This window comes from Delphinapterus leucas, chromosome 8, assembly GCF_059928025.1.
Source record: "Delphinapterus leucas isolate spDelLeu-1000000601 "Yukka" chromosome 8, BTC_Dleu_Yukka2, whole genome shotgun sequence".
Lineage (NCBI taxonomy): Eukaryota > Metazoa > Chordata > Mammalia > Artiodactyla > Monodontidae > Delphinapterus > Delphinapterus leucas.
In genome coordinates, this window is record NC_143136.1 from 4,549,041 (window position 1) to 5,702,473 (window position 1,153,433).

At 47.3% G+C, this 1,153,433-nt stretch overlaps 4 protein-coding genes, 1 non-coding gene and 2 pseudogenes across 17 annotated transcripts; 5 read left to right on the forward strand and 2 right to left on the reverse strand.

Annotated features, from left to right (window-relative positions):
• Positions 1–518: 518 nt before the first annotated feature.
• DRC11 (dynein regulatory complex subunit 11) lies at positions 519–169,921 on the forward strand. The gene is made up of 19 exons (XM_022568051.3): positions 519–831; positions 9,855–10,179; positions 13,803–13,922; positions 17,725–17,916; positions 20,351–20,422; positions 39,136–39,341; positions 64,636–64,720; positions 73,153–73,275; positions 85,142–85,217; positions 92,259–92,365; positions 92,523–92,624; positions 113,448–113,500; positions 116,930–117,012; positions 124,667–124,774; positions 128,629–128,828; positions 142,502–142,588; positions 152,828–153,005; positions 160,579–160,817; positions 168,501–169,921. Exons 1-19 carry the CDS (start codon positions 821–823, stop codon positions 168,627–168,629), a joined length of 2,496 nt encoding a protein of 831 aa, XP_022423759.1. The 5' UTR covers positions 519–820; the 3' UTR covers positions 168,630–169,921.
• Positions 169,922–205,657: 35,736 nt separating this feature from the next.
• ASB18 (ankyrin repeat and SOCS box containing 18) lies at positions 205,658–268,503 on the forward strand. 2 transcript variants are annotated; one of them, XM_022568048.2, is made up of 6 exons: positions 205,658–205,862; positions 227,920–228,042; positions 231,729–231,996; positions 251,652–252,156; positions 267,445–267,558; positions 268,315–268,503. In XM_022568048.2, exons 1-6 carry the CDS (start codon positions 205,658–205,660, stop codon positions 268,498–268,500), a joined length of 1,401 nt encoding a protein of 466 aa, XP_022423756.1. In that variant the 3' UTR covers positions 268,501–268,503. The 2 variants fall into 2 exon arrangements, with proteins under 2 accessions (XP_022423756.1, XP_089772301.1); XM_089916175.1 differs by lacking the exon at positions 227,920–228,042.
• Positions 268,504–286,209: 17,706 nt separating this feature from the next.
• GBX2 (gastrulation brain homeobox 2) lies at positions 286,210–287,985 on the forward strand. Its single transcript, XM_022568050.2, has 3 exons — positions 286,210–286,746; positions 287,037–287,068; positions 287,784–287,985. Exons 1-3 carry the CDS (start codon positions 286,219–286,221, stop codon positions 287,890–287,892), a joined length of 669 nt encoding a protein of 222 aa, XP_022423758.1. The 5' UTR covers positions 286,210–286,218; the 3' UTR covers positions 287,893–287,985.
• Positions 287,986–324,273: 36,288 nt separating this feature from the next.
• Positions 324,274–880,861, reverse strand: AGAP1 (ArfGAP with GTPase domain, ankyrin repeat and PH domain 1). Of its 12 annotated transcripts, none has more exons than XM_089916180.1 (19): positions 880,619–880,861; positions 694,671–694,729; positions 688,110–688,197; positions 665,400–665,485; positions 660,883–661,024; positions 655,696–655,830; positions 613,373–613,500; positions 611,355–611,510; positions 603,824–603,916; positions 526,631–526,735; positions 503,429–503,597; positions 482,220–482,378; positions 448,199–448,360; positions 409,619–409,693; positions 395,040–395,194; positions 392,026–392,116; positions 388,154–388,376; positions 327,820–328,075; positions 324,274–325,342 (listed from the first exon to the last, which is right to left on the reverse strand). In XM_089916180.1, the coding sequence occupies exons 1-19, from the start codon at positions 880,779–880,781 to the stop codon at positions 325,139–325,141; spliced, it is 2,649 nt and encodes an 882-aa protein (XP_089772306.1). In that variant the 5' UTR covers positions 880,782–880,861; the 3' UTR covers positions 324,274–325,138. The 12 variants fall into 12 exon arrangements, 11 of the variants coding, with proteins under 11 accessions (XP_089772306.1, XP_022423745.1, XP_089772308.1 ...); XM_022568037.3 differs by lacking the exon at positions 880,619–880,861 and adding an exon at positions 727,162–728,240; XM_089916182.1 differs by lacking the exon at positions 409,619–409,693 and having other exon boundaries at positions 880,619–880,858.
• LOC111171964 (large ribosomal subunit protein eL21 pseudogene) lies at positions 734,960–736,408 on the forward strand (annotated as a pseudogene).
• Positions 777,473–784,616, forward strand: LOC149748495 (uncharacterized; annotated as a pseudogene).
• Positions 880,862–1,012,490: 131,629 nt separating the features above from the next.
• Positions 1,012,491–1,012,562, reverse strand: TRNAA-GGC (transfer RNA alanine (anticodon GGC)). Its single transcript has one exon. It is a non-coding gene; the product is annotated as a tRNA-Ala (tRNA).
• Between the last annotated feature and the right edge of the window lie 140,871 nt (positions 1,012,563–1,153,433).

Genomic DNA, 1,153,433 nt, shown 5'->3' on the forward strand with positions numbered 1-1,153,433 from the left:
GTGACTTGCTAATAACTAACATCCACACGGCATCTTGCATTCACAACGCACTGTCGCCGTATTTCATTTTCATTTAGCCTCAGAAGGGCAGCATCTGCATCTGCCCTGCACCCCCAGAACCTACGTCTGCGCTAGCCCAGAGTAGATACCCAGTAAGGTTTCAAAGGAACGAATGACTGTTACCCCACTTTACAGACGGGAAGACTGGGGCTACCATCATTAAGGACCTCGCCCAAGGCTACATATCTGAAGGTGGACGAAAATGGGCAAACGGGAAAGCGGAACAACGGCGTGGAGGACAACGAGCGGGTGGACAGGACCCGGGGCCAATCCCGCGGAACGCTGGGCGGGTCCTCCGGGAGGCGGGTACTACGCGTGGTTCCTGCGAGGATTGCCGGCCTTCGGCATTCGGCGCGGTTGCCAGGGAAACAGCAGGAGGCGGCGCAGGCGCCTAGCGCGAAGGGGGGCGGGAGCGCGCCGGCGGAGCGGACCCGCGCTGCTCAGGCGTAGCGTCCGTAGCTAGGTTCCGCCTCGCGCCTTCTCACTGCCGGGCCACAGTAAGGTTCCGGAGCCTGGGGGTCTAGACGAGAAGGCTCGAATCCCCCACTCGGCGGCTGCTCTCATCCCTGCCTATCGCCTTTCCCTTCCCATCGCCTTTCACTTCCCGAAGTGAAAAGATATCCCCAACCCCAGTCCCTCCCTCCAGAAGGAACTTACCCCAACGCCCTCTGGCTGTGTCCCGACCCCTGCAGCCAGCCGCCCTTCAGAGGACAACAGAAGAGCTTCCCAGCGGGCGAGGGAAAGAGGGAAAGTAGCCAGCATGTCGAACGCGTAAGTGATGGGCCGCCTGGCCATAGCCATGGGGTGGGCTTCTCCAGACAAAAAGATAGCCTGCTGTGCTTCTTTTCCGTTTCTTTCCTCCCCCACCTCTTCTTTTTGCAGTTTTAGCAAGTAAAGATACACCTCAGCAGAGAGCATCAGCTTCTGTGGACAGGGAATGCCATACACTTAGACCTGCCAACTCCCCTTGTGCTATCCCTGCCCCACATAGAGATGAGCTCCTCCAGGCCCAATGCTTATGCCCGCTAAGCCCTTGTGGATGTATTTTTGAGGAAGCAGTGTCTATGTTCAGTTCATTGCCAGCTTTTTTGTTAATCTAACCCAGTAACATACAGTGCTTTGTGAAAACACCCAGGTCCCGATATTTAAGAAAGATCTTGAGGAAGCTTTATTGTACCATGTTGCTTTTCACTAAGAAATGCCAGTCAGGTGGCAGTGGCACCAAGGAGTATTCACCCAGCACTGTGCCGTTTACACAGCACCAGCCCAGCAGTTATTTCATAATGGTCATCTCAAACATCTATTATAGTGCTGACTCTGCAGGCACAGTTCTGAGTGCTTGAATGTAATAACTCATGACTCCCCTGTAATGTAAGAGTCGTTAATGTTATTTCCGTTTTACAGATGAGGACTTAGGCACAAAGAAGCTAAGTAGTTCATACACAGCAAGGACATGGTGTCAACCAGGCACTGCAGCTCCAACCTGCATTCCAGCTCTCAGTAACCCTGTTTTCCAGGCCAGGAAGTAAGAGCAGCGAGGCTAAGGGCTTGCCAGGCTTTGCGGGTGGGGGAGATCAGGAGTTCAGTTCTGGACGTGTTGAGTTTGAAGTGCCTGTTGGACATCAAGTGGATACAAGTAGACAGTTGACTTGAATTCAGATGAGAGGGCTGTGTATGAAATATAAATTCGACAGCTGTTGGCATAGATGGTCTTTACGAGACATGGGATGAGTGTAGACAGAAGAGAGAACAGGTCCAAGGACTAAGACTTGGTCATCCAATGGCAAGAGATGGAGGAGGAGAGACCAGCAAAGGAACCAAAGGAGTGATCATTGAGAAGGAAACAAGATTGTGGTGCCTTGGAAGCCAGGAGAAAAAGTAGAGTTTCTTGGAGGAGGGAGTAACAGACTCTGTCAAATGCTGCAAGACAAGCCAGACGAGAGCTGAGAATTGACCATGGATTTAGCAGTGTGGAGTCCAGCGGTGACCTTCACCTTCAGGGGGTGATGGAGTGGAAAGGTGGACTAGAATGAATGTAGGAGAGAGGAAGAGGAGAGAAATCATAGGCAGCACAGCACTGGCTTTTTAAAGGCATTTCGCTGTAGCTGGTGGCAAGGGAAATGGGGTCCAGAGAAAGAATTTTTTAAGATAGGAGACAATAGCCTATTTGTTTGCTGAAGGGAATGGCCAGTATAAAGGAAGCGGGATGACATGGGAGGAGGAAGGAGAAGTGGGGTGACATCCTTGCTAGTGGGGGCACGGGCCCCAGCAGACACAGAGAGGAGCTCAGGTGGTTTATGGCGGGAAGATGAGGCAGGGTAGAGGCTGTTTGATAAAGATGCTGTTCGGTGGGTAGATGTCCTGGTGGGGCCTGGAAAGATGATGTAGATGGTAGATGGTGGTGATGCTGAGGGGCCGAGGGTGATACCCTCTGATGAAATGAGGTTGCAAACCAGGGAGTGTGGGGGGTGGGAGGGAGAATGGTCTGGAGGTGGGCTTAGGAGCCAGGATCTGGCCCCACTCCGTGCTATGGTCCGAGGGCTCTGGGACGGAGGGACGGCTGCAGGAGAGGCTGTGTTCTGAGGGGAGAGCCAGGCCTCCCTTAGAGCAAGAATGCCAAGGAATATTCCAGAAACAGTACAAACACCTAGATAGTATTGGAAGAATTTGAAGGTTTATCATATATAAAATAACTTGAGAATTCCCATTTTGCAAGATTTTGTATCGAAGTACATGTTTATGTCTGAATATTTAAGTCTTTTTTTCCCCCTCCGCCCACCTATGCATCAACCCTCCATCCCCCAGTTATAGGAAAACTGCCAAGCTGTAGAAATAACAATCTGGTCTTTTTCAACTGTCATATTCAGTCTTCTGCGCCCACAGTCCTTCTCACTTCAATATCTGTAACATTTCTAGGTCATGTGCTGAAGTCTGAAACCAATCACGTACTTTAAAAAAATTCTAAGTGGTCTCATGGATAAAATACTACCTTCTCTTTACAAGGCACATTTAAAATTTCAAGAACACTTTAACGTCTGTTATCCCATTCATCAGTAATCCTGTGGGGTGTCCAGGGTAGGTGTCATTATCCAGGTTTGTCACTTGAGGAAGTGAAGGTACAAGGTTAAGTGACCCTCCTGAGACCGACTACCTCAAGAGACGGGCTCTGATTTTAAGCTTGGAGCACTTACAGCTTTACAAACCACCTTGCCATACCGCAGAGAAATAAAAACATAGGTCCACACAAAAACGTGTATTGGAATGCTCATAGCAGCATCATTTACAAGAGCCCAAAGGCAGAAACACCCCATGTGTCCATTTACTGATGAGCAGATAAACAAAATGTGGTATATACATGCAATGGAACATTATTAGGCAATAAAAAGAAATGAGGTAGTGATACACACCACAACACAGTGGGCTTTGGAAAAGTTATACTGAGTGAAAGGATCCAGTCACAAAGGGCCACCTGTTATATGATTCCACTTATGTGAAATGTCCAGAATAGGCAAATAAATAGAGACAAATTAGATGAGTGGGTTGCCAGGGGCCGGGAGGAAGGCGGATAAGGTAAAATAGGGAGTGACTGCTAGCGGGTGTAGGGTTTCTCTTTAGAGTGATGAAAATGTACTGAAATCAGAGAAAGGTGAAGGTTGCGCAACTCTGTGAATATGCTAAAAAAAAACAAACCCACTGAACTGTGCACTGTAAGAGGGTGAGTTTATGGTACGTGAGTTACATCTCCATAACGGTCCTATTAAAACATCATCTTGCCACATTCCGTGTCTCAGATCATCTTCGTGGGCGCTGGCTCAGCAGAAGGATGCTGAGACCTTGGCTTTGAGGCAGGGTGGGGCTCAGGCTGGACTGAGGCTTCGAGAGACGACGTGGAGGCCGCACTGGCTGGGGGTCCAGGGAGCGATAGGGTTGTAACCAGTAGACACACGTGGAGGGGCAGCAAGGCAGCGGGGAAACTGGAAAGCTGAAGCCAGTCTCCAGGGGAGAGGGTAGCAAATGCAGGGTTGCATGCTCACACAGCTACTTAATATCTCCCCATCAACCAACAACCTTGCCTGGTCTGTCCAACAAGGGTCCCCTGAAAGACAGCAGGGGAGGAAGAAAGAGGCTGCAGCCCAAATGTCAGGACTTGGAAGGATCAAGCCCCCAGGATGGTCTTTGGCCAAAGGTTCCAGTTAGGAGTCAGCTCTGCCCTGGCTCTGGAGGGATTCCTGCCTCTTTGACCCTGGGTAGAAGCCCGGGAGTGCACTGCACTAGGGCAACAAGGCTTCCCCAGGCTGGATCTGCCCCAAAGCAAAGTATTAAATTCCAGGTGTGTCCCATCCATTAATTTGGCTTTTGTTGCCCCTGGTGGAAGCCTCCTTTACCCAAGATCCCTTGCTAATGATTGGTGTGGGTCTTTATGGGATTCAAGTCACCCCCCTGCACCCTATGGAAGCAGCCTCCATGGGTGGCGTAACACACCTGAATGCTTGCTGGTGCGTTAAATGCTTTGAAGTCTGATAAATACCCTTTATCTTTTATTATCAACTCCACCCCTACATACAGAAATTATGACTAGATTTATTTCCAGAGTCTCCTGGATATTATTACCAAATTCTTGGTCATATTAAATCTGCCTGTCAGTCTCAAGAATCTGCTTTCTTTCTATCTGGTCTCTCCATGCAGGAACAGAGACCGCCTTCTGCCTGTTCCAGTCCTCTGCAGCTAGCATTCCAGAATTTTCTTCAGCTACGTCTTGTGTGGCTCTAGCCATATGTATTCTTGAATGTTTAATGTTCTTGATCAGCACTGCGAATGGGGTTTTGTTTTTCGTATTTTTTCTCTGCATTTAGTTTTTGGGGCTTTTATCTATGTCTTGCAACTCTGCTGTATTAATTGACTTCTTACTGATTTCCTTGGATTTTGCAGTGGTGTCATTTACAAGCAGTTTTTTGAAATCTTTTGTATCGATCCCTTTTCCATCTGTTTCATCCTTTTTGTACTTGTATTTTTTAGCTTTCTGGTGTTTCTCTACTGAAAATACTTATGGTCTCTGGTTTTCAGCATTTTGAAGAGATCGTCATCATCAACGTCTTTGGGGTGTGTGGACAGTATTCTTAATCAGGCACATGCCATAAATTAAATTTATTGAGCATCTTCTTGGCATCTGTGAAAATAATCCACAGTTTTTACTGTCCTGTGCGGTATTTCGTCCAGCTTTCCTGACTCTTGTGAATTTCCCAGGTGACCCCTCCTTGGTCAGAGGGAACAAATGCTTTTGATCTGGCGCTGTGTTTTGTTTGCTGAGTGGAATTTCAGATCCGAGTTCCAAACAAAATTAGCCTGTAATTTTCTTCTGTAACGTCGTCCTGCCACGTCTAGGCCCTGAGCCCTATTTATTCTACAAAACGAGTGGATTTCCTGTTTTATGGGAACATGTGTCGAGCCTGGTGGCACGTGGGGCCTGCGTCACCTGTCAGGTCAGTGAACGCCTTGGGTCCCTGGCCCCCTCTCAGATGCTGGAAGTCTGGGCTTTGGTAAACTAAGAATCTCCTCAGCTTCTTTGTACCCATTTATCATGCAACGAGTGAGAGGTCCTGGGCTAAGTAGAATTCTAACTTTTTTTTTTTTTTTTTGCCGTACGCGGGCCTCTCACTGCTGTGGCTTCTCCCGTTGCGGAGCACAGGCTCCGGACGCGCAGGCTCAGCGGCCATGGCTCACAGGCCCAGCCGCTCCGCGGCATGTGGGATCCTCCCGGACCGGGGCACGAACCCGCGTCCCCTGCATCGGCAGGCGGACTCAACCACTGCGCCACCAGGGAAGCCCTGGAATTCTAACTTTTGGTAGTGACTTTTCTCTGTTATAATGAAGTTGTCTATCAGAGTGCTCTTTCACTAGCAGTATTTTTTAAATATTGCCAAGTTTGGAGAATCTGGTACTTGAACCGAGGGATGGAGTGCCAGGGGCAATATTTAGTATCCAGCCTCAGTGGGGTGCTGGGAGGGAGGAAGAGTTTCGTTTTTAGCTATAAATCTTGGTTTCCTTGTGGTGTCCAGCGCTCCTCTGCCCCGGGATTTGTCCTGACAAACTGGAGGCAATAAAGGTTCAGAGCCTGTACTCTGGAGCCTGGCTGCAAATCCTGTGTTCAAATCACACAACTTCGGGCAGTAACTTCTCTGTGCCTTGGTTTCCTCATCAGTAAACTGGAGTAATAATAATACCCACCTCATAGGGTTTTGAGAATCACATGAGTTAATATATGTAAAGTACTTAGAACAGTGACTGATATGATGTAAATGTGAGCTATTACCCGTCATCATCACCAGAACCCTAAAGACTTTTCACATCAAGAGAAGCTTTTCACTTTTGGCCAGGAAGATAAAAATCTTCCATCTCTGCTCTAAGCACATAAAAATGATAGAAACAGCAGAAATTAATACAACGTTGTATATCAACTATACTTGAATAAAATAATTTGTTTAAAGCATACAAGTTAGTGTAGAAACAGTAACAGATTTAAGTTCCTTTCTTGTTTTATGAGCACTAACATGTCAGTAGGTTTAGAAATTAAACAAAAGTCCAGCAAACTGAGGTTTTGTTAATACTGTGATTTCCATATTTATCTTTCTCTAAAATTAAGGATGTTGCTTTGTTCTTAAATTATTCCAAGTACTCAGAATTAACAAAGGAAATGTTTCTTTTGAATTTAAGGGGATTTATTTAGAGAGCAGAGGTAGCTCAGTAGAGTCTAGCACAAAAAGTGAAGTGACAACACAGTACTTAATTTTGAAAAATGTTCAGAGTATAGCTAAGTGGCTTTCCATATTTAAATAACGTAGTGTATGACATCTACTTTGTAAATGTTAATTATTTTTAATTTGGAATTTTGATCAATAAAACAAAAATCAAATTATAAAAAAAGAAAAATATTTTTAAGGATTTTCATTTTTTATCTAAAACTTTTATTTTTAATATTTTTATTTATAATTTATATCTATAATATACTAATATTAGTATATTAGTTTATATATTTTTTATTTTATATATATTTTATATATTTATATATATTAGTATATATTTAATAGTATAATATTAAATTATAAAACAAAACTAAAATATTTAAAATTGAAAATAAAAAACTTGTTTTTTTTTTAATCCAAGTTGAAAATCTCTGCACCAGGAGCAGAGTGGAAACCCAGGGCAGTGAGCAGGCCAAACCAGGAGGCCTAGTCGGTTCTGGCACAGGGGTGGGCAGTGCACTCTGGGATTTCAGCTCCTGAAAGGCCTGGGATCAGACCCTCCAGGAGGACTGGAGCTGGACTCCCATGGAATCCAGGGCAGGACCGCCCTTCCCAGCTGGGTCAGAGGCAGAGGGAAGGGCCACAGCCCATTCTGGGTCGTAGTGGGAAACCAGCTTTTCAGCCAGAAGGCAAGCTGTGGAACACATAAACTCAGAATACATAAAGAAGCCCCACAGTTTAGCAGAAAAACAATCCCACATAAAAACAGGTAAAACAAATGGATGAACAACTTAAGGAAGAGAAATTGCAGATGACCAGTAGCACGTGGAAAGATACTGTCTTGGTAACACCCGGGAAAGTGGACACAGAGTCTTATTTCTTACTTGTCATCGTGGCACACATTCTGGCTGTGTGTCTCAGGGCGGTGGCAGGGGCTCTTTTATTTTGGGGAGAGGTGGAGGTGGCAGTGTGGTTTGAATCGTGGTTTCGGCTCAGAATCGTGTAGACCCGGGTTCAGATGCTGACCCCGCCTCTGAGGGCCATCACCTCCCTCCCACTCCAGTGGAGCGGTGGGAGGCTTCCCCAGGGATGCTTCGAGGATGACACGCAGCATGGAACATGGCAGGTGGTCAGTTTCAGCGCAAGATGTTCACACCTTACCCGTGGGAAAGTGGGGAGCATGCTTGAGGAAGGTGGGGAGCATGCTTGAGGAAGGTGGGGAGCATGCTTGAGGAAAGTGGGGAGCATGCTTGAGGAAGGCGGGGAGCATGCTTGAGGAAGGTGGGGAGCATGCTTGAGGAAAGTGGGGAGCATGCTTGAGGAAGGTGGGGAGCATGCTTGAGGAAGGGCAGATAGTAGAGCAGAGGGCCAGAGGGAGTGCCTGGGAATGACCTCGGGAAGGAGATGAGGGATCCCCAGTGAAACAAGGTGGATTGACCAGCATATTTGTCTCCAAATGGCCTCCGAAATGGCAGTAAGGGATTTAAAAGGCTGTAAACACACGAGGGCCAAGAGAACATTTGAGCATTTGACAAGAGACATCAGGAAAATGTAAGAGGAGGGAAAGCAGACTTGGATGAGAGGGGAGAGGTGGGGTAGAGAGCGTGGCCTGCAGGCCAGCAGAACCCTGGGAAGGTCTTTCAGAGGTGGGGGGCACTGGTTGGAGATCAGCAGAGAGCAGGTGCTAAGCTGCTCCCATCCTGGTGGAAGAGGCCGGTGCAGCAGCCTGGAGCCAGGATGCAGGACACAGGTGGGCGTGGGAACGGGAGGCCGGGCTGACAGCAGGAAGGCAGTGAGAGCCCGCAGCCCCCTGGACCCGCTTGCTTCTCAGGCTGGAGGTTGGAGCCGCCCTCGCCAGTGCATCCTGGGAAGACCCTACAGACAGAGACAGGCATTAGCGGGTTTCGCCCTCAACCCAGGGAGATGGCCAGGATCCTACCCACCCCATCACCCCCCGTTAAGCCCGCTGGTTAAGAAGCCCCTTCCCAGACACAATGAACTTCCGGTTAGCTTTTCAGAACTGGGTCTTGGATATAAAATAGGAGCCAAAAATCAGCCAAATTTTGAAAGGAAATAAAAGTCTCTGCCATGAGTGTTTTGGTCAGAGTCCCAGCAGGAAAAAGAGGGCATACTCAGCAGGGTGGCTAATAAAGGGACCGGTGACAAAGCTGTGAGCTGAATCTCGGGAAACCAACAAGGGATGGGGTGGTGTCCTGGGGGTGGCAGGGCTGTCACCACCCTAAGGCTTTGCTAGAAGGAGGATCGTTTGTTGACTCACTGGGGGGCCGCAAGAGAGGATACATCCCCATCTCACTCTCCCACTCCCCGGGCTCCCGGCTGCACCCTCCACTGAACGGCTCAAACAAGAGCGGGGAGCCGGCCTCCCCAGCCACAGTCTGCACCTTACTTCCTACAGTCAGTGTTATGGTTCCGAGGTTCGTGGGTGTTGCTTAGAGCTGTAAGTCGTTCGTTTCTCACTGCTGTGTGTTAGTCTGTTGGTGACTATACTACAATTTATTTATCCATTCTCTTATTGATGGACATTTGGGATATCTCCAGGTCTTTGCTTTCATCAAGAAATGCTACTGTGATCATTCTTAATGCAGATTTACAAGAGTCTCTCCAGGGTATAATTGTTCATTCGTAGTTATGCCCATGTTCAACTTTACAAGGTATTTTCCAAAGTATTTGTTCCAATTCGTACTCCACCAGCTATGTATATGGACAGACCAGGTAACTATTCTGGTTATCAACTTCCTCCTCTTTTAAATGGGTATGATAATGCTGGCTTTACCGGTATAGTGAGGAATCACTTTATATCATTTAGGCAAAAGGCTTTTTAAACTATTTATTTGATGATAATAGCCGTGGTCATATCCAAAAATCACATGCATAACAGAACAGGACATAAGTGGTCTAAAGAGCCTTGCAGCTATGCACAGTGTTCTTAGCTCACGTTTACGGTGTGTTACATTTTGTTATACCAGATGCCCAATATGTATGCCTTGCAAAGTAATTCTTTCTTCTTGTATTGTTGACCCTGTCGTCCCTCAGAATGTATAATAAGATGTGGCATCAGACCCAAGAAGCCCTCAGTTCTTTGCTTGATAAAGAATCTGAGAAGATGATGGACCCACAAAGGAATCACGTTTTCATCTTCCAGATGTTAGCCACCTTCTACATAAAATATGTGCAGATCTTTAGAAACCTGGAGAACGTCTATGACCAGATGGTCCATCCACAGAAACGCATACTGATCCGAAAAATCCTGGACGGGGTGATGGGTCGCATCCTGGAGCTGAAGAATGAGATGGTTGAATTGGAATTAACCGAGTTTCATTACTTTGATGATATCTTACAGGATCTAAAGTTGGTTCCTGTAAGTACTCAGGGTTTTTTTCATATTGGTTTCTTCTTCTTATAAATAAGATACATAGGCCTGTAACCAATACTCTGCAGACTTTCTAGTTGCATTTATTAGTTGCATGTTGTATTGAAAGTCAGTGAAACTATACTGCCGTGGACAAGGATTGGGTTTGCCCAGTTTTTGGCGCAGACAGATCTTTGCACGGTCCTGGGGTCTGCTGGACACCACTGTTGTGGGCTTACCTGTCACCATGGTGTCTGCCCAGGTAGGTTGGAATGGAGTAGGACGAGCCTTTCCCAAACATCCTCCCAATTTCCAATAGCCATGCCCCTACTTCTGTTTCCAAAGGAAATCTCTCTCTGGCCTTTGCTTCCCGTCATCTTCTCGATGAGCAGCCCGTTGGTTGCTGGTTCCAAATTCCCAGGAGGATGCATCTCCTCCTTTGCTTTGGGTCAATGGTGACTCAGGAGATGTATGGCAATGGGCCTTTGAGCCTCTGACACCAAAGAAGGGCTCCCTCCCCTTCTCTCTGATGCCCTGAGCGCTCCCTGCCGGCACCTGTAACCACAGTGCCTACCTGTGAGCATTCTGTCCTGCAGCTGCCCTTACGACCACTGCCTGAGGCCCGGGATCTCTTCTGGCTGGGTCTCTAGGGGCTGGTGAACACCCCGTTTCAGTGTGAGGAGTCGTATGAAGTTCAGTCTTCATTTTGAAAAGATCGTTTCCCTAAAATAAAATTAGGAAGAGAAAGCGTTTAGTTTTCTACACGGGGTTTAATATTTCTTCCTTTTGAAAATATTCAGGCTTCTGTAAAAGGATGTCCCTCTCTGGGATAAACTTTCCTAGCGTTATTACTGCATTGAATCAGAATGGACTAAAGAGAATACCAGGAATGAGTGAAGATGTTGAAGATCGTCTCAAAATGTTCGTGTTTCTTGCATTCATGTATAAGAGCATGGGTTAAAGCACTAGATTTTTTAGATCAGGAGTACTTTACCCACCCCCAGTGTGAAAATATCAAGAACAACTCAGGACAAACATGATATAAATAGTCATTAAGTCATAATAATAAATTTAATTAATGAGGTAATATTCAATTTATTAATTTAATTCCAAGAATATTAAGTAATACTCCTAAATTTAAGGAATAAGCAGTTTATGAAATTTAAATGGTGGGCTCCTTCGGTTTTTTCCCTGCTTTTCATCCTGCCTCAGCACCTCTGCACTGGCTGGTTCATCTTCTTGAAGGCCATGACCATTGAGAAGGATGATGACTGAGTGACATCATCCAGGCAGCCTTCCTGATAGGAGACGATGAACTACGTGTTCTGCCAGCCCTGGAGGGTGTTGATGGAGCTGTACAATGACACTGAGCTCCAGGTGGTTAGGGGGTGCATCACGCAGCCTCAGCACAGGCTCCAGGAACAGTGCCCTTGCCAGGGAGACACACGTGGACCAGCCTCTGGGGATACCTGTGTGGACCAGTTCTGCATTTCAGGGTGAAAGCTTGACCAACCAGCATCCTCTGTGGCTGGGCCTGTGTGGCTATCACCCACAGCTCCTCTGTGTTTTGTTGGGCCAGCACACAGATATTCATGCAACATGACCACCCCTGACCATAGCTTATTGGCTCAGGGATGGAGACCTTGGTGGCTGCACCAGCCGGTCCTTCCTTGAGAGATTCTGAAACTGGGACAGAGAGAGACTACTTTCTGTCTCCAGTTCTGAACTGTAGTCTCCCAAACTTGTAAGTAGTTGGAGCCTTTGTTCACCAGATGCTCCAAAGAAAGAAGCTTCAGAGAGAAAGAGCGAGAGAATAGAGAGAGAGGAGAACAAAGCAGGATCCAAGAGGAGTAGAAGGAAATGGCAAGTTCCTGAAGGCATCGTCTCCCCTGGACACATCCCTGATGCTGACAGACACCCAGCTTTGTTCCTGCCCTTGTTCCAAGAGGCCCCAAATCCTTCCATCAATGTCCCCTTTGGCTAAACTAGCCAGAAGACTGTTTCTTTAGGTCCCCATAACATAGAGAAACACGTAGAGAAGAGAGAGATTCTCTGTTCCAACAAATTTACTTTGATTCCACCCCGTGGAGAATGGAAACCCCAAGGCATCTGTGACGGGCATAAAATATATCACGGATGGGGGCTTCCCTGGTGACGCAGTGGTTGGGAGTCCGCCTGCCGATGCAGGGAATGCGGGTTCGTGCCCCGGTCCGGGAAGATCCCACATGCCGCGGAGCGGCTGGGCCCGTGAGCCATGGCCGCTGAACCTGCACGTCCGGAGCCTGTGCTCCGCAACGGGAGAGGCCACAACAGTGAGAGGCCCGCGTACCGCAAAAAAAAAATATGTGTGTATATATATATATATATATATATATATCTCACAGATGGGATGCAGCAGCAAGCCTGAAGCAAGGGATACCTACATTCCCCTCTCTTGCATTCTCAAGTGCTCTGTTTCCTCACCTTCAGAATCCTAACTGTAACTTTATTGGTCCCACATGGACCAGACAGAGCCACGTCAGTAAAGTTTCGTCTTAAAATTTAGAAAAGCATGACGCTTGAACATGCTTATTAGTAAACAGAAATCACAACGTTAGATTAACGTGTCATCATTCTCCACCGACAGTCCACACTCACCCACTGGACCCTAGAAGCTCAGTCTTAGCTCACCCCAAACACTCCGTTAGCCTAAGGAAGTTTTGGTTTTCAAAAAGTGCTGCCTCTTCCTGGAAGTCCTGGGTGCGCTATTCCACCAAGTCCTAAAGAGACAGTCCTGTATGCTAAAGTGCTTTTCCAAGGGAAGGCCTATTCAGAATTCTCTGGATTGGGGAGATGTGGGGAGTCACACCAGAATGGGAAAAGGCAGAGCTGATCCCAAGGACCAGAACTTAGCTTCCCCCCAGTCAACTGGTCTACCAGAAGGCAGCCATGAGTGTTTTCATAGAGTATCTAGGACAGTGTTTCTAGATACTAGGGCCAAAGGCCCACCCATATTCTTGAATAACACTTCTACAGTCTTGATTATTGACCTTGGAATGGTAAACATTCATTTGACCTCCACTAATTTGAAATATCTGTACACAAATGAACAGAAGTTTATATTAGTGCATAAAAACAAGTTTCCTAATAAAGCAAATTAATTTTGTAAATGATTTTTCTAACGGGGTAATTTAGGTCAAAATAAAACCAAATTATTTTTTTTAATTGTGACTGTTCACGTACACATGGTCAATGGTGCTAATGATAAATTATTAGGTTTAATTCAAAGATCTCTATAGCTCAATTCTATGCTATCCTAATTTGCATTATTATTTTAGGTAAGCTCAGATAATATTATATTTCTTTAAAGAAAACTTGTTAAGCTGTCATTGGTTAATTGAGGCCTAATCGACACGAATTACTGGAATTTTACAGTAATGATCAAAATGGGCTGTGGTTACACTTTCTCCTTTTGACTTCATTTATGTCTCCTTAGCGGGAAGGAACTGTCTTCACACCACTGGCTTCATCACCTCTTAAGTGAGGATGGGAAGTAAAGCGAGTCTCTGATGCCCTTGTCCTAACTGTATATTTTAAATGGATTTGAGTCCTGGAATCGTGATCAAAATGCTCTTCTGCTTTCTCTTCTCTAGCAACAGTTAGATATCCCCATACCGAAGTATTTTCTGAAGGAGAGGTTGGAAGTAATAAAAGGAAGAGAGAAAATCCTTGCTCAACTATTAGCCGACAGTGGATTAGGCATAACTGAAAAGGTTTGTATATCATTTTAACAAACATTATTCCATAATGTGTAAAACCTCCTTTTCTGCTGTTCCTAATTGTGCGAGAAACAAGAAGACCGTTTTCAATGCGAGGAACGTGGCACCCTTTCTCCCGTGTTATTCAGTCACTAAGAAGTTGCATAACCTTTGGGTGTGTTTTTGACCAGTCATAACCATTCTTTTTTAAGATCAAAACATAGTACTTCGTTGGTTAAATCAGCATCTCTAAGACTGAGTAGATTATTGACTCGGTTTACTGGTTCATCTCAAAGTCACCCAGCCTACAGTCAGAAGGAGAATGTCGTTCATATAAAATAATTAAGTGCTGAGATAGCTAGGAGCTAAAAAATTATGACACTCTGAAAATGCCGATTGACTTCTTGTAACTTCAAGCTGAGTGGCACTTAGATCACCTCGAATGGACTGTCTCTGGGGAAAGCGGGGGAAACCCTTAGAGACTCCCCTGGAAAGTCAAGGGCAGAACCCAGTGGGTGCTCTGGCCCCATTCCTCCTGTATCCCCAGTACGTGCGCGGCTGCACCCTTCCCGGTTTCCGCAGCTGTCTTCGCTCTGACCCTCACTGCCTTCTCGTGGATTCTGTGGTCATCTCCGTTCAGCCTTCTGGTGGGCAGCCCTTTCCACAGGGCACTGCCAGCTCAACTTGATCAACCCCTCACTGCCGGCAAAACAGTGCCTCCCGCCTCTGGCTGGTCTTCATGGCCCAAGCATTAAGGCGGCAGGTGAGCATCCACAAAGGGACAGTTCAGAGTGACAGGGGCACTGTTAGTAGCTATGCTGAGACTGCGTGCAGCCTGGGCGCACAGGGCAAACCGACACCTGTGGTCTTGGGGCAGGTAGGCCCCGTGGGGTACTGCCAGCTTGGGCCATGGTGTGAAGGAAGATTCCAGGTGCACCCAGGATGGCAGGGGGGAGGGAGAAGCGTGTGCCCTGTCTGCCTGCCGAGGGACACACGTGAAGTGCATGCACCGGATCAGCACACACACCACGCCCCGAGCTGTCTGTCCTTTTGCACAGGCAGCGTCTCGCTGCAGCGAGGGTTTGGTCTCCTCGCTGTATCCCTGTCAATGTGATGCTAATTCTGCAGAGCCCAAGGTGGCACAACATCCCTGGAGAAACCTTTCTTGACCACCTCACTCACGACCGCCCCTCCTTCCTGTGCCCCTTCTCCAAACGACCGGCCCCCCTTCTACATTCTACGTTCCTTGAAGTGGATTCCTGGGAATCTGGCCTGGGGGTTGTCCAGCCGTTCCTTCACCACAGGCTCCCGGGTCTGTGCCGTCTGTCACCGCATCATCACCAGAACGGAGCCCTCCCTCCCCAGGAATCCACCCCAAAGAGGCCCTGGCCCAAAGCGTTGACAAGCAGTGCAGAATCCGCGGAAGATCTTCTAGGGAAGACAGAGAAGGGAGGTTACACAGCACACGCTGCAGTCAAACCCAAAGATGTCCTCTCTGCCGTTTCTCCTCCCCACTGTCCCTCTCGGTTTGTGCGGGGTCAGCAGCAGGAAGGTTTCTCTCCTCCCTCACTCCGCATCCAGCCCTGGTGGCTCCTTTCTCCTTGTTAGGTCGAGCCGTTCATCTCTGCTCCAGGCCCTGTTTCAGGGGTGCCTAATGCCCCGCAGAACACGGGGCTTCTGAGCAACACCCAGGCATCTGTGTGACTTCCCATGCCCTTCAGTGTCTCGCTGAATCCCCGCTCTCACCTTAAACTGCTTACTTCTTGCAGGTATATGCAATGTATATACCCCAAGAAGAATTTTGGTAAGGGAAAATTACTGCCCACTGCTATAGTGGTCATGCAGAATATTTCACTGATGTTCAAAAAATCCTTGTCGGACTGAGTAGATGACACAAAATCCCTCACTAGTATCCCGTAAAAGCTGAAATTATTTTTAGAATGGCAGTATGGAACCTAAAGGAAATAGACAATAATAACTAATGTTTGCCGGGCGCCTGCTCTGGGCTTGAGGGTTTTTACATACGTCAGCTGCTTTAATGGCAACATAATATTCATTTTACCCTCACGTGCAAAACGCATTATCGAAAAGGAGTGCTCACTGCAAATTCGAAGCAGCGAGATCCCTCTGAAAACCAAACCCTGAGCAATTGTTGTGTGAAAGAGCTTCCTCCCTAGGTGTCCCCATGCTGGGGGCAGTGGGTGCTTTCGTGGAAAGAGCATGGCCGTCTAGGTTCCAGTGGGCCCCACCCCTGACTAACCGTGGGAACTTGCATAAATTATTTTACTGTTTCCACCCTTGGTCTTCTTAAGTGGTCACGGTAATACCTGTCTTGGCATTTGCTCTGTGAACTGGATGAGAACGCATGTGAAAAGCATCTGGCATCTGTAGGTCCTCAGTAAATGTCCCGTTTCTCCCCTACTTGCCCCTTTCTCTGCACCGCCCCCTGTTGCACAGAGAAATGACCGTCCCGGGAAACTTTGGTCCAGGGGATGAATTGGAGCACCTCTACCTGGTCCCACAGTGTCTTGCCCTGGACCCTGATGGGGGGGCCATTGCTGTCCTCTGAGGCCTGGAAAAACACTCAGCCCACGATTGAGTGTTTTTCGAATTCGAAAGGCCTCTCCCTTCTGCCTCTATCCACGCAGGAGGCTTGGGTGAAGCCAGGCCAGGTCCACAGCTGATCCCTCCTTCCAGGAACAACGCCTGAGCTCATGCAGGACCCAGGACGCCCCCAGCAGCCTTGCTCTTGTCCCTCTCCTCAGAAGACAGCACCGCGCCTCGCCGGACCTTGCCTAAACATACCCCACTTGAGATCTCCAAAAACAATATCCTATTGCATGAGCCTGATTTTCTCAGTCTTGATAGTAACTATCACGTTCAGATGGTTTAAAGTGCAAGTGTGCAGGTACTGGCACACATTTCCCATATAAAGGTTTTTTTATTAATTAATTCTTATTGGAGTATAGTTGCTTTACAATGTTGTGTTAGCCTCTACTGTACAGCAAAGTGAATCAGCCATGCAGGTACATCTATCCCCTCCCTTTTGGACTTCCCTCCCGTTTAGGTCACCACAGTGCGTTAAGTAGAGTTCCCTGTGCTATACAGTATGTTCTCATTAGTTATCTATTTTATGTATAGTATCAATAGTGTATATATGTCAACCCCAATTTCCCAATTCCTCCCACCCCACCTTTTCCCCCTTGGTATCCATACATTTGTTCTGTGTCTGTGTCTCTATTTCTGCTCTGCCAGTTTGTTCATCTATACCATTTTTCTAGATTCCACATATATGTGTTAATATATGATAAAGTTAAATAAATACCCCTAAAGTGATTCTAATATTAGTCATATTCACTAGATCATCCTGTAATTGATATTAAAGTCAGCATTTGACTTCATCTATATTTCACATTTCAAATTCTCATAGTAGATATGTTTTGAATTTGTACATTTCTACTATTAAGTTAATGAACAGTGACAGCAATTTCAAGTTTATTTCAATCCATTTTATTGGCATCCCTCGTATAATTTGCTACCAACCTAAAACCTTGTGGAGCTAATTAGTATTTTGTTCAAAACGGTAGAGGAGAGCTTAAGGGTCCTTAAGTATGGGCCCATGGCGTGAATGAGGCATAGTATCAAAATATATGTATTCACGGGAAAAAACGATTCATATCGAATGGCTGTCATACTCTCTATCAGCAGTTTGGAAACTCTCAGCAGGGTGGTGTTAGAAGTTAGCATGTGATGTTTCTGGAATCAGCTGACGTCATGAACATGTTTAAACATTGATTTATCTTAAATGTTTTTGCAGAAATACCCTGTAAAGCCTATCCCCCTAGAAGAGGCTGTTAAACTAATCCAGGTCGCCGAGAGGGCACGGCAAGGGCGCCTAAGAGCCATGTTCATGAAGCAAATCTATCTTCAAGAATACAGAGCAAAGCAAGCCAGGTTACTGGGCGAGAGAGTAGCAGACGTGGGGACTGCTGCACTGTGTATCCAGAAGGTGTGAATGGGGCGCTTTTGGACTTGGGGGCAAGGTGTCTTGACACAGCTGTAGATGCAGACCAGGGACGGGGGTGAGCTCTGAAACTCAAAATTCCCACATCCTACCTTTAGTAGGACTGGCCTAAATTCCAGAAGGACTGATCATCTTACCCTGGGGAAACTGTTAAGCAAGCTTCGTTATATTTTTTTTAATTTTGTTATAAATAGGTGTGAAACGCAGGCCTTTTACTGAAATATTTTTAAAGATCACCGATAACTGTTGGAAAGAATGTTGCTATATAAGTCCTTACTGAATTTTTTAAAATACATTTACACGCAGATGTGGTAATTATAGAAGGGGAGCGGGTTAACACCTGGGAGCTTGCAGAAGCGTGTGCCGTTTGCAGAAGCTCCAGTGACCACCACTAATAACCAGAACACAGATGGTCCTTTCAGAAGGGGCCCTTGAAGTTTCCTTCCCTTTGTCAGATGACCACCCTCGAGTTATACCCCATCTTTTTTCAAATTGTGACTGAGGTTGCTCATGGGGAAATGCAGAAGATGGCAACGTGACACAAGTTAGAATTAGGCTGGGGAGAAAGTAAGTACAAGGACATAAAACAGAGCCAGAAGATCAGGAATCTTGTCCCTAATTGTGTTTGAATGGGAGTGGTGGGGATGCTGGGGAGAGACAGATAGACTATTTTCTTTCAAGATTCTGTGGGGATATAAGGTTTTTTAATATTTATTTTATTGAAGTGTAGTTGATTTACAATGTTGTGTTAATTTCTGCTGTACAGCAAAGTGATTCAGTTATACATATATATATTCTTTTTCATATTCTTTTCCATTATGGCTTATCTCAGGATATTGCATATAGTTTCCTGTGTTCTACAGTAGGACCTTGCTGTTTATCCATTCTATACATAATAGTTTGCGTCTGCTCATCCCCAAACCATCCCCACCCCGACCCCAAGCCTTGGCAACCAGAAGTCTGTTCTCTATGGGATATAAAGTTTTAAATGAGCATCTGAGTCCGAAGCTTGAGTTGTACAGTTCTTGGGTGTTACTGTGTTATATGCCTCCATGTTACAGTGGAAATTTTTCTGTTTAAACTCTGAAGTGCCACCCTTAGATTTAGCCCCTCACTTCTGCAATCTAGAAGTTTCTCTTGAAGAAATACAGGTAGAGGAACCTCACTAACAAAAGCTATAGGCTATTTGCTCCCCAGCTTTACTGAGGTATATTTGACATGTAACGTTGTGTAACTTTAAGAGTAGGACATCGTGATTTGATATATGTGTGTATTTCAAAATGATTGCTACAGTAAGGTTACTTAACACATCCATCACCTCACATAATTGCCATTGTCTCTTGTAGTGAGAGCATTTGAGGGCAACTCTCTTAGCAATTTGCAAGTATAAAATACAGTATTGTTAACTATAGTCACCATGCTGTACGTTATACCCCCAGAATTTATTCATTTTATAACTGGACGTTTGTGTCCTTTGACCACCTTCACCCATTTCCCTCATCCACCCAGCCCCTGGCAGCCACCGAAGCTACTCTCTATTTCTATACATTTGGTATGTTTAGATTCCATATGTTAGTGAAGCATAAAGTATTTGTCTTTCTCTCTGTGACTTATTCCTTTTGCCCACAAAATGCATACACATTGTCGCAAATGGCAGGATTTCCTTCTTTTTGTAGCTGAATAATACTTCACTGTATGTGTGCATCACATTTTCTTGATACATTCATCCATCAACAGACACTTAGGTTGTTTCCATATCTTGGCTATTGTGAATAATACTGCAGTGAACATGAGGGTACATGTATCTTTTCAAATTAGTGTTTTCCTTTTCTTCAGATAAACACCCAGGAGTGGAATTTATGGATCATATGGTAGTTCTATTTTTAATTTTTTGAGGAACCTGCATACTGTTTTCCATAGTGGATGCACCCAGTTACATTCCCACCAACAGTACGGGAAGGTTCCCTTTTTTCTCCACGTCCTCGCTGACACTTGTTATCTCTTGTCTTTTTGATAACAGCCATCCTAACAGGTGTGAGGCTGTTGCTGGGTCAGCAGTGGACCCTCCAGTTGCTCCCAGGGACAAGGGTGGGTCCTGTCTTGTCCCTGGGTGGATAGAACTGCCTCTAGTACCCCTTGTTCAATAGGGAGGCCCTGGATAATGGTCCTCATCAGGGTCCACCATTGGGTCCTGGGAGAGTAGACAATGGTATAGGCCACTTCTGTGTTTCATACTTTCTTTAAAAATTTTGCTTGTGATCACAAAAGAAAAAACACTCCATCAACACACACAGGTGCACGACCTTGACCGTATAATCATTACATCATTTGGGATGTGCAGGTTACATGGGAGAAACAGTATGACCATGTTTTCTTTATTTTTTATGTATTAAACAAGTAACCATTTATTTATTTTTAGCTTTGGCGAGGTTTCCATCAGCGCACGAGAACTGAAAGAGAGAGAGAAGAGGAGATGATATTCCTGGGTATGGTAAGTTTTCTTATAGACAAATAAGCATCTGGTTTTCTTAAAGACAGTAGAATCTGTAAGACTTGTGTCTTCCTTAGAGAGTTTTTGAGAGAAGAAAGGAAAGCAAAATACATGACCGGTGACTTAAGAGAATGGAATCGCCTGTATTATCTAGAAGCCTGCCCCAGGTGATCCAGAGACAGCAGGGTCTTGTCTGTTTACACATCTGCTGGAATACACGGGCTGCTCCAAAGGTGGGACAAGCTGTGAGCTGCCCACCGATATCAGCCGTGCCCTACACTTTGTTAATATATGTTAGTATTCGTGGTCCTGAGAACGGGTTTGCCCTGATACAGCCGCCTTCTTTTGGGTGATCTCCATGGTGATTACTGAATCAGAGTTGAAAGGGTATATTACTTAGCTACGGCCACAAACTTAGCAGCTGCAACAACACACGTCTGTTACCTCGGTTTCTGTGGGTCAGGAGTCTGGGCTTGACTGAGTCTTCTGCCCAGAGGCTCACAGGCTGCAGTCAAGGTGTTGGCTGAGGATGGGGTCTCATCCTGAGGCTCAGCTGGGGAAGGATCTGCTTCCACGGTTGTGTGGTTGTGGGCTGGATTCAGTTCCTGATGGGCTGCCAGACTGAACGCCTCCGTTTTTTTGCCAGTTGTTAGCTGGAGGTAGCCCCCAGCCCCTTGCCAAGTGGGCTTTCCATGAGGCAACTTGCTTCATCAGAGCTGGGGGGCGGGGAGCTGCTTACAATCCTACACAAATGATATGCATCACCCTTGTCCTATTCTGATGGTTATCAGCAAGTCATAGGGTCCACCCCGTGTTTTTTAAGACAAAAGTGATGAAAGTTATAGAGCAATACCCTGAATGTGGGACCAAATGCTATTTTTTCTATTTACAGTAATATCACTGATAAGATCTTCTAATTTACTTTAAATCCTAAGACCTCAGAAAAGAAAATTTAAATAGTCACGTTTTTGGTTGATCCCAGAACTCACTCTTTGCTCTTGCATCACTTTTTTTTTTTTTTTTTTTGTGGTATGTGGGCCTCTCACTGCTGTGGCCTCTCCCGTTGTGGAGCACAGGCTCCAGACGCGCAGGCTCAGCAGCCATGGCTCACGGGCCCAGCCGCTCCGCGGCATGTGGGATCTTCCCGGACCAGGGCACGAACCCGCATCCCCTGCATCGGCAGGCAGACTCTCAACCACTGTGCCACCAGGGAAGCCCTCTTGCATCACTTTTATAATGGCCTGTTCTAAGCGAACAAGCTTATAATGGCCTGTTCTAAGCCTCCTCTGGCTCCGCATCCTGACTGCTCCACGTGCACTTCAGCCTCTGTGCTTCACCTCTGTTGTCAGCACAGAATGGAAAACAAGAATTATTTTGTTTGAGGAAGGGATTCACCTCCGTGGTGCAGACACCTGGAAGAGCATCTTTCCCTGGTGAAGGGGCGTACGCTCACTGCACCTCTGTGCGGAACCTCAATTGTGACGTCCAGGCTTTATTATCTTAAAAAACATGGTGACTCATATCAGAGTGGCATATATGATTCAAGAAATACCCTGATTTCACCACCTGCATTCTTGATTTATTTTTGATCTTTGAGTTTCAAAAATAAGTCAACATTAATTTTTGGAATTGAAAACCCCTAGGATCCCAGCCCACCTTTTATTTCTTGGTTGTTGAGGTGCCATGAGAATCAAATGGGTGAGTCCCTGTCAGTTTTTAAGGATCTTTATGATTTCAGAACTGTGCTGGGTGCAATATTATTCAGCCATAAAAAGAGGGAAATCTTGACACATGCTACAGCATGGATGAACTTTGAGGACATTATGCTAAGTGAGACAAGCCAGTCACAAGAAGACACATGCTGTATGATTCCATCTTTATGAGGCATCTAAAGTTGTCAAACTCATAGAGACAGGAAGTAGGAGGTTGCCAGGAGCTCAGGGAGGGGCAATGAAGAGTAGTTCAATGGGTATAAAGTTTCAGTTTGAAAAAAAAAAAGTTCTCCAGATCTGTTGTACGACAATGTGAATATACTCAACACTACTGAATGGTATACTTACAAATGGCTAAGATGATAAATTTTATGTTATGTGGTTTTCACCACAATTTAAAAATTGTGTTTAGTTCACTGAACATGGAAATGTATATTGAGATGGTTCTATAGGAATCATCACTATTCACTAATGGCCAAAACATACAAGTTAAAAATTAAATGAGATACTGTATTTCATTCAATCTAAGATGTTGTTCATTATAAGATACATCATGATTGAAAATGAAAGAAAATGTTTGAGCAAATAAACCAAAACATATCCCTGATCATAATATACAGCCATCCCTGTATATTTAACATTTCAGGTATGTTAAACCATGAAAAATATGTATGTTAGAACTGATGATAGAAGGCAATTTGTATCTGTCTTATTGGGGGGAAAAAGTTTTTTCAAGTTATATTGGAAAAATCAATATCGTTAAAATAACCACACTACCCAAGGCAATCTATAGATTCAGTGCAATCCCTATCAAATTACCAATGGCATTTTTCACAGAACTAGAACAAGAATTTTTTGAATTTATATGGAAACACAAAAGACCTCAAAGAGCCAAAGCAATCTTGAGAAAGAAAAACAGAGCTGGAGGAATCAGACACCCTGACTTCAGACTATACTACAAAGCTACAGTAATCAAAACAATATGGTCCTCACACAAAAACAGACACATAGATCAATGGAACAGTATAGAAAGCCAAGAAATAAACCCATGCACCTTGGTTCAATTAATCTATGACAAAGGAGGCAAGAATATACAATGGAGAAAAGACAGTCTCTTCAATAAGTGGTGCTGGGAAAACTGGACAGCTACATGAAAAAGCATGAAATTAGAACACTCCCTAACACCATACACAAACATAAACTCAAAATGGATTAAAGACCTAAATGTAAGATCAAGTTATAATTATTGACAGGAGTGTGATGAGATGCTTATTCTCATACACGGTGAGTTAAATTGATTCAGCTTTTCTGAAAGAGGCAACACAATCATTAAAATATATCCTTCCACCTGAGTTCTAGTTCTAGCTTAAGGAAATCATCAGAAATAAATGCTTATGTGCATAGACATTTCCTACAGTGTTGTTTTAAATAATGAAAAATTGGAAATACACAATCCTAGTGTTCTAGAGTAGGGATGGCGTTAAATGATTTATGGTGGACCTACCTTAAAGTAGTGATAGACCACCATTAAAAAAATATGTTTATAACTCATTTTTGATGTGAAAATGCTCAGAGTGAAAATACAGGATTTGGAATTGTACATATAATAGGATTTCAACTAAATAGATACACACATACATGCACATACAAAGGAAAGAAAGTTTATATCATGTTCCTTTTTTCATGTCAGAACTTTGGAAGTTTTTTGTTTTAATTGTATTTTCCAAAATGTTTAAATTTTACTGCATTAACTGGAAAAAAAAAGGCACACATTTAAAAATAAAAGCAAACAGCCATAGAATATTATCAATTTTTTCTATTCAGATCTCCAAATTGTTTGGTGTATGTACATAGGTAGACAGTTTATGATACAAAATTGTTTCTCTGTTCTACCCGTTAGAGACACAGAAATATGAGATGTAATGATAAAAACAATGGTTATCTCCAATTTTCTACTCTAAAAATTAAACTTGCGGTCAGAAGATTCAATCTAAGATAATCTAAGTTTAACATGAAACTTTATGTAAGCAGCAGTTTGACTCAACCACTTCCATTTAATTTAATTCAGCCGACATTTACTGAATATGGTGCGTAACAGGCCAGAAACTTAGGGAATGGCCAAATGCTATTTTTTTAACCTAAAGTTTTAATGGCTTACATTGATACCACATAAAGATAGAGTAACATGTTTTTTACTGTAATTTGTATATGCTCAACTCAAATAAAGGAAGTCTGTTTTAATTTTTCAGCAGTACAGAGTTTGGATAGTAAAGAGGACAGCTTGTCTGTTTTGTATTAAATGTGACTTTCTCCAGTTTGCTTTTTTCCAAGCATGTCTTCTCTTGGTATTACATGTTCTATGAAATTTTACACCATTGAGAAATATATGCATTCAGTTTTTAAAAGAATGGTATCTTCTGTTTGCTGGCTGATAACCATAAAAATCCATTACCCCAAATCCTGGGAATGTTTTCAATTAAATACATTTTCCACTATATCACTAATTAAGATAGTGTCTACTCATTTTAAAGTTTCATTTTTCCATAATTTTACTTTGTTACATCATATCAGTGTATAAACCACTGACTTCTCTGATCAAAACAGTATTTGTATCTTTGTGGGAAGCTTGGCCTGTTTCCAGGGGTGAGTATTTAGTAACTGAAATGAGAATTAGAGCAAACGACATAATTATGTCCTCAGTTCCTGACTAAATGTTGCCTTTACCATTGTCATATAAATTATTTTTTGATATTGCCATTTTAAATATTTATATTCTAAAATATACAAAGGAAAATACATAGCACTCTAAAAATTCATGTGCAGTTATTTTAATTGGCAGAGCCAATGGAGTGGATGAAGGAGGACACTTAATGAATGTAATACATTTCATTCTGTGGGTCCCTTTGAAATAATGTGTCCTACAGCCACGACCATGGTGTATTTTATGTTACCCTGAAGCTATCAATGTTTACATTATAATAAAGAACACTAGGGGACACTTATTAAACACGAAGAACTGTCACTTTGAAATGCATCAGCTAAATCCTCAAAACACCATAACACCCTGCTCACTTTCAAATTCTAACATGAAACAGGCTACATTATTGATTATTTTTCGGTCAATAAATTAGACTCATTTCTTATTAACAAATAACCCCAGGTAGGAGCTTGGGCACCCAATGAATGCTCCCGAAAGGCAGCTCTCTCCTGAGGCTCCCCTTGGTCCGGGGCCCTCAGGGGCTTCTCTTTGGGAACTGCTGTCAAAGCCAAAATGAGCGAAGAATCAAAATGAAACCGTCTTTATGATCACACTTTGATTTCAGCCCCAAACCATGGCGTCCGGCTTGGTCCTGTGCATTATTCATTATATTTGACACCAAATGACCTTTGGTTGTTTATAGAAATAAATGTATTAAAAAACAGATTTGCCATGATTTATGGGGTTTTGTTTTGCTTTGCTTTGGTTTTATTTTACTTTTTAAATACAAAAAAAAGCTGTTTCCCTAAGTGTCTGGGGACGGCAGCATCTTAGAAATGAGTGCGCGTCTCCCCTTGGCCTTTGAAGGGTTGGCCTGCCAGGTGGATGGAGAGGCAGGTGTCTGGGGCGGCCCCTCTACCACGTGGGTCGGGGGGGGACACTTTGAGCCACTCACTCCCCCTCCCCCTGAGCCTCAGTTTCTCCTTCTGTAAGAGCAGGATAGTGCCGCCTACTTCACAGTGCTGTCAGAAGGGCTTCCAGACCCGGCCTAGAGCTTAGACGGGTTGCCTTCAAGGAATGGTGTCTGATTGTTCACCGTCTTGGAAAATTACATTACGTTATCCCGATAACTGAATGATTTTGTACAAAGGAAAACTATCACGATACATCACAACCTTTCTATGTAACAAAACAAAATATTTCAAAATAAGTTGTTGCCTAACACATGCGTGCCACTGATTTCAAAATATAAACTAACTTGGCCCTTGTTACTTGCTGCTCGTGTTACCGACCAGGATTCTTAGCCTCCTTAATCAATAGAAATTGATAAGAGGCCCAAAGAAATTCAGGCTAGGCGTTATTGGGGCCCCTGCTGCAGCTGGAGGGGGCAAACACAAGTAGCGGTGCCCTTGCTCACTCCCTGAGTGCAGGCGAGCTGGTTCCTTGTAGGAGGTAAGGGTAGGGGTGTGTCCAGGGGTTGGACTGGAGGTCTAGCTTAGGTGTTCTGCCCACCCCTCTGGTGGTAGTGTGCTGGGGGCATGCACAGTACCCTGCTTTTGCTCGCGACACCCTGCTTTTGCTCCCGGCTCCTCAGAAGTGGCAGTTGGGTTTTTGGTCTTTATGTATCTGGTTGTTCATGATTTGCCCCAACTGTGCATGCACGCAGTTATTTTTAGTCCCTTATAGTCCCTTTCTTTGCTTTTTGTTGCTGGAGGAGACGTTTGTCCAGGTGCAAGCAATGCAGCAAAGGGTCCCAGGTCCCAGCCTGTCTCACTTAGATTTATGAACCTGAAATTAGTCTATTAAAAGTACAATCTGGAAAAGCAGTGCCATTGGAACAGCCCAGCAGGGTCCGAGCCTTACCCAGCTGCAGAGGGAGAATTCGGAGATCCCTAGGGCAGCGGGTACTGTCCACCACGTACACTGTGTGTGTTGCACCAGGAAAATGTTTGCAAACCAGGAAAAGCAGTGATCCTGATACAGGCATGCATGAAAGGCTCTTAGGTTGAGCAAGGGAATCAGAGCCCGAGGAGGACACCCTGAATAATTTCTGTGATTCAAAAGTCCACCTCAAGATGCTTTGGGAAAAAAAGAAAACTCACCATTTTCTTTTCTGTTAAATGAGATCTTACAGTCTAGCTAACTGGGAACCTTTAGTTTGATTGTAAGCATTTTTTATTGAAGTATAATTGTCATGCAGGATCATATTAGTTTCAGGTATATATCATAGTGATATGACGTTTATGTACATTTTGAAATGGTCACCCCACAAAGTTATTACAATATTATTGACTACATCCCCTAAGCTGTGCGTTTCACTCCTGTGACTTATTTATTTTATAACTGGAAGTGTGTTTCTCTTAATCCCTTTCACCTACTTCTCCTGGCATCCACCCCCCCTCCCCCGCCCAGTCCCCCTCTCCCCTCTGGCAACCACTTTGTTCTCTGTAACAATGAGTCTGTTTCGGTTTTGGTTTGATGTCCATGTGTATTGATTTTTAGATTCCACATATAAGTGAAATCATACGGTATTTGTGTTTCTCTGTCTGACTTATTTCACTTAGCATAACACCCTCCAGGCCCATCCATGTTGCCACAAATGGCAAGATTTCATTCTTTTTTATGGCTGAATAATATTCCAGTGTGTGTGTGTGTGTGTGTGTGTGTGTGTGTGTGTGTGTGTGGTGTATTATATATATATTCATTTATTCATCTTCTTTATTCATTCATCTATGGATGGACACTTAGGTTGCTTCCATATGTCAGCTATCATAAATAATGCTTCAGTGAACATGTATCTTTTCAAGTGAGTGTTTTTGTTTTTTCCAGATAAATACCCAGAAGTGGGATTGCTGGATTGTATGGTAGTTCTATTTTTAATTTTTTGAGGAATCTACACACTGTTTTCCATAGTGGCTGTACCAGTTTACATTCCAGCAGTGTAAAAGTGTTCCCTTTTCTCCATATCCTCACCAACACTTGTTATTTTTTTTTTTTTTGGCTTTTTGATAATCGCCAGTCTGACAGGTGTGAGGTGGTGTCTCATTGTGGTTTTGATTTTCATTTCCCTGACGATTAGTGATGTTGAGCATCTTTTCATGTGTCTCTGTTGGCCGTCTGTATGTCTTCTTTGGAAAAAGGCCTGTTTATGTCATCTGCTCATTTTTTAATTGGGCTGTTTGTTTTTTGACATTAAATTGTGTAAGTTCTTTATATATTTTGAATATTAACCCTTTATCAGATACATAAGTTGCAAGTATTTTCTCCCATTCAGTAGGTGGCCTTTTAGTTCTGTTGATAGTTTCCTTTGCTGTGCAAAAGCATGTAGTCCCATTTGTTTATTTTTGCTTTTGTTGCCCTTGCCTGCAGAGAGAAGTCCAAAATAATATTCAGATTGATGTCAAAGAGGTTACTGCCTTATGTTTTCTTCTAGGAGTTTTATGGTTTCAGGCCTTACATTAAAGTCTTTAATACATTTTTAATTTATTCTTTTTTTTAACTATTTTTTTTTTAATTTTTTTATCTTTTTGGCTGTGTTGGTTCTTCGTTGCTATGCACAGGCTGTCTCTAGTTGCGGCAAGTGGGGGCTGCTCTTCATTGCAGTGCGTGGGCTTCTCACTGCGGTGGCTTCTCTTGTTGTGGAGCACGGGCTCTAGGTGTGCCCGCTTCAGTAATTGTGGCACACAGGTTTAGTTGCTCTGTGGCATGTGGGATCTTCCTGGACCAGGGATCGAACCCATGTCCCCTGCATTAGCAGGCAGATTCTTAACCACTGCACCACCAGGGAAGTCCCTAATTTATTCTTGTATATGGTGTGAGATAGGGGTCCAGTTTCACTTTTTTGCATGTAGCTGTCCAGTTTTCCCACCACCATTTGTTGAAGAGACTGTCTTTTCTCCATTGTATGTTTGTGCCTCCTTTGTCATGGATTAACTGACCATGTGTACATGGGTTTATTTCTGGGAAGTATTTATTGTTATTCTTATTCTGCTTTATTCTTGCTCTGGGTCCCCAGGTCATCAGAAACTCAATGAGCAAAACAATTCTCTTCCTTTAGTCACCTGATCCCAGGATTCTTTTATCCCTACTCTAGGGCAGGACATTTGCCCTTATTTATCTCAGATTAGGGCCCATTACAAAGTCCTTTACCGCAGCATAGTAGAATGGTTAAGGCCAGGAACTCTGGAGCCAGCCTGCCTGGGTTCAGATTCTGGTTCCACCATTTACTTGCAGGGTGAACTGGGGTGGTGTCTTGGCTTCCTGGTGCCTCGATTTCCACATATGCAAAATGGAGATAGTGCTAGCACCCAGGCAAAGATGTGTGTTAAGTATTAAAGAAATTGGTATCTGTAAAGCATTTAAAATAGTGTCTGACACACTGCACCCTGTGAGCACTAGGTAAGTGTTCACTGTTATTTTTTGAAATGGCTTATAATCGTGGGTTTAAATGCTCACGTCACTCATGATTTTAAAATGCTTATTAAATTGTCATTTTAAATCTATTTAAGTTGGCCAAGATCAAAATGGTTAAGGTCACAATGTTGGCAAGGTGTGGCAAGAAAGGCTCTGTCATACACTGTTGGGGGGAAGAGTAAAGCAATCCTGCAACCTCTTTGCAAGGCAGCTCAGCAATGTCCATTAAAATTACAAATGTATATTTTTGAAAAGAATGATCTATAGTACCCATAAAAAACCATTTTCAGACAAACTATTTTAAGCCAGAAGAAAACTATCAGTGAAAAGATACAAGAAGGCATACAGGGTAAGAGCAGAGATTCTGGAGGTACATGCTTCGGGTCAAAGCCCCAGTCTACCACTTCCTGGCTGTGTGACCCTGGACAAGTTCTTTGACCTCTCTGTGCCTCAGTTTCTGCATATATAAAATGAAGATAGTAATGGTACTCATACATAAGGCTACTTATTATGAGGAATAAATTAGTTAATATTTGTAAACCAGTTAAAATAGTGTCTCGCAAACTTTAAGTGCCATGGAAGTGTTTATTTTAAAACATTTTTAAAGAATGTAGGACACAAAAGTAGCAAATTTAGCTCCCACCGCTAATCAATTACAGGCTCAACTATACAGTTCTATTCCAGCTCTTAATTAAGCAAATCTTAAAACTACTACAAGTTTCCAGAAAGTAGATTTAATGGGCTAGAAATTGCTCTGTTTTTAATTGTTTTGCACCCACTTGAAGTTGTGGCATCCTAAAATAAAGATTTACCGTAACTGTAGTATGAGCAGAGGGCAAAAGAAAACCATCAGCGGGCTTCCCTGGTGGTGCAGTGGTTAAGAATCCTCCTGCCAATGCAGGGGACGTGGGTTTGATCCCTGGTCCGGGAAGATCCCACATGCCATGGGGCAACTAAGCCCGTGCACCACAACTACTGAGCCTGCACTCTAGAGCCGACGAGCCACAACTACTGAGCCCACATGCTGCAACTACTGAAGCCCACGGGCCTAGAGCCTACGCTCCACAACAAGAGAAGACACCGCAATGAGAAGCCCGTGCACCGCAACGAAGAATAGCCCCCGCTCGCCGCAACTAGAAGAAGCCCGCCTGCAGCAATGAAGACCCAACACAGCCAAAAATTAAATGAATAAATAAATAAATTTTTAAAAATTAAAAAAAAAAAAGAAAACCATCGGCCCTGACTCTCCCCACAACTTTTTTTCACTTCTTGCTGGGTTCTTCTTTCTGAGTAGATGTGTTTATATAAACACAGATATACAAGTATAGATATATTACTGTGAAATGAAATGGTGAAACAAAAGAGCTTATTTTTATAAACTAGGGAACGTCCACGCACACGCACATGCACACGCATGCACACGATCTTAAAATGGACCAACCGAAGAGCAGTTTACTCCACAGCATGAGGCATTCCACGTGTAAAATTAGCGCAGGAAGCGCACGGCACGAGCCCATGGGCTGATGGGGCGGCTCTGAGTGCTCCCTAATGATGACCAACCGGGGGCTGCATGGAGCTGATTAATCTCTGCACTGACCACGGCGGTCATTTGTTGGAATAGACCCTCTCCCTTCCCCTCACTGCTCCATCCTCGCCTTAAGTGACTACAATACCCCTAAGACCATGAGCTCCTCCAGGAAGTTGCCAGCATTAAATCACTTATTTGCAAGGGGATTTGTGACTGATAAATTGAACAGATTGTCATTTGGACAAATGTCCATTTTATCTTACTAATTTGACCAAGGATTTTTAAAGGCAAAGTCCATCAAACATTAGATAAGCATTTTAAGTTAATGGACCATAGAGTCCTATTTCTCCACAAACCCAGGAGTCATCATCTTATGTCCTATTTTTACAGCAACATCAATTATTAATATGTATATTTTTGCTGACAGAGGACCTTGCTATAAACTTAGGTTTCGTTAACCAGTTCTGGGTCATTAACTGTGGAAAGCTTGTAAATATAATGGTTTATTCACATGGGAAGCCTTCATTAAGATGCATTATTCTACAGCTGATGTATTTCCGTATATAGTATATTATTGTGTTCTCTATTTCCCTTTAATATTCGTAATTTATTTTTCAATGAGTTGCTGTCTATGTGGTGAGTTAACAAATTTGAATGCCGTATGAACAAAGTTGCTAAACAGGAAAAAGATGTTGTAGCCCAAAGGAAAAGCTACTCATTAACATAAGAATCTAAATATATTATAACCTTTAAATTCAAAAGCAACTAGCGAAAGAAGCTACAAATGACCCCAAATGTATTTTTGTCAGAGAAAGTCTATCTCAAGCAACACGCATGAATACACACATATTAACAGCCCAGCGTGGTGTAATAGGAGAAACACAGACCCGGAGGAATCCAGAAACCTTATTGCCAGCTTCTTCATTCACATAGGATGGCTTGGGAGAGTCATTAAGTGATGGACCTCAGTCCCCATCTGTTCAATGGGATAATCAGGTCCTTACTTCTGTCTCAAAAGATGGATGTAACATCAGTAAAGAAATGTAGAGAAGGAAGGTGTGGGACAGAGTGCCATGCCAATTACAAAAAATCTGATGAGCGCTGGGAGACTTCTGTTTCACTCGTAGACCATGGACGTGTTATGAAGTTGGCTAAACACTTTGGGTAGAGCTTTGCCAGGACACCAGTCAGAGTTGCCTACTCATTAATTCACTTTTAGGGATTCAAAGGGGAAAAGGCCCAGCTAAAATATAGTTTGTATGTGTGAATCTATGAAAAAAATATGCTATGATTTACCATAAGAACAAAGTAGTGGGGGGATTTCATATGATTCACTGATAAAAAATCATAATATTAAAGCAAGACTTCAAGACAATTTTACACGTTCATCAGAGACAAAGAAATTTGGGTCATTTGTAGCAGAGATGCATTTGAACATCTTCACGAAAACAATGGACTTCAGGGTAGTCATTGGAGAGATCAGATAAAAATCTCTGTGTTAGTTATAAACTTCTATTTCATAACACTAGGAATGTAAGACATTTCCTGAAAAATATGAGAATTGGATACTTCTTTAAATGATTAAATAAAGGGATTTCTTATCTCTTTATTTTGACACAAAGTAGATAATATAAAGTCATGGCTTTGAGCACTTACATCTTGAGTCAATTTAGATCACTGGCTTTTAACATTGTTCTTTAAAATGATTCTGTAATTCTCATTCTAGGTCCACTTTCAAAGTCATTTTAGGGGTTTTTCCCTATCAAGAGTTGTACATTCTCACGTTCTCATTATACTAAACTTAGACAGTTTGCTTAGTTTGTTACACATTCTAATACATATTTTTATCAAGTATTATATGTGTGATTTTCTTTTCATTTTTTTTCCCCTGGCTTTATGTCATTAAGTGGATGCTGTATTCTGACAGCATCTCAATTGTGGATTCAAGTAGAGAAGTCACAAACCAAAACAATGGTCACATTCCCACCAACAGTGCAAGAGGGTTCCCTTTTCTCCACACCCTCTCCAGCATTTGTTGTTTGTAGATTTCCGATGATGCCCATTCTAACAGGTGTGAGGTGATACCTCATTGTAGTTTTGATTTGCATTTCTCTAATAATCAGTGATGTTGAGCAGCTTTTCATGTGCTTCTTGGCCATCTGTATGTCTTCTTTGGAGAAAAGTCTATTTAGGTCTTCTACCCCTTTTTTGATTGGGTGGGTTGTTTGTTTTTTTAATATTCAGCTGCATGAGCTGTTTATATATTTTGGAGATTAATCCTTTGTCCATTGATTCGTTAGCAAATATTTTCTCCCATTCTGAGGGTTGTCTTTTTGTCTTGTTTATAGTTTCCTTTGCTGTGCAAAAGCTTTTAAGTTTCATTAGGTCCCATTTGTATATTTTTGTTTTTATTTCCATTACTTTAGGAGGTGGGTCAAAAAAGATCTTGCTGTGAATCATGTCAAAGATTGTTCTTCCTATGTTTTCCTCTAAGAGTTTTATAGTGTCTCGTCTTACATTTAGGTCTTTAATCCATTTTGAGTTTATTTTTGTGTATGGTGTTAGGGAGTGCTCTAATTTCATTCTTTGACATGCAGCTGTCCAATTTTCCCAGCACCACTTGTTGAAGAGACTGTGTTTTCTCCATTGTATATTCTTGCCTCCTTTGTCATAGATTAGTTGACCATAGGTCATAAATCAAGCCTTAGGAAATTGAAATTGTATCTAGCATCTTTTCCAACACAACGCTATGAGATTAGAAATAAATTACAGGGGAAAAAATGTAAAAAACACAAACACATGGAGACTAAACAATACATTACTAAATAACCAAGAGATCACTGAAGAAATCAAAGAGGAAATCAAAAATACCTAGAGACAAATGACAACAAAAACACAACAATACAAAACCTATGGGATGCAGCAAAAGCAGTTCTAAGAGGGAAGTTTATAGCAATACAATCCTACTTCAAGAAACAAGAAAAATCTCAAATAAACAATCTAACCTTACACCTAAAGGAACTAGAGAAAGAAGAACAAACAAAACCCAAAGTTAGTAGAAGAAAAGAAATCATAAAGATCAGAGCAGAAATAAACAGAAACAAAGAAAACAATAGCAAAGATCAATAAAAGCTGGTTCTTTGAGAAGATAAACAAAATTGATAAACCATTAGCCAGACTCATCAAGAAAAAAAGGGAGAAGACTCAAAAATCAGTAGAATTAGAAATGAAAAAGGAGAAGTAACAACTGACACTGCAGAAATACAAAGGCTCATGAGAGATTACTACAAGCAACTATGTGCCAATAAAATGGACAACCTGGAAGAAATGGACAAATTCTTAGAAAAGCATAACCTTCTGAGACTGAACTAGGAAGCAATAGAAAATATAAACAGACCAATCACAAGCACTGAAATTGAGACTGATTAAAAATCTTCCAGCAAACAAAAGTCCAGGACCAGATCGCTTCACAGGTGAATTCTATCAAACATTTAGAGAAGAGCTAACACCCATCCTTCTCAAACTCTTCCAAAAAATTGCAGAGGGAGGAACAGTGCCAAACTCATTCTACAAGGCCACCATCACCCTGATACCAAAACCAGACAAAGATACTACAAAAAAAGAAAATTACAGACCAATATCACTGATGAACATAGATGCAAAAATCCTCAACAAAATACTAGCAAACAGAGTCCAGCAACACATTAAAAACATCATACACCATGATCAAGTGGGATTTATCCCAGGGATGCAAGGATTCTTCAATATATGCAAATCAATCAATGTGATACACCATATTAACAAACTGAAGAATAAAAACCATATGATCATCTCAACAGATACAGAAAAAGCTTTTGACAAAATTCAACACCCATTTATGATAAAAACTCTCCAGAACGTGGGCATAGAGGGAACCTACGTCAACATAATAAAGGCCATATATGACAAACCCCCAGCAAACATCATTCTCAATGGTGAAAAACTGAAAGCATTTCCTCTAAGGTCAGGAACAAGACAAGGATGTCCACTCTCACCACTATTATTTAACATAGTTTTGGAAGTCCTAGCCATGGCAATCAGAGAAGACGAAGAAATAAAAGGAATACTTGGAAAAGAAGAAGTAAAACTGTCACTGTTTGCAGATGACATGATACTATACATAGATAATCCTAAAGATGCCACCAGAAAACTACTAGAGCTAATCAATGAATTTGTTAAAAGTTGCAGGATACAAAATTAATGCACAGAAATCTCTTGCATTCCTATACACTAACAACGAAAGATCAGAAAGAGAAATTAAGGAAACAGTCCCTCTTCTTTTTCTTTATCATCATCATTTTAGGCTTTGCAGGCCACATGGTCCCTGTCCCAACTATTCAGTGTGGCCGTTGTAGTGTGTAAGCCACCATAGACAGCATGTAAATGAATGGGCATGGCTGCATTCCAATAAAACTTTACTTACGAAAATAAGCAGTGGGCCAGGTTTGACTCGTGTGCTATAGGTTACCAAACCTTTTTCTAGAGCAGTTAGTTTTTCCTCAAACCTGGATATTATCAGAATCACTTGAAGACTTTCCTAAACTACTAGTTTCTTGCTTCTTCCTCACCCCCAGGATGGAACTGGGAATCCATATTTTTTTTACTGCTTTTCAGAATTTTGAGGAAAAACGTGAACTTGGAAAAAAAAACTCACTGGTATATTTGAAGATGTGTTGCATCTAAAATAATTTCCCTGAACAAAGTGACTACTAAAAACAAGAAAGGAGCAAATATAAAATAAGAAGGAATTTCAGGAAGATAAGAGCATGCTCAAAAAAGCAAAACAATAATAACCCCTCTAAAATTCTAAATAGATCCAAATAATAAATGGACATAACTGAAAGCCAAATTAATTGTGAAAGGTAACGATAGAGAAATCTTCTGTAACATAGTGCGAGCAAGTAAAGGAGAGATGGAAAATACAAGAGAAAAGGTCAGATCAGTCTGGTGCTCTGCCATTTATGTAATATTTGTTGCAGGGAGAAAAATGGAGAAAAAGAAATAATAGAAGGAAAATTTACAGAGGAGAAGACATAATTCTTTATACTGAAAGGACCCACTAAATGGAGAATATGATGAATGAAGAAATGCTCACACCTAGATTCATTTTGATAAACTTTGAAAAGACGAAGTGTAAAGCATCATAAGAGCAGAATAGCTTTACCTACAAAGGAACAATCATCAAATTTCCAACAAGCTGGTCGCTGGCAGCTCTGCCCATTAGAAGAAGTATCCTCCAGGGTAGCTACTAAGCTGCCATTCAAGTGGGAAGGGCCAAGTGAGGACATGTTAGAAATGCAAGTACTTAGAATATTTATGGCTGACCATATCCGGTCTGAAAGTTACACTCAAGGACATGCTTCACAACCTAAATGTCCATCGACAGATGAATGGTTAAAGAAGATGTGCCACATATATACAATGGAATATTACTCAGCCAGAAAAAGGAACGAAACTGTGTCATTTGCAGAGATGTGGATGGACCTAGAAACTGTCCTACAGATTGAAGTAAGTCAGAAAGAGAAAAAACAAGTACCATATGCGAACGCATATATATGGAATCTAAAAGAAACGTACTGAAGAACCTAGTGGCAGGGCAGGAATAAAGATGCAGATGTAGAGAACGGACCTGAGGACATGGGGCGGGGGAAGGGAAAGCTGGGATGAAGTGAGAGAGTAGCATAGACATATATACACTACCAAACGTAAGGTAGATAGCTAGTGGGAAGCAGCCGCATAGCACAGGGAGATCAGCTCGGTGCTTTGTGACCACCTAGAGGGGTGGGATAGGGAGGGTGGGAGGGAGGGAGACGCAAGAGGGAAGAGATATGGGAACATATGTATATGTATAACTGATTCACTTTGTTATAAAGCAGAAACTAACACACCATTGTAAAGCAATTATACTCCAATAAAGATGTAAAAAAAGAAAAAAAAAGAACAGTGAGACCAATAGCTCCCTCCCTCTGCTTGGCTCTAGCAGCCACACTTACACCTCTTCAGGAGCAGATGGGAGGATCTCTGTCTGCAGAAACCAGCTCAAAAGAAAGAAATTTGGGTACTGATACTCAGATACCTCCAATAAAGCAGCTCTGACCTCACCAGTCAGCAACTCCCCTACACAGGTTCCAAACAGCTCTGGGAGCCTCCCTCCTAAATAAGCGTGAACCACAAAGGGTCACCAGTCACTTAGGAAAGACAGAGACCCAACAGAAAAGAAATTGGAGGGAAAAAAAGAGCTGTAAAATAAAACATAAAAAACAAAATTCTAAAAGTAATAACCTTATGGAAATAAAATAGGATTATCGAATCCAGAAATTAGAACAAAATTCCCCAAAACAGGAGAATCAAAGAACAGTTGAAGTGCTGCTGAAGAGTTCAAATATAATAATAGAAACTTCAAAAAATAAAGTTGAAAGAAAAAATTAAGAAAATCTCCTAGAAAATAGCAAAATGACAAAGAGATGGATGAGGGATACGTGTAAAGAAAATTGCAGGAGTTCTGAGAAGAAAAGAACTAAGAAAACAGAGGAAGGTAATTGTAAAGGAACAGTAACCAAAAAAATCCTTGTAACAAAAGGATATGGATTTTCAGATTTAAAATGGTCCCTGGCTTTAGTTAGGTTGTATCCATACCTTGGCTATTGTGAATAATGCTGCAGTGAACAGGGGGGTGCAGATATCTTTTTAAGATCTTGATTTCATTTCCTTTGGATATATACCCAGAAGTGGGATTGCTGGATCATACGGTAGTTCTATTTTTAATTTTTTGAGGAGCCTCCATGGTGTTTTCTATAGTGCCTGCACCAGTTTACATTCCCACCGACAGTGTACAAGGGTTTCGATTTCTCCACATCCATGCCCAACACTTGTCATCTTTTCTCTACTTGATACTAGCCATCCTTTGCTGAATCAGACTATAGTTTTTGGATTCTGGAAGAGTATTTCCTCAGTTTTGTGTGCTATTCACAGTGTAGGTGACACAGACACGACACACTTTTATGTTTATCTGCATTATTATTTTCTCTACCACTTTATTAAGTCTATACAATCAAATCACAATAGTAAATCAAGCCCTCATTTGTAGCATTTGCTAATTTCGACGGTGTAAGTATTCCTATAGCCAACTGCAAGCTGCTAACCTGAATGAACACAGGAAGGTACGCACAGAAGTGACAGCATTATTACAGTATTTTCACCTTAGAGATACAACAGACATAATGACATCAAGAGCATAGATGACAATAAAATCCAGTAAAAATAATTATGAAGCAGTGAGTTTTTGGTATCAGTAACTTGCGTTGTTAACATAATTTAATCCTAAATTTATATAATTTAGCATTTTAAAATAACTGTGCCTAACAGCAAGCTTGCAAAATTTCTGAAAATCTGTCAACTGGATCTCATGAGTCGTTACAGGCTGGCTCCAGCACACCACTGAATTTGTCCTTAATTTGCTAACTTACCTGGGCTGAATCTCTGAACTCCTTAGAGCTCAGGATCTTTAGCTCATACCTATGATTCCCATGTGTGTTCTTCTTCTCCAAGTCCCTTTTAGTTCTTTCCATCCAAACCCACAAGGTAGCACTTTTACAGATCATTTGACATCGTTCCCTACTGTGACGGACATTACTCTTATCCCGCCAACCTCATTTCTTGAGCGGTTCTAAAGAACAGGAATTATGTCTCAAAGTGACTTTGTATTTTCGGTGACCACAACCCTCCACATGTTGCTGGACCAGTGCTGAGCATTTGGTGGGCGTTCTACAGCTAGACGTTGTTGCCTTTCTGATCAGCAGATGTGGAGAGAGAACATTCTGACAATAAGATGTAATAGCGTGAATGTCTGGAGTCAGCTGAGAATTTCCTGCTCTGGAGGGTCTTTAACAATACAGGGGATGTTTTCAGAGTTGGTTTTGGTGTCATTTTTCTTGAAATCAGAACACCCAAACTCTTTTCATCAATTCTTGCTTCATTTACTTTCTAATGCTATGTTCTTTCCTCTCCCACTAACCAAGAAGATTTGGAAAACTTTACCTTCTGTAACTTGAATGATTTTTTTGAATGATTTACCGAATAAGCATTTTTGAAACTAATTACCAGTTTCTGGGAAATAGTACAGAGTGATCCCATACTTCCTCCCCATGGTTGTGAATTACTCCTTCAAGCCCTCCTGCAAGATCTGATTCTGTTGTTCTGTCTGTATTTCTTAATGGGTCTTTGGTAGAACACCATTGAAGATATGACATATTTCATTATTGTCTAAAATTTTTCACCGCTCTGTAACCTTTATGATCTCAAACCTTTTGGCTTATATTTTCAGAACCCGCCTCCTTTGTTTAATGAAGTCAGTGCTGCATTAATCCAGGCTGACAGGGTGACCCACCTGCGGGATGAGGTGCAGGTAAAGCATGAGGAGGAATACAGAGATGCCTTGGTTACAATCAAGGATGACTTGAAACTAATAGAAGGTCCCAACATCAAGGAGAACCTCCAAGATGAGATCCGGCGTTGGTTCATCGAATGCAGGTGAGTGTAGGACATCTATCCTGACAGTCTCTTCTGTGGTGGTTGATATTCTTGTATGTTTTTAAGCACAGAAACATGTTGAGATAGATTCATGTGGTTTTCTGGCTTCATTTTAGAAAAGTAGAATGTGAAGGCTAAGAATTTAGGAACTAATTCTTTTTTTTAATGAAATTGCTTTTGTTCCTGTTTTTAAATACAGTCTGTATAATACCTCTCTAGCCACATGAAATTGAACATCATGGGTGGATGACACAGCCCCAAGATGGTAAGCTTTCACGGGCCAGGTCTGTCTGAAATCCGAGGGGTCCGGCCACAAGCAATTCACGCTGCCCTTCCTCCTGGGATGTGACCCGAACTGTATGAGGCTCCGCGGCCTCAGTCACGCTCCTTCCCTGTCACAGTCCCTTGGAGCAGCTGCTGACTCTGGGACCTGATGCCTGGTCCCCAGGCCTCGCATGAGATGACGGGAAGGCAGCAGTTCTGGGGACAAGGCCTTGTGTATATTAAGACCTTCTTGTATTAAGGGCCTGCCTATATTAAGGGTCTTCTTTGATGCTCTTAAGTGAAATGTTAAGCAATTTAAAACTTGTTTTCAAAAGGTGGTTTTTGTTTACAAAAGATGTGCTCCTTTATTAGAGAAGTACAGTAGCACAAACACTTAAAGAACACAGTACAAGTTTCCACACAGCAGAACAAACGCTTTGTAGGCAACCCAGTTGGAGCAGCTTTAAAATCTATTTCAAGGGCTTCCCTGGTGGCGCAGTGGTTGAGAGTCCGCCTGCCGATGCAGGGGACACGGGTTCGTGCCCCGGTCCGGGAAGATCCCACATGCCGCAGAGTGGCTGGGCCCGTGAGCCATGGCCGCTGAGCCTGCGCGTCCGGAGCCTGTGCTCCGCAAAGGGAGAGGCCGCAGCAGTGAGAGGCCCGCGTACCGCAAAAAAAAATCTATTTCAAGAGGGGAAGGAAAGAGAGCAAATTGTGTGATCAGTCCCAGGGCCATGGAAGCAGACTCGCCACCTGTTTTCTTTGGTGGGTATTGTGCTGTACCACATTAGGTTCAGAGACACTCAGATTCCAACTTTGATGAGCTCCTCAGGACCAGGGAATTTAACTTGTTGGCAATAGAAAACCAAACTCCTTCTCAAAACATTACATTAAAAGATGTTTATGTCTGTGGTAGGCAGCCTCCCACATGGCCTCTGCCGACCCCACCTCTTCCTCTGGTAATGTCCTCCCTTTGAGTGTGATGTAGACCTAGAACTTCACTTCTAAAGAAAAATATATGGGGAACTTCCCTGGTGGACCCGTGGTTAAGACTCTGCGCTTCCACTGCAGGAGGCACAGGTTCAGTCCCTGGTCGGGGAACTAAGATCCCACGTGCTACGCAGTGCAACCAAAAAAAAAAGAATATGGCAGGGGACTTCCCTGGTAGTCCAGTGGTAAAGAATCCACCTTACAATGCAGGGGACGCGAGTTCGATCCCTGGGCAGGGAACTAAGATGCCACATGCCGTGGGGCAACTAAGCACGCATGCCACAACTAATGAGCTCACGTGCCTCAACTACAGAGCCCACGCGCCCTGGAGCCCTCGCGCCACAACTAGAGAAGAGAAAACCCGCACACCACAACTAGAGAGAAGCCCAAGCACTGCAATGAAAGATCCCTTGTGCTTCAATGAATATCTTGCATGCCACAACTAAGACCCGACAGAGCAAAAAATAAATAAAATAAATAAATAAATAATAAAAATAAATAAATCTTAAGAAAACAAATATGGCAAAAGCGGTGGGGTGGCACTGCCATCTTGCTTGCCTCTCGCCCCCCTCACTTGCTTTCACCCCTGGCTCTGAGAGGGGTCAGCTGCTGCCCAGCAGAGGGGCCCCGTGGAAGGAATGGAGGGAGGTTTCTGGTGACAGCCAGCAAGCAACTTGGGCCTCCTTCCAGCCTGAGAAGAGCTGAATCTTGTCCACAGCCGCATGCGTGAACTGGAAGGGCATTCTCCCCAAGGCAAGCCTTCAGATGAGGCTGCGGCCCCAGCCAACACTGTTTGCAGCCTCGTGGGAGACCCTGAGGCAGAGATACTCACGTGAGCCACATCTAGTTCCCTATCCACAGAAACAGTGACACAATAAACATGTGTTGTTTCGGTCACTAAGTGTTGGGGTGACTTAGCATGCAGCAACAGATGTCTAACGTACATCAGTTATTTTACAATAATTCAGAAAAACTTGAACAATCACAGGCTTCTCTTGTGTTAATTCTGTATGGGATTCGAACATGCTGTCTCCTCAATGATACTTAAATTTTATAACAAAGTTTCTTCAGGAATGTTTGATATAACAGTTACATGCTTTTGATTGGGGAGTTCTGTCCTTTATTATATAAATAGGGCTTTTAAATAGTTATGGTTTTTTAAAATTCAAAATTGATTAATTTTGTGAGCTTTTCTCTTTATATCGTATTTATCAGGGATATTTTATTGCCAAACGGGATATTTTAAATGAAAGGAATATTTTAAAATGAGGAATTTGACACTGTATTAATTCTATACTGATAACTGATAATAATAAAGAGATAGAGTAAAGATGCTAATAGGGAGGGAGATATTTATATATGCATATATCCCCTCTTCACTTTATCAGCTTCCTCCTTACTTTTTTTTTTTTTTTTTTTTTTTTGCGGTACGCGGACCTCTCACTGTTGTAGCCTCCCCCATTGCGGAGCACAGGCTCTGGACGCGCAGGCTCAGCGGCCATGGCTCACGGGCCCAGCCGCTCCATGGCATGTGGGATCTTCCCCAACTGGGACACGAACCCACATCCCCTGCATCGGCAGGCGGACTCTCAACCACTGTGCCACCAGGGAAGCCCCCTCCTTACTTTTAATTCTGGTGATGGCTTCATGGAGACATAAGATATACATATACGTGTGTGTGTGTGTGTATGTATGTGTATATATATATACAGGCAGATAGATATCTCAAACTTATAAATTGTACACTTGAATATGAACAGTTTATTATATATTACACATCCATAAAGCTGTTAGAAATAGATCAAAGATATATCAGCAAAGATGTTAGTGTTTGAGTTTTTTAAAATAGCATGTTTTTTTGTTATTCAAACACCAAAACCCAGTATTCCAATCGCTAGCCTTGTTCTCAGACTACCCCGCTACCCCCCTGCCAAACTCCCACTCACAGTATAAGAAAAACTTAATCGGTAACAATTATAGGTAACAATCTCTTCTGGCTTAAATAGCCTCTTTAAGGTTGACTGTCTATTTTGAGTAAATTTGCAGGCACTTCAGATGCCTCCCTATCATGAATGTCCCTGTTTTTCTTCCCTTTGTGGCATCTGACTGCAAAGGGAAGTTACCAACCTTCACAGCATCGGCTGGGGGCCAGCAGAGTGAACAGCATCTGGGCTCGGGCTCTGTCAGCGCCCTGGCTGGTTTCCGCAGGCGGGTGGTGTAGCCATCTGGTCCACGAGGCGAGACCAGTCCACCTGGTCTTTGGGGACCTCCTCCTGTGGCCTGTGGTTTCTGCCACGTGCCCTCACTCACTGGGCAGCTGCAATTCAGGCCTCTCACTTCCTGAACAGTCCTCATCCCGCTGGATGCTGGTTCCTTCACGACCCACACTCCCCAGGAGCGTACAGGGTGCCCTTCTCAGGCCTTGGGGGACGGGTGGGATCTCTCAGACCTTCCACCAGCAGGTCCCCTCCTCCTGGCTCCGTTCAACCCCATCACATGCTGCACACCCAGGAAGACAAGCACTGCCCAGATGGTCCCTGATGCTCTTCAGCCACTCCACAGACTCTGCTGGGATCTCAGCACTCATCCCCTCCTTGGCTGAGACCCCTGGAGGATGGGGCCCAAGACGCAGATGGTATCCCCACTTGTCCACCTTCTCCTCCCTTCCCCTACCACTCTGCCTCACCAACTTCTTGTTCAAATCCATCCTCTGTATGAAACCCTCCCTGAGTGCTTCCCTGCAGTTCCTCTCTATCTCCTCCTTGAGCTCTGCCCACATCTTCCCCTTCCCCCTCCAGGCGATCTGCATAATCACAGAAACTGGAGCCTTGCTTCCTGAGAACTAGCTGTGCAGCCTTGGGCAAGTCGCTTAACCTCTCTGTGCTGTCAGTCTCCTCATCTGTGATACGAGAACAAGACTCAAACCTATTTTGTGGGGCTGTTAAGATATGGGAGACTTCGACCCCAGTGTGCAGACCATTATTATTCCTACCGTATTGTACACATCTGCTCATTCATATGCCCCTGCCCCAGATAAATGGCAAGCCCTGTGAGGACAGTGCCTGGTGCTAAGGACAGAGTGGTGGAGACAGTCCCCGTCCAAGCAGCGGGTAGTGCAAGCCAGCAGTATTGCCCTTTTCCTTTCTTATCTAATTACATAATTGTGCCTGGAGGAAATATACTCAGGATGATTTTGTGCAATCATGGAACTTGAAGTAGAAAGGCATTGTTTCAAAAGAACTGTCTTCTGATTATATCACCTTGGTTTATAATTGAAACCTTCATTTTCATAGTTAATGAAGATGATATGCCCTGTGTTCATGAACTTTCCTTATCAGAAACTTTCCTCCCTTTTCTCAGGACATCAGAGAACAGATGCCCACAACCATATTTTCTACAAATGAAATAATTCTTTACTTTTAGATAGACTTTTATAATCCAATTTATTGTTAGGTGATATAACCAAGTTGAAAGCACTATGTACAATTATAACTCCAAATAAGCTAAAATATAGAAAATATATGTATACACACATATACATATGTACAAAGATATATTCACACATGCATTTAATTTATTAAATATATGTTTGCATATGGATAGAAAATTTCTGGAAGGATACACTAGAAACTTTGTTAGCATGGCCACCTCTGGGGACAAGAGTAGTGACGTTACTTTTATCTCATATTCTCCTGTACGCTTAGAAGTCTTCCTTTCAATAAATATTATTTTTATAATGAAAAAGCCTAGTTAAAAATATATTAGAAGAAAAAGAAAGGCAAGAAGTTAACTTGTGATAATCCAAAGTAAACATTTGAAATGTTAAAACACCCTAATTTTTAAAAAAGTATATTGATGCAATACCTGCAGAACACTCCTGGAAATCCTTTTGATGAAAGAATAGGGCGCCTTGAGGCTGGCAGTAACTGTGAGTTGCTCCCCCGTCTGAGGTGCTGGGAGGGTCATGGGAGACTCCTGATGGCCTCCTGGGAGCAGCCCCTCCCATTGGCTCTGGGCTTTCTTTGAAGACCCAGCCCTCCCGGCCAGTCCCCTTAAGGACATTCCATCCTGCTGTTACTGACCTGACAGTTTGGAGGCTGAGTTAGAGCAGCTCCCATGGGTTTGCTGTGTGTAATTCACAGAGACGTAAAGATCCCTCCTTTTGAAGTAATGTAAGGTCGAGGGTGGATTTATTTTCATAATTGGATTACATTTATCTGATTGACTTTGATAAAATCCCTTTCCTTGCTTTTTTAAATCAAAGACAAATAAAAAGCAAATATTGTCTTTTGAAACATGAAACGTGATCAGTCTTCAGGATAAATTCCAACAGGACATACAGTGACAACTAAAAAATGACTAGAAGTTACAAATATAAACTCCCACAATTTTGAATACTAATTCTTAGCTGATTTAATCAATACTTGTAGTTGCCAAAAGTTGCCCAGTATTTTATCAAATGCTAGGATTTGTGGTTCAAGTTGATTTTTAAATTATTTTAAAGGAAGTCTTTTTTTTCCAGTGTTAAAACTAATACATGCTCATTGTAGAAAATTTACAAGACAGTTTAAAAAAGAAAATTTAAATTGTCTATAATTTTAGTAGACAGAGATAGCTACTATAAAAATTTTTGGTAAATTGCTTTCCAGTATTTTTCTCTCATGTATATATTTTAACTACAGTTTTATGAATCCTTTTACTAATTTTTAAAAATTTAACACTGGGTTTCCCTATGTCCTTAAAATATTTTGCAAAAAGATGTCTTTCATGATTGCTTAACGTTCTGTTGGATGGATGGACTGGCTAATGAATCAATGATTATCTTTTTAATATTTTGTCAAATTGATAAGAGAACAGTGCTGTCCCTTAATTTGCATTTATTTTATTATTTGGAGGGGTTGAAAAATCTTTTGGACTTTTTGTCAATAGCATTTCTTCTGTGAACTGCCCTGTCATTTATATGCTTCCCTTTGTGATGTCTTTTTTCTTAAGTGACCTCTAAAATGTAGTATATATATATAAAGTAGTTTAACTCTTGCATTAATTTGCGATTACTGCTGTAATGCATAACCACAAACTTGGTGGCTTAAACCAATAGAATTTTATTTTCTTCCAGTTCTGGAAGTCAGGAGTCTGAAATCACGGACTCAGCAGGACTGTGCTCCCTCTGAAAGCTCTAGAGGAGAGTCGGTTCCTCACATCTTCCGCTTCTGGAGGCTGCCGACACTCCTTGGCTCGTGGCTGCATCACTCCCATCTCTGCTTCGTGGTCACTTGCCTCCTTCTCTTCTGTGTGTCTAATCTCTCTCTGTTCTTCTCTTATAAGACACTTTGGATTTCATTTAGGGCCCACCAGGATAATCTTATCCCAAGAATCCTAATCACATCTCAAATATAGATATCTTTGTTCTTAAAATAACATTCAGAGACTCCAGGAGTTAGGACCCAGTATCTTTGGTGGCTGTTATTCAGCCTACCACAGTCCTCAGCAACCCCATGAGATAAGTACTCTTCTTTCTTTCATTCGCTGGCAGCATTCCTAATGAAGGACAAAATGAGAAGCTCGTAGTCCTCTCGGTCAGCACTGTCCAATAGGACTTTCTGCAGTGGTGGAATTGGTCTGATGTGTACTGTCCACTCCAGTAGCCACCAGCCACATACAGCTATTGAGCACTTGAAAGACGGTAGGGTGACAGAGGAGCTGAATTTTTAATTTAATTTAATTTTAATTCATTCAAATTTAAGCTTAGACAACCATGTGTCATTAGGGGCTACCATATTGGATGGCACAGCCGTGGGGATACTTGTTTCCAGAAAATCTCTTGCTATCATTAGTATTTCTTTTGGCTTGGGACCTGTCATAAACCGTCATCTAAGTGTTACGATCCACGGATGAGCTTCATTTTAAAGTATCATAAAGTAGCCTCATCCAACCCCTTAGGGTGATAAAGGAGAACCTTGAAGTCCGTGGGACTGTGGGTTCTTGTCCGTGAAGATGCAACAGCCTCTTCCCGCATTTCCCTCATGAGCATCAGAGGCACCTGAGTAGCTGTCAGCTCTGAAAACCGGGCCAAATCGAGGCCTTTGTCTCTTTGCAATTGGTCCTGTGTGGACCACTTCTCCCCACCTGCATTTTTTAACTGAGTTTGTTGAAAGTATGCCCGGCATCCAGCTCACCTTCAATCTAGAGAGAAATAAGACCCTCAAATGGGGTGACAGCCCTAGGATTGGCCCTGTGGCAGTTCTCCTGGGGTTTTAGCAGGTTCCTTTTAATCTTGAGGAATCTGGAAGTGGTAGTAAATTACATAGCCTTATTCCATTTTTTAAGCCAACACACAGTCAGTCAGAGGTGATGGCTAAGAGGAAGGGCTCTGGGGGCTTTGGGATGCTGTTGGTCCTCAGCAGGGTGAGCCTGACTGCGAAATAAAATGCCTTTTAATCTTATGATGTGATGGCATCTATCATGCTCTCTATAATAAACAAATACAAATCACACACACACACACAGGAGGAGTGGTCTGAGAGCCAGGCTGCCTGGGTTCAAGTCCCGGCTCTAGCACTTACAGACTATGTGTCCTTGAACCAGTTGCTTAACCTCTCTGTGCCTCCATTTCCTCAACTTAAAATGAGGATATTAACAGTATCGACCTCATGGATAGGATAACAGAGAATAATACATATAAAGCCCTTAGAGCAATGTGTGCCATATGATACAGCCTCAATAATTATTTTAAACATACAGGAAGGCCGTTACATTCTCAGACACACAGTTTGCAGTTTGGAAGAGTTGCCATTGCCATAGTGCCCTGCGTTTTCACTCCTGGATCTGGAGCCTTTATATTCGCCGCCGTAAAAGCATCTATTCAAGTGCTGCATCCTGATCTGCAGGAGAGACCGGCCGGGGGGTGGGGGTGGGGGAGGGGGAGGGAGGGCTGCCAGGGCTGGGGGAGGGGGAGGGGGAGGGGGAGGGAGGGCTGCCAGGGCCGGGGGTGGGGATAAAGCTGAGGGCTAATAACAGGGTAGGCAGACAAAAATTAGGGTGGAATGTGCTCTCAGTCCCCAGGGCGGGGGAGCCAGGACGTGACATGTCTACAGATCACCAACAGACGTACATCCTTCCTGGAAGAGGCCTTGGAATGCTTTGTTAATTTTTTTGATTAAAAAAATGAAGATATAATTTAAATGTAAAGCTCACCCTTATTGTACAGTTGTGCTGGTTAAGCTTTGTCGTTGTAAGGTATGTGGACCTGGAGAGACCTGCAGATTTGTCTCTCGCCCGCACAGTTTATGCCAGTTTAGGGCTCCAGGAGTTTACACTGGAGGGGGCTCAAGAATTATCTGCAAGTGGAGAGAATGGTGCACTCACAACCCAGGAGAGCTCCCAGACACGTGCAGAAATTTGCTGAGGATGGGAATGTGTTTGGAGCGAGGCGGAACGACAGAGTTTCCTATCAGCCTGGAAGAGTGTATGTCTCTTTTGGAAAAGACTTTCGGACCTCTCGCATCCAGCCTCAAATGCTGTCCCCCTGCCAGGACCTCCCGGGCCTGCACCAGCTTCCATCACTGTTCACTCCTTCTGAACTTGCCTACCTGTCTACTGCTCCTCCAAGAGGGACCTCACCAGGTGCTTCCCATGGATGCTCTTCTGGGATCCCGAGGCTTAGAAAGGCTGAGTGCCTTACTCGGGGTTCATGGCTCATGAGAGGCCATTCATACTCCAGTCTCTTGATTCCAAAAGCCATGATGCTCCCACAACGGCAAATGTGTCTCCTTGTTCTGAGCATTCCAGCAACAGAAGGCTTGTCCTGTGTGTCTTGGGTTCCGTGGTCATTTCATAGGAAAAGATGGCAGTTGCCCAAGGCCGAGTTGCTCACTAGGTACCACCTGGAAACCAAGAGCTTTCCTTGTTCCTGACTCCTTCTCTGTCCCTGCTTCCAAGCCTCTTCCCGCAGGGTGAGGTGATGGTCTGTGTAAGTAAGAGGGAGAAAGACAGAGGAATCATGGGATTTGAGAAAACTGGCTGACTCCAATTATTTTACAGGTGACAAAAGGGACTCAGAGGGGTCAGGTAACTTGGCTAAAAACTTGGGTTGCTACGGCAGAACTAAAACCAGGGTGAGCAGAGCAATGAAGCCTGATCATTGTGTAAAACGAGATGGGTTCTCAGGGAAAGGTTCGGAATTGTTCCGAGGACTCTTAAGGACATCAGAAAGAAACCACTAGAATGTTCACGATAGGTATCTTCCCGGGACTGGGACCACAGCTCTGTTTGTTCTTTTCCTTCATATTCCAAATTTTCTACATTGAGCATGAGTTACTTTCAGAAAGAAAAAAGAAATTTCAGGAGGACAGTGGGAAAGGGATGGCCAGAAGAAGTGATTAGGGGTCGTCATTTTGAATTCCTTGCGTAATGATATTTTCAGTGAATTCTCAAAAGCAGCTGTGGTCTGTGGAGGAGATGTGAACACATGTGGATTACCCCTGTGAGAAGGTGAATAGCTTTTTTTCTCTCTGCCATTCGCTTTGGTGGAAAATATATTAGGTTGAATGGAGGACATAAGAAGAGGTGGGTGAGAAATCAAGGTTATTCACAGAGGCCTTGGAGACAGGTGCACACCTGCGTGAAATCACGTATTTTGCTGTCAGTCGTCACAGGAAATCGGACTAAGAGCACCCAGCAGCTACAGGCTCTCTGGGCTTATCCAGGCACCAAGTCATGACGAAAAACAGGCCCTGAGGCTCTTTTGCAAATGCAGTGGCCAGACTCTCTCTCTGTGGTCCATGGTCATATCCCTGGCTCCCAAGGTCCCCCCACCCCCACTGAGCCTCTGTCTTTCCCTCTAGATTGCAAGCCTTTGGGGGGACAGGGCAGCAATGTCTTCTTTGGTTTTCTTCAAACCCAGCAGAGTGCCTGAGGTTCAGCAGATGTAATGCGTGTGCTGAGCTGAGCTGCGGTCACGGGCAGAGAAGAGCTGAAGGTCCAGCGAGATACTGTAATTAACGTTGGGCCAGATTGCAGTGCCTCTCACGCCGGTGCATGCTTCAAAAGCAGCTGGACAGCCCGTCAAAACGGGTTTTGCCCCCCACCCCCGAAGTTCTGATTCAGTAGGCCTTGGGTGGGAACTAAGAGTCTGCATTTCTCTTTCTGTATCATTACTTCCCATTCTTTTTTGTTTGTTTGTTTGCGGTACGCGGGCCTCTCACTGCTGTGGCCTCTCCTGTTGTGGAGCACAGGCTCCGGACGCACAGCCTCAGCGGCCGTGGCTCACAGGCCCAGCAGCTCCGCGGCATGTAGAATCTTCCCGGACTGGGGCACGAACCCGTGTCCCCTGCATCAGCAGGTGGACTCTCAACCACTGCGCCACCAGGGAAGCCCACTTCCCATTCTTTTACTGATTTATTACTGTGCGTGTGATAAGAACACTTAAGATCTAGCAAACGTTTAAGTGTGCAGTGCAGTATTGTTAACTATAGGCTCTATGCTATACAGTAGATCTCTAGAACCTACCCATCTGGTATAACAGAAAGGTTGCACCATTTGACTAATACCTTCCTGGTTCCCCCTCCCCCCAGCCCCTGGCAACCACTGTTCTACTCTCTGCTTCTCTGAATTGGACTATTTTAGATTCCTCATATAAGCGACGTCATGTAGTATCTGTCCTTCTGTGTGTGACTCACTTCACTTAGCACAGTGTCCTTAAGATTCATCCATGTTGTCACCTATGGCAGGATCTCCTTTTTTTTTATGGCTGGATAATACTCCATCGCACGTATGTACCACATTTTCCTTATCCATATACGTGTCGACGGACTTTTGGGTTGTCTCCATATCTTGGCTCTCGTGAATAACGCTGCAGTGAACAAGGATGTGTGTAAAGAGAAAAACGTTTCCTCCTGTGTGTGTCCCCTTTACTCACCCACTACATCCACGCTGTCTTCTGACACCACGTGGGGTGTCCACACATCAAGCAACTCTCTGCAACACCAGCTGGATGTCCTACAATTCAATGGAGCTCTGACACTCCCTGGAGAGCGCCTCAGACCCCCCAAGTTAAGGGCTCAGTCCCACAAAACTGCTTCCCCCAACATCAGATGTCAGTGTCAAATCCCAGGTTGTCACCTGTGCTGCTGACCAATCGGCTACAAATCGGGGTTCCCACGACTCCCCGCTTGGGTTCCATAATTTGCTAAAATAGCTTATAGAACTCAGGGAAACACTTATTTACATTTACTTATTGATTATGAAGGGAAATGGTAAAGGATACAGATGGATATCCAGATAGAAGAGATGCACAGGGCAAGGTGTTGCGGCGAGGGGCACGGAGCTCCCACGCTCCAGGCACCACCCTCCCAGCTCCGCCACGTGTTCACCCACCCAGAAGGTCTCTGAACCCCATATACTTCGGGAAGTTTTATGGAGGCTTCATCACGTAGGCGTGATCGATCATAAACTCAATTTTCATTCCTCCACCCTTCCTGGACAGTAGAGGGTGGGGCTAAATGTCTCAGCTTCTAATCGTGGCTTGTCCCCGCCCCAGGAGCCCACCCAGCATCTCCTCATTAGAACAGAACGCTCTCCTGTCACGGGAATTCCAAGGGATTTAGGAGCTCTGTGCCAGCAGCCGGAGGCAGAGACCAATCGATGCCTCTTCTGTTGTTTCGCAGTGGACGTGTGACTCTTTGAGATCCCAATTTCATTTCCTTTGGGTATATACCCAGAAGTGGGATTGCTGGATCACATGGTAACTCTATTTTTAATTTTTTAAGGAACCTCTCATACTGTCTTCCATAATGACTGAACCAATTTACATTCTCACCAACAGTGTTCAAGGGTTCCCTTTTCTCCACATTCTCCTCAACGCTTACCTTTCCTCTTCTGATAACAGCCATCCTCACAGATGTGAGGTGACATTTCATTGTTATTTAAATGTGCATTTCCCTGATGATTAGTGATGTTGAGCACCTTTTCATGTACCTGTTGGCCATTTGTATGTCTTCTTTGAGAAATATTTATTCACTTCCTTTGCCCATTTTTAAGCCAGGTTATTTGGGGGTCTTCTGCTATCGAGTTGTAGGAGATCTTTATATATTTTGGATATTAGTCGCTTATCACATGTATGCTTTGTGAATCCTTTCTCCCATTCTGTAGGCTGCCTTTTCATTTTGTTGATGGTTTCCTTTGCTGCACACAAGTTTTTAGTTTGCTGTGCTTCCACCTGTCTATTTTTGCCTTGGTTACCTGTGTTTTTGGTGTCGAATTTCTAACACGCTCCTGGGAGATGCTAAGAGTCCTGGTCCTGGGATTATACTTTGAGTAGGCTTGGGGTAGAGGCACTGCCACCCTCTGTGCACCTTCCAGGGAGGTGGGAAAGTGTAGGAAATCGCCTTAAGGAGTGTCAGAAAACCACTGAAAAAATTAAAACCAGTATTATCCCGGGACTGTGAAAGCCCCCAAATCTACTGACTCTCTGCTAAAGTCACTGGAAGCCGCCTCCGTCATAGGTACTTAATACATTGCAAGGCAGGACAAACTGTTCTTTGGATATGGAGCCTTTGGGTTTGTTTCAGCAGGCTCTTAATTTTTGTGTCGTATGGTGGCATATGTCAATACACGTGTTGCTTCAGACAGAAATTATCATGCCTTTATGTTTCATAAATAGGTGATTGTCACTCGATAGAACTAAGGTCAGAGGATCTTCAGAATTAACCTTTATACTCTAAAGCTTCTCTTTTCTGTAATTCACTGTGTTGCTGTTTATGAAAGATTAATTTTGAAAGTAACGCATAGGAAATGAGTTTAAAAGGTAAACATCTGTAAAGTTTCGTTTCCTAAACTTTCTGGACTCTTGAGCTAGGAAAGGCAGTGACTCACTCCTTTAAATGAGGAAAAGTCTATGGATGAACGATGTCTGGGCTTTAGAACTATAGGTGCATGAACAGAAATGGACGGCCATCTATTTAAATGGAAAATTCTCTCCATTCCTTCCTAAAGTGATTTGTTCTTGCTTGGGTATGAATTTGTCTATACAGATAAATATTTCAGACAAAAGGTGAAAATAAAGCATATGTAACATTTTCTCAACAAAAGAGTAACCAAAGTCTAAATAATCAATGACGTCATCTGTAGTATATTGTTCCTTTAATAAAATAAAGTGAGCGCAGGGCAGGGAGTTTCCGGTAGGATTCAAGCATGAGCAACGATAATACTTTGGAATCAAGAAGGAAGCTTCCGGGCTTCCCTGGTGGCGCAGTGGTTGAGAGTCCGCCTGCCGATGCAGGGGACGCGTGTCCCGGTCCGGGAAGATCCCACATGCCGCGGAGCGGCTGGGCCCGTGAGCCATGGCCGCTGAGCCTGCGCGTCCAGAGCCTGTGCTCCGCAACGGGAGAGGCCACAGCAGTGAGAGGCCCGCGTAGCAAGAAGAAAAAAAAAAAAAAAAAAAAAGGAAGCTTCTTTCTGGAGTAGTAACTGCTAATCCTAGCCCACTAATAAGTAGAACCATCAATGAATAAATCAGACTTTGTAATGTGCCACTGAGAAATCGCCTTGCTTTGCACACGACTTTTTCCACCTCTGCTTCGAGAGATGGCAAACCCCTCAGTTTCCCAACGAGGGCCATGGTAATTAAGTCCATGTGTAGCCAATTGCCTTTATTGAGTGTAAGTGAATTTATAGGCAGCAAGTGACACTTTGGGAGGCTTCTGTGCGGTGGCGCAAGCTGCTTTCTTTAGAACGCAGGAGAAGTTTATGAGCCTGCTGACATTAAGGGAGGTAGCTGGATGACTTGGGGGGGACCAGCCGGAAACCCCTCCATCCGTATATTTTTCATACTTGGTGAAACACAGATAAATCTCTACCCTGGGCATCTGAAACGGTGGGACCGTTGAAGCTCAGTGTCAGAGCTCAGGGGAAAAATGTATCATTTTAGTAGTTCTGCTTTCTAAATCACTGCAGACTCTAGAGCTGGTCCTTTTCACGTCTGTGAAAGAATTTTTGACAATATGCATAAATTTTTAATCAGCTCTAACTTTACCAGACGTTCTGTGCCTCACGTTTGCTAACTGAAACATGGGAGGCATGGGTGTTTTTCTCTTCAGGCTCCCTTAAATAAAAGAATATAAAGGCAGGTAGGTCTGTTGAAGGGGATTTTTATAAGAAAGTAACATTACTCATTGAATATCTGTAAGAAATTAACATTGCCCTTCCCCCATTAACATTGTCACATATGAATTATAGCTTCTAGAGCTGAAAGGAACTTTAGAAATTGTCTGATAGACACACATTACTTACTTTTTAATAACGAATGAATAAACCTTGTTCAACAGCATCATTTGGCGGAGAGGGAAACCTACCAGCCTCCCACAGTGATGGAGCGATTTGCTCAAATCACACCTCTGATTAGTGGGAGCAGCCCGCTTTATTTTTATTTTTTTATTTTTTTGATGTGGACCATTTTTAAAGTCTTTATTGAATTTGTTACAGTATTGCTTCTGTTTCATGTTTTTCGGGTTTTTTGTGTGTTTTTTTTCTTGGCCGCGAGGCATGTGGGATTCTAGCTCCCGACCAGGGACCAAAGCCACACCCCCTGCATTGGAAGGCAAAGACTTAACCACTGGACCACCAGGGAAGTTCCTACAGCTTTATTATTGGAACCTAAAGCACCCGTGCGCCTTCCTTGGCCGTCAGGGCAGCTCTGCCTGTGTAAAGTGCCCGGCAGGGGAGCGGAGCTTGCGGGTTCTCGACTTGCTCCAAGCTTGGTTCTGCTGGGGCAGCCGGTGAAACTTGCTAAGCTTCAGTTCTCTCATCTGAAAAATGTTGATGGCAAAAACAGCACCCACCTTACAGGGCTGCTGGGAGGATTAAAGGAGACCATGATACCAAGTTCTGCACACATAGTGCTTAAAAAGGAATATGTTACCATGGAAGATTCTTTGCGAATCATTTCAGTGCGGTCACTAGATCAGGTTATCCAGAAATAACATTGCTTTTTTGTTTGTTTGTTTGTTTTTTGCGGTATGCGGGCCTCTCACTGTTGTGGCCTCTCCCGTTGCGGAGCACAGGCTCCGGACGCGGAGGCTCAGTGGCCATGGCTCACGGGCCCAGCCGCTCCGCGGCACGTGGGATCTTCCCGGACCGGGGCACGAACCCGTGTCCCCTGCATTGGCAGGCGGACCCTCAACCACTGCGCCGCCAGGGAAGCCCTACTGCATTTTAAATAAAGATACAGGGTCATCTCCTTTAAGCCATTCAGTTTATAGGAGAGGACCAGCGGCCAATGTAGAGCGGAATCTGCCCAGTGGGGTCCTAGGACCTCGGCCTTTCCAGCTGGACAGGACACTTGACCTGAAGGAGCCACTGCCGCTCGTGAAATCATCAGCTTTGCCCAACAAATCCCCTGTCTTGAGGCTGATTTTGGTCACGTGATATAAATGACAGTCCAGTAATCTGAAAAGAGGGGAGAAAAATCCTCGGACACAAAATATACCCAAATGCGTGGCTGGTCCCTTCTCTTAACAGCCAGAGGGCCAGGGCCTAGACCTTCCTTCCTCTGTTCCCTGTCCCTCCCGGTGTCCATGGTAACCTCATCCAGGCTCACAGTGTTCCACTCCATCCCTGTCTGGTTGACTCCCAAATGCGAGTCCCCAGCCCGGAGCGCTCACTCTCCTAAACTCCAGACGTGCGGATCCCACTGCCTACTCAGTATCCCCACAGAGATGCACTTGGCGGGAGCGGCATCTCAGGCTCCACACATCCAGAAGTGCACTGGCCTCTTATCCTCCCAAAGCTTCCGCACACAGCCTCCCACCCCAGCAGATGTGAACCCACCCGTCCAGTCTCTTACCGTCACCCCGACTCTTCATCTTCTCTCAGCCCAGCCTGCAGTCGGCCAGAAAATCCCATTGGCTCTACCTTCCAGATATGCCCCAGGCCCACCGACCTCTCAGGCCTCTGACTTCACCACCACCTGGGGTCTGAGCTGCATCAGCCCCAGCCTGATGAACCCACCTCCGCGCAACCACCCGGGCTCCCCGAAATCTGTTTTCAGGATGAGGACAGTGTATTCACCACCTATTGCTGCGTACGTAACAGTTATCACTCAGACCTGCAAACTTAGTGACTTAAGAACCACACCCACTGCAGCTCCCACGGTCTCTGTGGGTCAGGAGTCTGGGCTTAGCTGCATCCTCTGCTCAGGGTCTCACAAGGCTGTGGTCAAGGTCTCACCTGTTTCCATGCTCTCCTGGCTGTGGGCCTCGGTTCTTTGCTGTTGGCTGGAGGCCGCCCCTGGCTCCTTGCCAGGTGGGCCTCTCACCATGGCAGCTTGCTTCACCGAAGCCAGCAAGAGAGAGAGTCTGGGAGAGAGGTGGGAATTACAGCCGTGGAGAACCATCGGGGAAGTGATATCCTGTCCTCATGCTTCCTGTGTTCTGCTGGCTACAAGCCAGTCCTGGGTCCCAGCCCCACTCAAAAGGAAGGAGAGACACAAAGGTGTGGACACCAAGACACAGAGAACTCAGGGGCTGCCTCAGAGTCTGTGGACACAGAGAGGAAGAATCATCCTTCAAAAACCTAAGGCAGGTCTTGACCCTGCCTTAAAAAGTGGCTCCCTTTCCTCTCCAGAAAGGCAAGTTCGGGCTTGGTGTCCCGCGGCCACTGACAATCCTGGCTTTTCTTGGGGCAGCCCAGGGGCACCTCCTTCTTGGAGGATCGCCGTGACCAGGCCCCAGGAGCCTTCTCCACAGGGATTCTAGTACCTGGGAGATATGCTTCCACAGTTTCTGCTCCCAAAACTGTCCCCAGTGCATGTTTTGTTGTTTCCTCTGATGAAATCTGGGAGAAGGGAAATTAGAGGCTTCCAGTTATGTTACTGAATCCTCATTCTGCACGATAGAAAATTATGTGTCATGATTATTTTTCTTGATTCATTTCCAACTTGTTTGTGTTTTGATTTTTCTGACTCACTTGTTTTTCAGATAGGACTTCTAGGTTTCCAAGTCATTCAAAGTTAGACACACGTGTTTATTCCTAGGAATAAAAATGGTTCAGTGGTAGGAGAATGCAATACTACGTGCCTCAGGAAAAACAATATTATCATTCCAGGTCATGCAAAACAATTATTTGATGAAATGGAACGCCCACTTCTTATTGTAAAAATTTAAAAACAAAGACAAGGGTTAATTCTTAGCACAATAAAATGTAAACTGAATAAAACAAGGATTTTTTTAATCTTCTGTTTACTGCTTTTTCCCTGTGCCCAGTCCGGTGTCTGGCACATAGTTCAAAATGAGTGAATGAATGAATGAAACATCAAGTATTCTTTAAAACAAAAGAGAGCTATACACTTAATGAGGAAACACTATAGGTCGTCCCCCAAAAGGAAAGGAAACTATCGATGACTTTGTCCCCTAATAATTAGTGCCATAATATAAATTATTATCAATATAATGACATCAAGAGGAAACAATATTTTTTTAAATGTAGCAAAATGTATTTTTTAAAAATCAACCACAGACTAAGTATGAAAGAGAAGTATACGAAAGTTTAAGCAGTATAAATGTTAAAAGGAAGAAATTTTAAGACTTGAATAAGTGGTGAGACGTGCCATGTTTCTGGTTAAACAGAAAGATGACATGATTGCTCTGGGTAATTTATAGAGAGAACACAATTTCAATTAAAGTCCCAACAGGATTATTTATTGAACTTGAAAACGTAATTATTAAAGTCATTAGGATTAAAATAAGAAAATAAGAACCATAAGGAAGAACAGATGACACTTTATTTTCAAGAATATTATAAAGAAAAATAAGGTATTGATATAAATGCATTACACTAATATAAAAGCACAAGCATAACTCAGTGAAAGAAAGTAGAGAGCCCAGGAACTGACAAACATAAATGGAAACAAATAGCATATGATCAATTGAGTTTAAAAAGTAATAAGAATGGAAAAAATATACTTGCAATAACTAGATTGCCTTAATTGCTAAAGCCAACAAGCAGTCGAAAGCTGAATGGAGAACCTAACTTCCCTAGAGAAAGGTCACAATCTTCTAACTATGGAAACAAAAATGTTTTCCGCTGGCTGTAAAAATTACAAGGTCTTTATAATAATCAAACCCTAAAGTAAGACAAAAAAGGGAGTCAAACAACAATAAAATTTATTTTTTATTGTACATTATTTTACTTACCACTTTATTTAATTACAAACATGATTTCTATTTGTCATAGCAAGGAAAGCAATACTGAAATATGTACAGAAAAAAATGAATGGTCTCCTCCCTCCAGGCCACATCTCTGAGCTAATCCAGGTGTACAATGTACGCGTTCCTCCCGCACCTGCAAACATAAACACAGGCACACAAGGCTCTCCTGTCCCCTTTTCTTTTGATAACCCAGGTCGCTCCCCAGCCCAGTCTTTCCCCTTAATATTCTATCTTTAACATCCCCTCTGTCCACATAGAGCAGACTAGTCTTTATGAGAATTGAATTTATTCATCCACCTAAGTATTTATTAAGTGCTGGTGGTGAAAAGGTAAAGAGAAACAGGTGAAGTCTAGTCCTGATGCTGGATTCCACAGTGGGGCTTTACCATAATTACATAAGCATTCCCCATTGGGTGATTATTTGCAGTTTCTTATTACAGTTTTTATTTTTTACAGCTTTTGCTAGTACAAATTGTGCATCACAACATATCTCTGCTTTTACTTCAGTAAGGATTCCCAATAGTGGAATTGTTGGATTAAAAGTTGTGTACCTGTGAAAGGTGTATAACACAAACTTGATAGCTAAAGAATTAAGGAATCTATTGTCTAAGGGTTTATGCAAAGCCAGTAAGTGACTGTGATTAGTAGAGACATCCTGGGCTTCTTTTTTTTTTTTTTTTTTTTTTTGCAGTACGCGGGCCTCTCACTGTTGCGGCCTCTCCTGTTGCGGAGCACAGGCTCCGGACGCGCAGGCTCAGCGGCCATGGCTCACGGGCCCAGCCGCTCCGCGGCACGTGGGATCTTCCCAGACCGGGGCCTGAACTCGTGTCCCCTGCATCGGCAGGCGGACTCTCAACCACTGCGCCACCGGGGAAGCCCCATCGTGGGCTTCTAGGCAGAATCCCAAGGTTAGAATTGAGGCACTTCTGTAAGGAACTGTTTGCCTTTGGAAAAGTCACTTAAACTCTCGGATTTTCCAACTTCCTCCTTTGCAAAATGGACAAAAGTGCTTATCTCACAGAATTTCTGTAAGGATGAAATGAGAAACAATTTGTAAAAGGCGTGTGTGAAAATGCTTTGTAAACCTGCATGCAACAAACACACAGTCAATGATCATTTCTGCTAAATAAGTGGGTCCAAGAGGTAAGGAGACAGTTACACAAATGCACATGCACATAGCAGGTAGCAAAGTGCCAACATCAGTAGCAGCTAAAGAAATGCGAATTCAAATTGGGCTTCCATTTTATACCCAAAACCCATAAAGGCATCAGAGGAAGAGGAAAGCCAATGCGTTGGTGTGATAGGTGAAGCAGACTGCAGGGGGCACTCAGAACTGTCTGGTGGGTTTGTGTTTGAATTCTGTTCTTTCCAGGAAGCGACCAGGGCTTTTCTCTGTGTACTTCCATCATGGGCACCCCCTCCCCACCCCCGGCCCCAGAATAATTGGCTGGGACAGGGGGTTGTAGTTATACCGAATTTTAATTCTTCCCATTTAAAAATAATGAGCCATCAGCATCCTGCCCAGAGCATCCTGACTTTCAAGAACAGGTTGCTGCTGTTAGGAGATGCCTGTGAGGTGTGAACTAAGGTCACCTGAATTGATGTGAGTTTTGAGGCTTGGACGGGCCAGGCTGGCACCTCGGTGTCTGAGTGCTCTGCCGCAGAGCCCAGGCGCCTGCCTCCAGACCGTGAAGCCATTTCTCAGGCACAAAAAGGAAATGGCAACAGCATTGCCTGAGTCACGCAGATGCCGGACAAACGCTACTTGTACAAGATAAAATGTGGGCTACTTCCCACCTCCCTGTGTGAGATTAGGGAGGGGGCAGATCTGTTTGCCCCTGGCCTCAGTCAGAGTGGAGACAGGCTTCCTCAGTGCCTCAGGCAGGAGTTCTTCACTTAGGCTACAAGATGTGCAGGACCCATATCATATCTGCAGGGCCAAAGACAGATTGAAAGCCCAGTCATGGACCAAGGGTTTGGCTGGAGGTTTGGACCAAGGGTTTGGATGGGGGTTTGGGGAGGAAATTAGGTGGGAACAGTTTGGGATCAGACGATGGGATGGCTGGGGATTCAGTCATTGCTTTACACATGTGAACCCTGCCTAGAAGCTCCTTTAGTGGAGAGATGGTACAGGTCCCACTTAAGAGCCGTGGACTTGGAGGCCGTTATCCTAGATAACTTTGATCATAACATGTGGATGGGATGCTTGCTGAGTCAGTAACTAAGATTGGTATCAAGAGAAGAAGCTGGAAGAAATGTCAGATTACTAGAGCTTTCCAGCCCTGGAGCAACTGCCCTGTACCATCACGTAGCGGGCTAACTCTCTGGTGGGGAGGGGGGCTTGGTGGCTTCTCAGCTTCTTTCCTTTGTAAGTTTCCAGGGGAGGTCCAAATTTAGTGGTAGGGAGGTGTCACTCGTTTTTGAAAGATATTTAACAATCTCTAGTTTGTTGATAAATCTAAAGTTTGATAAATAATATATTTCATATTCAGCATTCCTATTCAAATTTTCCTAAATACTTTTTATTTTACTTTATTTTATTTTATTTTGTTTTTTAACTGACAAAGCAAAAGACTTTAACGGGAAGGGGTGCCCGGGTGGAGAGCAGCAGGGTAAGGGAACCCGGGAGAACTGCTCTTCCTAAATACTTTTCAGGGAATGGATTTAAGGAATACCTGGAAGTTTATCTTTTGGAAATTATACTTAATACTAATTAAATATTGTTCCAAAAAGTTGAATTCTTGCTTTTAGAAAAAAATGTAATCCCCATGAGACGTGCCAGCACATGCTTGGTGGTGACTAAATGGTGACTAGGAGTGCAGAAATATCTGGTAAATCCTGTCTTGTCAAGTTCCAGATCCCTTTCTCAAACTTTGTGTTCTTGGGTAGTTTTTCACCTTTCTCGTTTCTCCTGTTCTGTAGATGTGGGTGAAACGTATATAGTTCAGGTGATTTTTCATGCAGCCATGTGATGAGATCCATTTTCTGCATCACTTGGTCCACCCGATGGTTTGGTTGCCCATTTGAAGAACCTGCTTTGGCCTTGCCTATTGCAGCAATTTGAGGGCAAATGGAAATTAGTTGGTGGCGCGCGGGGGGGAGGGAGTGGCACGGGGGGGAGGATACTAGCACACGCCTGCACGTTAACTTTGAAAATCAGCCAGACGATGAAAGTTCAAAGGTAATCAAATGTCTGTGGAGTTAAGATCCAAGCTATAATTGAGGGAAAGCTGTGAGTTAAATAATCACCACGTACCACGTCAGGATCTTTTTACCATGTAATGATTTTGCAGAGGATTTTGTGTTAACATTTCCTTTAAGTAGAAAAGAAATCCCGCATCTATGAAAGTACTTTCCAAACTACAGAGAGAAACTGGGGTAATCATCCAGAAACAACTTAACATCCCCTCTCTTCTCCATCCCAAACGCACATCCCTCAGCAAGACCTTTGGTTGTGAGATAAGAGGGAACCTATTTTATTTGGTCAAACATGTACTTTATGCAAGGTAGTCAGGGAAGGCCTCTGTGATATGATGACATTTGAGCAAAACCTTAAAGCGAGTGGGTGTGTGTGTTTTCTCTCTGAACGTGAACATCTCTCTGAGCAGGGAGCATCGGGGTGGATGGAGAGCAACTGGAATGATGAGACGGTGGGGGAAGGCAGGAAGGCAGCAGGGCAGTACCAGGGAAGCCGCAGTAAGTGCAGGAACCGGGTCAATCACCATCCAAACCAGGAGACTTGTAAGAATGAAAGGGGGTGCTGTTGTTAATTACACATAACTGGGCCTGTCCCCAGGAAAGCGGGCCATAGGTTAACCTAATTATGTGGGTGGTGGTTTCATTTGGAGGGAGAGTTTCGGCAGACTTGGAGCAGAGAAACGGCACGACGTGACTTATGTTTTAAAAGCATTTGTTTTGAGTCCTCAAAAACACTCAAGCTTTACAATGAAACAATAACAATTTACAATGGAATTGCTTGTGAAGTTGGTTGTCAAAGAAATAAGGCGGGTGGGTGTGAAGAAGGGAAAGTGCTCTAACTTTTAATTCAGTTGTATTCCTGGTTTTTATCCAAGATCGTGTAGGCTGAATGATGCACACATAAGACAGAACTCGGTCAGGCAAGTTAACAAGGTTTGAGATATGAGTCTCATAGACAAGCAGGACCTGGGGCCAAATCTATGCATCAGCCCCGTGGTTGTGGAGCGTAAGCTGCATGAGGACGAGGTCTGACATCTTTTAACCTTCAGATCACTGTCTTCCATTGCAACATCCAGAATCTAGTTGGTACTAAATAGATGTTTGTTGATTGACTATGTGCATGAATGGATGGATGCCTAGAAGGATGGATGGATGGATGGATATATGGATGGATGAGTGCACGAAGCCACTCAAGTAGCTGCAGTCATGGTAGCTCCATTGACAGAGTGGCACACATAGTGTGTGACCACCCGACTTCCCCGCTGCTGGTGCATATGTCCATAGAACCGCCCCCCAACCCCAGGCAGTGCACGTGTTCAGTTCCTTTCAAAGCAATACTGAGGAGCTGAGTCACGTGCCTGCTGAATGAACCCGTAGGAGAGTTTCAAGAGACCTGAGAGATTTTTGTCCAGACAGTGATGTAACTGTCCTAAGATGTCTGAGAAGCAGTCTGTGAAAGGGATGGGGCCAACGCCCTGCGGTGGGGACGGTTAGGGAGGTGCTGGCTGCCGACCTCTACCCAAGGCAGTGGCCCCAATTCAGACCCAATTCAGACTCATTGCAGTTTTCACTGTCATGCACCTGCCTTTTTAAAAAGTTCCTTTAACAATATCCTTGAGGACACCGTAAACAATAATTTTAAGACTCAACCCTTAAGTACATAGCTTTTCAAAATTGTACGTGAGGAACCTGGAGGTGAGGTGGCTTCCTTCTGCTGCACCCCAAAGTATGAGGGCCGCTCAGGATGGGCCCCTTCCATCTGTCCAGCTTCAGACTGAACCAGACACTTTTTCTGGAACGTCATTTTTCAGACTCAGGTTTGGGGCAACATTTTCTCAAAAATGAACCAAGTGAGCCTGAAGGAAAACAACTGAGGGCATTTGTTGCTAATAATAAAATTCAAGCTTTCTAGCGAGAATTACAATTTTGGAAATCTTGTAGTCACCTCTGTGAGTCTGAGAGCTTCTCGTTACTTAGCTTTGGGGTATGAGATTGGTGGCGTTATTAATGAATGTGATTTTTGGTATGGTGAAATGTGTAAGCATTGGGAAGATCCACATAAGTTAATGAATCATTAGTTTTGAAATGACCAATATGTTACAAAATCATGTTACAAAGTCATTTTGGAGTGAAAGACCTATTCAATGCAGAGGCACATGGGTTTTGATGTGACACAGGGAAGGGAAAGTTCTTGATATGATTTCAGATTCCACATCACCACCAGCCTTTCGGAAGCTACCACTTGTCGAGTTGTGGTGTAGAATCAAAGCAGAATATTCACAGCTATCTAAAAGGCTATTAAAACTGTCCTCTCGGGCTTCCCTGGTGGCGCAGTGGTTGAAAGTCTGCCTGCCGATGCAGGGGACGCGGGTTCGTGCCCCGGTCCGGGAAGATCCCACGTGCCGCGGAGCGGCTGGGCCCGTGAGCCATGGCCACTGAGCCTGCACGTCTGGAGCCTGTGCTCCGCAACGGGAGAGGCCACAACAGTGAGAGGCCCGCGTACCGCAAAAAAAAAAACAACTCTCCTCTCTTTTCCAATTACACAGCCGTGTGAGGCCAGATTTTCTTTCTATACTTCAACCAAAACAACATATTGTAACAGATTGAATACAGAAGCAGTTATAAGCATCCTGCTAGCTTCCATTGAGCCAGAACAGTAACGCTGTTCTCACTAATTTTTTTTGTTCTGGGAAATACATTCTTCATTAAAAATTTTATTTATGTGAACACATAACGGGCTTATTATTGTTATTTTTTAATGAAAATGCATATCTTAGAAATGTGTCAGGTTTAATGTTTAATACAGTAAGTATCAATAGCTAGAACTCACATAAACAAAAGCTTTTGGGGATCATCAAAAATTATCAAGGGTGTCAAGAGCAACTAAGGCCAGAAGTTTGAGAACCGCTGTTACAGAGTCATCTGGAGCATGGGCATCTCCTCTAACCCTCAGATTCTGTTCTTCTGTGGATTAATGGAACTAACTTGGTCGTTTTTCCTTTCTATATGTGGAATAGATATAACACTCGTATCCAAGTCAGTTTCTCTTGGAAAAATTAACTTCATTTCCCTTCTGAAATCCCTCAACATTAAATTTCAAAGTCTGCATTTTAAAACATAGAAACTATATGGTTACAGAAAAAATATCACTATTTGGAACTCTTAACATACGGGGCCTTAGACTCGCTAAAATCTAAAGCATGCATGCGTATTTCATGCACTAGTCCTAAATCTGTAATTCGAACAATGCCATGCTTCTGTTTTATGTCAAAATCCTGTGTTTATCCTAAATTTCAAACAGGAAGAAATAGTTTGTGCTTCTGTCTTTTCATTTTTAACACAAGCACAGAGTATCTCAGTAATTAAAAAGAGAAAAAAAAAAGGCAGAAAATTACAATCTGCTTCAAAGAGAGGTGTGTCTGTCTCACAGTCACAACTGCCTTGAGGAAGGAAACCTGTTCCTGAATGTCACCAGGTCCTTCTGCTTCTTAGAGACCGGATGTCTGGCCAGCAACTGGCAGGGAGCCCCTCCCCTAATAACTATCACTCATTTCAGTGAACCTGACCAGAGCCAGCTAGTGGGGAATGCAGCAGAGAGGGCTGTGCCCATGGATGTTCATTCTGCCTTTTTTCCTCCTCAGGAACTTAACGGGCACATTTCCCGACTACCCTAAAGAAGAAGAAGGAGGTTCAGCTATTATTTTTTCCAACAAGACACGACAACAGGTACAAGTATGCGTGAGAAATAAAATGTAAATATATCATAATCGCATTTCTTTAAACTTTAGAGATAATGACTTTTGCAGTGTTATTAGGTCTTGGTTATTTCCCTACAGATGTTTACCCGGAAGTACTTTGGTTGTTTATCACCTAAGGTGCTTACAAAATTTTTTAGATGAATCCATGCTTTCTCCTGTCTTTGAAAGTGATGTGACAACACAGGAGTCTCATCTTCTTAGTCAGTGATGAGCAGCTCGATTCCAGGAACCCTTTATGTTCTGGTCCCTGCCTGCCTCCCAGTATCATTTCCTGTCCCCGTCACCCCATCTTCACACCATCAACTCCAGCGGTCCACTTGCCCGTCCTCCTCGCCGCTCACGCCCCTTTAGAGCCTTCGTGCATCTCATGCTCTCCCCTCACTCCAGGATGCCTTCTGCCCTTCCTCCTCTGCTTAGCTCCTGCTTGCCTGTCAAGACTCAGCTCTTTGCCATATTAATGCTCTTCAAGAGAAACACCCTTGGACCATCTCTGTAGATGCTCTAGTGGCATTTGATGGTTGACACCCAAAGCTGCTTTTAGAAATGCCTTAATAAACCAGAAATAGGAACACTCTTCTTAACCTCAGAGTATTTATCATAGAAACCAAGAGAAGATTTGCATTACTCAACAGTGAAACGTTTAGAAGCATGACCATTAAAAGTGAAACTCAAGAAAAGAATAATTGCTATCAGCACTATTAGTTAATACTCTCTGGAAGTTCTAACAAATGCAATAACATAAGAAAAAGAAAAGAAGTTACAGATATTTAAAAAGTGGCGATTTTATTATTGTTTTCAGATTATGTGATGATATTCCTAGAAAACACAAACTTATCAAAAAATTATATTGACATATTATGCAGAGTTGTACAGAATTATACAGACAAAATTCACTGACGAAAATGAAAGAAGACATGAATAAATAGACTGATGGTTTGTTTCTCTGGATAGAAGGATTCAATAAAATACACGTTATCTTTCCATTGTTTATGCAGCTAGTGCAGTTCCAATAAAATCAAAACAATTTTTTATTGACAAAATTATTCTCAAGTTTATAGAGAAGAATGAATGCATGACAATAACCAAAAAGTTTATGAAAAAGAACTGTAATCAAGGGAACTTGCCCTACTTGGTATAAATCAAATTATGAAATTAAAATCATATGATAAAATGGAGAAAATATTAGCAACGTAGCTGACGTTAGGTATCTTTCATATGTAGAGTTCTTAGTAATAAGAAAAATCTGAACACCTCGGTAGAAAAGGCAAAAAATATTAAAGTAATTAAAAAAATTTTTAACTCACTAGGAAAGAAATTTAAATATAATATTACGGTATCTCTTTTCACCTATAGGATTGCTAAAACTTTTAACTTGTGATAATAATTGGAGTTGGTGAGCGTGTGGAAAAAAGTCACTCTCGCACATTGTGGCTGGATACATAAATTAGCATGACATTTTTTGAGGGCCATGGGCCAAGTAAATATCAAAATGCTTACTGTGTATACCCTTTAACCCATAAATGCCCTTCAAGGAATTTATACTAAGGAAAAAATAGAAACAAGTTGCCACAGATGGGCAACAACAAACTTTTTCTATTAGCAGCAAAATAGTAAATATTTGTGGAACATGCAGTCTCTGCTGCAGCTACTCAACTCTGCTATTATAACATGAAAGCAGAGCCAATATGTAAATGAATGGGCGTGGCTGTGTTCCAATAAAGCTTTATTTACAAACATGGGCAGCAGGCCAGATTTGGCCCATGTGATGTGGTTTGCTGATGCTTGCCATAGGTGACTGAAACAGCTGTTCTTGTCTGCACTGTTCACAACATTGACAGAGAAGAAACAGGCTGATGTTTGTTACTAGGGCCTTAGTTAAGTAACGTGAAACACTAACTAAGCAGCAGTAAAAACCATGCTGTAGATGAGGTTTTTGTCAGCACGACTGACGCCACAGCCAGCATCCCTGGCTTCCTCTGCTTCCCCGCCTGAGCCCTCAGGATCAAGGGGAAGAGCTCTTCTCCCAACTCCCTGTCAAAAGCCAACATCAGCTCCCAAAGCCTTCTCTCCACCCTCCTGTCCTTCTCCCCTGAACTGTGTGACCACTTAATAACCACCCTCTTGTTGGCAGTTCGAGCCCTCCCTTGAGTGACTGTCATTTTGATGTGATGTTATTTCACTTTTTTACATGTTTAGGTCTTGTCCCTCCAGCTAAATCATCCGGCACGAGTTGTGTCTTGAAAGCCCATGACAAGCAGCCAGACATGTTTCATGTTAGTTTTTAAAGGTAACAATTATAGGATTAAGAATGTTGGTGGAATGTCTAAATTGTCCATCAGAAACTCTCAGAAGTAGAGTTAATGTCCAGTCAAACTAAAAGCAAAAGAAAACAGAAGACGTCTGGTTAATACGTACACTAAAATCAAACAAAGGGAGCCGCAAAGCAGCATGACTTTAAAAGGCAGATGACTGAAGAGTCAGGACAGCATTGTGGTGAAGAATCCGAGTTCCACTAGGTCTGCAGCCTTAGGCAAGCGACTTCCCCGCTGCGTCTCAGTTTTCTTGTCTGCGGATGGAGATGCTAAAAACACCTGCCTCCCCGGGCCGATGCAATAATTAGATGAGATGATACATGTAAGGTACTCAGAACAGAGCTTGGCACCCTGAAATCATTCAGAAAGTCTTAGCAATTGTTACTAATGGAGGAGAGGGAGCAGGAGGGAGAGGAAGAAAGGAAGAGGAGAAGGTGGGAGGGGAGGGGAAGAGGCAGAAGAGATAGACCAAACATAATCACTATAACATACACGTAAACAGTCAAATTTATATTTGTAAAAACGAAACGGTGCAAATACTTTTTCTGAAGTGAGCATAATCACATTGATGCCAAGCCCCCCAAAAGATGGAATCCAAGTAGAACCCCAGGTCAGTCTTCCTTATGAGCATAAATGCAAAAATTCAAAGTGAAGTATTAGCGAAACACTACAATCAAGTGGTGTTTATTCCCAAACGGAAGCACTGTTGTGTTTTGGATGTTCTGTGAATACATTGCATCATATAAAGAGATCCAAAAGGGAAAACCATAAGCTCATCACTGTGGATGCTGAAAGGGCATTTTACAAATTCAACTCCCTTTCTTGATATTAAAAAATAAAGCAAAAAATGGAATATATGGATACTTCTTCAACATGACAAAATATTTCTTAGTTCAAAAGTTAATATCATGCTTAATGAAATTCACAAGAAACATTTCCACTGGTGTCATGAAAATACAAGGATGGCCATTATCACCATTGACCCACAGGATCTATTGAACACTATTACACAAGAGGAAGAATGTAGAGATAGAGAATTGGAATGGAAGAGGGGAAATGGTCACTTTTTGCAGATATGTTCTGTACTTAGAAAAGCAAAAAGAATAAACTGAAAAACGCCTTAAACAATATGAGAAGTAAGACGGGGAGTTACAAAATTAATATGCAGAAAGAGAAAGCTTTTCGACGTTCAAACAGCAGCTACATGGAAAATATATTAAAAGAGTCCATTTAGGGCTTCCCTGGTGGCGCAGTGGTTGAGAGTCCGCCTGCCGATGCAGGGGACGCGGGTTCGTGCCCTGGTCCGGGAAGATCCCACATGCCGCGGCGCGGCTGGGCCCGTGAGCCATGGCCGCTGAGCCTGTGCTCTGCAACGGGAGAGGCCACAACAGTGAGAGGCCCGCGTACCGCAAAAAAAAAAAAAAAAAGAAAAAAAAAGAGTCCATTTACAATGGCAGCAATGACACGAAGATAAAGTATCCAGGAATAAATTTGATAATAAATGTGTGTTCTATGGGAAGAAAAGCTTAAAACATTCTGAAGAATGAAAATGAGCAGATGGAAAAGCACATTGTGTTCTTAGGTAGGAATACTCAATGTTATAAATAGTTCCACACTCCCAAACGTCATCTATACAGGTAGTGCGAGCCAAATAAAAACACCAATAGCATTTTGTTGGAGTGGGGAGTCAGGGCATGCGGAGGGTGACTAATTTGATTCTAAACTTTAGGTAGAAAGTAAATAACCAGGAATAACTAGTAAAATTCTGAGAATGAAGGGTAATGAGGAGGAACCAGCCCTGCCAGGTATTAAAACATGTTTTAAAGAGCCCATTGATACAGGCACATGACTAAATGAAAAAGAAAATCAAGAAATATATCCAAATACACATGGAAATTTAGTGTATAATAAAGAAGCATCTCATCTTTCTTGCAGAAGGAAAAGAAAAAAGACCATTTAATGAATGATATTATAGTAACCAGGTTGTCAACTGGAAAAGAAGAAAATTAATCTCTATCTCTTGATACTTTAGCCCAGAATGATTCCAAATGGATCAAAGATTTAAATGTCAAACAAAACAAAAACACAAAAGAACCAGAAGCAGCCAACAAAGAAATATGTCATAACCTCAGAGTGGGAAAGACCTTTTTACCTCTGTCGCACAACCCAGGAGACATAGAAGAAAAAAACCATAAATTAAACTACATTAAAAAAAATTTTTAACCTGCATGGCAAAACCGACCCCAAGTAAAGTCAAATGACAGATGACACACTGCAAGAATTATTTGTAATGAGTATCACAGATAAGAGATCAGTTTTCTAATATATAAAGAGCTCCTGCAGCTCTATAAGAAAAAACTCAATAACCCAATATTTTTAAAGCCAAAGGATATGAACAGTTCTCAGAAATGAAAATCTAAATGGATTTGAAACATAATAAAAGATGTTCAACATATGAAAAGACAATCAACTTCACACGTATAAGAGAAATGCAAATTAAAGCTACACTGACAGACAAAATTGATAGATTAAACCTCATCAAAATTTAAAACTTTGGGGCTTCAAAAGATGCCGTTAAGAAAATGCAAATACAAGAACAGACTGGAAGAAGATATTTGAAAACTTATACTTGATAAAGGATTTGTATCCAGAATGTACAAAGAACTCTTACATTTCAATAATAAGGCAAACAATCCAATCAAAAAATGAGCAAAAGACTCGAATAGACAATTCACAAATGAATATATATGAATAGCTAATAGGCACATGGAAGGATGCTCAACACCGTTAGTCATTAGGAAGATGAAAATTAAAACTATAATAAGGTACCATTTCACAACCACTAGGATGGCTGTAATTAAAAAAAAAAAAAAAGACAATAACAAATGTTGAGGATGTAGAGAAGAGGCAATCCCCCTACGTGGCTGGTGGGGATGTAAAGTGGTGCAGCCACTTTGGAAAACCAGTTTGTCAGTTTTTTAAAAGTTAAATACAAATTTACCAAATGACTCAGCACTTCCACTCTTAGGACTTTATCCAAGAGAAATGAAAACATATGTCCATGCAAAAAAAAAAAAAATTGTATGTGAATATTTATAGGAGCATTACTCATAATAGCCAAAATTTTGAAACAACCTAAATATCCATCTGTTGGTGAATGGGTGTGGTGGAATGTGGTATGTGCATGCAATGGAATATTATTCAGCCATGAAAAAGGAACAAACGATTTATACATGCTGTAACTTGGGGGAACCTCAAAAGCATGATGCACAGTGAAAGAAGCCAGACATGAGAGACCGCAGAGTATACAATTCTGTTTATGTGAAATGTCCAAAAAGAGTAAATCTATGGAAGCAGAAAGTTGATTAGAGCCTGGGGAGAAGGGCAGGAGAGGGAAGACAGATTCACAATTAATGGACATGAGGGGATCTTATTAGTACTGGGGTGATGGGAATGTGCTACAGATGACTTATGGTGATGGTTGCACAACTTGATAAATTTACTAAATAATGATTGAATGGTACACGTGAAATGGGTAAATGTAGAAAATGTAAAATATGCTTCAATAAAGTTATACATATATCTTCAAAAAGAAAAAGAAAACAGGTAGCAGGCCAGATATGACCTTTAGTTCCTTAGTTTACCAAAAAACGTGATGGCTGACTTAATAGGCACTAAAGTGCACCTCTAATTTTAGGAGGTTTTGCTATAGTTGAAGAGCACGAGCAAAATAAATTCCATATTGACACCTAAAAAAAAAAAACCCCAAAACAAATACAACAACATGCCATTTTTCACCCGTTCAACTGGCAAACATAAGCGCCATGTCGGTGAGCATGTGGGGAAATGCGTAGTTGCCGGCATCGCTGGCAGAAGTGTAAATCAGCAGAACCCGGTGGAGGCCGTTTGATGGTCTTATACCTGTATGTGCACGTGATCCAGCATTTCTCCCCTTGGGAATTATCCTGCACGTATGCTCGCACACTTGCAAAATGACATTTGCATGCGTTGATTCATGGCAGCTTTGTGGGTAATAGCAAAAGATTGGAAATAACCTTAATTTCCATTGGTAGGAGAATGGTCAAATAAGTTACGAATGGGGAGTAAACATTTCACTACATGCTCTTTCGTAACTTCTGAAGTGTGGATGGTGTAAATGTTTTATCTATTCAAAATAGTAAATAAACTGGGTAAAGATCTAGAGGGAACAAACAATGCTATTGATGCAATCGATACACTGAATTTTATGCTTCACAAATAAGGATTTTATCCTCTTTTCAGATGCATATATATATATATATATATATATATATATATATATTCAAGTTTCTGAACGTTTCCAAACTTCCGAGAACCAAAACATGTCGATTTTCCGTAAGTGCACCAGAGCATAAAAGTCCTGGTAGCCACAGTTTGGTTCTATGAGTGGAGGTGAGCCTGATCCCCAAGGAAAACATTGTTATTCTGATAACAAGGGACTTTTAATCCTATCTAAAGACACCCTTTTTATTACCAAATAATGTGCACAACATATACATCACCTCAACTCCCCCTCGCTGAGCGCGCCCCGCCCCTGCAAAATCTTCATTAGAGCCTAGGGGATGGGTGAGCCTCAGGATGGTGTGGAGTTAGACACATGACTATAGGTTTTATTTTTTTAAGTCCAGATGGTGCCTGAATAGTCTGCTTTGTTCATGATAAAGCTGTTTTGAACATTTTTAAAGGTATGAAGTAAGCTCCTAAAAACAACATAGCTATAAATTCAAAAATACAATACTAGAAAATAAACTTCAGCATTTTAGTAAATCACAGTGAGGCATAATCAAAGCAGGCTTGATCCCAGGAGGATGGTTTACTACAACACACTAGGGGTGAAATGATATTAGCCCTATTTTTTAAGTGCATACCTTGCTCTCCAGAAGTAACCACTGGACTGAATTTGGTGTTTATCATTCCCTTACATTTCTTACACTTTGACTATGTGTGTATGTATCCTGAAACCGTAACCGTCAAGTATCATTTTTTTGTTTCACTAGATGCATTTCACAATGAAGGATAAATTTAGAGATATCGTTCAGCATCTTGCCTCTTTACTTTCTACATTATGCAGGTCATCCTGGTTAGCACCTGTTTGAATCCCGGCTCAAGCCACCTACTAGCTGTGTGTGTTGACCGTGTGACTGAACGCTCTGTGCCCCATTTCCCTCATCGATAAAACAGGTCGCTAACAGCTTCCACCCGTGGGCTGTGCTCGGCAGTAACTGAGCTCGTCTTTGTGACGCTCTTAGAGCCATGCCTGGCGATCATTAGTGCCATGGATGGAAGTGTTGACTTCATTCTAAAGCTGAGGAAACTGAGGCTCAGAGAGGTTATCCTGCTTGTCTCAGTCACATGACCAGTGATGAGCAGAGCCCGAGGGTCAAACAGGTTATGTGTCCCATCACGGTCACCATCCTACCTCCCAGAATTCACAGTGGGAGAGAGCTCAGTAAATACCTGCTGTATTGAATGGAATTATATAGCTTTTTACAGACTTCCACTAATTCTCCGGTGATGCTAATCCTATGTGAACCATATATTTTTTAACCAATATTTTAAATTTTAGGAGAACAAATGGATTTTCGTAGGAAATACAAATTAAATCACAGGTGAAAGATGCCAACTCTGAGGAGAGATGCATGATCATATATGGAGTCCAAGCAGGAGTTCTTGGCTGGGATTTGGGGAAGAGGTGTGCGTGGGCCTGGTGCTTGGGTTGCGGCTGAGATGCTGACGGAGCCGAGACCTTTCCTGGTGTTCGTGGAACCCCTGGGAGCCAGAGCAGCTCTGAACCCACAGGGAATTGGTTCAGAAATGTCCACCCTCTCTATATATCTGCCCTCCAAGATCCCACTGCTGCCTCCACTGATGAATCCAACCAAAGGCAGATGGCAGGAGGGAGACCAATGCTGCTAGGAGGGCTGGGTCTGTGGGCCCAGAGCAGGGCAGAGGAGGGACACTGCACAAATACTTCCTTCCAGACGGGAAAAAGAGTCCTCATCTCGATCCAACTCTATGAAAAAGCCACGATGATTTTGTTTTTTACCAGGTTATCGAGGATATTATTGCAAGCCAAGAAGAGGAGGAAAAAAACAAAAAGAAGAAAGAGGAAGAGAAACCCAAAAAAGGCAAAAAAGGAAAGGAAAAGAAAGAAACAAAGGAAAAAAATAAGGTAAGGTATTTGGAATTTGAGAAATTGGGGATTTTTTTGCTTTTTTGCTTTAAATCCGTGGAATAATCTCAAATTTGTTGAGACTATAGTCACTCGTTTCCTTGGGAACCATGCTATCTACCAGCTGTTTTCCTTTTTTTTCTTTTTTTTTTTATGAAAGCTGACACTTTTATTTTCTTATTTGTTATTTATTTTATACATATTCGTGTATATATGTCAATCCCAGTCTCCCAATTCATCCCACCACCACCGCCCCGCCACTTTCCACCCTTGGTGTCCGTACGTTTGTCCTCTGCATCTGTGTCTCTGTTTCGGCCCTGCAAACCAGTTCATCTGTACCGTTTTTCTAGATTCCACATTTGTGCGTTAATATACGATACTTGTTTTTCTCTTTCTGACTTACTTCACTCTGTATGACAACCTCTGGGTCCATCCACGTCTCTACAAATGACCCAGTTTTGTTCCTTTTTATAACTGAGTAATATTCCATTGTATATATGTACCACATCTTCAGTTTTTGCTTTTCATGTTGGTCAACAGTTGCCATCTTTTCTATGACTCATAAATACCTATTAGGATAAGGAGTGGTTTCAACAACTCAGATACTTTACATTATTCACAAATGTGATAGCTTTGAACTTTCATTCTTCAAGATAAATGATTCCACTCATCTTTTCTCAAGGGTAGAGATAAGGAACAGTTCTTGGCAAACTAAGTGACCACTACAAAGTCAAAATAATTGTGTCTGCTTTCACCAAAGTGTGTTCATTTCAATTTATCACTTCACGTCGACATCTTGGACCTGTTTTAACGGGACTTGTTTCTTACTACCCAAAGGAAAGCAGAGTTCAGAGTCACTGCGGGCCGGGCATGCCCTGTGCAATGGGGTTGCTGGGTGGTGGGCGGGCAGGGGGGTGCTGCTGTCCTGGATGCGATCGGAGGGGTTTTCACCCTCAAACATGTGGAGAGACCACTGCCAGGGTGGTGGTTCTCTCTCTGCATAAACTCCTTCTTTGGGAAATGGAATTCAGTCTGAAAGCTAACGTCATCTGAAAACGTGAATATGTTCACTGTAGCGGCTGGCCCAGACAGATACTGCTTCACAGCTGACCAAAACCCTGATCTGAATCGGAGTGGATCCCGAAAGGTTGTGTCCCTCTGTGACTGTCCAGAAGCAGAGGCCCAGCTCTAGCTCGGGTAGCCGTGGCCATGACCCTCATGTTCTGAGGATGCCCACTGACGCGCAGACTCACAAATTTCTCTGTGGGAGAAGCAACTCACTGGGGTCTGGTAGATACATCTGGGACTTTTGGTGCATCACAGTGAGAGAGAAATTGGACGGGCTATGTAGTCAAGGAGTGATTGGACCAAGGAGGCAGAAGTTGTGAGCAAGGGAGAGGGGGTGATGGTGAATATAAAATGTCAATACCCAAAGTCCACGAAAATGCAAGTGATAAAAGCCAACCTCTTGTTTAAAATCCTTTGGCTTGATTGAGGCCGACACTGCAGGCGAGGGTCCCTTTCCAGTGGTCACACCTGCAAGGTGATATGCGGAAATCAAGCACCTGCCCCTGCTGTCCTGCCCTCTCTAACTGTGTTCCATTGTTTTGCTGTGCAGACAAAAGAAGAGAGACCCCTCCCCACTCATTTTGAGAACAGCCCACTCCACTGTAGTGGATGCTGAATGAATGGGGCCCCTCTGATGCCCCCTTCAGGGCCAAGGGGCTCAATCCCCAGCTACCCAGGATGCGGTGCTGACCCCTCACACTTAGTCCCTCCCCAGGAACTGTTCAGGGTCTAGGGGGGTGCTTCAAGTGAAGTGAGCCGCCGCCACAGGGCACGGGCCTTCAAGGACAGTCACATTAGGGACTTCTCTGGCGGTCCAGTGGTTAAGAGTCTGCGCTTCTACTGCAGGGGGCACGGGTTCAACCCCTGGTTGGGGAACTGAGATCCCGCAGGCCTGCACGGTGCAGCCAAAAATAAATGAATAAATAAATAAATAAATAAAATGAAATGAAATGAAATGAAATGAAGAAATAGCATCATCTTGGGAAAAAAAAAAAAAAGATAGTCACGTCAGTGTACAAAGACCCAGCCCCGCACCTCCCAGGACAACTCTGAAGTGTTCTCCTAGCTCCTGGGCTCCCTGTGGGGTCAGCTACCACTCTCTTGCAATCGCATCCCAGTTCAGCTCCCCTTCTACTCAGTTCAGCTACCCCTCTGTCCAGCTCAGCTCCCCTTCTACCCAGTTCAGCTCCCCCTCTGCCCAATTCAGCTCCCCCTCTACCCAGTTCAGCTCCCCCTCTACCCAGTTTAGCTCCCCGTCTGTCCAGTTCAGCTCCCCCTCTACCCAGTTCAGCTCCCCCTCTGTCCAGCTCAGCTCCCCTTCTACCCAATTCATCTCCCCCTCTACCCAGTTCAGCGCCCCCTCTGTCCAGTGCCACTTCTCTCCCTCCCTCCCTTACAGGTGATATTCCCAACAAACCACCTGCACGTTCTCCGTCTCAGTGTTTCCAGGGAACCCCACCCAAGGGACCAGCTATTTGCTCTGTCTCATGGACTTACAAAGCTTTCAACCTTGTTACCTTTGTGATATTTTAAAAAGGGTCTATTTTCCCTTTATGGAGATGAGTTGAAATATTCAGATGTTTTTATATGAGGTCTTTCCCAAGTTTTCTGACTATATATATGGGGCTGGCAAGTGAGAGATGACCAAGTGTTATAAAAATACTCACAGAATAACCATACAGCTCTGCTCTTGTGGTTAGGGGTTAGGGTTAGGGGCGAGTCAGTATCTGCAAGTTAAACAAAACTCGTTTCCTCTGTTTCCTGCCTTACCCTCTAACCAGGATGAATAATAGACGTCTTTTTCTACAGGTCAAAATACTAATTTCAACACAAGGATTTGAATAGCTGGTCTCAGGAATGCTTCCTGATTCTTTAGGAATGGTTTTAGAATAAGACTTTAAAAGTCAGTGGAAAAGGTAATCTGATCTATAAGAAACATACCAACATCATTTAACTGTATCAAGCTTTCGTAGAGATTAACATTTCACATTTTAATAATCGCATTGTCGCTGTGTAGACCTGTACTTTTCATATAAATTCATTTGTAAGTAATTCTGAAGGGTTTTCCCCATCATTTGCAACTACTTCATAAATGCTGATGTCCTCAAACTTTGCTTTTTTGTCCAAAGCCATTCAGCATTAAGTGACTAGTTAATAGCTAGTTAGTAAAACCTATCACTTAGTAAAACCTATCACTCAACAGAGACCAGACTGTGTAGCAGATACTTTCAGATTTTTATGGAACAAGCTTCACTAACAGTGAATTTTAATGTGCAAGTGTCAAACTCACTCATGCATATTTAGAGGAAGAGATGCTTAGAATAAAATTGAAATTCTTCCAGTTGTCCCTTTTCTTAGGCACTGCTTCAAAATTATCTTGCCAGGTGGAGGAGGGTTTTAAAAATTAACTGTATCAAGTGAGCTGTCTTTTGGGTTTGGGTTTTTTTTTTTTTCTGGAACAAATTAGAATTTTACAGGTGCAGGCAGAACAGTAGGGCAATAGGTGGTCTATGGGTTCCCTGGAAACACTGAGATGGAGAACATGCAGGTGGTTTTTTGGGAACATCACCTGCAAGGGAGGGAGGGAGAGAAGTAGCACTGGACAGAGGGGGGGGAGCTGAACTGGGTAGAGGGGGAGCTGAACTGGGTAGAGGGGGGAGCTGAACTGGGTAGAGGGGGGAGCTGAACTGGGTAGAGGGGGAGCTGAACTGGGATGCATTTGCAAAGGAGCATAAATATCCAGGGAGTAGCTGTTGGGAGGGGCCTGGAGGGTGAGTGGATCGTAAGGCTGGGCGGGGGCAGTATTCCAGGCAATCTCCAAGCCACAGAACCAGAGGACAACTTCAGAGCATGGATGACAGGAGGCCAGGATAGCTATGCAGTGTGTGGAACCCGGAAAGGCTGCAGCAGGCAATGAGTGATCCCTTGGGGGGCCTGGCAGAGACTTCTGCAGAGAGAAGATGGACAAAGAGAAGACCCGGTGAAAAGGCTGAAAAGACAAGCTAGACTAGGAGAAAGTATTTTCAAATTATATATCTGACAAATAATTTGTATCTAGAATATATAAAGAATTCTCAAAATTCAACAGTAAGGAAAAAAAATGTCTTTCTTTGAAATCTTTTGTTTTAAATCCATCTCTAAAAGTATTGAGGATTGCAGATAAGGAGATCCCCTTAAACGAGGGCTTTGATAGAGGAGATGCTGGTGGCAGAAGGACATTTTCTGCAGACCAATAGCGATCTCTGCAATTATGCTTTCAATACCAACATAATTTTATTTGCCTCACTCTGGACCTCATGTTGGCTTTAGAAACAAAAATACAGAAAAAGAGCACTCTGTAATCCATCCCTACGATTCTTTTCTCTTTCTTGTTTTTCAATGTTCCGTATGTTCAACCATTTGGAGCTACTTTCAGTGGTTTTGTCCTGCCCAGACACATGCTCACGCAAATACTCAGGAGTCTTCTGTAAGTTTCCTCCAGCCATAAAATGACCTGACGTGGTGCTCACTTCTTCTGGAAAGATCCTTGGACCTTTCCATATGCAGCACGATTAGCTTGAAAAGCTATTGTTTGTCTGCAGTGCCCCCCAGCCGCTCTGTCCACAGTGCCCCTTGGCCCAACGAGGTGCTCCACATTGAACCGTGGAGCCAACCACGTTCTTATATAATTTTAGAGTATTTCAAACCAAATTTTGCACTACTTCACACAGATGGAAAAGTGAGTGTCATGGGTTTCCAGAGGCTGCTATCAGGAACAAGGATTTCATTATGGAAATATACATACCGAGCATCTTCTGTGTCCACTGAAGTGCAGTAAGAGAGGGGATATAAGGAAGTGAGAGGCTTCTGGGCTGTAGAGGCAGGGGCTCTTAACCCAGGGAACACGGACCCTATGGATACACACCCTGAAATTGTACGGAATTATGCGAGATGCATTCTCCTGGGAAGAAGATGTATGGGTTTTCTTTGTGTTTTCAAAGGATTCTTCCCTCTACAAAGCTCAAAAACCACTGCATATGGAAAGGGCATATTGGGTTGTTTAAGGGAAGGGCCAAGAGAAGCACTGCAGACTCAGAAGAGAGTGAGGCTCTATAACCATTGGAAAAGGTGGAGGCTTCCCGGAGCGGGTGGCATCTCAGGAGAGCTACAGGAGTGTACGCACATTCTCGTCATCTCAGGGGAACAAAATGTCCTGGCCGCTGCCCCGCCTCCTGTCCTGCACGTGCAATCTCTTCTTCCCACAGCAGCCAGAGTGCCCGGACTCCAGTGTAACTCTGATCAGCACTGCTAACAAGGCTTGAAACTCAGGAGCTGTGCAGTATTTATTTCTGAAGGAATGAGGAAGTACTCATGAGGACCCTAGGGTGGAAGTGGTAGATGGAAAAACATGGAAAAGATGCAGGAGATATGGCAAAGGATAACCAGCCTGGTGGACTGGGTGTTTGAGGTGGAGACGGAGACCAGGAGTTGAGGTGGCTTCCAAGCGTCTTGAGCAGCAGGAACTGGCTTCAGAACCTTGATGGTGGGACATCCAGGTAGATGTCCAACAATCAGCTGGAGGTTCAGCATGAACTCAGGTGGGGTCAAGACATGGTGTAGTTGCAGGAGTTGCCCCTGTGCAGGAAACCCTAGTGAAGGCGGGAGGATGGGTGGGTTTTAGGAAAATCAGTGTGGGTATATGTTGGAGGATCTGGATTACATCCATCTATGAGGGCAGGGGGAAGAGGTGAAACCAACCAGGGAGATGGAAACAGCCTGGCGCAGGGAGAAATTCAGCACAATGATTCTCCTATTTAATTTTCCACCTGGGTGAATTTCTAGAAGGAGGAAAGGAACATTTCCCTTCTGTTCCCCTCAGTCCATTCACCATGAGAAGTGAAAACTAAGAATACGGTGGAGGCAGAGTCAGGAGACTCTTTAAAGAGAAGGGACCACTGGTGTCAAATGCCGCAGAAAAGTCAAGGAGGAAGCTTGAGAAAGAAAGTGTGGTGACGAGCACATCACTGGGACTATTTCAGGAGAGTGGAGCAAGGGCGGCAGGTGACAGGCAGGCAGGGGACTCTGGCTGAGACATGTGGGCAGCTGGTGGGCACACCTCCTTCAAGAAGTTGCAAAATGATGACTTTAGTTGAGAGAGGACTTTAGGATGGGGAAGAACTGTAAATGTGCCGGGACCAAGGGAAAAGTGCCCCTGGCCTGGGAGAGCTTAAAATTATCAGGAGGTGATGCCGAATAGAGTAAGACAAGGTTTCTGTGCAGCAAAAAGCAGTCGAGGAGAAGCCGGGAGAAACACAGGCATTTGAAGAAGTGAGAAGAGTGTGGAGAAGGGGAGCCCATTGTATTCAAATGGCCTCTGTCTTCTCAGTATAACAGGAAGCAAGTTTGAAACTGGTGTGACACTGCTCAGCTAAGAAGGACACAGCGAGGTACATGCAAAGACAACAGGCAGGTGGAGAACCCACTTACACGGGGACCGTCTCGGGCTTCAGTTGCTACAGCTGTCCCACCGCACCAGCTGGGTGTAGCCTGGACCAGAACCAGACTGATTCAGGTGGACTGTGTTCTCTGGACCCTGATTTCCTAAACTATGACTTTCTGGAAAGGCCATAGAGATTTCCTTCCAGGAGAAGTAAGCGCTGAAGACGGGAGGATCCCGGGATTCCTTTGCTGGCCTGGCCCTACCCTGCCAAGGCTCATCTCATTAGCATATCAAGCATTATATAACGTCACTCAAGCAGTACGTGTTCAACGGAGAGGGGAAAAGAATCACTGATTAGCAGAAAGAGAAAAATAAATAGAAGTTGCCCTTGCACCCATGACCCAAAGTTAATGGTCATTAACATGTTGGTGTATATACCCTTCCAGAAATTTCTTTATGCATATATATATATATATATATATATATAGTTTCTTAAGATACATTATTTCCAGTAACTGTTAATTCTCACATCCTGTGGAGATGTGAAGTCAAGATACAGGTAAGGATTCTAAGCAGGAGCATGTCAGTTAAGCTACGAGAAGGCTGAGTGTTAGCTTGAGCTAAGTCTTCTTAAAGGGCAAGGAGGTCAGCCAGGTGGACAGAGGTAAGAGTGGCTCCCCCAGCAAAGGCGGCCTGTGAGGCCTGCAGAGGTGGGCGCGGAGCCTGGGTGGTGGTGCGTGGGCTGGGGAAGGAGACAAGCTGGCGGTCTGGATGGCCTGAGGGAGAAAGTAGTATATTCCACAGTAATAGCCAGGAAGCTCCTTCTGACAAGAATTAAACCTAGATATCCACAGAGAAAATTGGGACAGATGTATTGAGGACATTGCTATACATTTCTAGACTTCAAATTGTAGGTTTTGTCGGGTCTGCCGCACGTCTTTCATGTGCGAAGGGCCAAAAAGGTTGAGTAACTGATTCTCTAGTCTCAATGGAATGTGAGAGCAGAAAAGGCAAATGACATTCTAAATGCACGCTTGAAAACAGTTATGAGATGATGAAGTATTTTTACAAGTCAAATTTCATGAGATATCACATTATTTTCATACATGTTTATTTTTAAAGGCAGTTTTTAATGATGATAGCTTCTGGGCTGATTTTTTCACTTCTGGATCTAAAAGCGGATTATAATTTCACTCTCAGCTCCGTGGGAAGTAATCAGCCTCTTCCCAGTCACAGCAGCCTCACTCCTACCCCAGGACAGAGACCCTAAGGGAACCATCAGATAATCTGAAAGCCACAAGTGATCGGTTGGACATTTGGACTTGTATGTTAATAGGTATATGCTGAAACACATACCCCCATTTAAAAAACGGAACAAGGGGCTTCCCTGGTGGCGCAGTGGTTGACAGTCCGCCTGCCGATGCACGGGACACGGGTTCGTGTCCCGGTCCGGGAAGATCCCACATGCCGCGGAGCGGCTGGGCCCGTGAGCCATGGCCGCTGAGCCTGCGCGTCCGGAGCCTGTGCTCCGCAACAGGAGAGGCCACAGCAGTGAGAGGCCCGCGTACCGCAAAAAAAAAACGGAACAGGGACTTTCCAGTGGTTAAGTCTCAGCGCTTCCACTGCAGGGAGCACGGTTCGAGCCCTGGTCGGGGAACTAAGATCCCGCATGCCGCATGGTGTGGCCAAAGAAATTAAAAAAAAAAAAGACCGGAACAGTCGTGACCCTACTTGAATTTTGACACTTACCCACTAATGTGAAGTGCTGACCGTCCCTCCACCCACAGACCACCTCAGATGCACACGTTGGCTAATAGAAAATTTCAAGAGGGCTTCTGTTCATCTGAGTCCCTCTTTAAGCCAGGCTAGAAATCATCCTAACGGTTAACATTTGGGGAGGGGCGTGGCCAGGCACACTGTTTACCTCTGTCTGCTCTCCTAACTTCACCAAGACAAATACCTAGGATACGATATTTGACAATGAAAAATCTTTTGGAATCCTCTGCATTTTTCTCTGTATCGCTATCTCATTGGTGATGATTAAGGAAAAAAATTGTGTTGTATAAGGACCCATGTCACACAATAGATGGTAACTTACTAAAAATTGTCAGTTTCCGTGATATTTACAACATTTCTGAACGAATGCAAAGGCTGGACATGTCTAAGACGCTGTCTCTTATTGGGACTCACTGGGCCTACTGGGTGGCAACACCAGCGCACTCAGGTCAGCAGACAGTGAGATGGAGCCAGGGCGCGTGGAGGGCTCAGGACCTGGCCGGCGTGGGCTGGAGCCAGGAGTCGCAGGACCCAGGTCCACTGGGACCAGCTCCTCTGTCCACCCCCTTCTCTGAAGAAGGCCGTATGGTGGCTGGGACCACCTGCAGGCAGAGTCCCCTGCCTGCCTGTCATCTGTGTGCCCCCGCCAGTGCAGAGGGAGCCAATGCGGCTGCCCAGTCCAGCTCCTCGGGGTCAGGCTGCTCCAGGAGAGGCGCGTCTCTCTGGTTAGAACACTCTCCAGCCACTCGGCTGAGCTGGGAGTTGTGCCCGAGAAGCTTCCATCAGAAAGGGATGTTGTTCAAGGCAGGCACCATTGACAGGTGCAACTGTACTTGTATGACCCCTTCACGGTGAAAGATTCAGAAAAAAAAAGTGACTTTGGAGTTGAGAGGGTAAAACCTCCTCATGGAATTTCTCTCTCCCAATAATTGTCAAAATGAGAAAGATATTAAGTGTTTAAAACAGCAACCAAAGGAAAGGATATGTCCAATGAACTATTGACCAAAGGAAGAAGTATCTCTGAAAAGGAAAGCAGACGTGTTCCATCGTGCTTTCTCTCTGGTTAAAAGGTGTCTCCTGTGACGGCCAGTTATGTCATTACCACGTGGAAAGTCGTGGGAACCGCTAACGTCCACTGCCATTCTGTGCAATCAGGATCAGATGTTTCCAAAACTGGTCTTAACAGTGTTTTACTCCCCTTGAGAACTTGATATTTATTCTAGAAATAAAGCTGTACAAATAGACCTATAAATCTTATTTTTACTTACATGCGTTAAACGCCTAGAGAACAGGCCTGATGCTGGTTCCATATGGGGTACAAAACGTCAGCAAGACGGAATCCTCCTCCATGGGGGCCCACAGCCCAAGAGAGCAGCTAAGACAGGAACACAAACAGCCCATAATATGCACAGAGAAACAGGCGCCAGGAAGGATGAGCAGATCCTGCTGAGCAAGGGGAGAGTCTTTTTGACCTGGGACAATCCAGGACAGCTTCACAGAGGAGGGGATATTTGCCTCAGACCTAAGAAGAATTTTCCACAGAAGAAGATGGGACAATGAATTCTGGTCAGAGATAGGTGGGCACCCTGACCCCCTCCGGCCTGTGCCCGTGCTCCAGCCAGAGTCATGACCCGACAGGCAGATCCATTCATGCCAGGCTCCTGCGGGGACCCCCAGGTGGCTGCCCTGCTCTCAGACCAAGTTCACACTCTCTGAGGAACACGGCTCATGGGCCTTCCAAAGCCCGTCCCCTCTCTGTGTCTCTGTCTCTGTGTCTCTGTCTGTCTGCTGGCCCTGTTCCGTACGCCCCTGCCCTACTAACTTCCAGTTACCAAAGGCAACGCGGCCTTCCAGCTCAGACTCACACGGACTGGTCCCTCTGCTGAAAGCGCTTCCATGATGCTCCCCTTGCTTTCCCTCCCCCCGCCACACCTCTACCCATGAAGGCGCACACTCACCACCTGTAGGGGCTCCCAGAGGCCAAATACAGGACGATCTGAGCATCTAAAACCAAAAGAGAAACAGCACATCCGTCAGCAGCGCACTGACTAAAAATTACAAAAGATCCGTGAATGCCTGGTGATACCCAGGCAGGGAGAGAGATGAGGAATATCTCTGAGAGTATTCATTAGCTGTTTTAGATGCCCCTTTCTGTCCACGAATCATCTGTTTCACCCAAGGACATGGCTTTTTCCAGCACTGGTCTTCTCCTTGCTTCTCGGGCTGATTCTTCCCGAATGCCTGGGTGTCCCGGGCTGTGTGAGTGAGTGGGGCTCCTTCCCCCGTGAGCTTTGATTTCCTGTGGGTCCTGGAAGGTGGGTCAGTTGCGCCACAGGCGTGGAGCCCCCAGGAGTTCTGGGTCCAGGTTCTCCCCCCGCTTCTGCAAGGCAGGTGGCCTCGCGAGGAGGCTGTGTTAGCCCCTGCGTGTTCCGTGAGCTGTGGTTCAAGCAGGTCCCCCGTGTCACCCCACCCCCGCAGAAGGCAGAGTCCTCCCGCCACCCTGACCTCCTCCTGGGAGCTCCCATCGCTCTCGTGAGCTCGTTTCACGTGTCTTCCCGACTGCCACGTGGAGTAGGGGAGGAGAGGTAGGCGGAGATCCGGTACACGGGCGCTGCCGAACCACGGCCCATGGCGCGTGGGGTCCCAGAAACAAGGGCATGTCCTGTGCCCAGAGTCACCAGAGATGCTCACCGTCTTATTGCCGCTCCTCCTTCAAGCTGTACAGAGAGCACTTTGATTGCTTTGGGAAACTGCCCATAGACATGGTGTAGACCAGCATCCTTCCTTTTGCCCTTTGTGGGGTGACAATAAGCAGGATTTTGGTCATCGGGCACCAGACTCTTAATACAGTACAAACATCATTGCCCAGAAACGTCAGATGGGGCTTTGCGAGGTATGGCTCTTCATGACGCGGAACAGCCCTGGTGGTGTAGGGCGGCTTCTGCTGGGGGTCGGGGCAGACCCTCCAGCTGCAGTGGCCGGTGTCCCTGCGGCTCCGATCTGGCTGCACAGGGGCAGCCGGGACCAAGGGTGGCGTGGCCGGGCTCTCTCTGCAGTGGGGGCCCAGGGAAGGGAGGCTGGCAGGACCTCCAGCTCAGGCTGGGGCTCAGGACTGGCTTCCTGGCCCAGGGAGGGGACAGGCAAGCCACGAAAGGAGCAGCCCGGGTGCTCCTGCAAACCACCACCTGACAAGTGGCGGAGCGGAACACAGACGGAGAGCAGCAGCAAACCTGGGTCACGGGAACATGGCGAAGGAGGTGGCAGGACGTGGGTGGGCATCAGCTTTCAGAGCAAGGAAGGAGCAGAGCATCAGAGGACAGGACCAAACTCGGGGTGGGGTACCCCAGGGAGCCTGAAGGTAGAGCCAGGTCTCCAGACCATCCCCGCCCTGGTCGGTGGACACAGCACCCCCTGCTCAGACTGGTCAGCAGAGAAACTGCCCAGGTGGGCAGACGAGGGGCTGGACCTTCACCGCACAAACCAGAAAAGAGTCTACGTGCTTTTCTGTAGCCACGGCAACCACGATGTACATGCCTCTTACTGTCTGATCGCGACAGGTAAACTCTGCCTGTAGTTAACAAGTGTATTATCCCGCTTTCACAGGACGAAGGTGAGGGCTGGCAGATGCCACCGAGTGTTTTCCTTCATACGACGCGAGAAGGAAACAACGCATACAAAGGTCAGTTGAGCAGAATAGGTGTGCTTCTGTCCACCCAGTGCGGCCTCAGCCTCTGTTGGGCAGAATTTGGTGCCCAATCACGAGAGGCTGCAAACATGCAATTCACAGCCAAGACCTTCTGTCCGTCTCTCTTTTAGAATTCCTTTGGGTGGCTTCAAGGCATATAACTGGTAAAAGAGGAAGATGAGAACATAATCTAAACCCCTGTTCTGTTTTAAACCCTTGAGACTCCAGCTGAACATTCTCTTGCTAGGAATGAAAGGGAAGAAGGATTTTCCCTGGATTGTTTAGATTAAGAAAATCAATGCCGTATGTACAGTAAAATGTTTTAATCCTATTAGACTAAGACTCGTGCCTGAACACTGACACCTAAATCTTTTCTCCCATGTTCAGCATACTTAGCAGAGTATAATCTGGCTCATTCGGCGAGTGTATGAATTGGTCTTTGAGATACTCTCATTATACTTTCCTGGAACGGTTACCCAAATCCTGTGGTTCCACTCCACCCTCACAACAAATCCCAACACAGAATGACCTGCCAAGGTGACCCTGGCCATCAGTGTTATTTGGAAATTCCTGAAAAATGCAATAAGGGCGTGAAGTAGAATATTTCCAAACTCCAGTCACATGCATGCCTCCTTCCTAATTCTGGTCTTAGGTGGACAGCACCGCTACTGTTATTGACTTAATATCTATTTTTAATCGATGCACGGTTTTTATCCCAATTAATTGAGCCTCATCCTCAGCAACTATATCAAAAGTCGTTGCAGGTTTGATATGCCGGTTCTATAAAATAAGAATGTCTGTGGACTTCCCCCCAGCAATCCAGTGGTTAAGACTCCACACTTCCACTGCAAGGGGAGCGGGTTCACTCCCTGGCCAGGGAACTAACATCCCGCATGCCGTGCAGTGTGGCAAAAAAAAAAAAAAAAAAAAAAAAGAATGTCCGTGTACCTCCTGAAATTCTTTCACTTACCACTAGTGGCAAGGGTCCCACTCTACCTGAGATGCTGAACGAAGGCAGAAGTACAGGGGTAGGATGACCCCAGCAGGATTTAGCGACTGCTTTAACTGGGGAGGAAGGAGGTCAAAGGGTAAATTAACACTGATTAGGTGCCCGAGACGCAGAAGGCTTTGTGTTTTCGTTCCTATCTTACTTACCTTTAGAACAACCAGGAGCGGGTAGACATCACTTACCCACCATCAGCAGTTCCGATCTTCTGTCAGGTCTACTGATAGAAGACCTGCCATCATTCACATTTGAGAACATCAACTCTTTTTCTTTTCCACTATGGTTTATTACAGGATATGGAATATAGTTCCCTGTGCTATATACAGTAGGACCTTATTGTGTATCCATTCTATATAGTTTGCACCTGCTGACCCCAAACTCCCACTCCGACCCTCCCCCATCCCCGCCACCCCCTTGGCAGCCACAAGTCTGTTCTCTATGTCTCTGAGTCTGTTTCCCTTTCGAAGATTAGTTCATTTGTGTCATATTTTAGATTCCACACGTAAGTGATATCATATGGTATTTGTCTTTCTCTTTCTGACTTACTTCACTCAGTATGATAATCTCTGGGTCCATCCAGGTAGCTGCAAATGGCGTCGCTGCATTCTTTTTATGGCTGAGTAGTATTCCATTGTATATAGGCACCACATCTTCTTTATCCGTTGCTCTGTCGATGGATATTTAATTTGCTTCCATGTCTCGGCTGTTGTAAATAGTGCTGCAATGAACACTGGGGTGCAGGTATCTTTTCAAATTACAGTTTTGTCCAGATATATGCCCAGGAGTGGGATTGCAGGATCATATGGCAACTCTGTTTTTAGTTTTGAGGAACCTCCATGCTGTGCTCCATAGTGGCTGCACCAACTTACATTCCCACCAAGATAATACCAACTCTTTAACAAACAATGGTGCCAAGCAATCACTATCAAAGCATCCATTCACTTACATATTCACTCAACAAACATCGATTGACTCCAGTGTGCAGGTGCAATGCTAGCCTGGAGCTACAAAGCTGGCACATGCCGTCAGCAGGCTCACAGCACACCAGGTGCGGTGGCGGTAGATGGGTGGGGACAGTGGCACAAGTTGGATGGCTTGTTAGGCTGGCCTCAGCTGCCTCCGAGGGACCCAGCTAGGAATCGCAGTGAGTCACAGGCCTGGCTGTGGTGCCCCCGGAACTCAGGGCTGGGTCCCAGACAATAGCTGCCGTTTGTGAAGACACCACTTCCCATGACGCATGTATTGGTCTGTACACGCTGGCTTTTGTTTCCTATTCTGCATATCTGTCACCAACCTTCGAGATAATTTTCCAGGCCTTCGAACGCGTTAGGTAATTGACCAGCTACTCTTCTTCTGAACACCTCCCTTCTGGAGCCCTGCCAGCTGTCCTCCTTGGGGCTTCCTTTGCCTTCTCTGACTGTCACCCCTTCATTTTCCTGTTACTCCCTCATTTTGGTGGAGCCTGTCCTACTGGGTGTCCTGAGAGGGGCTGCCGGTGGGGAGTCTTAGGTGCCAGGTACCTCTCAATGCACTCGCACTCGGGATTTGGAAGGCCTGGCTCCCTTGGCCTCTGATGTAACTGCATATGGAGAAAGAAAGAAAAGTGGGGAAGAGCAAAATTCTCACCTACCTTAACAAGGAGTCAGGAGCCCGTGTCTAAAATTGATGCATCAAGAAGCAGCAGTATATGCGTATTATCTAGACATTGGGAGAGAAACAGACAAACAACCAAAAGAGCCCCCGTGAAGCTAGATCACTTCACGCCCCCGTCCCCTGGCCCCCCCCCACCTCAGGGCTGTCGTGCTTTCTGTTCCCCTTGCCTGGAATGCTTTTCCCTTCAGGCCTTCTCCCGCCTCACCTGTGCCCGCCCCTGACCCCACTTTACTCACCTCCCTCTGACTTCCGTGTGTGTGTTTGCTGTCTCCCCGCAGGGGGTGGGAGGGGGGCGCCAGGTCCATGAGGGAAGGGCATGAATTTCATAATTTACAAATAGATCAGATTTATGAATAAATCTGAATCTAGTCAATGCATTTTTGAATGAATGAATGTGGGAATAAATGCCACTGGACAGTGTAACTGGAAGGCAGAGTTTTTTTATTATAATCTTTTCAATACTCTGACTTTAAAATAAGGTGCATGCATTATTTTGATAAAAACAGTAATTAATTTGGGGGACATCTAATGTTCCCATGGGAAGCCTGCAGACCCACCCAGCAAAGCTCTTGAAACGACCCACACCTGGCGTGTAATATCTGTTTCCATCAAGACTAAGAAAACACAAGCCACTGGGGAGCAGGAAACATGAAGCGTGATTTTCCTAGTTGGCTGTTGGGGCATTTGATGAGCTATATGTAAGGTCTTCGGTAACTTACAGAAATTAAACGTTTTCACCTGAGAATTCTTTTCATAAAAATCAAAGGTTTTCCTTCTCAGACGAAACATTAGCATTTTAATCACTGAGATTAAGCGCCCTCCTCGGTCACCCCTCATCGTGCAAAAGCTGCCGCAGCTCCCACTTTCCCAGTTCTGGGATAAAAGCTCATTCTCTGCTGTAGGAAAGAGCGGGCCGTTGTTTTCCTTTGAGAGCCATGAACAGCTTCCTGCATTTAGAAATGTCCATGAAATTCTTGAAGGGATTGAGAAGGGCCCTGTGCAAAAGTGTCATGAGAAAAACAAAGTCGCAGTGGAAAACTAGGTCCATTTACATGAACTAGAGGTGAAACCGGGAAAGGCTGCTACGAACTGCTTTATCTGTAAAATATAGTTACAGCTCCAGAAATGGGAATGTCACTGCTTTTACATAAATAATCACATCTTGCTTTCCTTTCTGTTGAATATTCTGTGTTCCTTTCATTTTGAAACGCATTGCTTCCCAGTCTTAGTAAATCTATCCCGTGAAAAAGCAGTGTAGCTTCCTTTAAATAACAAAGCAGTTTTGCTCTAAAAGATCTTAATGAAACAGGTGGGTTTTGCTGTGGGAGGAGATTTAGTCATCATACAAGGGGGAAATCTGCTAGGAAAGAGTTGTTATTAGTGAATAGCATGTTTTAACACAGTTATAGTATTTTCAAGGGGGAGAGCTTACAATTTGAAACCCATAAAAAAGAAGCATTATGTTATTCCTGCATTTCAAAGTTTTCCACAGTCTAAGCTTATGTAAATTTCAGAAAACATACAGAGAAAGGGCGGTTGCCTTCAAGCCCATGAGCCAGCCCCGCCTTTGTGTACTCACACCTTCCAAGCTCACTGCAAAATCCCCCTTCTGTGGGGGGAGGGCGGACAGGCACTCAGGCCAGAGCAGAAACTGAGGTCACCCTCAGACAGGCATACAGGAGGCACACCCCCAAACCTCTCCTGCCGTATCATCCCGTCCCATCGTCTGAGCCCTAGCGGCTGGGCCACCTCTCACGTGGCCACCCTGCTTGGGAAGGACATGTGGGTGAATCAATTCTATGAAAATTTTACCCCCCTGTGATGTGTTTCTTGTCGATTTCTTATAAATCCACACTAGCCACCCTAGAAAAACGTTTGGGTACTTCCATCATCCTCATTTTCAAAACTCTGCCCCTGAAACTTTGCATCACCCGTCGGTTTCTCCTTGCTGTCTTCCTGGCACAGACTGTGACCAGACAAGGACTGGCCCCGTCCAGGCCGCACTGCCCTTGGTTGGCTGGTGGGAGGCCGGTGAGCCTAAGAGCCCTCACCGGGCCTGAAATCCAGACAGGCCGACCCCTCTGCCCAGCTAACTGTCCAGGAAGTGAGCCAGACCTGACCTGTGTGTGGCCATCACCTTGTGATGCCCCCTCTCGCTTCCAGAGATCTCCATGCCAGCCTCTGGGAGCAGCGTCAGGGTCTCCAGCCTGTGGCTTGTGGAGCCGACCCACACTTTGGGAAAACTGGAGCTGCACAGCCGCATCCCGTCTTGCTTCCCTTGCATCCTGTGTGGTCCTGACTCGGAGGCCGCTAAGAGGACACGCCCAGTGGTCCTCCGCCTCCTCACTTCCACCTGCCCTCTGGGCACAAGTGTTTTTAGAGTAGCCGCTGTCCTGCCTGGTTCCTCGCTCCTCGAGAGGTGGAGACTGTTGACAAGGAAAGGGAAGACTGTAAGACCAGCAGCTGGAAAGCGGTAGCATGGGGGACCCACCTGCCGGGGCTGCCGCCTGGCTGGAGCCCTCCAGGCGATGCCCTTGCCCAGTCGCCCGTTCTTGTGCATCTGCATCTCGTCGCCCTTTTGCTCCATCTCCCCAGGATCTGCAGCCATTCCTGGCTCACACCACGTGCCGTCCCTTCTCCTTTCCTTTCTCGCAGCTTCTGCTCATCCCCGGCCTCCATGATTTACGTGGAGATTCCACCCTCCTCTCTCATCTGTTTGCCCACTTGACTCTCCGAGAATCTTCTCTGCTGTCCACCTTCACAGTTGACACCTCCTGCTCTGTGCGCCCAGATGTATGTTTCTGCCTGTGACCGTGACTGTCCTCTATGGCTTGTCCTCTAATGCCACCCTTCTTGATGAGCTGTGTCGGGGGACACAGTCCTGACTAGTCTCAGGATCCCGTGCGGTGCTCGTAGGAGAAGCTGTGCTTGAGAAACTTCCATCCCATCGTTCACCGCCTGCCATCCAGGCCCTGCACGACCCCCTTTCTTCCCAAGCCATAGCCATTGTCAGACAGAGGTGGGGAAACCCCTGCCTGGGGCCCCGTGGCCCTCGGTTGCCTTCCCGAGTTGCACGGCATCCGTGCTCCAGGGACGCGCTCCCGGCAAAGTGGCCCAGCGGAGTGGTGGTTGCAAGTTTGGTTCCAGAAATTTTCCATCACATTCTGAACACAAATTCAGGGAAGAGATCTCATTTCCCAAACTGGCAAGTCTTTTTCCCCTGGGAGATCCCCCGGATCCCGCAGCCAGGATCCAGTGATCTTGCACCTCTGTGCAATTTGGAATTCCCCTTCTGAGAAAACAGGTTTATTTCCATTTATTCCAGTGATACAAAATTACCCTTATTTCCTCTAGGGTCACATTTCTCTAACCATCCTCCTAACTGCCAGGCAAAAGGGAAATGTAAAATGTGTATGATTTCAAAAACATCCAAAAAGTGATACAAAAATAGAGCCGTTGAATTAGGGGCGAGTAGTGGGTACTTGTGTATTCAGTGTTGGCTTTTACTAGGAGCCACGGTAAATTACTGGTGAGTTGAACTAGCAACAAAATCTCTCCTATTTTAGCACATCATTTGAAGAATAAAAATAATGTAAAACATATTACAGAAACAGTCACCTATAACTGTATAATCCCACAATTAACATATTATTTTTTACATGTTTTTAATCGTATGGAAGAATACTGTTTGTTTCATACTTTTTTATTGGATCTTTACACATTAGCAGTTTCCTTCTTTATTTTTTAGATATTATACAGGCACAATCCTTCTGTTTGGGAAGTGGAGAAGGATGTAGAGCAGAAAACTGAGTTTGTGTTATATATCACAAAACTGCATTCCTTAGTGTCAACCACAAAGGAATGGGCACTTGCCATCTACCTCTACAAGGATTAAATCATGAGACACTGTGGCTGCTGACTTCCAACACCCCCTGAAAGGAGTTCAAGGTGGAGAGCATACATGAGGCCCTCTGTGCTCTGGGAAAAACTGGCAGAGCAGGTCTTCAGAATAGTTAGATATTTTCAGGAGAAGATTTTATGAGCCCAATTCTTGTATCTCCTCCTATCTAGAAAAGCACTAAAATCCTTCATGGTGACGACTGCTCCTCGAGACTAGCAGGAACCTTCTGCAAAAAAATATGCTCGATTGCATGTACTCCCCCTTCACCAAAATCACATATATGCTAACCTTCCCCCCTGCCTCTTTAGAGCAGTTTCTCAGAGCTCTCTGAGACGCTGTCTCCCGGGCTATAATCCTCATTTTGCCCGAAATAAAACTTGACCCACAACTCTCATGTTGTACATTTTTTGAGTCGACATTAGTCTTCACGCTGAAAAAATCTCATTTTCTTTTTCTTTATCCTTCTGGAGTGCAGACCTGTGGAAGAATAAAGATGAATCGTGGAATGTCCCCCAGGGCTATGATCCCGAACTGATCAAAGAGGACAAACGGAAAGAATTGGAGTCGGAGATCAGGCTGCAGGTAAGACTGCTTTTATGCTGTAGTCCCAGCAAGTCATTCGCTGCAGTGCTTTGTTACAATTTCCTGTTAATAACCTACTCAGAATTTAAGCTATTTTTAACTTCACAAAGAAAACACAAGTCATGCGAAGTCACCTAAACCTTTTGTATTCACCTAGGTTGACGAGCTGATGAGACAGGAACTAAAAAACTTAAAACTAGCTGTGAACAGAGAGAGGGAATTATCGGGCAAAACAGGAAGGAAGAAAGGAAGTAAAGAGGTGAGTGGTCCTTATGCACGGGAAGCAGAGGGCAGATCCCAACCATGACCAGGAGCCCGGCCCCCGCGGGCGGTGGCCCATCCATGCGTGCTGCCTGCGGACCCCGGCTGTCCCAGGCTGATTCTCCGGGAAACGTGCCTACCTTTGGTGAATTTACGTCGGTCCACCAGGTAGCCCTCAGGGCTGTGGGCTCATAAATGAGATAAATCCAACAGTCTGGGAGTAACTTCCCCAGTCCCCCATCACTGCAGATCCGTGGTACCCAGTCCCCACAAGTGGGAGGAGACCTATCGGAGGAGCTGGGGCATGTGTCTCAAAGGCCCACCCGTCTCTCCCTGTAGAAGATCTGTAGGGGAAGCCAGTGGCAATGAGCAGGTTCTTTGTGAGTCGGGGAATCCGATGAATTGAATTTTCAGTTGCCACCCATCCGTCTCATAGTGGTTTAGAGTAGCCAGTTGGATTCCAGTATTCCATGTTCACATATTAGGGTCCTGAGAGATAAGAGAAAATATACATATTGGTGTCTGCCCCTGCTTGTTGGCAGGGAGCTCCTGGAACCCTTGTAAATTCCTAAGTGACTGAGTAATATTCCATTGTATATATGTGCCACATCTTCTTTATCCATTCATCCGATGATGGGCACTTAGGTTGTTTCCATCTCCGGGCTATTGGAAATAGAGCTGCAGTGAACATTTTGGTACATGACTCTTTTTGAATTATGGTTTTCTCAGGGTATATGCCCAGTAGTGGGATTGCTGGGTCATACGGTAGTTCTGTTTGTAGTTTTTTAAGGAACCTCCATACTGTTCTCCATAGTGGCTGAACCAATTCACATTCCCACCAGCAGTGCAAAAGTGTTCCCTTTTCTCCACACCCTCTCCAGCATTTATTGTTTCTAGTTTTGATGATGGCCATTCTGACCGGTGTGAGATGATATCTCATTGTAGTTTTGATTTGCATTTCTCTAATGATCAGTGATGTTGAGCATTCTTTCATGTGTTTGTTGGCATCTGTATATCTTCTTTGGAGAAATGTCTCTTTAGGTCTTCTGCCCATATTTGCATTGGGTTGTTTGTGTTTTTGTTATTGAGCTGCATGAGCTGCTTGTAAATTTTGGAGATTAATCCTTTGTCAGTTGCTTCATTTGCAAATACTTTCTCCCATTCTGAGGGTTGTCTTTTGGTCTTGTTTATGGTTTCCTTTGCTGTGCAAAAGCTTTGAAGTTTCATTAGGTCCCATTTGTTTATTTTTGTTTTTCTTTCCATTTCTCTAGGAGGTGGGTCAAAAAGGATCTTGCTGTGATTTATGTCATAGAGTGTTCTGCCTATATTTTCCTCTAAGAGTTTGCTAGTTTCTGGCCTTACATTTAGGTCTTTAATCCATTTTGAGCTTATTTTTGTGTATGGTGTCAGGGAGTGATCTAATCTCATACTTTTACATGTACCTGTCCAGTTTTCCCAGCACCACTTATTGAAGAGGCTGTCCTTTCTCCACTGTACATTCCTGCCTCCTTTATCAAAGATAAGGTGACCATATGTGCGTGGGTTTATCTCTGGGCTTTCTATCCTGTTCCATTGATCTATCTTTCTGTTTTTGTGCTATTTGTAATGAGGTGGATAGACCTAGAGTCTGTCATACAGTGAAGTAAGTCAGAAAGAGAAAGACAAATACCGTATGCTAACACATATATATGGAATTTAAGGGGAAAAAAATGTCATGAAGAACCTAGGGGTAAGACAGGAATAAAGACACACACCTTCTAGAGAATGGACTTGAGGATATGGGGAGGGGGAAGGGTAAGCTGTGACAAAGCGAGAGAGAGGCATGGCCATATATACACTACCAAACGTAAGGTAGATAGCTAGTGGGAAGCAGCCGCATAGCACAGGGAGATCAGCTAGGTGGTTTGTGACCACCTGGAGGGGTGGGATAGGGAGGGTGGGAGGGAGGGAGACACAGAGGGAAGAGATATGGGAACATATTTATATGTATAACTGATTCACTTTGTTATAAAGCAGAAACTAACACACCATTGTAAAGCAATTATACTCCAAAAAAAAAAAAAAAATTCCTAAGTGATAAGCACACTGGAAGCGTCTTTTGTTACAAAGAGGCAATGCTGGGTGGGTTCCTAGATGGTTCCCAGGTGGGGGCTGGTTACAGGGAAGACCAAGCCATGATTAGAAGCCTGGAATTCTCAGCTCCACCCACCCCCATTCTCTAGAGAGGGGACAGGAGATGGAAATGGAGTTAATAATTGATCAAGCCCCCATGAGGAAGCTTCCGTGAAACCCCAATAATAATGGGATTTGGAGAGTTTCCAGGTGGGTTAACACATCCACATCCTGGGAGGGTAACACACCCCAATGTCACAGGGGCAGGAGCTCCTGCACTCAGGACCCTCCCAGACCTTGCCGTACATACCTCTTCATCTGGCTGTTCTTCTGTATCCTGTATCATATCCTTTAATGAACTGGTGAATGGAAGTAAGTGTTTCCCTGAGTTCTGTGAGCCACTCTCACAAATTAATCATACCTGAGGAGGGGTTTATAGCCGGTTGGTCAGAAACATAGGTGACAACCTGGACTTGGCAATTGGCATCTGAATTGGGCTGGGGAGCAGTTTGGTGGGACATCACCCTTAACCTGTGGGATCCGACTCTATCTCCAGGTAGACAGTGTCAGAATTGAGTTAGATTGCAGGACCCCCCAGCTGGTGTTGCAGAAAACTGCTTGGCGGGGGAGAACCCCGCACATCTGGCATCAGAAGTGTTGTGAACATGGTCCACTTTGATCCAGAGCCAGCCCTACCTCTGGGGCCAGGATACTCCAGGCAGAGGAGCTGGCAGGATTGTGGGCAGCCTTTGCCCTTTGAAGGCTTTCTCAGGTTTCCATGGTCCATCAACTCTTCCTGGGACTCACACACTCCCTCAGAGTTTACCACACTCCCAGCTACATTAGTGACTAGTTTCGCCAGCCCAGGGGCTGTATGGTGTCTTTACAGTGGCTCTCTCCTAATGCTTTTTGTGTTGACTTTACAGTTTACAGTTTAACTCTGACTCTGAATGTCCTTCATGGGCCTCTACTGAGGCTCCATCTCTGTAGCCCACTGAGGGCTCTCTATAGGCTATTCCCTCATCAATAGGAAATAAATATGCCACCCATTGACCCTATTAATGAATTTCACGTTTTCAGAAAGTGATACTTTCATGACTGAACATGGAAATCAAGCCAAACAAAACAGAAAATGAAGCCAGGAGGTGACTGTACTCCTCCAGCTGAGAATAGGCTTCCTCCTCTTACCCAGCACCTGATCATCAGTCTGGCCCAAGGGCACCCTCTCACTCCTCGCAGCCTGGTGTCTGCCCTCACCATGTCCTAACTCATGACATGTCACAGGGTGAGAAATTGCTATGAATTTCTCTCTTGGAATTAAACTGGTTGAACACACAATAGATGCACTCAGGGTACCCCAATAGATTGATGGTAATTGTGTAACTGTAGAGTTTTCAGTTCTCAAAATTCCAATCCAAATGACCTTGGGAGACATAATTATGATTTAATTTCGTAAGCTGAAACTTAATTAGCTATACTAAATCCCCTCCTTAAGAAGACCATTAGCAGAAGGGGAATGGGCAACCTTGAACATAGAAAAGGAGAAAGAGGACTCAGAGGGATAGAATTTGACACTATTATTTCAGCATTATCCAGAAACAGTGACTTGATCAGAGATTATACAGCAGCCTGAGTGCTCCTTTCGAAATACAAATATGACCTTAGTGCTCCATGCTGAAACCCTTCAATGACACCCCGGTTCCCCCAAGGATAAAGATGACAGGCTTACAAGGCCATGACCAACCTTGCCAGTGTCCTCTTCTTCAGGCTCATCACCCACCTCTCCTCCCTGGCTGCACTCCAGCACGCTGATCTTCCTCGTTGTGCCTCAAACACCCTGTGCTCCCTCCCACCACAGGGCCTTTGCACATGCTGTTCCCTCTCAAGAACTGTCTTTACCCCCACACCCTCAGTCCCGAGTGTAGTTAACCCCTACTCATCCTTGGGGTCTCAGTCTAAGCCCTTCTTCCTCAGGAAAGCCTTTTGGGCCCTCCAAAGTAAGTCTGGTTGCTACACATACACTTGACGCTGAGTACCATGTCTTCCTGGTGCTTTATCACAGTTTTAATGTTACATTTACTGGTGAGATCATTTTGTTTGTTTCTGCCTTCCCAGATCTACTACTGAAGGGCCATGAGTCCAGCGACTATGTGACTGTCTTTTCTGCTCACCTTTGTAACCTTTTCTGGCACATAGCAAGTCCTCAGCACATAATATTGAATGAATTAATTAATCAAATCTAGATCCTAGGCAGATTGACCGCTATAGGCTAAATAAGTGCCTCAAGATGTCACAGTATGCCATAGGTAGCAATTCAGAGCATCCAGCCACCTCCTTTGCTTATTTCATACTCAACAAGCAACCTTCTGATGAGTTATTATAGTTTCATGTTCATTTTCTTACAAGAAGGAAGGTTACAGAGTCTGTTTCCCTTGGCAATTATATTTCACATTATAATTTAATCTACTTACATTGCAGTCTGTTCCACCTTCTCTTGTGACTTAGAGATCCAAAATCAGATCTTGGGGGACATATCATCTTTACTGATCGTTTCATTTAATATTATTTATTGGGCACTGTATGCCAGGTACAGTTCAAGGCATTTGAGGTACAGAAGATAACAAGACAGACAAAGAGTCTGTACTTTCAAAAACAAGTTTGCAGATATGCAGGACTGTGAATCAACCCTGGATTTGCTGTCACCCCCATTATGACATCACTGAGTGAGGTCCTGACTCTCAGAGGCCATCTCTCTCTCTCGAGCTCCTCTCTTGTTCTAATCACAAAAACTTTAAGGACATAGGAGTTCCTGAAGTGGCCATGAAGCTCCTTGAGGATAAGATTCTTGACTGGCTCTATTTTTTGCATTCCTGAGTGCTAGCATATATAAATGAAAAAAAATGCCATATTTAAATAGAAATTTAGAATCTACATTTAAAAGAAACAAATAAACATTCTACAGTTGAAAAATATGGTATCCAAAAATAAGAAGTCTTCTAACTGGTTTAACAACAGCATAGACATTGCAAAAGGCAGGTTGACGTCAAAAACAAGTCAATAAGAAATCCAAACTGAAGTACAGAAAAAAAAATACTATAAAAAACAGAACAGAGAAGAAGAGAGATTTGAGACATGGTCAAAAGTTGTAACATATGTGTAATTAGAATTTGCCCCAAAAGAGGAGAATGGAACAGAAGAAATACATGAAAAAGTAATGTTTGTGAATTTTCCAAATCAGATGAAATACACACAGCCACAAATTCAAGAACCTTACTGAGGTCCAAGAAGGATGATTACAAAGAAAACCACATCTAGACACATCACAGTCAAAATACTGAAAGTCAAAGATAAAAGGCAAACTCTTACTAGATTTTTTTAAAAGGCACATTTCCTTCAGGATAACAAAAAATAAGAAAGACTACTAAATCTCTCAACAGAAACCATGGAAGCCAGAAGGAAATGTGAATAGCATCTGGAAAGAAATAACTGCCAACCTAGAATTCTATACCCAGTGAAAATATCCTTCAAAAATGAAAATAAAATAGAGACAAACAAAATCTGATCTGACTTAGCAGCAGCAGACCCATAATATGAAAATACTAAAAGGATATTCTTCAGGCTGAAGGAAAAGAATCCCAGATGAGAGAACAAAAGTGTAAGAAGGAATAATCAGCCCTTCAAAATGTAAAATTTGGGCAAGTATAAAAAGCTAACTCTTCTTAAAATATCCTGGTTTTTAAAGCAAGAATAAGGGTCTGTACCATACATACAAAGAAAATATATAATAGCAGCAACAGAAAAGTTGAGTAGGAGTAAACAGACTTGTGAGATTGCTGCATTGTTCAGGGAGCCAAAAAGAGCTAATTTAAGGTAAATTGTAATAAATTAATGATGTATTTTATAATTTTTTAAATCATACTAAAATGTATAGCAAAAAAGTAATAGTGAAGATAAGCAGAAAATTTTAAATAATTAATCAAAAAGAATACAGGAAAGGAAAAATAGGAATAAAAAGAAAAGAAAATAAATAATAAAAAGAAAGCAAATATGAATTTGATAGAATTAAATTCAATTAATTTAATCCATAATTACCTAAAATGTAAGTGGACTAAATGTTCTGTTTTAAAAGACAATGATTGCCAGACTGGAAAAAAACTCAACTATATGCTACTTATAAGAAACACACTTTAAACATAACAAATAGATATGTTGAAAATAAACTATAAACTATAGATGGTAAACTATAAACCATCAAAGTACTAGCCAAAAGATAGCTAGTGTAACTCAGTATCAGACAAAACAGGCTTTAGTTAATAACCACCCTGCACCATCCAAACACCACAGAAAAAATGTGGCCCCACTCCAGTGCACACCAGCAAAGGCTCCATGGGGAGCCTAGACTTCTTCCCTCATGAAGACATAGGAAACAACCCAACACCTTCACTGGAGTGGTGTCAGAGAAGATCAAATAAGGAACAAAGACTTTCATTCCTGCCCATTGGTTGTGAAGCCTTCCCATCCACTATGTCAGTGGAGACTACATGGGGAATCTATCTGGACTCCACCCCCAACCAGTGATAACAAGGCACCCCTCCCTCCCTGCTGGGATGGATCAGAGGCGACCTAGTGGAGAGTCAAGACTTCACCAGTTCCCGGTGGTAACAAGGACACCTTCACCTCAGTGTGAGTGGAGACCACATGGAGAGCCAGAACTCCCACCCCCACCCAGAAATATAAGGAGCCCCTCCCACAATAGATTGGGTAACCTAGACTTCTACCTTCCTGGCAGTAACAGCACAACACACACACACACACACACACACTATTCCCCTGCCAGAGCAGTGTCAGAGTTAAAACAAGAGATTTAAATTAAGTTCAGAGTCTCATAACATAATACAAAAATGTTTAGGTTTTATTGAAAGTCACTCATCATAGAAGAACCTGGAAGATCTCAGACTGAAGGAAAACAGACAACAGATGCCAAGTCTGAAGTGTCAGAGATGTTAGAATTACCTGACAAACATGTTAAGGCAGCCATGATTAAAATGCTTCAATGAGTAATTATAAAGCTGCTAGATACAAATGAAAAAAAAAAAACAGAAAGCCTCAGCAAAAAAGTAGAAGATATAAAGGAGAACCAAATGGAAATTTTAGAGCTTAAAAGTACAGTATGCAAAATGCTGGATGAGCTCAGCAGCAGAATAGAGGAGACAGAGGAAAGAATCAGTGAATTGGAAGATAGAACAATAGAAATTACCCAATCTGAACAACAGAGAAAATCAATTGGAAAAAAAAAAAAAGCTAAACAGAGAATTAGGAACTATGGGACTATTAAAAAAAATCATATATTCATGCCATCAGAATCTCAGAAGGAGAAGAGAAAGAAGATGAGGCTGAAAAAGCACTTCAAGAAAGAATGGTTGAAATCTTCCCAAATTTGACAGGAGATATAAACCTGCAGACTCAAGAAGCTAAATGAATACCCAACAGGGTAAATCCAAAGACATATGATCTGAGACACATCATAACTAAGCTTCTAACTACAGAAGACAAAGAAAAAATCTGGAAAGCAGCCAGAGAAAAAAATGGCCCTTTACCTATAGGAGAAAAACACCTTAAATGACTGTGGGTTGCACACCAGAAACTGAGACAGAAAGAAAGGGCACAATACTTTTTCAAGTGCTGAAATAAAATAACTGCCAACCAGAATCTATACCCAGGAAAAATATTCTTCAACTGTGAAAAAGAAATCAAGATATTTTCAGATGAAGGAGAACTAAGAGAATTTCTCACCAGCAGATTCACCTTGAGAGAATGTCTAAAGGAACTTCTTTAAATGGAAAGAAAATGGATCAAAAAAAAAAACCTGGAGCATCAGAAAGGAAGAAATAACTTGGTAACCAAAAATATAGGTAATCTGGGTATCAATGAAATCACAAAACACTCCATGTCATGGACCTCCTAGGTACTTCAGAAATACTAGAGGTGGCAGGTGCTCAGTGATATAACCAAGGATCGTCTACCTCGGGAGTCTCAAACTCAAATGCCTTCAGTGTCAGTCAAGTTCCATAAATGAGAGAAGCAGGCATAGGACTGTGATGAACTAAACAGCACACGTGACTCAGCTCTGGCCAGTGATTGCCAGGCGGGAAGGCATACCCTGTCCTGCCAGATCTTCCAACTTTTCAAGAAAAGCCAGAAATCCTAACACAACATTGGAAGTCAACTATACTCCAATAAAAATTTACATATATATATATATATATATGCAAATAGGCTTTTCTTCCCTTTCTAAATTATGTTATTTGATTGAAGCAAAAATTATGACATTTGTTTGACTTGGTTCTCAGTGATGCGGAGGAAATTTTTTTTTTTTTTGCGGTACGCAGGCCTCTCACTGTTGTGGCCTCTCCTGTTGCGGAGCACAGGCTCTAGACGCGCAGGTTCAGCGGCCATGGCTCACGGGCCCAGCCGCTCCGCGGCATGTGGGATCTTCCCGGACCAGGACACGAACCTGCGTCCCCTGCATCGGCAGGCGTACTCTCAACCACCGCGCCACCAGGGAAGCCCGCGGAGGAAATTTTTAAGACAATATTACAAATGACAGGGGATGGGTAAAGGCATGTAAAGGGAATTAATATTTTTCTACTTCACTCAAAATGTGACATGAGTAGACTCTGATTCACTATGCATATATAATATAATACCCAGAGCAACCACTAGAAAAGTACACAAAGAGATACACTCAAAGAACAGTATCAAATGAAATTCTAAAAATGGTCAAGTCACCTACAGGATGACAGGAAAAAGCAAATAAAGAAATTAAAAATATAACCAAAAAAATGGTAGACAAGTCCTAATATATCAATAATTACATTAAATGTAAATAGTCTAAACACATCAATTAAAAGACAGAGAGTACCAAAGTAGATTTTAAAACATGACCCAACTATATGCTGTCTGCAGGAACCTCATTTGATATATAATGATGTAAGCAGGTTGTAAGTAAAAGGATGGAAAGAATATATCATGCAAACAATCAAAAGAAAGCAGGAATGGCTATTCTAGTATCACATAAAGTAGATTTCAGAGCCAAGAAAATTATCAAAGTCAGGGAAGAACTTACATATGATAAAAGAGCCAATCCATCAAAGACATATTAATCCTAAATGTGCATACACCAAACAACAGAACTATAAAATATAGGAAGCAAAACCCAACAGAACTGAAAGGAAAAACAGACAAATCCACATTCATTCTCAAGAACTGATAGAACACTAGACAGAAAATCATCAGCAAGGATACTGAAGAACTCAACACCATCTACAAACAGAGTCTAATGGAAATTTATAGAACACTCCACCCAACAAACAGAATACATATTCTTTGCAATGCCCACAGAATGCATTCCAAGACGGACCTTATCTTGTGCCGTTAAACAAATCTTGACATATTGAAAAGAAATGAAATCACAGAGAGTGCATTCCCCTACCACAATGGAATCAAACTAGAAATCAATAACAGAAAAATAATAAGAAAATCTCTAAACACACGGAAACTAAACAGCACACTTCTAATTCATAGGACAAAAAAGAAACAAGAGAACTCAAAACATATAATGAAAATACAAGATATCAAAAATATCTGGGACAGGGCTTCCCTAGTGGCGCAGTGGTTGAGAGCCCGCCTGCCGATGCAGGGGACACGGGTTCGTGCCCCGGTCCGGGAAGATCCCACATGCCATGGAGTGGCTGGGCCTGTGAGCCATGGCCGCTGAGCCTGCACGTCCGGGAGAGGCCACAGCAGTGAGATGCCCACGTACCACAAAAAAAAAAAATCTGGGACACAAATAAAGTAGTCCTGAGAGGGAAATTTATAGCACTAAACACATACACTAGAAAAAGAGGAAAAAGTTCAAATCCATCATCTAAGCTCCCACCTTCAGAACTTCAGAACCTAGAAAAAGAAGAGCAAAAGAAAAAAAAACCCACAAAGTGAGAAGAAAAAGATAAGAGCAGAAATCAGTGAAATTGAAAACAGAAAAACAATACGGAAGTCAATGAAACAGAGCTGCCTCTTTGAAAATTATCAACAAAATTGACAAACCTCTAGTAAGACTGACAAAGGAAAAAAGAAGTCACATATTACCAACATTAGGAATGAAACAAGAGGTATCACTACTGACTGCAGATATCAAAAGAATAATAAAGGGATACTATAAACAACTACACACAAAATTTGACAACTTACACGAAATGAACACACTATTCCTAAAAATACAAACTACTACAACTCATTTAATATGAAATAGATAAATTGACTAGCCCTACATCTATTAAGGAAGTTAAATTGTAATTAAAACAATTCCCCAGGTAGAATCTCCAGGACCAGATGGTTTCACTGGAGAATTCTACCAAATATTCACAGGTAAATTAACACCAATTCTACACAGTCATTTCCAGAATAGAAGAAACACTTCCCAACCCATTTTATAACAAGCTTTTCACCCTTAAGTGAAAACCAGACAAAAGCAGTACAAAAAAAAAAAAGGAAAAATATAGGCCAATATCCCTCATGAATATAGACACAAAAATTCTTAAAATATTTTCAAATAGAATGCAAAAATAAAGAGAATTATAAACCATGACCAAGTGGGGTTTATTCCAGGAATGCAAGCCTAGTTCAATATTTGAAAATCAACAATGGAATCAACTATGTTAACAGACGAAAGGAGAAAAAAAATCACATGATCATATCAATTGATGCAGAAAAAGTATTTGACGACGCTCACCCGTGATAAATCTCTCAGAAAAATTAGAGAACTTCCATGATTTGATAAAGAGAATCTACAAAAACACCTACAGCTGACCCTCTACTTAACAGTGAAAGACTAAATGCTTTTCTCCTAAGACTGGGAATAAGGCGAGTGTGTCCACTAACTGCACTTTTATTGAACATAGTGCTAGACGTTCTAGCCAGTGCGGTAGGACAAGCAAAGGAAATTAAAAAAATAAGCAGTCCCTATTTGCAGATGACATGATTGTCTATTTAGAAAATCTCAAGGAATCTACAAAGAAACTCCTAGAAATAAAAAAGTGCATTCAGCAAGGTTGTAGGGTACAAGGGGAACATATAAAAATCAGCCATATTTCTGTTTACTAGCAATGAACAGATGGGCACCAAGATTAAAAATAATATCTCTTAAAATCACTCAAAAATGAAATACTTAGGTGTAAAGCTAACAAAATGTGTGTAGGACTTGTATGCTAAAACTACACCATGCTGATGAAAGAAATCAAAGAAGATCTAAATAGATAAACATACTATGCACATGGATTGGAAAACAAAATGTAAAGATGTCAATTCTTTCCACATCAATATACAAGATTCATCCAGTTTTTATCAAAATCCCAGAAAGAGGGCTTCCCTGGTGCCGCAGTGGCTGAGAGTCCACCTGCCGATGCAGGGGGCACGGGTTCGTGCCTCAGTCTGGGAAGATCCCACATGCCGTGGAGCAGCTGGGCCTGTGAGCCATGGCCGCTGAGCCTGCGCGTCCAGAGCCTGTGCTCCGCAACGGGAGAGGCCACAACAGCGAGAGGCCCGCGTACCGCAAAAAAAAAAAAAAAAAATCCCAGAAAGATAGTTTATAAACATAGACAAGATTATCCTAAAATTTATATGGAAAGACAATGAATCTAAAATTGCTAAAACGATTTTTTAAAAGAGGAATAAAGTAAAAAGAATCCATCTACCTAACTTCAAGGTTTATTATACAGCTACAGTAATCAAGACTGTTTGCTATTGGTAGAGGGTTAAACTGAAGATCAATGAAACAAAACAGACAACTGAGACATAGGCTCACACAAATAGGCCTGACTGATTTTTGATGAAGATGCAAATGCCGTTCAAGGGAGGAAGGATAACCTTTTCAATAAATGGTGCTGGAGCAACTGGATATCTACAGACCAAAAAAAAAAAAAAAAAAATGAACCTTGAGCTAAGTCTCACATATTGTACAAAGAATAACTCAAAACAGATCATGGACTTAGATGTAAAATGTAAAGCTGTAAGTTTTAGAAAAAAAATATAGGAGAAAATCTTTGGGATGTAAGGCTAGCAAAGAGTTCTTAAAATTAACACTGCAAGCTCAAATCCATTAGAGGAATATTTGAACTTCATCAGAATTAAAACTGTTTGCTCAGTGAAAGACCCTGTTAAGTGGGTGAAAAGACAAGCTACAGACTGGGACAAAACATTTGTAAAGCACATATCTGACGACGAGCTAGTATGTAGAACATACAAGGAACTCTCAAAACTCAACAGTTAGAAAACAAAACAATCCGATTATAAAATGGACAAGAGACATGGAGACATTTCACCCAAGTGGATGTACAGAGGGAAAAAGAGCACAGAAAAGGTGTCCAACATTGTTAGCCATTAGAGAAATGCAAATTAAAACCACAGAGAAATCACTTCATACCTATGAGGATGGCTAAAATAAAAACAATGGCAACACCAATTGCCTAAGATAACAGGGGACAAACTAGATCACTTCTACGTGATTGGTAGGAGTGTAAAATGGTATGACCACTCTGCACAAAATTTGGCATTTCTTAAAAAAACATACAACTACCATAGAACCCAGCAATTGCATTCATGAGCATTTATCCCAGAGAAATGAAAACTTACACACACACACACACACACACACAAACACACAGACATTTGTTGCACCTTAATCAACTCATGATAGCCCAAAACTAGAAAAAGCAATAAAAAAAAAAAAAACAAACTATTCATGCATACAATGACCTGGACAAATTTCTTGAGAATTATGATGAATAAAAAGCAAGAAAGTAACATACTCTATGATTCTGCTGATAGAACATTCCTGAAAGGACAAAACTGTAGAAACAGAACAGATTAGAGGTTTCTAATAAAGCTGGATTGGCTGTGGGAGGGAAGCAAGGGTTACTCTGAAAGAGCAACTGGAAGGACCCTTGGGGTGATTGAAACATCCTGGATCTCAACTGTATCAGTATCAAGTCAAGATCATGGCTGTGACCTTGTGAGAAAGTTCTGCCAGATGTTACCCTTAGGAGAAACCCACTAAAGGTTACATCTCTCCATAGCAATTCTTACAGCTGAATGTGAATCCACCATTATCTCAAAATAAGAACTTTAAATTTTAAAATACTGAAAAACATGAAGTATAGCTACATGCAACCACATATGTGAATCTTGGAATTGTAATACTGATTGGAGGAAGCCAGACCTAAAAGAGTTTATGGGGTGCGGAGTCAAGATGGTGGACTAGGAGGACACGGAATTCACATCTCCTCACAACTAGCACCTACCAGGCACTGGTGGGGGACCACGGACACCTAAGGGGACGGGAGGTTGTTTTTTTCCTCTTTTCGATTGGAGTTCTGTTTAACCTTGTTGATTCTTTGTTGTTGATTCTTTTATATTTTTATTTTTCTAACAAATCTTTTGTTTTTCTAATTTTGTTTCATTCTTTATACTTTGTTATTGTTCTCTCCTTTTGGCTTGTTTCCCACCCACCCTTTTTTTTTTTTTTCCTTTTTTCTGTTGTGGTTTTATTTTATCTTGTTGCAGTTGTTTCAACTGTAGTTTTATTTTTCCTAATATATTTATTATTTTTCTAATTTCATTTTGTTTTTTATTCTTTGATATTGTACTGCTCCTTTTTTTCTTTTCTTTCTTCCTTCCTTTTTTTTTTTTTTTTTTTTAAACCATGCCACAAAGTTTGCGGGCTCAAGGTCGGGCTCGAGCTCCTGTGATGGGAGCTCCAAGTCCAAATAGCTGGATTAAAAGATAACTTCAGACCTCACAGTGAGGCCTCCCGGAGGTCCTCATCTCAGCAGCAAGACCCAGCTCTATCCAACTGCCTGCAAACGCCAGAAATGGACGTCTCGAGCCAAACAACCAGTAAGGAATGCAGCCCCACCCATCAAAAAAAATGAACCAACAAAAAAATATGTTACAGACTAAGGAGCAAGGTAAAAACCTACAAGATGAAATAAATGAAGACGAAATAGGCAACCTGCCTGAAAAAGAATTCAGAGTAATGATAGTAAAGATGATCCAAAATATCGGAAACAGAATTGAGAAAATACAAGAAACATGCAACAAGGATCTAGAAGAACTAAAGAGAAAACAAACAGTGATGAACAATATAATTACTGAAATTAAAAATACTCTAGGGGCTTCCTGGTGGCACAGTGGTTGAGAATTTGCCTGCTAATGCAGGGGACATGGGTTTGAGCCTTGGTCTGGGAGGATCCCACATGCCACGGAGCAACTAGGCCTGTGAGCCACAGCTACTGAGCCTGCGCGTCTGGAGCCTGTGCTCTGCAACAAGAGAGGCCGCAATAGTGAGAGGCCCGCGCACCACGATGAAGAGTGGCCCCCACTTGCCACAACTACAGAAAGCCCTCGCACAGAAACGAAGACCCAACACAGCCCAAAATATATAAATAAATAAATAAATTTTAAAATAAATAAATAAATACTCCTCTTTTAAAAATAAAAATACTCTAGAAGGAATCAATAATAGAATAACTGAGGAAGAAGAACGGATAAGTGAGCTGGAAGACAAAATGGTGGAAATAACTGCCAGGGTGCAGAATAAAGAAAAAACAATGAAAGTAATTGAGGACAGTCTCAGAGACCTCTGGGACAACATTAAATGCACCAACATTCGAAATATAGGGGTCCCAGAAGAAGAAGAGAAAAAGAAAGGGTCTGAGAAAATATTTGAAGAGACAATAGTCAAAAACTTCCCTAACCTGGGAAAAGAAATAGTCAATCAAGTCCAGGAAGCACAGAGAGTACCATACAGGATAAACCCAAAGAGAAACATGCCGGGACACATATTAATCAAACTATCAAAAATTAAATACAAAGAAAAAATATTAAAAGAGGCAAGGGAAAAGCAACAAATAATATATAAGGGAATCCCCATAAGGTTAACAGCTGATCTTTCAGCAGAAACTGCAAGCCAGAAGGGACTGGCAGGACATATTTAAAGTGATGAAAGGGAAAAACCTGCAACCAAGATTTCTCTATCCAGCAAGGATCTCATTCAGATTTGATGGAGAAATTAAAAGCTTTACAGAAAAGCAAAAGTTAAGAGAATTCAGCACCACCAAACCAGGTCTACAACAAATGCTAAAGGAACTTCTCTAGGTAGGAAACACAAGAGAAGGGAAAGACCTACAATAACAAACCCAAAACAATTAAGAAAATGGTAATAGGAACATACATATTGATAATTACCTTAAATGTAAATGGATTAAAAGCTCCAACCAAAAGACATGACTGGCTGAATGGATACAAAAACAAGACCTGTACATATGCTGTCTACAAGAGACCCACTTCAGACCTAGGGACACATACAGATTGAAAGTGAGGGGATGGAAAAAGATATTCCATGCAAATGGAAATCAAAAGAAAGCTGGAGTAGCAATTCTCACATCAGACAAAATAGACTTTAAAGACTATTGCAAGAGACAAAGAAGGACACTACATGATGATCAAGGGATCAATCCAAGAAGAAGATATAACAATTGTAAGTACTTATGCATCCAACATAGGACCACCTCAATACATAAGGCAAATGCTAATAGCCATAAAAGGGGATATTGACAGTAACACAATAATAGTAGGGGATTTTAACACCCCACTTTCACCAATGTACAGATAACCCAAAATGAAAATAAATGAGGAAACACAAGCTTTAAATGACACATTAAACAAGAAGGACTTAATTGATATTTATAGGACAGTCCATCCAAAAACAACAGAATACACTTTCTTCTCAAATGCTCACAGAACATTCTCCAGGAAAGACCATAGCTTGGGTCACAAATCAAGCCTTGGTAAATTTAAGAAAATTGAAAGGGTATCAAGTATCTTTTCCAATCACAACGCTATGAAACTAGATATTAATTACAGGAAAAAAACTGTAAAAAATACAAACACATGGAGGCTAAACAATACACTGCTTAATAACCAAGAGATCACTGAAGAAATCAAAGAGGAAATCAAAAAATACCTAGAAACAAATGACAATGAAAACACTACGATCCAAAACCTATGGGATGCAGCAAAAGCAGTTCTAAGAGGGAAGTTTATAGCAATACCATCCTACCTGAAGAAACAAGGAACATCTCAAATAAACAACCTAACCTTACACCTAAAGCAATTAGAGAAAGAAGAACTAAAAAAAAACCCAAGTGGGCAGAAGGAAAGAGTTCATAAAGATCAGATCAGAAATAAATGAAAAAGAAATGAAGGAAATAATAGCAAAGATCAATAAAACCAAAAGCTGGTTCTTTGAGAAGATAAACAAAATTGATAAAACTTTAGCCAGGCTCATCAAGAAAAAAAAGGAGAAGACTCAAATCAATAGAATTAGAAATGAAAAAGGAGAAGTAACAACTGACACTTCAGAGATACAAAGGATCATGAGAGGTTATTACAAGCAACTATATGCCAATAAAATGGACACCATGGAAGAAATGGACAAATTCTTAGAAAAACACAACTTCTGAGACTGAACCAGGAAGAAATAGAAAATATAAACAGACCAATCACAAGCACTGAAATTGAAAGTGTGATTAAAAATCTTCCAACAAACAAAAGTCCAGGACCAGATGGATTCACAGGCAAATTCTACCCAACATTTAGAGAAGAGCTAACACCTATCCTTCTCAAACTCTTTCAAAATATAGCAGAGGGAGGAACACTTCCAAAATCATTCTACGAGGCCACCATCACCCTGATACCAAAACCAGAAAAAGATGTCACAAAGAAAGAAAACTACAGGCCAATATGTCTGATGCAAAAACATAGATGCAAAAATCCTCAACAGGATATTAACAAACAGAATCCAACAACACATTAAAAGGATCATACACCGTGATCCAGTGGGGTTTATCCCAGAAATGCAAGGATTCTTCAATACAGTCAAATCAATCAATGTGATACACCATATTAACAAATTGAAGGATAAAAACCGTATGATCATCTCAATAGACGCACAAAAAGCTTTTGACAAAATTCAACACCCATTTATAATAAAAACTCTCCAGAAAGTAGGCATAGAGGGACCCTACCTCAACATAATAAAGTCCATATATGACAAACCCATAGCCAACATCATTCTCAGTGGTGAAAAACTGAAACCATTTCCTCTGAGATCAAGAACAAGACATGGTTGCCCACTCTCACCACTGTTATTAAAAATAGTTTTGGAAGTCCTAGCCATTGCAATCAGAGAAGAAAAAGAAATAAAAGGAATCCAAATTGGAAAAGAAGTAAAACTGTCACTGTTTGCAGATGACATGATACTATACATAGAGAATTCTAAAGATGCTACCAGAAAACTACTAGATCTAATCAATAAATTTGGTAGAGTAGCAGGATACAAAATTAATGCACAGAAATCTCTTGCATTCCTATACACTAATGACAAAAAATCTGAAAGAGAAATTAAGGAAACACTCCCATTTACCATTGCAACAAAAAGAATAAAATACCCAGGAATAAACCTACCTAAGGAGACAAAAGACCTGTATGCAGAAAACTATAAGACACTGATGAAAGAACTTAAAGTTGATACAAACAGATGGAGAGATATACCATATTCTTGGATTGGAAGAATCAACATTATGAAAATGACTATACTACCCAAAGGAATCTACAGATTCAATGCAATCCCTATCAAAATACCAGTGGCATTTTTCCATTGGTATGAACCAAAAATTTCACAATTTGTATAGAGACACAAAAGACCCCGAATAGCCAAAGCCATCTTGAGAAAGAAAAATGAAAGAATCAGGCTCCCTGACTTCAGACTATACTACAAAGCTACAGTAATCAAGACAGTATTGTACTGGCACAAAAACAGAAATATAGATCAATGGAACAGGATAGAAAGCCCAGAGATAAACCCACACACATATGGTCACCTTATCTTTGATAATGGAGGCAAGAGTTTACAATGGAGAAAACACAGCCTCTTCAGTAACTGGTGCTGGACGGTGCTTTGTGACCACCTAGAGGGGTGGGATAGGGAGGTGGGAGGGAGGGAGACACAGGAGGGAAGAGATATGGTGATATATGTATACGTATGGATGATACACTTTGTTATAAAGCAGAAACTAACACACCATTGAAAAGCAGTTATATTCCAATAAAGATGTTAAAAAATAATAATAAGTGGTGCTGGGAAAACTGGACAGTTACATGTAAAAGAATGAAATTAGAACACTTCCTAACACCATACACAAAAATAAACTCAAAATGGATTAAAGACCTAAATGTAAGGCCAGACACTGTAAAACTCTTAGAGGAAAACATAGAACACTCTATGACATAAATCACAGCAAGATCCTTTTTGACCCACCTCCTAGAGAAATGGAAATAAAAACAAAAATAAACAAATGGGACCTATGAATCAACTAACAAAGGATTAATCTCCAAAATATACAAGCAGCTCATGCAGCTCAATATCAAAAAAACAAGCAACCCAATCCAAAAATGGGCAGAAGACCTAAAGAGACATTTCTCCAAAGAAGATGTATAGATTGCCAACAAACACGTGAAAGGATGCTCAACATCACTAATCATTAGAGAAATGTAAATCAAAAGTACAATGAGGTAGCACCTCACACTGGTCAGAATGGCCATCATCAAAAAGTCTACAAACAATAAATGCTGGAGAGGGTGTGGAGAAAAGGGAACCCTCTTGCACTGTTGGTGGGAATGTAAATTGATGCAGCCACTATGGAGAACAGTATGGAGGTTCCTTAAAAAACTAAAAATAAGTGGAAAAAAAAACACCTAAAAATAGAACTACCATATGACCCACCAATCCCGCTACTGGGCATATACCTTGAGAAAACCATAATTCAAAAGGAGTCATGTACCACAATGTTCACTGCAGCTCTGTTTACAAGAGCCAGGACATGGAAGCAACCTAAGTGTCCATCGACAGATGAATGGGTAAAGAAGACGTGGCACATATATACAATGGAATATTACTCAGCCATAAAAAGAAATGAAGTTGAGTAATTTGTAGTGAGGTGGATGGACCTAGAGTCTGTCATACAGAGTGAAGTAAGTCAGAAAAACAAATACTGTATGCTAACATATATGGAATCTAAAAAAAAAAAAATGTTCTGATGAACCTAGGGGCAGGACAGGAATAAAGGCACAGATGCAGAGAATGGACTTGAGGACATGGGGAGCAGGAAGGGTGAGCTGGGACGAAGTGAGAGAGTGGCATGGACATATGTACACTACCAAATGTAAAATAGATAGCTAGTGGGAAGCAGCTGCATAGCACAGGGAGATCAGCTCGGTGCTTTGCAACCACCTAGAGGGGTGGGATAAGGAGGGTGGGAGGGAGATGCAAGAAGGAGGGGATATGGGGATATACATATGCATATAGCTGATTCACTTTGTTATACAGCAGAAACTAACACAACACTGTAAAACAATTATATTCAAATAAAGATGTTAAATTAAAAGAAAAGAGTTTATATTGTAAGATTCCATGTTCAAGAACAGGCAATGCGAATCCCCAGAGAAGTCAGAGTGGTGGTTACCTACAGACCGGAAAGCAGTGTGAGAGAGAATTCAGGAATGGTGAAAATATGTTCTGTATTTTCAGCTGGGTGGTAGTTATATGATTATATGTAAAAATTAAATGTAAAGTGTTAATCAACCTGATGTGGGTATACTTTATGTACATTATGCTGCAATAAAAACAATAAATGAAAGCATGAATGAAATGATAGGGAGCAAGAGTCACCTGAGAAGGCCTGGGATAGAAGATGAGACAACAAAGGAAGATAGGGGGCCAGACTGTGGAATTTTAACTTTATCCTGTGGGCAGTGGGGAGGTACTGGTGGATATTTTACTTATTTATTTATTTATTTATTTATTTATTTATTTATTTATTTATTTATTGCGGTACGCGGGCCTCTCACTGCTGTGGCCTCTCCCATTGCAGAGCACAGGCTCCAGACGCGCAGGCGCAGCGCCCATGGCTCACGGGCCCAGCTGCTCCGCAGCATGTGGGATCTTCCCGGACTGGGGCACGAACCCGTGTACCCTGCATCAGCAGGCGGACTCTCAACCACTGTGCCACCAGGGAAGCCCACTGGTGGATATTTTAGGCAGAACAGTGCAGCAATAAGCACTGCTTTAACGGACCACGTTCTGAGCACTGCCCTCCAGCTGGCACAAGGATCTGAGTGCAAAGCCTTTGGGAACCAAAGTTGGATGGTTGCCTCACTCTTTGGGCTCCAGGTTCGGGTCCTGATGCTAACAGAGAGGTGATCAGATACCAAAGAAAAGCACAGCTTGATTGCCTGTGCACTCGGCACTCTCATCCTTTGTAGCAAGCGTGCCAGGGCCCAGAAGAAGAACCAGAATGCTCAGGGCCTGTTGGGACTCAGTCCATGCAGGTTTCCGGGTGGCCACCTCACCTGCCAGTCCCTATGTTCATGAAGTAAGTGTTGCAGCTCCATGTACCGTGATTGACTTCCCACCTCCCATTCCCCTACGCCACCACCCAAAATCAGCTTCCTTAGCTAATTTCTAGAGCTCATTTTTCTTGTTTACACAAAGCTTGTTTTTACTAAATGGGGTTTTTTTTCCATTTTCTTCCAGAAAGACAAAAAACGGAAAGTGGGGAAGAAGGATAAAGACCCAACAGCTGACAGGTGAGGGGTGCACACGGGTGGGGGGCACCGCAGAAAAGAGCATAGGACATGGCCTGAGTCCTCGGCCTGGTCTGGGAAAGGCAACCCCCCCCCCCCACTGCTCTGTACACCACACCCCTTCATCCTGGAAGAGTATGGTGGGGGAAAGCAAGGAGACCTCTCTGCAGTCCTGCACGCAGGCCAGCATCCTCGACTGGGGAGATGCAGTGGAGAGGCGGGGCCTGGGAGGCAGACTCAGGCCCCATCTCTTCTAAGGCCGTGTGACTTTTTTTAAGTTTTAAAATTCATGGGGTTCTCAAGAAAGTTTTTTGAGAAAATAGCATCCTGCTACAGCTTTTGAGGGAACACTGAGACTGCAGTCCTTGAGGGCAGAGACCGTTCATATTACATGCCCGCCCCTGGGCCCGGCCCGCTGAGGCCCTTCATAAGTGCTCCTTGAAGGAAAGGGTGAGGATTTGTCTCATTGTGAAAGGGTACTTCCATTTCCTTAAGCCTCATTGGCTGAACTTTGATATTAACGAATAATTATAAATGCTCATTTTTAAGCTGAAATGGCCTTCAGTGCTTTAATATTGGAAATAAATAGGGCCTAGGTTTTCAAACATTTTCAAGGAATTTAATTTAAATCCCTAGGAAATGAACGTCAGAAATCATTTTGAACGTATACCTTTTTTCCCATGGGTTTGTTAATGGGTAACAGGTGTTGCTCCCTGTTTGGGGTGTTCCCTTGTTCACCTTTGGGTGCGCTGATAACAGTCCCAAACTCTGCTTGAAAGGAGACCCACGAGAGAGGAAGCCAGCTTGGAACCATCCACAGGAGAAGTGGGGACCGGAGCACCCCAGAGCTGGTGCACACACCCAGGGCCCTGGCAGGCAGCCTCTGGAGAGACACCCAGCCTTGGTGTGGGCTTTGGCTCTGAGGAGAAAAGGCTCCCACGGGATATTGCTAGAGGGAGGAGCTGCAGGCTTCCTCACAAAAGTTCAAGTTCAAGAGCTTTGGCTGACCGCTGCCTGGTCAGCATTCTGAGGCTCAGGCGCCCAGTTCCTGGGAAGGAGCCCATCTACCGATGCACCAACACTGACGCCTCCTCGGGGGGATGTTGTAGTCCCTTCCCTGGAGGAAGGTCCAGCCCCTGCCTACCCGCAGGGCCACTGCTGTCTTTCAGTGACTTTCACATGCCACGTTTCTCCTTTGTCCTTACCTCAGTCTTTCAGGAGGAGAAGATGCTGCTAAGTGTCTTATTGAGTGACCACCCAGAGCTAAACCCAAATCTGCCACGATGAGCTGACCACTAAGTAAAAGTTATCTATTCACGTTCTCTGCACTTAGAGAGTCGCTTAACTGAATACAATTCTGCTTTAACAACCCAGAGCACACACGTGGCTCATGGACCGTGTCTGTTAGCCCGTGAATGTGTTCTTTGCATAGGTTTCTTTACAGTCGAACTATTATAAATGAGCTACAGCAGTTCTCTAGTGAAATGAAGAAAGACCAGTAGTATTTTATTCACTTTTACACCCCAAAGTACAGAAATACCTGATCATCCTATTCCTGGAAGACTTTTCATTTTAATTTTAAAGACTCTGTGTTATTCATTAAGTGGGATTCAGTAAATGGGCTAGTTCTCTGCCAAGACACTGTGAGACAACTTACGTTTCTCTCATCCAGTTAGTATGAACCTTAAATCAGTATTTTTGTCATAGTTTATAAGGTGGTTTTATTTTATTTTTTTATTTTTTTATTTTTTTTCCCGTCACAAAACTACTCAACAGTGTGTTGACAGTCAAGGTATTCAAGCAGCATTTTATGCTCCCTGCCACTCACAGGGATTGTTATTGTTGAGTATTGTAATGGCCTCCTGAAAAATCAATTTAAAGAGATTTATCACTCTTAGCTCCCTCATCCCTTCCTGGTCACTGTACATGGCCGTGCTCAGAAAGGGACCATCTCTTCTCAGCCACCTCCTGGTTAAGGACTAGGATGATCTATTATTAGTTTACAACTTGGGATTCCTCCCTGACCATTCCTGGGCATGATGCTTTTCTGTTCACTCAAGGCAGCCCCAGGCTGGTAGGTTGGCTGCCCAGACAAAAGGGGGCCTAGGGCTTTCAAACTGGCTCAGCCATAAAAGGTAGCCATATAAGGTAGTTTTCGAGTTGAAATTTTTTATTCTGTCGCAAGAGTTTATTTCACTGGAAAGATCCAAATATAGATTTGTGTTCCCGGAGTCTTAAGATATTTGGTTTGGATTATTTTAGAGAATCTTATACAATTTTATGTTAATATTTTACCCATATGTTTATGTTAAACGAATATTCAAGTCAAAACACTGCAGTTGATACTGCCTTGGCATAGGTCAGATACTGTCATCCCAAATTCCATTACAATTAAAACTTTCTTAATTCTCAGCTGAGGGCACACTATTTTAAATATATTTGATAGAATAAAATTTCAGTCAACCAAAGACTGGAGTCATTGAATTAACATCTATCCCGATGGTATTTGGCTTGAGTCTCACTGATGTTCTTGAGCCTCTTTTAATCACACTAACTTGGATCATTGAACAATCAAAGAACAGTTTAAAAATAGTTATATTTACAATTCTTCAGTCTAAAGAAAGACTGGGGTTGAACCAAAGCATCAGGCCCCTAAAAATGAAAAGGGAAAAGACAAAACATCTCGAAGGACTCTGCTGCACCGTATTTGAGCATGATCTATCTGAATTCCAGCAAGCCAAGCCCCAGTTAATTTCATTGGGAGTTTCATTCATTAAGTGGGATACTATCTCCATTTCTTTTCCTCAAGTAGTATAAATTACCACTATGCTGGCTACATACCCAAGGCCCCCTTAGAGAAGAGGTTTTGTCATCTGTAAACACTATGGAAGAGTATAACATCCTCCTAAAAAATTATAATATTTTGTCTTTCATATTAAAATGATTTCCATTATAAGCCTTTGTTTTTTATAGATATTTCTTTTAAACTATTATGCTATGGAGTTAAAAGGAAATGTCAATTTCGTGAAGAATTGATGATTTACTACAGCTTGCAGACGCTAACTGAATATATAATTATGGCCCTGTTACGTTACTATTATTGTGTAATTTCTAATTCATATTTGTGCCATCATGAAGGCTGATGAAAGGGCAGACTGCAGGAGTCATAGCTGGTCTCAGATGCCCAAAGATAATTCTTATTAATGGGAAACATCAGGTATACCCATGGACGAGTGCAAGTATTGTTTGTTTTTAAAAAGCCTAATTTATCCCCAAATTGTAGCAATGCTTCAAAAATCAATTTATTTGCATACGTACAAATGTACTTTGAATGAGATCTGGTTAAAGTTCTCTTGAGTATGTGATGATTAACATCAGTACTGCTGATTTGATGTGTTTGCTCACAGAATAGATGGTCTGCTTTATCCCCAGGACCATCGAATCTCTGTATAAGGAACTAGTGGAAGAAGGCTTACTGATCCAGGCTCTGAAAGTCAACCTCTCTGATTACATTGGTAAAGTACACAAAGAATAATGCATGTATGTGTCACAGATGCATGTCACCCCTTGGGTTCTGAGGACCCAACAGCCGGAAGTACGTTTCATCTGTGCTTTTGTCCAACCTAAAATCTGGCCCTTAGTGGCTTGCAGTAAATGTTTGTTGGATTGAATTGATTTGAGTTCATTCTGTGCTGGGATCTAATGGGTCCAGCTCTCTCCCCTAATGTGGTAGAAGCAGGTTTCCAAACCTACTAGCAAGGCTCCTGGAGGCATTCTTTGTGGCTTAAGCTGAATTGAGGAAATGAAGAATTGTTCATGCTCTCTGGTTATCAAAGTGCCCTAGGGGGCAGCCCCTGGTACTTCCAACACAGAGTCCTCACAGGAGAAATTCCTTCCAGAATTCCATCTAGGGGCCACCACAGGAGTAGCTGGGAGGAAAAAGAGGGGACATTTGCTATCACCGTCTTCAGCTAATGTTTTTCTCTTAATTTTTGAAAAATACCATGAGGATCTGAAAACATATTTAAAGCTTAAAATTCGTCATACTCCTGCCACCCTAATGCAGATATCATTTTCACTTTCATACATCTACAATCAACTGAGGACATTTCGCCTACATAACCACGAAAAGATAATCACACTCAGAAAATTTAACATTAATGTTGTACTGTTACCACTAGGTAATATCTAGTTAATAATCAATTTTCCCGATAGTCCTAATAAATAATGTCCTTTGTAACTGTTTGTCTTTCTCAATCCCAAGTGCAGTCAGGGATCATGGATGTGACGGATCTCCGTCGTCCCCTTTCATTCCTTTAATCAGCACCAATTTACAGGCTTTTCCAGTCCTTCACAGCATTGACATTTTTAAAAAGTCTGAGCTGTTTTACAGACTCTCCTTCAGCTGAATTGGTTTGATGGTTTCCTCCTGACTTGATTCATGTTAAACATTTTTTACAGGGAAACTACAGGTAATACTGTGTCTGATTCTCAGTCTTTCACATTGAGGGCACAAAAATGACGCTTTGTCCCATCACTGGTGATGTTGGGTTTAATCACTGGTGAAGGTGCTGTTCCACAGATTTCTCCATTGTAAAGCTCCATTTTCCACTTTGTAATCAATGAATAATCTGTGGGGGATAGTTTGAGGCTCTGGAGATTCTGTTCCCAGCCATCTTAAAGGTTTAGGCATCCGCCGTGATGACTTCTGCCTGCATCAATGTTTGCTGTGGTGGTTGTAAAGTGGGAATATTCTATTTCTGCCTCCTCTTCTAGCAGGTACCATTCTTCTGGAGAGATTTCCCTCCCACCCTCCTTTTAAAATTGTTTTGGTATTAGAGTAGACAGATGGATTCTCTCTTTCTAAAACTGTATTACAACCCATTTCCGAGTTATTCGTTCCAGTGTTTACACTGCCCCAGTTTTGGCCTCTGCAGGAGCACAAAGACTGACATTTCCCTTGGATCAAAAAAGTGATCACTTTAATCCCTTTGAAATAAAGCCACATTTCCTTCTCAGGGGCTTGGAGGAGCCTTCATATTTCCTAATGGTGTAAGATTTTACCAGAATATGTACTGGAATATCTGTTGGGTTTCTATTTATTTTATGGGTTTCTTATTCAAGTACTGCAGGGTTTTCTCCTGGATTGCCTTGATTATGTTCTGTTAATTCTGTTCCTATGAAAAAATAACACTTTTAGCAGAACCCTACCTCTTTACTTACGACTGGGATCTCTAAGTGCTCTCTCTCTCCTTGTCTGGTTTCTTTCTTCGTATCATGTCTTTTTTGCTTATCACCGAATTCCTAGTTTTTAGTACAGTGCCTAACACATGGTAGTCTCAGAGAATTAATGGACATATTTCTCATCTTCTTACTAATTTCTTATCCATCTTGGACTTCCTCACTGATCTCTTTGTCAGTTTCCAGGCAGCATCTTGAAGATGCTTAAGGTCAAAGCAAATGAAATCAACCTCTTAAGAGTGACCTCAAATGTAAATGACCCAGTCTAGCAAAATCAGTCAAATTGCCGCAAGGATTGGCTCCCTTTGGTCTTTTCCACGTTTGTCTTCTTTTTCCCGGTTAAGAGCCTTAGCTTGAAAAGATGGCAGTGGATCTTCCCAGATCCCCACATAAAAATAGACAAAGCAACTAGATGGCAAAAGCAAAAGCCTGTGGACAACATTAACACAAAAACGAAATAACCAAGTTTCCCCTCCAAGCCCAAAGTGCAAGCCACTGGGGCCAAAAAACAAAAGAACCCCAAAATAGCCAGCAAGCACTCACTGGAAAGCACAGCAGACCAGGGTAGTAACTGCAGCTGGAATTGGGAGGGGTTTGCCCACTTCAACAGCAGATGCGTGAAAATGGATAGAATCAGAAAGTATGAACGGGCGAGAACAGTCCAACCTCTGGACGCTCTTGAAATTGACCCTTCCAAGACATGGCCTTATACTGAGAAGAAACTCTTGGGAGTAGAATCACAATCGAATAGGAACAACAGAGATGAGGGAGAGAAAAGGTCCAGAATAAATTGGGGGAGGGGAACAGAACAAGGACATCTCAAAAAGCAAGCCACCATACTAATAACATACATGAAAACAACAGAAGAGGGGACTCTATGAAATTTAAAAAGCTACCCTGACCCAAACTATCTTCTAAACATTTAGGACTATTAACTCATATGAATTTAAGCAATGGAAAATTTCAAGGTCAAAGCCCATGCCAGATGTCTATTAAAAAAGAAAGAATAAGGAGCAAAGTGTCATCACAAAAAGACGTGCCCACAAAGCAGACATAACTGGAATGTCCTCTTTCAAACCAAGCTAATATACATTAAGAAAATTATAGAAGATATGTAAGAATACATAAAATGGAATTAGAAAAGTGCAGAAATGAGTTACACAAAATTCCAGGAATATTTTGGGTTTTTATTTTGTTCTTTTTGGGTTTTGTTTTGTTTTTTTTCTTTTCTGTGGTACGCGGGCCTCTCACTGTTGTGGCCTCTCCCGTTGCGGAGCACAGGCTCCGGACGCGCAGGCTCAGCGGCCATGGCTCACGGGCCCAGCCGCTCCACGACATGTGGGATCTTCCCGGACCGGGGCATGAACCTGTGTCCCCTGCATCGGCAGGCGGACTGTCAACCACTGCGCCACCAGGGAAGCCCCAAGAATATTTTAAATAAAGGAGAAAAATCGTTCTAGGACAAAACTAAATTACAGTGAATACAAGAATGAATAAAGTCCACAAACCATGCTTTAAGAGAAATGAAATGTGAAAGACAGAAATTTTTTTAAAATAAAACTAGAAATGAAGAACAAGATTAAAAGGTTTCCAAAGAAAGTAACAAGTACTAAAGATAGGCAAAGAAAATTCACATAGGCAGGCAAACATAATACACATCTCTGAAGAAGAAAACCAAAGCCAAGGAACAGAACAAATTCTAAGAATTTTTATTCATGAAAAATTTCCTAAAACAGAAATGCAAACCACATAATGAATGATCACACTTTGTATATGAGAATATCAACTCCAATTGGCCAACACCAAGATGTATTCTAATAAAAGTACCAGAGCTTAAAGTAAAGGGGAAAAAGAAACCTTGGGGCATTACCCCTTCTCCTTTTCCAGCCGGCCCAGAGCTGGACAAGCAGGGCAGGGTGGGTGTTGGCTAAGCCTCAGCAGCTCCCCATGCAGGCAGGGACGTAGCACAGACCCTCAGACTCAGAACGTGGCCGCATGGTTTGGACATTCCCCACAGCCCAGGAACCCTGTATTCGCAGCAGTGCCGGGACACGAGTTGTTTGGGGGGCTTCCACTCTTTTCTAAACACCACTCAAATCCAAATACGCAATAGAATCACAGCAGTTAGGGCTGAAAGAGACTTGGAAGGCAGGAAACTCAAGTGCGTAATGTCTGGTTCCCCCAGGGCCCAGCTCCCAACCCCCCCACCCCCAGTTCCTTGCTCTGTCCCTGCGCACCTGCCCAGCTCTGAGCGCTGACCCTGTGCCCAGGAACGAGCTCCCGCCACAAGCTTGGGTATGCAAGAAATAGCACATTTCCTTATTCTTTAAATCACCATAACTTAGCATCACGAGGGCTAAACTGCCAAGGTTATTCAAATTCGATCCTTCTTACAAGCCTCCACCCCTGCCCCCAGGTACCATCAAGGTCCCTGATTCCCAAATGGTGCCTGGATGCTGGGGAGAGATTCCGGGCACTGGCGTCCTCCAAGACCCCCTGGTGCCTGCAGGGGCCACTCATGCCTGCCTGGGGCCCTCTCTCAGTGAGGGACTCTCTCCCCTGCTCCCTCGTCCTCCGTGCCACTAGGACACAGGGCTGATGCCCACTGACCAGAGACCCACTGACCAGCTGTCCCGCCCAGGCTGGGAATGTCTTCTCCCTCCTGCTTCTGAAGCTCGCACCCTCTGGGTTGCCGGTCCCTTCTGTAATCTTTCTGTGCCTCAGTTTCCACAATTATGAGGATGATAACAGCAACCGCCTCACTAAATTGCTGTGACGGTTTAATGAGTGCGGAAATGGAACACTTGAGGGCGCGCTGGCACAGAGCTAGCTGGCTGCCTCCCTGTGTCGCCGCGGTGGTGATCTCACCTATCTTCCGCGGGCTCAGGGTTTGCCAAGAGGGCTTGTGACTTCCTGGTGCCTCCGTGCCCCTCCCTCCCTGTGCACGTCGCAGAAGCACGAGGCACCTGGGTCAGCCACTGCTCGAGGGGAAAATGCAGAGGGAACAAACACAGCCAATACCCCCATAAATTACCTGGCTCTGCCTGTGGTTCTGGAGCTGCTGCGTTCGGTGGGAACATTGACACCCAGGCCAGGGCTGGTGTTTCTTGCTTTCTCCTTGGCATCCAGGGCCTGTCCTAAGAACAAGAAGATTCAAAGGGTTCCTTAAAATCCCAGCTTACAAGACTTGACTTAGACATTACATGTGGAAAACACCTGAAGCTTCGGAATACCTGGGCCCCGGGGTGCATAACCTTGGCAGAGCTGTTGCAACAAAAGGTTAACCTGAGAAGTCTCTCTGTCGACCTCATTCTGGAAGCTGGTAGCCTGCATCCAACGTAAATTTTTATTGTATAAACAATGCAGGAATCTGGATCGTGACCACGTAGCGTGTGTCACCGTGCTCGTCATCATCAGAAGAGGCTCTGTGCAGCCCTGGCAGTGCCCGGGGCAGAGCTGGCGTGTCCTGGTGCAGGTGGGAAGCCCCAAGTCCCACGAGGATTGTCTGCTGACTTGAGGCCTCCTGTGTTCTCTCGCTCCTTTTCTTCGAGTAACTTTTTTAAGAGGCTATTATTTTTTATCAATTGTCTGTTCTTTATTCTCTTTTCAATGCTCTGTGGGATAGAATGGAAACGTTAGAAGCTGATTTCACCTTGCTTTCTCAAATATTTTTTATTTCTCCTTATTTTTTAAGTGTGCTCATATGTTCCTATTCTCTACAATTAGTTCCTCCTTCTGTGTTCATTTGCTAGGACTGCTCTAACAAGTCCCACAGTAAGGCAGCTTAAACAGCAGAAAATTACTCTCTCCCAGTTCTGGAGGCCGGAAGTCCAACACCACGGTGTCAGCAGTGTTGGTTGGTTCCTCCTGGAGGCTCTGAGAAGGAATCTGTTGGCTGTAGCCTAAGAGCCCCTTCAAGCCCCCACCTCTGTCCTGCTCCATGGACTTGTCAGTCCTCCCCTGCCAGGATGCTGAGCTGCCCTGGGGCTCACATGGCCTAAACTGACCTCATCCCTCGTCTTGTCCCCTGGTGGTTTGCTGGCGGTCGTTGTCGATCCTTGGCTTCTGCTGTATCACCCCATCTCTGCCTTCAGACCTGACGTGACCTCCTCCCTGTGTGTGTGTCTGTGTCCGAACTGCCCCTTTTTATAAAGGACACCAGTGATATCGGATTAGGACCCACCCTAATAACCTCAGCTTCATTAACTACATCTGCAGTGATCCTATTTCCAAATAAGGTCACATTCTGAGATACTGGAGGTTAGGTTTTGACATACGGATTTTTAAGGGGACACAATCCTACCCATAGCACAGTCCTGTTTCTTTTCCCGCTGTTGTCCTAGGTTTCCTTGCCCTTTTTCATGCTTTCTATCTCTAACACCTCTTCATCTGTTTCCTTCTTCCCTCGCTCGTGGAAGACCTGGTGTCTGTGCAGGGAACCCTGAAGTCTCTAAATTCTGAATGAGTCCGTGGGAGGGGCTTATGGCTTCCGTGCTGGGCAATAGCAAAACGTAGTAACACACTTTCAGAATGAGTCTCCTCACTTGGCAAAGGGTCGTTCCTTCTATCAGAACCAACAGCCAACAGTTCAACTTCCTTTGTCTAAGTAGGGTCTAGAAAATATGGCGCATCTGGGTATTAACTTGGATTTACTTAAGCAGGAAAATGGGGTCACTTTTATGCCCCCCCCAATGTCATGTTTACAGCAATAAGTGCTGGATTTAACGGTGGCTGCAGGATCCCTTCCTGCTCTAGTGAAGGCGAAATGAACCGCTCTTCTATTTATTACCTGCTCATTAAAAAGCGTGCAGATCGAAAGCCATAATAGATGCTTTCATTATCACTCATTTCCCTCACCAAGACCATTGCCCTTGCCAAGGACTTTTTTTCATGCGGAGGCTTTGGAAGGCTGTGGCCCACAACAAAACAGCAATCATTATCTGGATTTTAACTCTCATTTTCTTAGCATTTGAAAATGCTTTAAAGCCCTTGATATTTTCAGGATTTCGTAGGCGCCTACATGTATTTCTTCAGTGTTTTCATACACGCATAAAGGCATTTGTTGTACATATATAACATTGAAAGCTCTGCAAGATCCATACATGTTATGAAAAGAAAAAGTCAGGAAAAAACAACATCAAGAGATTGTGATTCGTTTATCGAATATTTTTCCTTCAGATTCAGGTACAAATCAAGAGAGAATCATATGAGCATGTAAAAGTCCATCCTCATGACAAGTGAAGGCAGCAAAACTAATTTTCGTGGTGACCTTATCTAAATTAGTTAGAAAATAACACTTCAGATTTATGACTAGTTACAATGAAGCTCTTTAATGCCTTCTAATTAAACCTGTAAAGATTTATTTCGATATTATTCCTTTGGTAATCCTTTAAAAACGATAAAAATGTTAATGAATATTAACCCTCAAATGGAGATGTTTCTATTTACCCTAAATTAAGACTCAGATCCTACCTTTCAAATGATTGCATTTCAGGATCACATTTACACGGCTTCAATACAAATTTCACATCCATCTTAAGTAAGTTATTTTTAAAGTTTGTGCAAACGTTAGACATAATCTCTTGGAATAGAAATTAAACCAAACATACTTTGTACGTTCTTCATTTTAGAACTTTGCTCTTCACATATTCAACATTCAGAGGTTATTTTTTAAAATACTGGGAGGTTAGTATCATACTCGACATAATTCTCAGTTATTGTAGCGAGTATAGAAATGTTCTTGTGGCTGGACAGTTTTTCTTCAAGCCTTTATCTGAGAAGTTCTTTATAATGACTCTCCATAATATGATTATATTTGCTCAGAAATGTTAAACTTGTATCCTGTGTTAATTCTGCAAGTGTCCAAATTATGCAACTCAGAGTAGCGTGGTTTCCCATTCATTTGTCCTCTATTTTTTTTCTCCCCAGGTGACTACAGCTACCTGGGGAGTACTCTTCGCCAGATGTCCGTAGAACCCATGCCTTCCCTCCTGGATGTCCGACAGCTCATCACCCTGTACGGGATCCTGCCGCTAGGTAAGAACTCCACTTGCCCTGTTGTGCCTTTGCTAGAAGCAGGCGTGTCTGCTCGCGTGTTCCAGGTCGTCATCAGTGTGCATTGCAGCTTACCTCTTCTACTGAGAATTGTGAGTGAGGGTCGTTCTGCTGGGCTAGAGCATCCTGGAGCACAGAAAGGTACCGCCCAGGAAGCATATCTGTAGCACCTTTGAATGTCTGGTTAGCATTCTGAAGGTCCTGGAAGCTGTCATCTGGAGAGATGATAACCGAGGCAAGCACCTGCGATTCAAAGTGACCAAATTAGACAAAGGCTGAGGTTAGGCTTACCTGTTACACACAGGCTCTGTCACTGGATCCTTAACAGAGCCGGCCCTTCGGGAGTCAGTGAAAGTGTATTTCTTGGATCTAAAGAATCAAGGCTCTGCCAATTTCCACGGAGATTCAATCATGGTTGTTCAGACAGACGGACCAGAGTCTGCAGAAAAGTCGGGGCTCTCCGTAACAGATACCCACTCCTCTCGTTCACTTTTATTTATGCTTTCATGACTGCGTCACCTGGGGCAGGGGCAGGAACTCCAGCCAGGCCGTGCTCTGATGACCATTCTGAACTAGAAGTCGCATTTTGTTTGTTTAATTTGCTTTAAAGTAAGATGGGAATCGTTTGGACACTTCTCACCTTATTCCACTTTGACTTAAAGAAGAACTTAAACCTATTGGCAAGAAATAGTTCATTCTGCTTTCAACTTCATGTCAGAAGCAGTCAGTAGAATAGGGGTCAACATAAATAAAATACATATATACACAAATATATAATACTTGGGGATCAACATAATTTGGAGTCAACAAAATCAATATACAATATTTAATGGGGTCCGTGTAGATAAAATAAACAAATGAGCCCTCAAACCTCATTGCAGAGTGATGGAAGGCAGTAGAGCCAAGGACATCAAGGGGTGTCAAGATTTTAAGGGAACTCCTGCCAAGTGAGCGCGTGGTGTGTTTGCATCCTCCACTGGCAGATACAAGGCGATGGGTGTTGTCTCCAAGCTGACCTGAGGGTTCTGGAAGAAGCGTGCCTGGGAGGCATCCCACCCGGACCCTCCTTTTGTCAATGAGAAACCTGAAGTCTCCCTGGTGGCTGACCCGCGCCCCCAGGCCCCAGAGTCAGCGGGGCGTTTGTTCTCGTGACGGGTTCATGAGTTTGCACCATACAAACAAGTCAGAGAAGTTCGCTCACACGGCAGCCTGCCAGGGCTTCGTCTAAATTTCATATGTCTAAACTAGTATCCAGGCACAAAAGGGAATGCGTCTGTTGGTCTGATTATTCAGGTCACCCCTGCCAGGACTAGGCAAGGCGGCCACTTGGAAGAGGGCACTGAGGACACACCGCAAGGCCACTTCCCACCCTGCCAGGCGACAAAGCTCGCACCGGCCCCCAGGGTTCCAGGAGCCTCGGCCAGGGCTCCCAGGACGAGCTGTGAACTTTCAAAGCCGCAAGGGCAGTAAGGGAATGCCCAGGAAGCATCTGGTCAGCATTCACCCGTTCACTGCCCCCCGCCCCGGAATGTCACTGTCCCTGCAGCGTGGAGGGAGAGAGGGAAGCGAGGGGGGAGAGCGCTCACGGAGCAGAAGCTGCGTTTTATGTGCGGTTTCATTTCCCAGCGGAGGGGGACGTTGAACAGCTCTCACAGATGAGTAAACCTTTCCAAGATGTTGAAGAACTTTCTCCAAGTCCGAGGTTGGAAGGGGCAGAGCTGGGCTTAGGACACGGAACACTGGCTTCCTCGTGACTCTTTAATCCTCCGAAAGTTGAAAAGGGTGAACGTACAAAAGCCTGGAAATTTCCTCTGTCTCTTAGCAATTCTAGGCAATTTGTACAACTGCCCTTGAAAGGCGAGATGAGCAGCTAGAGCCATGGACGCCGTGGCAGGTCTGTCCCCAGCAACTCCCCGGCCCCTCCCTGCCCTGCCGTCTGATGAGCTGTCCAGAGGCCAGCGAGGCGCCGGTGCAGAAGCCTTTCTGGACCTCCCTCTCCACCTCTGCACGGCGCTGGTGACCACCCGCTTCCTTCTGGAAAGTCACATCCCTGGGGTAGATGACGTGTCCAGGTCTCCCCCGCCTGTGCCCCTCCCCCAGCGCTGTCCTCCCCTCCCTCCACCCCTTCCGGAACTCTCCTGGCCCCCTGGCTTCGGCCACCACTCTAACCCCCATCATCTTCCAGGGACCCCGACAGCTGGCACCACTCTCCACCCCACCCCCTTGCTGACCCCAGCTACCTCGCCAACCAGAATCGTCCGCCCCCCAGGACCTGCCTGACCTTCCGCTGCAGGCTGTGGTCACTGCGCCCCCTACTTGCATCCTTCTCAGACGCCCCCTTCCACCCTGCCCACTCTTCACCGGCCAGCCCAGACGCAGCCCCTCTCTCTGAAGTCCGGCCTGACTCACCCCCATGCACCCACGTCATCCCCCAAATGGGAAGTCCTTTCTTCCCTGAATCTCTGTCTCCCTCACGGATCTTAGCACGGATCTTTTCCTCCCCTTCTAGTTACTTCTCAAGTTTAGCTACCCCCGGCCATGAACTCTTTACAGCAAATCCTGGCTCTTCCGCATGAGCGGCCCCCAGCCGAGGCCACAGACTGAGCCCTCAGTTATCCAGGTGTTGAGCGGGAGACGGGAAGAATGGCATCTCTCTGCTGCCGTGGAAAATGAGGTCTGCTTCACCATAGCACATTGCCGTTTCCCACGCTAACCACAATGGAAGCGTGCCCGTTTAGCTTCATTTTAAAGAGAACTTGCTCCAAACTGCTTTCCAAGTTTTTGCAGAGTGTAGTAGGTGACTATAAAAATTTGTTTCTAATGATGAGATAAATTCCCTACGTCTTGTCAACCACACAAGAAAAATGAAAGCACAATAATAATTAGAATGTTGGTATGTTTACAGCTGATCCAGAAGAGCCCAGCGGCTGACCAAAAGCAAACCAGTGTGACAGCCGACGTTCCAGTCACAGCCTTCTACGGGATTTCATTCTGTTCACTCTCTAATTACTTAGCGCCGACATCTGCTCTGCTCGTGTTCAGGATGGTGGAAGAAATCAAGCCCGAGTTCCAATCTGGGCTCGAAGGAGGGCAGGGACCTCTGAGTGACCTAATAATTCACGTCCTTTATTATCAAGGGTCAGGTTGACTCTGCCCCTACCGACAGCCTAGAAACCAGGACAGACGAAACCAACAGGGACCTACTGCATAGCACAGGGAACTCTGCTCAATATTCTATAATAACGCATACGAGAAAAGAACTTGGAAAAGAATAGGTACTTGTATATGTGTAACTGAATCACTCTGTTGTATACCTGAAACCAACACAACATGGTTAATCAACTATACTCCAACATAAAATAAAAATGTTTTTTAAAAAGCCAGGCTACTGCTGCCTGGATCTTGTTTTTTCCCCCTTTTCCCCTGCATCTTCCTGTCCATCGCACATTCGTCTTCCTGAGCCTTCAAAGGCTGTAGTGCTGCTGAAAAGCAGAGAAACCCCCAGCCCCTTCCCCCCAAATGCCAGAGGTTAGCTACTTCAGGAATGTTCTCTAAAATTATGAGTGTGGGGGGAATGCTGGGGTGAGGGGTGAGAGAGAAGCAGTGTACTGAACACCCAAGGAGACCTGACAGCTCCACCTTGACATACAAATCAAAGGTGTCACGGAGCTGGCTGAGACAGGAGGCGTGCCCCTGGTGAGAAATGCCTTCCACGCATCCATCACTGTTGCCGAGACTGGTGTCACGCCATGGAGTCATGGCCTTGAGGAGTCCCCGTCTAAGAACCACTTATTTTCTTGGCGGGATCTTAGAGCCTCTGCCTCTGCATTTTTTAGGTTCTGAAGCAGTGCATGAGAAAGCTCCTTTGGTGAAATCCCTGCTCTTGGCTGGCCCATCTGGGGTGGGGAAGAAGTTGCTGGTCCATGCCATCTGTACCGAAACGGGAGCCAACCTCTTCGACTTGTCCGCAGCCAACATTGCCGGCAAATACCCGGGCAAAAGTGGCCTCCAGATGATGCTGCATATGGCCCTCAAGGTATTTATCACATTTCTTGACCTCCAGTTCTCCTCCTTCTTTCAAACTGCATTTTCAAATGCTGCCATTAATTTCCTTAAGCCAACTAGCACAGACCCTCACAGATCATTTCCTTAGGCAGACATGCACATCCCTCTTAAACTTCCCCATTGCGTCCTCCTGTAAATTACTTTATTATTGCATCTGGCTGAGCGTCCAACAACCAGACACATCTCCTTTCTTTGCGTAAACGCCCTCCTGTGCCATTCAGATCAGCCTCCTTCTGCCACAGGAATCCTTCCTGCAGTGCTCACAGGTCTCGTTAAAAATCAAATCCTTTTTCAGCCCACCTCCCTCCAATAATGGCATCAGATATTTGCATTTGGGGGTATTTTTTCCTCACGTGGCATAAACTGAGGTCAGCTTCTCACACAGGAAATAAAGGAGGAACCCACAGGAAGCTAAGCTGACCGCAGTAGTGTAGATATTCAGTTACATCCCAGTGCCAGAGGATGCCATGTCCTCGAAGGTGCATACACAACCCAGCACTGTGATCTTAGATAAGCTCTTCACCTCCCTGGGTCTCTGTTTTATCGTCACTGAAATGAAGGAGTCAAACCAAATGATACTGTCAGCCCTAGAAGCAATGATTCTCTGATATGGTTTAGATATGGATGATGATGGTGATGGACGATAGATAACAGATAGATGGATGGATGGATGGATGGATGGATGATAGATGACAGATAGATGGATGGATGGATGATAGATGGATGATAGATAACAGATAGATGGATGGATGGATAGAGACACAATATACATATGTACACTTGAGGATTACCAAGTTTTAGAGCATTCTGATACTCAATATTTATATTTGATATTAAAACTTCACAGGATTTCATTTTCATTTGTTTGAGTCCCTCAAGGTTGTCCTTAGGCTGTTCAGTTCATTTTCAGTTGCTAGCACGTCCGATAAGCCAGCTTTTACTATACCAAAATGTACACAGAGCAAGGACTGTCCGGTACTTGGGGCTAGATGTTAGCTCTGCATCTGCTTTCAGGGGAGATGGTTACACACGAGCAGCCGCTCATAGAAATGGTTCCTTTTCCATCTCCTCCTAACAGCCCCACGGAGGAAGTGATGGCAGCAGGGTTTCCTCTCCCAGCCACATGGACCCCACGCTGCGCAAGTTAGGACATCCCCCCCTACTTTCGTCCCTTGCTTGTCCTGAAGGAATCCATGGAGAGAGAAGTTTGGGGAGCTGGGAGGCGAGAAGGGGAAGAGGGTGGGGAATAAAGAGCGAGCATTAAGCTATTTAATAGAGCGCCTCATACACGCTAAATGCTCCATGTCTTGTGTCATTGGATTTTACCTTCACAGCGGCCCAGTGAAGAGTTCATTCTCATCCCCATTTTACAGATAAAGAAACTGGGGCTCTGAGAGGTTAAGTAACTTGCCCAAGGCCACCGAGATCAAGTGGCCGAGCAGGGTTCAAACCTAGACCCTTCTCTTCCTGACCCTCCTGCACTATTTTTATTAAGATAAAATTTATATACAGTGACATGCACAGATCTGAAATACGCATATTAAGTGTGAGCTTTGAAGAAATGGATACAAATGTGTCACCACCATTTTCATGTGCTTTTTGGTCCTTGTATAACTTCTTTTTTGAAATGTCTGTTCAAGTCATTTGCCTACTTTTCACTGGACTGCTGGTCTTGAGATTTGGAAGAGTTCTTTATATATTCTGGACCCAAGTTCTTTGTGGGACACACATATTGCAAATGTTTCCTCTCATTCGCTGACTTGCTTTTTTGTTTTCTAATTTTGTTGTTGTTTACTTGTCCTATCAATTACTGAGAGGGGGTATTAAAACCTCCAACTATGATTGTGGAATTCTTTATTTCTCCTTTTAGTTCTGTTGGGTTTTGCCTCACATATGCTGAAGCTCTGGTATGCATGAGATGTATCCACACTTAGGATGTTATGTCTTCCTGATGGGTTATTTTATCATTATGAAATGTCCCTTTTTGTCTCTAATAATACTCCTTATCCTGAAGTCTACCCAGTCTGATATTAATGGTGCCACACCAGCTTTCTTTATACTCTTTTATTTTCAATGTCTTTAGAGTTAAAATGCCTTTTTGTGGATAGCACATACTTGAGTCTTGCTTTCTTATCCAATCTGACAATATCTACCATTGAATTGGAGCGTTTGCTCCCTTTACAATTATTCACATGGTTGAGTTAGGTCTCCCGTTTTGCTGTGTGTTCTCCATTTGTCCCATTTCTTTTTTATTCTTCTGTTTCTCCTTCTTTGGGGTAAACTCAGTACTTTTTATTATTTTATTTGAATTCCTCAATTGTCTTTTTAGCAATGACTCTTATTTTTCAGTGACTGCTCTACAAATTACAATAGTCTTTTTTTTTTTTTTTTTTGTAGTACGCGGGCCTCTCACTGCTGTGGCCTCTTCCGTTGCGGAGCACAGGCTCCCAGACGCGCAGGCTCAACGGCCATGGCTCACGGGCCCAGCCGCTCCGCGGCATGTGGGATCTTCCCGGACCGGGGCACGAACCCGTATCCCCTGCATCGGCAGGCAGACTCTCAACCACTGCACCACCAGTGAAGCCCCAATAGTCATTTTTAACGTAACACAGCATTAATATTGTACTATTTTCCTTAAAATGTGAGAATCTTACAATACAATCCATTTATTATCCCTTGTCCTTTATGATTTTATCATACATTTTACATCTAGAAATGTTGTCAACAATACAATAGAGTGTTTTTTTTTGCATTGTATAGTCATTTGTCTTTTAAAGAAATTCAGCAGAAAAATTTATTTTATACTTACCCACACATTTACCATTTTCAGTGCTTTTCATTCCTTTCTGCCTATCCAGGTTTCCATTTGGTGTCATTTCCCTTTCAGCTGCAGGACTTCTTTCACATTTCTTTTAGTGCAGGTCTGCTGGCAACACATTTTCTCAGCTTTCATTTTATTTTTAAATGTTTTTACATTGCCTCCATTCTTGAAGGATATTTTTGATGGATATAGAATTCTGGGTTGACACATTTTTCTTTCAGCACTTTAAAAATGTTATTACATCGTCTCTGTAACTCCATTATTTCTGATGAAAAGTTGTCAAAAATTCCAATTATTGATCTCTTGTGTGTAATGTGTCAGTATTCTCTGAATGGTTATAAGATTTTATCTTTGTTTTCACTCATTTGGCTATAATGTGTCTAGATATTTTTGTTTGTTCTTTGTACTTTAACTACTTGTGGCTCACTGTGCACACTGAAACTGTAAATATATGTTTTAAGCCAAATTTGGGAAATTTGAGCCATTATTTCCTCAAATATTTTTTCTGCCCCACTTTCTCTCCTCTCCTTCTGAGATATATATATATATAGATAGATAGATAGATATATAGATATATAGACATTTGACTGCTTCATATTGTTCCACAAGTCACTGAGGTTCTGTCTCTCTAGTTTCCACATCGGATAATTTCTATTAATCTACATTCAAGTTTACCTACCCTTTCTTCTACTATCTCCAGTCTGCTATTAAACCTATCTTGTGGATTATTTTTTTGTGTTTCTGATATTTTGCTTTTCGGTTCTAGGATTTAAATTTGCTTGTTCTTATAGGTCTCTATTTCTCTGTTGTAATTCTCCATCTGTTCATTCAATGTAGCTATCTTTTCTTTTAAGTCCTTGAACTCAGTAGTTGCCTTATAGTCTTTATCTGCTAATTTCAATACTGTGTCATCTTGCGGTTTGTTCCTATTTGTTTTTTCTTGACTATGTGTCACATGTTTCTATTTCTTCATATGATTGATAATTTTTTATTGTACATTAGACATTGTGGATGATACATTGCTGACTCTGAAGCATGCTAGGCTTGGTTCTATCAGGCAGTTAAGTTGCTGGCTGATCAGCTTGAACTTGCAGAGGTTTTGTTTTCTATTTTGTTAGTGTGGGTGTATTTTGAGTTCGCCCTTAGTCCTGGAACCTTGTCTTTACTTTGAGGTCTAAAAGGACAGCTTGACGTGTTTACCAAGCTCTTTTAACTTGGCAGAAGCTAAGGTATGTGCTCAATTATTTTAGTTTTCCAGCTGTTGCTTTCCACTGAGCTTGTTGGAATCTTCCCCCATGCATGCACACTTGCAGGGTTACCCAAGAATTTGAAGATGAGCTGGAATTTGAAGCCCAGCAACCTGACTTGTGGCCTCTGTGTACTTAACCACCAAGCTCAAAGCACTAAGTTCTTCAGAGGTAAAGTAAGAGAAACCCATCCTCTTGCCCAAAAGAACACCTAAATGCACTCATTCTAAATGCTGAATTTTGTTGACATTGTCAGGTAACCAACAGAAGCACATGAGTATAAAAATATTGGCATTTCGTGAGCATCTATATATCACAGACCTTACACTTCTCTCTGTTTTAACTCATTCACTCCTCACAACAACCTTATGAGGTGGGCAATATTGTTATTCCCATTTTACTGATAAGAAAACTGAGGTGCAGAGCATTTACGTGATTTTCCTGGGTTGCAATGCCGTGATGTGAGCCTGGTCGGTCTAGATGCAGAGGCTCCAGGTCTAACAGCTGCACTATTCAGCCTCTGAATTAAGCTGCTCTTCTCCAGCCACCAAATGGCTCAATTGCTCAGACTCCAGGACAGAGCCAAGGCCATGATCACGATGTTCTCACTCTGAAGAAATTATTTGCTCCTGCCACTGAGAGGTTTGTCCTGATACCAGACGAGCTATCTTTGTATTAATTAGAATCACTGCAGACCGACATTATGTGGACCACAAAATGCTGGATGTCAGATTATCAAAATGTGGAACAGTACATGCATCCACCTAGGCCACTCCACGTCGGAGGGCCTGACACACACCTCATTAAGCTTCACCTTTACTGTGTATATAGCTGATTAATGAAAGACCAAGAGGTCTCTGGAGTGAAAGTCATTCAATTAAAGATCACGTACAGTGAGCCTCTGTGTCCTGGCAGGACTGACGGAGCAGCTATCTGCATTGCAAAGAGGTATTTGCCTTTAATTAACCAAAGGAAAGAGGGATTTTATGGCTGTGCTGGTGAATCAGTGGCAGGAAGCTCCAGCGCGGTCCTGTTACGTGGGCCGGGGCCGCAGCAGCTTGAAGGCAGCAAAATATGGATCTGAGGCGTTTGCTGGAGAAGGTGAAATAACAGAAGGGCCCGATTACTCATCACGTCTTCTTATAAAGAATTCCTCTGACTGAATTAATCTCGGCAGAGCAAAGAATGCAACGCTTAGGAAGCATCATAATTTCGCTCCTGGCTGGAGGCGTCTGCTTCGCCCACAACACCCTGTGCACGTGAAAACACGCTGGCGAAACGAGTTTCTGATCTGTTTCCCAAGCACAAGTTCAAATCTGTTTTGTTCTCATTATTTTGGGAGGGTTCCTTTACTTTACACACGATAACTCTAGTGCATTCCTTTAAGAAATGCCTTTACCGTACCAGTTAACAAATGTTATTTAAAATTCTCTCTTCCAGTAAAGCTATATGTGGAAAGGAATATACATCTATTTAGCTAGGAAATATTAGAAATACATCTAACAATTAAGAGACACGGGATAAATGATTAATATTTAATAGGTGTTTTACAGACTAAAGAAGTTATCAAGGCAGGGTGCCAGCCTCCTCAGGTGTCTGTGATGGTCAAGCAGGGGATGGAGAAGCAGGGAAGACTCGTTGTCTGGCCAGAAGTTTTATACACACTTTCCCTTTTAACTGCCCCAATCCCTGATAGGCAGGAATTCATGTCTCCATTTTACAGACCAGAAAACTGAGGCTCGGGGTGCTTAATTCAACCAAAAATACAAGAGAACTAAAGGGATGGCATCTGGATTTAAGCCTAGATCTGACTCCAAAGCCATCACCTGGCCCCCAGCCGGCCTCTGAGAGAGTGAAGGCTGTGTCGTGCCCGGCCCTGTGAAAGCTGTGCCCTCGTGGTGGCCCGAGCACAAGGCCATTCCTGGGCCAGAGTGTCAGCTTACCCTTTTCAGCGTGAGACATTTCAGCGTGAGAAGGTGAAGAAACTGGAGGCTGTAGCGTCCCGTTGGCAGCTCCCGCGGCACCCCACGCCCTCCTGATTTCCCCCTTCCCTGACCCTCCAGACGGCCCATGAGCAGGCGGAGGGGAGGCCAGCAGCACCGGAGAGCAGGACAGAGCAGAGCATCCTGATCCTGAGCTCTGGGTCCTGGGGGGACGGTCCCTCCCCCCCTGGGGTCCTGGCTTCCTCCCTTTCCTCCTTTGTCAGAGGTCTGGCCACCGAGGGCTGGACTCAGAGGGAGACCTAAGAGAGCAGGGCTAACGAGGCCGCCCAGCCGGTGTCTGGGCCACGTGGCCCGTAGTGGCCTGCGAATCCGGACAAAAGGGAGCTGAGATGCTGCTCGTGCCTCAGCACCACCCGCCAGGGCTCCGTGCTGGGCTCACAGCCAACGGCCTGTGGCAGCTGGCCAAGGGATTTTGCCCAGATGTGCTGGTGTAAACAGCTGGCCCAGGAATCAGCAGATGGGGAGCCCAGCCAATTACATCTCTGTAGCTCGTGGAGACTTATACTCCTGGTTAATAACCCAGACAAAGACATCGTGGCTATTCGTGGATGATCTTTAAAAAGAAACACACAGATGTACAATAAATGTAATAAATATGTTAGTCACCCTTTTCAAGGTGAAATTCAGTAAGGGTAAAGCAAAGACCTACACCTGGCCCCCCAAAACAGAGCTGCTCAAATGATAGAGGGGGTAAGAGAGGAGGGGGAGAGGAGAGGGAAACAGAGAAACAGAATTTAGCCACTTTCGTGCAGCATCAGGTGTGGCAATACAAGAACTGGGGGCTGCTGCCCATGAGCCCTCAGTGGGCTGCTATCAGAAAGTTGGGTCCCCTCCCGCTGGGTCGTGTAGACAGTTTCAGGTTGAAGAAGGGAACGCACGTAGGCAGCAAAACCTTTTTTGTTACTACAGACTTTCCATTTTACAGCGGTTTTAGGTTCACAGCAAAACTGAGCCGCAGTCAGAGCATCCACACGTCCCCACAGAGGATGGGCGGCTGGGTTGGGGGGAAGGGCGGGTCCCAACCCCGGATGATCCGGGCGCCATCTGCAGTGAGGTGTGTGGAAACGCGCTGTGGGCTGTAAGGCACGTAAGCGTGGCTGCATCTGCTCTTGTTCTGTGGTGGGTAATGGGAACGGGGTCAATGTCACAGGCATTAAAGAATTTTTAACCAGCTTGGAAACGCTTAGAGCGGGGAGTGCCCTAAATGTGGCTAAAAGGTGCATGGGGAAGGTGAGCATGGCCTTGCACCCAGGCGTTAACCCCTGTGCTTCCCAAAGTTGGCACAGAGTCAGGGCGGGTGGGCGTGAATCCATTAGTTCTAATGGATTAGCTGGGAGTCGGCTGGGAAGAGGGGGTCCCAGGGGAAAGTCTGGGTGATCTGTAAGCCTGACACCTGTCACCATCCAGGCACCATCCCCTCGAATTCCACCTGATAATCAGCAATGGTATCAGTGGCTTCCTGGCACCAGCGCTGACCTGGTTCCCCCATGTCACCTGTCCCAGTCCATCAGCTGTGCCTCCCTCCTGGTCCTCTCCTCTGCCTCAGTTTACCTTCCTTTCTATACAGGGTCATCCCAGCCGGGCTCCTGACTCTTTAATCCACCTCCGCTCTTCCTGTGATTGTCATTCGCGGTTTATCCCAGCTCACACCCAGCAAGGACTTGAAGTAACTCCTACAATCACATAAAAGATAATGCAAGGAAATAGAAAGTTTGAAAATATCATTTGTAAATAATGGAAATAGAGAACAAAATGTCTTCACATATTAAACAGAAACAGAATCCGAGTGACTATAGTTCAGAAAGCTAAGCGCCCCCCCCCCCCGCAATAACCTCCCCCGAGCTCCTTCCCAGCATGACAGCACCTCGCTGACGGCTGCCTGACTGCCCAGCAGCTCCCATTCAGACACAGGAGGCCACACACTCTGCAGGCCGGGACCATGTTTCCCAGACATCCCTGCCTGTCACCACAGATGCTCAGCAAAATCTGTGTGGGTTGGATGGATGGAAGGGCGGACGAACGGATGGATGGTCCTTTTCAGTTTGGTAAACTAAGACACAACCACTGAAAAACGGAGCTGGGTTTTCCTGGGGTTCTCTATGGCAAACAAAATAGGGTCCTTTCAGAAAGAACTCCTAAAGCTTCCAAGGGTCATTTGGGCAGATCTAATTAGTAATTCGAGCGTGCCAAACACAAACTGGTTTTCATTGTTGAGCCATTATATCCCAACCAAGAGAATCTAATTCCGATGGCGGATGCTTGACAGCATTTCTTTGGAGAACACAAAAGATCAAATCCATAAAACTCACATGGATGGAGAAGTAACTGTTTGCTAGACCTTCCCAGAACTTGAAAAAGCACGTTTTGGTTGAAACGCATCTTTATTCTGGAATTGATATTCAATAGGACTGCAGAGCCCTCTACTGGCGGCTGAAACAAACTATCCCCTGTAACTTCTGGAAAGTTCCATTACGAATTAATTACATTTAATTGCCCATGACCTCAAACTATCTGTGGGTAATTTAAATAAAGCCTTTTCGTTGCTAAGTGAAAATTAAAATAGCAAAGGCTACCATTTCTCATTAACAAATTGGCAAAGAGTTTTTTACGGTTAATACTTGTTGAGAAGAGAGTAGAAAAACAGATCCACTTATTTGTGGCTGGAGCAGTGTGAACAGAGGGCCTCCGGGAGGGCAGGCGGACCACACGGGTGAGGACGTGAAGAGCTGGCAGGCCCTCCGACCGACTAGCTTCATGGACCCAAAAGCGCCTGTCTGAGCGCTGTTTGCTTTAGCAAGAAGGCGGAAAGTCATCCAAATGTTGAAAAAACAGGGGTTAGATCGATAAATGATGAGACCCCTTGCTAAAATGATGTTGGAGAAATAAATTTTGTATGAAGTGAACAAGACTGTAAAGCAGTGTGTGAAGAACAGCCTCGTGCTTGCAAGTTTAGATACTGAGAAAGGTCTGTAGAGACAGGAGAGGTCTGATGAGCTGTCCTCGATGGAGGGGGCAGAGGGTGTTTATGCCTGTCTGAATATGTATTCCGAAATTTTTACTAACCAGCGCTGCTTGTGCATGACAGTAAGAAAGGGCTGAATTTCCGGGGCATGTGTTTTCAAAGCTCAGCCTTGCCTGCCTGATGCCTCCGTGGATGCGCCTTGACTCTCCAGCACCTGCCTGGCCCACAGGCATCCTTCCCCTCCCCGTGGCTGTGAAGCAGGGAAGGCGTCTCCCCTGCAGGTCACCCTCTCCCGCCTTACCTCCCTACCCAATGCCATCTCTAAACTCTGCCAATGTCTCCTGTCTCTGTCCCATGCACTCCTCCGCTCCCTGTCACCTGGCTTCTGTCCCCTCCACACCCTGCCAAGGCCACCAGTGACCTCCTGGTTGCCAGACCCTTGGGCCAGCACTGGCTGCCGTCGCCCACCCCTCACTGCCCTCCACCGTCCCTGGGCTGCAGGACGGCTCCCTCTTCTGGGCCCCTTTGTTCTCTCTGGGGCTTCTCTTCCTTCTCTCCTCCATCAACGTCTTCACCCTTGGTCCCCGCTTCGCAGCCCTGGTCTGGCTTCCTCCCCTCTCCCCCTTTCCTTGGGAATCCCCTCCATCCATTCCCATGGCTCTGCTGCCATCTTCAGAGCCCTTTCCAGCCCCCCACCTCCCTCCTGCCCCCCAGACCCATCAGTCCTCCCGCCTGGATGTCCAGCTGCCCTCGGGCTCCCCTGGCCAAACCTGACCTCATCCGTTCATCCCTCATCTAGTCCCCTGTTTGGATTCCTGGGCCATCGTCCTCCTATTCTCCAGGCCTCGCAGCGTTGGAGACCCCCTACTTCCTCATCCCTCCCCCAACCATCACCAGGTCTGGCGGATCCTAAATGCCCCTCCTGTCCGTTTCCTGCCCTCCCCGCCACTCCTCTGCTCCAGGTCTCACCTCCTCTTCCTCCAACAGCCTCCGAACCCTCTCCCTGCCTCCAGCCTCACCTCTCACCATGCCATCTGCACACACACACCCATCTCTTTCCCAGTCTCCGGGGAACAGTCATGCTTCACACCCCACCAGGGGGATTTTTCTCTAACACAACCAGCATCAAAGGTCACGATTCAAGACCCTTACAGATCTCCACAGCTTCCAGGGTAGAAGCAAACTCTGTAGCACGGCCAAGGCCTTTGTGACACCTTCCAGAATGACCCCGAGCAGCCCCATTCGGGCACACCTAGCCCTGCACCTGGGCTCCTGTCCTGAGCATGGCAGATGCATCCCCTTCTCCAGGCTCTGGGACCTTCTGGAAACCATTGGAAGGTCTGTCTCCTTTAACCCTCGTCTGCAGTCTCCATTTCTACTTACCCTCCTCATCTACTTCTCCCTCTTTCTGTCATCGGTGGTCCTTGCTGACAGCCCATTTTCCTTGTGCCCCCCTCCCAGCTACACATCTGCCCTCCCCTTCTGTCGGTGGGGACTCCTTGAAGTCAGGGACCCCAGCACCTACCCCAGTGCCCGGCACATCAAAGCCCCTCTATCAATGTTGTGAATGAAAAATGAGAGAATGGCTTTCATTCTACACGCTGGACCCAAAATAATAAAACCAGACTTTCTTCCGCCTGACAGCCTTTCAACTATTTGAAATCAGCTCACTTGCCCCCTTGAGTCTTCTTTTCCCCAAGGAAAAGAGCCTCGGCTCCTTCCATTCTTCCTGGTGGGAGAGGTGTTCGGCCTGGGAGGCCCAGCTTTCTGTACCCCTCTTCTCTGCCCAGAACTGACCGAGGTCACCAGAGGTCCCCTGACCAGGCACGCCACCGAGGAAGGTCAGGGAAATAGAGATTCATGCTCTGGAGGACAAGACAGTGATGGTCTTAGAGCCCTTCTTCCTGTTAGAGGGAAAGGTGATAGAGGAGGACACGGGCCAAGGGTAAGGAGATGCTTTGGAATAGGCATCTTCTCTCCATGGCAACGTGGGAGCCTGCTGCCTGGATGATAGTGCTGGCCTGGGGGTGTCGGGCCGACCCAGGGCTTACTCTGGGCTCCACGTTTCTCTGTGCCGGGGGAGGAGGGGATTTTACTGACTTCTTTCTCTGCCTCCGCACCTTATGTGTAAAGGGGAGTTGGGTGGGGCGCGCTTGCCTCCGCATGGGGTACATGGAAAGGGAGTAGCAGTGCTGTCCTAGATCTCAAGGCAATTTGCAAATGACCATTCTTTGTATTGTTAACATCAAAGAACTCGCTTGGGAAATGTTTTCTGCTCATTTGATAATGACTGAGCCCTTCCAAACCATGTGGCCACCCAGGCCCTCTGCACAGCCCTGAGAACCCCAGAGCAGGTGACCCTCCGAGGAGGGAATTCCTTCACAGGTGCATGTTAGAAACACAGGAAGTGCGGAATTCCCCCACCGCTCAGAGAGAGCGCTCAAGTTCAGGGAGCAATCCATAGCGTTCCCATTCAATGGAATGGTGCGGCCAGGTTTCAAGAACAACTTTAAATAAGGTGCGAGAAGTAAGACTGCTGCTTTCAAAGTTATCCCAAACTAATAAGATGCCTGTGTTTCAAGTCCATCTATGTAGCTTGCCTTGTTAAAAGCGGAAAGAGAAAAGGAATGCTGGAATACTTGGTACTCACATCTGCAATTTCCATTAAGAACAGCTGGATCTAGAGAAAAGAGGCACACAGATAAGAGCCATGGAAGATCCGGTGTTTGCCAGGTGGACACAGGAGAGGCCGGTCTGCTGCCTCGGTGAGCGCACGAGTTAGCCTGAGACAGGAGACAGCTGTGTATGAGAAAACTGTGTTTCCATTGGTTTCCGTTCTAAAGCTAGGATTTTCAAGAGGGATTGAAAAGAATAAGATTTTTGCCTTTGTTAATTATAACGTATCTTTGTTCAGAGAAGCTGAAAACCTTTTATGTAAAGTATCTCATTTTCTTATTTTCTTTGGGGGCTGGAAGTAGGGAAGCTTTTGACTTAAACCCTAAAATAGCTTTTAGTGGTACAAGGGTTCCTTGGAGCCTGCCCCTCTGACACTTGAGTGGGCCCCTCTGACTGCAGTGGGCAAGACAGCTGGAAAGAAGTTGGGGGTTAAAGTCAGGAGCTGAGAGAATGGATGCACTGACGTGGTTGAAAGAGATTAGGAGGGGGGGATGGATAGACTTGAGGATGGTTAGACGTGGGAGGTGGGGCAAGGGAGGATGCTCAAGCATCTGGCTGGAGGAAGTGAGAGGACCCGAGGACGTGGCCATGCCCCCAGCACAGACCCGGCAGCCATCCATCAGCCTGGCCTCGCAGCCTGCTTCTGCCACCTTCTAGCTGTGTGACCTTGGGCAGGTCACGTAGTGTCTTTGAGCCTCGGTTTCTCCATCTGTAAACAGGGATGATAATAATGCTACCTGCTACATAAGGGCTGTAGTGAGCTCAAATGAGTTATCACAGGTGACATCCTCCGAGCAGAGGAAGTGTTGGTCTGTGCTGGCCCTCATCTTGCGTGTGATGCCCTGTACGATGCGTGTGGCCCGGGCCTGTCTCACTCACTATTTTCATTGCTCCACGCCAAGCTGCCTCGGGTACTGGGATTGAAACTTGTAATTCTGAATTCTTAAACTCTGTGGCTCAGGGCCTAAAGAATAACGCTGACCAAAGGGTGGTTGTCTGGTACCGTTTCCTCTCTGAACGTCCTGGCAACCCGGCGTGTGTGGGACTGGAATACGGCCAGCCCGGGGGTCGGACTGGCACGGGGAGCAAGCTGCATCCACTTTTGTCTTTGAACGTGCATAATCTGCTTCCCTTGGTACGTAGTGCTGGCGGAAACAGACTCAGCCAGTGTTCCATCATTTATTAAATGTCTGCCTTGGTTTAGGAATCATATCTGCTGCCTTAATGATGTTTAAAGAAATGTAAAAATAGGAGTACGTAACACTGTATTCGCTGTGGCTGGAGACCACTTTTATCTGTCACCATTTTGCACAAAGCACAAATTGTTGCAAAAATACCCGAACTCTGCTCTCATGGGGGCGCTTTGAAGAGATTGTTAGGTGTGTGGCAATTATTCATGGGCCCACGGTAAGTCCCAGCGCTGTCACGAAGCCCCGCTCGCCCTGGAGGGGCTCAGAGCCACCTTCCAGACGAAACCACGGCCGCAAAGGCGCAGCCACACGGAGACGAACAAATGGCATCACGGGGGCCCTGGTGCTAAAACAGCTTTTCTCGAAATGAGCAAACTTGAATCAACCTGGGAGCGGGGCGTAGGCTGTAATTAAAAGTCCTGGCCCAATTCCCTTCGTTTGCAGCAGAAAACTATTGGTTTATTTCAAGCCAAACTGAGTCGAAGCTCGGGGTCCAGGAGCAGAACGCACAGATACCCAGCGCATCCGGACCACAGGTGGGAGAGGGCCAGGCAGCGCCCCCATCCCGCGGTGAAGGAGGCTACAGGCCGTATGCGCAGTGCAGCCCCGCGAGCCCCGCCCCCCACGCCCCCCACGCCAGCCGTCCCCGAGCCAACACAGCGGGCCGCCGAGTCCTGCTGTTGCCGGGGGTCAAGTGTGCACCCCAGAGGGAAATGCATTTACAACCCACCGTTTCTCCTTGCAGGTGGCCCGCCAGCTCCAGCCCTCTGTGGTGTGGATTGGAGACACCGAGAAAACCTTCTACAAAAAAGTCCCCAACGCCGAAAGGAAGGTGAGGGCTTCTCATTTCTTAATGTGGCCCTTTCCCTCCTCCACAGGGGCCCCGTACCAGGGACTACCTCGTTTTTTCAAGACGGTCTTGCTTTTTCAAGGGAGGAAGGAAACGGAGGGGCAGCCGTCTCTCTGCCCTAAGCACTTGACTGCATTTGAAAGGATCCAGTGTCTGATTTTACGAGGCATAATTTAGAAGAAATGAAAGAAAGTATGGAAAAGGGGGGAGGGGAGCGTTAAACCCAAACCTACCGATTCAGGGGTAAGAAACAATTGAGAGAACTGTAGTCAGTTACAGCAAATGGCACACATAGGAGTTATTATTAGGATTTCCTATTGTTCATTATAATAAATAGCAAAAGGCCTGCAATTTATGAACAAAGACCGTCCATAGAACTGCCAAGCGCCCCACACTGGGTGTCCCCGGGGAGTCTTCTGTCAATTGCTTGCTTCCTCCTTTTCTCTCCTTTCAATGGCTCCCCTCCCCCGCACTTCCCCCGGCGAATCACCAGCAAATTTCCCACAAGTTAAAAAAAATTTGCAGATACACGTGATTGTTATTCCACATCAATTTGCACCAAAGCAAATAGTGGTTAACTGTGAATTTCTGATTAAATTCATGAGGATTTTAATCACTTTTGCTCCTTATGTATTATACATCATTTTTAGCAGGTAGAGATGATTTGGATAAAGAATGAAAGCTGAATCTTTTCTTCCCCAAATGAGCCTTGATTGCCCTGTCATTTTAGAAACTCTTAAGAGGACTCATTTATTATTTAATCTGGGAATCTGGTAGGTAGCTCCCTCTGCTGGCGAAGTTGCTACGTTAAAAAAAAGTCCACATACAGTAAAGCAACTATACTCCAATGAAAATTAATTTTAAAAAAATAACAAAATAGGGCTTCCCTGGTGGTGCAGTGGTTGAGAGTCCGCCTACCGATGCAGGGGACACGGGTTCGTGCCCAGGTCCGGGAAGATCCCATGTGCCGCGGAGCGGCTGGGCCTGTGAGCCATGGCCTCTGGGCCTGCGTGTCTGGAGCCTGTGCTCCGCAACGGGAGAGGCCACAACAGTGAGAGGCCCGCGTACCACACAAAAAAATAACAAATAACAAAATAAAATAAATCCTTTAAAAGGCCACATACATGGGAACTTGAAGGCAGCAGTAACTACGGTAAATCTAAAGAGAGATGCAAGGCAGCGTTTAATCCAGGTGTCACACACTTCACGTCACCAGAAGCTTTGTCTCATGAATGGGCGAGGGCTCTCGCACTGGACATCAGCCTGGAGAATGAGAATTCAGGAGACGTATGTTCCCGGCCCGCTTTGCCCTTCACCTTAGTTGGCTGTGTGTCCCTGAGCAAGTAATTTAACCTCTCTGAGCTTCCAGTTCCTTAAGTATCTAATTAAAGGGCTCCAGAGAGAATAGCCTCTGAGTTCGTGCAGCCCCTCTCGAATTCTCTCCCATGACCCCCTCGAGCTGTCGGTTTGTCGCCAGCAATTACATCTGCTCGTCTGTACCCCTCAGTGGGTCGAGAGTAAGAGGGATGGACACACCCATTTGAGAGAGCCAGAGGGGCCCTGGGGGAAGGGCTGGCGGGCTCTGAGGGAGCGTCAGGCAGGAAGCGAGGTGTGAGTTCAGTAGATGCCCCCCCAAGGGGAGTCACTGTGAAAGAGCAGGGAGCCGGTAAAGGAGAGTCTCCAGAACCCTCCCCTGAATAGGCCCTTCCTTGCTGATCCCGAGGCGTTCTCGCCAGCACAATCTCTGATTCCCACAGATATGGTCACCGACTAGTCTTACTCCTGCAGAAAATGAAGGCCTTTGGTGGCACAGTCTTTGTTGTGGACAAATCGGACATTTATTCTGTCCACCTCTGCATTAGAAGAGTCTGTCGTCCGTCCGGGGAATTAACTGCACGGAGGACTGAATCACAACCTGGGAAAACCCCAGGATGCCTGATGAATACAAGCAGAAGGGTCCCTGGGTCCCCAAATGTCCAGAGGCCGGCTGGGGGCCTGAGCCAGCCCAGGCACAGACAGAGCTGCAAGGGGCATGCCCACCCCTGCAGCAGTGCAGCGGCCCCAGCTCCAGTGCCCAGGCCAGGGGAAAGCACGGTGGGCAGAGAACCACTGCCTGTGTATCCTTCAGCTCGACGTCCTGGGCCTGCCCCTCGGAGAGCAGGGCTGCAGGGTTCCTGCTGCCTTCCTGCCTCTGGGGCCAGTGCTGGGCCAGCTCTCCTCTCCTTCCCACCCCACCTCCAGCTTCTGACTCCTGTCCTTACCCAAGTCCCTCAGCCTCCAGGGCCTAGGGCAGTCATGAGCACTGGACGTCCATGCTCTGGAGGTGATGACCAAATTCCAAGGGCAGCAGCTGCATCTGCCAACGAGAGGCACCAGGAGGTAGCACGACCGGCTCCGCATTGCATCACCTGGCCATCCAGGAACCCGGCGTCCTTACTACCACCCAGCCCAGCCTCCGTCCCAAAGGCTCCCCCGATCCCCAAGGTGCTGAAACCTAGAGAAGAATGTCCACCTGCAGAGAAACCACCACCTACAGCCACAACACAGAGCACTCCCAGCGTCCGCCCAGGGCATTGGAGGGATTCCAGGAACGCTCTTCGAAAAAAACTCTCACCCACAATGACTAGCTCCACCCTCGAGGCCTCCACCTCTGGGCTCAGGCCCTTCAGGAGGTACAGTGTGGAGGCTCATGCAGTCATAAGGAGGGAGGCAACGGAGAAGGCCAGGTGGCAGCGATGGCTCCTGGGTGCAGAGCCGGGCACAGGGACCCCTAGGGCTGCTGCGACAGGCAGAGGACGCCCATGGGCACAACGCATAGGTCAGGAAGCTCCTAGCGCCCTGGGAGGGAGGCTGCCTTCTCCTGTTTTGCAGAAGAGGACAAAGGCCCGAGAGGGCGCACAGCTGGTCAAGTGCAGAGCTCAGACTCTGAGGCAGGACCCCTCTCCCTGCTTGGATGCAACTCCAGTGTCAGCACCGGCTTCCCGTCTGACCCTCCTTGCTTCTACTACACCTGCGTCCTCCCTCTTCCCCTCTTCAACCCCCAGGCTACTTTAAACCACATCCTGAAGACTGCCCGTGGGGCCCTCAGGTCTTAGAGGCAAATGTGTCAGGCTCCAGAGTCCCCTGGACCCTGACCACCCCTGCCCCCAACGTTGTCCGCAACACCCAGCCCCCAGGGACCTGGCAGATGCCTGGACAGCGCCCTCTCCCTCCCCTCCCAGGAGGAGGGCCCTCCTTTCCACCATCTGAGGCTGGAGCCTCGGTCAGCTGTTGGTGTTTGAGGCGAATGCAGTAAGGAATGAGGCAAGACGGGCTGCTAATGCATTTTCTGCTCCGTTACCCTCATGACTCCATCTAGCAGGAGCCCTACCCACGTGACAGTAGGGCCTCCACGAGGGAAGCGCTGGCTGGGTTGGAGCTGGCTGCTGCCGTGGTTTAGTGGAGCTGGCCGCAGAAAAGCGAATGGAAACCGCTTCATGGGTGTTAGACACTAATTTGAAGTCGCCCACAGTAATAAGGTGGTGTGCGGCTGGCAGGCCCAGCGGTAGGGGCGGCTGAGAAGGTTGCCAGGTGATGGTGAGGATGTTGGCTGACATGATGGATGAGCACGCCAGTCTCATGCATAATGGACGCGGCTCTGAACCGGAACAGGGGTGGCCCAAGTGCAGAAGAGTGTTGGCTGAATGTACTCACCTTTCATTTCCATCCCCTCCTAATGGGACTCGCCATCAGTGAAGATATCACTCTGGACGCGGCCCAGGATCAACATTTGTTATCCAAACAGGCTAATTAAGTTCAGTCATCCCTGCCATTGTCAGGAGACACAGACAGCAATATCATCTCCTGCCTCACAACAGGCAGGGCTGCACCACTGTCACCATGGCAACCAGGCTGCTGGGGATGGGCTCAGACCTTGCAAGCATGTGTCTGCCCCCACAGAGTAGTAGTCTCCAGTCTCACCAGGTTAACTGTGTGAGGTAGGGGTCAGTCCTTCTTCCACCGGTCTTTGGGCAGCTCCATGTGCACCCCACACACGCCCCAGTCGCCCCTACCACCTTGCATTATTCTCCATCAAGCTTCTTAAAAGACTATTCTCACCATCCCCACTCACTCTTCAACCCTCCACTGTCCACTCGATGCTCTGCAGCTCCATGGAAACTGCTCTCACAAATTTCTTTGAAATCCATTTCGCCAGTGGGCCCCAGCTTGTAAAACTCTGTCCTTCCTTAGCCCCCATAGCCTTCTCCTCACACCCTGCCAACACTTTCTTCTGTGTCTCCTCCATGCACTTCCACCCACCCCTTAAATACACTGGTGCTCACTGAGATTCCATCTCAGGCCCGCAGACCTTTTTGCTCTCCTCGCCCTCCTTGGGCACCAGCTTAACAAATCACCCCGAAGCCAACGAGTGCCCCCACTCCATCCCCAGCCTGCAGCTCACCCCTGAGGCTCGGGTGCAGTCACCCGGCATCACCCAGAATCACCCATGGGATACCTCCCCCACAGTGCTGCCGACTCAGGCAGGGCCTGTCCAAACTCCTCCTCCATCACCACCTACCACATGACCCTGCCCCTCCTCCTGCCTTTTCAAAGGGTTACGTTTTTAGTATAACAACTTTTCTTAAGCGAGCTTTGGATCCACCCTGGTAAAATGAATTCTGAATATCTCCAAACTCTCCAAGCCTTGTCTAAATGCAGTGGATTTTTTCCTGGCACAGGTGTAGATATTCCTATAAGGACTATTCTTCCAGAATCTCAGCAGAGGTCTTTCCTCAGTGGCATGAGGCCCAGGAGGCAGCTCCTCAGAGATGAGCAATTGACACCTTATCATCCAGTGCAGTGGAAACGGGGGGAGATTTTTACACCGTCATTTTCAGCCCCGTTGGCAATATTGCTAGTTTCCTTCAAATCATAAAGCCCCAGTTTTTCTGACTCTCCCCTTCAGAAACCTTTCTCTTCAATAGAGCAGACCTAGCATTGATTTCCTACCAGCACTTACATTTCAAGCACCTGTCAGACAGACACATTATGCCCTATACTCCTCATGGCATCCCTCAGGTTAGGACCTATGATTATCCCCATTTCTCAGATGCAGGGACTAAGGCTCAGAGAAGTTGAGTAACCTGCCCAAGGTCACACATCTGTTAAGAGCAGAACCAAGACTGAGATCAGATCTGTCTGACCCAAAGCCTGTGCACGGAACCATTTGCTACGTCATCTGCCTGTTATTGTGGAGTTTGTTCCTTGAGCTTTTCATTTTTGCACAGAGCCTGACCCCTGAGGGAAGTTCAGTAGCAAAGTCAAGCCCCACCAGACATGCCTCGCTATCCTAGGCCGCCCAGAGGCATGGGTCTGAGCAAAGGCAGGTTTCTGCAAAGACCTGGGGTAGGGGTTGGGGAGCTGCCCCTTCGAGAGCAGGTTTCCATCCTCATGCCCATTTCTGGGATTTCAGGGAGTCTCATTCTGGGTCATCCCTCTCCTGTGCTTTGCCCTCTTTTAAGCTCCTCTGTTGTCCCCAACCCCCATTCATGCTTCCTGGGTGGAGTCCTGCAGGGCCATTGTTCCCTCCTGATGGAGCCAGGCAGCCTCTGGACTTCTGTGAGGGCAGAAGGAAGGGATCGGAAGCTGCCTGGTGATCTGGCTTCAGGCCCAGCCTGTGAGATTTATTTTGCTGTAAAAACCCATCTCTTTCTCTGCTGTGAGTTACATTATAAAACGTGCCTTTAAACTGAATCCAACAACACAGAAGAAGGATTATACACCATGACCAAGTGGGATTTATCCCAGGCTTAACATCCAAAAATCAATTAACGTAATATACTATATCATTAAAAATAAAGGACAGAAACCACACCATCCTCTCAACAGATGCAGAAAAAGCAGTTGACAAAATACAACACCCCTTCATGATTAAAAAAATAGAAAGAAAAGGAAACTTCCTCAGTAATGGTAAAAGACTGGATGTTTTCCCCTTAAGAGCACCTCTTCTATCCAACATTATATTGGAGGTTCTCACCAGGGCAATCAGGGAAGAAAATTAAGTAAGGCATCCATATTGAAAAGGAAGAAATAAAACTATATTTGCAGATGACATGATCTTGTATACAGAAAATCCTAAGGAATTCACTAAAGCAGTATTAGAACTAATAAACTAGTTCAGCAAGGTTGCAGGATAGGATACAAGATCAATATACAAAAAGCAACATTTCTATACACTGGCAATGAAAAGATTAGAATTAAGAAAACAATTCCAATTATAATAACATCCAAAAAATCGGAATAAACTTAACAAAAGAAGTGCAAGACTTCTACTCTGAAGACTACAAAAACATTGTTGAAAGAAGTTAATGAAGACCTCGATAAATAGAAAGATACATCATATTCATGGATTGAAAAACTTATTGTTAAGATGGCAAGAATCCCCAAATTGATCTACAGATTCGACACAATCCCCATCAAAATTCCAACGACCTTAGTTGCAGAAATTGACAAGCTGATCCTAAAATCCATATAGAAATTCAAAGGACCCAGAATAGCCAAAACAATCTTGAAAAAGAACGGAGTTGGAGAACTCACACTTCCCAGTTTCAAAACTTACCGTAAAGCTGCAGCAATCAGGACAGTGTGGTACTGGCCTAAGGAGAGACATATGGGCCAATGGAATAGAACTGGTCCAGAAATAAACCCTCACGTTTACAAAAAATATTGACTTTTTTGACAGAAGTGCCAAGACAATTCAATGGAGAAAGAATAGCCTTTTCAACACATGCTTCTAGAACAATTGGATTGCCACATGCAAAAGAATGAAGTTGGACCCCTACCTCACACAGTTAACCAACAATGCACCACAGACCTAAAAGCAAGAGCTAAAACTATAAAACCCTTAGAAGAAAATAGAGACATAACTCTCTGTGACCTTGGATTAAGCAATGGTGTCTTGGCTACAATACCAGGAGCACAAGCAACAGAAGAAGACTTAAACTGAACTCATCAAAACTGAAAACTTTTTGCTGTAAAAGACATCAACAAGAAAGTGAAAAGACAACTCAGAATGGGAGAAAATATTTGCAAGTCATTAATCTGACAAGGGACCTGTATCTAGAAAATATAAATGACTCTTACAACTCAATATTAAAAAGACAAGTAACCTTGGGCTTCCCTGGTGGCGCAGTGGTTGAGAGTCCACCTGCCGATGCAGGGGACACGAGTTCGCGCCCCGGTCCGGGAAGATCCCACATGCCGCGGAGCAGCTGGGCCTGTGAGCCATGGCCGCTGAGCCTGTGCGTCCGGAGCCTGTGCTCCGCAACGGGAGAGGCCACAACGGTGAGAGGCCCGCATACCGCGGAAAAAAAAAAAAAGACAAGTAACCCATGGGCGAAGGATCTGAATACACATCTTTCCAAAGAAGGTATACATATGGCCATTAAGCACGTGAAAAGATGCTAACATCTTTAGCCTCCGGGGAAGTAAAAGTCAAAACCACAATCCGATACCACTTCACACCCTCCAGGTTGGCTAAATAAAAGGAAAAAATAAGAAAAACAGTTACAATTGTTGGTAAGAGTCCAGAGAAACTTAAATCTGCTCTCTGCTAGGATTGTAAAACGGTGCAGACCCTTTAGAAAACAGTCTGGCATTTCTGTAAAAGGTTAAACAGAGAGTAACCATAAGACCTAGCAATTCAACTCCTCTGTACATACCCAAGAGATACGAAAACATTAGTCCATACAAATCTCATACACAAATGTTCATAGCAGCGTTATTCACAACAGCCAAAAAGCGTAAGAAAAACAAATGTCCATCAGCTGGTGAGTAGATAAGGAAAATGCGGCATAACCGCGCAGTGGGTACCGTTCAGCAATTAAAATGAAGTCCTAAAACACGCCACAACATGGGTGAATCTCAAAAATGTTACCCTAAATGAAAGAAGCCACACACACACATACAGACACATATGGAATGATTCTATTTATGAAATATCCATAATAGACAAATCTGTAGAGACAGAAAGTAGATTAGTGATTGCCTAGGATTGCAGAAGGAGGTTGGGGAAAATGGGCAGTGACTGCTAATGGGTGGGGTCTTTGGGGGGCAACGAACATGAAAACGTTCTAAAGTTAATTGTGGTGATGGTTGCACGACTCTGTGAATATACTACGAAACACTGAATCATACATTTTATTTTTTTAATATTTTAATTTTATTGGTGGATCATACGTTTTAAATAGGTGAATTATATGGTATGTGAATTACATCTCAATAAAGTTGATCTATACCATAATAATGATATAAACATAATAATAGATAACATAATATAACAATAATAGATATTTGAAGTCTCCTTTGCAGCCCTCAATCGCTATAGGCCCCTAAACAGGAAGGGAATTGGGGGTGGGGCAAGCAAGGCCCCCCGCACATCCCCTCTGAAAGTCAGTGTCCCCAGAACAGGGGCAGGAGCAAGGTTGTGGAGTCACTAACTCCGTGCTGGCAGCTGGGGACCGGCTCATGAACTCTGGGTCTCGGATGTCCCTTGGTCTCCTTGTGCCTCAGGCCAGCATCTCTGGAGTGAGGGTGAGAACGAGTCCCTCTCCTGGGGTGGCTGCGAGGATAAGGTGAGAAGGTTCATGTCAGGCACCGAGCAAGACCCCTGGAGCACAGGAAGCATGCAGTCGATGCTACCAGTACCATGGAAGCAGCCTGGGCGTAAGAAGTAATGAGCGAGGCTGACGGGCCGGGAAGTAACAAGCTGCGCTGTCCTGGAAGGTCAAGGCAAGCCCCCAACCTCTTGCCTCATTGGAGCCAAAAGTTTCTGCAACTTCCCACTGGGCTTACCTCCGAACGGCCCCTCGGCCTGGCGTCTCGCTCTTTTCTCATCCAGTATTTTCCCTGCACCCCGTCAATCCAGACATGGAACTGGGCCTTTCTGTTGATCAAACAAAAGGAAGGAGGAAGGGGCACAACACTGGGCCCCCTGCATGACCACAGCCCCTTCCCTCCCCCTTCCCTCCCCGGCATCACCCACCCAGCTCACACCCGCCCTGCGGACCACACTCCTAACACCACCCTCCCTCCCTCTGCCCAGCAGGCTGCCGTTCCAGGTCTGACTCCCAATTCCACGGGGCAGCCAAAGGGCCTCCCAGGGAACAGATTCCCCAGCACACGAGTGCCCTTGTCCCAAAGGCCCTGCAGCCGTGCACAGCTCTGTCACCCCCGTGCCTCCAGTTTCCTGCCATTCGCGTTTATTCTCAAGCGTGGAATTTATCCCATGCCCACTCCCTTCCCTAGATGTTACCAGCCCCTTCCTGCAGGCAGACGTGCGGGGCTGTCTTCCGGCCAGGTGTGCAGGACACACAGGGCCAAGCAACAGGCGACCTCATCTCTATAGAGTAGCTCACATGTGCTGGGGCGGTTCCAGGAAAGCCCCAGGATAGGTGGGATCTTTAACTCTCTGGCTCAATTGCCCCTGAGCCAAATGGGAGCAAAAAAGGCCCAGATTGTTCTTGGGTGTCTATGTGGAGGCCCCCCCATCACCCCTAGACGCTTCCTCTTCTCTTGCTGCACTAGTTGTGGTTGATTTAAAGCCCATGCGTTGCCATGACAACGTGGCCAAATCTGACATGCTCCCCCACCCCACCCAGAGGCCAGAAGTTATCCTCCCTCAGGTACCTCAAGTCTTACTCCTGTCCCTCATTAGTGCTGAGATTATACTGAAATAATACAGGTTCAAACTACACCCAAACTGCTTCAGAGAGAAGTTTCACACTCTTATGTAACCAGCTGTTTTCAGATCTGAGATCCAAGACCTTGGTCCTCGTAGTCACAGCCGTCAGCAAAGGAAATCTCGAGTTCACCTTCAAAACAGCTCAGAGGAACACACTGGAAACCAATTCTCAATCCCAGCCAGTTTCCTTCCGCTTGGAAATCCGCCCTGTTTCCCATTCTTAGGGTTAAGATGCTAGTACGTTCGGTCAGGTGCTTCCTTCCTTCCCCCTTTCCAAATCTGAACACCAGATTTAAGGAAAGGAAGTGTCAGCAATTCAGACCATGCAAACCAGGAACCACGTCCCGAGACCCGACCCAGAACAAACTCTAAGAAAGTGTGTTTGGGCATCACTTTTTAACCAATGAATGCCACAGTGCATCCAAGGCTATATTTTCTTTTGTTCTTAATTCTTTTTTTCTATGTGTGGGCTTATTTTTTCCCCTCTCTCTTCCTCCCAGATGGAACCTAAGCGCCTGAAAAAACAGCTTCCCAAAATCCTGAAGCTCCTGAAACCAGATGACAGGATTCTGATTGTGGGGACAACACAGCGACCTTTTGATGCTGAACTTCAACCTCTTTGCAAAGTTTATCAAAAAATTATTTTGGTTCCCAGACCAGACTATGCTTCCAGATATGGCAAGTACCCCTCACCCCTTCCAGTATGCAGTAACCGAAGCTGGGCCGTCCGGTGTGGGCTTGCATGCATGTGGGCTTGAGCCAGGAGGGTGGCCTTCGTCACCCAGTGACCATCAGAAGGTGATGTAAGTCCCAGTGCCCCAGGACGTCAGCGAACTCCAAGCCATAAACATAAACACCAGGTCCCAAGAGCAACAGATCTCTGTTCTGTTGTTAACGTAATTCTTTTTACCCAAGACAAAAGGAAACAGGACAGGGATTATTATTTTGAGCCCTGAAGGAGACAAAAGCCCCTGTGGGTGAGAATTTTCCTTTTGACAGGTAGATTAGGGTCACTCAGCTTGTCCCCGTGGTGGTGATGTCTTTCCCGTGCAAAAGCATTTCTTTTCACCTGGTCGATTTTTTTTTTCCAGACTCAAAATACCAGTCCAAGAGAATGTTGATTTACTTAAACACTAAATAAAACAAGAGCTTACTTTTTTTCCATTTTTTCCCTTGGATAGACAGATTCAAAATCACTTCTTTTGAAACCTATTTTTAAATGGGAGCAATACAAAAAAGTGACCCTGGGAGGCAGTGCAGTGAAATTGGGAAGAGCCGTGGCACGTGGGTTCTGACAAGCCCTGGTTCTGATCCTGGCTGTCCCGCCGAATAGCTGATGACCTTGAGAAGTAGGCTGACATTCTGAGCCTCCCTTTTCTCAGCTCTAAAGTAGGAGAACTGTTCAGTTCCCAGGGCTGTGGTGACCCTTATATGAGATGGCTAGAATGCCCAGCACCATCTCAGCTCCCGGAGAGCACAGGTGGAGGGCGAGAAGGCGGTGATGGGGGGCATGGAGGAGAAATATTTAAATGGCAGGTCAATAAATGGCCCAGGGAGCCGGCAGTGGTGCCGGCGGTGGTTTCCGTTATCGATTGCTGTGTGACAGACCTCCCCAGTGGCTTGAAACCACAAAGTACGCCTCTCACGATTCTGAAGGGCCACTGGGCTCAGTGGGGGAGTTCTCCCCAAGGTGTTTCATGATGGCGCAGTAAATGGCGGCTGGGACTCCAGTCATCTGAAGACTGGACAGGGCTGGACATCCAAGACCATTCCCTCCATGACTGTGCTGTTGCTGGCTGTCAGCTGGGAGCTCGTCTGGGGCTGGTGATCAGACCTCCTCTACCCGGCCCCTCCCCATGGCCTTCCACGGCGCGGCAGCTAGGTCCCCAGGGGGAACGTCCTAAGGGCAAACGTTTCAAGAGGTTCAGGCAGAAGCTGGAAGGATCCTTATGTCCCAGCTGCAGAAGTCACACAGAGTCACTTACACCACATTCTACTGGTCAAGAGAAAGTCACAGGCCAGCCCAAGTTCAAGGACAGTGGACTTCACAGCATTGAATACCAGAGGTGCGACTCACTGAGGGGTCGTCCCGGCCACCCATGGCAGTGGTGGTGGTGGTGGATTTGGTTCAGAGATGATGATGGTGCTGTTGGAAATGGCGGTGATGGTGACCACAGCCTGGTGGTGATGGAGATGATGGTGGTCGTGACCGCAGCCTGGGGGTGATGGAGATGATGGTGGTCGTGACCGCAGCCTAGGGGTGATGGAGATGATGGTGGTCATGACCGCAGCCTGGGGGTGATGGAGATGATGGTGGTCGTGACCGCAGCCTGGGGGTGATGGAGATGATGGTGGTCGTGACCGCAGCCTGGGGGTGATGGAGATGATGGTGGTCGTGACCGCAGCCTGGGGGTGATGGAGATGATGGTGGTCGTGACCGCAGCCTGGGGGTGATGGAGATGATGGTGGTCGTGACCGCAGCCTGGGGGTGATGGAGATGATGGTGGTCGTGACCGCAGCCTGGGGGTGATGGAGATGATGGTGGTCGTGACCGCAGCCTGGTGGTGATGGAGATGCTGGTGGTCATGGTGGCGGTCATGGTAGAGGAGATGGCAGTAGCGATGACATGGTAGCCATGGTGCATTGCTGATAATAATAAAAACTATTAGGTCAGACTTGGTTTCTATTCATCCTTCATTAGTCACAATAGCACCACCAAAACAGAGAGGATATATGTCCTTTCTGGTTGATCTTAAGTTCCTGGTCAGTGTGATTTGCTAGAAGAACAACCCTTTACTCCCCATACATTATAAACTCTTAGCTTATTAGCCACTCCATTTGCAATATGCATTCGTTTCTGTCTTGATAAAGTGTGATCGTAATCACAATGTTATATGCAAAGCACAGGAAGACTTTGGGCGCAGTTATTTCTCCACCCATCTAGGGACTTCTCCATCTTCTGGGGCCTGCAAGCCCTCCACTGGATCCTTTGCAACCAGCCAGCATCAAAGGAAAAGAAAGAAAGATAGTATAAATGATCTCTCAGTAGATTTAGGGACCAGACTGAGGAGGGGCCAACAGTTCTTCTAGCCACATTGGCCAGAATGACTCACGAGGCCCCACCGAGGTTCAAGGGGGCAGGAGTGTGTAGTTTAGCCAAGGAAGGAGTCGACACAGAGATGGGTGAGCACCAGCGTTCTCTGCCCACTACAGAGGATTCCACGCTCCTGGCTTCATCAGAGCTTTCCCACTCCCGTGCCCCTTGGTTAGATTCTCTGTGTCTCTCTGACTCTCTCTCTCTCTCTCTGTATTGTATATATATTTTAAGCTATCTTAATGGAATAAGGTAGAGTATTATTAATTTTCAGGGCCTAGAACATTATTCTTGACTTTGAACAGTTTCGATTGTCTGACAAAACCATAGGCCCTTTCGAAATGAAGCTATTGATGTATAACAAGGACAGGTGTGTTCTTTTGATAAAGTGCCAGGCCTCTCTAGGGACTCAGATCACAAGACAGATTCCAACTTGAATCCCCTCACGGCAGCATCGTGGGAGAGGAAGGAGGAAGCATCCCTTCACCGGTGGGTGGATGATAAACCTGCAGCAGTGATCATCTTGGGCCCAGGGCTCTGTCCACTCAACCACATGTGTCTCACGTATTTCTTTCTCGGTGGGTGATTTGTTCAGGCTCCCATTCTCGCCAACATCATAAATGCTGCCCAGCGTTTCCTCCAGTGACCTTGAAGTTACCATAGCCACAGTGGCTGGGACATCTATCTTAAAGAAAGACTATTCCTGTCTTTGCAATGATCAAAAACGGTCTCTTGGGCTTCCCTGGTGGCGCAGTGGTTGAGAGTCCGCCTGCCGATGCAGGGGACACGGGTTCGTGCCCCGGTCCGGGAGGATCCCTCATGCCGCGGAGTGGCTGGGCCCGTGAGCCATGGCCGCTGAGCCTGCGCGTCCGGAGCCTGTGCTCCGCAACGGGAGAGGCCACAACAGTGAGAGGCCCGCGTACCACACAAAAGAAAAAAAGGTCTCTTGCATCCTGTAAAGCCTGGGCTGCAGATCCATAACTTGGGCCCTTGCTTGTCCACCTGTCTGCTGGCAGCCGAGGGCCAAAGGTGCATGGAACACTCTCGATCCAACTTCTCAGATTCTCCAGGCGGTGCGGGGGAGTGACAGGGCTGAGAAGAGAAGGGTAGATCAGCCAGAGGAAACACGGTCCTTAAGGTTTACCAAATATAATTCAATAGCTACCTCCTTTCCCCAAATCAAGCGGTTTCCTTCAAAATGTCTCTGCAAAGAAAATCCACCCCCAGGTTGATTAATGCCATGTCTAGTCCCCAGAAATCCCTTTGGGCTTCCTTCTCTCCACGTTCCTCATGCCTCCTCCTGTCTCTCTTCCCCGGGGTCTGCTCCACTAATAACCCGATTCATCACAGGCCCCCCACCTTAGACCCTGTGTCTGCTCGGAGGGGTCCAGCCCATGTCTGTCTTTTTTTTTTTTTTTAACATCTTTATTGGGGTATAACTGCTTTACAATGCTGTGTTAGTTTCTGCTTTATAACAAAGTGAATCAGCTATACATATACATACATTCCCATATCTCCTCCCTGTTGCGTCTCCCACCCTCCCACCCTCCCTATCCCACCCCTCTAGGTGGACACAAAGCACCGAGCTGATCCCCCTGTGCTATGCGGCTGCTTTCCACTAGCTATCTATTTTACATTTGGTAGTGTATTTATGTCCATGCCACTCTCTCACTTTGCCCCAGCTTACCCTTCCCCCTCCCTGTGTCCTCAAGTCCATCCTCTATGTCTGCATCTTTATTCCTGTCCAGCCCCTAGGTTCATTAGAACCTTTTTTTTTTAGATTCCGTATATATGTGTTAGCACACGGTATTTGTCTTTCTCTTTCTGACTTACTTCACTCTGTGTGACAGACTCTAGGTCCATCCACCTCACTACAAATAACTCAATTTCGTTTCTTTTTCTGGAATCCTAGACTGCGGAGGCCAGAAGCTCATCCCGATCACATTATTCACCCTCTTGTGCTTTTGCGAAATCCCAAATAAAAATGAATTTTAAGAGACTGTGTCATCTCAAGCACTAGCCAGGATAGAATCAATTGGGAATGCCAAAAGCAGAGAAGGGGCCCCGAAGACCAGATTCCTTTCAGCCTAAAGAAGGGGAAGGGGATGGAGATTAGTCTGAAGAACTGAAGAGTCCTCTACATCCGAGAAAGGAAGGTAAAACACGGCAGCAGGTCCAGAGAGCCCCTCAGCTGCCTTGAACCGTTTTGTAGCCCTGGCCTCAGATCCTCACGGCCACGCCCGTTGCCAGTCCCCAAGCCTGTTGTGCTTTTGTGCCCACCACCACCCCCTCCCCCGCTGGACCAAAGGCTTGGCAGCCTGCTCGTGGCTCCAGTACAGGCTGTGGGGCTCCCACTGCAATGAGCCACCAGGCTAGAGCTCCCTCCACGCCTGAATCCCCTCTTTGCCCCAGAGCAGCTACTTAAGGGCCAAGAACCCATGATCCGGTGGCTTTGTACAAGCAGTAGAAGCTGTTCTTTTAAAGGCTAGTAAGTCTAGTTCATCGAACATGAGAAGGAAGTCAAGCCTGATTCTCTCTCCCCTTCTCTGGATCTGGAGATGGCTGGGGGCAAGTGGGCAAGTCCCACCGCAGCTGTGACTGCACCACCACTGAAAAATGATGAGCTAAAAAATAAATAAATAAATAAATAAAAATACAAAATGATGAGCTTGGGGAAGTCATCAATGTTTTAGGTATTTTGACGAAGCTTGACCAAGACTTTACACGAATATCATACATGTTCATTGTCAATAGGGTGTTTACATGTCCACACTAGACCAGAGTAATTGTCATTTTTTGCATCACTATTTTTTTATTGGAGTATTGTTGATCTACAATATCGTGTTAGTTTCAGGTATACAGCACAGTGATTCAGTTGTACGTATATATGTATATTCTTTTCCAGATTCTTTTCCCTTATATGTTTTTACAAAATACTGAGTAGAGGTCCCTGTGCTATACAGTAAGTCCTTGTTGGTTATCTGCTTTATATATAGTAGTGTGTATCTGTTAATCCCGACATCTGCATCACTATTACTGAATCTTTACTTGCAGGGATTTTTGTGTTAAAATACAGGGAGGCTGTGACTTTCATAGCTTAACAGGGAGGCACGGGAGAGCTGATCTTTGTCGCTGGGAAGCCCTTGGCCCTCACTGTTTGTCCCCTCCACGCTGCAGGTAGGAATTTCACCCACGGGTGCCCAAGTCTGAAGCTGCTCTGGGTTCCCAGCCTGGGGTATCTACCAGGTCCTCAGGTTTAGGGGTTCTCACCAGTGACTGTCCCATAAAACGTGTTCCCTTCTCAGTACCCAGAGTCACCACTCAGACCTGTTTGCACGGCTTCTAGATGTTATGAATGAGGACAGGAGACAGATGAGATCCCAAGGGATGGTGTCATCTGGTTGTTGTTGTTGCTGTGTGTTTTTACCACGGGCTGTGTCTCCTGATGTCTAACTCTACAGCAGTTGTATTTAGATAAGGGTAATCCTCCCCTGTTCCAATCTGTCTTTTACACAGATGTGCTTAGAAATACTCTGTAGTTTATTTGGTGTTAGCTTTTATAATTGATGTTTTACTGAGCAATAGGAAACTTTGGTACAAAGTGGAATGACTTGATAGTAATAAAATTACAGAAATAACAGTAATAAAGCTACAGAAGAGAAAGTGTCCACCATATGCCAGAACAGTTTCTTCCAAGTGATTTGTACACATTCTTGTCCTTATTTCTCATAGCAGCTTGAGAAGTAAATCTTTTTCTACTCCCACTTTTACCTTAGATGGGTTCAGGTTCAAATAAACCCACCAAGGAAGTAGCAGTGTAGACGCAGGAGGAAGATGTTGCTTTAGGCAAATTTGGGGGCCCCCGTGGCCCTTGCTGATCTCACTGCAGCTTTCATCCCTTGATGGCTAACCTTCCACCGTTGGAAGACACCACAGGCCCCATGATAACATGCACCCCTTCCCAGCGACTCAGCTCACCTTGGGGCCGAGGATCCCCCGCCAAGGAGGACAGTGGAGGCATATTTTTGGAATAACTCGTGGCCCCAAAAGCCAGACTCTGATGTGGGTCCCAGTTACGTTCCAAGTCATTCTGTCCCTTGACAGTCATTGGATCTTTTCATCTCATCAGGTATTTTTGGATCAATGTAGTTGGATGCTGCAGTCACGTCACACACCTGACAGTGCTCAGATCATGCAGTAATCTTCAGTTGTTTAAACGCTGTTTCAAATATTCCTCAAAGAAGGTCAAAATGCTCTAGAGACATCTGGCCAAATCTTCTCAGTACCGCGGGTGGTTCTGATACGGAAGGCCTTACCCTGTCTGCATCCTTCCTCACCGTCTGGATGGATAGAACTAAACACACCACAGCAAGTCTCATTTATTTCCCTGGAGCCTCTCTTGACAGAATAGACATAGTTCTCAAAGTGTAATCTCGTCTCAAATGTTGTATGGGAGACCATCCTATCTCTAAGGTTAAGTAAACATCAGGGATAATTTCATAATTCATCTTCACAGCATCCCTGTGCTCTAAGTGAAATCTTCCGGTCACCCCAGGTCCCACTGACCCACACAGCAACAGGACTCCCACCTGGTAGATCTGTTAATCTGTGCTGTTTTTCCATTGTTGGGGGCAGAGAATAAAGGGTCCAGTTGCTCTAATAGGACGTGTGGGACAGTGTCTTACACCCAACGGGAACCGAGCCCTGCCATGGCTGATAGAAATTGGACTCTGCGTTCCAATTCCACACATAAAAATCATGTAAGAAATGAACTTTATAGCTCAAACAAGTCCGACTCCTACTTAGCCAAATGCCATAGACACCCACGTAAATTTCCAATGTTGAAAGATTTTGAACATCTTTGAAGGTACCACCCTAAAACTATACTGACCCTAGTTTAATTTTTCCTTGTCCATTCAAGGGGCTCGTAGTCTGCAGACCTCAGGGCCATCCACGTGCATCCCTTATGGTTGAAAATCCCTCGGGGCAGAGCATTTGGTCAGGTGGCTTCCTGCTCATTTGAATTACAAATTGGAGCAGACCTCCTGTGCTCTCCTTTCTCGGTGAGCCACAGCTTTGTCCTGGCAACTGGGTCAATGCTGCTTTCTCTGTGGTGACTCCTGTTCTCTGTCTTTTCCATCACTTTGGATACAACAGTTTTGTGGAAAGAAATCATTCAGCGCCACGGCGGAGTCATCACCGGTGCCCTGAGCGTCAGTTGCTTGGCAAAGATCACCGACGGCTTCACCCAGGGCCACATCGTCCAAGTGGTGAAGGAGGTGCTCACGGAGCGCAGAATCCAGCAGCAATCTCACAAGCCGCTCACCGCCCTCGAGTTCATCGCGTCTCTCACCAGCATGAGTCCCGTCTACCAAGAGGAAGAAGAGAGCTTTAAGGTAAACGCAACGCCTACCTGGCCAGGTCCTAGCAGCAAACACTTGTCACGTCACCTCCTCCCTCCAGTCCCCTGGGTTTCATGCATTTGGACTCTACCATACCCAGTAAAATTTAGAAACCCGAAATCTGGGGGCCACAGTATTTTTCTGGCCTTAGCAGTAAAGCACGTCTTCCAAATTTTAGGAAAATTGTGATCCATGACCTTATAAATGAACAGCCAAATTGCAGAGCTGAGTAGCAGCTTCAAAACCATTGGATTTGCACACACACACACACAGACCTCTCTTGGTTCTCACTGGTTTTTACTTCATAATTCACATAATGGAACAAGTTTTGCATGGAAAAAAACAGTCCCTAAACAGTGTACTTCCAGCCAACGCTTCTTTTGCTCCATATTTGCCCTGGTACATGTCATCTTCCAGTACACTTGCGATAGGAAATCACAAGAAAATTCGCCAACATTTAGTTTTCTTTTTTTTTTTTTTTTGCGGTACACGGACCTCTCACTGCTGTGGCCTCTCCCGTTGCAGAGCACAGGCTCCAGATGCGCAGGCTCAGCGGCCATGGCTCACGGGCCCAGCCGCTCCACGGCATGTGGGATCCTCCCAGACTGGGGCACGAATCCACGTCCCCTGCATCGGCAGGTGGACTCCCAACCACTGCGCCACCAGGGAAGCCCTAGTTTTTGTATTTTTGAACACACTCTGATATGTTCACGGAACTTTTTAGATCTGGAGGAAGCTTTGAGAATTAACTCTTCATATCCCTCGATATGGGAGGAAAAGAACTAGCCAAGAGTGATGTGCCTGTTCCGGGTACAATGAGTTTTAGAGCCTTCGTCCCCAAGGCCCAGGCCAGCAGGCAACCCCTCCAAATCCTTTGAATAAAAATGAGTACAGTTGTGTTCTCTTTCTGAACCTGAAGGTAGTTTTCTTGGCCAACTGGGAAAAAAAAGGAGGAGAACTGTATCCATGCAATTATATCCACCACCCACCGTCTTAGCCATGCAGTCACCAGAAAGAGAATTGGAATTCCCGTTCAAGCCTCTGGTCTCTGAAAGCCTGCTTGGGGTTAGGAAAATTCCCTCCACGACGTGTCACTTTTCCACCAACTCTAGAAACTCTTTCCCCTCTGCTTTGCTGCTGATGCTTCAATGAAAGTTGAAAATAGTCTCAATACTGATCCCCAAAATAACGATCTGCACAAGGGTTGCACAAGTAGTTGATCTTGATCTTGATCTGCACAAGTAGTTTAATTAGGTCCCATTTGTTTATTTTTGTTTTTATTTCTCTAGGAGGTGGGTCAGAAAGGATCTTGCTGTGATTTATGTCATAGAGTGTTCTGCCACTGTTTTCCTCTAAGGGTTTTATAGTGTCTGGCCTTACATTTAGGTTTTTCATCCACTTTGAGTTTATTTTTGTGTATGGTGTTAGGGAGTGTTCTAATTTCATTCTTTTACATGTAGCTGTTTTTCCCAGAACCATTTATTGAAGGGGTGTCTTTTCTCTATTGTATATTCTTGCCTCTTGCCTCCTTTATCAAAAATAAGGTGACCATACGTGCATGGGTTTATCTCTGGGCTTTCTATCCTGTTCCAGTGATCTATATTTCTGTTTTTGTGCCAGTACCATACTATCTTGATTACTGTAGCTTTGTAGTATAGTCTGAAGTCAGGGAGCCTGATTCCTCCAGCTCCGTTTTTCTTTCTCAAGATTGCTTTGGCTATTCGGGGTCTTTTGTGTTTCCATACAAATTGTGAAATTTTTTGTTCTAGTTCTGTGAAAACTGCCATTGGTATTTTGATAGGGATTGCACTGAATCTGTAGATTGCTTTGGGTAGTATAGTCATTTTCACAATGTTGATTCTTCCAATCCAAGAACATGTTATATCTCTCCATGTGTTTGTATCAGCTTTAATTTCTTTCATCGTGTCTTATAGTTTTCTGCATACAGGTCTTTTGTCTCCTTAGATTTATTTATTCTAGGGAGATTTATTCCTAGGTATTTTATTCTTTATCTTGCAGTGGTAAATGGGAGTGTTTCCTTAATTCCTCTTTCAGATTTTTCATCATTAGTGTATAGGAATGCCAGAGATTTCTGTGCATTAATTTTATATCCTGCTACTCTAACAAATTCATTGATTAGCTCTAGTAGTTTTCTGGTAGCATCTTTAGGATTCTCTATGTATAGTATCATGTCATCTGCAAACAGTGACAGCTTTACTTCTTCTTTTCTGATTTGGATTCCTTTTATTTATTTTTCTTCTCTGATTGCTGTGGCTAAAAACTTCCAAAACTATGTTGAATAAGAGTGGTGAGAGTGGACAACCTTGTCTTGTTCCTGATCTTCGAGGAAATGCTTTCAATTTTTCACCATTGAGAACGATGTTGGCTGTGGGTTTGTCATATATGGCCTTTATTATGTTGAGGTAAGTTCCCTCTATGCCTACTTTCTGGAGGGTTTTTATTATAAATGGGTGTTGAATTTTGTCAAAAGCTTTTTCTGCATCTATTGAGATGATCATATGGTTTTTCTCCTTCAGTCTCTTAATATGGTTTATCACATTGATTGATTTGCATATATTGAAGAATCCTTGCATTTCTGGGATAAACCCCACTTGATCATGGTGTGTGATCCTTTTAATGTGCTGTTGGATTCTGTTTGCTAGTATTTTGTTGAGGATTTTTGCATCTATGTTCATCAGTGTTATTGGCCTGTAGTTTTCTTTCTTTGTGACATCTTTGTCTGGTTTTGGTGTCAGGGAGATGGTGGCCTCATAGAATGAGTTTGGGAGTGTTCCTCCCCCTGCTATATTTTGGAAGAGTTTGAGAAGGATAGGTGTTAGCTCTTCTCTAAGTGTTTGATAGAATTCGCCTGTGAAGCCATCTGGTCCTGGGCTTTTGTTTGTTGGAAGATTTTTAATCACAGTCTCAATTTCAGTGCTTGTGATTGGTCTGTTTATATTTTTTATTTCTTTCTGGTTCAGTCTTGGAAGGTTGTGATTTTCTAAGAATTTGTCCATTTCTTCCAGGTTGTCCATTTTATTGTCATATAGTTGCTTGCAGTAATCTCTCATGATCCTTTGTATTTCTGCAGTGTCAGCTGTTGCTTCTTCTTTTTCATTTCTAATTCTACTAATTTGATTCTTCTCCCTTTTTTTCTTGATGAGTCTGGCTAATGGTTTATCAATTTTGTTTATCTTCTCAAAGAACCAGCTTTTAGTTTTATTGATCTTTGCTATCGTTTCCTTCATTTCTTTTTCATTTATTTCTGATCTGATCTTTATGATTTCTTTCCTTCTGCTAACTGTGTGAATCTTTTGTTCTTCTTTCTCTAATTACTTTAGGGGTAAGGTTCGGATGTTTATTTGAGATGTTTTCTGTTTCTTGAGGTAGGATTGTATTGCTATAAACTTCCCTCTTAGAACTGCTTTTGCTGCATCCCATAGGTTTTGGGTCGTCGTGTTTTCATTGTCATTTGTTTCTAGGTATTTTTTGATTTCCTCTTTGATTTCTTCAGTGATCTCTTGCTTAGTTAGTAGTGTATTGTTTAGCCTCCATGTGTTTGTATTTTTTACAGATTTTTTTCCTGTAATTGATGTCTAGCCTCATAGCATTGTGGTCGGAAAAGATATTTGATACGATTTCAATTTTCTTAAGTTTACCAAGGCTTGATTTGTGACCCAAGGTATGATCTGTCCTGGAGAATGTTCCATGAGCACTTGAGAAGAAACTGTATCCTGTTGTTTTTGGATGGAATGTCCTATAAATATCAATTAAGTCCATCTTGTTTAATGTATCATTTAAAGCTTGTGTTTCCTTATTTATTTTCATTTTGGATGATCTTTCGATTGGTCAAAGTGGGGTGTTAAAGGCCCCTACTATGATTGTGTTACTGTTGATTTCTTCTTTTATGTCCCCTTTTATAAAAAGAGAAATAACTGTCTACCTAAAATTTGTATCCAGCTAAATTAACATCCAAGAGATTGGAAAAAATAAAGATACTTTAAGACACACAAAGATTGAGATAGTGTCCTACTCACTTAGCATTTGCCTTATGTATTGAGGTGCTCCTATGTTGGGTGCATAAATATTTACAATTGTTATATCTTCTTCTTGATAGATCCCTTGATCATTATGTAGTGTCCTTCTTTGTCTCTTGTAATAGTCTTTATTTGAAAGTCTATTTTGTCTGATATGAGAATTGTCACTCCAGCTTTCTTTTGATTTCCATTTACATGGAATATCATTTTCCATCCCCTCCCTTTCAGTCTGTATGTGTCCCTAGGTCTGAAGTGGGTCTCTTGTTGACAGCATATGTATGGGTCTTGTTTTTGTTTACATTCAGCCAGTCTATGTCTTTTGGTTGGAGCATTTAATCCATTTACATTTAAGGTAGTTATCAATATGTATATTCCTATTACCATTTTCTTAATTGTTTTGGGTTTGTTATTGTAGGTCTTCTTCTCTTGTGTTTCCTGCCAAGAGAAGTTCCTTTAGCATTTGTTGTACAGCTGAATTTGGTGGTGCTGAATTCTCTTAGCTTTTGCTTGTCTGTAAAGGTTTTAATTTCTGCCTCAAATCTGAATGAGATCCTTGCTGGGTAGAGTAATCTTGGTTGTAGGATTTTCCCCTTCATCACTTTAAATATGTCCTGCCACTCCCTTCTGGCTTGCAGAGTTTCTGCTGACCCCACATCCATTTCTGCTTCCTGTCATATCTCCAGGACTTGGCACAGCGCCTGGTCCCACCTAGATGTTCAGTTAACTTGTTTAGCGGCAAATGGATTGAGCAGATGGATAGAAGGAATGAAACTGTCACTCTGCCGAGTAATGTGATTCCATGGCTGTAGTTGCTGGTAATCAGGTCTATCATTTTCACCCTGAGAAATTTCACCCAGCTGCGCTTCTGACAACATGTCAGACTAGGGTCTTGCAGATTCTCCAAACACATGTACCTGCACAATGGACATGATGGAGAAGATATTGAATGATAATGATGTAATAGTTTTAATAGTGTTAGCTAATACTTGACTACTTATGTGCCAGGCACCCTATTAACTCAGTTAGACCACACCATTTACCCTATTTTGCAGATGGGGTGAGTGAGTTATAATGAGGTGTAGTAGGCAGAATATTGGCTCCCCAAAGAGGTCTACATCTGGGTCCCTGGAACCTGGGCCTATGTTAGGTTACATGGCAAAGGGGAATTAGGCTTTCAGATGGAATAAGTTTGCTAATCAGCTGACCTTAAGACAGATTACCCTGAATTATCCTTATGTGTCCAGTGTAATCATAAAAGTTAGAAGAGGGCACAAGAAGAGAAACCAGAGAAATGGCAGTGTGAGGAATCATTGAGACTCCAGGTAGCACAACACTGCTAGCTCAAAGCTAGAGATGGGGCCACAAGCCAGGATAGCCGGTGGCCTCTGGAAACTACAAAAGACAAGGGACAGATTCTCCCCTGGAACTCCAGAAAGGAACACAGCCTGCAGACACCTTGATTTTAGCCCCATAAGACCCATTTTGGACTTCTGATCTACAGAACTATAAGATAATAAGTGTTTTTTAAAGCCATGTGGTAATTTGCTGCAGCAGCCAAAACAAAACAAACAAACAAACAAAAACCACAAGAGGCAAAATGACTTGTTCCAGGTCACACAGCTTAAAAGGAGTAGAGCTAAAATTCAAATCTCACTCCAAAGCCAATTTTATTGACCATATTCCATACTGTGCCTCAGTAAATTAGGAGTCTGTCACCTTAAGTACTTGGCCACCTCACCTTACGTTGAAAGGCGAGTCAATGCTCAAAGAAGAATGAGAAAATCCCCAAGTGCCAGAAACAAAGATAAATCTCAAACACAGGGACAAACAGATGCCTGGCATGTAGCAGAGAGAGAAATAAATGATAGAAAACAAAGATTAGGTGAAGCAGATAAAATGACAAATCTGCTACTTCTGTTACTGGATCTTTGATATCCCAATATCACCAAGGAGCATTAGCTTCTATACACCCTATAAGTCCTGGTTCTGGATGTGGGTTTAGAGAACCACGTGGAAGCAAGTGCAGTACTGCTAGGGAGGTAGGTATCATGAGAGAGAGAGAGAGAGGCCAAAACAAATCTGAAAATCAAAATTCCAAAACATTTTAGGAAATCTAGTGTTACATACAATCTTCAAACAAAAATGATTAAAAGACAATAATTTAAACAAAAACATTTAGATTAATATGATTAAGATGTTCAAGAAAATAAATGAAGGCATAACTTCCATTAGAGATACACACAAAGTTTTGAAACAAAGACAGGCAGAAATGGAATAAAAACATAATTATGAAAAAATCACAAAAAGAAAGCTTTGAAATGAAAAATAAGGTAACTAACATAAAAAGCCAAAAAATAAAAGAGGTGTGAACTCTTTTCACAACTTTTTCACAGCTCCCCCCAGAAGGCAACATAGAAAAATAAAAACATAAAACCTATAAACTGCAAGTAAGAACCTTTGAAGACACTGACACCCAACTAATAGCAGTTCTAGAAGAAGAGAAGAAATGTCAGAGCAACAATTATTTGAAGAAATACTTGCTGAGAATTTTCCTTAATTAAAGACGTGACTTCTTAGGTTAAAAACAAACTCCACATGACCAGCAGAACACATGAAACAAATCTACATCTACATGCATTATTGTGAACCTAAGAACAAGGCAACAAGCCAGTCTTAAGACACCAGATTACCTGCAAAGAAGCAATTAGGAGATCAGACATCTCCTTGGCAAAAATAGACACCAGAAGAAAGTGAGAGTATATCTGCAAAGTGCTGAGGAAAAATAACTGTCTACCTAAAATTTGTATCCAGCTAAACTAACATCCAAGAGATCGGAAAAAATAAAGATACTTTAAGACACACAAAGACTGAGATAGTGTCCAACTCACACACTTCAGACAGCAGTTTGGAAATATCAAATAAAATTGAAGATGCTTATGACCTACAACCAGGAATTCTATTTCTGTGTATATGCCCCAGGGAAGTTTTCTCATTTGTGTATAAGGAGATATAAAAGTTGTGAATTTCAACACGGTTCATAATAACAAAATATTGGAAATGACCTATATGTCCGTTAATGGGAGAATTGATAAGTAAGTTGTAGCATAGTCATTTAATGAAATAATATAACCACAGAGCTTGTAAACCGAAGTGTTTCTCAGATTTCAAATAAATGTGAAAGTTGAGAAAAATGTCATCACAGGGCCAGCTGCAATCATTAAGTGCTTTGGGGTATTTTGGCTCCAGTATTTCTGCCATGTTTTTAACAGTATCCCTCAGTCCAGCTGCTGGTGGCCTTGTCTGAACCATAGGGAGCCATTCACATTACCAAGAAAACCCACACCTTCGGGATAGAGCAAGCTTCCCAGGAAGTCAGGTGACTTAGTTGGGAAGGGTCATTGGTTAGATCTGGCCAGTGATCCTCCTTAACTGTTAACTCCTTGAGATAGAAGTTTCAAATTGTATAGAAATACAGGTTGGTAAACCCACGTAGAAAGAATTTGTATTGAACACACATTAAATGCCCAACATTTAATGGCTGCTTGCCCCTTTCCGTTCAGTGAGCTTTTCTTTATTTTTAAGGGCATACTAGTGAATTCACATCATTTTGATATTTTCCTGAACGTCTGTTCGATTTCAGGACTGGTACGCCAAGACCCCTATGGGTAAAAAGCGAGCCTTGGCATTAACAGGAGATAACAAAGAAAACGAAAAGGACAAAGGAAAAGAGAAGGAGAAGAAAGGGATAAAGGAGAAAAAGAAAAAGTAATGCCTCTCTGAGGAGCCAGGGATGGAGGTGGGCCCGACTCTCCAGGGAGGAGATTGACCATTGCCTGTGTGAAGACCCACACTGATGCCCTACGTCCACCAGCCCTGCCCTCGCTCAGTTAGATCTTTGTAGGCTGACCACCAAGTTAGTTTTGCATAAAAAATATTTCTAGACCTTGTAATTATTTCTTAATCTATATAAAATTTGTATATAAGCAAAACTCACTCTTCACACACTCCACAATCTATCCCAGTTGGACACTTCATCTCATCGGTACTAGTTGCTAAATTTAAATTTTGATACTTAAAAAATACCCTAATCTGACAACTAGTAAATTCAGTCAGTCATCGGTGCTACTAGCTTTTTATTAATAATCTTGCACATATTTTAATAAATTAATTCTTTGCTCTATTCATGTATTCTATATAATGGAATAAAAACTTTTTCTTGGACTGACTCAGTAATTTGGTTGCTGGAGCTAAAAAAGATCTTTTAAATTAACGCTTTCAATCTTCTGACTTTGAAGATGAGGAAACTAAGGCCCAGGGCCACACAGCTAATATTGGGAACATTGGAGCTATGTCATTGCCTCTTAGTTCCTGGGTTCCTGCTCGTGGGAAACACTGGAGCAGCGGCGGGCCACTGGCTAGATGAAAACTACGACCCCAAATGGGGTAAAAGTAGGAGAAGAGAAACTCTAAATAAAGAAGTAAGAAATTCTAAGAAAGAAAAAGATTAAAGAATAGAAAGGTGAGGGTCAAAAGATAAATTTCAATTTTGTAAGAATCTGAAAGGTTACTTGGTGGCATATTGTAAGTAACCCGCTTCTAAATTGTGGTGAGAGCACAATCAAAGGAAGGAGACAAATTGAGGTGCGATAAATTTACTGGAATTTAATTCAAATTAACTACTGCACAGTTTTTGGTTACACCACAGAAAGTTCTACAATCTCCTACTCCGTAGACCAAGCTAGATCTCCAGGCTTTCCTGGGATTTTCAGCGGGTTAGATCTTTAATGCCCAAAACTACCAGTGGTTCCCAGCTGTCTTCTGGCCACCAGCACATACCTCTCAGCCTGTGTCTGTACAGGACATAAACACAAATTAGGACAGAAAGAGACAGCCCCAGGCTCCCGTGCTCTGCATGTGCTCTGTACAAACTGGAAGACCATCCCTCAGAGTCTGTCCTCTTGAACAAACTCCACCTTCCCGGTGCCCCGCGGCAGATTTGCCTTCTCATACCAAAGGAACCCCAATTTCTGCAGACGGTCTGCCTGCCCTCCCCTTACCCACCCCAGACTGTGCCTGGCCAAGGCTCAAAGTGGCCTGAGAGGTGGGCGGAGTCCACATCCTAAGCTCAGAGGGCTGAAATGTCCGTCTCCCCAGGGTGGCCCACGGAGACCCTTTCTTTCACATGTCATGGGAGCAGACTCTTGGTTTTGACCCAAGATGAGAGCTCCAAGGCTCTAGGGTTTGGTGTTCATTGCAAAATAATAGGATCTGGATTGTAAAGCAATGAAAATCATGATTGTAAAGGAATAAGCGCTATGAAAATGTTAATGGTGGACAACACCTTTTAACTTGGTCTGACTGTGATAAACAAGCACACTTTTCAGAACTCATACAAACCTGTGTAGGTAAAGCTTACTAAACAATTACTAGTTAATTTATAGAAAATGAAACAGACCCAAAAACATAGAAAACAAACTTATGGTTACCAAAGGGGGAGGTGGGAGGATGTTAGGAGTCTGGGATTAACAGATACACACTACTGTATCTGTAGCACAGGGAACTAACTATTCAAAATCTTGTAATAACCCATAATGGAAAAGAATATGAAAAAGAATATATATATATATATAATCTCTGAATCACTTCACTGTTCACCTGAAACTAACACAACATTGTAAATCAAGTATACTTCAATAGAAAATAAAAAAATTTAAATGGCCACATGTGGCTAGAGTGCCTAGCATATTGAACAGTGCAGCTTTGGAGTAATTTTGAGTCTTAAAAATTGGTAAAGATCATCTAAATATCGTCCCTATGGGCTCACTCTCTCATGGCACATTCACACTGAGACGTGATCTCCACTGGCCCCTCTGTCTTCTCCCAAACTGTGACTCCCTGCCCTTTCCAGTGCTAGGTTTTCACTCTGTTCCACGTGGCTTCCATCAGCCAGCCCCACCTGGTTACCAAGAACCACTATGTCCTCCCACCCCAGCCGGCTTTGCGCAGCTCACAGGTGCCCTCAACTCTGTACAGAGTGGACCCCCTTGTAGGTCACTGCAAACTGCACAAGAGCCTGACAAGCTATAGCCCAGCACTTGACGGTATTTGTACCATGGCGTCCTGCTCTGTGTGTGTGCCAGAGGATGGGTAGATTCCTGCACGTATACTCACAAAAATATATTTCACTTTTGTTATACAAGTGGTTACATAGCATATATATTGTTCCACCCCCTTGCTCTTTTCACTTAATAATATACCTTGGGTATTGTTTCATATCAGCACACACAGATTGGCCTCATTTTACATTAGCTATGTAATACCCACCTGGTGGATATAGCATAATTCATCTGACCAGTCCACTCTTGGTCAGACATTTAGATCATGTCCACCCTTTGCTATTACATCAGTGCTACAATGAATACCTTTATACATTCTTCTGTGTGGACATGTACAGGAGAAAGATCTGTAGGATAAATCCCTAAAAAAGAAGTTATGGCAACGGAATGCTATGCAGTCATTAAAAAGGATGAAATAATGCCATTTACAGCCACATGGATTATTAACTACAGATTATCATACTAAGTGAAGTAAGTCAGAAAGACAAATATCACATGTTATCACTTACATGTGGAATCAAAAATATGACACAAATGAACTTATCTATGAAACAGAAACAGACTCACAGACATGGAGAACAGACTTGTGGTTGCCAAGGGGGAGTGGGGGAGAGGGATGGGGTGGGAGGCTAGGGTCAGCAGATGCAAACTATTATATATAGGATGGATAGACAACAAGGTCCTACTGTATAGCACAGGGAACCATACTCAATATGCTGTGATAAATCACTTTGCTGTATAGCAAAAATTAACACAACATTGTAAATCAACTATACTTCAATAAAAACAGAAGAAGTTATTGGGTCAGATTGGCCACGCACTTTTTTTTTTTAGTTTTTTTAAGATTTTAATCCTGTTGGGACAAGTCCCTTTATTTATTTTTTTAATATTTATTTATTTATTTATTTGGTTGTGCTGGGTCTTAGTTGTGGCAGCCGGGCTCCTTAGTTGCTGCTCATGGGCTCCTGAGTTGTGGCATGTGAACTCTTAGTTGCGGCATGTATGTGTGATCTAGTTCCCTGACCAGGGATGGAACCTAAGCCCCCTGCATTGGGAGCACGGAGTCTTATCCACTGCACCACCAGGGAAGTCCCTAGCTGTGCATTTTTAATTTGGGTCACTCTGGCCAGGATACCAGGTGCTCACCCACCCATCCTGCAGGAGGATGCTCATGACGTCATCATCCACTGGGCAGCTCATCAGACAACGAGCCTGTCAGCAATCCATGTTTAAAATCCAAGGTCCCCCTGGGAAAGCGATGCAGCCATGTGCTACAACTCCCATTCCTATCTGACGCAGAGACAGGAGACATGCAGCCCTGATGGGACGAAAGCAAATAAGAGAGTGTGTGGGGTGGAAGGGCAGAGGGACTGGGGGAAAGAAAGGGAAACAGACCCTTCCTGGGAGTTCTGCTGGGGCCTGAGCTGTTCCAGGGTCATTATGTGACAATTAGCTCCTCTGGTGTGTTCTGAAATGAAGGGGACAGTAATTAATGTCATTAACCCTCATTAAGGGAGCATCTATGGAATGCAATCTGATTAAAGTGGAATTAAAACTCTCGGTGGCTCTGCCCTCTGCCTGCCCTGAGGAACCAGCAGGTTCCGGGTCCAGAACAACTGCAGGCTAACACGGCATTCCTTCGAAGATGTTCTTGAGACCATCCGGGCTTAAACAAACACCTCCATCCAGAACTAGCAAGTTTAAGACCCCTAACGCTGAGGAAGCTACTTTTTTTTTTTTTTTTTGCAGTACGTGAGCCTCTCACTGTTGTGGCCTCTCCCGTTGCGGAGCACAGGCTCCGGACGCGCAGGCTCAGCGGCCATGGCTCACGGGCCCAGCCGCTCCGCGGCATGTGGGATCTTCCCGGACCGGGGCCCGAACCCGCATCCCCTGCATCGGCAGGCGGACTCTCAACCACTGCGCCACCAGGAAAGCCCTGAGGAAGCTACTTTTGAGGCTCTTCCTAACCCTCCATCCATGTGTGGTATGAAGACAGTCATGGTGGTCGGTGACACAGGGCTGTTTCAAAGAGCGACACTATTTTCAGCCACTAAAGACATTGTGGGACCCAAACAACTGAGAGAAATGGCTTCTGATGTCCTCTCAGGTCTGAAGAGTTTAATTTAAGAGAGGCATGGATGATGCTAACGAAAGCAGAGGAACCACGAAAGACCAGTGGGCTTGAAACCAAGCTGGCAGCTATCTCAACAGTGAGGTTCGGAAAATCAAAGGGAGCTTGACCCAAACTATGTGTCTCCAAGCACCTGTGATCCCCACCATTAGAATCACTCATTCGCCAATGCATGGTCCCCTTAACCATCCCGGGTCACTAGAAGTCACAGTTACAGCATCGCAGTGGTGTGGGGTTCACTCTCCAGGTCTTTTATTAAGCGCCTTCTACGTGCCAGACACCGAGATGCCCAGGGGAGCTGCTTTGCAGTCTAGTGGGGGAAGGGACATCAATGAAATGGTTGTGCAATGAATGTGTGTGTCCAGATCTGCACAAGGGGTGTAAGTACTGGGCACCTGACCTTGTCTAAGGGATCCGGCTTACGGCCGTCTGGCCTCATCCCTGCAGGAACGTTTTCCGGATGGAGAATCTGAGACTCCATGAGTACCTGGCAGGTCTGATTCCTTTTCTCTTCAAAACGGCCACACTTAGTGCCCATATAACTACCTAAGACGGTGTATTTCGGGCCCCCAGCACGTGGGATGTACTCAGTACGGGTTCATTGCCTCATACACATTCTGCAGTGCACTTTTCATATGGGGCTTTGGGAGGCAAACAGGAGCCCAGGAGTCGGCCTCCAGGAGTTTTGGCCTCTGCCCCCTGCTCCCCTACCCCACGCACTGGACTGTAGTGGGATGACTCTCTCTTCACCCCAGTTCACCCAGTTCCTCCACGTGGCAGACAGACACAGTACCTCGCTCTTCCGTTTGGCCTAGGGATTAAGCATCTTAGCAATTTGGTCTCTGCAGTCAATTCTAGTGGTTTAGAGCAAAGGCCTTGCCTGGCCCAAGCCCAGGCTCCACAGCTCTCACCCTTCCTGACCCTGCATCCTCCACTTTCTCACCAGGCAGGCAGTTGGGCTCCACCCTGCGGGGCTGCTGGGAATAGCGACCCCAGCTATGACCCGTGCGCCCAGCACAGCGGCCGGCACCAAGTGAGGTCTCTGTGAGCACCGCTTGCAGTTCCATGACCACAGAGCTTGCACTACAGGGGAGATGACAACACAGTGCTGCGATGAAGGTGGGGTGGGGGAGGGGAGGGGGGACACTCCTGCATCCCCAGGGCCAGGGTGCACGGCCCTCTGAGAAGCCAGGAGGCTCTCTGCCGGGTCCCCCCTCACCCTCCATCCCCAACCGTTTCACTTGACTCTGTTTCCCTTGTTGAGGGCCAGTTTGGGGGTCTGGTAGACCTCCGTCACCCCTCTGGGATACCCATGCTCCCTCTCTAGAGCCCTTGGGTGGCCTCACTCCGACCCATCCTCAGGCCTCTCCCCGCCTGTCTGGAGGGAGGTCAGCCAGTGTCTAGGAGGAGGGCCATGGCTTCTTGAAAAGCACCATAGGCTGAGCTGGGCTGGTCCAAATACACAAATGAGCTGGGTGACCTCGGGCCAGCCCAGCCACACATACACACACACACAACACATATTCACACTGCACGCAGAAACACACATGCCCCACAAACACACATGCCCACACACATGAACACACCAACAGACATATAAACACACAGGTACACGCATATATAAACAACCCACACTTATAAACACATACACACATGCATGTGTTCACATGCATACACACATGCTATACACATGCACACGGTCACGTGCATACACACATGTACACACATGCACGTGTTCACATGCATACATGCACATGCACACGTGCTATGCACACACACGTTCACATGCATACACACATGCTATACACACACCCCGCACATGCACACGTTTACATGCACACACACACGTGCAGACGTGCTATACACACACATGCACATGTTCGCATGCATACACGCATGTACACACATGCTATACACATGCACACAGTCACGTGCGTGCACACATGTACACACATGCACGTGTTCACATGCATACATGCACATACACACGTGCTATGCACACGCACACGTTCACGTGCATACACACATGCTATACACACACCCCACACATGCACACGTTTACATGCATACACACACATACAGACGTGCTATACACACACATACGCATGTACACATGCTATACACACTACACATGCACACGTTCACATGCATATACACGTGCTATGCACACGTTCACGTGCGTACACGCATGTACACACGTACTATACACACATGCACACGTTCATATGCATACACACATGTACACACGTGCTATATGCACATCCCCCTCCCGCAGCCCCCATTTCCTCAGCAGGGCTGATGGCAGATGCCTGTGACCCTTGCATCCCTGAGCCTCAGGCCTCCCCCCAGGGGAGGAGTGGGCACTGGGGGGCAGCAAACTGGGGAGATGTCCCCACAGGTGCTACTGGGCTCGGAGCTGTGTATTTACTGTCTACACTGAGCGAGTGTTTCATGAAAACATCCGCTTCCTGCTCCTCGAGGGAGGGAGTCGCGGAGACCCCAGCTGCGGCAGGAAAGGCTAACGTGGACACCCACGGCTCCCGGCTGCACGTGGAGCAGGTAGGGCAGGAGGGCGGCCCAGGAGAGGCTGCAAGTGCATCCACGGCAAACCGAAAGCAGACTTCCTGCTCCCCAGGTGGGGTCAGAGAGGTCAGCAGTCTTCCCAGCGTCACAAAGCGCTGCTCGCCGACACCACCAGACCACACACTCAACTCGGAGGAGGGAAGCTGAACGCAGGGTGATGTGGGGCCCATCCTGGGGGCCCCCAGGGAGCCATGTTTGTTTCCTCGTCTATAAAAGACCTGGGGTGAACCCCATAAGGATCCTTCTAGCTCTGAGTTCCTATTGCCCGTAGGACAGAAGCATTCCAGAGATGAGGGATCTGTAAGCTTAATCCACGACAGTCATCAGGGTCATTTGTGATAAGAGGACCGTGACCAGGTTCACCCCGCCTCCTAAACAACTGGGATCCAGACACATTCTTGAGAAAGCACCCCAAATATCACAGGGCAGAGTCCTCTACGTGCAGCTGAATGTTCAACACCACACAGCAAATGGAGCAAAGCGCCGAGGATTTTATCCCGAGAGAAGCAGCCCCCGTGCTGATGGGCAGTAAACAGCTAGAGGTCGGAGCCGGCGTGCTCTCGCTCCACACGTGATTCTCCGAGCATCCTGGCTTATTTTATGTCCCAGAGCTACAGCTTTAGGGCTGGGGCCCTATCTGGTCAGAGGTGGTCCTCATCTTGGAGAGCAGGGGCAAATTTCACCTTTGACCGTTGGCGTCTGACGACGTCTTACTCAGGCTGCATCAGCACCGCTCAGGTGGCCCCGTGGGGAGATCGGCTGCTTCTGCATCCTCCAGGCACCAGCCGAGCATCTTGCTGGCCCCGCTTCGGGGTCAACTCCATCTCCAACAGTAGTGCCCACCCTGCCCCTCTGTCCTCCTGTCTTGTTTCATGTTGTATTGACCACGCTTTATTTACCACCACCCGACATGGTGGACATCCGTCTGTTTTCCATCCTCCCCCAAGCTGCACTAGAACATACAATCCACCAGAGGAGCAAAGTGAGAGGCTGGATGAACCCAGGGAGAAGTCCTCCCTCACCTTCAAGTGGACTCCGAACGGCCGAGAAGCTTCTATTGTGCGAAGCCCCTGAGAGCTTATCGGGGTGGAGGAGAGCAGAGAGGACCAGTGGAAAGGTTTTAGGGGCCAGGCCTGCAACAGTATACACATCAGGTCTATCTCCTTGGTCACTATGCAGTCACACGGCCACGCTCGAGAGCAGGAGAGGGGGAGAAATATAGGAAAGCTGTATGCCCAGCCTCTACCACAAATGGAAACATGAAAAATTACCTCCAATTTTTAAATTGTGGACTCAAGTGTATGAATTCAAGAACGTTTGCTACTTCCAAGCAAAAACACTAAAGATAAATGAGTATTCCCTTCTGGACAATCCCATTAATACCTGCTCTCTGACTACCTGAAATTTCATTTAGAGAGTCGTTCTTTTGAAAGAAAACTTTCCAATAGTCTTTTATCAAAATGCGAGTATCCATAAGAGGGATGCGCATGTGTGTTTTTATTGAGTTATGACGCAAGTAGGACAAAGGCACAGTCCAGGATATGAAGGGGAGGTGTTGTCAACCCCTTAGCAGCCCACTTGCATAGATGTACGTTGACAGATGAATGGATAAAGATGTGGTATTATATACAATGGAATATTACTCAGTTATAAAAGGAAGGAAATAGGGCTCCCCTGGTGGCGCAGTGGTTAAGAATCCGCCTGCCAATGCAGGAGACACGAGTTCAAGCCCTGGTCCAGGAAGATCCCACGTGCCGCGGAGCAACTAAGCCCATGCCCCACAACTACTGAGCCTGTGCCCTAGAGCCTTCAAGCCACAGCTACTGAAGCCCGCGTACCTAGAGCCCGTGCTCTGCAACAACAGAAGCCACTGCAATGAGAAGCCCGTGCACAGCAACGAAGACCCAACGCAGCCATAAATAAATAAATAAATTTTTTAAAAAAAAGAAGGAAATGATGCCATTTGCAGCAACATGGATGGACCTAGAGATTGTCATACTAAGTGAAGTAAGCCAGACAGAGAAAGACAAATACCATATGATACCGCTTACATGTGAAATCTTAAAAAAAAAAAAAAAGATGAACTTCTTTACAAAACAGAAAGAGACTCAGACATAGAAAACAAACTTATGGTCACCAAAGGGGAAAGGGGTGGAGAGGGATAAATTAGGAGTTTGGGATTAACAGATACACACTACTGTATATAAAATAGATAGACAACAAGGACCTGCTGTAGAGCACAGGGAACTCTACTCGATATTTTGTAATAACCTATGAGGGAAAAGAATCTGAAAAAGAATAGATACAAAAATAACTGAATTATATATATATGTATATAAATAACTGAACCACTGTGCTGTCCACCTGAAACTAACATGACACTGCAGATCAGCTACGCTTCAATAAAAAATAAATCGACAAATATTTTAAACAAAGAAGGCCACTTGCAGCGCTTCTGCACTGGGTGTGGTGCACACGGGCCACTTCCAATGCCATCCACCCAGTGAGATGTGGTGCCTTCCCCACCAGCCAGGCTCCCATGTTTATGGGGCTCAGCAGTGGGGACGTCTCATTGGGTGGTACCCTAGCGGGGCTGGGCCTGAACAGAAGCTGATGCCACCCAGAAACCTCAGTCTCCCCGTGGCACACGCGGGGCTGCCATGCTCGGAGCCCAGACTTACACCCAGTCCTGGGGGCTCCCACAGCTCACTGAACACAGCACGTCACCCCCCGTGACCATCGTGCTTGACTCAAACAGCCGGAGCAGGGATGACATCCTCTCTCCTGAAAGATCATTTTACTCCAAGTGGAAACATTGATTCTGCCTCAGCAACTTTCCCAATTTGCGAGAATTCTACAACTGACAGATGAGCTGATGGGGAACGTTACCTTTATATAAAACAGTGAGCCACAGACTTCAAAGCGTTCTCCAAGGTAAATTTAATTACATCCTCCCCAACAAGACATCCAAAATACCCTCGCTTAGCTTTTGTGCGTGTACTTATACCAAGCACAATGCCCACGTCCTGTGACATTAGTATTTCTCTTAACATCATTGAAAATAGGAGTCCTTTGGAACTGGTTGGAGCAAATTATAATGCCCCTAGCCAGGGCCTTTTGTTACACAGCTCTTCAAAGGGGGTGCCTGCCTGGCCCTCTGAAAGCTGTCGGACCACTGGAGTTCATTTGAGAACCCTCTACCCCAAGTTGGTCTTGCAAATTATTTCTGCCCTATGCAGAGAGTCTTTTTACTTTCCTCATGGCATCAAGTGACTTTGGATCTTGCATAATACGTACTCACACATACACAAGGAAGGGATTATTGTGTTGCCAGGATTAAATAGTGCTTATGATAATGAGCTGGTAAGATCTGGAGAGACAGAGGTTTTGTGTTCGTCCCTGGAGCACGGTGGTGCTGTGCCCAGTGAGGGAAGAGCTGCAGGGCTGTCTAGGCTCAGTCTGCACCTACAGACTGGCCTGCGCCGTCCTTCAAATGCTCCAGATCTGGATTGGGGCTACATTTGACCTTGGTGAAACCCATTCCTGCCTTCTCTCCTGGTCCTGGGAAGGGGAAGAGTGATAGGTCAGCTAACACTAAGATGACAACCTGACCACACCAGATTCTACTGCTGCTTCCTGAGCTTGGTTTCCAAGGCTGGGCACCAAGGGGCTCTCCAGCCCAGATCCTCGGTTCTGTGAGGAAGGTGAACCCAGCCTCTCTCCCACCAATATGGAATCAAACTGGGACAGTCACCCACGCGTGGATGGCAGCAGGGAACTCACTGCCCCTGCAGAGACTGGCATCGCTCCTCCAGTGGCCAAGGACATCCAATGCGCTCTGTGCAAAGCCAGCACAGACTAGCCAGTCACTTGACTCAAGGCCTTTGTCCTTGACGAGAATGGAAACTTCTCCTGCTCCTCAAGGAGCACGTTGAGAGTTTGATGAAGAGCTGGACCCGTCAGGCACTTGCCCAGGGTTCCAGTTGAAAGGGACACCAGAACAACCCTGGGACCACAGTGCCCTCAAGTGGAGATTCGCAAGCACCACTCTTGGTCAGTTCCAGGTAGGGAGTGTGCTCTGTGACATCCAGGACACATCGGGAATCTTATTCTAAATGTAAAGATGGCGATAAGTCATTTTATGAATAAGTATCTTTGTTTACTAATAGAATATAAGCTATTCTACCATCTCCGGTAAGTAAATGTACAAATATTTAAAGAATGCCCATTTTTTGTCTGCTTGGGGGGTCTCCACACCTCTGCTTGTCCCTGACATCTCATCCATTCTGCATATGCTCACAGGAAATGTCCATCACAGGGTTGTCCCTTCCTTGGGATGACAGAACATTTGGGGGATGGACAAGTACATGTCGAAAAGGGAGGAAAGAGTGACCATGAGTGAAAAGAGACACTTAGTGAAACGGCAATTCCTTTAGTCCCATTTTGTACAAGGCACAGGCATCTATCAACCTCGTGATGAAGGTGGTTCTCAAGTGTGAGCTGACTGAGCACTGCATGGACTTGGACTCGAGGTGGAGCCTGGGGGGAACTTAGAGCACAGAGTTGCTGTGGCCTCAGCTGACTGTGCCTGGTCCTGTGGTCCCAGCCAAGCCCTGTCCTGTCTGATAGGAAACAGTACAAGTAAGATTCTGGAGTCCTCCTTGTGTGTTTCACCTGGTCATCAGTCACTAACTTCTTCTATTGGATCATTATCACTGGCCAGGGTCTGGCGGGGAAGACCATGACTTTGCCTTAAAAGATGGATCCTGAAGGGCTTCCCTGGTGGTGCAGTAGTTGAGAGTCCGCCTGCCGATGCAGGGGACACGGGTTCGTGTCCCGCTCCGGGAAGATCCCACATGCCGCGGAGCAGCTGGGCCTGTGAGCCATGGCCGCTGAGCCTGCGCGTCCAGAGCCTGTGCTCCGCAACGGGAGAGGCCACAACAGTGAGAGGCCCGCGTACCGCAAAAAAAAAAGATGGATCCTGAAGACTGCTGCCGGCCGTCCACCCTGCAGCTGAATACCATATTCTTTATCTCAGCAGCATTAGCGTCAGCTGACCACAGCTGACCATCTGGGCCATAACAGTCAGGCCACAACAAATGTCATCTCGCACAGAGCTTTGCTCAGTGCCTCACCTACTTCTGCTTGATAGATTCTCAAAAGTGGCCCAGCTGGGTCAAAGTTTCATCTACACAAAAAGCAGAAAGTAGAGGGGAGTGAAAATCATAGACTACAGGGCCGCGGCCTCCTGCCAGCCCTCCAGGGGTGAGGCCCCAGCCTGGGTCATGGACGCCCCCAGCAGAGGATGCCTGTCAACCATTGCTGTCATCATAGAAACCGGCCAAAGGCAGATGTGAGTAAGGTCGGCAGAGCCAGCCCTCAATGGACGCATTCCCTCAATCATTCGCATCTGTAGATGCCTTCCGAGGGGCCCCAGCGCTGCCACGCTTCCACCCTCTCTGGGGTCACTTGCCAACGGGAAAGCAGGCGGGCCGTGACACCTGTGCTGCCGTGTGTTGAAAAGATCCAGCGCCTCCTGCCACACCAGACACAAAGGGAAAGAGAAAGGGGCAAGGAAGCCACTGTCAGGAAAGGGTCGAAATAAACTCCAAATACCTTGAGAGCAGAGCAGGAAAAGTGCCTCAGTCAGATTGCCATTTCTGCACTCACTGGTGGATAGACATCTCTGGAAAGCGGCTCCCTAGAAGATTGCTGCCGGGAGCTGGGCGTGTGTGCACACCTTAACCCTGATGCTACGTGGGATTTCTGGCAAGCATCTGAATTTGCATCAAAATGAGGCAAGGGGTGGGGGGAGGGGGAAATGGGGAGCTGCTAATCAATGGATGTAAATTTCAGTGAAGCAACATGGATAAGCTCTAGAGATGTGGTGCACAGCACTGTAACTATAGTCAACAAGGCTATATTGTGTGCTTTAAAAAGGTAGATCTCATGTTCAGTGTTCTTTCAAAAATGAAACAAATTGTTTTCAAAAATGAAGTGACGGGGAGAGGAGCTTCAGACTACGAGGGATAGAAAGTCACCGTCTTGACACTGCACTTAAAAATATGCTCTAAGGGCTTCCCTGGTGGCGCAGTGGTTGAGAGTCCGCCTGCCGATGCAGGGGACGCGGGTTCAGGCCCCGGTCTGGGAAGATCCCACATGCCGCGGAGCGGCTGGGCCCGTGAGCCATGGCTGCTGAGCCTGCGCGTCCGGAGCCTGTGCTCCACAATGGGAGAGGCCACAGCAGTGAGAGGCCCGCGTGCCGCAAAAAAATATATATATATATATGCTCTAAAAGAGCATTTTAGCAAGAGTCCCTCAAAAAGAAATGGAGCGTGCTGTACAGGGCAGCTGGCTCAAGGGTCAGAGACCTGCGTTAACCAGCCTCTACCTGTGCCCCCTCCTACCTCCTGGGAGGTGCTTTACCCTCCTACGTGCTCTTATGACTGGTGACCTCAGGATGCAGAGGAGATGCTTGAGACAGGTGCTCTATAGGGGCTATGCCCACACTGGACACGGAAGAAACAAATCTTTAGCACAGAGAATCCAGAAATGGATGAATCCATCTAAATGTCTCCCCTAGAGTCCAAACACACTAAGGGACGATCCTGCTTCAAGTGGGCAGCATGCACAAGGTGGGGAGAGGACAAGACCCACATTTGAGGACAAACATCTCTGATGGTCAAGTGCAGACTCCACTGCAAGCTCACTCCCCCATCCCCCTTAAAGATGCCCCCACTTTGTCACAGGGGTATGACTTGTAATGGTGGAGAAAATGGGGTGCAGGATGGGAGGGGTTATGCAGTGAGGAAGGGGACGTAACTTGTCTTCACTTCTCTGATAATTTACACACAGAGTAATAGTGGTGAATTAAAGCTGCAAGAAGTGTGATATTAACCAGACAGGCTTAATAGTCAAATGGAATTGGACGAAATGCAAAAGAGTGGAAAACTTGGCATCTGCTCTTTCTTCTTTCCTTATCAGAATTGTGGATTCGACAAGCCGTGCCCAAAGCTACATAAATCTGTGTTTGCCCGTTATTTTCTTTTTGCCTTGGCCAATTACATTAGAATACGACTACAAACCACCATCGCTGCCATACCCAGATGCACATACAGACACACACACACACACACACACACACATCTCAGCTGACGTATATAATTGGGAAATGTTAAATCCTAATGACTTCCATTGACGGTGGAGGGAAGAGCTAAGGTCCTTTGAACAGAATGCATTTTTCAAAGCCTTCCTCCCTGTTGCCTTGGTGAATCCCAGTGGAATGGAGATTGTCTTGGTGATAAGAGGAAGCCAAACCAGGAGAATGGAGGAGATGGTATATTGGGGCCAATAAAACCTCCTTGAAAGTTGGTTTCTTGGAGACAAGTTGGGGACACCACGGTGTCCCGCTGGTATTATTAGGTCAATAAACTCTCCTAAGTTTCTATGAGCCAAATGGCCTCTCTCCCTGCACATTACCCCCTAGCCCAGGCCCCGACTTCCGTGAAGGGGAGGGATGCTGCTGTCACGTGGCCACCTCTAGGATGCCTTAGGGCATCTGCAGGTCAATAAAATGTCCTCAGACCCTGCCCGCCAGACCCCATCTGTGCCTGAGTCCCTGGGATTTTAGTGAGAATACAGCTTGTAAGATGGGGAGAAGGTCCACTGTACAAAACAGCTGCCTATTAACTAAGAAGACCACCGGGGGATGAAGGGAAGAAGGAGGGAGCAATGGTGGGTCATCAAGTTGGCCTGAAAGGAAAAAGCATGAAAGATCCAGATTGATCTCAAAGAACCTGCCTGGGTACCAGGCAGGCTCCTGGCAGAATCTCAGTGCAGGTGCTGTCTGTGGATTGTCACCAGCAGCTCAGGGTTCCTGCAGTGGCTGCACTGTTGCATCCCTGGGCAGCCCCTCTTCATGTTGGATGTGCATTTGAATCTCCCAAGGAGCTTGTTAACATGCAGGTTCCTTACCCGTGGGTCAGGATTGGGGTCCAAGATGCTGCATTTCTGACAAGCTCTCAGATGATACTGATGCAGCTGGCGCCTGAAAACGTCATTAGGAATAGAGCATCTTGGGCTCCACCGCAGACCTAGGGAATCAGATTCTGCAGTTTATCACATCCCAGGTGATTCAAATGTACATAACTTTTCAGCAGTTTTCTTCTAGACACTACTTACACGCTGGAAATCAGGAAGAAGGCAAGTCAGAGGAAATTGTGCCTGAGCACCCATGTTTGGTACACTTGAGCCAACCAAGGGACCGTATGGAGCCATCACCTTTGAGTTTCCGCCGTCAGGGAGCAAATCCATCACACCTGCAGATGCCACCAGACTGAACATGGCAGACAAGGATGGGCAGTTCATTAGGCAGAACTCATGTTGTATACTTTGTCCCAGGGGCCCCTAAATGTCATCCATTCACGTGGCCGTTTGGCCATTTGTGTCATGGCAATAATGCCCACAATTTTCTCTGATTTTCCAAAGGTAAGAAACCAATGGTTTTTGTGAAAATGTAGATGTACCAAAACATGTTAACACAAAGTTCCAGGAATTAGTCCTTACGGGTCAAAGTCATGTGTGCTTATGTGAAAATTCAATGAAGTCACTGAAACACAAGTGGAAAATACTTTGGGAGCCTTTGATTTTAGGCCTGGCAGGAAGCAAAGCATTGTTTGCATAAAGGAATAGACATAGAAAAGTATTTCAAGAGTCTTCCCACTGATAGAAAAACCCTAAGTATTATCAGCAAAAGGAACTTCCTTAAATTAGTAAGAAATGAAAGTCAATCTATGCTTTATCCAAAGAAACAAAAAAAAGAAAAAAAAGTGAGAATAAAGAACACAGAACAGGGAAGAAGACCCCGGTACAAGCTCAGTTTTGTCACCAATGGGTGTGTACACACCTTTAGCAAAACTCAATCTGCCCAAACCTCAGTTTCTTTGCCCCTAAAACTGGTCACCTGACGAGTTCACAGCTCATTCTGAGGTCTTAAGAATCAAAATTTTCAGAAGTTATGACTTTACATTTTGCTGCTTTTTCTGTGGCTTTCAAAGTAGACATACCAATGCATTTAAACTATCTTTTTAAAAATAAGGAACTGAAAAGATAACCCACAGAATGTAAGGAAATATTTGTATTGGGGTTTTTTCAGTTGGGGTTTATTATCCAAAAAAGCTGCTATGAATATTTTTTGTACAGGTTTTTGTGTGAACACAAGTTTTCATTTCTCTGGAATAAATTCCCAGGAGTGAAATTTCTGGGTCTATGAAGATCACGTGTTTGGCTTTCTAAGAAATGGTCAGGCTGCTCTCCGGAGTGGCAGTACCACGTTACATTCTCAGCAGCGACGGATGAGGGATCCAGTTTCTCCGCATCCTGGTCAGCATTTGGTGTTGTCACTATTTTTTATTTTAGCCATTCTGATAGGTGTGCAGGGACATCTGACTGTCATTCTTTGTTAAACTTGCATTTCCCTGATGGCTACTCACGCCGAGCATTTTTTGTGTGTGCTTATTCGCCCTCTGGATCTCCTCTTCGGTGAAATATCTCTTCATGTCTTTTGCCCACTTTCCCTCCTTTTAACTAAATTTGATTAACTAAAAAACTAATCTTCCCCGGTCCGGGAAGATCCCACATGCCGTGCAGCGGCTGGGCCCGTGAGCCATGGCCGCTGAGCCTGAGCGTCCGGAGCCTGTGCTCCGCAACGGGAGAGGCCACAACAGTGAGAGGCCCGCATACCACAAAAAAACACAAAAAAAACAAAAAAAAAAAACCTCAGTGCTGCTTTTAGAGGAATAGGAAGCATGCATCCCTGACCAAAAACAGTGGGGGGATGTGCATCCTCAAACATTCACGGGAAGACCGGCAGAAACAGCCATGAAAATCAGCTGAATTTATTAAACAGTCATTGTCGGGAAGAGCATTCAAACACAGACGCCAAAGCCCCACTAGTTTCTGCCAGATCTCAGAAGGCTCCAGAAGAATATTTCTGTACAATGCGCTTCAACAAGTTAATGTCTGTTCTTATTTGAAGGGGGGTGGCGTTTTCATACTTGAGCTAATGGGTCTTAGAGGATCCATTAGGATTCAGACCACTGGGTGGTCTGAATCAATACCCAGCGCTGACTGTAATACATGGAGCTGTAAGAGGCGCATTAAGATTCTATTTTGGTGGAAAATGGACATTAGGGAGCCCCTGGCTTCCAATATTGCAGACCACAATCATTTCTTCTCTGCTCTGTGTTGCAGCATTCTGGAAGATACCTGGGCATTCCAGAAAGTAAATAGATCAGAGTTGCTTTTGTTTGAGAGAAATCCCAGGGCTGGGAACAGGAACTCCTGCAGCCCCTCTGAGCAGGGGTAGGGGGTCCACAGTGAAAGCAAGGCACAGGGCGGCCTCATTGCATGGGCACCCGTATTCACAGCAGCATTATTCACAGTAGCCACAGAGATGGAAGCAACCCAAGTGCCCACTGATGGATGAAGGGATAAACAAAATGTGGTCTATATATACAGGGGAACTCAGTTTTTAAAAGGAAGGGAATTCTGACACAGGCTACAACATGCATGAACCTTGAAGACATTAAGCTAAATGAAACAAGCAAGTCACCAAAGGACAAATTGCGTATGATCCCACTTCTATGAGGTCCCTAGAGGAGTCAAAGTCATAGAGGCAGCAAGTGTAAAGGTGGTTGCCAAGGGCTGGGGGAAGGAGAATGGGAAGCTGGTGTTTAATGGGGACAGAGTTTCAGTTTTGGAAGATGAAAAACGTTCTGGAGAGGATGGTGGTGATGATTGACCAAATGATGTGTATGTACTTGAAGCCACTGAACTACACACTTAGAAATGGTTAAAAGGGCAAATTTCATGTTATGTATATTTTCCCACACTTTTTTAAAAAAGGAAAAGAAACGATGGGTTCTTTACTTTCAGACACACTTTGATCTCACCTTCCCAGTGACTATCCAGGTCTGTTCAGAAGCAGCCTTGTTTTGATTCCCCAAACCTCCAGGAAAGAACAAAGTGGAACAACCCGGCAACTGGTTCTCATCACCTTAGGAGGCAAAGGCTGTTCTCCTATTAGCCAGCAGCTGAGTCCAGCTTGATTAGCTCCACTGGCAACACTCCTGTCCCCTTCGGAACAGCAGGAAAAACCGGCTTTGGAGCAGAAATTTAATGAAAATTCAGGTCTTGTTCGCAGAGGAGAGATTTGCTGGTTTTTTCTTATCTTCACCATACTCGGTGGACTCTGCCTTGGGGGATTCTAAGCATTAACTTTGTTCAGATATCAGAGTCTTCCGAGCTAGAATGGACCCTAAAGATGGTTTACTCCAAGCCCAAATGGAGAAGGAGACCCCACATGACAACAGGAAGGGACAGACCCAGGCCACTGCCCTCTGTCCTCCATCCAGCTTTGGACATTTTGTGCTTCGTTTATCACACCGTCTAGACCCCCGGCGAGGTCGTTATTACGATCAAAGAGCCCTGGGAGAAAAATGCCTGACTTCTTACCTGTGTCAGGCACGTGAGCTGTCAGCAAATAGATCCACCGTCCTCTGCAGGGAAGAGGGAGAAAGTCCTGACCTCACAAAGGTCACGCCCACAGTCACGGGGTCCTGATACTGTACACTCGGTGCCACGTTGATGCCTCACTGAACGACGTTCAGATAATCAAAATAGGAACATTGACTGCGCCCCTGCCTCGGGGCCACACCGTTCATATATCAATGCACAAGAAAGTGCTGTGTCCCTCCCATCTTGCGGATGAGACAACTGAGGCTCAGAAAAATCAATTCACCCACAAGGCACGTGGCTGGAAGATGCTGACCCAGACCAGCTCCAAAGACTGAGATGGCAAGGGGTGTTGCCCAGCCTCAAGGTGACTGAATGTAAATCCCAGGTCCCCGTGGTCCCAGCTCTCGCTGCTATAGCCCTGGTCCTCCTTCACAAGTGGACGTACAGCATCCTGAGGGCTGTGCCCTGTCATCATCATGAAGGTCACTCCTACCAGGGGTTATAGCTATAGTTCTGAGCCGGGGTGTGAGTGGACCAGACGGCGGGTTAGCAGGACGGGCATCTGGCCGCTGCTGCTCCCTGCTGGAGGGCCTGGGCTCAGCAGCCATTTGCTGGGGGGCCCACCCTGGACAGAAATCCCCTGTGGGCAGTGCTGTGAGTGGCCATTGCTGGGAGGTCACCTCTCCCACTCCTCTCCCCGCCACTGGCCCTCCTCCCGGGGGGAGTGGATGGAGGAACTGTGAGTGGATTTCTCAGCATCCCTAAAACAGCTTCACCAGGGTGGTCTGTGCTGGTCCGGGAGCCCTGGACATGAGCCTCTCCTCCAGCCAGGGGAGGATTTCCAACTATACCTCGAGTGGGGAGGGGCCGAGGTCGTTCAAAAACAGAGCCAAGGGCTTACCTGGTGGCGCAGTGGTTGAGAGTCCGCCTGCCGATGCAGGGGACACGGATTCGTGCCCCGGTCCGGGAAGATCGCACGTGCCGCGGAGCGGCTGGGCCCGTGAGCCATGGCCGCTGAGCCTGCGCGTCTGGAGCCTGTGCTCCGCAACGGGAGAGGCCACAGCAGTGAGGGGCCCGCGTACCACAAAAAAAAAAAAAATTCTAGATTTGGAACTAGTTGTGTAGTTGTCTTGTCAACCATCGTATAAAGCCTAGAGAGGAGGAATTATGTGGTTTTTCTGTCTCGACTCTCCAACGTCTTACAGTGTCAGGGAACAGAGAAGGCGTTGAGCGCAGACTTGTTAAATGTGATGACTCTCTATTTCATCCTGACCTCCACATATGGGGGGGTCCCAAACTCAGCGGTGACAGACTCCCACTCAAGGAGGGTTACCCTGGCCTGGGTCCCTGCCACTCCAGGCCATCTGGCAAGGTACCAGAAGAGTGAGCCCTCTCCTCTTCCCAGGCACGCGTTCCTCCCCCGCAGTGATAGTGTCATCTGGCTGCTAGGAGAGGTGATGGGATGACCTGTGCACGATGGATTAGCCCCATGGCCCATCGGTCTGAGGGAACATGACACCTCTGCAGAACCACACCTTCTCAAACACCCAGGCTGCTCTTACATGTCTGCTTGAAAACAGCATCCCCTCCTTTCTGTGTTCCTTCTTTTGATTCCTCCCAGCTTTCCCCTGGGGACAGTGTGAACCACCCACAGAGGTTCAGTGGTGGGGCTCATTTCCCTGCCCAGCTGGATGTGGACGTCCACCTCCTTGAGTGTCCTAGATGACCTTGGGTGGTGCCTGGAAATTCTTCTTGGTGACGCTGGACTTCTCATTTACACTATACATGGAGACCAGTGAACCCTTCCAGACTCTACTCCAGCTGGACCCTGCAGGCTAAAGACCTGGGGAGGGCTGAGGGAGCCAGGCTAAGAACCAAGAACACAGTCCACATCCAGGAACGGCAAGCTCCCAGAGAAGGCAGAGAGATAAGATACGTGGGGAACGGCTGCAAGCCCTCGGAACCGTTGAGTAGAAACTACAGATAATTCTGATTGTTGACTTGTGGTTACTTCCCCTCCTCCCTCCTCCCCTCTCACCACCAACGGAGAGGGAGCTTCAAGCCAGAATACATTTGAATGGCAAAATAATTTATGCTTAATTAGGGTGCTGGATTTAAAATTAGAAGTTTCGATGCAGAATCACATGGATTGTTTAATCGCATTGGTTTGCCACTCATTAGCCACTCTTCTTAGATGTCTGTGACCCTGGAGCCTTCTCCCTATTCCTAGGCACCCCCTCTCTTCTCTATAAACTATGGCAAATTAATCTTCCTAAAATGCCATCCTGGTCATTTCATAAGCTGCCTCCAAAAAACTCGAAGAGTTGGGCATCAATGGCGTTTAAGACCTTGCATGCTGACCATGTCCCCTTCCCACGGCATCACTTCCACCCCTGCTGGCCGGGTCTACACAGCTGGTGGTCCCTCCATATCCCTTTGCTCACTTTCTTCTCTACATCTGGGAGGGAATCTTTTTACCTAGCAAAATTCTGCCCATTCCTTAAGACTCAATTCAAAAACCACCTGCCCATGAATTCTCTGGTGACTGCAACAAGAAGTCTTCTCCCTAGCACCACCGCTGATGCCCAAGCTGATCAAGTTCCTTATTATATCTTCTTATCCAGTTGGTCCTGGAACCAGACACCTTGTTCTACAAGCCTTTGTAGCCTACAATAGAGGCTCACTAAGACGATTCTTTTGGATTAAGGGTAAATGAAAGACAGGCCCTGTTTCTCCTTAGCCCTTTGTGATAGCTCAGAGAACAGTAAGACGTGCGATATGCTCAAAGCACGAAGCTTCCCTACTGCAGACGCCACTAGAATTCACAGGCTCTCGATGCCATACACAGATTTTCGATTTGCTCTGTGTCAGCTCCCTCGCCCACCAGCCACACCAGATATTTCTAGTTTTCACTGCTGTGTTCAAGCTCTTTACCCCAATCATCTCTCCCACCCCTCAGCAAATGACTTTGACCCTCATTTCAAAGAAAAGACACCATTAGCTCTCCTCCCTTCCTCTTCTGGTCCCTGGAGACAACCTTACCTCTGTCTTTGGGGCATCTGTGCCTTTCTGCTTCCCTCCAGCATCAGGTGTGCTCCTGCTTCCGCTAGAGGCCAGGGCCCCCAACTCAACCTGGTGACAGCCCGTGTGCTCCAGCATTTATTCCACTTCCTGCAGTACTTACAATAGTTCTGTCTCTATAAGCTTTATACCTCGTAGAATACAAACATGTTCAAACCTCTGCCACCTCACACAATTACAGGCCTATCACTGGAATGGTTAATTTTATGTGTCAGTTTGACTGGGCCACAGAGTGTTCAGGTATCTGGTTAAAGGTTATGTGTAGGTGTGTCTGTGAGGGTGATTCCAGATAAGACTGGCATTTGAATTGGAAGACTGAGTAAAGCCAACGCCCTCCCAATGTGGGTGGGGCTCATCCAATCCGTTGAGGACGCAAATAGAACAAGAAGGCAGAGGGAGGGACAATTTGTTCTCTCTGCCTGTCTGGGCTGGGACATTGGTCTTTTCCTTCCCTTGGACTAGAACTTATATCACTGGTTCTCCCGGTTCTTGGGCCTTTGGACTCAGGCTGGAGCTACCCCACTGGCTTGCCTGGGTCCGCAGCTTACAGAGATGATGGGACTTCTCAGCCTCCATAATCATGCAAGCCGAGTCCTTATAATAAATCTAGAGAGCGAGAAAAATGATTCAAGTACGTCATGGCACTGGCCAGGGCGGCCTCAAGCTTCCTTCTCACAACATAGATGGTTTTTCCTGTGGGTCTTTACCATTTGGAGTCCAGAGCCCAGAGGCCTTTTCCCTTTAACAGGAGACCCCTGTAAGCATTTTGCCTAATTGACTTTGTCTCGGATATATTGGTTCATTTAGTCATTTTATAACTGAGTCTTGCTGACCTGAAAACCATTCTCTCCTTTTTTACATTTTTATGGAAACTATATCTATTATGTGTTTTCTTATAAAAGATGTAGATGCTCATTATAGAAAAAATATAATGTAGGTAAGTGAACAGAGTAAAATAAAATACATCCTTCAAATCTTTAAATAAATAAATACAGGGTTGGTTTTTTGTTTATTTTGTTGTTGTTGTTGTTGTTTACAAATATTGGATCACAACATACATTCAGCTTTGAAACCAGATTTTCACTTACAATAAGCTGTAAACAAATTTCCATACCATTAAATATTCTATCGTCACAGATTTCCATGGCTCTGTAGAATTCCATTGAATCAATGTACCATAATTTATTCAGCCAATTCCCTGTTAATTGGATATTTGGGGTTTTTGCCAACTTGCAGCGGTTCATCAAGTAGTCCCTAAAGAAAAACCCCACCACAGAAATGGTTTGCAATCCTCCAAATGATAGTTTTTCAGCTTCAACAATTTTTAGATCCAGCATCCACTGAGAACTAGTTCTGACCTTCTCCTCTGCTCCATGGGTCTGCTATTCCCTACACCCGTACCACACCACTAATCATTGTTGCTTTCTACCTTCTAGGGAAATTCCATCTTTTACACATTCCTCAAAGTTTTCTAAACTATTCTCATATATGTATTCTTTATTTTTTTAGGGGGGCGGGTACTCTCTCAGCATACTTACAAAAGTATCATTTTATTGCAGAAAACTGAGAAAATACAGATTTTTAAAAATACTCGTTTAGAGATAACCACTGTTAACGTTTGGAATCCGTCCTTCCAATCTTTCTCCAAGCTTAATTTCATATATGCTTTACCAAAAATAAAATCATGCCATAGCATGCTGCCCTCTGGTAATTGTATATCTGCCAGAAATGTATGTAAATACCCCTTTCCCTAAAGTCACCTCAGCACACAAGCATGCACATTTTTAAAGATTTGTCAATTTAACATCTGGTTTTAATTTGCATTTCTCTGAATACTAGTGAAGTTTAACATCACTTTAAGAGATTTATTGGCATTTTTATTCTTTTTTGTGAGATGGCTATGAATGTCCTTGGCCCCTGTTGCCATTGGAGACTTGGAGTTGTGCTTATTGAACAGTAGGAAGCCCTTTACATGTGAAGGCTCAATCCTCTGAAAGATTTCTCACAAGTGCTCTTACCATTTGTTTTTAGGGCTTTTTTATATTTAGAAGTTTCAAATTGCTTATTTGAGCAAATCTAGATTCTAGAGTCTGTCTTTGTTTTAATATTTAGGGAGCTCTTCTTCAGCCCAAGATATAAAAACATGTATCTATATTCTTCTTTAGTGGTGATATGATTTTATTTTCAGTATTTTATTTTTTTAATCCTCTGGGTCTTCTTTTGGTGCATAATACGACAGATTTCACTTTTTATTTTTTCAGCTACTACCCCAACTCCATTTATTGAAAATCCTTCCCCTCCTGGTGAATTAAATGCCAATATTTCATAATCTAAACCTATTTATTGTTTCTGTTTCCAAGCTTCCTACTGTCTTCCATTGATCTTCCATGGAAGCTTTTGCTGCTAACGCACCTGGAAGAATTATTGGTGCTCTACCCTGTATTTTGCTATCTGGTGAGGCAGATTTTCTCTCAACGTTCTTCTTTTATTGAATTTCCTGAACATTGATGTGAATTTATTTTTCCAGGATTCTCTCCTCTACACCTTGCCCAATTTTCTAACTCTGCTGGTGTATAGAAAAGCCATTAATTTTTTTTATTTGGGGAGGGACATAGGCTAGCTTACTGAACATTTTTATAAGTTCTAATATTTTTTCAGTTGATTCACTTGGATTTTCCAAATAACTGTGTCATCTGCAGATAATGGTTGCTCATTTTGATGTTTTTTAATATTTGTTGTTCTTATTTCTTTCCCTGACTTATCACACACTGACGAACTTCTTGAAGGGTGTAGAACATTGTTAGAGCTCACCTTGGCCTCATGCTTCCATACACCAAAACTTGTACTTGTGTGATGCTTCTGGCCTCCTTCTGATCTCATACCTTTCACTCTGGGAGTACTTTATTGGTATCTCTGGGAGAAAGAATTTGCTTGCATGACTTAGCCACTTCTAGATTCATCTGGGATCTGTGTATCTGAGGAGAGGGTACTCTGGGTCTCTCTGCTTCTTGGGAAGTGTCAGTCCTTGTTGGGTGTGGGTGGGGAAAGGAGGGTCAGAGCTGCCAGGGACTGTGTACATTGCCTAATTCAGGCATTCCTAGCAAGCTCCTCTGGCTTCAGATCTAAAGCCACCTACTTCAGTTGGCTTTATCAGTAGTGAAGCTGACACTTTGAGCCCCATCTGTCTGATGCCTCCTCCCAGTTGATTCCAAACTGATACATGGAAGACATAATAATACAGGGTTGGCTTGCCTGTTTTGTTCTTATCAAAATAATCTCTGTTTCAGCATTAAATATGAGGTTGGTTGTTAATTTTAGAAAGATAATCTATCATGTAACAAAGTATTTTTTGATCTAGTTTACTAGAAGTTTTGATACACAATATGTTAGATGTTATAAAATATTATTTTAGTATCAGTTGAGATGATCATATTGTTTTCTCCTTTGACATATTATGAGATAAAATATATTAGTAGATTTTTTTTAAAAAACTAAAAATATTTGGCAATCCTACAACAAACTCTACTTGGTCATATGTATTATTCTTTTAACACATTGCTGGATTTGATTTGTTGATGTTTTACATAGAATTTTTGCAATTATATTTGTAATTGATATTGATCTAGCTTTGTTTATTATTGCTATGATTGCTATTATGTTTGTTATGTTTTACTTTGGCTTTTTGTGAATATTTCTTTGACTTTTTTTTTTTACTTTTGTCGACAAAATTGATGTACTGTGGTTTTCTACTCCTTCCTTATTTCGTTTTTGTTTCTTTTTATTTTCCTGAAAAATCACCCATCCCATTAAGACTTTCAGACAAATTAAAACATATTTTCTTAAAGATTTAAAGTACTATTCCTTATCTAGTTATAGCCTCTTTTCCCTTAAGGTTATGTATTTGTGCCTATTCTCTTGGCTTTTAACTGATCTTTTTTTTCTTTAATTTTTTAAATTAATTTATTTTTGTCTGCTTTGGATCTTCGTTGCTGCTCGCAGGCTTTCTCTAGTTGCGGCAAGCGGGGGCCACTCTTTGTTGCGGTGCGTGGGCTTCTCACTGCAGTGGCTTCTCTTGTTGTGGAGCACAGGCTGTAGGCACACCGGCTTCAGTAGTTGTGGCGCGTGGGCTCTAGAGCGCAGGCTCAGTAGTTGTGGTTCCTGGGCTTAGTTGCTCCACGGCATGTGGGATCTTCCTGGACCAGGGCTCGAACCCATGTCTCCTGCATTGGCAGGTGGATTCTTAACTACTGTGCCACCAGCGAAGGCCGGCTTTTTACTGATCTTGCTAGAAATTTTTTCATGTCTTTTTTCAAAATAATGTTGAATTTTTAAATCATCTTAACTATTTTTTTAAATTATTCATTTCATTATTTTCTAAATGTATTGTTTCTACCTTCTTGCTTTCTTGGTTTTAGTTTTATATTACTTTCTCTGTGCTGAGATGAATGTTTAATTCCTTTATCTTCCTTCTTTCTTGTTTCATAACAGAAGCATTGAAGGCTATGAATTTTCTTCTGAGGGTAACATTGGCCACCTCCCATAAAATTTGTTATGCAGTGCCCTCACTGTAATTCATCTGAAACAATTTCTTATCACTGACTTGATTTCTCCTATAACCTATGAGTTGTTCATAAAAAGTACTTTTGTTTGTTTTTAATATCCAAGTGGTTTGATGATTTTTTGCCTATCGAAGGCTATTGCTACATTTTCATTTTATTCACTTGCAGTCAGAGAACATAAATACAATTCATTGGAAATTTATTAATATTTTCTGTACGGCCTAGGATATGAACACATGTCCATGCAACACAGACATTTGAAAAGACTGTGTGTTTTTGATTTACATGCTACAAAGTGCAATATGTATCTGCTACATCTATGTATTTATCCTATAATAGTGGGCGGCATATCTACCCTGCCCAAGACACTGGGCAATTTCCCACTGATTTCTGTCCAGCTGTATCTTGGTCCATAAGTGTTTCTCTTCACACCATTACCCACCTGCAAGTCTCTTGCCCATTTTTCTACTGGGCTGCCTGCCTTTTTCTAACTGATTTGTAGTTCTGTTTTCAGTGGGCCTGTGAGTACCCAGCCCACCAAGGGTGAGTTTACAACAAGTGACCAGTCACTGAGGGGAAGAGCAGAAGGACTGGACAATCTTGGGGACACCAAATATCATCCAAATCAGGGGCTCATTGGCTGACAGGCTGACCTTTGATACATGGGGTCTGGAAGGTGAGCTAAGGGACCCTCCTACCCTGGATCAGTCCCCATGGAGCCTCCTGGGGTTAGCAGTGGAAGGTCTTGCTCATCACCTGTCTGGGAGATTCCTCCACCTACCCTAGATCACGTCTTTTTTGGTTTCAATGTTTGAAGAAGTTCTCAACAAAAGCTCCTCAGAATATTTCTGTTTCAGTTGCTTTTTTCTTTGAAACAGTCTGTTTTTATCTTTTTTGTATTATGAAGTATAAGATATATACAGAGGATGTCACACACACACACACACACACACACACACACACAACTGCTCGATGAATCATCACTAACATCCCTGTAACCACCAGTTCAAGAAGTAAAACACTACCTGAAATTTCCCAATTTCTCCCTCTTCTGAAAAGGCAATCACTATTTTGACTTTGTTCCCTGTAATTTACTTTTGCCCATTTTTTACATTATTTATTTATTTATTTATTTTTGGCTGCGTTGGGTCTCTGTTGCTGCGCGGGCTTTCTCTAGTTGTGGTGAGCAGAGGCTACTCTTCGTTGTGGTGCGCGGGCTTCTCATTGCAGTGGCTTCTCTTATTGCAGTGGCTTCTCTTGTTGCGGAGCAGGGCTCTAGGCACGCGGGCTTCAGTAGTTGTGGCACACAGGCTCAGTAGTTGTGGTTCGCAGGGTCTAGAGCACAGGCTCAGTAGTTGTGGTGCACGGGCTTAGCTGCTCCATGGCACGTGGGATCTTCCCGAATCAGGGCTCGAACCTGTGTCCCCTGCATTGGCAGGCGGATTCTTAACCACTGCACCACCAGGGAAGTCCCTAGCCCATTTTTAATCTTTACATAAATAATGTCATACGGAGTTCACTCTTTTGTGTCAGGCAAATTTCATTTATTCAACACTATGTTTGTGAGAGTCAAGCACTGCTGCAGGCAACTGTAGTACATTCCCCTTCATCATTGTATCTTTTCCATTGTAGGAACACCATTTATTTATCCATTCTACTGTTAATAGACAATCGGATTGTTTCTAGTTTGAGGCATTAGGAACAATGCTGTTATGAACATTCCTGAACATGACTTTTAGTGGAAATGTGTACACATTTCTGTTGAGCATTTACCTGAGAGGGAGACTAGATGTGTTTGCCTTCAACTTGAGTAAATAATCTCAATTTTCCAAAGTGGTTGTACCAGTTTATGCCCTAGTAGGTTTTGGAAATCTGCATTGCCCCAAATCATCAAAATGAAATTGTAGGCATTCTGGTGGCAGTGTAGTTGTATTTTAGTGGGGCTTTAATTTGTATTTCTCGGTTGGCTAGTGAGAATAAGCCCCTTACATTTATGTATTGTTATTTGCATATCCTATTTTGTGAAGTATCCACTCAAGTCTCTTGTCCATTTTTCTATTTGGTTGTCTCCCTTTTTCTAATTGATTTGTAAGAATTCTTTATCTGAAGGTGAACACTTTGTCTGTTTTACATTTTGCAAATATCTTTCCTCATTTTTTCTCAAGAGATGATGTCTGTGAAATATTTCCAAGTCCTTTCATGACTGAAGATCTCGTTCTGATTCCCCACACATGAACATTAGATTGGCTGAGAATGGAGTTCTTGGGTTATAGTATATTTCTCCTGCAAAAAACCTTGTGGGCGTTATTCTGTTGCTTTCTGCCACCTTATTATATAAAGAAAACTGCTATCAATTAGGTAATGTGGCTTTCCTACAGTAAACTTATGAGAGCTGTTCCTTTATCCTTGAAATACCAAAATGTCATCAGAATATGTTCAGATATGTTTCTATCTTTTCAAAGAATCTCTTGAAGTATACTTTAAAGGCCATTTTTAATTTTTAAGGGTTAAAGGGAGTTTTGATTTGGAGAGAAGACATTCTTCAGCTCAGGAAACTTATCATAGCCCATTTTTGTTATGGGCTACTATAATAAAATAGCATAGACAAGGTGGCTTTAAAAAAAATGTATTTCTCACAGTTTTGGAGGCTAGGAAGTCCAAGATCAAGGTGCTGACAAAGTAGGTTTCATTCTGAGGTTTCTGCTCTTGGCTTATAGGCGGCTACCACCTCGCCAAGTGCTCACATGGCCTTCCCTCTGTGTGCCCAGGGAGAGGGGTCTCTGGTGGTTCTTCTATAAGGACACCAGCTTTATCAGATCAGCCCCCCTCCCCACTTATGACCTCATTTAACCTAAGCCGCCTGCTTAAAGACTCCATCCCCCACCAGAGTCACATAGGGGGTGAGGGCTTCAACATATAAATTTAGTGGGGGACACAATTCATTCCACAGAAGAACTTACCTTTATTATTTCCTTGTTTACATGTTATATTCTCTCTGCTCCTTTTTCTCCTAAGATATAAAGAAATTCCTGAATCTGTCCTCAATGTTACTTTTCTTTACGTGCATCTTTTTGTCCCTTTTATACTCTGAGTATGAGAAATTTTCTCTGTCTGGTCTTAAATCACTGATTTGATTTTCCTCAATCTCCAATCACTTGTCAACTGCATTTTAAAACTTGAAGTAATGGTTTTCATCTCAGAGCAATCTTCCTTGATCTCCTGTCGCTCCTTTTCCGTGGACATAATGTTCACCTAGATTCTCAGTGGCAACATAAATCAGAGACTTTCTCAAATTTTCTCTTGTTTCTTGCAGCAACTCTGGTTCATAAAGAGACGTTTGCTCTGATGACTCAAAATAATCCATCCTTCTGTGGTTCTGAATCAGAGTTCATGTCGGTTTATCCTTGGGTGAGGAAGGAGAGAACGAGAGAGGGAAGAATGAGGTCCATGGCTTTCTTAAAAAGGTAGTTCAGGTGGTGGATTAATTATGTATTACTTCATAACAAATTACCCCCAAAACCTAATGGCTTAAGGCAACAAGCACTGACAATTGTTCAGTTTCTGTGGATCAGGAATGCAGGCATGGCTCAGGTGGGTGGTTCTAACTCAAAGCCTCTCAAGAGGTTGCAGTCATGTCAAGGCTCAGCTAGGCTGGCAGTTCCACTGCCAGGCCCCTTCACTGACTGTTGGCAGCCTCAGAATATCCACTTTCAGGTTCACTCACCTGGGTCCCTCCACGGTGCCGCCTCATCACATGGAAGCTGGCTGCCCCCAGGATGAGCAATTCAAAAGGGAGAGAAAGAGAGCATGCAGAACAGAAGCTGCAGGCTTTTTATAACCTAATCTCCAAAGTGACAATCCATCCCCTCTGCTGTATGATATCCATTAGAAGCAAGTCACCAAGTCCACACTCAAGGGGAGGGGATGACACAGGGTGTGAAGATCACGGGCAGGTCAGTAGGGCCATCTCCAAGGCTGCCCACCACAGTTGGGTAGATCATAGATTGTGTGTGTCTGAGGTCAAACATTTTCAGACTAAGAGAAGAGACAGACTTTAACCTTACAGACATGGTACGTTTCTATAACAGGTTTGTGTAGATTTGGAGAGAATTAGCCACAGACACGGCCAGGAGCTTCACCACTGGGCAGAGTGTTTCTTTCCAGGTTTTTGTTTGTCTTGTCGTCTTTTAATGTATAAGCCTCTGGAATGGCTGGTGCGATGCTCCTTTCTGAAACGTGCATGACTGAAGCTAGAGGCCATCAGGTGCAGAGTGTGACCTGAGGTGCTGATGTTCTGGGAGTACCACGGGGCTCAGGGCTCTCCCCCAAATTGCTGAAGAGGCAAGATCCACCCCACACCCACCGCAGGGCTCCTCTCCTACTTACCCATGGTGAACCCATGGGGAGCTGGTCAGCCCTTCCTCAGTCTTGCCTGCCCTACTTCTGCCAGGAATTCCCCAACACTTCTGTCATGGTGCACTCCATCCTTAAGTTCAACCAGACACACAGCTCTCCATTTTTCTCCCTTTCCTATATTTCCAAGATTATCTAAGATGGGAGGAGTTAAAACTTGAAAGCAGATTACAAACTGTGCTTCTACATCCTTGAAGTTGTCAAGGTCAAACAAGGGGTATACAGTCTGCTTTGCTCTATCAGGTTGATTTTAACTTTTAACTCTCAGAAGGCAAACTTTCCACCTTACGATATTTTGCCTGATGGGTGCTGCACTGTCTCCCCCAGTCAATGGCAGAGATATCCATAATTAGCTGGATTACTCTTAAAAAGCCATGACCCTGGTGGTCTGGGCTCAGCACGGTGTCTTGATTAGGGGAACACCCTCCAGCAACCCCAGATGATTTCAAAGCAGTTGTCTTTCTTTCTTTATCCAATTCCCACATACATCATAGCTGCTCCCAGGCCTTTTCTCCCAAAGTCCTCCAAATATTCCTGGTCCCCGCCTTAGCCCTTGTACCTCTTTTCTTCCCTCCCATGCCTTCCCCATCTCTTTTCACAAGACTGCATCTGGAAAAAAGAGCAAACTAGAGAAGAAGGAAGAGGAAGAAACGGATGAAGAGAGTGAGGAATTGGACCCAGTGGGGGTTTGAACGAGAAGCATGGCCACACAGTTCTAATGAGCGCAGTTAAACTGCCCGCATTTGCGTCTTAGCTCTGCCACTTAGCAGCTGTGAGGCCGCCAGGAGATAGCTTCACTAGTCAGGTTCCCCATCTGCCAAATAGTAATAACGATAGCCCCTGCCTCGCAGGATTGCTGAGAGAAAGAGAGTTTACATGTGCAATATCTTTAAAAGAGGACCTATGCGGGCTTCCCTGGTGGCGCAGTGGTTGAGAGTCCGCCTGCCGATGCAGGGGACACGGGTTCGTGCCCCGGTCTGGGAAGATCCCACATGCCGCAGAGCGGCTGGGCCCGTGAGCCATGGCCGCTGAGCCTGCGCGTCCGGAGCCTGTGCTCCGCAACAGGAGAGGCCACAACAATGAGAGGCCCGCGTACCGCAAAAAAAAAAAAAAAAAAAGAGGACCTATGCAATAAGTACCCAATATATAGTATAGAGTATATATAGTATACAGTATGTAGTATACTATATTCTCAGTACATCAAGAGTACCTGGCCTATATGAGGGCTCAAAAAGTGTTTATTGGAGGGGGGGAGGAGTAAATTAGGAATTTGGGATCAGCAGATACATTCCACTATATATAGAATAAACAACAGGGACCTAATGTATAGCACAGGGAACTATATTCAATGTCTTGTAATAACCTATAATGGAAAAGAATCTGAAAAAGAATAGATGTAGATACAGATGCAGATAGAGATATGTATAACTGAATCACTGTGCTGTACACCTGAAACATTGTAAATCAACTATACTTCAATAAAAAAGTAATAAAAATAAATAATTAAATTCTGCTTCAAAAATGTGTTTATTGAGTGAAACTCATTTGTTTGTTATTTTTGCCTTTGATGGCTATACTAATGGAAAATGTCCACATCTCCAGCTGTATAACTTCATCCTTGTGTCATCATAAATCATGCCCCTAACAGGAAGAAAAAAAAAAAAAACAGGCAATAGTTGTAAAGGGCTTTTATCACATCTAGCTAGTGCCCACATGCCATCACGTTGTTTCAAGGACACAAAGGAAATGAAAGTGGCCCCTGTTTTCTGTGTGCATGAATTGCTGCCCATAAAGACCACGTAACAAAGCCCCTTCACAAAGCAGTTCCCCACAGCCTAGCAGGTTGATGCGTGAGCCCTTCCCACCACACATATGTCTTGGCTGAAACTGTCAAGCCTGAAAAGCTATGAGGAACCCCTTAAAAAGGAATTTAGAAAAATCTTCCACCGAGTTGAAAAGCTTCTGATCCCAGGGAGACACCTCTGTGTTGCTGAAGCTGGGAACTGGGAGAGCCGGACTGCGGGGACGGGAAAGAGGAGAGAACAGCCCGAGGTGGATGGAAACACCACGGCCAGGAAGGGAGCCCCGGACCAGCCCCGAGCTGATAGGGTCCACAGCTGGATTGGACGGTGAGGTTTGAGCCAAGAGCACTTGGGGGCTGACCTACGGGGAACCCGTGTGTTGAAGGAACAGCTCTCCAGGACCTCAGGATCTAACAGGGGCCTTTCAGGCTCAAATAAGCAGCCAGTCTCAGAATTGGACCCACTTCACAGCGGAATTATGCCACAGTCACTTTGAGTTAACCTGGATATGCCCGGTGTTTGTCCCTGACCTGAGGTCACAATGGGGTCTGCGTATCTGGGACTGACCATTTCTCCCAGACCATGACCCTCCATTGGCAACCGACTCACTGATTTTCATCCTAACACGGGGCTGAGACTAAATTAGACCCACACTGTATTCATTTATTCATCAGGCATTGTTATCTTGCTGCAAAATAGTTCAATACCAAGAGCATTGACAGAGAAAAAGTTCCAAGGCTGGTGGTCTCTGAAGGCATGCTACCGGGCTCTGCACAGCTATGCCAGGCTCACCGGATGCAAACTGCATGACGCAACAGAATTCTAGCTAATGTTTATGCTTCTCTATGAGGATCTGTTACCAGAGTCCTCATCTAAACACATTTGTAAACATAACTTGATGTAAATCACATACAATATATCACTGAAAATCTGTGAATTATGGTACCCTCTGATGAGCATTTAAACATCCAAGCAGAACAATGAAGCGACCTTTATCTGATTCAGAGAAAGCCAGGATCCCTCTGCTATTGATTGCTTAAATATATTCTGCACCTTCAAGGACAGTCAGCGAAGGAGAAAGTCAAATACAAGACTTCCAAGAAGTTAAGGGGGAAATATTGATACTGCGTCCCTTCCCCCTCAAATGATTGTTCAGCCAGTGGGGGACTGAGGCAGGGTGGGCAGTAGGGGGTCCCATGAACTAATCAAAAAAGGAAAGACAAAGAAATAGAGATCAGAAGATTTCACATTGAAATAAAGAAATTCGTGTTGCCTTAAATATAATTTGTGTTAGTTACATTTCAATTCCTCATTTATACATAGCGGGGCTGATAAAGAATTACATTATAACAAAATTAGCCAGAATAATTAGCATAGTATATGTGCTACTGATTAAACACCCAGCAGATAGCTCGGTAATTAAGATCAGTGAGTGCCGTATTTTGAGGCTTTGTCATCTTATTATCTGCCTAACAAGTGCTTCCTCTTTAGCTCCCTTCTGATTTGAAGTTTGATAGCAATCTCTAATAATTCTCAGTTTATTTCTTTAAATTACCTTACCCAAATTCCGATCATTTTCCTGCGGTCACTACCCTCCCTCTCTTTGTATTGACACAAACGTGCTTCTAAATGTAGGGCATCTGATGCTACAAGGCATTTGTGCTTGGAAATTCAGGTTCAAAATTTTCAAAACCCATCATTCTTTGGCTGAAAGAAAGAACCAGAGGCCAACCACATGCTCTGCAAGTTAGTCAAACGTCTGAATACAGATCTACAGAGTTCATACCTCCTTTCTAGGCAGAGCCCCATTGCCAGCAATTCCAAGAATGTGTCCACCAGGGTCCAACAGCAGCCCCTCAAGTGGCCCTGGCTGCTTGCTCACTGATGACCCTAGCCCGTGATGCCACTGCTCCATATTCGGGGAGTCTGGGGTCAGCTGCTGCCCTTGCAACACACAGTGAGATTTTGTCATGGAAGACAAGAGTTCAACTACCAAAGAACAGAAAGCTTGGGGACTGACTCACATTCTTTTCACAGGCAGAGCTGTGTCTGCTGCATCTCTTTAGACTGAAACCGGAATGTGTCCATGGTTTTAAAGGCAGAGTGAACACACCTGCATCAACCAGGAATACTTTTAGCTGCAAGTCACAGAAAACACATGAATAGTACTTAAGGAATAAAGACAAGAAGTCTGGCAGTTGGCGGCCTGGAGCTGGGGCAGACGTTCAGAAATGTCATCAGGGAACCATCGGTCTCGTCCACTCTTTCTGTCCCACTCACCTGAGTATGTCGAGCCTTCATTTCATGTCCATCACCTCATGGCTGTAAGTTGGCTGCCACAGCTCCACACATTATGTCCATGTTCAAGGAAAGAAGAAAGGGAAAGGAAAGAAGTGCCAACCGCTACTTCCCCTTTCAATCAGGAGAGCAAAGAACTTCCCAGATGCACCAGAGCAGACCATGCCTGTCCTCACTGGCCAGAACTGGGTTGCAAGGGAGGCTAATTCGTAGAGTAGCTAACAAGGAGACTAGGGCGGAAGTTACTGACTTAGATAAACATGATTCATCACCAGGGGCCAGGCACATTGTCACAACAAAGAAAACCCAGGGTCTCTTAGGTAGGAGGAAGGAGTACAAATATTAAGTAGTAACTTCAGGGCTGGCTCCTCAAATGCAGATGCAGACATGTTGGGAAAAGCATCAGTGTATGGAACAGAAGCTGCAAAATCATGCAGAGGAGCTGAGAGGAGAGGGGTGTATTATTCAGTGTTCTCCAGAGAAACAGAACCAAGAGGATGTGTGTGCATATATATATATTCTTAAAATAAAGGTATATATGATTTATTTTAAGAAATCAACTCACGCAATTGTCGCAACCAGCAAGTCCAAAACCTGCATGTAGGCCAGCAGGCTGGAGACCCAGGAAGAATTGCAGTTCTAATTCAAAGGCCGTCTGCTGGCAGTATTCCATCTTGCTTGGGGGACATCAGTCTTTGTTCTATGAAGGCCTTCAACTGATTGGATGAGGCCCACCCACATTATGGAGGGTCATCGGCTTTCCTCAAAGTCCACCAAATTAAACATCATCATCTCATTAAAAAAAAACAAAAAAAAACAAAAAGAACTTCACAGGAGCATCCAGTATATGTTTGACCAGGTATCCGGGCAGTGTGGCCCAGCCAGATTCACACATAAAATTAACCATCACACAGGGAGACAAGACAAAGTAAGAAAGGGAAGAGGTAGCAAGACTGGGACACAAGGTGAAGAGGGCTCGATAAAAGCTATGTGATATATATACATATATATGTATAACTGAATCACCTTGCTGTACACCAGAATATAACACAACACTATAAATCAACTATACTTCAATTTAAAACTTATTTTTAATTTTTCAAATTTTAAACTTTAAAAAAATAAATCTATGTGAGGAAAGAGGAGAGATGTCATTGAAGGGCACAAACTTGCAACCAGCAGGTAAGTAAGTCCTGGAGATCTAATGCACTGTATAGTGTCTATAGACAACAATATTGTATTATGAACATCAAACTTTCTAAGACATGAAGAAAACTTAATTATCCCCACCACAAAAAAAGAAGTCATAGTTCTGCAACATGATACAGGTGTTAGCTAACAATAGCAATCATGTTACAATATATAAATGCATCAAATCAACATGATGTACACCTCAAACTTACATGTATGTTATATGTTCAATGTATTTCAATTTTAATATATCCAAAAATTAATTTTTAAGCTAAATGGCATAGCCTGGGCCCCTCAGGTCATTACAGCATACAGGCGCTGCTGGAGCAGCTGTGTTTTGTGCCCAGGTTCAGGTGGGGAGATACAGGACCACTAGAGACAGAGGTTATGGAAAAAAAGTCCACTACCCCGCAGGAATGCATAGAAACCAACATGAGCGCTTTGCACTTCCACGGGGCACGGAATTGGGTGCTTTAAGCCAAAGTTAGCAGCCTTAAGAAGTACAGAGGCTGTTGCTAATACTTCGGTTACTTTCTGGGTTCACTTATGTGATGCTTTTGTCTTCTCGAGACCAGCCAGTCCATCCTGAATTTGGAAACCAAAGATTTCCCTGCATTTTCAATTTCAAGGCATGTCCAATTTATAGTCAACCAGACTCTCTTTTTAGATGAAGTGAAGGAATACGTGGTGTAGAACGTTACAGTATGTTCCTTTCAACAGAAAAAAGGTTGCAAGCCCAGGCTTGGGAAAAGGATTTTAAGGTTTCAGGACAGAGTCTCACTTTGATAAAAGAAGATGTTGATCGGCAGTACCGACAAGAGATTTTTTTTAAGAAACGCTGTCCCCTCGGCTTCTCCCACTCACAGACAGGTCTACTGCCCCCCTCTCTAGAATGATCCTTAAGTGAGGCCTTGGGGAGATTAATTCCCATCTCCCTCTGAGGAACGGGGTGGGGAGGACTGCTGGCGGGTGGCCGTTCCCAGGGCTGTAACTGGAGCCACGTTTCTTCTATTTATAGACATGCCCGCAGCCCTCTCCGCCCAGCTGCTGACTTTGGACTCAGTTGGGAAGCAGAGCAGTTTTGTCAACACACAAACGACATCACAATGTCCATCTCTGATTGCCTTCCCGATTACCCGGTCAAGTCGGATTTCGTAAATAGATTGAAGTCAGCCCTGGAAGCCAGGGATGAGGCGACAGTGAGGGATTTGATCTGTACTGAAGTTCGGCACGTGGACGCCGTGATAGAACTGGCCAACGACGACTGGATGAAGGACCCCTCGGCCCAGCTGCCCCCCGGGGTCCTCCTAGGTAACTGCGATGAATCCGCTGCTTCCCCATCGTGTGCACAGGGTTGGGGTGGGGAACATTCGGGGGTGGAAGGGCAAATGGTTGAAAAAGGCGAATGATACGTGCCCAGCTGTATGATTCTTATTTATATACATATGCACATGCTGCATATACTGTATATATACATGTACCTAGTATATATCTGTATATATATACATAGTATATGTATTAGTATATATATATATATCATAGTATATACATATACACATATTTACTACTATACAGTACATAGTAAATATATATATATACTATGTAAATATATACACAGTAAATATGTATATATATACTATGATATATAGATCTATACTATGATATATACTATGTGTCTATATATATACACATACACACACATATATATACACACAGTATGTTACATAGGCAGCAATTAAAGTACAATACAAAAAATTTAAAAAGAGAAAAATTAAACCGTGGCACCACCATCCCGACCCAGCACCTCTTTTCATTTCTCCACTTTTCTCCAAGCTAGTCTATTTGCATGTGTCAATTTCCTCTACTTATAACCGTGTGGTAGGTGATAAGTTTGTGTTCTGTTTGTTGAGTTAATATGCCTAAAGGACTTTCCATATTGCTACATGTCTTCTTAATTTCAATCACCTGTTGAGGTGATTAATGACAAAATACTTAAACCAAATGCCTACAAGAGGGGGCTATGTGTTTACATTTTCACTACTATCAGTAATGCTATAATTAGTGTCTATATTAGCATCCATATGCTTTTTTCTTATTCAGGGTTCTGTCCTTAGGATAAATTCTTAGGAGCTGTATTACTGGGACAAGGATAACAAATTTTCCAAATTGTTTTCTGAAATGATTTCTATTCCTCCTGATAGTGACTGTGTGTCACATCACACCCTGAACATTATGGGTGGTTAATATTCATATTTAAATCTCCAATTTAGTAAGTGCACCCTGGTCATTCTCCACTGCCTGCTCGTCCATCCTTTTATGTTTGTTTTTTAACATCTTTATTGGAATATAATTGCTTTACAGTGGTGTGTTAGTTTCTGCTGTATAACAAGGTGAATCAGCTATACGTATACACATATCCCCCTATCCCTTCCCTCTTGTGTCTCCCTCCCACCCTCCCTATCCCACCCCTCTATGTGGTCACAGAGCACCGAGCTGACCTCCCTGTGCTATGCGGCTGCTTCCCACTAGCTATCTATTTTACATTTGGTAGTGTATATATGTCCATGCCACTCTCTCAGTTCGTCCCAGCTTCCCCTTCCCCCCAACCTTTCTTTACTGCTCAGAACCAAGTCTTCTCTGTAGGGTTTGGGTTTTCTTTGTAGACCTTTTTACATGTGGGCCCTTGTCTAGTCAGGTCCTTGGGCAATATCTCCTCATTTCTTTATACCTTTTTGGTCATTTTGTAAGTCTCCTTCACATAACATGTGTATAATCCCGTTGTCATATTTGCTGAAAATGATATCCCTGACCACAGCTTAACTGTTCACTGCATCGTGCTAATTCTAGCTTGTCAGATGTGCCCTCCACAACGTTAGTCTTGACTCCTAAGGAATGTTCAGGGCTCCCCTCCCCCCACTAGACAGACTCCTTCCCAACACATGTGAGTGCATGCACACACGCGTACCACTGCACACACAAGGCACAAACACACACGTGCACAAACACATGCTCACACATCCAGGAAGGACACCAAAAGGGAACGTGCCTGGGACGTTGGTGCTTGCGAGTGGAGCTTTAATATGAGGAAGGGACAGATCAGAGACTGGAACCTCTAAGGGGGTGACCGTCCCTCTATTCCCCTGTGATGTGGGTGCACTCCCACTGTCTCTCACTGGTAGTGTAAACAAGTTGCAGAAGGCTTTAGGGAGAAACCGGCTCCTGCTTCTTCTTTTCCTTGGTTTTCCTAATATCTGGGGCACCGATCAGGGTGAGGCCCCAGGAGGCATGAGCCCAGAGAGCACCACACCTCTCTTCAGACCTTAGCTCTGCCTGGATGGGCAGGGGTCCTCACCGAGACAGCACCTGGTACACGCAACAATCCAGGAGCCTGCCCTGGGGTGCGGAGGGGACGTTGAAATCCTAAACTGTGCTTTGGCCAGGAGTGTTGAGCTCTACATTTTGCATGTGCACTCCAGACCCACCCTGCCCCCTGCCCAGTGCCTGCCCATGAGGTGCTCTTATGAGTCACATCATCCTGGCCCACGCTCTCTGACCCCCATCGGGTGTAGCTAACGCAAGGTGCTGCAAGGAGCGGGGAGGGGAGGGTATTTGCTCTGGGGACCCCTCCCTACCAGATCATCGCTGCGATTTGGCTTCACCATTGGGCTGAAGGCTTAGCTCCTGGGTGGCACCTCCCACCTCCTTCCTTGCCCCTTCAGACACAGGGAGGGGGGCTCCCACGGTGGCCCTGGGAACCCCAGCTGGCTTCCCTGGTCCTGCCCGCCTTTGCTATGCCCTGGAGTTGCGCTGTCTGCTTTCTGCTGGGATTCTGACTGGAGCAAGTGCCCGCTCATCACAGCCCCTTTTACAAGCCCATCCCAGCAGGTTGGGGATTTGTGTATTTGGAGCCCCGAGTTAAAATATCATTTCTTGTCCTTTAACAACAGCCTTAATCTGTTCTTTAGATTCATTTATTAAATAGCATAAGTGTTTTCACAGTAGGACACGTCATCAGTGCTACACATTAATATAAATTACAGGTAACATCTTACTATTTTAAATGAGCTACGTGAAAAGCTAATGATGTGATAATATTTTTCTCTCAGTATTAATAACATATTTTTATTAATCCAAGATAAAAATCTAGTCTTTCCAACTAAAATAAAATATCATTTCTTTTCACATTACTAATTGCCCTGCACCATCTCTACTGTCCCCACCACTTTACTAAACACTTGAAACCAATGAAATCTGTGTTAAGAGTGTCCCGTTCCCTCCCACGAAGAACCTGTATGTTCTAAATCATATCGTATCTACTTCTCCCTGCCGAACGGCGCAATTCAGAAGGACGAGAACAGGTCGATGCTGCTGACATCTTGTCAGGACTTGGGCTTGTTCTGGGTTGTTTTTGTTTCGGGATGATGGTAACTGAATGATTAAGCCTGTGACCTCAGGGCACATACTGTTGCCAATGATTTTATTGCGGGGGAAGCAGGCTGGGCTTGAAACCGGGGTAGAGATGCAGCACGTTCACACCTGCATTGGGGGGCCGCCTCTCTGGCTAACATGTGAGAGTAGGATTTGAAGGAAACAAGAAAGGTTAGGAAACAAGATCTAGTTAGGAGGTGATTGAAGGCAGTCACCCAGGTGAGAGATGACGGGGTCTAAACCAAGAGAGTGGGGTACACACAGAGATAAAGGCGAGAAATGACAAAGCTGAGAAATGCTGGGAAGGGGGTGGGGGTGAGTAGAGGGTAGTGCCACCGATCCAGACAGAAATCAGGGGGCTCTGTGACTGTGACAAAGTTTGAGCCTTTGCTGTGAGCCTGGCAGTAACGAGGGGAGAATAGAAACAGGAATAACACACAGGACCGCCTCCCAGGAGTTCAGAGTCCACCCTGTGTCATCACAGGTAGGCTATCAGGTGCCTCAAGTAGCCTTGGAGTGAGACGCTCCAGAGGGAAGCTTGGGCTCTGCCACCAACGAGCTGTGTGACCTCAGGGAAGTCACTTTCCCTCTCTGAGCCAGTGCCTTTACTTATTAAGTAGTTCATGAGATTCCATTAGTGATTCCCAAGCAGAGGTCCCTGAGCAAAGCCCCAAGGGGGAGGTCCCCGGAGAACCACGCTGTCAGAGAATACGCAAGGGCAGGTTAAAGGCTGGCTATGGCTTCACCACCACCAGGGGGTTGGGTGGTTTGCAGATGCACCTTGGGCAACGCTGGCTCGGATCATTGTTGAGGCCCCTTCCATCTCCAGGCTTCTCTGAGGCCGTGATCCCAAAGTCTCACTGTCTCAGCCTAAAATGGAGCGAGGTCTCCTTTTTCCTGAGCATGGGAGTGAATGGGCTCGTTCTCGGAGGGTAATTATGAGTCATGGGGGAACAGCCCTGAGAGAAGCAAGAGCTGCTTGCATTCAGACATACACGTGGGGTCTTTAGAATGTGTGAAGAGGGGTCAGAACTTGTAGCAGCACCTTGAAGGGCAGTCCACATTGGGAATGGATACTGGAATTTCAGTCCTCCTGAGGAGGAAGGTGAAGATGAAAGGGTGATGATGACCAAGAAGACCCAGCCGGGCCTGGTGAGGGGCAGGGACTGCAGGTGCCCACCCCGGCCAGGAGAAGGCAGGGCCGAAGGTCAGGCTGAGAAGGCTTTTCGGGGAAAGGGGAGGAAAAGTTGTCCATCCCAAGGACAACGCTTGCACAAAGAACTCTGAGTATTGTTCACAAGATGACAATTTGCAAAAATAAGAAGAAAAGTGGGCTTCCCTGGTGGCGCAGTGGTTGAGAGTCCGCCTGCCGATGCAGGGGACACGGGTTCGTGCCCCGGTCCGGGAAGATCCCACATGCCGCGGAGCGGCTGGGCCCGTGAGCCATGGCCACTGAGCCTGCGCGTCCGGAGCCTGTGCTCCGCAACAGGAGAGGCCACAACAGTGAGAGGCCCGCGTACCGTAAAAAAAAAAAAAAAAAAAAAGAGAAGTAACAATTCTTTCTGCTTGTCAACATGAATATACAAGGACCTTGCTTCTCTCAGTGAGATCTCCATGCTTGTGTGTGAGCTTATTACTCCCACCAAATAGAGCAGAAAAAATAATTATTATTTATTTATCTGCAGCCATGTCACATCACAATAAAAGCATAGGGAAAAGAGGTACCAGCCAAAAAAATGGCAGGAACGACTTGTTCTGGAGAACCCCTCAGGTATACATGGGTCCCCTTAAGGAGGGCAGAGGGCAAAGGAACTTAAAAATTCAGCCCCAGCAAATAGTGGGTGAAAGTACGGAATGTACCCTCCCTGCCTGGCCACGAGGCAGAAGAGTGGTCCTCAATCAGGATTCCCCTAAAGACGCAACATACCTGTGCCCTTGTGAAGCCACCTGCTCTCCTGCAAAGATGTACTTCGGATGCCCTGTGGGATGCTGGGAAGGGCATGGAGGTCTCTAAGAGATGATCAGCCCTCTCCCTGCTAGTCAGACTGAGACTGGCCCGCTGTGAGGGACCAGGGAAGGAGGCCTGGGACTGGGGCACAGCAATCTCTCTCATTCTCTCCCTGTGTGTGTGTGTGTGTGTGTGTGTGTGTGTGTGTGTGTGTGTGTGTAATGAGAGGAACAGAGCTGAGGTCCCAGCTCATCCACAATCTGCTCCCCCATCTTTCCCACCTACCCCCTCCCAACAAGAACCTTCTTGCCAGAACGACACCCAAATCCCAGGGCTTGTCAGGACCTCCCCTGCCTCCTCGGTTCACCTAGGCCATGCCCTCCTTCCAGACCCCACACAAGAGGGCCCCCCTGCACACCCGACCCACAGACCCACCACTTCCCTCCACAAGAGCACAAAGTCCTCAGTCTCCATCAGTTTCCAAAACACACAGCCTCGCCGGGCTAATTTTTTTTATTATTATTATTATTTTGCGGTACGCAGGCCTCTCACTGTTGTGACCTCTCCCGTCGCGGAGCACAGGCTCCGGACGCACAGGCCCAGCGGCCATGGCTCACGGGCCCAGCCGCTCGGCGGCATGCGGGATCCTCCCGGACCGGGGCACGAACCCGCGTCCCCGGCATCGGCAGGCGGACTCCCAACCACTGCGCCACCAGGGAAGCCCCCTCGCTGGGCTAATTTTTATACCCACTGAATATTTCATTCTCAAATACGGCCTCGTCGAGGTCAAGACCCTTGCCTGGTATCCGGAGCCTGGCTCAGGGTCTTAGCCCTGATAAGTGTTCAAACTCCGGGTGCCCTGGCTGCATGGGTTGGCCAAGCTATTTTGCTACCATTCACCCGGGTGGACACAGACTGCGTTTCCACAGACATGATTGGGATGAGTCTTTCTGCAAAGAAAGATTCGATTCTACTTTCTGCTAAAGGCAAGTCTCTACTGTTGAACATTAGCAACAACGGCATTACTCGTCCTCGCCCCTTTGCAGTGCCTTGATCAGCTCACTAACCAGCGAGCACAGAGCAAGAGAGAAAGCGTGGTGGGGGAGGGGTGGTGAGACCCCGCTTGCCCCCCAAATGCATCAACTGTACAATTTGGTAACTGGCGTAATCAAACTACTTAAGAAACAACTGATTACTAATTGCTATTATTAAGGATGTCAGCATTCCATGATTTTGCTGCTGATATCTTATGTACAAGTCAAGATGCTACTTGAATTCTTGATTGAAATAGAAAACTAGAGGCATTATGGTGTGTTTGGGGTAATGGTATTTAAGCATCTGGAGGCAAGTTAAAGAAATACTAATTGGGTTTTTATTAAGAGATCTCACCCAGCAGCAAGTATAGCTGGGGAACGAGTGTGGGTGAACGTGGGATGGACATAGACCCAGTGGGTCCGTTGGCAGAATTTAACTGTTCATTCAACCAGCTTGACGCTGAGCGCGCTGTGCCGTCCGAGGTACATCTACTCCCTTTGTCCCTGTGTGTGGAGGGGAACATCGCCCACGGAAAACCCAACAGCTGAATGTCAGTTAAGTAAGCACAACCCCTGCCTTGGAGGACTCACATTTGAACCAATGACAAGTGTGTGTACGTTGCTGGTGTAATGGATACAGCAAGAGATTAATGGTGAGGTGACCCTGGCTCTCCCACGGACTGAGTGGTCTTGAACCTTGAACCTGTGTGGTCAGTCCATCTCTCTGAACCCTAATTTCCTCATTTAAAAATATGGGATCAGTGGGGTCATCTCTCAGGGTGTTTCCAAAAGGGACGAACTAGGGTTCTAAGAACAATGACTTGTATTTATGGAGATTAACAAAACCCCACTGCCTTCACAACACCTTCAGGTGTCGTGCACCCTGGCAGAGGCCTGTGTAGACTGGGCCCCCACTTCAAAGGAACGGCTGGCTCCAGGCCAGATGGGCAGGAAAGGTATCGCCTGGTGGGAGGCTGGTTTACGAGCTCGAATCACCGAAGGCCAGCAGCCTTGCACAGGGCCAGCCTTGTTCTGATGGCTAGGAGTCTAAGTCCACAGACCAGAGCTTGTTAGCACTGGAGCCAAGCGCAAGTGGGGGCAAAGATGGAGGAATCACATGCAGTGAGCACTTCTCTTAGGTATGCGTTTCCCAAGGACTATTGTCTTTCCCACTTTCCCGGCTGAGAAAAATGAGGCTCAGAGAGGGTGAGTTCCACACCTCAGATGCCACAGCCGGAGGAGGTGGAAATCCAGAGCTCTTCCTGGCACTCCTTAATGCCTGTAATTGTCCTATGGCTGCATTCTACAGATGGGGACACCAAGGCTCACATGTGTTCCCTTACTGGGCAACAGCCAGGTAGGAACAGCACACAAACCGGGTATGTTTTCTGAGTTGTAGTCAAGGGTTCTTGACACATACCCACCCAGAGATGTGTGGCAGGAAGATCCATGAAAAACGTCCCCACTGAGGCTGTGACAACCATTCGACTTTACGTCAGACACACACACACACACACACACACACACACACACACACACACATGCACACAACATCAATAGCATGGAGTCCATCGCTTCAAATCATTCAAATAAGAGTATTAAGAAAAAACATGGATGAATGAATGGGGCGCTCGGCTGCAGAATAAAAACAAAAATGGGAAGCAGGAGGTCAGTGATGACAGGGAAGGATGCAGAGGCAAGAGCTCTGCCGTCTCTGCTGCAGCCCTGATCAGAGCATGTGGGGGCAGGGAGACCCTGCTCGAAGCAAAATGAAATTAAACCTTTCTAAGTACTTATAAATCAGCACCTAATGACACCATCCCACCACCAGCCGGAGCATTGCTCTTATTACTTTGATTCACAAGCCAGGAAAAGATCCGGAATTATGCACAAATTATTGTCCCATCTTCTTAATTAACGCTGATTGCAAAATTCTTGCTAAAGTCCTTGCTAACAGACTCAATTATGCACTGCCTGAATTGATTCACCCAGATCAAGTGGAGTTTATTAGAAATACACTTTCCTACAATAACATCAGATTATCTTTGAATATAGTTAAATTATTTAGGAATAAAATGGCTCCAGCAGCAGCCCTTGTTTTAGCTTCAGAAAAAATATCTCCCACCACCTAGAATGAAGATATTCCTTTGCTTTCTGCCAGACACACACCCTAGGCTCTATTTTCCCAGGAGCAGGTTGAATTGCTGTGCTGAGATGAGATATATGCCTTTGAGCTAATGGTCCAGCTTCAAAGCATATAGGCAGGAAGAAATATCCGACAGGGTCAAGTCTCAGCTCGCCCCAGTATGAACCGTCACTGCCTGTGGAACACAGTGAAATTGCAATTAGGCTAAATCAGGATTTTTTCAGAATCAAAATTGAGAAACAGGCTAATAAAGACATAATGTATGCTGATGACATACTTCTATTAGCATCACTCCCCAGCACACTGGAGAGTTTCGAAAGAACAAAAAGAAACAAGGATAAGAGGGAAGAGGCTTTTCTACCTTTTTCCAGGGTGATGGTGGTCCCTGCGATGGCGCACTCTGCTGAGGATAGACATTCCAAAGAAACGAATTGGGAATGGCAAATGCACTACCTATAGCCTGGTACCAAGTACCAAATTCAACAGCTGGATATTGAACAGGGTCTGGGCTTGTCCTAATCACCACATCCTGGCACATAGTAGGTGTGTAATAAATATTAACAGACCAAAAAACATATGGAGGACACAAAATCTCCTGGGTTGGCCCTGGAAAGATGAACGTGTTCTTGACAGGCTGGGATGGAAAGGAAGTTATTCCAAACTGAGGGAGCAAAGGGAGCAGGTGTGGAGCACACAGTCTGCACTCAGGGAAGTAGGAGCTGGCTGGAAATAGGGTGTGTTAGTCAGGGGAGAGGGAGGAATATCTGGGCAAGCACTTTGAGACTGCATTGTATTGTGTGAGGCCACAAATCCTAGACATAGGCATTTACACTTAAATGCAAAGGCAGTGAGAAGCCACTCAGCAATGGAATGAGATCATCTAATTTGGAAAAAAATGAAAAACTCCTACATATGTAGGAAGGATAGAGGTGGAGAGACTGGTGCTGGGAGTCATGGCTAGCTTCACACACCCACTCCCCCTCCTCCTTTACCAATAAAGTCCCTATGACAACACCATGTGCCCAGCTGGAGAAAAAACAACATTTCCCCACCTCCCCTGAAGCCAGGGCTGGCCTTGTTCAAGTCAATAATGGACTGAACAGCAGATCAAAGATGGCGGGAGAAAGAGTCAGTGAATTTGAAAACAGATCAATAGAGAGTATCCAGTCTGAAGAACAGAAAGTAAAACGATTGAAAATAAAATGAACAGGGACTGTGGGACAATATAGAAGGTCTGACACATTCAACCAAAGACGATTGAAAATAAAATGAACAGGGACTATGGGACAATATAGAAGTTCTGACACATTCAACAAAAGTCCAAGAAGGAGGATGGAGCAGAAAAAATATTTAAAGAAATAATTACCAAACATTTCCCAAATTGGATGAAAGATATAAACTTACAGATTCAAGAAGTTTAGCAAACCCAAAGCAGGATAGGCATCACAGGAGACAAATGTGTGCCTGGTATCTGGATGCTCTGTTGGCTGCTGTTCAGTCAAACTTGCCTTGAAAATAAAGAGCACGTTTCATTGCAGTGAAGGGAGGGAAAAAGGTATGCAGAGAAAAAGACGCAATAACAGCTTCTTATTTGGGGGTGCATGTAACTCTCCTTTTCACAAGCCTGCAGTCGTTCCCTACTGCCTACAGCAAAGGTCGGCAAACTATGACCCTAGGGCCGTCTACCTGTTTTTATAAATAAAGTTTTACTGGAACACGGCCCTGCTCATTCATTTACACAGTGTCCATAGCTGCTGTCATACTACAATGGCAGAGCTGAGTAGTTGCCACAAAGACCATATAACGTACAAAACCTAAAATATCCATCTGGCACTTTACAAAAAAGGCTTGGCAACCCCTGTCCAACAATGTACAGTTGCAATTTTATAGCAGGAGTCCAAGAGTCCAAAAGATGTGCTGTGAACTAACCCACCCCACCATCTCTCCCACATCCTTCACCCACCCTGTACTCCTGGGACTCTGATCAATAAAGACACTACTCATAGCTCAGTGGGGAGTAGGGGTTGCTCTGCAAAGTGTTTGCCATGAAAATTGACAGTGAACATTTAGAAACGTTGACAGCAATTTGACAATTAATATAACACCCACGTGTGTGATTACTGGACTTGTAATTACGCCCTTTTGCCATTTTATTCTTTCTTGTAATTAATTTTAATTGTATTTTGAAAGAGAATCACTCTGTGACAAACTGGGACCAAAAAAAAAATCCTTGGTCCTTCACTTGATGTGGTTGAGAAACCCTGGTCCGAACCAGGCCTCAGTGACACCCCCAGGCCCTCTCTCCCCTCTTGGCCTTGGGGCAGGCCATCTCTGATCTCCTGTCTTCACGTGCTCTGACAACATGCCCACCCGTCCTTCCAGGTGGCCCAGGAGCCTCGGGGTTCACGGGTGCCGTTTGCCTTGCAGGGTATTTGCTGGGGATCCACACCTTCGAGGGGGAGGGGAGAAAGAGGGATTGGCCGGTGACCCAGGCCCTGCCATGCCTCGGCCAGCCCCAAGGGGAGCTTTGGAGCTGATCCACGTATCACGGTTTTCCCACATGGGGTCACAGTGGCAGGACCTGTCTACCGGTACCCATCAGTCACTGGATCTGCCACGTCGAGAAGCGTATTCTGGAGTGAGACGCCTCTCTACCCAGAAGGAGCACACAGCCAGGGCAACAAGTCCTCCCTAACAGTGGGGTCTGGGCAGCACACCTCTGTGTCCACCAAAGGTCTTGGCCCTGCCGTGCACCTTGGCTCTGATCCCTCAGACCTACTCTGCGGCTTGCATCTTCCCCAGATCCCCGCTCTGCCTGCCTGATCGCTGCCCGGTCTCCCGAGAACCCACCTTCCAGACTGCACCCTGGGCCCCACCAACACAGCCCTGAGGCCAGGGACACCTGTCTGCCTCTTGCTCAGCCCAGAATAATGGGACACTCATCCCCCACCACAGGCCAAGAGGAGGAGACAGACACCCTCAGGGGTCATGAGCCATCTTTTCCTTCAGTTCCCTCTGTGCTTAGCTCAGATGCCACCTTCGGAGAAAGCCTGTCCTACCCCTACTTCCTGTCACTCTGATACCTTACCTGATGCGTTCTCATCTTCACACCTGTAACCCCTATCTATCAGTGATCTCACTCCACTTGTCAGCTAACAGCTGCCTTGTCTGTGTCTCCCACAAAGTGTAACCCTCCTTAAAGGCAAGGATTTCTGCTCTGAATCTCCATAGGCCTCTAGTACCTGAAAAATGCCCCTTATGTGTACACTCAATACAGAATAATTCCAAATGGTATAGAAATTTACCCTTCCACCTGCAAACTCTGAAAATATCAGTTTCACTAAACACTTCCAAAACTTGATTTTTTAAAAACCTTTCACAACTGGATAGGCAAAAAAGATGTCTTCTTTTAACTTGCGTTTCTAATTAGTAAAAATGGACGTTGTGTATATGTTTAGTGGTCATTTCTATTTCTTATCATGCCCTTTTCCTATTTTTCTGTTGAAAATTCAAAGTTCGCATTCTTTGCAAACCGAAACATAAGGACAATGAACTTTAAATGTGTCAGACACCACGGGGCTCGCTTTGGTCTGTGCACACTTGCAAAGTAACCAAAGGACTCCACCAGAAGCAACCCCCCTCCTCAACTACAGGGCCAGTAAACTTCTCATTTCTCGAAGGGAAGTAAAGGATGATAGGGCATAACCATCGGACCGAACCAACTTCAGGAGAGAAGTATTTTGCTCCCCGTGTGAGATTCATAAAAAACAATCAGTCTGAACAAGCAATTTGTCTCAAGAGGCAGGAGCTGCAATTTTATCATGTAATTAAATCCCCATGACAGTTGTAAAGAAACTTCGTCACCTTTATCAGGGAGAACTTCAATGAGATGCTTTCCATCACCAGAGTCCATAAGTGTCCTTCCAGGGCTGTTTACTCGTGGCTGTGCCTGCCGAGGTCCGGGCTGCCCCACCTCCCGCTCAGCCACAGAGGTGGGCAGTGCTCAAGGGCACCTTTGCTTCTGAGCTCCCGGAAAAGCCCTCCTGGGCCCTGATGAAAGCAGCACTTGACCTTTGGATGAGATGGCATTCGTAATGAGAAGTGACCATGCTGCTTTGCAGGATCTGTACCAGGCTGGGTAGTGCTGTCGGGAAAATAAGTTAGCGAGGTGTCGTCCCCCAGTATTGTACTCTTCCACATGACGGGAATGAGATTTCTCAATAATGTGAAACGAGTACAGACAACTTAATTCATTATTAATAGATACACTTGATCTGAGGAAGTAAAACGTTTTAATGTTTTGTTAAATGAGGTGTGCTGTGCTAACATTGTTATTTGGAGAGAAGGTTAGGATACGTTAATATTTTTGGATGTTAATGTCTGTGTGACTAACTCTGGTGAATGGGTGGGTGGGTGTGTCCTGGGCTCTTAAAAGCAGAGCCTTACATGCCGGCTCAGCTTATTATTTTTAAAAAATGTTTTAATTTTTTTGTGTGAATTGCTTCTTTCACTTACATACTATTTTCTTTTTTTTATTGAAGTAGAGTTGATTTACAATGTTGTGTTAGTTTCAGGTGTAAAGCACAGTGATTCAGTTATACATGTATATATATATTCTTTTTCAGATTCTTTTCCCATATAGGTTATTACAAAATATTGAGTATATATAGTTCCCTGTGCTATACAGTAGGTCCTTATTGTTTATCAATTTTATATATAGTAGTGTGTATCTGTTAAGGTCAAATCCCTCATTTATCCCTCACCCCACCTTTCCCCTTTGGTAACCGTAAGTTTGAAAAAATGTTGTAATTTTAAAAAGCTAAGGGAGTAGGGATGAAGGACGAGTGGGCTTTAGAAATTAAATAAGGAGAGTGAGGGTCAAAAAAGGTGTGAAAGTAAATCCACGGTAAGACCTGGGGCCAGTGCCAGGCGGTGTGGGAACGTTGAATTTAGTCTGTCGGATTTAGTCCATGGCCATTTACAGAAACAATTCGGGTAGGAAGCAGAATATTGATCAGGATAACAGGATGCATTAGTTTGTTTGAGAAAGTAATCAGAATCTCATTATGTCCCCAAGGGGAATGACTTCCTGCCCTAGTGTGCCCATTTACTTGGACGCTTGACCCCAGAAGGAAGCTAGACATTTGCCCAATGGCCTAGGAAAGAATCCACACAGTTGCCCTTTCCTAAGAGCACAGGGAAACTCTACCTCGTGGCCCAAACACATGGGCAGTCAAGGCCCTGGATAACCAGCCTGACCCTGTAACAAACACACCAGCCACATTTCAGGCTCTGCTGGGTTGTTCCACAGAACATCACCAGAGCTCATCCTCAGACACTTCTGAGGAAAAGGAAATCATTCATCAATTCAGTGGCAAGATGCAAAGATCCTGATATCGCGTGAAAATAATAATTACCATTTGAACGCTACCATTTTTATCTCATTATCATTTTAAGGTGGATTTTTTGTTTTTTCTGTCTCATTTGTTGGAGAAGCAAAAATTCCCTCTTGTTAGCTACCAACGCTACAAGACTTGGTATGAAGAACCAGGTTTTGTGTCTCCCATGGGCAAAACATTATGCTTATAAGTCCCCAAAATATTCTTTACAAAAGTATATTCAGGACTTGAGGACACGGGAAGGGGGAAGGGTAAGCTGAGACGAAGTGAGAGAGTGGCATGGACATATATACACTACCAAACGTAAGGTAGATAGCTAGTGGGAAGCAGCCGCATAGCACAGGGAGATCAGCTCGGTGCTTTGTGACCACCTAGAGGAGTGGGATAGGGAGGGTGGGAGGGAGACGCAAGAGGGAGGGGATATGGGGATGTATGTATATGTATAGCTGATTCACTTTGTTATACAGCAGAAACTAACACACCATTGTAAAGCAATTATACTCCAATAAAGACGTTAAAAAAAAAAAAAAGTATATTCACATCCAGTGGACTACCTGGCAAGCTAGGTAGAGAGATTCAGTCTGTTCACTGAATCATCCAGATAAAAGTTGGGTATCCTCTTCTGCTTGCATTTTTGTATCCTAAGTTCACTCCACACTCTGCAATAAAAGGCCTCAGCAGTTAAATTTCTTTACAAATGAGTTTCCTCCATCAAATAGGTACCATCTGAAACTTCATCTGAAACACTAAAAATATGAAATGTGTTGATGTGGAGAAAACTGTATTCATCAGAGCCCCTCTCTTTCACAAAGGGCACTGTATTTGTCCTTGACCAGCTCCCTGAAGCTGAAGCTGAAACTAGCAAGGCCTGAGAATGTGTGGAACCACACTGAAAGGGAGATCAGGGAGGAAGACTGCAGTGTTTGCGCCAGAGAACAGGGAAGTGGAGATGGAGAAGACTCGTGGGACAAGCCTGTACAAACTGTGATAGACCCCTTCACACCCTCAGTATAGTTACCAAACTCGCTAAGTAATATTGTTGGTTGGCTAACTTGAAAGCAAACAAACCAACCAGAAAAAAAATTCAATGAGCTAACTTTGTGCCACAGGCAGGACAGAACACACACATTCGAGCAGACACAGAAGTGGGGAAACACGAGGAGGCAAAGCACAGGGGTGTTCAGGGTTCCAGGGAGGACTCTGGGTTACACAAAACCAAGGGTCCCAGTGAGTAAGGGAACTCAAACTGACACAAGTTACTCTACACAGGCATGCTTTGAGGGTTTTAAAATAAAGTCAAATAATTTGCTGCACTTAGGCCACCTAAAGTTAGGTATAAACATGACCACATCCATAGCACGGCTACCTCTGAGCTTAAAAACAAGAAAGAGAAAACTCAGGGCTTTCCTGGTGGCGCAGTGGTTGGGAGTCTGCCTGTCAATGCAGGGAACACAGGCTCGATCTCTGGTCTGGGAAGATCCCACGTGCCTCAGAGCAACGAAGCCCGTGCACCACAACTACCGAGCCTGCGCTCTAGAGCTCTCGAGCCGCAACTACTGAGCCCACGTGCCTAGAGCCCGTGCTCCGCAACAAGAGAAGCCACCTCAATGAGAAGCCTGTGCACCACAACGAAAAGTAGACCCCTCTTGCCGCAACTAGAGAAAGGCCCGCATGCAGCAACAAAGACCCAGCGCTGCCATAAATAAATAAATAGATAAATAAATAAATAAAATTTTTAAAAAAGAAAGAGAAACCTCTAGTGCCAGAAACGAGGGGACCCCCGGCAGTGAGTGGCAATTTCAACCAAGTGATTCACGAGGACAACAGGATCCTACGGACCTGGGATGTTGGTTTCACCCACCAATTTGATACCCACTCGTCCACATGTTCACTCAAATGATCAGTAAGCCTATTATACAGTATCAGGCTGGAAACAGATTCTGGTCTTCCCTTGTGAGCAATGGTTCTCAACCTTGGCTGCATGTTAGAAGCACCTGGAAAGCTTCTAACCATCCTGATGCCCACGCTGCCCGCTCCAGCCCATTACATCAGAATCTCTCAGGCTGGGATCCAGGCAGCAATGTTTTTAAAGCTCCTCAGTGATTCCACTCTGCAGCTGCTGCTTTTTAGGCACCATGTATATTATTTCTCCAGTTCAAGTTTTTTAGCAATATTTTCCTAAACAAAGATCCATATTTTTCCATCTTCTGTAAAAGGTTTTCAACCTTCGATTACAGGTTGAAATATTCATACCTATGCCTACATCTCCTTGCATATTAATGAGATAACCATGACACAAAAGAAAATTCTTTGAGTCCACCCTCACTTCTTCCTAGTGACCCACAGAGCTCCAAGTACCCCCACTTCCTTTTCTAAATACTCCCAACCAATCCTTTTCATGATCCATTTAGGGATCTTGCCCAGAAATGACATCAATTCAGACTTGAAGAATCAAGTTCTTTTCCTATTTGAAAATGAAAACTGTAGTCTTCTGGTCCTTCATCTGTTTTATCTCAGTTTCTCAAAGATTTTGACAATTGCAGAGAAACTTCGTACACAAATTCACCCTTGGAAGAAACTGAGTTTTCATATGGACTGAAGTAGGCAGAGAAGATAAGCCTTGAGTTACATCTTGAAGGCTATGCATCGCCTTTTAAACAAGCTGAGAAGGATGAGGATGATAAAAATGAGATAGGAATGGCTTGATCCAAGCAAGGTTTTGATGGGCAGAATTGGTGTGCAGCAGGAAAGGAGGAGCCCAACCAAGAGAGCTGGGTGAGGAAACAGTGTTACTCACGTAAGTAAAGGACATCGTTCAGCTGGTGGGAAGGAAGATAAAGAGCTCCTGTGTGTTGGGGTCCGATGGTCGCTGCTTTTTTCCATGTGATCTTTTTTATTGAGTTATGATTTACACACAATATTACATTAGTTTCAGGTGTATAACATAGTGATTCGGTATCTTTATACATTATGAAATGTTCACCACAATAAGACCAGCTACCATGTGTCACTATAAAAAGTTGTTACAATATTATTGACTATATTCCCTGTTGTATTATTACATTCCCTTGACTTATTTATCTTATAGCTGCAAGTTTGTACCTCTTAGTCTCCCTTAGCTATTTTACCTGTCCCCTCCACCCCTCTCCCCTTTGGCAACCACCAGCTTATTCTCTGTATCTATGAGTCTGTTTCTGTTTTGTTTTGTTTTGTTTTTGGATTCTACATGTAAGTGAGATATTACAATATGTGTCTTTCTCTGTCTAACTTATCTCACTTAGCATAATAGCCTCCAGGCCATCCAAGTTGCCACAAATAGCAAGATTTCATTCTTTTTACAGCTGACTAATATTCCATTGTATATACATACCACATCTTCTTTATCCATTCGTATCTGGATGAACACTTAAGTTCCTTCCATATCTTGACTGTTGCAAATAGTGCAGCAATGAACATAGAGGTACATATATCTTTTCTAATTAATGCGGGGTTTTTTCCTTCAGATAAATACCTAGAAGTGGAATTGCTGGATCATATGGTAGTTCTATTTTTAGCTCCATACAGTTTTCCATAGTGGCTGCACCAGTTTACATCCCTACCAACAGTGCACAAGGGTTCCCTTTTCTCCATGTACTCATTAACATTTGTTATTTGTGATCTTTTTTGGTGATAGCCATTCTGACAAGTGTGAGGTGGTATCTCATGGTGGTTTTGATTTGAATTTCCCTGATGATTAATGATGTTGAGCATCTTTTCATGTGTCTGTTGGCCATCAGTATGTCTTCTTTGGAAAAATGCCTGTTCAGGTCCCCTGCCCATATTTTAATTGGATTGTTTGTTTTCTTGATATTGAGTTGTATGCATTTTTAATATATTTTGGATGTTAACTTCTTGCCAGACATATCATTGGCAAATATCTTCTTCCATTTAGTAGGTTGCCTTTTTGTTTTGTTGATGGTTTTCTTCACTGTGCAAAAGTTTTGTAGTTTGAATTGGTCCCATTTGTTTGTTTTTGCTTTTGTTACCCTTGCCTTAGGAGACATATCCAAAAAACATATTGCTAAGACTGATGTCAAAGAGGTTACTGCCTATGTTTTCTTTTAGAAGTTTTATGGCTTCAAGTCATATTTAAGTCTTTAATCAATTTTGAGTTTATTTTTGTGTATGGTGTAAGAGAGTGGTCCAGTTTCATTCTTCTCCATGTAGCTGTCCAGTTTTCCCAACATCATTTATTGAAGAGACGTTTCTCCATCATATATTCTTGCATCCCTTGTTGTAGATTAATTGACCATATGTGTTTATTTCTGGGGTCTCTATTCTGTTCCACTGATCTATGTGTCTATTTTTGTGCCAGTACCATACTGTTTTAATTACTATAGTTTTGTAGTATAGCTTCAAGTCTGAGAGTGTGATATCTCCAGCTTTGTTCTTCTTCCTCAAGATTGCTTTGGCTGTTTGAGGTCTTTTGTGGTTCCATACAAATTTTAAGATTATTTTTTCTAGTTCTGTGGAAAATGCCATTGGTATTTTCATGTGGTTTGCATTGAATCTATAGATTGCTTTGGGTAGTAGAACATTTCAATGATATTGATTCTTCTAATCCATGAGCACCAAATATCTCTCCATTTGTTTGTGTAACCTTCAATTTCTTTCCTCAATGCCTTACAGTTTTCTGAGTACAGGTCTTTTACCTCCTGAGGTAAGTTTATTCTTTCTGATGCAAATGTAAATGGGATTGTTTTCTTCATTTGTCTTTCTGATAGTTCATTATTAAGTGAATAGAGATGCAACAGGTTTCTATATATTAATTTTGTATCCTGCAACTTTATTGAATTCTTTTATTAGTTCTAGCAATTTTTGGAAGAGTCTTTGGGCTCTCCTGTATATAGTATCATGTCATTTGCAAATAGTGACAGTTTTACTTCTTCCTTTCCAATTTGAATGCCTTTTATTTCTTTTTCTTGACTAATTGCTGTGGCCAGGACTCTATGTGTTCCCTGAGAGTAAATGTGTATATTTTTTGTCTCTGAATCCCCCAAACCTAACAGCACACCCTACAACATAATATTACACAAATGATTATTGAATAAATAGGTGAATGAATGGATTGACTTTCAGCCATTTGTGGGGGTTTCCTTGGTTTTGTTTTTATTTTGCTTGGCTTTTTTTTAATGTAAGAGTCACACATACAGCTCTTCTTGTTCTTTAAAACAACAACTCTGCCATGCTGCCGTGTAGAACTAATCTCCATGTCCTACTCGTGAAACCAATTCTGTCTACCGTAAGCTATTTTTAAAGCTCTCACAAGGAACCAAGTCTGTTTCTGGACTACTACCCCATACCCACTGAAATCAAGCTTGAGTATTTAGGGTGCTGTTGACAAATATAACACTTGGAAAGCTAAATTTAGCATAGAACACAGGGTGGCATGGCTCTTATCCCTGGACTCACCTCCAGGGTCCCACCCCTTTTAAAAATAGCCCATGACAACATGTATCAGGTACAAAAGAATGCTCCAGTTTAAAGTACAGGCTCCAGTTGGATCCTGGATTATAGTTGCATATGAAAAGTCTTTCAGAAATGTATCTAATTACAAGCTATCAGTCTGAGAAAATAACAGGGCAGAAAGGCTATGTTTAAAGAAACGAAATACCTAAAGAATTAATATTGCTACTGAAATGAATAGAGCAATGACATAATATGGAAATGAAGAGGGAAGAGTAGATGACTTTATTCTAGTGGACGTTCCAGAAAGGAAATGGTCTCCGTAGTGTTACTGTTTGTCATTCTCCATAAGCTCTTGTCGCTTGCGTCTGATAAAGGCTGCATGCTCCTTGCAAACATGGTCTGCATAATCTTTACCACTGCATTTTCCATAGCACTCAGCAGTGCTCTGGGACACCCCCAGCCCCTATACTATCTTCACCAACGTGAGCCCTTCAGCCTTTGAGGCACTGTCAACACCACTTATCCGCCTGCACAAAGCATCACAGAGGAGCAGAGGCTACACCTCTCCCATCCCAGCACCCTGCAACCCCCTTCTGTAGAGAAGATGTGGGCTTTACCATTTGGGGGAAGCTCCAGGCCTTGGGTCAGCCCGTGTAATACAGTTATGCCTGCAAATCAGGTCTATGATGAGAGTAAAACATCTCTATTAAATTATAAGTGCATCCAATCTCCCCTCCACTCTTTACTGCAAGCCTTGCTAAGAAAGGTCAAGAGTATTCTGCTGGGTCCCCCCCTTTGTGGAAAATCTCAATGAAAGGGGCGCCCCAGGGGCCAGATTACTCTGAGAGATCCTGCTCAGGCTTTAGAGGGACTTAGAGAGAGGCAGGGGGTGGTCAGGGGGCAGCTTTGGGGAGTGAATGAGGGTGAGAGAGAGGGGCATGGGAAAAGAGGGTGCTTACGAAGTGCAGCTCTGACTAAAGAGGTGCTGCCTTGTGAGCCCTAATCCTTGACGTCAGGTCTTTTCTCCTGCTGTCTCTATGCTGTTTGACTGCAACACCACATAGCAATGGATCCCACGATCCCTGGGCTACTGCTGGCACTGAGAGGATGGTGGCTGCTGATACTCACACCTCCCTCCCCCGGAGCCTCTGTGCCTAACTCTCCTGGGCACATGTTCCACCCCCTTTGCTGGTCCAGGCAGTGCCCTCCCGACTCTCCTTCCTCCCTCTAGCCTCTGGTCACATTTTTTATTGTAAGTCACATAGACGTGGCACAGGATCCTGTCAGCCAACTGCACTGGCCCATCCCAGCTTCCTAGCAGGGGAAAAACAAGAATTGGAAAAAATATATGAGAATTGTGTTTTATCTATGTTATAAGAAAACAGTGACCTTATTAATTTTTTTAAAAAACTTTCCATTGAAGTATAGTTGATTTACAATGATTCAGGTGTACAGCAAATTGACTCAGTTTTATATATATATATGAATATATATATTATTTTTCAGATTCTTTTCCATTATAGGTTATTACAAGATATTGAACATAGTTCCCTGTACTATAGTAAGTCCTTGTTGTTTATCTATTTTATATATAGTAGTGTGTATCTATTAATCCCAAATTCGCAATTTATCCCTCCCTCCCCCACTTTCCCCTTTGGTCACCATAAGTTTATTTTCTATGTGTGCGAGTCTATTTCTGTTTCGTAAATAAGTTCATCTTTATCATTTTTTTAGATTCTACATATAAGTGATATCATATTTGTCTTTCTCTGTCTGACTTACTTCACTTAGTATGATAATCTCTAGATCCATCTATGTTGCTGCAAATGGCATGATTTCCTTCTTTTCTATGGCTGAGTGATATTCCATGATAGATAGATAGATAGATAAATACATAGATAGTTAGATAGATAGATAGATAGATAGATAGATGATAGATAGATCACATCTTCTTTATCCACTCATCTGTCGATGGACGTTGTTTCCATGTCTTGGCTATTGTAAATAGTGCTACTATGAACATAGGGGTGCATGTATCTTTTCAAATTAGAGTTTTCATCTTTTCTGGATATATGCCCAGGAGTGGGATTGCTGGATCATATGGTAACTCTATTTTTCGACTTTATTAATTTTTAGACAATAAAATAAAGCCCTGAACTACAGTGTAGCAAGTAGCTAGTAAGTTACTAATAAAGAACTGTTACCATCCATTAAAAAAAAAAAATTGTGGCATCTCTCGTCTTCAGCAAGGGATGCGCATTTTGGGATCAGTTCTCAACAACTGGAAGAATCTCACAAGCCACCTGGGGCCCCAGATGATGCCTTTGGGAATCCCTGGTGTGTCCTACTACGGAGCCTCCCACGTGGGGACACTTGTGCAGAGCCCGGTCATTTGCAGTGTCCAGCTGGGCCTCCCTCACACAGCCTCGGGGCTGACACAGACCTCAGAACACACATCCATTCACCACTGGTAACAGCAGCTAAGGAAGCGGACGGGATAAAAGCAAGAAGACACGCTACAGAGCGGGAAAGAGGAGCCCTGCCTACTTTAGGCTGTCTGCCCTTGTCATGCGGAGAGCTGTTTGGAAGACATACAGATGTGCCTGTCTCTAGAGTTTACATCTATACAATCACAAGGGTGGCTGAGCTCTTTGGCATATTAGTGGTCACGTGATGCTGGCCATATCAAGTAACCATTATCACATCAGAGCCCACAGGAGTTAAAAATACACCATCACCCGAGCCCCAACTGGATGACAATTGAGTAATAACAATAGAAATAGCTCACACTCCATAAGACCATCTTTCCCCTTCCTGGAGAACTTTTCTGAGACCATCGGCATTGCAATGAAGAGACAGCCAGAGCCAGTTACAGGGAAACTTCAGATCTTTCAGAAGATGGGAAAAGAGCCTCAAGCAAGAGCTGGGTGGCCAGTGCTCGAGTACCATGCTGCCTTGGTCACAGGAGACCTGGACCGTCTTAAGCTCCTCATGGACCAGTTCTTCCAGGACGCCAACGTGGTGTTTGAGATCAAGAAGGATGAGATGGAGTGGCAGGTGAAATCCCCGGCCACGTTTGGACCGTCAGGTACCCTTCCTCCTTTAAAGCCCTGTTATTTATTTTTTTAAGGAGCTACTAACACACCTCTGAACATATAGCTCCAGTGTGTAGACTGCTCACATGGGTGCTGCATTTAACATACTCGAGCAAAAGACATCTAGAAGCCAAACTTTGCGTGCATGATTTTTAAGAAGTAGTTTCTGTTTTGTTTTGTTTTTTGCGATACGCGGGCCTCTCACTGCTGTGGCCTCTCCCGTTGCGGAGCACAGGCTCTGGACGCGCAGGCTCAGCGGCCATGGCTCACGGGCCCAGCCGCTCCGCGGCATGTGGGATCTTCCCAGACCGGGGCACGAACCCGTGTCCCCTGCATCGGCAGGTGGACTCTCAACCACTGCGCCAAGCCCTAAGATGTAGCTTTTAGGTGAGAGATGAGAGAGATCAAATTGGAAAGGCCAAGCTGTTGGTGAGAAGGCCCCTTCCCACGCTGGAGGTGCCTCTTGTCTTCAAAAAGAGCTTTGGTTTGAATGCTGATCTGCCAGAGCCTGGATCCAGCAGCCAGGGAGGCAGAGATAAAGTACAGCCTCTCCTTTGAGTGCGCCCGGAGCGGGCCCCTGGCGAGAAGCCGTGGGCTAGTTTCCTCTGTGAATCCGTGAGCACCACGGCTCCAGCGGGGAAGCTGGGACACAGCCAGCGTCGTGGAGGGACAGCTCTCGGGAGACGCTCCTCCTGGAACCCAGGGGAGCCTGGGAAGGGGAAGGAGGGGGAGAAACCAGAGGTCCTTAAGTTGTATATGTCTGCATTCTTGCCGCCTGGACACTGTCGCTATGTGCCGGGCAGGCAAACATACCCCCAGATAGAGAGAAGTCCCCTCACCCCATCTGGGATGAACAGACCTTCTGACCATCAGGCTGCAGTGTGACCCCCTTGGCTGGCACTCTGCCTTGGGCACCCTTCCTCCCGTGCATCCCGATGCCACATGTTTACCGAGAGGGTTCATGTGTTGGAACCTGTGAGGATTTCAGACTCTGTGGTCAGTGGGCCAATGGCCAGTGCCCCGTGGCCCTGACTTGTGATCTCTGGCAGGCCAAGAATGAGGAAGGGCGGTTGCCAAAGCACTGATCCAGTCTGTGTACACCTCACACAGGGAGAAGGGAATAAACCCAAACCCTGCCAAAGGGCTGAGCAGCTCAGAGCCACCAGCGAGGCGGCAGAGGCTGCGGGGAAGGCACACGCAGGTCTAGTCTGGGCCAAAACCCCTCCCAGCCAAAGGCATCCCAGAGCCTTTTTGGGTCTCCTCTCCCTCACCTGTCCCAGATGGGGCACACATCTTCCTCCAGAGGGCTGTGTGACCATTCAACCAAGAATGCCAACAGCTTGAATGTTCGATTAATGTTTTTTTTAATCGCATGCCTCGCAGCCCTGGACACACACACACTCAAATGTTGCATTGATAGATATTAATGTCAGTTCATGGTCTGAATCAAAGCCTCCGTCCTGTTTTCCCCCTCAATCTTTCCACCCCTAAGTTTGCTGTTTTTCTATGGCACATCTGTACGACAGGAGATTAGAGCATTGTGGCAGTGAAGGGACCTGAGATATTACCGAGCAAAAGGGCAGCCCTGGGAGTTAGTGCTGGCCTGAGGCCTCAGTGCAGGCTGGGAAGAGAGGATGGACACTTCTGGAGTCTGTGCTCTTTCATCTCAGCCACCTGAATTCTCCCAGCTGGTCCAGTAGCAGAAATGACCAAACCCGGGCTGAGAACAGTGGCCCCGACACTGCCCTCACTCATACGAGGACTTCCTGGAGGCCAATTCAGCTCCTCCTGAAGGGAGCCATGGGGAAGGGGATACACAGGTTCATAGTGGCTGGCTCCTGGTTACCACATCCACGATGGAATGCTGGCCCCATCAAGCTCGCAGTGCCAGGAAAGCATTAGCATGGAGGAGTGGATGTTTAGAGGGAGGTATCACGTGGGGAGAAGCCTGCTTCTGTGCTCTTCCTGGTGGCAGAACCTGGACCAAGGGTGCGATTTACAGGAAGCTGATTGATGATTCAGGTTTACTGAATGAGAGAGCTGCCTTTGAACGGGATTCTCTGCAAGGCCTGATAGAAGCTCATCACCATCTCCAGGGACCTGGGGAAGGGGGCTGGCCCTAAGCTATGGCTGAGCTAAATGCCCAGCCAAGGCCCCTTCCCATCAGTCCAGGGGAAGACTTGGGAATCTTGGGTGGGTGAACAAAGCTGCTGATGGTGGGAATTTAGCATGCCCTAGAAAATGGAGTACCCCCTTCCTTGACCTGCAGTAAGTAAACTTCCTATCTCAGGAAAATGAGTAGAATCAACAACCAGGAGCTGCCCCTACAAGAATGTAGGTCACTGTTACAGTCATATCCATCATGCCCCTCAAATCAGACCCAGTCTTCACTGGGCAGGGCAGCTCAAACCCATGCAGGCCCACATCCGCAGGGCCTCCAGCCACCATCACCCACCACCAGGACGACAGGCCCCCTCTTCCCCCACCGAGCATGCACAACCTCCAGGCTGGGCCTTGGGGACGCGGGGCGGGCTGGAACCGTGCGCTGCATGGAGGTACGTAATTACGAGTGGTCTTTCAAACTGCTCAGCATGGGTCCCGGGAAGGAGGTGGCCTGTGAAAAGGGTCTCCTCCACAGCTCATTACAGCCACAGTATCGATTCTTCCATCATTATCAGAAGGCATCCCTGCCATGTGAAATCCTGTCCCTTGAAGTGTATTCACCAGGGACAGCTCTCCCCCATTTCCAGGAGTGCCCATAGCTGCTAACAACCTTCCACAGGCCTTTTGAAAGCCCAAAGTTTTCAGAGAAGTGAAATGTATAGTTCCTGCTCCATTCATCCCTCAAGAAAGAGCAACCCTACACACACACACACACACACACACACACACACACACACACAAAACCCTAAAGAGCGCAAAGGAACAAACCAGAATTGTGCTCAATGCAGACCACCACATCAAAGGGTGCTTCTGAAACCCGGCCACTTCCAAGACAACTAAACTTTCCGAGTCCTTTTCTCGAGCAACCTTGGTGATGGGGGTCAGTTTGTTTTGTCTGTTGTCTTCTCCTCTTAATGATAAAGGGGTAAATTCGGGGCTCGAAAAGAGAGGGCTTGGATTCCAGAAAAATCCACAGCTCACTTTCCTCCCTCAAGCTGCCCCTAATTCAGAGTCTGGAAAATGTGAATTCCTCACGTAAATTCTCCCACTGTCCACCCTGCTTGTTCAGCTTTTAACTCCTCAAATCTTACCCAAGTTACCCTCATATTTCGCAAAACCCTCGTGCTTCTCAATAACCGCCCACCCCAATCTCTCCTTTGTATTTCTTCTCTCCCTGCTTCATCTCTGTCTTTCCAGTGTGTCTCTGCCCTGTGTGCTGTTGCTCTCTTTCCCCCCTCTTCCTACACTTCTTTCCCTTGCTACCTCTCTGCCCCTCTCTGTCAGGGCCCTTTCACCTCTACCCCCAGGCCTCCCTCCATCCCTCATCCCTGATCCAGTTGCACCTCACTGGGTCTCTCTGTCCCGAACCCTGAGCATCTTTGTGTATCTCCCTACGTGCCCACCTGGTACCTACTTCTAAGAGATGGTTTCACCCTATTTCAGTCTTAATGGACACCGCTCCCCACCAGGGTCCCCCGACTCACCTGACCTCTCCCCACCTCCCCTCCACCCCCAGGCCTCTGGACCCTGGAGTACAAGCGCGAGCTCACCACGCCCCTGTGCATCGCGGCGGCCCGGGGCCACACGGCCTGCGTGCGCCACCTGCTCAGCCGCGGCGCGGACCCCGACGCCAGCCCCGGCGGCCGCGGCGCCCTGCACGAGGCCTGCCAGGGGGGCCACACGGCCTGCACCCAGCTGCTGCTGCAGCATCGCGCCGACCCCGACCTGCTCAGCGCCGACGGCCTGGCGCCCCTGCACCTCTGCCGCACGGCCGCCTCGCTGGGGTAAGGAGCCGGGCGGCCCCGGCCACCCACCCGACCCTCGACCCCCGACCCCTGACCCTGCCCCCGGACGCCCTCAACGCCCCGACCCCACTCAGACCCCGGACCAGGCCTGCGTCACCGCTCCAAGCCCCGCCCCCAAGTCCACCCCCGCAGGCCCCGCCCCCAGACCCTCGGCCTCGGCCCCGCCCGCCGCCTGACCCCGCCCGGACCGGGACCCAGACCCGGGAGGTCTCGGCCACGTCCGTCAGAGCCCCTTGGAGGCCACCGGGCCCCCCGCCCGGGCCTCGGCCCCAGCCCGGGCCCCGCGCCGGCTTAATTAGCGCTTGATTGCGAGCGCGGGGGGGGCAGGCGCCACACGGAGGTAATGAGCCGGTGATCACCGGCCCGCAGACGCCGGCGCTGGAGAATGCTAAAAGGCCACTGGCGGGGTTGGAGGCTGAAAAATTAGTGGTTTTAATGATAATTTTATGCAGAATAATTGTCACAGTGTGACATAAATGGTTAGCTCCTCGGGCGCGGCTTCGGCGTCCCACAAGACAGCCGAGCTGCGCCCGCATTTTCGGGGCCCACCCCCCTCCCAGGTGCCGGGGTTCTGGAAGTTCTGATGGTGCCGGGTCCAGCCTCGCGGCTGTCCTTGCGGAGGGTCTGTCCCCTCGGGGTCCAGTAGGTCCTGGGAGAGACGGCGGGGGCCCTCCGCGTCATTGCATAGGATTTCTGTTCCGGGGGCCCAGCTTGCGTTGTGTCATCTTGACATTTCTTTTAGTCCCTGTTCTTGGAATTAAAATTTCTTGGCCTCTGTCTCTGTGATGACGATTAAATAAAATCACCATGTCAAGCGCAGGCAGGCAGGACTACTGGGCTCTCAGGGACCAAGGCGGAGGGGCACCGCCTACCAATGTCACGTGGAGCAGGGACTCAGAAAGGCACGTGGACCACCAGGAGTCTTGAAGGAAAGTGACTGAAAACAATATATTTTTCAAAAGCAGCTTTACTGCGTTGTAATTGCATATAGTAAACTGCGCATGCTTAAAGTATACAATCTGATAAATTTGGACACAGGCATGCACTCATGAAACCATCCCTATAATCAAGATAGTGAACCCAGCCATCACCAGCAAAAGGTTCCCTTGCCCCATTGTAATCTCTCCCTCCCGCTCCTCCAATTTCCCACTCATCTGCTTTTGGTCACTATAGTTTAGTCTGAATTTACTAGAATTTTATGTGAATGGAATGTAGTCTCTTTTGTCTGGCTTCTTTCATGCAGCAATATTACTTTAAGATTTGCTTTGAAGCATATATTATATTTTTATTTTCATTTTATATTGGAGCGTAGTCGATTAACTGTGTTGTGTTACTTTCAGGGGTGCAGCAGAGTGATTCAGTTCAACATATACATGTATCTATTCTTTCTTCAAATTCTTTTCCCATTTAGGTTATTACAGAATATTGAGCAGAGTTCCTGTGCTATGCAGTAGGTCCTTGTTGGTTATCTATTTTAAGTAGAACAGTGTGTACGTGTCAATCCCAATACTTTGAGAGCTGTCATACTGTTGTGTGTATCCATCATTCACTCTTCTTCATTGCTGAGTGATATTCCAGGGTAGAGAATAACACAACTTATCTATCCACTCATATGTTGAAAGACACTTGACTGTTTCAGGCTTGGGGCTGTTACAAACAAAGTCGCTATGAACATTTGTGTACCAGCCTTTTTCTGGGTATATGCTTTCGTTTCTCCTGGATAAATACCTAGGCAGAGCTGTGTCACATGATATGACTAAAAGATAATCTTTTAGGAAATGACCTTCCAAATTGGATCTACCATTTTACATTCCCACCAGCAATATATGAATGTTCTAGATGCTTCCCATCCTCTCCAATACTTGGTATGGTCACTCTTTAGCTGTAGACATTCTTTAGGTACTTAGGAATATTCCACTGTAGTTTTGATTTGCATCCCCCCGATGACAAGTGATGTTGGGCATCTTCTCATGTACTTATTTGCCATCCATTTATCTTCTTTGGTGAAGTGCCTGTTCAAATCTTGTGCCCTTTTAAAATATTGGGTTGTTTGTTTTCTTCTTAAATTTTGAGATTTCTTTATATATTCTGGATACAAGTCCCTTGTCAGGCATGCGATTTATAAATATTATCTCCCAGTTTCTGGGTTATATTTTCTTTCCTTAAAAGTGTTTTTGGAGAACAGAAGTTCTTGCTTTTGGTGGCATCCAGCTGATCATTTTTTTTCTTTTAGGGATTGTGTTGGGTTATTTTATCTTTAAAAAAAAAAAATCTTTGCCCAACCATGGCCACAAACATTTCCTCCTATGTTTTCCTCTAAAATTTTTTAAATAATTTTATATGTTACATTTAAGTCTGTGGCCCATTTTGAGTTAATATCTGAATATGGTGTGAGGTATGGATTGAAGCTATTTTTTTCTCTGCATGTGGATATCCATTTGTCAAAAAGCCTTTCCTTTCTGCATGGATTTGCCTTTGCACTTCTGTTGAAAATCAACTGACTACATATGTATGGGTTTATTTCTGGCTCTCTTGTCAAGTACACACACAGGGCAAGGCCTGACCGATTCAACTGGTAAAGATCCACGGAGCCACTCTTAGATTCGGACTTTTAATGCTTACATAAACAGTGAAAAGAGTAATAGCCAGAAGTACCAATTCTGCACGGTCCTTGTCCCACACACCACAAAGGACAACACCCAAACGAAAGGGGCCAGACAATGGCAATGTGAGTTGCAGGATACCCTGATACAGAACACCCGAATCTAGACTTCAGGTGAGCGGTTTTACAGTCTGCAGCTCTACTCTGAGGGGGGCAAGGCAGGAAGTCCCAAACCTCATCAGAACCCAGGAGGTGATGAGAAACATCTCAGGACGGCCTCCCAGGGGCCATAGGGAGGTGAGTGGACGATGGTCTTGTAGCAGCTCCTTACAAGACTTTCATTCTGGAGGATCACAAGGCGCTCTGCCAAGACTTAGGTCAGCAGTGGTTCAAACTTTTGTTTGCATGGCCTGTGTGGATACATGCAAGTCGCTGGGGCTCCATGGCAGAGCTGTGGTTCTGTGTCTCTACTCCATTACGTTGCTCTATTGGTCTTTTTTGACACCAGTACCACATTGTATTGAATATTGTAACTCTGTAAGAAATCTTCAAGTCAGGTAGTATAAGTTCTCCAGCATCATTCTTCATTTTCGAAGTTGATTTGGCTGTTCTAGCCTCTTCGCGTTTCCACATAAATTTTAAAATCAGTTTGTCAATTTCTACAAAAAATGCTGCTGGGTTTTGACTGAGGTTAATGTGAATCTATAGATCAGTTTGGGGAGACTTGACTTAAAAATATTGAATCTTTCAACCCATGAACCTGGTATATCTCTCCAATAATTTAGATCTTTAGTTTCTTTCAGCTTTGTTTTATAGTTTTTAGTGTGCAGGGCTTGCACATATTTTGTCAGATATATCCCTAAGTATTTCATATTTTTGATGCTTTTGAAAGTGATTTTTTTTTAACAATTTTTTTTTTTTTTTTGCGGTACGCGGGCCTCTCACTGTTGTGGCCTCTCCCGTTGCGGAGCACAGGCTCCGGACGCGCAGGCCCAGCGGCCATGGCTCACGGGCCCAGCCGCTCCGCGGCATGTGGGATCTTCCCAGACCGGGGCACGAACTCGCGTCCCCTGCATCGGCAGGCAGACTCTCAACCACTGCGCCACCAGGGAAGCCCTGAAAGTGATATTTTTATTCAAATCTCTGTTGTGGTAGCTACTATATAAATTGATAAGAAGTTATTTTTGTATGTTAATTTGAAACCTGCAACCTTGCTAAGCTTACTAACTGTTCTAGTAGCCTATCATAGATTCCATAAGATTTCTATGTAGACAATCATGACATCTGCAAATAAAAAGAGTTTTACTTCTTTTCCAATCTGGATGCCTTGTAGTACTTTTTCTTGCTTTATTGCACTAGATAAAACCCCCAGTGCAATGTTGAATAGAAGTAACGAGAGCAGACAACTTTCCTTATTTGTAATCTTAGAGGAATTAAATCTTTCACCATTAAGTATGATATTAGATGTAGATGACATTTTTCGGATTGAAAGAGTGCCTTTCTATCCCTACTCTGCTGAGTTTCTACTATGAATGGATATTGAATTTTCTAAATGCTTTTTCTGCATATATTGAGTTGATCATATGGTGTATTTTTTAGTCTGTTAATATAATTATTTACACTGATTGATTTTCAAATGTTAAACCAGCCTTGCATTCTTCAGACAACAGCTTATAAATTGCTAGGTTTGATTTGCTGAAGTTTTTTCAATCTGCATCTATGTTCATGAAAGGTATTGATCTGTAGTTTTTTCTTGTAATTTTTTTGTCTGGTTTTGATATCTGAGTAATGCTGGCCTCAAAAATGAGTTGAGAAGTGTCCCCTTCTTGTCTATTTTCTGGAAGAGCTTGTGCAAAATTGTTATTATTTCTTCCTTAAATGTTTGGTAGAATTCATCCGTGAAGCTATATTGGCCTGGAGTTTTCTTTATGAGAAGGTTTTTGGCTATGAATTCAATTTCTTTAATGGCTATAGTGCTATTCAGGATATTTCTCTCTTTTTGAGTGAGCTTTGATAGCTTGTATCTTTCAAGACATTTATCTCTTTCACTTAAGTTGTTAAATTTATTGTCATAAAGTTGTCCCCTATTATCCATTTAATGGCTGCAGAATCTGTAGAATCATCACTCTCATTCATGATACTGGAATTTGTGACTTTTATTCTTTTTTCCCTGTTCAGTCTTGTTTTGGGTTTTACTGATTTTCTTTCTTGTTTTACTGTTTTATTTTTCATTGATTCTTGATAGGATCTTTATTGTCCTCCTTTCTTTACTTACATTGAGTTTTATTTGTTCTTGTTCTTCTATTTCTTAAGATGGAAGCTGATGTCTTTGATGATTTTTATTTTCTAATATAGGCTTTCAGTGTTATACATGTACCCTCTATGTACTACTTTAGCTGAATCCCACAAGTTTTAATATATTAAAATTTCACTTTCAATCAGTTTTAAATATTTTCTAATTTTCCTTTAAATTTTGTCCTTTTGATTTTTTTTTCTTTGAAACATAGTTTGTATAAAAACGTGTTATTTAGTTTCCAAATATTTGGGTATTTTCCAGATATCTTTCTATTATTTATTTCTAATTTAATTCCATTATAGTGAGAGAACTTACTTTGTATCACTTTACTCTTTGAAATTTATTGAGTCTAGTTTTATGATCCAAAATATATTCTATCTTGGTAAAATTTCCATGTGCACCAGAAAAGAATGCATATTCTGCAGTTGTTGGGTGGTGTGTTGTATAAATGTCAATTAAGTCAAGTTGCTTAATAATGTTGTGTAAAACTCCTATACCCTTACTGATTTTCTGCCTACTTGTTTTACAGGTTATTGAAAGAGGAGTGTTGAAATCCTTGACCATAATCATGGATTTGTCTATTTCTCTTTGCAGTTCTATCAGTTTTGTTTCAAATATTTTGAAGCTCTATTATTAGTTACATAGATGTTTAGCATTGTTATTGCCTCTTGAAGAACTGACATCATTATTAAAAGATATCCTTTATCTCTGGTAATATTCTTTGCTCTAAACTCTCCTTTGTCTGATATTAAAATATCCAGTCTGACATTAATATAGATTTCCTTTGATTAGTGTTAGCATAGTATACCCTTTTCCATCTGCATTAGTTATCTGTTGCTGTGTAACAAATTACCACAAACTTAGAGACTTACTACAACACCCATTTATTGTCTCATGGTTTCTGTGGGTAGAGTTTGGGTGTGGCTTCACTGGGTCCTCTACTACAGAGTCTCTCATATGACTGCCATCAAGGTGTCAACAAGGGCGAGGGTCTCACCTGAAGGGTCAACTGGGGAAGAATCTGCTATAAAATTCATATAGTTATAGGCAGAATTCAGTTCTTTGGGACTGTTGGACTGAAGGTCTCAGTTCCTTGCTGACTATTGATTGAAGGCCGTGCTCAGTTTGTGTCTTTATTTTTAAAGTGGATTTCTTGTAGGCAGGTTATAATTGAGTCTTTTTTAATCCAATCTGGTAGTATTTGCCTTTTAGTTGGGTGTTTAGATCATTTACATTTAATGGGATTTTGATATGATTATGTTCAAATCCTGTTATTTCTTTCTATTCATCTCATCCACTCTTTGTTCCCTTTTCTTCTTTTTCTACTTTCTTCTATACTGAGTATTTTTTTTTTTTTTTTTTTTTTTTTTTTTTTTTTTGCGGTACGCGGGCCTCTCACTGTTGTGGCCTCTCCCGTTGCGGAGCACAGGCTCCGGACGCGCAGGCTCAGCGGCCATGGCTCACGGGCCCAGCCGCTCCGCGGCATGTGGGATCTTCCCGGACCGGGGCACGAACCCCTGTCCCCTGCATCGGCAGGCAGACTCTCAACCACTGCGCCACCAGGGAAGCCCTATACTGAGTATTTTTCATGATTCCACTTTATCTCCCTTTTTGACTTATTATATATAACTTTTGGCTCTGTTATTTTAGTAGTTGCTTTAGGGTTTATAGTATACATCTTTACCACAGTCTGCCCTCAAGTTGTATTATACTACTTCATGTATAATATAAAAACCAGGGCTTGCCTGGTGGCGCAATGGTTGAGAGTCCACCTGCCGATGCAGGGACACAGATTCGTGCCCCGGTCTGGGAAGATCCCATGTGCCGCGGAGCAGCCGGGCCCGTGAGCCATGGCCAATGAGCCTGCGCCTCCGGAGCCTGTGCTCCACAATGGGAGAGGCCACAACAGTGAGAGGCCACAAAAAAAAAAAAAAAAAACACCATATGACACTATACTTCCATTTCTCTCCTCCTGACCTTTGCACTATTGGTATCATAGATTTTACTTCTGTTTATAAGTCCCACAATGCATTGTTATTATTTTTGTTCAAAGTCAATTATCTGTTAAATATATTGAAATAATAAGAAAAAACGTTTTTATGTTTACCCATGTAGTTCCTATTTCCAGTTCCCTTCATTCCTTTGTATAGACTGAAGATTCCATCTGGCATCATCTTCCTTCTGCTTGGAGGACTTTCTTTAATATTTCTTATAGTGAAGGTCTGCTGGTGATGAGTCCTTTTGGAGTTTGTATGTTTGAAAAAGTCTTTATTTCATCTGAGTGTTTGAAAGGTACTTTTGTTGGGTAGAGAATTCTAGGTTGACAGGTTCTTTTTTTCTTTCAGTGTTTTACACTCATGGCTCCACTGTCATCTAACTTGAATTTTTATTTATTTCTTTTTTTAATAAATTTATTTATTTTTATTTTTGGCTGTGTTGGGTCTTCATTTCTGTGCAAGGGCTTTCTCCAGTTGCAGCGAGCGGGGGCCACTCTTCATCATGGTGCGTGGGCCTCCCACTGTCACGGCCTCTCCCGTTGCGGAGCACAGGCTCCAGACGTGCAGGCTCAGTAGTTGTGGCTCACGGGCTTAGTTGCTCCATGGCATGTGGGACCTTCCCAGACCAGGGCTCAAACCCGTGTCCCCTGCATTGGCAGGCAGATTCTTAAGCACTGCGCCACCAGGGAAGCCCTAACTTGAAATGTTAATCTTTAAATCTTCTATCTATCTGATCTTCGTTCTTTTGTATATAGTGTCCTTTTTTTCTGGCTTTAATGTCTTCTCTGTTTCACTGGTTTTAAGCAATTTGATCATGATGTGCTTTGATATAGTTTTCTTCATGTTTCCTGTCCTTGAGATTTACTGATTTCTTGGATCTGTGGGTTTATACTTTTCGTCAAATTTGAAAAATTATTGGCAATTATCCCTTCACATATTTTCTATATGATCCCCTCCTCTGCCTCAGGGACTCCAATTGCATATATGTTACACCACTTGAAGTTGTTCCACAGTTCACTAATGCTCTGGTTTTTTTTTTTTTTTGCATTTTTTTCTTATGTAATTGATTTACATTTTGTTCTGAAATCCCTAATCTGCCGTTAATCCCATCCAGTGTATTTTTCATCTCAGACATTATAATTTTCAACTTTAGAAGCCCAATCTTAGGTCTTTTAAAAATATCTTTCATGTCTTTACTTAACATGTTCAATCTTTCCTCTAGCTTCTCAGATATATGGAATACAGTTCTAATCACTATTTTAATGTTTCTATCAATTCTATCATCTGGGTACGAATAACATTTTCTTTATTTTAACGTTGTTCATTTTGTAAAATTCAGATTCACATAAGGCATAGTTGTGAGAGATAAGATATGTAGATATAAGAGTCAAAGTAGAAATGCTTATGAATATATTTCTCAATGATTTTTTTAAAGCTGTAAGTAGATAGCTATTCTGCATGGATACTAAATAAAGATTAACTTCTACCTCACTTTAACTTACAATTTCTATCCTTGAGTCATTTGGTAGATGATTTGCTGGTGTACAAAGTTGCCATCTGGTGACAAAATTATAGAAACCCCATCTATTTTTGAAAAGTACAGCTCTAAGTTCATCCAATAATGATTCCTTCCCTACAAGCATTCAATCGCAAGTTGTTGAACTCTACAAGGTGCTGGGGCTGTGCTGTGTTATACACAGTCTATTCCTACAAGATGCTTTTTGTTTCAAAGGAGAGGAAGGTAATTTACAGCAGTGTGCTAGCCACTGAGCCAAGAATATGTAGAATCCACTATGTGCACGGAAGTTGAGAGTGTGGGCTGGTAAATTTCTACTGGAAATTTTCTAGGAGAGAAAGAGGCACCAGCTCTATTAAAGGACATAAGCCAATCAAATCAAAACAAATGTCTTTCTATATACTAAGAAAACGGGCAAAATTATTAGGCAGTTTTACATTGATTGCACTCAGTTTTCATCATATTTTTATACCCTACAATTTTATATGTTACAAGTACATAGTTTGCTACATCTGAGGTCTGGGTTGAATCCCAATTCCAACACTTACTAGCTGTGCAAGCTTGGGTAAGTTATTTCATTTTTCTGTGTCTCACTGTAATATTTGAGCCTACTATGTAGGGTGGTTATTATGAGAATTAAATTAGCTAATGTAGGAAAAATGTTTAGAAGAGCACCTTGCATATAGTTAAAAATTACGTAGGTGCTGACTGCAATTCCTGAGGCCTCTTGTATAATCATTGTGTCTATCTTACGAGAACTGAAAAAACATTTCACTATTTTTAATTAATATGGGGTTTGTGGTTTCTTTTATCTCCATATTTGTTGGTCATCTATCATTTATTCCCAGTACTATCTCTAGTCAAGAACATACTTCCAATTATAACATATTCCTATGGAAAATATAACCCATTTGATGATATTGCATGTCTAGGAACACACCATGCTTCCCACCCACCCCCAAGAATGCATGTCTATATTTACTTTTCTCTTGTTCAAAATTAACTTCTCTAAATGCAGCATGGTATCCTGGATTGGATCCTGGAACAGAACGTGAACATTAGTGGGAAAAGTGGTGAAAGTCAAACAAAGTCAGTTAATAGTTTTGGACTGATGTTAATTTCTTAATGTGGGCAAAGGTACCATAATAATATAAGATGTGAACTTTAGAGGGAGCTGGATGAAGAGCATTTGGGAACTCTCTGCACTATCATTGCAACTCTTCTGTAAATCTAAAATAATTTTAAAATAGAAGGAGTTTTAAAAACCAAGTTTTCTTCATACCTTGGGCTCCAAACTTCCACCTTACAGTATTAGAAAAATATTGTTCTTTACTAAGAAATGAGGATGTATCACCTACTCAGAACACAAAATATTGTGAATCCTGACAACAGCCCTTAAGACAAACCAACAAGCTTACATTTGGAGCTGAGGCGTATGCAGACCATTCAAGCTACTCGGCTTATACACTGTGTGATAGAAACTCATTTCCTGGCTTCAGCTGGTTTTTCAGAAATCATTCACATCTAGCACATTGTTTAATAAAGAAAGACCTTTAAAATGTCTTTGTATTAACATGGGGCTTTTAAAATCTCTTTTCTTTCGTCTTTCTCTTCCTCTTTGTTCTTTTTCTTCTCATTTTCTCTTCTGTCTCCTTATGTCTCTCTACATGACTCCTTCTCCCTGGTGATTTCATTTGACAGTCTTGACTTAGTTAAACCCACGTTATTGGGGGAAAGTTTAAGATATGCGATGAACACACCAGAAGTTCAGGCAGAACTATGCAACAGCTGACTTAGAATATCAATGACTTGATGGAAGATGCTGGCGGGTCCCCTTGAACACCTCTACAATAACATAGCCAACTACCTTGAAGGATAAAAGTTAACAGATGTCAGAAAGGGCCTGAGGTTTAGACTACGGCTTTTCAGCTCTGAAGAGTCCCCCTAAAGTTAGACTCTGAGGAGGTCTGGCTTCAAGTAGTATAAACATTATCACTTTGACAGGAAAGAGCTACTTTCTCCAGAACCTTTTTATACATAGTAGATTTTAGGTCATCCTTAATTTTTTTACCTTACAGTAGAGAGGGGGTCGTTGACCTACATACAGAGCCACTTCGTTTTCTTACTCTTGATGACAATGGTCTCCACACCTAGGGACCCAGTTCTGCTGCATCCCCTTTTAGTCAGCAATTCTCCATGGGTGCAGGACTTTAAAACCTTTGAGTCTCTGAGTTCCTGGGATTTAAAAAAAAATTATCTGTGCTTCCTTCCAACCAGCAAGCTTCAGAATTCAGAATTCAACACACAAAAAGGGATATCGGAGCTTTAATCTAGGAGCCTTTTGAAGAGATTTTCCCAAAAAGAAAAGTTCCAGTAAAGTTACTCTCTTCACGTTAGTAGCCTGCATGCAAGCCTCGCCCTATTTATTATCAGATTCCTCTCCTTGACCTTTTTAAAATTCTGAGATAATTAAAATGAGAAAAGAATGAATAGAGTCCTGATTCTTTTTCTCATCTAAAGCTGTCTTGATTTAAACAAAAGTGAGGAGGGTTTGCTTCCTTTACAAACGTATTAGTTAAAAAGCATGCAAGTTTACTTCTTGGTCCCAGTTGTGTCAATTCAACTAAATAAAAATTCATTCGTAAGCCAGAATTGCACTTGTGGAAGCATCTAATTATCTTGGGAGGAAAAAAAATTACTGAAGAAAATCATTGGACAATTCTTTTCTAACTCAGACCTGGCAGGTTGAAATCTGGGCAGAGAGAAATGAAGTATGACTCTTTCTGAGGAAAGAAAGGCACTCTCTGGTCAGGATTTGAACAGGGACAACTATTCTGAGTCCTCGCCCCAACCCCAAAAGCCTTTGCCTAATAACAGGAGGTTTGCTTGCATGAGGTTCCAGCTCATGAGCATCGATGTATATTCCACTAAACGGTCCACTCTCCACCTCCCAGATGAGTGACTGATCGTCGTTCTAGTGGAGGGGAGGAAACACGGTCTGGTTCAACAGGACTTTGAGGCGTCTCAAGGAATATTAAAGAACAAGGTGTCAGTTAGGGGCTACTCCCACTGTATGATTTGATATTGGTAGAAGAACTTCACTTTTTTTTTTTTTTCCTTTTCTGCCATGCGGCACGTGGGATCTCAGTTCCCTGACCAGGGATCGAACTCGCGTCCCTGCAGTGGAAGCACGGAGTCTTAACCACTGGACCACCAGGGAAGTCCAGAACTTCACATTCTGAGCACTTGCAAGTGTCTTACGTGCTATAATCCTCCCCGCAGGCCTGCAAGACATGTTATCCCCAGTTTACAGGTTAGAAACCTGAGGCTCACCAACAGCCCATGTTTTGCCGTTAAAGTGGCACAGTGTAAACTGTCAGAGCCACGTTTGAAAACCAAGTGCCATAAGAGAGACGGATGTTGAGAGATAGCTCCTCCCTTGTTAACCTAATTTTTTCAAAAACTGCTAATAGTCAGAAAGTAGCTCTGCTCATCTCTAATCACGACCTTTAAACATGTTCTATCGTAGGTTTATCCTCCTTCCTTGCCACTTCTGGCATGTCAGGCAGATTCCTCAGCTTTCTGGTCACTTGCCGAGTTCTATTTGAATACAGACAACTCGCTGTCAGGAATTAAAAGAGGTAATCCAGGCCAAATCAAACCTTCACCCTCTGGGCAAAATCCTTGATCAGACACCTCAGGAAAGATATACAAATGGCCAATAAGCAAATGGAAAGGTGCTCAACGTCATTCGTCATCAGGGAAATGCAAATTAAAACCATGAGGAAATGTGCTTTACGTTACACCCGTGAGGGTGGCAAAAGTCAAAAAGACTGACAACACCAAACACTGGCAGGAATGTGGAGCAACGGAAACGTCATACACTGCTGTTAGGAGTGCATAATGATGTAATCACCTTGGAAAACTGTTCGGCAGTTTCTCTTAAAGTTGAATATACACCTACCAGCAATTCCACTTCTAGATATTTATCCAAAAGAAATGAGAACGTACGTCCACAAGAAAACTTACATTGAAATGTTCATAGCAGCTTTATTCATAATAGCCAAAAAATGGAAATACCCAAATGCCCATCAGTATCAAAAGGAGAATGAATTTTTTCATTATGGTAAGTCCATACAATTAAATATGACTCAGAAATAAACCAGAATGAGTTACTCACGCATGCAACAATGTGGATGAGCGTCAAAGACATTCTGTGGAGCTAAAGAAGCCAGACACAAAAAAGTAGAAAATTCTAGAAAAGACACAACATGGTGAGAGAACTCAGAACCATGGTTGCCTGTGGGGGTGATGACTGGCTGGTAGCAAACACAAAGGAAATTCTTGGAGAGATGAAAATATGCTACGTCTTGACTGCGATGTTGGTTACAAACTTGTATTCCTTTGCCGATTTCTGCACCTGTGCGTTTCTCTGTATGCAAATTTACCTGACTTAAAAAATGCATGCATATAAAACTGTTCTCTCATACAAGTCCCAGCTCCCCCCCCCACCTCACCCTCATCCCTGCCTAAAAAGAGAGTAGAGTCTTTTATTTCACTTTTCCTCCGCCTTCTCTTCACCTCACTCTGATGCCTCTGGGTCTCCCTCTTCATCCAGTGTGCTGGGACCGGGGAAGGAGAGGAAGGTTGCCCATTTCTTGTTGAGGAGGGGACGCTGGTGAAGCTTCCAGAAAGTCAGATACTCCTTCAAGGGCAAGTGAAGCAAACAGTGGAGCTATAACTTCTCTAAGTTTGCTCCCTAAATCAGTCCTCAGTCCCCCAAAAGGCAGCATTTCACTCGCTGTCCGGGGAGAATTTGCCGAAAATACCCGCAACGGCCACAACCGTCCAACACTTCCGAAGCAAATTAAACGGCAGCTGTTGCTCCAAGGGAAAACGCAAGGATGGAAATGGCCAGCAAGTTCTCTCTCCATCTCCCCACTACCCTTAAGCATTTGTCCATTCACATCAGCCCTTTCAATTGTAAACCGTTATGCTTGATCGTCTCACAGCTTAGCATCCCGGGAGAAAGGGAGGGAGAAGAAAATACAGAGCAGAAAGGGGCGGGTGGCAGGTTCCCCAAGGAGAGGCTCAGCAGAAGGTCCCGGGAAACCAAGTGGAGCCACTCCTCCATCAAAGTCAGGGCAGCGGCTTCCCCACCCTTCATTTGGAGCCAGCTGGGGAGTCGATCCACAGAGGGAGCCTCCTTTCAATGGAAAGCACGGCTGTGTTTTCCTCCCAGGTCTCTCCCCTCTGTCCCCTGCCTCCCCCCATTCCTGCCTTGCCCAGCATCCAGCCGATCTGCCTGCCCCCACCAGCGGACCCAGGCTTCGGGCTCCAGCCACCCTGCCCCGGGGACACGTCTCCAGCCCATCTGCCTCTGCGTCAACTCCGAGTAGGAAAAGCAGCATAATGATGATTCAACAAGACTGGTTCATGACACCCATTACTCTCGCTGAGCACACTGCCTGGCGCGAAGCCCCTCCCGTCTGTCAGAAGGGATTCGGGCAGCAACCATGGGAGGAGGACAGTGAAGGATTGTCCAAGGACTCCGGCGACTTCCAGCCACTGAAACCGTCGCTCAGGAGACACATGCTGAGCATACCTGACAAAGGGCTTAGAAGCAATGTCTGTTTCCCCTCGAAAAACTTTAAGGGATCTTTGTGAATTTCGCCTTACGTTTAGTACTTCTTTGTCACTGTTGTCTTTCAGTACCATCGTTAGGTCGTTGACTCATTCTCTTAGGCAGCGGTAGCTGGGGTTCACATCTCAAGCAGCATGTTCTGTGGCGTCACCATCACATCCCAGGTCCCCGCCCTTGAGATCACTGCTGACCCCTCAAACACATCTTCACTGAAAACCAGGGAGAATGAAATCTATGGCGCAGAGGTGCCCACAGGGCTGGACGAGCAGCAGGTTCCTGTTGTGTGTTGTTGTATAGCACGAGGTCCACGGGCCAGGAGACCTCTTTGGCCTTCTGCTGCCTTCAGTGTTCTATCAGGGATTCTGTCCAGGAATCCTGTGGAGTGCTCAGAGAAGAGACGCTCCCCCTCGCCTTGACAAGCTGCTGGCGTACAGAGCATGGGGGAAATTCTCTACTTATTGAATGAGCCGATGAATGAGAAGTTTAGAGAGAACTTACGGGAAATGCCTAGTACCATGCCCAGCTCATAGAAGGTGCTTAACAAATAGTACCAACGGGAAGAGCAGCCGGGCAGGTAGAGTGACTGAGAAGTAAGCCACACACAGCAGCCAGGGTCTCTGCTCTGCCACCTCTGAGCTGGATGGCCCTATGCAAATCACTGGTCTTCTTCTAAGCCTCAATTCCCCCCACTGCAAACTCCACCTACAACACAGATTTGTTGCAAGGACTAAAGATAACATTCTTCTAAAAATAAATAAGAAGACCATGTGCTGGGGAATGCACTGACCGCCCAGCTCAGAACCAGAGGCTGTGAAATACCACTTTTGAGGGCTTTGTGCAACTAGACGGATGGTGAGGAGGGACGTGGGAGAACGAAAGCCTGGAGCTGGTTCTGTCTCATGGGGTGCAGGGCGGCTTGGCAGGTGGTGTGAAAGGGTAAGGAAGAGGTGAGCAGGGAGGAAGCCCGGGCTGAGGCACTCGGCACCTTTCTGCACCTGCGAGGCGAGTGGGAAAGCCAGCGCTTCGGGAAGATGCTGGAGGTGGCTGGGAGCGGTGTTCGGGACGTAGGCTCAGAGTCCCACTTCCCTCTTTAGAAATAAGTTAAAATGACATTCATTCAACAGCCCTTGATGGGTTCATCTCTATTAACTCCTGCCTTTTGGCTCAAGCCACTTTTTCTGTGTGCTGTCAACCTTAGGCCCCATAACAGCTTGTCACCTTGATCATTATCAAAGACGGGGATGAGGGATGGTGGTGGGGTGGGGAGTGTTTGCCCAAGTTGCTTCATACCTGAGGTTGTTCAGACAACACAGCATCTCCTTAATCTCGTAAGACAGAGACAAGTCATTCTGACATCGTCAGACGGGAACTTACCCTTGGTTCCCGACAGCGACTGTCCTACACTGGCTCCAGGCCCTCCTTCTTGTGTCTATCAGGATAGCAGGAAACCTGCTCGCAAAATCTCCCCTGGGAGGAAAGCGCTTGGCCAAAGCTGGGTTTTCCACACAGTCCTGCAAAGGCTTGGGTGGTACTTTCCCCGCTGGACCACCTCTTCCTTGACTGGAGACACTGACCCATACAAGGTCAGGTCTTGCAGGTCCCCAAGACTGTTATCACTGCTCTGCTTAGCCCCGAGGGCCTTCCACCCACCCCCACCCGCTCCTCTCGACTCACCTTCTCCGAGGCACTGCCATACGTGCTTTCCCAGATCGTTGCTTACGCCTCGACAGATCAATGGAAAATTTGAGAGCATTCTGGAAACCTGGAAAGCTGAGCTGACATTCTTAGAATCCAAGAGATGCTGCTGTGGCAGTGGGGGATGGTTTTGTTATTAGTAAGTAACCTCTGTTGTTGTCCCTCTGTCAAATTGCAACTCTGATTCATTTTGGAAAATGAATTTGAAAATACAGGCAGGCAGAAAGGAAACAAAAGCACCATCACCCCATTATCCAGAGGTAAACTCGCTGGCTTGTGTATTTCTAGGCTTTCTTCATATGCACATACACACCCGCTCTTTTTTTTTAAATGGGAGTGTTTGATGCGGTTTTGTAACCCGATCTTTTCACATGACCACTGCAAATAGTTTTCCATGTCATTAAACAGGTTCCCACAACTTCATTTTTAATGACTGCCCAGTGTGTGCCAGCAGCTATGTGCCCCAGTCAATTTGTTGTGTTGTTTTTTTCTCATGCCTGTGGTCTGCAACTTACGTCAGTATCTGCTCTAAGGAAGTACCAAGGTTTAGCCAATTAGAAGCTCTCCATTAAAAATGAAAAGGGCATCTGCAGCCCTCCAGAGGGTGGGCCAGCGTCCTCATTCTTCTGAAAGGTATCTTTGTTGCAAAGAGCAACCTGGCCGTCAGCCTGTTAGGCTGTGGACGTGGAAAAGAGACCCACTTATATTCCCCGGTGGGCTTCTTCAGAGAGGTTGGGCTGCTTTAAAAAAAAAAAAAAAAAAGAGCAGAAGAAAATGTTTTGTAATTGTTTGTGAGTGCACACAGGCTCAGTGGCAAAATGAGACGGAACCCTTGATTTCTAACCTCCTGCTGCACTGTTCAAAATTCCTCCCAGAGAGGCAAGGAGGAAGCAGATCTGAAGCACTCTGATTGTCAAATTTGCATCTTCTCTTAGCTGGTTATCGTCCCAAAGGGCATTTCACATCAAATTGTACTTGTTTGTAAAGATCTTCCACCCAAGACAGACCACTTCCCAAGATACTGCTGATATGGAGGCTAGAGAAATACAGAGAGAGGATTTAAAATATTGAGAGTCCCTGGGTAGAAATGTAAACAGATTTAAGGGCAGCAGCTTCCGGCCTGGAAACCCCCAGAGGATCCCGATCAGAGCCCCAGTCAGGTAAAGAACAGGACAGACAGCCACCACACGAAGGAAAACCGGAGGATGTTCATTAACGAAATGCATGTGTGCAACGTGCTCTTAGAGAACACCAACAGTGGGCTAGCCCTGCCCTCGGCGCGGAGAAGCAGAGATAAATAATCCCCCATTTCTACACCCAAGGAGCCAACCGTCTAAGAGAGGAATCAAATGTGCCGGCGAACATTTGAAACACAGTGTGACAAAGGCTGCGCCCAGACACTTAGGCACGAGGGACATGACAACACAGAGGTGTGACCCAGAGGAAGAGGAAGGAAAGACAGGACGTGTCCTAAGAACCACACCTGGTCAGGTAGGATCGAAACACAGGATGGAGCATCAGGAAATGAAACTGGTGAGGCCCACAGAAGCTGGAGCATGCGGTGTCCTGTGTCCCGCGGAAAGGAGCCTGGGCTTTCTTCAACCTCCAGGAGGAGCCTCCGGGTTTTCAGCGGACACAGGTCTTACGATTCACACTGGAAAGGCTCTTTCTGGGTAGTATGGAGCTTGTTAGACTGGCACAGGGAACAAATTAAGAGACTGTCATTAGCTTCAGGCAAAAAATGATTGGGGGGGGCTTCCCTGGTGGCGCAGTTGTTGAGAGTCCGCCTGCCGATGCAGAGGACACGGGTTCGTGCCCCGGTCCGGGAAGATCCCACATGCCACGGAGCGGCTGGGCCCGTGAGCCATGGCCACTGAGCCTGCGCATCCGGAGCCTGTGCTCCACACGGGAAAGGCCACAACAGTGAGAGGCCCGCGCACCGCAAAAAAAAAAAAAATGATTGGGGGCCTCAACAAAGGACGGTGACAACGGGGATGGAGGGAGGAAGCAGTTCAGGTGATTATTCAAGAGATGGAATCGACGGGGCTGAGTGGCCCACTGAAGAGGGGGTGGGGGACAGGGGGAAAGCAAAGAGCAAGTACTGCCCAGAGCGAGACCCCCAAGGAAGCAGAAGAGGACTACACCTGGGGCAAGAAGATCCGGAGGGAGCCCTTTCCTCAGACCTATGGAAGTAGGAGAGGGTAATCGTGTAGACACAGATGCTAACGGGTATGGGGGGCAACTCGGCGGCACAAGGCGGGAAGGACGACAGTTCCTGGGAGAACGTGCACTCTGAGTGAAGCAGGGGTAGATTGCTGAGAAGGAGGAGAGTAGAAATAGGACCTCTTGGGGACAGTGGCCAACATTTGGAACAGCCAGTAAAGGGCAAGGAAGGAGGAGCTGGTGCTCAGCCCTGGGAAGTAGAACCAAAGGGCCCTGAGGACCAGCTGAGCCCAGAGGCCAATCTCCATGGATTGTGCTCCCTCCAGCAGCACCCTGCAGCCAAGGCGGCGAAGAGCGGGTAGGTGATGATTGGGTTCCCAGCTGAAAATGTGGCCAACTGACGCAGGGGATGGCCACATCCCCTCAACTCAAGGGACATGAGGATGCCGAGAAGAGAGAGTGGAGGGCTGCCCAGGGAAGGAAGTGAAGCCAGGAAGGGCTGAGAAAGCCAGGGGCCGATGACCCAAGTCTCAACAGAGCAGAGATGAGTAGAGTACCAACAGGACAGCTAGCGAGACGGACCAGGGCCTTACGCCGTGAAGTCAGCATGCTGGCGCGTCAGACCCCAAAAGTGGAGTAAACACACTGATGGCAACGTCCAGGAGGTGACCCGGGAGTGGGGGATTGAAGTGGGGCTGGTGTTCTGGCAGTGCCCGTGAAGGACAAGGGCCAGCAGATGGAGGAGGGTGGTGGGAGGGTCTCTGAGACTGTCCTACTTTCAGGCTGGTCCAGGCTGAGTTCCCCACCAGTGTCAGGCCCCACGTCCAGCATGGGCCTGCCCAGTCAGCAACTACCACCTGGGCTTGGAGTGAGGGGCCTGGAGTTCTCCCAGGTGGAAGCTGCTCTCCTGGGAGAGGACAGTCTTGGGATCCACCTGATGGACCTGGAAGCAGCAGGAGACACCCACCTCTGGGGGAGACCACAGTGTCCCACGGGAGCCTACAAACCCCAGGACACCATCGTGGGATTTAGCAACCAAAATCCACAGTCTGTTGAAGGAGAGCTTGGTTGAAACCAAGATAGTCCCACAGTTGGGCATGGCTGCGGGTTTCGCCCATGCATCCAGTGCTGTCTGAGGACACCCCAGTGCCATTCTGTGTCCGTGTCTTGAGGGATGGATAGATTCCCTCCCAGGGAGTAAGGCAACCCTTGCCTCACACCGTTGCCAAAGCGCAGGTACCTGCCGGCTGATAAAGAGCCCGACGGCCTAAGGGGCCCTCCTTAGAACCCTGACTCCCAGACCCTTCAACTGCCACCTGTGACAAAGAGCCCGGGTAATTCGTGTTTCCAGCACCGTCACCTGAACCACATTACCTTCCAGGATAGCACCAAGTAGTTACAAATTACAAGGTAAATATTAACGCGGCGCGTGGGTTCTTAGGAAAAGTTCCTAGCTGTTGCCACCATTTGGTAACCTGTACCCCCAGGTTTGCCTTAATCTTTTTTTTTTTTCCAGCTCAGTTTGAACTCCTATAGCCTGGGCGCGGGAGACCTGGATTCCTGTCCTGGCTGTCTTAGGAGCCAACACCCGCGGTGGGGAGGGAGGGGGTCCGAAGCGCCGGAATCCGCTGGCAGGGCGTGCCGGGCTGGGGGAGACAGGGCGCCGGTGCCGGGGCATCCGCCGGGCCCAGCCCGGGTGACTGACCTTGGCCTCCCCGCAGGTGCGCGCAAGCGCTGCTGGAGCACGGCGCCTCGGTGCAGCGCGCGGGCGGCGCGGGCCTGGACACGCCCCTGCACGTGGCGGCTCAGCACGGCCTGGACGAGCACGCGCGCCTCTACCTGGGCCGCGGGGCGCTCGTGGACGCGAGGAACGCCCGCGGCGAGACGGCCCTGAGCGCGGCGTGCGGCGCGGCGCGGCGGCCCGACGAGCACGCGCGCTGCCTGCGCCTGTGCGCGCTGCTGCTGCGGTGCGGCGCGGAGGCGGACGCGCGCGACGAGGACGAGCGCAGCCCGCTGCACAAGGCCTGCGGCCACGCGCGCCACGGCCTGGCGCGCCTCCTGCTGCGGCACGGCGCCGACGCGGGCGCGCTCGACTACGGGGGTGCGTCGCCGCTGGCCCGAGTGCTGCACACGGCCGCCTGCGCCCCCGAGGCCGCGCCGCAGCGCACGCTGCAGGCGCTGCTCAACCACGGCTCCCCCACCGTATGGCCCGACGCCTTCCCCAAGGTAAGAGGGGGGTCGGGGACAGGCCACGAGGACTTGGCAGCGCAGGGACCCGGCCTGCCGCCGGGGGGCATCCAGCGCTTCTCAGGCTTTCAGGGGCCCGGAACTCCCCTGGAGACTGGTCCAGATGCAGATTCTGATCCCGCAGGAGGGGATGGCAGAGTCTGCATTTCTAGCAAGACTAGAGATGAGGGTGAGGTCTTGGAACCACACTTTGAGGAGCCAGGGCTGGGCAACCCTTTCTAGAGTCACTAGAAAATGAAAAGGTTGGGGGGTCAACAAGCATACTCCAGTGAGACCTTGCAGAGTTGTCACCTGGGGACGCCAGGCACTTGTTTCTATGATGCCGTCATGGCTCAAAATATTTTGGCAGATTATCTTTTGGTGTAATTGATGAACAATGAAATCAGTCTCTTGTGGCATCTGGTATTTGGCTTGAAATGAAATACGCAATGTGACCATCCACCTTATTAATAGGATTAATGATAGCACTTCACAGATTTCTCTCATTCAGTCCTCACCACACGCCTGTGAAATACATCAGGTTCTTGACATTCCCTTACCTGGATTTCAATCAGGTGAAATGCCCTGTTCAGGGTCAAGGTTGTGTTGGGACCTCAACCCCACTTTGCAGACTTGGCTCTGAGCTGCTTGTCGCCTTTCCACGTGTCAGATCTGCACTGAAATGATAAAGATGAAGAATAAACATTTCTTATCAGAGAAAATAAAGACAAAATGTTTCCAAAAGGAAAGTTCCCAAGACACTAGTTAAAATAAGCGATTGTCCTCCCCCGAAAGACTTCATTGAAGGGAGGTCATTCCATTCGATGTAAAATTGGCTGTGCTAAATTTAAAAATTATCCCAGACTCACCAGTCATATGCCAGAGACGTGTTTGGCCTGATAAGCTTTACACAAATAGCCTAAAAGCTGTTATCCTAAAAGGACAACAGCTAGATGGTCTAGATGGTCTGAAATAGTGAGATTCACACATTTCTTTCAAATGCTAACTTTGCATCCCAGATGCATACAGAGTAAAACTCTTGTCTCTCAAAACACAGGTGAGAAATGGAAAATCCACCCAGACAATTCCCTGGGTGTTTCCTTACTTGACAAATTTTATGACAAGTTTCTTATGCCAAGTCTTGCACCATCTTCGAGTCATCCTCTTGAGGCATTCTACTAATGCAGTGATTTCCATACCGTGCATGGACTCTTGAAAGGGAAGAAACGCCAGCCTTTTTGTATTCTATAACACTTCCCTTTTATATTCATGATTTACATTTAGACGTTTCCCAATATTAGCAGGCTTAGTTCATCTACCGATAAAATGGAAACCTACCACCCCTCCAGTTCACACCGTGTGTGCCTTAAACCAAGATGCACCCTTCAACCCTTATGGTGTGAAACTGCATAAAGAATGAACAAGAAACAACAAAGAAAGAAACAAGACTTTACATGATGCCCAACAGTGAAAAACACCTGGGACAAATTCTTTTAAAGAAAAAAAAAATCAGTATATTTCAGTGGTGACCAGTAATAATCCTTCGTTAGCCTCGAAGGCATTCGATTTTTAGAGACCTCTGTCCAGGTTTCAATGTCCGAGGTGCAGCCCCACAGGCATCATCCCGGGGGACAGGACTTCTAGCACCTGAACTCTGTCTCCCAGGCTGTGGGAATCACCCCACCCTGACCTAGAGATGCAGAGCAAAGCCCAGTGCCTCCCCTTTGGGCCTCCAGGGGCCCTGTCCTGGGATCCCCTCATGACATCCTTTGTCAGCCGCACAGGAATGGAGCAGGTCAGTGGGTGGGGTGCGGGGTGGCTGTGGGTTTGGGTCTGGGGACAGTTAGTCACAACGGGGACCCAGAGGCCACGAGAGGTGCTTGGCTCCCGGAGATGAGGATGAATCTCCCAGCAGTTCCACACCGTTGCGGAGAGAACCGGAGTTTCTTTGAGAATCTTAATACTTTGAGGCTTTCACGGAGCACAGTGCAGGGAACCTTCAGTCAGTTTGTTGAATGAGAGAAGGGGATTCCAGCAACTCCGGGGCACGGCGCTGCAGTTAAAATCTTTGGAAACGGGCCTCCGACGTCTTTGCGCTGAGACCCGCCCACACCTCGGGGGGGGGGCAGGGGGCGGTGCGGAGGAGGTCCGCAGCCCCCTGCCCCCAGCACCCCACCCCCCGGCGCCCCCGGCTAGGAGCAGGTTGCGGGCAAGAGCGCGTTTACTACCAAGCTGGACATCCTCCAAGCCAAAGTACAAGTGCCTGTGAGGCTCTGGCCTCGCCCCAGGACAACCAGGGCGAACACTCTGGAAATGTGGCATCAGCATCCAGACCCCCTGCATGTGCTCCACCGGGAAAGGGGTCTAATCCGCACGCGGGAAATCAAAGCGCAGACCCGACTCGCTCAGCAGCCCCGTGGAGCGCGCAGCAAACACGCTGAAACGAGCCACAAAGATGCTCTGCAGGCAAGACTCAGCGCCATGGCGAGGCGTACACAGAGGCACCGGGGAATGTCACAGAGCACGCCGGCCGTGGGCAGCAGCCGTGCTTTAAATAGATGTAAAGAGACACCCACGGAGCTCAGAATTACTGAGGCAAAAGGTTTCACAGCGAGCTTATGACATAAATCACAGTTCCCCGGTGCCCAGACAAAGGCACCAGCGCCGCAGCAGGCGGACTCGAAGCGTCCGTTGGAGCCGCGCGCACTGCGATGCCGCGAACATCAAAGCGGTGTCACGGCTGGGAAAGCAAAGCATGTGGACAATGCCAGGCCTTTCTGCCCGGCTGACCGCTACTTAACGCCAGAGTCAGGTGGGGGCGCGAGGGCAGGTGCAGGTGTGGTGTCAGGATGCAGCCAGGTTTGAATTCTGGAAGTTGCCGGGACGCAGGGGGCCCAGCCTGGAGGAGAGCGGGCAGGAGGGCAGAGAAACGCACACGAGGGTGGATCCAGACTTGCTGCCGCTAGTCGACTTTGTGGGTTGGATGCTTGGTCTGGGATAAAGGCCTTTGCTCACGTGCCTCTCTCCTTCTGCCCCTCACCTGGGCAGTCATAAAGAATTCACACTTAGATTTGCCCAGGAGTTGGGGAAGTGCCAGGCCAACACCGGTGATGAAAGCTCTCCCCCACAGGCATCCCTTAAGCACTTACTCATTCAACAAACATTTCTAGGGAGCAGCTGTGCTCCCGTGCTGGTGGTACAGTGTTGAACCGGAGCATGGGTATTTCCTGCCCTCATGGAGCGCCAGTCAGGTGGGTGAGATGACCTTGACTCAGACAACCACACACACCACTGGGAAATTGCTGTGATGTGAAAAGCTGCAAAGCCAAGGCCCTCCAGACCTTGAAGGTACCAAACGAGGGGCCAGACCTGGCTGAGCAGCGAGTCCGAGGCTCCCTCGAGGGCTTATAGAGTGATTCTGGATCTGAAGACTGGGGACTTAGCTGTGTGAAGAGGGGAGGGGAAATCATTCCAGGCAGAAGGAACAGCAGGTGCAAAGGTCTTGGGGCAGAAGGAACTCTGCAGTATGTGCAGGGGTGGGGGATGGGGGGATGACCCAGTAGCTGGAGGGGAAACAGCAAGAGCAAGACCCTAGGCAGGGCCCTCGTTAAGGGTTTGCGCCTTTGTCTTAAGGACAATAGGAATCTATTACATCATCTTAAGCAGGACAGGTGACATAATCCAGTGAGAACTGGAGGGTGATTCCTCTGCTCAGGGGTAGAGAACATGCTCTCTTGGGGGCTGCTGGGAAACCCCCGGCTGCCGTGCGGTCCAGGTGAGGGATGCAGGTAGCTGGAGCAAGGGGAAATGGGAGGTGGAGGGCGAGAATGACAGATTCTAGAAACATCTGCAAACCTCTGGTCTTGCCTCTCCTTCTGGGCATTGACCACGCTGCACATATGGACCTGAAGTTTTTGTTTTCTTTTTACCGAATTACGGAATTAGGTAACGTGACTTCACACTCCAATTTCCTAGAGTTTTCCGTGGGGGGAGCCTGGGGTTGCAGTAGTCAAAACCCAGGGCTCCCTTCCCTGCCTTTACACGGCAGTGCCTGCACGCTGCCCCCGTGGGAGGGGGGAGCTCTCAGCAGTAGCGTGCCTCTGTTTTCCTTGCTTTTGTTTTATTTCTCCGTCTACACAGAAAGCAGTGTGCCCGTGTGATTTTGCCCCTTCATTTTCTTTCTGCCGCCTCATTAGCTGAAGAGAGTGTGCGCGGACCCTAATGCCATCAGCGTGTCAGAGTAACGTGGCAGCCGCTTCTCCACAGACGGCAAGGAGGCAGCGGAGATTTTTAAACTGTGTTGGCGTAAAAATAATGAAGGCAGCCAGCTGCCTGGCAAACATGAGGGGGGCACAGCGCGGAGGGGTTGGGAAGGGCCCGGGAGCCCCAGAGAGGTGGAACAGAGGAGAGACAGGAAATGAATTCCCAGAGACAGGCAATAAGACTTTGTCACAGTCCGTGACCCAGGGAGGAGGGGCCTGGAGGAGGGGAGCTCTTACTGAGGGAGGGCAGCTGTTCCTGGGGGCTGGGGCTTGAGGGGAGGCATGGGGATGTCCAGGTAGCATGCAGTCACTGGGAACCATTGAATATTTTGCAGAGAAGTGAGAGGGCCAATGGGAGGGTAGCTGGAGGGTCCAGGTTGGCCTGAGGAAAGTCTGGAATTGCCTAGGATACCATGTAAAGACAGACTAGATCTAGAGGGATCCAGTGTGAACTGCTCTTTTCAATGGCATGGTTTCCTCCCAACACAGAAAAGGGGCCGACGGAATTCACTGTGCTCCCGGAAATGGCATGTTAGTGGTGGCTCGTGTAAGCCAGAAATACCAGCATGTCAAGAGCACACGGTGGGGTGCGAGGCTGGGCTGGGAAGATGCACGCCTGCCTGGCTCTCCCTCTGCAGCTCAGCCTACCGTGTTCATTCTCTCCTTCTCTAAAGCCCACTTAAGCCGGAGCTTGTGACAGTAATGGATTAGGGAAAAAACAAAATTGGGGTAGGGAGGGGACCAGAGATGATAATAGTAATATGATTACCAATTTAAATGGGTAGCTGCTCTTGTCTTCATGTTAAAATATCTGTGAAGATGTAGACAGGAGGAAGGAAGGATGGAAGGAAGAGGGGGAGGGGGAGAAAGCAAATCCAGGGCACCAACAGGAAGATCTCATGTCTGAGTCAGGAAGGGCTGACGCGGCTCTGCTCCACGGCCCTAAGTTTTCAGGCAATCAGGCAGACATTACAGACAAATAGTTTAAGTCCACCAGGCAGTAGGGGATGCTTGTGGAGGTGCAGTGCATCATGGGAGATGCAGTGAAGTGCAGAGGTGGAAACTGAGGAACCTGAGTTCCATAGCAACCTGCTACTTTGCTGGGGGGAGGGTGGGAGGAAGAGGCCTCCTGGCGGAGCACAGGTCACCAGGCTGGGCATCGCCCTCGCCAGCCTTCCTCCACTTTGCCCCTCGACCATCTCACAGGTGAACAAAGAACGGGACCATGGACTTCCCCTGCATGTTGACAGACCTTGTGTCTGGATCTCACCTTAATCAGAGATGAATACAGAAAAAATTAATGGATTCATTGTGGGGAAGGGCAGAAGAAGAAAAATGAGATAGCATCCTGAGAGTAGAGACGAAATCTGTACCTCTCATCAAAAGATCCAGAAGAAAATCTGAAAAATTGTGTGCCCTGTGTGCCATCCTTTATGGAATGCAAGAAGATCTAGTCTTTAAATCCATAAAACCAGACAGGTTAAGCTGAGGAGTCAATAGAATGGCATGAAAAGGAAGATGGAGATAAATTTATACCAAGAAAGCAAGAGCACAGTGGTAGGTCAGATTACACATTAAAGGAAGTAGAAGGCAGAACTGATTCATTAAAAACATCAAATCAATGATGTAAGTGAGGGTGCTGTGCTGTTTGCATGTGTGCCCCCAGACCCAGTCCCTGCCGCCTCTGTGTCCTGCTTTGCATCCTGACAGGGTACAGAGCCCCTTCAAGCTAACACAGAGCCCCGTATCAGCTGGCTTCTGACTGGGTTCAGCCAAGGGAGACACCATGGGAAATTGGAGGGGGAGGAGGGAAAAGCCAAGGTATTTCTCCCCCTCTTCCTCCACCTTAGGTAGCTTCTACTGCAGCACGTGCATCTCCATGGCTCCAGTACCCCCAGGCGGCTCCTTCTCATAGTCACAGCCCCACCAGGCAGCCCCTTGGTTCCAGCCTCCCTTGTATCTCTCATAACAAGAAGCACAGGCTTCAGGATTGGTGGTTTCTGAGTCTCAGTGACATCATCAAAGAACCAGATGCCTTTCAAGCTCAGTAAGTCAGCCTTGCCCTCAGAATGGTCCTTCTCTTGGTCCCTAAATGGCTTCCAGCAACTGGGCCAACCAGCTTCCTATTCAGATCCAGCTGTTTTCTCTAGAAGCCCTGAGGAAGTCTTTCTTTGTGTTTTATTGGCCTCAGTTAGCTTAAACCTGCCCTTCCCCAAACCATTAAATGATGAGTGGAATAGAATTATCATGATTGAATTAATCTAATCATTTGGAGTGTTGGGAAGTCAACCACAATGTTCACTACAAAGGACTAATATTAAAAGATCTTCTGGGGCTTCCCTGGTGGCAGAGTGGTTAAGAATATGCCTGCCAGTGCAGGAGACACGGGTTCAAGCCCTGGTCCAGGAAGATCCCACATGCCACAGAGCAACTAAGCCCATGCACCACAACTACTGAGCCTGCACTCTAGAGCCCCCAAGCCACAACTACTGAGCCTGTGTGCCACAACGACTGAAGCCTGCGTGCCTAGAGCCCGTGCTCCCAACGAGAGAAGCCACCACAATGAGAAGCCTGCACACTGCAACGAAGAGTAGCCCCCACTTGCGGCAACTAGAGAAAGCCCACATGCAGCAACAAAGACCCAACGCAACCAAAAATAAAAATAAATAAAATAAAATAAATTTATTAAAAAAAAAAAAAAAGAGGGCTTCCCTGGTGGCGCAGTGGTGGAGAGTCCACCTGCCAATGCAGGGGACACGGGTTCGTGCCCCGGTCCAGGAAGATCCCACGTGCCGCGGAGCAGCTGGGCCCATGAGCCATGGCCACTGGGCCTGCGCGTCCAGAGCCTGTGCTCCGCGACAGGAGAGGCCGCAGCAGTGAGAGGCCCGCGTACCACAAAAAAAGAAAAAAAAGAGAACTTCTTAAGTGCAAAAGAAAAAACAAAGCCAAGAAACTAAAAAACAAAGTGATGGTCGTAAAGGACAAAGAGCAGAGAGCCAATTCACAGATAAGTGATATTATTGAAGAACATACAACAATGGATCAGAAACAATAATCAAAGACATAATAGAAGAAAACTTAGCTGCACTAAAATATCTTAACATAGAGAAGTTGAATGGATATTCTCTGCAAATCAGTGATGGGAGACACATACCTATATACATTCTAAAAAAAATGTTCTAAAAAGGCTTGCAAAGTATCCAAGCAGCAAACAGGTTATTCATAAGGGAATAAAAATCAGGCTGGACTCAGATTTCTCTGCTGCAGTGTTATTGTAAGACAATGAAATATCATCTACAGATTTTTAAAGAAAAGGTTTGGACGCTAGAATTCTAGTTTCAGCCAAGATAGCTTTCATTTTGATGGCAAAAGAAAGACACTTTTAGATATCAAGGGCTCATAAGACATGCCTTCCTAATGCATTTTTTTAAAAGAAAAAAAATGTTTCTATTTACTGCATTATTTATTCAACAAATATTTGTTGAGCACCAGCCATTTGCCAACAACATACTAGATGCTTAGGATAGCTAATGAGAGAATAAATCAAGGGAAAAAAGTATTGCTTCCCTCGTGGAGCTTACATTCTAATGGGGAAGACAGACATTAAACAACAAGCATAATAAATGGGCCAATAAAATGATAAGGGCTAGGGGAGAAGAAGCAAGACGGGAGACAGTGCGTTTTAAAGAGAGTAGTTAGGGGGACTTCCCTGGTGGCGCAATGGTTAAGAATCCGCCTGCCAATGCAGGGGACATGGGTTCGAGCCCTGGTCCGGGAAGATCCCACGTGCCGCGGAGCAACTAAGCCCGTGCACCACGACTACTAAGCCCGCACGCCTAGAGCCTGTGCTCTGCAACAAGAGAAGCCACCGCAATGAGAAGCCCGTGCACCGCAACGAAGAGTAGCCCCCGCTCACTGCAACTAGAGAAAGCCTACGCACAGCAACGAAGACCCAACGCAGCCAAAAATAAAAATTAAATTAAAAAAAAAAAAAAAAGAGTAGTTAGGATGGGTGGTTTTTGAGTAGACTTGAGAGAGGTGACGGAATCAGCTAAGCAGATGTCTAGGCAAAGAGCAGCCCAGCAGACAAGCCAAGAGTCTGTGGCCCCAAGGCTGGAGTGAGCCTGATCCACGTGGGGAACAACAAAGGAAGCAGTGTGGCTGAAGGTGGAGAGAACCAGTGGGACAGTGGCAGGAGATAAGATGGGAGAGGTGGGGGAGGGGCACAGACTGTGTGGGGTCTCGTAGGACATTGCAGTGACTTTGGCCATTGGAGTGGTTTGAGCAGAGGAAGGGTATGGCCTGACTAACATTTTATGAGGCTTCTTGTGGTCTCCATGTTGAGAACATACTTTAGGAGGAACAGAATGGAAGTGGGGAGATGACTTAGGAGGTTGTGACCATAATCCATCTGAGGGATAACGGTGGCATGGACAAGGGAGGTGGTCTGATTCTGGATGTATTTTGAAGGTGGAGCCAACAGGATTTCTTGACAGATTGGCTGTGGGATATGAGAGAAGAGGAGTCAAAGATGACTCCAAGACTTTTAGCCTGAGAGACTGAAAGGTGAGATGTGCCATCAACTGATATGGGGAAGCTTATGGGGAAAGTAAGTCCGGGGCTGAGGGGGAGACTTGGGATTTATGTTTCCAATACATTAAGTGTGAGATAGAGCCAGCCACAAGGAGATATCAAGTAAGCAGTTGGATATTCAAGCCTGGAGTTTGGGAGGGAGGTTTGACTGACCTGGAGATACACTTTTGAGGGCCGGTGGCATATGGATGGTATTTAAAGCCAGGAAGCTGAATGAGATCACCAGGAAGGGAGAGTAAATAGAGAAGAGGAATGAGGACTAAATCCAAGGCCATTCCAGCAGGGAGAAGATGCAGAGATGAGAAAGTAGCAGAGGAAACAGAAGGAGCAGCAGTGAGGGAGGTGAAGGAGCAGAAGTGTGGCTTCCTGGAAGCCAAGAGAAGAACGCATCAAGTGGAGGACGTGATAAACTGTGTCAGAAGTGCTGATACACAGCACGAGGCGAGGCAGAGCCGTGACCACCAGATGTAGCCTGCTCACGGGCACTCTTGGCAAGGGCGGATTGGGTGGAGTAGTGGAGACAAAAGGCCAGATGGGATGGGAGTACCCAGCTGACCAAGAGGTGATGGGAAAGACTGTCCCAGGAATGGGAAACTCAATCTGCAGATTGTCTCAGGTCGACCTCTTAAATATCTCTCAAAATCTTTCTTCTCTTTCCATCCTGGCTGCCACCAGCTGAGGTTAGGCCACCACCATCTCTCCGCTAGATTGCAAAAATATCCTCGTAACTGGGCTGTCTGCATCCAATGTGGCCCCATGAAACTCTTCTCGACACTGTAGCCATGGTGACATTTCTAAAATTAAAACCTGACCCTGTCACTCCTCCACTCTTCATCCTTCAAGGCCTCTTGGGTGCCCTCAAGATAAGTCTAGCCTCCCTATCATGGCAGACAGTGGTCTTCTAGACCTGACCCTGCTTTCCTCTCCAGTCCCAGTTTTCACTACTCCCCGTGTCAAACTCCATGCCACAGCCAATATTTTTTGTACCTTTTCACCTCCCAAGTTTGGTAAATGTTTTCTCCACCTAGAACATTTTGGTCCTCAGAACTCTCCACACCTTTTGTAACTCCTACTCTATGTCTTATTGAATGTCACTTCCTCCAGAAATCTTTCCTTGATCAACTCGCCACCCCATTGCCAATCTAGGTCTGAGTTAGGTGTCATTTCTAGCACCTGGTGATTCTCTCACCATAGTACTATGGCACCTATACATTTATTTGAATTACTGCTACTACTACTACTTCTACTATTACTTGAGACTGTATCATTTGGGACCGTAAAATTCTGTGAAGCCAAGGCTTGCCTTTGTTATCACACAAACATAACGCAATCTTTAACTTCTAGTAGGAAATTGATTAAGTATCTGTGGAATGAATGGCTTAAACAATCCAGTTAAAATAGAGTCAACTTAAATAATTGTCAGGCAGGTGGTAAAACTAAATACAACTACCAAAAGTTATTTCCCAAGGAGATATATAGCATAAAATAAGATCTTGTACTAATTATAATCCAGAACACAAACTTCAGATGTTACTAAGGAGGGAGAAGAATTGGTTAAGAGAGGTGAGAGAAGGGATAATGGTACATCTAGAGCGCAAAATATACTATTTTGATGTTTAGGGAAATATAGGTTAATATTTTTTTATTCTAAAGGTAACCATTAGTAAAATTTTAAATAAGATATAGACTTCCAAAATATAAAAGACAGGGACTTCCCTGGTGGCACAGTGGTTAAGAATCCACCTGCCAGTGCAGGGCACATGGGTTCGATCCCTGGTCCGGGAAGATCCCACATGCTGCGGAACAACTAAGCTCGTGCACCACAACTACTGAGCCTGCACTCTAGAGCCCACGAGCCACAACTACTGAAGCCCGAGCGCCTAGAGCCTGTGCTCTGCAACAAGAGAAGCCACCACAATGAGAAGCCCACGCAAGGCAACAAAGACCCAATGCAGCCAAAAAAAAAAATCTTTTTTAAATATATAAAAGATAAATACAAAGAAAATACAAACCTGTGTAACAGAAATCAGACAACAAAGGAAACAAGCATAAAAAATCGTAAAGAATAAAATGATAGAAGTAAAACCAGACAGATTATCTATAACAATAAATACAAGTTTCTTAAGTTACCCTATTACCAGTAGAGACCCTCAAACACTTTAAAACAACGTGAAACAAAAGGTTAGAATTAAAGAGTGGGCAGAGGTAATTCTAGCAAAAACAAACTGAAAATAAAATGATGTACTGATATCAATATGCAATGTAGAAGAGTCCCAGGGAAATACACAAAATGAGAAGAAAAGATTCGCTCGACACTGATGAAGGATACAGTCCATAGTGAAGAGATAACCATTAAGAACCTCACATGCCAAAAAGAGATTATGTTAAAATGGAGAAAGTAACTGAAAAATAATAATTCTAGATGATTTTTAATTCATATCTCAGTCTTTCCCATAGATAAAGTAGGGAAAAACATTTTAGAAGCTTCAAATCATAAATGTGACATATACATGTTGAACTTTGAACCGTCAAACAGAATACAACTTCTAGTACTTCAAAATCAGACATTATTTAAAGCCGGAATACAATACTCCAGAAAATTAATAGCAAAAGTTAATTTTTAAAAATAATTTATGGAGTTCCTTGGTGGCCTAGTGGTTAGGATTCCAGGCTTTCACTGCCGTGACCCAAGTTCAATCCTTGGTTGGGAAACTGAGATCCCGCAAGCCACAAGGCACAGTGTGGCCAAAAATTTTTAAAAATTAACTTTTTGAAAATTTCATCACACGCTCCCAAATGAATACTGCGTCAGTAGTTATTTACTTGCAGACTGTTTAAGAAAGAAAGACAGTGACAACATTGTGCGTCAAAACGTATGGCTCTGACCACACCTCTGTTCAAAGGAAGATCCATAGCACTTGAAAAATTGCTTTATTGTGACACAAGGGAAAACATATTGTCAAGTTAACTGAGCAGTCAATCCAAGGAGCTGGAAAGAGAAATGGAGAAAGGGATTAATAACGATAAAGGCAAAAAGTAATAGATTGGAATATTTTTAAAGAGAACTGATCAATGTAATCCAATAGCTGGTTTCCTGAAAAAAAAAAATTAAAATAGACAAAATTCCAGCAAGACTAAACATGAAAAAAAATTGCAAATACAATCATAGTGAATCTCAAATGAGACAGGGTGCTTATTCCTATATACAGTGGAGATACGCCCCCGTCCAAATTTGTTCTCCACCTGCATGGGTACATCTGCAAGGCTCCTGGCCCTTGCTTCCTGGGTTTCACCAGTGAAGTGTCCCAGAAGTAGGGGAGGAAGGAGAGTGAGGTCAGAGGATATATCCACTTGGCGCCCTCTCAGCTTCAGGCTGGTTGTGTGTCCCCAGCCAAGGATCACCCACCCCATTCTCTCACCCTGCAGACCCAGGAGTAGAAATAGCTCTGCTGCCAGCTCTATATCAATGCACTGTTCCCTGTGGTTCCCTTGGCTATAAATAAGCCCCGTATCAATAAACCCTCCTGGAATAATCCTGTATCGAGTATGCCATCTATTTCCTGTTAGAACCCTGACTGATACATATGAAATGCTAAATTTCTTTTCTTTTTCCAGGAAAATATAGGTGAACAAAATTGAGCCAAGAAGAAATCAAAACAAAATATGCCAGTAACCGTGAAAGAAATTGAAAATATTAAATTATCACCTACAACTAAAGGCTAGGCTTAAAAGCTTCAAATGAAAGGTCCGTCATGCTTTCTTATTTCCAATAATTATCTACTTTTCAAAATCTACCAGAGTATTAAAAAGATAGTTTTCTCAGATGGTTTTACTAAGTTAACATAAAGTGATATTAAAACCTGACAATAATAGCTCAAAAAGCTGAAACTGTAAACCAGATTTAGTTATCAAGAGAGCTGCAAAAGTCTTAGCAAATTGAATCTGCCATTCTATTTAGAAGAATAGCCAGAGTCTGTTTTGTGAAGGCAAAAATGGGTTAATATTGGAAAGCCTTTTGGTATCAACTTGATTAGAAAAAGGCAAAAAAAAATAAATCCTAAGATTTGTAGTAACCTAGGAATACAAAGACATTTCCTTAACTTAGAGTGTTTATGTGAAACTAATACAAGATTATGGTGAAATGTTAGAGACAATCCTATTAAAATTAGGACTAAGATGATGATGCCTGCTATCAATGTTGCTATTTAACATTGAATTTTAACTCTCTAGCCAATGTAATAGGACAATAAAAATAAATATTAATACTGAGGAGGAGAAAATACCATTATTTGCGAAAATGATTCCCTACCTGAAAAATAACCTTAATAAATAAAGTGTACTTATAAATCAATAGAAAAAATGAATACACTGTAGAAACACTGAGCAAAAGACATAATTTAGCAATTCACAAAAGAAGAAAGGCAAACGGTCAGCCAACAGTAAACATGCCATATTGTACCTATCAGATTTAAATAATTAATGAGACGGTCTGGGTAGGAAGAAAGAGGCACTCTCATCCACTGTTCTTTAAAAAGTGTAACAACTTACTTATAATTTGACAGTATGTTTTAAAAGCCTTAAAACATACACAGCCTTCGACCCTGCAGTTCTACTTCCAGCAATGCAGTGTAAGCCATCTAAATAACTACGGCTGGGGGCAGAAAGAGAGAGAATTGTGTTCACAGACGTTCACTGTTTATAATATCAAAAAATATGATATGTTCATACAATATTTTATGGCCACTAAAAATGATGTTTAAATGCTCATTTATAATTTTTGAATTGTTCACAATCTATTTTGATAAAAAATAAATTTTCAAAATGATGTACAGAGCACTAGCTCATTTTGGTATATATATTGATTCCTTGTCTAAATGCATATAACCTTAGTATATACGAAATGTTGACAGTGGTTATCTCTGAACAAAGAAAAGTGAAATTCTAAAATTTTGCTTTCCTGTGTCTTAAGGGGATGTTAGATCTGAAAGAAGCTAGGTAAGCTGTAAAGGGAGCAACCATATTGGGTGTGTTCAAGGAGCACCGGTGAGCGTGCTGCAGGCCAGGCTTGCCATTGGCTCTGACTGTTGTCTACTGTAGATATTTGGTGCCTGACCTTAGAAAAATTGCTTAACCTCAGTTTTCTCAACGAATAAATAAAAAGAACAATTCTGCAACACTTGGTAAATCCTAAACCTCACAAACAGAGAATAATGAAGTTGCCCTGCCCCTCCCCAAAATCAAATCTGAATTTGATCAAGCTTCTGAATCCAACTACTAATCTACAGAAAGCCGAGAAAGCGGCATGCCCCAGGGATACAATCAGCAAAATCCCAACAGTGAGAAACTCTACAGGACAAATAACCTAGTTTCTTCCACAAATATGTCAACATGAAACAAAAAAGAAAGACCTGAAAATATATCATATCAACCAATGTAAAGGTGTTGGTCTTATTTGAATTCTTATTCAAACAAATGACTGTTTTTGATATAAAGGCATTTAAGAGAAATTTGTGAATTTAACCATTGACTATATATTAGGTGATGCTAAGAAACTATTGTTAATTTCTCAGCTGTTACAGTGACACCGTGTTTGCATTTCTTTTAAACTTCCTTTAAAAGACACACAAATATTTACGGATGAAATGATGATACACTGAATTTGCTTTCAGATAACATTAGGGAGGGGATCTGGAGGTATGGATAGGGGATCTGGAGGTATGGATAGGGCAGGATTAGCCATGAACTGATGTCGGTACGTGAGGGTTTACCCTACTATTCAGTCTACTTTGTGTACTTTCGAACTTCTTCATAACAACAACAACAACAAAAAGTTTATTTTTTAAAAAGCAAGTACTGTTTCCATCTCTATGATGAAGCTGATGGACTTGAACTGTAGACTTTGCAAATTAGAAAATAAACATTCTTTGCCAGTGGGGACTCTGAAAATAAAACGGAAAGGCCAAGTGGAGAAGAAATGCAACAGCGAAGCAATTCTTCTCCCCTAGTTTCCCAACACACTAGAAAATCGAAGTAAGAAACTGGGAACCCCATCGTTGGGCCAAATTCCCTCCCAGCAGAGCATATTTCCTTTTCTCTGAGCAGCTCCCTGGAGCCAAAGGAGCCTGCCCGGCCATCAGTATATTCCTCCCGGGAACTTGAATGCATACCGCTTGGCCCAGACGTTGCATGTGATAAGACAGCCCCTTACAGAGCTCTGCCCTGTGCTTACCTGTGCACAAGCACCTGGGGCCCCTACAACGGCCCTATCGTACTGGCACTGGGATTGCTACTGTTCCCTGGGAGGACAGTGACGTCGCACAGCCAGGAAGTGGCAGCAGTGGGACCCGAGCACACCCTCCTGTCTCCCCACCCTTTCCCACCTGGACCCAAAACCCAGCCCACCCAAACTGTGCCTCCCACCATTTCCAACCAGGTGCTGAAGACCTGTGCACCAGCCCCCGCTGTCCTCGAGGTTCTTTTCAACTCCTACCCTCAGCTCCGCGTGTCAGAGTCCTGGAAGGAGGTGATCCCTGAAGAAGTGTTTCAGGTGAGGAAGCTGCCCCTTCTTCCCCCGTTAGTACAAGACTGTCGTTTGTTTCTGTTCACCCACGTGTGGAGTTTTGCACTAATACCCAGGTAAGTAGAAAACATCTGGAGAAAGGACGAGAAAGGCAGATTGGGGGCATATCTGAGCATGTCTGTTTTTCTTCTGGAGGCTCAGTAATCACACAGCCTGTGGTTCTGATTGGGGTCCTGTGGGCTGCAAGGAACAGAAAACCGACTCACATGGGCTTAAGAAGCTCAGGGCTCCAGTAACCAGTGTCCAGAGGAGGGTGGGCCGTGGAGGTCCTGGCTCCTGCGTGTCAGTTTCTTTCTCTGACAGCTTAAGATATGACCGAGGTAGCTGCTGGCACTGCATCCACACACAACAAAGTCCACAGGTGACTGTCAATTAAGAAAGAGGGAACTTTTTTTTTCTAGAAGCCTTTAGAAAATGTCCCCTCATGTTTCACTGACTTGAGTCCTGTTCAGATTACTGAACAACCAAGTGTGCTCTACAAAGCGGGTGGGCAGAGGGGAATTCTAGGAGGTTACCCATAGTATGCAAAATCACCCAAAGCAGACTTCCGTCTGACTGGGCAGGAGCTGCACTTGAGAAAAGTATCCGGACCCTCTCGGGGAGGGTTGTCCCGCATCAGTAGCCGTGAAAGGATCACCCGTGCCGTCAGGGCTCTTCTGTCTGGGAGAGAGACGTGTGTCGGTTCCGTGTGCCCAGACTGACGTTCCCCCGCCTTCCTTTCAGATGCACCAGCCTTTCTACCAGTCCCTCTTTGCCTTGGCCTACAGCCCACGCTGTCTGCAGCATCTCTGCCGCTGTGCCATTCGGAAGCTGTTTGGCAGAAAGTGCTTTTACCTCGTGCCCCAGTTGCCCTTGCCGAAGTCCCTGCAAAATTACCTTCTTCTGGAGCCAGAGGGGGTTTTGCACTGAAACCCAGAGATTTGGACCAAGACACTTGTGCTCTTCTGTGGAGGCTCCAGGGTTAGGAGGGGCCCTGGATGGGACTTGGCACCCACCCTGTGCACGGACCTCACCCAGCTTCAGGTCCACCTGGGCATGGAATTGGCAATAAAGGCCCTTTCTGCCTCTCAGGGTTGCTTCTAAGGACTGGAACTGTGAATATCGTAGTACTTGTATCAGAAAGTACCTTTCAACGGAGGTTGAACTAAAAGGTATACATATTTTTCCAAGGTCTGTCTCCTGCCCACAGTGCGTTGGCAGCATTCGAGCTGCACCCTGCCCCCCCCACCAGCCTTCAGACCCTCTGCCTCAAGGGGAACACCCCACCCTTCCTAGTGCTCAGACCCTTGGAAAGACTCTGTCCCCCAAACATGACAGACGTACACACTGAGAGAGGACACTTGCTTCTGTATCGAGAGCCCCTGCCCGGGAGCCCACTGGTGCTTCCCAGCGTATCACAGTCCAGAGCCCCTAGAAGGACGTCAGAGGGGTGGTGAGCCAGACGTTCTGATCCGATGTGGGTCTTCTGTGCAACAGCCTTACCGAACGCCAGCGGATCCAGCTGTGGGGAACAGTCCAGGAAGCCAGACGCCAGGGACAGACACGGGTTCCTGGAGGTTGCTGTCAGCTCAGCCCGAGCATCCAGGATCGGAGAGCATCCTTAAAGGTCTAGCGCTGTGTTAACTGTGTCTTTTATTTTTTGTATTCTGGTGCTTCGACATCTGGGGCCTTTCGGACCCTGGAGGGACTGCTCCTCCCAGGGTTAGCCAACTCCTAGAGATTGTAAACAACATGCCCCCAGGCATCCTTTTCAAATACAACTCGACCAACCCAGAGTTCACTACCTACCACCTCCCTGGAGCTCCAGCCACTGCCCCTCCAGAGCCAGTCCCGACAACCAAGGCCAGCCCCTCTGCCCTGGAGCCCACTGCAGTCATTCAGACTAGCCAGTCCTACGCCTGTGTGTCCTGCCTCGCCTATCCTTTCCACGGAAACCACAATAAAGGCTCTTGCCCATGTCCCCTCCCCCCACTTCCTGATCAACCCTGGTGCTTCCCCGTGTGGTGTGACCCTTCTCTTGGGAATGGTGACTAATAAACTATGTCTTCATTGATAACTGTCTCCCAATCTGTTGGCCCTACTAGACCTCACATTTTCTATTAAAAACCATCTTTTAAAACAAGGACTCTTTATTTTCATCCTCTGAGGATAAGCAGTGGCTCCACACTTTCCAGTTTGAGCCTGTGCAAGGTGCTCCTGGGATGAACCTCAGGAGGGCGGGCCTGCCATCCCACTGTTTGCAGTGTGGAAGTGGGGGTTCCACACCCCAGTAGATAACTGCAGTCTAAGGTGGGATGCTCTGTCTGTGAGTGAAGCCCACTGTGGAGGTGAAAAGAATGAGGGTGGGCTGAGCCTTGGTGGATGGTCAGATTTCAACACAGCGGGTCAGGCCAAGGGAGGGATAGGACAGCATCCCCCTTCAGCTGACCCACCCACATCCTGCCCTTTGAGACCGACATCTCACCCAAAGGACTATGTAAACACGGTTCAAGATCCCACACACCCTCACCCCAGGCAGATGGCTCTCCCCGAGCCCCTCCCACATAGACATTCTGGAGCTGCCCCTGGACCAAAAGGAAAACTTGAACAAAGGCAGGGGCCATGGGGAGCCACAGAGCAGGTGCGCAGATGTGACCCCAGTGAGACTCTAGGAAGTTCCTGCGTCCTGGAAAGGGATGCAGCACACCAGAGGGCGGGTAGGAACCCATGGTGACACCCCAGAGGTGGGGCTTCAGATCCAGGCTGCTCCACTGAGCAAGGAGAACAGTTACAGGTATCTAACGATTGGCTGCAGTTTGCTCAGCTGGGAAGTGAAAGCGTGCGTACCTCTCTCACCGGGCTGGGACTCAGTGAGATAATTCGTGAGGGCAGCAGGCTTCTCCAATCTGAAGGGGTCTTGTTGAAATGCAGATTCTGACACTGGCGTCTGGGGCGGGGCCCCAGATTCTGTGGGTCGGCCAACTTTAACGTTGCTGACGAGCTTGGGTGACGCCCCTGCCCCTGGTTGGTCCTACTGAGAGCAGAGTGCAAAGCCCTAGGCCCAGACGTGGCCCAGAGAAGGAAAGCAATAAATGGTTCCTTCTCTTATTATGATTGTTTGATTATTAGGAGAAGAAAATAGCCTAATATTGGGATAAAGACTGCAAAAATGGAAAAGCAAAGCAACGTTATTTATGAGAAAAATGAGAAAAGCGGAAACAGTAAGAAATACAGCCCCAGCAGCTACTAAGGAGCCCTGTCCTCACGGGATTTTGCAAATGCGAATCTGAGTGAGCCCCTGCTGCCTGACACAGCCTGTTCTTCAGCCTCCCCGCTCCACCCCCCTCCTCCTTAGAAGACAGGTTGTATTTCTGAATGCACTAAATTTTAAATATGTTTGGGAGTCCCGGAACAAAGTAGAACTCTTTTAAAACACATTGACTTTAAATTTCTAAAAATCTGATGAATAATGACCAATTATTACATTTTCAAAAACATGTTTTTCCCCAAATTACAGCTTAAAAACAACAACATGATTCTCAGAGTGAGCCCCAGACATCTCCCCATAGCTGCCGAAATTCCACCACTGTGGAATTCTTATTCATTATTTCACCCCCACCTCCCAAGAACTTTCTTTTAAAAATCAGATGCTCCCAGGTAGAGCTAATCCATGAAGTTCCTTGGGGATAAACCATTCACTCATCCATTCAGTCATTTGTTCATTCCTTTAACCAACCCTGCCTGAGCCTGCTGGGGGTGGAGCCCAGGGCTTAGGGCTCAGGACCCACCACCAACAAGACAGGCTCCTAGTGGAGCTCACAGCCAAGCCAAGAAGGCCAACTTGTCAGCAAGGCTGTTGGAGAGACCTGGGCACATCGGGGGAGGTGTGGAGAGAAAGGGCCACTTTCTCCACTTTCTCTCTGGCTTCACCTCTGCATCGAATGAGGGCCCCTGTTCCCAAGGCAGGTGGCAGTGTGGGCTCTTTGCAGCTTCCCTCACCAACACATTCATCAGGCAGTCACGTGACATCCCCGATGAGCACCCACTCCGCCCTCCCCCACCAGCCAGTACCATATGCGGTGGGTCCAGTACCTCCAGTATAGTAGCGCTCTTGGTCAACATGGACCCATGTGCGACAGAAACAGAGCAATGAACAGGGCCTCTAAAGATGTCAGGAAGTCCTTTACCCTGCCCCCAACTCAGGCACGTGACTGCTGCACAGAAAAATAGGAAATAAACTGGCACTAGAAATTAGTTCTGAGTCAGCCGCGTTCTAGTGGCTCCAGATGTGCTGAAAACGATTCCTGATGTATGGTCATGAGTGCATGGGACAAAAATGGCAAGTGTGGTGGTTTGGGGGTTATCTTAACCGTCAAATGGGATGGAATTCATTCCTAGTTTTTCAGAATTTAATTACTGCTAGCAACTTGCTTTGTTAAGCAAAAAATAAAATAACAGAAAAAATTTGTAGTACTGATGACTGTCTAGCTTTGCCCTATGGGTCATGTGGCAGGAGGTTCTAAAATTAAGGGAACTTGCATAATTCCACACAGATAAGGGGGTAGGGGAAGGACGAGACTAAGAGAAGGAGGGAGGGAGAAAAGGTGGGAAGGAGGGAGAGAAGTAACTTAGCTGAGTAAAACATCCGAAACCACATTATGCTTTGCAGCTAGAGTTATCTTGTCTGTCTTCTTTTCCAGTGAACAAAACATACCCTGGTATTTCTTTTTTTTCTTTTCTTTTTTTTTTTTTGCGGTACGCAGGCCTCTCACTGCTGTGGCCTCTCCCGTTGTGGAGCACAGGCTCCGGACGCGCAGGCTCAGCGGCCATGGCTCACGGGCCCAGCTGCTCCGCGGCATGTGGGATCTTCCCGGACCGGGGCACGAACCCGCGTCCCCTGCATCGGCAGGCGGACTCTCAACCACTGTGCCACCAGGGAAGCCCCCTAGTATTTCTTTTATTAAAGGGTAAAAGTGTTTTCCATCCTTAAACAGTTCATATTAAACATCATTATTTTTCTCTCTGAGTATATTACATAAACTCAATTCCATAAGACCTAAACTTTTTAAATTTTAAATTTAGTGTTGTTTAATGATGCATTCACATGGTTCAAAATTCAGAAGGTAATAAAAGAGTAGATGATGTTTCTACTAAAAAGGAAAAAGATAGCAGAGGAATATTTTCCCTCAAACTTTGAGTATCTTTGACTATACAACTGTCATCTGACCGCAGAGAATTCAAAAATACACACATGAGGTTCTCTGCCTACAATGGTCCTGAGAAGTTTCACCCCTTTCCATCCCGACCATACCCTGGACAGGATGAGATGTCCACAGCACAGCTAGATGGCCAGACACAACCCACAGCCCACAGGCAGGCAGGGCACGGACATGGCATGGTGTGATGTGTCATGTTTAAAATTCTGAAGGCGGCATTGGGCTTCTCTTATTACTGTACTTAAAATCCATCTAATTTTAAGTTCCATGACAATCATCCATTCCGCATGTTTTGAAGAAAATCAAAACCACTGACTCTTTAGGAAGCATTTGCTAATCCCAGTAACTGTATATAATCACCACAGTTTCAGTCTCCGAAATAACCCTTACATTTTCATGCTGATGGGGCAGGCTATTGAACTTTTGCAAAGAACACTTAACCCTCTACAAAAACGGTATAAAATACAGGCTTGGAGAATGAGTGGGTCTGCTCCAGTGACGGGTCCTGACGTGGACATCTGAGAGAGAGCTTAATCACTGCAATTGCGGACGTTATTAGCTTGCCAAGTGCTTTTCATCTTTTAAGGGCTGCCCAAGGACCAAGTGATAAACCAGGAATATTGCATCTTTTATTCCATTATTTCAAGAATAAATTATTCCTTAGTCAAATTTTCTATGTGCACTTGGGATATTCAGGAGTCCCAAAGTTTCAACTAGGATCAAGATCGCGTCTTATTTTTGGCTTTCAGTCGGCTTTTCAAACTCTAGGGTTTGTCTTGAAATTGTCAGTATCGTTCTGATTTAAAACAAAAATTAATCTCATTAAATTGCTAAAAAATAAGCCTGAGTGAGGTCAATTCCTACAGCCCAGCGGGAGGATTCCAGCGTTGAAACTTATTTTCATGGAGTCCTGCAGGTGGCGCCATAAGCAAACGGTCTTACCGGCCCACCAACCGGCTCTCCCCGGAATCAGAAGACAAGATTTTAGCTCACATGCTAAAGGGGCGGAGAGTATAGGAAAACTATAGAATCGTGACATATCATATAGAATTATGTTGCTATAATTTTAAAAATCCGTAATTAAAATATTGATTATGGGTTTGCCTACTTCCTTTGTATTAAGTATGCACGTTTTATAGGCAATGTGTTTATAAATAAATATAATTTTAAGTTGACTCTTTTACGATGCCATAATGACAGCCCAATCCTCATTTATGTGTTCAACGTGTTCTTTAACAAAATTATACATTCACCATTGCAATGTAGCTAGCTGGGTTTTCAGCCTTCATCTAATCTTCCGGAATGGTATTTCTGCAGTCCTAAAACTCTGCTTAATCACTCCAATAAAAAGAGTAGATTTCTTTGTAATGCAATTTGTAAGCAATAAACATGATTGAGAATGCAGTGTTTGCTGTCGACTATGTTTAATGCAGGGTTTTAATTCGGTGTGTAATTATTCATTTGGTAGGCACTTTTCCCATTCACGTACCTTTTCCCTGCTCTGAAAAAAGTTGGTAAGTTGGGAAAACATTGGGGAAACAGGATTTTCTAGTACTTTGTGCAAGCCGGAGTTTGATGCAGATGTTATGGAAAAAGAACCTTTTTTTATCTGCTAAAAACAGGAAGTCATATTAACTCCCAGTACAGACACATAAAAATATGATTATGGGTTCTAAACACAACGCAGTGGGCTCCTAGCTAACAATGAGATTTCTAGGAAGTGATGCATAAATTCTTCAAAAATGACACATTTCTCACGTTTCATTCCAATTAAATTACTGAGGCAGCTAACAGCGAGGAGCACAAAGTACGGGGGTAAAATGAGGGTTTTCTTCTTGTAACTGTATCTCTGTGAAAGTATATTTTTATGAGAAGCAGTTAATATTACGCTATTATTTTTCAACTGGGCTGGAAGGGATATCTTGAGCCTTTCTTGTCGAGAGCTCTCCCAGGAAGAGTCTGCTCCTTTGTTTCCTGGGTTTACTAATAAGGGAGAATTGCTCCGCAGGCTACAGCCCCAACCCGGGTCTCTGGAGTGAAAGAGCCCAGCCTGAAAGGGGCTCTGGGTGTCAGTCCTCAGGGTCCCAGGGTCGGGCCCAGTAGCTGCCCACAGGCCTACGGCCGCGTGACTCAAATACGCCCGGAGCTCCACTTACAAACTACGGCGCGGGGCCGGGGGTAAGGGATTGGGGGTCCGCACCCACCCGCGATCTGCTAACACGCGGGGCGGGTCCTCCAGCGCCCGGCCCAGGTCTCCGGATCCTGAGTGCCCCGCGGCCGCGCGGGGGAGGTTCTCCGGGTGGGCCGGGAGGGGGATCTAATGGGGGGGAAGACCTGCTAGGCCAGCCCGCCATGCCCCCCCTCCGGGCGAGCCTGGGGGCGTGAGGGTCCAGCCCCGCTCCCAGGACGACGGGGATCTGGGCTGCTCCCCCGCAAAGGAGGCCAAAGGAGCGCAAGACCGCCCGGGGGGAGGCGGGAGGGGGCGTCGGAAGACAAAAGGATGTGAAGCTTTAAATTCAAAAAGATGTTTTTGAAAGCCTCGTCCTGGGGTTTGAAAGGCGCACCGAGGACAGCGGCAGAGCGATCCCAATCAGAAATGCGATTTGAAGTCCTAATGAACTTGATTGCGTGAACATTTATAATCCCCCATGGCCCTAAATGAAATCAGATATAATCAGAAGATACAGGGAAGGGAGTGTTTACAGCCGACGCCGGGCGGCTGCGGGACGGGGTGATGCGGCCCCGGTATTGATGTCGAAAATGATGGATAACGCGGGAATGGCAAATATACTATTTGTCTAATGGCTCGGCAATTAAATTCCCCTGTAAATGACCCATGCCTCATTTCATCCTAATCTATGGAATTTTGATTGAATTCGTCAGCTCTAATTGAAAAATACTGCACTTTAATGTCTGCATTGCAGTTTCAGGACGAGAGTGGTTTTAATGAGACAGTGCCCCCCTGACCCGGGAATATTTGAGACTTTTACTCGGAATTTAAAGCCAGAAGATTGCTCAACTGAGCGCTGCGATATCCGCCCCTGTATCCACGTTCATCTATCTCCAGACGCGATTTAATAAACGCACTTGGGGATAAATGGGCCCCCGACCCTCGCGCCCACGTGGCAACCAAGGGGCGCCCCCTCCCGGAGATAAGAGTGGAGGGGGCTCGGGGCGGTGCAGTGGCGATCCAGGGGAGGGGGCCTGTCCCCTTCCCCGCCCCGGTGCCCCGCCCCCGCCCCCGCCCCGCCGGCTCCAGGCCCTATCGCTGACCACTGCCTGCGACTTCCCGGGCCAAACTCAGGCATCCCCGCCCCCCAGGAGGCGGCCCAGCTGCCTGTGACCCGTGCACGGGAAGATGGGGCCGACTTCCGACGCGCTTTATATGCAAACGACGAGGCGAAGACATCCCTAAGAAATTAGCTACTTGCCGAAGCATATTTACTACACTGAAATGAATTAAAGAGAGACATTTTAAGTCGTGCCAACGAGATAATTGGGCCACCTTAAAACTGGAGATGTTTGCCCCTTTCCATAAAAAAAGCAAGCCGGGGGTGCGGTAAAAATCGCCCCCCACACCCGAAACGATATCAGGCCCGGCTGCTCAGAGAACGGAAGTCTGGGAGTGCGAGGGAACAGTCCCGGCGGGGACCTTAACGCGGCGACCCTCCAGCCCGGCTCCCCGGCTCCAAGGGGCCGATCCCGACAGAGGCCCGCAGGGGGCGCCGTCGAGCCAGGGTCCTGCAGCGAGAGCGGAGTGCTGCCGAGCGGAAAGGGCGGGTCAGCCCTTGGTCCCTGGCTGGCAGCTCTCGTCCCACCTCCCAGCTTCGTCCACCCGCAGCGTCCCCACGGGGTTCGAAACTCCAGCGGTGGGATCGGGATGGGGGCCCTGGGGAGATGGAGTTTGGGGGGAAGCAAGACGCCAAAGTGTTCAGGTTGCCCACCCCTCCCCAAAAAGGAATGTACTTGAGCTTTGTTCCTTTAGCACATGAACACAGTTTACAGATATTTTATTTAAAGTAAAATAATCTGAAATGACAGAGAAGTCATCTCCCTGGGCAGGCAGTGCCTAGCGCCCTTCTAATGCTAAACTTGGTGATGAGGGCCGACTGCAGAAGGACGCTCCGGGGCCGGCGACTGTCGGCGCCTCGGCCTCCGTTTGTGCAAAGAGGATGAAGCTGTGCCGACGCAGGGGTGGCGCTTCGGGACCTCTCTCCTCCCGGGGAAGGCCTCGTGTGTCGTTAAATACTGTACCGCATCCTGATCCACTGGTGGCCTGTGCTTTGTTTTCAGTGCTAAAGAGTCTTGAGATCAGAGGCTGCCTCAAATTGATACTCTCGCTCTGAGCGCACAGGCTTGCCGCCCTGGCTGCCCCGCGTCCACCCAGCACCTGCAGCGCTCCAGGGCTGGCAGGCTTGCTTGCAATTTAGAGACCCTCCCGAACATTCGCTCCGGGCCAGGCGCCCTGCCACCTCGCGCTACGCGATCTAGTTCAGACCACCCGTGACATAAGCAATCTGTTAATTATCTGCGTTTTAGGGATGCAGTCAGGCCGCTGGTGAGACAGAGCCGGCATTCCCGCCCATTACGCGGATGGAAAAACTGAGGCTGGGGTGAACTCAGCGGTGCACCCAGGCCCCTGAGGCCCAGGTGTCAGAGGGTTTCTTATCCTTTCCCCTTCTAGGCCCTGCTCAGGAGGAATCAAAGAACTAGGAGAACTTTACATGGCTTTTAAAGAGAGACAATGTGGGTTTTCTATGATCACGTCCAAAATCTGATCGTATATCTTAAGGCCTTGTGCAATCATGCAAGTCTGATTTTTACCCCCTCATTTGTGACAAAGCCTTCTCTTGTAGCCTAGACGTTTAAAATGAAGAGAAATTGGGACATTTTCTTGTGCAGTTGTAGACATGAAAAAGGTAGACTCCCCGGCCCTTCTAATTCCGCAGAAGGGGAGCCTGCTTCCGTCCCCTTGGAACCGCAGAGCCGAAACAGGACCTAAAGCCGATGCCATTATCCACATGACACATAGGCGGCACTCTAGATCGCCGAGCGCTCCACACACCCAAGGTGCTTTCCACACTAATATTTTTGAAATTTCAAAGTCTGAAATAAAACTGTTTCCTGCCATTCTCTCATTAATTTATTAATATATAACACTTTTTTACTTCTGTTTACAGATATTAAAAACCTTGTTAGATTATTAAAATTAAAATGTCAATGTGAAATTTGCTGCCACAATAAATTATCCATTTCTTTATATTTTAAAGTATAAGTTTCCAAATAACTTACAATATATTGAACAAACTGAATTTTAAGGGTTTTGGGGTAAGAATGAAGTTGAACTTTAAGAAGTCTCTCGTCTCTTAAGTCTTCTGGGGTTTTCTTTGCAGTTGAAGTGGGTCTGAGAGAAACTTGAGGAAAGAGGGAAAATTATACCAACCAAGAGATGAAGTAGCCTCATATGCTCAGGAGGAGAGCTGAGGGGCAGACGGCCTGAAGGAGCCCACTCACTGAGCCTTCGCCTCTGCCCTGCTATGGGGTCTGTGACTGTCCTCAAGGGCTGCTCTGCTGTGGCCTGGTCAGAGCAGGCAAGGGACACCCAAGGGAGCCTTCAGAAGCAGCCTCGGAGCCCCTCTGCTGGTATCAGTGGCAATGTCCCCTGCAGGCAGAAGTCATCTCAGTACGGCTCACCTCAGCACACGGGTGTGAAGGAGCTACCAGAATAACCTCCCCTCCCAGGGGTGTCATCATGCAGAATAAATACTACATAGCGAGATGTGAGCAGCCTTTCTTTAATGCTCTGCTCATCGTTCAGAAACAAAACACTCTTTCAACAAACCCACACACACAAGGGGCAACATGGCCCGTGCAAAATATTTTCATTTCCTACAAAACCCAGAAATGTCCCCTAGGGAGGTGTGGGGACAGCATTCTAAAGTTTTCTGGGTTTTTCCCACTGTGTCTCAAAGAACTGCACTCCTCATTCCCTCATTTTCCTGTCTGGGTGCGTATGCTCAAGCAGGTTGGTCCCCAAATGAAAACACATGGGGAGGGGCGGTATTAAGGTCTGCTCTCTATCCTGGTTCTTGGTTCCTTCTTTCTCTAAAGTTTGGGGACCTCAGGCTGCACCCACAAGGGACATACAATTGTTGGTAGCAAACTTATGCAAATTGAGCCTTCTGTATATTTTCAGATGATAAATGGAGGAAATTCAAAGAAATTCTTTTGCTTCGGAGGCCTAGGAGATCAGCATTTCCAATTATTTCTGCAATCACCACCAAGGAGGGGTTGTATATTGGGGGACATGAGGCGGAAGGTTTTAGAGGTTTGTTTAGAGACCTAAAAACAAGGATTCCCTCCTCCTGGTACGATTCCAACCTTCTCAGGCAGTGACAAGGAGCAATGAGGACAGTGGGTGTGTACGATCGAACCAGGGAACAGTGTATATTGTCCCAGCTTGGCAAAAACAGATGCCCAGAAAGCTGGCTCAACCCCTTGCGGCCCATGACTTACCCATGACTTACACCCACCCTCAGGTCAGTGAGTAAAGGAGCCTGGGGAGGTGAGGGCTCAAAGAGTCTGAGTGTCGAGGAAGGGGGGAGTTGAGTCCTGTGGCCAGCCTCTACTGACTCTCCTTTTCATGGTCTCTGGTTCTTGGTGGCTTTCAAGCCCCTCAAACAGGGGTCAAAGATCTACACTGGAATTTTCCTCCAATGTGGAATGGGTCCACCCCAGTGGTTTGGGGGTAAGCACTCTTCTCTTCCATGCTTCTGTAAGTTGGGGGCCCTATTAGAAGTGAAGTGTTCCTGGTTACCTTTTCAAGTGGCTTCCACATCTACAGTTAGTTCCATTTAATGGTTGATTATAATAGAATGGCTCTCTCACCACCTCCATCAGCCCACACCGGCTCCTGTCCTCCCATGGGAACCATCTGTCATTTAAGTCAATCCTCCCCCGAAAGTCAGATCTGTCCTCTGGGAAAACCTCGTGGAGCTGGGTTGGTCAGTTACAGACATACCTACCCTTGAGGTTCCCAGATGAGCTTATTGATAAGCGAACTTTTTACAATGACCTTTCCCCCAGAAATCCACGGGAGGGATTCGTTAGGAGGAACAGAGGCCATCCCAATTCTCCCTCCACATTTAGCCAACATCTCTCCCCTCTGTTTACACCCAGTGCCCTGCCCCGTCCGGTGACATCCTTTCTGGGTCACAGTTTCTTAATCGGAGGGGGCAGGAACCAGAGGACATCCAGGCTCTGCTTTGCAGGCATCTCTGGAGAAAGGAGAAACGCAGTGCCGCCTGGGAGCATCTCTGCGTTTTATTCGGTCCCTGTAGAAGCTGAAGTCGGAGCAGCGCCCTTGATTGTGGTGGCAGTTGGTCCAAACACCCTCTTGCTCCCTCCAGTGTGGTTTCCAAAGGGTTAAATGGATGAACTCTAGGTAAACCTCGTCCTCTTTAACAGACAACACCCCTGCAGGGGGTCGGGGCCATCGAGGGGTGGCTGCTCGGCCGTGGTTTGCGAGGGCCCAGGAGTCCCCAGAGGCTCCAGTCTGAGTCCCTTGGCGGGCTCTCCCGGGCCACGCGGTCTCCTCCCGAGAGCTGGAAGCTGGGAGGGCGCACTGCTGAGCCCCGGCCATCGGTCGCTTCCTACTTCCGCATCCACTGGACGCCGGCTGTGTCCGGCCCAGGACCGACACAGTGTGTCCGGCGCCTTCCGGATAAGGCGGGCGGGATGGGACGGGAGGGGGACAGTAGCTGACCCGGGCGTTCCAGGAGGGTTGCCAGTACGGCGGTTCCCAAGGCCCCCCGGCTCAGGCTGGCGCACCCCCTCACCCCTCGGTGCCCTCTGCCCGCCTCCCGGGCCGCCGTTTACGCGGCCCCGGGATTAGCATCTCTGTGAAGTCCCGCAAACAATGCCCGCTGTGCGGGGAGATGAAAGTCGGGCGCCGGGTAGCGGGGCGCGTTTGAAGTCCCCGAAAGGTGGGGCCGCGGGAATCCGAGGGGGCAGATGCGTAGAGATAACGGCAGGTGAGAAGTGCCGCGCAGCCTGCGCCTCCCTCCCCGGCGCTCCCGGGCCTGGGGTTAGTGAACTCGCGCGGCCTCCCAGACGCGCGGCCCGAGCCAGGCCCGCGGGAAGGATGCGGGCGCTACTCCCCCGGCAGCCAGGCCCTCGCCCGAGGCCTCGGCCCCGCAACTACAGCCCTCGGGCCGGCTCCCGGCCTGGCCTCCGCCCGATGCTTCTTCCTCTCAGCTTGGGAGCTCCGGGGTGGACGGGCTCAGTCCCCGCTGAGAATCCGCTTTGCCGGGGCTGGGTGCTCCCGGGGAGATGCGTGGTGAGCGCGGGCGCGGGGCTTCCAGGACGAAGGTGTCAGGCGATCCAATACTCCCAGTGGTCACGAACTCCCCACTCCAAGCTCCGGGGCTATTCTGAAAAGGAACTAGGACCCCTGCCTGCGCCCTCGGACGCCTGGACCTCGGCTCTGGAGCCGAGGCCCGCGTGGGGTGCGGGGTAACCTCGAGCTCCACGCGCTCGCAGCAGGCGTCTGGGTGCGCCGTCGGCGCGTCCGCGCCCGCAGTCTCGCGGCTCCCGGGAGGTGTAGGACCTCCCCGACCTGGTCCCCAGATCCCACCAGGGCTCGGCTCGCGGGCCACGCGGCCGTGGCTCCGCCCGTTCCTCCGCGCTGGGGTGGGGAGGGCAGCGCAGGTGTGAGGGTCACGTTTCCCCGACTGCAGTCCTGCGGGGAACAATTTCCAACTCCTCCAAGGAAATGCAAAAAAAAAAAAAAATCTCTTCACGTTTCTGGTTTGCGGTTTTGTTTCTGCTATTTTGAGGGTGGGGGACAAAAAGCAAAACTTTCTACAGAAGAATGTCGCAGCACACACGGTGCTGCAAAGTGCTTCTTCTTCAGGGCGCTTTAGAAAACCCCCCTGGTCCTGCTTTCTGCACGGCCAAGGAGCAGAATAATGAAACCAAAGACTTTTATTTTATAAACCACTTGATCTTTGCTTGGGAAACTCTATTAATTGAATGGGTTTGCCTTTTTTGCCAGTCCCCTTTATCATTATTTATGGGCTTTAAATTGTTTAAAGTTCCCTTGACGTTCAATTTACAAGTTTGGGGACTTTTTTTGTTCTGCCTTTTGTCCTGGAGAAAGACATCGTGTTGGAAGTGCTTTGAAAAGCCAAACATGAGAGGTTGGCAATGAAAGGGAAGCGGGCGAGATCCCTTTTAATTCCGTTCTGTTGGTGAATGGCTCTTTTACATAATTGCAGGAGCTATTTCAAAGCCAGCCAAGGGCTGCCTTCACTTAGAACCACATGGAGTCTATTTTGGGCTTTCAGATTTAAAAAAAAAAAAAAAATGGCTGAATAAAATAGTTTAAAAAGATGAGGCTTCAATGCTTTCTGCTACTTGCAAATTGGTGTGTCTGATGGGGAATTTTACACAAGCACCCCTTTGTAAGTGCATCTTGGGCTTGGGAGGGACTGTTCTGGGTTAGCTGGGTGTGAATCCCAATTGCCCTTCCATAAATAAAACCCATCCCAAGCTATTTCCCAACTATTGCCAGGAGCAAGAGCTGCGGCAATGACCTAATGATCAGGCCACTCAAAGTCCCTATAAATAAAAACAACATGGTTGCCCGAGAAACCGGCCTGTAGCCTGGGACTGGGCGGCGGGCCGGAACACCCGGCCCACTAAGCCCGCGGGTTTCTCCGCACCCACGGAGACCTGGGGCTCCCACGCTGCCTTCTCTCCACGACCACCCGGGACCTCGACCCTGGCGGCATCGTGGAAGCGCGCGGTTCGCGGTGCTTCCTTCTCCGGGCTGGACTCCACAGGCCAACACAAGTTTGCTGCATGAATATTCATTTCCTTGTGCATTGAGCATTTTACACTCAGCCTCCATACACCTGCGTGCAAAAGCTGACTGGGACAGCCCCGAAGCGTGGCGACAACTTAATTACCATCACATTTACTGACGTCTGATGTTTTAAGTGGCCTAATATAGTCTTGACACCAGCTTGGCACCGGCCGAGGAAAGTGTCCAGGGGCTGGGCCAACTTCATCCCCACTGGAGTTTCCCCGGGAAAAAAAAAGTTCGCAGAAGTTAACTGGAGTTGGAGGACGCAAGATCTCCCTTCGGGTGCATCCTTCGCTCTTCCTCCTCGGAGGGAGGGGAAAGGGGACACCTAAGGCAAAGTTGCAAAGGTCTGTGCCGGCTGGTTTTCCCGCGCAGCCTGGGCCGAGCTGAATCACCGAGAGCTCTACAGTTGAAGGGAGTTCCGAGCTAGGCAGGTCGGAATCCGAAGGATGGATAAGCGGTGTACCTGTCTCTCGCTGCCCAGAAATCTCTCCGAGGAGCAGTGGAAAAACTCTAAAGGCTTTTATTATCCACTGTCCCCTCGCTCTGAACGCTTTGTAGGTAGCTCAGGTGCCCCGAATGAATCTCGTTAACCACGGCGAAACACAAGGATCCTTTTATGACGCGAACAGTCGTTTTCTAAGCAGTTAAGCATTAGATGAGAAAATATGACTGCACTGCATTCGAGAAAAAGCACACTAGTAAATAAAATTCATATTGGGGAGAATTCTCTTCACTCCTTAACTAATAAAGGACATTAGGACTATAACCCCTGTAGTCAATACTTTCCACGGCAGTTTACGGGTGCAAATAATACGCCATCAAATTATTTCAAGTGCACCTATAACTCAGTGGACCTCAAGCTCCTTGCCGAACTTTAAATGTGGAATTATCACCGAAATAATCAAAGGAACCTCTGTCCCTTGGAGGGTAATCAGGGGATGGAAGTCCCTAGAACAACATTTTTACGCCAAAATAGCAAAGTGGATGGCAAATCTGCTTAGGTAAAATGAGTAACAACTTACACAGACATGCCAGTGTCAAGCAGCGAAGGGACCCGGCTGTATCAACGTAAATCAAGCAGTCGAGCGTTTTTTTTTTCTTTAGTATTCAAAAAACAAGGTAACCCTGCCCAAGACGGTGTGACTGTAACTGTCTCATAATGAGAGGGAGTATTTATTATGCTCATAAAGAAACCAGACTTTTGCCCTGGGCTTCGATTTTTTTTTTTTCTTTTCCTTTCTTCTTGTGCTTCCTTTGCAGGAGTGGAGAAAGAGGGATAGCGCTTACAGAGCCCACAGACGTCTCCTTCCCCATGGATCCCAACGGGAATTCATTTCCCCTCATGCCGCCTAAGCCACCTCGGGGTCTGGGCGTGAAGGGAGTGGAGGCAATACAGGCAGCGTCCTAATGAATTCCTTTCAAACCGCCTGCGGCCGGAGCCATCTATTACTGCGGCCTGGAGTGGGGAAACGCGCTGGAGACGCCTTTGTCCTGGTGGGGGGGCTGGGGGAGGAGGCGAGGAGAGGGAGGGCGGCTGGCGGCAGGGACAGCGAGTTTTCTCAGCCCTCCGGGGCGCCGAGGATGCACCCTCCCCTCGCTCCTCCAGGGCCCGTTGGGTGGGCAGTGGGTCCCCGGCCAGACTCCCGGCTGAGGAGGTGGTCCAGGATTAAGACGTCCCCCAGGGGGCCTTCGGGTTAAAGCCAGAGAAAGAAGAAGAGCGAGAAAGAAGAGCTTCAAAGAATCAGGTCGATAAATTCATAAAGATCGATTTATCTTTATCTCCCAATTAAATGTGCTTGTAAGTGATACATAGCACACGTCCAACACGGGCCAACTCCCCAACCACTAGCTCCTTGGCGTGAGCTGATTTTTAATGACCGGCGTAACAGTGCTCTTCTCTCCTCTCCTCCCGAGTCCGGTGCTTGTCGGCCGTTCCGGGCGAACGTCTAGACCCGGGAGGTTGGAGCCGAGGCCCTGGAGGCGCGTGGAAGCCCCGCGCGCGCTGGCGCGCTTTGCACGGCCTGCCCTTGCCACGAAAGGATTCCATTTTAAAAGGGAATACAAGAGCTGAAAGTTTTGTTTTTATCATGGTGAAGGGGATAAGAACATTCCTAACACTCACCCCATCCCCGCCAATTCCCTTACTCCCAAATTCTGGGTTTTTACCATTGTCGAGACAGGGGAAACAGCGTGAGGGAATCGGCTCCATCCTGCAGTAGGCAAAGGGGAACCGCGCACCCTCGAGTCCTCGCGCTGGAAACCTGGCGGCGGCGCCGGGGTGAGCGCTCCCTCCGTTCTCAACGTGCTTAATTAGCGCCTATTTACAAAACGCAGCATTTATTTGCGCAAACATCATAAAGCTTTCATCAGGATAATCTCACGTTATACAAACTGGAGGCACAGCAACTCCCCCCTTCCTCCCCGAGGATGGAGCAGATAAAGGACTCGCTTTATTATCATAATTATCGTGGCTGTTATTTTGGTGCGCAGGCAAAGTGTGTAAATAGGTGCGATGATTAAGAATGTCATGAAAAATGAGAAGGGATCGCTCACTGGAGAGCCCAGCTCGGGATGGGGGCATCAGCAGCCTCCCCACGGCGCCGGGAACGCGGGGGCGCCTCGAGCAACCCGGCGGGTTCCCTGCGGCGGGCAGGGGCTGCTAGCTCCCGGCCGGCGCCCTAGGGGCGGACCTGGAGGGGCAGGACCTTGCCCCCAACTCCGGGAACCTCGCCCGGACCCCGGGAGCAGCAGCAGCACGCAGCAGGTTTGCTCCGAAGCATGTACGAAAGAAATAAAACGCCCGCGGTTTAGACGCGGCCGTCGCTAGACCCGAAAGCCGCCCTTGGAGGCGGCCTCGTTGAGTCTGCCGAGCCCCGAGTTTCGAGCCTAGGAGGTGCCAATGGCCCCTTTCAAGTTTGCGCGGCGCGGGCCAGGCGCACAAGCTCCGGCTCTCTGGGCCGCGCGCTGCGCTCGCGGCGTCCACAGCCTGCTCTCGGCCAGCCCTGGTGGAAGGGGCGGAGCTCCCACTTTCGCCACGCCCACTCCTGGCGCAGCCAATAGGCGGCGGCTCCCGGCCCCACGTGAGGGGAGCCCGGCCGGGCAGCAGGCAAAATGTGAATGAGAAAGAGGAGCGCGATTTAAAGGTGCTGGCGGCGCCCGCCGAAGACAAGTGCGCCAGCTTCGCGCGCTCCCCTGCGGCCCGCAGGAGGTGACCGACAGCCAGACAGACAGACGGACGCGCAGACGGCTGCGAGCCCGGGCCGAGGGCCGCGGAAGCGACGCGCGCGGGCTCCGACGGGCAAACGGCGGGCGGCAGCTCCAGAGAGCCCGCGGGGCCCGGGCGCCCGCTCCACTCCGGGGCGCACGGCCTCACCCGCCCACCGCCCGCACCAGCTCCCGCCAGGCATGCAGCGGGCCCAGGGCTGAGGGGTATCTGCTCTCCGGGTCCCGCTCGGTCCCTGCCCGGTGCACCAAGTTGTGCTCCCGGCGCCTGGCGGGCTTCCCGGTGGCGGCGCGGCGCGGGGACTTTTCGCCTCTCGCGGGCCTCTCCCGAGCGCGTCTATGAGCGCAGCGTTCCCGCCGTCGCTGATGATGATGCAGCGCCCGCTGGGGAGTAGTACCGCCTTCAGCATAGACTCGCTGATCGGCAGCCCGCCGCAGCCCAGCCCCGGCCATTTCGTCTACACTGGCTACCCTATGTTCATGCCCTACCGGCCGGTGGTGCTGCCGCCGCCGCCGCCGCCGCCGCCCGCGCTGCCCCAGGCCGCGCTGCAACCGGCGCTGCCGCCCGCGCACCCTCACCACCAGATCCCCAGCCTGCCCACCAGCTTCTGCTCCAGCTTGGCGCAGGGCATGGCGCTCACCTCCACGCTCATGGCCACGCTGCCCGGCGGCTTCTCCGCGTCTCCCCAGCACCAGGAGGCGGCGGCTGCCCGGAAGTTCGCGCCGCAGCCGCTGCCTGGCGGTGGCAACTTCGACAAGGCGGAGGCGCTGCAAGCCGACGCGGAGGATGGCAAAGGCTTCTTGGCCAAGGAGGGCTCGCTGCTTGCCTTCTCCGCGGCCGAGGCTGTGCAGGCGTCGCTCGGTGAGTCGGCGGCGCGCGCGACCCGGGCGGGAGGGCGCGGGGGCGCGCCAGCTCCGTGTTCCCGCGGGGACCGAGGGGATGAGGCCGAGCCCCCGCCCGCCCCTCGCCCCGGATCCACCGGCCTGAGGAGCCGGAGGATGCAGCGGAGCTGCGCGGCGGGGCCTCCGGAGGGCATTTAGAGCCACGCAACAAGCGCGGGGGCGGGGGGGCGGAGTGCGCATTCAGAGCCCCAGGCCAGCTGCTGCTCTGAGCGGCGAATTTATCTGCTGGCCAGTTTGGCCGAGTCTTGCACTCCCTCATCTCCAGCGCTGTGACCTGGGATCCCGGGTAGGTTTCGGCCTTTGGGGAGGGGGGTTGGGCTGCGCGTCTTCGCAGGGAGGGTGCCGAAGGGCGTCCAGACCTATTAAACCCCTTTACCAGGCTTGCTGCTTGCCTGGGAGAATCGGATTCCTAGGAGGCTGTGCGTCCGCATGTGTGTGCTGGGGTGTCCGGTGGGAACTTCTTCTAAGGCTACAAAACTTCCCATTGACCAACATCATCTATCTCAAAACCCGACATGGTCTGGGATCTGCACCTCCCTGCGCACTCACTCTGGCTGCGATGAAATTGAAGTTCACAGAATTTTGGCTGCGGCGGCGGCGGCGGCGGGGAGGGAGGTGGGCGGGCAGGATGAATCGTGAACTCCCCCTCAGTCCTCACCCAGCCCCCACCCCGGGGACAAAGAGGACGCTCTCTTGGGCCTCACGCCTCCTGTTACTTCTGCCTTAAGCTGCGGGAAGCTGGGAGGGTGCAGAGGAGGCCTGGTGGCCCCTTGAGTGATGGTTCTGGGCAAAGGGCCGTCGCCTGTACTGTCTCCTCCTCTCCCTTGAGCTTTCTCACGCCCCCCCCCCTTCTCTACCCCTCAAAGGCCAGGAAGTCACAATGTGTTAATGTCACAGAAAGACAATCCGCTAAGGGGGGAAAATGCCCGAGGGACGGTGGGAAAGGGAAAGGAAGGCCAGTGTGCGAAATGTAATAAAACGCCGTTTGGTTTTGCTTTCAGTCGGGGCTGTCAGAGGGCAAGGGAAAGACGAGTCAAAGGTGGAAGACGACCCGAAGGGCAAGGAGGAGAGTTTCTCGCTGGAGAGCGATCTGGACTACAGCTCGGATGACAATCTGACTGGCCAGGCGGCTCACAAGGAGGAAGACCCCGGCCACGCGCTGGAGGAGACCCCGCCGAGCGGCGGCGGCGCGGGCAGCACCACGTCCACGGGCAAGAACCGGCGGCGGCGGACTGCCTTCACCAGCGAGCAGCTCCTCGAGCTAGAGAAGGAGTTCCACTGCAAAAAGTACCTCTCGCTGACCGAGCGCTCACAGATCGCTCACGCCCTCAAACTCAGCGAGGTGCAGGTGAAAATCTGGTTCCAGAACCGCCGGGCCAAGTGGAAACGGGTGAAAGCTGGCAATGCCAATTCCAAGACAGGGGAGCCCTCCAGGAACCCCAAGATCGTTGTCCCCATCCCCGTCCACGTCAGCAGGTTCGCCATTAGAAGTCAGCATCAGCAACTGGAGCAGGCCCGGCCCTGAGAGCCCAGGGAGGGCTGGGGCCTGGCCCACCGTGGAGAAGCCGCAGTGCCCGAGGGAGCCCATGGTGGGCTCCACCGTGTCTGAGGCAAAACTCAAAGTCACCCCCCAGCTTTGGACATCCCAAGCAAATTGAGAGTATATTCATGAAACAGGCTTGAAAGACTGCTTTTGAAGGGGCTACAGCTACACCTGAAGACACACTAAATATTTATTATACTACCCTACTCTGTACATTAGATGTCTATACAGACTGGATCTCAGCTGCTGTATTTTGAAAGTTATAGGACCCAACTACCCAGTAATGTCCTCCAGCCACATTCCAGAAGAGAACAAAACCTCTGCTGTAACCTGCCACGCATAGCAGCCACTTTTCCATACTTTTCCAAAGGTAAACATCACATGCAGGAACGAACACTGGGGTCTCCATTTATTTTTGTTTCTATTCTGGCGTTTTTAGTTGACTGAAAAGCAGACGTTTTGGGGCAGCCTGGAAATTTGCTTTGCTTTGGTTTTGCCTGGCTTTCTTTCCTGGGGTTGCATATCCTATGAGCCATGTCTGAAGCACGTCTCCGTTGTGTTTAATTTATTTCAATGTAGCTTATTTTCGTATAAGTTATGGCATTAAAACAATCTCAGTCTTGTGAATAATAAAAAGGAGAGAGAGAGGGAAAAGACCAATTCTTGGGTCTCATAAGTTTGTCCAGATTTGACTGTTTAGAGGGAACCGCCTGCCGGCGTGTGGCCAGGCAGCTGGTCTGAGACCAGTACTGGATGAACACCCCGTGTCCAGGGCCTCCTCAAGCCGGCCGGACGTGAGCCGCACAGCACCTCACCAGGTTTGAAATAGGCCAGCAAGAGCTCCAACTGGGTTATCAATTTGAGCAAAGCTAATTTTCACCTTAGAAATCTAACATCTTCCCCTCTGCTCAGCCTAACCAGTACCTAGGAGGCTGGCAAACTTTGGCCAGAGGAGGTGGGCGCCGGAGGAGGGAAAGTGAATGCGGGTATGGGTGGCTTTGCACAAACTCCTGATTCTCTAAATCAACGACAGCCGGGGAGGGAATGCGTTTCCTTACAAACATCCCGGACCCGAAAAGAAGCGGTGCTCGCTCGCGGGGCAGGGCCGAGCACTCATAAATCAGCCTCCGGGCGTGATCTTCCGACGGGAGCAGGAACACAACTAGCCGAGCTGGGCTTCCCGGCAGCGCTCAGCTCGGAGGCGGAGGCGGGCTGTGAACGCCCGCGGGCCGGGCACCTCCCTCTCCGGGCGGGGTCGGAGCGGGGCGGGACCCGACCACCGCCCCACCCCGAGGAACGCCGGCCAGCTGCGGGGGCCGGTCCGCGGGGCTGGGGGTGAGAGCTGGGCACCTCCCCCTCCTCGGGGTGGGGGGCGCGGCCAGCAGGGCGCGGGAGGGGCGTGTCAGGATTCCCAATCCCACTCCCCGACCACCGCAGACCGCGCCCCCCGAGCCCGGCCAGTTCCGCGCGCTGATCCTTTCCCGACCCGAAGCGCCCAGCCGGACGCGAGAGGCCAGGCCTTCCGGAGATTGCCGCGGACAGGCCGCGGGTGACCCAGGGGTGCGGTGCCAGAGCCCTCGCGGCCACCAAACCAGCAGCCCGAAGAGCGAAGAGAAGCCGGCGGCTTCGCCAGCCTCAGCCTTCAGAATGGAGGCCGGGGAACGGATTGCGAAGCAGCCGCGCGCCTCACTCACCGCGGTTCTCGGTCCAAGAAATCTGTCGCCGTGGGTCAATACTAATATTGACTTAATTTATACGGCTTACGACCCGTCACCTCTGCGCGGAGGAGGGGCATTGGGGACCGAGGTTTCAGCCCGAACTTCAGGCGCAAAGTGAGGGCCGGGCGCGAGCGAGACACCGATTTCCGCCGCGTTCCCAAGATTTCCAGGGACAGAAGATGGCCCGGGCTTGGTTTTTGAGCACAGTGATACTGAGTGGCCGTTCCTCCGAGGGCCTCAGTCCGCTCTGCGGGGAGCGGAGAGCGGAGAGCTGTGGAGGCTCCCTGCTGCCCCCAACCCAGCGCCCTGGGGCCTGAGGTGGGAGGTGCGCCCGGGCCGCACCCTGCCCGGCGCACGGTCCCCAAGGCCCAGCCGCTCCCGCCGATGCCGCCGGTAGCCCGCCAGTGATCGCGCCCGGGTCGCCTGTTGGCGTCATCTGCTCGCGGCAGGTCCGCACTGGCCACTGGCCGCCGCCGCCGCAGCAGCAATGGAGGCCCGTGGAGACGCCGTCCCCGCCCCCCATACCCGGGCCTCTCCATCCCCAGGCCGGATATGTGCCCCTGGCAGAATCGCGGCCGGTGGCGCAGAGTCCGGGCCTGAGGATCTGGGGGCGTTGCGGCCTCTGCGGCGGGGACGCCCCCACCTGGCGCTCCGGGTCTGGGGAAGGAACCCCGGGTGTTGAGAGCAGGGGACTCCCCGCAGATCCTGGCGTGCCCCCCCATCCCATGTACCCTTGCACCATAACAGGTGTAACCCCTACCCACATTCTGCAAAAGCCCATGGTAGGGATGGAAGGCACAGAGTGGAGGGGCCCAAAGCCTTGGCTTCAGAAACCTTGGGGGGAAAGTGAAGCTCCCTAGCAAGGAGGGGGGTGCCTTCAGGGAACCTCATGGTGGGGCTCAAGCTCCCAGGCCCACCCCAGCTGCGCTGGTCCTTGGCCTTTGGAAGCAGGAGGAGTAGAGGGCCTGGGGCTACCCTAGCCTGGTGGACACCGCGGCACCGGCCACCGCTGGGCCCCCCTGCCCTCTCTGGGCTCCGTCTCCCTCCTCCCCAACCTCCGAACACCGGGCGGCCCTGAGAGCCCAGCGCGGAGGCCCAGGCCCGAGAGACAGGCCGAGGGGAGGAAGATAAACAAGCGGCGCTTCATGGCCGCTGTCATCATGGCCGTCATCATGGCTTTCATTTGGCTGCCTAATGAGTCACATCACAGGCAGAGAGAAAAATTGTCAATCGCCCGGGCCCTAATGAATTTTTTTGCAAATTGTAATCAAGCCAGGCCGTCTCAGCTGGCTGATTAATGAGACCCACGAGGCTCGGCCAGCACCTCAGCTTTTTATTCCATCCCGTCCTCTCTGCACTAAATTAACAGCAACTTGTCTGAGCTTCAAATTAACTCCCAATGATTAATTCTGATGGGGGGGCCTGAAGAATAGCTTGTTCTAATAGGCTCTGGCCTGAGATGCTGTTGGAAATTAATACACTTCCCCTTTGGCTGCCGGCTTTAATCCAAGGTTGGGTTTTGACATCACTATATTTGTTGTTACAATAAATCCCACTTACATCTGCAGATCAAATAATTACGCTTGGGAGCGCTGTGGACCTGCACCCACCCCCTCCCTGCGCTAGGGCTCTTGGAGCCCGTCTGCACCCTGCATCCACCAACCAGGGTAGGGATCCTGGGGGCCGGGGGTGGGGGGCGTGGGGGAATAGTCACCCAGCCCCAGCCCTAGCCCCTAGCCTCGGGGAGCTGGGTGCCCCTGGCCTTTGCAGAACTGAGGGTACGTTGAAATCCTGCAGCCACGTCTCCACGTTCTGGGGGCTGGGCCCTCTTAGATTGGTCTTGGGCCTTAAACAACCTCCTGCCCCTGCTCCCCACTGGGGCTGGGAGAAACCCTCGGAGCACCAGGGCTTGGACTTTCCCACCCCAACCCTGTGGTGGAATTGTTGAGACTCAGCACATGCTTCTGTGCCCAGTTTTTGCCACCCAGTCCTCAGCTCCAGGGTGGTATTTCGCAGGGACTTTTCAGCTAAAGGGGGTGGGGTGAGGGTGAGGTGGGGGGGGTGGGGTGAGGGGGCGGTGGGGGGGTGGGGTGGCCTTCTAGGCCTCTCAAGACCAGGTTTGCCTGGCGGAACATCCCGATTCTACGGCTGTCTGCGCGCCGGCCAGTCCGCACGAGGCGTGTAGCTGGCCGGAGCACCTGCATTCCACCCTTTCTCTCAGGGTCAGTGCCGGCTCGGTCTTGCATCTGTTTGTTCGAGCTTAATTGGCTTAATCATTTCAGCTGTGTCTAGCAAGCCTCGAACAGGACCTCCGGGCCACTCCCTCCAGCACCGGGCCTGTCCCAAGCAGAGCGGCGCTCTGTCCTCCTTGGCAGAGGGTTCTGCTGGGTGCACTGGAAGCTGGGAGGGACACTCTGGCGGCCTCAGGATCTGACCACCGCCTGATTCTCACCTCGGGGCCTTCTCAGCTCCCTGTGGCGGTCCCGAGTAGGGGTCTCTAGTGGTTGGAGCGCCGCGCATTCCGCGGCCTTGGCCACAGAGTCGGTTGCCTTCTCTTGTCACCTGCAGGAGGCTTGGGTGACCACACGGCCTAGTGGCGTGTCCGCGCTCAGCCTCCCTGGCGAGGACACTTTTGTGTATGTGCCCCTATTTCTGTCCCGGGAGACCCCAGGCCTCTGCCCAGGCACGCACAGCAGGAACAGGTGGTCCGCTTGCACCCTCTGATGTGCCAGGGCTTCCCACACAGCCAGGGCACAGCGGGGCCTCTTTCTGCCAAAGCTGGATGCCGGGCTCTGAGGTCTAGAGGGGAGCCGAGGTCTGGGGTCTGCCGGGAAGGGGTTGCCGGGCAAAGGGAGGTGGCATTAATCTTCATTTCGGCCCCTTATGGTGTAAACAGGAGAAATATGATCTTGGTAACCGAACATGAATGCAAATCACACCGTCAGAGTAATAAAGCACCTGAAACCCCGACACACAAAAGCAACACCATATGTATGAAGACAACCTGCATAAATTATAAATTACGTCATAAAAATTGATTGCTGGTTTGAACAGTTCAGAAGTGAGACCTAAGCTGACTTCCACCCTCTCTGGCTTTGGGGAAAGGTCTGGGAGCACATTCCCTTCGATGGGCATTGGACCAGGGTAACTGGGCCCAGGGTCTCCTGCCAGCACTCTGGACCGATCCGCTTGCATCGGAGGTGGGGCGCGCACCGCCGGCTCTGCCCGGAGAGGAGAGGAGAGGCCCGAAACTCTGGAAGCCCTACGAAGTTCCGTGCAGGTGGGGCGAGAGGCGCCACAGGCACCGGCGCTGCTGCGCATCAAGGCCGGGTCTGGATTCCAAAAACCGCCCCACCAGACCAAGGAATGCCGCCCCTCGACCCCAACCCTTCCAGCCGGCGCTCAGATGTCTAGCTCTGAGCCAAAGTTCCCTGCGAGGGTGTCCCTCCGCGCGGAGTCGGCTGTGTGATGAGCAAGGGTGTGAGTGTGGGCGGGTGTGTGAGCGCGTGGAGAGTGTTAGCATGTGTGTAGTTGTGCGATCCCCCTCTCAACGTCTAAGCCCGCTTTGCCGAGTTTCTCGGAATTCCTGGATCGTGGAGAGCCAAGAGTCCGACCCCGCTGGAGAAGCCGAGACCCCGCTGGAGAAGCCGAGACCCCGCTGGAGGAGCCGTTCGGGGGCGCGCACTGCACCTTCCCCCGCGGGAAGCCGGGCCTGCGCCTCGGACCTCTACCTCCACTCCTGTCCCACTGCGTGGAGGCCCCCGGGTCTGGTCTCTGGCCTCCACCTCCCAACCTCTAGTGCACTCCGTCCCCTTTGACCTCTCCGCACACACCCCTAACCTTTCTGATCTCTGGGATGACGTCCTCCCCCCCACCCCACGCCGGCCTTGGAGCTCTCCCGGGTCTGGACTCTGGGCTGCGCCCCTCCCCGCCCCCGAAGTCCACCCCGCCTCCTCCTCTAGGAGCTCCCCCAACACACACAGCTGGGGGGCCGGATCTACCGCCGTCCGCCGAGCAGACCCGGCCCGGAGCCGGGCCACACACCGGACCAGGGAGAGGAAAATGAGGCCGGCGCAGCTCCGGCCAAAGCGCGGGGAGACCCTAGTTCTGCCCGAACCGTCGGCGTCCCCTAGGCCTCGAGGGAGAGAGGAAGGAGGTCGCGATCGGACCCCGCGGTTCCGAGGAGGCAGGGAGGCCGTCGGCCCGCGTGCGGTTCCCGGCCCCGCGCGACCTTGCCGGGGACAGGCTCCCGGGCCCGGAGTTCCAAGCTGGGGGCCCATTCAAAGGCGCGCCCGCAGCCGGAAGAAGCCGGGGGCAGAGCCCGGCCTGGGGGGCAGACGTCACGCTGGGCGCTCCACCCCCAGCCTCATCTCTTTATTTCCCGCCACTGCATCCCGCGCCTTTGTCATGCCTGTCCCGCTCTGGTGTGGCCGCGCGTCCTCTTAAAGGGCTCGGCCCCCCATCTCGGGCTCCTCGGCCGCCCGAATGACAAAAGCTGAAATGAGATTACACCGACCAGATCCCATTAAGTCGGCCCCCCGGCCCGCGCTCGGGCCGACTCAGATCCCTCAGCCCACCCGTCCCCCCTCTCCGCGCCCCCAGCCCGACTTCCGCAGACGCACCTGGCTCGGCAGCGGGGACCCTGCAGCAAGCTGAGCGCCTTGGGGATTTGCAAGTGGCCGCCTGACCCCAGGGAGGGAGCGCGGCCCGGGCTCTGAATGACAAAAGCCCAGCCCGGCCACAGCGCAGAAGGAAACCGAGAGGAGCTGCCCCCAGCCCAGCTTGGACTGGGCCTCCCTGCAGGCAGAGGCAGGGTGCAGCCCAGGCTGTCAGAACCCAGGCCAGTTTGTTCTGTATGGAAGTTTCTGGGGCGCCTCGCCCATAGGGCCAGACAGGTAGCTGGAGCCTAAGGTGCACGTAGGAACAGGAAAGACACCACCACCCTGTACCCAGTGCTTTACCTGCCTACTCATCTCACAGTTACTGGGAACACAGGGGGAGGCTCCCTATCTGCAGATGTAGCAGCCAGACTGAGGGAAGTGGCTCCAGTCAGGGTGTCGCTTGCAGTGGGTCCTGGATCACCCCAAAATCTGATCGCTCCATCCAAAAGCTTTGGGTGCTGAGGCCAAGGCCATTGGCACACACAGCAGCCCCCAGCGTTGGGAGCCAGGGCTCAGGTATTGGCCTTTTGGGGCAAGGCTGGTGGTGGGGAAGGGCTGGTGAGTCAGAGCTTCGAGCACCCTTGCTGCTGCTTATGGGATGGTAGGATGGGGCTGGAGATGCCTGGCCCTGTTTCAAGCTTCCCTTTTTCTTCGGATAAAGAGTCCGTCATCTTCAGATGGAATTGGGTGGATCTTCCAGAGACGGGGCGCAGAGCAGTGTGGAGAACACTGGAGGGAAGTCACACCCCAATAGGAGCTCCCCTCGCTAACCTTGACCAAACCACTTCCCCATCTAAACCGCTGTTCCTCCACGTGATGACCTGGCACAAGGTTCCAAACTCCACGTTGTCTTGGTTTCTGGGGAGGTTCATGATGAAACACAGATGAAGTGCGCGGTAACATCAGGGCCTCAGCACCAGCCCATTTAGGGCCTCGGTGCACAGTTTTGAATGCAGACCACCTGGGTTCCCACGCTTGGGGGTTTAACTCTCCAACCAAAGCTGATGTGGGCAAAAGGGCACTGGGCAGAGCTGGGGCACACAGGGAGCCAGTATTTGCCACTGTTTCCATTTGTATCGGAACAGAGGCAGGTTCCCCAGCTGAAAGCTGGACGGAACCAAGGGCTGCCCTTCTGCCTCTGCAGCTCCTCCTCTGGGTTGGGGTCTGCTGTGTGACCTCAAGCTCCTCGGTGACTGCCCTTCCACCGGCCCAACCCAGGTTTGTCCTGCTGCCGCTGAGGCCATTGTTCAACCCTGTCCTTTGTGGAGATGGCCTGGAGTCCGCAGCACCCTCTTCGCTCACTTGGTAAATGGGCTTCAAGTCTCGCACCAGCACCTTCTGTCCTCGAGGGCCCCGGAGTCTGTGGGGAGGAGACAGCTGAATGGGCTGCAGCAGGAGACAGCTCTTCAACCCATGAAGGCTATCGCAACTCGATTCTTCTCCATGACACCAAATGACTTCAGTGACCCACATGTGCTATCTGATCGGATCTGCTGTGATATCTTAGCCCTGGAGTCGGGGGTCCCGGAGGCTGGCCTGGGGTGGAGGCAGGACTCCAGGTCTAACTTGTTCTTCTGCACAAAACCCGACAGAGGAGGTCTCAATGAAGGTGTAAATTACGGATAACGATGTGAAGTCTCTTTTCAGAAGGGCCTGAATCATTCCTCATATTCGCACAGTTCCTTCTTGGTACGGACACCCATCTCCCTCCAGAGGAGCCTGGTGGGATTATTTAGAAAACTGGCAAGAACCCGAGCACTGTGAAAACTAAGATAAGCATTTTAAAAGCATTGTTGTCGCTGTGCTTAGGCAAAGAATCTCTGAGCTGGGTGAAATCTCGCCAGACTCGTCATTTGGTTTGCCAGTAACTTGGGGCACGGTGCCACCCACATGCAGAATGACCACAGACCTTCACGCGATCATTCAGAATATTTGTGTTACCAAAGCAATTATTTAACATACATGTATGTGATTACTTTGGGGCTTTAAACTATTGATCATTGAAAAACCTTTATCAATAGTTTTGAAGTGCATTTCCGTTTTCCATGACTACGGCTGGAATTTTTGCCCACAATAATTTTCCTATTTCAGGATTTTGAAAGCTATAAATTGCGAGAAAAGAATGATAATTGCCCATCTTTAAATGAGAAATTGTTAATTTGGGATTTACAAAGGACTTTCTTTCATGAATAATAAGTGAAGACAAATTTGTCTTCCTGCCTCATCTCTGGAGGCTGCCGTCTCCTTACAGCGCCACCTATAGGCAGGGCGTCTCTACTTGGTGTTTTTGGCATCGCTGGCAGGACAACTCTTTGGTAGGGGACTGTCCCACGAATGTCAGAGATATGACCCAGTTAAATGACAACAAAAAGTGCCCTCAAGGAGAATGCAGCTGTCCCCAGCTGAGAGCACTTCTGCTAGGCATGGGGACCCGATGGGCACCTGGGTGAAACGCACACCTTTGGGCACTCGGTGCCAAAGGGGAAGACAGCTTGTTCCAATGTGGGGAGACCAGTGTGCCCTGAAGCTCATGGCAAGACCCTCGTCCCCAGCCAGTTTGGGCAAGAAAGGCGCACAGGGCAGAGGCTCCTACGGGGAGGCTACCGGATGAACAGGCATTTACCAGGGCCTCTCCCCGCACCCCAGTGACCACAGTGGGGCTGCTCCGGGCACCCAGGGCCACCAGTCAACACAGTCAACACAGCAGTGTTTGTATGACCAACTGCCTACAGCTCAGCGCCCGGAGGGCTCACCTGGCTCCTCCGTTCAGACGCTCCCCGGGCTCTAGGTTTCCTGCTCCCCTCTAAGCCTCGTCCTGCTTCTGAAGGTGTGGGAGCGATCCTGCCCATTCGAGCTCAGTAGTCACAGCCAACCACAGCTGGCGCAGCTGCATGGGATCTCAGCACTCCGGGCACCCTGGCTGAGAGCTGACAATGAACATGGGCAGTTCCACCCTGTGGGAGTTCTCCCTTCCCAGGGCACTTCCCTTCTGCAGAGGTTGCCCAGCACTTACATGGTTCAACATCCCATCCCTTGGGCTCAGGACCGAAATGGCCTCCAGTGTGTCTCAGGGGGCACGAAGGCCTTCACGGGGGTCCACACTGGCAGCCTGGAGCTCCTGAGGGGGCTCTGCTGACCTCACCCTCCACCTGGGCCTTTCGAATGCTTTCTCAAAATGAATGAATGATAACGATAAATAATAGTAATAGTTCTTCCCCCCTTCCTATCCAGCCCCAGCCACTGGACTGCCAAAGAAATCGAAGCGTTTATAGACGCATTTGGAGATATGTAGCCAAGTCCCTGATGAGACCGGAGACCACAATTTTCAAGTAATTCAGTCCACTAAGCCTATAGCCTGCCGACATTCCAGAGCTTCCATTGCTTCAGCTGGAGGAATTCGATGATACTTTCAGGAAATGTTCTCAGTGACATTACTTCTTGGCAAGTCCACCTTGGTCTTGAAATAATGATTTAGTAATATGAGCTCATGTCCCCTCCAGCCCCTCCAGCCCCTCCAGTCCCTCCAGCCCAGACTAAGAGAGTTCCTGCTCCCCCCTTTCTCTCCTCTTCTCCCTTTAGCTCTGCTCAGACATGTCAGAGGGGACTGGAGTCCATGGGAGACCAGCGTGCGGCAGGGGGAGAGGACAAGGGTAGTAAGGACGTCCATGCTCCCCAAATTAACTGCTAACATCAAGGTAATCTCAATCAGAATCCCAGAAGATTCGTCTGAAATTTGACCAAACGATCCTAGAGTACATCTGGAAGATGGATGAACAGATGGACATAACTGGGGAATTTTTTTTTGTAATTTTATTCATTTATTTATTGAAGTATAATGGATTTACAATATTGTGTTAGTTTCAGATGTACAGCAAAGTGATTTAGTTATATATATTTTTTCAGATCCTTTTCCTTTCTAGGTTATTACCAGATATTGAATATGGTTCCCTGTCCTATACGGTAGGTCCTTGTTGTTTATTTGTTTTTATATAGAGGAAAGTGTATCTGTTAATCCCATACTCCTAATTTATCCCCCCCTTTCCTCTTTGGTAACCATAAGTTTGTTTTCTATGTCTGTGAGTCTGTTTCTGTTTTGTAAATAAATTCATTTGTGTTATTTTTTAGGTTCCACATATAAGTGATAACACATGATATTTGTCTTTCTCTGTCCGACTTACTTCACTCAGTATGAGAGTCTCTAGGTCTGTCCATGTTACTGCAAATGGCATGATTTCATTCCTTTTCTACGGCTAATATTCCATTACAGACACACACACACACACACACACACACACACACACACACCCCACATCTTCTTTATCCATTTATCTGTTGATGGACATTTAGGTTGCTTTCATGTCTTGGCTATTGTAAATAGTGCTGAATTGAGCACTGGGGCACATGTATCTTTTCAAATTAGAGTTTTCGTCTTTTCCAGATATATGCCCAGGAGTGGGATTGCTGGATCACATGATAACTCTACTTTTAGTTTTATAAGGAACATCCATACTGATAGCCATTCTGACCGGAGTGAGGTGATACCTCATTGTAGTCTTTTTATTTTATTTTTTTTAAAGGAGTTTCCACTTTATTTATTTATTTTCGGCTGCACTGGGTCTTCATTGCTGCGTGTGGGCTTTCTCTAGTTGTGGTGAGCGGGGTCTACTCTTGTTGCTGTGCGTGGGCTTCTCATTGTGGTGGCTTCTCTTGCTGTGGAGCACAGGCTCTAGGTGTGCGGGCTTCAGTAGTTGTGACACGTGGGCTCTGTAGTTGTGGCGCACGTGCTTAGTTGCTCCGCGGCATGTGGGGTCTTCCTGGACCAGGGCTCGAACCTGCACCCCCTGCATTGGCAGGCGTATTCTTAACCACTGCGCCCCAGGGAAATCCCCTCATTGTAGACTTGGTTTGCATTTCTCTAATAATTAGAGATGTTGAGCATCTTTTCCTGTGCCTCTTGGCACACGTGTGTCATCTTTGGAGAAATGTCTATTTAGGTCTTCTGTAGCTGGGGAACTTTTAAAGAGAAGTGTAATGATGAGGGGCACTTCTTTGATAAGAACGCACACCTAATGTCCGTGGGTGATGGGCCCTCTTCTGAGCCCTATAGTCATTAATTAGCTGAATCCTCACGACAGCCCTAAGAGCTAGGTATTGCATTTTACCATACGAAACTGTTGGTACTTGCTAGCATTTTTTTACCTACAAAGTGGCAATTTTGTATTATTGCCATCCATGTTTTGCAGATGAGAAAACCAGGGCACAGAGAGGTTAAGTACTGTCCCAAGGTCACACAGCTAGCAACTGGTAGATCCAGGATTTATACCCAGACAGGCTGGCTGCAGGGATAGTGCTCATAAAATGATATGATGTGACTGACAGATTACTCAGAATTAGACTCTAGAATATATGAAAATATAATCTATGATAAAGAAAGCTCCACAAATTTGTGGAAAAGGAAGAATAGTTGCATACATGGTATTTGGAAAAACTGGCTAATTAGGGGAAGAGACAACAGATCTTCACCTGCCACCTTTACCGCAGATCAATTACAGATGGATTAAGGAGTTCAATGCATAAAAGGAAACCTCTAAAACCTAGAAAAGAGGATTAGCTGAATAATTATCTGCCGAGTGGAGAGGACACAAGGAGAGAATAGCAAAGCTGTCTACATAAAAAAAACTGGAGCTCTTGTTCATTCAAAAGATCATAAAACAATTAAAAATACAAGGAACAACTGGGAAAAACACTTGTCAGAAACATGACAAGATGGATTAATACATTTCCATATAAAGAACTAGAATAAAAGGGAAAGGAAACTGAGAAAGCGCATAGATGGACAATTCATGGAAAGTGAAAAGCAAACTCATTGATTCCACAAACATTTATGGGGCACTTATTACTTGCCAGACACTGTTCTGGGCTTGAGAAGGAGCTTCCCATTTATGCGGTGAGACGGGCATGATACAAACCAATAATGCCAGGTGTTATGAAGACAGGTAAGTGATAGGAAGGAGAATAAGCAGAGTAAGGACACGGGGAGTGGGAGGTGCTGTTTTAGATGGAGGGTTGGGGACAAGCTTGCTGCTAAGGTGAGAGCTGGGTAGCTCCCCGGAAGAAGTAAAGGGGCAAGAAATGCACAGGTCTGGGGGCAGAGCATCCCAGGCAGAGGGACAGCAATGAGACTAATGTTACTGGAGCAAACTGGCAAGGGGGAGAGTGATGGGATGATGGGGCCACAGAGGCAGCCAGGCACTTGACCATGCAAAGCTTTGGAGGCTCTGGGAAGAACTTGGATTTTATTTTAACTGATACAGGAAGCCACTGAAGGTGTCAGAGTACAGGAGTGCATACTTTTTTCTTTAATTGCTAATAAATATATAAAACTGCTAATACATTTTTCTTTAATTGTTAATAAACATATAAAACTGTTCAAAGAGATACAAATTAAAACCAAAATAAAGTACCAAGGTAATTCTTCAAATTAGCAAAGTTTATAATATAAAAATAATATAAGAATTTATAATATTAAAAAATTTGTAAAACCGGACAGTGATATGGTTCAGGGAGGTGGACACTCATCCATGGCTTGAGGAAGAGCATCCATTCAATAAATAGTGATTGAAAAGGCGCCATGATTCCAAAATGAAAAGACAACCTACAGAATGGGAGAAAATATTTGCAAGCAATGTAACCAACAAGGGGTTAATTTCCAAAAGCAGCTCATATAGCTGAATGTAAAAAAACCCCCAGACAACTGAATCAAAAACAAATGCAGAAGATCTAAAAAGACACGTCTCCAAAGAAGACATACAGACAGCCAACAGGCACGTGAAAAAATGCTCAACATCACTAATTATTGGAGAAATGCAAATCAAATGTACAATGAGGTATCACCTCACTCCGGTCAGAATGGCCATCATCAAAAAGTCTACAAATAATAAATGCTAGAGAGGGTGTGGAGAAAAGGGGACCCTCCTACACTTTTGGTAGGAATGTAAATTGGTGGAGCCGCTATGGAAAACAGTATGGAAGTTTCTTAAAAAACTAAAAATAGAGTTGCCATATGATCCAGGCATCCCACTCCTTGGCATATATTTGGAGAAAACTAATTCAAAGAGATACATGCGGGGACTTCCCTGGTGGTCCAGTGGGTAAGCCTCTGTGCTCCCAATGCAGGGGCCCTGGGTTTGATTCCTGATCGGGGAGCTAGATCCCACATGCATGCCTCAACTAAGAGTTTGAATGCCACAACTAAGACCTGGCACAGGCAAAATAAATAATAAATAAATACTAAAAAAAAGATACATGCACCCCAGTGTTCATAGCGGCACTATTTACAATAGCCAAGACATGGAAACAACCTAAATGTCCATCAACAGATGAATGGTAAAGAAAATGTTTTATGTATACACGCACACACACACACACACACACACACACACACACACACACAATATGGAATACTACTCAGCCATTAAAAAGAATGAAATAATGCCATTTGCAGCAACATGGATGGACCTAGAGATGATCATACTAAGTGAAGAAAGTCAGAGAAAGACAAATACCATATGATATCACTTACATGTGGAATCTAAAAAGGTGATACAAATGAACTTATCTATGAATCAGAAATAGGCCCACAGACATAGAAAACAAACTTATGGTTACCAAAGGGGAAAGCAGGGGGAGGGATAAATTAGGAGGCTGGGATTAACAGATACACACCACTATATATAAAATAGATAAACATCAAGGACCTACTCTATGGCACAGGGAACTATACCCAATATTTTGTAATAACCTATAATGGAAAAGAGTGGGGAAAAGAATAGATATATATGTATAACTGAATCACTTTGCTGTACACCTGAAACTAACACAACATTGTAAATCAACTAGACTTCAATTAATAACAAAAGAAAAGGAAACCACGAGCCAGATAGTCTTTGAGGGGCTGCAGAGGGGTAGCAAACAAGAGAAACAAGGGATCCTTGCTCAGGAAGTAGGGTAAAATTTTCTCTCAGCCTATTTTAAACTTGTTAAACAATAAGCAATAACCTTCATTATAAAAAACAAATAGGAAAACCATTATTACTACTTTTATTCAGCATTGTAACTAGTGGTCCTAACCAAAGCAGTGAAATGAGAAAAACAAATAAAAGCCATAAGGATGAGAGGGGGAAACTAAAATCAAATTTATGAGAGACACATTTAAAAAAAACAAAATATAAGGTACTCAGGAAAAATTATAACATTTTCTTGAGAGACATTAAAGAACATCAGAATAAACAGAGAGAGAAACCACGGCTATGGATGAAAAGATTCAATGTCATAAATATGTCAGTTATTCCCAAATTGGGTTAGAAGATTCAGTGTATATAAAACAAACTTATGGTTATCAAAGGGGAAAGGGGGTGGGGGAGGGATAGATTAGGAGTTTGGGATTAGCAGATACAAACTACTATATATAAAGCCGATAACCGACAAGGTCCTACAGTATAGCATAGGGAATTATATTCAATATCTTTTTGTAAACCATAATGGAAAAGAATATGAAAAATATATACACATAAAGAATATATATATATATTTGAATCACTTTGCTGTAAACCATAAACTAACATAACATTGTAAATCAACTGTACTTCAATTTAAAAACAAGAAGTTTCAATGTGATTCTAATAAAAAACCAGGAGGGCTTTTGAAGAGCTTGAGTTAAGAATAATGATGGGGCTTCCCTGGTGGTGCAGTGGTTGAGAATCTGCCTGCCAATGCAGGGGACACAGGTTTAAGCCCCGGTCTGGGAAGATCCCACATGCCGCGGAGCAACTGGGCCCGTGAGCCACAATTACTGAGCCTGCACGTCTGGAGCCTGTGCTCCACAACAATAGAGGCCGCGATAGTGAGAGCCCCGCGCACCGCGATGAAGAGTGGCCCCCGCTTGCCACAACTAGAGAAAGTCCACACACAGAAACGAAGACCCAACACAGCCATAAATAAATAAATAAAAATTAAAAAAAAAGAATAATGATGACATACATGAAGAAGGAGATATGGCGAGAGGACATATCCTACAAGATATCAAGCCTTTTAAGGTTCCGGTTATTAGGGAAGTATAGTGTTGCCATGGGAATAGATAAATTGAACAGTGAAACAGAATTGAAAGCCTAGTACATATACCCCATGCATATATATCACAGAGCTTTCAGTAAATAGTGCTGAAGCAATTAATGATCTCCAGTAAAAAAAGAAACTGGATGTTTCTCTCACATTACACATACACACACACAAGTTAATTATAAATAGATTAAAGATGTTGATGTAAAAGACAAAATTTTTAAATTCTTAGAAGCAAATATTTGAGTATTCTTTCTAAGGCAAAGGATTTCTTCAACAAGTTGCAAAATGCACTGTTCATCAAATTAGAGCTTTTTTTTTTTTTTTTTTTTTTTTTTGCGGTACGCGGGCCTCTCACTGTTGTGCCCTCTCCCGTTGCGGAGCAACAGGCTCCAGATGCGCAGGCTCAGCGGCCATGGCTCACGGGCCCAGCCGCTCCGCGGCATGTGGGATCTTCCCGGACCGGGGCACGAACCCTCGTCCCCTGCATCGGCAGGCGGACTCTCAACCACTGCACCACCAGGGAAGCCCAAATGAGAGCATTTTTAAAAAGTCACAAACTAGAAGAAAATCTTTGCAAGGAATTTGTATAAAGAACAATAAAAAAAAAAACTGTTATGAGTGAAAAAGAAACAGATTAATCAGTAAAAAAAAGTAATAGGAAAGGGGCTTAACCAATTAAAAATTTTCAATTTTTATTTTGAAAATTTTCAAACATATGGAAAACAGCGTCCAATATGCAGTTCATATTTGGATTTCCTCAATTGTTCATATTTGATAGCTTTTTAAAAGACCAACATCCAGTCAAGATCCATAAATTGCATTTGATTATTATTAATTTTAGTCTCTCTTATTCTAGAATAATTCACTCTTTTTATGACATTGACTTTTTGAAGGCTTCAGGCGAACACTCTTATAGACTGTCCTCCTGTCTAGTTTTGTCAGAGTATTTTTTCCTATTCTCTTAATTCCTCTTGGTGATTAACCTGCTGGGGGTTGGGGGGTACTTCTAAGAAAAGAAAAACAGTGCATTTTATTATATAATGGTGTCACATTCTTATGTAGTCAAATCTGTCCATTTTTTTAAACTTTGGGTTTTTTATCTTAATGAGGCAAACTTTTTCTAGCCCAAGATTATAAAACGATTCCATATTTTTCTAGTAGTTTTGTTTTTACATTTTGCTTAATTTATTTTTATTTTATTTTATTTTATTTGGCTGCGTTGTGTCTTAGTTGCGGCACGCAGGCTCTTGGTTGCAGCACGGGCTTCTCTCTACTTGTGGCAGCATGTGGGCTTCTCTCTAGTTGTGGCATGTGGGTTTTTCTCTCTCTCGTTGTGGCGTGTGGGCTCAGTAGTTGTGGCACAGAGGCTTAGTTGCCCTGCAGCATGTGGGATCTTAGTTCCCCAACCAGGGATTGAACCCACGTCCCCTGCATTGGAAGGTGGATTCTTTACAACTGGACCACCAGGGAAGTCCCTACATCTTGCTTTAATCTATTTGGAATTTATTCTTGCATATGGTGGGGTAAGAGTCAAAGTATACTTGCCCCCAAATATATGGCCTGTTGTCTCCCCTGTTTATTAAATAGACTTTTTCCATTGATGTGAAGTGCTACTTTTATCATATTCTAAATTCCCATATATCTATAATCCATTTTCTAGAACTTAGCTACAACTCTGATCTATTCGTTACTTTCTGCTCCAACACTGTATCACTTTAATTTCTGTAGTTATTTTGATATCTTTTATGGTAAGTTCTTCCTCACTGTGCTTCATTTTCAATTTTTTCTTAGCCAGTGTGTCACATTTTCTTTTCCAAAAGAATTTCAGAATCATCTCTCCAAGTTATTTTGAAAAATTCATTTGGAATTTAGATGGCAAATGCACTAAATTTATAGGATAAAGGGGTAACATCTTTACAGTATTGAGTCTTATCATGTAGGATCATGACCTGCTTCTGCTGTTCTTCTGTAAAGATTTAGAATTTTCTTCATATAGGCTTCATGTATACCTTATATAGGTTTATTTCTAGCTATTTGAAAATATTAGTTGCTATTATAAATGGGAACCTCTTTTTCTTTTTACGTGAAAAATTGCTTGTTTGTTAATGGTGATGGTATTAGAATGCAATTGACTTTTTATGTGGGTTTTGTCTCTCCTTTTCAATACTTATACACACTTTTTTTCTTGCCTTATTGTGCTGGCTCCATCCTCCACTCCAATATAATAATGAATAGTAGTGGCGATGATGCGCATATTCCATTTCTCCCTGATTTTAATGGAAATGCTTCCCTTTGTTTTTTTCTCTATCTCTGTGTCAGGTTCCAATTTAGCATGTGTGCCTGTGCACACCCCCAAAAGCAGAGCTTAGATTACTCACTTTGGGCTGTAGTCGATCACATTTCAAGGGTGCTCAGGCCTTGGGACAAACTCCAGCTTTGCCTTTTCACACAGTTGTATGGCCTCTGGCAGGTTCCCCATCTCTCTGGGACCCATTCTGCTCTTCTGTAAGAGGGAGACACTGATGCCTCTCTCTAGGAGGACAATTACAAAGCTCCCAGTGAGGGGAATGCTTATCCCATGCCAGCACCCACTCCCCTTCATGGCTGCACTCCCCTGGGGCAAGGACTGCACTTGAGATCATGGCCTTAGAAGGGACAGCAAGCTCCTTGCGCCCTGTGGAGGGAGGCCTACTTGGAAAAGAAACATTTACAAAAAATAATCATAGTGCGGGTTTCAATGCTGTCAGACAGGCCAGGTTTTTCTGGCTCTACTTTTCCTTGACAACCAGCTCCTCTTTCTCGCCCCTCAGATTCAGAAGTGTCCTGGGCAAACACATTAGCAGCTGAATCCACCATCATTGTTCATGATAAAAAATGTGACTAAATATATCATTAAAGTTGGTAACTCAAGAAGGTATATTTCCCCTGGTGTGTCCCTGAGAATAGCAGTAACAAAGGGTGCATCACATGAAAATTAATTTGTTAAATTCAGTCTCCTTACTCAACCTCTCCTGGAAGCCTTCACTCTGCCCATGGGAGGCCTAGGCTCCAGAGTGGTGCAGGGTCCCTTATTCACCATTTTCCATGCGTATGTGATCACAGAGCAGACGCTTTCTTTCAGGTGTGCGGTAAATGCTTAACAGTCGGGGGAAAAAAAACCTCTGCTGTATAGTGTTTGCCAATTTCCTTGGTGTAAACACTCCAACCACGGCCAGTTTCAAGCTACCTATGGGATGTCACTGAGCATGGAGCTGGGAAGGGAGGCTCACAGTCAGCTCTCCGGAGCTGGGAAAAGCTGCTTCCAGCTCATTACTGCTCAGGGAGAGGAAATCCAACAGGTTCTCCAACAGGGCGGGGAATGGTGATGCACTTCCCTATGCCCAACAGGGGTCCCAGTTTTTTGTGTTCCCTTCCAGAAATTGTTTTTATGTGTGCATCAGTATATATACGTGGATAAACAGTATGGAATCGTATGTAGAATCCCATTGCTCTGCACCTTGTGTTTTTTCACTTAATGTATTGTGGCCAGTTTTCCATAATCAGAACATATGGAAGGGTCTGGATCTTGTGGTCAGCTGCTCCACAGTCTCTTTAACCAGCTCCCCACTGCTGGACATTCCAGGGGTTTGCAGGCCTCTCCTGGAACAATGTTGTTCTCTGCAAGCACACATTTCCTAAGCCTCCCTCAGAGGACCTTGGGCAGCCTGGCCCAGCCCTGCCTGCTCTTGCATTGCAGACACCTGCTGAGTGGTTGAGAACTAACCCTCTTTTGGTATTAATGCCTAATAATAAACCAATCAGTGCCCTTCCTTGAGCACTGGGTACCTTCCCTCTTGCCCAGAGCTACAGACTTGCAAACGCATTCAGCAAAGACAACCACCTGGTGCAACTGAGATGGAGGAAGACGTGGACACTCGGCATCTTGGAGCAGGAGGGATCTCAGGGGCTGCCAACAGCTATGTGGAATCCATCCCCATCTCTGGATTCCGCGTCCTGACTCAGAGTGGCCGGCACGACTGTTTGCCAGACTCATGAGTCCATCAGAACCTGTTCCAGGCTGGCCTCTACTGAGGCCTTTGACCAGGAGACCAGGCACAGGAGGGCGGGCATCCCCAGTGCCCCCTCTGTAGGGGCAGACAGTGCCTCTCGGGGCTTTTTGTTTGGACTGAGCTGAAAGGGTGGCTGGAGTGGTGGGCAGAGGCCCCAACCTCAGGGCTGAACTAGTATGCCTCTGTCACCAGGGGGCCCAGGCCTGACATCTGCATTCCTGCATGGCTGTCCCTGTCAACTCTGGAAGCCCAGGGCAGACATGTGGGCTAGACAGGCCCAGGTCTTCTGAGGGTGCCAGCCAAGGCCACATGCCAGGAGCCAGCTCCATGGGGCTCAGCAGGGAATAAATCTGTAAGCCAAGGAGCCCGCCCCCCCTCGCCCCCTTAGGATGCCAAGGACCAATGCCTGGGGCTGCTGGGCAGAGCGGGAGATTGGGGGGAGGGCACGGCTGCTGCTTTCAGCAGAGCTGGGGGTTCGATGAGGAAGACTTCACGTGCATGCATAGCTGTCATGCAGGGGAGGAAAGTCGGGGGGACGGGTGATGGGGTCGGGGTAGGTGGGAGCAAGGAAGGGTCTAGGGTTTTCCTTCTTGGCATGCCATGACGCCTCTGTGTTTCACTGAATGAATGAGGGACAGATGGGCCTTGTTCTGCTCCGGACCTGGGCTCTGGGATGTGGCTCGCTCAGAGCCTGGTGGTGTCAGATAACCTGCCTGAGTCCGGGGGAAGGACATCTCTGTGAGGGAGACTGGAACTGCCGCCCGGTGTCTGCCCTTCGAGCACATGTGCTCTGCTGGGACAACGCCTTCCAGAGTGGAGACTGCACACCTGGCCTCCCTTGCAGTTGGACGTGGCCACGTGATGGGGTTCTGGCTGGGGAATGAAATGGAAACCTTCCGGGCCAGTGCCCTTTATTGCCTCTGCCTCTCTTCTCCAGTCTGCATGCAGACGCCGCCTGGGGCCGTACAAAGGAGGGTCTCACCTAGTGGCGGTCAAGTGCTGGGCTCAGAGGACATGGGTCCCCAAAGACTCGACCCTCCGCGGCAGGACTCCCAAATTTTACATGATCCATAACGGAACTCGAGTCTAAACTTCTGTCTTGTTGGAACCACCACTGCCATTTTGTGGTTTTCCCTTTCTGGCACCGTCTGAAATCTACCCAACACGGTACGCCCACGAGGGCTACCGGACCCCAACCTGGCTCTCGCTGACACACTGTATTAGCTGTGAACCGTGGGTGATGCCTGTGACCCACTGCCAACCATGAAATCGGAAACTTTGGGGATGAGGTCAGCACTGTAGTCTTTACAAGCTCCCAGTGAATCCAGCGGGAGCTGTAGGTGGGAACGAGTGATCGACATAAATAAAGGAAAATGGAGTGTATTTGTCCCTCCCCCAGCCATGCTGAAGTCAGGCACTGGGGGCCTGTCTAGCTGCTCATCCGGGCAACTCAGTGTCGTGAGCTCCAGGCTGGGTGGGGTAGACTAGTTAACAGTTAATGAACTCCCTGAGCAATGCGGAGAGGTCAAATGCATTTATTCGATACATTTATAAGCACTTACTGTATGCAAGGCATTGTTTTAGGTGCTGGGAAAAGTGGTCGATAAGACATGCATAGGGCCTGCCCCTCCGGGGACTTGTGTTCTCGTGGGCGGTGCACACTTCAGCAGGTAACAATGAAGATGTGGTGGAATTTCAATCGGGGTACGTGCCATGAAAACCAATAAAGTAGGATAAGTGGGGAGAGAGTGGTAGGGCTGTTTCAGGTGGGGTGGTCAGTGGACCTGAGCTCCGAGCAGAGACCTAAGGAAGGAGGGAGGAGGCACGTGATAGGCAGGATGAGGAACAGAGCAGGTGAGGGAACGGCAAGTGCAAACATGGGAATGGATCTATTGGCAAAGCTCAAGAACGAGCAAGGCCAGTGTACCTGTGGGACGGGGAGCTCGTGGAGGAGCCGTCAGGGTGGTGGTGGGCAAGATCTCATGGGACCTTTGCAAGACAAGGTAAGCATCTTGAATTTATTCTAGGGATGCTGGGAAGCCATCAGTGTGGAGAGCACAGGTGTTTCAGGAGCTGACTTACATTTTAAAAGGGTCACTCTGGCTTCCAGGTGGACGTTAAACAAATGGGGCAGCAGAAGAAGCAGGGAAACAGCCTGGTATTGGAGGCATTTGGCACCTGGATCTGGGTGGCTGTGCTGGAGGGAGTGACACGTGGTCAGCTCTGGGAGGTATCTTTGGAGATGAAGGGTGATCGGAAGGGAGAGAAGTCCTGGATGTCTCCTGCACATCTGGGCAAGCACCTGGCAAGGACGAGCTGGCATTTACGAAGATGGGGCTTCTTTGGGAGGGTTGTATTGGGAGGGAAACATTAATTTCTGTTTTGGAAACGATGCGCTTGAGATGACTATTAGATATCAGAGGAACTATTGATTAGCTACCCCAAAACCTATTCCCAGCCTCCTTTTGTTCTTTTCCACCCACAGGACAGAGGCTGGAAAGGATAGGTACTTGCTTCATATGACCAAGTTCTGGCCAATGAGTTAGTCACAAAGGGAAAAATTGCTGGAAAATGGTGGAAAATCTTGGAATAGCTTTGCTTTCTTGATAAAAAAGATAGATGTGGCCAGTGCCATCCCTTTATCCCATGGACATGAATGCAATGTCTGGAGCTATGGCAGCCATCTTTTGACTGTGAGGTGGCTTGCTAACGAAGTGGAGCAGCATGAAAGAACCTGAATTACAAAAATTAACACTGCTGAGCCACAGTACCAGACCTGGACCGTCTGCCTCTAAATATTTTGTTATGTGATACAATTAAGCATCTTTAATGCTTAAGCCTCTGTTACTTGAGTATTCCATTATCTATAACCAAAATAAGTTGTAACTATACAACATCCAAATACCTACTCAGCCGTGGATATAGGAGTCTAGAACTCAGGGCAGAGACAAGGCTAGAGATATAAATTTGGAACTCAAGGGCAAATATCGAAAGCTCTGGGCCTCGATGAGATCATTTAGGAAGGTCTTGTGATAAAGAATAGTCTAAAGACTAAGTCCTGGGACATCTAGCATTTGGGAGTCAAAAAAGGAGGAGCGGCCAGCAGAGGAGACCAAGAGGGACAACAGAGTATGCTGTGTGTGTGTGTGTGTGTGTGTGTGTGTATGTGTGTACATACAAACACATACACACATGGGACCTTTGGTTTGGGGGTCACTTGCTACGTGTCTATGCACTGATCTGCAACTTGACTTTTTGTTAACAGTATATCATGGACACCTTCTCCCATCAGTACATACAGGTCTACTCTATTCTTTTTAATGGCTACTGTTATTCTATTATATGGATATTCCGTAATTTATGCGTCATATGTTAAAAAGGACTTCCATCCTATTGTTTAATACATGGAATTGGTACGATTAGCTGGCCATTTGGAAGAAATAAAATGTTCACGAATGGAAGATGGATGAAAGGTTTAAATAAAGTAGCGTAAAATAATAGAAGTGTACTAGAAGAGAAATTGAGTTTTGTGTAATTTGGGTGAGGAAGGACTTTCTAAGCATCACACGATGGGCAAGAATCATAAAAGTAAAGACTATTTGAGGATATAAATCTTAAAATTCTGTACATTAAAAAAATCATAAAATTGGAAAGGAAATGAAACAATGAGAAAAATTTTTATAAATGTGCTATATAAAGGGTTAATATCCTCTAGGTTTACACATCATTAAGAAAAATGTAAATGCTCAGAAAGAAAAGTGAGCAAAGTATATGCAAGGGTAACAGCAACAAAATACAAATTGTTATTAAGCAAAAAATTTCAACCCCAATAGTGTTAAAATGCAGATAGACTAAGAGATCCTATTTTTTTGCCTTTCGCATTGGAAAAGAAAATGTTAGCACCATATCGGTAAAGTGCTGGGGACCAGGCAGCCACATTCCTGAGTGAGTGTTTAAATCATATGAGCTATTTTTTTTTTTTGACATGAAAAGTTGTTCATGCTCATTTAAGTTTAAAGAAGTAAGTTATCAGGACAATTAAGGGCGCCAAGTGATTATTGATTGGATCTTGGATGAGAGGAAAATCAGCTATAGACATTATTGGGACAATTGAGGAGATTTGAATATGGGCTGCATATTATATCATATCAATGGTAACTATCTTGGGAGTGATAATGGTCTTGTAGTTACGACAGAGAAAGTCCTTGTGCTTATTTATTTAAGGGTGAAAAATCATGATGTTGGTAATTTACTTTCAAGTGGTTCAGCATCATGTGTGTGTACATTATCATCTTTCTATTACCTGTCTATTTATCTATCTACCATCTATCATCTTTCTAATCTCTATATCTATCATCTATCTTATATCTATTATCTATCTATTTAACCTATTATCTATCTATCATCTATATAGAAATCAGCATTGTGTTAAAATGTTAACAATTGGCGAACACAAATGAGGTATCTCTGATGTTCAATGAAGTATTTCTTCAACTTTTCTGTAGGCTTGAAAAACTTCTAAGCAAACAACTGCAGGGAAGAGCGGCTGCAAAGGTTTGAAGAATGTTATTTTATTTTTTAAAAGAAAAGTACATCTGTATTTTTTAGAAGGCTGAAAGGACACGCATTCAAATGCGAAGAGTGCCCATCTCTGAGGTGTTGGTTGTTGTTTATTTCACTTTCTTTCCTTATTTTAAAAACAGTTATAGTAGTAATAAATGTTCAGATGAATCAGAAAATTCAAATAAGCAGAGAACAAGTTAAAATCATGAATAATCTGAGAGAGAACTCCTGTTAAGATTCACTGCATCATCTTTTGGAGCGTTTCTATACATATATACATATATGTAATTCTATGTATTTTTTCCCAGCCAAAATAGAACTCGTGGTATACACACTGATGACTTGCTTTTTGCAAACTCTCAGTCTGCGTTATAAACATCTTCTCATCTCCTGCAAAATGTTTCTTGCTTGCATATGGATTAGGGGGGATTTTAATCTTTGTATGGTGTTGCTTAACTTGATGTTCCAAATTTTCTGTGATCTTAATGATGGTGATGATTTTTAATACTTACTGTGCACTCATTAAACACTGTTCTAAGAAATGTATTAACTTTAGCCTTCACAACCCTCCAATGTGAGTATTACCATTACACCCATTATACAGATGAGCACTCAGACTGTAATAGGGAAGAACTTTTGTATTCTATTACAAGGTTGTTTTTTTTTTTTTTTCGGCCACGCCGCACAGCTAGCGGGATCTTAGCTCCCCAACCAGAGATCGAACCTGGGCCCCGGCAGTGAAAGTGCTGAGTCCTAACCACTGGACCACCAGGGAATTCCCTCTATTACAAGTTCATCACTACAGGGATGTTGCCTAGAAGCTTGAATGATATATAATGGCCCATCTTTGGGAACCCTGCCTCCCAGGTAATGAGCATTAAGCCAAAATGCCTTTGTTTAGCTCACAGGAAACATCCTGACCAGGCCCACCTGTGAATGACCACAGGAAGGAGGAAATGAACACACCCCCTCCAGAGTCTGACTGGAACCAGGAGATGTTTGACTTTACTCCCTCCCCTTTAGTGTAAAAGAAGCCTGAATTCTAACTCAGGAAAGACGGTTCTTTGGGACACGAGTCCACCGTCTTCTCGGTCTGCCGGCTTTCCGAATAAAGTCCCTATTCCTTGCCCCAGCAACTCATCTCTCGATTTATTGGCCTGTCGTGTGGCGAGCAGTAAGAGCTTGGACTTGGTAACAAGAGGATCTAGGAAGCCCAGGCTGTCTGGGTGTACAGCCCACGTCTTAATCCAATACACTGCTTTGGCAATGAGCATGACAGTTTGTTGCTAAAAGGCAATATTTCATTTTCATACCAAACAGCTCAGGCACTGGGAGAAGCTGCAGCCAAGCTCTCTGGGAACTCGGCATCCAGGCCAGCACCTTCTGTTCAAGGAAGTCATTTCCCTGAGTGTGGTTTGGCAAAGCCAAGATGAATGCGATGGAGCGACAGTGACCAAACTGCCGTGCATTTCGAAAGTCCACACAACCAGGGCACAGGGCCTGGGCTACTCTGTCCTCACAGCCCCTCCCCAGCCTGCCTGGTGCAGAGTCACCTGGACAGATGGCACAGGAGTGGGCAGCCACTGGGGTGCCTGATCTGTTGAGCACTTAGCAAGAGAGGACCCTGCACACAAATGATCACTGGATCCTCAGCCAGGAGCAGTGCAATGCCAAAGTTCTCACCGTTCCTGTTCATGGGGTGTGTGTGTGTGTGTGTGTGTGTGTGTGTGTGCACGTGTGCTGTGTGTGGTGCATGTGTAGTACGTGTATTGTGTGGGGGGTGTGTGTGTTGTGTGATGCATATGTGTATGTGTGTAGTGTGTGTGCACGTGGTACATGTGTGTGGTGTCATGCATATGTGTGTGCTGTGTCATGCATGTGTGTGGTGTGTGTAGTGTGTGTGGTGTGTGTGCACATGTGGTATGTGTGTGATGTGTTGTGTGTTGTATGTCATGCATGTGTGTGGTGTATGTGTGTAGTGTGTGTGGTGTGTGTGCACGTGTGGTATGTGTGTTGTGTGTGATGTGTTATGTATGTGTTGTGTGTTGTGTGTCATGCATGTGTGGTGTGTGTGCACATGTGGTATGTGTGTGGTGTGTGTGATGTGTTATGTGTGTGTTGTGTGTGATGCATATGTGTGTGGTGTGTGTATGTGTGTAGTGTGTGTGGTGTGTGTGCACGTGTGGTATGTGTGTGGTGTGTGTGGTGTGTGTCATGCATATGTGTGTGGTGTGTGTATGTGTGGGTCGTGTACCCTCCACAGTGCAGTAAACCAGGTTCTTTCTCTCCAGCTTGGAGCGCAGACAGACCTTGAGGCCGGAGCAGAGCTTGGTCAATACCACATGCAAATAAATAAGTGCTAATTTCCCGCAGTGTCTCTGGGTGTCAGGTGCGGTTATCGGACTGCGTTTACGGGCCAATTAGGCTCCTTACGGGACTCGATGGTGATAAATCGTGGCTTAGCGGCTTCGGGAATGTGCTAGGGCTGGAGGGGCGGCGGCGCTCCACGCTGGCTTCTGGTTGTCCCTGCACGAGCGCGCTGGGACCCGCGGGGGGGGGGGCAGAAAGCCCCGCACATCAATGACCGACCCTGGCCCGGGGCCACGGGCCAGGCTGAAGCTCCACCGAAGTGCCTGGGGACCTCTGGGGGGACCCGACCGCCTGGCGGAAGGGGCGAGGCGCTGAGCGCCTAGCTGCGGGCCTCCCTCCGGACCCTTCCCCCTTCAGACCGCTCGGAGTGACAACGAGGCTTGGTTTCCCGAAAAGCAGAACCCCCCAAAGAAAATGGTGCAGGGGAGAGGGATGAACTGGGAGTATGGGGTTAACAGAACGCACACTGCCATATATAAAATAATCAACACGGTCCTACGGTACAGCATGGCAACAGTATTCAATATCTTGTAATAAACTATAATGGAGAAGAATTATCAGAAAGAATGTATGTATACTTTGCTGTACACCTAAAACTAACACAATATCGTAAGTCAACTATACTTCAATAAAAACCCTTAGACTTTGTGTTTGTTCCCCATATTTTGTTATTATAAAAACTGTAGCCATGAACATCTTTTACACAAATGTCGAAGTGCTCACATTACTCCTTGGCCAGATTCCTAGACATTGAATTTATTCATGTAATTAACACATTTATGGAGCCCCCCACTGTGATGAAGGCTTGTCTAGGCCCTGGATTCCTGGGCCAGAGGGAAGATTTTCAGCGTCTTTGAACACAATTCCGTATCGCTGTGCAGAAATGCTGTTTGACTTCGTTTCCACCAACAGCGTGTTAGGGACAGTCCTACTGTAGCCTGGCCAGCACTGCATACGATCACTTAAAAAATCTTGTTGTAAAATCTAGGCACTCAGTCTCACTTTAGTTACCTCACTGAGGCCGCAGAACTTTCCGTGGCCTGGAAAGGTGAGTGATTCAGTTCCCCACCCTGGAGGCGGAGAAGTTGTGATCTCCCAGGAGGGAGATGGATGCTCCAAGGCTGACTCAAGAGCACTGGAGGGAAGGTGGGAGTGGTCAGGACGGGGTAGAGACCAGGACAGGCCAGGAGCCGCTGAGTAGCGGTGAGGCCGGGCCAACCCGCCTACCGGGCAGCTCTCTGGGGAGTCTGGGTGTTGACAGAAGGGTGTGTTTGGATGTTGGGGAAACTTACGGGCGGAGGGGCAGAGACCGAGGGCTGCCCACTCAACACCTGCTCCTCGCTCTTCCTTACCACCAGACCCCGCCCCACTGAGCCCCCCTTGCGGCCCTGAATGATGTCACCTGGTCTGGCCAGCTGTGTGGCAGTGGTCACGAGCGGGGCTTCGAGGACGCCAAATAAAAGGGCCGTCTCGGCTGCCCCTTCCCGTCTCCCCACCTGGAAGGCAGACGCTGGATGTGGAACAGCCCTCTGCGGCGGCCAGGAGGTGATGGTCGACCAGGTGGCCGGGAGGAGGCTGGGCCCAGATGGCCTTCTGGAACTGTCCATGCAGCCCTGGCCTGCCTACCTCTAGGTGTCATCCCTTACTTAAAAGAACTGTTTTGTAAATCTCTTACCAAATAGATAACCAATATGCATGTGAATGCAGCTGATTCCTCCAAAAAGCAATTTTCTGGGTCTTTTTTTGGCTTATTTACTAGAAGACAGGCCACCTTTGTCATGGTTTGAATTTGGCCTGCTGGGGGTCAGGTGACTGCGTGGCTGGGTGGCACGCTCCCTTCTGTGTTGCGCAATTCACCAGACACTCTGTGGCGCTGTAGGCTCCCCACGCCATGGGGATCCCAACAGAAACTGCAAATCCTACCTGTCCTGTGATCACGCGGCTCTATCTTTACTGACATGGAAGGCTGGGGGGTTGGAAAGCCATCCGTCTGTCTGTAGAGAGAGGAGTCTGGAAGGTGCTCCAATCACTAACTGGTGGCGTCCGGGTGGCGGCATTTTGGGTGAGTCTTACCTTCTTTACACTTTTCTGAATTGGGGGGTAGAGTGTCATTTTGCATGAGAACGTTTTAATAATATTAGTAATAACACCGTCCTGGAATGGGTTTATTTTCTAGCCACCGCTGTGTCCTTATCACGTATCTGAGGCACTGTGGGTCCAGTGCAAAGATACATCTGAAGCATCTCATGTATCAGAACTTCCGGGCCCAGGTGATCCCTGGCTGGAGGAACCAGGGCCTCTTGGAATTTCTTGTAAATAGGTCAGAAGAGCTGCTCCTTGTTTTTTTCCTTCTTGCCATGACTGTAGCACCTTGGGCCAGCGTGCTCATGCACGGGGCTGCCCGGGCCTAGTAGCAGAATCCCTTCTGTAAGCACTGACCTGGGAATAGAAACCCAATTAATCATGACAAAAAATGCCCTCCCCTCCCCTCCCCACCAAAAAAAAAAAAAAAACCCAAGAAAAACCTCCACGGAAGCGGTGTAGACATATTTCCATTTCTTTATTAGAAAGAGGCCTCTACACTATAGCCACCTCTCTCCATTACTTTACACATTTTTCTTTTTCTTTTTTTTGTCCCCTTAGAATACTGTACAGCTGACACAAAAAAATCCCAAGGCAGGAAAATACAAACTGGCATATTTAATCAAAACAAGATCGTAGGAAATAACAAGCCAAGTGAAATGTCTGTCAATGGTTTTAATTACAGTACAAACAATATAAATAAAGCATCATTGAGTCATTGTGAAACAAACTTGCTGAATGAGGTAATATAAAAACAACCAAAAAAAGAGAAAAAAACCCATCTCTGGATAAACCCCAGGCTCCTCTTCCATCTTCTATACATGGCTATTTACAGAACAGAGAAATGTGCTAAAATGTGCCGAGGCGCGGCCTTCCCTATTCCCTCCTAAAAATGCCTCTCAGTCATCACCTTTGACCTGCTCAGGCTTCCCTTTCAGAAACACACCCAGCGGCAAGATGAGAACCCAGTTCCAAGTCAGGGACAGGAGAGTGGGGCTTGTCTGGGGCAGGAAGCCACACCCTCGGACCCACGTGGCGATGCCTGTGGCTGGCGTGGCCGAATTCCAGCCCTTCCCTGGGCTGCCAGCCTGGTCCTTCCGGGGCTCGGCAGAGAGCCTCCGATCAAGTGCACATGGCATCCCCAGCACACGGGCACTCAAGCCAGGGCAGGGGCAGCAGCCCCAAGAATTTGATATATTTTAGACACAAAAACTCAGTCGGAGGAGAGAAACCGTGCTGCTTTTGAAGGTTTGGAGAAGGCATTATTTCTAAGACCAAGATGCGTGAACAGCCACAGAGCAGTCTGTAAGGATACCTACCCACCGCCTATCCACCACGGAACAGCTCTGACCCTCACTCAAGCCCACCAGTGCACTCGTAATAGTCCTGGTGAGAAAACTGCCGGGACCCCGTGGGTGGGACTGGGGGGCTGAGAGGTGCGTGTTGGGCTCCCACGAGCAGTAAGCGCTAACTCCCTGGCTTGTCCCCAGCTCACGGCACCCTGGGTCCAGCCTCTGTCCTCCCAAGCGGGATATACCTTTTCCCCAGGCGGCTCAGTCAGAGGCAGAGCTGAGTGCAGTGTCCCCAGCTGGGCTGCTCACCAAGGCCTTTGCACAAAGCCAGGCACTCTGGGTTTCTAACACAGGCGTCCTTACACGGGTGGGGAGACCCGGGATGCCCTTCACCCAGCCCCTTGACACACCTTTAATTTCCACGAGCCAGTTCTGAGTACGACCTTCTAGGGGATGGGCAGAGTCTCCTTATTACAAGAGTATTTGAACCGGCTCAGACATTAGCTTCCGGGCCGGTGTGGATGCCGTCCGGCACTAGGGAGACAGGGGCATAATCTGATTGAGGGGCGACTGTTCCCGACGACCGCGGGTGTGTTAAGGGGGTTTGCTCCATTCCAAAGCCTCTCCAGCCCTCTCACATCTTGTTTGGTTCCTTTCTTTCATCTGCATCTCAAAAGCTGAAGGTCATGGAACGCTCACCGACACTGAAATCTAGATGAGTCCTAATTGCACTCGGACAGGCGAGGACCTCTCTTACGCCTTGATCACGACCCTCAAGGGTCCTTCTCTACAGATGCCACAGCCAGGCCCAACACAAGACAAGCCTCAAGCCCACCTCTCACTCATGCAGCCACCTTGCCTCTCCTTGTGCACAGCGGGCGCCTGCTGGGAGCCGGGTGTCCCGCGGTGGCTGGAAGCCAACGATCCCGTCCTTTTAATGGGGCAGCTCATGCTCGTACACCTGCAGCCTTTAGAGCCACCTTGGGTCTCTGCTGGGCATGCCTGCCCCAACCCTGCCCTCTCCCCGGCACCGAAGGCCTTCTTCTGGATGGCTTGAGGGCCTCAGATAAGAACACTTTCACCAAAAAGGTGCAAATCCCCAAACGCTGTCAACAAAAACAACACCTCATAAGTGAAATGCCTTAAGGAGAGGTTTTCAAGTTCATGGTCACTGCACCCTTGCTTTGTGGAGGGTGCTTGCTACACTGGTGAAACAAATACTTCTAAAATCTGGGCTTTAAAAAGAAACAAAATCACAGATTAGAAACAGACATTTTCGTTTTACAGAATCCCCTGCTGATGAAATGTCCTCTAATTTCAACTCAGACCCAGACTGAAAAAGCCAACTGGAAAAAAGTGTCAATCTATGTTTAAAAAGCAGCAGACATCCAAAATGAGACAGGGAATTTATTCATATTTTTAAAAAGCATCTGTTTTAGGACAGCATTACTTTTCTAAGGGGGAGAAAATCTGTGGCTTGGGGATGATCACGTCTTAGGTGGTTGAACGTCCAACGTGGAGGTGCTGACCCTGTGTGGCAACATTTCTCTCTCAGATGTCACAGCACCTTGGGTTCCAGTGACTAATTCCTGGCAGTGATGGAACTGAAAGTCTGAGCAGTGTTTCATCTACCCCAAGGGATTAGCCCACCCGGCTTCTCCCGTCTGCATAACTGGAAGGAATCTGATGTCTTGACTGAAAGGCAAAGCTGATTTAGAAACTTGAATGAAAAAGGACCTGTCAGTGTAGGGCACAGAGCAGGGCAGAAGCAAACCCTGCCTCAGCAGGCCAGGTGTGCATCCGGGCCCCCTGCCCACACCTGGGGGCCCTGGCCTGGCCAGGGTGGAGCCCACACCGAAGCCCCACTGACCACGGGGCTTCCTGAGGACAGCCACTTGGGGAATCCAAAAAGAAACATGTCTAAACCAGGGCTAAAAGAGAAAAACGCAAGTCTCGATGCCAAAGGCCCTTATTTAGCTTTTTGGTGAAGGATGGGGGTGAAAATCACTCCAGGACACGACTTCACAGCGTGTGAAGCCCACGTGTAAAGAGGCCGTTAGGAATGAATTATATTTCCCGGGAAGGAAAGATGTGTACCTTCAGCACGTTTCTATCAGAGTTCCTTCCTGATGGCTCTTCAGCTTGTTTGCTTGAAGGACATAAATACGGTCCAGGGGAGCTGCAGAAAAGTCGCGATGACCTTGCGGGGCACCTGACAGAGAGGATGTGAGCGAGTGGAAGCAGCCCGTCCAGAGGTGACGGATTTGCTTTCCAATCGTCTGTGTCTTCTGAGCAGTTTTTGAGACCTGACCCTACTTTACTCACTGAGGACCTACATTGTGGCAAGGCTTCCGAGCCCCCCCCCCACTTCTAGAACATTCTAAATGCAAAGAGAAAGGGCTGGCGGGGTTGGAGCCACCGGGGCCCACATCACCCGTGAGCACAGCTCAGGCTGGGGGTTGGGCAGGAGCCAATGGCCATTCCCAAGGGGGAGGATGGTACCACCAAGGGCAGGCCCAGGACAAGGTCACTGACCAGCCACAGCAGCTCAATGAGGGACAGAGGGAGAGAGAAGGCGGCCCTGGAGCCTCAGGCCACACCCTGCCAGCCCAGGGTGCCTGCAAGAAGCTCTGGTTTTAAAGCAGAAGCAGGATAAGGACACTGAACGGGCCCCAAACACGAGTGTGCCCAGCGGCCTCTCAGTGCCGGAGGAGGCGTCTGAAGGACAGAGGCCTTGGGATCGACGACACAGCAGAGGGTGCGGGAGAGAGAAGGGTGGTCTCGGCCAGAAGCAGCGGGGGTGAAGGGCCTGAAGGGGACACTCACCCTTCCGTCCCCTAGAAAATCAAACTCAGACTCAGGCTGGAGGGCGCGTGGCGGTGAGTGACGGGGAGGGGGCAGTGCGGGCTCACCCCTGGGGGAGGGGCTGCCCGGAAGCAGGGGTCCTCGGAGAGCCTCGCTCCCACCGACGACGACGAGGGCGATGACGACGACGACGGCGACGCCGGGCTCAGCAGAGACAAAGGAGGGTCAGAGCCTCGACGGGAGGGCCTGGCCGCCCCCGCCCCCCCAGGGCACTGGCTGGGGCAGGTTTCCTGGCTGGCGCTCTTGGCCCCGTCCTATCCACGTTCTGCTCTCCTGAGCATCCCGCCCCCGGCTGGGCATCGGGGCCGGCATTTACCACCCTGGTCCAAACGTCACCACACCCTGCAAGGCCACAGGGTTTCACAGCTGAGGAAGGACCCTGGGCAGCTGGATGGGAGGGCAAGGCCAGGTGAACCCAGGTCTGCTCGGCCCCAGGGCTGCCTTTCTTGTTGGACTATTGTTCCCTAATGAAGTAGTGACAGCTCCTTTGCAAATGTGGGGAATGAGCCTGAATGTGTTCAGGTGGCACCAAACTGGGAGGCCCGGAGCTGATGCTGGAGGCCGAGGCTGGGTCCAAGCGGACTGCATCAGGCGGCACAAAACCTCAGAGGAGGGGGCAGAAGTGTACGGCCCTGCACCGGTGCTACAAGGGCCATAGCCTGGACTCGTGGCCCTGCAGGAAAGGTGCTGCTTTAAGGATTCCAGGCCAGAGTAATTCAGGAAAAGCTGCTCTCTCCTGTACCCGACAGCCCAGCGGTCAGCAAGCACCCGCTGCCCTCACCTGCTTTCTGGGATAATTCCACATAGGGCGGGCTTCCTGGGGGACAGGAAACTGTACCTGCTTATGGGACCAAAGACTCATGGCACTAACGTCACTCACTCACCCTCGACTGCTCATCTACTGGGAAGACCGGAGACGGAAGGAACCCGGGACCCTGGCTTGGTAAACCATCTGTCTGTCCACCCCAGTACTCGAGGTCCACCCATGCACCGTCAGAATCAAGGCTCCTTTCTCCGCAGGGTTCTTCTGGCCACAAGAGAAATCCAGAGAGGTCTGCAATACACCCAGCTCACCTGTGCAGGTGCCCTCACACGCGGCCACCTTATTATATGCCTTCCCCAGCCAGTGGGTTTCTCGTCAAGGAAAAATTTGAATTCTGAATAGAAAAGGTTAACGTGGATTCCGCAGTGGTGGCTTCCTGTCTCATTGTCATGTCCCTGAACTTACATGGAAATAAACTATGAAAACTGGACCCCCTTCCTCAACTGGTTATTTCTAACACTGGCCCTGGGTCCTTGCTTCTCTGGCCTTGGTGTCAGTAAGGCTTTAAGATGGGAATGAGAGCGTTGTCAGCAAAGAAAGGACTTCTAGTTTGACACTGACATACAAACAGACGAGCCGCCGGTCACCTTTATTTTAAAAGAAAACCCTTGAAACCCACTACCGCCTTTTCTGTTGCCAAAACTCGGGCTCGAGAAAGCAGGCTGCCCCCTGCAGCAGATCAATATCGCTAAAAATAGCAGGAGAGGGGTCGAGTTTTCTAAGGAGGAATCAATGAAGTCCCAGCGCTGGAGGGAGGGAAGGGAAGAAACCAGTCTAGCATTCAGGTCGTGAAAGGCTAAGCGAAAAAAGAAGTCATCTGGGAAAATATTATATTATAAACACATATAATAATCTGTACACACCCATATACATCCCAAAGAGAAGCCTTACAAGGAATTCTGTTTCTTTTCAAAAGAAGGCTTCACTGTGATAAAGCATTCCTACAGTGGGAGTTAACTACAATGAAATAATTTAAGAATTTCGTTTATACTCTATCTGTGTTCACTACATAAGGTCTATGCTAACGGGGAGGCCAATGCGCGTGGCTGGATTGCAACAGTAATGCATTCTTCAAAAACAGGAAGGACTTTCTTTTTTCCTCTATTCACATTTAAAATAACCACACAGCGATGAAACAGAATTAAAAATCGGGTGGAGGGATTACGGGCCTGTTGTCAAGGCTTCCAGGCTGGAGGCTTCCGCACCTGTTATCCTGGGAAACCGCCGAGTTCCACTGAGCTGCATCAAGGTTAGAAATGCCCATGAAACACCGACCCAGGTAGAAACTGTGTAAAGCTTTATTTTTTTCCCCACCTACTTTAATTTTTTTTTAAAAAGTGAAAGAAGAGGAAAAACTCTTACAAAATAGAAGGTTTAATATATGAGAGCAAGGAACTTCCCCGGAGGCGGCAGGGTGAACGTGGCCCTATGTTTCTGTGCTACATCAGTCCCATGCCGTCCTTCAAGGTGACGCCCTCTCCCCCCTCATACTGCCAAAGGGCTCAAGGCACAGTTGCCCCCTTTTCTTTTTCACCTAAGGTGTCACGATCTGGTTTACTATGTTTGGCCACCACACTGAAGGTGGCTGAAGTCTGAAGCAGCCAGAAACCGTGACGACGGCAAATCGGGTGATGTACTAAAATGATGGGCCTGGCCACCAGGCAAAAAAAAAAAACCAACAAAAAAAGTCTCAGGGCGTTTCATGAGTCAGTCTGTGCTCCCAGATTGGCAGCGGTGGTCAGGATGGACCTCTGCAAAGCGCCCGGGTCTGGGATTTGGAAAGTCACCCCCCCGCGTTGCCACAGCCTGTTCCTCTGGGTGGGCAAAAGTAGGGTCAGATCTAAATCGTGCTTTCCAGTAACAAGGACTCACATGCCTCTCTCCCTCTCTAATATGCTTGTATCCCCCCCTTTCTTGATTTTAATAAGCAAATTGTACCACCATCTTACTCTGATATGCTCCTTTTTAGAAGCTGTATATCACATTAATGGAAGTGTTTACTGCTGGGAATATTTCCCGTGTACAGTGATCTGTAACCCTCTTATCTCAACTAGTTGCACATTATTACCTCACATCCAGTTCAATTTATAAATTAACAGAGGTGCCATTTGTCTGTATAGAAATCAATGCATATTTATGAACTTCTTTTATTCAAATAGATTTTCAACACATCTCATCTAAAGACAGAATACAGAAGCCTGTGTGACTTGGGCAACGTGGCCCCCGAGTGACTGAGACCCAAGACACCCACCTCGGCAAAAGGACACAGACTACCTCTCAGGTTTGGGCAAAGAAACAGCCTTTTACGCATTTACTTAGTTCACTAAATGTGCCCAAAATGCTGTCGTCAGCTGAATTCGTGATTTCCTTTTGAACTTCCAAGTCACTCTTATTTATTTTTTCCATTTTGTTTCTGCGCCAAGGAGACTGCAGTCAAATAATACTCGGCAACTGATTTCCTCTCTTTGGACTGAAAAATTATACAGATACTAAATTATGACAGTGAATTTAGAAAGGAGGGCTCCAAGGGCCTGAAAGAACATGTCTGGGATAATACGATGCTTCTAAGAGTACTGCAATCACATCGCGGCAATCGTCAGAGCGTGCTGTGTAACTACCTCCTCGGCTAATACGCTTCCTTCTCGGTGATGACTAATCGTGTCCTATTAAACAGCGGTAATGCTGGAAGAACTCAACTGCCCGAGTGTAATGAAGCCGGTATTCTCCCTGGACAGATTAGCTACAACTGATTTGACACATACCATCATAGGGGCTTCAAACCTGACAAACTCTGCTTGCTTCTGATTTATGCCGTCAAGCTCCTCGGAGAAGAGATGAAAGCCAAGCGTTCCGTCTGGTAGAGGTGAAATGTACTGATGTGCTGAACCGCCAGTTAAGGAGAGTTGCCCCTTCTCCTGGCTGCGCGCCTCCCCTCCCCCACGTCCCGTCCCTTGTGCCACGCTCTGTCTCCCGGCCACCGGAGGGACCGGGGTCCGGCGCCGTGTGCTACCATCAACGAACCCAGGCCCGCCGGTCGCTCCTGTGTGTTGATCAGGGGAATTTATGCAAAGGAATCAATGCTGCAGCCTCCCGGCCTCCTCTTCGCCCCTTGAGGACCATCCGGGTTTTGTGATTTCACTTGGCGTGAGGGGGGTGGGGTGGAGGCGTGGGGGGTTGGCTGGGGACCACCAGGAGGAGTGAGGGGACGCGATGGGACTCACGTGGCGTGATCCCTGAGGGCGCGCGGGAGGCTGCGGGCACCGCCGGTCCTCAGATGATGGTGGGCACCCTCCCGCTGCTGTTGTTCCGGTTATTGTTCTTCCTGGACAGGTTGGGGGTGGCCATGAGCACGAAGCGCTCGTCGGGGCAGCCGTACTGCAGCAGGACGTCGGTGCACTCCTGGCTGGAGGCCTGCCGCGCGTAGGCCAGCGCCGTGTTCCCGTGCGCGTCGCGGGCCATCACGTCCACCCCGTACTGCAGAGGTAACAGAACCGCATTAGGGTCACGGGAGGGAGGGGACAGGGCGCCTTGTTCAACCCCGCAGGCAGCTGGGGCAGATGCGGACCCTGGGACGCGCTACCGGGAACCCGCGGGGGAGACCAGAGTCCAGTGTCCCTGCCCCCGTCCCCCCTACCCCCGCCAGGTGTATTCTTTTCAGAAAAGAGTGTGCTTTTTGCATCGAAAAGCCCCTCCCCTGTGCAATAGAAACGGACCAAGGATAACTCTAGTTTTGCTATTTCTATTTTGACTTTCCAATTATAAACACAAAAAAGGATCACTCTTTTGATCTCAGAGGCGATTCATTTTCATTGAAGGAAATACATAGGTAATACATAAGAGCGTAAGAAGAAAAAATCACGTATAATCTCGCTATTCAGAGATAATCTTGGTTAATCTTTCAGCGGATTTCCTTTTAATGGTTCTTCTTTGAATCTAAATGCATATATGAATAACTGAGATAAAACTTGCACAAATAATTTTTATCTTTTTTTTTTTTTTTTTTTACTGAACTTGGTGCTCTGATCATTTTCTCAGATCATTAAAAGTTATTCAAAAGCATGACATATAACAGCCATATAATATTCCTCCGTATGAACATAACTCAGTTACTCTGTCCTCGGTAGCTACACATTGTGTTTTATTTTTTTTTTTAATTATTTTAAAAAATTTATTTATCTTGGCTGTGCCGGGTCGTCGTTGTGGCATGCAGGATCTTTTTTTTTTTGGTTGTGGCATGAATGTGGGGATCGAATCCTGACCAGGGATTAAACCCAGGCCCCCTGCATTGGGAGCATGGAGTTTCACCCACTGGACCACCAGGAAGTCCCTACACATAGTGTTTTAAAGTTGTCATTGGTCTAAATAGTGCTGTGATGTACATCCTCATATTGAACCTTTCTCAGGATCTCTGACTGTCAGAGTGATGACTAGAAGGGGTAATACGAGATTAAATGACACAAATAGTTTTGAGCTTCTGGATCTTGAGAAAGGGTGGACTGATGTCCACTTCCACCACCATGGATGGGAGTCTCATCTCTCGTCTTCAGGAAGCATTAGCATTAAAGGAACTCTTGGCCAATTTGAGGGGGAAAGATGGCATGCAATCTGTTAATGGAACTGTGTTCCCCCAAACTTTGTATGCTGAAGTCCCAACATAGGAACTGTATTTGGACATAGGGCCTTTAAAGAGGTGATTAAGGTTAACTGAGGTCATATGGGTGGGGCCCTAATCGAATATGACCTGTGTCCTTATAAGAAGAGAAAAAGACAGCAGGGATGCACATGCACACAGAGGAAAGGCCCTGTGAGGACACAGAGAGAAGTCTGCAAGCCAAGGAGAGAGGCCTCAGGGAAAAAAGACCCTGCCCTCACCTTGACCTTGGACTTGGACTCTGGCCTCCAGAGCTGTGAGAAAATAAATTTCTGTTGTTTAACGCCCCCCCCCCCCGCCCCGAGTCTGTAGTGTTTTGTCAGGGCAGCCCCAGCAGACTCATATGCAACTGCTAACATGAAGCTGAACACTGAGTGATTCTGATATCTGTGTATCTAATTCTCCCATCACAGCCATCCCAAGAGTCAGGTAAAAATATGTAGAAACTGGCATCGTTCTCAGCTGTGCTGGACAGACCCATCGCCTGCCCCTGGGGTTGGGAACAGAAGAGCCCCCAGCAGGTGACCCACCTCTGGACAGTGTTCCACTACTGGTGAGCACACACCTCCCCTCCCTACCCAGGACCCTCTCAATGGGCAGCTTTCTGCCACCCTTCGAATGGGGATCTGCTGTGGCCAAGGACCCCAAAGGCATGCAGGCAGCGGCCAGGGAGGGGGTGTGGGCTTCTCCGAAGCAGCTCCTGGTGGCACAGTCATTTTCTCCCTTTCTTCTCCCCATTCAAGCTGCATGGCAAATGATTCAATAGAGATGAAAAAGATAACTCTCCCCAGCGGAAATTAATCGGAAGAGTCCAGAAGAAGCCCTTTGACAAACTCCGACCACATCAAAGCTCAAAGTCTAGGGTCCAGCATTTTTGTGTTATGTGAACGAAAAATCCAAAGGTGTGGCGACGGGAAAACCACATAAACCGTTCAGTTTATATCCTCTCTCTCCACCCCTTCCCCACAAAACGATGATGGGAGTCTTTTGTAAAAGCAACAAGAGGAACATCACCAACTACGCCTGACCCAAGGCGGGGGTCATCCCAAAGATGAACTAAGCAGAAACGCTAGCAAATGCTGCGCAAAGTGGACCACGGTGCCCGCGTAAGGAGACCTCATTCCTCCCTTTTAAACTGGTGCTCTGTGTGTGCCCTCACACAGGTGGGCTGAAAGGGAGCCCCCCCACCCCAAATCCTAAAGTCCCTATTACTAATGCTTCCCACTTCCAGGCAGGCAACGATAACCTTCTCCCAGAATGATGCCCGCGGAGCAGCGCCGAGGGCACATGGGCGACCTACCCAGATGAGAAGCTGGGCCAGGACCACATTGCCCTTCCGACAGGCCAGGTGCAGTGCCGTGCGGCCGTCCCCCTCCCCGCAGGTCTCGTTCACTTCGTCCCGGGAGCCGTGCGCCAGCAGCAAGATGACCATCCGTAGGTCCTCGTCGGCGGTGGCCCGCAGCAGGTGCTGGCCTGGGGACAGCTCCGTGCACGCCAGCGGGGCCAGGAAGAGCTTCTGCTCGTACTTGGCCCGGATCCACCTCTCCTTCTCTTCCCTGCAAGAGTCACCAGACAGGCGAGGTCACGATTGCGAGACAGAACCAAGGCTGCACCCCTCTGCCCAGCCACCACCGTGTGTGTGGTGTGTGGTCCGGAGGCGTCCAGGGGGCGGTGACAAGTGTCTTCACCCGGCACCAGGAAGCCCCCCTCGGGGGAAAGGCTTCCCTACAGTGTACAAAGTGGGTCCCCACCAGGAGCACCACCTGGGCACCTGTTAGTGATGCAGGTTCTCAGGCCCCGTCCCAGCCCCCAGAAGCAGAACCCCTGGGATGTGTTTTAACCAGCCCTGCAGGGGATTCTGACGTCCTAAGGTGTGAGAACCAGGGATCGGCCTTGAGCTCTCATGTGATTTCTTCTGCTTTTTGTGGCCCCAGAAGAATCACCCCACTGCCCGGGGTCCCGCCCAACGCAGGATGGATGCCACAGGCTCGGAGGCCCGATCCACTTTAAGCGGCCACAGTCAGAGCCAGGATTACAGACCACTTGGCTGGAGTCCAGGGGGCAGGGTGGCCGGCGGGCTCTCCCACCTGGTGTGACCTCGAGGGCTTAGTTCTCAACCTCATCGGCCGGGGAGGGGGTGTGTGTGAGCTCAGGGGTCTTATACACACTCCCGTAGAAGAAAATGTTGCTACAGGCCACATATGAAAAGGCAGCGAATCCAATGGGGAAAAGAGATGCAAGCGTGACCCTGCTCGTCTTTGTTAGCTCTCGGGATACCTGGGGGAGCCTCGGTGAGGGCGTCAACAACTCCTTCAAGACGAAGAGCAGCCGGGTGGGTTTTCCAGGGAAAGTGGGCTGAGGCCCAGCCTAGGAGGCCAGGCAGGTGGCCCCCTGAGGTCAGAGCTGAGTCAGGGTGCAGAGGGCAGGAGGACGTGGGGAGGGAAGGTGTGAAGCAAGATGGGCATGGCAGCTGGTGCCCCTCCCCCAGGAGCATAACCCCAGGGGGGTGGGAGTGATAACAGGCCCACTCTCTGGGGCCCAAAGAGGACAGGATGTTGCCTGAGACATCTGGAAGGAGGGCTGGGGAAGGGAGGAGGGGGCAGGATGGGAAGAGAGGAGCTGAAGAAAGAGAGAAGAAACCAACAGCAAGGTGTGTTTATATTGACCGGAAGGAGAAGACCCCGGGCCGTCTACTCGTGCACTTGGGCCGCTAATGGTGGATTTGGGTGTTGCCTCTTCTAATAAAGGTGAAGACCACTGAAAACAACTCAGTAATCCTCAAGACTGCTCCTCAAGACTGCAGCACTGCTAGGGGGAAAAAAAGTGGGGGGGAAATGCAGAAGGCAGAAGTGAGATTTCACAAGTAGCTCTTGAAATGAGAGAGTCTAGGAACAGAATGGGGCCGGGGCTGGGAGGGGGGGTAGGGGGAGTGGGGTGGGGGACCTTAGGCCGGACAGATGCTTTTTTTTTTTTTTTGATGTGGACAATTTTTTAAAAGTCTTTATTGAATTTGTTACAATATTGCTTCTGTTTTATGGCCGCGAGGCATGTGGGATCCTAGCTCCGTGACCAGGGATTGAACCTGCACCCCCTGCAGTGGAAGGCAAAGTCTTAACCACTGGACCGCCAGGGAAGTCCCCGGACGGATGCTCTTTGATGAGGCTGATGAAAGAAGAAACAGAAGCCCTAGAGATAAGAAGTGACTGTAATTACCCACAGAGACGTACATATACACTGATCCACAATTGCCCTCTCCTAAAACTCAGCATTTTCTCCGGGGGAGTCAGGAGGGTACATAGCTACAAACCACACAGAGGAATCACCTGGGGCCTCCGCTAGACTGGAGAAAGAAAACTCGTTACCCGTGACATTTTTCCTTTCGAAGTACAGAATAAAGGCCCTGTTTACACCTTTTACCCGTGTTTACATTGCTCCTAGTGATGTAGTGTCGGGTTAGCCCTAATCTGTTTCTAAATACTTAGGCAAACATTTTCTTCCAGGAGTAAATCTGGATTAGTTTTGCTTCGCTTCCTGGTCCATACGAGGGACCCCCGAGCGACCCCCCGACCCTTTTCATTAGGCCGTTTCTAGGACGAGCACGTGGCTGCAGCTGAGAGCTCACACCAGCACCCGGAGGCCGGCTGCACACCCTCCCTCACTTGGGCCAAAATACAAGCACAAAAGCGCCGGCAACCCCTTGGAAATACCGGAAGAGGTGAAAGACGAAAAAACCCCAGGCCGGGCCATGCTTTTCGTGTTACTTAAAAACCTTATTTCAAATGTATTAAACATATGTTGATGCATTTCATAAATCACCGAAGAGCAAAACGCGAATTAAATGAAAAGGGACAGTAGTGGGGGAGATCCAGCCAGATTTTCAAGTTCCAATCTGCTAATTCTCATTTCTTGGTAGGCATTAAAATCAGACCTCTTATACTCTGCTCCGGTTGATTTTAATACTCATTGCCAAGTAATTCAGGGATGAACCAGAGGATGGAACACGGTAGCTACAGTCCTAACTGCAATTATTCCATTTTCTTTTTAATATTGGAAGACCCCAGCCAAAGAACGAGGTCAGACACCCCCGCTTCTAGCTCCTCTGCCGTGGTCCGTGTGGTCTCTTGGGGAACGCCCCGCCCCAAGCTCACCTGAATTCACTGAACTCGACACGCGTCTGAATGATGAGCGCATTTAAGCTGTTCTTTGCTTTTAAAAATCAGTGTCGTTCGCAATACGTAATAAAGGCAGGTCCAGGTTTCGTGGGGCTGAAAACACATTCCATTTGGGGAGCCTTCTGTAAGAGGAAGACTCTGAGATTATGTATGTGAAACGAGGAACAGGGAGGAGGGCCTGGGGCTTGGGCTTCCTTAGCTTGGAGCGGGGTGATGATTATTTGTAAGGGTTTCAGAGCCTCCAACAACTCAAATACAGAAAACAGGCTTGATACTGGGAACCGTCCCCAAGCGATGCTGCAAGGAGACAAAAGCAGCGAAAGCCTCTAGGCAGCCTTCTCGCTGGGGTCCACCTTTCCCAGCCCCACGTCCACACGGCTCCTCACCTCCACCAAGGGCGCCCCTAGATCTGTTCAATGCATGGTTTTTATTATCTGACAGGACCACGGCTCTTCACCAAAACTTCTTGTGTTATTTAAAAACAAGCATTCGATGTCGGCTTCTGGGTCCTGCAGGACGGTGATGTTTCAGCGTTTGTTTGTTTTTTTCGGACACCAGGAGGCCGGAGAGCAAAGGAAGGCAGACCACTGGGCCTTGAGTCTGTGTCAGGCGTGCTGCTTCTCCACAGCTGAAATCCAACTGGAAGGAACAGGGGATTCAGGAACGTTTCCGTTTTGTGGGAGCTAATCCAGCAACCCCCATGCGTGCATTAGCACTTAATATTAGTTACAGCCTATGTCCTGTGGTCGCTGTCCACGCTGACAAACCAGGAGGAAAGCTTAATTCTGCGTGCTCCCTGCAGTGGCCAGAGGGAGGGAAAAGAGAGTCCACACTGCGCTAAAAGGCTGCGGGTTTCGGCCTTGGAGAGGCTGGCGTTCATGTGCTTGCTTTGTTCTTCTTTGTGGTGCAGACTTTTGCAACTTCAGTCACTTCCTGGGCCCTCGTTTCCTCACCTGTAAAACGGGCACAGTGACGTCTACAGCAGGCAAGGTGGTTTTGGAATTTGAAGTCACGTGTTCGGGTGAAGTGCTGGCCGTACACAGTGGTCCCCTGACAAATGGCAGCCGTGGCTGTCGTGATGCTTGAAGAGAATAACATCTCAAGATTCGCACTGCTGTCGTGCACACAAGCGCTCCCCGTGGGGGCATCGCAGGTGATGAGGTGGCATTGGGGGCAGGGGGGTGGGGCCTGACACTCCCGCTGGGTGGGCGAGAGGACCTTGGCCAGAGGCCTTGACAAACCCATGGGTGTCCTGTGGGGCTCCCCCTCCAGGGTGCAGAAGGACCTGAGACACTGGGGTGAGGGGTGATCAGCAAATTCAAACGACCCCATAGCTGTCAGGACCTCTGGGGCCAAGTCTGGTTGGCCTCTGCCCGTGGCCTTGAGGCATCTAAAGCCTTCCTGGATGTTATGGACTGAACTGTGTCCCCCCCCACCCTGATTCGTGTGCTGAAGCCCTACCCCACCCAACGTGACTGTATTTGAAGACAGAGCATTTAGGAAGTAATCGAGGTGGACTGAGGTCACGGTCCTGGTCTGTATAAGAAGGGGAAGAAACAGCTGGGGGTCTTTCTCCCCGTGCACAGAGGAGAGGACACAGCCGGTAGGTGGGTCTGCAGGCCAGGAAGAGGCCTCAACAGAAACCAACCCTGCCGACACCCTGACCTTGGATTTACAGCCTCCGGAGCTGTGAGAAAATGAACTTGTATTATTTAACCCCTCCGCCTCCTCTACCCCCGTCTATGGTATTTTGTTATGGCAGCTGGTCTGACTAATACACTGGACAGCCACATGGTCCATTGTTTCCACTTGGCTTCTGTGCCAACAGTCACCATGGGAAAGACAGATACTCTGACAATGATTCCTTTTCTGCGAGAATATTCTGTCTAAAACCATTCGCCCCAAGAAACCATGATGCCAAAGCACAGATACCCTAATGGTGACTCTGACGTCCCAATCTTGCTTCTGGGACTCCCGGCTTGTCTCGGCCCAGCCTTTCTTTTTCCCCAAGGAAGGCCAGTTCAAGAGCAGTGTAGCTGGCAGTACATCACCTCACCTCATTCCAGTCCCCTGGAGGCTCACTGCTCACAGCCTCCGTTAGCTAATGAGCTAAAAAATGAATTATTGGCACGGCTGGCCATCAGCAGAGAGGAGGAGGCCCCACTCCTCACTTGAGCCCTGCGGTGACACACCTTTAAATAAATCAGCTGCACGGGACCAGGGAAAATGAGAGAACGGGCCACTCATCACAAGACACCAACCCAATCCCCCCAAAGAGAAAGGCAAGATACAATCGAAGGCACAATAGTAAATATTTTCTCTCCTTCTTGCCTAAGATGAAACCCTTTCTAGGTAGCCTTCCATGCCCTCTGGGCCCAGGAAAGTGCCTCATGCGTGAGCCTGGGGCCCAGGTCTCGGAAGCCGTGACTCCAGGGTCCTGTGGGGTCTGCTGGGCTCAGCTGGTCTGCTAGGCCTGCAGCCTGACAGATGAGGCTTTGCCGCACTTGACCTTGAGGGGTGTTGACTCGGCCAAGGCTCCACCAAAGGTGATCCCGGGGGTGCACCTCACCTGCAACCCGCAGATTTAGTGCCTGCCAAATGGAATCAACTACCAGCACCAGTAAATAGCGCGAGGCCCCACTGAGGAGGTGCCATCTCCAAGCCGCAGGAGCGCCTATGTGATGGTGCTGCTGGTGACGGTGACGATGGTGACGATGGTGACCGGCTTTGTGGACGATTCCTGACCCTGGAACACCCGCCGTGTTCTTACGAGTGACCTACATGTCGAATGCTGAACACCATGCATGTGTGACGGCAGAATTGTGGCCATATTTTGGGAAATCATGACATAAAGGAAACGCAGGAAAAGAGATGGGTCATTTTTGTGGCAAGCTTCAGAAGATGGGGAAAAGGGTGGAGTCTGGAATTGACGGACACGGCTTTTCCTATTTTTTTTTTGTGGTACGCGGGTCTCTCACTGTTGTGGCCTCTCCCGTTGCGGAGCACAGGCTCCGGACGCACAGGCTCAGCAGCCATGGCTCACGGGCCCAGCCACTCCGCGGCATGTGGGATCCTCCCCGACCAGGGCACGAACCCTCATCCCCTGTATCGGCAGGTGGACTCTCAACCACTGCGCCACCAGGGAAGCCCAAGTTATCTGTTTTATATATAGTACTGTGTATATGTTAATCTTTGTTTGCAGTTTTATAGTAAACTTTAAGCCTTTCTCATCCTTCCTTGACCTTTATTTACCCAGCAATGGTCATGCAGTGATCAACCATGGACAGGTCACTGTTAAAATAGCTGGACTCTGTTACACACACTAGGAAAATCCCCAAGAGCATCAGAGCTAATGTTTATTAAGTACTTCTGATGTGTTAGCCGCTAGGCTGAGTAATTATCTGGTTTCATTCTGACAACACCTGGTGGGGTAGGTCCTACCATCATTCCCCCACATTTTAGAAGGTGAAGATGGTCTTGCTGGGTCCCCGACCTGTGACGGCCCAAGTGGCTGTCCCCGGTGGTCACTGCCTGAGCTCTTCCTCCGGGCTCTGCCACCTCCCAAATAAGGAAACTTGATCCCATCTGGAAGGGCATCGCCTGCGTTGTGGGATTCCAGCTGAGTCCCCAGCACTCCGCCCGCCCGTTCTCTTCAATCACCTCACCACGTGGTGATGGGTCAAGTGTGAGTCGCTTTGGAGAATCTAGAGCTGTACCACCCCAGGGGCAGCATGAGCCACGCACAGGTGTTTAAATTAATCCAGATAAAACAACAAGTCCCGCTCCTCTAGACGCGTCACACGGGTAAAGTACTCAGTGGCGCCAGGGCTGGCGGCTGCTGTCTCGGGCAGTGCAGACGATCTCGAGCGTCTCCATCCTGGCAAAGGATATAGTGCTCATCCAGACAACCTGTCTAGATCAGCACTAGGGAGGGTTTTTCTCTCCCATTTTTTTCTTACCCAAATTATTTGGGAATAACCATAAATGCAGAATGAAGAGAAAGGAAGTCACCAACGTGTGTGTGGGAGACGGAGTGGAACGGAAGCCAATGCAGATGCCAGCACTCAGGACAGCAGCTTCTCTAGGCAGCCGGGTCCCGGGGGGCGGGCACCTGTCACTGCTGGTGGCCATGACGTCACTGGAGCACCGCAAACGCGTGCTGTCAGCGAGGAGCTAAGGGCAGGGCGGGTCTCAAAGACCCTTCGGGAAAGCTGAGGCTGAGTTGGAGCCGCACGAGACCCGCGCCACGCCCCTTAGAGAAACGCCGTCTTGATGTGGTCGGTGGCCCCTCCTCTGTCCACCGGAGGGCTACAGGGATGCGGCCTCACTCAGCTGCCACCAGCTGTGCTTGGCGTCTGGCAGGGAGGGCCCGGGGTAACAAGGTTAACGTGCTGGCTTCCCAGCAAAGACCATTTTAGCAAATAACCACAAAGCTTCTGATTGGCTTCCAGCACCGTTTTGTGGTCCCCAGGAGCAGACACGGGAGCCGCGGCCAGACGTTCCCTGGGTCCTCAAGGGGCCCACCGTGGAGGCAGGATGGACGATGTTTTGGGGTGACGTGCGGAGTGGTCAGCCTTCCCATCTCCACAAACGAGGCTTTCTCTGGCTCGGACCCTGGGCAGGCATGGCCTTTCCCAGAAGCCCCCTCAGTGTCAAGCCGAATGTGTTCATTTTGATGGGAGACCCTCCTCCCAAATGTTTGAAGGCCAAGAACTTTTTGGGTGCTTATCAAATTGCTTCTTCCAGAAACATCTTTTTTCTTTTCCCCTCACGGGGTGGGAAAGGATTTTTCAATAGTGACTTTATTTATTTATTTGGGCGCCCCACGCGGCATGTGGGATCTTACTTCCCTGACCAGGGATCAAACCCGTGCCCCCTGCACTGGAAGCGTGTGGAGCCTTAACCACTGGACCTCTAGGGAAGTCTCTCAACAGTAATTTTAAAGGAGATTTTGTAGCAAAGTGCACGGGAGTGGAGGAATGTCCTTTGGGGTGAGGTGGAGAAACTGGAGGAGACCTGCACGGCTTTAAATGGTGACCCAAGAGGCCAGGAAGAGGAAAGAAAGCGCTAGCTAGCAGCAAGGAATTTCCCAAGTGTCTTTCGGCCTCAAGCAAAACAGGAACTGGAAGGGGAGGCATGGTAGAGGGGGCTGGAACAATATGTTAGGAAAACAGAGGGGCTTCCTCTCTCTGCAGGGGAAGACCCCGGCCCACTGCGAGCCCCGGCACGCATGCTTTCTCCCCCGGCCGCGTTGCCAAGGGGGCCGGCCTCGGGATGGGGGAGGGCAGCCAACAAAGACTGATGGCTATTTATTCCTTAATTACCAAAAGCTTTTAAGAAACTGGCCACTGTAAATCCCACATGCAGAGAGCAGAAGGCAATGGACAAGGATTTATGCTCGCGGGGCAAAGACAAAATAAATATCCTGCCTGACTTCGGATCAATATTATGAGTGTTTTTGCCAACCTGCAGGGTGCTTTATGAGCTCGGAGGAACAGAACAGGATCATTATTAATTAAATAAAGTCAACTGCATTAGGCTTATTATTTCGGCGAGTCACCGTTAAGTGTGCCAGGCGGCAGGGGTTGGGGGCGGGTGGGCAGATTGCGGCCCCGGCAGCCCAGGAGTGAGAGTCTGTGCTCAGGTGCAGGCCCCGCGCGAGAGGCTCAGCCCTGCGCCGTCCCAGAAGGTGCGGGTAAGGGCACTAGTCTCCCCCCACACCTTAGTCCGAGGTCCAGGTGGAGGCCTGGGGCCCTCGTGGCTTTGTTGTCATGAGCACTGGGCATCTCCCAGCACCTGCCTGTTTGGAACCTGACCGGGCTGAGTGGGAATATATCCCAGGATACAAGCAGTGACGCAAATGCAACATCATCCCTCTAAAGGTTTGAGGCAACCTAGGAGGATTTTGCTTCGGAACCTCAAAGCAGGAATAAAGGAGATGTCAGGCTGGGTCACCGGCTCGCGCTGGCCTGGAAATGAGGAGGCATTAGATGAATTAATGCACAAAACCCGGCTCAAGTTCCACAACCTGTTGGTTGTCTGCAATGTGCTGGTGCTTGCAGGGAAAAAGAGACCTGGGCCTTTCGGGGAGCGTGGCTGCACTCACCCTCTCCGCAACCTCGGTTTCCCCTCTGGAGAGGCTGGTTCTGAAGTTCAAGGCCCCCACGAGCATCCGCTTGGGAGGTAAATGATGGATGGAAGGTGCCCCCCTGGGACTGGGTGAGCCCTGCACAGTCGGGCCAGACATCCCCCCGCTTACCGGGTCTGTGCAACGGAATGCCTCCGCTGAGCCTTCTGTTTGGACAAATAAATCTGTACATCGTGCAGCACCCAGGGCAGCCACCCACTCATAGCTTTCAACCACCTTGTTTGGGACCAGCTCAACCTCGGGCCACTCCCAGACGAGGCAGAGATGCAGCCGAGGGGCCTCTCCAGTGGATGCTGTCCTGCTGCCACCAGACCGTGACCCACAGAGGTGGAATCTCTGCCCCGGCAAGCGGCCCAGAGAGTCTCCCTCACCCGCTGGCCTGCTGCGAGCCACCTGCACTGCGTTCTCAGGCTCCACTCATGGGAAATTCATTCCAGAATGAAAGAACCTGCTGCATTCATTTGCTGGTCCCTGGAATCGCAGCCCCCAGAGCCCACCTGTGTCAACCCTGTAACTGTCCGCTCAGGAGGCCACCAGGTTAGAAAAGGTGGGTGTGGGTCAAGGGAAGGCAGGGGAGGGGTGGAGGGATGTCTTCCGGGTGCAATGGATAGAGCTGGGGGCAGTGCACAGGGAGCCCAGAGGCCAGCGTAGGCGGCAGGTGGAGTGGGGAGGAAGCAGAGTGGGGACGCTGAGAGCGATTTCGAGAAAGTCTAACTCTTAAGCGAATCATTTTCAGAAGCAGGTTATGCCAGTAGAAAAAGGCAGAACATCAGATTGTTCCAGAAGCAGCTGAAATATTTTCAACATTTTTTTCAATTTTTAAAATTTTCAATGTTTTTTATTTTCAATATTTTTATTGAAAATATTTTTTATTTTTAAGTTTTCACTATTTCCCCCTATTTTCTCATCTATCGTAAAATAAGACAACAAGACATAGGAAGTTAAGCGGAAACATGGCCGTGGCACTCCTCCCTCCACTCACAGACTCTTCTTGTCTCTGTGCTTCCTCCTTGTCATTTCCACTCACAGACACAGCTCATCTCGTTGGAATTTTAGCACAGATGCCTTTATTGTTATGTGCAAAGCTAGTCTGATAAACTAAGTTTGTGAGTCAGTTTGCAAATTGAGTGTGTGTTTTTACATAGTAACCCCAGCTAAGCTGCAGGAGCCACACACACACTGGATGTTCCTGTAGTTCAACATTAGAAAAAAGGCGGACAACTGCTTTAAAGCATAAATCCCGATAAATCTGTTCCAAGTGAGAGGGAGCCTGAGGCAGTCAGGTGAGGCGGTCCTAGATTCTGCGTAATGTGGCATGAAACGGGACGCACTTCGGCGGCACTCGCGGCAGCCCTGTTGGTAGGACCCCCATCACAGCGAATTAAGTTCACCATAACAGTGGCTGATGGGATCGGCTTTGGAACATATCACATCATAAACAGATAAGGGAAGAGAAATGGCCCTTTTCCTCCACTCGGAATACTGTAAAATGGATATAAGCCTTTGCTGGGTGTGCACCAGCGCCCTTTAAACACCAGGGAGCAAGAACTCCACAGCTCTTCTTAAAAGAAAAATCGAGCGACAGGATGGAGTGGGGCAGAGGGCCAAGCATGACCCCGGTGGCTGCTGGCTAAGTGGTCATTAAACACACAGAGAGAGAGAGAGAGAGAGAGAGAGAGAGAGAGAGAGAGAGAGAGAGAGAGAGAAAGGCTGTAGGTTATGGAGTGGTGACACATTTGGAAAGCAATGGAGAGTTTTGAGTAGGTTTCTAGTAAAAACTGCCAAGTGGCTTTAAGAACTACAGTCTTTGGTAATATTATTATTTTTTAAGACACAAGATGATTGATTTTAAACAAGAATCATCTTAATGTAGATTTCCTTTTAATTTTTTTCTGGGGGTGGGTGCACAGAGGGGATTGGAAGAATCCCATGGTTCCTCAATGGCAAAACAAACAAAACAATAACAACAACAACGAAACGGACTTTAAAAGAGGAAAAGCATTCCAGAGGGTTTGCAAATGGATAAGGGCATTTAAAACAAATTTGCGTGTTATCTTTTTTCAAAATATGAAAACACAGAAACATGCTGAAAGACACTAATATGATTGGGGTCAGCTGGACTGACACATTCCTTACAGTGGGGAGGACTTGCCAGCAGCCACTCACACGGGCCAAGATGAATTCCATTCCAATGTAATGACAACTGAAAATTTATTAGAGACCCTCTTAGAGAAAACCCAACAAATGAAGAATGCTAGTTTTTCATTCTCAACTAATCTTAAATGTTAAAAATATTAGACCCAAATCGACACATCCACTAGGTAGTGTTTTTTTCTAAATTTGGTTGTGAAGGGGTGGGGCTGATCCCAAGAATGATTCATCAGGAGTGTATTCGTGAATTCTCTGGAGTAAGGAAAGCATTTACTATGAAAGAAGCTAAAGCTAAATTTTTTCCTTAAAATCACCAAGCTTCTATCTAATGGGATCGGAAGGCAGAAATTGGTCAGATGTTTTATTTTCCACAACTGACACAGAGTTTAACTTGCCCAGTGGCATTGTCTTTGACATTATGACATTAAAACATTAATGGCGACACTCGAGTCTATCTGCTCAGCTTTTTCCTGGAGAGGGAATCTTAGCACAGTGGCATGAAGAAGACCTCGGGGGCTCACCAGCCCGATGCCAGCTTCATCTGGGCGGGTGCAAGCTCTGCAGCTGCACCCTGAGCTCAGAAGGGGCCTGTGCTTGGTGTAATGGTCTAAGGGTGCTGTCTTGAAATTCCTGCTAATTACTGGACAAGGGCTGCACAGTTTCATTCTCTACTGAGCCCCATAACTTCTCTAGCTGGCCCAGGACAGGCCAGTCGCTTTCAAGTGTCAGTTGGTGGCAAAGCTGTGGCCAATCCACTGTAGTGAGCTTTCCATAAAGCTAGATTTTTAAATTTTTAAGGCAGGCCTTTTTCTGATGCAACATTCTTTCTGCTTTTCTGGATGCTAACATGTCCTTTCACGAAATCATGGTGATAGTAAATTATTTATTTAATTTCCTAACTTGGCAACGCTAAGAACCAGCTACTACCACATCTACCCCCTAAATATATTTTACAACCTGATGTAACTGGGAAGCTCCATCAGCCCAGTCCCTTTCTGCGGATGGTTTTGTCCAAGGTGGGACCGCTCGCTGGGGCGGCCAGGAGACCAGGGCAAGTCTCTGCTCTCAAGCCCATGCTCTGGGCTTTCCAATCTGTCCTTGTGCATGAGGATGTTTGAGAGACTTTAAAAAGGCTTTTAGAAAAAAAAGCATCTCATCGAGACAGCCAAAACTCCATTTTTAATGTGTCAAAAATCCAGACCCTGGGAAAATAGTATGGAGGCGCCGCAAAAAACTAAACAGAATTACTGCAGGGCTCAGCAATTCCAATTCTGGGTTTATAGCCAGAAGAACTGAAAGGGGTATTTGTACACCTGTGTTCACGGCATTACTCACAATGGCCAAGAGGTGCAACTCAAAGGTTCATCGACAGATGAACAAAATGTAGTCTAGCTATGCAGCGGAATATTATTCAGCCTTAAAAATGAAGGGAATTCTGATATTGGCTGCAACATTTGTGGACCTTGAGGACATGATGCTAAGTGAAATAAGTCAGTTGCACGCAAAAAATATTGTATGATTCCTCTTACATGAGGTCCCGAGAGTAGTCAAATTCATAGCGGCAGAAGGTAGAAGGGTGGCTTTCAAAGACTCGGGGAGAGGGGATGGGAGTTACTGTTTAATTGGGACAGAGTTTCCGTTTGGGAAGACGGAGAAGTTTTGGAGAGAATGGTGGTGATGGCTGCATGACACTGTGAATGTACACTTAACATTGACCAAAATGGTAAATTTGATGTTTTGTGTATTTTACCACAATTAAAGATAAAATCCAGAATCTGAATGCTCTCTTGTTCCCTCATACAGATACCACTGTGTGAGTCTCTGACATTTCATGCCTGCCTTTTGATGGCTCATATACTATTATACTCCAGGACCTCAAAAATAATATAACATTATTATTGCTAATATGTGGTCTATGTTCGGTTTCCCCCAAATGATCCCAAAATGTCCTCTAGAGTTGAATTTTCCTTCCAATTCAGAAGTCAGTCAATGAGGATGTGATGCACCTGGTCACCCCACTTCTTTCATCTCCTCTAATCTAACAAACAGTTCCCTCCCCTTTTTGGTCTTTCATTATATTGACTGTTTCAAGGACTCCAAGCTATTTCTACGGTAGAAGGTCCCCCACTCTGTTTTGTCTGATTTGATTCAGGTCACATATTTCTGTTGCGAATATTACACAGGTGGCACGTTCTCCTCTGTCACATCAGGAGGTACAGACTGGGGGGGTGGTCCCAAGGCCAAGTCTGAGCGCAGGGTTAAAGCAGGGCCCCTGGCCCTGTCCTCTCTCTGGAAGCTTCTTCCTCTTAAAACTAACAAGTGATCTGGGGGCGGATACCTCGAGCCGGTGAATCTCCAGCTCCTCTAAGACCTTCCCCCACAAGTGCTGTGGCATCGCTCGATGATCGCCGATCAATTATCATTCTCAGTTACAAGACAGAGCTTTTCCGATTCTCTCATTCTTTCTGTTTATTAGTTGGCATCTTCTGTAAAGAGGAGGTACCCCCCTGCCCCTCTCTGGAGTATCACTGTAGATTCTTAAGACTTTAGAAAACTAAGTGTGTCACATAAACTATGATCAACATGATGCTTTTTGATCCTTAAATTGCTCCAGTTTGGCCGGCAGGAGGCCCTGGGCGCTGCCTGCTCTTCTGACATGTCTCCCTTTTACTCCCTGTCGGCCTCTTGCTTTCTGGCACGGCAGGATGTCCTAGGTCCATCCTACTTTCTCAGATCTGGAATAAGCCGTTTCCTTAAGGAGTCCTGATTCTTTGTTACGGAATCCACCATTGATTTTGCTTTGTTTTTATAACTTAAAATTTGAGATAATTGTAGATCACATGTAGTTAGAAGAAATACCGAGAGATTCCACGCACCCCTTACCTAGTGTCCCCCAAAGGTAGCATCTTGAAAAACTACAGCACAACATAACAGTCAAGGTATCTTGCTATCGATACAATCCAGCCATCGTGTTCAGATTTCCCATTTTACTTGCAGTTGTTCAAATTTGTGTGTATGGATTTAGTTCTATGCAATCTCATTACAGGTTAAGTTTCTGTATCTTCCTCCACGGTCAAGATAAGGAGCATCTCCCTTACAAGGGTCCCTCTGGTTGCCCTTTTATAACCACACCCACCTCCCTCCGGCCCATTCTCTGCATCTCTAACCCCCTGGCAACCACTCGTCTGTTCCGTTTCTATAATTTTGCCGTTTCAAGAACGTTTTGTAAATGGAACCATGTGGCCTGTAGTCTTTGGGGATGGGCTTCATTCACTCAATGTAATTCTCTGATGACCCGTCCAAGCTGTTGTGTGTATCATTGCTCACTCCTTTGCACTGCTGAGTACTATTCCATGGCACGGATGTGTCCCAGCTTGCTTAACCGGATCACCCACTGAAGGACGTCTCCTATTCTGGGCTGTTACAAATAAAACTGCGTGAACATTCGTTAAAAGGTCTTTGTGTGAACGTAAGCCTTCTTTCTCTGGGATGAATGCCGTGGGGTACAGCTGCTGCCGGGTCATGTGGGACTTGTGTGTTTCGTTCTAGAAGAAATTGCCCACCTGTTTTCCAGAGTAGAAGAAATCAATTTTTCAAAACACGAATTGATAAAAAGCAATTCCTTTATGAAAAAGGCACTGTGGGGCTTCCCTGGTGGCACAGTGGTTGAGAGTCCGCCTGCCGATGCAGGGGACACGGGTTCATGCCCGGGTCCGGGAGGATCCCACATGCCGCGGAGCGGCTGGGCCCGTGAGCCATGGCCGCTGAGCCTGCGCGTCCGGAGCCTGTGCTCCGCAACGGGAGAGGCCACAACAGTGAGAGGCCCGCGTACCGCAAAAAAAAAAAAAAAAAAAAAAAGGGCACTGTGAGGGCCCTTATGATTTAGAGGGACGTGATATCCCCGCATCAGAACACGGTACCCTGGGGGCCCGGGGCCACTGCAGCCTCTGTCTTCATCCCCTCCGACACTCCTGGGCAGACTGAGGGGCACAGATTAGCTTCAGGAATTTGATGGGACAGAAAAATGAGTACAGACACGCCAATGTGTGGGGGGTGTGTGGGTAGAAAGCACGGCTGAAGAGGTGGCACGCGGGGATCAAAAAGGGGGTTCACACGTACATCGACAAGCGAGGACTGAGTTTACACAGTGGTCAGTGAGAAAATGTGCAGCCCCGTCTCTGCTAGTTTCCAGTAGAAAAAAAGGGATGAAAATAACACAAGTCTGAACAACCGAGAGCACACTGCAGACGCGCCCCCTGCACACCGCCGTCCCCAGTTCTTGGCTCCAACGGGGGCCTCTGGCTCGCCTGGAAAAGCCGTGTCTACGTTTCCACACCTCTCTCCCGCCCCTTCCCAGTCTCTCCGGGGCACATTTGGAAATTATTTTAAAAGATAAAATGCCTCTAATCTGTTACCCATTAGAAGAAACACGTGAATATTATCTTCTAATTTGTGACTCTTGAGTGTGTGTCTCAAACACCAGAGAGAAGTAATTGAAATAATTATGTCTGATGCTGCATATTTCTATTATGCTCCCGAAATAAGAGGGTGGATGTGTCCTCTTTGCGTGATATGCCCGGGGGTTGAAAGTATCCCTGAGAACATCAAAGCGCTGGACAAGAATGGCCACAAAACTGCAATTTCTACCCAGCCCGGCGGTGGCCTGCACAGCTGGGGCCCTGGGCCAGGCAACGGCTGAGTGGAGAAGTGGGGGGTAGTGGGGCTTCCCGGTGAATACGGGCTCTTCCCTGCAACCCACTTGCCCCAAACTCCCCTACCCAAGTGACTAATTTGCTGCTGGAGACCTGAAGTATGAGGCATAAGCCTGATTTATAACATGAGCCGCGTGGATTTTTTTTTTTTTTTTTAAATCCAGTTATAGTGCGACTTGAGTGACTAACTCCTGAAAATTGGTAATTTCTTGGTGGTTAACAGCAGAAGGTCCACCAATGAGAGGCGAGGCCCGCTAATAAATTTATAGGGCGTTATACGCCAATTAGACCTCGTCAGCCATTCAAAAGGCAGGGACGCCAATCAGGTTATCATTCCACAAATGCACCCTTTATCACCGACACTCTTGCAGTTCAATCCCCCTTTATATGTTTGAAAAGCAGCACATTAATGCTGACTGTACAGGAATCTAATTTTCAGACGGCCTTTCTGGTTAAACCACCTCCCTTTTCTTCTATGCAAACTCGTCTTTGTTCTCCAGCGGGACACAAGGACTTGACATAAGCATGAAATCTACATGGGACAAGATTCATTCCAGACTCTGGGTTTCCCCACCAGACACGGGCCCTCAGGGGAACCTCAGGGTTTACTATGCTATTCTTTAGTCAGGCACCACCTAGTCATATGCTAGCACACCCAAGGCCTAGTGGGCATTCATCTCCACCTCGTGGTCACTGGACAGTACGTCTCCTGGAACGCAGTCCTGGCAACCGGGGCACCAAGAGGCACAGAGGTAAATACGCTCTTTTCGGAACAGTGAGGAAACGTGTAGACCTGCCCAGGGAAACAGCATGGAAGTTTGCGCGTTGCATTAAAGCAGCTGACTGGACTGACTTTAATTTTGTATGTTTTCTTTGAAGGAAAAAAAAATTCACAGAAGTGCACGCTCTCTGAGAGAAAGCCAGCTGCGTAGAAATGTACAAAATGGACTTAGCTGCTGCTGCCCACATCACTGGTCTGGCTTGCACCCTCTCCTCCTGGACATTTCCTGCTCTGCACAGCACCCCAAGTACGGTCTCCACCCCTTCTTTTTCCATTCCCTGAAGTGATGAATGTCAGCTCCCTTCCACCTCTATACTTTGAAATATAGACTCCTTCTTCCCCTTACTTGAAGTGAGTTCTTTGAATCTGATTTGATTACCACCAACATCTAATGCCCTATGAAGCATTCATTCTTTCAAGAAATGTCAATCGAACACTCACTAGGAGTGAGGTGCCGCACTGTGTCAGGTTCTGGGCTACAGGCGAATAGAGGCAGACGGATAAATAAATACATCACAGTGGGAAAAGAACTGCCTTTGTAGTATAGGCTGTGGTAATGGGATTCACAGGAGCCAACACACTGCATAAGAGAGAGAATCTGTGCTCTTCGTTTTCAACTACGTGGACGGCCCTGGATCTAGTTTACTAAATTTAAAGTGTAGCTAAACCCAGATGAAAAAGGAACCCTATTTCCTGCAGCTTAAGAACACAAAATGCATCAGTAAATATCAGAGCATCTACAATTGGTGGGCAGCCTGTGAATCACTTAAACAAATACTTAAGTTCACAGAGGCAACCAACCTCACGATATACCTACCATCCACTAGCCCAAGAGTAAAGGCAGCCTCTTGGGACACGCCAGCCCACTGACATGTGTATCAGAAGCGGCTGGTGTTTCAAGGTGGTGTCACAGACAGTGGCGACACCAGGCCCAGACTCCACATGTGTCCTTGCTTAATGGGCCTTTTGGTTTTCCAGCAGAGCTGGAGTCAGAGACTCCTTCACAGCACTGTCCAAAGAGACCTAATTCCCTGCAAAGGAGATCAAGGTATCTGGATGGAGAAAAACATGTAGGCAGGGCCACGATTCGGGTCGGGGGTCGACGATGGGGCCACAATCTCTAAAGAGAAAAGGATAATGAGGAAGACAGATAAAAGCTCCTCAAAGCTGTCCATGTTCTAATACCTGGAACCGGTGACTCTGGGACCCCACTGTGGCCGTATCACTGCGGGGCTGGAGTCAGAGAAGATGTGATGGCAGATGCAGAGGTCAGAGTGACGCAGAGCCACGAGCCAGGGGAAGAGGGCAGCTTCCAGAAACCGGAAAAGGCAAGCAGATGGGCTCCCGTGGAGCCTCTAGAAGGAATGCAGAGGTCTCCAACCCATTTTGGACTTCTGACCCCCAGAACTGTAAGATAAGGAATTTCTATGACTTTAAGCCACTGAATTTGTGGTCGTTTGTTACAGAAGTGGTAGAGATCTAACATCCACACTGTCAGGAAGATCAAGATATGCCACTCAGGCAGAAGGATTATTTTGAACTGAAGATATCTGAGAGTCAACAAATGCAGGAAAAGGCTTTCTCTGAGCTACCTGTATCTGCCTACAAACAGATCCTCCATAAAAAAGAGCTCAATGGCTGTAAATCCCCTCCCTGGGAGTTTCATCGACCAGGGAGGAGGGACTCTTACCCCAGGAGCGATGAGAAGTTGGCACCACACCCATATAAACTTTGTCACCTCCTAAGGGCCCAGTGATCTTTCCTAAAAGTTGTTTGTTTTCCCATAAGCGGCCTTTCTCCTCTTCCCTTTCTGTTATGAAGACAGTTAGTATATAAGCTCTCAAATCTCACCATCCTTTTGGGATTCGCTTCTTTCTTGGATGCCCCCATGCATGTAAAATTAAAAATTAATAAATTTGTATGCCTTTTCTCTTGTCATTCTGTCTGCTGTCAATTTAATTCACAGGCCCCCAGGTACTGAACCTAAGAGGGTAGAGGAAATATGTTCTCTCCCCTGACAACACCCTGCCCCACCCCCCACCCCCAACTGCTTGTGGAGGGGATAACTCTCTGAGACCTGGCAAGGCTGGGACCCAGGAGAGGGTGACCAGCATGGGTGAAGTCCAAAATGAAAGGACACTGGAGTAGCTCCCCACCTTTCTGGAAATGACAGTTATGGAGGCTGAGGGTCTCTCTTGCTCCAGCGGGGAATCCTGCCCAATCAGCCCATCAACAAACTGGACAACCAGGCCTTTCTGACCCGTCCCTCAGGCCAGGGGACGTGGATAACCCTGGCCGGGGCTTGGTGCTGACGTTTTACCTGACTTGCCAGGTACAGTCACGTGCCTTCTGTGAAGGCTGACCAGCCCTCAAGGTCTCTGCACACCTTCAAGCTTCTAGAAGGGGGAGCTCAACCACACAAATACCCCCTCCGGCCACAGCCCATTCTGGAGTCCTGGATAATGATTAATCACTCTGGGTTCACTGAAGCCCACCCGCCCCCCCCCCCCCGATTTGGTCCTTCCTGGACAAAGGGGACAACTATGTCTCTGTTGTAACCTAACAGAAGATGCCCCGTAACTGCCTTAACAGACTCCCCACTGCACCACAGGTTCACAGAAGAAAGCCTTTACAGATGCCAGGTGATCATGCCATCACGCCTGGGAGGATCCCTGTCCAGAGCCTCAAACTGGTCCTGTCCCTACTGCCCACCCCCGACCCCCATTTCCGCAGGAACCGTGGGGGGCAGGGCAGGCTCTGGGGACGACGTGGGTAGATTCCTGAGCAACGCTGAGATGATGGATGTGTCACCAGGTGAAAGGGCGGAGCTCCTGAAGGCTGCCCTTCGCTCTCCGGGTGGTCTTCCTTGGAGGGGGTGTCGGGGTGCAGACTGACACTCCCACCTGGGCTCCCTCACACTCCCACTTCGCCCCTAAACAGCAACGAACGCCCCGTCCCCTGATGGGCTCCATAATGAGAAGCGCTGTCAATCACAGCTCCATTAGCCGGGACAGACTTTCACTTCCTGAAACAATTTATTGGATTCCCAGAAGCAAACAGCCTTCTTCCTTTTCAGCTCTGTTTTTAGGGAGCTATTCAGAGGGAGTGTGTGTCCCTTCTGTTCCCGCTGGGCGGCCTTTGTTTCCTTCATTTACTCATGAAGACAGTTTCCTGAGTTTACCTACCTCCTCTGTCCTGGGTTTCCCGAGTATTTGCCAAAACTTTTCCCCCCACTGGTTCAGTGGCTACACAAAACCCACCAGCTGTTTCCAGCTACTGAACCAGGGAGGGAGCCGTGAATTTTATTTGCAGATTTTTGGAGGGGGCAGGGCAGGGCGTGGGGGAGGGGAGAGGGGAGGCACATACTTGAAGAAATTAAACTCGGGCAAAGAAATAAAGAAATGAGGCTAAAGAATGGAAGGCAGCCGATGCGCCTAAGCTAGAACTCTGGGGTCCTGGCCCTCCCTCACTCCCTCACTTCCGACGAAGAATTCTATAAAGAATAAAGATGCCTGAGCTGAAATTGTACCTTAAGAAGATTTACAATTTTTGGACCATGTTCACACTTACAAGATCTATGTTACGAGTGACAAAGTCTTACTGTGATAGAATTTCCAACTGTTTAAAAAACCTACATGACCTACAAGAAAAGTGCTGCCCAAAGGGTTTCAAAGGTCAGTGTCTCTCCCCGTTATGAGTAGAAAGAGAGGATTCAAAATTACATAGAATAGTATTTTTCTTCTACTGCTCTTCTTAAAGAATAATATACACCTAGCAACTGCACTTGAGCCGGGAGGCCCTATCCTTGAAGCATAATTCACTTTAACTTTTAACCTGGGAAAATAGGCTGAAGGAAGCAGTTACGTCTTGCCTCTGAGAATTGCGCGTCAATAGTAAATCGGGGGGCACGTTGAGTGCCACTGAGATCCGATCAGGGTAGAATTATGCAGCCACGTAAGAAATAATATCTATTAGGCTAATGTAATCACTGAATATTTTACAGATGAGTTAGAATTTAGAATCCAATTATTTCCAACATTTGGACTGTCAGAGCCTGTTTCTAAGCAGGGGGAAGAAAAAAAGCGGGGGGAGATGAGGGCAGGTTTTAAAGATGCAGTGACTGGGATGGACCCTCTCCTGCTCCAAGGCTGCCAGAAGAGCAGAGACATGACAACTGTGATCAGGGTTTTGGCCATCACCCCGCCCCACCGAGCCCAGTGAACCCAAGGCCAGGATTCGGGATTTGTTATCCCTGACGGACAGCCATTGTCCCTGCCGGGAGCCCTCCTCCCAGGCTGGCACGCTTTCACAAAGGAAGCTGGCCGGGCCACATCCTGGGGTGGCCCATGGAGCAGGACCGCGGACCGCTCTCCAGGCCTGGAAAACCACAGGGTGCCCTCGGGGGCCACTGCAGGGGCCTGGCCACGCCCAGGCCTGCCTACCCCTCTTCCAGCAGCATCCCCCCACCCCCGGCTCTCTTTAGAGCTGGGTTTCTTTTTATGGATGGTCAGGGAATGAGGCAGAGACAAATGAGGAAAAGGAAGCAGCTCGAGTGAGCTCTGGGATCTACGTGAGCTGGTACCACCACCTGGGACAGGGTCTGTGGTTCCAGGTGTGGGGAAACAGGGGATGGGTGGAAACTGAGGCTCGGCTGTGAGGTCAGCACTAGAGCAGCTGCAATGGAAATGAGTAAACAAAATTCTTACCGTTGATATCGGAGTGGTGAATACATTTGTCTCAGAGTTCAGAGTTGTTTTTTTAAATTCAGAGTTTTTAATCACTTAGATCCAAACAGAGGTTTCTCTAGAGGAACATGACTGAAAAATAAATTTTTTTTTTCTTTTGCCTGCTACTTTTTTTTTTTTAGGACAGAAATATGCAGGAGTCCTTTGCATCATGGCTGTTTGCATCATGGCTGTTTTGCAATGCTCAAGAATCTCCCATAGTCTCATGACAGAGCGGGAATGTTAGGGAAAAAACCCTCCACTTAGAATTCATTCCGGAATGATCCTTACAGTGTGAAATGAACGAACGGGCCGTGCATTTAAATTTTAATACGCCAGCGGGTCACGGGGCTGGCCGTCCAGACTGAATACGCTTGTGTAGGTTTATGGCAGCTGGACAGACACCTCCTCTTCAGGAAGACACAACTAAAGCGAGTTACAGCCATTACCTGCTGGGACCTCCCAGTCGTACACCCCCGACGGGAGGGAAGTTTGGTGTTTACAGGCCACGGGCTTTTATGACGGGGGTGCTTCCTGCCCGGCTCAACAGACAGACAGGTCCAACCTACAGACTTTGTGAGTCCTGCACAGTTTCTCCCACCTGGCATACAATGCGTCCTTATTGTCCCTTGAATTACTGAGCTGGACCGCCCTGCTCCCTCTCAACTAGAACCTTTGTGCGCGCGCATGTGTGTGTGTGCATGCACACACACATACACACGCACACACACATTTATCTCTTTGATTCATTTAATTGAGGGCAGGGCAATGGATAGGATCTCAGGCCTCAGAAGAGGCCCCCCTTGTTCTAGGATGATTTATTACAGCTCTTGAAAACACATGTTCATCAGTTTATCCTTTTGTACAAGATCAGACTTAATATCCCGTTCCTTTAAAGTACTTATAAAAATCTTCCTATGTAATACATTAAGTTAAAAAAAACCCCACAAAATTATAAGAAAGTCTATTTCTCTGTTTAAGAGTAATCGTATGAATGCTTCCCAAATCGGGGTGATTATATCTCTATGTATGCACGCACACACACATACACACAATTATACGGAATTCCGGTGATTTCTTAGTAATGGGTATTCTCTGCTCAGCAAAGGTAAGCTGGTAATGGCTGAAAATAGTTTCCTCAAGGCAAAGCGTGTCTTCTTCTCTTCAAAGGAGAATCGCTTGAAGCACTCATGCATCCTTTGATGGGTGCAGACCAAAAAAGTCACTTCCTTATGGCCAAACGAAAACAATCCTTTAACCTTTCCCTTAGGACAAAAGTCAGCCTCCAACGTCACATTATCAACGTAACGGGCCTGCACGGGAAACAACACTTACACGTGACAAAAACTCAGCTCCGCACACGTTATGGGGAACACACAGGCTGACTGAAAACCCAAGACGGAAGGCTCCCTGTCAGTCACCGCTTCCCGTAAATTCACCGAGTTGGCCAGTCTAGAAGGTGAGGCCTCCTTGCTTCTTTATTTACTTATTTAAAAAATTTTTATTTTATATTGGAGTATAGTTGATTAACAATGTTGGGTTAGTTTCAGGTGTACAGCAAAGTGATTCAGTTATATGTATACGTGTATCTATTCTTTTTCAAGTTCTTTCCCCGTTTAGGTTATTACTACAGAATATTGAGCAGAGTTCCCTGTGCTATACAGTAGGTCCTTGTTCGTTATCTATTTTAAATACAGCCGTGTGTACATGTCAATCCCAAACTCCCAATCTATCCCTCCCCCGCCTCCTGAACTTTACCATAAGTTCGTTCTGTGGGTCTGTTTCTGTTTTGTAAATAAGTTCATTTGTGTCACTTATTTTAGATTCCCCAAGCGATGTCATAGGGTATTTGTCTTTCTCTGTCTGACTCACTTCACTTAGTATGATAATTTCTAGGTCCACCCATTCTTGCTTCTTTAAACTTGGTAAATCTCCTAATCCAATCACCACTGCAGGTAAAGTTGTTTGCCCCTGATGGGCCTGGGGGGGAATCATCTTCCTTTCTGGAGGGGACGGAGCAATGCTCCCCCCAGCCCGCATCCGCCTGGGTGCTTGGGAAAAGCTCTCCCTCCCTGAGAGATCACGTGGGCAGCAGCCTCGAAGCAGGACCTGGTCTGTGAGCTACTGCAGCCGCGTGCTTAATTAATGACCCTGCTGGTCGCAGCTGGAAGAGCTGAGCCGGGGGTGATTAATTAAATTAGCTGGCAGAGGAAATTACAGTGGAAAAGCCAAAGTTTGATTGCTCCATAATTAACCGCAGTGCAAATAATATCTGCATCTATAACTTCCAGCGATGAGATCAGAAGCCAATTGAATTTGGCAGTGATTGAGGCTGGAAATATCCTGTGGTGAAAAATGATAGGTTTGTTCTAGAGGGAAAACTTACAGAAATGGACATCTAGCAAATGTGATCGGGGAAAAGGGCACCAGGGGAAACTGCAGGAAGGAAGCCTTACCTTTCAAGCTGCCTTTTTCCAACATTAAAACAACTCTTCTTTTTTCATATTTCTTTTGGATTAGTGACTAGGCGTGATAGCCTATATACCCTGTCTCTACATTTCAGATTTGACTTCCCATGCCTGGAACCTACGTTAGGGTTCCATCTCCCTTCCTCGTTCCAGGGATTAAAACGCAATTCTCAAACAATTTCATAGACTGATATGAGGGGATCACTTTCATCTCCCCTAGAGAAGGAATCCTCTATTTAGACCATCAGATGTGTGAGCTATTGCTGCTTTTCTGGATAATGACATTTTTTTCTTCTTTGTAACAATTTCATGTTCAAAATATGGTTTCATTAGCGATAGGATTCTACTTAAAAGAAAAAAAAAGTATTTTATACAGATAATTGCCCTGCAAAAAACTGCAGAACTTTAAGCAGACGGAAACATTACATCTTCCACCATCCACATATTTTCACCAGCAAGTCGTTTCAAAGCAGAAGTCATGCATTTCTACAGGAAAAGCTCTCGCTAATGACTTGGTGGCTTTGGACTAGGAGGTGTGGCATCTGCCTGGCAAGTGGTCAACATTTTACCCCAATCTTGACACACAGAGACGCTCTCAGTCAAACGGAGGGGACACTAGAGCTGTAAAAATGTGACATACAGGGAGTTTGGGATTAGCGGATGCAAACTATTATATATAGGATGGATAAGCAACAAGGTTGCTACTGTATAGCACAGGGAAATATATTCAATATCCTGTAATAAACCATAATGGAAAGAGTATGGAAAAGAATATATATGTGTGTGTATATATATATATCTGAATCACTTTGCTGTACACCTGAAACTAACACAACATTGTAAATCAACTCTACTCCAATAAAATAAATTTTAAAAATGTGACAGAGTGGCAACATCTTAAACGTCGTACATGGTTCAGAAGCGTGTCCCTAGGAATTTCTCATCTGAGCTGCACAACCACCTAGTGGGTAGACAGGGCAAGTATTGTTACTCTCAGCTTTTTATTTAAGTGAGAAAGTTGAGGGTCTGGGTGGTCACTGTTACGGCAGAGTTTGACCCAGCCTTCCTGCCCACAGCCCTCATTCCAGCCTAGGATCCCCCCTCCACCTCCCGACTATACACGATCTTCCTGCCAAGAGATGGCTCCATCCTCACCCCAGGTTGGGATGTGCCCACAAGCACCACACCTGGATGGAGAAAAACATGTAGGCAGGGCCACGCTTCGGGTCGGGGGTCGACGATGGGGCCACAATCTCTAAAGAGAAAAGGATAATGAGGAAGACAGATAAAAGCTCCCCAAAGCTGTCCATGTTCTAATACCTGGAACCGGTGACTCTGGGACCCCACTGTGGCCGTATCACTGGGGGGCTGGAGTCAGAGAAGATGTGATGGCAGATGCAGAGGTCAGAGTGATGCAGGGCCACGAGCCAGGGGAAGAGGGCAGCTTCCAGAAGCCAGAAAAGGCAAGCAGATGGGCTCCCGTGGAGCCTCTAGAAGGAATGCAGACGTCTCCACCCATTTTGGACTTCTGACCCCCAGAACTGTAAGATAAGGAATTTCTATGACTTTAAGCCACTGAATTTGTGGTCGTTTGTTACAGAAGTGGTAGAAATCTAACATCCACACCGTCAGGAAGAGGACTGGGTGTGGAAGATGCACGAGGGGCTGCCGGTTGGTGTCCCGGCTGAGCTGGCGGGGGCCTGGCAGACAGAGGGCCCATCACCCTGGACGCCCGGCAACCTCAGCCCCTCGTGGCCACAGGGTCTCCAGGAAATCTTCTCTGCCTTCACCAACTGTTCTCCTATTTCCTCCCCAGCTGCCCCTCTGAGCCTGAGTCAGGAAGGTTCTGGACCCTTCCAGAATCGAGGCTGGAGACTCGAGGGAAGGGGCCGTCTGTCCTGTCTTCCTTCCTCTTGCTGAGAAACGATCCTTCATTGGTCTCTTGCATCTGCACGGCTTTCCAGCAGAGGCTCAACTGCCTTTGTGTTCGATTGTCTTTCCAGGAGTGCCTGCAGGGCGAGCAGCCTTGGACCAGAGAGGCGGCCGAGATGAAGTGCTTCCTGACCGTCACTGAAGCTTCGGGTTCCCTGAGCGCGGGGCTCCTCCACTGTCTTGTAGCCCACTGTGTGTGCGGATGTCACCTGGCCTCAACCGCATCACCCTGGAAACTGAGGGCACTGCTACTGCTGCAGGTAAGAGCTTTGCTTTGTTTCTGACCCAGGAATCACATCATGAAACAGCTCCATGGAACTGTGGCGGGCTAACTTGCCCATCAGGGAAAATTTCAGACCCATCAGTTTCTCACTTCCCGCTAACTCCAGCCTCGAACGTTGGTCTTCAGCAGCAGTGAAACACATGGTAGCGTGTCGTGGTGGGTCCCTCTTCCACAGCTCTGCACAGACCGCCCCTCTCTCCATGGCATCCCTCTCCCAGGCCCGCCAACTTCCTGCCTGGAAGCTTCCCTTGGTTTCTCTGTTCCCCTCTTCTTGCTGCCGTTTGGCATGTATGACATTATCCAGCAGTTTTCAGCATTGTCTGTCTCCCCTCTAGGCAGTGAGACTCCGGAGGGCAGGCGTGGTGTCCCCAGGCCAGGGTATGGGTTGGTGCTCTGTCTGGTGTCATCCCTCATGAGGACAGGACTGGAACCTCACTGCTCCAGCCCTGGGCTCACAGTATTTGGCCAGACCTGCTGCTGGGACGAAAGCACAGTGGGTGGCGAGGAAAGGCAGGCAGTGGGTGTGGTCACTCATTTAACCACATGGGATGAGGGCCGCTCCGGGCGGAGAGAAAGGCATAAGCGAGGTCAACGACATGGTACAGGGCAGGAGCCTCTGTGGAGTGATCAGTCTGGCTCAAGCATAGGATTCCTACAGGGAGAAGGGGGCTGGAGGGTGGACTGGGTCCAGTGTGTGAAAGTACCAAGCCACAGGGGGCAGGTAGGGGACCGAAAATGTGAGGCCCGTGTGATGTCAGGAAATACTGAAGTCGTTCAAGATGCCACTTGGTAGTAATACTTATCCAGGGAGACTATCCCTTAAAAGGCAAAGGGACCCAATAAAATGCAGTCTCCTCCCCCTGCCCCCGCCTGCAAGGACAGACAGCTGGTGGCTTCTGCTGGGATGAAATCTCCTGGCAATTGGAGCCAAGGCAGGTATGATGGCCAGTATCATGTGTCCACCTGTCCAGGCTGTGAAGCCCAGTGATTTAATCAAACACGTGTCTAGGTGTTGCTGTGAATGGTTAACATCATCTACAATCCGCTGCTTTTAAGTGACGATTGCACTCAACGATGTGGGTGGACCACACCCAATCAGCTGAATGTCTTAGGAAGAGCAACCCGAGGTTTCCGGGAGGTATTCTGCCTCAAGACTGCGGTGCTGACTTCCATCTGAGTCTCCAGCCTCCGGCCTGCCCTACAGATTTCAGAGCTGCCAGCCCTCACTATCACATGAGCCAGTTCCTTACAATAAATCTTTCTCCCTGTACATGTGTCTGTGTGTGCGCAAACACACACACACACACACACACACACACACACACACACACACGGTTCTGTTTCTCAGGAGAAACCTGGCTGATAGAGCAGGTTTCTGAGGAGAAAAGTGACCTGATCAAAGCGGTGCCATAGATTCATGAGCCTGGACTTGAGGATCGGCTTCACGGGAGTAAGGACGACGCAGTGAAGGATGGAGAGAAAGGCAGGATGCTTGGGGGGGAGGGGTGGGCAGAGGGCACCACTCTTCTGGAGAGCACTGAATTGACACGAATTAAATTCCTCAAAAAGTCTATAACGTTTGATCTAGTTAGGCTCCTTCTGGGGACCCAGCCTTAGAAAAGCATGAGTCATAAGTCCCTCAAAGATGTACACAGAAAGATGCTCACTCCAGCCGTTTTTCACTATTTCATTATGAATGTTCCCTAAGTCCAAAGGTGAAGGACCAAATGACGGCTCAACTGTCAGATGAATTACTATGACTCCGTTAAGAATAATGCTCTAAAAGAAATACGTAACGATGGATAGAGGATCATGATATACTGCTAGTATGGCGGGTCCTTAAAAAACTAAAAATAAAACTACCGTATGATCCAGCAAATCCCACTCCTGGGCATATATCCGGAGAAAACCATAATTTGAAAAGATACATGCACCCCGATGTTCACTGCAGCACTATTTACAATAGCCAGGACATGGAAGCAACCTAAATGTCCATCGACAGGGGAATGGATGAAGGAATGGTATACATTTGGATATATACCAAGGTATATATGGTACACATATACAATGGAATATTATTCAGCCATAAAAAAGAATGAAGTGCCATTTGCAGCAACATGGATGGACCTAGAGATTGTCATACTAAGTGAAGTCAGACACAGAAAGACAAATATCACACGATATCGCTTATATGTGGAATCTAAAAAGATGATACAAATGAACTTATTTACAAAACAGAAGTGGATGCACAGACTTCGAAAAGAAACTTACGGTTACAAAAGGGGAAAGCGGGGCGGGTAGGGATAAATTAGGAGTTTGGAATTAACATATACGCACTACTATATATAAAAGAGATAACCAACAAGGACCTACTGTATAACAAAGGGAACTTTACTCAATATTCCCTAATAACCTATATGAGAAAAGATTCTGAAAAAGAATGGATACATGTATATGTATAACTGAACCATTTTGCTGTACACCTGACACTAACACAGCACTGTAAAAATCAGCTATACCCCAATATAAAATAAAAATTAAAATAAATAAATAAGCTAAAAAGAAAATAAAATATGTAACAACAGAAAGGATCATGATATGCTAGTGCTAGCCTAAAAAAGGCTTTAAAATTGTTTTTTAAAGCATTGTTTCTTTTCAAAAACTGTGTATGGGAAGACTGTATGTAATACATCAAACACTAACTGGGGGTGAAATCACAGATGTGTATATGTAGATCATGTATAGTGTACGTATATATATATACACATATGTACATATTTTCAGTTCTCCGTGGGAGAGCTTCCCAAAATGTGGCCCTTGACCTTTAGAAGGTATTTCTTTGGGAAGGTTCTGTTAAGTAAGCCTGGGAAGCACTGCCCTTGCTCGGATGCCCACAGCACAGAGCCTGCACCCCTTACTGGAAGAAGCCACTGTTTGTTTACTTTGGTTCTCAAACACACCTGTTTCCAGAAACACCTGTCACCACTTGCTGGAATTAAAACTCACGGGAGTACGCTCTGGCTTTGACACAGCATCCTGGTTCCTACGCTGAGAAGGTCTGGCTGGCTTACGGCCCGTGTTTAAGATATTCAGGAAAGAGATGTTCTCAAGACTTAAAAAAAAACCACATAACAGTCTCCGGTTGCTGAAAACAATCTTCTGTTCATCTCCAGACCTTGTTGAGAAGTACGTGTGAAGGAGCCCGTGACGGGGTGGGAGGGTCCCAGTGGAGATCCGAGTCGCCCCACGGCTCCCGGAGGTCCGTGTGCGATGTCCCGGCACCGCCTGTGACCAACCCGCCCCTACTAGGCCTCCTTGGCCCCATGGCTGCTGCCGACCTGTTCTCACTGAGGCGTCCTCTGAATGGGTTTCTTCTCCAAATACATTTCGGATTCTGAGCCGCTTGCCCTGGCACAGGATTTCAAATCTAAAACCACTGGCGGCATCTTCATGACACGCCGGGCCGTTGGCACGGCTGTCCTCACCGTCAGAGGCCCCTCTTGGAACCTGTGACATGTTGGACCGTCTTGGAGCCTCGGGAGGAGTGATGAGGTTCCTCCGGGGCCCACAGGGGGACCTCAGGCCACTTCTGGTACCTGGAAGCCCCAGCAGGTTCCCTATTTACCGTAAAGGCTTTGGAAACCAAGGACTAGAGACAGCCCAGATTCCCTGGCCCTCATCCCAGGCTGGAATACCATTCCCTCTGACAACTGGATCAGGAGACCCTTGGCGGCTGTGTGGGCCCCACTGATGTCGCCTCTTTTGGTCCTATGCTTTCTTTAGCTTTCTTAATAAACTGGGAGCCCCCTGCGGTGGGGGAGGGCAGTACTAAGTCTTTTTTTTCCCCTAACAGCTTTATTGCGGTATAATTTACATACCATAGAATTCACCTATTTAAGCATACATTTCAACAATTTTTAGTAAATCTACAGAGCTTCGCAGCCATCACCACGATTCGGTTTTAGAACATTTTTATCACCCACCAAAGCTCCCTCACATCCATTTACAATGAATCCCCAATTCCACATCCAGGTCACCACGAATCTGCTTTCTTCTCTACAGATCTGCCTTTTCTGTCTGGCTCTTTCCACCGAGGACTCCAGTCCTTATGTCCATTCCATAGATGACTGTTAAGTACACGAAAACAGGAATTGCAAATAAAAGACATCTGAGAGAGGGCTTTGCGTCGAAGAAGTGTCTGGTCACTGTCCAACTAATTCAGTGCACGCTCCGTACCATTCCTACGCGTCTGTTCTGGTTTGGAAAAACCTACTGTATTTAGGTGCTGGGTTTTATGTAGGCTATTAGTAAGTACAAACGGACTCTTCCGATGTTTAAGATGAAATTGCTGAGTTTAAACCCCGAAAAGGAAGAACAGCCTACGCCATGCCAGATAAAAACTGATCATGAACGTCCCAGAGTCCACGATGTGAGTTCGCCCTCAGTATCTTTACATTAACCCGATGATGAAGTTGCCCATTCTGAAGAGACGGTTAGGGTGATTAAATGGAGGATGGGAGAAGTCTCTTTGTAAGACGTCTTTATCTACACTCAGTCTAACTCACACCAAAGAAATGTCGAGACCCTGTGTGTGGATCGTAAGTGCGGAGGGAGAGGAGAGACCCTGTGTGTGGATCGTAAGTGCGGAGGGAGAGGAGAGACCCTGTGTGTGGATCGTAAGTGCGGAGGGAGAGGAGAGACCCTGTGTGTGGATCGTAAGTGCGGAGGGAGAGGAGAGACCCTTTGTGTGGATCGTAAGTGCGGAGGGAGAGGAGAGACCCTGTGTGTGGATCGTAAGTGCGGAGGGAGAGGAGAGACCCTGTGTGTGGATCGTAAGTGCGGAGGGAGAGGAGAGACCCTTTGTGTGGATCGTAAGTGCGGAGGGAGAGGAGAGACCCTGTGTGTGGATCGTAAGTGCGGAGGGAGAGGAGAGACCCTTTGTGTGGATCGTAAGTGCGGAGGGAGAGGAGAGACCCTTTGTGTGGATCGTAAGTGCGGAGGGAGAGGAGAGACCCTTTGTGTGGATCGTAAGTGCGGAGGGAGAGGAGAGACCCTGTGTGTGGATCGTAAGTGCGGAGGGAGAGGAGAGACCCTGTGTGTGGATCGTAAGTGCGGAGGGAGAGGAGAGACCCTTTGTGTGGATCGTAAGTGCGGAGGGAGAGGAGAGACCCTGTGTGTGGATCGTAAGTGCGGAGGGAGAGGAGAGACCCTGTGTGTGGATCGTAAGTGCGGAGGGAGAGGAGAGACCCTGTGTGTGGATCGTAAGTGCGGAGGGAGAGGAGAGACCCTGTGTGTGGATCGTAAGTGCGGAGGGAGAGGAGAGACCCTTTGTGTGGATCGTAAGTGCGGAGGGAGAGGAGAGACCCTGTGTGTGGATCGTAAGTGCGGAGGGAGAGGAGAGACCCTGTGTGTGGATCGTAAGTGCGGAGGGAGAGGAGAGACCCTGTGTGTGGATCGTAAGTGCGGAGGGAGAGGAGAGACCCTGTGTGTGGATCGTAAGTGCGGAGGGAGAGGAGAGACCCTGTGTGTGGATCGTAAGTGCGGAGGGAGAGGAGAGACCCTGTGTGTGGATCGTAAGTGCGGAGGGAGAGGAGAGACCCTGTGTGTGGATCGTAAGTGCGGAGGGAGAGGAGAGACCCTTTGTGTGGATCGTAAGTGCGGAGGGAGAGGAGAGACCCTTTGTGTGGATCGTAAGTGCGGAGGGAGAGGAGAGACCCTTTGTGTGGATCGTAAGTGCGGAGGGAGAGGAGAGACCCTGTGTGTGGATCGTAAGTGCGGAGGGAGAGGAGAGACCCTGTGTGTGGATCGTAAGTGCGGAGGGAGAGGAGAGACCCTGTGTGTGGATCGTAAGTGCGGAGGGAGAGGAGAGACCCTGTGTGTGGATCGTAAGTGCGGAGGGAGAGGAGAGACCCTGTGTGTGGATCGTAAGTGCGGAGGGAGAGGAGAGACCCTGTGTGTGGATCGTAAGTGCGGAGGGAGAGGAGAGACCCTGTGTGTGGATCGTAAGTGCGGAGGGAGAGGAGAGACCCTTTGTGTGGATCGTAAGTGCGGAGGGAGAGGAGAGACCCTTTGTGTGGATCGTAAGTGCGGAGGGAGAGGAGAGACCCTTTGTGTGGATCGTAAGTGCGGAGGGAGAGGAGAGACCCTGTGTGTGGATCGTAAGTGCGGAGGGAGAGGAGAGACCCTGTGTGTGGATCGTAAGTGCGGAGGGAGAGGAGAGACCCTTTGTGTGGATCGTAAGTGCGGAGGGAGAGGAGAGACCCTGTGTGTGGATCGTAAGTGCGGAGGGAGAGGAGAGACCCTTTGTGTGGATCGTAAGTGCGGAGGGAGAGGAGAGACCCTGTGTGTGGATCGTAAGTGCGGAGGGAGAGGAGAGACCCTTTGTGTGGATCGTAAGTGCGGAGGGAGAGGAGAGACCCTTTGTGTGGATCGTAAGTGCGGAGGGAGAGGAGAGACCCTTTGTGTGGATCGTAAGTGCGGAGGGAGAGGAGAGACCCTTTGTGTGGATCGTAAGTGCGGAGGGAGAGGAGAGACCCTTTGTGTGGATCGTAAGTGCGGAGGGAGAGGAGAGACCCTTTGTGTGGATCGTAAGTGCGGAGGGAGAGGAGAGACCCTTTGTGTGGATCGTAAGTGCGGAGGGAGAGGAGAGACCCTTTGTGTGGATCGTAAGTGCGGAGGGAGAGGAGAGACCCTGTGTGTGGATCGTAAGTGCGGAGGGAGAGGAGAGACCCTTTGTGTGGATCGTAAGTGCGGAGGGAGAGGAGAGACCCTTTGTGTGGATCGTAAGTGCGGAGGGAGAGGAGAGACCCTTTGTGTGGATCGTAAGTGCGGAGGGAGAGGAGAGACCCTTTGTGTGGATCGTAAGTGCGGAGGGAGAGGAGAGACCCTTTGTGTGGATCGTAAGTGCGGAGGGAGAGGAGAGACCCTTTGTGTGGATCGTAAGTGCGGAGGGAGAGGAGAGACCCTTTGTGTGGATCGTAAGTGCGGAGGGAGAGGAGAGACCCTTTGTGTGGATCGTAAGTGCGGAGGGAGAGGAGAGACCCTTTGTGTGGATCGTAAGTGCGGAGGGAGAGGAGAGTCGCAGACGGGGGCTCCCTGGCGGACCTCTGCTCAACATCTCTTTGCAGAGGACACGGATGTTAGGATAAGTGACCCGCCCTGACATGGGGCTCAAACGGGTCATGAACCTGCAGTTTCTACTACGTTGAGCTGCTGACTCTCACAGTCGGCTGGTGCGCAAACACCAGTTTGGAAAGGACTAACGTGGTACAAAGGATGTCGGGACAGACGTCTAATGAAAACTGTCATTGGACCTTTAATGAGAAAGAGAGTCGGCTACTCTGAAGGACTGTCTGAAGTCAAAAGTCAGGGGCTAGGGCTTCCCTGGTGGCGCAGTGGTTGAGAGTCCGCCTGCCGATGCAGGGGACGCGGGTTCGTGCCCCGGTCCGGGAAGATCCCACATGCCGCGGAGCGGCTGGGCCCGTGAGCCACGGCCGCTGAGCCTGCGCATCCGGAGCCTGTGCTCCGCAACGGGAGAGGCCACGACGGTGAGAGGCCCGCGTACCGCAAAAAAAAAAAAGTCAGGGTCTGTCTGCTCCTGGAGAAGGTCACAGCCTTCCCCACAGCCTCCTGCCCTCACTGAGTACAGCCCCGAGTTAGTTCTGGAAGCTGGCAGCTCTGATGCGTCTGGAAATGAGTCTGCGGATACGTGCACCCCCTGGCCAGTCCTGGGGCTGCAGGTCAGCGTTTGAGGAAAGGACTGGGGCATGAAGCTCATGGTGGTCGGGGGCAACCCAGCCGAGGGAGGAAAGCTGTGCCGGGCAGGAAAGGTGAAGCCGCACAGCTTCAGGTTCAGGCAGGTGGCCTTGACATACAAGGTCTCATTCTAGCCTGAGACACAGACTACGCTCACAAGGCTTGGGGATGGGCAGTGCATGCCTGAAGATCCCACTGGAGGGTCCAGGGAACCAGGCCAGGTCCAGGGGGTGAGAGAGGACCCTAGGCCTTGGGAAGATGTTCAAGGTGTAAGGCATTTTGCCAAAACAAGGATGAGGGAGAAATCCAGGGGGATTTGGGCACAGCAAGACGAGATAATGCTGCACAGCATTTACTGACCGGGCTGGGGGGCTGTCACTGGAGGGGACTTTACACACTTCCGGAGCTCAGGTCAGACACACGAAGCACACATTCTCGCCTCCAGGGTACGGGCAAGGACGCCAAGGTCCCGAGAGGCTGAAGGACTTGCCTAAAGTTGCACAGCTGGCGAGTGGGGGGGACCCAGGCAGACTTCTCCATAACATGGCACTGGACTGCTGCGACCGACAAAAGCAAGTGGCAGAGCCCGGGGGGACCCGATGGGGACAGGCAGAGAAACCAGAGCCAGCCTCTGAGCTTTGCTCTCTCATCTTTACCGCCTGGCCTGCTCGCCAAGGTGCAGGCCGACTTCTCTCCCGAGGACCCGAGAGGCCCATCTCCACAGGGTTCCAGGCACTTCCTCGCTGTTTCTCGGCCAGGTGTGGCCTCGTGGGTCACGTGCACAGCTTCCTTCTGGACATGGACTCTTTGCTCCCCCCCCCTTCACACCCTGAATCGGTGGGTGTCAGCCAGAGCTTCCGCACCCTGCTCCGTGTTCCAACCACCCGGGGAACTTCTCAAATGCCTCTAAGCTCAACCTCACCTGCATCCAGTCGTGAGCTCTGGGGGCAGGCTGGCGCCGGCGGTTTCACGTGGCTCTAAGGAACAGCGGATGCTGAGACGGTCCTAGAGCAGCAGCCCTGGCCTCACCTGGGAGCTTGTCAGGAATTCCCCTGTCCTATCGCAGATCCCTCGAGTCAGGAACTCGGGGGCTGGGGCCCAGCCATCTGGGCTCTAACAAGCGCTGCAGGCGATGCTGATGCGTGCCCAGACTGAGAAGCCCTGCTTTCGGGAGAGTTTCTTAACTCTGGCACAATGACAGCGTGGTCTGGACAATTCTTCGCTGCGAGGGCTGTCTGTGCGTCGGAGGGTGTGCAGTATCATCCCTGGCCTCTACCCACTGGATGCCAGTAGCATCCCCCACCCCAGGTTAAGACAACCTCAAATGCCTCCAGACGTTGCTAAATGTCCCCCTAGACTTGAGGACACGGGGAGGGGGAAGGGTAAGCTGTGATAAAGTGAGAGAGTGGCGTGGGCATATACACACTACCAAGTGTAAAATAAATAGCTAGTGGGAAGCAGCCGCATAGCACAGGGAGATCAGCTCGGTGCTTTGTGACCACCTAGAGGGGTGGGATAGGGAGGGTGGGAGGGAGACGCAAGAGAGAGAGGATATGGGGATGTATGTATATGTATAGCTGATTCACTTTGTTACAAAGCAGAAACTAACACACCATTGTAAAGCAATTATACTCCAATTAAAGATGTTAATAAATAGGGCTTCCCTGGTGGCGCAGTGGTTGAGAGTCCGCCTGCCGATGCAGGGGACACAGGTTCGTGCCCCGGTCCAGGAAGATCCCACATACCGTGGAGCGGCTGGGCCCGTGAGCCATGGCCGCTGAGCCTGCGCGTCCGGAGCCTGTGCTCCGCAACGGGAGAGGCCACAACAGTGAGAGGCCCGCGTGCCGCAAAAAAAAAAAAAAAAAAAGATATAAACAAACAAACAAATAAATAAATAAATGTCCTCCTGAGGGGCAGAATCAGCCCCAGGTGAGAGTCTCGCTCTAGGTAAGGCCCCAGCACACAGAGCAGGGGTTCCTGACCTGCGACACACAGTGTAACACCTGGGAGGAGGGGGTGGGGCTTTTAAAATGCCAGTGTCCAGGCTCGACTGGCAGCGTCTGGTTCCGGGGGCCCGAGAGAGGACGCAGACCCCCAGCGGATCTCACGTGCAGTCGGGGCCATGAAAAGGCCCACAGGTGATTGTGAGCGAAAGCCACGTTTGTGGCCCAGATAGAAAAGCATGATCTGCTCCACCTGCTGATGAAGAAAGACAAGTTCCAAAAGACTAAGTGCCTTCCTTGCTGTGACGGACCCTGAAATCGAGACCGGGTTACTTAATAACCATTCCCAGGTTATTTTGTAAGACATTTATATGTGAGGATCCCTGTAAGGTCTTTGCAGGAGGCTAACTTATAAAACCAAGAGCGTCATAATCTGACATCCCACCCCATCGCTGTTTTACAAGTCGAGAGGGCAAACACCACCTCTGTTCTGATGAGCTGTCTAGACCCACAAGTTTGAAAATGGTGGCCACTGGCCCCATAGGACCACAGGACGCCTGAATTGGGCAAGTCTGAACGAAGGTGGGCTGTGTGAAACAAGAGACCGGGTTTCAAAGTCTTAGTATCAAAGAAGAATGTATCTATCTCATTAATACTTTTAGATATTGATTACTATGTTGAAACAACAATTTACAGATAATGGGTGAATTCATCATATCTTTAAAATTACTTCCCAGGTTCTTTTGCCTCTTCAAGATGCAGCTAATAGAACTTTTTTTTTTTTTTTTAAACACCTTGGGAACTTTTAAATTATTTTGTTGTTTTTTGGCTGCGGTGCACAGCTTGTGCGATCTCAGTTCCCCCACCAGGGACTGAACCTGGGCCCTTGGCAGTGAAAGCTTGGAGTCCTGACCACTGGATCGCCAGGGAATTCCCTAGAAAGTTTAAAATGATATACGTGGACCACATCATACTTCTGGACAGTGCTGGTGTAGACAGTGGTGAGGATGGGTGGGAAATGTGAGGAGAAAATGTAAGACTGTTCTCAAAGAGAAGAAACTGTTTTCTGAGCAATGCAAAAGAGAAGGCCAGGTTAGGTGAGGTTCCTCTCTCCTGCGGGCCTGTGTTCCATTTGCTCCTGGAGGTGGGCAGGGACAGCCGTGTGAAGGAGAGTCACCATGAGCACTGGCACCTGTGGACAGTTCTCAACCGCCGGATACTTCCAAAATCCGACTTGGCTTTTAAAGCTGAGAGAAACTCCCCCTTGGTGTGGCAGCCATACACAGCTGGAGCATCCCAACCTGCTCCGCCGAGGGGGCTGCAGAGGGTTTTGAGGGGCTCTGGAAAAGGAGGGGCAGCGCAGAGACTCCAAGGCAAAGTTAGGAAACAACCCCTCCCCCTGCATTCCTTGTCACCTTTTTCTTCTTTTATTAGAACTCTCACCTTTAATTAAGCTCTTCCAGAGAAATAAGCCCAATCGGCCTCACTACACTGTTAAAAGTCAATGAGCTTAGCATAGCACAGGGAGATCAGCTCGGTGCTTTGCCACCGCCTAGAGGGGTGGGATAAGGAGGGCGGGAGGGAGAGGCAAGAGGGAGGGGATATGGGGCTGACTCACTTTGTTATACAGCAGAAGCTAGCACAACAGTAAAGCAATTATACTCCAATATAGGATGCTGGTCCTAACTACCAGCCCCACCCACTCCCCTGGCAATCCAGCCTCAGGGAAGAAAAAGAGAACCACCAGGTCCTCTTACAAAAGAGGAAACTGAGGCCCGGGGAGGGTTTGTTTTAAGGCTGTGCGGCTCAAGTCCGAGTACTATGCCTCCTCCAACTTCAGTGCTTTTAGCACAGGGCCACAGCCAGCGGGTACCAGGGTGCAGACAAGGGTGCCCTTCGGGTGGCACCACCCGCCAGTCTCGCTCTGTGTGAAAAGCACGGTCACGGTCACGGTCACGCCATTCACACCAAGAACACACCCTGCTCCTTCAAAGGTTTCAATCTCATAGACATTGCATACAGAATCTAACCACAATTTTAAAATGGTAGAAAATCAGAAAGCAAAGACAAGCAATAAATAAGTCAAAACCCTATCCCCCAGAAAATAAAAAATAACAATTTGGGGTACAATTTATAAGATGCTTTTAACTTAATATACTGTGACCCCCCTCTCTGGGTTACTACATTTTCAGCTGCACCATTTTTAGAGGCTTCAAAATAGTTCACTGTATATACTATTTACTGTAACCACCTACACATTTAATATTTTGTAAATAGATACATTATTTATATACTAAAGAAAATACGATTTATTTGATCATCTATTTTGGATTGATGCTTTATTTAAAAATTTTTGACTATTGTGAACAACAATTCAGTGAGTACTTTTGCAATGAAATCTTTTCACACAGCCTTCATCTTTTTAAGGATAAATGTTAGGAGAAGAACTGCTGGGTCAAAAAGCAGGTCCTCTCAGCTTCACATGTGAATTCTACCAAACATTCAAAGAAGATTTAATGCCTATTCTTTTCAAACTCTTCCAAAATGTTGAAGAGAATGCTTCCTAAGTCATTTTAGGAGGCCAATATTACCTGATACCAAAACCTGACAAAAACAATACACAGAAAGAAAGTTACAGGCCAATATCGCTGATAAGCACAGGTGAAAAATCCTCAACAATCCGTGTGATGCACCACATTAACAAAATGAAGAATAAAAATCATATGGTCCTCTCAACAGATGCAGAAGAAGCATGTGACAAAACTAACCCCGTTCTATGATAAAATAAATATAGAGGGAATGTACCGCAACATCAGAAAGGCCATACGTGACAAACCCACAGCTAACATCATACTCAATGGTGAAAAACTCAAAGCTATCCCTCTAAGATCAGGAACAAGACAAGGATGTCCATTCTCACCATTCTTATTCAAGATAATATTGGAAGTCCTAGCCAGAGCAATTAGGCAAGAAAAAGAAATAAAAGGCATTCAAAACAGAAAGGAAGAAATAAAACTGTCACTAGTTGGGGACGACATGATTTTATATATAGAAAGCCCCCCCCAAAACCTATGAGAAATAATAAATGAATACAGTAAGTTGCAGGGTACAAAATCAATATATAAAAAGATCTGCATTTCTATACACTAACAATGAACTAGCACAAGGAGAAATTTAGAAAACAATCCTATTTACAATTGTAACAAAAGTAATAAAATACCTAGGAATAAATTTAACCAAGGAGGTGAAAACACGTTCACTGAAAACTGTAAGACACTGTTGAAAGAAACTGAAGAAAACACAAAGAAATGGAAAGATATTCCATGCTCATGGATTGGAAGAATTAATATCGTTAAAGTGTCCATATTACTTAAAGCCACCTCAAGACAATGCAATCTCTATCAAAATCCCGATGACATTTTTCACAGAGGTAGAATAAAGAATCCTAAAACTTACATGGAACCACAAAAGACCCCAAATAGCCAAAGCAATACTGAGAAAAGAGAACAAAACTGGAGGTACCACACTCCCTGATTTCAAATTATATTACACAGCCATAGTAATCGATAGCATGGTATTGGCAGAAAATAGACACATAGATCGATGGAAAAGAATTGAGAGCCCAGGAGTAAACCTACACTTATATGGACAATTAATTTACGAAAAGGAGCAAAGAACGTACAGTGGAGGAAGGATGTTCTCTTCAATAAATGGCGTTGAGAAAACTGGACAGCCAGATGCAAGAGAATTAAACTAGGCCCACTATCTCACACCACATACAAAAATCAGTGCAAAATGGATTGAAGACTTGAATGTAAGACCTGAAACCACAAAATTCCTGGAAGAAAACATGGGTAGTATATTCTTTGACATCAGTCTTAGCGATATCTTTCTGGATATGTCTCCCCAGGCAAGGGAAACAAAAGCAAAAATAAACAAATGGGACCACATCAAACTAAAAACCTGCTCAGGGGCTTCCATGGTGGCGTAGTGGTCGGGAATCTGCCTGCCAATGCAGGGGACACGGGTTCGTGCCCCGGTCCGGGAAGATCCCACATGCCGCGGAGCAACTGCGCCCATGAGCCACAACTACTGAGCCTGTGCGTCCGGAGCTCGTGCTCCAAGGCCACGACAGTGAGAGGCCCGCGCACCGTGATGAAGAGTGGCCCCCGCTTGCCGCAACTGGAGAAAGCCCTTGCACAGAAACGAAGACCCAACACAGCCATAAATAAATAAAATTAAAAAAAATAAAAAATAAAAACCTGCTCAGCAAAGGAGACCATTAACAAAACAAGAAGACAACTTACCAAATAGGAGAAGGTATCTGCAAATCATATAGCTGATAAGGGGTTAATACCCCAAACATATAAAGAAATCATACAACTCAACAATAGCAACAAAACCAAACAACCTGATTTAAAAAAAGGGCACAGGAGCTGAATAGACATTTTTCCAAAGAAGACACACAGTTGGCCAACAGGTACATGAAAAAAATGTTCAACATCACTAATTACTAGGGAAATGCAAGTCAAAACCATAGTAAGCTACCACCTCACACCTGTTAGAATGGCTATCATGAAACAGGCAAGAAATAACAAGTGTTGGCAGGGATGTGGAGAAAAGGGAACCCTCATACACAGCTGGTGGGAATGTAAACTGGTAGAGCCACTCTGGAAAGCAGTATGGAGACTCCTCAAAAAGTTAAGAATAGAACTACCATGTGATTCAGCTATTCTACTGAATACTTCTGGGTGTTTACACGAAGAACACAAAAATACCAACTCGAAAAGATATATGTACCCCTATGTTCACTGCAGCATTATTTACCATAGCCAAGGTATGGAAGCAACCTAAGTGCCCACTGATGAATAAATGGATAAAGAAGATGTTATAAATACACACACACACACACACACACACACAATGGACTGTGACTTAGCCATAAAAAAGATGAAATCTTGCCACACCTGAAACAACATGAATGGACCTTGAGGGTACTACGCTAAGTGAAATAAATCAGATTGAGGAAGACAAATACTATATGATTTCACTCACACGTGGAATATATAAAGGAAAAGAAGAAAACAAACCAAGCCAAACACGTAGATACAGAGAACAGAGTAATGGTTACCAGAGGGGAAGAAGGGGGAGGAGGTGAAACAGGTAAAGGGATTCAACTGTACGGTGATGGATGGAAACTTTCAGTGTCCAACACGCTGTAGTGTACACGGAATTCAAAATATAATGTCAGATAAATTAGGAGTTTGGGATTAACAGATACATATTACTATATACAAAATAAACAAATGACCTACTGTATAGCACAGGGAACTATATTCAATATCTTGTAATAACCTGCAATGGAAAAGAATCTGAAAAAGAATATATATATTAAAAAAACGGAATCACTCTGCTGTACACCTGAAACTAGCACAACATTGTAAATTAACTATATTTCAATAAAAAATGGCTAAGAAAAATGAAATACAATGTGGTATACATGAAACTTATATAACGTTATAGGCCAATGGTACCTCAATGAAAAAAAAAAAAAAAAAGCTGTCCTTTTAAAGATGTCCTTTTTCATGCCACGTTCTTTCCAGGAAGGTTTTCCCAATTTTTACTCTTACCAGCAGTGTTGGCAGGGGGAGGGAGGGGCTGAGGGCACATTTCCACGAAACACTGGCCAACACGAAGCATCCCTATTTTCGGAAACATAACTATCTTTTTTTTTACCCATCAGATGTTGCACCCGGATTGGCAGCTAATTATTTGACGCCAGTAAGAGTCACTCCATTTTACAGGAACGTACACGACATGCCCTTCTCTTTGCCAGACCAGCTAGCAGAAGACCGATGGCTGACCTTGAAAGTCCAGCGGCTGTGACTCGGAACACGGTGTAAAATACCCCAGGGATGGTCACTGCTCTTTGGCTTCTGGGACCACACGTGAAAATCACTTGGGATTCCTGAGTCTCGCCTTATATGTACAAAACATGAAGGTTGTAAAGGATGCAAAAGATGTCTAAGAGATAAGCCTGCTTGCCCAGAATCAAAGGAGAAAGATCACTTCATTCTCTTCTTCAGATATGTGCCACTCGCAGTCTTGGCCACAGAATTTAGCCCATAGTAGCGTATATTATTTTACACTACATCGTAAGAAAATAATTGAATTGTCTTTCCAGAAACATCCTTCCTGTTTGTCCCAAAGGGGTTGGCACAGTACAAGTATTACTACAGATACTGATGACATTCTCTGATCACTCCTTTGATTTAGGACCTTGGAGCCAATGTGACGTGTGTACGCTGTAATTTTTACATGAGCTTGTTGAACTTGACCCTAAAGTACGTGAACTTGTAGAAATGTTTCCTCTTTAAACGTTCGGTGATTTTTCCTTAGAAAAACTATAGATGACATTTATCTAGAACTCAGACCTTCATTGAGAAGATTAGGTATTCAGCACGGTGCCACACATACTGCTCATTCAATCCTCGAAATCATGCTGCGAGGCAGGAACTACAATTATCCCTGCTTCGCAGATGGGGTAACTGAGGTCAAACACAGAGGTCAGACAGCCCAGGATACACAGCAAGTCAGTGGCAAACTAAGATTTGACCCTGGTCAGTTGAACCTGAGCCTGAACTTGAACCTCAGCTTTGGAACCAGACCCACCTGGACACGTACGAAGCTTGGTACATGCATCTGACATGGTACTGAGCTCTTAGGTCTTGGTGATTAAAAAATTAAAAAGAAATCAAAAACCACCATTGATGAGAAACTATATTTCAGATATGCCTTTGAAAGAATAAAGCGTGCAAAAAAAAAAATACCACTGATAGAACCCCAATCCTTCTCAATACATTTGCGAAGTGAGTGGTCTTCCCTGAGCTTGGGAAGGGTGGCCCTGTGATGACAGGGAAAGACACTGTGGACCAGGAGTCCCGCCAGGGGAGCAGGGTTTTGCAGGATGCACGGGCAAGTCACACTGGGAAGCACAGTCACCAGGGTCACGAGCGGTGACGCTGACATCACCGGACACACGCTGACGTGGGGTCATCCTGACCACGAGATAGCTACTCCGTCAAAGCTCAGCAGAAGCACCATGGGGCGAAGCCGCGGTGACCTGCGAGCTTGCCTTCAGTGACCAGAGGAGTGTCCCAGCAGATGAGAAGTTTTATGGACGAAGGCCACACTAAAGCCAGTGCTGGAACGTTGGTCCTCGGTCCCTCATTAAACAGCCGCCCAGCTGGCCATCACAGGCCTCTGGGGCTCAGCGTGTGGCAACTGTCAAAAGATCCCGCTTCTTAAAAGGACCAGGGAGATGGGCTGTTCCGGCAACAACTGGACCCCACTCCCTCGCCTTGGGAAACAGGATTTCACTGTAAATATGCACATGAAAAGTGTTGCTCCTGTTTCTACGTGCTCTGGCCCCCGTGGGGCCCAAGCGTCGGCGGGCTGGCCAAACACCATCCCTGTTCTGCAGAGAGCCCGACAGAGTGTTAGCAACATATCAGCAAAGCTCTCCAGGCTGCCTGCGAACAGATCGTTTAGGGGAGCGTCCTTTGATGACTGCTTCACAGCCAGATGAAACCCAGCGGCAGGCGGGAGCGTGTTTCAGAAATAAGGCGCGACCCGGTGGGTGCAGGGGACCGAGCAGGCGCGACAATGGGGTGAGCGACACACAGGGAACCGCAGGCTCCTAGCTCAAAGCCAGTGGCTGTGTTCCTTGCCCTTGAATAAGTCATTCAGCCTCCCCCTGCACCACAATTTCCAAACCACGTGTGCAAACATCAGGGACAGAGTCCTTTTCAAACTTGTGTTGAAACCAGGGAGATTTCAGGAAGCCACGATAAGGTCGGATGTTCACGTCTGTCTCACCGGAGTGCATCCACCTCCAGGAGATGAACCGCCTGATTTCTGTCTGTAGAAAATCAGACTTGAGAAGCTGCTGCTGAGGCAACCCTTCCTCCCTCCACCTGCGCTGTGGCCAGGCGAGGATCTAAGTCCCTTGCCGCCTCCCTGGGGCCTGACTCTCCGCCCACAGTCCTTGTTTCCTACATCACGTTCTTTGCCCACTTAGAGGGATGCGCTGGATGAACACGGCTGGCTTTATCTGGCTTAGTAGGTTTTAGGTGAGGGTACCAGTCAGTGTCTGGAGGGCCGTTGGTAGGTTTGGGAAGCTGCATATTAGCATTTATAGAGGAAGGCAGGCGAGGCCCAGAGGTCAGGTTCCATACACGCCAGCACAGTGGCAAGGACAGCTGTGCCATCCGGTGGCTGCAGACCACACCCCTTAGCACCCGGTGCAGCACCACCTGCTCCAGTTCCCCGATGCCCTGGGGAGAGCATCCTGGCAGCCCCCCAGCCAGCAGCCCCCGCATCTGCACGTGCCCCTCCCACGGCTCTGCACGGCCCCAGGCTACCTCCTCGGAGAGTCTCGGGGAGAAAGGCAGGGGGTTAATCCTGGGTGACCATCAGACCTCGAGACTCATGTCTTAGCAGATGTGGCTCATTTGACAATGTGGCTGCAGGTTAAAGAGGGCTGAAAATGACTCTGGAGCGAGGCTTGGCCTTCACCTTGTCCTAGAACAACCCTCCTCTACCTGCTCCATTCGCACCTGGGCCCTTGTGCCTGCCCTGGAGCTCAGACGATGACCTGGGAGCCGCCACCCCTCCCGGTCCCGCTCTGCCCCCGTCGGGTGCTGCGGGGCAGGTGAGAGGTGCTGCTGGGCCACCGGAGGGGCCCACCTTCCCCAGGTCCCACCTCCCAATGCCTCCACCCTGCCCGGGGTGTGGGGAGACAGGGTCCAAGAGTGCTCGGATAATGAGGTGGACTAGACTCACACCCGGGGGAAAGCAGGACACACCTTCCACCTTTCAAGTGACCAGGTCAGAGGCTGGAGTCAGGAGCAGGGCACGCAGAGCAGCAGGGCTGGAAGGACAGAGGAAGGCGCCCGGTCGGCCCTCATCTCGGCCTCCGCCCCTGCTGCAGCAGGAAGATGAGTCAGTGCCTCTGTGGGCTTCCCGTGCATCTTCTCATCTGAACGCACAAGCATCTCAGGAAGCAGGCACTACTGCTCCCATTTTACAGATGAAAAGACCGAGGCCTGGCCACGGTCTGCTAACTTGCTGCTGGGGGCAGAGCGAGGACCAGAACCCAGCTTGGGCCATTTCCATAGCTGCTGTCTTTGTCCTCTCCCGAGAGCTGCTGTCTGAAGCTTCCACCACAGACGGACGACGGACGAGAAAAGCCATTATGCTTATCTTGGTTATCTTTAAAATAAATGTCCGAAAGCACCTTTCCTGACCTCCAGATACTTTAGGAGACTAACCTGATGAGGAATGGGTGTTCCTTAAGTGACAGCAACAATACTGCTTGGGGCCTGGGAGTTGGCTCACCACCCTCCAGGAGCCTCTCCAGGGTCATGAACCGGCCTCCGGCTTTCTCTCTGCCTATCTCCCTGCCTCTGTCCAGCGGGCTCGCTCCCAACTTCACCTGCTCACCAGGAGATTTTTTCCAAGTAAGGAGGCTGCTGCAGGAAGAAAACCTTCTGCGCCTGGGTTACAAGTCTAAGCGAGATCAATATTTCCAGTAAGCACCACAAAATGCCCCCCTTTCCTGCTCTTTCCTCATACAAAGTGCTCAGAGGACTCTCCTCTCCCAAAACAGCCATGGAGTCCAAGGCACAGGCAGGCTGCAAACTTGACAAAGCCGACTAGTGATCCCTCACGTCGAGGAGGAAGGTGCGAGGGCCAACACGCATCTGGGGAAATCAGAACTCAGTGTATCAAGATGGAGATTAAGGAGACTGACGAGTGGTCCCTTGGTGTTTGCTGAGCCTGAACAATAAACTAAAAATGTTGGCTGTCGTGTTTCTGGCCACCATTCTCCACCATGTTCAGAGGGCATCACGGTCCCCAAGCAGCTGAAAGAGGACAACGTGCCACATAGCAGGGGGTGGGCGTGGGAGAGGGTGAGGCCCCGCCCCAAGCTGATATGGACGGGAGGCGGGGGGGGGGGGGGTGGGGGTGGGGGGGGACAGGCACAGACACGCTGCCTCCTGGTCATCCTGCGTCCTGCTGAGCCCGATGGCAGCTGTACTGTGTCTCACTGCTGTCCAGTGTCACATGCAGTTCCCTTTGGTTACCGACCCCACAACAGCCCAGCAGCAAAGCACCAAGGCTCAGAGTGTGGGCTTTGGGGACAAACTCCCTGTCACCAAGTACCTGCTGTGTGACCTCCGTGTCCTCAGCTATAACATGGGACAACAACTGCAGCTTTCCAAGGGGTTCCTGGAGACTTAGATCCGGATGCCGTGTAAGAACCCAGCGGCTGCGCGCGGGGCCGTTAGGATGCCAAGGGCTGCTATAACTCGTGCGTGGGCCAGCGCTGGAGGGGTCGGCTGGCCCGTCCCCGGTGCTGCCAGAAGTGGGCAGGCAGTGGATGAGCTGGCACATTTGGTCTCTGCAGCACCGAGGGGCCACGTCCATCCTGGAGGTTGTGCTTTGCTGGGAGCATGGAGAACACCAGCCTTTTCCATCTGCTAGAGATGCGCTCCTGCCGCCCCAGGCCTTGGGGGCTCAGCTTGTCTCTGGCCTTGATGGCTTTAGTGTGATGGGTGTGAGAGGCCAAGGTCACCTTGCTTTGGGCCATAAGATCTCTAGCTGGAAAGGCCTCTCATAAGCCCCATGACCACGTAAGAGGCAGCGGCCTGCGTGGATCACCACACATTCATGGTCATCACTGAACATGTGGGCCCAAGTGGGGGCCTTTTAACTCTTCTGACCGCAGGACCTCACAGGTGTCACAGAGCATCCCGGGAGCTCCCTGCCTCGGACGTGTCTTTCCTCACCGCTTCTTGGCTGTTGGTGCTTTGCCATCTTGGAAATAGGTTTCTAAACATAACGAGGATTGCATTCTAATCCCTCACCACTACCTCTCAATCACAGAGACTCTTCTCCCCTCGACACTGACTTCACACGGAAAGGGCACCCCGCTTTGTGACGTCAGAGTCTAGGGATAAAGGCGTCCTCTCCTGATAGGGTGGAGGTCTCCTCTGTCAGGACTGCTGCTGAAATTACGTGCAGGTGCCCCCCCTCGCATGGCACAGACACTGGTTCTTGTTCCACTGTGGAGAACGGGGTTGATCCCAGGGGATTAAAAAAAATCTCACACACGCTTTGTCAAGAAGAAAGCTGGTCGTTAGAAACCAAAACTGTCCACAGACACAACTGTAACAGAAGGACTGAGAATTTTAAAATCACAGATAATTTTCTGCTGTTCCCACTGGATTAGAGCAGCCTCGATGGGATCGGAATCCTACTTTTACCTCCTCTGTCCCAGGGACACCGCTTCTGTAAACAGTGCTAGGATGCCCTACGCCATAAGTTCTCCAGACTGTCTTCCGACTGTTAAGTGAGTCTGGGTTGCACACAGCCGTATGGAGCCGTGCGTCCATCTTTTAACTGTGATGCCATGTCATAATCTCTAAGTACTGACGTCAGCCCTGTTTTGTGTGTGGAGTCGTCCACTGGATGGACACTCCACGGAACCTTTGGCTGGCCACTTACTTTCACTTCCCTTTTATCTGCCATGTGGCATAGCCCCAACATTAGTTTCGGGAAACAAATAATTAAAAATACAAGCTCTCAAGTATTTACTGAGCCTCTATTATGGTTCCTCGGAAACTCTACGGAATAGGTCATTATTCTTATTTTCATTTAACGCGTCTGGAAAGGTAGAGTCTGACATTCTAGAATGTGAACGTATTCGTCTTCCTTGGTTTATCCATTCCACACCCCCAGGAGAAAACTCCGGGGAAAGAGACTGGATTCTTAGAGGCCTTCGCACGTGTTATTTAAAAGACGCTGATGATCTCAGGAGGTGAGGGCTGTTTGGGGTCGTCTCTTCCTTGCTCCGTAGCAGGGGTGCTACTGGCATTCTGGGCAAAGCAATTCTCCGTTTTGTAGGACTGTCTGGGGCTTCAGGATCTCAGGCTCCTAGGACTAAATGACAGTCATACCCGCCCCCCAACCCCGCCCCACGGTCATTTCCAAATGCTTCCTGGGCTGAAAACCACCAGAGGGTTGAGAAAGGCTGGCACAAGGACCGTGGTCATTTGCAGACAGAATTCCATGCTCACAAGCCGTGCAGCCGACTTCTCTTCGGTGCCTCCAGGTGACCAGTGTGAGCTAAGTTCAGCCTGCTCCCAGGCACTGTGTGAGATTACAGGAGTCACCTTCCCTGTCTGGGGTCCTCTTCTCTGATCGTAAACACAGACATCTCCTAATTTCACTAAGATCGTGAGGACCAGTGTGAAAACACAAGGGGCAGCACGTGGAGGTCCCTGAGGAGAAAGTCACAGCTAAGTCACCATGGTTACGTGTTCATCCTCAAGGGTCATAAGATCACGCACATTAGAGATGCTTTTCATGTGAGTCCCTAAGACTGAGGGATGTGTACTCCAGGTGATGTTTATCTTCCGGACTCCAGGTTGATGAAATTTTGTATCAGTTACAAACGACATTTAATTATTGGAAGCTTTAGTGCTGCTGTCACTGCTGTTCCCACTTTCCAGGGCCTCAAGCAGTTTCTTGGAGAAATCGGGACTCTGAAGCTGGGAGAAGCTTGCTTTGTCCTGCTGGCTTGGAATGGTATGCCCTAAAGCCCAGAGACCCTGCTCCAAAGCCAGGACTGGACAGGCAAGGCTGGGCCTCGGCCATGCTTGACCACCTCCTCAAAACCACGGGGCATAAACGGGTGCAATGTCCACCTTTATTAACACGAAATCAAACTGCCAGGACTTCACGGCTGAAATTACCTTTTATTTGTTCTGCCTGTCATTTACAGGCCTCGCCATCCACCCAGTGGCTCAAGAAAGAAAACTAAGTATCACCTTGGATGTTCGTCCTTCCCCAGGCCCCCAGCTGGGGTGAGCCCTGATGATGTTATGTCCCTGAGATCCCTTTGGTCCAAATGCCTCTTGAGGAAGGGCTGTGCAGCCGGCAGGACCCAGGCAGGATTCTGGTTCCTGCATTCACAGGCTGAGCTTCTCAGGCCAGTTTCCTTGTCTATTAAAGGGGGAAAGACATCGGTTTGTCCTGTGGATTCCAGGAGCCAATGGCTGTGACATGCCCGGCCTCTCAAGGCTCTGGAAGGCCCTCATATCACTGATTATCACTGATTCCAACCCACCAATTCACCTGGACATGAGGCGCCTCTTTCTCCCTGGCCTCACCCTCCTTTGGTCTGCCCCCCCAAGTGCAGGGGGTTTTGGTAGCAGTGCAAATCCCGCTCAGAGCTCTATGCTGGACGACCCCCTCCCGCAGCTCCCCCAGCCAGATGAGGGGCAGACATGATGGCCAGGCCGACCTTCCCCCACCATCCGGGCTTCAGCCACCCTCGTGTGTTTCTGCCTCTTTGCCCAGAATGTTCCCTCTTTGTGGAATGCCCTGCCCCATCTGTGCTCCTTGGAAATTCCTTCTTTTTTAAAAAAAATTGACAAAATTCATATACTTTTTCACATTCCCTACAATTCATGCTGTAAACGTGTACGCTTTGGTGGACTTTTAGTTTAGTTACAAGATTGTAGAGCCATCGCCATCATGGAAATGCAGACAATTTTCATTATCTCCCCCCCCAAAAAACTTGTACCCTTTAAGCAGTCACTCCCTGGACACCACTGCCGCTCATCCCCCAGCCCCTGGCAATCACTGATCTACCTTCCATCTCTACGGATCTGCCTACTCAGGCGACTCCATATAAATGGAATAATACAATACGTGGTCTTCTGTGTCTGGCTCCTTTCACTTCGTATAATGTTTGCAAGGTTCATCCAAGTTGCAGCACATATGGTGTTTTATTGTTTCTTTGTGTCTGAGTAACATTCCACTGTATGGATGTACCATCTTTTGTTTACCCATTCATCATTAAAATTTTTTATTTTATTTTATTGAAGCATAGTTGGTGTATATCCATCATTTGATGGACATTTGGTTTGTTTTCACTCTTTGGTTTTTATGAATAATGCTGCTATGAACACTCATGCACAAGTTTTTGCATGGACACGTGTTTTCATTTCTCTTAGGTATATACGTAGAAGAGGAATTGCTCGGTCATATGTTAAGTCTATGTTTAACTTTTGGAGGAACTGCCAGACTGTTTTCCAAAGTGGCTGTGTCATTTAACATTCCCACCAGCAGTACATGAGGGTTCATATTTCTGTACATTCCACCAACACCTGCCACTGACCTTCTTTTTTATTATGGCCACATCTTAGTGAGTGTGCCGTAGTATCTCAGTGTGGACTGACTTGCAGTTCCCTCATCAGTAAGGATGTCTGGCATTTTTTTCATGTGCTTATTGGGTATCTGTATATCTTCTTTAGAGAAATGTCTATTCCAACTCTTTGCACGTTTCAAAACTGAGTTACTTGTCTTCTGTTGCTGAGCTGTACAAATTCTTTACACATTCTGCATATTAGACTCTTATTCAGTATGTGGTTTTCAAATATTTTCACTCATTCTCTGTTTTCAATTTCTTGATATTGTCCTTTGAAGCACTAAAATTTTTAATTTTGATGAAGTCCAATTTATCTATTTTATCTCTCTATTTTCTTCTAAAAGTTTTACAGTTTCAGTTTTTACACTTAGGTCTTTGACTCATTTGGAGTTAGTTTTTGTATACGGCAGGAGGTGGGGTCTAAGCTTCATTCTTTTGTATGTGGATATCTAGTTGTCTCAGCGCCACCTGTTGAAAGACTATTCTTTCCCCAATGAATTGTTGAAAATCAATTAACCATAGAGGGACGAGCTTATGCCAAGACTTTCAATTCTATACCATCAATCTATATGTCTATTCTTATGCCAATATCACAATCTTGGATTATTGTAGTTTTGTAGTAAGTTCTGAAATCAGGATATACGAGTGCTCCAACTTTGTTATTCCTTTTCAAGATTGTTTTGCCTATCTGAAGGTCCTGTGAATTTCCATATAAACTGTAGGATCAGCTTGTCCATTTATGCAAAAAAAAAGCATCTGTAAGTCTGAAAGGGGTTGTGTTGCATCTACACATCATTTGGGGAGTGCCATCTTAGCAATACTAAGTCTTCTAATCCATGAACATGATGTCTTGCCAATTATTTAGGTCTTCTTTAATTTCTCTCAAAGATGCTTTGTAGTTTTCAGTATATAGGTTAACTTTATTCTTGAGTATATTAATATTGTAAATGCAATTGTCCATTTCTCACGTATAGAAGCACAACTGAATTTTGTGTATTCCTGAGGTCCTTTATTAGCTCTAATAGTTTATTTTGAATTCCTTTAGATTTTCTATATATAAGATCACATCACCCGCAAATATAATTTCCCCTTCTTCTTTTCTAACCTGAATGCCTTTGGTTTCTTTCTCTTGCCTAATTTTCTGGCTCGAACTTCAACGATGAAGAAAAGTGGTGACAGTGGATGTCCTCGTCTCGTTCCTGATCTTAAGCGGGGAGCTTTCAGTACTTTACCATTAAGTTTGATGTTAGCTGTGGGTTTTTCATAGACACCCTTTATTTAGGTTGAGGAAGTCTCTTTTTATTCCTACTTTGCCGTGTGTTTGTATCATGAAGGGGTATTGAGTTCTGTCAAATGTATTTTCTGCATCTCTTGAAATGAGTACATAGCATTTGTCCTTTATTCCATTAATGTGGTATACTACTTTGACAGATTTTTGCGTGTTGAACCCACCTTCCATTCCTGGGGAAAATGACATTTGAACACAGTATATAATCTTCTTGTAATGGGGGCAGACACAGAGATGTTCTCTGTGGGTTGTAGCACCTTTGAGATGGCATATTGGATACAGAGTACGGTAAAGAAAGAGGACAGATACCTGGGTCTTAAGAAATGAGGAATAAAGTCCAGGAACTTGGGCTAAGACAGGGAGAGGGACTCCAGGTGGGTTGTGGGCATTTGTGGATACTGCTTGGTGTAGACCACTGCTTCTCAAACTTTAATATGCATAAGAATCACCTAGAGAGTTAAAACACATCGTTGGGCCCCACCACGGGGATACACTTGGAATGGGGTCCAAGAGCGTGCCTTGCTGGTGCTGCAATAAACCACTCTACAAAGCAAAAATAAACCCGGACCGCATATGCCACGTCAGCAGCCCCTCCCCAGCACCTGAGAGCACACAGGCCACTTGCCTCTCCCACCGCCAGCATGCAGGGACCCAGGCACAAAGCTGATTTGAGTTTTCCAGATAAAGAGCCCAGGAAACTTCATAAATAGTATTTTCTTTTAGCGTTAAATCTACATGATTAAGTGGGTGGGCTAATGACTAGTTTCATTTTACAAATGAGAACATTCCCTGGTTTTTAAAAATCAAAATCACAGAAGATGCTGGCTATGAAACCAGGACTAGAAATCCTCTGGCCTGGCTCCCTATTTCATCATGCAGATAATAAATACGATTGTGAAGCTTTTGGAAATACAAGCTAAATGTTTTCAACAGACAGTGTCGGGTCAGGGACATGAACGGAGGGAGGTTCAGGCAGGAGAAGGATGTGGTCACGTGAAAAGCTGGGGCTCGAACCGTGTGACTACGTTGGCTGATCTGTACATTTAGGTCTCGGTACTGTTTTCCAGAGAAGCTCTAAGGACTAGCACTGACTGCAGAAAATTAAGACTTGAGAATCACGACTGAGTGACTTGATCAGGTTTGCTGTATGAATGCAAACTAAAATGAATGATGCTTTATTATCTTTAAGTTACCATGAATGAGGCTATTAGATTTTATAAGTGGAAAGACATCGTAGTTATGCTATTATACATAATACATTTACACTAATAATATATAAACACCGGCACACTAATGGCTGGTAGGAGTATGAGCTGGGGTCAAGGGGAGGAGAGGGAATGTACACTGGTAAACACAGTGGTACCTCTAGACGCCACAACTGACCATGGGATGTGGCCATACGACACTGAGCAGAAAAAGGACGGGAGCAGCAGAAGGACCAGGGCAGAGTGTCAGGAGTCAGGTCCTGCGTTCAAGTGATCTGCCCCTTAGTCCCGGGCAAACCTCGACAAGTGACTCCAGGACCCTGACCTCACAACCTTCTCACATGGGAAACGGGGGTCATCCCGTGTCGTAGGACGGCTCTGTCCTAAGAAAAAGCACCCAGTACACTGTGAACCCTGGACCCAGGCTTGTCTGCTTCTGCCTCTTCTTCATTGTTAGGAAGAAGAAAGCAGGACCCTCCTCAGAAGAGAGGAGGTTTCTGGTGCAAAATGATCAAAGCACCACTGAGAGAAATGACCTTCTGGAAAATGCTCTACTTTTGGAGGAATCAAAACAGAGGCAGTTGTTTTAGAGTATTTATAGGCCCCCGTTTAGAAGGGCTCCCACGATCTAGAATTCAAGTCTAACGGTTCGCCTCCACATTACGTTGCTTCATCTACGGACGCGGGCTCGCTCGGAAGTGGTCAGGGCGTCCACAAGAAACTGATGCTGGCAGGTGACTCGCATTTGCAGCTACCAATGATAATAAAAATTCTTAACAATAAAAAATTCCTTGATTGTCTCCATGGCTACATTTCAGAGAGCAAATGAGAGGGGTTTTCAACCCAAGACAGCTCTCCGGTCGCAAAGCTGGCTCCCACATTTGGTTTCCTACAGGATCAAATAAAAGACGGGTTTGTGTGTGGCAGGAGGACGTAATAAACCAACAGCACTATTTCATCCATCTTCTTCAAAGGCAACTGGAAGGAACAGTTATGCTGTAAAACGCGGATCGCATTTTACTTAACCTTACGGAGAATCTTGTTAGATCCGCCTTTCTTATAATTAGGGCTAGTCTATCCTGAGAGCTTAATCGGAGAGCACTGCCGATGCACAGATTCCCTCCACGCTCCCTGCCTGCAGCGTACCAGGGGAACTGCTCTATCTCTTGTCAACCGTAATCTACAGGTATTATTTTCTGAGGCAGTGTTAATGCGCGTCTCATTTGTACATTTCCCTAACTGACTTAATATTGATAGTGCAGTATTTCTGATCTGGGTGCAGAGCTCGGGTAAGCCCAAGCACATTTAGCAACGTGCTAATGAGGACCACCCCGTCAAGGAGGGTGGCTGAGTTACGGCTCTCGGGGTCTGATTCCATGTCGGCCCACTCTGAGAAGTCCCTAAAATATCTTAAGTCAAATCCGAGGTCCCCGAGCCGCTGTTGGGTTTGCGGAGCCGCGGACGTGTGAACTCTATTGGCAATAAACGTCGCTCCTGCACGCGGATGGCGTGCCTGCAAACCCAGGGCTCCTCGGAGCCTGCCACTGTCCCCACTCACTCAGGACACTGTCCCCGCCCGGACCCGAGGCCGGGAGGGTGGGACCCGCTCCGGCGGCTGGGGCCAGGGCATGCCCGCTGACAGGCGCGCCACGATGACAGAAATGCACTCTGAGTTGCAATTAGTGGCACTGTCATTTTCGGGGGCTCCTGCCAATTAATTAAGCCTGTCAAACAGAAAAACCACAGCGCTCACATGATAATTTATATTGGAAGAGACGAGCCTCATGGAGCACAGCGGCTCCCTCTGCAAACAGAATTCTCCCTCCGAGCATGGAAATACGTAAGAGAAAATAAATAAAATAAAACAACAACACAAAAGGGTGGATGGAGGGGAGGTGGAGATGGGGTCCTGCACGGGGAAGAAGAAAGTGAGGCTGTCCTTGTTATAACTGTTAACTCTGATCGCCAGAGTCGAAGACAGGCTGATTAAAACTCCAAACGAGCCCCCAGCTCCCTGAACCCTCTGTGTCCGTCCGGGATGATAGAATCAGGAGTTTATTCATACCATTAAGCCCCAGAGAACTTAATTGAAAGAAGAGCACAGCCCGGACCTTGACAAGCGGGAGGTCACAGTAATTGCTGCTGGACATATTTAACATTAAGATAATCAGGCCATTAATTACCCTTTGGATCATTAAATCAGCCAGTTGCAAAATGAAATTTCTGCCTCTATTACTCACTTGAGAGACCACAGGGGTGGCCTTTAATTTATCAGTGAGCTTGAGATACAAAGGCTGGGGCTGGGGGAGGGCAGGAAGGGAGGGGGCCGAGCGGTGGCAGTGGCAGCGGCGGCAGGGCATCAATTCGCCATGCTCGGTGATCCTGGCAAATTAACTAGGTAAGATAACCTCCGCTTCCAAAGGCAGAAGCTGGGGGTATGTAAATAGATGAGGGCAGACAGGGAGATCAGAGTCTGCACACCACTTAGCAGGATAATAAAGGAAATCATCCTTGATTATCAGTGCTAATTTGGACACTGCCGGTAGCTTGTTATGTGTGTTCTGAGTAGCATTTAATTAATTCAATTGCTTGTTAATGAGGGAAGTGACATGTGGGGAGCAGATGCCACCCAACTGCAGATGGGTTCTGGTCATCACTGCAAAGTCCTTTTTTTCCCCCCCCCCCCCATTTCTCCCCCTGCCCATTTTTCTTTTTTTTTAAGGAAAGAAAATAGGAAAAGGTGTCAAGCATAGAGGAACACTCAAAAGAGACAAAACACTGACCTCAGCAGGGCCAAGAACTGTTGAAAAATAATAAGATGAGACAATCCTGGGACCGCGTGGGCCCTCATGTTCCCCGAGGCCGCATTTGGATCAGTGCATCTTTATGCCAGAAATTTGAGCCTGAGATTACTATATTGTGATCTTATGATCAAACCTAACGAGACAGAGACGTGGCCAAGTGGTGCTGCTTTTAATATCTCAGAGTTAGCGGTGGGGATCCAATTATTTTCAGTTTGGATACATTTCCCCTTTATCAATATCTCCATGTGCATAAATAAGATGAAAGTGGCGTTCGGAAATGAAAAGGACACGGAACTTGGATCACCGGGCAGACTCGCTCCGCCTGGAAGTGAGCAGCCCGTCTCTCCCACGCGGATTCCTGACGTCCGGCCCCCAATCTTCCTCCTGAAGTGACATCTTTTTAGAGGTTAAACACAAGAGGGGAGTTTAGGGGCGCAGGTGAACTGACAAATAACGAAACCCAGAGAAAGGATGCTAAGAGAGGGAAGGGAACGTACGCTAAATCAGCAAACTCGGTCCCCTTCCATGTGGGATCAAAGAGGCGACAGGGTGATTTCAGTTGGGCCTAGAGCTTCTCCCAAGGGCTCTTTCACGGAATTGAGAACACAGCTCTCTACTTCCAGGTTCCTTTGATTTCCTAGACCAAACCGGCAGGCCCCAAACCACCTTGTAAACAGGATACCTGCCCTGAAATGCAAATAGCAACTGGTCCCTGGTCCCTCCCGGGGCCAAAGCCCTCGACTCGGAGACACAAAGGTGGAAGATGAAGAGAGAAAGCCGCACAGCGCAGCTGAGTTCGGCTTCTGCCAGGAGGAATGCGGTTCCAGAGAGCTCCGATCGGTCCTGGTGGGAAATTATTTTCCCTGCAGTCAATCGAAAAAGCTTCTAAGTGAAAAGGGGGATGAGAATCAAGAAGGACCTGTCTTAAGTGATGCAGACCGGCCCCGAAAACACCAGTGCGTGGCCGAGCGTGAGAGGATGCACAGAGAGGTTTGTTTGAGACGGCTTCACCGTGTGCTGGGAATTTCACTGACAGACACATGGGGAGTCCTGAGGCCCTGAGGATGCAAAGCCCCCCCGACACATGTATTCCAAGCTGACCAGTTTCCTCTTTCTCTCATTCACCCATTCGTTCACGCACTCCGGAAATACGCACGTGACTGTTTTAACATCTCTACCTCCGAGCTGTGTCCTGACACCGGAACCAGAGCCCTGCCTGGTGGCTCCAGGCCCCGCGTCCAACTCCACAGGACAACGTACTCTAAGATGCAACACACCGACTCACACGCTGACCGTCCTGCCGACAGCAAACTGCCCCTCCTTAAGGCCCTGACATCTAGTTCATTCTGTTACCACTTCTCCCCTACTCCAGCAGCCCCATTTACAATCAATATTTTAAGTGTGTGCTTAAATGGTATCAATAGCAATTAGAGGGGAATTCTGATTCCACCCCAGAGGTAGTTAACTGTTACAGCATCGATCTTCTCTACCTGCTCCTTTCTCCAAATTAAACCTCCATTACAGAGGGGGATGAAGGGCATCCTCTCCCCTCCTGAGACAATAAATTTAATATCGAATGCACTGGAAAAAAAACAGCAGTTGTTGCAGAATCCATCCAAAAAGATTTTTTTTTTCTTCCTGGGACTAATTAAAAGATGCTTTTCTTGACTAATGATTCCCCGGTTTAGGAATGGGAAGTCAATACTGCTTTGCCGCCGTCAGCTTCGATTGATCTCAAAGCTGTTCAAGTTTGAACGGCAGTTCTCAGGGCAGCTGAGAATCGCTGGAACCAATTACGTGCCGTCCAAAGCTGCCCTAATCAGGGGTGAAGGCCCAGCAAGCAGTAGGGCAGACGGCTGGTCAGAGGAGCCCGTCTGGGTGACACCAATGCGAGGTGGCTTCAGTTGTTTCTTTGGAGAAGGATCCGTCGTGTTCTACTTCTCCATGGTCCTGAGTCTGTGTGTGTGTGTGTGTGTGTGTGTGTGTGTGTGTGTGTGTGTGTGTGTGTGTGTGTGTGTGTCTGTGTGTGTGTGTGTGTGTGTCTGTGTGCTGGGGGAGGTATGGCACATTTCTAATTATATTCCACTGTCAGAATGAATCTTCTGAACAAGACAGAATGGATGGAGCTTCTCGGGAAAACAGCTGGGCCCTCTTTCAAAGAATTAGACTGGATATATTGCACTTGGCTTTTCCTCAGACAGAGATAAAATTTTATTAAAATATTTCTTTTTAGTATTACCTGAGGGCCACATTAGAGAACCGTCCAGCTTTTTTTGTGCTAGTGATCACAGGTCCTGCAGAGAGAGCGAGGCAGGGTGGGTGGGAGGGCGTGTCTTTCCTTGTCTTGGAGAGGCAGGAACCAGACTAGATATCCATTCTCACACCGCAGACTGAATTCCATGTGGACATTCCAGCCCAAACTTTGGGATTTTGATTCTGTTTGAGGAAAGTGCAGGAGGTAGTGAAGGAGCTGGGGATCTGGACTGTTTTACAATTACACTGAGCGGTCTTTGAGTGTATCTGAGGCTTTGCCCACGTTCCACCGGGACCACAGTCTTCCAACTGATCTCCTTGCCTGTCTCCATCCTTTCCTAGGATGCTGCTGGCTGCCTCTAGTTCTCCTGAGAACAGGCGGAACATATACGAACACAGAAAGAGATCCAACAACCCACCCTCTGCCCAACCGCGAGAGTCGCTGTTAAAACACTAGCCCGGCTCACCAGGCCTTTGCTCTATTATGGCCTTCCCTTCCCCACTTCTCACTGTGTTCAAGGGTCCAGCTCCCCATGGGCCCTGAGGCTTCCACGTTCCTGTTTGTGTGTAGGTCCCTACCATCCTCCAGCACACACACTCCCCACGCCCCTAGGCCTGGAGATCACAGCACAGTTTAAAGTCAGCTCAGATGACATTTCTCCTGGACCTCCTGGAGCAACGCAAATCCCTCCAGTCTGTGAACGCCACCGAGTCCTGGCATCCTCAGCTGGCCCTGAGAACATTCACCAACCACCGCACACTTACGGTCGTCACCTAGCAATCACTTCTTTTCTATGAGGAAGCACTCAATGAATATTTGCTGAATTTAATTAAAAATAAAACTCCCTGGGAGAATTACTAAAGCACAAAGGTATATTCAATTCTCAAACACGTTTATCTTCTTAGAGATGGACAGAACTTAGAAACCCCCAAGTTACCACTGGAAATACGACGTAACCACATCACCTCACTGTAGGGATTTCACAGCAGTGACTCCACTTGTGAGAAAGAAAGACTCAAATGTCTCTAAAATGTAAAGATACGACGTGTATAACACTACACAGAAGAGGAAGTTACATACTCAAGAGGTTAATTCAAATGTACAAGTTAGAAGGATGAAATACCCTTACATACACCATCTTCACTTACGAGGATGAAATTATTATATAATATTTCCCAGTTAAAAAATTAACCTACGTCTTTGTTTGTAATCATTCTAAATGGTTTCTAACTGTGATAGATGGAAAAACAACCAAACTCTTCTAATTCATGTATTAAAAATAGTATAACTGCTCCTTTGACACACAAACAGTAAAATGCATAAAGTTAATTTTTTCCCAACTTATCTTAATGTTTTCTGCATTCACACGTTAAACTCAATCCGATTTCCAATCATTTTTCTTTTTCAGATCTCAATACCCTCCAAGGAAACTATATGTATGAAAAAATAGACATTAAAACATGAATTAATCTTTTAAGAATGCTCCTAGTGGACAACCCTGCGGATTTCTATATTAGTGTTAAATCACATTTGAAAAACGGCAGAAGTGTATCATTTCTTCAGTCTGTAAGACAGCTGCCTGCGTGTATATTACACAGCGTAACTTATATATAAAGAGCTCACAGCGCCAACCTACTCGATCTTCAACAGATGTACTTTGTGCACATTTCTTGCGCACCCCCGTCCCCTCCCCACAGAGCACCTAATAGGAAGGGCAGGGTTAATGGCACCAGCTTCATTCTCTCAAGTGAACCGAAGGGGGCACCACAAATTCATTTTTTAGTGTTGATGAAATGAAGCCCACCGGTTTTCCATGTTATTGGCAGTAGAAACCAACTTCTTACCCCTCGCATGTGGCCCGACCACAGACGGACACCTGGGTTTCCTTGTTGTCTGATCACCAGCACGACAGATCCGTGCTGATGCTGGGAGGCCTCTTCTCCCCCTTCACCTCTGCACACACCTGAGAAGTGAAGGCTGAGCCCATCCCGTGCCCCTGCTTCAGATGCTGGGATGCCCCCCAGCTCCCCGAACAGCCGTGGAGACAGGACGGTCCATCCTGCCTCTGTGAAAGAGGCTTTCTCAGAAAACGCGCCATTTTACCACCTCTTAGGTACATTAAATATGCATGTGTACTAAGAAATGGCTTATAATTGCTGTAAATGAAAAATGAGAAACGGAATGGACTCAAAATAAATGCGTTTTTTACACTGGGTAACAATTAACATTAATGAGGAGCCACCATAAGTTACGCCATACTTGGTTGATTAAATGTGTTAGAAATATATTTCAGAAAATAAAATATATTTGGTTACTATAAACTCACTTAGTGGGGGTCGGGGGGAGAGGGGAACCAATGGAGTAGATGCTTATCAAAGACATAAGAATAACAAAATTAAAGAATCCAAAATTCATAATTAGTGTTAACAGCCTAGCTTATGCCTATTAGAAGTATATTAATTAAAGTGATATATTCATAAGGTTAGAAGCTTAATACATTTCTAAGAGAGGGAGAGGAATCCCCAAAGTGTAAAAACAAGAGTAAAAAATTAAGGAGTTTGAATTACCCGTGTCTGCGGAAGAGCAATTTTTCATACAGATGTTTCTGTCCAGGGTAACCAGCTTCCCACTGGTTGCTGGGGCAGTTTCAGTGGTGGCTGTCATTAAGGTCATTTCTGGTTGTTGAACTGCCTGCAGAATGCCCCATAACCACATGCCTTCCCACGTCCCTACCTTGTGGAGTCCAGCGAGGGCTTCGTCCGCCCCTGGGTGCTCTCCTCCCAGATGCTGTTGGCCAGCTCATTCCCAATGGACGACATCACCTTGATAAGCTCAATGGGCCAGTCATCAAGGTCCAGAGATCGGACTCGAGAAAGGTGGGTGCCAAGATTCCGGTGGATCCCTGAGCACTCAATGCACATGAGGGCTCCCAAGTTCAAACTGGCCCAGTTGGGATCTGTGGGAAGAGGAAAAGGGCGCCATATGCAATCAGACCGTCATCACTCATCCCAACTGTCCTTAGGCCTCAGGGACAGAACGGCTAATCGGACTTCCCACGCAACAGTCCCTCCCTAGGATCACATGGCTTGAAAATGCTCCCCGGCCGGTACTTGGAACTCTCTCAGGCATCTCAAAAGCTCTGACATGTTGGCGGCAACTTTCAAACAACTGGCTTTAACCAAAGCCTTGGAAACAACTGAAAGCATTGGTTTGGATAGAAAGATGCACTTTTGGATACTTCCACAGCAGCACTCCCCTTGAGCAGGCAGACACACATGGAAACAAAATCAGGCATGACTTGGTGCCTACTGTGGATGGCAGCTGATAGCGGGAAAGAGAAGGTGTGCTGAGGGACAGCTGGGTCATTCCCAAAGCTACCAGGTCCCACGTGACCACCTCTGCAACCACGGGCACATCAAAGTTTTGAGTGACATGATGCGCACATTTGCAAATTTCCAAGATGAAAGAAAGGCACACTACAATGAAGAAGTGTGCTTTTCAGGGATCTTATTTAAGGGCAACCACCAAAGCAACTCCCGTTTCTCCATCCTTCACTGCTGGTAAGATGGCGGACACGGTCCTTTGGTTAGGTTACTACCCAGGATGATCGACCCTGATTCTCGGAATAAATGGTGATGGGCTTTGGGCTGTGACACTGCACCAAGGGCACTGAATGAGTCCAGAGAACAGCACTGGGACCCCTGAGTGGGATCAGTCCCTGTGTGAAACTGGCTGAAACAGTCAGAAGACTGTGGACTTGGACCCAGGGCTGGCTTCATGCTAGAATCGTCAGCTGGTCTGCAAAGACGGGGCTGACCTTGACAGTCAATGGCTTTCACCACCGACAGAAGCAAATGAGGCTTCCATCATCCAAGAGTAACCAACATTTACCGCAGGCGCACCTGAAGAGTCAACAAAAAACCAGGTAGCTGACATCATATTTATTTGGAATCACTCTGGAAGTGGCAAATGACCAGGAGTGGCCTTATGCTCATTCAGCAGAAATCAGCCAGTGATTCACTTAATATCTAATACAAAGGCAGGAAGGTGGTGATAGAGACCATGGTGGGGGCATACAAGAAGAGGGGTCTGTGACCTCAGAGACCGTCTGGTTGGGAAGAGGAAACAGATGCCCCTAATAATAATAATAATAACACATAAAAAACAAAACACCTTTGCCAATGTGTCATCTCTCATGTCCTTGACCTCAGCCCCTCGACCTTCCCCTTGTCCTCTGAGAAAACACAGCAGGGCAGCCAAAGGCTTAATTTGAATCCTGCTACACAGCTGGCTCTTATGGTGACCTGGGGTATATAACCTGACCCTTCAGACTCTTCATGTCACCCTGTAAGTGGGACACACTGTAGCAACAGCTATTACAGTCACAAGAATGGAAAGAGACAGTGCATGGTGGGACTGGGCACAGACCTGACAGATAATGTGTTTAAGGAATGGGAGTTTAAGACCTCTTTTCTCTCCAGATTTGTCCCACTTTGTCCCTGGATTCCTACTCAGGTGGCCTCATTCTAAACAAACTGGCCCCGGAGCCTCCCCCAACCTCCCTCTTCCACCTGCCCTCCCCACCTGGGCACTCGCCCGCCCAACCCGGCTCTCAGAATGTTCTCTCGACCTCCAATTGGCCACACACCGCAAAGCTCAGGAGCCACGGAATCTTCCCGTTAAAACAATCCTGTAGATGATAGTGGAAACCACTGCAGACGTTTCTCCTAATGGAGGTTCCGATATGTCTCCGATTTTGTGCTTTTAAAGATGTTACGTTGAAACTTCCTGATAAAAACGCACTTCAAATAACGACTTCTCTCTTCTAACTTCATATCATGACACATATTGAAAGTAACATTTAAAAATTCAAACAAAAGAAGATGCTTTAAAGTCCCTCAAGAGCTTCCCTGGTGGCGTAATGGTTAAGAATCCGCCTGCCGATGCAGGGGACACAGGTTCCATCCCTGCTCTGGGAAGATCCCACACGCCGCGGAGCAACTAAGCCTGTGAGCCACGACTACTGAGCCTGTGCTCTAAAGCCTGCGAGCCACAGCTACTGAGCCTGCACTCTAGAGCCCAAGAGCCACAACTACTCAAGCCCACACGCCTAGAGCCCGTGCTCCGCAACGAGAGAAGCCAACGCAATGAGAAGCCCGCGCACCGCAACGAAGAGTAGCCCCCGCTCGCTGCAACCAGAGAAAGCCCGTGCGCAATGAAGACCCAACACAACCAACAATAAATAAATTAAAAAAAAAAACTAAAAAAAAAAAAAGAAGTCCCTCAAGATACCTGAAGAGGAGACCCCTTCTTTCACCCGGAGGCCGCAGACGTGGCCTTGCCGTCCTGCCCTTACCTGCCTGCCAACCAGTGGTCTCTCCCAGGTGGCTCTCCCCTTTTATCTGTGACAATCCTGAGTTCTTTCTGTTAGGTCGCACAAATCCTACCTGGCCAGCTTCCTACCTGAGCAGCAGCTGCTCTTCCCCTGAACAAACCAGAGCCATTCAGCTGTGCGTCCTGCTGCTCCCCTGACTCACAATGACTCCCTCCCCACCTGCTCCAGTCCTGCCCATTTCCTGCACAAGGTCTGCTCTGAGTTGCTGTGTGCCCCTAACGGCCTTTCTCCATGGCCCCGGGCCTTGTGGCCACTGGGTCCAGGCCTCGCCCACTGGGCTTCAGGCTCGGGATGCCAGGGCCACCTGACACCCTAGCCTGGTGCTGGACCCTAACAACGGCAAAAATATATGATTGGAAAAACTTTACTGAATGGGCCCAGCACTGTGCCAGGGCTGGAAGGTGAAGAATGAGAAGTAAGTCCTTAACTTCAAGGATACGAACTACAAAAGGACTTTCTCAAAGGGAACGTGGCATTATTCCCTGGACAACGGAAAGCATGGAGGAAAACTGGGTTGCTCCAAGGCACAAAGCATAATTATGAAGTCTGTCAGTTCAATCAAATGCTTTTAGTGTGTAGTGAATTCAAGATAAAATAAAAAGAGACCATTTGATAGCAAAATCTAGAACATATGATTTTGAAATAAAGAAAACAAACCCCAGAAGTCTCTGGGCAGGATTTAACCAACTGTACTCTATTTTTACGGAAAAAGCAAACAAACGTATGATCGTTGATTAAGCCAAAGGTTGGTTTCTGGATGTGGCACAGAATCTGGGCAGGTGGCCTAATCCCTATAGCATCTGTGGTGTGACTGTGGCTCATGGGGATGCCTGAGGCATAAACAAGACTTGTGATGAACCAGAATGGAAAAGAACACGAAGAAGAATATACCCGGGTCCAGCTGAATCGCTTTCCTGTACAGCAGAAATTAACACAACATTGTAAATCAACTACACTTCAATAAAATTAAAAAAAATCAAACAAACAAAAAAGAATTACAGTGCCATCAGAGAGGCATTTGTGTGAAGGGCACTGTGTTAAAATATAAGTCTAAACAAAAATATTTCAGTTCCTTAAAAGCCATTAAATCATGTTATAAACCTTACATGCCAGATGACAGATGTGGGTTTGCTGCAATGCATGCTGTGTCGGACCACCCCATCTCCCTCTGCCGAGGGCCAAGCCCCACCCGGTCCTGGCTCACACTCACTTTGGGTCTCGCAGTCCACGCAGTGGGAGTTCCCTCGGATGTTCCGTATCGACTGCAAGGCCATGGCCTCACTCTGGCTGGTCAGTCGGGACTGGCATACAGGGAGACATAACAAACGCAAGATATGAGAACTCCGAGAAAAAGGTATATACCTGCTAATAAAGCCTGGGAAACACCAAACAGATGGTGAGCGAATATAACACGAGGGCAATTTCAACAAGGGACTCCTCTTTAGACGTCTTTAGGATGGAGCCTAGCAGATGGAGAACGGGTCGGCACTACCTATTAAGATGCGTCAGATGAGAGACTCACGCCCTAAGACACATCTCGTGATTCCTCGTCAGGAGACCACACGTGTGTGTGGCTGGGGGTGTTTATGCTTCAACGTACACTTACTTGTCTTCTCTAAGCAAGTCAGAAAAACACAAAGAGGGGAAAAGAGGAACATAAAAATTATAAACTATCATGGTTAAGTTTTATTAACATTGTGATATCTATTCTTCTGGCCTTTTTTAAAAAAGCACATGTATACAGATAGACGTGCTTTAAAAAAAAAAAAGCCAGTGTGGTGTACATTGCTTTGGAACCTGCCTTTTTAGCCTAATGACATAGTGTCACCTCTCAATGCCATCACATGGTCCCTGGCATTATTTAATTTAATTTAATTTATTTCGGATGTGATAGATATTCAGAAGTTTTGTTTTTCTGTATGTTTAAATTTGATTTTGGAAGGTAGCTGTTACCTATGTTACTGATTTTCAGTCTTTCAGCACCGAGACTCCTTAGGAAAAGGGTCAGAGCAACTCTGGCATCATTTTAAATGGCTGCATAATATTCCACTTATGAAGACCTAGTTAGAGTTTTCCTTGATGGACATTTAGACTGTTTCCAACTTCTGTCTGCCATCAGCAGTGCTGTGAGTATGCTTATCGCGAACTCTTTGCACAAATTCGTGATTATTGACTAAGGATGAATTCGTCAAGACAGGAGGACCAGGGAGAAGGACGTACATGGTTTTAAGGCTTATGATGCACCCATTTAATATAACGGCTAACGCCAAATAAATCCCAGAGGGCACTTAGAATAAGCTTGATTTTTGTGTAAAAATTATTCACAAATGGAACCATCTTATGTCAAATTGTTTGCTGGGAAACAGTTGCTTACTACTTAATCATAAACTGTAATTTATTAATTGCTACTGTCTGATTAGCATAATGCATCATTGGGGTTTTATTCCCTTTGGTTAGATGCCCAAGTATTCAAAGTGTGTCTAACAATTTCTACTGGCATCTGGAGTGTGTGTGTGCACGTACAGAGATGTGTCTGTCTGCCTCTATAATCTCTAGGGCATACGTATGTATATCTGCTATTGCTCCCAATTCTGAATTATCCACGGACAGCTAGAACACCTTACAGCCCATTCTCAGCTGAGGCTGTATTTTCCCCTCCAGCTGTTACTTGTGGCTATTATTTCCATGCTGTGCACCGTCACACCTGTTCACCAAGCGCCCAAAGTGCTCACAGTGAGTCCTTCTCTCACGGGGAACTCTGGCCTTTGATGGCACACGTCTATCGAGAGAAAAGGGGAAGTATTTTAAGGCTGGTGCTTGCATCAGGCCGAGGTGACGCTGTCTGTTTTCACAGAGAGCTGGGAGGCATCTGGCAAGGGTGTGAAACAGAAAAGGCCAGTGCCGTCCCCCACCTTCTTGAATCCGATGACCTGGCATATATTCAGGGTCTGACTTGAGATACTGTGATTTTACGCAAAATTTGGAGATGCGTTTGTCTGTTCAGCCACACGTGCCCTCCCAACGCCTGTTCTGAAACCGAGTTCCTGAGCTTTGTGGGTGACAGGTGTCCTCAGCCCCCATCGACAGGAGATGCGGAAGCATCCCGAGTTTGCTTCAGAAGCCACACCTGCAGCCGTGACTCAATAAAGCCAAGGTGCTCAGAAATGGAGGCCCTGATTCTCCTCACTGTGCGTATAAAACATCTTTAAAAAAGAGAGGCAAATTACATTATAATAATAATGACTGTGGTCTGGTTTACCCTGGTTAAAGAGGGTAATAAAATAAGACACTCCATCTTTTTGAAAGACAGACTCCCTTCTTAATGACAAAGCTGAACATAAATCATTGGCAGAAATGTCTTTAAATGGTTACAAACGAAATTGCAGGTTGGGAGGCAATGTTCTGGTTGTTCACAGTTTGAAAACTCAAAATGCTCTCCGAGACTTTAAAGCGTCCCAGAGAAGGGGTTAAAAACATCCAAGCATTAAAATAATGATTTGTGAAGGGACCTCTGACGGGAAAAGGGAAATGAGAAAAATGACCTTTGTATAAGGAATATCATTGGGCAGTAATTCAGAAAATGCAGGTTAAAGTCTGCTTTTCCTGGCTAAACAAATGCAAAAGAATGAACTCTAATTGAATAAACCCCATACCAGGCTTTATCAACAGAATTTAGAAAATGGACATTTTATCTTCCCTAAGCTCTTTGCATATGCTCATATATGTGCATGTGCTTTTCATCGAAGCCTGTACTAAGGGTCAGTTTTCTAACTTGACGTGGATTTGAATTTGAGACATTTATGAGAACGGAACAGTGCCTCCTCTTAAGTCTGCACTTCTTTTCCTGAGGGTATTCAGCCTAAAGCAAAAATGAGTGCGAACAAAGAAGCCACAAGGGTCCAAAAGATTCTATGATCTCCAATAAAAGGTCAATACTTTACATTTGGGATGAGTCGAGAGAGCAAAGATTTGAACTGGGATATTCTGCCACCCGAACGTGGTTAAGCTAGGCTACTAATCTAGGATAGAGGACACATATCGACACAATTCTTTTTTATCTTTGCAATTATTTTGCATTCTGCTCAGAAACATTTAAGAGTCTTGCCAATTGCACGTCTCACCCGAGGCTCTCCCCTCCCCCACCCATTTCCGTTTCAGGATCAGCCGCTCTTGATTTTGGTGGTGGGGCCTTGCGGGGGCGCGGCAGGCTGCTCCGGGTTTTACCTTATTCTTGCTGCTCTCGCACGACTGTAAGCTGGCGAGGATCTGACTCTCGATGGCCTGGACCCACGCGTCTCGCTCCTCGTAGGTGGTGGCTTCAAAGTGCCACGTCTGGCCAGTGAGGGACACAATGATAAACTCAAAGTTTTCTTCTTGTTCTGAAACACAGAGTGGTGGGGATGAAGAGTTTAGCTTTCATGAGATCATGGCCCCTCCGCCAGCCCTCGGTCATGAAAGTGCCTTTGGGTTCAATCGCGCCTGCATGGGGCCGAGGCACACACAGGACCGGCCGCCCCGCAGCGGAGATCTGAATCTGCAGACCTCCCAACACTCCAGATTTGGTTCCTAAAGCCAGCGTGGCTTAGCTAGGTTTCAATCAATGCTCAGGGGATGAGGAAAAATGAAAATCAGCGTGTGATGTCAGTGTCTCTGTGCTGGGCACAGATGAAGCAACTTAGGGACGTAATATTGCAACTCGTGGCCGGCTGCTGAAATTGACAGGGGGATGAAAATCAAGTGAACACTGCTCATCTCAGGATACAATTTAATTTCTTCATAAGCACCTGTGCGCCAATCCACAGATACACCCCGGCAAAGACAGAGGCCTGAGGACGTCTGTCCTTTTAGGGCAGAAGACCAGCTACAGCGGGGAAGGTTTTAGTCTGGAGGAGCGCGTGAAATTCCAGGCGATTTGAAGGGGCCGCTGTGTACCAGGAAGGGGGGGTCCTTACGTTTAAATCCTGCTCCACCACTTGGCATGCTGGAGTCTGGACAAGTTCTCAACCCGTGCTGGGTTCATTTCCTCACCCTTAAAATGGGAGGGGAAAGCTGCCTCCTTTGCTGTGTTTTCCACTGGCTAAATGACGTGCACTAGCTCAGGCCCACGCCCAACACCCTCCGTGAGCGCTGGTGTGCGTCCCCTGTTCTGATCTACCCTCCGGCCTCTGCCACGGAATGAAAGGCAGAGCAGGGGCCATGTGCAGACAGCGTAACCAGCCACAGGTAACCATGAAGACGTGTGGAGCTGGACTTTCAGGCACCAGCATGTCTCACGTGATCGGTAGTTTCCCATCACTTGTTGCTGGGCCAGCTGCATCACGATCCCCTGGCGAGCAAGTGTTCCTAATAATGTGAATAGCCTACTGCCCACCCAGCTGACCTCTGCGTTCGTCAATTACCTCTGTCACCCACACTCGGCTTGCTCGCATCTGCACAAACCTCCCCCTTCCACACTCTTGGGTCCTCTAGCCTGTGTCCCCAGCACTCCTCATAGCCCCTGACCTCTGCAAGGCTCCGTGCTGCCGGGTTGGCCCCGCCCCTTCTCAAGGCCCTGCCTCACTGGGAGCCCTCGGCCTCCGAGACAAGGATGCTCCCTCAGTCTCCGAAGCAACTGCAATCATCTCCAGACGCCCTCTCCTCCTCCCCTTTCGTCTCAGAAGAGAAGCAGCTCCAACTACTGTGGCTGAGAGCCCCTCCCACCTGACCCCACTGATCTGGGCAGGTGGGGACAGGATGCTTGTGTCTTTGTCAAGCACACCCAGGTCTGGGGAGCTGCTCCAACACCGACTGCCACAGACACAGGGCCATGCCACCTTTTCATGAAGTCTTTATGTACCCTGATAACAACAGTATCGTGTTCTCGGTGACATCAGCATCGCTGCTCTTTTAGAATTCAACCTGCTGGCGGGCTGGGCCTCAATCTGTGGAACCTGTTCTCAACAGCACGTGAAGGAAGGTCAGGGACTCTCCTATCAGCGCGCCCAGCCTCACGCGGGGTAACGTTTCTCCAACAAGAGGGTCCACGGCCCCCGTCAGCTTCTCGAAGCTCTGTGACTCTCCCTGTAGCTGTTAAAAGCTCCTGGGACAGGGGTGCATCGTGGGGCTGTGGAAAAGCAGGCGTGGAGCGCAGGCCCACCCCGCGAAAGGGACCAAGCAGGGCGTCATCTGGAGCGGACCCGGGACAGCTCAGGGAAGGGGCTGAACGAGATGGTCTCGGTCCCCGAAGGGGGAGAGGAGAAGGGCAGCTGGGATGCAACCGACACACGGAGACAGGAAATCTCTCTTTCAAGAACCAGAGTGGAATAAGGATATTTTCATATAAAAAACTGAAAGAATCAAGAGCCCTTCCCTAGAGGAACTGGTAAAAGACACACTTCAGAAGATTCTACAAAGGTTTGAACCAGATGGGTTAGGGAGCAAATGGATAAATATGGAAATACACCTAAATAAAAATTATATCAAATACTACTTTCCTTATCACGTCTAATTTGGGGAAGGTGCAAAATACTAGAGAAATGAAAGTGGACATGGGGACCCTGGAGTTAAAATGCCCTAGGACTTTGCATTGTTCCACAGGGGAGTTAAGAACTAACTTTAGACGTTGGTAAACTAGGTACACATGAGAAAATACCAGGGTTAACCTCTATGAGAAAAGAAGTAGAATGTATAACTCCCTGACAAAGAAGAAGGAAAATTTAATTAAAAATATGATTAAAATCTTTTATCAAACTAGGAATAGAAGGGAATCCTCTTTCCGTGGAAAAGAGTACGTATCCGAACCCACAGAACCGTTATTCTTTTTTTTTTTTTTTTTTTTTTTTTTTTGCGGTACGCGGGCCTCTCACTGCCGTGGCCTCTCCCGTTGCGGAGCACAGGCTCCGGACGCGCAGGCTCAGCGGCCATGGCTCACGGGCCCAGCCGCTCCACGGCATGTGGGATCCTCCCGGACCGGGGCACAAACCCGTGTCCCCTGCATTGGCAGGCGGACCCTCAACCACTGCGCCACCAGGGAAGCCCAACCATTATTCTTAAGGATGAAATGTTAGAAGCAATCATTTCACACCAGGTCAAGGGCTCTCAAGGCCAAAATGTTCACGGTACCAGCCCTTGTTCAGCCCTGCTGGCCGATGCAGTGAAACAAAACAGGGAAGTGACAGATCCGGAGACTGGAAAGATAAAAGACACCAAACTGTCATTCACAGATTACAAGATTGCTTACATAGGAAACCCCAAGGAATCTACAAATGTCAAGAAATAATAGTAGCAGTTAGTAAATGGGCAAGATTTAAGACCAGTATAATGAAACGTTAACTGCGTTTCTGTACATGAGGATCTAACAGAAATCACGTTTAAAATATATGTTTATAAATTCGTTTCTCTCCATCTGTGAGGTAGGGAAAGAGAGATGCAAAGAAATGTGAATAAGCCAAGTAATTCCCTAAAAGTAGCAACACAGAGGATGACTCGGAACCTGCAGTCTCTGGTAACAGGTGGTAAAGAGAAGACTCCACACTGCGTTCGACGTGGTGGATTAACCCAAGCTCGGGAGTGGCCAGAGAGGTTTCATGCTTGTCTCTGGAAGATGAAACCCTGGCTGATCCACTAACAATAATGAAACACCAGGAAGGCTCAAAAGATAAAAAAGATGCAGGACATCCCGTGCCCCAGCCTGGTGGAGAGCAGCTCATGAGAAAAGGTTGGGATTGGAAAGGTGAGCCCCGTGAACACAACTGGATGACCCTGGAAAGCACAGCCATGTTTCACATCCTAATTAAGAACCAATGGTGCAAGCGCTCCACACTTGCTTCATCTGAGACAGTTTCCTTTTGGAGGGGGTAGGCCAGTGGGGTGACTGTCAGTCTGGAAAGGCACACAGTTATACGAATAATGAAGAGGGGAATCAGAACCTACAGTCCCAATACTTCAGTGACCAAGTCAGCTGCATCAATAAGCGGTGATGGCCGTGACCGTCTGTGTACGAGTTGTCTGCTTCTAAGGGCTTTGAAGCGTGCACGTGTACTCAGGTACGTGTCAGGACTTGTGGTCAAGGCTCTTCACGCTATAGTAGCTCACTATGCAGTGAAACACTGACCAAGCGTTCTTTTGCAAAATATTTCTTGTTTTAACCAAAGGGCTTGGCCTAGCCCTGGAGAGGCAGGAGACGCTCCTCTCCAGTCTTGTCCACACAGGGTCCGGCAACAGCTCCCAAACAGAAAGGCCTCTGATGGTGCCTCTGTTCCTGGGCTGGCCTCTCCCAGGTGCGCCACACTGAGGGGCTCCTTGCTGAACTGTGGATGCGAACATCAGGGCTACCTGGAGGACAGGGGCCCAGCTCACCATGGAGAAGGCAGGGAGGAGGGGATGGAACCGCCCCCTAACACCGTTTCAGTACAGAGGCAGCCCCACAGGGGTGCTACTCCAAGCCTTCTTTTGGATTTCAGGCCCCGGTGAAGATGTCTTTATAAGAAGCCGGTTAGCTAGGATTCCCCATTTCCTGAGTAAGGGATTAAAATCTGGGCATGGAGTTTAGTTGCCATCACTCTATACCACCAGCATCAACGGAATCCAGGTGATGCTTAAGTTTTCGCGTGTTTCCCAGGGTACTGTCTGTATGTGGCTTTTTTTTTTTTTTCTTTTTGAGGGAGGGTAATGTGTTAACACTTACAGATACAGTTAGAGTTTCAGAACGAAATTATACCTGCCTTATGACTTTCCTCTGCCTCCTAAGATCAAAAAAAAAAAACAAGGATTATAGAGAAGTTGCATTTTTAATCATGTTACATATGACTTCCGTGAAGGACTACTTGTTTCTTTGTAATGAATCTACTGCCTGGAATAATAAATATAAAAAAGAATACTACTGGGCTCCAAGTTCGTGTCAGAAAAAATGCTAAGGAAGTCACAGGCATCACCTCATTCAGTTTGATTATTTTCCTCTCTCAAGGTGGCCAGCAGTGCTTTGTTTCTCAAAAATAAAACAGTAAAAAGAAAAAAAAGTTCTCCTAGGGTGTCCAGCAGGAGGCGGATGGGTCTCCCCACTTCCCAGTGACCTTTTCTGTTATTTTCCCTCACTCCTGATGTCAGAAGAGCAAGCTGCCAGGGTCTTTTAAAGGTAATTTCCCCAGAAAGCCCTAACCAGCTTGTCGCTAGTGTCATATTTCTTTTTAACTGGTCACGTCTGGAGAATGCTAGGGGACATGATGCCATGGATGTGGCAGTCTAAGCTGGGGACATGCCAGCTTCCATCTTCCTGCGTATCTGGCTCTGTGGCCAGTGATTGGTCTGCACGGGAAGAACGGTCCCAGCTACACCAGGACAATCAGAGCATGGGAGGCTCTTGGCCACTGATCTGTCCTAGTGGGGGGCACATCACCCAAATGTCCTACTCCAGGTTTTCTTATCTGAGCTGGGGTCGCAGAGCCTCCTTCCTCTTACCTTGGACTGAACAAGACACAGCTCACAAGTTATCCACGGGAAGGAAAGCCTCTACTATCTAGGCCACTATCTGCGAACAGGTAAGAACACTGCTGACCAGCAGAGAGAAGCAGGGATGGGATGGACCCGATACCTGCCAGGTTCCTGGGTCCCTGCAGCCAGCCCAGCTGCCTGTCCTACAGTTGGGTTGGATAAATGAATCCATTCTCCCTCCTTTTTTTTTTTTTTTTTTTTTACCTAAATCCCTTTATATTTCTGTCACTTCCAAATCCAGTTCTAACTAATCCAGTGGAGAAAAGATCTAGCCCTGATGGGAGCCTCCAAGCTGCTGCCTGGTCATCTTCTTGAATCAACACCTGGCAAATCTCTAGATTTAATCCTGGCTTATATTTCTGTATCATGGCACCGACCATGAACACTCATTAAGTAAATAGTACATCTGGGGACCTAAATATTACCCCTTCTTCTGTGTGGACAGAACAGTCACAACACAGGCTCCTCCTCATGTTCAAACAAGAATTTCTACCAGACGATACAGCCCTATTCAAAGCACCAGTGGACCAGAAGGATCCCATCACATTCTGAAATGACACTGTGATGCTATTTTAGTATCAGCAACCAGATAAAAACACGATAAAAATAATAATTGGCAGTGGGGGGCCAATCAGTCATAAAGACAGACGGAGCATTACTCTCCAACGTTACCCTCACTTAAAATGTGAAGAATGAGAGCTCAGAAGGTGAGGACGAACAGCGGCTACGTTTCAGGCGGTTTCACTGACACAAACCGACTCTGTGACAATTACAGCAGCTTATATTTCACTCTGTAAAAATAGAATTCAGGCTGTAGAAATTCCTGATGACATCTACGTTACAGGAGGTTTCTTAGTTTTAGATACACAGGTGATCATCAAAATTCAATCCCCCAGATTCCCCCCATCATAAAAAATCAAAGCCCGCCACACCCAGAGCCCGAAAAGAAAAGAACCGTGTTGTTTCCCAGTGTGACATTCCAGGGCTTAGTGGTTTAATAAAGTTCTGTGATTGGGCTCATAGGGATTTAAACAGTTTTCCGTGTTTAACGGTTAGCTGTGGAAAGGTCCACTATAATAGTATTTTAGCACCATGAACCTGTCGAAATCAACCTGCCCAATTATTCCAAACGACATTAATAACACCGGATATTACACTAATTGCGTCCAGTTTCTATGCAGACGAGGCCCCGTGGGGCTAATTTCGCCTCCTTAGGGGCAAGCAACTCAGCCACCAGACTGATTTCACAAGGAATCCCTCCTCATTACACAAGTCCGGGCTGTCAAACTTTTTTTTTTTTAAAGGTTAATGGGCCAATCAGTCATCAATTATTTTTGCGGAATCCTAGCAGGCAAAGGGTTAAAGGGCTAAACACAGCTGCAACTGATTTACATTTGGAGGTTGTTTTCAACAGGAGACATCTGACAAGGATGCCTTTTGGGGGAGCGGGTGGAAGGGTAGGAAGACAGACAGATGCATACCTCTGTCTTGAGGGGCAGGAGATCTGGGACCAGAACCATTGCCCTGTACTTCTGCAAAGGCCGAGGATCCGGACCCTTGTGCCCATTTGATGCACAACGGCTCAAAAATGCCTGCAAGATGCAGGTGTACTGTGTACGGGGATGCTGAGATTTGTTTCTCTTCTGAATTTACAAGAACCCAAAGTGTCTGCAGAGGTCACTCATCCCACTTTCTTCGTTGGCAGGATGAGGAATCTGGGTCCACGTTCCCGGGCTCCCCTGCAAACCTGGAACCCAGACCCAGATGCCTATTTCTGTCCACGAGGCTAAGTGTCCTTCCCGACACATTTAATGACAAACATGATGAAAACCTGTTATTTAAATGGTGCAGAGATGACAGTGTCCAGCACGGAGGGGCCATGTGCCCACTGGCAGAGGTGGCCAAAGGGTCCACCAAGCCCAGAGACTTCTAGATGGTCACCATTTAAAAATGATCTGACCATCAAATAGCCAAGTCTCGCAGGGAAATCGCTGTCGTCTCCACCTGTGACTTCTGTTGTCGCAGAATTGGGACTTTTGTTTCAGGGTACAGCACAGCACCCTGATGATACAGCAACTCAAACCACTGGTCAAGGGGCTTTTCCTCACTAACGAGTATTTGCAATGGGTTTCTCTCCGTTTCTGCCTGAATCTCCACATTCTCTTTTCTTCGTGTCCTTGGGGTCTTGGGCTCCCATTTTTGGGGTCGTCACTCCCGCTTTTGGGGCCTTTCCCACTCTGCCATCTACTAACTGGGGCTGAGCTGCCCACTTCACCCTGCTGGTCTCAGCTCTGTGGTCCAAGGAGGCGCCAACAGGGACTGACTGGGATGACAAAGGCATGCTGTCCCTCCCTTTCTTTTGCCAAGGAAGACCTTCATCACTGACCCCAAAGGGCCTGAGGGAGCCTCAGAATCCTTCCTAGCCCAGTTCTCCAGGTAGCCACTATCAATTCATCTAAGTTGGAAACCGAGATGGAATGTGTTTGCTATTCTGCCCCCTCCCCAGGTCCCCCACTATCTACACCCTTCGAGATTGCGCCAGGCTTGGTCAAACACGGCCCCAGGCTTTTATGCTAATTCTGAAGAGTCCTACAATTTGTAAAATACTTCAATATTTCTGCTTTCAAAGCATATGTTAAATAAGCATGTGGTTTAGATACTTTGCCCAATTATGATGAAGACGACACACGTTTAAGATTTCAGCCCCAAACCCACCACAATACTGAAAGTCAGATTTTATCCATTTTCGATTTTTCCTCCCATTTTTGTAAGAAAAGATAAATGTGAAGGATTTGCTCCAGGACCGTGCAGAGGCAAGACCTATGGCAAAAAAGTAATACGTTTAAAAACATGCCCTCTTCCACTTGAGCTGTTCATTTTTAACCAAAAGAAAAAGAAATCATTATTTTTTGGTCTTTATAAACACACACAGGTCATGGTTCTTGGGTAAATATTTTTGCAAGCTCTCAACTTGGTAAATATCTTTGTTTAGCCCAGAGTCCAACGGAGGTGCTGTACTGTGGTTTAACTTAGGACAAGAGTAGAATTAATTTTGTGAAGAAGCAAGACCCCAGAGGAGGTCACCGAGTTAGGGCTGTTTACTGCTACATGTTATCACAGGAAGATCCTCAGGAAACACAAAGGAAGTTCTGATTTTCCAAACACATTAGACAGAGGCGGGAGGGCAGCCGGAGAACCAGGCAGCACGAAAGCTGCTGCTTCCAGAACCATAGGGGGCCACGTGTTCCCTGAAATTAAGGAGAGTGTCTAAAATAAAACTCCTGAAAAAAATAAATGATTGGATCCCAAACTGAAAAGCTCTCAGGAGGCAGAAGACGGATGTGTTAACATGTTTTCTGGCACCCGCTCAGGCCCAGGCACCCCGGGAAAGCTCGAGGCCCAAGCTTTCGGTTTAGAAAGAGAAAACCTGGAGGCCCCTGTTGTAATTTACCTGGTTGCTCTACATGCTTACCATTTGTTACTCATTCTAACTTACATTCAGCACTTTTCAGAGGTCCCCTGCTCTCCTAATCACAGGCACATGGGGCCCAGGGCCCTTCCTCTGCTCAGAGCCTGGGGTGGGGATGGGGAGGCTTGGACTGGCAGGCTCCAGAACCTTTCACGCTGCCTCCACCCCCAGCTCTTCTCTCTGGGCTGCGGCTCAGCGCGTGGATGACTGTCAATCTCATCATTCTTTTAAAAGTTGAGGGCTGGAAATACCTGCAATCTTGTATCTCTCCCCAGAAAGTCAGTCCTGGAGCTAGTGCTCAAAGGGTTTCTTTCCTAAATCTGAATTTATCTGCCTGAGATCTTAACCTTTGCCATTCATGCTTGACGAGTGCTGGCTTTGGCCCATCTTGCCCTGCCTGCACGGACACATTCCACAGGCCTAAAACCTGTGTGCTCCACGCACTGTGTTCCTGGAGATGGTTTTCCATGACGTACGCATTTGTGACAGTTTCACAGCAACCGCCACGGTCACCCTCGCCGTGTGCCCAGCTCCCTGGTAAGGGCTTCGTCTGCCTCTCTCAATTTCTTCTTCAATTGTCATTCGAGGTAGGTTTTACGGTCTCTGTTTTGGAGAAAGAAAACTAAGCAGGGGAGGAGACACCCAGCAACCCCAGTAATTCACACAGCTCGGAAGTGGCAGAGCTGGGATCGGATACAGGCATACTGAACTCAAAAACCCAATTTCTACATCTGACGGTTCTTTGGAGGATGAGAGTAAATGCAACTGGGGAAGGGTAGTGAAAAAAGTCTGGGAAAAAAGAAGTGTGATTTTTAAATGCCATCTTACATTTTCAGGGGCAACGTCTCCTGCCGAATCTCTGCTCCTCACTACGTAAATGACGCTCAAGCATCTGAATCTTCTTTGCCACAGAGACTCTCTGGCACTCCTGACACTAGGAGCAGTGGTAGTGGCGACCGTGGGCACCGTGTTACCTGCCTCTGGATAGATGACCTCTCTGACTGTCCGCAGTTCACAGATGGGGAGACTGAGGTAGAGAGCGGGCACAGGGATGACCCCAAGGTCACAGCTAAGAAGTGGGGACGTGAGAACCAGACCAGTACCATCTGCTCGAGAGTCTGGGCTTGAAACCACTGTGCACACCGCCGCTCACGAACCCAAGGTTGCACGGCTTCTGATCAGGAACCAGGGTTTGACTGCAAGTATGTGAATGGGTGAAGAAGAGCCCAGCCCGAGCACGGAAGGCGGCCTCAGACGGTGGCCCCGCACAGGCCTGCAGGCACACGGGGCTCGGGGAAAGCTGCTGGGGTCTGGGGTGGGCACTGCATTCGGACACCGCAGAGTCCTTCGGAAGGACAGCATGACTCGTCACACCAGCTCAGGCCTTTTTCCTCCACTGCGGTGACAGCCGTCTGCTGGGCGTCATGGTCCCGACGGGGATGTGTGCTCCATGTCCATTGCCGAGCCCTCATCCGGGCTTCAGCTGCAGCTCTGACCCAAACACCTAGCCCACATGCCACGGTCTCCACGTGCCAGTGTGCCTTCCCGGGGCTCCTGACTGCCCCCTCTGTGCCTTGGTTTCTCCTTTTGTAAAAGATCAAGGACATGACCTCTCTTAGGGGTTACTGGGGAGCCACACGACAGGATGCCAGGAAGTCCGGGTACTCAGCCCTGCAGTCCATCATGACTCCGAGACCCCTGAATCCAACGTAGTCTCGCACTCCACTAAACCCGCAGGACACCCCGGGCCTTGCTGGAACTCCTCCCTCACTCTGCATCAGGATCTCTGCCTGACCCCCCTGGGCTGACTGTCAGCCCGTCCCCTCCATCTGCCTGGGGCCCAGCACTGGGTACCCACACTGTGGCAGGAACCCAAGACCTGGGCAGGCTCGTCACTGGCTCAGGAGGGATAGTGTGATCATCATTTGTAATTTAACTGGACTGGAATGAGGAGGACGTCTCAGATCTGTGACTGTGGACACCAGGGGGTGGAGAGAGCACCACGGAGCTAGGCCGGCCATGGGGAAGGCCTGCTCTCATTTGCTCATACAGAAGGGATGGTCTTGGCCTTCCACTTCCCTTCTGAGGAAGGGGGTGCCAGCCCTGACATGGGCCCGAGGGACGAACGATGCCCACCACGTGTGTTCTCCAAAAGGAGACTCGTGTTTCTCCACGGTGCGGTCTGTTTGGCAACCGTGTCTGGCACCTCTGAGTTCATCCGTCTGGGCCACCACGCTGTGGCAGGGGACCCCAAACAGGCTTCACAGGCCTGTCTCTGGGGCAAGTTCCAGATCCAGGGACATGGACTGGGCTGAGTCGGGACTCTGGGCTATACTGAACCCGGCTGGTACTTGGGAGGCGCGGCCTGTTGGATGCATACAACGTGCGTGGGCCTGACACCCCAGGAAACGCCCCTCATTCCCCAATACATCTCTTCTTTACTCATTTACGCTTCATCACGTGCCTTCTTCTGCAGGAGCAAGGAGAGCTGAAACACCCCGGAAGGGTCCGCTGTTGGCCCACCTCACAGTGGGTGATGGTCCGCCCTATCCCCAGAAGCGCAGGGAAGGAGAGGCCTGAGGACACCCGCACAGAGTCTGTGTGATCCCTCCTGGGCGACGCTGCTCACAGACCGCCAGCCGGCCGCCCTGCCACGTGTCCTTCTACACAACGTCCACCTTCTGCTCGGGTCTGAGAAAAATGTTTCCAACGGAGTCGAACATTCCCAAGTCCAGCCTCATCCACCCGATTTGATAGACATTTTCCTCGTGGCTTAGGAGGCAGCTACGAATTGGAGAATCACAGCATAAATAAACTTTCCATCGCAGTCCGCAGGCTTCCGAGATGGAAAAGTTAAAGTTGCATTCTTGTGGAAGGAACTTAAATTTCACCAACCCTGGGAAAGAGCTGAATTGTCACAAAGTAACAAAGATTTTAAAATTAGGGCAATACAATACACACCAATGAGGTTTCCAGCTTGGTTTCAGAGATAATTAGCCCTAATGGACAAAAAAAAAGGGGAAGAGAAACATATTTTTGTTTGTTTTCTAATCCTATGTGCTTCCCTAATTAGTTCGGTTTAATTCGTTTTTATCACTCCTGACGTCCATCTTTGACCATTTCCATGAGCACCCAGGAGTGGGTCCTGGAGCTGAGAGATCTGGGCATATGTCCTGTCTCCAGAAGATGCCAGCTACTCGTCCTGCAGAATATCACTTGACTTGTCGAAACTCCAACTTCTCATCTGTAACGAAGTACCTACCTGCCAGTGAAGATTCAATGAGATAATGTAGCACAGAGGCCAGAACGATGAACGTGAGAATAAAAGGGCTTTGGAGAAAGACCATCAGGTTCATTTCTTGGTCCTACCTGTCTTTCACCAGCCTGAATCCTCGGGTGAGTCCCGTAACGTCTGGGCTGTTCTCTCTAGATCTGGACTGAGGGGCGTGGACATGCTTCTAGGACACGGCCTGGCGCACAGCGGGCACCCTCCCCTCTCCCCCTCAAGTCCTAACTTCCTCTATAAGAAACTCTGGTGTCAACAATATTTTGTGGGTACCTCTGAACAGATTACTCAAGTGGACCAGTTTAAAAACTATAGTCCATTTGGGGATGGGTGTATTTAGTGGAACCCTCAAGGTCTCAGGTTACGACAAAAGTTAGAATGTTCGGGATATGAATTTTCCGAAAGGATGATTTTATAGACAGAGAAGATGTGATGACATCATATAGCAAAAGACCGGAAATCAGAAAGGCATTCTGATAATTTATGTTATATAATTATATGAATTCAGTACTATTATACTGAAAGCTGTATGAAATGAGACTGGATGCAGACAGACATTAATCTTGAAAGAAACCTAAAGTAAATGAAGAATGGTCATGTCACTCAACTGAAGATTCATAAATGTAATCGAATGCCAAAGAGAAATGAAAGAAAATGTGAAGGAGACTAGTCATTATTTACTCCAATATCTTCAGGACTGCCTTGCGTAGCTACTGGCCATTGACGAGGGACCCTGAGTGGGTAGTGTTAACCGTATTTACAGATTTCAGAGAGCAGAGAGCATCATGGTCCCTCCCCACCCAGGAGGGCTGGGCAGGGCAGTGTTGCATGTTACCTGGTTGGTCAAGGCTGAGAAGTTCCCACTTCTGCAAACTGTCACACCTGTCGTGAGACACCTCCCCGCCAGCGTCTCCAGGAAGATCCCCATCAGCAAGTCTCGTGGGGGCTGTCTGCCTGCCTCCTCCTGCTCCCCCCAGCTTTGTATATAACCACAGGTAAAACCAGACCTCACAAATATTTTTTAAAGGCCGAAAGTCAATAAACACATTTGTTGTGATAAATGCACACACATACAAAAGAAAAGCATATCTGATAAGGACACAGGGAAGAGAAATGATTATGCACTCCAAGTTGAAACACTAACATTAAAAAATAGTGAACGAGAATATACTTAATACCCTTTAAAAGACAACAAGACACAATACTGCATGTGACTGTTTCTAAAATTCTGTTCTTTTTCTCTCTAATTTTGTCTCTCTTGAACGAATGCTTTGAAAGAAGATACCAGGGGGTCAAGTTCCATTGGTACCTTAACAGACGACCGTTTCCCCTTGAGGAATGAAAAAACAAATTATGATTAAAAACAGGTCTTTAACAAGCCATCGTGAAAATGTAGTTTTGTTTTCCGGATTCATTTTTTTTTTCTTCTGGCCGAGAGCAGGGCTTTCAGTGGCGAGACAGGAGTAATTGTGAAAGGAAGGAAAAAAGGATGGTGATATAAATCAGCAAAGGTTAATGACTGGGATGTGAAGAGGGGGACTTGTTTACAGAAATAGTGTGCAATTTAAAATTTACAAGAGATTTAATGCCACTGCTTGCCAACTGCTAAAACCAACAGCCCAGGAAACAGTGACATTAAGAAAAATATTACAGTTATAATCACCCCCAAATAAGTCAATTAGTGTTAGGGCACGAGCTTGCGATTACTTGACCCCTTTGGCTTGCATTTAAGTGAAAAAAAATGTCCCCCTATTATCCCGAGATCACTGGATTGGGACCTATTTTGCATCACACGTATTGTACGCCAGCCTCCCTTACAAGGGCTTGGGCCGATGGGGGTGGTTTTCCTTTGCTTGGCCTCAAAATAATTCTGACCCTTGACATTTGTAATCATAAAAAAAAAGGGCAATTTATAATTGCGTTGTTTCAAATGAAGGCTGGGGTGGGGGGAAATTCAATCTGCTATTATACAAAAGCAATGACGGCTGTCTTCGGTGAAAAAAGCAACGCAAGTCAATTTGTGAACTTTGGCACCAGACGACCTTTAGAAACACAACAATATACTGAATTTACAAGCAATAGCAGGCCATGCAAATGACCCGGGCCTGGCTGCCTCTGTACTAGAGCTGCAGAGAGCATTATGGAGAATGTTTCCACAAAACAAATTAAGACTGTTACTTAAATGTCACAGCACACTATTGTATTTGGCTACAGATCATTACACCTGATACTAACACTTTTAAAAACCGTAATAACTTGGGAAATATTACATTGAGTGCTCACATGTATAAAGGAAAAGAAAAAAGAGAAGAAAATAGGTTTGTGAAGTAATTTAAACATCACTACTCTACAACTGCAAGGGAAAGGTCAAAATTTAAGTAAGCTGAAAGGAACATGAATGAGAAAATAAAACACACAAACAAAAAGATGGAAAGACCACGGGAATGACTGTGCAAACACAATCAGGGTGCATGCGGCTTTGGGCGAATCGCATTTCCCGTTGTGCGCTGGAGAGGCAGGGAGGCAGGAAGGCTGGGAGGACGCGGCGTGGAGGGGGAGGGGGGGGAGGGGCGGCGTTACCTTCGGTGTTGGTGCTGCTGTTGTGGATATTTCGCAGGCTACCAACACGGTTTAGTTTCCATGCTTTGCGTTTGGCTGCATCCCGAGAGCAGATAGGGGAGAGGGGGAACAAGAGAGAAAACAAAAAGGAAAAGAAACAGATGAAAAGGGGAGAAAAGAAATGTCCAAGTAGCACCGTGACGTCACCTCCGGCCTCCCGGCCGGGCCTCACCACCCCAAAGCGCAGAGGAACTCAGGAAGGGCAGAGGAAGGCCAAAAAAGCATCCTTAGCTTTGCACAGAATCCAACAAATGCCCAGGCAAGGAAGCCCATGCACCCCTTTCGCCCTGCTGGGTTCCACACGTGGCTACTCAAGACAGTGCAAAGCTGGTCTTTTCCCTGGGGGCTGGTAGCATCTTTTGAAGGAGCTACGAGGCCGGTCGCTATAAGCCCTCTGATTTGACAAAACGCTGGGAGCATGTCAAATCAGAAGGGACTCTAGTGATTAGCCGTTCCTGTGTATGTTACAGATGGTAGGTGTGCAACGCCCAGAGCTGTTAAAAAATGAAGTACTTTCTTCCCCAGACGTATTTTGATCTGGACAGGAACCTACACTAGCAAAACTCGACTACCATCTTGCTGTGGTTGAAGGGTGGTCCATTCTCCTTCCTATGGGGAGGAGGCTGGAGGCTCTGAATGGAGGAACCCAAAGAGCACGTGCCTGCTTAAGCTCTCAGCTCACTGAAGAAAGCGTCCGAGAGAAAAAGACAAATACCAAGTTACCCACAGAGCAGCCCTGGGTTCAGAAGTGAAGTGCAGGACAAGTTTAACACGGGCATGACATGCCCACGGCTGACACGGCGTGCTGTGACTAACAGGGGTGAGATGCCCCCCTCCCACCTCCGCGGACCCTCTTCTCCACAGACACCTCCTCACCTCCTCCGCCCTTCCCAACCCCCCACTCAGGAACGCGGACACCTGTGGCCAAGAGGCTGCCTCCTGCCAGCCCTTCAGAGGAGACACATTGTAAAAAGCAAAGAGTTAAACAGGGTTTTGAGGAGCAAGTCTTCAGGCTAATGTGACTAAAGATCCAGCCACAGATCCAAGTGCCGGACGGACAGCGTGGTCGGTGACGGCCACAGTCACCCACGCTCCTGAAGAAGGGGCATAATTGGACCATCTGTCTCTTCTGACTTCCACAGCCGGGAAGAGAAACTCGTCAAACCTTGCACGCGGCTTTCATTGTATAACCACTTGTTTAATGCAGGTAAGAAGCGCTCACCTGGCGAGGCAGGTGTGTGCATTTCCGCAGGTGTGTCTGAAGCTCACCGCAGAAAGCTAGGCTAACCCACTCGGTCACAGGCTGACCAAAAAACGAGGCATGCACTGGCCAGTGGCCAGCTCTCTCACCCCAAAGCATTCCTGGCTTAGGACAGATTGGCTGTTCTTGCTTTTGGTAGCATTAAGGCCAAAAGACTCAACCTCAACTAGTACGGTGGAGGCTTCGGGTCTTCCCAGAACCCCAGACCCGCGGTCTTCACAAGGGGTTCTGCTGCTGGAGCGAATCTCAAGCACTTTGGTGCACACTGGATTGCTCTGGGGTGACAATATAAGATACACGCGAGAAACAGGAACACGGAAGGGAACCAACACAATTCCGAAACGGTACTGTATAATCAGGAGGCAAATTTTAAGTTAATGAGAGTACAAACTAGCTGTGAGTTAGCTGTCACCTGATTCGAAATGAGAAAAAGTGAAGCTGTAACTAAACAACTAACAATGACCTTGTGGCTTGAAAACCCAAATAATTTAATAAAAAATGTCTTGGGAATTTGGGGTTAGCAGATGCAAACTATTATATATAGCATAGATAAACAACAAGGTCCTACTGTATAGCACAGGGAACTATATTCAATAACCTGTGATAAACCATAATGGAAAAGAACGTGAAAAAGAACGTATATATATGTGTAACTGAATCACTTTGCTGTACAGCAGAAATTAACGCAACATTGTAAGTCAACTATATTTCAATAAAATAAATTTAAAAAAACAAAAAAAGAAATGTCATCTCTAACCTAGTAAGGTTGGTGACTGAGACCCTTCTACAGTATATGCATCTAAATTTAGTTTTCCATCAGTGGAGAAGTTTCCCTTATCTCTACATCCTTAAGGTATCTTATCTATAAGGTATCATCCCAGGTAACACCACACATGGCAACGGGAGTCTCAGGTACACCCACTATTACAAATGTCATTCGAGACAAAGGAAACCGGTCACGGTTTTCGAGTGTTTACTTTGGAAATGTTCAGTGGATATTTACCGGGTTCCTCGTATAACTGAGACATTCACAGAATTAAGCGTGTGCTTAATTATTTCAATAGCCCGAGCTCTGGCGTCTTGGCCCATGTTTCACAAGTTCCAGAAAGTCGTGGCCACAGAGGCTGCACTCCTCAGTGGAAAAGCTTACCTCTTTCTAAAGCATTTACATATAAATAGGCAGAATCTGGGCTGGGCACCTCTGTGCAAGGGAGGGGAGCTCTGGTGCAGAAAACCTCTTTCCTGCCTGCTTTCCGCCTTGCATTTTTCATACCCCAGTCTCCCATTACCATATGGATATATAAGCAGGAAGTGAACTTGCAGCCTGGTTTTCTATTAACCTATTGATGAAATAATCAATTTTAATGTGTAAAATGTCATGCCTTTTTCTTCCTCTTAAACAAATGGACTTTTTCTGGCTGATACCAAGGTCCTGAGACATGCATTTGTCTCCTGGGGCATTGATTGCTCTAAGTCCACGTGTTTAGAAGCTTCTCAACGGGAAAATACAATCATATTATCATCAATAAAATCTCTGGTTATGTGCAATGCTGCTGCCTGGATTCACCGCTAAAGGAAACGAAGACACCGCACCAAACGGACCCAGGAATTATCCAACCTGCTGCCGCGGGCTGGATGCCTAGCTCCACTGACCAGCACACGCCATGGCCATCATGCTGGCAGCACCCCGTGACCGCAGGCCTTTGGAATAGACGGTGATTCTTTTTTTTAAAAATAAACTTTATTGTTTAGAAAAGTTTTAGGTTCACAGCAAAATTGGATGAAAAATACTGAGAGTTGCCATGTACCTGCTGCTGTCCGCCCCCTACTCACCCCACACACAACCTCTCCCAATATCAACATCCCACACCAGAGTGGTACATTTCTTAGAATAAATGAACCCACGCTGATGCATCATTATTTCCCAAAGTCCACAGTTTACATGAGGATTCGCTGTTGGTGTTATACTTTCTATGGATTTGAACAAATGTATAGTGACATGTATCCGCCATTATAGTATCATACAGAAGAGTTTCACTGCCCTAAAAATCTTCTGTGGTCTGGCAACCACTGATCTTTTCATTAGTTTTGCCTTTTCCAGAGCGTCATATGGTTGGAATCATACAATATGCAGCCTTTTCAGATTGGTTTCCTTCGCTTAGTCATATGCATTTAACTTTCCTCCATGTCTTTTTAATGGCTTGATTGATAGCTCATTTCTTTTTTTTTTTTTGTGGTACGCAGGCCTCTCACTGCTGTGGCCTCTCCCGTTGCGGAGCACAGGCTCCGGACGCGCAGGCTCAGCGGCCATGGCTCACGGGCCCAGCCGCTCCGCGGCACGTGGGATCTTCCCGGACCGGGGCACGAACCCGTGTCCCCTGCATCGGCAGGCGGACTCTCAACCACTGAGCCACCAGGGAAGCCCGATAGCTCATTTCTCCTAGGCGCTGTATAATAGTGCCCCAACTTGGAAGCAACCAAGACGTCCTTCAGTAGGTGAATGGATAAATAAACTGCGGTAATCTAGACGGTGATTCTTGAGGACGTCGTGTGGACTAGCTCAAATGACTAAATTTTCTGGATGATTTTTATTTTAATTAAAAAATTTTGTTTTAAAAAATATTTCAGGAATATAGTTTCTTTCTTTTAAACAAAGATGAACTTACTTTGCTTTTCTCACTCATGTTATTCCTCATGAAACTATTACTTCAATACAAGAAGCTCCCCTGGTTTGGGACAAAAACGCAGCAGACTGTGGGCATTCCATCAGTGTTTTCCACTCTGCTGTCCTGCTGACTGGATAAACAAGAGTCTCTTCTGTGAGCAAGTTGCCACGATGCCTTATATAACTATTTAAATGGCACATGTCTCAGCATCTTGTCCGGTGTTTGAGAACATGCATACACCTCTCAATGGACACAGAACCCCATAGCACGTAATCCCAGATCTAGCGCAAACTAACTGTCCTCCCCAGTGTAGATGGTGAGATGGGCCACTTCTCCCTGCAGGCTGCAAGTTAAATGGAACTTTCTGAACCCCAGTCTGGGTTGGCAGAAACGTCAGCAGACCCAGGACAGGGAGCCTTCAGCAGGACAGTGTAGCATTCTCCCCATAATGGCGCCAAAACGTGAACCGTGAACTTGGGTTAAACACCAGACTACTACGTGAATATCACAGCAAGAGGCGGTACACGGGACACACAGCTGATGGTTGAGAATTAAAAACAGAGGAGGAGGTGAAACTCGTCATTAGGTTGGTTGGAAGATATTTTCTGGGGATTAAAATTTTGCAAAAGGCAGGTGAAGACAGTACAGAGACTCATGCCTCACATGATAAGAAAACACAAAGTTTACCGCCCTATAGTAACAGTGGTATTGTCACTTCCCCTTAAAATTAATAAAGAGCCCTCTTGCGTATGAACACTGAAGGTGTTACTAAAACCGAATTTTTAAGGCGATCTTTGAATTACAAAGGGAGGAAAAAGAGAGGTGACTTTGGTACTAACGGTGACCAGTGTAGGAGCGTGCGCACTGGGGGATGTCACGTGACACTGTCCCCTCCTGAGCGCGGCCCTGAGGTCCACATTCTGCACTGATTAATTTTCTGGGGCAGTGCGCTACCAGATTGGCAGGTGGGTGGCTGTGACCCAGCTCACGCAGGTCCCAACTGCTGCCCGTCCTGAGTCGTACATCTAGAGAAGAAAAGCTGATATAAAGCTGAATTCACAGAACATTTCTCTAAGGTGTCTGGGAGTTATAAATGATGATTTTTGTGCTCGGATGACCGTATGAGGTATGGCACCATACACTCAACTCCTCGAAATTACTAACAGACAGTCACCATCTTTTCAAAGGAAACAGAGAGAAAGGGAAAATGTGCAAATTACGGCTTTCTACCAAGAGTAGCTGGAATCATTTAGAGTTAACGACCCCCAATTATTACACACCGATTTATTTCTGGAAGCTACAGCTTTTCATACAAGTTCCTGTCATGATCATGAGGCATTTAAAATTTTATTTTAAAGGAAAATTCATTCTGTTTCTCTAAAAACAGCAACAACAAAATTTTAACTACGGCGAATGAATGTCTGAGAACTAATCACACAGCAGAATTCCAACATGAGAATCCTCTGACTAGCTCTTTACAAGTGGAATAAAAATATTCTGCAGTCTGTTGGCATGCTCAAACGAGCAGGGTTTTATCCTAAACTCTTCCTCCATCCTAGTACCAGGAGGCCACAGACTTGTATTAAGGCCCGCTCTGGTCTCCTTCTGACAGCGCTCTTTGTTGATTAGATAAATATTCCTCAGATAGCTGATTAAAAAATGATGCAGCCAGGAGCTGTGTGTCCGAGCCTTGTCGGCCATGTTGGATGCTCAAGTGCGCATGAATTACATCCCTGGTGTGCACCGAGCGGGGCTGGCGAAATGCACGCTGCGGCCCTCAGAATCAATTACGAGAACTAATCGGACCTTTCTACCTAGGCAGAAGAAGGGGCTGGCTTGACGAGGGTGTGCCACTCATTTCTAAGACTGTCTTGTCTCAGCACGAAACAAATAACCCTCTCCATTCCTACCAGGGAGTGTAAACTTGTACCTCTTGGAGGAGCCACGTGATAACCTCGTTTGATAGCACTGTTCCCCGTCCACAACGGATGTGTATTTATTTATTTGTAGAGATGCCATCAGTATAAATGCCACATGTGCAGGGGGGGCTGCATGGGCTCCCTGGAGCATTGCAGCCGGACCGTGGCACCAGGATGCTGGATAAAGGCAGTCCCCCAGGAACCTCTGCAGGCAGGGTCGGATTCTGCTGTGGTTTTGTGTCCCTTCCACTTTAGCGCGCCCGGCGTCCCGCGATCTTTTGTCGGTGCAATTTCATTGTGAGGTTAGAGATTGGAGATTTCTTTTGTGCCGGCCATCAGAACATTCACGTGCTCAACAAGACTGGGTAAATGTGCTGTTCTTTTATTAAAAGGCAGTGGGTGTTTCTCCTTTTTTTCCCATAAGATGCAACCCCGAAGATTCTTCCACTATGTGAACTCACTGCTTCAGCTGTGAAGGGGCTTTGACATAATGGTCGTTTCCTAGAGGCTACCACACAGAGAGGCACTCATGTTGAAACGTCCATTAAAAGGGCCTTTGAGAGGATTAAACAAAACCTGAGGCCAAGCAAAATAGGACAAATGTGCAGGAAGCAAAATAACTTCATCCTTCCCCGTTTCCAGCAAGACGAGTGTTCTTTTCGTAATTTGAAGTCACGGGACACAAGACAAAATACCAAACCAAACAGAACTCCGAAATAAGGAATCGACCCTTAATTAGACAATCTTAATTCCATTTCCAATAACTCATAACTGCTTTCTTAACAGCCAATACAATTTCTGTATCAGGGGCTTCTTTACAGCTCTTAGGATTTGAAAACTGCCGAGGGCTTCCACATAGTGGGCTAATGTAGACGCGTGCAGAAAACACAATTAACCCTGGAAAACATGGAAAATAAAACGAAACAAAAACTCCAGGATACGCCATAAAACCAGAAGTTCCAATTAGGTGGAGCGTTGGTTTCCCTTTCGGCCTAGAAACACACTAGAGTTGCAGAGCGAGGGTTCAAGTGTACCCAAAATTAATTGGGTATTTCAGTTTGACACCATGAGTATAACTTTCAATAGGGACTGAAATAAAAAAGTGACTTCAAGTAGAATACCCCCATTTTAGCTTTGGCACATTCTCAGATGGAGATGAGAAATACATCAGTACATGATGGAAACTTCTTTCCATGTCTTCAGGGAGTAGCTACTCATTTTGAGAAGGGGAGGCTTTTGCGGGGCGGGGGCGTGGCTTGTTAGGATGTTGAAATCGGGGCTCCCTGGCCTCTCGGCGTCACTCTCTTTTGGGATGTGATAAGGGTGTGAGAACAGAGGCCACTCGTGACTGTTGGGTCCCCAGCATCACGAGGAACACTGCTTTTTTTTTTAGGCCTGGTTTCTTAGCGAACAGGGTAACGTATACCCTAATCCTTCTGTAGTATAGGACTGGACACGTGGCATTCAAAATAGAAACAAAAAGGAAATCAAATTCTCACGTAAGCAAGAAGAGTGAGGTTCAAATCAGTTTGTTCAAGCTGGATGATGTGTGTGAAGGTCATCTTTTGTGAGATCCGTGAGCAACTGTGCTCACCCAGGCAAGCAGGGGCAGCGTCTGGGCGAGGTGGAGCGTCTCCCGACCTGTCCCCCTCTCGTGCCCCCTCTTCGAGGGCCGGCTGCTCTGAGAAGTGGTAAGCAGGCCCAAGGCTGGCAGTGCTGGGAGGGGAAGGCCGGCACGCGGGGACCACCTTAGGCTTTCTGAGACTGAAATGAGTGATAATGGGAAACATTCGTCTTTCCTTTTTTCCTCTTCCCTTCCTTTTTCTTTTTCTTCTTCTCAATCTCCTCCAATAGCATACATGGGAGGCCATTTTCCGATTTTTTTTTTTTTTTAAAAACACAACATCTTTCTCAGCAATTCTAGAAAAAAGTTTTTTAATAAAACTTCAAATTGCGCTATCACATTTCAAAGGCAATGAGCAGTGAGAGCACCTAATCAAAGGCAAAATGATTTAATGACTGTGGCTTGTGCTCCCTGGAAGGGCTGTAATTGAGGGGCTGTGATCACTGGACCACCAGCTTCAACAATGGCAGACATTGCATTTGATCTGCCATCTTTGTAGCTGACTTCCTACAACCACCAAGTGAAATGATACCCTTTGGGGTTATTCAGTCCATCATATTCCCCCTGTGGCCATCTGAATCTGAGAAGACTGGTGAAAATACCTTCTAGAAAACGTTTTTAACATTTTGCATTTAAAGAAGGACTTCACCGGAAATTCTCAATAGCGTTCTGATTTGTGGCTTGGGAAATCCTGGAAGCCATAAGATCCTTGGTACTTACTGAGTCAATCAAGTACAAAGATCAGAGCAGGAAAACAAAAGAAGAATTCGAAACTTTTGATTCTTCTTGCTATTATGGAAATACGTTCCTTTAAGCGCTAACAGATTTCTTCCCCCTAAAACTGCTTGACTATAACTTCACAACTTCTCAGCATGCTCCTTGGTTATTATGAATGATTAAACAATGTCGTTATTATCCAAGGAGGGCCTGGAAAAATACTGCAGTGCTGACACAACAAAATAACAAATGTCTCATTTCTTTCATTTAAAAATAATTTAAATACATTAACTTTATTCAGCTTCCAGCAAGAACACGTTAGATTACTTGAATATTATTGCAGAAGCAAAATTAATTTCCTAGCAGTATATAATATTAAGAATAAACCATGACTAATCTAACTACCCCTTCCATTTTCCTTTTAAAGCTCTTATCCATATACATATGTAATTATCACACTTATAAGTATAGCTCTGACAGATCTGTACTACTTTTGTATGTAAGGTGTTACAGTTATCAGAGTTTTCAAAACTATCCCTTTTAACGGTTGCATTGTGGAGTTAAAATGTATCATAGTTGTAGCCATTCCTTACTGTTAAACATCTAGTGATTTCCAATCTTATGCTATTAAAGATACTATAATCTGTTTCACTTAATATAGGTACAGATCATTACATATAGAAATATTTATATATATGTGTATATACATGCTAGAATACACACATGTATTTCTTCTCTTTGCTAAGTCTGCTGAGAAGACCAAGAAGAAATGACATCCCAGTAGCAACAAGCACACCTAGGCCCCAGATCTTGGTTTCTTATACCATTCTCCAGTAAACGGAACCAGGGGTCCTTTGGAGAAATGGCTAATTCTAGGACTGAGACAGGAAAAATGCAACATGAGCCTGAAGCATCTTGTAGTTCTAGAGAGTAAAGAAGTGCTAAGAGGGCTTCCCTGGTGGCGCAGTGGTTGAGAGTCCGCCTGCCGATGCAGGGGACACGGGTTCGTGCCCCAGTCCAGGAAGATCCCACATGCCGCGGAGCGGCTAGGCCCGTGAGCCATGGCCGCTGAGCCTGCGCGTCCGGAGCCTGTGCTCTGCAACGGGAGAGGCCGCAGCAGTGAGAGGCCCGTGTACCACAAAAAAAAAAAAAAAAAAAGTGCTAAGACAAACAGGTAAACAAAACCCACCTTGATGGGGGTAAGGACAAAAGGGCACGGGAGCTAAGTGAAAGAGTCCCTGATGGCTGAAGCTGGAACAATTTGAGCATGAAGAAAAACAAAGTAGTACTGGATGATAACCTCAAGTATAAAAGAAATGTCCATGCCGATATAAGTGACTGAATAAATTAATAAATGGGGAGAAGAGGCCAAGCTTCCATGCAGAAAGAATTTCAAAGAGTTTACATGGGTGTCCCACCTAAAGCAGGTGGTGCATAACTCCCCACTGCTTACCTGAGGGCTGTGCAGAGACCTCCCTGCGAAGCGGAGGGTGTGGAAGTGGGGATGCGGGAGGGAGAAACCCACAGTGGAGGAAACTGACAAACACAGCGTCAAGCTAGGTGATCAAGGTCAACACTGATAGTCACAAGTCACGATGACAGTGTGTACCCTCAGTATGACGTGATGAAAAGGGCACTTTATCTCCGTGGTCTTCCTTCACCAAACCTGTAACTCCAGACTGATCCTGAGAAAAATGTCAGACAGATCCCAACAGAGAGGCTACAACATGCCTGACCAGTACTCCTCAAAACTGTCAAAGTCATCAAAGACAAGGGAAGCCTGAGAAAACGTCCCAGCCAAGGGCAGCCTGAGGAGATGTGAGGATTACACGTCACGAGGCATCCAGGATGGGACAGAGAGAGGCATTAGGTAAAAACTAAGGAAATCTGAATAAAGTACAGACTTTAGTTAACATTTATATATCAGTATTGGTTCATTAATTATAAGAAATATCCCATACTAATAAAAGATGTAAATAGGGAAAATTGTACGTGTGTGTGTGTGTGTGTGTGTGTGGCATATCTGTACTATCTCCTTAAATTTTCTGTACCTCTTACATTTTTCTAGAAAATAAAGTCTATTAAAAATACTACAAGCAGCATCTTTGGGCAGGAATATGTTTTTGCCTCCCAATTATTTGAATTGTTTCCCTGGAATAAAATGGCAGGAGCAATATTACCAAATGAAGGGAATATTCTGTAACGTGGACTATATACGGAGAGAACCATCTCATCACAATATAGCATTTATTCTACTCACTAAATCCACTTTTACAAGCTAAAGACAATTTGAAGTCTTAGTGTGGCGTCAATATTACCTGTCACATGTGCCACTGAAGTTCTTAATAACTTGCACGCCTACCCCAACGGGCAGCTGTGTGAAAAGATGTGCTATTTATGACTGTGAAGGTAGGCTTCAGAGTATGTTTGCTAACTAATATTCTTTGGAAGCAATAATGTACCAATGCTGGTTCTTTGGGTTACTGTGCTGTCTCCTTGTATTTCACTTAGAATTGTTGACCTCTAAATTTTTTTTCCCCTTTAGTGGTTTACAATGTATATTTAACAAAAATGTACCATGTTTGAACAAGTTTCCAGCTAACTTCCAGGATTAGCTTTTAACAATTAAAAACTGAGCTTTGATCCACTGAGAAAAAAGTGTTTGTGCTCATGTTGAATTTAGATCTCAGCTTCTAATCAGCACATAAAATCGTCTTTTAAATAAATGTGACAGGGTTTAATAAAATTAAAGAGGAGAGTTATGCTAAGCTGGCTTCCTGAGATTCATCTGTGGTGACTTACCTATTCCGGGAAGGTCTGAACTTAAGAACGGCCTTAAGACTTTTGTCAGGAGACAAAATTAGCATCTTTTAAACGGGGATGAACAGTGATAGTTATATACGAAAAACAAGTTTCTAATCACTAGTGCATCCAGAAAATACGGTCCAAAATACATATGTTTTACTAGGACACACGATATGAGGTGCTATTCTCACCAATGCCCATTTCGTATATAAAAACCCCAAATAAATTGCAATAAAAAGAAATACTGGGCTTCCCTGGTGGCACAGTGGTTGAGAGTCCGCCTGCCGATGCGGGGGACACGGGTTCGTGCCCCGGTCCGGGAAGATCCCACGTGCCGCGGAGCGGCTGGGCCCGTGAGCCATGGCCGCTAGGCCTGTGCGTCCGGAGCCTGTGCTCCGCAGCGGGAGAGGCCGCAACAGTGAGAGGCCCGCGTACCGCAAAAAAAAAAAAAAAAAAGAAAAAGAAATACTAAACTGACTATGTCACAGAAGTACTGAGTTCACGGCCTGATGGTTTTAAGGTTTTCAGCCATCACTTTCATGAATGGATAGGGAACATATAAATCTGTACCATATATGCATTATTTAGGTTAAAAATACCCCGTATTGTTTAAACTTCTCTAATTCTTTGGGGGAGACAGTGATGTTTTACAGAGTGGGCAGGACAGGTAAACTGCCAAGAAAAAAGCATCAGGACAACAATGCACCGCTCCCTTCAGGGAGGAGAACTGGCTGCAGGGCGTGTGTCTGGTCTCAGTGGGTTAATGACTGAATTTGATCAGTGTGGCGTCTACACTGCTTGCTCCCAGAAGTGCCAGGTGTGAGGTACGATGAAGAACAGCTGGGGAGTGGGGTAGGAAAAGCTGGTGCTCAGGACTCTCGCCGCCCTAGCTGGCAGCAGCGCAGGGTGGCCGTGGGGGGACTGGGGGTCTGTGACAGGTCCCCTTGGCATCAGCTCCATCCCAGAGCTGCCACGAGGAGTAAAGCAGACAACACACCAAGAAGGGCAGCAAGTCTGTGGGCTCAAGACCACTCTACGTACACAGATGCATGGACAGAAAGTCTCAAACAGCATGAAGGACACGAGTGAAGGCAACTCCGGTTGAACCCGTAATTTGAATGATTTTCTAATGAACTTCTGCATTAGTTCTGTGGACCCCCCCCAACTCTCCTTTTTTTTTCAGTGAGCAAAGTAAAAGAAGTGCTGGAAATAGAGCAGGTGTCTTGAGGGTGTGCTTCAAATCCAGCCACTCTGCCCCTCCTACTCATACAGATTTCGTTCTTAGGAAGCACAGTCATTAAAAAAACAATCTGAGGACATGCTGAACTCAAGGCAAGAAATAGTATAAATGGAATGAAATGTGTTAATGAAATAGCTTTCCGTAACTTTTGGTAAAGTTCAATAATTTTATGAAGTCCAGCCATTCAGCATGGCTCCTATGGCATCTCCCTCTTTTTAAGGTTTAAATGCCCCATCCAAGGGGTACAGAAGGATGCAATGAGCCCCATCCTCAAAGGCCAAGAACCTCCAACGAAGAGAAACAGATGAAAGGCTTTCTTACCAAAAAAACTCTGTAACAACAGCTGATGACCCCGCCATAGGGGGTGGTGGTGACGCTATTTGTGAACATATTCTTTTCACATCTCTTTTGCCATAAAACTAGAATTTGAAGCAGTTTATGAAACACACAGTAGCTCTCTCTCACACACAGGAGGGTTGGAGAGAGGGATTTCAACAGAAGACACTACTAGAATTAAAAGACCAGAACCTTTCATTTGAATGGACTTAGAATTTTTCAGATATCAAGAAGAGAGGTTTTTTTATTACGTATCCTGGAGATGGCACTGGAGTAGCTGGAGCAGCTTAGAAGGTCTCAAAATGACATCTTCTTAAACAATAAACCAAACATTTTAGCAGGGATCAATATATAATCAGCCACTAACCATATAGTATCTGGACACAGGTGCTATGGGAATTGAATGTGTAAGATACAGCCACAGCTCTCAAAAAATTGTATGACAGAGAAGAAAAAATACAAATGATTAATCTTAAGATGGTACGGAGATATTTCTGAAAGTTGTAGAAGTACAGTTCAGAATGATTCCTGGGATTATAATATTTTATAAGTCCTTCATTAAAGGCACTATGCATGTTGCTACATACACACACACACACGCATACACTTCTCCACTGCTGGCCACGTAACACTCTACTAGAATCATCAAATAAGGCCCCAGTGATATATAAATTCAGTGATGTTTCTCTTCTACATTTAACTAGTGGTAGAACTATATTTTCTGATAAACTCAACTTGGGTGAAAGGGTAACAACAAATTGGCAGAGATCAATCTCTCCCAGTGGTCCCCAATTTTTTAAAAATACGCACTCCCTTCTGGATGACAATGATTCGGCAACATTCTAAAATGACTTTGCTTCCTGTCAATCACAACGTCAGTACACATACACTTCTGTCTATACAGAGGACACCTGGACTCAAGACCCTTGGCATCTCCAGAGGTCCTTTATCCGCAGGCTGGGAGCTATGGCTCCATCCTCTTTCCTCCCTCCAGATAAACTGGGTTTGATGACCAACAGAAAGTCCCAAAGGGGCAGCCTGAGAGTCGGCAGGCTTGGCTCTCCAGCTCATGCTTCCACCCCTGACTCAGGGGCACGCAGAAGCAACATCACCTCTCTAATCAAGACGGGTGGCATTTAAAGGGCCAAAAAATTTAAATAAAAGGCAGGGTGGGAGGTCAAAGAAAAATGCCCACCCAATGACTAGAAACCATGTCAAAGCGTAACTTTAAAAATTAGAAGACATACACCAGACACTTTACTTCTCTCCCTTCGTCGAGCTGCCATGGCTGGCGAGCCTGGCAACCCTCCCGGGGAGAGCTGGGCATCAGAGGTGTCCTCACCTCCCATGCAGATGCCGGGTGCCCGCTCAGCCAGCAGAAGCTCTGAGTGGTTAAATACGGATGAGTGAATGACAGTGGCTGCTACTAATCGTTTACTGAGTAATGAAACTGACACAACTGATGAAAGGTTTCAATCTTGAGAAAAATGATTTATCGTTTTTCAGTGTACTGGCACTGCCATTTGTGTGACAAACGGTTGCAAAGCCCCCAGTTAATCTCCGCACACCTCCAGCCTGAAAAGGCAGTTCCAGCCTGCGCATTCAGGTAAATCAGGAACAGCTAATACCCTGGCTGCGCTGAGGCAGCGAGGGCTAAATACTGGTGTTTTATCAAGGTTGATCTCCGAATCAATTTGCACAATGGATTTTTCTTTCTTTCTTTTTTTTTTTTGGCGATGGGTGAGGGAGAGAAGAGACAGAGAAAAGAAAGAGGTACAACAAGAAAGAAAGATAAGGCACAGCTAGAGAGAGCACGGTCCTAACACGAAGAAATGGAATTGTCAGTAGGATCAAAGCATAAATGACTTTGGATCGTCTCTGGATGGCAGATAGATTTTCTCCATGGCAAAGTCTGATCTGCGGAATCAAAGCGCCCTATCGAGGTTGTTTGTCACCTGAGAGTACAGGGCTGCTGTGCACAGAATGTTCCTTCCACCCATGAGGAACAGAGGATGTTTATTCTTTAGGTATATTTTTTTCTATTTTCCTATGGGTGGGTTGCAGGTGTGGGGCAGTGTGGCTTTAAAGACATTAAAGATTTTATTTATGTACAACACTCAAAAAAACACACTTATTTCTATGGCATTACACGTTGAGTCTTATTCTAATTTTGGTAAAAATCAAATCAATTCAACAGGCTCTGCCCCCGAGAAACTGACATAACAGGAAAACCAGAACAGCTTGGCGTTTTGAGCCCTCTGCTGCTGCTTGGTGCCTGTGGCATCAGATAGGGGGGAAAGTAATTAAATAAGATAATGCACAGTGTAATTAGTAAGAGTTGGCAGAGGATAAACAGTAAATGTTAGCTATGATGGTGATGATGATGATCTACTTCTCAACTTTCAAACCAGAAAGGAACAAGCCTCTACTATACTACTGTCATATCAATCGGTAAATTTAAGATGTACATAAGCGCAAGCACGACGAGGTTTCAGTTACAGGAACAGAAATGAATTTGAGGTCCATCTTATAAATTACATCATCTCTATCGGCTAGTCTACAGCGTGAAAAAGTTGGGAAAGACTTCTAAATGTAACCAGGAATTTCAGGAATGCATAGAAACACAGGCAGGAAAAACATGCTAAATGCAGTGGATTTCAAAGATAGGCATTCTCTAAGATGACCGTGTTTGCTGAGATGAGAAAATGAAACGACACGGTTATTCATTAGGACACATATGGAAAGTGTGTTATATAACTTCAGGTGATAGATAAAGGGTATTTTAACCCAAGCACCGAGTCCTAGAGGAATTAGAGGCTGTGGATGGACGTCTAGAAGGAGATGCTGGGGAAGGTGTCTGTACTAGAAGCACCGCCTTGAGGGTGCCATCATAACCTTCCTTCCAAGGTTAAATAAGTTAAAGGGGGGGGTTCTTTTCATTTTTTTAAATGGAGGGGCTTCTCAGAGCCCTCAAGTTGCTAATGTGCATCTAAAACTCCAAGACGGAGCTAGACTAAACAACACTCTGCAAACTTTTGTCTTCCAGAGCATCTCGTTGGATTCATGTTCGATAACACAAACTTTTGGAAAACACTGGTTTTTATCACATAAAACCATCCTCATCCAAAAGAAACACTTTGGAAGCCAATTAGTACCTCCAAGCGGGCCCTTTGAGGCACTCTTCTTTTTCTACCTGGTGGACCAGCATCCATGAGGTACACACCACGGGCGTGCAAGGTGCTGGGCTTTCTGGGGACACGAGCACATAGGAGGGTGTGTCTCCTGCCTTCTCGGGCTTTCTGTCTAGTGGAAGGGGTAAGACTAGCCCATGTGAAATGTTTCAAACCAAACATGTCACGGACACAATACAAGGCTGCCCTGTGGCAGAAAGTAATTGTCAACCGAACTGTGTAGAGCGACATGAGTTGAGGAAAAGATCATTGTGCCCCCTGCCCTCCCCCCTCCCCCACCAAGGTCAGCCTTTTAAGCTGTACAACCGTGAACTGTGGGCATTTTATACATCTTGCTGTCAGTGCCGAGGGAAAAAAAACTCCACGTAGAAACTAGAGTGTCTAAGATGCAGAGTCTTTGGCAAAGTTTCATTTTCAGGCCATACACATGAAAATCCATGTCTTAAAATTAGGAAGTTTTTCTTCACCTTTAACGGTAACTTTTGCCACTACTTTACCAGGGACCTTCCATGACCTTGTCATGATGGTGGTCATGACAGTGCAGACATTTCTAGGTTTGCCTCTGTGGCCGGACAGGCTCCCCAGCCCTGGACGAACTGGAGGCAGACGGAGAGCATGGTTCACCCTGGAGATCTACCAGAAGGGGCCGGAAGAGCCCAATGAGCCGGACCCACTTCTGCGTGGCAATAGCTCTTACCCACCCCAGTGCGCACTGGGAGTGTGCACTCTCCATGGTGCCCACCTGTGCTCACGGACCCACAGGTGGGTAGGACATTAGCGGGTGGGGTACTCTGGGTGAGTAGAACGATCAGCTTAAAAATTTCATCCATGCTACTTGATGGAATAACCTCTAGTGGTTACTGTCTACATCCTTTGAAAGAAAGCCAAGTATCATATGCTATCACCTATATGTGGAATCTAAAAAACGGCGCAAATGAACCTACTTACAAAACAGAAATAGAGTCACAGATGTAGAAAACAAACTTATGGTACCAAGGGGGAAAGGGGAGGGGAGGATAAATTGGGAGATTGGGATTAACATATACACACTACCATATATAAAATAGACAATCCACAAGGACCTACTGTGTAGCACAGGGAACTCTTCTCAGTGCTCTGTAACGGCCTATATGGGAAAAGGATCTAAAAAAGAGCAGATATATGTATATGTAGAACTGATTCACTTCGCTGTACAGCAGAAACTAACACAACATTGTAAATCAACTAGACTCCAATAAAAATTAATTAAAAAGAAAACAATCACTGTGCTGTACACCTGAAACTAACACCTTGTAAATTAACTATGCTCCAATAAAATTAAAAAATAGAAAATAAAAAGAATGAAGCTTTGATTTATATGCTTAAAGACAAAAACAAACAAACAAAAAAAGAAGAAAAGCACGATTTAACAAGTGATCCCTTAAGTCAGAACCCAGGGTCCCTGGGCCTTTGTGAGGTGAGCCAGTAGTATCATCTCCAAATTTACTGCAAGTAACTGGGTTCCCAAGAGTACTATTTTAATATATATGAACTGAATCCCAAGACAGGAACTCGGGGCAGGCTCTGTCCTACACATGTGCTCACGGAGCCCTGACAACAGTCCTAGGTGGCTCACTGTCCCAGCTTTTATGGCTGAGAGCTCCGGGGCAGGAAAGCACGGGGAACCGGCCCAGGCCATCGCCCCAGTAAGCGGTGGAGCTGGAATTCAACCCAAGATGGCCTGAGTTCCTGACCATCTCCCCAGCTGCCGGGCATCCTTACCTTCACCAGCACAACCCCTTTTGGTGCTTGGCCGCCTGCCTGGATTGGCCATACACTGTGGGAAGAAACATGCCAGGAGAGCGGAGTCTCACTGATAATTGAGGAAGAATAGGCATCTGGGCACTTGCAATGCTGGCTGTTTCGCTTTTACGGACAGCGAGATTCTAAGCATTTTTTAAAAGTTTGAATCTGTAGAGAATCTTTATACTTTTTTTCCCCGTGACTCACAATTCAAGAAGATATTAGAGGAGACCATCAGAGGCAAAAGGAACATTTTCCGAAGTCGGAGCAATGAGTAGAAATAAAACCCTTGCAAGAAATATTTCAGCAAAAGAGAAATTTCTTCTTCATTAGAGTAAGGAATCGCAGAGTGAAATGCCTTAATTACCCATGAAGCAAGATAGCCTTATGTGCTTGCCTTCGCTTTGAAAGCACTAGAAAGAATCCCCAGCGTTAGATGCTTGTGTCTTTTTCCAACTGTTGGAAAACTCCCAATGCCATTCGCCAACCTCTGAAAGTAGTCCTATGCAGAATAAAACTATTTAAAGACTTTAAAATATTTCATCTACTTTATCTTAAACTGTTAAAGTGACGTACGTAAAAAGGGATCCATTTTTCTTGAGCATCCCTCTGTACGTGGTGGTTCTCTGGACCACTTTTAAAAACAGTACGATTTTCTGATTCATAGTGCTGCTTGGAAAGAATAAATCCTGTAAATATGGGAATATAATTGTATGTGGGGAACAAGCTAGCAGATATCGAAATTAAAGACTGGAGAAATAAGGAACGTATAACAATTCTTTTTTTTTTTTTTTTTTTTTTTTGGCCATGCTGTGTGGCTTGTGGGATCTTAATTCCCCTACGAGGGACTGAACCAGGGCCCCGGCAGTTGAAACAGCCGAGTCCCAACCACTGGACCGCCAGGGAACTCCCAACAATTCTTAAAAGAAATAAAATATTTCCCCAGTTATTTTACCAGCAATTCCAACGCTGAGATTGAAGTGAAAGTCAGCTTGTTTAAAATGATACGGTAGCACGTAAACATGCATATAGATCACTATATTGACTAGAGACAAGTGCTGAGTTTAATGAGGCCCCCATAGCTAGAGCGAGATCATGATTCCTTCACCGGGAACACGTGGACCCCAGAGGGCCACCTGCTGCCAGCCTCGCCTCTGCGGGCTCTCTGCTCTGAGTCTCCTCGGGAGCCTTCCGGGCCCCTGTCCCCGAGAAAATAACCTGGTGCACCTGACTCTTCTTCCTCTGGCTCATCTCATTCCACTGCTTGATCACAACTGGACGTATCATATATTTATTTACTATCTGGGACACATTTTCCACAACGGCAACAGCAGTATGGGGGTTCACAGGCTTTTCTAGAATCTTGCCACATTCCGGCAGGAGTGTGCCTGGAACCAGGACTTCGTGTTTCCTAGAGATGGACAGCATGCGTCCTCCGAGGCGAGGACACAGGAGGAAACGTGGCTCCCGCAATGCTGGCCCACCGTGCTGGGAGGAGGCCTGGCCACGTGGAGGGGTCCCGTGTAGGTGTCTCGGCCGACGGCCAAGGTCCCAAGAGGCAGCACCAACAGTCAGACACGTGGTGACCGGCCCTCCAGACGTTTCCAGCCCCTGGATTTAGAGTCTTCTAGGGGAGGTCCCAGACACCGCAGAGCAGAGACAAGCCTTCCCGGCTGTTTCTGTCCTAATTCCTGAGCCACAGACGGCAGGGAAGCTTCTTAGCGGGTGCTCTGCTCCAGAGGGTGGACATTCCACCTGTCTGTCTCTGTGGCCGGCTACAGCAGTAGGTCACGTAGAGAGGGAGGGGCAGGTGCTTTTCAAGGGGCAGGACTTGCCTTGAAAACAGCAGCTCAAATACTAATTCTGGTATGTTGTCTAAGAAAACACATAATGATATTTGAGCTTGTATATGTTTGAAATTTGGTTTAAACCAATAAAATTAGGAAAAATATAAAACCAATATAACAGATGAGGGATTCTAATGGTAGAGCACCCGGGGCAGGATGATGACGTCAAGTCGTAAGAACGTCTTCTGGGGGCTGCCAGGTTCTGGCGTGTGTTCATCCGTGACACAGTCCTAGTTGACCTTCACCTGGACCTCCGGTTCTCACTCCTGGCTCAGTTGCAATCACCTGGCGCCCAGGCTCCCCGCAGGCCAGCTGAACCCAAATCTTGGTTTCCAATCAGTGATGTAAACATTGTCCAGGGAGCTGGCTGGCCGGCCGGCCTCTCCACGCGCTTTCCTCCTCCCCTGGAACACAGCGATCCCGTGGCTCTGCCACCCCTGGTGTTGCCTCCGGAGCCTTTCACTCCTGCAGGCCTTTCCTGCAGGGGCTACCTGGCCTGCCAGCATCTTCATTCCTTCTCCCCACGACAGGGTCCTCCAGTGCCCCTGTCCTCTTGGTCTCCTGCACTCCCTCCTTTCTCCAGCTGTGACCCTCAGGCAGGCACACCCCTAACTGTCCTGCTTCAGTTCCTGACCCCCACAGCCTGCAGCTTCGGCACAGTCCACGCGGGGCCTCCTCGCCCACGCACCGCCGTGCACAGGACCCTTTTCCAGGCCTTCTTCCCTGAACAACGCTCCCCCAGCCGAGCACATCCTCCTCCGACAGCCCACCTCTCCGTTACGTGCGTCACTGCCGAGCTACCGGTGACCCTCCTGCTGTCATCACCCCCTCTTCTCGTCTTCCCCCTCCCGCCACAGCAGCTGGGATGTCGTTTCAGAAATCGGGGCCTTAGAAAGTCCCCGGGGGGCCAAGGAGCTGGGGACGCTGGCCTCGGGGAGGACCGCATACACATCATTCCCCCTCCTTCCGGACCACAAGCTCTCAGTCGGCAGGGCTGCCCCTAGCTGGTCTCTGGGTCTCAGAAGCAGCATGTAACAATGTCCTCTGGGTAGCAAATGGCCAGTAAGTGTCTGTTATTAATCTGATTTAAAGATCCTTAAATTCCAAGATCAAAGGAGGTTACTAGAGGTAACACATTATGAAGATCTGGTATTGCCTAAGTCTTGAGGCCAGTTTTTACTATTAAATATAATGATGATAATCTCACAACTTTATCTGAGGGATAAAGGAGAGGAGGCCTGAGGGGATTAAATTCTGAAGGACAGAAAAACCAAAAAACTACAACCGTCGAGGGAAACACGAAAACATGGCATTTGAAGTGATCTGATGCTTTCCTTAACAGACCGAAACCAAAGTTTTTAACAACATAAAATCAAAGAGGCACAAGAACTAGAGAATCATCACCACTCAGCCCGAAGTGGTCTTAAAAAAACTGAGATTAGTACCAGGTATCTGAAATCGTCTGCTGGAAAATCCCCTGAATGGTGAGTATCACAGTGGTGACAGTGACACCCGATCTAGGAAATAAACACGCAATGACCACAGAGAAATGAGGGGCGACCGAAGGGGAGTGAATGCTAAGTCACTAATTCTGCAGCGAAACAGAGAAGCTAATCACGGCCCAAGGGAGGTTGGCGGAAAAAGAAACTAGTCTCTGGTCTTTAAGAGTCCATTTGCCCACTGGGCCGCTCATTACTGGGAAGTTATAGAAAAAATGCAAGTGTCCCAGAGATGATGGAAAAGCTGACCTCTGCAGTCAAACTGAAACGGGAGAGATGCCCGTGTGCCTTGACTACGTAACTACTGCTGCTAGGTAGAGAAGCCAGGCTGTCCAGAGAACACTGACCCTCGAGATTAGAGACCGGCTCCCAGTGGGGAAGAGCACGGGATGATGGGAAATTCCAGAGTACCTTAGGGAGTCTGCGACTGATCCACGGGGGCAGGGAAGGGGACCAACCGTCACTCATGTGCCAATGAAAGGAAGTCTTAACTCAGGGTACTTAGGATTTTTCAAAAAGAAAAACAGGAATGATTTAAAAATACATTAAAGTCATAGATTTCTGTAATTAAGAGGGAGCCAAAAAGTGGATTCACTCAAGTGTAGGAGATTCTTCCATTTCCTATTTTAGAAGAGGGAAAAAGGGAAGTCAGACAGCAGCGTAAGAAAAGAGGAAACTTGGCAGTTCTTCAAAAACCTACGCATACTCCTAGGTATAGGTAGAAAAAAACCTGAAAAGAGACTCAAACAGATATTTGCATGCCCGTGTTCACTGCAGCATCACACAAAAGCTGAAAGGTGTCCATCAGTACCTGAAGGGACACACAAAATGTGGTCTGTCCACACACTGGAGTATTACTTGGCAGCACAAAGGAATGACGGGCTGGCACAGGCTACAACATGGATGAACCTTGAAACCGTGACGCTAAGTGAAAGAAACGAGATGCAAAAGGACAAATATCATATGATTCCATTCATATGAAAAAATGTCCAGAACAGGCAAGTCCACAGAGACAGAAAGCGGACGAGTGGTTATCAGGGGCTGCGGGAGGAGACGGGGAGTTATTGCTTAATGGTTGTGGGGTTTCTATGTGGGGTGATGACAAAATTTTGGAAATAGCTAGTGGCAATGGTTGCAGAGCACTGTGAATGTAATCAATGTCGATGACCTGTATGCTCAGAAATGGCAAGTTTTATGTCATATTTCCCCCCCACACAAAAAAGTTCCAAAATAAAAAAAAGTAAGGAAAGAGAATAAGAAAGTAAGGGAGGAAGAAGACGACGACGGTGTGGATGGGAAAAGAGGAAAGAAGAGAAGGGAGAAAAAAGTGAGAAAACTCTTGGAAGGAGGAAGGAGAAAGAAAGAGAAAGAGGGAACTGAGGAAAGAGAAGCAAGAATGAGGGAAATGAGAGGGGAGGGCAGCCCTGGAGGAAGGGCTGGAAGCAGAGGATGGGCCCCAGGGAAAGGTCCTGGAGCAGCCCTGCCCGACGGCCCCTCCTGATACCAGTCCAGGGTCCCCTGTAGTAGCCCCGGTCCTTCCTCGACACCTGAGCCTCTGCTCAGCTCCCACCTGCCTGTCCCCTGGGGTCACACCCGGCCCCGGCGCTCCAGGAGACCCGAGCCTCTCCCGGGGCGGCCTTCCCTTCCCAGCTTCCTCCGTGCAGACCACCTGATGGCCCTGCAATGGCCAGCGCCTCAACACGGACTCCAGCAATACGGGATGTGCCCTCACATGTCACAGTGGGCTTGTCCACCTTTATTGTGTGGAGGAGTAATTCGAAAGACTTTAGGGGTTAGAAAAAAAGTGACACCAAGAACTAGACTTGGCCCATAAATTAATGGCTTTCAGATCCTACCTTAGAATTCTTCAAGCAAAGAAACTTGGCAAAACATAGCTCTCCTGGGCGGACTAAGCTGATTTGTTGTGACCAGAAATAGAAGGTAGCAAGTTACTGATGATAACAACATACTCATCTCCAAAAGAAAACCAATGACCCTCCATGGACATTCTGGAACCACTCCTGGTTTGGAGGACATGGTGGCCCCGGCAGGGGTGGCTCTGTTCTCCTCCATGAGGGCCCGTGATGGGGGTGTTTCTATGCCGTTCAAAGACAAACGGGGCCAAACCATGTCTGCATCCCTTCCCGGCGAGTAGAACAGGAGGGAGGCTGCGAACACCCGTCTCCGTGCTCGTGGAGAGACAACGATGATACAGGCTTCATTCACCGTTTACAAGCTGTTCAAGGAAAGGTCCCAGGCCACCCGCCACCATGGTGGCTCTTAACGCAGGCACGTCAACAGGTGACCACGGGCAGGTGAGTTCTCTCTCTCCATCAGGTCACGGCGGGCAGGTGAGCTCCCTCCCCGCTTCTCACTCCTGCTGCAGGAGTCTGATCCCACAGTGAGGCAAAAACTAACATTTGGGGAAGCGGTGGAGGGATTCAAGAAAGTAGCTGACTTAAATTGTTTACATTCTTTAATTAATCGACCCTTTCAGGGTAATTACATGGTAATGACAGCACGTATTCTGCACTCGTGATGAAACTGTATTTTCGAGGTACTGACTCTCTCTCTTTAAATGTGAGCACTGGACTTACCTTCTCAGGTGAAAACACCGGGCTGTAATCAGGTCGCCATAGTGGATGCCAGCTTTCTAAAGTTCCTACCTTAAAACCTGAACCATTTGCTAATTGTAACTTTGGTATTTTCCAACTGCCATAAAAATACATTTTGTCAATCTACTGAAACACTGCCAGGGGTAAAATGACAAACATTTTTAATGGCTTGAATATTAACTTATTATAATTAAGAAATATCCTTTTTGACAGCCTATTGTACAATTCTTTGTTTTATATAAATTTAATCCTTACGTTAAGTCCTAGATAAGCCAAGATTTGGAGTGAGGGAGACCACTGAAAAGACGCACATGAACTTTCAAAGGGAGGGGTGGTCGCTGTGGAGACTCAAGCAGGAGTTTCCTGTGAGGGTCACGAGAGGACACACAGGGAGCGTTTAATCGCAGTGCTCATGTGTAGCAAGGGGTCAATAACTGGGCGCAGTGATTGTTGCTAATAGATGGTCAACCGTGGTTTTCTGTTTTGTGGTTTTCTCTTTTAAAGAAACATCACGAAATCTAAATTTTGATAGAAGATATTTTATTTTCATGACATCGAGAGCAAAGAAATCCTCTGTGTGCGCGTGCGTGCGTATGAACACGTGCAGAACATGAAGTCAAGGATTCTGGTAGGTTCTCCTAGGGCTGTTTAGTAACCATGCCTACAGTACACCTCGATTTTGCAGAAAGTCAAGTGACGTGGAAAATCATTCCCTCCTGCAGAAAGCAAGGCCAATCCAAATGGAAACCAAGTCAAAGAACAAAGCTACCTACTTATTCAATTCAGAAGAGTCAAATCAGGTTATCGAGGTGCCCAGTGTGCAATGCGAGGGTTCCATCCTCTACGTCCCCCCAATGACTGAGGCCACGGGGAGCACCAAACCCTTGGTGGATCCAAGATAGATTTCTGAAAACATCCCACACCGATCGCTGGCTTGGGCGTGGCCAGTTCCTCACCTCGTACACAAAACAGTAGAAAGAATGTTCACATTTTCCTAGCTGATGACTCTGAGACAATCTACACACCAAGAATCTGAATTAAGAGTATGACATATGAGGAAGAAAAATCTCGGTTTACAACAGTTTTCTGCATATTATCATGTGCCTGAGTTAGCTTCATAATGGGCAACGTCAGCGATCGTGCTGGCAGGAAAAAATCCCACCCTTTCAAATATCACTCGTCTTCGAGACCAATAAGGGGAGGTACACAACCGGGGAAACGATGTGGTGACAATCCTTTGGGCAGAGACAGCAGAGTTCACAAAACCCAGCCATGTCGATGTGCACTCCCCACAATTACTGAAGACAAGCCAGTCGCCTGAGGGAAGAATTCATTACCTCTTTTTTTTTTTTTTTTCCTTTTTTTTTGCGGTACGCGGGCCTCTCACTGTTGTGGCCTCTCCCGCTGCGGAGCACAGGCTCCGGATGCGCAGGCTCAGCGGCCATGGCTTCACGGGCCCAGCCGCTCCGCGGCACGTGGGATCTTCCCGGACTGGGGCACGAACCCGTGTCCCCTGCATCGGCAGGCGGACTCTCAACCACGGCGCCACCAGGGAAGCCCTCATTACCTCTTTTAACGCTTTTTGCCGAGAAGGAAGCTAACCGACAGAGATCTTATCTCCCCAAAGCTCGAAGCCTCCCTAGATGAATCCGGGAACCTGAACACAGTGGTCCCGTAACTGAATCTGTCCTCCATGCTCAACACGTGTGCTCGGCGGCCAATGCCATGAAATACCTTCAGTATTCTCAAACATGCTATCATTAAACAGAAATTAGACAGAAACAAGGGAAGCCTAAAAACTGACTAGGAGTTCCGATGCTCTAAATGGCTAATACGTCCATTTTTCGCCTGAAACCCTCTCCAAATGCAGTTTTGCTCTTAGGCAAAACCCAAAGAAAGGTAATCAATTCCAACTAAAAAGCACTTATCCTGGGAGGATGGTGTGCACGGCACTTCAAATCCCTGGCTGCCTGCCAAAATCCAGACAACAGCCATCTACGTTTCTGACTAGGCGAAGAGCACAGGGGCCATGCATAATTGACTAGAAGATGGGCTAGAACTGTGGCCAATCAGTGTGTGATCAAAAACGCGTGGAATATTCAGCACCACTTGATTACATGGAGGCTCGTCCTCTCACTCTCCTCATGAAATCTCTTCAAGGTCCAGAGTACTGTAATAAGATCATTACTGTCAAGCGGTACGAATCGCAGGCAATGAGTCTTGGGATAGGAAGTCATACTTCACAAGCTCCCCTGGTCTCTCTCTCTCTCTTTTTTTGTATTTTACTGCACGCAGAGGCAGCAAGGCAACGAGGCGACGGATAACGATCACATCGCTGCGTGGCAACTAGAAAGGCACTTTTAAGAAAAAGCAGAGAGACATCAGCTTAAGAGAAACTAAAACATTTTCCCTTTGCTTTTTTTCCCCCTTAAAAAAATTAAATAGAATTAAACTGTGTGCGGTAGTCGCTTTCAAGAACTCTGAGATAATGTCATTGAATTTAACCATTTGAGAGACTTTCATATGGCAGCAAAGCCCATTACCCCACAGACAAATGGCCAGTTTTCTCCATGTCCCAAGTACAAAAGGAGCCTTGTTAGGTTGTGTGTGTATCTCAGTAGCGATGCCTGAAGTTTGCACCGTACCTGCTTCTTTCATTGGTGATGACACCCTGGCTTTAATACCTGGGGCCTGTTATAGGTCTGAGACGAGAAAGGGGTGGAGTTGAAAGGCAGGGGCGCATTAGCAAAGATTCCTAAATAAACGCACCAAGTTGATCTCGAGCCACACCCACTCTAGAGCGTCAATCATACGTCGCAATAAAATGAGAGCGCGCGGTGATCACACCCGGCAACAAGGTGCGGCAGACATCTGATCATACTTAAATCAGCAAAGCAGGATTCCAGTGAATGACGGGGAGAGCTTAATCAAGAGCTCCCCTTCTCCCTCCAACTGTCCTGAAAAATGCTCACTCCCCTTGTCCAAAAACCCACAAAGGATATCATCCTCACAATGAACTTAAAAGCTGGGCTTACTGCATCTGAGTTAAACATCCCTAAGTTCAAAAAAGTTACGTGATGTTCCCTGCCTGTTCTCTAATCCTGCATGCTCTAATTGTCTGCAGAGTAGCTGAAGCAGTGATCTGCATCCTTCGTGGAATGTACAACACACACACACACACACAGACATAATGAGAAAAGCAATATTGCTTGTAAAGAAGCCATGTCACAACAAGCGTCCTGAGAAAAGAGGCTGAGATCAAAATTAGTAAAGGAATCACTGCTTCCAAGTTCTTAAGAGCAATGGTGGGGGGTGATGGGCACGCAGCCCCCGACCAGCTGTGATGGGGAAAAGCAGTGCCAGGAGACACAGGGCTGAACCACGACCTGCAGAAAAGGCTCCTCTTCACACCCAAGCCGCTGAAGGCCTTTCCAGGTGGACAGCACAGGTACAAGGCAAGCCATGCAGACTTCCAAGTCCTAGAGGCCTGATGTAGGCCCCAAGTTCACACTCACCTGCCCATCTCTGGCAAATTACTTAACGTCACCGAACCTTTGTCCTCATTTGTGAAAACAGAGATAACACCACCTCCCTGCCGGACACTATGGGTTGTATGAAAGATGCAATGAGGTAAAACCTGTCTAAGAGCAGGCACTGAATCCTGGCTTCCTTCTCTGATGCTTAAAGACCTATTCTAACAAGGGAGGCAAGACCCTGGGGAGTGAGGGGGCAGTGAACAGAACAGGCGTCATCCGCAGTGACCGCGTCCATGAAGCCCACAGATAGGAATAGAAAGTTACAAGGCTTTGTGGATCGAATGTTTGTGTCCTCCCAAAGTTCATCTGTTGAAGCCCTAACCCTCATGTGATGACACCTGGAGATTAGGACTTTGGGAGATAATTAGGGTTGGATGAAGTCATGAGGGTGGGGCCCATGGGATGTGGTTAGTGGCCTTATAAGACAGAGAGAGAGAGAGAGAGAGAGAGAGAGAGAGGGCGCTCTCTGTGCACTGAGGGCCCTCTTGGACCTTGGTCTGAGCAGGTCGCATCACACCCTGGGTCTCAGTTTCATAGCTGAATGAAGTGACATCCAAAGACTCTGACAGCTCCACCATTTTGAGAAGATCAAGAAAATGACTTTGAGAGATTATCTTGGAATCCCCTAAAAGTCGGCTGACTCGGGGTCCCCCCCCCCGGCAGAATTCCAACCCCAGGATGCCTGGGGAGAAATGCCTGTCTTGAGTCCTCCTGATGGACATTGGAGGCTGTGGGTCGTTCATGCAGAAAAAGCAGCTCTAAGTTTAGGGCCAATAAGAGGAACTGGGGTCGGCCGCAGAGCTGTACTTGTAGACAGCAAGCTTGAGAGCAGTTTGCATCTTTCAAAGGCGAGTCCACTCTTATGTACAGCAGGAGGCTGAGTATGTCTTGTTGCATCAGGAGTGTCCGCAGGGCCCTGGAGCTCCAAGCCACCTTATACCAAGATTTATCATGTGTTCACTTTTCATATTTTTTCCCTTTTTTGGAATAGCAGATATTTCATTCTGGAGCCTCCAACACCCAGGGTGCTGGGTCGAGGTCCCTTGGGCTCCCTGCACAGGCTGCTCAGGTGGCCACGGCTTATTTAGAGATCTGCTTTCTCCACCAGACAGTGGGCACGCTGAAGGCAGGGGCCCTCAGTCACTTTTCCATCCAGTCCCCGGCATAGCTCTTGGCCTGCAGTAGGTGATTAATGCACTTTCATGGAACTGAATCTAACTCTTTAGTTTGCGTGTACTTAAAAAAAAAAAGGACCAAAAAATCCTTCTCTTGTTGTCAGCTCATCATGATGGGAATCCTCTGTTCTGGCTTCTCCTACTGTGATCAACTCAACTTTGTTTATTTCCGACCCACAGACTTCCACAAAGGATCTGTGAGCACTGACAGCTTGTGTGTGTTTGTGTCAGAAGGACTGTACCCTGCAGGATGGCTTTTGAGTCAACTGTGCCCTGTCTAGGATGTCAATGTCTAGAGTAAACCCAGGTCTACTCAATTTTAGCAAGTTCATTCTTGTGGAAGCTGGAGTTACAACCTGAGAACTCTCTTTGGAAAAATGATCTGGTTTGTGGGAAGTAGGCAAGTCCATCAGAATATCCAGTGTCTCCTATCACTTCCGCCTCAAGGGTGAAGAAACCCAGCCAACCTGGCTCCCTCATCAAAGTTGCTGCATTTTAGGAATATCATCCAGGATGATGGTCCAGTTCTTGGTTTTTCCCATTTGCTCTAATTAACTGCTCAGCTTACTGATTTAGAGGTATGTACCAACTAGTTTACTAACAAGGAAGTTCAATTAAGAAGTCCTTCCTGTTAGAAGAAATTACTGTTGATTATGGAATTTTGATGGAATGGATGATGGAGACTTCTGATTTTCTTTCCTTCCACTGAAGGTAACTGCCAAAATTGTAACAAGGGGTAGATAAGGAGTGCTGCTGAAATGTTCACAAATAGGAGACCCAAGAGTGACCCACAAGAGTCACACCTGACAGCTTTCATAATCTCTCCTAGCTTTCCCCTCTAGACACCTCCGAATAATACAAAATCACACGAATCACACGAGAAAGCCCCTGTGGACAAGAAGCAAGCCATGGTGGTAGCTCCTGGGCCATCATGGGTTTCTTGCCAGTCATGTGTGCACCATCGCATCTAACATGGAGTAACCAGCACGTTAACTGTGCCCAAGGAGAGAGGAAAGGTGAGAACATCCTGGTGATAAGACACTTAAACAACAAAACTGCTCTCCTAATTATGCTGTGCAAAATCCCCAAATTACCACTGATGCCCCGGACTGCCCAACCCCCAACATGACCCAATGGTCACAGGTGAGCCCGGACTGCCCAACCCCCAACATGACCCAATGGTCACAGGTGAACCCGGACTGCCCAACCCCCAACATGACCCAATGGTCACAGGTGAGCCCGGACTGCCCAACCCCCAACATGACCCAATGGTCACAGGTGAGCCCGGACTGCCCAACCCCCAACATGACCCAATGGTCACAGGTGAGCCCGGACTGCCCAACCCCCAACATGACCCAATGGTCACAGGTGAGCCCGGACTGCCCAACCCCCAACATGACCCAATGGTCACAGGTGAACCCGAGCTGTGACACACCTGTGGGCTGCCTTCTTGTAAAAATGAGTACGCAGGGGGCTTCCCTGGTGGCGCAGTGGTTGAGAATCCACCTGCCGATGCAGGGGACACGGGTTCGAGCCCTGGTCCGAGAAGATCCCACATGCCGCGGAGCAACGAAGCCCATGCGCCACAACTACTGAGCCTGTGCTCCAGAGCCCACGAGCCACAACTACTGAGCCCGCATGCTGCAACTACTGAAGCCCGCGCGCCTAGAGCCCGTGCTCCGCAACAAGAGAAGCCACCACAACGAGAAGCTCGCGAACCACAAGGAAGAGTAGCCCCCGCTCGCTGCAATTAGAGAAAGCCGACGTGCAGCAACGAAGACCCAACACAGCCAAAAATAAATAAATTTATGTATATAAAAAAAAATGAGTATGCAGGGAAAATGTTGTACAATGCTCCTGCGTAATCATTCTTCATTTCCTCTCCAAAGTCTTCCAAAATATCAACTAATTAATAGAAATTTTTTCAGAAGATAAAAGGTAACTGATCAATTACAGCAACATCTGTTTTATTAGCATCTAAGTGAAAACAAAACTTTGTTTTGTGACTAATTCAATCACTACCACTGGTGTTTCAGGCTGTTGTAAATAGAAGACATTTAATGAAGGAGTGATGCTTTTTGTGGCATTTTATTAAATAAGATAACCATTACGTATTAAATCTGCAGAATCTACAATGAAGTTCTACAACATGTTAGCTTCCCCTAACCTTTACAACTCAATGCTGTGCTGTCTTTCTTCTGGACCACCCACGCCTCTCTTAAATACTCTGCCTGAAATCCTAGGTACAGTCTCTGGTGCAAGTCTTCTTCCCATATTAAGGCTATGAATGCCTTGGGGTGAGAGAGAAACTGAGTTTTAATTCTCTCGTCTCCCACGGAGCCAAACACACAGTGCTTCCTCTGTGCTTATTGCTTAATATTTGATGAAAGAATAAAATGATTCACAATGTCAGGTTCTTCTCTGAAAGAACAAAGGAAAACTAAGTCCTGTCTGGCCTCTGCAACTTGAAGTTAATGTAATTTGTAAACATGTTGGAGACCTCACCTCTGATGGCTTAGTGGGTACAGCTGTGATGGGCAATTTTTCTACTGTAATGGACAGAGGCCAGTTGTGACTTTTTCTCTACAGGATAGTATTTCAATATCTATCCAGGATCAACCATACAATGAGTCTATAAAGACCCAGAATGAACAACCAGGGCGTGGAGATGAGAAGCATAAAATAAATTTCCTTCTGAGACCTTTAGTAAAAAGCACCATGAACCCAAGGGGACCAAAAAAAACAAAAAACCTCACAAAAAAGAAACAGAAAAACCCCAACAACAACAACAACAGGACTTCTGCATACCCTCTTGTATAATCAGACTGGGTAAATCCAGACTGGCCCTGCATTTTTAAAGAAAGATCTTTGCTACACAACTTCCAGATGTGATGATCCATATAAAAGTCAGTGTCTTTACATGGAATCTGAGAAATATCAAGGAAGCCACTCTGCCTGCCCCACTCCTAGATTCAAAAGCCGCTCCACACACCTCAAAGACTTGCTTTTTGCCTGGTGGAAAGAGTTTGAGGCAGAGAATCAAGAGACAGTTCTGTCACCTACCAGCAACCTGACCCTGGACAAGAAAGCCACTTAACCTCTCTCTACTTCTGCCTTTTCACTGGGGAAACAGGAAAATTAACACTGGATGCAAACTTGCATGAATGTTATAAAACTAACGAGAACCACCAGATTGGGGAACCACAGAACTGGGACCGCAGAGACCATGGGTACATTTCAGCCGCAATAACCTCACTCCTGAACCCTGGATAAGAAGGTACCCAGAAAGGAGGGTGATTCAAAGGCAATGCCAAAAGACAGCAAGTCATTAGAGATCTGCAAAATCCCCACTACCCAAGAGCTTTCCAGGCACACGCCCTTCAACTTGGTTCTGGCCATGAACCCAGGGCCCCTGGGGCTAGCATCCTTCTAGAACCCGGATTCCGCTACAGTGGCCCAACCAGTGCTGGACTTGCTACAGGGGACCAGGAACCTTGCCTCTCAGGATAGCCCCGGCTCTTACGAAGTTTTCCTTTTAGTATCTGAACTAAAATCCACCTCCTTGAAACTTCCACCCATTGGTCCCAATGAAACCCATCAGGGCCACCCAGGATGATTCCGGACCGTCTTTCCATGGTTGGAACACAGTTAGGACGCCCCCATGCCTCTTGTGCTGTGTCACCATCTTGCTTACCGACGTGGACTGACTTCTGTTGATCTACGATCATCACTGAGATCAGCACCCAGATCTGAACATACCCATTTTCTTAAACATAACTAATAATCCTGAGCAAGTCAAATCCAACTTAAAATCAAGACGGTCACTGATATTTTAATATCTGTTGTTCCCAATGGTCTATTAAATAAGAATACAAGTAGTATTCGGGATTCAGAAGTTTCGTTGAAAAAGGTTAATAATACCACCTTCACATTTTTAATGGTAAGGCTGGAGGATGCTGGTTTCTAGGAAGCTTACCCTCAAAGTTAAACTCAACGGTGAAATGCCCTATTTCTGACGTTCTTAATGAACAGTCGTTTTCCCAGATAAAAACATCACAAAGGTGCATATCATTACAAACAGGGCCACAGAATTTGAAAAACTCTCACATATTTTTAGAGACTGTATGTATGGAAAGAACAGATCTAAACCTGGGGGAGCCTCCAGGTAGGTAGATAGGGGGCCAGATGCCCGGCGATGCAGGATGCGCTGGAGAAGTACGTCGGGTCCTCCAGCAGTTAGCATGGCAGCCCTTCACCTGCCCAAAGACACACCTCAGGTCTCAGTCCTGCACACACCCACCTGTCTGAGGCACTTCTGTTTTAAATGACATACGTCACCCACACTAGCTTGTACCTCTCCATTCTTCCACACTTACCTAAGGAAGGGGCTGGAATACTTTACAATACTGACTCTTTAAATGACAGTAATAATTATATATGAGCCCAGTGACCATGCTGGAACTCAAAATACTCATAAAGGAATCCTTCAGTCATAGATTCTACTCCTATAATTCACTAGACTCATTCCATTCATTTTATTTAATTTTTAAAATTTAAATTTTTAATTTAATTTTATTAATTTTTTTATATAACAGGTTCTTATTAGTCATCCATTTTATACCCATCAGTGTATACATGTCAATCCCAATCTCCCAATTCATCCCACCACCCCCTGCCCCGCCCCGTGGCTTTCCCCCGTTGGTGTCCATACGTTTGTTCTCTACATCTGTGTCTCAGTTTCTGCCCTGCAAACCGGTTCATTTGTACCATTTTTCTAGGTTCCACATATATACGTTAATATACGATATTTGTTTTTCTCTTTCTGACTTACTTCACTCTGTATGACAGTCTCTAGATCCATCCATGTCTCAACAAATGACCAAATTTCGTTCCCTTTTATGGCTGAGTAATATTCCATCGTATATATGTACCACATCTTTTTCATCCATTCGTCTGTCGATGGGCATTTAGATTGCTTCCATGACCTGGCTATTGTAAGTAGTGCTGCCATGAACGTTGGGGTACATGTGTCATTTTGAATTATGGGTTTCTCTGGGTGTATGCCCAGTAGTGGGATTGCTGGGTCATATAGTAATTGTATCTTTAGATTTTTAAGGAACCTCCATACTGTTCTCCATAGTGGCTGTATCAATTTACATTCCCACCAACAGTGCAAGAGGGTTCCCTTCTCCCCACACCCTCTCCAGCATTTGTTGTTTGTAGATTTTCTGATGATGCCCATTCTGACTGGTGTGAGGTGATACCTCATTGTAGTTTTGCTTTGCATTTCTCTAATAATTAGTGATGTTGAGCAGCTTTTCATGTGCTTCTTGGCCATCTGTATGTCTTCTTTGGAGAAATGTCTATTTAGGTCTTCTGCCCATTTTTGGATTGGGTTGTTTGTTTTTTTAATATTGAGCTGCATGAGCTGTTTATACATTTTGGAGATTAATCCTTTGTCCATTGATTCGTTTGCAAATAGTTTCTCCCATTCTGAGGGTTGTCTTTTCGTCTTGTTTATGGTTTCCTTTGCTGTGCGAAAGCTTTGAAGTTTCATTAGGTCCCATTTGTTTATTTTTGTTTTTAATTTCCATTACTCTAGGAGGTGGATCGAAAAAGATCTTGCTGTGATTTATGTCAAAGAGTGTTCTTCCTATGTTTTCCTCTAAGAGTTTTATAGTGTCCAGTCTTACATTTAGGTCTCTAATCCATTTTGAGTTTATTTTTGTATATGGTGTTAGGGAGTGTTCTAATTTCATTCTTTTACATGTAGCTGTCCAGTTTTCCCAGCACCACTTATTGAAGAGACTGTCTTTTCTCCATTGTATATCCTTACCTCCTCTGTCATAGATTAGTTGACCATAGGTGCGTGGGTTTATCTCTGGGCTTTCTATCTTGTTCCATTGATCTATGTTTCTGTTTTTGTGCCAGTACCATATTGTCTTGATTACTGTAGCTTTGTAGTATAGTCTGAAATCAGGGAGTCTGATTCCTCCAGCTCTGTTTTTTTCCCTCAAGACTGCTTTGGCTATTCGGGGTCTTTTGTGTCTCCATACAAATTTTAAGATTTTTCGTTCTAGTTCCATAAAAAATGCCATTGGTAATTTGATAGGGATTGCATTGAATTTGTAGATTGCTTTGGGTAGTATAGTCATTTTCACAATATTGATTCTTCCAATCCAAGAACATGGTATATCTCTCCATGTGTTTGTATCATCTTTAATTTCTTTCATCAGTGTCATAGTTTTCTGCATACAGGTCTTTTGTCCATTCATTTTAAACTGTAAGTATAAGAAAACGATTGTTCTTAATTTAGGTGACAGCACTTTCTTTTTTTAAAAATTTATTTTATTTATTTTTTCATTTATTTTTGGCTGCATTGGGTCTTTGTTGCTGCATGCGGGCTTTCTCTAGTTGTGGAGGCTACTCCTTGTTGTGCACGGGCTTCTCATTGTGGTGGCTTATCTTGTTGTGGAGCATGGGCTCTAGGCGCGCGGGCTTCAGTAGTTGTGGCTCGCAGGCTCTAGAGCGCAGGCTTGGTAGTTGTAGCGTACAGGCTTAGTTGCTCCGCTGCATGTGGGATCTTCCCGGACCAGGGATTGACCTGTGTCCCTTGCATTGGCAGGTGGATTGTTAACCTCTGCGCCACGAGGGAAGTCCCAAGGTGACAGCATTTTCTACCATTCTGTGTAGAACTACTGTTCTTCTGCAGAAGAGAACTACTAAAATCGAGTCTGATGAGGGCCAGGGCAGTGAGAAATTCATGGAAGGAAGATCCTTATTTCCATCAGGAGCACCAAGGATCCCCAGGTGGACAGAGAGTTTCTGGCTTTTCAGGCAGCATAAATACTGATGATACACTTTAGCCTTTACTTTCTGAACAAAGATGCCACAAAGGTAAGGAATATCCAGCGCTAGAACCTCTGTGCTCAGCTAAGAGCCTGGGAAGGGCGTGGGGGCTCCCTTTCGGACTTGGCTGGGCGACGGCTCAGAAGTGCATCTGGGGAGCTCTGACCCCTCCCTCGGTGGGGTTCAGGCCAGGCCCTCGGGGGCCACGGTGGACAGAGGCTTCCGGTCTACCGTGCTGATGAAAGATCAGTGGACAGACATGCCCAGGGGCTTGTAAGAGGCACCGTGAAAGGTGTGGGCAGCACACGGCTTCCGCTGGCTCACCTCCACCTGCCCTCCAACGCCCTCAGAGGCAGGCCTGGGTGGCGGCAGCAGTAGTTCTCACACCCTTTGGCTTCTGGTTGGGTCTGGTCAAGGAGGTGGCGGCATGAGACCAGAGGCAGGGAGGAGAGTGAGGTTAGGCGCTTCCCCTGCGCCCCCTCACCCTTTGGGTCACTGGGGTGGCACATGTCCCTCTGTTGAAGGACACAGCTCCTGATGGAGACCTCCCCCAGACACCGCCCTCTCTGGGTCCTCATAACCGGCCCCTCCTTTCCCCGTCACCCCACTGGGAGTCTGCACCATCCCTATAGCTCTTCCCACACCCTGCCCACACCTCTGTAGATAGTCCCTGTGGAAAATTCCTATCAACGACCCAGTTGAGGGTGCCATGTTTTCCCGGGACCCTGACTGAAATAGCTGAATTTTATTTTTCTTATACTCTAAAGAGATTTGAGTCTAGTCATCTGTTCCAATGGGATATGTCAAAAACTACACAATTCACCTACTTTACGGACATCATCTAGAGAACTTTTTGCATCTGCAATTGCGACTTTCCAGCACGAGGTCAAACAAAAGAGAACATACTGGTAATAATAAGTCACAGTGCTTTGCAGGAAAGAGAAATATTGTTTTACAATTAAAATTAAACAGCCCTCTAAAAATATAGAACTAGCTTTCATTTCAAGAAGAGAAGGCTTAGTTTTGATGGTTCCCACAATACACTTCGATTAATAAGAGTTGCTAAGAGTACCAAAAAATATTGTATATCATTGAATCGAAAATGATCTCAATTGAACGACGCATTCTGACTTCAGGGATGTGAAGAAAAGAAAAATAGTGTGCCTTGGATACAATGCAATACAGCCTGTCTCTGAAAAATGACTCATTTATAGGTCGGTAGGTAACCTTTCCTCGGGAAAAATGATACGTTTTCTTTTTACCGAGAACTTGTCTTATTTTCTGTTGGAAAGACGTCACACTGTGGCATCACAGAGACAGTCCTCTGAACTACAAAGTGAGGCCCGGCTTCCTCTCTAATCATTAGTGTTGAACTTCTGAACACACACAACTATCACTCATCGTTCATGCCTGAGATGCTGTTGTGGTTTCTAAATTGGGTGTTTCTTTGGTGGCCGGGAGTCTGTCTTTCTGTCTGCATCACTGCCTCAGCAGTAAGGCCCTTTAATGAAAGGGTCTGTGGCTGGTTTGGGGTTGAGGATCTGACTCAGCCTCGTCACAGGCCATTGCTTGGAGCACACAGTACAACCTCAGTAACTCAGGCGGTGGAAGATGGAAACATCTCAGGCGTCCGACAAGCTTACAGTCACTTGGCAAGTTTTCTGCAAACTCACTGGATGACCGGGATGCTGACTTGAACCCGCAGCCCGATTAAACACGCAACCACTACTAATTTACTTTCAGTCTGTATCTCGTTCACACAGCTTTCACTATGTCAGCAGGTGGGTGGGATGACTAGAATGGGTAAAATGTGTGTAATGTAGCGAATGGTGGACTTGATCACCAGTTTCTACCAAGTGGCAGACACTTCTGGAAAAAGGCATTGGTTGGAAACACATGACAGACACGGTACGATATTTATCCGTGAAATGGGCATGAGGCCTTTCCATAGAGCAAATCTTACTCTTCCCCTGGGTATGTGGGGCACAGGTTCCCCACCCTGCTGAGAGGCCATGCATCTTCCTGGCTTTACCTCAGTCCTTTTGTTGGTGGGGTGTGGCCATCTGTGCATGGCTGGGGGCTTTTTGCTGAAGTTGTTGGAAGGTGTCTCATCAATGCTCAGCATCTGTGGCCGATTTCTTTTCCAAAGGGGAAGGTCAGTGGTGTCTGGGTGGGTGCTTTGATCCATAATCATTATTTTCCACCACTGCTGATATAATAGAATCATCCTCATTTATCATAACAGGAGAGAATTGGTTTTTATTGGCTAAACTTGTTAGCAGGAAGCTATGGGAAGCAAAATGGTAAGAAATGTGGTGAAGAAGGGCTTTCAGACTCCTCCCTGCCACCGTGGGAGCCCCAGCGAGCTCCCTGACACTCTGAACCCCAGTCTCCTCATTATAAATGAAAAAGCCACCAACCAACTCACAGGATTACGGTAAATGACACAGAGCATGTACTGTAAACTCTGCTCCTTCCCTGCTAACATATACGTTGTGGGTCTACAGGCTCATCTTTGGATATTAGGAGGGAACGGGAACAGGCACTTTCTTTAACACTGAAACTTACAGTTTGAACAAAAGAGTGTTCAGAAAAAGTGTGGCAGAAATAGAGAAAAAGGATATCGGTTATGAGGGTATTTCCAGCGTATGTGGAATCCCTGTTGAAACCAGATTCTTTTACTACTATTGGTCTCACCAATAATTATTCATGTTATACAACCATGTTTGGGAATTTTAATTTTCCTCTGAAGTATCTGTTTAACTTGTTTATTGAAACTACATTAATTTCACCTCCCATAATGTGTGTGTACGTGTGCATGCGTGTGTATCTCCACTTGCATCCATGGAATAAAAGAACACAAGTCCATCAGAAGGGGCCGCTTCTGAAAGATCACATCGGGCCATCGCTGAGAATAAAACCCGACTTCAACAAGTCAAAGGAGAAGCAAGACAAACTGTGTCAGCGGGAATACTAATGCAGCTCACAAAACAAAAAGAGCGACGGACGCTAACGGAAGGGGCGTTTATCATCACACGTCACTGAAAGTCAGCATCGGAGTGGCTGTCGTACTAGAGTTAAGTCTACCGGTGTCAGGGAAGATTCCTAAATTAGGAGGCGCCGATCTTTTTTGGAGGAAGACAGCACAGCTCGGCTGGAGCAGACACCTCGACCCCAGGTTGCCGGGGTCGGGGAAGACCAAACAACTTGACAAGGTGTTACGAAGGGGACACCAGCGGCACCACCGACCAGGCCACAACTGCCAGGAGGTAAGACAGCTGCTGTGGTTGGACAGTCTCGAGAATCAGTGAGTGAAGAGAGGGTCCCCTAGCACCACCTTGTTAACAAAAAGCACACGCACTGACCTGCGTTACTGTGCATTTGTGGTTCTGAGGATAAATGATTCCACAAATGAGAAAAAAATAAAAATTAATTTTCAGGAACGCGGACTCTGGCCCCGAGGTCCCGGGAGGCCTTACCGTCAGCAGTGCCTGAGAGGCCATCGGCTTTGAAGTTGCTGGTGCTTTTCTTCCTCCGATGCTTCTTTCTGTTGGCGTGAGGGGAGGGGGGCGGGTCGAGCTTGGGGCTGGCGGTGCTGGAGATGCTTGGGCTGGAGCACACGGAGTCACCGAGCCCCGTGTCTGCCACCGGACCGGAAAAGGCAAAAGAACGCAAAGGTCAACACTTAAAAAGTAGACTTCGCAAAAGTACTACAGCAACGTTCCTCCAGTGCCACATCACGCTCCGCAAATAACACCTGGACCGGAGGCCCAGAGCATCCCGTGTTAAAGGTCACAGCGCCCCTGCAATTCAAAAGCAGGCTCTCCTCTTGGCATCATCCTTATGCTCTGGAGAATTTAAAGTTCTCTCTCTCTCTCTCTTTTATTTTTTAGGCCTTTGCTTCTCCAACTTTTTTTTTTTTAAATTTTTATTGGAGTCTAGTTGATTTAAAATGTTGTTAGTTTCTGCTGTACAGCAAAGTGAATCGGTTATACATACACATATATCTGCTCTTTTTCAGATTCTTTTCCCATACAGGTCATTACAGAGTACTGAGTAGAGGTCCCTGTGCTACACAGTAGGTCCTTATTAGTTATCTATTTTATATATAGTAGTGTGTATATGTCAATCCCAATCTCCCAATTTATCCCTCCTTCCTTCCCCCCGATAACCACAGTTTGTTTTCTACATCTGTGACCCTATTTCTGTTTTGTAAATAAGCTCATTCGTACCATTTTTTTTGATTCCACATATAAGCAGTATCCTATGATACTTCTTTCTCTGTCTTACTTATAAAGTTCTCTATTTTGCATAATTGGAGTTCTGGAAAAGGAAAGCGGGAGGTGGGAAGCTTTTTCCTTATTTTTCTCTTCCCGTAATTACTGTGATATAGTAGGAATGAAGTAAAGACTCTTAGGAATACACATGAAAGTGTCATCTTAAATGGGGTTGATTCCGTGTGTGTACACACAAGATAAAGGCATTCCTGATTCTCTGCCCTCTACCCCCAACATCACGTATGGCTGTACGTTAGTTTATTAGTAGTGAAAATCGGCATGCCACTCCCCTCTCTCACTGATGTCCAGCAATAGGGCTGGAAGTCCATAGTAGACCTGCCAATTTTTGATTCACAGAAGCTACTTACAAAATTTTAAAACCAGTGCACAAATGTGATCATTCACTGGAAGTGAAACTCTCAATTTATTATGTCTGTTTTTACTTTATCAGAGAGAGGAACAGAATGCCATGAAAACACCTGAAATGAACATGGAATTCAACAGAACGGAAAAGTACCCAGAGAAAGTGATGGGGGAGCACCATCTAAACACCTCCAAAGTTCTAAGAATTCTGTATTTCATGATTCAGCATCTTTGTAACTCAAAAGACAGAACGTTCTGTGCGATATATTTCATTCACTCAACAAATATTTTTTGAGAGCCTACTGTGGGCCACCACTTTTCCGGATGTTTGGGATCCATCACTGAGAAAGACAGATAAAGAAGGTTCCCGTCTGAGTGGCACTGACACAGTAGTGGGGCCACAACCCACAGCTCATTACGAGGTGGTGAGAGCTGGAGAGGGAAAAGGAGGGCGTGAAGGGTGGACACTGGGGAGGCAGCAGCGCGGTGAGGGGGAGTTGCCATTTTAAATGACAGGGTGGGTCTCACTGAGAAGGTGACGCGTGAGGCAATAGTTGAAGATGGTAAAGGCGTGAGAAGGTGAATGTGCACCTCGGGGAGGAGGAAGTTGCCAGAACCTGGCCCGAAGACCAGGTGTGCGCGCCTGGTGTGTTCCAGAAGCAGAGGGGGGTGCCAGTGGCCGGGGCCAGTGAGGATGGGAGACTCACAGCAAATGGCACTGGAGAGAGGAAGGGGCTTGGCCACTGTCTAGAGCCCTGGCTTTTACTCTGGGGGAAATGGGGAGCCTGGCAGGATTTTGAACAGAAGGATGACATGATTTCAAATATAAAGATACTCGAAATCAAAATGAATTTAAAATCCTTTCATTTTCTGATGTTCTAGGACATTTCATCATGTACTGAGAACTGTCAAAGGACACAGTATCTTTTTAGCTACAAATATGGTTCCAGGAGTGCCCTAGGATGCAAATTCCTGATATCCTAAGACCAGCGATCCCGTCCCATCTCTGCACGGTCGGAAGGGTCAACCTTCTTTCCATATCCCCGTCACCTGTGGCGCAAAGGCCTCTGGGAGCCTGTCCTGGGAGGGGTGTGAAAAGTCAACCCACGGCTCCTGCAGGAGAACCTGCCTCAAGGAGTCTGGGGCTCCAGGCTGCATCTTTATCCACAAAGTGGCCGTTTCTTCTGCATTCTCTTTCCAACTTCCCACCTGCTCTCCACTGAAGCCACACTCACCCTGGGTCCGATCCTTACCCCCCAGGCCTGGACGGTACAGCTAACTGCAGGAGGGCTCTCTCCTGCTGGCTTGCCACCTTTTAAGTTGTCCCAGTCTTCCGCAATACGAATCTTCTAAAAGTGGCAATTCTTACATACATTTTTTAAAAAAATACTAGATCCTACTGAATATCAGATGAAAGCTGTAGGCATCCCAGAAAAAGAAAAAAAAAAAGGCCAGTCTAGTTAATACTTGTGCGCAATTTCAGAGGGTTTAGAAGCTGCCTGATGTTGCTAAGAGGGTCCAGGGACCCCAAGACCACTGGCTGATCGTAAAGCAACCCTTTCACATGTTAGTCAATGCTCAAACCTTACAATGAATATTTTTGTACATTTCAAGTATTTGCTGCCCAGGTTTCAAAAGTCTTCACCCTCTGACTGCATCCTCTCTGACTCTGAAGTGTTAAGAACCCATCCTGTGCTGGGTGTGGTGACAGGCCATGGGGAAACAATGGTCCCAATGACCCTCCAATCGCGGAGGCAGATGAGGGGCGCAGGCAGAGACAGCTGCCCTCTGCCGCAGCACGGCTGGCGTTTCATTATTTCACTCTGTCCCTCAGGTGTCCCCTCAATTCAATGCACAATGTTCATTCCCAACTACGCCTCTTAATCCTTATGTCACAATCTCTCCCAAGCTAACATTTCTCATCTCTGAACCCCTACTGATCCTAAAGCTGGTGCTTCCTGCCCTTGGCCGTCTGTCCGTTATCGGGATGTAGCTGGCATGGTTGTTTCCCAGGGCAGCTAAAGGTGCTCACCCCCGTACTGAGCCGCCCGATGCTGGGCACGCGGTGGATGCAGCATTATAATAGGGACACCTGGGTCCCTTCCATCATCCAGCAGTTCTTTAAGGTGGGTACCAATATCTCTTTTTAAGATGCTCAGAATATATACATAAGCTATACGGTCATGTAACAGGCTTCCATATACGTGAGGTGGCTCTATTTCTGGGTTCTCTATTCTTCTCCAGTAATCTTTTCACCTATCTGTGTTCTATTAGCACATGGTCCTGAACGCTATGGCACTTTAGTCACCTCGGTACCTCATAAGGCAGGGCAAGTCCCCACACTTCGTTATTCTTCACAATTGTCTTAGGTCTTGTTGGCTGTTCTGAGCACACAACTTTGTGTATTCATCCAAATCGATGGAAAAGATATTCAACAAGGTGAGGTCAAGACAGAGCCTTGAATCTTCACTCACCAATCCACAACCAGAAGCTCTGTTGAGTGATCACTGAGTAGGACCTGGGGACATCATACTGTCTGTGCATCCAGCTCAGACACCTGTGAACTTGCCTATAAAGAAACTATGGTACAGCCTTGTCAAACACGCTGTTGAAAGCTAGACGGGTACCCAACTTACAGATATGTCTGCCAATGTAAAAACAAGAAAGGGAAATCCATTTAACGCTTCTCCTCCTTAATGAACTATCTCTGTTCAATTAAATCACCGTTTCCTTTTCTATACGCACACAAAGCAGAGTATTACCAATCTAATTCAGAATCCGACCCGGGCTGGATTTTAAACTCACTGGTTTAGGGCTCAGAATTCAGCATTTTGGAAACGAGGATGACAGGCGCCTGTTTCTAGGCATCTCCCCTCACCCCTTCCGACTGCAGGAAACTTTCCGCAAAGTAACTGACAGGGACACGGCAATCTCATTTCCAAGGATTCTGAGGATCTTACAATACGTGAAGTTGAGGGGGAGACTCCTGGCTGGCTTGAAGAAAGTAGCTAAGTGCCAGTCTCGAGAAGGGGCTACTTGCAAGTGATGATACCCACCTTCCCCTAAGGGACCATCAGAGCCAAGCTCATGTGCATCCTTTACAGCCCTCCCTTCTGGGAGCCCATCCTCAACACCAGTGGCTCCATCCCCACGTGGCTCCATGTTTCCAGTAACCCGCTGGCTCACCACTGGGAACCCTCACCCAGCGACATCTGGAAACGTCTGGAGACATTCTTGGTTATCAGACCGAGCAGGGTCGGGGTGCCAGAGGCATCGAGTGGGCACAAGCCTGAGATGCTGAAAAACACCCTACAACACATAGGACAGCCCTGCCGCAGAAAACCGTCCTGCCCGAAACGTCAGTAGTGAGAAACCCGTGGATCGGAAGGGCTCTTCTATTCTTCTTCAACCTCTCAGACTCCTCCTCCAGAATCCTGTTCTGTGAGGGCTGGGGGCAATGTTCCTCACACCAGAGACCCTCCCGAAGGCTCCCTTTCCCTGGAGCTACCCTGGCTCTCCCCCGGGACACGTCTCCCCCTGCACCACAAAGCACGCAGGTGGGCGGGGCGTTCTCCCAGCCCCGCGCTGCTGCTTGCAGACCACTCTTTCTCCCCCCAAGTCCTGGCCCCTCTGAAGCCTGTGCCCTGGGATCGCGCTCGCTCCCCAAGACCCCAGGTCCCACCCCTTCACTGCCCGTTTCAGGAGCAGCTCACCCACCCTGACCTGTGATCACGTCCGACGCCTCCTGGGCACTCCCTCCAGCATCCTGGCCTCCGGGCCCCTCCCAGGTGACCTCGTGAAGCTCTTTCCTCCCCCCTGCCGCCGCACCCGCTGCTCTCCTGGTCCGGACCCGGGCCCGCCTGCTGCAGGAACCGGCCCCTCTGGGTTCTATTCCCCGCCCCCCCCGCCCCCCATGCCCAGTCTGCCCAGCTCACCTACACCGGGGCCTCAGGTCCCATCTACCGGCCCCATCGGTCTTCACAGACTAACATCCGGCTCACGTTGCATTTCTCTCCCTACCCCGCGGGACGACATCACAGGCACTGCTCCTGCAGATTTCAGCCTCCACCTCTCCTGACCACAGCCCCCAGCATGATTGATGATTTCCACCCCTACCTGTGCCGCACCAGGACTCAGGCCCGGGATGGAAGAGAACAGCACCATGCCAACTGCTTCCTCTACTGTGTGGCCCCTTTATGGTGCTGGGGTGGGACAGGGGCCCAACCTCTGGCCTGTGCTTCAATCCACCGCATTCTGGAAGTAAATCCATCCCTCCCCCTCCAAGAGGCTCTATCACCCCTTCTCCACTCCCCTCAGACACCCTGCCCTGCATCCCACCCCCCTCAAGGACCCCCATTTTCATATCACTGCAGACAAAAAAAAGAAACAATAAAAGCAGCAACCAGAAGAGGGCACCCCCCTTCCCGTCTCGGGTCCCCAGGGACTCAGAGCCTCCTCGCCCCGCCCTGCTGCCAAGGCCGCCCGTCCCCCCGCCCCGTGAACTGGCTTCCACCCGGCAGTTCGCACCCTCTCCTGCCTGCATTAAACGTGCTGCATCGCTGTATCATCTCCTTTCCTAACGAAACCCTCCCGTGACTCCAGGCCCTCACCCAGCCACCACCTGGTTTCTGCTCCTCCTTAAAGCAAAGCCCCTCAGAGCCGTCCTCCTCCTGGCTGCCTGTGCCAGGTGTCGCCTGCCCGCGTCTGATCCACCAGCCCGACACGCCCCTGCTGAGGCCCTGGTACCCACAGCCTCGTCCATGGGCAGGTCCCAGCGGGATGGCGCCCGTCTCAGCAGCGCCCCACGTGGTTCCTGGCTCCCTCCCTGGCTGGGAAGCCGCGGCGAGGCCTTACACTAGTCGGGTGGGAGGAAAGCTAGGAAGCTGTGGGTCCTGGGGTCCAAAGGATGATGGCTGGGAGAGGCCCCCATTCTGGCCCTCGCCCTCGGTCACCTCCTGTCCAGCCCTCCCTGCCTCCCTGGTGAGGCGGCCCTCACCACACGGCACATCCCGTCAGCCGTGCCTTTGTCTCTTCGTTAACTGGACACCTTCTGAAGGCAGGAACGTCCTTCAAACCTCTTCACCAAGACAGAGCCTGAAACGCCCTGGGGATGAATGATGGGGGTTCCAGGCATGTCTGTGGAACTGAGTTTTGTAAAGAGTTGATTCTCTCTTGCAGAAGCTTTAACACAGGTGGATGGCACTGCTTTGGGTGTGTAACAGAGAATCACGTTTGCAACTTAGTTTTAAAAGTAACCACAAGCGGGCTTCCCTGGCGGTGCAGTGGTTAAGAATCCGCCTGCCAATGCAGGGGACACGGGTTCAAGCCCTGGTCTGGGAAGATCCCACATGCCGCGGAGCAACTAAGCCCGTGCGCCACAACTACTGAGCCTGCAGTCTAGAGCCCGCGATCCACAGCTACTGAAGCCCGTGTGCCTAGCGCCTGTGCTCCGCAGCAAGAGAAGCCACTGCAATGAGTAGCTCCCACTCGCCGCAACTAGAGAAAGCCCAGGAGCAGCAACGAAGATCCAATACAGCCAGAAGTAAAAATAAATAAAAAATAAATAAATTTATAAAAAAAAGAAGTAACCACAAGCATGCTTCTGTGTCAAACCGCAGTCAGCTGGGTAAGTTTCCAGCAGTCTGGAACCTATTTTTAGGTGAGCAACTAAGACGGTGGATAAAGTCTATTTACGTTGCCAAAGTATCTCCCTTAATAGACCCCTCCATCGACCACGCCCACCTCGTGGGTCCTCTGTGCTCTGGGGGCCAGCTCTGCCTAGGCACCTGGGTCACGTCAGAGACTAGAGGGTGAAAATCGCTGTCCCCGAGTTGATTCCAATGACTGAGAGGATGCCTATCTGATCAGAGGACGAAAAGGGGAATCAGATCTACGGCGAGCACACCAACTGCATGGATCTAAACATATGTCCACAGAAGTGCCACCTACACGCAGAGAGAAGTAAGGTGAGGAACCATCCTCATGTCCACTGTCACCAAGGTGAGCACAGGCAAGCCGGCCCCATGGCCTCCTTTGAGAAATAGGAATATGACCCTGGGACGGCTGCTCGGGCCACTAGGACTCAGAGTGAGTGACAGAGAGCCAAGGTCAGGGGAAGGCCCAGGAGCGGCGCGGGGGGAGGGAGAAGGGGAGGGGGAACAGAAGAACGTGAGTCCTGCCCTGGCCCCTGGAGGAAGGGACGGAGGAGGGAGGTGAGCTTTCAGGATGACACGGGTTGCCATCTCGTAATAAGAGCAATAATGATAATAATGAAACCAGGAAGCAGGACCAGCCCTGGTAAGCCCCAGAAGTTCTTCCGCGGGCAAGGAGGAGCATGAATGAAGTAAGGGATATGCACCAGTCCCCTGGAGACCAAGAAGCATTTCCCATCCATGGCCTGGTTTGCTGCTCACAGGATCAAGGTACCGCCAAGAAAACCATCACTGCCCTGATGCAGAGACTTTCCAGGCCCTCCTGCAGGTGAGGCTGGAGCCCTGAGCGCCTCCCTGCCTATGTCAGTACTCCACCACTGCGGTCCGGGCCCTGGACACGTGCTCCTAACGTTTTCGCTGGAGGAGGGAAAGTAGCCACTATGAGGTCAGGCGTCCAGGTGGCCGGGCTAAGGGGGTGGGCAGAGAAGTCCCTGGAAAAACCAGATGCTCTGGGGTGGGGACAGTGGGAGCAGGCACAGTTCAGGGCTGGTCAGCTGGGCGAGGAAAGGCAGCTGCCCACGAACCAGGAGCGCCCACTATGCGAGGGGACCTGCACCAGGGCCCAGAGGAGGAGGTCGGAGTGTGAGTCATGACAGAGGCCAGGGAGGGGCAGGGCCACGCGTGGTCAGGGAGGCCTGGAGGAGAGAGGGGCCCTGGCAGCCCTGACCATTCTCGAGGATGGGGGTCACGTCGAGGAAGCTCTGGTTTCTAGCTAACTGGGTCCCGAGTCCCAGTGCCGGTATATGAATGCCCGGCTTCTAGATTTGGAGAACTCCCTTCCAAAAGGAGTCATTTAAAATTCCCCTGGTTTAGGGCTTCCCTGGTGGCGCAGTGGTTGAGAGTCTGCCTGCCGATGCAGGGGACGCAGGTTCGTGCCCCGGTCCGGGAAGATCCCACGTGCCGAGGAGCGGCTGGGCCCGTGAGCCGTGGCCGCTGAACCTGCGCATCCGGAGCCTGTGCTCCGCAACGGGAGAGGCCACAACGGTGAGAGGCCCGTGTACCGCAAAAAAAAAAAAAAAAAAAAATTTCCCTGGTTTAAAATACGAGCAATCAAAACGCACCAGGCGTCTGTGCTGTGCTTTTCCATTTCCAACAGACTCCGCTTGCCTGACAAGGGATCCTTCAAACTGAAGAGGCCCCGAAAGCGCAGCCCCAGACACTGAAAACGAGCCCACAGAAGGCAGTACAAATAACGCATCTTATTCTGTATCAAGTACTGGGCGTCGACAGCCTCAAATACGGGAGGGCGCACGCAGAGAGCAGAGCGGGGGGGGGGGGGGGGGGGCGGGGAAGCCGAAAGAAGAAAGCCACGCCAAATTAAAAAAGGCAAGCGCCTCATTACCCCACCTCTAAACCGGCTTTGATGGAGGGACCGGAGCCCCCGAGACGAGGCGCCGAGCCGGGATAGGCCGGTCCAGCGCCGTCCCGAGCGCTCAATGCCGGCCATTAGTTCTTCCCAATCGGGCATCAATGTTCAACGCACACCCCCAAAAATATATAATACGAGCAATAATGATGACAATCTGCAGTCTCTCCGAGCTTCAGTACGTGACGTATGAGTCAAAGAAGCAGTTTCACTTTTCACTCGGAGAGCTGACAAGCATGACTAGAGGGGGAATAAAATAACATTCCGTTCGCATAAATATCAAGCAGGCTGCTTGCGACTGATGGGCCAGGAATGTATTCTTAGCCGTCATTCCGGCAGACAGGCCCAAGGACACTCATAACTTATTTTACAATCATTTAGTTTCAGCTCAAGTGGAAAACGTGACAACTTATCTCTGCTGACAAGATGCCATATCAAACCTTACAATTAACTCTCGTCCGATTATCTGCCCAGCCGATCATTAGCGGGGCCACCTTTGATGAACTGCTGCAGAGAGCATGCCTCGGTGATGGCCGTCAGTGCCAGGTGTGCGGATGGGTTTTCTGCTATCCCGGCTGATATTCAAATAGACCGGGCTCCACGCCTGTGATACCCATGGCCCTGCTTCTCCCAAGGGTCTCCAAACATGTATGCCGGGGGAGGTGTCCTCCTGCACCTCGCTGGGAAGGAGCGGGGCATCCCTGCGACTGTCGTGACCGCAACAACTACTGGCGTTCCTACCGCCATTGCACGTCCAACGCCCTTCCCCGATCCCCACTCTGGAGTTCATTTCAGGGACCTGTGGACCCTCTGGAGGGATGTCTCCCTCCACTCTTCCGTACTGGGCTTGATTTGGAGAGTGGACACCAAGAATGTGCTGCAGGGAGCCCGCCACGCTATCTGGGGGTGCTGCCAGGGGTTCTGAGGGCAGGCTGACTGTTATTTCCTGTGTGCTGATGAAAGATAGGAATTGCTTTAAAATGCATGTTCACAAGAAGCCTGGATCTCTATTTAAAAAAAAAAAAGGAAAAAAGGAAAAGGACCGACCGTGAATGCATATTAGCTCTCCTCTCTCTCACTTTCACATAGTCCCTAACTTACTCATCTGGCAGGATCAGGAACAATATATTACTAAAAATCTTTGTTTTTTGGTATTCCAAGAATTCAAGATGATCAAAGACAGGGCTATTTGTCGGTGCCGGGTTGGGGTGGAGGGAATCAGCTGAGGGTTAAAACCTTCCAAAAACTCAAGATGGAGTCACTGTAGGAGCTAGTTAATTAAAACCTATTCCCTTCAAGACAAAGCCGACAATCTAAAGCTAATTTGGATCTTCACTAAGGGCTCTGTTCTTTCTGAAGCTCAGAGAGATGTGTGGGCTGGTAAATAAAGAACAGGCCACCTCTGCCATCCAAGGAAATCACAACATCCCGGCTGCTGTTAAAAGGTGAGTGTGAAGTGAAGTTCAAAACCTCACCCCTTCTCACAGTCCTTTTGACGGGAGCTTTCAACAGGAGGACGTTTACTTGAATCCCAATCTCTGAAGATGTTTCACAGCCCGGCATATTGTCCGGTTCCCTTTGCAGCTAGCGGCGCTCACACAGAGGTACACGGTGTCAGAAGAAGGGGCAGCGGGGACACCGCGGGGGGCCCAGGAAGATGACAGGTGTTGGGGAAAAGGGAGAGACAACACAGTGTTAGACTGAGTTACAAAAGTGGGAGGAAAGGAATACAATAGGAGGGGCTAGAATGGAGAGGAAACATAGGGAGAAGTATTTCCTACCCGGGCTGTGTTCACTTACACCCAGAGGTCTCTGTAAACGAAGCTGAATACGTTGGAATTGGTCTTCATTTACATGAAGCCCTTACTTACTGAAACATGTTTCTATGACAGCCTTAAAAAAAAAAAAAAAAAAATAACCCACAAACTCTGATCGCTAATTAGGGTACGGGGTTTCATTTTGAGGCAATGAAAAATGTTCTACGATTGACTGTGGCGAAGGTTGCACATTTCTGTGAATATACTGTATATAAAAGTATATATATAAAAGTATATATATAATATAAAAATATAAAAGTACTGAATTGTAGACTTTAAATGGATGAAGTTTATGTGCTGTGAGTTTTAGCTCACTAAAGCTATTTTAAAACAAAAGAAAAGGGAGGGGGTCCATTGTGTTAAATGCTACAACGCAACCAAACAGGGAAGACAAAAGAAGGTAATGGGAGGGACCAGCAAATGCAGGTTCGGTGTCAGATCAGGGGGTCCGGGTGTGGGGGTCGGACGACACTCAGAAACTTAAGCTAAGGCCGTTCACAAGACTTAGGTCACAAAGTTGAGTGTGGGGACTGGATGTGGCTCCCTGGGCCTCCAGACAGCCACCAGGACCTGGTTCCGGGTCTCAGATAAAAGGTGGACCCTGGGGTGTTCTGTCCTTCTCTGAGGGAGCCGTCCCGGCCTCCCGCTTGTCCTGTGCAGCGAGCACATGTCCAAGGGCGGAGCAGCCTCACTCCTCTCAAGTTTCCTCACATCCTCCCCCCTTCCCTGAGCTATATCCGCCTCCCCTCTGGCCTCCTGGTGCATGCCGTTTCCTTGCATCCAGAATCACCTTGTCACCTGTCCCTTCTTGCCCACTACAGCAGGCTCTGTAAGTGTATCCTTGAGCCTCATGCTGGATGGTCAGCCTGTACTCACACCATCACCCGATCTGGGGAATGCAAGTCAGGATTTTATATTTCAGGGTCAAAAATTAAATTGTTCTCTAGCTTATTTTTAGCTGAATCAAGCGCACAAAGTTTAAATTAATCCAGTGTACTCCGAAAAAGTGTAAAGGCACTCTGAGCTGTACCGTTCGGTGGAAATGAAATCACTTCAAGAGATTCCTGCATCTCGTTTTACATAATCAGCCATAACCATTTCTCAAGTGGGGCGCTTACGGCTGCTAAATGACAAAGAGATTCTCTTTCACGTGGGAGGCTCCACTGGCTGAGCAGGTTGGGGAACGGCTGAGATGTCTAGAAGAAAACTCAATTAGATAGAGAAGTTAATTAAATGCATGATCCCTCTTTGATAACGTAAATTTCCCATCTTTAGAAACTTAGCTGTTTCTATTAAAAGTCACTTGGAATCAAATTCCCAACTCCTGCACACAAAATGGTCCTGTCTGAGGCAGGAAAGGCCAGCTTCAGTTCTGCAAGTCCCCAGCGGGCTCTGTCCAGGGTCCTGAATATGTTCACTTGGCTCCTTCTTCTCAAGGTACAGGAATGCATCAAAACAAGCAAGGCTGTTTCTTCATGACCCATCCCTGCTCTTAATCTACTGATATCACGTGGTTTGAAAAAGTAGAACGATGGTGTCCTCAGCTTTAAGAAAGCCTGATATACAGAAGCCCAGACTGAAACAGGAGGTCATTTGGTTGTGATACACCATCCCATTGCTCCAGGGTCAAATGTCGAAAAGGTAAATAAATCTAAAGAGTAGAGTGTGCTTGAGTGTGCTTAACTATTTCCCTAATGCTTAGATGGATTGAAAAATTCTGACCATAAATCAATACTTTTCATATATTTTCCATATTTGGAATTATTGCATGAGGGCAGTTTTCAAGGGATGGGCCCAAGAAAATGAGTATTTGTGGGGCTCGGGATGCCTGACGCTAAGCTGCTCCCAGAAGCTTTGTGCTCCCCGCACGGCAGCGTGCGAAGGCATCCAAACGATCGCGTCCCTGAAGCCCAGGAGCTGACGCACATTTCAGCTCCTACCCTGACCATTTCCTGATGAGGAAGTCCATGGTCCTCAAAATGGACAACATCAAGGGGCCCAAGAGGGATGCAGATGGGGGGCAGGAAGAGAACCACAGGATGAGTTCCACAGAAGGAACTAGCACAGCTGTGGAATCAGAAGAGCAGTTCAGAATCCCACCTGGCTTTGTGACTGGGTAGTTCATCTCTTTTGGCCTCAGTATCTCCACATGTAAAATGGGCAGGACAGCACTCCTGAACACCTGCCCTCGGCCTGCCGCAGCCCGACCTCTCCTTCTCCATCCTGGCCAACACCAACTCCACCCTCCAGGTGTGCAGGCCAACAGCCCCGGTCCATCCTGACTCTTCTCCTCCTCTCATGTCCCACACCAATCCAAGAGGACACACCACCACACAGGGCTTGGACCCTGTGCTCAGTGCGGTACTGACCAACTGCCAGACAAATGGGTGGACAAACAGACCCACTCACCCCGTCAGGCTCTCTTCTAGAGCCGTAACAACGGAAGTAAATAAAACAAATCTCCTGTCCTAGAGAGCTGATGTCCTGGTGAGGGGATATTATCAATAAACACACACTAGACACAGACTCACGCATTAGAGGGATGATGATAGATGCTGAGTGGACGGGTAGTCTAGGTGGGCGTGGAGGGTCACTGACATGCTCTTAGCCTCCTTTAATCCTGAAGACCATGTAAACATGGCCACAAAGGGCAATCCAGTTTTTTAAAACCATAGTCATCCACAAATAACAACTGCTGGTGAGGGTGTGGAGAAAAGGGAACCCTTCTGCACTGTTGGTGGGCATGTAAATTGGTGCAGCCACTGGGGAGGTTTCTCAAGAAACTAAAAATAGAACTACCATAGGAGCCAGCAATTCTAATCCTGGGTAGAATTTATTTAAAAAAATAAACAAACAAAAACCACTAATTCAAAAAGATACATGCATCCCAATGTTTAGAGCAGCATTATTTACAATTGCCAAGGTATGGAAGCAGCCTAAGTGTCCGTCGACAGATGAATGGATAAAGAAGGTGTGAGATATCTATCTACCTCTATCTATACATCTAGATACCCACACAATGGAATACTACTCAGCCATAAAAAAGAATGAAAATTTGCCATCTGCAACAACATGGATGGCCTTGGAGGATATTAGTGAAGTAAGTCAGACAGAAAACCAAATACTGGTATCACTTATACGTGGAGTCTAAAAAAACTAACTAGTGAAGATAGTAAAAGAAACAGACTCACAGATATAGAGAACAAACTAGTGGTTACCAGTGGGGAGAGGCAAGGGGGAGGGCAAGACAGGGGTCGGGGATTAAGAGGAACAAACTGCTATGTATAAAATAAACTACAAGGGTAGATTGTACAGCACAGGGAACACTGCCAATGGTTTGTAATGATTATAAACGAAATATAACCGTTAAAAATTGTGAATCGCTATGTTGTATACCTGAATCTTACCTAATACTGGACATCAACTATGCCTCAATTAAAAGAAAAGAAAAAATAATAATCATCCAATAAGTTGAAACTAAGGAATCTGAACACAGAACTGCAACACAATAAAACATACATTACTGATACCAAAAGAAGATTATAAATTTAGGGGGGAAAGTTCTGGTAACTATTAGACAGGACCTGGGACGTTCGCTCTTAGACATCCCGAGATTAAAGCTGGACGAAGCACAGTGCCGACAGCAGACAGCTCACGGATTCCTGCCGGGGTGGGAGCCCAGGGCCAGACGACGCTCCTCGTGAAGTCCTCCTGGCCCGTCTTCCCAGCTCCCACACAACACTGCACCCCTTTCATTGCCTTCTGAGTGCTGTGATTTGGTTCTGGGGACGCTTCCCTTATTTGGTGGTGTCCCTCTGAGTTTTAACTTCTTTATGTATGCTTATCAGCCGGTAGGCACCAAACACCAAAAATGGATGCTCAGTAAAAAGTCTTTCAAAAAAAAAGAAATGCTAAAACACAAACTGCAGCGCGCGCGCATGCGCGTGCGCACGCTCACACACACAAACGAAAAAATCCACAACAAACAAACAAACAAAAAACCCATACATTTAAGGAAAGTCTTTGAATGCTGGAAGGAACAAAAATCCGTTTATCTATCATTGTATATCTGTGACCTAGAGGTTTTAGATATTATTTAAATGCCAGCTGAAAAATCTGCATTATATACCCTCACAGTTTTGCGCCCTTTGTAGAATAAATGATTACCCTATGAAGATGATAAATTGTGTCTTCTTTTAAAAAAGGTCTAGATTTCCCTTGGGCATCATCACATGTAACGTTATGGTACGTTTCAACTCAACAGATGGCTTTTTTCTTTTGGATGAAATCAAATGGTAATTTGCAAAGTCATAGAAATAATATCTTCTCAACATTTAAAATGATACTTGAAAAACTTCTTGTTCTATGTCATCTCACTACTGTCTCCTAAACCGTGGGACAGGAGGTTTGATTGCGGTTCCCAAGCCTTTGTTGATGCTGGGTGGCACGCCAGTGAGAGATGGTATCAGGTACCTCAAACGTTAGGCCGCTTGAAAGAGAGGCCCCACAAGTCTCAGAAACTCTATTCCTTTCCGTCACACCTGGGCCCTAACAATCGCCCCAGTCAGTGGATTGGAGGCTCCTGCGCGGGACTCCCTCCCACCTTGAGCCACTAAGCCCACGGCGGAGCTTTGAAGGGTTGGGTTCCATTGGTAATCCCCCCTCAGCGGTCTTGCACAGAAAGCCCTGGAGCTGGAGCAGGGCAACTGGCAACCACTGGGGACCAAAGGTGACAAAGCTCCCCACTTGGACGAGCATGACTTTGACTACATATTCAGAGAGCGTCTGCACGTGTGCACACAGACACCAGCCCACAAATAACTACCCAGCGCCCGTTTTGTGGGAAGCACTGTTTTAGGTCCTGGGAAAATAGCCGGAAGATACCATGTGTTTAAAAAAACAGATCCAATTCACACTGCAAAACCCAAACAAATCCAATTGTAATTCTATACTGGATGTGTGGATGCAAGAGACACTCAGAGTACATTTACCTAAATTTGCATCGTGAGCTGCCTTGGTCACCTGTTTCATACCTATATACCCTTCTAACAGAATAAACATTTTTCATAAAAGTATGGGACAACAACTCCATAGGTAAATGCGAGGATTTGTCCTATGAAATTTTTTTTTGGAAAAGTGTGAGACGATTTCTTTAACTGCCACCGAAAAGAGAATATTTTTCTTTCCTGCTGTTTTAGAATTTTGCTAACGTGCTGCTGATGACTAATGACTGTGCTGCGTATTTTGTGCGGATTCCAAGGCTGGGGCTAACCTCTTAACTTCCTCTGCCTGAACACTAGATGTTCAACTCACTCATGTCTCCAACTAGTGGCAGTTGAGGGCTGGGGCTGAATTCGTTTGAATAAAGAACTCGAGACATTCAGGTCGTCTGTACTTTGAATTCTGGAATCAGTCTCGTGTGGTATTAAGAAGATGAGGCCAATGACCTTTCACTTCTGATTACATATTAAAACAACTGTATTTAAAATACTGACCAGGTCACAAATACATATTAGGTAGGATGATAAAAGGCTCCCCAAGCCAGAGGGCAACTGAGTAGATCGGAGTGGGCTGTTTTGTTTCCACACCAAACCTGTAGTTAAGATTTCTCCTTCTTTCGAAGGAGCCTGAGTGAGAGCGTCCTACATTTGGCAAGTTCTACATTCTGATGGTCCCAAAACTGCCCAGTCCATGCGGGGAGTGGCAGGCTGGCACGGTGCCATGCAGCTGAAGCCCAAGATTCTCATCACCTAGGTTACAAGGATACTGCTGACTCTGTACTGGAAGAAAATGAGTAACTCTCATGGACAGTACCCATGAGGAACAAAGGCTGCACACGACGGTACTCAGATGAGCCACCTTGACTAGGGTGACAGTCGCCCTGCTTTGCCTGGTACAATCCCAGGCTATGCCTGTTTCCCAGCATAATTAGTAACATATGGTCACCCAACCTTAACCCCACTCTGCCATCATTTCTGAAAATGACAAAAAGAACAAAGTTCAAAGGAAATCTAATAATTATGGTTATTAAGCTTTGGGCAAGTAAGGTTTCCTGAAAATCGAAAAGCCCCTCTAAAATCCTACCCTAGGACTTCCCTGGTGGCGCAGTGGTTGAGAGTCCGCCTGCCGATGCAGGGGACGTGGGTTCGTGCCCTGGTCCGGGAAGATCCCACATGCCCGTGAGCCGTGGCCGCCGAGCCTGTGCGTCCGTAGCCTGTGCTCCGCAACGGGAGAGGCCACAACAGTGCGAGGCCCGCGTACCGCAAACAAAACAAAACAAAAACCTACCCTACGTTTTCGTGTTCTTTGCTATTGAATCTCATGATGATTTCATGTCAATCTCAAAAAACCAAAACAACAAACAAACAAAAAACACGCCTGGGACTTGTAAATGCTGGAGAAGTTTGTCATGTGACAGATAATCGTCTTAACTCGCCAGAAAAATCTGTCGAATAGTATACTTGGGATAGTTGTCCCTACCAATAACCCCACGGATGAAGATACCATGAGTGACATCTCCATTCAAAGCCACAGACCAAAGATCATTTCATTTCTGAAGTGGTGTTTAAAGTACAGCCTTTTCCAGCAGTTCAATAATACTGGCCCTTTTTCAACGGTTTAATAATATCGTGGCCAAATGAGTGACTCTTATTTTGTCTTTTCCACAAAAATGAGAAATCGGAGTGTAACCTCTAAAATTAACGACGGTGTTTGAAAACTAAGATTAAATTATTTCTGACAAAAAGCGATGAATAATTTAGCCTTCACTCCAGAACATTCTTTTTAAAAAAGAACTGACTTCATTTGTACTACTCTAATTTTGTCCTTTTAACTTCTAGCACCGTCTTGGAATTTGGGCTTTGTCCTGGCAAAAGTGAAATAAAACGCAATAAAATACAATAAAAAAGAAAGTGTCTGGAGATCCTGAGTTGGATCTGCGTTGAGTTCAAAGCATTTTCCTTATCGTGGCTAAAAATTTTGTCAATATAGTTCAATCAGATACTGGGGTGGATCTTTGGGGAAATTGCTGTAAAATAAAATGAGAGATAAGATTGTGTTCCCAAACATAATAACTGACATTTTCCTCTTCTTCCTTAAGCAGAAGCCCAGCCCCCCTGTGGCCGGCACCAGTGTTGGTGAAGGATGCGGTGCCCCAGCCGAAGAGTGGAATCTGCCGCCTGCTATCCATCCAAGGACCGCTCATCCCCATTCTTCCCACTGCTGCCTCTTATCCCCTGGGGTGAGGTTAGAAGCAGTGACGCCCCACCAGCCTCCCCAACCAGGACGAGGCCTCCTTGCTGCCTCCACGGTGCCCCTACCCCCATTCCTCAGGAATACATGTCTTTGCCTCTTCTCCCCTCCGCCCTTGCAGACGGTTTCCATCCATCCATAATTTTCTCTCGAACACACTCTCGCCAACCGTCCCTGCCCACACAGCCGGTGATGTGCTACAGCACAGCAGAGGCTGGGACCGGGTGGCTTCTCCAGCTCTTCACTGGGATTCTGTCACTTGCGAGGGTGGAGGAAACTCCGGGAATCCGAGGAGGGAGGGATTTTAGGGTCCCCTGAGCACGAGACTGGAAAGGCCTTACTCCACGTTCATCTAGGTCCACTGGGGCTATAACCCCATGGTCACCCCGTTTCCCGCAGGCTCAGACTGCAGCGCAGATGCGTCCCGACCCTGAGCGGCTTTAACTAGCCATCACCTCACCCTCCATATCCCAGGAGCGAAGGGCTCTTGGGAGCAGTTTTGTTGCTGTTTTTAGTGTCTTCTCCCATTTCCTGGCTCTGGCTCAGAAAAGGAAAAAATAGGCGTTACGTATTTTCTTCCATGAGATTCAAGTTCGTTTTCTAATCCTGGATCTCAGGACACTTTTTCACAGGTGAAGGCGTCTCTTCTGTCTTTTCCAGAGGAACCGAGTCTGACTTTTAGAACTACAGTTGTCTGAGTTCCCAGAACATCCCGCAGGCCGTGGGGTGCGGCTAGGGGGTGGGGTGCAGCATGGCTGGGCTCGCTCGGTTCTGCCAGGGTGTTTAGGTAGCTTGGACAGCTCAACGTGTTTCTGCCCTTATTTCATGAGGGTCAGTGGAAAATGGGAAAAGAAGGTGTTGATATTCGTGAAAAGAGCTCGGCACTTATAAGCTTTATATGCAAGATGGGCACAAGAATGGGATTCAGGAGGCACGCTCCAAGTGGCAAATCTATATAGCCTTGGATACTCAGGGGGTTTGAGCAGATCTGTTCTATTGTGAAGAAAGAGAGCACAGTGATGACATGGAGACACAGTGCAGAAAACTAGGCTGGGATGAGGGATAATTAGGAATTGCACAGTATCTTCTAGCTCTTTCGAAAAGCACAGCCCTGCCACCACTCTCTTCTGAAGTGTTACAGCCATTGTTCTTACAAATTCAACTTTTTTTTGGCCATGCTGTGGCGGCTTGCAGGATCTTAGTTCCCTGACCGGCAATCGAACCCATGTCCCCTGCCAAAGGAAGTGCAGAGTCCTAACCACTGGACTACCAGGGAATTCCCACAAATTCAACTTTAATACATGAAAGAAAATCAGTAACAAAATTATATACTTAAGTATCTGACTTCACATCTGGAAAGTCTCAGGAAGAAGCCTATTCGTTCAAGCCATGCTTGTGTGGGCAGGAGATGGGGCCGGGCAGGACCAGGGGCTGGGTAGGACCGGGATTCAGAGCCTTGTTCTAGGTCCACGCATATGAGAACATTCACTGACTATTAAACATTGCAATTTGCTCAATGCAACGAAATGAAATGCAATGAAACTGTGATTCATCCTCTACCATGGACACTTCATGCATGTGAATAATTCCACTTACTGCCGGTACAACATCTGCTTTCCGGGACACAGGACAGGCCCTGCGCAGCTTCCCCATGACTCTACCCAGTTGCTCTGAATTGAATTGGGTCTCCTGGTATCTCTGTAACTGTCTCCCCTGTGTGGCAAGTGGCAGAATGGGGACAGGGACTCAGGCATCCTGACTTTGGTCTCTGTTTGCCCCACCAAGTCCCAGCTCCCCTTCTGCTCCCTGCCCTCAAAGCCTCAAATGCCCCCGCCCCCCGCCTGCTCTCTTCTTCGTGGCTTTGCCAATGCCAGTCAAGGACCACGCTTTTCTGATCAATTAAAGTTGCAAACTGAATTACGTTTGCTACTAACGAAGTGCAAGTGGAAATTCTCAAATGTTCATGGCTTCATTTGTGTTTTTTCTAACTACAGAATTCATATTTGAAATAACTTTTAAAAATTTTTACATAAATAATAGGTATTCATTTCTGAAAGCTCAAAAGAGAACAAGGGAAAAACAGTTAAGATCTCGTATAACTCCCTCACCCCACACTCTTTCCACCCAGGAGCCCTTTACACACACCCTGCCCAGCCCATCGACGCATAAAACACGTGATCCTGCCAGCTGTGTGACCTGGGGCCAGTTATTCAGACTCTCTAAGGCTCAGTTTTCTCATTTAAAATGAGGATAAGAGCACTGCCACACAGAACTGTAACAGGTTTAATGAGCAATGTGTCTAAAGCACTGATCCAGGGCTACTGCAGGGCGGATAGCATCGGTACATTACATAAGCCCGAGGGAAAGCTCACTGGGCACCCCGTTCTCAGCCCCGGGAAAAGAGAGGTGAACTAGATGGAGTCCTCGCCCTTAAGAAGCGTACATTCTAGTAGGGAAGATGACAGATGATAAAATCAACAAGTGAATTACGAAGGTTGGAAGGGGAGAGTGGTATGGAGGCAGTAAAGTGGGGAAGAGGGCTGTGGGCAATTTTAAGTTGGGAGACACAGAGGCCTCACGGACAAGGTGGTATCTGATGGGACATGAGGGCAGGGAGGCCATGTGTGCATGGGGAGAGGTTCCCCAGCTCGGCACGGGACCAGGCCCCAGAGTGGGTGGGACCACACGAGAGTGATGCTGAAGCCGGTTCACAGCACGGTGACACCTACTGTTTACATGAACATCCTTCCAAGTTATTACACGGAAGGCAACATTTTCAGGGCTATGTGGCATCCCTTTGTGGGGCTTTACTGTAATTCATTTAACCAGTCCGCTGCTGCTCGTCACAGAGATGGCTTCCTATGCCTGAACTATTTTCAGATAGAGAAACTTAACACATCTATAATTAAAGCCAGTTACGATGTAATCCAACTTTTGGAAATAAGTAAGAACACAGACATATGCACTGGAAGGGGACACATCCCCCAAACTAAAAGCTTTAGGGTAGGAGTTTTTTTAACAGCAAAAAGCTTCTCTGCTTTTTAAATTTTTCTAAAATGTAACATTTTATAATTAGGGAAAATGCAAAGTTATTATTGCAAAAAATGAAAGAAGGGATAAGGTAGTTAACCCACTTGCTAGAAGGAGGAAGAAAGGCTTCCTAGAGTAGGTTGAAGTATGCATAACTGACACCAATGGGATACTCTGTGTTTTAGCCCCATGACGGATGGATGTCACATTCATTGACTGGTGGCACTTTTTACACAAGTACATCTATCGTCCAGGCTTCTAGAAATCAAAGAATTTTAAAAGTGAAAAACAGAGCATAATGAACACAGTGCTAAGGGGGGAAAAATGAATATTGCTTGAAAGGACAAATAATTTCTTAAAAAAAAATTAACTGTCCAGGAACTCGTATTCACGTGATTTGATGGCTAACACTTTGGTTTACAGTTTTGCCAGCGCCCTGGGAAGACAGACGTGAATAAAAACCGGGTGCTGGGGCTTCCCTGGTGGCGCAGTGGTTGAGAGTCCGCCTGCCGATGCAGGGGACACGGGTTCGTGCCCCGGTCCGGGAAGATCCCACATGCCGCGGAGCGGCTGGGCCCGTGAGCCATGGCCGCTGAGCCTGCGCGTTTGAAGCCTGTGCTCCGCAACGGGAGAGGCCGCAGCAGTGAGAGGCCCGCGTACCGCAAAAATAAATAAATAAATAAATAAAATTAAATAAATAAAAACCAGGTGCTTGTTCAGGCAATAACCCGAGCCTTGGCTGCTTTAGATGGTATCACAGGATGATAATTTTTCCAGAATGGGTGGCTCGGATGGATGCTGCTGGCTTACGAATCTCATCTGGGGCCTGAACTGCATGTTTTGCTGGCGCTACCCCTGCCTTCTGATTGATGGGGGCCTTACGGGCCCCCAGACTTCAATTTCCCTCTGCGCCCTCACCATAAAGGGGTCTTCGAAGGGAGACGGTGAGGTGGTGCTTCTGGGACATTTTGACATAGAAGGAAAACAGCCCTCAGACAGAGGATCTCTGAGGGCTGTTTCGGGGAGTGGACATGCTTATTTCACTTTTTGCATCAGTGCAAAGCTTGCTATGAAATGAACCAAGAGCCAACAGCTGGTTGCAAGGCGAGTTTCCCAATCTTGTAAAATTAAGCTTAAAATTCCGAAGTACATTTTTCTGTTTTCTAATTACACGATACATAGAAAACATTTCCAAAGTAGCAATGCTTTATAATTTCAGAGTTCAGCTAGGGACTATATGCTTATAAACACTCTGAAATATAGAATGCCTGTGTGAAAAGGTAACTGGTATATGGTTGCGATCTTGGCTAAATGCTGCAGAGAGCAACTCTCACATCAGAGCCGAGATCCTGAACTGCGACCAGATGGAGAGATCAGGTGTGGGAACTGCGTAAGGTACTTATCAATAATATCAAGCTCCCCAATACTATATTTTAAATTCAATTATAATTATTTCCTTGTAAATAAGTACACATTTTAAGAGATTCTGATGTAGACAAACATTTCCCTGCAAATGTAGTAAGATTTTTAAAATCCCACTGCAGAAATAATGTAGCAATTAAAATAGCATTTATAACAAAATATGTTTAAAATGTTTCTTCCTATAAAAGAGTAAAATTTTAAGTCATTTAAAATAACCATCTGTTTCCTCATGACATAAAATTTTTAGTATCATGTAATTAATATTAATATCACTTTCTGTTAATAACCTTATCTGTCAGATAATAAAGCAAAGATGTAAGGAAAGATATACTCATTGAAAGAAGTTTAAGAATGCAAAACCAAAGTAATGTACAAGTACTAAAGGAGTAAATACACAGAGGGTTTGATGATGACCCTGATCTGTACAAAGCTACCTGTCAGCCGTATCTATCAATCATCTCTCACCCTACCTACCTACCTACCTACCTACCTATCTTATCCATCCATCCATCCATCCATCCAGCCAGCCAGCCACCCACCCTGATCTATCTCCCTATTTTTATCTCTATCTATCTATCTACCTATCTATCATCTATTACCCTATCTACCTACCTAATCTCATCTGTCCATTGGTCCATCCATCCATCCATCCACCCACAATCTCTCTCTATCCCTATCTATCTTTATCTATCTATGTCTATTAACTATCTATCTATCTATCATCTATCCACCTACCTATCTCCTTCTAACCATATTACAACCACTTGTATTTTTATAACCACTCCTCTCTGCTACCTTCACTTCCACTCCTTTCTTCCTTATCAGTATCTAAAAAATTTTAAGCCCTTTAGGTCTTTCCCTCTTTGTATGCATTTGTAAATAACAGGAAGCAAGGGAAGGATGGAAAGAGATCTGACCAAATTTTATTCTAATAACTGAAAAAGTCACCAGGGAGACAGTATCACTGAAGTTTCTTAAGCTATTTGATTCCTAGGTTGAGGACTTGAGCAAAGCAGAGGAATAAAAAATGAATATTTTCCTGGCCCCAAAGTGGTATAAAATCACGAGAAAAAGTCCTATATTGCTTAAAAATATACAGCGTTATAAAATCAGATGGTTTAATGTTGCAAATACAAAAGCTCACTGAAAGTTTTCTTTCCAGTTGGAAAATGGCATTATATACATTCGACAAATCTTTTTATGCTACTCCACCTCTAAGTCATTGGATGTGGGACAGTAAATGATGCTTTCTATCTGTTAAAAAAATTACCCTAAAATTGAAAGTTTGCAGCTAAAACTGCTGGGACCAAAAAACAACAAAACAAAAAAACTAAGTAACTGTAAAATTTTAGACTTCTGTATTTTAGGAAGCTTTAACAATTTACATTAATAACACGTTGTTGCACTGAGACCAATGAGAAATGATGTTACTAAAAATACCAGCGGGATGGGAAATGCAAGTTTCAGCGACAACTCTACTGGAGACTTCTAGACTTCCAGGAGAATCAGGGGTTGCTGGGCTTGGACTACCTCCCTCTCTCCTAACCCACCTCTGCCTCGTCTTTCTACACCAGATGATAACCCATGCTGACTCAGGAGTTGGCTTGTAAAAGTCACAATCACTGCTCCCTGAAAATCATGAGGGGGGCACCTGACTGCCCAGACTCAAGTGCAGACCTTTTGTGGATCCTTTTTCTAATCACCCTTCCTACCTTCATGCCTTGTCTCCAGCTAAGTCCCTTCATTACCCACGCCACAAATCTCCCCAGACACATGCCCTTCCCAGCCTTCACACACACTCTTCCCTTCTCTGTCATCAGAGAAGCCAAGAGAAGAGAGAGTTTCCAGCACGATGGAGCGGTCACCGGGCTCCCCATCGCTAAGAAGCAGATGGCGAAGGGAACCATGCTGTACCTGGGGTGGACAGCGTGGGTGGCCAGGCACTGGATGAGAGCAGTGTCCGGGCAGTGCGGGGAGGGAGGACAGATCGGGACGGATCAAAGAGAAGGCACCTGGTGAGTAGCTGGAGACACTGAGTATAGACAGGAGTCCCAGGAGGGTGTATGGAGAAGAAGGCTGAGAAGGGGCTGGAAGGGCAGAGGGCCACGGAGCCAGGATGGGAGATGCTGGAGCAGGCCTGTCTGCTGAACGGAGGGACCCAACATCCGGGAGAATCTAACGGTACAGGAAGCAGACAGGGTAACTGCAGAGGCAGAGTCCTTTGGAAGTGAGAGGTGATGGGTCCAGAGGTGGAAGGAGCGACACTTCACAAGGGCAGGGACCCCGCCCCCCCAATCCCCTGGCCAGCAGGAAGCAGCGCAGAGGCTGCAGCTCCAGGTGCAGCTGGGGCGTGGGGTTGGGAAGATGAGTATGTGCCTTCCCCTATTTCACTGGTGAGACTTAAAGAGGGTCATCGGGTGAGGGAGAAAGTGAAAGATTCAAGAGGAAAATTTTTGAAAGAGTCATTTTGAAAAATTATGCTCTATCATATTACTTTACGCTACTTTGTGTCAAAATTGTCCCAATTCCTGTGCTATACGGTAGGTCCTTATTAGTTATCCATTTTATATATAGTAGTGTGTATATGTCTACCCAATACTCTGTAATGACCTATATGGGAAAACAATCTAAAAAAGAGTGGATATATGTATATGTAGAACTGATTCACTTTGCTGTACAGCAGAAAGTAGCACATCAACTACACTTCAATAAAGGTTAAAAAAAAAATTGTCGGGCTTCCCCGGTGGCGCAGTGGTTGAGAGGCCGCCTGCCGATGCAGGGGACACGGGTTCGTGCCCCGGTCCGGGAAGATCCCACATGCCGTGGAGCGGCTGGGCCCGTGAGCCACAACTACTGAGCCTGCACGTCCGGAGCCTGTGCTCTGCAACGGGAGAGGCCACAACAGTGAGAGGCCCGTGTACCGCAAAAAAAAAAAAAAATTGTCACTATTCTTTCCTGTTAACTTTGACCTACTGTTCCGAGTTCAATTCCCTGGACGTACACAGGGTAAGGCTCCTATCTGTTACCTTGACCGCCATTCGCACGCAGTGTTCAACCCCGACCCCAGCTCCAGAAGAGTGGATCTCAATCCCAGCTGCACCTAACAAGCCCCCTGGGAACATCTGGTGCGCAGGCTCCACCCCAGGGCCAAAGAAGCCCATCTCCAGCCCTTGGCCCCAGGAGCTAGTACTTTTGAAAAGCACCCTCCAGAGCAGGACCAGGGACGCCCGTGCCCCAGAGGCCCCTCCCACCTCCCAATTCCTCCATCCTTATCTCTGACATGGGTTCCTGAGCCTTCTCTACATCCCCATCCACTGCTGTGAACAATCCCCATTTGCCAGTGTCCTTCTGGAAATGTGGTCCCGCAAAAGAGACCTCTCCTTCTCTTAGGGCAGAGTAAGTCTCGACGGCATTTCGGCAGATGAGCTACACCCAGGTCAGCCTCGTCGAGGCAGGGTTCCCCATTCTACGTGTGCACAATTGGTTGGCTGAATCTGAATGCAGGATATTTATCTTAGTTTCACTTTGTCGGCCCTGACCCATTTTGTGGTCTCTGAATAGGGAGGATGCTGAGATTACGCCCGCCAATGTGTGTCGTCCGCGCGTCCTCAACACAGGCCGACGGTCAAGGCCACCCCGGGTCTCCCTCAGGCAGAGTTCTTGGGGCAGCTGAGCGTGGTGGTTCAAAGTACAGCACAGTGGAGGCTGAGACACAGCCTGAGATGGAATCCAGCCTTGGCCACCGGCCTGCTGCCACCTCTGTTTCCTCATCTCAGATGGGGATGGCACTAGCCCTCCTCTTCCGGGTCCTCGTGCCTGACAGGCAGGGAGTGCTGGATGGAGGTCATGTGACATCATCACTGGTAGTAGCAGCAGAACTGCCACGGGGGGCTGGTACAACCCCCGCCTTCTGCCTCGGGGGACGGTCTGGGAAGCTGAGTTGAAAGTCTCGCTGCGGGCAAGGCACTGCTTGGGTTGGCTGTAGTCATTCTCTCAAGAAAGGAAGCGGCCTCCCTTTTCTTTGGGAAGGATTATCATTTAATTCACGGTGGAGCACAGTGACGGTGGCTGCTAGGGTCCATAAAACCCAAGTCTTCATTGTTCAGACCAGGGTTTCTGGACCTCGGCGCTACTGACTTTGGACCAGATGGTCCTCTGTCGTGCGGAGCTGCCCTGTGCACTGCAGGGCGTTCACAAGCTTCTCTGGCTTCACCCACTCGATTCCAGTAGAAAACCCCTCCAACCCCCTCAACTGTGACAACCTAAACTGTCTCCAGACACTGCCAAATGTCCCCAGGGGAGGGACACACAAAATCACCCCTGGTTGAGAACCACTGGTCTAGATGAAGATACCGAGGGCCAGAGAGACCAAAAGATATGGTCCAGGTACCGTAGCAACTGGCAACGGTATCCTGCTCTAACAACTGTTTAAAATGATTTCTAGACATTTGCCAGGCAGCAAGAGAATTGCTGGCCTGCAGGTATGCAATCTCCTGCTCCCGGTCTGATATTGGGGCAGCGTTTCCCCTAGTCAGCACCTGCTGCTAGAAATAGTTGTTAGGAAGGAACTGAGGAGGCAAAGTACAAAGTAACAGCGTTCTGATTGGGAGGAAAAAAATACACCTTTTACCCCCTGCGGCCAGATACCCTAGGAAGCTTCTGCTTTCTCCTCGGTCCCATGCAGAGAAAGGGAAGCAGGTTCTGCCTGCAGAAGGGAACTGGGGTCATCCCTTTAATTAGGCCGACGAGCCTGGTGGGGGGAACAGACCGCAGCGGCCGAGACCGGGCGTGCCCAGCTTTGAGATGAGAGCCCACAGGTCCTTTAATACTGAGCTTAGCTGAAGGTTGATGACAACCCCCAGGGAATGGTTTCTGAATGCCAGCCAAGATTTGGGAGAAACAGATGAGAAAGGCAAAGTGCAGCAGAAGTGAGAGAAGGGAAAATGTCTACCTCCCCTTAAAAAGCAAGCTCTATGAAAAGATAAACAATTTTTATGATACGCTGTTTTAATACTAAGAATTCATTTCTCCTTGAAAAAAAAATAGCAGAGGGGAAAACTGTAAGCTTTGGAATCAGAAAGACCTGGGTTTGAATTCTGGCTATTAAGAGTGTGGTCTTAAGATTCTCGACCTTTTGGAACCTCACTTATGAAACAGGGATAATGAGTCTCAGGAAATGGGCATTAGATGTCAAGCTCCTGACACAGAGACGCAGCTGTACAAATTCAGACTCTACGTAAGATGGCCAAACAGGCAGATGAAAAGATGCTCAACATCGCTAATTATTAGAGAAATGCAAATCAAAACTACAATGAGGTATTAACCCACACCAGTCAGAATGCCCATCATCAAAAAATCTACAAACAATAAATGCTGGAGAGGGTGTGGAGAAAAGGGAACCCTCCTCCACTGATGGTGGGAATGTAAATTGGTGCAGCCACTATGGGGAACAGTATGGAGATTCCTTAAAAAAACTAAAAATACAGCTACCGTATGATCCTGCAATCCCACTCCTGGGCATATATCCAGAGAAAACTCTAATTTGAAAAGATAAATGCACCCCCAATGTTCATAGCAGCACTATTTACAATAGCCAGGACATGGAAGCAACCTAAATGTCCATTGACAGATGAATGGATAGAGATGTGGTATACATATAAATGGAATATTACTCAGTTACAAAAAGAATGAAATAATACCATTTGCAAAAACGTGGATGGACCTAGAAAATATCATACTAAGTGAAGTAAGTCAGATAAAGACAAATATCGTATGATATAACTTACAGGTGGAATCCGCAAAAATGCTACGGCTGAATTTATTTAGAAAACAGACAGACTCACAGACATAGGAAACAAACTTATGGTTACCAAAGGGGAAACAGGGGGTATAAATTAGGAATTTGGGATTAATAGATACATACTACTGTACACAAAATAGGTAGCCAACAAGGACCTACTGTATAGCACAGGAAACTACATTCAGTATCTCGTAATAACCTATAATGGAAAACAATCCAAAAAAGAATAGATATATATGTATAACTGAATCACTCTGCTGTACACCTGAAACTAACACAATATTGTAAATCAACTATACTTGAATTAAAAAGGAAAAAAAAAAAAGTGAGCTGTAGTGTCACACTACCGCCACCTGCTGGTCACATGATAAAATTGTTAGCATAGAATCCAAGAAGAGAAAAAAAAAGTGCTCAAGCTGTAAAAATTAAAATTAATGAACTGACAGTAAACCTTCCCAGAACCCAAAGTTACGGCATGCTCTCTGTAATCTCAAATGCAGGGCTGCCTGCCCCTCCTGGGGCTGGCTCTATGAGAAAGGAGAAACCAAAGGAAGTGCAGGACACAACGGCAAGAGCTGAAACCTGTGTTTCTAACTTCTACCATTAAAACAAGCCTTGTAAAAAATGTCCATGATGACAAAAAATATTTAAAAGTTAGCAAAAATGCAAGCGCTTCAGATTCAAGATTGGTTGTCTAATAACCATAGATTCTGGTGGGAAGGTGTGTGGTTAAATGGTTAGAAGGCAATGGGCACACACACACCTTCCATGTGGGAAGAGTGAAAGATGGGTATGGTTTTTATACTTGGGGCTGACAAGGCTGGACGGTGGCCTGGTGGAGGCAGGTGGAAGTGAAATGTTCAAGAGTCATCTGAAGCAGTGCAGTACTGCCGGTGACGGGCAGCCAGGGTGGCAGAAGATTAACTCTTGGAATGAAGCAATCAGAGATGGGGTGGAGCCATCAGAACAACCTGACAGTCAAGAGGAGCGGGGAGTTTGGCTGCCACGGCAACGGTCACCACTGAGACCTTCGGCCCACAGCTGGCAGTGGCAGGAGATGGTGTGGCAGGCTGCCAGGACCCCTCGCAGATGGATGCACAGGGTTCAAGGCATTGGCTCGGGCCCTCAGCACAGGTGGGATGCACCCGAAAATGCATTTTGCCTCGGAGCAAGATATGACAACTAAGTATACTACAAATGACCCCCCCGGGGGTCCCCTGCCACCCACAGTCATACTAACTCTTGGCTAGCACTTCTAGAGAAAATTACCTATAGAGAAATGCTTAATCAAAAAAAAAAAAAAATCACAGGCTCGCAATGCAATTGCAGAGAATTCTCAGCCAATAGTTGTTGCAGAGATAATTGTTCTGAATCTATCAATAAAGCTGAGCTGCCCCTTCATTGACTGCAAACACCAATTTCTTTCACCCAGGATTATAAGTTGGTGTCCACAGGCTCACTCCTGCCATTACCGTGATAAACAGTTTAAACCACAACAGGGTCCGACATGTAGATCAATTCTGGGTCCATAAAGAATCTACACAAGAGGTTCCAGGACAGGAATTTACAGCCACCAGTTTTTATTCTCTCTTGCTGCAAAAATTACTTCTGTCAAACACTTAGGAGAGTGAGGAAAAATGTAAAAAAATTAATTTTTCATGTACTACTGGAACAGCCTTTTTCAACGCAGGACCTCAAGATGAATATGTTTCTGCATTTAAAAAATTACGCTGAGCAGCATGAGGTGCTTAGTCGGGGTGGGACCCAATCCTCTGTGCTGCAAGCTGGCAGACAGCAACCTGAAACCCTGAGCTGAGCTGTCTGCATTTCCTCTAAGGGCAGATGCGGGTCTCACGTTAGCAACGCCAAATTATATTAGACATCTAATTTTAAACCTCAGGTACTTAAATGTAAAACCTTACAGCAGTAATAGTCATAAAGCAGTGGGGCATTGCATTTCACAGAATGGATTCTTCCTTTTTCCCCCCTTAATTTAACCAGAACCTCCTGTTTTGTAGTTTCACACACCACAAAGTCATCTATCTAATTAGGAGTTGCTCACAGCTGCTTAAAAGACAGAAACCCCCAGGGTACCTGTGCATCTAAAGGGGAAGACTTTACAGAGTTCTCTGGAGCCAAAGTCTTAATTTACTGTGGACAAGGGGGCAGGGAAAAATGGAACCCCAATGTCATGTATTATCATGTACAATAAAAATGTGGGACAATGGGAAGGCATATTCACCAACACATGGTCATTTGGATTCAAAAGCTGCTTACTTCTCCCTGTCCCTGCTGCTAGCACAGTGTAAGCTTTTTTATGACCCTGACATCCAAACCAGAGACTGGGGTGAGGGAGAGAAGATGATTAACAAAAAAAAAAAAAAAGAGGGTGGAGTTTGTATTTCACTGCGACGTAAAGAGAAAAAGCATGACAGAGAGCTCTTAATCATTGTTTGTTTCTTTTGTGATTATTTTCCAAGCATGGCAGGGAACGTGGATGCCCAAGTTGAGGTCTTGAAATCCATTCATAAATGTGTTTTCTTGAAGTCAGCTGTCAGATCCTGTGCCCTGATTTTACTAACAACTGCTCGGCGTCTGGCGGGATGGTACTAACGGGAGGGAAGCCAGGACGTTACTCTGGCCACAGGCAGACAGGGCTACTCCACATGCAGGTGGACCCGAATGGCCCAGGATTCTTGACAACGTGCACTCTGACCCAGGAAGTCTTGCTGGAGCCTGGGACTCTGCATTTCTAGGCAACTCCCAGGGGCTGTCAGATACAAGTCAGTCTGTGGACCACACTCAGAAGCAAGGATTTCGAGCAATGGTTCTCAAACTTCAGCATGCAGCATCATTCCGTGGAGGGTTTGCTGGCACAGAGGTTGCTGGGCCCCACCCCTGAGTTTCAGATTCAGTGGGTCTGGGATGGGACTTACGAATCTGCATTTCTAACCAGTTCCCGGGGGATGCTGCCGCCACAGGTCTGGGAAGCATATCTTGAGAAGTGCTGACGTAGACTCTAAGGCCTAGAATCAGGCCACCTGGGTTCACATCCCAGCCTTACCAGGACGTGACTCTGGACAAGCAATATTGAACCCTTCTGTACCAGAGTCTCCCCACCTGGAAAATGGAGCTAAGAGCAGTATCCACTCCACGGGGATCAAATGCGATAATCCATATGAAGCCCTCAATAAATATTAGCTCTTGCTATCATTACTACTGTTTCTCTTTTCAATCATATCTTGGGTGTGACATACCATCCATCCTTCGAAAATACAGGCGTCAAGGAAGATGCCTGAGAAACTATAGGAATCTTACTTCTGTACAACATTCTGTTTTCTCTCTGGATCTTTGCAATTTAAAATGTCAGCTGTAAGCCTTAAAATAAGATGCTAACTAATTGTGCGATTCTGACCCCTTAATACTCATCTCTCTTCTTCCTCTCTGTCCTCACTTTCCTGCATTCCAACTAATACCTTGCACTTCCTTGTGGCCCCTCAACTGTTCCACGTTGCCCTTTCCTCCTCTTCAAGTCTCTGTCCAAACTGCCTTCATGTTTAGAACTTCCTCCTGTGGTTTTGCACACACACAATCCATCTGGTTCTTGAAACACTGCTCAAGTTTCAGTCTCTTTGGGAAGTTTTCCTTGATTAACTCTCTCCATCCTTAAACTACCTGCACAATTTCACCCCGGGCTTTCTCCATCCACATCCCGCAGTAGGCTCGTACCAGGGCACAGACTGGTTTCTCATCTCCTGTGTTCACGGTTCAAGCTCTGGGGCATCAGGAAGCCTAGCTAGTCCAGTCTCTCACAAACACACAATGTGATAGAACAATGGACACCCGGGACGTTGGCATGTGAGAAATCGATCTGTAAATTTAAAAACAGCGTTCACCCGTAGGCAACCTCAGTCATACAGGTACTTTATAAATATGCCCGTACGGACCAATACGATCACCTTCCGTGGGAAGAGGCTTCTCAGCAAATCAAGGGTCTGGCACTCACGGAGTCCCTGATGTGACGGTGTGGAGGTGCCTTGGCATACACACATGACCAGATGCAAAGAGCTCTTGGGTAGAGGGAAAGTTAGCTAGGGAGTCTTTATCAAAGAGATAATTATGCGAATGGAATATCTGTAAAGTGTGGATTTTAGGTTAATAGGCTGCTTCCAATGCTTTTTCTGGAGGAATATTCTGAGTGTGGGGGGAGGCAAAGACTTGGGGTGAGGATCTTGCTTAGGAACTTGTTCTTCTATCCCCTCCCCAAATATAACTCCTATGGCGCATAAGGAACAGAACCTAGAGACCGCCGCCCTAATCAGGCTGTGGTGGTGGCCCCACAGTTCTCACTCACAAGAGGAAAGCTTTAGAAAGGGTGCTGCCGGGCAAGGCGGTGTGTGCACCAGGCCGGGAAGAGCCAGCTGACGACTCCTGCCCCCCTCAAACGTGGGAGCGCCCCTTCTCAGAGGGTGCCAGAATGAACCCACTCAGACAGTAAGGGTAATGCTCGTCGAAAAACGGCTGCATTTCCAAGTATTTGATAATGCAATTAAGCATGTGAACTGCCAGCCCCCCTAAAAAAAAGTAACCATGGCAACCACAGTAGATGCTCAGTGACAGAAGCCACAGACGGACACTGCCCTGCATACCTACTGACCACGCAAGGGAGAGAAGAACACACCCATTTAAGATTAGAACACGGAGGCTTGCAGAGGTCAAGGCCGCCTGCTCGGCGGGTCGGGGGGCCTCTGCCTGGAGCACGGACGTGTCTGCTGAGAAGGCCCGCACCAGGCCTGCCGGGGCACCTGACGACTATGAACGCACAGCTGTCGCGTTACAAGGGAATAAACTGTACGCGGTTAATTTATAATGACTTTAGCCTCTTCATTGAGCGTCTTAAGGTGCTGTCATGATTTCAGACGGAAGGTGGAAAGCCCAGTCCCTGAAGAGGCTGGAGGTAGACGTTCGTTCTCTACCGAAGCATCCTGTTTTGTCTGAGGAAGGAGCCGGGAGCGTGCTGGGCACAGGGCAATGCCGTCCGTACGCCCCAGGCCCGCGCCGCTACGGCACCCGCTGGAGCTGCCTTCCGAGACCTCACTCCTCCTTGGTTTGCAGATGCCTTTTCTTTAAGGCCTCTGCTCGGCGTTGTCTGATGGAGGAGCATGGAGTAACTAGAAATAAGATGATGTTTATCCAAAGCACACGTCCTGCCGCAGCAGCTCTGGGTCCACCAGATGCTGAATCTTTTAATTAGGACAAATTATGCTAAATTACTCTAAAACCCTGTCTGAGAGATGACACACTACAGTGGGAATTCCTTAAATACCGGTGAACAGGTCATAGACAAAATGCCACAGGCAAAGCATGCTGTGGTAAAGTGCAGCCTCAACGCTGCATAATTCACGCACTCACACATTTGTCAAGGTAGTTTTTCCAGTGTGCACATTTGTTTCCCTAGAAGCTGCCCACACTTTAAAAAAAAAAAAAAAAAAGCCAAGAGGGAAGACTCTCCAAAACTTAGATGATATACCAGGAATCTTGGAAAACGGATAAGGAGAATGAATTATGTGTTTTCCTTTGATGCAAAAACACCGCAAAGCCTAACCACATAAAATGCACACTAATGATGGAAAGTGTAGGCCACATCATGTAGGAAAGTGTGATCAGGGGCATACCACCTGCAGTCGGGTCTCAGCCCTGCCTGCCGTCTCAGTTTCCAAATCTGTCAAGTGGGAACGAACATCTACTGCTCCCTGCACCAAAGAAGGTCACGAGATGCTGTGGGTGAGACAGCCGATCAAGGATAAAGCGCTCCATGGGTGGAAGGCGGGCCAGGCATCGTCGACAGGGTGGCCGCCCTCAGAGCGGAGCTCGGAGAGCTCGGGGCGTCACGTCCAGCCCCTGGTTTACAACCGAGGACCGCGAGGTGGCCGCAGGTCCGTGGGGCTGTGCCCTCTCTTACCACTGCTGATGGCTGAGTTTGCAATGACCGTAGCCTCGCTCCACTGGTCGGCACTGGAGACAGAGTAGGACCGTTGCTGCATGCCGTCCGGTCGGCTGTTGAAGGAGCCCAGGCTGACGCCGCTCGCCATCTGAGACCCAGGCGCACTAGTGACATTCCCTAGGAATAAACAAGTCAGGTGAACACCAGCGCGCACTGCACACCCGAACCGGCACGAGTTAGTCTAGGGGCTTACACGCCTGCACACCGTGGACCTGACACCAAGAGCAGCCGGCGTCCCGATACAGGGCAAGTGGAAGCATCACATGGAACAATGTTCCAGAGGAAAATAGGGTGAAGCAGGTCTTATGGTGCTTGACAAAGGAACCCGATGCTTCCGATGGCTACACCCACCACAATCCAAGACAAAGATGCACACCACCACCACCGCCATCTCTAGATGGAGTAGCGGTGAAGACAAAAGACCCACTTTTGGGAAAAGCGATATTCCCGGCAGGCCAGCGAGCCGGGCACTGAAGGAGCCCTGCTGCATCCACACATCAATGGAAATGAAATGATCACCAGTCGGGGGTCAACTGTCTGATACCAGAGGATTACTTTCGCGGGGAAGCTATACTTTATGATCAACACAAATCAAAGTTGCCAGATGCGACATCGCTGGAAACGCAGACTCTTCAACCAGGTAAGTTTACTCTTAACCGTGAGAAGACCACGCAGAGGAAAAATAACCTTAGCAACTTCACAGCACGCACACAGACTGCGATGGAAAATGGTTCCATCGTATACTTAATGATTTGAATCAGTTGCTCGACATCAAAATGAATTATGATCTATCTGGTCACACCAATTTTAGACTCAAAAACATAATTAAGTGCCTTTCTCTAAAGCTCAGCCAATCATACCTTGCTGCCAATGAGTTCGTTTGTTAGATCTGTAGGCAGATCTTCAAAGGTATTAGGTTTCTTTTTTTAAACGTTCCTCCCATTGTTTTAGTTTGGAACCAATTAAGTTCAAAATTGTTTTCATAGAAGGTTTTCATAGCACAAGATTTTAAATACACAGACTGTATTAGTAGTTCCCCAATCTGGCCAATTACCAGAATTACCCGTGGAGCTTTTTAAAAATAGAGGCTTCAAGAAATTCAAATTTCGATTCAGGAGGTCGGGGGATAGAGCTTGAGGGGATACGCATTTTCAAAGGGACTTCGGTGATTCTGGTGAGCAGCCAGAGGTAGGAACCAGGGCTCCACCACAAACAAGGTCCTCACTGTAATCGCACAGAGCATCCGGAAGTGACAAAAATCATCAATGAAACACAGACGTGAGCAAATAGGACAAACAAGCGGTTAACGAAGAGGAAGGATTTTGCTTTGAAAAATATATTTCTACCTTAAAAAATGATGCCGATTTTACGCTGTTGTGGGAACTGGGTACATTTTGAATGTCGTAAAAGTAAGTATTCCTAGGCAGCTTTACCGGATTCCAGAAAAAAAGCCAAAAGTACCACCTAAGAAAGGAAGAATGGGAGCCCATATATCTTCCCAAGTGCGGGCCTCATAGCAGAAGCAGCTGCACCGCCTGGGAGCGTCTTCGAAAGGCAGGCTCCCTGGCCTCACCCCCGCCCCTGCTTTTTTTTTTTTTTTTTTTTTTTTGCGGTACGCGGGCCTCTCACTGTTGTGGCCTCTCCTGCTGCGGAGCACAGGCTCCGGACGCGCAGGCTCAGCGGCCACGGCTCACGGGCCCAGCCGCTCCGCGGCATGTGGGATCTTCCTGAACCGGGGCACGAACCCGTGTCCCCTGCATCGGCAGGCGGACTCTCAACCACTGCGCCACCAGGGAAGCCCGCCCCTGCTTTTTAATAAGAGCCCCAGGTGACATGTGCACACGTAAAAATATGAGTGGGCCTGCAGGAGAGCTCTGATTGATTTAAAAACCAAACACTTAAACCAGAAAATAACCATGGACACGAAACAAAAACTACAACGAAAGCTCTTCCCTGCCGCGGACCACTGAGATCAAAGATGCTCCCGGGAAGGGCACCCGCCCTGGCTCCTCGGCTGAGCTGCAGAGGGTCTTGAGCCAGTTTCCCATCTCCCTCCCAACTCTGATGTTCTGATTTCAGGACCTGTCCGAGCCCTAAAAACGCGGAAACTCGCGCATCCTGAATGGCAGCGTCAGCCAGAGCTGGCGCCCGCTCCAGCACCGGTCCTCAGCAGCCTGGGTAGCAGGGCCAGGTGCGTAGCATCTCACAGGTACAGAGTAGCCAAGCCTCAGAGAGGCAGTGCTAAGGGACACACCACAGGCTCCTCCGGGTTCTCTCCACGTGCCATCCATCATTTAGGGCGCCCTGGAGCTGTCTTCTGGGTGCGCTTCTCCTCGGCCAGATCCCTGTACGATAGGACACTGTAACAGCCAGACAGCATGCCCAGCAGCTGACCAGGCGTACCTGTCGGGCAGCATGGCAGGGTCTCCTCCTGACCCTGTGCTGACACCCGCGTCTGCCACCACCTTCTCCCCACACCTTCTATGCCCTACTCCCTTCTGAGGAGGGCACCTGTTGGGTTACCTCTGGCTCCCAGCTGGGCTGAACGAGGGGGAGGTACAGGAGTGTGAAGTGGGGATGTGCATCCCTGGCCCCCCTCCCTGAGCGGGCGCCCTGGGCTAGCTGTCCCTTCGCTGGAGGCTCGCCTGGGCCACCCCCGCCCTCCTTTCCCTTCGGGTCCGTGGTGGTCCTGGTGCCACTCTGCCAGCCCTGGTGCCTGTACTACCTCCTGGCTTCTCTCTGCCCACACCTCTGTCCCTTTGCAAAGAAACCCCTCTGAGCAGGAGGGTGTGGGCCTCTGCCTTCCCTTCCCTGTGGGGACTCTGGTCCCACACGCCCACCATTTAAGAGGGGTTCACAACTCCTCCTGAGGCTCTGAGGCCCCTTCCACTTTCACCACGTGAATTCATAAAAACGCTAACATTAAGGGACTTCCCTGGTGGCACAGGGGTTAAGAATCCACCTGCCAATGCAGGGGACAGGGGTTCAAGCCCTGGTACGGGAAGATCCCACACGCCGCAGAGAGACTAAGCCTGTGCACCACAACTACTGAGCCCGCGTGCGCCTAGAGCCCGCGTGCCACAACTACTGAGCCCGTGAGCCACAACTACTGAGCCCACGTGCCACAACTACTGAGCCTGCGTGCCACAACTACTGAGCCCGCGTGCCACAACTACTGAGCCTGTGCGCCTAGAGCCCGTGCTCTGCAACAAGAGAAGCCACCGCAATGAGAAGCTCACGTACCGCAACAAAGAGTAGCCCCTGCTCGCCGCAACTAGAGAAAGCCCACACGCAGCAACAGAGACCCAGTGCCGCCAAAAATAAGTAAGTAAATAAATAAATAGATAAAAACTATTTGTATAAAAAAAGAGCTTTATTTAAAAAAAAAAGCTAACATTTTTATGGTGGGTGGAAGGAAAAGGAAGTGATGGAAAGAGAACAGGAGAAAAAGCACAATGAGAAGCTGCATGTGGGCTGCGACCCCACTCTGAGCCGGGCTCCCTGAGCCCGTGCTGCCCACGGGGACACCTACTGTTTGGTGCGCGTGTCAGGGGGATGATTCCTTCCTCCCTTCAGCGCTCATCTGTACCCCTGACAAGTCGTTATCAAGGGTGGGATTTGTCCACAAAAGCTCATTTCATGCCACCTGTAGGCACACAAGGCAAAACACCTGAAAAACCAAAAGTAAATTCACCATCCATCCGCCTCTGGGCAGATGAGGCCAGCAGTGCCCCTTTCCTTGTTCGCTCTGTCTCGGGTGTGGCTCCGAGGACGACGAGCCCCAGACCCTCCTGACATACTCCAGTCAAAAGGTGGAGAGGATTATCTTAGTGCGTCTAGCACTGACTACTTGGTGCCAAAGTCCAGGCATAAGTAGCCACAGGCACCCAGGACAGCCAAGTCCATCTGAGCTCTGGGTCAGGGACGCAGGAAACATTCAAACAGAGACACTGGATAAAGAGGTAGTCTTAGGATGACAAGTTCTTCATCTTAAGGCCAAACGTCTACCAGGGCAAGAGTAGATTCCTTAAAATGTACAAGCTAATGAAAAACCATGTGATGCCGATCACACATCTGGCTTTTAAACTTCCAGCTGTTTGTCGAATGGAATTTCCAGCACGTTCCACTCTGGGCTTTAGCTCCTGAGGGGCCCCCAAAGAACCGAACTGAGATCTCTGGGGTAAAGAAACTCCTGTCAAGGCTGTGTGGTCCTGGTGTCTGATTGCAGAATCCGCACGAAACCCAAAACAGCTGCATGGAATCATTCAGAAAGCCCACCCTGAGGGCCTTCCAGCTGGCGAGGGTCTTCTTATCCCAACCACACCCAATTCCCAATTGTCAGACTAAACAGAGACACCACAACACCATGACTGAATTCTGACCAAATGAATGTGTGTACATGGACACATGGTTATAGAAGTAAAACTTTAAAACAGATCCATAATCTTGGGGCCTGGCGTCTGGGTTGAGCTCATAGATGTGTTTTTGCTTAGAGGGAAATGATTTCTTTTTTAAGTAGAATTAAATTTGAGAGTGTGTGTCTAAAAATCTGTGGTTTCTGGCACTGTTTGAAAAATAAGAATATGTGGCAGCCGCGGGCCTATGTTTATGCTCAGAAACAGTCAGTTGACTCCATGCCTTGCATCTGTCTGGGTTGTGTCTGAATCTACACGGCAAGAAGCCAGGGCCCACACCAGCCCTCCTGTCCCCCCACCCCCAGTTTCACTCAATCACCTGCCTGCCTAGTTCCTGATCTTTGGTGACCACGAGTTACAAAATCTTCCAAAAATATACAGAGGACGATTCTCATTTCAGAAGGAAAACATGTCTCATTTTCTCTCAAGAGAGTATATCTCTTTTTTTATACATGCCCATTCACTTTAATTTCAGTTAAAATGTTTCTGAAAATCAAATAATAAAAGATCACCTGTGACATAAGGAAACAAAAAAAGTTGTGAAGGGTAAGAAATATTGTTTCTGCCCTAAATATATATACTTTGGAGTTCCACAAACAGGTGCTTGCCTGTAAATGTAAATGCATAAAGACACACATTCCAACTCTGAAGCAAACCAGTGGTCCATAGGCTTGGTCACGACACTGTGAGAGTAGCCTTGCTGGCTTAACGTGGCTCATGACACATCTTGTCCCAAGCATGAGCAGTCTTGGGCCAGTGGTCATATTTTGAGGCCTTTCTACTTACTTTGAGTAAATCCTTCAGTCAAAGCAACCAGCTACCCTCCAACTGTTTCATGAATATCTTTAGTAACTGTACAGAGTTAAAATCTAATGACAGCATTTTATGTCATAATTTCTGATGCTTATTTTCAAGTGCATGCACGCACACACACACCCAACAGAGGCTAGTGCCTAAGTTTATTTCTGTTCCTGAATGAACCTAACTAACTGGTCAAGTAATACTGACCTGTCCCTGCTTCTGCCCTACGTGTTAGCACTCAGGGAGTGTTCACCACTTTTGAAAACACCTCTAAGCATATAAGGAGATGCTAAGTTTCAAATCACCTTCTCTCCTCTCAGAGTACTCAAGGGTGACCTCTCTCATTGAATGGCAATTCGTTTCACATTAATAAGTTATTAATTAAGGCTGTGGATCTGGAGTTCTCACTTGTGACTTATCTGATTCCCTGAGAGCGAAGGGTCTTAAAATCAAGACCACCTGCGATCAAGTGATGCCTAAACACTGTTCTAAGGGCAGTCAGGGTCAGCCTGAAGTGAGGCAGAGGCCTCGGCGCCCGGTGATCAAGAGAAGAGCTGGGGATCTAAAGCCCAAATGGCCCACAACGATCCACAGAAACACCTCGCTCTGGGCGGGGCGGCTGCCGTGTTGATTAGCTAATCACCGCAGGGGCACACGGTCTGAGAGGAGCCCTGCCCGACCAGGGCCCTGGTGATGCCCAGGGGAGAAAGACTGCTTCCTCTCCCAGGCAGCTGACCACCTAAACCGTATCTGTTTGCTACAGAATTTCAAGAAAACAAGACAAGAGGCTGGGGTCTCTCCAACAGGGGGGACTCAGAATAGGGCTGGAACCTGCTGTCTTTCAGGCACGTCTGTGTTTCTCTAGAGAGAGGAGATTCCACAAGCCAGACTGGGACGTCCCCTCCCCTGGAGCACAGGGGGCAGGTCTAACAACTGGTTCTAGCTCACTGAGCTCCGAGCAGACACAAGGCCTTAACAGGAGGCGGGTGGATGCTCACCTCCCCGAGATGCGCACCAGGGCTGTGCCTGCCTGTGGGTGGGAAGGGCACTTTTCATCTTTCCTTCCCTTCTCTCCCCTCATATCCCCGTCTTCCACCCTCCCTGGGCCTGAGCTCTCCCAGGAGACCCCCTCCCGCTGGTAGACAGGTCCACGGGTCCCTCATGGCATGGCACAAGGGGGTGGCAACTTTTTGTTCTGATGATCTTTTCAGGAATGTCTGTGCAGTGTGAACAGACTTGGCTGATGGAGAGACCGTCTTCCTCCAGAGGAGGGCGGATTTGTGTGATGTTGGGATGATAACGTCATGTTCCAGGGCAAAGGCTGGGCAGGCGTGCCTGTACCCCATTATACAAGACTGGGGTTTCCTAAGCTCGGGCTTCCTCTCCTGTAATGTGATGCACTGTGTATGCTGGTGTCACCTGGCCCCGAGGGAACTGGTGCACGACACTGCTGAGACTCTGGCCACTGCTACTGCTGTGAGTAACGAGCTGTCATCTGTCCTGACCCAGGGGTCTCACCATCCAGGAAACAGGCAGGCTGGCTGAACTTGCAGGGAGGGTAAAATCGGACCCTGCACGGTCCCGGCCACCAGTTCTAACACCGACCTACTACTACGTTTCCTTGTCTCACTGCATGGAACCCCTGCTGTGCTGGGCACGATGAAGAAGACAGTCCCTGGACCAGCCACCGTCCGGTCCAGGAGAAGGTCTCAGACAAGCCCACGAGTGGCCAAAACGCAGGGCAAGGAATACAAGAGCCGTGAGAAGGTCAAAGAGGCAGGATATCATGCCTGCTGGAAGCTTCAGGAGAAACTTCATGGAACACTGTAGATTTATTTTACACTTTGGAATGGGCCCATCTCTGTAAATAATAATATGGAAAGAGGCGACACTACCTAACACTGTCCCTCTGGATTAAAATCACACCAACATAAACAGATGAATGGATAAAGAAGATGTGGTGTATACACACACACACACACACACACACACACACACACACACACAGGAATATTACTCAGCCATACAAAAGAACCACATTTTGCCATTTGCAGCAACATGGATGGACTTGGAGGTCACTATGCTAAGTGAGATAAGTCAGACAGAGAAAGACAAATGCTATATGATATCACTTAATGTGGAATCTAAAAAATACAACAAATGAGTGAATACAACAAAAAAAGAAGCAGACACACAGATACAGAGAACGAAGCAGCTGTTACCAGTGGGGAGAGGGGAGTAAGTGGTACAAACTATTAGGTATAAAATAAGCTACAAGAATATACTGTACAACACAGGGAATATAGCCAATATTTTATAGTAACTCGAAATGGAGTATAACCTTTAAGAATTGTGACTCACTATATTGTACACCTGTAACTTACATAATATCGTACAGAAACTATACTGTAATAAAAGAAATTAAAAATAAAAAAGGACAAAAAAGTCATACAGACATGCAGAAACAATCCACCAGAACACATGTACAAGAATGTTCATGGCAGAATTATTGAGAATGGCTGAAACGTCCATCCACCCACCATGGGTACCTCATGGTAGATCCACACCGATAAGAATGAATGGCCTCTGACGTGGGCCACAACAGGACAGACACCACAGACAGCATGTGGATCCGAAGGAGACAAACACGAGGGCTCCACCTGTCCTGGTCCCATACAACCATACAAGGGGTCAAGCGCAACAGGCAAAGCCCATCTACGGAGTGGGAAATGAGATGACGCTCACCCTCGTGTGTGTGTAGGGGAAGATGTGAAGAGTGATGCGATGGGGCCCGGGGGCTTCCTGGGCTGCCGGCCACGTGCTGCGATTTGACTTATGTGCTGGTCACCCGTACACTTAGCTAGAACTTAGGATTTTGTAAGTGTATGTTAATCAATAAAACTTACCCCCCAACCCCCCAAAAACTCATTTGAATGGTTTGTGAATGCAGAGGTCAGATCAAGAAGTATGAGAACAAGTCACCAAGGAGCAACGAGACAGTTTCACCGGTGTTACATCCCAAAGAGCGAGTGGCCCAGCCCTACGAAGTGTGGGATACTGGCACCCAGAGGGAGCGAGGCACAAAAGGACCCATTTGGTATTGTCTCAGTGTTTTTTTTTTCCCAAACAGTGCCTGCGTTATGATGACATACGTGGTCGGCTTCCTGGCCCATTCTGAACACAGGACAGTGTGTCCTCAAAGACCCCCTCTACTGATCAGCTGGCTGCTGGCCTTGCTGAGCAGGGGCCGCCGCATTAGGATGCTAATCCACGGAGCCCCACACCAGTGCCTTGATATGGAGATGTGTGTGCCCACTGGGCCGGCTGATTACTGAAAGCTTCCATGCGTCAAAAGCGCCAGATTCTTCCCAAAGAATAATTTTAGCTTTGCTTTTACATCCCTAAAGTGTAAGAGTTGATTTGAAAAGGTACTTACCTCCACCATATGCTATTTTTCTTTAAACAATTTGCATTTCAAAGCGAATATGGCATTTATAGCTTGCCTGATCTCACACGAGCATGAAAAAGATGCTGGTTTTCTATTGAACAAGAATGTTTTCATCCACCAAATGACATCAAAGGGAGAATTCCTCTTTTAAGCTATAGGCTTATTACATTAAAAATAGCTTATTCTGATTTTTTAAAATATACCCTAAAATAAGGCTTTTCATAGCATTTAAATAGAGATTCATCAACAATTTTTTTTTTCCTTAATACAGAATTCTGCTCACTGCACATCCTGACTTTCGTCTACCTTCAATAATGAGACTTGACCCTACCAAGGCTTCAACTAGGAAAACAATACTTGGCATTTGACTTACTGGTGAAACAGCCTGGAAAAGGGCAGAATCGCTTGGTGATGGTGATAATGAAGTTCTTCGTACACTGAGAGTGGAGGAGAAAAACCCAAAGAAGATTCTATGAGCACGTGAGTGTGAAAGAGACATTTACGTCCATTGTGGGACTTTGTAATTTTTTTAAAAAATCATAATTACAGAAATAGGATTGATAGGAACTCACTCTTCCCCTCGAAGGCCTCACCCTCTGAAATAGCGATTGCTCTTATAGGCCCTTTTTCATTCCTATGTGGCTTCAAATGTTATAAAAACTCAGAGTTCAAGGCTACTGTGCAAACCTACAGCTACACCATGCCCATTCCGAGTGCGGGTGGGAAAACCAGGTCTGCTGGAATCAGGACTGGACGACCGAGGCTCTTCTGATGGCCACATCACTTCAAACTAGGCCTTCGCCATCTGTTCCGTCCTCTAATTATAAACCCCAAAATAATATAATTCACAACACTACCATAAAAAGTGAGATACAAATGATTTAAGTGCCTGTGAGGAGGGCTCATTCGCCTCACTATTTGCATTGGAAATCTGCCCTCCTTTTGGCAACCAGGATTTCAGGCTAAGAGGATTTTTTTTCCAAGGACACCTTCAGTAGCTTTTCTTAAAGATGTAACATTATGTAATACTTGTTTTGTAAAAGCGTGCAATTCAACACATCTACTATTGAGATAGGAATCTCGTGTTTCTCAGAATGCTATGCATTTTTTTTTTTTTTGGTTATATGTTTTCTGCAGTATGCTTACCAGAGAAAAAAAGAATGTACAGAGTCCAGACCCAGTGGTAATGACACAGGTAATTACACTAAATGCAACACTGTGGCCACGCCCAGAATTGAAACTCCTGGAACTAGACAGTTGATGGTTATTTTTCCTAAACTGTAGAAATAGCTCATTCTATTCTGATTTCTCCCTGCTCTAATGATGATGTCATGGGGAAAAAACGGGAGCATGTTTTGTTCTCTCAGTTACTGAAACTTATTTTGCAAGGTTATGCAGATACACAAATCATGTAAAACAGAAGTCTACCAAAATCCCACCTAATAGATCAAATCATTATTGAACATACGCATATATTTTTCTTAATTGTGACAATAGAAGAGATGTAATATTCTACAACACTTCTGTATTATGACTTCCCAGCCATTTCCCCACGTTGTTCCAAAACCTTCAAATAATTTCAGACATATAACATCTTACAGATTTAATGTAGACAACTTGCACTGCCATTTTCCTACATCTGGATAGCTTTGATTGCTTGCAATTTCTCATCATTATAAACAATACTGCAAAGGACATCTTCTACTTTTAGGCTTTTCCTTAGGCTGACATCCCAGAAGAGTTATTATTGGGTTAAACAGCATTAACATCTTTCTGACTCGTGATATATGTTATTAATTAATTTTCTTAATGACCCGTGGGCTAAAAGATGATGGAACCTGGGCATCCTGAAAACAAGTCAGTTCAGAATCTGTAAGATGGATAGAACAGTAACGATAATGATAAAATGGAGATAATAATGATGATGATCATAATATGCCCCCTGTGGTTAATACAAGGACCAAATTACACAAAGCACTTCGTACACTGCAAAGCCTCTCAAGACAGTAGTTGTTATCAATTTTGCCAACAGTGAGTTGTCCTTTTCTCTACAGTTTAATTTTTTAGCAAAAATGGTGATACTGCTAATTTTGTTTGACTTTAAAATCTAAGAAGTCTGGATATTTCACTCCCGTTTCTCTCGTGGCGGTGTCTCTTCGTGTGTAAACTGCTCGGACTGTTTGCCTCCTATCTGTGTTTTGGTGTCCTAGTCATTCATCACTTCCCATGAGCCCAAACACTCATTCACCGATGGTGTTTCTTGAACACCTACTCCTGTATATGGACCAGTACAGCATTTAGCATTGGGACAACTCGGCGACACTCTTCGCACTCTTGGTCTCCCCAAATTCCAAAGGTAATGCCAAAGTCATCAGAAGTAGAGTTCATAAAAGGAAAGACAGAGAGGAAAGAGATCATGTGCTTGGGACATAACGCAAGCAATGGATGAGTGAGATTACCTGACGGGCAAGGACAGGTGAGCTACCGTATCCATGGTCCTGCTTACATCCCATCCCTGGGATGCTGCTCCACCTTGGGGATGGATAGAATTTGGTGCTTGGTATAAATTAAGAAGAAAATATTAAGCACAATCAGAAGGTATGCTCTGATATTTGGAAAGAGTTTAAATATTTATTGCTACGACAAAATCTGCTTTTTCCAGTTGGGTGGCCCAGCATTCATCCTGCCCATTTATATCTATCTGCCTGAGGAACACTTGCTACCACGGATTCTGAAGGTGTCTATGGCGAGTGTCACCATAATGCTCACTTATGCACATGAAGCTTACACAGCGCTTACGCACCTACAAGCCATTTCTTGGTACGGGTTACATGCAATACAGTTATAATGAGGTATTGTGACATTACACAAAAGGAGGCTAAAACTAAGGATTTTTTTAAGCAATAAAATATGAATATAGCACTCAAGTAATAATGTTTTCTAAAACAGAAAGTCCAAGATGCTCATATCATCTTCTCTCCTAGCTTCTTATTTGGTTCTATGCCCGCAACAACTTAATTCAATAGTTCAGTTTCCTCCTTTGCCATGCATAATAGTCCTGTCTTTAAAATATTCTTTCTCCTCCATCTGATACCTACAATAAGTGTGTTTCGCACAAAATTCAGTGTGACTTGACAGCACTGCTTGGAGGGAAGTCTTCCCTGGCTCTCACCGAATTCTATAAGCCCTTTCAGGGAGGTGGCCACACAGCCCCACCCCCAGAAGTGCTCACTTGGATTTCTTCCTCTCCCATCCAGGCTTCATGGAACCATCTCTTAGGACTGAACAGAGAGAGCCTGTAGGGGGTGAGGGCATTGAGGAACTCCATGCTTGCAACTCTGATGATGTGAAGGGGAGCTGCTTGTCTGTGGGCCAGGATGTTTTGGGGTTTAACCACTCACTAGGAATATTCCAGAGAGAGAAGCGCGGTCTCTGTATGCGTGGTTTCTCCAAATGCCAGGCCACAAGGTTTGGAGCTGGTACAACATCATGACTAAAATATCATCCACGACATGGAAAAGTTCTCCTCTGCCAATGTGGGAATGATTATGGAGCAAGTGGGCCAACCACAGACTTGACTCTAGCACAGAAAGGCTCTAACCCAAGGCTCTAGTCCCAGCCGAGGCCCCGGCCAGCTACCTTGCTGAAGGTCGTTGGGTCAGTGAAAGCCACGCTCTTTCCTAGAGCTCTCCCAATGCTGACCATTTTCCCAATCTTGAAAGCATCATGTCAACAGCTGAAACACTATTCTTCACTGAACACACACATTTTTGAGGTGGGGGAAAAGTTTCTAAAGCAACTTTTATTTACTTATCGGGATATCTGTTCCCATAGAGATGTATGGCTCAGTATCTCCATCATCCTTCTATGTTTTTAACGGAAGTCATCAAGGATTAACTTGCTTTTGTCAGTTCTTACGGAAAAGAACACTCCATTTAGAGTTCAAATGATTGAAGACAGTTTCCTTAAACTGGAAGGCATGGCTTTGATTTATATGTGAACTGTACCCCAGTAATCTTGATCACGGAATGTTGCAATGGAGGAACCGTTATCTGAAAGCAAACAGTACTTACTCTCAATATTTATCACTTACATCTCACACGATGGGCGATACTCAGGAATATTTACTTAATGCAAAAATAATTGCTAGGTCACGAAGCTAGGAGAGGATAACAAAGGAAGAGAAATAACGGTCTACGCCTCAAAGAGTTTACAATTTAATGATGGAAACAATGTAGCACACATTTGCCTAAATCTCAGTGGGAGAAACGTCTAAACATAGAAACAACTAACAGTAAGAAGGCATTTCTCCTAAAAGCAGATGCCAAAACTCTTAAAGAATCAAATAATAACTTTAGAGCCATTTCATTTCAGATGTCACCAACTTCTTCAAATTTTAGTCTTAGAGAAACCCCACAAAATGTTTTTAACCGAAAAATAATGAATTATTAATTAGCCATCAAAACCTACTCCAATAAATCCTGGTTTATGGAAGCAGACATCATCACGTGGTACTGATTCTGGGGAGTATTCTCCAGCAAATTAATTCTCAACCAAGAAGGCGATCACCTGCAAGTGCTCCACCAAAGCTGCTAGAAGGCTGTTTGGCCAAAGCATCCAATTTATGTTATCGGCGGATTCATGCTGTAAACAGAATCCAAAGTGTGGGAAATCATCGGTTGACCAAGGGCTCTGATGTCCTAACGAGCCTGCGACTCGACCCACCGGGAGGAGACTGCTCACCCGGTGCACAGAACAGATTCCACAGACTCCAGAGTTATGAAAATGTCTTCTAGACCATCTGAAACTAAACAAAGAAAAACTTTGTCTCTACAAGACAACCACGGACCTAGTTTTGATGTTGCACGTTGCGTTATTATTATTATTTTTTTAAATAGCTATTACCACTGTAGCAGCAGCTTAGCGACTCAGCGTCTGCAGTGTGAGCGGTTTTGATAAACAGCCTCTGCGGGCCACACAACGGGGATAATGTGTCCTTAAGTACCGCCAATGAGCTGCCATTCTGCACAGCCAATTACTTCTGTGCGTCTGTCACTCAAAGGAAAAATGACTGAGCCCATTAGATCAAACCTTTGTCACTGTTCCTAATGCACTCTTAGGCCTCATTAATCTCCGGGAGCAGCAACAGAGCTGCCGGGGTCTCATTGCCTCCCCCGACCAGGCCCACGTGAAGCCTCTCATCTCTCCCCCAAGTGTTCCGCGTTAATCAAGCTCTCCTTATTACCCCAGTCCCTGTCACGGCGGAGAGCGCGCTCCCTCTTAAATGCTCTCATTATGACCCATCTTTAGAGCCGGCTAAGTGGAAAAAAAAAAAGAGAGAGGGAGAGAGGGAGAAAGAGGATGGGAGAGAAAGAGGAGAGGAAAAAGCAAGTCCGATCACATTAATATTCATGACACTAATTACTATTCTAGGTCACTGAATATTCATGCTATTAGTTGGGTTTTTTATGGGTTTGCTGGATGCCCTGATTACTGAAGTGTGGAGGGACACAGCATGGTTGAGACTTTCGATGTCCACAGCGGTTCAATACTCAAAACACATTGAGATCCCTGCCCCCACCCCTGGAAAATCAGCCTCAACCCTCCAGAGGGCTTTCATATTTTGAAACCGCTGGGGGCCTGAGTGCGGGGGGGTGGGGGGGTGGAAGACGAGGCGGAAAGGTCTCCCCGTCACGCAGGTCTCAGCATCAATCTGGTTAGGATAAAAACACACCCACAGTTGCAAATACCCAACAAAGACACACTATAGGGATGAGAAGATAGCTGTCATCTGGGAAGCAAATGTCGCAACCAGGAGTTATGGCGAACACAGGAATAAAGAGAGGATGGACACACAGAACTGGAGCAGAGCCCCCCATGGAGATCCAGGGAAGTCCTGAAGGGCATTTCTCTGGCTGCCCAGCTCTCTGCCATCATGGGGGGAGCTGTGGGTTGCGGGGCATGGGTTTAGTTGATTCTGACCCACTATGTCTACTCAAAGGCTAAATAAACACTTCATGGCATTTACCAAAATTAATTCAAAAACATAATTTCTCAACCCTCTTCCTTTCTTCTCTTCACTAGTGATGAGCACGACTATTATGATGGATTCCTGATACAGTTCTGAAGAGTCACCTCGGGTCAGGCTTTGGAGAGGCATGCAGTGTGTTATCCTTACAAGGATGGGGGTAGGCACTGTTTTCCCATTTTCAAGATGAGGAAGCTGGGGTTTAGGTCCTAAGATGGGGAAGATGGGATTCAGTTTGGGGTTTCTGGCTCCAAAGGCCCTACTGTTGGCCATTATGTTTTCCTGCTGTCTACTGAAATGTCAAAATACCTGTCAGAGCCGAAACAGTCCTATATTGTCATATATGAATATTATTCTACCAACCCAGCCAAAAATTCGTGTCAGAAAATATTTTTGGACATTTGACCCCCTTCTCTGGAAGCATCCCTGAAATGACAGTTGGGCAGACTCTAAAACGTGGTTTCCGACGGGTTCCCATTAGAATGGCAATGTAGGTTCCATGCCGAAGGAGTGCAAGTGGTGGATACTGCCCTGGGCATCCTCAGCAAGTGACCTTGGAGGAAGGGGAAGATGTGATGGGGAAGGTGGAATTTAACCAGGTCTGAATAAAGAAATATCTTCTCGATTCTTCTCCTCCTTCTCCTTCTTCTTCTTCTTGCAGTAGATGCTTAAGTAATTTTTTCAGAAATCCATTGAGAGGGAAGTGTTCTATATCCCTGTATGTGACCTAAAAATGTCTTCACACTTGATTGATAATAGTTTGGCTCTACATTAGCTTCTAGATTCAAAATTATTTGTTCTTGTAACAAATACAAGGTGTTACTCTTGAGAAGGTCAAGGACTATCAGAGTTTTCTTCCTTGATAGGTTACCTCAGTCTTCCTGTTATCTTGGATGCTTTTGGGGATTTGTCCGTGTTTACAGAGCTTCCTCTCCCATCCAGTTTGATACTTGACTCTTCAGGTGGGAAGACACTGTCATTTCCTTTGTCACCTCTAGCGTATTTTCTTCTGTTATATCGCCAACAGTTTCTTTAAGCCAAATTCTTTATAGTATGTAATCCATCTACTGAAATTTTTAGTTTTGCAAACTTTCTCCTTAATTTCCAAGAACTCTTTCTCCCCAGGTTTTTCATGTCATCTTTTGTTTGTTTGTTTCATTTTGGAGTACAAAAGCCCACCTTTTAAATCTTTCTGATGATCCTAGTTGTAATTTCCTCTTAAGTTCTCTTTCCCCAAATTATCACTCTCTTTCTTCCAAGATCAGCTGTCCTTTTGCTTATGTTGGTCTTTCACATTTTGACTGTTGGTTTCCACAAACGTCTTGGTTGTCCACTCATGTTTATGAGTAAGATCAGGGCTGAACAGACTCGGCAGCCCTGGGGCACGTGTGTGGCACATGCTGACTGGTGGGTTCGTCTTTGACCAACAATACAAGTTCATGGGCGGGCTGGCACACCTGCATTACGTCCCTCATGGTCAGAGCTGCCCTTCCTTGCCATTCATTTATGTTTCCCCGGGTCTATGCAGAGGTCTGAGTTTTCCAACCTGCTTCCTTCTCTTGCAAGCATGAGCATCCACATCAGGGTATCCTCCCCAGGCATGCTGCTCACTTTCCCAGTGGGGCTGGTGGTGGGGATGCCACTGGTCAACTCTTCCCGAACGTGTCCCTCAGCCTGCAGTGCCTGCATCCCACAGGTGCCCAATGGAGCTGGCAGCCACCCCATCTTCACTGCAGCTCTTCTGCTCTGGTTATCTCGCGAGCCCCCAAATGAGACCCAGGCTGGGTTATCAGTCTGCAGGTATGCAAGTATCAGGCACGACAATATATTTTTCCTCCTCTTCCCCAAGTCCCTGGCGAAACTCGGTATTAAGAACATCACATTTCTAGCATTTTAATGTTTGAAAGGTAGTCAGCATTCCAATACTGGCCAACCACTCCCCGATACTAGGAATAACATAAGACCACCATCTCCTGCAAGTAATTTTCTATCCAGTTGCCCCTTTTAGACCCTTCAGCAATTATCAGCAGCTTCAGTGGTCTTGCTTGTGTGTTTATCTTCTGATTCTTCCACCCCCCATTGGAGTGTAAGCCCTTGGAGGGAGGGCCCCCTGAATCTCCAGAGCACCCATCAGGGCTGGGCATGCAGCAGGGTCAATAATGATGGTAAGTGAATGGTACAGGAGGCAAAGCAATAAGGTATCCAAATCATTAAACTGGTTGGGAGAAACTAAAAGTCAACATTGACACACAGGTAGGCATCATAATGTTTGAAACATGGAATGCATTATGACTGCACACTAGAAAACTAAGAGAAGCATCTGGATAATTATTCCAACTCAGGAAGAGTTCAGTAAGATGGCTGGATATAAAAAATACATAAATTAGGATCTTTCTTATTTCTTACCAATTAGATGATAGAATGGACAACCCCTCGCCCCACCAAGTATCAGTTTCACGTTTCACCAAAAATTATAAAGTCATAGAATGGATTAACAGGACACATACAGGATCTAAATGGAAAAAAGTGTTAAAACTTTACTGAGGGGTATATAGTAAGTCTGAGTAAAATGGGAAAGAATTGTGTTCTATGATAAACTCAATAGAGTTAAGATGTCAGTTCCTCCACAATTAATTCACAGATTAACAGCCATGCCAGTTAGAGTCACAATGAGATTATTTTTAGGGGGGAAGAGAAAGGTTTCAAGTTATTCTGAAGTTTACAGGAAAAAATAAATGGTGGCAATAACCAAGAAACACTATAAAATAAAAGAGTAATATGAAACCATGTTATACGTTACATTACCAGATATAAATTGAGCCATGAATCTAAGACAATGAGGTAAATCCACACAACGCGGAGAAAGTAGGTCAATGGAATAAATTTTCAAGCCCCAAAACATAGCTAATTTGATTAAACGAGTTAGTTGTGCAAGAAAGGTGACAAATAGAATCAACAGGAAAAGGAAATAACAAAGAGAGGAAGAACGATTAGTTATATATTTGAATAAAAAGTTTAACTAGATTTCCTATTATATATAATAGACCCAAACAAATTAAAGGTGGATTAGAGGTTAATTATAAAAAAGGGGAAAAGGAACAACAATAAAATTATAAAACTCTGAAATCATATATATGAATTATGATCTTATTTCAGGATTATTAAAGGCTTTCTAAATATCTAAAGTAGAAACTACAGAAGTACAAGTCTTATGATTTGATTACATACTAAAGAGGGGGAAACTCTGTATGTAAATGAGGCTATAAAAGTCAAAAAGCAAATAGTAAACTGGGGAAATAGCTGCAAAATATATTACAAAGTGTTGTTATCCTTAATATACAAAGAGTTCTTACATGTCAATAAGCAAAAGACAAGCACCTAGTGCAACAATGGACAAAGGATACATCTACACAATTACAAACAAGAAACACACAAAACCCATAAATATATGAGCTGTTCAACCTCACTACTAACTGAAGAAATCCAAATAAACAAAACACGAGATATTTTTATTGCTTATAATTATTAGCATAGATTCTAAAAATGTGTAGAGGTGAAATGAGCACTCACTTTATGGATGGAAGGGTATTTTATATAAAACCTTTCTAGAAATGAATTTGGAAATACGTACGGAGAATCTTGTAAGTGTTTATATCCATTGGCTGAGTCACTTTGCCTATGGACTTTTATGCTAAGACATTAATAAGTTACACACAAAGATTTCAGTACAAGTGTGTATCAGGTCTATGTGAATGAAAAAAATGACTAGAAGGGAAGGCACATAACATTGATCTAATTCATAACATGGAGATAGAAAACGAATAAAAAAGAAAAAAGCGATAAAGAAACAAAAGACGCCCAGTTAATCCAGAAGTCTAAAACAAAATGGCAGAATTCAAATGAGTTGAGAATGAAAGATGAGGTTAAGTAGTGTGTAAAGTTCTTCGGCAAGTTCGCTCTAAAATAACTAACGCCTATCTGTAGCTAAAAGTCCATCACTTAAAAGTAGCATCCATTTACTTCAAATTAAATTTGCTGGGTTGGAATTCTTCACGTGAGAGAGTTCTATGAACAATAGGGTAGGGCTCTGGGTGATACCAGCCAAGGACGTTGCCCACAGGCTTAGCTGAGGGCACCACATCCCTGAGCACTGCTGTGACCATGAGGGACTTTCCACAGCACAGTGGTGCTGTGCTCCTGCGGACATCATATTCCCACTTCCAAGTCCCTACTTGTGATCCAAAGAAGATGAAACGTCTACCAGGCTCCTTGAATGGGGATTTCCCCAGCTTAGGGTTGACAGGATGTGCCGTAATAAACCGACCATGGGTGTGACCATGGAAAAGGGATTTCAATCGTGACCCAAATCTTCCCATTCACCCAATAGCAAGAATCTTAAAGAGAAAGCAACTGGGCATTGAAAACTCAATCCCTAGCCGAGGCCCATGACATAACCTCCTCTGGGGATATGATAAAGTTCATATGGCATTTTGTATTTTCTATTTGTTATCAAACATTACATTTTCCTTAGGACAGTAAGTGGCAGTTAAGCCCCAAAGATGTCTCAAGGTGACATTTCAAACTCCAAATCTTACATAGCCGACACTTCTTCAAATCGTCAGGACTCTTCCCTCATCCTACGTGCCTGGCAAGTTCCCATCCTTTCTTCACACCCCACACAGGCATCCCTCAAGCCCTGAAGCCTTGCCCCACCTCCTGGGGTGAAGCCGAGCACATCACCCCTGGGCCTTCACACCTCCTATGAGCTGCTGCACTGCACTGGCTCATCTGCTCACCTTTCCCACCTCCCAGAGGGTGAGATTCCAGAGGATAGGGATTATGCCTCATTTTTCTGTACCCCCAGAGCTCAGGACAGTGACTGGCACACATTAGAAACTTCATACATGCTTGCTGACTTGAACAAATAAATGGATAGATGTGTCCCAATGGTCAGAAGGGGAAGTGGAAAGTTGGTTATAGGGTGACTGCCTCGCATAGAAGTTCTGGAGGTCAGAGATTCTGGATCCACAGAATGCACAATTCCTGGCACAGAACAGGTGCTCAGCAAGTACTTTTTGAACAAATAAATAAATTAATGAAGACATTAGCTTTTTATTCAGTATAGAAACGTATTTTTTCTTGGGCGCTTTTCTCTCTTCCCAGCCCATGGAGTTAGCACACCATCTAGAAAAGGAAAACTCATGTACCACTTGGAAGGAAGGTCAGCAGGTCATGAGACCACATAAAGTAACCGTATCACCTTTCTAGAATGAACTAATGTCTCTGTTATCAGAAAGGCCAGTTTTATTTTGATTAGTCACAACAGCTGATGTTTGTATTGCGCTTCATGAGTTTCCACAGCACCTGCCGTCACACCTCTGTGATGGGGGCAGGGCCAGGCAAGGTCAGCCTAACGTAAAACATGGTTCAGTTACCTGCTCAACACCATGCAGCACCAGGCAGTAGAACCCAGGCTGCTGGAACCCGAATTCTGTCCCCTTTTTCTTATCCTCCTTTTGCCAAACAATGTCATTCATGCCATGGAACTGTGGGGTCAGCATTATTCCTCTTAAAAAACATTTAACATTTCAGAAAGGAAAAAAGGCAGCATCTTTAAGAAGCAGAGACATATGCTAGGAATGACTGCAGAACAGAAATCTATTTTGAGAAGATCAGATGTAGGTTGGAGACAGGAAAGGAAACAACTGAAATCTGTGAAGGGATTTCATATGTCGGAGGAGTCCGAGTTTGTTGGTGGAAGACTTAGAGCGGTTCTTACCACCTTTTCTCTGATAAGCGATCATGGGAAGGTAAAAGCCACAGCACAGTTTGCCAAGACTCTTAAACAAAAACAAACCACAACACTCTGAATGGTTTGCATTGCACACCGAAGCCAGGAATTTCGCAACACATCTATTCCGAGAAAACACTAGCTTTCTCTGATCCTGAGCAAAAACCAAATTCTCCCTTAAAAGAGAATAAAGAAAACCAAAATTGTGTGAAAGAATCACATAACAGTTACAAGAGAAAACTGAGAGAATCTGAACTTTTATACAGGTCCAGGGGTTTCCTTTAAATCTTGCTCCAAATGGCTTTTCCATTTTTCTAAACACAGTCACTACAAATTTGTTAATACTAATCCTTGATACCTTAACAATGAATTCATGTTTTTTAGAAGGCCCTTAAACCTCCATCATGTGTAAAACATGACTTTCAACCGCCCAGCCCTGGGAAAGCCTAGTGGTTTGTGCAGCTGTGACTCAAAGTGCCACAGTTTGCTTGTTGGCAGTCCAGGAACCCAAGGGTGTAGCGGAAACAATCATCCACAGAAGAGATGAGACTTGTAAACCTTAGTCTACAACCTTAATGGTCAAAATCTCCACTTAATCCAAAAACCTCAGCACTGTCCTCCAGCCAGGAGCACCCATTGCTGCCATTGCGCTGGATTTCTTCAGCATGTCGGCTGTGAGCTTACCTGAATTTGGTGAGATGTGCAAGCTGCTCATGTCCTTGGACAGGCCGTTGGTTTTCGGGCTGGAGATGGGCGCGCAGGCCGATGTGGCTCGGGGCGGCCTCTTCCCTGGGACTTTCACAGTGGTTCTCAGAAGATCAATCTCTTTGCCATGAACATTCTGCATGTAATCCTGTTCAAAATGTTAAACATCCAAGAGAGATTAAAAGAAAGACCTTTTACAATCTAGGACAAGAGGTTCTATCAGACATCCTGCGTTGTAATCCTATGACCCTTCCACGGTGGCAAGCGCTTAAAAATACGGTTTTGATCTGTCTTGTACGGGTGGCATCATCATTACACTGATATCAGCTCTGCCTCTGCGTCCTGAACTGACCCAGGCCCTGGAAATGCAGGGGACACAGTCGATGCCTTCTGCCCAGGAGGATGAGACACCAGTACGGACATGAAATCCTATTTTGTGAGCTGCTGCACATTAGATGGTACATTAGGCACCTGGGCTCTTCCTGTAAGTTTTGGGTAAAATTCCATGGAGTGGGAACTATTTTGTAATAACCTGTTTGTCTCCGAGAGCAATACCGTTCGACATCTAGGTAAGACTGAAGTTGTCTGGGGGGAACTCAGGTGAAAACTCTAAGTAAGAGGTCAAGCATTTTGTTCAGGAAGATGTCTGAGGGGGTCAGTGGTACGGTGCTGAAAACACATGGAGGTCACAAGAGCTGGATGCTAAAAAAGAAGGCACATTATTTTTACTCAAGCATTATGTTTCTCCAAGTGATTCACTACTCAGAAAAAGTATCTTGCTTTTGTCTACACTTTGGAGGTCAATGACTAGCAGCTATCACGGAACTAAAGGGAAGTCTAGGTACACAGGGAATTCTTTGTGCCGTCACCTAATTCAATATGGAGGAAAATAATACTTAAGAATCGGCTGTTGGGTGGGGAAAGAGAAGACAACTGAGAGCCAGAGTGAGGGGCCTCTTGACAAATTAGAGGAGTTATTGACCCTTTCATACATTTTGGGGGGGCAATGAACCCCCCTGTCTCTGCAGATATATCAGTAAACCAACATCACACATGAAGAAAGGATACAATCTAAATCACTCTTGGGTAAACAATATTTCAAGTGTTTTAAGACTAACCAGGAAATGAAATAAACAGATTCCTTCCTTGGCAGAATCTTGGTGGATTCCTTTTAGGATATAAAGGGAAAAGACCAATAAATTTGTATTGATTATAAACAATAAAGTTCACGTCAATCTAATTTTAGAAGAACTGCCAAACAATCCGGTGTGCGACTGCAAGCGACCCAGGGAGTTTGGAGAAGCGAGCTGTTTCCTTATAATTGCCAATCAACACAGTCAACAGATACAGAGAGAGAGCTGGATGAAGGTCTACCGGCAAAGTGCACGGGTCAGAGGCCTCAGCCTGCAGGACGAGGAAAGTCAGTCCAGGTGTACGGCAGAAGCTTCAGAGGGCACAGAAGGTGCTAGGGAAGCCAAGAGAAGGACTCCAGTGGCTTCTTTTAATTGCGAGACAATGTCCATATTCCATAAGGTGAAGGGGTTGAGAAGCAGTCACTGGTTTATCCACAAGTAGGAAGTTTGCTGACAGAAGTTATGGCACAAAAAGGAACTCAAAGTACTAGATTCCAACACAGGGGGAAGAACCCGCATATGGGTCGCTGGGACCGTGTGGGACAGAGAGAACTGTCCTCCCTCCAGCATCTGTAGGAGGGAGGGCCAGCTCTGAGTGTCAGACCTCACCTGAAACCCAAGCAGCTGGACTTGTGGCCGCATGGGAGCCACCCCAGACTCAGGAAAGGGAGTGGGAGAATTCTCAACACAGGAGGAAGGGCTGGAAGAGAAACTCCATAACGTGAACGGGGGCCTTGTGATGGAGATTACAGAACCCTGAAGGTTCACCAAGCACCAGCCCAGGAGATGATGACGCAGCATCCAGGGTGACTTCCTAAGGACAGACCTCAAATGGCCAATTCTTAGTGCACAGCCCAAGGTCAAAAAGCTGAGGCTAGAATCAGGAGGAACGTGGGACTGAAGACAAACAAAGGATCAGAAGCTGCACCAAGTAGGGGCAAATTCAGATCAGCTCCTCCAGGGAGGGGCGAGGCTGGGCCTTCCTCAGCAATGATAAACCATCCAGAGAGAAGCACCTGCACCGGCACGTATGCTGTCAGCCGGGGAAGCCAGGAGCAGAGGTGCTGATGCACCCTGGGCTGCCCAGCTGTGCATGTAATCTCCCAGGGCAGCTTAGGGAGGGACATCTGCCGGGGTCGGCCACGGGCATCTAGGAGGAGGGTCATCACAGGTTTGGAGAAGGGGTGGGCTGTGTCCAGCTGGGAACAGACTAAAGACTCCACTTGAAAGGCAAGATGCTTCGACTACCACCGCCCCCCCCCCGCCCCCTGCCGCAAATATAATCTACTATGAAAAAAGTTGCGGTTTTGAAAGGATGAGGACAAAGGATGGAAAGAAAGTTATTATCATTAAATTAGGCTAAAGGATAAAGCGGACTGAAAGAAATGTAGAAGTCTCATGACCAAGCTCACCACGAGGATGGCCAACAAAAAGCACACGGAAGAAGGAAGTGGCTTTTGGTTAGTACAGGACCAAGGGTCAAGGTTATTCAAAAGAAAAAGGTTGTTCTTAAGCATCTTTCATTTACTTCCATTAACATTTACTCCAAATAGGCAAACCCAAGTTTCAAAACCCAAGTTAATGCTTGTAAATAATGAATTCCTTCTTGCATAGTTACTCCTTTAAAAATATCAACTTGCTACAACTTTTTTCTTTAATGCCAATCCTTAACAAATTAAAATACAATAACAGGAGTGTAATTGAGCATTTATGGCTTATGGGCTCTAAAATGAGGCTAATCAGAGAGTGGCTAAGCCTCAGCGTGGTCTCTTTTTTAATAGGCATGTTCTAACATACAATAACCAGGATATTTTATTTAAAATTATTATAGAAATGTACCAAGTGTTGGCTCTCTGGATTTGAATGCGGCGACAGAACCCATTTATCTTTGGCTCAGCATGGGCTGGGGGATCTGTTTTCCTGCCTGAGTCAGGCATTGAAAGTGCAGAAGAACCAGTTCTTAAGAAAATCAGAATATAAGTCTGGCAATTCTTAAATTTCAAGCCACTAAAATTTATAAAAATGTGACAAGATCCATTTCCTAATCCATAAAAGTCTTTCAGAAACAGGTGGATACGTGAGCCTGAGGCTTCTAGCTTCTCCCAAGAGAAACAACACTGAGTTTTCCGTTTTTGAAAGAACTACCCTTTTCATCTCTCCCCAGCTTGGTACTTGAGGAATTAAAGCTACAACCACCAAACAATGTCGCCTCCTCAGAAGTGGGACGCGCAGCCTGATGGTCCGAGGTAGGGACCGTGCAGGGGGAAATAAAGCCAGCGAGCTTGATTTTGATATGCAAACGTTACAGATACAACCCCTCTCCGTCTTCCTTGCAGAAAATGCTGATCGAGGATAAAAGGGGAAGAAAAAACCCTTTAACAAGGCATGAGGGTAATTCAAAGCCAAGTACTTTTAAACAGCACTTAACAAGTCCCCGAGGCCCACTCAAGAGCCAGGCCCCCCAGAGGTGCTATCTCCTGCCCCTCAACAGCTTGAAAAAGTAGTAATTGCAAACCTATTTGCATTTTTCTTCTCAAGTTGTCCGTGCTCATCTCGTGGATTATTTTTTGCAAGCAGGCGCCGGAGCAGAGGGACCCGTCCCCGACCGCATGGATGAAGCTCCGTAACCCAGCACAGCGTCCCCCTGCCACCCCGCTCCTGCACCTTTGCCATCCCTTGTTTTTTACATTTTCCTCCTAATTATGTTGCATCTATTGCCGTACACTTAATTAGCTGCATTAATGTGATTTCTTTTCACATAGTCAAGCAATTAAGAGCTATGATTGAGTTTCATTCAATTAGCCTCAACAAACATGCTAATTGATGTCCCAGATGCAAATGAGGTGCAGTGAGAGGAACCTGCTAGCAATTGAGAGCCCTGTCAGGGACCCACAGCTTTCAGCTTGCTGACAGAAGCACAGCTCAGTGTGGCTCCCACCTTCGGCGGGGCTGCCTTGGGAGAGGGCGTGGAGTCCTGAGTGCCTCGGTGGGTGTAACCAGATCCCTCCGGATTCGAGAATTAACGGGTTGGCTGCTGTCACGCTGTTGTCCTAAAATCTCACAGTTAGTTACCCATTACCAGGACTGGGAGGTCATCACTGGATGGCACTCAGCTCCGGCAATTAGAGTGGTACCAAGTCCTCATCAAGATACCGCACGAAGCTCCTAAAAACACCCCACCGGAAAGAGTTCTCCCCAGGCGGCCAAGGGAACGATGTGTGGGTCTCGTCTTGCCCATCCCAGAGCCCTCTGTGTGCGTGACGGCCTACAGTTCTCAGTAAATGGTGAGTTCATCTTAGTCAGCTCTGGGGCATCTGGCACTTGAAGTTAAGCTCAAAATACAGCAATCCATCAATAGTCCCTAAAAATACTCTTACTATATTGATTCTCACTGCCTCCCATCCCTTTGTTACCTTTGGCTGTCTGGTGAGAGATGGTTTGCTTCGTGTGTTCACAGGGTGCCAAAAAGCAGTTAAGATCTTAGAGCTAAACCCAAACGCATCAATGACGTGACTGGCATCTCAAGATTAGATTATCAGCATAAGACACACAGCTCTGAAATGCAATCAACATTGCTCCAGTTCTAACATATACTTTTTAAAGGTATTAAGATTCCTCATTCCCATAATTAAATGATGGAAAAGTTACAGAAATCTTTGTTCCAATTAGGTTTTCTCAATAAGCTCTGGTTTCTAACTGTACATAAATGTTGAGAAATTCATTATTTTCTATTACTATCTAATATTTTGTCTAAGTGAGGTAACTGTTAGGACATACTGATGCTTGCCTTGGTCTTTCTGCCACGGCTAATCTAGTCACGTGTTTTCTCTTTGCATAACCTAAGTTCAGCAGTCCTCAAAGTGTGGCCCTCAACGCCCTATCAGGGGCTTCATGAGTTTGACACTATTTTCAAAACAACCCCAAGACATAGTTTGCTTTTTCCCTCTGTTGAAATTTGCTTCGATGGTGCAAAAGCGACGTGGGTAATAAATATCGCTGACTCCTCAGCACGAATCAAGGCAATGGTAACCACGTTGTACTTTGTACACTGTCAGTATTTTACTGATTGTCACGCTCTCTAAATACAAACAAAAAAACCCAAAAAAGTTTCACCTAAGGATGTTTTCTTTTTTTTTTGTATTTCCTTTGATTTTATTGGTCTGAACTCATTTTACATTAACACTTCAACATTTTAATTTCCCGTAAAGAAGAAAATAGAGGAACTTAAGAGAATGCTGAACCAGAGTTGGTGTTATAGGAACACTCACATATCTTGCTAACAGAAGTATATTCACTGTTAAATCAAGAGCCTGAAAAAATGGCCACATTTTTTCCCCCAGGAATTTCCCTTCTAGGTAATAATTCTAAGGTTCAAAGATACGACAAAATTTAGTTCAAGAATCTTCACTGAAGTTATATAATGGTAAGAATAAGCAAGCGCCTAAATGCCCATGACAAATATTTTGAACTACGTGATAATTTACAGCCATTCAAAATCATATTTTGAAGAATATACTGGCTAACTTTAGATAACAAAGTATGTTCTTAATAAACCAAGAAAAAAAAAAAACAAAAAACCTACTGATTAAAAACATTCTAACCTTTGAGCTTTTAAATTTCCCAGGTGATGCCACGGCAAGTATATTTCAGTGTTTCTGCTGCGCCGTGAGGGCTGACCATCCTGCACAGGAAAGCTCTTCCCTGACTGTTTCATTCACAAGCTGAATTCGCCACTTGTTTGCTGGGACAACACTTCAACTTGAAAGAATGACTATGTCAGACATTAACTATGGTTATTCGGTCTTGGGTATGTGGTAGATATTTTCTTGAAAAAGAACAAGTACTTTTCTTGTATTTGTACTGTAAGGAAAGCGGCTGACAGTATTTGTGGCCAGTGAGAGAATCTGAGCTTTCCAGCAACAATGAGAATTTCGAAAACTTGTGTCTCTCACCATGACACCTTCCAAATACCTGGAGACTTTTCTGACAAGACTGGTGGTGATATTAATGAATGTGATTTGGGGGTATTACTTGATGAAAAGTATCACCATTTGGAAATCTGCATACCTCAGTTAAACAAGCTTTTTGAAATGACTGACACATGGTGTGTCACATGCATGGATACAGGATCATTCAAAGTGCAAGACAGGTCATTGGATGTAATGTAGCAGAGAGGGAAAATTTCACTGAATTCCTAAGCTTTAATAAACTGTCACATGTCAAGTTTTAGCGTAGTATCCAAGAAGAACATGCATGATCTGAATGATCTGAAATGGCTATTAAAATACTCCTCAACCCTCCTCCACTGTCGGTGGAAATGTAACCTGGTGCTACCACTATGGTAAACAGTTCGGAGGTTCCTCCAAAAACTAAAAATAGAGTTGCCATATGATCCAACAATCCCACTCCTAGGCATATATCCAGAAGAGACAAAAACTCTAGTTCAAAAAGACACAAGCACCCCAATGTTCACTGCAGCATTGTTTACAATAGCCAAGACACAGAAGCAACCTAAATGTCCATCGACAGGTAAAGAAGATGTGGTACATGTATACAATGGAATACTACTCAGCCATTAAAAAGAATGAAATAAGGCCATTTGTAGCCACACGGATGGACCGAGAGATTATCATGCTAAGTGAAGGAAGTCAGACAGAGAAAGACAAATACCATATGATGTCACTTATATGTGGAATCTGAACTATGACACAAATGAACTTATCTACAAAACAGAAACAGACTCACAGACAGAGAGAACAGACTTGTGGCTGCCAAGGGGGAGGGATGGATTGGGAGTTTGGGGTTAGCAGGTGCAAACCATTATATATAGGATGGAGAAACAGCAAGGTCATACTGTACAGCAAAGGGAACTATATTCAATATCCTATAATAAACCATAAGGGAAAAGAATATGAAAAAGAATGTATATGTATGTATAACTGAATCACTTTGCTGTACAGCAGAAAGTAACATAACATTGCAAATCAGCTATACCTCAAAAAAATAAATTTTCAGAAAAGCACACTTAAAATAAAAAATACTCCTTCCTCTTCCAACTAAATATCTCTGTGAGAGCCTCTTCACATACTTTAACCAAAACGACATGTCTCAACAGACTGAAGGCAGAAGTAGAAATGATGGTCTAACTTTCTGAACTGAAATCAAAGAGCTCTGAAAAAATGGAGAACAATGCTACCCTGCTTATGATTTCCTTTCGTTTTAGAAAGTATCTTTTTCATTTAAAAAATGTCATTTATGGAATAATATGTAATGGATAGGTTATTATTATTTTAAATGAATTATATGCATATTAAATGCTTTCTCAGTCATTTCTCAGTCATTTCTCCCATGATAAACATCAACAGATATAATCCACAGAAACAAAAGCTCTTTCAGATTCTTCAGTTTTTAGGAAGGTAAAAGGGCCCTAAGGCCAAAAGGTTTGACACCCACTAGTCTAGCTTGATGTTCACAAAACAGCCAAGGGCTCTGTGTGTGTGATTTTATGCACACAGCTGGGGGAGGAGCATTGCAGCCTGAGCTGTGCAGATACTAGAAATGGTCTGCGGATATGTCTGTCTTCTCCTGGAGGAGAGGAAGAACTCAGTCTTCCCTATTTTCACTCCACTTCATGAATGTGTCCAGGTTCAAGAGGAACAGTAGTTTATATAAATTCTATCTTTTAAAACCCTTACTTCTGGGCTCAAAAAAAAGATGTAAGAGAAGCCATTGTCAGATGCACTGCTATTCCCAAACTCCACTTAATACTATTTTCAAAGGAAACTCATCTATAAAGACATACATGATACCATCCCTTCAAAGAGACCAAGCAAACGCTTAAGTCCAACATGGATGAATAATAAACAATAGCCTCATATATAGTCACAGGCACAGAGGAAAGTAATACCCTAAAAACACTATGAAAATAGTATCGTAAAACTATGCGAAATCTCCCGGCCACATCCTTTCAGATCACATCCCTCAAAGAAGACAATTTCTCCTTCTCTCCAAAGGATCAGAGTTACAATGGCAAAGGTAGCAGGCAGCTTCAAAGAGAAAAACCTTATGAGAATCAGTTTGCTTTCCCAAAGACAGCCAACAGAATTCCACTGTTTCACTTCTGGAGCTGCTTCGGAAAGACCACTTGACCAGCGGATGTCAACGTGACCTGTGGCCACCGCAGGAAGAAGATACCTGGCAAATTGGATGTCAAATGGCGTCTGAGGCAAAGGCAACGCTTAGGACACCTGATTCTGAACCAAGGCTTTACTGGGCCTGGGTAACTACCTAAGAGGTGAACGGAAAAGGTTGGTGAAGCGTCGTGAGGGATCCGTGGTGGCACCCTTCGCTTCCACAAGGAGCTCAACACCACTGAAGCAGGGCAAACCTCTCCGGTGCATGTGCTCAAAGCGCTGGCATCCAACACATGTGGGCTCAAGTCCAACATTAGCCCAGGGGGAATAGGTTAATATAATATAAATCAAAATAGCAGAAAATTCTACGTTGAATTATGAATATACCTTTTGCTTCTTGATTGCATCTGTCTTGACTGACCTAGTATATTGAGCTTTACACTGCAAGAAAGATTTTTCTCATTTTAGGTTAAATTGAATATTACCCAGTTGTAACCCATGCGTGCTCAGACCTAGCCTATACAACAGCAGTGTGTTGGATATGCAGGCAGGTCTCTCCCAGAGGCAAGCATGAGTGAGAGTTCACAGCAATAAACTACAAGGAGCCAGCCCCATTCCCTGGCTCCACGACTCTTTTAATAATTAAATATGGCTTGAAACAACTGGACCAGTAGTTAGATCTTGGAAATTCTGAGTTATGTAGGAATGTTCACCATAATGATAATTAGCTCTATCTGAACCACTTTAAAACTTCAGATTTCTTGGAATGAATTTGCTAGAACATGAAGCACTTAAAGAAACAGTTTTTTGTTTTTTGTTTTTTTTTTTTGTGGTACGCGGGTCTCTCACTGTTGTGGCGATTTTTTAAACATTTTTACAAAATGTTTATTTGTATATTTATTTAGTATCTGTGAGCTCTGTGAGGGCAGGGACAGTATCCCCAGCACCAAGCAAGTGTCTGACGCAAGACAGACACACAGTGACTTTTTACTGAAGAAATGAAGAAGTAGGATTTACACACTCGGGAAAGCAACTCAGACACTGCAAAGGAATGGGAAGGAGTAAAAGCATAGGGACACCACTTAAAGGAGTGCCTAAAGGAAGGGATGGCGACAAGAGATTTCCTAGAGGGAAGAAACAGATTTTTAAGACAGAAGAAGAGCACACACGTCTGTCTTCAGAGGACACTAATGATCGCTAAGCCTTTTCTTCTACCATTTGGCCCAACACAGGACAGGAAAATTCCCACTTCAGTTTTTGCCCATCACAAAATTTAAGTACTTCTTCTAATTTCAAAACTTTCACTAGACCTGTCTGGAAGTCTCATTGTTTATTTTTTTTCCTGATGCATTGCTTTTTTAGGAGTGATTCTGTTTTCCTAACGCTACTTACTGCCCGCCAGGGTGGTTCACGGTAGCATGATCAGATTCATTTCAAATGAACAGCAGTCAGGTCACTGATTAACATAGTTTTCTGGTTTCCTAAACCAAGGGCGGATGTCCACAGGAAACAAAGTTAGCCTCCTCCGGGCCAGAGGATGGCCTCAGAGTGAGCGTGCCTGGGAGCCTCTGCCTGTCAGGAGTTGTGGGCTTGGGCCATGCTGTTTAACCAGTCTGGGTCCCGATTTCCACATCTTGAAAAATAAGGGTGTTAATAGTTCTTGCCTCACGAGATTGTTGTCCCGATTAACTGAGACAATATACAAAGCGCCTGAAAGAATGCCAAAGCCCTTTAGAAATGCTGGCTCTACTGCTCCTGTCCAATAAAAATACTGAAATACTTGCCCTCTGATTTTATGTGGGCATTTCCCGAAGTGCGGGCAGCATCCCCACTGGGGGTGGCCATTCCGACAGGATAAGCCACGGGGGTGGCCTGCAAAGCTAGTTTTCACTTCACAGCATAGCAAAAACAAAAACTGTCCTCTGCAAACACGTGACATTTTCTACATTTTTCTTCTTCTTTTTCTCCCCCCTCCTCCTTTTTCTTTTCTTTTTTTGGTGGGGGAGGCATGTACAGGGTAGTCAGACATTTTTATTGCAAAATGCCGTCTGGAAAAGATGCAAAACAAAATTGCTAACATGCAAGGGAGAAAAATAAGGGAGAAAAACAAAAGGCCCCCTTCCCTTTGCTTATTGAGTTCAAAGGCATAACAGGCAGCACCCTGCAGCAAATGGGAAGCTACACTAATTTTAAAGCCATAAAACGCTATCAAGTTCCCTGCGGGGCAGGACTACACTGAAGCTCGTGGCACCTAAATAAGATGTGGTTCATTTACTTCGCAGCTTAGCCTAATGAAATCATCAACGGAGTTTTAGCCTAGAGTTGTAACAGGCAAACAGCCGCTGCGGCAGAGGCGGGAACTCCCAGCCGTCGGCGGGGCCGCGGCTAGATGGCTGTTGATTAGAAAATTTTTCAGTTTTGACAAGCACTTAATGAACATCAATCGCACCTTGACTGGTTTCCATCTGGGGCCACAGGCACACCTGAGAAGCAGCAGGTCTCTCCGTCTCCGCCTCTCCTTCCTTCCCAACACTGTAGCAACCAGCCGGCAACCAGGTTAGAACCGGAGAAGCACATACTTACAAAGTCGAATAATGAAATTCCATTTCTTGGCAGCAGGGAAAAAGAATATTCCCGCACTGTCCCCCACGTCCGAGTTCTCCGGAGCGACGTGCCGTCAGTGAAGAAAACGGACGGGTTTGATTTATTTACCTCTCGCAAGAATTTCCGGCCATAATTAGTAACCCTCGAAAGGCCCGAAATGGAAAACCAAGTGATACAGATTGGGTGCAAGGATGAAGCATCATGCCGCGTACTGACAAGACAATATTCCAAGGACTCCTCTGGAAGCTTTACTCAGATCCACAAGCTACATGGTTAACTCTGTACCGCTATAAAAACATATATATACTTTTGTTTATTTTGAAAAGCAAGAAGGCAGAATAACTTTTCAATGTAGAAAAATTTTTAAGTTAGGTAGGGTCTAGGCTACCTGGTGGTTTATTTTCTACACAGATGGGAAGACTTTATTTGTCTGACCTCACCCTGCTTATGGTCACTCTGCTCTCAACATCAAGACGTGTACTACGGTGAGCCTGCATTTTGGCCATTTTAACCCTCAATCTAAACACTGTCAAAGCCCAAGGGCTACCTAAAATAAACAAGAATTCCTCAGGGCAGAAATAAGAGTTTGATCAAGATTCTAACATTTTTGTGTATGTGTAATAGGTATGAGTTTTTCAGTAGTCATCTTTTTCTAACAAAAGTTGCAGCTAGGGGCTTCCCCGGTGGCGCAGTGGTTGAGAGTCCGCCTGCCGATGCAGGGGACACGGGTTCGTGCCCCGGTCCGGGAAGATCCCACATGCCGCGGAGCGGCTGGGCCCGTGAGCCACGGCCGCTGGGCCTGCGCGTTCGGAGCCTGTGCTCCGCAACGGGAGAGGCCACAACAGTGAGAGGCCCGCGTACCGCAAAAAAAAAACCCCAAAAAACAAACAAACAAACAAACAAAAAAACCTTGTAGCTATTCCCTGAAAATATTTATACTACTGTGGCAGTATCATTCCATGGGTTTGAAATCATTGATATCTGGGGGAAATAATTTATCATACTATCTGAAACTCGCTGGATGAATGCCAAAAATATTTCCCAGGTCACCTAAAGAGCAGAGAGGGACAGCCTCCCTCACCTTTGGAGGGCACTTGGCAAACACAGAGAGAGCCCATGGCCCATGTGGGCAGGGCTGGGTGGGTGTCTGCATGCCACATGGGTTCCAGACCATCATTCAGGTTATCAAACCTCCAGAACCCACCATGTTCATGACTGGGCCTAGCGAATTTCTCTGTGGTATTTCTCATCCAGGGCCCTCATTAATGCTGGGCATCTTTAAATTCAGCCATTCTCAGTAGTTCTCCCACACTGTAGTTTTTACATTAAAACCTCAAGCTCCAGAGAGGTATTTGTACACCTATGCTCACAGCAGCATCATTCACAATAGTTAAGAGGAGGAAACAGCCCAAGTGTCCGTCCAACAAATGGATACACAGAATGTGGCACGTATACCTGGAACTGGTGCCGGGACCCCGATGGACACCAAAATCCACAGATGCTCGAGTCCCTTATATAAGGTGGCACAGTATGTGCATATAACCTACACATATCCTCCTGTGCCCTTTGAATCAGCTCTAGATTGCTTACAACGCCCAATGCGATGTAAATGCCACATAAACAGCTGCTGGCACGCGAGAAATTCAAATTTTGTTTTTTGGAACTCTCCGGAATTTTTTTCCCGAATATTTTCGATCTGCAGTTGGTTGAATCCCTGGACTGTATATATATCCAATGGTACTGTATGTATATACAATGGAATATTATTCAGCCTTAAGAAGGAAGGAAATGCTACAACACAGATGAACCTTCAAGACAGGATGCTAAGTGAAATAAGCCAATCACAAAAAGATAAACACTACATGACTCCACTCCTATGAAGTAAACAGAACAGTCAAATTCATAGAAACAGAAGGTAGAAGCGTGGCTGGAGGAGGGGGAATTCAGAGTCAGTGTTCAACGGGGACAGGGCTTCAGTTTTGCAAAATGAAAAAGTATCGGAGACGGATGGTGGCGATGGTTTTACAACACTCCTCAACTATGTGCTTAAAAATGGTGAAGGTGGCAAATTTTATGTGATGTGTGTTTTACTACAAACAGAACAAAACAAAACCAAAAAACATCTCAAACTCCTGTCCAACCTTGGTGACCTTCTCTTCATTCCGCAGAAACGGAGCCTGGAAGTGACTGTGACACTTTTCTGTGGCTTAAAAGCATCACACGGTGGCTTCCTTTCCTACAGTTTCAGAACTGCAGGCCTACAGGTGTGAGGACAGGCCACGCGTTCGGCTAATCGTGCCATCATTCTTTCACTCCTTCGACAAAACAGCACTGGCTCAATGTGAAGGCAACGCTGGCAACAGGAACCAGAATGTCTCCGGCTCCGAGGAGCTCCCAGTTTTGGGGGAGAGTCGGGGCCATGAAATAAGGCAGGAGAACAGGGAAGTGAGCCAGAGGGTAAGGTGCGGGCACACAGCAGCGGTGCCCACACAGGCCTGCCTAGCAGGGGAGGCGGCTTCCGGGAGGAAGTGACATGTAAGACGCCACCAGGAGGGGGCAGGAAAGAGCACTGCTGGTGGCAGCGACTGCATCTGTCAGGACCTGGAGCCCCCAGAACACGGCCAGTGCCAGCAACTAAAAGAAAACCAGAGCTGTGAAGGAGAGATGGCGGGAGACTGAGGGAGCAGGTGAGGCCCGGAGGGGCCTGCTAGGGAGCAAGGACGCCGTCTGAAGTGAAGCGGGAATCCTCTCGGCACGGAACGTCTAAAAGAAACAAATGCAGGGATGGAAATCAACGTGTGACGTGAATTACAAGTGAGGGATCATGGGAAGACCTGCTCTTCTCCGCACTGTGCAGACAGGTTTTGGGAAACGCGAGGGGCAGGTACCACTCTAGGAGAACCGAGCAGACCTGCAGTTCTGAAAGTTCAGGACAGGTAGGGGTTGGGAAGTCGTCTCTCTAGCTGTGACCTCTGAGGTCCTCCTGATGAATTCCCAGGGACTATGGTGGAGGAAGAGAGGCCAGCAGAGCAATCACCTTGAAAGGGGCCTCCTGATTCCAGGGAGCCGCCCAGTCCCAGGGCTCCACAGGGGCACCTCCAGGCCGCCACGGTGGGGATGGGGCCATGCCAGGAGCCGAAACCACAAATAAGGGGGCCCGGTCCATGGCTGCTCCTGTCCACCTGCAACCAGAAGGTATCGACTCCGGGCGGGGGGAAGCTGACGGAACGCCTCGGAAATCAAAGAAGGAAGGAACTGTAAGACGGAAGGAGGTAATGAAGTTTGGGAGGCCAGAGATGCAACACACCTTGATCCCATTCTGTAGATAAAACGCACTGAATGAAGTTCCGCCCAGAGCCATGTGTGTATAAACCTAAGAGCCTATGCTCCTACGTTGACTAGAGAGGGGTGTATTTAAGAATACACTCTCCCATCAAGCGCCTGCTGTAAGCTGCCACGGTTCCTACCCTGGAAAAGGCAGAGCATTCAGTACGCCTTGAGGTGGACAAATCAACACCTCCAGATCCTTGAGGTGATTCCCACAACACTGGCTTGAAAGGCCAGGTCTGCCCTGAAACTGATCCGTTTGGATAAAGGGCCCGTGGTTGCTTCTGGGGAAGTAGAGAACGCTGGAGACCGAAGGACGTGAGCCTCTGTCCCATCCTCGACAAAGCCCCGCACACAGGGCTTATCCCTTCAGGCCCAGAAGCAGGAGACACACTTGGGATTTTCGGTGCTTCTCAGAGCTGTCTCCTGCCATCTGAGAAACTCTTGCAGAAACACCTGTCGCGGTCCAATGTACTTGTCGCGGTCCGATGTGCCGCTTACAAACCCTTTCCCACTTGTCTGAAACAGGTAGTGAGACTAGACAACAGAAGTGCTCGTTTGTTGCCATAAAGCTCCAGACCTTTGCTCCCTGATACCTACATATTTTCCTAACCTACCTTTACATGGATTGCTCTGGGTTCCAATACTAAGATTTTATGGCATCCGTATCATGCCATTTGTGTGTGTGCTCTCTTCCGACCCTGACGTAAGCTAATCTACTCTTAGGGAGGTCTAGTTGTGCAATGTGGGTGGCTTTCTCCGTTCCAGTCTCACCAGAATTTTTAAAGCAGAGCCAGGATCACCAAGGACAGGTTTGGAGCCCAGGGCGCCTAGGAGCAAAGACTTGCCAAGAAGCTCCACAGCAGCCATGCTCCCTGCCATGTGGCCCCTACGTACGGGCCTGTGTGCTGAGCCCATGCTAGCCCTGGGCAGACGGGGGACTGGGCACAGTCCTTGCCCTCGGTGAGGCTACACTAGACGAAGCGGTACAGACGCGAGAGGCGCCAGGACAGGTGGGCAGCCTGGGAACCAGGTGTACCTCCCGTGGACAAAGGGCATGAAGGTCCACCTGCATGACGAGCATCAGACCAGAAACACAAGAAGCCAGACTGGAGAGGAACATACAGACCGAGGACAGCTTCCGGCACTGCGGCTTTTACAGGGGTAGCAAGATCCCGTAATCACTCATCACAGAATGAGCAGGTTTGACTGCCGCGGTGTAACACAGCCAGGACACGCCAGACAGCATCTTCCCAGAAAGAAAGGGAGGCCTGACTTCTCCCTCAGGGTTATCAGTCATTCCATGACTCAAAGCTTCTACATCTGGAAATCTGGGCTTGGAATCTGTCTGTCTAGCCCTGTAGCCTGGCTTCTGCAATATTCTGGGGAAAACAAGGGAGAGGTTTTCCGAGTGTAACTCAATTCACCACCTCAAGAGATAGGGGTCTCCCTTCACGGGTGTGCAGCGGGCTGAAGGGACAGATTCTTAGTGAATCCTCAATCCTCAAGTAAAACGTCCCCATTTTATGTGAGGATTGTGTTATTTTATTTTTTACTTTTTTTACTTTTGGCCGCACCTTGCAGCTTGTGGGATCCTAGTTCCCTGACCAGGGATTGAACACGGGCCCTCGGCAGTGAGAGCGGACGAGTCCTAACAACTGGACTGCCAGGGAATCCCCAGGATTGTTATTTTTAAATGACAGTTACCAGCAGTGGGTACAGGCAAGAGTTGTTCTTACAACAAATGGTACCTTCCTTTTCACCTTTAACTATTGCTTTTGAGAAGCATAACTACTGGGGAAAGCATCTCACATCTTTTTGTTATTTTGGCATCAGTATCAGTAAACAAGTGGATTTTTCGGCCTGACTTTGAAACTAGAAACATACTGCAATCAGCATTCCGATGACAATTCAGAGTTCAAGTCCATGGGGGAAGAAACAAGGAAATGTCAGCAAGCTGCAGAATCCAAGGCTTTGTGGAGCCGGAGAGTCTAAGGCACTTGATTAAGAATGAATGTCCTGTAAGAAGGAAAAGCCCAGTTCTGCAGGGCAGGGAGAAATGACAGCACCCCAGCTGCTGCTATAACTCAGGCAACATACAGAATGGGAAAGAAATCCAGGAGGGAGGATTTCAAAAGTGTGAGCAACTCAAGCACATGTCAGCCAGGTGGGCTGTCCACACCTGCCACGTGTGCTCAGGAGGAAGCTGGGAGAACCCTCCTGGTCCGGGCACCATAAAGTCCTCGGCTTGACCTGCGGCCAAGAGAGAACTCTTACAAGTCCACTTAGGAATCCCCCCCCCCACACCTTTGTCAGCAGGAATTTCAGCTGTGCCCTCGATGGCAGCTCCTTCGACACGGAAGATGAATGGGTGGCGATACTGAACTGTGCAGCCCCGAGGTCCAAGTTCCTTCTCATTATCCTCTCCATTTTTCTATCAAGGTGCTCCCTAAGGCTCACATTCAAGTCCACAGAAAGGGAATTCAAGGCTCTCGGAACAGGCTGCCTTTCACCCACCCAGACTAGAAACCAGCAAAGTGTCACAAAACCTCGGGACACTAAGACGTGTCTCCCCCCCAAAAAGTTCAGCAGGTAGGGCTTTTTAAAGGTCTTGAAGTTGTACAATTTTCTCCGAGGATCAAAAAAATACAGACCACGGAGCAGCAGCAGAAGTCAACAGCTTGCTTTTTATTTATTTATTTACTTTCAAAGTGTGTTTATTTTTATTTATCTATTTTTGGCTACGTTGGGTCTTCGTTGCTGCACGCAGGCTTTTCTCTAGTTGCAGCCAGCGGAGGCTACTCTTCGTTGCGGTGCGTGTGCTCCTCATGGCGGTGGCTTCTCTTGTTGCGGAGCATGGGCTCTAGGGCGCAGGGTCAGTAGCTGTGGCGCCCGGGCTCAGTTGCCCCGCGGCATGTGGGATCTTCCCGGACCAGGGCTCGAACCCGTGTCCCCTGCATTGGCAGGCGAGTTCTTAACCACTGCGCCACCAGGGAAGCCCAACAGCTTGCTTTTTACTATTTCAGTCTTATTTATATATTTAGGGCTGTCTTTGAAAAATGCCACGTGGAGATGAAAGAGCAGTTAAGCTGGTGAGTCCTGAAGCTCGGGTGACCAACTTCTCCCGGTTGCCTGGGACTTCCCAGGTTTTAGCACTGGACGTCCTGCATCCTAGGAAAACCAGGGCAGTCGATACTCTACAACGCCAAAGCAGCTTCGTTATCCTGGTTGAGTTTTCTATGTGTTATCTAAACTGCGCTCTAGGTTTGTATTTAATTTAATAACAGCATCTTGAGAAAGAAAGACGAATCAAATCAACTGGCTTGTTTTCTGAGCCCGTGTCTTCGGCTTACCATGAAACTGATGCCACCCAGCAACTCCAAACTTGGAATGGGGGGTGTCCTTAGAAGTCCAACTGACTCTGCGAGCCTCCATTTGCTAGGGGTTCCTGGTGACAATTTCAGACGCACACACTCTTAAGAGTCTGAAGTGATCTTGAGAAGACAGTAACAGCAAGCATCCCCTTGCAGTTAAAGGATCCTTTCTCTGGATTTCCAGAGCAGACGCTGTGCAGCCAGTTTCTCGATGTCTACCTGAAAATGCACACTGAGAAGGAATGAAGCCTGACTGTATGTGGAAGGGTAGGACGTGTGAGCTGAAGCTTCCCAGGCAAGTTCCACCTTCTGAAAAGGCGGCAGCCCAGGTCCACCAAAGACCAGGCGCTGATACACTCAGTTACAGAGACAATGCCACGGACCTGTGGGTTCCTTCAGTCCTCCCCCACCGGCTGCTCTGCTCAGCTATTCTGCCCCTGCCGTCAGACCGCACGGCTATCCTTCCCCAGTGCGGGAACCACCGATCTTTAGGAACACCTAGGTTGAAATCCACCATCACTTCTTCCTCCTATGCCTGCATCTCCTCCTCTCTACCTACAACGCAGGAGGGAGGGGGACCCCATGAGCCCAAGCCAGCCACTGCTGACGGCCCCCGAGCCTCTGCGGAAGAGCGGAAGCAGGCCAGGAGGGTTTGGCAGTGGGCGAAGGGTGGGGTTGAGACTTCACGGACCACAGAGTGAGTAAATCTGGGGACCAGAGGCATCGCTGATATCAACTTGTAGGGAACTTGCTCCGTCTGGGTGGGATCAATGTTTGGCCCACTTTCCCTCTCATTTCCAGATGATCACTTCCTATGATCTGGCCACACACAGGCGATTCTATTCCATTGCCCGGAGAGGGTCTCTCCTCCCTAAGAGAAGTGTTTAAGGTTTTCAACAACAGGAAACATGCCTGGGGTGAAGAAGCTTCCTTCAATGATGTCTATCTGCGGTACAGGGAACGCTTAGGGACACCTGTGCTACAGAAATGGCAGAATGAGGCCAAGCTGTGTGTCAGAGGGACCAAGGATTTTGGGCTCCTAAATAATCTGTGTAGGAGCTGAGATGAGGCTTGGGGTGAAAACCAGAAATACACATCCGGGATGATGCCAGCAAACTGGGCCGACTTTGAGGGCTTGGGAAGAAGATGCGGCTGTGAAAGGATGTGCCAGAAGGGAAATCTGAAGCTACGGTGACCAGTGGGAAGTGATGTCCTGGGGACACCACCCGAGGTCCCTTTCTATTAATCTTGTGCATGTGAGCTCTGAGGGGGACAGGCCATCCAGGGGCACCAGCGTCAGATTCCCTGGCAGCTGACCCATTCCAAGCACTCGGTGAACTTGGTCTCACACCAACCCCACTGCCGGCTGCAAAGCTGAGGCCCCCCCAGTTTCATGACTGCCAGCCTGTTTCTTAAGCCCCAGTTTCTGACAAGCCAGAGCATGTCATCCTGCTAGGATTCCACAAGCTAGGCACACAGCTGGGGCCACACACTGACTGTTTATTTGGTCCAAAGGCTGGGTCTGTTTTCTACCCCACCAACGCGTGCGAGACATCTGCTGGGATTGAAACTTGTGGTTCGGGTCCAAAGGATGATCTTTACATAAACACTTCCATAGACACCTGTGTAATAAGGAAACCGTATCTGTTTCCCTCAAGAATAGAAATGACCTCTTCTGGGAGATCTTTTTTTTTTTCCGTATGCGGGCCTCTCACTGTCGCAGCCTCTCCCGTTGCGGAGCACAGGCTCCGGACGCGCAGGCTCCGCGGCATGTGGGATCTTCCCGGACCGGGGCACGAACCCGTGTCCCCTGCATCGGCAGGCGGACTCTCAACCACTGCGCCACCAGGGAAGCCCCCCCCTTTTTTTAAAGGAAGTGGACAGTCTCCCACTTCCACAGCGCCCGAAGTAAGTTAAAGGTAGAGCCCAGTGCTGCTGGAGCATCCTGTCCAAGAAAACATCTGAGAAAACCAGCACTGCTGGCAGCCCAGGGGAGCTGAGGGGGTGATGCGGCAAGGCTGGGGAAGGAGAGGCTTGTGGGGCAGGCAGCTCGGTCCAGCAGCAAACTCCGTACCCTGTCATAAACTCTTGGCCTTGCCTGCCTGCCGGTCCAGGAACACTGGTCAGGGTGGTCATCTGGGATCTTAAATCGGCTAGCTAACGAAGGAGCTGTCTAGATCAGCCCCTGCAGAGGGGGTCCAGCCTTACAGACCACGCTCTCTGATGCAGGCAACACTCTGCAGGTGACGCACTTTGACTGCAATAGAACAATTCAGGGCCCTCACCACGCTGGCCTGTTTCCCCACAAGCTTGATTCAGTCGTTTACTCTTGCTCCAGTCCTCCTTGTGTGCAAGACCCTGCCGAGATCCTTGGGTTCAACAGGACACCACGTCGAAGGTGATTCGTGATAGAGTCAGGGTCCAGCCTGATGGAGTCCGTGTGCAGTGCCTGTGCGCACAGGAAATGAATGCCTGTCCACCAAGAGGAGAGCCACACGGCCCCAGGTAAATGCTGGTTTTGAAGGGGCCACTGGGGCTGCTACAGGCCCCACCTAACATCTGTTTGAATGATACACGTTTGGTGCATCTCAAGCCTATTGCTCTCAGACGCCCAACCCCACCCCATTACAGGCGCATTACCTTATTGGAATCCCACCCTCCAAAAAGCATGCCAGTTTCCTTTTTGGTAAATAAACTACCTCATCGTCAAAAGTTACGAGGATACACGGGAGCTGGCACAGCTATTCCACCAAGAGGACAAACACAATCTTTGTAGAAAACTATCTGAAAATGTCAGACTGTTTAGCCAAGTTCTTTTCCTTGGCTCCCTGGAGAGGAACAGGCTGTAGGTTCTGCTCCTTGAGATCAATGCAGGTCCCCTGCTCCATGGCCAGTACGAACGAGGGTGATGACCGACAGTACTGAAACCCAAAGCCACCAACCTGGGCAAGATTTCCCCAACATTTAACCACTTAGGTCCTCAGCACAAGTGGCCAGTAAGCTTAGCGGTCCTTCTGCCATAATACATCTCGGAGATAACCCAGGGAGTGAGTGATACAGTGTGATCAGTGTTTGAGACCATTTGGTTCTATCACCTTTCGAAACTTTCCAGACCCATTCTCCATGATGCAGAACTTTGGGACTTGAGTTAGCAACACATCTGCATGCTCCCAAATTTCTTATTAAGGAAAGTCAGGATTCTGCCCTTGGACATCCCCTTGAATACCTCCTCCCATCTGGAACCAAAGAATGCCAGTCTAACTCAGCTGCTGGGGATCTGTGGCTCCCAACAACTTAGACTAGAACAGATCCGTTCCAGGTACCTGCCGGAGAATATACCTGAAACTCACTGCCCTCTAAACCTTCACCCAAAGCTTAGCTGTATAGACAAAATCGGTGAAGGATTACGATGAAGGTCATGCCACCCCGTCATGCTCCAGTAATTCCAAATCTACTTCTAGATTAAGCCACTCCCTTAGGGAACTGTGTACCTGCATCAATAATTCCAGTTCCCAAGAGACTGGCATTAACTGAAATGCACTTTAAAATGACACTGGCTCTTGCCTGCCCTACAATTACATAACAAAGCCCCACTGTGCTCCTTTGCTGGATTCCAATAATATCCATGCATACATAGGAAAAAAAAAAAAGACGGCACTGAGGGCCATGAGAAGCAGCAGACTGTGTGGGAGAATGTTTGAAGATCCGATGCTGTTACATCACCAAGAGGTTGAGATGAAAAGTAAGTGGGCATCAGCCCTCCTACAGGAACGTTCCAGTACCATCTTTTGTTGTTATCATCTTTCCCCCTTGGCAAGTAGGAGCAAATGCCCCTCTGATGGCACCTGAGCTTAGCAGGTGAGCGTAAGGTGACTTAAGATGCATCGTCAATCAGATCTCACTTTTTTTACTTCCCAGCAAGAAGATGGTGATTGCACGTCTCCCTCTAAGTAACATAAAGCAAATGGGTCAATAATTAGGCTTCGCTCTCTGACGGGGTCTTTGGAAGAACGACGCCAGGGAAAAAGGGCAGCCTCCTTGTTGATGGAGCAGCTCTGCGGAGAGAACCCTAAAGACCTGGAGAGGGACAGGACTGTCACAGGCAGGTCTCATGGGATGGTATTAAGTCTCTGATTTGGAGGTCACTGGAGAAGCAGCCTGACTCTACTCCCCAAATAACCCCAAATAAATCAAGCACAAAGGAATTTCCTCTGTAAAAGAAGGAGTATAGATCTCAAAAGTCTACTTAATGGTGAAGCATGGGAAGCATTCCATCGACAGGAGAAACACACCAGAGACACCTAAAGAAACATGCTTTTGAACACGGTTCAGAAAGGTGAAGCCACTGCTGTAAGACAAGAGGGAAAAGGGCAATTCACCCCAGCAAGCAAATTACACAGCGAGGGTACCGTCTGTTACCCATCCTATTGGAAAGGTTTTTGAAAAAGGGAAATGTTCCTGAGAATGCAGGGAAAAAAGCCAGAGGAGATGAACTGATGCCGTCTTTCCAGGAATTTGGCACTACATACCCAAAGCCCATAAAAGCATACGCTGTTCAACTCAGGAAGGCTACGGGTAGGAATCTGCGGGAAATGGATGAGGACACAGAAGCGTCAAAAGAAGACACTGATTAGAGTTGCTTACAACAGCAAAAGTCACTCAAAATGTCAATGTACTGCCAGATGTCTGTTCTGGAGATGCTGTTAAGTCAGTTAGGGCACGTGTGCAGAATGAATGTTACGTAACTATTTAAAATGGTGGCACACATTTGCTGACACGGGAAGGTGCCTATGATCTTGCATCGTCTAGGAGAGCAGGCCACGTGCCATGTGCACAGGGGGACTGCATGCTTGTGGAAGGAAGAAGCACAGGGTGTAGAAATGGCTGGGGACATACAGCCCAAAACGTGAGCAGTCACGTTTTCCAGTGGGTATTTGGGGATTTTCATCTTTTGCAGTACGTTTATTTCTAACTTCTTGCCAGTCACTGCGCAATTTTTTTTAAAGTATTTAAAATGAAAAGCTTAACAATGTGATATAATCAAACAACCAGCTCATACTATATATTCTAATCTACGCGTTTGTCTACATCAAGGCAGATAAACATCACGCAGGATTCAGGGAATGTGTCGTCTTGGAATAGGCATTACACCCCGTCTTCAGGTTTTACCACTTTCTAAAAGAGCTCACCGTGGGTGGAATGTCTACTTTCCCCCCACTGATGAAATTAATTGTCTTTTAATCTATCTTATAAAGATCACCAGTATAAGAGATTCTATTACACAGAGAAAACGAACTTGCCTCACAAACTGGTATGTGTTCTTATCGGACAATAAAAACTGACTCATGAATTGCATGTAATTCTTGTTTTGGTTCTCAGCTGCTCAAGCGGACCCTGGGTTCCCTAGTCTAGATTTTCAGACAGATCTCTTTTTTTTCCTCCTTTCTCTTTTACTACTTGCTCCTGTCTTTTTACTCTCACTTAAAATTTTTACTCTCATTTAAATACTACTTTAACCTCCAACAGAGCTGAAAGGCTTGACTGTGCTGGGACCCCCTCTGCCCCTCCCCGCCCAACACCTGCTAATTTCTCCGAAGGAGCGATACTCACATGTAAACTTGGATGATAGGTCAGCACACCATTGTCACACAGGGTGACGTATTTCTTTTTCCATTCTTTGTTCAGTGATTTGCCACTTCGCTTCAGCAGCATGCCCTGTAAGGAAAAAGGAGGCAGACAGAAATTAGTAAATATAAAGTACTGGGTCCATTTTTTAAAAAAAGAGCAGGCACATAGGTAATTTTTAAATTGTTAAACTTTCATTTTCTCTATACCATCTTCAAATGGAAATGACACATTTTTAGCTTGGTAATTTGATTTTCTCCTTTCTTTTTCATACGATATATTTATAGTCAACCAATTTCCTTTTGTGTATGTGTGTGTAAAACTTAACTTTATGCCATTAATGAGTGCTAAGATATGCCATTGGTTCAACAAATATAATACAAACCATCCTGACGTGCTACATCATACCTTTTCTTATAACTAAGTTATAAGCACATGGAGCCCCTAAAGGTATTAAAAAGGAACCTGCATTTCCTTTTCTAAAAATAAGACAGTAACCATATTCTTACCTTATGATATTTACAAATAACATTTTTTATAGTTTTTCATTTCAGATCTTAATTTATTAAAAATGAAATTCCATTTGCAAGCTTAGCAAAGGCATTTAATAGATGAACTGTGTATCATTTACTTTAACCCATTTTTAATGAAATCACATTAGGGCTTCTTGAAAACCATTCAAAACTGGAAACCAACAAACTTCGGAAGTATATTTGATCCAGTCTTCCTTAGATGACTGATGAGAATTTATTCTTGTTTTAACTACCAATTCCCAGCAAACCTTCTGCCTTGTTTGTAGGTTTTCCTGAGTTAAGAAAACTGAAGGCAGCCCTGAGCTCTGCCAGGCCCAGCACCTCGACTTTGCACTTTCTCTTTCCCTTTTGGGGCTTCGCGCCTTCCGTACCATTTCAACTTGAGCTTTCACATCTGGGTTCATCTAACTCCTGTTCACGGAAAAGAAAGAACACAGAAGAACCTCCTTCCTTGCCCTTCCTCTTGCTGCCCATTTATAAACCTACACAATGATGATTATGACTGAGAACACATAAGACTAATGCTAGTGAATTCACCCAGATCGAGGCAGAAAGAATGTTGTAAGTTTGAGATAGAATCCGACACCTTAAAGAAGCAGAGGCATCCTGAGTCCCCTTGGGAATTTTTACCAGCCTCCATCCACCTCCTGACTCTCTTGATCGGAACCAAAATACAAGAAAAAAATCAAGTAAGCATTTTTTTATGTAATAGAATTAAGTTGCAATTAATTACCGATATTGTGACATTAGTTTTACACCAAAGTTTACAAATATAGTGGATTATGAACCAACTCGGGACTCCGACCACAAACGTTTATTGTCGCTGAAAGAAAATATTTCAAAGTTTGAGGCAACCCACAAGTAAACCTTTGGAAGAGCATTTCTTTCCAAGTTCTTACTTAAAGAAAGCACGTGACATAAAGCTGCAGACCTTGATTTCTTGGAATCTCGACCAATATACACCAAACATGGCACTGAGACCAACAAAGGGAAGCAGGCCCAGAGGAAAATTTTACTTACAAACCAAGGCGACGCAAGTTCCAGGACATAGTAAGAACCAGTGGGAGAGGGGCGGTCACCACTGGTGACAATGAATTAGTGACAATGAAAAAGCAACACTTAAAATCATGAAATGTCCCTCCCTGGTGGGATTTCTAAGATATTAAAACTCAGCATAATAAAACGTGACACAAGTTCTTCTGCAGGCTCACATTTTCCCACCACCATCCATTTTAGCTGGAATTCCAACAATACCAGGGGCTGGGGTTACTATGTGTCACTGGTGGCTGAGAGCCGCCCTGGGCCTCAGAAAGCTTTTCCTCCAGCCTCAAACGAAATGCAGGCCTCAGGTCACACCCCGGGGCTCCGTGCAGAGGGACGTACAGAAGTCTTTCAGCTAGCACGTGGGCACTTTCAAGAGCAAATCCTACGCTCCCTGGTGAAAGGTATAAAGACTTATTTCTTAAGGGAATAAAGGGAAAATTTATCAGGAGGCCATGTGAAGAGACGACGTCATAGTTTTCTGGGAAATTAAATTAGGCCAATTTGTTTGGTCCTAGGAAAACTTAATGTCTTGTTGAAAAAAAAAAAAAATCCAAGTCTTGACAAATCTTGTTGAAAAAAAAAAAATTCAAATCCAAATCTTGATTATTCAAATGCCGCAACATTCAGCAGACCTGAACACCCTGGTGGCCTAGGAACCGTATTTCTGCCCTTAAGTCTTGGCCCCAGCTGGGTTTATTATCCCACCCCTCACAGCCCACCCCAAGACTGCAGTAGAGACTGAACCGATTGGCCGCCTGGCTCCCCACGTCATGCTGCACGCAAGATGGGGTCGCCCAGCTGCTGGTCTGGGCAGAGCTGGACCAGGGAAGGCACACTTTTCTTTCAGCGGCTTGAGTGCTAGCAGGTGCTGATGCGTTTCTAAGTGTCGTCATTTTTCTCTCTCTCACTCGCTCCCCATAAGAAGCAGGGCAGGGGTAGCAGAGTTATGACGGCTCCCTCGTTACAGACGTGTACTCTGACCACAGAGGTAAAGGAGCTCGTTAGTGATGGGAGGTGACAGGACCAGCCACCGTGCTCTCTTCATTCCTGTCATTACGCTGGGCTGCTGAGTTCTGGCCTGTGGGCAAATGACCACAACGGTCAAACTGACCAGTGTCCCCCACCACTGCCTGGCCTACGGCCTTCAGTCTCGAAGCACCAGCTCGTCCTCCCAGGGCACAAAACCCAAACCTGAGAGCGGCGGGTCACCCAGGATCCTGGCAGGCACCTCCAGTCCGGTTCCTCTCTTGAGAGGGCACTGAGAATCCAGGATTGCAAGGGAATATAAAATACCAGTAGCACTCGGTCCGGTATTTTACATTCACGCAGTGAAAGAACAGATAAGCACCATTCTAACATGAACAAATTCAAATCTGTTCCTGAAAATACATTGTATATGGATCCAGAGGAAGGGGTTTCTGTTTGCTAAATCTTAAGAGTACCCTGAAAATGCCCTAAACTCTGAGTGTCCTGGAGAGAGGGGAGACCGGGACGAGGATTTATGGAAGCAAATCTCCAGCTTTACTAAAAGATCCCAGGAAGCGGGTGGTCAGGCTGTTGCAAGTGGAGAAGGCCAGACCTCTTGATGGGGTGGAGAAGGTCAACGACGCATAGCGGAGCCAACGGTCCAGGAACGGCGCCCTGGACTGAGCAGGGAACGCAGGGTCCGCATCTGCATTTCCAGATTTCCTGATGACCCAAGAGAAGAAGAAAAACTGGAGCTTTAAGTGACGGCTCCTTACTTTAGAATGTCAGCAACGGACTATACACCATCTGTGTGTAATTCAGGCCAAACCCGACACGTCTGCAGGCCAGACGCAGGCACCTCTGTGTCTGCGACCTCCGGCCAAGAGTTAGCAGAAGGCGGTAGCGGGGTCTGGACCAAGGTGCTGGCCCTCCCACGGCTGGGCCACGTGGGACCTCCGTCCTATCACCCAGACGACAGCCATCCACAGGCTTGCACTTCCTGGAAGGGGAGTCCCGGGAAAGCCCAGGGCTGTGGATTAATGCCCACAGCTCTGGACGTCAGGGTCCGCTTCTGCACTTACATGTGTGAACCTTTAGAAAAGGTCATGCAAAACACTAGGAGAAACCAGCAAACTGTGTGGTCTCTCCATAAATAATGAGAAGAGCCCCATCCTGAAAAACATGATGAGACGTGAGGTCTTTGATGAGTCGGGGGCGTGGGAGGCAGCAAAGCAGGATGAACTTTTGTAATCAGAGGTTTAACTGAAGTTCAAACGAGGAGACTCAGGAAACAGCTTCTGTGGATTAAAGATGTGTTTCCTTTTGCTTTCTTCCCATTTCTTTTCTTAAATTAATTCTGAACCCTGATTTTTAGAGAGTATTTGTATCAAGTGGGAATCACAGAATTTCAGAATCACAGGAGACTCTGGAAGTCAAACCATTCCATCCTGAATCTGCTAGACCAATATTTGTGCTTGATCCCTGCCCGGGGTCACCCTGCTCAAGAATCCCTGGGGACAGTGAACCCATGGGCCTGGACCCCTACAGCTGCCTGAGCAGGGCTCCGCTGCCCTCCGGGGGGCGAGCCTGGTCTGTAACTCTGGAGTGCAGCCTGCTCCCAGCATGCCCTTCTCTTCAGGGACCAAGGACAGTTGCCACAAAGACCCAATGAGATGTCACACAGCTACACAGCCAAGCCCGTTCTTAGCCCCAGACTCCTCCCAAAGCAAAAGGTTCCAGCGCTCTGACATGGTGAGACTCTCCTCTTGAGCACAGGTAGCATCCCCCAAAGTGCTGAAGGGAGAGAACCTATCACCTCCCTTTAGGACAAACTTCTACCGATGAAGCAGGATGCTCTAACATGCTAGCAGCCCCTCACTGCAGGCTGAGCCCCTAGACTGGATCCCCCATGCTTCTGCCATCCCAGACTTACACAATTTCTACTCTAACTACCAGGAAAATGGAAAACCCTAAAAATAGTTCATTTTAAACTTTTGAAGGACACGAAGCCCTGATCCCACAAGCTAGAAGATGACAGAGGCCGGAAGGCGCTCTGCCAGAGACACACGGGTGGGCAGCTCCCATCAGCGAGTGTAAATGGCCCTTCTGATTCTAAGTCTCTTTGATTCTGTGTGACCCAGGGCAAAACCACACGGCGGAATGTCAAAATGTATACTTGGTCTATCTTTCAGATGCCACTTTTGTACATGTAAAAACGATTTCCTGTTTAAGATCGTTTCTTGTGGACCAGCTACCCCAGTGTAGACGTCAATTACAGTTAATGCTTTATTTGAATTTCGTATGGCTTATGCATGTTTTTAAAATTTTTTATTTCAAAACAATATTGGGCTCATTGTGAGCCAGATGCTGCTCTAAGAGCCTTAGAAGTAAGTATTAACTCACTGAAAGCTTATGATGACCTGATGGTAATTACTCTGACTATCCCCATTTTACAGATGAGGCCACTGAGGCACAGAGAGGCTATGTAACTTGCCCAACTCACACAGCCAGCTTGGTAGCTGATTTCAAGACAGCTTCCAATGCACCAGGCTTCGTGTCCCTGTGTAAATCATCCCACACTGGCTCAGGGGTGCCTGAGACTCACTCTAACCAACAGCAGCAGTTGCAGTGATGCTATACCTACACTGGGTTTACACCTTAAGAAATCCTGGCAGCTTCTGCTTTGGGGAGCTCTGACCAAGAAGCCATGCTGTGCTCTGTCCATAGTTCTGAACCACAGAATTATGAGAAATAATCATAGTTTTTTCAAATCATTAGGGATTGGGATAGAGTATTAGGCAAAAAGAGACTAGAGAAACAGAACTAGCGTCCTGCGTTGCTGTAACAAAAATCAAAAACACATGTCACTGGCTTGCAACCAGGCAGCTGGCTGAGGCTGGCAGGGACTGAACAGCTGGAAGGACCGTGAGGAAAATGCTCCCTGAGGTTGGAGAAAGGGGTCCGCCTTGTGTGCTGGCAGGACGGACAGTTAGCAGACCTGCTCCCTGTGGGAACGTGCAGCACAGCCAGGATGCGCAGTGAACCCCTGCACGGACCTGGCTAAGATTTCCGAGCAGAATGCCAAACATGCTAACTGCTCTGATGAGCTCTGATGAGTCTGGGAGGAGGGAGAGGAGATCAAGGTAGTTTTCAAGCAGAATTAGAAAAAATATTTCTGATTTAAAAACCTCACTGGACCAGACCACGAGAAAAACTGTTTCTCAATCCCAGCTTCTCCTGCAGTAGAAAACTCTGAGCGTAAGAACTGGCCTCAGAACAAAGATCGAATCCAGGGAATAGCAGGGGATATGATCTCAGAATAAAGACCCCACCAAGAGTGTGGCAGTCAGACCCCCTTCTTGAGAACTCAGAAAGATTTAAGGTAGACCTTTCCCGTTACCAGAAGACCTATGGATTAGAGACAGGAACCTGTGGATTGGCTTTTGCCTAACGGACCAAATTTGTAATTTGATACAAAGGACACCCACAAGGCTTTTAAAGGAATTACACCACTTTGGGTTAAAAAGCACAGAGGGGACTTCTCTGGTGGCGCAGTGGTTAAGAATCTGCCTGCCAATGCAGGCAACTCGGGTTCAAACCCTGGTCCGGGAAGATCCCACATGCCACAGAGCAACTAAGCCCGTGCGCCACAACTACTGAGCCCGCACTCTAGAGCCCGTGAGCCACAACTACTGAGCCCGCGTGCCACAACTACTGAAGCCCACGCACCTAGAGCCTGTGCTCCGCAACAAAGAGAAGCCACCGCCATGAGAAGCCCGCGCACCGCAACGAAGAGTAGCCCCTGCTCGCCACAACTAGAGAAAGCCCGCGCACAGCAACAAAGACCCAAGGCAGCCAAAATAAATAAACAAACAAATTTATTAAAAATAAAGTAAAATAAAAAGCACAGAGAAAAGAGGCCCTGGGCTTTCAACCCAAGTACAGGCTGAGAAAGCTACATAGCTGTACACAGGCCATTTCTTATGGAGAAGGAAGGTTGACTCAGATAGCAGAGCCCAGGGCCAAGGAGGATGCCCCTAGGAGCAGAACATACCCTGTGCTGTGGACCAGTGGTATCTACAGGTGTTCTGTCCCTCTCCTCCTTTTTGGAATAAGGTACCTGCTGTGGTTCTCCTGCGCCGGTGTCAGCACCGTGAGTGTGTGTGTGCGTGCGTGTGTGTTTATGCGTATGATAACTTGTCCCTTGACTACCTGGTCTTCACATGGAAAGGTCATATCCCAGAAGCCTCATCTACATGTGCACCTGATGTAGATGACAATCTTGGATTCAAGCCTGAGCCAGATGCCATGATGGAATGAGACTTGGTGAATCTGGGGACAGGGTGAGGGTATTTTGCACGTGGGAGGGCAGATCGAAGTAGCTAGTCTCCAAAGATGACCCTCAAAAACTCAGCTCACTCTCTCACCCCAGGCCCTCAGACTCAACTTAACTAGTAGAATACGGTGGGAATGATGCTACTGTTCTGGCTGAAGCCTTGAGAAGGCCTGGAAGCTCCTGCTTTTGTGCCCTTGGGAGCCCTAGCATCCTTGTAAGAAACTGGACCACTTTTCTAGGGAGACAGTGAGAAGGGAGAGACCCTGAGACTACATGGAGGAGAATCGGGGTCTTGGATACACGACGGTCGTCGACCTGCTGGCGTCAACCCCCAGCCGTAGGAGCCACATCTGCTGAGGCACCAGATGTGACTGAAGAAATCATCTTGTATGCCTCAGCCCTAGAAGGCATTTTGTGGAGCAGAAACGAGCTATCCCCAACATCCCTGCTCCAAATTCCTGACCCACAGAGTCATGAGCAATAATAAAATGGTTACTGTTTTAAACCCCTATGATTTGGGTTAATTACCAGCAACAGATAACCAGTGCAGTGGGGCGAGCCGGGAGCGATAGTCTATACTCATAACCGGAAGCTACACCACCTCCCAGTGAATCATTTCACCCTCCAGACCAATTTCAAAGCTTTAACATCTTTTACTAGTTTGCATAGTAAGAAATTTAAGGGCTTTGTGACATCTCAAATATTCCTCTTCTCTTACTTAGAAATGGCAAACGTTGACCTAATTGCTACCACCTCATTCATTTACCGATGCATCAGAAAGACTGATTTTTAATGATCTACAACCAAAACATCAGATTCTAGGCAGGCATTTCTTGCTTTTTTGGCTCAGGGAACTTTTTCTATGGTGGAGCAAAGAGTAGAATTGTCTTTTGGATGCAATCTCTTTATTAGTCATGTGTATTCTCTGCGTAGTCCCAAGCGGTCATTGAAAGCCAACAGCAATGTTATTAAGGGTACAAGCTTTAAATAACTTACAAAGTTAACGTAATGAATGTAAGTGCTACCTGAAATCCATCACTCAGTGCCCACTGCAGCCCCAAGCTGGGACAAAACACCACTCATAAATTTATATTAAAACCCTGTTCGATAGCAATTATTTACCAACAAAGATTTACTGATTGCATTAGAGACTGGGGGTCTAAAGCAGGCAAATCAGTCTTTGTTTTGAGTTGCAGGGACCAGTGGCGTTGGCGTCTGCGAGCACAGAGATCATCACGACACCGGGGGAACATTTAACAGCCAGCCAGGGTCCTACGAGGCAACGGAGGACCAGCCAGCTGCAGGCTGCGCCACGGAAAGATCAGACCATCGACAGACACGAAGCACTGATCTTTGCTCTGAGGCAGCATTTCTCATCTGCTTTAACAGCCACTGGAGGCCATGCATGCATCTGACTGAAAGCAAAGGAGAGGCCATGTGTGATTCAGCAGTGATATAAATTGAATTATCCTGCTGCACTTGAGGGGGTGCCAACAGCTTCCTAATTACCAAGTTTAAAATGACGATAGTTTTTCCAGGGTTTGAAACATTCCACACAAGTTCAGAAATGTTTAGTATTTCTGCTTCTAAAAAGGAAGTGCGGTTTGAGTCCTTCTTTGGTTCTACAATGAACACTCGTTAAGGGCGCCTCGGTGACTTTATGATTCGCGTTCTTAGTACTTTTGAGTAGATTCTCATGATAGCAGTTAAAGGTTTTCTATGGAATTTCTAAAATGTCGCAGAGAAAAGCTGGCATCTTTACCTGAGATCCAAAGAGTAAGATCACCAATCATTCGATTTTCACATTTGCATTTAGTACTTTTATTCCCACCAAGATTTTTCCTGTAACGTGTATTATACTTGTGGTTCACTTATGTTTTGTTGACTTAAAGAAAAAAAAAAAACAAAACTAGGAAAGGGCATCTGGGTGAGTGGTACATTTCATCACTAGAAATTGGGGAAGCACAGGAGTCGAACGACCATACAAGGGACAGGGACATTCTCCTCCCCTGTCAGGGGCTCCTGCCAGAAGCCCCTCCAGCTGGGTGTCACCCCCCGCTGTGTCTCCGCCGACAGCCCACTCTTCCAGCATGAAACTTCTCTCTCCATCCTGTTCCTGCTCTCTCATTATGCTAAGCTGTCCCTTGCAGATAACAAATACACACTTTACCAAGAGCGTGCCTGGACCCAAAGGAGTGGAAATTCACGCACAGAAGTGTCTGTTGCAGGGCGTGAAGTCTGTGCCCGCCTCCCCTCACATCCTTCCATCACTTACACATGGAACCGAGACGACATTAGCAAACTCCCTGTTAGGAGCGTTGGATGTATAATCCTGAGCGTTGGGCTCATCCCCATTTTAACAGGAATCTCAACGCCAGTGCACCCTACAGAGACTGCTAGCGTTGGGAATCCTGCAGCACTGGGGCTGGCAAAGTCTGGCCTGTGGGCCAAATGGAATCGTCTGCCTCTTTCTGTAAATAAAGTTTCATCGGAACGCAGCCGTGTCCATTCTTACACAGGGCTGCTTTCACCCAGTACAGCTCCGGAGTTGCAGGAAAGACCGTGTGACTTGCAAAGCATAAAATACTAGCCATCTGGCCCTTCACAGAAGAAGGTTGCTGAGCCCTGCTACAGGATATAGAACCATGAAGAAGCAATTGGCAGCCACTGACTTAATTTACTTTATTTTTTAAAAATAAATTTATCTATTTCATGAATTTATTTTTGGCTGCGTTGGGTCTTCATTGCTGCGCACAAGCTTTCTCTAGTTGTGGTGAGCGGGGGCTACTCTTGGTCGCGGTGCGCAGGCTTCTCACTGCGGTGGCTTCTTTCGTTGTGGAGCACGGGCTCTAGGCACGCAGGCTCAGTAGCTGTGGCTCGCAGGCTCTAGAGCGCAGGCTCAGTAGCTGTGGCGCGCGGGCTTAGCTGCTCCACGGCACGTGGGATCTTCCTGGACCAGGGCTCAAACCTGTGTCCCCTGCACTGGCAGGCAGATTCTTAACCACTGCACCACCAGGGAAGTCCAACTGACTTAATTTAAAGTTGGCAAATTCTGTTCTTTTCCCCCAAGTTCCCATCTTGCATCCTCCCCTTACTCCTGCTGAAGACCCCTTTACACTCTAGCACTCTATGGAAGCTGGGCTCTGGGCTTCCATAACCTATGCTGAAACAAGCATCACCTGGACCCTTAGAATAATGGTTGCTCTGGGCTGAATTATATCCCCCCTAAATTTTTATTGTGAAGTCCTAACCCCCAGGACCTCAGAATGTGACTGCATTTGGAGATACAGGGCCTTTAAAGAACGTATGGCTAACGAGGCCTGTAGGATGGGCCCTAACCCAGAAGGACTGATGTCCTTATAGGAAGAGATTCAGACACAGACACACATGGAAGGAAGATGATCTGAAGACACAGGGAGAAGATGGCCAACCACAAACCAAGGCAAGAGGACTCCAAAGAAGGACATCACCTTGATCTCAGACTTCCAGGCTTCAGGACTGTGAGAAAATAAATGCTTGTTTTTTTTTTTTTTTTTGCGGTGCGTGGGCCTCTCACTGTTGTGGCCTCTCCCGTCGCGGAGCACAGGCTCCGGACGCGCAGGCTCAGCGGCCATGGCTCACGGGCCCAGCCGCTCCGCGGCACGTGGGATCTTCCCGGACCAGGGCACGAACCCATGTCCCCCGCATCGACAGGCGGACTCCCAACCACTGCGCCACCAGGGAAGCCCTAAATGCCTGCTTTTAAGGCTCCCAGTCTGTGGAGCTGTAACCGAGCAGGACCCTATGGGGCCTTCCCGGGACAGATGCCCTCCCGCCCCACATGTCCTCCACCTGCCCCTTGTCTGTAGAAAAACTTTAATAAAAGTTTTGAATAAATTTAATCAGAGAAGTGAGGAAACGCAGGAAGAAAACAGTCAAGCAAGACAAAGTAATAGTTTAGCCATTAAACGAAGTCAAGGACCTTTAATTCCTCCTCAAGGGCTACAGATAATATTCTAAGTCACATCCTTTGAGCTGTTGGAAGATACTTGAAACCCCCACCAGGTGGGAGAAGTTAACTGCATGCTGCCCACCAGCACACAGACCCCAGATGGGCTGGAACCAGAAGGCTGGTGATACTGACTCCCGATGACCTCACCACCAACCAATCAGAAGAGTGTCCGTGAGCTGATCACACACCCTCCAACCCCCCTCCCTCACCCGGTCTTTAAAAACCTGTCCCTGAAAGCCAACGGGGAATTCAGGCCGTTAGAGCACTAGCTGCCTGGACTCCGTGCTTGGTGCCCTGCAGTAAACGCTGCCCTTCCCCCTTCGCCACAGCCGGGCGCCAGGAGACTGGCTTTAGTGCGGGCAAGGGGACCCAAGCTTGGTTCCGTAACAGTACTTTGTTACGACAGCCCTGAAAGACTAGTACGACGGTGTACAAACAGGTTGTAAGCTGCTGTAGGACAGAGAAATGGTCTCATCCACCAGCACCCAGCACAGCAGGTAGTACAGCCCGGACCTCACCACGAATGCCCTGCAGGTCCCCGCGTCACACAGCATCTTCAGCTCTCAACTCCCTGCTCGCTCGAGTCTCACTTTTCCTCCCCAGTAGGACGTGTTCCCTGAGCATCCATCAGGCCCCTCAAATACAGCACACCCCAACAGACTGGGAGTTCTGGGGCGCCAGGTCCGCCGGAGCTGGCAGGCGGTGAGTCCTAAATAATCACCCCAATTTACAGACGTGCCTGGTTCTAAACTATCTCCCCAAATCCGGAATGTCTCCAAATAGCAGAGCAATCCATCGCAAACCTAAAACCAAAAACCAAAAAGCAGGGAGGGTGTAACAACCCGCCACTCAATCACAATGCCACTGAATCACATCGGGATGAGGGACCCACCTACTATAGGTTTAACAGGAAAAAGCAAGTGGGACAAAAACGACAAGACTCTACACCGTGGATCAAAACAGCTTGTGGTTCTAGACGTAGAAAAATACTCTTAAGTCAAAGAAGAAAGTCAGTAACAACCGCTCATTACATGCAAGAAGTTAATTCCTATTAAATGGTTTCCCCAGATGCTCCTCAAACAGAACAATTCTAGCAAATTCATACACGTGAGGCTTGGATGTCAGTGTTGGTAAAAGGAGACGGACCAGTTCGACCAGGACCTGCAAGCTCTGCCAGGACTCCACCATTTTAACTTTCCACCTAGTTTAGAGTGTTTCCATAGAAACAGCGGGAAGCCCCTCTTAGCTGAGCTCTTTTTTTGGAATAGTGATATCTGCGTCCCTAGCCCCCCATCCAGAGGATCTATTATCCCACAAATGGAAGCTTTGCTCCAGCCTGTGGAGGGAGTTGGGGGACGAGGCCAAGGCACCAGTGAGGATTCTGGATCTCTAAGCAGCTCCCTCGCGATGCCCTCCCCTTTCTGGTTAGTAATATTTCTGTCATTCTGCCAGGTTGTAGGGTACAAAGGGTTCCACTTTAATTGAGCTGTCAGCATCTCTGACAATCCTATAAAGCCTCGATTATGCACGGCGGGGTTAGTGACACACTTGTTATTGTGGATGCCCTATTTGCGAAACCCAAGCCTGCACCACGCGCGGGTCAGCTCACCCGCGCGACCTTCCTGTCATTAGCCGCGTCGATTTCTACCTCACCGCTGAGAAAATCACACGGCGCGGCTTCAAAGCGCCGGCCGGGACTGGATTCGACCAGGAGCTAATCACCCACAAATCCAGCTCAAATGGCAATAATTGGCTAAACTGCTCCCCTCTCCAGAGCTCAGCAGTAATTTGGGATAATAAAGAAAAGAATTATTCAGCCAACTGCCCCGGAATGGATGCTTTGTGACCGACACACTTCACATTTTAATAATGATGGACACAGAATCCAATTTAATTCCGTGTCAACTGAATAACGAGACGGAGAACAATGATGGGGAAGGGAAAAAAAGTTTGTTGGTTTTTTTCCCCCCTTTTTAGAAAAGCATGTTAACCCTGAGGAACGCTGAAGAGATGTGAACTTCACGATAGGTCTGGCTGAATTATGAAGTCCCAACGAGGACCAAATGAATTCTAAACAGGGACGGAAAAACAAAACAATGAGGCTGCTATATATTGGGATAATTTAAAACAACAACCAAAAACACTCCCCTCATCGAACGAAAAGAAAGGAAACGAAGAAGAAACCACTGCCTCCAGGATGGACAGATCCTTCTTGATTTTTCTAGTTAATATCATCTCTTGATCACTTCGTTTGTCTTCCCTCTTACCCTGCCTCTTTCTGCCACCAGGGTTGCGGCAGCTGGGATGAGAGCTCTGCCTTAACGGCAGCCTGGTGACACCGCTGCAGTCACCCCGCAACACTGACTGCCGTCCGGGGGCCCAGCGGGCGCGCGGCGTAGCAGGGCTGCTCCGTCATCCCGGCCCTGACCTGTCCTCCCAGCCAGACCACCCCTGGAGGCGAGAACCACAAACAAAAACGGCGGGCTGGAGAGGGACTCCGCTCGCTCGGAGCCGGTGAGACTTCTTTTACTAAAGAAAATCAAACTGAATTCAATCCCCCGCCTCGGAAGCCAGGACACCCCAGTGTCCAGCCGGGTGACAGCGTGAGGCCAAGGATGGAGGGGCCCCTTTGTGCGATGGGGGGGGCATTGCCCCAAGTACAAACTGTGGGGTGACACACGCGAACGTGTGTGTGCAAACGTGGCAGAGAGGAATTCCTGGACAAGCAACAATAAAAAACCTGTAGCTGCTTCTTTATTCAAGCAAATGATCCCTAAACCCAGTCATCAGCCCCCATATGACACCCACCAGGGCGACTGTTAGCGTGCGTGTGAGCAGGGTGTGCGTGGGACATGGAAGTTACCTGGTGTGAGACATCAGGTGAGCTGTGAGTAGATTTTACATCTCCATCAGCTAAGTGTTAGTCTTCTGCAGGGGAGATTTGTCTTTTCTCCCCTAACCAACACTTCTAAACGTGTTCTCCTTGGGATACGCTCTGTTCTCACTTCCTTCTCGTTTCTCTCCTACCTGTCTCCCAGCTGCTCACCCACCTGCCTGAGATGCTGCCACTGCTGAGACCTGGTTTCTTTCCAGGTTACACTCTGCCCCTAGAAAGTCACCAGCAGCTGTGGGGAGCTCTCCCAGGGCACCCCAGGTAGTTCCTTCCCACCGTGTTCAGGCTCCCCATCACTCCCAGACTGGGCAGCACTGCCAAACTGGTGAGAGTTGTCACCAACTGTGGCGCCCCTCCCCCTCCCTCTCCCACCTCCTCAGCAGGCGTCTCCTAGTCAGCTTAAGTCCCCCCAGCTCTGGGCCTGCTCTGCCCAGCAGAGTCACCACGAGCCCCGGGTGACAAGTGAGGACTCCACCTGTCCTCAGCTCTGAGGCTTGCTGTAGGTGTAAACCCAAACCACACACCAGATTCTGAAGGCTTAGCAGGAAAAATGGGCAACTTTTTAAATTGGCTGCATGCTGACATGATTTAATTTGGGATAGACTCAGTTAAACAAAACATTATTAAATTTCATTTCACTTGTTCTTATTTACTCTTTCTAATATGAATACCAAAAGAGGGGTGCGATTGTATCTGTGGTTCACATTCTGTTTCCATCTGACACTGCTGCCTACCCAGATCACATCTGCTCCCCCCTGTCGGGCTCCAGGGCTTCTGTAGCGGCAGCTTAACCAGGGAAGAGGCCATTCTCGTCTAGCTCATTTTTGTTTCCTACAACCTGGCACACGACAAGTGCTCAAAAAAAGGCTGTTGGACAAATGAACACATAACTGTATGACATAACCATCGCCGTGAACGGTAAAAGGTTTCATGGAGATTAAATAATCGTGCGAGGTAATATGGCCAGTGAGGAGTAAAACCCCAATCTGCATCCACGTTGTCTGTAGGGCTCCAATCCTGTTATGGTAACCACATGCCTTGCACCACACAGCAAAGGTGATTAGAAATCGCACGCTCGTAAGGAGATCGCATCAGACACCAAATCAGTACAAATCGTCTTCCTGTACGCACGGTTAAGTGTAAAGTGCTGCTTTGGATACAGGGAGGCATAAAGAAGAACACCGCGTGGGGCCTGCCCCTCGGGATTCTTCTATTTTGGAAATTAAGATGTGGGCACAGGCAGAGGAAGGCAATTCAAACCTGGATTAGAGTTTCTACCGGAGAAATCAAAGGAGGGAAGGATTACTCACTTTGCTCCTGGTTAAGAAAAGAAGAAAGTTGGTGCCAACAGCCACGTTTCGCTTTTAAGCCAAGACTTAAACCAGGGGTGGCACCCACTTGGTGGGCAGGCTCCCACTTCGCCACCCTCTAGGCACTTGCGAGGGCGAGCATCGAGCTTTCTCAACACAGCCCTCCACGCAGGCTCTACTGTGGATGAGAACCGGCACAGAACAGGAATCCACAGCCGTCCCGCCCCTGATACTGCTAAGCCCTGGTCTCCAGAAACATTCCACATGCCATATATATTTTTTTTAAATGTTGAACATTCTTTTAATTTATTTATTTTTATTTTTGGCTGTGTTGGGTCTTTGTTTCTGTGCGAGGGCTTTCTCTAGTTGCGGCGAGCGGGGGACACTCTTCATCGCCGTGCGCGGGCCTCTCACTGTCGCGGCTTCTCTTGTTGCGGAGCACAGGGTCCAGACGCGCAGGCTCAGTAGTTGTGGCTCACGGGCCCAGCTGCTCCACGGCATGTGCGATCCTCCCAGACCAGGGCTCGAACCCGTGTCCCCTGCATTGGCAGGCAGATTCTCAACCACTGCGCCACCAGGGAAGCCTCACATGCGATCTTTTTTTGTTTTGTTTTGTTTTTGTTTTACGTTACGCGGGCCTCTCACTGTTGTAGCCTCTCCCGTTGCGGAGCACAGGCTCCGGACGCGCAGGTTCAGTAGCCATGGCTCACGGGCCCAGCCCCTCCGCGGCATGTGGGATCTTCCCGGACCGGGGCACAAACCCGTGTCCCCCGCGTCGGCAGGCGGACTCTCAACCACTGCGCCACCAGGGAAGCCCCACATGCGATCTTTTTATGAGCAGCACAAACATTTCCTTCCACGACTATCTTCTCTCCCAGTGATGACGATGATTACGACGACCACTATTACTACTACTTAATTTCTTGGAAACTGAATACTGCTGTGAACTGATTAGAAAATAAAAGAGACAAAGACAGAGACAGAGAGATAGAGACAGAGAGAGACTGCGTTTCTGGAAAACCCAAGTGAATCTAGTCAGTGCCACGTCCTGGGGCTGTGTGTATACTCAGAGTTATCACTGAAGGCCCAGGACGGCAGGGTCTCTATAAGCTAGTGGGTGAGTTTTCATTTCAGACCATTACCTGTCAGGTGCTCACTTACTAGGTTAGTCTGGTTCGGGGGGGGCACCCCTGCTCTCAGTCTTTGCCTAAAGGAGTGAGTTCAAACAAAGATACCCAAGACACCCAGGACAGGGTGCAAAATGATTCTCTTCCTCCCAAATGGTCTTGCTGTCTTACATCTAAGACGTCAGGTGGAACTTTTCTACAGATTCCAGTGTCTTCCCCAGCAGTTTCATTTGAGGAAATGTCAGATTGCTGAAAACTGTCATCAAACGGATATATGTGCTTACAAGTGTAAATACGCATAAAGAAGGTAAAGGGCCATCCCTAGAACTACTGCCTTGGTGAGCAGGAACGAGCATGCCCACCCATCCACCAGCTGCCCACCAGGGTCACTAGTGGGTCGTTTCACAGACAGCAGTCAGCTCACGTGTCTGAACATACCTGGAAGGAGAGGGAAGATAGCCGTCAGCGTGCAGAGCCCCGAACTGCAGGCAGGGGCTACCCTGCTGAATACGCACAATGCATGTGGGTGACAGAGGTGATGGTGACTGTGGGGCAGCTCGGATGTGCTTCTTTTCTACCAAACATCCTCTACCAACGTCTTCTGTGCTCCAGCTTAGAGGCTGTTGCCATCAACGAGAAATGTGCTCCCTAATTACGGAGTAAAATCAAGTGGCGTCCATCACACCTTACTGACATAAAAATTCTGGATAAAATTCTCAGCAGTCATCAAAAATGTGCTTAAGGAAATGTCCACATAAAAAATACTATACCTTATTTCACGCCAAAGTCCTCAAATACCAAAATTTAAAACATAAAAGAGGGTGAAGTCACCTTCAACCAATCCTCTGATGCGTCACATTAGAAAAACAATGACTCCAACGGTCTCACTCTAGAAGGTGACTGTTAATCAGGGCACTTTAATGATGAAACACTCCAAGTATTGTGTCAGCAAGTTAAAAATGGCCTTGTTTCAATACAAGAATCACTCGGTATATACTATATATGAAGTATTGTATTTCATGCCCCATTTACTGTAACACATTAGTGGGTTCAATCATCAAGTAACAACTGTTTCCTTGCCAGGTTCAGATATTGGGGAGGGGGGGGGTCTGCAGTGGGAGAAGAGCCCCTGTAGGCTCAGAGGGCCGTAGGCACGTACAGAGATTTGGTCCTGTTCATTTTATGGGCCCTTCAACAATAGTAAATAATTGCACATCTAGATTTTAGCAAATAATACAGTCTTAGTGAATGCTTGGTTTTTAAACGCCAACTAACTGAAACACTATTAGACGTGTTGTTCTTCGTTGAATTATTTAAGATCACACAGAAAGAGGACTAGACAGCAGAGCCTTCCTGCAATGATTTGATTGATTCACTTCACTATGAAAATGTCAGAAAGAATAAAACAGGCTGCAAGAACTCTCTGCAAAGCAAAAAGCTGTACAGTCTTTAAATATGAACTGTTTGCAAACTCCAGTCACTTCTTACGTTAAAAACAAATCCAAAATTGAGACTAAGACAGGATATTTCACAAATTGGATTCTCTTTGGTTTAACACTATCCTAGATACTATTCCTGTTGATCTGTGATGTGACGGTAGAAGGTATGGGGAGACAGTGGTGATTGGAAACCTATGTGGTTAGAAAAGCTCACTCGTATACTGAATCCATAAACTATTTCCTTGGGGGGAAAGAAAAAAGAACAGCAACCACGGTTTCAAGTGGTTGGTTAAGAGGTCTACAGGAAATGCCGGGCACTCACATAATGACTCTCAACAGAGCACAGATCTGTATTTTCCTTTTCACCTTGACTGCCAGGATGCTCAGAGATGTTACATTTTTCTGAGTAGGTTTTCTGGTAAGTGCCTTTTCCTTTGGTGCCCGGCACTTAACTTTTTATAGTTTTCACAAGTGTCTGCGTTTCTTTTAGTGTAGGATAAAGTTGAAAGAGAAGAAGAAAAACACTTGAGAGGAAGGTTTAGCCCCCAAACTCAGGCCATAAGAAAGCAGTTAAGAGACTGGTTTGGGAGGGAAAGGGAGCCCGTGTGGCTGGTGATCGCAGCCTAATTCCCCTTCAAGAGGCACCCAGTGGCAGTCACACAACCTCTGCTCGGTAGTGTCCGCCTGGGCTCCCAGGCAGGACCCGAGCTGCCCTCGAACCTGAGCTGTTTGTTACTTCTTGCTGCCGAAAAGAGGCTCGGAGCCAGGGCTGAGGCATTTCGGTCTTTGAACTGCTTTCAGTGCTGTGAGGGGCAGGCCAACGGCTCTCCAGACAATAGTTCAGAACTTGTTCAGCAAAGCTTGATTTTTTTGCCTTCAAAGGTTGAAATTTGTTCTACAGATAAAAGTAATGCCTTCAGGGAAAATAACTCTAAGGCATTCCTGACAAATTCAAGTCCCTCCGAGCATCAAGCTACTATTGTGCTAAGGTACAGTCAGCTACGAAATGCAGTTAGAAAAGGAAAGCCAGAACTAAAAAGAAAAAAAAAAAAAAAAAACAAAACTGCCCAGGAAAAACAAGCAAGTAGAAGGCCTGATGCTACTCGGTTGTTTCTATCTGAAAGCTGGCAGACCCAAGAACATACACATTTATAGAGGTAACAGGCTCCCCATGTTGAAAGGGGAGGGAACAGAAAAAAGAGATGCTTGTCGATTTTAGGATGCGGGCTCTAATAGGACAAGAGCGAGCTATTCTTCCTCAAGGACAGAGAATGGTTCTCTAGCCTTGGCAAGTATTTCCTCCCATTTAACTTCTTTTAAAACTTCTCATGGGTGGAGAGGGAGTTAATAAAAGAAACAATATGTATAAGAAAGTGCAAGGTGCCTAGCGTACGGCTAATAGAATTTGATGCTGGCTTTAATTTTAATGAAGAAAGTTGCCAGTAGCAACAAAACTGTCAGCAACCGCCGAGGACCATTAATAAAGACGGAGACGACATCAGTGCCCGGCATCCGTACAAAAGGTTCCCCTCGCTCCGTGCTGTGCTAAATTGGCGGCCCAATTTTTCTTAAGTGTCCATTCTATTTAGGAGACAATTTATTAATTTTTGCCATTTATTGTCAGTTGACAGGCCATCATTTTGTAGCCCGTATTTTAGATGAAAACTAATTGAAAAGACTGGCAGTATTTATGAGGGGTATTATTTGTCAATTACAGCGGCAAATACTCCTTGCTACCACCGAGTTTGATGCCCCAGCTCCCTGGGTGTGAGGACTGGTATGGCTGGCATTAAAATATGAGTGAGTCTCTCCCAGCTCATCAGCTCATCAATTTCACAGGCACGGAGGGAAACCACCTTCACGTTATAGGGACCTTTCATGGTAGATGGATATGTTATAACTTTTGACAAAGGGGAAGTACACAGCAAGTAATGAGAACATAATTGTGCACACAAAATGTAATTCACTGCGAAATAATTCATGTTCACTACTTTTTATCATCTCTGGGTAAGAGTCATCATAACTACTTAAAGAGTCTGCTTTCTTAATTTTATACATTTTAAAATAATTTCCCCTAAGTTACTATATTTCAAACAAATCCAAGTAGATGTATATGTTCTGCCTGTCGATTTTCCAACTTGAAGGCTCAAATGTCTTTTTTTTCAAAAAGCACTAAGCCTTATCCTTTATAAGGAAAACTGCTTTTACTCAGTCCAAACCCCTCCAGAACCTTGCAGCTAAAATGTTTGATAAATATGTATCTCTGAAGATGCTATGTTCATATGCTACAGTATTATCTTTTCATGTTTTAACGAATGTTTCCAAAACCCTGGATACAATGTGTTGAAGCAGTAACAGTAATTTGCTTACCAACTAAAGGAAAGTTAAATGAGTTATAATTTTATGTGCCCAACTTAAGTTTCCTTTTTGTAGTAATGTTGATGGTGGAATTTGTTAAAGATTGCTATATTGCCTGAATTATGTTCCATTTGAATTTATACAAAGTTAAAGGTTTTAGCAATTAAGATAAGCATTCTCCCCAAACGGCAATACTAAATTAAATGACGTACATGGCGTCTTGCCAATTACCCAGTCCTCTGCCAGAAAAACGAAAATTCCCTGGGATCACCCAGGAAGCCGCGCGGAGGGTAGCTATGCTCACCTAAAACATTCAAACGCTTAAACAAAAAACATGGCACAGATCAAAAGAGATATTTCAGGATGAACTTCAGTAAACTTCTGCGTCCTTCAGTGCTTCTAACTGGAAAACCTTTCTTTGTACCCAATCAATTCCCAAGTGACTTCTGTGCTGAATTCTTGGAGATCAGTTACAGGCATCCATAGAAAACGCTTGTATCGGTCTTTCCTTGTCAGTAACTGACTGTATTTGCTGCCATCCCAAAGCTGACCGGCGGGCAGAGGGGAGCTCGTCTGTCACTCAGGTATGGTGCACACATGCAAAGGGGGACGACATGTGTGTGACACGCAAGCCATGTTTTTGTGCGCATCCACTTTTGTAGTTTCTGGTTTGAAAGTAACGGCTGTGGGACTGCCAGTGCAGGGGACATGGGTTCCAGCCCTGGTCCATGAAGATCCCACATGCTGCGAAGCAACCTGTGTGCCACAAGTACTGAGCCTGTGCTCTAGAGCCCGCGAGCCGCAACTACTGCCTCCCATGCACCTAGAGCCCGTGCTCTGCCAGAGAAGCCACTGCAACGAGAAGCCCGCGCACTGCAATGAAAGAGTAGCCCCCGCTCGCCACAGCTAGAGAAAGCCCGCACGCAGCAGCAAAGATCCAACATAGCCATAAATAAGTAAGTAAGTAAGTAAGTAAATATATATATACGAGGAAAGTAACGTCTGCGACCAGGGTCGTGTGCCCTGGTCTCCTCAATGGATGTGCTATGAGCAACCCAGGAGGGTCGGGGACAGGAGAGGGGAGGGACCACATCCGAGGTCCCCGTGTGATGCTCAGGGAAGGCTCCGAAGAGCAGCGTCCCAGGGATGCAGTGCCTCTGCACTGAGCGGCTGACTGCTGGTGCAGCATCTGGGTGGGCGCCAATGAGGGCGCTCCCCGGAGGGCTTGTTCCCATGCAAGCAACTCTGGGCCCATTACATGGGGTGTGATTTGAGTCTGTGTGTCTCTCTGCGCGTCTACAGCAGACTGCCCTCGAACACCGAAGATGGCCAACCAGGCTACACTGTCGGGACCAAGCGGCTTCACAGATACCACACGGCATGAGCCGACCCTGAGGAGACGTCTCTGGGGTTTAGCCTCAAACAGGCAGCACCGTCTGAAATAGTTTATCTTCTGGTTTCATTGAGAAACAATTGACATACATCACTGTGTAAGTCTAAGGCATACAGCATTGTGGTTTAATTTGTATATATTGTGAAATGACTCCCACAGTAGGTTCGGCTAACATCCGTCTTCTCATATACATACAATAAAAAGAAAAGAAGGACAAAAAGAAGGAAGCGGGGGGAGCTTTTCTTTGTGATGAGCTCTCTTAGGGTTACTCTCTTCACCTTCCTATACACCACAGAGCAGTGGTGACGGCAGCCATCATGCTGTTCCTTACATCCCTAGTACTTGTTTATCCTGTTAACTTATTAACTGGAAGTTTGTACCTTTTGACCACCTCCCTCCAGCTCCCCGAACCCCTACTGTTCCCCTTTGGTAACCACAAATCTGATCTCCTTTTGTATGAGTCTGGTTTTTTGTTTTGTTTTGTGTTCTTTAGGTTCCACATATAAAAGAAGTGTTGGAATTTAATGGCAACCCTGGCAGGGACACTTATTGGTGACCCTCCCGCACTCACCCCTATTCTCATTTCGGCCGGTGTACGCGGGGTGCCCTTGGTCAAGGTCACTGCCTTGCCGGTGCACACTGTGTCCCTGACTCATGGGGGCTGGGTCAGAATTGGACTGGCATTTGGTCCACGTGAACAGCACTTGGGGGGTCTTCTGTTTGAGGCTACTGCTGGCTTAGACGTGGTAACCACAGGAGGGCCCGGGCTTCAGCACACGGAGCACGAGAACGCGCAGGGCCTGAACCCAAAGAGGTCAGAGCCGGGAGATGCTCCCTGGTGCCATAGTTCGGGGTTGCCCCTCTGCTTCCTGGCTGGCACCAGGTGAGGTGACTTTTCTCACACACACACACCCCAAATCATTGTGGGTGAGCCACCAAGGATGGGGACAAACCTCAGGGAAAGAGCCACAGCCTCAGTAATGCGAGATTAAGATGCAAATTTTAAATATCTTCAGTACTTCTGAGACAAGACTGGCCTTCTGGGAATGCAGCAGCCTCTGTGCCTCCAGAGACCCCGAAAGGGTCCCTCCTCCCTACCCAGATGCCTGGTCCTCCACGTACCAACAGGCCTCCCAGTTTCCAGCATCGTGGAGGCAAGAGAAGGAGGTCTGGGTTGATGTGTCCAGACAATATAAAAACCCAGAAGTTCAGGGAATGAGTCTAAAGGACAGGAAGACAGATACTCTATTGCTATTTAAACCTGGAATCACTCCGTTTTGAATTTAGTGTAAGTCAACTTTTAAAACTTCAAAAATATATCCAAGATAAAATAAGCTTAGAGTTAGGTTTTTTTTTTTTTTTTTGCGGTACGCGGGCCTCTCACTGTTGGGGCCTCTCCCGTTGCGGAGCACAGGCTCCGGACGCGCAGGCTCAGCGGCCACGGCTCACGGGCCCAGCCGCTCCGCGGCATGTGGGATCTTCCCGGACCGGGGCACGAACCCGTGTCCCCTGCATCGGCAGGCGGACTCTCAACCACTGCGCTACCAGGGAAGCCCTAGAGTTAGGTTTTGATAAACCTGAACAATGATAAACCTGTAACTGACTTAATAACTAGATCTAGAAATTTTGATGATGTTTAAATAAAGGTGAGCAAAGAGAACTTAAGATTCCAGGTGGCATTTCCTTTTGAATAAATACACTAGTGATTCGGAAATGCCTGCCACACTACCACAAACCCCCTCATCCAGCCGCATCACCATTTTCCATAGACTTTTGCTGACAGTCGCCCCTCTGGCCAGACTTTCCTTTCCATTCCGGGCCCAATACACAGCAGCTCACGCGTCAGCAAGGCCAGGGGCTACGCGATGCACCTGAGAATATGGTTTGTTGAACATCACAAAGGAAGGACTTCACCTTTTCTTCCTTTCAACTTTTTCTGCTTTTCTTTTCTTTCACAAAACTAGGTAAGCATCCATTAGTCATCGTAGCTTAAAATAAATGATGTTGAAATTTCAGAAGTAACAGAGAGAGAAGAACTGAAAGCTTTCCCGCTGAAGCATCCTCTCGGGATGAACAGGTCACACCATGAGAGCTGACCGATGTCCTGGGCCCTGGCTGCGGCAGTGAGCTAAACTTAAAGGGATCGAAACTTTCCGGGATACCGGCTCCAAAACCAAGGAAGACTAAAGAACTGTTTCTCGTAATTTGCTCTATCAACTTCTATGCAAAAAAAAATAATAATGTAAAGCGGGGGAGAGGGGTATTAGCCATTTCTGAAACCCTACATCGAGACTACCTGCCATTCACCCACTCAGGGGGACAACCCACAGCTTAACAGATGACGCCAAGTAAAAATTAATTAGGCTGGTTAAGAAACTTCCTCAAAGCATGGCTAACAGGTGGAAGTGTAGGCACTAGGTGCTGGGTTGGCCTGGACTCAAAGTCCCTTGTGCCCTCCATCTCTCTGGGCCCTGAGCTAACTTCCCCCCCCGGGGGGTCTGTCTGTGGCTATGACCGACGACGGCATCTCAATCAGCTGTTGGAGAGTCAGCTGATGGTTTGCAGCTACAAGAGCAGCTCAGGGCGGGCTGAGGAAACGGCTGGCTCGGCCTCTCTGAAGAAGGGCAGGATAAGGGGGATGGGAGAAAAGGGGGAGGGCGCACCCACCCTCTCTGCCTCTGGCCACGTGGTTTGCCGACGGGGCCGTGATGCACGATTCAGCTGGAAGCAGAGAAGGAACGTTGTCTCCTCCACGCAATGTTTTCTATCTGTTGACCTTGATCAAGAACTGGGCCTGAACTGTCTCAGCTGTAACGGAAGGCCTGATCATAGGATCATACGGATTTTGGTGGGCTTCATACTCGGTTTGTTGGACGTCACCCCAGGAATTCTGGAAGGGAAGGGAAGGCTGGTTGGGTGGAGTGTCTGCTCCACAGGGCAGTTCCACTTCCTCCAGCTGAGTAATCTGGATTTCACATCTGGGTCTCAATCATCCTGTGAACCTATGCATGTGATTCCTTTCTTCTTCCCCCAAAGAAAGCCCAGAACTGGCATGTTTACCATACGTACTTGCTTCACGAAAAAAATTGCAGTCGTTAGGTACGGCTCAATTACAGCATCTAGTATCTCTATACTGGAAGGTGATGAAGATGATCGGCATTTACTAGGAATTTTTGTTAATAACGTCATTTCCCACATTGATTCTGAGAGCAGTCGATGTTTGTTTCTAACCGAACCCCAAACAAACAACCATTCTCTCCCCCATCACAATACACCAGGCTGGGGGTTTCTCATTTTACTCCCCCCAAATATGAACTCGTTTGTTCTATGAATTTCAGCACTTGCAAACGCACTTATCATACTTTACTCCCTAAATGAGGTTGAATAATATATTTGGTCTGATTAAATTTTCATTAACATTCAAAATCATTATTCGGTCATATTGTCTGGTAAAACACTCTGGCTTTTGAGTCCCCAAATAATGACCAGAGGGTCTTGGAAAGTGAAACCCAGTCTTGCTAACAAAGGAAAACAAAATCCGTCTCCTAGACTACCTAAAATAGATAGCAACTGCAGATGGAAAGAAAGATCACATCCTCTTATTCACCATATCCCTGGGGTATTGAGAGATTTATGTGTACCTGCCTGGGGCTTAATTAGAAAAAAAAAACAACTAACATCACAAGGAAGTTGACATTACAAGTCCAGGATTTTTCTAATTCAGTATCGGAAGCAGTAAGAAAGGCACAACCTTGTTCCTTAAAAAACTCCTCCCTGAACTCACGCTATCACAGGACTTTTAATTTAAACAGAGAAGGGGGAAGGTCCCCCCCCCCCCGCATACAGTCTGTAAAATGCAGGCCTGACACAATCTTTGATTTTAATGCCTTACATTTGCACTGTTTATTGCTTGTCTGCCGAACATGTAAAGCGCCAATAAATGGAGGGAGAAATGAAGAAGCAGCAAAGGTGCTCAAGGAAAGAGTGGAAACGCTCATTGATTTCCCTCCTTTGCGGAGCCAATCGCCCGGCTATAGAAATTAAGGGGTATTGTGTAAGTTGCCCAACTTTCCGGAGGAGCGATCCATCTCCCCACCTCTACCTTCTGTAACCTCTTTGTTGGAAGACGTCAAAGGTCTATCAGAGATGCGCTCAAGTCGGGACCCACAGAAGCAGCCCGGGAGCTATCAGGCCGATCTGGAGTCCACCTCTGTGTTCACTCCCACCGCTAATTCATCATGGCCTGGACAGCTGGGCTGATTGCCGGCCTCCTAGCACAAAGCAGGGCCGGCTGACCACCCCTGGGCCCTGGCCGGGCAGGGGGAGGGCTGCCGGCACGGGCTCCAGTGGCCCTAGATAAGTGCTGGCTGTCAGTGCAAGGACAAAGAAGGGCAGGCCCTGGGGAGAGAAAGGAGATAAAAAAAAATTCCTCACAACTGCTTTATCTGATGAGGGTTATGGCTAATTAATTATAAACTCAATTACCTAACCCTTACTTCAGCAGTCTCTATTCATTAAGAGATAAAACTTGACTGACGGCTAACTTTCCCTCGCACACATACCCACACGGCAGGCTTGCTTGCACTTATATTCGCTAACACCCCATTTCCTAGAAAGATGTCCGAAGGCAGCCATACCCACCAGGTGCCTATCACAAGCTGGCCCGGGTCGGGTACCCCCCTTTCCAGCCCTGGCTCTCTCTGCCGCTCTCCTTTCCCATGCTGGGCCCCGCGCTGTGCGGAAACACCCAGCCCCCAGACAATAGACATTATGGGCACGCGCCCCTGTCTCTGCTGCATTTTACGGGGTCCTTTAATTTGGGTGTAAAACTGGGGAATCTGCTGCAGGGCGGTTTTTCCTCTTTCTGAGTAAACCTCCCCAACCAGGAAAAGGGAAGCGAGGGCCAGGCAGGCGCTTCATATTTTTACATGTCAATTTCCACTCCCCCCCGCTCCAAAAATTCTGGACAGGCCTGACCTTCTTTTCAGCAGCTCACACCTCATTTCAGAGCCCGCAGCGGCTCACAGGCCCGCTTCATCAATAGGCTCTATTCAGCGAAGGTTGTTAATCTCTTTCACCCTCTCCGCTTTGCCCACTTTAATGTATTTTCATGTCTATAAGTTCTTTTAATAAGCTGGGAGGGTCTGGGAGAGAAATACTTCAGGTTTCCTTACTGCTTGTCGCCAAAATTACCTCCGGTGTTCCGCGGACGAGATGAGTGGGTCGCGCACCCAAACACCAGGATCTCTTTCTTTTCTTCACAGAAGGCGACTGGAACCCCCAGCTTTCAGGTTGGCGAGCGGTCAGGACGTGCTTCCCCCCCTATTCCTCGTTCACATGCTCCTGCACTTGGACCTCCCGGCGGCCTCCTGGGTGTTCACGGTGCCCACGGGTGACATGTGGCTGCAGAGCCCCACGCCCTGCCCTGGGCAGCCTGGCCTCGGCTGCAAGTTCCCCGAGGTGGGGAGACTGAGGGATGCTGCTGGCAGGGCAACGCCACGTGCAGACAGCACACCCCGCCTGAAAAGTCCCCCAGCCAGCGTGGTCCTCTCACACACCCCCACGGCCCCTCCTGGTGCACGGGGCGAGGCTAAAGTTTATGGGAAGGCGTGGAGCTTCCTCTGCCTTCCCCTCGAGCAGGCCCTGCCTCGGGTGTTCACCTCTACGTGTCCTCCAAGCCCAAACCACAAGTTCATGGAGCCTCTCCTCCTCTCGCCATGAGAGCAGGGGGGCCCCGGTGGAGGCTCACACACGGTCAGGACCGATGGGCTGATGGGCGCTGAGCGCCGCTGGCGCCAGCATTCCAGGCTGGGCTGGAGCTCAGAGATCCCAGGAAGGCCGGCGGGTGGGCCCAAGGCTGACCAGCCGGGAGGACACGTAGAGGCTAGGTCTCCTGGACGTGGGAGGGCCCTGTGAAGGCCGACGCAGCACACACTCTGCCCGGGAGACCCCCATCGGGTGTGGCGGGGAGACAGCATGGTGCACGGTGACGGAGGCTGTACCGAGGGGAGAGACCCAGAGTCAGGGACGTCCCGGGCAGGGCCCCTGCCCACAGCAGGCAATGGTCCCCGCAGACGGACACAGACCTGCAAGCTCACAGATCCCCTGGGATGGACTTGGCGCGAGTGGGCTGTGGGGCAGCCATGGAGCTCCCCGACCTCGCTGTACAGCTGTCACCGCTCCAAGTCCACGATGGTACAACACCCATCGCGCAGAGACAGCGAGAACACAAAGGGTGATGGTGAACGCGAATACTCTTTGCAAAGCAGGTATTTTTTTCAGGAATACACAGCAGCTATTCCAAGTCGCCCCAAAGTGTTTCTCATCAAAGGCCTCCCTGCCAGCAGCCTCAGGTAAAGGAACGCCTCACCATCACTTTCCAACGTGGGCTCTGAACGAAAGCTGCTAGAATAATGTCAGTGCAGTGAGCGAGTGTTGATCTGAGACCTCGAGGTCACAGGTGCCGGTGTCCAAGGAAGCCGGGTGATTATCTTTAGAGCTTGAGAAACGTCATCAACTTTTAAAGTAAGATTAGGAAGAGGGACGGCGGTTAATAACTGTGGCTATTGACAGTTCCGTCGTATTTAAATAAAGCAGAACTTCCCATGGCTGTGTTTGAATTCTGTCTCTACAGCGCAGAATGTGTGGTTCTTTGTCCACGAGTCTCCACTCCTCTGGCTCCTGTGCAGCATCTGTGTTTTCTTCTTGGTCACGCTATTCACCCGCTCAGGCTTGCTGCCATCTGGGCACCGTAAAGAGCTGCTGCTGCCGGCAGTGGCCCAGGGGCCGGGATGGGGAGGTGGACAGGAGCGGAGGCAGGTGTACGCGCCCTGCGGGCGAGGGCCGGGAGGCGGGGAAGCCTGGGTCTTCTCAGAGCATTCACACGTCTTGCTTCCTTTCCAGTCCGCATCCTTGGGGATCCTTCCTTTCCGTTAGCATCCTCCCTGCATGCTAACAGGGAACAGCAGCAAAGGAGACCGAGGTGGAGAAGCCAAGGGGGCGGGGCAAGACAGGTGAGCCTGGAGAGGTAGAGGTTGCCTCTCAAGGAGAGAGACGGCCCGTGTGCCATGTGCAAGAGGAATACGGGCACACGGGGTGCCAAGAACACATCTTCCCACCCAGGAGCAGAGGGTGTGGGGCGTGGACCAAGAAGTATGGAAAAACCCTGTGTCCTGGGGAAGGGTGAGGCGAGGGGCCAGGTGGGGCCGGAAACTCCAAGCCCGACAGGTAACAACCTGCATGGGGCGGTTACCCCACCCCGGCATCCTCAGAGCAGGAGAACGTCATCAGGATGCACTTGGGGAACCTCTCCCAGCCACACGCTGTGAAGCTGCTACCCACCTGGGACGTGATGCAAACCCACACCATGGACCAGCACGAGAGGAAAGACCACTGATCGAAAACTCAGTGTCCACATGTTTACATCACCACCACCACGCCAACAGAGGAGCCACTTTGAAATGTGACTGGAAATGATGAATACTTGGAGAGACGTTCAGAAAAACCAGTTAATTATAGTCATATGTGTAGTCATAATTGGGCCTTGCTGGCCAATAGAAGGAAGACATTTGCAACTTTTCCCAGGAAATTATATTCTAAATCCTTCACGAGGTGGACCTCGTCCTTTTTTTCTGAGAAAACTTGATGGCGGTCTTTAGTATTCACTGGCATAATTAGGACTGCAGTTAATTTCATTAAATTCTCTTGCTGCTAAATGAAGCAGATTATGAGACATCTTTTATTGCAAGGCGTGAAATTACAGCCTGTCAGCTGCCAATGGTGGGGTGAAGCTAATGAATTACAGGGTAAATAACACCAGAATTAACCAGCCAATTTAACATAGCGCCACAGAGCAAAGTCATTTTACTCAGAGTCTTAAGAAGTAACATGGGCTTCCCTGGTGGCGCAGTGGTTGGGGGTCTGCCTGCCGATGCAGGGGATGCGGGTTTGTGCCCCGGTCTGGGAGGATCCCGCGTGCCGCGGAGCGGCTGGACCCGTGGGCCGTGGTCGCTGGGCCTGTGCGTCTGGAGCCCGTGCTCCGCGGCGGGAGAGGCTGCAGCAATGAGAGGCCCGCGTACCGCCAAAAAAAAAAAAAAAAAAAAGAAGTAACATGGCCAGGACACCTCTGAAGCACACGTATGAACAGGGAGCCTGCCCATCCGGGCCCCAAACGCTGAGAGGGCAATGAGGGGCAAAGAGAAAGTAGCCATGGATGTGACTCTCAAACAGGGAAAAAGCATTAAGAGCCCAAATGAGAGAAACTCTACCAAATATTCACAAGCTGGGGAAAAAGTTAAAGAAAAAGATTATCAAGGTGCAACTGTGTGTTTCTCACTCACTCTATTTGTTGAAAGGATCAGGAAAACTTCATCTGTGTGCTGTGTTGAATGGCTACGTTTGGACACACCAAATAGGAGATTTGGGAAATACCTAACACATGAATTACATGATCAGTATTAGTCTCATGAGTAATGATCTCATCGTGAACATCACAACTAATGGATTATTATTTTCATCATTTCCCCTTTTTGCTAGGTCCAAAAATTTGTTAATAACTTTTTTCCTTTTTTTTTTTTTAAAAGAAAAACCAACATCTGATATGGCAAAGGCAGTATACCAGCTCCCAGTATTAGAAGGAAGCTGTCTGCCTAAGAGTATGACTGTATCCACAATTCAGGTACCAAGTGCAGACTCTGTCTCAGGTGCTGTTCTGAGAAGAGGGCGGGGCAAGCAATATGGTGACAGGGCTGTTCCTGGAAGAGCTCAATGCCGCTGGGCAATTCTGATAGGTGAGCAGACACATGCAGGTCTTAGAGGAAGGACCAGAAACTGATGTTAAAGGTTTTAAAACCCCCGCCCTGATGTACTGACCAGGCTATGAAACTCTAGGACCTTATAATCCTGGAGTGGAAAGTAACTTTAAAGGCCACCCGGTAAAGTCCAATTTCTCATAAAATGTATGTTGGGAACGAGATAACTTCATGGGGAGTCTGCCCTCCTCGGGAGAAGAAACAGAAAGTAGAGCCCTGGGGAGGCACGGCTCAGGCTGCAGCTTCAGACGAGACACAGAGGTCAGGTGCAGCGGTGTGTGAGGGTCCCTGTCTCAGCAAACGAACCCAGAAAGGCACGTGTCAGGATCTAGGAACATCACTGGAAGGGTAGGGGTCATCTCTTTAGGGATGCCGAACACACTGCTTAAGTTATGACTACTCAAAAATAGTGCGAGTTTTTGTTTGATAAAAGGACAGATTAAATGAGTTCAGTTAGAACAGTTTGACTCACTTCAACCCTGTTCTACCTTTTCAAAGATGTAAGTTTCTATGCAGAATGAACTTCAAGCTACATAATCTATGAAGAGGTTCACTTCACTTACGAATTTAATCCGGAGTATGTATATTGTGCAACAACATCATTTTCACTGGGAATCGTCCCTTTGGACAAAATCAAAAGCAACAGTGATGTGAATAGAAACAGGATTCTGAATCTGAGGAGGGTGTAAAAGGCCAGAATGGCCACACTCCAGAGGAAAAAAAGATGATCCAGGGTTCTTCAGTGCCAGTTTCCTTTCTAAAGCAATGCTTTGTTTTTTTGAAATGGAATTATCTTTTCTTCCTCAGTTTCCGATGCTGTTAACAAACCACCGTCCTTACAGGCTCCTATTCTCAAAACCTAAAGTCTCACGAGACGCTCCCTTCCACACTAGACTGGAGACCCCACTGGGCCCTGGGCGCTGGTCAGCCTGTGTGTCCCCCACCCTCCAGCACCCCCTGCCTTTGCATCAGCCTCCAACCTTCTTGTTCAACATGTTCAACCTGGGACGTGTCAACCCCTCTGCAGTTTTTAACTTCGTGGGATGAGCAGAGAGGAAGGCCATAGCCCTTCTGAGAACCGCGGCCCCTCTTCTGAGAAGGCGCTCTTACAAACTCTTCCATCCCACTCGGTTTCCAGGGGTCTATGCATTTACCAACGGCGTTCTTCAAAATCTCTTTCTCCTCTGAGTCCTAGATCTAAATTCCCAACTCTCCAGTACACCGTTTAACAGGATACCTCTTAAACGCACCAACTTCTGCCAAGAAACACACCTAAACTCAGAATCTCAGTAAAACATGGCGATGGAAAGTAGCTCTGAGTGAACAGTGAAATGAAAATTTCTAGAAAAGAGGAGGTGGAATTTAGCTTGGCAGACTCAGTATGCCAGGGGTCCCCCCAAGCCACCTCCTGGCTTATGACTCATACAGCAAAAGGACACAAATCACCATCAGCAAAGGGAAAAGGCCCCTGCGGTGAAGTCCAGGGGAGACCAGGCCTGCAAGGGGCCCCTCCCAGCGGAGCCACACAGGACGCACTCAGTTCCGGCCCCCGTGAGCTGTGACAACATGCGTGAAGTGCTGTCCACCAGGGACGCTCATCAGAGACTCAGCACTCAGGGCTGGTCCCAAAGGCACCCTCTGCCTGGCACGGACCCCAGTTCCAAGCTCCCCGGAGGAGAGCAGATGCTCGGCACAAACCAACCTGGTTGCACAAGCAGTGCGGGTGCACAGAGCTGCTCTAATCGCTCCAGGGAATGCGGGGACCCGCCCCCCGACATCCAAGTTCCCAGACCAGCCAAGGGCCACCCCGTCAGCAGTCAGGCCTGCGTGGGATCTCCCTCCTGCACAGCCGGCGGGGAGAAGGGCAGGTGGGCAGGCGAGGGCATTCTGGCGGCAGGAGGTCTGGGTACAGGAGCACCAGGGCCGAGCCAAGGCCACGGGGCAGGCTCCTGAGGGGCACAGACCGGACATTTGACGAGACCAGGCAGAGTCCCCGGTTCCTGACTCGGGGGACTCTGCAAATGTCACCAAGAAAGACATGCACACACAGGTGCTCAGGAAAGGAGGAAACAGAGGAAGATCCCTTGTAGATTAGCAGGGCCGGAGGTAGCCAGCAGGGGCCTGACAAGGGTCCCGAGGAAGCCCAGGCCCAGGGCTGCCCAGCCCCCGAGCTGGCCCCACGTGCCGTTCTTCTATTAAGGAGTGTCGGGCACGGCAGGCGTTTCTGCATCGTCGTCTGTAACCACCTGCATTCACGGAAGCGGCACAGTGTCTGACTTGGCTCTGGTGCCCCTGAAGTCATCATAAAGGCGGTCTGACTCAGGAGACGGCTGGGGGTCTGGAGGTTGCCCTGCACTCCCTTGACCCCTTCTGAGATGCCGGGGCATCCCAGCTGTCGGTCACCCCTGAGGCTCTTGGGACTGAGCTTTGGTCCAGGGCATGTTTTTGTTCCCGTTCAGGTGGCCCGCCTGGCCTAACGCAAGGCCCGTGGCCTGGAGGCTGCCTTTTCAGCTCTTCAAAAACAGAGCCCAGTGGGCAGGCTGCGTCCTGCTAGGTCCTGGGGACCCCTCTGACAATAAGTTGTAACTGCTGAGTCACTGTCTGGGGAGGCGGCGTGGAAAAGATACAATCCATCATGAGTACCCAGTGTGACAAGCACCACCGTGTTCCTGTGCAGAAGGCTGTAGGAAGAAAGCCAGGAAGGCTTCTGAGGGGTGGCGGTGCTGACACCAGACTTGGGCCAGCAGGACGAGCCAGGTGGAGGCGCGATGGTCGATAAACGCTGTGTGCAAGGGCACGGCGGTCAGGTGGCACCTATGCCTGGGGACACGGGTGGTGGGCATGGTTGAGATGGACAGAAGCTGGAACGGGAGGCCGGAGACGGGCTGAGCTGGACCTGTAACACTGCCGAGATGGCTGAGCTTCTGGGGAAGCCTGGGAGAGGGTCTGAAGCAGAGACCCACCCTGGCGGCTTGGGGGGCCGTTTCCAGCCTACAGATACCTTCACATCAGCCCCTATGAGTGCTTAATGTTTTCCGAAATCAGTTGCCAGCATTTAAAAATGACAAGATTTGATACCCAGACCCAGATTCCTGGCTTCCTTTAAAAACTAGGACCATCTGGGAACATGGGGGCCACAGAGCAAGAGGGATGTGGATGTGAGTGCCGGCTGCCCCGTGGTGGGAGCTGCTCTCGTGTGAATCAAACTCTTAACCAGCTTCCCATCCCAGGACGCACTCATCACACGTGCCTGCTTGGCTGCTGTGACGCACTGGTGTTTGTAATTCCTGCACTAAGCATTTTTATTCATTTGGCCACAGGCAATACAAGTCCACACCAACCACTGACATCCTGGCGTCAGGCGGAAAGGTCCCACCAGGAGCTGGGTTTATGAGACCAAAAAGATCCCAAGGGGTACGGATCCTGGGAGAGGGGGGAGGTCTCTAAAAGTAGAGATCTCTGATTCAGGGCAGAGTGCCAAGAGCTGGAAGCCCAAGATGATGCTATTTACGGGGTAAGACAAAGCGGGAGGAGATGCCGCAGAGACAGGACACCCAGAGGTTCCGAGAGGAGAGTGGAAGCGAGGCATGGAAACCCCAGAGGAGAGAGCGTCACGTGGGAAGGAGCTCTGACCGCATCACTCCCTGGAGAGAAGTCAGGGCACTGCTTCTGTGGAAATGGGAATGTCACTCATTGGCCCCAGGAAATACAGTCCCACTAGGAGAGGGGCCTGATCCGGAAGCACCGAGCAGGTAAGCAGAGGAGGCTGAAGCGCTGGCGGGGCATAGGAGCAACCCTAAAATGTCCTTTAGCAGAGGAAGGGAGAGCGTCCAGTGGGGGTGGGGAAGTGTGGATCCAGGACTGATCCCAACAAGGGGCGGGGAGTGGGGGGGGGGGTTGGGAGGGGAGGGGCCTGGGGCATCACCAGAGACCAGACAGGTTCACACGGCCTTGAAGGGAGAGCTGGACAACAAGCCTTTTCACTCAGTTTTGAAGACCCATGTCCTTAATTTTATATAAAATTTTACACGAGATAAAAACACATTCCATTTACAGAATTGACTGGGTAGGAAAACATGAATCCCCAGGGAGGCTTGCTGGGGGTGGGTCCCTCTGGGCATTTCCTGGAGGATCCTTTCTAAGAAAAATGTCTTTCAATTCACTGGAATACAAAAGATTGTAGAATACAAAATATTTTGATCACTGCCAACTAAACTGAAAGGCAGCCATCAAAATATTTTTAAAACGTCTATGATAGATAAAGTAAACAATGTGACTCTTCGTTAACACTTTAAGATCTAGCAGGAGAGCTGGTACCCACCATACTTCGAAAGAGTGGGAGTGTAAGCCACTCATCAAATTATCTGTGACAACTGCCTCGTGAGGTGTAACAGCCACGATGTCTGTGGGTGACAGAGTCCGGGCTCCGCTATCGCTACTGCGGGTTGGTGTCTAGATTCACGTTTCCGGGAAATGCCAAATCTCGGTGGACGTTAGTAGAAATAAAGATCAATTTCCCCCACCTGCATTCTTGGGTCCTCGAATTCTATCTGCAGAGCCCGTTAAGAACTGTTGCTGGAGAGCGTCTGCTCTGGGCTCGGGAACTAAGCCGTCTCTCTGGACCAAGCCACTTGCCAGTTGCAGTGGCTCGTGCGTTGGCATGACCTCCTTGACCTGGAACGTGTGGTCCTTGTTCTTGGTCTAAGACATGGAGGATGGGAGGGAGGCCCACACCAGGAGAACATGGTGGGGGGCACCTCGGGGGGGAGCGCACGCCACACGGCAGCACCTCGTACAAGGTGGGAAGGTAGGACTGTCATCGTGGAGTGGCGACCACAGATTTCTTTTAAATATGGGGACGTCTGCTAATTCAGTGCCTGAAGTTCTTTAACTCCCTGATGAGTATAGGTTAAGACTCCACAAGTAATAATGGAAGTGGCACCCAGAGCTTTTGAGGGAGAGAGTGGTGGGCATATGGGTGAGCAAACAGGAAATTGTGGGAAAACGACACCAGGATGAGGCTGTGAGGAGGGATGCATGCTTGAAATAATTTCTTCTCTCAGCAAAAGCAGAAGGGAACAGCATCTCAGAACCACCTGGAAGAAACTGGCCGTCAGGAAAGTCAATGCGTTCATAACGCAAAGCCAGGTCACCATGTCTGGCACGTGGCAAGTGCTGGATGAACACTGGGAACTGTTTATAAGTTGCGAAATGATAAGCAAGTAACTATTTTTAAAATAAATGTATGTCTAGTCAAAAGTTTCCTAAGGAGTGAGACTGCTGGTAACTTCTGAACAGGAAATCACAGCGGTACGTTATTCCATCCTCTACTGTTACACATTAATCAGTATCTTAGACCTAGTTTCCTCCTTTCCATCGAGGCCAGGCTTGCTGAAGCGCTGTCTACACTCGCTGTCCCCCGAACCAAAGGATACTTTTTGGTCCGTTTCCTATTTGATCTCCTTTTAAAAGCCACACCCCCTCTTCCCTCTGATGGCGCAGTCTCCTAGTCCTTCTCCTGTTGCTCTGGTCCTGTTTCTCAGTTTTCTCCATGGTCTTGTCTTCATGTGCCCGTTCCTGTAACATTCATGTTCCTCAGCTGCCACCCCAGCCCCTCGATCCCATTCTGTGCAATTCACTGACCTCACGCGCTCCTATGTCTTCAATTGCCATTTCTGATCGTATTAATGATCCTCAAATACACATCTTCAGCCCAGGTTTCCCTGATCTAGAAAAGCATCCATCAGTTGGCTTGCTGTGGATGGTCCACAGGCTCCTCAAACCCAGGGCGTCTAAGACGACACTCACTGTCTTCTGTGGTCCGTCCTCCCGTTCTGCTTCTCACCTTGTGACTGGACCAACTTGTATGAAGCTGACCAAGCCAGAAATCTCAGCATCATTCCTTCTTCCTCTGGCTCTCTCATCCTCTCCATCTAACCAACCAATCAGTACTGCCCATTCTACTTCCATAAAATCTCCCAGACACATCCTTTTCTCCCCATTCCTGTAGCCACAACCTGCCTGAGCCCACCTGGCTCTCGCCCGGATCACTGCTCTACCCACCTTCTGTCAGAGCCCCTGGTGCCTCTGATCAACCTCCATTTCTGCAGCTAGAACGACAATGCTGTAGTACATACTTGAATGCCACTAGTAAAACCTGGACCAACGGATGTGGAGTTTTAACCCGTCCCATGGCAAAGCTTCCAAAGGGGTAGTTGGAAAGGAAGACGGAGGAAGAGGCCTAAAGACAGGATGGTTCCAACTCTTTCTGGGCACAGGTGAAAACACGGCAGGGAACGCAGTGTTTTCTCTCTCTACACACGTCACTGTGCTATGTCTCGAAGCCACTGCTTTCCTTAAATAGCACCACAGTGGTTGAAGCCATCAGAATCGGTGCCACTGGACAGTGGCTGATTGTCCTGAAAGACTGACCGTCAACAGGTGTGTGGCCTCTGAGGAATCCGCTCGGTGCTTACCCCACGGTAGGCCCAGGAGCAGAAAAACTACAGCCTTGGGCTGCAAGGAGACGGTGAGTCCCCCAAAGATCGCAGTATGATCTGATTAGGAACATTCCTCTCAAACGTTTCGAGTAAACAGCTAATATACTCTTAGCTGGAGAATTATTTTGCTCATAAATTATTTCAGATTTTAATTTTCCCCTTTTCTGGTTATGCTGCCTCCCTTCATTGACTTTCTCGTTTTAAAAAGAAGTTCATAATTCGTTCTAAGTTTCTCTCACCCTGTGCTGGTGACATCTATTTCCGAGTGGAAATCAAGCTACAAAAACGTCTTTCGAATGACAATCATTTGCAAATAAGGAAGCATTTCGTGTGTGAAAAGCACAAACAACCCCTTTCCTAGGACTCCGGGACAGGAGGCGGCAGCAGCCTCCTTCATCTTTGCCTTGGGTTTCCCTAGAGTAGTGGTTCTTAATGGGGTGGAAGTGAAATCGCTGGGAAAACTGGTTTGAAACAAACCTCCCCTCCCCGGGAGCCCCTTCACAAGGCCTGGGTCTGGCTCCTCCGACACTGTTCTGCTGGGTTTGTGTAAAAGCCTTCCAGGTGCCTCTGTTGAACAATCTTTGAGAATCACCTAGAGAATATCACCAGACTCAACCCAGACCAAATGAATCTGGATCTCCGTGGAAGGACTGTACGTGAGCATCTATATGCGTGCAGAGACGTGAACAGATGTGCCTCCGAGATTGAAAACCACTGGTGCACAGGCTTTTCTGGAGTCCCTCTGCAACATATAAGTGGAAAAGAACTGCCCTGTGTTCTCATTTGACACTTTATTCCAAACCCCTCCTTTTGTTTGTAAGCTTTTTCCACAAAAGATTGCTTCATACCAAATGCAGACAAGTCCCTGGGGAGAGAAAAACCATGTTCCTGTCTTCTGACGTCTAGACCTTGGTCACATTAAATACCCAACATGGTTAATTTGCTAAATACGGAAACATCAACAATGTGTCTCAAATAAATCCCTTGTTCATCGAGGGTAGCTTAAAGAATGGCTTTATATCTTAATTCCTGATTGGCAAAATTTAACCGCAAGTCTCAGAAATGTTCACTTTAAGTCCACAAAAATTGTGTTCACTTCTAATTTGTGCTTAAAAAAACAAAAGAAGTCTTCAATCAGTTAGATTCCAAAAGAAAAGGCTTCCTGTTCACTAAGTATCATCTCTGGGAAACACTCACAAGACGAGGACGCAGAAGATAAAATGTTCCCTTCTGGTCCCCTGGCCCTTTGTGCCACAGCACCCAGCAGAGTCTGGTACATCTGGGACCTCCTGAGATAATCCTGGCTTTCCTGCTGGGAGTACAGACTGTCTCTCGTTCAAATCACTTTCCTTTTTATAACTAATGATGGTGGCCAACACGTACATGGGTCAGCAAAGGCCACCTGAGACGATCTGTAGTCAATGTGATCATTTCCTAATATTCTGGAGCAAACTATCTTGAATTCATTACGTTTTCTAAACACTTATCCATGGGCAAAACTGCAAGAAAGAATGAATACTTCAGGAAGCACAGTTCCTATTCTTCCTCCTACTATACGAAGGGTTAGAGCAAAGAACGTCATTTTTTAATGCAAATAATATCTTCTTCATTTTTAATACAATTACGTTGAAGGGCAAATATTCACCAGTGGCAGGCTGCTCATGATGGCAGGCTGTCGGATGGCTCAGCTGTCGATTTAACGCGCTAAGCAAACATTACAGGTTTGTGAGATAACTGTCACTCCATCCTGACACTTACGCTTGGACCCTCCACCTACCACGTTTATGTTCGCTTCAACTTTTCCCCTTTATCTGAAATTAAGAGCAATAAACTTATTGATGAGAAAGGAGAATCTCCTCCCATATGTAATTACCATGATCTAATAAAGTTGAATAGATGATGTCTCCATATATATTTACTTTTACATGAATGCAGACATGGCGATGGCAGTCACCGTACTTCCTGAGCTGTTGATTAGGTGCTGCCTGCTTTACGGAGACCATCTAGTATCCTCTTCCTCCACCCACCAACTCTGGAAGAGGGCTGTTCTACCAACCCTATTCTACAGGTGAGGTACCTGAGGTTTGGAGAGAGGGTTGGGAGTTTGCCTGAGGCGCACAGCTGGTAAGTAGGGTTTCATTCCAAAGCTGGGATCTTTGCACCTTCCAGAAGGTCCTGTCCCTGAACATCTGTGTCAAAGCTCGTGCCAACGTTGTGCATTGTGATACTTGATATTAAATGTTCCATCTCAGTATCTAACACTTACTAGTACTTTTTTTTTTTGGGGGGGGGGCCTCTCCCGTTGCGAAGCACAAGCTCCGGACGCGCAGGCTCAGCGGCCATGGCTCACGGGCCCAGCCGCTCCGCGGCATGTGGGATCTTCCCGGACCGGGGCACGAACCCGCGTCCTCTGCATCGGCAGGCGGACTCTCAACCACTGCGCCACCAGGGAAGCCCACTAGTACATTTTTACTTTAATGTAAGGCTGTTATCATATTTAACCTGAGCTATTCTCAAAACCCTTGAACACATTACCCCTCTGCCTGCCCAATCCACGACCTCCAGTTTATACCAGCATCTGAGATCTGGGCAGAGGAAACCATGAAGACCAGCGTTCGCTGGTGCGACACTTCTCTTTTCCCTTCTTTCTGTGCTCACGTTGCTCTCGGCTTGGTTCCATTTCTCTGCCCGTTAGCTCTAACCACGGAGGCCGCGTTAGAGAAAACCGCAAGGGCGCTGTTAGGATGCAAACAGGCCTGTCTTATCAGCGAGGCAGGGGGCTGCCTTCTCCATCTCCCTGCAAAGGCAATGAGCCCTAAGCTTCTGGAATCACCCATCTTAACCCGTTAATTTTAAATGCGTGCTCTTCAAAACGGGATGCACATCACCATGGTTTGAGATCTGAGACTCCCAGAGGAGAAAACGTGTGATGGACAACAGGTTTCATCTCTCTGGCCAAGGCCCTGCTGCATGCTGGCTGGAACTGAAGCATTATTACCTAAGGGCCAGAGTTTTGCGGCAGCCCCAGTATTCCCACAGGGACTGGACATGGTCCCCACAGGACCACTTCCCTGGCTCTTTTCCCGAGTCAGGTCCCTAACCACTTCCTCGGGTCACCATCACAGCACTCTGGGCCGCCTGCTGCAGGGCTCTAATTTGACTATTACTCTTTGGATATGGCTTTTGATCGCTGTACCTTTACTAAAGAATTAAGGTAACAGGAAATGTACGACAATATTTATAGCATCCAAAGTTTGCTTCATTCAGAAACCAGCTGAAGGGCTCGAGCTGCTTGCTGTTCAGTTTACTCTTCTGATTGCTTTGCTACTATGTAAATCAATTTGTTAATGTTCCTTACAAAATGCATGAGCCAGTTATACTGACAAACACACAAAGCTCATTCGTAATTAGCAGTTAATTAGTAAGAAGGAACAGATGCTGTTAGAGTTTCAGCAGGCGAACAGGTTCTGTAAACAATGCTTATAAATCTAAATGAATTTATTAACCACAATACAACTGTCAACATTTTGTTGGCAACCATACAAAATATGGCGGGATCCCCAAAATGTCTTTGCAATGTATTAATAATCACGGTGACAGCCAGGGCCTTTCCAGCCACCGGCTGGCTGTTCTCAGCCACCTCCTTTGTCTTCCTGAGATGCGGTGGCTTAGTCATTCCTTCTTACCTTAATCTTCCATACATACTAGTTAGTAACAACGTTTAATGTGATGCAAACTTTCTACAACTGTGGCCTGGTCTGGACGCTCCAGCAGGGCTACAAGTCAAGGGACTCAGAACTCAACGACCATCGGGAGGGACACATGTGCGCTACTCCTCACTCCCACAAGAAAAAGCTGTGGGCAGAGGTGGGCCTGGGATAAATATGGAAGGTTTCAAAAGAGAGGGGCTGCCTGGGCAGCATCTTAAGGATGAGAAGTTTAAAAACCAGATAAGGTTGGTAAAGAGCAAACAGGCTACCGGCTGAAGACGTGGGGAGATGCCAGACACGCTATATTTGGAAACCTGCAAAAGTTTATGGGGTGGTGGGAGCTCCGGGGAGGCTGTAGGAAACCAGATCGGCGCCGGGTGGTGGAGGGCTCCTGCCCTGCCACGGGCTTTGGCCATCTTGGTACAGGCAGTGGGGAGCCATGGAATATTGTAAGCTAAGTGGTGACAGAATCTAATTGGCATTTTCTGAAAGCAACCTTTGGCCTCAGTGTAGGTCAGGGATGGAGGGGGAACGGGCTGGGGTGGGCACTGGCATGCGATCCAGGAGAGCAGGGGAGGATGGGGCAAGGAGGTGGGGTGGGCGTGAGAGGCAGGCAGGGGCGACACCAGCTTTTAAGTTAATCTCTTCCCCATCTAGCTTCTGAAAGTCATTACCATTCACCGTAATTAACAAATCAAATGTTCCCGTGATATTACACACATGATGCTGGAAGGGCTGTGACTCTGCCCCGCTTGCCTGGAGCAATCCCGACGGGCTCCTGCATGGTGGTCCCTGCAGCCAACCCTCCGCATCCTGCCCAGGTCCCCGGGATGGAGCCTCCCCTCCCACCAGCCTTCTCACCAGCTGCCCATCTGCTTCAGAGCTGTTCCTTCTTGGGTGACCTTCTATTTAAATGGCATTTTCCCGTCCTCTCTTCGGGACCTCCTTCATAATAGTCTCTGCTAAATGAATAACTGGCCAGCACAAATGAGAACTCCAGCAGACAGGCCCCCCCCCCCCCGCCGCCCCCCGCTTGACATTCCAGATAAAACATTTTCTCAAGGCAGACACAGAATGTGTGAACTAAGAGCTGGAACGACGGGCTCGGCCTCGGAGACACGCGGGAACTCTGCTCTCCTGGTGCTCGTGGATGTGGCCGCACCCAGCAAGGTCACACCCCTCCACGGCTAGTCTGCAGCTGTTCCAACGGGGCCGAGGTAGAAGTCAGGGCAGGACTGGCCTTGACACGCAAATACCTCCCTGGACTGGCCGGGGTCCTTCACACTGACAGGCCAACACTGGCCAAGGGGCCGACGCTACCAGGATGGTGTTTTGAAGAAACGTGTGTCACGCCAAGCAGCTGGTCAGGAAATCACTGTAATGGGTTGTAACCGCACTTGTCAAAAAAACAGGACAGAAGAGAGCAGGCTGGAGTGCAATGCACTTAATAAGCATTACTTCACAGAACTGATTCCAGTTAGGCATATATATGCACATACACACACACACTGCATCCCAGGGTGAGATACATTTCCTACTCTCTGAATTCTGAAACATGTCGCAACAGCTGGTAAAAGGTCTGTGGTGACTTTTGCAGCAATCACAACATATAAATGTGGCCAAAGTGAGCTTATGTAGTCAATTGCTCTAATTATATTCTGGAGAGTTAAATGCACATGAATGTGTAACATGAGGAGCGAGTGCCGCTGAGGCCTTGGACAGGAACTCGCTTGAAAAAGCAAAGGGAAGAGTTTAAAAACCAGCCCCTCCAAAGGCTTAACCTGCAGGCATCAGCAGGGTCTTGCTCCCCTGGCCCCTGGGACCTGCAGGGTACAGGCTGCTGCCTTCCTAGATGAGGCCGCTCTCTCCTCTGCCTGGACACCCCTGAGAGCTCAGCCACCAGCCTCTGGAGACCAGGTCTTCCAGGGCCTCTACCCAAACACGATCATTTCAGCTGAGCTTCAGAGACCCCAGAAGGCCACAGTCATAGGGATTGGGTCCCGGCCATGACCCAGAATGGCCGGTGACCAGAAGACCCTGTGGTCAGATCATGCCCCAGCTTCACACAGCCCTGTCCTCCTGGCCACTCCCACAGTGTGAGCTGGCAGGGATGGACCCTGGCCACCCTTGTGGCAAGTGACATCACCTCTGTGCAGACCCCTCGAGTTTCTCCCCAACTCAGGACTCTGCAAGGACCACACAACAATCTAAGTAAACTGGCAACAGCGCCCAGCCCATAGCAAGCTCTCCACAACCATCGGCTATTAAAGCTAATAGTGTCTTACATTCTCCACGGAACGTTCTCACCCCATGGAAAACCAACAGCCTTCCCTGATAGCTGGCGCCTCCCACCCATTCCTTAGGGACAGAATGAAGGATGGGGCAGCACAAGCTTTACTCCCCAGAGCCATGTGCAAACCATTCCTCTCCACCGTCTGTAAGAGCCTCTCCTGAAGAAGCTCTCCTGCCTGATCCTAAAGCTTAGTTCTAAACCTGCAGAAAGGGACCTGATGGGGTGCGGCACGGACAGATCCTGTCCTGAGACACTGAAGTCTGCCTAATTTGGTAACGGTGGCATTCAGATCAGTAGAGAACAGATAAGCTCAACTGACGAAAGAGCTTAACTACCTGGAAGAATCAAATAGCAAAACAGTGAAAGGATGAAGTTGTAGGAGGACTTGGGAGGACAGAAGACCTTCAAAGCATAATTAACAAAGGAGGCAACACAAGATGAATAAGACTCTACACCAGAATTTTTAGAAATCTTTCCAAGGTCAAAAATTACTGCATATAAAGCTGAAGTCAAAAGATAAATACGGAACACATGTGTATAACATAACGTATATAAAAGCAAAGGCCTTGGGCTTCCCTGGTGGCACACTGGTTGAGAGTCCGCCTGCTGATGCAGGGGACACGGGTTCGTGCCCCGGTCCGGGAGGATCCCACATGCCGCGGAGCGGCTGGGCCCATGAGCCGTGGCCGCTGAGCCTGCGCGTCCGGAGCCTGTGCTCCGCAACGGGAGAGGCCGCGGCAGTGAGAGGCCCGCGTGCCGCAAAAAATCAAAAAAAAGCGCAGGGCAAACATGCTTAATAAATAATGAGGGTTAACAGGCCAGTGCTGAAGGTACCGACAGAAAAACGAGCCAACACTTAAACAGGCCCTTCACACAAAACAACACAGGTAGCCAATAAAAGTGTTTTTAAAAACTGGTAATAAATAAAGACTTTTTAAAACAGTAGGGTGCAATTCTAACACAGAAAACTCATTAAGATTAAGAAACACATATGTATATGTATGTGTACACACACACACAAATACCCAAATGCAGATGAAAGTATGTAGAAATATCACTTGTAAAAGAGTGAATTCATGTATTTTCTCTACAGAAAAATTTGGAAATATCTATCTAAAGCCTTAACATTCCTATGCCCTTTGACTAAGCAAATCTACTGTTAGAAACATACACTAGGGAAATCAGGAAGAATCAGCATAAAAAAGATCTGGCTCCCTGGCTGTCACTGCAACCCTTCTGTCCTCCAATAATAGGAACCAGGGGTTCAAACGGATCTACTCAGACGGCCTCAAAGATGCCTTCGAGGCCCAAAGGCTGGCACCCAGAAGCAGGTTCCAAATGCCTTCCCTGTACAGTGTGATGTATACTCAAAGACACACTGTTACTGTTTCATTCTTGCATTCAAGAAACATTTATTGAGCACCTATTATGATATTAACTGTAACCAAGGGTCAAGATTTCTTCTGTCGTGGAACCCAAGGCAGGTGAGGCCAACCAGGTGACATAAGTGCTCCAGGGAGGACCAGGGTGACAGGGATGGAAGCAAGGGGGACCTCTCAGGGAGTGGGGTGGGCAGGTTAGAAGAGGGTTCCACACACAGTGAACCTGAACAGGAGTCTGAAAAAACGTGGGTTACCACACGGGTCACGGCACCATGGGTGACTTTTCTTCTTGTCCTCGTATATTTTCTAATTTTACTACAATGAGCATGTGTTACTTTACTTTTGTTCTGTAGTTTACAAAACAATTCCACCCAGGTCCCATCCTGCCCCCACCCCTTTCTGGCCACCTGTGGCTTCTCCCCGTCCCCAGGCATCCTGGGCTTCCCTTCAGCTGCAGTTCCGCCAGGCAACCACCCATGTCCCAGCGCCTCCTTCCTGGCTTCCCCTTCCCCTTCAAGCCTCATGCTCTACTCCTGCCCACCCCCTGGCCTGGGCTGCAGGTTGAGGGTCCTCCTGCAGCACTGCTCCAGTCTACAATCCCTCCACCCAACAGCCTGCTTGCTGACAACCCCTGGGTCCTGCAGCAAGCCTTCTACCTCCCTCCAAGGACACCTGCTGTCTGGCTTCCTTGTTCTCTTCTGCTGCATCCCCCAGCCCATCAGCCCTTCCAGCCTCACTTCGCTGTGAGTCTGTGCCTCGGGAGTCAGATGTGACGTGGTCTCAGAGCAAAGGAAACCCTGCCGTGTGGGGAGGAGGAGGTTCCCGTCCTATACCCACAGAGGAGGTGGGAGAGCCAGCTTCTTCCTGGCAACCGATCAGCACCATGAGCTGGCCGCGCCCCTACCCCTTTATCCAGCAGGTAGATATCCTCCCTCAAGGCTCAGCGGGTCTCCACCCGGTTACTCCAGGCAATAAACACAGGAGCCAACAGGCAACCGATCAGTCCCCCAGCTGTTAATTACAGATGTTAACACTGACACAGGACAGGGAGAATTATTACACCGTCCTGAATGCTTATTGTTCTTATTAATTGGAGGTAAGGTTAGAATGTCTACCCTGTAGAACTTCAAAAATGTTTCACCCATTCTAAATTTAATACGGTGTATCAAGTACTTGGAAAAATTATATATGCTCCTGAGCAATTATGTAATCAAGAGTTGATGATTTTGAGGACGCGTTACATTCAGTGTATAATGGTTGAAAAGTAAGCAATGACTCTACTAAACTGCAAAGAAAATGCTAGTCACACACTGCAGGCAAACCAAGCAAGCCCAAGATTGAAATGAAAGGGCACGTCACTAACGGCGGCCGGGAAGAGACTCAAGGATAACTGTTAGAAGCGGAAGGAGGAATGATCAAGAGAATGAGAAGGCAAGACATACACTGGGAGAATTTAAGTTTGAAAGACATATCTGATAAAGGAATGTTATCCAAAACGTACAAAGAACTCTTAAAAATCAACGATGATAAACAAACGACCCAACTGAAACAGGAGAATATCTGAACAGACACTTCACCAGAGAAGATCTACAAATGGCCGATAAGCACATGAAAAGATGCTTGGCGTCACAGGTCATTGAGGAATGGCAAATTAAAACAATGACATACCACTAACACACCTACTAGAATAGCCAAAATCAGAAACACTGACATCATCAAAAGCTGGCAAGGATGTGAAGCAACGGGAACTCACATTCACTGCTGGTGGCAATGCAAAATGATACATCTGCTTTGGAAGACAGCTTGTCATTTTCTCACGAAACTAAAAATATTCTTACCATACAATCTAGCAATCCCACTCCTTGGCATTTACACAAGTGAGTAGAAAACTTGTGTCCATACCAAAATCTGCACACAAAATGTTTACAGTAGCTTTATTCAAAATGCCAAAACTTGGGCTTCCCTGGTGGCGCAGTGGTTGGGAGTCCTCCTGCCGATGCAGGGGACACGGGTTCGCGCCCCGGTCCGGGAAGATCCCACATGCCGCGGAGCGGCTGGGCCCGTGAGCCATGGCCGCTGAGCCTGCGCGTCCGGAGCCTGTGCTCCGTAACAGGAGAGGCCACGACAGTGACAGGCCCGCGTACCGCAAAAAAAAAAAAAAAAAAAAAAAAAAAAAGCCCAAACTTGAAAGTAACCAAGACGTCCTTCAATTGATGAAAGGACAAACTGTGTTACATCCAGACAATGCAATATTATTCAGTACTAAAAAGAAATGCACTAACGAACAATGAAAAGACATGGAGAAACCTTAGATGCATATTACTAAGTGAAAGTATCAAATCTAAAAAGACCAGATACTGCATGATTCCAACTATACGACGTTCTAGAAAAGGCAAAAGTATAAAAAATTCAATGGTTGCCAGTGGTGGGGGGAAGGAGGGATGAACAGGCAGAGCACAGAGGATTTTTAGGGCAGTGAACCTACACGCCGTGACGCTGTAATAATGGATACATGTCAGTGAATATCTGCCCAAACCCAGGGGATGTGCAACATCCAGAATGAAGGGTAATGTAAACCATGGACTCTGGGTGGCAATGGTGTGCCGGTGCAGGTGTACTGGGTATAGCCAATGCGCCGCTGTGGTTCAGGCTGTCGTGAAGAAGACTGTGCACGTGTGGGTAGAGGTTATGGTGGAACTTTCTGCTTAATTTTGCTGGGAACCAAAAACTGCCCTAAAAAATTAAATCTACTAATGAAGAAGAAGAGGAGAAGAGTGAGATGCTCACGACCAATCAAATGAAAGTCCCGGGTGTGAATCACCGACAGCTCTAACCTCCAGGGAGAGCACCCAGGAGGTACCAGCACAGCCCAGAGTCCCACAGGCCATGCCCCTTCCATGGGGCATCCTGTAAATGCATGAAATGCCAGCCTCCCAGAACTGCTCCGAACTCACCCATGGGGATGCAACTCCCATGGGCATCCCATCAAGAGTCCCCATGCCTACTTAGTTGTGGACAACTGACAACTGAGCCTTCACTGGTTAACCGCTGGACTCACCGAAGGGTGTATCTGAGACGACTGTGACTGTGAATAGCATCCGGTGTAAGATAAATGATTTTTAAAATTCCAAGGAAGAAACGTGTTCTAAACACCTTCTCCAACCTGCTGCCAGGTAAGTCGTCTGGGAGCGGCTTGTTAACGCTGCGGCTTCACACGCTTGGGGCTGACAGACCTTCCCGGGCTGGCCTGGGCACCTCTGCCCCCTTACAGCACAGCTTCTCCCCAAAATGAACCCTGACTCCCTGTGACTCCCAAGGTATCTGACAAAGAATGTCCAGCATGCAAAGGCTACCCTGAGGGAATTACATTCTTCCTTTTTTTTTTTTAAATTTTTTTTTATTTTTTGGCCACACCTCACGGCTTGTGGGATCTTAGTTCCCCGACCAGGGATTGAACCCAGGCCCGTGGCAGTGAAAGTGCCGAGTCTTTACCACTGGGCCACCAGGGAATTCCCTTTTTAAAAATCGAAGTATAGTTGCTTTACAATGTTGTGTTAGTTTCTGCTGTACAGCAAAGCAATTCAGTTATATTTATATATACATATACATATATATATATACTCTTTTTCAGCTTCCTTTCCCTTATAGATTATTACAAAATAGTGAATATAGTTCCCTGGGCTACACAGCAGGCCCTTGTTAGTTATCTGTTCTATACTTAGTAGTGTGTATATGTTAATCTTCACCAGCGGCTTTCTGAATTCTCCAGTGTTCATCGAAATGAACACCTTGAGGGAGAAACACTGAGTGGATGTGACCCCTTCGATGCCCTTACAATCAGGACACTCCCTGGGCTTCCCTGCACTGGAGGGAAGGCAACTGCAATGCTCGCTGGTGATGAACAGCACGGCTTTCCTCACAGAAACTTCCAAAGTGCAAAGAAAAATGCAATCTACTAAACAATTAAGTAGCCTTGTTAAGCACAACTAATTTACTAGGCACACCGATCCTCCCTGGCCACCAAGACGGCCGACTGCAGGCCCATCTCCCCGTGTCAGGGAGAAATTCCCCGGAGCCCAGTCCCTCCTTGTCCACACCTTCCTCCCGTGGGCCCCCTGCTCTGTCCTCACCCTCTTTCCTGGGTCGCATCACAATGGCCTTGCACTGGGAACTACTCCTCAGGCCCCCTGCCTCTGTCTGTCAAGATGGAAAGCAGCCGCATAGCACAGGGAAATCAGCTCGGTGCTTTGTGACCGCCTGGAGGGGTGGGATAGGGAGGGTGGGAGGGAGGGAGACGCAAGAGGGAGGAGATATGGGGATATATGTATATGTATAGCTGATTCACTTTGTTCTAAAGCAGAAACTAACACACCATTGTAAAGCAATTATACCCCAATAAAGATGTAAAAAAATATATATATTTAAGAGGATGTTATAGATACTAATAAATCCTAAACCTAGATGGAGTGATGTTTTAGGAGTGTATACATATGTCATAACTAATCAAATTGTGCACTTTACATATATGCAGTTTTTGTATGTCAATTATGCCTCAATAAAGCTTTGGATTAAATGAAAAAAAAAAAAAAGTAAAGCAGCGCAGCTGCCATCGGGCCCTGCTGTCCATGGTCCTGACCCCAAGCTTCTTCCTACTGTTTCCAGAGGAAGTATCCAGGTACCTGTCACCACAGACTGCTGGTCGTTTCCTGAACCCCCTGCTCCCCCCCACCCCACCCCAACCATTCTCTGTGCTCCCGCTACCCTCGCCAGTTCCTGCAGACGGATGTGTCACCTCGCTCCTCCTGGGAGAGCGTGTCTGGCTCTGTCAGCGCTTGCCACACACTCAAGCTTTCGCCCACCACCCTGCAAACGCCTCAGGGCCCCAAGGGAGCCTCTTGTTCCCCTGCACAGCCCAGTGCAGAGTGTACCCACCAACTCCAGGACGGATGTCGCCATCACGACAGAGGCAGACCAAACCCTCGTGCAGTTGGAAGGATTTCCCGCAACGAAAAAGATGCAGAAATATAATAGCATGAAAAATGAAAAAGCATTTATCATCAACGTTAAGAAAAAAATTGCATGGCCCAGCATGTCCTCAAATGGTCACCCAGTGATACCCAGTGACCTCCAAGGAATGCATGGACAGTCTTGGAACACACTCTGGGAAACGGTAGGCAAGGTGAGCTCCCAGAATTCTCTCCTTGACCTTCCACTCTTGGGGAACAGGCTCTCAAAGTGAACATGTGCCCGAATTCTACCCCAGACTGTCCTCTAGACTTCCAACCCCAAAAGCTTATATTCTAAGGTTATACACACTCCACCCCATGGGGCAACTCCTCACTGGCTCTCCCAGGTTCTTCCAGAACAAACGTGACCCTAGGGAAGCCCCACAGAGAGCTTAGGTCTCAGCATTCCCAAGCTGTGTGACACTGAACACGGGCCTTAACTTGTCTGAGCATTTATTCTGTCTAAAATGGGGATTACTCTGTTATCCCCACAATAAGGCTGTAAGAATTGAACTTTTTCATTCAATAAATATTGAGAGCTTACTTGCTCTAGGGGCTTGGGACAGACCAGTGGCCAAAGAGATTATTTTTTTTTAAAAATGTCCTAACCTCAAGGCATTTATTTCTATGAGCTGACACCCGGGGTGGGGGTAAGTCTGGCACACAGTGACACCCAGCCTGGGCTAGCTCTTATTTCACTGATCTCAAAATATTTCCTCTTCTGGCAAATCTTGTGCCAGGAAGGTCCCTGCCCACTATTTCCCAGAAACCTGGCAACAAACGAGAAAACATTTGTTCCCAGAAATGTAAAATTTGCTATATCCATACTCACCTTTCTTTGGGACACTTATCCTAATCCTGTCAAAACACACCATCTTCCTGTGTAAATACGGCCTTGGGTGATCTGAACCCAAGGTGGCCTGGGTAAGCGGGGCGCTGGGAGGTCTGCAGGGAGCAGGAATCCTGCCAAGCCTACTTGCTCCAAAACTCTGGCATTTTTTTTCCTTCTTTCTTTCTTTTTTAACATCTTTATTGGAGTATAATTGCTTTACAGTGGTGTGTTAGTTTCTGCTTTATAACAAAGTGAATCAGTTATACATACACATATGTTCCCATATCTCTTCCCTCTTGCGTCTCCCTCCCTCCCACCCTCCCTATCCCACCCCTCTAGGTGGTCACAGAGCACCGAGCTGATCTCCCTGTGCTAAAGGGCTGCTTCCCACTAGCTATCTATTTTACGTTTGGTAGTGTATATATGTCCATGCCTCTCTCTCACTTCGTCCCAACTTACCGCTCCCCCTCCCCATATCATCAAGTCCATGCTCTAGCAGGTCTGTGTCTTTATTACCGTCTTGCCCCTAGGTTCTTCATGACGCTTTTCTTTTTTCCCTTAGATTCCATATGTATGTGTTAGCATACGGTATTTGTTTTTCTCTTTCTGACTTACTTCACTCTGTATGACAGACTCTAGGTCTATCCACCTCACTACAAATAACTCAATTTCGTTCCTTTTTATGGCTGAGTAATATTCCATTGTATATATGTGCCACATCTTCTTTATCCATTCATCCGATGATGGACACTTAGGTTGCTTCCATGTCCTGGCTATTGTAAATAGAGCTGCAGTAAACATTGTGGTACATGACTCTTTTTGAATTATGGTTTTCTCAGGGTATACGCCCAGTAGTGGGATTGCTGGGTCGTATGGTAGTTCTATTTGTAGTTTTTTAAGGAACCTCCATACTGTTTTCCACAGTGGCTGTATCAATTTACATTCCCACCAACAGTGCAAGAGGATTCCCTTTTCTCCACATCCTCTCCAGCATTTATTGTTCGTAGAGTTTTTTGATGATGGCCATTCTGACCTGTGTGAGATGATATCTCATTGTAGTTTTGATTTGCATTTCTCTAATGATTAATGATGTTGAGCATTCTTTCATGTGTAATCTCCAAAATTTACAAGCAGCTCATGCAGCTCAATATCAAAAAAACAAACAACCCAATCCAAAAATGGGCAGAAGACCTTTCTGCAGACATTTCTCCAAAGAAGATATATAGATTGCCTCTGGCATTTTCAATTTCTGGAAGCTTCTATGGGGGGGCCTCAACCCCCGTATATACTAGCAACCCCCCCAGCTAGGCCTCTGCATTTGGCGTGGGATACAGCCCCCCTGCCATCTGTGAGGCTTACCCTGACAGATCTTTGAATGCAAACAAACAATTTTTAAGGGAAATCCTCCATGGCAAACGTTGGAAGTGCAATCCAACCCCTCTCACGTGATTTAGTGATGAATCTTGTTCTCAGAGCCGGCAGCCGGCACCCACTTCGCAGCTCACAGGCGGCAGGGGGGCGGGTCAGGGAGGGGCTCAGCACTCCAGCCACACCACTCTCCCCCTTCCTTCGGGGGCCACTGCAAAGTCCTGGCAGACCAAAGAACTTTTAAAAGTCATAAGGCTCATTAATGTATCAAAATGTCACCTGCTCAATGTGAACCATTAAAAAGTATGAACACAAGTATTAGTAGAAATAGTCATGAAAGTGCAGAAACATGACGGAGAAACATTCGTCACCTTGGAGTTTCAGTGCCAGCACTGACTTCCTGCTCCAGAGCGCTGAGCCTGGTATGGCAGGGGATGCACCCTACGCTCTCAACCCAAGACCCTCAGATCAGAGCCCTGGTAAACCCCTGGGTTTGCAAAGTCCTGACATACATTTGAAACCACGGCACGAGGAAGGTCAGCCCTTGGTGGAAAACCAATTTCATTCAAACACGTGGGAGACACAAAATCAACAACTTAACTGATAAATAATAGAAAACATTCAAACACAAGATATGTTTATGGAGCAGAAGGGAAAAGTCACATACATTTTTCAAATAAATGTTTACAGCTGTGTCCTTCTAATCCCTCAGGGGGACGGTGTTTTCTCTTCTCCGCATTGTGGGGAGAAACACAAGCTGAGACTGCAGACCTGCCCAGGGCTGTAAACTTCCCCTCCTCCCAAAACCACCTCAGGGTCGGTGATGCGATTTGGTTCTCAATTCTCCAGCAAGGAAACCACTCCCTGAAAACTGAAGGGAGTTTGATCTAACTCAATCAACGTTAGCAGTAATAATGGAGGGGGCTATAAAACCATTGCTTCTGGGGTTGTTAAGCTAAATGTTGGTGTTTTTGAATCAATCCATAGAGAAAAGTGATGGGTCCCCTCCAAAAGAACTTTTGTGAAGTACCTTTCAGGAGAGCTAGTTCTGTGAGAAAACACTTAAGGTATGAGGAGTGGAGAAATGGAGATGGAATCAGAAATGATACAACCCAAGGGCATGACGGTGAGGCTTGAACCCAAGCTTTCCTGTATCCTTGGTCAGATTCCACATGTGCCCAAGCAGCATCTCTGAGCAGGCCAGAGGCTGGGTCTTAACGGATCCCTGCTAAACCATATTAATGAGGAAAATGCCAGCAATCCCATCTGGGGGTAGCTAGAAGGAATCTATCAGCGTGAAGAGCACAGAGTGTCCCTTCTCTGCATACTGCAGCCAAAACTAGCCAAGCAGCTGTTTCACCCAGGGGCTGGGTACCACGTGAGCCTAAGTTAGCTCGCGTGCCTCTTCTGTTCCTGTGCACCCAAAGTCGGGATGGCTTCGAAAAGCCCGATTAAACGTTACTTTTTACTGTATATACTGACCAACACGCAAACATAGTTAGCTTGGTAAGTGAGTAATTGTGTCAAACTTGTAAAGAATTTGCTCTAGCCAGAACTTTCTACTTTTTAATAGGTGCAATGCTAAGCGCAAACATCTTCTGCTTTTCCTAACTGAGAATAAGATATTACCATATATTTTTAAGAGTAGGCATTGAAATAAACACCAACTTCCCTAAACTGAGCAAAGCATAATGACATTTACACGTGTAGGTGATCGCAGGGGAGGGCAAAAGGAGAAAATAACAGACTGACCTAAAATTAATGTAATGATATACATATTTTAAAAAGTCTTCTATGTTACTTTTCACGCCATAAGCACAGCCAACAAGATGTAAAAATCGTATTCTTGGGCTTCCCTGGTGGCGCAGTGGTTAAGAATCCACCTGCCAATGCTGGGGACACAGGTTCGAGCCCTGGTCCGGGAAGATCCCACATGCTGCGGAGTAACTAAGCCCGTGCGCCACAACTACTGAGCCTGCGCTCTAGAGCCCACGGGCCACAACTACCGAGCCCACGTGCGACAACTACTGAAGCCCGCGCACCTAGAGCCTGTGCTGCGCAACAAGAGAAGCCACCGCAATGAGAAGCCAGCGCACTGCGACGAAGAGTAGCCCCCGCTCGCCACAACTAGAGAAAGCCCGTGCGCAGCGACAAAGACCCAACACAGCCAAAAATAAAATAAATAAATTGATATATATATAAAAAAAGTATTCTTTGCAATGAAGCTGAGGCTTCCGTGCTGGCAGCTGTCCAAAGGGCAGTCAGTGCTTCTTTCAAAAATCCAAAAGGACAGCAGTTCTTGCCCCCTTCACAGAAGCAGCACAAATACGTGCATCAATCCCAGTGTCGTTCCCAGTCTGTCAACAAGAAGGCAGGGAGAAGGCCGCCACAGCAAGGGAAGCCAGACCCCAGAGAGGCTCCCTCTGCCACCCTAGGGTTCACGGTTCTCTTCTCAGATCCACGCTCAATTTCAACGCAGAGAAACAGATCTCATTTTCTTCCAATATCATTTCTAGGAGCAATTTGCACTTGTCTACAAATGCTGTTTTGTATGGTTATTCTTGCTGAATTGCGAACGACAAGGAAAGACTTTCATAAACCAAGTCTGCTGACTCTCTTCCTCTCTTGATAATAAAAAGAGGGATTCCATTAGGAGAAAAAAAAAAATCAGGGAAGCCTCCCTCCAACACGGGACACAAAAACACGCTTCCCTTCTGCTGAGATGATCCAGTCGCAGGAACGCCCGGGTTCCTGTGATGAGTACACGTCAAACAACAATATGTCTGTTGTGTTGAAGGCAGTTTCTTTTTTTGTTGTTGTTCTGCGAATATGAACGTGGGCAGTCTGATGTAAGGACGTATCTGATCTAAGTGAGAAAACTATTTTAATTGCTCACTATTAACCGAATACAACAACAAAAAGAGGGGGGAGAAAAAAAAAGAGCATGCAGACCCGAGGGAATTACCAAATCAATTAACAAGTAATTCAAGAACTAATTTCTATATTGCCTCTTAGCACAAAACTGTATCTTTAATTTCTCCTGCAATAAGCATCTCTACGATGATTCTGACATACACTGCCGCTGTAAATGAGTTTACAAGGATCTCTTTTTGATTGGCTCTGCATTATTTCTTCACAGTTCAATGCTACTGTAGCCAAGTGCTCTGAAATATTTAATTATGCTGGTAGCCACCACAGTGAGTGCAGTACACTTTAAAGAACTAGTAATCAACTAATTAAAACCACAGTGAATTCCAGATACTTGAATTACAAACAACTGCTGTGGAATACACTTAGAGGATGAAGGGGAAGGAGATCTTGCAGAAGGTCTGGCTGTACCGTGGAGCGCGGATGCCACCCACCGAAGACCCAGCAGCACCGGTGCTATCAGGAAAACACATCTGCACTAGTCCCTGGGTGTTGTTCTGGGCCTGGATTTTTCATATCACATGGGAAGCCCAGGGGTAGATGAGGGCATTCAGTGTGAAGACCACAGGTTTTGGAAAGAGGCAGATTTGGGTTTGAACCTTGTCTCTGCCTCTTCCTGGCTTAATGAACCTATGTACGCTGAGCCTCGGCTTTCTCATCTGTAAAATGTAAAGAGTAACAGTACACAGCCTCCTAGGGCTGCTGGGAGATCACTGAGCCTGCTGAAAAAATGCATTAAAAAAATGCTTCGCGGGCGGAGACTGCGGGTGGCGGAGGGGGGAAGCTTCAGAGCCGCGGAGGAGAGCACAGCAACAAGGGTGCGGAGGGCAAAGCGGAGAGATTCCCGCACAGAGGATCAGGGCCGGCCGGCACTCACCAGCCCGAGAGGCTCGTCTGCTCACCCGCCGGGACGGGCGGGGCTGCGAGCTGAGGCTCGGGCTTTGCTCGGATCGCAGGGAGAGGACTGGGGTTGACGGCTTGACCATAGCCTGAAGGGGTTAGTGCAACACGGCTAGCCGGGACGGAGTCCCGGGAAAAGCCTGGAGCTGCCGAAGAGGCAAGAGACTTTTTCTTCCCTCTTTGTTTCCTGGTGCGCGAGGAGAGGTGATTCAGAGCTCCAGAGACGGGCGCGAGCCGCGGCTATCAGCGCGGACCCCAGAGACGGGCATGAGACGCTAAAGCTGCTGCTGCCGCCACCAAGAAGCCTGTGTGCGAGCACAGGTCACTATCCACACCCCTCTTCCGGGGAGTCTGTGCAGCCCGCCACTGCCAGGGTCCCGGGATCCAGGGACAACTTACCCGGGAGAACGCACGGCGCGCCTCAGGCTGGTGCAACGTCACGCCGGCCTCTGCCCCCACAGGCCCGCCCCGCACTCCGTGCCCCTCCCTCCCCCCGGCCTGAGTGAGCCAGAGCCCCTGAATCAGCGGCTCCTTTAACCCCGTCCTGTCTGAGCGAAGAACAGAAGCCCCCCGGCGACCTACACCACGCAGAGGCGGGGCCCAATCCAAAGCTGAGCCCCGGGAGCTGTGAGAACAAAGAAGAGAAAGGGAAATCCCTCCCAGCAGCCTCAGGGGCAGCGGATTAAAGCTCCACCATCAACTTGATGTGCCCTGCATCTGTGGAATACATGAATAGACAACGAGTCATCCCAGATTGAGGAGGTGGACTTTGAGAGCAATTTTCCCCTTTTCTTCTTTTTGTGAGTGTGTATGTGTATGCTTCTGTGTGAGATTTTGTCTGTATAGCTTTGCTTTCACCATTTGTCCTAGAGTTCTATCCGTCCATTTGTGTGTTTTTTTTTACTTTTTAAAATAATTTTTTTCTTGGGCTTCCCTGGTGGCGCAGTGGTTGAGAGTCCGCCTGCCAATGCAGGTGACATGGCTTCATGCCCCGGTCCGGGAAGATCCCACGTGCCACGGAGCAGCTGGGCCCGTGAGCCATGGCCGCTGAGACTGCGCGTCCGGAGCCTGTGCTCCACAACGGGAGAGGCCGTAACAGTGAGAGGACCGCGTACAGCAAAAAAAAAAAAAAAAAAAAAAATTTCTTAATAATTATTTTTTTATTTTAATAACTTTATTTTATTTTACCTTACTTTATTTTTTTATCCTCTTTCTTTCTTTCCTTCTACTTTTTCTCCCTTTTATTCTGAGCCGTGTGGATGGAAGGCTCTTGGTGCTGCAGCCAGGTGTCAGTGCTGTGCCTCTGAGGTGGGAGAGCGAACTTCAGGACACTGGTCCACAAGAGACCTCCCAGCTCCACGTAATATCAAACGGCAAAAATCTCCCAGAGATCTCCATCTCAACACCAGCACCCAGCTTCACTCAATGACCAGCAGGCTACAGTGCTGGTCATCCTATGCCAAACACCTAGCAAGACAGGAACACAACCCCACCCATTAGCAGAGAGGCTGCCTAAAATCATAATAAGTCCACAGACACCCCAAAACACACCACCAGACATGGACGTGCCCATCAGAAAGACAAGATCCAGCCTCATCCACCAGAACACAGGCACTAGTCCCCTCCACCAGGAAGCCTACACAACCCACTGAACCAACTTTAGCCACTGGAGGACAGACACCAAAAACAATGGGAACTACGAACCTGCAGCCTGCAAAAAGGAGACCCCAAACACAGTAAGATAAGCAAAATGAGAAGACAGAAAAAACACACCACAGATGAAGGAGCAAGATAAAAACCCACCAGACCTAACAAATGAAGAGGAAATAGGCAGTCTACCTGAAAAAGAATTCAGAATAATGATAGTAAAGATGATCCAAAATCTTGGAAATAGAATACAGAAAATGCAAGAAACATTTAACAAAGACCTAAAAGAACTAAAGATGAAACAAGCAACAATGAACAACACAATAAATGAAATTAAAAATACTCTAGAAGGGATCAATAGCAGAATAACTGAGGCAGAAGAACGGATAAGTAACCTGGAAGATAAAATAGTGGAAATAACTACTGCAGAGCAGAATAAAGAAAAAAGAATGAAAAGAACTGAGGACAGTCTCAGAGACCTCTGGGACAACATTAAACACACCAACATTCGAATTACAGCGGTCCAGAAGAAGAAGAGAAACAGAAAGGGACTGAGAAAATTTTTGAAGAGATTATAGTTGAAAACTTCCCTAATATGGGAAAGGAAATAGTTAATCAAGTCCAGGAAGCACAGAGAGTCCCATATAGGATAAATCCAAGGAGAAACACGCCAAGACACATATCAATCAAACTGTCAAAAATTAAATACAAAGAAAACATATTAAAAGCAGCAAGGGAAAAACAACAAATAACACACAAGGGAATCCCCATAAGGTTAAAAGCTGATCTTTCAGCAGAAACTCTGCAAGCTAGAAGGGAGTGGCAGGACATATTTAAAGTGGTGAAGGAGAAAAACCTACAACCAAGATTACTCTACCCAGCAAAGATCTCATTCAGATTTGATGGAGAAATTAAAACCTTTACAGGCAAGCAAAAGCTGAGAGAGTTCAGCACCACCAAACCAGCTTTACAACAAATGCTAAAGGATCTTCTCTAGGCAAGAAACACAAGAGAAGGAAAAGACCTACAATAACAAACCCCAAACATTTAAGAAAATGGGAATAGGAACATACATATCGATAATTACCTTAAAAGTAAATGGATTAAATGCTCCCACCAAAAGACATAGACTGGCTGAATGGATACAAAAACAAGACCCATATATATGCTGTCTACAAGAGACCCACTTCAGACCTAGAGACACATACAGACTGAAAGTGAGGGGATGGAAAAAGATATTCCATGCAAATGGAAACCAAAAGAAAGCTGGAGTAGCAATTCTCATATCAGACAAAATAGACTTTAAAATAAAGACTATTAGAAGAGACAAACAAGGACACTACATAATGATCAAGGGATCGATCCTAGAAGATATAACAATTGTAAATATTTATGCACCCAACATAGGAACACCTCAATACATAAGGCAAATACTAATAGCCATAAAAGGGGAAATCGACAGTAACACATTCATAGTAGGGGACTTTAACACCCCACTTTCACCAATGGACAGATCATCCAAAATGAAAATAAATAAGGAAACACAAGCTTTAAATGATACATTAAACAAGATGGACTTAATTGATATTTATAGGACATTCCATCCAAAAACAACAGAATACACATTTTTCTCAAGTGCTCATGGAACATCCTCCAGGATAGATCATATCTTGGGTCACAAATCAAGCCTTGGTAAATTTAAGAAAATTGAAATTGTATCAAGTATCTTTTCCAACCACAATGCTATGAGACTAGATATCAGTTACAGGAAAAGATCTGTAAAAAATACAAACACATGGAGGCTAAACAATACACTACTTAATAACGAAGTGATCACTGAAGAAATCAAAGAGGAAATCAAAAAACACCTAGAAACAAATGACAATGGAGACACGATGACCCAAAACCTATGGGATGCAGCAAAAGCAGTTCTAAGAGGGAAGGTTATAGCAATACAATCCTACCTTAAGAAACAGGAAACATCTCGAATAAACAACCTAACCTTGCACCTAAAGCAATTAGAGAAAGAAGAACAAAAAACCCCCAAAGTTAGCAGAAGGAAAGAAATCATAAAGATCAGATCAGAAATAAATGAAAAAGAAATGAAGGAAACAATAGCAAAGATCAATAAAACTAAAAGCTGGTTCTTCGAGAAGATAAACAAAATTGATAAACCATTAGCCAGACTCATCAAGAAAAAAAGGGAGAAGACTCAAATCAATAGAATGAGAAATGCAAAAGAAATAACAAGTGACACTGCAGAAATACAAAAGATCATGAGAGATTACTACAGGCAACTCTATGCCAATAAAATGGACAACCTGGAAGAAATGGACAAATTCTTAGAAAGGCACAACCTGCCAAGACTGAATCAGGAAGAAATAGAAAATATGAACAGACCAATCACAAGCACTGAAATTGAAACTGATTAAAAATCTTCCAACAAACAAAAGCCCAGGAACAGATGGCTTCACAGGCGAATTCTATCAAACATTTAGAGAAGAGCTAACACCTATCCTTCTCAAACTCTTCCAAAATATAGCAGGGGGAGGAACACTCCCAAACTCATTCTACGAGGCCACCATCACCCTGATACCAAAACCAGACAAGGATGTCACAAAGAAAGAAAACTACAGGCCAATAACACTGATGAACATAGATGCAAAAATCCTCAACAAAATACTAGCATACAGAATCCAACAGCACATTAAAAGGATCATACACCATGATCAAGTGGGGTTTATTCTAGGAATGCAAGGATTCTTCAATATACACAAATCAATCAATGTGATACACCGTATTAACAAACTGAAGGAGAAAAACCATATGGTCATCTCAATAGATGCAGAGAAAGCTTTCAACAAAATTCAACACCCATTTATGATAAAAACCCTCCAGAAAGCAGGCATAGAGGAAACTTTTTTCAACATAATAAAGGCCATATATGACAAACCCACAGCCAACATCGTCCTCAATGGTGAAAAACTGAAAGCATTTCCACTAAGATCAGGAAAAAGACAAGGTTGCCCACTCTCACCACTCTTATTCAACATAGTTTTGGAAGTTTTAGCCACAGCAATCAGAGAAGAAAAGGAAATAAAAGGAATCCAAATTGGAAAAGAAGAAGTAAAGCTGTCACTGTTTGCAGATGACATGATACTATACATAGAGAATCCTAAAGATGCTACCAGAAAACTACTAGAGCCAATCAATAAATCTGGTAAAGTAGCAGGATACAAAATTAATGCACAGAAATCTCTGGCACTCCTATACACTAATGATGAAAAATCTCAAAGTGAAATTAAGAAAACACTCCCATTTACCACTGAAACAAAAAGAATAAAATATCTAGGAATAAACCTACCTAAGGAGACAAAAGACCTCTATGCAGAAAATTATAAGACACTGATGAAAGAAATTAAAGATGATACAAATAGATGGAGAGATATACCATGCTCTTGGATTGGAAGAAGCAACATTGTGAAAATGACTCTACTACCCAAAGCAATCGACAGATTCAATGCAATCTCTATCAAATTACCACTGGCATTTTTCACAGAACTAGAACAAAAAATTTCACAATTTGTATGGAAACAAAAAAGACACCGAATAGCCAAAGCAGTCTTGAGAACGAAAGACAGAGCTGGAGGAATCAGGCTCCCTGACTTCAGACTATACTACAAAGCTACAGTAATCCAGACAGTATGGTACTGGCACAAAAACAGAAATATAGATCAATGGAACAGGATAGAAAGCCCAGAGATAAACCCACGCACATATGGTCACCTTATCTTTGATAAAGGAGGCAGGAATGTACAGTGGAGAAAGGACAGCCTCTTCAATAAGTGGTGCTGGGAAAACTGGACAGGTACATGTAAAAGTATGAAATTAGATCACTCCCTAACACCATACACAAAAATAAGGTCAAAATGGATTAAAGACCTAAATGTAAGGCCAGAAACTATCAAACTCTTAGAGGAAAACATAGGCAGAACACTCTATGACATAAATCACAGCAAGATCCTTTTTGACCCACCTCCTAGAGAAACGGAAATAAAAACAAAAATCAACAAATGGGACCTAATAAAACTTCAAAGATTTTGCACAGCAAAGGAAACCATAAACAAGACCAAAAGACAACCCTCAGAATGGGAGAAAATATTTGCAAATGAAGCAACTAACAAAGGATTAATCTCCAAAATTTACAAGCAGCTCATGCAGCTCAATAACAAAAAAGCAAACAACCCAATCCAAAAATGGGCAGAAGAACTAAATAGACATTTCTCCAAAGAAGATATACAGATTGGCAACTAACACATGATAGAATGCTCAACTTCATTAATCATTAGAGAAATGCAAATCAAAACTACAATGAGATATCATCTCACACAGGTCAGAATGGCCATCATCAAAAAATGTAGAAACAATAAATGCTGGAGAGGGTGTGGAGAAAAGGGAACCCTCTTGCACTGTTTGTGGGAATGTAAATTGACACAGCCACTGTGGAGAACAGTATGGAGGTTCCTTAAAAAACTACAAATAGAACTACTATACGACCCAGCAATCCCACTACTGGGCATATACCCTGAGAAAACCATAATTCAAAAAGAGTCATGTACCAAAATGTTCATTGCAGCTCTATTCACAATAGCCCGGAGATGGAAACAACCTAAGTGTCCATCATCGGATGAATGGATAAAGAAGATGTGGCACATGTATACAATGGAATATTACTCAGCCATAAAGAGAAATGAAATTGAGCTATTTGTAATGAGGTGGATAGACCTAGAGTCTGTCATACAGAGTGAAGTAAGTCAGAAAGAGAAAGACAAACACCGTATACTAACACATATATATGGAATTTAAGAAAAAAAAATGTCATGAAGAACCTAGGGGTAAGACAGGAATAAAGACACAGAGCTACTAGAGAATGGACCTGAGGATATGGGGAGGGGGAAGGGTAAGCTGTGACAAAGCGAGAGAGAGGCATGGACATATATACACTACCAAACGTAAGGTAGATAGCTAGTGGGAAGCAGCCGCATAGCACAGGGAGATCAGCTCGGTGCTTTGTGACCACCTAGAGGGGTGGGATAGGGAGGGTGGGAAGGAGGGAGACACAAGAGAAAAGAGATATGGGAACATATGTATAACTGATTCACTTTGTTATAAAGCGGAAACGAACGCACCATTGTAAAGCAATTATACTCCAATAAAGATGTAAATAAATAAATAAGCTACTTTTTTTTCACACAAAAAAAGCATTAAAAAAAACGTTCATATTGGGAATCAGATCCTTTCAAATACAATGATTTCTATTTCTTCTCTTCCTCCTTTTTAAAATAGATCCAACGGTATGAAGCTGAAGGATCCAACTTAGGGAAACATGGCCAGTCACAAGAAAATCAGAATATCTGCAGACATCATTTGTTATTTCTATTCTTTTAAAAAAAGGTCCAAGGAAGAAGAAAATGCCCAAGATGTTTGGTGTTAATAGTGGAAAGGGCATTGGGGTGAGCAGCTGAATGATGGATCCTGGATCCTGCACGTAACGAAGTGTAACCTTGGGTAAGTCATTTAACCTTCCTGGGACTCAGTTTCCCTATCTGTAAAATGAAAATCCTTTCCAGCTTTAAAAACCAGTATGTTTGTTGTCCTAAGACACCGTAATTTCCGGATGGACTCAAGGAGAGAATTTGGTTATTTGGGCAAAAATGGCATGACCACAGGGAAAAATAACTCTTATGGTTATTATTTAAAATTAATATATGTTAATATATTATAAAAATATATACATATCAATATATATATATAAACACACACATATATATGCTTCATTCTCTGAGATAAATTACTTAAGAGAAATATGTAAAATTTTGAGTAGAATTTCAATTTTCAAAAAAAAATGATTGGGGACCAAACTGAAACAGATCTTGGTTTGGAGAAGTACCTTGGGAAAGCTTCCCACTTTACACCAACCCAGTACAACCCCGGACCCCAGCAGCACTCAAAGCATAGCTGCTGTTTGATAAACAAGACTGACCAGTTTTTAAATGAAATAAGTTGGCAGCTGTTGGTCATTCCTTAGGATTTGTTGAAAATCCACCATGGGCCCACATACCAAGGCCCACAGCCTCCGGTCAGCCTTGAGTTTGGGAGCTGCCCGTCCATCCTCAGATCTGTCTCACCAGGTCCACTCACCCTCCCAACCTGGTCCTCTCCTGGACCCCTCCCCACCCCAGGTCCTCCTCAAAGGCCCAGCAAGTTTCACAAGCGTCCCCATTTGCCCCTTTCCCCCAACAAAGGAGGGGGCTAAACAAGCACTTAATTGGTTCTCAGATGGTAAATCAATGGAAGACTAAAAGGAGAAGAAGAAAAAAATCACACCGGGAAGATATTAGTTGTCCTTTCTTTCAGACTATGAAATATTCCTGAGTTACAGATACTACTATGTTAAAAGGCTGATAAGTACCTGAAAGCACTAGTTTATGTATAACAACTACTCTTGAAATTCCTTTGATCAGGAGAGGCCTTTCATGGAATTCAGACTTCTAATTCACCTGTTATAGAAGAGGGGAAATAAGCTTTGTTCCCCTTATGTACTCATGGCACCCGGGGCATTTTGCTCAAGACTACGTACATTTACCAGAAGGAAACTCTTCATTTTTTAAAAACCTACTTATTATTGAATGCAATTTATATCATTAAACATGTTTTTACAGAATATCAGCACAGTGTCGAAGTATCCCCCTAAGATATTTATCAGTAACTTCCTCTAAAGGAAGAATGGTAACTGCCAATTGAGAAACCCGCAGACCCCACCTTAACCAAACGACCAAGGTTGACACTACCAGTAATTAGCTATTTGGAAAGCATGTGCTCCCTGTTGAGGGCAATGGGAAGGGCACAACGCTTCTTGTGTTCCTGCCATAAATGCATAACCTCAATCTACTCCAGACAAAAACGTCCCAGTGCAGATAGAGAGACATTCTACAATACACCTGATGAGTACTAGATGGTGTCAAGGTCACGGAAGGTAAGAGAGACTGAGGAATTGTGTCAGTGTGGAGGTGAGGAAGTCGACACAGCAACCAAATGCAAGGAGGGAGCCTGGCCTGCATCCCGGGATGGAATCCGAGATGAGTCTGCAGACAGAGCAGTGTGTTATCTGAGTCGTCTCCTGCTTTGATACCTGTTTAGGGCCATGTAAACTGTTCACATTAGGGAAGCCAAGTGCAAGGTATATGGGAACTCACTGTACAATTTTTACAAGTTTTGTACAAGTCTAAAATTATTTCCCAATAAAAAGTTAAAATTTTTAAAGTTCTCGGGCTTCCCTGGTGGCGCAGTGGTTGAGAGTCCGCCTGCCGATGCAGGGGACACGGGTTCGTGCCCCGGTCCGGGAAGATCCCACGTGCCGCGGAGCAGCTGCGCCCGTGAGCCATGGCCGCTGAGCCTGCGCGTCTGGAGCCTGTGCTCCGCAACGGGAGAGGCCACAATAGTGAGAGGCCCGCGTACCGCAAAAAAAATTTTTTTAAGTTCTCCTTTAATCCCACACCAATTTACTTGTTTGTGTTCCTATTCATCCACTTTTATACCGAATGTACATATATTTTCATGTGCTTATTATAAATACAGTTTCATGCTTTCACTTAGTATTTTCTAACACTTCTCACAGCACTAAAGAGCCTTCATATTGACCATTTTAGAGGCTTTATATCCTACTACTGGTTAGTTGACAGTCACTAATTTAACTTCTTGGACATGTGTAGTTCCTGGAATTTTAGTATTATAAATAAACTTGCTATGAACATTTTGTACACTTAAGATATTGTCCCTTTCTCCGAGTAAATTATCCCCTTGGGATGAATTTCTAGGCGAAAGGGAGAAAGATTACTGGGACAAAGTGAATACATTTTTTTATGTCCTTTATATACTGCTAGATTATCCTCCAAGAGGGCCGGGCCAATTTTTAGTAACACAGCAATGCATTTCTAAAACTCTGTTTTTCCCTAATTTTTGCTAAGAGTAGGATTTTATCATGTTTTGTTATTAATAATCATAAACCTAAGTGTAAAATTATTTCTCATTGTTTTAAATTTCTAACAGTTTAGGTATGAGCAAAGAAAACCCAAACGTCCATCCATGTTTATTTCCTTCTTGTGTTTCTTCATTTCCAAATCATCCCTTGTATGTTACTCATATCCCCAGTAGTTTGTTAGTGTAGTTGGCACATTTATATATTTCCATAAAATTCGTTTTTATGCATATTAAAAACAATATAAATCATTTTTCTGCAGAAGAACTTCTTGATGATAAACATATTCTTCTTTGGGGGACAAATTACAATCACAAAGGCTATGGTTGATGTAGGCTGAAAAATGGGGTAAAAATCTGGCAATTATGAAAACAGTCAAGTGTTACTAAAATTTGCTGGTTTGACATGAAACAATTTTTATAAACAAAATTACATAATGAAGACATCTATTTAGGGACTTCCCTGGTGGCACAGTGGTTAAGAATCCACCTGCCAATGCAGGGGACACAGGTTCAAGCCCTGGTCTGGGAATATCCCACATGCCACGGAGCAACTAAGCCCGTGCGCCACAACTACTGAGCCTGCGCTCTAGAGCCCGGGAGCCACAACTACAGAACCCACGTGCCACAACTATTGAAGCTCGCATGCCTAGAGCCCGTGCTCCGCAACAACAGAAGCCACGACGATGAGAAGCCCGCTCACCGCAACGAAGAGCAGCCCCCGCTCGCCGCAACTAGAGAAAGCCCACGCGCAGCAACGAAGACCCAACACAGCCAAAAATAAATAAAATAAAATAAATTAATTAAAAAAAAGACAACTATTTACACGCAATTTCTTCTGTAGTAAAGAAGTTTTAGAAGAAACTACATTTCTAAAATCATTTTGGTCATTGACAAAGGTTTTACTCTTTGAGGATTAAAAGATGTACCTCTTGTGTTTCATCTAAATATTCTATGTACATGAATCAGAGTTCAGAGAATGTTGGATTAAAAATTATTCTGGGGCTTCCCTGGTGGCTCAGTGGTTGAGAGTCCGCCTGCCGATGCAGGGGACACGGGTTCGTGCCCCGGTCCGGGAAGATCCCACATGCCGTGGAGTGGCTGGGCCCGTGAGCCATGGCCGCTGGGCCTGCGCGTCCGGAGCCTGTGCTCCGCAACGGGAGAGGCCACAGCAGTGAGAGGCCTGCGTACCGCAAAAAAAAAAAAAAAAAAAAAATTATTCTATATCTTAAAATATAACAATGTAGAGTATGACTTCTCCAATGTAACATATTCTTTAAAAGAAACATAACATCGTTTTGGGGGAAAGAAAAACATTTCACACTACTGACCTATTGCATCTACCACATATACTTGCCTACCTACTCGCCCTGCCCTGTGGACACTCTGGAGAGAGACACTGTCAAAAGAGGCAACGCCCCTCCCCTCCCACCCCTCCCCCCAAAGCACGTGGAAGTGGAGGGCATGAAGAATGCACGTGTCCATGCATCTGGGAAGACGGAGGCAAGATCCCAAGGCCTGACGAGGTGTCAGGGGAGGGTGGAGAGAAGACAGCACATCTCCTTGGGGACAAGGTACGTTTTCCTGGAACAGAAGGCATGTGACATGGGCCCTGAGGACAGGAAGACTGTGACAAACACAGACTACAGGGACCAACCGAAGCTGGGAGCCCTATGTGTGCGAGGAAGGAAGGGAAGCAGCCCTGAGGCAGGGGTCCCTGACCCCCGGGCCATGGACAGCCTGTTAGGAACCGGGCCGCAAAGCAGGAGGCGAGCGACGGGCGAGCAGGTGAGGCTTCATCGGCCGCTCCCATCGCTCGCATGACCGCCTGTACCATCTCCCTCATTCCCGTCCGTGGGAAAACTGTCTTCCACGAAACCGCTCCCTGGTGCCGAAAAGGTCGGGGACCGCTGTCCTAGAGGACTCTCGGGTGTGAATTCCAGCGCTGCCACTTACGGCTCTGTAACCTGGGCTGTGTGACCTGACCTTCCTAAGCCTTGGGCTCCTTATCTGTCGCTGGCAGTAAGTTGTGTCTGAGGCTGGTGGAGAATTAAGTGAGGTCGTGTGATTAAAGCATCTAATATAGTAACTGATGCTCAATGAGCACCCAGGGGGATCGCCAGCATTCTTTTAATAAGCTGAACACACAGCAATCTGGTCAACTGTGATGACTTTCTAAGTAGATGGAAATGTCACGAGCAAATATAGTGGGGTGTGGGTCTGATGAATCTGGGAAGGCGCTAAGTTGTTAATAGTATTTTTTAAAATTGAAGTGTAGTTGCTTTACAATGTTGTGTTAGTTTCAGGAGTACAGCAGTGATTCAGTTATACACACACACACACACACACACACACACACACAGAATATATAATATATAGAGATATTCTTGTTCAGATTCTTTTCTCTTACAGGGTTATTCCAAAATATTGAGTATAATTCCCTGTGCTATAAGTAGGTCCTTGTCGGTTATCTCTTTTATATATAGTAGTGTGTATATGTTAATACCAACCTCCTAATTTATCCCTCCCCCTGCTTTCCCCTTTTGTAACCAAGAGTTTGTTTTTTTTGTCTGGGGGTCTACTTCTGTTTTGTGAATAAGTTCATTTGTATCTTTTTTTGTTTTGGGGGGGTCAGATTCCATATATAAGTGATATTTTTAAATGTTTCTATTTCACCAGTCTATAAACATAACTATAATCTCAAGTGCTTTATAGAAAATGTTTAACTGCAAACAGATTTATCAAACCTACAAATCCTTCCACGTCTGTTTTATAATATTTCAGCAAATTTCTAGATATTTCGTTACGGCTGTCAGCTTTGGTACCAAGGGTTTGAAAACGTGGCCATCGGTACCTCCGTTAAAAAATAAATTCCCTGGGGCTTCCCTGGTGGCACAGTGGTTGGGAATCCGCCTGCTGATGCAGGGGACACGGGTTCGTGCCCTGGTCTGGGAAGATCCCACATGCCGCGGAGCGGCTGGGCCCGTGGGCCACGGCTGCTGAGCCTGTGTGTCTGGAGCCTGTGCTCCGCAGCGGGAGAGGCCGTGACGGTAAGAGGCTCCCGCAAAAAAAATAAAAATAATAAAAATAAATAAATTCCCTGAGTGAGATGCAGGAAGGCAAATATGTTTTTGCTGCTCACATCTAGCAGATAAAATGTCGCTGTCTGATGACCTTCCTGAGAAGGGGATGGTGAGGACGTCAGAGGACGTATCCTTCACAATTTCTGGGGCCAAAGGCTCTGGAGTGAGCAACCGGTGGAGCAAAGTCATGAGAAGGGAGCCTGGGTGAGAAGCCACGTTCCCCAGTTTTTGGAAAAGTGTCCAGTCAAGCAGTCAAATGTCTCAGAGGGTTCCCCACTGTTGCTGTTTTTACACAAAACATGACATTTAAAAAAACCTGAAGTATAGTTGATTTACAGTGTTTCAGGTATATAGCAAAGTGATTCAGTTATATATATATATTTTTTTTTTCATTTTCACATTCTTTTACACTATTACAAGATATTGAATGTACTTCCCTGTGCTCTACAGTAGGTCCTTGTTGGTTATCTGTTTTATATATAGTAGTGTGTGTATGTTAATCCCAAACTCCTAATTTATCCCTTCCCCCCCTTTCCCCTTTGGTAACCGTAAGTTTGCTTTCTATGTCTGTGAGTCTATTTCTGTTTTGTAAGTAAGTTCATTTGTATCATTTTTTTCTTAGATTCCACATATAGGTGATATCATGGTATTTGTCTCTCTCTTTCTGACTTACTTCACTTAGTATGATAATCCGTAGGTCCATCCATGTTGCTGCAAATGGCGTGACTTCACTCTTTTTTAAAGGCTGAATAGTATTCCACTGTATATACATACCACATCTTCTTTATCCATTCATCAGTTGATGGACGCAAAACATGACATTTTGACAGCCCGTATGATTCTTCCTGCCAGAAAGTGAGGTGCTCACTTGTTTCAAACTTTATATTCACAAAGAACGAAATCCAAGCTAGCCTTAACAGTCATAAAATGCACTGCCTAGAAAGGGAGCTACAGGCTTAGTAGAAGGAAGTATTCCTACAACAGTCTTACTTCAAATGATAAGTTTACTGCAACTTAGGAGAATTTAAGTTCAAATGCTTAAATCAGAATATTTCAAATACCACGTGTTTCCTAACTAGTACATGGAGCCTCCTAAAAAAAGGTTCTTCCGATTCTCAAACATACGGACAGGAATAAAGTGGCCACACCTTGTAATCCTAGGAAGGCCTAAGGCAGAAGAACGTGTCGATGGAGAGATCGGTTCAGATGGCTCCTAGGGTCACACAGCCTGGAGCTCCTGTCCCAGCACTAACTAACCATGTGCTACGGGCTGAACTGTGTCTCCGCAAAATTCACAGGGTGAAGCTATAACCCCCAATGTGACCTTATTTAAAGACAGGGACTTTAAAGAGGTTATTAAGGTTAACTGCGGTCATAAGGGTGGGCCCCAAATCCAATACGACTGGTGTCCTTCCTTATAAGAGGAAGACTCAGCAGGCCAAGAAGAGAGTCCTCACCAGAATTCAATCCTGCTGGCACCTTGACCTTGGACTTCTGGTCTCCAGAGCTTCTGTTGTTTAAGCCTCCCAGGCTGTGGCACTTTGTGACGGCAGCCCTAGCAGGCGTACACAGTGTGATGCCAGGCAGGTTACTCAGCCCCACCTTTCTCATCTGTGAAATGGGCACCATCATATTTACTACTTCATGGTTCAAAGGGATGACACTGTGAAGCTCTAGCACAGTGTCTGGCACTCAGGAAACAGCAAGTGAACGTCGTTCAACACTAGTACTCTGACAGATTATAATCGCCCCGTGTCATAAACACTATGGGGATAAAGCTGCAAGGGGGAGGAAACCCTCTGACCAGCAAGAAGAACAGCAGCGACAGGCCCTCTGAGAAGTAAAGGCTGCTCTGGCCGGCCCTCGGGGACACAGCCCGCAGGCGCTCTGCCCCGGGGGAGCCTGGAGCCCTGAGCTCCACGCACTCAGAAGTCTCCCACCCTCATGCTGCCACTCAGTGGGGACGAGTCATGACTCCCCCACAGCCGAGGCAGAGAAACTGACACCAACACCCCTCCGCAGGGCAGTCAGAGCCCTCGGCAACGGGACGCCCCGGCCGTTCCAGCGTCCCCTCCTCACACCCACTCCTTCTCTCTGCTCTGCTCATATCCTGCCCCCGCTGCCTCTGACGACTGCCTGCTCATACCTCCAAGTCCAGAGGGACTGACCGGCCCAGTGGAATCCACCGTTCCCAGCCCAGTGGAATCCACCGTTCCTCCAGGGATACAGGGCCCTTTCAACACACCTCCACTGCAACGCCCACCCACCAGTACTGGAGGGCAGGGGTAGGGGCCTCCCTCAAAGTCTGAGGCCAGCCTGGGTGGCAGGCATCTATCTTCTGTCTCCGCAAGCCCCTGACAGCATCCCCAGGGCGTGTCCACACAGGATGAGTGTATGACAGTTACAAGCCAACTGAGTCTGGTAAGAAATAATGCCCAAACCAAGTATCTTATTGATTCATCCACAAGCTTGGAGAAACTTAGCTTTGAGCAACTTCCCTCTATTTGTGTGTGAGTTTATCTTTCTGAACCCACAGGGAATTGGGTTTTCATCACCGCTGTTCAACTTTTAAAGAAAATAAACAACCTTTAGGTGAAATGAATCACTAAATCAGGTAACACCCCAGCTCCTGGATTATGGATACACAGAGGACACACTCAGTCGTAAAACGAACTTCCACTCTTGGAAATAACATTATGTTTGCAGGCTAGTTTACAGTGTATAAAGCGCTTCATTGTATATTACATTGTATCACCGTCCTGCAGCCCTCCTGACCAAGGGAAGGATTAGGTTAAATTGCTCTGCAGATTTATATTTAAATTATGGATTTTGTATTTCAGTCATGTCATTTATTTCAGCATTTCGTACACACCATACTGCCATCCACCTACATTGGCCAAAGTGTCAGGGGGTCTGCCTTACTTATCAAAGACGGATGACGGTAAATTCCAACGCAGGCAACCAGATATTCCAAAGTGTGCCAAGAGTGCCAATGACACTATGATATCTGAGGAGTCAAATGAAAAGCGTGTATGCCCCCACCTGACCTATTAAATTAATAACCGTAATTGGCTGAGTCTGTCGTGAACCAGGTCGGATGCAATCCTCACAGGGCCCTGTGCACCCAAGTGAGGTAAATTAGCTTTCAGAGCACCGGGTCTGTGTCAGTAAATTACCTGCTTCTGGGGAGCTGGCTGGGCCCCCGCGGGTGCCGCGCAGAGCCGATTTGCCACACGGGTGAGCAGAGTCTTCTCAGGACGCTGGTGCTCACGGGCCCCTCTGTGGTCATGGAGTAAACAGGATCCCTTGTGGACACGGCGCCATGGGGTGAGCTCTCCCCGCATCCCGGGACGAGGGCACAGCCGCCCCTTTCTCTCCCTGCCAGTCTCTCTAAAGTTTCGGCCTGGTCACCAATCTTGTTTCCTCCAGGAAAGCAGACGATGGCTGGGTGGCCGACCACCCGGCTGTGAACGGTGTCAAACCTTCCGGAGATGCTACGAGTGAGCAGCGTCGGGCGGCTTTCTTCCTGCGGATGCCACACCATCCACCCACCTCCCCACGCCCGGGTCGACCCCAGGTACCAGACCACGCAGGTCAGTGCCTGCAGCAGGCTGGCCGAGGGGATTCACTCTGGAGGATCCTTTCACTTAATTGACAATTGCTGCTTTCTACTCAACCGAGAATCAGACACATGTATGGCTTCAAAACGGCTTACAGGTGACGGCAGAGCGCTGGGGACAGTGCTACCCAGGCCGCTCTGCCTCTGATGCCCTGGGAAGGGCCTTCCTGTGGCTTCAGTGGCTGTAGAAAAGGCCCTGCTGTCACTGGCTGGCTGTCTGCCCCAGAGGTGGCCAAAGTCCATCAGGGTTCAAGGTCAAAGTTAAGACCTTAAAAAAAGTCACATGAAACCAACAAGGCCCTACTGTATAGCACAGGGAATTCTACTCAATATTCTGTGATGACCTACAGGAGAAAAGAATCTAAAAAAGAATGAATATATGTATATGTATAACTGAATCACTTTGCTGTACACCTGACACTAACACAACACTGTAGATCAGCCATACTCCAATAAAATTTAAAAAAATAAAATAAATAAAATAAAATGCTTCCAACCACTCAGGTGAACAAATCAAAAAGTCACACGAAGACACTTTGTGTTTGGTGTCTCCCTGGAGCATCCCAGAATTAAACAGCTGAGCTGGGTCTCCAGCAGCACCTCAGGCCCAAGTTCCGAGAAGGTGCCTGGGTTGGACCAGGCAGAGGAAGAGCCAAGCGGAACGGGTGGCCCCTGAGTGCCTGTCACAGCTCGGGTCCCCGCACACACCTCTCTGCCTGCGCTTCTTCAAGGTCAACGGAGACTTGTTTCTCTCAAAATAGCAACCAGTGGACGAAATACAAAGAAAACTTCTGAACGCAGGAAGCAAGCAGACGCAGTGCTTCGCCCATGAATCTCTAAAAGCTGGCTGTGAGTCCTGCCAGCACTTACATCTTTAAGAAACAAGCCACCAGGCAAGCGGCACCCCAGCAGGGCCTGACAGGCCCGTGCGGGCCCTGCTGGGGGTGTCCACGGGGACAGCGAGGGGTCTTCATTGCGGCCGGATTTACAGGCAGGCCCCGTGCTCTTCTGCAATCTCCCCTGCTGCCCAACTGGGAATGCTCACCCCTTAGGGCCCAGCTGTGAACGTGGGACAGGTGTCAACAGCCGGATAAACACCATCAGTCTGTCTGAAGCGGGGAAGACCCCCAGACAGAAGCATAATAAAGCAGACAGTAGTTTCCACTCTTTTTCATTCTTGGAAATCCCACGAGACAACATTTAGGGAGGCGTTTGCTTGTTTCTTGTTTGTCCTCACAAATAAAACATACATACAGGTAGTTTCAATTGTGTAAGCGAGACAAGATAAACTGACCAAGATTTAAAAAATTCAAACGTTCACACTCTAGTGTCAGTTACTAGGTGTGAGGCGACGAGGCCTTGAGGTCTGTTTTCCCCGCGTGAACACCGGGGGGCAGGACGAGCCCCGGGAAGGGAGAGGCCGGGCTGAGGCTGAGTATCTGGACCATAATATAGAGATAAAAAAATGCGGAAGGGAAAGAAAGAAGAAAGAGCACACAGCTGCCGTCCCCCAAACAGACCTCCCATCTGCCACCCACGATTTGCATGTCACCTTCTCCGGGCTCATTTGTACTTCATTTACTGCCAGTGACTTAACAAGATTTATGCAAATGACACCATAGGAGCTCCCCAACTCCCACCGCCATCAAGCGATCATGCATGTGCAACTCTCCACAGCAGTGAGAAATTAATACGTGACGAGCCCACTCGCCGCCCAGCCGGGCCTCTGGCTTTTTCTTTCTCTTGCTTTGCTTTTTAATTTTATTCAAATAGACCTTTTTGAGGAGGAGAAGGAAGGAGACGGAGAAGCAGCGGCAGAAGCAGAACTCTTTGAACCAAACCTCCACTAAGACCTCAGAAAGGACGAAAAGGCAAGGTGGGCCCAGGTCCACCTCAGGAAATGAAGTTACTTTGCAGAAAACAAGTCATATCCTTGACGAGAAAGCTTTCACTGGGGAAGGAGGGAAGAGAGGACCACTGCCTGCCGTGCACGGGCAGCTCCCACGCTGGGGGAAGAAGCCTCTGTCTCACAACGAACGGACGAGCTGTAACGCGTGAGCCAAACAAGGTTAAAATAACCAACAGGAACATGTTTGATCTGTAAAAACACGAGTCAGGCTGCAGAGCGCGTTGCAGATGGCCTCACCCGTGCCCTAAACCGCCCCGGACAAGACGCCTGCGCGGAGGCGAAGACAGACCCCATGATGATCACAAATCCTGGCCCGTCCCAAAGCCACCCCCAGTCCAGCCCCGCCCCACCGGGAGGTCCCTGAGGTTCAGGGCAACTTCTCTGTTGTTAGGCAAAGGGCCCATGAGCTGGGGTTCAGGGCCCCAACATACACACCAAGTCCTGGACGCGGGTTGAGTGTGGAGACAAGTGCTCGGATGCTGGTGGGAAGGGCAGGCTATCGGGACAGGATGAAGGGACCCCGTGCAGCCCCGGACAGATGCGCGAGGACCCGTGTCCCTGGAGAAGCGCGTTGCCGCAGGCCCATCTCAGAAGGTTCCTCTCCACAAGCAGGAGGTATTTCTGTCTGAGGTCAGGGGTCACATGTTTAATTTAAAACACGTAACTTTGCTTCTTAAGCTTTCTGAAGGCTTTTCGCCAACAGGCAGTGTACGGCACACGGCCGTGGGGATATGGGGGCCGGGGTCCGAATGCTGGCCCCTCAGCTTCTGAAGATGCCTGGTCTGGAAAGCTTGCCCTATGCGGGTTTAATTTAAAAATAAGGATAACACGGCTACCCAAACCGCACAATGTTGAGGGTTCAGTGATATGCTAGATGAAAACAGCGTAACGAATACGAAGCAGTCACTTAGTTGTTCCAGTTCTGTAGTGTCTAGAACATTCCGGCAGGTACTGCCCCACTGGGCTCCGTCCTCTGTAATCCTCTTGCTTCACTTCTACCGGTTGAAGTCATCACTGGGAGGGTTAGGAATTTAGACTACCTCTAATGGTCTCGGTTCCTTTATAAAAATACAGATAAATCTGTATGGCAGCGTGCAAACCCACGTCAGTCTGTGTGACCCACAGCAAGGCTCCGACGACAGTGTCCTGAGCAAGACCGATCTGAAAGTCCGGTTTGGCTGGAATCTAAAAATTCTCGCTGGCATCTCCACATCCAGTGTCCCAAGCGAGTCGGTATCGTCCGGAGCCCATTTCACAGATGAGGATTCTGAGGCCGGGCACAGAGTCCACGGGACTCGGACAGGCCAGGTGAGGTTTCCGGGAGGCGTCTGGTCTGTGGCCACACGCGGGGGGCAGCTATGAGGGACACGAGCTACGTGCACTGCCTGTGTCACGATTCTCCAGAAAACCAGACGGTGATTTAGAGTTTGACTGGATTATTTGAAACATACACGACTGAAAGCTTCCAAGGAGTGGATAATACAAACTTTACGCCACACGGTCAAGCCCCATCGGCATCCATACTGAAAGCCTGGCCTGTAAGGCGAGCGCCTCCACAGAGGAGCCTGGGGGTCTGCCTGGCTGGCGTGGAGGCCAACGCTCCCACCCGAACCCACAGGACACGTGACTTAAGGCAACAGTCTAGTATTGAGTTCTAATATTCCCAAAAGGAAATGTCCCAGGACCAATATTTTAAGTGAGAGAAAAAGAGTTGAATGCTTTTTCTAATTCTAGTTGAAACAGCATCAACAGAATGAAAATTACGCATTAAAATTACCTTATGTGGAGAGTTAGGTTTACAAATAAATGCACAAAGAATAAACAACTGTGTGCTTGCATCTCTACAGCAAAGAAGTTGTTTAAGAGCCTTCAAAAACACACTCACAGAGAACAGACTTGTGGTTGCCAAGGGGGGCGGGGATGGGGCAGGGATGGATTGGGAGTTTGGGATTAGCAGATGCAAACTATTATATATAGGATGGATAAACAACAACAGGTCCTACTGTATAGCACAGGGAACAATATTCAAAATCCTGTGATAAACCATAATGTAAAAGAATATGAAAGAGCATATATATATATGTATAACTGAATCACTTTGCTGTACAGCAGAAATTAAACACAGCATTGTAAGTCAACTATACTTCAATAAAATTTTTTTTTAAAAATGCAAAAGTCAGGGCTTCCCTGGTGGCGCAGTGGTTGAGAACCTGCCTGCTAATGCAGGGGACACGGGTTCAAGCCCTGGTCTGGGAGGATCCCACATGCCGCGGAGCAACTAGGCCCGTGAGCCACAACTACTGAGCCTGCGCGTCTGGAGCCTGTGCTCCGCAACGAGAGGCCGCGACAGTGAGCGGCCCCCGCGCACCGCGGTGAAGAGTGACCCCCACTTGCCACAACTAGAGAAAGCCCTCGCACAGAAACGAAGACCCAACACAGCAAAGATAAAAAAGTAAATAAACTCCTACCCCTAACATCTAAAAAAAAAAATGCAAAAGTCAAAAAAAAAAAAAAAAAGGGAGAACAGCAAAGAGGAGGAAAGAGGACTTTCCTCAGTGGTTCTCCACGCCAGCCCACACACTGGCCGCTCAGCGTCTGAACACATCTTACGAAAACCTCGTGGACTTCCTGCTCTGGTCTCTTCCACCTCTGGTCTCACCTCGTGGACTTCCTGACGCTGGGGCCCCATCTATCCTGTCCCTCCCCACACCTCTGTGCAGAAGTTGCCCGGCCCCCAGCTAAAGCTGTATTCCTACTGTTTCAAACGGATTACACTAAACTGTGGGAAGACTCCAGCCCTTTTCAAGGGTGGTCAGTGCCAACATGAGTTCCTACAGGATTGGTGAAACTGTCTAAGTACCTGGAGAAGAGGCAAAGCTGTTATCCTGCCCACAGATTCCCTTCCTCTGAAGCAGAATGCACTCTAAATCAACTGGCCTTCTTTAACAAACTAAAAGGTGGCATTTCCAGAAGCCATGGTGCCGGGCTGAACACTTATTTTTATTTTCCTGGGAACTGCCGCAGCCAAATAGGTCCGATGAATTCCCGTTTTACTTGAGACATAAAGTAATTTGGTACCCGGCTTCTGGGCTAATGAAAAACGATTCCAGGCTAGCAACATAGGCCAAAACAAATGCCTGCATTCGAGTCCTGTTGTGTAATGAGGAAGTTTAATTAAGGCCCCGCATTACAGCTGTAAATGTTCCCTTATATAATAAGGTCTAAATGAAACTGAACCTAATCAAAGTTACAATTCCTTCATTAGCAAATTACAAACAAGAGCGCACAGCTGACACACCGGCTATGATTATCACAACTAATTGCCTCGTTGTTACAAACCAGCCTGAAACAGTGTTCAGATGTCCGTCTGCGCGAGCAAATTAGGGCCACGTCGGGCTACTCCTGTGATCACAAGGGGCTCTTGTATGGCGATCTGATTTACCCCTGTCGACTGGCGGCCAGCGGCCCAATCAAAGCCGAGCTACAAAGGCAGCCTTTGAAGCCAGTGCAGCCTCCAAACACACTCCATATGCAGGCGGGCAGACTGCACTTCATTAGATCTGTTGTCACATTTCCCTCTTCTTATTCTAATGATCCTATTTTAATACACACAGGAACCTCTTCTAATCGATGTCAAGTGAGTGACTTCTACATTCATCAACAGAGCACATCAAACAAACCTTGGCGCACGAGCCAGCATCACAGTGAGCAGAGAGCCGGGGTGTGTCTCCAGCTACAGGGACAGGAAGGGGGAAGCAGCATACCTGTTTAATTGGGATGGCTCGACCGCTCCCGATGCTGTCCGCCCGGCTCTCCAGGCCTTTTTTCTCTTTGTCTGGGTCACTCCCTTTCCGAGACTGCAAAGTAAAAATAAAGTTAGCATTTGCGGAAGGGCTGCGGTTCACAGATCGTGGAGGGTGAGCCCCCATCTGCATGGTTTCTGCAAAACACACGACCAGAAGCCCTGGATGAGCTATGTGTGTACCCACGTGCGCACACACAACCCAGGAGCAGACTGCTGGGGCGTCCATCTCCACCGAGCCATGACGTTACAGGGAGTTTTCTAAACTTTTCTTCCTACTTTTCCACTGCAAAATTATCTTTTAATTCTTTTGTAAAGAGTTCAAAATTCAATTACTAGAAACCAGTGGACCATACAGGAAAGTAACGCCCAACGGGAAAACACATTCTAAAGCTGCAGTTAATCCAGCCGAGGAGGAGAGGATTCCTCGCTGCTTGTTTGGGAAACCTATGACATAAATGTATATATTTAATTAACATCTGAAGGATTTAAAAAATTCTATTAACGTTTCGGCTGTGCAATTCAAAGGGACACCCTTAATTTGTATCAAGGTGCCATTAATGTTCCTTTTGATTGCTTCTGGATAGCTAGAAAAGAGCAAATTCAAAGTTAAAACTAGTTTAAGATACCACAAAAAATAACAAAGGGAAAAAAGTTGAAAATACCTTTTGGGGCAAAACAGTACTCTGGAGAAAAATGAGTGGCTTTGTTTGCCAAGTTCCTGAACAGTTTCCCCGGCCGTACTGCTGGTGTACGTGCGCTGCCCAGGAGCGGGCAATCGGCGGGGAGGGCGGCAGTGGTCGCCCCAGTTTGGAAGCCACAACTCCAGCACACGGTGACTTGGGGACACTGAAGGAGCACCACAGCTAAGTCTCCATCTCTTGGTGGCATGAGAAAGTGTGAGCACAATGATTTTCTGACAGATTTATTTTATTATGAGAGAAAAGATCTGAGATTCGTCCTCCTTAATAACTGTGCTGACAAGTGACAACTCCACTCCATTACTTTTCAACGGGAACATTACTCACGCAATATTGAAAATGGAGAAACATTTTCATGTGCTTTTCAAATCTGGGATGATATATGAAATGAACAGACTTTGTGGTGTCCAGGGCAGCAGTGAGAAGCTAATGAAATCCAGTTTTAAAGGGCGTGAGATGGAGCCGCTGAATTTTTTTTTTTTTTTAAATATTAAAGGGGGCGATGTCATAGGGCATAAGGGAGAAAAGTCCCCATGATGTAAACCCGGATGTGGGACTGCAAGGGGCACAAGGACTCCTTAGAAGACAGGCTTCTTGGATGATGCTAAGAAGCCGACATTTATTTACTGAACATCTACTAAGTGCCAGGCCCCGTGTGCTTTTTTTCTTTAGGATGCTAGAGGCCTGGAATGAAGTACCAGGAAACGAAACAAGCAACCAATAGAAAGTTTCAGAAGAACATAAAACATGACGTTTAACCTTTGGGCTAGGAAAGAAATAGAGATTTATCAATTCCTTGTCGTGAATTTTAGTTAAGAGTTGCGGGCTCACTTTTCTCTTTAATTAACTCTTTAATTAATAATCTGTGGTAAGAGCTAGGTAACAGCCTTAAATTCTCTTTTCCCTACATCTCAGTTCATAAGAAAGCTGGAATTTCAGGTTACTATTTGTAAAGTGAGATTCAAAGCTCATGGCGATGACTTTTAAAATTCTTTTAAATCAACAGAGACCATTAATGGTACTTTCAGAATTCTATGAATTCTAAATTTCTAAATCTGGGAATCTATCTTCATTATTCTCTATTAACCAGAATAATTAACAAAACAAACATTAAAAAAATCAACGTCTTCCTCAAGGCAGCATATCTGTCCTCACAGCCACTCTGTCGTCAGAGCAGAATTTCCAGATTCCACACGAAGCAGGATTATGAACTAAGCTCCATGTTCGATCACACTCCCTGAGATGAAGGAGGTCGAAACTGATGTAAGACTTCACTGACAAAATGCAACAGAAATTCCCTACGGCTCCAACACGTTGGTGAAGAGAGTCATAAAACTAAAATTTCAAGACAGACCAGTGGTTATTTGTTAGGCAAAAGGGTTTGCTGTATCGCTGTCTTACAGTGACTTTTGGTACAACAGGCTGTGATACACATCGTAAAACTGAAATCCAACAACGCAACTAAAACAAACCCGTTGGACATAAGACACCGCAGCACGCACAAATTCCCAGTAAGGTTCCTGATGTTTCTGCCAACTCTGAGACTGCATCAGCCACGTCCTTACGTTCCAGCTGAAATGGCTCCGTGAAATCATCAGATCCGAAGTCTCTCTGGGTACCGCTGCCTGGGTCAGGAGTGAGTGTGCAAGGCATCCAGCCTGACACACAACCAGAAACCTAACGGGAGTTTATCACACCCATCACAGAAGGTCGGGGGGAGCCGGAAGTGAGACCGTGTAGCCTCCGCAAACAGCGAACACAGAGGAAAGGAAGGCTAGGATAACTCTCATTACCATCTCCTTCTTTAGAGGAATGTTTAACTTTCCCCCAGGCGATAAAAGAAGCCGTGAAGGGGGTCTTCAGCTGCCTGCTTCCAAGGACAGGCAGCATCGCTGACAGGAGCCTCACTATTAAACAGGAACCTGCTTTCCCCTTTTTAACGGATGAGGAAGTCGAAGGCTGCTGGAACACATATAACAGGATCCATGCTCCCCTTCTCTACAGAAGACAAAATACCATTCAAAAAGGTCTATTTAGACTATCAATTTTGCTGCCTTATTTTTACAGAGCGTCTCTATGAGCTGGGCTATGCCTTTTTCACAATCTTAGGTTACTGGGTATGCTTGGCTCTGTTTCAGGGTGTCGGCATTATATGGTAAGCTTTAAAAAATACCATGTAAGTGACACCACGATTGTAAATCTTGAAAACAGGCAAAGCAACATACAGCTGTGGACACGTACTAGAATGAGTTTAAGACATGGATACAGATAACAGACACCAAATCCAAGGGAATGCCGATCCCTGGACCAGGGGTCAGGGGGATGTATTCTGGAGGGGCACAGTTTATCTGTGACTGGGTTATTTCTAGAAGAAGTAACTGCTGCAGTGGCAGAAAAATGCTTGTATTTGCTGAGTTGCACGGTGGGTACATGCATGCGTTTTTTAAAATTCCTACAGGTTTGAAAATATTTCCTAATAAAACATCTGAACCACACGTAACTAGGGCTACTAAACTAACCATCCTGAGTGCCAACATTACAGAACCAGGAAGTGCATGGAGAGGTAGCCTTCGAACATCTTTCTCAAAACAGTGATTTTTTTTCTCAAAGAAATAAGCAAGATGGGATATAATTTAGCTTTTTTATCAGTGAAGTACCGTTCCTACCTCCAATATAACACATAATTTGCTACTACAGGAGAGACTTTTTCAAGTTTGTACTATTTTGTCAAAGGTGCGTGTGATTTATTTTTGCTAAAGATTTTTGCTTGTTTCTGCACATGTGTATATGCCAACAGAAACAGCTGGGACTGAAGAATGTCAGCCCAGAGTGGTACATTTACAGGTCATCAGATCCGAAGTGTATACAATTCATAAGCATGTTATTTGAAAAATGGTGTGTGTACTACTTAATTACCTCTGGCCTCTTTATGGGGGTCTAATAAACGAGGACAACGCTTCCTCATCTGGGCATTACTGTCCCAGCCTGCGTGGACTTTTATTCACTAGGATTGTTTGGCATATGGTACTTCTGTCCTCCTCATACAAGCTTTTCAATAAATACACTTTTGCCAATTTAAGCCAGTAACTACCAATAATCGCCAGGGATGAAGAGTCTATGAAATTTTACATATTTAAGAATAGATGCAAACCGGTAACAAGGAGAATTTAGTTTCCTAAGTGGCTACAATTTCAAAATTAATTTGCCTCTTGTCATTCCTTGGATGACACTGACATCTAGTGGAGTTGACACTTCTAAGATCTTCAACCTACAACACCCACCCGGCACCACCACCATCACCATCATCGTCTTGTTCAATGTCAAATCCAGTAATGACGAAGACACAGGAGCTCAGCCGTCTTTTCCTTGAACGCCGTGATGCAAACCCGCCGTGAGGTTAGCTTCTTCCATGACCTGATTCCTGTTCCCGCTAATGACAGCCGAGCAGCCGGATTCGATTTCTAAAAGGGTGCATCTACTCTTAGACCATTTCCCAGCACTGAAAGAGATCAAGCACTGATCCCACACAGGGTCACAGGCAGGCCCCCGCATCACTAGCTACGTTAATTATGACACAACAAATGAGAATGAGTTCTTACTGGCTCCGGCACTGCCCCACCCGGATGAGTTCTTATTGGCTCCGGCACTGCCCCACCCGGCCTGGACAGCTGCGCCCCTGGCCTCTGCCCGGGTGCCTGGACGCGGCGGCGGTGCGTACGTGTGCGCCGCTCCAGCAGCGGGGAGAGTGCCCCTTGCTCCAGTCTCTGCTCTCCTCCTGCCAGGCAGAGCCCCCCGGTCTCTAATCCGCTTCCTCTTGAACGTGGGTTAGCTCCCATAACACTATCCCTGATAGAAAACAGAACCCAGCTGCGCAGACAGCAGAGGGGAAGGGAACGTTTACTACCCGAGTTCCCGTTCCTTTGCTTCTCCCTGCCTTAAACTTGTCTTTGTCAGTTACCCAGTGGGCGGGGTCTGGGGCACTATTTTCCGGCACATCCCAACCCCAGGGCTGCCCTTATAAAGGGTGGGGGTGGGCACGTGTCAGAGCAAACCCAATTTTTTTTTTTTAATGGTACGCGGGCCCGTCACTGTTGTGGCCTCTCCCGTTGCGGAGCACAGGCTCCGGACGCGCAGGCTCAGCGGCCATGGCTCACGGGCCCAGCTGCTCCGCGGCATGTGGGATCTTCCCGGACCGGGGCACGAACCCGCGTCCCCTGCATCGGCAGGCGGACTCTCAACCACCGCGCCACCACGAAAGCCCAGAGCAGCCCCCATTTTAAAGAGACTTCCTGGTTCTCACCTCTCACCTTGAACAGAAACCAAAGCCAGGGGCAAGGAAAGGTGACCCTTAGAAGGTGTGAGCATGGGTGTTCCCTCTTCCCACCACACCCTAGAAGGCCCCTCCCTGCTACGCTGGTGCCCTGCTCACGGCCCAGTCTCTGCATCTTCGGCAATGGGCTTCTCAGGTCCACTGAGCCATGAGTCAGTGCACAGCCTGTTCTGTGAGGTGACACCTTCTCACCTGGAAGACCCCACCTGGGCGGACAGAAGTGTTACAGGTGTTGGATAAGCCACACGTGCTGCTTAGGTGACGGTATGTCTGAAGAAATTCCACAGTAAAGCATCTCATTCATGTACAGATTTACGCATATCAGATATTCACCTGTATTTTGCAGACACCTAATTACCTCCCTCCCAATCTATTACACAGCCCTACAACTTTTTTTTTTTTTAATTAATTTATTTTTGGCTGCGTTGGGTCTTCGTTGCCAAGCGCAGGCGAACGGGGGGCTACTTTTGTTGCGGTGCGCGAGCTTCTCACTGCGGTGGCTTCTCTTGTTGCGGAGCACGGGCTCTTGGTGTGCAGTCTTCAGCAGTTGTGGCTCACAGGCTCTAGAGCACAGGCTCAGTAGCTGTGGTGCACGGGCTTAGCTGCTCCACGGCATGTGGGATCTTCCCGGACCAGGGCTCGAACCCGTGTTCCCTGCACTGGCAGGCGGGTTCTTAACCACTGCGCCACCAGGGAAGCCCTCTACAACTACTTTTGCTTATGCGTTAAGAGAAGTCATTCCGTAACATTAGTGGTGGTGAGATAAAAATGAAAGCAAGGCCACAAAGACTCCTCGCCCCTACAGGGAATCTTCTTAGCAGCCTCACCACAACTACCGCTGCTTCCAGCTCAGAGAGGTTAAGGAAGTTGCCCAAGGCCAAGCAGCTGCTGGCAGTGCAGGACAGGGTCTGAGCCCGTCTGATCCTCACTCTGGCCCTCCAACAGCAGCATCCGGCAGACCTCACACGGCACAGGGCAGAGAGCAAAGGGAAGGGGAGAGTTGTGAGAAGGGGCTGTTCGCTGTTGGCAATAGACCTTGGCACTGAAGACTTATCTGATGGGAAAACTGTTATGAACGTGCTGGGAAAGGGATGGGGCATCTATCGTACTTGGTAGCCTCGTTCACCATCAAGAACGCCATCTTCAGGGAATTCCCCGGCGGTCCAGTGGTTAGGACTCCGCACTGTCACTGCCGAGGGCCCGGGTTCAATCCCTGGTGGGGGAACTGAGATCCCACAAGCCTCGCGGTGCCGCCAAAGGAAAAAAAACAAAAAAAACAAGGAAGAAAGAACGCCATCTCCAAGTAAGGGCAGTGGGTCAGATAAGAGACTTGCGGCCACCCCTGCAGAATCTTCCTTCAGTTTAAGCCAGGAAATACTGAACTCCTTTGCATCTAAGTCAGCAATAATCAACCAAGAGGAGAAGTCAAGTGGTTTACAACAGGGCACCCTGACACTGGCGGCTGGAGACCTCTTTGTTGTGGGGCTGGCCCGTGCCTTGCAGGATGTTTAGCAGCTCCATGGTTGCTACACAGACTAGATGCCTGCAGGACCACACCCACTCCCACCCCCGAGCTGAGACAATTCACACTTTCTCCAGAAATGGCCGAATTTCTGGGAGTGCAAAACCGCCTGGTTGAGAACCCCTGCTTTGAAACCATATACTTGTAATGCACAGACCTAGTCCCGGGAGGGAAAGTGTTCTTCTCAAATCAAATGACTCCAGTCACACGGCAGTAGGAGCTCTGCCTGGAGTTCTGTGGCCCCGAGTTCTGGGCTCCACTGCAAAGCCTTCCATGATTGATTGGTAATGTCTGCTGTGTGTCCTCTGTAGTTCAGGGGTTCTCTGCGTCCCAACTGCCCAGGGAACTTTTAAAAACTACACACGCCTGGGCCCCACGCACAGATTCTGAGTTCGTAAACCTGAGCCCTGAGAGCTGATGTAGAGTTTTAAAATGCTCCGCAGATGGTTCTGAAGAAAAGTCCAAGTGCACTGGCTTCTGTCTGTGAGCTGCTAAAGACCCTGAGCTAAGTCCTCAGTGCTCCAGCCCGAGGAGAAGGGGGTCTGTGCGTTGATACGGCTTTATACACCTCATCTGAAAGGCTTGATGCACACGTTTGGGGAATTCTGGCAGTCTGTCACCTCCATGTATCTAATGTGACAAGTCTTCCGCTAGAGACCAAGAAAGTCACAGGATAACAGAGACCTTTATACAAACCCCTTGCTCTTCATTTCTGACACACGTCAGGACCCCCTGCAACTGAGGAAGTCCCGCTTTGCTCTACACCTGCGTCGTGGCATCCTATAATTTTCTGAGACTTCCACAGAACTCAGCACTCTTCTCGTTAATTTGGTTTGGATGCTACACCTGTCGTTGAGCCACCTGGCGGCCAGAGGACCGCTAAGTGAGCAGGAACCACGCTCCGATTCCCCCCCACCCCGCCCCCCGGGGGGACACTCACGGTGAAGAGGTTGGACCGGCGCTTGGACTGCTTGCGGACGGGCGTGGGCGTGTTGGCCGCGGGCGGTACGTCGATACGCAGCTCCTTTTGGCTGGTGCTGGGCGTGGACGGGACAGAGGAGGAATAGTCGCTCAGACTCCCGCCTCCGTTACTTGTCTGTAATGATTGAAAGCCAAGGTTGTGTTAGGACACGCTCCAGGAGCCTAACCCGCCACCTGCGTGGGGTCATAACCCACAAGCCAGCAAGTTGCATGGAGGCGCGGCCTGGCCGGTGGCATCAGCATCAAGCAGGCACCGTTTCCTCCTGGAAAAGACCGATCAGCTCAGCGCGTGTTGTCTAAGAAAAGTGACTTAAGGCAGAGAAGTCTCTTTCGTTTGATCTTATACACTACCAAGTGTAAAACAGATACTAGTGGGAAGCAGCCGCATAGCACAGGATCAGCTCGGTGCTTTGTGACCACCTAGAGGGGTGGGAGGGAGACGCAAGAGGGAGGCGATATGGGGATATATGTATATGTATAGCTGATTCACTTTGTTATAAAGCAGAAACTAACACATCATCGTAAAGCAATTATACTCCAGTAAAGATGTTAAAAAATCTGAGAGTTAAAATGTCATTATTTTCTATTTCCTCTGAAAAGGGAAGGGGTTGGTTGAACTAAGTGGTTTCTACAGTCCCTTCACTGCTCCAGCTTGGAAGGAGAAAGAGTTCAATTTTGCCCAGTAGAACCAAAACTCACATTTTGAAAATGGCATCTTGAAGGGATACATTGGGAGATTGGGACTGACATATACACACTGCTATATATAAAAATAGATAACTAATACGAACCTACTGGATAGCACAGGGAACTCTTCTCAGTACTCTGTAATGACCTATATGGGAAAAGAATCTAAAAAAGAGTGGATATATGTATATGTGTAACTGATTCACTTTACTGTACACCTGAAACTAACACAACATTGTAAATCAAGTAGACTCCAATAAAAATTCATTTAAAAAAAAAGAAGAAGAAAATGACCTCTTGGAAATGTGAAAGCTTCTGGAAGATTTTTCAAGATTCAGAGAGAATTACAGATGCCTGAGTGGGATTTAACATCCTTGAGCGTGCCTTCACAGGACCCCGCTGTAAACGCACTTCTTGACTCTTCACGCTACCAAAAGCACGATACCAAACCTTCTCGCTACCTCTCTTTAAAGAGTGCCAATATAACACCCGCCTAAGAAATGTTAACCAAAGACACACGGGCAGGCAAAAATAAGCCAACAGTTCCTTACTGGGTTTTTGGTTAGGTTCTTCAAAGTGATAATTATATTGTTTGTTCCCAAGTAAACAGCAAAATGTTGCAATGGAAAGATACTAGTTTCCATAGGGCCTACGGGAGACGGGAGTTATAACTGAGGGCTGCTACCATATTGAAGCATATTGTAGGATTAGCCACTGAGATTCACCCACAACTGCCCAACCTACAAGCAGACGAGAATGAGGACCAACGTGGGGTCATTTAAATCAACAGCAGAGGCCTTCCCTGGTGGCGCAGTGGTTGAGAGTCCGCCTGCCGATGCAGGGGACACGGGTTCGTGCCCCGGTCCGGGAAGATCCCACCTGCCGTGGAGCGGCTGGGCCTGTGAGCCATGGCCGCTGAGCCTGCGCGTCCGGAGCCTGTGCTCCACAACGGGAGAGGCCACAACAGTGAGAGGCCCGCGTACCACAAAAAAAAAAAAAAATCAACAGCAGAGATGGCAGTACACACCCCGCACCTCCACTCCAGCCAGCATGCCTCGTAACACAGGCAGCATGAAGACAGGGAATATTAAAGAATGATTCCCATAAAAACCACTTGGCCACAGCAGTTTCTGAAGGAGATGTTAAGTCAATTACCGACATGCTGTTATTTATAAAGTTGAAAAGAAAAAAACAAATCACCTTGGAGCTGGCTGAGAACACTATTTGGCAGGTGTGTCCTCCTGGGTTCTGACCTGCTTTTCAGTCCAACCTCTCACGGGACCAACATACCTGGCTGATGTGCACGGCAGACACCTGTGCGGAACAGACAGATGAGTGGCTCGGAGAGTTGGGTAGGGACTTGCAGGGCCCAATGGACAGCTGCTGCTTCTTCCTCGTGGCAACAATCTTCTGGGCAACTAGTGGACAGGAAGACAGAAGAAGTCTACGTGAGGCTGGTTTCCAAACAGAGGGAATGTGGCGGAGACCGAGGGCTGTCTCCGTTATCCACTATTCCTTTCATCCGTGGTAATAGAATTCCTGATTTTTAGTTGGGCACAGGACTACCAGAATAGACATGACATTTCCTGGAGCTTCCTCCGGTCCATCCCCTTGCACCCCAGCTAAATGTGGCCATGCAAGCAAGCTCTGGCCAATGGGATGGCAGCAGGAGGGTCACATGGCGGTACCCAGGAAACATCCTTGAGAGAGCTGCCCCGGCCCATTTCTTCCTTATGTCTTTTTCCTTCTTGCTATGTAAAAAGCACATATGTTGGCTGTAGCTCTGGAAGCGATCTTGCAGAAGGCAGCCACACTTGGTGGGACACAAGCCCCTTCTAGGGGCTAGGCCTCTGGCTCGGCAGCCTTGCGCAAACCTCAGATGCTTTATACGTAAAACACAAAAAGACACACCTATCTTGTTTAAATTATTCTAATAATAGGACTTTTCCCCCAGTTACTTGCAGCAAAAATAATCCTAAATAAGACAGGGTAATTTAAACCAAACCCTCTGGAAAATCAAAAATCTATTTTTTTTGCATAGCGTAAAGAATTACTCTTAACTCTACAGGCTACCGCATGGAATTATATTCAAGGACATGTAATTATGTCAAAGACTTTTTTTTATTTAAATATACGGCTATACACATTGGGAGTTTATCTTAATCAATACAAATCTAAATTCAACCAGCCATAACTTCTCTTGGCAAATAGGCTGGCTGATACAGCATATTGGATTTAACTGGAAAGGAAGCCAACAATTAGAAAACTCTTCCTACACCAATAGGTGTCACTACAGGAGAATAACTACAGCTTTTATGTGAATAGATGTGTGTCTTTGGGGAATAGCTGTAATTAAGTTCAATGATATTCAATCCTTATCTTTGTCCAGAGAGGTTGCTGATTTAAAAAATACCCACGCAAAGGAAAACACACCACTGTCCCCAGCAATAGCTTATGTTACAGAAGGAGCACACACAGTGTCCACAGATGATTTCTTCTCCAGATGAACATAATTTTAAGAAGGAACTGGTTTGTCCACAGCTTATGGCTTTCATGTAAATGAATGATAGTATAAATATGATTAAGTGAAAATGCAATATATAAAAAATGGCTCACAGAGATGAAGAAGCAGCTTCATTAGTTACATCCCACCTCCGATAGGCCTCTTACCATCCAGAAAGGATGATATCAATTAATTTATCCCCCTTCATCAGCTAATCACGTTTACATTACAGAGGGATATCGCAACACTCTGTCATTTCAAAACCACTGGCGTATCGGTCTGGGGTCTTTGAAGACGCACATTAGAATATTTTAAAAATCATTATGTGAGCTCAAAACTAAAACCTAAGATCAGATTCCAACAGCCGCAAAACGTGTGTCTTATAGGTGAACTGAAATCCCCAAACCAAAAGTAAGTTAACTTAAAATCATGATTGTTTGGGTGACTGCCAATTTACTGCTATTTTTTTCCTTTTTTTTTTTTCTGAAAAAGAGCAAAAGGTGTTTTCTTGTGTTCAACTACTCCTGGACTCAGAGTCACTATTCAGTCGGATGACCATACTGACTTCCACCTTAAATCTCACAGGAAAAACACAAGTGTCAGGATTAAACAGGGTGAAGCTGTCGGGAGAACTTCGTAGACATTTTCTATCAGTGTTTTCTACTCTAAGGGGAGATTTGAGAAACTTTCTAAGGCAAGTCAAATATGTTATTAAAATCCTCATTTTATGAAACTCCAAATGCAAATCGATGTTCCCTCCTTCCCACGTGGAGGCTAGAAAGAGCAAGTTCATGGGCAGAGAGAACCTTTTCCCATTAAACCCTCTCACAGAACAGGGCTGTGCAAAGCGTGAACCACACGTCAAGTACTACGGTTCTTCCGTCCACTGAATTATTGCTTGGCCACATTTATTAAAAAAAAACCCAAAGTCACAACTGCTAATAACTGGTAGCATTCTTTTAAATTTAACTAGAACCTTCAACCCTATTTGTTGTATTTCCCCATAATTTTTATGTCTACACACACATGGAAGAAAAGAAATGAGTTACAAATATTTTGTTCTAAAATACATAGACTGCTTTAGGAGTTACAGGGTCACCCATAAAAGTGGGGGTAGTATCTGACTTAAGAAGGAAAAGGAAATAAGGGGACTGTTTTGTAAGGCTGGGCCACCTTCTCCTCCACAGTGGAAAGCCCCCGGCCCACTGCAGGCCACAGGGCCGGGCTGGGCTGTGTAAGTGCAAGGGCCCCCCGCCCCAATAACAACTCAAGGGAAACGGGATGCCAGGGGCAGGGAGGCACTGTTCTCTTGTAACTATGATCATCAACTTTTCCTGAGATTTGGAACATTTAAATGTCAGGAGACTTAGAACATGAATATTACTTACACCCCAGATTACACTGGCTGGGAAATTTTTATAATCACTGAGTTTCTGTCTGCATTGGATCATTCCACAAATGAATACGTCACGTATTTTATATAAATACATGCGATGCACGAATGAGAAAACAGAAACACAATCACTTGAGATTCCTTAAAAGAGTCTGGACTCTATCATCGAGGTGTGATGTTTCCTATTTTGGTGACTTGCTTTCCTATAAAGTTGCCCGAGGCGCTAAGCCTAAGTCTGAAATGCTGTCGTTGGCAGTTACGGAAAATGTCTGCTCCTTTACCAGACACCCCGCCAATTTCATTAACCTGATGTGGCAATGCTAGTACTTGGTGTCATTTTAAAAGTCACTTCCTAGGGATGTAACGTGCATGATAAATACACAACAGTTAACACAGCTGTAGGTTATACATGGAAGTTGTTAGGGGCGTAAACCCCAGGAGTTCTCATCAAAGGTAAAAAAACCTTCTATTTAATTTTGTATCTATTTTACATAGATATTTTATTATATCTCAGTAAAACTGGAAGGCAAAAAATGTTCAAATACCTTCAAGTATAAATGAATGAATGAATGAATGAATGAATAATGTATATGACTCCCTCCACAATTTTGAAATTTTATTTGGGTAATATATAAAACATACCCTTTAACGAGCCCCTTCAACCATATCTGTAATTACACTGGAAACTTCAAAACCAAGCAAGCAAACTGCTGGTACCTGGGAGAGGCACGAGGGGCTCCTGGGGGCTGGCAGTGGCCCCTTCCTGACCTGGGTGATGACTCTGAGATCATTCTTTTTTAGCCGGACCCTTAAGTATACTTTCATAAACGTATTTCCATTCTTCAACTAGAAAGAAGTTTATTTACAAACTTAAGCAACAAGAAAAGCCAGTTACACGTTTACTTTCCCCACAAATTTTAAATTCTCTATTGGATAGATGATAAATGGCATCTTTTAATTAGTGTGTAAAGATAAGACTCTCAGATAGCTCGCAAATAAGACCTCATTAAATCCTGGCCTAATGCCCGATTTCTGCTTCTGCTTTGTTTCTCAAATCATTTGCACTAAAGGAGGAGCAGAAAGAACGAATCTGGTCACACCAAGGGAGTCAGGCCTACCTCTCACCAGGTAACTAGGGGTGTCCCCCTCCCCTCCCTCTTCCCCCTCTTCTTTGTCCCTTACATCTGAACGATGGGCCAGCGGTCTGCACTTCCCGTCTACTGAGTCATTTAATCCTCGCGGTTGAGGAAAACAAGGCAGAGGGGGCACCGGCAGCAGAACAGGGGTTCAGACACTCTGTCGGCCCCCATGACGGCACCAAACACTGCCACCTGGCAAGGAAGCACCCCCTGCCCCGAGACTCTACGGCTCCCAGGACAGGGACTGTGTACCCTTTGGCCCTGTCCCCTCACAGACTCTCCCTTGCTCTGCTGACCACTGCAATCCAGCTTCCGCCTCCATCCCCTTGGCTGGACCTGCCATTGCCAAGGTCGCTGGTGACCAGCTGGAGGCCAGGCGCATCCTTCTTGGCCTCTGGGCCGCCCTAGGCACTGCTGATGGTTCCTCCTCCCATGACGCTGACTTTCCTGTGTTTCCTCCCCTGGCTGGAACCTCTTTCTCAGCCTCCTTCACCGGTTCTTTGCTTCTAGGCTTCCTTCTTTGGCCCTTTTCTCTCCATGCCTATGGCTCCCAAATCTATATGCAGCCTTGCTTTGTGCCCTTCCTACTTCTAGAACCGTGTATCCCATAACCAACGCCACACCTGCCCTTGGATGCACCTCAGTGTCCCAACCTGGGCCTCGCCTCTAACTCTGCACCACCCGAGCAACCCCAGGGCAGGGACAGAGGAGCCAGAATAGATCGATTCTGCCACCGGAATTTCTCTTCAGCTCACCCTCACTGCCAATGCCTTGACCCAAGCCTCGTCTGCCTGTGGCTGGTTTCTGAAGCAGCTTCCAAAGCTGTCCTCTCCTCATTGCCACTCAAGGGACACACTGCAGGGCGACCTCCGCAAAGGTGGCTCTCACGGGCCTTGTCCTGCTCAAAGTTCTGCAAACACTCCCGTCACCAGACACACGTCAGAACCGAAATTTCTCAGCAAAATGGGGCTCTTTCACACTTGGGAGGGGTGGATTCTCCCCTCCTGTTATCACTTCCCATGGATCCCGGCTCCCACGACCCAGACACTCCTGGCCTCTTCCCAAGCCCTCCAGTGAAGGTCCGACCCACTGACAAGTGACTTAGGTGATGGCCGGCTTGGGACAGGCTGTCCCTTCTCCGTCCCTTCGGTCTGGGGCTCCCACGCTGCCTGGAACCATATGGGCAAGTCTGTCTGATTCTGGTTCCCAGAGAAGGAAGCCCAGATAAGCTTCATTTCCCAGGACAGCTTTACCAATAAAAAGTAGTCATCCAATCTTCCAGGGTCTTATTCCTTAACGGGTTCCGAACCCCAGGGAGGACAAGGGTCCCTGCCCAACCGGACATGAACGCCCTCCAGCCTCGCTGCCGGCCCCCGGGCTCACTGCCCACTTCCGAGCTGGACAGGACCCATTGCAGATGCCACAACGTGTGCTCTCTGAATCCTGCTACACAAGTGGCCACCACGGCCCAGGCATGCTTCTCCTTCTCTTCGTGGCCAATTCCTTCTCAGAATCCGTATGGCGAGCATCACTTCTCCTAGGCAAGCCTTCCTCTCTAACCATCAGGTTCCTCTATGGAGACCCTGCATCCCAAATACCAAAGGTGCGAACACAACCAGCTCTGTATTTCACCCAGGACTTGACTGAGAACCACTGCACATTTACGCACACACATACGCCCACACACGCACACATACATGCACAGTCAGGGCCAGGCTGAAGAGCTGCAATTCTACTTTTCAGGCCCGAATCCCTAGTGCCCAGTGCATAGGCATTGTGCAATAAGCGATTATGTAATAATCCCAAACCAGACACGTCATCATTCACATCAGGTCCTGGCCTCCTGATCTCTACTTACAGGGCGAGGCCCCAGGATGGGGGTGTCTTTGACGCTCCTCTTGCATGGTACCACCTGGCATCGGTAACGTCCACAATTAAGCACTTAAATTAAGCTTTTTAAAATTTCATTAACGATTATGACATTCTTGGTAAAGTCCAATGAGTGTTAGTAATTTAATCAGCAAGATATCTTCTCTGGTTTAAATGATTTACTTGAATTACGTCAATTAACAGAAACGTCTGAAGAGCCACCTATGGGCCCAGAGAAGGAAGGGAAGACAGGGGAAGAGGCACGTGACCTGGTCTCTAGCCTCATGCAGCTCCCAAGCCAGGAGCAAGGCCCTCTGCGTCTCACATCAATAGCTCCAAGGTTTCACCAGAGACAGGACCACTGAGAACTGCTCAAGTGCTCCGCTGGGTGGTCCCTGTTGCCCCATCCTTCCTTCACTCCTTATTTACTCGGCTCCTACGACCCAACCTTCTCCCTGTGCAGGTCCTGAAGGAGCAGAGGCTTCTCCATCAGGCAGCAAACTGGCTGCCCTTTCACATCCCTTTTGCCCCAGTTCACTGAGGCAGAGGAGACTTAACTCATCCACCAGCTTTGCAATGAACTGCTTTTGAACATTCCCCATCGTGACGCCCCGTACATCAGCTTCCGCTACGTGAGCCCTGCTGTATGAGCGACACGGCCCCTTCTGGAATGAGCAGAGCTGAGTCCCACGTCCTCGGGCTGCACCGGGGAGCGGGTGACTCTGGGGCCTGGGGAGAAGTGGGGTCTGCTGCTCAGGATGGCACTGTGGAAGCATGTACACCTGACCGATGACGTAGAGTCCCAGTTAGATGCCAAATAGAAACCTGGTGTGAATCAAGCCAAATCAGAGGAAGAGGACGATCCTTCAGCTACTAGGAAAAGCTCTATGTAGCCCACTGGGGCCAATATGGGGTGGCAGTTCTGCATAAACAACGTCACATAGGAATTTAAGTATGAATGATAAATCTATTACAGTCGTATTTTAAATGTTTATAATAAACACACTTAATGAAAATCAACTAGCATGAGACTCATTTTGCTCCACAAAAATATTTTAAAAGCACAATTTGAGGTTGGGGGTTCATGCCATTGTTCTATTTTTGGTGCTACCACCCAAACGTAACATTAACTGTCTTTGCATTGAAAGGCTCTTCCATTAGAACCTTGGAGGGCTTACCAGGCAAATCCCCATAAAAAATGAAAACCACCAGGGATTGTAAATTTTCCAGTAACAAATAAAAGGTCCCCTAATGTCTCAACTCAGTTTTAAATTACAGTTGAGTGATCATTAAACTATCTTGTTAATTAAGTAGAAATTAATTACCAAATTATCTAGGTAGTTCTGAACTTGTGACTTAGGAGTGAAAAAAAGTTTGAAGTGGAACTTTTCTCAAAGTTAATGAACGTTAAAGGAGGTGTGGTCTGTGTTGTTGGTAATCCTATACCCATCTCCTAGATTTGTTTTCATATGACGCTTTGGGAATAGAGGAAGCTATGCCAGAAAAACCATTAAAATGAAAAAGAGAGAGGGAGGTGAGGAGCGGGGAGAGGGGTCTTCTCGAAGCCCTCTTGGGTTGTGTGACGATTAGTGACAATTAGTGAACCACAGGGACCCACAGCCCTGCCTGGCCCACACACCTGCGGAGATCCTGCCAAACCGAGCCGCCAATTGGAAAATACAGTCAGCTCACGTTCCAAGACAATGGGCCGATTCCACGGACCTCCACGTGGCTCGAAATGCTAGACGGGATGCTTCATTTACCTTCCTAGGGTCAACATGTACTTGACATTCAACCAGCACTCACCAACTGGGTCAATGAACGAACAGATGGATCAACAATGGGGACGGGGTGAGGACATGAGGAGAAGTAAGGGTGGAGAAGCAGCTGGAAACACATTTAAGGATCCCGTATGCAAAGTGTGGATCGTATCCTTAAGGCAACAGGGAGCCGTCAAAGCTATTCATGGGCCAGTGACGAGATCCAGGAGTTGGAAGGACACCTGGTCTGTGTGGTTTGCAAGATGCAGGTGATCTCTACCTGGACAGTGGAGACAGCAAGCATGAGGGGCAGGGGGGTGGGCGCAGGGTGGGGGGGATTTGGGGGGACTGTGACCGAGCGGCCGTGGTCTATGCGCAGGACCCCGGCCCTCTGACATTCTGTTGAGAGACTGCTGTTACTCCACCCTTACACACGATTAATATTTTCAAGGGGGTAGAATTCTAGGCTGATTACATGCCATTCGACGATTCAAAGCTACCAAGAGGAGTTATTCTAAGGGTGTATGAGCTCACTGATGTAGTGTTAGCTAAACCCCCATAGTTTAAAAACTTTCAAAGCAGATTTGGACATTTATCCTATTCTAAGTTACAGCTCCTAAACCTGAGTATACGCCCATCTTCCTTAGAAAGACAGGCTGCCCCTGTTCTTTAACGTGTGTTAGATCCTCCTGTCGGCATGGCGACCCGCAAGGAGAAGCTCATTATCTTTGTTCTAGCAAAGCTTTCATCTCTTTTGCCACTACCTTTAAAATCACCCAACTGCTCTCTCCGAAGCCGACTTGTCCCCTTCCAAACCATCCTTCGTATGGACACGTTTATCATTCTAAAAACAGGCCTGGCTTGACCACTTCCACGTTTCATCAGGACAAACTATAAACCATCAGAATAGTTTCCTAATTATAACAAATATTATTAAGGAAGGAAACATACCCTGGAACTGAACAGGTCATAAAATGAATTTAGGGGTGCATGAAAAGGAAACACTCTCCCATGCATTTGTGTTTTGGTTCCTTGTCAGTGAACACCTAATGAGAAGCTCTGCCAAAGACCCTGTGCCCTTACCTTGTGTCCCTGAGCACAAAATACGGCATTTCTATTGTATTAAAAAAAAACCCTCTAGGCCAAGACAGGCCATGGTCAAAAAGCCAAATTCTCTTTAATTTCTTCTAGCGAAGCTTTCAAGTTTTCCGTGAAGTAATGAAATCTGAATTCTTTTTTTTTTTTTTTTTTGAAATCTGAATTCTTAATCGGAGATTCCGTTCTTGCCTGTGTTCTTTTTATCTCATTGCACTAAAACAAATTTATCTTCATTTGTGTCGCAATTACCTATTAGGGCTGTTAATTTGCTGGAAATGAAGCTATTGTTTAATTGCTCCTATTAATCGGGGGATTTAAATGCCGACTGTAGTAAACAGTTACCTTCAGGACGGAGCAAAGTCATGGCTGCTGACGTTAATTTCACAATTTCACAATGAGCGGGAATTTCTCCCATGTCCCAGGCAGCTGGATTTCCCTTTTCCTCCCGGAGAAAGTGCAAGAGTTTTTAAACATAAAATGTTTAAAAGCTCATGCTGAAATAAACACGGTCTATTCAACATGTTTTATACGTGTACCTAATTCTGATGTAAAGTTATTCTTTGTGGCAGGGGAACATCAAATCATCCTGCCAGAAACCCACATCCCTTTTTCATGCGTTTCTTCACAGCACAATTTTCTCTTAAAACCAAGTGCCAAAGTGGAGTTGCCAACGGGAAGCTCTGGGTCCCAGCGGCCCCAGATGTTGGGCTGGTGGGCAGCAGGCACCAGGACGCTCACCACCTGCTGGGGTTCTAGGCCTCCGAAGGACACAGGGTTCCTGCGTCCACACGCAGAGGATTTTGAACATTCACTGCTCTCCAAAAAAATAAGTTTCAACATATCCCAGCGCCATATTGTCAAATGTCCTTCAGCTGGTCTTGCCTGTGGCCGGTCTGCACGTGGCACTTCTAGGGCTGGACTCTGCTTCGGTCAGCCTTTCTCCGCTGGAAGGAAGGAAGGCATTCCATTCAGCCCTGCCTGGAGTCCCCTCAGGGATGGCATCGCAGGCTCCAGCGGCCCTGTGCACCGTCAGGACGCCCAGCACATGGTCAGCTCCAGGCTCCTGACGCTACCTGCAGACACTGAGGGATCCTCCAGTCCCTCTGCCCTCCCTCCCCTCGTGCCGCCGGGTCCTCCCTCAGCACCGCCCATATTGCTGTGCCTTCTCCAGCCTGCTGACCCCACCAGCACCCTCATCTAAGACCTTCACCACATCACCTCTCCATCACTGTGCAGACTCCAGGTTTTCGTCTCCGAGTGCAGAGGAAAGAACATGATACTACCCAGCATCTGGGACAAATCCAATGCCTGGTGGACACCTGGAGAATCAGGGCCGCACTCAGGGATGGGTTCACGCTCCGGACAAGTCCGAGGCACCCAGCGCACACTTGTGCCTGTGCTGCTTGGATCCAGGGGGGGTCTCCGGGGTCTCCAAACGGAAATGAGCACCACAGACCTGAGCGGTGACTCTCAGAAGGGCTAATGGGGGGAAAGAGACATCTGGGCTCTGCCCCTCCTTCCCCTGCCTCCCCTTGGGCACAGGTGAGACCAGGATGACACCTGCCAGGCGTGCATGAGCCAGAGGGTGCAGCATCGATGCCAGTGACCCAGGCTGGTCCTAGGACACTCTCGGTCCTGCCACGAGTCTGTCCTCTTAAGTTTAGTATGTGGAGTCGGCTTTTCCCTTCCATGCGTCAGGGGCAGAGTCTTCCCTCTGCTCTCTGGCATCCCTCACTCACAATCTATTCCTTCATTACATCTTGGAGCAGCTAGTATGCCGGGCAACCTGTCAGATGCGGGAGACGGTGGGGTCCACACCGGCCTGCCGGCCACACCACTGAGGAACCAGGGACCAGGAGGCCTTACACGCTTGCGGTGAGAGCGCCCTTCAGAAGAGGTGGTCACACAGCCTCCATGACTTCTTTCACTAAGGTCTCAAGAAGCAGCACTTGGCAATCTTAGCGGAGAAGCCGCAAACCTCTCACTCCGCACCGGTGTTTCAGGTTCAGCACCTGCCTCCTTCCTCAACAAGTGTGTCAGGCACAGGACCAGCTGTGGGGCTTTAACAGCGCCCTGAAGAGAGATGTGTATGTGTGACATCAAAGTGGGGATAATTTTCAAGAGGGAAATACTGATGAATTGTGAATATACTACATAGACACTGAGGAATCATTAAAAGCAAGAAAAATTTCGGGAAAGGGGGATTGGGGAGGGATAAATTAGGAGTTTGGGATTAACAGATACACACTCCTATATAACAGATAACCAACAAGGACCTCCTATATATATAGCACAGGGAACTCTACTTGATATTTTGTAATAACACATGAGGAAAGAGAATCTGAAGAAGAATATATATGCATAACTGAATTGCTGTGCTGTATACCTGAAACTAACACAATACTGTAAATCAACTATATTTCAATTTTTTTTTAATTTTAAAAAAGCAGGAAAAATTTGGAAGCGTGACCAGGAGCACAAAGCACATCCAAGTGTCCTGCCTGAGGAACCGGCAGTGATCAGAACTGGATGAGGGCAGGCCCTGATGAAACAGAAAACCGTGGCGTGCGTGCGGCCACGGAAGCGGCAGCAAGGGGTGCATGTGTGCCCGTTGGCGCAGTCCTGAGCCAGGACAAGGTAAGGAGTCTGAGAACGTACGAGCCAGGAGCAGTGAGGGGGCTGCTGCTGGCCGTGGGCTCTGAGCATCAGCAAAGGGAGATTCCAGGAGGCGGGAGCTGGCACCCCTGACAGGTGCGGAGACCTGGGCAGGGGCTGGAACGCCACTGGTCACCCTGACCCTAGAGCTCTACTCTGATGTGCTGCATGAGATTACAAGAGTGAGTACCACCTACTCAATGCTCGCTGAGCACTCATTACTATGACTCCGCTTAATGAATAATCAATTAATACAAGCCAGCAGGGTTTAAAAGCAGGGGACGCAGCTTAGGTTAATCGCAAATGTAGAAAGGTGTGCCCAAAGCATAAATTAAAGACCTTTCAAAGAGCGAAGCTTTCCGGACTGGGGCACTGTGATATTCTCACCAAGACCCAGGTGAACACAGAGCTGCACCTAGACTCGGACTAGAAAACATTCCAAATGCTACAATTAAACCCAGTGCAAATCTGTTCGAGAGGCCGAGAGATGATTAACTTTCTCTCTCCCTTATTCTCAAGTTGGATGCAAATCAGTGTCTTTCAAGACAAGGCAAGTGAAGATCCCAATAAACTGGCAATACAATTTAGATGGCAGACAAAGATCTAAAAGATAAATGGCTTAAACAAAGAGGGGGAAAAATGAACCTGTCACTTCTTCTCAACTCATCAAGCTGCCTCGCGGAGAAAGCTGATCATTCCGGAGCAGAGATGTTTCTGACGCCCACTGAAGGTGGCGGCGCACCCTGGATGCTTTCATCTGGAGTTCCTCACCATTTTTTCCGCACCAGGAAGGCTACAGGACTCACCTTTTAGATCCCCTATTTTTTTTAAAAGGCCAAATTACTGGTCACAAAATAGACTAACACAGTTATATCAGTCAAGTGAAAGAAACACCCAGGATAAATGCAAATAAATGTAGTGATACTGGAAGAACAGAATCCATGACAAAGACAGAAGTGACACAGGAAAAAGGTGACTGTGATAAGGATTTTAAAACACGATAAAAGAGAAGATACTAAAAGAAAGGATAAAATCACAAAAAGTGGTTGAGAGTCCGCCTGCCGATGCAGGGGACACGGGTTCGTGCCCCGGTCCGGGAAGATCCCACATGCCGCGGAGCGGCTGGGCCCGTGAGCCATGGCCGCTGAGCCTGTGCGTCCGGAGCCTGTGCTCCGCAACGGGAGAGGCCACAGCAGTGAGAGGCCCGCGTACCGCAAAAAAACAAACGAACAAAAATCACAAAAATGATTATTCAAGCTAAAGAAATTGCATGAAAATTTAAGATGAGGAGATGAAGATGAACGAGGAACAGGAGACGAAAAGGGTCCAAAACAAGAAAATATGTGAGACAGAAAGGCCATAAGTGGATTTTTAAATCGGGAACCTTGAGACAAATACAGTTAAGTACAATCATTGGTTTTCTCTTTAATAAATTAATAAAGTTTGGTTAATATTGCCTTAACCAAATTTGGAAGGTCTACTTTGCTTCCTATGTTGAGACACATGCTCACAGAAAAAAAAGGGAGTTTTAGAAACTTCTTTAATCTCCCCATTTGTCACAAACACATTCTCCTACAGGTATCTTTTAACTTTCAAGAAAAATGGACTTATCTATCACAACTGAAGCTGTTTTCCTATTTCCGGGAATAATTATCCTCACAACAATCTCCATTAAAAAAGACATTTTCTTCTTAAAGTGGGGGAGAAGATGTCTGGGCTGGAACCTGAGAAAATGATTCCTCTCTCCCCGGCTGTGTTAATAACAAGCCAGCCGCCGTGCTCCTTGCGTGAAATGCCTTGGAAGAAGTGACAGTGACACACAGGTTGAATTATACAATGTATTGTGATGCAATTAGGAAGAAGGATGAGACGACAAAACAGATTTCCACCTGGTCTTCAACAGGGCTGTGTGCACCGAGTCACTGTGAGGCTCTGCCCACCAACCATCAATTATTATCATTTACCCAGCACCACCACCCAGAACCCTACCCTCTCCGATACACACGATTCCTGTGGGTAGGTCTGGCCTTTTGTGATACTTCAGCGATATTAGGCATTTAAGTTATATGAACTCGACGGCCCAAGTAAAGAAATGATATATGATTCCATAGAATTAATATAGCACCCTAAACAGATAACTAATAAGGCCCTACTGTGCAGCACCGTGAACTCTACTCAATACAATACTCTGTAACGGCCTTTATGGGAGAAGGATCTAAAAAAGAGCGGATACATGTAGAACTGATTCACTTCGCTGCACACCTGAAACTAACACAACGTTGTAAATCAACTAGACTCCGATAAAAATTTTTTTTAAATGTAAGAAATTTAAGCAACAGCATCCTAGATCATTCTTTTCCATCGATCGTGGTTACTGAAGAGTTAAGTACACAGTGTAGAGACACTTTTTGCAAGATTTTTTTCTTCAACAAAAAATGAGTGTATCCGTTGCCAGTGTAATTGCTCACAGCACCCCAGGTGATTAAAAGGCTCTAAATCTAATTTTATTTACATTTAGGAGACCTGAGGTCATCGCCATCAAGATCTCGCTTTTGTGACTAATCACGTTTAAGTGCTCATTAGAATCCAGCGGAGGACACTGACGGATTTCTGAATCTGTGATCTGCTGTGATTCAGAAACTGTGAGGAAGTCAAACCATCCCTACCTGGTACTGCCACTTTCTACGAATTACTGAAATTCTTGCAAGAATCATGCATGCATTTTAATTCTGGAAAGCCTCATTTCAAAAAAAAAAAAAAAAGAGCTCAGAGTAATACTGCACATTCCCCCTGTGAGAAAGTACTTCACATTAAATTCAGTGCATCTGGACTCATCTTACCGCAAAATACCGACAACAGTATTTTATTTTATTTTATTATTATTATTATTTTTTTGCGGTATGTGGGCCTCTCACTGTTGTGGCCTCTCCCGTTTGCGGAGCACAGGCTCTGGACGCGCAGGCTCAGCGGCCATGGCTCACGGGCCCAGCCGCTCCGCGGCATGTGGGATCTTCCCGGACCGGGGCACGAGCCCGTGTCCCCTGCATCGGCAGGCGGACTCTCAACCACCGCGCCACCAGGGAAGCCCAACAACAGTATTTTAAATGGAATAACAATTGTTTTTCTTTCCCCCTAAATTTTATAATGCAAATTTATAACCGTGGACAAAAAATGGAAAGAAGTGTAGCTTGCACACCCATGTCCATACCACCTAGATTTTATAATTGTAGATGTTGCTCTGCTTGCCTTATTACATACCCACCATCCATCCATCTTATTTTTTGATGCATTTCAAATATGGGGCAGACATCAGTGCTCTTCACCGCTACGCTCTTCAGCTTGTGCATAATTAACTGTCATGTATTAACCGTTTAAGGTTCCTTTTTCTGAGACTGAAGGTACATACTGTGAAATGCAAACATCTTAGTTGTACCATTCCATGAACGGACAAATGTCACGTAACTCAAATCACTGTGAAGCTTCAGAAGGTTTGTACCCCTTCCCCAAACCCACTCCCACCAGCCCCTCTCACTTGCAAAACCACTCTTCTGACTTTTTTACATGCAGATTAGTTTCGCCTGTTGTAGGCCTTCATATAAATGAAATCATCCATTTACTACGAACGCCTCTGTGCACTCGACATCATGTTTTGTGGATACGTCCGTAATAACAAGTTTTCAAACTAACTTCAGCACTGCCACACTGAATACCAGAATCCTCATTACAAAGTCTTCATCTCTTCCCAGTGAAGCACAACAGGTCCCTACGAGAAGATGGCGATCTTCTACCGTAAGGAAAGTAACACCTAATTACCAAGAACTTCTCTGGTCCTGCCAAGGATGAAAAAGGAACAAACTGTCCATATTTTTTGAACCTACTTCTAAATTTATCTGACCTGGGGTATATGTGTCAGCTGTAGGTAAGAAGTCATAATGACTCTTTAGACCGTAAGTTCAAAACCCTTTCTACACATGGGAGGCTTCCTTTAATCCACCCTAAGAAAATATCCCTCATTAACAAAAACTGAGGAACGTTATCCTTGGTGACATCACGGTTCAAACTCACTGAGAAAAATGGCATTAAAAAACAAAAAGTCCACAGTGGACACTTTGAAAACAAGTCACAGAATCTCAGACTAGATTCTCACACCTCCACCTACACACAGCAGCAGGTCACAAAAACTTATCATCTGTATTCCAACAGTTTAAAAGGTTAAAAACTCAACAACGACATAAAAACATCAATTCACAGCACTTACAGCTGAAGACAGTGGCCTCTTACCCGATGCCTATTCCATTGCTGCAGGATGCCCAGCGACTCTTAAGAACATGGGCAAAAGTCACAGGGCAACTTCAACACGTTATCTTAATGTCGAAAACTGTAAAAATTAAACACACAATCCCGCTACTTCAGCACCCGTCCAGGGTGACACCTACAAAGGAAGAAGGAACTGACTGCAAGTTTTATGAAGTTATTCAAAGAAAGAAGGTTATTCTTCCACTGATACTGCTACATGTGACGTTTTATCTACTAACGATATGTATGTTTACATATCAATATAAGCTTTTCTAATAAAGCTTTTGGGAATTCATTTTGAGAAAAAGAAACCCAACATGAATAGATGAAAAGGACTCAAATGTGTGCTAGTTAATAACCCAAATCATTATCTATCATAAGAATTAGAGAAAGTAATTTGAAAGGAACGCTCTCTCTTCACTGCTGACACCCCAAATCCATCTGTGGCTGAGACACAGGAGTAAAAGGCAAATGACAGCCCAGGAAATTTAACATACTAAGGACATTGTCAAAGAAAGTTCAGAAAACACAGGGGGGCTTCCCTGGTGGCGCAGTGGTTAAGAATCTGCCTACCAATGCAAAGGAGACGGGTTCGAGCCCTGGCCCGGGAAGATCCCACATGCTGCGGAGCAACTAAGCCCGTGTTCCACAACTACTGAGCCTGAGCTCTACAGCCCACAAGCCACAACTATTGAGCTCACGTGCCACAACTCCTGAAGCCTGCGCGCCTGGAGCCCGTGCTCCGCAACAAGAGAAGCCACGACAATGAGAAGCCCGCTCACCGCAACTAGAGAACGCCTGTGCGCGGCAACGAAGACCCAACCAAAGCAGCCAAAAATAAATAAATAAATAAATTTATTTAAAAAAAAAAAAGAAAATCCAGGGATTTATTTTCTTCCTCCAAACAAAAAATATATAAATGCTAAAAGATGATAAAGATATCTGTCTTTAAAACAGATTTCTCTTTTGATAGGCAAATATACAAACATGGGGGAGATAACCTGTATTGGAGCTAAAGCTCTCCTTCAAATGTACTACCAATCCACCCAACAACGGCTGGAACTTCCGGTCCATGAAGGAGAAGACGATGCCTTCCATGCTCTACATCTTGAACTGCAGCCTCTGCCCCGGGTGGGGTGGGGCACCCTGCCCATCTCCGTCCTTGCCTCTCCCTGGCTGAGGCTGGCCCCTCAGTGAAGAGCTAGTCCTGCTGTCCGGTCAGAGGCCTTAAACCAAGTCCACAAACACCAGCGGGCAAACAGTGGACAGTCAGAGGAATCCCACTCTGTCACTGGGTCTACAGGGTAAGAAGAGGGTCACAGCTGCCAGGAGTCACGGCTTTAAGCCTCTGGATCCCACAAAAGGAATTCAGGAACTCCTTACAGACTAGAGGCATTCCACCAGAGAAAAAGACATCTGATGAGAAGACTCATTTACATCCCCCAACGCAAACCGGTAACGGGAAGACTCCCGTGTGTATTTTCCCAAACAGCTTCCGCTGGCTGTGCAGTGGCTCAGAGGCGCACTGGGTCCTACCTGTCTATGACAGCTTCCTGGCACCTGAAGACTGTTAACAAGACAGGAATTCACGTGTCCCCTGAAAAGATGTCTGCGCTCGGAAGGCCTGATTTAGCCTCCAATAAAGACTCTACTCTTCATTTGTGACTTTCTGGCCTTTATAAGCATTTAACTGTCATAACGTCTATAGCTCAGCACAGAAAAGGCATCATAGGGCGTTTATTATAAATCTTGCAAAACATATAAGAGGCCCCTTTGCACTTTAATCATTTGCTAACAGGTACAATAAGATTGTATTAAAAATTTAAACTGCCCTACTTAAGCCGTTTACCTTCAAACGTCCATTTCCAGGGAATGAATCCAAGGGATATGAATGTCGAACCCTAGCTCAGATTTATTGCACCAAAGAATATTTCTACTGATACAGCTCTGATGAGTGAAGTCTAATGATTGGAGTTTTATTACTTTTTAAGCACTTAATGGGAAAATTTAGACATTTTCACAAGACCGAGCTTCAACAAGAATGGTACATTTAAAAAGTGACAGGCTGGGGAAGGTCTATGAGATTACTTTAGACGAACCCAGATGAAACACAATCGGTGGGACTTTGAAGGCAGCATCTAATGTCACAGGCTTGCCTCTGACATTATTGGTTTGGTTCCCCTCATCAACATCTTAAATAGTCCAGGGAATATTTAGCCAAGAGTAACCATAGAGAATTTTATTATTCTACACATAAACTTCTAAAACCATTTAAAAAACTCCACGGTATTTAATATTTTTCCCCACACTTACAACCACTTACCATAGGGAGGTTACAGAACAAATACCATAATTATCTCTGTGTAATTACCCAAGCCCCGGTAAGGAGCAACTGTTTCTATCACCAACCAGACTGTCAGCGGGAAAATTATCTTTAAAATGTTCAGAAGCAAATCAGAAAGTTTCCCTTTACTTGAAGTGATTTCCCCCCCACCCCGCATTTAAACCCACAGCTGTGATCCCTCAGCTTTCAATTAATGCCAAGGCAGTAATCCTATCAATCACCGAGGACTATAAATTTCTTATCTTTCTCATTAGCTACACCTTGGCACAGCTTAAATATAAACATACCTTGCCACCAGACTGTAAATCACTCGGCACCAGCGACTCTACCCACGGTCAGGAGGGGCAGGAATGACTGCAGCAAATCCGTCGTGCGCCCGCTACAACGAAGCTGATTTACACTTCTCCAAAAAAAACAGAAAACTACCGAGATTCACACTGACACCACCTCTCTTTGAGTTTGTTTGGCTTAAAATTGGTAATGACCTGTCTTTATTAGTATTACTAAGCTTTATGCGCAAAATCCAATTTTCTGTGGAAATATATTTTTTGCTGCATCTGCCAATAATATCTTGCGTGGTTACCTGTAGCTCTTAATTTTTCCAGACCTAAATTCTTCAACTTATTTTTAAAGCTGTAAAAAAAAAAAAAAAAAATCAACCCTCTTCTTGAAATAAAAGTGGGCACAACTATATCAAGAGAGGTGGCAGGCCCGGGGTGGGGCGGCAGCCCCTCCAGAGGACTCGCCACCTTCTTTTTCAGGTAACTTTTGGGGTGGACATGTTGATGCCAATATTCTGAGCCTCACGTGAATAGTTTTATCAGATGTCCTCTAGTGAAACTATGCGGTCCAGTCCCTTAACAAAAATTCAGGCTAAGTATTGTTCCACCAGGTGCAAACTTTATAAACTGTGTCCACTCGGTGGACCTGGTGGCGATTTCGCCCACTGGTGTCACAAAGCTGCACAAGGACTCGGAAACTTGGGCTGCGCTGTGTCAGGAGCTGACCGTGCTTCGGCCGTGAGCTTCCAGTTTCCCATCACATCCACTTTATGCCTAATTTAATTAATTGTATCTTTCAAATTAAAATGGATGGGGCACATTAACTCACCACCTTCAGTCTGCAAAGCGCAGAGGTTGATTATCTCCCCTGAAGGAAACCACGGACAGGCGGCTCTGGCCGTGGCAGTACTGCCATCTAGCGGCCCCTGCTGTCATTGACCCGACCTTCCAGAGCGGCTTGGGCTCTGGGGCTGAAAATATTTCTGAGCATCTCAGGAACGGCTGGGTTCTGACATATTCTAGGGCACCCAAATACGCTATTAAAAGAGCTTCCGGAGAATAAACTGTGATGAGAAATACTTCATAGGGTACGGCAAGTAGACGCCATTAGTCACAAATTGCTCTCAGGTGACAAACATCTAAGGCTTGAAGCAAAAAGCCCAAACCTCAAAATCAAAAATAAACAGGTAACGTTGACGGTTTTGAAAGGTATCTCAGTAAAACTGTTATTTAAAAGAAAAAACAACTCGTCAATGCTTCTATTAGGATTTCCTTTTTCAAGTCCTCTAATCAGGATTTCTCAAGTTCCTGAGGATTCTTTGCTCCTTTAGCTGATGACTCCATTGAGGTTGCTGGTACATATTTATCGATCAAATTACAAAGGCCGTAAGTGCAACAGGGAGGAGTGTGGGTGACGGAGCTAGACTGCCTGGGCTCCCACCTCAGCTCTGCAACTGATGACCCAGATCCCCGGCAGGTGACCTGGCCGTGCTGTGCCTGCTTCCGTCTCTGTATACGCCTCATGGGAGGGGGGGTTTGAGAAACAGGTCATCTGATGAACAGGAAGCACAGGAAACGTGCCAGCCTCGTGCAGAGGGACCACAGGGTGTGGGTGACGTTGAAGAGCAGCTGGGACACTGACTGGTCTGGGCGCCGCCTCTGCTCTCTTGGGAGTTCACAGTCCAGGTGAGGAGAACGGCCGTCAGACAGACCATCACCACTGAGCCTGCGGAGCCCTTATTCTTTGTCAGGACCTGACCTGATCATTGGACCATGACTGACTCACAGCAGACTGCTGTCATCTGCTAACTGAGAGACCTGGCACCTTGCTCCAGGTACGGGGACAGCAGAGAGGCAGCCTCCTGACTTCAGGGTTCCGATCTGAAGACTGAACTTGGGAGGAGAGAGGGACTCTGAGGACGAAGAAGCAAGGAGGGCATCTGGTGGAAGAGACAGGAGCATGGGGCAGGTAGGAGGAGGGTGCAGGGGGCAAGGGGGACACAGGACTCACAGACTGGGGGAGTCTCGGAAAGGCATTAGGAGGTGCTGTCTGATAAGAGCTGAATTTAAAAAGCCCTGGCAGAAGGACTGGAGGGGGAAAGGGGGGACGCCTACAAAGTGGAAAAGTGCAGAGAGGGGCCCAGTGGGAAGGGCAGTGGCTTGGGCCAGGGCACTGCTGGTGGTGACCACACAAGGTAAGTGACCAGAGAGCCAGCCAGTTACACCAACAGAACGTGGTGAAGCGCACGTAGAAAGGAAAGCAGAGAGGGGGATCAGAATGGCCCCAGCTGTCCAGTCCCAGTAACAGGATAGATGTGTTGGGACTCCAGGGTCAAAGGAGCAGGTGCGGAGCCTGCGTGCCCCTCCGTACCCAAGAGGAGCAGTCCCATAGACAGCTGACGGGGACAGCTCTCAGAGAAGGGCTCTCCACTGGCAGAGAGCTGAACTCTGCTTAAGCAAGCAGAGATCTTAGGTCAGAGGGGACAGGGCGAGGAGGAAAAACAAGGCCAGGACAGAGCCAGGAGCATCACAGAACGAGCCCCCAGCCCACAGCAAAAAAAAAATCCATTTTATTAAGCACATGTTCATGCGGAAGCATACTGAAAAGTATACAATAAACACCTTGTAAACCCACTGCCTACATGCAACAAATGCAAACATTTTACTCTACTTGCCTTACTTCTGTGCTTATTAACTGAACCAATTAAGTAGCAGATTATCCTTTCCCTTCAGCCCTAAATACTTAGAACACGTTCCTTCCTGAAGCAAGGACATTTTCCCACACAGCCGTTGGAGACCCACAGGAGAGCGTGAGTCTGCGCCCATGTGCAGGGGGCTTGGGGACGCTCAGATGACTTGCTGAAGAACACCAGTCCCCAGGATCAGGGGGATGAGACGCGCCTGCAGGTGGGGGTGGGGGCGGGGGCAGGGGCAGGGGCAGGGGCATCATCCTTTGCACTAACAGAGGGCAAAGAGCTCAACCAACCAGGGCACCGGGGAGGCTGCAGGTGGACAGAGGGAGCTCCCATTTGTCTCTAAGACAAAGAGAAAAACAGACAACGGGACAGAGGGATAGAACTCTTCAGCACCGCAGTTTTCTCACGTTTGTCCCACTTCTGCTCATTTCATCCCTCCAGCTCGGAAGAGCCCAGTGAATCACTTCTGTCTTGACTTCCTCGTTTCTCTGCAGGATCCAGCCCGTCCTCCCCAGCGAGCAGACACCCATAGGATATGTGACACCCACAGGCTCACACAGGTGAGCCGAGAGCTCACCTAGGCTGGGGCCCGGGCTCGGCAAATGGGCGCAGAGACAAGCAGAGCCGCATCCCCTCCTGCTCTGACACTGCTCCCTGCTCGGGGCAGAAGGCAGAGAGGGGGGCGAGGAGAGGGGCTGCGAGCTGGGTGCCCACGTCTGAGGGACCAGAGGACTCTGCTCAGTGGAGGGCATCCCAGGCCAGGGCAAGGGCGTGGCAGCTCAGCGCACCTGGGCCACAGGTGTGCAAAGGGAGGGACGGGACAGGAGGCAGGTGTCTGTCAGCCCCGAGGGAGGGTCCTCTGCTTCTCACTCCTGCCGAACTCCCACCTGGGGGGGGCGGCTGTGGGGAGGCACACGGGGGGCCCTTCATAACCCACAAGGAGCTGCTGCCTGAGTGAATGCAGGTTAGCGGCAGGAGATGCTGGGCAAGCAGTCGGGGATCTGAGCCGCCATCCACCCTGCCCGCTGGCCTTCAGGTTGGGAAACGCCTCCCGAGAGGGGCTCACAGCCACAACCAAGTTTGGAAACCTCCATGGTGGTCGCCAGGGAGCCATCAAAGGCTCCTGAGCAGAAAAGAATCATGCCTGAGCTCCATTCTAGGCAAGGGCATGGAAGACAGTGCAACACAGAGGCTGAGAGCAGGCTCACTGTCTGGCTTCAGAAAGGATGCTGACCATCGGCATGGGTGGCGGCGGGACCTCCGAGAGGGCGACGGGGAGAGGCCGGAGGGCTGGACGCAAGGCCATGCCCGCCTGGCGTGCACAACCAGCCCCCCTTAGTCATTCAACCACAATTACGGGAAGTTACCGTACGCTGGACACCGTGACCACCGTGTTGACTCAGATCCGCTTCCTGCCCTCGAAGAACTTAAGGTAAAATCATTTCCAAAGAGGGTCTCACCTCTAGTATGTGTTCAGAACAAAACAAAACAAAGCACAGTCTCCTCAGCTGTACGATGCCCTGTGTCTACGCTTCCCTATGAAACAGAAAACACTGTAGAACCATTCGCGGACAGAAGTCAGCAGATGCACAGGGTGGTCCCAGGCGTGGGGAAATGTACAAGCTTAAAGGAGCCAGTAGGCTGCCTTCACGTTACCTGGTTCCTTGAAAAACGCGTCACAAATTCCTAAAACTCGTTTCCAACATTTTTCTGTCTCTGAAATACTTCCAGGAGACTAACTGCTTGATTAATTTCATGGACTTAGAACTTAAGACAAAGTAAAGGCTCTCCCCGCCGCCCCAAGAGCCCAGAGCAAACTGAGAACAACAAAGTACGGGCAGCAAGTTAGAGCGTGAGTAGGAACGCGCTGGGCGAGCCCTTGTCTCGGGGGAAGGACTGTGACACTTCTCAGCCTCACAGACCCGTAAGCACTGACCTCCCGGCTGATGGAGAACCCAGGCTGCTGACGGAGGAAAACACAGGTCCATTACGCTTCCATGCAGACTCGCCCCGAAGATGCTGCTCTTGTTTCAATGGGAAGAATGCCGTTACATCCACGACTGTGGGGAACAGCTTTGATTTTTCTCCTGGTAAAATGTGATCTCTGCTGGTTTAAAATGCGCTCAAGGAAGTTACTTCAGCCATCGGGGCTCAAATGAAGACGACGTCAATGCAAATCTTCTCCCACTGAGGGCGACCCTCCCCACTACCTGGTGCCCAACGGTGGCCGACTACAGTTTGGGAGCTGGTCCATCTCTGTCATCACTGGTCCGTGCGCGGACACCGGGCATGGCCTGGGGCTCCCACACCGCGCTCTGACCCTCTTCCTTTGCCCCACGAGGCTGCTGGCCGACCACACAGCCTCCAATGCTCTGTCCAGCACTGCATTACACCCGCCGTCTTATTTTTATCACAACTACTTGAACTTCCCCTCGACTGTTCCCAGAATTGACAGGAAGGGAATCCTTTCCAGGAAAAATCGAATTCGAATCTCAGAAGGAAGTTCTAAATCTTCCCTACTGACGCGTACATTTGAACTGTACCCTTATCAAGGTGCAGGTGGCCTTGTTTTTGTGGCCCAGGGACAAGCCCAGGGCACCTGAGCGAATGGAGGGGTGAATGGCCCAGCCCATGATTCAGAGCATCTCATTAGGGTTTCCCTCCCGCTGCCCACGCATCTCTCTCATCTTCTCTTTCCCAAGATGAAAAACGGTAATTACTTTAGAACCATCTGTTTTCTGAGACTTCACCGAAAATACCAAAATAAGTTCATTTGAAAGCTCTGATTGGAACTCGAGCACAGCCATGAAGATAAAGGCAGCTTGCTGGAGCAAAGGTAATTGGGAGCCACCTGACAACTATTTTAATTACTGCATTTACACCGGGCTCCACTTCCAGCCCTGGCGTTATTGCCATTTTAAATGCTACATTTCTCAATCACTGCTCGCTTTACGATCAGCAATTTTTTAGGCTGTACACACGAAGGTTGTGATTTTTTATTCGCATTTTCCCATCGCCTACTCGTCATGCCCAAATCCACGCTGATGTGGGAGAGTTTTGAGGCGATGTCTTGAGGGGAGCACGAGGTCCTACAGACACTGTCGTTTCTGAAAACAGGAGAGACGTGCGTCCACGTCTCAGCCGTACCATTTACGCTTCAGTTACAGGCCCTCCGTCTGCAGACACCTGTCTCCTCATCCAAAGAAGGAGGTAACAGTACTAAGGATCCTTAAAAACAGTGGTGGATATGGTGTTGTTTTGTGGATTTTCCAGCCATGGGTTCTTAATTAGACATATGCCACATTCAGGGGCGGGGGATGTCTGTAACATCCTGACAAAAGGTATCTATTAATTGAATTTTCTTTTCAAAACTTAATACAAAGAAGCTCAAAGGTTTGGATGTTTAATTGCAGAATATATCAGAACGGGCAAGACTAAGAAATTTAGCTTTTGTTCAAGTAGTAACTAGTGACTACGTACTATCTCTTGATGCTATTTTTGCTAAGGATCCTAGAAAAAAAGAGATTCGTGGAAATGACCAGCAGGTGGGATAAAGGGATAGTCATCTTAAGCAGAAAGAAAAAAACTCTTCAGTGAATTTTGGTAATATTTTCAAGAAGGAATTCATTTTTTTAGGTGTGAGGACAAGAAAGGCAACCAGGGGGACTCAGTTAATTAGTAGATACACTGTGGTTACCCAGAGAGACGCCCCTCCCCCTGCCACCGCACCCCTTTAATAGGGGAGAATGTGACTAACCGAGCAATTCACTTAACAGGTCCTCAAGAACCGTTCTTTAATGAATGAGTCGGTGTTATTTAAAAGAACTAAAATTTATGGTGAGTTAATCTGCGTCCAAAACACATAGGGGGAGAGGTTGTTACAGGAGACTCAGTGCATTTTGGCCTACATCCAGGTGGAACTGGACAGAGCCGTCTCAACACCTTGCCTGGACGGGTGAGGCACAAGCGCCAACCCCAGAAGGGCTCTGAGACCTCCCTGAGGGCAGAGAGGGACCAGCTCGCATCTCTGGGAGGCCTTTCGCTACTTCTTCGTTAGGTATTCTTTTTCAAAATCTTCCCGAGCTAGCCACAGATACATTTCAGTTATTTTGGTCGCCCCCTACAGGGAAGCAATAATGGGAATAATGTCCCCACTCCACAGGTGGGTAAGCTGAGGAAGTGAGATGCTGAACTGTCCCGTATGGGGCGGGAAGATGAAGATGGAGCCCAGTGTTCTGTGGTCCAGCCCAGCATCCATCCCCGGGCCACCCAGGGGCGATGGTTTCTTGGTAATTGACTCAGGAACATCTGAGATTATAATTCACTACCTGTTGAATTCCCAAGCCTATCGGCGGGTAGCGATTCAATACAGCTGTCTTTACGGGATTAAGCAGGAAGTTCGCCGAGAGAAATCGGAGTTTCTCGGTGTCTCATGTCATTAGTTATGGCAAAGCCTGTCTCATCATGAGCAAAATAGTAAGAAACATCTGGGCTTTTAGATGTTCCATTTACTTCAGCCACCTTCTAAATAGAATAGTTCAATAATTCCACCGGAGTTCTGTGGTTTGTTTTCTAAACCCTGGACGAATCGCTTTAATGCCCATCACACTTATTTTGAAGCAGGTAGAAGGGCTGCTGAACCATAAAATGCAAAATGTAATAAAGCTAAGAAAGGAAAACATTCTGAACCCTGGACTCAATCAAATACTTTTCTAGTCGTCTACAAACTCCCAAATCAGCGGCACGGTTTTAAGCATGCCTTTTCCGGTTCTGAAAAGGCTAGCTGGGACATACCAACTGCTAGGCACTGCTAAGGCTGAACATGTGGCTTCTGGCTAGGTCAGGGTCACGTGGACCTGGGGTTACTGTGGCACCTCCAGGCGACGGACGAGAATCCAGCGTCACGCAGGGAGCGTGCTCATGTACACACGCTGCACTCAATAAACGCTGATGGAGGTCAACAGGGGCCAATGCCAATGGTGGGTCTCGGCACCATTTCTCACAGGTGCCTGGCAGAAGTACCAATGCAGCTTCTTGTGAATAAACTGTATCAGTTGAATCAATGGAATGCATTTGGGCTGTGGACCGAAGAGAGAGAAGATGCAGTGGCCGAGGACGGGGTCTCAGTACTTTCCATGGACGAAAGAGGCTGGGGAGAGGTGGAGGGAGGGTCGCTGCTCCAGGAGGGGTGGCAGGTGTCACAGAAGGAAAGGTCGACGGGTGAGGGAGGGATGAGCACTGAAAGTGGCCACTGGATTTAGGCAAGAAGGTCACTGGCGAGCCGGTGAGAGACGGAAGGGTGGAGTGGGGTAAGGAGTGGGAAGCAAGAATTAAGGTAAAGCAGCCCTGATCTCGGGGGCCTTCAGAACTGCTGGAAAACGCCAGCAGTCTGACCACCTGGCCCCGGCCTGAGCCTGCTCGGGCCCCTGCAGGCTGGGATCACTCCCCTGCGAAGACCAGACAGCAGACCAGAGCTCTCTGCCGCCTCTGGTCACCGGCGAGCACGCGGTCACCCGCTCCACCCATCAGAGTCCTGCCTTCTCGCCCTCAACCCCACTTAGAGCCACTCCTGTCCTTGTCACACTCTTCACGAGCCCCACGTCCTCCTGGCTGCAGAAAGCCGTGTCGCGTGCACTGGCTTCTGGTGGTGCCTCTGCTTCCGGGTGTGCACGTGTCCGGTGGGCGTCTGAGCCCTGGGCAGCTCCCTCAGGCCCCTTTCCCAGGCTCCTGCATCACCACGGCAGGCACAGCTGAGACACGGACTTTCCTCCTGCCTTCTCGAGTCACCCGGCCCCTTTCTGCCTGCAGGAGCTTCCTAGGGCTGCCCTAGCACATCCCCACAGAACAGACGGCTTGGAATCGGCAGAAACATGTTCTCTCACAGTTCTGGAGGCCCAGAGTCCAACATCTGTATTGCTTGGCTGAAATCAAGGTGCTGGCAGGGCTGTGCTCTCTCCAGAGGCTCCAGGGAGAACCTGTTTCTTGCTTCCCCAGCTACTGGTGGCCGCTGGCGTTCCTTGGCTTGTGGCTGCATCACTCCGCCTTCAACCCCCTCCGCTCCATCCTCATGTGTAACCTCCCCTGCGCATGCACTGAAATCCATGCCTCCCCCTTACAAGGTAAATGCAACTGCTTTCAGGGCCCAACCAGAACATCCATGAGCCCCATCTGAAGATACTTAACCACACCTGTAAAACCCTTTTTGCCTCTTAAGGTATACCCACAGGTTCCAGGGATTAGTACGTGCACATCTTCGGGGGGGACCATTCTTCCGCCAACCACACCATCTCAGGCTGTGGCTCAGAGATTCCTCAGCTTTGGAACCTGTCACTTCAAGCGCCATTTTCCTAACACTGATGAGGGAAGTCCACCAAAGGCATACCTTTTCCCCACATCCACCAGCTTTTCTAATTAGTTTTAATAAAATTCTGAAATGACTACTTGTCCTTCAATTTAAGCTTTTAACTTTTTTTTAGAAGGATTTGTATTTGGACAAATGAATACATGAGATTTAGGAATGGATCTTTATAAAATGTGGCTTAGTTTGGGTCATTTGCCAGAAAGAAAGGGGTCCATAAAATGAGCCTACCTGGTCCTGTATAATTTTTGTCCAATGTATTTAATGGTATTGATTCCTTTATTTCCCAAGAGGTATCTACACACCAAAGAGACAGACTCTCTTCTTCCAGTCTACCTACCTGGAGGCCCATTTGCAACCACAGTTCACTGGTGATCAGAGATGCAGGAGGGGGGCCCTGACAGGCTAATGTCTCGTGCACACAGGCAGTGGGAGATGCAGCTGCCCACCCGGACCTCCCTCCCGCCCCCCGCAAGCACCTCTCCCAGGCAGGGCTGGGAACGTCACAGCTGATGGTGCCTGATTTAATGGTCAGAACCTCAGATGCTGTGAGCAGGAGCGGGGCACTCGAGATGTTTAGGGAAAGGATCTAGAGAAGGTGAGTCTCCAGACCAGCCTTCTGTCTCCAGGGTTGCTGAATCCAGGCTGGCAGATGCCAGCATAGAAAGGAATGCTGTGAAGCCATAAAGACACAGTGGAAATTAACGCAGAAACTATTCCCAGGTCTTTTTAAAGCAGGTTATTAACAAGGATATAGAATAAAATGCCAATTTTGTTTTAAAAGTATTGAACGACTAGACTGACTAGATGGACATAACAATGTTGATCACGAGGCGGTGGGATCACAGGTGATTTTAATTGGCTTCGTTAACAGTTTTCTGTGTTTTTACAAACAAGTGTTATCCTAACCGGAACAACACGAACGTGTAAATACACAGAAATAGGTAACACGTGAAACATACATGTGTATTTTCGAGGAAATGGATGTGAACCCGGACTCTGAAAAGCAAAACTCCAGGGAAAGGGTGCGGCCGAGGGACACACGCCCACCCCCAGTGCACGACTCACTCAGGGAGCCTGGGCTTCGCGCACCCTGACCATCAGCAAAACTAAGAACAATGAGCTCCGCTTCCCCAGTTACCTGGCCAGGTGGGCGGGGTCAGCCACACCTGAGTCTTACTCATGGGATTGGCTCTTTTCCACTCTCCCTCCTTATTTTAGCCATCATATTTATAGCAAGTAAGTTAATGACATATCACGCTGAATGATTTCCTCTGGCTATCATCTCATTTCTTCAACGGCCTCCTAACTGTCCCTGTAGCACACAATACTGTGACCTGCCCAACTAACTGCATTTCTCTAGGGACCATTTAGGGAGAAAGGGCAGGAGACAAAGGACGGGCACTCCCAAAGGGCCCCGAGGAGGGAGACGCCCGGGAAAGCAAGGTGTCCAGGAAAGGAGCCCCTGCTCTGCTCACAGTTTCGGATCTGACTTTATGGGCATTTTCACCCACATTTATCTTGAATTACTTGATTCATCAGGATATTCGTTGAGGATTTCCGTCATCAGGGATGTATTTATGAGATCACTGTTCTTCAAACTGTCCTCTAGCAGCGGCTTTCCTTCTTCCAGAAGAACTTCATCAGGCAACGCCAACAAGGAAAGATTCAGCCGGTTCCTCTGGCTGAGCTGGAGCCTGGCCCCCTGTAGCCCCCGCTCAGAATACGAGGGTTCCCAGGACACTGTCAACCGCCCGCCGACCCTCGAGCGAGCGTGTGTGCATCCCCAGCTCGCTACGGAGCCAGGCTCACTTTCTGCAGGGCCTGTGGACCCACCCTGGTGCCCTGTGAGTGGTTTAATGCACAAAGTGTGTATTGAATTCAGTGGAAATACCTGCAACTTGGGCCACTGCCCCACCTCCACACGCCCTCCCTCTAATGCTCTCATTTGCAGGGGCTGGTAAAACAGTCTCTGGCTCTAAAAGAAAGTCTGTGAAAGCTGCCCTCCCAGAGGGGCTCTTACGCCTCATGTGGATGAATTTACCCCACTTCTACCTAACTTCTTGCTCAAAATACTCTGCCCTGTTCCCACTATTCCAAGGACTGAAAACTGTAGAACTCTCCAAATTATATTTTCTTATAAATTCTAAACACTCCATTTGTGAATAACCTATAAAAAAAAATCTATACAGAAGAGGCTGTGACTTGATATACTTCTCACTGGAAGTACCAAACGTGTAATTAGTCCCCTTTTCCAAATAAAGAAATTGAAATTTTTCTGAGCTGAGATGCTACAGTGCCTAATGGAAACTATGCAGTGGGAGAAAATAAAGGGTGAGAGCAAAATACAAATAAATGGAAAGTAACAGGGAGAAGCTATCCACCTTAGGGGGAAAAGAACTAACAGAACAAAACAAAAAAGAAAACAAAACACCACCGTCTCGAGAAACTAAAAGATGCGCCCAGGGCAAGTGCAGTCTCCATCAGAGACTCCTTCCTGTCCTGCGCGCCCCCAGCCCACTGCTGGTCCACAGAAGAGGCCACAAGTGCCAACTATCCGGAAGGGTCCTCAACACTTCAGGCGCCTAGAAACCAACCACTCGGCACCTGACCACTCTCAGTAATGGTGCTCCCCTGTGCAGAAAAGGACATGTGTTTCCCCAAACTGATCCGCTCTGTCCCTCCTGCCCGGGGATGTCAGTCTGACTGTCGACTGTCTCATCACTAAGTACCAGGCAGCATGAAGAGCCCACAGTCTTCCCCAAAACAGGGAGAGGCAACAGCTGGGCAGGGAAGCTGATGGCCAGGGCTCCACCCCAGACACCTGCTCGGCCCGGGCGCTGGTGAGAGCGCGGCCTGTGCTCCACCACCTGCCTTCCCATCAAGGATGCAGACCCTAAAGTGGGGAGCCTGGGCTGTCACTCAGGCCGACAGAACTCTTGGTGGCTTCTGTTCAAGGAGAAGGGCGGACTAAATAAATCCATTTATTATACTGTATTAAAAAATAAGCCTACCGTTTGCCAAACTTTCGTTGATTCTCCTCTAAAGTTACACGAGAGGCAAAATCAGGAAAAGGGGATCTGGGTCCCTTTAACCACAGACTCCATCATTTCATCTCTTTTTATTTTATTCTCCTCCCCATTCCAATGAGTGAATGAAACGTTACTTCTGCGTTCGTGCACTGCTGATCCAGTAACTTCACACACTTTATGGAGTGTATCTTACTACAGGTCTAAATGGCCTCTTAAACCAGAGTGTTAGTCTTATTACGTCTGTATTCCGCACAGTGACAGCAAAAGTTAAAAATATGTGAGAATCATCCTTACGAGCTCTTCCGATGCCCCCTAGTGGCATCTTACTAAATTACAAAATTGAGTACTTTCCTTTTGCTATATTTGCATTGAATCTCAGAGACCCTGTCACAGGTCTCCTTCTATTACCCATATATTCTATCACATAAAGAAAACAGTCTGCGTGAATGTGTTCTCATTAGACAGTTTATCCGAAATATTATAATTTATAATTACAGCACTGCATCTAAGCCAAGATCCCTCACTGGTGAAATGGCCTACACACCATATTAAAAATAGTGATCGCTTAAAGGGCATTTTCGTTCACTACCAGGTTTAAAATGTAACCAGCGGCTTTTGAGTATAACATTTTCAGGACAAAGGTAGAACTGTGCAGGCAAGAGACGCAGATCAAATTTCTAGCTTCTGCTTTGCTACTAAGCTTCCTCCCTGGCGGAACCGGCCCCAGGGGCCCTGCCTGCTCGTCCGTAAAGCGAGCGGTTGAGCGGGACAGCGTCTCAGGTCCTTCCGGACGTGAAATTCTACAAGCCCGCAGGTCAGGCAAGAAATGAATTTAAATGCAGGAGACACCTGGGTATTTCATTTAATATTGAAATCCTGGTGCATGGATGGGAGTATTCCCTAACATCTAGGCGACTGCAATGGCGCTCAGTATTTTTTCATTTGGTTTACACAGCAAGTTAAATATGAGGGAGCTTCCCGAAATGCCAAAGTCCACAGACAAAACATTCCTCCTTGAACTATGGCTGCACGTGGAGTACAGCTGGCCAGGGTCGGGTCGCAGCGCCCCCTGCAGACAGAGACACGCACAAGCGAAAGAGCCGCACAGCCCTCTAAGGGGGTGGCACCTGGGGCCGGGTGACAGGCTGGCTGGCCAGACCACTCCCGACGAACATGCCTTAGGTTCTCTTTTCTTTTAGGGCTGACTGCTGTCTATTAATCACATATTTAAGTACAGGCTTGCAGGTCCCACGTGCACCCACTGAAGGGCATGTGACTGAACACGGCAGCACTCGGGAGACCTGCAGAGACAGAAAATCAGGCAGCACCACCTGTGCTCCCGGCGGCTGACACAGGTGCCCAGGACACGGTGTGAAAAGAGCACATGCTTACGTCTGCTTTCTTCCGTGTTCATAGCAGTGAATCCTGTGGGTTTGCAAATTTTGACATTTCAGGCACTTGATAATGAAATAAGAGTTTTATGTTCCCCCAAAGGGAGGATGTGCTTCGAGCATCTGGGAAACATGGGTCGAGATGAAGTTCCAAGCCCAACCCCAGAAGGAGGACCCAGAATGGCAGCCCAGGGACCTGCCCCGCGGCTGCCCTGCTCTGCAGCCCCATCCGTGCAAGGAAACGAGAGGCAGGTCCAAACCCAAGGACCTGGGTGTTCCCTCTGCTTCCCTCTGAGATCACTTCACACCGGGGGTCTGTCTCCCACAGTGACACAGGCAGCGCTGGTGAGAAAGTCTGAGGGAACACTGCACCTCCGACACCCAGCTGCCGAAGTCACAGCTCTGCACAGCTCTGGGGACCAGGCTCTGGGGACCAGGCTCTGGGCCCGGCTGCCCTCTGCGGAGCTGGGTGCTCAGGGAACCCACCTGGTACACCCGAGAGGGCATGTCTGTGCGAGCAGCAAGGACCCCCTGCTCCCCACGTATCATCCCAGCCAAGAAACTGGCTGCTACCTCCTAACAAATAAGCTTTTTTTTTAAGGGACAGACCTACTGAAAGTAATATTTGGAAAAAACTAGAAGTTATGATTATTTTGTCTATAAACAATAAGCACTTTTAAAATGAAAATATCCACGGTGGCCAGAATGCAGAAAAAGGACACCTGACGGAGGAAACCTGAGTCGATACAGACTCCCCAGAAGGTTAAGGCTATCAAACCACAAGGACCAAAAGCTTTAAAGCTATGCAAGTCGCTGACCAGCAGTCTCAAGTCTGGAGGTGTGTCCTAAAGAAATGATAAAGGGGGGCTTCCCTGGTGGCGCAGTGGTTCAGAGTCCGCCTGCCGATGCAGGGGACACGGGTTCGTGCCCTGGTCCGGGAAGATCCCACATGCCGCGGAGCGGCTGGGCCTGTGAGCCATGGTCGCTGAGCCTGCGCATCCGGAGCCTGTGCTCCGCAACGGGAGAGGCCACAGCAGTGAGAGGCCCGTGTACCGCAAAAAAAGAGAAAAGAAATGATAACGGGTGGAGATGCAGCTCTAGGCAAAGAGCCAACCACTGAAGCATTAATTCTAAAACAACAAATAAATGGAGGGAGCGGGTCACAAAGTGTCTAACAGAGGACTGGGCCAAAAAGTTGTCACAGCCACTCGACGAAGGCAGTGTAAAAATTAGAAACTATTTTGTAGAAAAAGTATTTCTGTGAAAAAGGTTGTGAAATATCAGAATGCCCGAGAATCCATTTTTCAAACACATGGGCGTCCATGTACAGCCCCCTTCCCAGGCCTTAATGATAATAGCCAGTGGGCGGTGGTCTTCTGGGTGGTATTTATTTCCATATTTCATAACCTTTAAAAACCATCTCTCTCTTTTCTTTGGCAAGTCTCACAAAACCCAACTTACTCATCAAAGTTTTTACATCCGTGTCTCTTGTAGACAAATTTACAATCCACTTTTCACAGTTTACTTTTCCCCAAATCAGGGATGATCACTGATAGAGGTGTTAATGCATCATTCCCCTCTTCACAAAATTTCCAATGGCTCTGCACTAAACACACAAACCAGCCCCAGACTCCACAGCCTGGTCTTTGGGGGACCCACCATCTGCTCCAAGCCTGGCTCCCCCACTCACTCTTGGAGCCAGTGTCTGGCCAGCTTCACCTGGCAAGCGGCATGTAAAAAACACCCAAGTCCACGGAGAGAAGCTATGCTTTCTCGTATCAGAGCATCTCACAACTAACTAAAAGTCAACCTCCTTTGAGGATTACTTTTATCTTCCACGAAATGAACCAATTTGGTGCTGCTAACCTAGTGGGCAGTGGGTAGTTCCTCAATGAGTATAGGTTACTCAAAATCTGGCTAAGTCAGAAAACAGACTTGTGGTTGCCAAGGGGGAGGGCAGTGGGGGGAGGGATGGAGTGGGAGGTTGGGATTAGCAGATGTGAGCTATTATATACAGAATCGATAAACAACAAGGTCCTTCTGTATAGCACAGGGAACTATATACAATATCCTATGATAAACCATAATGGAAAAGAACATAAAGAAAAGTGTGTGTGTGTATACATATAACCGAATATATATATGTATAACTGAATACATATATAACTGAATATATATATAACTGAATCACTTTGCAGAAATTAAACAACATTGTAAATCAGCTACACTTCAATAAAAAAAAATCTGGCTACGTCCTATAAGGGAAAAAATGTTATAAGATAAACAGAAGACTTCAAAATAACTTGGAAACATCAGCTACAGATCGTAACAACTCACTATCCTAGTTAAGTAACATCTTCATATTCTTTTGATCAGAGACTCTGTGGAGGGTTAAATAGGTCAAAAAATACATCACCGTTTAATCATCTTAAAAACATTAGAAAGAGCAGAATGCCGTGGCATTAAGAACTGATTATGAACAAAAATAAAAGCCATTTGTATGCATTAATGATACATCAAGCTAATTCAAGCTGGCTAAAGTCATTAAGAGGAATCCTGGGGCAACACACAGCTCTGATGCCACAGTGCGGCAAAGTATTAAAAGAACCATTTTCTATGGCATTGATACAATTAATTCTCTGAGCAAAAGATAGGCTCTTAACGTGAAAATCAAAACACAGCACATTTACTAATAGTGTGTTTAATGGCCTCATGTTGGTAGTGTGAGAGTTAACTCAGGCATTTCTGTGCACTTGCACGAACACTGGGACCCACTCAATGCTCCCAGGGGAAGCACAGCATGACAAGTCCAGACTCAAGGTAAGAAAATGCCAGGAAAGATCCAAGCCTCTATCAACACAACATTCCACGACACCATGAGATAGAAGATGGCTTACTGTCTCTCGCTGTTTATAATATCATCAATCTTGACAAAGATTTTCAGATGACTTCTATGTTATTTTCTAAAAGAATTAAAATGTCTCTCCTTGTAATGGTTCCTTCTACTCATATCAGAAACTAGTTTAAGAATTATCATTTCACACCTGATTCCGTATTGTTAAGGCCAGTAGCTGCAGTCTGTGGAGTATGAACCACACTGATAATTTAGAAATTGCCCCCTACCTAAAAACTGTCATTTTGGGAAGTGATTTTAAGCAAATCAGTCAATATTCCAAGGAGATAATTCCTCTTTAAAAGGAATTATCAGTGGACCTCTGGGTCCACTGAACATGGTGGGAGATAAATTCTTAAAAAGGGCAACTTCTAGGCAAAGAGACTCCAAATGAGGAACGAGCTGATTTCATACTGGTGACAATAATCATGTTTTAAAACACTTGAGTTATTCAAGGTTCATCACCTCTTAGCCCCGGATTGCTCAGTGCAGCCCAGTCACTGGTCCCACCTTGATACATTCCCTACCTGTTCACCGTGTTTGGAAGATGTGGTTACAGATCACGTGCCACACGCACCGGGCTCACCTGGAACACAGGTGTTGAAAACTTCCCACCCCTAAGAACTTTTGAGCTCAAAGATTTTTTTCTAAGAACAGTAAAGTAACTCAAAAGTTCTTCTGCTTTTCTTTTGTTTTTGTTACCTCTGAGAATACAGTTTACTACACCAAGTGTTGCTATGTTACTTCTGGCATTCATTCATTACTTCGATGTGTGATTTAACCCTGTTGCAGAGAAAGCTTCCCTGGTTAAGAAATTCACCGCATTTGAAAATGCATATACAAGCAGTACTGACAATGTCATGTTTCATGAAAATAGTTACTATAAATCATTTACACACTTTCTCACCCAAACATACACGAGGGTTACAGCACAAGGAGAACCACCTCCCCAAGCCTACACATCCCTAATCACTCCACACCCCCTCCACTCACAGGCTCAATCAAAAGTCTGCTTAGCGCTCGGGATATTCTCAGTTTGGTGAGAGATGATCCGCGATGGGCCGGGTAGGGCTCTTTTGGAAACAACTTACAGATTCTAATTTCCAGGGAATGAGACCAAGTTAAAAGCTACCAGGCAGTGACAGCCAAAGACGCCTGTGGTTAATGATGACATCAGGGCAGCCGCAAAACCCGGGTGAAGACCGCCTTGTCAGACTTAACCAGGTAACTTGAGAGGAACCTGAAGACTGTTTTCCTTTTCTTTTGTCCCCCACCTTAGCATCACCACGTGAGTGCTACGTAAGGCTTAGGTAGGTTACTTTTTTCACGTCATCCCTGTTCTTGGGAAGTTTTAAACTAGTAAAAACCTTTAAAAAGTGTAATTTAAGCAGCTGAACCTTTTTGTGCCCCATCCTAATACACACTAACCAACCATCTGTCCCAGGAAGTCCTGCGCATACAACTTTCCACTGCAAAGAGGGCGGTGAGAGTGGGCGGGGTGGGTGTGGGCACAGTGACAGTGATGGGCACAGAGGTGCAGTGAAAACAGGAAATGGACACGCGGGCCTGACACCAGCCGAACGATGCGACTTTAGGAAGCCAACCCCACAGAGAACGTGGCTCCCAACTACAAGTCAGGCCTCGTAAGATCTACTACCTTACACCATAAGCCCTTAGCTTAAACTGCGACATAAACATTAGTCATCATTATAACTGATAAAAAAGTGCATATTAACAGATACTTAATGACACTTAATGACTTAATTAGTTCACCTTTTCAGTATATATTAAATGCCAAATGGACACACATGGCTTGCTTTTGAACATGAAAAATCTTATCTTTGAAAGTACTCTTTTGGAAAAGAAAACATATATATATAAGTAACAATAAATTGGCTCCAATCTGATCTCTAACATAATAAAAATAGGAGAAAAACAACAGCAACACTACAGATAACAACATAGGCCACCCTGCCGGTGAAAACTAAGCTGGTTCCAGGAAAGAATGGAATAGGCCTGACACATCCCTTGGCAGGAGGAACAGAAGACTGTGATGTAAGCGAGACAAGACGGTGCCAGATGATGCCACACTGGGGAGAAAAGCCCAGAAGATTGCTTAGTTAGTGATGCCCTAACACATGCAGTCAGGTTCCAGAAACTGGGCTCATGAGCACAGCTACCCCTGTACTGGACACCCCTGTAATTAGGGCCAAGCAGCTGCAGACGTGTCGTGTGAAAGGGGATTCTCTGTACATCAGGGTTTCAGTCTTTGGAAGCAAAGGCTGGAAAGCACACCGAGGCTGCGTGCGGCACCACAGGACCCCGGGCAGGTCCGCGATCTCTCGGGGCTCGGGCCTCGGCATGAGGGAGCCGACCCCCGGCAGGCGTGAAACCCAAGTAGAACAGCTTCTGAGAAGGCGCTTTCCAGAATGTCGACTGCAGCACGAATCTGAAGAGCTGGGGTGGATGAACTGGGAGATTGGGACTGACATATATACACCACCATGTGTAAAACAGACAACTGAGGGGAACCTACTGTATAGCGCAGGGAGCTCAGCTAGGTGCTCTGTGGTGACCCGGGTGGCTGGGACGGGGAGGCGGGGTGGGAGGGAGGGCATATAGGGATGTATGTATACACAGAGCTGATTCATTTCGTTGTCCAGCAGAAAGTAACATAACACTGTAATGCAACTGTACCCCAATAAAAAAAAAGAAATAAAGAGCTGGGTGATGGTGTCGAAAGGCTGCTATGAGTCTTCCTAGGAGGGGGCTGCTATAGATAAACGTCCACCCCCAGGACAGCTGGAGGGAAGCCTCAGTAAGCAGAAGGTCTAGCAAGAGGCAGACAGCGACCTTCAAATGCTACTGCCCAGCTTTGCCAACCACATGTACCTAAAACTAAATCGTTTCTGTTAATATAAATTAAACAGATCCATCCTAGAACAGAAGGTCTCCCACGTGAGATGACTGAACCACCCTTGACAAACAACCCAGTGACAAAATCCAGCAGCCTTGGGCAGAATTAAGCAGGATGGCAATCTGCAATTTATCTACATCTTGGTCTATATGGATCTTGAGCTGGTCCACCAATTACTGTCAGAGCAGAATCTTGCAGGTAGGTTTCCTACTGTTCAATGAATAGAAGCTTAAGAAGTTAAACCTTTAGTGGGGAGTATGCCTTAATGTGTATAATAGGATGCTCTGAATCAGGATTTAACAAATGACTACAACTTTAGAATGTATGTGCAACAATATTAAATTCTGCGTACAACTGATGCTGGGAGGAATAACACAACATCCTATACATAAAACAATACTGTTTACGATTCATATAAATCTGCATCAACTCATTCTGGGGGCGGGGGAGGGAAGGAGGGAGGGGAAGGGCATAAAGCAGCTTAGATAAGGGAAAGACAAGATGGTGTTCTGTACCACCAGCTGGTTCTCCTTCGCATTCCGTATAAAGGGAAGCCACTCTTCTTTAGGTATCAGAGATCTTTAAAATATGCAAGCCAGATGCCATCATTTAAAAATTATAAAATATACCGCCAAAACCTTAGAGGTCCGTCAGCTCTCTTCCACAAAACGCCAAAACAAACAAACGGACCCTCCCTCATCCCGAGGCTAAGATAGCTGTTCAGTGACACAAATCACTATGCTCATCACATGTCCATGACACACCACTGTCACTCCGGGCGAGACAAGCTACAAACACGGACACCCGATACAAGGTGAGATATTTAAAAGTGTTCAAAGAGCGACTAAAATCCACCATTTCCAAAACCCAACCCCAGGAAACTAAAATCATGGCTGCTCTATCGTGAAGACTTTCTTGCCCCCAAGACGGCGCATGTAACCCTCCAAGGGGCACTTTCACCACCCACACCAATGACTTTTCACTACCTTTAAGCTCTGCTTGGTCTTCTGAGGGAAGAATTTACTTTCGTCGTTAAGCGGTGTTTATTTTAGCTTATCACTGAACGTCTCGCTTGAAAACTCCCACCAGCAACACCACCTTCCTTTACCTGCCCAGAGGCTGAACTAGAACGCCATGAAAGACGTGCTCACTGCAAGGGCTCTGGCCACTCAGACCTGGTTCCTTTATAGAAAGTGACACTTCTCTTTTTTAAAAATAAAATTAAAAAAAAAATTATAGCACCAGAGAAACAATACCTGCCGAGAATGAACTTTATTTGCTGCAATCCTGTTTCTGCATGTATCCAGGCCCTGATCTGGACAAATGACCAGGGACTTTCAAAAACCTGAATGCCAGACACAGAAATCACTGTCATATTAAAAACACAACGGCCTGCAGTTCCTCTCCCAGACATGCCAGGGGCAAACAAAGCAGCACAGAATGGGACTGAGAGACACGGGGTGGGCCCCGGGCAGCCCACAGGGGCCCCAGAACGCCCCGTAGGGCCCTTCTGGGAACCCAGACGAACAGATGGGTAACCAGGCCCCAAGCCAGATTCAGCTGCCCAGATTAAGTAAAAAGCAATGAGTGCATTAATTCTCAAAAGGCGAATCTGACAGGAACCCCCTGTGCAGGCCAGATCATTCTTCTCCACAAGCTACACAAACTAAGAAGCAGAGGGTGACCCCAGGCTGTCAAGCAGGGGCGACGGAAAGCACCCTAGTCCGGCACTACCTCTTCTCCGCCCCCAGGCAAGATGTCGCCTGCATTGCTGGGTGACTGTTCTAAGTTTATCTTCCCTGCTGGACTTTCACTTCACCAAGACAGGGGCCCTGACTGTGCTTCCAGGCATGAGGAAGGCTGGTGCTCAACTAAGGGAATGAATGAACGAACGCAACAACCAACCTACTTTGCTTCCTCCTGATACCGAGAAGCTAACAGAGAACCTCCCTCCTGAATCACCTTCCAGGAGATATGTGACTACACCAGCAAAACCATCCTGTTTCTCCACTATTTTCACATTCTGTCTTCTGTTTTAGGACACTTAAAGAAGCAAAGACTAAGGTCCCTGGTCTCTTACAAAGCAGAGCTGGGCAGCCAGTTGATCGGGAGCTCGGCCTGCAAGAGCAGGTGGAGGTCGGAGCTGGGGTAACACACCGGGTCTGGATGCTTCTTTGATCGATAAGCTAATGGTTACACAGAAGTCACATGCTTTTTAAAAAATTTTTCTACCATGCAAAGATATAAAAAGTACACAAATAAAAGTAAGCCCTAGGGCAAAGAGAAAGCCCTGAAGTCAAAAAAAGAAATCCAGATATACCAAGTCCGTGAGTGGGCAGTGAACCTGTGCAGTGAAAGTGTACCCTGCCCCCAGCCTGCCCCGGGGTATGTGGGCAGGACCCAGATGCTCTGTTTTAATGACAAAATGGTTAAGGCTCTAGGCTCCCGGCTCCCAAGACTGGGATCCAATCCACGCGAGTACCTGTGGTCAAAGTACCTGACCTTTCTGAGCCCTGAGTTCTTTAGCTATAAACCTTCCAAGTTTTTTTTTTTTTTCTTTTCTTCCCTTGAAGATTAAAATGGATGGTTATTGCTAATGATTTCCAAGTACTGAGTATATTCCCCATTCGGTTAGCCACTACTTTCACCACTAACAATTCAAGAGTTTACGATTAACAAATAAAAAGGTTTACCATCTAATTACCACAGAAAATATGCAGAGTAACCGCAATTTTATTTTAGAAACTTAACCTTCACGTAAATAGAAATATTTTAAGAATAAAATCACAACAGTCACAGAAGTTGCAGTATCATGCAGACTTTGTACAATCCAAATACTCAACGGGAATGTATCGTTTCTGAAGTAATAACAAAATGTTCTGGAAGTCTCGCAAGCCTGTGAAAACTCACACTTCGAGTGTAATATGGTTCACCAGTGGAATCACTGAGGAGCCGTCACAGCAAGGAAACACTGGTATTTTAACCAATGACTTTTGGAAAGGTCCTTCCTCATGCTCCCCTTGCCAGCTTCCAGCTTGAGGATGACAGGGAAGTGGCCCCAGCACACTGGCACCTGCCCACTGCCTCGGATCCCCTGGATGCTGGGCAGGGAAGCTCCATAACTTGTCATCCCTGAGTACTAGTTAGTTTACTATGTATAAGAGGAGTTCATTTATTTATGGGAAGTTCACATTTGCAAACCTCCATCAACGTACAAGGAAAGCAATCACTGTGGAGAAGAAACTCATCCACGCAACTAAATGCCGATCCTCTACGTCAGGGATGGGCAGACCTTCTGTAAAAGGCCACAGAGTATCTCAGGCTTTCTTGGCCAAAAGGTCCTGCTGGAACCACTCAACTCTGCGGCAACACCCAAGAGCAGCCCAGCGCACCCCTCCCGCAGCCTGTAAACAGAGAAGTCTGTTTATAGAAACAGGCTGTTGGCCAGGTTTGGCCCCTGGGCCCTAGTTTGCAGACCTTTCATCTGTTAATACTCCACTTTAACCATCACAGGGCTTTCCACTATTGGGGCAAACGGCGACCTCGCCCACTGGAGCCCACCCCTCGGGAGAGCCCCACAGGCTTCCTTGCGTCATCCTTCACGGTGTCACTAACGTTCAAGGAGCTGCAGATACTGGCCCTGAACGGCTTTTAAGTGGGGTCTGCTCCCGAGCACGGGTGGGCAGGGCCCGAGGAGGCCCACGTAAATGTGCGGTAAAGGACAAAGGGGACGCAGAGCCCTGGGGACTGGGGGCTGTTCTCGGGAGACTCCTGAGCTGGGAGAGGAATGTGACGTATAGGGACTAAATAGGATAAAGGTACTGAAAAATAGAAAAGGCTGATAATTATCTGGGAGGCGGATAAGAGAAAAGAGATGGCAAGCTTAGAAAAGGAACTGGCTGCTAAGGAAAGTGGAAGAAAATGCAAAGTTAAAAAATGGACACAATCTTTGAAATTTAATAAAATGGCGAGAGTGTGCAATTCCTATAATTTTCTCTGAAAGCTCGTTTGGACATTTAAAAAAAAAGCATAACCTGCCCGGTTTGGGGAAGTGCTGGGAGCACCCCATCATTACTACTCTTCCTGGCATTAACAGTCTCCCCAGGGCAAGGCCTCCACGACCCCAGGAGCAAGGGCGGCCTCCAAGGAGACCAAGCCTGGCTGCCCTGCTCAGCCCCCAACAAGCCCCAGCACAGAGCTGGGGATGCAGAGGTAGGTCTAAACCAGATTAACCCAGAAGAGGAGGGGGCCTAGGATCCCCATGACGCCCATCAGAAACAGAACCCTCTGCTGGGAGCATCCTTCTCCTGGGTCTTTGATGCTAACCTACCCCAGACCCTCCCTGACCCCACTAGACCAGAGACCACCTTCCCCGCTACAGACCCCGCCCCCCGCCTCCCTCTCATCCCCACCTGCTCTCTCCCCCGCCCTCCCGGCCTGACGTCTGCCATCACAGTTGTGTGTGTGTGTGTGGGGGGGGGGACCTCTGCTCCGCCAGGAGAATTTCCTGCCTGAGGGGTGGCTGTCCTGGAGGTGAGGGATCAAGAAGGAGGCAAAGACACAGTTCCCAAATGCTGGCGCTCACTCCCAGCCACCGGCCCTAAGGCGTACTTACTTCTGGCCAAACCTGACTCTCTCTTTTCTGCTTACTCTCCTCCAAACCCAGCATGAAATATTTAAACTTTTTTTTTTTTAAATGGGGCTGAATAAAGAATGAGCATCTACAGTGAAGCAGAAATGGTGCGTGTGTATGTATGACACGTCCTGTGCGTAAATAACCATTTGAGAAGTGCTTCATCCTGTGCAGAAAGAGGTCACCAATGGTACACACAGGACTGTTTCAGGGTGGATGCTCAGCGCACCCCCTGAACGCGACCCGGGGCTGAGGGTCCCCCTCCTTGTAGGGAGCGCTCGGGGTCACGTCATCCACGTGGACCAGTGACCGGTGTGAGGTGAATGGATGCTGCAGGCACAGCATGAGTATTTACCGTCCTGGAAGACCCTCTCCACGTTCAGCCCGTACGTGGCGCACGTCTCGTAGTACGTGCACCTCTTGAGGTCGCTGGAGAGCTTCCGCGCCCTGGCGTCGTCGATGACCCGCGGGTTGGTGGAGCTGATGGCATCTGCAACAGACGGACAAGAAGTGGCGACATGGTGACCACGAGCGGCCTGGGGATGTCCCACCGCTCACGGCCCCCAGAAGCTCAAAACCTGCCCCATGCTGAGCACTGCTGGGATTCTTTTCAGGACCTGGAGTTTTCAAAACACCATTTATCCCCAAAATAATCATCCCAGACACCACAACGATCAGGTGTTTCAGAGGATCCTGCTTCTGAATATGAAATAAAAGAATGTCCCTGAAGACCAGAAGGAAAGGGTAAGAGTTAAATGTGGCTCCAGAGGAAAATGCTTTAACAAGGAAAACCACACGGTCACTACGTGTGGTGACCTTCTCGGCACATGGCACCCGGGAAACGCACGCCCTCTATCTGCCCGCTGGACACACGCTCATGGAGCCCTGTTGGGTGCCTGGCCCAGTTCTAGGCACAGGGATGCCTCCCAGGGAACAAAACTCTGTGCTCTCACAGAGGGGACATTAGGTCAGCTGGGGAGGAAGGCAGAAAATAAGTAAGACACAAACGAGGAAGGACGACGGGTATAGGATGGGACGTAGGGTAGGAGCTGGGTCACAGGGCAGGGGTCAGAGAAGCCACACCTGCAGCAGGTGGCGGGTGGGGGAGGGTGCCTGGGGCAGGGGGCGGCAGAGCGCCGAGCATTTAAGGGGGACCCAAGGGCGAGGCAGGAGTGGGAGGGGGCCTGGGGCACTGGAGGGGGTGTCACAGACTAGTGTGCGAACCACGTTGGCTCTTAACAGGTGGCTCGGTTGGGGGACTTCCCTGGCAGTCCAGTGGTTAAGACCTCGCCTTCCAAGGCACGGGGTGCGGGTTCGATCCCCGGTCGGGGAGCTGAGATCCCACATGCCTCGCGGCCAAAAAAAAAAAAAAAACAGAACATAAAATAGAAGCAATATTGTAACAAATTCAATAAAGACTTTAAAAGTGGTCCTCATCAAAAAAAAAAAAAAAAAAAAAAAAGATGGCTCGGCTGGGAGACACCCCTCACCTCCTTCAGGACCTGTGTACAGATGGGGGCATCTGAGCCGCGAAACACATGTCGGGCACCAGCCACCAGTCTCCTAATAAAAAGAAATGCAGCCCTTCTTTTCTTTCAGCTCGGCATCCACGAGGCCCTCTCCCCGTTCATTCTGTTACTACTGAGTAACTGGGGGGCAGCCACACGCCCCGCACACAGGACCAGAAGACGGGCTGAGACGTTCCGGCCGGCGTGCTACCCTGCGACGACACACACTTTACAGGGCTGCTCCTGACGTAGCATTTTCCCCGAGGGCACGAAAGCTCCTGAGTTACAGGAAACGCTCAAGATCTCTTTAACCAAAAACCCGCCACCGGGATTTTCTGTACTAGTCCAGGGAAAAGCAGTGTAAGTCACACAAGACAGTGACAACCTTTTAAATGTCTGCTCTTGCACAGGAAGTGCCTGAGGCACTCAAATTCCTGGAAGTAGTAAACAAAAGGGACATCTTGAGGGAATAATTTATTGATTTTTTTCCCCTCTCTTTCTCTTCTCCTTACTCCCTATTTTTTCTTTTTTTCCTAGTCCGATGGAATAGGTTTAACTGAGAGTTCTGAATTACTCCTAGAGAAACTATGACTCAGGACCCTTCTCCTGACAATGACCGGAGCCACCTCAAACAGATGTTCCAGAACATTCCCTGGCAGGGCCTGTTAGAGGGATTTCTTCAAACACTATTTCGTCCTGTCTTCTTACCTTACAGAATAAGAAATTTGACTTGGATTTCATAACACTTAAGGAAAAGAAGTTTGTTTTTTTTTTAAGGTGTAAACATCTTTTAAGAAAACAGTAGAAAAAAAGTTAGAAACCCAGAATTTTCCAGTGCTTTGGTATAAACTAGAAAATACACGCCACAGAGCATGAATCCAGCTTCAGATTTATCCTGACCCCGTAATCCCCCAGGCCCTCCTTCCCCGGTGGGTGCCCACTCATTTCTGTCCCATCTCAGCTTCCTTCCAAGATACACTGTCATGTGTCAGAAACAGACCCTACACTTGAATGCTCTTCTGGTCTTATTTTTCATTCCTCTTGTCACTCTGCATCTTTTTACAGCTCGGGCTTCGCCCTCCAATCAAGGTGATCTTCAAGTCTTTAAAACAGATGTTTAAGAGACATCACACCATCACCTCGTCCTCTTAGGAACATCCTCCAGCTCCCCGATGGTACCCGGGAGAGAACACGTCCCCCCACCTCTGGGTAAGGCCCCACACCCCACGTACCCTTCAGGAATTATCTTAATTCTTCTCCATCTTCTCCATCCCATAATCTCCTATCTTGAGGCCACCAGCCCCGACCAGCTGGGAGGGAAACCTGAGATCCCCTCAGCCGTTGTCTCTGGCACCCCACGCAGCCTGTACAGCATCAGGACAAGCGTGGCTTCACAGAAAGCGAAAAGAGCTAATGGTACCTACGGGTGGAACCTTCCAGAAGCCCACACTCACTCCACCTTCCTGCCACGGGGGCTTCCAGGGTGCTCTGGGAATTAGAGGTCTGGCTGATGACCACGAGGAGCCCTCAGGTGAGGACGGTCCCTAACTGATAACATTCCCGTCCTGCTCCTTTGGGACATGGCTTTGCTGAAGTCCAAACAGGTCTCACAAATGAATATGAGGGGACAGGGAACAAGCCCTCCAGCAGTGCTCCCAGGTGCTCGCTGGGTGCAAGCTCCCAGGTGTACCTTGCAGGTACATGGCCCTCAATCGACAGACGCTTATAAAACTAGAGGGAATAAAAGGGGGCCGGTTCCTCCACATCAGGGCTTCCCCAGAGCCTCTGTGGAGCCATCCCCAGGCCTCCCTGAGACACAGACCATCCACCATCCTGGTGGGAGGTGAAGATGTGCCTTCCTTCAGCTGGGGTGGGAGACACAGAGGCTGCACTTACCTCCAAGGCCCGGAGCAGGGAGAGATATTATCTGCAATGCCAACAGGACCTCAGGAAAACTGGCCACACTGGAAACATCAGGAACAAAAGCAACCACGCCCTCGACGCCGGTGTGCCCACGGGTGCCCCCACTGCCTTACGGGATTTCCTCCCTTCAAGGCCTGGCAGCGCCAAGGTCAACAGCGGCCTGGAGCGAGTGATGCGGGGTTTGCACGGCCCCGTGCAGGGACCCCAGACTCGCCACCCCTACTACCCAAAACACTGCTGTGCAGGAAAGACAACAAACTGATCAAAATTACCTTTCTGGCCTGGATTGAAAACCTACCTGCCCTTTATCCCGGTGAGTCCACCGCAGAAAGGCATTCTGCATCCTGAACACAGATCCCCTGAACCCAGGCGGCTGGTAAGGAGCCGCCCATACAGACCCTGCTTTGGCTCAGAAATGCCCTCGGTAGGCCTGCAGGAAGAGGCGCTTACTGGAAATTAACTGCCTCGATGTCGATTTCAAGGCAGCTTGAAGCAAGGTCTTCTTTAGACGAGCTGCCCACTATAAAATATTACGTATTAAGAATTTTCAGGAGGCCAACTCAAATATGCCAATTCTGTACATCCAAACAAGGACCAAGGGCTTTTTACTGGCGTGCCTTGTCTCCCAGTGACCACTAGAGGGCGCTTTGGGCATAAAAAACCTCTCACGTCCCATGTTGGTCTAAATCCACCTCTGCTCTGAAGGTTTCAGGTGTGAGACCGCTGGCCACGACATATATGCTATTAAAAAAAAAAAAAAAAAAAAAGAGGGGGGACTTCCCTGGTGGTGCAGTGGTTAAGAATCCGCCTGCCAATGCAGGGGACACGGGTTCGAGCCCTGGGCCGGGAAGATCCCACATGCCGTGGAGCAACTAAGCCTAGGCATCATAACTACTGAGCCTGCGCTCTAGAGCCCGCGAGACACAACTACTGAGGCCGTGTGCCTAGAGCCTGTGCTCCACAACAAGAGAAGCCACCGCACCGCAACGAAGAGTAGCCCCAGCTCACTGCAACTAGAGAAAGCCCGCGCACAGCAACAAAGACCCGATGCAGCCAAAAAAAAGGGGGTGGGGTGGGGATTGGCAATGAAGTTCTCTCCATGAAAACCCAACCCTCACGTTTTACATCTAGCACCCTGAGCAGATGACTTTAGTTTATTCCACACTTTTTTCTCCCAACACACACACCCACTCCACGATTCAGGCCTATCCTGCCAAGGCAGCAGATTACCCCGCCAGAGCTCTCAGTTATATTAGATCTGGTGCCACGCACGCAGCTAATTGTTCTTGCTTGTTTGACGCAGCTGGTTTCTTATTTGGAAAAGTCTTACATCAGGGCATGCAAGGGCAGACCAGATGTGCTCATTCTAAAGGAATTAACAAAAACAGAACCTGCACCAAAAAATGAAAGGAAAATCCAGTGTTTCTTGACATGATTATATTTTTTAAGTTCCCCATTTTTCTGACAAAGCAGTTTTAAAGTTAACCTTCATCTGACTTTTAAAAACATTCCGTATGACCCCTTAGTTAAGTCCCCAGTGGCAGGTATCAGCACATAAATGAATCTATGATCAAGGGCATAGTAAGTGATGTCACTTTACTAAAAGACCAAGTTTTAAGTGTCCTAGAAAAAAACACAAAACGTACCCACATGGTAAGATTCTATGCTTTCTAAGGGATCTGCTAAAAATGAGATACAGCTCATAAGACATTAAGAAATAGAGCAGAATAAAACAAAACTCTGCATTATATCAGAAATCAGTATTAAAGGTACAAAGGTTAACATAAATAACCTTTTAGGGCGCTTATATATTATTTTGTAACAGAGAGAATTAAGATATCCTAATATAGAAATTAGAGCACTTGGGAGTGTGTGTGGGGGGGTGTGTTTTGTTTTGAAGTTGCCAAGTGACTTCTCCACTGAATCAAATCAGGAAGTGTGACAGTTTCAGTTTCATGGATGCTCACTGTAAAAAGGGAGCCTTCAGTAGGAAATTACTACTTCTTTAAACCGTTTCCAAACCCCTCCACTCTGAAAACACAGGCCAGGAATCACTTACTGCTCAACTGCTGGAGCCACAGAAGCACAACCTGCCCTCGGACACCACTCACCCTGGGTTCCCACCAGGACCAGCGGAATCTCACTCGTGTTCCGGTAGTTGGCCATCCGGCTGTAGTAGTGGTAGACCGTCTGGAAACTTATCTCATCCTCCAAGCTGAAGACAAATATAACAGCGTCCACCCACATGGCAAACTGGGGAGAAAAGAAAGGCAGGTGAGCAGGAGATATTGAGTGAGGAGCTCACGAGAGAAAGGCAAAGGAGCAGCATGGGGTCACCTTCATGAACACAGGACGAAAGGCCGGCAGACACGCCTCCAGCCGGGCCACGTCCGTCGTCTTATAGCGCATCGCTGGGGCGTCACGAACGCCCTTCTCATCCTCGCACAACACGCCTGTGACGGCCCTCAGCCCCTTCCCACCCAGGCCACGCTGTCTCCAGAGTAAAACCAGACATCCTTCCCCAAGGGAGTGTCTGCCCTCTGGCCCGACTCGGCCAATGGAAGGCAAACCCCGCGCACAGCAGAGCCGACCTGGAGATAGGCACGGAGGGCGGCCTTGCAGCTTCCTGTTTCACCCCAAACTCCCCAAGGAGGCCGCCCAGGAAGCCGTGCTGGACCCCTGAGATGGGGCTCTTCCTCTGGGTGCCCACGGCTCAGAAATCCTCCACCTCCAGGGCCAACTACTCCCGTCAACATGTGAGGCCTTCCTATTGTAAAGCTCAGCCGCCCCTGATTAATTCCAGCACCCTTCAAGGAAATTATGACTCACTGCCGGAGAAATTAACAAAAGCAATGAACAAAACTTAGGGGAAAATAATGAAAACCCCACAACGGCCCGACTCCTGTCATTTTATTCTCACTTTTCTTGCATCCAGCTGAACTCACATCAGATCCTCTCTCTGGCAAATAACCACACCCTCAAGCACACGTTATCTCGTGGAACACCCATAACCGTCTTGTAAAGCTGGAGCCAAGAGAGGAGAGGGTCCTGGAAGCTCAGCAGCTTCCCAGGGCTCCCAGGGTCACAGAGGTGGCGCTGAGGAAGAGACTTAGCGCCAGAGACCCTTCTCTTTGATGAAAGACCCAAGTGAAAATCAAAAAAAAAAATGCCCCACATGCTTTCTCTAAAAGAACCTGCAGCTCCCACGTAAGTTCTGCTGGTCAAGGCATCAGCTCTAATGTTTGGTGAAATTTTTAGTGGGTTAAGCTCTGACTTCCACATATAAATGAAAAGCGTATTCAGTTACAAATGGAGATTTTACGCAACAAAACGTAAATACACCTGAAGTTCAAATGATAAATATGAAATTAAATGAGAAAGAGAACTTGGGGCCAGTAGCCTTGGGACTGGCTGATGCCTCCTGAGGGCCCAGGACTCAGGCTGACACGGCATGGCATCTCCTTCTCCCCTTCTCTACCTTGAGATGTGTTTTCCTTTCTCTTCCCAAGAATCGGGGAGAAGTCAGCTTCCCCACGCCCACGAGCACCTTACGAATGCTTGTGGTCCCTGGGACCAGCCCGCACCTCCCAAAACTGACAACGACCTGACCCTCCGTGCAGAGGAAATGCAAACCAGGCCACATCCTCTCAAGGGTGCATCCTGAGAGCCCCAGGGCCTAGTGAGCAGTGGGCACTCCGTAGATGTCCCCCATCCACCCCAGCGGCTTCTCCACCAACTGCAAAAAAACCCCCCAAAAAACCCAGTTAACTGGCAGAGTTTTCACACCACCTAATAGGACACCAGTATCCACAAAATCCTGCAACTTCACTCATGAAGCCGTCATTACCTTCGCAGACTATGTAACATGATCTGCGACAGTGGAAACAAACATCATGCTCACATGTGCCTAGGAGTGGTGACTTGAAAACAGTTCTTTTCCTTGAATGTCCGAGTACACTCGGCCTAGTTTTGAAAGGCTCCATTTGACATCCCCTCAAAGCAGAAATCTGCACTTTAACCAGGGTAAGCTTCTAGCCTAATGATGCTTCTGTGGGAAGTACGTGCTAGAATAAGGGACTGGTCCTCAGGGAAACTCAGGGCCAGAGGCCAAGACAGAGACCTCCTGGGGGCCCTAGTTCTACCCCCGGCGGGGCGGGGGTGTGGGCCGGCCACCTCGGCCTGTGCCCTGATGCCATGAGATCTCAGGGCGTCAGCGTCCTTGGTGACGGGAACGCTCAGAGCATCGTCTCTCAGGGTCATCTCGAGGATTAAGTGAGCTGCACCACTCAGGGAAGGTGGCGGGGCAGGGGGCTCAACCAGTGTTACCGATTCACAATACGTGTGCTTTCCAGACATGAGAAGAAACTTATAAGAAGGGCTCCATTATTGCTCACAGGCCTTAAGTTTCTTTGTTTTATTCTTAAAAGCCAATTCTTTAATTAATCAGGGACTAAAAGGAAGGAAAATGTTTCTGTGTCGCATGACATCACATGTCCTAAGCATCTGAGGCTACGGAAAAATGTACTCCATAGGAATACGTGCTTCCTAGAGGAAAGATGCTTCTCAGAGGGTACATACCACTGGAGAGAAAAACCCCTGGGATTTTTAATGTCACCGTCTGGGGATGTGGGGAACACTGGGCCTGAGCTTCGTAATAAGAGAACCACCCCCCAAAATACTTTCATTAAAAAGGCAACCCCAACAGCAATCATGGCTGATGCAACCTTCAGGGTGGGGCAGTGCTCCGAGCCCCTAATTCCTCGGGCTGGAGTTCCCTCTCCAGTGTGGGCCTGGGGCTCCTTGGGAGGCTGGTCTCACTGCGGTTAAACTCTGGCCCAGGGCAGCCTGCTCACTGCTCCACGACTGGCGTCAGGGGAAGCGCCGTGCCTCTGCAGCCCTGGGCCCCCCAGCATCCCATCCCTGGCAGCATCCCTGGACAGCAGCGCCTCTGAAGCCACTACACCAGCTCCAACATGCGCTTCTGTACGTCTCTCAACTTTCTTCTTACATTCTTTATGTCAGAGCTAAGGTGTGCTCTTTACATGTGAGATTGCCCCTGGTCACTCCAAAACATTTACGAGCTAGAAAAGCAGAAAATCACCCCAGGTGATCACCACCCACACTTTACCTACGTCATTCTCCTACTACCACCTGCCTCGGACGGAACCCTTGTGATAGCAGGACAGACGTCCCACGGGCGAAGGACCACTCAGAAAAAGTGATTGAGCTTTTAGCACCATCATGAACCTTCTAGGACGGTGTCAGACATCACACCCTGTCCTGCTTAAGTATAAAGTAACAGATGTGCGCTGAACCCGAGCTCTCACAGCTCCGTAACCTACTTTTTTTCATGTTTAACATGTCTTCAGTGTTTCCTTACTCTCATCGACTATGCTGTTTCAGCAAAGCGAAAACAAATCTTTTCCACACTTTTACTAACGTCTTTGAACGTACCTTATGGTATGTTCAGAACATACCTTATGGACTGCTTTGTTTCACGGTTTGACAGCATTTTTCTTTCAAATACTGGTATAGCTTACAATCAGTGGCATTTTAGACTCACTAAAACATGGTAAATCCACGCCATTTTTCTGTAGAGCTGCATACACCTCAGTGTATGGAGTTCTAGAACTTTAACAACCTCCATATTCAACATCGTTCACTTAAATCACCAATAATCCTGTGTCGCACTTGCACCAAAGGGTAAGTTCAAGAAAGAGCGCCAGAGGGAATTTTAATATTAAGTTCGCATTAATGGGTCTTGACTATTACTAGCCCTCGGTTCCTTCGAAGTGTTCAGCTAGTAAATTATATAAGTACAGTAATAAACTGGAGAGTAAGTAAACCAAAGAAAAAGGTTTTCCACACTCATGCTGGTTTTTTTTCCTCCGCAACACCCATTTTTCAAGGAACTTTCAAAGAAATCTGACCGTGCTGCATCCTGGTTTGTGACGGAGAATGATCCGGGCTGAGAAGCCTGGTGGGCAGCCTGGCAGTAGTGCTCAGATTTCCAAATCCCATCCAACTTTCTAAATGACTGTACTGCTCTAGAGAGCAAACACAGGATAAAAGGAGAAAAAAAGGGCTATAGACACTTCCAGATGTCAATTCAGCTGAGTTGACACATCAGTGCAGATTCTGCTCTTCCTTCCTCCTTAAAAAACGCAAAGTGGGGCTTCCCTGGTGGCGCAGTGGTTGGGAGTCCGCCTGCCGATGCAGGGGACGCTGGTTCGTGCCCCGGTCCGGGAAGATCCCACGTGCCGCGGAGCGGCTGGGCCCGTGAGCCACGGCCGCTGAGCCTGCGCGTCCGGAGCCTGTGCTCCGCAACGGGAGAGGCCACAACGGTGAGAGGCCCGTGTACCGCAAAAAAACAAAAACAAAAACAAAAACGCAAAGTGAAAATCAGCCACACAGCCCAAACTTCCCTCTAGGTTTCTGTCTGAAGGAACAACAGCATTAGTCTCTCAGGGATGAGAAAAACCTCAGTCACAGAAAGCATTTTCCTGGGGCCTCTCTCTCACCTTTTCTTGTATGCACCTGACCGACTTCTTAGACACACCTGTGGAGTCAGACCCTTCCCAAGGAGGCACAGGTGAAAGCTGGTCACCAGTGTGCGCGCAGTACTCACCTGTGCCTCTGGAGGGCCCCCTTCATCTCTGATCAGCAGCAGATAGCTCTGTCCGTCAACAACAATCTCTTTCTTGAATCTGCCACCTGCCATACACACACAAAAAAATCTTGTTACGCGGGAAAGACAGAGCGAGGGGAGGGCAAACAGACGTGGGCTTCGCTTGTGGAAAAATACACCCTAGGCTGTGGCCCTGGGGGCAGCCCTGAGTGTTTAGTACGAGTGGGCTGCGGCTCTGCCTCCAGGGACCCCTGGACTTTAAAAGAACTACTGAACTCAGATTCAAATATCCATCCGTAAGAACCCGTGTTCCTTTCTAGTTAGAATACACAGCCTCCATGCAATGCCAGGATCACTCGTGGCTCAGAAGCGTGGGATTTTAATGCAGGCTTTGTGTGTAAATTCAGGAATTCTCTCTCCCTGGGAACACGCTGATACCGAGTCCAGAAACAGAGAGCACGGAAATTGTTCTCTCGTTGGGTTCACAAAACCGAAATGAATTGTATCTGCTGATCAGGGGCCTGGTCTCCAGCACGTTGGCAAATTCAAGGGCTGAGAATCTGTATTCTCCTCAAGAGAAACCCAGTTCTTGGAAGGAAAACATAGAACAGCATGGGGATGGTGTTTCCGTGTTCACAGTTCACAGGTAAGGGAAGGGTGCTCAACTACTACACACGGGTTAGACACAAACTACTGGATGGCAGCTCCGCACAGGTGGAGACACAGCAGTGCAGCTGGCGGACGGAGAGCGTTAGAGACCACGCTGGGTTAGCGAGAGACCACCAGGGGCCCCGCCGGAACGCTGGGGGTACGGGGGTGGCCACGTGAAGGCGGCAGGGGCCGACCCCTCCCACGCCCAGGTGCCTCAAGCATCTCCCCTCAGCGCCCCGGTTCGGACTGCTAGGCTTCCCCTGGGCAGCGGGAAATACGTCCACTTCTGGGTCCCTCTGCCACGCCCTCTGCCACCTCCAGAGACAAACGACCTTCCCACGCTCTGGGCTCTGAGCCTGTCGCAGTCACCCCTCACTGGGCTTCGGAACTCGTGGTCTCGAGGGGAACACGCCAGCACCGGCGCTCACTTCAGCTCCTCGGCACAGAGGCCTTCCAGAATCACCAGCTAACCCCGAATAACTGGAAGCTCGCGAACCTCGCTGGTGGAGCTTCCCCACCGGCCCCAGAGGCTGGGTGTCGGCCCCCTGTCCCCCCGGAGTCACACCTGGCTCTCCGCCACAGTGGCCCCCTCGACGACGCGGACCTTCCCTCCGAGAGTCCGGGGTTTGGGCCATCCCAGCGCCCGAGAAGCAGAAACTAGCCTCCCCGTCCCAAACCACCCCGCCTCACCTCACCGCACCCCTAAGAAGTGTCCGCAGGTGGGCCTCTGCCACGTGAGGCTGGGGCGGCCCGCGGGGAGGTCGCCTCCGCAAGCGAGCACGCATGCGCACACGGCCGCTCCCGCCCCGCATTTCCCCCCCCCCACCCTCCGCCCCGGGCACCCCCGTCACAGGCAAGATGCACGTGCTTAAAGAACAAAACTTCAAAAACCGAAGAAAACTTTCCAACTTTAAAACGGAGGAACTCTCATTTTGATCCCCCTCACCGCCGACACCGAAAAAGGAGGGCAGACTCCGTGGAGAACGGACGGAGGGAAACACATCTGATGGGTTGGGGCGGGGGACAGAGCGCATGCGCGCTGGACCAGACGGGCTGAGGCCCGCTCTGCACCTGCGCATCTGGCTGTAGGAGGATCCACAGTGATTCACGGTCCCTGTGCCCCGCAGCTCCCCCAAACGAGCCCTGACTCCCAGCATCTGAGCGCATGGAGGCCAGCCCTGGTCTGATGAACTCAGGTTCGACCTCCACGAGCCTTCACAGCTGCCCTGGGCACGCTGGTCTCACACGGCCAATTCCTCACTAGTCCGCGTGGTCTCCAGAGCAGGAGGGGGGAGCTCCCGCAGTACCAGCACCCCTCCGCTGCCAGCCGCCTCCCCCCATCTCCCTGGGGAGCAGGCACCCGGTGGGCGTCACCACGCAGCTCTCCCGGAATGACGCCCGCTGATGGCCCTGCTCCTCCCCTGGGTCTCTATGCCCTCGTGTGTCTTACAGGGTAAGGGCTTGTTGGATGAATTTCACATCTATTCGTTCATTCACTTTCTTTCACATATTTTTGTAGAGTCACGACCCCAAGTTATGTGTCCAGATAGCTGAATAACAATACTAAAGTTAAGAAAGGTTTGCACAGAGTTCTTTCTGCTCCTCTGCTTTGTAACCTCAAGCAGAGGCCTCTGGATCTAATTTTCGTCAGCTCTAAAAGGAGGGGTGATTCTCTCCTCCATCCTTAAGGCCCCTTCCAATTCTAAAATCACTTTTCATTTCCCCCCTAAGATATGTAATTAGTATGTCTCTTCAATATTTTACAATTGCAAATATTAGACACTTGCAATGGACTTCTGTGTTTTCTCTGGTGTTACACATACATCAGGAAACAAAAATGAAACACTCAAATGCATTTGCCAAGAACCCAAAGGTTTGATTAGATAAAATTCAGCCAGGTGTTTAAGCACCCAGATTGTGAAAAAGTAAGACTATGATTAATAAAATTATATATAAAAAATAAACTCCTACTGCTGATAGATTGTCAGCAGGCTCAACGGGAACATAGACAACTGGGTACTGGAGAAACACAGCCCAGCAGGTAAATAAAATTAAGACTTTAAAATCCGTTTTCTACAGTTCACTTTAGAGACACAAAGGGAAAAAACCTTGGGATGAAGTTGGGGGTGGTACCAAGCTGGTCTACACTCCCCAGGGGCCACCTCTCTCATTATCTGAAATTCAAACCCACCATCCATCCCAGCCATTAGATCTTTCCCTACCGAAATATTAGAGCACATTACCAAACTCTACATCCAACTTCATTTCTAATGCAGATTTTTAAACACCTATTTTACAATCCTATTTCCAATTACAGTCATCCCTCAGACTCCACAGGAGACTAGTTCCAAAATCCCTTATATAAAATGGTGCAGTATTTTCATATTACCTACACACATCCTCCCGTATACCTTGAATCATCTCCAGATTACCTATAATATCTCGTACGGTATAAATACCGCGTAAAGAGCTCTAAGTTCAACATAAATGTTACGTAAATGGCTGCCAACATGAGACAAATTCAAGTTTTGCTTTTTGAAACTTCCTGTAATTTTTTTTTTTTTGAGTGTTTCAGATCCGTGGCTGAACGAATCTGTGGATACAGAGGGCTAGCAGGTCTGTTGCACCGAGCTTTGTATTCCTAGCATTTAATGCACAGCCTGGCCTGCGGCCCATGCTATAAACTTGTTACACGAATAATCGTCAACCGTCTCTGACTGCCAAATACTATTACATAACATTAAAGTACCCGGGGGGTAGTTTTACTTTTAGAAAGTGTACCCAAATCTGACCCCTGTATTGGGAACTATCAACATGCCCTTGGCTCAGCCCACCCGTGCATATGTGTGCAGTGTCCCCCACACAGCTGCCTGCCCACCGAGTACACAGGGGTACAAGGGCTCTGTACCTGTGCTGACATCTCCATGAGAAGGGAAAACGGAGGTCCCTCCCGCACTTAAGTTTGTTCCTTCCAAAGATGCCGTGAGGTCAGCAGAGGCAGAGAGCATCACGTTAAGTGTGCAGCAAACAGGAAGAGATAAGTGAGCAGAACCAAGTTCATCTCTGGGCTTTGATGTTCGTAACTGAGTCTCGCTGGACAGTAGAAGAGGTGTTTGCATCTCGTTTGAGCACACAGAGGGGACATTCTTCTTGTCTGAACTCAACTTCACATGCAATTTATTAGATTTCTGGTTCACCCAAAGTCTAGTTTTCAGAGTTTCCAGAAAACTGCCCTGGGAAACTTTGTTTGCCCTTCAGCTTGCCTTCTTAAGCAAGTCAAGGTCTTAATTTCTTCCAAAAATGAGTAAAAGATGGACCTGAATATACCTACCAAGAACAGGGATGCTGGATGTGTTGTGAATAGCACACCAGGAAGAAAAGGTCAGTTGTTTTGTTTCTTTAATATCTTGAAAAAAAGACTCAAGGGGGCCCCTTATAATCCACTGGTAACCAATCAGTATCCTGATCTCATGCTGGGGGAACCAGTTTTGAATCTGGGATGCTGGCGTAGGTAAAAACAACTGGGTTCCCTCTACTCTTTAAACTCAAGCTAGGTAGGATGGACCTACAATGGAGCCCTATTAAATATAAGGGCTGTCTACACTGAAGGAGGTATAACCATCTCACCCGGGTTGGCATTTCTGCTTTAAGGGGGAAAAAAAGAAAATCAAATTTTCCTATTCTCCAAAAAAAAAAAAAAATCTTGTTGGGAGTAAACACGGCAACAGATGTTTGACATTTCTGTCTTTTTGGCTAATTGGACCAAAAGGTATTATCATATCATTAACAGCTCTCCAGGCAACAGCAAGCCTTGTAATACTTTACAAAGCACTTCTCTTCCCACCTCATGTCCGTTGTTCCTCACAGCATCTTGTGGTGCAAATATCACCATCAACCTCCACATCTAACTTGGCTGGAAAAGAAGTGCAGACGCCGACCAAACCCCCCCAGCCAGCAGGCATGAGACCCAAACCCAGAAGTGCTGACTGATTCTCACCTCCGCCCTCTTCCCCGTGGATTTCTGCTGAGACAGTTCATGGCACACAGTGTCCACAGACGAGCTTGGAATCTTTCGTGTAATTTCCTAGCACCCACAGGGCGACACTGAGAATGCAAGGCGGTGGGGCTGAGGATGTCTTTTCCTCGCTCCACTCACAGCTCTGGAAGGGAACTGCCTTCACAGCCTCAAATGGTAATCATCCCTGTGCTTAGGAAACTAAAAAAGAAATAGACCTGCCTATCACTTTGTGTCACAGGGAAGAACCTTTTGTATTCTATTACAAGTTAATCATTAAAGGGATGTTGCCTATAAGCTTAAATGATACATAATGGCCCATGTCTGGGAACCCTGCCTCCCAGGTGATGAGCATTAAGCTAAAATACTTTTGTTCAGTTCACAGGAAACATCCTGACCAGGCCCACCTGTGAATGACCGCAGAAAGGAAGAAATGAACACATCCCCTCCGGAAGCTGATGGGAACCAGTAAGTGTTTGACTTTACTCCCTCCCCTTCTAGTATAAAAGGAGCCTGAATTCTAACTGAGGCAGGATGGTTCTTTGGGACACGAGTCCAGCATCTTCTCGGTTTGCGGGCTTTCTGAATAAAGTCGCTCTTCCTTGCCCCAGCAACTCATCTCTCGATTACTGGCCTGTTGTGTGGTGAGCCGTACAAGCTTGGACTCGGTAACATGTTTCATTTTTTTTTCCTGCTGATTTCCATCTTTACTTTTCCACGCATAAGCAAACGATGAATATCATTCTTGAGTTTAAAAGTGCATTTGTGGAGCACGCTCTTTCCCTTTTCCATAAGAAAGGGGGGGGGGCATTATTCCAGCATCTGATCAGACAAAGTCAAGCCGCTAAGACCCTCCCCATAGCTGCAAGCTGGCCTCACATCTTGTCACCCTCACGACGCCCCAGCTCAGGAGCACCTGATTTTCCCGGTGGAATGGTTTAGAAATTCTTGTCATTTGTAACATTTGCCTAAAATTTTCTTCTTAGCCCCAGAACAAATATCTGTAAATGTTGTTGTTCCCTAATTATTTAGGACTGGTGGGATGAGAGGACTACACTGGAGACAACTATGAATATTTTTATTTCTCCCCGGGAGAATATGAAAAGTCTGATCATGCATGTGCCAGAAAGGCTTTAAAATTAATTTTGCTCTTTTAACTTTGATCAAAATACTGAAGTCAGGTACCTATTACTGAGGTTTTGGAGAAGTTTCATATCATGACATTTAAAAGGGATTTTGGATCCCATTATTATTTTTACACTGGGGAAGAAAAGTTTTACTGGTTACATGTCCGTTTACAAAATTTAACCAAATCAGACTTCATTTCCCCTGCCAAGTTTTAAAAAACTTACACTGTTTAAAAAAGGGGAGGGCAGGGCTTCCCTGGTGGCGCAGTGGTTGAGAGTCCGCCTGCCGATGCAGGGGACGCGGGTTCGTGCCCCGGTCTGGGAAGATCCCACGTGCCGCGGAGCGGCTAGGCCCGTGAGCCACGGCCGCTGAGCCTGCGCATCCGGAGCCTGTGCTCCTCAATGGGAGAGGCCACAACAGTGAGAGGCCCGTGTACCGCAAAAAAAAAAAAAAAAAGGGAGGGCAGGGACTACTATAAAAATGTACTAACCCTAAGGATCTAATTAATGCGTGGTGACTGGTAAGTTCACGGGTGAAACGCTCACGCTTATGACTTCAGGTGAAATGGGGTTTAACACACAGGCCACGGTCTTTAACAACTTCTTTTCACCCAGACCTGAGTAAAATAAAGAGGGAAGACTGAGACAGAAGTCAAAGTTCCAGGGTAAGACGAAAGATTTGAACTTTGCTATAACCAAATTTCCTTTCTTCCATATCTAATAAAATGAGGGGGGGAAAGTAAAAGCCAGATAAAAAGTTCACCATCCACCAAGAGAAGCAGCAAAGCTTTTACATAACCAACCTCGAAAACACTGACCTTAAGAATAAAAAGGAGGACTCCAGCACTGGGTGGAGAGTGGCTCCAGATCCCCCAGGGAGGGGGGGTGCTCAGGAAGGGGCAGCATGGCCTTTGTGCCCTGTCCCCTGACCGTTAGGAGGTTCCCAAATGAGCAGCCGCCAGGGCTCTCTGCAGGCAAAGTGCCTGTGATACCCAGACTGCAAGGAGGGGCCCCCGCAGGGAGTGACAGTATAACACAACCCCCTCCCAGCCCCCGCGGAGGCAGGGGACCTGGCGCAGGGCATCCAGCAAATTCCTAGGGAATGCAAGCGCCCTGTGTGTCAGGGCAGCTCACCTTTGTCTGGAGGAGATGCCCTAAGAGGACAAAGGGACCCATGATACACTGCGATTCTCAGGGAAAGTAACATCCAGCCTCAGCCTCCGGTGCCTCCCTGCGGGCCCAGGGGTGTGACGGGGGTCTGGGAAATGGGAGCTCGGGCAGACTGGGCCAGCCCTCTGGGCCAGGGGTGTCTCCTCTAGCCTGTGTCCTGCCCCAGGAAACCAGATGGCAGGGGGCTCCCCACGTCCCATACCTGACCCAGGACGAGTGGCCAGCCTATGTGAACAGCCTGAGCAGTGCGTGTATCCCTGCACTTGACTACAGTCGAGACAGCGCCAATCTCAGCAAAGGGGAGGAAAAAGCTATAGAGATGGTGAGACTATCGTGCAAAGATAGGGCAAGGGGAAAAAGACAGGGAGGGATTGCGGGAGTTCCCTTGTGGCCTACTGGTTAGGACTCCGGGCTTTCACTGCCACGGCCCGGGGTTCAATCCCCGGTCGGAGAAATGAAATCCTGAAAGCCGTGCAGCGCAGCCAAAATAAAAGGGGAGGCGGGTTGCAAGGGAGCCCGCAAAACCCAAAGAGCCAATGGAGGAGAAAACAAAACTCAAAAAGCAGAAGGAAATCCCTTCTGATCACTTCCCTCCCTAATGCCACTTATGAACAGACATTTAACAAGACAAGAACTCCAGGGAGAAGAAACGGAAACAATGAGGGAAGAAATGGGAACCTCTAGAACTGAGGACCAAACCAACATTTTGGAACGGACGAATACAATGTGAAAAAGTAAGGGAGAGAAGAAACCGCTCAAAGCTGAAATTCTGACATGGAGGAATGGCTTGAAATAAACTCCGCCAAGATGAAAAAGACAGAAGTTAACTGACAGGAAGACAAATGAAACTAACAAAAGGATAAGTGGTACCTCTGACAACAAATCCCCAACAAAAGAGCTCAAAGACTATTCAGAGATAAAATACAGAGGCATTTTCTTGAAATGCAAGAAGATATGAACCTGCAGATCAAAACAGCCCATGATCTTCCAAGAGAAAAAGACAGACTCTCAACGTCACTTTAAGGATGGAGCAAAACCAAGGCCCTGGCGAAAAGCTGCCATGCCAGCCAAGATGGGGGCTCTCATCCCACAGCAGGGCTCAAGGTGCACCCCCAGGAGCACACTCCAGAGCCACTTCAGGGGGTTGGAAAATGGCCAACGTAATAAGCATTTTTTACATACGTACAACTGGTGTTGAAACGGCTGTCACGGTGACAACCAACCTGCACTGGCAGGTATGTTACACACTAACCCAGAGACCAAGATGGTGGCTCTTGCTGCATCAGGTAACCAGGGCAGAGGCAGAACCCACCTGCTGGGATACGGGGAAAGTTGCAGCCTCGCCTTGGCCTTTTAAAAATCTCATCCTGCATTTGTTTGCGCCTGAAAATCATGAAGATTGCACAAGCAAGCAACCTGCTTGGGGACATGTCCCACCTTCCGTGAGGGACAAGCCGGGCACACGTGCGGTGACAGTTTTTTGTGTGATGTAGGTAATTTAAGCAACAACAAGGAGATAGTTAACCAGCTGGCCCTTGGCGATGTCACAGTGCACTCAGTGCTGACCGTGGTCCGGGGGGGCTCCTACCTGAACACTTCTATGGAATGAGAGTCACTGCCTTCATTGATTCAACATGGAATTTCAAGAGTGCTACTATTCCTACTACTTCAACACTTCTGGATGTATTTAATGGAAGAGTACCTTGAAATGGCGAATAAGGTGAATATGTATATATACATTTATACATATATATATATATATTTAAGTGTTACCTGTGTAGCTCAGGTTTTCTTGACATCAATAAAATCAAAAATTAATTGGATGAAAAGGCAGATATAAAACTGAAACAGGAGCCCCTTAAGCCCTATTCTGTGTTCATAAAACAGCTTTATTGCCGTCTCTGATAAGCAATGAGTCAGAAACTTATCAACTAGAACTTGTACAAGTTTTATTAACAGAACACCATGATGTATCAGAGATCTACTTAAAACATTTTGTAAAGATGGTATTGCTGCTCAAAAAAGAAACTGGAAAATTAATGTTTGGGGAAGTGGTTTGTTGCCCAATAGTTAAATTCAATTTCCTTACATCTTTACTTCCAAGAACTTGGAGAAAAAGGTAAATTAGCAGCTTAACACATGAAACCCATTAAGAGTTCTCTCTTCCAAGTGCTATCTTCTCACGACTAAAACAAACACAGAAACCCTGGGAAGGTGTAGGCTGGCTGACCTGGACCAATCTCCAATCATCAACGTCCAGGGACAGGCCCAATTCCACTTTCGTAAGTTTTATTAGCTTTTCCCTGCAAAAAAACACTAAAATGGCTGTAAGATAGGATTAACCCAACAAAATGTTCTCTGTAATCACAGCGGCAGAACCTCAGGTACTGCAAAGAATAAAACATGCCCTGCGATACCAGCAGCCCCAGAAGAGGCAGGCAGGTCCTGGAGCCCAAAGCATCCTTCTTCTTGTGAAGATGTCCACGGGCTCTGTGGTGGACACGGGACGCTCTCTGGAAAGGGAAGCCTGGACTTTGCTGTCCTCAGCTCACACTCCAGGTGTGATACTGGCGCCTGGGCCCGCAGCCTGTTCCCTTGGGCTCAGAGCCCCAGGCCCATTCAGGCTGCCCTGGCTCCACACACTCAGACTTCCCTGCAAAGCTGTCTTTGGAAGTTAGGACCCACCCCCAAAGTTCACATACTGTCCTCCACTGAACTCGGTACTTTCCCCAATAACTCAGCAGCTGTTCCAAGGGACAGGCAGCCTGCAGGGGCCGGCACGGCCCAGCACGCAGGAGACCTGGTGACCCGAGGTCCCGCCGAGGCCCCTGAATGTGGGTGCTGAGCCGTCAGGTGGGCTGTGGCCCTTTCAGGACAGCAGTGTGTGTGTATCCAGGCAGGGGGAGCGCAGTGCAGAGGAACGGGCTCGAAGCCGCCCGCCAAGGGTCTGCCTCTGAGCTGGGCGACCCTGTGCGGCTTCAGTAGCGGCTGGTGCCTCAGCTCCCTTGTGTGAAAACTCAACGGACACCACCACCTGCCTCTGTAGCCTCAGCGAAGGTGAGCGGGAGCTGATCTGCGTCAGCCGTCAGGCTCCCGAAACACTACCTGTGTGCCCTGAACACCAGCTAAGCCCTGCTGTGTTACACTGGCGACTTTGTCTGGGGACTTGCACATTGAGGGAGAGTCTCAAAGCGAAATTCAATGACAAGGAAGAACCAAGACCACAGTAAGCAGAGAATGAAAGAAATTCCCTCAATTCGCTCAAATTCCCATATGAAAACCAGGATTCCCCTTAACACTCTGTCACAATTCCAGGTACTCTGGAAGATCCAGGGTAGTAATTATTTTTCCCAAGTCTGAAGAGGTCACAAGATAGCAAGTTCTGGACGGTACTACTCATACTGCCCCAGGGAAGAGATTTTGTGAGTCCCAGTAACCGTCTCAATATTTATCCACGTGTACGGTGTGTCTCTAATCTCAGACGGGGACTTCCATGCAAGCAAGCAATAGAGGAACACAGGGGAATGGATCTGATTTACACTCCACCTGTGACACAGTTTGGCTCTTATTAGTATTTGGCAAGGGTTCTCCCCCTGTGTTCGCCGCTCCCCATTTCTCTGTTAGCTCCCTACACTGGGGCAATAAAACCTTGGTCTTCAGAAGCACCGCGCAGCAAGCATTTAGCAAAGCCCGTTATGGGCCAATAATAAGCACAGTGCTGGTGAACAGAGTGAACAGGAGAGAATCTCTGACTGTCAAGGGCAGCGGGAGGACATGGGAACTGACCAGGAGAGCCAGCTGGGTGGGGTATGGGAGGGGACCGGGCCCCAGGAACAGACACAGCCTGTGCCCCCTGGAACCCACTGGGAACCCACCGAGCGGATGGGGTGGGGGGGCATGGTTTTCAGCCAGCCCCCTGAAGGAGGAAATAGCCACATAATGATGGGCCCCTCCCTATAAAATCTAATATACGGGCACACCTCGGAGCTACTGTGGCTTCAGTTCCAGACCACCGCAATAAAGCGGGTATCACAATAAAACGAGTCACGGGAACGCTGGGGGTTCCCAGTGCACGTAAGTTATGTTTCTACTATACTGTAGTAGTCAACATACATAGCTTAACGTCAAAATACTGCTAAAAAATGCTGACCATCATCTGAGTCTTTATCAAGTCATAACCTTCCTGCTGGTAGAGAGTTTGAAATATTTCAAGAATTATCCAAATGTAACACAGAGACGTGAAGTGAGCAAGTGCTGTTGGGAAAAATGGCGCCGACAGACTCACTCGATACGCGGTTGCCACAAACCTTCCATTTGTTTAAAAAAAAACAAAACTGCAATATCTGGCACTATGCCTGTGTGACCAAAGAAGTAAGCTGTTTGTTGGAAATGTTCCAACACCCACTGTGGTGGCTGTACGTGAACTTTCCAGCATCTACTACAGTCTCTGAAATAGTTTGGTGGTAAGTGGAATATTAGTCGTGCACATACTTGTTTCCCTGGGGGGAAATGTACTTACGGTTATTTGTTTGTTTTATTTTTAGTATTCTGCACATTTATTTTAAGCATAAAAAGGGATGAATTACAAAAAGTACTGCAGATTCAGGAGAAAAGAGCCCAGCTGCTCACCTGGTGCCTTTAAATGAGGCCAAATCCCACCAGCCATGGCCTGGGACGAGTCCAGGGGCAGTAGCCTCAGAAAAGTGGGTGAGGAGGTGAGCTGGCCAGCACCCAGCAGCACCTTGGTGGGTTGCTCAGCTACCAGCACACGGGCAGATGGTCTCTCAGTCCCTCAGATTTTACTGCTCTCGACTAGTGTTTCCCACGTGAAAATAACTTGTCATTAAAAAAGACTGTCATGTCAACTTTGTTTTTGAAAATGCAACTGTTGAATTGGACATGTAAGAGTACTGGCTTTAGAACTGTCTGTTCACACACATTTCTCTGAATATGAACCAGGTGCTTGTTTCAAGAAACTAAAAAAGGATAGTGGTTGTGAGATCAGACCCTGTGGAGAAACCCAGAAAGCCTCTGCATTTTAATACCTGATGTGTTGACACTGCAGAGCAGGGTCACAAGCCATCACGGCGAAGGGCCACCAGAAAGTGGCCTTGCGGGCAGTAGCCTTGCTTCGGGGTCGGGGGCGGGGTTGTTTTTGTTTATTTATTTTTACAGATCTTTAAAAATGCAACAATCCTTCTCAGTTCTGGAGCAGCAACAGTACAGGGAGGGGGTGACGGCTGTGGGAGAGCCATCTCCCCTTTGATATTTCTTCTGGGGACATGTCATTTTTTTTTTTTAATTTATTTTATTTTCGGCTGCGTTGCGTCTTCGTTGCTGCGCGCGGGCTTTCTCTAGTTGTGGCGAGCGGGGGGCTACTCTTCGTCGCGGTGCGCGGGCTTCTCATTGAGGTGGCTTCTCTTGTTGTGGAGCACGGGCTCTAGGCACGTGGGCTTCAGTAGTTGTGGCTCGCGGGCTCTGAGCGCAGGCTCGGTGGTTGTGGCGCACGGGCTTAGTTGCTCCGCGGCATGTGGGATCTTCCCGGACCAGGGCTCGAACCAGTGTCCCCTGCATTGGCAGGCGGATTCTCAACCACTGCGCCCCCAGGGAAGTTGGGGACACATCACTTATTGTCTGGACTGTCCTCTTCCATTTCCGGGGGCTGGGGGAGAGGTGGAGGCTCACTCCCTGTAACTGTCTCATTCCCATGGAAACAGTGTCAGGACTTTAACAGCAGGATTCCAGGGGGCTCTGTCTCCAGGTCACTGTGCGCATCCTAGAGGGTGATCTGGTCTCTGAGAAGGCCAGCACCCTGTGAGCTGGACACCACCAAGACCTGGAGCAAAGCCCACCATCCAGGGCTGGCAGGAGACAGACTGCCCTGGGGTGGGGTGTGAGTGTGTGTGTATGCGTGTGTGTGTGTGTTTGTCTCCCTCTCAGGCACATTCAGAACCTGCCCAGCCCAGGAAGCCCCTGCATCTGCAACTTGGAACACACCTAGCTTGCACCTGTACTGCCAGGCTCCTGCCCGAACCGGAAGGCGGGCCAGGGCACATCCTACAGCCAGTACTTCGTGGGACTAAGAAGCTGCCACCCCTCCTGATGGGGCAGCAGTGGGTCCAGTGTAAGTGGTCCCCGCGGCTCATTCCCACCGTTCTGTGTTAGCTCCAAGGTCCAGAGGTTGTCTGAGGACTCCTCCCGTCTGCCCTGCTGTGCCCCTCTCCAAAGCCAGCGCCTGTGTAATGACTGCTGGGAGCCCAGCGGTCCGGCCCCCAACTCCCTTCAGAATCCTTCTACGCACGAGGGCAATGGGAGATGCACACGCTGGCAGCCCGGTCCACCTGGAGATCACGCGGTCACACCCCGTGTAACTGACAGTCCCTGCACACAACCTCCCTCTTGGTTCAGCCTCACCCGCTCCCCTCCGCTGCATGGAAGGAGTCGAGGACACACCGCCACCTGGTTTCTGTCACCAAGCCCCACCCCCTCCACACTTTCAACATGCTTGTCCCACCCAAGCGGCCCTCAAAGAACAATGCTGCTCCCTTCTTTTGTTTGTGGTGTTGCCGTTTTGTAAAAGAAGCAAAACGGTAAGAAATGGGGCTCAGAAAAGGATGGCGTGCTGGCCACACATGCTGCCCCTTGGGCCACATGGACGGAACCGAGCGGCTTCCAGACGCAAGTCAGGGGGGACCATCGGCTACACTCAGAATTCTTCCCGAGCCAAGATCCTGCCTCACAATCCCTCCCAACACAGGACATCCAGGAAGCCACTACAATGGGTAAAAGACTACGCTGTGAGTTGCATGTGGTTTCCACTTCTGGCCTGGGCCAATCACCAAATAATTGATTCAGTCAAACCATTTCAGTCATGTCGAACTGTCACCTTTTGTAGATAATCGGCAGCCGTACGTGGCGTGCACGCAGGTGCGCACGTACGCACACAGGGGCCTGTCCCAGCCCCTCAGGCCTTGTGCCCACGATGCCCCAGCTCTCAGGGGGCACCTTGGGGGTCCCTGAGTCCTGCATGAGGAGGTGACGTGGAGGGGAGAGTCTGCGGGCACCTTCATCACACTACACACCCTCCTCGTGTAATTCTTTTTTTTGGCACTTGGCCTATTTTGCTACTGGTATTTTCCCTTCTGCTGCCTTATCTCCACGTCCTGGCCCTGGGAGTTGACCATGGCCCCAGTGAAAGTCTGCCCTTAGAGTTCTAACATCCAGCAGGCGTGACCTCCCAGCGTCATCCTACAGGAGGTACATCTTCTTCACACGGCAATCCCGTCTCGCACCAGCCGTGACTGGAAGGTGGGCTCCACGCTGGCACATCCATACCCGTCCCCCTCTGGAACGTAAGCCTGGCCCCCTGACCCACTGCCCCGCATCTGACGGTGCTGCCTGCCCCCCTTTCTTTCTCCTCTGCCCGCCCCGAGGCTGGCCTCAGCCGGCATTTCTTCCTTTCTGTACAAACTTGCACAGAGAACCTCTCAACCTGTGGTCAGACTGCCTCGGTCAAGGACTGGTTATGAGTCTCAGAACTTGCCCTTCCCTGGGACCAATAAAATGGGGTGGGAGGGTGGGAGAGAAGTGAGCCTGTGAAAGGTAGAGATTTGCGGAAGGAAGCACAGAGGTGAGAGCAAACAGGACCTGGCCCTTCTGGTCTCCGGGGCACCCTGTTCCCACTGGGTAAACTGAGTGGATCAGGTCTGTTCATCAGGGAAGAGATCTGCATTACAAAGCCTCCCCCTGGTTAAAACTTATAGTCTGCGCCTCAAGCAATGCCATCCAGAGGTGTCTCTAAGTCTTCCCTCGGAGCTACTGAGAAAAACATGCAACTCTTCCTCCCATGAGATGTGAGTTTTGCAGACCATGCAGTCACGAGGCCACCAAAACTGCCTGCCGCCAAGTGGGGAGACCCAAGCAATGGGAGAGGCAGGTTCCTCACTAGCTCACGTGCATCAGGTGATGAGGGGCTTTCTCAAGCTATACACCCATCCCCGGAGCTGCTCCAGGTACATAAGTGAATGAATTCCCCCTTTCTACTGAAGCTCAGTGAAGCTGGTCATCTCTCCCATGCAACCAAGGGATTCTACACTACGACAATGAACATGAACCAGATCAGAGCAGGCAGCTGCCTGGGTGAATGATGGACTGGCCGGCGGCCACTTGGTTCCCTGGATCCAGACCCGCTGCCAGCAAGGCGACAAAGTCAGGGCCCAAGGTCATGGGCAGATGTAGCAACGGACCAAGGAGAAAACACCTGGTGGCAATTGAGCTTTGACAGATCCAAGGACTATTTTCTAATCTGCAATTAAGTCGTGCACTTAAAGGTCTAAAAAACCATCTTGGGACTTAAAATTTCTCTAGAAAAAATAATTTCTAATTTCAAAGGTGGAACTTTCTAGACCCCAGTCTCCTTTTTCCTATTAAAGAAATGGTTTTGTCCTGAGGTGTCTTAGGAAAGACACGGTTGTGTTCCCAGCATGCACGCTACTATTTTGGGGTCTCTGTTAATCAAATGACATGAAGGAGGATGTGTGGGCTACCCTGGGAGCCCAGGAACACTTCCCGGCTGAAGCCAGCATGCAAGGCTGCTCAGCTGACCAGGTGTAAATCACCACCGTGAGTTACAGCTATTCATCCAGAAGCTTCTTCTCCCCTCTGGAACACACACACTGGCCACAGGTGCCATGCCCAGCTCTCAGTAGGCCCTCAGTTTCCCGGTGAATTAATTATAACAATACGGGACAATGTGTTCTGAGTCCCAAACAACCAATTCAAAAATACATTTTGTCCTGCCAATTCTGTCAATGCCAAAAACATAATCTCCTTATTCTAATTTTACAGCTGTCTTTTTCTTGTTTAAAATGAAGTAGAACACCCTTCTCTCTAATGATTTCTTGGAAGTTCTAGTGATTATTTTAGTATCCTTCGCCTATTTTAAAGGCACTATCACCCGATCCTCAGTACGGCTTACGTGTGAGGGGACAGAGTTAGCAGACGGTTACACAGATCAGAACAATGACAAGGATCAATGATATTCCTAGAGTTAGAGGCTGAGTCAGCACCTGAAATAATTAAAGAAGATGGCTGAACTGGTTTCTGCTTTACCTATTAAGCCAACCTGCCGGTGGGCTCTTAATTGTAAGGCTTCAGATAATCCTCATTAAAAACTTACCATGTACTTATAATCACTTGGTTGCAAGTAAGATGGTAAAGTTACGTTGAAACATTTAACTGGCTAGATTTCAAAACTACTCGAACTTTATTAGTGTTTACATATTTTGTTCATTGGAACACTAAACAGCACCAAGAACGTGTTTAGAAATAAGCCGAACATCTGCTGAGCAGTGGTAGCTCACAAAAATGTTTTTTAAGTTTATTTGATTTGGAAAGGGTTTCTGGAGCTGACAGTTTAAATGCATTTCACATGTCCCAGAAAGTAAGGCTGGTATTTACCACATGGCTTGTTTCTAAGAAACTAAGTAAACATTCATTTTTAAAAAATGACTTCAGATACCCATGCTCCTGAGAAGGCTTCTACTGCCCTGACGATAGACACATCTGTTGGGAAACAATTCCAGGCAGAGTCCTCAAGGGAAGTGGCAAGATTAACAGAGGGACGTCCAGCTCACAGTGACCTGATGGCCAGCAGCCCCTGACCCCGGAGGAAGTGACCATTGGAGCTGCAGCCGGTGTGTGACGTCCCGGCTAGGCACGGGCAGGGCACAGTGGTAACCCCAGGGCCAGTCACCCTCGGGGGGGCACCCTCGGATTGGAAACACCGGAGAGAAGGCTAAGATGGGGCTGTCTCATCCATCACCGTGGCCACCGTGCTCTGAGGCCACGTCCAACCAGAGAAGCTCGTGACCCTGCAAGCAGCCCAGACAGAGTCCCCACCGCCCGGGTGCAAGAAAGACCTCAGAGAACTCAGCCCCATTCTAGAAGCCCTGTGGGGATGGTGGGCCAGTTTAAATTCCATCCTTCTTTCCAGTTTCCAAATGGCCCGATTAGGTCCTCTACTGACAGCCCTCTACTGTCATGACCTGAGCTGTGCTTAAAGCTGTTAGAATAACCGCACTGGTGAGGAGAGACAGTGCCTCAGGCATATTCGAGCCAGGCCTGAGCTGGTCGAGGACCAGGACGCCTGGGGCACGAGCAGCGGGGATCATGACCTCGCGCCTGGTGGACACGAAGTCCTGAAGCCACACCTGTCAGAACAGCCCAGGAGGCAGGGCTGCGCACCTGAAGCAGAAGATGGAGGAGCGAAGGGGCAGGACCCTTATTTACGAGGTACGCGTCCCTGAGCCCTCTCTCCATGCCAGGGCTAACGCAGTCTTCTGCACGCTTACACTCATATTCAGTCCCTACAAGGACTGGGGAGCAGGGAGGAGTAAGCTGAAGTTCAGGAGGATGGGTAACTCACCCAAGGCCACAACGACAGTAAGTGGCTACGACAGGCTGGGAACCCGGGTTTCAACCACAGGCAAGTGCGGGCCTGACACGCGGGTGAGAGGCGGTGCTGTCGCAGCCCTCGCTCGTGCTGGCACGTCCCCCATTACCGGGCTCGTGGCCGGAACCTGCAGGCTGCCGGCCTAGATTCGGGGCTGCCATGGCCTCAGAGCTTTTTTACCCAAAAATGTGAATTGGCGAAGAGCCTACAGGAAGCTGGAGTCATTCACTGAAGGAATGAACCTCTGATGGATTCAGCTCCTGAGGACCTGGGAACGACAGGGTCAGTCGCCCCCAAGTCACACCAGGCCGAGGCCCCGCTCCGCAGCAGGTGGCGAACCCACCTGTGTCACACCTGGATGAGGGCTTACTCCAGATTCCAACGAAGGGGAGCTCTCAGACAGCGTGACATCATCCTGGCACTTCCCACCCATTTGGTGGCCCTAAGTCCTTGAAAAATTAGCCAAGAGCAGTTAACTTTATCGTCACAGGAAGGTCGGTCTCTGGACGTCCTTAAAGTTGTTTCCACCAACCTTAACACCAGCTACTCAGTCTGCTGGGCGCTGCGCTGTAGTGCATCTTAGAGCTAGAGGCCCCTTCCCCTCCTCCACCGCCATGAGAGCCGCTGCTGGGCAGCAGCCTTTCTGGGCCCCAGGTCCCCTGCGTGGCCCACCGTGAGAAGCACAAAGGGAGGGGCACACAGAGGGAGATGTAGCGGGACAAGGTCTCAGCAAGGGCTCAGCTCTGAAGCTCAGAGCTCTCGGGGACACCACCGTGTCCCGGTCTGCAAGGGAAAGTGTCTCAGGTGGCCCACGTTTCCATCAAATTCCTACATAATACTGGGCAGCCTTGGTTTTCTTTCCTTTTCTTTCTTATTTTGAAGGAAGAGAGCAAAAAACTGCGGCAGGCCCGTGGAGTCTGTGGCGGGGGAAGGCAGGGTGCACAGCAGACATCAAGCGCACAAGCACAGGAGATGGAACTCGAATTACACGCCCAGATCCTCATTCACTGTCCTAATTAGCAGCCACTAATAGGGCACTGAATGGCAGAGGAATAGTCTCCACCCGATTCCTTCCATCAGAAGTGAATGACAGCTGTGAAATTCCATCAGAGGTGTGACGGTCACACGCACACTAACCTAATGTTTGTGACGGTCTAGGAGACCAGCCATGAGCATGGCCAGTGAGGTCTGGGGCAGCTAATCGCCCTTCTTGTCACCAAGAAGTAACGGGGCAACTTCAACAGGTCCGAGCGCAGCTTCTGTTTCAACACCAGATGTGTAATATGCACATACTATTACGGGTTAAATTCTGTCCCCTAAAAATGTGTTCCAGTCTGAACCCCCAGTACCTGTGGGCCTAAATCCAGAGACGAGTGTCTTCACGAGATGAGGGAAACCTGGACACAGACACAGGGAGAAGGCCCCGTGACGACACGGCAGAGACTGGAATGATGCGTCCACAAGCCCAGGAACGCCAAGGGCTGCCAGTCACCCGGAACGTGGATTCTCCCACATTCCCTCCAGAAGGAGCCAACCTGTCAGCAACTCGATCTCAGACTCCTGGCCTCCGGAGCCGTGAGAATACATCTCCATTGTTTCAAGCCACACAGTTTGTGGTAATATGTCATGCAGCCCTAGGACTCGGATACGCCCATGTATCTCACGCACACGCACGATTAAAAGGGTATTTGCCTGCACAAAAATTTTACTCTTTGGATTATTTTTGTGGACTTATAGGCTCCCTACTGGGTTACCCACTTTTGCATTGTTAATCCACTAATTAAAAAACACACATAAGGGCTTCCCTGGTGGCGCAGTGGTTGGGAGTCCGCCTGCCAATGCGGGGGACGCGGGTTCGTGCCCCGGTCCGGGAGGATCCCACATGCCGCGGAGCAGCTGGGCCCGTGAGCCACGGCCTCTGAGCCTGCGCGTCCGGGGCCTGTGCTCTGTGACGGGACAGGCCACGGCGGTGAGAGGCCCGCGTACCGCAAAAAACAGAAACAAAAACAAACAAAAACAAAAAAACCCACACATAGTATTTAAATCCATTCCCTCATTTCGGTTGCATCTTTAAAATAATCTAAATTGTATGAGTCAGCTGCCTTTGCCACAGGGCTAAAGTACCAACCCCAATGTATCACACAAAGCACAACAGGTGTCATCCTCTGAGAGGTGATGGAACCTGCACTCTGGAGAAGGCTGGGGGTCCGAAAACAGAAGGCCCTGACCACCTGCACCCTCCCAGCAATCTAAAGATGCCCACCACAGGTCAGAGTAACACTAAAGGACATTTACACATTAATTAAAGCAAAAGAAGAGCCTGTGCAGACGGAAGAAGGGCAGGGAAGCTCCAGTGAGCTGTGCGCACAGACAGAGCCCCCAGGAACACGCCTCCCATGTAAAGCCGCTACGCTGTATGGGGCAGGCAGTGGATCACTCCAGCCATTTTAAGAGGAAAGGGGGATAAAGCTGCAGGTAATAATAACAGCAAGAAAACGGAGAGGTCTCACAGCTCAGCCAGAGGCCAAACCTCTCGGCCTGGCGACCGTGACACACACCTTCAGCTGTGTCCTAACCTGACCCTTTGCTACGAAAGAAGCTGCAGGTGGTGTTGAGCTGTAATCGGCTTCATCAACCTCCCGCACACCCCAGAGAGGATTCCCTTTGCTCTGATGTTCTCCATAAACCTGGGTGATGACACAGAACACTGCAGCTCCAGAACATTCTCTGTGGAAAGCTTCTCACTGAAGCGAGCAAGGGTAATCGATGGATGTTCGGCAAGGACTGAAATCACTCTGCAGCCACAGGCTCTGTGACCGGGGGCAGGGACTTCTGTGTGCCAAGACGATGAGAAAGCAAAGCTTTTCTCACTCATTTCCTTTTGGAAACAACAAATTACGGTTCCCTCCTGCTGCCACGTGGGACTCGCCCCAGTACGTGGACAGAACATGGGAAGCAAAGACATGCCCACCTGCCTGGTTCCAGGGCGGCTGGCCTCTGGGAAACAGCGAGTCGTGGGGACTAAAGGCTTCCAGGCACCAGGCGGCGCCTGCTCACAATTCTTGCAGGTCCCGGAGGACCTGACGCACGTCCCCTGGGGGGACCTCTCTACGCTCCTGGCAACGTCAAGGAACAATCCCCTGACCTCTCAAACGGTGAGAGGACAGGCGGCCAGGTGGCAGGACCAGCTCCTGAAGGGTGCGAGCAAAGATCTCGGACAGTCTTTCCCCTGACCCAGGAGCCCTTGGGCACAGACCCCACTGAGGGGTGAGATGTTTCCACTTTGCAGATGAAAGAAGGGACGTCCCGTTAGCGAACTCGAGAATGCATCCACCCTGTAAAATAATGTACTCTGAAAATCGTATGATACCATGAAATTCCCGGAGTAAAATGTGTTACCTGGAAAGTCGAAGAAGTAGGGCTGTTACAGATCACATTTAGGTCTCCCCACTGGGTACAGTTTTTACTTTTGATGTGCGAACGTTCAAGAGAAAGGCCTTTGTGTTCATCAAAATATAAGGGCCCGCTACAAAGAAATCACAGTCAGGGCCAAATGCGATGGCACAAACTGAACGCCCAAAGGGAGATGGCAAAAGCCACAGTAAGGACGAAACAGCACCACGCGGGGAAGGGGAAGGTGGCCACAGGCGGGAGAACCGGGGACCCGCACCAACCACGCCAGACGTCGAACGGAGCACAGGAGAATCCAGCTCGTGGCAGCAAAACCAGGGCCCAGACCACGAAACCTCCAGGGACCCCCGACCAAGGGGTCCCCTCAACTGAAATCCTGAGCATTCCAGGGGCACACAGGCAGACTTACTTGAGGAGGTGATCCTCTCACTTGCAGTCCAGCTAATTAGCCCATCAGCAGCTGCTGTCATCAATCTACACAATTGCTAGACCCCCCAAGAAAAAGGCTCTAAAAAACTCTCGGGTATAATCAAAATGACTGTGGCTAAAACCCACAGTCACACACAAAGGCACAAATACACAAGGACAACCCAGGTACGGATTCCAGGAAAGAAGACGGCCAACTTTCTCACCTCTCTAAAGAACGCCGATTTTCTAGCATCTGTATCCATTTTTCAGTGTCTAGCTATGCTTTTCCTCATTGATTCCCACATTTGAGCCTTCACTTCTCATCTCCCTTAAACATCGTTTCAATACGGATAACGAAAAACGTAGGCCTTTCCCTCATGTGACCACCACGAGACTTTTATGGTGGGATCGCAAAATGCTGCGAAGTCATGGCAGAGCCCCACGCAACGACTGCCACAGAATTCCATCTGCCATACTTTTCTGAACGGTTACACAGTATCCAAGACAGGAGTTAAATACTAGAACAGGTGTTACAGGAAACACGTGAAGCTACTCAGGACTACTGCTAAAAAGACATCTAAGGGACAAAACAGGGTGAAATGTTGAACTTAAAAAAAAAAGGAAAGGATCAAATGAAACAAAATAGGATGATATACACAGAACAAGGAGGGAAGGGAAGACTACAGCACACAGTTGTGTCTCTCCTCGCTCTTCAAACAAGACAAGCGCTGCCATGAAGACAATGTATAGTTACCTGCGTCCATATCTGCAAAGAATGGAACAGCCAGTAAGAAAAAGAAGGAACCAGAAATTCAGTGTCTCAGAGTTGGATTTCAAAAGGTCACATGGAGAGAAAATATAATTTAGAAAACTGTGTGTGCACACTCTACCTGGATTTGGGGACACGGGAGCTAAGCGGTTTCCTAGCATTACTACCATCATTTTATTTAAAGCAAAAAAAACAAAATATGGATATGTTAACTGAAGAAGTAAAAGCCTCATGGCAAAAGAAATCGCTTCTTCTCACGCAAAGTGATTATTAAATGTTTAGAATACAATATACGGGGGAAACATACTCAAACACATGGGGGTGGGTCATCTGAAAGGCTCGGATCTATGACTAAGGAACAGCACACACAAATTAGGTATAAACTCAAGATCTAGATCAGAGAAACGTCCAAGCAGTAACAGTTAAAGGGGTGACACTGGATTCACATCTGAAGGGACAGAACTATTCGGTACAAAATACATTCAACAGCGTTCATGGTTTGACTCTATCTGCTCCAAAGGCCGAGATGGTTAGCGAAAAATACTGCAGAAGCAGCAACATGCCTACGGATTTTTACTGCTTGGTTATGTTATTATTACTTTTCTTGACGTGGGATACATCACAGTAATGATTTAGAATATGCTAACAAAAAATTCAGAAAGCTGAACTCTCTAGAGGTGGAGACTGTGTGACACACGCAGCATACCTTCGGGAGACTCCTCCTGGACGTACGTGCCGGTCAGATAGCGATGCACCAGGGCCGACTTGCCACTGGCTAAATTACCCACAATGCCCTGAAACACAGAAACGGGCAGTCACTAAGGAGTAGTCAGTATATCGTGCTATTCAGCAACTGCAAATAGAGAGGTTAAAATGGACAGCCATCCTGAGCACCACCACGACCAGGCACCAGCGGGATGGCCCAAAATGGGCTAGTTCAATCCTCCTGCTGGGGAAGAAGGGATTCCAACACCTTCAATTAACCTCTCACGTTTTATCAACCTCTACAGCCTGAAGAATCAACATGGTTGGAACACACGCGGAACCCCATGAGCGCTGCTCACGTCGGGAAGGTGTACAGTGAGCTCATCAACACGTACTGTGGCCCCTCGAAACACTCAACAAGGTACGGGGTTCAAGGGGGCGCAGTAGCAGTACAGAGCCACAAGGGGATTAGGAGGACGTGCATTCCGTCGCAACTCTGGGGTAGGATTTGCAGCCGGGTGAGACTAGCTGAAAAAGAGCCACAGCAGAAAAGCACAGCGCCGGGGAGGGGACCGGAGTGGAGAAAACGGGACCAAGGCGGGGAGAGGAGGAGAGCCGGCCTGCATCTCTGGACACGGGGTCCACACTGCAGGACAGAGCAGGGACCCACGGTCAAGGCGGCAAAGGTGTTCGTGCTGGATGGAAACCAGGTCAGCATGACGTGAGGGCCACTGTACCAGCAAGCAGGAACTCACAGTCACCGGCGGGCAAGGATGGCTTCACCCTGCCTTCTTCAGAGAAAGCTCCCGTGTTAACACAGCTGACACACCTGGACTCAAGTGGCCGTGCCTGGGGAGGCCCTCCCTCTGCTCGGGATCTCACTCCCCCTCTACCTTCTGTGCAAAGACTCTCCTGCATTTCAATCTTTTCCTCCCCGGCTAGAACTTTCCCCTCTGCATTTAAGCATGATCCAATCAATTATCTCTTGAGGAAAAGCAGGATGAGAGACCTGCCCTGGACACAGGTCCCCCGCCTACGAAGAGCCTGCCTCCCTCTCGCCCACTCTCTGACCCTACCCACCCCCCAGCCTGCTGTTTTGACCCTATGGCTACAAGGACACTGCTCGAGGTCACCGAGGACTTCTGTTTCTAAATCCCCTGGCCCTCCCCTTGCTGCATCACGGGAAGCTGTAGAGGAGATTCTCTTGCTTCAAACTTCCCGCTCTGGGCTTCCTCTTCAAATTACCCCCGGCCCACGCTGGCTCCTTCCCTAGACCTCCTAGATTCCCTAGATCCTGGATTCTAAGTACCCCCCCCCTCCAACCAAGGGAGCCAGGCTACATCCCACCTACTCCCAGTAAGCTATGGATACCCACTCTCATTCTCCAGCCCCACCCCCTCTCAGGTAAACCCATACACACCTACACTGGTACTGAAACCTCACACGTCCAGACCTTACCGTCCTCTCCCCAACTGCTCAGCATCCTGCAATCACATCACCACTCAGACTCCCAAGCCAGACACCTGGACGCTGTCTCCAATTCCCACCCCGCCCAGATGTTCTTTTGAGGGTCTCCACACACACACACCCACCCCCACCACGGGGCAGGCTGTGCGTCCGTCCGCTGGATCCTGGGAGAGCCTTTAGCTTATCTCCCTGCCTGGGAGCTCCCCCTCTTCGCCCAGAGAATACCAGAGATTCTTTAAAATTGACACTGCAAAGATGCGACTCCCTCATTTCACAACTCTCGGGAAGCCTCCCACTGCCTGCAGGCCAGAGTCCAAGTATTTCATGAACAGACAACAAAGCGTCTCCCTCGAAATCCTCACGATCAATTCCGCTGCAGGCACCCAGGTCCGGCAGGGACCACACGAACATATCACTCACCTGGGCACCCCTCCCTTCACCTGAAGAGAGTTTTGGGTGGTTTCCCTGCTTCTCGACACACCCAGAACACTTTACACTGACTGCTGACGCTCTTGACGCCACCCCCCAGTACGCTCGGGTCCCCGAAGACCAAGAACTATGTCTCTGATGCTGGCAAGGACACCTCTCTGAATGCCTACACTCAGCAGTGTCTCCGGCCCCAGTAAAGTGCCGGTAAACGTGGGGTGGTTGGAGGGATGGAGGGATGGATGGATGGAACGGGGGGTGGGGGGTGTGCTTGGTTGGCTGGATAAATGGGTGACGGTGCCACTAATGAGAAGAACAAACATAAAAGCGAACAAATTTGCCACGAGATTGTGGAAAGTAAGTTAAAACCTGATCTAAAACCCTGAACCTTCCTGTCCCTCCCACTGTCACGGTCCTTTCTTCCTCAGCTTCCGACTCCCTGCTTCGTCCTCGATATGCCAGTGACCAAACACCATCCTAACAGGCCTTGCAGACTCCAGACGCCTAGATCGTTCCACATCAATCACTGCCCAAAATAATACTCCTACTCGTGGGTCAGCAATCGGTTCACATGTCACCTCCTCTGAGAAGCCTTCCTAATGCCACAGCCTCAACCGGTGCCTCTCCCCAAAGCTCCCTTAGTGCCCTCCTCCTAACGCTACCTGGCCACTTACCTCTTTGTTTTCCCAGCATCGGTATGTGGGTCTGACTCTCTCCAGTGCTGACAAGGGACTGGGTCTCGTTTGTGTCTGGTTCTCCACCCCCCAGCATTGCCCACGGCGGACTCCTAGCAACACTGGGTGAATGAATGAATGAATGAATGACACTAACGCCAGTGAGTAGAAACGAGATGCTTTATTACTACAGCTCCAAGCCCCAGACTATGTGGACGGATCCTAAATAAAGCTGTTTCCCTTCCTGATTTGACTGATGTCTTCCCTTCGCTTTGGGCCTCTATAATCTGAGAATTTCTACCTATTAATTATTCTCTTGCTCAAGGGTACCTCCTGCTTAGTCAGCTCCACGCTGAGAAAATCCGAAACAGTAAAAGCCGCAGAACTGAATGTTTAATTAAGATCAGGCTTTTTCTTTCCCGAGGAGGAAAGTGTTCAAAATCACTGTTCAGTCTGTGCTTTCTGTGTGTGGCACTATTCCCTCCTTCTTACATGTCAATGATTTGCTAAGAATTTACTCACCCCTTCTAGGGATCAAATCACTCAATCCCGGGCAGGGGCGGGGGAGGTGTTTTATTTGGACTGAATGGCCATCTCATACACCTTCTTATGTTTGCGCACCGTGGGCATTATTTTAATTTGAAACACTGGCGGAAACTGACAACCAGCTGTGAGGAGGAAATAAAGTGAGGGATGAAAATGCTCTTTAAGCTGTAAAGCTGCACTGGGATCCATGAACTGCTACTGGATACAAACTAGAGAGAACGGAATCAGGCCAGTCTGGGTCTACAGGCTCGGGGAGAAGCAAGGTAACATGGGAAAAGGTGTCCTGAAAATCACAGAACTGTGTATTCTGGTGGCGACACGTCATCACACGGGCCCGGCATCCTCTGGGCAGGGCTGTGAACAGTCACATCACACGAGGTGTCTTTCTAAACTGAGTTCTCTACTGTCCCCACACTTCACCATGTACCAGCTTATACACGTGGTTTGCTGAAAATAAAATCGAGGCTTTTGGTAAAAATCCCAGTTGAGAATTCAATGAAAACGCGCAAATAGGATATGACGGGTTGCTGACAGACGCCCACCTCTACAGGCCAGGGATCTATGGAGTGGTTTCCTTTCCCCCCCAGAGGTAAGTGTTCAGCACGTGCTGCCTAGCACAGGTCTGCAGGGACCCGAGTGTGGACCCAAAGCAACTGGCCCCCGTCACACAACCTCAGGAAGCATATAGCATGGCACTGCCACTCTTGAAAAGAACGCAAACATTGGGGAATTCCCTGGAGGTCCAGTGGTTAGGACTCCTTGCTTTCACTGCCGAGGGGCCGGGTTCAATCCCTGGTCAGGGAACTAAGATCCCACAAGCCATGTGGTGGGCCAAAAAAAAGAAAAAGAAAGCAAACATTGACATTTTTTCTCTGACAGATTCCAGATGGTTTATGGCCCAACATGACATAAAGAGTCCATTTGAGGCTTGCTATTATGTCACTGAATTGCTGTGTTTCTGAAAGAGTCAGGGGTTCCGAGGGTGCTGACCTAAGGGACCACCTGTCCCGGGTACTGTACCCAGGTAGGACACAATCGCAGCCCTGTGGATACACAGAGGCTGCCCCGAACAAAGGAGCATTTCTGTAGACGCTGGGAACGCCTTAGCACAGAAGGGATCTGCTGAGGAGGCCAAGCTGCCCGCTGCACCCCCCAGCAGGGGGATGCCTGGCCCAGAGCGGAGCTGGCCGTCCTGCTGGAGTCTGGGCCGTCCCCGCACGGGTCGGGGGCAGGGCGCCTCCCCCAGAAGAAGTGCAGAATCCTCCCCGTTTACTTCTCCGTGAGATGGAGTCCACCGCTCCTGTGAATTCCTCCCCATTTACTTCTCTGTGAGATGGAGCCCACCGCTCCTGTGAATTCAAGCCAACTTTGTGAGAGTTCTGTTTTAGGATCATAAATCCGCACCACCGGTTAACACAAGCACCCCTACACCTCCAAGCATTGATTCCAGAAAACTCATGCTTTTGAAATACCAGCAGAGAACAGGTTTTGGTAGGAGGCGTCCTCAGTCACGGGCTGCTATGCGGGCTCTGGTAGAACCCTCACCACCTTTAACTCCCCAAACTGGGTCTAAACCACGGGCCTTGACATCCTTCAACTTTAAACTTCAGCTCCTCCCTTGCACTGGCCACACTTCAGATGCTCTACAGCCGCACAGGGCCCATGGGTGCCACCCTGAAGACAGAGAACATTTCCACGTTGCAGAAAGTTCTGCTGGCAAACTCCAGGTTCAGATACCGGCTCAGCGTCTCACTAACCAGGGCTTAAGATGTGAGGCTCCGCCCCCGATGCCTGGGGAGTGGGGACAACAGCACCACCGGCTCAGGACTAAAGGTGGCGGCTCCACCCAGGAGGTACCCCACGTCCCGCACAGAGCAAGTATCGTCATCATCAGAACACTGTTCCCCTTGCTTTACTCCGACGGCAGGACCCCAATCTTTGGCTCAAGAGGCCGCCTCTGAAACTGGGAAAGCTCCCTGGAAACCTCCAAGCAGCATCCCTGGCCGCGCAGCCGCGATTGCTGACGTCGCTTCCTGACAGTGTCCTGCGGGATTCGCTCTGTTCCGGGGACAGCGTCACAGAGCACAGGGGACAGAGCGGCACTGTCCCAGGGCTGGGCTTGTGGAACCCGCGCTTCTGGAACGGCCCCGGAACCGTGGGCCCCTTTGCCTCCCCCCAAGGAAGGAGCCACCGAGAAAGGTCAGACCTGCTGGGAGGAAGGAGCGGGGACGAGAGGGGAGGGCAGGGGGCCTGGCCTGGACGCCTGGCAGTGGCAGCGGGGTCACACATCAGACGCCCTCGGGCCGGGGGGATGTCAGGGGGCCTGCCCACAAGCCCTCCCTTCAGGCCTTAAGTTTCAAAACCTGTTCTTCCCGGTGACACTGGAAGTCACAGACACACTTGTTCTTGCTCCATCTCCTTGTCTCGGAGGGAGAGGCCAGAAGGGGCCTGTCCCCCACCCCCCCCGAGTCCACCCGCAAAGCACCGCAGGTGGCTGGGGCCCCGGGAAGGGCATCTGAGGGCCTCTGGGGTCACCGGGCAGACAGGCTGGAACTGCTAACAAACCCTGGGGCCTCAGAGAAGGGGTACGTGGCGGGACAACATGCCGAGGCTGAGGGCCCAGGTGGGCCGAGCAGAGCAGGCCGAGGGCCTGGACAGGATGAGCTGACCTGTTGTCACCACGGTCAGTCTGTCACGTGAGAAGTTTAAGATACACACACACACACACACACACACACACACACACACACGTCCTCCAGACGCCGCGTATTTCATAACGATGTGATTATGTAACAGTTCTAGCTGTCCTTTCTTCCATCCCCAAGTGCGGGGGGCGGGTGACGTGGGGAGAGGCTCAGAGGTGTGGCTGTTAACGGATCCAGTCATTTTTTATTTAAGTCAATTTAAATAGTGTCACTGAAAGAGTACTTAAAGTTCATAATAAAAACAAAACTTTAAATTTCATGCTACTCCTTTGTAACACAGTATACAGTCACATTTTCTCAGTGATGAATTATAATTACATCTTGATGCCTCGCTACAGAGACTGTCCATGACATCCTGCAAAGGACTAATGAGCTGTGTGCGTGTGTGCGCGCGCGTGTGTGTGTGTGTGTGTGTGGGACAGTCTCTCTCTCACACACTCAGATACGAGAGACAGTGGTGGGTGGACCCAGCCCCGCACACAAGGCCACCTGCCTGGCCGTCTGTCATGACCGTCACGGGCGCCCTCAGGACTCCAGCCCTAACCTCAGCTTCACCTGGCCCCTCCCCAGGACGCAGCAGAACACGGCCCACCTCTGGGCCCCAGGGAATGAGAACCCTCACGCCCACCGGGATGCGGGCTTGGGGCACTCACAGGTCACACCTCATCTCTTCCTGAGCCCCCCTCCAAGCCCCCCTCCTGCAGGTGAGGAATGACCACGCCCAAGGCCAGAGCAAACACTCACCACTTTGAGCTCCGGGACGGATCGACTTAACGTCCATTCCTGGCTGTTCACAAAGGCATCTGTAAAACAGGAGGGTAAAAGGAAGTGAGATGCTGAGACTTACCGAAGTGCAAGGTCAAGATACCCCCAAGGTGCCAGTTTTCAAACGGGAAGGACACCGAAGACGGTCCAGCCCACCCCTAGCATCACTTCCACCCAGAGAAGCTGAGATGTGCCTGGTTCACACGGCTGTTCCGATTCCAATCCGTGTCCTGCCTCCTAAAACGTAACACACGCTCCAACAACTCCGAAGTCCTGCCCCAGCCCTGTAGGGTCCACCCTGCCCAGGGGTGTTAAGACCCTTCCTATCGCGAATGTGGGCAAGTGTGAGGACGAAGGAAGCTCCTGGCTTTCCTGGAAATGACCCTGTAGCCAGTGAACTTTGGGCCTTTTGGGTTTTCACTAAAATACTCACTTGCCTGAAATCCCCCCAATAAAGTTATGGTAGGTGATGGTTGGAAAATCCAAGTGTTTACAATACAACACTATGGTTTAGAAGAAGACTTTCAAGCTGGAGTTTTGATCCTCAGAAACATATTAGACACTGAAGGTCCAGTGAGAACACCTTGGGATGTGTCAGAAAGTCAAGGGGGAGGACTTCCCCGGTGGCGCAGTGGTTAAGAATCCGCCTGCCAATGCAGGGGACACGGGTTCAACCCCTGGTCCGGGAAGATCCCACATGCTGCGGAGCAACTAAGCCTGTGAGCCACAACTACTGAGCCTGTGCTCTAGAGCCTGCAAGCCACAACTACTGAGCCCGTGCGCCACAACTACTGAGCCTGTGCTCTAGAGCCGCGAGCTACAACTACTGAAGCCCATGCACCTAGAACCCGTGCTCCGCAACAAGCGAAGCCACCGCACCGCAATGAAGAGTAGCACCCACTTGCCACAACTAGAGAAAGCCCGCGCACAGCAACGAAGACCCAATACAGCCAATAAATAAATAAATAAATAAATAAAGTTATTAAAAAAGAGAGAGAGAGCGCTGTTGCTGTGCCTGTAACAACCCAAGGCTGGTTTCGTACATTTGGATACATCCATGTAATGAAGGCTAAGTCGCCAACAGAATGTTTAAAACCCCAACGTACCAAAGTGCAGCCATCCCAAAGCTATAGGGTTGTGTGTGTGTGTGTGTGTGTGTGTGTGTGTGTGTAAAATACCCACACGAGCTTGTCCATGCTGCGAACACTTCTGGAAGGATAAAAAAACTTCACAGTTGCTGATCTAGGGTTAGGGAACCAGGTGGCCTGGGGACAAGGTAATGAAGAGATTTTCTTTTCATTGTCACCTTTTGGTACCTTCCACATTTTCTACCATCTGGCATGAAAAAAAAATTCAATAATATAGTTTCTAATAACCTTAATAGGAAAACAAAGAGAGCAAAGTGGGAATTAAAATGAGCTCCATTCACTAATGCACGGCCGGTATTTAAGCACGTACCACCAAAGATGTTTATCACAAGTATTACATACTCATTATAAATTAAGCAGGGCTCCATTAAAGGAAGACGCGTATTACATAAACACTGCAACAATGTGTGTGGTGCCTTCTTACTTGCAAACGTATCTTCCCTCGAATGGAATATATTTGTTTGTGGCAACTAGCTTAGTAAAATTAATGCCTGATCTACCTGACCAGATTAATAAAATTAATGCTTGACTTAACCAGAAAAACACATCTTCAGTTTCTAAAGATTTACTTTAAAAATGTTCATCGCCTCCATCATTGCCCGGGCAGGACTGAATGCTGCCTCCCAAGAGGCTAAATGAAACATAACAAAGATGCAGCAGAAGACGTACACACCAGATACTCCTTCACGCTAGTCCTCTATGGATCGGGACCTTTCTGTGGGCTGGACTCCCTAAGTGGGAGTTACAGGGATGACAGTGCAGCCCCTCTGGAAGAGTTCATCACGGGGTGAGCAGGGTGGGGACCATGGCGACCAGACCAGCCGGCTGCTATTTAAGTCCCACGGTGCAGCAATCCTTAAAGGATAAACACACGTGCGTCGGGGGCACACACCCAGCAGCCTGTGCGTGTGTGCGTGTATGGCAACGCGTGTATGGGAAAGCGTGTGCACGTGCACGTGTGTTCTCAGAGCAGCTAGAACCAAAAGTCACGGAAGATGTGTCTCATTCCAGAAGAGGCCATTCTGCGCTCCACTCAATTCCCCCACTTGGAGTAGAATAATCTTAAGAAAACACATTCCCATGCGCTTTTGAAACGCTACTGGACTTGAATTTTGAATAAAACACACCCAGTAAGCGCTGACTGACTGCTTTTAGCCTGTCGGGGATACTGAAGCCCCTTTAGCTGTCGTCACTGGGGGCCAGTATGCTGGGCGTCCTCTGTAATGACCCAATACCGTTTAGGAAAAGAAGCTGGTTAATCATTCCTTATCATTAACATGGCTCCACTTCAGGTTACATTTTATCTTTTCAATTTAAATCATAATAGTGAAAAGAAATTCTCAAAGAACACCAAGATTAGGGAACCTGAAGTAACAGGGAACTTTTATCAGGAGTGAAGAACCCAAACTATTAGCTTCTTCAGAACAGAAATCTGAAGGCAGTTGGAGAAAGAAAGTGACCTCCCCCCCACCCCCCCTCCCCCCCACCCCCACCCCCCCACCCTCGCCTCCAAAGCAGACTCAGGGACAGGGCCTAAGGACACAAGGGGAAGTTATCAGGATGGAGCAGGAAACCAAAACTGCTCAGCACTCGGGGGGGGGGGGGGGGGGGGCGGGGGACGACGACGACGACGACCTGTTAGGAATTTTAAGCAGAAATTCTCGGCCTAGTTATTCTGAGTTGACGACCAAAACATGAAATTAAAGGAAAAGACACCAACCCCCTGCTGTCTCACTGGTGTGCCCACAGGTCACACGCATGGCATATTATTTTAGGACTTAAGAAAGGGAATTCTAAACAGTTAAATGTGGATGCCAGTAGAATTCCTTCCTAGCTTAGCCCTATATTAAGATAAAGTCCAGCGAAGCTCAGACATGAAAATGCACTGTATCCACACAACGCACACTTTTTAAAATAAATTTTTTTATTTTTATTTTTGGCTGCGTTGGGTCTTTGTTGCTGTGCACAGTCTTTCTCTAGTTGTGGCACGCAGGCTTCTCGCTGCGGTGGCTTCTCTTGTTGTGGAGCACAGGCTCCAGGCGCACAGGCTTCAGTAGTTGCAGCACGCGGGCTCAGTAGTTGTGGCTCGCCGTCTCTAGAGCACAGGCTCATTAACTGTGGCACACGGGCTTAGTTGCTCCACAGCATGTGGGATCTTCCCGGACCAGGGCTCGAACCCGTGACCCCTGCATCGGCAGGCGGACTCTCAACCACTGAACCACCAGGGAAGCCCACAATGCACACTCATGATACTGAGCAAAGAGGAAGCTGCCAGACCTACACTTTCAAAGGCACAGGTGCTTGGGGTTTGGACAATTCGTGCTGAGCCCCAAGAAAAATGCAATTCAAACCACCTGGGTCATCCATTCACGGCGTCCTCAGCAGTTTCTTTGTCTTTACGATTCTGGTGAGTGATGACGGAGCAGGCTGTGCACGTGGGGCACGGGCATAAGGGGAATCTCTGCACCTCCCTCTCGATTTTGTCATAAACCTAAACTATTCTGAAAAAATAAGGTCTCAAAAAATGTAAACTAATATATATGTATATGTACAAATACACGCACATGTATAATATACATGCACATACACACAGACACACAATGTTATAAAGTGCGGAGCCCGGACCCCACCCTGCAGTGGCCAGTAAAGCGCAGGCGCGGAAGGCGGTTGAGACGGAATGTATTCACAACACCACACTGTATTTATTCCTGTCTTGGTCCTAACACTGCTGACCAGGCGGGTCACTGAGTGATAAACGTGTGTACACACACAGCGCTGCTGGAGAGCCAGCTCCCGGTGCCGCCCGGCCCGGGGGAGCCCTGAGAGCGGCGGGCAGCCTGGGCAGAGGGCTGGGCTCCTGCAGATTCCAACCAGCCTCCACCCAGAGGCCGTCTTGACAAATGGAACCACACACCGTGCACCTGGACCACCAGGGTGTGGTCAGCTCTCCTTAGCATCCCGGAGACCCCCTCTTACTCCAAGCGGAGGGTGTGACTCGGGCTTTCTTAGGAAATCTGAAAGCGTGATGCAGGAGGAAAGCAGAGATTATACAAACACCAGGAGAAACCCTTCTTTGGGCCAGTTCCGCCTCCTCCAAGTAGACCTCCTTCCTCGTCCCCACTGGCTGCTGTTTGTTTCCCATGCCCACGGGCACCCCTGCACCCGCATCAATCTGGTTTCGTCCTACTGAGGAGCAGGGTTGGCCCAGCTGGGCCTGCTGACCTGCAGGGTGAGGGCAAGCAGACAGCCTTCCACGGAGGGGCACAGACAACCTGGAGCTGGAAATAAAAGCCACACGGCAGAGGAAGGAGCCTGGACCCTGCAGCGGCCCCCGATCCTGGCCGGCCTAGGGGCCCCTCACTGCACCCCATACACCCCAACACACTGGCGTGCACCCTGCTGTCCCTGAAACAGCCTGAACCCTCTTCCAGAGGACACTCACAGATCAACCCTTGACGGGGCTCAGGAAAGCATCGTAAGTGAATCCCAAAGAATCGCAAAGTCCCTTCCCGGTTCTTTTGAAGGAGACACAGTTACAAAGGACACGGGCTTATTTCAGAGAACAGCCTCTCTCCCCAGCAGCAAAGCTGCTTCTCTGAGCCACTGGAGAAAAGCAAAGATGCAGCGAGGCCTTCTTTCTGGAACCTCCCTTTCCAGGACCACCTTCAGCCCCACCCTGGCTGCTCTCGGTGACAGGAACAAGACCCCGGACCCCAAAGAATGCAAACAGCTCCTGACACCGACAGATAGGAGAACAGGCCTAAGACCATCGGGGCAGGAGCTGCAGAAACAAACAAAACACAAATCCAATGACAAAGCTACTCGGCTGTTTATTTTTATTTTCACTCCCAGGAGAACTGTCTCCTTTCCCTTGCCTGGACTTTCTCAAAATTCATCCTGACTACAAACTCCCTTCAGTCTCCGCTTGCTAAGAACACTGAGGAACTCAGCTCTGGTCTGTTTTCAAAATTATTCATATGCAGAACCGCACATTTAACCAGGAAATGTAAGGCCCTCATTTTACTACACACACAATAGGCACTCTCACTCGAAAGCCCTAATTGCTCCCTTTTTTAACAACCCCCTCAGACCAAAGAGAGAACAAATGGGGTGGTGGGGGGAGGGCAGGGACCTGATTCCCAGCTGCTTAATTAGCAACTTGCTGCCCATGGGGGATCACAGACAAATCACCTAATTCCTAAATGCTAGGAACACAGGTGAAGAAATGGTCCAGCGAATAGACAAAATCATAATGAATTTTACACTGCGTAGAAAGCCCCCCGTTTTCCCCTTGGTGCTACTGTATTATTTTCTATTATTACAGCACCAACTCTTCCACTCTCTTAGAACTGATAGGATTTTGCAACGTAGCCCAAAAAAAAAAAAAAAAAAAAAAAAGAGTACTTCTTGTCCTTCAGCATTTTCCTCCAATACCTCGGAGTTTATTTAATTGCAGGGCATGAAGATGGCTACAGACTACATTAACCTCTGGGTTCCAGCAATAACCAGGAACCCTGCGTTAAGATCTACCAGGGAGATTACCCCTTCATTACGTCCATTTCCGCTGAGCCTGGACCAAGCAGTTACACTCTGACATTCAGAAAAGCATCAAAGCTGTGGTTGGACTTCCTTCTTGTGCACTTCATGTCAAAAATGAGCAACATGGGGCTTCCCTGGTGGCGCAGTGGTTGGGAGTCCGCCTGCCGATGCAGGGGACGCAGCTTCGTGCCCCAGTCCGGGAAGATCCCACGTGCCGCGGAGCGGCTGGGCCCGTGAGCCATGGCCGCTGAGCCTGCGCGTCCGCAGCCTGTGCTCCACAACGGGAGAGGCCACAGCAGTGAGAGGCCCGCGTACCGCAAAAAAAAAAAAAAAATAAGAGCAACATGTGAGAATAAACAGCAATCTACCGGCGTAAGAGGACACCTCGATGAAAATGATTGACTACGAAGGACAATCTTAGCAGCCTATCTGGTAGGGGGACTAAAATCCTAATAAAAAGGGATGTGTTTTATTTTCTCCTTGTATTCCTGCCCTGAACAAGAGAGTGAAAGACTTTTCAGGAGCATAGAAATCAGAATGAACAAAAAGCATAAGTCTCCTTTACAAAATCAAATCAAATCTCTTTTGCGATACAGGCAAAACAATGCCATTTTTCCATCACAATGAATTTGGTCTGGAGACAAATGATTTCAGGAATTACAAACAAACGAACAAACACCTCAGAAGGAAAACTGCCCTCAGTACGCATGACTTTACCACTGTCTATGCAACGAGGATCAACCCTGCACAGGCCCCGATGAATGAAGTGCAGAGAGAAAACAGAAGAGAGAGTCTCAGCGACATTTACGACTGAGCTTGTGATACTGATGACCATCCCGAGCACTGCTGTGACCCAGGCTCACTTGATGCCACAGCAGCGTGGGGACAGGCTCTCACTGCTCTGGGCTGCCCGGTGCTGCTGGAGAGGAGCGGTCCCTAGTGAATGGTCAGGCCAGCAAATCCCTCCCTCTTCACCTGCTGTGTTCCCCCAGGTACACTCCTCACCCCATCCTGCCCCAGACTCACCTGGGACACCTGGCAAAGCTGGCAACAGGTGAACGTCAGCCAGGACCCATCCTATCCGAACTTCAGAGTCTGCATCGCTAACCAGCTCTCTCTGGATTTCTTTACTCCCTCTCTTTACTCCCTCCGCTTTCCAAACTTTGCTAAGCAGATGCGGCCAATGTAAAATTCCAATGTCAGGGATTCACACCGTGGACTGTGGGAGCCCTGCTTCTACCACCTGGCCCCAGCTGTCCTAATGTCCAGGACCCCAGAGGAGCACAGGGAACTCGGCACGGGGAGCCAGAAGCCACGGGCTGACGGTGGCCTCCACCTTCTTGGGTGATTTTCTGAGTCTCTCTAACACTGCGTTTCCTCACCGGTAGAGTGGAAGTCCTTCCCCTCCACTGGAAGAGATGATGTAACCCCTCTGCTAGCAAAGGGCCCAATCCCCACAGTGGAAGCCCTCCTACGGCCTTTGGGGGTGTGATCAAGGAGCAAAGCTGCTGGTACCCCATTGCCTGGGTCCCGCAGCCTCTGTTGGGACCACAGGTGAGCCTGAAATAGCACGGGGCCCGAAAAGGCCTCATCAAGCCATCGAGCCACAAGTTATGAGCTATCGGCATTCAAAGCAAGCCATTAACTCTGAAGCAGGTAAAACCCGCTAAAAGGTACTGCCGGTTAGTTTCGATCCCAGGCCAATTTATATCACACTGAACCTCCTGGAATTGTCATTTTGTCGGTCAGAAGTGGCTGAGTAGCAATTTCATGTGGTTCACGCTATAGCACGTGAGAATGCAAGAGGAAAAAAATGTATCCATGCAGTATGATGACTCATATATAGCAGAAATGCTGCAGGGCTCTAAAAGAATCCTGAATTCACTGTCTCTCAGCAAAAAACAAAAGAATCAAAGGAACACAACAAGGGGTCTATGGTAAACCAAGAGATCTCTCAATGGACTTGAACTGAGACCATAAAGCCCCACGTCCTGGGCCCCCATCCTGGCAGCAGGAGAACCTGGCTAAGGACCAGGGAAGGGCCAGCGTCGCTCCTGCTGAGGCCCCCCGTCTCCACAGCTGTGTCCTTCCTCAGGGTCTTTCGCAATCGGCTCCCAGCGCCCCTCGCTAGACAAGGGCGCTCGTCTTCACGCACACTAACCCAGCCCCCCTCTGGCTCCTGGGCTCACTCCCGAGCAGAGCTACGGGCTCATTTCTTCCTCCAAATTCTCACGCAGAAGCACAGCACGTGGCCACGATTAGACCGTTACGGTCTCTCCTTCCCCCGCAATCCCGTTTGGATCCAGTGGCCACGAATACAGGTTCCAAACAAACCTCCCGAAATTATATTTAAGGGTTAAAAAAAGGACCCTGAAATCGCAGGTGACTTTTTAAAAATTACATATTATCTCCGGGATTGAGATGTTTGTTTGAAACCTTAAAGTTCACAAGAAGTTTTTTTTAATATTCTTTTTAGCAACAGAAAAGTGAAATAGCATTTATTTTTAAAGCATTCAGAATCCCAAAATATAAAGGGAAACAACAATGGGAAAAAGGAAGCACAGCCCCCGAGAACAGAAGCACTGGAGGAGACCAGGGCTCCCGTTGGGCCTCGTTTCCGTGCTGAGACAGGAAACGCATGTCCCTAATAAAATAAGAAATCCATTTCAATGCAGCAGGGAAGACCCACACTGCAAACTGGTTAATACATTAATACACTGATGACTCTCAACTGGAGGGTTTAACAGAAGCTCACTGGCACAGTTTTCCATGGGGTGATTTAATTTCTTATTTGAAAATCCCTGAGTCTCTCTAAGAAATGGAATAAACCATAAACCCTTGGGATATAAGATTCGTTCCAGGCTTCCCTGGAAGTTCAAGTTGCTTTCCAGTGACCTCAAAGACCCAGAAACCAATCTCCCACCCACACGTTCCCTGACAGCATCCAACCCCTACTCCTAAGATGCTCCCAGGGCAGGGTGACTCACGCCAGGCCACCAAGACGCCCCCAATCCCACCACCGCAGACACGACCAAGGGCTTGTCATACCAAGCATCTTCCTTCCCCTGAGCCCTGATTTGACTCGGAATCGTTCTCCACGAGACCAGCCTCTAAGGGGATCCTTTCTCTTCTGCCTAAGGAGCGCCCAAGGCAAACGATGCCTGCCCAGATGAGGTCCAGGGGACGTGCGAGCTTCTGACTTCTCAGAGGATGGCTGATTCCCTTCCCTGCGTTTCCCCCGATGGCGTTCCTACATGCTGCATAAAGCACCTTGCTCCAGAGCTCTGCGAGAGCACCACTGCTATGCTGGGTGTGTGGAAAACGGCTTGAAAGACTCGTGTCTGAGGATAAGGAGAGTAGAGGGTGTGAGGATTTGAGAATGGAGAGGAAGAAAACGTTCCTTTCCTCCTTCAAGTATGAAAACTGATGCCTCTCTGCAGCCCAGAGGGGGAGCAGGGCCACCTATAAAGGACCCTTCTGTGCAGCCCTGACAGCTCTGTGTTTCGTATTTCCTTCAGAAGGACAAGCATTTCATTAGCTGAGGCCGCTCCAGAGTATTTTATTCATAAACAACACAGCAGTCCAAAAATCTGCGCAACCTGATTCCATCTGATTTCTGTTCCACTGTCATAAATCCAGGGCGATAGTGGGTTTTGCTGCAGATGTCTTTCTAGAGCAGGCTTTGGATCCCCAAACAGGATAATCCTATGGTCCTCGCTCTGGTGAACCCAACAGACAACATGTAAGCATTTCCACGCAAACAGACAACAGGCCGGTCTCCAAGCTGAAGTTAGGGGCCTTCTATCAACACCAAAGTCCCTAAAAGAACCACTCTCGGGGGAATGTGAATGGGTGCAGCCACTGTGGAGGACAGTACGGAGGTTCCTCAGAAAACTAAAAACAGCATTACCATATGACCCAGCAGTCCCATTCCTGGGCATATACCCAGACAAAACTATAATTCAAAAAGATACACGCACCCCTATGATCATAGCAGCACTAATATTTACAATAGCCCAGACAGGAAAACAATCTAAATGTCCATCAACAGATGAATGGATAAAGAAGATGTGGTGTGTATGTATGTGTGTGTGTGCACGCACACACACACACACACACACACAATGGAATATTACTCAGCCATCAAAAAGAATGAAATCATGCCATTTGTAGCAATGTGGATGGGCCTAGAGTTTATCATACTAAGTGAAGTACCAGTAAGTCAGAAAGAGAAAGACAAACGCCATATGATATCATTTATAAGCGGAATCTAAAATATGACACAAATGAACATATCTATGAAACAGAAACAGACGCACAGACATAGAGAACAGACTGTGGTTGATGGGCGGGGGGATGGTTGCAGGCGGAAGGAATGGGAGTTTGGGATTAGCAGACACAAACTATTATACATATGTGTAGGATGGGTAAACAACAAGGTCCTACTGTAGAGCACAGGAAACTCTATTCAATATTCTGTGACAAACCGTATGGAAAAGAATATGAAAAAGAATATATATATCACATAGGAAATGTTCAACCTGGACTTTATGAGGACTTACAGCTGAGCCCCGGGTAAGAGCTTCTGTAAGTGGGAAGATTAACAAGAAGTTTTAAGTGATGGCTGGTGTGATTAATAATTGTGAGACAGTAACACTGGCTGCCACACTAGGGTCCTGAGACAAGGACCCTCAGAACATACAGAGCCCCACCACTAAAATGCCACCTCATGGCCAAGGACACGCAGCCTCCTGGCACATCTAAGCAGTGGCAAAATGTTGTCATCTCAGACCAAAGTCAGAATCCTACATATTTATTTATTTTTTTTTTCTTTTTGCGGTACGTGGGCCTCTCACTGTTGTGGCCTCTCCCGTTGCGGAGCACAGGCTCTGGACGCGCAGGCTCAGCGGCCATGGCTCACGGGCCCAGCCGCTCCGCGGCATGTGGGATCTTCCCGGACCGGGGCACGAACCCGCGTCCCCTGCATCGGCAGGCGGACTCTCAACCACTGCGCCACCAGGGAAGCCCCTTGAATCCTACATTTTGAAAAGATTTTAAATTGTAAACAGACTTTAAGGAGTCTTTAAAACATTTTCACACCTACAAGGAAACTGCCCAGTCTTCGAAAATGAAAATGTTTAAATAAGGACGTTTTATGAAAAGGTGTGAGCCAGAAATTGCCAGACAAAATAAAATCAGCAGGTTAAATTCACAGTCATCTTTCTGAGATAGGTTACAGCTTGTTTTCTTATTGAAGTTTGAGTCAACACATGAATTAAAAGGTAATTTAAAAATATATATTTAATATTTATTTTGGCCGCACTGCGTCTTAGTTGCGGCATGCGGCATCTAGCTCCCTGACCAGGGATCGAACCCGGGGCCCCTGCATTGGAAGCGCGCAGTCTTACCCACTAGGCTGCCAGGGACGCCCCAAAAGGTAATCACTACTATGCAGCTTAGATGTTGCTGGTGGGCAACAACCACTTTATTTGTGAAAGTTAAGACAAAGCTGAAAGAAGAAAATTTTCCTGGTTAAAATAAATCCTGGAAAAAAATAGAGATGGCTTAGATATTTACAATTCATAGGCTGCACTTCTGTCAGTCCTGTGCTGGATATAACTGAGCCCAACAGTTTTAATTTCATAAAGAATTGCAAACAGTCAGTAATATTTTTTACTTCTTGGTGCAATCAATGTTTATAATAAGGGATGGCTTGGTAACAGATAACAGTGAATCCGGAAGACGACTACAGAATGAGCAGGCAGAATTAACTCTTTCCCTACTGCCCCTGAATTTCGTCTAAAAAACCTGTAAGGTTGGTAGACGAGCGGAGGCCACGTGGCCAGCGGGGCCCAGGACCACACAAGCCCCGCAGCAGGGGCAAAAGGCACAGAGCCTGCTCTGCGTCGGTTACCACGGCCTGCCCATCGCCGTCGGAGAATCAGCATTCCATGCGGGGCGGCAGGCGTCACAGGGGTGTGTGGCATGGATGTGCTCAGCCACTTCTGAGCTGCTTCACAAGGACTAACCGCGTGAGACGGGAGACAGTAACCAGCACTTCTCCAGCTGGAGGTGGGAACTCCTGCTTCCAGAAAGCAAGTCAGTTAGCCTCTTCGGGCCCCCATCCCTTCCCCTGTAAGACACGAGGCCTGCATCTGGTCCCTTTGGCCCTCACGGCCTAGAATCTTCTCTTCCAGGACCTCCTTCCATGCAGACCCACGGCGGGCTGGTGCTTAGGGCAGGCCCAGCCTCTCTCCATTTAATGGGCCTGCGCTGACCGAAAGGGAGGTTTCAGTGACCCTGGTTTCTCAACACAGCCTCATAATGGCCTTTGGCTAATATAACCCTTGACTTAACGTCGATAAAAGCAAATCAAAACAAAAAGAGCTGGGATATTTCTCTTTATAAGGTGGAAACAGGGCTCATCTTGAGTTAGCATGAATGATTTTTCCCACAAATAGGTCTGCAGCCCTTGCACAGGAAATGGGTGGTGATTTCACGGTGCCACTACCAATTCTGTGGCTGCATTACAAGATTAAAATAAATACTGCCCATTAGGTTGTAATGTCCAGCAAATCTAATCACGATATTGGTAGAATGTCCGTTGAGTCAGCTGAAAAACACGGATCGATGTCTCCTCCCTGTGGGCCCGGTCCAGGGCCTCCTGTCTGAGAGACAAGTATGCAGACTGCCGAGTGCAGAGATGAAGGCCCACCTCCATCGTCACACCTGTGTGTCCACCGTGCACTTCAGGAGCTGCACAGCTTCTGGACCCCTCTGTCACTGACATTCAGGGCCAGTACTGGTCACGAGCAGTGGATGAAAAATTGGAAAACAGAGCAACTGTGCCAACTCTCTCTGCACTGCTCAGGGCAGTGCCCGTCGCTGTACTGCTGATCCTGGCAACCCCGCCCCACACGCACGCACCATCTCGGCCCTCCCCTGTTCTCAGCACAGAAGAATTTCCAGTGGTTATACACAGAAAGGGATCAAAACCTGAAGTCCACAACAGAGGGGCTGGCGACGGTCACACCCGTCATCTGCATCCGGCCTGACGATGCTGCCCAGCATCTGTGCAAGACCTACCTCGGTCCCCTGCTTAAGAAGCTCCTGGGGAAGACAGCCACCACCCTGCTCCTCTCCTCTGCTCCCCGGGCTGGGTGCCCAGCGGTCTCGTCACACACATGCACCTGCGGGACTCGCCACCCACTCTTATCTCTCTCCCCAGCAAGGCGCCCCGCTGCACCTCACCCTGTGTCCTGATCAGCTCCAATTCACACGGAACAGGCACGGCTGTAACGGTATGTAGGCTCGGGTGCAGACTGCACAAAATACAAAATCTGCCTTTGCGTGGAAAAGCCCCAGGGCAGATGACGTGCGATATGCTGAGCACAGAGAAGGGGTCACAGGACGTGTCACCTCAGCCCACAGTTGGGCACCAGGTAATTAATGAGTGAGCTCGACAGCACATAAACAACCGCAAGGAAGGCTGTCTGGAATGACAGCCGCTGCTGTGAGGTTAGTTGGGTTATTATCTCTAGGAGGAAGAGGCAGGGGGATCTTTTCGCTTTTACTGATTTTGGTCCTGTTTTAATTCTTTACCATGGGCAGGTATTATCTTTGTAATGAGAAAAGGTAGTAGAGATACTTTCTTCATAAAGGACTGGTTCCTCTTTACGCTTCTAACAACCAGAGGAGCATGAGGTGAGTCACCCACGTGGTCATCAAGGTAGCACAGGAGGAAGGCTTTAAATGTCAGCCTCACTATCTAAGCATCGAACTAGGGAGAAACACAAGGAGACGGTCCCCCTTATTTCCAGACTTCTCAGTCCTCAGACTGTGACTGTCAGAGATCCTTAGGTGGTTCTGAAGTTACGAGGTCCATTCAGTAGTAAAAGAATGGACGTGGGCTTCCCTGGTGGCGCAGTGGTTGGGAGTCCGCCAGCCGATGCAGGGGACACGGGTTCGTGCCCCGGTCTGGGAAGATCCCACATGCCGCGGTGCAGCTGGGCCCGTGAGCCATGGCCACTGAGCCTGCACGTCCGGAGCCTATGCTCCGCAACGGGAGAGGCCACAGCAGTGAGAGGCCCGCGTACCGCAAAAAATGAACAAACAAACAAAAAAAAGAATGGACATAAAATTCTACGTGTATATATGTATGTTCATTCCCCAACTCTGGGGGGGGGGGCTGCCCGTCATCCCCGCCCATCACACCGTGCAAAGCCACGGCGGAAACTCATCCTGCACAGGGAGGCCTGTGTCAACGCCACACAGGTTAAACAGGGAGGAAGGAATCTGAGTCCCCACGCATCCTGGCCGTTCATCCTCTACATCTGAGCTGTGTCTGCTTTCTAATTACACACAGCCTCTCGGGAGGGAAGGAGTCCCATGTGGACACAAACAAGGCAGGTGTGCAGTGACAGCAGGACACCTCGCCAGAGGGCTGGAGAAGATGCTGAGCAAGGTGAAAGGAACAAATGCCCCTGTGAAGCCAGAAGATGCACAGAAAGGAGCTTCCAGATACCTTTATTCCTTATTCTTTACGTCACTACACTTAAAGCTAAGCAGATGGTCGCTTTCTAGAATCAGACATGATTTCTGTTACTTTCTATGAAACATTCATGATATGTTCTGCAAAATTAGTAGGCATCCAAACTGTCTTGTTTCCCAAATAGAAAAGCCATTACTTCCCAACTGCTGGGGAGCAACTCACAGGATCTACTACTACTTCATAGGAACCTAGATCATTTCTGGCAGAGAGAGAATTTTCTGCGTGTGAAGAAAAGCTAAGTAAGATCAGTTCTCAGTTAACTCTTCTATTTAATTTCTACATCCTCCTATAAGAAGCAGTACAACTGCTTCTGACGTCTTTTTTTTTTTTTAATTTTTGGCTGCATTGGGTCTTTGTTGCTGCACGCGGGCTTTCTCTAGTTGCGGCAGGCGGGGGCTGCTCTTCGTTGCGGTGCGCGGGCTTCTCATTGCGGTGGCTTCTCTTGCGGAGCACAGGCTCTAGGCGCGCGGGCTTCAGTAGTTGTGGCACGCGGGCTCAGCAGTTGTGGCTCGAGGGCTCTAGAGCACAGGCTCACTAGTTGTGGCTCACGGACTCTAGAGCACAGGCTCACTAGTTGTGGTGCACGGGCTTAGTTGCTCCGCGGCATGTGGGATCTTCCCGGACCAGGGCTCGAACCCATTTCCCCTGCATTGGCAGGAGGATTCTTAACCACTGCACCACCAGGGAAGTCCTCTGATGCCCTTTTAACAAGCGTTTCTGACAAAACCTTCACGTGACCATGGAGGGCGGCAGCCCCGGGGTCTGGCCGTGGGGAGTGTTGGTGGCTGACTGCCTCCTGATCCTGATACAGTGGCCAAAGAGAGCATCGTAACCCAAGCACCCAGCCCCTGGACGGCTGACCACGGACGGGTACCAGGCATAAAGGCCTGGCCCGCTTACCTGACCTGGACAACTCTGGGAAGTGTCCCAGCTCCAAAGTCCCTGCCCTGCCCACCTCCTCAGGGTGCCCGAACCCCGTGGGGGGACTGCTCTGCAGCCGGGCAGGTGACCTCCCCCACGGTGGGCGCCAAGAGCACGCAGGCCTCAGGGGATACTGATGCTGCCCGCCTCCTGGAGGCTGCTTCCCTGAGGAGCTGGCCTCCAGCAAGGGCCTTACACAACAGCAACGGCCGCAGACCGTGACGGAGTGCCCACCAGGAAGGCCCCCAGATCACGGAGCCAGACCTGGGGAGCATTTTATGACGCTCCACCGACCGTGCTGGGTCACAGGTGCCTCTCTGCTTGTGGCACCCCGCCAGTCCCGACCCAGCCACCCACTCCGGGGCATACCATGCACTCATCTCGGGAGCCGGGCAGCACCAAGGACCAGGGCGCGCCCTCGACCAACTGCAACCTGACCCCGCCCTCAGAAAGCCTCTGTCTAGGGCAGAAGACCCATGAGCCCACAGACAGGTCTGGAAGGCCAGCCCGTGATGCCAGCAGGATGTACAGGGACCCAGGAAAGGGACAGGGGGAGGAGGTCCGGGGCAGGCAGTCAGGAAGGGGGCTCGGAGGCGCTGGCATTTAAGCCTGGGGCCTGGAGGATGGGGTACAGCCAGGGGAAGAGCAGGCGGCCGGGGGGGCAACTGAGGAAAGGGCGGGGGCGGGAGCAGGACGGAGTGTGGCTCAATCCTGGGGTGGAGGACAGAGTGCGGGTCTTCTCCTCATGGAAGTGAAGTCGCCTGGCCTCTAAGGGTGAGAAGATGATACAGGAGTCATACTTTCTGGCTGGTGAGAGACCCGCTGGGAAGGGCTGGCGGCAAGGCCCCTCCCTCCTGCTCTCTGCGGGCCCAGGCGGTGGAGGTCTGGGAGGTCCAGGAGAGGAGCGGGGGGGAGGGGAGGGAGAGGTAGCGCTCCCAGGACCGCTGAGGGACCAGATGCAGGAGGCGAAGGCCAGGTGCCCGGCTGCAGGGGCAGAGGGAAGGTGGGTGCCACATGCTGATATGGAAGAGGAGCCAGAGGCCCAGGTGGGGTTGGGGCAGGGGGCACCTCCGTGAAGACGTCCACACGTACTGCGCACGAGGGGCCCGGCCCAGGTGGGTGCCTGCCGGGAAGCCACCTCTGTGTGTGGCTCTGGCTACGTAAAACATCTTCTACAGATATTCAAGATCCACTCACTGTGCATGCTAGGGGTCTGAACTTACTCTGTTTGAGTTACATCCTCTCAAGACAGCTGTGTAATTTTTGCAAAGTGATCTATCTTGCAACTAGCTAACCAACTAGCTATCGTGATGGTACTCATTTCTTTGAAAGGCTGCACGATGCACCGCGTAGTTTGCTCCTAGGAAATTCACTTTTGCAGCCCTGCCTCGCCTTCCAGCGCCTCGGACGTCATCAGCCGTCACTCCCAAGCCTGGCCAGCACTGCATCCCAGTGGTGGCGGGGCCCGCATGATGGAGGCCGCACTGAAGGCAGAGGCAGGTCCCCAGAGCATGAAGCCCCCCCAGGCTCTCTGCCCCTGGGGCCCCTGCAGATGTGAACCCACAGCAAGAGGTACATTTCACCGAGGGCTCTCCTGGCATCCGCTTGGCAGTACTCGCCAACACGAGACCTTACCGTGGTCACATGCACCGTAACAGTGGGTATCTGATCATCTTCGACCCAGCGCTGCTCTGTGGTGAGGGAAGGCACGGAAGGAGGTGAATCAAAGCCAGTCGCAGACTCGCTGGAGCCCCACCTGGATGCTGGCACGTCTCAAATCATTAACCTCGAGGCCGTAAGCAGACTCTGAAGATGTGTCAAGTTTACTTTTGCTTATTGCAGTGGAAACGTGTACAGTTTCCCACCTCTGGGAGTACGTCACTGGCAAGCACAGGCTTTCAAAAGGGCCAACCTCTCCCCTCCCTTGATGAGCAGTGGCCACCCGCAGAGACACTGGCCTTGCCCACAAAAAAGAAGACACCCAGCACCTAGCACCCAGAGCCCCAGTCCCTCAGAAGGGGGCAGACTTCCCTGGGCCCTGCCTGACCTAGGGAACAGAATCTGGAGGGAGGGGTAGAAACTTCCAGTAAACAGCTCCCAGTGCTCTGGCACTCTCACCGGACAGCTCTGAGATCCCCAGCTCACCGCTTAATCAGAGAAAACCCAGCAGTGGGCGGCTTCCAAGAAGGCTCCTGGCATTTTTGAAATAGCCACAAATCCACGCTAAACCCTAGGCCCAGACTCCAAGTGTTTACACGGCTGGATTTAGAACTCTGAAAATAAAACCATTGATTTGGACTTCTCAAAACCAATCCTCAAACTGGACTGGAGGGGGAAAAAAATCACGAGCAAAGAAAAAACACAATGACTTCATCCAAAGATACAGCAAGAGCAAGCAAAATCCAAGACCAACGCACCCACCCAAGCTGACCTGGGTCCACCTCATGGGGAGGCCGTGTCTCTGCCAGAGGAGCCCCAGCATCTGGTTGCCACCAAGCACGGCCCCCGGGGCAGCAGGGCCGTGTCAGTCTCAGAATCTGCCTGCAAAGGCTGAGGTGTTCACCCTGCCCGTCCTTCTAGTCAAGGGACTAAGAATAAACTGTGCCTGGGGACTCACCTCCCTGGCGGCCCAGTGGTTAGGGCTCCACGCGTCCACTGCGGGGGCGTGGGTTCAATCCCTGGTCAGGGAGCTAAGATCCCACAAGCTGCGTGGCGCGGCCAACAGAATAAAAAATACGAAAGTAAGGGCTTCCCTGGTGGCGCAGTGGTTGAGAGTCCGCCTGCCGATGCAGGGGACGCGGGTTCGTGCCCCGGTCCGGGAGGATCTCACACGCCGCGGAGCGGCTGGGCCCGTGAGCCATGGCCGCTGAGCCTGAGCATCCGGAGCCTGTGCTCCACAACGGGAGAGGCCACAGCAGTGAGAGGCCCGCGTACCGCAAAAAAAAAAAAAAAAGGAAGTAAGAACAAACCGCGTCCCTTCCTGGTTATTACTTTCCTTCTAAACTGAAACCTGTGCCGAAAAGTTTCAAATGCAAACATCAGATGCTCCAGTTGGAGCTCTGCCTCTCTGCAGCTAGATGTCACCTAGAGCGCCAGGCCTCGGGGCAGAGGGGGAGGGAGGCTGGGGCGTCTGAAGCCTCAGGAGCCCACCTGGGCCTGTCCTTTCGACAGCCAGGGCTTTCACCTTTAGAAGGGTGGGGTGGAGCCGGGGTCAGAGTCCCTCAGCTCTAACTTTCCAGGGTCCTTTGTTTCAGAAATGCGTACTGAAGTCCTCGGAGCAGTAAACGGGAAGCCACTGCACTGGCCCCAAGCAAGGGGCAGGAAGTAAGTCCCCCTCCTTGTCCAAGGAAGAGATAAGAGGCACACCTTTGGATCCATCGGTGACTGGAAAAAAGGGACACTACTGCGTGAAAACCAGCGAGGAGTGAGACCCGGGGCTCGCAGTCACCTGTGCGTTAACTACAGTCTCACTTCATCAGACATGTGTATGCAGCTGTTAGATACCTCTACCATCAGATACCATCGGTCCAAGGAAAAGAGGAAATATTGTTTAAAACACTGTCAGGTGCTTCCCTGGTGGTGCAGTGGTTGAGAGTCCGCCTGCCGATGCAGGGGACACGGATTCGTGCCCCGGTCCGGGAAGATCCCACATGCCGCGGAGCGGCTGGGCCCGTGAGCCATGGCCGCTGAGCCTGCGCGTCCAGAGCCTGTGCTCCGCAACAGGAGAGGCCACAACAGTGAGAGGCCCATGTACCGCAAAAAAACAAAAAAAACACAAAAAACACACTGTCAGCACCACTAAACATCCTCAAGGGCTTAACACAGCCTGGAAAGCAAACTCTCCAGCCTGAGTGCACTCCCAGCCTGGGGTGCAAGCCACGAGCTCACTGCCCACCTGCTTGGACACAGCCTCAGCCCAGCCAGCCAAGACTTCACAGGTGTGTGAACACACACGTACACACACACACACTTGCACACGAATCTACCACCATCCCAGCTCTGAAAGGCAGAAACCGCAGGGGAATCCAGGGAAACATTCCCGACCTTTCATGACTTGGGTTGAGATGCAGGAGGCAAGGTAGGGAAGATCCCCTTTCCAGGCCTGCCAGATGGAGGCCTGCCAGGAATCACACCTTGGAAATAAATGACAATGAAAGCGGGGAGGCCAGGAGAACAACAGCCCTGAGACCATGGGAACCTGCAGAGGCCAAGACCGCAGCCCCACACCATCCCTGCCCCATGGCTGACAGACCTGCACACGTGCTCTGCCTGCCCCTCTCTGCGTGGTCCCCAAACATAAGCTCTGGGACTGCACGGAGACCCACTGCAGTCGCTGAACCCCGCCCGTTAACGAAGTCGCCCGGTACTGTGTCAGCGTCTCTAAGAGCCTCCGAATGCAACAAGCTCCGGCCCCGCCACCCACGGGGCGCGCAGTGACAGCGAGGACAGGCAGCCTCATTTCTCCCACCACTCCCATTCCAGCTCCCACAGCCCCCGGACCATCTCCGGGCAGCAGGGATGTTAGAGGTGAGCGCAGGTCGTAAGTAGACCAACTAACAGCTGGAGCCTGGGAGCCCCTGACTGACGGGTGGTACGGGCTCCTTCCTCCTCAACCTCCCCGTCCATCTCCGCAGGCAGCTCCACAGAGGTCTCTCCACAGATAATCCATCAGCCCTACTGATGTGCGGTTTCTGGAACAGGCCGAGCGCTCCCAACAGGGCCCAGCCTGGAGAACATTACGTAGGTGTGGCTGTCACTCTCAACTGCCTTATTGTGACACGACAACAAAACAGTCTAAAAATAAGCATAATTGGTCTGTTCCTCAAAGAGCACAGTCTGGTGGCAGGAGCTCCAGACTGCGGGGCAGGGAGGGGACCTAGGATGGACTCGCTGTCCCCCTCGCTGCTCCCGAGACCCCAAAGCTCGGTCCCTCCACTGCCAGAGGCCAGGAACCACTGGACGGCCCCGACCCTTGAAATAAATCACGGTTTCTATTTCAGCCGCAGCGACCCCTGTCCTGGCCATAAAACGGGCACGGGCCGTCACACACAGGCAGGACAGAAACCTCAACGTGAGAAATTCCAATTCACCCGAAACCAGAAATGACACAACAGACCCTCGCGGGGCCCGGGGTGTGAGGTGCTGCGAGCTGATCCTCCTGAGAGCAGCCTGAATCTGCAGGGCACGCCGAGGGCCCAGGGAGCGGAGAGGCAGAAAAGTCCAGACGTGTGTTTGAAGCAGAGGGGCCGGCGATGCGAACGGCAACTGAGCTGCTGGGGCCTCGCTGACCCCTAGAGCTGGAGAATGAAGGGACGCCTCTGGGATGGGCAAACCGCTCCCCCGCCCCGCCCCGCCCTGTCCGCCGCACACCCAGGACCTCACACAGCAACAGGCACTCTGCAACCAGACACCTGAAACCTCCTACAGACACCGCGACCGGCCACAGACCCGGAGGACTGGACACAGCCCACACCTGACTGTCCCAGGACAGAGGTCAGAGGAGAGATCCAGGGGACAACCTTCTACCACAGAGAGCCTAAACTCCTGGGCACGTGAGCTTCCCCTCAAGAGATGATGAATGCTGAACTCCTGCCCTCCCTCAAATCTGTTAATATCCCAGATGAATCTCTGGCCATGCCCTGTGAAGGAAGGGAACATTCCTGTTTATTCTGGAAACAGAAGAACTGAAGAGCTGACAGGTCATCTAAACAAACAATTTGAGTTTCAAAGGCTGGTTGCCACGTATAAAGGGATTTTATCTGCAAGTTTTATCAAATTGTAACTGACATGCACCAAGTACATCTAACTTTGGAAACTCACCTGAAATGGAGTGTCAGCTGGTATGTAAGGTGAAGGACCTTTCTAGGATTTGCTTGGCGTTAGATGCACAAATCATATTATCAACCCAAAGGCACGCCTGCTACAAATAAAAGTCAGGCTTCAGAGGCCACTGGGACGAAATTCCTGGGCATAAAAGGTGCTGGTTAACACCTGCCACCCAGGAAGCCCAGACTGAAAGGGCGACCTGTCCTGATGGAATCTGAGGCCTTAATCTCCTTCCCAGGGATGGATCTCTCTCTAAAGACTTTAAAGAAAAGGAAAAATGCCACGAAAATCTCCTGCCGTGTGGAAAACTAACCGCCTCCGAAATGCACACTTGTTTGATAGCAAATACCTGGATTCTTCTGCTGAGAACAGGGCGCACTTTCAGAGCTGGGGTTCATCCCTTCCCTGCTTCCCTGGACAGAGGCTGTTACAGCCCCCATCTACCTGACCTTTAACCCGCAGGTCTCAGGGACAACCCCATAAATAATGTCGTGGGATTCATCAGGAAGGACGGGACGGGGAACTGGGGAAGGAGGTCATTTGGAAAGCTTTCCTCTGAGTCGGAATTAAGAAGTAGCATTTGAATCTGTCGGTCAGGGGCCGTGTCCAAACCTCCTGTAGGTGTTGTATGTATGCAGGCATCCTCTGCAAAGGGGTGTAAGTGGAGTGCAGGCCTCAGCACGGGCATCTCTCAAAATCCCAGCTTCTTGCCTACCTAATAAATTACTTGTTAATTTCAAAATTTTTTAAACTAATTTAAACGTTAAATACTAAATTTATTATTTTGTAATTTATAAAACGTATTATTTGTATAATGTATGAATATTAAACAAAGTAAATATGAAATTTTAAGCAACATTTAAAAAATATGTATTTCGGAGAGATGAAAGAGGCAAGTACCTTTCAAACAAAACAAAACGAAACAAAAAAAAATCAATGGAACCCCAAATCGTATCCTCTTCCCAATGGTCATTATTTTTTACCCATGCCACCTTAAACAGAAGAAGTTATTTTTCATTTTAAAGGGGAGTAAGATTTCTCACATACACAGCACCCAGCTCTCCCCGCTGGCCAGGGTGGCAGCACCTCCTTCCGGAACAGTTCCTGTCATTGGCGGGGCGGGGCACCCCCAAGCAGGCAGCAGCTGCCAAGGGGTGGGGGCCACACGTGGTGCCCCTGCTGCCCTGAGCCCACAGGGTGGCACACACTCACCCTCGCCCCTCACCACCCGCCCAGGTCCAGTGCTGTTATCATTCCCTATTTTCCAGACGAGGAAACCGAGGCACAGAGAGCTTAGAGAAGACGCTCAAGGACACACAGCCAGAAAACGGCGAAACCAGGCATCTGGCTCCAGAGGCCTCGTTCTCAGCCAACAAGCCGCACGTGCCCCGTGACCAGCTTGAAAGGGCTTCACAACACACCTATTACTATCCCGGTACGAAAACACAAGCAAACAAAAAATAGCTGAGTAGCATCACGGTATAAAATACGCACGCTCTCAGATCCTCTGCCAGACGTGACGTGATGTATACGTCGGTGGAAAACAATACATTTCCCCAATACTCTAATTCTGAACCGATTCCTCTGTTAATGATCTACTCCTAAAAGTCAATAACCCACCAGAGCTGTAGGGCGTGGTATTCTCTAGGCGCTGGTCGATGTTAACGGCAGATGTAAAAATTACGATAACTGTATTACGTTTCTAGGTGCTATACAGAATTCAACATTTCCTCCTGTCTCATAAACCTGAGATCTCAGTTTAAGGATGGGCGGGGCAAAGCTAAAAGTTCTGTACAGAGACAAGCTCCCTCCCAAGTGGCTCTGCGTGTGTCTGGCTGTCTTGGGAAAAGTGGATGCACAAGGCAGTTAACTCAAGTGGGGCGGAACTGAGCTGAGGACAAAAGCACCAGGCTTGAAATAACTCCCTTCCGCTGCCGTGCACGCGTTCTGCTCCCGGGGAGGAACACGGGAGAGTCGTGGTGGGTGAAAAAGGGGCGAAAATTCTCAAAGAGGTGAGCATCTTGACCAGGTAAAACGGGATGGGACAGCAGCCTCCGGACACAGGTCATCTCATCTGGTGCCCGCAGCCCGGCGTCAGCCCCAGGCGCACAGATGGGAAAGCCCGCCCGGGGTGGTCCAGCAGGTGTCAGGAGGGTAATTCCGAGCAGAGCCTCCGGGGGCCCACAGTCGCTCTTCCCACCAGGCCACGAGCTTTTCCTGATGCAGCCTGAACAGGACAATCTGCAGAAGAACTGTCAGAGCAAACATTCCAGACAGGGTGAAGCTCCAGCCACGGAGACTCGGGCTGGGATGCTACTTGAAGATGCGCTGCACGCGTTGGAAGCAGGCCAAATGGATGTCACCTGCTCCCGGGCAGAGACAAGGCCCCAGGAAAGGCCAGGCTTCCCACCTCAGGAGGCCACCTGGGTCCCCTTTCACCAGCACGCAGAGAGCCAGAGGACAGGCCTGGGGGCGTCACACATCAAGGGCCACGTGGACATCCCGGAGGGTGCATCCCAGATCGCAGCTTCCAGAAAGGGCCACCATGCCTTTGACCCTCGAGACACCTGTACACATGCAGACCCTCACTCCATCCCACCTTCGCTGGGTTCAGGCCCAACACGCCTCCCACTGCTAGATCAGAGCCTCACAGCCTGCCCAAAGCTGCCCCGTGTCTTCACATCCGAGCCTCTTTCCAACAACAAGGCAGATTTTCTCAATCTTCCATGAGCGTACACTGAATTAGCACTCTTCAGTCTTGGGGCGGGGTGGGGGTCGGGGGGGTGCGTCCCAAGAGGAAGCCCCATCACGGGCCCAGCTCCCTGCATTCTGACCTCTCCCATGTGAACCCCAAGTGCCTCTCACCAGGGTTACCTGCTGGCACGAATTATGAACAGGTTTTATGACACGATCTTATACTGTGGAGCCACAGTGCTCGCATCCAAAGCGGCAGTACTTGATGCACAAAAGAGTGGAAATAGCAGCTTGACAGCAACACGGGTCCAAAGACACCATCTCTTATCATGGTGTCAGAAAACGTGAGTATCTGAAGATAATACGGAATGCTCCAAACGACCTTGGTTACACTCCACCCCACTGAACAAACAATATGCTGTATCAGTGCTTGTCACTCTGAAGGCTGTAAGTCACTGCCAAGAGGAGGATCAATCACTGTTCAATAAAATAGGAAGACGGCTTCTTCTAGGGATGCAGACAACTCTGGTTTTCAGGCAACACACTCGCCAGGAGGAAAGTGCAAGCAGGGATCACGAAAGGCAGGTTGAGGACGCAGCGCTCGGAATAGCTCTTGGAAATAAACACATATTTGGCTCGGATCAGGAATGAAATGAATCCACATGCTACTAATGGAGTTAACTCTTCTGGTTACAGAAATCAAGAGGGGGAAAAAAGATTAAGCCCAAGGGGGAAAAAAAAAAAGACCACTGTGCTCTCCCACTTATAAACTGAAGGTACGATGGTCAACAATTTAAAAAGAAGTAGTTAACCGGGAAATAATTAGAAAATACAGGGTGAAGTAGTGAAAACAAAATACAAGGTTAATTCATACTTGTGGCTTTGGAAATGCATTTGCCCCACCTGGGCCAGCTTACATGTGAGAGCAACCGTAAATCCAAGCATATCCACGTAGTTCATATGTTCTGTCTTTGGGTCTTTTGTAAAACATACTACAGGCAATCATTCTAAAGCAAAGCTATTCACCTACTTAAATAATGAGGCAGATGGGGCTCAGGGCAGTGAAATGACTTCTCTGGGCACCTTGAGCCCAAGTTTGCGGCCAAGACCAAACCTATTCCACTGACTCTGGACGCCGCGCCTTCTCTACGTGGCAACTTAAAAAAAGTCTCCCACGATAAACAGAACATTCCTTCCTGCCACCATCATCGACTTACTCACATACCTGAAATCAGTTTTCAAGGCAAGAACGCTAAGAGGAAGCAAAAGAGAAAGAAGTACAGGCTTTGAGAGAATCAGATTAAGATCACGCCGGGACATCACCCACCACCTTGAAGGCAGAAGGACGAAAGGCTTCAGTACCACGAGGGGCTTGATGGCCCGACGTGAGCCCAGGAAGCACAAGCTGTGCTGTGGCAGCTGCGGAGTGGCCATGGGGCAGGGGGGATGGGACAGATCATTTCCCCTGAGTCTCAGGCTAGCCAGCTGAATAAAGCAGCAGGCACAGGTACAGCCAGGTCTGGGGGGCCGGGGGGAACCGGGGAGCAGGCAGGAGATCAGTACAAGGAAATTACAGACAAATCTACCTCTCTTCCTGTACGTTTGGGAGAAAGCTGCTTCCTGAGAGACCAGGTACAAAAATCATCAAAATCCTAGATCCTGAAAGGACTCTTGACCTTAAAAACTAATATGGGACTTGAAGACCACCAATTCTAAGCCCCAGACAACGAACACGGGACCCCTTCCAACATTCCCTGACTAGCCTGTGCTTGGAAGCCTCCTGTGACCGGGAACACTTCACACAGGGAAGCGGCCCACCCCTCAGGTGAGAGCTGGCTTGTGGGAAATGCCTGCCTACCTAGTTCTGAGTCAACCTGGTCCCAAGGCATTGCACTCTCAGTGCTGACTACTGCGTCCTTCTTATGACTGCTCCTCAAAAACCGGGAGACACGTCTCCACGCTCCCAGGCTTCCCTTGCAAATTAAAATTCCCCCAGTGTCTTCAAATGAACTTGGCTTCCAGAGTGTTCCAGGAGCCAGATCAGGCAAGTAGATTAGGCGTCTTCTGTTAAATGCAAGAGAGGCCAGATTCTCAGAAGGTTGGCATTCTAGTCTGGCAAGTAAAATAACCAGAAAAATAAGATATTCAGGTATCTGGGAGCTGTGGATGAGCAGTGGGCACCACAGAGACAGCCTGCCTTGCTGGGTCCACCCCTCCACCAGTGGCCGGGCCAGGGTCTAAGGGAGCGGGACTTAAGTTGCAGGAAAGCAAGTTACAGGTGTGCATCCCTAAGTCCCAAGTCCTGTTACACACAGTTCACAGGCCAACTGGTTTTTCCATTGTTTTAGAGCCCTTGCTAATCGGAGCAGGAAGGTACAAGACGGATCAACACACACCATCCCGACCCCGCCCCCATCAACTGAAGAAGTGACATGTGAGTAATTCTGGTCTGTGTGAGAACAAGGGAGGGCAGGAGCTGCATCAGAGAGCCTGGGGGCATTGTTTACCGGGTCAATTCTCAAGTGTCTGACGGTCAGCAGCACAGCTGAAAGAAGTCCTTGCGATGACAGGCACAGGGGCCAGAGGGAACACAGCTGCCCTTTGACAAGCATCTCAAACAGATGAGTATCCACGCACACATGCATTTCTATTCCACTGGTACCCAAAGGCAGCCCTCGAAATAAAGGGAGTGGTCCTAAGTGTCGACCAAATGAAGGGCACACGCTAAGTCACGCGAAACCCTGCACCTGACGAACACACCTGACACAGACCCAGTGCTTCGTAACTATTCTCAACAAAGGACAATATAAGAAAGTAACCCGGGCTTCCCTGGTGGCGCAGTGGTTGAGAGTCCGCCTGCTGATGCAGGGGACACGGGTTCGTGCCCCGGTCCGGGAAGATGCCACATGCCCCGGAGCGGCTGGGCCCGTGAGCCATGGCCGCTGAGCCTGAGCGTCCGGAGCCTGTGCTCCGCAACGGGAGAGGCCACAGCAGTGAGAGGCCCGCGTACCACAAAAAAAAAAAAAAAAAAAGAAAGTAACCCTCTTTCCCTTTCACTCCCACCAAGTGAAGTGTGCCTCTTCAAATTATCTTCATTTGTTAGATAAGGAGAAGCCAAATGATCCTTTCCCAAGCCTCTGGCTGGTACGCCCTGGTAATGAAGGAAGGAACAGAGATTCCCATCCTCCAACCTATGAAGCTTATTTCTTTGTAAGCTTTCTGAATCTTCAGATCCATGAGTGATGCTAGAACTGAAAACGAACGTGAAAATGAAATTAACAAGAGATTATGAGAAAACAAAGGGTCAAGATGCAGCTTTGAATTAAAATCAGCCAAATGAATAGATGTGTGCTAAGATTTTTTAAATTACGGGAGCATCTACAGGTTTGTCTTAAGTAAATGAACAGGAGAAAAGAAAACTAACAAATGTGAATGCCTACATCAGTGAAAATGTATGAGAAACAGAATGCCTGAGGCTGTAACCTACAAACAAGTAAATATCACCACCACCACACTGGACTCTAATCTGAGCTGAACAAAACCTAGACTGAAAAGGATGGTGGGCACATGGTACTTTCTCTCAAAATGATGCAAAGACAATAATCGCCCTTCTTTTTGCTAATCTGTTGACCTTAATACCAATTCTGTTCATCACCTGGGGATATAACTGCAGCTTGCAGCTGTACATACTTTATCTCAATCGTTGCCCCATAAAAACCTTTTCTTTTGCATTATTTTACTCATTGTCAGCATTTTAAATAAATATAATTTTTCAAATTACAGAAAATAACAATAGCCTAAAGGCAGTTTCCCATGATAAACAAGAACCTCATGCCAAAAAAAGAAGAAAAAAAAAAAAACCTCCTGAAAACCATAACATCCTTTTTAATGGCTGACAGCGGCATCAGTCATATAGATCTGGTGAACATGAATAATTTTTTTAGGAGTTAACGATATAAGTCCCAACCAACTTGCTGGTGGAGAATCTCCTCTTTTCTACCTGGTAAACTCCTACTGATCCTGCAAGACCCAAATCATTTTACCTCTCTGTGAGGCCTTCATTCACTCCTTCCCCTCTTCAAGGACATTTGCTCCCCTTTTTGTGCCCCCCCCCAGTCATCTCAGTTCCTCCCACAAACACCTATTACAAGTCTACGTGCCGAGCACAGTGCTCTTAATTCTACAAAAGAAAGAGGAATAGGATGCCCAGGAGGGACTCCTTGACTATTAGAATTGGCAGACACGCAAACAAGGTTACTGTTACACATTAGGATTAGTGCTCCGATGGAGAAACAGTCATACCTTCCCCTAAGTATCCCATGAAAGTGTGACTCACAGGAAACTCTCCATCTCCCCCAACAGGCTACCAACCTTGGAAGTCAGGAACTGTGCCCTAGTAAGCCCTAGCTCTCCGCTCCACTGCAGATTACAGCACAGAAACCCAAACGTTTGTTAATGCAGCAGAACAACAAAAAGACCGAAAATACAAAAAGTGGTACCAGTGCCTTACAGCTGGGTCTTATTCTTCCAAACAGAAGTACATGATTGTATAACCGACCAGATGGTTGCAGTGGATCCATGTTAAAACTGGAGGATTTCTTTGGCAGGTGTACTTTTGAACATCCCTTTGGGGGCAGGATATTCCAAGCCCAGCCAAGCCCAGATCACGAAAGATGCTAATAGGTGACTATGCTGTAATGTGGGCTCCGGCTCAAGAAAATAAATGTGGCAAGGCACAGCCTAAGCCTCCAGTGCCTGCTTCGAGGGTCTCTGGCTGAGCAGTGCAGCTCTGTCTGTACCCCAATGGGCTGCTCCAACTCCAGGAAAACAATTCAACCTTACGACTAAAACGATGCGGATTTTCCTGAATTGCTATAGAGTCATTTATTCAAAAACAAAAATAAAAACAAGACAAAACAAACAAAAAAACCCAACATACACAAGTGAATTTCAAAACACTGAGTATGTAACTGGTTCAAACTGTCTCAAATGAAAAACTTTCAGTTACATCCTTTCTTTAAAACCCTGTCTTTCTCAGCAACAAATCAAGTGCAAAAATAAAAATGCATCAAGTTATTTCAGTCATTTCATTTCACTGTTGCTTCTCCTCTTACTGAAAGTTTTTTTTTTGACTATAAAACAGTCTTATCACCCTACACGAATTGAGTGATACAAATCAACGGAATCAAAAATTAAAGAACAAAGCCACTCATCAAAATGTGCTGTCAAAAATCAGCTGTAAATTAGTAATTTAAAGAGCTAACCTCAGTCTGGGCTATCAATGAATTTATTGCTGTAATCAATCCTCCCAGACAGCAATAGAACACCCTGAAAACACGTGCGGCCCTAGACTGGCACTGCTGGCAGCTGGTTCCAAGGATGCCGGCAGCTGGTTTCATCCATCAGCAGGCTGGCCGGGATGCAGAGGGCCCTCGCCAGAGAGTGACACCCTACAGTGTAATAAATCATTTATTACGCGATCTTTCGCCGTATTACATGATAGTTGTGTCAACAGACTCTGCCCTAATACACGCATATCAGATAACAGGAAACTGCCCTTGATCGGACATAAGGACTCTCTGAAATGTTCTAGGGCTCCCTGATATTGATAGTTACAAACCGGACAGGGAGCAGCCACCCTGGAACCTGGGAGGCGACTGTTACACATCACGGCGGGGGGAGAAAGAGGAAGAGCCTCAACAGACCAATAGGGATTAAAAGGTACGAGAGAATCATCCAGGAGCTTTTAATTCTTTGATCCTAATGCCTTGAATTAAGATTATAAGAAAACCATAGCTATGTGATGTGTGAGCCTGTGTGCGTTCTTAAAATAAGACTCTAACCATCTTGCAAATGTACCTTGCCTAAGCAAATTAACTCTGAGAGGCCAAGTAAATAATAATAATTAATTCGGTAGTCTTTTAAAGTTATTTTCCTATAGTCAATTCAAACTTTTAACAGCTGAAAGAGTGTAACAAAAGGAAAATTTGCCTGATGACAAAACTTCTCTAAGGTCTTTTATACTTGAAGGATGTCAAATTTTGATACAAAGTGGCTGAGATTTAAAACTACTGACTGCTCCTCCTAATATATATACACGTATCACATTACAGGTCTGCAACGGCTTACCTGTAACTCTGAAATCCAAACAGGTCTGAAAATGGAAGCTTTGTTCGCAAATGTTTAGCAGCCTCTTGGTGGCAAAGCATATTTATCATACCGGGTGTGAATATCTCCGGCTTTGCTGCATTTTGCTCGTGTCTGATTACAGGGTGCTGCCCGACCTCACGGCCAGTGTTCTGTCACACACACCACTTTACCTTCCTAAAATCCAAATTTTCTAAGTCCTGCAAATCCACCTGGCCCCATGGTTTAAGGCTCTGGGGACCTTCGCTCTATGGACATTCACAGGGAGATTGAGCCTGGGTTCCACTGCATCTGAATGTTACCTGAGAGAATTCTACCCTAAATTCAAAACTTCATTTAAATAGCACCTAAAATTTGCATAATCTGTGTCACAGGAAGCAAATATATAAAAAGTAGAAAAGTATGATAAAAATGAGAAGACCCAAAAGCTGTGGGGTGCACCTTTTACTTGTAATAGATACAAAATCCTGAGAACGCTGACATTTCAGGTATTTTAGCCAAAGGCAGGTGAAGGAGGTAGTTTTGTGAGTACCTAGAACTTTGAAGTAAGGCCCTAGAGTTCCACCCGTGTGTTCTGTAACCTATAGTTCGCTAACATTTGGTTTTTCTACACAACCCACAATGCTGTTATTCTCAGATGAAAGTAATTCCACCCGGAAAAGGAATGGCCACAGGGACAAAGCAACCAAGCATTATTTTAATTATTACTCTTGTTATTATCTTGTACAGCCCTAGAGGGGAAAATTCCCATACACTTCACACCTTTACTACTCCAAGTCTACTATCAATCCATTTGACAGGAAAGGAAACACCCAAACCCCAAAGCTTTTAACTTGTATCAACAGCCACCACAATGAAACACATTCTAAGTGCTGTCTGGGCCGGCTCCCTCCCCCTCCTGCTGAGGTCCCCCTCCCCCTCCTGCTGAGGTGTACCTGCCTGGAACCCAGGCAGCTAATGACTATTTTCTACAAAGCCCCTGAGAACAAAGATGCAAGCCTGCCATTAGAGGAAGAACCAGCTGCCTGCATATCTGAACTTCCACGGAACACAAGTGATGGCAGTGGTAGCTCCATACAAACCAACTGTCTCAACAAAATAACTCACATCATTTTTTAATATTTTAAGGGCACGCGGGAAGGGGTTGAGATAATGGGTGGGGTCAAACACGGTGCTTTCTACAGTATTCCAAGGCAGCTTAAAACAAAAGATGTGTGCAGCAAGTTCAACTAATGCAAGCCGGACAACAGGTACCCTGATGCCGTAGAGCCTCCCTAATCAAAAACTTCAGATTTTAACACTACTTGCCCATCTGACTGCTTGGTTTCAAATATTTTCTATCATATCCTGAGGCTCAAAGGGAGTGTATTAGAACACGACATAATCTGTCTTCAGTTTACCTTAAAAGTAACTTCAGTGAGGGCAGTGGTTTCTTTGTATTGGCCGCTTTTAATATACGCCCTCGGCAGTCAGCTAGCCTGTGAAGTCCACTGAGGAGGAATATGCTCTCCTGGGCTGGCGGGTTAGCCGTTGAAAAGCTCTGATGAAAAGCCCACATTGCAGTACCTCAACTATCTCCATCTCTATCAGAAGCAGGGCTCCGGTAATCAGCAGAAGGATCCTTACTAATGATTTTGCTGTGGTGAAATGCCCAGGCGACAATATTCTTAGGCATCCCCCTCACACGCCTCCCCATGAGAAGGACACAACAACCTAGCCTAACCCCCTTCCCCCAGCCTCTTTAGGGCGATGCCCAGGCAGCACGTAGAGGGTTGTGCTGTTTCTGGAGGATTCTGACCCCCAAACAACTACCAGAAGGTCAGCTGATACTTGCAAGAGAAGGTTACCACCTCTGCCTCCAGAACCTTCCCTGCTGGAGGTCCAGAGAACTGAGCAGAGAGTAGAGAACGGAGATTTCAGGATCAGCTGCGGGGCTGTGGTTTTCCCTGCCCGTGTGCTCTAATACATTCCTAGGAAACAAGAGTCCTGGCCCAGACGAGCTCTCACCATATGATGCCACTTGGCAGGAAGGCTGTGGGCAGAGACCCGTCTCTGACCACTGGAGTGAACCCTCTCTACCAAAGAGTGAGAGCTGCCAAAGCAGCGAGGCCACATCGCACCACTCACAGATGGTAGTGCCTACAGTGAGATAGAAATTAACCAAGATGAGCACCGCCTCTCCTGGCCACGCAGCACCACCTGCGTGGCGGCTTCCGGGACCAAGCCCCAGCTCCCTGCTGCAGCCCACAGGTATCCCAGCCGGCAAGCGCACGGTGCAGCGCGAGCTCACGGGCCCGCTTATGGAGAACTGGCTGCGCCAGCATCTGAGGGAGAAAGGCACCGCTTGGCAAGCTGATGTCTCCCTAGACGGGCTCACAGTGGCTAAAGTGACAGACCCTGAAAGGCACCAGCACACGCAGCTGGGAGCAGGGGGGCAGTCCAAGAACTTCCAGAGCTGCGGTATGACTGGGGAAAAACCGCAGTACCGGAGTTCTCTTCCAGCACGGCCACTCGCGGGCTGCTGACCTGGGAGGGCAGGTCCTTTAGCCGTTCCCAAGTCCCGGCGTGTTCTGCCAGGCAGGCCGCTGCGGGGCCCCCGGCCGGTTCCCACCACTGCCCTCCCCTGCCCGGCCACGCTGCCCACCTCTGCGCGGGGACCCGTCGATGCTCTCGGCGCTGGACGAGTGCGCGTCGGCCGGGGCCCGCCGCAGGCTGCTGAAGTAGCCGCGCGGCCGCGAGGCGCCGCTCCGCGGGGAGGGACCGCCGCCGGTCGCGCCGTCCCTGCGCGCGAAGATACCACTGAAGAAGCGCAGCAGCCTGTGCTCCAACGCCGCGCCGGAGCCCGCGGCCGCCGCCCGCGCGCGCTCCAGCCGCTGCAGGTCGCTGTTGTCCAGCGTGCGGTTCTTGCTCTTGCTGCGCTCCCAGCGCTCCAGGTCCGAGAGCCCGTCGTTCTTGCTGAGCACCTCGCCCACGTCCAGGGTGTTGCGCTTCTCCGAGGCGGGCTGCCCGGAGGCCGCGGGCTCCAGGGCGGCCCCGGGGTCGGCCACGGCCTCGCCGCCCGGAGCCCAGGGCAGGCTCCCGGAGCTGCTGTGGCGCCTCCCGCGGCCCAGGGCCCGGCCCCGCGGCGCCTCGGTCCCGCTCCAGTGCCTGAAGCTGAGGCTGCGCCGCAAGGGTGCGGCTCGAGCCCCCTCCACGTCGGGACTGCCGGGAGCGGGCGAGCCGGTCCCCTCCTCCACTGCCGGGGGGCTGCCGGCCAGGGCCGCGGGCTCCGGGCCGCGTGCGCACGGCCGGAGCCGCCCGAGCTCCAGCTGCCCAGTGCTGCGGGTGCGGAAGGTGCGGAAGTCCCAGGCGCGAGGCCGGCAGCCCTCGGGGTCCTCAGCGCACGCCACCTCCTCCGCCTCCTCCACCAGCCGCCCGGGCGCGTCCGGGGAGCGCGCGGGCCGGGGCCTCCGGGCCGGGCGCGGGTCGGGGCCGCCGGGGCCCGGCGCGCCTAGATGCTCCTTCCTGACCATGGTCACGGAGATGCGGTAGACGGTCTTCTTGGGGGGCGTCCCGCGCGGCATCGCGTCCGCGGGCGGAGACGCGGGTTCGCCGCTGTCGTCCAGCAGGTACATGTCTCCCGGGACCGCGGCCGCTGCGCCGCCCGCCGGGGCTCCGCCGCATCCAGCGCGCCGCGGGCCGGGCCGCACGGTCGGGGCGGTCGCCGCCCGCGGCGGCGGGGAGGGCGGGCGGGCGCGCCCGGACAGGGTCCACGCCCCCGGCTCGCCGCGAGGGCCGCGCTCAGGCTGCGGGAACGGCGCCCCTGGCGCCCGCCGGCCCGTGCGCCGCGCGGCCCGAGTGCGGGGGTCCGGGCCCGGGGCGCCGAGCCATGGGCCGGCGGGGCCGGGCGGGCGGTCAGGCGTGGGGACTGTCTCGCCGGCAGGTGCGGTCGCGGCGCGCAAGACCCGGGGCGGGCGGCGGCGCCCGCGGCTTCATTGTCTACGGCGCGGGGCCCGCTCTCATCCTCGGGCCTTTTCTGCACAGTTCGGCGGCTCCGCAGCCTCCGCCACTCCGTGGGTTCGGGACGCGCGGGCAGCTGCGCCGGCCGCGGGCGAGGGTCTGGCGGGCGGCGGTTTAAAATGGAAATGCGCGCCGGAGCGGGGCGGGGCGGGCAGGGGCAGACGGGCAGGGACCGCGGGCCGCGCGCCCAGCCCGGCTGCCGAGTCCCGGGAGCGCGGCGGCGGCGGCGGGCGCGCGGCTCGGCGGCCAGGCCTAAGCGCCGGGATGGATAGCCGCCGCCGCGCGGACCGGAGCCTCCGGGGGATTGGCGGGGTGGCGGAGGGCAGGAGCGGGGACGGGGGGGCTTGCGCCCGCATGAACCGACACTCTGGGGCTTGGCTTGCAAAAGCAAACAGAATATGGAGCATCTCTCACCTGCTGAGGGTTTATAGGAAGAACCTCTCCTAATCAAGGAGCGACTCAAAAGGTTTGTTTTCAAAAGCAAGGTATCTTAGGTACTTGTTGCCCTAACTACAGAGGAGCAAGTGCACCCCCCAGGAAGGAGAGAACAAAGAAGGGCCCAGGAAGGCAGCATCCAGCGATGGGGGTGCGGTTCACACCAGGGCCCTCCAAGTGAAGGACCGCGCAGTTTCACTCCTAGAATAATATTTTGGAGTATTTTTCCAACGGGTGGGGGAAAACTCCTGACAGGCAGGCATTTGCTGTCTTGGATAACAGGCCAGAGAATACAGTGGCTAAGAGCAGAAGAAAGAAGGCTGCCTGTCCCAGCCCTGCTTGTCCATTTCCTTCCTAGAGGGCTCAGTTTTTACACCTGTCAAGTGGGGATGGAAAAGAAATACAAAAACAAAAACCCAGTACCTAAACGCTGAGCGTTCTTGTGAGGACTGAATTAGCTGAGACTATGTGCAGGCATTCTGTGTTAAGTGCTAAATATTTACCATTAGTATTCTTTTTTAATCAACAGGTTGTCTTTGTTTTTAAATATTTATTTATTTATTTTGGCTGCACTGGGTCTTAGTTGCAGCATGCAGGATCTTTTAGATGCGGCATGTGGGATCTAGTTCCCCAACCAGGGATTGAAGCTGGGCCCCCTGCATTGGGAGCGCAGAGTCTTGGCCGCTGGACCACCAGGGAAGTCCCTTTACCACTACTATTTAGTGTTGATTTTTCTCCCATCATTTTTCCACCAGCTACATCTTGGCGCTGTAGATACCGGTTCTTCATATTATCTGATGCACTATGTTCACACGTACTTGATCAACGCATTAGCTCTTCATGTCCTGAACATAGATCTCTCTGTTTAAAAGCTTCAGAAGGAAAATGTGGTAAAGACAACGTCCACTCATCAAACCGGACGCTTTCACACAGCCTTCTCTAGGCCTGGAAATGCCAAAGACTGAGAGGCTGTTTCTAAGAAAAGTGCTCGAGGCCAGGCCAGGTGTGACTCTGGGATTAGACAGCTGTTCCGCAAGTGCTGATTTCCCTTCTTTAATCTCTTAACAAGTAATTATGGGGCAACTATTGTGTTTGTGGCACTGAAAAGGATACGAAGATGAATCATGAGGTCTCTTACAAAGGAGGTTATAACCTAGGAGATCTGGATTTTACCTCAGAGTGAAATGAAATATTTGGATTTGATGAAATAAATCAAAAGGTGGTTGAGTTTATTTTTAAAAGGATACTTTGTGGCATAGAGGATTTTTAGGGCAGTGAAAATACCCTGTATGATATCATAATGATGGATACGTGTCATTACACATTTGTCCAAACCTATAGAATGTGCAGCACTAAAAGTGAACCCTAATGCAAACGATGGACTTCGGGTGAGGATGGCGTGTCAGTGTAGGTTCATCCGTTGTAACAAATGTACCACTCTGGCGGGGTATGTTGATGGTCCAGGATGCTCTGCATGTACTGGGGGGTGAGGCGGGCGGGGGGAGGATGTGGGAATTCTCTGTACCTTCTTTTCAATATTGCTATGAACCAAAAACTACTCTAAAAAAATAAGGATTTTTTTTTTTTAAGTACTTTAGAACACATTTGACCACCCTCAGTGGCTCTACCTGGACACAAAACTGCCACTGTCACAGGCTCACAAGCTCCATCCACCTGCTCTTGGCACTAAAGGATTCAGGAATGTGTCTCTCACATGTCCTCACTGCAAAGATGGGGACCCCAGGACAGATCGGTCTTACCTTTTGAGTTTCAATAAAAGGGCCCTTTGATAAGACACACAGATCACCAACTTCTAGAGCTAGAGCCAGGCAGTAATCAGCATCTATCAGAATGAGGCTTCTAGAACCCACAGGTTAGGGGAGTGTGAAGGCTCAGAGAGGGTGTGTGCTTTCCCCAAGGCTACACAGCTCATGGCTGACAGCTAAACCTGGGGTCACACTGCCTGTGCCCATTTCCATGCTTCAGCGTCATTTCTTTTGTCAGCGTCCTGCTTTGTGGACATCAGAGAGAGAAACAAATGTGTGACTATTACTGCATTTGACACTAATTGAACACAAATGATATCTCAACATCTCAGCAAGTTTTCACTTATTCATTTTTCCTTTTGTTCATTTATTCATCAAATATATATGCTGAGCATCTACTGTGGCACTCCGCAGTGAGAAGGCAGAGTCTCTCTGTCCTCCGAGAAGTCACAAACCTGTGAAAGACGCTGCAGTTCTCAAGGCCAAGTGACGTAACACACAAAGACAGGAGGATGAAAGGGTGGTACAGGGCAGGGCCCAGCATGGTCTGATGGACAAGCACCCAAAGAGATAGTAAAAGCCTCCAATTTTACAGCTGTCGAGACTTAAAGGTCCACCAGGTCTATAAGCAGAGAAACTGAAATTCAGCAGTGCAGAGAGGCCAGGATCTCTGTTAGGACCAGAATCCAAGGCCCTAACTTAGCCCTAACAAGGCCCTAACTTATTCTCACTAGTATTTGAGACCATGGCAACTTCCAAACATTGAGATGAATTTTAATATGAAATCAGCTGCCCCATAAGATATAAAATACATCTTGTTATCGTGGGCATTCACAGAGCCCAAGGGGGAGAAACAGCATTTCTTTTTTTTTTTTTTTGCGGTACACGGGCCTCTCACTGCTGTGGCCTCTCCCGTTGCGGAGCACAGGCTCCGGACGCGCAGGCTCAGCGGCCATGGCTCACGGGCCCAGCCGCTCTGAGGCATGTGGGATCTTCCCGGACCGGGGCACGAACCCGTGTCCCCTGCATCGGCAGGCGGACTCTCAACCACTGTGCCACCAGGGAAGCCCAAAACAGCATTTCTTCAGAACTCAAATACTGAACTGTTAGGGTCTGTCCAATCACTCCGCGGCTGTCTGGAATCCAGCCCGGGTTTTGCACTTAGCCGCCCGAAGATGCAGGCTGCAGAGTAGAAGATTCCATTCTATCCACCTTAGATAACTTGGAATCTTAGATGACACTGAACGAGGAGACCTCTTTCTGCTACAGCCGGTGTTGTTCACTATCTTCCAGTGCTTTCTGCCTCACAGGTAGCACCCATTTTCCATACCAATCGTAACGATTCCGTGTGAGGCCTGATCTTCTGCACTGAAAAACCTGGGAGAATGGCCTCTCCCTACTGCCCTGGATACATGGGCTCTTCCGATGCAAAGAAGACAGAGAGAGGCTCGGCCAGAACCTGCCCCTCCAAAATAGAAATCCTTTCTCACAGCCAGACCTGCCTTTGAAAAATAAAACTAATCATACTATATGTGTTCAGGTGGGTAGGACTGCTTTATCTTCCTGTTGCTTTGGAAAGCAGCCCTGCTAGACCATTACCTCTTGAATTTTTCCATGCCATGGAGTATATCTGTATCACCATTTTGGCTTTAAAAAAAAAAGAACGGAAGACTGTAGTCGATCTCACTGCCACATCAAAACCGCGCAGCCGGCAGGCAAGCAGGCAAAGCCTTGGCACTGCAGAGATGCCAATGTCAGAAAGGGAAGGACCACATGGGGGGTCCAGGAGAGGGGGCCGGCCCTACCTACGCCCCCACTCATCACCTCGGCAGCTGGCTTCCCTCCCCCAGCCTCAAGTTTATGAGATCCTTTGGCCACCCTCCCACGACTTCCCTGTCCCGGGCCATTTCTAGCTGCCCGTAAATTAAACATTCTGCATGAAAATACTACTTTGCAAGCTTTCCTAGAGCTGATCAGCCTTGTTTAAAGGAAACCCCTGGTAGTCAGCAGAGCCATCTGCTCCGCAAGCTGACTTTCCAAGCAGCAGAGCGCGCCAGCCAGTCATCACATTTACAGTATCCTGGCAGAACCACATCTGTGGGCAGCAGAAACCTGCCACCCGCTGGCCGAGCCCCGGCCTCTGCACGCCCGCCCCAGGAGCCATCGAAGGATCCCGCCCCCTGTCACGGGACACGGGACAGCCTCTTTTCTGGCATCAGGTTGACTGACAGATACAAATAGGAAACAAAGAAAGACATGTATGTTTTCCTAACAATTTCACGTTTTACCTTTTGGCAGAAGACTCGAGTCAGACCCTTGCAGGAGGAAGGGTTTCTGATGTAAGATCTACTGTGATGCTGAGCTTCTGCAATCACCCTGCCTGGGCTGAACTCATCAGGGGCCCCGTTTTCCCTCACTTTATAAACTGCAGGTTCAAGTGGAACTCAAGTGAGAGGCCCTTGAGTCACAGAAGGACAAGGCACGTGCTCAGTCCCTGGGGCGAGGGCATTCAGCAGAAGAAAGACCACAGGGCGCCTCTGAGCACCTACGTCTTAGCGGCATTCTTCCTCAAGGACCGACAGCAATGCGGTCACTGCCAGGCGAACGACGGGACCGTGGGATGTGTACGGAAGCACAGACATCACAAGGCAGCGCCTGTGCTCCACACGCTTCAGTCTTAACAGGAAGCCCCAAGGTGCGGCCTCAACAAGCAAGGCAGCCACACTCCAGGCGTGAGAGTGAGGAAACCGGGTCAGCAGCTACTGACCACAACTGCACTTGCTGTGACCTTAGAAGAAAGGGTTTTCTCAATCCACTGCCCGTCCGAAGGCACCCTCAGATCTGAGAATCAGGCGGTTTTGTCCCCATGGAAGCCAGACAGCTGGGTGCCCCTACAGGTGGGCCGGGGCAGAGGAGGGGCCGGAGACCCACGCACCCACCCTCAGCGGTAGCTCAGGTCCAGCTCAGTATCCTGCCAGCAAAGGTTTCTCTGGGGGGCCCTCCTGTGGATTCCAGGTGACAGGTGATCACTACCAGATGCCGGCGGTCGGCACCACACCTGCGCGGGGCAGCAGCGTGGGCGCTCACACTTGACTTGCAGACGATTTCATGTCGAAGGTGAATCAGGAACAAACACCCTGACAGTCGGTGGACCTCTGACAGCGGGGGTTGACAAGTGTCACAAATAACCACCAACCAGAGGAAAGTGTTACATGTGATAAGAAGAAGGTGGGGAAGAGGAAGGCAGGAGATTATTATTTCTACCTGAGATACTCAAGAAAAAAGGTTTCCGAAAGGGAAGCAGTATCTGGCCTTCATCCAGAGCAGGGTGTGTCCACCGCAGCGCTCTGGGCCTTCTGGGCATCGTAGGGTGTTCAGTTAGCAGCATCGCTGGCCTCTGCCCACTAGATGCTAGGAGCACCCCTCCCCCCCCCACCCCCCGGCCGGCAGATACTGGCAAATGTCTCCTGAAGGCAAAATGCCCCGGGCAGGTCCAAAGGCACTGGCGAGACACACCCACGTGAAAAGGGGACTAGGGGTTCCCGTCTTCTCAGCTTTTCATTTTACCATTTTAATAATTCAGCCAGTCCTGCCTGCCTCTGGTTGTAGTAATGGAAAGCTCCAGACACTCTCTCTAAAAAAAGAGAAGCGATGATTTCCAGTAGTCCGTCCCCAGATCCGAAGAACAGCAGGAGTTACAGAGGAGGCCACGACTGGTCCTCACTCTGCGACAGACACGTCATCAGTTACAGTTAGTTAAAATGAATAAGTATCATGGATGTGATTAAAACGCTGGAAAGGAAAAAACTGAACTTCTGCCCTACCTTATTTAAAATCCAAAGCAATGTTGTATTATTTTTAATCAGAAAATGTCCGAAGCAAGATGCTTGGAGGCTTGGACCCAGGACTGCCTTCCAGCACTGCCCAGGTGTGGACAGAGCACCTGAGGGCATGTGGGACCTCAGCTCCCGCCACGAGCCCCTGCAGGGACTTGTGCACAGCCCTGACGGGCCACTGACCAAGGGCTGGAGGTACTTTGTCACACGGTCCGCTCCTGCCTTAGCTCAGGGTGATATCACTCCATCCTTTGCAAACAGGAACCGCTGTTTAAATTACAGCAAGCTACAGCTGGAAGAGATTTTAATTTGACCCATTTCACAGATACAGCAGCTGACTCCACGGGAAGCCACCTGCCCGAGGCCAAAGGAGAAGAGCAGAGGAGAGGGCCGTCCACACAGCCGGAACAGGAGCCCCTAGGAAACCTCAGAGCCACTTCAGCAGCCCAGTGAGGAGCAGTCCTGATTTCAAAAGGATGCTCCCTGTCAGTTACGAATAGATTCTCACTCCCCAATACAGGAACGTGTCAGAAACATCTTCCTGGGCTTCCTTGCTAAGTGTCAGGCAAAAGTGACTTAAGATGCTGATAGAATGGAAGCCAAGCCTCCTCCCTGTCACTTTGTGGAAACAAATGCCAACACTCCATGGAGTGACAACCAGAGCAGCTCCCGCCTATGGTCACCCTTGCGATGCCAGACGCTGCGCTGCAGCCGGGGCTCCCCGCAGGGATGCTCCCCTTTTCCGGCCTCTAGCTCTCTGCGGCGGTTCAGCTGATGAGCCAGAAGGGTTTAATCAAGGGCAACACACAACTCTGCACCTGTCCCCTGAACACCTGCAAAGAGGCTCTGGAATCTGTGTGGAGAAAACCCAAGGAACTCCCACAGATTACCTAATCCTCCCAGCCTTTCGAGTGCATGAGGGGCCGAGGGGCTGGGCTGATCTGGTAACATTTTCCTCTGCAGGATCCACCAGAAGGGATTCCCCTAACAATAAAATCTGCCCGATCGTCGACAATCAAAACCCAGGGAAGAGCCCTTCGGCCGGAACTGCCGTCGGAACTGCCATCTTCCAGTGATTCGCCAAAATGACCAACACAAAGGGAAAGAGGAGGGGCACCGGCTACATGTTCTCTAGGCCTTTTAGAAAACATGGAGTTGCTCCTTTGGCCACATACATGCGAATCTACAAGAAAGGTGATAATGTAGATATCACGGGAATGGGCACTGTTCAAAAAGGAATGCCCCACAAATGTTACCGTGGCAAAACTGGGAGAGTCTACAATGTCACCCAGCATGCTGTTGCATCACTGCAAACAAACAGGTTAAGGGCAAGATTCTTGCCAAGAGAATTCGTGTGCGTATCGAGCATATTAAACACCCTAAGAGCCGAGACGGCTTCCTGAAACGGGTGAAGGAGAATGACGAGAAAAAGAAGGAAGCCAAAGAGAAAGGGACTTGGGTTCAGCTGAAGCGCCAGCCTGCTCCACCCAGAGAAGCACACTTCATGAGAACCAACGGAAAGGAGCCTGAACTGTTGGAGCCCATTCCCTATGAATTCATGGCATGATGGGTGTAAAGAAAATAAAAGACCTGGACTGTAAAAACAAAACAAAACAAAACAAAAACACAGGGAAGAGTCTGATACGGACCCTCCTAACAGCCTGTGGAGTAAAAACAAAATACCAGGAGCTGTCGAAGAGCAGCCACCTAAGTGTGTGTGACGACAGCCGGACGTTTTCCAGGCTGGTCTTTAGATCCACAACCCCAAAGATTTGTAAAATCTAGAACTTCTGTGGAACTAACAATCGAGTACACAAATAATGCCGTGGGAATTATTATCTGCACTGTTAACAAAGCTCACCATCAAGAAGAGCCTGTCTGAACACGAGTTATCACTACTGCATCCTGTGTGGTATCTGACTGCAGAGAGATCTGGAAATCTTTCATCTGTGCCCCAGGGACTTGAAGGTTTGATATATTTTTCTCTAAGGGCTGAAAACAGCGTGTCAAGATGCCTGTTCGAAGCCCAAATCCCCCCTCTGCCCCAAATCCGCAGCGGGAGACATGTGACCAGCCTCCTGCCTTCGTTAGCCAACGTGTCACCAGCTCCGTGGTCCCCAGGCTCGGAGGATAAACGCTCCACGGTGGCTGATGGCAGCAGCCAGCCCCTTGGTAGTTACAATTTGCATTAGAGCTCTGGGGACAGAAGACAAGTGGGTCGCCGGGATGAGTTCTGACGCAGTAAGATGGAATAGAACATCTACGTCTTCTCCTCATCTGCTTGCCACACACTGGTCATCGGCAGCCAGTGCACAAGGAGCAGGGGCGAGGGGTGAGGGGTTCCTGGAGCAGGAAGGTGGGAGGACAGGGGGGCGCAGGGGGAAGGCAAGGCTGGGTCTCTAGCCCAGACAACTAGGGCAGCTCTGAGCTTCTTCACCTAGTTATGGTGGTGTCCTACACTTGCCTCCTTTCAAAAATCACCACCAACCCCAGGCATGAAAAAGGATGGACCGAGGGGGGAATGATAAATAAAGCGGCCACGGCCAAACAACCCACAGGACTCAAAGTCTTTACTGACTCTCCCCTCCAGCGTCATCGCTGTTCCCCCAGGATTGTTGCTAACACTTCTGTGATCTGCCTGGCAATGAACCAGCACAAGACTTTCCAAATTTGGAAAAGGAGGTGCATGACGCCTAACCTGCCAGCTCTGGGCACCACTGTGGGTGGATCTAGGGCAGCCTGAAAAGCCTCTAAACTACAAAGTCATATAACCACCTAAGACATGACTAGTTGGCTCCGCAACAAGTGATGTGCGGAGCTGGGGTTCAGGTGCCATCCCTGGGTCCCTCTTCTCCTGTCACTCTGTCACAGCCACTCCACCCCAAGGGGGGCAGCCGGGAGAACCAGGTCACACACACCTGCCTCCTCAGCCCCAGTGGCCTTGTCCTTCACTGGCTTCCAGAGGCTCCTCCCATGGCCACACCCAGAGCTAGCGCTGTCCTACCATCCTCGTCTCCAACAGCTGTTCCTCTGCCCACAGCCCTCCATGCCGGCCAGCCTCTCCTTCCGGAACTGCACCAAAGCGGTTATTTTAATGGACCCTCTCCTTCCCAATCCTTCAGATCCTTCTGTATCCGGCAAAGGCCGAGACATCTCATTGTCTACACCAGCCACGACCCTCCCAGCCCCTGGTGCCTCGGAGACCCCTGCTCCTGCGCTCCCCACAAAGGTGCGTCCATCCAAACTCCACCCCACTGGACCGACGCTGCTCACAAGGTGTCCACGGCCCGGCAGCACGTGGCGCCCACCCGACCCTCTGCATCTCCAGGAGGCTCTCGTGCAAGCTCAAGCATGGAGGCACCGGGCCCACTGCAGATGCTCGCACAGCAGGAAGGGCTAGGTGCCAGCATCCTGCAGCCCTGGGCTCCCACCCACCCTCCCCATTCCAACTTTCCAGGCCGACCGCCTTCCCTGAGAACGCCAGGGCACCAGGCCCTCTTACGAAGACTTCGGGCCAGCGTTCAGAGCGGCCTCGCTCTTGAGCCTCACAACCACACCCACGTCTCCCGCTCAGAGTTGGCAAACGGACCCTGTACCATCTATCACAATCGTGTCCTCTCCTTCGGCCAGGCCAGCCCATGAAAATGCTCAATTATCTCCCATTTAATAAGAAACAGGAACAAGAGCCTCTCCTCCATCTGCGTGCCCTTGGCCTCTGCCAACGTCCTCCCAACTCTCCTTCCTCCCTCCATTTCCCCATCCTCTTCATCCTCCCCCGGATTCCCAGAGCAGGCGGGCCTGGCTGCCCCAAGCCCCGGCTTAGCCCACTCTCGGGCAACCATCCTTTCTGCTGTGATCAGACTTTTAGGGCACAATTCCGCTCAGACCCCCAGAGACTCGTGTCATCTGCAGAGTAAAATGCCCACTCCTGCACTGGTGCCCCAGGCCCCAGACAGCCCCCACTCGCCCCTGCAGTATACAGCCACCGGGGTGCCGGACTCCAAGGCCAGAATGATGCAAACCCCGTGTGACTTCGGGAAAGTGACCTAGAGTCTCTGCACCCAGTCTCACTTATGCAGTAAGGTGATATAATCACAGGGCAGATGTGACGACCAAATGTGATGATGTCTGTGAAGCACCGGCCCCGATGCCTAGAGCAAGCGTGTGTCGTCTGCATCCCCAGAGTCTTCCCTGTAACCCATCAAACTGCTTCCTAGTCCAGACTCACCCCCCCACCCAGTCTCACCACTGCCTCCTGCTGGGGCTGCAGGGTCAGCTACCTCCTCTCATCACTGGGTCCCGGGCTCAGGTGCCTGTGTGTGGCTTCCCCGCCACACACACCTGTGCACACCCCTTCTGGGTATCGATCACCCTGCTCTGACCTGACATTCACCATTTACGTAACCACCTCCCCCAGAAGATCAGGGTTCTTGACATGGGGCCACCAACCTCACCGCTAAACCCCAGCCCTTATCAGCGTTCTGCTTGAGAAACGCTGCCTGATGGTTCACTTGATCAACCCAGGTGGCTGATCAAGCTGAGTCCCGGAGGGGAGCAGCAGTGCCTTGGTCCGTCATGTTACAGATAACGGCAGAGGTCAGCTGAGTTGCTGGCCCCGCCCCACTCTGGGATGCCCCAGTTTATACAGCTACACCGCAGGGCCACCCAACCCCCTCAGAGTTTATCTACAAAGTCTCCAGCGGTTAGGGAAAGACACGGCGAACACGGTGATTCATTTCTTCCCCTGGCCACAGAAAGCCTCAGTTGCAGCTGATCTTGGGTGGCTGCCCCCCGAGCAAAGGTGCCCCTCCCTTGGTGGAAAACAGGCAAACGTGATGGGGGGGGTGGCGAGTTCCCAGAGCCTGACTGCCTGTGGGGAGTACCCCCCCAGCAGAAGCTGCATTTTAGGGAGGGGAGTGCTGGTCAGAGGGCAGACACTCTGGAGCCTGGAGAAGGCCTTCCTTGGAGGGATCCCCTGGTAGGGCGGCTCCTTCCCCGCCCACCCCTCGGGCCTGGGCCACACCTACTATGCAAAAGAAGGCGGGAGGGGATTCGCCCAGGGGTCCCCAGCCATTGCGGGATGGGGGTGGTCAGCGGGGATTCCACAGACAGGGGCTCCCCGCCCAGCACTGGGCGTTTCCTGAGACAGAAGGAAATGCAGGCTATTGAGTCAGGTGCTTAGAACACCCTCGAAGAAACACAACACCTGAAATAACTTAGAACTCTTTAAAGGGAGGCCACTAATGGGACCTCCCCCGGAGTTAATGCAAGGATCCAAAGGCTCTGAGCACCTGGCACTTCAGAAGTTCTCAAAATAATGGTTTTCGGACTTCCCTGGCGGCTCAGTGGTTGAGAATCCGCCTGCCGATACAGGGGACACGGGTTCGTGTCCGGGTCCGGGAAGATCCCACATGCCGTGGAGCGGCTGGGCCCGTGAGCCATGGCCGCTGAGCCTGCGCGTCCGGAGCCTGTGCTCCGCAACGGGAGAGGCCGCAGCAGTGAGAGGCCCGCGTACCGAAAAAAGAAAAAAATAATAATGGTTTTCCTCACTTTTCAGATGGCACATTCAGAGAAGCCGTCAGGAGCTGTGGAGGACCCACAGGGATGGCCACTCTGCAAATACCACATCGCTGCACCCAAGCCGTCCGAGAATCTCCAGAGAGGCGGCAGCTGTCACTGGAAATCTCTGGGCGCAAAAAACGGTGACCTAGGCGGCAGAATGTTCACGCAAAAGGCCTTTTTCCCAGGAAGACTGCGCTATGGAATTACGAGTTCACACCCAAGGAAATTCAATACTTGCGACAGCCATCCACAAATCCACCGGCACACACCACTCCCCCGGAACTTGCCAGTGTTCACAGGCTGTCATCAAGCGAAGGGATGAACCTGGGCCTGCAGCCTGCTCACGCCACCTCCCCCAGGCTGTCGTGCAGGGGCCTGGCCCACTTCCTGCGGCCAGGCCAGGGGCGGGTCTCACTCGTGGCCAAGAATGAAGGGCCGCGGTGTGGCCATTCTTTGTAAGCCACCCATGCAATGCACTTTCAGTTTACCCACTCCCTTCCAGACAAGATGTGGAAAGGTATTTTGCATCGATCGAAGATTCCCAGTTCCAAAGCCTACTGTGTGCGGCTCCGTCCTCCCAGAGGCTTAACCTTTGAGGCTTCGAAGACACCAGGCCACCAGCAGGGCAGGCAGGCAGGCCCACCCCCAAGCCAGCCCTTCTAGCACTTCCACCCAGACCCCCAAGGGGCCCGCTCCCCAACCTCCTGCAGCCCAGGCCTCCCCTCAGGGGGCCCGCAGGCTCAGCCAGAGCAGCCCTGGGCTCCTCTTGCCGAAGTGGCCAAGGCCAAGGCTGGAGGAGGGCAGGCCACGGCCAGGCTCAGCCAGAGGCCCTTCACAGACGCTTTGACACAGTTCATCCATTTTATTCCCCCAATGCCCCGATAAGGTGGGCACTGCTATTATCCCTAATTTTACAGACTTGGAAAGTAACTCACAGAGGGGTTGAAAAGGTGCCCTGGATCTCATTCCCGGTGTGCCCTGCCCCGACACCCTCCCCAAAGCACCGACTGCACCCAAGGGGTGAGGCCGAGCCCACAGAGGAAGGCTGGACTGGAAGTCAGGGTGGGGAGACAGGGTGAGAGTGCTTTGTGGAAGAGGGGGAACTTCATTTTGCTGTTGCAGGTGGTACTGGGTAAAGAGGTAACAGACTTCGGAAGCAGGTAGGCAGAGGAAGTGACACACACACAGACACAGACAAGCACACACACACACACACACACACACACACACACACACACACACACACACACACACACACACACACACACACACACACACACACACACACACCCCCCTCACCTGGCTCCGTGCAATGGGAAACTGAGAGTTCAAGGCAGCCTGGGGTAAAACAGGCTCCCATTTCACTTGAACCTCTAGGGACAAGGTACCAGTCCAGGGGTCAAGATTATCCCCAAATCCTTCCCTCAGGGCTGAGCAAAGCCCTAGGCTCCCTCCCCTTCCCCGTACAGGCTTTGAGAGGGCTTCAGCCTCCAGCCAGATTCCAGGGCAACCCTCCCAGGAAAACCTAATGGCCCCAAATCACCAACCCACTGCCCAGTCCACCTGCTGAGCCCGCCCCCTCCAGGAGAGCCCCCTCCGGCCCCCCTGAAACCTGCCCCCTGCCCCCCACCCTGTGTGCCCCCAGGGCCCTGTCACCACCCCTGGTCCCGGCCCCTGACCTCGACCCTGGAAGGCAGCAAGCAAGTCTGTCAATTGCAGTCCTCCCTTCCCTAAAGAGGAAGTACTCACTTACGAAGCCATAAATTCTTAGCATCAGACATACTCCGCATACAATTAGATCAGAACCACGGCGTGGGCATCAGGAAAACTGCCCATCCCCCAGGGGATCCAGACCTTTCGTGGTTTTGTCAACTCAGCTCCTCCAAGGGTTATATTAGCAGCGTTATTTCTAAAGCAAAATCTCGTCATTTCTAGTAACAGAAGAGATTTATTTTGCTAACAGAAAACGGTGTGCACAGAGAAGCAGAAATGATTTCCAAAAGGATTAAAAAGGGTAAAGGAAAATGTCCATAAATGATTAATTGGCTACCAAGGTTTTAATGACCTTGCTGACCAAGACCAACAGTTTAACGTTCATAATGGCGTTTGAAACATCACTGCACTTGTCTGCTTGGGCTGCTGTCACAAAGTATCACAGACTCAGGGGTTTAAACCGCAGAAATCGTGTTTTCTCACAGCTCTGGAGGTTCAAGGTCTAAAGTCAAGGTGTCGGCAGGGGTGAGTTCCCCCTCCATGGCTTGTAGATGGTGTTTTCCCCCTGTGTCCCCACATCGGCTTCCCTCTGTGCCTGTGTCCTAATCTCCTCTTGTAATATAGGACACCAGTCTTATTAGATTAGGGTCCATCTTAGTGCCCTTATTTTAACTTAATAACCTCTTTAAGGCCCTGTCTCCAAACACAGTCATAGTTTGAGGTACTGGGGGTTAGGGCTTCACAGCTCATGGCATCTTCCAGATGGCATCATGGTTTAACCAATAACAACAAAAATTCGTAAAGGAAGGGGTGCATTCAATATCTAACAGTCCCATTTGGATTTACAAAAGGCCTTTTTTGCAGTAAAAACTCAAAGCAAGCCCGACATCAGCAAGGTGCTGCCAAGCTCCCCAGGCCCCAACGGGAGTAACAGTCACTAGCTGGTGAAACTCAGGACAGAGAGAAACTCAGCTTTTTCCGGAGGAAGCCGAGTCTCACCCCCCGCCAGGCTCACTGCCGTCCTCTCGGGGAAACTAGGAAAATTCACAGCACACGTGTGGGCTGGGATCAGTCTTGACTCTCATTTCTACCTTGTCATGGACGTTGCTGGATTCATTGAAAACCAGGCGTGTCTTGCTCAAATATTAAACCAAAACCCATGTGTATGGTCAGCAGTTTCAACTAAAGACCCCTGGCACACAGCGGAGTGCAATGCTTCTCCTTTTCCTTTGTAGCTCTTATGTTCAAACTGCGTTGTTCACTAGGCATAAAGCAAGATTTTAGGCTTAAAAGTCAGTTCTTTCTTCTTTTAAAGTAGCCCTAAGAACAAGTGCATAAGGACTGTCCGGCCAAAGAGGTGTGTCACGTTCAAACCCGAGCCTCCGCAGTGGTAGTAAGGCACCAGGATAAATGAAAGCAATATTCTCTCCCGCCTGGTGTCCCCATCAGCCAGCAGCAGGCATGACCTACCCGCCCCGGCCAGTGGGAATGGGCTGTGGTCTGGCGGTAAAGGACGACTCCTGTGTCCTCACAGGGAAGGGGACATGCAATGGACGGCCTTCCCAGACAAGACGCTTTCTTCCCTTGTCTGATTGAGCCTGTGCAGCCCTGCTAGTTACTTACTGGAAGGCTCAAAGCCCCAACCGCCTTGCCTTCCTCTGCACTGCCCCCTCTGATCCAACAGAGGTTCACCCACAGCACGCAGGACAGAGTCTCACTGGGGGGATAAAAAGGAGGCTGGAAATCTCCACTGGACAAATTTAAACATGAATAAATCATACTTTCTGGAAAAATATATACATATATGGTTAAGTTAGATTACTTCCCACAAAGTAAGGGATTCTGCTCCAAGGCGACCCATAGAGCAACAGGGGAGCCACCTGCTTCTCTCCAAGGTAACTGCTCCACTCAGGGTGCGGCTCACACACAGCCTGGCTTGAGAAACACCCTGTTATTAGTTGGTCAGATAAAAGCACTCAGCAGGGTCTGCTCTCTCCATCAGCTTTCACTCTGGAGGTCGAGGGCAGGGAGTGTAACACTGGTGAAATAAAGGGATGACGATCAAAAGGAAAGTGAGGTGAGCCTGGGAGGCTTCTGGACGCCTAATTAATTCCATGTCCTCAATTCCAGCATGAATTAATTTTCCAAGCCTATGTATGTCTGCCTTTAAATCTATGCTGACCTTGGGTGGAATGCACAAATGTTTCTGTTATCACGCAACTCAGGAAACAAACAAACAAACAAAAACAACCTGCGGCTCACTCTTGGTACAGTAATTAATATTCTTCATTCATGAAAGAGCTTTGTTTGAAAATATATGATTCAATCAGAAAGTCATTTTCTTTCCATGTTTGCTGGGTCTCCTATATGAATGCAAATCATAGTGACAAAGACACAACATAAAGACTGAAAACTGCACTGCTTACTCCTTATAATGTTTAAATTTGGTCCAGATAGAGCCATGAGAAGCAACTCAGAGAATCGGACAGAATGCGTTGGATACTCTTATTCTCATTTTCTTGAGACCATCTGCCTTCATGAAGATAAAGCAGAGACCCGTGATGGAGCCTTTTCGGGTGAAATTATCGTCAAGCGCTGTCACGTGGGACGAGAAGAGACAGTCTAAAAAGTCCTGCGGGTTAGGACTGGAGCACGTCAACTTTAGGACTGGCCAAGGGGGACCACTGACCGCCAATATCTAGTTCCTGTCACTTGAAATGTGTCACTGTCCTGGGATCACTTCATCTCCACTAAACCCATACGCGGACGTCTGTGGATGACCTTGGACTGGGTGAACCACACTTTGCTCTGGTCTCTACCTCCGGACAGCGATGCCGCGCCCACTAGATTTTCTCTGGTCATCGTTCAGTCAGCGGCATCCGTGATGTAGAATATTATGCCCTTTTCCAATCTGTCATATATCAAAATATTCAACTGGAAAGTCTGTTTCCTTCATCTTGCTATTGTTGTTACATAGTTAAGCAGCCCCAGCTGTCCAGGAAATACCACCACAATGAACACATTATTGGGCAAAGAAGAATGAATGGAGGTTGCTGACAACCATTCCCCCAGTTACAAAGAGGCCAGGAAAAACAGCGCCCGCGTTACATGAAATACATAGTTATGGATAAAATCCCTCCGCTGCCTTTTATCACCTCCTCGCAGGCCAGACTGAAATAAGCAGCTGGAGGACACTGATTATAATCTCCTCTCAGTACCGCTAAGATGTTTCTTCTGGTTCTTTATCTGTATTTTCTAAACTTGACATGTATTGCTTTTCATAAGAAAGGCTATTTTTAATGTTTAAACTTGGGCTGAGGCTGGCTTTCAATAATTTTGTTTATGCTCTCAGCGAGACAATGACTTTAAAACCCATCTTTACATCTCTCTCCTCAAGCCGACCACCTTTAAATCCTGAATGTTTCCCCTTTACTACTTAATCCATCCCATAATAAACAAAGTTGGGACAAATCAGGCAGAAGAGAGCAGCGAACCTACGCCACTATTCTGTACGTAGCAAAGCAAGAGGCCCACCCCCCCACCCCCGCACAATGGCTGGGTACCATTTCCTCCCTTCAAGAGGAGGAAACAGGCTTTGGGAGGTCAAGGACTTGCCCCAGGCCAGACAGCTAAGGAGGGATGACAGTTAAGGGATTCCTGGCGAGGTCAGCAGACTACAAAGCCAGGCCCTTTTCCTTCCCTGCTGTGCTGCCTTCCCACCCTTGCTGATCACTGGAAGCACAGGTATTGCTATCTTTCACACTTTTGTTTATCTCCAGCGCTGAGCCCTCTTCCCCAAGGTTTCAGCAATGTCTGTGCAATAAAGTTTTGAAATCTCCTGTGTTCACATGCACAGCCCTCCTCCAGCTGTCCCCTTAAGGTATAATCAATGTCGTCACCCCACAGACATGTGACCAGGGAATTTGCTTAGGGCAGTTCCTCAAGGGTGAGTGAACCAACAGGGAGAGGGTAGGAGAAGAGTCTCAAGAAGTAGGAACCTAGCAGGTGGGTGGGCAGAACCTCAGTGGGTGGTGGACAGAGGCTGGAGCGCGACCAGGTGGCCTCGGTGGGGTCCCCTGATAAACCTGGAAGCCAGGCCCAGCCACCCGGGGGTCGGGTCGCCTGCTCCAGAGGGACACACTTGCAGCATCCCTCCCTACGCCTTCAGAAAGGCTGTCAGCTGGTCTCCTGCCCAGTCCACGTGTGTCTTCAAATGAACACAGGCCGACCCTTCTGGTATGATCCACGGTTGGCGTCATCCTGTATTTCTCCCTCGGTTAAATAACCATTACAAAACTGAGCTCAAAAACCAGAAAGGTGCCCCAAACCCTAAGCATTTCCTACTAGAAGACACTTTGTGTAAGGTAAGGCTAATTTACATCAAGAAAAGACATTTTCATCGATGGTACTTGCCTTACCCCTTCCATCGCTGTAGGCTACTTTATATCCTTTTTGGAACATGACAGGGTAGAAATACATATTACTCCATCAATTGTTGTGAAAATCTCTTTAATTTCTTTAGCTTAGATTCCTAGAAGCATAATTCCTGGGTCAAAGTGTACAAACCATTTATCCATTCACATTTCCAAACTGCTTTCTAGAAAGGGTAAATTATTTCGACTGCCCCGTCATTATTTGGGGGCCTCAGTGTTGCCCTCTCTCTACCCACCCGACAGACAGGCTTCTTTGGGCCACCGTCCAGCCCATCCCCACAACACGGCCACAGGAATGGATACCTCTGTGTCACTGTCACCACTGGTTTTAATCTTCGCTTGTTTGCTCAAACAATGGCATCTCAGATCAACTGGGTTTCGTTCATTTACCTACGGGAATCTTCGTGTTCATTTGTATGAGCTCTTTAAACATCAGGAACAGCCACTTGTCTGTAACATTTAGTGCAAGTATGTTTTCCGTAACATGTCAAAATGGAGATCAGAGTACATCAAAAAAGATTTTCAAGAATACTGCTATGCAGACATCAGAGCATAGTTTTCTCGATGGTACCAGATCTCCCTCCCGGTTGGCACTGCCCACAGAGTGGCAGCCCATCTTGTCTCTATATTGGCTGGTCTTAATTAAGGCTGCCAACAGTCACAGGGGCTGGGGTTCTTCTGAGGAGCATGCTAGCTCGTCCCACAAAACGTTCCTTGATAAGTCTTTCTAGACTTTTAGCCGCAGTTGAAGCTAAACTCACAGGTCTGTAATTTGCAGAAACCACATTTTTGTTTTCTACTCTGAAAACGGGTACTTTTTTCACATTGAATTTTCTGTGCCCTATTTGCCAGGTGTTCTTCAGAACAGCAGGGTGGGAGGGGGAGGGTAATCTCATTTACAAGAATCCCCTGGACCTCAGAACTTATGCAAGCCATAGCACAAGTGTCCAGTTTTATGTCCTTTCTTCTCTGCTGTGTCCCCAGTGCCTAGAACTGCCATGGAGAACAACTAACTAACAATAACGGATGGAGGGAGTGGGGGAGGGGAGTGAAAGAATAAACCCACAAACCCACCCATCCCCCAGAGCAGCAAGGGGCTCCCTCACACTATCTTCACTCCTCCTAGGTCTGATCAATGCTTACTTTCATCTTTTCCATCCAAAGCTCACTCTCCAATCAAAAACACATTTTTCTGGGCTTCCCTGGTGGCGCGGTGGTTGACAGTCCGCCTGCCGATGCAGGGGACGCGGGTTCGTGCCCCTGTCTGGGAGGATCCCACATGCCGCGGAGCGGCTGGGCCCGTGAGCCATGGCCGCTGAGCCTGCGCGTCCGGAGCCTGTGTTCCGCAACGGGAGAGGCCACAGCAGTGAGAGGCCCGCGTACCGCAAAAACAAAACAAAACAAAAAAACACATTTTTCTGATTGTCCACCAACATGGTCATCGAGTTTGATTTACTGAATTCTGTTGCCTCGGCAACTCCATATATTAACTCGAGCTAGAAATTAAAAAGCCACTACTTTGATGTAAAAGGCACTCCAGCGTAAATGATAAGAGAAGCCAGCTCCTGATCTAAATGAAGAGCTGAAGTGCTTCTAACTGATTTCATCTCCATCAACCTCATGACACCCAGGCACAGCCCAGACCCTTAAGTTAGTGACACCTGATACACTGCATACTCCATCGCGCCCTTTAAAATCCAATGCTCCCTGCTTGGCGTGTGGTACCCGGACCAGCAGCGTCGACAGAGAATGTGGCACGAGTGTTAGAAATGCAGACTCTCAGGCCTCACCCCAGACCTTCTAAATCAGAATCTCTGGGGGTGGGGCCCGGGAATCTGTCTCAAGAAGGTTGCTTCTTAAGCATCTCTATTCAAATGTGCAAAGCGCTGCTCCAGGACACAGAGGGCTGATGTCCTTTCTGACATTTCTGATGTAACAGCCCATTTTAGATAAACACTTTAGCAAATGTCTTAAAACGAGTGATTTAGTAAAACGCCGGATGTTCTAGTTCCCCACCCTTTCTTATTTCCCCTGAATTCTGAAAGAATGGTACGGCATTGAAGGATCATTAAAGTAACACATTTTTAAAAGACATATAACAAGTGTGAAAGGCTTTTAAAGCATGACAAAGTCAATGATGGAATAATGGAAAAATTAAAAATCTCCTGGAAGTAGAGGCAGAACTGCACCCAAAATGTCTCTAGGACTTATTCTGTAATAGGAAAATAAACGTCTCCTGTAGCCTCACTCCCTACTTTAGAGGAAACTGCCCTTCCCCTCCGCCCCACAAAGTCCTCTGGGTCCTGGAGCTCTCTGCCCAGTGACCACACCCACCTCCCTCCTGGGGCCCGCCTCCTCCAGGGAGCCCCCTGCCCATCCCTACACAGCAACACAACTAAATTCCAGTACATGTCAACGGTTTTTAAATAACCTTTCTGGAAATGGCTAACCACCCTCCTTTGGGACCCTCACGAAGTCACACCGTTCTGAGTCCTCCAAGATGCAATCAGAGGAGCCACTGTACTGACAGCATCAGCAGGGTGACCACAGTGGGACCAACGAGAATCCTGATGAAAGTTAATGCGCAGGTGCTCAAAGCACCACAGGCACCTGGGCGTGCGCATTTTAGATCTGATCACTGCCCCCATCAACTTCTGGAGGTGGATACCATTATCCCTCTCCTTTTTCTAAATAAAGGGCTAGAGACTTGGAGGGGAATCACTCAGTCACACAGCAAGCAGTGTGCAGGAAGGGAAGGCGCAGAAATCTGAACCCAGTTCAGCCTGATTCCAAAACGCTTGCTCCTGATTTAGGAGATGGAGAAACAGTAGGAGGGGCGGAGGGTGTTCTGCAGGGAGCTGCCGGGACCAACCCATCCTTCCCCACTATGGCTCTAGCGTGGGGTGCGGGAGGGGTGCCCTGCTTCTCACATCCTGGGAGCCGAGCCCCACAGCTGCGGTTCTGCAGTGGCCTCTGCTCCTGTCTTCGTATGGCTTTAACTTTATGGCAACAGCAACTACAAGATGGCATCACCCTGAAGAGGAGGAACCGTTTTTCAGGCTGTGGCTGGATTCACCATGGACATGGAAACCCTCTCTCCAGGGAGAGAACCACTCAGGCGAAGTACCCTTACTGCTGACCTCCTGGAACCTCCGACTTCAGGCACTTTAACTGAGACAAGTTTGACATTGTTGCCTGCAGACTCCTCATGGGTTCTCATTACACAGTTCTCCATATGAAGTGGGATGGAGCTGGCCCGTCCGTGGCCCATCAGAGGCCCAGATGCAGGGCCACTGCGTCGTCACAGTTTCACGACCCACCCTTGACCTAAGGGCTGAAGGTCAAAAAAGAAACCAAAGCTCACTGCCCTGGGGGGCACAGGAAGCAGAGGGGCAGGAGGCTGGGGGCAACCAAGCAGTTACGGGAAGACAGAAAGAAGAGATGGGAGTGGCACCGTGCCCACCGGATGGACACACCCATGGCCAAAGCTTCTCAACACTGGCCCACAACCGTGCAGGGCTTTCTAAGAATAAAGGAGGGTGAGGTTCAAGAGAAGAAGGCACTTGTGCTAATCTCAGTCACCCCAGTACTCTTGACCTTCGTGTATGGTTGGTTTGGGGGTGGGGAGGCTGCATTAACTAAAGGATTTAATTTTTCTGAATGGCAACCATCTGCTCTAATCCAGACTGATGGGGAAGCGGTGGCTGTGTGGTCCACGATGCAGACCAGGAGGGGGAACCACCAGGTCCCACCCGGGCCCCCATGAACTGGTCAGCCATGAGCCTGGACCACAAAGTGATGATGAGGCTAAAACTTTCACGGAAGTTCATTCCAGACCTCAAATTCTACCATTTTTTAAAAAACTTTATTGAAGTAGAGTTGATTTACAGTGTTGTGTGAATTTCTGCTGTACAGCAAAGTGATTCCGTTATACATATATACACGTTCCTTGTTAATATTCTTTTCCATTATGGTTTATTACAGGATATTGAATATAGTTCCCTGTGCTATACAGTAGGCCCTTGTTTTTAATCTATTCTATATACAATAGTTTGCATCTGCTAATCCCAAACTCCCAATCTTTCCCTCGCCCGAATTCTACCATGTTAACATCAGAATTCCTCTAGTAGGCCACTACAAGTGATTCCTCAACTGAAAACCTCGATAGAGTTCACAGGCCTCTGTCTGATCTGAAATACTCAGGTTACTCAGGTGCCCTCAGGTAAACATTTTTCTCCCTCCTGCTCAGCAAATCACTGAAATACGATAAAGGTAGACCCGTGATCAGTTGTCAAGATGATAAACTCATCTGCATGCAGTTGTGACCAAACATTTAACTAGCATCTTAAAAAGCAAACAGAAAGCCACCCTCTGTGTCACTGGGCACTCCTCACTGTCAGGACACAGACCCCCGAGTCGACCTTCCAGAACGAGGATGCCCTTGCTCCCCTGACCTCCTTCACGCTGGCTGCATCCATCTTCGTGAGCAACTCCAGCCCACCTTTTCTTTTATGTCCAGTTAATTATTTTTCTGCTTTAATGCTACCTTCTTGTCCTAGGGCAGTACACAGCTCTAAGATCAGGAGCCCCCTATCTGGATGGTGTCGCCCCCTTTACACTTAAATGTGTTCTACGAAAGCCATTCTTAAAAGAGAGCAAAGCTGATGCACTACCAGAACTATTTCTGTGTATAAGTTAGGACATCAAGCGCTGGGCTCTCTCCAACCAGAGCTCACGGCGTACCAGGGGACAGGACTCCAGCCAGCGGGCCTCACGGCCACAGTCCACTGTGCTGTATTTCGGTCACGTCTCAAATCCCAGAGCCTGTTTACCCAACTTCTCAGAGATTGTCTCCTGGTCTGAGTGCCTGACTCTGCTTTGCCTCGTGCTTATTCGACGTGGACGTTTGAATGATTCCCTCCACATGGAGAGGCTATTGTTGATCTCCCGCCCAGGGGATTAAGAGTCTGCAAGTGAACTGTTTATCCCAGGGCAGAGAATGAGGACGAGCTACTCTCAGATAAACGGGGCCTCAGACTTCCCTGGTGGCGCAGTGGTTAAGAATCCGCCTGCCAATGCAGGGGACACAGGTTAGATCCCTGGTCTGGGAAGATCCCACATGCCGCGGAGCAACTAAGCCCGTGCGCTACAAATACTGAGCCTGCACTCTAGAGCCCGCGAGCCACAACTACTGAGCCCGCATGCCACAACTACTGAAGCCCGTGTGCCTAGAGCCTGCGAGCCACAACTACTGAGCCCGCGTGCCATAGCTACTGAAGCCCATGTGCCTAGAGCCCGTGCTCCGCAACAAGAGAAGCCACCACAGTGAGGAGCCCGCGCACCACAACGACGAGTAGCCCCCGCTCGCCGCAACTAGAGAAAGCCCGTGCGCAGCAATGAAGACCCAACGCAGCCAAAATAAAAAAAGGGGGGCCTCCCCTGTGGTCGACTCCCTGGAAACGCCTGTGTGAGCACCAGCGAGTACAAGAGAGAAACATCAACAAGAACGCTCCCAGGGAGTCCCCAGGGATGGGGACACACACACACACACACACACACACACACACACACACACAGTGAACACGCCATGTGACAGCAACGGGCTCTGCTCCCCTCCGGCTCCCCCTCCAGATTATCTAATGGAGAAGAAATCTGACTGCTCTTCCAGACTTTCTTCTCCCAGCCTCCCATCCCGCTTCCAAGGAGGCCATCCAGGGCTTCTCGACCACCTGCAGCAGAAACAACACGGAGAATCCCAAGACGTCTGCAAGGCTGACTTTGCATGGTCAGAAAGCCACCCATTTCCAGAATGGAAGGCTGCCCTGAAATCTGGCACCCCGCTTTGTGGCTCGGGGAGCCCCCTTCCCGCTGGTCCCAGGCCTCCTCCACCACAGGGGCACCAGACAAGGGGCTCTGTCACCTGCTTCCTTGGATTAGATCATCTGTTTCTCTCCGAGAAAGATCCCAGGATGTGGAAGACCCAAATGCACGTGCTGGCTCAGATACTGGGGACCCCATAAAGAGACAGCATGACTGGGGGGGCGGGGGACAAGCCGTTCTTGACAAAGTCTATTTCTGAGTTATGTTTCAACAGTGAACTTGTCAATTGCTGGCTTCCTATCCAAAGAAAAGGAAAGAGAATTGTGCTCAGACCAATACGCAAGATAATCTGATCTCCAGGGCCCTGCAGATGGATAAGGTAAATTGCTAAGGGATCCCCAGCGGAGATGTTGTGTGTCTTACTGGACAACGCTGAACAAGGAGACATCCATCTGTGTCACACAGAGAGGGTTTCCAGTTCCTTCCATTCCCCCGTTCACTACGATCACTCCCCCCTGACAAACACAATTAAAAGAAACGTTAAAGGTCATGAAAGGGGAAAGCCCTTCCAAGAAAGCATGTATTCACCGGCCTCCCCTTCCCCAGCAGGGCGGCAGCAGGAGGAAGATGGTTGTTGCTGAGGTCCAGTCCAGCTCTGTGTCTTTCCCAATCCTCCTGAGGCAATCTGCTGCGAACACTGATCCCAAGTCACTTTTTCTCCATCTAAAAGCAAGAATTAGTCTGCACTTCGTCATTAACAGAGCCTTCTGCCGCCGCCTGACTTCCTGAGCCCAAAGGAGCCTGCGGCCAGAGGCCCGCTTCACCTCCCAGCATACCACCTTCGTGGGTGGGTCTGTCTTTGGACAGCTGGGCACTGTGGACGTCTCTGCTGACAGCTGTTAGGACACAGGGAGGGAGCGGGGAGAGGGCCTGCGGGGACCGTCCCTGCAGAGAAGTGCAGAAGGCCCCTTGCCACCTCTGACCCAGGCCATCACTGCCTGTGGCCATAGCCCGGAGGGCCCAGGAAGCTTGGAGGGTGGGGGAGTGTGCAGAAGACTCCAGCCTCACGTTTCTTTGGAAATGCTCCCCATTAAACGCCCCAGACCTCAGTGATGAAAGAAATGCACACTTGAGCATCAATCCCATCGTACATGCAACGAGCCAGTGGGACTTAGGAGAGGAACCCCTGGTAGGAGGAAGGCTGAGCTGAGCGGGGGAGGGGCACACAAACTGAGGATGGGGACGCTTTGGGACGACCCCTGGGAATTATGGGAAAATCACAGGGCCATGTGTCACCTGAGCCCCAGGAAGCCACGCGGGGACTTCAGGCTGAGCAGAGACTCAGGGTGCAAGGAGAGGACGGAAGAAATGGCTGATCAATAGCGAACAACCTAATGCTCACCGAAAAGGGATCAACACAAACAGATACACAGACAGACAGAGGAAGGCATGTTTGAGAGACTCCTGTACCACTGTCGAAAGGTTAAGGGTAAAGGCCGAGCAGTGCTGTAGAAGAGCCGGTGACCATTTCTCCGCAGCGTCACCCTAAGGTCATCTCTGCACACAGAAGACCAAGGCTGGAGGAGGACGTGGGAAAATGAACGCAGGGCATCTGTCGGGTTGGTGAAACCAGACTGGGGCAATTGTTCTTGAATGATCATCTCCTACCGCGCAGTGACACCACATAGCAGTAACATCGCTCGCGTGTTCTTTCCATTTAGAGGACAATGTCACTGAAAGTCGGGGGACAGAAGCAACACTCCGGACGGAGACGGAGTAGCAGGTTTTGAGCAGGACCAGCCGGCAGCCACGTGGGCAAGAAAGGAACCCACGGCGCCCAGAGGAACAGGGTGCGACCGGCTCCGCGGCTCCAGCTCCTTGACGTTTACCAAAGTGCTGCTTGAATCGCGGCCTTGGAATGCACGGGCAGGCCTTCGACGTGCACACAACACAAAAGGCATTTCTTTTCTAATTACAAGTTTCCCTAAAACACAACCAAGACCTATTTAAAAAAAAAAAGAATTCCACATTCTGGGGACATTCACATATTTCTGTAGAGTTGTATTTGCCTGAACTGTATCTGTAAGATTAAAGAGGTTTTTTTTAAAGTTCAAAACTCCCATTACACATTGTTTCTGTGTAGGTCTGCACGTGTGTAACTGGCTGGTGAGCAAGGACACAGTTTGCGTGATTGATGGGAAACACGCTCCAGTCATAACCCGGTTTTTTCTGGGGGCACCCATTGTCCGCTCAGGCGTCAGGCTGGTCATTACAAAAAGGCCGAGGTGGAGACATCGTTCTGGGGCAAGAAAACACTCAGAAGTACAGCCTATTCCTAACCCACCTCAATCCAGCTCAACAGATCAGGACTCTTCTCTCCCATCTTTTCCAGTCCACCAAACATCTGACAGCTCCCCTTCAAGGGGAAAGAACAAACGTGCCTCCCTGCCCCGTCAGGCAGGCTTCCCAAGGTGCCGTTCAAAGGGTTTGGCCGCCACTGTTCTTTAGAATTTGCCCCCAAGACATTCTTAAAAGATGACAGGGGAGTAAAAATGGTGGCAGGTAAGAGAACATACAAATGAGTTAAAGATGCTGGCTTGTCCCACTCATGGCTTCTGCTGCATGCATTCCCAATCAGACAGTTTAATTACAGACCTTAGCTGTTTATGGACCAGAAGTGTCAGGAAACAACCAAGGAAATGCAGCTCTGCACTAGTCTCTCATTAAGCTGAGCCTGTCTGTCTACCAGCGGGGGAAATGGTTCTTTGGGGTTTTAGGATTTCTTTGCTTCTGAGTCCTGAGATGGGAGCACGTGATTTGGGAGGTAACGCACAGTTCATTCCTTTTCTGGAAGATAATGCTTCTGCCCTGTGTCAGGCTGGCCTCTCTTGACCCTTGATCTCTTGAGGGGAGGGACAGCACCTTCCCTCCTGGCCTGGGGCCAAAATGGCCACTAGGGATCTTTTTTTTTTCTTTTTTTTTTTGCGGCACGCGGGCCTCTCACTGCTGTGGCCTCTCCCGTTGTGGAGCACAGGCTCCGGATGCGCAGGCTCAGCGGCCATGGCCCACGGGCCCAGCCGCTCCGCGGCATGTGGGATCTTCCCGGACCGGGGCACGAACCCGTGTCCCCTGCATCGGCAGGAGGACCCTCAACCACTGTGCCCCCAGGGAAGCCCACTAGGGATCATTTTTAACTGCACGGTAAACCAGCCAGAATCTTGGGAGATGGGCCAGCTTGAATCTTAAATAGAGGCAGGAAATGTTACAGCATCTTAGGCTCTCAGAGCGCTATGTCTCTGTCCACCTGGGAATCCAGTCCCTGACTGACAAGGCTCTCCACACCCAGTCACCTCCGGGTCGGGGGATGATCTCTGCAGTGAATGATGTTGTGAGTGCCCCTCAGGAGGGAAGAGGTTAAGTGCCTGTGAATTAGGCTGCCCTGGGCGCTAACCACCACCTCCCAAGGGGACACCAAAAACCCAGTGGAGATCCTCACATCAAGGAAAACTAGAAGTCTTTTTGAGCAACTGTGCATCTCTGAACCCTGTGACGGACAAATCACAACTAGAAAGATGGCAATTTCCCCAAAGGGAAACTGTCTATTCCTGACGACACTATCAACTCCTGGGTCCCTTAAGACCTCAAAAATAATCCTCAAAGGAAGTTCCAGAACAGTGTCACTGGCCCTTAAAGTGTTTTTCACAGCTCTGAGAAGCAGAAATGGACGGCACAGACACACGGGGTGGAACACGCTGCTTTTGGTTTGACAGACGAAGGTGCAGCAAGCCACAGCTCCCTGTCAGCCTTCGGCAAACAAAATGCACCTCCTGTGCGCCCAGACACACAGCAGACGGCCGTGCCAGTAAAGGCCGGGGTAGTACGGAGAGGATGCTGGGGAAGCCCCGCCCCCGGGGTCATCCCTGATGTCTCTGCATCTGCCCTGAGCTTCCCCCTCACCCCCAGCAGCTGCTGAGCAACGGCTCCGGCTGGAGAAATAAACTCACCTCTCAGCACCCTCCTCCACCCACCCTGGAAACCCTGGGATTCCCCAGGCTTCTCTCCCAGGCCACACGGTCACCCTGGATGAGTTCATCCGCCCCCGTGGCCTGCTCTCCACCTCTGGATGACCTTCAGATGGATGTCCCCTGCTCAGATCAGAGTCTGAGGGCCGTTGGCCCTACAGCCTTTCCTACAAGCCCACTCAACTGTCCCATAGAAGCTTCACACGCACCAACGGCGTGGCCACCACGGAACTCATCCCAGTCCCTCCCCCAAACTGAGACCCACCGTGATCCACCCAAGCCCCCAAGCCCCATGCCCACCCTGAGCCTTGCCTCTGCCAAATCCAATCGAGCATCCAGTCCTGTACAGGCTCCTCTGGGATCTCTCCCGACTCTCCCCCTTCCCTCCGTCCCTACCGCCATCTCTGGGCCAGCGGTTCTCAGCGGGGCAGTTTGCTCTACAAGGAGCATCTGCTTAGGACTGTCTGGAGATGGTTCTGGTTGTCACAGCTGGAAAGGGGGGGCCACTGGCCTCTAATGGGTGGAGAGCCCAGGGACGCTGCTGACCATCCCACAATGCACAGGACAGGCCCCACTCAAGGCGTCAGTACGGCCGAAGGTGAAAGTCCCTGTCGTAGGTCCACACCACCCCTCTCCTGGATTCTACCAGCTTCCCCACTGGACTCCCCCCTTCCAGTCCCCGCTTTCCCAGTCCATGCGCGACAGGGAAGCCAGGGCAATCTCTCTCTCCAGGACACACATGATCACAGCCTTGTTCTCCCCCAATCCTGGAAAGCAAAGCCAATGACTTGGAATCTCCCCACTCACAGACAGCTGCCATTAACACCATGGTGTTTTTCTTTCTGGTCATTTATCTGGGCATATTACATAGATTTTTTTAAATCAAAAAAATATATACTTTTTTGTTTTACAAAACTGAGATCGCATTCCACCTACTATTTTGTAACAGTGTTTAACGTGATAACATTTCCCCACGTCATTTTGACGTTTATCTTTAATTTGACCATTCACAACTTTGTCGTGGAGCACACTCCAGCTTTCTTCACTCTTTGAGTCAAATGTTATGGGACCCCTCACGTGCAGCCCAAGGGGTAAGACTAAGACGTGGCGCCTCCAGGGGCTCCCACTCCCAGAGCTGCAGCCGTGACAGTGCCACGCTCACCCTTCACGGTCATAACACCTTGGGGCCAAACATCACCATCAGGTCTAACTTCCTATTTGACCGCCAAGGACACTGTAGCCCAGTGAGGCAGGGGGTCGGTACCCAGGCCATGGAGCTGGTCTGTGACACACCAACCAGCATCCTGGCTGCCCATCCGTGGCACTTCCTCTTCCTTCTGGCAAGGGCTGAAACACACTGGTCTCTGGCCTGGAGCATCCGTCACCACGTTCCTCCCAAAGATAATTACAGTTGGAGATCCCGTGAGATGCTGGGAAACTTACGACCCTACAAGGCAGGTCTTACCTTCATTGTACAGGTAAAGACACCAAGATCAAGAGCAAATGCCCCACACCACGTGCTGAAGCACACAGTGAGTTGGTGGTATTTTCATTTCCTAGGGCTGCTGTGTTGAAGCTATTAGGCTGGGTGCCTCAAGCAACAGAAATGTATGGTCGCACAGTCCTGGGGGCTAGAAGTCCAACAAAGTATCCGCAGGGAAGGTTTCTTCTGAGGCCGTGAGGGAGAAGCTGACCCAGGCCTCTCCCCTGTGTCTGGGGGCTGCTGGCCATCGCTGGTACTCCTTGGCTTGTGGATCTCTGCCTTCCTCTTGCCAGGGTATGATACACATTTATCTCCCAATTCCCCGTGTTTTAGAAGGACACTAGGCATATTGGATTAGGACCCACCCTATCCCGCTATGACCTCATCGTTACCAATTACATCTGCAATGATCTCATTTCCAAATAAGACCATATTCTGAGGCGATGGGGGGGTTGGGACTTCAACACATGGATTCTGGAGGGGACACAATTCAACCCCTAACAAGTGGCGATACAAGGATTCAGTCAGGCTGACTCACCTCCAAGCCAGTGGGGTCCTGGGAAAGCTGGTGTGGAGGGTCCCAGAGAATGGGCCATCTAGGGGTGGGCACTCCAGACTCTGGAAGGGGAAGGCTTGGTTCTGGACAAGGCCTCTTCCACCGCCAGCACTGACCCAGAGGGCTGGACACCTGCATCCCTTCGCAAAGTCATGACTATTCCCCAAATTGGAGAGCTTTACCCTCACGTTCCTTCTCTGAGTCCAGCGACCATAGAAACTCAGCAGGGTTGTGTTTATTCTTTAGAACAGTCACCCCCAAAAAGCACAGTGCACAGGATGCCCCGCTGTCTCTCTGCACGTGGCCACAGCCCTGGAAAGGCGCCCCAAGGTAAAAAGACCCAAAGAACTTGCTTGAAGAAAAGGACAACTGAGCTGGATGAAAATTCAGGGTCACCCGCATCCTCCAGAACCCTTTTCTCGATAAGATGGGATTTCAAAGCACTGAAAGGAGAACACCAGTCCTACACAGGACAATGCTGTTCGCCCCACACCTCCTGGGACGCTGCTCCCTGGGGCGTGGCTTTGGCGAGGGCAGTGGGAAAGCTCTGGAAAAGGCCTCACGGATAACTCCGACACTGACTCTAGGAAAGTCACTCGTCTAACTGATTCTTCCTAAAATGAAAGCAAAGCGCATCCCTGCTTCTGTGTTCTTGTGTCTCAGAGACTGAACCCACTGTTGCCAAACCATTTAAAATAATCTCAGGAACTGGAAGTTTCTGAATGATGGGTGAGAGAATTAATCCATTTTCCATACCTAGAGACTCTACCAAGCTTTCAGAGTAAGCTGAATACCCGGAAGATGAAGGGCAAAACCTATCCGACAGAGAAAAGGGGAAACGGAAGAAACGCCTGCATCTCACGGAGCTTGGCAGTGAGCACAGCATATGGTCACGGAGCTCACCTCCTTCCCCATATGACCTTGGGTGGGTTTCTCATTCCCATTTCCAGAGCGGGCAGCGGAGGCTCAGAAAGGTTGGAGGCCTTACCCACCGCCATGCAGCCAGGCTATAGGGTTAGGATTCAAACTCAGGACACCTGCTGCTCACACCACAGGTCCCGGGGCAGAAGGCTGTGCAAGATTCCTCATCGGGGAAGAAACGTTCACGCTGTCTGAGGGGAAACTGGTCCTGGACTTGAGGTCCCAGAAAATCCACGCAGACCTGACAACATACAGCCGGCCACCGTGTCGACACTTCAGAGGGATTCAGGGGAGGGGATGGGGCGGACAGGGGACCACTTCTCCATCCACTCGTTCATCCCACGAAAGGTACGGTGCCCCCAACCAAGAGCCAAAAGAGAGCCTCCCTCTGAAAATTCAATGCTCTTTTCAACACTCTGGAAAGATTTTCTTTTGACCAAAATAAAAGCCAGTGTTCTCAGGTTCAACAGCACAATTAAAGTGAGAACGGGGAGAAATCTGATGAAGAAACAGCCACCAAAACACAAGATGAAGGCTCGCTGGCACTGGGATGCTGACAACTGCAAATGCAGCAGAGAAGGTTCCGCGAAGCCCCTGGGAGGCTTAGCCTTTCCTTAACTGTCCTCCGGGTCTTGGACACACAGCTGGCCCACAGCACCAGTGGTGGAACTGATTAGAGACGGGTTTAATTCACGGCTTGAGCGATTCGGTTTTGACCCAAGAAATAACTTTCTGATGGACAGTTTCTCGGCTCCAGTTACCGTGAGAAGCTGTAAACAAGCGTCCTCTGGTGGGATGAGTCCTGTCTGAGGGACGCCCAAGGGGACCTTCCGAAGCCAGGACTCTCCACCGTTTTACACAGTGCCACACACAGGGGCTGTAATTATTACAATGACACTGTTGCTGCTTGCATGGAAGACTCCTAAGGGTGTGCAGATGAAATGTAAACATACATCAGCGCTACCTTGTTTACACACAGAGCTCTCAAAAGCACAACTTTCATCTAGCGATGTGCCAGTGCGAACTCATACCATAAGTTCCTCCCAGGACCCCAACGGGAAATTCAAGAGAGAGACACAACTGTGGGAAAATCAAGTGAAAAGCCCCAGCATTTGTCTTAAAGCCGCAGCTGCTTTTTTCAGCCCCAGCAGCGTTCAGCCCCTGTGCACGGGTCCCCCATCCAAGGCCTGGAGAAAATCAGGGCACCCAGCTGCAGCTTTTGAGGGAGGGGCTCAAGCAAAGCAGAACTCAGAAGCCCACCAAACTCACCCAAAGGGAGGGGTAAGACTGCCCACTGGGCTTCTGACCTTTAAGGAAACAGAGATACCCTCCTACACATGAGTCAGGGCCAGGCAGGTCTGCCAACGCAGCTGTCTGTGTTTTCCGGCAACTAAACGCCTGCACCTTACTCTAAAACAGTGATGCCTGTCCAAACAGGAAAATCAAAGCGACAGCACATGTTATAGCCTCCAGTGGCATGCCAGCGGGCACCCCAACAGGAAGGCTGAGGAGATGAACAGGCAACAGCTGGCGATCGTGCCTCGTGATTAAAGCAGTGGGCGCTGTTCTGCAGCAGACACGTGACCACCTAAACAGCAGGAGAGACAGAGCCTCGATCCCCAGACAGGCCAGGTGGAACCGGAAAGACAGAAGCGTCCGGAGGTTCCCGTCCGCAGCCAGGACCTGCGCAGGCCTGCTGATTTCGGCTCAGAAAACCAGCCGTGCAGAACTCAGCCATCAACAGATGGTCGCCAGACAGCCCCAGGTGTATCTCGGATCTGCCAGCTCACCAACGCCTGTACCGTGGCTGCAATCGTCATGGAGATGGCGAAGCAAAGGGTCCCTGGAGGAGAGCACAGGGCAATTCGCCCAGGCGTGTAGCGGCCTGTGGGGACTCGGCCACAGCCAGGCAGTCTCCTGGGACCTCTACTCAGGAGGGGAGCGCTGAAGTCGGAAAGACCGCTTGTTAATTCACCTTGAGACACTGAACTGCTGGAGCAGGTAACCTCTCGGGTCTCGCAGACAACACATTCTCACCTTGTGCATTAATTAGGATCACGTGGCCACATATGACCGAAAACCCCAATAACAGCGGCTTAAATCAGACAGAAGGGCAGTCCCCTCGCATATTAATGAGGTGTCCAGGTGGGCTGTCCCAGGTGAGGCTGGGGGCCCCATAAACCTGGACCCCTTCCAATTCCAACGTGGCCGTCATCCCTCCTCCTTGAGATGATCGGAGAGGAAGGGGCAACAAGGACCCACCCTTGTAAGGAGGGCATCCAGAAGCTGCCACATAATGCCCCCAGCTGCATCTCAGGGGAGCAGCCATCCCCAACAGCGAGAGGGGCTGCGTGGGGCTTCATTCTGGGCAGCCAGATGAGGACCCGTACCAACGACCAGATGCACTGAATTAGCATTTCCCACCTGCCACAGCTCTTTCTAAGCATTTTTCCATGCATCCCTCGTTGAATATTCACTGGCAACCATGTTGCATAGATATCACTACCCCCCTTTTTCAAGGCACACGGGGGCTCTAACCTCTTACACGGAAGTCCAGCCCATGGAAGCTGGCTCTGGAAGGCTTAGGGTGCACCCTGGGAAGAAGCAGAATGGGCAAGAAAAGTCCTTTAGGAGGGGTGGTCCGTGAGCCCAGGGAACTCTGGCAGGAAGGCAGGCCAGTCGCAGCAGGTACGACACGGTTTGGTCCTTGGGCACAAGGCCCCTCTCGATCAACGGTGCCTGGCCAGCCAGGGCAGCCTGCCCCACCCTCCTTACCCGGCATCTCCCTGGCGACTGCCCGAGCCTGGCCGGTCACAGGTGGCCAATCCATCATCCTTCCTTGCGCCAACCCCAGGCTCCATGCATGGTTTTTTCAGTTCAATCCTCCTAAAGCACCCTTTCCAAGCGTCCGGGGACACCCTTTCATTGCCTTCCAGGATCTGACAGCATCAGAATCAAGTTGGCTAGGACTTCCCTGGTGGCGCAGTGGTTAAGAATCCGCCTGCCAATGCAGAAGACACGGGTTCGAGCCCTGGGCCGGGAAGATCCCACGTGCCGTGGAGCAACTAAGCCCATGCGCCACAACTACTGAGCCTGCGCTCTAAAGCCCACGTGCCACAACTACTAAACCCGCGTGCCTAGAGCCCGTTCTCCGCAACAAGAGAAGCCACCGCAGTGAGAAGCCCGCGCACGTCGACGAAGAGTAGCCCCCACTCGCCACAACTAGAGAAAGCCCGCGCGCAGCAACGAAGACCCGACGCAGCCAAAAATAAATAAATAAATTTATTTTAAAAAAAGAATCAAGTTGGCTATTTACACATTAGAACAAAAACAGAGCCTTTTCAGCGACGAACCCTGATGACATCGACAGCGCCCCCTCTGCGGATTCCCCCTTGGGAGTTGCCCTGGGATCCAGGCGTTGCCAACACATTTGCATAAGAAGGAGCTAGACGGTGGGCCCTGTCAAAATATTTCGTGATGGCCCAGAGACGAGTTTGATGACAGGATGCGCAGTTACCAGGGAATGTGTTCACAACATGTCTCCACAATCTGCTGGCTCTCAGAGGCGGGCTCTTTGTTTTGATCGGGCTGCGCGCGGGCTGTCACTCAGGTTCATACATTATGCAAGCCCGGCAGCAAGCTGGGGCAGCACACCGGCCTGGGTTCAAATAATTAGGAGGAGGACCAAGCATGGAGGAGGCAGGGCTGAGTGTTGCCATGGCGACAGCAGGGCCCGCAGCCATGTTCTGATGAAGCACAGATGCCTCCACCAGAGCTGCTGGGTTGCCAAACAGCATCAGTGCAGTGAAGAAGCGGAATCACTTAACATTGAAAACTGAAGCCTAATGCAGCCCACTGCTCCCCCCAAACCTGCACCTAACTCTTTGACAGGTACAGTGTACACAGAACACGGATGTGCTGTGCTATGACACAACATGGGAGATGCTTAGGCTGTAAGACTCCAGAATCCCATCTCAAACATCTCATGAAAAAGGACGTACAGAAAAATGTTTAGCAGAAATTCCACCAAAATATTAACAATGATGTATAACAGGTTATCAAAACAATAACTTTCCTTTCAATATGAGTTTTGTTTGGCATAAAATCTTCCTACATTGCTCTGCTCGGAAGTTTTGTATTCACGTATTACTATTCTAATAGAAAACAATGCAAGGCAATACTCCACATACAGTGATGAAATGGTTAGTATCTGCTTCAGAAGTACTTTTGACTAACAAGGCTTCATAAAAATCCCGAGTAACAGTCATTTCCTGCCTTCAATGAAGTCTATTCACATCAGGTTACCAGTGGTGGTCCCTACGCTGGACGTTTGGTCCCCATCCTGGAGTTGCTCCTCCCATGTGTCTGTCCTGTTCTCCTTCTCCTGGTCTCGAGCATCTGGCTATGGCCGCAGCATCCTAACCGGCCCGTCTTCATCCCGCTCCCGGAGCCTGATGAGGCCACATCTCACTGAAAAAGCCCTCCAGGGCCTGCCCACCTTCCCTGCACACCTGATCTCCATCTTCCCGGCTCTTCCAGGCCTCTGGGCACGTGTACCTGGCTCACCCATCCCTCTGCCCAGACCACACCTCTCCAGGCTTCCCTTCTGCCAAGCCCATCCCCAGAAACCCAGCAAAGAGCTCCTCCTTTCCAGCCCCACCCCATCCCCGGGGGCTTCCTGCCCGGTGTCCCTGCCCAGTCCCCGGGCTCCTCCACGGGGACACCAGGCACAAGGTCACAGCCATGGTCTGGCTTCATGTCCTCTGCTCCAAAAGCAACTCCACTACAGTGAAAGGCTCAGAAGTGACACCTCGGCAATGCCCAGTGGGTGCTTTCCTCCGTCTGCTCTGAATGACCTTCCCCAGAGCAGTCCGAGCCCCTGACTCACCGAGGGTCTTACACTCCCCTCTCCTCCCACCAGACTTGCTCTGGAGGACACTCGCCCAGCAAGTGAGTGGGACCTTGGCCGTCTTCCCCTGTGGGTCAAGAACACGGTGCCCACTCGGGTCATCCCTCCCTTCTTTTCCAGCAAACATGTCCTTCCTTTCCTAAGTTCACCTTTCCTCCCCCCAGTCAAGAACATTCCAGGACATATTTTCTAGTTCTGACCCCATCCTCATCACCCTTTGGCCAGAGCGCAAAAATAACATTCAAACGGCTGAGAAAAATCGCCCCCTTTCAGACAATCAGACCCACCATTCTCCCCACCGGTAACACACCTTTCTCCAGAATATAGAGCCGGCCCTGACCCCAGCCATACAGACTCCTGTGATCCCCTCCCGCTGCCTCCGCTGGGCTCTCCAGTGCCCGAGGCTTGCCGTGCATCATACCTTGTCCAAGGAGCCATGGCACAACTCACCCCACGCTCACTGCCGCTACAGAGGCATCATCTCAGAGCCCGAGATGTGAGTCTCTGTATGGCATCCTGAAGCCGTTCACGTCTGGGAAGAGTTTACTGCTACAGATGCACATGTCAAGGTTATGGAGCAAAAGAGAGCCGTACCCCAAGTCCCATCCCAGCACCTGGAGCCAGTCTGGAGAGCCCTCCCATGAAACACTCACCCCCACCACGATCTGAGAGGCTGTGGCTGAATTCCCCTGGCAGGATCTGAATCCCCCTCAGCCTTCCACACACACACACGCGCGTGCATGCAACTCACTTTTCAGCTCACACACAGAAAAAAATTTTTAGTATTTAAAAATGTTTAATAGTTTAAAAAATATGCAAATATTTAACTATGAAACAATAAGTTCTAAATGGAATATTCTACAGCAGGTAAAATGAAAGAACCAGAACGACATGTGTTAACACACTTTTTTTCATTCACAAGGCAGAAGGACACCTTCAGCGTGTGTTACCCTGTGGGTTCTTACACACACAGCACACCACTTACTAAGGACACGTGCTCAAGTTACAGTCTAAAGAGATGTAAATGGGAATTCCCTGGCGGTCCAGCGGTTAGGACTCCGTGCCTTCACTGCCAAGGGCCCGGGTTCAATCCCTGGTCGTGGAGCTAAGATCCCACAAGCCGAGTGGCGCGGCCGAAAAATATTTTAAAAATTAAATAAAGAGGTGTGGATGGAAAGACACAAACCACGTCAACACAGTCGAGGAGGTGGTGCTGGTGCTGGTGGGCCTCCCAACTACGTTTTGTTTCACAAACACACAAATAAACACACAGCCACACCCCACATAGAAAAAGCAAACGTTAAATTTTTAAATCAAGGAGGTGCATAATCACATCCACCACGGTCTTCCCTATGGATTTCAGAATTTGAACCATTTAATACTTTCAATGATTAGGATACAAGGTTCTCTCAACCGTTATGAAGCTTCTTTTCAGCAAAGAGTCACTTGGGATGGCGGCTGCAGAGCTGGTATCTGGCCACCAGCTCCAGAGCAGTTGGCCACAGTTCCGTGTTCTTCTGTAATTAGCAATGACAGATTCCCCTTGAGGCCCCGCTTCTGGACACATTGGTGTGATCTAACTCATCCATGAGGCAAGCTTATACTGGAATTATCTTTAAAACGGAAATATTCCTCTTGGGTACTACATGTTATTAAATCTGACCTTTTTTCATATTAGAAATACTAAGTGCTTCATAAAAACTGAAAACACTACAATACCCAAGAGAAATCTGAGGTAGAAAGTAATAACCTGGGGTGGCAGAGAGCAGAAGCGTGTCATTCATTCAGAGAAAAATGGCTAAAGTGAGGGGAGGGGTGAAGGGCCAAAAGTCAAGAAATACACCCCAAATGTGTCACTGGGAGGCTTCCAGAAGTGCGTGTTCGGCACGGGCCTCCAGCACCCTAACCTTCCACTCACGCCCAGCCTTGCTGGAAGGACCACAGAACCTGCAGCTGGCCTGGAGCACAAGGCTGGGGACGCACCAGCACAGGGAAGGGAACAGGAAAGATACTGAGACAAGGTCCTGACCCAAAACGGCTCAGGTCACCCTGAAACCTTGAAGCTGCAACTCTCAAAGCCACCATGTGCAGAACAAGTGAAGTCTGATAACCCGCTATTTCCAAATGAACTAATTTTCTGTTCCCAAAACATGTTTTGCTAATGTTTACCCGAGTTGGCATGAAGCAACGCAAATGTGGCTGTGTAGGCTGCCGCCCATAGATTTCTGTGTTGTGCACGGCATTTTGTATCAACAAGCGGAGGTCAGCCTACAGAACACAGATAAATCCCCAAAACAGTCAATCAATTCGGATGCACTGTTTCTGCAGCTGCATTTGAAGTTCCAAAGGAAAGGAGAGGCCCATTTATGTAAAAATTTCATAGCTGTGGCATCCTGGAGAACATCAGGCAACCAACAGGAAAATGAGCTCAACCCGAGAATATACTTGGATGCAAACTGATGAGCGCTGCAGTTGACCCCCTATTCTATTCCCCTCTCCGCTCCCTCCAGGGTGCAGGTGGGTCCGAGGGCGAGAGATGCCTTGAAAGCCAGGGGGAGGTTTTGGCCAGAGAGGGTCACATCTGACTTGGGTTTGAGGGCTCCCTCAGGCTGCTATAAGAAAGAACATTCCAGCACTAACTAGAAGGCCACAGCAGTGACCCCACCGAGTGACGCTGCTGCCCAGGAGGGACAAGGGTGCCAGCAGCTGACGCCCAGAAGGCGAGGAATCTCAGCACGGGGCACAGGAGGGCTTCAGGTGTGCCCAGTAAGGTCTCCAGGGAGCCCAGGGCAGGTGCTGCAGAGGCCCGCCGGAGGATAAGCCACTACAGCGAGAACAACACGGTTCTCCTCCAGACGTGTAGCCAAAGGCGGCATCCAGCGGATGCCGAGGCTCAGGAAAACCGAGTCCCACACAGACGCAGGCTGTACATCCTGGACAAAGCGCACAGCAAGGCAGACGGGGGCCCTCCGCACGATGCAGCAGGAATCACCCGCGTGTCGGAGCGCTGCAAGCAGGGGACATGTGAGCCAAGGGCGCAGTGAGCAAAGTCCCAGTAGTAAGTCCCTACACTCAGTGTCTTGTTTCTTATTGCCGCTGTAATGAATTCACCACAACTTAGTGGCTTAAAACAATACCTATTCCGTATCTCACAGCCAAAATCAAAATCAAGGTGTCGGCAGAGCTGGGCTATTTCTGGAGGCCCTTTGCCCTTTCCCACTTCTAGAGACGGCCCTTATTTTTTGGATCACGTCTCCATGGGTCCAACTCCTGTATCTGTCTTCACCTCGTCTTCACCTCTTCTTCTGTGACTCTGACCCTCCTGCCCCCTCTTGCAAAAACCCTTGTAATTACATTGGGTCCACCTGGATAATCCAACATAATCTCCCATTGACTGGACCTTAATTTAATCACTCCTGCAAAAGCCCTTTTACCATGGAGGGTCACATATCCACAGGATTCAGGGATTAGGAGGTAAACACCTTTGGGGGCCATTATTCTGTCTCCCAGATTTATTCTCCCACATTTTCTGTTGTTTTTTGTTTTTGTTTTTCGGGCGAGGATTAGATGAGATTACATACGCTAGTTAACTAAAGCTTGATAAATATTTAAATATTACTATCAAAAGCTTATTAATAATAGTGATTAACACTATTAAAATTAAAAACCTTCTAATTTTAAGCTTTGATTGTACATTGTCTAAATACAAGCTTAATGATGGATCTTACTAATGAAAAAAAGATTAGGCCTTGTTAGTCTGTAAATCCCTACTTTGAAGCTTGTTAATTTGTGCTTGAATTGTGTCTGAAAACTTCTGTATTAATGTAAAATGGGTCTGTAGAAAAGGAGAAGCTAGAAAAGAAACAAACTGCAGGAAGCCAATTAAACCAGACAGATCAGGGCTGAAACTGCAAGAAGAGAAACCAGGCGCCCAATTACAGATTGCACTAGCTGGGCAGGGTAGGTGTGGAGCCCACAAAAGCCAAATGCTCCTGAAAATCACCCACAAAAACCTACTGGAATTTTTCAGCCCCTGTGGTTCAGTAATGATGAGGGAGAAATTATTAGCATCTCATGAACTTGGAGCTCTGGGTGCCAACCAGAACACAGTCAAAAGTCACAGTGATGGAAGTGCCTTCAAGATGTCGGAGGAGTGAGAAGTGGAGATCACCTTCCTCCCCACAGATACATCAGAAATACATCTACACGTGGAACAACTCCTACAGAACACCCACTGAATGCTGGCAGAAGACCTCAGACTTTGCAAAAGGCAAGATACTCCCCATGAACCTGGGTAGGGCAAAAAAAAAAAAAAGGAAAAACAGAGACAGAAGAATAGGGACGGGACCTGCACCTCGGGGAGGGAGCTGTGAAGGAGGAAAGGTTTCCACACACTAGGAAGCCCCTCTGCGGGCGGAGACTGCGGGTGGCGGAGGGGGAAGCTTCGCAGCCACGGAGGAGAGCACAGCAACAGGGGTGCTGGGGACAAAGCGGACAGATTCCCGCACAGAGGATCGGTGCCGACCGGCACTCACCAGCCCGAGAGGCTTGTCTACTCCCCCGCTGGGGCGGGCGGGGCTGGGAACCGAGGTTCGGGCTTCGGTCAGAGCGCAGGGAGAGGACTGGGGTTGGTGACGTGAACACAGCCTAGGGGGCTAGTGCACCACGGCTAGCCGGGAGGGAGTCCGGGGAAAAGTCTGGAGCTGCGAAGAGGCAAGAGACCATTGTTTCGGGGTGCGCGAGGAGAGGGGATTCAGAGCACCGCCTAAATGAGCTCCAGAGATGGGCGCGAGCCGTGGTTAACAGCGCGGACCCCAGAGACGGGCATGAGACGCTAAGGCCGCTGCTGCCGCCACCAAGAAGCCTGTGTGCGAGCACAGGTCACTATCCACACCCCCCTTCCGGGGAGCCTGTGCGGCCCGCCACTGCCAGGGTCCCGGGATCCAGGGACAACTTCCCCGGGAGAACGCACGTCATGTCCCAGGCTGGTGCAACATCACACCGCCCTCTGCCGCCGCAGGCCCGCCCCGCACTCCGTGCCCCTCCCTCCCCGCGGGCTGAGTGAGCCAGAGCCCCCGAATCAGCGGCTCCTTAAACCCTGTCCTGTCTGAGCGAAGAACAGAAGCCCTCAGGCGACCTACACGCAGAGGCGGGGCCAAATCCAAAGCTGAGCCCCAGGAGCTGTGCAAACAAAGAAGAGAAAGGGAAAACCCTCCCAGCAGCCTCAGGGGCAGCGGATTAAATCTCCACAATCAACATGATGTGCCCTACATCTGTGGAATACCTGAAGAGACGATGAATCAGTCCAAAATTGAGGCAGTGGATTTTGGGAGCAACTGTAGACTTGGGGTTTGCTTTCTGCAACTAATTTACTTCTGATTTTATGTATATCTTAGTTTAGTATTTAGAGCTTATTATCATTGGTAGATTTGTTTATTGATTTGGTTGCTCTCTTCCTTTTTTAATCTATATATACATATATTTTTTTCCTTTTTCTCTTTCTGTGAGTATATATGTGTATGCTTCTTCATGTGATTTTGTCTGTATAGCTTTGCTTTTGCCATTTGTCCTAGGGTTCTGTCTGTCCATTCTTTGTTTTTTTTTAGTATAGTTTTTAGCATCTGTTATCATTGGTGGATTTGTTCTTTGGTTCAGTTGCTTTCTTCTTTCTCTCTCTCTTTTTTTATTACATTTTTATTTTTAATAATTTTTTTATTTTAATAACTTTATTTCTTTACTTACTTATTTTTCTTTCTTCATTCTTTTTTTTTCCTCCCTTTTCTTCTGAGCTGTGAGGCTGACAGGGTCTTGGTGCTCTGGCCACGTGTCAGGCATTGAGTCTCTGACGTGGGAGACCTGAGTTCAGGACATTGGCCCACCAGAGACCTCCCATCCCCACATAATATCAAACGGAGAAAGCTCTCCCAGAGATCTCCATCTCAACGCTAAGACCCAGCTCCACTCGACGACCAGCAAGCTGCAGTGCGGGACACCCCATGCCAAACAACTAGCAAGACAGGAACACAACACCACCCATTAGCAGAGAGGCTGCCTAAAATCATAATAAGGTCATAGACATCCCAAAACACACCACCGGATGTGGTCCTGCCCACCAGAAAAACAAGATCCAGCCTCATCCACCAGAACACAGGCACCAGTCCCATCCACCAGGAAGGCTACACAACCCACTGAACCAACCCTAGCCACTGGGAGCAGACACCAAAAACAACGGGAATTACGAACCTGCAGCCGATGAAAAGGAGACCCCAAACACAGTAACTTAAGGAAAATAAGAAGACAGAGAAATACGCAGCAGATGGAGGTGCAAGGGGAAAACCCACCAGACCAAACAAATGAAGAGGAAATAGGCAGTCTACCTGAAAAAGAATTCAGAGTAATGATAGTAAAGGTGATCCAAAATCTCGGAAATAGAATGGAGAAAATACAAGAAATGTTTAACAAGGACCTAGAAGAACTAAAGAGCAAACAAACAATGATGAACAACACAAGAAATGATATTAAAAATTCTCTAGGGGCTTCCCTGGTGGCACAATGCTTAAGAATCCACCCACCAATGCAGGGGACATGGGTTCGAGCCCTGGTCTGGGAGGATCCCACATGCTGCGGAGCAACTAAGCCTGTGCACCACAACTAATGAGCCTGCACTCTAGAACCGCGAGCCACAACTACTGAACCCATGTGCCACAACTACTGAAGCCCGTGCAACTAGAGCCCGTACTCCACAGCAAGAGAAGCCACCGCAGTGAGAAGCCCGTGCACCACAACAAAGAGTAGCCCCCGCTCACCGCAACTAGCGAAAGCCCGTGTGCAGCAACGAAGACCCAACGCAGCCAAAAATAAATAAATAAAGTTAAAAAAAAAATTTGTCTAGAAGGAATCAATAGCAGAATAACTGGGGCAGAAGAACTGATAAGTGACCTGGAAGATAAAATAGTGGAAATAACTACCACAGAGCAGAATAAAGAAAAAAGAATAGAGGACAGTCTCAAGAGACCTCTGGGACAACATTAAATGGACCAACATTCAAATTATAGGGGCCCCAGAAGAAGAAGAGAAAAAGAAAGGGACTGAGAAAATATTTGGGCAGATTATAGTTGAAAACTACCCTAATATGGGAAAGGAAATAGTCAATCAAGTCCAGGAAGCACACAATGTCCAATACAGGATAAATCCAAAGGGAAACATGCCAAGACTCATATAAATCAAACTATCAAAAATTAAATACAAAGAAAAAACATTGAAAGCAGCAAGGGAAAAGCAACAAATAACATACAAGGGAATCCCCATAAGGTTAATAGCTGATCTTTCAGCAGAAACTCTGCAAGCCAGAAGGGACTGGGAGGACATATTTAAAGTGATGAAAGGGAAAAACCAACAACCAAGATTACTCTACCCAGCAAGGATCTCATTTAGATACGATGGAGAAATTAAAACCTTTACAGACAAGCAAAAGCTAAGAGAATTCAGCACTGCCAAACCAGCTTTACAACAAATGCTAAAGGAACTTCTCTAGGCAGGAAACACAAGAGAATGAAAAGACCTACAATAACAAACCCAAAACAATTAAGAAAATGGTAATGGAAACATACATATCAATAACTACCTTAAATGTAAATGGATTAAATGCTCTAACCAAAAGACACAGACTGGATGAATGGATACAAAAACAAGGCCCCACAAGTGGGTCTCTTGTAGACGGTATATATGCCATCTGCAAGAGACCCACTTCAGACCTAGGGACACATACAGATTGAAAGTGAGGGGATGGAAAAAGATATTCCATGCTAATGGAAATCAAAAGAAAGCTGGAGTAGCAATTCCCATATCAGACAAAATAGACCTTAAAATACAGACCATTACAAGAGACAAAGAAGGACTCTACATAATGATCACGGGATCAATCCAAGAAGAAGATAGAACAATTGTAAATATTTATGCACCCAACACAGGAGCACCTCAGTACATAAGGCAAATGCTAACAGCCATAAAAGGGGAAATCGACAGTAACACAATAATAGTGGGGGACTTTGACACCCCACTTTCACCAATGGACAGATCATCCAAAATGAAAGTAAATAAGGAAACACAAGCTTTAAATGATACATTAAACAAGATGGACTTAATTGATATTTATAGGACATTCCATCCAAAAACAACAGAATACACGTTCTTCTCAAGTGCTCATAGAACATTCTCCAAGATATATCATATCTTGGGTCACAAATCAAGCCTTGGTAAATTTAAGAAAATTGAAATCGTATCAAGTATCTTTTCCAACCACAATGCTATGAGGCTACATGTCAATTATAGGGAAAAATCTGTAAAAAATACAAACACATGTAGGCTGAACAATACACTACTGAATAACCAAAAGATCACTGATGATTTCAAAGACGAGATCAAAAAAATACCTAGAAACGAATGACAATGAAAACACAACAACCCAAAACCTATGGGATGCAGCAAAAGCACTTCTAAGAGGGAAGTTTATAGCAATACAATCTGCCTCAAGAAACATCTCAAGTAAACAACCTAACCTTACACCTAAAGCAAACAGAGAAAGTAGTACAAAAAAAACCCAAAGTTAGCAGCAGGAAAGAAATCATAATATCAGATCAAAAATAAATGAAAAAGAAATGAAGGAAATGATAGCAAAAGTCAATAAAACTAAAAGCTGGTTCTTTGAAAAGACAAACAAAATTGATAAACCATTAGCCAGACTCATCAAGAAAAAGGGAGAGAAGACTCAAATCAATAGAATTAGAAATGAAAAAGGAGAAGTAACAACTGACACTGCAGAAATACAGTGGATCATGAGAGATTACTGCAAGCAGCTATATGCTAATAAAATGGACAACCTGGAAAAAATCGACAAATTGTTAGAAAAGCACAACCTTCTGAGATTGAACCAGGAAGAAATAGAAAATATAAACAGACCAATTACAAGCACTGAAGTTGAAACTGTAATTTAAAATCTTCCAACAAACAAAAGCCCAGGACCAGATGGCTTCACAGGTGAATTCTATCAAACATTTAGAGAAGAGCTAACACCTTTCCTTCTCAAACTCTTCCAAAATATAGCAGAAGGAGGAACACTCCCAAACTCATTCTACGAGGCCGCCATCACCCTGATACCAAAACCAGACAAAGATGTCACAAAAAAAGAAAACTACAGGCCAATATCACTGGTGAACATAGATGCAAAAATCCTCAACAAAACACTAGCAAACAGAATCCAACAGCACATTAAAAGGATCATACACCACGATCAAGTGGGGTTTATCCCGGTAATGCAAGGATTCTTCAATACACGCAAATCAATCAATGTGATAAACCACATTAACAAACTGAAAGATAAAAACCATATGATCATCTCAATAGATGCACAAAAAGCTTTTGACAAAATTCAACACCCATTTATGATAAAAACTCTCCAGAAAGTAGACACAGAGAGGACTTACCTCAACATAATAAAGGCCATATATGACAAACCCACAGCCAACATTGTTCTCAGTGGTGAAAAACTGAAACCATTTCCACTAAGATTAGGAACAAGACAAAGTTGTCCACTCTCACTACTATTATTCAACATAGTTTCGGAAGTTTTAGCCACAGAATCAGAGAAGAAAAAGAAATAAAAGGAATACAAATCGGAAAAGAAGAAGTAAGGCTGTCACTGTTTGCAGATGACATGATACTCTACATAGAGAATACTAAAGATGTCACCAGAAAACTACTAGAGCTAATCAATGAATCTGGTAAAGCAGCAGGATACAAAATTAATACACAGAAATCTCTTGCATTCCTACACACTTAATGATGAAAAATCTGAAAGAAAAATTAAGGAAACACTCCCATTTTCCACTGCAACAAAACGAATAAAATACCTAGGAATAAACCTACCTAAGGAGACAAAAGTCCTGTATGCAGAAAACTGTAAGACAATGATGAAAGAAATTAAAGATGATACAAACAGTTGGAGAGATAAACCATGTTCTTGGATTGGAAGAATCAATATTGTGAAAATGACTATACTACCCAAAGCAATCTACAGATTCAGTGCAATCCTTATCAAACTACCACTGGCATTTTTCACAGAACTAGAACAAAAAATTTCACAATTTGTATGGAAACAAAAAAGACCCAGAATAGCCAAAGCAATCTTGAGAAAGAAAAACGGAGCTGGAGGAATCAGGCTCCCGGACTTGAGACTATACTACAAAGCTACAGTAATCAAGACAGTATGGTACTGGCACAAAAGCAGAAATATAGATCAATGGAACAGGATAGAAAGCCCAGAGATAAACCCATGCACATATGGTCACCTTATCTTTGATAAAGAAGACAAGACTATACAATGGAGAAAACACAGCCTCTTCAATAAGTGGTGCTGGGAAAACTGGACAGCTACATGTAAAAGAATGAAATTAGAACACTTCCTAACACCATACACAAAAATAAACTCAAAATGGATTAAAGACCTAAATGTAAGGCCAGACACTATAAAATTCTTAGAGGAAAATATAGGCAGAACACTCCATGACATAAATCACAGCAAGATCCTTTTTGACCCACCTCCTAGAGAAATGGAAATAAAAACAAAAATAAACAAATAGGACCTAATGAAACTTAAAAGCTGTTGCACAGCAAAGGAAACCATAAACAAAGACGAAAAGATAACCCTCAGAATGGGAGAAAATTTTTGCAAATGAAGCAACTGACAAAGGGTTAATCTCTAGAATATACAAGCAGCTCAATATCAGAAAAAACAAACAACCCAATCCAAAAATGGGCAGAAGACCTAAATAGACATTTCTCCAAAAAAGATATACCGATTGCCAACAAACACATGAAAGGATGCTCAACATCACTAATCATTAGAGAAATGCAAATCAAAACTACAATGAGGTATCACCTCACACTCTTCAGAGTGGCCATCATCAAAAAATCTACAAACAATAAATGCTGGAGAGGGTGCGGAGAAAAGGGAACGCTTTTGCACTGTTGGTGGGAATATCAATTGATACAGCCACTATGGAGAACAGTATGGAGGTTCCTTAAAAAACTAAAAATAGGGCTTCCCTGGTGGCGCAGTGGTTGAGAGTCCGCCTGCTGATGCAGGGGACACAGGTTCGTGCCCCGGCCCAGGAAGATCCCACACGCTGCGGAGCGGCTGGGCCCGTGAGCCGTGGCCGCTGAGCCTGCACGTCCGGAGCCTGTGCTCTGCAACGGGAGAGGCCATAAGGGTGAGAGGCCCGCGTACTGCAAAAAAAAAAAAAAAAAAACACCTAAAAATGGAACTACCATACAACCCAGCAATCCAACTACTGGGCATATACCCTGAGAAAACCATAGTTCAAAAGGAGTCATGTACCACAATGTTCACTGCAGCTCTATTTACAATAGCCAGGACGTGGAAGCAACCTAAGTGTCCATCGACAGATGAATGAGTAAAGAAGATGTGGCACATATATACAATGGAATATTACTCAGCCATAAAAAGAAATGAAATTGAGTTATTTGTAGTGAGGTGGGTGGGCCTAGAGTCTGTCATACAGAGTGAAGTAAGTCAGAAAGAGAAAAACAAATACTGTATGCTAACACATATATATGGAATCTAAAAATATATATATATATGGTTGTGAAAAACCTAGGGGAAGGACAGGAATAAAGACGCAGACATAGAGAATGGACCTGAGGACACAGGGAAGGAGATGGGTAAGCTGGGACGAAGTGAAAGAGTGGCATGGACATATGTACACTACCAAATGTAAAATAGATAGCTAGTGGGAAGCAGCCGCATAGCACAGGGAGATCAGCTCCATGCTTTGTGACCACCTGGAGGGGTGGGATAGGGAGGGTGGGAGGGAGATGCAAGAGGGAGGGGATATGGGGATATATGTATATGTATAGCTGATTTACTTTGTTATACAGCGGAAACTAATACACCATTGTAAAGCAATTATACTCCAATAAAGGTGTTTTTAAAAAATCAAAGAAAGAAAAGTCACAGTTACTAATGGACATAACGGGTTACAAATCACAACCACAGTAATGGTAAAAAGGGAGTAAAAATTGCGTGCATCAAAAACTGAATTTTGCAACCCTACAAAAGGTGTACGTGTGCTTAGAGACGTGAATTTTCCCAATGTTGATTTTCTCAAAATTAGAGGAGTCACATGCACTCGGGTAATTCTTCATGAAATGTTGGTTACTTAACTCATTTAACTCTCCCTGCTCCCAACCCACATCACCACAAAGACTCCGGTTCCCAAATCACTGTCTTAGTGTTTAAATTTAAAAGTGAGTTTATGCATAGCCTAAAATTAGTCACTGTATTCACTTACTTAGTAAAAGAAATCTGACTTTGGACAGTTTAAAACGAAAAGCAGCTCCAAGGTAAAACATGTTTCCACCCAATCCTTTACCCAGGTCCCAGATTAGAGATTAGAACTTAAAAGCAAACGTTCTGCGCAACAACAAAAGCAGTAGCAGCAGGAGCCACACTCCTGACTTGGGGTTTAATTATTTTAACCACTATCCTACCTTCCTCTTAAACCCCAGCCTTTCAAAACTGTTTGCACGTAAAGAGTAACTTTCTGTGTTTTGGAGAGAGCAAAGTCTAATTCTCTGGACATTTTAACCTAGTTTTTAAAAATTATTATTTTGATATCTCTTCATCTCTTTACATGTATTTGGTCTGTGTTTCAAGAATGTTTTTCTCCTATATTACAATTAATCCTTAAAATTATAAAGTTACAGTCCCCTGGTAAGGCCACTGCAGCATGCCAAAAATGAAAGCAAATGTTTCCCTTCTTTACTGCAAATTCATAAAATGTGAGCCCTGCCCAATCCCTGGGGAACTGGTATGACTTTGACTTTTTAACTCATCTGAAGTTAAAAAAAAATTAAAGATTCACATTCGTTCGTTTTACAAGCATCTCTAGGGAAGTTAATAATGGCATTTAAAAATTACACAATATATCCCCCTCACTTCAAAGATGCAACAAAAAAGGCATCTTTCCCAAGCTTTTATTAAGCTGAAAAGTGGTTTTTTTAATTATTATGTTCAGAAATTTTTTTTTTTACTATTCATTTTTGTAAATTTTTTCAGGGCAAAAACATTTATTAAAGGTCCACTCCATGCAAGGCACCCAGTGATGTCAAGTTAACCACAGCTGGGCAGGGTGAGACCCCAAGTGCGGCCAGGAGCCATAAACCTGTGAGGTTTTCCATACACTCACATGAGTGCTTCATTTACTGGGCCAAACTGGCAGAAGGGTTAAGGGTTGTTAGGCAGAGTGGAATTGCTAGGTCAAAGGCGACATACCTTTTTAAGGCTTTTATTACATTTCGTCAATTTTTTTTTCCCAAAGGGCTATCCCAATTTACATTCCTTCCTCTCGTGTCGAATGGAAATACTATGGTCTGAAGTCCCCCTCAAAATTCATAGGTTGAAGTCTACCCACCACCAAGGTGATGGTATCAGGAGGTGGGGCCTTTGGGAGGTGATTGGTCATGAGGGTGGAGGCCTCATGAATGGGATTAGGTACCCTGTCCCCTCCAGCCACATGAGGATATAGTGAGAATTCAGGGACCCAGCAGAAGGCCTTCACCTGACCATGCTGGCACCCTGATCTCAGACTTCCACCCTCCGGAAATATGAGCTATAAATTTCTCATTTATAAGCCACCCAGCGTGGGGTAGTTTGTTACAGCAGCTGGAACGGACTAAGGCAGGAACCGATTTCCATACACCTTTGCCAATATGGGGTCTTTGTTTTCAATACTCTACTTAACTAGGTGAAAAAGTCAACTCATCATTTTAATTGTTCTTTAATTAACAAAGCTAAATGTATTTACATATTATTTGCCCCTTCATTTCTTTTTATGAACCTGTGTCGGCTTCTTTTGTTGGGGAATTTCCTGTGCTTTTTGTTTTATAATATTCTTTACATATGGAAGATAATCCTTTACCATACATTGTGAATATTTTCCCAGTTCTTTATTTGCCTTCATGTTTGCTTAAAGCGTTTGTGATGTTCAGAAGTTGTTCACTTGTTGTTCAGATGTTGTCGAGGCAAATCTCTTTTTTTTTATTTTCTGCCTTTGATGGCCATCCTAAGAATAAATGACTTTCAAGATTTGTTTTGGAGGAAAGGATTCTGTCTTTGGAATGGCTATAGGCAAAAAGAGAAAAACAGTAATTTGACCTAGTTTCATAATAACCCAGCTCCCCAAGAGGGACAGAATGCATAGTTATACTGTGAAGTCAGGAGACCAGAAGAGAGCTGACCCCACTGCCTTAAAATACTTGCTCTTGGCATAAAAAGTAGGCTACAATGGAGAGGAGAGTAATGCCAAACATACATCTGACCCACGCTTACAGATAAATTCAGGAAAAATGTAATAAATTCTCTGCCTAGAAACAAGAGAGATAATGCTTTGAAAAAATATCTCGGGCTGTGAGTAAAGAATGGGATCATTCCAATTTTAGGTCATTTTAAATCATTCCAATTTTAACAATACTGGCAAACTCCTCAGTGGGGCCAGTTAGGAGAGTATGAGGCACAGTGGAAAGATGGATGCTGTGCTCAGATGTCCTGTGAAGTCTGGTTCTCTGACTCCCAGTCACTTGACTCTGGGTGACGAAGCAAAGCCAGGCACACGGCTCTCCACGGCCCGGACCCTGGAGGTGACAACGCCCACCTCTGACCATGTGAGGAGGCAGAGGGCGTCACCCTCTCCGCACTCTTCACCTAAGAGCTACCCTCACTTTCACTTTATGAGCAGAAAAACGATCCAACAGAGAAAGCACTTGGCTGGCATAGAACCTTCTGTGGGCACACGACCCACAGGCAGAGGTTCGGTGGCTGCGGGCGTTTGGAAGAACTGAAAGCCTTGTAAGAACATCACATATGGCACGTGCTCCAAGCTGAGAGCACGTCTGAGCTAAACAATTAACAGTATTCCCAAGAGGCAAAGAAAACGGGAAAAGACAGCACCCAACGCCTGGTTCTATTTCACACAAAGTCCTCACGGTACATACGTACCGCGGGAGCTGCTCCAGCCTCTTCCCAAACCACGTGGCTGTGGGTGTCTGGCCCTGTGCCTGGCACATCCCACACCCCACACCAGGTTGCAGGCGGGTGGAGGGTGGGGTCTGGGGAGCACATTGCTAGGGACCCTCAATGCTCCCAATGGAAGAGGAACTGCCAAAGCTTTTACACCAGAAACCTCTGACGACTTCACAGGCTTTATAAAGAACCCCCTAACCCTGCCCCACGCATCCTGCACTCCCTCACTGCTGAGCTGCAAGAGCCTTCTTCCACGTATTCCTCAAATACGTCCCTCCCGCACAGGGCCTTTGCACACGCTGCCCCCCCCCGAAAGAAGTGCACTCCCGTCCCCACCGAGACTGAAGAGGAGTGGCAGCTCGTTAAGCTGGGTCACCGCCCTCCTCAGAGGCCCTCCTCTGACCCCGCTGCTGACCTCACTGAACTGTATGGTTATGGGGGTGACCCTGGCCAACCTCACCTTCCCTTCTAGACTCCAAGTGCCGGAGGCCAAAGACCTTGCTTGCCTTGGCTCGGCAGCAGCAACAGGAGGCCAAGCACACTCACAGATGCTCAATAAATATTTGACGAACGAATAAAATGAACAGACACAAATGCAGAAAATTTAGGGGCTTTCATGATCGTTTAGCAGAACATACATGTGTGTCCGTGTATGTGTGCGTATACATTAAATATATATACATATATTTTTAATTGTAAGCAGAAAATCATACCAAAGATTCTGACACATCCCTACATTCTGAAATGACAGAGAAGTCTTCCAGGCCACTGCTGGCCAGGTGTCACCCCCGTTCCCTACACAGCAGATGGGTGAGGACGCCCCGTGGCCCACGCTGTGTTGCGATATGCTAATTTGCTGTTAATTACAGCCTCTGCTAGGAACTGTAGGTGGAGTGGCAGGTTCTACGGGGAGGGCTGCACCAATTAGGCACACTCACAAAGGAATATTTTAAAATAATTACCAGTTTATTTTAAAGGCTTCCTTTAATTTATCAGATCACCTGGAGTAAAAAGCAATAAAGTGGTTCTATTTACCTGTGATATAGTTTCCTCTTTTTTCCTTTTCCTTACAATTTCTAGCAGCTTTTTTCCCCTGCCAAAGGGAACATCCATGGGCAAGAATAGTGTTGAGCTAAAAATTCTTTCCCTAGCCTTGATCGTTTTCAAGGGAATAGAGTGTTCTGTTAGTTCCTGAATCCATGGTTTCTATTCAAATAGATGTAATACTTGTCACTAACAGAAGCTGAAAGGTTTGGGGGACAGGGCTTCTGACATATGCATTACATGTAAACCAGTTTAGATGACAAGACAGAACCCGTTTTATTGTAAAATAAGTTGTGAAATTAAGGTACTTATATCCCTAAGGCCATCTGCCTCAAAACCTCATGTGAAGAGTATTAAATGTAAAGCTATTTCAGTACAACTTATATTTATTTGCTCCCCTTGGGCAACAGAGTGTCCATGTACCTGCCCATCAGTAAGAACGCCCCCAGCCACGAGGAGAGAGGAGGACACCTGAGAGACGAAAGGGCACCAAGACAACCCAAGCTAAGAGTCTCGCATGGAGGCAGAAGCTAGAATCTCGAGAGGCTGGCATCCACGCCCACAAGAGCACAGCGCTGGCCGGCAGGACGGGCGGCCACAGGCATACCTGGGGGATAATCACCCAGCCTGGCTCTCTGGCCATCGCACAGAGAGCGGCCACCACACCCCCCAACAACCCTGGATGCGCTGCCGAGACGCCCAAACTCTGTCCCACCTGAACACGACCCTTCTTACACTAACTTCGTGGATTCGTAGGTTCTCAACGGTCAGAGTGAAACCCCCACAAGGCCTTGCTCCTTTCCCTCGGCACCTGAGTACGACCGGCTATTAAGTGTGTATTTGTCAGTCTGAATAAGCGCAAAGGCAAAGACCAATCCATAAATCATCTGGAGGGGTCTGGGCACTCATGGCATTGCCCCTGAGATCTCATTACTGAGGGCAGGAGCCCCGGCTGGCTTGAATTATTTACTGCAGCCCTGGCCCTTTGATTATGCCCGTGAGTTATATGCAGCGAAGGTGCATCTGGGCCCCCGCTTTAAACAGGCTCTGTCCAGAGGCACCGGCTCGAGGCGAGTGAAGGGTGCAATCAATTAACGAGCTCTCTGAAGCCTCACCAGATGAGAGGAAATAAATGCTGGGATTAAATCTGTGTAGCCCTCCCTGCCAGCAACAAATCCGCCCCACAGGCACTCAAGCAGCAGACTACGGCTTCACTGAGAAAAGCAAACGCCTCAAACAATAAGCAATTGGGAAAACAAAATCCTGAAACAGCGCTGGAATTATGATTACAATTAGAAAATAAAGCATGTCTGATTGTTCTCCAGTGAGACCGCAGGCTGCAGACCAGAATAATTTTACATAATTATCAACATCACCATTGACAGAGGACTCTCCAGAAGGGAGTCATGCTGTGCCTGGGTCCCTGACCAGTGGCCTGAGATGTGGTTTCAGTCCCGGAACGACGTTCCCAGTGACCACGTGGTCTGAAACTGGGACGGAAGATGGAAGCACTTCTTTGTCTGACATGTAAACATATTTATGTGGAAACTCCTACAAAGGTATGAAATTCAGGCCATATTTACAACCGACGAATACTCTTTAAAGAAATGAAGACCTATACGGCAAACCTAAACTGTAGCAGAAACTCAAGACTGTACTTTTTACTCTACCTGTAATGGACATACACAGCTGTTCTTTAGAACTAGCTCAATCTCCTGCTTATCAACGAGGAGACCCAACCCAACGGACTCGGACTCCTGTTCAAAGACACACAAGAGAGGGATTCTCTGACTACACCTGAGTCCGTATTGAGGGCTGAGCATCCCAGTTACCTACACGGTGTTATCACCCAGGTGTGCAGCTCCTGGCAAACAAAAAGGAAGGCGCTCTCAGCACGCAGGCGAAGCATGTCCATGATTGGGCTGTGACTGGCTTCAAGCTGAAACCCTTCCTCTTTCTGAGGTCAGCACTGCGACAAACCTGAAGAGCCGACAGAGAGTCTACATGCCTAGAAAGCCCTAGATTCACGGTTCAAAAGCACTCACCCTCCTGTTAGCGGTGCTCACACTGGCCCGCAGGAAGGAGATGCTCAGTTATCCTAAGGCGGCAGCCAATCACCTCCTGTCCCGGCCCAATGACTGGACCTCGAGCAACTAGCCGGCGGGTCTCCACTTACCCACCTTTGAGGCGAGAAGCCTGGAGCCGCACCTCCAATCCTGCTGCAGCAAACACTTGCATCCCTCCCAATGCACTTCCCGGCCCCCTTGCGGTCGTGGGACCACCTACCAATCCTGGCCAGTGAGCTGGGAGCAAAAGTGACCTGTGCAACTTCTGAGCATCTAACTGCAAACAAGAGACCCTCCGCCAGAGCTCTCTTCCCCAGCACAGAACCAGGAATGTTCCAAATGTGAACCGCTCCATCAGCCTGGGACCCCGAGGGACCAGATGCACAGAAGCCCCTCTGGCTGGCCTCGGCGCACACGCAGATCCGGGGTGAGAGTGGGAAGCAGCCCTGGGCTGCCCGAAGCTCAGCTGAGGCTGCGTGGTACCACCGCACAGCCCAGCCCCACCCTACCCGACACCCCTACCACGCGCTTTCCCCCCACTGCCCTTGCCAGCCCCTAGCCTCTATTTATTCTTATTTCTCTAAATCTCAAATAATGTTATCCCAGCCAGCCCCCTAGGGCTTCGCGCTCCCTCCCCAGAGCTCCCTCCCCCGCTGTCTTCATTCCCCCGCCCCCAACACCTCTAGGTTCCCTTCTCCCACTGGGGACACAATTCCACTGCTTTCTCCCAAGCACCACTGGTCACTCCAACTCCACCTTTTCTTTTTCTCTCCTATGTTCCCACAACTTGTCTTATTAAAATCAAGGCTCAGGAAAAAGTGCTCAGACAGCTGCATCACAGCACCTGGCCGCAAACTCTCCCCACACAGCAAGACAGAAAACCACCAAAAATAAGACCAAAAACAGGAGGAAAGGAAACCACAAAGCCCTTGGTAATAAGCATCCTTCAAAATGACAAAGCTCTGTGCAAAATTACTTCTATGCAGAACTTAACCACTGCTTCCCTTTTCTATGGTCTCTTAAGTTTGCTCTTTTATTTCTGTTATTCCATCTTTATTACTATTATTATTACCACCTGCTGTCTCCAGGGGGCCCAGGGCCTGGCCGCCCCCCACTCTGAGCATCCCCAGTGCCCTGGCCTGAGACGGCTCCACCTTCCAAGGACCACACCCCACAGGATCCTTGCCAAGGCCTCTCAGCTGGGAACTCTGACCAGCAGGGCTCTTTCCAGAGCCAGATTACAAGGGGGAAAAAAACACACGCCTTGGAATTTTACAGAAGACAGCCAGCCAGCTCTGATTCCAGCAGTCTGCAGTGCTGCGGGCCAGAGCTCCTTCTCTGTGAGAGTAAGAAGGGACCAAGACGGCGACCAGGCAGAGGAGTAACCCCGAGACTCAACGAGGAGCCGTTCCAGGGAAGTCAGCTGTGAAGCCAAAAATCCCAGCGGGCAAAACGAAGAGCTCCACAGTCTTCACTCAGGAGACTAACCCTCCACTCCCCCCGCCCACCCTCTAAAAGGGGAATCCCGCAAAGTACAGGGCCCACAGGTCATCGGCTGCCCTGCAGCTGGGACACAGCGGGCGTACGCGGATGCGTTTCTAAGTCGGGCTCAGCAGATCTGGCTGCATTTTTTTGTCTAACATATTTTCAAAAGAACAATATTTGTTTTGGTGGAACCCAACATCTAGATATTATCTCTCCTTTAAAAATTCTAAAACACTCACAAAACCTCGAAGAATGTTCCCACCACAGTGTCAGGGCTGGGAATCCAAGCCTCCAGCGGCCAGCAGCCTCCTCTCTGCCACCCGGTCGCCAGGAAGATGACCGGAGCTGGAGCTCCACAGACCTCCAGGGAGATGCCAGTCCGTCCCCCGCGGTGGGGAGGGGGCCTCACAAGGTTCAGGGTCCAGCCCCTTCAGGTGACGGCAAAGCAAAGGCTAAGAGAGGGGCACACTCGATCACACACTTGTCACACTCGATCCACCCGACAGGGAAAAGCCAAGCTTGCGGGCTGCCAGCCAGTCCCCCCAAGGCCCAGAATGCCCTCCTCCCGCCCTGGGCTCCATGGGTCCTCTTATTCCTGCAGAGAGCACTGAAGGGAGACCAATAGAATTCCATTTAACAGTAGCTAAATTTCCAAATAATTAGCTAGATTTCATTAGCATAGACCATGCTTTGGTCCTTCTATAAAACCTCCCGTTTCCCACCTAGGACCCTCCCCTGCATGGTTTGGGGACAGCCTGGGGTCGGGGAGAGATGGCTCTGGCCTTAGAGACATGGGAACTCACTTTGGTCCCAACTCTGTTACTTGGGAACCTGGGAAAAGTCCCTTATCCACCTGACCCTGTTTTCCCATCCAGAGGATATAAACAAGAACTAAATACCCTAACCTTGCCATCTCCCTGCCTCGCTGGGCAAATGAGACAATGTGTGTGAAATGGGTTTATCAACGATGATAGTTTATAAGAAAGGCTGCTGCTCGCTTTGAAACTCCACAGCATCAGTAAGTGCTTCTGCCTTTATTCTCCTAGGATTGGTTTGTGATTCCTTCAGCCATATGCGAGATTCGCCGTGATGCCCAATGATCTTTTCCAGGAAAAGGCTCATTCTGGGTGTGATACTGGACATTCAGAACACAAGCCCTGCTGACGGTTTCATCGAAGCAGGACTCGGTCTCTGAATTGCGGAGAGCTATCTCCCCATCAGTCATGCTGTCTTACCACCCCTCCCCAAATCCACTAGAGGATGGATGGCCCAAGGGTGAATTAAGTTCATCTTGTGCAAACCAGTTTTGCTTTCATTAAAAACTGACACATCGGGGGACTTCCCCGGTGGTCCAATGGTTAAGACTCCGCACTCCTACTGCAGGGGGCAGGGGTTCGATCCCTGTTTGGGGAACTAAGGTCCCGCATACTGAGTGGGGTGCGGTCAAAAAAAAAATTTCTTTTTAATAAATAAATAAACTAACACATCAGTTCTCAGCAGTCTAGCTCGGACTGTGACAGAGAACACAGCTCTCTCTCCCCTGCCCCCTGCAGCAGATTCACCAAGAGGTTGATAAAGGCCATTCGTGGGGCAGCTGCACACACATCTGGACAGTAATGCCAAGCGTGACAGACGCCAAGTAAGCGACTCGCGCTTCACACCTACGAGAGGTCTGGAAAACAGCCGATCTTGGTAATCAATGATCAATATTTACTAGTGTCCACAGACGACTTCTCTGCAGACATACAAGCATAGCTGCTTTACTGTTTTCATTATAAAATGCATGCTTATGAGAGGAAGTCTAGAAAATTCTTAAAAGTGGGAAGAAAAAGAATCGGAGTTCCAGCAGGCAAGTACCTCTCCGTGCCTGCAGTGTTTTGGTGGAGCTCCATAAACCACCAGACTGAAGCTTCAGGAGGTCGGGGAGGCCACCGTTACCATGGGGACACAAGGCCGTGGATGGTGGGTGTGGCTTCCTGTGCACTCCTCAGGTCTGTGGCTGCAACTCTAGAGTCATTGACTAATTGCTAGTTGAGAAGAAATGTTACACAACAAAAATGCGCTGACTGCGCACAGCCGGCAATTTTTAGAAAGCAGTATCTTCGGAGGCTCCTAATTTCTGATGCAGGATAAGTCTAAAAATTTTTAATTTTTGTAAATGTGCTTACATTTCTTAAATGCTGCCTTTCTTATGTCTTCCCTCAGGGTGTCTTCATTTCTAGTATTTCACCTGTTACACATCCACACTGCACTTGGCAACACAGCAAAGAGAAAATAACTAACAGTGATAAAAGCAATCATGATGCCAAAGATGTAGTGCTAAGTGATAAGCATAAAAAGGTTCCAACCAGATGCTAGAATTAGATCGCAAGCGGCAAATACCATCAAGTGTTAGCTGTACAGCCCTGGGACTCTGCCCATCTGTAAAATGAGGAAAATAGTAATGATATTAATGAAGATGATGGACATGAAATGCACAGCACACAACACAGCACTCAATGTTAGCCTCACTTATTCACTTTTATTATGACTATTATTAAATATTATTGGCCAGAAAAGAAATATGCATGTGCAAGCTGAAACCAAAAAAAAGATGGCATAAAGTGTAAAGTGACAAGCAATATTCCTTTTATATGTGCCCGTTGAGAAGGAATGATAAATGTGAACTAAAAACATGTTTTTAATTCTATTCCTGATGCCAAGTTATAGCTGTAGGTTGCCTCAATTCTGAGGGCAATGATCGTATTTATCTTAAAAGAAAAACAAAATGAAAAAACGAATTGCATGGCCAGAGAGCTCTTAACAAGATCCCCCTGTTATGCAACAGTTTTCTTCATCTGAATTCTGAGGTAAGGGATCTATTCATAGTAAGCTTTCCAAAAGCCACAGAAAGTTCAACATGGGGAACGAGCACTGACACAGGGCCTTCACCTCCTGAGTGCCAGGACACGGGAAGTCCAGAGCGTGTGTGCAGGCATGCGTGGGGCTACACAAAGCCACCTCTGACCCACAGTGGGAAACCCGCTCGATGTGCCCCTTTCTGATGCAGTGGGATAAAAGTAAACTAATTCACTAACCATTGAGATTTCTAGTGAAATATTTCCCCACGAAATATTTCACCTCCAAAACATTTACAAGCAGGGCTTTGCAGATAGGGGAAAATACTTCACACACGTGGTAAGACAGATATTTTTTACTTCTTCTTAAAAAAAAAAAGAAATCGCTGAAAGTTTCATACTCACAGAACCTAACATGTTTTGTTTTGTTTGCGGTACGCGGGCCTCTCACTGTTGTGGCCTCTCCCGCTGCGGAGCACAGGCTCCAGACGCGCAGGCTCAGCAGCCATGGCTCACGGGCCCAGCCGCTCCGCGGCACGTGGGATCCTCCTGGACCGGGGCACGAACCCGCGTCCCCTGCATCAGCAGGCGGACTCCCAACCACTGCGCCACCAGGGAAGCCCAACATGTTTTTTTATACACAAGAGAAGGGGTATCTAACAAAAACTTACATACCTCTCCCGGAGCACCTAAATTGCAAATATTTATTCTACATCAAGTCTTTCAACCAATACGGACAGAACACTACGAGGACTCCTTTCTGATCTTAGTGTTTGGGCCCACAGAGACGAAGACCCCAGTCATCGGGAACTCAAGTCCAGTGGCAGTGGGACCCACGAGAAACAAGCATAATGAGAGCGCCGGAAAACAGAAGAGGAGGGGCTGCGGGCAGGAGGGAAGCCCAGCGCTGAACCGCTGGGAGGCTGAGGTCTGAGCAAGGGCTTGAAGGAAGCGAAAACCCCACGAGGAAGGGCCCTCCCGGCAGAGGCACGGCCACAGCCCTGAGGTCAGCCCATGGGAGGAAGAGGGCGGCCTGGCTGGAGCTGAGGTAGCCGGGAGGTCGGGGAGGAGCGGAGGCCGGAGCGGGGCTGGCAAACCTCTCCTGCCAGGCACCGGAGAGTAAACGGTTCAGGTTTTTCGGGCCAGGAGACTATCGAGGGTGTCACAAAGGTCTGTGTCTCAAGGACTCAACTTTGCCGACATCTGAAGGCAGCCGTGGAAGGTGTGTAAGCACACTGGCGTGGCTGCGACATAGACGCAGAAATGTCAATTTCATAGGACTTGCACAGGTCGCAAAATATTTACCTTTTGATTTTCCCCCCAAGCACTTTATAACCATCAAAACCATTCTTAGCTTAAGAGCAGGCGCAGGACGGATTGGCTCCTGGGACTTGGTAAAGGGCCACTGCAAGTGCAAAGCTCTGCAGTAACATGACCGACTTGGGTTTTAACAATCACCTAGAAGCTCTTGCGAACAGGCCCCTGCAGGAGGGGTGAAAGCGAGGGGACCAGCGCATGGACAGTGTGACAACCCTGGAGTGAGGGGGTGGCAGGACTCCTCCCGTGTCCAGGGTGCAACGGGGGGTCCCAGCTTGACCGGAAATGGGGGATGGTGAGAAAAAGAGAGGCCCTGTGGATCATCCTGGGTTTGGGGCCTGAACAGCTCACTGGGAAAATGAAGTGACCGCCAACTGAGATGGGCCAGGCTGCAGACGGGACACAGGACAAGGGGCCAGGGAGGGGGAGCTTCAGACCCGGGGGAGAGGAAGCCAACGCGCCTTCCCTATTAGGAGCAGCCCGTGGTCCAGCGCAGGGAGACGTCAGTATTCACAACCGGGGGTAAAGAGAGGCTGTGAGTCGCCTCATGTTAGGTCCCCAAGTCTGGCTTTGCTGCCAAATGAGTTACAGAGTGTTTCCATTCTCGCGGCTTTCTGATAGGGGACAAAGGACTTGATCCTTTTTGCTGAATAAATACCTAAATGACTACAAAGGCGGGTGCGGGGGCTCCTGAAGGCTATTTATATGCCTCTGAACTTGGCAACCTGGGGTTTACCGTGGCTGCAATTTGTCCCCATTTGTCCTTAAAGTCTGGAAGAATTTTCAAACCTCCGCTAGAAACAGGAACCGGCCTGAATCAGTTACACAGACTGAATTCCTCATGCCCGTGCCCCATCGTGACCTCTGCTGCTTCCGTGCCCTGGATCCCGGCACTGCCCGCCCCACCCCCACCCCCCACCCCCCGGAATATCCTAGAGAGCAGAGCAGACCATTCTCATCTGGGGGGAAAAGCCCCTCACCGGTCTGGGCCAAGCCTGCCTAGCCAGTGGGTGGCCAAGTGAAACAAGTGACGTCCAAAAAGGATCCCATGTGAGTGATGCTTGCAAGTGGCCCTCTAGTTTCTCTCTTTTTCCGCCCAGCTTTATTGAGATATAATTGACAGATAACATACGTAAGTTTAGTGTTTACAATAGGGTGATTTGATACACATATATACTGTAAAACCATTACCACAGGAGGTGCTAACACCCCCCATCACATAATTACCTTTTTTGTGCGGTGGGAACATTTAAGATCTACTCTCGACAACTTTCAAGCACGTAACAGTACTGTTAAGTCACCATGCCACACGTTAGACCCCAGAACTTACTCAGCTGATCACCAGCAGTCTGTACCCTTTCAACGACATCTCCCCATCCCGCCCCTGGCAACCACCAATCCGTTGTTTCCACGAGTTTGCCTTTTTTTGATTCCACGTATAAGTGAGATCATACAGTATTTGTCTTTGATTTATTTCAATTAGCACAATGCCCTCAAGGTTCATCCATGTTTTCACAAAAGGCAGGATTTCCTTCTTTTTATGGCTGAATAATATATTCTATTGTGTATATACCACATCTTCTCTATCCATTCATCCATCCATGGACACTTGCGTTGTTTCCACGTCCCGGCTCTTGTGAATAATGCTGCAGTGAATGTCGGGCTGTAGCTATCTCTTCTAGACACTGTTTTCATTTCCTTTGGATATATGGCCAGAAATGGGATTGTCAGATCACATGATGTTTCTATTTTTAATTTTTTGAGGAGTCTCTATATTGTTTTCCATAGTTGCTGTACCAATTCGCACCCCCACCAACAGTGCAGCACAAGACTGCCCTTTTCTCCACATCCTCTCCAACCTCATTTTGGTAAAAAACCATTCGAACAGGTGGAGATAACATCTCATTGTGGTTTCCCTGATGATCAGTGACGTTGAGCATCTTTTCATGTACCTCCTGGCCATTGGTATGTCTTCTTTGGAAAAAGTCTATTTAAGTCCTTCGCCCATTTTTTAATCAGATTGCTTGGTTTTTTGCAGGTTTCTGTTTTAGGACTGGTGAAGGGGCTCTCAGAACCATTTCCAGAAGGCTCGGTGGGCACGTGAGCAGTGACAGAAGCCTTGAAGTCATGTGCAGTTTTCCAAAGCTGAGCGACCACTTTGTGCAAATCCTGACTTGGTGGGGAATTTCTTTTTAAATTTATTTTTGTAGCCACGGAATAAAGCCTCACGTGACCCTGTCATTTCCCACACGTGGAGAAGGCGTCACCAATTACCACCCTTCACGCCTGGCTGATTAATTACAGCACACCCCCCAAGGTCCTCTACAGTTCACTCTGCACTGCCCGCTTCCCTGCCCTCCCCCCAGTACCGGGCACCAGGAAAAAGGCAGAGACTGCCTCCCCCGCGTCCTCGCCCCCAGCCCCACCTTCTCTGTCATCTGATTCCTCCTGGGCAAAACTGGGGCAGGAAGAAAGAAAACACACAGCCCGACACACACAGTGTGACTCACTCCAGCTCGCACTCCCCTGGTGGCTAAAAACACACACCTGCACAGGCTCTCTCGGCACACAAGGAAGGGACCAGCTGCAGTAACTTGGAGGGCCCTCTGGGAGCAGCCAAAAGTCCCCATTCTGGCTTCAAGTAAGTCCTCCAGGAGGAAAAACAGGGGAAGCCTGTCAAACTGACTCAGTAGAGCACCCAAAGGCCTCCGGGGAAACGCATTTCACCTGCTGTGAGGAAAACAAAGGGCTCATCTGTGTGCACCACCAGGCAGGGAAGGATCGACCAAAGGAGACCGGCCGCTCTCTGCACCAACCAAATACTTAAAGCAGCTGAGCTCCTCCACAGCCCTGAGCACTTACATCAGTGACTGAGGACTTTGTTTTTCACAGGCTTTTAAAATAAAGGTATTACTCCAGCGCCCACAGCAAGTTAAGAAGGAAATGGGGCGCCAGCTCACCGCTCTGCCCACAAATGAGAAATAAGCAACCCGCCCCCCGCCTCCCTGGGGACTTGAGGGTCCTCCGACGAGTCTCTCCCTGGACCACCAGACCCGCCTGCCTTAAGCATCCCACAATTCCACAGCTCTCTGCTCCCTGACGTGAGGCTGAGGGCTCCGATGTCACATCTGCCATGGTGACCCCCTCCCAAGGCCCCCACCATCCTGCCTGGACTTCTGACGTCATTAGTCAGGGTTTCACCTGTGTCAGGTACTACGTGTTCACATGCAAGGCCTCTCTGCCAAATCCACAGTTCCTATAACTTTAAAACGCAACGCCCTCGCGATGCCTTGCTTGACCTTAACAGGTGATGCATAGAGTGGAGGCTGATTTTATCAACAGTGGACAGCACCTGGACAGGGTTTCCCAAAAGGTCATCAGCAGGCTTGGTCCCGGCAACTTGCAGGGGTTATGCGTTTTGATTCAAGTATTTAAAAATTATCTTAAAAAGCTAAAGACTTTGCCGTGAGTCCAACAGAGGTAGCTGGGGAACCAGGATGTCTGTCCCCCAGCCTAAGGAGGGCCATAGAGCAAATGCACCGAACCTGGGCCACCCCAGTGATTGCAAAAGTCACACCAGGGGGGTGGCCAACTTACAGCAGAAGTGCCCCGTCTGTAACAGACTCACAGATAGAGAGAACCAACTGGTGGTTTTACCAGTGGGGGGAGGGAGGGGGAGGGGCAGGATAGGAATGGGCGATTAAGAGGTACAGACTACTAGGTGATAAAATAAATAAGCTACGAGGATATATTGTACAGCACAGGAAAATACAGCCGTTATTGTATAATAACTTTAAATGGAGTATAATCTATCTGTTGACTCACTATGTTGTACACCTGAAACTAAGTCAACTATACCTCAATAAAAAAATAAAATATTAAGTATGTTCATAAAGAAAAGCACCCCATCTGATTCATTAAGTGGTTCCTTCTCATGTCACTGCATTTGATGTAGGAATTTTGAACTTACGGCTGGATTATCCAGGAGTGACGAACACAAGAAGGTAAAAACTATTAGTTTTGCGTACATTGATAAGTAACCACAAAGAACCAGCACGAGCCAGCTGTGGGCCGTGAAGCACGGGAATATTTCCTTTGCTGTCATGCATGATTCAGAGCTGAGACACTGCTCAGGGTTCGGGGCTCTGGTCCCAGGAGACACAGTAACCATCCCACAAGAGGAAAGGAAGAGGGAACAGCAGCAAACCCACGGGTGCCGGCTGGGTGGTCGAGGTGTGCCCCTGGTGTCTCCTCTTAATAAGGAAACAAATCCCATCATCTCAAAGCCCAGCACAGTGGAGATTAGGGCCTCCACATGGGGGGAGCACAATCCTGTCCCGAGCACTGACCTTAGATAACATTAGTTTTCTGGTCTCCAGGGCTGGGGTGGATGAGGGGGGTTAGGGTTGATCTCCAAGGTGTCCTGGAGATCTAAAATTCTGCCGATTCTCAAAATTGATTTAACAATCAATATCCACTTACACAGTCCCATCAAACACAGCCCCACACGACACAGCACCCCTGACAGCCAGGAACCCCAGTGTCTTCCCAGCCTCACTTGCCTCCCCGAGACCAGCAGAGGTGCTGTCGAAATGAGAGGAAAGGCTGTGTTTCTGGGTAGTTTCCATGGAATCACGGCATCACTCTCCCGTCGAGAGCACTGCAAGCTATCAGGGCAACCACTGCATTTACACAAGCACATCCAAGAACATAACCTGCTAGGCATGAGAAACGCCTGACACGCAGTGTATGACGTATGCAAAGCAGCATGCCCTTGCTTCCTTCTGAAGAGAGAACATTTTGACCTTGTGGTTCTCTATAATGTTATAATAACCCACCCTAGTTTATGTTGATGTATCCTTAAACGGCTCTTAGTAAGGTAAATTAATGCATACATTTTTCTTACTCTCCAAAGACAGAGACGTTCTAAAATAGACTTCGCCACTTCAGCCTGCTGTCAACAGCTAGTTCTTGTTCATTTCATGTAAACCATCAACTATAAATACCTCAGCTGTATCTGCAGGGGATTTATTAGTGAGCTCGGTTTAGCGATGGATTTACACCAACAGGAAATGGCAGGATGGTCACTCCCCTCTGTTTACACGTCTCACTCCCTCCATCTGCCGGTGGCTGCTGAAAATGAGTCCTAAAAAGGTCCAGGCTTAAATGTTTCAATAATGGACACTAACAGATCTACGTAGCCTTGCTCCACGTGACTTATAAAGAACAGCATGATTTCAGGTGCTCTACTTAGTTAACAAAATTGAAACCATATGAGCAGGCGAATTACGGCAAGAGTGGACCAGTATGTAATTAAGTAAGGTGAATTCTAGACTTCCGTGACACGGACGTTATGAGACTACACCTCAGTGTTTAGGTTGGATTTGGGGTGCCCGGGGTTGCTATCACCGTTTCTGGCCGTCCAGAGGCCACGCTTCCCCGGGAAGCCTGCTTTTCTAAGGGTCAGCTCTAAGAAGCAGTGATGGGCTCCAGCAGCTGTTTTTTAAGGCGTCCTAACCGTGCTGGCTGGCTCCCCAACAGATCCTTGGCTTTCCAGCCACCTCCCCTAGATGCTGGGCTTCACTTTTCACTCCTTAACCGGAGCACTTATGCAAGGCTGCCCCCATACTCCCTGAGACCCCTTTTCTGGGGAAATGTGAGCGAGTTCTTTAGGTGTGAAATAGACTCCTCTGGGCTCCACACCTGGCCCATCTGGCCCATCCCCACACCCCAGGCTCTCAGACAAACAGACGGCCCTCTTCCTCCTCATCAATGCCAACTGGGGGGTCCCGACTCCAGCCACATCCTCTGGATAGGCTGAGGTTAAATTTCCTTAAAAGTTATTTCAATGTCTTTGTAACTGTGTTTATATCATTAAAAAAAAAAAGTCTGGAAAACTACACATCCTATGCCCAGTCCTTTAAAATAACAAGACTGCTCATGGAATGCCGACCGTGGTGCCCAGCACACAGACGTGCTCCGCATGAAGGAAGGACAGAAGGACAAAGTAAACTGGACAGGACCATATAATCAATTTAAAAGTTGGAACAGCAGAGAGACCAGAAAGCTATTCCTGTATTTATGAAGGAGAAGGACAGGCGAGAGAGACCACTGCTGATTCCAGTTTTCTTTTTCAGGTTTAATAATAAAAATAATATTTAAATAGAAAACAAATCAAAATGCAATTTTGCTACAAAGAATATCGACAGTATTAGAATGCGTTTAATCACCAGAAGGGGGCAGTGTCTTCAAGACTACGTAAGTCCTTACCCTGCCTCAAGTCAGCTCAAACACTGAAAGCCCACGAGACTAAAAATATACCAGGTTTCCGTTTAAATATCTCACTCTCTACTTCCTTTATATCACTAAAAATATATATATATATTACATGTGAACCTACAATTAAAATAAAATTTTAATCAACATAACACAGTTATGATATATTATAAATTAATGCAGATGTTGGTTCATCCTTTTCCTTTCATAGCTGTGGTGCTCTCTTACATTACATGAATACACACTTTTTGAAAATCTCAAAGCCACAGGTAATCCTGATGTACCCTGCAATCAGGGTGGCTGACCTCAATAATCAGTACAGAACTACGGACCCACAACCTTTACGCCATCATTTCCCGCCATCTCACACACGGCCAGGTAAAGAGGGCCTTAAGCAGGATGGTGTCACCTCAGGCTTGTTCTAGAAGCTCAGCCGGCCCTCGAGGCCATCCTCCTGGCCACAGTCCCAACACCCACCGTCTGATCACCACCGACCGCAGCGCTCAGACACCCCCTCTTTACGTGGAGCCAAAACGTGTATTCCTGGGATCCCGACATTCGTGGGAGCCTTGCAAGGAGAAGTTACACCCACCCCACCTTCTATCTCCCAATGCCTCCTCTCGTCTCCAGGAAAAGAGTAGCTTCAACCCTGAGAGGGCATGGCTTTCCCGCCATTACCACCCTGAACAACCTCGGCCAGATTCCATGTTCCACGCATGTGTGGCCCACAGTGGAAGCTCTGGCTTCCCTCTGTCTCAACTCTGCTACGATTACTGGTGTCAAGTCCCTCCCAGGCATGTCCCACCTGTGAACAAGGAGGCCTGCCTGGAATTACTGATCACACCTGCAGGGAGGAGGGCCTGAGACGTTCCCTGGAGCACCTTCTGCCAGTCTGTGCCACCAGCCACAAATCCCCCGTGGTCCTAGTTCCAAAACTGCCAGCCTGGAACCAGCCTCTTCTGGAGCCCAGCCCCCCAGAACACTGCAAGACGGGGTCTCGTCCAAAGGAAAAGTCCCCCAACTCCGTCATCACCGGGCTCCTTCTATATGCCCTGGTTTGTCTGCTGGTCCTCAAGAGCGTGGTGTCCAGAGCAAAGCCCACATCCCAGCGGTCTGAGCTGTCGGGGACAAACACCTCCTCCATCTGGGGCGGGGATGACAGGCACAGATCCCGGCCGCCTCACCGACCCCACTGGACATAGCTCCCCGTCCAGCTGGGCCTGGACCTCTCAGAATCGGAGCTGCCTCAATTTACTCCCATCTCAGACTTGAGGGAAACATACACACACAGCAAATGGGGCACACTAGCTCTTTGGGGACCACATCCCACTAAGAAAAAGAGCGACTGACTCTCTGAACCCAGACCCATCGGCCTTTAGGACACGTTCCACCAAGGGCTGCCAGGTTCCAGACCCAACACCAAGACATCACGTTATTTCCTGCTCAATTCCATCACATCGAATCAATTCATTCCTATCGCTGTGTATGGAATTTTTTAAAATGTCTCTGATCCCATCAGATTCGATGGGCAGGTTTCTTTACCCTTGGATTTGATGGACCGGCTGTGGCTGAGGGTGCAATCGGGGGCTTTGCTGGATGTGACCTTCGGGGAAGCCCACCTCTGCTTGATCACTGTCCCTGCATCGCCTCCCAGTGAGCCAGGAAGCCGTGCGGGGAGGGGAGCGCTCTGCCACGCTACCATCCACTGGCGGCCCCTTGCAGAGGGCCTGTCCCTTTCTTTGCATCTCATTCACAAAATAACAGATAAGGTCCTTCTTCTAAGATCCTTTTATATTCTTGGTTGGGCTCAGCTTTTCTGACACTCCTCTCCCAGCTCATCACTCGTGCTTATTCACCACCAACCTCGTGCCCATCTTCACACCCAACCTGGACACCAGGCAGCTTGGCCTCCTTGCCCATCATTAGTATGTGCAAACACCCATACCCATGCCCTGGGAGACGTGGCATCTGACAGAGCAGGAAGGATGTGCACCAAAGGGTTAATAATATTCATCTTTGTGGGGAGAAATCATTGTTGCTTTCTATTCATGTTTTTATAATAAGAAAAATCAGAACTACTTTTAAAAATCCAATCCTTAAAAAAGTTCCCATTGAGTAAAAATTGGGATAGATGGTAACAGTGACAGAAAAGGAAAGATACTTCCTAATCCTTCCCAAACCTTCTCCTAAGGGATCTCGCCTCTTCCTCTCTCTGGACTCTCTGGAATTCCGTGTCCCTTTACCTGGACCGTCCCCACCTGTGCCCTCCTTCTCCCCCCGGGCAACACGTGATGACACAAACCCTAAGATGACCATCACGTCCTCCGATCATCTTCACTCCAGAATAATTTAAAATATAAAGACAGTCATCCCAAAGAGAAAATGACACCCGTAGATGGCAAGGCCCTCTTCCCCGCTGAAGAACCAGAAGTCACGTGTGAAAAGTTCAGGTGGAGGGAAAATTCAAAAATCAGACACCGAAACAAAGATATCTCTCAAAGCATAAGGGTACCTGGCAACCTTTCTTGAGGGCTGGACCCAAGCAGGACCGGGGAAGGGCATTTCCAGAACTCCTGGAGAGAGGAGTGCTTGGAAACTGTGGCAGAGCTATTACTACAGACTGAATGTCTGTGTCCCCCCAAAATTCATATGTTGAAACCTAACCCCCAAGGTTATCGATAGTATTTGGAGGCAGGACCTTTGGGAGGCCATTAGGTCATGAGGGTGGAGCCCTCATGAAAGGGATTAGTGCCCTTATAAAAGGGACCCCAGAGGCTCCCTGGCCCCTTCTGCCACATGAGGACACAGTGAGCACACAGCCATCTATGAACAAGGAAGCGGACCCTCACCAACACCAAATCGACACCAAATCTGCTGGTGCCTTGATCTTGGACTTTCAGCCTCCAGGAGTGTGAGAAATGGTTGTTTGCTGCTTAAGCACCCCCCCCCCCGTGTATGGCCCTTTTGTTACAGCGGTCTTGACTGAGTAATGCAGGTATATTCCAAGTAAAGGAAACACAGGTGTATTTCAATATGGAAACAAATAAGTAAGCGCAAGCATGAAGAACAGCAGAAATCCAAACTGCTGATAACCTTAGGGGCCAGTTAAAATTCTGAAGTAAGCTCGGAAGACAAGCCACTTGAGACCCTCCTCTGCTGGAAGAGTCTTTAAAAGAGTCCCATCAGTAACAACAATCTCCAGTATATTCTATAAAGGGAGCCCACCTGTAGTCACAGAGCCTAGGGATAAATTTTAGTCACGACATTCTCGATCTGTAATTTACACTAATAATCTCCAAGTAAAGAAGGATTTAAAAGGAACAGAAAAAGTAATCACTTGTGTCTCTCTGTGAACTTAAGGAAATCCAAAAATCTTCCCAAAAAGACACTCAGGAATGTGCATGAATAGAGTATAACTTCTTAACAACCGGCTCTGGGAGACTGTTAATAGCTCTACTAAAAGCCAAGTATTACTTTAAATCAGGATTTTACCATGTGGAGGGGTTAAGTGTCGGAGGCCACACCTGACCAGGTGTGTCAGCAGTAGTGAGTCAGGGGTTCTAAAGAGGTTTGCCCATCTCAGCACCGAGGACAAGCGCCAGGGTGAGGGGTGGAACTGACTTTAAATATAGAATAGGGGGAGTGGGTGGGAGGTTGATTGTAGAGTCATGGAAGAAGGAGAAGGAAGCATAGTTTTCCCTTCATTCTAAGGTACTTTATCCATAACGAATTCTGAGAACTACCCTTCCCTGTGACGATTTTCATTTAGCAGTGGTTGAACAGAATCCTCCAAGTAAAGTGAAAGTTCCTAATACCCAGCAAATGACTGAGCTTCAGTTCCTGGGAAGCTGTGGGAGAGCGGCAGGGCTTGCTGTTTACCCCTGGCTCCCCACCTCCAGGGTGGCAGCTCCACTCACCACCACCCCTGCCTCAAGCATCCCTCCAGTAAAACAGATTCTTGGGCAACAAAGGAAACAGTATCTTTCCAATCCTTCCAATTGCGTCAGGCTCCCAGTGAGCTCAGAAGTCAAGTCACACCTACGATTATTACAGGGAAGATGCAGGACTCAAAGAAAGCTGTCTTCTCCAATTTTCTTCCACTCTCCAGCTGTCTGTAGCTCCATCTGCTTTAAAAGACAAGACTCAGTCCTCCTTTGATCAGAAACTCTTTTCTACTTTTCCACCTGCTGGTCCCTAGTAGAAAGCTCTCCGCGTAATGAGGAGATAAGAGGTATTTGTGTAATTAACAAGTGAAATACAAGTGATTCTATTATTGCAGCCATGTTTATATTTGGGTAAGACCTCCTCCCTATAAACGGTTCAAAAATTATTCAATTGAAGGCACTGACTCGTCCGTTCAAATAAGGATTTAGCGAGCAGTTCCTCATTAACCTGCAAAAGAATGAACTAACAACAGAGTTAGTGAAACTGTCTGTCTGCGTGGGACTGGAAACCGCCACCCTGGTAATTTTTTGCGTCTTGATAGGGTTGCCAGTTACACGCGAGAGTTCTCCTGGTGGAAATTCTCAAGCTCAATTACACTCTAGTGAAACGTGCCCAAGAAAGCTGCCACGTGTGCACCATCCCTTGACCCACGTCCAGCACCCAGAGCCCAGCACCCAGCGTATCCTACTGCACCCAAAACACCCTTCCGAAGTGAGTTTGCAAGAGGTAAGCATGGGTGGTCCGCCAGTGGTAAGTGCAGTGGCTCCTGTCTCTCCCAGATTATGTACCCTGCAGGCAGCCTGAGGGCTCAGACACCCCAACTCTCGTGTGCGTGTGTGTGTGTGTGTGTGTGAGTGAACTCACACCGTAGTGTTGAGTCATACGGAGTCGACTAAAGTTCTTACACCTACTGTTTATCCAGAGGCGTTTCTTTTCAGCCACGCTTCCCCTACCTGTACCTGACTAGCTGATCAGCCAAACTCCTGCACCTCTTCCTTGCCCCTGCCCACATCTAATCCACAGTCAGAACCTGTCTCAACACACCCCTTGGTGCCGGCTGCAATCCGTAACCTTAAGTTTAAAGGATTCCTCCAGCTGGTTTTGGTTTGCACAAATCCGGGCTGCATGCGGCCGCAGCTCTTAACCACTCCTCCTGCCATCTCAAGATACGCTCCAACTAAACAGAAATGACCAGACTGGTTTTATTTGGGGGTCTGCACAAAACAAGGAGCTGACCCCACAGCAGAAATTAAGACGACGGTGGATGCCAATGGGTGAAAACCTGGTGTGCGACAGATCTGAATGTACCTGTTGCTTTTAACTTCTAGTTTTTAGGAAGGAAAAAATATATTTAGTTAAAATGGACTCACACTTCTGTGGGATTCTTTTTTTTTTGGCCACACTGTAAGGCATGTGGGATCTCTTAGTTCCCCGACGTGGGATGGAACCCGTGCCTCCAGCAGTGGAAGCACACAGTTTTAACCACTGGAAGTCCCTGTGGGATCTTTTTAAGCCTCTCCTCCAAACCTACCATTCACCCCGAGCCTCCATGGGATGGCTGGTGCCACCTCCCTCCTTCCACAGACTGGACGTCAGCATGACCCCGCTCTGCCCTTTTCCTGGCAGACAACTACTGGCCTGAGATAAAGTCACAGGTCCAAAGACATTCCTTTGGCAAGATGGCCATGGCTGTGGTCTTCTAACAGTGATGCCCAGTCTGGGGTGGCCTGCCTGAACTTGTCCCCTTCAAAGCTGCCCCAGGACCTTGGCTTTGGCCTTTCACCTCTACGAATCAGGGAGAAACGAGGATTATTCTGGAAAATGCACATGTGGGGCTGGAGATGGCCAGTTAACTAGGGAATCATTTCAACTTTAAAACACAGGGGCACCCGGCAGGTTCAGAGCCAAATCCTACCAACAGTTTTAAATGAATGGAAAGCCCTTTTAGACATTTCCCCCCAATTCCAGAAACACATTTCATCAAAAAAAGTTCTGTCAATTCTCGCCAAAGCTGCTGCCCGGGGTCATTAGTGTTAGAAAGGAAAGTCAGGACCCGACACAGTATGCGTGATTCCCGGGAAGCTGGGAGCAAGGGCGCTGACCCCAAACTCTGGTGATGGCGAGACAGGCTGAGGCCCCAGGCTCCCAAGTTCTGACGGATCCTGGGCTCCCTTGGGCCATCACCCCAGCTGCAAAATCCTTGAAGCCCGCTCCACGCTTTTGTTATAAATCACAGTTGAGAAACATTTACACATCCTTCTAAAAAGGGTACTTGCTCTTCGATGTGAGAAGCCCAGATTTTGGCATCCCTTTGATCTCAAGGTTGCCACTGAAACCTGACCCCATGATTATGCGCACGACCCGGTGACCCAAGAGCAGAGGGCTCTGTCAGTGCAATGAGGGGCCGCCACTTCTAAGGAGACACCGCGTGGTTCTCAATGGGCCGCCACTAGCATTTGGGGGCGAGACAGTTGTACACAGGGCAGGCCTGTCCGGCACATTGGGAATGAGTAGCAGTCCTGGCCTCAGGGCACTAAAGGCCATGGTGTGATGACCAAAGCTGCTACCACGCACTGTCGCACTGCCTCTGAGAGCAGCACCGCCCAGCTGAGAGTGGAAAGGGCAGCATATTCGGAGGTCTGCCAAGGTCAGGCCCAACCTGGGGCCAGAATGAGCTGAAACCACAAACAGGAACCCCGGGGCCACACCTGGGGGCCAGAGGTCTCTTCTCCTACGGGGCTGACACCCCCATGGCATCCCCTCTTGACTCCGCAAGCCTCTCTCCAGCATCACTCCCATCACGATCGTGCGCTGTCTGCTGCAGTAACATCTTCCCTGGATGGGACGGACAGCTCACATCCCTTAGAGGCTGCTGTAATCCGTCAGGTTCTTTCTTGAAGGCCTTAAAAGATCTCCCTGGGTAAACACGCAACAATAAAACCTTCCTGCTTGCTATTCAGATAACCACATTCCACAGTTTTCTTCTTACACGTTTCAAGCTTTGCCACCAACCGTTGTCATTTTTCAGGATGTCCCTGTGTTTGTAGGATATCCACGGTGACATCACTAAGTTTTCTTTTTTCCTTTTAAATAGCTTCCATTACTATTTCCATCAGTTTCACACTCAGTCCATTAAAAACAGAACAGAGACAAACACCCTACGTTACGATCAAGTTCTGTATAAATCAGGGGCCACAAGACAAGCTTTAAGACTCAGCATCTCGACACACAGTGTGTAACTTCCAAGTGCCAACCTCTTTGAGCATCCGTTCCTTTTGTTTGTTTGTTTTTTTGTGTGTTTTTCATTTGTCAATTTTTTTTTTTTTTTTTTGCGATACGCGGGCCTCTCACCGCCCTGGCCTCTCCCGTTGCGGAGCACAGGCTCCGGACGCGCAGGCCCAGCGGCCATGGCTCACGGGCCCAGCCGCTCCGCGCGGCACGTGGGATCCTCCCGGACCGGGGCACGAACCCGCGTCCCCTGCATCGGCAGGCGGACCCCCAACCACTGCGCCACCAGGGAAGGCCCTGTCAATTATTTTATACCTACAGAAAAGCATGCCAAGTACATGTATAATCTCTTCAAAAGTTAATAATATATGAAGGGAAAAAAGATAACCAAGGACTATCATGATATATAACCACCGTCCTCCAAATATATACATTGATTTAATGAAATGATGCCTGGAATATAGGCACAAAATAGACAATAAGTATGTATAGAATAGCTTGAAAAAAATGTCACAACACTGTAAATCAACTATCCTCCAATAAAAATTTTTTAAAAAAGAAATAAAAATAACCCTGCTCACAAAACTAAAAAAAAAAATTAAAAAAAATAAAGGACCATGAGGATGGAAGGTGAGAATTTCATTATAAGCATCAGTTTCTTGATAAGAAAACCTCACTCCATACCTCACGCGGTTATAATAAGGACCAGATAATGTAAGAAGCTCTGCAAAAGTGCTGGGAAGTCATAACGCAAGGGGAGCGGTTAGTACTTGTTATTCACCATCATCACAGTGGGGCTGCATCACTACTGGATAAAATCTAGAGCATCTTATACCCACTGCTCAGAAGCAGAGAAAGCACCTCTCACACAGAGCCTGATTCAAAGGTTCTCACTTGACTTTTTTTTTTCTTCCACCCTGTAGCTGAGCTGTCACTTGTTGGGTATTTATCGAAGTGTCACAGTTAAAATACAAGGGGCCAAAGAAGCGAAAACAAAGTAAACACAAAAGGATAGCTAACATCAATTAATTAACTGATCCTAGATAACAACTCTCTGGAACGATTCCTGTACTTGAGGATGCCCTAAACTCAGGCACACAAGAACCTCTTCTTTAGAGCAAGTGTCATTTATTCCAGGAGTGAAGGGACCCTTGGGATCATTTGGTGCTGCCTCGAGGGGACTCCCAGAAAGTGGGAAAGTACACCCCAACCCCCCTCTCTGCCCAGAACCTACAGAGAAGTCACTGCCACCTAGAGGGAGATGAAAGAAAATAAGGACGCACCCTAGGACGGTTAATTTTGTGTGTCGCCTTCTCTGAGCCACAGCGCTCAGCTATCTGATCAGACTTTATTCTGGATATTTCTATGAAGGTGCTTTCTGGATGAGAAACATTTAAATTGGTAGACACTGAGTAGAACAGGTTGCCCACTATAGTGGGGATGGGCCTCATTCAATCAGTTGAAGGCCTTAAGAAAAAAAGACGGACATCCTCCAAATAAGAAGGAATTCTGCCAACAGACGGCCGTTGCACTTGAGATGGAATGTCAACTGTCCCCTTCATATTTTGGGCTTATACCTCCATAATTATGGAAGTCAATTCCCTAACATAAATCTCTATCTCTGTTAAAAAAAAAAAAAAAAAAAAAAGGAGGAAACAGGCAAGCGGCCAGCATTTCCACATTCTCAACAGTAATAAGAAAAACAATGGGGGAAAGTTTAGTGGTTCCTCAAAAAGTTAAACACAGAATTACCATATGACCCAACAAGGCAGTTTCTAACTACATCTCCCAAAGAAATGAAACTCGATTAAATACACATACACACATGTAGTAGCAGCAGTGCCCTTCACAACAGCCAAAGGCGGAGACGGCCCAAATGCCCGACAACTGATGAGTGGGCAAACTGTGCTTAGAGTCCAACAAAGCGACACCATTACCCAGCTTTAAAAAAAAACTACTCACACGGTACCTCAGGGATGGACCTCAAGAACATCTGAGCGCAAGAAGGCAGCCATGAAAGTCCGCAGTGTCCAATTCCGTTCATTGGAAATGTCCACAGAATAGGTAAATCCACAGAGACAGAAGCCGACTGGTGGTTGCCAAGGACCCGGTGGGGGGCGGGGGGGCGGATGGGGAGTGACTGCTAAGGGTACAGGGTTCCCTCCTGGCGCAATGCAACTGTTTTGGAACTAGACTGAGGCGGTGGTCGCACAACAGTGAGAATGTACTGAATGCCACTGAAGTGTTTACGCTAAAATGGTTAATTTTTCATTACGGGTGTGTTACATCCCTCAATCCCTAAAAGCAAGGACCACAAAAATGGCAACAACAAAAGGGCCGGGCCGGTTCACCCGCTGGGAGCCTGACCCAAGACTGTACTGAGTCCCAAGAAGACTCCTGTGCCCGAGGAAGATGCCTGTAAAAGGAAAAGGTCTGAGACCACAGAGCACGGGGAGATGAAGGGCATCTGACCAGGAAGCAAAGGCATCGCCTGGAAACCTTCCAGTACTGACCAGGACTCCTTCAGGACAGCAGCCTGATGGCCCCCAAATGCTCCCTGTCTGACCTCACGGTGAGCTGTCAGGGGCTCCCAAGATGCCTCCCACAAGGAGAAAAGGGGCCCGGCTCCCAGAAGCCGGCTGGTCATAGCAGAGGAAACCTTTCGCTGGACAGACTCTGCCCCAGTGCACCCTTACCTAAAAGTTGTAATTTGGCCAATAAGCCGTGAAAATGGGCACCCACTGTAACGAGAGTTGAGGAAACGATCATTTTGTTTCCTGATTTTCTCTCCAAGATTACTAAACTGGGTACCTTTTAACTTTAGCCAGTGATAATGAAACCCTCAATTCTTCTAAGACTTAGACTATCAAAGAAAAGGAAACAATTTTAAGATACAGGTTTGTCTATCTAGATAGATACACATGCCTAATATGCATGATTTATATGATAGACAGGAATACACTATAGATGTATAATTTTGACCCTAAAAACTGAAAAACTATCAAGCTTTAACACAAATATTTAAATAGTGCACTGATTTTTTTTTAAATTCTGGTGAAAATATACACATAACATAAAATTCACCATTCTACACATTTAACCACGGAATTCAGTGGCTTTAGGAACGTTCACTATCATTTTAAAGGTCTCCATCACGTCACTGGCTTCTCACAAAGATATCCGGGAGTAGTAAGGCAAGCAGGTCCCTGGGCCCCAGGCCCAGCTCCAGACTCCATCCCCATCACACTCGGGCCCTCGGAGCCCAGTCCAGACACAGGTGACCTGCCTCTCAGCAGGGGCATGGAGTCACCACCACAGCCGGCCCCTGTGAACACTGCCCCGCCTAGGCAACTGCCCTGTTCACACCAGGCCCGGCTTGGGTTTTTTCAATCAGCACAAAAGGCAATCTATCAGGTCGGAGCCCACAGACATGAGGCTTTTGTGCAGCGCTGACAGAGGGTGACATTTCAGGAAGGACCAGCCTGCCCTCCCTCCCAGAGGAGGGGCAGATGAGCCCGTGTTGAAGGCACTTTTTGTTTATGGCTCTATTAGCCGAGCCATCGTAGGGTGACGACACACACTCCCTGCTCGGGGGACGCTCAGGATGCTCGGAGAGAATGGTCACATAAATAACCAGGACCGGGGCCACACAGCAGTGCTCTGGGCCGCAGGGATTCCGGGCCACCACTGACCCCAGCAAGTGACACGAGAGCACCCGATGACTTCCAAACACACAAAGGACTCAGTTCCAAGCGGGCACTCGGCGAGAGGCAGCGTCCATTCCAGCCAAGGCTCTGGGCAGAGGGTCAAGATGCCGGATTAAGTCAAAACTGTCCAGGGGAGGCCACCAGACACATGCAGCTTACCGAGCACTTGAAATGAGGCTGGTCCGACTCAGATGCGCCATGGGTGAACAACGCACCACAATCCAAAGGCTCACAACCAAGAAGGATGATATCCACCCCCCTAATAAATCCGATATACTGCAGATGGGAAGGATGGGACTTTGGATGCGCTGGATTAGACACAATGTATTAATCCCTCAGTAAAATGAGTTCCACCTGCTCCTTTTTACTTTTTTTTATGTGGCTACTTGAGAATTTTTAAGGACTCATGTGGCTCACATTCTATTTCTACTGGACAGAGCTGCTAAGGGACCTCAAGAAAGACCCAGATTTCATGACAATATAAATTCCTCCCTTGGGGAAGATGCAGAGGTGGAGTTTGGCACGCAGGGTACGGGTGGGAGATGCAGATCTGTGGAAGGAGGGGAGAACAAGCGCCCGCAGGGAGCCCCGCAGCATGTGCAGCCTGTCGGTACCATCAGGATGGGCCCAAACGGCCAGGCCATCATGCCAGGCAGACCACTGGAAGAGGGCCCAGAGGGATGCGCCCTTACGTGGGCATCTCCTTCTGCAGGGGCTACAGCCAGGGATGCTCCCTGCAGCTGGGCAGCATCCTCCCCAGGAGGGGCTCCCAGCACCCAGCATCCATCTCCCCTGTCCTCCACCTGCCCGTCTGCAGTACTCACGCCGGCCGCCACCACACAACATGACCACCGGTGAACATGACAAAGATACACACCACAAAGTTCTTCAAAGCAGAGATGCTGGGTCAGCTCATCAACATTAGGCAATGCTTCCAGGTCACGCAGAGACCAAATGCTCACTGAGCACTCAGGGTACCACCTCCCCGCTCCCAAACAGCAGCTTAATAAGAAAAGCCTGAAGAATGAAATGAGTATGGTGCTTGATGGATTGGACAGACTCACGGCACAGAGGTGAATGAACAAAGCCCAAACCCTACTTCTGCCCTTTGTCCACGGGGAACCTGAGGCCCGATGTCACGCAATATACCGAGTGTCGGCAGCACCGTGACCCTGGCCTCTGGGTCCCCAGCCTGGTGCTCTGCCTGCAGGTCCCCAGATGTTTCGCTCTTGCCAAAAGCTCAGCCACCTGATGCCAACTGCTATTCCCAAAGCAGCTTTCCAGCTCAACCCCTGGGTGGCAAGCTTGTCACTTGAATGTCTCAAGTCACTGTTCCTCCACAAGTGCCCCAGAGGCAAGATCATGCTGCACGCCCCAATTCCAGGTCAGACTCTTGGGATGGAGCTGCTGCAGGAAGAACTCAGTATTTCCAGATAAGATGGGTCTTGGTCAGCTCTGGCTGCTGTAACAACACGCCACAGACTGGGTGGCTTAAACAAGAGATGCTTATTTTCAAAGTTCCTTTTTTTTTTTTTTTTTTTTGATGTGGCCCATTTTTAAAGTCTTTGCTGAATTTGTTACAATACTGCTGTTTTACGTTTTGGTCTTTTAGCCACAAGGCATGTGGGATCTTAGCTCCCCAACCAGGGATTGATCCCACACCCCCTGCCTTGGAAGGCGAAGTCTTAACCACTGGACAGCCAGGGAAGTCCCCTATTTTCATAGTTCTTGAGGCTGGGAAGCCCTAGATCAAGGCACCAGACAATTTGGTTTCTGATGAGAGCTGCTTCCTAGCTTGTGGAAGGATGCTTTCATGCTGTGTCTTCAAAAGATGGAGAGAGAGGTCTCTCTGGTATCTCTTCTTATAAGGGCACTAATCCCATCGTGGGGCCCCCACCCTCATGACCACATCTAAACCTAATCACCTCCCAAGACCCCACCTCCTAATGCCATCACACTGGGGTTTGGGGCTTCAAAATGTGGATTTGGGGAGGACACAGTCCATAGCAGGGTACACCAAAACTTTGTCATAAGTTGACCTTCACGGCTACAGAAGACGAGAAACTTCTCTTCTGCTAAATCCTCAAATTACCTCTACCTGGCTCAAAATCATCTTTGGTTCTTCTAGCCAGGATCTGTCAGCTGAAAGTGGCAGGTGAGTGTCAGGAAACTGGCCATGGACATTCACATCCATCGGTCTGCCTCCTCAAGCTACATCCTCACTGAGGGCCACGTGGACCGCCTCCACCACTCTGCACCTTCAGCCCCGCAGGTCCCTCTGCCTGCAGATTGCTGAGCACAGCCAGCCCCTGGTCACATGCCGCAGCCTGGCCCGTCTGTGCCTGTTTCCCTGGGTGCTCGGTTGGAACTTCTACCTCTGCTGGACAGTGAGCTTGGGGTTAACAGATACACACGACTATATATAAAACAGACAACCAACAAGGCCCTACCGTACAGCACAAGGAATTACACTCAATATTTTGTAATAACCTATACGGGAGAAAAATCTAAACAAGAATATATAACTGAATCACTCTGCTAAACGCCAGAAACTAACACAACATCGTAAAGCAACTGCACTTCAATTAAAAAAAAAGAAAAAAAAATCTGTATATTCAGTGTGATCACAACAATGTACAAAAAAAATCTGTGGGGACTTCCCTGGTGGCGCAGTGGTTAAGAATCTGCCTGCCATTGCAGGGGACACGGGTTCGAGCCCTGGTCCAGGAAGATCCCACGTGCCACGGAGCAACTGGGCCCTTGCTCCACAACTACTGAGCCTGTGCTCTAGAGCCTGTGCACCACAACTACTGAGCCTGTGTGCCACAACTACTGAGCCCGCATGCCTAGAGCCCGTGCTCCGCAACAAAGAAGCCACCGCAATGAGGAGCCCGCGCACCACAACAAAGAGTAGCCCCTGCTCGCCGCAACTAGAGAAATGCCATGCGCAGCAATGAAGACCCAAAGCAGCCAAAAATAAATAAATTTATTTTTTTTAAAAATCTGTGAATGAAAAAAAGAAAAATATTCTTTTCAGGGAACATTGTTTTACAAGACTGGAAATCAAGAAGGAAAATGATGTGGCTTCAGCTTTATGAGACGCTTTAGAGAACACCCGTCCTGTACCAACAGGAACAAAGTGGACAGTCACCTAAGATGCAGGGTTAAATGGCATCCCCAAATCTAGAAAGGAGGACAGATCTACATATACTGTGTTCTCCTGGACTGGTCAAGGTGTCATGGAATTTACAGGAAGGCATCCCTTAATTTACTGATGCTATTAAATAATAAATACACACATATGTAAAATGTACGTAAAACCTTCTAAAATTCAAACTGCCACGTGAACACCATTTGACCCTGTTGGCCTCACTCACGTGCCCTGTTTCTTTCCTACGTTACATGTAGGATGCCAGGAAATGAGTTTGCTGCCACCACTAAGATGGCATGGGAGCCAGCAGGGGCACTGGAGCTGGCTGGGAGCAGGGGCGGGCTGTGTGGCCTGGACCAGTCATCCAGCTGCCGCGGGTCAGCCTCTCCGCTGCCAAGCATGGGGGTGAGTCTCCCCAGGGTCCTGTGACTCTAACAGGAGGGTTTCACCGGACCCAGGGGTCAGACAGAGGCACAAACCTGATGTACTGATTCTGAGTCTGTGGCTCGTTCTGCTCTGGGACCTTCGGTATCACTAACTGAGACGTCTGCCATCCACACAACAGTTCTGACCCCAAACGTGCAGGGTTTTTCCACACCAACACCGATTCTCCAATTCTTCGGACAGCAACTTGGCGTCCGAGCTTCAAGTGAGTTCTGACGCCACCCAGAATTAGTGTCAGACCCCACAGGTTAAGGGGCTGGTCCCACAAGGTTGCCCCCGCCTCAGGTGCCAATGAGAAACAATCAGATACCTCCCATCCTTCTGAACGACCAGCTATAAACTGGGGATTCCCACCTCCCCTCCTTAGGTTTGATAATTTGCTAAAATGGCTCACAGAATTTCGGAACAGTTTACTTACCAGTTTATTATAAACAGCCGGACAGAAGACATGTGTCCGCAAGTCATGGGGAAGGGTGCAGGGGCTTCCGTGCCCTCTCCAAGGGCGCCACCCTCCCAGTACCTGGAGGTGTTCACTGTTCAGGAGTTTTTCCAGAGATTAATCTCCAGTTTCTCTTCCCTTCCCGGAGGTCGGGGGGTGGGGGGGAATGAAAGCTCCACCTCTATTTACTTGGTCTGTCTGGTGACCACCCCATCCCGAGGCTATGCAGGGCCTCATGCTGTGAGCAGAGCAAGGCGGGAGGATGTGGGGAGTCCAGAGGGCGGGGGAGCCCCAGCTGGGGCAGGGTGGTGCTGCCCAAGGGCGGGACCCCAACTGCCCAGAGAACTAGCCCGGCCTGCAGGAACCAGGGACTCAGGCCCTGGGGTCTGATCACACTTCCTTACAGCAGGTACTGCGACGGTGGCCGGACACCTGCAGGGGAGGCCTCGAGTCATGGTCCCCGTAGGAGCTCCAGGGCAGCAGCCTTCGGGGGCAGGCGCTCAGTGCAATTCCAGTGAATGTCCTGGAATTGTGCACGTGTAAGAAGCTGGGTCACAGAGCACAAACTCAGGAGCAGGCAGCTGAAGGACCAGCTGACCCAGAGAGGATAAGGCGGAACGCGGAGGAGCTCTCAGCAATGCTAGGAGGTTGTTAATGCCTTTTCATTGCAGTTGTCCAGCAAAATGCAGTGAAGTTCAGGGCTTACCTAGTGGTGCAGTGGTTGAGAGTCCACCTGCCGATGCAGGGGACGCGGGTTCGTGCCCTGGTCCAGGAGGATCCCCCATACCGCGGAGCGGCTGGACCTGTGAGCCATGGCCGCTGAGCATGCGCGTCCGGAGCCTGTGCTCCGCAACGGGAGAGGCCGCAACAGTGAGAGGCCCTCGTACCGCAAAAAAAAAAAGTAAAAAAAAAAGAGACAGGTTCTCTAATATTTTTAATCGTGGGCCACTCACCCCATTGCTTGCCTTAGATTTTCAATGCTGGTTATAATGTTTAATTCCATAAACATTCTAAATTTATACCTTGTTTTTTATTAAGGACGTAAAGAGAGCACCAATCTGAGAAATGACAGCGTCCACTTCTGGGTACTGATTAGCAATGGGAATTTTGGGCCCAGGTGGTGTGAGGAATAAATACTACACATGGGTCAGTCTCTGAACCAACAGGCTCCAAGACAAGACCCCACTTCCCGGGGCCAGTGAGGCCGAGAAGGGCCGAGCCAAGGCGAGACCACAGACCTTCCCGCTACGTGGGCCCAAGCCCTGCGGTGCCCCCCATTTCCTGAATTACCTGAATCTGAGCACCGGGTTTGCTCACAGACTGTTCTCACCTGGGTGCGGGCAGAACCCTGGGCTCAGAAGCATCAGGGTCTCTTTCCATTTTCCCCTTTACTGCATGGGGTCCCTCAACATTTGAGCCTGTTCCCCCGCCTGTCAAACTGAATAACAAAGCCCACTCTGGACGGTCGCTGTGAGGGTTGAATGAGAATACACGTAAAGGGCTGCTTGGCCCCAGACAGGCATCCACAAGTGGTCATGTCACTGCGCTAAGATCCCTTCTGACGGTGTGCGGTGGACTCAGTTAGCAGGCCCACAAAGACGTCCACTTCCTAGTGCCCTGAATCTGTGGATACGTCGCCTCACAGGGCAAAGGGGACTTTGCAGCTGTGATGAAGTATCTTGAATGTAGCCCGGATTAGGCACTGGGCTCAGTGCCGTCACAGGGTCCTTATACGAGGGAAGCAAGAGAGGAGAGTCAGACAGGGCAAAGGGACGATGGAGCAGAGGGACAAAGAAAGAGACTGGAAGATGCCCGGCTGGCTCTGATGTCAGAGGAAGGGGCCAGGAGTCAAGGGAAGCGGGCCAGCATCCACCCCACACAGACCTCCCGGTGCCACGACATCTCAGGGCTGGGCGCTTTAGGACGGGCCTTGACCTTCTGATAAACCTCAGCTTCCGCCTCAGAAAAAACAAGGCGGACTCTGTTCCAATGGGTTGTGCGTCTGCTCAACAAGACAAGAAGCGTAAATGCTTAGCAGAGCCCAGGGCAGTGCAGACAGCAATCCAACAGCGGCTCTGGATTCATAAACAAGGAACTGTGCTTCCATCTGTAAGCACCCTGCTGCCCTCAGACTAGCTGGTAGGGCTTCTCAAGACCCAGTCAGGGACGAATTCCACATTGGCCTCAGTCTGACAGCTTCTGCCTGCGGGTAACCCCTTTCAGGATGCCATACAGGGGTCCTGATGGCACCAGAGCCATCGCAAAGTCAACAGGCAATCCCCACGGAGGGCACCAGAAGTGGAAGGGCACTGGCAATGTAACCCACCCAACACGCTCTGGGACAACCTCCCTGAGGGCATCCACCCAGCAAGTGGCTGGCTCCACAGCTACCTTCTGGAAATTTCTCAGCTGTGACCCACAGCTTCCTATCCCCACCCCTGATCTCTAGGTGAGCATTTAGACAGGTAGCAGCCCCACCAAATGGTACCAGCTGGGAAGCAGGTTGCTGAGGTACCCCTGCAAACACGGCATTGAGAGCTCCCAGCTGTTGCCCGGCAGACCCCTGACCTGCAGACACACGGTTCAGGTAGAGCGAGCACAGTCCCCGCCAGTGGAGAGGCCCAGGCGGAGAAGGGACACAGGAGGAGAGCACAGTCCCAGCAAAGGTGCAGACGTGGTGAGAGGATGAGACCCCTCACAGGGTCAGGCGGCTGGAGGGAGGGCAGGAGGAGGGCAGGGCTTGGAGATAAAGACGAAAATGTCAACAGGCAGATGGTCAGCCCCAGCAGTGCCCAGTGCTGGCCTCCCAGCCGGGGAGAGGGTCGTTGGGCTTGAGAAGGGATCACTGGGGAGAGAGGCCATGGCTCGGGCTTCTCTTGGGACAGACAGGTTCTCTCCCAGAAAACAGAGTGTGTCTCCGCCTTTTCCCAGGATCTCCACTTCCAAACATCCTTCCAGCTCAACTGTGACAAGAAAGAAAAGAGGGGGGCTTCCCTGGTGGCGCAGTGGTTGAGAGTCCGCCTGCCGATGCAGGGGACGCGGGTTCGTGCCCCAGTCCGGGAGGATCCCACATGCCGCGGAGCGGCTGGGCCCGTGAGCCATGGCCGCTGAGCCTGCGCGTCCGGAGCCTGTGCTCCGCAGTAGGAGAGGCCACAGCAGTGAGAGGCCCGCATACCGCAAAAAAAAAAAAAAAAAAAAAGAAAGAAAGAAAGAAGAGATTCCAGGGACTTCCCTGGCGGTCCAGTGGTTAAGACTCTGCTCTTCCAATGCAGGGGGTGTGAGTTCGTTCCCTGGTGTTGGTTCCCTGTTTCCCACATGCCTCCCCGCCAGAAAGCCAAAATATATATAAAAAAAAAAAAAAACAGAAGCAATATTGTAACGAATTCAATAAAGACTTTAAAAAAAAAAGAAAGAAAGGAAAGAGGCCAAGACACCAGCCCACACACCAAGTTCTGCCTACAGCTGCCCGCTGGCCTGGGGTGGGAGTGGGCCCCTCCTTAGGGGGATGGACCAGGGCAAGAGGCCCACGTAGCCCCTGAAGCCAGGCTCGGGCCTGTACTGGGCTGAAGAACGTCCCTCCAATTCACATCCACCCGGAAGACACACACAGGGAAGTAGGTCATGTGATGACAAAGGCAGAGACCGGAGTGATGCAGTTAGAAGCCAGGGGACGCTAAGGACTGCCAGCAGACCCAGAAGCTGGAAGAGGCAGGAAGGACCCTCCCCCGGGGTCCCTGGAGGGAGCACGGTCCTCTGACACCTGATTTTAGACTCTGGTTCTCAGAATTATGAGAACAGATTTCTGTGACTTTAAGCCACCCAGGTTGTGGTCCTTCATTCTGGAAGCCACAGGAAGCTAACACAGGGCCTGTCAGGCAGGGACTTCTAGGTCCACACACACTGGACCCAAAACGCTTCCTGCCTCATCTGCGTCCACTCGTGTCTCCCTCCAACAGATTCTCCCGCGTGCCGGCTGGGTCCAGTTGGACCACATAGATATGAGACACGGAGACGAAGCACCTTCTCTCACACTTAGAACCTGCCCTCCACTTCATACAGCGAAGAGGTTGCCCAAAGTCATCAAATGGCACCCTCGCGGATGTGCATTTCCTTGTTTATAAATGTTTATCTCAAAAGAAAAAACAACTGGAAACCGATCTCCAACTTCAGTTAATAACAGATGATATGCACGTGGCAGCACTTAGAGGGAGATGCACTGAAGTCTGCAATTGACTCTGAAACGCATCCGAAAAACGAAACAATGGAGGGATGGACAAATGTGATCAAGCCAGCACAGCTACACGCTAACTGCAGAATCCAAGTCGTGGGTATACAACTATTCACTGTAAAATCCTTTCCGTTCTTCTATATGTTTGAAATTTTTCATAATAAAATATTGTAAAAAAGAGTACAGTGGCAAGACATCCTTTGAAACTTTCTGGAAATCAGTGACATGAGAAGCTTTGCGTAGATACACTTCACAATGGCCTTTTAGGAACCTTTTCATCACAAATAACAAAGCAAAGTGCATCTTCCTAACAGCACTGGGATACATGAACGCCTGGTGGGTTCCTCCCAAGAATCCCCTCCCACATGTCACATGGTCAGTCAGGTAGCTGCTACACTGTGAAAGAGGGCACTAAAAAGATGAACCTTTTAAAAGCACCCCCTTAATGCCCTTAAAACAGATACCGCAAAGCTAAGCGGGGCTCCTCCACCTTGGTTTACGACGCCGGGAAGGGGCCCAGAGCTCCACGGGGAGGGAGCTAGTGCCAGGACCCGGGTGATGGGGATCCAGACTGACACCTGGCCCCAGGTCTGGCTCACAGCCAGCAGGCCCTCGATGTGTTAAATGGATGAGTGATGCCAAAACCCAATGTTTAGGAGAAGCACCTGAAGGCATCCTCACAGGCACCGATGCTTCCGCAGAACGTGCAGAAAGCTGGTCTCGGGTATTTGGCCTGAGAAACTGGATTAAAATCCTTCCCCCATGTGAGGACACCGGGATGCCTCCTTGGCCCACTGCACGGCAGACAAGACCGATGTCTGTGGAAGGTCATGCTCAGCCACAGTTGCAGCACCCCCACTCCCCCGCCCCCTCAGAGTCTGACTGCTCGAAAGCAAGGCTCAAGCCTGCAATTTACACCTGGTTCCCCAGTCCAAGGAAAGCATCCTAGGATGTCACGTCTTGGTCCTTAGTAGCTTGACCACTTTAAGATTCGATGGATAGAGGCCAGGGTCATAATCATAAAAAGGTTTTAAAAGGTTATGTGGGGACTTCCCTGGTGGCGCAGTGGTTGAGAATCCGCCTGTCAGTGCGGGGGACACGGGTTCGAGCCCTGGTCTGGGAAGATCCCACATGCCGCGGAGCAGCTAAGCCCGTGAGCCACAACTACTGAGCCCGCGTGCCACAACTACTGAAGCCCGTGCGCCTAGAGCCCATGCTCCGCAACAAGAGAAGCCACCACAATGAGAAGCCCCTGCACCGCAACAAAGAGTAGCCCCCACTCGCCGCAACTAGAGAAAGCCCGCGCACAGCAACGAAGACCCAACACAGCCAAAGATAAATAAATAAAATAAAAATAAAATTAAAAAAAAAAAAGGTTACGTGGGCTGAGAAAATGTGCAGGATGAAAGGTAAGTGCCAAGAGGAGGCCCTTCTGACTTCTCTGGAGACCACTTCCCCCAGCAGAGATGCACAGACCAGCAGAAGCAGCAGGAGCACCACCTTCTGTCTGTGGAGAGGGTCCTGGGGCCACACAGAGCCTGGGTATGGGAACCAGAGACCCATACGGACCACCTTCTCATTACGGTCACGTGACCTGTAGCAAGCTTCCCCACCTGCCCAGCCTCAGTTTCCTTATCTGTAATAAACGGATGATACCACCCACTTCATAGGGATTTCGACAAGAATTAAATCAAATAACACTCTTGAGGAGCTGGCACAGAGCTTACCACCTCTGAGACACTCAAGAAGTGCTAGTTTCCTTCTCTCTCTCTTGCAGGGGCCCCTTCCCAAGCCCCAGCAAAGTTAATTAGGATCAAGAAAATACGGCAAGTTCCTAGAATTTACCCAGAAATCAAAGAAAATCACCCTACCAAGAAAAGGATGATAATTTATTATAACAATCCAAGTCCCCCAGGGTTGTAATCTATAAAGAGAGAGTTCTAAAACTACAACTTCCTGTCCGATTGTAAAAATAGAACAGTGTTTGTCAAAGATCCTGGATCCAATTAATGCATTCATTTTCTCCAGAGAAGGAATCAAAGCCTCTCAGTTTGTACCCATGCGGAGGAAACTGGGAGCGACGAGGGGGCCCGGGAAGCTTCTCGGGGCCACTGCCATTGCCTGGGTAAGAGTGAAAGCAGGGTGACTGAAGCCACAGCCCCAAGGATGAGGGTCCCAAGGCAGAGTCCAGAGGATGGGTGGGGCAAGGCACCCCCAGAACCAGAAGAGAAGGGGCAGGACAGACAGAAAGACTCGCCATCCCTAGGGCCTGGGGACACGGAACGGGCCTAGAGCTCACAAGTGTGATCAAGGCCAGGCGTGGTCTGGGGGCACAGCTGAGGGCTGGGGGCATAGCTGAGGGCTGGGAGGAAACACTACAGCATATCCAGTCCCACACCAGGCACGGGGCGCAGATGCCTTCTGTAAACTGCACGGCACCCCAGGACATAAAGACGTGCACCGCAGCCCCCCACTTTACAGATAAAGCAGGGCAGCTGACTTGCCCAAAGGTCACCCATTTCAAAGGGGCAGAGCCAGGACTGGAGCCGGGGCAGACTGTTAGTTTTACAACAGAAGCTACAGGGCAGGAGGGTTTCCAGAAAAAGACCAAAAGAGAACCCCTGGGTCTGGCAATTAGACGGCCACTGGAAAGCTCCAGGAACAGGGAGAGAAGTCCACGGTCAGGGATTGAGGAGGGAACTGGGGACTTGGGGGCTCAGGGGGTGGAGGGGTCATGCAGCCAATGCCATTCAAGAACACACACTCCAAAACGCACAGGAGAGGCCACGTCCCCGGCCGTCCCCGTGGTCAGGGCTTGGCACTGTCCTAAAAGACCTGCATCTCTTCCTCATTCCTCAACCCCACAGTGGCGAATATGTACCCACACCCTATAATCACTTGATTACAGACATAATATGTTATGATTTGACTACACTGCCGGATTATTACAGTGTGAGAAAATACAGGAACTGTTTCCATTACGCCTAATGTAACAGATGAATAAAGGGATTGCTTTCAATCATGGTGAACGGCCTCAAATGCTGATTTCCTTTAAGATGGTTTGAGATCGTCTCTGATGTGCAAAAACTTTAAAACTAACACAAACCAATCTCTAAGCTCACAGATTTTGTCACCATTTGTTGGGAGTTTTGTATGTCTGCTCATCTCAATAATGTCACAGAATTAGCTAGTTTGTTTGGACAAAAACCTCAAGCTCGTCCATGGAAGAGCCATATGTGTGAAAATTTAAAGCCTTGGTGGAGCAGTGGTTAAGAATCCGCCTGCCAATGCAGGTGACACGGCTTTGATCCCTGGTCCAGGAAGATCCCACATGTCGCAGAGTAACTAAGCCCATGCGCCACAACCACTGAGCCCGCACAGCACAACTACTGAAGCCCACGCGCCTACAGCCCGTGCTCCACAACAAGAGACGACACCTCAATGAGAAGCCCGCGCACCGAAACGAGAAGCCCACACACCGCAACGAAGATTAGTCCCCGCTCGCCAAAACTAGAGAAAGTCCACGTGCAGCAACGAAGACCCAATGCAGCCAAAAATAAATTAAAAAAAGAAAAAAGTTTAAAGCCTTGGGTTTTATGAAATAGGATAAAAGTCAAGCTCAGAGGACATAAAAGAAGTTGCATTTCAGCCTGGACTGGCAGGCAGCCCCTTCCTCTGCAAACAGAAGCAGCTTAGGTTCAAACCTGTCAACTTTTAAATCAAAGGCCTTGGTTTCTGCCTCATCACTAAGTCAATTACAGTTCTAACCTGAAAAAGGTTTTTAATGGGCCTTTATTTGAGTTCACAGATATTTTCCCCAAATAATGAATTAGCAATTTAATCCTCTTATATCCTCACCAGACAGGCAGATGGCAAGAGCCTCAGGAACACTGCCCGGGGGCCGGGACAAGGGTCGAGGTCGGCCCAGGAGGGACCAGGCCCTCCGCTCGCACCCCCAGGTCAGCAGCCAGAGGAAACACCCGATAAGGGGGTACCCGGCTGCACACCTGGATCTATTGCGGGGAGTTGAGAACAACCCTAACATGTCAGGGAAACCCTCTATCTATCCCCCCACCCCAAAGCAGCAGAAGACATCTGTAAGCCCTCCCATTCTTCCCCCCCATACCCCGGCAGCCTCCCAACCTCCAGGGTTTCTCAAAGTCACTTGTTTGTTGATAGTTTCGAATTCAAGACACAAAGAAGTAACATTGGAAATGGTGGCTAGGTCCCCAGCCAGCTTACGCGGCCTCTCTGGCTAGAAAGGAAGCTGAAATACTGCGTCCACGCAAAGAAAACTGACCGGAAAGCAGAGCCAGGGTAAGACGATTACCTGACAACACAAGGGCTCCACATGCAGACAGGCCATCCCGCAGTGTTCAGTCCCAGGACAGCCCACCTTGGTCGCCTCTCCCCTCCAGCGGCTTCTCCACAGAGTCCAGACATAACACTTGGAGGAAGCACTCAAGTCCTTTGTGCTGAGTCTGGTCAATATTTTTTATGACTTTTCCAACAAAACAGGAGGAACTCTGACAGGGCGTGGGGGGGGGGGGGGGGCGGGGGGGGGGAGGCACGCATCCAGCAGTGACCTGAGCTTCCTGGAACATCACTTTGTACAGTAGGGCAGGGGTCCCCAACCCCCAGGCCATGGACCGATACCAGGCCGTGGTCTGTTAGGAACTGGCTCGCACAGCAGCAGGTGAGCGGCAGGTGAATGAGCGAAGCTTCGTCTGTATTGGCAGCCGCTCCCCATCGCTCGCATTACCTCCTGAGCTCCGCCTCCTGTCAGCATTATGAGTTGTATAATTATTTCATTATATATTACAATGTAATAATAACAGAAATAAAGTGCACAATAAATGCAATGCACTTGAATCATCCCGAAACCATCCCCCCTTCCCCAGTCCATGGAAAAAGTGCCTTCCACGAAACCAGTCCCTCGTACCAGAAAGGTTGGGGACCACTGCAGTAGAGAATGTAACACCTGAAGTTGACAACCTCTGAAAAGGTAAGTTTATTCATTTCCTATTGCTACTGCAAGCAACTGTCACAAACATTAAGGGACTTCCCTGGTGGTGCAGTGGTTAAGAACCCGCCTGCCAATGCAGGGGACACGAGTTCAAGCCCTCATCCAGGAAGATCCCACATGCTGCGGAGCCATAATGAAAAACTGACTAATCTTCGAGAACACGCCTTGCAGTGACAGACACTCCCACTAACACCACCGTCACCCTCGCTTGCCCCGCACGAGGCGTGCTCTCTGCAACGCCTCACCACCTGCCAGAGAGATGGCCACCAAGACCCACGACCATGAGCGCTCAGCTCCCTGGACGATTTCCAAACAGTCTCAGGACACTCATATCACCCCCATCATCATATCCTCAGAAATTCTAAGCTGGCAAATACGTTATTTTTTTTTAAAGCCTTCTATGAATTGTGTAATGAACTCTTTCCCCCTAATTACAAACAGACCTGTGTGAGGCTATGGTAATGCACTCACAGAGCTCAATTCTGTGTACGCTGTACTTCAACCCCCAGTACCTTGGGGCTCCTCGTGAAATCAATCTGGAAAGTTATCTTTCTGGCTGAGACTGTAATCATACTATTATAAACTACAGCACTTGACAGTTGCTGCATCTCTCTAATCAAACCTTCCGAGGCTGCGCCCTTTGTGAGGAATGGGGCCCTGATCCCATCATAACATTGCTCCTCTGGGAAACGCAGACAAGGCTTCCTGGAACTCAGGGTGAGGGAAAGTGGACTGGACTCTCTGGGGCCCTTCTGCTTCTGACGGCTAGGACTGGAGGGTAGCTGGGATCAAGTAGAGAGAAAGGAAGTGGATGGAGATGGGAGAACATTCCGGAAGGGCTCTGAGTATTTTCTAGGACTTGAGAGGTCAGATTTCAACACTTCTGGTTTTCCTGGTCACATGCTATTCTTAGAATCAGAGGTACCAGGAGACAGGGCCACCGAGATGCAGACACACAGAGAGGCCCCCAAGGGGCAAAGGCCAGTCAGACGTGGACAGCGGCAGACGCGAGGAGGAGGTGCCAGAAAGGGTTTTCAGGGGAGGGAAGTGGCTCAAAATACAGGGGAAACAGGTGGCTAACGTCATTTGAGGGAAATACGCGACGAGGACAACAGAGAGTTAAATAAGAAATAAATCATGAGGGCTTCCCTGGTGACGCAGTGATTGAGAGTCCGCCTGCCAATGCAGGGGACACGGGTTCGTGCCCCAGTCCGGGAATATCCCACATGCCGCGGAGCCGCTGGGCCCATGAGCCACGGCCGCTGAGCCTGCGCGTCCGGAGCCTGTGCTCCACAACGGGAGAGGCCACAACGGTGAGAGGCCCGTGTACCACAAAAAAAAAAAAAAAAAAAAAAAGAAAGAAATCATGAAATGGGGGAGACAAGGCAACCTGCGTCCAAAAGAGCCAAACGCTCGGGGCTCCTCACCCAGAGGAGGAGAATGTGGGCAGTCCTACGGCATCAGTGCACACACACACTCACACACAGAGACACATGCACAGAGGGAGACAGAGACACACAGACACAGACAAGCATGCATGCACACAAAGAGACAGACACACAACACAGAGACACACATACTTAGACACAGGCGCACGCACACACACACAACAGACACAGACACAGACACGTGCGCACACACAGGCGTGCACTTGCACACAAAGACACACAGACACACACATAGAGACACACAGAGACACACAGGCTCACAGGCACACACAGGCTCACACACACACAGGCCCATGAGGATCTGAACAATCTCCATGAACGTGCCTGCTTACCTTGTCCCCCACCCCACCCCGAGTACAAAGCGATACCCTTTCTCATGCAAGGGGACCTCACCCCTCCACAAGGCAGCCCTGGTGAATGGTACTCCTCCCACTTACAGACGGGGCCTGAGGCTCAGGTGGGCTGAATACCAGGGCCCCGGCCAGAAAAAGAGGCGAAGCTGGGACTCAGGCCCGGGCACATCCTCCTCTACACCCCCTACGGTCCCTGCTCTCAGTCCAAACCTACCACTTTACAAACAGGTGAGTGAACCTGTCCAGAACCAAAACATCACTCACATGAGGCAGGGCTGGAGGAAGCACCGACGTGGACCTCAAATGTCACTTAGTGCAATAGTTACGTGCAAATCAAAAACGCCTCTGCAACAGAGCTAAGCGGTCACTTTCACACATGGGACCAGACACACAGACAGGAGCCGCTCCAGGCTCAGGTGGTCTGGGTGGGCTCTGGTCCCACCAACTGCACTGTGGCCCAGGACAAGTTCAGGAAACCTCTGTGCTTCCCCTTCTTGTCTGAACAGCAAAGCAAGTTCTAGTTACAGGATGGTAGAAGGATTAAGTGGGTTCCTTCGGGTCATGCATCAGGAGCTCTTGGCACAGAGAAAAAGCCAACAAAAGTTCATCCACGTCACTGCCACCATCATCAACTCTTATTTTCCATGTCTTATTAGTTCTCAAAAGCCAGCATCTTTGGGGCTTCCCTGGTGGCGCAGTGGTTAAGAATCCGCCTGCCAATGCAGGGGACACGGGTTCGAGCCCTGAGCCAGGAAGATCCCACATGCCACAGAGCAACTAAGCCCGTGTGCCACAACCACTGAGCCTGCGCTCTAGAGCCCGCGAGCCACAACTGAAACCCACGCGCCTAGAGGCCGTGCTCCACACAAGAGAAGCCACTGCAATGAGAAGCCCGCGCACCGCAATGAAAAGCCAGCTCTTATGGAATGAGTTCAGACTCCATTCCTTTCACCAAATCAAAATAACGCCAAGCCTCTGCCCAGCGCCGCTGTCTTGCTGCGTTGTTTGCCAGCACCCATAGCACTGATCCTCCCGAGGGGAGGGACCGAGCAAGGCTTTCCAGCCCTAAAATAACATCAACACACTGCAAGGAACAGCTCTGAAGAGCAGAGACGTGTGTGAATCACAGGGAAGGAGTGAGGGCCTGGGAGGGTTTGGGCAAACCCGTGGTGGCTGGCTCAGTTGCCCACCCTTCCCTCCCATCCCCGGTCTCTCACCGGGACCCACTGTGAAAGCCTGCAGGACGCAGACCTGGTTGGCAAGGCAACAGACCCACAGTCTCCAGCATCCTTCCCAGACCACACCAGAGACCCCGGGTCCCTGCCGGTTGGGAAACCTGGGACGGCCCTTTGGGCTTCCACCTCCAATCTCCAGAAAGCCCTGGGGCCACAACGGTACCTGCTAAATACTTGGGTCCTCGGAAAACAATCAAGCCCGGCTCCAAAATAATACAGCCTAGCTCAAACCTGACTTCTACATCCCCCCGCAAAAAAGCAAAAGATCGCCTGTGTCCAAAACGAACGTCCACACACACAGTGCCATGGGGTAAGTAGTGCACACGGACACTGGTCTCCCGCTCACAACGAGGCCACCGCTCAATACACAACCAAAAGCATTTCTACACTCCTGACCTCACACCTTGGTAGAGAAAAAGTTAAATGCAACTTACGGCACTTTCTAGGGCAGCTGAGTAGATGAACACACGTTGGTTTGGATGGATGTACACATATCACTTTACCCCCATGTGCACACGCGGAGGCAGGGGACACACAGAGAACAGAGTCCCCACTGCAGTCTGCAGGAGGCTCCAGACGCCCTCCCTGCCCAGCTGCGGGTCATTCACGGGCCCTGACACCCGGGCCACTCTGAGCACCGTAAGGGTGGAGGTTCAGGCATTCGTGGCATCTCCACTGACGCCCTTCTCGGGGCTGTGCACCCCAGATTCCCACGTGGTTCACCTATGGGCCGGGGAGGGCCGGGGGCTGCCCCCAGGCATCGTTCCATCCTGGAAGGCCTTGGCGTGGGCAGCTGGGACAAGCCTGGCTTGGGCCATGGGGCAGGGTCCTCCTATCTTGTCTGTGGCCACTGGAGCAGTGGCCGAGTCCTAGAAGGCAGGTGCAGGCCAAGGACAAAGGGACTTGGGGGGTCACAGGTCTGTTCCTGAAATGAGGCCAGTGGGCAGCAGAAGCCATGACACCAAGCTCCCCAGGAGACAGCTCCAAGAAACCGGGGGCCACCTCCGCTGCTGGTCAGGCGACAGGCACGGCCAGGCTGGCGTACACACCCCTCCCGGCTCAATGCCCCCGTCCCTCCTCCCTGAGCGAGGCTGCAGCCGAACCCCGCTCTCCCCGGAGGCTCCTCCAAGGAGCAGCTCCCGCTCACAGCCCGCAGAACAACTCAAGGACAGCGGCAGGCAGGCCTGGGAGGCCTGCTTTCCAGTCTGAGTAGCCCAGCCTGGCCGGACACGGCCCAGAGGAGGTGCCCCAAAACCTCAAGCAACCTCCTGGCCAAACCCGCAGCGGCCACTGGCCGGCCTCAGACCAACAGCACGCCACCCACCACGAAGCTTTTAACCTCAGTGACTCGGATATGGGCAGCGACCCCCAGGCCTCTTCTGTGAGCAGCTCAGCCAAGCACGGCCTCCACTCAGGTATGAATCACACAGCGAGGCAGCTGACAGCGAAGCCGAAGTTCACACGTGTGCCCTGGGGCAACGTCCTCCTATCTTACCGAAAGCAACCTGACGACAGGACACGAGGGCTGAACCGATGGTGAACACGGCTGCCTCCTCCTGCTGTGCACAGCTTGGTGGGCGTGAGGGGTTGCTCCCTGCACAAGCTTTCTCTGCTCGCAGCAGCCAGGTCCCGGCCCCCGCCAGCCCTGGATGCTGCCCTAACACGCGTGCACCCTCCTGACAGGTGCAGGACGGCTACAGATGAGCACCTCCCTGTGCCCGCGGCCGGGCGTCAGGCACTGCGCTGGGGACGGGCTTCACTCAGAGACTGGAAATGGAGAACAACGGGATGGGCACAAGTGAACAGGGAGCCCCCTCCTTGGTTCTCAGCTGAGCAGACCCGCCACGCTTGCAGGACGGCCCACGGAGCAGGACTGCAGGCTCTCCGCATCACAGAGGGATGGGGACGGCTAGAAGGGTGGCACTACAGAGCAGGCAAACCTCCGGCATCTTTAAGAAGCAATGCTTTCCTCACTAACCCAGATTCCTAAGAAAATGATCCATCTGGAAAGAAGACCCACAGAGCCGCGGTAGCTCTGCCTAGAGGCACCAGGAGCCTGGGGCCCTCCACCCCATCCGACCTCGCCAGGGCTGCCCGGGTTCCGGGATGCTGAGAACCCAACTGCTCACACCCACCCCAGGAAACCACCGCCCCACACCTCCCTACGATTCTATTGGCTGGAGAGAAAGACTGTTTGACAGACTCAAAAAACATTTCCAAATGGCATCAAGGCTCTCACAAGGCCCTCCAACTTACAGGAGTGTAAATGGAAGTCTCTTCCCTCCCTGACCAAAGCTGGAGGCTGCCCTGGTGATGCCCCAAGCAGTCCGGGCGCAGGAGGCCAAGGGTCAGGCAGGGCCTCTGGTTAAAAGGCTATGGCAGGGCAGCTGGGTCCTGGTCTTCTTTTCTTACCAGGAAAGCTCCAAGTGCTCCCCGGGTCCCCTAGAGATGGTGGCCAGCTCCCAGCTAGGGCTGGAACCCAGAGCCCTGGTCCCAGGCAAACTTCCCACGTAAGAAACCCAAATAAATCATGAGGCGCAGCTAAGCAGGCCACGCGCTCTGCTACAGCACAGCCTCCACCGGGCAGAGCCAGGCTAATTAAAACAAGACGCTCAAGATCAGGACTCCCAATTACCTGCCAAATTAATGCGCTGCCTTACAGACTCCCTAACCCCTCGTCCCCAAGGCCTACCTTCAATAAACCTTTCTATTTCTGAAGACTCCCCGGAGCCCTTCCACAAGTCTCCTGCAGAGACTCCGACTCCACCTTCATTACAAATAAGCTTCCCTGCACTTCTGGGCAGAGGTGACTTGGGGAGAAAACTTTGTCCACCCAGTACCAAGCCCTGGAGCTGTGACCGCAGCTCAGGGCCCCACCAGCTGGGGTGGGGAGTGGAGGACACAGCGGCTCCCGGAAGCTGAGGTTCTTCCACACGCCAATCAAAGCTCAGTTAAGCCACTTTCAAGGGGAACTACTACTTCCACTGCAGAGGACAGACAGTGCCACTCAGGAATGTCACACGTGCTTACGGGCGCCCTGAGTGGCTCCCACCCACACCTGCCAGAGGCCCTGCCCTTTCTTGGCTCAGTCCAAACCCAAGGCCCCACGAGGTGGCTGCCCAGCCGCCCTGCTGTGGCTCCAGACGGTAACTGTTAACTGGCGTCTTCGGGGACCGGGCACCAATTCACACACAGACTCACTGCCACCAAATGCCAACCAACAGGGCAGGGAGATGTGCTGAAAGCCCTCTTCATACAGATGAAGATGACGGTGACAAGGACTGGAGTAGCAGCGACCCCTCACTAAGTACTCACCATGTGCCGGTGTCCTGGAATCTGTTTTCTTAACTAATCCTAACAACAACACAAGACAGGCATTAATGCTACCTGTGGAGAAAACAGAACCAAGGCACAACTAGGAGGTCATCACACTCACGCCCAGATACACGCTGTGTGCGTGTGTGTGTGCGTGCGCGCACATGCGTGCATCAGAGGTTAGGACCAAGGTAGGCACGGCCTCTCTGCACTAGCTGGACCCATAGCCAAGGCCCCCACTGCTCAGGTAAGAGGACACAGCCTATCGCACTCACCCGCAGACACTAGAGTCTGCAGCTGGGTTCCTGAAACCCAGCTCTCTGGACGGCAGACACTGCTCTCACCTGGTTCTTCCACACCTCTATGAACCCTCCGTTCTGTGAGTTTGACCCTCTCTGCATCCACAGCAGCCCTGCATACTTCGGCCACACCTGTCTGCAGACCTCCGAAAGGTGCGTGCACCTGCCCACCACCCCCCGCAGGTGGAGGAGCTACGCCCACCGCCGCGTCCCCACTGCCCGGCAAGTGGGAGCTGCTCCTCTGACATTTTCAGGGAGTGAAGGAGAGATGGAAGAATTCCACCCTTTCCGGAAAGTCCAGTCCCCGGGGTTCTGGACTTTCTCCAAACAGCCAATGCTTCTACTTGACCAAGCACCTCAGCTGGCCTTCCTGGCCTCCACCGAGGCAGGAGTTAAACCTGCGCTGAAATCCCACGTGCACTGTAGGCACACCAGGGAAGCGATCCAAACCTGGTTTCCTCCACTGTTTTCACTTATAAAATGTCCCTAATTTCTTGGCGCCAACGTCCCTCTCCTCCCTGCAGTAACTGTGTTTCTCGATGCCAGCAATGTGCAGAAGTGAAAGTGCGTCTGAGGAGACCCCTCCAGATGAACGTGGCAGAGGGGAGACCGAACAGCATCGAGACGATGCTCAAACTCATCCGATTAACGCTTCTCCCAAGTCCTGCTCAAGGGGCTGGCGGGGACCAGACTGAAACCATCTGTACCTTAACTCCACACCAGAGGTCTTCAAGGGACTGCGAACTTCCTCTATCTTCTTTAGAGAGTTTGGAGAGACGTGACAGAAGCCCCGCCCCCAGCCGCCTCCTCCGTCAGGCTCCTCCCCCTTCACTCTGAGCCGAAGGGCGGCAGCGGTGGGCATGGCCGGAAGTGTGGCGGCACACCGCTCTCTGCTCTTCGGCACAGAGCATACCCCGCTTCACCTCCCAGACCTGCCAGTCCAGGGAAGGACAGAAGTGAGTCCCTCTGCACATCCCAGAGAAACTTCCGGCTTGTCCCTCTTTCTTTAAAGGTGCCCCACTCACAAACCCTCAGCACACGCCGGCCGAGCACACGCCTGGGACAGAAAACGATTCGACCGGTCTCATAAAGGGGCCTGAGAATCTTCAACTCGGAAGATCCAGAGGCCTGGAAATCCCATTCCCAGAAGACAGACAAGCAGGCAAAAGGGAATCGACCATAGCCTGAGAGTGAGGCACAAAGACAGGGCCGACCTTCCCCAGGTGGTCTCACCTGTGCGGAGGTGGGTCTCACGTGATGCCTCCTTGCTCCCTCCCTTCCCCATCAGCTACCGCACCCCGCCCCGCTGAGCCTCCCACCTCTCCTCTGAGGTCAATTCTCTCTTGAGAAATGCTGTTTTATCAGCAGACCACGAGCTCACTCTTCAGCCGCAGGAAGGACGGAGGCTCCCACCACCCTGAGCACGGCGGCACCTGCAGGGCCGGCTTCTTGCGTTGAGGACGTAAGAGGCTCCGACCCGAGTCCCCGCCGACCGTCAACACCACCAAGGCAAACATCTGCCCACAGCGGCCAGACGGGAGCCCGTGGCACTTCCTGGGTCAGCAGGTCGGGGGCTCCGAGAACTGGCATTCCTGACAGCTGCTGGTGGCGTCAATGCTGTCAAGGATCGGCATTTGGGGCGAAGAAGGAGGGGCTGGACCATGAACTGAGGAGCCCCCCTGCCCGCAGACCTTATCTCTGTGGGAGGAATGGCCGGGAGAAGCCCCCCCACCCCCTCCCCAAGCAGCAAAGGGTTTCAATATTATAAAGAGCTCCTCAGGCGAAGGCGGGGAAAGGATCCCAGAGGAGAGGCCAGCTGCGGGGCAGTAAAGCCTCAGGCCACCTGTGGGTTCAGAGCCTGCGGTCCCGAGGCGGGCCCTGCCCACCCCCGCCCAGCACTCTACCCCGAACAGGGACGTGCGCCACATCTCTAAAGCACTAACCCCACCAGCCCTCCCTAAAATCCACCCAGCCTCATAAGGACAAATACGAGGACGTGCATCATTTTAAACAGCGGCGACCACCAAACAGTGAGCTGAGTCCACAGAGCCGAGCACCAACCCTCGCGGAGGCCCAGACACCTGACCTGCGGCCACCAGAGGACCCAGGGCCTCTCCTTGCCCTCCCCCTGGGACGCACCTGTCCCCCACTCTCTCCAGCAGCTCTTCCTCTTTCCTCCGTGACAGCTGGGAGCCACCGAGTGACCACGGGAACATCTCAGGCGAGCCCTGCCTGCAGCGGGCGAGCCTGAAAGCTGCGTAACGAGAGGCAGGGGTGCCATCACCACCAGATCAGGGTGACCTTCTGGCAACCGAACCCATCACAGACCTGTAACATCAGGTGTCTGGCAGGTCACTCTGCACAGAGGCTGCCGGACTGGCTCCAGGACAAGCCCAGGAGGGACCCTGGGAGGGTGACCGTCCCTCTTGCTGGTGGCGGCTCCCAGTGGCCAGGAATCCCTGTGAGGAGGCCCCAGGCCGTGCAGAAGGAGCTACCGGCTCCTGGGCCCACAACGGCCTCCCTGGGGCAGTGCCCGCCGGTACAGGTTGACACCACATCCGCGGGGTGACGGCACCAAGAAGCAGAGGGCACAGCAGGGCTGCACTGCCCACCTTCCTGTCTCCTTCCACATCCATAAAACAGAAGGATGACCGATTAGCGGGGCTGACCAGAGCCTCCCAAACTGTAATGTGTCCCCATCACGTGGGGATCCAAATGCAAGTACGACTCGGGCACACGCCTGCACTTCTGACGTGCTCGCGGGCGACGCTGTCTTCCAATCACTCAGCGATGTGCCGCCCATACTTCCTGCCTTGCGTCTCGAATTAACAATTCATAGTGGCTTAAATGGTTCTCCTCTATAGACTGAAACCGCCATGGGCACTCATAAAATACATGGGTGCTCAGAAATATCAATACTCTTCATGTTACTCACCAGGTGCTAAAATGCAAACAGTATTACCCTCGTTTTAAAAAATTAGATTGTGGAAAAGGGCTTAAAAAAAAACAAAAAAAAACCCACTAATCCAAGGGAACAAAAGCGGACCATGACGCCCGCGGAAGATTAACGGGCAAGTACAACTTGAAAGAGGAAAGCTAGGACAGGTGGGCCGAGCTAAAAACAGCAGCTGTTTGCAGAGCGGTGCTCACTGCTGGTGAGGGTCCTGCATCTCCTCCAAACGCCCACACAGCTCTCCAAACACAGGAGTCCTCCGAGAGCGGCAGGCTGGCGCAGTCTGCAAACCAGGACTCCGTCCTTCCAGAGGGAGGCAATGCGATGCCAACCCCTGGGACATCCCGGGGGCTGCACTCCCTGACTCTCCCTGTTCCTCCCAGCTCGATTACCTATGGGAGCCTCTTCTAGTCCGCATTCCTCACATTCGAAGGGTCTGGAGAACCCCACTGATCTAGCACACCTTCCTCCAAAACCGTGAGGGACACGATAGCAGAGGAAAAGGCAGCCTGAAGCTATTCAGTCGCCTGCGTGAGCTCCCAGGACTAGGGGCTGCTTCTCCTGAGCGAGCAGGTCACCGTTCCTGCACAAGCCCCAGCGCCTGGACCCTGGACCACCACCCCAGCAGGCCATTTCTCGCCAAGGCGGGGTGGAGGCACGTCTGTAAAAGGTCAGATGCAAAAGCAGCCAGAGGCAAGGCACAAACAGAAGACTGTAGCTGTTCCAATAAAACTTTATGAACAAAAACAGGGGGCGGTGGCCCGGATTTGGCCAGCGGGCTACAGTTTTCTGACCCCACCCACCTTTCATCAAACACGTGGATAATTCCATAGTGAAGTGCGAGCACCTTCACGTGCGCGGACATATACATAAAGAACACAAGCAGCGTCCCCGCTGGACAGCTCAGGCTTTAATGCCACATGAGCAGCGCAGACCTAGGAGCTCCTGGATTTCCCAATTCCAGGGAAGGGGCTGTGGGCCTTTATGGACCCCAGTGTTTCTGGAAGTAAGTTGTGGGGAGGTGAGAGAGGAGGAAACAAAAAGGAGAAAATGAGCCCACGACGCGCCATCTTTCAGCGCATCTCAGCACACGGATCCCACCACTGGAACATCCTCGCGGATGTGGGGAAGACTGCGCCTCCCAGGACCCCAGGCACACCAGGTTAGCGTGTCACCTTCCCTCGAAGGCAAACCGCAGTCCACCGGCTGAGTACTGAATTAATGCCTGAGGCGCTGGACTTCGCGCTGGAACTAACAGGAACCTTATAGCAATCGCTCCGATTGTCTTCTTGCTCTAAAACAGACATAAATATTCTGTATTTCAATGTTCATGAGAAATATTCAATATTTCTCATGACACCTGGGCAGAAGTGGCAGCCAGAAGCTAACCTCCCAAGGCTTGGATCACAAATATTCACTACACCTGTTACTACTGCACACGCATTTTCACAAAACCACCACCCGCCGGAATTTCACTGGGCTCTTTTCTTTCCGACGCACAGACACTGAGCACCTGCCTTCTGCCTCCACTCCCAAGTTCACCGCCACGCCCGCAAGTCCAGCCTCTCACAGGGACAAGGTGAAATAAGGCCACCCCACAGTCTAAAGGGCTCACACAAGCTAGGATGCGGTTATCTGGGAGGTGGGGACTTGAGTGTTTCCTGGAGGAAACGTACTCCTTTCCACATGGAACACGCGAGATGCATGTTCATCATGACATCACTCCACACAAGCCCCAGGCTGAATCTGGGAGGCTGGTGGGGAACAGGGGAGAGGCATGAATCACATGAAGGCAGGCCACAGGGATGCCAGCAAACAGGAACACTGAAGGCCCACTCCCCCTCCCATCAGACGTGCTCTCCTAGGGCTCACTAATCTCTGTGTTAATGGATTTCATGGCACCCACGGGTTTGGCCCGTGCCAGGCTAGAAGTGTGGCCTCTAACACCCTGTGGCCTCATTCATCTCCGTGTAGTTTTCCTAGAGTGGCAGATGGAAAATGTTGCGAGAATGTGACTTGTGTCTCTTATTATGTTATAGATGTTCTGAGCAGTAAAGCAGTGTTCATATACCCACAACCAGGAGGGGCAAGGGAGCTCGAGGTCGCTCTGTCACGCTATGGGAGTTTGGAAAGCCACCAGAAGAATCAATACGGCAACATGTTACTACTGCCTGGAGCTTTGTTCAGGCGTTGGGAAGCAAAAGATACATAAGATATGAGAGCAAAGGTTTGCTAAAAGATTTCTCAAAGCCTTCTGAATCACAAGAGGAGCGTGGAACTTTGGCAGCGGGGGCACCCCGTGGCTAAGCCACGTCCTTGGGGCCCAATCTCCAAGGGCACCGCTGCCATCACCGCTGCTCTCTGATGAGAAGCGCAGCATCTCTCTGAGGTGCGTCCTACGCCACCATCCTCCATCCTGTGTCTTCTGTTACACGGTCAAAGGTGTCTTTTTTTGCTGACGCGGTTCACCTCTGCACAGCTCTCTGGGTAACAGAGCAGGTCCATATGGACCATGCGTCGAGTACCACAGATGGCCTGCTTCCTCGCCCTGCTTCTGCAAACTGCTTGCTTCTCGTTAACCTTCTTTAATCTGATTCAAGATTCACAGCAGCATATAAATAAAATCTTTTCACCCTGTCACAGAAGAAACTGAAGACCAGAGAGGCAAAGCAGCATTCCAGGCACGGAGGAGCACATGAGGTCTCGGACCAGCAGTTCCATGTTCCAGTTCCATGTTCCATGTCCGGGTCCACACAAGGGCACCCACGTGTGCTGGACTGAAGGACTGGTGGTGAAATCAGACAAGCCATCGCTGGCACCCCCAAGGACCCCCCCCATCACCCCCAGTACCCACCCCTAAGCTCCCACCCCATCTTTGGCATCATCACCATCAGCTGGGAAGTAACCTGATTCCTGGCTGGGAACCAGAGTCATCTTGGAAGGACCCCAGCCCTGTTTCTCAACAGAGATCCAGGACAGATGTACTGATCCCAGGCATGGTTCTGGAACCAGAATTCCTTCTCTTGCTAGGCTGCCAGGAACCACCAGGAGTTCAAACCTGGCTAATTTACAACCAGGCTCCTTCTAGACTGCAACCTCCACTTTTCTTGTCCCCTCTGCCCCTGAAAATCAAGACCCTGAAGAAGCAGGATGACCCCACTGGGGGTGGAGGGCCTGCTGGGCACTCAGCCGTGGGATTCCCTGCAGCTCCACTCTCGGCTCAGATGAGTGACCTTCGCGTACGAGGCAAAAAACCACCTGAGCTCTAGGGGGACAGCCCGGATTGGTCTGGCCTGCTGTGGTGACGGCTGTTCCCATGTCCCTGAAATTCTGCCCTCTGACGCCCTCCATCACAGACAGACCATTACAGTCCAGTGTGGAAAACTGCTCCCCATGTAAGGCAAAGCCTGGGCCAAATCTTGCAGAATGAGGAGGTCCCAGCCAAGGCCTTGGGGGTGGGGAGGTAGACAGTCCAGCAGAGAGGACCCCGTGCACAAGGGCCTGCAGGTGAGACTCTCATGTGGTACAGAGAGCTTCTTAATTCAGTTTTCAGTATTACCTGTCCTAAAACACCTTTTTAGATTTTTTTTTTTCCCTAATCGCTCTCCCCCATGAAACTTTAATAGCAGAGGTATACCATACACCTGTTTACATCCTGTGGCCCACCAAAACCACCGTCATCTCTAGGATTTGATTTTTCTCCTCTCAAGAACCAATTTTCACCACCACTGAGAATGCACTGTATAAAGGGATTACAAGCAGCTTGGGCTGCTGAAGAAACAAGCACGGATCCCGCTCTGCCAGCGGGCGGATGCCTACCATCTGTGGCCCCCACCCTGTCCCCCAGGGTCGGGGTGTCCCCTTCTGGGTCCTGCCCGCCCCACCTGTACTGGAGCCTCGACCTCTCTCATGCTCTGTATCCAACAAGTACTCAGTAAGCGCCAACCAACACCTGGTGCTTTGGCAGATAACAGGGTGCGTAAAAGGTGGTTCTGGTCCCTGGCGCCGTGAGGACCAGTAGAGGCACACAGGGTCCAGTCTACCCATCACAAAGCAACATCCAACGGGGCCAGAATAAAAGGGTGTCACTGCTGAAGACGGAAGAGCTGGAGCTGCCGGGGCAGCTCCCTAGAGGGGCACTGGAGCTGCTAATGTGCTGGGTTCCACAAGCAGAATCTGCAGAGACAACTCCAGCTAACCACAGTGACACGGCCTCCCCACAGCCAAGGAGCCCGACGTCTGCAGGAAGTAAATGGCTTCAGGAGACAGTTACTGAGGTCGACTAAATCTGACCATGTGTTAGAAGCAGAAAATGCCATCTACTATTTCCCTGGCTTCATCAGTGGCAGTCGCAAGACACCAGGTAGGTTTCAGCTCAGTCTCAGATTTCCTCCAAGTAAACCTCCAACTAAGGTTTCCTTCACCCGCCCTCCGGAACTGCAGCTGGGACGGATGCGTGGTTTCCTTGAAACGCACAGCCTCTGAATAATCATTCCTTCCTTTCACTTACACTACACTACCTTCAACAGGACAAGGAAGTCAGAATCGAGATGATTTTCACCAACAGCCCTATTATTAACAAGCCCTTTGAACCTAGGTGGGTCATTCGGATCAGCTTTGGGAGTGTCCACGGTCGCTGAGAACACAGCGTCTCCCTTTCCCGAGCAGAGGATGATCTAAACAACCAAATGGCGAAAACCAGGGTAAGGGAGAGGAGACAGAAAAGAGGCTGTGGAAGACACATCCGTGCGTTGGAATGACTGCTCATCTCACTAGAATATTGGTTTAACTCAAGCCGAAATTTTAAAACTATCAAAAACCTCCACCCACAGACTACAGGACCACTGAGAAGAAGGTAACGTGACCCTGGACCAGTCTTAACCAGGAGGAAACAAAGGAACTCTGAAACCCGACACGAAAGGTTCCCTAGAGTCGACATTCCAGCAGGAAGGCTTTTCCTGGTTAATCAACCAGAAATTCGAGTTTGACAGCTATGGGTACAGGTGTCCAGCAGGCTACTGCACTTCCAACCGGCCAGGCACACACTGTCCCACCCTGAGGGTGTCAGGCAACAGCCCCTCGCACATCTGGGTTACTTCGCTGTAACTAACAGGGGAAGAGGCTCAGGTGCTCGGCCCCCATATGCTTTGAGAGCCTGACTTGTGGTGAACGAAGCCTGTTTCCAGCCCCACTGACTGTGAGAAGGATCCTATTTCTACCTCAGAAAGGCTGGTCACGCCCCAGAGAGCATTCTTCTTTCTAAAACTTACTTAACAGAAACTAAACACACACCCTTCTAGAGGGGGAAAGCCAATCCCTGCAGACTCGGGGACCTCGTAAGCGATTCCAGGGGGCACAAATCTCCCACTGTTCTTGCACAGCTTTCACAAAGGCAAACTGCAGCATCCTCTGTGTCTCTGTTGGCTTTGCTCTCTCCTGCCCCGACGCCTGACGGACCACTGCTTGGACCACTGGATGGAGATCTCTTGCCACTCACTCCCATTAAGCTCCTGAAACCAGTGAAACTCACATCTGAGTGATCAGTCATCACTCATCAAGATGGCCACTACACGTTTCGTGAAGCATCTGTGCACCTTCAAGGTTAGACTTATAAAACTGTCTCCCCCCTGGGTCACTCTGTATTCAAACATGCTTCCTTGAAGGGAGGGAGAGAGAGGTGACGGAACAGCCAGCACCCAAGGACCAGGGCATGGCCTGAGCCAGCCGAATTCAGGTCACAGCAGTGCCAGGGTGAGGGCAGCACACGTAGGCTCTGCTGTGAAAAAGGCTGCCAAGCCCCCGGCAGATGTCGTCTTAGATGCGGCCTGTGATCTCCCCCGAGGTCATGCATTCAGGGCACATGCTACCACTGGACACCCCAAAGAACACCTGCTGGGCCAGGCAGGGCTCCGAGTGGCCGAGGCTCCTGCACACATGTAAGGCCGAGCTCACCGCGGGGCTCTCGATTATTCTGTAGCTGCACGAGGGACTGGAGGAGCCCAGGAGGCTCTTGTCATAGGATCACTCTCCGCTCTCAAGGGCAGAGCCATGATGCTTCCACGAAGAGAGTTCCTGCTCTTCCCAGGAGCGTCTACCCTGCTGAAGAGTACTCAAGAAGCTGCTAGAAAAAGGTGCAGAAATGGAATCACTACCTTCTTTTGCTCAATCCATTCGGAAACAGCATGTCAAATTTACCATCTAGGGCTTCCCTGGGTGGCGCAGTGGTTGAGAGTCCGCCTGCCGATGCAGGGTACACGGGTTCGTGCCCCGGTCCGGGAGGATCCCACATGCCGCGGAGCGGCTGGGCCCGTGAGCCATGGCCGCCTAGCCTGCGCGTCTGGAGCCTGTGCTCCGCAGCGGGAGAGGCGGCAACAGTGAGAGGCCCGCAAAAAAAAAAAAAAAGAAAACATTTATCATCTAACCCCACCAAGGAGAAAGCCGCACCCCTGAGGGAGTCAGGGTACCTGCCGTAGAAGAAGGTGCTGGCGCTCCGACCCCAACGCCCGGTCAGAGGCTGGCCCTGCCTTCCTTCAGGGTGACCATGTCCGGGTTCTTCCCTGTCGTGACAGGGTCTGCGCCCTCTGGAGGTGGTCACAGTTAACAGACATCCAAGCACCAATGCTCCAGGCAAGGCAAAGCTGGGGGGCACCGCAGACTTGAAGGCTGAAGAGATCTTTGCGGGAGAGGTTAAACTTCAAAGGGAAAGCAGCAGGGCAGCCCACGGTGGTCAGGCCAGCCCTGGAGAAGGCTTCCGCTGCAGGGTATAGTTTCATCCCAGCCCCCCAGCCTGCAGGACACAGTTGCAGGCCAGACAGCCCCTGCCCTGGAGCTCAGTCCAGCAGCATCCTTCCTCCAGCCTCTCATCTGGATGCTCTGACAGTCTCCCAGTGAAGAGGCAAAGCTAGTAATTCTTACCGTACGCAATGATGGAACATCTACCAAAATTCCAGGCTCGAATTTAACAATCTCCCACTGAGCATGCTCCGCAGGACTGGAAACTTAACAGCAATGAAGCAGATACCTTGTGTCCTGAAGACTGGCTACATCCTAACCAGAGGTACTTCTTCCTGATGCTTCAGCACTTGCCCCTGCTCGGTCCCATCCCCAATCAGAGCCTGCCGGTGACACTGAGCTCTTTTAGGTGGAGCCACAGCCAGCCCTCCTCCTCGGGGCCCAGCCTGTCCCCGAGAGCTGCCTGGGGAAGGGGACTGATCCAGCCCATCACACTGGGTGGGAGCCACATTGCCCAGGGAAGGACAGTGCCTTGACTTGCCCAACGGGTCCTGAAGAAAAGCCAGCATGTGGGTGTAACGGGAGCACTTGATCAGAACACGCCCAAGTCCTGAAAATGAGTGACAAAATCCCAGCTGCAATTTGGTCCCCCTGGCAGTTCAGTTCATGCAGGTGAAAGTAAAATGCTGACAATTTTCTTAAAAGCCCCTGGGAGATGAGTGGGCAAATGAGGGTTGTGAATAAGGCCAGCACGGGAGACTGGCACTGGGTTAATGTCCTATGGTCAGTGGATACTGAGGAGGTACAAGTGGCAGTATCTGATGCCGAAGTGTCAGGATGCCTGCAATGCAGTTGCAGGAAAACAAAAACAAAACAAAACACAAAACAAAACCAAAACAAAAAAACACACAAAAATTTATGTATACATAAGTAAAGCAAATGTGGCAAACTTTTTAAAAAGTCTCAGAGAAATTCAACTTTCTTTTTAAGATCATTTACATGTAAAATATATATAGTTTCATAAGCACTTTTTAAAGTACGAGTGGACACATCAAACTCATGTATTAGTATCAGATGGGTGATGAGAATTTATGGATTTTTTTCCTGGTAGTGTTTTTTGGTTTTTTTTTTTTAAACAGTGAACGGGTATTATCAGAAAGAAAATGAGATTTTATTTTTCGGTGATGGAGGCTGGGAGTTGGATGGGCTCTTTTGATCTGATAGAGAAAGCACTGCCTGAAACCACAGGAGGAAACAAACTCCACTGATTGCTTCCTTTTCATCTCAGGAGTCACTTCCACTCCCACGTGTGCAGACAAGGAGAGGCTCCCTGAGGCCAAGGTCGAGACCCCAACCCTGGCCCTGGCCCTGGCCCTTGTGCTCAGGATGGGTCCCTGCTCTTGGGCTTCTAACACCTGACCTCCGGCTTTTGGCAACCAGCCTACGGAAACCCACTCTTTGAACTGCACTTTGCTCCCTGGGTCCTTGCTCTAAAGATTTGTTGCAATAAATCAAAGTGAAAGATACACAAACAGTTCCAGCCTGAAGAGCAACACCCCTGCTTCCACAAAGAGTATCAACTTCACTCCTGGAACAGTGATCATTCACCATCTGGGCCCTTATCCATTTAAAAAAATGTCACATGACATTCAGTGTCAGCAGGGACAAAATGATGCAGCCATTAGAAAGAATAAGACAGAACCACAATGGTGGCCACGCCTTGTAATTCTTCATAGGAATTCTATACAGCAGTGAAAATGAAAGCACCAGAGCTATGTGAGTTATCGTGCCTTGGTAACCAAAATCATGTGTAGCCAAGAAAAGCCAGTCAGAGAATCACATACAGGTGAACTACATTTACATAAGGTTGACAAAAACAGGCAAAACCAAGCAATACATATTTTAGGGAGAGAGATATTAAATGACCAAACCATAAATGAAAGAAATGGAACAACAAAAAGAACATTTAGGATAGTGGTTACCTGGGGGGGGGGGGGGGGGACACGGGGGTCTGCAAAGGTTTTTGGAAAATGGTTCTTCAGCTGGATGGAGAATGCAGGCATTCATCTTATTGTTCCCTAATCTGTACCTACTGCTTGTGTTCACTGTCGTTTGTGTGAGGCAAATCCACGTGACCTGCTGCAAGACTGTGTCCAACAGTCATTTGTCAGATAAAATAAATGTGCTTCACTGTTACAGAGCAAGAGATCCATGCTTACGTAAGATGAGAAAACTTCTTGAATAGTGCAAAGAAATTAACCACAATTACTTTTGATATTTATACTCCTTTTTCCCCCCACTGCGAGTATTACTTTATTTTTATTTATTTATTTATTTGTTTGTTTATTTTTGGCTGCCTTGGGTCTTCGTTGCTGTGTGCGGGCTTTCTCTAGTTGCGGCGAGCGGGGGCTGCTCTTCGTTGTGCTGTGCGGGCTTCTCGTTGCGGTGGCTTCTCTTGTTGCGGAGCACAGGCTCTAGGCGCATGGGCTTCAGTAGTTGTGGCTCCCGGGCTCTAGAGTGCAGGCTCAGTAGTTGTGGCGCACGGGCTTAGTTGCTCCGCGGCATGTGGGATCTTCCCGGACCAGGGCTCGAGCCCGTGTCCCCTGCATTGGCAGGCGGATTCTTAACCACTGTGCCACCAGGGAAGTCCCGCGAGTACTACTTTATTAAGAAATAAATTCTCCTCAAGTCTAGGTCTATCTAGACCTTGCTCAAGCAACTGAGCGACCACATAGAGAACCACGCTGGGTAGAAATTAGCTACAAACATCCCTCCAAATCCGCAACTTGTGTATTCTATGCCCCAAGTATCGGAAGCCCTTTTTCCCCATAACACTGTGCACCAGCCCTGAGTGCCTCCTCCTGTCTTTTACGCTGTGAGGCACGAACTGGATAAACACGCGACCTTTGTAGGTAACGCCATATCCTCCTGTGCTTTTTTCCCTTCATCGTGGTCTCCTCTTCAAAGATCTATCCACTCTCATTCTCAGACACTGTGGGGTTCTGCAGAGATTTCCTCCAGTCTCCTCGCCTCCAAAGAAAGCACACCCCGGAGAGTAAGTAGAGGGTTTCCCCAGTCCTTAAAAGCATCGTTTCTTGTGCTTTTCTGATAACCAGGCTCTTTTTTCTTTTTGATCTTATTCAATGAAAACGACATTCTCTCCTCAACAAGGATAGAGAAAAGGGTTGAAAAGGAGGCCAAGGGGAAGTGTCCTCACCTGCGTCCATTCGTCCCCTGCCTGCTCCTCTCTCCAGGGACCCTTGGGGAGGAAGCAGGATGCGGATGGCTCTCTGGGCAGGACTGGTGTCCACAGTCCCCTGGGCCTGACTCAAGACCAGGAGGACCAAAGTGGATCTCCAGTGCAGGCACGAGGTGCTTCCTTGACCCAGACTGAAAGGCCTTAACTTCTTACGCCCAAAACCCTAGTGGGTCAGAAATCTACATTTCCCTGGCTGCCCCTGGCTGCCCCGCAGTCTTCGTTCATATGTGCTCCCACACGCCCACCCTGGGCACCCAGCACCCACGCGGACGCCGCTGCAATCACGCACTGCAACACCTTTCATCGAAGCTTCTCTTCTCAGAGACAGATGACCAGGGGGAGGAGGACTCGACATGAGACAGACCTCAGTGACCTCTGCCCCACAGTGTGGTACCTCCAGGCCCACCTCACACCTCCGTCTCCTCCCTCCCACCTGATGGGGAAAACGGGACGGAGGGTGGACAGGAAAATTACAAAAGTAGGTTCTACACAAAAAATAACCACTCGGGCTTCCCTGGTGGTGCAGTGGTTAGGAATCCACCTGCCGATGCAGGGGACACGGGTTCGATCCCTGGTCCAGGAAGATCCCACATGCTGCGGAGCAACTAAGCCCGTGTGCCACAACTGCTGAGCCTGCGTGCCACAACTACTGAAGTCCACGCGCCTAGAGCCCGTGCTCCGCAACAAGAGAAGCCACCGCAATGTCCGTGCACCGCAGCGAAGAGTAGCCCGTGCTCACCACAACTAGCGAAAGCCCGCGCGCAGCAACGAAGACCCAACACAGCCGAAAATAAATAAATAAAATAAATAATTTTTTTTAATAAAAGGCCACTCATCGTGAAGGACCAAGCATGGCATCCTGAAAAGGACCGAGAGTTGGAGGCAGGAGACCAGCGTCCTTCTATTTAATTGAGCCAGAAACCCCTCCCCAGGTAGGCCCCGGGCAGGGACAAGATCCATCCTCATATCTCAAGAGTGTGGGGTTAATTTAGAAAAAGTCCCTAAGAGATCAGCTACCTGGCACATTTTAAGATTCCAAAGCACTGTCTGTGCTCTGCATTCTCCGTGCTAGCCTCTTTAAGCAAAAACAACACAACACATCATAAAATTTCAGCCCCAGAAGAAACATCCCTAACACTTTGTCCAAGGAGAAGCTGTGCAAAGCCTAAGTTATTAAATGCGGTTGGAAGTTTGCACACCAACTGTTGCAATGCTGCACGGGGTCTTCCACACCAAGGCAGACCAGGACTTTCGATCAGGAAAAGGCAAGCATACGTGCCGGTTCACTGTGCTTTTTCATAATATCTGAAAGTTTGCACGTAGGAAAGTAGCTGCTGCTTCTCTGTGAACAATAAACAAACAATTTAAAACTCACACTTCGGGACTTCCCTGGTGGCGCAGTGGTTAAGAATCCACCTGCCAATGCAGGGGACAGGGGTTCGAGCCCTGGTCCGGGAAGATCCCACATGCCGCGGAGCAACTAAGCCCGTGCGCCACAACTACTGAGCCTGTGCGCCTAGGGCCCGTGCTCTGCAACAAGAGAAGCCACTGCCATGAGAAGCCCGCGCACCGTAATGAAGAGCAGCCCCCGCTCGCCACAACTAGAGAAAGCCCACACGCAGCAACGAAGACCCAATGCAGCCAAAATTTTTTTTTAATTAAATTAAGGGAAAAAAAGGGTAAGGCTCTTTGAAAAAATTAAAAAAAATAAAACTCACACTTCAGAAAGTGGTTGATGAGACCCAACCAAGTTTTTCTTTCTGCTTCCCACCAGGAAAAAAAAAAAAAGGTTTAAAACGCTATAATAAAATAACAGCAGGTTCAAACATCAGTTTCCAGTGACTTTAAATGGCGTTAAAATGCTATAATAAAGTAAGTTGAAAAAACATCTTTCCTCTTATTTTTTCCTTATGGTAATCTGACTCCCCCCCACTGGTATTCCTTGTTCTGCTCTGGAATACTAAATCCTACCTTGGAAAACACACTTCAAAAGTGTCCTCCACAAGGCAAACTCATCCAAAGGAGGGAACGCTGATGAGAAGGTGGGAAAGGAGGCCCTACGCGGAGGGCTGATGGCCTGAGATGCTTCAGTCTGGACCAAGGAGGCAGAGGGTAGCTCCCACTGAAGGAGGGACCACCAGGTGATAATCTGCTCCAGGCACTCCACAGGGACCCAGCAAGGGGCACAGAAACCTGCGCAGAGAGAACTTTCCAGAGGACGGGACCCCTGGGCTCAGGAGCAATGCCCCATCCTCTGTGCAGCGGTGAGCAAGTGTACATACGTACACGCACGCACACGCACACACGCCGGCTGGGGCTTTTCCTCCAAAGCCTGGGAGAGAAGTCGGTCAGCACATCCCCGGACAGACAGTCTGCGTACAATCCAATGCATTCTGGGACTGAATAACGCTCAGCTCATAAAAACAGGATGATGCCCCATCACAGCCACAGCATGCGTCAGCCAGAAACCAACGTAGTCCCTGCGCTGGACATTCAGATTTTACACTGTAAGTCAGGACACCCAGCCTGCACAACCGTAAACACTCAAAGGCTCCAAATACGCCTATAACCCTATTTTCTTTTCAACATCAAAATATGGATTAGGCTTTATAGTTGTTCTCTGAGTTTCTCCTGGGAGGCAGGGCATAAGCTGAGATTTAGTTTTTATCTCGAATGTGCAACAATTCTGACTATCAGGCGTATTAGCAGCTGCAGAAAATATGAATTAAGAGCTAACCTGAAGCCACTTAGTGTGGCTGGTGTAATATACTAGAAAAAGTCTTCAAGCCTGCTCTTCAGGGGAAAGCATGCTGGTTTTTCCGATGACAGATGCACAAAATTTTTAATGTGGCTGACTTAATGCCACGCAGGAAAAAAAGGAGGGCAAGAGAAAAAAAAAAAACAAGTGATTTCCAGCAGCAAGTCCCCGGATCACTCGGTGACTTTGGCCTTAAAACATCCATGACCCGCAGTCAATGGTATCTCAGTTGCTGAGATAATTATTGGACTGGATTCAGAATTCAATAATATGGACTGGAAAGCTCCTACAGGCCAGCACTGTTAATACTAGAAGTGATAATTACACTCAAAGTGACAGTGTTCACATGGGGAGCTGCAGGCTCCTCGGGTTTCTCCTACTTCACCCGCGGCCGGCAGTGGGGGAGCAGACACTCGAACGCAGGCTGTGCTGTCACTGCAGTGCTACCCTCTCCCTGGGGCCCAACGGCCGCCAGAGTCCATCCTCTCCCTGCTACCACTCGGCCCACACACGGCCCGCTTCGTCTGGTCCGCGTTGCTTCTCTGAGCTCGCGTCAGCCCTCTCCCCTGCCTCCCTCTGCTCCTAAAGCCTCAGGGGCCCCTCCCAGCTCAGGGCTCTGCCCAGAAGCTCAGTCCGTCCCACCCAGACCTCTCCATCCACACGTGCACCCTTATCCAGGGCTGCGGGCAGCTGCCCCTCTCGGCCAGGCCTTCCACGAGGCCACTACACTTTCAACACCCCCCATCCCACACACACACACACTCACACCCCTTCCCTGCTGTGTGCTTTTCCTTGTCCTTCTTACTGTCTGTACATTTAAGTAGTACTTTACTGGCTTTGTTTGTACGCTCCACCCACCCCAAAAACATTAGCTCCAGGAAGGTGAGTTCGCACCTGTTTGTTCACTGTTGATCCCCCAACGCCTGCAACTGGACATAGTTTAAACGATGCGGTGTGAGACTCCAGCGAGAGCCCTCCTCTCCGGGGGACCTGGTTCCCACACACGGGGTGCTGGGCCCCGTACGCAATAAACACCAAGGTACCCAGGGTGGGGACAGGCAGGGCTGGACACAGTGTCCTGTCTGAGGGATGTGCACCCACACCCGTACACACTGTCATGTGCACACACGTGCGTGCACATACACCGGGCTCCGTGTGTCTGTGCTGTAAGCAAATGAGAAGGGGCCACAAAGAAGGCAGACACCCCCTCCCCATAGGGAGGAAAGGGAGATAGTTTTCATGGGAAACTGAACAGTTGATCTGTCCTTGATGTGTTATTAAGCTTTCCACTAAGGGAAATAGAGATTATTCTTGATAGAAAAAAAAAGTCAAAGCCAGGAGAAACGCAAGGCGCTTTTAGCATTACAAGAGTTAAAATTAAAAGATGGGGCTCACTGGAAGACAAGTGAGTAACAGGGAGGAAGCAAAGGTCTGAGTCCTACAGGACAAGCCAGAAAGGCCTCTGCGGCCAAACCCTGGAGAGCTCAAGGTAGCGCAGCCGGGGTCCTGGGCTCCAAACGCGTGCTACCCCCGTGGAGGAGGTTCCAGAAAGCTGACCTCTGGCCGGCAGGGATGTGCAGAGCCAGGCACCGGCATGTCCTCCCAGCAAACCTGCCTCCAGATCCAACCCTCTGAGCTCATCAGGGGCACACTGGCTCACTTACACACTTAGGCGTGAACATGCAAGCTTGTTCAAGGCTGCCAAGAACCTTTTCTTCTGGAATGAGAGTGCCAGCCCGGAAGAGCCGGGCACGTGAAAGGGCCGCAGCTCCGAGCCAGCGAGGACGCACAGCCCGGCCCGGGGTCTTTGAGGACACTTTCACCACGAAGTGAAGTCACCACGACTTCCTACCCGCCCGCCGTGGAGAACACAGAGAGGGGAGGATGAAAAGAGGCGGCATCTCAAGTGGTCAAGGCGCTGTTTCCATCCAAGATGCTATTCTGAGATCCATTCATCCCGCAGGGGAGGGGCGGTCGAGTTCTCATTTCATCTGCAGTGAGGACATAATGAGGGTCGACAGTGGCGACCTCCACACCCTCTTCAATGAACTTGCTCGGCACACACAGCCCTTCCTTTCAGAGGCTGGCACACGCATGTGCGCACGGACCATCCGGGCAGCGCTGGAGGCACCGGACCCTCCCCACACTCCTGCCAGCGCCAGCCCGGCTGTCCTGGAATACCCTTGGCTGCAGAAAGCCGTTCATGTCAACAGCTGGTCTCTTGACATGCAAGCCCGAATTCCAGCACAGGGGAACCAGGAAATGGGCCAAAGGCATTTGCAGGGGGAAAGCACCCCTGGGCTACAGCTGCAGGCTGGCGTTGGCTTCCTGATGTCACTTTCCTGGGCTTCGCTGTGTTTTTTTTGTAGAAAAGGTCAATACTACAACTGAGAACTCATCTAAGGGACCCCAGGCAGGGCAGAATGAGGTTAACACAAGATGCCTTGACAATCTGAGAGAGAAAGAGACAGAGACGGCAGCCCGCCGCATTCCTGGGCACTGACGTGGGCAGGGGGCTGCTTTGAACACTTCCACGAATTACTGTACTTGAATTTCCAGACGCTGCTCTAAGGAGGTACCACCGCTACCCCTGGTGTTTCGAGATGAGGAAGCCGAGGCACAGGGCGTCCCTGAGGTTTAAGGAGACAATCTGCAGAGGGCATGGGTTAGGATTAAATGGAATAACATAATTCACACATGAATGTGTGTATATCAATAAGCTTCTAGTTTGATTACGTTTCGAACGTTCATCAAAAAAGGTAAAATAAATGGCCCTGAAGCTGACATGGGTTATGGAGACAAAAATAGTACAATCAAGAGCCGTTTAAAAAAAAAAAAAAAAAGAGCCAATGGGAGAGGGCAGCGGGGCAGATCGGTCCCCACACTAGAGAAAAATCCCAAAGCTGACTTGGTGCCAGCCTCCCAGTGCCATTCTCCGAGCATTCCTTTTCATTAAGGCAAAAAACAGAAGAACAAAGACCAAAAAAATATAATAAAGCCTCTGCCTGATGATTTTAAAAACTGGAGTAGGATGCCTGCCACGTGTTTAGTCTCAGCCAGAGCGTAATTCTGGTCAACATTCCAAGCAAAATCTTTGCTGTGATGCTTAGCGCAAAATGCCACCTAGTTTCTGATTATCTGACGTGCTTCACACGCCTCCCTAGGACCGTTCTCCACTTGTCTGGTCCAGAAAACTTGGCCATTACGATTTCTTACATAATTTCCTGCCTGCCACAAACATTTGCATCTTCATTAGCTCTGCAAGGAAGAAAGTCAAAACCTCTCTCATCAGAATGCAGCTGACTGTGGTTCCGAATGAACTTGATCATTTCTGATATTTCATGGACTATTACTAGATTGAAAAATAATTCTTTCAAAGCAAAGACATCCGAAGTAGGGCTGTAACTCCCTGCTTTGGATGCTCATTCACTGCTCATGGTGTGTTCTGTCCCCCTTCACTCTCATTATACTGGCGCCTCACAAATAGTTTCTGTCTGATTTTGTTTTCCTTTCCACCATCAGTAGCCATAGATGGCTCCCTTCTTTTTTTTTTCTTCCATCGCCGCCATGACAAATCTGAAGCACTGATAACACAACTGCACCAAAGAAAGGAACACCCGTGTCTGCCAACTTACAGAAGCGGCTCTGAACGGAAGGGAGACCCCAGTGTCCACAGCTCATGCTGAGGATCACGGCCCCCCGTCCACTCACCAGGACCAGGAGGGAGCAGGCTGGCACATACCCTGCCAGCCACAGACAGGCAGGGGACGGGGGTAAACTGCGCAGGGACTCTGGGTTTTCTTTTCATCTGTTTTAAAATATTAATTTTTGTCATGTTTTATTTGATGCACTCAAAAAGGTTGTTTTTTTTTTTAAATCTACTTTGGGATGAGTCAATTCCAATACATCCACATACTTAAATATCATGCAGCCATGAAAAAGATCACTGATGAAAAGGTGAGGACACGGGGAAAATGTCATTGTAACAAAGACTCAGTAGGGAAACACTGGACACACCATTCCTTAGGTGACACTTACCAACCCTCATAAAACACCAAGGTGGGAAAAAGAGAAAACCTCCCCAGAGTAACAGTAGTTGCCTCCAGACGGAAGGATCACAGGCAATTTTTCTTCCTCTTTATAGTTTCCACATTCTCTATATTGAGCATATAGCCTGTTAATAATCAGAAAAAGGGTTGAGTCATTCCCTGCAAATTCTCCTCTTTGTGATCAACTCCACCTTTTCTGTTTTCTCTTTTTCCTGTTGAAAAGTCTAAAACCCGGACAAGGGCTTCCCTGGTGGCGCAGTGGTTGAGAGTCCGCCTGCCGATGCAGGGGACACAGGTTCGTGTCCCAGTCCGGGAAGATCCCACATGCCGTGGAGCAGCTGGGCCCGTGAGCCATGGCCGCTGAGCCTGCGCGTCCGGAGCCTGTGCTCCGCAACGGGAGAGGCCACAACGGTGAGAGGCCCGCGTACCGCAAAAACAAAAACAAACAAAAAAACAAACAAAAGAAAAACCCGGACAAGCATCCGCCGGGTGAACTATGTAATGAAGGTACCACTTCTCAGGGTCGGGGCTCCTGCTTACCTAGAGGTAAAGGTGGGCAGAGAACCAGGGCCTCCCGGTAACCTTGTCCCACCACGAGGACCCATGCACGATTCATTATGCATCTCAAGGCAGAAAGTGGCAGGTGACGTGAAGAGGGTCGGTCACAAGCTATGGGACTTGAGAAGAGAAGACCGACCAGGAGATGAGGACACACAACCCTGGGCGAGGCTACAAGGATAACTGGTGTTCCCGCAGGAGCGGAGGACGGGACAGGAGCAGGTCCAGCCACGAGGACGCTGTGGCGAGGCAAACGAGAAGGCCTCTTCACGCCGACGAGCAGGGGGCGAGGCCACCTGCAAGAGGAGCTCTGCCTCTCCAGCAAAAAGGGGGAACCCCAGTCGGTGCAGGACAGCCAGAGGCTTCAGTCTGGACAAGGAGGGTCAGGTGGGATTCCAAAATCAGCCTCTTCGTGCGGAGTCTAGGTCTGTGGTACACGTGCGTTCACAGGTCGCGACGGTTGCCCAGAATCGGTACTCGTTTGCTAACTGTACTTCCTAAACTGAAGTGGAAGTCGGCAGAGAGAGCCAGAAAGCCTGACGTTCCGCAGTGCCCTCCCGCCCCCCGCCGCCCCGTGTGAACAGCGAAGCCCAGTGATGACGGGTGTGGCCCGTCCGCATGGCAGGAGAAGAATTGCCTGCAGGAACGCTGGCCCTGATGAGAAACAGACCCGGGGACTGCGGTGGGCAGAAACGTGCCCCCGCCCAAAGATGCCCCCGTCCTAACCCCCAAGTCCTGAGACTACGTCACCTTACATGGCAAAAGGGACTTGGCAGGTGTGACTACGTGAAGGTTCTTAAAATAGGGGAACATTTTGGATTATCCAGATGAGCCCAATGTCATCATGAGGGTCCTGAGAATTCGGAAGAGGGAAGCAGAAGAAAGAGAAAACATGACGTGAGGACGGACGGAGCGATCAGAGAGAGATCTGAAGATTTTACACGGCTGGCTTCGAGGATGGAGGAATGGACCACCAGCCAAAGAGTACGCGGAGCCCGCAGAAGCTGGAGAAGGCCAGGGGATGAATTCTTCCCTAGAGCCTCCAGAAGGAGCACGGCCCTGCCAACACCTTAATTTTAGGACCTCTGACCTCTGGAACGGTAAGAGAATAAATCTATGTCGATTTAAGCCACTAAGTTTGGGGTGACTTGTTACAGCTGCGACAGGAAACTAATACCGGACCAAGGTCACAAGGGACCCTGTGAAAGCCCTTGGAACTACTTGCTACATGGAGTAAAGCACAATCTACGGGGATATTACATCTGTCTTACAGCAAACCAGTAGTGTGTGGAAGACCTCAGTAATGAAGTCTGAGACACCGACACTGAGAACTGGCCGCACTCACTCCGGACAGCTTAGTAACCTGGCAACAATTTGACCCCTAATTGCATCTTCTGGATGCAACTGCATCTTCTAGATGTAACTGCATCTTTTAGACCCCCCTGGTAGCACGACAGTGGGGTATCACAGGCACTTTATAACTCACATCCTTTCTTCGACACAATCTTCAAGGCTTCCAGCTCTGTCCACTTCAGAGATAAATGGTGAACGTCTTGACAAAGACAAGACGCATGAGACGGCAGGCTGCCCGGCCTCCTCTTCTTGGTACTTGGGGGCTGATTCTCGCCTCCCCAGCCCTACTTGCCTCCAACACCACACACCTTAGAGTAAGGATGCAACACACCTTACCCTAACCTTCCGAGTCCTAGAGAACAGGGATTCTTGAAACCCATCCCATTACCCAATGAGGCACACACAGCCTCCGCCCAGCCCAATCACTGCCCCATCGCAGCTCCGAGCCCTCCTCCAACTGCTCCGGTGGGCAGCCAGGGGCCAGAGATCTGCCTGCCCAGCTTCCCTTCTCTCCCCCACTGCTCAACCTCTACTCCCGATACTGCCGACAGCCCTGACCCACACAGGTCAGGCCGAGGGGATGAAACGCATGACGGTCCCGAAGAAGGTTCACATGCCAACGTGTGCACCTCACACAGGGGATGGGGCCAGGTGGGGACAGGTTAGCACAATAATGAGAATAACCTGAATGCAGAGGTTCATTGTTCCCTTCCAGCTCTCAGACATGGCGAGCTGAACTCTTTTGGCCCGAGCTCTCAAGCATTTTGTACCAGCTCCCTGGAGCTGCCCAGTCTGATGCTGGCTGTGCATGTCTGTCCCGTGTCCCATGGATACCATGTGCAATGGATACCATGGGCTCTGGGGTCAGGCACACCTGGATACCAAGCCTGATTTCTCTACTCACCACCTGTAGGACCTTAAATGACATTCGTATTCTCTGAGTCTCTTAATCCCTACCTGCCACGATAATAGGGATTCTGTAGATTATTATAACAGGGAGCCAATACACATAAAATTCTTGACATGCAGTTGACGCCCACTAAACTGTAGGTATTACAACCACCAGCCCAGAGCAAGCTCCAGCACACAGTACAGAAATCCGAGTTCCCTGCTGAGGACTTACAACAATTGCTTCCCATAACATAAAAGGACCAGGGCTCTAACTATGACAAGGCAGCAAAGGGGCTTTCTCACAGTGCAGCAGAAATCTGACCAGGCAGCAGAGAGAGGGCCTGGAGCCACTCCCCACACAGAATTAGAGTCCCAAGAGAGGGGACCTGGAAACCATCGGCACTGCAGACAGGGAAGGAACGAGAAAAATACACAGTCGAACAATCAAGTAACCGACAGCCAAACTGTGATCAAAACTATTCATCACACACAAGGCTGCTTGCACACGCCGAAGCTCACAAAGGATGGAAACACGTGCTCTTCCAAAGTTCCTGCAAGAAGTAAGTTGGGCAAAGACACTTCGTTGAGAAGCCAATCTTTCACCGACTACATGACAATGACAGTCTCAGCCGTCTCTCCCTAGGCAACTCCCACACACTGTGCTTTTACTTTCCCCAGAGTTTTGGGAACTTCTCCATCCCACTCTCTAGTTCCAGACCTGAGATGAAAAGTCCATAATCAATACCCTTATGAAGCCTAAGAAATCACAAATAGCGGCGGAAGGTGGGGATGACCCGTGTGTGCAGGTGGCAGACTGTCCCAGGGGCCTGCTGGGAGAAAGGACATACTTGGTCCAGCAGCCGGGCTAGTAAAGGCCACCCCATTCCACCCCTTCCCTCTGGAGTGTGCTGGCCAAGTGTAGGGTGGGGAAGGGAGGGTCCATTCTCCTCATGGGAGGATAAATGGGTACAAACTTTCTGGAATCAGTGCAATAATACATTACTTTTATTGGGGAAAAAAAAAAAACTTTGATAGAACAATTACCCATCTAGGACGACATCACAAAGAAATATTGCTCAGTGCTGTTATTATGAAAACATCCTTTACTGCATTGTTTAGAACAGCAAAAACTCAAGCACCTTAAATGCCCAACAGAGTGTGGCTAATTCTGAAACATCCATTCACTTGAAAGGATAACACACATGCAATTTGGTAGCGATGCTCCAGTTACATCACCGGATATTAAAAACAGGGTGTGAGGACCTGAGCACCATAAGAGCCTCTGTTGTAAGATGTGAGAGGAAGCAAGCAAAGACCATCTGAAACACTCACGCGAAAAAACCTCAACACGACATCTTGAAATGCTCGGTTATGGGCTTTTTTTCCCCCATCTCTACTTTGAATAATCCTACAATGAACACAAATTACAAATGTTTAAGCAGTCTGTTTAATAGTCTGTTTAAAAACAACTGGATGGGGCTTCCCTGGTGGCGCAGTGGTTGAGAGTCCGCCGGCCGATGCAGGGGACGCGGGTTCGTGCCCAGGTCCGGGAAGATCCCACGTGCCACGGAGTGGCTGGGCCCGTGAGCCATGGCCGCTGAGCCTGCGCATCCGGAGCCTGTGCTCTGCAACAGGAGAGGCCGCAAAGGTGAGAGGCCCGCGTACCGCAAAAAAAATAAAATAAAATAACTGGATGGGACTTTCCCTGGTGTCGTAGTGGTTAAGAATCCTCCTGCCAATGCAGGGGCCATGGATTTGATCCCTGGTCTGGGAAGATCCCACCTGTCACGGAGCAACTAAGCCTGTGCGCCACGACTACTGAGCCTGCGCTCTAGGGCCCGCGAGCCACAACTAATGAAGCCCACGCACCTAGAGCCGTGCTCTGCAACAAGAGAAGCCACTGCAGTAAGAGAAGCCACCGCAATGAGAAGCCTGCGCACCGGAACGAAGAGCAGCCCCCACTCGCCACGACTAGAGAAAGCCTGTGTACAGCAATGAAGACCCAACGCAGCCAAAAATAAATAAATAAATTTTTATAAATTCTATATAAAAAAACTGGATGCCTGTTTTTCAGGCATTCTCCCCACTTATTAATAATTTCTTGACTTGGGTCAGTTTAAATACACCCCAGGCCACACCTCCACACTGAGAATCACGTCTGGCCAGTGGCTTGACAACCTGGATTCTCCTCCTAAAATCACACACCACCCCCCATTTCCGGTTTCCTGGGGATTTTGCAATCTCCCATTCCATACGGGTTCCTACTGATCCCTGTTGCCGTGAACAAAACACTAAGTTGATACAGAAGAGTTGCTACTTTACTTTTGCTTGATACAGTTTCATGGAAGACTGGAAGCCTGACAGTATTTCCATTTCAGAAGAAAAACAAGACTACCACCACCACCCCAAAAGTACGGAGAGAAATGCTTCCCAAAACAACCCACTCTATCACTTCCTCGGTTTCATTCCATCAGTGGAGGTCTGCCTGTACAGTTTTGGGATAAATGCTACAAGAATTCACCCACATTCACTTACAATTTGCAAGGAAAAGCGTTCCATTAATTTTTAGGTTCATTACACATCGTCACTATTGCCTCCAATTTCCAACCTCAGGCGGGTGGTGAACTCTCACACAGGCCCTGTAGTGCACATCCTCACCTGCCTCTCCTTTTGATTTTACTTTACGCACAACAATCTCGTCAAGCTCCTACTGCTCCCAAATGTACGCTTTGTGAAGGTTTTTCTTTTCATCTCCAAATAATTCATTCCTTGTTACCATAACTTATTCACAAGAGGCTTTTTTTAAAATGTAAATCGTTTTCTATCACAGGATTACAAGGGTGATATTCCACATTTTCAAACGATTTTCTTGCTGCAAAAAATAAATATCTAACTCATGGTCTCCAAGTAAACAGAGATGAATCACAAGGCAACAGCCATGCCCGAGCCTTCCCCTGGGAGGAGACAGGCCAGGACATCTGTGCTACACCGAAGGTCTTCCCACGGGGTTGCTCTGTGGACGCCCGTCACAGCTGGTCCCCAGGTTTGCATCGACCGGGACAACCCAGCTATGCCTCTGGGTCCACGCGGCTAAGTGGCCTTGACTTTGAAAAACAGCCATCGGACAGAACTCCCACGCAGCTTGCCCACTTTATAAACCAGCCTTCTCTCTTGCAATGGAAACATTTGCCGAAGACCACATCAATACCTCCAGTTTCAAAGGAGACCCCGACATAAAACAGAAATTTAACATCCAACAGTGACCACCCCAAAAAAGGGGGTGAAGTCCATGAAAGTGATCAATCTCAATGTTCTCTGCTAAATTTCATACCTGCCTTATCTCATCACCTTAAGAAATTTAACCCTGAAATTTTAAAATGGCACTCACAGTGTGCAGACTCAGGAGGAATACCTGACACATTTGCAAGCTTTCTTTCTTTTTTTTTAATGGAAACTCCTATTTTGCCATGAAGACATTTTACCTAGAATTTGTACACAGAATTAGTTTATCTAGAATTTAATACATACTTAGCCAGCAATATCCAGGAATCAATCCAAAGAGATGCAGGATCCCTAGAGTTCCTCCCTCGGTCATCTTGGGGCCCAGATGTGCCCAGTGAGGTCGATAAGGGTGGTATGTTGCCCACCATCTGCTTCTCTTGGATGTACATCCCCCCACCACCACCAAACCCCCCAGTCAGTGAGCAGGGCCTTGCTGGGCAGGCTCTCCAGTACAACCTTCTGATTCCCCGCTTTGTGTGATAAGAACATTTCCTGGAAGGGAGGGGTGAGGGCTGTACAGCCAGCTCGTCCTTTGGGGGAAGGCCTCGGGCATATGGCGGGAGGATGCGGGTCACGCTGACTCGCGGGCAGGACCACGGAGGCCCCGTCCTCTGACAAGAGATTGCGGGCAGCCGTCCACCTGCATCCTCTCCTCTCCAGATCCTCAGCTCAAAGCCTCCAGACCTGCCTCCACCCCTTTCCACCACCCCTGGAGCCTGCATACAAAGTATACCGGGAGTTGCTAAGCCACCCTGTACCGTTAAGGTTACATCTTGGGCCTGAGCCATCCCCCGCCTCACCGTGGCGTGACACGCTCACTCCCTCTGAGCAGGACTTCTAATCGGAACCAACATCCGTGGGTGTCGTTGGGATCAGGGTCGGCCGCCCTAGCCACGGGGAGCCAAGTTCAGCCAGCTGTCAGGTGACAGTGGTGCCCCCCCCGCCCCACCCACTGTCACAACCATTTTACGGTCGGAACTAGGAACACAGATTAAGCAGCATCTACACCGTCCCAGGTGCTGTGCTCAGCGCTGGCGTGAATCACCCCTCTGGACACTCAGCACAGAACTCAGAGGAAATGGGCGGCATCGTCCCCGCTGGACGCCGGGGGCGTGGAGCTCAATGCCACCAGCCGCCGAGGTCACAGGGAGGTCCAAGCGGCACTCAAACCAAGGCTGTCTGGCCACCGGCCACCCCCTCCCCGTCCACCCACACGGTGCCTCCCCCATGGGCATCCAGTCCGGCCAGCTCTGCCCCTGGGTACACACTTGCTGTTTCATCCCTGGACGCCATGAAACACTTCTCACAGCTTATCTTGGTGAAGGTGACCAGGGCTGGGGCAGGTGCTCGGCAGATGGCTCCCACCTTGAGTGGAAAACCGGGACCCCGCTCCCAGGAGCCAGCGCCCAGCGAGGCGCCATCCACACCAACCTGGGTCTCATCCTGGGTACTGACAAACCCGGCGTGGGGGAAACTGCTGCTTTCCCCTGAAATGTACCAGCAATCGCCACGCCCCAGAGGCAGGCAGAGACTAGATCTGCACCAGGAAAGAAACACTTCCTTCCCAAGAGCTTTGCAGCAACCTGGAAAGAATGAATGACAAAATCACAAGACCTCCAGTTTGCAACCTCTTAGCATGAACAGATCCGGAAGATGACGATTAGGTACTGCTCACATCAAAGAAAGACAACTCAAAGGTCCATCCCATGATGAAGTCGTCTGGCCAAACAAAACCAGAACTGGAGTCAACACAAGCCTCCACAACCACTAATTTACAGGAAAACACAGAGGCGGCATGTTACATAATTCTAAGGGGATGCGGTCCCAAAAACTCCAGACCAAGAAGTGCCGCAGGGCGCACCAGCTCTGTTAACAAATCTATTCCACAGGAAGAGAAGGAAGACGGCTGTGGAACCCACACGTCGGAAGGGACTCAGGGGAAGCATCAACCACCCGCACAGCGTGGATATTATTTGGATCCCCGTTCAAACAAACTGAAAAAAAAAAAAAAAATTACGATACTCCTGAGACAATTGGAAATTTGGACACCAACTGTGTATATGATGATATTAAGAAATGGTTCATTTTTTAAGTGTGATAATGGTGATGTGGTCACGTGCACTTTTTGTTTGTTTTTAAGAGTTCTCCTCTTTTGGAGATGGACACTGAAATATTTATGGATGAAATGACAGGATGTCTTGGACTTGCTTCAAAATAATATTGGTGGGTGGCAGGGTGTCTAAAGGAAGTAAGATTGGCCACGGGTTGGTAGCTATTGAAGCTGGCTGATGGGTATCTGGGAGGTGATTATGCTATTCTATATACATTTTACGTGTTTGAATTGCTCTGTAAGTTTGAGAAAGCAATACTTAACTCAAAAAGTTCAAGCCTAGACTTTTCTTCTACCTTCACCCACTATGCACACCCAACGTACATACACAACGTATATACACACACACGTACACACAATTCTCTATTTTCTATGCATACACTAGACCTTCTCCTTAGGGAGAGAAATGAATGATCATACCACTCTGAGTCTCAAGTTCCTACATCTCTAAGTCGAGAATTACATCTACGTCTTAGAGTCACTTGAGGATTAAACCAATTAATAAATATAAGCTGATTAACATAATTCATGTCGCATAACCTGCAAACTGCTATCGCTAACAGTACCGGTCTCAAGCGTGCCAAGGTGGTTTGCTCTGACAATTCTCCTGGCGGGGGCCTTCTGTCGCTATGAATTCAAGGAGGATCAAGGGCAGAGGGGCAAGATGCACTAAAGGACCGATGTCAGAGTCACCGGCCCGGAAAGACCTAAGGATCACGTTACTGATGGCTATGCCGTCCCTCTGGTTTAAGACGCAGAAAATCATATTACCTTGAGGATTTAAAAGTGAATAACCATTCTTTTTTCCCTCGTCTCTCTGGACTACAGCAGGGGTCACCAGCTGAAGCTCCGCTCCGCACCACTCCCAGAGGCTACTGCGCACAGCTGACAAGCACTGACCTGCAACTGTCAGCCTGGCTGCCGTGTCAGGACACCGGGGATCAAAGTCAATTCCAGCAAGCCAACGGGGGGGGGGGGGGGGGGGGGCGTAACACAAAACATCTTGAAAGACACCATTTAGGGGGTATGGGGTTTGGGCTGACAGCCAATTTTATTTCTGTCACCTTTAAATTCTTTACCAAAACCCTTTTTTAAAAGCATTCAAAGACAATAGATGAAAGAATAATCGAAGTCATGAGACTGTCCAAAGCTGGGTTTGGAGATGCATGGTATGACTCGATGCATCGTTGTTCTTGCTTGGACTGAGTGCCAGAGCTACAGAAAGAACTGAAAGTGGCAGGAGGGATGTGGCAGAGCCGTGGTCTTCAGGCAAAGGGAAGAGTCAGCCCTTCGCTCTCTTCTGGACAACGTTTCTGGGCCAAGCTTGCGGGATGGGCTGCTGGGCTCATTCCTGCTCCATGCCCCGGGGGCCCAGGCCTGGCTGAGCTCGGATCCTCTCACCTGCCCCTGGGGCAATAACCCTAAGGCGGTGGGGGAGACCCCGGGAGGCATCCCTGCACTTAAGTCTCACTGCGAACAATCACTTCTGCTTTTCATTACGCTTCTTTCTTTAAACAAATTTTTATTTTTTTATCATCTGTTTTATATTTTTAAAAAACTGCTTGAATCTAAACATACTCTTCTACATTTTTTATAAAACAGTAACCTCATGGCTATTATTTTTTTCCCAGTACAAATTAGTCTCTGCAACCTCAATTAAGATAAAATTATAATAAACATATAAAATACAGATATGCTAAATATAATTAAACATAATGTAAATAAAAATATTAATAAAGAAGTAAAGATATTATACGTTATAATAAAGACAAAAAATAAATAGCTCATCTCAGGTTCAGAAAGTCACTGTTTCCTGGTTCCATTCACTTTGGAAGTCAAGGGCGGGCTGCCCCCATACCTGCAGTAGTGGAGAGGGCTGTGCAGTCGGAGGCCTCATCTGAGTGGGTGATGAAGAAATGCTCAGGTACCACATACGGGTGATATCGGGGAGGCCGGGGAAGGGAAGGACACTGTTATGGACTGAATCACGTCCCCCCACCCCCCAAGTTCCTATGTTGAAGCCCTAACCTCCAATGCGGCTGTAAACAGGGCCTTTATGGAGGTAAATAAGGTCAAATGAGTTCCTAAGGGTGGGGCCCTAGTCCAATAGGACTGGTTTCCTTATAAGAAAAGAGACCCCAGAGATGTGCACACAGAAAAGGCCACATGAGGACACAGGGAAAAGGTGTCCGTCCACAAGCCAAAGAGAGAGGCCGCAGGAGACAACCAACCCTGGCCACACCTTGATCTCGCACTCCAGCCTCACAACGGTGAGACAATAAATGTCTGTTTCTTAAGCTCCCTGGTCTGTGACAGTCCGTTACCCTGCAGACGGACACAGACACCAAGCCCTTCCAATACGCCACCGTGTCCCCAGGCAGTCAGATCTTACCCTGCAGGACCAAGGATCCTTCTGCCAGCAACTGTCCATCAGCAGCGTTTGCACGGCTGGCTTTCGGGCCAACCACATTAGAGAGGGTGAATCCCACTGAGGAGACCCAGCTGGGGGAGGACCACCCTCCACACAGTGTGCCCTCCCAAGCTGAGTATCCACCCGCTGACCCCCAGGACATGGAGAAGATCTGAAGTCTCCTGAGAGGGGCGAATGAATGTACATCCACTCGACAGACCTCAGGCTGAGCAGAGGGTGGGGAGGGGAGAGTCAGCGGGAAGAGCAGCAAAGGGTACCAGGTGCTGACACTCACTTCCTCCAAGTAAAGTAGGAGGAAACCGAGGGTCAGAATCCAACCGGCTTCCCCAAAAGCACACAGCCAGGAAGAGCAGGACCAGACATCATTCAGACACTCTCCTTAGACACTACACAGTATATGCCCCACAATCGATAGTTACTATGACGGAGTAAAAGCAGAAAATGCCAGGAGGGAGGTTCGAATAAATGTGCCCGGGTGTGAGAGAAGGAAGGGCACAGCATTTCTGTTTCATCCCCAGGCTCGGGGAGCAGGGCAGAACAGTCAGGAAAGGCGCTCCTCTCGCGAGCAGAGCGCTCTGGGGTGTTTATTGCCGCCAGGAATGCGTGCAGCTGGGGTGCCTGTGCCCGAGGGACGAAGGCCGGGAGAGGAAGGAAGCCCAGGCCAGGCGAGTGTGCCTCCGGGAACCACCTGGTCTGAGGGAGGAGTGGCAAAGTCCCGGGGCAAGTGGGAGGGGGGGAGCTGGAGCCCGAGCGCTGAGGCAGCCCAGCCATCTGTCACCATCCGAAGCCCACAGGCAGCCCAGCGACTTCTCCCTGCACCTAGCAGGCCCTCGAGCCGCATCACTCAGCTACGCGCGCTCTGAAAACTATCTCACTTCAGTCAACACTTAAAAGGCAGCGCTGTCCTCTGGCATTTTCCCAGCTCCCTGGATGTTTAATTTCCAGCCTTTACATCTGCAAGGAGGAATTTAGAACGTCTGAAGCTGCTTACCAGTTGACACATGGTGTTTGCACATCTTAAAGAAAAGTCACCAATGAACCCATCCCATTCTCTTTGAAACACTGCAAAATATCCAACCATAACCAGACTTGTTCGTGAAGAATCATAAGGACGCAGTGGACTTGGGCAGATGCAGGAAATCATGCTCCAGGCTCAGGATGAGCATCTCACTGCTGACGGGACAGCCCACGTGTCTTCCCCACCGTGATGCACTGGCACTGCTCCTGCCAGCTGGGCATCCGTGCCCCCAGCTTTCGGAGGCAGCTCCTCCAACTAGCCTTTGAGGACCTGCCCCTCTTCTTCTCTACCACCCTGCTGGCACCGTCAATCAAGGTGGCCAAGAGGTGGCTGATTCCCTCTGGCAACAGGAAGCCCAAGTGGTGTCCCAAGAAAGAAGTGCGGTACTCCAAAGACAAAGGGGTCTTGGACCCCTCAGCGGCCCTGGTTCAGCCCATCACCAGGCCTGGTTCTCAGACCGGCCTCCCATGCTCAGGACTGCCCCCCACATCCTTCTGGTAAATTCATCCGCTGGAATTTGCTAGAATGGGATTCCGATGTTTTCAACCATGGACCCAAACAGACCGATTTATCACGCTCCCCAGCTTAAAAGGTAAGCAAGTTCTGGCCATTCTAAAAGGCAAAGGCCACTTGCTGAGGGCAAAGATTGCCTGAATTTAGGAACTTTTTTTATTGCCCTAAGTTCTGAAGGCCATTCCCAAAATGGCAGCCACAGTAACCTCCAAGTCCTGGGTACCCGGCCTCACGGACTGGTTACTATAGCCTCGGGCCTCTTCTCTGGGTATTTCAGTCCTTGGGTCTGTGTTCATCAGGTGTGTTCCCTGTTGCTACATACATACGGCCTCATTCCAGGGAAGACGCATTCAGGAGCTTGGTCCTCCCCTCTCACGCGGTCAAGCTCCATGGAGCTCTCACCACACGGTGGGTCCTGCGTGGGATCCTGGGGTCTGGTCCCACGACCACAGTCCCTGAGCACCTGGAGCCTGCGCTGGGGAGAGACTGGGGGGCTGGGGGTGGGGACACAATCAGAGCTGGGGGCACAGGCTGCCCGCTTGGCGTCTCAGCCAGGAGACGTCTGTACGGCCTCCAGGGAGCAGTGACACTTGAGCTGAGTAGTGAGGACGTCAGCTGGGTTAAGAAAAGAGGGGCACGCCTGCCTGGGGGCAGGAGCTGGACCACCAGAGGCCTTGGTGGAGCCCGAGATGACAGGTGGCCCCCAGGGAGCTGTCTGCAGAGGAGGTGCCTGCAGGGAGGGGCAAGACCACGCAGGCTGGTCACCAAGGGCCCTGGATGCTAAGAGAAGCAATTCCATTTTCATTTCTTTATTTACCCCATGACTTGTTCTAAAAAGGCTAAGGAGGTGAGGCCAGGAATTTCGACTTCACTCTGAAAGCCCTGGTGAGCCATTAAAGGCTTTTAAGCAGGGCAAGGCCTGGCCAGATTTGTTTTGGAATCTATTTATAGGTTAGCTAAGCTGTCAAACACGAATTACCACATCAGCATCCTCGGACATCTGAGCGCAGAAGCAGAGACGTGCCTGCACACACCGAGGGAGGCTGGTGAGGACCGCCGGTGCCTGATCACGTAAATATAAATACGTGTTTACTACACAATCAAAGATACGGGGACAGCACACAACCTGTGAAGCTGATCATAAAACATCTCAGCGGCATCCTACGGGTTATCACACTGTGAAAACTTGAAAAGCTATCAAATCTTTATTTATATGAAGAGCTCAGCAATTCTCAAGCAGGTTTGATGTGGGGGATTGCATGTTGCTGGGCCTTCTGGCTTTTTAACTAAGAAAGGCCTGTGAAAGGGGGCAAGCTCACGGGCATCCCATGACAGCAAACCACACCACCGATGCTTCCCGAGCCCACTGGCTAGGACGCCGGGTCCTCCACCCACCAACGAGGCACGTGCCCACAGGGCCTGTCCACATTCCAGATTCAGGTCACTCACCGCTCCTCACGTCGTGACACCAGGATTGGGAGACCTGGAGCAGTGGTCCCCAAAGTCCAGTGCCCCACCCAGCAGCAGCAGGGGCAGCCCCTGGGAACCTGTCAGGGAGGCGGCATCCAGGCCCCACCCCGGACCTCCTGGCTCAGAGCCTCTGGGGCGCATCCGGTGCTCACATGCTGTCCGGGTGACTCTGAGAATCTCTGCTCTAAAGGCCACCAGCTCTACAGCCACCTGGACAGGTATACGGGAAGGGAAGCCACGCCTTACAAACCTGCGGTGGCAACACAGCAGCTCTTGGAACGGAGTGTTGGGGACACAGGCGGAAGAAAACAACACATGCTATGTCGTCAAATTTCGTGATCTCAACCCTTTAAGACAGTTTGGTATCAAAGAGAAGCTAGGGAAGCTACGTTTGAACTAGAAAAGCATAAACAGGCCCAAGAAAACTGCAAAACAGACTTGAAGGGAAGTGACCTAACCTGACAGGGCCTGACCTGAGGAATGACCTTGAGGAATGACCCTGAGTGGACCGGGAGGGCCTGACTCCAAGCACCACTGTGGACAAGAACCCCAACTCTGCAGAGGGGACCAGACCAGCCAGGAACCCCTCGCTCTTATGAACACACAGTGCACTTTTTATAACATCCCAAGCACTTAATATTTCACAAATAATATATTCGTGAACATTAATGTCCTGGCAAGGGAGACAAAGGGCAGGTTCTCTGACTGGTGCGGAAGTTAGCTGGCCCTCGAGGGGACACCGGGGCTGCTGAGCAGTGGCAGGACCCCAGAGAGGTCAGGGTCTACTTCCAGTTCAGAGGTCAAGGTCAGCTTTCAGTTCAGAGGTCAGGGTCTACTTCTAGTTCAGAGGTCAAGGTCTGCTTTCAGTTCAGAGGTCAGGGTCTACTTCCAGTTCAGAGGTCAAGGTCTGCTTTCAGTTCAGAGGTCAGGGTCTACTTCCAGTTCAGAGGTCAAGGTCTGCTTTCAGTTCAGAGGTCAGGGTCTACTTCTAGTTCAGATGTCTCCAACCAGCAGTGGGCACACGGCACATCCTTCCTAACAGAGAAAGTGAGGCAGGAATGGGGAAGGAAGTACAGGGGTTATTTTTTTATTCCTGTGTCAAAAAAAACAGTGTTTCCCATCCTTGCTATTATCCCCCAAAAGCAAAAAAAAAAGAAGAATAAATAAGCGAACTCCCAAGCAGATAAAAGTCAGCTCTGCAGTACTTTGCTGATGCGGCAAGAAGTGACGGCTGACGTGGACAAGGGCTGTCATCTGCCCGACACACACTGAGCCCCACCGTGAACACGTCTGTGAAAAGCTTTGTAGGAGCAAAATCCGTGATTTGAGGCAAGTACACAAGAGTTTTCTCCCCACCCTATAAGTAAAAGAACTGCCAGGGGAATGCTCCAGAATGTGGAGCTGTCAAAAAGATTTAAGTATGAAAGCTTCCAGGAGGTTTCCTCTTGGCCAGAGAACAAGTGAGTAATTTCCCTGAGCCAAGCGAAGGTTAATAATCAAAGAAGTTCGTTAAGACAGCCCTGAGCTCACACAGTTAGTCGTAAAGCGCTGGGTGGAATTTGCCGACTCAAGCAATTGGAGGAAAGTCACATCCTCACCCAGGAGCCAGTTTCCTAGAAGCCTTAGAGGAGAAGGTGCTGGCTGAGTCTCACACAGCCCCCGCCCACCTTGAGAGGCTGGGCCAGACCCAGGCGACAAGGCCAGCCTCCCTCACTGAGAAGTGCTTGATCCCTGAGAACACGTGGGTCCATTACCCCACAGATAATGCCACTGGTTCCCACCTGAAAAAGCAACGAGTGCCAGGCTGACCCTTGGTCAGCGCAGAGCTCTGCACTGCAGATCAGAGGCTGGCAGGGTCCACAGAAGTCCGGCTGGCAGTCTTCAGCCCAGCACTGTTGAGATTCTGGGCCACCCTGTGCAACGTCCCTGGTCCCCACTCACCAGATGCCACTAACACCTGCCTCCCCAAAGCTGGGACGACCAAAAATTTCTCTAGACGCTGCCAAATGTCCTCTGAGGGCAAAATGTGCTCCCTCTCTTTGTTAAGAGCCACAGATCTTAGCCAAACACTTGGATTGACAAGGAGCGAAAGTGACGTGGGGGGGGGGGGTCACAAAGTGCAAGATACCTGCCAACCCATGAGATAAGGATGGCAAATCCCCTCTCTCAAGGACAGGTGCTGTCCTAACAGCCTGCTGAACTTACATGCAGAGCAAAGACGCTCAGACTCCTGGCGGGAGGGTAAAATCCAACAACCAATCTGGAAAACCGTCTGGCAGTTTAAAAAGTTGACTCTACACCCACCACATCTCCCAGCCACTCCCTGCTGGATATTTACTCAAGAGAAACAAAAGCGCGTGCAGCTGGGAAGAACAGTACGTGAGTGTTCATAGCAGATTACTCGTAAAAGCCAAACCCTGGAAGTGAGTCAATCAATATCCAACAACAGGATGAGCTGTGGGGAGCACACACAATGGAATACAACTCAGCAGTAAAAAAGAGCAAGCAACTGATACACACACGACTCGTATGAATCTCAAAATCCTGACACTGAGCGAGCGAAGCCAGACGAAGACAGCATCCATCACTACGTGATTCCGCTTCTGTTAAATTCTAGTAAATGCAAACTAATCCACAGGGACAGGAGATCAGTGCGAGCGGATGGGGGTGAGGGGATGGGTCACAGGGGGCAACGCCTGAGGAGATGAACACGTCCGAGAGCGTGATTGTGGTTTCGGGGTGGCCCATCAAAACTCATCAAAGTGTAAACTTTCAATGTGTGCAGTTTCTCTTGCAGAAATTGTAAGTCTATAAAGTGGTTAGAATAAAATAAAGTAAGTGCAGAAAGGGCAAGGCAGCTGTAAAATTCACCGAGAATAACTGTTCCGTCCCATGGGTGGGGGGGGGGGTCACACGACCTTACAGGTAAGTCCTGCCTAAGCAGGTAGGGACTGCTCAGGTGGGAACTCTCGGCCAGCAGCGCTGCACCCCCTCCCCCGACACTGCTACAATGCCGGGGATGGGCGCACAGCCACCACCTACACTTCCCACTCCTTCCCCATCACCCAGGGGCCCATCGCCCCTCCCCGGCCTGGGGCAGATACAGCAGTCTGCCCCCTGCACAGATGGGAACTAAGCCCCGCCTGAAAGGCGAGTCTGGTCTGGCACAGAACAAGAATGCAGACCGTCACCAAATGCCCCTGGAAGGAATGCTGTGGACAGAGCACTAGACGGGCATCAGAGAACTGCCAGCCTGACAAAGTCAACTACGGGACAAGCCTGGGTGAGCCTCACCTCTCTCCGTCCCCAGAGCCACTCTCTGAAAGAGGGACGGTGCCGTCTGAGCCGCCCGACCACACCTGCGGTGGAAAGCAAATCCTGCGCCGAGCCCCACGCAGAAGTCTGGCTCTGCTCCCCCATGAAACCAGCATCAGAGCCGAGCACAGGACTTGGCCACCTCCGGCCCTGCCACCTGGCTCTGCATGACCTCAGGTCAATCACGCTGACTTTCAGAGCAGCAATTTCTCCATAATGTGCTAATTATAGCTCAGAGGAAAAGCAACGTCTATTTATACGTGTTTAAAATGAACTGCTTGCCAGCATCTTTATTATTAAGATGTCACATAGGGGCTTCCCTGGTGGCGCAGTGGTTGAGAGTCCGCCTGCCGATGCAGGGGACACGGGTTCGAGCCCCGGTCCGGGAAGATCCCACATGCCGCGGAGCGGCTAGGCCCGTGAGCCATGGTCGCTGAGCCTGCGCGTCTGGAGCCTGTGCTCCGCAACAAGAGGCCGCAACAGTGAGAGGCCCGCGCACCGCGATGAAGAGTGGCCCCTGCTCGCCGCAACTGGAGAAAACCCTCACTCAGAAACGAAGACCCAACACAGCAATCAATCAATAAATAAATAAAATTTTTAAAAAAAAAGATGTCATATAATTCGGGTGCCTTAAGTTTAATAGCTATAGTTTCAACCAGCCCAGAATAAAGGTGTCACAGATGTTCCGAACTCAGGTGAATTTTCAAAGCCACGCTGTCTGGAATCTCTCCCTCCTCCCAGACCAGGAACCTGTCACCGCAGGCCACCAGTTTGTGCCGGGTGTCCTTGCTGTGCAGTCAAAACCGCCAGCCAGCATCCCGACGCCACCAATCACAGCAACGGAGGAAAAGCAAGCTAGCAGCTGTGATTTTCCTGGTGACCACGGTGAGTAAAAGACACCTACAGGAGGAGCACAGAGCACAGAGAACTCCTCATGCCCTCTGCAGACCTTGGGCGGATCTGAGAGGTCTCCTTTCTGCATCATTAAAAATGTCATGAAGGGGCTTCTCTGGTGGTGCAGTGGTTGAGAGTCCGCCTGCCGATGCAGGGGACACAGGTTCGTGCCCCGGTCCAGGAAGATCCCACATGCCACGGAGCGGCTGGGCCCGTGAGCCATGGCCGCTGAGCCTGCGCGTCCGGAGCCTGTGCTCCGCAACGGGAGAGACCACAACAGTGAGAGGCCCGCGTACCGCAAAAAAAAAAAAAAAAAAAAAATGTCATGAAGAACCTAGGGGTAAGACAGGAATAAAGACACAGACCTACTAGAGAATGGACTTGAGGATATGGGGAGGGGGAAGGTAAGCTGGGACGAAGTGAGGGAGTGACATGGACATATATACACTACCAAATGTAGAATAGACAGCTAGTGGGAAGCAGCCACATAGCACAGGGAGATCAGCTCGGTGCTTTGTGACCACCTAGAGGGGTGGGATAGGGAGGGTGGGAGGGAGGAAGACGCAAGAGGGAAGAGATATGGGAACATATGTATATGTATAGCTGATTCACTTTGTTATACCGCAGAAACTAACACACCATTGTAAAGCAATTATACTCCAATAAAAATGTAAAATAAATAAATAAATAAAAATTTTTTAAAAACACACAGATAGGTAGGTGGGAGGGGGAGCAGGGGGGGGGGTTAGTGTGTGGGTCCTGAGTTCGAATCCAGACTCAGCCACCTCCAGGTGTGGGCGGATTTGGGCAAAGCTCTCAACGCTAGGCCTCAAGCTCCCGGCCCGCAAAAGGAGGGTTCTACCACCTCTGTTCTGGGGTGACCAGGTAAAATGACACAAAGCATGCTAAGCCCTTAACACAGGGCGGGGTCCCCCATGCAATAAACAGTTGGTGCTATTACGGATCTTATTAAGGGAGGAAAAGGGAAGAAACCACGAGTGTGTTCATGAAATGTTTAATAGAAATTTCTGGAATCTGGAGCAGGGGCAGCTGTCAGGGATGCCTCCAAGCGACGGTGTCATTTACAAGGCAAACCCGCGCCCGGCGGCCGCTGCACCCCAGGCCCACAGGCCGAGCCAGCCTCCTCCACCAGGGCACCCGGCCACTCACCCACTGTCCTCGCGGTGCAGGGCATTTTTAAGTAGTTACTCATGTCCTCTGTTCCCCAAAACTAATTCATAACTGAAGTCTGAAAGGGAACCACCAGGGGAGGCGGAGGCAGGGGCTGGGACTCCTTAGCCAGCTGGCGTGGGAGCGAGCCTGGCCCACGGGACCAGCCGTCACCAGCCAGCAGCTCCCACGTGACAGGTCCCGAACAGCTGCCTCGCTCGGGGCTTTCCAGGTACAGAAGCTCGGCACAGAGAAAGGTCCACACGTGATGGCAAAATAATCTCCCGATGAAAGAGCAGGAAGTTCTGAAGAAGGGCTCGGCTCCACAGGGTCGGCCCAGAGCAAGTGTGGCCTGGCTGCTGGGGGGCTTTAGGGAGAAGAACCAGCAAGATGTTGCTGCAGCTCCAGCTCCCTTCAAGCTCATAAAAAAAGACTGGAACCTAAACAGTAGAGATTGTAACGCACAGAGAAAAGAGCAAGAAAACAGACTGGGCAGATGGCTGGGGTCTCTGTCCACTGTGCCCTGTCCACTCGGTTCCTTGTTCACCACCAGGCCCCATGTCTCCCCTCTTTGCAGTGTCGGTAGAGGACAAGGCAGCATGGATCTGGGTGGAGGAATAAGTGCTGGGCCTTCACTGGTGGCTTCAAGTCTCGGTGGTCCTGACGCGGCTTCTCACAGCTCCTTACCAAGAATGGTCTCGGTGACATCACATTTTGAAACCAAGAGAGAAACTATTGGTCAAATCAACTCAGGTTTCTGATTAAAAATTTTGTTTTTGTGTCCAGAAAGCCCCAAAAAGGCAATCTCAAAGTCATCACTCTTTAGGTCATGTTTTTTTTTCAACACTGGAACCCAGGCTTAACAAACCCCAGAAGCTGAATCTAACAGGAGTTATGTAACAACAGCCAAGGTAACAGTAGCCATGGAAAATGGATATTCCGCACACAAGTTACTGGAAAAGTTCACTGCAATTAGCTTTGCACAGTATCTTCCTACAGAATTCTCAGACAGGGCTTGTTTAAGAATCAACACACGGTTGCAGCAGGATGGAGGGCCCTGTCCCCTATGGCTACAAGACTCGAACCCCAACCAAGACGGTCCATGCATCTCTCCATCCCTCACCTGCTAAGGAGCATTGTCAAGGCTGACGGGACAGCTCTAGGGATAAAACAGAACAAGACTCTGTGCTCCTGCCCTCTTGGGAAAAGACACCCTTAACACATCCACGTAAACATCCACACTCACAGATGTCATTATAAATCGCATTGCGTTTCCACAAGACAGATGGCGGGCAGGGCGGACACCAACAGGGAGCCCGGCTACAGGGGTGACCGAGGTGACTTCCCTAGGTCCCTGGGGTTTAAGGTAAGGGCCCAAGAACAAGTGGTTTTTTGATACTTAAGGGAGTCAAGGGGGACTTCCCTGGCAGTCCAGTGGTTAGGACTCCGAGCTTCCACTTCAGGGGGCACGTGTTCAATCCCTGGCTGGGGAATTAAGATCCCACATGCCTTGCGGCCATTAAAAAAAAAAAAAAAAAAAAAAGAGAGAGTCAAGCCTTAAGGAGAATTTTGGTTGCCTGTTGTTGAAATTAGACAAGCAAGACATCTGAAATCCTTCCACCATGAAAACGCACGGAGGCTGGGGCATTCCTTGTTTTATTTTTTAATTTATTTTATTGAAGTCTAGTTGATTTACAATGTTGTGTCAATTTCTGCTGTACAGCAAAGTGATTCAGTTATACATACATACGTTCTTTTTCGTATTCTTTTCCATTACGGTTTATCATAGGATATTGAGTATAATTCTTTGTGCTCTACACTAGGACCTTGTTGTTTATCCATCCTATATATAACAGTTTGCATCTGCTAACCCCAAACTCCCAATCCATCCCTCCCCTGTCCCCGCCAGGCAACCACAAGTCTGTTCTCTATGTCGTGAGTCTGTTTCGTAGATAAGTTCATTCGTGTAAGTGATAGCATTATGGTATTTGTCTTTCTCTGTTTGACTTACTTCACTCAGTATGATCATCTCTAGGTCCATCCATGTTGCTGCAAATGGCGTTATTTCGTTCCTTTTGTATGGCTGAGTAGTATTCCACTGTGTGTATGTACCACATCTTCTTTACCCATTCGCCCGTTGATGGACATTTGGGTTTGCTCCCATGTCTTGGCTATTGTAAACAGTGCTCCTGTGAACACTGGGTATCTTTTAGAATTATACTTCTGTCCAGCTATGTGCCCAGGAGTGGGATTGCTGGATCCTATGGCAACTCTATTTTTAGTTTTCTGAGGAACCTCCATACTGTTCTCCATAGTGGCTGCACCAATTTACATTCCCACCAACAGTGGAGGAGGGTTCCCTTTTCCGGGAGCATTCTTTTTTAACTAAACTGTTAGAACGAGAGAATCCCTGTCCCATCAGCAGGCGACATGTTCGAAACTTAAGCTTTCCCCACTTTGTGGGGAGAGGTGGTCACTGAAAGCAAGTCAGAGGAGAGCATGGGAGGAAGGGATGGACACTCAGAGCCGCCCAGAAGCTCAATCCCTAGTCGAGTGACAAGAGGTGACAACTGAAATGTATTTTGCCATAAGTGCCCCTCAGCTAAAAGCCAGCCTGGACTTTGAAGAGATAATCAGGACGAAGTGGAAGTTAAAACCCAGGGCTCTGGCTGGATATTTTAGACGCACAGGCTCACCAAATGGAAATTTGGTTTGGAAGCAAAGGCAGGGCTGTGAGCTAAGATGGCTTGAAGGCTGGAGTCCAGGGAGAAAAAAGTCTGACCTGCCAGCATAACCTTGGTACAGCCCAGAGACGCACCCTGTGACGTGCAGACAACAGCTCGGAGCCGTGGAGAAGACACTGAGAGACCATACAGGGGAAGGAATCTGCTGATTCAGTCCCCCTGAAAGGCTGCATGGTCAAAGGCCAGCTCTGGGCAGGATGTGGAGGGAGCTGCAGGGGGTCGATGGAGGAGGAGACTACGGACTAACAGCCCTTTGTGAAGTCATGGCTGGCTCAAGGACAACTCAGAAGACATGCCCCACATGGGCCCAGTCTGGGGAACAGGAATTTGGGCCTAATCAGGTTCTGTAATTAACACTGTAATTAACGCTGCTGAGACAGGAATCACACTATAATTTGGCTTCCAGTTCAGCCCAGGATGCTCCCTAAACTCATAAACTGGAGAGGTGAATGAGAGCTGAACTAGACACCTAGCATATAGGCCACACACGCTCGATAACCACACCTGCAGCATTTACCGTGTGCTCACCGCGATGACAATGATCCAGCACTGCCAGGATTACAGAGAGTTCCACACCTGCTTTTCCTATCCCTGGCTAAGTCTGGGGAACCAGGATATAGTGGAGATGTTGGAGATTATTATCACGGACAGGGTTCCTTCTGCAGACCCCTGCACACTCTCCAATGTCATAACAAGGCCTTCAACGTGTGTGCACCTGTTACACAAGGCACACAAGGGCCAGATCATCCACGTACTACATGGATTACATACACACATACAATATGTTTTCTTCCCTTTTTGGTTATTACTCTACTGAGTGAAATTTCACTCTTGGGTTTGTTGAGGCAAAGAAGACTGTGGGTGGAACAAGTGAACACAATGCCCTGGGACAATCTGGCTTCCTCTGACCAAGTCTTCTCCTCCCCACCCTCCCCATCCCCTTCTCCACCTCTACCAGACCAGGTCGGCTCAGGGACTGAGGAGCAATGGATGGGACAGTGGCAGCCACTCTGGAGACTGGAGGAAGCTTGAGCTCAATCAAAGTTCAACACCATGGATTCTAGACTCTGAAACTGAGGCCGAAAGGGACACATGTGTTTCCCAAGGGTTCCATAGCAAGTCACTGAGGCAGGAGCCTGTCTTGGCTCCCCCAGCTAGGGTTGCCTGTCCCCCTAACAAGTCACATAGAGTCATCAGATCCTCCACGACATCATTCTGCTTCCAGGAAGTGATCATGGTTTAACATGATCCAACAAGGAAATGCCTGTGCTCCGTATCAACACACAGACTATTCCTAAAACCAAAGTCCTGGACAAAAAGGATGGCGTGCCACCCCAACAACCAAAACCACCAAGGCCCAAAGTGGGGCTGCCCTCCCACACACACACACGCTCAGCCATAGAATTCAAGTCAGAGCTCAATTCAAAGCGTCCCTTTGGTTGAACTGTATCGAGATTAACAACACACACTACTATATATAAAATAGATAATCAACAAGGACCTACTGTATAGCACAGAGAACTCTACTCAATATTTTGTAATAACCTATGAGGGAAAAGAATCTGATAAAGAATATATATATTCAATTATATATAATACATATATATATAACTGAATCACTTTGCTGTCCACCTGAAACTAACACATTGTAAATCAACTGCTTCAATAAAATAAAATACAAAAATAAATTTTTAATTTTTCTAAATTTTATTGAAGCATAGTTGATTTTAAAAATAAATTTAAAAAAAAAAGATTAACAACAAAAACTGTCCTTCCAAAGCACACGTTAAACCAACTTCCCCTGCAGAAGGAGACACTTCACATTCAATCCACACTTAACAAGCACCTTGTCCCTGCTGTGCCTGCGCTGCACCTGGAATCTGACACCATGACACCCAGACGGTACCGTTTCGAGAAATCCTTTGGATTCCATGCCAACATGGAGCCAGCCTAGGAAAACCCTGCATTCTATTAAAAACGCCTGCTGAATTATCATCCTCTGGATGGAGAGATATACAAAGCATTAACTAGCGGAGAAGCAAAGCAATGGGTATGTAAGAGTTCACTCTGAACATTCTTTCAACTCTTCCATGTTTGAAATTTTTCATCACAGTATGTTGAGGAAAAGAGATCCTCCTCAACTTGTAAACAATGTTCACCTCTTTTCATTGCAAAATGTCTTGCTCACACAAATCCCAGACCCTAGGCTGTGGGACACAGAGACCCAGAGGGGGTGCCTGTAGTCCACCCAGGGGGTGAGGGCTCCGTGGACTCAGGTAAGGGGTCTCCCTTGCCACGCCCCGTGCTACACAAAGCGCCCAGGTGTACCTAAGAGTGGAGCAGGGTCCCATCTTCCCGGATGAGGAAGGCTGCACTGCGCTGAGATTCTTTTATGTCCAAGCAGGTGACCTGGAAACTGAAAAACCCAGAAGTGCACCCCTTCAACCCGCATCCTCTCAGAAGCTGACGCTGGGATTGTAGAAGAAACACAGGCTCTCGCGTCTGAGCCTGGAATTCTGAGCCACTTCAGAAAAAGCAGCACTGCCACAAAGTCCAGACCCAGCTCGCCACCCGGGCAGGGTCCCCAAGACGCACAGACAGAAACACAAGAGCCAACTGCCCATGACCTGAGCGCCCACCACTCCCCCCACCCCACAACTCTCCTGCCAAGCAAGGAGTTGAGGGAAAGAGTTTGGGGCTTCGGAGGGTTTTTTCTGGTGGGGGGGGTACTCTAGATTTAGAGAGCAGGCAGGAAGAGATAGATATATAATTTTTTTATGCCCCAGCATAAGATGACCAGAAGAGCAAGTCCAAATTGAGAAACCTGGGTAAAACTAAACTTATTCAAGTGAAAAAAAAAAAAAAATAGAAACACACTTTTTTGTGTGAAGACAGTGAGATTTCTTTGGGCAGAGATGAGAGTTTTCAAAGGCCTCCTTCGGAAGCGAGATACCAAGATGCCCAGTCAGCGACCCCCTGCCCCAAATGGCATTAGCTCCCCATCTTCTGGGGCTCAAACAGCGCTTCCTACAGGAGCTCCTGGGCTCCCCAGGGCAACCCCTCCAGCCCTCCCAGCCCACTGCACCCCTGGCCTGAAGCCTGTGCCTGCGCTGACCTACACAGCAAGCAGCCTGTTCGCCTCTGCGCTCCCAGCACGTGGCTCTACAAGTCTACGGATTAAAGCCGTAAAGTGAAAAAATAAATATACACCTAATAGACAGATACGGTATAGCGACAGAGACAGAGAGGGAGACACCGACACAGAAGAGATTTAGGCACCAGTCCAGCACCATGGGACACATGCTCTGAGGCAGGCACAGGTGGCCAGGAGACGACCTGGCTGGATGAGCAGGGCCACCAGAGCCCAGGCTCAATCATACACGTCCCCCTGCGGGGACTGATTCAGCTCCTGGAGAGCAATGCACGCTAGCTACACTCCTAAGAGGCTGCCGTGCCCCTCAGACACCCAGTTAAGTTTCTGCAGGGGAGGAAGTGGCTGCCGTACATCCCAGATGCCTGCCCCTCAGCCTGGATGACAGACGGGGGTGACTCGTGAATCTATACATCTGAGCCCACCCTGCAGGGGTAGGGTCCTCCCACCACAAATCCCAGGTAACCAGGTAACCACCCTGCTGTGGCTGAGCACCCCTCCGGCCCAAACCTGAGGGCTTCCAGGGCATCTAGAGGTGGAATCCCCCCACACGGCCCCACTCCTGCGTTCCGTGGGTCAAACTTCGCTCCCTCCTCCTGCCCCCTCCACCCGAGACTCACAGGCAACCTCAGGCCTGCACCTGCATCCTTGGGTGCCCATCTCTGTTCCCCTGCTCCCTTGCCCAGGCCCCCACCTCCCCTTGCAACAGCCCAGTTTTGTGGGGTTTTTTAATTTTTTTTAATTAATTTATTTATTTATGACTGCGTTGGTCTTTGTTGCTGCACGCGGGCTTTCTCTAGTCGCAGCGAGCAGGGACTACTCTTCATCGTCATGGGGCGCGGGCTTCTCGTTGCGGTAGCTTCTCTTGTTGCAGAGCACTGGCTCTAGGCATGCGGGCTTCAGTAGTTGCGGTACACGGGCTCCGTAGTTGTGGCTCGCGGGCTCTAGAGTACAGGCTCAGTAGTTGCAGCACACAGGCTCAGAAGTTGTGGCTCGTGGGCTCCATAGTTGTGGCTCACGGGCTCTAGAGCACAGGCTCAGGAGTTGTGGCACGCGGGCTCAGGAGTTGTGGCTCACAGGCTCTAGAGCGCTGGCTCAGTAGTTGTGGCATGCGGGCTCAGGAGTTGTGGCTCGTGGGCTTTGTAGTTGTGGCTCGCGGGCTCTAGAGCACGGGCTCAGTAGTTATGGCACGCAAGCTCCGCAGTTGTGGCACACAGGCTCTAGAGCACAGGCTCAGTAGCTGTGGCTCGTGGGCTCAGGAGTTGTGGCTCGCGGGCTCTAGAGCACAGGCTCAGTAGTTGTGGCACGCGAGCTCAGTGGTTGTGGCTCATGGGCACTAGAGCGTAGGCTCAGTAGTTGTGGCTCGTGGGCTCTAGGCATGTGGGCTTCAGTAGTTGTGGCACACAGGCTCTAGAGTGCAGGCTCAGTAGTTGTGCACAGGCTTAGTTGCTCTGTGGCACGTGGGATCTTCCCTGACCAGGGCTCGAACCCGTGTCCCCTACACTGGCAGGTGGATTCTTAACCACTGCGCCACCAGGGAAGCCCGACAGCCCACTTATGAACCCTCCCTGCCACTCCCCACCACCACCGGCCGCCACCACCATTTCTATCCTGCCTGGTAACAGCTGAGCATCATGGCACCACCTTTTCCAAATGGAAATCCATAATCTGTAATTTCCACGGCCCAATAAATAAAAGCACTCCCAGCATGCTCTCTGGGGCTCACCAGGCTCTTCTCCATCCTCTGGCCTGTCCTCCCCAGGTCCCCGCAGGCTGCAGAGAATGGATTCTGGATGTTCCACTCCTATTACCCCCGCCCGCCCGCCCGGAAAGCCTCCACTGCCTGATTCCTACCCAGCTTCCAAGTCCAGTTAATCCCACTCCCCTCCCCTGCATCACACCACTTGCTTATCCCAGTCTGGACCAGTGTGGCCTCCTGGGCTAGGTCCGACTGTGCTGGGAGAGGGGCTCCAAGCCCACACGTCTGCCCGTACCCCCAGATGCAAATAGAGTGCTTTGCCCACCGTCAGTGCTCGATAAAATCTGGTCTACTGATTCTCATATTGGCCACTTCCCATACTAAACAAAGTGAGGGTAAACCCGGCCCTCCCAACCCCCATCCCTCGAAATAAATATTTGCGTTTGTACAGCCACTGGAGACGTTCACACAGGCACACACCCCTCTCTCTCTCTCAGGCCCTCGGGTCGTTACCAGCTTCCCGGGTTTGGCCTCGTGAGCGTGGCCTTTGTGGAGGGGGATGGGCGGCTCCCAGGACACAGCAGAGGAACAAAGAAAATAACCCCTTGAGAGTAACAGACAGTTGGCAACACTTCGCTGATCTTTTTCCCTTTTGTGTCTCCGCATAATTGCTACGAACAACAGAGACTGAAGAGCACTAATATGTAACCATTAAGACCACGGATCAGTTTGGACGGGGAGTACAGAAGGAGTTTCCCTTCCGATGCCAACAGAGACGCACAGGTCACCTGAAACCCGGCGCCGAGGTGTGAGGTAGACTCGGGGCTGGTGTGGGCTCAGCCAGTAGGAGCCCCACTGACCACTGATGTCGGGCAGGAGCCAGGGAGAGCCGAGGGGACCCCGTTCCAGTCCCAGGGGAATCGCGCCATCCGCAGTTTCGAGGAAAACACTTCCTGGTGAAAGATTTCATTCTCACAGCTCCACTTACAAAGCTATACTTATTCCACTAACAGGGAATGAAGAGCCTATAGAATATCCAAAGCTAAAAACCTAATGTCTAAGACAGTGCCGGAAACGTATAAAGCACTTGACTATTTGTTTCTGGACAAACAGCTGGAAAGAAGGAGAAGCAAAGGATGGAGGCAGCAGGCAGCCACCATCCTGAGTGTCTGCAATGAACCTTGAACAGCAAGGAAAGGTCTCCAGACGGGGGCCACCAACGGAGCGGGTTCCGGAGCAGCTGCGCTGACCTGCGAGAAGGGCTAACAGGACGCAGCGCTCGGCTCCCCGGCGTGCAGCCCCCAACAGGAATGGGGACACGTGGGCACCAAAGGCACGGCAGCCCTATTCCCAGCAGCCCCGAACACGAAACCACCCAGATGCCCATCGTCGGGAGAACAGGTAAGTAAGCGGAGGCAACCACATGCAATACAGGTGAGTCTCGCCCTGCGCTACAGCCAACTCAGGTTTTTTGATCTGGAGGCTGGATGTACCCACGTGGTCAGTTTGTGAAAACGCCCTCCCTGATGACCTGGGCATCCTTCTGGATCTATGTTTTATGCCAAAAAAAAAAAAAAAGAGCTCAAAAAAACTAGGGCGTTTGAAGTGGTCTCAATCCCTCCAATCCCAAACTCCTAACAGTAACATATGGAAAATCAGAGATCCAGGCTTGATCGTCGAAGCGAAAACTGAAACAACTGTTTGTCTGTCTGAAATCAGGTTCACCAGCCTGACCTGACAGGAGCGGTGTCGGAACAGGAGAAGACTGAGTCACTGCTCACAGCAGTACCCAGGTCTTTGGAAACCACAGCAGAGGGTAGGCAGGCCCACGGAAGTCCCCTCCCTGGAAAATACGCCGGTTCTCCCCTCTCAGACAAGGTCAACTGGAAACACCAACAGCAGGCTCTCAGGGCAACCCGCTCTCTCCGAATCCACTTCTATTTCATTACAAAAGGGAGCCAGTAGCTACCACATCTGTGAGACCAAATCTTGCTGACGGCCACCATCTGCCCTGACACAGAGAATGCGAAGGAATAAAAACTCTTTCAGGAAACTAAGGTGGGTCTTGTTTTGTTGTAGGTACTCACGAAAAATTTTTTTTCTGTCGTATGCTCAGTACTGCTGGTAGACGATGTCCATATCACCTAAAACTCACTGAATGAAAACTAAATTCACAGCCTGAAGATACTGTTCCCCCTTTAAGACTATCATGTGAGGATCCGGTAACAGTAGCTTTGTGTGCTAAGCTGGAAAGGGACATGGTTCTCTCTGCAAGAGCCTGCTGGATGTTGACATTTCTAAGACCAAACATAAATCGTTTGTGAACATGACCGGTAATTATTTGGAATTCTTCTCCCAGAACCATGAAAAGTGTTTCCCACCCTTTAAAAAAAAAAAAAAAAAAAAAAAGCAGCTTCTAACCAGGATGCTAATGACAACCAGACGGCACAGGCAGTTTTTGAAGATCACACAGTCGCTTGTGTAGAAACACTGCACAAATACTCCCAACACTGCAGCCCAAAAAAAGACAGTCCGCACCAAACAGCGGGAGAAGTGTGAAATTTGCAAAGGAGCCCCTGGTTAAACAAAAACGCCAGTCTGTTCGCAGAGAGCTCAGGGTGGCCACCTGTTCAGGGCCAGTGGCGAGTTCTGATTAGCAGTGGGAGAAACAGTATCAGAGCGATGACAGCCCCCGCTCGGGCCCTGGGCCCAATCCTCCAGCCTATATTTAGTCTGCTCGTCATGGAAATGTCCCAACCTCGCACACAGACAAGCTCTCTGGCTGGCTGCTCAAAGGGTCCAGTAACAAATCTCTTCTGCTGGGGCAGGTACCTTCTCTCCTTCCCTCCCTGGCCGCCACATGCAACCAAGGCAGCCCCTCCCGCCGGGTCAGTCGTGAGCAGAGAGCACAGGGAGGTGAAGGGATGGGGCCCACCGCGACGCCAGCCCTGCCCCCGGATGGGTCATCACCGCGACCCGCTGTGCAGGCTTCCACACCACAAGATGGGAGCCAACGGGACTCAGCCTCGGAGCCCCGCGGCTCCCGGAAGGACGGGGCTCAGGGCAGCACACACTGGGCCTGGTGCTCAGAACCTGAGGAAAATCACAGATGCCGCAGAGATTACAGATGAACATCTGCAGAGTTCATTTTCCTTCTCAGAAAAAGGTACTTAACAAAGGGTAGGAATTACGTGGCTAAGCACCAGATCAGAACCCCCAACCCTGGATTTTAAAAATAACTAAGCCTGATCCGCTTTGCCAAACTCAATCACTTAGGCGAAGGCCTCAAAGAACCTGGAGTGTTGGGCGGGGGGGGAGGGGTGGGGGACACGGGTTTGCTGGAACGTGGAGAAACAAGAGACAGGGACAAATCGGTAGTTCCAACAAGCCAGAGCCAGACGCACCAACTGTAAACGCCTGCAGGGTGCGCAGGAAAAAAGGTGCAAAATAAGAGAGTTTAGTCCGAACAAAATAAAAAGTCAGTTTGAGACCAAAAAAACCAACAACAACAACAGAGGTGGTAGTAACAGGGCTCCAGGTTCTGCTGTGAAGGTTCCTGCAGCTGCCAGGGCTGCTCCTCCCTTCTGAGTCACTTCCACCGGGCTCCTCACACAGCCTTCTTAAGCTGCTCATAACATACAGCTCTCCTGTTTAGAAACGCTCTTTTAGCTGCACAACAAGTGAATACGGGAGAAGCCCACTTAAACACGCAGGAGGCTACGCTAAGGGTCACAGGAAGGGAAGCCCACAGAACCCAGGACCGGGATTTACAGTCTCCCTCCCTAAGGGATGCCCTTGGCAATGTCCTCCACCCACCAGCCACGCTCCTCGCAGGACACTCAGCATCAGGACCGTGGAAGCAGGGAACCTGGACTTGAACCCATTCGAACCTGGGCTTCAGGGCCTCCTCCACTGTGTTTACGCTGTGTCACCAGAAGCAACCTGGGCTCTTGGCCCCCGCCTGTCACCCACAGGGAAGGACGAGAGGACGCCCCTCCGCTGACTGAAAGCACTGCGCAGAGCCCTGGCCCAGGAAAGACGCCCGGTCCGCCGCCGGAGCTCCGCCCCCTCCCCGGCCATGCTTCTCAAAGTGCCGTCCCTGGACTGACAACACCAGCATCCTCTGGAAACCTGTCGAAAGCACATTCTCAGGCCTGCTCCAAACCTACGGAACTAGAAACTCTGGGGGCAGGGCCAGCAACCTGTTTTCCCAAGCCCTCCACGTGATTCGATTGTGCGCTTAACTTCGAGGACCAAGGCTCTCTACGTTCCACTGAGGATGCTACATTACGTCAGCCACCCAGCCTGTCACTCATCCATCCCTATCAATGGTATCGATTCTGGGTCTGAAATTCACTTCCACCCAGGAGGAAGAAACACCACCCTTTTGCCGAGAGCCAGGTTGAAAAAGTTGCCAGGATTAAGCAAGCACGTCTTTTTCTTCCCCTACATGCACTAGAGAAAACTTCATTTCCACCCAAACACACACGGCATTTAGTTGCCACCCAGGCTAATCCACCAGACCCCAAAACACCCCGGCCCTGACACCTGTGCTCTGGTGACAACTAGCCAAACACCGTCACTTCGGCCAGAGGATCAACATTGTTCAGATCACCAGCAAGGAGCACGAGGACCCAAACGCCAGAGAAAACGCGAGCCCCGCCCCCCACAAGTCACCCGCTCAACAAACAATTCCCGGGCGTCCTCCAAGGGCCAGACACGACGCTCGGCATCACCGCGGAGATGGAACACAAGCGCGACCTGATTTTCCTCAGAGGACCCCCAGTCCTTGCTGGGAGCCGGGGCCTGGGACAGACAGGGAAGATGCGGACTTCAGCCAGGCTGAAGGGACGCCCAGAATCCGGAAGGGTCGGAGACCGTTAAGGTATGAAATTTAACCTGGAAATGATGGACCGCCACCCGAGAATTATCTTGAAGGAGGAGACTGTGACACTCATATCAATAATGAAAAGGCCCCATATTTACAACTTGTATTAAGCCTGCAAGATTACGAACATAGTCAAGCGTGTCCAGGAAGGGTTATGCTCATTCACGGCAGGAAGAAGGGATTTGTTCCTTAAACACACACACCTGCCCCAACCAGATGAAATAAATTCTTCTAGGCAAACAAACTCTTACAGAAGTTTTGCCGAGGTAAGCCACCACACAGAGAACGTAAGACTTTCAGTTAGCGGCAGCATCCACAAGCCCTTCCTGTCTTGGGTAAAGGGGACACGTGCTTGGGATGGTTCGTACATTCAGCCTGTGGGAACTATGAATAACCAGGAGCTTCATTCCTAGCTCAGAAAGGGCTAGACAGCCAGCGATGAGGTTGACCAGCCCAGCCCATCTCTTTCCAGCAAGTTCCCTACCCTTTCTGGGCCTCCAAGGTGGCATCTGTGTCACTGGATCATCACAAGATGGACTGAGATGACGGAGGTCAAGCACTGGGCACTCTGCTGCCCACAGGTGCTCAACAGAGCTGCTGCACCGTGGGATGAAAGGGGCTCCCTGCCCCATCTTCCCAGGTTCCCCAAATGCTGGGGCTCGGCCCTTCAATGCCCCTGTGTAAGTGCCCTGACCAGGGATGGCAGGCAGAGTTCTCTTGAGAGGACTGGGCCGCTGTGACCTCTCCAAGCCCTCCCAGGAAGCCACGCAAACCACCGGTGGGGCCAGTGGGGAACTCGGTTCCCCCCTCCCCGAGCAGCTGCTTCGTGAGTGTGGAGGCATGAATGCTGGTTAGGGGCTCGACCACGGCCCAGCGTATCATTTGCATCACGGTTCTGCGGCAGGCAAGCTGAATTACAAGGTGCAATAGCTAACAGAGGCTTTACCCGTACTAGAAGAACAAGCTTCATTTAACAAGAAAGACAGCTGACTCATTCACCTCAACTCCATCAACCCCAGGTGGGCTTTTTAAAGGAGAACTGGAGGGGGGACCCTAGGCGAGATGCTTGCTCACCCAGGAGGCAGGCTGGTTCCCGTTCATTTCCGGGCACGGAGAACATCCAGGGTGCTGGCCACACCCCCGGGGGACAGCCCAGAAACCTGACCAGGTCAATCTGAAAACAACAGGCAATGCTTCCTTAAACTCCAGAGATTGGAGGAAAAAAAATAAACCTCTCAAAGTCCGAAGTAAAGATTTGAAAAAGCACTTTTCTTTTTTCTTTTTTTTTTTGGCAAGGTGATGTTTTAAAACAGGACTGAGAACTAAATCACATTCCCCATACCTTCAAACAGGGTCACAGACCCATTCAGATTTGGGGATCTTGGTGAGCTCTTTCAACTAAAATATATACAGTTCGGCTCATCATTAAGAGATTTTCCAGTCCAGACCCTCTTGGAATCACTTTGAAATAAGCATTAGCTGAAACATCCTCCCCTTTGACAAGCCCACTCCTCACTCCAACAGCCAACGATTCCTGAAAGACTCGGGAAAACGGGGAAATTTTACGTAAATTACGGCACAAATGCTGGAACCTCACGCCGATGTGATACATCGTATCTCTGAAATTGCTTCCTAACGTTGAAAAGTGCTCACTTTATGCTAATCAGGTAGTTTTGTAAGTATGACGCCAACTTTGCTTAGGTCCACACAGAGGCAGGAAAAATGCCTAGCTGCATCTCCTCTAAAATGCAGGCAATTTTCTGTTTGTTTAGACGAGCGATGTTTAAACCATTTGTTATGACGTGCATATACTTTCCTGATTGGAAACGGTCTTATATTTTAAAATTCAGAGAGGTTTACGTTTTGCTACTATACCATCCTCACCTGCAAGGTTCACAGGCAGGGGCAGATCTGCGTGCGTTTCTTAGAGGTACTGTGATCCTCTGGGCGCACACTCAGTTACAGCGCGGAGTTAAACACGTCTGCAGTCTCCGTACCCCACGGCAATGCTTTCCTGCTCGGTGTGAGTGAAGAACCCATATCCTACACAACTGCACAAAACTGTTTCTTGCATGCTTCTCTCCTCACAGGAAAAATGTCATCCTGCCACAGCTGAGCAATCTTCTCAATTTCCAAAACATCAATGATGTAGATATAAATCACAACCGTATCTTAAAATTGGTAGTGTGTGAGAACATTTCATTATAAGAAATGAACTTATATTTCATTAGGAGGGGCAGTGGAAGGTGCTTTGGGGGGCTGCAGACCTAGGTTCAAAGGATCCTTTGGTTCAGACCCGACTTTGACGTCAGTCAAACGTTCAGGAGGTCATTATCCTTCCCCGAATGAAGCTGGCCCACGTTCTCTCACAGGGTTGGTACAGCCCCACATCGAGCTTATGAATGCAAGAGCATGCTTGCTAAAGTTCTATACAAGTAAAAAGTGGTATAGTTGTTAATAATAATGCAAAGAACAGAATCATATTTGAACCGTTCTTAAGCCTCATTAAATTAACAACAGCCCTGACACAATATAAACATTCTTTTTTCTAACAAAAAAATAATAGCATTGCCAAAGTCCCAAGCAGGATTCATCACTGATTCTGCGTCTTATTAATGATAACAAGGTTTCCAGCCAAGGGGCCTAAAGTCTGACATAGTACAGGTAGACAGCAAGCTACCAGAAACCACCATCTAGGAACCACACAATGTTTTGGTTATTTTAGAAAAGAAGGAAAAGAAAAGAAAAATGAAACCACATCCTCTTCAAAATGCTTTGCGAGGGGTGCCCGAGGCCCCAGAACTGGGCTTCACGGTGGGAAATGAAAACGAGGCAGCATGAATCACAGTCAGCTAGAGGTCTCTGCACAAAGACTAGGTGCTCTCAGCCAGGAGCTTTCAGTGCTAGTCACCAGCTTTCAAAGTGTTTCATCAGACTCCTACGGATGCTGCCAGAGAGCTGCGGAGAGACAGCGGAAGCAGGCACGGGAGCCCTTCACTTGGGTGGCCACTGAGCCAGAGCCCTGGCTCTGGAGGGACGTTTCTGCAAGCTCACCCAGCATCAGCAGCCGTGTGCCGGTCCCGCGGGCTCCCGCAAGTCTTGTCAGAGCCACACTGCAGCCTCTGCCTGTCGAGGAATCTGGAAGCATCTTAAACGGCCAACAGGGCGGCCAGGTGCTCTGAGAGCCAGGCCCACATAAGGCTGGAGGACTGTTCAGATCCTCCCCGGAATTAGCAAGTCCCCTATGGATACAGGCGGCCAATCAGCAGCCTGGCTGGGATGCTGTTCAAGTCCATAGGGCTGCCAGATGCCAAGAGGATCAGCCCCACCACACCCACCTTCTCCACCTAACTGGTCAAGCGTCAAACCAAGACACTCTGGGGTGAGCAGTTCAGGCAGCACGGCGCCAAAGCAACGCTCTCCTGAGGCCAGTGCCCCCTCACCTGCAGACGGAGGGGAGCTGGGCGATGCCTGCGGCTGGGCTCCCGACACACTCCTGCCAGGCCTTAGAACCTTCTCAGTGTTCCTCAACTGTGGCCAGAGTGGCTTTTGGTTTGGACAGTTCTATATTATGGACAACCCACCCTTCAGTTCTTTTACCATCATTGACCAATGGCAGTGAGAAAGGAAGCAAGGGAACAAACCGGAAGCTGAATAGCAGAGAAATAAGAGCCATGGTAAACCCGAGAAAACACAGGCCCAGGAGAGGCAGAACTCGCCTGAACGGCTCCGGAGGATCACTGCCTTGCCTGACTCGCAGGAAGGCTGGGTGGCCTCCCAGTGCCAGGTGTGTGAAAGTGAGACCCCCCCAGGGAGGGTTCTTCTGATGTGACCCAGGACTTTTGGTAGAAAAACACGCCACAGAGGAAGCCAGCTTCTGCACAGGGGCAGGTAGACCAGCATCGGGACACGATGCAGCCTGCAGCGGGGGCTGGCTCTCCGCTCCGGCTAAGGTCAGCTCTCTCCACTGTGCCCCCGAAATGGCCAAAGACACCAAAGGGGTTGGCCCTGCCCGCTTAAGCACGCCAGCCAGAGCCTCACCCCCAGAAGCAACACTTCTCAAAAGACCTCTTCAACGTCCAGCAAGACGCTGGGCCCCAGCCTGGTAACCTGTCGCGGTCCGGTGGCGCCAACCCCTCCGGCTGCCCCGGGGCTTGGGCTGGGTCACTCGGGTGGCCCAGGACGCGGCCACACGGAGCCACTTTCTCACTGGAGACTCTACTGCCCATTAGCACATTATCGCCGGCGATCCATCTTCGCTGGCAGAGCTGGCGGCGCGCTCGCCCAGCCCTCGGCCTCCCCCTCCGCTCTCGCCCGGCCTTGCGGGGTGAGACGCACCGCAGTGCCCACTCGGCGGGGCAGCCGCGTGCCACGGCCCGGCGCGTGTGTACACACGCACGCACACACACGCGCGCGCCCGCCCGCTCCCCCGCGCCTTCCAGAAGCCCCGCGGAGGCCCGGCCCTCACCTTCGATGGCGATGACGTGCTCCCGGATCTGGTTCTGCAGCACCGGCTCCTCCACGCGCTCCAGCAGCTCGTAGATGGAGTAGATGTTGGGGTGGACCGACTCGAAGCGCTGGATCTCGGCGCGGATGGCAGCCGAGTTGGCCAGCTGCTGCTGGTAGTTCATGGTGCAGGCACCGCGCCCGGAGCCGCGCGCCCCCCGCCGCCGCCGCCGCCCCGCGCCCCGGGGCCCGCGGGCCGCCGAGCCCGGGGCGCCGCAGCCCCCGGGGAGCCGGGCCCGCCGGCGGCGGGCGGAGGAGGCGCGAGAAGAAAGGAGCGGGCGGAGCAGGCGCGGGGCCGGCCCGCCGACTCAGTTCATGGCCGGGACGCGCGGCCGGCGGGCGGGCGGGCGAGCGAGCGGGCCCCGGCGCCCCGGGTCAGCGGGCCCCCATGGAGCGCCGCGGCGGGCGCGGCCGGCCCCGGAGGAGGCTCGCTCGGGCGCCTTCCTGCGCCGCAGCCGCCTTCCACCCCTAGGCGCTGCCCCGCCGAGCAGCCATTAAAGCCCAGGCAGCCGCCGCGCTCTGAGCGCCGGGGCCGAGGGCCGGCCCGCGGGCAGCGGCCGCGCCGCTCGGGGCGCCCGGCCGCGGCGTGGGTCCGCGCGCTGCGTGCTGCGCCGCCCGGCGCGCCGGGGCCCCTGCGCCGAGCCCGCCGTGCGCCGCCCGCCGAGCCGGGACCGAGCCGCAGGCGCCTTGCAAGCCCCGGAGCCCGCGCCGAGCGCCACTCGCCCCCTGCCCGGCCGGCCCCCTCCCTGGCACGCAGGGCTCCGGCCCACGTCGGCCCCGCCTCCGCCTGCGCCCCGCCCGCCCGCGCGCTTGCCGCTTGCCGCTCGCGGCCCGCCGCCCGCCGCCGCTGCGTCCTCCCCGGCGCTTCCCAGCGCGCCGGATCCCGGGGAATTGCGCCAGGCTCCGCCCCGCGCCTGCCCCTAGGCTTCCTGGGACTTGTAGTCCACGCTGCGCCGCGTCGGCGCCCCGCCGGGACCGCGGGGAGGAGGCGCGCACGACGCCCGGGGCCCCAGTGCGGCCGGGGCCCCGGGGGCGAGGGCCCGGGCTGACAGGCTCGCAGACCCGCGACGCGGCCGGGCCCCTGCCCCAGCCTCTCCACGAGTGTCTGCGCTGCCCCGCGGCTGTCCCGCCGTCTCGGGACCCGGGAGGCCGGGCACGACCCCGCCCGCGTTTTTGTTTGTTTCTGGGCAGCTGGTTAGAGGAGCTTCTGCGACTCACTGTGTCCCCCGACCGCACTTTGTTGCTTCCCCTCCCCCCAGCCCCAGTTTTCACTTGCTGTCTCCTTTTGCGAAAGTGACACGAGTGCTTCCTCTAAATAAACTAAATTTCTTCCCGAAGGCGAGGAGCCTCCTTAGCCGTGGCGGCGTGGATATTCACACTCCAGGAGTGAAGTTTAGACGAGGACACGAGGTGCTGTGAAATACCACGGAGGCTCCCTAGGCATCCTTTTCCTTTAAAATTAAACAAAAACAAAATACAAAAAACCAAGCAAACTGAGATGTGGGTCCCCAGCCTGTTCACCCACCCCAATCCCTGCGTAAGCACAGCGCCCGGGACCTCGCGGAGCCTGACTGCACTGCAGCAGTGGGCCCAGTGCGCGCAGGAGGCTAATCCCGCAGGTTCGAGGCAAACCGGATAGTTAGTTGCAGATGTGCTGAGCACCGGCGCCAAGTTTGTGCGCACTGGCCTGGTCCCTGCCCCCGCCCATCCAAGTGACCTTTTGGAAACGCGAGTCTGCTGCCCTGGCATCCCTGATCAAAGCCAGCTGAGTCTTCACCTGGTTCATGTGCAGCCTGCGTGTGGCTTACTCACCCTGGTATCCAGCCTCCTTGGGTTACACTTTGGGTTCACAGTTCCCCCAGACAAATGTGCCGACCACCTTCAGCACTCTGAGCCCTTGCTCATGCCTTCCTCCCTATCCCCAATCCCAGCAGGGTCCCTGATGCCTGAGGCGGAGTTCCAGGCTCCCTCTGTGATATGCCTCTGGCTTTGCTCTCATCCTACCTAACTGTAGTAACTGAGATGCCGACAATGTGCCCTCATCTTAACGTCTCAGCAGTCATTGGTTGCTCCCCTCCTTGAACCCTTCTCCTGGCTGCTGGGATAACATGATCACCAGGCTTTCCCACTACCTTCCCGGCTTCTCAGTCCGGTTTGTGATCCCCTCTTACTCCTGTAACCTTTAAATATGGAGAGCCCCCGGGGCTCATCTCCGGGTCTCTTTTCTATAAGCGAGGAATCTCTGTCTTTTGGGTGTGAATATCATATACAGGTTAATGAACCTCAAATTCATATCTCTAGCCCAGACCTCAACCCTAAATCACAAATTCATATCCAACCGCTTCCTCAGCATCCCTTGGATGCCCGCTGACAACTGAAATCTAACATGTCTCAGACTGAACTCTTGTTATGCCCTCTTTTCTGCTCCTCCTGAATCTTCTCTGTTCCAGTTATGGGCAACTTCAGGCCTCCTTTTGCTCAGGCCAACAACCATTCTTGATGCCTCTCTCCCCCATACCCCAAATAGTGTCAGCTCTACCTCCTCAAGATCCAGAATCTCACAGCTTCTCACCAACCCCGCTGCCACCAACCTACTAAAGTCATGATCATCTTGCCTCTGGGTTATTGCTAGGAAATTGATCTAGCAATTGATCTCCTTGCTTCTTATCTTGTGCCCTTACAGTCTGTTCTCAAGAAGGCAGCCCTGGTGACCCTTATAAAACCCAAGTTAGGTCGTGTTAAGCCTCTGCTCAAAACCCTCCCGTGACTCCTGTCCCATTCAGAGTAAAATTCAGCTCTTTACTGTGGTCTCCAAAGCCATACACACACTAGAGCCTATCAAGAGCTGTGCGGGGTGTGATGGTTCCCCCTACTTGTAAGCTAACAAGGTAGCCTGCCAAAGACACGAGACCCCTGGGTCAGAAACAAAGGACTTTATTATTCATAGCAATCGCAGTAGCTGGAGGATCAGCATTTTCATGAGCTGGTAGTTAACGGAGCCCCAGTTCCCAGAGGGCCAAGAGGTCCAGATGCGCATATAGTGGATTGACCTATAGGAGGGGAACCCTGAGCTTAGAGAACCCCAATCTTTTATATGGGCAGTAAGCATTCTGCCCTATAACTGTGACAGGAAACCCTATCTTCATCTCCCAAGGCTGTTTGCTCTACAAAAGTTCTTGAAAAGGTAGTTCAGAAGAAAGGCGGTCACAGCCACAACTACTGAACCCGTGTGCCACAACTACTGAAGCCCATGCACTCTAGGGCCTGCGTGCCGCAACTACTGAGCCCGCATACTGCAACTACTGAAGCCCGCATGCCTAGAGCCCATGCTCCACAACAAGAGAAGGCACCGCAATGAGAAGCCCGTGCACTGCAACAAAGAGTAGCCCCTGCTCGCCGCAACTAGAGAAAGCCCGCGCACAGCAACGAAGACCCAACGCAGCCAAAAAGAGTTTTTAAAAAGAACAAAGGCAGTCCATGCCTCTTCACTCAGACATGCAGAAGTGCAAGAGACCTAGGGAGGATTATCTCCCCCAGCTCCTTGGTACACCTCCCACCACAGCATCTGTCCTTCTTCCCCATTCTCCCCTCTTTAGCCACGCTGCCTGGCCTCCTTGCTGTTCCTTAAATATACCCGGCACACACCCGACTCATGTATTTGCACATGGTGTTTCTTCCGTCAGGACTGCTCTTCCCCCAGCAATTTCAGCAGCTCCATCATTTCCTTCACACATTACTCCAAAGCCACCTTCTCCGTGAGGCCTCTTCTGACATCCTGTCTAAAATGGCATCCCTCTTCACCAACACTTCACGTCTTCCTTCTTTGCTGTGGCAGGAAAAATCATGGCCCCCAAACACGCCCACATCCTAATCCCTGAAACCTATAACTATGTTATCTTACATGGCAAAGGGGCTTTGCAGATGCAGTGAAGTCAATGATGTTGAGATGATTATCCTGGACTCTCTGGGTGGGTCCAATGTAATCACAAGGGGTCTTATAAGAGGGGAGGCATCAGGGTCAGAGTCAGAGAAGGAGCTATGAGGATAGATGCAGGGATGAGAGGGAGAGAGAGAAGTTGGAAAATGCTACACTGCTGGCTTTGAAGATAGAAGGATGGGATGATGAGCCAAAGAGAATAGGTGGCCTTTAGAAGCTGGAAAAGGCAAGAAAATGGATTCTCTCCTAAAGGTTACAGAAGGAATCCAGTCCTATCAACTCATTTCTGACTTGTGACCTCCAGAACTATAAGATAATAAATTTGTGTTGTTTATACCACTATGTTTGTGATAATTTGTTACAACAACAATAGGAACTTAATACACTTGCTTAAATGTTTTCTTAGCACTCATCCCCATCTGATACAGTACACACTTTACTTAGTTATCTTGGGTGTGTTCTGTGTCCCAACCAGAATATAAACTCTATGAGGGCCAGGATTTCGTCTGCTTTATTCCTTGTTCTAGCTCCAGCACCTATAAGTGCCTGACACATAGTAGGTGCCCAATAAATGCTTATCAAATTAATGGCTTCTCCCATTAAATTGTAATTTCCATGAAGACAAGGACCATCTCTCTTCTGCACAGTCCTTGGTCACTGTAGGGGCAATGAATATTCAACAAGTTAACTGATGAAAAATAGTAAATATCTCTCCTAAGGTAAGGGCTCCCCTCCCATCATACCAGGCACATAGTAGGTGTTCAATAAATATTAGCTGAATTGAAATGAAAGTTAGTTTTTCTAGTGACATGAGACCCAGTGGCATTTACAAGGAGGTTACTGGAGATTCATCTTTTGTGAATACAGCCAAGAATTCGGGCCTATTTTGATATGATAGTCCTTCCAAGGACTTTAATTTGCGAGTGAAAACTTTACTATGAGAGCAAGCTGGCTCTCAAAGTAGTGAATTTCTCCTGTCACCAGAGTATCAAGGAAAAGCCTGATAACCATCCCATTCATTCATTTGTTCATTCTCTCATTTATTCATTCAACAGATGTTCTTTGATCACCTACTCTGTCCTAGACAGGGTGCTACATTCTAGAAATAGAAAGACAGAAAAGATGATGCCTGCCCTTAGACAGCCTCCATTCCAGGGGACTATCTGTAGAAGAGGCATTGCTTTTGGGGTTCAATTTCTGAATCCAACTCAGAGATTGTGAACAGAGAGTAAGAATAGCTATAAATGAAGGTGGCCGTGAACCGCCCCCTCCCCAACACACACACGCATATGAACACAGGGTTTACACACTCAAATATTCAGTGACTGAGTTACAGTTGGATGAATAATTCTGGTCATGTCTAAGTAAAAGTGTAAAATTAGGGCATTTCTGCTAGTGCCTAGCCATATACCTCTACGTTCTCCTGAAATGTAGCAGTGTGAGTTGTGTCCTCCAGAGGAAAAACTTTATTGTCGTAACTTTAAACATCAAAATTCTCCCCATCCCCCAAACGTGCACAGGTGCCCTTACACATAGCTACATAGCTATTCCACCTAAATTATCTCTAAGAAGTGATTTAGAAAATTTATGAAACATTCTGTGTCTCTGGATTCTTAGGTTATTTACCTGAGCTTGAACTGATTTACCTGATTTACCTATCTGTTTACCTGAGCTTGAATTGATTTCATTAGGCTACTTTGCACACTTGGTTGGGGAGCTCAGAGATTTTTATTTGACATGTGTGTAGACTGTAATACAACAGAGGTTGCTTCATCTCATGGGGTCATCTGCAGAGAGCCCAGGGTCGTTGTGGGGAACTAGCGTCTCACAAAGGCTTTGGGCTCCAGATGGAGGTGGGGAGGGGCCACGTAGGGCAGGAGAGGAGAGCAGAGGCCAGAAAGAGGCGTAATTTAGAAAAGGGCCAAGATAAAATTTCCTTATCTTGCATTTTGCTCTCTGAGGCAATGACTCTGGGGTGAGGACGAGAATACACACAAATTGTGTTGGCATTTTTGCAGTTTGAGCTCTAGGCTGATCCAGACTGGGCTCTGTGGGGCCACGCCTCTCTACTCCAGGTAGCTCTCATTCTCCTCCTGACACTGCAGGACTTCAGGAGCCATGTGCGTCTCTCAGTGATTGGGAAAATTCAGGAGAACAAGCCCCATTGGGCAAGCTCATTGCAAACCTCTGCACTCTTCACATTTGCTGACATCCCCATGGCCAAAGCAGGTCACAGGACTGTGCCCAGAATCAGGGGAGGGAAGAACACCCCACCCACCGTGAGAGGACCCTGCAGAGTTATGTGGCAAAGGTGTGGCTGTATAATCCTACTGTTGGAAAGCAGTGCAGGGCTGACTATTAATCCAGTGGGGCATGCCATCCTTGGCCATGTAATCGAGCCCTTTAGCTGAAATTGTGTCCTTCATTCCGTTGTTTGGCCCAGGGAAGAAAGCAGTGACATCTCACAGGGCACTTATGAACATCTGAATAAGGTATGTGGGCAAATGCTTTGTCAACTGCAGGTATTATCCCAGCAACGGAACAGGAGTTCTATAAGCCTCAGTTTACTTTTCTGTAAAAGATAGATTATAACACCTAAAACATTGGATTATTATTGCTATCAGAGCTATAGTCAACTTTCCCAAGTTCACAAGGCCGTAGTAAGCAAATAATCCAGATCTGATTTACTCCACTTCTCTAAGGGAAGAAATAGAGGGGCAGCTTCAGCCTTTTCTGTACGTGCAACTTTCCCAGCCATCGAGTGCGGCAGAAGCAGTGATGCGGGATTTCTGAGGATGGTTCATATAAAGCAGTATACCTCCTACTGGTCTTATCTTTCTCACCCCTCCTCCACTCTTTTCACTGGCCCTTGGCCACCACGTTGTGAGGAAGCCCAAGCCACATGGAGAGGCTACAAGATCGTGTGAATACAAGATCCTTCAGATGATTCCAGCTCCCAAGCTTCAAGTCTTCCAGCTGAGGCCCATGTAAGGTAGCGTGAGACAACCTGTTCTCTCCGTGCCTTGTCTGAATTCTGGACTTATTGAAACTCTGAGAGATAATAAACGATTATCGTTGTTTTAAGCCTCTAAATTTGAGAGTGACTTGTTCTACAGGAATAGACGCTAATGGAGAGGGGATCCTTGAACCTGTGAAAATGTATGAGAGAATCATGATACGTATGTGAGAATATATGACATGTGAGAATATATGACATTTTTGTTTCTTGGTTCATCATTTGTTGACATTTGTCCTGAATAACGGCCCCCTCGAGAGAGAATCCAGTTCCCACATCAGCTCTGCTTGTCCCCTCCAGGCAGCCCTTCTCTGGTGCCCATGGCTCACTTTCTGAAACAGAGTCATTGGTTTCCTACTGCTGCCACCAACAACACAAATGTGCTATCCTGTAGTTCTATAGGTCAGAAGTCTGACACGGGTCTCATCAGGCTAAAATCGAGGCACCAACATCACGGTCCTTTCTGTAAGCTCTGCATAGCATCTGTCTCCTTGTCTTTTCCAGCTTCTTGAGGCTGCCCGCACTCCCTGGCCTGTGGCCCCCTCCTCCATCAATTTCAAGGCCAACGAAGGTGAGTTGAGTTGTTCTCACGTTACATCACTCTGACCCCCTCCTTTGCCTCCTCCCACTTGTCAGAACCTTTGTGATTATATTGATCCCACCTGATAATCCAGGCTCATTTCCCCATTTCAAGATCATATGGTTAATAACTTTAATTCCATCTGCAACCTTAATTCCCCTTTGCCACATAAGGTAACATATCCACAGGTTCCAGACATTAGGACCTAGACATCTTTCGGGTGTGGAGGGGGGACATTATTCTGCCTATAACACATTAACAGATGCTGCCAGTGTTCAGTATGCACTTGTTATTTACTACTGGGGGGTGTCAAGTGTCATAGTAGTTGCATTTGGACCTACCCATACGTAACTAGAAGGGTTTTCGAAAGAAATGTTGGGTTCCCAGAATCAGCCTTGGACCCACCCACACTCATACCCCTCAGTACAAGGTGGCCTTTGAAACTCATGAGATTTGTGTAACCTGATAAGTCACCTACTACTAACAGGCTCAGAATCCCCCCATAGACCCCCACATCTCCTGAGGCAAAGGGATGGAAAGCAGAAACACAGATGAACACAGTCTTTAAAGGCCTCATTTCTTTTGCACTTACATTTTTAGGTCAGTCAGTGCTTATTTGCAGGGTTAAAAGAATACCTTCCTAATATGCAGAGTAAACAAAATGAGCAGGAGTATTATTTAGCTCAAGGTCATTTAAAAAAGATTTTCATGGGACTTCCCTGGTGGCTCAGTGGTTAAGAATCTGCCTGCCAATGCAGGGGACATGGGTTCGAGCCCTGGTCCGGAAAGATCCCACATGCCGTGGAGCAACTAAGCCCGTGCACCACAACTACTGAGCCTGCGCTCTAGAGCCCTCGAGCCACAACTACTGAGCCCGCGTGCTGCAACTACTGAAGTCCACACGCCTAGAGCCCGTGCTCCGCAACAAGAAAAGCCACCACAATGAGAAACCCGCGCACCGCAAGGAAGAGTAGCCCCCGCTCGCCACAACTAGAGAAAGCCTGCGCACAGTAACGAAGACCCGACGTAACCGAAAATAAATAAATAAATTTATTTTAAAAAAAGATTTCCATGTTTATGGGCTATCCTTAAAATTAATAATGGATGCTATATGATTTTATCAAGATTTTCAAAATCCCACTGAAAATGCAAAATGTTTCCTGTATGAAATCCAAGTTTTATTTCTCCAACTGTCACTAAAATGGGAGTACGGTTCTTGAGGACTCTTACAAAGCTTGGAGCAACAGAAAGTGGGATGGGGTAAGTCAGAGTTTAGGGTAGATGGGAGCAAATTGCAGCTGAACCCTGAATGTTACTTTTCTGGAAAGTGTCTTTGTTCTGCCATGTGGAGCTCTCACTCCTGACCTTTCCCCCTCGAACCCCGCTTTCCCTGGAGGCCAGTTGCTCCTCTCTTCACAGTCCCAGTTGTCCTGAATCACCAGGAAGGAATTCGCCCCAAACCACGACACTTTATGAGACTGACTTTACTCCTTTGGATAAAGGTCTGAGGAAACACACACACACACACACACACACACACACACACACACTCACCATATTGTCCTAAATTAAGGAGAAATTGTTATTCAGAGATGCATTCTATGGGTCATGATTCTTTAAGAGGTTGTGAAACCAATCTTATCAACAAATAGAATAGAATAGAACAGGATAGAACAAATAGAATAGAATATCAGTGCATCGTAGGTAGTGGGGGTGAGTGCTGTCTAAAGGTAGCAGTTGTTCTGTGAAACTTTTGTTGTTTTGTGAAGACAGCAAGGAAGTACTACTTCTCAAAGGACAAACATATAAGCAAACCTCTCACCCCCCCACCCCCGCCTTCTCTCTGGGTGCCTTTGCTAAGCGTAACTCTTCTGCAGTTTCCATGTTGTATCTGACTCCCATGGCTCCTGCAACAAATTACCACAAACGTACTGGCTGAAAACAACACCTATTTATTATCTCAGTTCTGGAAGACAGAAGCCTGAAATGGGTCTCATGCAGCTAAAATCAAGGTGTCCATAGGCCTGCACTCCTTTTGGAGGCTCCAGGGGAGAATCTGTTTGCGTGGCTTTTCTAGCATCTGGAGGCTGCCTACAATCCTTGGTGCGTGGCCATCTCTTCCATCTTCAAAGCCAGCATCATAGCATCTTCAAATTTCTCTCCCACCCTCCTGCCTCCCTCTTTAAAGGACCTTGTGATTACTTTGAGTCCACTGATGATCCAGGACAATCTCTCCATCTCAAGATCTTTATTTTAATCACATCTGCAAAATCCCTTTTGCCATGTAAGGTAGCGTTTTCACATATTCCAGCTTTAGGACACGGACATCTTTGGGGGCCTTGATTCTGCCTTCCACTGATGCTGGCAGTACAATGGAAACAGACACGGGCTTTGCATATTTCAGTGAACTGTATCATGGGCTGTCCCTCAGACATATCCACATCAACACATGCTTAGTGACCAGCCTCCCAAAAACACAAAAACAAAGAACCCAGCCTCCATGTGGAAAATTAAAGCACTGTGAGCTCTTCTCATTTTTATCTAAAATTTAATTTAATATTCTAAAAGTCATTCAATGAAATACATAGGACTTTGAAGGAAACCAGTTATACTGAATTAGAATTATCAAGATATTTAACAGTTTATGATATAGGAATATATGTGCTTCTTTATTAACGTATCAATTAACAAGATGTAGCAGCCAGTCTACTAATAGAACTTTGAATTGCTGCAAAACCTAAACAATATTTTAAGGAATTTTTAACATTTGTGATAGGAAAGAATCTGATTTCTCTCAGTGACAAAGTCTCAGACACTGCTGATACTTCTGTGATTTATTATTTACATCTATAGTGGAAGGAAATACCACATTTTAATTAAAGCTTAGTGAAATTAAAGATGTAAATGCTTCCTCATCCAAGTTCACAGACCCCTCTGTTTAAGGCCAGGACAAAGTAGGCAAGACAAGGTCCCCAGCCCAGGCGGAGGCTTGGGGTCTCCTAAGGCAAGTCTTTTTTTTTTTTTTCATTGTGGTAAAATACACATAACATAAAATGTACCTTAGTACCAATTTTAAGTACACAATTCAGTTGTGCTAAGCATATTCACATTGTTATGTATTCACTCTCCAGAACCCTTTTCGAATTGCTAAACTGAAACAATATACCCATTTAACAACAACTTCCCCTCCCCCCTTCCCCCCAGCCCCTGACAACTGCTATTCTTCCCTTTGTCTCTGTGAATCTGACTATTGTAGGTGTGTCTCCTATAAGTGGGATCGTGCAGTTTTTTATCTTTTGGTGATTGGCTTATTGCCCTTAGCATAATGTTTTCAAAGTTTATCCGTGTTGCAACATGTGTCAGAATTTCCTTTTTAAGGCAGAATGATATGCATGTATGTGTGCATATATGTGTATGTATGTGTGTATATATATATATATATATATATATATATATATATATATATATGAATGTATATCACATTTTCTTTATCCATTCATCCACTGACTGACATTTGGGTTGCTTCCATCTTTTGGTTATTGTGGATAGTGTTGTTATGAACATGGGTGTGCAAATATCTCTTGGAGACCCTGCTTTCCATTCTTCGGGGTATATACCCAGACGTGGGATTGTCGGACAGGGCAAGTCCTTTTGATGGCTGTCAGAGGGAAACAACTCTACCAGGATCAGTCTTCTTCCAGACCAGGGTTTCCGTTCCTAAGATTTGTGCTGGAGAGAAGTAGTTAGAAATCTGGTCTCAGATTGTCACAGAATCAACACTATGGAAGAGACCTCAGAGTCCCTTTCGTGTACCAGTGAAAAAACTGAGGCCCCCGTGGGTGAAGTTACTTCCTGCACTACTTGTTAAAAATGAACTCAGGAGTGGAACTGACCCTGTGAAAGTTACCAATTCCTGAGCCCACACAGGGTGGGTATCAGCATGGCTAAGACCCAGGCAGCCAGAGCAGAGGGAGGTGCTGGCTCCGGTGCAGAAATTCCACTGCTTTAGTGGAAATGCCCTTCCCCTTGCCTGATAGGAATACAGCCACACAAGAACTGTTTCCCTAGAATTTTCCCATGGAGCCAGCCACTGTTTCTTTTTCTCTTTTCCAAATGAGGACAAAAGGCAAAGATGCCTTATTCTCCTAGCAACCTGCTCAAGCCCTCTTCTGAGTGTGCCATGAAAACTCTGTTCCGAATTCACATCAGCTCCTGGGGTGTGAAAATGCAGCACACCAACCTTGGATTTGCAGCAGTTTTTAAAGTGGATGTTTATAGAGACACAAGCTAACACAATTCTGTAAATCATTCCTCCTTGTATCAAGTGCAAAATGCATAATAATTCTGAATGTAAGAATTCTTCTCTCATATAATGGAAGATTAATTTTCTTCTACACATTCTGTGAGCTGATTAAAAATCTGGTTTTATACATATAGTTTTGGCTGATGAACAAATTAGACATTGAGAAATCAGATGCTAGTTTACAGACACTTTTGAAATTATATAATCTTCTCACAGATCATATGAAAACCAAGTAACTGAGTTAGAAAGGATCTGTTGAGGTGTCTGAAAGGAGGGTTTCTGTGATGTTTACCAACTATTTTTTTCTAATCACAATTGCCATATATATATATATATATATATATATTTTTTTTTTTTTTGCGGTACGCGGGCCTCTCACTGTTGCGGCCTCTCCCGTTGTGGAGCATAGGCTCCAGACGCGCAGGCTCAGCGGCCATGGCCCACGGGCCCAGCCGCTCCACACCATGTGGGATCTTCCCGGACCAGGGCACGAACCTGTGTCCCCTGCATCGGCAGGCGAACTCTCAACCACTGCGCCACCAGGGAAGCCCTGCCGTATATTTTTGCAAACATCTTTGCACTTGTGCTTTGTATCTGTTTGTTTCATAGAGTATTTGTTACAAAACTTTCGGGGGGGGGGGTTGTTAAACTTTAGGATTTAATACCTTTGGTAAACTTCCTTTTGCTGCACCCTCTGAAAGTACACAAAACAACAGCCCCCCAAAAGGACTGCTTTTCTGTTCTTCAATTTTCACTTGGTGTCCAAATACAGATTCAATTTAAATATTTATCGAAAGGTTGCTAAGTCCTTGGCTGGGTGCCTGTTGACATCATCTCATTTAACCCTCTATGACATCACAGGGCAGCTAATGCTGTGTACCCAAGAGGCCCGAGGGTCAGGGAGGAGGTGACGGGCCCCAGGCTACAGCCAGACTCGACACACCCGGAGGGTAAAGCCCGGTTTTCTGAGTGTAAGCACACCTGTTTCCCTTCTAACCACAGTGAATCTCTAATTTTAAAAACACAAGGGAGGAATTCCCTGGCGGTCCGGTGGTTAGGACTCCACGCTTTCACTGCCGAGGGCCTGTGTTCGATCCCTGATCGGGGAACTAAGATCCCACAAGCCGTGCGGTGCGGCCAAATTAAAAAACAAAAACAAACAAACAAAACCCACAAGGGAATGTGTGATCACAGAGACATTTTCTGTGATGTGGGAGATGAGCCTATTACCAAACAGATCTAGATCAGTGTGCATGGTTTCTGTGGAATGGAAGAGCATTTTCCCTGCCTTAACTCCAGTCTCTCCCGTTCTCACCAGGCTCTGTGTTTTGACTGTCATTCGATGCTCTGCTAAGCTGTGACCCACATGTTGCCTGACAATAATCCCTTCCTGTGTCACACTCTGCCCGGGGTGTGAGTCTGCCCTGTAGAGGAGGCCCTGGCATGTGCCCGGCTGGGATCCACGGCACACTTGGCATCCAGCATGCTGGCCAGCTTTCTGCGTGTATCCCAGGAATGTAAGACTGCCTTTGGAAGAGGAACAGCAGTGGTGTTAGGACTTACCTCCTCTTCTTAGGACAGTGGTCATCTGATTGTGCTCCTTGGAGCCCCCTAAGGAAGCCGGCTCGCTGTGGGGTTGGGATGTGAGTGCATGCGGTTCTCCCTCACCCCCAACACTGCCTCCCTTTACATAAAGCTTCACTTTTATCTTGTTAACATGCAAGTTCCCCCATTAGATTCACTTTGGGGCAGGGGTGTTATTTAAGAAGCAAGACACATCAGTACAAGACGTCAAAAAACTTTCTAGGTACTTAAATACTTCCTAGACCCGTGACATTTCTGCATGATCATCTGTAGGCCTTATCTACTTGGGGTGTTTTTGTTCTACAGGACATGGAAGATGGGGCACAGGGATGATGTGGGCAGAGGGGAAATTTGCTTTCCTTCTCAACACCTCCCTCCGGTTCTATTATATTTTCCTTCCCTCCCCCCCTCCACCGAGTGGAGAGCGGATGACAGCACACCAGGTTAAGGCTTGGCAAAAGAGAGCCAGCAGGCCAGATGGTATGAATGAGGTAAGAATCATTGTCACATTCTATTTAAAAAGTCAAAAGGAGACTATTTTTATAACATTTGGAAGTAAATAAAATTCAAATTTGGGTGTCTAAATAAAGTTTTATTAGAACACACGCATGCCCATACGTTTGCACATTGTGACTGGCTGCTTTCACACCACAGAGTTGAGTAGTTAGGACAGAGATCCGAGGCCTGCAAAGCATAAAACACTTACTGTTGGGCCCGTTGCAGAGTTTGCTGACTACTGCGCAAGTTTTAGAGGGTCCGGCCTGGTTTTAGAGGGGCTTCTGAAAGGTGTTGCCTTAACAGCAGACATTTTTTTTTTCCTAATCGAGAAAACATTTTAATCATCTTATCTCATTGACCTTTCTCATGCTTGAAGAAAATCTGAAAAAATGTTGTTTGCACAACTACCTTCTAACCTACGCAAATGAGTCAACAGCAGACCTCTAGTCGTAACAGAGCAGGGGAAATTCTGGGGAAAAGTCAGAGAGTCCTTAATCTGGACTCTCTCGTAGCTACAGCTATTCTGTGGGCGACCTCTGAATACATAATGAAGGAGTAGCACAGTGAATACAGAGCCTTTATTTTGACGCCCATGGGACTGAGTGCATAGGAACTTTATGAATATGCAAACAGTACACACCAAGCTTTGGAAACTCTTTTCTCAATTTCACTGGTTATGTTTTACCAACCAAGTCTTTGAAGCAGTTATGAAACCAAGACACCCCTTACTGAGTATCACACAAAGCTGGACAGAGCTTGGTGGGTGGCCTGGAAGGAGAATAATTTGGTGCTTATCAAACCAATATTCACTGAGTATCTAATGTACATTGATGTGAAACTAGGCTGTTCCAGGAATGTAAAGAGAAAGGTGTCTTGGGGTAGCTCAAGCCAGCCCTGGTCCCCGTTCGCCACAGCAGTTCAGCTCTGCCCCAAACCTGCATCACTCATTCACAGAACCAAAGTTCTGGAGGAAACCACCCTCCCTACAGTGCAGCATGGTGATCATCTTTGGGCTTCTCATCTCAGTCCAGTTGGATTGCTTCAGAAGCAGACTCTGAGAGGATTCAAGGGCAAGGAGCTGATCTGGGAGGTGATCCCAGGAATCCCCAGAAGGGGTGCTGGGAAGTAAGATAAGGAAAGGGAGGAAGCCAGCTTAGGGTGTGCTCCTGAGAAGGGTGTTGCTGTAGGGCAATGGGGGCTCCTTTTCCCAGGTCCTCTAGAAGACTGCATGGGGTCATCCCAAAGTGGTCCTTGTGCCCCACAGGTGAGGAAGCCAAGGTATTTACCCACCGATTCATTGATGAAGGGCTGTCTTCTGAGGCATCAGTTCCCTGACATTTCAAACCTAGCACATTCTGTGGTCAAAGAGATCTCAGGTTCCCACAGGGAAAATCCACGTGTGGGTTTGGGAGGCAAGCCTCGGGCATAGGGAAAGGTACCAGCCGTGGTCTCCGCATCCTTCTCCACACACCGTGCACTCCCTGAGAGCATTCTGGGAGGCGTGCATCCTCCAGCTCCTTCCTCTTGCAGGGGTGCTTTGTGTCCCTGGCTGTCTGCTGCTCTAAGGGGTCACACAGCTGGCCCATCCTCCACCCATCTCTGGGGCAAGGGGATGGAGAAGAGACTCTCATAACTGGGGGGGGGGTTGCGGGGGGAGGGGGCTGGGGCAGAGGAAGGAGTAGGGACGAGCCTCTGCTGGGCATGGGGGCTGTGGGGCTTCCCTGTCACAGCCCCCCACCTTCCTGTCACCTGAAGTAAAAGATTTCCTCTCCTGGGCTTCCACTTCCTTGCTTGAAAAAATCAGATGGACCAGAGGACCTGTAGGCCAGCACTTCTCTACCTTTAATATACGCACAAATCACCTGGGGTCTTATTAACACTGCAGGTCCTGTTTCAGCAGATCTTAGGTAAGGCCTGAGATTCTGCACTTACAAGTTCCAGGTGGAGCCGTTGGTCTCATCTGCTGGTCTCATAAGGTATAGTCAGGATGTAGTATACCTGGTCCATCAAAAATCTCTGGTTAACCGGGATGGTATGGGAATGGGGTCTTACAACTTCATAGCTGTTAATGGAAACATTTTTTTGTGGTTTCACTTCTGATCCTGGCTATTAAACTTCTCTCTAAAATATTTTAGATCACAGATCTGTTTAAGGAAGCCCATACTATTTGTAAAAACCAAGCAGTTTCTAACAAATGAATGCAATCCCTTTGTATTTCCCTCAAAAAGCTAATTTCTCTGGGACTCCAAAGGGCCTGCTCGTGCCGTTATCCCACTTATCACCCGCTTGGTTATTAGAAGCACAAAGTCACCGCCAGGTTTATAGGCTGAGATATCCTAAGTGGGGTGAGGTAGGTGTTCTATCCAATTCTCCCCCCAGACCTGGAGTAGAATCTCACAGTCCTTGGCTTCCGGCAGCAGTTCTGGCCCCGGGCAATTCACCCACCTGTGCCTCGCCAGCAGTCTGGACCACGTGCGGGCTCACTCTCTCTCTGTCAAACCACCCTTCCTGGAAGTGATGGCCAGCCTTGTGCTTGTGATGTCACCATGCCAGAACCGTGCACAGCACCTCCAGATGGCTCTTCATTATGGATGAGAAAACAGAGGCTTAACGCTAGTCTCAGGTCACCCAGAAAACAATGGAGATGTAGCAGTAGGAGAAAATATCTGGTCCAGAGCCCTCTCTTGGAACCACTCAATCTAACCACAGATAGAAGGCGTATACACCAGTCCACTTAATTCAAATTCTGGCTACTGTTAACTAAATGACTTAGGTGAATTCATTACCATCTTTGGGCCTCGGTTTTCTCATCTATAAAATGGAGCCACTAAAACACCTACTGCATACGGTATTATGATTATGTTTCTGGGAATCTTCTTAGTAACATCAGTTACTAATTTAATTTACACACAAGCAATTATAATGTTTAATGCCCTCTTACATTTCTTCTCAAACTCAAAGTATGTCTACCTGAGTTAGGTTAAATGTGCCCTCTAAAATCTTGTTTTATTTTTTAAAATATCTGCATGCATAGGCTATTTTGGGGTTAGCTTAAAATGGGACCAGTCGACCAGCCAATAAATGTTTACAGAGCACCTACTCTGTGCTAGGCGGTCAGCGTAATGGAGATTTGGGACACGATGGTAAATAAAAGAGACTCACTTCCTTCTCAGAGCTGTCAGTGTAGATGGAGGTAAGCAAACACTTTCTCATCACTAATTAACTAATTCCAAGTGTGTGCTCCAGCGGACTTGAGGTGAGCTGCTCTTTACATCAGCTTCAGTGCCTTCTTCAGCCCAAGTATCTAGGCCAGATTTCCGTTTTCTTTTGCCTCAGGTTTATGTGTTGATTACCCTGTAGCACCTGAACTTCCCTTTGACCTTGACCTTCATGGGAACGATGACCTGAAGGTCTAGTCTTGAGGAGCAGAATCTGCTCCAGTTTTGGTGAATGACTGGGCTGTTTGTTTTGAAGAAAGGAAGTAAATGTTTGCAGAAGAATAGAGGTGAAAAGCCTTGGACAATAGAAGGTGATTTCAAGGCTCTGTGGGAAGAGATGGGGAGAGTGGAGGCTCAGCAATAGGTACTCTGGTCTAAAACCTAGAGAGAAAATTAACATGACTAATGCGGAAACTGCATTAAGTTTTACTATATGACATGCATTTTCTTACCCTATATGGCATTCTTTCCTTTCCATGGAAATCAGTAAATTCTGCATTACTTGCACATGTGTTGGATCCAGGTGTGGATTTCTTTTTGGATGGAGGGGGTGTTGAGACTGGGTGGGGGAGCATGCAGCATCACTCAGGGTTCTCCCACAGGTACAGGTGTGTGTGAGGGGGTAGGAGCAAGGGTCCTAGTGTTGCACTGAAATTAGCTCATACAGCTTCATGCAGCAGTTCTGCGTTGGGGGACAGAAGAACCCCTATGGCCAAAATGTTGATCCCCAAGGGGTTGTCCAGGGCTGACTGGCCAGGAGGTATGGAGGGTCCTGCAGAGGACAATATGAAGCAAAGGGCACGTTTGCAGCACACTTTTCCATCTTGCCTGGAAAGGAACAGCCCAGCTTGTGTGATATGTTTTATCGTGGTGATGGAGGGGAGGGGATGGGGACTGAACTGGGCGGAGTCTGGAAAAGCTGATGCAACATGAACTAATCTTTGTGAAGCTGACTCCTTTGAGTTCAGCCTGAGCTCTTGTATCACCTGTCTCCAAGATGCTGGAGCTGTCTGGGGGCCAAAAATGCTTTTAGAGACCCTCTAACCAAAAAACCTGTCTTCATGATGCTATCCCAGGATCCCATGGAAGCCGGGAAGGTCCTGGTGGTGGTATCAGATCAACCTAAAGTCCGAAAAGATTGGAGATGGGAGAACCTGAGAGCGGATTGCTGAGTGTCAGGTTCAGTCTGGAATGTAGAAACCTCATTCCCAATTCGCTTCAGCTGAGCTCATATCCAATGCTCATCTATCACAAACAAAGCAGGTTGGAATCAGTTTCCAGGTTTCAGTATGGAAATCTAGCCTTCCCTGTCCCTCTGTTTTGTTGACTGTCCCCAAAACTCTGTTAAAGGTGCAGAGCTCTTGTTTCCTTGTCACACATGACACTCGGGATTTTCTCCAGAGAAAGGGTTGGTGTGGTCAGGTATCCTCGGGTGGAGCTGGGCTCAAATGGTCCAGGAATTTCCCTAGTGGGCAAGGCTGATGCTACAGACCGAATTGTGTCACCCAAAATTCATGTGTTGAAGCCCTAACCCCCAGTGTGACTGTATTTGTAGATAGGATTTTTAGGAGGCTTAAGGTTAAATGAAGTCATAAGGATGGGAACCTAATCCGATAAGATTGGTGGCCTTATAAGAAGAGGGACGGAGCTCTGTATCTCCACTATGTGAGGACAGAAAAAAGGTGGCCATCAACAAGCCAAGAAAAGAGCTCTCGCTGGAACTCAATTGTGCTGCCACTCTGATCTTGGACTTCCAGCCTCTAAAACTGTGAGAAATGAGTTTCTATTTTTTAGACCACCCAGACTATGGTATTTTGTTATAGGAGCCCCAGCTGACTAAGACAGCTACTGTGTTCCTGGCTTTGTGGCTCCATCCCTGTCTAGCAACTTATAGGCACTGAATACTGTTATATCCCATCTGGAAAGCAATGTGGCAACACGTTGCAAAATGTTATGTCTTTGGTCTTATAATTTCAGTCCTGAGTATTTTTAGGAAGTAATTTAACAGGAGGAAAAAACTGTATACCTTGAAGAGGTTCATTGGAGTAGTGTCTTTCAGGTTTTATCAAATCAAAAGTATCCCACAATGTGGACTAGGTAACAGTAGAACAGGGTGTCAACGTGGGCAACATAGATACATTTTATATTATATGGTTTAAAAAGGAAAAATGATACATTTTGTGTAGGTTTTAATTAGAAATGTGAAACATGTGTCTATGTGAAGGAAGAGAGAAAGGGAATACGTCAACATCCAATTAGTTAATTTAGGGCAGTGGGATGTTAGGGAATTTGAAAAATTTAGACATTTTCCCTTATTGACGTTTCATTTTTGCTACAGAGAACAAAACAAGGCTTATACTTGTCAGCTTCCACCCTGGGCAGTGCCTCCCCCCAGCCTGCTTGTCCCCTGGAGGCTGAGTTTCCAGAACCACAGGAGGCCTTCCATGCCATCCCCAGGGCTCTGTTTTATAATAGAACACCCACTTGTCACAGGAACTGTGTCCTCCTCTCTGTGTAAACTGTCACCGCAGTCCCGACAGCCTCCTTTGCATCTTGCCATTAACCTCACACCTGGTCTCACCTCTGGTTAATAGAAAAACCTCCGTGAGGCCAGAAGCCAAGACCAACTTCACTTTTCCACAGGTTTACAATGGCCGGCTGTTTCTCTCACTGGGATGTCACATGATTTGCTCTTGATGACAAAATCCCCTGGAACCAGATCCTTCTCTGAGTCAGAGCTGATCCTCTTGCTGAGTATCTGGTAGCTTGAGTCAGGCAATACCTAGCCTGGCGTTTTGCCACTGAGCCCTCAGGACCGGGTACTCCTGCTTTCAATGTGCGCTGGGGCTGAGTTTCATCTCGCAGCCCCCAAACTCGCCCGAGTCCCTTTGTCTACATGACTTGGGTAAATACGGTCCTTTTGGAATTGAATTTAGGTAGGAAGTGATGAGTATTTTCCACTTATACAGCACCTTTATCAATTTTTGAAACTATTTCCTTTCTAATGTAAACAAATGAATGCAAATGGTAAAACAAAACAAGTGAATGCAAATGATGAGACAAAACAAACATCCACAAAAGGGTCAAAAGAGAAAAATGAAACTATGCCCCATCCACTAGCTCCACTCATTGGGAGTAATTATTAGCAGATTCTTGTGTACCCTTACGTCTATGCATATTTGCATCTATGCAGCATATATACGTATATTCTGCGCATCTTAAAACAAAACAAAACAAAATCAGGATGGTACCATGCACTGTCCTAGTGTTACATTTTCACTTAATTATATTCACATATCTTGGGATCTTTATCAGCACATTTAATAGGCCATTTGATAGATATTGAGGTTGTTTGTTTTGCTGTAGTAAATAATGCTGCAAGTAACCATTTTGTGCACATACCTTTGTGCACATTTGCAAGTTTATTTGTAGGGTGCATTCTTAATGATGGAAATACTGGGTCAAAGGTAACGTGCATTTTAAATTTAGATTTCTACTGACAAACTGCCTCCAAAGAGGTTGCTCTCGTTTATTCTTCTACCGACAATGTGTGAACCCACTAGGTTTTTCCACTCTCTAGCTCATGATATGAACACAAACTTTTAAATTTTTGCCAATTAATGGTTGAAAAGTGGCCTCTTCTGTCCTTTAATGATGGTGTCATCATTATTTAATTTGCATTTCCTTCATTATGAGTGAGGTTAAACATATTTTCATATATTTACTGGCCATTTATATCTTCGGTTCTATAAGATGCCTGGCCCCTGGCATATTTTGCTGTTGGGTATTTGTCGTTCTCTTATTATTTTATTAAGCAAATTAGCTCTTTATCTGCTTATGGGTTATAAATCTTTCCCTAATTTTTCGCTAATGTTGGTTATGGGATTATTTTTCATACAGAAAACATTTAAAATTTTTTCTTAGCAATTGGAGCCACTTTTCTCTGGTCTCCAGGTTTTGGGGTTGTTTTTAGATAACTCTTCTTCTTCGGTTTTTTTTTTTTTTTTTTGGCTGCACTGTGCAGCATGTGAGATCTTAGTTCCCTGACCGGGGATTGAACCCTTGCCCCCTGCATTGGAAACGCGGAGACTTAACCACTGGACTGCCAGGGAATTTCCTGATTTCAAGATTATAAAACTTGTGTTTATTTTTCTTCTAGTGCTTTAATAGGTTTACATTTAAACACTTGAACCATTTAGAGCAGCCTTGTTCAACAGAACTTTCTAGGATGATGAATATGGTCTGTGTTGTCCAGTGGTAGTCACTAACCACGTAGGGTTCTTGAGCACTTGGAATGTGGCTAATGTGATCGAATAAATGAGTATTTACTCTTATTTAATTTTAATTAACTTATATTTAAATAGCCACACATGGCCAGTGGCTACTGTTTTGCAAACCACATACCCAGGATTTATTTTGGTGTTAAGATTGCAGGAAGGATCACTTCCCCTCTCCTCCTGAATGCCTAACCAGGTGTCCCAATGTCATCTGCTGAACCTATCTTTTCCCCTTGATTTAAAATGTCACCATTACCATATGCTCGACTCCTGTGTGCACTTGCATCTATTTTTGGACACTCTGCTTGGCTCCATTGATTACACAGAACCTTTATATCTGCAAAGAGCTTTTAGAAAGCTTCTCTAGTTACCGTATCTCAGAGCATCAGGATTACTTAACAGAAACATCTCTTCGTTAGCCTTTGCATAGAGGATGGCAATACACTCCCACATTTTTCTGTCCCATTCTATTTTTGACGATAATACTTAACATTTAATGTCTAAGCTAACAGTGATGGCGGAGAACAGGGGAAAAATAGTTAAAGGATCGACATGTGAGATTTTAAGAACTAAAATGCACACACACACTCACACACACACACACTCACACACACACACACTCACACACACACAGATTTTCCAAAGATTTTTGGGGAGCCAGCTCAAGGCAAATGAGGATGTAGGTGAGCGTTGGCTTCAGCACCTTCAGCTATACATTTCTGGGCCCTCTCATCCCAAACAGCAGTTATCCCCTGTCCATCCTGAGCCTCTCACAAAGCTCTTGGTCATGACAGTTGTCCAAACATCGGCTCTTTTGTCGCACTCGAGGTATCAGCTCTTTGGACGGGCTGTTCCCTGACTGACTTATTGCAAGTTTCCTCAGCTCCTTCCCCAGGGGTCCACCCCACAGCCTCTTACAGTCAAGGTTCCCTTGGCCTTGAAGGTCACCCTCTTGGGTGGATTCCCATAAAGTCAGTTCTATCAGGCTATCTTTTCAGCATCCCCTTGGCCCAGAGGAAACTCATGCATTTGTACTACATCCGTGTTGGGGTCTGTGCTATCGTATGACTGTCCTCTCTCCCAGGGGGTCCAGTCAAGTCCCCACCCTTGGAGCCTCCAGTGGGGAGCGGGCTCCAGTGTTCCCAAGCGCCCTCCTCCCTCTAAGCTTCAGCTCAGGCAGCAGGATGGCAGTGAGTTGCTGCATCTCAGCTGCCATTCAGGTGGGAGAAAGACACGGGCACCAACAGTCTCTAAGGAGGGGTCTCTTGGATCCTTTGGGGGTTGGATGGGAGTCATGGGAAACACCTTAGCCCCTCCCCCACCCCACGGGCTGGTTCTGCTCCGTTGCCACCCATGATCTCCGATAAGCTCGAGTCTGTGCTGAGATAGCCTGCCAGTAGGTTTGAGGATTACGGGCCTGCTTGGTCAGCTGAGGATTAAGTCCTGTACGGATGTGTCTTGAGGGTCTATATTAGAACCTGAAGTTATTTACTGCCTACTGCCCTCAGGAATGGGACCTTCCCCGAAATTCTAAGACAGCGCAGAAAGAAACATCATATGTATGGCGCGTAGCCCCTCTTGCCACTGCTCTGAACCTTCTCTAATTTCCTTTCCCCTCTCCCTCTCAACCTTTTAACACACCCTCGTTCTTTTCTCAGAGCTCCTAATATTATTTTATTTTTAATTTAAAAAACGTTAATACAATTTTTAAAGGTTGCTTGCCATTTTCAGTTATTACAAAATATTGGCTATATTCCCCATGTTGTACAATACATCCTTGAGCCCAACTTACACCCAATAGTTTGTACCTCCCACTCCCCCATCCCTATATTCCGCCCCCCCGAAATGATAACCACTAGATTGTTCTCTATATTGGTGAGTCTGTTTCTTTTTTGTTGCATTCACTAGTTTGTTGTGGCTTTTAGATTCCACATATAAGTGATATCATACAGTATTTGTCTTAAGATTATTTTAGAACAAAGTACCAGGACAATGGTAAAATAAAACGAGAAATTTAAAAGGGCTGGGTACTTTCCTTGTGACCCAGTGGTTAGGAATCTGTCTGCCAATGCAGGGGACATGGGTTTGAGCCCTGGTCTGGGAAGATCCCCCATGCTGCAGAGCAAATAAGCCTGCGAGCCACAACTACTGAGCCTGAGTGCCACAACTACTGAAGCCTGCATGCCTAGAGCCTGTGCTCCACAACAAGAGAAGTCACTGCAACAAGAAGCCCGTGCACCACAATGAAGAGTAGCCCCCGCTCTCTGCAACTAGAGAAAGCCCGCGTGCAGCAACAAAGACCCAATGCAGCCATAAATAAATAAATACATACATACATATTAAAAAAATAAAAAGAGTTGGCAGGCACTAATATCCATTGTAAAGTCCTTTTGCTCAGTATGATAATCTCTAGCTGCATCCATGTTGCTGCAAATGGCATTATTTTGTTCTTTTTTACGGCTGAGTAGTACCCCATTGTATATATGTGCCACATCTTCTTTATCCATTCATCGGTTGATGGACATTTAGGTTGTTTCCACGTCTTGGCTATTGTGAATAGTGCTGCCGTGAACATGGGGGTGCATGTATCTTTTTGAATTAGAGTTTTGTCTGGATATATACCCAGGAGTGGGATTGCTGGATCATATGGTAATTCCATTTTTAGTTTTCTAAGGAACCTCCCATACTGTTTTCCATAGTGGCTATATCAACTTACATTCCCACCAACACTTTGCTGTACAGCAGAAATTAACACAACACTGTAAATCAACTATGCTTCACTTAAAAAATAAATAAATAAAGTTCTTTCGTTTTTTGGTGCTACTGGGGAGCCTTTCTCCCTCTCTGGCAGAATTATCCTCCATTCCAGTTCCCCAGCGAGCACATGACAGCAGGCATCCTACCAGGCTGGAGCTGCAGCTGGGTGGGGGCCAACCCAGGGAATCAGGTACAGCAGAGGTGCCCAGCAGCACTTAGCACAGCTACAGGGGCTCCTCATGGGAACAGGCAGAAATTATGCTGTGTTCAGATAAGAGGACTCTAATTAATAAGAAATTTAAAGAAGACCAATCTGCGCTCTACGGTGCACGAATTCGGCAGACCCGTGGCTATTTAGGGACAACACAGCCACAATGGGCCTAATTGTCCTTCATTGAAGAACAGCAGAGCGCAGTTAAGAGGCAGAAAAGGGGCTTTGGGAAATAGGTATCATCTGGCTCCACATTCATCTTCTTCAATTGCTTCTGAGCAGAGAGATTTTCCTCACCAATGAAAAGCAAAGGCTTATTTTCCTCTGTGCCAATACTGAATTTTGGAAATCAGGTTGGAGGGCTTTTGGTCTTGGATTTAAGTACCAGTCATCTATAGTCAAAGGCTGATGGCTTTGTCAATGCTGGAACACCAGAGCGTGGCTGCATTTGTATTCAATTCTCTAAATCCATGTGTTTCAGGATTTTCTCTCAAGTGGAGCGATTGTTTTGTATTGATAACAATCTCCCAGATGAGCAGAGGCAGGAGAAGGGAAGCAGGTCAGGAGACGTGGATTCTAATTCTGGTTCTGGGTGCACCTCGGAACCCCTTCGTGTTAGTTTCCTGGGGCTGCTGGAACATGGCACCACATGCTGGGTGGCTTGAGGCAACAGAAATTCATTCTCTCATAGCTCTGTCCCAAGTCAAAGGTTTCAGCAGCGTTGGTCCCTCCTGGAGGCTCAGAGGTCAGCTCTGTGCCTCTTTCTTAGCTCCGCCAGCATCCGTGGCATTGCTTGTTTTGTGGAGGTGTCACTCCATCTCTGCCTCAGTCGACACGTGGCCTTCTCCTTGTGTGTGTGTCTGTGTCTCTTGCCCGCTTCTTATGAGGACTCCAGTCATATCGGATTAAGGGTCTACCCTACTCTAGGATAACCTCAACTTGGCTTCCATCTTAATTACATCTGCAAAGACCCTATTTCCAAATAAAGTCACATTCATGGGTACCTGGGGTTAGGACTTCAGCCTATTTTTTGAGAGGGCACAATTAAACCCACAACACCCTCTAACCCCGTCTTCCACTGTTTGAATATTTGCTTCCTCTGTCATGAGGCAGATCTCTGGTGCTAGGTGTGGCTCGGCCATCTTTCCTGGTCACAAACAGCTAGGCTGTGCCCAACTACGTCTTCCCCAGGGCTCCTGAAGGGCATTCCTGGGCCCCCCCAGGGATTGTGATCAGGGTTATTCACTTGGTTGCAAAAACCCCAAGCTGATGCATGTAAAACAAATGCAGAATGTCCCAATTAGTAATTGAAACTAGTAAGATCTTTTTTTAATCTCTTCTCCACAAATCCCAAATTCTTTCCCGCCGCTGCCCTCCGGTCCAGTGGAGTTATGGTACTTGTTCCCTTGACGTGTTTCTTTCCTTCTGAGATCTGCGATGAAATTTCCCTGAAAGCACACCCTTGCCAGGTTTCTTCTGCATTCTCGCCCCTTTAATTGTGGGGCTTTGTCACCAACACCTGCTGCTTCCGGTGCTAACAGGCCAACGGTTTTGCTCTTATCTTTGCTCCCCAGCAGCGCGTCTCTCTCTGGGCTGTGTCCCTAGATACGGTGTAATTTTCACCAGTGTTTATGGAACATTCCGTCTATCCTATCTCCTCTGTCTGGCTTTCATCGTGTTCAGTTTTGGGAACTTCAGGTTGGCCACTGTTTGCGGTCAGGGCGGCAGATGTGACCCAAGAGCCACACAAAGGCCAATAGCTTGTCCTCCATGGTCACTTCTTCACTCCTTTTGCGAAACTGGATCCCACTCTTCTGACCTTGTCAGTTTCCTCCGATGGCTGGGCTGTGTATATAGTTGGGAATTCCTGATGTTGATATTCTCGTTGGCCTTTTCCAGAGGAGATGCTGCTGCCAGCATCCTGCCTGGAGTTGTTGGAAGAAAGAGGTCTCAGCATTCATGAGGCAAACACACGTTTAACCTCCCTGTCTTTGGTGGAGGGCCCTGCCCTCCATGGAGCCTGGGCACCCTGTCCAGGGGCCATTGCCTTCCCTCTCTCCAGAGGGTCTACTTCCAGGCTTTGCAGGGGGTGGGAAGGGGCATTTCTTCTGCTGAGAGGAGGGGTTACCTGAACTCTCACTCAGCTCCGCCTGGTTTACCTCTACGCCACCGTCGCTCACCCCATTTCCTAGACTTTTGGGGGACTCTGCTCCTTGGTTCTCAGCATCCTCATTGTCTGCTTAAGGTTCGTAGCTGTCAGGTTACTTTTACTCATTGCTCTGCTTCCCAAATTTCAGACCTTATTGCTGTTGTTTACTCTTCCATTTTTCTTATTTGTATGTCTTAAAAAAAAGCCATTTACTGTTAAATGACTCTATTGTAATATACCTAGTCAACTATTGTTTTGGAAATTCATATCGTTTCCATTTTCTGTTATTATAAAGAAGCTGCCTTGAACAGCCTTATGCATATCTGTTTACACAGCACTTATAATAAATTCTTATAAGAGAAATTGCTGGATACATACACATATACACACACATTTACTATATATGGCACATATGTATCAAGACTTGTGAGTATATATACTCATATACATCATACACTCATATATACACTCATGAACTTATCTGTGAATGTATGTTTGTATGTACTCATGCATACTTAATGAGTTTTTCATGTTCATCTGTATTTTATATGTACAATATATTGTCAACATGGTTTTGGTATTGTCCACATGTGCTTTTCATTTACATATATATGTATTTATTTTATTTTTTATTGAAGTCTAGTTGATTCACAATGCGGTGTTAGTTTCAGGTGTACAGCACGGTGATTCTTTTCAGATTCTTTTCCACTACAGGTTATTGTAAGATACTGAATACATTTCCCTGTGCTGTACAGTAAGTCCTTGTTGTTTATCTATTTTATATGCAGTAATATGTATCTGTTAATCTCATACTCCTATTTTATCCCTCCCCCCACCTTTCCCCCTTGGTAACAATAAGTCACGTTTGCTTTTCTTTCATTGACTTTAGAGTTTTGGGGTCAAATTGCTTGGGCTCAAGTCTCATCTCCCCTGTTGCTGGTCAGCCTCTCTGTGCCTCTGTGTGTGGAGATAGAGCGTCTCCTCCCTGAGGCTGTAGTGAACACTCAGTACAACAATACTGAACATTCCTGTAAAGTCCTGGCGCAGAGCCCAGTGCCCAGCCAGCCCTCAGGAAGGGTCAGCAATGTTTGCTTTCAGGGTCAACAAGTGGCACTCCCCTCCCACCCGATTTCGGAATAATAATAAACTAAGACAAAACAATCAGCAGATAGAGACCTCGATAGCACCTTTGTCACTGAGGAGACCAGGTTCAGGAATGGTCTGCTGGCTCCTTGCCTGCAGGGAGCAAATGAGCAGCTGACAGGCCTCGCCCTGTCCCGCCTCGGGCTGGGCAGGGTGGGGGGATGGGAAGACAGACTCTCAGGGGCATAGATGACGTCAGGCAAGTTGCTTCAGGGTGGCTCCTGGCGCTGAGGGCTGGTGCATCAATGGCAGGCCTTGCTCCCCTGCTGGGTGTGTGGGGCGGTGGGAGGGCTGGAGGGTTCTGGGAAAGCCCCTCCACTAGAGAGCCAGAGGGGTTCTCCCAGGTGACTGTGTTCTTTACCTGCCCAGCTCACCTGTTGGGCCAATGGATGACCGAGGCCAAGCCCCATCTCAGGGGAGGGGACCAGCAGTCCGTCAGGGCAGGTCAGCTCCCACCCTCGCAGGATGCTCCGCCTACACCAGGCACTGGTCTTTTATGGATTCTCTTAGGAACTTAGATGGCAGTACAGACTCCGCCCCCGAATAGCTCAGAAATCAGCTGAGTTAAATCAACTCAAGGTCACTTTTCTCCCAAGGCCACACACTCAGATCTAGCCCTGTGTTCAATACGCCTATCAGAGGTCCTGCACTGGGACCAAATGACATCCTAAAGATACTCCAGGGGCTTCGCTGGTGGCGCAGTGGTGGAGAGTCCGCCTACCAATGCAGGGGACGCGGGTTCGTGCCCCGGTCCGGGAAGATCCCACATGCCGCGGAGCGGCTGGGCCCGTGAGCCATGGCCGCTGGGCCTGCGCGTCCGGAGCCTGTGCTCCGCAACGGGAGAGGCCGCAACAGTGAGAGGCCCGCGTACCGCAAAAAAAAAAAAAAAAAAAAAAAAAGATACTCCAAAAGTTAACAGGTGGTAATAAGTTAGCCCCCTATGTAAATATAGGCCCTCTCTTCATTAAGAAGTTCCTGGGGATAAAATAAAGCCAGAAGATTAAATCCTCTTACAAGCTAAACTTCAAAGAAGTAGAAGTCCAATGGAATCAAAGTTGGAATTAAATATTTTGCCCTTGTGAGTTAAAAGTCAAAGATATTAAAGACCAAAAATCAAGCTCCCAGCTTCTAATTCCTCTCTTCTCAGCCAGGGACATTCTTGCCGGAATGGTGGGCAGACCCCCAGACGGGCAGCTGGGGGTCTCTTCCATTGGAAAGGCCGGTGTTGCCAGCCTGGCCACATAGCATGGTCAGCTGGTGCATTCATTTCCTGGGCCTGCTGTAACCAAGTGCCACAAATTGAGGGGCTTAAAACAGCAGGCCTTTATTCCCTCACAGCTTTGGTGGCTGCAAGCTCGAAATCAAGATGCTGTCAGGGTTGGTTCCTTCCGGAGGCTCTGAGGGAGAAACCATCCCATGCTTTCTGCCGGCTTCTGGTGGTTGCTGGAAATCTTTGTCATTCCTCTGCTGTGGATTCATCCCTCCAACCTCTCCTTCTGTCTTCACAGCGACTTCTCTGTGTTTCTATGTGCCCTTTCTGTCTCTTATACAAAGACACTCTCATTGGATGTAACAGCCCCCGACCCCATGCAATCCGGTGTGCTCCCATCTTGACTGCAAACTAATTACATCTGCAAAGACCCTAGTTCCAGATGAGGCCACATCTGAGGCTCTGGCTAGACCTGTGGAGTGTGTACAACCCACAGCGCCCAGGCCGAATCCCACAGCTGTTAACTCAGGGTCTCTGGGGTGGAGCCAGGCGCCAGTCCTTCGTCAAGGCTCCCCAGGTCATTCTGATGTGTAGCCAGGGCTGAGAAACTCACTGAGGTCTAAAGAGGTGGAGGGAGTCTATTTTAAAGAGGCCAAGTGTTAAGGGGAAGGAATAAGAGAGCACGCATGTCACACTCACCACCTTAGCGAGGCAGGCCAGTGCTTAGCCTTGCAGGGACCTGGGGCACATGAACAAAGGGTGGGGATGGAGAGACCCTTGCTGTCACTGCACCCCTCACCCAGGCTGCCCGTCGGTCTGTGAGGATCGGTTCAAGTCCTTGGCCTCTGAGTTACACTCAACCGAAAGAAATCTGCAGTCGAGACATTATTTATTTATTATTTATTTGAAGTCTAGCTGATTTACAGTGTTGTGTTAGTTTCTGGCGTGCAGCAATGTGATTCGATTATACATATATATATTATCTGCAGACTTTTTGATGATGGCCATTCTGACAGGTGAGAGGTGATACCTCATTGTAGTTTTTTTTTTTTTTTTTTTGCGGTACGTGGGCCTCTCACCGTGGTGGCCTCTCCCGTTGCGGAGCACAGGCTCTGGACGTGCAGGCCCAGCGGCCATGGCTCACGGGCCCAGCGGCTCCGCGGCATGTGGGACCTTCCCGGACCGGGGCACGAACCCGCGTCCCCTGCATCGGCAGGCGGACTCTCAACCACTGAGCCACCAGGGAAGCCCCCCTCCCTGTAGTTTTGATTTGCATTTCTCTAATGATTAGCGTTGCTGAGCATCTTTCATGCACCCCGTTAACCATCTGTACGCATCGAGACACTGTGACGGTGTGTGTTCATCTCATCTGGGGACAACCCCCCTGTATACTTGAGACAGGGCTGCCTTCTTGCAGAGCTTTGCCATTTACAGTTTAAGGCTCATTCCTGGGTCTTGTTTGCAGTCTCTTCCCCATTCTGCATGAGGAAACCTCTGGTTCTTGTACTTTGGTACCTTGAGCACTTGCTCTGCTGCCCCACTGAGAACGCTCCCTTTGCGGGCCGGCCCCCAGTGGGTTTCCCTCCGCGGTCCTCTTCCTCCTGAGGCCCCCTTGAGTTTCCAGCAGCTGAAGCTACTTTCTGAATGGCTCCCTCTCCTGTCCCACACACCTTTGGTTAGAACCATATCCCCATCTGAGTGCCTTCTCTCCTAATTCCTCGTGGCTTTTGTTCTAAGATATTTCTCCACCCTCTGCCTTGTGAGACTACCGAGTGAGCCAAAGGAAATAAGAAGGTTCTAGGTCTGCGACAACTCTCCACTGTTCAAAGAGTTCTCATCTCCTTACGACTCCGTTCCTGAGTGGGTCATTCCACCGGGAGGGCACCCCTCCCTGAGGACCAGTATTTCAGCCAGGCTGGACTTGGTCTAATTACTGCCCTCCTGGCTCAGGGCATCTTGGCTGTACCTTTTCATAGAGCACTCTTCTTCCTGAGCTTGTTCTCACAGGGCAGGAAGTACTGGTCCCACCTCGACTGTGTCACCTTGAAATGCATCTAAGGAGGCTGCTTCGAGTGTTTCATGCTGGTCTGGGTGACCTTCTCTAGAATCTGTTCAGATTTTCTGTAACCACTTGGAATATCGATCCAACATTAATAGTAGTTTGCAGTTGCTCTCACCACAGACACTGACGCTCTGGACGCCTTCTCCTCGCAGAAGGAGGTCCTCCCAGCAGAAGTCCTGAGATGGCAGAGCTGTCAGGTTTTATTGGACTCCATTGTTTCTGACCTGTTAACAACCAAGATCACATTAACAACATCCTCCTATTTCCCTGTTAGACCTGGGTGTGCATCTCCTTTCCTGTTTATAATGTCTTTCCTGGCCCTGAGGTCTCAGTTATTCCTCCCGTACTGTTTTGGGTGTTGCTAAAATCCCACCCTTTCTCCTGTCTCTTAAAGAAATCTCTCTCTTTCCAGCTGAATTCTCCCAGTCTGCCTTATTTTATTTTTACTTTTCCTGTTCTGACTCCAAGCCTAAAACATTTTTGTTTGTTTGTTTAACGTCACTCTGATTTCGCCTCGATCTTCTGAGCAAATATGATTCTTAGAGGCATGGGTCTTTCTAGCTTTTGGATTTGCAACAAATTCACTGAGTTGATTCTCTGCCTTCACCAAAAATGACAGCATTTGTTTCAGAAGAGATCCTTGTTTCTTTTTATTTACTACTGAAAAATCTACCACCTCCTGAGGGTGAGTCAGTTTGGTTCTCTGAAGTCAAAAGCCAGTGTCAGAACTTACATAATGAATGTGTCTAGAGCCAGCCTGAGAGCCTATGGGGAACCGTGTGATTAAAGCTTAGTTCCTCCAGCCTTTTCCTTGGCCGTGTGTACAGAGCGAAATCTGGTGGCCAATCTATTCCTGTCTGTCTCCCCAGGTTTAGCACCCACATTCTAGAGGTACAAGTAACTCTCTGCAAAAAATGCAGAACTCAGCTGCCTTCCAGTTTAAAAGCAGACCATGTTCTGCCCACCAAGGTCAAGGTCAAGGTCAAGCAGGGTCTCCTCCAGCCTCAGCCTCCCCTGGGGTACTGGTGTGCATATTTAAATGTCAGCTGTGTCTGCACAGGTCAAGGTCACGCCGTGGCAGGTGGCGCGCCACGCGGCCACCCACGCAGCTCATATCTGGCTAAAGTATCTGCTTGGTTCCCAGCAGCATGCGCCTTCGCTAAGGCCTGGGCTCTGTGTCCTTCATTTACTGCCCAGGATTGCTATGGCTGTTGCAGGCTGGGAGCATCTGCTAAGGTGTGGGTAGCCTGGGCTGGGTCAAGGTCAGGGCTGCCACCCTTCCTTTTGAAAAACAGAACTGTCCAAAGCTGCAGTGGCTCAGCAAGGTCAAATCTCACTTGAAACAGTCTTAAATCTGCTTGAAATTGTCAATATCCAAAAAATATTCGAGTCCTGTCTTCACAGAAGCTTCATCTACCCTGTGTCTTGGAAAACCTCCTCAGGTGTGATTCTGGACTGGGAAAGCTTGGGGCCGGGAGGAGTAAACCAGAACGTCTGCTCTCCGATGGCATGAGGAGTATGGGCTGGCCGAACACGCCTGCTGTCTTTCCCTGACTGTCCAATCAGGTCACTGACCCCAGCTCCCTCGGGAAAAGTAAGAGGTTGGACAAGGAACCAGAGTGTTTATGGAAAATTCCTCTCGTGGAAGCCAGCATAAATGCTAGTATTATTCTATTATTAAGTAGGAGGAACTCCCTACCTTTTGGAGTATTAGCACTATTTGGGTGTTATCACCAAGAAGTCTTTGGTTAGCTTGCATAATACAGTAGGCCTCACATCACATGACCATGTAAACCTTGGGATTTCAGTCACTCTTATTGAAGTGTTTACTCAAATTATATGCGACTCTTCCACCTGAAATGCAATTAGTTGCTGTGGACTCGTACAGCTCCAAAGTCAATAAGTGTAATTTTAGAAATAAAATTCAGCCTAATACATGCATCTTAATTTATCTGAATCTTGACCAGTCGTAACATTTGGAGGACTGACAATTGTAATTCGATCACTTTAATTCTCTTTCGTACCCTTGGCTTTATGATCAAAACACATGACAAAGGTGATTTTCTTATTCCCATTGGACCCTGAGGCCCTACACCTATTTTAAGTTATGGCACTAGAGGAGAAGCTTAAATGATATGAACCCCTGAGGGGTGTCCATGAGACCCCAGGGCTACAGGATGGACCAGAGGTTTCTGGAGGATTGGTTTTGCTTTCATTTCCATGACACAGGTAGCCTTGCCCATGTTTTTACCTAGAAAAGGCTAAAATGAACCCTGTGGTGTTGAATTGGGATCAGAGGTATCAGTACAAACTCATGATTTTATAGAGACAAAGAAATACCGATGTGTGTATCAGATGGGTTACTAGACATTTACATATACATACATGTCTTAGCTCTGTCTCTGAGAGAGCCGAGAAGCAATGATACCCCGGTAACAACGAGCACACCTGCTGCCCAGATCCTGGTCTCTAAACAGCATTCTCCAGAAATAGGAATCAGGGAAAACTGGTTGATCCAGTGCTGGGGTGGGAAAAATACAAGATGAAACTTGTGGTGACAAAATAAAATATAAGGAAATGCTCAAGTAAAGATGGCGGCTTATCAAAGCAATACAAGAGTCAACATGAAGGAAGCCCACGTGGCCAAAGCTGAAACATTTGATCAACAAAACAGTTGATGATCGTGTTGAATTTTAACATATAGCATAAAATTAAAAGCCATCATGAGTTCATACTGGTATAAATAAATAACTGAATAAACAGGTAAGTAATAGGGGAGAAGAGACAGCTCCTTCTTAAAATAGAATTTCAATTGCTAAGTAAACACAAAAAGAGGGAAATAGAGAAGAACCATTAAGCAAACACCTCAGTAATAATTGTTGCAGACTAGATCCACCAATGCTAAAATTAGTGGGAGAGAGCTTGAGAAGTAGGGTTTGCATAGTCTCAAAGTATCTGTCTCAAGATTCTTATCCACTACTGAGAAAAGAAAGCATGACTTTACAATGGAGAAACCCAGCAGACACCAACTTAACCAAATTATTGAGGTAAGTGTCACAGTTAACAACACGTCTTGGCACCATGAACCCCTCGATAAGATGCACTGAAAGGATATGACGTCATTTTGGCCATATTCTTGTTCCAGTCATGAAGAAACATTGGCCAGACCTTAACTGAGGAACATCTTACAAAATAACCCATCAGTGTTCTTCCAAGCGTCAAGGTCATGAAAGATGGGGAAAGACTAAGGGTCTGTCAGAGACTGGAAGAAACTAGTGAGACCCAACAATGAAACGCAATGTGGGGTCCTGGACAAGAGTTGGGAACAGAAAAAGGACATTCGAGGGAAAATCGTCAGATTCTGGTAAGGTCTGCAGTTCAGTTAATATCATGGCAATGTTAATTTCCTGTTCTTGATTAAACTGTGGTTGTGTTACCATGAGCTGGAAGCAGGGTATACTACTTCTACAACATGTTTTATGTCTAACGTTAATTCAAAATACAGAGTTTAAAGAGAGACGTTTTCTTGCCCCATGATTTTACGCAGGGACAGATCCAGATTTTGTGGATCTGAAGCTTGTACAATTTGTGCCTGAAACTTGTACAATTTTGGAGGGCCTCATGAGGAAGAATACAAAATTATGATTATAAAATTAGGCACAAAATTAGTATTTATTTATAAAGAGTAAAGAAAATGCAGTAGGTCTTTTGATTACACATAATTTGGTAATGGAGTTGCTCTCGTGCTACAAATTACAGAAAAATATTGTTTTTGATGAGAACCTTGTTGGCTTAGGCCGCTTTACTGATACATGGCAATTTTGCATGTTGTTTCATCTAGAACCATCAGACTTTGTAAGGACAAAAGGTGTCAGATATGGGAACACACGATCCAAAATTTGGGGTGGGTAAAATATGTATTTTTATACACAGAAATGCTTACCGTTCGTATTACTGCTGCAGGTTAAGACAACTTTCATAGAAATTCTAAGTTCTATTTACACAATTCCCATGGATAAAGAGAAAAATATGGCCCATTAATAGCTGTATGTGCAGGATTATAGGTATATTCCTGTTGGGAGAGCACTTCTGCTTTAGCTGGGCGTCGATAAGAACTGAATCTTCAGCTTATAATTTTATGTATGTAATGATTGGAAGGATTTCCCACAGTCGAGATACTGGCTTCTTACTTTAAACTTATTTTTGCTCCTCTCTGCACATACCTGTGATGCTGGGAACCGAGGGATACCTTCATGTCACAGAGGGGCCAGCAACACATCAGAGAGTCCTGGAGCGGGTGATAGTGTTATCCCTGGCAGCCATTCCTATGCTGAGTTGGCTGGAAATACCGTAAACTATGTACAGATAAATATATCCATTCAGCCCCCACTGAATGTTATCACCAAGGCAACTTCCTCTCAGTCAGATCCCCAAACAGCCCAGTCCACTCCAGTGCCACGGATGTGAGAAGCTGACAGAGAGGAACAAGAGTGGAGAAAGAGAGAGAGATCCTAAGAAACTGCTGTTAAAACATCTTACTTTTGCAGTTTTCAAAAACATATATGACTGTGTCAACGCATTACGCGGCCCCTCCCAGCATCTTGGAAGGGCCCCTGCAAGACAATGGCCCCAAAGTGTAGAGCTCACTGGCTTCACACTGAGTCAGCCTCTGGCTACCCCTCTCAGGGGAAAACGGAACATTTCCTGAAGCTATGGCTTTCTCCCACTTTCTGTTACTGATTTCCAAACTAGCCCCTTTCAGGCATTTGTCCAGAAATCCTCTCCTGTCTCTGTTTCCCATGTTCCTCCTTTCTAGTCCCACGTAATGGGGTCGCCTTTGACTTTTTCACTTCCTGTTCTTCTCTTTAAGATGCCACAAACAAGAATCCCTTCCTGGAGGACGCTGGAGAGATGTGGAAGATGAGCACGATCCTGTGCAATGATCACTTGTCTCTGTTTTGCACTGATAGTTGGGTTTCTATTATAACCATCATTTATTTATTTATTTATTTATTTATTTATTTTTTGCGGTATGCGGGCCTCTCACCGTGGTGGCCTCTCCCGTTGCGGAGCACAGGCTCCGGACGCGCAGGCTCAGCGGCCAGGGCTCACGGGCCCAGCCGCTCCGCAGCATGTGGGATATTCCCGGACCGGGGCACGAACTCGCATCCCCTGCATCAGCAGGTGGACTCTCAACCACTGCGCCACCAGGGAAGCCTTAACCATCATTTATTACTGGCGGCTAGGTTGTATGCAGTACCAGGTGATTCCTGTGCATTATCTCACAAGACTCCATGACTTCAGGAGATGGGCAAGAGTCCACTGGAGTGGACTGGGGAGTTTGGGGATCTGACTGAGAGGAAGTTGCCTTGGTGATAACATTCAGTGGGGGCTGAATGGATATATTTATCTGTACATAGTTTACGGTATTTCCAGCCAACTCAGCATAGGAATGGCTGCCAGGGATAACACTATCACCCGCTCCAGGACTCTGATGTGTTGCTGGCCCCTCTGTGACATGAAGGTATCCCTCGGTTCCCAGCATCACAAGTGTGTGCAGAGAGGAGCAAGATACTCCAATTATTCAGCTGTGTTGGACATGAACAATGATCATCAAAAGTGGACTTGGCCACGGTGATAAAGCAGGGTCCCAGAGGCATAAACCCTTTAGTTGAGGGGGAATTGGGGGAGAGTCCTGGGGGAGGGGTGGGAAGAGTTGACGTGGAGAGGGTTCAGGCAAAGAGATGAGGACAGTGGCTATTCACCAGCTGGTACAGGACTAGGCCAGCATTTTATGGCCCTCCTGGTGCCAGTAGCTGAATACCAGCCCTGGAGGTAGGAAAGGATATTGTCCTTATTTTGCTGAGGAGAGAAAGAGGCTGAGAGAGGTCGAGTAACCTGCTCAAGCTCACACGGTGGTAGCTGGTGGAGGAAGGAGTCTATACCTGGTCTCTTAACCAATGGCTTCAGAGCCTCTAAATGAAGGGTCTCCATCCTCTGGTCACTGTCCTTTAGTCTATCGCTTCATGTTGCTGTATGTGGACCTATGTGCAGCCAGAATGGTAAGTCCACATCTTAAAGGAGCTGAAAGACACTGAGAGTCTCCCACTGGGAACCACCTGGGCCCAGGAGCCGGCCTGTGGCACCTGGGAGGGCCTTTCTCACCAGAGGGATGCTACCCACAACCCCTCAACCTCTGGGTCACTGAAGCCCAAACTGGACTCTGCAAAATTGTTAAAAACAACAACAACAAAATAACAAGAAACAGGGCTTCCCTCATGGCGCAGTGGTTAAGAATCTGCCTGCAAATGCAGGGGACGCGGGGTTCGAGCCCTGGTCCGGGAAGATCCCACATGCCGCGGAGCAACTAAGCCCGTGCGCCACAACTACTGAGCCTGCGCTCTAGAGCCCACGAGCCACAACTACTGAGCCCACATGCCGCAGCTACTGAAGCCCATGCGCGTACAGCCTGTGCTCCGCAGCAAGAGAAACCACAGGAACAAGAAGCCCACACACTGCAACGAAGTGTAACCCCTGCTCGCCGCAACTAGAGAAAGCCCGCACGCAGCAACAAAGACCCAACACAGCCAGTAAATAAATAAATAAATAAATTTATTTTAAAAAAAACAAAAACAAGAAACACACTATAGATATGTCAAGAACAGTCTGACAAAATTAGCAAGGGAGCCTCTTACACATGCTGCCAATTAGTATGAGAACGTCTTCCCCCAAAGCCTCATCAACACTGGTAATCTTCTAGCCATTCAGTCTCTGGAGATCAGGGCAGTGGGAGATGGAGCCGCACTGTTGTTGTTTTTTCCTGCAATGTTGTTTTGAGTTGCATTTGTTTGTGAGTGAGGTTGAACACTTTTAGAGTAAATGTTTAGGAAGACAATTTGTTTATCAAAACTCTAAATGTCTGTACTCTTTTACACATGAATTTTACTTACAGAAATGTATTGTTTATTCTTGCAAAGGTTTCTAATCATAATATTCAATAATTACTGTGTGTTTATAATATGCCAGGCACTGTTCTAAGTGCTTTCCATTATTATCTCTTTTCACCATCCCAACAGCCTCTTGGGAGGTAGCATTTTTATTCCCATTTTATACAAATGAAAAGATTGGGATAGAGTTAAATGATCCTGCCCACAAGACACAAAGTTAATTTTTTTTGTGGGGGGGGGGTGAAGTAGAAAAGAGTAGCTTTATTGCTTTGCCGGCCAAAGGGAACCAGAGCGGACTAACGCCCTCGGAACTGTGTGTCACAACCCAGCGGGGTGGCGGTGCCTGTGAGGAGTCTTGTCGTCCAGGGCGGGATTGCTGATGAGGGTCGGGGATGCCCTGCAGGGCCCGCATCACTTCAGTCCAGAGATCACCTGGCATCAGGTGGTGCTGGGCGAACTGTGACCTTCTCTGGAATGAAGAGTGCTTCATCAGCTAGTTAAGATCTTCCATCCGGTGGGGTTTTAGCTCTGGTTTCCGGACCTAATGAAGCTCAGGCTCTTGACGTCTTATCGCAGAGAGAACTCAGTGAGAGACACAGTGATAGGGAAGAAGTGGATTTCTTTAGAGAGAAACACACTCCACAGACAGAGTGTGGGCCGTCTCAGAAGGTGAGAAAAGGCTCACAAAGCTAACTTATCACAACACTGTATGTAATTGTAACGTCTAGAAATAACTTATATAGCTATCAATTTGGGACCCAGGTACATAAATTGTAGGACAGCCATTCAATGGAATACTGAATAGCTGCTTGGAAGAATACCATAGATGCTTACTTGTTTACTGATAAGGGAAGATGTCTAAGATCTATGTCTATATCTACATCTATCTATATATTTGGTAAAAATCAAGTGGAAAATAGTATCAGCCCACTTAGATAGAAAAGAAAGTATCTATTATAAATGTATCCATGTATGGGTCTGCTTCTCTACGTACAGACGTTATCTGGAAGGATATGTAAGAAACCTCTACAAGATAAATAACCTACTTATGGTTTCTTATGGAGCCTAAGTGCTGGGAGGGAGGGTGGAAGCCTTATTTTTAACTTTATACATTTCTATAGAGTTTGATTTAAAAAAGCAAAAACCATGAGTGTGCATTACTTTAGAAATTTAAAAAAACAATAAAATTATGTTTTCAATGGATACAGTGGGCTTTCTCTCATAGTGCTGTTTTAAGAATGAAATAGGATGACAGTGGAAGAGCCTAGCTGTGCCAGCTTAAAGGTGGGGCTCGGTGAACATTAATTCTGAATCTAATCCAACACCTGGCACAGGGCACATGGGACGTCATTCTTGCTTGGAGAGTGGGATTCACAGGCCAGCCTTGAATGGAAAGGCTCAGTGCTGTGCTTTGAGCAAGGACTCGGATTGCTTGAAACCTGTTTCTTCTTAGTGACAATAACATGAGAAGAGTAACATCTGGCTGGTAGAAGTCAGGACTGTTACAAGGATAAGCGTGTTACAGAGAAAATAACCACGGGAATTGGCCTCGAGAGCTGGGTTAGGATCTTAGCGCTGCCCCTCACAGGTGTGAGCCTGTGCAGACTATGGGAGTCTCGGGTTGCTGTGAAGATCAATTAGATAAGGCATCAAGGGAAAGGCTTTTATAAATTGTAAAACACTATTCATACACTTTGTTTCATGTATGAAAAAGTAGTGTGAGAAACAAACCCTTCAACCCCCAAATGTTAGTCATCAAGAACAAAACAAAATGAAATAAATTCAGAGGGAGGCCACAGAATGTATTCAATTTAATCCTTTAAAAAAAAACCTCTTTAGGGCTTCCCTGGTGGCGCAGTGGTTGAGAGTCTGCCTGCCAATGCGGGGGACTCGGGTTCGAGCCCTGGTCCGGGAAGATCCCACATGCTGCGGAGCAACTGGGCCCGTGAGCCATGGCCGCTGAGCCTGCGCGTCCGGAGCCTGTGCTCCGCAACAAGAGAGGCCGCGATAGTGAGAGGCCCGCGTACCGCGATGAAGAGTGGCCCCCGCTCGCTGCAACTACAGAAAGTCCTCACATGAAACGAAGACCCAACACAGCAAAAATAAATAATCCTTCCCTCTACTTAAAAAAAAACAAACCACCTTTTTATTCTTTTCAAAAAAGGAATAAAGGTGGGGGGAGGTCCAGGTTCTGTTTACGATGTAGAAAGGTGGGAAGAGCCGTGCTCCCCCCAGCAAGAAAGAAGAACATTCAGCCTGAAGTCTAGGGAAAGACACGGGGCTCCAGGAAGGCACGGGACCAGAGCAGCTGTTCTGGTCCGAGCAGGGAGAGGATGGGCCGACACACAGCAGGTGGGGAGACGGCAGCCCAGTGTCACCTCATTGTCAAAGACTCAACGTGGGCTCTTCCGAGCGTGGAATCCGGGAGCTGCGGACACAAGGGGAACCACACCTGTTCATGGTCTTTCTGCATGGACCTGGCTGATGGGAAAGATGGGAGGGGGCGGGAGGGAGGAGAAACCTCCGCAGGTGTCGGGGAGGGGCAGCCCACCAGGACCTTCTCACACAGGAAGCCGGAGCCCAAGCTTTTTGGGGAAACAAACCCCGTTGCCCTGCAGGGCTCAGGTCAACACCTTTTTTTTTTTTTTTTGCGCGGTACGCGGGCCTCTCACTGTTGCGGCCTCTCCCGTTGCGGAGCACAGGCTCCGGACGCGCAGGCTCAGCGGCCATGGCTCACGGGCCCAGCCGCTCCGCGGCATGTGGGATCTTCCCGGACCGGGGCACGAACCCGCGTCCCCTGCATCGGCAGGTGGACTCTCAACCACTGCGCCACCAAGGAAGCCCAACACCTATTTTGTTGGAGGAAGGGAACAGAAAAGAAACCATCCTGGACCCAGAACATAAGAGATCTTCTCCAGGGAGAGACAGGGAGGACGAGAACGCAGGGAGCCAGGCCTGGCCGAGACTGAGGATGAACCGGGACACCTGAGGACAACGCCTCTCACTCCCAGGCTTGAAAGCATGCTGAACAAAGAACAGGGTCTCCACTGGCAGGTGGGGTTCGGGGCACTGGAAAAAGCAGAGATCTTTCCAACTTGTTTTTAAAATACAGGTGTAGGTGCTACATTTATATCTGCCCGTTTAAATTCTGTCCTCTTTGGCTTCTAGAATTCTGGTGTGGTAAATCATGTTTTCCTTTTAATTAAGCATTGGTAATGGAGTATCTGGTCATAGTAGGAAATCATTCTGTAATTGAGTTTTGTACTCAGTGCATATGGATCATTCCTCACCTGTAACGTGCTCCAAGTGCAGCTTCCTTTTCCAGATACCTTGATGCAGAATAAAGTGTTTCATCATTAGGTGTAAAAACAAACAAACAAACAAAAACCCTCTCGGTTGGCAGGAAAAGCTCAATGTTGAGATTAGAACAGGAACCCAGAAAGACACTCTGGCGACCCAGGGTTTGGGGTCTGGGAGGAGGGGTGGAGGAAAGCAACCTGGGTCTTTGCTTATCTGGTGCTGCTGTGGTCCAGCCTGGGCGTCCATGTGCATCCTCCTGCCGGCTCTCCTGGGCACAGGTGAGTGTTTGGCTGGAGGCCATTCGCTGCTCAGTTCTCAAGGCTCCCGCTTGCCCTCTTCCAGCCCCGATTCTGCCCTGGGCCACACCCTCACAGCCTCCTCTGTGGGGCCTCCTCTCCAGACGGGCAGCCCTCTCGAGTGGGACCCTTGCTGCCAGACAGGATGAATAGAAATAATTTAACTGAACTTTTAAGTATTTTTAGAATATTACTTTATTCTTACAGGAATGTTTGCGTCTCCCAATTTTTCATAAAACCGATTTGCTTTTCTCCCTAGATATGAAAGCAATCTATGTACATTGTCAGAAATGTGGAAAGTCTGGAAAGGAGAGAAGGGGAAATTTCAGACCCAAACTTCTTAGCCTAAGAGCTAATGTCTAGCGTTGTGGCTTCAGTCTGCACTTCCCACTTTCTGTTGCTGCCTCTGCAACCAGCCAGGGGCTGCCTTCTGCGTCAAACACACCTCTGTGCCTGTGCTGATGCTAAGCCCTCCCTACCAAAGGGCTTTAAACTTGCCACTAAAATACAGCAAGCATTCTGGTTTACACTTTCTCCAAACTCTAACGTCTGTCTCTTTCTACATATATATGCTTATGTAACTCGAATGTACTATTTTGACTAAAGCTTTTGATAGAAAAGCTCAGCCAGGCAACCCTTTCCCAACAGGAATAGAGGCGACAGACTTTGATATTTCAAACCCCTCCGGGAAGAAACAGGATGGCGGTGCCAGCATCAAACCGCATGCCGGAAGTGAAACAGCTTTCTGCAAACAGAATTTCTTTGTGGAAATTAGACCGGGGTCCAATGACTTTGAACCTTAGTTTCTTTCTTTCTTTCTTCCTTCCTTCCTTCCATTCTTCCAATATTTATTTATGTATTTATTTTGGCTGCACCGGGTCTTAGTAGTGGCACAAGAGATCTTCCTTGTGGCATGTGGGATCTTTTTTTAGTTGCGGCATGGGAGATCTAGTTCCCCGACCAGGGATCGACCTGGGGCCCCTGCATTGGGAGCGAGGAATCCTACCCACTGGACCACCAGGGAAGTCCCTTTTTTTTTTTTTTTTAAATGACAAGTTGGAAGGGAAAAGACCTTTGCTAGGCTTCTTTCCTCTTTTTTACCTTCTGCCATCATTATGTCACTCAGGGCTTGGCCACCTGTGCCAAGGGGGGCACATGGTATGAAAGGTGACTCTAGTGGGCTCTGAGGATGGGCACAGATGGGTTTGAAGCACAGCCCAGGCTACTGGGCACGAAGCTCATTCTCCACCTTAGCTGCTGCATGAGCCTGAAAAAAAGAGAGAGAACAAGATTTCCCAACAGGTCAGACATGCTCTACCTTCAAAAGAGACAGGTTTTTTTTCTCCCTCCTGCTTGTTTGTACCTGGGGCGTCAGGCTTTCTTTCCTCTCTTCATTTTCCCCTTACCTTGAAACCTACTTAAAAAAGTTTACTGTTATTATTATTTAAATAACACTGGATCCTTCCTGACAACCTAACAGAGGTCATGACCAGCTCTTATTGTTTTTTCTTTACTTTTACATGTCAGTTCTTTTCAAAAAGAAAAGTTAACATAGAGTTTTCAAGGTAATAGGGCTACAAGGAAATAGGTGTCAGTGCTAATTTCTAACCTATACATTGAAACATTTCCCAAATTCTGTTCTGTGGAACACTGGCAGGTGTTCATGGCCATTCCATGGTCAGAGCATCCTGTGATTTAAAATATTTGCTAAAAGGATTTATGAATATTGGTGATTCACGTAGAATAGATACTAGCATTTTAAAGGCTTCTTTAAGTTTTGCCATAAAGAAGTCTGTTTAAAATTGCTAAACCTAGAGTTTTTTAAGCTTATTTGACTCTGGAAAAATTTTCTTTAAGAATTCTCGATCAATTTGAAAAAATCTGAATTGTACTGAATAAATAAAAATAATACTGGACTTCCTTGGTGGCGCATTGGTTAAGAATCTGCCTGCCAATGCAGGGGACACAGGTTCGAGCCCTGGTCCGGGAAGATCCCACATGCCGCGGAGCAACTAAGCGTGTGAGCCACAACTACTGAGCCTGCGCTCTAGAGCCCATGAGCCACAACTACTGAAGCCGTGTGCCTAGAGCCCGTGCTCCGCAACAAGAGAAGCCACTGCAATGAGAAGCCCGTGCACTGCAACGAAGAGTAGCCCCCGCTTGCTGCAACAGGAAAAAAGCACCTGTGCAACAACGAAGACCCAATGCAGCCAAAAATAAATAAATAAATAAATAGAAATAATATTGTTTTTAACTGGGCCTCCTGCTTCACAAGCAGTATAAACGTAAACTTGAGTTCTTGCTGCAAGAAGAAATTCCGAGCTTCTATTCAAAATCTTCCTAATGGCTTCCCTCTTCTAATGTGCCATTTGTCCTTTGGACCCTAGATAGCTTGTTTCTTTGTTCATCCATCCATTCATTCATTCATTCATCAATGTGTTTGTACTTAGGGAATCCAAAATGTTTTCCCTTAGGGTCTCTGCTTTTATGAACCTATAATCTAGAGATGAAGGACATGACCAATGGCTCCACTGAAGGACAGAGTAATATGAATAATATTGATTAATCAATTAATTAACCTAATAATTAAATAGATATTTACTGAGTGCCTACGATGGACATTCAACACACAGGCGGAGGCACTGGAGAAACATCTGTGAACAAATAAAATCCCTGCTCGGGGAACTAGTACTCTCTTTGGGGAGACACACAGTAAACAAACGCTGGTGTGTCAGATGGTGACAGGTGTTGCAGAGAAAAGTAAGGTAGGCAAGGGACAGGGAGTCCCAGGTGGGGAGGGTGTGAGGCTTGCGGTGGTCAGAAAAGGCTTCACTGAGAGGTGACATTTTGATCAAAGATGCAAAAGGAGGTGAGGAAGAAGTGTTTTGCTTTCCTGGGGAAGAACATTGCAGGCAAAGGAAAGAGCTGGTGCAATGGTGGGGCAGGCGAAGCCCTGGGTAGGCAATTTCTTTTCATTGGTTAGAATTCTGTCTTTAAGAATAGTCCTGCAAGTGTTTAAAGAGAGTTATTCTGTCCTTTCCTGGTTCCTTACAAGTTCTCACAGTCATTTTCCATTCGAATGAGGCTTCACCCATCCCAGATTATACTTCCCTAAGAAACACTCCTGGTTTCTTTCAATGTCTCCTTTCAAACCTCTTTCCTAGAACTGGGACGGATGTGGTCTGACCACACCAAATACCGTTACCTGCCTTGATATGACACAGTACTCCAGTATTTACAGCCCAAGATGATACTTGGATACAAGGCAGCCATGTCCTTGAGTTTGTGTTCAACTTCTCCAACATGAGTTGCTAAATCGTATTCATCCATCTTCTACCCATGAAGATGACTTTAAAATTCACAGCTGGACATAGCTGATGACACAGATCCGAGAAGGATAATTTGGTTGAGTGATTAGAGATTCAACATTATCCCAATAAGCTAGAATAATGGGTGAAACTAACAGAGGTAAATCTAAGAGAGATTAAAATCCCACGTTAAGGTCAAAGCAGATCTTCTGGTTCCTGATTAAAACACTGTGTTTCAATGAGTCAATTTATTCTACTTGGGCGTCTTGAATCTTCTGTTCTAATTGCATGTGCAGACTAAAGAAAATGCCATAGCACTAGGTCTTTGGTTAAGGATTGCTTCCCTTCCTACCATGGCAAAAATAGTGATTGACAGTGGGCTTTGCACATGTATTTGTGTGTGTGTGTGTGTGTGTGTGTGTGTGTGTGTGTTTGTAGACTAAGGTGTCTTTTATCAGGGCTTTTCCATTCCTAATGTTCCAATGGAAAGACTCAACAGAAGAACAGTAACTTCACCAGATTCCAGCTGTCAGTGCCTCATGTTGGCCAGGAGTGCATATTAGTTATCAACTGCTTCATAACAAATTATCACAAACTGAGTGGCTTAAAACAACCCACATTTATTAACTCACAGTTTCTGTGGGTCAGGAATCTGGCATGACTTGGGAAGAGGGTTCTCTGCTTAGGTTCTCACAGGCTGCAATCAACATGTCAGCTGGGCTGTGTTTTCATCTGAAGGCTTGACTGGAGAAGAACCCACTTCCAAGCTCATTCGAGTTGCTAGCATAATTCATTTCTTGTGGTTGTAGGACTGAGGGCCCTGGCTTTTTGCTGTCAGCTTGAGGCTGTGCTCAGCTCCTAGAGATCACATGAAGTTCCCTACAATGTGGGTTTTCGCAGTGTGGCCAACCCCTAATCAGAGCCTCTAGCTCTGGTTTACTTATGGAGTCTTATATAATATAATATAATCATGGGGTAACATCCCATCACTTTTACTGCATCCTGTTGGTTAGAAGTAGGTCACAGGTACTACCCACAGTCAATCAGAAGAAGCTACATGAAGGTGCCACACCAGGAAGCTGAGGTCATGGAGGTCCTCTTAGGGTCAGTCCACCACAGGGCATATCCCCCGGAGGCCAGCTCACACGGGATGTTGAGAAACTCATGTCTCTGAAACAGCCCACCCAAGTATATGGAGAATCTCTCTCCTGTAAACTTACTGAGAACAGGGACCCCTGCTCTATACACTTCTGTATCTCCAAGTATCAGCTTAGCACCAGACATGTAGTTTGTACTCAATAAAATGTTTATGGAAGTGAATTATACAGAATAAAGTTGACTTGCACTGCAGAGCATTGAAATAACTGGCAAAGGTGAACTGCTCTGACAAACCCTGGCAGTGATGATGAAAATCAGGTGCGTGCCTGAGGACCCAAGAGGGTACAAACTAACATTTGAAATGGAAAGAGAAGCGACATATGATTATAGAAAATGTAGTGTGCTTCCTGAAAAATGTAAGATCGTATTAAAGAGTTATTTGTGAGGCAGCCATGAGCAACCAGCAGGCATCCACTTCACAGGTCATGGTGTTCTCACGACTAAGCCTTTTGCTGGTAGGGGGATTGGAGGAGCAGGTGAGCAGGTCATGGAATCCGGGGTCATCCCCGGGAGGTTCCTAAAATCTTCATAATATCACTGGGGTGAGAAGCTCGCCATGTGTTCTGGATTACGGTTCATACATATAGCTGCTGAAAAACTATACCCACAGAATGTTGATGAATTGACCAATGTCAACATAAAGAATGGTTTCCTGTAAGTGCTTCACCTCGTCCTGGTCAACAGTTAAAAAGCCCGAAGCCCCTTACTCATTTGCGGCGATCTACTCCTCTTTGGGGACTTTTGTCCTAGACACAGTCCTTAGCTCAGATTAGCCATGGGACTGACTTTGCATACTGTTCGCTTCTTGGCCATCATGAATGCCAAGGTGGCCTGTCTCCCAAGTTGCATCATGTCCGCAGCACTCATGGGCTCTTCCTTGTTGCTCAGCCTGTTATTAGCCAGTTCTTCTCATAACCTTGGCTGCCTTCTTAGTAATGAACTTGTTATTAAAGCTAGCTAAGGTGTTTTCCAATCCCACTCTGGGCATATATCCAGACAAATCTATAATTCGAAAAGATACATGCAACCCTACGTTCATAGCAGCACTATTCACAATAGCCAAGACGTGGAAAGAACCTAAATGTCCATCGACAGATTAACCAATAAAGAAGACACAATAAATCTCTCTCTATATATATATGTATCTACATACACACACACACAGACACGCACACATGTGTGCACACAATGGAATATTACTCAGCCATAAAAAAGAATGAAATAATGCCATTTGCAGCAACATGGATGGATCTAGAGATCAACGTACTAAGTGAAGTAAGTCAGAAAGAGAAAGACAAATACCATATGATATCACTTATATGTGGAGTCTAAAATATGACACAAATGAACTTATCTATGAAGCAGAAACAGACTCACAGACATAGAGAACAGACTTGTGGTTGCCAGGGGGGAGAGGGAGTGGGGGAGGGATAGACTGGGAGCTTGGGGTTAGCAGATGCAAATTATTATATAGAGAATGGATAAACAACAAGGACCTACTGGGTAGCACAGGGAGCTGTATTCAATATAGTGTGATAGACCATAACGGAAAAGAATATGAAAAAGAATGTATATATATGTATAACTGAATCACTTTGCTGTATAGCAGAAATTAACACAACTTTGTAAATCAACTATACTTCAATAAAATAAATTTAAAAATAGCTAAGATGTTTTCGGAGACTCTGCTTTTAGCCATCCAGTGGACACCAAAGTCTTCCATATGTTTCACACCACAGTTTGCTTTCATAACAGATTCTTTGATGTGGGATGATTTAGGTGTAGGGTGGAATCACATACCTCCTCTGAGAGAAAGGCCACACTTCCTCTCAATTAGGATGGTTCCTGGGGGTGTTTCTGCTGCCTGGGTCAGTCTTCTTCTCCTTCACTCCTTCCTTCCCCAGATTAGTTTCCCCTCCTCTATAGGTATATCTAAGGGGTCCCAATTCTGCCTAATTTAGCCAACAGGGTTTAATGAAGGCTCAGCTCCCCTTGGGATGGAAAATGAGAATTCTTAATTAAATCTTGGAATATTGAGGTCTGAACCTCAACCTTTTTTTACAATTCCAAAATTATTTCCCCTGGAACATTTAAACCTGCAAAAGGGTCATGAATGTACAAGAAAGCATTTTAAAGTCACATTGGAGATTATGTTCTGAGCCATGATTTAGATTTTCTTTTAAAAATAAATTTATTTATTTATTTCTGGCTGCGTTGGGTCTTTGTTGTGGCGTGCGGGCTTTCTCTAGTTGTGGCCAGCGGAGGCTCCTCCTCGTTGCGGTGTGCGGGCTTCTCATTGCGGTGGCTTCTCTTGTTGCCCTGGGCTCTAGGCATGCGGGCTTCAGTAACTGTGGCACGTGGGCTCAGTAGTTGCGGCACATGGGCTTCAGTAGTTGTGGCTCAGAGGCTCTAGAGCCCAGGCTCAGTAGTTGTGGTGCTCGGGCTTAGTTGCTCCACGGCATGTGGGATCTTCCCAGACCAGGGCTCCAACCCGTGTCCCCTGCATTGGCAGGCGGATTCTTAACCACTGCACCCACCACCAGGGAAGTCCCATGATTTGGATTTTAATTAGGAGTAGGATACACAGTTGAAGTAATGTCCCTTCTAACTTTGGAAGTTATTTTTATATGTCTTAGGAAAGTCTTTGGGAGTGGTGGGCAGGTTGTACTTTTCTCAATTGTGTTCTCCACCAGGGGAGAGAGCCTGCCTCTTTGGGTCCAGCCCCATCCTGTGAAGTCGGAGTGTTTTTCTTAGCAAAGACCAGCTTCTGTGCCCCTAACCACGTGGTCTTTCCCTTGGGCCCCCTCCAACAGGATGGAGTGGGCACACGGTGCCAAAAGACCCAGAAACAGGCGGCAAGCTGAGCGCAGAGTGGAAAAGTACCTTACATCCTGACATCCACCAGACCGCTGCACTCCGCTCAGTGGGCCTGAGCAACGCACAGGAAGAAAACCTGCTCACATTCCCATCACGGAACAGGGTGGGTTCATTCTCACACTTGCATTGTCTATATCTAGGCTTTTCCTTCATTGAGGGAAACACCTGCAGGTCACCCACACTCTATCTCAAGGTGCTGATCATTTTTCCTCCAAAAATCAACATGTCTAGGGGTTGATATGCTACAATGACACAAAAATAGTCCAACACTTGCAACCACTGAAATATGTTAAAGGACCCTGGAGGAGTCGTGCTTGGGAGTTGGCAGGTGAGCACATTATTTCTTACTGAATAAAAGCTTGTTTTGAAAATTTTGTATTTATCATATAAGTAATATATGTTCATTGCTGAGCTATCAGGAGATACAGATACACCAGGAGAGAAAGTGAGAAAAATACTTGTAACCCCAGAGGTAACCACACTTAAGCATTTGTTGTGCACCCTTTCAGAATGTTCTCTACGTTTAGTATGAATCAATCATACATACTATTTTATAACCTGACTTTTTGCTTATTATACAACATGAATAACTTTCCATGTCAATAAATTAATTTCTGCAACTACAGTTCTGGTTTCAGTTCCAGTGTGTGGGTTCCCCCCCTCCCCCCATACATCCAAGCAATTCTGGGATACGGGGTGGGGGGTCCTACAGTTTAACTCAATTCTGACTATTTACCTTGAGATAATGTCAGATCCCATAGGTTGAGGGCTCCATCCCACAAGCCTGCTCCTCTCCCCCTACTTCGGATGCCAATCATAAGTCCAGGTTGATAGTTACCTATGCTTCTGACCTGCTGGCTATAGCTCAGAGGTTCAATTAATTTGCAGGAGCAGCTCACAGAATTCAGGGTAACATTCTACTTACTAGATGGCTGGTTTATTATAAAAGGATATAACTCAGGAACAGCCAGATGGAAGAGATGCATAGGACAAGGTATGGGGAAAGGACACAGAGCTTCTGTGCTTTCTGAATAAGCCACTCTCCCCCAGAATCCATGTGTTTACCAACACGGAAGCTCTCTGAACCCTGTCTGTTGGTTTTTTGTGAGAGCTTCCATTACACAGGCATGATGGATTAAATCATTGGCTATTGGTGATTGAACTCAATCTCAAAGCCCTCTCTCCCTGTCCTGGAGGTTAGGAGGTGGAGCTGAAAGTTCCAACCCTCTAATCACATGGTTAGCTACCCTGGCAACCAGCCCCCATCCTTAGGAGACTTAGGGGTTTTCTCAAAGTCACTCATTAACATAACACAAAAGGCACCTTTAATACTCTCCTTACAGGAAATTCCAAGAGTTTCAGGTGCTCTGTGCCAGGAAAAGGACCCAAGTCCAGATATATATATTTCTTATTATAAATCACAATATCACACTACAGTATAATTTTTAATGGTTGCATATTACTTTATCAAATGAATATACCATAATTTTTTGATTGGTCCCTTAATTCTTTAATAGCTAAGTAGCTTCTATTCTCTCACAACTATTCCTGTAACAAAAGTTGTGTACGTTCATCATTTTTAGTTTGTTTTGTATCTTGGTGCACAGAAATGGATTGTGCATTACCTCCAGCTCAGGACACTTTATCTTCATTCATCCACAAAAATATTTCATATTATTTTATTTTCTTCTTCACCCAAGTCTCACTCCATTTTTTTCCCTTATAGATTCTACTTTTGAATATTTTATGTGTGTCCTTCTGAACTATTTTCTAGACTTCGATTTATACATATATGTAATTTGGTGAAGCATTTATTGCTTTATGTGCTTTAAAGTTGGCACTTCTTAATTTTCATTCAGCATTACATATTGAGCTTTTCTTTCTTTGATGTATGTAGCTTCTGTTCCTCCCTTTCCCAGGTAGAGAGTACTCAGTCATGGGCATCCACTGTTATGTATCTGTTCATCCCTGATGCTGGACTTTTAGGTTATTCCCAGCTCTATGCCGTTATAAACAACACTGCATGGAACATCCTCATGTGTGTCTTTTTTTTTTTTTTTTTTTTGCGGTACGCGGGCCTCTCACTGTTGTGGCCTCTCCCGTTGCGGAGCAACAGGCTCCGGACGCGCAGGCTCAGCGGCCATGGCTCACGGGCCCAGCCACTCCACGGCATGTGGGATCTTCCCGGACCGGGGCACGAACCCGTGTGCCCTGCATCGGCAGGCAGACTCCCAGCCACTGCACCACCAGGGAAGCCCTCATGTGTGTCTTTTAGTGAAAGTTTCTCTCAAGTGTATGTCCTGCAGTGGGATTTCTGGGGTGATGTCATATGCAGAGTAATTTTCACTAAATATTTTCAACTTATTCTGCCAAAAAGCTTTGCCAGTTTATACTTTTACTAATGGTGTGTGAGGATTCTCATCTCCCCCAGTATTATCTCCTTTTAAAATTTGGGCCAGTCTTGTAGATGCAAGTGACAATTTTTATTGATTGAATTATGATTATTAACAAGGCTATTTCAGTCTATGTTTTTTAGCTATTTGATTTTTTTCCCCAATATGAGAATAAACTATTCATAGCATTTTCCTATTTTCTATTTTTCCTTTATATATATACATATATATTTCCATATATATATTTCCTTATATATAAAAACTTAAGAGTTTTTCTGGATTACATGTGCTGAAGTATCATCTTCCAGTCACTTATTTGCTGATTAACTTTATCTCTGAATTGAAATCTTTGCCTTTCAATTGGCTTTAAACCATTAATTTTCCCTTTCATGGCTTTATCTTTCAGAATCTCATGTAAGAAATCATTTCTTACCTCAATATAACAAAGAAATCATTTCTCACCCCTTCTTAATTAACTATTTCCTTAGGGTATATTATTTAGAAATGGTATTTTTGGGATAATGAATGTACATCAGACCTCTTTGGTTATAAGTGAAAGAAATTTAGCTCAAACAGCACAATGCAAAAAAAAAAAAAGGAAATAAATTGGCTCATTTAACTGAGAAGTCAAAGTTGTGGGGGTGGTTTCAGGAACAGCTGGATCCAGGGGTTCAAATAATATAATCAGGGCACTGACTTTGGCTCTTTTTATTGTTGCCCTGCTTTGCCCTGTCTGGGCTTGATTTTCAAGTGAGAATTCCCAATGTGGTGTCAAAAAGGAATAGAGTCCACTCTTGGCTAATAATGTCCATAGAGATTGCAATTGTGTCTTCCCTGATAGCCCTGGGAAAAGTCCTGAGGGTGGCTTTGCATTGTGGCTTGAGTCTCATACCAACCTTGGGAGTGAGGAGAAATGACTCTTTGATTTGAAGTCCCATGAAAGTCGCCCAGAGAAGAATAGTGGTTTCCCAGAAAAGGACCTGCTGGACAGCTAAACATGTGTTCATACTTTTAATTTTTATATTTTGATAGTACTGATTCCAGAATGGTTGCTGCTTCCCCCAGCAGATAAGCCGGCCCCACCGCAGAGTCCCCTCAGCCTCAGGCAACTGCACGTATCCTCCCGGCTCCCTCCATTTGTCTGGGTCAGTCTTCCTGGGCATCAGGGTCCATCAGGGGAGGTCCATCTCTCCTGTCTTTGCAGGAGGTTCACAGTGGTGGCTGCTCTGTCTTGCACCGGCAGCTTCTCCCTTCCACACACCCTGCCCCTCTGCATCACACAGAGAAAGGGGGGCTGCTTTTGTGCCAAGTCGGCTGCCCCCAATCACCTATGGTGGTGTCTAGGCAGCCGGGCTCCCCAGACCACTGTGCTCTCCCCCGGTCCAGCCCTCTTTGCTCAGGAATCCCTTGGAACTAACAGAAATCCAGACATGGTGGAGGAGGGTGCCTCCACCCAGGGTCCTGGGGGAGCTGGACAGGACCAGTCATCACCCAGGAGTTCTGGGCTTAGCCCTGCTGATCTGTGCTGTGACTTAGGGTTGGTTTAGCTTCCGGGTCATATGGACAATTCTGGGGGCAAAGGAGGGGGGCCAGACTGTAAACGTAGCTTGATGGATCACTGTGGTTTGGGGCCCTCCATTTCCACATGTGCATTCACTCCTGGGTACAAGAGATGCCTGATTTTCCACCTCCCCCCTAATCCCCTGTCTCTGTCTGACTGGACAGGCTTGGGACACCAGCTCCAGCCTTCATTGTGATCTGTAGGTTATCATGCACAAAGAGAGAAAATATGGGCAGGGGCCAGCCCTGTGGTTGTCTGAGGGCCCGGACTGTAACTTCCTGGTGGAGAAACAGGAGGGCAGAGCTGCCTGGGGGAGAGCACCTGCTGGAGACCTGGTCCATCCTCCTCCTTGGGGCAGAGAAGATGGCCTTCAGGTGAGACAGAAAATGGGCGCCCACCAGGTTACCTAAGGTCAGGTCACGAGCTGGGTGATGCGTATCTGCAATGGACTTGAGATGCCTGAAGAGACCTCACAGAAAACATTTGCTTGCTCTGCTGGGTGGGAGACAGGTGAGGCACAGGGAGAGATCAAGGTTTGCCACCATCGAGGAGGTGGACCAGATGCAAGTCCTCTGTGTGGTCCTGATGTGGAAGGAAGCGTGGGTACCACAGTGATTCTCAAAGAATGCTTTGTGAACCCTGGCTGCTGAGGTCCCCTACTGGGCCTCACATGGATGCCCAGAGGCAGGTTACTTTTTCTATCTCGTGGACTGAGGCGCACAATAACCAAGGACTTGCATGTTACTTCTGACCCAGGGCCTTTACTAATAGTTATCAACAGCTTCTAAAATGGAGTACTTCATAAACCACAATTGATGTGTTACTAGCGTGTCCAAGATTCATTTAGTTGGCTTCTGGGAAAACTGGCTGCTGTGGGGAGTTAGACATTTCTACCAAGCCTGTGTACATGTGCATTATCGAGGTTCTTATTTGGGGGCAGGTTGTTTCATTTTTTTTTCCTTTTTATCAGCACGTTTTTCATGTTATCCTCAATTCAGCGTAGTGATTAATCTTAGCGATTAAAAATCGACTTTATTAAGGTGTAATTTACATACAACAAAATGCATCCATTTTCAGTGTGCAAGTTGATGAATTTTGACATGTGTGACCCATAAAACCACCATCCCAACCAACATATAGAATATTTCCAGCACTCCAGAAAGTTCCATTATACCCTTTGCATTCATGATCCACCCTCACCCCTCCAGGTAACTGCTCATCTGATGTCCATCACCACTGGTTAGTTGTAGCTGCTCTAGATTTCAGAAAAATGGAACCAGCCAGTACGCATTCTGAGGTATCTGACTTTCTCTCAGCATACCTGTGACATGATTTGTGTTGCTTGTTAGAATTTTATCCTTTCTCATTGCAGTTATAGCTCTTCTCACTTTCTAATTATACATTCCAGCTATTTGACCTTTCTCCTAATACATTTAGAAAGTGGTGGGCTGTTTGGCGGTTCGGGTATTGCTTCTGTGTAGTGGTATATATTTCCTCAGGAATTCTTTTTCAGCCTGGAAGCGTTTCAGTAATTTTAAACAGGCATGCATTCTAATACATGTGAATTATCCCTACCCCCATTGCTAAGCTGGATGTGGTAATATACGGTGAGTATTCACGAATTTGTGATGTTTCAATACTTTGCAACTTACTCACAAGGTGTGTGTACTAAAATCTCTCGGTTGGTTGTAGTTCCTATACGATTATTTTATAATGGAAAGTCATGCGTAAAAGCACGTATTCTTCTCTTGTTTGTTAACAATAGTGACTCACTCTCCTCTTTCACTTTTCCTATATAGGTGGAAACCCTGGAGGAATAGCTGTCACTCCCGGTTTGAAAACTGCACCCTTTCTGAGCCATCAAAAGCCTACACATGGTGAGAGCTGAGTGTGGCCTGAGCCCCCATCACACCAACATCCCCCCAACCTTCCCCTCCCTCTGGCCTCTAATCATTTGTTCTCTTACCTCAGAAGGCACCTGATACCTAGAGGTGTGGTTTTCATATTAAGGGTCATGACCCTCTGGGAGTCATGCGATGAATTTGAAGGGTTATAATCTGCGTTAAAAAAAATGAGATAGAATAGAGAAAATTACATAGTGCATTGTACTAAGTAAGAGTAACATTTTATGAAACTGTTGTTTCATTTGTGTATTTTCGTGTGTTTGCGTGTACATAGGTGTGTGAGTGTGTGTGTATGTGTGAATGTGTGTACATAATGGGTCACCATGGAAAATGTATTTTTTATTGCATGGACAAAAATGATGTTTGAGAAGCTCTTGTCTGGAAGAGACCCAGAATCTCTGTCTTCCTCCTGTGCTGAGGTGACTGTGGCTGCAGAGGTGGGTGTCCATGTGTCTGCAGGAGAGCCCCCTGAGGTCACCCTGCCCCTCCTTTGGGATGTTCTGGCTGCCCCTCCCCGCTCCTCAGGACAGCGGCAGGCAGGCTGGTTGCCACCTATCCTGCTCTGGTGGGTCCAGTCCGTTTTAAGCCTGCTGCACCCACTTTGACCCAGACCCCATCACCACTGCCCTTCCCCCAAGGATACAGCCACAGCTCTTCTTCCAAGACGCTGTGGTCTCCACTCTTGGTTGGTGGCTGCCACAGCTTCTCTCGTTCGGCTCCAGCTGGCCACTCTTGGTTGCTGCCGATTCTGGTGAGCTCAATCCAGCTGAGCGTTTTTAGAGGTTGGGGACCCTGGGGCCTGGACCAGATTGGGTGAGAGCTATGCAGTGGTGGCCCAGGTGGTGCCCCTGCAGGGAACACTGACTGAGGAGGGAAGGCACCAGGTGTGGGATTAGGCAGGGAGGGGGCAAGGCTCTGACGGGCGAGTCACCAGGTTGGCGTTGGGAGGGTTTAGTGTAAGTTTGGTGTGACAGCAAGTCAGCTCAGGACTGACAAAGATGGAGTCTGTGAATGGGCGGGGGGTGTCAGGGGACAGCCCCAGGGACCAGGTAAGCTGGCCGCTGCCCTGAATCCTCCACTCAAAGTCAGTCCGCTTGTTTCTCCAAGTGTCCTACCCAGGTCTTGCTGGGAGGTGCCAGTCTCCTGCTGGTTGTTCAGACTTGGAGTATTTTTTTTCTTTTCCATTATGGTTTATCACGGGATACTGCATATATTTCCCTGTGCTATACAGTAGGACCTTGTTGTTTATCCAGCCTGTATATAATAGTTTGCATCTGCTGACCCCAAACTCCCAATCCATCCCTCCCCCGCCCCCCTCCCCCTTGGCAACCACAAGTCTGTTCTCTATGTCTGTGAGTCTGTTTCTGTTTTGTAGATAGGTTCATTTGTGTCATATTTTAGATTCCACATATAAGTGATATCATATAATATTTGTCTTTTTCTAACTTCACTTAGTATGGTAATCTCTAGGTCCATCCATGCTGCTGCAATGGCATTATTTCATTCTTCTTTTATCTTTTTCATTCTTTTTTTTCCATTGTATATGTGTACCACATCTTTATCCATTCATCTGTCAATGGACATTTAGGTTGTTTCCATGTCTTGGCTATTGTGAATATTGCTGCAATGAAAATAGGAATGCATGTATCTTTTTTCTTTTTCTTTCTTTCTTTCTTCCTTTCTTCCTTTCTTCCTTCCTTCCTTTCTTTCCTTCCTTCTTTCATTTTCTTTCTTTCTTTCTTTCTTTCTTTCTTTCTTTCTTTCTTTCTTTCTTTCTTTCTTTCTTTCGTGATTGGTAGAGATGTCTCTTAAGTCCCTTTTAATCTATAGGATCCTCCTCCATATTGTTTTCTTTTTCTTCTTTATTGTGGTAAAATTCACATAACATCAAGTTTACTATTTTAAACATTTTAAAGTGTACAATTCAGAGAGGCATTTAATACATTCAAAAAGTTGTGCAAGCATCACCACTAAAAAGTTCCAGAACATTTCATCACCCCAAAAGGAAGGCCTTACCCATTAGGCAGTCACTCCTATCCCCCTACTCCCCAGGTCTTGGCAAACACTAATCTGTTTTGTGTCTTTCTGAAGTTGCCTTTTCTGGATATTTCATATTAATGAAATCAAACAACATGTGGTCTTTTGTGTCTGGCTGTATCTTTTCAAATTATAGTTTTGTCCGGATATATGCCCAGGAGTGGGACCGCTGGATCATATGGCAACTCTGTTTTTAGTTTTTGAGGAACCTCCATACTGTTTTCTAGAGTGGCTGCACCAATTTACATTCCCACCAACAGTGCAGGAGGGTTCCCCTTTCAGACTTGGAGTATCTTAACCTAAATGCAGGTGTTAAATCAAATTAATGCAGGTGTTAAATTAAATTTAACTGGAGCTCCAAATCCTTCTAGAAGACCCTCTGCATGCAATTTAGGGCTCCCTATGCAAATGTGGCTTCAGGACATCCCAGAGCCCCAATCAGACCCCAAAGGAGAGCCCCAACTTTTACCCAAGCCATGACTGAGCATTCAGTGGGAGGCCCTCCACACAGGCCAGCACTGGTGCACCGATTTTGTGTTCCAGGGGTTCAGGGCCCCATCCTGCTCTGCAGACCTGGAACTCCATCCTGCAGATGAAACATGGGCTGCGCCACGGGTCTGCAGGAGAATCCTTCCTGCCTTCCATTAATAAATGCACTTTATTTGGATACATGCTTTCTTCCTCTTCAAAACCATATGCCCTTTGGAGGCTAGAGATAACATATCTTCATCTTTTATTGCTCATCACAGCCGGGGACTTGCACACAGTAGGTGCTGGTTGAGTACTTGTTCACTGGAGCTGGAAAGCCCAAGTAAAATATTCTCCCTTCCCACAAAGGACTGACTGTTCCTTTCTCTTTATAAATCTCCATCAAGAGCTACACCATACTCTTCCCCACGAAGCACGAGTCTGTGTCAGCTCTGGATCTTCTGATGCAGCAAAAGCATTCTCTCTCTCTCTCTTTTTTTTTTTAAATAACTGCACCTCCTGTTCTGATACTTGCCTTCTTAATGGGCAATAGCTCCCATGTGTACATGAATTCCTTGCTGGAGAGGTGGGTGTGGGTATTGGGTGGAGCAGGGGGAGGGATGAGGTGTTAAAACACCACGTGGTCGAGAAAAATGGTACAGAGGAACCGGTTTGCAGGGCAGAAATAGAGACACAGACGTAGAGAACAAACGTATGGACACCAAGGGGGGAAGTGCGGGGGTAGTGGTGGTGGGACGAATTGGGAGATTGGGATTGACATATACACACTAACATAAATAAAATAGATAACTAACAAGAACCTGCTGTATAAAAAAAAAAATAAAATTAAAAAAAACACAAAACACCATAGAAACAGAATGTATTGAAATAATTGAAGGACAAGGGTGGCAGCTGTGTTTTCCCATTTAATTAAGTGACTAGGACACTTATTGGCTAAACAGAGCTTCATGCAATGGATGCCCCAGCTGGGCCAGCTACAGCCGAAAGTACAAGAAGCATGAGCCCTGGAACGCTGAGGGCAGCCTGGCTGTGCCTGACCACTGCCATTCTCTTGTGCCCCGCGATGCAGGGGATGGTGCAAGTGGCCAGGAGGCCACTGGGGGGGGGGGAAGGGCAGTAGCCTGGAATTCAGGACACCAGGTGGTACCCCTCGCCCCAGCTCAGCCTCTAACTTGCTCAATGACCTCGGCAGGTCACGTCACATCTTTGCAATTCAACATCCTCACCTATAAATGGGTTGAATGAGTGACCCCAGAGGTTCATTTCCTCGTTGACATTTTGGGTCTGTGATTTCCTTCGGGCTCTAGCTTTCTCTGGTTGAGAGGGCAGAGCAGCGAAGGAACAAGACAGACTCTGGAGTTAGGCACGGTTGGTGGAGGCTTGGGCATGACTGAGGTCAGCGGGCATTAGTGACACTGTCTTGACACAGCACGTACGTGCAAGTGCAGGTCTGGCCGGTCCCCCAGTGCTCTAAAATTCTCAAGCCATCCGGGTACTTAATTACATAATTTTTCCAGTTTTCCACTAACGTAGCTATCGAGGACATTTATGAAAATCTCCTCCTGTGCAAGTAATTAGGCCAAAGACTTTTCTACTGAGGTTCAGTATTGCACATCTCACATACAAGCACATCTCCTAAAAGCAGCTGTGCCTTGGAAAAGGCACATGTAAACTCTGTGTGGCCTGATTAAGTTGCTTGCTATCAAAGTGGAGCCGAACAATAATGTAGGTTCAATGTAGGCAAATAATGTCATTCACACTCAGACAATATGTAGGGCCCATGGGAAAAGATTTTGCATCTATAGCTTCAAAGAGGACTTAGATCCACCATCCTCTTTCCCACCTAATGTTCAAATTTTCTCTACAAGGAGTGATTTAAGCTGGTGTTCAGCTCCACATTTCTTGGACTTGCTGGGCAGCAAACAGACTCACCAGGGAGACATTTCTTTAAGACACTCAAAAAATTATACTGCTTGGAAAAATACATGTCCCCAATTAGAAAATCATATAATATTTTTAAAAATAAATTTATTTATTTAATTGATTTATTTTTGGCTGTGTTGTGTCTTCGTTGCTGTGCGCAGGCTTTCTCTAGTTGCGACGAGCTGGGGCTACTCTTCGTTGTGGTGCACGGGCTTCTCACTGTGGTGGCTTGTCTCATTACGGAGCACGGGCTCTAGGCAAACAGGCTTCAGTAGCTGTGGCATGTGGGCTCAGTAGTTGTGGCTTCCGGGCTCTAGAGCGCAGGCTCAGTACGTGTTGGGCTTGGTTGCTCTGCGGCATGTGGGATCTTCCCGGACCAGGGATCGAACCCATGTCCCCTGCATTGGCAGGTGGATTCTTAACCACTGCACCACCAGGGAAGTCCCCAAAATCAATCTAATATTTTGGATGTTAGTTTGAAGTTGCAAAATAACAAAAGGAAAACTATTGAATGTTGCAGTGTTCTTCCATGTAAATAAGGACAAGCACAGTGCTTCACACAGAATAAGAACTTGAAAATGTGTTAGAAGGCATGTGTTTTCTCTAGAAAGTTAGAGGACCTGGGAGGCTCCAGAAGCAAGGAGTTAATCGTGATAATATGAAATTAATTCACTGAGGACTGCGGTCGCAGAAGTCTCTACCATACGGTACACGGGTTTCTTCGAAAACAACTGATAAAAGCTGATAAACTATTTATAAAGAGAAATAGGTTTTTTTTTTTTTTTACACAACTGCAATGACTTTCTTCAAGAGTAATGCCAAGAAGCAAATATTTTTGTGTATTTATTGTCTTAGCCTGGGCTACCATCACAGAATACCATAGACTGAGTGGTTTTAAACAACAGAAATGTATTTTCTTACAGTTCTGGAGGCTGGAAGTCCAAGGTCAAGGCGCCAGCAAGGTAAGTTTCCAAATACCATCCCGTTGCAGGGAGGGGGTTAGGGCTTCAACATATGAATTCGGGAGGGGGACCTAAGCATTCAGTTTATAACACTTATTATATATATGTACTCTTGTATACTTATTTACTCAAAAGATATACACCTTTTAGACTGCTGCCCTGAGGTCCAGCAGCCGGGAAAGTCAGGGATACCCAGCCAGCGCCAGGGCTGCCCAAGAGGAGGTGAGTGGCACCAAAGGGACACAGAGCCCGGTAGGGAGCCTGCCCTGGCTTGGGAGTGGGTATTTGTGGCACTGCTTCATGACCAGTTCTGCGGGGACTCAGCCTTACCCCCCAGCCCTGCAGCACACCTGGAGTGGGAGGGGGGGTCGGTGGTATTGGTTAGAAAGTGCTCTTTCCCTGTGTCCATGAGTTGCCTGCAGATGAGAAAAGTCACACAAACCATGAGAGGGTCGTGGGGAAGGCTGGTGCAGCCGTCTAGGAGGTCTCTGACAATCACATTTAACCAAACAAAGCCACAGATGGTGGAGTAGCAGGAATTCCGAGAGGCCGTTTCTCACCACTGGATATCCTGTTCCTTTCCACGTGTATTCTGCTAAGTTTTACTCGCCTCCCAGCCCCCAGATACTTGGCAAGCTTAGGCCCGGCTCACGTGTCAATTCCACTTTGGGGGAAAGTGATCCCCACCCCATCCCCACCTTTAACCATCCGAATCTCCATCCTTGGCTCAGGGACCAACTTCTCCATGACCACACAGCACACAGTCTCCGTACCGCCTGAAACATCTCGCAGATTCCTCAGGTATCAACACAGAGATTTTGAGGTCTCTAAGGTCAGGGGAAAATACAATCAGATCCTTCTTTGAACTTGCCCAGCTGCTGAGAACCAGGCTAGGAGGAGGTGCAGGAATGTTTGCTGATTGCATCAGGCCCTCAGATCTTAGCTCTTGCCAAAAACCAGAGCAAAGGCAGTTGGAAAGTTCTTCCCTAGACCTGGGGGGCATTCTGTCATTGTTATGAAACATTATTAGTTATGAAATTCATGACGACGTGCAACTGTGAAACTGTCCCCAGTTAAGTATCAAGAGAAAGAGAAAGGAACCAAAATTTATTAAGTGACCACCGAGTGACAGCAGATTCTTTTTTTTTGGCTGCATTGGGTCTCTGCTGCTGTGCGCAGGCTTTCTCTAGTTGTGGCGAGCGGGGGCTACTCTGCATTGTGGTACGCGGGCCTCTCATTGTAGTGGCTTCTCCTGTTGTGGAGCATGGGCTCTAGGCGTGCGGGCTTCAGTAGCTGTGGCTAGAGGGCTCAGTAGTTGTGGCACACGGGCCCAGTTGCTCTGTGGCGTGTGGGATCTTCCTGGACCAGGGATTGAACCTGTGTCCCCTGCATTGGCAGGTGGACGCTTATCCACTGCGCCACCAGGGAAGTCCCAGATTCTTTTCATATTATTTAATTTAATTTTCACAATAAGCCTATGAATTAGGTATTTGTGTTCCAGTAGTACAGATGAAGCTGAGCCTTGTGGAGATTATGTAATCTGCCCAAAGCCACACAATTAACAAGTGATAGCAAAGGGAAGAAAATTTGGGTTTGTCTGATTTCTAAGTCTATGCTTTTTCCTATATCAAGGAACCTTCCAAAGCATTGTGCATATATAAGTATATTGGTCATGGTAAATTTCAGATGAAAATATGCTCTTTAATATCAGGGATTAGGGACTTCCCTGGCGGTCCAGTGGTTATGACTCTGTGCTTCCACTGCAGGGGTCATGGGTTCTATCCCTGGTAGGGGAACCTTAGTTCCCTGCATGCTGCACTGCGCGGCCAAAATAAATAAATAAATAAATAAATCAGGGGTTAAATACATTCATGGGTCCTCAGAGCTTCTCCCTTTGACAATGTAGGGGGTCTTTGCCCAGCTCGACAGCTGTGACCAACGCCTATGTCCTTTCTGAGTCTGGCAATATTTTATCTGTTTACCTGAATCTGAAGTGATGTCCCTCACCTCCTTCATGTCCCTTCTGAGGTCAGGAAGTCAGGCATTTATTGAGCTGTGAGGAGGAATTTTAAAAAAGAAAGAAAGAGCACATGAAACGATGCTCACTGTCATAAATCATCAGGGAAGTAAAAAAACCCCACAATGAGATAGCACTTCATACTCGGTAGAATAGCTATAATCAAAGATAGGAAATATGGAGAAATTAGAACCATATATTCTGTGGTTGGTGGGAATGTAAAATAGTGCATCCACTCTGGAAAGTAGTCATGCAGTTTCTGAAAATGTTAAACAAGAGGAACTGTATGACCCAGCAATTCATAGATATATACCCAAGAGAAATAAAAACATATGTCCACAGCAACACTTGTATGTGAGTGTTCATAGAAATACTATTCATAATAGCCCCAAAGTGAAAATAACCTAAATGTCCATCAATGGATGAATGGATAAACAAGTGTGGTTTATTCATACAGTGGAATATCATTTAACATAAAGAGGAATGAAGTACAGCTTCAGGCTACAACATGGGTGAACTTGGAAAACATTATGCTAAGTGAAAACAAGCTAGTCATAAGAGACCATATATTGTATAATATTATTTATATGAAAAGTCCAACATAGGCAAACAGGCAGGCAGTAGATTAGTGGTTTTAGGGACTGCAAACAGGCAGGCAGTAGATTAGTGGTTTTAGGGACTGCAAACAGGCAGGCAGTAGATTAGTGGTTTTAGGGACTGCAAACAGGCAGGCAGTAGATTAGTGGTTTTAGGGACTGGGGAGGAGAGGGAGAGACTGCTAGTGAATACAGAATTTCTTCTTGAGGTGACGGAATATTTAAAAATTACATAATGGAGATGGTTGTCAACATTGTGAATGTACTAAAAACCATTGAATTGTACACTTAAATAGGTGAATTATATGGTATGTGGATTATATTTCAATAAATATGTTATTAAACAAACAAGAAGGATGGAAGGAAGGAAGAAAGAAAGAGAAAGAAAGAAAGAAAGAGAGAGAGAAAGGTATTTACTTCCTGTCCTTATAGGACGTGGGGTCTGGTTCGTTCAGGGACCCTGCCTCCTCGAAGTGTTTTGAGTCCTTCAAGGGCCTTCCTAACAGCATGCCTTTATTCCTCCTTCTCCCCTTCCTGGAATGCCCCTCCCTCTCCTGTCTGCTGGGCAGACCTACTATTCCACCATCAGGGCCCTCTTCCCCACACGCACTCTTCCCTGGGGCTTTCGCAGATCAACTGGCAGCTTGCCTTACCCTTTTCTCTGTGCCCAAAGACTGTGCTCCTTTTGGGTGTGTCACGTGGTGTCGTGGTTCCTGGCTACCCGTCCATCTTCCTGGTGACCCTGATGACCCTCCTGGGAGGCCAAGACACTGTCTTATCTCTCTATGAGTACCCAGCAGCTGGCACAGGGCCTGGCAGACAGCAGGGGTGAGGTAGATGCTTGCGGAGTGAAGGGCACATGCCCACACAAACACTTTCCAGAAACACGCATCCCTGGGGAAAAGCCCAGGCAAAGTTCACTGAATTTCTCTTCAGCCAATTTCCTCCTTCCTGTTAAATTTCAGGCAAGTGATCAGGTATACCCTGTTCTCACTGTGGTTAAAAAAACAACAAGCCAGGTTTGAAATTTAGGAAACTGGAGGCTCGGCTACTTAGGGCTGAGAAAGGCCAGCAGATTCTCTAGAATTTCAGAGTGCCAAAAAGTCAAAGGCAATTACCTTAAAAATAACAACTTACTTTGTGCTACCAACATATTTTGCCGTGTATACAATAAACCAAATTGATTTAATTTAATAATTTGTTTGCCAATTCGGAGAAAGCTTGGTCAGAATAGTAAATAATTTCAAGGAAGGTAAATAATTGCTGCTTAGCTGCCAAATGAATCTGTTCAAAATTTAGATGAATTCTTTATAGGTTCTTGACAATATTGATGGAAAGTTCTGATTCCTAACTGATCAATGCTGGTCTTCCTCAATTACAGCTTGTATTACTTAGGAATTTTGGTTGCAAAGCCCAGAAAGTCATGTGAGCTGCTTAAATAAGAAGGGAAATCCATCTTAAAGGCACAGGGAGCCTCTGTGAACCCAAAGCCTGGAGGCTACTGAGTTTCAGAATGGAATGGAACCAGGCCTGAGAGCTCATTGGGACCCTCAGGGAGACCACTCCCAAGGGCTCTGTTTTCTTTGTCCCTTGGTTTCTTTGAAGGGTCATCTCAGCGTCCTATTCAACACAGGTCAAAATGATGCCCCCAACAGCTCCATGTTGGCCTTGGCTCCCCTCAAGACAAGAGTCAGGCTGACCTGGAAAGTCTCACTTCCAAATTACATATACATTAGATGTAATCTTGGTAAATTTCAGATTAAAAGCATCCCCTTTAATACCAGGAGTTCAGTACGCTAATGGGTTCTGAGTCTTCTCCCCACACAAAGATCTCTGTCTTGGCTTGGGTCAGCTTCCCAGCGTCATGATGTATGAACCTGGATGCTCCCAGGGGGTCATGCAGATGGACAAAGTCGGGGAAAGCTGGTCCCAGCAGAGGAAGGGGCTGCTGAGCAAACAGTAGGGTCCTCAGCACAACCCACAACCACACTGGAATTTGCCTAAATTTTGCCCTTTTCCACTCAGCTCTGTTTCCTTAAAAATGCCATTTAGTTTCCCTAGCACTTTATAAATCTTTTGCATTGCAATATGGATTATTTTATAGGCAACCCTTGGAAAAGTTGTTTCCATGAAGATAATTTGGAGGCACGGGGCTCTTCCTAGTGGTAGGAAAGAGTGGGCGGGCTCAGGGAATGAGGCAGGGGTGTTAGACCTCAGACCTCCTGACAACATCCAAAGTGGGCCTGCATTCCCCACGGTGGATTGAGGTTGGAATCCGAAGTCTGGTGGGATATCTGGTCAACAAGACAGGAGGAGACGGAAGAGCTTTGACTGCTTCCGTGCATGTCTAGGGCTGGTTCCCTGCAACCCGGGACTTAAGCGGTGATGAGACACAGACCACATCCGTGAGGGATCACGAGCCCTGTTATCCTGCTGGGCTGAGCCCGAGGGAGGTAAGACTTTGCTACCTAGAGATTGAGGATGGAAGACTGATGGGCCAGGGAGTCCAGGGCCCCGGCCTTCAGCCGGTCCAGAAATGACAGTCATGGCGGGATGGGGGGCTGGATGGTGGGGGTTGCAGGAGAGGAGCCGACTGACAAATCTTTACAGCCTTTTAGGCCCCGAAGCCAATGGGATCCCGAGATCGGCCTGGGACTCAGCAGAGAACTTGCCTCTGAATCAGGACAGCTGGGTGAGTTTCTGCTTAGTCATGGCTGAAGCGGGTGGGCAGGGGTACCCTGAGAGAGCAAAGAACAACCCTGGTCCCTTCCCACTGGTAGAGCTGAGGCTCCTTTTTCCCCTACCAGGATTGGCTCGGAGCTGGGGGTGTGCCGTGGGGCTGGGCTGGCAGTGACAAGGTGATTGGGGGACGGGGTCCCACTTGGAGTGGCAGGAACACTCAGATCCAGGGTCTGAAGACCTGGGGTCTCACGAGAGCTGTTTCCTCGGCAGCTGCTGGTCTCGAGGAGTTACCCACCTCTGAGCATGCGTCCTCGCCTTTAAAATGGGAAGAATGGCAACTCCCTGTGAGACTTACATAAGATCACATACCTCGAGCCCCTGGCACCTAGCACTTGGCATGTGGTACAAGTTTAATCAGCGTGGATGCCCTGCCCTTCAGCTTCTTCGTGATGCTGAGCAAGCTACCCATCTCCTTGTCTCATAAAAGGGGATGACAACATCTTCCCTTTTACTTCACTGGGACAGTAGCCGGTACACATTCGGGTCCCCGGGGTGCGACTGTTAGTGATCACCCAACATTCCTCTTCTCTACCATTCCCAGTCCCCCTTGAAGTTAGGTTGTGACTGGGTTCCAGCCCACAGCACGTGGATGGAAGTTGTGTGAGCCACTTCCAAGCCTGACTGTAAGAATACCCTTCCAGATTCTCCAGTTCTCTCTTCCCCTGCCACAATGATCGTGGAAGCCAGAGAAGTAAGTGGGCTCCCCAATCTACACTGTGATGAATCAACCTTGATTGAGGGCTTCTTTGTTCTTGCAGCATAGCTGAGATTATCCTGACAAATTCAGGCACTGTGGAATTCCTCAAGTTTTATCTACCGCTACCCCCACCCAACCCCCTTCCCCCCAAATAAGGCATTCTCTACCAAAAAATGAAGACTTTAAACCCTTCATATAACATTTCATTGACATGACCTTGAAGGGCTGGTGGCCAATATCAAAAGGGTCAGTTTTCATTGTACGGTCCGCTTGGCCTTCAGACAATGCTGAAGTGGCTTCTTGCTTTCAGAGTGAATGTGTCATATACATTTGTGCAGCGTCCTAACTTTCACTGGGTATGTTTTCTACAATTTAATGTTCCAGGCTAGAGAGTTGCTTTATACTACTCTTTATATGATAAAATTAATACCTGCTTATAGTAAAAAAGAAATTCAGAGCACAGACAGGCATCACCTGAAAAGTAGAAGTTACTTTCCCCTCTTAAACACAGTCCTGTCCCTGAGCTAGTTTTTCTCATAGCACTTCTCTTTAAGTATAAGCACTTAAAAACAATCACAATCAGAATTCTCCTACATATGTTCTTCAACAATTTGCCTTTTAAGTTTGAAAGTAGATTTTGAACATCTTTACATGAAGCTCTATTTTAATAAATGACAACATAATATTCCATCATGTGACTATACTGTCATTTATTTGAACATTGATATGGTTTTCAGAATATTTCAGTTGCAAATCATGCATCCATGTTTACATTTTTGCACATTTGTGGGAGTTTCTCTGCAGGATAAATTTCTGGAAGGAGAATTTCTGAGTCAAAGGGTATGTGCTTTAGAAATGCTAAGAGATTTTGCTGAATTGTGCTTCTCCAATGCAACACCAATTTACACTCCCAAGAAGGGTACATCAATGCAATTTTTGTATTCATTCATGCGTGCATGCACTCAATCAATCAACCAATTAATCAATCACTCAGTCAACAAAATATTTATTGAGTTGTCTTTTACGTGTCAGGTGGTCTGTGGGTACCATGTTGAGGGAAACAGAGGCAACCCCTGCTCTAACGGGGGTGACAGTGTCATGGGGAGATAGATGTAAATTATTTTATTTGCTTTGATAAATGTGATAAGAATAAGGTGTGGGGACCGTGAAAGCACAGAGAAGCTGGTAACCTCTATTTTGTGGGCGTCAACTTACACTGCTTGCAAGAATGACCATTTGGCACATGACATTTAAACCTCTCAAAAGCTAACAGAAAAACCTCTCTGTGGTCTGTGTTTCTTCCTTTTTTGCTGTGGTTCGTATTATTTCCCTCTGTTCTGTATCACTAGGCAAAATTTAGCCTTCCATTTTTCTATATATCTTTCATTAAATAGGACTAACTGTTGATAAATTGTATTCCCTTTTGTTGTAAATCATTGTGCCTTTATCTTCGTGTAATGTTTAGACTTTGGCTTTTTTTCAAAAGATTTAACAGATTTTAATAGTAGTAAAACGTACAGAATATTAAATGTACCATCTGAAACATTTTTAAGTATACAGTTCAGTAATGTTAAATATACTCACATAGATTTCCAGAACCCTTTCATCTCCCCAAACTGAAACTCTGTACCCATTAAACAACAACACTCCACTCCCTTTCCCCCCGCTCCTGGCACGGGCCATTCTACATTCTGTCTTTGAATTTAACTCCTCTATGTGCCTCATATAAGTGGAATCATACAGTATTTGTTTTTTGTGGCTGGCTTATGCCACTTAGCATAATGTACTCAAGGTTCATCCATGCTGTAGCCTGTGACAGGGTTTCCGTACTCTTCAAGGCTGTATAATATTCCGTTGTATTGATATACTACATCTTGTTTACCTATTCATTGTTAGTGGACCCTGGATTGTTTCTACCTTCTGGCTGTTGTGAATAATGCTGTTGTGAACATGGGTGTACAAATATCACTCAGAGACCCTGCTTTCAGTTCTTTTGGGTGTATACCCAGAATTGGGTTTGCTGGATCATACAGTAAATTCTGTTAATTTTTTGAGGAAACACCATACTCTTTTCCACAGTGGCTGCACCATTTTACATTCCCACCAACAGAGCACAAGGGTTCCAATTTCACCACAACCTCACCAACAATTGCTCTTTTCTGTTTTTCTTTGATAGTAGCCATCCTAATGGGTGTGAGCTGGTAGCTCACTGTGGCTTTTATTTGCATTTCCCTACTGATTGGTGATGTTGGCATCTTTTCACGCGTTTCTTGGCCATTAGTATACCTTCTTTGGAGAGAGGTCTATTCAAGACTTTTATCCATTTAAGAAACTGGGTTGTCTTTTGTTTTTCTTCCATTTTACCTATGATAAGAACATGCAAAAGGGAGTAAGGTGACTTTTGAAAGATGCCTTTGAAGGTTTTATTCTGAAATGATAGTCTCAACTCCTGGCCCCGGGCAACATTCTCAAACTAACAACAGTCATTTCTTCTCTTCAAAGTTCCAGGAGTTCAACGCCCACAGAGTTGTTTGCAGAGCACTGGCCTTAGGCCAAAAGGGCATTGTGTTTCTCCAAGAACTATATGGATGGCACCTCCTGCACTGTCTCTTCCTGGTGGGGAGGGGACTCCTGACAAAATGCTCTCCAATCTTGGGTCTCAACAGAGCCCCTCACAGCCCGGCTCCCAGGTCACCTGGCGGCCTCTGATGGACCTTGACCTGCACCTACTCTTCTCCACATTCCCTTTCCTGTTTTTCTTCCCCTCCGTCTCTCCACAGCTGTGTTTTGTCCTCGTGGGTCCTTGGAGGAGACTTCAGGTCCTTCAGATTCTATAGACTGAAATATTTGCAAGGCAAACAACCCTTCTTCATATAGATATTGGTCGACTGTCAGAGCATAACTTCAAGTCAGTGAGTTAGAGGCCAACAAGGTTTCTGTTGTTAAGAAAGTGGTCTTTGCAGTGTTAAAAAGCCAAATCCAGCTGAGTAAATTTGAAGGTCTAATCGGCCTTATTGGGCGATTCATGAATCAGCCAGCCTCCCATCTAGCAACTGTTGTAGAAGGGCACTTCCAGGGGTGGTATAAAATGGAAGGTTTTTCTAGGAAGAAGGATGGGACAAGGGAGCATTAGCAAAGAAAAGAAAGGACTGGTTTTAGGCCAGGATGTCTTCTTTTTGGGGGGAAAGGAACGCAAGGGTTTTATCATGCAGATTGCCTCTTCTTCCTGGGGGCGAGGGCGGGGTTGGGGTGGGGTGTGGAGAGTGAAAGAGAAGGCCCAAGTGACAGGTGGCTTCTTTGGTGCTGAGCAGAAAACTCCAGGCTGGTTGATTAAGATCCCATTTCTGATGACCTTCCAATTTACTTGGTTGGGCATTTTTTTTTTTATAATCACTGGAATAGATTAGGTATTAAATCTATGTTTGATATCATGGGCTTTAGCACAAGGGATGCCATTTTAGGCCTGTGCTTTTTCTCTTTCATACCAGGAAGGCGGGTTGGGATGGAAGAAGGCATAGGGGCTCCCACATAAGATTTCATTTAAAGGAAGAGCTCCACTGGTTTCAAAAAGGAAGGAAGGAAGAGAAAGAAAGAGAGCGAGAGAGGAAGAAAGGGAGGGAAGGACAGACACAGTAAGAAGTGATGCTTGAAAACCATCCCTCTAGGTCAGTATCAGGGGTCCAGCTAGGAGAGTGGTGACTCAGGACCACTTGTGGGGAGGCTGGTGCTTGCTGCATTTGGGGGCACCGCTTTTTCCTTCTGGAGACTGGGATAAATTATTTGTGCAAGGTTTCAAGTCTCTCATCTAGGCTCTTCCTTCTTGGGAGTGATGAGCTCTGCGTGTTTAGGAGTCCAACACTGGTGTCCACACAGTTTCAGCAGAAACACACTGTTGTGTTTAGGGCCCAGGGGGGATACACTAGCCGCCCCAGCTCTGCGCCCCCAGAGAGTAATGAGTCACCAGCCCATCCTGCTACTGGTCACATGAACCCTCCCATGTGCATGGCGGACCGTGGCTCCGTCTCACGCTTCCATGACTTGCAGAAAAGGCAGCAAAACCCAGAGAGTTTGTGCGAAGTTGTGTGTGATTTCATATCCACACTTCAGCCCCCTCGAACGTGAGGGCAGTTAGAAGAGGCCTTTTAGCAGGCCCCTCAGATAAGGAATTCTGCATATTACTTAAACATTTTTAGAGTTGGTAATAAACATCTGGTTATTAAGAGTCATAAGATAATTTGGGGGTGGGTAAGAGGTGAGAACTGGAAAAGATTTCTATTTTTGGTTAATATCTATCTGTATTCTTTACTACCTGAAATTTTTATAATAAGCATATACAGGGTATTTCTTTTTTAATATGAAACCGCGTGTGAATAAAGGCTTAAACAAGATACAGGTATTAGGAAGATTATTTTCATCTAGAGAAGGAATCTACAATTTCAGGACTGTAATGCGTGTTGGAAGCAGTGAAATTGAATGTCTTAAGTCATGAGTTGATAACCCGTTCTGGCTGTGCTGGGGGCAGGCTGCAGAGTAAATACTGTTTCCTCTCTGTTCTTCTCATAATAATACATTATATTTAAACTGTGCTTTCGAGACTCACCGGACTTAATATATTTCAAATGAACCCTGTGACTTCGGGAGGAACAGATTTTTTTCCCCTCATTTTATAGGTGAGGAAACTGAAGTCCAAAGAGATCGAGTGACTTGCGAGCCCCAAGATATAAAATGGATGTCAGAGTCAGGAGCTGGGATTTAAAAATGCTATTTATCCTCTTCCATTCCAGGGATTGACAAACTCTTCCACCTGCTCCAACAAGAGCAGGCCTGCTTATATTAACTTTGTATATTAGAATCTGTACTTGGTCTAAACATTTTGTTTCTCAGGCTGCTTCTTTGCCTCTGCTCTTCCCTTGGGGCCCTTCATAGTACTGAACTCTGGGTAAATGGTACCCTAAGTGTGCAGTTTATTTTTACTTTAAAGGCAAAGCTTTTTTATTTTATCTTATTTTAGGCTGCATTGGGTCTTCGTTGCTGCGCACAGGCTTTCTCTAGTTGCAGTGAGCAGGGGCTACTCTATGTTGCGGTGCGCGGGCTTCTCATTGTGGTGGTTTCTCTCGTTGTGGAGCACGGGTTCTAGGCACGTGGGCTTCAGTAGTTGTGGCACGTGCGCTCAGTAGTTGTGGCGCACGGGCTTAGTTGCTCTGCGGCATGTGGGATCTTCCCGAACCAGGGCTCTAACCTGTGTCCCCTGCATTGGCAGGTTGGTTGCTAACCACTGCGCCACCAGGGAAGCCCGAGTGTGCAGTTTATAATCACAGGACTGCCTCTCCCGCAGGGCATTTGCACTGAGGAGAGTTTTGATATAGTTAGCAATATACCCTATCGTATATTTAAAATTGTCTAAGGGGGTAGATCTTATGCTGTGTCTAATAATAACTAATAACACTAATAATAATAGTGTCCCCTCCCCCACAATTAATGTCCACTGGAACCTGTGAATGTAACCTTACTTGGAAGTAGGGTCTTGTAGATGTGATCAAGCTAAAATGAGGTTATCTTGGATTAGGGTGGACCCCAAATCCACTATGACTGTTATCCTCATAAGAAGAGGAAAATTTGGACACAGAGACAAATAGGAGAGAAAGCCACGTAAAGACAGAGATTGGAGTGACACAGCTGCAGGCCAAGAAACAGAAGAGGCAAGGAAGGATTCTCCCCAAGAGCCTTTGGAGAGAGCCTGGCCCTGCTGACACCTTGATCTTGGACTTCCATCCTCCAGAGCTGCGAGTGAATAAATTTCTGTTGTTGTTAAGTCACTTGGTTTGTGGTAATTTGTTACAGCAGGCACGGGAAACTAATTTACAAACTGTCTTTTTTCTTTTAATGAAAAATTGCTAAGTGGGTAATTTGAAGTGGGACTTGTAGCTGTTCCTAATGACAAAATGCTCCTTGATGTTTTTGAGATTGGTACATTCTTTTAGTATATTTTATATTTATATATATATATTTTATATATATATATTTAGTATATTTTATATTTATATATATATTTTATATTTATATATATACTTATATATATAGTATATATACTTATATATATTATATATATATTTTATATTTATATATTATATATATTATATTTATATATTATATATTATATTTATATATATATATTATATATATAAATATTTTATATTTATATATATACCCACCGCCCTTGCAAATGCTCTCAGGGACCACAGCATGCATTTCATTTTGTGTAATATTATTTGTTTACTTGTCCCTTCTTCTTAATCTTGGAATATTCAAAGTCTAGCAAAGAGTCTGATCAAGAATTTATTCTTTTTTCTTTTTTTTTTCTTTTAGCAAGATCCACGTTTTATGAACACATTACTCTCACACGTCTGGGTGACAAGTTTGACACAAGAATTCATTCTTAATAACATTTCTTGAATGAATGAATGAATGAATGAATATAGGAATGTAGCCTTTTTCTTTCTTGTGAGAAATCTCTGATAATTTATGCATTACGTCAATCGTGTCTATATCAATATAGGATAAATAACCTCTAAGATTGACTAATTTCAGATATGGAGAATGGCAGTTTAAGACGCTTAGCTTTTCTAAAGATAGAGGCCAGACCCCAAAACATATACACTTCCCCAGTGCTAGTTAATATGACATTCTGCCAGCTCAGACCTCTCCCAGTTAGAAAGAGAACAGCTCTGGAGTGTTTTAGGGTGTACATGGGGTCGATATAACTTATTTTTCTTTCCAACGTTAATTACATATGGTTAGACCCTCACTCAGGTTTGAAAAGCAGCTTTGCTGTGTTCAGGTATAGAAGATTCCAGCTCATCTTTTTTTGTGAGAGTAACCACATTATCTTTGTCCTTTACATTGATTCATTTCAGCCTTTATACCTGACACTATCACACAGTTTATTGGATCGGGCAAACTTCTTCAGATTCTTTCAACCTAGTCTATGCTTTCCTGAGTCTCATTCTGACCTATTCTCACTGAATAAAATTTCTAGTGGATAGAAAGTTGAAATTCAGGGGAAAGGGAATGTTTATTGCATAGGAAAGAAAGGAGAACAAATCAACCTAGAGTGCAGGCATTCTGGTAGTAGGTACCTTACTTAAAAATAAGGGAAGTCATTTTCTAGTTTTGACACCGAAAAATACTTTTGTTATTTATAGTTCCTGAAAGTAACTTAAACTCTATTTAAAAACAGCAGGGGGCTTCCCTGGTGGCGCAGTGGTTGAGAGTCCGCCTGCTGATGCAGGCGACACGGGTTCGTGCCCCGGTCTGGGAAGATCCCACATGCCGTGGAGCGGCTGGGCCCGTGAGCCATGGCAGCTGAGCCTGTGCGTCCGGAGCCTGCGCTCCGCAACGGGAGAGGCCACAACAGTGAGAGGCCCGCGTACCGCAAAAAAAAACCCAAAAACCAAAAAATCCCAGCAAGAACAACAACAACAGACCAACCTTGTTTAATAACGTTTGTTGGGAGATTTTCCTGGGAGGGGGTGGGTTGGGGCCTGGGGAGTCGTGCCAGCTGGGAATTTTTATTTTCATATCTGTATATTGCTTGAGTTTTCTAAAGCAAGTTTGTATTACTTTTGTGATCAGAAAAAGCAATAAAGAGAAATTATTTCCTTGAGGGTAGAAATGTTGGGAAGGAATGAGGCCTTTAAAAAACAATTTCTGGAAAGCCTTATTCAATTTCAGGTAAGCTTCTGTTGCTAGGGAGTTGCTAAGGAACGTCAAGACTCTAATGGAAATCTACTAGCAGTGATGAATGGGAGAAAGGAAATGCCATATTCCTCTTATGGGTAGGAAAGCATTCTTTTCTGCTGATTAGAAGAGATCCAGGCTCAGTTCTTTTTCACCGTACCAGGAGAGAATGTCTACTTTGCCTTCTGGAGAGCCAGTGAGAGGGGTTAGTGCTGATGGAGATGGGAAATAAACCAGGAGCCACATGGGGACACCTGTGACGCAGAACTTGGCCCGATACAGACACTCAGGTATTAAGTCTCACCACCAAAATGGAAAAACTGTTGGGCGATGACTTTCGATAAAAATGGCAAAGGAGGGCTTCCCTGGTGGCGCAGCGGTTGAGAGTCCGCCTGCCGATGCAGGGGACGCGGGTTCGTGCCCCGGTCCGGGAAGATCCCACGTGCCGCGGAGTGGCTGGGCCCGTGAGCCATGGCCGCTGAGCCTGCGCGTCCGGAGCCTGTGCTCCGCAACGGGAGAGGCCACAACAGTGAGAGGCCCACATACGGCAAAAAAAAAAAAAAGAAAAAAAGCCAAAGGAGAACAGTTGCAGAAATGAACTGAAATTTTCATACTCAGCAAGAATTAGCTTATTGTCATTAATCAGTTGTGATGTCACAAATCCAGGTTTAGCCTTGGAGCATCGAATTCAAGAAAGGATTAACTGTTGTAAACTACAGAGCTAGATTTTGATCCATGTCTCTGCATGATAAAGTGGGAATTGGTTCACAGCAGTTTAGAAATACTGATGAACGGACCAAATTATAATCAGACATTTTTATAATTGTAACCGTTACTGGAGAAGGAGAAAAGGAGTGGACTGTTTGGAATTTGGGGAAATTTTTCTCCATTACTTCTGATGGCTCAGGAACTGAGGTAGTGGCTAGTACCTGCGTCAAAGCCCACTGGTGAATCCAAATGCCCATTTTATGGGAGAGCTAGGCTTGCATGACTGGGGGTACCCATCAAGTGTCTGAGGACAGGGAATTGTATTGGGTAGGGGGAAGATTCTCACTCAAGGCAACTCTGGGGAAAGCCGAGATTCACAGGATTGGGTGGTCAAGGACTTAAACTCCAGGCATAAATGGGAGGGACAGCACTGAAATCAGGATAGTGACGTCAAGAGTGTAGACTTCAGCATGAGATCAGGGTCATAAGAAAGTCAGGGTGAGTGCCACGGTCATCTTAGCATGTCCACAGCTTTTCTTTCTTGACTGGTGCCTACTGCCTGTTGAGATGAGCAGATTTAATGTGAAAATACAAGCAGGGCATGCTTCCAGTGGTCCTTAATCTGGACTCTTCGACTGGCTTCATGGAAAGACTCCGTGGGAACCTCCTAAAATTGTTTGCAATATTTTGTGTATGTATCCATCGTATTTTTGTCCTGTTCTCCTCTGGCCTCCACCTCCTGGCTGCTACTCCCATGAGATCTCGTACATGCCAAGGCAGTAGCCTCCAGATGCCTCAAAGCTAAGTTTCTTCGTGTGTCAAGAGTGGAACTGCGTTCAAGACAAAGGTGGGAAGAAGGGCCTTTCCCCCAGTTCAGTGCCACACTTTGTCACATGGTCCCTCAATGCTCTGTTGTGTCCAGAGGCTCATGTGTTTCTTTCATAAAAGCAATTCCACTAGCTCCCAGCCCAAGCTCTCTAAATATAGAGCCTCCAACCTAGTTCAAGGCACAGGGGTTGCAGAAGGGAACAGGGCACTATTAGTCTTCCTTCTCTTTTATCTGCTCTGTTGACCCTTCTCCCTAAACCAAAGTCTTCCCAATGACCATAGAGAGATAACACTGTGGATTAGTTTCCTATTGCTGCTGTAACAAATGATCACAAACTCAGTGGCTTAAAGCAACGTACAATTTTTTATCTTACAGTTCTAGAGGTCAGAGGTCCAAAGTGGGTTTCACTGGGGGACTTCCCTGGTGATCCATTGGTTAAGACTTTGCCTTCCAATGCAGGAGGTGTGGCTTCCATACCTGGTCAGGGAGCTAAGATCCCACATGCCTTGTAGCTAAAAAACCAAAACACAAAACAGAAGCAATATTGTAACAAATTCAATAAAGACTTTAAAAATGGTCCACATCAAAAAACAAAAACCAAAAAACCCCCCAAACTCTCAAAATGGGTCTCACGGGCTAAAATCAAAGTGTTGGCAGGACTGCGTTCCTTCTGAAGGTTCTAGGGGAAAATCTGTTTTCTTGCCTTGTGTCCTCTTCCATACTCAAAGCCAGTGATGTCCAATTGCATACTTCTCACTTCACATCACATCACTCTGACCCTGACTCTCCGGCCTCCCTCTTTCACAGTTAAGGGTCCTTGTGATTACATTGGACCTACTCAGACAATCCAGGATAATCTCCCTACTCGAAGGTCAGCTGAAGAACGATCTAAACTCACCTTTGCCGGGTAGCATACGGTATTCCCAGATTTCTAGGGAGCTGTTATTCTGCACAAGTCTAGATGCAAGTAATTCAGGTGGAATGCCCTATTGTCTACACTAGGAATTTGGTCTCCCCTTACTCAGCCAATGTTCCCTGTTATGGTCATAGCTGTTCCTGTTACTATCACATAACATGTGCGCTTGTAGGGGACACCTATCATTTTGTCTGTCTACCTGTCTCCGGGTGACAGCACTTCCCTTCCAGCGTCGGGTGGGGCTCAGTCTCTAGAGCCAGAGGTCAGGGCCCAGAGCTAATGAGCAACTGACTCGAAGGCTGAGTCTCGTATGAGAGCCTGACCCAAGCCAGGCCATTCAGCATCCCTCCCTAGACTCTTCTGCCCACACCCAAGGAAATCTGTCTCTGATAGTGGAGACCCAAGATGTCAAACCCGATAGGTGCTGGCCACCACCTTTCCAGCCACGTGGGGAAAGCAGCCTGGGGGGTGGGAATGAGGCTGGGAGGCAGAGAGGGGCTGAGATGAGAGAAGAGTGGGAAAGACAGGCAGCGTCTGAGTCCTGTTTCCGTGGTTTCAGCTGCACCCCGACTTTTCCAGGCTTGGGTTGGCCAACCCCTCCTGCCATTACACGAGCTATCAGTCTTCCCGTATTTCTCCCTTTTGCCTAAGCTAGTAGGTTTTTGTAGCTAACAAGTAAAATAATCTTCAGTAATACCATTTATACGTAAAAATAAAGACTAAGTGTGTAAAAAGAACTATAGTTGATAAATAAGATGTCTGTTAAAGGGAGGAGGAAGAAAACTGCAATGGAAAAGACATTTTGTGTGTGAAAAAACAAAAGAATAAGGAAGACATGAAGAATCCAAGCAGGGGCAGTGCTTGATGGGGAAGTGAGTGCCTGCCTTTCCAGGTGTTTGAGCAGAGGCTCAGGGAGAGACCATTTGTACCCCTGGCAAAGTGGGACTATGATGTTTCAGGTCATTTGTGTATCTGAGATTCTGACAAAGATACTCCAATAATGTAGTTTTCTGTCTCTCTCTACTATGACTTTCACCCTCCAGCTTGCAATTTATGTAGATGGATTCCAAACCTAGATGACTTCAGAAAATCCTTATTCTGGGACCTGTCCCCCAAATTGAGAAAGGTTTTTGGAAGATGAAGCTGTCCCATGTGAGAGTAGATACCAAGAGTTTTGGTATCTCAATGGCCATCTTCAGAATCGTACAGCTGGAGAGGAGAGAGTTGAAGTCCCCAAAGGAGAGAAATCAAGTGATTCATTGAATAGCAGGGTAGGATGGGGGTTGGGTGTAGGCAAGCTTAGTGGAGGCTCAGAGTTTTTATTACAGGGGCTGGAAGAGAGGAGAGGAGGCTGGTGACCGCAGGAAGGATGGACTCAGGTGTTTTACCCCAGCTGGAAGCAGGGCTGGTAGAGATGGGGTAGGAGGGGATCCCTTCCAGGTTTTGCATTCACTTGGTCCTCTAGCTAGTGGAGTTCATTGGCCAAGACTTTGTGGAAGTCTTCAACACCTTATCAAGTGGCCTTCAGGTTCCCCTGCAAAGAATGGACTTTCCCTAATTACTGGTTAGTGTCTGACCTCAGAAGGGTGCTTTGTGGTGGGAAGGGGTGGGAGTGGAGGTTGGGCTGGTGGGTGAGGCAGTGTTCTAGGTGACAGTGTGACAGGACAAAGTGGTGTGAAGATCTGGCTGAGGGACAGGGTAGCAAACCATATAGCTACAAACAACTTGCCTGAAAGCAGTCTGGCAGAGAACAAATCAGTCAACATGACCACTGGCTTGAGACAACAGTTTTGTCAAATGCAAGTCCACAATAGTTTGAGTCTTGGTAGTTTTGGGGCAACACAAAGATGGTTTTGCAGGTTTTTGGTAAAATTTTCCCCCAGATTTCTTTCATCATTCTGTTGACTTAACATTTTGAATTTATTTCCAGAAGAATTTTCTTAACCAGATTAACTGGAGTTGAGGAACACAGGTGCCCTAGACCTTTTGCTCCAAGGAGGGGTCGCTTCTGAAAACCAGGGAGAGGATGTGGTCAAATTCCAGAGTTAGGACAGGAGTTGGAGTCTGAGAGCTAGAAAAAGAGGATGGAGTGAGGATGTTGGAACGGGAGTGGACACAGAGGGGGCCATCAGAACCTGGAACTAATGACCAAGAGAAACATCAGAGCAGAGGCCATCATAGACTTGGTCCAAAGGTTATAGGGTCATGGTGGAATATTTCCAAAACCATGGCTTTTGGAGGCCATAAATTCCTTCCCATGGCGGTGTCCCTGAGTAATAAGATGGTGGAGAGAGTGCCTGACAGTATCTAAATCCCGGGCTGGTACAGGCTCCCAGAGGTGGCGTCTGCCCTCTTTCCACTTCTTGGAAGAAAGTCAGGGGCTGATGGGAGGCCTTGAAACCAAAGGGAAGCTACCAGCAGAAATATCATGCAGATAGAAGGAGCTGGCAGTGGCCACGCTGCCCATAATGACATCCTCTCCTGCAAGAGAAACATCCATCCTCCTGCTTAACTAACGGCTTGCAGGACCTTCCACTCTGGAGATCAGCTACTGCTATAGCCTAAGCCATCTGAGAGCCTGTCGGCGCACTTGGAGATGGCCCTTCTTCAGATGTTTTATAGCCTTTTGATTTTATTTAATATGATTCTATGAATTCTAAGTAAACTCATTCATCACACCTTTCCTGGGTTTTGTGATCTGTGCAAGCACATCACAGATCCTCTGCAAATACCTTCTCATTGAAACCTGAGGATCAGAGCTTGTAGAATAGTTGAACGTCTCACAAGAGTGTGGTTTTTTTTTTTTTTTTTGGCTGTGTTGGGTCTTTGTTGCTGCACGTGGGCTTTCTCTAGTCACGGCGAGTGGCGGCTACTCTTCGTTGTGGTGCATGGGCTTCTCATTGTGGTGGCTTCTCTTGTTGTGGAGCACGGGCTCTAGGCACATGAGCTTCAGTAGTTGTGGCACATGGGCTCAATAGTTGTGGTGCGCAGGCTTAGTTGCTCCATGGCATGTGGGATCTTCCCAGATCAGGGCTCGAACCCATGTCCCCTGCATTGGCAGGCAGATTCTTAACCACTGAGCCACGAGGGAAGCCCACAAGAGTGTTTTTTAATTAAAAAAGTAATACACACACATCACAAGTGTAGACAGCGCTAAAGGATAGATAACAAAGATAAAATTCTTCATTCTACCCCAGGAGTTCAATTTTCTTTCCCAGCAGGGCTCCTGTCATTTCCCAGGGGGATACACCATTGCATTCCAGAAATTTCCATGCATGTACCCACTTCTGAATCAACGGCCAACCTTTTGTTTTTTTTAACATCTTTATTGGAGTATAATTGCTTTGCAATGGTGTGTTAGTTTCTGCTTTATAACAAAGTGAATCAGTTATACATATACATATAGCCCCATATCTCCTCCCTCTTGCGTCTCCCTCCCACCCTCCCTATCCCACCTCTCTAGGTGGTCACAAAGCACCGAGCTGATCTCCCTGTGCAATGCAGCTGCTTCCCACTAGCTATCTATTTTACATTTGGTAGTATATATAAGTCCATGCCACTCTATCACTTGGTCCCAGCTTACCCTTCCCCCTCCCCGTGTCCTCAAGTCCATTCTCTACATCTGAATCTTTATTCCTATCCTGCCCCTAGGTTCTTCAGAACCATTTTTTTTTAGATTCCATATATATGTGTTAGCAGACGGTATTTGTTTTTCTCTTTCTGACTTATTTCACTCTGTATGACATACGCTAGGTCCATCCACCTTGCTACAAATAACTCAATTTCGTTTCTTTTTATGGCTAAGTAATATTCCATTGTATATATGTGCCATATCTTCTTTATCCATTCATCTGTTGATGGACAGTTAGGTTCAACGGCCAACATTTTTCAATCAGTTATTATTATTTTTCTCCAGTGACTCGACCTCGGAACCAGGCCGTGGCACCAGGGGAGGGGTGAAGACCTCCCTGCTCAGTGACAAGGGAGGAAATGTCCCAGTGGCATGAATCCAGAAGGTGACCACTAGCCAGGGCGGCAGCTCTGAGCCAAGGGCGCAGGGGTTCACAACTGAGAACGTCATCCAACAGTGGAAAGCTGGTTTCGGTGACGCTCTCCAAACGCGTCACTGTATTTGCCTTTGTTGCCGATGGCTGTGTCCTTCTGTTCAAAGGTATTATTAGATTATCCTCCAGATTGAAATAGTGTTATGCTGGGGACTGTCGGATTCCTCCACTGCCATCTCTGGGACACGACCAGGGCGGCTTCGTTTCATAACCTTTCGCCTGTGAGGCACGGGGGAAATACTAACCCAGTCCTTATTCTTTGCAAACCTCCTCCTCGAGCGCACATTGGTAACTGTCTCATCAGTGAATTTGTAGATTGTAAGGAGAGAAGGCTTTTGTGAGGGCACAGTTTACTTCACGAAGCTTCGCTATTTTTATGACAGCTGTCCATGAAGAGATGAAAATCCTGAGGACGTTTGAACAGTCGTACCCCGTCACCAGCCCATCAAAGAAATCAGGCCAGATCAAATGCTACAATGTGCTCTGGTCTGTTGATTTTCCTCTTAACTTTGTGGATATCCACTTTGAATTATGTGTACCAAGGGAAACCCAGTTGATGTATTTATACTTAGGGGTGCCTAGAAAGCCTCATCTTCACAGTAGTTCATATATTTACAGAAAACAAAAATATGGCATGGTGGTGTGTTGGATATAAATTATATATATATATATTTTTCTATTTTTTATGTCTATATATCAAACCATAGCTGATTAAAGTTGAAATAGATGATAGAGATCATCCTTTAACTCATAGATTTCAGTTCTACGGTTCATTTTAAGGTGAGAAAAACAAAGACATGGAGAAAGTAAATGTCTTACTCAAAGAAGCAGAACTATTTGGTGACAGAGCCAGGCCAGAAACAGGAAGGCTGGTTAGCCTTGGTTCCCTGCCCTGCCCCCACCCTAGCAGGGTCCATTCTCTGCTTTTCTCTTCTCTCTTTGTCCCTGGAGACTAATCCCCGTAGTTGCATTTCCTGAGCTGCCTTCCCAGCTGGCTTCTGTTTGGATTTGACCATTGGGCGGCATTGGCATTAGATGAGGGGGCAGAAAGAGAGAGAAGCTGGGGTATTCCTCCCACCCGCTCCCTGTTTGACATCTTGTCTCTGGTTGTAGCTCTGACCCATCACAATGACAGCTCCCTCCTGTATGGTTCCAGCTGTCACCTGTGTGCAGTCACCCTTTTGGCCCTAGGGATGGCACACTGTCCTCTGTGGCAAGTCTCTGGCTTCCCCAGCATCGCTTGTGTGGTCCCCCAGCCCTGCCCACACCAGAGTCTTTCCATTTGAACTGTGTTTCCTGCCAGGTCCCTGATGGACACACCACGTGTCCTGGACCCCCATCCAGGTTTTTCTTACTTCCCCATGTCGACTTGTGTGGGCATCTCTGCAATAAACCCCTATTACAGTGCTTGGCACATAGTGTTAGCAAACATTTGTGGGATGGCTGAACGAATGCACGCACACACTCTAATCAATGCCTGCGAAAAAACTAGAAATTCTGACAGATGGAACGTTGTCTAATATTTGAGCAAAATGTATTCATTTTGAAGTTTCCCTAAAACTGGAAACTAATGTTGATGAACAAAAGCGTTGACATATGCGTGAGCCAAGAAAGCACAAATATCGTCCAAGGAAAAACACTATGACTTAAGAGAGACGTAACCTGATTGGGGCACTAAGCTAGGGAAGCACGGCCGGCAGGTGATGTGTATACGTGAAGCAGATCAGAAACTGCCGTCTGAGCAGGGCTTCCCACAAGCCACAGCGGGAGGTAGTCCATGAGGGTTTTACAAATCTTCTCAGGCAGATCCCAGAACTGGAAAATGCAAGGAAGCGGATTCTTTCGTAAAGACTCCAGAAGGATCGCCGCCCCGCTGAGCCCTTGATTTTAGCCTTGGCCCTCCAGAACTGCGAGATAGTAAATGTGTGTTGCCTAAAGCCACCGTGTTTGTGGTAACTTGTTACAGCAGTGCTGTGGACCAAATGGCATCCCCACCCAAATTCACATCTTGAGACCCTAACTCCCCATGTGACTGTATTTGGAGACAGAATCTTTGGGAGGTAATTTAGGTTAAATGAGGTCACAAGGGTGGGGCCCTGGTCCAGTAGGATGTGCCATTATGAGAAAAGACACCAGACTGTGCACACTTTCTCTCTCTCCTTGCACCCTCAGAGGAAAGGTTTTTTGAAGAACGTGGCCATGTGCAAATCAGGAAGAGGGCTCTCACCAGGAACCCAACCCTGCTGGACCTTAATCTGGGATTTCTAGCCTCTAGAACTACAAGAAATACATTTCTGTTATTTAAGCCACCCAACCTGTTGTATTTTGTTGCAGCAGCCCTAGCAAACTAATGCAGTTGTACAGTATAAGTCAGAAAAGCCAAGGTCTTTCCCAAGTTCTGTGGATCACTTATGGGCTGTGGGATCATGGGTGATCACAAATCACCTCTGCACCTCAGTTTGTTCACCTTTAGGTGTATGTGTGTGTGTGTGCGCGTGTGTGTTTTTAATTAAAAAATTTTTTTTTTGGCCGCGCCGTGCGGCTTACAGGATCTTAGTTCCCCGACCAGGGATTGAACCTGCACCCTCGGCAGTGAGAGCATGGAGTCCTAACCACTGGACCACCAGGGAATTCCTTCTCCACCTTTAAAATGGAGTCAACAGTGTGGAGACTTGAACACTTTATCAGAAAGTTCTAAGGTTCTAATGCAATAAGTAAGCACTCTTTTAAAATTGTACAGTGTTAGATAGCTGCGGAGGGCAATATTTTTATAAGCTAGAGGCTTGAGAGGTGGTGTGTTATACTGAACTCGGGGACACCCAGGACCCCAGGTGGATGGAGGGCATGGATGTTTGTGATGATGGAACCAGAGCTGCCATCTCTAGACACCGATCCTTAAAGTCATGCTTACAGAAGTCCCTAAAAAAGGACTTTGGAACCTGGCTCTCTGAAGGGAGATTTGGCTTTTTAAGACAATTAGCGCAGTCAAAGGACCCTGATTGGGAGAGCATTAAGCATAAATCACAGTAGTTTTGCCTTGGCTTACGGGGTAACTAGAAAATTGGAGGGCAACACAATGGTCAAAGTCCTACAGGAACTCCAAAGCAAGTAATGATAGAGGCACAGGTCAAGAAGAGTAGAAGCTTTCCAGGGATCAGAGGATTGCACCTTTAAGGTTGAGAGAGCCTTCTATGAGGATGGGGCCCTAGGACCTTCACAAGAGGCCTGGCTGGTTAAAACAGTGTGGAATTGGTGTGAAAACAGACAAATAGACTAAAGGAGCAGAATGGACTGAAGGAAAGAAATAAAGAGCTCAGAGACAGGAGTAGGTATATGTGCAAACCTAATATATGATAAAGGTGGCATCATAAATCACTGGGGAAAGACGGGCTGCTTTGTAAATGATGTTGGGAAAACTGGCCAACTAAATGGAGAAAAATGAAATCAGATTACCACCCAGCATCACACACAAAGGTGGAAACCACTTGGACCTAAATGTGAAAGGAAAATTAAAACGTTAATTGAGTGGTGTGTGTGTGTGTGTGTGTGTGTGTGTGTGTGTGTGTGTGTGTGTCCATCCTTGTGACTCAGGGAGGGGAAGGACTTCTTAAACAAACTTCTTCTATATCACAAACCATAAGGCAAAACAAAACAAAGCAAACTTGATGTGATTATATCAAACTAAGGATTTTATCTTTCATTGTTCAGAAAGTACATTGAACACTTACCACTCAATAATAAAAAGATAATTAGCCTAATTGAAAAATGGACAAAGGATCTGAATAGACATTTCTTCAGAGAAGATATACAAGTGACTGATAAGCACATGAAAAGATGCCCAACGTCATTAGCCATTAAGGAAATGCAAATCAAATCACAATGAGCTACCACTCCATCCGCCTGAGGAAGGCTGTAATCAAGGTGGTTGTAACAAGTGCGGGTGAGAATATGGGGAAACTGGAATCATCAGGTGTTGCTGGTAGGAGTGTAAAATGGTGCAGCCCCTGTGGAAAACAGTTAAACGTTTTCCTGAAAATGCGAAACAGAGAATTACCATATGACCCCGCTCTTAGGTATATTCCCAAGAGAAATGAAAACACATGCCCATACAAAAATTGGCCTACATCAATGTTTGTAGTAGCCAATAAGTAAAAACAACCCAAATGTCCATCACCCAGTGAATGGATAAACGAAATATCATACATCCATACCACAGAATGCTACTCTGTAGTAAAGGGTGAATCACTAATACGTACTGCAACACAAATGAACCTTGAAACCATTAGGCCAAGTGAAAGAAGCCAGTCCCTAAAGACCACGTAGTGTATGACTCCACTTACATGAAAAGTCCAGAAGAGGCAGATCTACTCAGACAGAAAGAGATCAGTGATTGCTTAGAGCTGGTGTGCTTGGAGGGGTAGGTAGTGAGGAGTGACTGCCTGCAGGTGGGTATGCGGCTTCTCTGGGGGACAACAGAAATGTTATTAAATTGACTGTGGTGGGACTTCCCTGGTGGCACAGTGGTTAAAAATCCACCTGCCAATTCAGGGGACATGGGTTTGAGCCCTGGTCCAGGAAGATCCCACATGCCGCGGAGCAACTAAGCCCATGCGCCACAGCTACTGAGCCTGCGCTCTAGAGCCCATGAGCCACAACTACTGGGCCAAGTGCCACAACTACTGAGGCCCACGCACCTAGAGCCCGTGCTCTGCAACAAGAGAAGCCGCCGCAATGAGAAGCCCACGCACCACAACGAAGAGTAGCCCCGGCTCAACACAACTAGAGAAAGCCCACATGCAGCAATGAAGACCCAACGCAGCCAAAAACAAAACAAATTATTAAAAAAAAATTGACTGTGGTGATGGATGCTCAACTGTGTGAATGTCCTGAAAACCAGTGAACTGCACACCTTAACTGGTGAATTGCACCCTATGTGATTTATACCTCAATAAAGTTGTTTTAACAGTATACCATCAAGTTAATAAAAATATATAAATGTGAAAGAAGACACATCTGTAATAACTAAAACTGAATAGGAAGTGATATTTAGGATAAATGAGGAAATACTGCAAATCGATAAGAAGAAGATATGAATGGGCAATTTACAGAAGAGGAAACTCAAAGAGTAACCATCATACGAAGAGACACTCGGACTCTTTCGTAAAAAGAGAAATTCAGGGCTTCCCTGGTGGCGCAGTGGTTGAGTCCGCCTGCCTATGCAGGGGACGCGGGTTCGTGCCCCAGTACGGGAAGATGCCACATGCCGCGGAGCGGCTGGGCCCGTGAGCCATGGCCGCTGGGCCTGCGCGTCTGGAGCCTGTGCTCCGCAACGGGAGAGGCCACAACAATGAGAGGCCCGCGTACCGCAAAAAAAAAAAAAAAGAGAGAAATGCAAATTAAAACCACAGTGAGACCTTGCTTTAAGTCTATTAGGCAAAAATCAGAATATTAGAAGCTGACTATTGCTAATGCTGGGAGGGATATGGGGTGTGGGAACTCTTGTGCACTGGTGGAGGGAGTGGAGATGGGTACGTCCATTGGGGGAGCCATCTGGCAGAGTTCAACTGATGAACACTACGGTCTTCATCGATCACTGCTTCTGGGTACCACTCCCCACACCCCTTGGCTATGCCCTTATGGACAAGCAGGAGATCGGTGGCAGTGCGTGTGGGGCAGGGGGAGATGAAGCCAACTGCAGTGCCCATCACTGGGAGTGGAGCGGCAGAATGTGGCACACACACGCCGTGGAGGTCTGTGCAGGACTTAAAAATGATGGAGGAGATGCCCGCTCAGCAGCATGGATGCATCTTAAGTCCAGTGAAAAATGTAAGAAGCAGCTATGCAAGGCAACCTTATTTACAGAAGTCAAAAATACAGGCACACACCAAGAAATAGGCTCTTTTTTAAAGGAACCATCTAAATTAAACAATGTCTACACCTACCCATTGGCATGGGAGCCTTATGGGGGTGGTTGAAACAGGAGTGTAAATGTGCCAAAATCAATAAATAAAATGAGAGGAGGGAGATAAGCTTAAAAATAATTTATGAGATTCTGTTCTCCCCACTTCCCAGAAGAAGCAACCTGCGAACTTGTTCCGACCCTGTGGAGACTCTAATTTTAATGGACTCAAGTGGCCCCTCTGGAGCTCTTTTCACACTGCAGGCTCCTGGCCCAGAGCTTCAGGGCTTCTTTTTTGATTGGTTTGGGGTGGGAACCAGGATTCTGAACGAACAGCCTCACTTTGTGCTTCTGACGGAGGTGGCCTGTGGTCCGCTTGAGGAACCGAGCGGGAAAGATCTCACCTTCCCTGGCTCAGATGATTCCTCTCCTTGCCAAGTGCTGTGGGGCTTGGCCTCCGTTTGGCCTGTGGATTCTCAGTCACCCTTGCCCCACTGGCATCTGTCATCTGCTTTGTGCTGATCATATAGCTGGCCTGGCCCTCGCTCTGGCTTTGCCCAGTGGATGTGGTTCTGGCCCCCGACTGATTGCCTCCTGGGCTTTCATGATGGCTATCACCCCAGCTTAGTAGCCACAGCTCCTGTGGCCCCATCCCCAGGAGCCAAGACAGGGTGACACTTCTGGTCTCCACTGCAGGTGAGGGCACGTCATCTGGGCCTGGCGTGAGAGCCACCATGGGCCCAGACAGCTCCAGGAGCCCCTCTGCCCACAGCAGACACTGTGCGGTTTGCATGGCCAGTGGGGGAAAATACAGATGGGGGCTCTTCCGTCCGGGTGGCACATACCATCCTGGCAGAAAAGCAACGGCCATCATGTGGTCAGACAGCCACAGAGCCATTAAGAGGGCAGAAGGGAACTCACAGAGCAGAAATGAAATGTTCCTTCTCAGAGCTGCCAGGCCAGATGACGTGCCCTTAACAGTCACCACTTCCTTTTTAAGGATCAGAGCTGCATCATCACGTCCCGGAACCCAGCCCCATCACCCACAGAAACAGAGGCCTTTTCTTTCACAGGCTGGTGACTTCATTACACATTCCAGGACTGCGCGGGGCACGGGAAGGCTCTCTTCCGCCAGGCCTGGGACAAAGGCTGGGAAAGCAGGGGAAGGCGCACGGGGCTGGCTCCGGCTGAGATGAGACAAAAAGAGCGGGTGGGAGAGGGTGAGCCCGCGTCCAGAGCACTGACGGCCACACAAAACCCCCTCTGTGTGTGGGTATCAGCAGAGCGGGGGTTGGTTTCCTCTCACACCTCCGTAGGGAGGGGGTGGAGCCAGCAAAGGGCAGGTAGTGCGGGGTGAGAGCAGAGCAGGGGCCCAGGAGTCCGCAGCGCTGGGTGTGCCCTGGTGGGGGCCGGGGTGTACATGGATGCGTTCCCGAAGCTCCCGGGGACGCTTCTACTGTAACTGGAGACCGCGATGTTCACCTCCTAGGACGACTATAGGATCCAATTATAAAGTAAAAGCTAGGAGTCTGCAAACTCTTCCAGAACACTCTACCATGGGTCAGACAATTAGATCTTTTAAAAAAAATTTTTATTCAAGTAGAGTTGATTTACAATGTTGTGTTAATTTCTGCTGTACAGCAAAGTGATTCCGTTATGCATATACATTCTTTTTCATATTCTTTTCTATTGTGGTTTATCACAGCATAGTGAATATAGTTCCCTGTGCTCTACAGTAGGATTTTGTTGTTTATCCATCCTGTATATAAGAGTTTGCATGCGCTAATCCCAAACTCCCAGTGCTTCCTTTCCTGCCCGCTCCCCCTCCCCTGGCAACCACAGGTCTCTTCTCTATGCCTGGGACAGACAATTAGATCCTAACATCGGTGAATACAGTGCCACAACAGTTTACACAGCAAGGGTTCAGATTGCATTCTGACAACCATGATGTGGGTACCATCAGCCCATTTTACAGATGAAGAAATCGAAACCTGCATAGTTCAGTAACATGTTCACAAAGTCGCATTACTTGACAGATCCTTTATCTCCAAATTTAATGATTCTTCCCCTGCGTCAACAATGACCCTTCTCTGTTCTATGTCCCACCTGTTTACCCAGCTGGAAATTCTGCCCCTTCCGGAGAACTCCATCTAGCCCCGGCCCCAACATGAAAGCGATTCCTTCTCTGATCACTGTCTGGTGACAGCCCAGCCCTCAGCCTGGCCTGGCCTCCTCCTCCCTCCCTCTCCCAGGGGCAGACAGTCACCTTTCTTCCCGGCTGTGGCTCCTCTTTGTGACCTGTCACTCTGCAGAGGGCCTGATTTGAAATGGTCTGAATGTCCTATGCTGTAGACCCAGCGCCGGCCCGCCCATGTTCAGCAGGTGTCCAACCCTGGCTGTGGGATTCAGCCAGCAGCTGTGCCTTCGTGCAGCCTGCATCCTCAGAGGACAAATGCTAGCCTGTCCTCATCCTGGGGGCGCCTCAGGGACTTTCCCTGGCACGTGGCAGGATGTGGGTTTCGGGACAGCAACTCTGGGCTGCTGGCCTTCTTTCTGACTTTAACAGGATGTGTCTTGCAGAGATCCAAGTGGTAGAGTTCCAGCCCCTCATCAAGAGTTGGGGACCTTTTCTTTATTAACTAAATAGCTGAGTGTGTATGTTGGTCACTGTGGAACAGGGATTGACCGACAGAAGGACATCACAGACACAGTCAATAGAAAAGGACACAGGAGCCAGGTATCGACATAAGACAGGAGATAACCTGGTATGTGTTTTCCAGAAGCCCAGAGTTGCATGCACTGGGCTGGGCGCGGCGCTGACCGCACCCACGAGGAGTGAGGGTTCTGCCAGGTGTGAGAAGCCACCGGCACCTGGAGCACATCAGAGCAACTCCACGTGTGGGGTAGCTTTTGCCATTAAAGAACTTTACATTCTCTCCCTGGGTCTGCTGGCACCGTTAGCCCATTGTCTTCAGTCATCATCTTACATCAGTCACTAGCCACAGCAAGGTAACTGAGGGGACGAGGGAGTGACAGCAGCATGGCGTGGTAACCAAGCACGGAGGTGGAGTCCATGATGGATCAGAGGAGATCTGGTGAATCCTGGTCCTGAAACATCCGGTGTGAACTTTGTCCAGTTCACTTTGTTTCTCTAGACAACAGATCTCTTTTTTTGCGAACGAGTGTATTCACTTCCTATTGCTCCTTGTATCAGTCAGGGTTCTCCAGATACACAGATCAAGAGGATGTATGTTGTGTATGTGTATGCGTGCGTGTGTGTGTGTATGCACGTGTGCATGCATGTATTGTATGTATAAACATATGCAAAGAGATTTATCATAAGAAATCGGCTCACACGTTTGAGGAGGCTGACAAGTCCCCACATCTGCCGTGGGCAGGCTGGAGACCCAGAGCCAATAGTATGGTTCTACTCCCAAGCCTGGCATTCTTGAGACCCATGAAAAGCCAGTGTTTCAGTTTGAGTTCAAAGGCAGGAAGAAAACCCAGTGTCCCATCTCAAAGGCAGTCAGGCAGCAGGAATCTCCCCTCACTCATGGAGGGGTCAGACTTTTCGCTCTGTTCAGACCTGTAACTGACTGCATGGGATTCACCCACATTAAAGACGGCAATTGCTTTACTCAGTTTACTGATTCAAATGTTAATCTCATCCAGAAACACAGACACACTCAGAATGCTTGACCAGGTGTCTGGGCCCTTTGGCACCTCACAGTGACTCTACCTGAGAAACGTGCTTTATGCTGCAATTACTCACCAGCCCCCTAGCAAGTTATGTTGCAGGTCTCACGAAAGCCGAGGCCTGAAACACTAGGTTTGTTCTTGGTCCTAAGGTAGCTCAGTACAGGTTTCTAGAACAGATGGATTTGAGAAAATATTTGACTCCAGAGTGCTTCTCCTGTGTTAACCATCCGAGACCTTATTCTGATGTGAAAGTTAAGGGTGGGACGGATACTGAAAACGCCAAGTTTCTAATGTGGAGAGCAGGAGCCAAATGGGAGAAAATGGGCAGAAATTCTGCCCATAGTTATGAGAAAACAAACATTGTAGTCAACCAAACAACATGCCAGCCAACCAACCAACCACCTACCAACCACCAACCAATCAACGAGCCACCTACTAACCAACCACCAACCAACCAACTAACCACCTATCAACCACCACCGATCAACCAACCACTGGCCAACCAACCAACCGCCAACCAACCAACCACCCACCAACCACTAACCAATCAACGAGCCACCTACCAACCAACCACCAACCAACCAACTTACCACCTATCAACCACCACCAATCAACCAACCACTGGCCAACAAACCAACCAACCAACTGCCAACCAACCAACTACCCACCAACAACTAACCAATCAACCAGCCACCAACCAACCAACTAACCACCTATCAATCACCACCAATCAACCAACCACTGGCCAACCAACCAACCAACCAACCACCAACCAACCAACCACCCACCAACCACTAACCAATCAACCAGTCACCTACCAACCAACCAACTTACCACCTATCAACCACCACCGATCAACCAACAACTGGACAACCAACCAACCAACCGCCAACCAACCAACCAACCACCAACCACTAACCAATCAACCAGCCACCTACCAACCAACCACCAACCAACCAACTTACCACCTATCAACCACCACCGATCAACCATCCACTGGCCAACCAACCAACCAACCAACCAACCGCCAACCAATCAACAAATCAACCAACCAACCAACAAACCAGCATAACCAAAGCTGTTGCTTGATCCCCTAATCAGTAATCTTTTTAATTCTTTTTCAGATTGTGTTCTACAGACTATATAAATCTCAAGCATTTGGGAAGTTTGCTAAAGACAAAGAATGCTCAGCCCCACCTCATCCCTGTTGAATCATAATTGCTGAGTGTGGTGCCTAGGAATTTGGATTTTTAGTAAGTTTCCCAAGTGATTCTGATGAATGCTAGCTTGAGAACTCTTGCCTAGTGTATGCTGAGTATACCTAGAGCTCTGATGTACTATAGGTATGAAGAGATTTGTTTTGGATCTTGATCTTCACATTTTGAAATTAGTAGATTCACTTTTATATCACAAAGAAAAGACTTAGTCCTCCCTTCCCACTTCATTATTCACTAACTCAAAGAGGAAATTGGGACAAAAAGAGATGCATTTGAGTGGCTGCCATGATTTCTCCCAAGAACATGTTGGCAGGTGTAAAATTCCAGAATGAATCAATCCTACGTGTGGGTTGTATCTCTGGCTACTTTTGATTAACTACATGTCTGAGTGCTGCTCTGTTTAGACTCTTCAACATTCTGGTTATATTTTATTCCTTAGAATCAAGATGCTGTCAAGATATTGATGTAGGTATTTGGGGGGAATAAGCTTTATTTTATGTTGTCAAGGACCCCAACCCCTGGGTGACAGAAGAATATTATGAAAATACTTATTCTTTCACATACTTTAAAATCTTCATATTTATTTTGAAAAAAATTTGAAAAATTTAAAAATATTCACTCATTTTTGTACCACCTAGAATTGACAACTGTTAATATTTTGACACAACTTTTCCCCTGATTTTTAATTTAAAAATGAAACCATTACAGATGTAGCTAATGTCCTTGAACCTGTCAGGTTGGTCCTCTTGCCACTTTAATTCCATATCCTTCTCATTTTCCCCAAAGCCAACTCCTCTCATGAGCTTGGTACATATTCCTGTGTTCCATGTAAGAATAATGTAAATACATATGTGCATATAAATAATGTAAATACATATGTATATATAAATAGTGTAAATATATATGTGTATATATGTTTGTGTGTTTTAAAACACTTTACATATAAATGGCACAGCTTATCATTCTGTATCTTGTCTTTTTCACTCGATTTTAAGTTTTTGAATCTATGCACATTGCCATATATGAGTTCAGTGCATCTCTTTTAACAGCTGAAACTTATAGGGCTACACTTATTTTATTTGCCCGATTCCCCTACTGGTGGGTGTTGGCTTCCAGTTTCTTCTGTTACAGATAATGCTACAGTGAACACTTTGACGTGTCTCTTCGTGTACAGAGTTTCCCCAGGATACGGATATAAAAGTTAAACTGCTGCATTGTGAGGCATGCACATTTTCCATTATAATAGGTGTTACAAAATACTCTCCAAAAGGCTGAGCTCATTTATTTTTCCCACCAGCAGTGTGTGAGATGGCCAACTGCCCTTCTCCCATTTTCACTAATGCTATGTATAAATTTACCTAATTTTAGCCAGTCTGATAAAAATGATACCATGCTCTTTCAATTTTTAGGTTGCACTAATAATTATTGAGGCTGAGCATATCTTTTAGGTTTTTTAAAAAAATAAATTTATTTTATTTTATTTATTTATTTTCGGCCGTGTTGGGTCTTCATTGCTGCACAAGGGCTTTCTCCAGTTGCAGAGAGCGGGGGGCTAGTCCTCGTTGTGGTGTGCATGCTTCTCATGGTGGTGGCTTCTCTTCTTGTGGAGCACATATCCCAGGTGTGCAGGCTTCAGTAGTTGTGGCACGCAGGCTCAGTAGTTGTGGCGCCCAGGCCTAGTTGCTCTGCGGCATGTGGGATCTTCCCGGACCAGGGCTCGAACCTGTGTCCCTTGTATTGGCAGGCAGATTCTTAACCACTGCACCACCAGGGAAGTCCCTATCTTTTAGGTTTTTTTTTTTTTTTTTTTGTGGTACGCGGGCCTCTCCCGTTGTGGGGCACAGGCTCCGGATACGTAGGCTCAGCGGCCATGGCTCATGGGCCCAGCTGCTCCGCGGCATGTAGGATCCTTCCAGACCGGGACACGAACCCGTGTTCCCTGCCTCGGCAGGCGGACTCTCAACCACTGCGCCACCAGGGAAGCCCTTTTAGGTTTTTATAATACTTTTTGACGAGCAACTCAAAGCCCATGCCTATAGATTAGAGACAATTTATAAGATGAATAGTTTAGACTTGTTAAGAGAGTATTTCGGTATAAAGTGATGGATCCTCACCAGTAAAAATATTAAAACTCTACAGGTTGGGATGAAATAAAAAGTAAAAATCTCCATGCTCTTCAACCCATTCCTATAGCTCATGGACCATGTGATTTATCATCTATAAAGGAACACTCAAGAGAGGGAAAGTATCACATCTCGGGATAAGTGCTAGGAGCCACTGCCCCGGGGCAGCTGCTGGGAATAGAGTGTGGGATGTGTGCATTACCCCAGGCTGCTTCTGTGTCGAGTTCATAACTGTGTTCTGAAACTTAACAACATATTAAGGACATTTTTCCATGCCAGCATACAATGATTTACTTCATTTTTTCTTCATTATTTTATACTTTGAAAAATTTCAAGCTTACAGAAAAATGATAAAAATAAGGCAATGCATTTCCATATTCCCATTACACAGTTTGCCAACATTTTGTTAACATTTTGCCATATTTGCTCTGTCTCTGTATCTCTCTCTATGTATGTAATGATTGGTATTATTGCAGACACGTTTGGGAGTGAGCAGGGGGCATCATCATGTTTACCACTAAATTCTTCAGGTGTATCTCTGGAGAACAAGGACATTCCCTTACCCGTGTAATGTACACATCATTCTCAGGGAATTTAACATCCATATAATACCACTGTCTAATATACAGTCCGTATTCAAATTCCACCAGTTGCCCTCATCATGTCCTTAATTGCAATTTATTTTTTTCTGATTCAGGATCCTACAGAGGGTCACACATTTCGTTTGCTTGTCACGTCTCTAAATTTTTAAACCTGCGACTGTAGCTCATCCTTCTCCGTGTTTCATGACACTGAGATGAAACATATAGGCCGGTTGTTTTGTAGAATGTCCCTCAATTTGAGTCTGTCTGATCGTTCCCTCATTATTATGGTCAGGGCATTCACTTTGGAAGAAACACTGGGAACGTGATGCTGTGTTCTACTCTGTGCATCCCACTAGGAAGCTCCTTATGTTAGCTTCTTTCAGCCTCATTCCTTTTAACGACTGCATGATAATTACATTCCATCCTGTGGATGGACTGTAATTACTCCAACCCTGCCTCTATGGATGGGCTTTTAGTTTGTTCTGGTGTTTGGCTAATGAAAGGAATGCTGCAAAGAACGTGACAAGGAGTGTTTTAAATGTTAGAATAATTAGAGTGAATGTGATCAAGAAGATAAGAGAGAGAAGAAAGAACAATGGAGGACGGTGGTTTTTTTTTTCTTTCTTTTTTCTTTTTATACATCTTTATTGGAGTATAATTGCTTTACAATGGTGTGTTAGTTTCTGCTTTATAACAAAGTGAATCAGTTATACATATACATATGTTCCCATCTCTCTTCCCTCTTGCGTCTCCCTCCCTCCCACCCTCCCTATCCCAACCCCTCCAGGCGGTCACAAAGCACCAAGCTGATCTCCCTGTGCTATGTGGCTGCTTCCCACTAGCTATCTATTTTACGTTTGGTAGTGTATATATGTCCATGCCTCTCTCTCGCTTTGTCACAGCTTACCCTTCCCCCTCCCCATATCCTCAAGTCCATTCTCTAGTAGGTCTGTGTCTTTATTCCTGTCTTATCCCTAGGTTCTCCATGACATTTTTTCCCCTAAATTCTATATATATGTGTTAGCATACGGTATTTGTCTTTCTCTTTCTGACTTACTTCACTCTCTATGACAGACTCTAGGTCCATCCACCTCATTACAAATAGCTCAGTTTTGTTTCTTTTAATGGCTGAGTAATATTCCATTGTATATATGTGCCACATCTTCTTTATCCATTCATCCAATGATGGACACTTAGGCTGTTTCCATCTCCTGGCTATTGTAAATAGAGCTGCAACGAACATTTTGGTACATGACTCTTTTTGAATTATGGTTTTCTCAGGGTATATGCCCAGTAGTGGGATTGCTGGGTCATATGGTAGTTCTATTTGTAGTTTTTTAATGTTCAACATCATTAATCATTAGAGAAATGCAAATCAAAACTACAATGAGGTATCATCTCACACCAGTCAGAATGGCCATCATCAAAATATCTAGAAACAATAGATGCTGGAGAGGGTGTGGAGAAGAGGACGGTGTTTTAATTTGAGTAGATCTAGGTGTGAAGCTTGAAGGAAGGATGGTTTGGCTCATGTAGGGAGCGGGATGTGATGGTAAAAGACAAGGTCACTTTGGCTGCAGGAGAGAGAGGATGTGTTGGAGGGGCAGGGTGATAACCTCAGAGTCTGTTCAAATAGCCGGGGGAAGAGAGAAGAAAAGCCTGAAGTTGAGCAGTGTTGGTAAGTAGATGGAAAGGAAGAGAACAATTAATTTTAGATGTACTGACACACACTGCAACTAGGATGAACCTTGAAAACACTACCCTCAGTGAAAGAAGCCAGTCACTGAAGTCCCCAGGTTGCATAATTCTATTTTTTTTCTTTTGACCACACCACACAGCTTGTGGGATCTTAGTTCCCTGACCAGGGATGGAACCCCTGTCCCCTGCAATGGAAGCACAGAGCTCTAACCACTGGGAAACCAAGGAATACCCTGCATGATCCTTTTTATATGATATCTCCAGAATAAGCAACTCCAAGGAGATGGAAAGCTGATTACCAGGGGATGGGAGGAGGGGGAAATCAGTAGAGGGAGTTTTTCTGGTGTGATGAAAAAACTTAGAAGCTAGAGAGAGGTGGTGGTCGCACAATGTTGTGGATGCCCCGAATGCCACTGAATTGCACACCGCAAAATGGTCAACTGGATGTTATGTGAATTTCATCTCAATTAAAAACAATAGGAGATAAAAAATCTTCAGGACACAGGATTCAATGGACATTGTGAAGTGGCGGGGAAGAGGGAGAACTGGCTGTCTTTCAGATTTCTGGTTCAGGCACCTGGGTGGAAGGTGATACCCTTAACTGAAATAAGGTTTTCAAGAAAAGGAACAGCTCAGAATGGGAGAAAATGATGTGTTCAGATTTTTAAAGAGCTATTTATATGGTAAAATATCAAATATATACAAAAGTCACAGTGTAGGGTAATGAACCCCAGTGTACCCATTACCCAACTACAACAATGACCAGTTATGGCCAATATAGCATCATCTGTAACCCCATCCACCTCCCACTCCCATATTATTTTGAAATAAATCCCAGGCATCATATCCCATCACCCATTAGTAGTTCAGAATGCCTCTCTATAAGATAAAGAATTTTAAAAATTCAACATACCATTATTACAACAAAAAAACTAACAAGGATTTCTTAATATGATCAGGCAGTCAGCCAGTGATCAAATTTCTAACTGTCTCCTAATTTTTTCTTCTTGTTTCTTAGAATCAGGATCCATATAAGATCCAATTATTATGATTGAACACTGTGTCTCTCAGATCTGTTTTTATTTATATATTCTCTCTCTGTCCTTTCTAATTTGCATGTTGGAAAATTCGGTTTTGTCACATAGTCTCCTGTGGTCCGGACTGTGCTGACTCTTCCTTATGGTATCTTTCACATGTTCTTCTGTCCTCTGTATTTCCCATAAATTAATTGGTAGTTGGGTCAAGATTTGATCAAATCTGAGTTCAATTTTTTTGGCAAGAATACTTTACAGGTGATGGTGTGGTCTTCCATCAGGAGACATATAATGCCCCAATTGCCTTTGTGTGTGTGTGTGTGTGTGTGTGTGTGTGTGTGTGTGTGTGATGTTAATAGCTGTTACCGATCAATGTCTAGTTAACCCAGACAACCTGCTCCCAAATTCCTGACCCTCTGAAACTATGTGAGAACATACATGTTCGTTGTTATTCTAAGCCATTCAGTTTTGGGAGGATTTGTTATGCAGCGACAGAAAACAAATACAGAAATGTTGAATCAATATTAGGAGACCCATTAATATAATTCATCATACAAATAGAGATAAGGATAAAGACTTAAAAAGTCATCTCCAAAGATACAAAAAAACCAGAAAGAAAGCATTTATCAAAAGGCAATACTGGGCTTCCCTTGTGGCGCAGTGGTTGAGAGTCTGCCTGCCGATGCAGGGGACACGGGTTCATGCCCCGGCCTGGGAAGATCCCACATGCCGCGGAGCGGCTGAGCCCGTGAGCCATGGCCACTGAGCCTGCGCGTCCGGAGCCTGTTGCTCCGCAACGGGAGAGGCCACAACAGTGAGAGGCCTGTGTACCGCAAAACAAACAAACAAACAAACAAAAGGCAATACTCACTCAATAAAATAAGATTTGATGAATACTTTCTTATTATGCTAATATATATATACACACATATATATACAGACATATATATTTTATGCCTCCAAACTAGCACTTCACTTAATCAGAAAACACTTGAGGATTCCCCATTAAATGGAGCAAGTATGCCCACTATTTTCACTATGATTCAACAATGTGTTGGAATTATGAACCCCTGCATTTGACAAGGGAACGCAATAAAAGGCATTAGTACTGGAAGGAAAAACTAAAACTATCTTAATTTGTAAATGATATGCTCGTGTATCTGGAAAACCCAAGTAAATGATGAAAAAGCTATTAAAAAATAGAACTTAGAGAAGTTTCCAGTTATGAAGTTAATGTATAAAAGAAAGGGAAATAATAAAATAGCTAGAATAAACTCAAGAAATGCCTTACACCTGCTTAAAGAAAGCTATGAAACCCTCTTGAGAAACATAGAAGCAGAACTTAAATACATGGAAAGACGTATATGTGTTTGGATAGAAAACTCAACAACTTAAAGACGAAGATTTTACATATTAATTTACATATGTAATGTAATCCTAATAAAAACATCCACACACCTCCCACCTGGAATTAGACTAGTTGATTATAAAGTTCATTGGGAAGAACAATCAAGCAAAACTAGTTAAGAAAACCCTGTGCATGATTATTTTCCTCTTAGTGATCTTTTTCTTAAGTGTCTGTGGATTTGAGAAGCCAGGTAGAAATGTGCAGCTGGGAGTTTGATATGCAAGGCTGAGCCCAGAAGTCCCCGATGACCTGTACGGGTAGGATAAAACCAGGAGGGCGCCTGGCCTTTCCCTGGAGAGAGTGGATGGGCTTTTCCAGGAAGGGCATATGGAATGGGTTGAGGACCCAGGAAAACTAGAATTTGAGACAGCTGTAGGTGAGTGGGCCAGTGATGAGGGCGAGGTCGGGGAGAGGGAGAGTGAAGCAAAGGAGGAAACACCAGGGATGAAGGAAGAGGACCAAGGAAGAAGATGCCGCAGAAATCAAGAGTGTGCAGAGTTCCCACAAGGAGGCAATAAGGCCAAGCAGCTGAGATCCTGGAAACAACTGAACATTCCATCTGGGTCTGACAGGTAGGAATCCATGCGTGACTGGTATGCACCAAGTGGTGATACTGACCCTAACAGTTAAATATTTGAGTTCTAAAGAAATGCTGTTTTGGGCTTCCCTGGTGCCGCAGTGGTTGAGAGTCCGTCTGCCGATGCAGGGCACACGGGTTCCTGCCCCAGTCCGGGAAGATCCCACAGGCGGCGGAGCGGCTGGGCCCGTGAGCCATGGCCGCTGAGCCTGCGCATCCGGAGCCTGTGCTCCGCAACGGGAGAGGCCACAACAGTGAGAGGCCCGCGTACCACAAAAAAAAAAAAAAAAAAAGAAGTGAAGGAGAGGCTGCTCTCATAACCGGGGGCATGAGGTTAGATATGAAACGAGAACTCTTTCTATATTTCATTATATTTTCTTGGTTACTGCTTTGACCTGAATGGTGACTAAACTTTTGCAAGACATCATTACAGAAGGAAAAACAGATGTCTGCTGCACGCTGATTGATGTAAGCCTGTGTTCTTTAATGGTAATTGTTGTAGCTGTTACAGGGGACATTTGATTTGAACCTGTCCGTAAAGTAGGAGAAAGTTTCTCGTATTTGTAGGATGATTCCTGTGAGCAACTATTGCTTCTTACATAGTGACCAAAAATTTATTGCACTAAAAATGGCTCTTTAAGAGTAGATTCAATCAGTATTTAATTACGATATATACTGATAGAACATAAAATATAGGACAACATAGCAGAAGCTGTTAGATACACATCAGTTTAAAATATAATTTAGTAATGAGATACCGTCATCCAAAACAGAAATCGTAAAGCAAAATATTGATAGCTTTTACTTTGCAAAAGAAGACGTTAGAATCCCCAAACACGCCACACTGAAAAATAAAAGATGAACAATAATTAAAAGAATTTAAAATATATATTGCATATATGAAATGGAAAGTCAGTATCTTTATAATATTAAAATTATTTGAAATCAGTTTCTTTTACAAACACTGCAATAGAAAAATGATCAAAAGACAAGAAAAATTTTCAAATGAAAAATTGCCAATAAATATTTTTAAAAGGACCTCTTCGTTAATATTCTTAGGAATAGAAATGAAAGCAATAATCAAATTTTCACCTTTCAAAAGGACACAGATTAAGAAAAGAAAATGTTAAAACCCAGTATTCTCACTGGGCAGTTGTATGTTGTGGAATTTTCCTGAGCAGAATATTATTTTTAATTCTGCAAGATTGCAAATACGTTTAGAACAGGAAAAACTCAGGAGCAACCAAAATGTGTAATAATAGGAGGTGGATTTTATAACTTATGGAGTAGACCGTAACCCTGAAAAATGATGGTATAGGAGAAAATCACTTGGCTTCGTAAGTGACCCTGCTCTTTATCTGTTGGTTTCGTTTGTCTGGGACGCAGCTCTGCAGGACGTGTGGCAGCCCCCTTGGACTTCCAGACAGGTAGCCTCTCCTTTGCTGAGCTCTGATGGAACTTTGATGATCATTTCAATGGAGACCTGTTCACTGTGTATGGCAATGATTTATGCATATTTCTGTCATTTGTAATTGACAATGAGCTCTTCCATTGCAAGGATTGGGTCTTAGCAATTTCTCATTAATTCCCTCCCTCACCCCCACGGCACCAAGCACAGCACCCAGCCCACGGAAAGTACTCAGGACATGCTGAAGAAATGAGGACAGAGGTGATACTGCAGTTTTCTAGCAAGGCCAGAGGGCACAGAGCAGGGAAGCCAGGATCCGTAGGAGGGCCAGTGTTCAGACTTGACTGAGGTCAGAATCAGCTGGGATGCTTCCAAAAGAAATGATTCCCTGGTTTCAAGTCGTGCAACGTATGAGTTTGGAAATCAGCATTTTAAACTCCTTCACAGGTGAGAACGCTGCTGCTGCACCAGTTCAGGGTCCAGAGCTGCCTCTGGGAAGCCCTGGGCGGAGCAGGGGCTGCGTGGAGCTGGCTGGAGATGGAGGAGGCCAAAGGAAGAATGTGCAGGTGTGTTGGGTGCAGGAGCGGGTGCAGGTGAGCTGCTTGATCCCTGTGACTCTGGGAAGAGGGTTTTGAGAGAGGCAGGAGTGTGGAAGCCAGATTGGATTTCTGCTAGAGCCGAGAAGTTGAGGGGGCATCCATCCATCCTGGTGGAGAAGTGTGGGTGAGACAGAGGAAACTGCTTCGTCAACAAGTTTGGAAGCAACAGGACACAGAGTCAGGGCCACAGACAGGGTGTGCAGGGCCAGGAGGACCTGCCTGGTGGCACTGACATCACACCCACGTCTCATACCTCCCGGAGACCAGCTGTCCCTACCGTGCCATGCTCTGGGGCTGCTTTTTGCCTCTGGGTTTCATGTAAGTGCCAATTATAAGGATAGCAATTGCATACTTACTGCCGTTGCAACAGAATCTCTGAATAATTATTTTTACTTTACTTGATTATGTTGATCCAGTACCACAGGCACGTCGAATATAATCTAACAATTTGCTGTTGTGGAAGGTGAGTCACTTACGGTGGTATCGGTCCCCGTTCCAGGGGTGGTGCCGCCTTGCAGGACATCTGTGGTTGGGGCACCCGCTTTTGCGGAAGTGCAGTGACTGGGGAGGGTGAGGGCCCGTAGCTTTCACTGAGTCTGAGGGATTTGTTGAACTCTTGAAATATGGTGTGTTTACAGTCTTGGGAGGAGAGAGACCATTTCTGTTCATTTTGGCTCATGTCAAAGAAACAGCCCTGTGCCCCTGAGCTGGCATCAGGCTGAGCCCAGAGTGTGGCAAGGACACCCATGCCAGAAGGTGGGTTTTTCTGGCGTCCTGGGGTCTTCCTCTCTGGGGAGACCAGCACTGTGACACTCAGACAGCAGTCTCCAGCAGGACAAGGTCTTTTGACTCTGACTACAGTGCGCCATTAAGATTTTCTCTGCTCTGGTGCAAGTTTGCTCTAGACGCCCTCCTTTCCTCCTTGTTCTGCTCCTTGCCCTACACAGGAGCCAGGCCGGACAACTGCTGCTCCCTGAGTGTGCTCCTCCTCCCCTGACTCTATCCTGCCCACCCAGCTCCTCACGAGCCACTCCTTATTTCCAACATTCACGGTCCTTCACCGCCCAAGCCAGATGTCATCATCTCCTTCAAGTCACCTTCCTGCGTCCCAGTCACTGAACGGAACCTTTGCTTCCCTTCCTCTGAGCCCCATTGCATCCTGTCTGTTCCTCTTTCACATCTCACCCCATTCTGCCAGGAGTAGTGGGGATGCCCTGCCTTCACTCCTGGTTTGGGGTGACCTCTCCTGCCATAGGGACGTTACCTTCCTCTGTGGGGGCAACATCTCTTCTACAGTGGCTGGAGCATACCGTAGGGGCCTGTGGATGTTTGCCCAAGACCTGATGGGAAAAGAAACTGCCATTGTAAGATGCCAACATAGGGCAATGAAGAGGAAGGAGGAGATGTGGCCTTGGGTAAGACTGTCTTCTCTAAAGCAAAGTTTGGAAAACTTCTTCTTCTTCTTTTTTTTTTTTTTTGCGGTATGCGGGCCTCTCACTGTTGTGGCCTCTCCCGTTGCGCAGCACAGGCTCCGGACGCGCAGGCTCAGTGGCCATGGCTCACGGGCCCAGCCGCTCTGCGGCATGTGGGATATTCCCGGACCGGGGCACGAACCCGTGTCCCCTGCATCGGCAGGCGGACTCTCAACCACTGCGCCACCAGGGAAGCCCAAGCTTCCTATTTTTACCAAGCTAATTACGAGCCCTCATGGACTTGGTTCCAGGCCTCCTGCCCTTGAGCACTGCCTACTTGTGAAAGGAGTAGATTTTATTTCCCTTTTTTATTTAAACTTGAGTACAGAGGCAAGTAGTTCATTTTAAACGATTCACGCTTATATCAGCCTCCCTCTGCTTCCCAATGGTGATGACTCTTGAAAATGTGATAATTTGTTTTGCTTGGAGCCCACATTTTGAACTCGGGGTGTGTTTAAACCGTGATTTTGGTGCCCTTCACGGTAACACTGTCTCCCTTGCTGGTGAAATGAGCAAGGACCTATGTTGGTGAAATTCGTTTTCTCTTGCTTCAGTGCAAATGCATACAGATTGAGTTTGCTGCTCCTCTTCTTTGCAAAAACTGAAGCCTACAGCTGATGGTGAAGCCTTAAAAATAAATCTAGTCCAGAGCTTCGAAAATTGATACAGTACTTGCCGATTTTCCCGTGGCTATTGACAGATGTTCTTCCTCGTGGTGCTAGCTAGCTTTTTCCCGAGGTGTTTTCTCTGACGTGTGATAAGCATGATTTCCTCATTTACTCTCCTTACTCCAAGGCACTTCATAAACGGTAAATGCATAAGAATTCCAGCTCATTATCAACACAACAGCCCCCTTGGCCCACCTCACTTTCCGGCAGAGGTACAAAGAGGAGAGTGGTCCCCAGGGGACCTGCTTCTTTCCTCTCTGACCACATCCTTGCTGAGACACCTCGGTGGCTTTTATGACAACAGCCACCACCCACATGCCTCCACGCTCGTTGTGGTCCTGTTACCAGCACTCCAAGCTGAGACGCAGACGTCTTTAGGTCCCTCTGTAATCTCCTTCTCTGCCCGCTTCCAGCCCACACTGTAGGAGGAGCAGAACGTAGGCATGGGATGCTAAGCTTCAGCGTTTTCAGAGCTAACATAGGCCAAAGCCTTTTTATAGGTGAGGAGACTCAAATGTGATGCTTTTGAGCATCAAAGTACATGATCTAGTTTAAGTTGAAAAGAGATTGCAGGGGACAGAGCAGAGAGAGAGCACCGCTGGGCGTGTGCTGGCCTGGGGGAGGTAACGGAGCTGTGGGCTGGTATGCTGGCGGTAGGGACGAGGGTTGTTGTATTCTGGATATATTCTGAAGGTGCAGCCAGCACGATTTGCCGATGGATTGAATGAGAGGAGTGAGAGAAGGGAGGTGAGTCAAGAAGGAGGTCATTGCTTTGGCCTGGCCTGTACTGGATGGGTTTGCCCCTCACTGCTCGGGGCTGTGCTGATGGGGGAATGGGCCCTGTGGGAACAGAGCCCAAAGAAAAGTGCCGCTTGCACGCTTCTGTCTGAGGTGGCGACCATGACTGGGTGGATTTGATGGAATGGAGTGAGGGGTGGATGGAGGATGAGGGCCTGAAGGTGCCTGTACGGACAAGTCTTTTCAAGAGCTTTGCTACCAAGAGCAATGAGGTAATTGGGCGCGTTTGGACAATTTTCGAGATCTTGGTTTCTGCCCCTGCCTGGCTGGCTGCCCGTTTCCTCCGGTGACCCATATGGCACAGGCCCACGGAAACCCGACCTAGGGCATGTGTTAATGTGCATCCTTGGACTTAAATGAGTGCCTCGTTAAAGCTGACACAGCGGCGGTAATGATGCCTCGTGTCACGATTCAAAACCCCTGACTAAAAATAACAACACTGCGAGCCCTTACCCAGCACTTTGCCGGCTAATTAGCTCATCCGTGCCCCTTACCTTTTGATTTATGTATCTCCTCCCTCAGCGAGGCAAGATCCCAGGTGAGGAAACGCTGGGATGCTGCTGAAGTGCACAGGGCGTGCAGAGCCCTGGGTCTGCGGACCCAGGTCCAGCCCTCCACCCCCTACCTGCTATCCCTGTTCTGTTCCTGGCTGGGTGGTCGGGAAGCTGCCCTTACAGGGGGAGAAAGAAGGTGCCCAGACAGGAGCGAGGGTGTAGCTGGAGCAGAGGAGGCGTGCGGAAGGCCGGCTCGGGGGAGGCCAGGCGGATGTCTGCGTGGGAGCGTGCGTGGCTCCCCCAGCCCCGCCCCTGGTCCTTCCCCACGCCAGCCATCACTCTCCAGTGAGGCCAAACGGTCTCCCACATTCGTGCCTTCAGTCTCTCTTCCATCCTGTTCCAAAACAAGGTATTCCGAAGGACGTTTTGGGGGGATCCTCTAGTACCTGGCTGGGAAGGGGGCAGCTGTGAATGCTGGGTGCACCGGAGGGGAGGTGGTGGTGACCCCAAGTGCTCAGGGTCAACCTCCGCTGGAGCAGCCTGGCCAATTCCCTGACCACCAAGTCCCACCCGACTTCATCCTCCCTGGTAGCTCGGCCCACGGGGCTGTGATTTAAGAGGAAAATGCTGCTGCTTCCGTTTAGCCAAGACCCTACTGCTCTCACCGGACAAGTCGATGGCTGATGGACAGCAAGAAAAGAGGACATTTGTGGAAGAAAGTGGCCATGGTCCCACCCTTCTTCAGGAACTCTTCCCTGAGTTAGAGGGAACTTCACTATTATTACCTGCCCAGGTAGGTAATTAACACTAAATAATTATAGTCCTACCGGCCTTGAAGATAAAGTTGAGAAATCCTCCTGTTGCAAGGGAAGACGGACCTCTGCCTCTCTTTGTGTTGTTCAAGCGTCTTGGGGTTCTTTTGCTGAGCAGCCAGCTCTGCTTTGAAAGCTCCTTGGGGAGGGAAGTGGGCGAATCTCAGCTCTCCGAGCCGACCCTGGCTTTGGCTGCCGGTGCTGGACCTGGTGTCACAGACCTCTGCCCAGTTCGTAGGTCCAGCGTGCTTTACTTTACCCTCCGGGGCTCCAAGTCGGGCTGGGGTGGGGCATCTCCCAGCATCGCTCTTCCCTGCCAGGCGACCTTCCCTCCTGGACCCCTTCCCCACAGTGACACCCCCCTTGCCAGTCCCTTGGATCCTTTTCCCGCCCGTGAGCCTCAGGTGGTACTAACGGAGGCCCTTAGGAGACCCCTGGACTGTATGATTTCACCTTCCGGTGGGACAGACGAGCCTAACAGATCAGGAACACTGGTCTTGAACAAGTATTGTCAAGCCTGCTGCGCTTTTTCAGACTATGTGCTGTAGATCCTAACCGAGGTCAGATAAGTACATCCCAGAAATAGGTGCTTCAAGGAGGAAAATTTATTTAGACATCCTGCTTTCCTCCCTCTCCGCCTCCCCTCCCCCACTGCCTTTCTTTCTTCTTTTTATATGGATGTGTCCACGCACACGTTATGAAGAAACTTATCTTTTGCATCCCGAAGAGGGAAGAAGGAAGTGAAAACTGGACTGTTTTGTGTGTGTGTGGTACACGGGCCTCTCACTGTTGTGGCCTCTCCCATTGTGGAGCACAGGCTCCGGACACACAGGCTCAGTGGCCATGGCTCATGGGCCCAGCCGCTCCGTGGCATGTGGGGTCTTCCCAGACCGGGCCACGAACCCACGTCCCCTGCATCGGCAGGCGGACTCTCAACCACTGCGCCACCAGGGAAGGCCCCGAAAACTGGACTTTTGCTATGGTTTTGTGACTCCTGTTCTAGGATGTGGATAGAGAACTTCAGAACCTCCTCCGCCCATGGGCTGGAAGGGACCCTTGTGATCCCTGCAGGCCTCCCTGAGTGGTGACCCCTGCGGCTCTCTGGGACATCCTCTGGGTCTCAGGCCACTCCAGTGTTGAAGGTCTCCATCTTCAGGGAGAGGTCAGGGTGGTGTGGCAGCTTCTGGACAGAGCGTGAAGTTACACTTGACAGGAGACGGCGGGTGGAGAAAATCCTTTCCGTGGCTTCTGTCTGTGGTGTCCAAAAGGCCTGTTTCACTGAAATCAGCACCGTCAATGTGATTGGGGCTCCAGAGAGGGGGCAGCTCCTGGTCGGGCAGATGCTGTGACAGGCGACTGTCCAATGTGTCAGGGAGAAAAGGCTCAGGTCTCAGGACCTTTCAAACCACCAGAGAGGGTCCTGCCACCCCTTGCCCAAGGCCCTGGCTAGTTAATGACATTATTTCCATGGTATAAGTGATTCTTCCCAAGACAGTGAAGTCACTCCCGGGTGGCCCAGGTGGCTGCTGTCCCCAAGTCAGAGAAGCAGCTGGTGGTGCTAACGGCAGACCACTTGCCGATCGTTGTAACATCCCCTCCCCCAACCAGCCCCCCACCCCCAGAAAAAGAAAGACAGTGGAGAGCGGAATACTGTTAGATCCTGCAGCTGGCTGACGATGTGGCAGAGACAAACCATTCAAATGGCAGATCCTTGGCCTCTAAAGACAAATAGTTTTTTACTAAATAATGGAAATACAATTGCAAGCTCCGTGACCACATAGGTGGGTGTTTTCAACGTGTAGTATTCAATGCTTAGTATACTTTCTCGCTCCCAAGGTAATTTTCTTGCCCGTGAAAAACAGTCTGTGATTAAGATACGAAGGTGATTCGGTCGGTGACTGATGAGATCGCTCACCGCCCTGCTCTCGTCTACCCTTCCCCAGGCATTAACTCCGATCTCGAGGGTTACTGACCCGGAAAGGGAGGCGGCCTTCTCCTCCGCTGCTTCCCACGCCTTGGAAATTCTGCACGTGGCTTTCACGCTGCATCTTGGCTGCTAAGTGATTGTGTTCTCTGTATGTTGGCAAAGCACTTCTCAACGTAGGTCTTGTGGAACACTGGTTCTGTAGGTGTTCATGAACAGAATGGAAAAATACTATTATTGGGGAAATGCTGGGTTAGACAGGTCTTCTCATTACATGACCAGGGTCCTTAACTATGTGTAAATGTGTATCTTCGAAGGAGGGAGGACGCTTATTTGACTCAGGAACTCTTTTGGTGGAAAACACCTCCCGGGACTCATATTCTTAGGAACATACTTGGGGAAATGGTGCCATAAAAGGAATTATTGACACTTAGCTATCCTCCAGACCAGTGTTGTCCAATGGCCTGTAATATGAGCCACAATTTGTCATTTTAATTTTCCAGTAGCCACATTAAAAACTAAAAGTAAACAGGCAGGGACTTCCCTTGTGGTACAGTAGTTAAGAATCCACCTGCCAATGCAGGGGACACGGGTTCGAGCCCTGGTCCAGGAAGATCCCACACGCCGCAGAGCAACTAAGCCCATGCGCCACAACTACTGAGCCCATGCGCCACAACTACTGAAGCCCACATGCTTCGAGCCCGTGCTCCACAACAAGAGAAGCCACCGCAATGAGAAGCCCACACACCTCAATGAAGAGTAGACCCTGCTCGCCACAACTAGAGAAAGCCCCCGTGCAGCAACGAAGACCCGACACAGCCAAAATAAAATAAATAAATGTATATTTTTAAAAAAGTAAACAGGCGACATTCTGCTAGTGATTCCATCCAGTGTATTTTTCATTTCGGTTACTGTGTTGTTCATCTCTGTTTGTTTGCTCTTTAGTGTTTCTAGGTCTTTGTTAAACATTTCTTGTATCTTCTCGATCTGTGCCTTCATTTCTTTTTCTGAGATCTTGGATCCTCTTTACTATCATTAATCTGAATTCTTTTTCAGGGAGATTAAACAGGGGAAATTAATTTTAATACTGTATTACATAAATTATATTAAGTAGTATATTCTATTAAGTATTATAAAATATATGTAATACACATACAATTATATGTTACATGTGTAACTTGTATCAAAAATATGATTATTTCAAAGGTGATCAATGTAAGAGTATAAATACTTACATTCTTTTTTTCCTACCAAGTCATTGAAATCTGGTATGTATTAGACTCTTGCAGCACACCTCAGAGTAGCCACCCACGGGGTTAGTGGCTGCCATATTGGACAGAGCATCTCCAGCCCAACCCTTGCCCTGTGCACCCCATTCAACAGCCTATCAAAGGCCATGCAGACTTGGTGAGACCCCTTCAGAGGTACAGGGATGGGGATTCGTTGCCAGTAGGGCCTTATGTTCTGTGGGTTTTCAGCACATTCCTCACCTGTCTGCCTAATGCCCCACTAGGATCTGGGAAATCTGCCATGAAGAAACATTTTTCTTTTTCGTCTTTTAGAGCAGGTTTCTGCTCAGAATCTGATCTCCTGTCCCAGCTGGGGAGGGCGATCAGATAAGCCAGAAGGAAACCTCAGTATAAATGTCCCCTTGACATTGGGGTCTGGAGCTTCCAACCCTCGGTGACATTCCCCCTTAGCCGCTCGTTCTCTGCATCTCCCTCCAGAGACAAGGCCCCCCAGAGTCTCAGCCCCTCCCTCCTCACCTGTTGAGTCCATCGTGAGAGAAGGGTAAGGTCGTCACGACCCATGTCCTTCAGCTACCAGGAGGCCTTAGCCTGGTTCTGTGGTCCTGGAAGTGTGTCTCCCTCTGACCTCACCTGAACCTTCCACTTCTGTGTCTGCTTTTGATGTTCTCAATTTCAGACAAGCCTCTCTGAGGAGGTTGGAACAGAACTTGGGGTCCCCGTGTGTTACTTGTAGATCACCTCCTTCTACCTTTCAGATCTTACTGAACCCAAGTTGCCTCTTGGTGGATATCTTGCCCCTATTCACCGTGTCTTAGGTGCCCGATAGCATGCTAAGCGCCCAACAGGAATTAATTTAATTTAGTCTACCACAAAGTTTGGAGGTAAATACTTCTGCTCCTCTCGAGTTGCGGATAAAGTCACTAAGACTTAGAGGGAGGTTGAGGACGTGGGCCAGGCCACCAGCTGGGCAGTGGGGGAGGGGTGCAGTCCCGCTGTCTGACTCCGGATGCCAGGCTGAATCCACTCTCCCCTCTAATTGCTCCCAGCATCTCTTTATCTTATCTCAGCCTCAGGGGCACATGGGCTGGGGCTCAGGCCTCTTGCAAAAGGCAAGCGTTCGAGTGTTTGAAACTCACCAACAGGCTTTTCCTCTCTTGCACAGTAGTTTTCACCTCTTTATTTGGAGAGAGGAAAATAACACAAAGAGCAGACTGTGGACAACTGATTTCCCCTGCCTATAATTTCTTTAAAACTGACAACTATAGCCACTGTGTCTAGAACCTCGTTCTACACAGAAGCCCTTTCCTTTCCATGCTGTGGTGAGCACTTCCCTCGCTTCTGGCCCCAAGGCAGCTGTGGTGTCCCCTGGATGGAAGTGGTGGTCTTGAGCAGGTGCACAGGCAAGCGGCTGGCTCTGTACACTGATTCTCTGATCGAGGTGACTGGGGACTCATTACTCTCAAGGGCACAAATGTCTTGAAGCCACGATGCAGGGGAATAGCCATCTTGTCTCCACGAAGAGTCTTGTACTGCATGCAGCTAGAGTCACAAGTCCTCCAAATAACTCCTGTGCTGGCCAAGAACAACTCCCAAAGAGCAGCAGAAGGGGTTGCCTCTGTTCCCAGCCACGGGGTCCTGGGTCAGGCAGTTGTATCAGCAGACCTGTCCTTCTGACCCCTTTGTCCAAGCAGCTGAGGCTTTGGGAGAACAGGAATCTCATCTCACTTAAAACAATGGTAGCAAATGCACCTGGTTTTACGTAATCATTTTTCCTCATCATTACCTTTGACATGTCCCTAAAGCAGCAGTTCTGACTATGTCCCTGGACCGGTACCATCAGCATCGCCTGGGAGCTGGATAGATATTCAGGTTCTCAGGCCCCACCCCAGACCCACCAAACCAGAAACCCTGGGGGTGGGACCAGTGACCGTGTCTGAACGAGCCTTCAACAATGGCACTGTCCTATGTGGCAGCCTCTTGTGTCACAGCGTCCATCGAACACTTCAGATGTGGCTGGTAAGATGCACTTTGATTCCACAACCTGATATGAAAAAAACAGTATGCCAAATACTGCATTAATTTTTTAATATTAATGGCTTATTGAAATTATAATATTTTGGATATGAGTTAACTAAAATACATTATGGAAATTAATCTCACCTGCTTCCTTTTCCTTTTTTTAGTGTCATCCTAAAAAATTTAAAATCACCTAAGTGGGCGGCTCTGATGCACACTGAAGTAGGAGAACGGTCGTCCTCAAGCTTAGGGCTTAGAGGAACTTTAGAGATACCAGACATCGTTCATAGCAGAGGACAGACACGTGCCACAGGCCAGGGAAATGAAATGGACTCTGTTACCTATTAGGAATAGTGGTAGATGGGTTGGGAACCTGAACTTTTTTGTTTGTTTGTTTTTGCTGTACACAGGCCTCTCACTGCTGTGGCCCCTCCCGTTGCGGAGCATAGGCTCCGGACGCGCAGGCTCAGTGGCCATGGCTTACGGGCCCAGCCACTATGCGGCATGTGGGATCCTCCCGGACCGGGGCACGAATCCGTGTCCCCTGCATCGGCAGGCGGACTCTCAACCACTGCGCCACCAGGGAAGCCCGGGAACCTGAACTTTGACTTTATATCCTTTGGTATTTGCTTTTTGTTATTATATTCTTACAAAACGAAACAAAACTAACCCAAACTAAACAAATACCCACCTCCTCAACACCAAATAGATAAACAAAATGCCCCCAAAACCTAGTTAACAAAAAAACCCAAGAAGGATTGAGGCAAAGGATTGAAGATATGGGGACGGGGATTTGCAGTATTTTATTGAAAGCGGGGAGGAGGGAAAGAAGCCTAGACTTATCACCACTGATGCAAAGGGCGGATGCTATAGATTCCACAGACAAACATACCTGCAGATGCAAATATCACGCTCCAGCTATGCACATTGGTCCTATTTCTTAAAATAAACGTCTTTGGTCCCTACATGAAAACAAGGCAACTTGAGATGGTCTGATCCTTCCTTTCAAGCACAGTAACCCTGAGCATCTTCATTGAAGAATCTTATAAAACGGCTTCCCCAGGGAGCAGAAGTTAGGATGAGTAAGAGAGGAAGGTTCTGGTAGGTTTTCGGGCTGCAGACTCGCGGCATTTGGTTGTCATTTCAGCTGAGCTCATGCCAGGGGATGACTATTAACTGAAAAGCCGTGGCAGAGCTGAGCGGCCTGGTTGACTGTGTTGACGGCAGAGCACGTGGTGAAGGTCTTGCGCTGCCCCTGTATCTCCAGGGTCCGGTGGTCGACAAAGCAGGTTCAGATCGTAGGAACGGGAGGGTCACAGGAAGGAGCTCTCTGTTACAAAGCTTAAAAGAAGTTTTTATTGTTTTGTGCTTTTAAATTTGTTTGCAGTTTTGCTTGAAGTGAATGAGAAGGAGGGTTAACTGAGTGCATGCACCCTTAAGGACAGAAAGTACTGTCAGGCACGATTTGGGAATAAGGAAATGGGTGGGATCTTGATGCAGAAGGAAGCAGTGCATAACTGAGGTGGTCTTTCCACCTCTAGATGATTTTCTCTTTCAGAGCCACAGATTTCAAGAGCGAGACCTTTAAGCTTTGGAAGGAAAAAATCCAGACCTTTCATATCCGTGAACGTGCTTGGTGTACACATCCACCCAAGTTCTGAATGGAGATGCTGAAGACCACCCAGCCCAGGGACAGCCTGTTTTTCTCTTGACTGCTGCCTTTTATAATTCATTTTTAAAAAACTTACGGCAATATTATGTTTTCAAAGAAGAGCAACTAACACTAACACAACATTGTAAAGCAATTATACTCCAATAAAGATGTTAAAATAAAAAAGAAAAGCAGATGGGCTGAAACAGTAACAGTAAGTCAGATCCTTTTAGGTTTGAGGTTTTGTCTCTCTTAAGCCTGGTAGTGGGACAGCTAAGCTGAGCCTGTAATACTGAAGAGTCTTCTATATTTGTGTTGTCCAAAACCATATGTATTAGTCAGGGTTTTCCAGAAAAGCAGAACCCATAGGATGTGTACATACAGAGAGAATTATTTTAAGGAATTGACTCATGGATTATGGAGGCTAAGTCCAAAATCTACAGGGCGGGCCATCAGGCTAAAGACCCAGCAGAGAGCTGATGCTGTAGTTCAAGTTCAGAGGTCGTTTGCTGCAGAATTCTCTCTTGCTCCAGAAAGATTGGTCTTTTTGTTCTATTCAGGCCTTCAACTGATTGGACGAGGCCCACCCACATGGGGACAGCAATCTATGCTACTCAAAATCCACCAGTTTAAATGTAAATATCACCCCAAAACCCCTTATAGAAACATCCACATATCTGGGCACCCTACGGCCCAGCCAAGTTTACACATAGAATCAACCATCACATCGTATAACCTGGTCTGTCACAAGAGGGGTTTTTCACACAATGTCTTATTTAATCCCTTTATGTTTGAGGAAAGGGAGTCTTGGAACATTTAAGTCATTTGCCCGAGTGCCCTCAGCCTGGACCCCCCAAGGCCAGTGCCCTCTCCACCTGGGGCGGTGGCCTCTCGTGCCTACCCCAGTTCTCCTGGCAGATGCGGCACGTCTGTGGAGGAGGTTCCCAGCTTTGCTTCTGAGCAGGGCTGAGGGCTTGCACTGCAGAAGGAGAGTCCTGGGACTCTTTTCCCCCTTTTCAGAAAGCATGACGTCAATGGATCGTGCTTTTCCAGCTGTAAGCCTCTTTATACGTTAGGTTAGTTAAAGCTTGGTGCCTGCCTCTCATTTTCTGTGGGTGGGTGCTAATGGGCTGTGTAGCCCATCCCACAGAAGTGAGCCCACCATGGCAGCAGATGGAACCAGTAAGCCTCCTCTGCTGGAGCTGGATGGAACCCCCGTCCACCGCCTCCTGGGCAAGTGCCTCATTCTCCTAACCCCGAAAAATCCCCCCTTCAGAGGGCTGTCGGGAAGAGTCTGTGCCTCGCTCTACATGTTCCCAGCTCGGTCTGGGTCCCATCCACGTCCACACCTGCCTTGCTTTCTGGCCCGGGGGCCCGCACTGGCTAACGGTTGGGAGCCTGGTGATAAGAAGCTCCTGCAGCGACCACTCATCCTGGTTCCTCATGCTGTGGCAGGCAGGACCTGACACTCCTCTCCTTGTGTCCATGCCACCCGCTGCTGGCCTCCCAGCCCTGGGCTCTCCTGTTGCCACTGAGGTGCAAGACCCCACAGGACTTGAGATATGCCCAGGCCGGCACGACCTGGCAAAGGCCTAGAGCCGAGGAATGGGGCAGAAAGTTGCCAGAGGTGGGGTATTAGGATGGATTTGCCACCTAGGATCTGAGTGTGGAGGTGACTCAGAGAGAATCCTTCAGAGCTGGCTTCTAGCAGGAATGGAGTCCTGGGCACTTAACCAGCAGAGATGAGTGAAGGTAAACTCAGCGATGGCTACTGTGGTCAGCAGGAGGCGCTGAGCCTCGGGGGTCTGTTGACGATGACTAGATGGATGATGGTTTTCTCGGGGGAGAATGAGATGGACAGCCAACTAGGGCGTTGCTTGATTTCTATGATCAAAAGCTGTGGGTCGACATGTGTCCCCCAGAAAGCTACGTGGAAATCCCTGTGTGGTCATCTTTGAAAGTGATCTTCTTGGAAATAGGGTCTTTGCACAGATAATCAAGTTAAGATGAATCTGTACTGGATCAGGGTGGACCCTAAATGCAATGACTGGTGTCCTTATAAGAAGAGGAGATTTAGACACAGGGGAGACATGCTCACAGGGAAGAAGCCCATCTCACAACAGGGCCAGAGACTGGAGGGATGTAGCCACAAGTCAAGGCCCACCAACAGCTCCCAGAAGCTATAGGACGAAGCAGGAAGGGCTTCCCTCAGGGCCTGTGGAGGGACCGTGGCCCCGCTGATACCTTGATTTTGAACTTCATAGCTTTGAGAGAACACGTTTCTGTTGTTTTGAGCCACCCAGCTTGTGGGGATGGTCCCAGCAGACCTGGGAGCTGATATGAAACTTAAGAACCAGTGAGCAGTAGGCTGTTGTCTGCAGCCACGGAGGAAAAGTGTGCCCCTTGTGTAGCTTCCAAATCTGGGTGAGCTCATGGCGAGCCCACCCTGTTGTTGTTTCCCCACCCCTGATGTATAACTGGGCTTTGGAGCCAGCAGACCTCACACCCAGTTCCTAGACGTGGAGTAAAAGTCATGGCGGTAGAAGGGGTCTCGGGGAAGCAGCCGGAAGCCAGCTGATGTGCCCCTGCAGTGTGGGCCAGCTGCAGTCCTGGGGGGAGCTCGCTGCCAGCCTGGCCGAGGGGCCTGCTGTGGTGGCCGTTTCGGTTCCTCGTGCCACTGGCAGGTAAGACTCCACAGCGCTTGCCTTTTCCCTACATCAGTGGCCTCTTTCTCCTTCTCCCGTGTTGTGGCCATGTGCACAATGCCACAGGCCACTCAACCCCACACGTGTGCAACGGGATATGCAGGGGAGGGGTTGCCCCGGGCAAATCCCTCCATGGGAGGTGGGGTCAGTAGAGACGCTGTCCTCTCATCCCCAACCTGGACAGGCGTTGTTTGGGGAAAGCCTCAAACCACACGGAATGAACTTGGGAAAGGCCTTGGCCTGAGGCAGCCTGGGGTCAGCTCCCTTCCCCACTGCATCCTTGCTTTGACTCTGTGCAGATTGCCTGACCCCTCTGAGTCTCATGACTGTAATTTCCTGACAGTGCCACCCCACAGGGTGGTAGAGGGGACCATCTGGGAGGCTTACAAGGTCTGCACATATGGGCACAAACGCGATTCTTTTTCTTTTCCCTCAGGAATTCCCCAGTCTACCAAACAGGAAATGTTGAGTCCCCTTGTCACTTCCCTTGCTGACATATTATTAGCCCTTTAAGGCAATACCACAGAAAAATATTACATTAAAATAAATTTGTCCCATGTATCTGGAATTAGGACTCTTACAGCACAGGTTACTTCACTGCATCTTCAAGCTGGCTGTCAAGAGGGGAACAGTGCCCGGCTGCTCTTGTGTGCTCACGGCAGGCTCACATCCTCTGATCCTCTCATTAACAGAACCTTCTATGCGCCTCAATAAAGTCTCAGTTGAATGGCCACAGGAGTCATTTCCAGAACTGACTCTTTAGGGTGGCAATTAATTTATGGTTAATTAACTTTGGTGTTAAGCTTAGTCTTGGCAACGATGCTTGAAGTTTAAAGAGGGAAAGAAAGGGAGAGAAGGAGGGCCAACTCGGGCCAATAACAATAACAGAGCTGGAGAACTCACAAAGGTAAATAAGAAGAATTGATGCAGGTGTATTTTGTCTCACGACTTCTTCGTGAGGATGCTTCATTTAGATTAATGCCCACAGTTAGAATAAAGTGGCAAAACAAGCTTCTTTTGTTTGACTAAGGGTATCGGCTTTAATTAGCAGTTTTTTAAGAGCCAAGCAGAGCTCTTCATCAGGTAGGGAGACTCATTAATAACACCATTCATTATCCTAGGGTTTCCTCCCCGAGGGTGGCGGTGGGCTTTGCCGTATAAGAATTCTCATTGGAATGGCTGACTCGTGAAGACCCCACAATGGCCTGGTAGTTCTAGACCTGGGATGCGGTCCAGGGCACAGAGGGGAATCTGCAGATCTCACCTCCAGCTCTAGAAGGGTGCAGAGGGAAAGAAGCCAGCCTGAGGAGTTGATAGATGACAGCTAAGCCAATTAAGACTTGGAAGTCCCCAGAATGTAATATCCCTTCACTCCCTCATCTGACATTAGTGGTAAGTGAGGAGCTCACAGTATGAATGTCTTAGGTATAGGTTGGAAAACTATAGCCAGGGGCCAAATCTGGCCCACCACCAGATTTTATAAATAAAGTTTTACTGGAGCACAGCTATGCCCATTTGCTTAGTGTTGTTTACGGCTACTTTCATGCTGTGATGGCAGAGTTGAGTTATCATGACAGAGACTGTACAGCCTGCAAAGAAAAAGTCTGCCAGTTCCTGTCCTCCGTCACTGAAGTGCCAAAACATGGTGATGCTTTGAGGTGGAGATCCACCTGGAATGCACTGCATATGTTACCTTTGTCTTTAAGATGAGAATACAGGGACAATAATTTGACTTTGCAATAAAATGACAGCCACTGGCCATTCAGTGTAGGGAAGCATCTTCACCCCACCTGGAGTCCAGAGGATATCATTGTGTGCTGTTTCCAGTGATAATCTTAAGCCCACAAGAGAACGATTTTGTCTTTTTTGCCTTGTTTTAATATTTTTTTTCTTACTGTCAGCTATGAGCATTGATTCTTGTAGCTGTCATTTACACCTGCCTCTAAATGTCCTAACCTTTCTGTTAGGTGGTTAATCTGATGCTTCTGACCACAGAGGTTGAAAAAAAATAAAGAAAATGAGCCTATGGGAATCGTGTCCAAAGTAAGTGGGAAGTGGCTGCTTCTAATTTATTTATCCCGGGGTCCCCAGGGAGGGCTGATCTGTCAGTTCTCTCACTGGCCGGTATTGATGGAGGGAGACTCTGCTTTTGTCTCTGTTCTCACTGTCTAGTGGGGGAGCTGGTCACTTACCTGTCCCCCAGAAGAGTGTTTACCTGCAGACTCCGGAGCAGGCTCTGACAGAGCGGAGCCCAGGTCCTGCCTCAGCACGTGACTGGGGCACCTGACCTCGCCGGGAAAGCTTCCGTGGGGAAGGAGGAAGTGCCCTGAGGAGGGGGCTGGGGTCGACCTGGGGAGACACCTGTGAGGCCCGGAGGGGGAGAGGGCGTGGCGGCCGGCCGCATGGCTGGGACTGCAGTGAGAGCCCCAGGAGGTGAGGGGGGGCCCTGTAGACCGTGGAGGGGAGTTGGAAACACTTGAATGGTTTTGGGGTGAGTCTCAACGGGGATGGTGGGCAGGGAGAATGATAGGATTCAATTTGCCTTTCTCCAGGAAGGGCCAGAGGTAGGAAGGAGCCCAGATAGGACGCTGATGTTTCGGAGAGAGCACTTAGATTCTCGAAGGCCCTGAGACCAGGTGTGCGGCGGGGGAGGCACCTCCCTGGTCACATGACCTTTCTTGCCAGCACCCAGAGGCCAGAGAAGCCGCTGGAAAAGTATTGAGCCCCCATTCTGGTCTCAAATGGGTAAAACAAAAAAGTACCAAATGTCTGAGACACACCCTACCCCTCCCCGCCATCCCTATCCCCAGAACTCCTTTGACTAGGAGACTCTCATGCTGGACCAGTTACGTGCAGCACTAGGCAGGACTCAAGGAGGGGCCCAGATGTCCAGACGGACCTAATTCCTCCCGGTCCACAGACACAGCCCCTCCCCATCAGCTTCCTTCAGGCCCGATGGAATTTTTAAATCGTTTCTGCTTTTGAAAAGCAAACAGTCAGCATCTCTAGATTGCATTAGTTTTGTTGCCTTTCCAAGAACATAGGCGATAAGATAGCAGAGTACTTGAGCGTCGCCGCCTGGCCACCTGGACGGCCCCATAAACGGCCCAATCTTGGCTCATTCACTAACATCCTGGGTCTGGCTTTCAATTTTGCATCGCCACAAACTCTATTTTGTCAGTGTCCCGAGGCTGAGGTTTCCCTTAGGCTGCAGATCTGCCCGTCTCCCCAAGGCTGGTGCCCGTGTCTACCTGGGGCTGTAGTCACTGGGCACAGATGCTTGCAGGTGTGCTCACTGATGTGATGTACACGTGCATGCACACGCATGGAACACGTCTGCCAGATTTCAGAGAAATGTGCCTGTGAGGTAAATGCTGGAGCCAGCCTGACCTCAAGAAAAGTCACGGAAAAGGTAGTTTCCTGGGAGCCCAGAGTCAGTACAAAGGAAGCTGTTTGATCTCAGGAAGGTGGCCTGAGCCACTGCCACTCAGAGGTGGCCTTGCCAGACGAGTTGTTATGGTCTGAGCTAGCGCAAGCTTAGCTTCTGCAGTGATAGTGCTCTGCTCAATCTGCTGTAAAAAAAGTACTACAGATCCAGGGGCTCACACAACCAACATGTATTTTCTCACGATTCTGGAGGCTGGAAGTCCAAGATAAAGGTATCAGCAGGGTTGTTTCTTCTGAGGTCTCTCTCCTTGGCTTGTAGATGGCCGTCTTCTCCCTGTGTTTTCACATGGCCTTTCTTTTGTGTGTGTCTGTGTCCTAATCTCCTCTTCTTAGAAGGGCGCCAGTCATCTTGGACTAGGTCCCACCCTAATGACCTCATTTTAACTTAATTTCCTCCTTAAAGACCCCATCTCCATATACTCATTCTGAGATACTGGGGGTTAGGACTTCAACATAGGAATTTTGAGGGGACAAAATTTAGCCCGTAACATGGTCAAATCTAGGACACCAACAAAGTTGGCTTCTAAGAGTCTCTATTTTTAAAAAAATGTTGACTGCCATGACGGACCCACCGTCACAGGCTATGATACACTTGAGTATATTTCTGCTCGTGACATGTCAATTACAACGCCTCCCTGCCTTCCTGGGGTTTCTCTTGGTTGGTCTTTTGGATGTCCTCAGACTTTTCTGTCCCACATTAGCCACCTGGCAGTTGGTTCCCACAGATGGCTACTCACACCCATTAGGTGAGAGCTTTACTCCTCAAGCTGGGAGAGAGGCTTTAAGCGCAGGTTCTCTGGGGGTACCTTTCTGTCCCCTCCCGTAGCCACCTGCCACACACTGCTAACAGGTGTGACTATATTACCAGTAAATAAGACAAAAAATGTAAAGAATGATTGGACTAGGGCCATGGAAACCACAGGGAGAGAAGTCTGAACAAAGAAAACATCTCCTTCTGTGGATGACACAATGTTGGAAGAAATCCAGACATATCTTGACAGCCTGGAGCAATGCACTGACTCTAACGAGATGAAGTCTCAGTTGGGATAATTGTGCAGTCTGGTACTTGCATTAAGACAATTCCGCTGTAGCACATAAGGTGGAGGAGAGGTAGCATCACAGCAGGGACATGATGCAGAGACTTTGGTTGACAGTGAGCTTGCTCTGTGCCTCAGCTCCCAGAGCCAGTGTGAGCTTAGCCCCTGTGACGATTGTGTTTTGTTTCAATGAGGGAGGAAATAGTCTCATCTTTCTTGGAAGAGGTCAGATTACTCCATGGTCCATTCTTTCAGATGTGGCCACCACGTTTTAAAGGGGTGACAGCAAAATAGAATGATGGTTCTTGAAACTGAGTCCTGGGGAAAGGGTGAGGAGACAGAGGGTGTTAAGGAGAGAGGACTTGCGCCAGGACGAGCATGCTGGGCAGATTAGAGTATTTGCAATGCGGCCAGATCCAAGATAGATGGGGCTCACTCTGTGTGGATTCAACATGAAGACCACTGGGTAGAAATTCACGGGGAATTTTGTTATTTGCCAGTATAGTATCTAACAGATACATCAGAGCTTGGAGATGTTTAAGCAGAAGCTGGGCTTGGAGAGAAACTTGGAAGAGATGTGGTAGAAGAGATTCAATTATTGAGAATAAAAGCAAAAGCATAGTTAAAAAATAGAAAACAATGTGGACAAAATAAATCCAAAGTACGCCAATAATTACAACAAACGTGAATGTTTGAGTGCAAACATTAGAAGGTGTAGAATCCAAACTGTATCTTGTTTACAGGAGTACAACATAAGCTGACACAAAAAGTTTGAAATTAAAGAGGTAGAAAAAGATATACCAGATAAAATTAACGGAAAGAAAGCTAGTTGCTTGCAGCTAGAAAGTAGCAATATTAATATAAACAAATATATACAGTTCAAGGTTACATTTACTTCTCTGTTTAAATTCTCTTTATGGCCCTTATCATTACCTGATATTTTCTCCCCCCCTCTACTCCATGCTGGACTGTAAATTCCATGAGAACAGGGACCGTGTTTATTCTGTTCATTGCATCTTGAACATTTCTTGGACCACGGAAAATACTCAATACAGATTTGTCGAATGAAATAATGACTCCAAAGACTTTTTCTTTTTCTCTTTCGAGTACTGACATTCCAGGATGGAGGGCACGTGAACTGGCCTTTGTTCTGTCTGGTTAGCTATTGCTGCAACCAAACTACCTCAACACTTAGTGGCTTAAAACACCAACTTATTATCTACCGTGGTTCTGTGGATTGGCTGGGCTCACCTGGGCAGTTCTTTTTTCTTTTTCTTTTGTGGTACGCGGGGCTCTCACTGCTGTGGCCTCTCCCGTTGCGGAGCACAGGCTCCGGATGCGCAGACTCAGCGGCCACGGCTCACGGGCCCAGCCGCTCCGCGGCGTGTGGGATCTTCCTGGACCGGGGCACGAACCCGTGTCCTCCGCATCGGCAGGCGGACTCTCAACCACTGCACCACCAGGGAAGCCCGCCTGAGCAGTTCTTGTATGGGCTCTTTCACGCAGCTGTGGTCTGCATGGCTGGGGATGGAATTATTTAAAGGCTCAACTTATACCAGACATCCAAGATGGTGCACTTGCATGCCTGGTGGTTGATACAGGTTGTCAGCTGGGAGTTCAGTTGGGGCTGTTGACCAGAGCCTCCATGTATGGCCTCTTCATGTGGCTTGGGCTTCTCACAGCCAGGTGGCTGGAATCCATCAGCAAGTGTTGTAAGAGACGGGAAGTGGAGGATGCCAGTCTCTTAAGGCCTGAGCCCAGAGAATGACACAGTGCCACATTGTCACAATCTATTGGGCAAACAGTCATGGAGCCCACTTAGATATAAAGGTGGGAACGTAGATCTCCTTTTCATTCCCCTTGTCAATGGGAGAAGTGTCCAAAATTTTGTGGTCATCTGTAATCTACCACAGACCTTCAAATGAGGGAAACTGTTCCATCTCTACTAATGGCAGGACTTGGCAGATATGATTTGCTGAGTCTGAGACATCTCTCTTCCCAGGCAAGGAAAATTCCATCATGGAAAGAAAAGAGTCCTGTTCTGGAATCTCTGCAGCATGTGTGGGTTGGATGAGATATCCCCCAAGACCCTTTTCCAGTGCCAACATTCTTGGATGGAAACCTCAGTGACAGACCAGGGGGAAGTCATCGTGATTCAGTTAAACCTCAGAGGGTTGTGGGTTTCACGGAGGGAAAGAAATTGAGGTCTGCCACTAAGAATTACTCACTTCCTCCTTTCTCACTTCACACCAGCTAAGCACTTTTGTCTAGAGCTGCGCATCTGGAACTGGAGGCCAGGAGCAGTGCTCTAAGCAACACAACACCTGTCTTGGGGACTGTCATACCTCAGAGAGGTGTGGATGCGTTGTGTGAGCACCGACACTGATTTGGTAAAATGTAACAGTGGGCTTTCAATGCTTCTGTTTATGATTCGTTTTTAGATATTGGACCCATTTTAGAAATTGCTGGTCAATTTCTCTTGCTTTCTTACCTCCCCTCAGAATTATTAGCAATGAGTCCTTAGGCAAGTTACTTGACATCTCTGTGCCTTATTCTCTCATCTGAAAAGACTAATACTAGTGTATACTTCGTAGGGTCGTTGTGGGGATTAAATGAGCTGATACAACGTGCTGGGCTCTCCTTTAAGACTTTACAAGGCAGGGCTCAATAAATTCTAACTATTGTAATTTTTCTTTTATCACAAAATTTAATGATTGCATAATAATCCACTTTACGAATGTTCTATAAATTATTTTACCCATCTATGAATTTTGTGTTTGTTTCTTTACCACTGTAAAAATGACATTATAAATATCTTTATGGGTAAATCTTTGTGCCTACCACTTAGGCAACATTCCTAGGAGTGGAATTTTTGGAGCACATTTTTTTTTTAACTTCAAAATGCAGCTAAATAGAGTTCAAATAGTCAAGTGAGTGGGCGTTTGAGTTCTATAGGATTGGCATCTCAGCGTTCACATCCCTATCAACAAAACAGAACCGTACTGTGGTTCCCAGTGATACCCAGATCCGCCCTGGACACCCACGGCCCCTCTACCTCTGCAGGGAACCATCAGACTTTCTCACTTCCTATTTTCCAAAATCAGTTTGTTTTTTTTTCTGTATTCAATTCCTTTTCCAAGCAGCCCTTTACTCCATTCATCCACAACGTAGCCTGGCATTGAAATTACACCAAATTAATTGATTGATCAACAGAACACAATGTTAGTATTTTTAAATGGTCTTTATATGTGACAAATTTTTCATTCTGTTGGGAAAGAAGAGCTGTTTGTATCAGTTATAAATGGGAGAAGAGTACATGTTCTTCACAGAATCAGTCCCTACGACGTCTCACATAATCGGTGTATGTAAGATTTCACATAGATCTCCTTGATTTCCCATTTGTTGAGCAGTTTCCATGATCTGGCCCTGGAAGTAGTCTGGCCCCTTACGTGATCTCCATCCACCTAAAGCAATAGCACTTGCCTCTTTATCCATCTATAAGGATTTCCCTTCTCTACCTGGAGATCTCTCCTCCTCATGGCCTTTTTAAAAGAATTAATTGTTTTACTTTTTATTTTTTGGCCGCGTAGGGTCTTCGTTGCTGCGCGCAGGCTTTCTCTAGTTGTGACGAGAGGGGGCTACTCTTCATTGCAACGTGCGGGCTTCTCACTGCGGTGGCTTCTCTTGTTGTGGAGCACGGGCTCTAGGGTGCATGGGCTTCAGTAGTTGTAGCACATGGGCTCAGTAGTTGTGGCGCATGGGCCCAGTTCCATGACATGTGGGATCTTCCTGGACCAGGGCTCGAACCCGTGTCCCCTGCATTGGCAGGCGGATTCTTAACCACTGAGCCGCCAAGGAAGTCCTCCTCAGGACCTTTTCATTCACTGTTTTCTCTGCCTGGGATGGGCTCTCTAGTTCTTCCATACTCAGCTCATTCTCATCTTTCTGGGTTCAGCCCAAATGTCACCTCCTCAGAGAGGTCCTCCCTGACTACCTCCTATAGCAGCCCCTCCACAGCCCCTGTGGGGTCACTCTGCTTCTCATAAAGTATATGAAGGAAATAATCTGAAACTATCTTGTTTTATGTCATCTTCTCCAATAGGTTGTAGGCTCACAATGGCAGGGATGCGTCTGTCTTTTTCATGGCTGTCTCCCATGGCAATGAGCATTGATGGAGTGTATGGATGTGTACAAGTGAGTTGCTGTGGAATATGGTGCTGTAAAGATGCCTATGCTAGTTTCCTATCGCTGCTGTAACAAGTTACAGCAAACGGCGTGGCTTCAAACAACACAGATTTATTATTCTATAGCGCTGGAGATCAGAAGTCTGAAAACGGGTCTTATGGCAGAGTTGTGCTCTGTCTGGGGGCCGAAGGATAGAATCCTCTCCTTTTCCAGCTCATGGCCCGCTTCCAGCAGGGGCATCACTGGACCTGCATCTGTTGTCACCCTAACATGAAATCCACAATAGGGTTAGTTCTTTCACGTCTGTCGCACTTCTTTCCCCACCTCTCACCCTAATCAGGCTTTTCCTTCTGTGGGGAGCGGGGAGAGGCTGGGTTATGTGCAGAAATGTCAGTGCTCTCTATTAAGTCCCCGCTGTCCCCAGCGACTATTCTCTGTTGACTTCCCACTATGCCAAATACATTTTCCCTGGAAGCCAGCTAGCTGTGGATTTTCCTTTCCAGAGATCCAGGGGTCCTCTCAGCAGTGGAGCAGCCATCTGGGCTTTCAATCAGTTTTCAGGCTTCGTTGATGCCGCCACTTGCCTGGGATTGTTGATCAATGGGAACCCCAGGGGAAGGCTAAGCGGTGGGGTTACCTGGCCAGGCTGATGGAGTTCCTTCTTCTCCACTGCCTTAACTCAGGAGGGCTGTCCCAGGCTGAGCTGCCCATCTCTATGTGCATGATTTAAACAGCAACAAGAAAGAAAGATTACCATATGCCTAGGTTACAGTTTATGTCACAGATGACAAAATATATCATTGATAGCTTTGAGGACATGAAGCCCAACAAGAAAAGCAGTAGAAAAATGTGCTTGTTTATGGAAAATTTACAATAACAAAGAGTTGGTAATGGTTGCCTTGCCAAGTACAGCGGGTTGAAGGGCCAATATTTCTATTTCTTTTCTTTATAACCTTTACCACTTTCAACATCCAACGTAATCTACTTCTTTTTCTTCTTCCCCTCCTCCCCTCCCCCTCCCCCTCCCCTTCCCCTTCCCCTTCCTCTCCTTCTCCTTCTATTATCATAAATGCAAGCTCCCTAAAGCCAGGGATTTTTCCCTCAAGGATTTATCCCAAGCACTTAGAAGAGTAGATGGTATATGGCGGATACTCAGTAAATATTTGTGGAATGAATAAATGTTGGGGGGTGAGTTTCTCAGAAACCATCACGCGACATTGATTCAAAGGCAATGAAGCCCTTACTGCCTTTCTGATCCTATAAAGGTGTGGTTTGTCCCAGAAAGAAGTGAGACAGGAATACAAGGAAATAAATCTGCAGAGGAGTCCTCATTAAGAAATTACATCAAACACAACTTTATACAATTAGTTACTCTATTGCACGGATTAACTGATCCGTCTTCTTATAAAGAAGGTCTTGTACTGTGCAGTGGGCAATATGCAATCTATAGTTCCTCAGATTTGGCATTAGGGCTCATTTCTACAGAGTTATCATTGTTCTCATAGGAAGAATCCTTTAGTGACTGTAATATTATTTCAATGATAAAATCAGACAGCACCTAACTTTGACTTCTTATAATGGGCTCAGAAGTGAAACTCTTCTGCTGGATCTAATCTTAACTCTTCCGTGGAGTTTTGACTTTCAATAACAATATTTAAAATTCTACTCGTTGATTTCTCTTTTCAAACCTATCCTTTTTTATTTCTAGAGTCTTTTGCTCTTTTCCTATGATTTCGATTCCTCTTGCTGTTTGTAGGTCTGTTGTCTGATGTGAGATATTTAATGCTCATCTCCTGAGCTTCCATCAAAGTCTAGTGCTTTTTTATTTTTTTGATTTCAAGTTCATTTCCAGTGTTTTTTCTTTTTTTTTTTTTCCTCAGTTGAATCCGTTGGGATTTTCTGTTTAACTCTACCAGTGCCTCAGCTGCGTTATTGCCCGTGTATGATATTTTTTGTTTTTTCCCACTATCTTTTCAGCTTGGAAGTTCCTCTAACTAGGGAATCAAATGGCAAACCGGCAGGAGGCAAAGGAAGGTGTTTTTCCCCACCCAGAGTCCAGCGAGTCATCTACTTCTTGTCTTTTCTTTGGGCTGGCTGGCACATTTTTTTCCAGCCATTGCATTAAGAGCTGTGACTTTATACGTGGATATCAGTCTCCTGAGATTTTACTCCTGCAAAACTTGTCCTTTGCTTCCTGGTTTGTGTTACCCCACACTCTGGCTCCTGTGTGGGGCAGCCCACACGCCTACATGGCTTCTAGCTTATGCATCACCATTTTCCAGTTATATTTCCTTTTTAGTTATATTTCCTCATATTTCTAGTGGAAGGGTTTTCACATTCGTTTTGTCATCAGTCTTCTTACAAGAAACTAAAATCCCTTTAGTTTACTTCCCACCACCACCTCTCTCTCTGAACGCAGTAGAACCAGGTAAGGTGAGGTGTGGGTCTTAACGGAATCTTTTTTCTTATTGTTGATGCTGTTGTAGTGTCTGAAGCCTTGACCTTCTTGTCTTGTGGTCACGTACTCTTTCCTACAGCAGTGATCCTCAGCTGGGGCTTCTTTTGCCCCCCTCCTGCAGGGGACAATTGGCAATGTCTGCAGACCTTTTTCGTACCATGACTGGAGGCTACTCCTGACATCTAGCGAGTAGAGTCCAGGGATGCTGCTAAACATCGTATGATGCCCAGGACTGCCCTCACAACAAAGAGGGATCTGGCCCCAAATGCTAACAGTGTTGTGGTGGAGAACCCCTGTCCTACAGGGATGGCACTTTCTTAATTAAATATCAGTGATCACTGCGTGGTTATTCTCTGCTCCATCCCTCCATGCCCATTCTACAACCTTCTCTACTCTGTGACCAGGAAGCTTGCTCCTCGATTCTGCACTGTCTGTCTCCCTTGTCCGCTGGCTTCCCACTGGCCTTGGCGTTTGGGAAGCAGTAGCTCACAGTTGGAGCAGAGAGAGGGATCTGGGTAGATCTTTGCCACTCTTGCCCTACTCTGGACTACCTTTCTCTGTCAGCGGCTGTATCCCTGAATGATTCCTCTTACTTGCAGGCAGCCGTCTCCATGGCTGTCACTCTTACTGGGATCTTGTTGGGCCATTTCCACACCTTTGACCTTGGGTGGTGATGGCAATGGCAACGCCCACCCCTGCTGGGCTCTGGGAGCCTCAGCATCCTTTGTGTGTCTGCTTACCCTGCCCACAGCTCTTCATTCATTACTCTTAAACCATCTGAGTTGGATACTGTGTCCTGCCAGGATGCTGGCTGGTACAGCCGCTGTGATTTCCTTAACTGTAGGGCATGATGACCTCATTCAATGCACCAGATTGTCTTTCATCTCTATCCTGCATCCCTGCTCCGTTAGGTCCGTGTGGGCCCATCCCCTATAGGGTGACCGTTGTCTCCTTACAATGTAGTGATATAGTGGCATCTCTCAGCCAAGAGGCCTTGACCAGGGTTCTATTTATATGACAAGCTAGGGAGATGGAGCTGAAAGCAAACATGATTTGACTCTTCAGGGTTTGCGGCCAGATGCTGAGCTAGGGATGCCTTCCTTTACTTGATTCTAAATCATATATAATTAGATATGTACACCCTCCATGCAGGTGTTTCCCATGTTTATGTTCTCCCCTTTCTTCTCGTTCCTTTCTGGGAATCCTTTTTCTTTCTAAAGGCTTGGACTTTATAAACTGCCCCTCCGTGAGGGTGACTGAGCTTTCAAAATCTACCTCTCCTGGAACCCTGACATTCAGCTACAGAAGAGCCACGCTTTTATCCCAAATTTCTCTTGGAGGATAGTTTTCTATTTCTTTGACTCAGAGCTTGGTGGGACCTCATGAGTGTAGCCCTGAGTTACAAATTCATAAGAATTTGAAACCTGAAGCAATTTCCTATTCTGAAAGGTCCATGCTGATTTTTTTTAACATCTGTATTGGAGTATAATTGCTTTACAATGGTGTGTTAGTTTCTGCTTTATAACAAAGTGAATCAGCTATACATATACATATATCCCCATATCCCCTCCCTCTTGCGTCTCCCTCCCACCCTCCCTATCCCACCCCTCCAGGCGGTCACAAAGCACCGAGCTGATCTCCCTGTGCTATGCGGCTGCTTCCCACTAGCTATCTATTTTACATTTGGTAGTGTATATATGTCCATGCCACTCTCTTACTTTGTCCCAGCTTCCCCTCTCCCTCCCCATGTCCTCAAGTCCATTCTCTACACCTGCATCTTTATTCCTGTCCTGCCCCTAGGTTTTTCAGAACCATATATATATATATATTTTTTTTTTAGATTCCGTATATATGTGTTAGCATATGGTATTTGTCTTTCTCTTTCTGACTTACTTCACTCTGTATGACAGACTCTAGATCCATCCACCTCACTACTCTTTCTCTGTGAAAATACGTTCATTTGTGTCAGTTGTTAGATAATGCCTATAAGTGATATCATAGTATATGTCTTTTGCTTTCTGACTTACCTCATGTTCTGTGATTATCTCTAGGCTCATCTCAAATAACTGAATTTCATTTCCTTTCATGGCTGAGTAATATTCCATTGTATATACGTGCCACATCTTCTTTACCCATTCATCTGTCGATGGACACTTAGGTTGTTTCCATCTCCGGGCTATTGTAAATAGAGCTGCAGTGAACATTGTGGTACATGACTCTTTTTGAATTATGGTTTTCTCAGGGTATATGCCCAGTAGTGGGATTGCTGGGTCATATGGTAGTTCTATTTGTAGTTTTTTAAGGAACCTCCATACTGTTCTCCATAGTGGCTGTATCAATTCACATTCCCACCAACAGTGCAAGAGGGTTCCCTTTTCTCCACACCCTCTCCAGCATTTATTGCTTCTAGATTTTTTGATGATGGCCATTCTGACCGGTGTGAGACTAGTTGAGAAGATAAACTAGAATGAAATGAATGAATGAAATTAGAACACTCCCTAACACCATACACAAAAATAAACTCAACTAGTCTCATGGCATTGTGGTCAGAAAAAATACTTGATACAATTTCAATTTTCTTAAATTTACCAAGGCTTGATCTGTGACCCAGGATATGATCTATCCTGGAGAATGTTCCATGAGCACTTGAAAAGAAAGTGTATTCTGTTGTTTTTGGATGGAATGTCTTATAAATATCGATTAAGTCCATCTTGTTTAATGTATCATTTAAAGCTTGCGTTTCCTTATTTATTTTCATTTTGGGTGATCTGTCCATTGGTGAAAGAGGGGTGTTAAAGTCCCCTACTATGACTGTGTTACTGTCGATTTCCCCTTTTATGGCTGTTAGTGTTTGCCTTATGTATGGAGGTGCTCCTATGTTGGGTGCATAAATATTTACAATTGTTATATCTTCTTCTTGGATTGATCCCTTGATCATTATGTAGTGTTCTTTTTGTCTCTTGTAATAGTCTTCATTTTAAGGTCTCTTTTGTCTGATATGAGAATTGCTACTCCAGCTTTCTTTTGATTTCCATTTGCATGGAATATCTTCTTCCATCCCCTCACTTTCAGTCTGTATGTGTCCCTAGGTCTGAAGTGGGTCTCTTGTAGACAGCATATATACGGGTCTTGTTTTTGTATCCATTCATCCAGTCTATGTCTTTTGGTGGGAGCATTGAATCTATTTACATTTAAGGTAGTTATTGATATGTATGTTCCTATTACCATTTTCTTAATTGTTTTGGGTTTGTTATTGTAGGTCTTTTCCTCCTCTTGTTTTCCCTGCCTAGAGAAGTTCCTTTAGCATTTGTTGTAAAGCTGGTGTGGTGGTGCTGAATTCACTTAGCTTTTGCTTGTCTGTAAAGGTTTTAATTTCTCCATCGAATCTGAATGAGATCCTTGCTGGGTAGAGTAATTTTGGTTCTAGGTTTTTCCCTTTCATCACTTTAAATATGTCCTGCCAGTCCCTTCTGGCTTGCAGAGTTTCTGCTGAAAGATCAGCTGTTAACCTTATGGGGATTCTCTTGTATGTTATTTGTTTTTCCCTTGTGGCTTTTAATATTTTTTTCTTTGTATTTAATTTTTGATAGTTTGGTTAATATGTGTCTTGGTATGTTTCTCCTTGGATTTATCCTGTATGGGACCTTCTGTGCTTTCTGGACTTGATTAACTATTTCCTTTCCCATATTAGGGAAGTTTTCAACTATAATCTCTTCAAATATTTTCTTAGTCCCTTTCTTTTTCTCTTCTTCTTCTGGGACCCCTATAATTCGAATGTTGATGCATTTAATGTTGTCCCAGAGGTCTCTGAGACTGTCCTTAATTCTTTTCATTCTTTTTTCTTTATTCTGCTCTGCAGTAGTTATTTCCACTATTTTATCTTCCAGGTCACTTATCCGTTCTTCTGCCTCAGTTATTGTGCTATTGATTCCTTCTAGAGAATGTTTAATATCATTTCTTGTGTTGTTCATCATTGTCTGTTTGCTCTTTAGTTCTTCTAGGTCCTTGTTAAACTTTTCTTGTATTTTCTCCATTCTATTTCAAAGATTTTGGATCATCTCTACTATCATTATTCTGAATTCTTTTTCAGGTAGACTGCCTATTTCCTCTTCATTTGTTAGGTCTGGTGGGTTTTTACCTTGCTCCTTCATCTATTGTGTATTTCTCTGTCTTCTCATTTTGCTTAACTTACTGTGTTTGGGGCCTCCTTTTCCCAGGCTGCAGGTTTGTAGTTCCCGTCGTTTTTGGTGTCTGCCTCCAGTGGCTAAGGTTGGTTCACTGGCTTGTGTAGGCTTCCTGGTGGAGGGGACTTGTGCCTGTGTTCTGGTGGGTGAGGCTGGATCTTGTCTTTCTGGTGGGCAGGACCACGTCTGGTTGTGTGTTTTGGGGTGTCTATGACCTTATTTTGATTTTAGGTGGCCTCTCTGCTAATGAGTGAGGTTGTGTTCCTGTCTTTCTAGTTGTTTGGCATAGGGTGTCCCACACTGTAGCTTGCTGGTCGTTGAGCAGAGCTGGGTCTTAACGTTGAGATGGAGATCCCTGGGAGAGCTTTCACCATTTGATATTACGTGTGACAGGAGCTCTCTGGTTGACCAGTGTCCTGAACTCGGCTCTCCCACCTCAGAGGCATGGGCCTGACACCTGGCTGGAGCACCAAGACTGTGTCAGCCACATGGCTCAGAAGAAAAGGGAGAAAAGGGGAAAGAAAGAAAGAAAGAAGGAAAGAAAAGAAAAGAAAAGAAAGTTATTAAAAAATTATTAAAAAATAAAAAATTAAAAAGTAATAAAGAAAGAGAAAGAAAGAAAGAAAGAAAGAGAGCAACAAAACCAAAAACAAATCCACCAATGATAACTAGTACTAAAAAGTATGCTGAAAAAAAAAGAAATGGACAGACAGAACCATAGGACAAATGGTAAAAACAAAGTTATACAGACAAAATCACACAAAGAAGCATACACATACACACTTACAAAGAGAAAAAGGAAAAAAAAATCTATATATATATAAAAAAAAGGAAGCAAGCAACCAAATCAATAAACAAATCTACCAATGATAATAAGCTCTAAATACTAAGCTAAGATAAACAAGTTAATGCAGAAAGCAAACCCCAAGTCTGCAGTTGCCCCCAAAGTCCACCGCCTCAATTTTGGGCTGATTGGTTGTCTATTCATGTATTCCACAGATGCAGGTACATCAGGTTGATTGTGGGGATTTAATCCGCTGCCTCTGAGGCTGCTGGGAGAAATTTCCCTTTCTCTTCTTTGTTAGCACAGCTCCCGGGGTTCAGCTTTGTATTTGGCCCCGCCTCTGTGTGTAGGTCACCAGAGGGCGTCTGTTCTTCGCTCAGACAGGACGGGGTTAAAGGAGCAGCTGACTCGGGGGCTCTGGCTCACTCAGGCCGGGGGAGGGAGGGGCACGGAGTGCGGGGCGAGCCTGAGGTGGCAGAGGCCGGCGTGACGTAGTACCAGCCTGGGGCATGATGTGTGTTCTCCCAGGGAAGTTGTCCCTGGATCATGGGACCCAGGCAGTGGCGGGCTGTACAGGCTCCCGTGAGGGGAGGTGTGGAGAGTGACCTGTGCTCGCACACAGGCTCCTTGGTGGCGGCAGCAGCAGCCTTAGCGTTTCATGCCCGTCTCTGGTGTCTGCACTGATTGCCATGGCTCACGCCCATCTCTGGAGCTTGTTTAGGCGGTGCTCTGAATCCCCTCTCCTCACGCATCCTTTTGGGAAGTCTGAGGTCTTCTGCCAGCGTTCAGTAGGTGTTCTGTAGGAGTTGTTCCACATGTAGATGTATTTCTGATGTATTTGTGGGAAGGAAGGTGATCTCCACGTCTTACTCCTCCGTCATCTTGAAGGTCTCCTCCATGTTGATTTTGAAAGAGCTCTGGGCAAGGAGCCCAGTGCATTTGCGGGAGAGGCTGAGGTCCTCTCTGGGTGCGACCTGGAGACGTGGCAGAGCGGCTCCTTCACTTCCTCTGCAACAGGCACCCTGCCCGTCCTGATATTTACAAAGAGGAGCCACGGAACAATGACATAAGAACCAGGAGGAGAGGGGCACTTTCCAGGCACCCCTCCATTATAGGCAAGTGCTGAGCAAGTACAGTGGACCCCCAGAGAAGCTTAGGACCTGAGCATCTGGGTGGAGAGGGAATGAGCATCTCTGCTCACTTTCATGTGTTTTAGGCCCCCATAGTGACTGCTTTAGCCACAATGTTTGAACAATATTCCATCATTATTCCACTAGAGAAAAATAGAGCCAATACCTGGAGGTGCTGGGGACTGAACCCAGGGCCTCATACATGCCAAGCATGTGCTCTATCACTGAGCTACACCCCCTCCTAACTAGCCACCATGAACTAAAGGCTTGTGGACGTGCATTGTCCTGTCCTACCCCCTGGAGACTAATCAAGATTTGCTCATTTGGAGGTTTCTGGGCCACCTTATGTCTCTTCTCCACAGCTGTCTATGGAGGGTGTGGGCTGATTCTCCTGGGGGTCAGGGTTAGGCTGTGGTTGACAACAGTTTTGTGTCCAAGGGATCCCAGTTGCTACAGGAGGGCTGTGATGCCTGGGCAGGCAGCGCGTAGGGCGGACTGCACCTGGTAGGTGCCTTAAGAGACATGGAGTTGGGATGAGGGCAGCTACAAGAGGACGGTGGGACTCCTGGGTCCTCCCCACGCCACGGGGGAGCCACTGCTCCGTGCAGGGCACAGATGTGCCAACTCCTTGGTGCTGGGGGGACTGGACAGCTCCCCCACCTCCAGCAGAAGACAGAACCCCTGGACTATGGGTGGAGGCTGGGGTGAGTGTAGCCTGGGAAAAAGCTGCACTTCTGAAAGCTTACAGGGATTTTTTCTTCTTAATTTGTTGGTGATATTTCAAACACTTTACTTCCAAGTAAGCAAACTTCTTTGCATAGAAGAAACAAAATAATAGAAGCCAACAGATGAACAGAGAGATGAGGTGGTAGGTTATGCTTAGAGAATATTTGTTTTCTAATGTTAGCTCAGATTAATCCATGAACTATTTTATGTATTGTCACCAAAGAGAAGGAATAATACAAGAAGCTTACAATGACCTGCAACCAGCAGTATTTCTGCATCTCCGTTTCATTGAGGCCTCTTGGTTATCAACTAATGAGACGTTTTCTCTCATGAAACTCGGCATATTCCTATTAATTGCTTCCTATGTCCAGGTACTAAGAGGTAGGTTTCTTTTTTTTTTAATTTTTATTGGGGTGTAATTGATTTACAATGTTGTGTTAGTTTCAAGTGTACAGCAAAGTGAATCTTTATACAAATACATACTTGGAAGGCTCTTTAAGGCACTGGCTCCCTGGACATAAGTCTGCACCTGTGGGTAGTGATCTACCTGAAAGTGAAGGGCCAGCGATTTGGGAGACAGTGTCCTTCTGGTCCTCACTAGCCACTAGCCCCTGAGGCTGAGGGCTGGCGCACCCTGTAAGGCGCTTACCTTTCCTTGAAGCTTCATCTGTTTCCCTTACTTTCTTGGAATCTCAGGTTTCAATGACCTTAGTCTTAAATTGCCTCTGGGGTGTGTTGTATTATTTCATTGAAATTTAATGATTTTCATTGTATGGTCCTGCTTATTTCACTTAACTTCTATCTGTTTTTAATTAAGAAATTTTAGAGGGAGGGAGACGCAAGAGGGAAGAGATATGGGAACATATGTATATGTATAACTGATTCACTTTGTTATAAAGCAGAAACTAAGACACCATTGTAAAGCAATTATACTCCAATAAAGATGTTAAAAAAAGTTTTAGAATTTCTGTTCTTTTCTGTAAAATGGTTCTACTTTTAATAATTTCTTTTGTTTTATAATTTTTAACATCAATTTTTGTTTTAAAAATTAATTTCTAAAAAGTTTAAAAATAATTTTTAACTTTTAAAATTGCCTTTTAGTAATCATTTCATGATCTACATAAATCAAATCATTATGCTGTACACCTTAAACTTACACAGTGTTGCCTGCCCATTATATCTCAAGAAACCTAGAAGACAAAAATTGCCTTTTAGTTTGTTACATTAACCTTTAGAAGATTTCCTTTTGATTCTTATCACATGGTAGATTTACTATTTTTACATTGGCCAGTAAAATATTTACATTGCATTTTACTCCCTTGCCCTTTAATACTTAATGACAAAACTTTTCATCTTCTTTTATACATTTACTTTTTAAATCAGTTTTTATTTTTGTTCTCTTTAGTGTCCTTTTACATCTTTTCAAAGTATTAGATGTTGTAGATAGCCCTCAAAAATGTCATGTTTTTGAGCAGACCGGCTTCACCCTTTGTAAAAATTCCTGGTCTACAAGTTTGCAGGCACGTGTGTTGCTACAAAAGAGCAGGGACATGTGTTGAAGAGTGAGAGAAAAGCCACGCCATAAAGAGCAGGCTGTGCTGACTTTTGCTGCATGACAATGAACTTACCACAGACCTAACAGCTTAAAACAGCACTCAGTTATCAGCTCCTAGTTCTGTAGATCAGAGGTCTGGGAGAGGCATGGCTGGGTCCTTGGCTCAGGGTCTTGTAAGGCTGGAATCAAGATGCCTCTGGGGCTGTGTTCCTCTCTGGATGTCCTGGAGAAGAATCCACCTCTAGGATCACTCAGGTTGTTGGCTGAATTTAGTTCCTTGTGGTTGTAGGACTGAGGTTCCCATTTCCTTGATGTTCGATTTCTGCTCCTGGAAGCTGCCTCCAACTCTCCTCAGATATCTCCTCTCTATCTTCAAAGCCAGCCACAAATCTCTCTCATGAAAGAAACCCCATACCTCATTATCAGTCACTCCCCATTTCGCCTCAGTTCCAACAAATCAACTCTCTGTTTCTACAGATTTGCCTATTCTGGACTTTTCATACAAATGGAATTATTCAAGATGTGGCCTTTTGTGATTGGTTTCTTTCAGTTAGCATAACAAGGTTCACTCACACTGTAGCATGTGTCAGTACTTCATTCCTTTCTGTGACTGAATAATATTCCATTGTATGGATATACCACATTTTGTTAATCCATTCATTAGTAGATGGACATTTGCATTGTTTCTACTTTGTGGCTATTATAAGTAATGCTGCTATGAACATCTGTGTACAAGGCTTTGTGTGGACATATGTTTGAATTTCTCTTAGGTATACACTTAGGAATGGAATTGCTGAATCAAATGATAACTCTATGTTGAACTTTATGAGAAATTGCCAACTATTTTCACGGCAGCTGCACCATTCTATATTCTTTTCAACAACATACGAGGGTTTCAATTTCTCCACGTCTTTACCAACAGTTGTTATTATCTGTTTTTTGATTATAGCCTTTAGTGGATGTGAAGTGGTATCTCATTTTTGATATGCTTTTTCTTAATGATTAATGGTATTTTTCATGTGCTTATTGGTCATTTGTATATCTTCTGCAGAGAATTGTCTATTCAAGTTCTTTGTCCACTTAAAAAATTGAGTTTTCTTTTTATTGAGCTGTAAGAGTTCTTTATATGTTTTGGATGCTAGACCTTTATCAGGTATTTGATTTGCAGATATTTTCTCCTAGCCTGTGGGCTCTCTTTTCTCTTTCTTGAGAGTGTCCTTTGAAGCATGCAAATTTTAAATTTTGATGAAGTCCAGTTTATCTGTTTTTATTTTCCTTTGGTTTCTTTTGCTTTTCGTGTTCTATCTAAGAACACTCGGCCTAACTGAAAGTCACACAGATTTACTCTAATACTTTCTTCTATGAGTTTTATAGTTTTAGCTCTTACCTTTAAGTCTGTGATTCATTTTGAGTTCATTTTTGTATGTGTTATGAGATAGGAGTCTGAATTCATTCTTTGCATGTAGATATCCAGTGGTCCTAGCACCATTTGTAGAAAAGATCACTTTTTACCTGTTGCATTGTCTTGGCACCCTTGTCAAAAATCAATGGACCATAGATGTATGAAACTTTTCTGGATTCTCATTTCTAATCCATTGATCTTTATGTCTATCTTTATGCCAATACTAGCTTGATTACTATCACTTTGCAGTAAGTTTTGAAAGTGGGATGTGTGAGTCCTCCAACTTTGTCCTTATTTTTAAAAATTGTTTTGGCTCTTCTGGATCCTTACATTTCCTTATGAATTTTAGGATCCGTTTGTTTATTTCTGTGAGAAATAAAATTGGGATTTTGATAAGGATTGCACTGAATCTGTAGGTCATTTGGGGGCGTATTGCCATCTAAACAGCATTAAGTCTTCCAATCCATGAAGACAAGATGTCTTTCTATTTAATTTCTTGCATTGATGTTTTATAGTTTTCAGTACTCAAGTCTTGCTCTTCTTCTCCTGAGCATTTTATTATTTTTTGATGCTATTGTAAAGGGGATTGCTTCTATAACATCATTTTGGAATTGTTAGTGTAGAGAAAAATAATTGATTTTTTAAATAATCAATCTTGTATCCTGAAACTTTGTGAGCTCATTTATTAGTTCTCAAAGTTCCTTAGGATTTTCTGTATATAAGATCATGTCATCTACAAAAAAAAAGATAATTTTACTTCTTCTTTTTCAATCAGTATAAATTTTATTTCTTTTTCTTGCCTAGTTGCCCTGGCTAGAACCTCCAGTACAATGCTGAATAGAAGTTGTGAGAGGGTCATCCTTGTCTTGTTCCTGATGTTAGGGAGGAATTTTTCTTCCCTTCATTATTTAGCGTGATGTTAGTAATATATTTTAGAAAATGCTCTTATGTTATTTTTTATTAGACTTTGAAATATTTACAGATGAAGTGAGGTGATACTTTGGATTTACTTTAAAATAATGCAGCAAAAAAAGAATGGAGGGTATAAATGCTCTTAAAGGGGAATAGACATATGTTGATAATTATTGAAGCTAGGTGATGAGAACAAAAGGGTTCATTATATTGTTAGCTCTAATCTTGTGTGTGCTTGAAAATTTACATAATAAAACTTTTTTAAAAGTCCTCATTTTTACTCAGTCCTCAGATCCCTGTAAATCATTGGTTGAGGGCTCTAGGATGGGATAGAGCCTCAGCTGGGTTTAATTACAAGCAACATGATGTAACACGTGTCCAGCTCTAGGTCAGATGCAGGAAGAACATCTTTGGCTAGAATATGCTGTCACTGTGTATCAGCACAGGTCCGGCTTCTTCTGGAGACCAGGGTGCATGTATGATTGGGCCCTGGATGAGTGAAGCGTCAGTGAAAGGGACCGTCTTCGTCATTTTCCCTGGATGCAGGCTCTGGGTGGGGCAAAGTTTCCAGCCCCAGTAGTTACTTGGGTGGTAATCCTAGGAAACCTAGTGGAAAATGGAGAAGAGAGATGGAGAAGGGAGGAAACCAAACAAAGAATGCCTTATGAAACCAATTACCACCTGTGACACTGGACCTTAAACTGCTAAGGAACTTTAGGTGAAAACACAGAACAGGCGTCAGACTCCTCCCAAACTAGGGGCTGGGGAATTTTCACACTGGCTCTGCCTTTTGTTGAGAGTTGCTCCCTGGGATCTTTAATTCTCCAGCATAAAGCCCTCTGACAAGGAGATGCAGCTGCTGGGGTTGAAAGTGGGGTGGGCAGACCTTCACTACAATGATGAGGCTCAAGGGCATGGTGGGCAGGGTGGTGGAGGGGGTGGGGGGGCAGTGACGGCACCTGCCACAGTGAAATTTCTACCTGACGGTATATTTACCTTCAATGTGTTTTCACCATCGTTCTGTCCTGCAATTAACCTTGGATGTCACTTAAGCATTCACCCAGAAATCCACCTCTTTCCCAGGAAATGGACTACAGAGTCGTCTTATTAGCCACGTAATTCAACCTCACCTTTTCATTCAAGGTCATCCCATAGATTCCCAGAGAAGTGATATTGAAAATGAAAGAAAACTGAGATGCAGTTCTCTGCATCTCTGAGCTGAGCTGTCTGAACTGTCTCAGACATTTATTATGCAATTTGAGTCAGCGAAAGGCAACAGTAGTGACTCACGTTTTCAAGGCTAAGTGGAAGAATATCTCTGATACAACCTCTGGCTTCAGCCATACTACCTGCTGGGAAATTGGATCTCCCACACCTCCATCTTCTTGGGCTCTCCAGCAGCCTCAGAAAGCAATTAGGAACCATGTGTCTGGTTCTCCTGGCAGCCAAGAGATGACCCAGCCCCATGGTATGTGGATAAATATTTAACAACTAGCTCTATGGGAAAAAACCCCAACGCCTGAGTGTTTAAACATTTGCCCATTTCCGTGGTGTAAATGTTCCCACCGTGGCTGATTTCAAGCTACCAAGGGTTTAACAACTGGCTTGCAAAATTCCTGAAGGTTTACTAATTGGCTTTTGTGAGCTGTTACCAACTGGCTCCAGCACACCACGGCCACAGAGGAATACTCCTCTCCCAGACCCCTGTGCTTCAAGCCAGCCTTGGCGAATCTTGCCAGCAGCTTCAACAGCATGAGTGGTACCAGCCCTGATGGGACCAATAGGAAAGAAGTGGCTGACCCACACCCCTCTGCTAAGGGAACCAGACTGAAACCGAGCAGGACCCTATGGGGCCCTCCCAGGACAGACACCACCCCTCCCCGCCCCCCGGCAATGTCCTCAGCCTGCCTCTTGTCTGTAGGAAAACTTCAGCCAAAGGATAAATTTAATCAGAGAAATGAAAAATGAAACAGCAAAGTAAAATAGTCAAACAAGACAAAATAGTAATAGTTCAGCCATTAAGCAAATCCAAGGGCATTGATTTCCTCCTCGAGGGCTATAGATAATATTCTGAGCCATATCTTTTGAGCTGTTTTGTAGATACTGAAACCTCCACCAGGTAGAAGTTAACTACATGATGACCAGACTGTAGCCATGACCTAAGCTGCTCCATCTCTCACAATTCTGAAAACTGGCCTCAAACCAGCTCTGGAACTGAAGATTAACTGTGCTTCAAACAATCAAGATGACTCTGACCAGACACCACATGACCAATTTCAAGATGAGTGTCTGAGCTGACTGAGCTGCTCTGCACATAGCCCCTCCCTATATACACCTGAAACTCCCCTTTGAAAGCTCTTGCCCCCTGATTGGCAGTGGGGAATTGGCTTTTGGACCTGTGTCTGCCTTCTCCCCAGGTTGCTGGCCTCCTGGATAAAGCAATCTTTCCTTTCCTTCTAATACTTTTCTCTCGAATACTGGCTTTCAGGTGGTGAGCAGCTGAAGGTTCCAACTCAGGTAGTTGGTAGCAAGACCTCACAGCAGTCCTGCACAGACCTTTGGCAGTTCTGAAAACCAAGGGAAGATAGATGTTGATCCTTGGAAAGATGGCTGTTACTGACCAGCAAAGGCAACAATGCAGAAGTCCACAGCTGTAGGGACAGCCTTCACCAGGCTAAAGGGAGAGGTTAACATGGAGATTGTTCTGCATGTGCTCTTGGAGTTTACAGAGTCCCAGCCATCTCTGTCTTGGTCAGCACACCCTGACAGAAGTGATGGAGCTTTGCTTTGCTAACATAAACTTCACTTGAGTTTTGTAATCATGTAGTCACTCTTCATGAATTCCTTCTGCTTTCTTTAATAGAAGCCAAAGTTAATTTTTTATTTTTTATTTTTGCAGTACGCGTGCCTCTCACTGTTGTGGCCTCTCCCGTTGCAGAGCACAGGCTCCGGACGCGCAGGTTCAGCGGCCATGGCTCACGGGCCCAGCCACTCCGCGGCATGTGGGATCTTCCAGGACCGGGGCATGAACCCGCGCCCCCTGCATCGGCAGGCGGACTCTCAACCACTGCACCACCAGGGAAGCCCCAAAGTTAATTTTTGAGTAATAGACAGAGCCCAGTGTTTGGCAGGACATCTAACAGAGTTAAAGAGAAATGCCCATTTGCACGTGAGAGTGGGCTTTTGTACCCAAGAAGACAGGAAGTACAAACTCTGGAAAACTTCAGTTCAGCCTAGTTTACTAAAGGGTTACAGTTAACTTAGTTGGCGAATTATATTTAAATTAGTTGACTAATTTTCTAAATTGGTGTTTTGCTAGAACTCCAGGAAAATGTGGAGTGAGGGGGAAAACTGGGTTAGGAGATAGTATTTTAAAAATACCTAAATTTAGGATAATTTGAGAAATTATTTTTGGAGCGTCTCCAGAAAAATTTTGTAATTAAAGAGCGTGGCATTTTATTGATCCTAAGTTTTTGATGAAATGAACATACAGTACTTGCACTACAGGACAGTATTTATCCATCGTGCTAAATTGACAGGTCAGAGGATTACGTGTTTCTTTTGAAAGCTAAAAGAAGTTTCCATTGGATGTAAAATCTTTTAAAGCTTCATAGTTCTGGGCCGAGGAAAGATGGCCTCCGCTAACAAAGCTGCTGTTTCCTTCTGTTGTTTCCTACTGCAGAGCTGAGAGCTGCCCCTTTTTTTAAATTAATTAATTAATTAATTTTTGGCTGCGTTGGGTCTTTGTTGCTGCGTGCAGGCTTTCTCTAGTTGCAGCAAGCAGGAGCTACTCTTCGTTTCGGTGCGCGGGCTTCTCATTGCGGTGGCTTCTCTTGCTGTGGAGCACAGGCTCTAGGTGTGCGGGCTTCAGTAGTTGCGCCTCATGGGCTCTAGGGCGTAGGCTCAGTAGTTGTGGCACACAGGCTTAGTTGCTCCGTGGCACGTGAGATCTCCGGACCAGGGATCAAAACCGTGTCCCCTGCATTGGCAGGCGGATTCTTAACCACTGTGCCACCAGGGAAGTCCCAGAGATTCCTCTTTTATTAGCAAGTTTCCACACTAGGAATGAGCACATAGTTCTGTTCATTTTTTGTCTGCGATATAATATCTCAGTGCTTCAGGCTGGAACAAAACAATTAAAGAGAAGGAAAGAAATCCTCCTCACTTCTCCTACAAAATCCCTGGTGATGACAGTGATGCTGTTGATATCAAATGACTCATGGATAAAAGATACTGTATGTAAATACCGCCTGGGAGAACTACCTTAAACTGATCTATTTTAAAGTTGATTTTTAATGCATAAAATATCTTTTGAAAACTGTCTCTCTTGCACACGTATCCCGCTTTGTCAATTATCGCTAACAAATGACACCTGCCAGGGATGATTAGACACAATTAAAATCTGCTCTTTGAAAGCTCTCCAATTTGCCCTCAAATATATGTTTATTGGCCTCTCTCTCTCCCTCTCCCTCTCCCTCTCTCTCTCCCTCTCCCTCTCCCTCTCCCTCTCCCTCTCCTTCTCCCTCCCCCCTCCCCCTCCCCCTTTCCCTCCCTCTCCCTCCCCCCTCCCCCTCCCCCTTCCCCTCCCTCTCCCTCCCTCTCCCTCTCCCTCTCCCTCCCTCTCCCTCTCCCTCTCCTCTCTCTCTCTCCCTCTCCCTCTCCCTCCTTCTCCCTCTCTCTCTCTCTCTCTCGCCCTCCCTCCCTCCCTCCCTCCCTCCCTCTCTCTCTCTCTCCCTCCCTCCCTCTCTCTCTCCCTGTCCTGTCTGGAGCAGGCTGGCAGGTGTGGGCTTGGGGAGAAGGTGTCAAAGGAAGCGTGATGGGATGCAGGGGAGGACAGGGGATGGGAAGTGATTTTTCTGCTTGTTCTCACCCTGGACTGGCCCCGGCTGCCCCTCTTCCACGAAGTATATATATTCGTTTTAAAAAGAGAGGAAGAAAACCACAGCGTTTTTGCTTTTTGTGAAACAAACAAAACTGTCAAACTGGCAGTTTAAGTAAGTATTGAGGTAAAGAAAACTCTGCAGAACATTCAACTGAAAAATCTGTTTGGACACTACATCCAAACAATATTAATACTGAATTAAAACACAAATTTCCAGTTCTGAATTACTTTACTTTCTACAGTGCAGATGGAAAACACGTTGTGTACGGTTCCCTTCCCCTCTGAAAAGCATGTGAAGAAAACTCTGGATGGAGAAGCAGGCACACAAACATTTTAGGAAACTAAACACGGGATTAGAATCCTCATAGCCTTTTAGCTAAACAGATGGTAACCAGTGACTAGAAAAGAAAGTGGGAATTTTGGTTTGACAATTGAACCAAAACAAAACCCCCATCCCTCGTCACAAGGACAGTGCGTCTGGTTTTGGGACACAAAGCGATAGAGTGGGAACCTACACTTTCCATTTCTCTCTTTTTTTTTTTTTAACATCTTTATTGGAGTATAATTGCTTTACAGTGGTGTGTTAGTTTCTGCTTTATAACAAAGTGAATCAGTTATACATATACATATGTTCCCATAGCTCCTCCCTCTTGCGTCTCCCTCCCTCCCACCCTCCCTATCCCACCCCTCCAGGTGGTCACAAAGCACCAAGCTGATCTCCCTGTGCTATGCGGCTGCTTCCCACTAGCTCTCTACCTTACGTTTGGTAGTGTATATATGTCCATGCCTCTCTCTCGCCCTGTCACAGCTCACCCTTCCCCCTCCCCATATCCTCAAGTCCGTTCTCCAGTAGGTCTGTGTCTTTATTCCTGTCTTACCCCTAGGTTCTTCATGACATTTTTTTTTCTTAAATTCCATATATATGTGTTAGCATACGGTATTTGTCTTTCTCTTTCTGACTTACTTCACTCTGTATGACAGACTCTGGTCTATCCACCTCATTACAAATAGCTCAATTTCGTTTCTTTTTATGGCTGAGTAATATTCCATTGTATATATATCTGTTTTCCCAGTGGTAACAACTGAGTTAAGTCATTCTGCGAAAGCGGCTCACTAATTGAATTCCCTACTAGGCTGACTTCAGGATCCGGGAAGCCCAGCGCTGGGATTAGCAGCGGGGGTGCTTACAGTTGCCGTGATTAAAATGATGGAGTCAGACCTGGAAGAATGTTATTGCTCTCCTTAGTGTCACTCAGAGGCAGGAAGGCTCTCCAGCCGGTGCCCAGCCCAGGACTGTCTCGATATGTTTCATTTGAACAGGAACAAGGAACATCCAATGTAATAAACATACTGCAACTCACAGGAGACCCCCTTGTGCGCAGGGACTCAAAGCCGGCTCTTTGGGAATTAGGATTGCTTGCTTTTTGTAGAGGCAAGGCCGTTGGTGCTAATGAATCCCCGCGGCTATTTCCAAGGAGGGGAATAGTCTGGGGACAGCTTAAGGCACCACCGACCCACTAACTTGCAGGAGAGGCGCTTTTCTCTGTGTCAGGTTGTCCTTTAAGGCGGTAAAGCAGTTCTACTAGTGTGGTAGCTCCTGGCTAAGCACATCCCTGCGGCTCCCTGAGATGTGTACTGGGTATCCGATTTGATATGGCTAACGATGGTGAGGCTGAAGGGAATTGGACTGCCCAGGGATCAAATAAATCTCTTGTTCTCCGATCAGCCATCCGACCTAAGCTCTATCCCAATTTGGGTTTCACAATGGACGAGCCCTCTTGGTCTGTCAGCTGCTCTGTGAGTCATCTTCTCTCTCGTGAGGTTAGCCAGTGTTCCTGTATCATCCCTACAATGATGTTATCAAGTCACTGGCCACATCCTAAATAAGTATTTTTTATCATGGTCACCAAATGGCGATTTTTCCCAATTTCATGATTCCTTTTACATGTATTAGCTGGCCTTTTACTCTAAGGAGGAGATTTTTTTTCTTCCCCCCTTTGTTTGTGTCTGTCAGTATTTTATTACTATTTGTTTTGGTGCTTAGACGGTTGCAGATTTGGCTATGGGAGTGCCTTCAAGATGGTCCCACATCCTTTGATTTGTTTTCGTCCTTCTTAAAGCAGTCCTTATCTTCAGACACAACAAGATGTTCCAGGTTGTTTTACAAGACCTTTACAAGACCTGGTTTCGAGTCTTTTCCATCTTCAGACCCCAAACCAGCTGTTACTCTAAGAAGCACTGGTTCTTTGTACCAAGATCTGAGTGATAGGTTTGCTCATTACCACTTGGTATCATTGCTTTTGGGCCCTCTTTAGCAGACAGAGCAAAATAAATATATCAGTATTTATCTACTTATCCAGCCATCATCTACCTATCATCTATCTATCTACCCACCTATACACCTATCCAGCTATATCTAACTATTATCTATCTATCATCTATCTATCTATCATGAAGTGTTCACACTGATACCTCCAGTATGTCACTTCAGGGTTTACTCTAACTTTCCTTCTTTCCATATTATTAATTTCCTTCTCAGATAATGAGAAATCTGGCTCCCATGATCCATTATACGTGTTTGTATTTCTTCAGTGCTAGAATATACAAAGTAGTTTCAAAAGTGCTAACACGTACTACTGAGAAAAACACATCTTACAGCTAGAGTTCAATGTTTGTTGACTGTTCTTTCTGTCTCTGGCCCAAAGATGTGGAGTATTGAAATGTTATTTAGGTTTGTTCCCCTTCTTAACTCTTCAGCGTGGTTGTGTTATTCACCTGAAATCATAAAATAATTGAGTTCATTTGTAACTTAAGTTCTGTCTGTACTTGGCTCTTACTTTTCTTGTTCTCATTCTTATTGATTTTAAGTATATGGAACATTAACGAGGTCCCAAAAGTCAGAACTAACTCATAGGTATACACTCATCCTTTTCACCCTGTTCTTTGGAGGTAACCAACGCCATTAATTTCTGGGTTTTCCTTCTTGTGTCTCTTTTTGCACAAATGAGCAGAAACATGTACATTTTCTGATTCTTCCTTTTTTCCTACACAGAAGGTAACATACTTTAGTCCTCTTTTGCACTTTTTCTTTTCTTTTTTTAACTTAATGTCTCCTGGAAATCCCTCCACGTGATTTTGTGGAGATCTTTGTCATTCTTTTGTATAGCTGTGTAGCACGCTACCATGTGGATGTATCACAGTTTACGTCTACTCTCTTAGGTGTGGGTGTCTGGATTGTTTCTAATTACAAACAGCGCTGCAATGAATAACCTTGTCTTCATAGAGCAAGTTGCTCGATTACAAGGTAAACACCTGTATGTCGTTCTGTTAGAGGCTGCCAAATTCTCCTCCATAAGGATTCTATCAATATCAATTTACATTTTCACCAGCCACATAGGAGAGAGCTAGTTTCTTCATTGTTTCACCAACTGAATGTGTTGTTATTCTTTTGAATTTTTGTCAGTCTGGTAGATGAGAAATGAAATCTCAGTGTAGTTTTAATTTACATTTCTCGAGTGAGGTTGAAAACATTTTCATGTTTTTGGCCATTTATATAGCTTTGTGTAAATTGTCTGCCCGTTTCTTTTGTCCCTTTTTCTATCAGGTTTTCGATCACTTTCTTCTCAATTTTTAAGAATTCTTTATATTAGAGATATTACCCTTTGTCCCTGCTGTATGTCATGAGTATATCCCCAATTGTCATTTGTCTTTTAGTTTTATTTATGATGATTTTTTTCTGTACAAAAGATTAAAAAATTTTTTTTGGCTGAGTTGGGTCTTCGTTGTGGTGCACGGGCTTCTCATTGCGGTGGTTTCTCTTGCTGTGGAGCACAGGCTCTAGGCGCGCGGGCTTCAGTAGCTGTGGCTCGCAAGCTCTAGAGTGCAGGCTCAGTAGTTGTGGTGCATGGGCTTAGTTGCTCCGCCGCATGTGGGATCTTCCCAGACCAGGGATCAAAACCGTGTCTTCTGCATTGGGAGGTGGATTCTTAACTACCGCGCCACCAGGGGAGTCCTGTACAAAAGTTTTCAGAAATATTTATGGAGTTGGGCTTCCCTGGTGGCGCAGTGGTTGAGAGTCCGCCTGCCGGTGCAGGGAACGCAGGTTCGTGTCCCAGTCTGGGAGAATCCCGCATGCCGCGGAGCGGCTGGGCCCGTGAGCCATGGCCGTTGAGCCTGCGCGTCCGGAGCCTGTGCTCTGCGATGGGAGAGGCCACAACAGGGAGAGGCCCACATACTGCAAAAAAAAAAAAATTATGGAGTCAAGTTTATCACTCTTTAGTTTTATTGCTTTTCCATTTTGTGTCATAGCTACAAAGCCTTTCCTTCACTAAGGTTAAAGAGAATTAATCTATGTTTACATATAGTATGTACACGGCTTCATGTTTTTACATTTAGATCCACTTGGAGTCTATTCTGGCATATGGTGTAAGGTTTGTATCTGATTTGATCGTTTCCCAATAGTTACTTAGTTGTCCTAGCACCATTTATTAAAAAGTTCATCTTTGCTCAGGCAATATGAAATACTAACTTTACCATATACTAAATTTCCATACATACTTGGGTCTATTTCTAGACTTCGTATTCAATTCCACCTGTCTGTCTCTCTATTCGTGACCTAGTGCTACAGTGTTTTACTTACAGAGGCCTCATAGGATGTTCCCACATCTGGAGAGCAAGACCTCATCATGGATTTTTGTCCTGTGTTTTCCTAGCTATTCTTGCATGTTTAATTTTCCACATGGACATCAGAGTCAACTTTTCCAGCTTCATAAAACTGCTTGTTGATATTTTATTGAAATTTCGATTAATTTGTAAATTAATGTGGGGAGAACTGAGATCTTAATGACATTGAATCATCCTATTCGAATCCCATCTTACTGCCTGCTTCCTCGGGTACTCTGGGTGCCACCGTGTTAACTGGGTCCTTGGAAAGCAGGTGCTGCCACAGAATTAGGAGTGGGAGAGGTTTACGGGGTGGTAATATTTGTGAAATTAACTAAAAATAGTGATATGAGTATATTGGTTGCAGGGAAGCGGGGGTGTTGATAGAATGAGATACGTCATAACAGACAGCCAACAGAAAATGAAAAGTTGGTAAATCAGAACTGAATGGTATACAGAGAGTATTTAGACATACAGGATATAAGCATCAGAAAAAAAGAACAAAAAGTTAAATGGTGTTGCCTTTGGTGCGAGTTGGAGAGAAAAAGTGGAGCAGGAATTTATTGCCTTTTGCTATAATCTTTTTGAATATTTTGATTTGTTTAAACCGTGAGCAGGTTTTATCTTGTTAAACAACAAACCAGTTAAAGATACAAATTTCCACACAGATCAATAATGGTAAAAAATAAACCCTTAATAGTTAACTCCTTAAGGCCTCAGCGATAGCATGGCTGGAGCTGATGTCTAAAGATGAAAGGAAAAAGCAAGTGCTGAAAATTGAGGGTGAATGAAGGAAATGGTTAATTCAGAAGCTGGTTTAAATGCCAGGAATAAAATTTATTCCATGCATCAGTGTTCTGAAGTGAGAGGGGGATTTGTCAGCCCACATCAGCTGGCTTCTTAATTACATCCTTGCAGATCCAAGACCCATGGAGGCGTCAATCACGCTTAACTATGAAGTCATCCCCAGTACAAAAAAGCCATTATTTAACTAGCATCTTTTATTTGTGGCGGCTCTTCCTAGAGTTGTCAGTGGACAAAACAACCGGTTAAAGGGAGGAAAGACACAAACCCCAGTTTTTCCGACAGCTGTTTTTCCCTTCATTGTTTTGCTTATTATTTTGGAGCTGATGGGCTATTTTGATGTCAGGTACCTGTGGTCTCAGAACCCCTAAAGGCTTGAAGTCAAACGGTGTCATTGGAGCTGGGCAGCTGCGGCTGGCACTGTGGGAATCACATGCTCCCAGCTGGGGTGGCAACAATCAAGCAGGCTCAGACGTAACGCAGGAAGACACCGTGCCGGCCGCAAGGGCCATTTAATAACCATCTTCCTTCCTGCTAGTGTCAATCTTTTTACAACCGACTCCAGGGAGAACTGGCATCTGCAAGTTCATGCTGAGTGGAGGGTGCTGACTAGTTGAACATACCCATCTATATAGTCCAAATATGTCCGATAGATTTATTTCAAGTGCCAGCATCAATCAATTTTGCAGGACCTCCTGGAGTGCAGTTTGAAAAGGGTTTGGCTTATTTTACTGCGCATAATTATGGGTTCATCCATGTTGTTGCGAATGCCAGGACTTTCTTCTTTTTATTTTGTGTTTTTAATAAAAGTTGTATATGTTTAGAGTGTACAACATGGTGATTGGTACTCATAGAGTATTGACAATTACTAGGGTCAAGGTAATGAACACATCGTCTCATCACATTAGTGTGTGTCATGAGGGCACCTGAAATCTGCTGTCTTAGCAAATTTCCAGTATTCGAGACTGTATTCGTAACTAGTCATTATGCTGTACACGAGGGCTCTAGATATATTCGTCCTTCACGACTGCGCCTTTGAGCCCTTTCACCAAGGATTTCCTTCTTTTTTAAGGCTGATATTTAATTTTCCACTGTAGGAAGGGATTTTTATATTAAGAAAAGATACAGTCCAAACGCATTTGTCATAGAAACTTTTATGTACTGAACACAGCTACCTAATATCGAAAGTGCATGACAATTCAAAAGAGGACCTGATCAAACTATACTGGAAGATAGCACATCACTTTCATGACTCGACAGATGGAAGAGAAAAAAAATAATGCGGGCATTTGAATGATACAGTTACCAAGCACACGGATACATATGTACTTTAATGTTAATTCTATCAAGTGTTACTGAACACCTGCTTTTTGGTCTATACCAGGAAATTAACAATGAATAAGACAAACATTTCTGGTTCTCAAGGGTCTCCATTCAGTAAGCTGGCTGTGCGGGTCAGATCTGCTTCCCAGGGCCGGCGCCTCTAAGAGGTGAGGGTGCAAGGAAATAGAGTTTGGGGTGCTAATGGCCAGAGCTCGCTACCTAATATTCAGGATCTCATGCAAATGAAAAAGCAGGGCCCTGTTGCTCACAAAGCAAGGGCAAAGCTTTTCCTTTCTCCTGTGTTCTCTCTACCTGCTGTGGTGTTTTTTATTTGCTATTTAATGTCGGAAAGGGGAGGCTGAGGAAGTAAGTGCAGACACTCCCCAGTGCCTGGGCCCTGCCCCCGACTCAGTGCCTAGGATGTACCAGCTACCCTTCCCGTGCCCATGCCCACGTCTCCAGGAGTGTCTGTAGGGGTGGAAGGAGGAGGTGCTGAGAGCCTTTTGGGGGGTAAGGTAGGGAGGTGAGTGGTGCTCACTTCATTGTCTCAGTGGACTGCACTCATAAAACACAAATTCAAAGATAAAATTATTAAGAATTTTAACTCAATGACAACAGAGAATTAAAGCCCAGGCGAGGCCCCCTTCCGAGGGCACGTCTCTGTGTGATTCCATGCCCATGAAGGCAGCACTGCTATAGTCTCTATAGTAGAGGCAGGCAGGGGAGAAGAGGACAGGAATGGAAGGCAGGAGGGCAGACCCATGGTCACTGCCACCTCATCATGTGTGAGGTGTCCTCCATCTCTCTGAAATTTTACCAGCCTGGCAAACTGCTGAGTTAGTGACTGGTACTAACTCAAACCTTAGTGACCCAAGCCATGTGGGCAACATCTGAAAAGACAGTGCTAGCAATGCCTTAACGTTATCCTGATATTTTCGGGTTTACTTGTTTCATTTGGAAATAAAACTGAAGGGTAGTTTTGCCTCGAATATTTAACAGGAAATGTGAATATCAGCAGAGTTGACCCTTCCTATTCTACGCCGTATTTGGAAGTCTTTTCCATCATCCAAAATGTATTACTGCCAATCTGAAAAGTATTTTTAAGGTAATATGAATGTATGTTAATAAGTCTTTTTGAAGTCCCCAAATATCGCTTGAGCTCTCTAATTCAGTCCACACCAAGTCTTTGTTCCTGTGATTCTTGTGATTCTAGGATTCTAGGATGTTTTGTTTTTCATTTTTCTTTTCCTATCACTGTATCCTCAGTACCTGGAACAGAGCCTGGAACAGAGTGTTGACAAATATTTGTTGAATGACTGCGTAAATTTGTTCAGAATTATTAGTCAGGTTTTATAAGGTAACTTACGTTCCTTAAAAGTAAAATCAAAATAAGAGAGCTGACACCCCATTAGTCAAGTTATTCAAAATTTTTAAAAGGGTTTTTCTTCCCCCTGTGGTTTTGTAATAAATGGAAATAATTTATTTTTCAGTTTGTTTAAACATGGAATTTATTAGGACTTCTTATTTATTTCAATTCTGGATTGGGATGAAAAAATTACTTTTAACAGTAGAATTATGAAAAGAGGTCCAGTTAGGCATCTGAGACACTTGATCTGAAAGCCCTGGTTTGGATTAAAGCTGAGAGCTAGAGGTTGGAACCAGAGTGTATAACCCATGTACCTCTACCCCAGCGCCCAAACTGCCCTTCTTTGGGACAGTGGCTAGGCACGGAAGAACTCTGGCCCTTTGCCCTCCCAGCATGTGGTCAGAGATAAATACGAATAAGAGAATGAGCTCTGTTGTTCAACCTAGAGGTCTATCTACTAGGCAAAAGGCAAAGAATGCCACTGTAACCGGTATGTCCAGTTTGCACAAGCTTGGGGTACAAAGTCCCCCTTATAGTGAAACCCCTAATCCCATGCCAAGGCTCTCCTGTCCCTGGTGTGGCTAAGAAAGGAATCTTTCATCCTGAGGTCAGGTCTAGTGCTTCTGGACCTGCATCAATGGAACAGGGATTCGAGTCCTCCCTGACTCCTGGCCGGGATGCCAGTTATCCCAGACGGGCCCTATATCTCTTCATGTCCCTTGGAGGTCATGCACTTGAAGATGACTGAGTCTGGAATGGAGTCATTGCACCTGGGACGGAGAGACACCCATGGTTGCCACAGAGTGAGGAGGATAGGGCTCCATCGGGTGCCCTCTGGTCAAGACTATGTTGACAGGGGGACAAGGGAGCTCAAGAGACTGGAAAGGGTCCTGAGGCAAGATGGCTCTGATACCAAAAAGTGTTGGAGCCCAGGGTAAAGTCCTTGTCCTTCCCACCTTGGCTAGCCAGGAAACATGTGCACATCACCCCACAGAGAGGAATGCCAGCCCCTCGGCTCTTCCTGGAACCCCTTGCTGTGGTCAATGAAGGCAAAGTCCAGGAGTCACTTCCTCCAGAAATTCAGGTTGTCAGTGGAGTCATGTTCTGGGCTGTGACCACTGCTCCAGCCTCTGCTGTCATGGGTCCCTGTGGATTTCCTTAGATTGCAGGGAATCTTCTAGACCAGGTGGGTAGGCAAATTTGTCTTCTCTCAGCACTATGCCCAGATAAGATTGCATCAACCCTTAAATGATCTGGCCCTAAATATTAAAACTCATCTTTCTCTCCCTCTCATATTCTTGTGTAGATGGGATCCTCCAAGAGGCAAATGCCAAGGTAGGATTAGACGTGCAAAGGATTCATCGTGGGGAAACGCTTGTGAAGGGGTCAGGAGGAAGCAGGGAGACTCTGTGGACCATTATGAAGATCTGACCCCTGGAAGGAGAGAAGGAAGGAAGGAGGGTAGGGTGGGAAGAGTCTCAGATTGCAGGGCCATTCCAAGAACGGTTTGGCCAGGCTGATGGGGAGTATTTGAGCCCAAACTCACCAGCTGTAAAGAGTTGAATATCTGCCCAGGTATGGCTTGAGCTAATACCTTCCCCCAGTGCTCAGGCCTTGACTGGGAGCAGCTTGCAGCCAGTGTGGCCTCTTTGGGGACATGATGGTGGATCCATCTGGGGCCTTCAGTCAAATACTCTCCCTGTGACTGGAGATCTTAGCAGCTTATTTCTATGGCTGCCACAGCTCTCATTGCTCTTTCTTGCATCCTTGTCTTGCACAGAACCATCCTAGTCCAAAGGGCAAGTTTTAAGATCTTGGAAACTTACAGGTTCTTTGTAAATAGATACAGTTTTGGTGGCTGTGATTCCGATGACCCATGGTGATTTCTACCTCCTCATATTCACACCCTTGTTTAATTCCATGCCCTTGAGTGTGGGCTGGACCTAATGACTTACAGATGACCAATAGAATATGGCTAAAAGGTTGGGGTGTCACTTTTGTGATTAGCTGATTAGCTTACAAGAGACTGTAACTTCTGTCTTGCTAACAGACTTACCCTATTATACTCTTCCTTGCTGGCTTTGACGAAGATCCAAAGGAGAGACCTATGTGGTGAGGATCTCAGGGCTACCTCTATCCAACAGTCACCAAGATACTGAGACCCTCAGTCCAACAACCTGCAAGGAACTAATTCCTGACAGCAACTATGTGAGCATGGAAGGGAATCCTTCTCCAGTCGAGCCTTCAGACGAGACCCCAGTCTTGGCCAACACCTTGACTGCAGCCTTGTAAGACCCTGATCAGAGGACCCAGCTAAGCTGTGCCCAGACTCCTGGCCCAGAGATGCTCTGAGATAATAAATATATGTTGTTTTGAGCTGCTAAATTTATGAAAATTTGTTACACCGTACGGATAACAAATAGAGGGGCTTAGCCCATCTTTGACCAAGAGCATCTAAACCCTGAATTCCCTGGATATGTTGGGGGAAATTATCAGATCCCTTCCAGGTTAAAAGTGAGAGTCCCAGCCCTGATTCTAACAAGCATTTTTTATTTTACAAAATTGGGTTAATCATTGGCTGTACAAGTAAGTATGCAAAACACATACCCTTGTTATCATGCTGGAGTTCTAGGAACCAATGCAAAATTCAATCAGGAGTAAATCCTGCTAAGACTCTGTTGATCAGTCATGCTTGGCACATGTTCACCTAAGGAAGAGAGCCCCCTCCACACGGCAAGCGTGCAGAGAAGCAGCAAAGCAATGTTTGTCAGCAAAGCTGAAGAATAAAGCCAGCTAGACACTTAGAGATCTCTGAGCAAAAGAAAAGAGGCTCACAGTGTCTAGACAATTCTTTGCCATGGCTTTATCCCAAGGATATTTCTGTCTAGAAAATGATTCATCCCTTTTCTGAAATGTATACATTCCTCAGAAAAAGGTGGCTTCCCAAAGATCTTTTAGAGATGAAAACACTACAATTTTCATGAAACATCCCAGATAAAAAAAACCTGTAACCCAATTTCTAAAAATAACTTGATATCAACATCATAAATGTCATCTCAAAAGTTTTCATCCTTAGCAGGAATAAAAAAGGGCAAAAAAAAAAAAGTGAGTTCAGAACGCCAAATTTTGGTTCTAGAAAAAGGTGTCAGTGTTGAATGTGTATGTGGTAAAAGTTGCACGCACGTGGAATTATGAGCGTTGTATAATGACTGGCACTTCACGGCAGAGACATCCACAAAAATCCACACTTTGGGGACTTCCCTGGTGGTCCAGTGGTTAAGACTCCACGCTCCCAATGCAGGGGCCCGGGTTCAATCCCTGGTCGGGGAACTGGATCCCGCCTGCTGCAACTGAAAAAAAAAAAGATGCCGCATGCTGCAACGAGGATCCCACGTGCCGCAACTAGGACCTGGGGCAGCCAGGTGAATAAATAAATAAATATCTGGAGAAAAACCCACTACGCTTTCTTTTCTAAAGAATTTTTTAAGTAGTCCCATGTTTCTTTCTTGCATGTAGAAAAAGACTCAGGAGTGACTGTGATCCTTTCCTGTGTTTGCATTGAACGCTCTTGCTTATCCATGCATGCTCTATGGGTGCTTTTCGTTACACAAGAGGTCTGTAAGGAACTGGGTCCATGTCTACAAGTCCAAGAGTGAAGCAGAGGCAGATGTGGGGGTGTTTAAGAACCCCTGTGAAAATCTAAAGGGAGCTGTAGGCACTCTTTCCAGACAAAGGCACACCACGCAGGCACACACTTTGCAATGAACTTTTTTTTTTGCGGTACGCGGGCCTCTCACTGTTGTGGCCTCTCCCGTTGCGGAGCACAGGCTCTGGACGCGCAGGCTCAGCAGCCATGGCTCACGGGCCCAGCCGCTCCGTGGCACGTGGGATCTCCGCGGACCGGGGCACGAACCCGTGTCCCCTGCATTGGCAGGTGGACTCCCAACCACTGCGCCACCAGGGAAGCCCCGTGCAATGAATTTTTTTTTTTTTTTTTTCCGTGCAATGAATTTTGAAAACGTGTTCTTGGTGTCAGTGAACTTCAGGGTCTATGGACTTCAAGGACAGGAAAACCCCCAGTTAGGGAAAGTCTTGCCTCTGGCTCATGCCCACTTTCTAGGGTGGTTCTTTAGGGCCCTTGGGCTTTTCACAGAGGTCCATGAAGACCCCAGGAACATTTTGGTTGGTTTTATTTTGTGGAGTAGCTTCCGGGCTGAACGACCACAGACTGGCCTGGGCGTGGTTTGTCAAGAGTATGAGAGGTATGGGGAGGGGGAATGGTAAGCTGTGACAAAGTGAGAGAGTGGCATGGACATATATACACTACCAAACGTGAAATAGATAGCTAGTGGGAAGCAGCCACATAGCACAGGGAGATCAGCTCGGTGCTTTGTTACCACCTAGAGGGGTGGGATAGGGACGGTGGGAGGGAGGGAGACGCAAGAGGCAAGAGAGATGGGAACATATGTTAGCTGATTCACTTTGTTATACTCCAATAAAGACGTTAAAAAAAAAAGAGTGTGAGAGGACAGGCCCCAGGTTTTTCCAGGTACTACCCCGCCTCCCACACTCCCTCCCTGCCTGCCTGCCAACCTGCTTTCTCATTCATTTATTATGCAGGTCCGCCTAGAGAGAGAAAATGCTCTGATATTTTTTACATGATTCATTATATTGTTCAATTTAATAACTCACCATCATTGTAAATTAATAAATTGACATTATGACTGCACAGATTACCTACTGTGAGCCTGACTGATTTTCAAAATCTTTAAAAAATTAATAGATTTCATACTTTAGAACAAATTTAGATTTACATAAAAATCAAACAGATGTGTGGAGAGATCCCACATCCTCCTTCTCCCCCTCGGAGTTTCCTCTATTAAGTAACATCTTGCATTAGTGTGTATTTTTGTTACAATTAATGAATCACTATTGATACACAATTATTAATTAATGTCCATAGTTTGCATTAAGGCTTACCTTTTTTTTTGTTTGCGGTACGCGGGCCTCTCACTGCTGTGGCCTCTCCCGTTGTGGAGCACAGGTTCCGGACGCGCAGGCTCAGCGGCCACGGCTCACAGGCCCAGCCGCTCCGCGGCGTGTGGGATCTTCCCGGACTGGGACACGAACCCGTGTCCCCTGCAACGGCAGGCGGACTCCCAACCACTGCGCCACCAGGGAAGCCCTAAGGCTTACTTTTTGTGTTGTACAATTGTATGGGTTTTGACAAATGCATAATGTCATGTGTCCACTGATACAGTATCATTCAGATAGCTCTGCTGCCCCCAGATACCCTATGCTTCCCCCCGGTACCCCTGGCACCTTCTGATTTTTTTTTACTGTCTCTGTAGTTTTGCCTGTTCCAGAATGTCATATATTTGGAATCATACAATATGTAGATTTTTCGGACTGCCTTCCTTTACTAAGAAATGTGTATTGAAGGTTCCTTCATCTCTTTCTGTGACTTGTTAGTACGTTTCTTTTTATTGCTTAATAATATTCCATCGTCTGGATGGACTACAGTTAATTTATCTGTTAACCTATTAAAAGGACATTTGGCCAAGTTTTGGCAATTAGGAATAAAACTGTTATAGACATCCATGTGTAGGTTTTTGTGTGGGCATGAGTTTTCAACTCCTTTGAATAAGTACCAAGGATTCGAGCAATTGCTGAATCATATGGTAAAAATATTTAAGTTTTTATTTAGTTTTATAAACTAAAAAAAATATTTAGTTTAGTTTTATTACGAACCACCAAACTGCCTTCCAAAGTGGTTGTACCGTTTTGCATTCCCAGCAGCAGTGAATGAGAGTTCCTGTTGCTCCCCATCCTCACCCACATTTGGTGTTGTCAGGTTTTTGGATTGTAGTCATTCTAATAAGTATGTAGTGGTATCTCATTGTTTGTTTAAATTTGCAATTTCCTAATGACATATGATGTTTAGCATAATTTCATGTGCTTATTTGATATCTATTTATCTTTTTGGTGAGTTATCTGTTGAGCTCTTTTGCCCATTTTTAAATTGTTTTTTTCCCCCTTATTGTTAAGTTTTAAAAGTTCTTTGGATATATATATATATATATATATATATATATATATATATATATATATATATAGGATATATATATATATGTTTTGGATACCAGTCCTTTATCAGACATGTGTTTTGCAAAGATTTTCTGCAAGGCTGTGGCTTGTATTTTCGTTCTCTTAACAGTCTTTCACAGAGCAGAAGCTTTTAATTTTAATGAAGTCCATTAACAGTTTTTTCATGGATCATGTGTTTGGTGTTGTTCTGCAAACCCATGGTCGCTTAGATTTCCTCCTATGTCGTCTTCTAGACGTTTGATAGTTTTGCATTTTAAATTTAGGTCTATGATCCATTTTGGTGCAAGGTCTGCGTCTAGATTCATTCCTTTGCATATGATGCTCAGTTGTTCCTGCAGCATTTGTTGAAAAGACTGTCTTTGCTCCAATGAATTGCCTTTGCTCCTTTGTCAGATCAGTTGATAATGTTTATGTGGGTCTATTTCTGGGTTCCCTATTCTGTTCTATTGATCTATTTGTCTATTTTTCACCAATACCACACTTTCTGGATAACTGTAGCTTTACAGTAAATTTTGCAGTCAAAAGGCATCAGTCCTCCAACTTTGTTCTCTTTCAGTGTTATGTTTGTTGTTCTGAGTCTTTTGAATTTCTATATAAACTTTAGAATCAGTTTGTCAATATCCCCAAAAATACGCTGTTTCTCATCAAAAGCTTGCCCATCCATTGTTGATTTTTGTTGGATCCAATCTTTACATGATGATTGCAAAATGATGGCTTTTCAGTCCAGCTCTCTCCACAGCTACCAGCTGGGTCTCAGCACTTTCCTGTGAGCAAGAGCCCTCCCACCTTGTCTAATCTCTGTCTCTCTGTCTTTGTTTGTAGTTGATTTACAATGTTATATTATTTTCAGGTGCACAACATAGTGATTCAAAATTTTTATAGATTTTACTCCCATTTGAAGTTATAAAATATCGGCTATATTCCCTGTGTTGTACAGGGAATATATTCCCTGTAGCTTATTTATTTTATACATAGTAGTTTGTTCCTTTTAATCCCCTACTCCTATCTCACCCTTCCCCACTTTCTTCTCCCACAGGTAGCCACTAGTTTGTTCTCTATATCTGTGAGTCTGCTTCTTTTTTGTTATTTTACTAGTTTGTTGTATTTTTTGGATTCCACATATAAGTGATATCATACAGTATTCGTCTTTTTTTGTCTGATTTATTTCAGTAAGCATAATACCCTCCAGGTCCACGCAAGTTGTTGCAAATAGCAAATTTTCATTCTTTTTTATGGTTGAGTAATAATATTCTAATCTATATATATATATATATATACCACATCTTCTTTATTCATCCATTGATGGCACTTAGGTTGCTTCCATATCTTGGCTACAGTAAATGCTGCTATGAACATTGGGGTGCATGTATCTTTTCAAATTAGTGTTTTTGTTTTCTTTACCTATCTACCCAGGAGTGGAATTTCTGGATCATACGGTAGTTCTATTTTTAGTTTTTTAAGGAAACGCCTTACTGTTTTCCACGGTGGCTGCACCAATTTACATTTCCATCAGCAGCATACAAATGTTCCATATAGTAAGTCTTGAAATCAGGAAGTGTTAGTCCTCCAACATTGTTCTTTTTCATAGTTGTTTTGGGTATTCTAGGTCCTTTTCATTTCCATTAGAATTTTAGAATAAGCTTGACAATTTCTACTAAAATTTCTCCTAGGATTTTGATTGGGATTGCACTGAAACTATAGAATAATTGAAGGGAAATTGTTATCTTAACAGTATCGAGTCATAAATCCATGAATCCATCCATAAATGAGGAGTAGGTCTTCATTTATTTAGGTTTTCTTTAATTCTTAGCAATATTTGTAGTTTAGTGTATTCAGGTGTTGTTACTTCTTTTGACTAATTTACTGAAGTGTTCATATTTTTGATGTTACTGTAAACTGATAATTTAAAATTTAAATTTCAGATTATTTTGTTCTAGTATATACAGATTTTCTGGTATATTGTTCTTGTACCCTGATACTTTGCTAAATCACTTATTAGTTTTGCTCAGTGGCTTAGTAGTTGCTTCTCTGTAGATTCCCTAGGAACCTCAAGAAATAGGAGTGGTGAGAGTACACATCCCTGTCTTTTTCCTGATCTTAGAAGGAAGACATGCGGTTTTACCACTTAGTATTATATTAGCATTGGCTTTTCATAGATGCTCTTTATCAGATTGAGAAAGTACCCTTCTAGTCCTGGTTTGCTATGAGTTGGATTTTTCAGTGTCTATTGAAATGATAAAGTGGATTTTCTTTTTTAATCTGTTACTATGGCAAATATATGGATAAATTTTTAAATTTTAACTTAACCTTGCTTTGTCAGGAAGTGTATTGATCATAACGTATTATACTTTTTATGTGTTTTTGGCTTCTATTTGATAAAATTTTGTTTTGAATTTTTGCATTTATGTTTATGAGGGATACTGTTATATAGTTATCTTGTCTTCCAATGTCTTAGATTTTGGTAGTGGAGTAACACTTGCTTCATAGGAAGAGTTCAAAAGTGTTCTCTCCTTGTCAATTTTCTGGAAGAGTTTGTTCAGGATTAATGTGATTTCTTCCTTAAGTACAATATTTGGTAGATTTTACCAGTAAAGTCATCAAGGCTGGAGATTTTCTTTGTGGGAAGATTTTAAAATACAAATTCAATGTCTTTAATGGGTATAGGATTATTCAGGTTATTTCTTTCTTCTTGAGTGAACTTCAACAGTCTGTGTCTTTCGAGGAATTTTCCCATTTCACCTAAGTTGTCGATTTTATAGGCATAAAGTTCATGTTATTTCATTATCATGCTTTTTATTTCTGTAGAATCTGTAGTGGTGCCACCTCAGTCATAACTAGCATTGATAAGTTGTGGTTTTTTCTTTTCTTTTTTCCTGAGAAATCTACCCAGAGGTTTGCCAATTTTATTGATATTCTCAAAGAACCAGCTTTGGTTTCATTGAGTTTCTCTAATTTTTTTTCTGTTTCGTATTTTTAGTTTCTTAAGGTGGAAGCTAAGGTCACTGATTTGAGAACTTTCGTCTTTTCTAATACGGGTGTTTAGTGCTGTAAATTTCCCTGTAAATACTTCCCCCCCTCCCATTTTAATGTCTGCCAGAAATCCTTCCATATCAGTTCATAGAGCTCTTCCTCATTCTTTTTAAATTTATTTTTTCCAGACTTTAAAAAAATAAACTTTTAATTTTAAGGTAGTGTAGATTTATCAAAAAATTATGATAGTACAGAGAGTTTCCATAGACCCCACACCCAGTTTCCCCTATTATTAACATTTTACATTAGAATGGCACATTTGCTAAAATTAATGAACCAATATTTATACATACTTTGCTATTAACTAAGGTACATACTTTATTCAGATTTCCTTAGTTTTTACCTTTTTCTCTTCCAGGATCCCCTGTAGGATATCATATTTCATTTACTTATATGTCTTCTTAGGATCTCTTGACGGTGACCTTGACAGTTTTGGGGAGTACTGGACAGGTATTTTATGGAAAGTCCCTCACTTGGTATTTTTCTGATATTTTTCTCATGGCTAGACTGGGGTTATGAGGGTTTGGAAGGAAACTACAGAGATAAAGTGCCGTTCTTTTCACATCAAATCCAGGGTGCATTTCATCAACACAACTTATTATTGATGATATTAACCTTGATCACCTGTTTGAGGTAGTGTTTGCCAGGTTTCTCCATTGTCAGATTACTCTCTTCCCCCTTTTAATACTGTGCTCTTCAGAAGGAAATCACCGTGCACAGGCCATACTTAAGGAGTGACGGGTTATGTTTCCCTACTCCTCATTTTGAGAATGTTTACATAATTATTTGGAATTCCTCCCCGTGGGAGATTTGTCTACCCTCCCCCAGTTATTTACTTATCGGATCATTTATTTATACCAGTATGGACTCATGGATATTTCTTTTATACTTGAGTTATATAATCCAATACTACCATAAGTACTACTGTATTTTATTGTTCAAATTTTTCCAGCTTTGGTCACTGGGAGCTTTTTCAGTTGGCCCCTATGTTTCTTTTCCTTCTTTCTTTTTTTTTTTTTGCGGTACGCGGGCCTCTCATTCTTGTGGCCTCTCCCGTTGCGGAGCACAGGCTCCGGACGCACAGGCTCAGCGGCCATGGCTCACAGGCCCAGCCGCTCCGCGACATGTGGGATCTACCCGGACCAGGGCACGAACCCGCGTCCCCTGCTTCGGCAGGCGGACTCCCAACCACTGCGCCACCAGGGAAGCCCCCCTATGTTTCTTTGATATATCCAAATGTTGTGGGTTTTTTATGTTTTGTTTTTTAAGTGTTTCATTACTTTCTGGCAATATAAGATGTTCCAGGTTTGTTTTGTATATTTCCTGCTTTAGTACTAGAATCAGCCATTTTTCCAAGGAGTGCTGGTTCCTTTTATTGGACAATGGTATTAGAAGCCAAGGTTTGGGGACTAACTGTAATTCTACTGGAGTGTCATGCTTCTAAGCTCGCTCAGCTGACAAAGCAAGGAAATACATGCATGTACCTCTTTCTTTTCACAGCTGCATTGTATTCCATTGTATGTATGTGCCAGAGTTTACGGAACCAACTTCCTTGATTCAGTAGATTTCCTTGCTTGGGTGTTTTGGTAGTTTCCAATATCTTACAATTATAAGCAATATTTCAATGAACAACCTTGTGCACTTGTGTTTTCATATTGTTGGAGGTAAATTAGTGTAAATTCCTGATATCTTTAGGATAAATTCCTAGGGATTGCTGGGTCTAAGGGCAAATGAATAGGTAGATTTTTTGAATATTGCCAAATTCCTTTTCATAAGGGTCACAACACGCTTGTGCTCCCATCAGCAATGTATGAGAATGTCTGTTTCCTACAACCTTGCCAGCAGAGTATATTGTCAAACTTGTGAATTTTTGCCAGTCTGATGGCCACTAAATTCCCATGGAAGAATTTAGACTTTCTAGACTAACAAGCTGACAGCAATGATCTTTGACAAAGGAACCCAAAGGCTAGGGAATGGGGTACAGAAAATGCCTCTCATGGGTTCCATTCTTCTGAAATCTTAAGAATAATGCATAAATAATCTCATTTTGCATGTACACAAAGGAAAACAAAGATTTTGAACAATGACTCACAGGCCCAGAGAAAAACTGCCTCTTAGTAAATGTACTACAACCATGTGGCAACTTCTGATAGCACGTTCCTTGCGGTTGCCTGTAACCAAAATCTAACTTCCTCCAAGATGCTTTGTTTCTGTGGCTGCCCACTGAGGTTCCGGTGGTGTCATGGCCACCCGTACTTTTTGTTCTGTGACTTCTCTGGCATGCCAGGTTATGGTACAGTGCCCTGTAGAATTCAGTACTCACTGGCCAACCCACATCCTTTCCATCACCCAGGATTTTTAACATGAAGCAAAGAATCCAGAGGTACCAGGAAGAAGTTTTCCTAGTACATATCCAATTGTATAAAAATCATGAAAGAAATATCATCTTAACTAGCTTACTGTTGTCACAAAAGAAGAAAATGCTATAAAATAATGTCTACCACTGGTATTTAATGTCAGTTTACTTTTTCAAATCATGCCCACAGTCTCATCTGAGGATCGTTTTGTCTACCTTTAGTGAGGTAGGTGGCACGGCAGGCACTTTTTTCCCACTATATGGTTGGGGAAGAGCTGGTACAGCTGGAGTAGGAGTCTCTGACCCAGATAACTCAGTCAACGAGAGAGCCAGGGAGACATGCTCTCCTAGCCCTTCCTCCACCATACCATGCAAGGCAACTCGGCAGGGGATGTAGTTTAGTTACAAAAGAAAACCAGGGGTCACACATGGAGTTTTCTCTCAGTGGGATGTCAGCCAAGCCATAGAACCTCTTTGGGTCTCACTTTATTTTTCAAAGAAGGAGAAGATACAGATTCTAGGATTCTATCAAATGGGGTCCCAGGCTCACATATACAGGGGAATATAATCATTTTTATTCTACCATACTATTCATTCATTCATTCAATAAATATTGACAGTCAAAACTGGATTTCAAGTCAATGGCATGGTTTTGTAGACCCACACTGGGTGTTGCGAAGGCGCACTTCCATCAGGCCCAGTAGCATGAGATAAACTACCTATGCACTTGGTACCACATCCTCCAGATTCTACTTTAGCAGATACAGAATTATTCAAATCATAAGCAAAACTCCCAATACCTGTCCCTACAAAGAGATTTTCACTTCCAAGCTGAGTTTTTCTTTTTTTAGTTTAATATTTTTTTCTCACTCTTTCTGAAGGAGAAGCAAGATGTTGTGTACTTTTAAAAGTTGACCGTGTTTGACAGTGAATGCAGAATGGATTACTGAAGGGCTCTGTGGTGAAGTAAAACATCACTTTAATTGGGAGAGTGAGACATTTTGCAGATTATGAGGACCCCAGGATTGAAGAGGTCCTCTGCTGTCCTCTAGAGCAAAATTCCACTGGATGCATGAATCATCATTCCCTTTACTAGATCGTAACCGTGAGTTTTTTGTAAATGCAATTGGAAAGAGCAGGTGGTCATTCAGCTGGTGCCTCCATTTAGCAATTACCAAAATTGAATTCATATTTGCAAGAACAAGAAGGCTGCAGCCCTTCGAGGTGGAACACTTAAAAAGAAATGTATTGAAGTAATGAAGCTCTTATGCATCCAGGCAGAATGGACCTATTAAAAGGTGGCAATAAGGTGGAATATATCACAAGGAGTAATGAGAGTCTGAGGGTGGGCAAACCATGTACAGTTCATCTCATTGGTCAAGGGCAGAGGAGAAACTGTGCTATTTATAAAATGATAATTTGATTTTTCTCAAAGTCTTCTGTCCACTTAAATAAATGGAAAACAAAGCAGGAGGATGGAGAAAATAGGGTAAAAATGAAAAATAATTACAGTTGAAATGAAATTTTAAAGTAATTTTAGCCAGTTGGTAAAAAAATCTCTTTTCTCAATTTATAAAAGCAAACGAGTGGATGGACATAAATAATGATGATAAATATAAATCTGCTAAGTAAAAATATGTTAATGATGGGAATATATTTAGCCAAGAGAAGAAGAAAAAGCTGAAAACCTAGAAAAGTCACCTTAAAAATAGTAGCTGAGGAATGGAAATGTGGGAAAACAACCAGAAAATATCACTGTAACCCTTCAGTGCCTTCTGAGTAGGCAAGAAATTTTAGTATCAAGCGTTTTGTAACAAGACAAATAATGCCTGAATTTTCCTCTTTAGACTGAGAATATAAAAGTAGGTTTCCTCCCATAATAAAGTATAGCAACTTCCCTCTGAGCTCTACAGTTCTGGACCAGAAACCTCAACGAAGCTGATGTGGTCCTTGGTTACCGGGAGGTCTGGAGGAGAAACAGTGCCATAGCAACCTGGTATTGTTGCAATGAGCACTCGCATCTCTTGGTGGAAGTTCAAGGCTGAGGCTCCCATCTGCGGATGCAGAGAAAGGCTCAAAGGGAAGGGAACTTCCATTACCTGAGCTCCTACTATGTACCTCACTGTGCTGGACACTTCAGCCACGTTATGTCATTTAATCCTTCCCTGTGCCCTGAGGAGCTGTGATTATTACCTACATTTGGAAGGTGTGGGATTTAGGGTTCAGGGAGATTAATTTTGTCTACGGATATGCAATTAGAAAGCAACATAACCAGTATTTGAAGGCGTGGTCGAGAACGACACCATATCTGTTATGGGCTGAGTAGTGGCCCTTCCTCCCCAACCCCCCACAAATTCATATGTTGAAGTTCTAATCCCCAGGACCTCAGAATGTGACTGTATTTGGAGATAGGGTGTTTCAGATGCTAATTAATCTGACTGGTGTCTTTATAAGATGAGGAAATTTGGACACACAGAGAGACACCAGGGATGCATGCACAGAGGAAAGGCCATGTAAGGACACAGCAAGAAGGTGGCCGTCTGCAAGCCAAGGAGAGAGGCCTCAAAAGAAGCCAAACCTGCTGACACCTTAAGCTTGGACTAACAGCCTCTGAACTCTTTGGTTACATTAAAGCTCTGAGATTTGGAATGTGTTCTTGCATAATTGAGAATATTTTTAATGTTAAATTGAAATAAAAAATGTGGATTCCACAGAATAAGACAAATCTACCTGGATTAGCAAACACGTGTCTTTGTCATGATGTTATTTGGACACAGAGATGATAAAGGGGAAGAGACTGCACAGTCTTAATGTAGAGAGGGAGGGAGAGCCTGGGGTGGGGAAGGGAGGAGTTTCTATGAGAACAGTAGCTGGGATCAGGGAGCAGGGAGTCAGCTGGGAGTAAGAGGGATGCATCAATCTGCTGGCGTGAGAGAGCTCTGGCCATCACGCCTTCCTGCCAACGGGATGGAACCAGAATGAACACACCTGTCCTGCTTGCCTTTGCTGCATGGAAGGACCCCAGACCCCGAGGGGCATGGAGTTTAGAGAAACCGGGGCAATCTTGACAGCTGTCTCTCCCTGCTGTCAGTGAAGAGGGATGAGTCCCCTCAGATAGAGTCAAGATGGGGGCTGGCAGATGTGAATGTCAGCGTTGGAGGTTAGCCTCCATTTTGAAGCATTACAGCAAGACCCCAGAACACAGAAGAATTATGCATTTAATGAATTGTAGGTCTCTGTTTATACTAAGGCTGTGTACCCTGACTTAAAATGAGATTAAGTGAGACTGTTTAGAGCTCCTGAGTCTCATAAGAAATGTGAGCTGATGACACAGATTGATGCTGGTAGGATTCAGCCAGCCGACCAGCCAGATCTGTGTTTCCCTGCCTTGGTGCCGATGTGGATGAAAGTCTGTTACCCCATAGGCATAGGCGTGGAATATGGTTTCAATAATGATGGTGGTGGTGGGCTGCCCTGAGTCATCCTAAAGCATTCCTTCACTTGTTAAGCAAATGGCAATTGATTGTTTACTGTGAGTCACTGTGGTACATGCTGGGGCTTCAGCAGAGAGCAAGACAGCAAGGGAGAGAGTAACATGGGATGTGAAGGGACGCTTGCAATTGTGAGATCTGTTTGTAGTAGGACGAGAACACAGAATTCCTTTTTTGGGAGAAAACTGCTCTTTGTTTAGGCAAAGAACCAAAACAGCCATGAAAGGTGAAGGTCCCCTGCTTAGCCTCCCCTGCTTAGCCTCGCTGGGAGAGGTTTAGACTGGAAACAGCCATGAAAGGTGATGGTCCCCTGCTTAGCCTCGCTGGGAGAGGTTTAGACTGGAAAGGGTGGAAACCTCCTGCATTTGGGGAGACTGGGGTTCACAGGCGGGGGAGTGGTGCCAGGAAGGAGAGAAAAGGAGGAGCCGGGAAGGGGAGGTCGCCCCAGTAACACAGCGGGACCTGGTCTGGTGAAGATGGAAGGATCTGGGGCGTGGTCGGATGTAGTTTCCCATCTGAAGACTTTCTGCCTGTCTCAAATGCTTCTAGCTCTCCGAGTCTTGTGTTGGTGGTGCTTTGGGGGACAGAGGTGAGGGTGTTGGAGAGTCACAGAATGTCAGGTGACAAGTAATGTGACGAGAACCGTCTACATGGACTCAGGTGGCACGTGGAAGTCTCCTGCTCAGCCCAGATATCCATCCTTCAGTCAGGTGACCCTTCATGGGGTCCTTTGGGAAGGACTGGGACTTGAGCCATTTTGGATATTACAAGAGGGTACAAACCCCATCTCAACCTGGAGAAGAGATGTTTCTGAGACATTAAAGCCACCACTTGGCATAGCTACAGTGGCATGGTGACCTCAGGGAAGAGACGTGGTGCTGGGAACATGCTGGTGGGAAGGTGGGGACAGAGGATGCTTGCAGATGGTGGTAAGCAGGGTACAGGGGGAGGTTAGGAGGATGAAAGACGCAGGTGTCAAGTGAGGGGCAAGAAATGACAGGACACTGTAGGATGAAGGGTGGAATTAGGCAGATGGGGACGGGACACAGGGAGCTCCAGGGTGTTTGAGAGGCTACAGTGGGAGGAATTGGTCCCCCAGTCTCCTGCCCCGCAGTTGGGGTGGGGAAGGCGCCAGTGGGGCCCCTGTCCCCGCAGCTGCAGCCTCCCTCTGCTCAGGTGGTCGATGTGCGTGGTTTACACTCTAGACTATGGTTCTCTTTCACCAGTGGCCCCAGGAGATTCCCGACAGCTCCCGAGTGGATGGCTGGGTGTGGAGGGAGGTCCTACCTGCTTTTCCTGACTCTCAGTGTTGGTGTCAGGACTGATGTTCCCTTGGGCTTATCTTACCTGCCTATGGGCACTGATAAACCAGGAACTGGATGTTGGCACTCTCTTCCTTGTGCCAGGCAGGCACTAGGCTAATCCTCCCAACAGCTTGTCAGGTGGACATGGCCCATCTTACAAGTCAGGACAAGGGGGCCGGGGCGGTTGCAAACACTCACACATGTGGCCAGAACAGAGTGCAGCCGAGACTGGGGTCTGCTGGGCTGCAATGTGTTTTCCCATGCCCTCTCCTTTGCCAGCCCATTCTGTGCCCATCTCCTGCCTCTGCACAGGGGTCCCAAAGCTCTTCTTGTTGGTGTCTTGGTTTCCTTTACCTGGTGTCCATCCCTGCTCCTTAGGGCTGGTGAATTCACCCCCAGTTAAAATGTGTCTTTCTGTTCTATGATTTGCAGCACCTGGGCTGGGGGTGGTGATGGGGACAGGTTGGTACACTTGGAAGGGCTCAGTCCACAAGGAGTGGGCAGGGTTGTGGGAAAGCCATGAGGCTGGGGAGCTTCCTGGGCTGGGGGCACGGACTGGTCCTGAGAACTGGCTGTGGCGTTAGGAGAGACCGTCTATCAGCAAAGGGGGACACCACCTGGTGTCACAGGTGGTGAAAGGGGGTGGCAGCCACAGCACCCCACAGCCCAGCAAGGCGGGGGGGAGGGGACTGACTCCCTGGCCCTCCTCCCCTCCTGCCCTTTGAGCTCCTGCCAGCACCTCCCATTGGCCAAACCCACCAGCCCGTGGAGGCCCAGCCCGTGTTTCCCGCTGGAGCGCAGGGTCCACTGGAGCCAGTGGGGCTGGACCTGCAGGCCTGAGAGCACCAGCTTCAAGGCCACACCATCAAGCCAATTATTTTATAGCTTTAATTAGGTTCCAAAGTTAATCATGCATTTCATTCTAAATTGCTACAGATTCTTAATCACAGCCTTAGGAGCATTATACATTTAATACTCTTTCTGGATATTTAAGGATTTCATAAAAACACCCTATTATATCCTGAGGGTTCCTCCTGAAATTTTCTCTTCCTACGGCATGTAACCCTCTGAGCTTTGGAAGGTTCTGGTGGTAGTTACGCTAACTTGCTTTGGTACGTTACCTGTCTTGTCCAGTCTGTCCAATAGAAATGCAACGTGAACCTCAAATGGGGGCCACATATGTAATTCAAAATTTATTGGTAGCCACATTAAAACTGTTGTAAACTTGTATGCTTTTGGAGTCCAACAGGGTTGGATTCTAATCCTGGTTCTGTCATCTCTGAGCTGTGTGATCCTGGGCAGGTCACTTAACCTCTCTGAGTTTCAGTGTCTTTGTCTGTAAAGTACACAAAACATACCTACTCTTTATGGGTTTTGTGATATTTAACTGAGTTAATGTATCTAAAATGCCACCACGTAGTTTGAACCAGCAAGGGGTGGGTATTGCTCTACATTGTTGAGAAGCATGTAGAGAATAAAAAAGGAAATGTGTAGATTAGACCGGCTGCTTGCATCTTCTGAGGAGCACGGATCCTCCAGGTCAAAACAATGACGTCAGATGGCCTCTGCAGATGAGAAAAAGTCTTCAGTTTAAAAGTGACGGGGCCATTTGAGAGAGACGGCTCTCGGCTCTGATAGATGGCCTGTCCCATGACAGCTCTCGGGGGTGGGGTAGCGGTTAGAAACAGGAGCTGCCAAGTTCTGAGGCACCGGATCTAGAGGCTCCTGTATCAGAGAGACAAGCCCTGAGGATGTCACAGCGGAAACCAGGAGAGAAAGTTGCAGGGAATATGAGTCAGAGCGAAGCAGGGTAGACCGCCGTCTGCTCTTCAGGCTTGTGGACCCTGAAATCAGGAAACACCCTCTGCCTTCCTGAGCCCACCCTGACTGCACTGGAGAGTCAGGGTATTGATTTTCTTTTTTAATCACTTGGGTAGATTATGCCATATGCCTGTTGTTTAAAAATTAAAGGACAATCACCTCTGGGGGCGGAAATCAATCATCACTTATAAGGAGAAATCTCTTTCATATGATTTTAATGACAGAGGTAAAGAAACCATTTATCCTCCTGCTTTTCAAAATAAGAAAAGCAGACATGCAACTTGGTTGGAAAAGCATGACGTACAGTGAACCAAATTTTGCAGCCTGATATTATGAACGGGTAAAGGAGAGAAGGGGGACTGTGGGAAAAAAAGAGGAAAAATGTAAAAATATGAAGAGAAAGAATCACAAAGACCATCTAATCTAATCCAGTGAATTCCAATTTGTCCAGCCTTCAGGTGCAAATAAGGGTGTTTTTCTTGTTTTTAATCCAAGTGACAGAAATCCAGCTGAAACTGACTTAAGAAACATATTTATTAACATTAATTAATTTATTGAAGCATAATTGATTTACAATGTTGTGTTAGTTTCTGCCGTACAGCAAAGTGTTCAGTTATACATACACATATCCTTTTTCATTATGGTTTATTACAAGATATCGAGTATATTGGGTTGGCCAAAAAGCTCTTTCTGGTTTTTCTGTAATATCTCACAGAAAAAACCCGATCGAACTTTTTGGCCAGCCCAACAGTTCCCTGTGCTATACAGTAGGACCTTGTTGTTTATTTATTTTATATATAGTAGTTTGTATGGTTACCAGAGGGGAAAGGGGTATAAATTAAGAAACATTCTTTTAAATGTATTCACTGGGGAGTCTAAGGGTTAAGTGACCTTGCTGCGGGCTGGGCTGGGTTCCCCTTTCCCTCTCGATGGCTCCGTTTTAGCCCCGTCGTGGCCTCATTCCCAAGCAGGAGGTGGTTGATAGTCACGCCAGGCTCACAATGTCCTTGCCTTACTATCCAGACAAAGCAGGGCTGGCATTCCTTCCCGTTTGCAGCCCTTTCTGCCCCCTGGGCTGATGACTGGGGCAGGAGGGGAGCCGGGGGTCCTCTGATGAGCCCCTGTGGTCAGACGCCGGTCTCCAGGCTGGCAAATCTACATTCTTGGAAACCCGTGGTTGGACTAAGGGAGAAGGAGGGGCGGCCACCGAAAGAGAGGGAAGATGGGGGCGGGGCTTCTCTCCCAGCCCGCAACTCTGAGGCCCCTCCCCCAATCCCTTAGGGTCCCCAGAGTTCAGTTTGAAAACCATCCTACACCTTCCCTCCTAACTCCTCCCCCCATAAATTTTGCAATAATGAGACTGAGGCCAAAGAAGGAGATACAAAACACAGCCAATCATTATTTGTGGATTCGTATTTGGGGATTTGCCTACTTGTTAACATTTGTTTGTAACCCCCAGGTCAATGCTCGGGGTGCTTTCGGGGTCCTTTGCAGACATGCACAGAGCCTTGGAAAATGTGAGTCACCCAGCTGCCCTGTTCCCATACCAGGTGGCACCAGCAGCTCCGCCTTCTTGTCTCCTACTCACACTGGAAACAGGGTTCCCTTTTACATTCTCTTTAGTGCCATGCGGTTCACATTGGGGGCTTTTTCTTGGTGATTTTGCTGTTTAAAGTGGCCCCCTGTGCATATGGCTGAAGAGCTGTCTAGTGTCCTTAGCTCAAGAATGCTGCGATGTGCCTTACGAAGAAAATACAAGTGTTAGGTAAGCTTTGTTCAGGCCTGAGTTATAGAGCTGTTGGCCGTGAGTTTAATATTAATGAATGAATCAACAGTATATTAAAGAAGATGTCTTTAACACACAGAAAACAAGGTCATACGTTGATGGGTGGACCAGAAGTGTGTGTGAACCTAACTCTGTATTTTCCCTACAAGCAGTGGATCAGTGTCATTGGTTGCGTGTCCACGGCGACGTTCTAGTCCATCACCATCCCTCTAAGCCGGAAGAGGGCCACCGAGGAAGCCGGTCCACCGCTTCCCTGTTCCACCATATGTAATGAGGGGGCAGAGGTGCAGAGGGGAAGGAGGCAGAGAAACCATGATGGGGCGATGAGGAAGAGAAAACAGCAAATACATGAGAAGGACCGAAGGGAAAGAAGAGAAGTGAACATCTGTAGGTTCAAAGTCTCTCCACAGCTACACTGGGTGTGTCGCACCGGACAGGTACAAAGGCTTTGGACATGAGCACAGGGTTTGTGTATGTGATGAGATTTTCATCAGCTCCAAATACTGTAACTAAGCCTCGTCTAAAAGTGTATAAACCCAGGCCACAAATTTCAACAGAGGTTTGAACTTAATGAGAAACTCCCCATGATTTACACAAATGCTTTGAGCATGTGAAGACTTTGGTGGGCAACATCACCTGGTTTAGGAAATAAGGGAGGTGAGAAAAGGTAATAATAAAACACAAAATTTAACTAAATAGGTACTTGGTGTCTATCTTTTAAAAAATAATTCTGAGTCTGTTTAACAAAAGGGACAAGGAATTTTCCTATATGATGTTGAGGTTTGCATGATTACTTATCTTCCAGGGAGAGGGGGTTAGTAAACTGAGCCGTGTAGGAATATCATAGAAACTGCATTTGTTACAATGCTTGATGTGAAAAACTGCTCCTAGTAACTTCCAGTTGTGACATGTGTCACAGGAGGGCGAATTTACTCACCAGGCTGTGGCGTGATCAAATCACTGACTTTACCTTCCCCGATTCTGTCACATTTAACCCACCAATGCATCAAACCTTGCAGGAAAGCCTCCTCTTTGTGAAAGTTATTTTGACAAGTAAATAAGTGAGTGATACAAACAGATTAATACTGAAATATAATTTACATTTTCAAGGCACTTTTCTTTCACACATATTTCATCCAACTCTCTGCTCTTTGAAACTTTGATTCCAAAGTTTGAATTTCAGTATCTTAGAAAGTGTCCTTTCTTTTTTTTTTTTAAAGATTATTTTTGATGTGGACCATTTTTTAAAAGTCTTTATTGAATTTGTTACAATATTGCTTCTGTTTTATGTTTTGTTTTTTAAGCGGCGAGGCACGTGGCATCTTAGCTCCCCCGCCAGGGATTGAACCCTCACCCCTTGCATTCGAGGGCGAAGTCTTAACCACTGGACTGCCAGGGAAGTCCCAGAAAGTGTTCTTTCTTGACCCCAAGAACATTGTGTGCTTTTATTTTCAAACTTCACAAAGTTTGTTTTAAAGATAAAATTTCATTAATTTCACTTTCCCAAGGAGCTCTGAAAGATTTGAAGACGTATGAATGAAAAATTTAGGATTTTAAAAACTGTCCTACAGCCTTAGCATTATCTAGTAATTGGATGTATTTGCAGTTCCCTATTTGCATCCACAGATTGTTCACATCTTAACCATGGTTGCTGTTGGGTTCATCTTTGGTGATTTCATGCTTGCCTTTGGGTTATATCTGGAAATAGCCTCTAGTCCAATTCATTAGCCCCCTCTTCCAAAGCAAATCTTGGTGTTCTTGTACGTTGGCCTTAGAGTGACGAGCACTTGGAAAAATGCTTATGTTGCTGGTTTAAGTGTTAAGGGCAGGGTTACAGAATTGCTTCTGGCATCACCGGCAGCCCATGCATGCGTGTGTAAGCCTCGGGGGAGCATTCTTGCCAGCATTGCCTGCTGATGACTTGGGGGATGGTTTTTCCCTCTATTTACTTTTTTTCCGGCATTGTCAGTAACCCCTGCCTCTTCTTCTGGCCTCTGTCTTCCCCTCTCGTGTGGCTTCTGTCCACACCATAAGTGGAGCCCTGAGAGGGGTGGGCCCGCCTGTCTTACTGGTGGCTTTCCCTCTCCTTGGGGCCGGCACCCTGACACTGGCAGGCTCAGCTCTCCCAAGGCTGCTGCAGCTCTGCCTTGTTTTTGAGCATCACCCACTCGCTTCCCAGCCAGATGTCACGCCCACATGGGTGCACCCCTGCAGTGGCCCCCATCTCCTCTCAGAGCATTCCAGAACACTCAGAACTCTGGCCTTATTCTTCCTAACTGATCCTTCTTCAGGTCTTTGCCCAAAAGGGTGAGAACCGTGTGAAATGAGAGCTGCTGACGGAGGCCCTGGCCTCTCCTGTGATGGCAGGGATGGCTTCCCTGAAGAAGCAGCCCCGGAGCCCTGGCTCCAGCTTTAGTTAATTGATTTTTTTTAAAAAAATCATCTTGGTCTGGACATTTTCAAAAATACGCAAATATAAAGAGAAGAATGTAATAATCACCACGTACCTGTCACGTAGCTTCAACAATTATCACCGTTTTGCCGAACTTGTTTTGTGTCCAGCATTGTTTTTCTGGACTCAATTTAAATAGTCATCCATGGGGCTTTTTGGTTTAGGATCTGTCTCTGTGGACGCTCCCAGGGTCCCGTCTTGACCTCTGCTGTCCCAGTGTGCCATGCCCGGCCTGCGGGACGTCTCAGAAATCTGCCCCCGCAGGCCCGCCCGGATGCCCCACTGAATCACCTCATTGGAGGGGTTTCTAAGGGTAAGTGTCCGGCACTCCCTTACTAGCCTTGTCTAGTCCCAAAGATTCCCTGTGAGGGAAACAGCAGTGTTGGTCCCAGCAATGTGTCTGTCTGGCCTCACTATTGGGGCTGTTTTAACAGAAACTTCCATTTGCAGGGTTCTTTCTTAAAAAAGCCAAAGGCTAATTAATGATCAGCTTTCAGATCCTGTCTTAGGAGCACGAACTAGTTATTAAGGAATAAACACTGAAGAAATTCCACTGCAAAAACTGGGGAGAAAAGAAAGTTCACTGATGTGAATCCAGGTCATTACCTGAGGATTACCGTCCGAATTGGCAATGGGTCCCTCTGCCACCAGCTGTTTCTCATCTAGTTTGCGGTATGAATACTAATGTGGGGGCAGAAGTGAACAAATAAAAGTGAAAATTACTAACTTGCTAGTGATACAAAATAAAATGAATGCTGATTTGGTTATTGAAGACCACATGAATGCTGTGTGACAACTCCCTAGCACACACGCAGGCTCGGTGGCATATTTTCCCCATGTGTGCGGGGTCACCTTGGGGTCAGCAAGGGGGACCTGGTGACCCTGGTGATGCTCACTCACAGAAAGGGGCGGGCCGGCCGCCAATGAGCGGGGGTGGCCGTGGTTTGGGACATTGAGGCAGTTTGGCTGCGATGCACGTACCTCTCATCCTCCAGCAAAATGTCCCGGACAGGTTCTCATAACAATGGCACAAGGGCAGAGAGCAAGGGGGATGGGCACAGCATCCTGAGGTCCAGTTTGGAACTGGGATCCTGCCGCTTGCATCCATTCTGTTGGCGAAAACAAGTCACAGGCCCACGACCGACGTCAGAAGGCAGGGCTGGTGAGCCCCGTCTTGGTAGGGGTGAGAACACTGCAAAGGTGCCTGCAAAAGGCAGGGTGGGTGAAGAGCTGGGCCCACACGGTGCCATCAATTTACCGGAACTGGTGCCTTTTAAAGTCAGCTTCAGACTTGAAAGATGATTTTAGTCCGTGGGAAAATAGCTGGGGCTTTCTTTTAATGTTGAAAAGAGGGCATTGACTTTGATGTCCTGCAGTTTGAGTTCATATCCGGGGTCACCCAGCTCCTGGCTGGGTTTCCTTATACACATCACAGACTTTCAGAGTCTGGGTCCACATCTGTGAAGCGGGGTAGCTATCTCCTCTTCATCGTGCAAGTGTAGGGTCCAAAGCACAGAGAAGGGTGCTCGGCAGTGGCTGTTACATGCTGTGGGTGTGAAGAAATCTCTCTTCACACAACATTCCTGCTAGTTCAGGCAGCGAGAGTGACTATAACCCAAAACAGATTCAGAATATAAACAGGAAAAATACAGCTTATCATAGAATACCACGTAATCCCTAGATATAAATAAGTGATTTAAATGGCATCTCTGGTTCTTCATTTCTCCTCCTTACTGTCTGGAGTGTCCTGTGTTTTCTCCCAGGGCAAGTCCTTCTCTTAGGTCAAAGTGTCTGTCCCCCTTCCTGGAAGAAGTGGAAAACAATCCCATGGGTTGCAAAGGCTGGATCCCTGACCTCTAATTACATCATCATTTCTGCCCATCACCTGGCTGAGCTGACCCCTTGGAGAGGAAGCAGGGCTTACACGGTGGCGGGAAGGGGACTTTGGAAGAAAGAGGGGAGAGTGTGTTGCCCTCAGAAGAGACATGCATGATGCTGGCAGCTTCAGGCAAAGGTGGTCTTCCACTAGGGTCACACCGCTGCCCATCGGACTGTATCACGATGGCTGCTGGCTTGGCACTCTGGGGAGGAGGCTATGCTTCACAATGGGCCTGATGTGGGGACCAGGCCATGTGGAAGGGGGAAGAACACTGGGGTCAAACACCCTCAGAGGCTGCCCAGGGGATGCACTTTTGAACAGATAGGACAGAGAGAGCCCAAAGCACACAGACACCTGCAGGAGAGAGTGAGGAAGTGTACAGGGGGGTCAGAGGCCAGGAAGCGCATCCTGGGGACAGGCCAGGAGATTTCCCTTATCACCGGCTTGGATCCCGCTGGTGGAAGGAGTACTCAGTCCAGGAGAGGCTGGAGGGGGGTGAGGTAGGGCATCAGGCGCTGACGGGCAGCCCAGCGCCCCGGAGAAGAGGGCCTTCTGGTTGGTGGAGCGCGGGACCTAAGGAGCCCACTGCAGGGGTCAGTGTCAGCGAGCCTGGACCAGACAATGCACAGCCTAGCTGCATTTTATAAAAACTTAATTATGGAAGCTTTTGAGATAATAATATAAAATTTTGAAACTCACTTCACCTTATGCACAAAACTTGATATAAAGACCCCTACTTTAAATTATTCTTACGAGAAAATTAGCCTTAAATAACGCAAAACCTTCCAAAATTCCACCTTTTGCCTAAAATGTGACTTCCCCATGTTCCAGAGGTTCAGAGTCTGGGAAGCGGCAGCCGACTCAGGTCTTCAGGGCAGGACTGGAGTCCTTCAGGGTGGGGCTCAAGGAGGCCCCCAAACTTGGACTGAGCTGCCTTCCAACCAAGCATATTTTCTTTAGGCCCTGATTTACGGGTTCGTGAAATTTTGTACAGTTAAATTCTAAGTTGTCTTCCCTTTCTAATCACGCTCTTTTTAAACTGCCCACTCCCATGTAGAGCAAAGATAAGAAACAACAACTTGCATGAGCACGAAGCTTTATAGTCTTCAGAGCTTGTTCACATCCTCCAGCCAGGATCTGGGTACCTCACAAGGGCCTCTGGATGCTACACTGGTACCGCATAATGTGTGACTAAATGTCTGGGTACCCTGCGGCCCAGTCAAGTTGACACATACAATCAACCATCACACATATATTTTATAAATGCATACATTGCCTGCATTTATCTTCTCTTCCAACAGAGTTAATTTCTTTGATCTGGGATGGTATAGTTGTCTTTTGCTTATTTAGTACCAAGAAAGAAGTTTCAGGAAACAAATACACAAAACCTTCACCTATTTTTAGTTTGCACAAAATTTACTCCAGATTTATCTTTTCAGTGAAAAGATGCCAAGATCAAATGTTTTCTAGGAGTTGGGAGGCTTGTAATAGTGTGCTGTACGCCTTCTGCCATAGAACAAAAGAACAAGTGGGTGAGCTGCGTCAATCTGGCCTGGGTTTCAGCATCTAAATGAAACTTTGCCGGCCTGTTTTTCCTGATATTTCATTGGCTTCTGATGGAAGGCTCTGTGGTCCTGTCACTGACTCATCCTTCTCCTTCTCCCTGAGCTGTACCTGAGTATCCCCTGAGAACACACAGTTGTGCTCTGTGTACGACCCTTAGAATGGGCTGCGTGACTCAGACATCAGCCAAACGGATCATTGTTTCAACAAGGACAGTGACCGTAAGGCATTCCTCAGATGTGGAGGTAACACCTGGCCACCCCCATGTTGGTGTCCAGGCAACATCAGGTTACAGTGAATGATGTGACAGCTGTCTTAAATTGCTTGGTTCTGGCTCAGAGATGGGTAGGTTCAGTGGGGGAAGCACAAAGATGAAAATAAATAAATAAATAAATAAAAAGGGGAAATCTGAATAACCAGGGCTCAGGAAGGTTCAGAATTTATGACCTCAACATAGAGAGTTTGCGACGATTCACTCTAGTGCTCGTATTTCACCATGGACAAACTCAGTTTCACTCTTTGTGAGTCTTCTACCCAGCTACTTCTGCTACTTTCTCTGAATCTTGGTTCTAATCCTGAGAAATAGAGGATCTGACTCAGTCTAAACACGAACCGGTCTTCTTAAGGTTATGTGTGTTCAGTCTCGTACAACCATCTCTGGCTCCCCAGATGGCTCCCCAGCCTCTATTATGATGGGGCTGTGGACAGGACCAGTTCCAGTAGAAGGGCCATGGGCAGGGCTGACATGCCAACACAATCTTTTTTAATTGCTTAATCCAAGTGTGCTGGAGCCAACTCGTATTGGATCGTGAGAACTGACTGAAACTTCCAGGAATTGTGTGAGCCAGTTAAACACAGTCATGATTAAAAACTAAATTGTACAAATTTTCAATAAAACAAATACTAATTACTTTACTACATTTTGCTATTATCTATGCCTAATAATAGATATTATCTATCTCAGTGATAGGTACTGTCTAATGGTGTGTCACCATGATGCGTCTCTACCCAACTGCACATTTAGTGATGTCAGGTTGGCCATCAGGAGTATTTACACCATGGAAATTTTCAAGTGCGACATACTAAGGCTTAATTTACTGTGGTGTTAATTGTCTAGACTTAAGAAATTGATAGATAAATGTTAATAATGCAAATTAGATTTGAAACTGGGAATGTCTATAGCCAACGTATTATGAATTAATAGCACAAAAAAATTGAGGAAATTTCTTCCAGTGTTTAAAAGTATTGTCTGATTCAGCAAAAGTGACTCACACCATTGATAAACAAGTTTCAACACACAACTTCAGTGTTTCATTTTTGTCTTTTTAAATTAATTTTTATTTTTATCCAATTTTTACAGGTTGTACTCCATTTACAGTTATTATAAGATATTGGCTATATTCCCCGTGTTGTAAGGTACCTCCTTGTAGCCCATCTTACACCCAGTAGTTTGGACCTTCCACCCCCCCCACCCCTATATTGCCCCTCCTCCCCACTGGTAACCACTAGTTTCTTCTCTACATCTGTGGGTCTGCTTCTTTTTTGTATATTCACTAGTTTGTTGTATTTTTTAGATTCCGTATATAAGTGATATCGTATAGTAGTTGTCTTTCTCTGACTTATTTCACTTAGCATAATGCCCTCCAAATCCATCCTTGTTGCTGCAAATGGCAAAATGTCCTTCTTTTTTATGGTTGAGTAGTATTCCATTGTCTGTGTGTGTGTATGTATGTGTGTGTGTGTACATATATACACACCACATCAAGGAAAATATCAAACAACATTTGTCTCACAACTACACTTATTTGTCAGTGGCAACCATAGGTTGGCTGTGGATACAAGAGTCTACCAAAAATCAAAAGAATCATCATGTCAGAGTCAACTGGCTACACAGAATTTACAGCAAAGAGTACGGTATATTTTAGAATTTGTAAATTGTATGTTACACATCCTTTATATCAGTAACACGTATAATAACCATATATACGTGTATATACACATATTCTCTTTTTTGAGGGTGGGAAGCCCATTGATAACCTTTGCCAGCACCCACATAGTCTTGCCCCTCCCATAGGACAGCTCACGGGTGAGGGGAGCACAGGAGGGAGCTGCGGCATAGGTATCCAGAAAGAGCAGACGAGGCTGAGCGGGAGCTGCTTCTCTTGCAGGAGCGGGTGATGCAGCCAAGAGTCCACGAATCCCCTGAGATAGTGGGATTCACATTCCCGCCCCAGATGGCACTGACGACCATGGGTGATGGAGCAGCAGGGACAGCCAACCAGCCAAGAGGGGATGTCAACTCAGCAACTGGGTAAGGATCCGTCTTCCTCCCCCACATGCCATCACCATGGAGGGAGTGAGGTGGTGTTGCATTCCCCTCCTCAGATCCAGACAGATAGTGCCTGGGTGCAAACGTTTGCTCAAGGGAAGGGAGGAGATATAAATCACACCAGAGATGGAGGCTTTAGACTGGACTGAGTTTTGTTTGTTTGTTTGTTTGGGTCCTCTGTCTTTTCTTCTTGGTGAGCCTGACCAAAGGTTTGTTGATTTTGTCTATCTTTCAAAACCAGGTTTTGGTTTTATTGATTTTTTTCTATTTTTTAAAAATCTCTTTGTTTCTTCTCTGATCTTTATTATTTCCTTCCTTCTGCTGGCTTTAGGTTTTGTTTGTTCTTCTTTTTCTAATTCTTTTAGGTGGTAAGTTAGGTTGTTTACTTGAGATTTTTCTTGTTTTTTGAGGAAAGTGTCTATCGCTATGAACTTCCCTCTTAGGACTCCTTTGCTGCATCCCATAGCTTTTGTAAGGTTGTGTTTTCATTGTCATTTGTCTCGAGGTATTTTTTTGTTTCCTCTCTGATTTCATCGTTGACCCATTGGTTTTTTAGTAGCGTGCTGTTTAGTCTCCACGTAATTGGTTTTTTCTCCTTTCTCTTTCTGTGGTTGACTTCTAGTTTCATGCCATTGTGGTCAGAAAAGATGCTTGAAATAATTCCTATCCTATTAAATTTGTTGAGGTTTTAGACTTGACTAAGTTTTAAAACCCAAAAGTAACTGGAAAGCTCTGGATTCTGTTTAATGCATTATTAAGGAATGGAAAGGAAGATCCAACAATATACAGTTCAAGATGCTGATGAAAGAAAAAAAATCCATATTTCTATCTCAAAGAGTTACAACTGATCACTGAAGAACCTGGCTAGACTTGTCCTGAATAACTTTTAATTTTATTGTATGTGCAGTGACACATTCTCCTCTTTTCTTTGCTAAAATCTCAGAGCCAAATCAGTGACCACCTTTGCCAACTCAAAGGAAGTGATGGTATTTCTTTAATGCAATAATCTGTATTATCTTCCTGTACATATTTTCCAATGGCTCTCACTTCCTCAATTATTTATTCTTTTTTTTCCAGAAGAATCAAAATCTCTTATTTTTGTTCTAAAACTTAATAATTCAATTGTGCTTTTCTTTTCCCCAAACAAATAGATATAAACAATGATTTCAATAGTTAAATAAGTACTTCTCCATTTAAAAATCTTGAAAAAAAATTTTTAATTTATTTTTATTTATTTTTTTTATTTATTTTTAAATTTATTTTTTATTTATTAAATTAAAAAAAATTAAATATAGTTAATTTACAATGTTGTGTGAGTTTCAAGTGTACAGCAAAGTGATTCAGTTATTACATATAAATATATTCTCTTTCAGATTCTTTTCCATTGTAGGTTATTACAAGATATTGAGTATAGCTCTTTGTGCTATTCCGTAGGTCCTTGTTGTTTACCTATTTTATATATAGTAGTGTGTATACATTAACCCTAAACTCCTAATTTATCACCCCCCCCTCCCGCTATCCCCTTTGGCAACCATGTTTGTTTTCTATGTCTGTGCCTGAGTATTTATTCTTATCATTTGTATCAGAAGTAGTCAACGGTGAAATCAAAGAGGAAACAAAAATTGCCTCAAGTTTTAGGAAGATGAATATTGGGAATAAATGAAAAAGTGCACTACTAAGGTAAGATATGACTACGGTGTTGGGAACTGTGAAGGAAGAATAAAAGACCCTGACCACGGGACATGATGGAAGTGGAAGCTTATGGTTTTTGGCATTTGAGGAATCCAGCTACAAGCTCAGATTGTGTTGGTACTGTGAGGGCTTTGGTTTCTCACTTCATTTCTTTTTGGTTTTTAACCTCACAGTAAGACAGCCGAGTTAATCACACTTCTCAGTTCAGGACACTTTTCTGCTACTGATCCGTGCAAGGTGCCTCTTCCATTATCCTTTTGTCCCCATTCTGTTTTGTTTTTTTTTTTTTTTTTTTTGCGGTACGCGGGCCTCTCACTGCTGTGACCTCTCCCGTCATGGAGCACAGGCTCCGGACGCGCAGGCTCAGCGGCCATGGCTCACGGGCCCAGCCGCTCCGCGGCATGTGGGATTTTCCCGGACTGGGGCACGAACCCGTATCCCCTGCATTGGCAGGCGGACTCTCAACCACTGCGCCACCAGGGAAGGCCTTTTGTCCCCATTCTGAATTCCTCATTTCCATCTTCCTTGCAGCAACTATTTTAATGTATTTAACGTCTATCTTCTTGTTCATATGTGTATTAGTTTGATAGGGCCCCTGTGACAAAGCACCACAGATTGGGTGGCTTAAGCAATAGAATTTATTTTCTCTCAGTTCTTGAGGCTGGAAGTCCAAGATCAAGATGTTGGCAGAGTTGGTGTCTTCTGAGGCCTCCTCTCCTGGGCTTGGAGATGTCTGTCTCCTTGCTTTATCTTCACATGGTCTTTCCTCTGTGTATATCTGTGACCTAACCTCTTCTTCTTATAAGGACAACAGTCAGTTAAATTAGGGCCCACACTAATGACTTCATTTTTAACATAATTACTTCCTTAAAGACCTTATCTCTATAAACAATCAGATTTTGAGGTACTAGGGGTTAGGGCTTCAACATACAGATTCTAGGAGGACACAATTTAAGCCATAACAATATGAATTCCTGAAAAATTTGTATTTTTGTTTTTGGTGCTTTTTTTTTTTTTTTAGTAAAGTTGAACATCTGTTCATGTTTTTAGAGTCCTGTATTTTATTGCATTTTCTCTCCCATGAAATGTCTTTCTACCTTTATTCCCTTCTGCTCTTGAGTCGTTGATCTTTTTTCATATTGATTTGTTGTTGATTTGTTGGAGCTATTTTAAACATGTATTCTATGTACTCCATTGTCTGCATGTTGATTGCAAATATCTTCCTCCAGTCTGTTGCAAACATCATAAGTGTGTAGCTGAATGAATATTTCCCCATGTTTATTGAGGTATAATTGAGAAATAAAAATTGTATACAGTCAAAGTGTGTGACTTGTTGTTTTGATATACATATACATGATGAAATGATTACCACAATACAGCTGATTAACAAATCCATCACCTCACATATTTACCAATTTTGCCATGTGTTTGTGGTGAGAGCATTTAAGATCTATTCTCTTGGTAAATTTCAAGAATACAATACATTATTGTTAACTGTGGTCACCAGGCTGCACATTAGGTCTCTGAAGCTTATTTTGCGTGACTAAAACTTTGTACCCCTTGACCAACATCCTCCACTCCCCGACCCCCAAGCCCAAGCAACCGCCATGCTACTCTCTGCCTCATGAGTTCAACTTTTATTATTAGATTCTACATACAGGTGACATCATGCCAACGAATTTTTATGAAGTAAACACAGTCACATGATAAGCACCAGTTCAGGAAGTAGGTGGTTTCCTGGCCCCCTCTGTGGATCCCCTCAATTGCTATTCTCTTCTTTTTCCCCAAAGGTAACTGCTATCCTGATTTCCAATGTCAATTGATTAGTGTGGCTATTTTTGCATTTCGTATAAATGAAATCATACACTATGACTTTTTGTGTGTCTGGCTCCTTTTAGTCAACAATATGTGTCTGAGAATCATTCACCTTGATGCATGTAGATTAGTTTGTTTTCGTTGCTGTATACGAGTTCATTGTATTGTTATATCACAATTTGGGTTGTTACCAGTCTGTGACAATTACAGATAACACTGCTAGGGAGATTCTTGAGCAGGTCTGTTTGTGTTCATATTTATGCATTTTGTTGGGTATATATCTAGAAGTAAAAGTGCTGGATATGTTTAGTATTCTTAATACAGCCAAACAGATTGCCAAAGTGGTCATAGAATTGATATTTCTTGCCAGGAACAAATGGAAGTTCCTATCACTTTACATCTTGCCATGTCTAGTTTAGCCAGTGTCTTTAACTTTACCCATTCTGGTAGGTATCCAGTGATATCTCACTGTGGTTTTAATTACACTTCCCTGACTAATGAGGATGAAAACCTATTTGTGTTTATTGGTCACTTGGACAATTTCTTTTGTGAAGTGCTTGTTGAAATTCTTGTCATTTCTTATTAATTTTTAAGAATATTGTATATTTTCTGGATTTAAGCTCTTTGTCAGTTATACATGTTGCAAATATTTTATCTCATTCTGTGGTTTGCTTTTTTTTTAATTTTTAAAGTTATTTATTTATTTATTTTTGGCTGCGTTGGGTCTTCTTTGCTGCTCATGGGCTTTTCTCTAGTTGTGGCGAGCGGGGTCTACCCTTCTTTGAGGTGTGTGGGCTTCTCATTGCAGTGGCTTCTCTTGTTGCAGAGCATGGGCTCTAGGCACGTGGGCTTCAGTACTTGTGGCTCGCAGGCTCAGTAGTTGTGGCTCTAGGGCTCTAGAGCACAGGCTCAGTAGTTGTGGTGCATGGGCTTAGTTGCTCCATGGCATGGAGGACCTTCCTGGACCAGGGCTCGAACCCATGTCCCCTGCATTGGCAGGCAGATTCTCAACCATTGTGCCACCAGGGAAGCCCTGTGGTTTGCTTTTTAAATCTCATAATGATGTATTTTGTTGAACAGAAGTTCCTAATTATAACACAGTATAATTTATCAGTCTTTTCCTTTATGATTATTGCTTTTTGGGTTCTGTTTAATAAATTTTTGCAATCTCAAGATCATGAAGATATTCTGTGTTTTCTTCTAGAAGTTTTATTTCTTATCTTTCACATTTAGAGTTACAATCCTTGAGACTGAAGTTAGGGTGTAGGAATGGAGATTCATTACGCTCCATATGGATATCTAGCTGATCCAGCACATATAGTGAAAAGACCACAGTTTTCCTATTTATCTGCAGTGCTATCTTTGCCATAAATCAAGTATCTTTTTATGTGTGAGTCTGCTTTTGGATCCTCTATTTGGTTCCATTGTTCCATCTATATTCTCTCTATTTGTCCCAATACAATTAAGCAGAGTTTATCCTCCAACTTTGTCCTTAATTCTAAGGATTACTTTGCCTATTTTTTGCCCTTTATATTTACATATATATTTAAGAATACACTTGCCAATTTACACACACACACACACCCTGTTAGACTTTGCAGTGGGTGAGATGGCATTGAATCTATAGATAATTTGAAATAAACCAACATCACTATAATATGGAGCCTTTCAATACATGAACATGGTCTATCTCTCCATTTATTTAGTTTTTTATTAAATTTTCTCATTAATGTTCAGTAGTTTTCCTTATAAAGGGCTTGCATGTCTTTGATAAGATCCATTCCTAGGTATCTGATAATTTTTGATGTTACTAAAATGTTTTAAAATTTAATTTTCTGGTTGATTATTGTTGATATGAAGAGATAAAATTGGGTTTTAATATTGACCTTTTATCCAGTGACTTTGATAAATTTGTTTATTAATTCTAATATTTAATCTAGCTTTTCTTATTAACATCATGTTGTCAGCAAGTAATGATAGTTTTATACTTTCCTTTCCAACCCTTATATCTTTTTGTCCCCTTGGTTTATCACACTGTTAGAACCTCCAGTGTGATGTTTAGAAGAGGTGCCAGTGGGCATCTTTGTCTTGTTTCTGGTCTGGAGAAAACAATTCAACAATTCACATTTAACCACCAAGTTTAGAAGGGTTTCTTGTATTTCTTTTCTTTTCTTTTTTCTTAATGTATCAAATTAAGGAGGGTCCCTTTACTGTCAGGTTGATGCCAACTTTTAACATGAATGAATGCTGAATTTTGTCAGCTGCTTCTGCTGTACCTACTGAGATGATCATATGATTATGCACCTGTGTTCCGTGTATGTGATGTAGAGAATTGCTATGGAAGGTGGATCTTGTACCCAAAAGCTTGGAGAATAATCTTTTTTTTTACTCTTAATACTTTGTCTGTGGAGTCCATTAGTTTCTCTGGGTAGGAAATGTTCAGTCTGTAAATGATGATTTTTTTAATCTCTTTCTCCTTAATTCTTATCTTTGTTTTTTCCCCTTCATTATTGGTCAGACCTCTGTCAGTGTCTTCAACAGTACCTGTAATAATGGGCATTCTTGTCTTGTTACCAATCTTGAAAGCAATGTGTCTAAAGTTTCTCTAACAGGATGATAAGACTGACTGCAGGGCTTCCCTGGTGGCGCAGTGGTTGAGAGTCCGCCTGCCGATGCAGGGGACACGGGTTCGTGCCCCGGTCCGGGAAGATCCCACATGCCGTGGAGCGGCTGGGCCCGTGAGCCATGGCCACTGAGCCTGCATGTCCGGAGCCTGTGCTCCGCAACGGGAGAGGTCACAACAGTGAGAGGCCCGCATACCGCAAAAAGAGACTGACTGCAAGTTATCAAGTTATGGAAGTTCATTTCTTCTTCTAGTTTGCTGAGAACTTCTTTTTTTTATTGAATAGGTATTGAGCATTACTAAATACTTTTTCTCTATCAGTTGAGATATCCCAGGCTTTTTCTCTTCTTTAATCTATTATTGTTCTACGTTACTATCTGAAACTAATTCTGCGACTATATTGCATGACTGAGTATGGCAGCTTTCTATCTTTTTAAAAATTAATTAACTAATTAATTTTTGGCTGCATTGGGTCTTTGTTGCTGCATGCGGGCTTTCTCTAGTTGCGGCGAGCAGGGGCTACTCTTCTTTGTGGTGCACTGGCTTCTCATTGCGGTGGCTTCTCTTTGTTGCGGAGCACGGGCTCTAGGCGCGAGGGCTTCAGTAGTTGCGGCGCGGGGGCTCAGTAGTTGTGGCTCGCGGGCTCTAGAGCACAGGCCCTGTAGCTGTGGCGCACGGGCTTGGCTGTTCCGTGGCATGTGGGATCTTCCTGGACTAGGGATCGAACCGGTGTCCCCTGCATTGGCAGGCAGATTCTTAACCACTGCGCCACCAGGGAAGTTCCTTTTTCTTCAATAAAGATGTAGCTGTGTGATTTGATTAAGTGGCCCAAACTGTTTTTATTTTATTCTTTTCCAAGATTGTAACATTAAGCTTGTGTTTAGAAGTGGGCTCTTTAGGATTATAGTCCAACCAAGGTAAAATGCTCTTGACCTAAATGGGAGGGAAGTCTAAAAAGGAGGGGATATCTGCATGTGTATGGCTGATTCATTCTGTTGTGCAGCGGAGGCTAACACAGCATTGTAAAGCAACCATACTCCAATAAAAATTAATTAAAAAAATTTAAAAAGTCAATGAAAGTTCAAAAAAAAAAAAGATAAAATGCTCTTGAAATCCTCTTAACTATAGTCATTTTTGAAAAGCTGCATCATGTCTCCGTATTCCAGGATATTTTAGCAATTGTACTCACTCCTGATATGGAAGAAAGGGGGTGCAGAGAAAAAAAAATGTGAGGCATAATTAGGAGCGCCGTGAAATGTCAGCTCCGCTTTCCTTTCTCATGCTGGTGCTTCCAAAGATAAACCCCTGGAGTCAGCTTTTGTGTTCATTTCTAGCTTATCTGAACCTGTTTTATGAGCCACTTCTCCAAAAGGCCTTTGGGTCTCCTTGGGCATTGTAATCAGATCATAGATTAAGCTCATCAGCTGTAGGGATGGAAGATGCTGGCATTACTTGTCCATGAGGACCGCCACACGGCATCCTGTCTTCACAGCAGCACGAAGCACGGCTGAGATGGTGGCTGGGACAACTTGGCTGCAGCCGGAGACCATCCCAGTAGGAGCTAGAAGTAAGTTTGTGGCTTCTGAGATGTTTTAAATCTTCTACAAGACTAAATTTAATCTACGACATAATAAGAAAAAGAAACACTTAAGCTCTCTGTTTAGTTTTTAGTAAATAAATGTCATTTCTTTTTGTCATTTGTCTGTTTTCAAAGCCAAGTGTATGGATCGCGGGGTGTCATTATATTGAACCCTGCTCCCACTTTCAGTTACCTTTGTTGCAAAGTCTCATAAATACTGAGATACATTATTACACAAACTCGGGGCTGACGGGTCACCCCATTTGTCTCTCGGAAATGAGCGTGTTTTGTGACCGTGGGAACAGCCTGTTCTCTGGAGAGACATCTTCCACTTCCGGTGAGGGATCAATCTCTGTCTCAGTTATAAAGAAAAGAATCTCCTCTCCCCCGTTCCCACGTTTGGCAGGAAGCCTTCTTCTGTCACATTTGTTCCTGCTGCGGTTTTTGTGGTTTTACTCAAAGAGAGCAGAAATGTTCAGCCATCCTGGTTTCCTCTTCTTCTGAAGGCCCCCTATTATCTCCTTGTGGACTGGCATTTTGTAAAATGTGCCTCTGAAAAGCATTCTGTGTTGTAAAATGTCTACGTACACATCTGGAAATACAGCAGGAAAAGTTGCTGTTGGTCTATTGGCGTGACTTCTCTGCTGCTTCTCATCACCCGTGGGGGTCCAGACAGCCTCGGCGGTTGACTGAGGGGGTCCTGCCCGGGATCTGGGCTGTGGGCCTGTTGAGAAACCCCCCTATGTGGGACAACAGTGGGGTACTGGCTGCATCCCTTCCTAATTCACTGAAGGCCTGGACACATAATTTCACTTTTCAGGCCCTTGACTCCAGCAGGATATTGGACTAGATGATCTCTAAGGCTGCTCTCAGCTCTCAATTTTTAATTTCATTTCTTCTCACCACCGTTGCTTTTATTTCTTGGGGGATGCACTGAACTGTTGACGAAGCATGTTCTCTTTACTGAGTCTCTGTGACAAACAGGCGCCTCATGCCATTTCCAAAGTGAGACCCCAGGGCTTTGGGAAGTGGAGTCCAAGTCACAGCAGTGTGTCCCATCTAAACCCTTCTCTCCAGACGCCGTTTTGATAAGGTCCCAAGAAAATTCTCTGAGCGCGTTCTTCAGTTTGGCGGAATAACTTTTCCAGGTATAGAGGGTGGTTTCTCCTCCCCTGCCTTTCTTTAGTCCCTCTGCGCATTCAGGCTGAAGGCAGCTGTGGAGTGGCCAGGCCTCTGACCAGGCTTGGGCTGGATTTCCGGACACCTGTTTCCAGTGCCCTTGGTAGTGATGGAAGTTGAGGGTAGGTGTCGTAAAGGACATGAAGTGACACCGTTTACCTCTAGGGAAAAGCAGAGACAGGATTGTCTGGGGGTGATTCTAAGAGATGGAGGAGGGACCGAGGTCCCCAGGCTCTGCCGGCCAGGAGGGGCAGGCTGGGCTCCACGTCAGTGGCCCACACGTGGCTGATTTCAGAGGGAGGGTGGGTAGGGGATGCTGGGCTCGAGGGTGCAGGGAAGGCACCGCAGGCCTGGGGCAGTTACCGGACATACAGAGGATGATGGATAGGATCTGCCCTTGACCCCTGCTACAGTCTCCCACCCTCCCCTTTCTGTGGCCCCTATGCTGTTACTTTTAGGAAATAAAAGTGTTTTTTCTTATTTATTTATTTATTTAATTGAAGTAGAGTTGATTTACAATGTTGTGTTACTTTCTGCTGTACAGCAAAGTGAATCAGTTCTACATATACATGTATCCGCTCTTTTTCAGATCCTTTTCCCATATAGGTCATTACACAGTATTGAGTAGAGTTCCCTGTGCTACACAGTAGGTCCTTGTTTATCTATTTTATATATAATAGTGTGTATATGTAAATTCCAGCCTCCTAATTTATCCCTCCCGGCTTTTCCCCTTCGGTAACCATAAGTTTGTTTTCTATGTCTGTGAGTCTGCTTCTGTTTCATACACAAGTTCATTTGTATCTTTTTTTTTTTTTTAGGTTCCACATATAAGTGATACCATATGATATTTGTCTTTCTCTGTCTGGCTTAAAAGTGTTTTTTCTTGCACACCTGAATGTGCGGCCTGCAATCCATTCCTCCTACAGTGATTTCCAGCAGCCTGAAGTGCTTTTCACGTTTATTTTAGTGAAGACTGTGGAAAGTTCTGAGGCCAGTAAGTGCAGGGATAGTCAGGGGACTGTGTGAGCCACAGGGACTGCAGTGAAGCCCGGGGAACAAGGGGACCAGGGGGGAGGAGGGAGACACCCAGGAAGGTGGGGGAAGAGGGGAAATCCAGTGCTCTTGTAGAAGGTGGGTTAGGACAGTAGAACCCAAAGGTGTCCTAATAGGAGACACGAGCTGCTTTCAGAGGAGCTCCTGCAGGTTTCTTGCTGCCCAAAGGCCTGGAAGAAACTCTCAACATGCGCAAGACCAGGAGGGTGGAGAAACCCCTGCGTGAGAAGGGGTCCGTGGTCTCGGATGCAGTTTATTTGAGGCTGGTGTGTGGACAGATGCTGTGCGTGGGGGATAGAGTATGGACACTGAAGCCAGCCTGCCTGGGACCAAACAGCTTCTCCATCTCACCAGGGGCTGCTCACTTCCCTGGAGCTCAGTTTTCTCACTTCTCGAAAGGGGGTGATGATTCACGATCATGACGGTTAACTGTGTTTGTCAACCTGGCTGGTTCACGGTGCCCAGATATTAGGTCAAACGTTATTCTAGGTGTTTCTGGGGGGTGTGTGTTTTCTTTTGGTGAGGTTTACGTTTCAGTTGGTGGGCTTTGAGGAAAGCAGATGCCCCCCCATCATGTGGGTGGGCCACACCCAATCAGCTGAAGGTCTCAAAGGCTGATGTCCCCCAAGCAGTAGGGAGTTCTGCCAGCAGACGGCCTTTAGACTTGAATTGCAACTCTTCCCTGAGTCGGCCTGCCGGAACTACCCCCTCAGAGTACAGGCTCACTAAGCCTCCACAATCGTGTGAGCCAATTACTTAAAATAAATCTCTCTCTCTATACACATACACATCCTGTTGGCTCTGTTTATCTGGAGAACCCTGCCTAACATGGTAGTATTACTCACCCCTAGAGTATTGTGAGCTCTCTCTGGGGATGCCCAGGTGAAGGGTAGGGAGATAGACCAGAGTAAGCTCATTATACTCAAAATAATCCCTTAAAAAGCAAAGGCATAGGTTGGGGGTTGCCAGGGGCTGGGGAGCCATTGTTTCATGGGTACAGAGTTTCCTTTCGGGGTGACGAAAATGTTTTGGAACTAGATAGAGGTCGTGGTTTCACAACATTGGGAATGGACTAAATGTCACTGAATAGTTCACTTCTAAGTGGTTAGCTGTATGTTATGTGAATTGCACCCCAACATAAATAAAAAATATTCAATGTTTCAGGAAAAACAAAACAAAACAATGGCTTACTTTAAAAAAGTCAAAACCCTAGCCAAGTATGGTTTATGTCAGAAAAAACTATTTGTGTGTTAGCACTTGTCATGGTTGAATTGTGTCTTCCCGAAAGACGCTTAAGTCCCAGTACCTGTGAATGCGACCTTATTTGGAAGTAAGGTCTTTGTGGATGATCAAGTTGAGGCCATTAGATGGCCTGAATGATGTCTGGTGTCCTTGTAAAATGGGGAAATGTGGACCCAGAGAGAGACGTACACAAAGGGAAGACAATGTGAAGACACGGGAAAAACACATCTACAAGCCTAGGACACCTGAGGTCACGAGAAGCTACAAGAGAGGCCCGGAGCACACTGTTCCCCACAGCTTTCAGAAGGAGCCAACCCTGCCGACACTTGGACTCTGGCCTCCGGACTGTGAGACAACACATTTCTGTTGTTAAGCTGAGGTGATTTGTTAGGGTGGCCCCAGGACACTGACACAGCACTGGTGCCCCTTTTATTTTTTTAAAACTTTATTGAAGTCTAGTTGATTTACAATGTTGTGTTTAGTTTCTGCTGTACAACAAAGTGACTCAGTTATACATGTTCTTTTTCAGATTCTTTTCCATATGGTTTATCACAGGATATTGAATATAATTCCCTTGCTCTACACTAGGACCCTGTTGTTTATCCATCCTATATATAACAGTTTGCATCTGCTAACCCCAAACTCCCAATCCCTCCCTCCCCCATACCCCCTATTTCTTGGCAACTACAAGTCTGTTCTCTATATCTGTGAGTCTGTTTTTGTTTCATAGACATGTTTATTTGTCGTATTTTAAATTCCACATATGAATGATATCATATGGTATTTGTCTTTCTCTTTCTGACTTATTTCACTTTGTATGATAATCTCTAGGTCCATCCATGTTGCTGCAAATGGCATTTTTTCATTCTTTTTAGTGGCTGAGTAATATTCCATTCGGGTGCTCTCTCAATGCCTATGTTGGCCACCATGCAAGACCTGATGCTCCCAACAGACTCCACTTCCAGGAGGATGGAGAGATGTGAGATCTTCCCACACTGTTGTGGGCTGCATGTAGGGACCTGCTTCTGGCCAGTAGGACGTAAAAGGTGATGGAGGTCATTTTCATAATTAAGTTACATAAAATGGTGACTTCTGTTCTGCTGGCAGAGTATCCCCCTTCCTGCTTGCACAGTGGGATGGAGCCGGCCATCCTGTTGGAGAACCAGTGAGGAACTGCATCTTCGCTACAGCTATGTGTGCTTGGGAGCCGATCGCTCCCCTGTCCACTCTCAGCTGCTAACACCTCCGTGACACCTTGACTTCAGCCTGTTGGAAACCCTGAGCAGAGGCTGCAGAAAAGCTGTGTTCGGACTTCTGATCCACAGAAACCATGAGATGGAGTATTTAAACCACTAAGTTTGGAGGTAATTTGTTACACAGAAATGGAGATTGAATACGCAACCCTGATAGCTTATTGATTTTTCTCTGAGTATGTTTTAGGCCAATTTTCCGTCCCTAAAATCTACAGGGCTCTCTAATTCCCACCAATCTGTCACTCTCATCTAGGAGCCTGCCTGGATCTCAAACCTCTCTCTCCACTCCTGGGTACCTCCCCGCCTTGCCAGTCCTAATAAAGCAAGACACGGTGGTGTCCCACGCAAGTAAAAGACATGAGGGCCAGAACTCCTAAAAGAAGCACAAAATATTAGAACGAGAAGGAATTAAAGCCCCTCTAGTCCCACTTGATCACTGAGTAAAGAGACACAAAACCAGGGAAAATGGACTTTTCCCATGTCCAAGCTAGCCGGGAGCAGTGCTGGTGCACAACGTCAGCTTTCTGGATTCTTGACCAGTCTGCTTTTAGTTGCTACGTAGAAAACTAAGAAGCCTTTGTCAGAGCAAGGGCCAGATTTAGAATGCTTATGTGTGCAGGGCGGGGGGCGGTGGATTAGGCAGGGGTGGCAATCTGGACCAAGACTCACAGTAGAGAACTTGACCCGGACTCTGCTTCTCTAATGTTCTATTCGATGGAGGGACACTTAACAACCGTATCAAAGAATGAGGTCATCACTTGCATCCACATTTCCTTGACAGGCTGCTTGTTCAAGGGAATGGAACTCAGATAATCGCATTCAACCACCCAAAGACTCATCCCTGCAAGTGACAGCATTTTTTCCATCCACCATATCTGCAGCTTCATTTGTTTTATGGCTTTTATTGAACGTTCCTAAGGTTTGCCACGACACTCAACTCGACATGGATTTTGCGTCCTTTTTACTGAGATCCTAACATACCAGATGGACAGATGTCTGGTGAGAAGTGCAAGAAAGGACTGAATGCAGGTGGCCTAACCCTCTCCTTAATCTAGGATGCTAGTGTTAGAAACTGAATATTAAATATTAAATAAGCTTGCAATACCTGTGTACTTTGGTCTTAGAGATCTTATCAGTAAAAGCGCAGTTTAGTTCACGTTTAGTTTTTTGACTGTAGACCAGGGAAGCTCTGAATAGTTCCCATATTGTTGAAAGAGTCTTGAGACGCGGCAACTTCGCCAGCCCGTGAAGCCAGTTCGTACCACCCCGCACAATTGCCGAAATGAAAATGCCTTCAAGCCCCACCTTCCCATTCATTCATTTGTTCATTCAAAAAATATTTACTGAGTAGAGAAGATAGATGCAATGGTGCACACAATCAGACAAGCTTTCTGGCCTCATGGACTTGCGGTTGAGTTGGGAAGACAGACATTAATCAAGTAATCAAACCACACTACAGTGTCCTGCAGGGAAGGCCCCACTCAGGGACTGGTGCTTGGACTGGACCATGGCAGGTGAGAAGGAGTTAGGTAGGCAGACTGCAAAGGGAAGAGTGGTCCTGGCAGAGGGAGGAGCATGTGCAAAGGCCCTGTGGAAGGAAGGACAGAGTAAGCATGTGAGGATGAGAGGGGGCTGTTTTCCTAGAGAGTAAAGGGGGTGTGTCTGGACATAAAGCTGGGATGAAGGAAGGCCCTGTTAGGAAGTTTTGTACAGCTCTCTGGTTGGAAGCAGCAGACTTAACACATGCATTGAGTTGCCCTTCTTCCTGAAATACCCCCAAAACAATAACAAAGGGGTTTAAAAAAAGGGGCTATCAGCCTACACAGATAGCATGAAAGAAGAGAGAACTGTACCAAGGAAGCAAGGGAGAAATCTGACTCACACTGTGGTCCCCAAAGGCTCAGGGCAAGGTTTTCATAAGGATGCTCAGACCCTAGGCTTCTTCCCCACTTGAATCCTGACACCTCCCTGTGGAAGGAGACAGGGAGAACCTACTCTAGGGACACTGCGCACCAGCGGTGAACACTTCCTGTTCATCTTAGCGTCCAACCTCTTAGAGAACAAATGCTAAGGTTCCCCAAAGATGTGGCCCAGGTGATCTCCCTGACAGTGACCCCTATAGTGAACCACAGCTGACACCCTCTCTGCCCCGCATCTTCCAGTCCAGTTTTTAGGGCCTGGCTCTCAGATAGAAACAGATAGCCAGGGATTATCAGACAGCCCGGGGAAACAGCTGTTTGGCATCTGGGGAGCTTTAAACAAAGGCAGCGCCTGGCACCACCCTCAGAAAGTTTAACTTACTTGTCCTGGGACGGGGTCTAGACAACGTTTGCTGTTCGTTTCTTTGTGCTTTTTGTTATTGCTGTGGACGGGTTGCTTTCAAAATCTCCAAGTGATTCAATGTTCAGGTGGGATGGAGAACGGCTGGTAGAGTCCCTTGAAAGAGTAGAATTAGCAGTCGGGACACCTGGATTTGAGCTCTCATCCCACCAGTTAACAGCCGTGTAGATATATATGTGTGTGTACATGCACGCTCACAGGTATGTGTATATGTGTGCAGGGGCACACATGTGCGTACATGTTTGTATATGTGCCTGTATACACGTATACGCCTGGGTATGTATACACACACGTGAATGAGGACATCAAAATCACCAGAGGGTTTGCAGAAGCACAGAATCCTGGGCTGCACTCCCAGAGGGGAAGATGTAGAAGGGAGAGGTGGAGCAAAGAGTCTGCACCTTTAACAGATTTTCAAATGATGCTGATAAATGCTGGTCCAGAGACCACCCTTCGGGAACTGCTGAGTTAGGGTCTAGTGGGCTGGTTGTGAGTTCAGACCCAGAACTGCTGAATTCAAGCCCTGGCTTTCCCGTTTACTAGCTGTGCGGTCTTAGGAATATTACTTCACTTCCCTCCTCTTCAGTTCCTGAATCTATAAAATTGGCATCTTAATGCACATACTCCTCTCAAGGTGCTGTCCTGAGGTGAGAGGGTTACCCAGTACTGGAAACTTCAGAGGGAGGGTGGGTACAGAAACCAAACTGACACGTGACACTGCTTTGAAAAGGACAAATTGTGAGCCACTTTGTTACTGTCACCGAAGAGCTGCAGCGATCTCAGGGTTGCACTTATCTGCTTTTTTTTTTTTTTTGCAGTACGCGGGCCTCTCACTGTTGTGGCCTCTCCCGTTGCGGAGCACAGGCTCTGGACGCGCAGGCTCAGCGGCCATGGCTCACGGGCCCAGCCGCTCCGCGGCATGTGGGATCTTCCCGGACTGGGGCACGAACCCGCGTCCCCCGCACCGGCAGGCGGACTCTCAACCGCTGCGCCACCAGGGAAGGCCCACTTATCCGCTTTTGAATGTTTCTCCCAGGTGTCATTCGGTATCTCCTAAAGAGGTGGGCTTTCTCAGCTGGATGCCCTCGGGCAAGCTGTACCACCTGCAACGTCACCCCCACCCCACGCGTAGGTCAAACAGGATAAATAAAAACCTTACTTTCCGGGGCCATTTTAAGAACCACACCAATTCACATCAAAGTGTTGTAAGTTGAAGTATGCTAGTTAGAAAAATGTGCAAGTTTTAAAAGTATTGTTATTACAATGGCGCTCTTGGAATTAAGATTAAAATTATTTGACATCTCAGTTTAATAGGTATATACTGTCTTACATTCCCTTTCCATAAGAAAGACTACCTAGCAATCGTCTCATTTACGATACTCTGGGATGCCTCATTTTTAATATGAAATTCTGGGTTAAAATTTACTGTATTCTCGGGGGAGGAGGAAATGTGCATTTTCCGACAAATGTTATGAAGCTTTGAGAACTTCATCTGCGGTACCTAGATGTCTGAGTTCTTCAACAAATACATCCCAGCCTGGGAATTAGGGCTACGTGGTGGAGAAGATGTAGCCGTACCCTCAAGGGTCTTCTGGGAGCTGCAGGCAAGAAAAGGAGCCAGCCTTGCAGAATGAGGAGAAGCAGCCTGCTGCGGAAACACAGAGGATGCCAGGGAAGGGCGGGGCACAGGGAAGTTCTCCCAAAGGAGGTGATGAGACTGAAGGATGAAAAACAGCCAGCTTTGATGGGTTGGGTGGGCAGGGAGCTGCTGTGCCCTGGGAAGCCCTTCAGTGAGAGAGCGTACTGTGCTAGGGGAAACGCAGAGAGTTCTCGAACACTGTGTACCGTTTCCTCTCCAACCACTCCTCTCTTTGATATTATACACATACAGTTTTATAGCCACATCAACTGTTTTCACTTTCCACACGCCCTTCCCATCGCAGTCTATATGCATGCATGCTTTCATCATTGCAAACATAGCGCGCATGCAATTTATGTTCTTTTCACTTAACATCGTATTTTTCAAGTTGCTCCAAGTTGGCTTCATTACAAATTTAACGACAATGTCAAAGTGCTTCAGTTGATGTCAGTTACTGATTTCAGCTTTCGCACGTTGTTGGTTGTGTCTGTCTTTTAACCACTATAAACCGTGCTGTGCCCACATCTTCACGTACATACCTTCTGCTTCTTCATCCTGTGGGGATGCTGTCCCCAAGTGACTGAGACAATACACCCTGGGCTTGAATCCTGGCTTTGCCACTTCCTGGTTGGGTGACCGCGGGTGAGTCATTCCTCCTTCCTGGGGTTCTTTTCCTCATCTGTAAAATGAGTACAACAACGTTATCTACCTTACAGGGATGTTGGGAGGGTGGAAGGAGTTACTATGTCAACACTTAGAATGATGCCCAGCACATAGGAGGAGTTTATGGGTATTTAATTAAGTATCCTCGTTTACCTTTCCATCTATTATATACAAGTGAACAATGAAGTATGCTCTGTGCGTTGAAATCCTTTGTCCACTTACCTGTTGGAGCTTTAACTTTTTTCTAATCAACTTCTGTGAGCTCTTTATGGAGTCTGGACATTTGCTGGAATGTTTTATCTCAGCCTGTCCTCATTTATATATTTTAAACATTTTTTATTACCAAATCTTTCAAATGTCTCTTTTGTGATTCCTTCAGTGAAATCAGAGCCCATTAATCAATCCTTCATCGAAAAGTTAATATTCAATAACATTTTTAAGGCATGCTTTGATTTATTATTATAATTTTCTTTAAATATATAGTGCTTTATTTTCCAAATCAACTACTATTAAATCATTTCATTTGTTATACATAAGTGTTATTCAGGAGAGCACTTGAAAATGTTGGAGGGGATGGAGTTTCTCTGGGTTAAATATAAATGACTAATATTAGATATTATATTGGGTTCATAAATATGGATTGCAAGATTTCGACTTAGTTAAAATTTATTGAGAATTTCTTTATGACCTTGAGAAAAATATAATGATTCCCATAAATATTACTTAGCATCATGAAAATAACTAACACTGTCATGCTACTTTCCGGCTTACAAAACACTTTTGTTTGTCTCGTGATCCCCCAGACAATGTCAGGTGGTTGCTATTGTGTGAATTTGGACAACAGTGAGTTACAATCTCATATAACAATTGAATTTCTGTCCACTTCCCTTGTACGTCTAATAAATTTTCCTTTGCATATTTTGCTGCCATGTTGTTTGACACATGAAATGAAAAGGAAATTTATTGAGCAGCTATTATCCAGGTTCTTGTGCAAGAGTGCTTCCACATACAGGTCATTCAATTCCACGGCAACGCTGCCAGGTCACTCATGGTATTTCTGCTGTTAGGGATGAAGCAAACGGCATAGAAAGAGACTAGTGTCCCCAACTCCTCTGGCGGACAGTAGGTCAGTGGCAGAAAGTCTGAGGACAGCCTTTCCTGATGAATTCTATAATTCATTCCTCCAAAATGACAAGTTTTTCACAATGCATTTTCTTAATAGACCTCAGCTTTGTCTTGTGTCAATTTTCAATGTCTGCCGTCTCTTTGCTTCCATGCTGCCTCTTTTCCATCACCTGTGTCGTCATTTTGTTGTGAGGCCATCAGTTTTGTTTCTCTTCTTTTAACATAATCTCATTAGAACATTTTCTTTTTTATATTGGGATCCAGATTATCTAGATTCATTGCTATACGTGTTCATTTTTATTTTAATACATTAATGTGCATGAAAACAAAGGGTAAGATGGTGGTGCTGAGGTCTTAGGGTGGGGAAATGGGGAGATGCTGGTCATAGGGTATAAACTTCCAGTTGGAAGATGAATAAGTTCTGGGATCTAAAGTACAGCATGGTGACTATAGTTAAAAATACTGTATTAGAAACTTGAAAGTTGATACGAGAACAGATCTTAAACATTCTCAGTACAAAAAAAATATTGCTGTTATGCACCGACTCATTGCAAAGACTCTAAGCTTCTGATATCATATATAGTATGTCCAGGCTGGAATTATATATGGGTGTAATAAATGCTTCCCTGAAAAGTAAAAAAAAAAAAAAAAAGGAGTTATGTAATGTGATGGACGTGTTACCTAACCTTCTGTGGTAATCATTTGGAAATATGTGTATCAAATCATCACATTGTACACCTGCAATTTACACAATTTATAGGTCAAAGATATCTCAATAAAGCTGGGGAAAATTAATTTAGAAAACAAAATAAAATGTGTACTAGAGAATTCTGTTGGTTCTTTCACAAAATTTCATTGTAGAGATTTCGGCAAATACTGTGAATCACCAGTGACCCCTCTGGCTAGGTAGAATCATTCTTACCATTTTTTGTTTCAGTTTTATATATGAAATTGACATGCTGAATATAGGTGTCTTTTTTTCACTTACCATTACCTCATGAGCAGTTTCTCGTGCCATTGAAAACATGCACTTTGATGATGGCTGCTTAAGGGGATGCATTACCATTTTTCAATCACTTCCCCCTTTATTTCCATTGTTGCTGGTTTCTGCTTTTATAAATAAAGCTGAAATGACCTTGAGTTCAAAGCTTTGACTGTGTCTCTATAGCAACTGATTCCCTGATATTTGTGGTGATTGACTCTGTAGCCTGATATGTGGTCAATTTTTGTATGAGTTCGTGAGTGTTTGAAAAATGATCTGTAATTGTTGGATGAGGGATTTTGTAAATATACATTAGACCAAATGTGTTCATGGTGTCATTCAATCTGTCTGTACATGGATTAAATTTATATGCTTGCTACCAATACTTCACAGAGCTGTGTTAATATATTCTATGTGGAAACAAAAAAAAAAAAGCTTCGACTTCATCTCTGATTGAGTCCCCTTGACATATTCCTGGAAGTGGAATTAGACAAAGATTGTGAATATTCTCAAGGCTCTTGTAGCATCTTAACCTAATCACCTTTCATTAAAAAAAACACACCAGTTTATAATCGCAAGCTCTGTGCGCGAGAAAGCACCTTCCCCTCAATTGTCCCCTCCTGCACCAACCGCTACACACAGTGTCTGAAACATCTTGCTAATTGTCTGCTGCCGTCAAGGAAATGGCACAGATGTCCACACCAGGGAGGCCCAAGGTCCAGGACCAACTCTTGCTCTGCTGCCTAAAATCTGCAAGTCCCGTAACCTTTTGGAGGCTGAGAGCTTCGTTCTCATGATAAGCACTTTAACCATCAGGCAAAAAATGTAGATGGAAGGGAGATTTAAGATAAGTCTGGTTGCAGTGAGCCTGTCCGGACGTGGCTAATTCCTTGCAGGGGTGGTCCTCCCTGTGTCCCACCAAAGTGCCATTTAAAATGTCTCCACTGAATAAGTGTCAAAATGGGGGAGAAAATAACGCTCGGGTCTTTTGGATTAAGGACCATTTCATTGCTCATTCGTGCTAGCTGTGGTTTCTAGCCTGAATTGCTTCACTTTTAGAGTGGAAAGAAAAGAGAACCGTTCTGAATGGACCTCCAGCGAGGATCTTGGGTGAGGCGCCTGTACCCACCCGGGCCCCTGCAAAAGGCTTCCTTTTTTCTATGGAGACTTCATTGTCTCATGGGAGCTGATTGCACAACAGGGAATATTTTCCTAAATATGTCTTCAGAACATTTTGCAAAATAGCCTCTAGCTGGGTTTTGACAGACACTGGCTGTTTCTTTGGGGGTATTTGAGTGTCCAGCTGCCTTTGAGAGAGTCCTCACTGTCTTTGCAAATGCTTGAACCCAACTGAAAGATGCCAATGGTCACCAGGGAACCGAAGTCTTCTACCATACAAACCACAGTCTAGATTTCATAGCGGTGGCATCTGATTGGCTACTGGATTTCCCCTTCATGACTAGTGAACGCTTAATTGCTCTACAATTAAAATGTAATTATACTGTCAAAGAATAATTCCACAGTTACTCTAGCATAGTGATTTACAAAACGGAAAACATATTTTTAAAAGAATTCCGAAAGTTCCACTCCACACGGCTTGCTAAACCCTTTCATAATTGGTGCCTTTCTGGGCATTGCTCCAGAAGCTTCTCAGCTGTCACATTTTTAAGGTCAACTGTACAAATATTAGCTTATCATCTACTCAGGGCTTCTGAAAACATGATATTAGTTATCTGGAGTGATCTAATTATCGCTTTGTTTGGAAATAGATAATAAATTCCTAGTGCTTCTGAGACATTGCACATTCCAAGAGATCTAAACCTTGTCATAGTTCCTTAAGGATGAAGAATTACCAACTCTCCCTTGAGGCTCTGAAGAAAGAAAAACTAGGAAGAAAGAAAAGCATTTAGAAGGAAGGAAGGAAGGAAGGCAGGAAGGAGGGAGGGAAGGTGGGAAAGATCTTTGCTCTGCAGGCTCCAGGCTCAGGTTGAGATCCTTCTGGGGGGAACATCGCCTTCTCTCTTTGCCCCCGTCCTGTCCTCCCTGCCTCGCCTCTCCCCATTCCAGCCTTCAGCCTCCTCCCTTTTTTCCTATATTGTACATTTCTCCCTTCCTTCCATCTTTGCCTCCTATTAACCCTGATGGGGCAGGGGAGATGCTGGGCTAAGTTGGTAGCTGCCTCATGTTTCTGGGTGCCTAGTAATGCCTCGGAACACAGAAGGCTTCTCGTTATTAGCGTCCTGTGATGCTGACATCTTGGGAAAAGTTGCTGTCCAATGCAGACAGCAAGGGGTCTGCTGTAGCACACAAAGTCTGAGTGTGCTGTGCTCATGCTGCCCAGTGTCTGGGCAAAGCTGGCCCTCCTAGAGGTCAGACCTTGCTTCTCTGTCATCTGCAACCCTGACCCAGAGTGAGGACTGAAAGAAGAGCCATATAAGGGCGCAGTGACTGTATTTCCACGGTCTGGTGTCATTGTTGTTTTAAAATAAAGTGTGCCTTCCCAGAAAATTAAATAACAATAATAACGACTTAGATAATCATTAAAACAGAATTTACATTCTTGTGTTCTGGTTGTGCATTCGGTTCAAGTGAAAAACAAACAAAAAGTCAAGCAAGCAAACAGGGAGAGCCCTGCAGGCCTGCTGGTTCTCCACATCCCGGGTAGATATTGCCTCCATGATGGCCTCACACACACACACTCCCAAACCTCCACCCCAGACCTGCAGCTCCAGCCAGGCTGAGCTTCAGGTCTCTGCCTAGGGTATTTGAAATCAGATCATTCTAGAACACTCAGCGCTGTATGTTTAGTTATGTGTAATTGAAACTTTGCTTCACTCATATCACAAATCGGGGGGGAGGGAGCTTGGTTTACTAAGTTGCATAAGCCAAGGGCAGTACCATCTAAGCACGTATTTTTTCTTTCATAATTATCATTTCTTAAGGGTTAGGTATTTGTATTTTTGTGCTATAGGGAAAAGAGAATGATTGGTTTTGAAGTTCTTTGCTGTGATGAATTATTTGCATTGATGGAATTGACTTCGTCCAATCTATTTGTTACAACCTTCAATACTCCTTATCACCAAAGTGCCATTTAAAAAGTCTCCATTTATCAGCTCGGTGCTTTGTGACCACCTAGAGGGGTGGGAGGGAGGGAGACGCAAGAGGGAAGAGAGATGGGAACGTATGTATACGTATAACTGATTCACTTTGTTATAAAGCAGAAACTAGCACACCATTTTAAAGCAATTATACTCCAATAAAGATGTTAAAAAAAAAAGTCTCCATTGAATAATTTAACAACACTGTATCGTATGTTATATATGAAAGTTGTCAAGAGAGTTCTCATCACAAGGAAAATACTTTTTTCCCCATTTCTTTAATGTTCTATCTATACAAGATGATGGATGTCCACTAAACTTCTTGTGGTCATCCTTTCACGAGGCGGGTATGTTCATACCATGCTATTTCAAATTTGTACGTGTAATTTAAATTCAAATACGTAGTTTTATGATTGAATTTTAAGCAAAACGCAGAGGTGGGTCTGAGAACCCCTAAAACGGGTGCTGAAGGGAACTGGGCCCTCAGAGTGTCAGGAAAGGCAGGAGCAGGTGCGGCACTGCAATGACTTTGATGGCTTTAGCTAATGCTCCCATGTTTGCTAGGAAAGTATGTTATCCAATTTAATCCTCAGGTAACCCTGCAGCGTAGGTACCATTACCCATGAGGAAGACACCAAGAAAGCCAAGGTGTCTTGCCCAAGGTGAGTACAGAGTCAATGTTTCAATCCCATGGTCTGACCCTAACGTTTGCAGGCATCACCTCTCCGTCCCTGCCCGTCCCCTCGGTTCCTCTCCAGTTTGTGAATTTAAGTGGTTAATTCAAGTAAATCTGTATACAGAGTCCCCAGAACTCAACAAAACTTTCTGGGGCACCCACCATCTTAGGAAGAATTCCTCCTGTACTCAAGGCATTCACTATATAGAACTTCAAATTGCCTAAGGTTGACCTTTACTGTGGCCACTTTCTAGAATCCCTAAAGCCCAGAGGAGACCAAACAAACAAAACCGTGCAGGCAACGTAAGCGAGAACGTCACTGGTCTAGAAATTGCTCTGGGGGGTGAACAGCCAAAACCACCTACAGCTGGAGACCAGACAGGGGTGGCCTGGATCGGACGCTTGAACAAAGACTGCATGGTCTGGACACGCTGCTGTGTTAGACCGGTTCTGCCACTCTGTCATTTGACTAGCTTATTGGCACTGGCTTTTATCACTGGGCTGGCCAGCTTGCCTCTTGTCTACCCATGTCCACTCACCAAAGAGATGTGGTGCTTCTAAAAAAAAAAGAATGCTGGTTTGGTGCTGCAACAGTGAAACAAAATACCTTTTGAGTTTTAGCTTTTGCCTGTTTCTTCATCGAAGCAGTTCAGCGGGCTGGCATCAACTAAAGGTTGTTAATAACACGGTGCGTCCATCTAGTCAACCTCAGACTCTGGAAGGAAATCTGCAGCGAAGGCCCTGTGATGGGGATCAGAGCTGTCCAGGGTTCGTGGCAAACATCAAATGGGAGGCAGCCTCGCAGCATGGCTCTGCCTCAACCCACAGAATTGTTCTCTGGCTTCTTGAACACAAAAGAAACCCAAACAGAATAATGTATTTTTCCCTTAAGGTGGAACGTAGATATTCTTGCAAAATGAAACTCCATGAATCTAAGGAGGCAGGACTTTAAGCCAAGTTGGTCCTAGGTAAAGATTTTAGGGGTTATTCAGGCTTTTAGGGGCAGTAGATGTTTCTGGGTCAAATGGAAATTGACTGCACTGTCTGAAGCCAAAAGAGCATCAGTAGACGTGGCAGTGACCGCAGCTCCAGTAACAAAGTTGTGCAAGACTTCCAGGGATTGAGGACAAAATGCGTTGAACTTCAGAACCTGATCCTGTTTTTTTGTCAATTTCTGTCCACTTAACCTCTCTGAATTCCGTTCTTCTCTCTAAAATGGGAATAACAATACCTACCCACTTTGCAGTGTATTAAAAAAAATTTTTTTTAATTAATTATTTTTAGCTGTGGTGCTGCGTGCGGGCTTTCTCTAGTTGTGGCGAGCAGGGGCTACTCTTTGTTGCGGTGCGCAGGCTTTTGATTGCGGTGGCTTCTCTTGTTGCAGAGCACGGGCTCTAGGCACGCAGGCTTCAGTAGTTGTGGCACACAGGCTCAGTAGTTGCGGCTCACGGGCTCTAGAGCACAGGCTCATTAATTGTGGCACGTGGGCTTAGTTGCTCCGTGACATGTGGGATCTTCCTGGACCAGGGCTCGAACCCGTGTCCCCTGCATTGGCAGGTGGATTCTTAACCACTGAGCCACCAGGGAAGCCCTGCAGTGTATTTTGATACTGAAAAATGATCTGTAAGAAAAACTCAGCTGGGTCAGATATGTAAATGACTGGAATACAGAAAGCTTTAAGGACCTCATCAATACGACAGAAGATTTATACCCCTACACATAGCTCTTAAAGACAAATAAGGAAAATACAAATAACCCAATAGAAGAATGGGCAATGAATATGAACAAGCAATTAACATGAGAAATACAAATGGCCATTAAATTTAGGAAAATGTTCAAACTTACTAGCAATGAAAGAAATGCAAATTAAAGCAATGAAGTATTTTTTTCTGCCGTACTGGACACGTAAGAAAGTGATAACACCTAGTTCAGTGAGAGCATGGGAAACAGGAAGCTCTACACCTAGCGTGATTGTGTGGATTGGGGTAAGATTTTCAAAGAGCAATTTCAAATTACATACCAAAATTTTAAGTTGCTCATCCTTTGATATGAGAATTTCACTTCTAGGAATTTAAGGTTAAGGAATGCTAGCATAAGTGCCTAAAAGTATATATAAGTATATTTTTAAAAGATGATGTCAGGAGGGGAAAATAGCCCCTGTTATTATCTCTCACCAAATCCTGTGAAATATCAAACTCCAAATATGGATGCTTAGGAACTCAGGACAAGGAACTGTGTTGAAATTTCTTCCCTATTGAGATAGGTTAAACTTTCTTCAGCAAGGCAAAATGTGAATTATAGCTTAACTTGAAGTCACTTTGAAAATACCCAACTGTGGTTGCATTTTTAATCTTTACAGTAAATTTTGGGGGATGAAATAGAGCAAGGCTTGCCAAGAGTAGAAATTCGTGTCTGGGTACAAATTAGACCTTGCTCATTTTGCTATAGTGACCCCATCATTTAAGAAATTGTAAACTAATACCTTGGAAGAGTTCACGAGCTCCATGAAATGGCTGGACTACATTCAGAGAAAAGATATTGGCTGAATTTCTGAGGACAACAGTGAAATTACTGAGCCAACGAACTTCTGTGCACTATGTGTGGTTTGGTCAAACTTAGTGGTTAAAGAGATGCCACTAGAGGCAACTTCACTCCACAAAATGCTCTGTGAATAAAGAAAAGCAACACAGCTCTCTTGTCCTTATCTACATATTCCATAAAAATGCTTCAGAATGTGTAAAGTCATGGACGAGTGTGATGCACAAACAGCAGAGTGCTGGAATATGTAAAAGTGCAAAGCATTGGAATTGCCAGAAGAAATGATCAAAACAATAATTATGGAAGACATTAATGCACCAACTCAGAACATGCCAGAAGGAAACAAGAAATAAGGAAAGACAAGGATTTGCACATTGCAATTAACATGTTTAATAGACACACATTGAATTGTGTACCCTACAAAGAGAGACAAGGCTTTTAAAAAAAAATGGAATATCTACAAAATTTGGTTATACGTAGGCTAAAGAAAAACTTGATTACATACTCCAAAGTAGAAATTACAGAGGTCACACTATTTAACCAAAATGTTTTAAATCCAGAAACAGTCCACAGATGAATAAGAAAAAATAAATTTTAAGTACTGGGACATTTTGAAAGCATTCTTTCAAATAGTTTTGAGTCAAAGTGCAAATCTTGTAGTGAGGTGGATGGACCTAGAGTCTGTCATACAGAGTGAAGTAAGTCAGAAAGAGAAAAACAAATATATATGGAATATTTTTTAAAAAGTGGTTCTGAAGAACCTAGGGGCAGGACAGGAATAAAGACACAGATGTAGAGAATGGACTTGAGGACACAGGGAGGGGGCAGGGTAAGCTGGGATGAAGTGAGAGAGTGGCATGGACATATATACACTACCAAATGTAAAATAGATAGCTAGTGGGAAGCAGCCACATAGCACAGGGAGATCAGCCACATAGCTTGGTGCTTTGTGACCACCTAGAGGGGTGGGATAGGGAGGGTAGGAGGGAGATGCAAGAGGGAGGAGATACAGGGATATATGTATATGTATAGCTGATTCACTTTGTTATACAGCAGCAACTAACACACCATTGTAAAGCAATTATACCCCAATAAAGATGTTAAAAAAAAAGAGCAAATCAATTATTGTCACGGTAATTTACAAATGATTTAGAAATTAATATTAATGATAAAATACAATCAAACCTGTAGTATGTTATCAATTCAAATTCGTAACTTTACAAACCTTTACTATTGGAGAAGACAGATCTTTAAAGATTTAACTAAGTATTCAACTCAAGAACTTACCTAACAATAAAAATAAGCAAAAATGCAGGTACTGATCATGATAAAAAAACATGATAAATTAGAAGTAAAATTGTAGAAATAATAAAGTCAAGATGCTGTTCCTTGAAAAGGTTTAAAAAAACAGAGAAGCTTTCAGGAAGTGCAGTCAAAGGAAAAAAAAGAAAGAAATTAAGACCTATAGTATTTGGAATTAAAAAGAGAATATAATTACAGAGATAAAACAACTAAAACTTTTAAGATAAAGAACATTTTTTTCATAGAAGAAGTGTTCTTAATACTGACATATAAGTAAATGTTCATCAACAGGATAAAGCAAATGTGCTACATCCATTCTATGGAATATTATGCTGTCATGAAAAATAAGGAGCCAGGTTTCATGTACTAACATGGAAAAACCAGAACTGTGTATAGAGAATGCTTTAATTTGTGTAAAAAAAAGGAAGCATAAATTTTGTCTTTGCTTCTATCTACATTATAAATCTATAGAAGAGTGTATCAGACATTGATAACATTGGATATATACTTGGGTATCCCACATGGTAGGAACTGATCAGATGGGGAACTGAGGAAGGATGGAGGTTTTTATCATGTACACTTTTATACTTTCTGATCTTCAAAACTTGTGACTGTACTACACTTTCAGCAAATTAACTAAATAAGATAATACCGTGAACATAACTTAAGCTAATAAATTTAGGAATCTGGTTAATGTTTTTCCAATATATTATAAGTTGCCAAAGTTGATCAAAGAAAGATATCAAACCTAAACAGGCCAGACATCTCAACCTTGTCTAGTGACATCTTTCTTACCCACTGCCTTCACCTTACAGACAAAGTCATGGAAGATCTCTCTTGGAAGACTTTTTCAAAGCTGTCCCTTCATCTTTCTTTACCTCCTTCCATGGCTCTGGGCTATGCTGTGGACCAGCCCTCTGACCAGGTTTCCTGCCTCGGCCGCTCACCCCGTCGTTGTTTGGCAAAACTGTTAAGACCACCAGCTTAGACAGTGAAAAGGGGTGGGGGGGAGTTGCCACCTGACCTCTGTCACTTAGCAGGCCTCACGATTCTGAGTTTATGTTACCTTCCTGAGCCCCCATTCGTCATCTGGAAATTGGGAATAATTATTAGAGCATCTCCATTACAGGACTACTCTGAAGGTCAGATGAAAAAACAAGGGTGATGCGTTTAGCAGAGAGCATATCCTGCACCCAATAAATGTTAATTCTTCCTGTTAACACACCTGACTCTTCTCATGGCCGGCACGGAGCTGCACCGCTCAGCCCTGCCTTCTAGAAGAGTTTGTTCTCCCAGTGGCCTCCACCTGTGGCTCCTTCGGTGCTCACCTCGGCTGTCGAGTCAAAGTCATTCTTCTCAGGGAGGTCCCAGACAGTGATTGTGCACAGCGAGGGCATGGCCGTGCCCACCAACAAAGCCTCATTTCGTGGGCAGCCCTGAGGGTGGGCAGGGGCTTTGTCGGTTCTGTCCCCCAGCCCGACAGCTCCCCTGCCCTCTCTTTTCCTTTCACAGATGTCTCTCCCCAATACTTCCCTTGTTCTGCTCACTCTGCCTCAGCGTCTGCTTCTGGAAGAACCCAACCTGCAGGCTTGTCAGTTCAGTCTACCAGACCCCTTGCAGCTAAAAGATAAAGTCCAAACTCACAGCTTTGGTCTCTGTGCCTCAAAGGCTGTTCCCTCATTTCTTCATCCTGCAAGTTCTACACATCCTTCTGGAGAAATATTTCTTACTAAGTCTTCCCTGTGGTATCCAGACAGCCACGTCCCCTCCAAGCCCTCAGTTCACCCCATCCTTTGTAGGCTCGCCTGTGGTGACAGGCAAAACCTGGAACTGACATGGGCAAAGGGACCCCTAACCCATCACTCTGGGGTAAACACGACAGCAATAATTTGCCTTAATTTCCCTGGTGTTGTCTACATCCTCAGTAACAAGGATGGGATTGTTGACTTTAAATTAGAAGTTTCATATGCAAATCAAAACTAGAATGAGGTATCAGCTCACACTGGTCAGAGCAGCCATATACTGATGTTCCTCAAAAAACTAAAAAGAGTGTGACCATATGATCCAGCAATCCCACTCCTGGGCAGGTATCTGGACAAAACTATAATTTGAAAAGGTACATGCGCCACTACGTTCATAGCAACACTATTCACGACAGCCAAGACGTGGAAGCAACTTAAGTGTCCATCAGCAGATGAATGGATAAAGATGTGGTACATCTATACAATGGAATACTACTCAGTCATGAAAAAGAATGAAATAATGCCATTTGCAGCAACATGGTTGGACCTAGAGATTATCTTACTAAGCGAAGTAAGTCATAAAGAAAAAGAAAAATACCATATGATATCACTTATATGTGGAATCTAAAATATGACACAAATGAACTTATCTATGAAATAGAAACAGACTCACAGACATAGAGAACAGACTTGTGGTTGCCAAGAAAAAGTGGGTGTGGGGGAAGGATGGATTGGGAGTTTGGGATTAGCAGATACAAACTATTATATATATGTATAACTGAATCACTTTGCTGTACACCAAAAATAAACACAGCATTGTAAATCAACTATACTTCAATAAAATAAATTTAAATAAATAAGAAGTTTCATGAGATAGATTTTTCTCCTCTTCTTTTAATAGAATTATCCACTGAATAGAATCGTAAATTTAACACTCAATATATTTACTCATGTGATTCTTAAGAAATGCAACGCCCCAGGTCCCTGAAATTCTCACTTGTGCTAGGGCAGGCGGGCCATGTGCATTTTCACATAGGGTTGTGATTTTTTAAAAATCTGAAACGCATCTCATTCCCTTGTATAAATCTTAGTAATCATGTTCACAAAGTCATCGTACACAGCTCAGGGGAAGGGTGGGAATCCTCACCTCACACCTGTGTCCAGGCTGCCACCTCCAGGCTGATCAACACAGCCAAATGCTGGGAGGACGCGTGGGTCACCGGAGTGTGAACCTCTGAGGGAGGATCAGATGATAAAGTCTGAATGCAGAAATCAATCTGAGCTCTGGGGCATGGCTTTAGCCAGGTGATTTATGGGTTCCCTTTGATCAGCTCTCTTTACACAGACCTCTGGACTCAAAGGAGGGTGAGAAAGGTGTGAGATTATTGGGGTTCCCCCTGCGTGTGCCAGTATTCTCTCCTAGGACAAGGAGATGCACTGACACCCCTTTCCTGGGTTCTTCAGAGAGTTGTGGATGAGACAATGGCATTAAAGGTGGAAAGGGTGGATTAGACGCACAGGATTCGAGAACTGGATGAATATTCAACATTGGGTAGCCCAGTCTCCTGAGACTGTAGGTGAGGAGACTGAAGCCCAGAGAGGGGAATAGATTTCCTAGCTAGTTTTTGGAAGAGTAAGTCTTAGGACCCCTGTCTCCAAACTTCTATTTATTCCTTAGCCTCATTAATGAGACTTGGAGTGCTAATTATCGTAGCTGGTGCTTACGGACTACCCCATGCCAAACACTTTCCATTCATTATCCTAATTAATTCCACCAACAGCCCTGTGAAGCTGGTACTATTATCACCCTTTTATAGATGAGGAAACCTAGGCTCAGAGAGTTTGGAAACTTGCCCACGCTTATGCAGCTATAAGTAGTGATGAAAGATTGGGATCCAGCGGTACCACCCAGAATGCTGTCCGTGGCCATTACCCAATCAGGCTTCTACCTGGGAGAATCTATACCACCCTCAGTCCTCAGCACTTATGGGAAGTGTATTGCATTTTCCAGACAGGTATCATTTGTGCAGTAGTTGAGTTTACACATAAAAATGAGAACAAACGTATTATGTCTCTAAATAATGCATTTTAAAAAAATGAGTGTTACTCAATGTATCTTTTTCTAAATGTATTTTCCTTTTACATGAATAGTTTCACTAGTTTTATGGGCCAGGAAGGAAAATAGAAGTAAAGAAGATCCATATACACTAAGCACGTATGTGATTGCCCTCCTTTCTGCCCCCTCTTTTAAAAACATCTAACTTGTTCCTTCCTCAAAATAGTTATGCTTTAATTAAAATGGCCTAAGGCAAAGTTCATTTTCATGGGAATCACTCCTCACTGATCTCCGATTCTAGGTAGTTGCTATAGTTACACCTGAATTAAACAAGATACATGATATAATAACTTTGTAATGTAGGACTTCTCCCTGGAAGGTGCACACCTTTCCCCCATCTGTTGGGCAAGTTGTAAGGCTTTTCAGGCTCTGGCTCCCAAATCAACTTCAAGAAATGTTGACTATTTTAATAAACACAAGAAAAGCAGGGGTTAGGGGTGGGGTGGGGGGCTGGTGTCAAAGGGAAAATTGGAAGGTCATTGTAGTGATCAGTTCTTCTGTGTGAAGAAGTCACTCCTTAACAAAATCTACAAATTAGTCACGTAATTAGCAGCAACAAAAATTTCTGCCGAGGCTGAGGTAGGAGGGCCTTTTCCACGGGGAACAACTTGGCAGTGCCCTGAGAGCCATGTTTATGGTTTACATTTCCTTCATGGTCTCATGTAAGGACAAGACCAGAGATCATTTTTAATTCCACAGAGAGAGCAGTCAGAAGAACAGCAACAAAGCGCTATGTTAAAATCAATGTCCATTGACTTCGTCTATCAGAATAGGAAGCAATTACATGGACGATGTTGAAATACAAAAATCAAAAAGGAGGATTTCTTGGATATTGAAAAATGTTATCCGTGAGTTAGAATCAAAGATACAGCTGTTTCTTTTATGCTTAGTATACATTTGTATTCTTTCATAAATAGTCAACAATAGATGTATTTGGAATATGTATGTTCTAAATTCCTGTTCTAAATCTGTTTTGGGAAATTCTTAGGGGATTTTTCCTGAAAGTCATTGAGACTGTGAGTCTGGGTCTTGGACTATCCCCTCCCCTGTAGCTTTTCCTTTCTACACAGAAAACAGGGGAGATCGGGGGACAAGCATTTAGGAGCCTCTCTCTGCCTCAGCTCCCTGTGGGGTCATCTTCAGGACACCCCTGCAAGGCATCTTCCTGATGTTTGCTCAAAACCAGGAAGTCAAACTTCCCGATTCGCCCGACCACAGGGCTAGGATTCAGCCCTGGGGGCCGGCAGACAGGGCCCACCACCTACTCTGGGGACTTGTGCCTTTCCTCCTAAGGAACATAAAGGTGACCTCAAGGTCACTTTGGTGCCGGCTCTCATCCTGCTGTCATTGTAATGCAAACATGAAAACATTTTAGGGGAGAAGAGAATAATAATCCAGGACCTCTGCCACATGTTGGCTGATGAGCCAGACTTTAAAATTTCTGTTCCCTTTACTTTTGTAACATTTTCCTTTTGTATTCCCTCAATTTCCTAATCCTTATATGACAGTTAATCTTTCTATCAAAAGGTTAAAATAATGTTGTTGTTGTTATTACCTACAGATTGTTTTGAAACGTATTCAAACTCCTCTGTCCCTTCAAGCTGTGGTTACACCCCCATGAGAGCTCTGTCAATATAACTGGTAAATAAGAGGCACATGAAAAGATGCTCAACATCACCAATTATTAGAGAAATGCTAATCAAAGCTACCTTGAGATATCACCTCACACCAGCCAGAATGGCCATCACCAAAAAATCTACAAACAATAAATGCTGGAGAGGGTGTGGAGAAAAGGGAACCCTCTTGTACTGTTGGTGGGAATGTAAACTGGTACAGCCACTATGGAGAACAGTATGGAGGTTCCTTAAAAAACTAAAAATAGAGCTACCATACGACCCAGCAATCCTACACCTGGGCATATACCCAGAGAAAACCATGGTTTGAAAGGATACATGCACCCCAATGTTCATTGCAGCACTGTTTACAATAGCCAAGACATGGAAATGACCTAAGTGTTCAGCAACAGATGAATGGATAAAGAAGATGTGGTACATATATACAATGGAATATTACTCAGCCATTAAAAAGAATGAAATAATGCCATTTGCAGCAATGTGGATTGACCTGGAGATTATTATATTAAGTGAAGTAAGTCAGACAGAGAAAGACAAATATCATATGACATCTCTTATATGCAGAATCTAAAAAAATTATACAAATGAACTTATTTACAAAACAGAAACAGACTCACGGACTTAGAAAACAAACTTATGGTTACCAAAGGGGAAAGCTGGGGGGAGGGATAAATTGGGAGTTTGGGATTGACGTATACACACTATTATATACAAAATAGATAATCAAGAGGGACCTATTATGTAGCACAGGGAACTCTGCTCAATATTCTGTAACAACCTAAATAGGAAAAGAATAGATACATGTATACGTATAACTGAATTACTTTGCTGTACACCTGAAACTAACACAACATTGTTAATCAACTATACTCCAATATAAAATTTAAAAAAATATTAGTTGGTCATTGATAATAAGGAGTCGGGACCCCCTTGTTCGACCCTGATCTAGTGGTTTTCTCTCTTCATTATGTGTTACCCAAGTGGACAACGTTATTAATAGAACATAAATCCCACTTCTTGAGTTGGTGCTTCTCTTTAAATTGAATCCAACACTTTTAGGGAGCAAAGATGCATCTGTGTCTTTGAATTGTCAGCCCAATGACAATTTTACTTCCCAAAGTCCCTAAGCCCGTGCTTGGTCAGCTCATCAGGAAGAAACCACTTTGTGGTGCTGGACCTCTCCGCTGTCCCTCGGGGAACTTGCTGGCCGTGGTGGGCGGGGCTGAGGTGGACGTCATCTGTTGAGTCCTACCTCATGGCTGGGGACTGGGTACCAATTTAGATACAAGCTCCTTCCAGGCAATTATTACCAAAGTTTTACACACAAAAGCAGTGATGTTCTAGAACAGACTTGGGTGGTTTTCAATTCCTCTTTCATTGCTTTGGTTGCCAATGGCATTTCCAACAAAATTGGGGAAGAGGCCACGTGTGTCCTTTGACCTGCTCGCCTCCTGTCTCCTATCCCCTGCTCCCTCTGTTCACTCAAGATGCCCAACCGCCAACCCCCCTCACACCTGCCTTCTCATGCCCCAAGCAATCCATCCCTCTCCTGTCCCCTTACCTCCAAGCGCAGACCCAATTAAAATTCCCTAGCTTAGGGCTTCCCTGGTGGTGCAGTGGTTGAGAATCCTCCTGCCGATGCAGGGGACACGGGTTCGAGCCCTGGTCTGGGAGGATCCCACATGCCAAGGGGCAACTGGGCCCGTGAGCCACAACTACTGAGCCTGCGCGTCTGGAGCCTGTGCTCCACAATGAGAGGCCGTGATAGTGAGAGGCCCGTGCACCACGATGAAGAGTGGCCCCCACTTGCTGCAACTAGAGAAAGCCCTGGCACAGAAACGGAGACCCAACACAGCCATAAATAAATTAAAATTAAAAAAAAATTATATATAAAAGTTCCCTAGCTTAGAGTCTATGTGGAAAATAGTTAAAGGGCTTCACAATAGCGGGTAGAAGAAAGAGCAGCAGCCCTCTCTCCTTGGTGGGGAGATTTGCAAACTTACTCTAAGGAAATTTCAAAGAAAAGCAGTGGGTGCTGAAATGTCCTGGGACTTTGGAACAACCATCATACCCAAGGCCTGTGGGTCACTCGTGGCTCCAGAGAGCTGATGGGAGGGAAAGGGATTTGGGAGGTGGCCTCTGGCTCCTGTTCTGGGCACAAGTCCTCCATCTGAGCAGTGGATGGCACTCGGAGAGAAGTTGTGGGGTCTACACATGCCGAGGGGGCAGAGGAACCGGAGGGCTGGTGGTGACCTTGGGTCCAGTGATGGTGCAAGTGGGATCTGCCACTTGCAACGTGAGATTTTTGGATAATGACCTGCAGGGGCGCTGCAGGGGTACAGGAGGACAAACGTTGCCAACCAGGTCTCTGCCCACATGTCCTTAGTCACAGCAGCCCACTTGCTCAAGCCCACTCAGCTCGGAGGGGGCACCCTGCATCCAAGGGGAGCCAGACAGGGAGGGAGAGGAATAGCTGTGAGCCACCACCACGATGCACCCTCGCTCCAGCCTTCGAGGGATGTCGGCTCACTGCCTCCAGCTTTGCTTGTGGGCCCAGCCCTGCCTGAACCTCCGGGAGGAGAGAGGTCCAGGAAGGGACAGTTCTTACCACGTGAACAGGACGAGGCTGTGAGCAGATCTGAGGCGGAGGTTCTCTGAAACGTCTGAGTCAGAGGAAGCGGATGTTGGAAAAGGCCCTGGAGTTTCAAGGCCGGTAAAGTGGGAGGGGGGTGTGGAGAGAGTCTCTTCCAGGACAGCAGAGCCAGCGGTGAATCCTGGCGGTCCCGCTTCCCATTGCTGTAGGTACACGGAGATGAAGAGCCGCAGGGCACTTGGGAGGCAGTTACATCCTTCGGGAGAGCGTTTGTAGCACGAAGAGCTACCAGCACTACTGGTGAAATGAGAAAGAACGAATCAGTGGAGAAGCCAGGAATTATAGGCATCAAGTGCTAGAACAATCTGAAAGGGAGGCGCTGTTATCTCTGTTGTTCAGAAAAGGGGCGCTGGAGAAATTCTATGACGCGCCCAAGAAAACCTTGTTCTTCCTCTTTCCCACTGGGTCTGCCCAAATCAGGCAGAGATGCAGGAAAAGAGAGAGAAGCATCTAAATAACCCAGATGACAAGACATACTTTTTTCCTGTAGAAAAATGTATAACCGTGGTCAAAGAGTTTCTATTTTCTGCAAGTATGATGATGTCATACCTGCTCCATGACAAACAGAAGCACAAATGGGAAGCAGAGTCACAAAGAATGCACTCGCAGGGAGAAGCAGAATGGCGTGTTCCAGACCCAATGGGGACCTGGGCAGAGCCTAGAACGGACCTTGAATTCTCAGCTCTCCATCTGGAGGTCGGTCTGCAGCGGAGTTGGTTTCAGCAGTTAGTTCTTACCTGGAGTCTGTCCAGTGCATCTAAAATTCCTGAGGCACCGCCCCAAACCCCTGGACTCTTTCCCGTAACAAGGCTGTTTTGGTAGCAGTCGCGTCTTCAAAGGACCCGGACGCCTTCCAAGAGAGGATGCTTTTCTCCGCGCACGGTGTCCTTAACTGGGATATTTTCAGAGGTGTATTCACCTTCCTCTGTACCCAGGCTTCTGTGATGTCCTGGGGAAAAATACCAAATCCGTGACTACAATTTCCATGGTGTGCCCTTTGATCTTCTGAATTATCCTCTCCTTCGAAATAGGCCACTCTGTCTAAGTTCTTTATTCTTAACCTTTTACAAAATGAAAGTGTTCTCCAAGCTTCAGAAATTTTTGAAGTGGATATAATATACACTTGAAAAAACAAGCCGTCCTTTCTCATCTCCAGCCTAAGTGGCTGGGCTTGCACACGCCAGGGTTTCCACGGGGGCTGAGGGGCAGCTGTGAGAGCTGAGGCTTAATGGGTCTGGTAATAAATGGGGCTGCGAAATCAGACATTCATCCTCCAGACTGTCCGTGAGTACTGAGTGCTATTCTTCCAGACCTGCAATTTACTCAGCAGGAAGAAGGATGGGACAGCTGAGTTAGCTGGAATTTCAGGGGGCGGGAGGGGGAGAGGGGGCCCTCCATCTAGTTTCTCCTCTGGTCCTGGCTCAGCCTAGCACAGACCCCATTCTATTCAAATAGGCCAAGGAGGATTGATTTTAAAAGCAGAACTTTTCATTTTGAGGCAATCGGGACATTTGAACATGAAATGGTATTGGATGATATCAAGAAATTATTTATTATTTTAGGTGTTAATAGTTTTATGATTATGTAAGAAAATGCTCATATTTTTAAAGAAATGTACACTGAAGAGGGTAAGAGAGAAGTGATATGATATCTGGAATTCGCTTAAAAATATTTCAGGAAGAAGGAAGAAAGGAAGACAGATAAATGATTTGGCAATTTCTTGATAATATTTGAATACAGGTGATGGGTATATGGGACCTTTGTGGACATAAATTGGAGATGTTTGATCATTTTCATGGTACAAACAGGCTTTCAATACCCCTAAACTTTAACGACAAGATATATCAGCTTTAAGAATGAGGTGAGCAGAGAGTAACAAGAAATAGGGACTTAGGATAAACATTTAAAACATCAAAGATCGTTCCTATAACAGCCAAGAGGAAAATCTGTGCCCTGAAATAAATTAATTTCATTGAACAAAGGAAAAGTTTATAAAGGGGTAGTTTTCTATTTTTAAAGAGACGAAAAAATAAGTTATCTTTTAAATAAAAATATGGGGCTGGAAAAGGAGAATAAGGCATATAATAAACCAAATCCATCACTGCTGGAAAAAATATGTTTTTAAATGGCATTTCAGAAAGTTAACCCAACGATATGCTTTAAGTTTTCATTCCCTCTGCGTTTAATCAAATTTACCTAATTGTGAGTTTATATAATTTAATTTTTAATCATGCCCATGTTTAACAACCAGCTTCCAGAATCCCTAAAATTTTAACAATCGACTCTTTCTAGCCAGTACAAGCTTGAAGCACTGAGACCCTTGACTCCAGCACAGCACCCTTCTGCTGTAGCCAGCTCCACAGAATGGCCGAGAGGGAGAAAACAGTAGTCCGATATGTGCCATGATTGAGGCTGGGGTCCCAGGGGTATGGGGGATGCATGTTAACAGAGAGAGGACAAAGCAAAAAGCAGAGGGGTTTTTATGCTACACCCCCCCCCCCCATTAAGGACTTGGGAAGGGAGCTCACAGTCAGGAAGGGATACACTCCAGACCAGCCCTCCCAAGACGCCCTTGACCGCCCCTCTTGGTGTGAGGACAGTTAGAAATTTCTGTTCACACCTGTAGGGGGCACTTGGCCATCCCTGAAGTTTGCTGGGGAGGTTTCCCAGAGGAGGGATCGGGGTGGGGTGAAATGACCCTGTAGGCAGATAGACAGGGGGCCAAACACCTGGGCTAAGGGCTGAGTGGGGATCACCGCCAGACCACAGGGGAGACACCAGGGAGGGCTGAGATGGCCCCGGGTCAGTAGAGAGCCACTGGGCCATGAGCAGGGTGAGAGAGGACCACCGGGTGTTCCACCTGAGACGTGGGCAGCAGCAGGTGGCACAAAGGCAGACCCGGCACATCTGAGGATCCCGGCGAATGCACACCAAGGGGCGGCAGGGCCTGGGCTGCCCTTCCCCCAAAGGCCACAGTATTATTTGCATCCCCTTCTCCGAAGACCTTCTTGCAGGGGATCCAGGAGAGAGGTTATCTGAGGACTAAGTGACACGACAGAGACTCAGCTGTCTCAGGAGACCGGTTAGATTATTGGATCAAAAGATGTTTATTAGATTAGACAGAAGTATCATTTTTTCCCTGCTTCTCAGTTGCCAGTGAGTTCCAAATCGACAAAGGAAATCTGGTTTCCCTATTTTCTCACTCTAGTAAATGTAAATTTGTAACCCCATGGTAGAATCTTTATTGGGGGCTTGGAAATGCTATATAAAAACCAATCCAGTATCCATTTACAGTTGCATTTGGATTAAACAGCCGATCATTCCGGAAGGATTTCTGGTGAGGGTTTCAGGTGGGGAACCTGGGGAGTAAGAAGTGCAGAGGGGCTGGGTCTGGGGAGGGTGTGAGCTTGCACGGCACTGACAACTCGGCTTCCCTGCCCTCCAGAGGCTCCCAGTTCTGGGGGACACAGACCCACCCAACTCCGGGCGGGTGACAGTGAGGCCTGTGCACATGGGGTGGGCGAAAGTCAGCTAGGTCCCACTGGAGGGATTCAGAACACGAACCAGCATCCCTGGGGCCACGTCTGCGGGTTGACCAATGCTGGCTGCAAACACTCAGTGAAGTTCATCTGTCTCCCCACTGTGTTTCTGAGGGGGGCCATTGAGGAACCCCTTGGCTGATTATCTAGAAACTTCCTTCTCTCTCCTTTCATTTCCATGGTAGCTTCAGGTCCCAAACCCAGTGAAGAGTTTTAGATTTCCACTCTCTTCGAGGTACGTAGGGGTCTTAGGACCACCAAACCATGGCTCGGTTCCTGCTTCCACCCCAGGGAAAGCTCACATCACTCCCGGGCTGCCTGCTCAGGGGGCAGGGAAAGGCCTGAGCTTCCTGGAACCAAGGAGGCATTTACCATCCAGGGCTCATTGACTTGCTTTGAGAACACTTGGAAAGAAATGTTCTCACATTTGGCCATTTAATGAGTGTATTTATTTACTCTGAGTTTTTACAGGAAGTGAAAATCCCTCGTCTCGAAAATCATATGTGGACTTAAAGAATTGCTACGTTAGGATTTTCAATCTGTTTTGTGTTTTATACCAAGCAGGGTTTGGTCGATAGCCACCTGTTTTTAATGCATCCTTCGTCTGGTCCCCATGGAGCTTCCCTGGTGGGGAGGAATGCCTGTCCACCCACGGCCCAGGCAGGCCATCACCAGCTTCCTGCGAAGGAAAGAAGAGCCTCAGAAGTTTTCCAAAGCCAAGATGTCACATCTGTTTGGCGTTCATTCCCTTCAAACGGAATTCCCAGGAAAGAGAGTTTTGTAGACCCTGTTCGCTGACTCTGGTTTTCTGAAACTGTCCTGGGAAAGAGGCTCCAGAATGTGCTTAATGGGGTCTCTGCTGATGACCCCCTGAATGCTCTTGTCACCAGCTGTGCCCACCTAGGGCCGTGTGTCCAGCCACCTTCCCTTCAGACCTCACCAGATGCTGCATGTCCCCACTGATCACCACCTTCTCAGTCTGTGTCCCGCCTGGGCAGATCTTCACTGAAAAGACACCAGAATCGGTCCCTGTCTCACCCTCAACGTAAAATATGTGCTTCTTCCAAATGTCCGCCCGACATTCAGAGTCTATGTGACTCCCCCTTTATGTTTAAACAAGAGAAATTTTTTTGTCCCTTTGTCCGTTCCCCCTAGAGACAGAATGGCGTCTCATTTTGGAGAGCCTTAACGGAGATCCAATACAGGGCGAAATGTTGTAAGTTTTTTCTTTTTTCCCTGGACCCAGATTGATTCACAGACTCTCCTGGTTGAAATAGAGGTCATTTCAGTGGACGTATCTTTGAAGACTGCTGGATTTATGGCAGATAGATATGAATTATGGCTGAGACCTCTGAGTAAAGTCTATTTCCCATTAAGGTCCCATTTAAGAAGTCACACACTTTAGTGGACCTTGGGCCTTAATTCACACAGGAGGAAGGATGCTGTGCTGACCCACCTGTCTATAAATGTCTGTAGGTTCTGGATTATGACCTGAAAAGTTAGGACCAGAATATCATACTCTACCTGATGCATAGTTGTGGGGTGTGGTCGTTCCCATGCAGTGAGGAGAGAGCTCTGTTTGAGTTCTTATTAGCTAAAATGGGAAAGCACAGAATGATAAGGAAAAGATAAACCATGGAATGGGAGAAGTGTTTTCGATATATATCTAACCAAAGACTCATATGTAGAAAATATAAAGCTCTCTCCCATGTTGATAAGAAAACCCAGTAGAAAATGGGCAAAAGACATGACCAAGTATATCACAAGAGGTTCTTCAAATGGCCAAAGCATATATGACAAGGGGCTCAATCGCATCAGTTGTCAGGGAAATACAACATAAAACCACCAAAAGATGTTACTACATTCCCACCAGAATGGCCGAAACTAAAAAGACAGGTAAGACCAATAGTTAGTGAGGATGTTAGACTCTCATACACTGCCCATGGGAGCATGAATGGGCGCAACCACTTTGGAGGCAAAATATACACACGCCTGGTTATACCCTGTTACCCAGAAACTTCACTTTCAGGTAGATATCCAACAGAAGTGCACATGTATGTTCACCAAAAGACATACACACTGGAATGTTCATAGAAGCAGTATTCATTATAGTAACAAACTAGAATCAACCCAAAAGCTCATGAAGAGAGGAAGAGATGAACACAGTAGGATCTCATACAGCAATGGAAATGGACAAATGAAAAGTATTCACAGCAGCAACACAAAGGGAGAAGCTGGTCACCAAAGATATAAACTGTATGATTCTATTTATGTGAAGTTTGAAAACTGGCAAAGCTAATCTATGATGTTCAAAGTCAGAAGAGTAGGCAGAGGGGGCTAGTTAATGCAAGTGGACATAAAGGGGAATTTTGAGGTGCTGGAGATTTTCTGTTTCTTGATCTAAAGGGTGTTCTGTTGATGACCTACATGTTGGTTATATGTGTGTGTATGAAAATGCATTCATCTGTTCACTTACTGTTTGTGCGTCTTTCTGTATGTGAGTTATGCTGTAATGAAACTTTAACGAAAAGTTTACTAAAAATGAAAACAGAATATTGAAGAGGGCTTGTTGGGATTTAGGGTGCTAACTAGTTACAAGCCCTAAATTCCCTATGAGTTAAGAACTTGCTGAGAAATAAGACAGAAGAGCCATAGGAGGTTGAGTTTTAAAACCAGCAAAAGAGATTATGTTTGTTTGTTTAAGAGGTAAACTTATATTGAAGGGATCAGTGTGGATTTATGGCCCCAAATTATGGCTTCTTGTCCACTTCTTTCTCAAGCCAGCCCACGGGCTGACTCACATGGAGGAGTTTTGGGGTCTGCAGAGCAGGAAGACACTACCATATGGACATTGGGTCCCCTGCCTGGGGATAGAGAGGGGCATCCTGACCTATACCTGACCCCAGTGTGCTTACTGCAGGAGAGGGGAGCTAAACAGCCTCTGATTGGCCACTGGGCTTGGCCTCTCCCCAGTCTGACCACAGAGAAGTCTTGGGAGATGGGAGTGAATTGGGATGAGGAAGGAGGACAGTAGAGGTTCTCCCAGATTTTCTCTTCCTGCGGACAGAACTGGGAGTTCCTTCCCACAGTGGTTGACTGGGCTATTCCCAACATTCTACCCCCTGGGCATGAGGTGGGATTGCACTTCCCCAGCACGTTCAAGGTTGGTGTGGCCAAGTGACTGTCTCAGGACGAGGAGACATGAGTGGTTTGGGCATGAATCCCGAGGGATGCCTTTAAGAGTGAATGAATCACCAGCAGCACTATTTACAATAGCCAAGACATGGAAGCAACCTAAGTGTCCATCGACAGGTGAATGGATAAAGAAGATGTGGTACATATACAATGGAATATTACTCAGCCATAAAAATTAATGAAATAACGCCATTTGCAGCAACATGGATGGACCTGGAGATTATCATACTAAGTGAAGTAAGTCAGACAGAGAAAGACAAATATCGTATGATATCACTTATATGCGGAATCTAAAATATGACACAAATGAACTTATCTATGAAGCAGAAACAGACTCACAGACATAGGGAACAGACCTGTGGCTGCCAAGGGAGGAGGAGTGGGGGAGGGATGAACTGGGAGTTTGGGGTTAGCAGATACAAACTATTATATAGAGAATGGATAAACAGCAAGGTCCTACTGTATAGCACAGGAAACAATATTCAATACCCTGTGATAAACGATAATGGAAAAGAATATGAAAAAGTATATATATATATATCTGAATCACTTTGCTGTACAGCAGAAATTAACACATTGTAAATCAACTATACTGCAATAAAATAAATTTTAAAAAGAAAAGAGTGAATGAATCACCAGGTGACAGACAATATCTCACTCAGTAGGGCCCCCTCCATTCTCATGGGCCCCTACAACAGAGCAAGGTACAACAGGGCAGCCGGTGACCTGTGAGGGTCATGGAGAGTAAGCCAGACACAAACCTTTGTTGTTTCAAGCCCCTGAGATTTTGTGTGTTATTGCAGTGTAACCCAACCCATACTGACCAATACATCTCCCTTCTGTGCAGATGTGAGGGGTGAAGTAATAATATTTACCCTGAATTTTGTACTCTCAGCCATTGGACTGTACAATCAGGCTATGGTCTAGCAGGGCTTTGTGGCTGGACCCTTCAGAGGAGAAGAGCCTAATCTATCAGGGCCCTCTCATCTTCAGGAAGCCCCTCCCTAATTTCAACCACTGCCCCTGTGTGTATCCTCCAGAGGACCCAGGGAGTGCCTGTGAGCCTTTCAGCTCTTCCCCAGGATGGTTCTGAAATGGTACAGAACAACACATTAATCAAATTTGCCTCATGACATATTGTGCCCAAGGCTGAAAATATACTCTCTATTCCAATAACTGTCTTAAATTGTGTCCAGCAAGATGTACTATACAGCTCACCAGGGACTTTACAATGTGATTAGAAGACAGCACCAGGACTGCATCGAGATACTTCAGAAATGCAGAGCTGGCAACGTCTCCAAAGGCCATCTAGAGATTTGGGTGTCTGAAAGAAAGAAGGCAGACAGAGGGAATGTGAAAGAAAACTCTTCTTGTTTTTGCTCTTGCCAGAAGAATTTGTGTCACGTGTCCACAACCATAACTTAACAGTTCTGCACTCCTTTGAGAAAAACCTCCCAGCAAGAATATGGTAAGTTAGACTATGGATCTCAGTCCTTTACCCACCCTCTGTAAAGGATTCCACGTCCAGACTTTGCCATGTGACTTTGCAGTGCCAAATGGTGGAATACATGGAAGATAATCTATGTCCCCTGTGGATTTAGAGCTTTGCCTCATGACTTGCTTTTGTTGGCCGATGGAATGTTAGCAAACAAGATGCTAACAGAGGCCTCAAGAGTGCCAGCGTGGTTTAGCTTGGCTTCTTGTGCTTCTGCCAGAAGAGGGACGTGCCTTGCCAGTCACTGTTCTGAGGAGAATGAGAAGGTGCATTGAGCAGACCTGAGCCAAGTCCAGCAGAGCCACAGTGCACATGAACCCATGGACAAGAAATAAAAATTGAGATTCTGGGCTTGTTTGTTAACCAGCAATAGCTGTCTGATACAAAGGCAAAAAGCCAAGCACCCGTGTTTCCTCGGTCAAAGAGTAATATCCTGAGATATCCTGTCTTCTTGCAAAATTTAGGGAGTTTAATGATGACACTCCAATCGCCAGGTGTTAGATTTGGGTTCCTTTTTGCACATTCTAAGTACAGAAAGATTTTCAATATCTACTTCCCTTTGAGCCCTGAGCTCCTAGCACTTGGGTGCTGCCTGAAGCGTGGGCTGTTTAGTGCTAGTGTCTTGGCAACCCTGGCTGTTACCACTGCCTCTTGCTGTGGAATTGCTCCAGCCAGTGAAATCTAACTCCTAGAGGTTCATCCTCTCTCCTTCTCAGCACCTACTCCTGCAGCGGAGTTGCCCTCAGCAGATTCCTGAATACCAGCTGTCGTTGCTTTTTGAGTGCGTGCATGGTCTGGTGGGACCAACGCTTCTGCTGTCTGCTCTCCCCCAAACCTAGCTTTGCTCAACACTAACTCTGCAGACCCGAGGCCAGGGTGGGAGCAGGCGGGGCCTGGACTTCTCTCCCTTTTCGTTCCAGTGCATCCTGAAACATCTCTCGCTGCCACTTTAGGTCTCGCTGTGTCTGTGTCATCCCTTCCCACACTCAGATGCTCCAGATAAAATCTCATGGGAGGATTATTCTGCCCTTTAGATTTATGTTAATGTCATTCAACTTTACTTCCTCCTCCTTTTCCCACATGGGTCTTTACGCAGTTCCAATTGTTTGTTTAAAAAGGCCTCTACTGTGCCTTGTGGGTAAAAGTCATCTGACTTCCAAAATCCAAAATCATAGTTAGTACATTTCTGGATCAGAGTGGATGTGAAGAAGTCACAAAACTACTGGAAAAAGCTGCTTTGACCTCAGATGAAAGTCAGAGAAGATGGAGAGGAAAATACGAAAATGCTCTGAGTATAAACACTGGGCTGGCTATGAAACCGGAGAAAACCAATAAAAACACCTGCCTGCTGCTGTCTGCACAGCCCATGCTGGCAGCCCTGCCTGGCTGGGGCCCCAAGCACCCTTTCTAGTTCCTGCTTCGGCCCAGTGGGGCCCGGGTGAGTCAGGTCAAGGTGACTACAGAGATGCAGGCAGGCCTCATCCTCAAGTCCTTGCTGGTTCCTCACCAGCCCCAGCTCTGCCCCTCTGCACACGGAGCTTCCTAGGGCATAAAGGCGTAAAGCCCCTGCTCTACCCCAGCCCAGAGCTTCCCTCTCTCCATATGAGAATTCTCACCCCCAGATACCAGTCCATTCCAGCCATCTCTCCAATATATCTCACTCCCAAATCCCAAACCATTTCAAGGTCAGACACAGGATTCGGACATCTGAATGTAATAAATCAGCTTTTGTACTGGAAAAGCTGGACTGGAGACCTGAGTTGGGATCTGGGGCCACAGTGCAGCTTCCTACGCCCTCAGCCCTCCATCAGCATCTTGGGATAACAGTGCAAGGAAGGGTTTGGCTCTGCTAAGCAGACCAACTTACCCAGGACCCCCAGAATGCAAGATGGGGCCTGAGACCAGTGTAATGAGCACAGGGAGGCAGGAACACAGGAGGAGATGACTTTACAGGCACCGAAAAGGAAAGGAGAGGAGAATGCCTGGCAAGGCTGGTCTTCCCCTGCAGGCCACCCCCTCCTCTCGTATCACCTGGAGAGAAGAGCATTGCTTGATGCAATTAGCTAAGATGAGGTCACCCTGGAGTAAGGTTGGCCCTTCATCCAACGCGGCTATGTCCTTATAAGAAGAGACAGAGAGGAACACAAGGAGAACACCTGGTGATGACAGAGGCAGAGATGGGAGTGACGAGTCTACAAGCCAACACTAAGGATGGTGGGCAACACCAGAAACTAAGAGAAAGGCATGGAACAGGTTCTCCCCTAGAGCCTTCACGGGGAGCACGGTTCTGCCAATATTTTGATTTCAGACTTCTGGTCTCCAGATCTGTGAGAGAATAAATTTTTGTTGTTTTAAACCACATGGTTTTTGATGGTTTGTTACAGCAGCCCTGGGAAAGTAAGACACATATCTCAACACTTCAATGGTTTAAACCCATTTAACTGGAGTTTAATTCATGCCTATTCAGGAAGACATTGAAAAGGAAAGAAGAGAATGAAGAGGAGAAGGAGAAAGTGGAGGGGGAGGAGGGAAGATGGGACTTGTCCAATGGGACATTCGTATGTGCCCTAAAGCAGTCACTAGAAGAAGATTACATTGCTCTAGGAACAGGGTGGAGAGTTCTCTCTCTCTCTCTCTCTCTCACACACACACACACACACACACACGTGCATATTTAGACACTGAGGGTGTGAAAGGAGGTCACAGTTGTCCCAGGCTGGACAGTGGGCTGCAGCTGCCTGGATGAGCCTCCTGCTGCTTCACTTGTTGGCTTGATGTGTTTGCAAGTCACTTAATGCCTGTATCTTCAGATTCTTCTTCTATAGGATGGAAGTTATAAGAATATCTGTAGTGAAAGTTGGCGGTGTGAATTAATGAGATACTCAGATAAAGTTCTTAGCACTGTGTCCAGCACATAATAAGCATGCAATTCATGTAACTATTTTTGCTGAATTATCAACAGATATTAACTGTGGTGCTGGGAAAATAATAGACATGGGCACACAATTTATATCAAGGAAACATATAAGAATATAATATTTGATAAAAGTGGCATTTTAAATCAATAAAGAAGGGGAGAGTTGTTCAAAAACTGCTTGGGGAAAATCAATGATTTGGAATTTTGAAACAATTTATACTTCAAACTCTATGTTAAAATAGATTCTAGAATGATTCAAAAGTTGAATATGAAAACTCAAAGAAATCCTTATCTCTTGAGATTAAAATGTTAAAAAAAAGGAAGAAAAGTAGATAAATTTGACTACATGAAAATATCTGTATAAAAAAACTGAAAAGAAAATCCTAAATTGAAGAATATATCTTGGACAGTGTTGACAAGCAAATAGCTAGTAATTATATTAAAGTTTCATATAAATCAATGAAATAACATGAAGGTATCTACTGTGGGTAAAACACATGAAGAATTTCATGGTGATCATAGAAATGTACCTCTCAGATCTCCAACCGCAGGGAGAGTAATTGACCAGGACTGGCTCTGAAATCCATCACTACAGTCGCACTGAGGCCACACTTCCCGAGGGATGCTCCCAACCAGACACTAGGGCAGCAGGCTACTCTTGGGGGATGTGGGGCTCCTCTAAGGCAATGTTGACCCTCGTACTCCTCCAGACCACGCTGCAGTGGAGGACATCTCCCCCAAACCTACCTACCTTCCTCCCTCCCTTCCTCCCTCCTTCCCTCCTTCCCCCCTCCTTCCCTCCTCTCTCCTTCCCTCCCCCCCTTCCTCTCTCCCTCCCTCCCTCCCCCTTCTCCTCCACGCACGGTCACCATCACGTCCTCCAGCTCCCCATCTCCCTCCCAGTTCTCCTCACAGTACAGTGCCCTGCTGACTCTCTGGCAAAGTTACTCCTGTGTTGGCTTCCACCTCTCAGAAGATGCAGATTAACAAATATACGAGAATGATTCCTGACTTAACAACATCTAGAAAATATGTCCAGCCTCCATAGTATTCAAAGACCCCATTCAAGTTGTAATAAATAAATATCAAGATGAATTTTTTGTCCATTTAACTATACTGCCCTAAGTAGGCCTTTTTCAAGGAGCCAAGCTTATATTGCTGGGTGAAGCAAAAAATGATTCAGTTGTTGCAGAAAACACGAGCGTGTAGCAAGAATCTTAAAAATGATTATATTTTGACCCTGGAATTTTATTTTGAGGAAACTCTCTGAAGCAATATCAACATTTGTAAATAGGCACTAAAAATATTCAACATTGTTTCATTCATCTTAAAGAAAATAAGCAGTCATTTAACTTAATGCTGGCAATAAAATGGAAACTGATTCTAGAATGATGCTCAGTGCGGCGGTGATGGAGGCGTGTTGCTTCAATCTCCTGTCAAGAAAGAACATGCCCTGGGGCTTGAGGATGCAGCGAGTGGGCAGCCTCCAGCTCTTCACAAACACAGGGTCAACTCCAGCCTTGGAGCTGAGACCAGCCCTTCCCAGGCTCTGGGACCTGGGCACGTCTGCCCACGCAGAGATCCCCTATCTGGAAGTCTTTCCTCTGGTCCCTTCTGAGTCGCCCAAGATTTTCTCGGGTCGGCCTTGCTCATGGAGTCCCTCCTTGCCCAATCCGCGTCGTCCCTGCTCTCCTTCATAGTTGTCACACCTCCGTCATGGTCCTCAATCCTGTCTCTTCCCCCTTGGTCTTTCACTGGACACTTCTAATGGGTACCTTTGGTTTGACAACTCTCCATCTGCTGGCCAGATCTCTGGTGGAGCTGCACTGTGGTCTGAGATCCTTCCTGCCCAGCCCTGCGTGCTTTTCTCTCTCCAGCTCATGTGTCAGGCATTCAGGAGCAGAAGGCTCTCCCTGCACCTCCTGTTCATGCCCCTTCATCCTCATGGTGCTTCCTCTGAACTCTCCTGCATGTCCAATTCCATCTCGGCATCTGCTCCTCAAAGGACCTGCGTGAGCACACCATCCTTCCAAACAACTCAACTGGGAGACTTTTACTTCCCTTCCCTGCAAGTCAGGGCTCTACAGGGTTTCTGGTTTCCCAAGGGGATGCTGCGCTGCTGGGGCTCCGTGAGGTAAAGTACCAGCATCAGTTACCTCCAGAGCTCTGTGAACTCTGAACACAGGCATCAGCAGGTAAGAGAGGAGTCACCCTCTTGGCAGGGGTAATCAAGTTCAGTCTTCAAGAGGGGCCAGAGGGACCAGCTGCGGTCTCCCTCAGAAGGAGAGGCCCACTGAACTCCTAGCAATGCAGCTCCTGGTGATGCATGGAGAGCTGGATGATCGGGGAGTAAGGGGTGGATAGCGGTGGTCTTGGAAGAGCACTGCTGGATCTCCCTGCAAAAGAGGACTTGCCAGTCTGCTGCAAGGGTGCAGGGGGCAGCCACCCTCCAGCTTGAAGCAACTTCAGACCCCACCTTAGCTTCTGGGAGAGGCCACATTCCTCCAGGGCTGCCCTAGACAGTGACCGAGCACAGCAGGTACTGAGACTGGGATGTTTCTGCCCACTGTGGGAACGTCTCCTGCTTGGCGGCTGAGACCTTGTCAGAGCTGCATTGTGGTCTGAAGGCTCTCCCTGCCTAGTTCCACTTCTTCCTTCATTCATCTTTCAAGGGTGTTAATTCCCAATAATCCTCTTGTATTACTAACTCCATGTCAGCAACTGCCCTTTAGAGGACCCAACCCACACTTTAAATAAAATAAAGTTTGAATAAATAGATGCATGAATTAAATTAGCAAACCAGGACTTCCCTGGTGGCACAGTGGTTAAAGAATCCACCTGCCAATGCAGGGGACACAGGTTCGAGCCCTGGTCGGGGAAGATCCCACATACCACGGAGCAACTGAGCCTGTGCGCTGCCACTACAGAGCCTGTGCTGTAGAGCCCACAGGCCCAACTACTGAAGCCCACGTTCCACAACAAGAGAAACCACTGCAATGAGAAGACTGCACACTGCAACGCAGAGCAGCCCCTGCTCGCCGCAACTAGAGAAAGCCCGTGCACAGCAACGAAGACCCAACGCAGCCTAAATAAATAAATAAATAATAAATTAGCAAACCAAAGACAACCACCAAAATGGAAATAGTATTTGTCTTTGAGAGATTCTTTTGAAGCAAATAAGATATTTGTCAAATTTTTCATGGAGAAAACAAACAGTAAACTTTATTTATTTATTATTTAAAAAAATTTTTTTTGGCGGTACGTGGGCCTCTCACTGATGTGGCCTCTCCTGTTGCAGAGCACAGGCTCCGCACGTGCAGGCTCAGTGGCTCAGGGGCCTAGCCACTCCGCGGCGTGTGGGATCCTCCCAGACCGGGGCACGAACCCATGTCCCCTGCATCGGCAGGCAGACTCTCAACTACTGCACCACCAGGGAAGCCCAGTAAACTTTATTTTTAAATAATAATAGCTAACATTTATTGAGTATCTACTATGTATCAGGCATTATACCAGATGCTTCATATGTATTATCCCATTTAATTTTCACATAATCCTTATGTAGCAGGTACTATTATTATTCCCATTTTACAGATTGGAAAACAAAGGTTTAGGAAGGTTCAATAACTTATCCAAGGCCACAGACCTGGAAAGTAGTAGAGATTTGGATGCCTGTGTGCGTGACTTCTGACTTACTTTCCCGAGCTCCATGTTCCATGAATGTCCGTCACACCTGCCCCTCCATCATTATTGACACATCTTCCTGTTGCTGGGTAGTGAGCATTTTAGGCTTTGTGGGCCACATATGGTCTCTGTCATCTAGTCTTCCTTTTTTTTTTTTTACACACTTAAAAAAACATTTAAAAACAAATAAACATTCATAGCTTTGGGGCTGTGCGAAAGCAGGCTGGGGGCCAGATTTGTTCCATGGTCCATAGGTGGCCAACCTCTGATTTCACTTATTTTTTAAACCTTTATTTATTAAGCCATAGTTGATTTACAATATTGTGTCAGTTTCAGCTGTACAGCTTCAGATTTTTTTCCATCATAGGTTATTACAAGATATTGAATATAGTTCCACGTGCTATAGAGTAAATCCTTGTTGTTTATCTATTTTATATATAGTGGTGTGTATATGTTAATCCCATATTCCTAATTTATCCCTCCCCCTCTTTCCCCTTTGGTAACTATAAGTTTGTTTTCTGTGTCTGTGAGTCTGTTTCTGTTATGTAAATAAGTTGATTTGTATCATTTTTTTAGATTCCACATGTAAGTGATATCATCTAATATTGGTCTTTCTCTGACTGACTTACTTCACTTAGTATGACAATCTCTAGGTCTATGCATGTTGCTGCAAATGGCAATATTTCATTATTTTTTATGGCTGAGTAATATTCCATTGTGTGTGTGTGTGTGTGTGTGTGTGTGTATAATATCTTCTTTGACCATTCATCTATGAATAGTGCTGCTACGAACATTGGTGTATAGATTATTTTTTAAATAATCAGACTTGTAAATGAATTTTATTTATTTATTTACTTACTTATTTAACCTCACCCTAAGCAGTAATATCTGTGAAATCCCAGGTTGGACATGCTGTCATATATGTTTTTAATACACACGCAAATGAATACATGCCTATTAGTATAAACACATTTGGGACCACCTGGAAGCATCCTTTGTTCCCCAGTTGTGCACCTTACGCTTTGAATGGCGGTCCCTTCCACCGCTCTGCCATCTCACTGATGTGAGCAGTTGCCCTGCCTGGTGACCTGAGGCTGGAGCTGGGAAAGGCTTTATCAGATGAAAAGAGTTTTGTGACTGATGTATATCTTGGTTGAAAATATAAACCTTCCAGAGAAACTTAACAGCTGCATCCCTGACAGGCGTGTGGCTGCTTGGAAACAGGCAGTCAAACTTCTCAATGTCAACGAGCAGATTGATCATCAGAGGGTGTCCTGGCACCACTGACTTCTCACGGCCGCTTTAGCCACTGAGATAATCAACACGCAGCCTGGATTCCTTCCTTCAGCCAACAAGGATCTGTCAAATTCTTGCCACTTCCTGGCACTTGGTAGGTGTTGGGGACACAGTGGTGAGACAAGTGTGGTCGTGGCTCTGTCTCCATGGAGCAGGTAGAGCCCAGAGGGAGACAGACACCCACCACTAATCTACAAGTGAATGGAACATGGCAGTGGTCTCGCTACCCCATAGGACCGGCATGGAGTCACACTCCAGGGTGAGACGGGGATTGACTTAGGGAGGTGGGGGAAACTTCCTGGGGAGATGACAGGTGTCCCAAGGCCTGAGGGGTGAGCAGAAGTTCCCTGAGGAACAAGGGAAGGGAGGAGGTCCTGGCAGGAGGGAGAGACTATGCAGAGACCCTGTGGTGGGAAAGCACCAGGTGAAACATGGGACTGAAGGAGCAGTGGGTAGGGGTGCCGAGGTGCAGCAGCCCAGTGGGTGAGGCCGGTTAGGCCAGTGGATCAAACCACGTGGAACCAGACGCCAACGTCCAAGGTGTGCGTTTTCAGCCTAAAGGTGCAGTGCTTCAGAAGCGATTCAAGCCGAGGTCACGCAAGTGTAGCTGTGTTTCCCAAAGATCACTTGGGTTGTAGAGTGTGGAGGGAGACTGTATTGGGTTAAGCATGAAAGGGTACAGGTGAAGGAGATGGTAGAACATCGCAATGTCCGTGAAAGGCTTGAGGGGAGCTTTCCTGGTGCTCAGTCCAAACCCAAATGGTCAAGAGCTTTATCCACCACTCTGTGGCCATCAGAGATGGGGACTCATGTTTGCCAAGTTCCCCAACCAAAATTTCAATGTGGAGGAGGGTGGGTTTCACACACTATCCATGTCTTTATGGGAGAAGGCGTCCTCTGCTGGAGATGTAAACCGTATTAACAGGTGCTTGCTTTCAATAACTGGTTTATCTCTTGGCATAGGTTCTCGATAGTCAAGCAATCAGCACATACCGAGTCCCAGACGCATGGTGGGAACAGGCATTCAGGTGTTACAGTAGGTAGCAACATAGCACACACATGTGTACACACACACTCTGCTATGCATAAAAACCTATGTGACAACCAGATGCAGCGTGTCCATTTGCCGAGGTTGACTGCAAGAGCACAGAAAGCAATGCTTTTTCTCTGATTACTGGGGTTTGTGTTTGTGGCTCTGTTCCCAGGATAAAACAATGTTCCATAATGATAAGGATATGATGCCACAGCATTACTAATTTTCCCCAGTGATCTAGTGTGTGTTTCTTCTTTGCACACATGAGATGGCACACAGGTCCCTAGTAACAGAACTTTAATTTCTATGCACAGGGGTTAGATGTTCCATGCTTGTGATCTTACTGTAAATCCTATGCAGGTAGGCACTTTGTCGTGTGTGGTTTCCCATCCCTCGTTGGACCACTGGAAAAACATTTGGCTGCATGGAAAGAACATGAGCTTTCAATCCAGACGCACCTGTACATAGATCTACACTCCAGGCCCCAGTGGCTCTGAGCAAGTTCCTCATCTTCTTTGAGTATCAGCATCTTCATTTGTCAAATGGGCCTCATGCTGTCAGTTTATAGTTTGTTATAAGGATCTGACACTCAGTTGGATGGCAGAGACTCTTCCACTTCTGGTGGTCTTATCATGATTGATGGGTGGTTTATGGATCAGGGGCAATGTTGGATGAACTAAAGAGGAAATTGGAAGATAGCTTGTGTGTGTGCATGTGTGCACACACAGGTGTGTGTGTGTGTCTTCATGAGTGTTGTGTTAGAAACGCATTAAGGTCTCAACAATTGTAGGTTCTTCAGAAATGGATGTTTGTCCCTGGAATGAGTGTCTCAGGGCGAGTACAAATATCTCAATAAAAAGTGACAGTTGATTTTAGTAGCTTTTTGGAGGAGGGGGAGATGAGTGAATTGTCGAAGGTCATTCCTGCTCTAAACCTGATCTTTGGAAGCCGATTTTTCCCAAAGACCATATTGGACTTGACTAATGCATGGGTACCCAGTAAATTGCTCTCCTGTCCTCAGAGCATACTTCTGCTTCCCTTCCGTCGCACACACGTTTCCATGGACCTCCTGGGTAGCTTTGCAAAGAGACAAAAGGTGAAAAGGAACAAAAGTTGAGAGTCTGAGAGAGCAACTGGTCAACCGAGCCTAGAAGCCACGCTATGCAACACACATTATTCTTTCATCACCGTTTCAAATAGACAAGATGCCCAAGTGACATCTTGAATGTGAACAAACCCAGAACAAATTAGAATGAAGTAGCAAATCATTAATTAAAACCAACAACTTCCACACTAATGGACTGGACTTTTCTAGATCAAAGTGCATGGAGCAGATTTGAAAGAATCAGGAAGAATTAACACAGCAGCACCCAATCCACAGTATTAACTTGGAAACGAAATAGTATTACTAAAAGAGCCTTGGCCTCTTGGGCTGCTCTTGTTCGATGTGCAGTGTGTGTTGTATGGGGCTTACTGTTGGGACTTGCCCAAGGAAGCTAGGCAGCTTGACCGGACGATCCCTGGCTTGGTGGGGTGGAGATGGGCCACCCAGAGATCATCTAGAGCTGCAAGGAGCCCACTTTTCAAGTTCATCGTTTTCTTTTCCCTTTTTAAAAAAGATATTTATTTATTTATTTTAGATTCTTTGTTGTGGCATACAGACTCAGTTGTGGCATGCATACGGGATCTAGCTCCCTGACCAGGGATCAAACCTGGGCCCCCTGCATTGGGAGCTCGGAGTCTTACCCACTGGACCACGAGGGAAGTCCCTTCTTTTCCCTTTAAAAGGACTAAAACCAATTACAGTAACATTCTCACGGAGCTGATATGACAGTACCAATGCTTGTTTGTTTTTTAAACAGCTTTATTGAGATATAATTCACATACCATCTAGTCCACCCATGTAAAGCATACAATTCAATGCTTTGGGGTATATTGCATTATCAAGTTTTTATACATATATCATATCATACATATATCATAAAATTTGTCATTTTCACCACTTTAACTGATTAAAGTGTATAGTTTGGTAGTATTAAGTACATTTACAATGCTATGTGACTATTATCACTACCTATTTCTAAGATTTTTCATCATCCAAAACAGGAACTCTATATCCATTGAGCAATAACTCTCCATTCCCTTCTCCCCCAGTCCCTGGCAACATTTAATCTACTTTCTGTCTCTTTGAATTTGCCTATTCTAGATACTGCATATAATGGAATCATACAATAGATGGTCCTTTGTGGCTGGTTTCTTTCACTTAGCATGATGTTTTCAAGGTTCATCCACGTTGTAGCATGTATCAGTACTTCACACCTTTTCATCGACGAATAATATTCCATTGTATGTATATACAACATTTTGCTTATTGGTCCATCTGTTAATGAAAGAAATATTTGTTTTTAAAAATGCTATGAGAGATTACTATCATGAGATTTAATCAGTGAATTTGATGAGCTGAACTGGGCTACTCTATTGTCCATATCTTTCTGTGTTTTAGAGACAGAAAATCAGTCCCCCTGTTTGCCTATTCATAGATCATTTATTTAGTGGTAATCCCACTAAATAAGAGAGAGAGGACTTCCGTGGTGGCGCAGTGGTTAAGAACCTGCCTGCCAATGCAGGGGACACGGGTGTGAGCCCTGGTCCAGGAAGATCCCACATGCCGCAGAGCAACTAAGCCCGTGCGTCACAACTACTGAGCCTGTGCTCTAGAGCCCGTGAGCTACAACTACTGAGCCCACGAGCCACAACTACTGAAGACTGTGATCCTAGAGCCCGTGCTCTGCAACAAGAGAAGCCACCGCAATGAGAAGCCCACGCACCACGAAGAAGAGTAGCCCCCGCTCACCGCAACTAGAGAAAGCCCGTGCACAGCAACGAACAACCAATGCAGCCAAAAAATAAATAAATAAATAAAAATAAGAGCGAGATCTCAACACATATATACTATCACAAAGAAAGAGGGATGTTGCCGAGAGCCCTTGCACAAGAAGTTCTGGAAATGACCATTAAATTCAGGGTACCTGAGGGTGGGGCTCTGTAATCAATGGGCTTGATGGGTCAGAAATGAGAAGGTCAGGTACACCACCCAGGGCTGGCAGGTGACCGGGTGATCAGGAGGTGTCCTGCTGCAAAGCCCAGAAGGGGTCAAGCACAAGGGTAGGTGGCAGCAGGCGTCTGGACAAAGGGAGCCATTGAGGTCCTGGGATGATTAACTTTGTGTGTCAGCTTGGCTTGGCTAGAGGGCCCAGCTGTTTGGTTAAACTCTAATCTAGATGTTGCCATGAGGGTATTTTGTAGATGTGAGTAACACTTACAATCAGTAAGGTTTAAGCAAAGGAGATGGTGGGCGTCATCCCATCAAGTGAAGATCTTTAAGAGAAAACTCAAGGATAGAAACCCTGCTAGGGTCTCCAGACTGTCCACCTGCCCCGTGGATTTCAGACTTGCCAGCCTGACAATCATGTAACCAATTCCTTAAAATAAGTTTCTCTCTATCCATCCTTTATATACACCTCTGGAAAACCTTGACTCATACAAGTGCACACAGGTAAATATTTCTGGGAAAACAAGTCAGGAAGCTCGGGGCAGGGGAGCAAGGTCACAGATGCACCTGGAGGACAAGGGAAGAACTTGGTCCTGGGAACGAACCGGAAGCTCAGGTGACTTGACCCAGAGCATCCTTCTCCCCTTGCCCAGGAGCCAGGCCAGCAGTAGCCCTCGGGGAGCTCGTGCTCCACTGGTATGGGGAACAGCAACCCAGTAAGGACACGTGTAAAGCACCATTCCCGGCGGTGAAGCGGGAAACCCTGCAGGGGAGGACAGAGTGACCTGCTGGGGGCCGTTTGAGGCAGGCTATCAGGGAAGGCGACAGCTGACCAGAACGGGGAAAAGCAGGAAAGGGTCTCGCAGTGGCTCTGCGGGGGACATCCCTCAGGGGAGGGGCAGAAAGGCAGCCCTGATGTGGGAGGAGGTTTGGACGGAGAATGGGCATGTGTGGCCAAAGCCCGGAAGCAGCAGAGGGTGGGGTGGCGTCCGGAGGCCCCGGGGCCATGACGGGGGGTCGGTCCTGTTCTGTGTGCGGTGGGAAATAGTACAGCCTTTGTGCAGAAAAATGGTGCTTGTGGGAATCCTGCTGTAGGCATGGGGCGGGGGGGAAGAAAGAGGTTGCAGCCCCCCCACTGAGGGGCGGGGGCCCTACATTCGGTGGACATGGCTGGGGGAGGGCTCAGATCTGGGGGGACAGTCTCCGTGGGGGGCAGAGACATGGAGGGATGGGCGCCTAGGGCATCGGTGACTGGGGTGGAAAGGTTGGGACAGGAGCAGCTGGGAGGCAGCCAGATTCTCCAAGAAACGAAGGGGAGGGGAAGGAGGCAAACGGAAAAAGCAGGAGGATTCGTGAGCCCCGCTTCACTTCAGACAAGGGCGGAGCGTTCTCAGGATGATCTCTGAGTTCATCCTGATAGGATGAGACCCGCTAATGGGAAGAAGGTAAGACGTTGCGCTGCAGTCTGTTTCATTCACGGAGCTGAAACACGCCGCCCGATTCTCCCGTCGTTCTTTATATCTCACGATACAGATCTCAATCGGTGGAATGGAATCCAGGAGGAAGCACCCCCCACCAAACGCACGCCCAACCCCCTTCTCCCTGGGCAGAGTTCAAAGAGGGATTCTCACTTCAATTGCCAGATCTCAGATAAAAAGGATTCCGTGTTAGCCTATGATTTCCTGCAGTGAGTTCAAAGCCCCTCACAGACCTGGAGGTGATGAATATCCCAGAAGAACAGTTCATCACGGGCACCATACCGTCAACGAAAACAAAGTTGACCCTGCGCATGTAAGCGACCTCCCCTGTACCTTGGGTGAATCCATGGCAGACAGCAGAGGCGAAGCATGTGACACCTGTGTGACAACGTGGCTCTCACCATCTCCTGTGCTTCTCCTCTTAAGAAAACACCAGGGGCTTCCCTGGTGGGGCAGTGGTTGAGAGTCCGCCTGCCGATGCAGGGGACACGGGTTCGTGCCCCAGTCCGGGAAGATCCCACATGCCGCGGAGCGGCTGGGCCCGTGAGCCATGGCCGCTGAGCCTGCGCGTCCGGAGCCTGTGCTCCGCAACGGGAGAGGCCACAGCAGTGAGAGGCCTGCGTACCGCAAAAAAAAAATAAAAAAAGAAAACACCAGTGGTCTAATTTGGGATCTTCTTTCCAAGCATCATCCCTCCTTCACCCCCAAACCCTGGGAGCTCTGGCCGGTTCACTCCATAAGCCTTCTCACACGATGTTCCTTAGGGCTGCCGGTCCAGGTTGCAGCCAGCAGGACCTTCGGCCACTGGTGCACATCACTTTGAGCCCTGGGTCCCATTTCACTTCATCACGTGTCAAGGGATGCTTGATCTGCACGGTGAGTTCAGCAGTAGACACTCAATAGCACAGAAATACTGGCGACCCCAAGTCATGGCGACCAGCTACGTAAATTGCAGGGCTCAGCGCAAAATGAAAATAAAGGGCTTCTTGTTCAAAATGTTAAGCATTTCAAGATGGTGAGCACGCAGCCTTAAACCAGTGTAGTCCCTACTGAGCATGGGGCCTGGTGCACTGTGGGGATCACCTGCCCATGAAGCTGGGCCTGGGAGTTGAGTCATTCAGAGTAATCGGAAAGCAACACTTCTCCAGCAAGGCAGACCAAGATGACGGCAGATGAAGCCCCCGTGGTTGAGGAAAGGAAAAGACAAGTTCGGCTCCAACTCTGCGTCCTGACTCCGGCTTTTTGGGAGAACCACTTCCGTCAAATTGAAATTCTAGCCTCTGGTTACAGCATTTGTTTATGGCATTAGTATTTATATGTCATCTGCACATGCCCTTTTCAGAGGGAGAGAGAGGAAAGGGGGTGCGTACTAGGTGGGGATGTTAGTGCCGTGGTCTTTACCTTTATTCCGGGTCCTGATCCAGAGCTGACCAGCTGGTGAAAAGAACTTGCATTCAGAGCTCGGCCCCTCCATCTCAGTTGCCTTAGTGACTGCACAGTAGGAAGAGAAGCAGGTTATTTTAAATTGCTCGTGCTAATCCAGCCGAGGATTAAAATCTATTAAAAATCTAGGAATTGGGCTTCCCTGGTGGCGCAGTGGTTGAGAGTCCACCTGCCGATGCAGGGGACGCGGGTTCGTGCCCCGGTGCGGGAAGATCCCACATGCCACGGAGCGGCTGGGCCCATGAGCCATGGCCGCTGAGTCTGTGCGTCCGGAGCCTGTGCTCCGCAGTGGGAGAGGCCACAGCAGTGAGAGGCCCGTGTACCGCAAAAAAAAAAAAAAAAAAAAAAAAATCTAGGAATTTGTAATATAAAATCTGGGCTACACCTGGGTCCTTCACTCTGAAAATGCCCAGACCCGCTCTGCTGCTTTTCTGTTACCAATCCTGACAGTTACTTGCTTTACAAATTTATTCTCCCAAAGGGGGCTTAGACTTTGGACAGAAGGAGTCAGTGACTGAGTGGTACCCAAGTCCATGGCCACTTCTCCCCAGACTGCCAGCTCCCGGTGTGGTGGTCCCTGTGTCCTGGCTGCTGCCCATCTCCTCACCTTCCTGTGGCAGGTGTCTGCTGACGGGCTGGCACTTCAAAAGTATCCATCTGGACAACCACGTGGGTGAAGTGCACCTGGCAAAGCTATGCGGGAGGCTGGCCCTGAAGCAGGATGTGTGTACCAAAGGTGCAACTTGTATCTGGTTTTATCTGTCGGCTGTGAAACCCAGGTTTGAGGTAGAGAGAGGAAGTTTGTTATAATCAAGCACCACGCAAGATTTGACCATGGTGAATGCTCAGTGGGGATGTGTGGGGTGAAATGTGGATAACAAGGCTCCGTCACTATGTTGAACCAAGTCAAAGGCCACATGCAATATACCAACCCGAGAGACCCCGAGGCTGGGAGGGCTGGGGGTCCTCAGGTGGAGGCAGGTCAGTGCTGCTGCATTTCACATGCATTCTTACTCCATATAAAACACCACCATAGGGCTTCCCTGGTGGCGCAGTGGTTGAGAGTCCGCCTGCCGATGCAGGGGACACGGGTTCGTGCCCCGGTCCGGGAAGATCCCACATGCCTCAGAGCGGCTGGGCCCGTGAGCCATGGCCGCTGAGCCTGCGCGTCCGGAGCCTGTGCTCCGCAACGGGAGAGGCCACAACAGTGAGAGGCCCGCGTACCGCAAAAAATAAATAAATAAATAAAACACCACCGTATTCTGATGGGTACCCTTCTTAGGAATGGGTTGATGTGCAGTTATGAATTGATTTTAGCTCTTGGGGAGAGTTCTGAAAGGATTATTTGAAATATTAATGAAATATTTTTTAAAAACCTTCGTGAGGTCTCAGCAATGACTCTCACAGTGGTGACGATATGCAGCTGTCCTCTCATTAAAAATGCGCATGAAAGGATGCTATATCTTTTAATGATTTGCCATGCCTCTGAATCATGTTCTGTCCTCTGCCCTTTGATGCAGACATTTAGGTGGGAGTGTCATGGGAAGCAGACCCTCTGATCTGGCTCATAGGCAGGATGGGGGATTCGTTTGCTGGCGTCCCTGTAGGCTCAGCCTCCCTGTTAGGGCTGCCATTCATGGTGTGAGAAAGAATTCTTAATCGTTAGAAAGTGGCTGGAAAAGTAAAAGTTCTATGTTAATGCAAAGAAAACTAACACCTTCATTATCCTTTTCCATTTTTTATTTTAGGAAAACTTAGCTAAATCATCAAGCCTGTCATCCGCTATCTGTGGGGCACAGGAATTCACACCCCAGAAACTAGTGCCAGACTTGGCTCGAAGGGAAGGCTTTATCGAGAGTGGTCGGGACCTTCCAAAACTTCAATTCCCAGCTCTGAGCTCTCAATTTCAGGCCAGTTTCAGGCCAATTTGCTGAAAGAATTATAAGACAAGACCCATAACAAACGTTAGGGAGATTGGTAATAACCTGGAAAGATAAGAGGGGATAAAAAACTAATCTTGGTAGCAGAGAGGAGGCTTTGGGCACTTCTGGAAAAGGGTGTTGGCCCAGGTGTCAGAACACCTGAATCTTGTCCCCCTGGGCCACTTCCCTAAACCACTCGCCTAATGACTGAAGGCTCGGTGTTTCCTTTGCTCGTGTCCGAAAGAGAAACAGGAACCCCCATCTCATCTGGCCCACTTCACAGGGTTCTTAAAAGATGCAAATAAAAAAACAGGATGTGAATATGATTAACAAAAGAAGATGCACAAAATAATTACCGATATGCTCGAGGACAAGATGGTGAACAATTCCATGACCAGATTAGGAGGGCAGGGAGGGCTGACTGTCCAGATGAGAGAGGCAGGAGACTGGGCCGAAGGGGGCTGAGGTCCCATGATAGCCAGGAGCACAGGGCTGGCAGGGTGATGGAGGGGAGGATGCTGCCCTGCCCATCAAGGGACACCTCCCCTGCAGGTGTCTACCTGCAGCCCCAGTGGAATTCCCTATGTTCCTGCGACAGTTGGCTTCAAAGGCTGCAGGATGGAACAAGGATGGTGGTAGCAGACTCAAGGGAGAGGTAGAGAAGCAGGAAGAAGCAGGATTGGGAATTCGCTGACAGCTTTGGGCTCTCCCTGGCCCAGAAGAAGGTCAGACCCAGAGGCAAGGGGTGGGAACCGTGGTGACAACTGGGTTGATTGATCCAGATTCTGGTAAAGGGCACCAATCAGGGCTGAATGAGGAGTCTCCCACAAATGCACATTAAATTTATACAGATGTCTTGGCAGAGGGGACCACCCCCCACCCCGCCCCCTGGGGCCCCGGAGCAGACACTGTGGAAGACAGCATGTGGAGGGGTATTCCCAAAGCTAAACATAGTCTCACCCTACAATCCAGCAATTGGTCCCCAAGATATTTACTCAAATGAGTTGAAATTTTACACCCCCATGAAAACCTGCCCATGGATGTTTATAGTAGCTCTATTCATAATTGCCTCAATGTGGAAGCAGCCTTGATGTCCTTCAATAGATTAATGGATACACAATACATCAAGACAGTGGAAATTCAGTGAAAAGTAAATGAGCTAGCAAGCCGTGGAAAGACATGGAGGAGACAAATTCACGTTGCTAAATGGAATAAGCCAGTTTTAAAAGTCTCCATACTGTGTGATTCCCATGTGATTCCATATGACATTCTGGAAAGGGCAAGACTGCAGAGACTGTGAAAGGCTCAGTGGCTGCAGGGGCTGGAGTAGGATGAGGGATACATAGGTGGAGCACAGAGGACTTTCAGGGCAGTGAAATGATTCCGGATGATACTGTGATGGTGGATACGTGACATTATCCATTTGGCAAAACCCAAATGGATGCACAATACCAGGAATGAACCTACGGTAAACTATGGGCTTTATTTAGTTAATAACCATAATGTACCAATACTGGTTCATCAATTGTAACAAACGTACCTCACTAATGTGAGATGTTACTAATAGGGGAAACTCTGTGAGTGTGTGTGTGTGTGTTGTGTGTGTGTGTGTGTGTGTGCATGTGTAGGGGTGAGGGTTATATGGGAACTCTGTACTTTTGGCTCAATTTCTCTATCAACTTAAAACTTGTCTGAAAAATAAAGTACACTAATTTAAAACTTTTTCAAAATTTTCAGTCTCATCTCAGTCGTGATCATGGGGAAAATGAGAACGTTAGTGAATTTCCTTATACTTGTTTGTCTTTTTCTTCCAGTTTTGTGGCTTGATTTCATTTGGAGGGTGAGAGGAGGGTGCCATGATCATTTGTTCGTGTTAAGGGCCTCCAAAGGTTAATGAGCACATCCATCTCCGGCCCAGGGGAAGTGGAATGGTCTTTCTTCGCATATAGTAACGGCGTGTGTGATGTGCAAGCCTCCAGCAAGAGCTTTTTCTGCAGTATGGCATGTTATTACCAGAATATAGTCATGGCAGGTGCATTTCTCCCTCTGAGTAATGAAAGCCCCGGTTCTCCAGTAATTTGGAAGGGAGGGAATGAGGAGGTGATGGGAAGGGTCGCCCCACTGTCAGACCCTAATCCATGACATCACCAAGCTTCCACCTCGGTCAGCGAAAGGAGCTACTGGTATAGAACTGTCTTTGCTATACTTTGAGTCTGAGGGGGCCGAGGCCCGACAAGCCATCTGTGCGCCCCACCTCTCTTTAAGGGACCATTTTTATCCCCATGAAGACAAGTTTAGTGGGAACCTCAACAGTAGTCACCGTAAAGTGGTCCACAGATGTCAAGAAGGTCCCAGACCCACAAGTGAGGGGGCTCCTCCTTGGAGACGGGGAGTGAGGCCATGGCAGGAACACTGGTGTCCCACATCCTCCACTTCTGAGTTTCCTGCGTCTGCCTGTCTCCCCCACTTTTAAAAAATTGTAGTGAAATAAACATAACATAAAATTTACCATCCTAACCGTTTTTAAGGGCACGGTTCAGGGGCATTAAGTACCTTCACGTTGTTGTCCCAGCATCACCCTCATCCGTCCACAGAACGCTTTTCATCTTCCAAAAGTGAAACTCTGTCCCCATGAAACACTAAATCCCCATTCCTTCCTCCCCCCAGTTCCTGGCCACCACCATTCTGCTTCTGTCTCTAGGAATTTGCCTACTTTAAATACCTCACATGTGTAAAATCCTACAGTATTTGTCCCATTTCACTTAGCATAATGTCCTCCAGGCTCATCCGTGTTGTAGCACGTCAGAATTTCCATCCTTTGAAACATGAAAAATGGTCCGCTGTACCTATATACCACAATTTGTGTACCCATTCATCCATTAACGGACCTTCTACTTCTGCGCATCGTGAATAATGCTGCTGTGAACGTGGGGGTACAAATACCCCTTTAAGTCCATGCTTTCGATTCTTTTTTTTTTTTTTGCGGTACGCGGGCCTCTCACTGCTGTGGCCTCTCACGTTGCAGAGCACAGGCTCTGGACGCACAGGCCCAGCAGCCACGGCTCACGGGCCCAGCCGCTCCGCGGCGTGTGGGATCCTCCTGGACCAGGGCACGAACCCGTATCCCCTGCATCGGCAGGCGGACTCTCAACCACTGCGCCACCAGGGAAGCCCTCGATTCTTTTGAGTATATATCTGGAAGTAAAATTGCAGGATCATGTGGTAGTTCTCTGTTCAATTTTCTGAGAAACCTCCATCCTGTCTGCCACAGCGGCTGCACCATTTTACATTTCCACCAACAGTGCACAAGGTTCCAATTTCTCCATATCTTCACCAACATGTGTAACATTCTGTTTTTTTGATAGTAGCCATCCTGGTGGGTGTGAGCTGGTATCTCACTGTAGTTCTGATTTGCATTTCCCTAATGGTTAGTGATGTTGAGCTCATCTTTTTTTGTGCTTATTGGCCGTCTGTATACCTTCTTTGTACCTCCCTCACTTTTAAAACTAGGAGCGGGTGGGATCCTGGGTGGTCATCACCAGGCTGCTTCTCCCTGTCTCTATGACTGCTGTGGGTCAGGCCTTCTATGAGCCCCTGGGTTTTGATCCTCAGCTTCATACCCTCTGCTTACCAACCTGACTTCCAAGTTAGACAGAAGCTCCGTTTTCTGCATCTTTATCCTGTGGCTCTATACCACGTCACTTTCCAGCCTAGGTTTCTGTCTCTTCTTTCTGCATCTTCTTTTCAGTCGGGGATGTTCTGAGTCCGTGATGTTGGAAGAAACAGTTTTCTCTGCGGCTCCTTTGAAGAGTCATACCACACATTTGTTTGCGTGGCATCTTCACTCAAAACCTTCCCTTGTCTCCACCTGCACTCTGGTCCTCACTCCCAGACCAGCAGAAAGAAAAACCACGGGAAGACCTAGCGAGTTTCCTCTCATTAACACCAATTAGGAAGGTGGAATGCAGCAGCGAAGGTAACCTGAGGAGCATGCCCTTTTTCTCTTTTCACTGTGCACTCTTATCTCTGCGTTTTTCTTCTCAGAGAATAAATGTCTACCTGCCAGCCACTCCCCCACTGCAGTAAATATCCAAGTTCAAATGTGTTTAATACTCAGCTCCTAAATTTAGTGCTTCTAAATTCAGCTAAATCCAAATGCTGCATTCTTGTTCTTCTCGTGGAATTCAGGAATTACATTTAGAGCAACTTTGCATGCGCAGAAAATTTCTCCTAAATGCTAAGCACTTAGAAACATCGCTCACAGACGAGCTGTAAGTTATCTTCACTTAAAAAAAAAAAAAATCAATGGGACCAATACCTGCCTTGCAGGGTCATTGTAAAGATGAAAAGAAATCATGAATTTAAAGTGTCTGGCATGTTAGCAGCATCTCGATAGGTACTTTTTATGTCAATCGGATTTTATATCATGACTCTGCAAATAATCCCTAAAATTGAATAATACACTCCAGTTTAATGGGGCTTTCTCAAGCTTTGCCTTACTCAATCTCCGTAGCAACCATGTGAGACAGTCACTGGGCCACTAGGAAGAATGCCTATTGCAAATTATCTTGTGGTTAGAAATATTTCCATGCTGAGCAGTGTCTATCAATAAAACTTTAAGCTCTTCAAGCTGTGTTCTCTCTTTTCCCAGAGACTATGAATGGTGTAGCCTGAGTGAGCCTTTCTGATTTACTCGTGGCCAAAGGCATCAACTCTTGATATCGTTATCTTCCAATTATTCATCCATGTCCTAGCAGAGCTGGGTTTTGTTAGTTTGAGATTTTGTTTTGTTTTGCTGCCCTTTTCCTCCTCCTTCATCTCCTTCTCTTCACCAATAATGATTTCTACTCAAAGCTCGCCTTTTCTATCTACTTACATCATCTCCTAAGGACACGGAGAAGAACTGAGTCAACTGACCCATAGTGCAGGTTTAGGCAGTTTATCCTTTCTCGAGAGAGAGAACAGGAAAACCTGTTTGACCACATGACATTCATTCACCTTTGGGATTCCTGGGGGAATACTTCTGGACAAATAGTCAACCCTCACTCGATATCCATGGGGATTGGCTCCAGGATCCCCTTGGATACCAAAATCCATGGATGCTCAAACACCTTTTATAAAATGGCATAGTATTTGCATATAACCTATGCACATCCTCCCATATACTTTATCATCTCTAGATTACTTATAATACCTAATACAATGTACATGCTATGTGAATAGCTGCCGGTGTACGACAAATTCAAGTGTTTCTTTTTGGAACTTTCTGGAATTTAAAAAAAATATTTTTGATCATCGGTGAATACACAGATGCAGAACCTGTGGATATAGAAGCGTGACCATATGAGGAAGATAAATCTTTACATCAAGAGTCTGCAATAGATACAGATGTTGCTAGAAAACTACAAGATGTTTTGGTCAAGATTGGAAGTGGATGACCTTTCCAATCCTGGGGTAAGCACAGCCCGGGCCGGAGTCAGGTGACAAGGCCCATTCTCACTTCTGCAGGAAGAAATCTGCAGGCACCTGGAAGCCCTGCAGAACTCTTTGGATGATTTCTGACCTCAGATGACCATCACATGGAAAAGTAGATGTATAATCCTTTCTTTGCCAGGACAGATAAGGGCAGGATGCAAGGCTTGTCAGAGGTGACCTCACTGCCTTGTGGACAAAGGAAATGATGCAATGTGGATTTGACTCAAAGAGCCTTGGAACAGTCTGGAATTCTTTGACCGATTGGAAACCTCAACTAGCAAAGTGAACTCGTGGAAACTTCAAATCTATTGTTTACAGATACTTTTAAATTGATGGTTTTCAGCTCATTGGCTTCAAAACCAGACACTGACACCAAATGTCAGGGTCTGTTTCACAATTTCAGCTTCTTTTCCAAGACCAACAGCTGCAGCCTTTTCATCCAAAGTCACCTCTGAGCAGGCGAGTGCCACTGCTGGCCCCTTAAAAGACAGAGGTGAGACGTTGCAAAGATTTGTGTTTGGCTTTTCTTGTTATGGTTTTTCCATGTTTTTTATTTTCTTAACATCTTTATTGGAGTGTAATTGCTTTACAATGGTTAGTTGCTGCTGTATAACAAAGCGAATCAGCTATACATATACATATATCCCCATATCCCCTCCCTCTTGTGTCTCCCTCCCACCCTCCCTATCCCACCCCTCTAGGTGGTCACAAAGCACAGAGCTGATCTCCCTGTGCTATGCGGCTGCTTCCCACTAGCTATCCATTTTACATTTGGTAGTGTGTGTATATGTCCATGTCCATGTTTTTTAAAGGCAATCAAGCGCACCCATGGAGTCCAGAAAGACTACAACACAGTCTTTCACTTTATGCATGAGCTGCTTTCCCCTAATCCTACATAGTGCACAGTTAGGTGGGTCCCGACTCACCTTGCCCTTCCCCCAGCAGGCTCCAATCCTTTGATCCTGGCTCTCTGTGGGCTCCACGTGGTCGACCCTCTCAGCTCAGGGAGGAAGAGTAGGCCCCCATTGGACTTTTGCTTCTCTCCCCACACCCTCCACCCAGGGCTCTTGGTCTCATCTCAGCACCCCTCCTCCTAAAGGGCATTCTGTCCTTTCCTTTTCCTTCAGGCCACAAGTTACTACTTGTTACACTTATTAACACTGTAGGCTCTCTTCTGGGAACTGACGGCAGTCCGTCCTTCCAAACATCAGCTAAACGTTTAAAGCCACATTTCCGTTAAGTAGCTTGCAATTCTTTGTAGGGAACGAAGGCACAGCTTGTCCAGACAGTGTGGACAATTTAGCTGTGATAATTTTTAGGGGGCAGGAGAGTAGACGGCTTACAGGACAAGGCCCCTAAAATTAGACCTAGACCCTTTCTCCCACCTGGATCTATCATACACATATCCTGAGTAATACCAGGACTAGGGGGTGATTTGTCACTCTAATTACCCTGTGATCCCAATGAGTTATGAAACACTAATCTAAAACCTTTACAAAGCAGACATTTTTTCTATCTTTTCATTCAGGAATACTACGTCTTGCGATTCATTTTAACCAAGGAGATGTGGGTATGTCCAGAACTCTAGGACTGTTCTTTGATTTTTGGATATTAAACCAACCTTGCATTCCTGAGATCCAGCTCGCTAGGTCATGGTGAATAATCCCTTTTACATGTTGCTGAACTTAGTTTGCTAGTATTGTGTTGAGGATTTTTGTATCTATATTCACAAGGAATATTGGCCTGTAGTTTTCCACTTGTGATGTCTTCTTCTGGTTTTGAGATCAGGGTAATACCATCCTTAGAGACTGAGTTGAGATCTGCTTTGACTCTTGCTCCCACAGCCGATTTTAATTCAGCAGCTAGAGTAATGTTTTAAATGTAAACCAAGTCACATCATGTCTGACTCCTATCTCCAATGGCTGCCCATCCCGTTTACCATCCTGACCACTTGCCAGGGCCCCCAATGCCTAGACGCCTGCCTGCTCCTTGACCTTTATCTCCTGCCACCTTTTCCCTTGCTCCCTTTCCTGCAGTCACACTGGTCTTTTCAAAGTTCTTCCAATCCACCATGCTACTTTCCACCTAAGTGCCTTTCTCCTGCCTATTTCCTCTGCCTGGAATGCCATGAATGGCTCCTTCGCATTACACAGGTCTCTGTCCAAGCATCACTTTCTTAAAGGCCTTCTCTGAAGGGTTCACCTGACATAACATCTATTCCGTGGTCACTTTCTGCCCATTACTCTGCTTAATTTTTTAAAAGCACTTATCATTTGAAATCAGTTTATTTGTTCACTTATATATGGCTTATCTCCCCTACTATTATGTAAATTCCATGAAGGTGAGGTTTTTGTCCTGTTGTACTATCAGAACCTAAGTCTGTGAAGGATGCTTAGTAGAAGCTCAGTAAATGTTTATTGGATACATGCATAAAATAGACAAATATTTCTGTACAAAGATATTCATTACAGCATTATTTATCATGGTAACACATTTAACAATACATAAATGCCCAACAGGCGAGGAATAGTCAAATCAGGGATAGTGTATCCATGGGATGGAACATTATGTGGTCATTTAAAGTGGTGTTTAAAAAACTTTAAAGACATGGGAAAATGTGCGTGATATAATGTTACACCCAGAAAATCAGGTTATAGCTCTATATACAGTTTAGCCTAATTATATTTTATGTTGTAAACATATATTTATAAAAAGAAATGTGAAAATAAAGGGAAAAACAGAAAAAACAGTGACAGTCTCTGAGTGGTGTATTATGGGCAATTTCAACGTTTTCTTTATACTCTTTTGTATGTTCTAAATTTTCTCTGACATGCATGCATTATTTTAATAACAAAATATTTTAAAATTTATGACTAATATGATATATTTGGAGAATAAAAATTTTCAAGTGGGAAGACATACTGTCTCTCCTGAGTTGAAGTGTTTCCCTGTAATAATCTTTCAAGTAGAAGTTTCTAAAATGAATCTGAATATGTGGTGGATTAGTGGCTTCCTGTGTGCTTTTTTCACCCTGCTTGATAGAAGCAAGGAGGTCTAGGAGATGGTTTGGTTTGTTCTTTTTATAATGCAAATTGGTTCTTTTTATAAAGGTCCACCTAGCCCTTCTCCCCTTCAGATTCTAACTCCAGAGACGAGACCTTGTTCCACATAGCTTTCCATCCCCTGCAGAATCTACACAGCGCTCTGCGCCCCACTCCTCACTAACGATGCTGGTAACACCAAGTACAGACCTACCCTCACAGGCCTTGCTCTGTAGCCTCAACTTGCTGAGAACAGAGACGGCAAATGGCCTTCCTGTTAGATCTCAGAGCCTGAGGAGCCCCCCAATACACATTCCTGTGCTTTACCTGCGGCAAAATCTTCTGTATGTATGATGCCAAGGAACCATGCTAAGGACCCTGCCTGCTCTCGTTGAAAAGAGGGAGCCCTCTCAACACACGGCTGGCCATAAAAGAAGATCTAGGAAGGCTCTGCCCCTGTGTACAGACTCTTCCCCTTCCTCTTCCCTTCCCCAATGCCTGAAGCATCTCTCCAGTTCCAGACTTGCTCTCTCTTTCAACGTGCCCAGCGCCAACGGATGCCATGGAAACAGCTGCCGCAGTGGTCAGGGAGGCTGGTTGGAGCTTCTGCTCTGCGGAATGATTCATTTCTTAAGAAAGAACGATGCTCTCTCCTGTGGAAAGGCCCCATCCCTGCAGCGGGCCCAAGCGGACCTGCACAGGGTCCCTCCGACAGCTGATGTCATCACTGTGGTGCAGAGAGCAGCAACCTGTCTGCACTACTTTGAAGACATGGAAACATTCAAAGGTTTTCGCTTAAGACACAGGCTCAAGCTGAGTTCCAATAGACTCATGAAGACTGTGTGCAATCTTTCTTTTTCACCTGCCGGTATGTTTTCCTCCATGACAATTACCAGGCCTCTAGAATCTCTTAAGAGTTTAAGGAATTCCAGGAAGGAACCAAGCATCCAGGAATACACTAGAAGTAGCCAAAGGACGCAGAACAAAATCCTGATCAGCATCAGAAAGGACTAGGGAGCCATTCAAGGAACTCTAGCTGCTCCCAGACAGGAGAGGGGGTTTTTAATATGTTTTTAATTAAAAAAAAATGTTTATTTTATACTGGAGTACGGTTGATTAACAATGCTGTGTCAGTTTCAGGTGTACAGCAAAGTGATTCGGTTCTACATAGACATGTATCTATTCTTTTTCAAATTCTCTTCCCATCTAGGTTATTACAGAGTACTGAGCAGAGTTCCTTATGCTACACAGCCTGTCGGTAGTGATTGTTGGTAGAGGGGATTTTTAAATGTTTTCTTCTCAGACTCCCTCCTTAAATTGCCTGTAAAATTAAATTAGCCAAGACATTTTCTCTTAAATGAGTAAAATGGGCTGACATTAGTAACAATCGCTAACATGGAGCACGTTTTACACCAGACATTGTGTAGACATATGGCCCCACCTTGCTCAGAGTAAAAGCCCGAGTCTTCCATTGGATCTAAAGGCCGCAGGTGACCTCCCCCACTGGTACCCCTCCATCCCCTACCCCGTCCCAGCTCCTTCCCGTTCCTCTCCAGCTCCTGGTCTCCATGGCCCTCCTCCTCAGGGCCGTTGCACCTGCCCTTGTCTCAGGCTGCATGTCCCCTCCCCAGACTCTATGCACAGAGCTCCCACTAGGGGCCTCCCCATGGATGCCTGCTCATTGCACAGTGGTCCTTGGTCTCCGTGCATAAAATCTCCTCCTGCCCCAGCACCACCTTTACCTCCAGCCCTACCTGGTGGTTCTCCACTCGTGATTTCAGTCTTGCTTTGTTTTCTCCTAGAAGGATGTACACCCTGGGAAGGTGAGGTTTTGAGCAAGCTCCCCGGGTGAACTCCACGGCACTTGGAGGGAGAGCTGATCATTGCCCCACCTGCTCAGGGGGACCTGGGCCCCGAGCTGGCTGGCATCACAGTGCAGGAGGATGCTCCACAGTCTGCCTCGTTATGAAACAGGAAAGTGCAGAAGAAGGCATAGCAGTGTCTGGGGGGGACCAGGTGTCAGAAGGTCCCCTATACTCCTTAGAACCTAGCAAACAGGGGCCTGGACTCTCCAAGCTGCACAGCTGATAAATGTCCCAAACCCTCACTAGGATATCTACACATTTCTTTGGGACTTACACTCTCGTGGGCTCTGTGTTTTTCATTGCCGCATAGCAAATTGCCACAGACTTAAGGACTTGACACAGATGCATGATCTCACAACTTCCCGGGGTCAGGAGTCCAGCACGTTGTAGCTGGGTCCGCGGCTCAGACTCTCACAAAGCTGAGATCCAGATGTGGGGACCGGGGACAGGGGCCTCCACCAAGTCACTCACCTACCACGATGTGGCCCTGGTGGTCTGGGGAGGAGACGCTGCTCCCAGAGACACTGTCCTGAGACACTGCTGGACACTGTGCCCGACCCTGACCTCCCTGTGCTCACGCCAAGGTCCTGGCCAGGGCTGGAGGGTGACAGCAGAACAGAGGCCGCTCCACAGAGGCACCTCGCTTCCCATCCCAGGCAGAGGCTGCAGTGGTCTCTGTGGGGAGGGGGTGGGGCAGGGCCGGGGGCAACCAGGGAGGTGTGGAAGCCAAGCCCCTGGCCCACGCTCCATCCTCCCATCAGACCTCACCTATTGCTCAACCTTCAGATTTTTCTGCCCACCTCAGACCTAACCAGAGCCTCCGTGGTAGTGATGGGGGTGGGGGGAATTTGGACACTGCGTCACAATCCTTATGACAGGGCCTATTTGGGAAGCACGGTTCCCCTGCTGAAGGCGTAGCATGAAATACTTCCTCTGCCTATTTTTAGTGACCCTGACCTCTGCAGTCCCCTTAGACTAGGGACAGGCATGTGGCCCAAGGACAGGAAACCTGCACCAGTCCAGCACCCTACCGTGTAGCTTCACACAGAAAGGGCCCAACTGGGAAAACAGGTTGTTACCCTGTGCATTCAGAATGCCTTTTTCCAGGAATGCACACGGAGAGAAATCAGCTGAGTCATGTTAACGCAGTGTGGCTGGGATGAGTGGATGCGGCCTTGTGAGGAACCCTCCCCCTGAGCTCTTGGTCAATTAGCAGTTCAGCTGCTGGACCCTTAAAACTCTCATTCGGAGCTTAACACAGTTCAGCCTCTTGGATCCTTGCCATTCTTATTGCCAAGGTTTTCCTTACTTCTTCTGATGTAACCTAAGTGAGTCTCTGCAACCAGGAGATCTTTCCCTTCTGACAGATAAGAAAGCTGATGTTCAGGCTGGTTGAGTGACGGGCCTAACGTCATAAGCATAGGCCGATTCCAAAGTTCAGCGGGGACTGCCACCCTGAAGACAGCACCACGCAGAAGGGTGACCACTGGCGGGGAGGGCAAAGGGGAGAGTAGAGCAGAGGCTGCTGAACTTCCTTGGTAAATCGTATTCCCGACCCGAGACCAGGAGGAGGGTCAGTGCCTGAGCTCCCCAACACCCTGGCTGGACTGAGGTCTGCTCTAATAAAGGGGGCTTCTCCTCTGAAGCTGCTTCCTGCCTGCAGTGCCCACCACAGCCTCGTGGGGGCGTTGGAGGGGCCCTCTGCGTAGCCCCTGGCAATGACAGCGGCCGTCTGGTGCTACAGCTGCTGAGAAGGAATTTTCTTGTTGCTCTCTAGGGATCAAAAGTGAAGAAGACACGGCTCCCCTGGTGGCGCAGTGGTTGGGAGTCCGCCTGCCGATGCAGGGGACGCGGGTTCGTGCCCCGGTCTGGGAAGATCCCGCATGCCGCGGAGCGGCTGGGCCCGTGAGCCGTGGCCGCTGAGCCTGCGCGTCCGGAGCCTGTGCTCCGCAACGGGAGAGGCCACAACAGTGAGAGGCCCGCGTAGCAAAAAAACAAAAAAAAGTGGAGAAGGCAGCCCCCTGGCTGAGATTGTGGATGGGGGCCCAGGCATTGGCTCCTCCAAGAAGGCTGCGGGGAGAGCGCTGGTTTTGATGCCTCCACTCCTCTTGCTTCTCTGACTTCAATGGCCATTATGTGGTTCACGCACACAGATCTCCAGGATCTTTTTAGAATTATTCATCCACAGCAACTTTCCCCCTGGGGTTTGGCAAGAGTCCCTTGATGTGAATTTTAACCACATTCTTAGCAGTCCATGCTGTTGACCAGGCTCGAGCTACATAGAGAGTGGGAAGTGATTGGTGGGATTTCTGACACTGAGCCCTGAGGGCTTGTCTTGGGGGCCAGTTTCGATCAACTGCTTGAATATCCTGCCCCATGTGGGAGAGCCAGTTCAGAAGGAAAGAAGCACCTGCCCTTTCCATCTGTCATGTGCAAAATGTTTGTTTGCCCTGACTAATGGCTCACCTTGGGCCCTGGGTATTTGTTTCTAATTCTCCTCCTCGGATTGAACCTGTTTTAGAAAACAGATTATGTGCAATATTGCAGAAGTTCACGTTTGTTCCAATAAACCAAAGTATTAAAGCTAAAGTGATAACCTTTAAAAGATCCAATACCCTTGGGAAACAGAAGGTGCTGAATGAGGCTCTGAAGCCTTGAGAATTTGCCTTTCGAGGCCTTTGGGGATCCAGTGACAGCATTTTTCTCATCTCAAGTCTCAGATTTCTAGGACAGAGGCAAAGGGATGTGACTAAGACAGATGACTGCGGATCACTTTTTAATTCATAAAAATGAACACCGAATTTCCACTTCCTTTAGCTAAATTGAGTTTTCCCACTGGGGAGCACACCACGAATTGGTTGCATGGGGCTGCAAGAAGTAGCGGAGCTTGGCCTGGCCCACCAGGGTAGGTGGCCTGCGGTGCTCAGCCCTCGAGTCCAGCAAGCCCAGGGCTTCCTGCAGAAGCACAGGGGCCGAGCAGGCTTGCGGTGCCAAGGCAGTCCTCACTCTCCCTTCAAGTGCCAGGCATAAGCTGCCAAATGAAAGACAGAGGGCCCGTGAGCAGTGGGTCTCTGTGCCCTGATGAACGTGAATATCTTGGGAATAAGCTGCTCTTTCCATGTTTGCCCACCAGTCCTCTCGTGGCTGTGGTATCAAGGACAGCATAAGATAGCTGCCCAGCCAAGAGGTCCAGTAGCCTGGAAGGTAGGATTCACTGGCTTTCTACATCACCATCATCACCATCATCAACACCGTTATCATCACCATCACCACCACCATTATCACCAGCATCACCATCGTCATCCCCACCAGCATCACCATCGTCATCCCCACCAGCATCACCATCATCCCCACGACCAGCATCACCATCACCCTCACCACCATCGTGGTCCATCATAGTTACCGTCATCGCCCTCACTGGCACCCCTTACTTTCATGCCAATGTAGAGAGCGTTGTCCAATATCAAAATCTAATTTCATCTTTGTGACACCCTGTAGGTGAACACGGCAGAGACAGGTATGGCGTTTCCCAGCAGAGGGGCTAAAACTCAGGGTGATGAACATATTTGTCTTTCTCACTCTAAACCTCAAAGAACTTTACCCAGGGTGTGACTCTTGAGCTAACATTAGGAAGTGTTTGTCAGGCAGAAGGTGGGAAAAGAGTGTGTGGTGTATGGTGTGTGATGTGTGTGTAATGTGTATGTGTGTGACGGTCTGTGAGTGTGTGTGGTGTGTGTGTGTGTGTGTGTCCCAAGCAAAGGGAAGAGGGGAAGGCCTGAAGCGAAGCTCCCGGATGACTTCCGTTCCTGCCAGCTGCTCTTTCCGAAGTGTCATCTGGCGGTGTCACATCCTCATCGCGCCCTGTTGCAGTCCCTGCTTCCAGGCAAGGCAGAGTCTGGGCCACCCAGCCTGCGCCCCTCCTCCTTTAAAGCCTCTGTAACACCCGCTCCCTGAGCCGCTCTAAACCCTGCATGGGCAGTCCTCTCTGTGAATGTCACCTCCTGCTTCCTCTAGCCTGCCTGCTGCTGGGTGTCCTCCTCCACGGGGCACGGCCTCAGTCCCTGCCCTGAGCCCAGCCACAGCTGGTGCCGGTTCTGTCCCAATTCCCTCGGCCTGAGCCTCCCCTGCTGCCGGGTTCCCAAGGTCGGGCACGTGGGGGCCAGCCGGTCAGTAGTGGCGGCCTTTGCATGGGGGCTGAGGGCCATCCTGGGAAAGCCTCACGTTGTTCCGGGGTCAGACTCATGTCCACTGATGGGGCAAAGGGCCAGGCTTCTGTTCAGGGACCTGTGGGCAGAAGGAGGCCAGAAGGGCCAGTGGGGAGAGACTCCCTCGGAAGTGGGGGAGCAGGACCCAGTAACCAAATCGAGGTTGTCAGCAGGAGAGGGATTCTGAGAACAGCATCCTGGATGTGGACCAACCATGACTGTCTCTCCCTGGAGGAGGAGGGCAGCAAGTGACACTGGAGGGCTGTGTCTCTGCTCTCACCCACCGGAGCTGCCCTGACATGGCACCTCATGCTGGAGGCTGAAACAACAGAAACGTCTCATCTCACAGCCTGCAGTCTGCCAGTCCAAGATCGCAGGGTCACCAGGGTTGGTTCCTTCCTGGGGATGTGAGGAAGGAACTGTTCCTGCCTCTCTCCTTGGCTTGTGAACTGCAGTATTCTCCCTGTGCATCTTCACACCGCCTTCCTTCTATGCACATCTGTCTCTGAGTTCAAATCCTCCCTTTTTATAAGGACACCAGTCATATTGGCTTAGGCCCACCTTGCTCTAGTATGATCTCATCTTAACTAATTCTTTGACAAGGACCGTATCTCCAGATAAAGTCACACGGCAGGTATGCAATTTGCAAAAACATAAGTAAGGCGAGCTTGGTCAGTGAAGGCAGGTTACAAGCGGTGGGGTTTTTAACAAGCTGTAAGAAGAGCTTAGGAATTTCTTCTAGCCACCAGTTTCTGTTAACCCTGTTGGGCACCGTTTCAGCCGTGGGATGGGGTGACAAGGTCAAAGAGTGAGGCCATAGTTTATTTTTCTGGAAACAAGTGTTGGAAAATCATGGGAAGTAAGATCAGTGTACGGGGTCTACTCCTACAGATCAAGGATCCGCCAGGTTTTCCCGTAAGAACCAGATAGTAAAACTTTCAGGCTCTGTGAGCCACACGTGGCCTCTGTCAAAACTATTCAACTGTGCTGCTGTGGTGTGAAAACAGCTGTAGAAATACACAGAGGAATGAGTGTGGATGTGTTCCAATAAAACTTTATTGATGGGTGTTGAGATTTGATTGTCTTATAATTCTCACATGTCATGAAATATTATCGTTCTTTTGACTTTTTTCCCCAACTGTTTTAGTCCATTTGGGCTGGCAACAGAACACCATAGACTGGGAGGCTTACAAACAACAGTAATTTATTTCTCACAGTTCTGGAGGCTGGAAGTCCAAGGTCAAGGTGCCTGCAGATTCAGTGTCTGGTGAGACACTGCTTCCTGGTTCATGGACGGCTGTCTTCTCCCTGTAACATGGCTCTCTTTTTTTTCCTCCCAATTTTATTGAGATATAATTGACATATAACTTTTGTATTAGTTTAAGGTGCACAATGTAATGATTTGATGCATTTACATATTGTAAAATGATCACCACAATAAATTTAGTTAACATCTATCACCTCACATAATTACAATTTTTTTTCTTGTGATGAGAACCTTTAAGTTTTCAAACACACAGTACAGTATGGTTAACAGTAGTCACCATGCTGTCCGTTACATCCCCTGACGGCCAGGCTGGAGGCCTCTCCTGGGAGCACACCCCATGTGCCTGTGTGTGTCTGAAATAAAGCCTGAAACGTCTTTGAAGCTCTGGGTGTTACAACAAAATGTGCACAATTTGGCTCAATTTACTTAACAGACATTTAGTAATAATTCGAGCATGAGATAAAGCAAATACTCGGAATATTGTGCAAACCAGCTTGTCAATCTGTGCAAAATATGCTCAGATAATGCTTTTGTGCTTTTTAAGTAATACCAGTAACAAATGTTTTCTGCAGAAGGATAGAAATAAGCTGAAAGAGGGCTCAGGCCCCTGGGGGTCGGGCAGCTTGTCCTAAGGCCCCTCTCCGGAGGCTGGCCCAGCTGCTCTGCCCCCTGCCCCCATGAGGAGCCGCTATCTGATGCTGACCCCTCCAGCCTCTCATGGACCACTGCGTTCATCATTCCTGCTCCCGAGGAGCTGTGATGTGATCAAGACACAGCACCCCCCGCATGGCTGGACTGTCTGGATTGCGATTTTATGTGGACCTTGGCCTTCAGAACATGTATCTCTTGTCTTTTGTAATTTGTCCTGATATCCCAGGGCTAGTATTCTTCTGGCCGTCCTCCCTGAGTGTCATCCAGGAAACACCAGCCTCTCCTGTTGTTTCTGTCACCTCCCAGATCGGAAGTCAGGGATCTCTTCCTCCTTCGCCTGGCCTGGCCAACCCCACTTCACTCGGGGCTTCAGGGAAGACCCTGCCCAGGGCCTTGCCAGAGTGAAGATGCTTGGTTTTGAAGCTCTGGGTGGAGTCCAGTCTAGAATTCTCCATTCTCTCATTGCATATATTAGATAGGATGCATTTGGATGAGAAACTGCCCTTTAAACCAGTTATATCCCCTAAAGGGGCTACACCTCGGGGCTCTGGTGAGAGATTTTATTCCAATCCCAAAGTTCAGCAGGGCTCCGGAAACCAGCTCTGATGGAGGCAGGAAGCTTGGTGTACAGTAGACGTTTTGAAAATCCGGAGGGCAGTTCAAGGGCACTGGCACCTCAAGAAGGGGTGGGGCAAAGATCTCACCCCGTTACCACTTTGCTCAGGGCTGTGCAGGCCACGGGGCAGTGACTTTCTGTCTGCATCTTTCCTCCCTCCCATCAGCCAGCTGGTTGGTGCTTAAAATCCCAAGTCCCTCCAGGAAAATGAAAACATTCAGCCTCCACCCTCCCATCTTCTCTCCCGTTCTCCCATCTCCATGTCTCGAGGTAGAATCCCCTCCTCACAAAGAGGTGTGGACAGAAAGTGGGAAAGCAGAGAGAGAGGTGGCCACAGATAAGCTGGACGCCTCTGGCCCTCCCGCCTCCATGCCCCCCTCCACTTCCTCTTAGCTCATTCGTGGTTCAGTGCCAGAGGAGAAGTCATCTGTGGGTGCAGGCTTGGTCCTGGGGTCTCCTCTCAGTATTTCTGTAGTGGTGGTTGAATTTGCCAAGAAAGGACACCTTTCTTAGGATAACCAACACTTGGAGGGAAAAAACCATCACATTCTGGTTGTGCATCTTTGGAATTCAGGCTTAGAATCAGCAAGGGTTGCTGAGTACTCCCACTGCTAGATGCCCTCCCTCCGTCTGTCTCTCCTCCCCCTCCCCTCCCCCTCCCTCCCCCCTCCCCTCCCCCCTCCCCCTTCTCTCTCCAGCTTTTGTGTCTCCCCCCATTGCCCCTCCCCCTCCCCCTCCCCTCCCCCTCCCCCTCCCCTCCCCTCCCCTCCCCTCCCCTCTCCCCCTCCCCCCCTCCCCGGGCCGCAGTGTTGTTTCATCCGGTCCCCATATATGGGCTTCAGCTCGGGGACAGCATCTTCCGCCTGGGGCGCTGCCTGGACCATCACTCAGGAGCCGCACGCTGTTCATGAAGAAGGAAGTTATTTCACGTGCTCCCTGTTGCCAAGGCAACCACTTCCTTAGGATCCAAAACATTAATACCTCTCTCCCTTGCATCTATTTTCTGGTCAGGTTTTTTCCTGCAGTGACATCTAGTGACGGCAGGGAAAACCCCCCCATGATTTATGCCTGGCCTTGGTGGCTATAGAGCAGGAGAGCGCAGGTGACCCTCCAGGCGCTGACACCCCCGCCCTGCCTGGCACGGGGCTCCTCCAGCCCCTCACCTCCCTGGGAGCCTCTGTCCTGAGACCTAAGGGCACACGCCTCTGACATTTCAACATGAGTTCAGTAGCTGCTTCAGGCTATGGATTCTCAGCATAATAGCATTTAAAATGTGCTCCTGCACTTCTTTAGCTGGTGTATGGTAACCTTGGCATGGCCATGCACGTATTTCTATTTTGTGACTTATTCCAGATCTGAGGGTGCCTTTTTCTACATCTAGCAGGAATCTGGACTTCCTCTTTCAGGTGTCAAATCACCTGCTGCTAGAGGGGTGCAGACACACCTGACCATCAAGCAAAGGATGCTGGCATATGTGGTCACGTGACATGTAACTGATGATGGTGATGCAAGACTTCATTAGTCAGACCCCGCCAGTGACCTTGAGCAGGGACATGTGGGGACACAACACCGATAGAATCTTCCCACAGGCCACGTGCCCCCCATCTCAGGAGGAACAGCCCAATCATTTCTCATGGGAACCCAGGAGGCGTGGTCACCAGCCCAGAAGGAACTCAGGACCTGGAAGGTCCTTCTGTTTCCGGGCGACCGTTTCCCTGGGTCAGCCTGTTTCTACCATTGTCTGCCACGTGGGAGGTTCCACCAATGGCCACAGTTCTTCACACCTCCTGGCATCCTCACCCTTGGCAGGATGACTCTGCTCCTTGTCCCATCAAGAGCTGGGGTCAGCTAACTTCCCACTGAGTTGAAAACTGCTGAGCACTGGGTAAACAAGACAAAACAACTCAGACATGTGAAGAGCTGGGGGAAAGATCATTCCAGACGCAAGGGACGTTCGTTGATGAGAAGGATGGAGGTGGGAAAGGGCTCAGCAAAAACTGCTGGATGAGGGCCAGGATGCCACTCAAAGTGCTGACAGACTTTAGATGTGCAGAGTGATATGATCCAACCTAGGTTTGTAAAATATCCCTCTGGACACGTGTACGGAGCGGACTAGAGAGGAGAGAGGGCTTCGTCGCTGAGGTCCAGACGAGCGAGGTGGTGTTTGGACTAGGTGAGTGTCGACAGAGACGGGGAGAACAAAAGAGATTCCAGATCCTCTGTGAAGTGGAACCTGCATCCCAGGTAGTGAACTGCATGAACAGCATCCCACGGTAATGAACTGGAGGTAGAACCTGCAGGGATGCAGCACTGAATGGTTTGGTGCGTGTGCAGGGGCTTGTTGAGATACTAGGTGACAGCTGGAGTGAACAAGGGGGTGGTGGTGCGACTTGCTGGGATGGGGAAGGCCAGGGAAGGAGCAGGTGGGAATTAGGAAAAGAGAAGAGGTGGGTTTTGCCGCACAAAGCTGGAGGTGCCTCTGAAATGAAACGGAAATGGAAATATCCAGAGAGTAGTATCAGATATGCAATTGGATATATGATCTTGGAACTCAGGGGGAAGCCATGGACCGGAGATGTAAATTCGGGGATCATTAACATATAAATAGTTTTGAAAGCCTGAGTGCAAGTTATCAAATTAACATATTCATGTGGCTTGAATTTGTACTCTTTTGAATATTATGACCCAGGCTGTATCCATCAGGTCCTAGCAGGCAGACAGCAACCTCAAATTAGGACAATTTGATAAAGATTTAATGAATGCGGTGGGCTGTATAATGGCCCCTAAAAATATCAGATCCTCATGCCTGGAACCTGTAAACGTTCCCTTAGATGGCAAAGACTCCACAGACGTGATGAGGGGTCGTGAGACAGGGAGATTCTCCTAGATTGTGCCGGTGGCCCCTGAATGCAATCACAAGTGTCCTTACAAGAGAGAGGTGGAGGGAGCTTTGACTACAGACAAAGGAGAAGGAACGTGATCCCGGAGGGAGAGATTGGATTTGCGTGGCCACAAGCCTGGGAATGCCAGCGGCCACCAGAAGCTGGAAGTGGCAAGGGACGCATTCTTCCCTGAAGCGATACTGACTTTGGACTTCTGACCTCTGGAATTGTGAAAGTCTTGTTTTAAGCTCCTAAGTTTGTGGTAATTTGTCGCTGCAGCAATAGGAAACTAATACAGTGGAGGAACTGTTTACACAGGTTTGGACCCCATGTGGGGAAATAATAAGGCAGCCTCCTGGAGCCCAAGGCAGGGGGAGATGGGAGGAGGGGACCTGGGAGACGGGAGGGAGGCCGAAGGGAGCAATCCAGCTCCCGCCAAGTGTGGGGGGAGGGATGGTGGCGATTGGCTGATACATGGTAAAGGGCACGCTAAGAAAACTTCCTAGAGATGTGAAGCATTTCTATGGCAGATTTTATTCTGAGATAACTGGGAAATATCAGTCCAGTTTTTTATTAGAAAAGTTAATTATTTGTTTTTATGAAATTTCATAGAATTAATAAAGTGCTACCAAGAGACGTGAAACAGCGGAACTTCGCCTGAATATTCGCATGTCCCTGTGACCCTTTGGTCACATCACAGCCTTCCCTCACTCAAATATCATATGATATTCCTTATATGTGGAATCTAGGAAAATGATACAGATGAACTTGCTTGCAAGGCAGAAATAGAGACACAGATGTAGAGAACAAATGTATGGACACCAAGGCGGGTACGGGTGGGTGGGATGAACTGGGAGGTTGGGATTGACATATATACACTACTACGTGTAAAATAGATAACTCATGAGAACCTACCGTGTAGCACAGGGAACTCTACTCACTGCTCTGTGGTGACCTAAATGGGAAGGAAATCCAAAAAAGAGGGGGTATAGGTATAGGTATGGCTGATTCACTTTGCTGTACAGGAGAAACTAACACAACACTGTAAAGCAACTATACTCCAATAAAAATTAATTAAAAAAAAAAATACCGGCCTGCAGGCATGTGCTGCTGAAGCTCCACGCAAAGCTCTCCCCACCTCCCTCCGTGATAACCCATCACCTCCGAGGGTGTGAACATAGTGACCTCACCAAAGACGCAAGGAGTTAGGGGCCAGCAAGTGATGCACCATGTAGCCTTCTGACATCCCATCGCCTCCCACCTGCCCTCCACTCTCCACTAGGGGACTGTGATGTTGTGATTTAGGTTAAGAAATATGTGTTTGGTCCCTAAGCCTTTTCTAGTGCAGAGCACCTAAGACCCTTGGGATTTCCTAAGTGATGAGTGACCAAGGTGTCTTTTATTATGTTGATGAGGTGATTTGGCGGGCATCTAAAATGGGGGCTGGTTGCCAGGGGAACCAACCATGTGATTAGAGGGTTGGAACTTTTGCTCCCATCCCCCGCAAGAGGAGAGAGGCTAGAGGTTGAACCAGTTGCCAGTGACGGATGATTTCGTCAGTCATGCCTGTATAATGAAGCCTCCGTAAAAACCCAAAGAGACAGGGTTCAGAGAGCTTCCAGGTTGGTGAACACGTGGAGATCTGGGGAGAGTGGGGACCCAGAGAGGGCATGGAAGCTCTGTGTCCCTTTCGCATGCCTCGTCCTATGCAGTTCTTCCATCTGGCTGTTCCCGAGCTGTATCCCGTTATAATAAACGGCTAATCTAGTAAGTGAAATGTTTCCCTGAGTTCAGATCCCCTGCAGGAAGTTGAATGAACCCAGTGACAGAGTCCTTGGAACCCCTAATCTGTAGCCGGTTGGTCAAAAGCACAGGTAACAAGCTGGACGATTGGCATCTGAAGTAGGGGGTGGGGATGGAGCCCTTACCTTGTGGGATCTGACATCATCTCCAGGGAGAGAGGGTCAGAATCGAACTGACCTGTTTGACACCCTGCTGGGGTCTGAGAATTGCCCGGTGGTGTGGAACCTGACCTGCACATGCTAATGGGGTGCGGAATCCTTGGCTTGATGAATGCCCCAAGCCAGACACCATCCAAGAAATGTAAACATCTTCACAAGGAATAGGGTCACTTGCTACAGGAAGCCCTTGCTGGTTAAACTGGCTGACATCAGTAAAGAAAAGTAGGTAAGGGAAAGGCAAGAAATTGAGCAGCTGAAGGGTTTCCCACAAGACAGCCGATGAACTCTCTGTGTATGTGCGCGTGTTTGTGTTTATGGTCTGTGTGTGTGTGTGTGTGTGTGTGTATTTGTGCGTAGGTATTGGTGTATGTGTGTGTGCTTCAGTGATCGTGGGGTAAAACATCTGTTTCCTCCCTTGTGCCTCACCTGGTAGATAATTGGTCCTTAGATCGCTGTGTTGAAAAGGATCCCGAAACAGCACCCGGGAGAAGGGAATGTGGTGGGCATGGGGTGAGAAATGCCAGCGAGCCAGCCCCACGTCCTGGAGCAAAAGACAGAGGTGGGTTTGGGAGGAATGAAGCTCCTACGCCTGTGACCGTCAGCCCCTAAAGCTCAAGGAGGATTTGCACTATTCATGCAACTATTGACTTTTATCTCTTTTTTTAATAGTTCCCTGTGCTATATACAGTAGGACCTTGTTGTTTATTCATCCTATGTAAAATAGTTTACATCTGCTAATCCCAAACTCCCAATCCCTCCATCCCTCCGCATCCCCTTCTATTTTTATTGTTGATGAATTTACACATTGTATCGATTCAAAGATTTACGTTAGTTAATTGGATTTAGTCCCAAAACTGGATTTGGATTTCTAATCAGTGGGAAAAAATCTTCAAGCTCTTTTATTGAAAGCTAGAACGGAGAGTTTCTGTAAGAAAAGGAAACCTTTTGCAAATGCATTTGGAATCTTTTCACAAGCTGCTCTCTGCCTGTGTCTCTATCTTGGTCTCAGATAAGCTCATCCCCAGGAGTCAGGGAGACCAGTGTCCTCAGCTTCCTTTGTGGAAACTCACACAAATAGCTCTCTACTCAGGTACCCAAGAGATGCAGAAACTCAGAAGATGGCGCAGACCTGTATGTTAGAATCAAGGCCCACCTTAACCTCTGTGGGAGATACTGAGAACAAGTATTTCCCCAGAATCATTCTTTCCAAAACATTCCAGAGGACTCCAAAAAAATGACCCACCCAGATCAGCAGTCCACCTGATGTTCTTCACCAGAAGAGTGAGATAGGAGATGTGGGTGTCAGGCACATGGCCAAAGGACTGTACGGGAAAGGGGCACTCTTTAGCATAAATGTTTAACAACATGCCAGAATCTCAGCCTTTCCTTCCGTCTGAGAGCCAGTCCGTGATGTAATAAGCCATCAGTGGCTTTACCAGGTCACAGGAGCTGACTGCTAAAGTTTGAGGAAACTTGAGAGCCAGTTGTTAAACACAGCTGTTAATAAAAATCAAAGTAGATAAACTTAGAAATAAATTATATTAAAAAAGAAGTAATACATATACTCAAAACTCGTCACTTCCTGCTCACTTTACTATTCTCGATGCTTTTGAGGTTATTTACATCTACTGTGCCATACGGCAGAAATCCCACATAACGATCATGGTTACTGTGCATTTCTTCCCAACTCTGGATTTAGTGATGTCCTGTTGGTAGTTTGAAATTGGCCAAGGTGGAAATATTTACACCCTGGAAACCAGTAGGTTCTGATCAGGGCTTTTTTTTCCTCCGGGAGCTGGTTGGTTAACATCTACCAGCACACCACTGCTTGTATTCCTTGCTCCACAGAGGGGCATGAGAAAATGGATGGGATGATGTGATCCCTGTAGCCCAGGCAGGGGAAAGATGCAGAAGAGAAACACACACACACACGCACATGCACACACACACACATGCGCACGCACACACACACACACACACACACACACGCTACTGGCTGGAGGAAGCCCTTTGAAATAGATGGCTTGTACCAGGTTCTCACTGGGTGACCTCAGTGCCTGCCCTTCCTGGCTGCAGTGGAGAAGTCATTACTGGGCACATGATGGGGCCCAGATGACACCATCCTGGGGAGTAGCCATCACAGGTTCTCTCTCCCGAGAAGCGCAAGCCCTCCATCTGCAGTGAGCTCTGCCTGGCAGATGCTCCACCAGGTAGTGGGGACCTAGGATGGCGGGAACAGTATCCAAAGAGGCAGTGTGTGTGCCTGCCTGTCTGTGCCCCAGAGAAGGGCTCTCCAAGTGAGACCTGGGTCTAGAAATAAACCTGCATGCTGAGCCGAGGACAACAAAGATACACAAGGCTGGGAAGAAACAGTGGCAGAAGCTATTTTCTGGAATGGAGTGGGATGGCGCTTTGAGATTGGTGGGCATCTGACTTCAAATCCTGACGTGGGAAGAACACAGGGAGGCAGAAACCCAGAACAGAATCCAACTGGAGGAAGCAGCAGGTGCTCTTGGAGAGATATGCCCTTGGACCTGCTAGCGAGTGTAGAATTGAGTCAGAAAGGGAGACACCTAAAGTGCCAAGATTAGAAAGAGCAGAAGCTGGGGGCACTCGGCGATGGCCATTCGATCTAAAGTTTAGCATCTGTGACCCAGCAGCTCCTCAGACAGGTTCGCTCACACGGATGTTTGCAAAGGTGAGAGAGAGCCCATCAGTCAGGACCCCATATATCCATGGAAAGGAAAACTCAGCACTCGTGGAAAGAACATTCTAGAGTTGTAACTCTAAGCTTGGAGAAATGTCTACAGTGTGGATTTAATAAGCTAGAGAAAGAGAAATTAGTGGGGAGAGAGCAGGTATGTATGCATAGAAGACGCCAGGAATGAAAAATACCCAACTGGTATCAGTGGAAAGTTTTAGGATGTAAGGCTGGGGTGATGATTTCCATGTCTGTTTCATACACTTTTGTATGGTATGTGTATTGTCTTTGCTTTTTTTAAAAAAATAATTAAAGAGTGAGAAATGGTGCCTGGTGTCCACGCACCCATCATAGTTCCTTCCAAGTGCTGGCCTGGGAGGGGTCAAGGCTGCACCCTGTGCTCGGTCCATGGCCTCTCTCTCTAACCAACGATGAGCTACCTTGCTGCTTCTTTAACCAGGGCTCCGGGCTCTAGGAAATAAAGCCCAGTGTGTTATAGGTCAGTTCTCAGTGGCTTCAAAGCCAAACAATTGCAATCAGACTGGAAAGAGTCGGGGAGAGAGTAGAACCTGGAGAGAACTAAAGAGAACCACTGCCTTATCGTTTTACCTGGTTCGGGCCTGCTCAGAGACTACAGATCTTCCAGACTGCAATTTTCTAACTTAGAAATTATCTATGAATTCAATTATAAATTAAAACAGGTCAGCAAGAGCATTCCAGCCTTGAATATTATTTATCCAGTACAGCAAAGTTAACCATCCAGCTAGCTAAATAAACAAGCATAAAGAGAAGAACAATAGAATCGTTATGCTCCAGAACCGTGGAGGCAAATGGATTAATTTATATGCCATATATACAAGTACACTTAAATGAACAGAGAGGGTAGAGGAATTAATAGAAAATACAAACACCAGGAAGTGTTCACATGGAAAATGTTCAACAGCCCTAGTAATTAAAGAAATGTCAATTAAAATCACACCTGACTGCACTTGGGAAGACCAAGGAAAAGGGAATTACCTTGTATTGTCTTTTGTTGAACACCTATTATGTGCCAGGCAGAACCCACAGTATTTCATGTATGTTATCATATTTGGTCCTCCCGATAGTTCTGTGAGGTGGATGTTATTGTTCTCTTTAGCAGATGAAGAAATCAAGAATCAGGGAGGTTAAGCCCAAGAACACATACTAGGAAGTATGAAAACATTTGTCCTAAATCCCCATTCTCCATTTCCACATACATTTCTCAGATAAATAGTAGAATATTAACTCAAGAAAATCAACATAGTTGATCTCCACCTCTGCAAACCCCTTGCATCTAGAAGCTTGTCCAAATATGGCCCAGGCTTGTCATCTCGGGACAGATGGAAGAATACTCAGATACAAGAAAAGTAGCAAGGATCTAAGGGCTGGAGGCGTGAACTAAACTCAAGACAAAGCTTCTCCTGTAAGTGAACAAAACCCTATCCTCCCAAGAGACAGCTATTATTATCCATTATTGGCCTCACTTCAGTCTTCAAGATTTAAAGTTTTGTGGGTTTAACGATGGAGATTGTGTAATATCATTCTGTTCCCTATTGTTATGATACATTTGGTTTATTTGTGGATGAATTCATGAAATGAGGTTGAATGTGTCACAAGGGCAAAACGTTCTGGAAAACACAGCATAGCTAAGAAGAACTAGAAAGGTGAGACTGCTGAGAATGGAAACTCACAAACAAATTTGGATAGTATTTTATTTACGGTTTCAATAGGGAGTTCCAGATCCAGATGGTGGATTGAACACTTGGTTTACCCATCTTCCTCCCCAAATTCATTTAGTGACAGAAGAGATATTTAAATAGCGGAAGCATTTAAAATGTAGTGGTGAGTACAAAGGGGTTTACTATATTATTTTCTCTTCTTTCATGTATGTTGAGAAATTACATACTAAAAGGTAAAAAGAAGTAGGGGGAGGAGCTCTCAGCAATGCTGGAAAACACATGAGAAATTATTGAAAATCTATGAATCTTATACGGTAGATAGGATGGAAGTGAGAGAAGCTTAGTCAGAACTGAAACAGCTCACAGCCCAATGGAGGTGCAGAAAAAGTAAAGGGACTACTTTTTCAGAAACTTCCCAAAGTCAGGGGGCAGGCTGGGCCTGGGCCTCGGCGGCCAGGTTCCAGAGGAGCCCCAGGCCTCTGCTGTAAGACTGTGCCCTCCTCAGAGCATCAGCTGAGGCCCTGTCTCCGGCAGCTTCAGTCCACATCAGCAACGAGGGGTAAAAAGCCAAGAGTCTTCACACAGCAGTGAGATCCCCCTCATTCCCTGTCTCTTAAAGTGTCATCCTTGTACCAGCAGCATCAACAGCCTCTGGGAACCTGTTAGAAATGCAAATTCCCAGGCTCCACCCCAAAGCCTCTGAATCAGAGACTCAGCAGGTGAGGCCTAGCAAAAGCTGTGCTTCAACACATCCTCCAAGTGATTCTGATACACGCTCACATACTCTGCTCCCAGGCTAACTTCTATCTTTCTTTCTCCACCAAAGAGAATCTGCAGTCCACTAGCCAATTCCCCATCCACACAAACTACAGAAAGGCCCCCCTACTGGCTAATATTCACCTCCTGCAGCCATGGACAAGCCACCCCCAAATCACGCAGCCAAGCATGGCCCTCCGGGAACATACACGACTAGAGAATTGAAACTGACTTCATTTTTACGAAAGATGCTCACGATAGCTATTGATACTTATAAATCTAGAGCTTCATCGATAAATACAAAACCACATACAAGGATTATAAGACTGTGGAGGAAAATCAAGTGCCTGAAAGTGGCAAGCATAGCCTACGGCTTGCAAGAAACATGGTTAAGACAAGAAAGAGAAAGAAGTCCTTTAAAAGCCTAATTAATAACCTCAGAGAGTTTTGAGAATCAACCGTACATTCATTAAACAAGAACAGGCTGCTATGAAAATGATCAATTAGATGTAAAAGACAGTTCCTAAGAATTAAAAATAATAAAACAACAAAAGGTAATAACATGGAAACAAGAACCTCAGTGGAAGAATTGGATTATGAAATGGATGTAGCTGAAAAACAAATTCGTGTTTTAGAATTCAGCACATAAAGCAGTTACACAGAGAACAATGTTCTGGAAGAAATTTGCCAGCTCTGCAGTTAGAGGCCAAAGGAGGACTTTCCTATTTGACTTCAGATACTCCCTGTCGTTTGAATTGTCTACCGTGAGCATTTTCAGAAAAGCAATAAGCATAAATTTGAATTGTAGCAACCCATTTATGAAAGTTGTATGTGTGTGTTTGTGCAAGACCACGTTTAAAGGATGGTTACCAAAACGTTCACAGCTCTTTTGTCTAAGTGGTGGGATTTCATAGTTTGTGTCTGCTTCGATAAATATGTACGATTCTTACAGTAAACTGAAACTCATCCAGTGAAGATTATCTGGTTTACAGATGACTGGCCACATGGCATCAGGAGCCGGAAGACAGGCTTGCGAGTGAATGCTGTGCTGGGTTTTGAGTTGGGAGTTGACTGAGCCACAAGGGGTCTAGAGAAGGTGCTCTAATGGAAGCTTGAGAGGGATGCCTCGAGGCCCTTGGCAGATGAGAGATGAACACCCTGCAGGACTCTGCTTCCTCATAACCACAGCTCATGCACAGCTCAATGCTGATTATCGTTTGGGTTTTATTATGATTTTATGCCATGTGTAATCTCTTTGCCCTCAATGACCTTCAGTTTCTAAAGAATTACCAGTTACATCTTTGCTTTGTCACAGACTACCCCCAAGGTTAGCGGCTCAGAAAAGCAGTCATGCATTACTGCTTACAAACCCATAGTCTACCTGCTCAGGCTCAGCTGGGCTTGTGCGTGCATCTGCGAGCTGGCTGGAGGCTAGGTGGTCTAGGATGGTCTCAGCTAAGAAAATGCGGCTCTGTTCCATATGGCGGGTCGTCCTCTAGCTGGTTAGCCTGGCCTGTTCTCGTGGTGGAGGCAGGGGTCCAAGTGAGAGAGCAGAAGAGCACAAAACATCTAGAAGCCTTGGTTCAGATGCTTCCACCATGTTCACTGGCTAAAGCAAGTCAGAGGCCAATCTGCATTCAAGGGAAGCAGAAAATATACTCCAGCTCTTGATGGAAAGAGTGCAAAATCCCATGATTATGGGAAAGGGTGGAAAACTGGGGCCACTTTTGCATTCAATCCATGAAAGTCAATTAGGTAACCCTGCTGGTGTGGCCCACACTGTCTGCAAAAGGGTATAGAACAGAGCATAAATACTCACACCACTGGGCCTTTTGCGAATTGCATTTTGCCATTCAGGTAGTTTGGGTGTAATAGAGTTAAATCGTGATGGGTGTCCGAGATCCCCTTTCTGTCCCGTCTGGTGTTGCTCCCGTTTTCTATCCCATCTGTCTTCTTCCTCCAGCCCTCTCCCCGGGGAGCCTCTCACAAGGCCATGGAGACCATTGTTTCCCAGAGTGAGCCCTCAGGGTCCTCCCCAAGGACGGGCTTGTCATGCCATGCTGATTCTTCCTGCAGAGCGTCTGGACACACACACATTTCCCCTCAGTTTCACCGATCACCTTTCACCTCTCATAAGACAACTTCATTGCTTTATTGCCCTAAATGACTTTTTCCACCAAAGGTGAGGAGAGAAAGGAACAGTGGCGGGAAGGGGGAGGAGAAGACCCATTCCACCGACTTAACATAAAGCCAAAGGGCTTCTTTTTATTTAAGAATGAAAAGAAAGCAGACGATAGATGGAGGAGCCTCTTTGGAAGTGTTGAACCACTTCCACAAAGCCATTCCAGCAAATTCTCCCAGTGTTAAGAATCTGGCCATGTTTACGGGCGGTCAGCTGCAGATGTGCCCTCCTTCTCCTGGAAAAGAAAAGGCATGTGCATCTTCCTCGTCAACCACTGTGTCAGGGAAACAATGGTGCCCTTCGGTTCCATTGGTTCTTTTCTGAGCCAAACGACGACGTCATTGAGGCATCTGATTTTCCCCCTACATGAAAGAAGATTAATGGCTAAAACCACAAGAGGGACTATTGTTTTGCCAGCGTTGTCCAAATCTGCAGTTAAAATACTTTCTTTCACAAAATGCAACATTGCCCCAGAGGTAACAAAAGCCCCTTCTTAAGTGATGCGACTTCCCTTCCCTGAGAAAGACCGCACACAGGGAACTGAGCCATGTCCCCGATTGTCCCAGGTCCAGATGCCTCACCATTAGCCCCAGCTGCCGGGAAAGCAGAACCTCATATGGAAAAGCCAAGGTGAAACAAACCCATTTGGACCACGGTCAGAAAAAATTTCAATTTGTCAAATCCAGGGGTCTTTACGGATGCTGGAACTTGAAACTTAGAGGGTCAAGGCTGACCGCAACCCACACCGTATCAGCTGGACTTCATGCTCTGTTTTCAAAAAGCGATGAATGAAGAGACCATCTGAAAAGCAACGTATAAGCTTATTTCTGAGATAGTGATTCCAACCTGCTTATTATATGTTACCTGTCATGGAGCCCCTGGCATTTCCCCAGCTATGAACAGAGTTCCCCCTCAATTCCAACGGGGTCCTGGGGTCTTGCAGCTGTTTATAGGAATTTGCCAAGGCTGGGAGGGCAGTGGGTCCCCTGGGGTGGCTTCCCCACATGGACAGCCAGCTGCTCCGACAATAACTTCTCCAGGCTGTCGGGCAATCTGGTCCTTGGGCAGCTTCAAACCTTAGTTCTGCAAAGTGAGTACAAGATGAGATGCTTCCTCTTTTAACTAGACTTGGCAAGGATGTTAATGTTTCCATCAACAACAGTGAGAAAACCTACCCATGGCTTTAAAAAACACCTTTCGTCCAAATCAATGAAGAAGTTTCGAATCTGAAACTCCAGGTTTTGAATTCTATACCCACGCCGTCTGGTAGAATTTTCTGGGCTAATGGAAACATTCCGGGTCTGGGCTATCCCATATGGTAGTCACTAGTCACGTGTGGCTATTGAGCCTTGTAAAGTGGCTACTGCAACTGAGGACCTGACTTGAAAATTTTATTTAATTTTAATTAGTTTAAACGTGAATGGCCGCATGTGTGCTCTCTACAGTTTTACAGTCCCGTAGCTCCTTATAAAGTTTAACAGACACTTAACATATGACCCAGCAATTCTACTCAAAAGTATTTATCCCAGAGAAATGAAAACATATGAACACACAGAGAATTTTATTCAAATGTTTGTAGCAGCTTTATTTGTAATAGCTAAAAAGTCAGTATCTATCAAGTGATGAGTGGAAAATCAATTGTGGTCTGGCCACAGAGTGGATACCACCCAGAGGTAAAAAGGAACACATTTCTGATACACAGCAACATTACGCTAAGTGAAAGAAGCCAGACTGAATAATTGTATGATTCCATGTATCTAGAAGAGGCAAAACTTCAGTAACATAGAGCAGGTCAACGGCTGCTTGGAGGTGGAGGCTGGGAGACGCGGGGTGAGAGGGGCTGCCAGGAGGCACCAGGGGTTCTTCCAGGGACGGAAACATTCTACGTCGTGACCGTAGCTGTGGTACCATGACCCTATACAGTTGTCACAAAACTCACTGAACTGTACACTTAAAACTGGGGTTGTGTTTTACATAAATGATATGCCCGGAAAGCTGGTTTTTAAAAACCCCATGTAGCTTTTTAAAGGAAACTTATGAAATTTATTCCCTACGGGTTTCTTGCTTATTTATCTACTTAGATGGCAGAACACACCAGAGGCTACTTCCAGCCGCTGGTGAATTTACAGGCTCCTGGCTGTCTCCAGCCCATGATGTGAAAGAATACGAACGATTTTCAAGAACACAGCTTAACACACTGGCAATCATAGTGTACCACGTGAATGTGACAATGAAGTCCAGCTAACACCAGGCACGACGGCTTCACCAGCTGCCTTTGCACTCTTTGAACTGGAACGCTTGACGCTCAGGGTAGACCCAACACCGGGGCCACAGGAAGTGCCCCCCGGGAAACTGCCATCCCTGGCTGGACCACAAGGCAGAGACTGGTCCATGAGCTAGTGCCCAGACCACCCCTGCTTCTCCAGGGCAGGGATGCACCTGCTCGGCTTGGAATGCTCACAGCACCCAGCATCCTGCAGTTAGAGAGGACCGGTTTTCATTGACAGGAAGGACCTCACTTTGGGGGATGGGGTTGAAGGCACCAGACTCCTGGAAGGCACATTCTTAGCTGAGGGTGCACTAAAGGTGCCGGATATCAGCTGTGAGGATTACGGGGAACCAAGCGCTCCCAGGAGCCTTGCTCTGAGCCGCCCCTCACTGGGTTCCCCAGGATAGTTACTGAGCACAAGCAGGTTGCTAATCCCAGCCCCCAGCAGCAGCATGCCAGTGGAATGAGCACTCCTCACACCCACAGTTACTTTCTAACCTGAAGTCTTCTCCTGCCAGGCAGTGTCTTCACAGAAGCCACACTCCGGGTAGAAGTTTGGGGTCACAGGGGCTTCTAAGGGTATAGAAAGGGAAGGAGGGAAGTGTCCAGTAAGAGTGGAAGAGTTGAACATATGCGTTCACGCCTTCCCCCCGTTCCCCACTGAAACCGCACTGAAATGATAGGAAGGTTCTTTATTTTTGTCTTTTGTTTCATTTGTTCTTTAATTATCAGCCTCCAAGGGCAAATAGAACAGAAGACGATAGCAAAAAAAGATAGCCTTGAAAACAAACTGAACTAGGCAAAAAAGAATGGGGATCCTGAACCGGCAGCCGAGAAAAGCAAGCAGAGCTGGGCTGGAACGCAGAGCTGGGGCGCTCAGGACCATGGCACCCGGGGCTCTGGGAAGGGAGAGGGGGTGGGTAGAAAGATGCCCCGATCTCCTTCCCTTGTCTCCACATCTGGGTGACCCCTCCTCCCTCCTGGCAGAAGGTTGGTCTCTGGAGGGCAGAACAGATGCTTGGGAGAAGCAGCGTCTCTCGGGTCAGGGGCACCGTCTGAAGACACCAGGAGACTCAGTGGACACCCACCCCACTTCTCCCACGAGGCTTCGGGAACCTCCGGCTTTCAGCCTCCAGGAGGAAGATTGTTGGAGTCTGAGAATCTGAACCAACAAAGAAAGCAGGTCTCCAAACTGAACAGCTCACAAAGACACACCCTCCACACCCATAGCAAATCCACGTTTCCCAAGCTCTGTCCACGTACGCAGAAGATCCAGCCAGCTTTTTAGAATATGCAGAGAGGCAGAAAGTTTAAAAAAACAAAGCTATCAAAATTTTCAAGAGGTATTTCTACCATGAAGCAAAAAGACGACGTTTCAAAAATAATTTTAGAAAAGTAATGTAAGAGAACAACAGAGTTCTTAGAATTAAAAAAAAAAAAAGATAGTAGAAATTTAACGCTGCATAAAAAATTTGAAGCTAAAGTTGAAAAAAAAAAATTCCCAGAAAGCAAAGCAGAAAGAAAAGAGATGGAAGTCAAGAGGAAATAAGATAAAATTAGAAAACTGACCCCAAAGGTGCAACATCCAGATACTGGCAGTCCAGCAGAGAGACCAGAGGACGGCAGGAGGGATCATCGAGGTCCAGAAAGGAAGGGTCTGAGTTTCTAGATGGGAGGAGGAGCCAGCGCCCAGCGTGATGGAAACAGAAAACTCCCTCCATGGTAGATGGTCACAAAATTTCAGAACACCCTGGGCCAAAACAACCCCATACGGTTTTCAGAAGGCAGATAAGTTTTCTGACAGAGGGTCCAGCATCAGAACATTTTCCGGACACATCAAAGGCCACACTGGGAGCTGGCAGACAACAGGACGGTGCCCTTCCCGCAACTGAGGGAAGGTGATTTCCAGCTTAGAATTCCATAGCCATCAGTCTGAGGAGAGAAAAAGATATTTTCAGATAGTGAAGGTCTCAGAAAAATTGTTTTCTAGTCATCTTTCTTCAGGACACTGACTAAGATGTGCTCCATGGACCTGAGGGAGGAAAGAAAGCAAGAGGGGTGCAGAATCCAGGGAGGTACCCCGGGAGAGTGGGACAGTGTGAGTCACGATGGAGGGAGGTCCTGGGGGCAGCTCTGCGGGGTTCAGGAGACAACCCATGGAGGCAAGTGGAGGTTCCCCAGCACCAGCAAGGGAGTGGAGGGAGAGGACAGCTGTGCAGTCTGGGAAGTTTGGGGTAAATTCGTGTCAACAACGTCAGAAACCAGGCAAAGAAAAACCAAGACCATCACTGACTCCAAGAAAATCCGAGAGATGTAGAAAAGGAGAGGTCGGCATTGTATACCATAGGCTTAGCTGGCACATCAGTCAAGGGTCTCCAGAGAAGCAGAGCTAGTAGGACAAGAGTTATCCTTTATGTGTACATAAACAAACAAACAAATCTTGTTTATTTACAGAAATTGGCTTATGTAATTGTGGGGTTGGGAAGACAACTCTGAAGGGCAGAGGAGAAGTCTGGAAACTCTGGGAGCTCATGCTGCAGCCCTGAGGTAGAAGGTCTTCTTCTGCAGGATAACCTCAGTGTTGCTCCTAAGGCCTTTCACCTGACTAGACCAGACCCACCCACATCATTGAACATAATCTCCTTTACTTAAAGACAACTGATTGTAGATGGTGTTTACCTCTGTAGCAACACCTGCGTTACAAAATACAAAATACCTTCACTGCATCGCCTACGTTAGTGTTTGATTAGATAACTGGGTACTACCACCCGGCCAAGTTGACACAAAACTCGCCATCACAGCTGGGAACTGCATTTACAAATTGGTACTCATGTACACACCAGCCACCGGATGTCACTGAAGTTACTACATCACCTAATTGGGAAGGCGGAGTGCAGGACATGGCACGTGGGTGCTGTGGAGTCAAAGGTGTGGAATGGACCCAAGTCCTCAACCACCGTGGAGGAGGGTCCCTATTAACCGCCGGGCGGTAGATCCCGAGCCCACAGTGATCTCAGATGTGGAGACAGCTACTGAAAGAATTAGGTGACGCTGGCGAAGGTGGCCGTCCCTGGGAAACAGGAAATTGGGGGGAACAGGGGAGAGGGCCCCCGTTGTATGTCACGAGCCTCGTAGGGCAGGTGCACCTTTCAAACTGGGGACGCAAGAGACTTTGATAATATAACAATGAAATGTTAAATGAAAAAAAATGAAAAAAATTACCCATGAGAGGTGACCTAGGCCCTTGCCCCAGTTCTTCCAGATCCAAGCGTGAGTTAACCTTCTCTGCGTTTCACTGTTGAGAGTGATTCACAGGCATGCTGAGCTCTCGGTGTTCCCCGTAGGTTGGATGCAGCAGGCACTGCCCAGGCTCACACCTCCAGGCACACCCCCCCCACACACACACCAACTCTGAGCCGTGCCCAGGGGAGTCCTAATCGCTCAGGGTGAGAAGGCTGAGCCTCCTAGCAGATGCTAAAGGCCTTTGAGACGCGCCTCTGTGTGTGTGCACTCCAAGGGCTCCCCGTGAGGCCCTGCTTTGATAAGAAAGAGCAGGACCTCCCTGTATGAGGACTGGGCATCCCACCTACGTGTCTCCTTTTATTTCCCATTCTCTCTGAGCCGCGAGCAGTGGGGCCCCGGCACGACCCCTCCGTTTGGCGGGCATCCTCCACCTGGGCGGGGGCCTTAGTTCCCACAGAAGAACTCAGAGGTCTGTACTAGATTGTTCCATATATCCCTTCGGGAGGAACCCGGACGCTGCCCCATCGCTGCGCAATGGTTTCTGGACTGC

Excerpts from the sequence above, each read along its gene's own strand:
- DRC11 (XM_022568051.3), top strand. Across the intron at positions 39,342-64,635 it reads CGTTGGTTCATCGAATGCAG|GAACTTAACGGGCACATTTC; the intron begins GTGAGTGTAGGA and ends TTTCCTCCTCAG. Across the intron at positions 142,589-152,827 it reads TCCCCAACGCCGAAAGGAAG|ATGGAACCTAAGCGCCTGAA; the intron begins GTGAGGGCTTCT and ends TCTTCCTCCCAG.
- GBX2 (XM_022568050.2), top strand. The coding sequence starts at position 286,219 with ATGAGCGCAGCGTTCCCGCCGTCGCTGATGATGATGCAGCGCCCGCTG. Across the intron at positions 286,747-287,036 it reads TGCAGGCGTCGCTCGGTGAG|CTCATCTCCAGCGCTGTGAC; the intron begins TCGGCGGCGCGC and ends GTCTTGCACTCC. Across the intron at positions 287,069-287,783 it reads GCTGTGACCTGGGATCCCGG|TCGGGGCTGTCAGAGGGCAA; the intron begins GTAGGTTTCGGC and ends TTTTGCTTTCAG.
- AGAP1 (XM_022568037.3), bottom strand. The coding sequence starts at position 728,131 with ATGTACCTGCTGGACGACAGCGGCGAACCCGCGTCTCCGCCCGCGGAC. Across the intron at positions 694,730-727,161 it reads CGACGGGTCCCCGCGCAGAG|ATGCCTTTGTGAACAGCCAG; the intron begins GTGGGCAGCGTG and ends CCTGTTTTACAG. Across the intron at positions 665,486-688,109 it reads CCAGGAGGAGTCTCCCGAAG|GTGGCAGATTCAAGAAAGAG; the intron begins GTATGCTGCGTG and ends TGTGTATGGCAG.
- ASB18 (XM_022568048.2), top strand. The coding sequence starts at position 205,658 with ATGTCCATCTCTGATTGCCTTCCCGATTACCCGGTCAAGTCGGATTTC. Across the intron at positions 205,863-227,919 it reads GCCCCCCGGGGTCCTCCTAG|GAGACCTGGACCGTCTTAAG; the intron begins GTAACTGCGATG and ends CCTTGGTCACAG. Across the intron at positions 228,043-231,728 it reads GGCCACGTTTGGACCGTCAG|GCCTCTGGACCCTGGAGTAC; the intron begins GTACCCTTCCTC and ends CTCCACCCCCAG.